The following is a 1,134,803-nucleotide window of genomic DNA, read 5'->3' on the forward strand; positions in this document are numbered from 1 at the left end:
TTATTGTTTCTCACCCCCCTCTGTAGCTGTCTTCTTCATCTAATCCTTTGCAATTTTCCGGTTTCTCCCGTTCTTCATATCTTTAGGAGGATTGATCAGCAGAAGACAGCTCAGCGCAGCGTGCGTTTGGCTCATTCTGGCGTAATTACTCATTATCGCAGCGTTCAAACAGAGACCTCTTCCTTTGACATGCAGTTTTGCTGTTGGAGTGTAGATGAAACTTCAATTTCACTTTTGATGTAATTCAGTAATTTAATCCACTCTTCTACTGTGCTGTAACGATGACTTTTAAAATGAGTACTTGTATAAACGTGCCTGGGTGATCAAATCTTGTTAAGACAGAAGACTGAAGCATAAATACTTTACACCCTTCATATCAAGTTAGTAAAACAACAGGATATGAACCTTTTCAGCCCTCATAAGATCAAGTGTGCACTTATTCATATCATACCTTGTGTTAAAAATCCATCTGTAAAACTTGCAAGTAAAAAATAAGAGATGTTTTGACACACATGCTGTTTTATCCCTAAGTTTGATGTGTTGTAGTGAAGGTTGTTGGCTCCAGTTGGCTTAGATTGACTAAAAGCATCTGTATTGTGATTCTAGCAACATCATATTGGCCTGTAGCTGTGTTTTAATGACATGACACCTTGCCTAATTATACTTATAATGCGCTTTGCTCCTGGTTCATGAGTCACTGGTGTGTTACAGTCAATTGACCACAATTTTCTAAAGCGGACACGCTAAGCATCCTTGATGCTTGATGCCCTTGAATGATGTTACGCTCTATTGCAAACTAGTCTGTAAACCAGCGCAGATAAACATGATGAATGGTGAGGCTCACTACATGGTTTGTTGTATCCTGGTCTTGAAATATTTTTGTTGATTTTTATTTTTATTTATTTTGTAGAAGTAGTAGTAGTAGCCTACCTGTTTTAAAAGGTCTTGAGTCTTGGTTTTGTTGTTGTTGGCCAAACTCAAACTGAGTAACTTTGGGCTACTCCCACAAATGTACTTTCTTTTTATACATACTGTCTTGCAGTTGTGCAGTGGTAGTTGATGAGGAAGCAGGTTACCAAGGAGGAAGTAGGTACACTTTCCTATATGTTTCAGTGGCTTTTTGGCTGATAGGTGGGAATACTGTAAACAGCTAGAAAAACAGGTGGGTAAACCCTGTGTAGCTGTGTATACCCTCCACTACACCAGTACTTTCTTGTACATATTAACATATTGTTTTTGTTTTTTTAATTTAATATGTTAAATATTTTTATTGGCGGCACGGTGGTGTGGTGGTTAGCACTCTCGCCTCACAGCAAGAGGGTTGCCGGTTCGATCCCGGGCGTGGGAGCCCTTCTGTGCGGAGTTTGCATGTTCTCCCCGTGTCAGCGTGGGTTCTCTCCGGGCACTCCGGCTTCCTCCCACAGTCCAAAGACATGCAGATTGGGGACTAGGTTAATTGATAACTCTAAATTGTCCGTAGGTGTGAATGTGAGCGTGAATGGTTGTCTGTCTCTATGTGTCAGCCCTGCGATAGTCTGGCGACCTGTCCAGGGTGTACCCTGCCTCTCGCCCGATGTCAGCTGGGATAGGCTCCAGCCCCCCCGCGACCCTCAAGAGGATGAAGCGGTTAGAAGATGAATGAATGAATGAATATTTTTATTTATATTAAACTACTAATGTCTGAATATTATTAAGAATTAAAAGTTCATTGCTTGACAGGTTGCACTTGCATTATTATGCTATTTTATCAACCTGATTATATCATCCATCCATCCATTCATTCATCCATCAATCCACTTTCATCTGCTTATCCAGGGCCGGGTCTTGGGGGCAGCAGGCAGAGCAAAGCACCCCAGACCAGATGAGATATGTAATCCCTCCAGCATGTTCTGGGTCTGCCCTGAGATCTCCCACCAGTGTGATGTACCTGAAACACCTCAAGTGGGAAGCGCCCAGGAAGTATCCTGATCAGTTGCTCGAACCACCTCAACTGACCCCTTTTGACGCGAGGGAGCAGTAGCTCTACTCCAAACTCCCTCCGGATGTCTGAGCTCCTTGCCCTGTCTCTAAGGCTGGCATTGAATAGAACTGCATGATCTGCAGGTATTGGAAAGGTCTCAGTAAAACGAAACATAGATGAATAAGAGTCCTTGACTAACTACCACACCTGAGAACTTATACTGTCATACCAGGCCAGCAACACTGCAATAATTAACCGCAATCTCATTCTGTGGGTCACTACCCAGAGCTCATGACCATAGGTGAGGGCTGGGACACAGATTGACCAGTAAATCGAAAGCTTCGCCTTCTGGCTCAGCTCCCTCTTCACCACAACAAAGCAGTGCAGCGCCTGCATTACTGCAGAGGCCGCATCTAAGCACCGATCCATCTCACGCTCCATTCTACCCTCACTTGTGAACAAGACCACAAGATATCAATGGCATAAAATGGTCTCAAAATGACAATAATGTCATTTATCACAGTTAATCCAACAAAAGAACACATGCCTACACTCAACTAGTTCAATTATTGCAGTGTTGCTAGCCTGGTATGACAGTACAAGTTCTCAGGTGTGGTAGTTAGTCAAGGACTCTTATTCATCTATGTTTCGTTTTACTGAGACCTTTCCAATACCTGCTGATCATGCAGTTCTATTCAATGCCAGCACTTTAGCTCTAACAGGGACCAACAACTATGTACATACCTACATCCTATCCAGTTTGACCACAATCCATTCCAATAGTTCTAAAAAATGATAAACAGATAAGAAAAAAATGCTATCATCTGTTTCATCAGACATTCAATCAACAGATGTATTTGGAATGACAGATTGGCATTGTTTTAAAAGTTTGCTGTGTTTTGACAACTTTGGAAAAGATGAGCCTTTGTGACAGCAAGCAGGTTAATTCGCACTGTCACATTTGGGTGTCAGCTTCTCAAAAAGGACTTCTTTCTAAACTTTGACATTTCAACATGAGCTGCTATCATTGATATAGGACAGATTTAATACTAGCAAAGACAGATGCCAAGGTCTGCACAAGTTGTAGCCTTAATTGACCGAAATGAAATTTATTTTTTTGAATTGGGCAAGAGGGCACAAAAAGAGTGTCTTTTTTTAGACTGACAAAACCCACAGCCTTGCCTTTACAAAACAGCTGCTGTCACAGTCTCCACACAGATTTCAGTCACACCCTGGTTGTCATAAGTTATTCTCAGAAATCCCTTGGTGAGGCAGAGGTAAATGTGGCAGGTTTAGGAAATGTGAATACCACAGAGTAAATGGTGACACCTGCAAGTCATTAAACATCATAGAGTGATAATATATGTGTATGAGTGTTTAAGGGTGATAAAACAGTGTTTAAGGGCATGATTCTGCTAAAAGTGTTGACTAATCTTTTTAGCGGGTGTCATTTTTGCTTTAATTTAATGCTGTCAGTTATTTTGTAGAGTGATAGCAGGATCAAAGTCCTCAGTTATAAGACAACTTTTGGCTTTCGCAGTGGCATGACAGCTTGTTGTAAGGTTTCCACTTTTGTCTCAAAGGACGAGTGTTTGACTCCTCTGCTACAGTTCACAAAGCCCAAAGAAGATATGTGAAACAGGCATCAACCCTCTCCTGCTACTGCCATGATGATATGCTACTACTCTTTGAGCCTACATGATATTAAAATGTATTTGAGAAACTGTGACAATAGAATTTGACATAAAACATACTGTATCACATTACAGATCTCTCCATACATCAAGTCTACAGTGAATCCCACTAACAGTAATTGTGTCTCTATAGTGTGAGCTCGCCTTAATAAGGAGGCCTTCACCAAAAGAAGTGACACCAGCTCTGTCCGTACACACGTACACCCTCATACACACCATGTACTGCACTGCCATGATATGACAATTACAGCCAATTACAGAGAGACAGTGGAGCTGTAGGAGAGAAAGGCAAAGACATGTGGAGACAAGAGGGAGGAGAGGAAGAGAAATTGAGAGGAAAAGGAGAGTAAAATGCAACTCAGGAGTAGTATAAGGAATTGCACAAAATGCCCTAAGTGAGTGTGTGTTTGTGTGTAAACTGAGGTTTGGGCCAACATCCTGTAAGTTCTGTTCAATTAACCTTTGTGTCAGAGTCTCTCAACTTTCCTCTGCAAAATGAGCAAAGCATATTTAATGGTAAAATGGAACAGAGAGGGAGGTTAACTTTGAATGGTACTTTTTAAGTAGAAGGCACAAAATACATCACAGAAAACGACAAAAGGAAGAAGGGAGAAGCTGCTTGGAAGTGAAGGACCAACTACGCCAAACACAGTAGCTATGTTTCCATCCAAAAGTGATTGGAATCATTGGGAAATGCGCATTAAAAGAAATACGAATCCTGTGTGTTTCCATTAAATGTACGGACTTTGGTGAAAACTACGAACTTGCGTGAGTTGTCTGCAGAACCGGAAACAAAACAAGTCTCGCATTTTTCTTCTTCTATGTTTTCTGGCGGTTGGCAACCAGCTTGTAAATGCATTACCGCCTTCCCGACCCGGAGTGTGGATATCACCATGGAGAGAGGTGCGCTACGTCAGACTTAATTCGAACATAACTGTTTCCAACCCCCCGTTTTGCAAATCAGCATTTTTTTGAATCAACCAAAACCCGGCTAAAGTGAGCGTATTTTAGTTTGTGCGAATCAGGGGATTTTAATTTGAATTTTGACGTTTCCATAATTTTCCGATGTGATACTTGTAGATGCGCATCTAAACAGGCTGATGGAAACATGGCTTGTGACTTGCTCTCGAGAAGTCTTTATACAAAACTGTTTGTCAGTGCCTTCCAAAAGTAGCAATATGTGAATGCTTTGATCTGGTGTCCCTGTTTGCAGGTCAACATGCGCCAAAAAGACATAGCTAATCAAACTAGAGGTCATCTTTCAACGGGATCACTCCAGTTGCAATACAGCAGTCCGCGAGCTAAACAAAATGTTGGCCAGGAGCGTAAAGTTGGGGGGAGTGGGGCAATGGCTCCTTCTTACTTCCTACCTCCCTACTTCTGACCCCATTGCTTGGACAGCATCCACCTTTGAACTCAGCCTTTTGATCCCAGCTACACACCTGTAAAGTTTTGTGACTGCATCTTGCATGCTTGCTATTGCATTTACAAAATCTGTCCACGGATAGACATATAAACCTCTAGCAAAATACTCAAAAGCCTTGTTTCTACCAAAGACTATTGGTATGGTACCTTTGGAACCAAAAGTAACTCTTCAGACATGGTACCTAGACCCTGGCGTTTCGACTGCAGAGAGTACCCTTAAATGTGGGCGGGGTTGTTGTCACTCACTGCTCCATCCAGCACTCACTGTATTTCCTCATTACCAGTGACACTTCGCCTCAATGGGGTTGCACGTCAGTTTTCAGAACAAAATAAAACAGGCTGCAGTGAGAGTCTCTCTCCATGTGATATTTCAAAATAGCAGGTTTGTGCACTTAGTCCTTCTCAGGCAAGCTCGGGGGTATAATGTTGCCCACTGGAACGGCGTGCCACAATGCTTTTTTTTTTTTTTTTTTCTTGGAGTGAGGATTAGAATATATGCCATTCACATGACCCTGTCAAAATTAATATATATATATATATATATATATATATATATATGAATGCTTTAAGATCCACACATTACCTAAAATGTATGTCATGTAAAAACTAAAGTAATGATCAAAGTTGTCTCAAACCCAGCCACAACTCAGCCCTGAACAGAGTGATCGTCCACTATTGACCAATCACCAGACTGCAGTGTTCACAGCTCCACCTTTTAGTACCAATGGAATGGTTCCATTGATACCATCCACAACTTTTCATAGTGGAAATGGATAAAAAAAAAAGCGTACCGAACTGAACTGAACTGAACTGAACTGCTCATTGGAAACGGGGCTAAAATGGCTCCTGTGGTAGTTGCTGCTACAATTGGTGTCATCAGGACCACATTTTGCAATGATGACACAGACTCACCAGGTGAAAACAATGCCAACTGTTGCAATGTTATTCTGGCTAGTAACAGTTAATAAAATTGTTGTTCCTTCCAAAACAATTCAAAATTCATATAATTTGCAATAGATGTTGCAAAAGATTTTGCAACATCCATTCTTCTGTCACAGCAGGCTGTTCTCATGCACTGTTCATATGATTTCCTCCCAAAAGTACTACACAAAAAAGGCTAAGTTACCTGTGAAAACAGGGGTGTTTTCAAAAGACCGCCTTTGTTTACACAACGTTGAACCAGTGTTGCCAACTTAGCGACTTTGTCGCTATATTTAGTGACTTTTCAGACCCCTCTAGCGACTCTTTTTCACAAAAGCGACTAGCGACAAATCTAGCCACTTTTTCTGATGTTACTGAAGACTTCTGGAAACTCTGTTGTGAGAGCACGTATCATTCTTATTCTTCTCAACGAGCAGCGGATGCTGCCGTGGGCTCCTCTCTCGCCCCAAAGCACTCACAGACAGCCTAGTCCTCCCTCCCAGCAGCAGTCAGAGCAGGAGATGCTAACCCCTCCACATCCAGACTGCAAGTGAATTGCGCATGCGCGGAACCGCCACTGGCTGATCCCGACCTGGTTTACAGTCAGGGCGGGATGTAAATGTAAAATTTTCTTTGTCTAATATAAATCACTGAAAGAAGGTTCATTTGTAGTTCTAAATATTCAGGGTGTTTTTTTTACTCAGTTTTTGTCTCTCCCACGACGTTATTCCTCTCTCCTACAGCAGCCTTTACAATTACATGCATATGGACAATTATGCAAATTAGGTGATGACGTCATTTAGCAACTTCTAGCGACTTTTAGGACAGCCAATAGCTACTTTTCTTACTGAGGAGCTGGCAACAGTGCGTTGAACTTGCCCACCCTAACGCTCAGGGTCTCGGTGGCGCAGACCTCCTGTCTGTTTCTGTATACTGACATCATTTCCCTAAGAAGAAACAATAAATTGTGAAGACAGTAAAGCCTCCACTAAAATAGCATTTTAGGTCTTGTGTGTGATTTATCCTAGCTTCATATGAACAGAGGAAATCTCCACTCACGCTAGGCTATTTTATAAAATGTAAAATGCTGTAGGCTGGCGCTTATTATGTCAGCATGTTGTATTTGTTTAAAAAACATGTTTAGTGTGACAGTTGTTTTGTCGGTGAATGTTGTGAGCTGTGATGGAGCCAAATTGAGTGCCTTTACCCTTGTTAAATGTTGCTGTTGTCCCTGGCTTTATATGAGAAGAGGGAAAGATTGCTTGTCGCTAGGCTAATTTATACAACATAAAATGCCATAGGCTGGCACTAATAACATTAGCATGTTGTATTTGCTTGGAAAACATGTTTAGAATAAGACATTTGTTTTGTTGGTGAATCTTGTGAATTGTAATGGAGCCAAATTGTGTGCCGTTACCTTTGTTAAATGTTGCTGTTGTCCCTGGTTTTATATGAGAAGAGGGAAAGATCGCTTGTTGCTAGGATAATTTATACAATGTAAAACGCCATAGACTTGTGCTAATAACGTTAGCATGTTGTATTGGTGGGGGAAATGTGTCCAGATAAAGACAAATATTTGTCTGTCAATGCTGCGATTTATAGTGAAACCAATTCGCGTACTTGTGTTTGAAATTGTCTCTATTAAGCCATGTTCAATGTATGTTTTGAATCAACTATACTTTACATCACTTAACAGAGTCCTCCACTGCCAACTAGTGTTTTGGAGGAGTAACTGCAGAGTGACACAGACACACCACCGCAGAAGTAAAAATGCTCACGACTAATCAATTAGTTGAAGATTATGTACGACTTCAGTTGACCAAGATTTTATTTGGTTGACTACAGCCCTACAATAGGGTAAGTAAAGAAGCGCTCCTGAGTGGTCCAGTTAGAAGGCAGGTTGGAAAACACACCACTTTTACCTTGAGAGAGGAGTGTTTCTTTTCATAAACCTTACCATAAAACTTTACTTGCCAAGACCTCAAGACACCCAACCATGTTTATTTTCTAAAAATTAATCTCTGTAACTTTATGTTAATTACGTAACTTTACGATAAGTGGTAACGTTATTCATGGGGTGCCAGTTCATAGGATATCATACAAACTGTTGTCTGAGAATATGTTGATCACAGTAGTGCAGTTTTAAATTATGTATAGCCATATAATACTATTGCAGTTAAATAGGAGATAGAGCTGTACATCATCAACATAGCAATGATAGCAGCATGGACACAGAGAACAGCAGTGAACAAAGAAATGAGCCTTGGGGCACACCACATATTACTGTCAAGACACATTTCTTGAAATTATGCTCCATTTCCCAAAACTCAAATCAGAACTGCTTACCCATCTTCACTGTTTTTAAAAGTGAAGGGATCAATTCAAAAACACTGCTGCCAAAGTGTTTAGAAAATGTTTTCAGAGAAAGAGTTTGGAAATTTGTAAAATCACAGCACTTACTATCCAGATAGCCCTTTCAGGAACAGCCCAATGAGAGAAATTTACAAAGTACTTTAATATAACTCTTACAGTGGATAAGAGAATATTACCATATGCTGCTGACCTTTACAATGTTACACTGACAAAGCATGTAAGGAAGAGTAATGCACCGTATATATTTTTGAAACTATCTTGTCGCTCTACTTACATGGTCACAAATGCTTGAGATTACTTCTTTTTTTCTTGCTACACCAAATAGAAATATTCCATTCTATTCCTATACGTGTTGTTTCCAGTCAGTCTGACATATCCAGTATCTTTGGGGAAAAAATGAGATCTTGACTAGAATTTAAATTAAAGCTGTTTTTGTTTGTTTGTTTGTTTGTTTGTTTCTTTGTTTGAGCAGTGCTTGGCTGCATGAAATGATGAATCAAAGATAAGTCTGGCAGTGTAAACAGGATAGAGATTAGAATCTTTAGGATCAGCAACTATACAATCACAAGTTAGTTTATAGAGTGTTACTGCCACTTGCATTTCAGATTTGGCCATCTGGAATTTCAAATGCTACAGGCTCAACAAATAGAAATGCATGCCCTTATGGTAGCCATTAACAAATGCAGAGAGTAACAGAACAACAGAAGAGAGATATAGAGACATGGGAGCGACAAGAGTCTCATTTATAAGAATTAGACGGTTTATTCTCCAAATAATTCCCTCATCAGCTCCACCCTCAGAGGATTCAGTTTGCTCCAGTGATATTTACAAAACCTCATATCCTGTTGATGCTATAACTGGTGAAGCACACATTATGCTAAATTCCCAATTAAAAAAAACAAAAACTTTTGTACAGAGTACATCTTTTTTTCTCTGTCTCTTTGTGTCTTCACATGCTCAATTTCCCTGACATAATTTCTCTGGGTTTTCATGGAGATGAAAGGACATCAGGCTTAATTAAAATGCCTCTATATTTCAGCTTCGAAAGGACATTACAATTTCACAGTAAGGAATTCACAAACTTGCTCAAGTGCTCATGCACAACCAAAATGGATTTGGAGTGCCCCAGAAGTGGAGCTGAACAATATTCATTCTTCTACTCTTTCCTGTGTGTATGTGTGTGTGAGGAAAATGAGAGGGAGGGATGGGATAGCCAGAAGGAGGCAAAAGGGAGTTACGTGGAGTGAAAAGATAAGATAAGGAGGGAGTGAGGGAAGAAGAAGGGGAATTGTAGGATGGGATGTAAGAAGGTAATTAGGGTGGGAAGTAGAGGGCCAACAGGGAGCAACTTCACAATAGCCGTTGTCTGCCTTTATAGTACAGACGGAATGTAGGGGGACTAGGGAAATGCATCATGGGATCAGCATTAAAGTCACCACAAAAGAAAGACGGAATGGACAAAGGAGGGGGAGGAAAGGAAAAAAAGTATGTAATGCAGGTAAAAGAGAGAAGGAGATAAGAGAACAGAAAGAAGGGCGGAGAGGACAAAGGCCTGATGGGAGCACTTGTTAAACAGCCCCAAATACACTTAGAACAAGGGAATTGGCCTATTTTTAGCTTAAAGAAGCAGTTTATTCAGGCTGCAGAGCGGGTGCTTAAGAATTCAAATGGGCTAAATGCAGTGCCAGCTTTATTTGTCTAAATGTAAAGCAATGTTAGCTTTGGCACCCAGCTAGCACAAACTACCAGTGTACGCAGTGCAGTGTGTACAGTAGCCTCAGCCTCTAGCCACATCCACATCCACAACAGTGATGCTGGGAGTGGTAATATAGACTTGACACACTAAACTAAAATGCCCAACTAATGCCAAAATCTCCTTTCTTATTCAATGCCTTTCTCTCCTACATTATACAGATGCACACAGATTGCAACAGTAAAAAACTGTAAAATCCAAAATGCTATATCACTGTAGTAAATACACTGAATTACTGTAAATCAAGAAACGGTACATAATTGAATTTTTTAGGGGCATAATATGTAGAAAACACAGTATGACTTTCTTGACCTTAAAATTTCTTCCTTAAAATTTCCTTAAAATTTATGCTTTAAATTCATTAACAACATATTTAGATTTCATGTCGCAACTCAAACGGGAACAAAATATTGCCCTCCCCATTCACTGCCATTCATATATTTTCCGATCTAAGGTCCCATGAGCTCTGCCGGAAGGGGCGTGACTTCAGCACTCTATCTAGAATTTGACCGCTGATGTCACTGTTACTCAATATTTTTACACACTGAGGCTTTAATGCAATAGAAAACTATAGATATTGTCTTATTGTGATATTCCAAAAACACAGTGAATTCCATACTATAATTTTTTCCTTCATTATCACAATTACATACAACAAAACTGGATACAGCAAAAGACACTTGTCTCTAAAATAATAAAAATGTACACACTTTAAAAGCAAATTATGAATATTTGTGGGGGCGTCGGTGGCTTAGTGGTAGAGCAAGCGGCCGATGCACAAGGCTGTTGCCGCAGTTCAAGTTCATTTGATATGATGAGTTCATGTTAATTCAAGGTGAACAATAAAATGACGGTTATTCAACCAGAAGTTGACAGCTAAAAATGTGCTTCATAACACAAGCATTATAATGGCTAAAGTATACTTGCTGCACTAAATGCGTGCAGTTTTCGTGCACGTTTGGCTGCCACGCGTATTTTGTGGTCATTTGGTGCGTAGGCCGCACACTTTGCTGCGAGGTAGCGTTACGCGTACGCGAGATGCAATATTGACATGAACACCAGTGGCGCTCGTGCGAAGTATACCTAGAGACTGCGAACATGAGGTCGGAGGTCATCACAATGGCAGTGAATAATTTACATACCATCTCCGATGTCGGCGGAGACAATGCCTTTTCCTCTGCTGAGATCTTAACAGCAATAAAATTATGATCTCCTCTTCATCGAGAGTGTCCATGTTTGTTTTTATCCAGAAATACACTGTCACCGCCTTCTTTGCTTTTCGCGACCTCTGTGTCTGAGTGCTACGGTCTGCCCCTAGCGGAGACCACCAATTTCAGACGTTTTGGCTGCATCGACGAATGTCCGTGCTGCAGCAAGTATACCCACAGGTGCAGCACACATCTATGACATGCACAAACTACACCACGCATAAGATGCGTATTGTATTTACAGCGTGTGCACGTCTGTCTGTCACCATTGGAGAAATGTTGTTAAGTCTCCACACACACGCGTGTTCGCACTTCTTGATTCTACGCAACCGGAAGTTTATCTGCATTGCGCACACCAGCCCGCATGCATGAACGCCTCACGTAGTTTCCTTTTTCATTTTATTGTATAGTCATTGAATTATATTTGACCGGGAAAGATGATTGAAAAATCATCAAACTATAGTTGACCAGGGGATCATCGCATTGTGGGGCGACCAGCTATCAGACTGCATAATGTTTAGACTGTAATCCTAGCACCCTACCCGGTGAGCTAACTCTGCTCTCTGTGGTAATGGTACAATAAATATTTCATGCAAATACTTTCTTCCACAGTACTAAAAAAAACTGTATCTAGGCTACTAACTTTGTGTCCGTGTTTTTCCAATTACATTACGGTGGCCTCGTAGGACAAAAAGCTTTGCGCAGACAGAGATGGCATCATTCACAAGTTTTTCAAGTTTTTCAGGAGTAGACCCATCTAGCGATGAGGTGAATATTTATTTAGGAATCTAAACCATGTTACAATATTGTGGCGACCCTGCAGTAAATGTTCTGTTATAATGTCAATGTTCTGTGAGTTAATGGCATGTGAAATCAAGGGACGGCTATTTATTGTAAATTATTTATAATGTTAATACTTTTTTTAGATTTTTAAAGTAGTCTGCTGACTAACTATAACATATTCCTTTTGTATTATGACATTTAAATGGGAGAAAATCATGTATTTTAATTCTAAAAAAGTCACGAAATCATGACTCCTTACCTGAGGGACAAGCAAATTTAATGGCACTGACAATATTCAACAATATAATAAAAAAAGATTTGCAATATATCTGTCTTGTTTGTCGTTTATTAACAATGAAACACTTACATTAAAACAAAGCATGTATATTTTGTGTCATGTTTTTCCTGGGGAATAAGGAAGAGGAGGAAAGCCACCATTTTCATAGAACGACCCTTAACATACACTGCTATAAGTGGCATTGAGAATTTTCACATGCAAAATGCAGAATAGCTGGTCCACCTTAACTGCTAGCCCACCTAAAGCCAGCAGTAAATGTAGCCTGTTGCCCCTGATACTTATTTTAAAACTTCTTTTATTTGAGAGAGACAGAGAGAGAGAGAGCACGAGCAAGCGACCGAGCAAACAAATGAGAGAGAGAAAGTGTACTGTACGACAGTATGCGATTTGGAACACACTGCAGACGCAGCTAACGTAACCAACGGATTTTTTAATTCAGTTCACCGCCAGTTCTGAGTGGACACATGCTAACGGACGCTGAATTTTGAATGGTTCACAGCCAATTCTGCGCGCCCAGGAAGAGGAGCAGGAGACATTTTTTCTCGAGGTAGCACAACACAGTTCATTTGCTCTGTCCACTGAACAAAGCCAGCCAGAGCCACGTTAGCTTGCAGAGCTACATTAGCTTGCAGAGCCACGTTAGCTCTTCACTGAGAAATACTGACATTTCTTCGAGGAGAGGAATTAAGGTCTGTCACTAACTTGGATATTGTATGTCACTATCGCTTTTTTGAAGAATAGAAAAGTCAGTGAAGTAGTAGTGAAAAGTAGCATGAAAAAGCTAAGTTGTAACTGAAGCTAGCTAACTAACGTTACTGGCTAAAGAAATGTTTAGCTGTAATTTCTGTGGCAAGTTGGTTAAGACACTGAGGGGTTATGTACTTCATTGCAAACGTCATCGAAATGAACCACGTTGTTTATTTAAGTGCAGCAGAGCGGGTTGCAAGCAGACTTTTAACCAATATGGAGCGTTTAAGGTTCATTTTTACCGGAGGCATAACATAACTGCTCCTATTAACGTTGCTGTCAGGACGGCTGTTACCGTTTTTAAATGCACAATGGCATTGTGTGGGCGCCAATGTCACGATATTAAGGATCTAAAAGCTCACTTGAAGGAGCACAATTGTGGAAGGACGTGCTGTGAGTTGTCCAGTCAGAGGATGCACAAATGTTTTCAAGGTGAAATCCTCATTTACCGCCCACCTCCCACGGAAACACAGAGATTCTGCAGACAGCAGTATCAGTGACTTGTACAGAGAATCTGCTTCTCAATCGTCATAATAATACTAAATAATAAAAATAATCATAACTGAAAGAATACTGTTGTGAATGTCGATGCAGTTTAAGTATAGTACGTTAACCTAATATTTCTCATAAGCAGTTTTTTGGTTCTTTTAAATTTATGTGAACTGGCTTATTGTACATTTTGATGGAATTACAAATGCCTAGGGATGACTTGAACAGTAAGGTCAAGGCAACAGCTATTTTTTTGTCATTTTTGTTAAAAGCTGTTCTTTTAGTTAGGTCAAACAAATATGAGGGGAAGACTGATTTTGATTATATAATTATTTTAATGGCAAACAGTGATTTAATTTAAAATTGAGCCGAAATGAAAAACACTTTTTTAACCTTTTTAGATCACATCCCCAGTGCACCTGCACTCACCGGCCACTTCATTAGGTAGGCTACACCTGTGCAATCTAATTCAATCCAATACAACAGCTATACCATAAATTCTATTTTTACGAAGCTTATACATTTTCAGTTTTTGTTGACATTGTCAAAAAAAGGGATAATTCTACTTTGTTTATAATTGAGGTTGTGGTGGATGGTGCTAGTGTATAGGAATGCATTATACTGAGTGGTGGCCCTTATACTTTTGTCCTATCTGTGAACATACAATTGAGGGGGACAAAACACTTTCAATATATTCAGGGTGTCCGCGGGGTCTTAAAAAGTATTAAAAGTTGATAAATCAAATGTCGGAAAATTAAGGCCCTTAAAAAGTATTAAAATTTCTTGGCATTCAAGCTTTGACAAAAAGTATCCATGAATGTATAATTTATTTTCCTCCTCGCGACTATTACAAACAAGGATGTGTAGGTAGACACACTCGGACTGCCACTCGGGGTGGAGGCTGAGGGGAGAAAAAAAAAGTCCAAAAAAGTTAATAACATAAAAATTATGGTGAAAGGGTAGTTTCTTGCAACCCTAGAATTAAGATAAAAATATTCACAAATGAAAAAGCACTTCTGGTTGCTGATAAGTAGTGTTTAACTTTAAACACTAAAATTTAAAACCCTCGGCGCACTGCAGCGCAAGCAGACAGATGCGCGACTCAGAGCAGCATATGTCACTGACACCAGACTCAGGTGCGAATTCACAAAAGGATTGCGTGGCTTTTGCCAGATACCGTCTAATTCACAAAGCACGCGCAGAGGGTGAAATGCTCCACTAACTGCGCTGCCAAGCAGATTGCGTCTCGGTGCTCCGGTGTTATTTGCACATATTTAAATGAGGTAATATACATATATTTTCTATGCAAATGAGCCTCATTGATAAACAGCGTCTAATTCACTAACACCAGCGCTAATAGCCACACGCAGTTTGAGTGAAGTAAATAACGTCTTTAGAAAGCTGGTGCAAACTGGGCGCTCCTCTGTGGAAGCCTCTCGCCCAGACTTTCCAGTGATCGTGGCAGCAGTGATCGTCTGTTAAATCAGTCTGTAAATAATATTTTGACATTATTTTTATAATCATTATTATTTTAATGGCATCTGAAGATACTGATGCGTTGAACAGGTGACAGTCTGCGGTCGTTCTCAAAACGCACTTCTGTCACGCACTTCAAAACTTTCAGCAACAGCAACTTTCAATAATTTATTTTACGAAACGGAGGAAACAAATGTGAACAAAAACAGTTCCATAATTCATATTAAATTCAAAAGATAATGAAAAACAGCTACAAGTGAGAGGGAATAGTGAAAAAGTGGTCAAACTTGGTCAAATCCACAGCCTCAACCCATCCAACACTGTCCGACACGAGAACAAGAATGTCTCTGAACGTTCTCGAGTCTCGCGAGTTGCCATGTAAACACAGCATGCCTGCAGGCTAACTGACCATGGTGAGAAATAAATTATGCTGGGCAATTCCAGCATTATGGATGTTACATTCAGAGAGAAAATTGGAAACTAAGCTTAACATTGACAAAGCATTGATTTGAATTAGAAAATTGAATATACATATTTTAGTTACACTTATTGGGATAAAGATAAGCCTGCAATATGAAATGTTTTGACCCTTTTTTGAGAGAAGTGACAAAATACCCAGCGTTATGGATGTTACGGAAATGGACAAACTTTTCGGACTCACTGAACTCATGATGAAACTCTGTGAATTGTTCTTTCAAAGACTAACATGTTTAATATCATTTTGTAGGGAAGGGTTTGAGGTACCCAAAAAGCACATTTAGGAAAACTTTTTTTTTTTCCTGTTAAGGAAAGAATCACAAAAAAGTGCCGTTATGGATTATTACATTTTTGCGTTACGGATGTTACACGTCTGAAATAGACAAAAAAAAAAAAACAATCAAAAATAGGGCTTTACCCACATGTGTTTGACTTCAGTGGCCCATTTAAAGGGTCAAACCAGTCTGGATCTATGTTGTAGTCTGAGAAATGGCAGGAAATGCTACTTCCGGGTTTGCACTCAAACACGAAGTAAACCGGAAGTAACGTTTCCTGCCATTTTTCGGCGAATCTAGTGCCACTATTTTGTTCAGTGTGTTTTTCTGAGCAAAACGTGGGCATTGGTTTGTCTAGAAAATGATTTGGTGATTTTTCTTTTCTTTTTTTTAAGAAGAAAAACTAAAATTCATAGAAATATGGATGAAATGCTTTTTATTTTTTATTTACCGGTTCTGTTCATAACTTTTATGGACAGAATTTCTAGGCGCAGCCGAGTGGTGGAGGGTGTCAGGTTCGGTGATGGGATGATCTCGTCCCTGCTTTTTGCGGATGATGTGGTCCTCCTAGCTCCATCGACAGTAACCTCCAGCTCTTGCTGGGGCGGTTCCCAGCCGAGTGTGAAGCGGCTGGGATGAGAATCAGCACCTCCAAGTCTGAGGCCATGGTCCTCAGCCGGAAAAGGGTGGATTGCCCACTCCAGGTCAGGGAGGACGTCCTTCCTCAGGTGGAGGAGTTTAAGTATCTCGGGATCTTGTTCACGAGTGAGGGTAGGATGGAGCGGGAGATTGACAGGTGGATTGGGGCGGCGTCAGCAGTGATGCAGGCGCTTAACCGGTCCGTTGTGGTGAAGAGGGAGCTTAGCCAGAAAGCGAAGCTCTCAATTTACCGGTCGATCTACGTTCCAACCCTCACCTATGGTCACGAGCTCTGGGTAGTGACCGAAAGAACGAGATCGCGAGTACAAGCGGCCGAAATGAGTTTCCTCCGCAGGGTGGCTGGGCTCAGCCTTAGGGATAGGGTGAGGAGCTCAGATATCTGGGAGGGACTCGGAGTAGAGCTGCTGCTCCTCCACATCGAGAGGAGGACATTTGGGCACCTCTGCGCAGCGACTCGGGCGAAATCGGCAGCAGTGTGGACAATTCCCTGTCGGCTGAGCACAGCTATGTTGACAGCTCGCTTCACTGTGCCCCCCACACAGTCGACTGCTCCCTTGCCATGGCTCGTGGCAAAAAAGTGCCACTGAACGTGGAGGTTGGGGAATATGTCCTGGAAACTTGTAACAAAAAGGCCCACAGAAATTTGTTTTTGAACTGGGAGGCAGCTCCGTCACTAAAAAGGTGGAGCTGCCTCATGTGGGGATGTTTCCGCCAGATGTTTTGGACAACCCTTCTCAGGAACGTTGCCACAGCCTTCTTGTCGTGGTCCAGGCTGTCACTCACCACCACATACGACAATGGATCGGCATCAGACCAGGCAACAGAGGTGAAGATGGACACCTGCTTCTGGTTCCAGTGGGCAGACTGGATCTCATCCTGGTACACTGCAGTGTAGTTCTCGGCAAAGACCACCTGCAGGACCACAGAGTCTCCGTCTGCTTGGGCTGTCGCTTTCTTCTCCTCAAACACTGCACTCTGTTTTCTCTTGATGAAGCAGTGCTTGAGAAATTGTGGTGCACTGCTAGTGAGAAGATGGAGTACATCTCCTAGTACTCCAGTCTTCTGGACCTTTGCCTGCACTCCCCCGACTGTCTCCCAGGCATACCAGGTGGTCTTTAGTTGTTTCTCCTCACCTGGTATGTGGTCCACAATACTGCTCTGGGACAGCTGGGCATCCCTGCACTCCTCACAGGTATTCAGCATACACTGTGGGTCATCAGTGCTGCACATCACGGAGCTGACAAATTCACTTGAGCTCTTGAACACTTTGCGAGGAACATGGCGCCGCACACATTCCACGAGCAGAGAGGTGTTCTCATGGTACCTACACAGACACATATTCCTTGGAGTCTCTGAACAGAGACGGACTTGAGGTGGCCGTAGTTCAGCAAACTTGGATTTGCCGATTACCAAGTTAGGATTGTCCTCCTTAAAACAACGGTATGCCTCCATAAGGGACATGGACATGTGCCGTTTTTGGACCCTCTGCTTGACTCCTCCCTCTCTTATGGTCACGGCATCCTTTATTCCTGGGGCCTGTCTGGATACGTCGTCCCTGGAATAATACTCCTTTACTCTCTCTTTAGTTGCATCTTGGATTTTGGTGTTTTTTGGAGTGGGTTTCCTGATCAACAAGCTCATTGAGAGAGCCAAATTTTCGATCACTGCTTTCTTCTTTGATGGGCTTTTTGGCAGAGCCTTGACTGTGCGTTTCAATGCCTTCCCAAAGGATTGCCTCGTTTTAAAAGGCTGCGCAGACTGACTGACTTCCTGACCATTACTTTTGAGAAGACGCCATTTTCTTACTCTCTCCCTTCCTAACGCCCGAACTCTTTCTGCCTCCTCCTTTGACTGAGTGTTTTTTATTTTCTCTCTCCTTCCTTTTCCTCTCTCTCTTTTGCTTTAAAAGCTTCATCATACGTGATCACGTGATTGTGATCGCAGCCGTCAGATGCACCAGCTCATATATTTTTATATGCTGCATTTTATTTGAACTTGCTTTATACTCAAGAAAGTGAAAGTATAGAATACAGTTGTTTAAGATTGCGTGTGGTGTTTTTAATCATAATTTTAAAAAGAATAATAATTAGTTAAAAAAAAAATATCAGTGACTTTTTTTTTTTTTTTTTATCAATTACTAGACATCTCAGGGGACCCCCATTTGAATTCCAGGCAACCCCATATGGGGTCCCGACCCCAAGGTTGAGAAACACTGATTTAGTAGGTAGGAGAAAAATACCTTAGGCCTACTGCTAATTTTCCTCTTATATTGTTATTATTATTGTTATTATTATTAATATTTTGAAATAACAAAATAACATACAACAACAATGATACTAATAATAACAGTAGTTATTGTTGTTGTTGCACATGTCTCCCCGCCTACCTGTCCTGTGGTGTTATTTGGGATGCGCCTATGACAGCCAAGCTGGGCGGGTCTGACGCACAGCCTCCCACACCAACTGTAGTGTGGGGAGAAAATCACTTTCACTGACAGCTCATATTCCTTTTATTTCTATATAAAACTGCACTAAATTACCTGCCTACCTTTCAGTGTCTCTGGGTAAGTCTGTGTTAACAGTCTGTGTAGACGCGCGGCTGTCAGGAGGATTCACTGCGGGGAGAAAGACGCACTTTGATTGACAGCTGATGCTTCGAGCGCAGCAGATCAAGTGTGCTTACCTTTCATGACTATCTTTTCGCAATCTATGAACTAACTAGCAGGCAAGCCTGTGTGTTGATAATAGTGAAGAGGATTCAGCACTTACACAGTATGATTAAAGTTACTAGCCTACACTAGCTGATGGTGCCTGGGGTCCGTTTCACAAAGCAGGTTCAACAAACTCTGAGTCTAATCCTGAACTCTGAGTTGATCTACTCTGAGATAGGAAACTCTGAGTTTCCGGTTCCAGAACAGCTGATTTGAATCAGTTTAATCAACTCGGAGTAGTTTCACCTGGAGTTAAGCGCGTGCACCACGACTATAAAAAGCCAGCATCAATGGAGCCCCGATTCGACGAGTCACCATGGCAACGGGGAAGAGGAGCGCTGCGTTTTTCACCCCACTAGAATTAGAAATCTTAATGCGCTCATACGGCGAGTTTGCACACGTTTTCAAAAAGAAGTGCAACACTGCTGCAGCTGCAAAAGAGAGGGAGACGGCGTGGGACAACATTGCTGCTCGGGTCAATGCGTAAGTTTACATGTAGTCCTTTGCAACCACACTAATATTACAGGGGAAAACTGCTTGAATGGTAGCCTATTAATTTATTTCATTTAGGTGCAATCCCGCGGGGAGAAGCGTATTTGGCAGCAGTTCAGGATGAAATATAAAAACATTGTTCAAACAGGTAAGACCTCGGCATAATCTCATGGGGGTACCTCATTTTGATCATGTTTTACATTGTAAAGTAAATATTAAGTGGCTGTTTGACTGTGCAGTTGTTTTATCCCCAACATAATACTGTTTTCACACACATAAATGTGTTCTCATCTATATCATGTTCTGTTAAATAATTAAGCCTATTTAAACTAACACAGCCAGCAGAAAGAAGGCAGATGCCCGTAAAACGAGTACACTTTTCTGACCACCCTGCATACAGTTGTCTTACTCAAGTGCTCAGCATCTCCGACATTGTACAAAAAACTTCCATTTGCAAAGAAACGCAGCGCAACACACAATATCTGCTGGGATGTGAGAGCATGACTACGATTGGTAATGTTGCAAATGTAAGGACGGATTAGGTTGTGTATGTAGATGATGGACTGTGACGTGAAACGGTACAGCTCAAAAATATAATTGTCTGGAAATGCTAGAACATCTATGCGCGGTCTGATAACCATCTCTCGACGAATATTTAATTCTCTGCGCAGTAATGCTGCTCCTTCATCCACGGGATCGTTATCAGAAGGACATGCCATGTTAGTGAAAAAAGTCGCCACATACTGTGCCTGATGGACTTCTAATATAGCCTACTGACTCTGATTTTAGGCGTTACCTTTTTGGATGCGACTGATTGGTCATAAATCACCTCAGAGTGACAGCTGTCAAGTGAATTTTAATAATGCGCGAGTCGTGATGACAGGCAGTACACCCACTGGTCTTTTCTTAGAAACACAGAACATGAATATTCTGACGTGCATCAATGAATACAGCACATGCAGTTGGCAATTAAGGAAAATGCAGTTTTTTATATGATTTTTTAAATGATTTTTATGACTGCGATTTTTTTTTTTTACTACCTAATATTCTTTGTCTTTTATACACGAAGTTAAACATAATGCTAATTATGGTGTGTGTGTATAGAGAGAGAGAGAGAGAGAGAGAGAGATGTTGTTCTACTGATCAAATAGTTCTGAGCTGTTTTTTTCAGATCTTCATTTACTTTAATGAAGACGAACCAAAAAAAACGCACGCGAGTCGCATTCCGCTCTAACAAAAGCACCCCGTCTGTTACGAATCAAGTTTACCAGAATCTCTACTGACTATAAGTAATTACAAGCCGATGTAAGAGCGAGTTGAAGAAAACCTAACCGGTATTGAAGAGAGATGCAACGTGATCTGTCAAACGTGAGTGACTGACAGAGAGGTTGTCACTGTGTGTGTGTCAGCGGAGCGGGGCACAGCTGCAGTGACCATGTGTGTGTGTTGGGGAGGTGCGCTGTGTGTGACTGGCTTATCACAGAATGTGGACACGGTCAGCTATAGGATTTTCATTCATCACGAGCACAGATAATGACTCGTATTACATAATACTCGTACTCGTCAAAAGTGCTTTATCCGCACCGGATACTCGCGGGCTCAACCCTAGTAAACAGCGAACAAGAAGAGCAGTATTATCGTGAGAGACTACCAGCGTATTCATGTGATACAGTAACATTTTTCACATGTCGGCAGCCCATCCCTGCAAATAGCTCATTCAGGATGATAGTAAACACTATACAGCGAGCCACAAGAGCAGTAGGTTCAACAGTGGGGTGTAACCATTAATGTGATACAGTGTAATCAACATTCACACATAGACTGGGGTTCATATGATCGACTCTACAATATGTGACGTCCGTCACGGTAACGTCCGTAGTGCTCGGAAATAATACAGAAAATAAGACCAGGATGACAATTGTTGCTAATATGTCATCTTTCTAAAAGTTAGCTTTGCTTAGAAAGTTTGGCTGACATTGCTTTCCAAATGCATGTTTTATGACAACTTTTCCTAAAAAATGTTATGGACGTTACATGAGTTGTCCCATAAACGGGCATCATAACAGCACGTTCCACCGGCCAATGGAAAGACACAAAGTACATAACTGATTTACATATTGATACAACAGCCCTTTAGAAAGTCATACAATTTTGTTCACTGAAAAATACATTTTTACATTATTGTGTCTCCTCATTGTAGTGAGGAAAAACATGTATTTGCATGAATATTGTGATCAAATGTATTTTGTACTTCAAAATATAGACCTTGATGATACATTTTAAATGGGTTTTGTTATAAATATGGCTACTTTATTTTTTCATGGTGAGGTTGACATTTGCATGGAATTGCCCTGCTATAAAAGTGGAGTAAATTATGTCTTTTCAAGTTAATTTTGCATGCCGCAGCTTCAGGGCACTTGGATTATGACAGACGAGCCATTCTGATGTTTTTGAAATGCATTAGCAGAGTTTTATTACATTTTCAAAATGATTTTGGACATGGGTTCCACGCACTTCAAGAGTATGGAAAAATCTGGCTAGCTGTTATCCTCCGATACCCCGAACGAGTTTTGTGGATTAAAAAACTACACTGGACTTGTTGTCGGCATGAGGGTGAGTAAGTACTGTCTGTACTTTCATTCTAAAGGGGTCATTTCCTTTAAGACTACCAAAATCATCGTCTTAAAATGAAACTTGGGTGATTTAAAATCAGCTCAGTGTCTCTGAAGTGCTGGTAGTGTGTGCAGATGAACAGTGTTTGGCTTTCCCCCTGTGTTGCCAGCAGTGTCATTATTGATGAGGCATTTTGTGCCACTTGGCGGACATTTGCCAGCAAATACAAACGCTGTTCATTGTCACACCACGATGACACAGAGCTGGTTGAAAATCACCAGTTTCCCTTTAAGTTATGCAGCAACTGAAAAAAACTCTCCAACCAGGATCTTGAACAAGTAGTATATTGTATAAAGAGCCCAACAAACAGACTCATCGGTCAAGGCAATTATTTGCCATCAGTCCTTCTCATTGGGATTCCTGCTAATCAACAAGAATGTATGGGTATTGGTAGACAGTTCCAGAATGAGTATCCTGGAGAGCATCCCTGTTTTGTATAATTCATGGCTGATTTTTATGACCAAATCACAGATGTGAGAAAGAATTAAACTATAAAAAAGTAACTTCATTGACCTGAAACCTAATTGGCATTTAGTAAACCTAATAACCATAAATGAGGAAGAAGAATCTGAAGACAGAAAAGGCTGAGCTGTGGTACCATGATTTGCTGTAAAATCGAAGGGCATGTCACTGGTGTGTGAGGTGACAACACACCCAGGGGGACAGGAACCGTATTGCAGCCTCATAGTTATCCGTAGCAGCCGGAGTGGCTATCACTCCTGAAGGAAGCTCAGTGTCATCAACCTTGGAGACCACTGATCCCGGCTTTGCAGTTGCCACTGTGTTAAAAATAGGATTTGATGAGGGATGTTTGGTGGCATCATCTCAGGTCATCTGATTTCAAGCCAGCTTTTAAAGTTGTGACCCCAGAGGGCCGGAGCTTCTCTGTGGATAATAAGAGCAGAAACCCAGCCACCTGAGGCATTTATGTCTGCTACTTATGTTGGAACACAGCCTCATAAAGTTTTATTAAATGCGTACAAAAAGGGAGACAAAAACACAAGTCGGATTATGTGAAATACTATGTGAAATTAATTGCCTTCCTTGGGACAATATTGCTGAAACTGATTTGACAATAGCATAAACTGAGCATACGAGCTGGAAATGTTTTTTAGACACTGAGGACAATGTGTATTGATGAGAAATGCTGAGTGTACAATTACAACTCCACAGGCTACCTTTAATACGGCATGCTCATTTCACACAGCTCCTCTACCTTTTGTTGTTATAAGTGCTCTGCCACAAGAACTGGATTAATGCAGTGTAAAGCCACAGCTGCCACAGTGCTGTCGCAGAGTCACAATAAATGCTGTCTGCAATAATCCGAGCAACAGCAGAGAGATTTGTGCCACAACACAGGGCCATTTTATTCTGTCCAATAATATGAACAAAAGGGGCACATTTAATGTATCTAAAGTAAAGGTCTGACCTTGATGTCCTTTGCCTCTCTGTTAAGAATGGCTGTGCTTTTAAAACTTCATAAGAGTAACTTTACACTTAAGAGTTACAAAAGTCCTAAAAATGTTGAGAAAGCCCAACAGGCTTATAATGAGAGGGCCAATGGATGACCATAAAACTAATACAAAATATGTAGTAGACAAAATATCTTAAATTTCTGAAAATGACAATTGAAAAAAAAACATGCAATTTAAAAATTATGAACCTCATTTTTGTTTTTTGTTTTTTTTCTTAACCATTTTATTGTAATGTTATATATTTTGCTTTATGCATCTGAAACCCTGAAAACACTTACACAAAAAACAGAAAACCAGTCTCCTAGAGAAAGTCCTATGTTCTGTGACCTATCCATGACCTCAACCTCCTTACAGACCACTCCAAACCACCTCATTGTTTACTACCATCAGCGCATTGGCCACGTGATTGCAGCCTACAAAATACAAGGGTTATGCACAAATTATGTTCTTGTACGAACTGTTTATGAAAACAGCCTGATTTTTTATGTGTTATGTTGAAGTAAGACAAAAGTGAGTGCTTCTGTCTGGTTTGGAAAGAAGTCAATTTAAGCACTGATGCATTGTCTGTATGGATGAAACAAGAGTCAACCCACTTCCAGCTTAAGGTGGTATAACTGTTGCAGCCTTAGTGGTCAATATTGCTGAACTTGTTTTCTAGACACTGAACAGATCTGCATGAAATTGTCATACTCTAATTGCCACATCCCCTTGCAACACTGATTTGTGCAAAAGTACTGTAGATTTCGCTCCAGAAAAGCCCTGCTGTAGCAAATAAAGCCAAAAATAAATCTCTCTTGTATGCATGCACACACAGTCACACAAGGTATACACAGACAACATCTAGCAATCTCTCAAGGGTCCTAACTTTGTGAGAAGATAAAAGGCTGAAAGGAATAACTGTAAAATAGTAAAAGAATAAAAATGGGGAAAGGAAGAAAACAATGGCCTGACAGCCATTAAATATTAAACAGGAAGGAGCTGTGCAGATAGATGAAGAGGATAGCTGTAAATTGTTGGCTCTAACTTGGTTGATGGCTAAGGCTTACTAAATTGTGTGTGTGTGTGTGTGTGTGTGTGTGTGTGTGTGTGTGTGTGTGTGTGTGTGCATATCAGCTTTTTGATACATCTTTCTGAGAAACCCTGCAGTAACTTTCCAATTTCAATATCATCGATCAGTGTTTGAAGGATTTTTTGATGTACAACAAACCCAGAAAGGCTGCTTCAGGCTGTGTGTGTGTGTGTCTGTGTTTTTGAGAGTGTGAGAGAAAGACAGAGAGAGAAAGAGAAAGTACACTAAGTGCTTCTTTATTGCTTTTTCATAAAGCAGGTCATGGATAAAGTGAGGCAGAGAGCAGGAGAGACAAGTGGAGGACAACAGAGAGAATAAAAAGATTTCTTTTTTTTTAAACTCTTAAAAGCAAATGAAGGGACTGTTACTTAACAATTAAAATGACATCACATGACCAGATTCAATTTATGGTCCTTTGTGCAGAGAACGTTGCCCTGTCACAGAGCCAAAAATACTGTCAACACAAATTAGAGCCCTCATTTTGAAAAAGCATTGTCCCATTCCGGCCCTCATGAGCTTTTTATTGGATATTTTTTTAAACTGTCTACATAATAGCAGCGAGGATGGAACTGCTGATTAAAATACTGATGCTTGTTCAAGTGGGATCATTTCTAATGAATTCAATCTGATTAAAATAAACTATTCATTTTGCTGCATTTCCAGTCAAGGACCCTTTGGGCGTCTCAGTACTCCAGAAAACCACTGATGTAGCTGAGTTTTAACAGTTGGTTTAATAAAGACTATGATGCAGTCTAATCAGGCAAACACAAAGGAAAAGAAGATAATAGTAAGATAGGCTCAGGTGGGGGACTTGAGTCACATGATTTGATTTGACTTGAGTCTGAGTCGAGTTGCAAAGTTGAGGACACTCTCGGCTGATAGTGGTGCCCATGCTACCTCTCCCTGCAGAAATGGCAGTATGTAGAGTGGCATCATGAATTTCACTGTGTGCTTTTATTCCGTTTTATCTGTATGATACATGTGAATTGACCTATGGCTAAGCCCCGCCCTCAAACGCAATGAGCCAATCACAGTGCGTATAGCCATTCCCATATATTCAGACATTCTTTGCCTGGCCGTTCATTGAAATGCATTACAGAAAGTCAGTTTTGTTCAGTTTTATGAGCTTTTTCGGAGATCTGGAGTTTAAAAATTGTCAAACGGTGTGCATAGGGTACATGCAACTCCGACACAAGGTATCCTGAAAGGCTGGGCGGCGAGGTGTGTTTTTTACACTTTAAACCACATCTCAACCGAGAAAAGTGTCTCCTTTGGATAAAGTTGTGTGGTAACGTTAGACCACAACATCAACTCAACGTGAATAAGATTAACAATGATGTCTACATCTGTTCTAAGGTAAGACAATATCGTGTTTGAGGCAACATATTGATTAACAATAAGATTAACAATGATGTCTACATCTGTTCTAAGGTAAGACAACATTGTGTTTGAGGCAACATATTGTCACTTTGCTGGAAAGAAATATAAAGTTATCTTTAACATCTCTAGCTAAAGTTAGCCTAACGTTAGCTCCTAGCTGCGTTGTTCATCATGTCACCTTGTTTGCTGGGAGTTCATTAGCCTATTTTGTTCTAGTTTTGTACTTTGGTGATCGTACATCATTGTTAGCTGTTGTCCAAAGGGCTCTAGTTAAGCTAACGTTAACTTCTGGAGCTTAGCTTCATTAACTCTTCTGTAATCGCAGAGATAACAAAGGTTGGCAAACGTTATGCTGAATGATTCAATGTAAATACTGTAGCACCAAACTAACAGAGAGACACTCTTGGTAAAGATGGTAAAAAGGCTGTTATCCTTTTCTCATATTCTGAGCCAAAAACCTTAACTTAAGTGGCACTTAAACTTGTTGTCTTTGATGGCGATGGCAACAAGATGCGGTTCACAAGCGTACACTGTGACCTGTAAATTTTGGCTTGTAATATAAGCTTTTCATTGACCTTCTCAACAATAAAATGATTAAGATATCCCTCCAATGCGTAGTTTAGGCCCTTTTGGTTACTTCTCAATGACATCTGATCATTATGTCCCCAAAAAACATCAATTGCCTCCCGCAAAATGCCGTGTACTGTGACACCTGCCAACAGGAAGGCAGGGTCTCCTCTGAAAATCAATTAACATCTCACTGGTCTTAGACACATTGAGTGCGTTTACATGGACAGTTTAATTCCCTTTTCATTCTGGATGAAAGTTCATTCCTACTAAAAGTGATCTTGTAAACATCTAATTTGGAATGAAAATGACCAATGCGATTAAAAATTCATTCCGATATAAGGGGCTGGAATATTCCCTTTCTAATTCCGAATGAAAGAATTTCTTGCACTTGTATACACTCATTCCTCTTTAATTTCATTCTGGTCTCTCTGTGCATGCTCGTTTCCTTGCCCTTCTGGTGTGATGGCGTATATATTGCGCGTGTGACAAGATGACTGCATGTAAAAATAAGAGATGGACCTGAGCGGAAACATTATTTCTAATTTCTACGTTAGAAGACTTGAGTATCATGACAAGATTGGATGGTCGGAAATACAAAAACTCAGAGATTTACCTAGCGGTGGCAGAAAGTGCAGGAAGATGGGTTCGTCGATAGAGACGCCAACCACATTCACACGCTGGAAAACTCTTAAACAAGAGTACAACGAGGCAAAGGTGCAGAATAACACGAGCGGATCGGACCCCTCTAATTTTCTGTATTTTGAGGAGGTGGACAGGGTGCTGGGAGGATGGCCACTGGCCACTGCTGACCGACATGGAATCAACGCTGGTTTTGAGTCTGAAACGTACTCATCAGCGGAGATGGAGAACAACGCCAGTATATCAGATTAGCTAACCCTTGTCTTCTGTTAAAATTTTGCTATAGAGAATGAAATTAGCATTTTTGAGCCACGGGCTCCGGCTAGGGCTGCCAACTCCCTGAGATGGAAATGACGGGACGAAGGAAGGGGGGTACGGGCATATGCACACATATAAGAAATATAATGTGTCTTGTATGAGAGCATTATCATTACATGTATGTAAATCAGAAATACACAAACCTGAAGTTTATCAGAATGATTCCTTAGCTACTACTACCACTGGTAACGTTACTACTACAACCACTACTCCTGCTGCTGCTACCGCTACTTCTACTATTCCTACTACTACAGGTAGAGTGTGTGTGTGTGTGTGTGTGTGTGTGTGTGTGTGTGGGTGCGCGCGCGTTAGTGTGTGCGTTAACCAACATAGCTAACATAACTGTTTGTCTTTGGAGTTTTGGGAAATGAGGCAAGAGTGCTGATATAAAATTGTCCATTCCTTGTGTTTCAGATGACAACAGCGCTACATCTCTGGGATCACCCCAACTTACTGGCCAGGCTGGTGGTGCATCCCAGGCTGCTGGTAGACCTGGTTCATCTACTGGCCATGTTGGTGGTGATACACCTGGTTTATGCACTGGCCAGGCTTATCGTGATAGACCTAGTTCATCCCTAGCTGGTGGTGATGATAGTAGTGGTGATGCTGCGAGTGCTCAGCCTACAGGAACAAAGGATGCTGCAAGTGCTCAGTCCCCAGGAACAAAGAGTAAGTTTTATACTAATACACCTATGTTCATATGAATTAAAGTGCAGCCAGTTTTGGCCTGGAAGTAATGCTTCATGATGTTTGATATTTATCTTCATGCTTTTGGTTGAGATTGTTTTTTTCTTTTGTATTGATGATATATCAAGATTAATCAGGTTAACTTAAACTGTTGTATTGGAACCAAATTGCTGCACTTGATAGATGTCATACGCACCAGATAGTGTGTAACGGTGCACGCTCACACCTGTGCTTACCTTAATCACAGCTTGTATTACCTATGGGCTATTGTTCTGCACTAATGTTATAGAACAGGAGTGCACTGCCAACTGAGTAAACAAATGTTTCGTATAGGAAAGAAGACACCCAAAGCCACATCTGGGTACGAGAAGACACTGCGATGCTGGTCCGAGGAACAGAAGACTGTGGTGGAGGAGATGCAAGAAAGGGAGCATAGATGGGTCGAGCAGCAACAAGAATGCAGAGAACAGCGAGATCAACAAGAGGAGAATCTTGTGACCAGAATAATCGAACAAAATACACGGTCCACTGAAAGACTGATTGGGATGATGTATGAAGGCCTGAGGTCGCTCCTACCTCCCGCACAGCCAGGTCCACCTCCACCTCCCCAATTCCAGTATCACTCATATCGCCAGCACAACAATTATCAAGACCAACACCAACAATATCAGCGCCAACACCACTCTCAACTCCAAAATTTTCCCATACAGCAGACATACAAGCACCAGGACCCACATTCCCCACCCACACAGAACGAAAACCCACACACTGAGTCTGAGCATACTTTCCATACACTAGACTAGATCTAAGATCACACGCACGCACGCACGCACGCACGCACGCACACACACACACACACACGAACATACACAATGCACCTTTCTACAATCTTAACTTGAAGTTGTTACTACTGTTACTTGAAATTGTTACTGAAGTTATTATATATTTGTTCTGATATACTTGAAGTTTACTTAATGTATTTACTTGCCCTTTACTTAGGCTCCAATGTGCTCACCCACAAAATACTGTAGTCTTCCTTACTCTGGTGCCTTGCCACGTTGAGGCAAAGACTTCAAGGGTTGAAAAAAACTGCACTCAAGTAATGTAAAAATATTTTTACCAAGAGAGTTGCCAGAAGTTTGCATAAATTTGTACTGGTTCAAAAACTTTTGCACAAATTTGTAATGGTTTTTCAATAAATCGTAGACTCGTTTTTCAAGTTTGATTGTTGTTGAAGGTTTATTACAACTAACTTGCACACAGAACCGGGGGGAAAAAAAATCAAAGAAAACTTACTTCAAAAACCAAGTCTACAATTGTCCCCAAAATAAAAAGATACAAAAAGTGTTACTAATATTAAAAAGGGAGAAACAAGGTCCATACATTAACCCCACAAATGCAACTAGAAAAAGGTTCAACTACTGTTGTCCATCTTGGCGTTTAAGGCATGCAGCTCTTCAGCAGAGAGCCGTTTTTTGCTCCCCATGGATCCTCCACCTCCTCGGCTGCCACCACTTCCCCGTCTCCTCTCAAAGCTGTGACGCCTAAAGCGTGCGCGCGTGTGTGTGTGTGTGTGTGTGTGTGTGTGTGCGCGCGTGTGTGTGTGTGTGTGTGTGTGTGTGTGTGTGTGTGAGATTGGGCTGTGGTTGGCGTGGAAGCTCTGTGTTGTGCTAGTGGAAATGTCCGGTGCGAAGGGGCAAGTGTCTCGCCATATACCTTGTCAGTGCCTGCCTTGCCCTGGTGTTGTGTGCAAGGTAATTCCTGTTAGCTACCAGGACAGGCTGAGGATATAGCACAGTGTCCATCTCGGCACAGCAGGTTAAAAAACAAGACCTGAAAATGTGATAATAGTATGCATGTAGGCTACTCTATCGGGTGTCTGAATGCCTACCCGTGGCAGCAGGTGAGCTCTTCAAAAGTCAGAGTTCTGGAACACGAGTGACCCATGGGCACACCAGGCATCTTGCAGCTAATGCTCCTGAAACTATAGGACACAAAGAATTTCAATAATAATAATTAAAAAAACATGTAAGCTTTCATTCCAGTGACAAGATGGTGCTTGTGGCATACAGTTTTAAATCTGGGCTTATAACAGTGCAGTACATTAAAATGTGTTTGTATGGACCTTTTCAAGGGATGTGCATATTCTGAACAGAATGCTCAGTAAATAGGGAAACTTCTCCAGTTGCCTTTGTAACTCAGCATAAGCAAATGTTTTGAATATGAACAACCCATCAAAAAAATACTTACATGAATCTGTCATCCACAACGGCCTGAAGGACGTAGGAAGGCCAGCCTTTCCGACTGACAAAATCTCAGTACCCATCAGAAGGAGGGTGGATCGGAATGTGAGTACCTAACAAAGCAATCAAACAAACTTTATTGCAGACTCAGGGGTCAAAAATGACAGAACCAATTCACAAAATACAGGCATGTTATTTCAGAGATAGGCCCACTACTGTCCAACAGTATTGTACAGGAACAGTATGTCACGGTAGAGTGTTAGCGGAAGTGGGCTGTGATTGTGTGTGTGTGTGTGTGTGTGTGTGTGTGTGTGTGTGTGCGCGTGTGTGTGGCCTCCCTGCATCTCCAGGTTAGTCCAATTAAATATGCAAATGCAGTGTCACGACTCACAGTACACAATACAGCAATGCATATATGAGCAGAAATAAGTGCCTCTTCTTCATTAGGCATCCGGATCAGATCTGAAGAAGCAAAAATCGGTGCCTGGAATTGGGCCTGTAGGCTCCCGACCTTGTCCTCAACATTGCTTCTCAGTTGTCCTCTGATGTCGATCTGGTACCTTGGATTCAGCTAATTAATACTCAAAGAAACACTGGAGAAAGGCAGAGTCCGATGTAATCGAGTTTAATGTGTTCACAAGCTTCTACACATACAACTCATGAGTCAAGCCCCGGAGCTGGACTGAAAACTCGCTCTCAGCACGTCTGCTTTTATGCTGGTGGAGACTGGGTAGAGTCTCCACCTCTTTTTGTTAATCCTTCCCACTCAGATCCAAATCTGTTGGTGGCAACCTTTTTCTTTTTGTCCAATCATGAACAGGCCCGTTTTTAATGGTGTATCACTTTCATTTTGAGCCTGGAATTTCCCAAATCTTCCACCCTTAGCTTTAGATTTGCTTTCACTTTATTTTTAAAAAAACATGTGAATCTTAGGGACTTTCTTTATGTAGTCCCTTGTGCTCTTATGCAATATGACCCTTTAAATGTGCATCAGGTAATACAAACATTTGAATGTGTGTGTGTGTTATCATTTTACAGAACATGATAGGTTATATGTGTGCTCTTTAGTGTGGATACAAAAATCAGCTCATAACTCTGTATTGTGAATACTTTGACATGTATAACAGTGATTTAACACATATAGGTGCATTTCAATCAGCTTTATAAGAACTTATACATAAAACATGGTTATATGATAGGTTATATGGCTTTTGTTTCTTAATCAACTTATGCGGTATAACACTTTTACTTGATTAGGGATTAATTCTTACACTACAGATCCTTGAGTAGTTTTCCTTGTACCATGTCCTTACAAAACATGTAGGTGAATTTCTTCACCGTTGCTTTGTGGATTCCGAATTGATTTGCTACCAGGCGATACTCAGCACAACTACCCAGTTTTGTAGAGGACAATAGCTACACGCATGTTAAGGAGGATGGGTGCACGGACAGTAGCTTCGTCGGGAGACATGAAGCCCTGCACCAGGCCACACAACTTCACGAATGATCCGTGGGTCATTCGAAAGTTCTCCTTCCACTCAACATCTGTGAAATCCGTCAGCACAATTCTGTTCCACCAGTCTTTGCTTCACACTTTCGCACGGGCTGAGATAGAGCAGTCGGACTCGTTGCACTAAGCGGTTTCTATTTGCCAGAGCACGGTCTTCTACCTCCCTTCTCCTCAACAGATGAAGCATTCGCAGAATGAGGTTGTTGTCGTACTGCTGCTTCAAGAATATCAGCAAAACAAGCCGAAAAAGACATTAAGAACGGCGGCATCAAGCATCTTGTTATCCGGAACGAGGACTACAGTGTTTTCTTCTGGTAAACATAAACACGTAACATCTGCCCTGCCCCCTATCCAATCAGAAACCTTCCCTGCCCCAAACCTTGTGTGGACCCGAATACAGGCGATTAACCCTATGGACCCGAACGATGCATTGTGCGTCCAAATTCACACCTGTTCTTCTCTGTGGATTTTCTCTGCGACCGTGCGTCATAACGAGATGCCAGCAGCCAACAGCAGAACTGTAGCTTTCCGACAAGGCCAAGCACTTGTCGGTAGTCCAATGTTTTCACAGCAAAAAAAATGATAAGTTCCACTAAAATGATGTATAACAGAGCTTTCATACAGCTCTGCACACACATTACTGTTGGATGGATTACTCGCGAATGCAGGGTCGCACAGAAATGCCACGCATATCACATGAAAGCGCAGGAGCAGAGCTTTTCATTGATACCACACACATCATTATGCTGTCATCCCATCAAGCTATAAATACAGATTAATTGTCTACAAAATAAAAACCTGACGAATTTCTTTACAATCCATGATACAGATCTTGTTATCAGTCACTTCATATAGTGAGGAATATCGTATCTTACCACGTCTTAGGCCTGTGTGTGTTTCTCCCTGTCTATCCACATTTGTAGTTCAGCTTTCAAGATGCAAATATCTCCATATTGTCCAGCTGACACTCCATCAAACTTTGTATGACAAGACCAGCCACTTCACCTTTGCGCACCCAGACAACTGCAGCCTAATTATGCATGCTGACAGGGCCATAATCACCATATACATTGGGGGGGCCACATGCCCACCCCCATGCCCAAAATGCCCCCCAATATATAACTGAAACTGAAAAACAACAACAAACTTTGTTTACTGCAAACAAAGTGGCAAATATTATCTTGGAGGACATCATTGCACTTGGTTGACTATTTTTCTATGATCTTAGATGTAAATACTGCATGTTTCTTTCAGATAAAACACATTTTTGACTTGTGAATGAGTCAATGGAATTTCTTGCAATAATGAAAAAATACTGGCAAACATTTTCTACCTGGCACAAACCACATGTTTTGGACAGCTGTGAAGTGACAGAGTGTCCCACCATCATGGTTCTTATATTGCCAGATTCCAGAGAGTCTCCCCTCTTCATATATGGCAGAATATGTCTTCTTCCAACTTGCTATGGTGAGATACATGTAAAAATGTAAGAATTTAGTCACACGGATTTGTTTTTTTTCATTGATATAAAATTAATGAATGGAATGGAATGATGGCAAATCTGGTTAGCCCAGATTGTCCTGAAAAAAACAAGATATAGCATGTGTATGTAGCCTTTATAATGACTGTGATATGAGCTTAAAAGTAAAGGCAGTAAAAAATACCCCAAAAACACCTAGGGCCCATAGGGTTAAACTGATCTCCTGTGTAAACCCTCATTCAGAATGAATATTCTCATGTAAACTACCTGGAAAAACTTTAATTCTGAATGATTTCATTCAGATTTATTTCATTCCAGATGAGAAGCCATCATGTAACCGCACCCATTAATGTGGAGGAAAGACTGGTCACACCAATTAACAAATTCATTCAGTACCAAGCCATGATCATATTCTGATCCATGAAGAAGACTTACAATAGCAGAGTCACCTGCATGCTTAAGGAAAAATCTTGATCAATCAATCAATCAATCAATCAATCACTTTTATTTATAAAGCCCAATATCACAAATCACAATTTGCCTCACAGGGCTTTACAGCATACGACATCCCTCTGTCCTTTGGACCCTCACAGCGGATAAGAAAAAAAACTCCGCCAAAAAACCCTTTAACGGGGCAAAAAAACCCAGTAGAAACCTCAGGAAGAGCAACTGAGGAGGGATCCCTCTTCCAGAACGGACAGACGAGCAATAGATGTCATACAGAACAGATCAACATAATAAACTTAAGACTTGCTCATGACTTGTACATGTGTATGGAGCTTTATCCCTATCTTTATTCAAGAGAGTGGTATATCAATTAGAGAGCCTTATTTATTGATTTCACGTTCAGATTTTGTAATATTGTCCCTCAAAAGCCTGCCCTCGCACTCAAATAGCCTCTGCTTGCGCTTAGATCTACTCTATTTCTGCTCAAACTGTGTGCTCGCACTCAGATACAATGCTGCTTGCACAGATTTCCTCCTACAGCTTCAGCTCTTCTCCTCGTGCTCAAGCTGCTTCTGTGCGCTCGTGGAATTTCTACTCTCAGATTTCTGCTCTCAGATTTCTGCCCTACTCTTGCATTTTTTTGTGTAACAACCCTGTCAAAATCCCCCAACCAACAGAATGCCAGGTTTATTGCTGACCAATGAAATGATCCCTGCCTCCTTGTGGGCGCGCTTGCTTTAGTTTTAGAGCGTCCCATCCGGGCGGGTACTCTTTAACCAGGTTCATCCACTCCTGCCCTCCAGGGCTTTATTAAATGTTCTTCCCCTGCTTTCTTTACAACTTTTGGAATAAAGGGACTGTTAATTTACATACGTGCGCCCGTATTTTTCTGAGCACCAACTGCTTTGCCATATACATGTAGACATATGAAAAAGCCCAAGTTTGTAGAATTTAACAAACATCCTTTTTTTAGAACAGCTGTGTTCTTTTCTGACAGACTGTTTTGTAGTGTTTCTTCTTAAAACTTTAACAACTATTGGTGATACGCTGAATGACAATGTTGAACATTACAGTCCATTAAACTTGAATTACTAAAATTAAAATAGATTCACAAATAAACAAGGTTGTACACAAAATTTCATTAAAACCATCACTTTTAACACCAACAAGTTAATACATTTACTTACACTACCAAACCTGCCACAACAGTTTCATGAACAACTTATTAATCTACACCCTTGAGAATTCTTGTCCCAGATGGAAGGCCTCCACCAGGACTACTCTGAAATCTTCATATGATCTCATGTGTTGAACAGGGAAGGTGATGGTGTTACTGCAAGCTGCAACAGATGGATTGCATGTCCTGTGTTCCCCAGTGACTGGCAGTGATGATCGAATTTTACATTTACTTTAAAACGTCTCTTCTCTTCCTGCAGGACAGGAACATGGCCTTGCTCTGTTATCCACTGAAGAAATGCCTTTGGAGACAATGAGGGACGTTCAGCTTTCTCCATCCCTGGATCAGTTTCGTCTGAAATTAAAGGCAAGATAGAATGTATAGATAGAATGTAGAATTTTAAGATTGATTTTTCAGAGATTAGAAAAAGAGTAGTCCATGTACCAATAATATTGGTAGGGGCAAAGACAGCCAAGAATGTGTTTGTGCTACGCTAGACTCCTGCTCCTGAGTCATGATGAAGGTGACGTCGTTTTCTCCTCCAGCACATCGACTAGGGGGCGCTGTGCCATGTGGCTACTATTATACTGTATTATACTATTAAAGTAAAAAATACAGGCACACGTGTGTAAATTAACAGTCCCTTTATTCCAAAAGTCGTAAAGAAAGCAGGGGAAGAACATTTAATAAAGCCCTGGAGGGCGGGAGTGGATGAACCTGGTTAAAGAGTACCCACTCGGACGGGACGCTCTAAAACTAAAGTGAGCGCGCCCGCAAGGAGGCAGGGATAATTTCATTGGTCAACAATAAACCTGCCGTTCTATTGGTTGGGGGATTTTGACAGGGTTGTTGCACAAAAAAATCCAAGAGCAGGGCAGAAGTCTGAGAGCAGAAATTCCACGAGCGCACAGAAGCAGCTTGAGCGCGAGGAGAAGAGCTGAAGCTGGAGGAGGAAATCTGTGCAAGCAACATTGTGTCTGAGTGCGAGCACACAGTTTGAGCAGAAATAGAGTAGATCTAAGCGCAAGCAGAGGCTATTTGAGTGCGAGGACAGGGTTTTGAGGGACAATATTACAAAATCTGAAGTTGAAATCAATAATGCTCTCTAACTGATATACCACTCTCCTGAGTAAAGATAGGAAAAAAGCTCCATACATGTGTGACTTACTTCCACCTCTGAAGAAAGGTGCTGCAGCTTAAGTTCAATCAGTTACTTATGATCTTTTCATAATATATTTTAAAGTTTGGTTATTTTTTGGATCCCGCTTTCCTGTTCATCTGATAAAAAAAACTAGCATATTGTCAGCAATCACAGAGTTAATCTTTGCTTTCCTCGGTCTGGAGCAGGTCATAACTGATGACCTTATTCAGACACTTAACATGCCACTTCATTGGCCCCTTGTCAGTGTGTTGGCAAGTGAAAACAAAGCTTTAGCGTTTCTGGTGCTCAAAGTCCAGACTTTAAGTTTCCTCCTTGATACTAACTCCAAAATGAGACATGAAAATATTATTTTCAGTGTAACCATGCCCTGACAGACTGCACCAAATGTTTTGCCCTATTTGTAAAGCAGCACATGAAACCTGCAGCCAGCTGGCATGTATTATCAGAAAGCTGCCATCACTAGACAAAGGTGGCAGAGACAGTGGGAGAAAGAGGGGCGGCATGCACCAAAGTGGAGATCTGACACACACATTATATGGTTACACAGTGTAATCCCTTAGCCAACTGAGCATTGGACGGTGTCAGACATGATATAATTACAATATGGTGAGAGAAAGACAGACTTATAAATTTATAAAGTCATGCTCTAAAGATGTTACTTTTTCACACTGGTGGCTCCAAAAAGATAATCATTAAGTCAGACATCTTGTAGCATCATGCCATTAAACTGCACACAACACACGGAGTCTCAATCTAATTGATGTTTTAAAAAAGAAAATTAACTTTGAAAGAAAAAATTAAGCACTTAATCTCTTCCAAATTAAAAGCTGAATTCATAAGCCAAAAAAAAACCTTGCTCAAGTTAGTGGCTAGTGTTAGCCACCTCCGGGAGAATTTCTTGTGCATCCTGGGGGAGGTTGGGGACATGGAGTCTGAGTGGGCCATGTTCAAATCCTCCATTGTGGAGGCAGCTGCTGGGAGCTGTGGTCAGAAGGTTGTCGGTGCCTGTCGGGGTGGCAACGAAAGAACCCGCTGGTGGACACCAGTGGTGAGGGAGGCCGTCAGGCTGAAGAAGGAGGCCTTTCGGGTCTGGCTGGCCCAGGGGTCCTCTGAAGCACCAGACAGGTACCGGTAGGTTGGCCTCAAGGAAGTTCTGGCAGACTGTTAAAGTGATAGTTCAGGTTTTCGGACATGAAGTTGTGTGAAACGCTGACCATCTGTAGCTCTGATGTGACGGTGTGACTACTCTCAACGAGCCTCCTGCTCTGACAAATTACCCGTAGCTTACCGGAGAAAAAGTAGTTCTGAAGATGTACGGGGGACACGTAACCAAAAGGTTTTAAGCTACAAAAAAGTATGTATGTGTTTTGTTAGACTATTTCAATAATTTTAAAACATCCCCGCATTACGTCAGACCTTGCTATCAATTGGGACTATTTTCTGGCCAGTATCACTCCGCCATGCAGGCCCGCAAGACAGCACGGCAACAGAAATCAATAAGACAGTTCATCACCACGCCGTGCAGGTGCGCAGGATAGCAATGGCTAACGAAAACTTCATCGGCTGTTTCCAACAGAGAACAAGTAGGCTATTATTAGTGAGAAAAAAGATGTACTAGCCCTATATATACCTACTACTACAGCACAAACACCGGCTCAGGCTCACGACACACCCTCGTCAGCTGATGTAGGTAAACAGAGGAATACCACAGTGGTGCGAACTTGTGATTTCCCCAGCTGTGGGAATAAAAACATCGCCGGCTCCCAATTCCATCGGTTTCCTGTTACAGATGTAACCCGAAGGCAACAAAATCTCTCTGCTTTACCCAGCTACTCGCTTTTATATGCTACCAGACTCACTGCCAGCCATATGAACGAAAGAGTTACAACCTTAAAAAGTGTAACAAAGTCTGAGTACTGTGTGACGAAGTTTGGATTTTAACAATGCAGGTGGTCACTGACTGACACATGTTGTCCTGTTGAGACTTTAGGCCCCCATCAGTCAGAATGTTTTCAGCAGCCAACCAGTGGTGGCTGTTGCTGGATACCTGGAGCTTTATGACTTAATACTGTAGTTACCATGACCTTAACAGAAAACAAGCCGGCCTGGAGGCAAAATAGTGTGGTACTTGAAATTATAGGTAAATTGTTTTCATTAACTTAAAGTGTAGAAATTCTAGGTAGCATACACGGTTGCTCACCTTCAACATCACCCTAAGCATGTTGCAAGACCTACCTCAACAAACTGTAGCCACAACTACTTTCTGAAGTCAGCACCTCGTTTCTACCTACATTTGTGTAAAAGGAGTCAAGCGGAAGTCCCTTAATTCCTGTGGGAATCTCTGCGATATCCGATGTGCCTGCGAAACTCCTCCCGTCAGTAATATTTCGGTCCAGAATTTGCCTTGAGTATGTTCAAAAAAATTAATTTTTGCTGTGGCTTTCGGAAAGACCATGACGGTGTGCTAGCTTAGCTAACAGGCTGCTAACTAGCTAACGAACTATTCCCTTCAATTCAGCTGCCTGTTGATTGTCAAGTCAGTTTGTATAATTAAATTTATCTAGTGTAACACATTGTGAATCTGAGTGATGTTTAATATGGTTAAACATTTACAGTCAGTGTCCTGTCCTCTTCACACGCCTTGCGTGAATTGACAGGTAGATAAACTCCATCCCCAATCACTACATGTACAAAGAGGCTCCAAGTTAAGCTTCTTTAATGCAGCAACTGGCAGTAGGGTAAAACTGACAGAAAGAAAAACATACAGTTAAAAACTGTACAGATTTCCATTGTGTGTGAGATTAAGCATATCACATGTTATACAAAATAACACACAAGATATAGAAATAAGGCTCAAATGTACCTGTAAACGTATTAAAGTGATATAACTGTAACCAAAAATAAATCCAAAACATATCTAAAACATAAAGACAGGCTACAGGTAAGTATAATGCTACATACAATGTGTCTGTATGCAAATTCTCTGAACTACAAGCTATTCAGGACAAAAAAAAAAAGAAAAGGCATGAACTTTCCCTCTGCTCTGACATGGAGAACTGCCTAGACACTTAATGATGATGTCATTCAGTGTTGCCAGACCTCGCTCGACAAATAAGCAACCAGGCCTGTGAAAACAAGCCCAAAACAAGCGACTTTTTCTACAGAGCTCCCCTAGGTTCCGGGGAGAGAAAAATAAATAAACTGTGTGCACGGTTTTACAGTCCATGGGGACGGATTTTAAACTGTGGGTACAGACTGTCAATTTACATCTATGTGGACAGATTAGTAAGCTGTGCGCAGTTTTGCAAAACTGTACCCACGGTACACAGTTTATTTATTTTTCTCCCCCCTGAGCTTCAGGACAATGACCACAAGAGGGAGTTAAACCACCTTTTCACATTATTTAACATTAGAAAACAGATGGGATATCAAATATAGACTGATGTACCAAGTACATTATATACACAATAAACCTCTGATAATTAAAATTTGCACACACAAATAAATATCATCCTGAATTCACAAATTCTTTATTTATTATTGCTTTTTATGCACTCATCTTCCTTTTTTCTTTTAGTTACAGAATTGACGTTTTCCTAACCAGAAAAAACACACATTGCCCTGCTCTGCCTCTGATTGGCTAGTACTCGTTGCCATCAGGGTCAGAGCCAATTAGAAGCAGGATGCGGGTGGGAAAAAACTCTGCTCTCCTGTGTGTATGGGGAAAGGGGAGGGACAGAGGGAACAGGCAAGACAAACTATCTTACGTTTAAATAACATATCGAAAATATCTGCTTGACAGCTTATTATGGAGCTGGGAACAAGCCCAAATAAGCAACTACACTTTAGAAACAAGCCCCAAAAAAAACGCGACCCGCAACTACCAATATTTGTAAGCGACTTTACAGAACAGCAAGCCCAAAGTCGCTTATAATAAGCGGACTTGGCAACACTGATGTCATTAACTAGAGACACAGATTACCTGACCTAAATGACTGCTATACAAAAACCTACAGCAGGGGGTGCTATTTGACAAAATGAACATAACTGACTAGTAAGGCAGCACAGTCAGATTGTCATTCACAGGTTGATATGAAATACAGTCAGATTTTTCATTTTAATATGAAATAGCTTAACGTGACAGACAAATTTATCAGTCTGATATGAAATAGAGTCATCATCTTTATCCGTTTGATATCCTTTGTCTTTTTACACTCGAGGCATCATCCGTATATTAGCGGATCTATGGACACCAGTCACATACGTAAGTGGAATTGAATTGTAAGGTTTAATGTTCAACAACATCCTTTTAACCCAATGTTGCTGTTTTCTGTTCACATCGTTGTAACTGCAGTTTGAAAGTGAAACAGCTCCGGGTATCCAGCAACAGCTACTACTAGTTTGTTGTCATCACCACCACAAAAGGCCAGCCAATTAATCTGAGGCCTATAATCTGATCCAACAATGGGGGAAAAAATGTCAATGAGATATGGTGCTTTTTTCACACATAACCAAGATTTAAACTTATGTGTTTTATTGAAGCTGTAGGCTTCGTCGACATAGAGCCTACGCCATACCCTACACTGTAACCTGACATGCACCTCCCCAGATATGTAGCCTAACTATGCATTGCTGCGACACAGACCTCCTGTCTATTTTGGAAGCTGAAACCATTTTCCTCAGTGGAAACAAAGCTTTTATTTACTTTAATTTCAAAGATAAGAAACTACATTGTACAGAAAATAAAGCCTCCGCAAAAAAGCATTTTCAGTCTTGTGTGTGATTTATCCTGGCTTCATATGAGTGGGGGAAATCTCTGCTAGTCGCTAGGATAATTAATACAATGGAAAATGCTGTAGGCTTATGCTAATAACGTTAGCATGTTATATTTGTTTGGAAAACATGTTTAGTATAGGACAGTTGTTTTGTCGGTGAACTTTGTGAGTTTTAATGGAGCCTTATTTTGTAACGTTACCTTTGTTAAATGTTGCTCTTGGCCCTGGCCTCATATGAGTGGAGATTTCCGCTAGCTGCTAGGCAAATTTATACATTGTAAAATGGGTTGTGCTTAAAACATTCGCATGTTGTATTAGTGGGGAAAATGTGTCCAGCAAAAGACAAATGCTTCGTCTGTAATGCTGCGATTTATACTGAAGCAGATTTGTGTACTTGTGTATGACATTGTCGCTGTAAAGTCATGTTTAATGTGTGTTTTGGGTGTGTTTGAATCAACTAAGGTTTACAGCACTTCACAGAAACCCTGCCGCTGACTAGTCTTTTGAAGGTGTAACTGCAGAGACACAGACACACCCCTGCACAAGTATAAATGCTCATAATGGTGTAGGGCATGTGCATAGGCTACTGCGTAGGCTCTGCGTAGAGCTGACACACAAACTTAACACACAAACTTAACTCCAGTCGTAGCACCTTTGCTTTTCCTACCCTAAAACTTGAAAATATTCAATACATTTAGAGGTCTGCACCCAGGTATACCAAGGCAACATAACACTTAAACCTCAAGGCACTAACACAATGAGAGAACCTCAATTTCTGGCAGTTTTAGGTAAGTGCCTCATAATGTTTGAACTTAATTTGTGCTCATCGTTAAGATAACTGCCCATTTTTTCGTGGAAACTGAACTTTTTACTATCTGTTACTTATTAATGTCATTAATCATAAAACATGCACTGAGGAAACTTCCAGTAGTGAGAGATACATGATGTAAAGTTCTCAAATGTTATGGTTACCCAAAGGCAAGGCCCCAATCCCACGTTCAAACAGATTTAAAGAGTTTAATCTTTGTATTTATTTTAAATACAGTGGGGGGAAAAAAAGGGGTTCCAAGGAGACCAAGGAAGAACAAAATAATACAAAGACAGCTGGAAGCATCTTTCCTGTGAAACTCAAATACTTTAGTAAAGCTTCTCATTTGCAAATATTAAGACAGAAAACAACAATGACTAAATAATGATGGCTTTAATGGAAAAAAAATATCAGTTTCCTAAATTCTCTTTGACACAAAAGGCTATGAAAGAGATAATGGTAATGTAAGACTGTGTTAACACCGCAGTCAACATTTAATACATGCATCTTTAAAATGTGCAAATTCCATTCAGATTAATAGGCTCATTCAATATTTCTTTTCCTTTTCCCATTGGTCTCTGCGTTTTAGTGCCTCCATTTATTTCTGTCTCCACCTGTCTCACTCTAAAAATGACAAATAGATTAGCGTTATGAGGTGAAAGCTACTTACCAAGAGAGACAGACAGTAATAGAACAGATGTTGGTAAAAATCAAAGTTTAGATTCTGTGATCTAGGCTTCCGGTTGAGCACACGAGGGATATGCGGCTGTGATATTACTCTCCGGTATAACCCCCCCAAAGATTTGTTATTTTCGAAATTTGCTTGAACTTTTCCCATGAGAAACTAGCAGTTGCTTATCTGGAAGAAGGTGGAATGAATTTGCGCTCCGGTGCGATCACCGAGGTGGCGAAAATTAAACAGAGAAAGGACAAACACGGACAACAGCAAACAATCAGAATGGCGAGAGTGGAGGAAGAAGCCAGGAAAAGTTTGGAAAGACTGGTGCTGAGTATAAAAGACGATATTGCTGCACAAATCAAGGATTTCAGGTCGGACTTTCATCAACAATCAGATGAAACGAAAGAAGAGCTCCAGAATTTAAGAACAGAGGTGAGAGAGATGCAAACTGACTGTTGAACAAAGAGTGAATAAGCTGGAGGAGAACGAGATGGTTAACACCAGAGCATTAACCCACCTGTTGCAGCAAGAAAAGCACTTGGTGGAAAAAAATGGAATACTTGGAAAACAAATCTAGACAGAACAACATCAGGATCCACCAGGTGAAAGAGAGAGCGGAGGGAGGCGACATTGTTAAGTTTTTAAAGATACTAATATCGGAGAAGCTGGAGATACCAGCGGCACAACTGGACATTGTCGCCGCACACCGATTGCTTCAGAGGAAACCTACACACAGTGGAGCGGATCCACGCTCAATTATAGCCAAATTTCTGACATGGGACACACGTCAAAGAGTCCTCCGTGCGGCGTGGGCCAAGAGAGTAATAAGGTATAAGGACAGCCAGATTTTCTTCGATCAAGATTATTCTTCTAAAATACAAAAAGAGAGAAGCCTGTATGCCCCAATAAGGAAAGAGTTACGAGAGAAAGGGGTGAAATCGCATATTATCTATCCATCAAAGTTAAAGGTCTTTGACAACGAGGGATTGCAGACGTATAACTCGGCGAGGGAGGCAGCGGCAGCCCTTCACGCACGGGGCATCGTCAGCGGAGTTCAACACCCACAAGGAGACCAGGGAGCCAGGGCACAGGCCGGAGACACACCAGCTGCAGCATCATTTGAAGAGCGTAGGAGGCAGAGAGAAGAATATAAGACTGCTGAGGACCTGCTGAAGGAGTTGAGAGGAACACTCAAGTTGAGCCTTAAAGGTACTGTGACTGAACTTGCCTTACTTACACACAAATACGTACACTGGCGAAGACACGCACATGCACGCACACACACACATACACTCTCACACACACACACACACACACACACACAAATACACAAATACACAACCTGGTAGCGCAAAGATGAAGAAAGGACAAGGATACTTTTTCTGTTTCTTTCTGTTTTCTTTTTTTTTCCTCTTTCTTCTCTTTGCTTTAAAAAGCGGGGAGAGGAAAGAGGAAGGGAGGAGAAGAGGGGGAGGGAAGAAGAAAAAAGAAAAAAGAAAACATGTTTAAGCGTGTATGGAAACTGAGACCCACCTCAGTAAGATACATGGGAGTTTGTTTTGGGGGGGGGGGCAGTTCTTAGTGGAGGCCCCAGATTGCTATAATTTTTTTGGGAATCATCAATCTACAGGCAGTCCTGTAGGGACTGCTACCTTTGGAAGTCAGGTTTTTGTTTTGTTTTTTGTTAAGGGGATTTACGTGTGTTGCTCACTTTTTACGGTTAATCACAATGAGTTGAAAAACAGTAGGACCAAGGATATATTAACTAATAACAAGGAAGATGTAAAAAATGATAATCAACTGTACTTGTCAAACCCCTCTCTGAATAAATGAAAGTTTTAAATGTAATCTCATATAATGTGAATGGTATCAACAACCCAATTAAGCGCAAGAAACTATTAGTAAAGCTCAAAAAACAAAAGGGAGATATAATTTTTTTTTTACAAGAGACACATCTAGTGAAATCAGAACACGAAAAGCTTAAGAAACTTGCAAATGCCCAGGTATACTACTCTTCATATAAATCTTGCAGAAGAGGGATTGCAGTCTTAATAATGCCACAAACAGGTTTTATATTGAAGAAAGTAATTGCTGATAAAGAAGGCAGATATGTAATGGTTATGGGTATGATTGAAGATGTAATGGTTTCATTTATGAATGTTTATAATCCTCCTGAAGAAGGTCCAGACTTAATTAAAAAGGTTGTTGAAATGATTGTACTGGAAAGTCAAGGAGTCACTATTGCCGCAGGTGACAACCTCATAATGGACCCAAGTAAGGACACACAAAGTGTTAGACTACATAGTTCAAATCAAGCAGCTAAAATAATGAGAGGAGCAGTGAAGGAAATAGGGCTGACAGATGTATGGAGAGCCCTCCACCCGAAAGAGAGAGACTACACTTTTTTTTCAAAATCTTTTTGTAAATATTCAAGGCTGGATTACTTTTTCATGTTTAAGAACCACATATCAATGGTTGCAGAATGCCACATAAGCGAAATTACATTGTCTGACCACGCTTTGGTATCTCTAAAACTAAACCTTGACTTAGAGAAAGGGCAGAGGATATGGAGGTTAAACAAATACAAATAGATGACTTCAAGACTAAATTAAAATCAGTCATCAAAAATTACTTAGAGATCAATGATACAGGGGAAGTAGACCCACTTATATTGTGGGAGGGAATGAAAGCTGTTTTGAGAGGGGAAATTATATCATTTGCCTTGTACAAGAAGAAAGAAAGGGAGAAAAGAACAAAGGAACTAGAGCAATCAATTAAGACATTAGAATTTAAGCACAAGGAGACAGGTTGTAGCTCTGATTTGCAACCTCTAAATAAACTTAGAAATGAACTGGATAGACTATTAACTATGGAAGCAGAGAAAGCTCTGACTTTTACAAAACAGAAATACTTTGACAGCAGGGCAAAAGCAATGAAAAACCTGGCTTATAAATTAAAAAAACTGAGGAACAAAATGCAAATTTGACAGCAGCGATTACCCCAGAAGAGATTATGGTGGTGATAAAAAAGTTAAAAAAGGGAAAATGCCCAGGAAGTGATGGTTTTACAGGTGATTTTTTTTTTAAGAATTTAGCAAAGAACTATTGTCAGTTTTGGAGAGAGCCTTCAACTGGGCGTTAAATCATAGTCAGTGGGCAAATACGTGGTGTAACTCCATAGTCACAGTTATACATAAAGAAGGGAAAGACCCTACAAGTTGTGGATCCTATAGACCAATAAATTTATTAAATGTGGATCAGAAGCTACTAAGCAGCATCATAGCAAATAGATTATCAAAGATTATCCCACTCATCATAGATCCTGACCAGACTGGTTTTATTCCAGATAGATATTTATCAGACAATATATATATATATATATATATATATATATATTGAATATAATAGACTTCTTAAAGAAAATGAACATTCAAACGCTGATTCTTACTCTAGATGCCGAAAAGGCTTTTCATAGGGTGTCATGGCCTTTTATATTTGAAACTTGCAGTAAATTTGGCTTTCATAACACCTTTATCAAATGGCTTCGAGCTATGTACAGTATTTCAAAAGCACAGATTAGAGTAAACGGGACTCTAAAATAGCAGAGCAATCTCAAAAATTGGCTTTATATGCTGATGACGTAATTTTATATCTTACAAACTTAGAACAATCACTACCAGCTCTTATGCATGTCATTGATAACTATAGTAATGTGTCAGGATATAAACTAAATATACAGAAGTGTGAAGCAATGGACCTTTTTCACAGCAGACATTTTGACTTGTGTCGGTAGAAAAAGCACAGGTGAAATTGATAACATTAAGGATGGCTGAGTTCCATTCAGTGTCCCAGTAAGCTCATAACATTTAGCCAACATGGACAATACCAGGGTCTCCCCTAAGTGGAACGCAGCTGTCATTAGTGTCATTGAACACACCTGTGTTGCTCCTACTCTGACGTGTCAAAATGTCTGCCGTGAAAAAGGTCTATGGTTATAGGAGCCCCAGTAAGCAGAGAGGTGAAGAGTAATTACTTATGGCAGTGGGATAGGGACAGAATTAAATACCTGGGAACTGTGCTACCAGAGAATAACAAATTATTGTACCAGCTGAATTATAAATGTTTGGAAGAACATGTTAGACAGGACATGGATAGGTGGAAATCAGCCATATGGTCCTTGGGTAGAAGAATAGAGGCAATTAGAATGAATGTACTCCCCCGTTTTCTGTTTTTATTCCAGACAATACCACTATATGTATGCGCAAACACTTTCAAAATCTAGGATACAATGATTGGTAAATTTATATGGGATGCTAAAAAACCGAGAGTTAAAATGAAGACCTTGAAAATAGCCAAAGAGAAGGGAGGACTTGCTCTCCCAAACCTGAAGCACTATTATATGGCAGCGCAAATGCAGCACATACGCACTTGGTTAAATCATAACTCAGAAGCAAAGTGGAGAACAATAGAGATGTCTATGTGTCAGGGTCCAATAAAAACAATTCCTTTCTGTACAGAATACTAACGAAAAGTACCAGTAAAAGATAATACATCAGTTAGAAACACTCTGGAAATTTGGGCTAGAATTAAAAACACTGTTGAAATAAAGAAGGATTTAGTGGTTCTGAGAGAGATAAAAGAAGACCCCGAATTCATGCCTAGCAAATCTGATGAAGCCTTTGACATTTGGGCACAAAAGGGATTGACCATTTTTGGACAGTGCTTAAATGAGAAGGGGATAATATCATTTGAATCTTTAAGCAAAGAGTATCATTTGCCACATTCCCACTTCTTCCGGTATTTACAAATAAGAAACTATATTCAAAACAGTGAAATAAAGAGCAAGACCAGCAGAGATTTACATCCACTGGTACAATTTTTGATAAAGAATTATGATAAAATTAATGTCCCACATCAAATCTCGGCTGTATATACCATTTTGGAAAATAACTGTGAACATCAAGATACAAAGGCAAAACTGAAATGGGAAGAAGAATCGAATATAGGCATATCAGAGGAGAGCTGGAGGGAAATGAATCAGAATGTCCATACAACTACTGTATCACCGTACTGGAGAGAATATGCATGGAAAATACAATCACGATACTTTATAACACCGGTGCAGCAAGCTAAATATAATAATAAAATATCATCAAGCTGCTGGAGGGAATGTGGCGAATCATATGCTAATGTTCAACATATATTCTGGTCATGTCCTGTACTGCAAATATTCTGGGAAAATGTACAGAAAGAAATCAGTCATATTTTAAGATGTGCTGTTCAATTAAACACAGACTATATGTTGTTAGGAAGGACCATAGACACACCTCATGAGGAAAATGATAACTACTTGCTTAGGGTGCTGCGTATAACTGCTCTTAAACAAATCACCGGACACTCGCTCCAGAAAACCCCGCCCACAATAGAAAAATGGAGAGACACCATTCGGCAGGTACACCAAATGGAATATATAACATATAAAATGAGGGGGAACCCCAAATTACATGAGTTAAGATGGGCCAAGTGGTCAACCTACTACAACTAACTTAATCATAATGCTATAGCTGTGATTACCTTTCTGTCTGTTTGGTTTTATTTTTTTATTTTTTTATTTATTTATTTTTTTGTTCTGTTTTTTTCTCGTTTGGCCATTCGCTTGTGTGTCCCTTAGGGATATGAAGTATATTTATATTCTATAGTCTTTGTGTATATGTAATTGTTTTGTTTATTTTCTTTCTTTCTTTCTTTTTTAATTTCATTTATTTATTTACTTATTTATTGCTGTTGTTGCTGTTATGCTATTTATGTTGTTGTTGGATTTTTTATTATCCTTACTATTTAGTTCAATCAGAAGTAAAAATTTAACATCCATTTAAGTTGCAAAAGATGAAGGAAATATGCCAAAAATGAAAATATGTCATAGTTGATTTTACTTTTTTACTTTTGACTAAACCTTGATAATGGAGACACTGGTTCCTGTGGATTCAAAATAGTCTGTAACACTGTTGTACCCCAATGACTAGGTCATAAGGTTGAAACGGGGAATACAGAACAATTTTCAGACTACTGCAGTCACAAGTAAAACTGTCTTCAGAGATCAGAGAGTGGTGACTAAGACTTCTCACATGACCTGGTCATAAGGTAGAAAGTGGGAAGATGTGAAGTATTAAGTTCTACAAAAACAAAAAAATACACAACAGAGCAGAGGGAAAATAACAATTCTCACTGCTGTTTTCTGTGTGGCAATGGAGGTAAAGTCAGGGGGTGGGGTTGGGACTCTCAGTCTTTCCCTCTTGTTTGGGAAAAGGGCTCAACACCATCCCTGCTCAGTTCAAGGACAAAGAAACATTCTGTTAAGAATCAGTGGTGTCTCCAGATCGAAGGCAAACAAAAGCCAAACAACTCTACATCCATGCTAGAGAGAAAAACAAAAAGTAACATAAAACAAATCCAAGAGTCTAAAGCCACGCTAAGAGCTCTGTGAGGCTGTACCTACACACAACACTGCTTTCAGGTAAAGGCTGACAACAGCATGTTTACATGCTCAAAATGACCAATGCATTCTCACCTCAAGTTGTCACACATCGGCGCTTTGTCAGAGGACTTTCACATTGACGTGTTGCAGGCAAGGTGTCCTGCATCTGCTGTTGATGTCCCAGGACATCACAATCAGCACCAGGACATCCACAAAAGCATGTGGTTAGGTTTACAAAAAAACATCATGGTTTGGCTCTACATACTTTAAAGGTTGGGGTTTGTTGGACCTATCCACCACCCCAGCCACCTCCACTTCAGGGACTTCATACTACCGTGACAGGTGCTGTCTGGCTGACCTGCGGCATATCATACCACCTAACTAGTTAGATTAGCATGTTAGAATTCTAACATTAGACTTTGTGTTTAGTGTAAATTAACTAAGTTTCACAACTGCAGTAATGAATCTGCCATCTTAGTGCAACCTGAGCTTCCAGAGGCAAGTAGCAGGAGCAGTGGTTGATACCTTTAGATGCAGATGTTGATGCACGCCATCTAAAGGCAAAGACTGTAACAGCAGCTGCAATCCTGACACTTCCATGCACAAAATAAAGCATGTAACATAGCAAATAGGTGAATAGTTTTTCCTAAGCACTAAGTGTAATATGTATCGTAGTCGTGTTAATGTCAAAAGACATTGACAGACAGCAATGCACGCATTATTCTGTGTTAACAAATTAGCTCAAGCAAACACACAAAGAACTACATGAGTAACACGGCAAATTGCAGCTGTCTTTCCCTGTAGGTGGTGACAACAAACACTGCCGAATTAGCAGGTCTGAACTGTGAAAGCTGATAGTTTCTCATCCTATAGGTCAGGGGTATTCAGTTAAAATACAAAGAGAACCAGTTTCTAAAAACCTCATGACATCTAAATTGCATCCTGTAGCCTACCCCCACGCCTATCAAATAACATTAACAGTGTGCACTTCCATAGTATTTTAACATGTCATTTTTCAAAGCAGGGAACTTTTAACCAAGGAGGCGCAGGGGACATGTCCCTCTCAATATTTAAAACATGTACATTTGCTCCCAACCCCCATCCCCAATAAAAACATGAAAGTAGTAGGCCTAGAGGACTTGTATTAAAAAAAAAAACAGAGAGACAGCTACACCATAAATTAATGTAGAAAATATCTGATGTTAAAAATTTTCTGTGGAGGACCCCCAAGCACATATTTACAAGCTGTAGTCTGTTGACATTTATCCGTCACCCAGTGCTGTGTCACGCTTCATTGCTCTGATTGCTTGTTGGTCTGTCCAATTGCGTCCAGAGACATTTTGATCTATGGCCATTGATTAAGTCCCTTGGAAATCCAAAATGAACTGATAGATCACAGACGAATTCGCACTTGCAATTCAGCCTGGCAATGCCAGGGGGCTGTTTTTTTTTTGTTTTTTTTGTTTTTTTTGTCACCTTGGGCTACAGACAATTTTATTAGACATTTCCACTATATTATTACATTTTATAGATGTATAACGATGAAATCAACTAATCAAGAAAATAATGAGTAGAATTATCAATATGAAAGAAAATTCTCTTCAGCTCCCACCAGATCTGACCCAGCGTTTACACTTGTTGCTGGTGATTACAGTCATGTCATAAATACATTTTATTTAGATGTTTAAATGCTTCAAATGGGGACAAAGGCAATGCAGTGCTTAAGTTATGTTCTTAAACCTCAGATGTGCTTATTGTGCTATATTAATTTTGTTATCACTGAATTAATCAAAAAATTATAACAAGATCTTCAAAGCACGCACAAGATGGAGTGAAGTAATTATTATTTTTATTCACTGATAGTTAATAGTTCAGAAATTCACTTCTTCTGTCTGGACAATGGTCCTTATGGCCCTGCAAAAGAATTTCCTAATTCTCGTCAGCCAGCTCCTCTTCACTTTGACAGGTGCACCATCATCAGGTAACCCAGCAGTGGCCGGCATCTCCTCAGCTGAACCACCACTGGCTACATCACGGTGGATAGCTGATTCATCTTCAGCTGAACAGGGAGTGTCTTCATCTCTAGCAGCTGCTGCTCCATCAGGCACATTTGAAATGCCATCATATGAGCAAAGAGAGACAAAGCCTGCAGCACTGAAGCAAGGGATGACTGGACAGCCTTCATCTTTGGGCTCTTCCTTAGCCTCACTGTCAGGTTCTTCCGAGTCATCCATCTGGCACAACAGCATTTTATTGTAGGAGTTGCTCACACTGAATAAAACAAGACAGTCAGTTAATGAATCAGTCAATCAGTAAATTAATCTGTCTGATGATCCAATCCTGAGACTATCCAACCTGACTAATACCAAAACAGTCACTTACTAAATGCTGGTGTTCGTCTTATCCTTTGGGTGGGCCATGGAGAGGGACAGGTGCATTAGAGCCTCCCCAGGAGTGATCCTCTGCTCAGGGTCCAGCTGTAGGGGACATTTCAGCAGGCTCACGAAAGCTCTTCTATCTCAGTGGACCCCTGGATCTTTGGGTAGAGCTGAATTTGAAACAAAGTAAATAACAGTTCAGTTTATCTGCTTACTGTCTCTTAACAACAAAGCAAATTTCTAAGAATTCATTCTTGACTCATGAAATAGACCACTTACTGTTACCAGGTCATCCAGGGAATGGACAGACCTTTCAGATGGGTCAGTGGAATAATGCCAGTTTCCAGCTGGTATTCCCCAGGAGTCTGTAGGAACAAAACATATGTCAGATAATTTCTCATTAATGTTTTAATTATTTAAAGAGTTACTGTCTGATTAGGAGATAAAAATGAAATAAACATCTCAGAAAAAAGCAGAATAAGGGTAAAATATCTTAAGGCACCATTTTGGGTAATGCCAGTGCTTGTTCTCCTTGAAGAACTTCCTGGTGTATCTGCCATTACAGAGGAGGTGGTCAGCTGGCTGGCCCAGTTTGGCCACCATGCTCTTCATCTGGATAAAAAATAAAAAGAACCACATCAGCCAACATCTTACATCAAGTCTTTGGTTGGATTTGGACATTTCTGTAGAGCAGTGTGTCATGAACTGTGCAGTCAGATCTAAATACATTGGGTTGCATACCAACTGGTACTCACAGTATCCCCCAAACAGTTTGTCGGTGTATGTACAGCGTGGAGAGGAGACAGGCAAGACTCCACATGTCTATTGCCTCAGAGATGGGGAGGCCCAAGTGGACTTCAGGTGCCCTGTTTGTAGAAGACAAGCCACAAGAGCAATGAAATCAGCATCTGTATTCAATATTGACACAACCTCTGCAACATCATTTAGTTGAAGCATGTTAAAAGATGAGCTTTTCTGACTGAACCTACCTGTAACTCAGAGGCTAAATGGTCACACCCTGCATGTTCTCAGAGGTCTTAAAGGACACGCTGAAATCACTGAGTTGACTGTGAAGGGCTGGTCCTCGTGGTTTACCAGCATGACATTGTCTGGCTTTAGGTCAGCGTGGACGATACCAATGCCCTTCAGGTTATCAAAAGCTGTCAGCAACTGCAGGGACAGAGGAAGAAATGTAGATGATTACAGAAACCACTGACCAGGGGATTGGAGTTTACAGATCAACAAGAAACACAGCTCACGAGTTTTAAATAACTAGGACCACGCTGGCTGCAGATGGTCCTCTGGGCAAATGGCTCCTCTTTACCATGCCCGCGGTGATGAGAGCTCTGCCAACCTACTCCAAGAAAAAACGCTGCCTGAAGCACGACCCAGGGGAGGGGGAAAGAATAGCAGGGCCTCTTCATGTGTGGGAGACCACAGGATTTCCCCATTTTTTGATCATGGAGGTGTCATCCTCCATTGCCTCTTCTTCTTCTTCTTCCTCCTCCTCTGAGCTGCAGGGTCCCTCTGTGCCTGACAGGAATTTCTCAGCTGATTCCTCCTTGCTCTCAGATGAATCCTCACTGCTGGTAACATCCTCCTCAGTAACATACTGCTCAGTCTCCTCAGAGGACTGCAAGACTGCAGCAAGAGCCTCCTCTAGTTTCAGGCTTCATTTCATGGCTGTCTGCTGGAGAAATGACCAGCCAGATGTAACGGGTAGGCCTGGCCTACAGCTGTCTCGTGGCTGGATACACACACCCCTTCAGTATTATCTGAGTTGTGGTCATTGGCTGTGGTGTCTGAAGAAAGGACCTGACAACAACGTCTACTGGTTGCTCCTTTAATGGCATCCCAAATACAGGTCATCACTCCCCTCCTCTCAGTGAGCAGAGCGCTTCGGATAGCGCTCACCAACGGTCAATGTTTACTCGTGTTTTCATTTCAGCGAGCATGTTAAAAGGTTAGAGCATTCACACTACGCGCTGCTTTCGAGAGCAAGCTCGAAAATAGAAGAGGCAAAGGGCGTTCTCCTGTCGACCAATTGATCTAATGAACAAAGACAGACTTTTATTTAAGACTACTTACCCATTTGTAGTGGTAAATATTAATTCTCCAAGCACTGGAATTATCACTGGCTTGCGAACCTGTCCAACCTGGGCTTTGGGTCCAAACTCACTTCATCTTTGGGGTTTACTGGAGATTTGTAAACACGGTGCACTACCGCCACCGACTGTTCAGGTGTGGTTTGTATTTTGACAACAGCGTAACGCGTCTGTTCGGTTTTGGTGTAAATACGCGTGTGCTGCTGCTACGCTTGTGGACCGCCTCGCGAATGCATCCCTTGTGGTGTAAATGAGGTCTTAATGAGCAGAATGCGAACTGAGAGTGGCGCTGCATTGACGTAAAATAAAACCTCAGATCTCTTAAAGTGACAATACAGGTATTAACGTTTCAGTTTGAACAGGTTGCAAAACACAATATTAACATCTTTAAGACACAGATACCTCAATATTTATCAGGATTTGGTGAAGCTTCAACACAAAAATAAAGATATAATTTCAACCTGGTTACAAAGACAAGGCTGCTAACTATTCTTGCAGCCTTCAAACATACACATACCACGCATCCAATAGGAGACAGGAGGCTCTCTCATGATGACGAAAAAACAAACAGCCCATTTGGCTTTTGATGACTTGAATTTCACTCACACACACACACACACACACACACAATATATATATATATATATATATATATATATATATATATATATATATATATATATATATATATATATATATATGGTGATTCTCTGAATCAGTGCCTTTTGGCTCTCGACATTTTGAAAAATATCCTCAAATAATTGTATTTCTGATCACTACATCTGATAGTAGACTGGTTAAACCTTTGAGAAAATATATTTTCCCACCTCAGACAAAAAGGCTAATCATTATTCTGCATTTCTTTACAACGAAAAGTCGCTTTGAGTTCAACCCCGTCACAGACAACTTGGACCCTGTGTGAACAGGATTTTAAAGACTGTTCAAGTAAAATTTTGTAGAGCCTTAATAATGAGATGTCCCTTGTTTAAAATCACTAATTCTAAATATGATGATTATTTTTAAATACTAAAATTTGACTCTTACAGCAGGTCATGTGAACTTTATCTAAAATTCGCCTTCATATTTTATCAAAAATATGCATCAATGTTTGATGCTGATCAGACTTTTATATTATTTCTTATTTTCCAGTAAATTGTATACACAGTTCAACAAACATTAACCTCATATTTCCTGTTATCATCAAAATATTGACAAAAACTCATCATGTGACAGGGTTGAACTCTGTGTGACGGGGTTGAAAACGATAACAGGGTTGAACAGACGATCAATATTGCAATACCATATTGATTAATTTACCTGTGAAATTGAATTTTATTAAAACCTACAGAGGACAATAATCACATTTTTCAACTGTAATGAAAAACCATGAAACAAACATTTTATTAAGTATTTAAACTCAACATTTAACATCGAATCAAAAACATTAAGTATAAATTCATAAGATGTTAATGAAATGGATCTGTCCAAAAAACTGCCTTTCTGAAATTTCATTTTAAATAAAACTTGTATTCAGTACACTCTAAAAACTGATCCGAACTGAACTCTAAGAGTGTGACTGTAAAATACTAACTGATACATCTTTAGGTTTCATCAATCATAAATTCATCATTTAAAAAAATGAAACAAAACATTTTATGTCATCAGTCATCAGAGACATAAAAGAAATGGATCTGTTCATGCAGTCAAAAAAGGTCCATAAAATGACAGAAAATTATGAAAAAATTCTGACCAGTTTTCCCCAATATTCAAGGTAAGTAAATGTCATATTTTGTCATATTCAGTTTACTCTCAGAGAAGAGTAAAGAAACCAGATAATATACACATTTAAGAAATCAGAGAATTTTGACTAAAAGTTATTCAAACTGAGGGTGCCTGGGTGGCTCAGTTGATGGAGCGTGCACCCCATGGAGGCTGTGAGTCCTCTGCAGTGGCAGTGCACCGATTATCAAAACAGTTGTTTAATATTAATAATTTTTTTGATTAATTGTTGCAGCTTTATGTACACGTTGATTCATCCTTCTTTTATTCAGAGAGCCTGGCCACACTTCTCTCTGAATTTCCATGTGACGGATGTCACAGGCTTTGGGGGTGGGATGAGCTCAAGCACATCATCAAAAAGATACCACAGCACATCCTCCCGACTTGGCCAGAAGTACCTGTTTGGTCCGACACGGTGCATGCATTTAACTTGCACATGTGTTTCATCCACAGCGAGAATAATTCCTGGATACAGATCTTTGTCGTATGTTAGCACACACCACTGCCCCAACACTTCCGGGTCATCCCAATGGATTTGTGTCTGCCTCTGTAACACACCAGCTGGCACCTTCTTGATGAAGCTGAAATGCTGTGTATTCCAACACACACAGGCAAACTGCTTCTTGGTTGAGCACATACAACTGACATCCCGAGAAATTATCTCTCCTGGAGCAAGAGTTACCACTTGATGTATTTTCATTGTTGATGGGACTGCTGGTAGGTTTGATGGTATCTTCTCAAGTGCCCGCTCAACAGTTTCACCATCAACAAAGAACAACTTGATAGATGTGTTGGTCTCCAAAAGGGCCTTGAAGAGCTCATGTGCATCTCGGATGTCCTGGCCATGGCTTATTAGCATGTCGGCAGTCCTCTTCAAGGCTGCTCCAACACCATCTGGTGCTCCCTTACCATGACTGGCCTCAAAAAAATTCCAAGTTCCTGCCTTGATGCCTCTTTTCTCCAGCTCAGTGCTAAAAAGGAAAAAATTGCCCTTCTGCTTGTATTGGGTACAAGGGCCATCACTGAAAAAGTGGATCACTGAAATCTCTGGGTATGTTGCCTGCACATAATCCAATACAGGGTTCAGATGCTCCCATATTGCTGCTGGGCTTTGTGCTTTGATGGGGATATTGTGCTGAAGCAGGTTGGTTCTTGGCTACCACCTACATAAAAAACTCCTGTATGTAGTGTCACCTGCTGATGAGATGATCCGAAGTGCACTGATTGGATTTCAGAACTATACTTGCAGGTGAAGTTCTCTGAAAAATCAATGTGAATTAAGCATTCATCAGTGCCCAAGCTCTCTCTTAGCTCACGATAGTAAGCAAACTGTTGTCTAATATTGAAGAAGTGCTTCTTGAACTTGGTCAGGTGTGTGTGAAAAAGTTCAGCAAGTTGCTCCTGGGTGCTCTCAACATTTTGTTTGATAGATATCTTTACTGTTGGTCCATCCTGATCCTTCATTTTTGCTTTTCTTCTGTCCCCACTGAGTATACGTTACCTTTTCTGCACCGTCATATGTACTCAGAGGAACTCTTTTGTCTTTGCATGTTTCACAGTCTCCATACATACAATCTTTCCTTGTGATATCACAGCACACAAGTTTGACAAGTCTTTCAAGATCTGATGTCTGAATTAGCCTCAGCTGACTCAGCTTTTCTGCCAGAAAGCTGAGATTTTCATGCAGCTTGCACATGCATGTGTCACGGTCAGAGAGGGATGGGTGCACAACCCAAAAAGGACGTAGGCGGCAAAATGCAGGATATGAAATTGTGATATTGTTCTCTGCAAGAAGTTTCCTATGTAGGTTTCTCATTGTGTCTACAAGGAACCTTTTTTGCATCTTCACTTTGTTTCTTGTAATAGTTTGTTTCCTTCCTGTGGTCATCCTGCTGACATCATCTCTTGTAAAGAAGGCATTCACGATGTTCTCAACAGATGTAGTGGCATACCTATTGACAGTCTTTCTGTTAAAACTGCTCAGGCATTCACTCTTCAAAAGGTTCCTGCGTTTCTTTGAGAACCCTAATGCCTGTTCTGACCATCTCTGTAGCCTATATTTTTTTATTATTTTTCCCACAGCAACCTTAGATATAATTTGCTTTTCTCTTTCGGTTCTGGCATTCTGGTATTTTCTCTTGATATTTGCAGTCAGGGCTTCATGCAGCAGTAAAGTTTTTCTGACTCTACTGTTCACAGTACAGTTCTGGACCAGTTCACGGACTTTGGATCTGGGAGATTCATTATGCTTTGATCGCTGACACCGCTTTTTGTACTTTTCTTTAAGTGTTTTCTCCCTTTTGAGAGCATGTTTAAGTTCCTCTATTTCTTTGTACAGTTTGTATCTTGCTCGTCTGGCTCGTTTCTTGCCCTCCAAATGCTGCCTAAAACAAAAACACACAACAAATAATTACTAAACTGCAGACAACATAAAAATTTCTCATGGACAAACACATATACACACCTATATAGACAGTATATGTAGACTCACACACTCACTCACACATGCGTGTTGACATAGGTCATTTGGGGTTGATCCTAACCCTAACCCCTAATGCCAGACTGACATTCTTTTCCAAGAGAGTTATCCTAACCCTTACCACTACTGGCCTAATTCTGACCCTTACCCTACCCATATCTGCAACCAAAAATCTGCTTTTGTCCAGAAGTAGGCTAAGTCGGAAACGGAAACACACACACACACACCGGAAACACACACACACACCGGAAACACACACACACACTCACTCACTCACTCACTCACTCATGAAATAGCCTAACAACCCCTAAGAACTGACCTTGAGGACCCAGATCTGGGTTGCTCCGCATCAGGACTTTCTGGGGGGGGGTGTTGATATTGCTCAACAAAGCTTCCCTTTTCTTCTGTCTTTTTTTCGCATTCCTCCACATCTTGCGCTTATGCCGTTTAGCTCTTTCACTTAAATTATTGATACTTTTCTTTTTCCCTGCTTCAGTGTCCCTTTTCCATCTCTCACGCTCACTCCTGAGATATTTTTCCCTTTTTGCTGGGTCTGCATCCCTCCTTGCCCTGTACTCTCTTTGCCTCTCTGCTGCTGTTTTTGCCATAGTGATGTCTGAAAATATTGGAACATAAGATAGCATAAACAATTATTTTGGATAAAAGTATAAAACTGTGTCATCTACATAGATGTGTCACATCAGACATTCAACCCTGTCACAATAATTCAACCCGTTACAATCAAAAATGTGTGACGGGTTGAATGTAACGGGTTGAAGTTTTTGGCTAATATTAGCCATAGCTCCATATTTAGCTAAAACATTAGCACCACATGGCATTTAGGACATCAAAAATAGTAATATTTTGCAACACAACTGTTATTTTTTTCATAAAAACCTGTGTACTACCATCAAGTCTCATAACAGAGTTGAACTGTTGAGCCCAACAATCTCAATGTGACAATAAAAACAATGAAATATTGATGAAAAAAGACACAGACACTTGCCTTTCTTTGCAGCATCTTCTCCAAAAGACTTGCGTGATGTCACTTCCTGAATGTTGATGTCACTTGGAATGATCCATTATTTTTATAGGGGGTAAATGGCATAGTGTGACGGGGTTGAAAACAAACTGAGAGACGTGTATAAATATTGCAGAATCATGGGTAATTCATGTATTTTTTCAGAAAAAATATATGTTTAGTTAAAGTAGACAAACAAATTACTATATTAGCATCAAAATTTTGGTTTACATCGTATTATTTATTTGTTTTTAATTCAATGAAAATGTAAAGATTGTCAGTGGGGACATGCATATATGTTTGTCATCTACTATTAGACAGCCCATTACTTAATAATAAAATAAAAAATATTTATATTTTGTTTTGCATCATAGTACAAAAACACCTTGTTTTATTAATTGGTGGCTTAAAATGTCTTTTTTGTGGGTTCCTTTGATTGAAAATGTTTGAGTAAGTCTGGGGGACTTAAAGGGCACCGGATTCAGAGAATCACCCATATATATATATATTCTCAACCACATTCACACCACTCTTTTATATCAATCCCAACACACCAAGACCATTTTTGTGGTGTTTGGCTTTTTTAATGCCATGCATTTTGCAAGGTAAGAACCAGGCCTCCCACCATTGAAACTTTATATGATGAAGCTCTGCTGCCCCTGGTGGTTTAAGAGGGTCATTTCATCTAAAACCTTTTTCCCCTGTATTTTGAAGGTAGAGGCTTAGCTTTGTTAGGTATTCAGGGGAAAAGCATTATAATATGTCAGGATTTCAAAAATATGTGGTTATAATGGGAGTCAATGGGACCAAATCGGTCCCGAGGGTAAAGAATGTAGGCATTTATGCAAATCTCCTATTCTAGACAAGAGGGTTCCCAATTCGATCCCGGGTGTGGGAGCCCTTCTGTGCGGAGTTTGCATGTTCTCCCCGTGTCAGCTTGGGTTTTCTGCGGGCACTCCGGCTTCCTCCCACAGTCCAAAGACATGCAGATTGGGGACTAGGTTAACTGATAACTCTAAATTGTTCGTAGGTGTGAATGTGAGCGTCTGTCTGTCTCTATGTGTCAGCCCTGCGATAGTCTGGCGACCTGTCCAGGGTGTACTCCGCCTCTCGCCCGATGTCAGCTGGGATAGGCTCCAGCCCCCCCGTGACCCTCAAGAGGATGAAGCGGTTAGAAGATGAATGAATGAATAAACTGTCTTCCAAATTGTAGTTGAGTTGTTCCTCTATCTATCTATCTATCTATCTATATAGATAGATATTGTATATATATATATATATGTACGTGTGTGTGTGTGTGTGTGTGTGTGCGTGTGTATGTATAAGGACAAAGGAGCATTGTAAGTGGACTGTGAGATATTTCCCTCCAGGTTAAGTGGAGGTGAAAACAGTTCTGTTTAACAAAGGCTTTCCAGCTGTCACACAGGCAGGCTGTGTGTATGTGTGTGAGAGAGACAGACAGAGTGTGTGTGTAGTTAGACAGAGAGGTTGATGAGGGGTCTAAAGGTCAGTGTAAAAGTCTGGCCTTCAGCCTGAATGATGCTGCTGGCATTTACAAAGGGATAGACACACACACACACACACACACACACAGCAATTGCAATTCTTCCGAGGAGTAAAACACTGAGCGACCGTGAATGGAAGGTAACAAATTACATACAGTGGGATCAAAGTAATGTGATTAAAAGAAAATGTGTTTATGTAACAGCTCCTGTCTACACAAGGGAAAAGAAACTGCTAAAGACATACAGTATAAAGGCAGATATGAAGACAAACAGAGAGACTGAAGGTGAAACAGTGCTGACGTCATAATGATATTCCTGACAGACAGAGGGCCTATTGTATTCACTATCTATACATTCATTTTACCTTGTCAGAGATGACAGAGGTAATCATGTTTCTCTCACAACAATGTGTAGCACATTTGGACTTAACTTTCCTCATCAGAGGTCTCAGCAGAGGAACTTTCTGTGTCTGTGTCAGGTGGGACTATTGGTTTCCCATCTGGACAGTAGTCTGGGTCCTCTTCATCTGATAATTCAGATGCTGTGTCCATTTTCATACCTTCCTCATCATCTCTAGCTGTAGCCATGTCCCTTGGGACGAGGAAAAAGAGAATGAGAAAGAACAAGAGGAAATCTTGGCTTTTATATTTTTACTACATTACATTAAGAAATGCTTGTTCTTTTTTTTATCACTGGTGTTACCTATATTTTAGATGATAATTCAGGCTTTAAACAATGTAATTTGACTATTTAATTTGCACATATAATCAAAGACAGGAAAGGTGAATAATATATTTTTTTTTAACATAACTTTATAAATGCTTGTCACTCAGTCCTCAAACTTGAAATATCAACACAAGTTCCTTTGATATGACGAGTTCAAGTTAATTCAAGGTGAACAATAAAATGACGGTTATTGATCAAAGATTTCGACCAGAAGTTGACAGCTAAAAATGTGCTTCATAACACAAGCATTATAAAAAATGTTAATGGTATAGTGGTGTGTGTGTGTGTGTGTGTGCGCACGTGTGCGTTTGCGTGCACATTTAAATAAGTTTGCTGGGGGGGTTTTCGGTAGGCTGCTCTGCGTTCTGGGTCTGCATCTCTGCACTGTCTGTACAGTCTTTGCTTTTCAGCAGCACTTAATTTTGCCATATCTATAAAAAAAATAAATACAATAATAAGAGTAATATACATATTAATTGGGGGTGTCTAAAACTAAAATGTAACTTTAGCTTTACAGACCAAACCTGAAGGTAAAAAGTTCTGTTTTATATATATGTTGAATTATTCACATGAGATTAGTTTTGGTCTACATACATTGAATTACTTACATGAGATTAGTGTTGGTCCACATTGAATTATTTACATTAGATTAGTTTTAGTTTACACTGAATTATTTACATTAGATTAGTTTTAGTTTACATTGAATTATTTACATTAGATTGAAACTGAACAGAACAGTTTTCTGTTCAGGTAACAGGCTGCATCCTCTGTTGGTGGCTTCACCCTCACATGGCAGCCATCAGTGCTGCCAACAACCTTGTTGAAGGCTGCTGACCCAGCCAACCTGGCAAAACCTGCACCCAGGTGAGGCAAATCCTCCACTGATGGAAGACTGACCACCTGTGGGAGGAGCGAGAGGACCTTCCTGTTCATTTTGTGGACTGCACGGTGCAGAGTGGCCTGGGGCATATCAAATGCTCTGCCCACAACACGACAGGAGGTGCTGCTGGCCAACCAAAATAGAAAGACCAGGGCCTCAATGATGGGTCCCCAGCCATGGTCAAATGTTGTGCCGAGGACAGCCATCAGACTATTGAAGGAAGCCCTGGAGAGATGGAAGTCTGCTCGCAGGTCACTTTCTCCATCAAAATACAGTGCCAGCAGCTGGCACTACTGACTGGGGTTTGGAGGCTGGAGAAAGAAAGAAAAAGGAAAACATATCTGTAATACTTTAACTACATCAACCTCATAATACCTATGTATTTTTACTGTAATAGGACTTTTACTTGTAATGGGGGTATTTTTACATTGCTGTATTGGTACTTTTCAAAGGATCTGAATACACCACTGCATAGATGCCTATACATACATTATGGCGGTATGCTTTTATGTTATGATCAGTATAACTACAGCACATTAGAGTAGATTGCAGCGTAAAACTTGTGAAAACACGTTCATTTTGGAGTACAATACAATACAGCCGATGGAAAACGAAAATTTCGCGGGCAAATGATGGCGGTAATACTCCACTGGCCGGTTACAATTAGGCATTAAAAGAATAAGAAGAGGTCGAAATTTGCGGTTGTCATTTCCGGTAGTGCACAACAGCAGCGTTTGGTTTGAGACAACACTACCCTGTCGAAATTCGCACACTACGCCAGTGAGTACATAGTACACATAGTATACTACATGGAAGTGTACTAATGGAAGTGCACGGTTTGAGATGATTTGAGCACGTGTCATGACATGAAGTTACATTTGTGCCATAATATTGAAGAGAAGGAAAAAGTGCACAGAATTTGCTGCAGCCCTCGAGGTCCCCTGTAAGAATGCCATATGCTATGGCTAGCTAGCTAACCACTGTAGGGACTATTTGGAAGCTAACGTTAATGTATGCTATTAGCCTACAAACTAACCATAAGGTTCAACTAAAGATTGCTAGCTTAAAAATCCCATCATATATGGGTGAAGCTAAAAAATATTCTGCTGAGATGTATGGTTTGCTTGTAGGCTAATAGCAAACATTCTACTAATGTTGGCTTACAAAAACCCTGTTTGGGATGGGGACTGTGGTTATCTAGCTAGCTAACTATGGCATATGGCATACTCAGTGGTGATTTTAAAGGCTGCAAAAGTTTCTGCCCTCTTTTTCCTTTCTGAAGCTAACAGTTTTGCAAATAGTGACCCTGCAACATTTTGTAAAATCTTATTCTGTCTTCAAATCTATGATACATTAGATGTGAGAGGGTGTCAGACTTGAGTACTTTCAAAGTCTTTGTCAAAGTACTCTAGTGCATGATAGACATTAATCACTTACAGTGCAGCATGGATTCTTTTAAATACGTGAAAATGCATTACACTTAGCACCAACAATGAAACCTTATGATGAAGTATGCATTATCAATATGTACTTCATTTTACTTTACACATACAATGATAACTTCTGATGCTGCATGGACTATTATTCATAGGTTTCAGTCACGTGACTTATTTTAACCGGTTGGCTAACCAAGTTGTGTTAACTAGCTTGTGTTACCCTGTTTTCATGTGCATGTTGGATCGATCGATGGTCGGTAGTTTTCTCTTGCACTTGCTTAAATTGTTTTGATTGTTGATTCCTGATTCTACCTACTTGTGGGAAGCTCGTATATCCGATAAACCCGACGCCACATAAAAGCACTGACTGTCAACCAGCTCATATTTGTTAGCTAGCTGCCAAGCTAAAAAGTGTGCCTATTTAGCTAATCTATTTGTATTAATCAGCTTCCACTTGCTAGCTAACCTATAATTCGCTACTGGTGTTTGGTGCAGCATTCGCAGAGCCTCAGTATGAACCCAACACACCCCTGGATCAAAGTGCAGGAGGATGGGACGGTCCTGATGGCCCATTGCACCTGTAAAGCAGGCTTAGGAGTGGTGTGCTCTCATGCAGCAGCTCTAGCTCTAGCCAAGCATGCAGACTGTTCGAGGTGTCCCATATGCCGAGATCCGCAACATCAATTTCAGTCATTTCCTGATATTACACCATCAGATGAAGAATGTGAAACAAAGGAGTCCAAGCCGAAGAAAAGTGCCATCCTTTCTGTCATTGAAGGCCACTCCCACAGGTAAACAGGCAAAAAGAGTTTGCACACTAGGTGTAAGATGCTTCCATGAAAATGTATTACCACCAATGTAACATTTCATTACACTAGTCATTTAGCTGACGCTTTTGTCCAAAGTGACTTACAATCACTACATTGAGCATTTGTAGGCAGAACTGCTAGTCATCAGAAAACGTAAGTACATCTTATATTAAACAAGTATCCAAGAGCATAACCAATGTTGAAGTACCAGGTTATCATGTCTGAGGTAACAGGTGTCATGTCTGAAGAAGGTCTTGGACCCAAAACGTTACATCAGTGGTAAATCTACCTGTGAGCTACTTAAAACAAGTGTGTGGATTCCACTCACTTGTTCTTATGTCCAGCACCTAGTGTTGGATGTTCATGCTTTTGTCTACTTTTAACACTCCGACAGGTACACACCAAAGGCAATGAAGCTGGACTTGCCCACTCCTCTTTCAACCTTGTACTCAAGCACTGAATATGGACTTGCCCTCTCTGTTTGTTGAGTGCAACAAGATCTTTGACTGCCTACATCTAACACAGCAACGGGTAAACAATAGAAACAGGCTTGTTTCAGTTAGAAATAGGCCTGTTGTAGTATTGGAGTCATATAGTTATAATGATCCACAACAGTGTAAACAGTGTAAAGGCACAACTCTCGATATGTCCATCTATTTAGTTGGAATTCGTGAAAAGCTATTCCATTTTGAAAGTAGTAGGAATGGATATTTCTTTTTACCCTAAACGATCTCAGTCTATAAATCCAGTTTATTGTTAGGTTAATCTCTGATGACAGTGACAGTAAAAATGCAAAAAAATGTCCCTCTAAATTATTTTACAGTGTTCGACAGTTGAGGAAGAGACCAGGGAGCAAAGTAAAAGCAGGTTGTGGTTCGATCAGAGGGCAGGAAGGGTCACAGTGTCAGTATTCTTTGAGGCAGCCAGAGCAGACAGACCAGCATCTTTGATCAAAAGGATTTGCCCAAGCTTGCCAATATAGGTCTGGAAAGGTTCCCATTCAAACCAAAGTCCTTCAGTATGAATGCAATCTACCAGGCCAGTCACAACCATTTATCTAATATGGGACAGGTTTGATATGATGACTGACCCAAATTGCTTTGATTAGTTGTAGGTTTATCCAATTGCGTCCAGAGCCATTTTGGTCTGCCACTGTTGCTAACGTCCCTTGGAAATGGAAAATGCAATGAGTCTTTCCAGACGCATATTCACATGCGAATTTGGGTCTGAGTGCAGCCAGACTGCATAGGTTATAGAACCATTTTAATATGAGATCTATGCAGAGGCCTACAGTGCATCACTTGAGAAGGTCAGGCTATTTAACCCATCACTTAATATGGGTCTAGAGTTACTCCCTTTCCGAGCTTCTACTCTAGGTATGAAATCTACCGGACCAGTCGCAGCCATTTTGGGCAGGTTTGAAAACATGTCATTGCTCTGATTGGTTGTAGGTCTATTCAGTTGCGTTGGTAACAGAAAATACAGGGAGTAGCTCCAGACCCATATTCAGCAGTGGCTTTATATGGGGCGGGCGGAGCCAGGTTAGTTATTTATAGGCAGTCAACATCACTCAGACATGGTCACTTTGTAATACATAGTTTGTATTTGATTTTTTGTCGGATGGGGTCAAGTGAATGAGGAAAGAGCAAGAGCTAGCTACATAGCTATGATGAAAGACCACCATGAAGACTTCCAGGTTGCAGCATTGGGGTTCATCATCAACCCCAGAACAACCCTGGATTGGAGCATCACCTAATGGCATGGTAACATGCACTTGCCATGGTGATGGTGTGTTGGAGATAAAATGCCCCTTCAAGACCAGGGACTGCTCCCTCACTGAAAGCTGCAAGGATCCGTCTTTCTGTTTAGGTATAGGAGAGGATGGGGCAGTGGCACTGAAGACCAACCCTTCTTCCGCAGGGTGGCTGGGCTCAGCCTTAGGGATAGGGTGAGGAGCTCGGACATCCGGGAGGGACTCGGAGTAGAGCCGCTGCTCCTCCACATCGAGAGGAGCCAGTTGAGGTGGTTCGGGCATCTGGTAAGAATGCCTTCTGGACGCCTCCCTTGGGAGGTGTTTCAGGCATGTCCAACCAGGAGGAGACCTCGGGGCCGCCCCAGGACATGCTGGAGGGACTACATCACCCGGCTGGCCTCGGAATGCCTCGGGGTTCCCGCGGAAGAGCTGACAGAAGTGGCTGGGGAGAGGACTGTCTGGGCTTCTTTGCTGAGGCTGCTGACCCGGACCCAGATAAGTGGAGGACGACGACGACGACGAAAATGAGACACAAAGGAACACATTAGCTAAAGCTAACATAGCCTTACATATTTAAACAGTATGGATAATGTTAGCTAACCTACAACTAAGTAATAGACTGAAGCAATATCAGTGAAGAAAAACCACCATCTATTTTACTTTGTATGGAAGGTTTTGATCACAGGTTAGCAGTCCACATTGCTAGCTAGGCTAGCTAGCCAGCTAATGTTAGCTAGCTACTTACCCGAAATTAAGTGCTCACTGGTCAGTAGGAGTCCAGTGATCCCTCTTTATGGCGGCAATCCACTTCTTGCGACACTCAATGTTTTTGGGGATATTATAAAAGGTCAATCCAGTCTTTTGTGATTTATTGCTATTGCAGCCCACCGCACAGCAAACAGAAGGCATGTTGACGATGTCTGTCGCTAATGATGGCGACAATGTAATCTGCGCTCATCCTAAACCACGTCCTAAAGATGGCGCTGCGTACATGCTGTTACATCACGTGTAACCTATGAATAACCTTCTGAGTTCCTTTTACAGTTGACTTTTGAGGTGTGTTTAGGCAAGTATTCATAATGCACAATATGCCCCATCAGTCAATCTCTAGTTTATAACTAATCAAGACCATCCATATAATTCATTTTAAGTCACCTCTATGATTTATGACTGATATAGTGCATCAGTAAGCACTACGTGCGTTTATGAGTGTAGTCATAGAGCATTAAATGCATTATAGTTCACTATGAATGCCCTCATAATGCTTTAGCGATGTGGTCTTCATAGGAAGTGTTACTGTAACATTTTGACATCTAAATCATCATGACTGAAAGCCTCACGTGAGCTTGATTCTGTTTTACATATCTCAGTCACTGCAGAGCTGGGCACACATGCATGAGCTTTGTTTCCTCTTTGACAGTGAGACCTAAATTGATACAGAAACAACCTTCAGTCAGTTTGAATTTGTGCCTGCTCCACAGCTCATTAGACCTGTCAACCAAAAATAGCGTAGAGAAAAAGTGCAATTATGTTATACAATATATAATTATATATTAGTATTAAAACTATGAGATTCCTATTGTAGTCATTAATTACCATGGGATAATAACATTTTCCAGCACAGTCAGTCTGAAATTTTCTGTCATGAAAAATTTTCTTTAATTTTAAATCTTTGGCCAATTTTTCAAGACTAACCTGTTACAACCTTCCTTAGCTTCATGCTCTGAAAAGGTCTCTTATGGTTTGTGCAGTTCCAATTTAATTAAGTGGCTAGAGTATGGTCAATCAATGTTGTCAGTATTCTCCTTGTTGCAACTTGGTTATTACACCCACCAATGGTCCCTAGATATGCGATCTAAAAGAAAGGTAAATAAACAGAAAAAGAAATAAATCAAAAAAGAGGGATTTATGTTAAAAAATGAGATTCCTCATTGAAAATTTTAGGTTCAGGACATAAATGTATTTCTAAACCCTGTAGCGCAAGTTAAACACAACAAACTTTAGGAAAACATAATGAAACAAAAACAAGTCAATGTCCACAAAAAAGTCTCAATAGGAGTTTGTTTTCTCCTTGTCCATCATAAAAATGTGGGTGTCTGTGTTGGGTGTGTAGGGGGGTTTCAGTCAGTCTCAGAGGGGTTGAGGGGGGGAAATCCAGTTTATGCAATGAGTGGAGCGAGGAATGGGGATGGAGTACCAGAGTTTATTGTCTGAGTGTGGAGTTGAATGAGTGAAGACAGATGTGAAGATAGCCTTTGACTAGCATCCAGAGTTACCACATTATTCAGCATTGAGTGATCCAGGGTCAGACATCAGATGAGCAAAAAAGGTTAAAAAAAAAAAAGTAATCAAACCCGCTCTTGATGATTTTCTGCACTGGAGTACAACTCGGCAGTTTCCAGCTCCTGAATCCTCAGCTCCACTCAAGGAGCTTGTAATGATCACTCAAAAAGAGAATGACTTGTGTGCAGAAAATACTTTTGTGTGGCTCAAAAACTGCTCATGCCACTCTCCTCCACACTGGCTTTGTCTTCCTCACACACGTCGCAGGTGTATGCAGTCAGCAATCATTATCTGCTGCTCTGTTTTAACCCCACCCCACCTTTACCATCACACCCACTCCTCTGCTGTTTTTCAGGCTGCCTACTACAACCCCCTACATTAAGAATTATCTGAGAATGATCATCTTCCAATTCATTTAGACCTGTGCAGTGCCAGTTTGTCCCACATGAGTAGAAGAACAATGAACCCCTTGCTCCATGTTCACATATCATCCCCAATATAATATAAATACATTTATCCATGTACCGAATCTTTCTGACATTGATGGTCTTCAGTTTTTTGCTCCAAGAGATCCATATCCTGGTAGCTTTGGAGGGGTAACACAATGTCATCAGACAGTGTGATCTCCACTGAGCTTGATCAAGAGAGATTTGCCACTAATCTCTCCAGCTTGGTAACTTAAGTTACAATATTGGCTAACCCTTTGGCTTTATGAATCCATATAAATGAGAAGTTAATCAATTTTTATTTTTATTGTACATTTACTTTTAAAAATGCATGTGCCATCTTTTTGTCACTGGTGTTACCTCATAACTTATTTATTTAAGGATTTTTAGAAATATAATTTCTCTAATTATTCTGCACATATATTCAGAGGCACAGTAGGATAATGATAATGCCAAACAAAGTGAGATTTAGCATTTATTTATTTTAATCAGGTTTGTGAAAAGTGTGATTCTGTGACATTTGCTCATTAACGCCATCTTTTCTTAAATAACAACAATATCTGAAGGACAATCACAAAAATGTAATGATAGTAACAGTAACTGGGTTTCCATCCAAATGTATCACAAATTTTAAGCGAATTTTGTGAAAATGCACAAAAGAAAATGTGAATTTATGCACGTTTCCATTCATTATTGTTTTGCGAGTATTGGGAGTCAACAGGTTGAGCAGAAGGTGGCGCTTCTCATGAAAAATAAAAATGCAAAAGAACACCCATAGAAGAGGGCACTGTGAGATGACGTCATTGAGAGCGTCTCATGTCCACAACTGATGTAAACAATTAACGGCACATCTGACGAGTTGGAGAGATTCCTTGGGAACTTTTTGGCTATTGTGAGAGCTCTCATCACACTCATATCAGCGTTGTCAGCGTAGCCTACATAATGCTGTGATGTCTGTGTTGGTACACCAGGCAGCGCACATGATGCAGCCGTATTCAACACGTCCAGTCTATTCAGGTAAGTTGTGAGATAAACTCACCTGACACTGGAGTAATTACCTCTCTCTAAGTTCACACAGGTGTGTGTGTGAAGTAGAAGTAGGATTCGGTAGCCTACGTCATTGTTTATTCACTAAATCTGTTTCCATTGCCAGAAGTCGCATTTTCCTAATATCGATATGCTGACTTTTCCACCCCCTCCAAGCGTAAAAACTTTATTGCGATATTTCGGCCTTTTTTCGAATTTCTGGCGTTTCCATTCAAGTTTTTTTTCGCAATTGTTGAAAATGCAAATAAAAATAGGTGGATGGAAACCCGACTATAACTACTATTACTATTACTTAAAATCCTAACTCTTGAATGAAGCAAAAGTCAATTTATATAAAATCGTGTATCAAATTTGACCACTTTTGATTTCACATGACTGAAAATACACACAGTGACACAATAAAACACCAGTGACACAAGAGCACCAACAATTGATTCATTCAATATTAATTATTTATTTAAGATTAGAATATTTGTATTTGTACAAAACCAAAGATGATAACTGGCACATTGTTCATTAAAGTACATTGTCAAACTCATGTGCTGCTTATACTACTATTAAAAGTAGGCTATGTTGTCAAACTCATGTGTTACTAATACCACTACCATTTAAAATTAATTGTCAAACTACTTGCTGAACTAGGGAGAAACTTTTAACTTAGAACTGTCCTCTTTATGTTTGTACCTAGACATAGCACACATCATCACTACCAATGTAAGGGGGGGTGTGGCAGGGGAGGGCAGGTCAGCATGCCTCGGGCTCAATAGTTATCCAGCTGCCCAATGATGAACTCCCAGAATCCCTGGTCAATCTCAACTGATTGCTTGCTTACTGGCAATGGCTCTGGGATTAGGCACATGATCTGGTCATCCTCATACCAGTTCACATCCTCTCTGAGGCTTGGCCAGAAGAATTTATTGATGCCATTCCTGTGCATCCACTTAACTTTAACATTGTGCTCCAGGATTATGCCTGGGTAGGGATCATCATCATAGCGCACAGCACACCACTGCCCACTGCGGTGCTGTTCCATGACATCTGGTCGGACAGGTTGAGCGTTCTCTGCTTGCTCTGCTGCCACTAGGGCAACCTCCTGTAGACTGTGGCATGAGCAATCAAACACCCCCTCAGCAAACTGGCAGAAGCAGCTAATGTCCCTGTATTTCAGGATACCAGGGAGATGCTAAGGACCTGATGCATCTTCATGGTGGCTTTTACTGTGAAGAGAGGCACTTGGAGCAGACTTTCATCCTTCTTCTCAGCTTCCTCCTTACTCACATAAAAGAGCTTCACCTTGCTTGATTCCTTCAGCTGCTGAAAGAAGTTCTTTGCATCAGGTATGTCCGTACCTGGTGAACCAAGGTGTCAGCTGTTCTCTTCAGTGCACCCCCCACCCCACCTGGTGCACCCTTCCCATGACTTGCCTCAAAGAAGTTCCATGTGATCTTTGAGAACCCTTTCTGGTGTGGTGCAGTGGTAATCATGTAGAAGTTGGTACAGTTTTTGTACTGTGTGGCAGGGCCATCACTAAAGACATGAAGGTGCTGGACATCAGGTTGATGATTTGTAAGCATTTCCAGAATGGGGTCCAGATGAGCCCACATGGCTGGTGGGTCATGCCTTCTGCTAGAGGAGATAGTGCAGAAGGGTATGATGGGCAGGTCCTTCAGATGCAGGACTCCAGTGTGGAGGATCACCTGTTGGTGTGACCCCCCAAAGTGGACTGACTGGATCTCATTAGAATATTTACATGTGTAATTTTCACTAAAATCAACATGGATGAGGCAGTCCTTGGCTGTCAGGTTCTCTTTGAGATTTCTGTAGGCATTGTATTGCCATCAGATATTGAAGATGTTTCCCCTTTCCCTGTGTCTTTGCTGCTGGATCCGCCATGCCTTCCACTCTGCTCTTTTCTCCCTTTCACTTAGCTGATTAATTTTCTCTCTCTCTTCTTCATCTCAATGTCTTTGGCATAGCCCTGTTTCCTTTTCTGTAGGTACTCTGCTATCCTCTCAGGATCTGCATCCCTACGCTCTCTGTAACGTTTCTGCTTTTCTGCTGCACTTAATTTGGCCATGACAAAAAGGAACAATAACAATGAAGATAATAGGAAATTATTAACAAGAAATGGGTACTAATGAGCTATTTTATGGATAACAACTTCTTTATAAACCTTTACTAAAGTGTATGTACACAAGATAGTCACTGGTGTTACCGTCACTGGTGTTACTGCTCCTCATGGTAACACCAGTGACGGTAATACCAGTGACAGTTTTCATGAAATCTGTATTTTACAAAATGGCTGCTACAGTACCTCAAACCACATGTTGCTAATCATGCTAAACTCACTAAAATATGTAATTTAATCCAGTTATATATCATTTTTTACATTTCCCTTGTCATAAAATAAGTCATACCAGTGACGCCAACTAAAAGCCTCGCATGAAATTTTGAGATAAATAATAAAATTTAGACAGTAGACAGTAATTTCCATTATATTATTTATAATATTAGGTGGTATTTTATTTTGTTATGTTATCCACTTCATAAATGTGATATTGGTGTAAACATTGTTGCATTTAAGATTGGAGATAATTATCTTTTTAAACTTAAAACATGCCCTTAAACTTCCACACATCAGCATGGGGACAAGCATTTTTCTTGTACTTGGAATTTCATATAATTGATTAAAAACTAATTTTGACAAAATTAAGGCTCAACTGGGTATAATTGTTCAAAGAACATTTTATATTATTCAGATATAAAAAACAAAATATTCCAGTCCAAAAAAAAAAGACTCCAGCATCATCAATCAAATATCTGTAATCGAATAAATTTAATACCAATCTTAAATTATGTCTCTAAGGAAACCAGACTGAGTGTCACTTATAATCTGTGTCAAACCATCCCTTAACCTCCTAGCAATTATATGTGTAAAGAACTTATGGTCAGAATTCAATAAACTAATGGGACAAAGAAAGGCTATGTCTTTACACTGTTTAAGTCTAAGAATTATACGTAGATCCCTGCTTCACTGTAGCTGTTAGTGTCTTGTTCCTTAAAATCTCATCTATACGGTCCAGAAAACCTCTCTAAATCCTCCCCCCTAAAACTTGTTTGAAGTCAGTCCATCTTGTACAGGAGCCTTTTAGCTATTCACTTAAGTGCCTCATCTAATTCATTAATTCATTTTCTTGTCACAATATGCCCCTGTAAACGTGCTGCCATAATCTCTGATTTTCCCAGGCAAACACGTTTGCCTGTTTGCTGCTATTTATTCTTCTCTGACAAGTTACAAACTGAGGCCAGATGAAGAAAAAAAATATAAAAAACTGTCTATGGATAGGATATCTCTAGGCTACCCAGCAAATAATAAAATTTAGGCTGGACAAAAAAGGGTAAGATGATCACAACCTCATTAGGAAGGAGTATGGGCTGACAACCCAGTTGGAAAAGTTGCTGTGGGCCTGAAAAGGCTGACGTACAGTGGGCATGTGTGAGTTTTCTGTGGGCAGTTTGTTCGTGTGGGCTGCCCAGTGAAAGCCCACAGGGAGCCCAAGGAAAAGTTCTGCTGTGGGCCTCACCTGGGCCAGCCCACACTGGGCCTGTTTAGGTTTGGTGGGGGTAGGCCCTGGCCCACATGGGCCTGTTTGCTGGGATCTTACAGTCAATTTAATGTTAGGAGTTGTAAATGTATGTTAAATGGTGTCACTGATTTATCTTATAATCACATTCTGTCTTTTTCCATAACCTAGGAATAAATCCCTTTTTTTTACTAACACTTTGTTCCTGTATGATTATTGCACAGCACTGTAAAAACCCTGTCTATTTAGTTGTTTGTAATGTTGATGATCTAGAAATGCAGCTTAATCTACTGTTGCACTCAGGGTAAGTGGCTGTGGATAAAAGCATCATTTAAATGCTGTAAATGTAATGATAATGTCTTCATACATATCAGCTACCATTAGCTAAATATGGTTACAAAATGCAGCGGGCAAAAACAATTGATCATGCAACACTTAAAAAGGCATATATGAAAGCTTGTGAAATTATGAATATTCAGATTATCCTATTACATATTTGGTCATGCTCTTTTATTCTTAAATAAGATTGCTGATACCATTAACAGTGTGAAGCTTTATCTACTGGTTGATAATACAGCGAATGATATTAACGTAATGAATCTCTGTGGTTCATGTTATTAGTGGAGGTTAATGGGGTTACCACAATGTAAATGGGATTTCTCTCTCCCTCAAGTCGTCCTTTTCATTTTGGACTGTATGGAACTCTCCATGGAACAAGCTTAGCAACTCAAGTAATTTTTGAAATCCCCATGTCAAATAATTACATATGTTTGTATATAAAAACACTGTTATATGAGCCCACATAATTAAAATATATCAATCCATTGTCGATAATATGCTGTGCATTTATTGAGTATTTATACGCGTTGTGTACACACATAGATAGTGTACTGTGTGTATATATGAATAACCTAATGATGTATTTTCAGTGACTAGCTGTCTTTCCTGTGACGTATGTCTTCTGTCTTCTCACCAGTAATAACTCATACTCCTAACTTCTTTGAAAGTTGTTTGTATATTGCCAACACAGTCTTCTGCCCTTGTCACCCATCTGTCAAGTCCATCGAAGTATCCCCATAACAAAGGCAAGGCTGGTGTCCCTCTACATGTACCTGCACATACTGTACAGGCTGATGACTGACAGCTGACATGTGGGCATCACATCACACATTCATACACTCAGCGCTGCGCCTCACCAGAGATGTGACGGGAATCTCATTAGAGACCGTATATCGGTACTACTGGCTGATGTAATGGTGCAAATTTATATGTATGAAATGCATTTTTTGATGATGCAAGCCTGTCAAACACTGTATTAAAATGCAGAGAGGGTTGATAAAAGTGATGCTGTGGTGTCAAAGTCACCGCAGAGACATACATTCATATTTAATACCAACTTTGCCAGCCTCTGTCTCAAACCTGCCTCAAACATAGTCAATCAAAGACTTGGTTTTTGTCAACAAACATCTGTTTTGTTCTGCAAATTGGGGCAAAGAGCTGAAAGTATTTACGTTGAAATGAGCATATTTTGTACAAGTTCCATTGCAATTAGTATTAACACACTAACCACAGCTGTAAATGAACCGTACTTACCAAGCTAAGAGCTAGCCAGCTAGTGTCTCCACCCTCTTGTCCAAACAAAAAAATCTAAGATGGCGACAGTCAAAATGCCAAACTCAAGGCTTCAAAATGGAAGTCCACAACCAATGGATGACATCACAGTGGCTACGTTCATTATTTTATACAGTCTATGGGCTGAACTAGGGATGGGGCATATATCTAATGTACTCAATATATTATGGCTTGTTTCATGTGCGATGCATCAAATGACTACATCTACAACATCGAGTATAAATGGTCACATTGTTTTAAGCCACTGGCATGAGACTCTCTCCCTGTCCCCTGTGGCTCTCTCCCTCTCACAGACACACACATATAAAGAAAGGCTTGCAAACATGATACATCACAACACATACTCCTCTGCCCATCCAGTTCACTCTCCTGAGTGATGGCACGCAAGGTTTGTTTCTAATCTGTAGGGCTCCGGAATGCTATCTAGTCACATTTTGCAACCATGGAGCACCACCGTGACAATTAGTATTAATCCATGGACTGGAGAGGTGTTAGCTTGTAGTGAAAAAATCATCACATTTAACAGCACTGCAGTGACAGTGTAGGTTAATGAGATTAACGGAAGCATGAGCAGAGAAAGCATGTTTCTTTGTTCCTGTAGGGTTCACGACCATAACTGTTTAGTCACATTTTGTGACCATGGAGCACCAGTGGGTAGGGATGGCCCAATGAAGCCTCATGAATTATTTTCTTTATTTTCTGAGCCCACTAGATGGCGCTTTTTATTCAACAAAAGGTTTAAAACACACCAGATTTCCATTCTTTTAACCTCTCTCTTTAAACCAAGAGCACCATCTAGTGGGCTCAGAAATGTTTCATGAGGCTTCATCCCGCCATCACTACCAGTGGGTCTTGCAAATACTATTGAGCTCTTAGTGTGTGTTTCCAGCTCACAGTGAGTAATCCTCAGGTTTAAAGGCAAAGTGGCAACAGTTTAACTTTCTGCTAACTGCTAACATCAACTGTTGATAGGAAGCTTCAAGTTCACAGCAAAAACAAAAACACTTCCTGCCCAAACGTGTGGGGTGCTTCTAAATGAAAGGAGTGGTTCCACTTTGATTTATTTAATTATAACAATACTTTTTTCAAGTTTATCATAACAATACTTTATTTATTTATGTATTGCGATGCAGCCTAAAAATATTGTGATATTATTTTAAGGCTATATCACCCAGCCCTAGGCTGAACCCATCATTATTTCACACTCTCCTCTCTATGGGACAGGGATGTCATGCATATGGCCCCGGGGCCAGCACCAGGCTGCCAGAGAGTCCAATCCCGCCCACTGGATGACTTTGCACACCTAATATTGATGCACTTATGAAGACTGAGAGGTGCCAGGTTTCAGGAGCAATAAAGTGCTGCTTCAGAGACCTTTCACCCTGACCAGAATACCTCTCTCTAAAAAAGCATTGAATACTTATTTTAGTGACATTAAAAGATATTGAACATCTAGTAAAATATTGTGAGTCAACAGCTTCTGTACAAAAAAGCCTGTATCAGACTGTCCACACAGTATTGGTTGAAATGTGCTGCTAAGGCACTGCCAAAACTTTAGATTTGTAAATGGTCTATGAGGCAGGTGATAATTTAACCTGCTTTGGCAATAACTTCCACTTTAGTTTGGTGTGCTGATGCCAGCATCACTACATAGGAGTGGGAATATATCAAAAAATGCACATGTAATGACAGTGAGTAGCAGATTGACTACACGTGAAAAAACTGAGGCATATGTTTGAATTTGCTCTATTCATCTCAAGCTGTTAGTCATCTGTTTTGTAATTGGATGAAATTCTTCAAAATGTACTTCTTTACACTAAAGAAACAGAGACATCAGATGGTTTTGTCATTTATAGGTTATTATGCAGTGGTTTTACTGGTCCAGCCCACTTGAGATCAAGTTGGGCCATGAACTAAAATCAGTTAGACACTCCTGCTACAGGGCAAGGTTACAAAGTCCATGGGGAAATTAAATAATGTAACAACTAACAACATCAGTGATGATCAAAGTTATCACAGATCTCCTTCAAACAATCATATTTTAAAGATCTATTATAAAGGCATATTTTGTTCCTTCTCCTCCTCAGTTAAATAAAGGTAAAGGAATATTTTGTTGGATTTTAATCTTGTCTTAAATTATAGAAATTATTTTTGTATTTTGTATTTTTATCCGTATTCCACATAAAAATGAGTATTTAAGTTTCAACATTTAAAGCTCTTATTCTAGCAATCATCTTCTGAAGATTTCTTTTCCACAGCTTCTGCTCCTCAGCTTCACTCCCTGTCTGTAAGTCAGAACATAATCACTTGGTTAAGGGCAGCCAGGATTCAATAAGGCTTTGACACATCTAAAATTCATACCCACAATTTGTCAGTTTGTTTGAGTCTTATTTAAACTCATGATTTTTAATACGCTGTGCATCTTAAGGGTCCCAGGCCCCTAACATTCTTTTCAAAAGCTGATGTGCAAACACAAAAGCAAATCAAAGGGTCAGTAGGGAAAACAAGTCCATTTCTCTCCCTCCCTGTGAAGTAGATTTTTTTTTCATCTCCCAGCAGTGAGAATGTGTAATCTCTGGGTGTGATTATTAATAAAGGCTGTTCCAAACTGAGGAACATGGAAAGCTTTTTCTGTACAGAGCAACTTAACGCTTTTATGTTGTCGGAAGGCCAAGGCGTTACAGGAGCTGGCATTATCTGACTACAAAGGCTCGACCCTGTCAAAGACTACCGTACACAAAGAACAGCAGTATAAACAGTTTAATAAGAGAGCTGGAGATGACACAGAAAGCATAGTGTATTTGCCTTTGCATTGTTCTTCAACTACAAAGGGTACACGTTTAGACACACAGACAAAGAAAGAAGAGAACAAACAGATTAGAGATGGACAGAGATGCAGAGTCTGCTGCTTTCACAGCACGTGTCTGTTCTCGCATCATTCTCCAGTTCAAAGACTGCTGGCTAACACTTTACAGTGGATAGTAGAGATGGGTAACACGAGCTTGCTTTACATCTAAGTACTTTAGGATCTGTCTTGAATTAGAGAGGCTGAATGGAAATGGTACATAAAAAAAGTCCTTAATCGTCCACAAAGTTTGTAAAGTGCACAGACTGTGTACAGTGGAAAAGTGTTGTCAATAAGGCAATTGTGTGATAAATAGCTAAAGAAGGCATTCTGGAAAACATAAAAGCATGATTACACAGACGAATGGTTCAATCCCATCAACCTGGAGTGTAAAATTGATTTTGGACTTTAAAATTTTATCCTTTGATGGTCCGACATTTCTGTCAACAAAAAACTCCCCTAAAGAGAGTAACTGATGCATTAGAATATTGCCAAGTCTCCACACAGAATGCAGGATGGCCAAAAAACAAGAAAAACTGTCAACAAAGTACAGTAAAAGCTTCTCTAATCAATTCTTTAAAGCTGGGGTAGGCAGAAATCTGAAAATGGCAATAAATAAATAAAAATAAAACAGCAGAATTTGAAAATACACCCTCCTCCTTCATCTCTTCTCTCTCTGTCTTAAGCTCCTCCCACCAGACAACCACGGGCATATGCACATGCTTCATAAAGTAACCCACTGTTTCCCATACAGTGTTTCATTTAATCTTATTAATTGTAGAGTTGCATGTAGCACACAAACTCAGACCCTTCTTGTTCTGCTTTCTCTCTTTGTTTATCATACCACAAATGAGACAAGAATAAGCTAGCAAACATTCCACTGTAACTTCGCCTTATTCCCCTCCACTGCACACTCAGTGTTGCAAGGTGAGTGATCAGCAGCTCAGAGATAAACCTATAAAGTCGGTGGCTGCAGCGACTCAAATTGAGCCAGTGCAAACCCCCCAGTATCGAGTGTCACAGCGGGCTTGTGGCCAACATCAGTGCCAAGTCTAAACTGTGTAATGGCAGCAACAGAAAGTCTGCTAATCTGGTGGGGAGTTGGGCCTGTTCAGTTCCCCCACGTTGGGGTTAGCACTAGCTGGATTCAGGCTGGTGCAGCCACTGACGGGGGATCCCTCTCTGGAGCTCCTGTCAGCGGTGAGGTGGTCTGTGGGGAGTGAGGCAGATGATATACTATGATTCAGCTAACCAACAGCTTTAGCTAACCAACATTACATCATCATGGACATGTGAGCCTTGGTCTCAGGTTACCAGAAGGCTCAACTATCAGCAACATTTTTTCTCAACCACTGAAACATTATGTCGATACTGACATGCATTTCGTTTTCTCTATTGCCAACTTCCTGTTAGATTACTTTTTTTTTAAGTCCATCTTTGTCAGTGATGTTTTTTGAGTTGCTTTGAAGTGTAGGCAGTTGTTGGGAATGCTGGAATAGCTGTTTAACTTCCTGGTGAAGGCTTGATGCTGAAACGTGTTGAAGGACTGTGTTTTTAAGGTTTATATGGACCATGCCATAAGAATAAAGGCATTTTGGGAGAGTGCCTTGGAGTTTTTTCTTCATTTCTTTATCACTATATGAATCCCATTCCAAAGAGCACCTCAAACATACCTCTTTTTGAGTCCATGATGCACTCCTTTTTCAAGACTTTTTTAATAAATACTTTGCAGAAAATTGCTGCTATTGTGATTGATTTCCTCTGCCTTAGGAATGCAAAGATCCAGGGACATGGCAGGGGATCGGCGGGAAGCCCACTGCTGCCACCTGGCCCTGGTTTGTCCTCGTGGATGAGGTTTTAGGACAGAGACCTTCCATTGCCCCTCCTGTCTTAATTTCCTCCATCTCTGAGGACACACCAAGGCCAGGTGCTGCAGTGGGTGAGCAGCATGAGGAGGAGGACGAGGAGGAGGAGGAGGAGGATGAGGAGAGGCAGCCAGGACCGGCAACAGGAGGGACAAGAAAGAGAAGAAGGGAAAGAGAGGATGGATTGTTGGAGCTGATAAGAGAGGACATGAGGTTGCAGAGGAGGGAAAGAGAGCAGGGAGAGAATGGACAGACTTTTTACTTTATTGGAAAGAATGGTAGATAGGCAGTGGGGGTTTTTTTGGCTATTTTTTTTCCCTGTTCAATAAGTTTTATGTATTGCTATTTCTGACTTCAAATGTTAATTAAAAATATTGTGTATAGTTATAAGTGAAATTAAAAAATGTATATAGTTCTGAATTAAAATGTTGCAAACTTGTTCCATTATCTGTTCCAAATGTTGTATATAGCTAAATTAAAATCTTACATTATCGGTTCCATTTCTTATTTACAGTTAGAGTAAACTTTTGAACTACTTTTCAGTGACAACACAATTTATTTTTTTCTTTGATAACCAAGTATTTACAAAGATACAATCTGAACATTTCTATTTACAAGTGGGAATTCTTAACATGAAGCTACAACTATATACAAAAGATCAGCAGAAATTACTATTTACAGAGAACAATTATAAAATTATGTAAAACTTGTAAAACATTAATAACAAATATTAACTAAAAAGAACTACATTATTTACAGTTTATTTATTGGCTGAGCAGGAGTCCCTGGTGGTGCTGCTGGACTGGATGGGATGCCTCAATAAAGACCCTGGAGTCTTCTGTCTGTGAGTGGGACATCATCTGGGGGGATGCATGTCTCCACTGTTCACCCCATCAGTGGGGTTTGCAGGGCTGGCTGACGCAATCAACGGCTGCCATGTCACTAAAAAATGTAAGAGAGGCAAGAATAAAATACATTGCAAACAAAATACTACTGCACAACCTTATAAATATCCCACCATAAGCTACTTCAACAAACAAAAATATTTGCAGAACACTTTAAATAGGAATAGCTTTAAAATTATTTTACTTGCCCTCTAAAAGGTAATCATGGTCAAGGAGACCCTCCCCCAGGGCAGACACCTCGGCAGACAGCTGGTCCTGCCACGGAGCACCACTGACTGCCTCCAAACAGTTTTTCCCCTCATCCTCAGGCATGTCGTCCTGCATTTCATCCTCTGGGGCCATGATGTCACCAGCACCCAGGCAGATGTTGTGCAGGACGGCACATGCTGTTATAACCTGAAAAAAAAAAGATTAATTTACTCGTATTCACCATTTAACAACAATTCTGTTGCATAATGACATACCTGTGGCAGCACCTCCAGCGCTTGGAGGAAGATGCCCTTGAACCTTGTCTTCATCATCCCAAAGGAGCCGCCTCTCCTCGTCCTCTAACAAAAAGTAAATTAAAAAAAAACCAAAAGGACAAATTCTGGCTCCATTTTGTCGCTGGTTTGTCCGTTTGTCGCTTGTTGTTTGTCCCTTGTCGTTTGTTGTCCGTTTTTCGCTGCCATCTGTTGTGTTTGTCCCGGGCTTGGGGGAAATCATGAGTGGTGACACAACCAGGAAATCCTCCGTAGGCTAGACTGTCCCATTTCACAATGGTTGACGAGTCCTTCGGAGGTGCCTCTGAGGGACTAGCCTTCAGAGGCTGTGTTAGCCACGTCCCAGAATGCAGCCCCTGAATTGGGACATAGCTACTGTTTCATACAGTCAGAAGAGTGACATCTGCTGGCTGTGTGTCAGCACTGCATCTAAGTGGAAGACCTGAAAAAGCCCCAGGACTGCCTGTAATGAGGCCTTGCTCTCAGTAGTCAGATTATTGTGTGCATGCCGAAGCAGGGTTCGAAACACTGTCTCGGAACACTTCCACTTCAAAAGAGCAACACTGAGTCGAGCAACCTGGCTCGAGCGTAACATCACTACTGTGTGATTGTTTCTGCCCTGGTAATCACTTAAGCCTTCTGTCTCCAAGTCCTGCCTGCTCCCTTCCTGGTTCAAGTCTGCTCAGCTCCAGCTCTCAGACAGCTCTTAAGTGTTGGCCCTGCACTACAAAGAAGCTCAGCATGGCAGTAGCTATTCTTCAAAAATCATAGGCATTGCCAGATCAATCAGGGGAGGGGACAGTTTAAAACTCTGAGAGCGACACAATACCCAGGTCTAAATGGAGAGTTGGATTTTACTCCTTTTCTCTGAATGTACTGTTTTTAGGATTATTGCTTGTATTGGTAATCAGATGTTTTTGTTTTTTGATTGTATTGTACTTATGTGGGTTCCTTGTATAGAGATAGTGACTTGTGTTCTCCCTTTGATCTTTGTGGTCATGTGACTGAACCTATAAAGGAAGTAGCCTGACAGCCATTTTGTAAATGCCCTGATGAAGGCCTGCATGGCTGAAACACGTAGGCGTTTTTAAATGACTTTGTAAGCCCATTTAATAAAGGCTTTTTATAAATGTCCCTCTGAGTGCCTCAGATTCCAAGCTCTTAAGTGTTGACTGCCTGCTCTCATTTTACTCACTCCGCTGAAACTACAAGCAAACTACACCCAAAGACCCAAGAACTGTTGTGTATTTGTGTGAGCAATAAAGGTCATTACCAACTGTCACTGCGTGCTGCATTTGGGTTCAGTCACACCTGTTAAAATATATGCTGGAATAACTTCCTAAGTATGATGTATTTATTTTTATTTTTTATTTTTTATTTTTCTACTGTCTAAAGGTATGTACCAAGTTGTTGAGCTGTCCTTTTATAGTAAAGGTAGTGATGCCAACACAACGATAATGAAATTAAAAAATGATGAATATTCTCTGTTGTTAATAGCATGCATTTAATGTTATTTCATTATATATTGGATGAAAAAAATCTATCAGTTTTATTATTTACCATTTTCTAAGATGTGTCGAAAGTACTGTAATGGTAAATATCTAGGATAAATACATGGAAATAACAGTAGTTACTGGTAGTGATGGCAGAATGAAGCCTCATGAAGCATTTTCTTTTTTTCTGAGCCCACTAGATGGTGCTCTTGGTTTAAAGAGAGAGACTAAAAGAATGGAAATCTGGTGTGTTTTAAACCTTTTGTTTAGCAAACAATGTTACAGCCGGTCAAATTTAACAGTCACAACTGGTAATATACAGAGTCCAGCAATATCAAAAAGTGCCAATCGGTCCGGTAATATTAAATACAAAGTCACAACCAGAGTTGGGTGAGTTAGAGTACTTTGATTACTTAATGCAGTAAGGAGTAACCCAACGCGTTAGTTTGCTGTTTGAGTAATCAAATACTTAAGTTACTTTTAGAACGCTGGTCCTTCAGCTCCGAAACAGCAACGGCTGACGTTTGGTTCTAATAACGGAGATAACGTTAAACCTATCAGTCTGAAAGAAGCCATGAAGCTTGTGGCTCGCTACGTGGTCAGAGAAATGCTGCCGTTGTCTACGGTGGAGTCTAAAACATTCAGGATTGTCAGTAAAATCCCCACGACTCAATAGATGGAGTAGGACTCGCTGACAGACAGGTCAGACTCAGGACTGCATTATGCCTGGTACACACTACACGACTTTTCTGCCCTTTATGAAAGTCACTATGTCACATTACATGATTGTGGAGTCATAAACTTTATGGTTACTAACTTTATAAAGACAACAGGAGCAGATAAAAAGTAAAAACACAGAGGGATTAATAAATAACGGACCGTCTATAATGTAGTCTGTTTCAAATGAAGCTGGGAGCCTCTGCAGTTGTGGTGAGTAAAAGCCCCGCCGCTATTTGTTAACGTTATTACTTTATGTCCGACCGTGAGGATGTACCATTGTTTGCTAGCTTGATGCTAATGACAGTAACGTTAACTAAGTGGGTTGACAAAGTGCCTCTGCTGTTTCACATTTTCCCCTTTTACTCTGTGTGGTAACATCCCTAGAGGAAATATTAAAAACGCTGGGGTGTTGTTGTCATACAGTTGTCTACGGCAGCAGATCGTTCTGTATTTCTACTGGTCAGAGTGACGGCTGTGATGGGAGAATTGGATCTCAGTGAAGGGCAAGTGGTCCATAACTTTAATTTTGGAGACAAGAAAATGTAGGCTTAGCGCCCTGTGGTCCATTGCCTAATAGGAAATGTAGAATACTCAAAAGTACTTTAAAAGTGCTTGAGTTACTTTTCTCAGGGAGTAACGCAGTAAAGTAACTGGCTACTTTTCAAAAAAGTAAAGCAGTAAAGTCCTTTGATTACTTTTAAAGTAACCCTTACCCAACTCTGGTCACAACCAGCAATAACCGGCAATATTACCGGCAATTACACTGTTGCCGTGGCAATATCACCATCTCCCTGATTCACTTTTGTTCATAATCTGTCAAAGGAAAAGTGTAACCCTGAACTTAACTTCACCTAATCAGGGCTGCCATGAAAAGACTGAACCTTGAGTGACTGCACTGTTGCAAAAACATGAGGACAAACTGAGTGGACACTGAATGCTCAAACATTTGCACATGCATGCCTGAATTCTTTTTTGTTTTCTTTCACAGCTTTCAACTGTTTATGTAACCTTCGCCCCATATGACATTTGGCAATAATTTCCGAAAAAGGTGCCTTCAGTGTGTAGTTAATTGTTCGATGAAATGTGGAAGTACCCCCCTCTAGTGACCAATTTCAAACTGTAGCAATTTGAGTCTCTCCAGCAAACCATCCTTTTGCCTCCTCCCTCTCTCCCTGACATTTTCTCTCTTGTACTGCAGGTTCATGACTTGTGACAATGGTTACGCGGCCATGTGTCTTGAGGCTAAACAATAGGAAGCTGCTGTATTTTATCTGCTAGCTCTAGGAGGGTTACAGACACACACTCACACAAGCATTTCCACCTGCGTCAGCTCAAACAGGTACTAAGAAGACAGCACGGACACACACAGGCGTATTTGCACAAACTGACACACACACACACACACACACACACACACACACACACAGTCACATAGGAATACACTCTACAGCATATAAATTAAGACACACACATTCCTCCACACACACTGTGTTTTACAGTTGCTCGCTGAATCTTAATGCCATCAGAGCTACTGATGAGCGTGAAGCACTCCAATCAGAAGCTGGCAAAGAGAGGCAGGAAATCAATAGGTAACACTTGTCTGTATTAAACCACACAATATGCCAGACCTCACCACAGTCAGTCATGAATGGATTACTTAATGTACCTACCCGGTCCACCTGGCCTTCACCTGCAAAATGTCACTCAAATTAGCATGTTCCAACCAGGATAAGACTCAAAAAGACCACCAAGAGACCCTAGAAGACCACAAAAAGGCACACAAGAGTACCCAGCTGCAGACAAGATGGCGGACAAGGGCACCGCCATATATCCAATCCATACCAGAAGTCCATACCGGAAGTCAATCTTTTTCGTGTCTGCAATACTGGAAGTCCATACCAGAAGTCAGTTTTTTTTAGGGATGCACCGAAATGAAAATTTGTGGCTGAAGCCGAAACCGAATAATATTAAACGTTTGGCTGAATACTGAGTACCGAATACCGAATGCCGTTTTTTATTAGTTTTCATTAGTTTTTGCAGATGAACCCCCTCCAGATTAGTGTTGTCACGGTACCAAAATTAGGACCCATGGTACGATACCAGTGAAAGTATCACGGTTCTGAGTAGTATCACAATACCACAGCATGAGGCAGATGTGCCTTTTGTCATTTATAAAAAGATAAATCACTTTTCTATAATACATCACTGATATTTCAATGGAATAAATTACTTATTGACTTATTCATACTTCAAAAACAGCATCAATAAGTGATTAACATAGAAAAAATTAAAATCAACCAGCCACCCTCCTCCCCTGACAGTCCCTTCATAAGTAATGAACAGTCCCTAAAGTATGGTGAGGTTTGTGGATTGTTACCTGCCACTGAAAGACTAAAAGAGAGAAATGTGAACAGCTCGTTTCTCCACTGATACGCCACATACTGTGTGCCGCCATGGCTCGGCTGTTCAGGTACCTCTGGGCAGTCATGACAAGAAGTTATTCACCTGGAGCCAGTAAGCCGTTATCATGCGCCACCGTATTTGACAGGAATACATATTCCTGTCTGTGTCTGTGACCCCCATTCAACCCACGACCGGCGGGATTTGCTGTTTCGTTTCTGTTGCTGGTTGAAGTCTGTACTCACACAGCGTGCTGAATGATTTATTTTGCCCGAACAAAACTATTTTTAGTTGCAAACGTGAGTGCCATGATGGACGGATCGCCACACTGCCTACATTTTACTCCGTCCGTCACCGCACGCTGTTTGACTGCGTTATCAAAACACACCGCTATTATTTGGCCTTGCTTTTCACTTATTCCACCGAATACCAAATGTGTGTTTTTTTGCAATATTCAGCCGAATATATTCGGTTACCGAATATTCAGTGCACCCCTAGTTTTTTTCCCCAGAAGTCGGTTTTTAAGTCTGTCTTTTTTATATTATTTATTTTAGCAATACATTTACAAACTTTGAAGCAACCAACAATTAAATATATATGTATGTATATATATATATATATATATATATATATATATATTATTAATAATAATAATACAATTATTTCAACAATTATTTTAAATACAATCATGTTTTGTTTGGAATAACATTGACCTCAACAAGTTAAACCTACAAAAATTGCAGAGAATCAGCAAACACATGAATTTTAGTTGGATTAATTTTTAACAAAGATTAAATAAGGTGAGCACTTTCATTTCCACATGTGTATGTGTATTAGTGCTCTGCATTACTAAAATATAATACACATGTATTTTTTGCAGACACCCGGGGCTATGTATACGTTATTTATCTGACCCGGTTAACCGTCGGGGGTTGCTCATGTCTTATACCACATGAGACGACTCTCGTTACTATTTTTAGAATATCTCCGGGGGGGAAAAAATGCATATAACTTGATTGAGCAGTGCAGGGTTGAGGTTATACAAGCATTAATACACAAGGAGAGCAGGCAAACCAAAAATTGGGGGAAAAATGGCTTGTGTTTAGTGAGTGTGTGCAAAGATGTTTTACACCACAGCATGCCAAAAAGCAGATATGCAGATCACATATGAATCCCACTGCACATCTAAATTAACCAGCACATCAAGCGAGCGCAGTAATAGTCTCTGGCCAACATTAACACTGTTTACACACAGACATTGATGAAAGAGAGCACAACAGACCTTGAGCAGCTAACGTTAAGTTAATACCAATCATGCCCTCGTTTTTACACAACAAATGTAGCTAAACCCATCCGGTGGTAGTAATTAGTGCATGCCGAGAATTGCATCTTAGAGAACATAACACACGTGTTAAAAGATAATGAAGATGACAGCGCGTATAAACGCAGCGGCTTGGTACTCTAGTGCTAGCTACTAGCTAGTACTGCTAGTGCTAAGTGCCAAACAGAAGTTCGTTGTACAATGTACAATGACAATAAAGTTGTCTAATTCTAATAATTAAAAGACTCATTGCCTTACCGCTCTTTCCCTTAGTTGTGCGTGTAAGTTATTGTTTGCATTCTTCTCTTCGTCTTCTCCATTGTCTTCTTCTTCTTCGCCGAATAATACACACACAGACCAACTTCCGGTATGGATTGGATATATGGCAGCGCCCATGTCCGCCATCATGTCTGCAGCTGGGTCCCGCTCCAAAAAGGTGCAAAGGAACCGCAAGGAACCATATATATATATATATATATATATATATATATATATATATATATATATAAAAATACATAATGGGCATTGTTTTGCCCATTATGTAGTGCAGAGACACAAAGAGACTGATAACAACAACAAGGAGACAATAAAAGACGATTAAGAGTCACAAAACAACCAAAAAGATGCAAAATGAGCTGAAAGAGACACAAAATGACCTCGAAGAGATACAAAATTATCTCAGAGAGACACAAAATGATGTCAAAGAGACACAAAACAACCACAAGGAAACACAAAATGACCAAAAAGACACACAATTCCCTCAGAGACCCAAAAATTGCCTCACATTGACACAAAAAACCCAACAAGACACATACAACAACCTCAAAGAGACACAAAATGACTACAAGGGCTTAAAAATTATCTCAGTAAGACACACAATGACTTGAGAGAGACACAAATTATGTAAAGTGATAATTATGTAAAGTGATGCCGAATTACTTAAGTACAACACAAAATTACCTTGCGACACAAAATAACTTCAGTAAGACATAAAATGACCTCAAAGAAACATAAAATGACTTTAAAGAGACACAAAATGACTAACAAGTCACAATTCAACCAAGAATACACAAAAATGCTTTAGATAGACACAGAATTGCTGCAAAGAGACACAAAACCACAACAAGACACATAAAGAAAGACTGCTTGTCTTGCTTCTGTGTTGGAGAGGTGGTGGGGCCTTTTGCATTTTTGTGTCCAGGGGCCCACTGTATCATAATCCACCCATGCAGCCATTATAAAGTGCACAGGGATAAGCAACTCAGTCCCTTTGCACTGTTTTACTTGTTCACTATTTGATGAAAAAACAATGATTTAAAGAAACTCAAACTTTACTCCTCCTCCTCATTTCTTTGTCAGCTCACTTGCAAAGTGCCTTTTCTTTTTCCTGTAACAGACTTCATAAATATCAAGTTATCACAGTGGATGGTATGACATTCCTCCAGGCTGTTATGCAAGAGGTGACTACTGATGCAAAAATCTGTCTTTTCGTGGCAAGATCTGATGTTTTACTGCTGATTGGAGATGGGAATCTGACTCAAGTTAAAACTGTAAGAAGTAAATGAGCAGTTTGACTTAAATGAACAGAAGAAAAGATGGTAGTGAGCACGTTGCCACCGTGACTGAGAAGACAAAGAAGAGTGCCATGTATAACAGAAACTCAAACTTCATCATCATGCAGTGCAAAAACACCACAGCTCCGAGCTCTTAGCAACAAACAGACAGCTGAGCCTGTGAATTTTCACTATAAACAACACCTAAAATGTTCGGCGTCTTTCATGTTCAGTTTGTATTCTATCATGAATAAAAACTTTTTCCAACTTTTCTTTTTATTTCTCCGCTATATATACCAATACTCTCACTTGAGACGTTTCAATGACACAAGTGTTTCAGACCCACAGTTTCATTCAGAATGTCAAGGGGAAGAAGAAATTATGTTGTAAAATTCCACATGCTCCCAAAAGAAAAGGGAGGCTGCTGCAAAGGATTTGACTGCATCAGGAGATTTGAGTCAAAGCTGCATGTAGAGGATGATACTGACATTGCCCAAGGGGACCAGCCAGGGAAGAAAGATGAGTTTCTGTGGAACAAAAAATGGTACTTAAGGGAAAAGGAGAGACAAAAAATGACTTTAGAGGCAACTTACAGTTTTGTTACTCACTCCTGACAAAGGGAGTGAAGGTGAAGAAGTTTTGTTTATTGGTGCAGTGTGTGACATCATACTGTACAACGGGAACTGCCCATTGGTTCGACAGCCCATTGGTTTGACATCCCATTGTTACTACCATATTAAACTCATTGTTCCGAAGTCCGTTCCGTAATCATCATGATGCCCTGTGGTTAAGGTCTGGTTAGGTTTAGGCACAAAAACCACTTGGTTAGGGTCAGGAAAAGATCATGGTTAGGGTTAAAATGAAAAAGAAAGTGACAAACACATAAGCCGTGAGCCTGCTCCGCCTCAAGCCAGTCGCGGCGCACCATACGCCCACCACAAGCCGTTCAGCACCGCGGACAATGTCGAACCAATGACATGGACCCCTGTACAACACTCCTCTGCAAGTCACATTTAAAGATGCAGTAATCTTCTTTTTCAATGAACAATTAATCAGTTTACTTGATGGAATGTGAAGGACATGACAAGTATGCATGCCTACGTGATCAAGTTGCAGTAACAGTTTACTTTCATGTCTGTCCACACTCATATGTAACCATGGCAGTTGACAGAGCTTCAAATAGGTTATGAATGTTCCTTAAAAAAATGAATACTCCTCATACATCTTCAACCAGGCAGCACAGAAGATCTTTACAACCAGCACAGTTTCAAGTGTGGCAGAAAGGGGAAAATGAAAGGAAAAACAGCAGAACAGCCCTTTACAACCCAGACAGGAGGCGAAGGTGAAGAGAGAGAGGAGATAAATCACCTGTGAGCTAGGGGAAGGGGAAATCAACCAACAAAAGCAGCATGGAGGAGAACAGACAAAGAGTGAGAGAAGAAAATTCAAAGTTTACTTCAGTCATGGACATCTTTGCTCTAAAAACATATAGTCAAGTAAAAAGTAAAGTGAGCAGCTGATCGTTGTAGCAGGTGGGATGAAGGGACTCATGTTCATCTACCTCTTAAACCTCTTTGGATGCACCTTGTTGTGGCCATCAGATAAATCTTAAGGCTCCTTTTATATACGCTGTGGGATTTTGGGTTGTCCCAGATGATGAAGATGACCAACATATAAGAAACGTGGTGATATCTTTGGTCACGGCTCTAAAACAATGGTCCTGTTGTCACGATCTAGCGATCAAAGACAGCCGGGGATAAAATTCTGACAGTGTTGGAAATTCGGGATGACCATCTCACTGTGTGACTGCTGTTGTGACCTATGTCTTCTAGCAACCAATATAAATAGAAATGCAGCATGAAATGACACACTGGCGCCAAACCCAAACAAACAGATAGCAGCTCGCCTTGGAGGCAAAATGCGCTAAAGAGAGATGCGTGGGATTCCAGCAAAGAGGAAAACCTTGTGGAGTTGTGGCAGCAGAAGCCTTGCCTGCATGATGTGTCCTCCAGCTCTGACCATGATCACGTAAAGAAGGACAAAGCATGGAAGGAAGTAACGGCAGAGCAGCAGCTGCCAACTGAGCAACCTAGCAGCTAGCAAACACACACAGACACACACACAAACACACCACAGTATATTGTGCCCACTAAACTTTATCTTATTTAATAATATGACCCTTTGTGTTGTGCTTCACAGTTGGAGAAGAAATAACCTGTGCAGCATCCTTGTGCACTCAGTATGGGAAAGTTGGGCTGCCCCTTGAAAGTCAGAGATTCAGGCTCCTCTGTCAACTGAGATTGTTATTTTGGGGGGTTTTCCCAGTCATTTTGGAAAAAAAAAAAAAAAAAAGCCCAATTAGCTCTGACTGGTCAGCATTTGCGAGTCTTCCGCATCTGCGCTCTCATCAGAATAGTAGCATTTTTCACCTGGAAAGTCAATCAATCAATCAATCAATTTTATTTATAAAGCCCAATATCACAAATCACAATTTGCCTCACAGGGCTTTACAGCATACGACATCCCTCTGTCCTTTGGACCCTCACAGCGGATAAAGACCCCCCCCCCCCCAAAAAAAACCCCTTTAACGGGGAAAAAAAAACGGTAGAAACCTCAGGAAGAGCAACTGAGGAGGGATCCCTCTTCCAGGAAAGGACACACGTGCAATAGATGTCATACAGAATCACCAATAACAGCTTCTAAACCCAATTGGATGTTCCAGCAGGAGTATGATCCAGAATCATGGAGTATTTAACACCATCATTAACCAAGATTACATGTTTCCCTTAAGTTAGCATGTAGCTACATGTAGCACAGTACAGCAGCCGGGGGAATGACTGTGTAGAGGCACTTTCTCCCATCTAAAATCAACAAGAACAGCTCCTAAATACAACCTGACATGCTCCAGCACAAATATGATCCAAAAAAGAGGAGAAATGAACAATATTGGCCACAACAACTACAGGTTTCCCTGACATTAGCATGTAGCTACATGTAGCAGTGTAGGCTACATAATGTAAACACTGGCAGCAGCATGCCTGGAGCAGATGACCACATAAAGGAATGTGTGCTGATGTCAGCTGTTGAAAATAAAATAACACTGGAGACAGTATTCAGAAAGGTCTGAAGCCCCGTTTAATCATTTTTTCTGATATCAGAATGAACTCTTCAGGGATCAACATTTTATTTATTAATTTGTTTATTTTGTTACTTGCCCCATAAAGAGGTCAGTAGCCTACAAAAAATGAAAACATGAGAAATGGGCAGTTGTTCTGGAGAGAAAGGGGAGAAACTGGTGCAAAGATTAAAAAACAGACTCATGTCAACATAAAAAAAGAAAACACCTTTTAATAGCCTATACTGAAGGAACACACACACACAGTTATTCATATTTTTTTACCCTTCCTCGCACATTGTCAGTCTCACTTATTCAATCACGCTATCAGAGTTTCTCTTCTATGCCTTTACACACATAGGTTAACACACACGTACACTCTGCAGCACCTCTCAAGCTACAATATTTGACTGCCAGCACTGTGCGATTTTCAATTAACTCTTAACTAGACTTTTAATGAACTCTGTCTGCTTTCATAAAGAGATGGAGCCAGTAGGGCTTAACTGACTCCTTAAAAGGCTACTCAAAGCTCCGAATTGGCAGAGAACAGGAGGGCTGATCGGTAGAATAGAGCTTGTAAGATCCTGTTTCAGACTAACCAAGCAGATGACTGACAGCTTGGATAATTCTTCTATTTCTAAATATACACTTCATTTTGTGCCTATATTACATCATGTTTTGAAGTATAATCTTAACTATACAGTACTGCTTTGACATATTTATGTACCTGTCCATTAGTGCAGCATCTGAGGCTAATTTGAGTCAAAATCTCTGCACTACACACTGTGGTCACCACAGTATGTTAGTGCTGACCTTCAGTTCTAACTGCCCTTTTGCGTAAAACACATTTTATTCTTAAGGACTGTGTATTTTGTTAGATTAACTTGTCAAAGAAATTCTGGTAATTTTATTTACACCATTTGTGAGTGCAAATCACATCTTTTCTCAGTGCATGTCACAGTGTTTTCTCCAGGGAAGACCTTCCAGACACCACATCTGCACCTTTCACTCAGTTTGGACTCCAACTGTATGTACTGTAATTAGTGTGTGATTTACTGTGGAAGCAGCTCATTACACAATCCGTGACTGGGCCAGCCTTCTAGCCACATTATGCAGGTGATAAAAAGAGCTTCAAAGCTGCTGTTTACTGGTGGATTGAGCTAAGATGGAGGAGTTAAAGGAATAGCTTGACATGCTGGAAAATAGAGGTCCATTCCACTCTCACTCTGCATGTTAAACTATGGAGCTAGAGACAGAAGGCAAGAGAGCTTTGTCATAGCACAATTTTATCCCAGGAAAAGCTTAAGTGCTAGTAATAATTTCAATAATAGTTCCATTGTTTAGATGTGTCTTAGTAAGTCATGATAATGTGACGAGTGGTATCATCAATACAAGTATCCCGAAACTGACAGAAGGCCCATCATCTACGCTGAGCACAAAGACTGGAAGCAAGGGGAAATGGCTAGTTTGGCTTTGTCTGAAAGGTCTGGCAGCTCCTCTGAAGTCAAGAGACTAGCTGTTTCCCCCTGCTTTATGCTAAGCTAAGCTAATCACGTCCTGGCTCTAGCTCAAAGGGTTATTCAGGGTCTGAAGAGTGAAGCCAATGTGGAAGTGCCTTGAACCTGCATTATTTCTAATGGCCAGCAGGGGGTGACTCCACTGGTTGCAAAGAAGAAAAGAAATCTGATTCTATGTATAAAGGTCTAAGAGAAAATGACCCTACTCCTCACTTGATTTGTCAATAACATTTTCCTAATGGATTTATGGTTTCAATTGCAAGCTTCAAGTCTTCCTCAATATACAACATGGTGTTCATTTTGTAAATTATGTTCCCTTTTAGAGTAAAATAAATGATAAAGAAGGGTATGCTTGATGTGATGGCCAAATGAAACCTCATGAATCATTTTCTTTATTTTCTGAGCCCACTAGATGGTGCTTTTTGTTCAACAAAAGGTTTAAAACATTTCAGATTTCCATTCTTTTAGCCTCTCTCTTTAAACCAAGAGCACCATCCAGTGGGCTCAGAAAATAAAGAAAATGCTTCATGAGGCTTCATTCTGCCATCACTACTTGTGATTGACAAGTCACTACCAAGGTGATGCCCACAGGTTCTCAGTCAGATCCACCCAAGATGGCAACGGCCAAAATGCCAAACTCAAGGCTTCAAAAACAGGAGTCCACAAACCAATGAGTGATGTCACGGTGGCTACGTCCATGTCATTTAAACAGTCTATGCTCCAGCTTTGTAGTAAATGCACAGAAGTGAGATTGGCTTTCTAAAAGAATGCAAAAGGGAAAACAGAACTTCTCCATAAAATTAATTTGATGAATTTCTTCATTCATTTCTCTGCAACATTAGCTTTCATTTAGTGATGTGTTTCAAGCAATTTGACTAAACTAAGCCCAAGATTGAGTCTGCTTTTAGCTCTATTTTGTTCTAAATCAACATTTGAGTGAAATATCTATCTTGTTAACTGTTAAATCCTCCACTATGTTCACCAGCTAGTTTCTAAGGTTGTCTGTCTGCTGCTTGGTGCTGGTCACATAGTGTAGGACACTGGGTTTATCAGAGCTTATTTGCTGAAAACAACTGTCTGGTACAGCTGATGACACTGTGATGAACCGAAACAGTAAAGCTACAGGCCGTAAAAAACAAAACAAAACAATGAGCTGAAAGATGCTAAAACGCCCCAAAGAGCTGAGGGGAACTGCAGGGTCAGGTGACTGTTTTACATTTGGTGCTGAGCAGGTTGTTTACAGTGACTTTATATGACTTTGGATGCAAACAGGTGCCTGCTGTGGCTTTAAACTGATGAGTGGTCAGAGTTAACCAAAACAGTGAAGTTGCAGGCCATAAAACCAAAACAAGGGGCCAAAAGACACTACAGTTGTCTATAGATTTAGAGCAGCTGCAGAGTTGGGTAATGATTTTCTGTGGGTTTATTCAATCCGGTCTCACTCTGAAGTCATCAAAAAACAGTGCTTGGTCAGTGACGTCTGGCATCAGACTCAGATGAAAAAAGCATTCCTTTCACGATGGCACGATACACCGCTGGTCGCCCTTACTGTTTAACGTGGCCCGGCAGTGTCAGGGGGAAATGCGGCAGGACATCCAAGTTGGGCCCATGGGAGGGGTGGTGGATGACCTTCACCCGGGAGGCTGGTGTTCGTTTCCTGTTTGATAGTAAAGCCAAATCCTGGTCTTTTGTCCTAAACCCTGAACACCCGAAGGGTATGAATTTTTTTTGTAAAAAAAAAAAAAATAAATTATAGTGTTGTTTATCACTGTTTTTCATACCGTTTGCCCTGTCAATATGCCTGATAGGGTTTAAGATGTATTAAGACATATTTACATTTTATCTACTCTATGCCTTATTCTGCCATGTTTGTGTGCCGTACTAGAATGTATGCCTTGTTATATATAGGAGGGGTTACCGTGATATCAGCACTTTATGTCCTTTTACTGTGCTGAGTGACTTTAGCTCCTTTTATTATGATGTTCTACTGCTTTGACCTGTGGCACTTTATATATTTTTTACTGTACCGTTTGCTGCTAAGCAGTATTTTGTATATATTTATTTATTTTTTTGGGTGTACTCAGTAAGTATTTATTACTCTTAGGTGCTTTATATTATAGATGTGTTTTCTTGATATTGGTCTATTTAATACCTATTGATACATGTTTTGTACTTTTTTCTCTTCTATGAGATGTTTTTCTATAACTACCAGGATTCTGCTTGGTGCTCTGGTGATTGCCTAATGCCATGCAGCTGTGTGACTGGGAATGGAGGTTATTTTTGCATGTCTCAGCCTGCCTTTCTGTCTTTTCACACACTGAGGAAGACACTTGTCGAAACCGGTCTGTGTGTTTGATCACCTGTACCAGTGAGGTATTAAAAGTTGGTAAGGAAGGACACAGAGTGTTGCTGGCTTTTTCTTGTTTATACTGTCCTAAATCCAACCATGTGTGTTTGTTGTTGAAGCAAAAGTTTGTGGGGTTGTACAGTCAAAGTGTGTTCATTTTAAAAGAGACTGTTTCAAACTGCAACAGGCAACAGATAGCATCTTTTCCTAAATATATCATTATGAAAATGATGTGGGTTGCACAGGGTAGTGGCCACAGTAAAATCAGACCATCAGCGTTTACATAGGTTACTTAGTGGCTTTGCAATCTTTGTAATAAGCTTCTGCCACCGGTGCCGAAATTTTGCGGAAAAAATCTGCTTTACCGCAGGCAATGCACCATGTATTGCGAAACTGGTCGGTCAGCCAATCAGTAGTCTCGCTCACCAGACCTTTCTCAAGAAAAGAAAGGTCTGGCTGGGCCGACTCTTACTTAAGATTGGAGAAAAAAACGCCCCGGCTGCTTGTACTTCTTTCAACCAATCACAATCGTTCTGGGCAGTGCCACAGCAACGGTGCGCTTGCAAAAATATTGCCGGGGGAAACAGGTTTTGGTGTAACACGCCCACAAAAATATCACCTACAGGACGCGAACCATGGCAGAAAAATGGCTACATCCCCGCAAGATCAAATACCGCAAAAGTTAGTAAAGGATGTGTTGAATACGGTTGAAAACTGCTACACAACCGGAGGTGGTAGGGCAGGACTTCAGCGGGTGGCTCGTTCCACCCAGTGAGAGGCTGATCTATGCAGCGAACTTCCACCCACTCAGACTAGCCAATCAGGGACTGGAGCTGGTCCTTATGAGGAGTTGGGCATAAGATAGTTGAGTCACGAGCACAATGGCAGACAGACAAAGTTTGGAGACAAGTGATAAACAGCCTAGCAAAAGAAAACGAGCTCCTCTGTCTGAGGAGGCAAAGAAGAGCAAAAAGGAGAGTGATAAAAGAGGAGGAAAAACAAGAGTAAACCTCAGGCAGGCGTTCAAGAGATGGAGGGAGCTCCGTGACCAAAGAGGCTTCAAAACCGATGTCCAGTTAGCTTTCTTTCTAATGGATCAGTAAGTAACACGGCTAAATGTTAGCTAGACGAGAGAGGACTGTACTGTGCTGGCTGCTAGTTCATTCCTAGCTGGCCAGCATCGCAAATCACCGCAACCAGGGAGCGGGTAGCGAGTGTTGGTCGGCTGACATCCTTGTTGCCATTCTACGGCAGCCCTCGGACAGTGATACCCCCCTCCCTTCCTTCTGTTCTCTTCTCAAGGAGGCAGCTATCGACGGACATCGCCCAGCTAAATTACGCCCAGCTAAGTGAACACTAAACTTTGTTTCCCATTCAATGTGAGCTCCAACCGGCCGCATCGTTTCCATACAGTACCGTTTATTCCAGACTCAGGACTGTTTACATGTGCATATTGGTATAATCCCACTGTGTCTACTGTTGTTTGTACTGATACTGTACATTCTGGTATAATTTACTGTGAGTTGTTTGTGCTGGTACTGTGCATTCTGGTATAATTTACTGTGAGTTGTTTGTGCTGGTACTGTGCATTCTGGTATAATTATTTGCATTACTGTTTTTTTCCTCAGATAAATCTGATAATTGTTGCTCAGTCTCTTTACTCATTTATTTAGTAGAGTGTCCACACACCTTCTCATTCTACATATACATAGAGGTATACTGGTGGCTTTACAGCCTACATTTTATTGATTATCTCTGATCCCCACGGTCGCAACACCACTGATGCTAGGTGGCGCCAAGCTAAAAAAAAAGCAATTCCTATCTGTTGCCTCTTTAAGTGTTATTTGAAATCAGACAATGCATGTAACTGGCTGATATTGACATAGCATCCCAGAACGTCAACAGCCAGCCCACCCAGACTTTGTCAATGTGTGACGAGGTCAGAGTGAGAATGTGTTGGTTTATCACTGCAAGTGACACTTTACATATTACACCTGTGATCTGAGCCATTGCTATTATAAAATCATTGATCAAGGCACCTTAAAAAACAAATCTTAATTTAGCTTTGGGTTGCTTAAGAAAAATCAACAACTGCACTTTGATATAAATCTTTCCTAACACTTAATTTTGCTACGTTTAAACTTTAATAAATCTATCTGGGCATCTCTATGGATAAAATTATATGATTCTTTTGTGATAGAAAAATAAAAGAGATGAAATGGCATAAACAGATGCAATTGCTCGGAAAAAAAGTTGTAAATTTTGAATTGTGAAAGCTCTTATAAACAGAATATCAGGAATCGATATCACATTAAAGCAACTGCTGATGGAAAGAGGCACATCAGCATTCATTTCTATAAAAAAATAACATAATATCACCTTAACTGTTGTTTGAGATGCTTAAAACCTAGCACTTTACCAACAAAATGACGACAAACTATAGAATTGGTTACTTCATGCACCACGAGGCAGGACAGTGTTATGATTGCATCTTTCTCCTTGTGTTCATCTCTCTATTTATCTCTCTCTGTGCCTCTGCTCTCATCTCCCTCCCATTACATTTACCGTGTTTTTCTCTTTAGTCCTGCCTGTGTTTATCTGCACCTTCCTCTCCGCAAAAAAAAAATAAAAAATCAATATCTATGATCAGACTACAGCACAAATCATATGAAAAAAAGCATTATAAACACACACATTCACACACAGGGATGTAGTTTAAGCATCCATTCACGCTGTAGGAAACAATGTGCAGCCATAAATCAATAGCAGTTGTGAAGGCAATGAGGCAGAGACTGGGAGAATAGGAGGCTAGAGACAGACTAACTGGACGACACACACTCACACACACACACACACACACACATTGCACCATTCTGTGCTTATGGCGGGTCGGTGGACTAAGAAGCTCGGTACAAAACACACTCAAATGTTTCTAAATTTGAGCTAATATCCTCTCTGTCTGGACGCCAGGCCTTGCTCCCAATCTCCTCTCATCTCCTTTCAACTCCACATGCACAAAGCTATATTTGTACCTGTGTCTGTCTGTCTGTGCACTACATTATGCTGAGTAGTGGACCAGCATGTCTGTGTGTGTGCATGTGTATATTATCATTCTGTCACACTGAGCAGTGGGTCGGTGATACATGGCTATCCTTAGGCTTGTTCTCTGCTCCCACGCATGGACCTGTGTGTGTGTGTGTTCGTGTTACTGTCTGTGTTTATGTGCAAGTTTGTATCCTTTGCAAGGCTAATTCAGGGTTAGGCTTATGTTAAGGTGAGGACATATATGCAGATAAATTGAATGTCCTCTCAAAAGTGCAGCAAAGAGTGTGAGCACGCTGCTAGAAAAGATCTGTATCCATACAAGTGTGTGTGTGTGTGTGTGTGTGTGTGTGTGTGTGTGTTTCGGCATGCAGCGCACATTTCATTCTTTTACACTGCTTTATCAATATTAACAGCTAACATGTGGCATGACTTTTAGGGCCATCCCTTCCTCACACACACACACACCTACACACAAGCAGATGACGCACAGATGACCTCCAGTGGGCCCCCTCTTCCAGGCCGGTTAGCCCCTCGGGGAGGCTCTATGCCAGGCATAAATATTCAGACAGGTCCCGGGCTCTGACAGGCCCTGCATGGTGATGGCTTGTGTTGGAACACAAATTCGTAGCTACATCTCTGTTCCCGGAGGGGCCCTTTTTTTTTTCTTTTTTCTGGATTCATCATCATCCATAAAGCTACTGAGCCCGTTGTATCCAAGAGAGGGGGAGCATGACGGTAATGGGGCAGTCACTGACGTCGTAGACTGACATGTCGCATTATGTCATCATCGAGCACAATGACATTTTTCCCACAGACTTTTGAGAATGCTTGAAGGTCGTTAACAGTTCATGACAACAGATCACATCCTTGCACACTGTAAGATGGGCTGCATTCTTTAATTTCCCATATTTTTTTTATCATCTTTGCACTATATTGCATTCAGCTGTATTCCTAACTGTTTTCCAAGGCTGCAAAAATGCAACTGAATTCTTCCTTTTTGATGGAGGACCAAGTGGTTTGTCATGACACTGTGCTACAGGTAATCAGCATCTGTTCCCCCTTATGCTGCTCAGCCTGTTGGGTGTTCTTTAGGCACTGTAGCTAGCATACAAAGTTATAAAGGCTGGGGCCGAGGCTGGACTGAGGCACTGTTGCTTTGAATGCTAATGTCAGCATGCTGACATGTTCACAATAACAACTTGAGTGCATGCTACAGTGTTGACTGTGTAAAAACTTACTAAGTACATATGCCACTAAAAAGTTACCAAAGTTATTACAATGAACTCTTCTGGGGGACATGAATGTCTACAGCAAATTTCATTGCACATAGTTGTTATAGTCAGGGATGGACTCACCATCTGGAGCACTGGGAGTTTTCCCGGTGGACTGCATGACAAATGGGCCGATGCAATGCAAAATATACATATAAAATAACCAAGTGCTGTGTGGTTGACTGGCCTGGGCGAGTGGGCTGCTGGCCCACTGCGGTTGGGTATTACATCTGTCAGCATCTCTCTCCCAGACAATTACTTTTGGTCCAGTCCTTTTGGACATCTCTCTTAGGAGGTGACATTTGGAGAAATGGTGAAGTGGAGCAAGATGGACAAAAAAGAAAGGAAAAACAAAATGTAAAGGTGGTGCTGAAAAGAGATAAGAGACCAAACCATCCCTTGAGGCTGATGCACCAATATGTTTTCAAATTACAAATTTTTCATTTGGCGCCATAGCCAGTAAATCCCGACAGCCGAATGAGCCTGAAGGCACTGGCAGCAGAGAGGATAAGCAGGGAGCATGGCCTGTTGACCCTAGCAATACCAGTTCAACTGTTAGTCCAAGGGGCATCAAATACTAACACTTTGTCACGCCCAGGGTGTAATATCAATGCCAAAGGCAGTGGGCTTTCAACTAACTCCAATGTAAAACTATCTGCAGCAATGCTTTACTCTGAGAGCAACAGACTTACTGTAAACAGCATGATGGGTCCATGTGAGTGGGTTAAACAAAACCAGACTTTCACCCAGGAGTGCACAGTTCATGTCTCATGTTAAACCCAAAGTCAGGATTGTTATGTTTAACTACGCAATTTATGTACTTGTCATGCAGTGACTATTCGTGTTATGTTACGTAACAAACGTACTTATTTTAACCCAAAAAACAATCTCCTTTCTAAACCTAACAAAGCAGTTTTATTGCCTAAACCTAACTGCGACTGTTCCACAACATTAATTACGTATTACATTGTGTTTCAGCTGTGCCGCATAGAGACACTAAAGGATACCCCCTGTGTCACTATGAGAGGTGTTTGGTGTTGTGCAGCTGAGGGGTAAGACAGAGGACAGTAGTGATAAAATAAGCAAGGTTTGAGCCTGGCTAGCTGGCTTTTTAGCTATATTAGATGCTTTTTGTGGAAATGTGTTCAACTTTTCATAAAATCGATGTGCTCTATAATGTCACTTTACATTTACTGAGCAATTAAAGTGTGGATGGGGCAGGACATTAAAACGAGGTTGACACAAATATAGATGTGTGTGTGTGTGTGTGTGTGTGTGTGTGTGTGTGATGATGCTGATGCCGAGTGCCATGACCTCCCAGTCTCAGGGCGGACACTCTACTGCTAGGCCACCGGGCTGGTCATTAACTGGTCTGCAACCTTTACTATCAAAAAAAGCCATTTTTGACAAAATCATTTTTTCTTTTAAATCTGTCTGGAGCCCTGCCCCAATACATATTTGTGCCTTATAGTGACGGCAACACAGCCTGTTTAATCTAAATTAGCCTGTAAACATTCCTTACAGGTCTAAATGAGCATTCATTAATACGTTTTACACAAAGCAGCTACTCTGCAGTGGGCTATTTATGAGTATTACGTACTTCAACTTTGCAGCGATAGTAATGAAAGCAAAGAAATCTGTCCACTCACTATGAAATTCTGTTCATTTATTTTTCATAACAACTTATCCTGTTGGGGGTTGCAGGGGTGCTGGAGCCTATCCCAGTGGACATTGGGCGTGAGGCAGGTTACACCATGGACAGGTTGCCAAACAGACAGACAACTATTCACGCTCACATTCACACCTATGGGCAATTGTGTCACCAATTAAACTAAATTCCATGTCTTTGGATTGTGGGAGGAAGTACCCGGAGAATTTACCCATGCCGACCCTTCTGTGCACACTACACACAGAACCCCGGTTTTGAAGCCTCTACCTTGGGTTTGAACCAGGAACCCACTTGCTGTGAGGCGGCAATGCTGACCATGACACCAACCACCCTGTACTAGATCATGAAAAGCTTTGACCTGCCAGTGGGACAAGACAAACTTTCACAGAAGCATCAAAGTCATCAGGACACATCTGGGCACGCTGCATGTTCATCCCCAATTTCATGGCAAATCTAAGCAATAGTAGTTGAGATATTTCAGTCCATGACATGGGAGACATGCTGCTAGTGTGGCTTACAGAGGATAGCGAAGCTCTTATTTCTAGATAAATTCAGTATTGTAATTGTTAAACTTTCCCTGTCTGTTAAAGATGCTTAACCCCTCACAAAAATAAATTGCAATTTGGATGTAACCTTTACAAAAACTTAATCCTGACTGAAAATGACTAATGATTTAAATCACAATTACACAGAGGGGATTACGCCTGTGCTCTGCATATCAGACAGATTTCATTTTGGTATTTAATACATTTTGGCAGCTGCACATAGTTCCTGAGATGTTTCTATTTTACACCTATAAATTAAGCTCTTATTTGTTGCATAATATATGTAATTGGTAATCAGTATCTGTGTTAATGAATGAACAAACTGAAGGTTTTTTCAAAAGTGTCAAACCAGAAACAGCTTCCATGTGCTGGTCATGAATCAGTCCAGATTATCATGCCAAAACAAGTGATAATAGTAGATAACAACATTAATAGCCTGCTTATTTTGAGTGATACATGCACTGTTCCCACGCTTTCACAAAATAATTAGCCTCTTTGTAAGTCTCTTATTCAAACACCCATGTGAGTCACTGTGAGTCATTTACTTTCATCTGCTCACTGGTATCTTTTTTTATTCCATTTTAAAAAGATCACAAAATATCTCATACAACAAACTACCTTTTTATCATATATTTGCCTTTTTCCTTTAATTATTGACCTGTTTCAGCATGAATGAACCAGCTCTTACTTGAGCACCAATAGATAGTTTCTTTTTGTTTGTTCGTTTTTTTCGAAGAAAAGCACATTATTTTGGTGTGACACAGTAGTTCATTCCTTAAAGTAAGTTTATATTTCTGAATCTGATCCAAAGTCACTTTGCCACGATTTGTTTTTTTTTGGTTAAAACATGAATTATTATCCATTACAAGCTTTGTCTCATAACAACGTGGGCAGTACGTGCTCAAACTACAGGTTGCACTTTTGCATTTGTTTATGACTGCCACATGAACACAAAGAGAATCGAAATGAAGAAATGAGATGAAACACTGACAAACAGTAAAGTTAGGCAGTGCTAAACCAATATAAACCATGATTCTGTTAGTGTTGCCTATATTTAACCTAAAATGTCTTCAGAAACATATTTCAGTGCATTTTTTTGGCTGTAATATGAGCACTGTCAACAGGAAGAGGGCACCATATCCTGTATTGTAAAAACAGAGGGTGTTTCTCAAAGTCAGGAATCCTTCCCTGGGAGGATGGGTCCTCTCAAGGAAGGATCCTACAGAGGCAAGAGTGAACACACACTGGAACAGACTAAAGAGTGTCCCCGGTTGTACGTCAACCCTCAGCAGACTGAGAGGGTTTCAGGGTTCTATGATAATGTTGGCACTCTCTAATGTTGTTGTACTATTTTAACAAATACAGCAGTATTTTCAAAGTCACGTGACTTTTAGGGAAATCCGGAAGGATCCTTGACGTTGGAACAGTCCTTCAGCGGGGTCGATGACGTAGCATCCTTGAAATTCGGCCATTTGAGGATCCTTCCTTGACTTTGAGAAACACCCAGAGGCAGAAGAAACTTCAAACAGCAAAACTAAGCAGCTCTGATCAAATATAAACCAAGATGCTCCCACTGTGTTCCCCATTTCTTACCACAAATATTTTCAGAAACATTTTAGCTCACCGTTAAACTGTAATATGAGACTGTTTGTTACCAGACAGCCACCATATTGTTTTCAGATAAGTCACATTACATCACCCACTAGGAACATTTATTGGTCAGGAAGGACGCAAGTGCATTCTGGTAATTGTAGGTTTTCTACCTCTTCAGCAAAAGCGAATGCCACAGCCCTTTTCTTCTGTTGTACCACCAATTACAAAAGTATTTCTGTCTTCCTACTTTATAGACAGCGCAGTTTTGTGAAAAAACATCTTTCCAGCTGTGACTTATCTCTTTATGACATCAGTACTCATAGTACAATGATACAACCTAACAATACTTGATCCTTAGTGTAGTGGTTGCTACATAAAGTATAAAGTAACATGCTCTTAATTTGTATGTTCTGTAAACTGTGTTTTTCATATTACTTCCTATTCTGTGGTCTTATTTTGACAGACAGAAGAATTTAGTTAGTGAAGTCATTTCCGGTATAGAACCTGTAGGGGGCGCTATTGGACTGACTCTCAGTCATTAAAAATACTGACTTGAGAGCTGAACAGTCGCTTGTGTTTTTAACTCAAGTTATATCTTCCCCCATTCAGGGGTGTAACATTAGCATGTTTTTAAAGTGATGATATGGGACTTTATGTGGGGAAAACCACTGAAAAACATTCAAATAAAAAGTAGAATCCTGGGGGTTTGTGCTGCAGTACACTGATTTCAACATTTTGTTGAAAGTCTGAGTAAAGTAGACTTGCAGTCCATGTGTGAATATGAATAGTTCTCCCCATCCTATCTCAGCATAACCTAACTCGGCCAACTGGGAATCACAGCCAAAGTGCATATCACAGTCGCCTGAAAGGCAGAATATTCTTCCAGGGAAATCATCTGGAGCCTTTTCAGTCAAGGGTCCTTGGAGAAAAGAAGAACTGTACCATCTAATTTCATGGAGACTCTTACCAGAACCCCTAATTTCTGTGGGTTTGTTGGTGCCGAGTTATTTTCATATAGTAAGGACATTACAGACTCTGTTAATGTGATTCCACTGGCTCTAATGTATGAATGTGATTTGATTATTGAAGTGAAGCCTTCCGTTCAGCAGGACACCAATCAGTTCTGCTTAAGTTGGTAATTTTCTCTCTTTTAGCGATAGCAATCAATTCTCACTCCCCCCTCTCTTCCAGCGACAATTTGTATTCTCGTCATCTCTCCTCTGTGGCAGTGACAATTATCCCCGACTCTAATCAGACAGGAGAATATCCAATGGGAGAAAATCTCGTTAGACTGATTTAGGGAGGCCTCTGTTGACTATAAACACTGTGGAGGATATAAACACACATGCACACAGCTAATTCTCTCAGCTGTTAGAAATCATTTTTCCATATTAGCTCAAACTGCCAGACACTTAATAAAAGAGATACTTTATTAGAATGAAAAAAGCTAGAGAGGGAGTCTGCTTTGTATGTTTGTGCTGTGTATTAAGAAATCCATAGCACTTTTTCCTGAAGAAAAATTTGCAGCTCAATATGTGCTCCACCTGAGCAAGTGAGTTGTGCAAAGCTTAACTGTGGACATTTTATTTAGGGCACGTTGTTCCCGTCAGGATGCAGGAGCTCATGAGAGCTGTTGATGATTTTTCCTCCTACCTGTCGGACAGTTATGATTAAAGGCATATAGTTAATATGTTGTAGAGCTGTGACCACATAGATTAGTTCTCACTAGTGAAAATGCAACTTATTCCTGTGGTTTGGCAGTTTACCAAATGTTCTTATTTTAGGTCAAACCATGATCTTTTTTCTTAACCTAAACAGGAGTTTTGGTGCAACTGCAACCATTTCACAGCATTACTGACTTGTTTAAAACTGTAGCTGTTAATGGTAATATTCAAGCTATTCTGTCAACTTACCTGTAATGATGAAATACTCCTGTGGGTAGTTTTAGAGATTAAAACCATAGCATAATGAACAGCATGACAGCTCTCCAAAAGCGAAGCCAAAACATCTCGATGGCCCCCTGGTGACTGGCTGCAAACCCCATTCCTTTCACATAGTGAATGGGGGATGGGCCAAACTAAAAAATTTAAGTGCACATCAGATTACTTTTTTTTTCCAAAGAAGGTTCCTGTCATTTAAGGTAGTTCTTGTCATGCTGATTTATGTTCAAGTGTTTTTCTGTGCCAGTCGTTGTGCATGCGATCGATGGCACTGGTCAGTGGTTGAACAGGTGAATGGGTGGACAACCCAGTCTCATTCTGAAATCATTGAATACCAGCACTTGGGCAGTGACCTCCAGCATCAGACCAAAAAAGAAAAGAAAGAAAAAAACCATCCTTTCACGTTGGCATGATACCCAGCTAGTCACCATTATTGTATAACAGGGGGAAACATGTAATGTAAGGGGGCGTGGTGGATGAGTCCAATCCGGAACGCAGCAGCACGTGTACTGACAGGAACTAAGAAACAAGATGACATTTCTCCTGTTTTAGCTTCTCTGCGCTGGCTCCCTGTAAAATCCAGAACTGAATTCAAAATCCTTCTCCTAACTTAAAACGCTCTAAATGGTCAGGCTCCGTCATATCTTAGAGAGCTATTATCCCACCAGAAGCTAGGCTAATTTATACAGTGTAAAAGCAAAAGACAAGTGCTTTGTCTGTGAATGCTGTGAGTTATAGTGAAGCTGATTTGTGTACTTGTGTTTGAAATTGTCTCTTTTAAGCCATGTTTAATGTGTGTTTTGAATCAACTAAACTTTACAGCACTTCACAGAAACTACACATGCCGACTAGTGTTTTGTAGTTGAAACTGCAGAGTGATGGGGCATTGGTAGTTTAGTGGATAGTGTCGTATAGAAGTGATTCTTCGCTGCAGCAGTTGTGAGTTCAACTCCGGCTTGCAACCCTTTTTCTGCATGTCGTCCCCCCACTCTCTCTCTCTCTCTCTCTCTCTCTCTCTCCCCACTTCAAAATCTTCACTCTGTCCTGTCCATTAAAGGCAAAAAAGCCCCAAAAAATAATCTTAAAAAAAAAAACACAACAGCGTAGCCCACGTGCCTAGGCTATGGTGTAGGCTCTGCTGCACAAGTATAAATCCCCCTTTGATATTTTCACATCGGCACGGCTTTGATTACTCATGACTCACTTCCAGTGAGAGCCAAAGTAATGCATTTTTAATTTATTATATTTGTTCAAAATAACCTGCGCTGATGACAGTGATGACCTCATCATCATGGTAGTGTCACATGACTGCGGCATTGCAGTGATGCTGTTGTTATCACAGCCCACTCATGGTGTTTTTCCCATTTTATTTAAATTGTAACAAAATGAAGGTTTACTGCTTGCTTGCAGATTTCTCCTAATATAAAAAAACAAACTTTATAAAAGATATATTCTATGTCCTACACCCTTAATCTTGCAAATGTCAAGATGTATAAAGTAAATATAAGAATCTCCTTAGAGCAAAAAAAAAAAAAAAAGTTTTTCAGTGATGATTTAAGAACTCTGCAAGTAATATTAATCTACACTGAATATTGTTAAATCACTTCAAAAGAAAACAAAAAAAAACATCCACAAAATTTCCACCTAGTTTTTCGGCTTGGAAAACATCCATCACACATCCCTTTGATTTGTTTGTTTATGAAAGTTTAATGAGTTTTTGAGAGTGTGGGAGTTTCCATTTCTAAAAAGAATGGTAATACCAATGGCAGTTGAACAGATTATATAAGAGGTTGCCTTCCATTCATTTGCTATTTTGATCCTGCTGACAACAAAGAGATAAATGATATTATGATGGAGCCAAAAATTTCCGCTCCAGGTCATGATGGAATCAGTGCATCTGTTGTTGGGGGTGGTAACAAGCTCAACAATGAAGCCATTACCACATATTTTTGCGGTGTCCATGGAAACTGGTATTGTTCCTTCTGATCTCAGACTTGCAAAGGTTACTCTACGTTATACATCAGGTCATCCAAGAGCTTTTACTACTTAAAGTGCAATTTCAGTTCTTCCATGCTTTTCCAAAATGTTCTGTTGTTCTATTTTATATATTTGTTATATATTCTAGTATGAAAATGCATTCTTAAAACATGTGAGCATGTATAAAATGCAGTAAGAATAACAGTGTGAAGTCCACAAAAATCATTCTGCTCTTTTACATCTTGTGAACAAGATTCATACTGCCTTTGAAAAGAAAGAGTTTGCATATGGTATGTTTCTTGATGTCTCTAAAGTGCTTGATGCCGTTGATCATAACCTTTTGCTTGCAAAATTCTATAAATATGGATTTCTTGGCCATGTCTTGAAGTGGCTCAGTAATTATGTCAATAACAGAGAGCAATATGTCGACATCATTGGCATAGAAGGCCTATAATGGAGCTTTCTGTGAATGAGTTTTCTCCAAGGGATGCAACACATCTGCAGTAGGTTAAAATAAATACCTTCATAGTACTTCTATGTAACTTTGTAAGGTTTATTTTGCTAACATACCAGCAACACTTTTTTTTTTTCCCTGTTAAAGGTTTTTTGAGGGGGGGAGTTTTTCCTTGTCCACTGTGAGGGTCCAAAGGACAGAGGAATGTCATATGCTGTAAAGCCCTCTGAGGCAAATTGTTATTTGTGATATTGGGCTTTATTAATGAAATTATACAACAGTTAGTTCAAGAGACAGTAAAATCATGACGATATTGGAGTACAACATCACGGTTATTTCACTGTGTATGTATCACTCCACCTCACAGCTGATTGCAATCAACAATCAAATCAAAACTGACGGTTAGTGTCAGTTAGGTCAGCAGTTGCGTTGCATCCCTGGAAAAGTATTTAAACAAACTTCCACCAGATGCAAATGCCCTTTATCTGAAGCCCAGGATGACAGCAGCTCACACAGACAATATCTGGTACACTAAAGCTCCGCTGGGAATAAACTCACTCGCACAGATGCTGCCATAGATGTGTAAAGAGGCGGGGACAACTGCTATCTACACCAATCACAGTCTCAGGGCGACTGCCATACAGAAGCTGTCAGATGCGGGTCTTGAAGCGAGGGAGATCATGACAGTGCGTGGGCACAGGTATGATGTTGTTTTAACGCAGCCTACGTGTAAAGTTAGTCTTCTAATTAGGAGTCGGGCCCTAAATATACCTTTTGTCTTGCCGGTCTGAGAGCTTGTTAAAAAGCTACTGGAAGCCATCCATGGAGAGCAGAAAACAATGGAGCAACATACTGTCAGATCAGAAGGCAGAGTCGGCTGTGCCTGTGAAGTGACAGTCCACCATGCAGTCACCACAGACTTATTTCACCGGCTGCACAATTAACGGAAATGTGCAGATAAATTTGTATAAAGAGTAAGTGCTTGGCGCACCATGTTCGCATTACATAGCAACGGTGACAGCGGAGTCCTGAGGGGAACTATTTTTGTTTTTGTTGGCGGAAGACAAATAAAATGCTTAAATTATCTATTTTGTCCTCATTTTTCAACATTTCTTAATCAGCCTTGCTTATTTAACTGTTGAACTGTTGTATAAAAGCAATATCACACGAGAGGGAGTGATATACTCGTATACTCGTGCGGCCTCGTGCCTATGACCAAATCACAGCCGTGACGATATACGAGTATAACATCACTCCCCCTGTGATATTGCTTAATTGAAATTGAAATAACTTACTGGTTGCAAATAGAAATACTCTATAACACAGAGGGTGTAAATTTATACTCAATAATGTTTTCTTTTCTGTAAGTCTGGTTGTTTGGTTTAGGTGCAACTTGCAAGTAATTTCAACCCATTTCATGCGAGAGGTTGTGCCATAGAGCTGGCATCAACCCCCGGGTTGATGAAATGTTTGCAGAGTGATTTTTCCTGAGGCCAGCGTATTCTTTAAATTCTTTGCAATGGGAGCGCCGCATATATATGCTACAAACCCCAGCAATGTGACAAGGAGCTGAGTGTCTTCTTTTTTTGAGCATTAACAGTGGAGGGGGGACAAATACCACGAAGACCAACCATCACATCTTACATGTACAAGTACTCAACAACAACAATACGGGAGATACATGTTAATATACTACACATATCTATATATATATATATATATATATATATATACACACACACACATTAATATAGGCTATGTTCCCTGAAACTATCACAGACTAGTGAGTCCATCCTCTCTCCCTATGTGCTTCATCCTTCCCTTCGTCTGGAGCAAGTATTCCTCCTCCAACATTTTCACTTCCACAGATACTCCCCATCATAGCAACCAGATGCATCAAAGCATCTGAGATAAAAAAAAAAAAAAAATGCTGCACCTCCAAAGCACTCTCAAGCACGTCCAGCTGGACATTCCCTGAGGAAGGCTTGTACTTTCAGCTGAGGAAAAAAAAAAACACTTTGGTGGACATGAGGTCTTAGCTCTGTTTTGGTCTCTACCAATTCCTGAGGGAAATATCTGGACCTTTGGCTGTTGAATGCTCCACCATGTTCAACAGATGGTCGCTTACTTGTTTTTATACTGTTTACAGGTACTGTACAGTGGGTTTATCAGAGCTTTGCTGTAAACAAAACAAACTAAACAATGCAACATTCTTGGCTGCATTGCATTGTTGTCTATTGGGCAGCTTTTCCACCTTCAACATTTCTAAATGTATAAATTCCAGATCTCACAGTGGACTCAAATCACAGTACCAGTATTATTTCAAGGATATTTACAGACCCTATACTGCCTGCATTTTCCTCTTCCTGGTGCTGCTGTTAATGTATTGTGATAAAGCATATATGCAATTACAGCCAAAGCTAACAGTTTAATAATCCTGATAACACAATTAAATTTATGTTGGTCCATTTAGAGTTGGCTGCAATTAACTTTTTCTGGCCTTTTTCTGTTATCATGATTGTTACATGGGGATTAGCCGAAGTAATAGACAATAGTGTGTTAACTGAAAAGATTAAAAAAATGTGGTGGATGTGGTGGAAGAATAATTGTTCTTTTTTTTTATTGCAAAGCTAATTAGTTGTACCACCTGATGCCTCATATACAAACTTTAGGGATTTCAAACGAAAACTTCCTCCTCAGTCTTCCAATCACATTTTTTCTACAAATGCCAAAATGTCTTCCATAACTCATTGATGCACCCTCATTATTGGCTCATTCATAGCTTTAGTGGACATTGCTAAAGACTGAATATGAAGTATATGCATATTAAAAAGCAGAGTAATATGGAGGGAGAGACAAACTGTTTCAGAGTCAGAGTTTGAGCATGCAGACATTATCCAGGTGGTTCTCATGCTCTGTTCATACGTATAATGTACATACAAAAAATACAGCACCAGAATTATTATATGACCCATGTAATCAGGCAGGCCATAATCACATGACCAATGTGCTGATGGAAGTGAAGAAAGTAGAGAACCAGTAGGCTATTATTAGTGAGGAAAAAGATGTACTAGCTCTACCTACTACTACAGCGCAAACACCGGCTCAGGCACACCCTCATCAGTTGCTGTAGGTTGGAAACAGTCGATGAAGTTTTCGTTAGCCGTTGCTATCCTGCGCACCTGCACGGCGTGGTGATGAACTGTCTTATTGATTTCTGTTGCCGTGCTGTCTTGCGGGCCTGCACGGCAGAGTGATACTGGCCAGAAAATAGTCCCAATTGATAGCAAGGTCTGACGTAATGCGGGGATGTTTTAAAATTATTGAAATAGTCTAACAAAACACATGCATACTTTTTTGTAGCTTAAAACCTTTTGGTTACGTGTCCCCCGTACATCTTCAGAACTACTTTTTCTCCGGTAAGCTACAGGTGATTTGTCAGAGCAGGAGGCTCGTTGAGAGTAGTCACACCGTCACATCAGAGCTACAGATGGTCAGCGTTTCACACAACTTCATGTCCAAAAACCTGAACTATCACTTTAACGTAAATTTATGTACTAAACGTAAACTTACATAGGTTAGGTTCAGGAAAACATCGTTGGGCATCGTCACATTACTTACTTAACATTAAGTTATGTACTAAACGTAAACTTACATAGGTTAGGTTCAGGAAAACATCGTTGGGCATCGTCACATTACTTACTTAACATTAAGTTATGTACTAAACGTAAACTTACATAGGTTAGGTTTAGGAAAGGAAACATAGTTGAGCATCAACAGAGCTATAGATGGTCAGCGTTTCACACAACTTCATGTCCAAAAACCTGAAATATCACTTTAAGTAATAATGTGACAACGACCAACCATGTTTCTTTTCCTAAACCTGACCTATGTAAGTTTACATTAAGTACATAAGTTCATGTTACGTAAGTAATAGGGCTGTCAATCTTCCCCCAAAATCACATTCGAATTTTGAATGTTTTTATGTTAAAAATTCGAATAATATTCTAATTTTTCCTTAAAAAAAGGTATAGGCTATAGCCTAGGCCTACCAATGCATTTTTATATTTTTTTGTGTTATAATAACATTAGTCTGAGTGGGCGGAAGTTCGCTGCATAGATCAGCCTCTCACTGGGTGGAACGAGCCACCCGCTGAAGTCCCGCCCTACCACTTCCGGTTGTGTAGCAGTTTTCAACCGTATTCAACACGTCCTTTACTAACTTTTGTGGTGTTTGATCTTGCGGAGATGTAGCCATTTTTCTGCCACGGTTCGCATCCTGTAGGTGATATTTTTGTGGGCGCGTTACACCAAAACCTGTTTCCCCCGGCAATATTTTTGCAAGCGCACCATTGCTGTGGCACCACCCAGAATGATTGTGATTGGTTGAAAGAAATACAAGCAGCCGGGGTGTTTTTTTCTCCAATCTTAAGTGAGAGTCGGCCCAGCCAGACCTTTCTTTTCTTGAGAAAGGTCTGGTGAGCGAGACTATAATGACGTTATTTTAATATTTTGCGTCACATGCTAAAGTGAGCGTCTCCGGCTTGTCAGTGCAGCGGTGTCGGTACTGACACAGCTGTACAGCTGGAGACGTGTTGCTCCTCCTCACTTCAAGTTGCTGTCATTAACTTTTAACCTGCAAAGGCGGCAGTGGCGCAACATTGTAGGAATTTATGAAAGCCCTTGTGAACATTTCAATAGTTACACATTAAAACAATATTTATTTGCAATTACTCTATTGAACAACGCCGAAGCATGAGCAAACGGGCTGTGTCACTTCGGATCAAAGAGATGCGCCCTGTCACTGTCAGTGCAGGGCTGACAGGGCACTCTCTGCTGAGAGGAGAGGAGAGGAGAGGAGAGGAGAGGAGAGGAGATGGATTGTAGTGTGTTTGTAAACGGGGCTTCTCTGACAGTCATGTATTTCCCCAAAAACATCTCTTAATGCATGGTAGAGCACCATTTTTTTTCCCCCCTAAAATATTCAAACCTTAGTTTCCAACTTCGAATATGCTTATTTTTACAATAATTTAAATAGTTTTTGAATAGCGAAGTTCGTTCTGACAGCCCTATACCATACCATACCATACCAATTTATTTATATAGCACATTTAAAACAACAGAGCTGAGACCAAAGTGCTTTACAAGTAAAAGAAAAAACAGGTAACAACGCACAATCACAACTCATAAATAAGAAACATACACAGCGTCACATGAAGAACACCAATCACTCAGGCTGTGCTTGAAAAAGCCAAAGAATAAAAATGTGTCTTGAGGCGTGATTTAAACACCTGCAGAGTGGGGGCTTGCCTAACATGCAGAGGCAGCTTGTTCTAAAGTTTTGGAGCTGCCACTGCGAAAGCCCGATTTCCCCTGAGCTTCAGCCTGGATTTAGGGACAGCTAGGAGAAGCTGATCAGAGGACCTGAGGGACCTTGGAGGGACATAGGGTTCCAGCAGGTTGGAGAGGTAGATGGGTGCCAGGCTGTTAAGGCACTTGAAAGCAAACAGCAGAATTTTGAAATGCATCCTGTAGCGTGCAGGAAGCCAATGGAGGGAGGCAAGTACAGGACTAATGTGCTCTTGCGGCGTTCTGGGCTATCTGTAAGCGAGAGATGGAGGCCTGGCTAACACCAACATACAAGGCATTACAGTAGTCAAGGCGAGATGTCATAAAAGCATGCATTACAGTTTCAAAAACAAAACATGATAGAAAAGATTTAACCTTGAACAGCCTCCTGCACTGGAAGAAGCTCTTTCGCACCACATCATTTATCTGTTTGTCCATCTTTAGGTCGGAGTCGATTTTTACCCCAAGAAAACCATAACTTCAGTTTTGCTGTCGTTAAAATTAAAAAGTTTAAAGCCAGCCATGCTTTGACATCCTCCAGGCATGTAAACAAGGGTTTTAAGGAGTCAGGATGGTTTCGCTTTAGAGGCAGGTAGATTTGACTGTCATCCGCGTAACAGTGGAAGGAGACACCATGTTTTCTAAAAATGGATCCTAGGGGGAGCAGATACAGCATAAACAAAATCGACCCAAGGATTGAGCCCTGTGGCACTCCGCAGTGGAGAGATGCTGTGGAGGATGTAACGTCTCCTAGGCTGACACAGAAGCTTCTCCTAGACAGGTATGACCTGAAATATTCCAAGGCTGAACCTTTAATGCCAACCCAGTGCTCCAGACGGGAAAGCAAAATAATGTGATCTACAGTGTCAAAAGCTGCAGTGAGGTCTAACAGCACAAGAATGAGAGAGTCACCAGAGTCCGTGGCCAAAAATATGTCATTGAAAATTCTTAGGAGTGCAGTCTCGGTACTGCGGTGTTTTGTAACCGGACTGGAACACTTCCAAAATGCCATGAGTGTTCAAAAATGACATCAGTTGGACAAGCACAATTTTTTCCAAAACTTTGGAAAGAAACGGGAGCTTGGAGATAGGCCTAAAATTGGAAAGGACAGAGGCATCGAGGCTAGGCTTCTTAATCAGCGGTTGCACCACAGCATGTTTAAAATTTCCTGGTACATCTCCTGCCAGGCTTTTATTCATGATTCTTTGGACATTTGGCCCTATAGCCCTGCTGGTCTCTTTAACAAGGCGAGGGAGAAGGACGTCTAAGGGGGAGCCAGAGGGTTTCATGTGGGAAATTATTTCCTCTAGCTGGGAAAGAGACACAGGCTCAAAATGGCTGAAAGTGGCGGGGCAGGCGGCCGTAGTAGAGGGGTCATGTGTCGGGGTAGTAATGCTAGCTCTAATATTGGCTACTTTGTCAATAAAAAATTGTAGAAAGAGCTCACGTTTCAGAGGAGGCATCCAGACAGACAGACTGGGGGGCGTCAAGAATATCATTAATAGTTTTAAAAAAGGACCTGAGGTTAACCTGAGTTGGTTAAAATGATATCAGAAAAGTGTTTCGTCTCTTCAGCCTTGACAATTTGCTGGTAACTACGTCAGCTGTCCCTCAGAATATCAAAAGACACCTGTAGCCTGTCCTTTTTCCACTGACGCTCAGCCCTCCTACATTCTCTTCTGGCTTCCCGTGTACTGTCACTCAACCCTAGTAAGTAATGTGACGACACCCAACCAAGTGTCTTTTCCTGAACCTACCCTACATAAGTTTACAGTAAGTACATAACTTTATGTCAAGTAAGTAATGTCATGAAGCCCAACCAGGTTTCTTTTTCTTAACCTGACCTACTTATTAAGTTTACATTAGGTACATAACTTTACGTTAAATATGTAATGTGATGACGCCCAACCACGTTTTTTTTCTGAAACTTAACCTATGTAAGTTTATGTTAAGCACATAACATTAGGTTTAGTAAGTAAGGTGACAACGTCTGACCATGTTTCTTTTCATAAACCTAACCTATGTAAGCTTACGTTAAATACATAACTTTTGTAATGTGATGACGCCCAACCATGTTTCTTTTCTGAAACTTAACCTACATAAGTTTATGTTAAGCACATAGCTTTAGGTTCAGTAAGTAATGTGACAATGCCCAACGATGTTTTTCATAAACCTAACCTATGTAAGTTTACGTTAAGTACATAACTTTACCTTAAGTATGTAATGTGATGATGCTCAGCCATGTTTCTTTTACTAAACCTAACCTACATAACCTTACTTTAAATATGCAACATGACAATGCCCAACCATGAATCATCTAATCTAACATATGTAACTTTACTTTTCTAAACCTAAACAAAGTACCTTTACATAAAGTAGGTAATGAATGACAGCATTAATGGAGAGCTGATTTGTTAAATATCATAGTGATGGATGCATGAGCATTTTCATGAGCGATCTTATGAACCACTGTATTAGAATGTGTTGCATTATCTATTAGGACTTTTAGATTAAGGTTCTTGCCTGGGAAGTGGGATACCTAGGTGTCATTAGCTTTGTGCATATAAATAAGGCCTTTCATTTGGCTGAGAGTGATCTAAGCCGTTAGTTTTCATTTGAACTTCAGTTTCATCTCATCATTTTGCATCCAGACTAAACAGCATGGAGCCAAAACAAAGTAAAATGTGTGTTGTGTCCAAATACTGGCAGCGACCACTCTCAGTTTCAGCCAAAAGGACTTGAACTAGATTATTCAAATTCTTGCAATAAAAATATGAGTTGCAAAAGAGACTCACCACTTCTTTCCTTCGTGCTATGTTTTGGATAGTTTCAGAGTGAGATTTCTAAATAAAGAGAGTTATAAGAAAATACAGTTAAATCTTTTCTCATTTCCTCTCAGAAAACAGTTCCAGAGAGAAGTACAGAGACAATAAAACAGAACTTATGAATACACTCATTTATAGATGTCACATGTTTGCAAGGACAGAATGTAGTTATGTGACAAACCTTTGAGCACACAGAGCTGGTGCCATGTTACGGGACTAATGCAGAGAAATACAGACATAATGCATTATTTATAGTAAACTCACAGTATCCTCATTTGTGGCATCTGGTGCAGCCAGACTGTTATCTATATCATTTAGCAATGGGAAACTACACACATAATAATGAAAAGAAACTATTTCTAATAAATAGACTCTTTTTTCTTGGTTATTTATGTGTTGTACATGGTAGCTGCCAAAGGCCCCTATATGAAATATATGACATTGTAATGCAGGAAGGGATATTTACTAATTTGATCTATTATTTGAGATAGCAAAAGAGAGACAGGTTAAGCCATAAACCTGTCACAGCCTGATGATATGATCTATTGTTCATATATAGAACAAACAAGCCAGCATAAACCAATGCTATACAAATGTCAAATTATCTTGAAATGACAGGCTGATGATACTTTTATGAGCACTGTCTGCTGAGCCACATTATCTGCTTAGTTTTATGGTTGATATATTGACACTAATATAATGTATATTAAAACATGCCAGTCTTGTATACAGAGGAGATTTGGTCTAGTCCATGCATCTGGTGTAGCAGTGGGGTAATGTCTGTGCTATATGACCCAAGTTAGGCCCTAAATGAAAAGCAAAAGGCCTAGAAATGTATCTAATCTGCATGACTTTGTTGCAAACTTAATAATGTGTCCATTATGGGATTTATTTAAAGGGAAAGGTTTAACTCTACCTTTAGTACTGATTATAATGATACCACATGAGAAAAATAACATATTTGATAAATGATTCAATTTGGGTTTTTTTGGGAAAGTTTTTTTCTGGAAATTAAGAAAACAAAAGTGTTTTATGTCTAAAAAAATTGTGCGGAATATTGTACACTTTCCACTCCCTGCAATCCAGCGACAAGCAGACAAATTAGCAACTAACAGAGAGACAAAGAAGAAGGCTCTAAACCTCAGGTGGACATACAAACTGCAGAAGTGGGAATACAATGCTGCTAATTAGGTTAGAACTCACAAATGAAAGAAATCAAACTGAAGCGATGGTCAAATGTGATGTGCCTGTGCATAAATAAAGGGTCAGTTCTCCCCCACATCAAAAATACATATTTTCTCAAGTGGCAACCTCCAGGGCTGAAAGATAGCCAACTCAGAAGTACCAAAAACAGCTCATTGAATGTCTACTTGAGGCTGCCTCCCAAAGTGAGTCAATTCACAAAAGACCCCCAAGTTAAAATACCCGACTTTCCAGCAGTAACAAATACATTTACAGCCTGGTATAAAACAGTGTTGGTCTCTATAGCTAAATTCCCCGTTTTTGACGTCAACACTTCATGATGGTGCTACCATGGTGACAATGTTAGGTAGGTAACATAGCCATGGCATAACCCCAGACACCAGAGTTAAGGTGCAGCTGTAGCTGTTGCTTCTTTAATGTCTTTTCAGTTAATGAAAGTTAATTGTAACATCTTGGTCACCTAAAAATGTCTTGTTAAGTGTTTGGTCAGACCTAAAGACCCTCTAAGAGGTTGGATGTTCAATTTGTCTGGTAATTACATTTTCTTTCAATTGCTTTAAGCCATTTTTTTTTGCTGCTAATAATTAGCAATAGCATTTTGACAGTTAAGAATAGCTATAACTGCACCATGCTAACAAAGCTAGCAGCTAGCACTATTGTTAACCATGGGTAAAGTCAAGGTGGCAACATCCATTATTTATAAAGTCTATGATTTTGTGCTCTTACCTAGTGCTATTTATCAGTCTAAATTATTTTGCTATGAGTTGCAGAATGTTGGAGATATCGGACGCAGAGATATCTGTACTTTCTTGAATATAATGGAACTAGATTGCACTCAGCTTGTGGTGCTCAGAGCACCGAGAAAATCCAGCAATGTCTATTTATCACCTGGTTACTTAAAATAATCCACAGACCTTGCTCTGAGAAGTTTCATGTAGGAACGGTTCTCTTAAGCATGCATCTTCTCATGGAGGAGAGGCTCGAGCTTGTGAAAGCACGAGATTTTAACACTGATGTTGCCCTTCACGGCTGAGCTGTAATGTTAGCTAGCTCAGTGGTGCTAGGTCAGCTAGCAGAAGAGTAATGCTTCCCTCTGCATATGGATAGAAAAAGAGAAAGAGAAAAGAAAGAGAGAAATAGAGAAAGACACATTGCTGTTGTGTTTTTAAAATTTATTTTTTGGTGCTTTGGGCACGACAAGCCAATCTATGCCATCTAGTTCCATCATAATGGAGGCAGACATCTCGACAGCCAATATCTCCAGCACTCTGCAACTCACACCATCTAGACTGAAATAACAGGCAAAAGCAAAAATAATGCATTTTTGATTTGGGGGTTAACTGTCCCTTAACCAGTTCCCGTGGGGGATTCATTTTCAATGCTTTGTGTCATTATGATGTCTAATGTCACACGCATTATTAGATATGTGAATATATGTGTATTTATTATATATATATATCTATATCTAAGATTTCAAATAATGCTGTCTTGTAAAAGGCATACAGTCGCCAGCCACTTTATAAGGTACACCTTGCTAGCACCAGGTTGGATACTCTTTTGCCTTAAGAACTGCCTTAATACTTGGTGACATAGATTCAACATGGTGCTGGAAACATTCCTCAGAGATTTTGGTCCATGCTGACATGATAGCATTTGTCAGCTGAATGTAGCCTGGTACTCTGAACAGACATTATGAAAACAAAGTCATCATACAGGTGACAGTATTAGAAAATACTCCCCTTATCATGATCAAATAGCACCCCCTAGTGACTTAAATGAGAGAGGGAGGTAAGGGTGCGTGTGACCTTTTTTTTACTCAGACAGAGAGACAAGAGCACGACAGCAACATCAGCAGGTTGCTGTTGTCCTATTTTGGTGAGCCCATGCGTATTGTAGCATCAGTTTCCTGTTTCTAGCTGACAGGAGTAGGGCTGTAGTCTCCTGGTCGACTAGCCGTTTATTTGGTCGATATGCTCTCGTCCAACCAAATTCTCATTGGTGGAAAAAAGTGCTACATCAACAGCTTTCCAGGATTAATTATTTCCTGTGGCAGGGGGGGACAGGCTAAGTTACCTGTGAAAATGGGGGTGTTTTTAAAACACCCTAGAGATGGTTGTGCATGAAAATCCCAGCAGATCAGCAGTGTCTGAAATATTCAGACAACCATGCCGTGTTCAAAGTCATTTTTAGCACTTTTCTTTCTCATTCTGATGCTCAGTTTGAACTTCAGCAGGTCGTCTTGACCATGTCTACATACCTAAATGTATTGAGTTGTTGCCATGTGATTTGCTGATTCGCTATCTGCATTAATGAGCAGTTGAACAGGTGTACCTAATAAAGTGGCTGCTGAGTGTATACTGCAACTCGACTTCCTGTTTAATTTAAGGTTAAATATAAATTGATAAATAAAACAGTAGAAATTCAGATTACTGATTTTACACAGTGGTAGAGATTAAAAAACAGCACGGGACAATGTTATGTTTAGGCACATCATTCATCTGTAACCTCATTTTCGAAGTAGATGTAAACAGGCAGAAAATAAAAAAGGATAATACTTTCAAACAATCTGCCTGCAGTGTAACTGTAGCCTTAATTAGAGTTTACCTTAAATGTAGTGTTGCAATGCCTGGAAGAAGGAATGGTGGTGAAGTTTTGTGTGCTTGAGTGTGTTGTTCAAATGCTCCACTGATTCACAAAAAACTTTTAGGGGGAAAAACATCACTATGCCCGGCAGCCCACGGTAACAGGGGAGTCTGGGTTTTGAGATAACTCCATCTCTGGCTGCTGGGAGATTTAAAAACACACATACACACACACAGACAAACACACCAGTAAGCACATCTACAAAGACAGCACAGCTACCAAGTGCATTCATGAATCTTAGAAAGGCACTCAGAGGACTCGGGTGGAGAGATTCATTTTGGAAATCAATCTGAAAGATTACATGTCAAAGCAGTAACACATGTTAACACATTAAGAAGCTACGTCAAGCAACAATTATGCAAAGTGTGATATGCAAGAAGTGGCCAAGCTTCACAGTTATATATTCATCATGAAAATAAATGGCCTACAAGGTATTTGAGGACTTTCAAAGTGATAAAAGAAAGATGTCAAAGTCAGTATTTCACAGACTGATTCATATAATTTCTCATGCGCCCAAGCTAAATTTTTTGTTACTTTGTTATGTTAAATTGGTTAGCAAACAAACATTCCATCATTCCTCATAATCATCATACATTATAGTCATGATACATAATTACCATAATTTGTAAATCCTGAGGGGAAAATGAGATGAATTAACTAACAAGTAGTCATTGTTGGAAACAGGGATGTGAACTTTTTCACATTCATTGTGGGTTTTTTTGGTTGTGTGTGTGCGCGTGTGTTCTTAAACTACTTGGTCATTGATCAACTACCAGCCAGCTTGTTTCTTGCCCCCTCATTAGCTGGAAAACTTATTTTTTAATTACTAGCAAGCTATTAATGATACACATTAACACGCCAAATTTAGTCCTCCTTAATTGTAAATAAGACGTGATATATACACACACACACACACACACACATGTATATATATATATGTGTACATATACAGTATAGCATGTATATGTTTAGATTACTGTCATTTATTCTTCATACTCATACCTATTAAAGTTATGCACCACAATGCAGGCTGCCCCCCCTCATATGATGGGAGCACAGGAGGAAGTCAGGCTATGTAGTGTTAAAGGGAAATTTCGGTTTATTTCAACCTGTCTCTTATCGTCCTAAATTTGTTTCAAGTGACTAGTGACATAAAAATAATAGTTAGCATGTTAGCCGTTAGCCTAGATACAGCCGGGGCGCATAGTAGCGTCAGACCTGTTAAAACATAAGTGAATGGGCAACCTTCAAGTGCAAAGTTAGTCCACTAAACAAGCTTTTTTCCACAAAGACCGCCTCATATCGTTATGCGGCGCATTAATCGTTTTTTTTTCGATTATAATGTTTTTATGATCGTGAGAAGCCAAAATCGAAATCATGATTAAAATTAGATTAATCGTCCAGCCCTAGTAGCAAGAAATGAATGTTGAGCCAAATAACTGTTTTTTTCTAAACTTGACTACACTCTAGACACAACCATGTAACAGCCATATTGACACGTCCCGTGATGTCAACAACAGACGCACCCAGAATACGTAGCGCATCATGAGTAGATGTGAAAGTCCACAGACTAAATGGCGATATTTGACGAGTTGGGAGTGAGAACATGTTGGTTATGCTGTTACCCTAATCTTACTGTGAAAGAAGCATTACACTATCAGTGGCAGGTACGTTTCAAATAGAATAGAATAGAATAGAATAGAAAGACCTTTACTGTCATGATTCAGCATGTGTATGCAGAAATTAAAACAGCTTCCTCTGATGCACCTGATACTACCTGATACTAGTTAAATGACAACCACAATAAGAGCTAAATGAATTTTCTGAAATGCTAAGGATATACTTTAGTATGTACTTTATTAGCATTAAAAAACGTGAAAAAAATACTTCTGGCAAACATGGACATGATTTTACATCCTGTGAATTTCTCTGAAACACAGAAAAGTACACAGTTTTCACTTCTTTTGATTTGTCCTTTCCAATTTATCTTGACTTTACAGTGTTTTCCACCGAGGTCAATAGGGACTGACAACACCTCTGTCCGTGGTACTAAAGCTTATTTCTCCCTTTGGATATTCTCTGATGCTTGGGTGAGTCAGTCTGTGGTCATGAGGTGTAAATGTTTGAGAGGCTCAACAGATATTCCAGCTTATCATTGATCGGAGGCAAACTTTTTATCGACCTCTAAAAGAATAAAAACAAAATCCATGCACAATCTCTTCTATCCAACCAGCTCTGCAGCCAATGAAAAGCAATGCAGTTACAGTTTTGAGTATCCATAGCAACCACAGCTGTATTGTTTTGGTCGCTGATAGTCAGGGTTATGAGCAGGCGCCACATGACATAGTTTCACTGATAAGAAACAGAACATGAATGTTTTTTTTGCAGGCTCTCATAACTTCACAAATATCAAGTATCTGTTCCTACACAAAGACTTGCCTTGAAACCCCTGCAGCCTTGTACCCGATGAAGCCTGAAAACCAGTGAATGGTTTACTTTGACACAATCTGCTCCGCTCCTCTTTGTTGAACATGTGTTGCTACACTATATACAGAAAAAGAAAAACACAAACAATTAAGAAAAGGTCCATGATCCGTTAGTAGGGATGTATATCGTTAGGAATTTATCGATACCGATATCGGTACTGCTTATCGATATCAATACTTATCGATACTCTTATCGATACTACTATACATAATTTGATGTAAAAAATAATCAAGTGAAAATACAGTACAGGCCAAAAGTTTGGACACACCTTCTCATTCAATGCATTTTCTTTATTTTCATGACTATTTACATTGTAGATTCTCACTGAAGGCATCAAAACTATGAATGAACACATGTGGAGTTATGTACTTAACAAAAAAAGGTGAAATAACTGAAAACATGTTTTATATTCTAGTTTCTTCAAAATAGCCACCCTTTGCTCTGATTACTGCTTTGCACACTCTTGGCATTCTCTCCATGAGCTTCAAGAGGTACATACAGGTGGCTATACATATTGCAAAACTCTGTAAAAGTACACCAAAGCATACATTTTCGTTTCCAAATATTTATTTGAAAACGAAACCATTCATACGGTCAATAAAAACCATTTTGTTAATAATAAAAAACAAATGTAATCTCAACAGTGACCGCACCAGCCGGCAGGACTGTGGCTGAACCACTTCCAATGTTCATTTATTCATTCAGTCGCGTGTTCAGTGTGTATGTGTGTGTGTGTGTATGTTGTTAGTATGAGGTGGAGTATCAATAAAAAAAATTATTATTATTATTATTATTATTATTATTATTATTATTATTATTTCTTTTAGTTCTTAAGCATTTTTAATTAAAATGCGTAATATAGCCAACGATATTATAGACCAAAAGTTAGACCAAAGACCAAAGAGTGTATTTAGCAAATCGCCACTTTCAACTGGAGACACAGTCCAGCAGCAGCACAGCAGCAAAAAAAAAGGCATTATAAAAAGCCGACAAATAGTGTTAATTAATTGACATGAGACATTGGAGAGGTTGTCAGTACTATTCTATAGTCTGCAATACTTTTTTATTTTATCATAACTTCTCGGAAATTACTCAAAAAGGCATTCATTGTGTGCTTCTGAGTACACGGGCAGCATAAACAGTTACATATGATGGTCTGGCAGATCGTTGCGGCACTTGGAGGCAGTTGACAGTGACAGTTTTTTCAGCAGCCATTTTTCTTCCTACCAATAAGCTATGGTTGAGGCAGCTCCAGCTCCACTCACATGCTCTGACTCAGGCATCAGAGCCTCTGAGCTACAGCCATAGATGCATTGGTGCTGTCCGTGGTGCTTTACACTAGGACCGCCAGGATTACAGCGCCCCTCCAAGCGCCGCAGTCACGCCAGCTGGTACGGTCACTGTTGAGATTACATTCGTTTTTTATTATTAACAAAATGTTTTTTTATTGACCGTATGAATGGTTTTGTTTTCAAATAAATACACAGACAGATGCATTGTGTCTGTGTGTTTTTACATCTATTGTTGCTTTTAATTTACAGCTGCCGCCGCAGAGAGTGGGTGTAGCTGCCTGACACCTTTTTTGGAAGTGGGAGCTAGCTGTTAGTTTCAAGAGCACTTGATTTCATATGCAGCAGAGTTTTCTGTAGGGATGCACCGAAATGAAAATTTGTGGCCGAAGCGGAATAATATTAAACGCTTGGCCGAATACCGAATATCGATGTTTAGTTTTTCATTAGTTTTTGCAGATGAACCCCCTCCAGATTAGTGTTGTACCAAAATTAGGACCCACTGTACGATACCAATGAAAATATTATGGTTCTGAGTAGTATCACAATACCACAGCGAAAATGAGACAGATGTGCCTTTTGTCATTTATAAAAAGATAAATCACTTTGCTGCAGGGGTGTAACGGTACACAAAAATCACGGTTCGGTACGTACCTTGGTACACAAGTCACGGTTCGTTTTTTTTTTTCGGTACAGTAATGAAAAAAATAGACAACTATTAAATATCTTTTACTTATTGGTAACCTTATTAAAACATACCACCATAGCAGTTAACTCTTTTTACACAATTTTTGATTGAAACAAATATATATATAATCCTGCTTTTTCACGTTGTTTGACTGAAAATAGAAATATAAAAGTGAAAAATAAAATCCTTTTACTCAATTAAAATAAAAAGTATAGCGCAGCTGGTCAGCTTTAAAGCCTGCGCAGATTCAGTTTTACTAGGAACTTACTTAGCTTTCCCACTTTGTTAAAGTGCAGTAAACAAAACATGCTTATATCTAAAGTGCAGCTTAAACAATTTTACTCAACTCCAATGGCGTTGGTTATTTCTTTAGTGCAATGGTCAGGGAAACGCTCTTTCTTTTTAAATGACAACGATATCGTAGTTTGCACCAGATTACTTTTTCTAGTCATGCCGGTTAACGTTCAAACTCGGTCGCTTTAGCTGTGTTATCATGTTAGACGTGTTTCCAAGTACATACCCGACCGCCGTTCTGCAGTGTCAGCACACTGCTTTTGTCTTGTCAACTTGTTTATTTCCATCCTCTTATTTTACCCTGAAACCAAAGTGTTCCCAAATGGAGGACTTAAGGTTTGCGGGTGGGTCTTCAGGTTCGTCAAGCTCACTTGCCATGTTGTCAAAATGCAAGAATGCGCTGCACAAAGTGAAAGTGGAGATTTACGGTCGGACTCGGTCCGTCACTCAATTATGTCTGTCGGGGAACTTTTCAAAACACCCCTGTTGTTGACAGAAGGTTGAACTCGCCCGGAGGGCCTGGTGAATTTTTAGAGTCCTCACATCCCTTGCGGAGATCGGCGGGGGGAGCGGCTAGCACACCTAATGGCTGACGGCGCCCCAAACTAACGTCCAAGAACACAAAATTGAAACCCCAAATTATCTCCAACATGCTCATCTGTGGTGATCCAAGTGTCCTGAAGCCCCGACATAAAAAGTTGTTTCGAAAAACGTCATTTGAACTCTGTTTTTAGCCTCACTGTAGCCTGTAGCTCTGACTGCTTCTGTGCTCCGCGCTCACGTGTGCGCGCTCAGGGTGATCGGTGATGCACGGTCTCTGAAGAGCAGCAGTCTCGTCAGTACTGATGTCCAGATTCTCAAGTGCAGGTATCGCCAATTCCCAGTCTGAGCAGCAAAGACTTTCCTCATCCGTTGGCATTGCTTTGCATTTGAAACAACTACACCACCAGGTTTCCAGTGCTCGACTCCGGTATTCTGCGGCTGGCTGAGGCTCATGAGCTGTGGTGGCTGCTTCGTCCAGTAGTCTGAGTTCAGCGTCCATATACTCAGGCTTTGTCATACCTCATTTGAACTCAGTTTTTAGCCTCATTGTAGCCTGTAGCTCTGACTGCTTCTCTATGCTCCGCGGTCATGTGCGCACACTTGCGCGAGACCAGCGAAAGCATGAGCTTTGCTCACCGGTGTTTACATCACGTGACCCGTGCACCACAGGGAGAGACAACAGTAACCACAGAGCTAAAAGATAATTTGCACTACGGTCTTTTAGCAAAGGACAGCCCAACATGTCTGAAGACTTTGAAATTGAGGAGGAACAGCATTTCTTTGTTGAGCTGTATTTGTTTGTGTCCGAGTATACGGACACGGAACTCAGGCTATTGGACGAAGCAGCCGCCGCAGCTCATGAGCTCATGAAAACAGAGTTCATATGACGTTTTTCGAAACAACTTTTTATGTTGGGGCTTCAGGACACTTGGATCACTACGGATGAGCATCTTGGAGATATTTTGGGGTTTCAATTTTGTGTTCTTGGACGTTAGTCTGGGGCGCTGACAGCCATTAGGTGCGCTAGCCGCTCCACCCACCGATCTCCGCAAGGGATATGAGGACTCTAAAACTTCACTAGGGCCTCCGTCGGCATATGGGTGAGTAGATAATGGCTGAATTTTCATTTTTGGGTGCACTATCCCTTTAAGCCTCCACTAAAATAGCATTTTAAGTCTTGTGTGTGATCTATCCTTCAGGGATTTATACTTTGGGATTTATCCTGGCTTCATATGAACAGAGGAAATCTCCGCTTGTCGCTAGGCTAATGTATACCATGTAAAATGCCATAGACTGGCGCTAATAACGATAGCATGTTGTATTTGCTTAGAAAACGTGTTTAGTATAAGACAGTAGTTTTGTCGGTGAATGTTGTGAGCTGTAATGGAGCCAATGTTGGTAATGGAGAAAATAAACTGCTGTGTGATGCATATACACGCTGTTAAGATATTCAAAGCTTTTCTTGCAAAATATGTACAATGTTGCATGTTGCTGTTGTCTCTGGTTTTACGTATAAGAGAAGAGGAAAAGATTGCTAGACGCTCGACTAATTTATACAATGTAAAACGCCATAGACTTGTGCTAATAACGTTAGCATGATGTATTTGTGGGGGAAATGTGTCCAGATAAAGACAAGTGTTTGTCTGTCAGTTCTGTGATTTATAGTGAAGCCAATTTGTGTACTTGTGCAGGGCTTGATGCTAACCTTTTTCCCAAGGAGCACATGTGCTCCTAAGTTGAAAAAGTAAGGAGCACACAAAGAACTTTAGGGGCACAATGTAAATTGATCAAATAATGTGTTTTCCGTAATAAACGTGATGCAAATAGACATTTACAAGCAAAATTATTTAATGAATTTGTATACAAAATGTACAGAAAGGTAAAATCATCAAGTTTTGAAAAAGTATTGCAATTTAATTTTATCTTTAATGTTATTATCTTATATGTATGATCTTTGCAATATGATTATCTTATATAATGTTATTACTATCCTAAAACATTCTCCAGGTCCTCTGAAACTCTGCAGGACTTATTTCCACCCTGCCCAGCAGCAGTACCGTGGCGAACGGTGCCTAACTGCGGGGAGAACAGAGCAGGCTTCCCCAGAGGTCCGCTGCTTTTCCCGCTCCCTCTTCTCCGCCACACTTTGACTTATTCCCACCCAGCTGACAGCCTGGCCATGGAGAACGGTCCCTAACTGCAGGGAGAACGGAGCAGGGTTCCCCGGAGGTCTGCTGCTTTTCCTGGTCCCTCATCTCCACCACACTTTGACTTATTTCCACGCTGCCGACAGTGGGACTTATATTCATTGTGCCGACAGTGGCTTGGAAAACCGTCCATAACTGTGTCACACGGGGAAGAGGGAAGGCTGCTGGAGTTCCTCCAACATTTGCGGTTAGATTATCATATTTTTTTATTGACAAAAATATAGGCTGCTTCGGCTGATTTTTTTTCATGCGCACATGTGCTCCTAAATATTTTTTACAGTTTGCACACACCTATTTTTTGTCGCAAATGCGAGTGAAACGCTCGCACTGTTGAGCGCTGTTGTGTTTGAAATTGTCTCTATTAAAAGGGAAATTTCGGTTTATTTCAACCCGTCTCCTATCGTCCTAAATTTGTTTCAAGTGACTAGTGACATACAGATAATAGTTAGCAAGTTAGCCATTAGCCTAGATACAGCTGAAGCGTCAGACCTGTTAAAAAGTAAAAGAACGGGCATCCCTTCAAGTGCAAAGTTAGTCCACTAAACAAGCTTTTTTTCCACAAAGACCACCTCATATCGTTAGGATAAATGTCAGAGAACATATAGAAAACTTTGCACTTGAATGCCCGTTCACTTACGTTTTAACAGGTGTGACGCTACCATGCACCCCAGCTGTATCTAGGCTAACGGCTAACATGCTAACTATTATGTTTATGTCACTATGTCACTTGAAACAAATTTAGGACGATAGGAGACAGGTTGAAATAAACCGAAATTTCCCATTAAGGCATATTTAATGTGCGTTTTGAATCAACTATACTTTACAGCACTTAACACAGCCCTCCACTGCCGACTAGTGTTTTGGAGGTGTATCTGCAGAGTGACACAGACACACCACCACAGAAGTGAAAACGTGGAGATTTTTTTTTTCCCACGACTAATCGATGAGTTGAAGATTATGTTCGACTTTAGTCGACCAAGATTTTCTTTAGTTGACTACAGCCTTAGTATTCAGCAATATTAAATCACTGATGGAGTCACAGTGGAGTCTGGCTTTGAAGAGCACATTGGCTTCATTTCAATCAGTGCATTTAGTATCAATGTTCTGGATGTTCCTGAAACAGCTAAATACAGGAAAAATAGCACAGTCAAACCAGAAACAAAATCTTAAGTCAGTAAAAGAAATTATGAAAATCAGATAAAGTTAAAAATAAAGTTCTCCTCCTGTACAGTGAACAGATTTTTCAGTAGCAATGCTTGTTACACCCGCAAACGTAATAACAGCCCACAAACATAATAAACCACAAACGTAATACAAATCTGCAGCTTTGAATGTAATAATCCCACAAATGTAATAAATTTCCCACAAACATTATAGCAGCTGCCTACTACAAATGTAACACGCAATTTTCCGCAAATGTAGTAACTATTACATTTGCAGGAAATTATTACATATGTGGGAAGGTGAAAATCTAAACTGTAATAACTTTCCACAAATGTAATATGAGACTGAATAATGATCTTTGTGGTTGTTGTTTGTTTGTTTGTTTACTTATTTAATTGGTTTTTTTTTTTATTTTTTTCTGCCTCTTGTTAATACGGATTTCTCTGCAGCATCTGGCCTACAGTACCTGTTCAGCACCTCGGACAGCGGCACTGCGGGATGGGTTGGCTCTCATAGGGGGTCAGGTGCAGGTTGTAAGGTTTTAAAAACAACGGTTTACAATAACTTAATCCTCCCCCACTCAAAACTGTGTTTTCTTCTTGTTCTTACAGATGAATGTTTGAGCCTCACTGTGCAGAATGATGTATGTGCAGACATTTTCACATTTATCTGCTGAAAATGCTCATATGATTTTAAGGGCTAGGGCTACGAGCCTATGTTGGTGGCTTATGTAGCCTATGTTTGAACCATTTAATTAAAATATGGCTGCATATCAAAAGCCAAAAACTTGAATATGTCATTCATTCTTTGAAGTAATGAAAACATTTTTCAAGATTTAAGACTGGTCCGTGTACTTTTTGATAGTAACATGGACCAAGACTGTCTGAACACTGACAATTAAAGGCTTGCAAATAATTAATGACTGGTGAACTTAAATTAATGTAGCAATGTGCAATGTGAATGCAGGAAAGTGAGAATTGCCATGTAGATAACTGAAAATTTCCCAGACAAAATGATTATTATCATTATGTTACATTACTATTACATTACGTTACATTGTCTATAGTGCTAACAACAGGTACCCTTTGGGTCTCAGTGGATTTCAGGGGCTTCACTGAGTGTCTTGTTTTGCTTTTTGCCCTCCTCGCCTGGATTTTGCACCCATGGACACTTTCAGCATTAATTTATTTTCACTGGTTCAGCAGCAAGTGGAGTTTCAGCCTCCTCTGGGACAAGAGTTTCAACCATTTGGACTTCTTGTGGTTCTACATGGTCTTGCTCAGCCTGTCTGGTTCTCCTTGACTTTTTTTAACCAGCTCCTGCAATTGACTAGTCTCTGAGATAATCTTGTTATCATCATGACAATGTTTTTGCTCAATCTGTGTTTTTTGCACTTGTCTTTACAGTAAAAGTTTTTTTTAAAAAAATCAGGAATTGAATTTATTGCTCATTTGTATACACAACACTTGATAAGTCTAAATAGGCAAGAATCTAAAGGACAAGAATATGTGGGAAGAAAATGTCATTGCCTGTTGAAGACATTTAGTTAGCAACTTGTATAAGCTGCAGATTTTTAGTATTTGTGGTTTATTCATTCAATTAGATTCAAATTTGCTTTATTGGTGTAAATATCACAACAATAATATTGCCAAAGCATCAAGAATCAGTTCAACAAAACTTAATGAATTTCATGAATCAAAACAAGAAAAGAGTAGCATAGTACTGTTAAAACTTGCTCTGTTTGTGGGCGTACATGTGTGTTCGAGTTATATTATTGTATGTGTGATTTTGTATATGTGTGTATATGGGGAAGAAATAATTAAAAGAAAAATAATAATAATAGTAATAATAATGATTAAAATAATTGTGATAATAATTACAATTATTTTAATATCTTTTTTTAGTATCTTTTTTTGATGAAAATAAATGATAATTTAATCATTAAAGATTCCTTCAAGACATGTTTTAACATATATAAATGTTTCTCTTTAAATAATAATGTATGATATAGTTTTTCCACAAAAAAAATCAGTTATCTTGTTAAAATCCTTAAAATGACATCTACACCTTCTCCCTCATTAAAAATGCTAGAATCTATCAATATGCCAAAGGTTTCACTGTTAAGTCCATTCTCAGTGTATGTGCACTGGAGGCTTCAAGTTTCCACATCACACTTGTGTAAGTTGAACATTGGACCATGACTGGCTTCTAAAATATTTGTGATGTCACAAATCATGCTTGTAGCCCTTCCAAAGAATGAACGACATATTCAAGTTTTTGGCTTTTGATATGCAGACATATTTTAATGGTTCAAACATAGGCTACATAAGCCACCAACATAGGCTCGTAGCCCTAGCCCTTAAAATCATATGAGCATTTTCAGCAGATAAATGTGAAAACAGCCTTCGAGTGTCAAGCTCTGCACATACATCATTCTGCACAGTGAGGCTCAAACATTCATCTGTAGGAACAAGAAGAAAACATTTTTGAGTGCAGGAGGATTAAGTTATTGTAAACCATGGTTTTTAAAACCTTACAACCTGCACCTGACCCCCTATGAGAGCCAACCCATCCCGCAGTGCCGCTGTCCGAGGTGCTGAACAGGTACTGTAGGCCAGATGCTGCAGAGAAATCCGTATTAACAAGAGGCAGAAAAAAATAAAATAAATCCAATTGAACAACATATTTGCTGCCATCCCATCCCATTATTTGGTCTCATATTACATTTGTGGAAAGTTATTACAGTTTAGATTTTCACCTTCCCACATATGTAATAATTTCCTGCAAATGTAATAGTTACTACATTTGCGGAAAATTGTGTGTTACATTTGTAGTAGGCAGCTGCTATTATGTTTGTGGGAAATTTATTACATTTGCGGGATTATTACGTTCAAAGCTGCAGATTTGTATTACGTTTGTGGGCTGTTATTATGTTTGCGGGTGTAACAATGCTGCATCACAAAACTCATTTAAGCATCTACAATGATGTAAATTGAGAGTATTTTAATTAGGGAGAATGATGTACCCACCGCTCTTGGCCACACTCGAGTGAATTTTAAAAACTCATTACTTAAAATTATCTCATTAGCCTTAAGACGAGGGGTAAAGAAGAGTCATGGTGTGACAAAATGCTTCAAAGAATACAAAAACAAGAATAAAGACTAAGAAAGAAAGCCACGAGTTTAGCTGAGAAACTTCTAAAGAAAATCAGTTGAGTGGTCCTGTGGCTTCAGAGCCGGACTAATTACGCCCAGTAGTTTAAATTGCTGTGTACATGTGTACGGTGAGAGTATGAGTGTGGCAGGACAACAATAGTGTCTGATTAAACCATCCTCACCGCCCCATGGGTCTTCATCCACTGGACTCCTTGCAATCATAGCCAGTCTCCTTGCATAACCTCCATTAATCTGGAATTAAATTGTGAATTACATGAATTACACTAATCGGCTTTCCTATTAGGCAGTCATGATAAACTCATTATGTATCAACCCAGAAGCAATGTGATGATACATTTGTTAGCTGTGCACTGATTATATGTATGTAATCTGCCATTGTTACTGAAAAAAACACATCTGCTTAGAGGTACCTTGGAGAAAACAGGTAATTAATTGTTGGTAATGGAGAAAATAAATTGCTGTATGATGCATATATACACGCTGTTAAGATATTCAAAGCCTTTCTTGCAAAATATGTACAAATACAGCTGTCGAAAAATAAATAAAGTTTCTCATAAAAAGGCTCCCAGTCTCACTTTAATTTGACTTGTTTTGTGAACATCTTTGGAGACTAGAGTAATAAATACAAGTAGCTGATAGCAGCTCTGTGACATCAGTGAGAAGCTCAGTCAGGAGAAAAAATACAGAAGAAAATGTTTGGCAGCAGTAACTCCTTTTAAGCTTTGGGTTGGCTAGAAACAGATGAAACAGATAAAGTTCATGCAGGGTGTCTGTTATCCTCTATTTTGTGTCAGCTTCCTGTTTTTTGAATATGGAGATATAATCTTGCTGTTTGCTTTTTTGTTTATGGTTTGGCTGAGCTGCTGAGTAGCATACAGAATCAGTATAAGCGTCTGGTTTAGTGCTAATTAAATTTTCACATAAGGAATTTGCTTTGGTGTATTGGTGAATGACAAATGTGGTCAGAAAAAATAAAAATATAAGCAAGTATTGCAGAGATCAAGAGGCATAAATATAGGATAGAATAAAGTCATAATAAACATTTGGAATAATTAACCCTTTGGGCCCTAGGCCTTTTTTTGGGGTATTTTTTACTGCCTTTACCTTTAAGCTCATATCACAGTCATTATAAAGGCTACATACACATGCTTTTTTTTTCTTCTTTTTTTTTTCTTTTTTTTCAGGACAATCTGGGCTAACCAGATTTGCCATCATTCCATGTCCTTCTATGTGCCTGTATTTTATATTAATTTTTAAATCAATAATCCATTGACTCATTCACAAGTCAAAAATGTGTTTTATTTGAGAGAAACATGCAGTATTTACATCTAAGATCATAGAAAAATAGTAATAATATTATTCCTCACTATGTGAAGTGACTGATAACAAGATCTGTATCATGGATTGTAAAGAAATTCGTCAGGTTTTTATTTTGTCGACAACTGATCTGGATTTATAGCGTGATAGGATGACAGCACAGTGATGTGTGGTATCATCGGGGAAGTTCCGGTCCTGTGCTTTCATGTGATGCGACCCTGCAATCGCGAGTAATCCATCCAAGAGTAATATGTGTGCAAAGCTGTATGAAAGCTCTGTTATACATAATTTTAGTGTAACATTATAATTTTTTTCCTTGTGAAAACATTGGACTACCAACAAGTGCTTCTTGGAAAGCTACGGTTCCGTTGTTTCACATGATATGAGTGGCTTCTCGCTATGATGAACGGTTGCGAGAGAAAATCGATAGAGAAGAACAGGTGTGAATTTGAACACACTTTGCATCTGGGCCCACAGGATTAAGCAAGAAAATACTTCTCCCTATGCTGTGACCTAAGCAGTAGCCTAACATCAGGGTGTCCGCGGGGTCTTAAAAAGTATTAAAAGTTGATAAATCAGATGTCGGAAAATTAAGGCCCTTAAAAAGTATTTTTAATCGCGATTTTATGAAGTATTAAATTTGCTTGGCATTCAAGCTTTGACAAAAAGTATCCATGAATGAATAATTTATTTTCCTCTTCATGACTGTTACAAACAACAATGTGTAGGTAGGCACGCTCGGACTGCCACTCGGGGCCGTGCGTGTACCCGTGCGACATCATGCGACGGCGCACGTCCAGGCGCCAAACAGAGGAGCAAAAGACAATGGGGAAATGCAAGTTCGCCGACTCCTGGGTGGAGATGCCGGAGTTTAAAGACTGGATAAAGACAGTAGAGGGTAACAACCGGGAGGCCTATTGCAAATACTGCAGAAAGAAGATTAGCGTAGCCTCGATGGGAATAAATGTAGTAAAATCATACATGCAAGGGACTAGCCACAAAGCTGCCGTTAGCTACAGAGACCAGCAGCTCTCCATTTCAAATTTCTGCAGTCCTCCAGCGCCACAACCAGGTAACGTGACAGCTGAGCCAGCAAACACATCTGCGACTGCGACAGCGACGTCTGCCGTGGATCTTCCCGGCACGGCGCGGCCAGTGTGGACGACACAGTCGGTTAACATGGGCGCCGAAAGGAAACTGCCTTCTCTTCTCTGCGCTTCGAGGCTATTCGCGGCGCTTCCGCGGGCGGTGTGGCCCTAGCGTAAGGGTGGCTCCGGGCAGCGGACCAACGGTGTGTGGCGAGGTTATCTGGTGTCTCCACACAGCTGTTAGTCACCACTCGTTGAACTCCAATGAGGGAATCTCTGACATCTGTAAGTCAATGTTTCCAGATTCGGACATTACTAAGATGTTCACATGTGGCAAAGACAAAACGGGATACATGATGAGATTCGGGCTGGCTAAGCAACAGCTTGTAGAGAGCATCAACAAAGCTAGTCCGTTTGTCCTGATGTTCGACGAGTCCCTGAACCAGTCAACTAAAATAAGCAGCTGGACGTCCACGTTCGTTTTTGGGAGGATGACTGTGTCCAGGCCAGGTATCTGGGCAGTTAATTCCTGGGACATGGAACAGCTGAGGACCTGTTGCATCATATTAAAGTAAGTGTACTGTGTATGCCTACTAGTCTGCTAGCATTTCATTTTCCCTTTATTTGTGTGTGTGTGTGTGTGTGTGTGTGTGTGTGTGTGTGTGTGTGTGTGTGTGAGTGAGAGAGAGAGAGAGAGAGAGAGAGAGAGAGAGAGAGAGAGAGTGATGATTTTAACTGATTGCCGTGTGAATTTACAGGAATGTGTTGCAAAACTGAATCTGAGGCAGCTTGTCTCAATCAGTATGGATGGTCCCAATGTCAACTTGAAGTTGGGAGACCTTCTCCAGAAGGAGCATGGAGAGCTGTATGGAGCTCAACTGGTCAAGGTTGGAAGCTGTGGGCTTCACACCCTCCACAATGCGGTAAAGGCAGGCTTTACTATGTGGAAGCTGGAAAAGCTCCTCCGGGCTCTCCACTTCCTCTTCCACAATGTTCCAGCTAGGAGGGAGGACTTGACTGCCTTGACTGGGTCCACCAGCTTTCCGCTACCATTCTGTGGCCACAGATGGGTTGAAAATCTCCCTGTGGCAGAGAGGGCAGTTCAAGTTTGGCCAATGATTATGAAGGTATATGTTTATTTACTGTTTCCCTCAATTTTTGCCAGCACAAAATTTCTTATAAAGTACTGTTTTCCTATGCACACGTTTTTTGTTATCTTATGTTTTGTTTAGTTATGCAGCAAATAAATTTGAATATTTTTTCAGGAGCTTGCATGATACTCTTATTGAGAGAGGTCAGGGAAGAATTTTTACAGTTCTCCTTAATTGGCTTTTTTGCTTCCCCCTGGGAAACCCCATATGAAGTGTTTTGAGTTGCTAACTATGTCAATAAAATTTAATTTGACTATGCGGTACGCGGATACTGTCAAGAAAAAGACGCTCCCTCATCTGGGCACTGCCTCTTACGACACCATTGAGGCGGCATAAGCTGATCCCCTCTACAGTGCCAAACTCCAGTTCTTCATGGCAATATCCAGGACCTTCAACCCCTTCCTGACGAAATATCAGACTGATGAGCCAGTTTTGCCCTTCTTGGCCAAAGATCTGAGTGAGCTGCTAAAGGTAATAATTACAATAAAGCCTACATCAACTGAATATGATTAATCTATATGAAGAGTTCTTACACCGATTGCTTACTATATCTTCAGAGTCTACTGAGGCGGTTTGTGAAGAGGGAGCTCCTGCAGGACCTCACTCCCCTGCAGCTGACCAAAGTAGATGTGGCTGATGAGGCAAACTGGGTCCCTGTTATGAATGCTGATATAGGCCTGGGTGCTGAATCTGCCATCAAGGTAATTTTGATATATTGTCTTTGTAGGAATGAATGCATGAATTTTTGCGCTGTATGCCTCTCCAACCAGATAGTGTAAATGTTAATAGTTGAACATTTTAGCATTTTATTGTACTGCTAGTAATGATAATAGCAGTTACTGTATGTAGTTTCAAATAGATATATTGAAACTCTTTTTCTCAGGTTCACTGACAGGGCAGTAACCTGTTTTAAAAACTATAAATCTTGACTTTCTGTACCATTTACAGCATATGTTTGCAGTTTATGTTTTGTTTGTCAGGCACTTCAGAGCAAGCCATGAAGCAGAGTAGGGGAGCTTTCTGTGCTCATCTTCAGGAAAGGGCCTGGTTACCATGGTTAAGAAACTGCAGGAGAAAAGCCCCTTGAAATTTCCAGTGGTCAGGGCCATAGCATGTTTGGATCCCACGAACATGCACAGGGATCCAGAGTGGTGCCTCAGAATGATGAAGACTACAGTCCAGAAATTCCTACAGGACAGTCAGTTGACAGGAGGTGTCTCAGCTGGTAGGAAAAATAAAGTACAGTATAATGAGAGTAGAAGTGCATAGGTCACTGTATGGCCTCTGATATCTGCTCTTTATTTTATGTAGCTACTTCCATCTGATGAAATTCTGCAAGACAGTTTCATTTTTGTGCATTTTTGTATTTGTGTGGAATTGTCTAAGCTCCAAAATGCTTCTAGAAGATTAAACACTTCTGAAAGATACATTACATAGCTTATGCTTTGATGTGTGCAGATGCTGTGAGCCATGTATTTGTCAAGTGAATGATGAACTAAATGTCTGCAATAAAACTGAACACATTAGTAATTACGTATTTAATTCCCCTGTCGCAGGTGACGTGATCGTCCAACAGTTTGAGAGCTTTCTCACTGTTGAGGCTAGAGATGAGCATTTCCTCTCCTTTCAGCCACTGCAGAAGCAGGTTGATGTGTTCCTGCACTCAGCACTCAAGTCTTACCCTAAAGTGTCAAAGTTCTGTCAAACCCTTCTGTTCCTGTCCTATGGTCAAGCCACAGTAGAGAGAGGATTCTCAGTCAACAAGCAGGTTGAAACCTGCAGTATACTTGAAGAGTCGATGCAACAAGGTCAGTGTTTGTGGGGGTGTTCTAAAGGTACGTCTGACCAAGGAGCTCCTGGCTTCTGTAGCTTCCGCCAGGTCAAAGTACAGGATTTACTTTGAACAAACAATGTCAGAAAAAAGAGAATGCCACACAAACCCTCAAGAGAAAAGCAGCTGAAGCAGAACTAGAAGATCTGAAAAAGAAGACAAAAATCCTGTAAGAAGTGTGCAGCACACTACAGAAAGATGCAGATCAACTTGCCGAGCAGGCAGAGGGAAAATCTGGGCTTTTAATGGCCCAACTCGTCACAAAATCCAACACGTTGCGATGAAGGCAGAAAGAAAAACTCAGAGAACTGATGGACTCGGAAATGCTGATGGAAGGCAAAACACACAAACTGAGGCACATGTCCTGAGTTTTGATATTGGTGTAATTGTAATTTCACCAAGTTATTGTTGTTTTCGGCAAGTTGGCCTTGAAGAGCTGATATTGAGCTTTAGAGCTGTGTTATTGGTTATGACCTAAGGTGTATTTTATTAAACCTGCCTTTGGTTTAATTATTCTTTCAAGCTTTATTCCTTCTCATCTTATCTGAGTTCTGTTGTATGTTTGTGCTCCATAGATTTAATTGCAAACTACAACTGTTTAGTAAGTTAAAGATGCGTTGCTGCTAACGACAGCTTGAAGTGACGATGAGGTCTTAAGTTTTTTGTGGAAGGTCTTAAAAAGGTCTTAAAAAGGTATTGAAATTAACATCAGGATTCTTGCATATACCCTGAACATGCACCTCCGCAGAAATGTAACTACACATCACAGCGACAAGTGACAGCGGCTAATTTATACAATGTAAAATGCTATAGGCTTGTGCTAAAAACATTAGCATGTTGTATTAGTGGGGAAAATGTACCCAGCAAAAGACCAATGCTTTGTCTGTGAATGCTGTGAATTATAATGAAGCCAATTTGTGTACTTGTGTTTGAAATTGTCGGGATATAGCCAATCAACTAAACTTTACAGCACTTCACAGAAACCCTGCCACCAACTAGTGTTTTGGAAGCTTAACTGCAGAGTGACACAGACACAACACTACACAAGTATTAACGCTCACAACAGCGTAAGCCACGTGTGAAGGCTACGGTGTAGGCTCTGTGTAGAGCTGACTCACTATCCATCTTTAGTGTCAGTGGGGGTCCTGGGCCTTTTTGAGGAGGCCAGCTGCAGTCAGGAAGAAACTACTCTTATGGTGGGAGGTTTCTGAATCTGATGGACTGCAGCCTTCTACCCAAGGGAAGTGTTTTAAAGAATATGTGACCAGGGTTGGTGCGGCCGCAATCTGTCCTACCCACCTCAAGGTCCCAGAAATGTGTAGGTCCTGGAGGGATGGAGGATTGCAGCCAGTCACCTTCTCAGTGGAGCAAATGAAATGCTGCAGTCTGCCCTTTTCCTTGGCAGTGGCAGCAGCATGCCAGATAGTGATGATGACGGTAAGACTGGACTTGATTGCAGTATGAAATATTTTTATATACACTACACAATAATGAACATTCAAGTGGGTTCAAATATTGACAGCCATTCGCTGCATCTTTTTATCTGACAATAATAAGATCATGAAACAGCACAGTGACCAGAATACAATGCTGGCATCATACCTTTCTGCAAACCATGGATATGTTACATTTGTACATTTCATACGTATCATATCAACATTTCTAAAGTAACATAGTTGAGATTACATGTATATGAGCTGAGTTTCCCATCAGGACAGGGGTAGGCAACCTGTGGCTTTGGAGCCTAATGCAGCTCTTTAGCCTCTCTCCAGTGGCTATACAGGGTCCGACGTTAAGGTTTTTTCCTACTTGCCCTGCCGTGCAAGTACTTCTCAAATCTACTTGCCCCATCTAAATTCTTACTTGCCCTGCCTAAGAGGTTCTTTTTCTGGCTGTGTGGTGCATATTTTCGCTCATGACTTATATCTTACATCAGCAGAGACGCTCAGCCAATGGAGGCAGCAGCACATAAAAAAGCAGCACACAGAAACTGGCCCCTTCGAGAACAGAAACAGGAGAGGAAATACACGATTACAGGTCTGGAGTTAAGATATTTTTAGGGCAAAGCCACTTTGGCCTTTGATAAATATAAATTTATTGGGGCATCACGGCCAAAATGTGGGGCACCAAGGCCAAAACCAATGGCGCAATAACAATGTGTGCTAACTACATTGAATGAAGACAAAACAATATATGTGCTGAAAAACAGTACTGAGTTTATTAAAACTGGGTGTGCATGACTGGGGATATATCTCGTTTCTTGTTGTTTTGATTCATGTCCCTTATTTTTTAAGTCTTTGAAATCTCTTTATTCTTTTGTTATCTCCTAGTTATTGTTTATTGTCCTTTCTCAGCAGATTACATACATTTGACCTCTGCATTTGACCCATCCTACTGTATACACTGGGAGCACTGGGCAGCCACAGTGCAGTGTCCGGGGACCAACTCCAGTTCTTTTGCCAATGCCAGTGGTCAGGGTCACTGACAGGAGTATTCACCTAACATAGCCTACATATCTTTAATTATGTTATTATTTATATGTCTCTATGGATATTTTTACATAAATCCGCAATATTTAATTTGCCTTTAAAAAAATCCTACAGAGCAGAGTGAACCGTCTTTCTTCTCAGAGGATCTCTGTCCCATGAGAGCAGGCAGCTGTTCTCCGTGTCCACATCTAAAACATCTTTCGCTGGTGATTTCACAGTCACTAGAAGCACATTATGAGAGGCTGTCCGGTATGTGTGTGTGTCCGAGTCGGTGCTGCTTGCCCGATCGGGCATGTCTGCGCAGGATCTGCTGGCCCCCTGGCTATTTTTACTTGCCCTGGGCATTCGGGCAACCGTTAATGTCGGACCCTGCTATAGTCACTGTTATCTTGATAATATGACTCAAATATAAACCATAGAAGTTCATACTGTCTAAGTGTTAAATTATTGTTTTTCTTTTCTTTTATCTCAGACAAGATAAGGTTTGTTTTACCTTGACGTGTTTCGATGGATGTCTTCCGTCTTCTTCAAAAGCGTCACCAGATTTCATTGGTAACGTGCCTTTTATCAGCTGATGTTACGGAGGCGTAGTTGCCCTGTCAAATTTAAGAGGGCAACCACGCTTCCTGCTGTCAGGTTGCTCCTTGAAGACGGCGCTCCAGGTATGTGACAACGTGTATGCTTCCCCCATCCCCGTTCATCGTCCTGCGGGCCCGCTTCCTTATCTCCACTGCCTCTGGAGGCACAAGAACCTGGACTAATAAGACATACATTATGCACAACTTCAATTTAAACATGAACATTTGGAAGCTGGTTTGCAGACATCTTCAATAATGAACTTGTGTAAAAAGCAAATAATAAAAGGAATACAGTTTATTACAGGAAGACATTTATTAAAGCATGATTCCACCAGTTTAACACCTGTGAACCATAGGGATGGGTACCGAACCCCGGTATAGAACGAGCCCTGGGGCTACATTCTTCAAGACCGCAGTATTGATAAGCTCTGACCTTAACAGTTCTGCTATCGGTACTGGAGCAGTCGCATTTTTTTTTTTTTTTAACAAGACAAATGTTATCTTGCACATTTATCTCACCAACTCCATCAGTTATCCATCATTGTATCATAATTTTCGCTATTCTCCCTGAAGACGAGAGATCTGTCTCGCTCACCCTGGCTGCCTGCTGTGTGTGAGTGGAGAGCAGGGGGCGGGGCTGTTGTTCCAGTGACACACACACACACACACACACACACAAGACAGCACATACACCAACTCAAGCTCGTAGCCTACCTTTAGATAGATAATGATGGCGGAGAGAGCTAAACGGTCAAAAGTGTGGCTTTATATTACAAGAGTTGATGCAGACGCGGCGTGTTGTCACAAGTGTGACAAATGTTTTGCGTGTAAGGGCGGCAACACTAGTAATTTGTCAAAACACTTTGCGAAAGTGCATCATATTCAGACGTAAAGGGTTTGACTGCCCTAGCACAGCTAGTTCATTTACGTCCAGTCCAGGTTTGTAACATTATGCTAGCAGCCAACACGTGGAGTTAATAACCATTAGCTATTTTGATGTTGGCGTCATGACTGTCCAAAAGTACCTGAACAGCCCAGCCGTGGCGGCACACAGGTATGTGACAGGGGAAACAAGCCGTTCACATTACTCTTTGTGGCAGGTAACGGTCCACAAACCTCAGCGCACTTTAGGGAGTGTTGTTTACTTGTCAGGGGAGGAGGGTGGCTGGTTGATTTTTATTTTATTTTTTTATTTTATTTTGATCCCCCCTATGTTAATCACTTATTGATGCTGTTTTTGAAGTATGAATAAGTCAATAAGTAATTTATTCCATTGAAATATCATTGATGTATTATACAAAAGTGATTTATCTTTTCATAAATGACAAAAGGCACATCTGCCTCATTTTTGCTGTTGTATCGTGATACTACTCAGAACCATGATACTTTCACTGGTATCGTACCGTGGGTCCCAGTTTTGGTACCATGACAACACTATTATTTTATGTATTTTACATTTCAAGTTGTAAAAAGTAAAATGTTTTGTTAAAAAACTATTTTGTTGCATAATGCGAATTGAGAAAATAACGCAATTTATGTTCTTAATTTGTTTTTTTCTTCCTCAAAAAGTATCGATAAGAGTACAGTTAAAATACCAGATCGATAAGCAGTATCGATAAGAGTAGTAGTACCGTTCAAATCTTAATGATACCCATCCCTAGTGAACCAGTTGAATAATGTCTTCTGTGTCTCTGGTGGCTTGAACTTGCAGACTTGTCATGTTTAATGTAAAGCCCACATCACAATTGGCGTGTGTTGTTTGAAAGACAGGAGGTCTAATGGAAATGGATTATTGAGTTGCATTATTCTAAGTGTAGAATGTTAACAAGACTAAGAATCCACAGCCATGCTGGTGGCTCTGTGAGACCGTACTTAGGCACAGCAGTACATTTAGCTATGTGAACGTCAACATGCTAACATGCTTGTAATGAATTGCAAATGAGCTGCATACACATGGTGCTTTTGTCCAAGGAACTTTATAATCCCCCTTCCATCCACCCATGTGCATACACACACACACTCTCATATGCCATTGGCAGTCTCAGGTAGAGCTGATGGGAATGCCGCTAGTTCTATATGCATTTCATAAACCAAAGTGTTTGACCAAAGTATTGACAATCTAACTTTTCACTTGATGATGGTGCTGGATATAAAGTGAAGGGATCACCAAGGCAATCCAATGGCTGTTGAGATATTTCAGACCAAAGTATTGGACCACCAGAGCCATGCTGCTTGCATGGTTAAAGATAAGTCTTGATGTCTGGATGGTTATGGCGCCACTCTTGGTAGTGAAGTTTATCTTACAAGCAGATGTGGATTATCAAGATGCAGAGAGCTAATGACAACCAAAGATGGGACTACCAGGGGGGTCTAATGTAGAATTAGCTTTGAGAGTTCTCTCTCTCTCTTCCGTTGCATGATTTCCCTTGTTTGATACCTTGTTTGCCTGGCTGCCTGTGGCTGGTGTGCTTAGCATTACTAATAGCACTGCTACCAAATGGATTACATTCCTATTAACATGTTGACACTGTCTCCCCCAGGCTTCATGACAAACAGAGAAAGGGAGAGATGGGGTTGCAGAGAAATACAGAAAGAGAGAACAGGCTTTTTAGATGAGAGACATAGAGACGGAGGAAGCGACTGTGTTGTGCTAATACACATGGAAGCCTATCTAATGTTCAACTTCATCTTCCTCAAGTCAAACACCAAAGCACTAACTGCAGTCAAATATGGTGTTTGTTTTGTTGATTATTTGTAGATACGACATCTCACAGTTCTGATAAAATCGTCTGTGTCTGCCTGTGTTGTGGATTACAAGGTCAACTTCTATTTTTGGTGTAATTGTCTGCAGGAATTTGACCAGCTCCTGAAAGACAAGTGCAGTTTGTACTTTTCTACATTTTTGGTTATTTTCATTTAATTTAGGAATGAAACCACATGGTTTAGGTCAGCCCACAGCCCCTGGGTACAGAATAAACTGCTTTAAATTGGATACATTTATAGAAAAATGCATAATGTTCAGCTTTTTTGTTCCAGTAAAGCTAGCGTTTGGGAGATATGGGGCTTTATAGCAGTTGGCAGAACTGTTGTGGAAGTGCTATTGTCAGTTTTGTTAGACCCAAGGGACCTCGTTTGTGTTTGCCATTTTTTGTTTTGCCTATTTAGTATTTTTCTTCCACACTCCCAGAGTGTTAATAACACATTACAGCACTGTTGTGTATAAAAGGCTCACAACTATAAAGATATCCTTGGGTTTATTGTCACTGTAACACTTTCATATCTGAAATGTCTTTCATTCCTTATTGCTATGTGTGCATGGGTCTAAGCAGTGTTTCCCCAAGCTCAACCACCTCGGAGGTGTGGGGGTTGTTTGCGATGTGGCACGACTGGATGGGGCCTGCATGGTACACATTTTAATTAAATTAATTAAATAATGGCTAATGAGTAAGATAAACATTAAGATATTTACTTAAGTCTTTGCCAGGTAAAATGAATTATGCTGGTGTTAACTGGGAACATAGCTAATCTTACCAATGTCAACAACACCAAGTTTTATATATCTATTTCAAGGTACAAATGTGGGACTTAAAAGGGTAAATTTAAAATCTAAGATGTTCTTATGCATACAAAATACTTCTCAAAATACTTTCTTTCAAATTTTGTTCACAAATATGTAAAAAAAAAATCAGTGTTAGTGATCAACATATCAATATGCTGATTAAATAGTATGTTTACTATACAGGTGTCCATTAGATTAGATTAGATAGAACTTTATTAATCCCTTGGGAAGACTCCCTTGGGCTGGTCACAATAAAAGGTAACTCGAAAATGTGCAGGTTTAGCTTTCAGCACTTGACAGTGCGAGCATTTCACTTGCATTTGTGACTAAAAATAGGTGTGTGCATTCTGTAAAAAATGTTTAGGGGCACATATGTGCATAAAAAAATCAGGCGAAGCAGCCTATATTTTTGTCAATAAAAAAATATGATAATCTAACCGCAAATGTTGGAGGAACTCCAGCCGCCTTCCCTCTTCCCTCTTCCCTCTTCCCTGTGTGACACGGTTATGGACGGTTTTCCAAGCCACTGTCGGCACAATGAATATAAGCCCCACTGTCGGCAGCGTGGAAATAAGTCAAAGTGTGGAGGAGATGGACTGGGTTAAGCGGCGGACCTGCTCCGTTCTCCCCGCAGTTAGGGACCATTCTCCACGGCCAGGCTGTCGGCTGGGTGGAAATAAGTCCTGCAGAGTTTCAGAGGACCTGGAGAGTGTTCTAGGATAGTAATAACATTATATAACATAATCATATTGCAAAGATAATATATATAAGATAATAACATTAAAGACAAAATTAAATTGCAATACTTCTTCAAAACTTGATGATTTTACCTTTCTGTACATTTTGCATACAAATTCATTAAATAATTTTGCTTGTAAATGTCTATTTGCATCACGTTTATTACGGATCATTTGATCAATTTACATTGTGCCCCTAAAGTTCTGTGCGCTCCTTACTTTTTCAACTTAGGAGCACATGTGCTCCTTGGGAAAAAAGTTAGCATCAAGCCCTGGCTTTATGAACAAAATTCATTAGGCATTCTGAACTATAGATTTCACATCACTTTGCCAAAGGTGAGCAGTTGCCCACTCAAGTCGGTTACGAACAGCTGTCAGGTCAGGACGATGCGCATGCAGATGAGGTTCTCATGGTTTGCGTGCAAGTTATTCACTTGTGAAAACCAACAGCTGTTCCAGTGGTTGCTCTCAGACGATCTTGACAACGAAGACGAAGATGTGGAGGTCCTGGGCTGGTGTGGTTACACGAGGTCTGCTGTTATGAGGACGGTTGGATGTACTGCCAAATTCTGCCAAATGGAAACAACTTTTCATTCAAGTTTGGGACATCTGTGGCCTTTTACTGTGACCATCCCAAGGCACACCTATCTAGTAATGATACTTTTAATTGGCATCTTCATATGCCACACCTGTCAGGTGGACCAATTATCTTGGGAAAGGGGAAGAGCTCACTAATACTCAACAAATTTGCACCAAAAATTTGTGAGAATTGTCTTTTCTGTGCATAAAGTCAGTCTTAGATCTTGAACTTTCTGAAAGCTGTAAACAAAAACAAGTAAGGACTGAAGGTAACATGTTTAATATTTCCTGTGAATATAATCCAAACAATTTTATTTCCATTCCAGTATTTTGTATATACTGTGTGTTAACACCTTATTTTGAAAAGCGGATGCAGTCACTTGTGTGTCCTAGCCGTTTCAGTGCATTCACCGTAAAGGTCAAAATACGAGTGCACTCTAATTTTAATGTCAGCTAGCTTGACCATGGATATGCAAGTGACAGCTGGCTTGGTCAGAATATTTTACACAGTCAGCTCCTGTGCTTCTGGGTGGGTCCATCTGACATGTTTGCATTGCCCTGGCTGTCAAGTGGAAGATGTTCACCTTTTTCAAAGACCTTAAGTACAAGACATCTTTAAATGCTACATCTGAAGTCATAATATGAATGTAGGGTCTTTGAAAGATAAACAACTATGAAAAGATAAACAATTTAAAGTTTTATTTTCATGGAAATAACTCTTGAACTATACATAATTAAAGGACATTATTTTAACCTTAAGTGTCAAGTTTATTTCTTAAATGAAATGAATGAAATCAATAATTTCCTGGCAGTCAGCCCCCTCCTATAGTTAGGGGAAACACTGGTCTAAGGGAATCTGAGCGCTGCTTGACCCCCAAATCAATATCAGCTCTGTTCCTGCCCACACACTCCTCCACACCCACACATGTTTTCAGTGGGCTGTTAAGCTGCCCAGCTAGCACCGATAATTCAGTCTCTGGTGATGGTGACAGTGATCGACTGTGGCAGTAACGGTGCTGCTGATGATGAAGCTGATGGTGATAAACATGGTTAATGGAGTAAAGTAATTAACTGAAGTTCACTGTTTGAACCCATCTTACTTCATTTGCATCCAACCAACATCCCAGTGCTAGGCAGCTGTATTCAAGAACAATAATCACCAAACACAGTATGCAGCCTTTTCCTCAACGTGCTGCATTTTTCATGGCAGACATTTTGAATTGTCAAAGCAGTAAAAACACAGTGCAGGGCTATGTTGCATGGCTCACTGGGGCACTTAAATTAAATAGAGGCATGTTAATGCTATTAAACACACCAATGCTTTTATTGTTACAACAAAGAATCCAACAGCCTATTGTGTTGTTCAGATATGAGCACTTTCTTAACCTGATGCATCAAAGACTCACACATGAATTCAAAGCACAATCTGTGGATACCATGTGCACTTTTTCAACCACACTTTGCTTTAACCTTATTTACATATAAAATCAATTCAAGGTAGTTTCTTGATAGTTTATCCCAGCTATATGACATTTATAAGCACTGTGTAAGAAAAATAATGAATGGTTTATGACACTATGTAGTTGGGAGCATGTATATATTTGTCAACAACTATAATGTCTTGCATAATCCCTAGCAGATGTATAGTTATTTAATGAAGCTGTGATCATATTTAATGATATAAGCTTGTGGAAATTAACAAATTAATACAATACATTAAAATATTCAGTAACTGTTAATATGCAGTCATTATCAGGTGGACTTAAACTATATATAAATGTGTTAGAAGTCAAGATATGTGGAGCTTCAAGGTTTTATTCCTTACCTCAGAATAAATTTGATATTGCAATTCTTTACCAAATGTTCATCTACTGGAACCCCTCCAAAGTATTCAAATTGTGTGACAATTTTGTTTAAGTTGAAAAAGCTCATATTCATGTAAGGAAACAATTCAGAGAACAGACAGTATAAATTGGAGATGATCAATTTTCTATTTTGTCTTTTCTATAATTGTTTAAAAGTTGAGTTTTACTGTCTCAAATATTACAAAATGTGAACCTCACACTGAACAGCCTCCATCTGTCTAAACAGAAGTGACTGCTCACATGTAATCTCTTTACCGAAATGACGAGCACACAGTGGAGTTAGTCTTTTTTGGCCTGGATATCCACTGGCTAGATCAGCCAGAAATATTTGCCCTTGCCCCAAAAGGCTTCAGTGTCATGATAGCCAGTGAGTTCTAAGACTGGCTCACATGACTTTATTAGGGGAATGCAAAGTCACGATGTGCAACGATGTGCAAATTTACGTTATCGAGTATGCAAATGACTTCACAAAAACAACTGAAAACACACGTTGAAACCAGGTTGAAACCCCACACATTCACTGAACAAGAGTTACGTAACTTGCATGCAGCAGCACGCCGCAGTACGCCTAGGTGGTCACATGATCTCTCACTGGCACCTTCCCGGCAGGTTAGCCTGCTGCTTAACAAACATTAGCGAGACAACATGGCAACACCGCTCACGAATGCTCCAGCAGCTTCGGAAGAGGTGGGTCAACTGTAGTGATAGGTCCCAGCCTGTCAGGTGGGAACTAAGGTCATGCTGTATTGTGTTGCAGGGGAACAATTAAAGGGTTGCTCAAGTACCTGAAGCCTGCATGGTTCATGAGTGGTTGCAGTTATACCAATAAATAACTAAACATGGTGTCAGAAGAAAAGCTAGAATCAAGCGACAGTACTAGTGACTTAGGGCTCTAGTTTCCCGGCGCAGCGCAGGGTGGCACAGGGTGGCGAACCCCACGCAGAGCTAGTTTCGAGCAGCGCAACCCGAGGTGCGTTCAGTTTGGTAGTTTGGCAGACCGAGGTGCGCTGAGATGGGTGTGGCGGCGCAGCAGGGGGAGGTGTCGACAGATCCAGCTTGGCACAGTGACAGTTTTGTGCCAAAAGGCTTCACCGAAGGTGCGATAAAAGCTCGCCAGCCGAAACCAGGTCTACTGTCAGCGCAGGCGGAGCGCAGCCGGTGTAAGCCGAAGTTTGACTGACCGGCGGACAGTGCGCACACGTCATCAAAACCTCACAGGCAGGTTTCCAGAATATCAGGCACATTAACAATGCAATAAATACCCAAAAAAACACTATTCAATGCAACTATCTGCAATCAGCACATAAATGTATCTCTATATCGACTGTCCTGTCACATCTGATGTGATGTTGGCACGCGTAATGGAAACCCAACCTGATTTGATTAACACAGCTGCAAACTAATGAGTTCACATCTCTCTCAGCCAACCACAAACAGCCATAGCATCAGATAGGGAGTATATATTCAGCATCTGTCATCTTAGAAAAGTCAAAAAAAAAGGAAACAAAGTGAGACTGCGAAAGAGAAAGAGAGAGTGCACGTGTGCGCGAGAGAAACGCAACATTGATTTATTTTGGACACTGCGAGCTTGGACCTCCCGGACCAAAATATCAGTTTCCTCCTGGAAGAAGTTTGGATGTCTGACGCTGCTGCTCTCTTCTGCCATGGCAAGTTGAGTAAACTCTCATTACGCCTTCATGCGGCGCATTTAAGGGTGAGGAGAGGGGCTCATTTGATTGGTGTGATGTGTGTAAAACCCACTCCACGCCTTCTCTCCTCCCTCTTTCCGACTTGCGAAGGTAGGAGGGATGGAGGTGGGAAAAAGGAGTAGCTACACCAGGCGCATGGTGTGCCAAACTAGCAAAATCCACCTGGCCACACCCAGTTGGCTCCTGCCTCGCCCGGTCTGTGAAACTAGAGCCCTTAGTCTGCATATAGCGACACGCAAAAGTGTCTAATGTTAGGTCGGGAAAGTTCGCAGTACTGGAAGACCATCTACGGAGCTACCTAGCCTAGCCACAGTTAACTGAATGAAGCGTCAACGTGGCACAGTTTCAAGTCTCCCTGCCGGAAAAGTTCACCTTCAAGGCTGAAGACTGGCCTAAATGGATTAAACGCTTCGACAGATTCTGCACTGCTTCTAGATTGGAGACCCAAGCAGAAAAGAATCGCAGGAATGTGATCTTTGAGAGAGCAAAGTTTAATCAGCGCATCAAGAAACGGGCGAGACGGTTGACAGTTTCATTACGGCGCTGCACTGCCTGGCGGAGCACTGCAGTTACGGGGCTCTACATGATGAGATGGTGAGGGACAGGCCTGTGGTGAGTCTGCGGGACAAACACCTATCTGAACAGTTGCAAATGGACCCGGAATTGACGCTTCAAAATGCCGTCACCAGAGTCAAACAGAGCGAGCAGGTAAAAAAGCAGCAACAAATGTTAAGAACATTTTTCCTTTAAAACATTGTGTCCATTAATATCATCCATGAGAAACAATTAATGAGCTATAACTCAGGCTGTTAAAAACACATAATTAAAAGCTTATCGTCAAATTATCGTTGTCGTCAAAATCCCCCAAAATATTGAGATACTATTTTTTGTCCGTATCGCACACCCCTAGTCTCCATGCCCTTTGTAAAAATAGTGTGCAATACGTGGTATAAAAGTGACACATGGAAAATCATTATGTTCACACTCATATAGCAATTTTGTTTCTATTTGCAATTATTTTGTGTCTTTTGAGGTCATGTTATGTTTATTTTGGTCATTTTGTATCTCTTTGTTATTTTGTCTCTCCTCGTGGTTGTTTTGTGTCTTTTGTAGTGGTTTTGTGTCTTATTAGTCGTTTTGTGGTTAGTGTATTTTGTGAGTTACTAAGGTCATTCTGTGTCTCTTTGGGGTAATTTAGTGTCTTTTTTAAAAAAATAAAAAAGTGTTACTTTGTAGTCATTTTCTGTCGCCTTGCTGTTGTTTTGTTTCCCTTTTGTAGTAATTATGTTTCTCTTTGAAGCCATTTTGTTTCTCTTCAGGGTAATTTTAGAGATAATTTTGTGTCTTTTCTGGTTTTTCTAAGTTTCTTTGTCTTTTTTTCCCTACTTGTAATATTTTTGAGTGTCTTTGTGATTGTTTTGCTCATTGTTGTGGTTATTTGTGTCTCTTTGCAGTTCATTTGAATCTCTTTGTGTTTTTTTTGTGTCTTTTTGTGATCTTTTATGTCTCTTCCAGGTCAGTACATGGTAATTTTAGTGACATTTTGCAGGTGAAGGCCAAGTGGGCCCCTGACACAAAACTACTTTCACTGACACAGCCTACAACATAATACATGAAGAATAAATCTAGATATTCATTTCAGCCCTGAAAAGCTGGAAAAACTCACTTCTGCATGAGTACACTTGATATGTAAAGGAAACAGCTAAGCATTTGAAACACTGCAGCTCTTGTGGCACTTTGAGCCAGGCAACCACTCAGAGTCAGAAATGCACACAGGGGACTTTGGGTTGTTGCCACTAAGCCTGCATGTAGTGTCAGGCTTAACTTTTCCCCAGTCAGGGTAAGCTTGTCTTTGTCCACCGTTTCAACCCGACTGCCAACATAAAGGTCAAACAATTACTGGCCCACCTTTCTGTTTCACATTGCTCTTTTCAGCTCAGTGTGGGTGTGTGTGTACAGTCTGGTTGAATGTCAGCTTGTAGGTCACAGATTTCTGGTATAACAACATTTTAAAGTGGCCCTCTTTCCACTTTGTACCATATCTCTCTCTCTCCATCTCAAACACCTTGGCCCTGTCGCAGCACAGTTTACCTCCTCAGTTCAGATGTCTGAAATAAAGGGCAACTTTCATTTTTTTTGGTTATCTTTAAAGTGTTTCTGCTTGAGTAGATGGCACAGAGGGTAGAGTGGCAGGGAATACAAAGCAGAGAGCAGGATGATGTGATTGAGGCTGATACCCTTAACCTTAACCCTGTCGACAATGTGTGTCCCTCTTCCTATGTTTTGCACAAATGGTATCTTGTGTCAGCATCAATCAGGCTTCAGCAAACAACACAACACTAAAATTCTCAAGTTATTAAGGCATTTTAGAATTAGTCCCATTTCTCCTTCCAGGCAAGGAAACACCTGATAGTGCAACATATTCTCATACAATGGTTTGTATGTCTACAGAATTAGCACCTCACAAATGACATTGCATACTTAACAAAAAGTACCTTACAATGACTCAAAGTTTACTTGGTTTCACACAGCTCAAAACACTTGGGGAAAGTCTTGCGGTTTGTGACCGAGCATCTGTTGCTTTATATTCAGTTCAGGCTTGCCACAGACTGCCACTGCCACATTGACTATAGTGACACAAACTGTACAGTTCCCATCACAACAGAGGGGAATGATACTGACTGGACCGTAATCCGTTTTTAATAAAAGTCCAATTTGAACCTCATATATTGGCTTGCCTCAACTAATGTGAACTCGCTGGTCTTTAATCCTGTTCTTCTGGACTTACAGCCCTGCTGGTTTTCATTCTAGCAATTTAATCAGGGAGTGATGTACACCTGGCACACCAGGTGAATGTAATTAGCCGTGATTTTGCCTGAGTGGACATCCTGAACTGCTACATGCTGGATAGCCTCAAAGCCACAACTCATGGTATAATTGCAATTTGATGCACCCTGTATTCTGTGTGTGTGTGTGTGTGTGTGTGTGTGTGTGTGTGTGTGCAGAAAGGAGACTGCATGGACATTAGAGATGTACCGATACCACTTTTTCCTTCCCGATACCGTTTCCGATCCCTGAACCTTTGGTATCTGCCAATACCAAGTACCGATCTGATACCAGCGCGTAAAATGAAAATGGATGGGATATGAATTGTTGTATGTCTCGACTCCTATAACTCTATGTAAAATATTAAGAAATACATACATAATAGTAGAATGAATGCCATAAAACTTTTTCATTATTATTATTATCCAATGTTGACACAGATCAAGACACAGGTTAAGGTGCAGCCACACAATTTGGTAAAAAAAGACATTTTAAAGGCTACAGTAGAATGCTTTTTAAACTCTGCTCCGTTTCCATTTTGTTTGCCTGTAGCATGTGTATGCGTAATGACGTGAGGTATTACGTGGCATCGGATTGATCATAGGCTGTACTCGCCGATACTTGATACCACATTTTAGACGGTATCTGAGGCATTTCCGATACTGGTATCGGTATCGGTACAACTCTAATGGACATTCAAAAGCATCACCTGGTCAGTTCATTTTAAAGGTGACTGGTGCATTCTTGTATGTCTCTCTTTTATCTCACAGAAAATACAACGCATCAGATGCGAAATCCAGTTTTCACATACAAGGTAATTGCTTTGGTGTTTTGGTGCATAAACAAGAAACATAAATATAGAATAGACAAAAGTACAATATATAATAAAACAATTTGAAATGAAAGAGCTAGGCAGGACTGTGCAAAGATATATTTTAGGAGATGTGTAAAGCTTAACAGTATCAAGAATTAAATAAATATGTAATGTACCTAGACAGTCCAAAAATATGTGTATTAATGTAACGCATATAGATATTTGTGAATGTTATGTAACTTAATGAGTGACCTTTGAAAAGTGTGCATATATAGAATATATGAATATATATATTCACTGTATATTCCTAGCAAGGCTTTGCAGTTGGTCAAGCATGGAGTTCATCAGGCATGCTTAATTAAACAAGGCATCTAAAGCATCACTACACACACATATACTTACACACGGTGACCCTGTGCTTCTGTGTGTAATTGACTGATTGCTTGGTCGGTTGACGATCAAAGGCAAGACTGTTTGCCTGAGTGATTGGCTTAGCAGCTGACTGGTCCACTAATTGAGTAGCTCAGTTTGTGAGTGACTGACTAGCTAAACGATTCAAACACAACTGGATGGTGGTGAGACTGACAGACTGGATAGGACACTGGGGAGAAAAAAAAAAAAATATATATATATATATATATATATATATATATATATATATAGATGTGTGTGTGTGTGTGTGTGTGTGTTTTGTTTTTCAATTCAAGACTTTGACAATGTAGGGTTCTTTAGTCATTTACATACATGTTGATAAAACATGCTTATTGCCAGGTGGCCAGTTTTAGGTTACAAAGCATTTTCATTGTGAGGGTGTCAAATCTGGCAACCTCGTCAGAGGCCCTCGGCTTCTGTTAGCTAGCATCTGTATGAGACACACCAGCTCTTCAGCTAACTTCACTGTCTTCCTATCTGTGGCAATAACACAGTAGAAAGAGCAAGAAGGTCTAAATAGACAGGAAACACACATGGGACTTTAACCTAGGAGATTGGTGTTTGTGTCTTGTATGAAATTGAAAGCCATTATGAGTGTTTTTTACAATGTAGCTACCGACATACGTAAGAGGACATAGTCATCAAGTGACAACCCAACATTTATTTACTGAATTTTATTTTTAAAAAATCATTTTAAAAAAACGTAATTTTAACCTAAACCATGATCGCTTCTCTAAACCTAGTAGACCAAGTAGTTTTTTATTGCCTAAACCTTAAGTAGTTTTGGTATGAAATTTAGATTTCCTGTAAGGTGGGAGGTTCATTTTGAAAGACACTGTAGCATGTAACAAAACTGACACAGAAACCGACACATCAAAAACTGATGCTAGAGGGGAACCTGGAGCATCATAAGCACCGTTTCCACCAAGCAGTATGTTACAGTTCAGTTCAGTATGCTTTTTTTTCCCCGTTTCCACTGTGAAAAGTTGTGGATGGTACCAATGGAACTGTTCTGTACCGTCCCCATTTTTGGTACCCCTCCTGTTGGCGTACCTAGCACATAGATCTGGTACTAAAAGGTGGAGCTGTGAACTGCAGTCCGTTGATTGGTCAACAGCAGACAGTCACTCTGCTCAGGGCTGAGTTGTGGCTGGTTTTTAGGCTCATGAGTCACGAGTTTTTTTAGTAGATTGTATCTATAAAATGAAAGGATGTTTTATTGTCTCTTGTAGCAGCTTTAATCAGAAAAAAAATACCTTCATTCAGTGGGCTGACTGCCGACGACTTTTAAGATGGAAAGTTAACTTGTAACATTAATGTATGAGGTGATGACCTTATTCAGTCAACACACCTTAAATGTCGCTGTGACAACTTTGACCATTACTTTAGTTTCTATATGACATACACTTTCATTAATGAGTGGATCTTCAAGCGTTTGTATATACATTAATTTAGACCAGGTTATGTGAACTGCATATATCCCAATTCTCACTCTGAGACAAAAAAAATAGCATTGCAGTGCTTCGTTCCTGTGGGCTATGGCAACACTAAACCCCTGAGCTTGCCTTAGAAGGACTAAATGCACAAACTCACTATTTTTAAATATCCCGTGGAGACTTACTCTCACTGCAGCCTGTTTTATTTTGTTCTGAAAATGTCGGCATGCAAACTCGTTCTGTGGATGATAAACCAGGTGCAGACTTCCCTCTGTGTCACCGGTAATGAGGGAAAACAGTGAGTGCTGGACAGTGCAGTGAATGACAACAACCTCGCCCACATTTAAAAGGACGGTTTGCAGTGGATACGCTAGGGTCTAGGTACCATGTCTGAAGGGTTACTTTTGGTTCCAAAGGTACCATGAGCTGAGGGTGAGAATGTGTTGTAAGTTCAGACCTGACCTCAAAAAGTCCTTGTATTGAGATCTGTCACTATCCCTGTAGTTGCCTATGTTGTAATTGAGGAAAGCTTAATCTATTATTCACTGAACCTTCATAAATAAAGGGCAACTTTTGCTATAGTGCTGCTTGCCCATAAGCAGGGCTGCAAAAATTGATTCATCAAAGTTAGGAACCCTGAAAACATCACTGACCCCAGATGTAGATTTACATATAGTTCTGAGTACATCGTGCGATTTTTGTCAGATTTATATTATATCTTGTTTTATTATTATCCATTTTTATACATATACCTTTGCACAATTTGAATACAATGTATTTGAGTATCTTTAGTATCATATGCAATCTGGAACAAAATGATATAAAGGCTGTAATAAGGGATGCACCAATCCAGTCCATCAGGTCAGTATTGACGCAGATACTGACCTTATTAAGCCGATGGAGAAATGACCTATCCGCTTTGAATACAGTTTCTCTGTAAATGTCATTATAAAACTCAACATTTCCAGTGTCATTTACATTCATTATTAATGATGGAGCACAGGCTCAGTTTCACCCACACAGTGAGCTATATCAATTTATTTTTACAGGTATACAGGTTTTTAAGGAGAGATATTACACTCATTTGCAAATTCAAAACAACGTTATTAGTCCCACTAGAGTCAATTAGCTTTGAGCACCTTGAAACACAGTAACATACAACAACATATGAACAAACAAATACACCAAGGAGCTTATGTCTGGAGGATTTGTTGGTTGCAGAAAGAATTCAGGTCTCTTTGTTTCAAAGCAATGAAATAGAACTTATTTTAACAATGCTGTTCAGGGTTATGGCTACAAGTAAAAGGAGGACTGTCAAATAAGATTAAAAAAACAACAACAGAGTATGATGGGCCTGACAGGAAAGGAATCTGTTTTGCAGAGAAGCAAAATTCTCTGTTGCTCCTGCTTCACAATAGCATCAGTGATCACATTGTGTTTAAGATGGTCATCAAAACTAGTAACCAAATATTTGTATGGTATGACAATTTACACACTTTTGTTGTGTATGATGTACTCTCTGGCTGCATCTCTATAACATCAAAAATTAATAATAAGTTTCATGGTTTTAGACACATTTAAGTCCAATAAGTTGTTATTACACCAAGAAATTGATTCTGAACCTTGGAGAAGGGACAGCAAGGAAGCATCATCAGAAAATTTGCCCAAACAGCTTACCTCCTGAGAGCTCCAGCATCTGTTGGTGGACATTAAAAAGAGCAGGAGCAAAAGGTGAGCATGTGGTTCCAACTGCAGAGTCTGAGAGGTGGCCCTATACAGAGTTCTTCTGCTGTCTGTCAGCCTAGAAGTTTCTTGATCTTTCACCTATGGTTTCTTTCAGGAGCTGTGCTGAAGTGCATAACTTTTATTTTGTGCTGCCATAAGATATTTAGCAATCAAAGGCATCATCAGCGTCCACTTTTATTTGTTTTTCCCACACTAAATAAGTAAATGTGAGTGCTTGTAAAAACAACTGATGACAAGTAGACCACGAGTACAAGTTACTTACATAAAATAATGTAACCAAATAGTTAAAAAGGATTTTGAGTGATGACATTAAAACCAAAAATTCAGTCAGGACCACTTTAGGCAAGGAAACTTTATTTCTATTTGCGGTGTTATACTTGGTGGCATGGCTCTGTTCTGGGGCGTCTCCCTTGCCAAAAGCCCAAGGTAGAGATAGCACACCTCTCCGCTCTCCTACATGAGGAAAGTCTGAGGCAGACGGAACAAACCTCGCTGTCCTTCCACGCGCCTATGTGGAAGGCGTTAAAGCAGAGAGAGCACACCTCTCTGCCCTTCAATGTGCCGACAAGGAAAGCCTGAGGCAGAGAGAGGAAGCCTCCCTGCCCTTTCATGCACCTATATGGAAAGAAACAGAGGAACAATAACAAACAGAAATGACATTGATAAGTCAGACACAACATAAAAGCCAGAGCTGGGGTGGACACGGGTTCCAAACCGGCTTGCAGAGGAAGCAGTAACAGTGGGCACAATACAGGACAAAATTGTGTGGCTGGTTCAGATGACTTTTATTCACAGTGGAGAGAAGTTCACAAGTGTAGGTGTATAATTCTCTCCGAAGCTCAACATTCAGAACAAGGCTTCATACTGTTAAATCAAGGTCATCCTAAAACAGTGGGTCGTGGGCTTGGCTAATCAAGAAGTCTAAGTGACAACGAAGGTGAATAGAACTCAGGACACCCAGGAAAGGCTAATTTACAATACATTCTCATTCAGTCTGCCCTAATCCTTTCAACACCTCAAAGGCTGTCTTCCTGGATAAGAAGTTCAAGAATTACACACAGGGATCTGTTAATCAATGTTAAATAGTTTGTCTCAACGCAGGCCAAATGTCATACAGAACAGCTGGAATTTAATCAGTGAACAGGAATAGCAATAATACACTAATATGAGGTAATATATTTTCTTCTACAATAGCAAATAGTTGTTTGCTCATATATTAATCCTCCAAATATAATGCAGAGCTCCTAAAACAGCGCTCAACAGTGCGAGTGTTTCACTCGCATTTGCGACTAAAAATAGGTGTGTGTGAACTGTAAAAAATATTTAGAGGCACATGTGTGCATAAAAAAATATGATAATCTAATGTAGTGTAAGAGTTAATTCCTAATCAAGTAAAAGTGTTATACTGCATAAGTTGATTAAGAAACAAAAACCACATAACCATCATATAACCATGTTTTATGTATAAGTTCTTATAAAATTGATTGAGATGCATCTGTATGTGTTAAAGCACTGTTATACATGTCAAAGTATTCACAATACAAAGTTATGAGTTCACACTGTATCCACACACTGAAGAACACACATATAACCAATCATGTTCTGTATAATGATAACACACACACACATTCAAATGTTTGTATTACCTGATGCACATTTAAAGGGTCACATTGCATAAGAGCACAAGGGGCTGCATAAAGAAAGTCCCTAAGATTCACATGTTTTTTAAAAATAAAGTGAAAGCAAATCCAAAGCCAAGGGTGGAAGATTTGGGAAATTCCAGGCTCAAAGTGAAAGTGATTACACCATTAAAAACGGGTCTGTTCATGATTGGACAAAGAGAAAAAGGTTGCCACCAATAGATTTGGATCTGAGTGGGAAGGATTAACAAAAAGAGGTGGAGACTCTACCCAGTCTCCACCAGCATAAAAGCGGAGAGCGAGTTTTCAGTCCGGCTCCGGGGCTTGACTCATGAGTTGTATGTGTTGAAGCTTGTGAACACATTAAACTCGATTGCATCGGACTCTGCCTGTCTCCAGTGTTTCTTTGAGTATTAATTAGCTGAATCCAAGGTACTAAATCGACATCAGAGGACAACTGAGAAGCAACGCTGAGGACAAGGTCGGGAGCCTCTAGGCCCACTTCCAGGCACCGATTTTTGCCTCTTCACTAACTGCAAATGTTGGAGGAACTCCAGCCGCCTTCCCTCTTCCCTCTTGCCCGTGTGTCACAGTTATGGGCGGTTTTCCAAGCCACTGTCGACACAATGAATATAAGTCCCACTGTCGGCAGGGTGGAAATAAGTCAGAGTGTGGCAGAGGAGACGGACCGGGTTAAGCGGCAGACCTCCAGAGAAGCCCTCTCCCCTCTCCCTGCAGTGAGGGGCCATTCTCCAAGCTATCGCTGCTGGGCAGCGTGGAAATAAGTCAAAGTGTGGAGGAGACGGACTGGGTTAAGCGGCGTACCTCCGGGGAAGCCTACTCCGTTCTCCCCGCAGTTAGGGACCATTCTCCACGGCCAGGCTGTCGGCTGGGTGGGAATAAGTCAAAGTGTGGCGGAGACAAGGGACCAGGAAAAGCGGCGGACCTCGGGGGAAGCCTGCTCCATTCTCCCCGCAGTTAGGGACTGTTCTCCACGGCCAGGCTGTCAGCTGGGTGGGAATAAGTCAAAGTGTGGCGGAGAAGAGGGAGCGGGAAAAGCGGCGGACCTCCGGGGAAGCCTGCTCTGTTCTCCCCGTAGTTAGGCACCGTTCGCCATGGTACCGCTGCTGGGCAGGGTGGAAATAAGTCCTGCAGAGTTACAAAGGACCTGGAGAATGTTTTAGGATAGTAATAACATTATATAAGATAATCATATTGCAAAGATCATATATAAGATAATAACATTAAAGACAAAATTAAATTGCAATACTTTTTCAAAACTTGATGATGTTACCTTTCTGTACATTTTGTATACAAATTCATTAAATAATTTTGCTTGTAAATGTCTATTTGCATCACGTTTATTACGGAAAACACATTATTTGATCAATTTACATTGTGCCCCTAAAGTTCTTTGAGCACGTGCTCCTTGGGAAAAAAGTTAGCGTCAAGCCCTGTAAAAGGTCCAGTGTGTAGAATTTAGGGCCATATATTGGCAGAAATAGAATATAGTATTCTTAACTATGTTTTCTTTAATGTATAATCATCTGAAAGAATTGTTGTGTTTTCGTTTCCTCAGAATAAGATGTTCATAGCTACATACGTAGTAGATTGTCTTTAATTGGCCATGTTGTTCAACAGTAGCCAAGAATGGACACACCCAACACTGGCTCTAGATGGGACATATTCTTTTCATTTCAGTTAGCATAGTTCTCCTTCACACTTGCCACAAGGGAGAAGTTTCAGTTGGTTGCAATATTGCAACCTCACCACTAAGTGCCACTAAATCCTGCATACTGGACCTTTTAGGGAGACACGTTTTTGTTTCAGTTCAAGTTGGACTGACAAACACCTGCTAACGAAATGTTTGGAATAGACGAGCTGTAAAATATCCAAGGTTGGTTGCACAAAAAAACATAAGATTTTCCTTAAAGTCTGAGGAAAAACTTCATTAAAATTAAAAAACACAACACCCTTAAGTGCACCCTGCCTTATTTGTAAGAGATATTTGCAAGTTATTTTCTATCGAGAAAGATAAAATTTCCTTTAATCTTTATCTGGAATTCCACAGTAGGTTGTATTTATATATGCTATTAATACACTAAATGTTTCTCTAATGTCCTCAGGTTAATGAGAAAACTTGCAGGTAGTTAGCAGAAACTTTGAAACTTCAATGAATTATTCATGGTACATACTGTAGTCAGACTCGACTGAATAATGGCTAGTATGACTGGTTCACTGATTGAACCACGCCTGGTTAAAAAAGGAAAGAAAAAAAGAGCATGTGGTTTCAGAGTGGACAAAACAGAGTGCCTTTCTATGATTTCCCATTCAGAAGGTTCTGGTCCAACTGAGCCATGTGGCTGCCATTTTATGCGAAATGCAGCCTGTGATTGGCTGTCATTTTATTCTAAATGGGGGCTCTGACTGGTTTGACATTTTACTTTGAACAACAGGCACTGATTGGTGAGGTAGCTGATACTGGACCTGGACTGATTTCCAGCAGGCCATGAATGAATGAACACACATACACAAAGTTCTTAAAGCCAATACATAATGCACACACACAGAGGTAAAAACGGAAGTTTTTCCAACTTTGGGAGAAAGACAGTGTTGCAGTGGATGAAAATAGAAATGGTACAAAAGACTTTCCACATTGTCAGACAACTACATTAAAAATCTGTCAGTTTCTTGTTTGAATTAATTCAAACATCTGCATAAATATACACACACACCCAAAGACATGACAAATGATACATCTAGTTCAAACACATATACATGCATATCCACTATGCACAGATGAGTAGTAGATATATTCTGCCCTCCAAACCTCCATCTCTATATAACATTTAGCATTTACTTCCCTGTATTTTCTCCCTTATTTGCATATCTTCATTTTGTAAGAGATCAAGAGAGAGACAGAGATGGGAAATGAACGAAAGAGCTGATTTGGTATGCAAGTGCCACAACATCACAACAGGGAAAAGCTAAATTGAAATGTCATTTTGTATTCATCACAAGACAGTGATGAGGATGTGAGACTGTGTATGTGTGTGGGGGTGGTTGAGCATTATGGGGTGTTTAGTTTGTGCACATGTGTGAGTTTGTGTTTAAGTGTGTGTTTTTGCTAGTACAGTACAAATCCAATACAAATTTCTTATTTCTCAACATAGAGTGCTTCATGGATGATGTTTTTCTGTAGGCCAGTGGATTTGGGGTTATTGATGAAAATAAGTTATGTGGCAAACAAAGGTTTATGGTGCTTACACATTTTGTTCAGCAAAATGATCTTCACAAATTAACACCACTTTTATGACTTTTGAAGCATAAATTCAGTTGCTAGAGGTAAAAGGCTAACGTTGGGCTATAAACAAATTACACCATAGACGCATGATTTATCATTGCCACCACAACAAGGCTGTAAAGCCGTATTTGGCATAATGGCGTTCTGTTGCCTCATTTGTCATTTGTTTGCCCTTTCAAAGGCACATAAAAGCTTCAATACTCACAAGTGGGGTATTTACTGTTAGATTTACTGTTTACATTTTTTATATCCAAGAACAAATCGTGAAAGTCTCTTAAGCTTGTGTTGACCACAGACCTTATCAAGCCATCTAAACAAAAACCCATTCAAAGAATCCATTGACTTTGAGATGATGGAACTTGGAGTGCAAAAATGCTAACTCATTTCCAGGTTTTAGAACTTGTATTGTAGGAAACAGTTACCTAGCCAAATTCTAATCAAATGATTTTTTTTTTAAAAATAATAAATTATTGGTTCAGATTTATTATGTTATAATGACATATATTTAATGTATTTTGAAAGAAGTCATCTCCCCCATAAGTCTTTGTAATTAAAAGAAATAGTTTACGGTGATGTTCAGTTCTTGAACAGCTGTATGTGACATTCAGAACCTTAATATTACAGCAAACCACTATTTTCTATGTAAAGATATTGTGGAGTAATGGTGTCCTGAGCCAATAATAAAATAATGTTCCCTCTGTGTGTTGTATTCTGAGCTTGTCTTTACGGCCTGTTCTTACTCCCAGGGTGTCAAAAAACTTAGCTTGGTCAGTGGTCCTCAGTGTTAAATACGGAGGCACAATGCACCCTTTATCGTCTGTATGAGACACACCAGGCTTTCTACCCACTCTAATGTAAAGTGTGTAGTATAAAGACTGTGAAGGTGTGCTTAGGGTTGGTGGGAGTGGAGATGGATGAGTCCATCAAGCAGAGGACTTTGACCCTGGAGACCTGCAGGTGTTTGTGTCCTGTGTGAAACTAAAGGTCAACATTGAGTTATTTTGTCACATCACCAGTTATTCACATTAATCTTTAGTCATTTGAGATGACTGACAAGACTAACATCAACCAGAATCTTTTCCTAACCTTAACCAAGTAGTTTTATTGCCTAAACATAACCTCAGACCCCCTGCATCAAGACACGGTGCAAAACATTACCCAGGCATCAAAATATAATGAGTAGGAATGAGATCATGCTGAGACAATTTAGCCCCAGACTCTGAATCATAGATATGCTCTGAATGACACATACAGCTCTTTTAAATACCCATAGAATGGCTGTGCAGACAGGTGTGTGGTCAGGTCACCTCAAGAAAAAAATAGAAAATATTGAGGGTAACTGATGGAAATTCCTTTCTAGTCCCCTGTCACTGCTAACTGTTGCAGGCCTGTGAAGATTGTAGACCACCATGTGTTTCCTCTAATAGAGATGGAGCAAGTCCTCAGGAACAGTGCCAGGCTTTGGGACTAATTTTACATAGCTGCCAAACATGGAATTCCAACTTCCGAGTCTGTCACAGGAGACAATCAAAATCAGTGGGTACATGTTTTTGAGTGTTACAACCCGTCAAAATTAAATGACCCGTCTCATTAATGGATTTGATCCATTTGGCCAGACTACATTTTCAGGTCTAGATGTGCTACATAGTTAAATCATCCCTATTCTAGTGAGCAGAGGGCTAAAATGGAAGTTCACTGCTTAGATGGCGGAAGTGCGCTCTCAAGTGCACTTGCTCTATGGCCCCACAATGCGGAATCATTCATTCATTCATTCATCTTCTAACCGCTTCATCCTCTTGAGGGTTGCGGGGGGGCTGGAGCCTATCCCAGCTGACATTGGGCGAGAGGCAGGGTACACCCTGGACAGGTTGCCAGACTATCGCAGGGCTGACACATAGAGACAGACAACCATTCACACTCACATTCACACCTATGGACAATTTAGAGTCACCAATTAACCTAGTCCCCAATCTGCATGTCTTTGGACTGTGGGAGGAAGCCGGAGTGCCCGGAGAGAACCCACGCTGACACGGGGAGAACATGCAAACTCCACACAGAAGGGCTCCCACGCCCGGGATCAAACCGGCAACCCTCTTGCTGTGAGGCGAGAGTGCTAACCACCACACCACCGTGCCACCCAAGCGGAATCACATACTGCAGAAATCCAGCCTTTTGGTTTCATGTGCCACTGAGCAGTTTTCATAGAATAAACGGGGGCCTGCCTCCAACACTGCATTCAGTTCTCTTTATATATCCATGACATGGAATGGTGCTTCTTTAAGAACATGATCTGCTAGTTTTCCACCCAAAGTTGTGTACATTTAAACATGCAACCAACAAAAGGAACCACTTTCGGGCACTTGCATGCCATGGTGGACAAGTTCAATCTTACCAGGCCTCAGTACAAGTACAGTGCCACTCATGCACCACCAATACTTAATACTCAGCAGCTTAGTCCAGGTTAAATTAGCCACTCGTTATATGAGTTCTTACAAGAGTGCCTTTAAGAGTAACACATACAAACACTCCTTCATTCCTACTGCAATTTTTATTTTGATGCATGGGTGTAGGGGATTCATAGCAAGATCAGCTGTCTCGCTCCTGGGGGAACTCGGAGTGTGGAGACAGAGTTTGAGGAAGACAGTGAAGGAAATGTCAGATGAAGCAACCAGAGCTAGTCAGTGGATTTGGATGAGGAGGAATAATGTCAGTTGGGGGCCAGCAGGGGGAACTACTAAGCAGGGTACATAACTCCTTGAGATCAGGTGGAGAGATCCACCAATCAGTCCTCTCAGGAGAAAATCCAGGAAGAGGAAGGTTATTTGAGTGTGGGAATGGCCTATTTGAATCCCTTTTGTTTGAGACCATGCTGCAAGGTGAGTGTGTTCGCTGATTCTGTGAGTTAATCTTTTCTGTCTCCCTTCACTTTAGGTTATATTGGAGTTATGCTATGTAGCGTGTCAAATAGGGTATGGTGAATGTGTTAGGAAAGGCAGTATTGGCACGGTCACTATCTGGAGCTCGCATAAACGAAGCCTGGGTTTGTTGAAGGTGGCAGTGCTGTTTGGGCTGAGAAAGCCATGTTTAATGTAAGGTAATGGATGTTGTTGGGAGAGCTGGCATTAGGGGAGTGTCTCTGGGACGCCAGAGATCACTGTCTAGCCTCCTGGAGGTGTCGTGGGACCAACTAGACGAAACACTGGTGAAAGGAGGTTCCCACCTGATGACCCCAAAGACGTGTTAGTTATCCCTGCTCATTGGTCTGTATAGTTGAGCCTTGCCATAATAGCTTATCATAGGGCTTAGGAGGTTATTCACTGAGCGCCGATCCTTTATCTAGAGCACAAATTTCTTGTGTTTATTTGAACTTGAATGCAGGGCAGTGGAAGAGTCAAACTTTGTGCTGAGGCTTCTCTTTGGGCTGGTTATTATTCTTTTTATGATCATGTGCTAGTGATGATGGTGAAGATGATGTTTTTACTTGCTGTGCAACTAATTGCCCTCTAGGGACAAAATCAAGTTGAAGTTGAAAGCATAATGACCATAAAACAAGATAGTCAAAACTGTTAACTAAGACTAGCTTAGACTAGTTAAAAATACATATTGTAATCAGGCTTATAATGTCTTTGTATATTTTTGCTTTAAAACAAGAATGAAAAAAGGAAGAAAGCTCAGTTAATTTTGTTCATAAACATGACTATGATCTTTAATATTATGTGTCACAGGTTTTCTAACAGAAATCCAATGAACAAGAAGCCTATCAGGCCTATAAAGAGAAAAGGGAAACACTTTGAAGCCCTATTACAGAAGTTTTGTTTTTTTAATAATGAATTTGTTTAGCTATTGCTTATTTGGCTTCACACAAGACATAAATAAAGAGTTGTGGTGTTTTCCATTTTATTCCATTTTCCTTCCAAATGGAAACACTGAGCACCTACTGAAACATTTTATCTTGAACAAAGCCTGCTTTTATGTGTCAAAACTATCTATTGCTTTTATGTGACATGACAATGTATTTGATGTCACAGAGCAGTGACAGAGCAATAAGCAGCTTCGGAAAAATTTGTGACAGTTTTATATTTTATCTTTAACAAGTCAAACAAATAAATGAGACAGATATTTGACAGGACTTTCACACATCAATCACATAGGTGTATGCACTGACAAGTTATGGGGAATACATTTATGCTCAGGAGTCCATTAAAAATCAGATTTACATATGCTGTGACTTTGATCTTGTATGTGTTGTAAGTATTACTGAATACATGCACAAGGAATAAATATTATCTTCCTTGCAACCTGAAAAGCTGGTGATCAACCCTCTGTCATCTTCTATCACTGTCCACCACATCGATTAGGTCACTGCTTCGTTAAAGGTATAACATAGACTCTATGTGTTAAAAAATTCAGGTGTTAGCCTATTTGCAGACACTGGACCCTACCACCCACGTCTCAGCCATTCGCATAGGTCTGATGCTTACAGTGACCGCTATTTTACAGTTGTTTAAATCAAATGAAATGACAAAAATGACGGGGCACATCATTATCTTTATCTCGAGTAATACTGGATTTTAGGGAATTAAGTTTTTTCTTTCAGTACATGACTTGTTCAACCTGATCTCACAGAAATACATGAAATGACCACAACCTCTTAACACCGCATTCCGTAATGTGTTGAAATTACGTGCTGCCACCACGAAAACAATGCCAATGTAAAGTCAATTAGGGTCCTCTCCCGTGGTGGACACACGGATTCCCTGATTCAATCACGTCACGTCAACCTCGTTTTCCTCAATGATATCTTTAACATTCCTGTATACACACAAAAACGCGGAAGTGTTCTTGATATTAAAACGGCAAATACATTCCTCTGTTATAATTTCCCACCAATAATAATAATAATGATAATAACGTGATAGTTCGGCTGTTCTAGATATTTGTTATAGCCTATTCAAATATTCAATCACAAAAACGCTGTTTCTAGAGAACTTGCTGAAATATCTGAAATGAACCATCATGCCTACTTTTTCTTAACATATTCCATCTAGGTGCAGTGTCATTACTAGTTCAGCTTTACTAGACATTTGATATATTCAGTAGATGTATCTTTTTACGACCCTGTTTTACAACAAGCCACAAAAAACCGACCGTCCCAAAAACGCCGTTTTTAGAGTACTACCTAAAATAACTACGATTAGCCAACATCCTTGCTTTTTTTCTTAACATAGTTCATCTAGGTGCAGTGTAATAACTACTTCGGCTTTACTAGATATTAGATTTATTCAGTAGATCTATCTTTTTACAACCCTATTTTACAAGCCGCAAATGAACCTACTGTCCCAAAAACGCTGTTTCTAGTGTATTAGCTAAAATATCGAAAATTAGCCGACATCTTTACTTTTTCTTACCATAGTTCATCTAGGTGGAGTGTAATAACTAGTTGGGCTTTACTTGATATTAGATATATTCAGTAGATATATCTTTTTACAAGCCTATTTAGAGCCCTACTTTGCAAATCACAAGAACTACAACTATGCTGCTGATATGTATCAAACTGCATGGCGCAGTCCCAGGGAATTGTAGTTTTTTAAAAATCTAAGTGTTTTTTCCAGATTTGGAAGTTGTAAATACTGAATTGAGAGTACACTGTGGACTTTAAGGGGATGGTAAACACATTTGTGAAATCAGATTTTAAATATCTAATTTCTAAATGGGTGAAAACTAATTTTATCCATATTTCATCCATATCTGACAGCACCCTCAGTTGTTCACTACACTCACATGATAGCTGAGGTCAAGAGCTCTCTATAACAGTTGGTCCCATGTCTGTACCCCCTTTCGTTGCTGAGTTATAAGCCCTCAAACATGCACTGAGGTCAAGGTTCAAAGGTCAATGGCTGAAAGCAGGAGCCACGTAGAATCTTCATACTGACATATGTTACTCTCCAGGTTGAGACCTTTCCAATGATGTATTTGGTTTAGCTCTACGACAAAGTTTAGATATTTTCATTTTTTGGACACAAGCCATGCCAGGTGTAGTTTCAGAGAGCACTTTGAAGGCCCAGTGTATAAAATGAATGATCCCCTGTGCCCAGTAAAAAGTTTCAAGAAGTACATCTCTAAATGTCCCCCAGATGCAAAATCTTTTTATCTGCACCCAAAGCGCTCCATCACCGTGGCATCTGATGTGTGGTACTCCAGGGAGCCGATGGGTGTCCACTACCTGGGAGACATGCTAAAAAAAATCAGTGAAGAGGTCTGTACAATTCTAATAATGTAGCCCTATGTATTATGCCTAACCCCTCTTCTGCCCTCATTAATAGCCTGTGTGTTTATTATTGTTTCTTTAAGGTGGGTCTGTCACGGATTTACACAGCTTCCGGAGCACGGCTGAAGAACTAAAGCCAGGGCTTTTCGCTGAAGCAGGGACAGATACATGGTGAAATCAGGGGCGTCGGACGAAAAGGGCGCCAGACCGGAACCGGAATACTTGTCGGTCGCTTAGCAACTTGCGCCAAATATGTGCACGCTGCTCGCTTGCGTGCCTTGCTCTCCGCTTGCTCTGCGCCTACACTGTGGTGGGCGCAGCAAAAATCGCGCTCTGTGTGAAAGAGGCTTTAGAGAGGTTGAGTTCCAGTGTATAGGGTTTAGGGGGATATATTGGCAGAAATGGAATAAAGTAATGATAACTGTTGTTGTTATTGTATAATCCTGAAACGAATGAGCTGTATACATACGAGCAGGTCCTCCTCCACGGAGTCTGCCACCTTGATTCTACAGAAGCCCAGAATGGACAAATAAACACTGGTTCTAGATAGGCCAACATTTTTGAATTGGCGACTATATTTTCTCCAACACACTTTGTACACAGGAGAAATTTCAGTGTGTTGCAATTTGCAACCTCACCAGTAGATGTCACTAAATCCCTCACACTAGGGGTGCGTTCCAAATTGCATACTTTCTTTTCACTTTTAGTAGGTACTGCATGTGCCCTTAAAAAGTAAGTAATGCTGTTTTCAGTATGCACATAATTGGGACATACTACTTTCTCAAACATTACACCCTGAACTGCACTCTTGCTTTTACATCTATTGCAGATCAGCCCAGAGAGATCTGCTGTTCTTAATTTGCAATGTATGTAGTTTAGATTTAAAGTTATAACTGCACAGACTGTAGATTCTAACATATTTGCAACAGTGGAATTGCATCTGCAGTTCTGTTATTGTTAATTTTATAGTTATGGCAATATTCTTATTATTACTATCCACAAGCTATCCTGGTGGGTGCAGCATGTATGGTCAGGTGACCAGCCGGCGTGCAGCAGTGACCAACATATACGCTGAGGAAGAGCATGAGCACGACCACGAACAGGCTGTTGGTGGGGAAAAACCTCAACATCTATTACATGGTGATACTTTGGATTCAGGTATGGCAACGTTGAACAGAAAAACGTGCTGTGTAGAAGTTTAAAAGTTAAAGTTGCCACATCCCGCGGCAACACAACCAGTCTATATCAACATTTGAGACAGCACAGCACAGGGAAAAGTAGGAAGAGTGCATGCGAGAGAAAGCCGAGCTGTGTAACGTTAAAGACAAAGAGACAACTGAAAGCCGCCAGAGCCTCATAAACAACATCCAAGCACAGTTGAGCAAACATTTGTAAGTGTCACGGGGAAATCATGGACTCCATAACAAATGAAAAATTGAGCAATTTTGCTCAGTTTCAGCCCACTTGACATGCTGCTGTGTTGTGCTATGGCATGCTCATTCATCTTCTAACCGCTTCATCCTCTTGAGGGTCGCGGGGGGGCTGGAGCCTATCCCAGCTACATCGGGCGAGAGGCAGGGTACACCCTGGACAGGTCGCCAGACTATCGCAGGGCTGACACATAGAGACAAACAACCATTCACGCTCACATTCACACCTACGGACAATTTAGAGTTATCAATTAACCTAGTCCCCAATCTGCATGTCTTTGGACTGTGGGAGGAAGCCGGAGTGCCCGGAGAGAACCCACGCTGACACGGGGAGAACATGCAAACTCCGCACAGAAGGGCTCCCGCCGTGCTACGCTGCTGTGTGAGCAGCGTGTTTGACTGTGCTCAGTCTGTTGATGGTTATTTACACTGTCCATAACAATAACTATGTCAGGTCAGTGCCCCCCTAATATAATGTAGGGGAAACACTAAATCAAGCGAGAAGACTAATGATACCATTTATGGATTATATTGTAATTGCAATTGCAATATTGTCCACTCAAATCGCAATCACACATTTTTATCAAATCGTGCAGCACTAATCAGAACTTCCCAACTCAATAAATGGGACCATCCGTTGGGCACCCAAAAGGATCAGTACTCCAGGGAACATGGCTTGACACTGCAGCTGATTAAACTATGCTATTCAGTGGCAGTACAAACTGTTGTAAAAATCTGTATAAGGTAACAAATTATAAACATTTTTAAAAAGTATCCTCATACAATGATTTGTGTATCTATGATATCCTAAAAAATGCACACACAGCAGTTTGTATGATATCCACGCATTAGAATGAATGATGTCCTTCACATAAAGTAATGTAATTAATGTAAAGTTACAGAGGTTAGGTCTAGGCAAGTAAAGTTACTGTGGCTAGGATTAATTAAGGAACTGCTCTTGTATAGCGCTTTCCTAGTGGTCTGACTACTCAAAAAGCTTTTTATACTACATGTCACATTCACCCATTCACACCTATCCACACACCAGTGGAACAGCCATCAGGAGCAATTTGGGGTTCTGTGTCATGCCCAAGGATGCTTTGACTAGAGAAGTCGGGGATCGAGCCGCCGATCTTCCAACTGTTGGACAACCCGTTCTGCCTCTGAGCTACAGCCACTGCAAAAAGGTGTGAGGCTCTCTCAGAAAAGTATTTCAATCAGGAGAGACTTGTTTTTTATAGTAAAAAGAAAATTTATAAACATGTACACATAAGAATGAAAAATGTGGAAAGTGTTTGGTGATTAGACCCCGAAGAGATGGTATGATTAAAGGAGGATAATGAATCCATAGTCCCATAGGGAACTTGCGCTGAGCTTCGTAACAGCCGACTGATAATGAATACCAAGTTAAGAGAGAACCTGTTTTGAAGGTATGTGTCAGCAGGACGTACTCTAAAATGACTCAAAGTTCACATGGTTCCGTACCACGTCCCCCTGGGGAGAGTTCCAGGGGAAAGTCCTGTGTTTTGTGACCCATCCTCCACCATAGCTTTCTAAATGGACCACTTGGGACTGCCTCCCTCTTCAATGCATTCACACGATTTCAGCCATCTAAAATATGTGGGTTATGCACAAACTACTGGCACATCATTATGTGGGATGTATGAATTTTGGTGCATTAAGTTTTATAGGGAAATTACTAGTGCATGAGAACAGCCTGAAAAAAAAAGGTTGATGATAATAATACATTTATTAGTATCCTCATTATTACTTTTTTGGCTCATGGAGGGTAGCACCCAGGGTAGCGTCCAGGGTTGCTAAAGATGTTCTCTTAGTTTCAATCTAGTATTTTGACTTTAGTTTAACTGTCAGTACTGCATTCAGTCCCTTCTGCTTACTGTGGCTACAACTCTGTGGCTTGACAGCTGCTTTCAGAGTGATTTAATTGCAGTGGTTTTGGAATATATTTAAACAGCATGGTTTACTTATTCTGGTCACTCAACAGGGTACATCTGTGCTTTTGCAAACCTAAAAGCTAAATGAGGCTATAAATGAATAAAACTTTGGAAAAGAGATAAGCGTGTCTCTTGAGATTATATATATGTATATCATCATTTTCATTACAAATAATCTGCAAGTAAACGTAATGAAATATGCATCTGAGACAGAAAAAACCCTGCTGTGCAATCCCAAAACCCAGATTTATTTTTTTTTAATTTAATACATTTCATTTTTATTAAAGTGCTGTGAGGAAAATGGTACACAATCAAGTACTTATTAATGACACAAGCTCTGTCTGCTCTTGTTCTTGATGCACACTTAAAATGAAGTAATCTCACAGTGTTGTTATGAATAATATATTCTATACGATGTTCAGGGTAATGTTACATGCAGCGTTATACGTCTCCGCATGTTTGTGTGGATGACATGTAATTCAGCTCAAAGTCTTTTTGTCATTGAAGGCATCGCCACCACAGATGGGAGGAGGGGAGGGACACGTTCACATGTCAGAAAATCACATGTGAGAGAAACAAGATGGAACAAAGCTGAGTTAGTGTGCTTTCTCCAGTCAGCTGTGTAAAATTAGATCAGACGAATTGTTTCAGTGGGTTTGCCTTATTTTCTCCCTCCTTCCTGTCATCCTCCTCTACGCTTTATTTTCCTTCCTGTCTTTCAGCCTACATGACAAATAGCAGGCAGCTCTGAAACAGAACAGGAGAGGGAAATCTAGTCATGGCACCAGAGAAAGGAGAGAACTGGAGTTAACATAGGTGAAAAAAAAAGACAGATTTCCATTTTTAATTATTCTCCTTCCATTCTCTGACTCATTTGTTCATGCTGAAAGTTATGATGTTAGTGATTCCAGATTTGGATTTTTAAGATGGCATGAGGAGTCTAGCAGGGGAAAGATTTCTTCTTTTTTTTTCAAGTGGGGCCTCCTTCGGTCTGCCAGTTGTCAAAACTGTGTGCCAATCTGGTCCAAAAGCAAAGACTGAAAACTATCCAGAAGGCTTGTTAAATACCACAGATGTAAGAAACCATGGATGTGTTATCAGAACACCATTTTTCTGAGCCCCTCTTCAGGGGTTTGAATGTTATTCAAATTTAATTATTCATTTTTGTTCAAATCAATTGTGTACTGACTATTTACAATAGACTGCATACAAGCCTACTGTGCTGGTACCATAGCGCAATAATGGCAAAACTGCTGCTCATTTGAAACAGATATGTTTTAAAGTACTTGTATGGACACAACAAACAACCTGGTACAGTACCAAGAAATTTTGCCACCTTAGGTGGTACCAAATTCTGACCTGGCCCACTGACTTTTTTTTTTTTTTTACTGTAATGAAGAGCAAAAATTAAGTGACACTGTCAGAGATGTATTGAGACTCTGCCACTTTATTAGGTACACCTTGCTAGTACCAGGTTGGACCCCATTTTGCCTAGAAGAAGAATTCTTGGTGACATAGATTCAACAAGGTGCTGGAAACATTCCTCAGAGATTTTGGTCCATATTGACATGATAGCATCACACAGTCGCTCCTGTTCCACCACATCCCAAAGGTGCTCTATTGGATTGAGATCTAGTGACTGTGGAGTGACCAGTGACCAGTTTGAGATGATTTGAGCTTTGTGACATGGTGCGTTATCCTGCTGGTAGTAGCCATCAAAAGATGGGTACACTGTGGTCATAAAGGGATGGACACAGTCAGCAACAAAACTCAGGTAGGCTGTGGCGTCTAAACGCTCAGTTGGTACTAAGGGGCCCAAAGTGTGCCAAGAAAATACCCCCCCACACCATTACACCACCACCAGCAGCCTGAACCGTTGATACAAGGCAGGATGGATCCATGCTTTCATGTTGTTTACACCAAATTCTGACCCTACCATCTGCATGCAGCAGAAATCGAGACTCATCAGACCAGACAACATTTTTCCAATCTTCTGTTGTCCTATTTTGGTGAGCTTGTGCGAAGTATAGCCTCAGTTTCCTGTTCTTAGCTGACAGGAGTGGCACCTGGTGTGGTCTTCTGCTGCTGTAGCCCATCTGCTTCAAGGTTGGACGTGTTGTTGGTTCAGAGATAGTCTTCTGCAGACCTTGGTCGTAAAGAGTGGTTATTTGAGTTACTGTTGCCTTTCTATCATCTTGAACCAGTCTGGCCATTCTCCTCTGACCTCTGGCATCAACAAGGCATTTTCGCCCAGAGAGCTGCTGCTCACTGGATATTTTCTCTTTTTCAGACCATCCTCTGTAAACCCTAGAGATGGTTGTGTGTGAAAATCCCAGTAGATCAGCAGTTTCTGAAATACTCAGTACTCTCTCATCCATTCTGATGCTCAGTTTGAACTTAAGCAGGTTGTTTTGACCATGTCTACATGTCTAAGTGCATTGTGTTGCTGCCACGTGATTGGCTTATTAGTTATTAACGTTAACGAGCAGTTTAACAGGTGTACCTAATAAAGTTGGCAGTGAGTGTAAATCTTTTGTGGCATCTGTTTAAGACAGTGTTGTGACCTATATCCAATAATTCAGCCATACTGTAAAAATCTTGTCAGTCTTGTTGATTTTATTGACACAAAATGAGATTGACAAACTCTGGATTTTAGTATTTTGACACTCATGCACAAATAACACTGACTGTGCTTTTCCTCCCACTTTGTTTTCCTACCACGTCTGTTTGGGGCTTCGGTGGTTCTGACTGACTGTAGAGCCAATGTTCTCATAGAATATCTTACAGTATAATATCCACCCACACTGTCACAAGCCGGCACAAACAGGGACAGAGTTGGCTAATGAATGTCATGAAAGATTGAGACAATGAAAGGGACAAAGTGTACTACGCTGATGGATTGCCACAGGTCCTTGAAAAACAACAAACGCCCACATGAGTTCAAGCCTCCCTGCTCTGGCTCTCACAGACCTTTGCCATACAGGATATGGCCTGCCACTTCAGCCTCCTGTGCTGTCTTGCGCAGTATCTCCTATAGTTCTCTTTCCTTACCATATGCTGTCTTGTTGTGGCTTTCTTACTGTCTCTATTTCTGTCAAAGGATTTTTTCCCACCCTAATTCACACCTTTTTAGTTATTCAATGGAGTAAACACCTCACTAAATTATGCACCCTACCTGTATATGTACACACACACAACAACAACCAAAACAGCAGGGTGATTTAATTTCACCCCATGAGATGCACTTTTTCAACAGGCCAGGTACTTACCAGTACAAAATACTGACCCTGTCGCTTTTTTACTCCCCTGCGTACCATTACTGCAAACCTCCACTTAAAGTACTAATAAATGTAGGTATGTAGATGTTGCAGTTACTTTAGGTACCAGGCGAGTTAGCTGCCTCTTTTGGCACGAACAAGCCCCTAGAGAAGGGGACTTAAGCTGCCACCGTCCTGCTGTCTGTGATGCAGTGTAGCTTATTAAGCCAGACAGCTCTTGGATGGTAACTTGGGGCTGTGGAGGCAAACGCAAAAGTCTGCCCAACCCTTTATACTGAATCACATTAAAAGCATCATTGAAACATGGGGTGGCTTTTATTGTGATTCACAGAAAACATAGTCATCTTTAAGACAAATTGCTTCTTTTGATTTTTTTTCCTGTCAGCTACTCAGTTTTGGATATTGGCAGGAGTAATGAAACAGACAGGAGCAGCCACAGAGCTCTGAGCTGTTAGATGAAGAATTGCAGATAACAGGCTGCACACCTCCAACTGCTCAGCAAGGTAACTCTTTCTACCATGCACTGCAGATGTGTGGCAAACTCCTGTCCTTGCTTACGAAGCTCCAAATGGTCAGGCTGTGTCATATCTTAGTATCTCATAGTCCTGTATTATCTGCTTTAAACAGGCACTGTGTAGGAATTTCTCCCATCTAGTGTTGAGCTCGTATAATGCATTCAAACAGATAGAGCACTCTAGCGCCTCACTGTTTCAAACGCGTATTGCCACAACAGTAGCTGCTGTGTACCAAAAAGCTATGTCATCCCATACTTCATGGAGTATTCATTCAGGCTCCTACACAGACACACACGACGCGAGTTCACAAACCCCCCTCCTCACCATGCTGGTTGTGTTTACAGTGTAGGACTGTTGGGGCGGGTGTAAATCGAAACAAACCAGTCACGTCTTGTCTTTTGACAGCTAAGAAGTGGCTCAACCTCACACACCTTATCCCTCTCCTCGCAGCACTGCGTCGCTAACACCTGGCGCTGTTAGCAGCGCTCGTCGCTAACCGCTGTTAGCCACAGTTAGCTGTGATTCTCTTTCAGCAGCTCTCTCCACCTGGGAAAGGCTACCCCAATGTTGATCCTCATTTTTTATAAATTAAGTGTGCAGGAGCCTTCTTTAATTTATATATTTGGGGTGGCGCCTTCCTCCTACGCACCTGCCGTTGTTTGGGTGTGCAGAGATTTTACCACTTTTTTGAAGATCCTCATTTTTTTAAATCACCGGTCACGTTTGCCTTTTTGCCTTTTTTCAAATGCACCGGCACTTGTGACTAGCCTGCTTGCTGCTGCTTTTTGTCGCTCTACCTGCAGGCAGAAACCGGAAACCGACAAGTGAAAACGTGAAAGGCTATTCCGTATTTGTCAAGCATGTACCTGTATGTACCTGTATTTTCAAGATGGCGCATGTGCATGATGAGACACCGGTCGCAATGTATATGTAAATGAGAATTTCGGAGCTTACGGACATACTTAGATACATTGATGGAGGTAAGTACACATGTGCTAGGACACACTTTTGACTGCAAAATTTGTTTGTCTCAAAGAACAACTGAAACTGTTACACATAGTGCCTTTAAGGGTCTACGGAAGCCCTCAGAGGCAAGCTGTAATTTGTGATGGCAGGCTTTATAAAATAAAACTGAATTGAACTGAACTGAATTAAACTTGTGCCATGTGCACAGGGTCTGAAATTAGCACCTGCCAAATGTGGGGTTATTGTTGGCAGTGGTGGGTAAAATCAGCAGGCAACCTGCCACTTTGGCAGACAGGGACAGACATATTTAGTATGGTATAGCGTATGACTGAAGAGATCTACACATTTGAAAGTTGGAGGGCAAAACAAAATCTCTTGTGTGCCTTCTGACCATGGAGAGTAATTAAAAAAAACGTTACAACACTGAACGCAGGCATGCACTTTTATTATGTGAATGAGTTTAAACAGTATCCCCTCTATCTCCAAAAAAAGGGGCTCCCTGCAAGCTACAATGTAATTTGAATGCTGGAATTTCTCCTACATGTATTGTGTGAATAAATCGAACATTGAATTTTTTACATTAAACAATGTCTCGTTGATCTTAATGTTATTCCTTCATTTTGCGCATAGATTTCAAAAGTGGCAGAAAAAAATTCTGATTTGCAGACCAAGAAAATGGAAAATCATTTCAGACCTGCATGTGCAGCATTAAATGAGATTGCGGTTGTAAATAATTCTTACTGACTTCTTTATTGTTTGGCTGCACTGTAAACAGATACACCAGTTTGTCTTCTGACTTTTTTCTGACAAAGTTGCAGCTCAACGAGGACTTTTTGTGTTATTAAACAACAGTGACCATGATTGTCTGCAAATCAACCAGGCTTTTTATTCCAACAAAGTATCAAATACGTATTTGCAATATGATAAGTACTGCTCATATTGACAAATCCACAGAGAAACAACACCTCACTCTGCAGTTTTCAGCTCTATGGAGCATTTTAGTATCTTTGAGCTCATTGTTTTTATTTCCCAGCCCCATTATACTGTTTTGTTTCTGCTGTAGCAAAAACAAAATGTCCACAATGATCCCAAACCACAAACATGATTTCTCTACTGTCTATCTGTATGCTCAATGAGTATCACACAAATGGCACCAAAAAATGAGTAAATGCACTGCCAAAGCAACACAGCTAATCAGTGGCATTTCAAGTGTATAAGCTATTTTTTTGCTGGGGACTGAAATGTGTTTTATTTTGGCAAATTGATTTCCTTCCTTCCATTTGTTTGTTTATCGATGTCATATTCATTACAGACCCACTAAAGCAGTGTTCTCAGCAGGTGCATAAAAATGGTTAAACATACTTTTTGACCAGGAGGTTGTCAAATAGCAGAATCCAACTATTCATAGCTGTCACAGTAAACCAAGTGGCAGGGACAAAGTAGACCGACAGACAGACAGACAGACAAGCAGAACAGGTTGCCAAGCTTAAACAAAGAATTATTTTATGAAGGCAACTAAATGCTGTCAGCTAAAACATACAGCTGTGTCCTTGTTCCCATACTGCACATCTGAAGCTCAATACCTTCCCCCAAAAGGTTTTGTTTTTGGTTTGTTTCTTACATACAAATCCTGCATAGTATATCTTTAAAATCCAGTGGCAGGTTATAAAGTTCAATAGTGACAAAACAAAGCTAATTGTAGAAATACAATCGCACTCTATTACGATCCATATTCGTAGGTACCAGTAATGCTCTGGGAGAGCCTACTCATTGCTCCAACTGTATACAGAAAGCAGTCATGGGTGTGAAATATGAAAAGTGTTTGAATATTGTTTCTGTGTCGGACTGTCTCTGTCTCTCTTTTTCTCTTTCTGTCTCTCTCTCTCTGAAACGTTGATATTGATATTATAAGTTATCTTCAGCTAATAAAATCTACCCTTTTCTTTTCTCTGGTTCGCTGCCCTAGTCTTCAACACGACAGACTCTGACCTGGTGCTCCGGTGATGATGTCACTTTCAAGATCCCGCGAATAACGTTAATTCCAATAGGAGTAAGGATGCACCGAAATGAAAATTTGTGGCTGAAGCCGAATAATATTAAACGCTTGGCCGAATACCGAGTACCGAATACCGAATGCCGTTTTTTAGTTTTTGCAGATGAACCCCCTCCAGATTAGTGTTGTCACGGTACCAAAATTGGGACCCACGGTACGATACCAGTGAAAGTATCATGGTTCTGAGTAGTATCACGATACCACAGCAAAAATGAGGCAGATGTGCCTTTGTCATTTAGAAAAAGATAAATCACTTTTCTATGATACATCAATGATATTTCAATGGAATAAATTACTTATTGACTTATTCATACTTCAAAAACAGCATCAATAAGTGATTAACATAGGGGGGATCAAAATAAAATAAATAAATAAAATAAGAATCAACCACCCACCCTCCTCCCCTGACAAGTCCCTTCATAAGTAAAGAACAGTCCCTAAAGTGCGGTGAGGGTTGTGGGCCATTACCTGCCACAAAGAGATAAATGTGAACGGCTTGTTTCTCCTCTGACACATCACATACCTATGTGCCACCATGGCTCGGCTGTTCAGGTATTTTTGGGCAGTCATGACGCCAAGAAGAGGACATTATTGGAGCCGGACTTCCGACATTTTACTCCGTCCATCACCACACGCTGTTTGATTGCATTATCAAAACACGCCACTATTATTCGGCCTTGCTTTTCACTTATTCCACCGGATACCGAATGTGCGTTTTTTTGCAATATTTGGGCGAATATACTCGGTGCATCCCTAAATATGAGCCTTCCCCCACTCTCCCTCCCCCCTCCCTTCACCGCTGCTGTCCTCACTACACTGGCTGCTGCGCTGTGCAAGTGCACAGATGTCTCAAAGAGGTGGTGGTACATTTACAAAATAAATGTTTTGAAGGAGCAGCATCGGCGGCAATGTAGCAGAAACACTGCAGAGATATTAAGCAAATATATCCAGACAGATATGATGGTTGGGTTAGCAGATTTACTTAGAAGACTGAACTGTTGGCCTTGGCAAAGGTATCTCCAGTTGCCCTTCTAGTTTCTATGGGGACTGTGGCTTTTGAAGATAACCATACTCCCTCAGATGAACTTCATTTCAGAGGAGCTTTTAGTTAAATGCATGTGGACATACAGTAGATGGAAGCTTTCTATTTATTTAAGTGCAAGTCAGCTTGAGGGAGGTGAAATAATTTTTGAGAGCTCTGCCCTGAGGGATGGACACTCATGCACTGGTAAGAAAACACCTGTGGTCAGTGACTGTATACAACTAATTGAACCAAACCACCTCGCTGTAAAACATCATTAAAATGTATCGCTGATTAAATGTATGAGAGCTATGTGGGAATAACCTCATTGGTAGTCAAAAGACAACATTGTTCTCTTGACAACTTAGAAAGAGTTTGAATGCTTTTAACTGTCACATTGTTTTGACAGTTATTCCCATATGAGGAGAATACTGTGGTGTGATGGGGTCACAGGAGGTCTTGTTGCGGGAGGCCAATAATAAACTAGATAAATGCTTTCCGAGATGCACTGTGAAAACTGACATTGCTGAAGCATTAATTTGGAATCCTATCACGCTTCATTATTTGTTCTTCCTTTTTGCTTTCCTCCCTCTTTCTTCCTTTTGTCAGTACTTACAATGAGATGTGCATATTTGTTTATTACCCTTGTTAAAGGTCCAGTGTGTAGGGCTTAGGGGGATATATTGGCAGAGATGTAATACAATAAGTATGATTTCTTTAGTGTATAATCACCTGAAAATAAGAATTGATGTGTTTTTCATTACCTGAGAATGAGCCATTTATATTTACATAGATAGTGGGTCCTCATCTACAGAGACTGCCATGTTGCACGGCCATGATTTGACAGTAGCCCAGAACAGACAAACCAAACACTAGCTCTAGATAGGGTCATCATTGTTTTCATGTTGACCACCACTGGAAGTCAATGACCAAGCGCCAGTTTTCGAGGACTTCCGAGTGAGACCAGGTTGGGTATGATGTAGTATGGTAGCTAAAACAATGACATGTATATCCCTATATATTGTTGTGAATATGAAAAATAAAGAGAAGGCAGTTGTGTTCTCTAGTGTGCTAAAATTGACAATTGATATCAAGGTTCATTGCTACATTGTTTGCTTTAAGTTTGTAACAGCTGTACAGTAGCAGAGAGTAGTGAGCAAGTTCATAGTTTGACAGAGTTCAACAGTGTTGTTTATTTGGTATATCATAATGTTGCGCCCCTGAAATAGTATATGTTTATATGGCGCAATAGAGTTACATATTTAAAGACTCAGTGTGGACAGAGAGGATCCAATGTAGCATGATGCAGCGCAATAGTCAGACGCTCACTTGCTGTTAGGACATGGCTTTATGCCAGAATTCCTCTGGATGCATGTCCGTTGCGGAACAGCTGCACTGGTTATCCACTGCGTGCTCCGCTGTCTGTCAACACCCACTGGCTGCGTTTGCTGTGCGGAGCGGTGCAGCTCCACCGGACAGCGTGAGTCCCGAGGACCCACAAGATCAAGCGAATTCTCGCATAATCATGCAATATAACAAGATGTAGTTTCTATAAACAGAACCACAAAACCAGAGGAGTAGCAGGAAGACATCTGGGTGCACCTCCATGATCTCCTCGTCCATGGTCTCAACGGGGTGAAATGACGTCTGAAAACCTCTGACCTGTTGACTTCAGGCCTGCCTCTGCCCATTATGTAGTTTTCAAGGTGCAGCGCAGGGAAATATGATCCGCCGTGAACACTGTGTATTTTATTTTGATAATTAACTTGATGTTTTATTTTGTTTCTGTGCACGACTTCCTGCCCCGCACGATCTGCTCTGTGCTGAATTGCTGCGTTGTGCTCCGGCGTCCAGAAAAATAGAAGTCCTGCGTATCTGTTGTGGAGGGCTCCGGAGCGCCGAAGCTGAGGCGGAGCCAGAACGCAGCACAGCCGCAGCCGGTGGAAACACACATATTGACTAGAATTGAATCCTATCGGCTCCGCTGCCGTGCCGGAGCGGAGACACAACCCACGTGCATCTGGTGGAATTTGGGGGTTGGAGTCAAATGTGAAATAATTAACTAAACAAAAGCAAGACAAAGCAAGATGTCTCAATGCACAAAGATCATTCTACCTGTCAACCTCTTCAGCATCTTTGGCCTGAGTTGCTCTCTGAAGTCTATAGGTTCACCACAGGGAGGATAAAAAAAAGCAGCAAGCAGGAAATCACAGGATATACTTTACATCAGCTCAGCATGACAGATTCAGGCTTGGGGGGCGTGACTTCCAGTATTCCTCCTATAATTAACTCGATCATATAACAACATGACCCAGAGTTCAAACTTCGCTACAAAGAATAAAGAATTCCTTCTGGGACCAATTGGCTTAACAGGAAGACAGGGGATTACATCTGCTTAACCATCACAACACCTACAAGGAAGGCCTCACATACAGACGTTTACAGGAGCGTGAATAATATGGCATAAACTCCCCGCAGACTGCTTTCCTCAGCACAGAGTCACCTTTTCCTATCAGTGGCATATAGTGATGCACAAGGATATATACAGAGCACTACTGCAGCATGTTCCACACACACATAGGCAGCCCCTGAGCCTCTCTTTACACTAAGCACTTAGCTCTTTTTTTCAGATTTAGGTCACACGGTTTATACATTCATCATTCAGGCAATCCAGGATTTTTGGATAACGCAAAAATAGTGTTCAAAGAGACATGGGTAATGCCTCCAGCAATACACTGTATTATCAGGAAAGCATCTTCCAGCATCTTCATAGCAACTGATGCTGCCTTACACCAAACTACTTTTCAAGCAATTTCACTGACTATGGTCGCTATGACAAAGCTCCAATGGCAGAGTAAAAACATGAGGGTTTTTGCATCAGTTGATGCATGTTCTCATTATCCCGATCCTTTTGTGTGAGTTGGTCATACTCAACTCAGTTCGAGCTGTCTGAAGTCAGTCTTTTTCTCGTATTTACATTTAGACAAAATCAAACATGATTTAATTTTTAATAATCGAAAGTTTTCAATTTTCAGTTTCCGTTTGTACAAATACAGGAAACATTATGGCGTCCACTTCCTGTTCAAAAACTCTCCTGATACAGCTAAACAGTGCACTACAATATGTCACTGAAAACATTTTTGTTTACACACAAATATTAAAGTTCAATGACGTGATCATTGTCAATAACCAATAGCTGCATTCTCTCCAACATGAAACAGGAAGCAGAAAACTGGGTAGACAGTAAACATGGAGGGGACTCTGGGAAGGTGCACAAATGTGAATAATTTTTGTTCTCTTGTACTGTGGTAAAAAGGGACATGACAGAGTTTTGAAATGAACCATAGTGCATGATTAATCTGGTATTTATCTGATCCACCAACCAGCACTTTTTTTGTGAGAAATCTTAATTTTCTCCTCCAATTAAAATAGTGCAGCTTACCAACAGAGGCTGGTAGTGAGCTGAGGTGACAAAATCCAAAATGTAAAGTTTTTATGCAAATACAGTTTATCTTCATGAATTATGTTAATGCCGAATTGACAAGAGCACTGTCGACATATGAGGCCTTTTCTCTTGTGTTCCTAGAGTTATGTGTTTTTGCAGACACGTAAGGAATTATTAATATGTCATATTTCTTATAGAGAAATATTGGTAATACCAGTTCGGTTCGGTACTCCGTCTTGCTTGGTCTTGCTTTTTTTTTTTTTTTTTGAGACCGACCGGACTGCATACGTCATTTTACAGCCTGTAGGCCCAAACATACTCAGGCGGAACATATGCGGAGTGGACTCCGCGGAGGTGTTATTGTCACTCTGTTGTACTATGGCTGTTTTTTATTTCAAATGAGTCAATTGCGCCCCCAAGTGGTGAAAATCCGGTATTACCGACTTTATGCAGTTTTTCACAAAAACCGGACCCTTTTTTTTTCTCATACCAACCCAACCCTACTGTCCAAGAGACATGCCAGCAATTTACAACACAGAAGAGGCAAGACATAAAGCATTACATTTGAAGCTTAAATTATCACTATACTATTTATTTCACAGAGGGTTATCATCAATCTCTGTATTTGTCGGGAAATGAAAGGAGACAGTGGAAGGTTTGTGGATCTAAAGCTACTGCTATAAACATCTGGAAGCTATTTCATAGCACAAATCTCATCAGTGGATTTGTCATTAGTGAATTTATCACCATGACCAGGCCAATACAACTGATTTGTTACGTTTACTTCCTGAATAAAATATACCCTTTGGCACTGCTTTCTAAATCTCTACCCCGAGCCACTTACTTAGACGTTTGTCTGTTTATGAAGGATTGTTATTAATAGGGGCCAACTTTGTTATTGCATAGAAGATTTAATTTAACAGTCCAGCATTCACACACACAAACCATGAAAACAGAACAACACAGATGGAAACATTCAGATGGTACAGCACTGTGGATGCAGTACTGGAAGCCATGCCTGTGCAGAAACTGGTGATCGATTCCAGTTGACCTGGCAGTACAAGGCAACTTCCCAGCTATTATCTGAAATATCCCCGTAGCCCTGTCAGATGAGTTCAAGTTGATATTTATCATGTTCTTAATGTGTTGATTGGACTGGATTTTAAAGCTGGTGTGACTGGAAGGGAAAGTTCACCCTCAAATGAAAATTACATAGTTCTCCTCTTACCTGTAGTGCTATTTGTCAGTGTAGATAGTTTTGGTGTGAGTTGCAGAGTGCTGAAGATATCGACTGTAGAGATGTCTGCCTTCTCTTGAACTAGATGGCTCTCAGCTTGTGGTGATCAAAGCACCAGAAAAATACATTTGAAAAAAGCTCAACAGCAATGTCTCTTTCCAGAAATCATGACCCAGTTACTCAAGATAATCAACAGACCATGTTGTGAGCAGTTTCATGAAGGAACTATTTTTTTTTCTACCTAAAACCATCCACCAATCGTTATCACTGTGCAGAAGGAAGTGTGCATCTACCGCTAGTTTACCTAGCACCTCTGAGGTTGCTAATGTTACAGCCCAGTTGAGGAGGAGTCATTGGCCTCCCACCCATTTTGCAGGGTGATGCGGTTTGCGTGTAATTCAGTAGAAAAAAAATAGTTCTTACATGAAACCACTCATAAAACAATGTGATAACTACAGTTACCATTCCATGGTTGTTTGCCTCTGCAAACCAGTGAAGTTGCACTCACGGTTTACATCCATGTCTGTGAAAAAATGGGTGCGTCACACACATGCTCTCCCCAGCAGCACAGAAAATCAATGCAATCAGCACAAGGATCAAATATCTTCCCTTCTGGTCCTGAGTTATGATGTAGAATAATGGCCAGAGGAGTGTTTTTTTACAGAACTTTATGTAGTCACAGTGAAGTTGACCTTTGACTGTCTGGATAAAAAAATGTCATCACTTCATCATTTCATCCCATCAGACATTTGTTTGACATTTTGTCATAATTAGGATATATTTCTTGAGTTATGGTCGTGTTTGTGAGGTAACAGTGACCTTGACCTTTGACCTTCGACCACCAAAGTCTAATCAGTTCATGGTTGAAACCAAATGGACATTTGTGCCAAACTTGAGGAAATTCCCTCAAAGAGTTCTTGAGATATTGCATTCACGAGAATGGTCCAAAGGCGAACAACCCCAAAACATAATAAGGATGTTTTTGATGAATGGGTTAACTGTCCCTTTAAAACTGTTATTATATAAGAATGGACATTGTTATTTGGCCTCTTTTTTCTTGTAGGTTAAGTCAAGTTTGTATTCATACTGTCACAAGTTGGAGTGGAAAAAGCTAGATGTTTGAGCAGTTTCTCCATTACGTATAGCTATCCATTTAAGACTTCTCAGCTCTCTTGCAAACTAGTTTGCACCACATGGTGTTAATGTTACATGTAACTCAAGTTGGTGAGCATGAAAATAATGAAAATGAAAATGAAATAATCAACAGATAAATCAATAACAAAAATTCTTGTTATGCAGCTCTAAAAATAATCTAAGTAGTGGACTAGAATGAGTTGAATAAATTAACGTCATGTTTCTTGATTTTTTTTTTTCAGTCAATATCCTTGAAAGACTTTCCTCCTCCCACTACACCACCACAACAAGCACATTCAGCACTAGAAATTTTGTGACATTCAGATATGAACTGGCCAATTTCAGCCAGTACATAAGGACTGCAACAGGCTCCTTAAAGGACACCTTAAGAAGCTGGCAACCAGCCCAGAACCAAACGAGGCAGAGAGCCAGATGTCAAAGTGCAGTGCTGTCCAGATCGAGCCACACTAAATGAATGCAACAGCAGATAAGAGATGAGCAGCAGCCTGTAAACTGAAGCAGACAGTCAGCTGGATGCTACCGAAACATAGTTGATAGAGTCGGTCAGGTAGCTGAATGCAACTAGGCGAGTGAACAGCATGTGACTCATCACCTGTAACTGTCACCTGACTGTACATGGCTGTTTGCCACCCAAAGAGACATTTAGCTTGTTCTTTATTATAGGCCTCCTTGCATCATTATCATTAACAAGTTACTTAAACGAGACTCAGATGTGTATCCTGTTTTATTAATTCAAGCACTGCCAACTTAATAGAAGTGTCGACAGAGAGTTTCTTAATGAGCATCTGTTTAATGTCTTTTAGTGTCAATTAAATACAGCAACCAAAAAAGGAGGTTTTATATCCACTAGTTGTTTCATGTAGAAAGTATAATGAGCTGCAATTGGATCCACACAGATACACATTCACAGACATATGGACGGTATAGGCACTGATTTATGGTGATTGCATATTAAAATATAATGATGTTTGAGTTCATTTAATCCCAGTAGCAACACTGTCACTATTCATTTAATATTGATAGTTCATTTAACACTGCCTGTGTTAATATACCTCCACATCCAGTAGCGTTCATCAACAGTCACACCACAGCTATAACAGCTCTAATTGTGAACAACTTTTTTAATCAACATTTGTCAGTGACAAATACAAGCAACTGAAAAGACTCACTAAATCTGGAAAATTTAGCCAAATACATTTTTTTTAGTATTGCTATTTAACAAGTATTGTAATTCAATATTGTGAATTTGTTTGTGATTTTTGCTTAATTTTATAACACCAGACCAGTTTCAGGTATTTTTCCTAGGTATAATGTAGTAAATGAGTAGTCTAACTCCATTTCAATTATCTTAAGAATCTCAGTTACAATCTCTTGCCAATATGATTGTATTTTTGGGCATGCCCAGAAAACATGATAATTATTATCTCCAACAAAAGCCCCAACTCTGTAAGCTTGTTTGCAATGCTGTTAGTCCCTCTTGGACCTTTAGTTTGCAAGTAGTTGCCTGTGTTTCACATTTCTCTGTCCAGTCATCCTCTGTTATTTTTATGTCCAATTCTTTCTCCCATTTTGTTTAATATATTTTGTAGAATGATTCTTTAAAATTGGAATACTTCCGTACAAAAAATATATATTTTTTAAAGTAATCTTAAACCCCTACATTTAGTTGTCCCTGCTCATCAAGCTAGTGCAGTGTTTCCCATACACTTTATTTATGGCAGCCGCCACATTGATTTCCTAATATACTGTTGTTCCTCTCTTTCTCTGTCTGTGTTTATCAACCACAACTGAGGCAAAAATTAGCTAGCTAGCACACCGCGTGGCCTGTCCACCTCATCTTCCAAGGCTAGGAAAGCAGAATGGAGAGCGGACGGCAGCTCTAGAGATGGTCCCTCAGTTATTAGGTTGCAGCAACTGCAGTTTAGCCAGTGCCAACCCCAGCACCAGGTCACAGTGGGCTGGGTCTAACCTGTGTAACAGCAGCAACAGAAAGTTTGCTGATTCAGTGAGTCTGGGTGGTCTGGGATGGTACTCACACAGGATGAATTCAAGTTGCTACAGAATGAAAGTTCTTTGTCCTCAAATCGCCCAACATTTTCTGCTTTCTTGCGTCAGCTTTGTTTTTCTTGAAAAGGATATAATGCCATGTTAATCGTGAATCACAACAATAAAAACTGTAACTTCTCTCACTCTCTCCATATACTGTAGCTTAAAATGGAGAAATTGAATTTAAATCATATCACTATAGTCATTTAAAAAACTTTTTTAAAAACTGCAAAAGGAAAAAAAAAAAAACAAAATAAAGTGATACTTTGGATTTCTTTTCCCCAATACAAATGCATCTAAGAGCTATGTGTTGTTTAAGAAAAACACTGTGGGTTTGTACAAAGAAAGATTATCAAGACACACAGTGAACCTCAAAGGCAGTATATGTACTAAGAATTAGCAGCTCTTTTAAGGTGATGAAATATTGTTTGTCTGTATTCAATACAGTGGTGGTTTTGGTTCTGTGCTGGCATGTTTGCTGTGTATATGTTGTATATTGGGAATTGTCATAAAATTTGGCAAAGACATCCATGTTCCCACTAAGATGAACTGTAATTTACTTGGTGATCCTCCGTCTTTTCATTTAGCACCACCACTTGTATGCAGTCTATGCTATCCCCTCATGGCATGGCTGTAGACTCTCAGTCTTGTTTGAATTCTGTTAGCAAACCAGTCTAAAGTTATACATGGCAAAATGACAAATCTCCTTTGTTGTATAGATTCTGGAGGGCCCTTCAAATTGGAGGGCCAGCGCAGCCCTGATGATAAGTTGTGGTGCTGTGTAACTCTACTGTTTATACCACCACAGAGAAGTGGCTCTTTTTTGTCCTTTTAAGTCGTGCTCTCTGGGTGTGTGATGCATATACACATGCACTTGTATAAAATGTGTGTAAAGAAAAGAATCAATCTCAGGAGATAGAGAGACTGAAGCGGCAAATCATTCTTATTTCATCATGCCCTACCTGCGCTACTTGGGAGGAAATGTATTCATTCTGTGTAAAGAAATACAAAACCACATACCGAGTCAAACTGTTTTTTGTTGAGTCAACTTCCCTTTCAGATCTGGTGTGATGTGTTTGATATATCCACCCTGACAGAATGGGAGTTTCTCAGTAGTTGAATCCACAGAGAGGAGACGCGGTAAAACTGTCGCACATCAAACACAAATGAAAGATTTCCAGAATCATCTCAACTTTCCTGAGTTCAGTCTTCAATAAAACAGACTACACGCTGCCAACTTTTAGTAACATGACATATCATGCACTGCTTTTAAAGTTTGAGATTTTAACATATTAGCAATAACAGTCATTCAAATGTAGGTCAATTTTCTGCATTTTTTTCTCCCTACTTGTCACTAAGGCTGCCTATAATAATATTTATCTATTAAATCAAGGTACGATACATAATACAGCAGTGAAATTGTTATTCCTTTGTTAAAACTTTGCAATGGTAGTGAAAAAATATAAAGTCTTAGTTCAGCCTGTATTGTAATCAATTCAAATCCCCAAACTACATTCAGCATTTATATCTGATATTAATGCTATTATGTTAATACTAATACTTGTTATGTATTTTGTATGATCATTTATTAATGATTTGTCTGTGACTCTATTCTGCAGTTATAAAACTTTATGAACGCATGCCTCTGAAATGCAGCTTAACAGGACATATATGACGTCAGATGTCACTACCAGCAGGTTCTTATTCCCAGGGCGTCAAATACCCCTTGGCACATGATGTCTAGCTTTCAGCTAACTCTGATGTACTGATGTAGTATAGAAAGCAAGAAAGTCCACACTGGGAGGTGGATGGGTCAAATGAAACTGGGCTTTCATCCAAGAAATCACAGTTTGTGTCCCGTGTGAGACCAAAGGTAAATGCTGTTTTAACCATAGACTGTATGTAAAGATGGACAACACCTCTTTACTTCCAAAATATCCTGGATGTGGCCCATGTCATCTTGCATCGTTTAGAGCCGAAGTCTGCACAGTAGTGATCACTGCAGTATCAGGTTCCTGCGACACCGGTTTGACAGATCACAAGCAGTGTCATTGCTGATGAGTACACCAGTTGGACTACTTAGTTGTCAATTACACAACAGTTAGTTCCGACCGAGTAATTTAATTGGACGAGAGGCATTCCGTGAGTGCTGATATAGAGTATAACATCACTGGGACTTGTAACAGTAAAATCACTCTGCTCACAGGTGTTATAAATATAAATACAACCGTTAATTAACCAACTGTCACACTCGCTACATTGACGCAAAGTGACACTATAGCGTTACACCAAGAAGATGGATATTTTCCCCAAAATTACATTTGAATTAAATTATGAGTGGTTGTCAGGAGAGGACGAGGAAAAGGAAAGCCAGGACTCTTCTGTGCAGACCTCCAGGTGTGTTTGTGTAACATCAGCCGACCTCGACAAACTGGAGAGGAGCAAAAATGAAGCGAACACAGTCAGGAATTGAGTTCCTGACGTGTGTGCTGTGTTGCCTGGCAACAGACTGGGGGAACTGTTTTTTTTTCACGGAGCTACATAACATACTTAAATAATTTATTTCATCACCTTTTGTTAACAGTTCCTTACTCAGCATTGTTGTTTAAGCTGTTGTTGAACTATCTCCACAACAACCTGGCCTGCGGCCTTGTGCCTACGACCGAATCACAGCCGTGACGATATACAGTACAACATCACTCCCTCTCGTGTGATATTGCTTAAACGTTACAACAATCTCCATTTTTATAGCATCAAATACCTAATTAAAACCACAGTTATCAGAAAAAAGAACACTTTCACATACAACAACGTGATGAGAATTATACCTAACATGACAGAAACCATATTTAGAAAAAATGTATTTGTTGGGTATAAGAGCACAATACACCAATCCATGTGAAAACAAAATGGCAGCCATCTCTGCCAAGTCAGTCTAGAGCTGATCCTTTTTTTTTTTTTCATTTAGACTTTTATTGGCAGCCAAAATTTTAACATATAATATAACAATACATAATATTTCAAAGTTGATAATATGGATACCAATACAGTTTTTCCATTTTTATAAAAAGAAAAAGAAAGGAAAAGGAAAGAGAGGGAAAATAATAATAATAATTAAAAAAAAAAAAAAAAAGTGGAGGACTTACAGAGACAGTATTATCTCAATAATACAGGGGAAGGTGGGATACACCGGAAAAACAGGTACAACCAGTACAGGTAATTCATTTCAGCACAATAGGTAAACCTTCTATAGATGGGAAAAGAGTATTTTCAGATCCTGGGGAAAATGGGTATCATTCGAATCCTGTCCATTATTTCATTCCATAAGGACTGATCCTCATTATACAGTTCTGTGAGGCAAGAGGCGGCTCCCTCCATGGAAATTGTCTCTAAAAATGTTTGAAGCCATAGTCCTTTTCCCAGCTGATCTGCATCCTTCCAGTTAGTTGCAATCAATCTTTTAGCTGTCATACAACCAGTTGCTATTATTTGTTTGTTATGTTTAGGCCATGACCACTTATCCATGTAATTTAACAGACATATTACCGGGTCGCAACCAACAGGGAAGCCAATAATTTCACCAAGGGATTGTGTTACATTTTCCCAAAAAGATTTTACTTTTGGGCAAGCCCAAACCATATGATAAAATGTACCTTTGTCTTGTTGATAATGCCAACAACAATCAGAGACAGAAGCATTCATACTGTGTAGTCGAACAGGGGTAAAATATGTTCTATGTAGAATATTATAATTTATCATTTTATTCTTTACTGATTTTGATATTTTATGTAGTGTTTCCAGATTTGACTCCATCTTTCCATTTCTAATGTTCTCCCTAAATCAGTCTCGCAGTTTCTTTGAACTACATTCCAGTTATTTCCTGATGAAATGAAGATGAACAATCTTATATTTCTGTTTGACCATTGATTCCAGCATGATTTCTGTCTCTGTCATTGTGGGTATATTAACCACTTCACCAAAATATTTAGTCAGGTGTGATCTTATTTGCATGTATATTAGATAATCCTTACTGTCAATTTTATGTGAATCTAAAAGTTGGGCAAAAGATTTCAGTTTTCTGTCTCTAAGGTTTATCAAATCCCCAATAATTCTTATACCTTTGGTTTCCCAAGCCTTATTTTGAAGAGGTTTTCCATTCAATGTAAACCTGTAGTTGTTACATAAGGGAACATTGGGAGAGTTGTTAACTTTAAAATTGATCATATCTTGAAATTTTTTCACCTACTTACTGGAGCGTAACACATCCCTTGTAATGAAAGCTTATCTTTTTGCATATCTAAAGCCTCCTGTTCAATGCTTTCCCATCCAGTGTCTCTAGAATCAGCCCCGTAACCCCATTTCAAGGGATATCTAGCATTAAATGCTATGTAATATTTATATATATTTGGGAGGCCAAGGCCCCCCTTTCCCCTGTCCACATATAAATTTTTAACACTGACTTGAGGGGGTTTGTTGTTCCAAATGAAGTTTCTAAATATAACTTCTATTTCTTTGAAAAACTTACTATCTAAAGGAAATGGGATAGCGGCCATGAGGAAACTTATCCTCGGTAGGACGTTCATTTTAATAGTATCTATTCGACTCCAGATGGTCAACGGGAGCGATTTCCACCTCTCAGTATCCACCTTGATGTTATAAATCAGGTTTTTCAGATTAAACGGAGCAATGTCTTGCAGGTTAGATTTCAGAGTTACACTGAGATAACGCATTCCCTCAGGAGACCACTTAAACGGCAAACCAGAAATATGTGATTTAAAACAGTGGGCATTTAAAGGTAATGCCTCGGATTTATCCCAACTGACCTTATAGCCTGAGATGGCACCAAACTCTTCCACCGTCTCCAAAATGTATTTAAGGGAAGTGGATGGGTCAGATACTGTCAGATATATCATTCACAAAAAGACAATTTCATCTCTGTTATAGGGGCTGCAATACCTTTAATATTGTGATTGTTCCTGATTGAAATAGCCAGAGGTTCTATATCTGTATCTACTAGTGATAAAATGAAGAGCAAGGGGCTCAAATTACAGCCTTGAGGGGTCCCACGTTTAAGCTGAAATAAATTGGAAACTATGCTATTAGTAATAATTTTGGCTTTTGGTTGTGAATAAATCAAAGAAATGTACTTTATGAAATTAGGACCAAATCCAAATTTATTGAGTGTTTTGAAAAGATACGGCCATTCAATACGGTCAAAAGCTTTTTCGGCGTCCAGAGACACCGCTATAGCTGGAACGCCCGAGGAATTGGCATAATGCATTATATGAAATAGCTTACACATATTGTCCGCAATTTGCCTTGATTTTACAAACCCAATTTGGTCAATATGAATAAGTTTAGGTATAATTCCCTCTATTCTTCTTGCCAAAATTTTTGCATAAATCTTTCTCTCAGAGTTAAGGAGAGAAATAGGGCAATATCCTGCCCACTGTAGAGGATCCTTATTAGGCTTAGGCAAGACTGTAATAAGGGAAACTTACGAGGAGCCTGGTAAGTAACCTTTTCCTTTTGCTTCATTAAAGACCTTTTGCAATTTATCAACTAGTATTGGAGAGAACATTATAAAGAAATTAATACTATAGCCATCTTCACCTGGGGCACGGCCACTGGCCATATTGTTAATGGCATTTATTATTTCAGTTTGAGATATTGGTCTTTCAAGGTCCATCTCTATTTTGCTAAAGAACCTATCCAGGTCTTCTGGGGAGGGATTGACCTCTGAGGAGTAAAGAGTTTCATAGTATTCCCTAAATCTTTTATTAATATCTAGAGGAATTTTTAATATTTCACCCTTGTCTGATTTAATAGCAGGAATAAGACGTGAGGACCTGGCCTTCTGAAGTCAATAAGCCAATAATTTCCCCGCCTTGTCCCCATTTTCAAAATATTTTTATTTCAAACGGTACAGATCAAATTTGGTTTTCTTGTTCATTAAATTTTTAACTTAAAATCTGTCCTTTTGTAGCTCTGTATACAGCTTTTCATCCTTCAGGTTTGCCTTATGTGATACTTCCAAATCTGATAATTTTTTAGTGGAATCAGTTAATTTTTTTGTATTTAATTTCTTTTGGTTAGATGCAAAATTTATAAGCCATCCCCTACACGTAGCTTTGTATGCCTCCCAAACTGTAGCAAAGGACTCTACAGATTCATTATTAGTGTCAAAGAATTGTGTTTCTGTCTTAATTAATTCCACCAAACTTTCGTTTAGGAGCAAGGAGTTATTAAGTTTCCACATAGAGGGCCTAATATAATATGTGGAGGGGGGAAAAGTCAGTGTCAAAGGGCAATGATCACTATAAATCATATTTTAATATCAGCATTCCAGACATTTGAAAGAACATCTTGTGTAACCCAAAAAGCATCTATCCTCGAATATGATTTATGAGGGTTTGAGTAAAAAGTATAGTCTCTAGAATCAGGATTTAGCAATCTCCATACATCAAATAGGCCTGCATTCTTACATAAATTAGTAAGAGAGGCTGAAACTGTTTGATCAGAAGGCAAGGGTTTACTACTCCTATCTAGAGTTGGATTGGGAACAGCATTGTAATCATCCACCATTATTATAGGTTTGCCAGCATACTGTGATAGAATTGTATTGAACCCATTGAAAAAGGGGACAGAATGAGTATGTGGGCCATATACATTAATGAGTACGATAGGTTCATTGTACAATAGACCTTCAATTATAATATATCTACCCTCAGGATCCGCTAAGGAATCACGAAGAACAAAAGGTATCTTTTTATGAACCAGAATAGTTACTCCCCTGCTCTTGCTGTTAAAACCTGAATGGAAGACCTGTCCCACCCATTTTTGCTTTAGTTTGAGGGCCTCAGACTGAGTAAGATGCGCTTCTTGCAGCAGAGCTATTTGTGATTTAAGTTTAGCTAAGTGGCTAAAAATTCTAGTACGCTTCACAGGACTATTCAGTCCAGCCACATTCCAGCTACATACTATTACACTATTCATTATCTGGCTATTCCTCTGAGTTCCCATTTTGTTTCAAAAAAAGGGCCAAAAAAAATAAATAAATAATAATAATAATAATAATAATAATAATAAATGGTCCATGTACCTGGTAACCAGTTCTCCAACCATTTCTAAGATAGGCTGTAAAGCCTCTGTCCCATAAACAAAAATAATAAAACTAAACAAAAATGGAAGAAAACAAAAACAAAACAAAACAAAAACTGACACATAGCAAAAGGCTGTGTCCGATGGGGCCAAGGGGCTCCATAAAAAAGTGATTAAAATAAAACATAAACTGCCAATGCTACTGTGTAACCAGGCTACCTGAGAGCATCTCCACTATGTAAAAAAGGAGAGAAAAAGAAACCAAACAGCACTGAGATTGTTTTGCAAAACCCTTATTTACAGATAGAGTGCATTTCCACAGAGCATAGTAAGTATATTATATTTGTGTGCGGGCATGTGCATGCCCAAAAAAAAAACAAGGCAAAAACTTATTCACACTCCAAAAAGGACCATTGTATATGCGCGCACACCACAGCGCGTGAAAGTGCGTACCCCCACAAACTTAAGAACAATAACTTTAGGATAATAAATAAATAAACACCGTAGTCCAGTACAATAACAGTTTTATCGGGAGTAGTGTGAATATCTCCCTCTCTATTTGCTTATGTACCAAAACAGAAAAATAGGATCCTTATACCGGGAAAGAGAAAAAAAACCCTCTACTAAATACAGACCGTGGATAAAACTCACTGGTCGAAGAGTCTCATCAGAAGCGAATGTCAGGCAGCAGTCGTAGGAGGTCAGCCCTGGCCTTAACCGGGTTGTCGTAGCTGTGCGTTTTGGCTCCTGTATTGACAACAAGTCGGGCTGGGAACAGCAACTTGAAGGGAACATTCAGACGATGCGGCGCGGCTTTTATGGCATTGAATTCCATCCTTTTCCGTGACACGTCCACAGAGTAGTCTGGGAATATCAGGAACTTTGAAGATTTGAAAGACAGCTCTTTCCTCTGCTGCAAAACTCTGAGGATCCTTTCTTTATCTTCATACCGGAGAAACTTGACCAGAATCGTGTGGTTTCTTGGCGTTTTCACGCTGTGAACCCAGACGATGGACGCATTCCAGTTCCACAGCAGGCTGGTCGGCAGGGAGGATCTCCTTAATCAGGTTGGACATGAAGGCTTTTATGTTAGATCCCTCAGATTTTTTGGGAATAAGTGCAAATTGAAGACTATTTCTCCTCGAGTAATTATCCATGAATTCGATCCTCTGGGTCAGCTCCATTATCAAAGTCTCGAGTGTTTTCTGTTGTGCCAACAACGGAGCTAATTTGTCCTCCGCATCTGATATGCGCTGCTCAGCGTTGTTGATACAAGTAGCGAGGGAAGCTAGTTCCAACTCAGTTCTGGTAGTTGTAGCTTGTATAACTGGCAAATGGTCCTTGATAAACTTTTGAACTGAAGTTACATCCAGGATCAATTTCCGAGCCCATGGAGGAGTAGAGCTTTCTCCTTCATTTAGCTGGACTGGAACATCGGCATCTTGTTGGCATGCAGCGACGGCGTTGTCTTCTCCGTCCTCAAATTGTTGTTGCTGCTCGCCGGTGCCTTTTTTACCCCTCGGCATGGTGTCATATATACAGTAGTGCTACTCTTAATAGTAGTAATGAGTGTGGTTTTAGGCTCTTAAATACGGTTTTGTATGTATTAAGTAGTATCAAACTGGAGAGCAACTCGTGGCACATCCTACCCCACCGAAGTCATTGCCGGAAGTACAGTCTTGAGCTGATCCTGACACAAAAGTGGACAAGGTTCAAAATCTGATCACATTTTATAGTTGAAACTTGTTTACTTATGATTATTGTCGTTTGATATGGCAACAAAGTTGACCGATTTTAGCACCAGTAACAAGCTAAAACGCTGTTAATTAGGAAGTACTCGTTTGAAGACATTGGGACTTTATTGTTGTCCTGTTTGAGGTCATTGGGACTTAATTATTGTTGACAATGTTTATTTTTTTATTCTTAGCAGGTCTCACTAATCCCAAATAGCTAGGAGCAATTAAAAATGCATACCAACCAAAAGTTTTGGACACATGAGGATATATCACTGGAATTACATAATCTCTTTTAAATTGTCACAGAGAGCCAAGAAAAAAAATACAGATAGACTTGACAGTCACCAAACCCTCACCAAGAGCCAAGTTGCATACATGTTTTGCATACATAGAGCAGTATGTTAATCTTTTGCCTCAAGATGATGCCCTCACAAGCTGCTGCATAAGTCAGTTTTAGAAATCCTAGAATATTGTTATTTGAAGTGTCTGCTGTTTAAACTAATCTGCCCCTTTCAAAATATTCAGCAAATCTATTAAAACAGAAAATGATGAGGCTTACATGTAGTGAATTATGTTATTATTTCATATGGTACACTGGCTCTGCCTGTAAGGGTCCATTTTAATTCAGTGTTAATGTCAGCGCCGGATTTTGACAAAGATACAGTTACATAAGTCTGTAGAGTAATTGCACCTGTGGATAACCTCCACTAAAATATGAGAGGAGCGGGACCCAAGGTTGTACTGTGTGTTTTAATTCATATCCAATCTGCTCTCTCTTTCTTACACTCACACACACACACACACACACACACACACTAAAATCTCAGTGTAATTATCATGCCTTCCCCCCTCTCTGTCACCTTCTCTGCATAATCCTTCCTCCTGTCTACTGGTCTGAATTAATTACCGTTCTAATAACCTAAAAATATATGTGAGAAGTACATGAGGGCGCGCACATCCTGAGGTAGACCTGATGAAGCAGCGTTGGCAGCTTCATCAGGCAGATTTGCTACATCATGAGAGGCAACCACAGTGACAAAGGCCTCTTTAACTTTTGCATGTAAAAGAGTAGCCTGGTTTTCTCTCCTTTTTTGCTGATGTCAGAGCTCAATATTCAGCTGTAATAATGCCCCCTGCTGAAGAATCATGCCACAGTTGCACAATGTACATGGATAGGTCCTGCTGGAGGCATTAACAAAAAGAAGAACACCTGTACAGTTTTTTTGTTTTTTTTTGCTATTTAGTGAATTCTCTCTAAATGTACCCTTTGTGAAGCCCTTATGACATGAAGAACACCCCCATGTAAATCACTTCCTTTAGTGGAAAGGAAGTGATTCACACCTTTGAAATGGCCTCTTCCCAAATGCAGTAGAATTACTACAAAATGACATGATTTATGGCACTTTAAGAAAGCTGTAGGTAGCTTAATGTTGTGGGGGAGTGCCTATTTTCTTCCAGTGGCAAGGTTAAGGCTATTTCATATGCATCACTGAAAAGACCAGAAAGGCCATTAATTGGAGCTGAATTACATTATTGGTGAGGTAGTGACATTACCTGTACTGTAGCCCAGTTAGAGTTAAAGCCTTTGCAACCAAGTCAGGTTTTTTGTATGTGTTTTTTCAATCCTCATCCAAAAAAACATTATGCACAGAATCCTTGCACACCAACTCTGATGCGTTGTATTGTATGGGGTGCCGTTTGTAAAGTGTCTCACGCTGAAAATAACATCAACATTTTGCCACATTTAGCTTCAAACAATGTTTAAAAAAGTATTGTGATTTTTTTAACGTCACCTTTTACCACATTTACAGCAATATTTGTTAACTTAGAAATATATTAAATAGTTAAATCTAAATATTAAATGTGGCACCTAAATGTTAAATGTTAAATGTTAAATCTAAATGCTAAATCTAAATCTAAATATTAAATGTGGCACCTAAATGTTAAATGTTAAATCTAAATGCTAAATCTAAATCTAAATGTTAAATCTAAATATTAAATCTAAATCTAAATGCTAAATCTAAATCTAAATATTAAATCTAAATCTAAATCTAAATGTTAAATCTAAATGCTAAATCTAAATCTAAATCTAAATGTTAAATCTAAATATTAAATCTAAATATAAATATAAATGTTAAATCTAAATGTTTTGGGTGAAACTAAATATTTAGCCAACATGCAAATTCACACTGCCGGTCACCGGAAGTACCAAAATAAAAGCTCGAGATGGTCAGACTGTTTATAGAATCAAATAACGAATTAAAACCAACTTATCGGGGGAAATGGACACTTGAACATACATTAGCGTGATAATAACTACCTAAAATAACAAGAAACGTGTTTGGAGAAATTTTATTTGATGTGTACTTTGAGCTGTTAGTGTCCCTTCTGAGGGAATCACCTTGTTGTTTACAAATACTTCCGGGTAGAAAACCAGCGGAGTTTAGCAACATATATATATGCACATCTCACGTTTTTCACGTCACTGTATCACCGTTTAGACTAATCTGGTGTTTGTAAAGCCTATAAACACTATGACTTAAGAAACATTACTATCACGTTCTGAAATTAATAACATGGTTATCGTAGATTAGCGGGGCTAACTGTTAGCTGTTAGCCCCGTTAGCGGTGTCTGTAATGACTCACTAACTCTAAACGGTCCGTGAAGAAAATATATTTTCCAGCGGATGTCTTAGTTACAACATGATTGGGCTAACTGGAGTAGTTTAATGTCGATCCGACAACGGAGACATTTAACAGATGACGCCCTGATAGCTTTGCTGCTGCGCCACTGGTGCTTTCTAGACATCGTGATTTCCCAAAACTGAATAAATACCACACATCGCAACACAAAACTGCTTTCCTAGCTCAATCATGTTGTAACTAAGACATCCGCTGGAAAAAATATTTTTTCACGGACCGCTTTAAGAGTTAATGAGTCATTACAGACACTGCTAACGGGCTAAGAACTGACGGTTGTTAGCTTAGCTTAGGTTGTTAATCCCTCCGAAGGGACACTAACAACTCAAAGTACACGTCAAATAAAATTTCTCCAAACACGTTTCTTGTTATTTTAGGTAGTTATTATCACGCTAATGTATGTTTGTAAGTGTATGTATGTAAGTGTCCATTTCCCCCGATAAGTTGGTTTTAATTCGTTATTTGATTCTATAAACAGTCTGACCATCTCGAGCTTTTATTTTGGTACTTCCGGTGACCGGCAGTGTGAATTTGCATATTAGCTAAATATTTAGTTTCACCCAAAACATTTAGATTTAACATTTATATTAATATTTAGATTTAACATTTATATTTATATTTATATTTATATTTAGCATTTAGATTTAACATTTAGATTTAGATTTAATATTTAGATTTAGCATTTAGATTTAACATTTAACATTTAGGTGCCACATTTAATATTTAGATTTAACTATTTAATATATTTCTAAGTTAACAAATATTGCTGTAAATGTGGTAAAAGGTGACGTTAAAAAAATCACAATACTTTTTTAAACATTGTTTGAAGCTAAATGTGGCAAAATGTTGATGTTATTTTCAGCGTGAGACACTTTACAAACGGCACCCCATAGTATTGTTCTATTTATTGCAAACATTTGCAATACAAGACAAAATAGGAAGATGCTTTGAAATAATACTGTGTACCCTGTTTGTTCCTCTTGTTGCAGATGTATGTGTCCCGCAGTTTCTGCCACATTTCATTCACTGCTTCTTGGGCAAACGGCTCTCTTAAGGCCTTTGACTTATGCAAAAAACAACAACAACAAAAAAAAGAAAATCCGCATGCAACAGTTCTGTACGAGAAATATGGACTTGGTGTGCAATGGCCTTCAATTATTCTGAATCCATTCCTCAGTCAAATTAACCTGTAACACATCTAACAATGCCTTTTAAATAGATCAGAAGTAGTCCTAATTTTATTACTGACATTTTGACATTTTAATTGTAAAGGGGTCTTAGCGTAGTTGTTAAATTAAAAGAGAAGTGGTTGGGTCTTTGGGTGAATTGCAGATTGTAACCGACTAGACGTTTTTCCAGCTAATATTTGTTTAGTGTTTATTGTTCAGGGGTTTTTTACTGGGAGCCAAATTATGCACGGAGGTCTCTTCTTCTCCAAAACAAATGGACCAGGTGATTCAAACTGCTAGAAACACCAAATGATGCAGTTTTATGTTACAAATCAGTCAAACTCCAGTGCTGCTCTTTCTAGTTAGGCTTCTTATATTCTCTATATACAGACTCTACATTCAGTGAATGTAGAGAATGTAGGCAAACCCTGGAGATCTTGCCTCTGGAAGAAGAGTGGAAGAGCCCTGGTTTCTGGTTGTAGGCTGTTTGTAGTCCACGTGATATTGACCAATCACGTTGGAGCCGGCTGCAGTTATTGCCAGGTTAAACGGTCCGTGTGGTGAATTAACGAGGCAGAACATAATGGGCGTCACTGCAAACTCTGAATCCATCGCAATGTTTCAGCATATTTACTTAAATTCGCCTCCTCCGCCCAAATCAAAGCGGAATGCCAAAAAATCGGGGGTCTGCCCCCAGAGGCTGTATCGCCGTCTGCCGGAAGTCAGACGCCGAATACAGCCAAAATTGTATTAGTGCAATGTAGTTAGAGTGAAGTTGACATAAAGTGTCCCCCACTCTAGATACATATATATATATATGTGGTTAGGGTTAGGGGTTGAATGAAACAAATATAAATAAAATCCTGCTGTTTTTTTAACACATTTTTTGAATGAAAAATATAAATATAAATTTCTGCTTAAACAGTTCTACTCAATTAAAATAAAAAGTATAGTGCAGCTGGTCAGCTTTAAAGCCTGCTCAGATTCAGTTTTACTAGGAACTTACTGAGCTTTCCCACTTTGTTAAAGTGCAGTAAACAAAACATGCTTATATCTAAAGTGCAGCTTAAACAATTTTACTCAACTCCAATGGCGTTGGTTATTTCTTTAGCGTGATGGTCAGGGAAACGCTCTTTCTTTTTAAACAATGATGATATAGTAGTTTGCACCAGATTGCTTTTTCTAGTCGTGCCGGTTAACGTTCAAACTCGGGTGGTGTCGCTTTAGATGCGTTAGCATGTTAGACGTGTTTCCAAGTACATACCAGACCGCTGTTCTGCAGTGTCGGCACACTGCTTTTGACTTGTCAACTTGTTTATTTCCATCTTCGTATTTTACCCTGAAACCAAAGTGTTCCCGAACGGAGGACTTAAGGTTTACGGGTGGGTCTTCAGGTTCGTCAGGCTCACTTGCCATGTTGTCAAAATGCGAGAATGCGCTGCACAAAGTGAAAGCGGAGATTTACGGTCGGACTTGGTCCGTCACTCAATTATGTCTGTCGGGGAACTAGATATTTTAAATGGTTCGGCTCGCAAAAATGGAATTAAAATAAAATAAAATAATATCCTGCACCCAATAATTTGGTACAGGGTCGTGCCAAACCGAAAGTCGCGTACCGAACGGTTCGACACAAATACATGTACTGTTACGGCCCTAATAATATATATATATATATATATGTATGTATGTATATATATATATACATTTATATATATATAAAATCTGACCATATTTTGTCCTGTCTTAATTCCATCAACAAGTGTCAAGAGAATCTATAAGCTTTCTTGCTGGTAGTTTAACTCGCTAACTGGCTTATTGCGGCTACTTTACTGGCTTGTAACAGTTGAGCGCAATTACAAATTTCCAGCCACATAGTTGTATTGGATTGAAAACGCAACTGCATTTACACTTGTGTTCAATGTGGTCAGAGTGCATTCCTGATCACCTCTGGAGGTGATCAGATCACAATCCATCCTCAATGCAGTTGAGATCCTCCGACACCACGTCTGGGACGCCTCACGACATTCTGACAGAAAGTCTAGCATGTGTGATTTTCTTTTTGTTGTTTACAACTGCTCCTGTCACAGCCGTCAACAACACCTCAGCCTTTTTGATATTTCCTCTAAGGATGTTACCACACAGAATAAAAAAGGGAAAATGATGGCGTGAAACAGCAGAGGCACGTTAGCAACCCGGTGAGTACTGTCATTAGCATCAAGCTACCAAAGAATAAGATTAGAAAATATTGGCGGGGCTTTTACTCACCACAACTGCAGAGGCTCCCAGCTTCATTTGAAACAGACTATATTATAGATGGGCCGTTATTTATTAATCCCTCTGTATCTTTATATTTTTACTTTTTATCCGCTCCGGTTTGCCTTGAAAAAGTTAAAGCGTCGCGCCGTCATTTCAAACTCAACACTTCCTGTATCTGTATAAAATTAAAAGCCCTTTATAACTTTGGTTTTCTAAACAGGCTTTTATTGCGAAACATTTACAGGAACTTGTTGTGGAGGATTCAGTGACTTGCATGTTTACGTATGGTACTTCAAATGTAGCTCCTGCCATCTGCTGGTGCTTTTTTACATTACTACAACAACATTTCGGCTGACACATGGACAGACACAGTAACAGAAATAAAAAATAATAATCATAAAAATAGAACAAGTATAACACGATGACATCACACACGTCATGAAAGATCATAAATATAGAACAAGTATAACACGATGACATCACACACGTCATGAAAGACGACCTAAGATAACTGGTGTGGACCATCGTGTAATTTGTCATGTCTATCTGCCAAGTCACGGCACAATTTTATGACTCCACAGTCGCCTAATCTGACATAGTGACTGTTGGAACAGACAAAAATGTTGTGTAGTGTGAACCAGGCATAAGGGTCAACCATAGATCTTTTCATGGGCCCCCCCTCAGCTTTGATCCCCCTGATGACAGGCCTCCTCAAAACTTAACACTTACTTTCCATTTTGGGCACACTATGTCTTGCACTGACACTTATAACTGGCAATAATTAACAGTATTTTTACAATGTTTAGCAGTACATACACATCATCACTGTTCAATCAAAACCTGTCTAGTGTCTAAGCAGAACAGCTTTGGTTTTCACTTGACCACTGTGCATTTTGGAGTTCATCCAATGGCTTTGAAAAGGTTTTACGTGCCCAGAGGTCGGAGGATTCGTCACAAACCATAAACCCATGAAATCCTTCTACTGAATTTTAAATAGAGCTCACCGACACCAAGCTGGAAAGGCTCTCATTGCCTATCTACCTGCAGACCGTGTGTTTGCCTATCAGGCAGAGTCCGTTCACATGCTGTGGATGTGTTTGACATTGACACAGTTTAATGATCACCCACCACACAGCAATCGAGTGACAGCATCACTTTGAATCATTTATGAGGTCAAGTTTACCGTAATCACATCTGTGATTATGTTTAACCTTTGCTCGGTCCTGTGAAAGGAAAGCCATTAAAACAAGGTGAAGAACTACTTAGTGAAGGTCATCGTGAGGCCAATTTCAATATACTCTCTTGCATTTATAGTTTTAATGGATCACAAATTTGAATACTCCAGTCTCACAGCAAAAAACACTGTAATTTACATGTTATTTCCATGGGATTACCATCTATATGTGGGAAAACCGTGTGTCATTGACATAACCTTCACACAGAAAGGGGGCTGCACTGTGAGAGTAAAGAGAGAATGGGAGAAATGCAATAAAGAGGAGAGATACGGCAGAAGATAATTTGATGATCTCCACTGGGAAACCAGCTGTTGAAATAGCAGATGAACTAATGAATGGCCATTTTGGCAAACTGGGTTATATAAACATGTGCAAGTGAAAATTTCACCACTAAATAAGCTTAATTTAATATGTGCCTACTTGCAAATTAACCAAATTTAACCCTGGCTAATTACATTATATTTCAGAATGCTTACAATAATAGTTTTTCACAGTATCCATGGTGGAAATAAAACAGACATAGCAACATTTTGCCAACAAAACAGAGACCGGGACTGGATGATGCTCATCAACTTGAGACATTGAGATTCACCATTTTACCAGAAATCCTAGTAATCAATCTGACACCAAACCTGGTGCTGTGGATTAACTCCCTGCAGTTTGCCTTCATCATAAAGCTGACAGAGCTCTGGGAGAGCCGGACTGCCAGACAAGAACATCAATATCAGTCTGTTCTGGAGAAAAATGTTTTTTAATGCCAGCCATTTTAATTCTCAGTATATACAACATTTGCACATGGCAACTGTGGTAAGGTTATGTGCCTCTGGTTATGACAAATGAACTATAAACCTAAAATAATAAAGTGAAAGATAGTGGAACTAATTAAAGACCATGAGTCTGGCACGTCTGAGTCCACTATTGGTCCCTCTGAAGATGAAGTGGACTGATCAATGAAACTTCAGGGAAGGGTGCCCACATATAAACCTTGAGGTAACTGATTTAAAATTTATATATACCCCATTGACCAACATCAGAATAGTGTGCCCCAGAAATGAGCCATGAGTCACTGAGTTAGCATTTTACCTCTCCCGGTTCCCTTGTCTCAAAATCAGTGTTTTTTTTTTGTTTTTTTTTTTTAAAGAGCCCGGTTGTCGAAATCTGGTGTTTGGGCAGTTACTTGAGGTGTCAGAAACCAACAACAAAAAGGCATCCTTTATCGTTGGCATGATACGTGGCTGGTTGCCATTAAAGTTTAATGGCACCTGGCGGGATCAGGGGGAAACGCAGCAGGACATGTGTGAAAGTTAAGGCGGCGAAAGTCAGAGTGGGGAGGGCACAAGGGGTGGTGGATGGGTCCAGCAACCACCGACTTTCACCTGAGAGGAGGTTGTTCAATGAGATACTAAAGCCAAACCCTGTTCTTTTTTCCGCCACCCAACCACTTGTTTTTGTTGTTAAAGGAAAACAAATGCCAATTCGCAATGTCGTACCGACGTAGTGTTCATAAAGATAAAGATTCATAAAGAGACTGTATGTACATGTTATATTTGCTGTGAAAACGGAAGTGTATCTTGAAAGAAGAGGTTAAAGTGAGAATGTGTTGTTTGAACAGGTTTTTAGTTATAGTAGATGCCTGACATAAGGTCTGATTAATAAGCTTAAGAGACTTTCACATCTTCTACAACATAAAATAGATACCCCACTTGTGAATTTTTAAGCTTTCATGTGTCTTTAAAAAGGCAGTTGTCTTGACTACATGAGACTACAGAACATCATCATGCCTAACATGGCTTTACAGCCACGCTGTGGGGGCAACATTAAGACATGAAAGCATAGTATAGTTTGTTTATAGCTTAACACTAGCTTTTTACTTCTGCTGATAGCATTTTCAACTCAAAAATCAGGAAAGTGATGAACAAAACGTGTTAGTATCATAAACTTGTGTTTGCCGCAGAGTATATTTTCTTCAAAAATTTCATGGACTTTTTGATGAGGGGACCAGGTCGATGCTAACTTTTGCCTCAGCCTTCTGAAAAGTTTCATCCCTGGAGCATTCTATCAGCACCTACCTGATTTCCAGCCACAAGTGAGTGCTAGTACTTATTTTACATTAGCCGTGTTTCCACCAAACACTTTCAGTATTGTACCCTTAGAAGCTTATATAACCCATTCAGACATGTTCCCAAACTGTAGATCTGTTTTGCATTTCCACCTCAGACAATTTTCTGGTGGTTATAGCATCATTAGCACACCATCCAGCTCTTGCTGTATTTGCTCGTCACCAGTGATGAAGAGGAATGTCTTCACCTCACTAATCGTCAGAACAGGGTTGCTCCACATTTTCAGAAGAAAAAGAACAGACTGAGTGTTTAGAACAGGGTAAGAGTGTGGTGCTGCTGGAGTACACAGGAGCTCCTCCACTTTTTACTCCAAGTAAGAAACTAGAATATTTGCTGTACACATAATTCACTGAAATTCATAAACATTTTTAAGCACTTGAAGATCCAATCAACACTAAAGCAAATGTCAAGCAAGAGAGCCCATAAAAGCAAATGAAATGGTCAGAGTTGTCATATTGACATTGACTTGGCTAAGTCTGAAAACAATAAATATTGATCTGAAGTCCATTGAGAAGACCGAGCTGAATACAGTGTTCAGGGAGTTTTTTGGATCCATCTGGACCACTAAGGAGGAGCTCTACGCTGGTCTAAACCGTTAAATCAACGAGCCTCCGGTTAGCCATTTGTGGAATTTAATGCAGGATGCTGAATTCACAACAGCTAACAATGTCTTCAGAGGTGTGGCAAAAGAGATCAGGAGGGCAGGGAGGGACAGAACAACACACTACCCCCCAGTTTCACCTGATGACCAGCGCATCATAAAATATTCCGCAGCACTGAATCCAGACAACCTCAAAGGTTTACTGAATAAGGTCTGATATGATATTCAGCTGCATTTTGGTCACAGGGGCAAAGAGGGGAATCGAGATCTCAAACCTGACTCATTCATCGTAAAACTTGACGAGTACGAAGTTAAGTATTTCACAATGACATTCAATGAAGAAACAAAAAATCATAAAGATCCACTGGAGAGAGACAGGGAAAATCGGAGGGGCGCAATGTTTGAATTACAGGGGAATCCCCTCTGCCCAATAGCATCTCTCCAAAAATACTTGGGAAATATTCCACTGGGTTCAAAAGCCCTCTATCTGCAGCCCAGAAGGGAAGTAGCTGTGACCGACACCTACTGGTATACCACCGTTCCCCTGGGAATAAATCAGCTGGCCCAAATGTTGCCCAGGATATGTAAAGAGGCAGGGACGCACACGTCTTACACCAACCACAGCCTGAGATCCACGGCCATACAGAAGCTGTCTGATGCTGGACTTGAGGCGAGAGAGATCATGGCAGTTAGTGGGCACAGGTGAGGTACTTAAGCCTACAGACACACACATACACACAGTATGATGATTTAGCCTATAATATGTCACGAACAAAAATTATAGCCTAAATCATGTCCATTTTGCAGGTCTGAAAGCTTGCTAAAAAGTTAATGGAGACCATCCATTGAGAGCAGGAAGTGATGGAGCAGCGTACTCTCAGATCAACCTGTCAACTTGCCGGATTCAAACATGCCACCAAAGCGACTCTCAACAGACACCTTTTTCTCCGGATGCACAATAAACGGAAACGTACAGATAAATATTCATGAGTAGTAGTAGTAGAGTAGAGGGTCATGGACTTGTAACGTGTAAAGAAAGCTAGTTATTATAAGCTATTAGCTCTGTTTAAAGTATTGAACTGAATTGAAAGTATTGTATTGTTTGTTGTTGTTTGTGTACTTGAAACAGTCAAGTCCCGATCTATTAGTTTGCGCTGGTGGAGCCACATAAATAAACAAAGAAATCATAATCTGTTGTCATTTATTGCGGCCAATTATAGCTAAGTGACGTTTGTAGAGCTGTTGTAGGCCATAAAAGCAAAGCAAAGCTGTGATATCGTTTGAACTGAATTATCAATGATCACCTGATGAGGTACTGATGAGGATGAGGGAGAGTGGAAGCTGAATCCGGCCGTGCCATCATCCAGGTTTGCCAACGTTTCATCAGCCAAACTGGATGAAGTTACACATTTTGCAGATCAATGTAAATACAAAGTAGCTTGAGAGTTCCTGGCGTGTGTGCTGTGTTGCTTGGCAACAGACTGGGGGAACTGTTTTTTTTCGTGGAGCTACATAACATACTTAAATAATTTATTTCATTACCTTTTGTTAACATTTCCTTACTCAGCATTGCTGTTTAAGCTGTTGCTGAACTGTTGTATAAAAGCAGTATCACACTCAAGGTCGTGACGATGCACTGTATATCGTCACAGCTGTAATTGTATTCGACACCCGGCCTCGTACCTATGACCGAATCACAGCCATGACGATATACTGTACAACATCACGGCCTTGAGTGTAATTAAGCAATATCACACGAGAGGGAGTGATGTTGTACTGTGATATCGTCACGGCTATGATTTGGTCGTAGGTACGAGGCCGCAGGCCGAGTGCCGAAGACAATTACAGCCGTGACGATATCACAGTACAACATCACGAGCTCGAGTGTGATATTGCTTTTATACAACAGTTCAACAGTTAAATAAGCAAGGCTGATTAAGAAATGTTGAAAAATGAGGACAAAATAGATCATTTAAGCATTTTATTTGTCTTCCGCCAACAAAAATAGTTCCCCTCAGGACTCCGCTGTCACCGTTGCCATGTAACGCAGACATGGTGCGCCAAGCACTTACTCTTTATACACATTTATCTGCACGTTTCCATTAATTGTGCAGCCGGCGAAATAAGTCTCAGGTGACTGCATGGTGGACTGTCGCTTCACAGGCACAGCCGACTCTGCCTTCTGATCTGACAGTATGTTGCTTTTCTCCAAGTTATTGAGCTCCGCTGATGAAATACTGACAAACCTGGTTGTGTGCGCAGATGGATTCAGCTTCTCCTCTCCCTCGTCTTCCTCTGATGACCATTCATAGTTCAATTCAAAACTTATTTTAGGAAATAAAGCCGTGTTTTTGGCTGTTTGACAGTGGATGAATTAATTAGCCTACAACACAACTGCTGACCTAACTAACACTAACCGTCAGTTTTGATTTGATTGTTGATTGTAATCAGCTGTGAGGCGGAGTGATACATACACAGTGAAATAACCGTGATGTTGTACTCCAATATCATCACGGTTTTACTGTCTCTCGACCAATCAGATTGCAGGGCTGGAACTAACTGTTGTATAATATTGCTTAAATAGCAGGTTTTTGTTTTTTTGCACTGAATGTTGAGCAAGAGTGTCCACTCCCTAATTAACAGACTGCAGTGTTTTTAGCTCCACATTTTAGTTTTGGATCAGCAAGGTACCCCATCAGAGGGGTGGAATGGAATGGTTCTGTTGACACTATCCTCAACTTTTGACAATGGAAATACAGAAATAACTAATGTATATGGAACTGAACTGAACTCAACACAGTGTCCTAGTTACTGATCTGTGTTTTATTAGTCACCAGGAGTTGAAGCAATATACTATTTTTTTTTTTTAATTTACTTTAGGCCAAATAACAAGCTGTAATACACGATTGACATCAGTGTATAAAGATGTTATGGTGAACATGTTAGCAAACAGCAACCAACACATCCAATAAGCAATGTTAGCATGTTTCAGTCATGTTTCTGCTCACCCAAAGACTATAAGTTTAATATTCAGTCTTCTTATAGCACTGTTTTAGCTGCCAAATGCTCTTCTGTCTTCACCAACTACTTGCTAACTCTGTCTGCTTTTTGATGCTGGACAGGTGGTGTACAGTGTGTTTTTCAAAAACTCTTTTGCTGAAAACAGCTGCTTGCTAAAATGGAAACATGGTTGATAAGAGGCTTGAGAGCAAACCAAAATTTTTAAAGTTGTGGACTGTAAAACCAAAAACAACTACACCAGCCATCTATGGTAAGTTACCTATTATGTTAGGTTTACTAGAGCCCATTGAGGTGAACTTCTTTGACTCCATGTTGCCACAGATTTGTAATCAGCCAGCACTTTCTGCTGTGTCTATGTGTTGCTCAGCAACCATTCTGCATAATGTCACCAAAGAACTATATTGCTTGGCAGAAGAATGATTTTTTGCCATCAATAAATTATTGCATTTTTTGTTGCTGTGTATTTATTTTATGTCACATTGTCAGGTATAGGTAGTAACCATTTTATAAAAGCAATAAGTCACTTGATTTACAGTGTTGTTAGGCACAAGGTGAACAATGCAATGCTTGTGTAAAAAGCACAGTTGCGTTATCTTAAAGGTGATCACAGTAATTCACCAGGAACTGTGTGAGAAAAAGGCAAACTGTAGCAAATGTCTTACTCTCCAGTAGTTACTGTCTTTGATGGACAGCACAGTGTATAAGATACCTCGCTCAACAGCTTACTGTAAGAATGTAAAAGTGACATTTTATCGCATCTTTGATGTGTCTCTGATGTATAAAAATGAGAATAAATAACAAGTGTAACATGTGGCTCTATCCTGCACTCAGCTTACTTCATCTGGGATGCTGTTTATCCTCGACCATAAATGTGTCTTTGAGCATAGTCTCTGAACCCCTGCCTCTGTGTGTGTCTGTTTTTGTGAGTGTGTGTGTTTGTGAGTGTGTGACTACATAACTAAATGAATAATTTATTATCCCTCCCAGGAAGATTTGTCTGTTGCTCTTTATTTTTCTCTGTAACAGAATCTTGTATATATCATGGAGCCCCCCCCCACCCTACACACACACACACACACACACACACACACACACACACACACACACACACACACACACACATTCAGCTTACAATTTATGTAGCTGTGATGATTCATCTTAGCAAGCTGCTTGCTGTCTGAACGCATATCTGCTGCTATTTGTATAAGCCCGAACGTTCAACATATTTTCAGGGCTTGTTAGTTTACAGTAATGAATGAATTTCAGCTCGGTGCTTTATTGGGAGTAATAAGTTGGGTTGTTTAAAAAGAGAGGAATTTTTTTTGTCTGCTTCTTAGAGTTGCCATATTTCATCTTAATTGGTTCATTTCGGAGACTCAAATAGTCCATTTGTTATTTTTCAAGTGTAATTAGAGAACTGTTTCAGTGCAGAGCCATAATGAAAACATGCTTCCAGAATCAGGTCCAAACATACAGCCTGTTTTTATTCCCAGGTCGTCAAATACAACACTTAATCACGGCTACTCAGGGTCTCATACCAATGCACAGGGCACTCTTTAGTGTCTGTATGTGACGCACAGCTGTCTCCTGGGTGAAACAAATTGTAACACGTAATACGTAACTAAATAAACCTAACTTGCAAAATGTTATGATAAAACACAATGGCTTTATGTCAATTACAGAACATTATGTTTAAACTATGTTGACTTTGGGTTTCACATGAGACAAGACACAAGACAGTCAAGTCTTCAGTCAAGTCAAGTACGAAGTCAAAACTGATAAGTCCCAAACCAAGCCCCAAGTCCTTAACTTTGAGTTTCGAGTCCTAAACAAGTCTTCACTCTTTGCCAAATGCAATTCAAAACAGAGTAATAATATATCACATTTATCACAGTTACTTAGTTGTTGAACTGACATTAGCTGAGCATTAGCTTGCTAACTATGTTAACATTAGCCTTCTCTGACCTTTTTTTTTTTTTTTGTTAAACTTCAAATGTCAAAGTTGGAAGTTGTGCTTTTTTTGATCCGCGTTTTCTACACCAATTTATTTTTTGTTGAAACTCCATGACTTTTGTACTCAAACGAAATTATCTTTGGCATAATTTTTCCAGCCAGCACAGAGTAACATAAAGTTAGTTCTTTATAGTTACTGAAACGTGATTGGATTCTGTTGGATTGGTTCACACAAAGTGGATCATTCAAGGAATTAAGTGTCGACTTGCTGGGAATCAGTAGCATTAATGTTAGTTGATTCAGGAAATGAGAGAAAATGTATTGATTTGTGTCACGAGTCATGGGTGTTAAAGTCCAAGTCAAGTTGTAGGTACTTTTTTATCTTGTCAAGTTGAGTCTAAAGTCATCAAATATCCAATATTCAGCTCAGGACACATGGAGGATTGTTTGTCTATGTTCTGAATAACACAGCAGTCTGCCACCAACTACATGTATTTCTTCAAGAATCAGACTGAAACCGGCTTTAAAGCCAGAACAGCTGTGGGGACACAGTTCAGTGTACAGTGAGTGAGGCTGTTTTTAGACAGTGTGTCATCTTCTGGGATGTAGGGAAAATCTATAAATTATTCAGGCAAGACAACAACAACAAAAAAAAATCAAATTTCCTGGAAAATAAGACAGCAGCCATGAGACCATGAGATCATACGGTGGACCAACGTCTCAGATGGGCCCATGAGTCCACCTTATAATTCATAAACTCTTTCCAGATGGTCTCACTTGGTTCCTGTTAACGTCTGTAAGGCTGTTTGTGTATTTTGTGGTACCTGAGGTTTCAGTTAGTCCTTGTATGTAGTGTGATGCTGGATTCCTGCTGTTCAGAGGCATCACCCATTTACATCACTCTGCAAGTAAGGATTAGCATACAACAAAAATATACTTATAGAATAAAAATCCAGCAGCATCTCATGCACACAACATGCTTCTAATTGACAAGAAACATTCGTCAACATGACACAAATAAGAGGCTTTTGTTTTGTTTTTGTTTAAAGGACACATGGGGTCAGATTTACTGAGAAAATGCTGTTGTGCAAATGTGCACTGTGGTGTTCATTGAGTTTGTGGCCACATTAAGGCAGCAGCTCATTATAGAGTCAGCTCATAACGCAATCAGCACCTGGTCCTGAACCTCCAAACGCACTCCGCCAGTGAAGGAGAGCTCACAGGTGGAGTTCGGGGGTGGAATTTCTATGAGATCACTAACCTCAGAGAAGAAATGTTAACATATGATCCTGATTATAAAACATACAAAATATTAAATTCCACCAGAAAAAAACTGTTAATATTACTAAAATGTATATTAACAATTATAATATATAATAATAATACATTTTGATGTTAAAATCTTTACCATATATCTAATTATTAATACATTCATAGGCAAACTTGACCCAATCTGACAAACCATGTTTGTGGTAGGGAGATGAACTATAAGATGCACAAGCTATACATAAGGTACACATGGTATCTGATGGAGAGAGATAGAGAGAAATGGATGGGGCAGGTAGAGGTGGAGGTGGTGGTAATATGGATGTTAATGCCGAGGTTACTGCAGCAGAGTCCTGCACAGGCCACAACATGCACAAATGTCCAAGTAGTTCTATATCCAACCCAACATGCCTGAAGATCTATGGCCTGACCTGGAACTGCAAATCCTATAATAACCATGTGCTGCAATTTGGTTAGGCAGCAGCTAGTTTGTAGTGATTTTACAAGTTATTGAAGAACAAATTCAGATTTTAAGAACACAAATCGTGATTCCCTGCCTACATTTGTTTACATTACAGCATATATACATACATACATACATACAAACATACAGTACAGGCCAAAAGTTTGGACACACCTTCTCATTCAATGCGTTTTCTTTATTTTCATGACTATTTACATTGTAGATTCTCACTGAAGGCATCAAAACTATGAATGAACACATGTGGAGTTATGTACTAAACAAAAAAAGGTGAAATAACTGAAAACATGTTTTATATTCTAGTTTCTTCAAAATAGCCACCCTTTGCTCTGATTACTGCTTTGCACACTCTTGGCATTCTCTCCATGAGCTTCAAGAGGTAGTCACCTGAAATGGTTTTCCAACAGTCTTGAAGGAGTTCCCAGAGGTGTTTAGCACTTGTTGGCCCCTTTGCCTTCACTCTGTGGTCCAGCTCACCCCAAACCATCTTGATTGGGTTCAGGTCCGGTGACTGTGGAGGCCAGGTCATCTGCAGCAGCACTCCATCACTCTCCTTCTTGGTCAAATAGCCCTTACACAGCCTGGAGGTGTGTTTGGGGTCATTGTCCTGTTGAAAAAATAAATGATCGTCCAACTAAACGCAAACCGGATGGGATGGCATGTCGCTGCAGGATGCTGTGGTAGCCATGCTGGTTCAGTGTGCCTTCAATTTTGAATAAATCCCCAACAGTGTCACCAGCAAAACACCCCACACCATCACACCTCATCCTCCATGCTTCACAGTGGGAACCAGGCATGTGGAATCCATCCGTTCACCTTTTCGTCTCACAAAGACACGGCGGTTGGAACCAAAGATCTCAAATTTGGACTCATCAGACCAAAGCACAGATTTCCACTGGTCTAATGTCCATTCCTTGTGTTTCTTGGCCCAAACAAATCTCTTCTGCTTGTTGCCTCTCCTTAGCAGTGGTTTCCTGAAGACCATGAAGGCCTGATTCGCGCAGTCTCCTCTTAACAGTTGTTCTAGAGATGGGTCTGCTGCTAGAACTCTGTGTGGCATTCATCTGGTCTCTGATCTGAGCTGCTGTTAACTTGCGATTTCTGAGGCTGATGACTCGGATGAACTTATCCTCAGAAGCAGAGGTGACTCTTGGTCTTCCTTTCCTGGGTCGGTCCTCATGTGGTGCCAGTTTAGTTGTAGCGCTTGATGGTTTTGCGACTCCACTTGGGGACACATTTAAAGTTTTTGCAATTTTCCGGACTGACTGGCCTTCATTTCTTAAAGTAATGATGGCCACTCGTTTTCTTTAGTTAGCTGATTGGTTCTTGCCATAATATGAATTTTAACAGTTGTCCAATAGGGCTGTCGGCTGTGTATTAACCTGACTTCTGCACAACACAACTGATGGTCCCAACCCCATTGATAAAGCAAGAAATTCCACTAATTAACCCTGATAAGGCACACCTGTGAAGTGGAAACCATTTCAGGTGACTACCTCTTGAAGCTCATGGAGAGAATGCCAAGAGTGTGCAAAGCAGTAATCAGAGCAAAGGGTGGCTATTTTGAAGAAACTAGAATATAAAACATGTTTTCAGTTATTTCACCTTTTTTGTTAAGTACATAACTCCACATGTGTTCATTCATAGTTTTGATGCCTTCAGTGAGAATCTACAATGTAAATAGTCATGAAAATAAAGAAAACGCATTGAATGAGAAGGTGTGTCCAAACTTATGGCCTGTACTGTATAATATTATATTATTGCATTAAGAATCACTCTTAGGTCTTCAAGTGCAATTTCTTTTAGTACAGTCACAGCCAAAATACTAAATAAATCCTATAAAAGCCATTAAAAACTTAAAATTGATTGGTTCCATAAAAATACATAAGAAATTTTGAGCATTGGGTCATTTTGGTACCAGTGATGAAGGTCGTTCTTTTTATTAAAAGACACAATTTTTGTTGCCAAGCTTCGTGTCTACATAAAGCCAGCACATTTGAAAGTTCTTCAGACACAAAAATGGCTAAAACAAGGAACCTAACGCAGGAAACACGCCTGAAGATAAAGATTCTCAGCCAGGAAAGGGTACAGCTGCCGCCAGATAGCCAGGAAGTGCAGATGCAGTCCTTCAGCAGTTGGATACACTCTGCAGAAATACAGACGAACCAACAGCTTGGAAGACAAACCAAGATCTGGGCGTCTAAGGGTTTCTTCAGCAAGAAATGACCACATCCTGATCCGCATGTGCAGGCAAAACCGCCAAATGACATCACAGGAGCTTCAGCAGCAGTGGTCAAACCAAACTGGAGTCCAGTGTTCCACCCGCACTGTACATGGCCGACTTTTAGATCATGGCTTAAGGTCTTACAAGGCTATCAAGAAGCCCCTGATCAATGAGAGACAGAGGTTAGCCTGGTGTCGTTGGGCCCAGGCACACAAGAACTGGACAGCCAGGAATTGGAGATTTGTGGTCAGATGAGTCCAGTTTCCAGCTTTATCTTCCCCCTACTAATGTGAGGGTACGCAGAAGGCCAGGCGAAGCATTATCTCCAGCATGTACAGTACCTACTGTCAAGCATGGTGGAGGCAGTATCATGGTTTGGGGATGCATGAGTGCTGCTGGTGTTGGTCATCTCACTGTCTGTGATGGCACATTGAACTCTACCAAGTATTGTACCATTCTCCAAACCCACATGCTCCCTTCTGCGTGTGCACTGTTCCGTCGAGGTAAAAACTGGATGTTTCAACAAGATAATGCCCCTTGCCACACATGCAAGGCCAGTAGAACTTGGCTGCAGGAGCACAGTATCCAGGTCTTAGAGTGGCCAGCTCAATCCCCGGACATGAGCCCCATTGAAAATCTGTGGTGGATTATCAAAAGGTCTGTTTCAAAGCATAAACCAAAGAATTTAGAAGAATTAAAAGCAGTAATTCAAGAAGAATGGGACAAGATTACCCCTCAACAGTGTGAAAGGCTCGTGGGGAACATGCCAGCCAGGATTAGAGCTCTACTACGTGCCAATAGCAGGACTACTAAATATTAATTTGATGATGTGATGGTTTATTTATTTTTTGTTCAGTTTTGAACACATTCTCTGTTATTTGTTGACTTTGATACCGACAATGTTGAGAACTGACATATTGAAACTGTCAAGAATTTAGTTTTTTTGTTTGTATCTGTCTAATGCAGCCACACCTTTTGAAACACAAAAAAGATTTTTCCACAAATATTTCATGATAATATTTGAGATTGTGTAAAATTTTAAGGGTGTCCAAAAACTTTTTTTCCACCACTGTATATGTGTGTGTGTGTATATATATATATATATATAGAGAGAGAGAGAGAGAGAGAGATATCCACATACATATATATATATATATATATATATATACACATACATACTGTATATGTATATATATATATATATATATATATATATATACAGGCATATGTTGCATTCATTATTTTGACATATTTTGATTTGCTCTATTTTCATTTCTAATTAGTTTTTAGTTCTACATAAGCTGCAGTAAACCTGTCCCAGTGTGTCTTTTACATGAGGACTGTGATATGTTTTGATATGTTTTTATTTATTTATTAAAGATATGAAAGGAATATGCCAGAGAGTGAAATTAATTCCTCGAAGTTACCAATTATCATGCTACAAGTTGTTCTTATTGTTCCCAATCTTGTACTTGTTGCTAGAAAATCGAATAATAACACTGAATAATTACATAAATTTAAGATCTAACATCATAAAAGCTTTAGAATAATAGAGGAATAAATTATTGGCTAAAAGGGATTTGTACTGCATTGATTGCAGAAAGAAGTTGAGGGTTTATTGGTGTGTGGTAGGGAGACTCATGCGAGCCTGGACTACCGAAGTGGAATCTGCCTCAGGGCCCCAGAACCTCAGGGGCCACATAAACTTCAGGTTTACTGTGTGAAAAATTGTGACAAATATACATAATATTCATTGGCATAAAAAAGGCTTTGAGGTGTGTCCTGCTTAATTGCCTAAGTTTGTCCTGAGGAGTGCCCTTGGTTCAAAATCTGGTTTTAAGACCTTCATTATGTTTGTTCAGTATGAATAAGGTGCTTATTCTTACATGCTACATCTGGGGCAAGGTAAAATTTCCAGCATGAATGAACAGTGTAATTATACAACAGACTGGAGAGGAGGAGGCCCAGCAGCTCATTTCTCTCCAGGGGGCTACATGCAAATTAATCAATCCATGACCCATAGGTTCCTTGCCATTGTTCCAATGGTTCACAATTCTGAAGCCTCAGGCCATTTGTCCAACAGCCAAGGAAGGACCGTCCACCTCTCATATCCTATTTACTTGGGGTCGGGTTCAGTTTCATAATCCTAACAAATCTCTCTTCTCATGCCTACACCTAACCAACCCAACCATCAAAGGGAACAAGTACTAACCATTAAAGGGAACAAGTACTAACCATTCAGAGACAGAGTTCAATAACGTCTTTCTGCATGATAGTTAGCAATGTGCAGGTTGTCAGACAGTTGGACTTTTGGTCCAATATGCTACATTTGTTAGACTTCAGAATTATGAACCGTCCCATCAACGGGCAGTCCGCGACCCATGCTGCACTATAATCTGTTTTCCTGTGGTCCTCTATTGGATTCATTATCACAAAAATGTTACATGTGAAAATATTGTGAAAAAACACAAAATCAAGACTGAACTACCTACTTGCACAGCATACATCTGTTACTTTAAAAAACACTTCTTCTAAAATCTGTATTTTCTCAGCACCACCTCAACAAACCTGACCAGCATACAACTCTGGTGATGCCAGGTCAAGACTTACAACAATACTGTTATAGGAGGTACAGTTTATTTGTTGCAAAAAACCCCCACATTTAAGTCACATAACTGAAGAAACGGGTGTCCTGGTGTGTGTGTGTGTGTGTGTGTGTGTGTTTGAAGCCAAGAGTATTATCGACAGGCTGGATTTGGCTGTGAGGCAAAGACAAAATTCGTAGGCTTTAGAGTCGAAGTGGTGGCCAGGGTGGGATTTGGGAGAGGAGGAGAGAGGGATGATGGGAGGTTTGGAAGGAGGAAGGAGTCAAAGATGAACAGTGACTGGAGGTTTATGTATCATTTTTCACAGCTGAGGTCAACAGTCAGTCATGAGGACAAGAAGAGCAAACAAAGGCTGGTATCTTCAATGTTAACGCTTGTGAGTAAATGTATGTGTGAGACACTGTGAATTTGTATCAAGTGTTATAAAACCTATGGATAAATTGGAGATTATGTTGAAACTAAAAGGTTAAAATTTGAATTTCCTTCTTGCTCTGTAAGTACTGCCAAAGTGAAGAGAATTTCTAAGCTCTCCCTCTCACCTGCTCCTACCTATGAACCTCTCGCCCACCACCTCAGCATCCACCTGTGGTGTCTCAGTGGGGGATGGAGGGTGGGGTGGGGTGATTGATCTCTCCCTGCTGTTGCTTTTTTGGCTGCGAAACAGAGCCTTGACATCAAAATATTATTCCTTGACACTGGTATATTCTCAGTATAAAGTTTCATGTTGGGTGTGTGAATTGTTTGACTGAAGTACAAAGAAAGCATGAAAGATGAAAAAATTCTCTCTCTCACCCACTCTCTGGCTTACTTTCTCTCTCTCTGTGGAAAACATACACACACACACACACACACACACACACACACACACAGACGCACCTCACCCACACAGCAACTCCCTGTGTGTTTCTATAGAGTTTAGTGGAGAAGAGACATGAAATTCCAGGACATAATAGATGAAGGGTATTGTATGGTCATCTTTTGAATTTAAGACCCAATTATGGTTTAATTGCACGATTGTTCAAAGTTATTTATATTCTCTTTCAAAGCTCTAAAGTTTCCTAAAACTGTTTTAGATTTAAAGCCAAAAGAAAGACATGACAACGTCTTTACATAACAGACAATATATGTATCTCGCACTTAGAGTGCATGGAGAACTTAAAACTCACCTGTAAGAAAACATGAATGCTTTAAGTCCTATTTAGAACAACATATTGGTGCACTTCAGCCTTTTGTGGCCAAAACGTGTATTATAACCACACTTGATCCTGCTAAAACAAGGAACTTTTTTTTTTTTTCAAAAAGATTATCCTGGCAAAACATTTCTCCCCCACATATTCTTACATCCTGTGTGTAGGACTGAAGGGGATATTGGCGGGAATGAAAGATAATAGAAGAAGCATGTTTTTTTAAAGTGTTTATTCATTCATTCATTCATCTTCTAACCGCTTCATCCTCTTGAGGGTCGCGGGGGGGCTGGAGCCTATCCCAGCTGACATCGGGCGAGAGGCAGGGTACACCCTGGACAGGTCGCCAGACTATCGCAGACACATAGAGACAAACAACCATTCACGCTCACATTCACACCTACGGACAATTTAGAGTCACCAATTAACCTAGTCCCCAATCTGCATGTCTTTGGACTGTGGGAGGAAGCCGGAGTGCCCGGAGAGAACCCACGCTGACACAGGGAGAACATGCAAACTCCACACAGAAGGGCTCCCACGCCCGGGATCGAACCGGCAACCCTCTTGCTGTGAGGCGAGAGTGCTAACCACCATACCACCGTGCCGCCCTAAGTGTTTAATCATTTGAAAAAAAAAAAAAGAATTGTGTTTTTGTTACCATAGAATGAGCCATTTATATCTACATAGGGAGCGGGTCCCTGTCCTTAAAGAGCCATCTTGCATAGCTATGTTTCTACAGTAGGTTTCTACAGTAGCCTGGAATGGACAACCCAAACACTGGCTCTAGATAAAATCTAGAATGTTTGCTACCATAGTTAGAAGCCCCTTTGCAAAAACACTATTTTTCTTTAACATAAAACTCCTTTATTCAGTGTTAAATTTCCAGGTCTGTTTGTTTTGGAAATGAGACCTCTGTGGATAACTCTGCTCCTGGTAAAAACCACCTCAATGTCTGAATCTTAAGTCATCACAGAAAAGGTGAGCGCACATTAGTAGGTGCTGGGCTAGCTTTCTGTCTTCAACATGCCAAACAGCACTGGAGAAACACAGACTTTTAAGAGGAAACTGCTTTATTCAGTGTTTTTACCAGTATTAATCACCTGGTCTGTTTGTTTTGGAGAGAAAGAGACCTCTGTGGGTAATTTGCATAGTGGCAGTCTCTAATCCTTGACACACTGTTCCTTTAAAGTCATAAACACAACCCAGATAGCACACATACATCTGGCTGACGTCGGCCTGAGGACGACACATCGGCCCTGAATTTCTAACGTCTGGCAAGCGTCGGCCGCATGGGCTGATATCTTTAAATTTAATACTCTTTTGTCCTAGCTCATCCAACGTCTCTGTTACGTCGGCTTTGGGTCGCCCCAGTGCCATAGAATGTCTGCCCACATACAGAAGTCGCCACAGAGGCGGAATTTCATCTCCGCGATGTTTGTTTGGAACTGAGCATTGCAGGACACAGCATCTCATCACAGTTGGTTTCAGGTAAGCTAACTGGAATAAATTGGCAGAAAATAGCTATGTTGTTTCTTCTGTGACCATTAAAAGAAGTTCCTGGTGAGTGGCGAGGCACGACTGGGTGTATATAGCACAGGTCCCCACCAGCTAACGTTATGTTTCATTAGCTGTTAGCTAGTTTAGCGGTTTAGCATGTTAGCTAACAGGCTGCAACTGTGGTGTTTTCATTTTATTTTCCCTAGTTGACGTTATCTGCTCATCTGGTTATCGTGAGCACTCCTTTTGGGTTAAAGTGGAAGGGCCCAGAGCTGCCGCCCGTGGTCCTGTGCCCCCCCGGCCTGACCTCCGGGGCCCTGGACGTGTGCTCAAGTGTCTGGGAGAGGAACGGAGAGGAGTGCGGAGGTAAGGTGGGGCGGGCCGACACTGTGTATCCCAGAACAGGTGCTCAAGTGTCGGTGAGACCAGCGGAGAGGAGCGCAGAGGTGAAATAGTGAAGTTTAAGGATGCCTTCCTTATGTTGGTAATGTGATTTTATGGGCAGTTTATCAGTTGAGGTCTCCTCCTCTGCAAAGCAAACTGAGCCGGTGGCTACAGGTAATAGCGCAGTTTTGAAACCACTGTTTTTCCGAGATGAAGGACTGATTGTTGAGCTGCTGTTAACAGTTAACGGAGATAACGCTGGATCTCGTTATTTAACAGTTTCCACACTAAATGAAGCAGAGTGACGGCCTTCAATCTGGCTAAAAGACAGCTGAAATGCTAAAAAAAAAAAAAAAAAAAAAATACAGTGGTGAAGTTAGGATTTGTTTGTTGAAGAAGCGGATTGGCCGTCAGATAATGTTTGTGGAAATTTGAAAATAAAGTTTGTCAAATTGACTTTTGTCTCTTCATTGTGCACACTTACACACAAAATAGGGTAACAGTCAGCTATTTTTGAATGTTAGCATTGATTTCTCACATTGAATGGTGAAATATTTGTAGTCTGAAAGGTCTGACCTACATGAATAAAGGTCGTAGTTAATGAATGTTAAAGAAGGAGCGCCCACTGAGTGCAGCTTCTTTTACTGATCGTTTGAACGTCGCGTGGTGGTCATTTTTGATTAAAGGCTGACGTCTCAGCGATGTCTTGGCAATGATCAAACACTCTCCCTCCTACGTCTTCATCTTCTAACCGCTTCATCTTCTTGAGGGTCGCGGGGGGGCTGGAGCCTATCCCAGCTACATCGGGCGAGAGGCAGGGTACACCCTGGACAGGTCGCCAGACTATCGCAGGGCTGACACATAGAGACAAACAACCATTCACACTCACATTCACACCTATGGACAATTTAGAGTTATCAATTAACGGGGAGAACATGCAAACTCCACACAGAAGGGCTCCCACGCCCAGGATCGAACCGGCAACCCTCTTGCTGTGAGGCGAGAGTGCTAACCACCACACCACCACCGACTTAGAAAATGGATTGCTGGATTTTTATTTATTTATTTATTTATTTATTTTATCACAATGTCTCTCAAGGTTTGCATACAAAAACATAACATGACACAGAAAGTTTCACTCAAGCAGCCATACAGCTATTTAGCCTATTTATCAGCTTTGGGCTAAAGGTAGAATCAACAATGTATGAATCACCTATCAGAGCCATCCAATGCCTTAACAGTATATCAAGGCTAAATTATAACTTATTGACAGCTGCCAATAACCTTTCTGAAATTTGTTATAAAACAGTAAACAGGACCTGATATCTATTGATAACCACTGATAATGGAGCCTGCCAAAATGTACACAACTAAATTAAAAAAATCCATGTCTTTTCATTTTCCATGTGAAAGATGCGTCCAGATTTGTAAAACAAGTGGTCTCCCTCATGGCTTGAGTGGCAGTTTGCATGTTAAAAGCCAACAGTTAGAAAAGTGAGTGGGTGTACACTAATGTAAGTGTAGTTTACAGGCCAGCTGATTCATTCTCTGCACGCTGCCTCTTTAAACTGTATTTGTGACGGAAATAAAAAATGTATGGTAGGCCATAAGGTCAATGTCCATGGGCGCCATTCCAGTCAAGCAGCTCCACTGGTTCAATGATACTAGCGTGCCTCACTGCCCACACAATCCCAAACCATTTGCTATTGTGGCAGCCTGTTAGAGGATGAAAATACGCCACCTTTCAGTTATGAATCTCTGGATTGTAGTTTTGCAGTTTTTGTCTGTGTGATTAGATCTGACTGTTTTATGACTCTGAGAGAGACGACGGATTTTGACGCAAACAATGTGATTCATTTCTTTAAAAAAAAAAATTGTTTTGCTTTTAGGGATGGGTATCTGGAACATGCACTAAATTGGTACCAGTTCCTGACTGGTCAGTGCTGAAATATGAATAACTCCTGGACGAATGGCGCTGGTTTTGGTATGCACATAAATGTAAAATATGTAAAAAGACAGTTGGTGGGCAGATGAAACACCAGCAATCTCATGACATACATACAACACTGTATAAATCTGAAGCAGTGTAGCATTTAACAGCTTTAGCAAAGTGGCTGCTGCAGCTGACATTAAGCCTTCAGCGCTGCCTCCTGGCTCTGATGCCGATGGGATTTGCCAAACTAAAAATGCAACTGTCTGGACCTCGACCTTGTCATTATATAAATAAATTTGTCGTTACTCACAGGACTCAGGACTCATTGGTTTTAAGCACTTCAAATTTATGTTCCCAAATAATTTCCTCGACAATGTCAGAGTCCAGTTGGTTTAGGTATGCTCAGCTGCCTATAGCTAGCAGCATAAATGGCTAACTGCTATAGCCTAAGTTTAAACTTAGTGTGTGCTGTCCTGATAACGAGAAGTTTTGGTGATGAAACTTATGTTCTGTGAACATGGTTGTTGGCATTTTTTTTATTACTGATTTAAAGACATTATGAATGTATGGAACAGAAATTGATACGCCACCCCTGTGAGTCCAGTACTAACACTAAAGGGGTATTGAGAGCATCATAGTTTGAAGTGTAAGGTCACTGACCAAGCTGCTGTATTGTACAAGTTGGGGCTGTGAAGGTGTTGGATTATCCATTGTGAAGAGTGTGTTCCATGAGAAGCAGCATATCCTATGTAATAAACTATGCATCACTGTTTCAGTATCAGTCATGCAAGACTAAATGGATTTCAATTACTTTCAGTGGGTCCTTTATATGTGTCAGGCCTTCCTTGACTATACCATTGTCCTGGATATGAGGGCTCATTAGAATTCTCTGCTTCTTATGTTCGAAAGATTTGTGATGCAGCATCCTGCCATGCAAGCAGACCCTTTGGACCTACAAGTAAAAAGGCTCATGAGAATAGACAGGCAATCCACTGAGTTCAATTTTACAAATACTCATAGAGGACTAGTATATCTTAATGAATAGCAAAAATAATAATTTATGACTTACAAAATTAGTTCGTATCAGCATGATGAAGTTCATGTCATTTAAAAACAAACAAACAATGTTATAGCATCATGTACAATATATGCATTATAAAGTTAAATTCATCTCAGAATTTAAAAGGTCACAGACAGTGTCAGGAAGGCTGAGGAGTTCATCAGTCTGACAAGCATTCTGTACATGTCTATCCTGCGAGTGTCAAGTGACAGGCATGCTATATGTGGCCAGATTCTGCCTATCCTCCAAAACCTAGAGGACCACTCCAGAATTTAAGGGGAAGACTCAGAGATGGGGGCACCATAAAAGAAAAAGTCTTGGGTGATCTAACGAATGCAAAAAAAAAAAAAAAAAAGCCATCTTTTTTCCCAAATAAATGAGTGACATGATGTACCCTTGCTTATTGTTTATAAACGTATTTTCTTTTCACAGGACGATGATATGATGATGTTTCTCAACAAGGCCACTATAATAGATCCTAGATTCAAGGGAAAGGTGAAAAATGATAAAGGCTGGGAATGACTAAAGGAGGCAGAGGTGAGGGAAGTCTGTCATCACCAAAATGTTATTTTTTTTGAGAATGTATGCACTGTTCATTACAAGGTATATTTTCATTTTGCAAGTAATAATGTGTATCGCAGCATTAATAAGATGATCTGTCTCTCAGCTGTCAGAGAAGGATGATGAGGCGAGACAACAATCTTAGGATGGGGAAGAGGATAAAGAGGAGACAGAGTTAGACTCTTGTGATACCTGTGCTATGTGTTCTAACAAAAAACATAAGCCTGACTCCAATAATACACTAAGTTTAATATTTCAGCTTCTTACTGTCGTCAGTCTTCCAACAAAGCACATCCCCAACCATCCACAAAAAGACCAAGCAGCCAATTCTCATTCCCGGGTTGTGAAATACCAAAGTTTTGTCATACCCCTGGACATGTGGTAGCAAAGGCACCCTTTAGCATCTTCATGAGACACACCGGGCGTATAACTTACTCCAATGTAAACCCATCCGCAGCAATACTTGACGCTGACTGCAACTGATTTAGTATAAAGAACGACAAAGTCCGTCTAGGGTAGGAGGGAGATCAGGTGGAGGGTCAGACAGAACTGGATGGAGACCACAGTTTGTTTAAAACTAAAGTTGATACTGTTTTAATATTAATATGATAATACAGGTTGATAATTAGGAGATCACAAATAGTCCTATGTGGAGAGAGTTTGACTGGAAAGATAAGGTTAGGTATTTAAGGACCCCTCAAGTGGTGTATGGGTTTGTTGGAGGGTCCTTATCATTATGCTAAAGACACTGTGGAATTTCCGGGGATCATGCACATATTTTTTGTGACTGTCGAAAATTGCAGAAACATTGGAAGAATATTTAAAGTGAGATAACAGCCATTTTAGATGTTGATTTACGTTTGAATCAGCTGTATTATTAACCTGGAAATCCAGATGCCCCGCCCCTAGCAAATTCGAATTTGCCCTGCACGGGGATCTGGCCCTGACGAGCAGAGCCCAGTGAATCGCCATCGGACCAATCAGATCAGTCTATCTGACAGAGGCGGGCAATAGGTGGGGGTAACATGATGAAGACTCCGCTGCGCCGTACATGTAGGAGTCGAAAAGTAAACAGCCAAGATGGCAGCTGCCGAAGGGCCGCGTCCATTCAATTTAGCTTTGGAAGAAACGCTAAGCCAACTACACTTATCTTTTTCCTTGAGAGAGGAACAGTAGACTGCCCTAGAAGCCTTCGCTTCCAGGAAGGACATTTTTGCAGTTTTGCCGACGGGATACGGCAAAAGCATGATATATCAGTCAGCCCCACTGGTCGGCAAACAAATGGGGCTTGTTTTTTGCTCTGACTGGCTATCGTGCTATCCAATTGCGTGCGGTGGCATTTAATATGCCTCAGTTAGTGCCGCCCCTTGGGTAGGAAGGGTGTATCGGTGAGGGCCAGACTCAAAATCTTTGTAGATTTGAGTCTGGATTTCCAGGCTGCTGTATTATACTATACCAAGTCTGCTTTATGAGGGTAGTTTGTATATCTTAAGTGTTCTTTGGTTAATTGCAAGGAAGGTAATAATTGTTTCTTGGTTGCAAAATCAATCCCCCACTGTCGTGGAATAATGGAAAAAATGACTGCACAATTGCATATGAAAAAAGACACATTTGTATGGAGATGGATACCTATAATTCTGTATGTGACTGACCAGAAGAATACTTCCTCCCTTTTTTGTTTTTCTCTCTTTTTCTTTACTTTCCTGTTTGCTTGTGCTGTTTTCCTGAAATAATGTTTTTTTCCCTCTTAAGTATTTTGACTGGTAACTAAAAGGTTGAATGAGTGTTGTAGTCAAGCAAATTTCCAAGCTTGGATGTGATCAATCCCTAATCTTGATACTGAATAAAATGTGTTTAAAAATATACATATATTGTTTTAATGTAACATTATGTAACTAACAAAACATTACGTGATTTATGGACGGTCGCCACACACTGATGTCACTCACAGTATGCATTTACATGATGTTACATTATCTAAAAAACACTTATTTTCACCCAAAACATCACCCTTTTTCCTGGCAAAGTAGTTCTGTTGCCGAAACCTCACCGCGAACATTTCTCAAAAGTAACCATGTGTTACAATCTGTTTCAGCCGTGCGTCAAATAGATACACCACAGGGAGCTCTGTGCCTCGTTATCAGACACCGAGGGGCATAAAAAGTGTCTGTATTTGATGACCTAGTAGTGAGAATGGATGAGACATCAGTCTCACTCCTATCCCTACCTCAGAAGACCCTGTACTGTGGGGTGCAGGGTCTTCTGTGGGGTAAGAAAGCTGCTGTTCCTCTTCTCTCACAGCTCTCCAGCACTAACCTCCGCATTCAGGCCTTCAATGCTGCCTAAGAGAGTGTTCTTTACAGCTGGGTAAATAATCAGTAAGGAGAGATCTCGGATTCTCGCTGAGAAAGCCAACAGCTTATTTTGTTAAACAAATTCTATTAATAAGCATTGTTGTGATGGAGTGTTGTCCCAATTAACACTCTTTAAAGTCATTATTTTGCAACCTACACAAGTTAATTTCATGTACACTAAACCATACCTAAACAACTAACATCACACAGTTGGTTTGATTTAGAATCTGTTTATTTGCTTCTAACCTTACATTGTCTAATTTTCTTTTCTTCCTGGTGAAGCAAAAGGCGTGGCTGAGGGCTGAGGACTCTGCCATGTCATGGGGAGTATTTGGGACTAGTTAGTTTTGCTTTGTATTTAGTTGTTGTTGCCATCCATCTTGGTTACTCCTCATCTATTATTAATTTGGCTCTATTCCCTCGTGTGTCATTTTGACAGGTCCATTTGTACAGTTCACATCTTCTTTAGTATCATTGAGTCTAGTTATGTTATGTTGACCTCTTTTATAGGCTTTCATGCATTTTTAATATAGATAAAAACCCAGGTTTTTGTCAACAACTCCTGCATCCTTGTTGCTCACTGCTTGGTCCCTAACAATTGTATATCTGGGAGTATTGATATGAGTACCAATAAAATCCTAAAAATATCCATCCCTTTTTAACGGTAAGTTGAAGAGGAAAACTGAGCCCAAGAGAGAGAAGCAGAGGTATGTGCACTGATCTGAAAGGATGTTTGAGTCTTCAGAGCCTTGCTAACAATGTGAAGCCTCAGTTCAGCCCATCTGACTGTTGCTGTTGTGAGGATCAACTGTCTTGACTAGCAGAGAAAAGATGAGAAAAATTCTCCTCACTTTAGAGAATTGTACAAGATCCAGGTAGGTCGGGTCTCATTTGTTCATGCTTGTGTTTTCCGATGTGTGTGTTATAGATTTTCTAAACTGAGAGATGGACAGAAAAGGAAGCAGACTGATAGAGAAGAGAGGGCAAAAGATAGAATGACACATAGAGAATGAATAACAGTGAGCCAGCAGCAGACTGAGAGATGAAACATGGAGAAGGAGAAGAGAAAACAGAAACTGACACAGAGCATGCCTGAGGCTACGCTATGAGTTTTAGGTCAATTTCCTGTCTCTCAATTTTCTACTTCCTGTCTGTGGGCTAGAGCGTGACTGATAGATCACACACACACACACACACATAGTACAAGTGTGAATATGAACTGTCCCTCATGCTCAGTTCTGACTACAGGCAGGACCTGGCCTCAGCTTGACTACACCAGTGGGATAAATCAAACACACATGCACATTCATATCACAGCCTGCCCTCTAGACTTCAGTATTTTCTGCAATAACAGAGCTGTGCAAAAATACCTAAGGGCTTCTATAATTTCCTCTCCCATTTCTCCGACCCTCTGTCTTTTCCTCATATGTAGAAAGTTTCAAATGCAGCTTGTTACTTCTTACATCGGTGGCTGTTCTCTCTTTATGTGTGTTTTCTCTGTTTGTAGTTGTGCTTTCCAAGCCAATCTATGCCACAGTTTGATAAAGAACACTTTCATGGTTTCAGGCAATGTGACAGTTCTCAAAATCTCATTTAAGAGGTCCCTCTAAAAGGTATGAATGTAAAGTAACACCTGTTAATGCAATGAATAACTTCATACTGTAATTTACAGTATAAAAGGATATGTCTAGCACTTGCACCCTTTCCCCTTTGAAAAGGCAATAAAAACATAAAACACGATTCATCCATTGTACAAATCTTCATTAAAGCCCCCCCAAAATTGAGGTCTCCCTTATTTGCAATGATTTCAAGATACAGAATAATTACACTGAGTTAAACATATTTTTTTTTTAAAAAAGAGGACAATATAAGTAAGAACAATTGTACAGTAAGGTGAAGTGGTTTAAGATTATCATTTTGAACTGTCCTGGGGTAGTGAATGTGTCTGTCTTGAGAATGTGTTGTAGATGGTGTCATGTGTTTGGTAGTGATGGCAGAATGAAGCCTCATGAAGCATTTTCGTTATTTTCTGAGCCCACTAGATGGTGCTCTTGGTTTAAAGAAAGAGGCTAAAAGAATGGAAATCTGGTGTGTTTTAAACCTTTTGTTGAACAAGAAGTGCCGTCTAGTGGGCTCAGAAAATAAAGAAAATGATTCATGAGGCTTCATTCCGCCATCACTACTGTTTGGTGCAAAAAACTTAAGGTAGAATAAATCCATGCGACTTGAAGCATAAGACAGTAGAGCGAGTTTGGTAAGGTCCTGTGATCCAGTCTGGTGTAGATTAGGCTTGTCATGATACCAGAATTTCAGTAGTCAATACCAATACCAGCGAATTTCCACGATTCTTGATACTCAGTCAATACCACGATAAAAATCAAAAAACAGAACTCATTTATTTCTAAATTCACTACTTTATTAAACTGTTTCAAACTTTGAAGTATTTAATCTAAAAAAAGCTAATAAATAATAACAAAAACAACAATCAACTATTTTACATTACAAAAAAAACAAACAGCAGTGGCATGTAGCCTTCAAGTATATAAAGCAAACAATAATGTGCTTTTAAGGGCACTTTACCAAAAAACAATGTGGCTTTACTTTGCACATAATCTTACATAAATAAAACCTCTAATAGTTTTTAGTGGATACAGTCAACCTTATATGATGACACAGCATTTCAACTGCAGTATCCAAGAGGGATGTGTACATTTATGAATAACAATATAAAGAATAGTAATAAGAATAAAAGTGCATTGTTATTATGTGCAGGCACCTTGTGGAGATGCCAGGTTCCAATACAGACATAACTTTTTATGGTTTCTTGAACTTCTTTGTCAATTCAAGGTTTTTTGAAAGGAACACCAACATATCAATGCTCTCTTGGGTCAGTCTTGACTGTCTTGGACTGACAATTAATCCTGAAGCACTGAAAACTCTCTTGGAAGCACAGCTTGATGCAGCAGTGCACAGATACTTCCTGGCAAATTCAGAGAGCTGAGGTAGAGTGTTTTCATTTGTTTTCCTCCAGGAAAGTGGATCTTCCTCAGCACTGATTTCTGGAATTCTGTAGTATAACTGACACTCATCTTTCAGCTTATCACTTGGGGAGAGAAGGACTCCAGGAGCTGAGGTGGCATCACTGCCTTTTTTTCTCCTCGAATATTTGAAAGCAGCAGTCTCAAGTCACCCTTTGGCTTTTATGATGGCCTGTCTAGGCTTGAGGCCTCTGCCTGTCCTGGATCTGGCACATACCTTTGACTTCTGTCATGGGCAGCATGTCCAACTTGGTCCAGAAGACATTGTTTGACTTCATCCTTTAGTGAAACAAACATGTCTTTAAACTTGGGGTCAAGGTAGGTGGCAGTGTTCAAAAGAAGCAGCAACTGCTTGTCATCATTAACACACTCATTCAGATAGTTTCTGATGGCACACTTCATCTCCCCAGCAAGTAATGAGTCATTCTCTTCATCATTGAGAGATGTTAACATTTTCCATGTCAGTGGCAAGACATCTCTTGGAGTGAGAGGTCTCTCTGTTTTTTGGTGAGTTAACGTGAAAGTTTTGGTGATCTGGTGAAGGCAGATATTGTTGTACGAAGCCCTGACAATGCTACAGATACCCTGTTAATGTCGATGGCTTTGTTGACAGCAAGGTGTAGAGTGTGACCAAAACAAGGGATCTATGTGTAGTCATCTTTAAAGGCCTTCTTGTTGTTTGAGGCATTATCTGTTGTTATGCCTGCCATTCTTGAAATGTCAAACTTCCATTCCTCAATTTTTTCTTCAAAGGCTTCTTTCAGATTCTCCCCTGGTATTGATACAAAAAAAGTTTATTTCATACAAAGCATGTTCTATTTTAAAATGCTTAATAAGCTGAATAAATACTTGAATTACATACCTGTGTGTTCTGTGTTGAGGCTGCTACAGCCTAAACACCATGAGTGCATCTCCCAGGACCTTGTTATGTACTGTATAGTGACAGACCTGAAGGTGTGTGCAGCTCTGCTTGTCCACAGGTCAGTTGTGCAGGCATAATATGGCTTCTCTTTGAGATGCTGTGTGATGAGCTCTCTAGTTTCGGTGTAGATTTTGGGAATCCCTGTGTACATGAAATAATTTCTGCTTGGTAGCTGATATTTGGGGTTGAATTGCTCAAGCATTTGACGGAATCCATACTTTTCAGCTTTGGAGATGGGAACTTGATCCATCCACAGGAACTCAGCAACAGCCCTTGTTACCGGCCTCAAGTCTAGGGGTGCTTGGGCCAATAGCTATTTTGTTGCACAGTCCTGAATAGCTGTGGAGCAGTAAGAAACAGACACGAACGTATCAGTGTTTATCCAACTTGTCACCATTTTATTCTGACATCATCACTGTTAACAACATATTTCTGTCAAAAATAAACAATACTGATGCTGTCTTCTGTATCTTCTGTTATTGTTTTCATATATAATCATCTTTGTATTTATACTACTCTTATATAAATGAAACACTAATACATAACTGCATTTCTAATACATAGCAAAACAATTCAATTGCGTGAGTGCAATGTTAAATGCATGAAAATGATCTTACAACTATGAAAAAAATGACAATAAACACATACACACATCTCTAAATACATTTCCCTTACATGACTCACAAACCCACATAACCTAGTGGCTGCCACAAAACTCACACAATGTCACTTATACTTTACACTTACTTTACTTGTACTTGAGGACTCAAAACTAAACACCTCTCCCTCTCATGAGGAACTGATTTCTCTGTACTCTTTTAGCTACAAAACCTGAGTAAAACAACATATTTCCTTTTAAGTGCTGCATCTTAGTCATTTTGAACTAAGCAATGTAAACAATAGATGCTAGCTTAGCACATACACTCGACACCAAAACATACGGCAAAACTCGGTCATTAAGCGCTTATCTCACCCACAAAATACGGCTCGATGTTTATGGAGATATATTTGTGTCTTTATTACATGCGAGAAAATAAATGATATCAGAGGGGAAAAAATGTTTGAGAGAAAAAAAAAATATTTGAGAGAAAAAGTTTTCACACTGATAGCAAAAAATAATAATATTTGAGACTAAAAAAAGTTTTGAGAGAAAGTATTTTGTCATAGAATATAAAAAAAAAAAATTTGAGATTTAAAAAATGATTTCCAAGAAAAAAAACTCTCTCAAAAGCCTAAAGCTAAAGTGCCCTCTTGTGAGCCAAAACGTGCGCTGAAGTGCCCTCCTGGGACCCAAAATGCGCACTAAAGTGCCCTCTTTGGAGCCAAAAAACACACTAAACTGCCCTCATGGCTGGTTAAAACATGATAAACTGCCCTCTTGGGTGGTAAAAACATTACTGTTGCAATGACTTTTATGTTGGGCCCTTTTTGATCTATATTGAGCCAGAACTATATCTCACAGAACCAGTTTGGATTATCTGGTGCTAATATGGTGTTAAAATGCACTAGAATACAGGAAATGGCATCTACTTAATTGAAAATTTTCTGGGGGAGGACCCCTAGACCCCCCCCAGGGATTTATTTCTCTGTGTGTTCTTCACAGTCCAATGTTAAATCTACACAGTTCTCGTGGATGCTGATCCTAACTACAAACTAACTTGAGTAGTCTGTCTAGTTAGTCTGTTTTAAGGCTTTATAATGTGCCATTTGTATAACATATAAACATGTCTAAAGTGCCCTCGAAAACACACGGAACTTAGTGCCCTCTTCAGCGGCGAGAACGCGCTGTATGTGCCTTTTTTTTTCTTTTCTTTCTTTTCTTTTTTTTCTTTGCTAGTAGTGATGGCGGAATGAAGCCTCATGAAGCATTTTCTTTATTTTCTGAGCCCACTAGATGGTGCTCTTGGTTTAAAGAGAGAAGCTGAAAGAATGGCAGTCTGGTGTGTTTTAACAAAAAGCACCATCTAGTGGGCTCAGAAAATAAAGAAAATGATTCATGAGGCTTCACTCGGCCATCACTAGTTGCTGGGAATGTGTTATGTGTGTTTGTTGTGATACATGTTGTTGTGAACTGTAAACAGAATTGCCCCACTGCGGGATAAATAAAGTTTTCTGACTCTGACTGTGACTCTACTTAAGGATGAGACGAGATGCAAGATTACTCTGACATTCATTTGTATAGAGGACAAATAATAGATGAGACGGAACGCAGCCTTGTGGCGATCCAGTGGAATGTTAGTGAATGTGACAAGAAAACAAACTGATAATCTATTTTTAAATTAAAATAATGTATTACATACTGTATAAATAATCTGACTATGGTGAATCATAGGATATGCATCCCATGCTGTACATCCACATATTTGTTAGTTACGTCTAAATACAAAGCGAGAGAGACGAGCTGAGCCACGTACTCACTCACACACAGACACACACAGACACACACACAATCACCAACATTCACTGACAACCACACACAGAGAGACACAAGCAGACAGAGACAGAGCTCTACATGTGATTTAAAAAGAGCCCAGAGCAGAATCGTTTGCTGACTGGCGCGATGAAATGTGTTGTTGGTGTGAACGGCCCGGCAACTGCTGACAGGTGGCTGTGCAACAATTAACACATTGGGGCGTTTCTGTGTCCAGTACGAGCCTGGCGTTATTCATCACTGTAAGTTTAGTCTTCCATCAGCTGGATAAATGTACTGCAGCTCAGCTGATCAGTTTGTGTGCTAGCATCCACCCCGATTGTGAGGGTCTCCTCCTCTGCCTGATGCGCCTCGTTTTTTGTTTTATGTTTTGTTTCTCAGACATCATGTACAGCATCTTGTTTGAAAATTACAATGTCATGTGGCTTTGTGTGGCTATCAGGGTTAGGAGCTTAAGGGGTTAGGGTTAAGTAAGTGTGACATATGTGATGTATGTCACATAAGTCATGTCATTAACTGCATTTAAAACACTCAATATTTTACACAACGGGCTGCTAATGTTGTGTGTATTAATAGAACTAATAGCAGAGCTTTAGACTTTTATATAGTGATGGCTGAATGAAGACTCATGAATCATTTTCTTTATTTTCTGAGCCCACTAGATGGCGCTTTTTGTTCAACAAAGGGTTTAAAACACACCAGATTTCCATTCTTTTAGCCTCTCTCTTTAAACCAAGAGCACCATCTAGTGGGCTCAGAAAATAAAGAAAATGCTTCATGAGGCTTCATTCCGCCATCACTACTTTCATGTTGAGGTCTAACTTGCACAGCTGAGCTGTTTTGGTTGCAATGTTTCATTCAGTAATTTACAGTTAAAATATCTGACCAGAAGCAGGTTGACAACCAGATAAAAAGGAATACAGACGAAACCAAATATGACACAATGCAATAGGATTGTGCTCCACTTAACAGGACACAACACTTTTAATTCTCTCTGGACACTTTCAATGATATATTTTTAAAAGAAAAATGATTAAATATGTATGAAAAGAAAGAATCCATTCCTCCATCAGCTTGTTCTCAAGTAAAATTTCCCAAAAGGGCTGAAAAGAGGAAAGAAGCCCTTAGGGCTGACACTTTCATTCCTCCCTGCCTATCCCATATACACTGAATAGGCTACGAAAGAATAGCTCAAAACGGTAAGAGCAAGAGGATATCAGAGCACATATAGTAACCAGAGTGTTTATCTACAACAGCAGAGGGTGGCAACAGTAAGGTCATCTTCATTTTTTTTTTCCAGAATATAGTAACAGAACACATTAACATCTATAATTCTAAAATATTTTCAACACAGTTTCCTCTCAATAACCATTCTACTCCTTTGATTGACCAGAAAGTGACAAGAATGTGTGTCGTTTCTATTGCTTCTAACACCTAATGTATGTTTTCTGTTTGTGTGTGAGGTTTGTGTTCTCCAAAGGGATGTAGGAATGAGCACCAGGTATGTCCTGATAAAAAAGCCACAGCTGCTCAGATATTACTTTCTTCCTCGGAACCAAACACACGTGTCCACACACACACACACACACACACACACACACAGCTGGTCATGCTCAATAATTGTTTGGCCCGCTGCACCACCTCTGCTCTCACTTCAGGGAGTGTGACACAGGTGAAGTTATGAGATTGAACAAAGACAAAACAATGAAAGGAGATGGCCCCTATGTCTCTGTCTGCAGGTGCAATATAAAGATGTTACACCTTTATCATTGCAGATGGAGTGATGACGAACACATAACTTGTGTAGCTTGAATGCCTTGTGTAGGGGCAACAAAACTTCTGTAGCATAAATTCATTAATTAATACCACATTATGTACCAATAATTAATTAGCCTCGAGGGACAGCAAAAATATGAATAATGAACACACGAATTGGTACAAAAGAAGAAGCAGTGTGATTGCACTCAACTTCAGCTATCAGGAATAATTAGTTTAATGTTAAATAACTGAATTTAGCTTGCATTAAATCCACCTCAAGGCACCATCCTTTGAAAGGGGAAAAATGATTTGCCAATTAATGAATTTAGTCTAAATTTGAAAGGCTGCTACAAAGACTCTTGACTCTTGTACAGTGGCCTCAATGATTCATACATACAAAACCACATAATTTATTTATAAATGGAAAGTTTATTAAATTACTAACCACCCACACAACTAATAACTTCTAAACAGGCAAATCAGGAAATGTATGTGACGATGAATGAGCAGAATTAAAACAGCAATGAACAACTGTTGAATTAAGAAGGGCAACATAGGCTACTGTACAGGGTCCAAAACTAACACTCGCCAATTACGGGTAGATTTTGTCTCTGGCTGGTAAATTTTTAAGCCCACTCGCCACTCTGGCGAGTTATTTTTTTACCAGTGAAAAATGCATTTTTTGTTACTGTAGAATGGTGCTGGTATCGGCTGGTTTCCTGGCAGAGTAATGTGTATATCAGGCAGAGACGATCTTTGGTCACGTAACGCCAGGGCCACACCGCCCGCGGAAGCGTTGTGAATAGCCTTGAAGCGCCTCGAAGCGAAGCCAGTTTCCTTTCGCCGCCCACGTTAACCGATTGTGTCATCCACACCAGCCACGGAGCTGCCCTGCAGTGATCGTTTCGGCATCCGGTCTATTTTCTGCGCGAGCCACGAGTGAATGTGTCAAGCTGGGCAGTTACCCATGATGGAAAAACAGCCCCAGATGTGACGGAGACAACAGCTGGGAGCAGAACCGCTTGTCGACCGGCGTGGAGAAATGCACGTCTGACGGCCAAGATCCACCGGCCCGTCAGCGGCGCGACACGTCTGCAGCGCGAGTCCCATAGCAGCTTGCCCCCGTTAATCAATTACAGCGGCTCCACTGGCAACGGGAGCAGCGCAACAACCCCCATCTGTCGCGCGACAGCTCTCTATTTTAGGCTGCTCTTCTATTTTTGTCGCGCTACGCTCCCCTACGCGACCCTCCAGCAGATAAAAACTATATGAAATAGTGTGCTAAACGAACACAATGTGTTTTTAAATGAATAAACCATTATCAGAGGGGATATGTGATGATTTTCATTTTCATTCATTTACCCATGTTTATCCGTGACATTGTGTAAATGTCTGTGGCGGACATTTGAAAGTGAGTAGATGACAAACAGTACAGTAAACTTGTAGATTACTCAAATATATGTAGCTAATAACTTAGGTGGAAAATGCTTTAACTATCACGGCTCAGCAAACGGTAAACAACCCCGCTGGCTTCTCTATGTGTCGCTTCCACGCAGTCAGTGGAGCCCAGATGAATACGCCGCGATGCTACGCTGACGTGACGCTTACTTTTGCAGCCGGTGGAACCTGACCATAATGTGAACGGGCTCGCGCGAGAATTTCGGTGCCCTGCGATCGCTGCCCAAATGTACCTGAACAGCCGAGCACACAGGTAGGCTATGTGTTGTGTCAGAGGAGAAACGAGCCGTTCACATTTCTGTCTTTGTGGCAGGTAACCATCCACAAACCTCACCGCACTTTAGGGACTGTTCTTTACTTATGAAGGGACTGTTCTTTACTTGTATGTTAATCAGTTGGTGCAGTTTCACTTAAGTAAAAAAAAATGACTGAACAACTTTCACTTGTATTGGAGTAATATTTGACCAAGAGTATCTTTACTTTCACTCAAGTCATGTCGTTGAATACTTTGTCCACCACTGGTCAGACATTCATGTTTATATAGGGCAGGCCCTGCTGCTGCAGTCTGGTCGAGCTAAAATCTTATGTCTCAACTGTCCAAAGCAACCTGATCTCACAGAAATACGTGAAATGACCACGACCTCTTAACACCGCATTCCGTGGTGGCAGCACGTAAAGGGTTGAAATTACATGCTGCCACCACGAAAACAATGCCAATGTAAAGTCAATTAGGGTCCTCTCCCGTGGTGGACACACGGATTCCCTGATTCAATCACGTCACGTCAACCTTGTTTTCCTCAATGATATCTTTAACATTCCTGTATACACACAAAAACGCGGAAGTGTCCTTGATAACTCAACAATATGACAGGTTAATGTCAAGGCCATAAAATAAAATAAATGTATTTTGCCAGCTTTTGATAACGTAGAGCTTTAAGAGCATTGTGCTGTGGGCGGATGGGGCGCGTTCCACTACTGTTTTGTAGCTGCTCTCTGCCGTCTGTGGGCTTCATTCCATTTCAGATTGCCATCCGTCTGCTGTAACTGAATCCAAACGCCACGAATAAATAAATAAATAAGAAGATAAAAATAAGGCTGAGCACGGAAGAACCAGAGAGGAAACACCATCACATGGAGCCGTCACCCCCTGGCAACCCGGCCACCCTCCACTCCACCAGGGGAGAGCGGACCCCAAGCCAGCGCCACAGAACCAGTGGCTGCCCCACTGGTTATACCTCCGACCGTGGCAGCTGTCACACAAACCACTGCTGAAAATTATACATTTTGATACAGGTAGGCTGTATACAAATTGCAAAACTCTGTAAAAGTACACCAAAGCATATTTTCGTTTCCAAATATTTATTTGAAAACGAAACCATTCATACGGTCAATATAAAACATTTTCTTAGTAATAAAAAACAAATGTAATCTTAATGTGACCACGCCAGCCGGCGGGACTGTGGCTGAACCACTTCCAATGTTCATTCATTCATTCATTCATTCATTCAATCTCGTGTTTAATGTGTGTGTGTGTGTGTGTGTGTGTGTGTGTGTGTGTGTGTCAGAGAGGAGTATCAATAAAAAAAGTAAATATTTCGGTGTTTATTTCTTTTATTCTTCCGTGTTTTTTTTTAATTATTAAAATGCATAATATAGCCAACAATATTATAGACCAAATGTTAATGTAATTATTATTGTAGAATGTATTTAGCAAATCACCACTCTCAACTGGAGACAGCAGCAAAACAAAAAACAAAACAAAAAAAAGGCATTATAAAAAGCAGACAAATAGTGTTAATTAATTGAGGTGAGACACTGAAGAGGTTGTCTCCTATAGTCTGTAATTTTTTATTTTTTTATCATAACTTCTCGGAAATTACTCAAAAGTAGAACATGCCAAAAGTAAATACAATAATAGGCTAAATAGTATCTAAGCAATAATAAAGTGTCTAAACAATAATAAATATTATCTAAGTTATCTATTAGGCTACCATTCCACTCTGTAAATAGATCTTAAAATTTCAATATGATTTTAATATTATTTTTGCTTATTTCATTACTGTTATTATTGGTTTACTTTTTAGTAGTATTGTATTGTCTGAGGATGACTCATGTTAGTAACTATCTCCGGTAAAAAAGAAAAAAACAAGCAAAGAAACAAACAAAACTCATTTTATACACGGGCCTTCAAAGTGCTCTCTGAAACTACACCTGGCATGGCTTGTGTCCAAAAAATGAAAAAATCTAAACTTTGTCGTAGAGCTAAACCAAATACATCATTGGAAAGGTCTCAACCTGGAGGGTAACATATGTCAGTATGAAGATTCTACATGGCTCCTGCTTTCAGCCATTGACCTTTGAACCTTGACCTCAGTGCATGTTTGAGGGCTTATAACTCAGCAACTAAAGGGGGTACAGACATGGGACCAACTGTTATAGAGAGCTCTTGACCTCAGCTATCATGTGAGTGTAGTTAACACCTGCTGTCAGATATGGATAAAATATGGATAAAATTAATTTTCACCCATTTAGAAATTAGATATTTAAAATCTGATTTCACAAATGTGTTTACCATCCCCTTAAAGTCCACAGTGTACTCTCAATTCAGTATTTACAACTTCCAAATCTGGGAAAAACACTTAGATTTTTAAAAAACTACAATTCCCTGGGACCGCGCCATGCAGTTTGATACATATCAGCAACATAGTTGTAGTTCTTCTGATTTGCAAAGTAAGGCTCTAAATAGGGTTGTAAAAAGATATATCTACTGAATATATCTAATATCAAGTAAAGCCGAACTAGTTATTACACTCCACCTAGATGAACTGTGGTAAGAAAAAATAAAGATGTCGGCTAATTTTTGATATTTTAGCTAATACACTAGAAACGGCGTTTTTGGGACAGTAGGTTCGTTTGCGGCTTGTAAAATAGGGTTGTAAAAAGATAGATCTACTTAATATATCTAATATTGAGTAAAGCCGAAGTAGTTATTACACTGCATCTAGATGAACTATGTTAAGAAAAAAAGCAAGGATGTTGGCTAATCGTAGCTATTTTAGATAGTACTCTAAAAACGGCGTTTTTGGGATGGTAGGTTTTTTGCGACTTGTTGTAAAACAGGGTCGTAAAAAGATAGATCTACTGAATATATCAAATGTCTAGTAAAGCTGAACTAGTAATGACACTGCACCTAGATGAAATATGTTAAGAAAAAGTAGGCATGATGGTTCATTTCAGATATTTTAGCAAGTTCTCTAGAAACGGCGTTTTTGTGATTGAATATTTGAATAGGCTATAACAAATATCTAGAACAGCCGAACTATCACGTTATTATCATTATTATTATTATTGGTGGGAAATTATAACAGAGGAATGTATTTGCCGTTTTAATATCAAGAACACTTCCGTGTTTTTGTGTGTATACAGGAATGTTAAAGATATCATTGAGGAAAACGAGGTTGACGTGACGTGATTGAATCAGGGAATCCGTGTGTCCACCACGGGAGAGGACCCTAATTGACTTTACATTGGCATTGTTTTCGTGGTGGCAGCACGTAATTTCAACCCATTACGTGCTGCCACCACGGAATGCGGTGTTAAGAGGTCGTGGTCATTTCACGTATTTCTGTGAGATCAGGTTGTTGTAAGCCTTCTCCAAGTCCACAAAGCACATGTAGACTGGATGGGCAAACTCCCATGACCCCTCCAGGTCGGGACCTCCTTTCCAGCACCCTGGAGACCCTGTCCCTGCCCGCCCCAATGCCAATCCCTGTAGGTGGTGGGCCCATAGGATAGCGGCCCCATGTTACTCAGGCCCCATGGCCCGAGGCCTGGCCACATGACACTCGCCAGCGAGCTCCCCCCTCCAGGTCTGGCTACAGAGGGGGGGCCGTACTCCCCTGTCCCACTGTCCCCGTGCTGGACGAGGTACTCATTCTTCGAATTTGCCGTGCCATCGAGATCATTTAAACCACTCTTAGTCTGGCCCCTCCCCTGGGACCACTTTGCCTTGGGAGACCCTACCAGGAGCTATTAGCCCCAGGCAACATAGCTCCCAGGATCACAGGGACATGCAAACCCCTCCACCACATTAAGTTGGTGATTCTTGGAGGGGATCTTTGAAGTTGACCAATTTAATTGACTTAATGCACCGTTCAGCAACTGAGAATTTATGAGGCACAAGGGAAGATTGTTGAAGCAATGCAACATATTATTTCAGTCAGGATCACTTTAGTCATAAAGAACTTTATTTCTATTGCAGTATTATATTTGGCGGTATGGCTCTCTTCTGGGGCCTCTCTGCCTTTCCCCGGGCCTAGGTGTGTGGAGGGGCCTAAGGTGCAGAGAACACACCTCTCTGCCCTTCCACACACCTATGTGGAAAGCCTTAAGCTCTCCAGGTTTGCTCCCTCAGCGTGTGTGCCTATGTGGAAAGCCTAAGGCAAGACAACACACCTCTCTGCCCTTCCATGTGCCTACATGGAAAGCCTAAGGCAGGCAGAGCAGCAGCAAAGACCCCTGGAAACAGAACTGAGCAAGCATCAACGACAAACAGAAATGACATTGATAAGTCAGACACAACATGAAAAGGAAGAACTGGGGTGGCTGCAGGTTGCAAAGTGGCTTGCAGAGGAAGCAGCAACAGTAGGCAGGCCAGAGCATGGACCATGTTTTGGCTTAAAACAAAAGTTGCTGGAAAAGCTTTGAAAAGCTTCCTGGTTCAATGGCTCAAATGCTGCTGGGAAACACCTTGAAGAGTTGATAAAAACACAAGGGATTGGTGGCTCACATGCCTTTTTAAACTGAAACTATGTGCAGGGATTGTGTATTTTGGAAAAATGGGACTGCAACAGTGGTTTGTTTTTGGGATAACAGGCTGTCAGAGAAATGATTCCATGTGGGCCTAGAAAGCAGCTGTCCTTTGTTCCTATCATGTGAATCTGCCAGCCACATCTTGGAATGAGGGATTAAAAAAAGGGATTGCTACCATAAATTAGCCAGTTGTCCATTGCTGTCCTGCCTTTGCCGATGTGTCCTGCCTCTGATTAGGGTTCTGTTGTGAGAATGTAAAGTTGAGCTCACAAGTATTCACTGATGAGTGGCAGTAGTGTGTCGTTTTAGTGAGGCTCATCTCTGCTATAGCTTAGTGTCTTTACACCCACACATGGCTTGTCTTCATTGTATATGGATGGTTAATACTCTACTTAGGGATTTTAGGGCACCATTTCCATATTACGCACAAGTGCATATCCTTTGCCTGGGGCTGTACTGAAGCCTTTGACTCCCATTGCCACTTTTACACTTGCACGGTTAATCCAGGGGTGAGGAACGTACATTGTGCCTGGGAGCTCCATCTGGCATTGATATGCATACTGGATGAATGGATTATGATCCATAGTGCCATAGATGAAGCATAATATGGATCTAATCATATTCACCATGGCACTGAAGATCGTACCAGTTGTGGGGGTTGTAAACAAAACATTGACAGATTCCACATGGAGCAAATACAAATCGAGAATACTGTCAATAGAGAGTAGTATGCCTGGATAGTAAGACTTGAAAATGTCTTATTATCCAAGTATCCTTCTGTCAGAAATGGAATTATGGGATATAGTTGTGGGGCACAAGTGAGCAAGGGTCTTACAGAGACAGCTAAATGATGCAATACAAAGTGGTAGCAGTAGCCTTATTTCAATAGGCCTATGTGTATCAGATGCAGTACATACTGTACTTAAAAGCTGCACCACGCAATATATTTTTATGATAAGTTAAGACTGTGTAAGGAAAAAGGCTCCTCTTTAGTTTCGTGTTTCAGCACCTTGGCATTTTTCCACTAATAGCAGTTTTGATGATGTTTTGGTGTAAGATTTCATTCAGTTTCAGAATGACACCAACTGCCCACCGCCCAGCACCCTCTTCACCCTGCAGCAACCTCACGGCTCCAGGAGGTCGGGCATTTTATTGCCATGGCCAAATCCGGGGGCCGGGTCCAGCTCTGTAATGTTCGGTGGACTTCAATGCTGAATGGAAGATGGCTGTGGTGTGTTCTTCTGTTCCTCTGTCATGTCGTTCATCTTTATATACAATCTATGGTAGCAGTTAACGGTAAAGTCAAATGATCCTTTTCACAATATCTTCAGACAGCAGAGCTCGTAAAAACACTACTTAGGAGGCATACTTTATTGTCGGTGCTTTAGAATAAGACAACAATATAATTTTAGATTGGAATAAAGTTGACAATTGTCTCCTACAGAGTGCTCATTGGATGACGTTTTTCTGTAGGCCGATGTGAAAGTTTGGTTCCCTCATCAAAAGCCCATCGAAATCACCACAAGTAAACACCACTTTTATGATTTTTGAAGCCTAAATGCAATCGGCAGAAGTAAAAAGCTAATGTTAGGCTATAAACAAACTACACCACGTTCGCAAGATTGAACATCCCTTCAACAAAAAGGCTCTTAACCTGTGTTCAGCATGAGGACGTTCTGTAGTCTCATTTAGCCACATGTTAGCAACTGCCTTTTTTTGAGACACACAAAAGCTTTAAAATTCACAAGTTGTGTATTTGTATGTTGAAGCATAAAATGTGAAAGTTTCTTAAGCTTGTGTTAACCACAGACCTTATTTCAGGCATCTAACCAAAAACACCCCTTCAAAAAACCCACTGATTTCAAGACAAGAGAAATCCCAGGGATGGCAAATATGCCAACTCATTTATGGGTTTTAGGACTAATTTCTGGGGCACTACTTCATGTTTATATACAATTAATTTGAAACAGCAAACACTTTTTGAGGGAAATGTAATGTTGGGAAAATGACACTCTAAATTCCAATCCATCCGTGACACAAAATTCTATTGCAAAGTCTACACACATGCCCTGGAAAAAAAACAAGTCATCCCTCGTGAGCTTGACATGATTTTTTTTATGTTAAGTCAATTTTTGAGCAATGAGATCATTTGACAAAAAAAATTTGAAGCCAAATTCGCCTAATTACTTTAAGGCCAATAAACACTATCATTGTGCGCTGAACATGTTGTTGACTACTGGGGCTAAATGGGTGGGGTTTCCCAGCATGCCATGAGATGATGTGTTTGAGGCCATACGCAAAGAAAACTGTGTTTAAATGTGTTCTAAATCACACGTCACCCATTATGAAGTGATCAATGTTTATGCATTTCACAATGGTTCTAATGGGTTACAGTTAATGTTGTGGTAAAATTATTTTGCACCATGAGTTAAGTCATATACACAGTTAGTGACCACTCGCCTGAGTGGACATTAGGGGTTGTCACCTAAAGTTATGCCGAAGTGAAATAAAGAGCACTTCCTGGTGCAGAATTTAGCTCTGTCTTATTCTAGCAATCAAGAAACCTACACTAACCACAACATATTATAATTAAATGCAATTTTAAAAAGATTGTTGCAAAATGTGTTCTTGACCAGAGTTGGGTATAACGCAGTACAAAGTAACGCGTTAGAGTACTTTGATTACTTTTTGCAGTAACGAGTAATCTAACGCATTAGTTTGCTGTTTGAGTAATCAAATACTTAAGTACATTTTCAAACAAGACATCAGTTACTTCCGTTACTTTTAGAACGCTGGTCCCTCAGCTCCAAAACAGCAACGATTGTCGTTTGGTTAATAACGGAGATAACGTTAAACCTATCAGTCTGAAAGAAGCCACGGAGCTTGTGGCTCGTTACGTGGTCGGAGAAATGTTGCCGTTGTCTACGGTGGAGTCTAAATAGGTCAAGTAGGACTCGCTGACAGACATATTTCAGATTCAGGACTTGCATTATGCCTGGTAACGTTACACGCTACACGCTGGTACTCACCAATTATCCCCGGTCGTCTTTCATGGCGTGTGTGATGTCATTGGGTTATTCTTGTCCTATTTTTAGCACTTTTACTATTATTTGAGTCACTGTGTGTCTGTTCATGTGCCAGCCGACATGTTGTTGTCACCTAAAAGCGTCAACAGATGGCAGGAGCTACATTTGAAATGCCATAAGTAAACTGTCAAGCTACTGTATCTTCCACAGGAAGTTCTGACAAATGTTTCAGAATAAAAGCCTATTTAGAAAATGGAGGGATTCTCTCAGCCCGAGGTTACAAGGGGCTTGTTGAGTTTGAAATGACGGTGCAATATGTTAACTTTATAAAGACAACGGAGCGGATAAAAAGTAAATATATAAACACACAGAGGGATTAATAAATAACGGACCGTCTATAATGTAGTTTGTTTCAAATGAAGCTGGGAGCCTCTGCAGTTGTGGTGAGTAAAAGCCCCGCTGCTATTTGTTAATGTTATTACTTTATGTCCGACCGTGAGGATGTACCATTGTTTGCTAGCTTGATGCTAATGACAGTAACGTTAACTCAGCGGGTTGACAAAGTGCCTCTGCTGTTTCACACCATCATTTCCCCCTTTTACTCTGTGTGGTAACATCCCTAGAGGAAATATTAAAAACGCTGAGGTGTTGTTGCCCTACAGTTGTCTACGGCAGCAGATCGTTGTGTGTTTCTACTGGTCAAAGTGATGGCTGTGATGGGAGAATTGGATCTCAGTGAAGGGCAAGTGGTCCATAACTTTAATTTTGGAGACAAAAAAATGTACGCTTAGCGCCCTGTGGTCCATTGCCTAATAGGAAATGTAGAATACTCTAAAGTACTTTAAAAGTGCTTGAGTTACTTTTCTCAGGGAGTAACATTGGAAGTACTTTTAAAGTAACTGAGTTACTTTACTCAGGGAGTAACGCAGTAAAGTAACTGGTTACTTTGTAAAAAAGTAATGCAGTAAAGTACTTTGATTACTTTTAAAGTAACCCTTACCCAACACTGTTCTTGACAAAGAAATAAATGCTCACACAACAACAAAAGTTATGTTACACTAACATTAAACCTCCTGTCAGACAAGGGTCATGTGACACGTGTATTTTGTGTCTGATGTACTCAAGACTTTGACATCACTGCATTGTATTAAACTAAAAGTTTTGATTGCGAGACGTTTCCATTTTAGGTCAAGTGGGCAAATTAGGGTTTGCAGTGTACATTATCTCTCAACATCATGAGGAAATGCTGCAAATGAATGCACCTGGCAAGTCTCTAAAAATGTTGACATGAACATATTTTAGTTATTTCCACCAAATCGGCAATCACCCAATACAGAATCCACTCGTAGTGACTACAGTATTATTTGTTTGATAACCTTTTCTATTTATAGGTAACCAAAATCACAATTTTTACCTAACCTTTACCAAAGTGCTTTTTTTGTCCTAAGACAGCAGTCTGGGTGTAAAGTTCTGGTGTCAAGGTTTCAAAACTTGTACAGCAGCTATCCAACCCAACCACCTCCTTAAGAGACCCACACTGTACATGAATGTAGTATTTCATCACCTGAAAGAAATGTCTCTGAACACAATCCAGGCAGTGATTACCACGCCACATCATAAATAGGAAAACAGTTTAGTGGCATACAAACGTAATTTCCCAGAGACAGGGTTGCTGTCACTGTTCACTGTGATTATTTTGCTACTGTGCATGCCAAGTGAGTTTTAGGTTTATGTCAATTTCTGTCTATTGTGTTCTGAAATTAAATGAAAGTACAGGCTCCCTGGAAGGTGGGAAATCAGTCTTGACACTGCTTTGGAAAAAAAATGGAGTGCAATTATGTAAACTCAACCAAGAGAGGGTTAAATCTTGTTTTAAACAGGTGACCCTTATCCAAGAAAAGACTTAAGCTGTCAGCCCGGAGACATCACTTACAGTATTCATCCAGAGAGGTACAACTTCACAAACTTTGGTCTCATTACTACATGCCCGTCTAACTCACTCTGACTGCTAATGACAATGCTGTGTGCCGTGCATGAGTATGTCTGTGTGTGTGATACAGAGAGAGTGAGGGTTTGTGTGCGTGTTCAGGTGTGACAGCAGCGTAATTACATTATGCTAATTGTAAGTGGTTGCTAACCAGACTCATTCCTTCATCGAGGTGCTTTCCATGTTATTGTTTCCCTCATCTGAATCATGATCTGACTCCTTTGATTTTTACGATTATCGGTAATGCATTATGTATTATCCCGTATCATAGGAATTTAAATGACTCCCTTCAAGAACTGTGAGGCAAAATGGCATCAACTTGTTCAGTCATGATATCACTTTAAAAATGGAACCTAAAATGGATGTTTCCTGCAGCCCAAGTGGAGCTGCCTGAAATATTCAGCAGCTAAAGGCAGTGAGTGTATTTAACGTTTTTAGTGTTTGAGTACATCTGCATACGTAAGGGCATAAAATCAGAGGTTTTGGTGTCCGAAATAATGCTCTGACAGAGAAGCTCCATGAGAAATCTAAGTGAAGTAGATAAAGAGGACACACACTTGCACACTTCCATACACACAAAGGGTCATTTAAAGTGTTATTACAGTGTCTAGTAGGGACTATCTAAAACGCTGTGGGCCACTGGAATGTTGTTGATGCCCACAGCAACCAACCAGTAGGTGGGCTATCTAACAGCTGGTAGGGAGAGATAATGGAAGCTCTGTGTGTGTGTGTGTGTGTGTGTGTGTGTGCGTGTGTGCGTGTGTGCATGCGTGCGTGCATGCATGCGTGCGTGCGTGTGTGTGTGTACTTTTCTATAAAAGCATAGGTACTACAGGCAGAGCTGATGCATGTGGTACCTTGTGTCAGTTCTGATTTCTTTTCTTTTCACACAGGATCCTTAAAGTCAATTCAATATTTTCAGTGGGGCAGTAAAATTTAGAAGAACAGGGTTTAAACTGGCTTGGACTGGCTGAGAAAATGTCACTGCCATATATCCTTACACCTCAACGAGAAAATGAGTTGTCATCTCTATGTTTAAGGTTTGGATGAGCTTAGGCAACTATAACTACTTGGTCGAGGAAGGGAGGGAGGGATCATGGTCATGGTTAGACACCAACTGTGCTTTAACAACTGACACAGTAATTCTGCTTTTGTGTATGTACCATTTACACCACTACAGGGTTGCGTCAGGTTGTTTTAAACATTTGAACAAACAACTGGTGCTGTCATTTTTCTAATGAGGACAGTTGAAAATGCAGGCAGGGAGTGTGCAGCAACTATATGTATTCACAAAAACCATGCATACACCAGTTCCCACACATACATTGGTATTAATAAAAAAAAAGTGCTTATCATTTTATTTTCCAGATGTTTCTCTTGTCCATAACTTTGTAAAATACCTGTGGGTCAATGATGATCAAAAGACATTTTCAAAAATGGAAGAAATGAACATAAACTAGTTCATTTTTTGGGACTGTGAAGTGGACTTAGTCTAAAATTCTAATTGTAAACTGAAAATTAACTAGTGCACTTTAATCTGTGTGAACTGACCTTTGAGCTAGTGCTTGTGAAGTGTGAATGTGCACAGCACTGCACAGCCTCTCTGGCTCTGTTGGAGACCCTTGCCTATGTGGCACAATTGGTAATGCTGCACTTCTTTGCTGTTCAGGTGGAGGAGACACAAGTATTGATATGCAAACGGTTGAGTGAGGGCATATGCACATCTATTTCTGGCTACTGTGGCATACCTGTGTACATACCTGAGCCACTGCCAGAACCGTGAGTACACACAGATTTACAAATCAGACAGACACAACATACTGTTGTATGTTTCTACAAACCCCAGAAATATTCCATTTGTACATTATTATGTAACAATAAAGAAGGATTACTGAATGGGCCTACTGGGTACAGGCTCAGGGGCCAAATTATGTGTAAGGGTCTCCCTGAACCTCACCTGCACACAGACACAACATTATGAAAAAAAAGAGGCAAAACAACCACAAAGAGATCCAAGACAACAAAAAAGACACGAAGAGACACAAAATTACATCAGAGACACGACCTCAAAGAGACACAAACCCACAACACTGTCAAAAATAAAGATACAATCCTGGCACTTTATTGTACCCTGAGGTACAAACGCTGCAGTTGTTCCCTTAAGAGTATGACATTGTCCCTTCAAGGTGCAAGTATGCACCTTGCAAGGTACATTTTGGGGTTTTAGATTTGAAAGGTACAAAACTGTACCTTATGCCGCGCTCTGGCCCTCGCACTGTCAAAGCTCTGGCTGCTGCCTCAGCGCGCGCAGAAAATACCTCCTCCTCACGCATCAACATCTGGCACTGGCAGTGATTCATCAACACATCTGTCGAGCCGCTTTGGTGGAAAGATGGCTTCACCTCCGGGACAGCTATCCACCGATGACCTCCTCAGGGAGGTGGATAATTTTGGAATTTCAACAACTGGAGAGGAGCAGCGTAAATTCAGAGGTAACTTTATGTGAACCTGGTATGTCGAGTTTGAGGAAGTCTGATTATTTATGCTGGAAATTAACATCGTCACCGTATCCTGCCTGGTGTACATGATAACAATATCTAGAAGTTATTCTCCATTTTCACCAATGTTAGTGCTACCAAACAAATTGACTTCATTCAAGTAGCTAATGTTAGTAGATTAGCTTGCTAGCTAACTAGTGTAGCTAACGTTAGCTTACTTGGTCCGTCATCCTTGCGCGCATCATCCTCACGTCTCCGTGTGGTAAACTTCTACCTAGCTATTTGAAGTCATAAACTTGACAGTTGTCAATTTGACAAGTTATAAAATAAGATGGTTTGTGCTGGATAACGTTATCAAGGGATGCCTGTTGTAGTCATGTTGTAGCGAGGCAGTAACTTATAAAAGGAACATTTAATTTAAGCCATTTTTCAACCACACTCATGCCATAGAACCACAACAAAACACACCTCAAAGATTTTCAGATGGGTTTGAACTGTGTCTACACCACCAGAACTGATTTTCACTCAAAATAACTTTCCCTGGAAGGAACAGCACCTTAACACTGGCCCAGGTAACAAACAGTGCTATTCACTTTATTTTCAAACGCGGAAGTAAATAGTGATCAACTTCCGTGTTTTTGTGTGTCAGCCGCTTTCCCTACCGGAGCTAATGGTGCAAGCTATTTTTTTTTTTTTTTTTTAGTTTTCAGTTGTTTATGTTAGTCAATCAGTTAGTTAGTTAGTTAGTTAGTCTGTGTATTTTATATAGATAACTGTGCCCACGTTTCCTTTATCCGGTAAAAATTATTTCCTCTAAACGCGAATAAATCACACATCAATCAAAAACTATGAACCAAAAAAGCACAATCTATCCAGAGTGAGACAAACTGCTTGATCCCCGTCTCCAGTGTACCAGCAGAGAACCTGCAGAACCGAATCAGCGAAAAAACACACCGGGCTAAGCCTCTCTGCCTGAGCAGCTGAAGCTGCGGCTCGCACCCTCGACACACAGACACACATACGGTGCTTCTGCATGCCAGCCAAACGTGTGTGCAACTGTGAGAAATAAATATGTGAGGTGTACGCTGCTTTTCTATCTTTTATTAAATTTTTCTTTCTTTCTGTCAGCGACATACACTCCCAACAGAGGACGGATTGTTTTTATTGACTGAGTTGATTATTAAGCCATAGTGATGCGCGGATCGGCTCTGATAGCACCGGAATCAGCATGTACACATCCATCATCCTCTCCTCCACACACACACACACACATGCACACACCTCACCTCCTGACATGTTCCTTACAGGTCAGTTACACAGGATATAGTTTTATACAGTCCATGGCAGCAACAGTCATGTTTACAACAACAGAGTCACTATATAAACCCAATAATATCTCACTGGAATATAAATATTCCTCCTGACATCACAATATTGAGTGAAGAAAGCCACATTTTCTCAGCATGAAGACAAACATCAGTGTCAGTCATTCATCCTGCTCTCTGTCCCTCCTCTATTGGGGTCCATGTCATTGGTTCGACAGCCCATTGGTTCGACATCCCATTAGTCCGACTGTCCGCGGTGCTGAACGGCTTGCGGCGGGCGTATGGTGCGCCACAACCGGCTTGAGGCGGAGCAGGCTCACGGCTTATGTGTTTGTCACTTTCTTTTTCATTTTAACCCAAGTGGTTTTTGTGCCTAAACCTAACCAGACCTTAACCACAGAGCATCATGATGATTTCGTAATGGACTTCGGAACAATGAGTTTAATATGGTCGGAACAATGGGATGTCGAACCAATGGGCTGTCGGACCAATGGGCAGTTCCCGTTACAGCTAATGTAAGTAGGTTTGGTTTGTTGGTTGTTTTGGCGTGGTTACGGCCAACAGTAGCCTCTACTGGACTGTCCTAGACCCTTTTGCAGTAGTTAGTCATCAGGCTTTGGACCAAATATGGAGTGTGGACTGGTGGCTGGAGAGGTGCCAGTTCACCTCCTGGGCACTGCCGAGGTGCCCTTGAGCAAGGCACCGAACCCCCCAACTGCTCAGGGCACCTGACCAAGGCAGCCCCCTCATTCTGACATCTCTCCACTTTGTGCATGTATAGGTCCTGTTTGTGTATGTATGTGTCTTTCAGACCTGTGTGTTAATGACAAAAAGAGTGAAAAAATTGAATTTCCCCACAGGGGGATTAATAAAGTATATATAATTAAAAAATGTTGTTAGTATAAGGCATGTATGTTAGTTATGTGTTCCATTAAGTAAAAAATAAAACAACAAAAAGGAAAAAAAGTGACACACACACAACCACATACACACAGAACCACAACCATACACACACGCACACGCACACATACACACACACACACACATTTCCATGAAATGTAATTTTTATTGTAAAAAAGTATTTAAAGTTTATTTAATGAAATTAAAATAAATGGTTGAGAAATTGTACAATCTAAACCCTGTCTTTTACAGAAAGGAACAGTTTTGCCACTTAAAGGCACAAAATGGCTTTGCCACTGGGGTGGTACCCTAAACAGACAAAATTGTACCACTTCCAAAAGGTACTTAGTTGTACCATTACACATGGTACAACATTGTTTCTTCAGGGTACCATATTGTCCCTTAGAAGGTACAAATAAATAAGGTACAACTTGTACCCTCTGCATATGGTACAAAAGAATACCCTTTGAGGGTACCACCCCAATATCAAGCTTTTGTATGAGGTACAATTTAATACTTTTTTTTCTGACAGTGAACAGACACAAAATTATCTCAAAGAGACACAAAATTACTACAAAGAGACACAAAATTTTGTCAGAGACACGAAATTACATCAAAGAGACACAAAATTACATCGAAGAGACACAAATGACCCAAAAGAGACAGATAATTAGCTCAAACAGACATAAGATGACCCCTAAGAGACGCAAAATTACATCAGTGATACAGAAATAACATCAGAGACACAAAATTGCCTCAAAGAGACACGAAATGACCCAAAAGAGACACAGAATAACCTCAGAGACACATGACCCAAAAGAGAAACAAAATTACCTTAAAGAGATGAAAAAGTACATCACAGAGACACAAAATGACCCCAAAGAGACCCAAAATGACATCAGAGAGACACAAAAGTACTGCAAGACACTAAACCACAAACAGATGCATTACAACGAGAAAGAGATCCTCATCAATGACACAAATAGAGGCTAAAAATCAGACAAAAAAGTATGCATGTGCCAGGTTCCTTTGTAGGGAAGGTGGGAGGACCTTTCGCATATCTATGCGAAATCTTCCTGTTACGGTCCGGGAGGCAGACACCGTCTCCACATTTAAGACGAGACTTAAGACTTTCTTCTTTGATAAGGCTTATAGTTAGGGCTGGCTCAGGCTTGCCTTGTACCAGCCCCTAGTTAGGCTGACTTAGGCCTAGTCTGCCGGAGGACCCCCCTATAATACACCGGGCACCTTCTCTCCTTCTCTCTCTCTCTCTCTCTCTCTCCCTCTCTCGTATCCTATTACTGCATCTTCCTAACTCGGCCATTCTGGATGTCACTATCTTGGCTTCTTCTCTGGAGCCTTTGTGCTCCACTGTCTCACAGGTTAATTCGTATTGCAGCGGTGCCTGGACAGCGTGACGTGTGTGGTTGTGCTGCTGCCGTGGTCCCGCCAGATGCCTCCTGTTGCTGCTGCCATCATTAGTCATACTTCTACTGTTATTATACACATATGATTATTGTCACATATGTATACTATCAGATATTAATATATACTTTCAACATATTGTACCACAGTAGCCAGAACTACAATTATAATATTACTTTCATTAATGTTGTTGTAAGCTACTGTCATTACCGTCTGTCCTGCATCTCTCTCTTTTTCTGTCTCATTGTGTCATACGGATTACTGTTAATTTATTATGCTGATCTGTTCTGTATGACATCTATTGCACATCTGTCCGTCCTGTAAGAGGGATCCCTCCTCAGTTGCTCTTCCTGAGGTTTCTACCGTTTTTTTCCCCCGTTAAAGGGTTTTTTTTGGAGAGTTTTTCCTTATCCGCTGCGAGGGTCATAAGGACAGAGGGATGTCGTATGCTGTAAAGCCCTGTGAGGCAGATTGTGATTTGTGATATTGGGCTGTATAAATAAAACTGAATTGAATTGAACTGAATTGAATTGAATCTATGCACAGGAGCACATTGTCTGATAATCCGCCCCTGGTCTCTAACAGTGGTCTGCAGCTTGGCAGCTGTCTTGCCTGGGCACCACCTAGGTGCTCTGTATGTATGATGCAAGGGGGCCCTTTAAAACTTTACTTTTACCTTTATTTAGCTTGACCATACCCTTTTTAATTTAAATTGAAAAAAGATAAATAAAAAAAACATTAAATAGTTAAAGTAGTTGTTATTCTACTACTTGAGGGAGAAAATAACTACCACTGCAATGGGCACTATAGATTAGGACCAGTATCAATAAAAAGTGTTTTAAGTTTATATACAATTAACTAACTCATAAAAGTGGATTTAATGTTAAGCTGTTGTAGCAGGATGTTGCTAGAAAGAACAGTGAGTCAACTTTCCCATTGTAAATAACATTTCCCATTGTAAATAACAATAATGCAGCCATCCTGTTCGCCTAAATCACATGGGATGGAAACAAAAATGTGCTTCAGTTGAGTAATTAGTAGAAAGTAAACTGAGAGCAAATGAAAGAAACAGAACAATCTGTTAAACAGCACTGAGTGTGCTCTCTGTCCTGAGAATCACCAAGAATAGTTACACCTTGTCCAAACACTTATTTCCACAGGAGAGGAATTATGGACACTAAAGTTCTCTACACTAAAGTGGTTTGCATTTAGTGGCTGTAAGAGTTGCTTTTCCTTTTTTTTTTCTTTTGGTTAAAATGAATATACTATATATCAGCATTTCGAACATTGCATTGTAAAGGATGGACACACAGTATGTTTGTAAGGAGTCAGTTCTGCAGTAGTTTGGAGACAAAATAAACAATTTTTTGCCCTTAAGTTGAAATGAAACCTGCACCCATGCTGGTCAATATATTTTTATGAAGGTAAAGGCCTTCAACGGCCATTTTCCCAAAATGAAGTGCTCCCTGCTCTGCCACATTCCACTCTCTCCTGCAGGTACAGCCTGTTAGCCATAACAGTCTGCCATATTTCTCTCAAAGGTTTTCAGTGCCACCCATGTAAGCTCTGTAGCTCTGCTCCAAGGCTACTGCTTTTTCTATCAAAGGCTCTGCACCCATCTACAGGACATCGTAAAGACTTAACTTGCACCCTCTGTCTTCTCATCTCCCTCCAATCTTCCCTTGCATTCCCTCAACTTTTTCTCATTCTGTCTCCCTTTTCTTGTCATTTCAGCCCCGCTCATTAATTCACAACCTGCAGCCATATGGGTGAAAGAGAGCAGAGACTCAAGCGCAGAAAACAAGAGAAGCTACAATGACAGAAAGCTCATGAGCTTAGGGTATGTCATAGATGTGTGTGTGTATTGGGGACATTTGATTCAGTTTAATAAAATGTCAACTTTTTTTGTTATTCTAATTTATGTAAGTGAATATGTACAGGAAAATCTCTGTCCTCTGAGTCACATCACATTTCAAATATAATGGCACATTGCTCCATAGAACAAGAGCAACAGTGAAATGATAGTCCTGACAGGTTTCAGCGAAAAAAGAGACAAAACAGACCTCTTAACACAACAACTCAATGATAAATCATCCAACACAATCTGGAAAGATGTTCATGCACATTGCAGTCAAACCTGAACATGGTAAGGCATGTCAAATGTTTCAGCATGGCCCAATGGTACTATTCAAGGCATTGATTGGCAGGAATTATGGGGTGCATGCATCACAAGATGGTTGTATAAGGTGACAGACTGTAATTTTCACTGACATTAATCGTATTTTTTTGGAGCCGGAGGTCAAGAAAAACAATACTGCTGGTCTATATTTGCTGCCTCAATAATGCAGCTTCAGTGGCAAAGGAGCAAACTTGAGATGAGTTAGGTCACTCAATTGAAATGTTCAATATGGGTGGGAATATTGGCTCAGTGATGTACTGTAGTGTGCTTCTAACTTTTAACAAGGCTTTGTGGTCAAAGGCTGGTCTGGCCTTACTCCTAGCTAAGATGCAGCTGTTTAAAATGGGTAGAGGTTTGAAAGGGCATGTTGACTTTATAGCCACCATAACTCAAGGGATGACTTGATCAATCAGTCCACCATTTTGGTCCAGACTGAAATTTCTCAACAACTATAGGATTGGATGTCCATAACATTTGGTACAGAACATTGAATGTTTGTAAAGATGGATGACACAACTTCCTCATAATGTACAAACTTGAAGCCAAAATGTCCAGGCCCCCAGTGAGTGTGCTGGGCTTTGAGGCCAATTTTTTTGCAGCAGCCAAACAGTGGCACTGCAATTTCCAATGTCCATCATGTGTTACCATTGGACCCAAAAAAACTTTCCCATTGACTTCCATTGGGAAAGAGACATCTGTAAATCAGTGGATACACTTTTGTGCATCACAGCCTCTGCAAGATGAATTGTTTTACTGTGAGAATTCAGTCCATTTAGTCTAATAACATTTGGAAAGACTAGGACATCATTTTATCCCTATTCAAGTTAGCGGAGAGCTAAACTGGAGATCAGCTGCTTGATGGCCACAAGCAGGGCAGGAATTTCACGAGGGCCACGCGGGTCACAAGGGCCATGACCCTTGTGCCCTCCTCATTTGGCCCTGTGCCCTTGAAAAAAATATCTGCCCTAAGGCCACAGTGGCCTTGATGCCCCGCCCGCACTGCCCCAGGTGATTTTGCGTTTTTCTCCTCTGCCTCTTTCCTGTCAACACGGCTTTGATACCTGCGTTTATTGAGAAAAAAATCATGTGATGACATTCTGGAGTCATTGGGCAAGATCAAATGAGATGATGCGTACATCACCAGTGGGGGGTTTGATTCGAGCCTGGCATGAACCGCTCGGACGGGCTGTAACGACAGTTTGACACCAGTCTATCACCGGCCAACCAGGAGACTTCATCAAACGCCCGGGCAGGGATCGGTACCGAGACCCGGTATTAAACAACCCAAGGCAAGTTTAATCAAGACCGTAATAATAGTAAGCTCCGCTATTATCGGTGTTACTTTTTAAAGTTTTGGTTTCATGTATCATCATTCTGCAGCCTCTCTCCTGCTCTCTGCATGTCATCCCTCACAGCGCGCACGCACACACAGACACACAAACTCAACAGCAGAGAGGCCACGGTGCAGATGAAGGGAATATAACTTCAAGATTACTCTAGTTGACGACAACTACACTTGTTACTGTGAGTAACTGCATTAAACCTCTGCCAGCCAAGCCAATACTTTATCAATACATGTGATCAGCATGTAGAAAGCCTATTTCAATCTGCTCTGTCCACAGTCTCTCATTCACCGCTATTATGATTTATGATCGCGGTCGACACAAGCACATCACGCTCTCGGTGCTAACAGCAAAGTGTTAAATACAAACTAAATGAAAGCTGTCTGTATGTAGGGTAACACTTTATCTGAACATGTACCTGAGGCAGCCGACCTGCAGACAGTGAGTGTCCTCAGTAGAGGGGAACTGCTCATTGGTTCGACATCCCATTGTTCCGACCATATTAAACTCATTGTTCTGAAGTCCACTCTGAAATCATCATGATGCCCTGTGGTTAAGGTCTGGTTAGGGTTAGGCACAAAAACCTCTTGGTTAGGGTCAGGAAAAGATCATGGTGTGGGTTAAAATGAAAAAGAAAGTGACAACCACAAAAGCCGTGAGCCTGCTCCGCCTCAAGCCGGTCGCGGCGCACCATACGTCCGCCGCGAGCCGTTCAGCACCGCAGGCAGTCGGACTAATGGGATGTTGAACCAATGGGCTGTCAGACCAATGACATGGACCCCAGTAGAGGAGGGACAGAGAGCAGGATGAATGACTGATACTGATGTTTGTCTTCATGCTGAGAAAATGTGGCTTTCTTCACTCAGTATTGTGATGTCAGGAAGAATATTTATATTCCAGTGAGATATTATTGGGTTTATATAGTGACTCTGTTGTTGTAAACATGACTGTTGCTGCCATGGACTGTATAAAACTATATCCTGTGTAACTGACCTGTAAGGAACATGTCAGGAGGTGAGGTGTGTGCATGTGTGTGTGTGGAGGAGAGGAGAGAGGGAGATGCTGGTAGAGAGATTGTGTGTTATTAGATACTGTTAATGTCACTTATTATGCTTCTTTGCAGTGATAGCTCTCTTTTAGTCTGTTTCTGCATCATGTTGAGGAGGACCATGCCTATATATATAAATATATATATGTATGCAAAAAAAAAAAAAAAAAAAAAGGGGGCTCAATTGCTCACTGCTAAAAATGTGGCCCATCGACATGATCTGGTTTTGAAATGCGGCCCAGTTGAAATAGTAATTGAATAGCCCTGCTGTAGTTTGTTTGTTTGTTAGCTATCTAACAACACATCAAAAATAATTATAAGCCAGTCTTGTTCAGTGAATCAGTTTATCATGTACACTCAAAAAATATTTAGGCCTTATATTTAAGATTGTTTGCTTATAAATACATAAACCTGGTTGTTCTATATTTAAAACACATTGGGTTTATTAGTGCTATTAAATAAATCACATTATTACTTATTATACTCATTATTATTACTTGAGCTCATTTTATTTATTCATTTCACAGATAGTTATATATCCTTAGTCCTTAAATTAAATTCATTATGGACATGGACTTAAAATCATTGTTATACTGTATGGCCTCGCTGCCCTGGCTTTTGGCCTTTGTGCCCTCAAAAAATTGACAACGTGAAAGGCCAAGTGGCCTCCCCCCTAAAATGACAAAATTCCAGGCCTGGCCACAAGTCTTTTGTGCACTTGCTCTCTGGGCCCAGCGATGCCGAAGCAGTGCCGATCATTCAGGTAATTTCATACCGTGGAAACAGAGCTTTTTTGGCTTCATGTGCCACTGAGCAGCTTTCATAGGAATGAACAGGGCCACGCCTTCAATGCTGTATCCAGGGCTCTTAAATTTATGCATGAAAATATCCCAGATACGGTTGATGCCATCTTGCTCTGGTGACATCATTTGGAGCCAGAATCTGTGATCGGGAAATATCGACTCCCCACCTATACATTCAGTAAACCCAATCACGAGCAGCTCCACTGATTGCAAGCACAAAAATTGACACACACAGCTGTTAATCATGACATCACACCCACCTTTTACAGCATCAAATAATAAATAAAACCATTCTTTTCAGTTTTTTGTTTGGCCCATGCCCCATCTGCTAAAATGTATGAGGGCAGGTGTATGACCTTTACTGCAGCCAGCCACCAGGGTGGCAAATAAAATGTTTTGGCTTCACTTTTGGGGACCTGTCATGTCATCGATATTCAGTCTATGGTGCAGACTTTAAAGGTCCCCAGAAGATTCTATTGATTTTGGTGATCCCCTGACTTTTTTCTGTAGCACCACCAATAGGCTAAAGTTTTCATTATTCTTAGAAATATCTCAACATCTGCATGATGGATGCACACAAAATTTGGCACAGATACCCACTGCACCCAGATGATACACACTAATGACTTCGGTGATCCCCTGAGTTTCCATCTAGCACTTTCAGGTAAAATTTCAATTAGTCCAATAATTTGGTTTATGACTAACTACCTACAAAACTAATGACATTCATGTCAGTCTAAGCTGTGCTTTGTGGTTAGTGCTAATTAGGAAATTTTAGCATGCTAGCACCCAAGACTAAGATGGTAAGATGGTAGACAACATTAGCATGAAGGCATTGTCATTGTGAGCATGTTAGCATGCTAACATTTGCATTTAGTTCAAGGCACTGCTGTGCTGTATAGACTCACAAAGCTTCTGGCATAGAACAGTACTACATAATACATAAGGTACTTCAGTGAAGCGCCAAAGTATTCAGTATTCGATCAATAAAAAAACTATGAAATTATTTATCACTTGAATACACTGGGGAAAACACAGAAATAAAAATATTTTTTGAAATAATTTAAGAAACTATTAAAACTCTTTTTTATTCTTATTCTTCATATTCTAATTCTTATTTTAGAACATTTTTATTTTTAAATGCCTTTTATCCAAAGTTTTATTTATTTATTTTATTACATAATGGCATTTTCCTAGTAACGATTGTGTTTCCTCCCATTTTTCCTGCCACTTTTCACAATGTCATTTATCTAATCACACTTTTTAGTATTTCATGTTGTCACTTTTTATAACAGTAGTGTTGTCACTGCGCTCTCATCTAGCAGCCAACCACATGTCCCCTGCTACTTAAAGAAACAGTGTGTACGATTTAGGGGGATTTAGTGGCATATAGCAGTGAGAGCTGCAGATCGCAACCAGCTGAAATTCACAGAATTCACAGACAAAGTGTTCGTCTTTTGCTGGACACATTTTCCCCACAAATACAGCATGCTAATGTTATTAGCACAAGCCTATGTTTTACACTATGTAAATTAGCCTGGCGGCCAGTGGACATTTCCTCCACTCATATGAAGCTAGGGACAACAGCAACATTTGGCAAAGGTAACGTTTTTGATTTGTTTTCCAAACAAATACAACATGCTAACTTTATTAGCATGAATCTATGGCATTTTACACTGAATAAATTAGCCTAGCGACTCAGGACAAGTCAGCATAAATAAAACACAAAAGACTTAAAATGCTATTTTGAAGGGGTGTATTGTCTGTACAATTAATTGTTTCTGATCTGTGAAATAAAGTAAATAAAAGCTTCGTTTCCACTGAGGGAAATGTTTTGGTTTTTTTTGAATAGACATGGACCGGAAATTTGTGTCACCAGGACATGTAGTTACTTTCCTGGGGAGGTGCACGTCAGGCTACGGCATGGGTTATGGCGTAGGCTTTGCGTCAACACAGAGCCCATGTTGCTGAATCAACGCAGAAGTATAAATCCTTCCTAATCCAGACATTCAGGAGGTTTTTGCAGAGAGCTGAATTAGTGTTTTTCTGACACTCTCATCCTGGGGGGGGCTGCTAACCATGTAAAAAAAAAACATGAAAACAGCGAAAATGCCCCATCTAGAGCCAGTGTTTGGTTTGTCCATTCTGGACTACTGTAGAAGCACAGGGGTGCAACATAGCAATCTCTGTGGTTGATGGCCTGCTCCCTATGTAGATATAAACATAAACTCCATTCTAAGGTAACGAAAACACGATGATTCTTATTTTCAGGTAATTATACACGAAAACATACTCATGATATTACATTCCATTTCTGCGAATACATCCCCAATGCTAATAAATTCTACACACTGGTCCTCTTTAAGCTAGGGTGCTCCAAAAGTGCTGCCAGAGGTAGCCAGTTAGCACTTGTTATCCAGTGCAACAGTAACGTCAAAGTCATTCTGAATCAGCCATCTCGCTTCTAATAAAAGTATTGATTTTAACTGCTTTAAACACCAACAAAAAAGAATTATTGAAGAAACCCCTGGAGCCTCATGGAACTACTCACTTTCCAGAACACATACACACACACACAACTAAAGGGTTGTACAGACGTCTCTGTCACTGTACACTCCACATTTTCCTCCACTGAACCTCCAGATTTAGCACCTAAGGTACAAGTTTCCCAAATTAGAGAACAGAGCAGAAAGTAAGAGTGAAAGCAGAGTTAAGTCATTTTTAGCCTTCAGAGCCTGAACATACCTCTAGGGTAGTGTGCATATTTTACAGACATAAAAATGGCAACCTTTCTGAAAGAAATGACAACATTGCCCTGTCTGTGTGCCACACTCTTCACTAACATTTTCAGCTTAACTTCGTTTACCAGCATTGAAGGAATTAAACTTAAGATGTAACAAAGTATGTGCTAGGTTTAGTAACACACTCCTCTCACATTCCCCACAGATACAAAGATTTGTCTTATTAGATAAAGTAAACACAGCAGATGTCACCCCATGAACAATTTTGTATCCATTCCTTTTCACTCAAAATCTATTCTCACCATGTCTTTGTTAGGAGACAGCGTGAGTCAAAAGCCTTGTGTACCCATGTTGCCCATGATTTGTTGAGTAAACTCAAATATTGACCTGCTGTCTGTCTCCACAGCTCTTTATTGACTGAACTCTGTAGTTTCTGAATCAGAATTGGTTTGTTCTTGACACTTTTAGCCTGTCTGAGCTCTGAATCTCCTCAACTCTTAACCCTTCATGTGCACTGAAAACATCACCACGATACTGTAAAATGATACTCAAGGTTGATCAAACTTATACATGACTTGGCCTTTTAGTGCACGATAATGAGGATTGTCAATATTCATGTTTACTTCCAGGAAGTCACCAGTGAATCCCTGAAGGATTTTAAAAAGCTGTAAAGCTCTCTGGTTTCATTAGTTTATAGTACTTGGCTTTGAGGTTTTGTATCTTAAGCTTTAAAGTTGGCACGGCAGGTTGGCAAACTGGCACCACACACCGGCAAAAAGGAGAGTGATTTAACTCAGTGCAAAGCTGGGATTTCATAGCTGGCAAAGAGAAGGCTGCAGAAACAGTTTACCTCTTGCACCTGAAACAGTATTGTGTCTTTTTATGTATAGCTTTTTACCATGAAAACATCACATACACTGACGCATTTTCCAAACACAATAGTGTGAATCTCTGTCTGCATGTTAGTGTCACCAGATCAGACTTCCCAGTTTGTGGTGCAGTGATTGATATACTGGATTGAACAGCAGCAGCAACCAATTTTACTTTAAAATTAACCAGACCTAACTCTAGTTTCTCCTTTTCTGTATGGGTTTAGCTTCAAATTGTCTGTTCAGAATGCAAATTGGCATTTATCAGCTTTGGCTCTTCAAAACAGGAGCATGCAACAGGACCAGGAGAGGGAAAAGAGGCAAAAAGAAGGGGAACTGCCCATTGGTCCAACAGCCCATTGTTCCGACATCCCGTTGTTCCGACCATATTAAACTCATTGTTCCGAAGTCCCATTGTTCCGAAATCATCATGATGCCCTGTGGTTAAGGTCTGGTTAGGTTTAGGCACAAAAACCACTTGGTTAGGGTCAGGAAAAGATCATGGTGTGGGTTAAAATGAAAAAGAAAGTGGCAAACACATAAGCCGTGAGCCTGCTCCGCCTCAAGCCTTTCCCAGCTGACCCAGAGCCAGTCACGGCGCACCATCAAGGCAGAAATACGCCCGCCGGGAGCCATTCAGCACCGTGGAGAGCTCCCCACACAACCCGGACCCCAGAGCTAATATCAAGAGGTTATGGTGTTTCATTCTCTCCTCTCTATGACACTTGTATCTCGACCAGTAGCCTACTTTTGTTGCGTTGCTGATCCTCTATGGTACACAAATACAGTATAGCCTAGTATAATCACATATCGGAATAACGGGACGTCGGACTAATGGGATGTCGGACCAATGGGCTGTCGGACCAATGACGTGGACCCAAAAGAAGAGTCCTCTGTGTGCCAGGAAAAAAGGTTTCATAGTAGAAAAGGTCGTCCTTTTGAGAATGTGGATAACATAACAATTTAAGTGGAATAGGACCACTGTAAGGTGAAAAAAGGGAGATTTTTCAGGGCAAAGTCACAATATTACAAGAAAATGGTGTAATAGTTTGAGAATAAAGTCAGTGTTACAAGAACAAAATGTTGTATGTTGTGCTTAGATTCTGTTGTATGGATAACATGTGCATGTTTCCTGATTGTCCATACTGTAGCATACAGTTACTATTTTTATGCCTCCGCACTGGCAATAGCCGTGGCCAGAAGGATTATGTTTTTGGGTTATTCGTACAGCACCATTTATGGATGTACATACATCGTAGTATCGGGGGAAACGCGGCAAGACAACAATAAAAGTTAAGGCGGTGGAAGCCCCTGCCCTCGTGGAGTGCACCCCTCTCCTCCAGGGATGCAGTTTGGCTGGGTCCTGCCACCATCTGAGGTCTGCACAAAGCTGCACGGTGACGAGCACCGCTGCCTACAGCTGTCTCTGCGTACAGAGCCCCAGGCTGAAGAGATGCCTCTGGACTGGACTCATGTAGAAGAGCCAATGGCATCACTTGTACTTGTAAATTCATGCTCTGCTCCAGCTAATATTTCAAAATTATGGCACATAAAAGCTGACAGACTACTCTCACCTGTTTACTATGATGGAGTTAAAAAATCCAATAATAGATTTCTTTTTTTCTTGAAATCTCACACAGTCACACAGAGGCCAAAATAATTCATTGTACTGGCACAAGAAGTTTTCTCTTTAAAAAGTTCTTCCCTACTCGTTTACTTGATGAATGGTAGTTCACAAAGAGTTCTGCAGAAAAGGAAGCATTGCCGCCAGGACTTTAGTCATTCAGTAACTACACACATTTGTCTCACACACTCACACAATCGTTCTTTGCTTCTGTCTTCCTCTGTTTGCAGTGTTTATCCTCCTCTCGGTCTGAACTTGTCCTCTGCTTGGTCACCGCACTTAATTCCAAAACCATACCAGCAGAGCCTTCTGTCTTCCTTTGGTTTTTATATATTCAATATTTCATACTAGTATTGGCTCATCTCACCACTCTATATATTCTGCTTCCCTGTCTTTCTTTTTCTCTATCCGAGCATTTCAAGATTTAATTTCCCTCTGGTACTCCTTCTTCTACTGCTTTTTTACCCTTTTTTTATCCCATCCTCTGTTCTGTCTCTCTTTTGCATTCAGCCAGTTTGTTAGTGGCCTCATGTTATTCATTCATTAATTCCTCCAGTCTTTTCCCACTTCCTATTCCCTTATTTATCTCCTTACACAAGGAATCAATATTTCTGTTTTGATTCATTCTCATCCATCCTTTTCAGTGAAAATAAGCAGGGAGGCAGGGCCTTATAAAAAGTTTCCCTGAGGACACACAACCTTCAAGTTTCGTTGTTGGATATGTCAAAACCCTGCCGAGCTTTGAAAAGCATTTTCTTCACACTCAGTCTGACAGCCTTGGCAACATTCAACCAGATAGCTTCCATGTTTATTCTTTGATGACGACGCTTTTTGTTCAACAAAAGGTTTAAAACACACCAGATTTCCATTCTTTTAGCCTCTCTCTTTAAACCAAGAGCACCATCTAGTGGGCTCAGAAAATAAAGAAAATGCTTCATGAGGTTTCATTCTGCCATCACTAATAAAAAGTAAGAAACTCCAGATATGTTTGTGTCCCTTTTAAAGTAAAAAAAAAAAGTTAACATTAAAAATATTTCCTTAATGTAACATGAATGTGAACGTCAGTATTGTTAAACGTAGTGTTACGTGACATACTAACCATGTGATGCATTTACCATGTTATGTACTTATTTTACCCAAAAATGATTTTCCCAACCTAAGCAGTTCTGTTACCTTAACCTAACTGCAACAGTCTGAAATTAGTGGGGATCGAACCCACAACCCTTCCAGTCTCAAGGCAGACATTCTACCACTAGGTCACTGAGCTGCATCTTTGGAACAAGGACACAGCAAAGACTGCATCTGGAACCACAGTTCACAGCAGCATACCTCAGCATCTCTTGCCTCCATCCATTCAAGAAATGGTAATGTAACAAATAGGCATAGCATTATTGCAGTTGTACAAGCTAAGCAAGACTGTTAAACTTTGTCAATTGTGATTTAAAGCTGTTTATTGAGTTATTGTTGTGATTGTTTGCAGTTAGGTTATTGGTTAGTTGGCTTCACCCAAGCTAAATGGTGTTAGCTTGCCAATGCTTTACACAGACAGAGGCTTGCATGCAATTAATCATCCTCTGTACTAACCCAGACCCTTCTGCTACCTATATCACATTCACATATGCTCACTCACAATTTGACATTCAACACAGAATTTGAGTGTTTTGTTTTGCTTTAGTTTCTTGTGAATAAATACTTTTTGAATCATACCTGCTCTCTAATATTGCATAATAATAAATGAATAGTCATCCTATTTCATGTCAAGCACTCCAAAATCCTTCATCCTTTACTACTGATATGAAAACTTTGGTTATATTTATTAATTTTACTAAAATCAGAGTTCCAATTCAATAGTTTAGTGTATTTTATGAGACTGATATCCTTAACTGGCTATGATTTTTTCCCTTTTTGGGAATGGTGCCTCATGAAGTGATTTAATGTGAATTAAGTCACATTATTTAATATCATCGTCGTCCTCCTCCGCTTATCCGGGTTGCGGGGGCAGCAGCTTCAGCAAAGAAGCCCAGACAGCCCTCTCCCCAGTCACTTCCCTCAGCTCTTCCGAGGGAACCCCGAGGCGTTCCCAGGCCAGCCGGGTGATGTAGTCCCTCCAGCGTGTCCTGGGGCGGCCCCGAGGTCTCTTCCCAGTTGGACATGCCCGAAACACCTCCCAAGGCAGGCGTCCAGAAGGCATCCTTACCAGATGCCATTATTTAATATAATTAATAACAATTATTAATCATTATGAATTATTTCTGATAGCCATTTTGATACTTACCATTTATTGGAGATCTATTCTGAGCCTAGGTCCCAACCCTGTGTGTTTCACCCAGGAGATACCTGTGCATCACATATAGACACTAAAGAGTGCCTTGTGCATCAGTATGAGATGCCGTGGGGGAGTGGCAAAATGTATTTAACAAACTGGGAATGAAAATGGGTTGGATAACTTTACATTTATCAAGCCATCCCTCCAGGAAAATGTATTCCAACATGCATTGGGTAAGACGCACAGTACACAAGGATGGTTACCAGTTTATCAGAGCGTGAAGACATTCACAACTACTGGCAATTTAGATTTTCAAGTTCACCTGACCTGTATGTCTTTGAACTGTGAAGAGAAACTGCCCCCCTGGGAGAACCCTATGCAGACACAGAGGCAGCACGCTGACTTAAATGCAAAGTCACAGGACAGTAAGCTCATGAGTTTGTGTTTCTAAAGTAGAATAAGGTATGTTTCCATCTCATTTTTACTAACATAACTTGGTACCAATGTAGTGTTGGCTGCTGTAGGTATCTTCTGATGTTGAGGCAGGTTCTCTGCTTGGCTACCCTCCTGCACACTGAATAGGTTCAGTCTACAAATACAGATGACTGATTTCAGATGACAACATTTTTTTTAATGATTCAAAAATCAAAACACACATTAAGAAAAACTGCTGAAACAGTGAAGACAGTTTGGCTCCAGGTTAAACTGAAGAAAGGAATAAAAGAAAGAAATGTAGTAGCTGCCTGCTCATTCTCTTCTTCACCACCTCCTCATCCTCTCTCACTCCTACAAGTCTCTGCTTTCCCTGATTAATGAACTCTTCAGCTCAAGGATACATCTATGTAACAGACAGATTTATCTCATGTCTTTATGCAGCAGAGCTCTAACCCGAGCACAGCACATTTCCTGTGTATATTGTCTCCCTCATTGTAGAGCAAAGTTCTCCCATCTGTCATGACAAACTAGATACAATCCATAACATCAATCACGTTCTGCCATGTACAGTAACTTTTCTTAATCACAGCCTGTTCCAGGTTGGCTAAGATAGGTCATATCTTTATTATGGTATCGCACATATTCTCCATAACATCAATCATAGTGTTGCATGCGAATTAAAGTATGCTGAGACTTTTTCTTTCAGTTGAATTTATTAGATGTAACATCCATCATTGCTTAGTGTATGTACTTTATGGCAATAAGTGTATATAGATGGAAAGCTTTTATCATCAATCATACAATATGGAGTATGTTAGATTTAACATATCTTTATCATACAGCAACATATGTGTTGTATCAGTGTTGATATTTAAAACATTGGTAGTCAAGACTGTCCTTTTTCCACATCATGTTTAAAGGGTAGGCTCTTTTCCAAATTGTGGCCAAATAATGCTCAAATTTAAGTGATTTTTGTTCTCTCAAAGTATATCTTATCACATTCTGACATCAGATAAAATGATACTTGGTTGTGTCATCTTAATTTGAGCCAATTTCCTTTGTTTAGTCACTGTTACGGCCCTTGATGGAGCCCAGGGGATGGAGGGCGTAACACAATGAAAAGAACCGGAATGAAAAGGATGAGGAAAACGGATGGTACAAACTTAGGGATTTATTTATAAGAGACCAAAAACAAAAAACACAAGAGAGGTCTCCACAACAACTGAAAGCGAGCTCTCCGAAAGGTGAGGCCGATCTGCCTAAACAGGGCAACAAAACACAACGGATATTACCAGACAGTCAAGCCACCTACAAAATAATGCTGAATAACACACTCTTCACCAAAAGAATAATCTTACCGACAATTTTCAATTAATAACCATACAGAGATGCAGTTGGTCATGATGCTCTCTATCGTGCTCCTGTAGCAAGTGGTGAGGATTGGAGGGGGGAGATGTGCTCTTCTCATCCGGCGGACGTAGTGCAGACGCTGCTGGGCTTGCTTTCCCGTCTCTGCTGTGTTTTGGGACCAGGTTAGACTGCCCATAATGTGCAGGCAGTAGCATGGATAGAGAAATGGTCACTGTTCCAGGAATATAACAGCCATGTTGATGGGACATTCTGAGCTTTAGTAATGTCAAATGTACATGTGAACTTTCGGAGGTCCAGGTTGCGAACTTCCCCAGAGGTCCACAACCTGGGTGTCACTCTGGAATCCACCCTTACTTTCCAGTCTCACATTGAAAATAATCACTAAATCTGCTCTCTCCCACCTGAAAAATATTTCCAGATGCTGGTCATCACTCTCTGGGTTCATGGCAGAGACCTTTGTCTTTGTCTGGGGTCTTGTCTTGGGTACCCAACAAGGAACTTAGACAGTATCTACAAAACTGCTGTTAGGGTTCTCACCTGTACCAAGCCCTGGCAGCACATCACTCTCACCTTCATCCAACTTCCCTGGCTTCCGGGCCAAATCCTCCATCCACTACAAGCTCCTCCTCACCTACAAATCCCTTCAAGGTCTTTCTCCCAGTACCTGTCTGACCTCCTCCACCCCTTTACCCCATCCCAGAACCTACGGTCATCAGACATGTGTGTGCTCTCAACCACCCACACCAACCTAAGAGCTTTTGGTGACAGAGCAATCAGTGTGGCAGCCCCCACCCTCTGGACATCTGTCCAGGCAGAGATCAACAAAGCCCCATCTCTGGACATTTGCAGAAACTGCTGAAAAACCCAGTTTTTTAACAGGGCATATGGCCTCTATAACTTACTCATCTCTGACAATCAGACAATAATTGCTGTTATTATTTATGGATTTATTTATTTTTTTGTAATTTTCAGCTTTTCTATTTATTTATTTATTTATTTCACTTAGTTATTTTTTATTTCTTTTCATACTCTTAAAGGCAGCCTTGGGTACCTTAAAAAGCACCAAATAAATCCAAATTATTATCATTATTAATAGTCCAACAAGTAAAAGTTAAAACTAATGGCTCTTGGCACTCCTGTTATTATTTTTTGACTAACTTTTCACTTTGCTACTTAAAGGGATGCATAGTTCCAGTGAGTTCAGTGAGTAACACTGTACCTACATGTTTTTGCATTTATTTGTCTACATTTCGGCAAATTAGTACTATAAAACGTATGCCAAATTAGCCATTAGCAGGTCCTGTTTGCATTATACCCATGAATGCACAGCAGGCTATCACGGGACTACTTTGATACTAAAATAAACTTAAAAACATAATGACTCTCAGGCAAGTTCTGAAGTTATAAGCGTGCATCTTTTTTTCTATGATTTCTCAGCAGATTCTGTTTATTTGAAGTGAACATAATTACATCTTTAGACAGTCACACTGAATCTAAAAATATTTGTATCATGTCTATGTGTGAAGGAGTGTGATTTTCTTTCATGCAAACTGTGTCACTCAGTGGCGGGCAGTTAATGCCTGTCCAGAGCTGCTGAAAGAGAAAAAGAGAAAAAGAAGAAGTAATGGGGCGGTTTTCATCCCTGATAAAACCAAACATAAAATCTCAAAATGATCAGAAGGTGATATTTATTAAAAGGTGTTACTCACATTAATTCACCAAGCTATCTTTACCATGTTAACTGGGACACATTAATATAAAACAACTAACACTGTCACTGTGAAGAATACTGTCATCCAACAACTTCAGCTCTGGATTTGGCACTGTGTTGCTCACTGGCAGTCAGGTTCTGCTGGTAATCTGCTGAATTACTTTACAGTCATTTACTTTATGACACAAAGCAGGAACAGGGTGTCATTTTCCAGGAAAAAAATAACTAAAGCTCTCAGAGTTTCTGGCAACAGTAGATAATCACAGTACTAAAGGGTTGGGAATCACTGCCAGTGATCACTGAAATTCTAACCTACAACTGGAGGTCTATCTGAATTGGCGCATATGAGCAGACAGGAGCGGTAAGAATTTCTCCTCCTCACTCACGGAGCTATTCGAATTTCTGCTCCATTGCTGACAGCTCCTCCAGGCTGCCCTGCTTAATATTGCTCCGCGCCCAACTCAGATTTCCCCTCTGCTCCAATCAGATTGCTCACCGCTCACATAGTTTTCTTTGGAAAGTGCTTTGCAAACTTCTTTGTTGAACTCACAGCAGCTATTTTTTACATCAGAAAATAGTGTGTTTTTGTAAGACACAGATGCATTCTAGGTTGGGTATGCTTCAAACTCATGGTGTGAGTAGTACCAGAGTGAAATTGCAGGGTTAGGGTTAGAGAGCTGGAGATAAGGCGACCCTCCAACTTAAAAACAAATAAATATATACGCCGCACTCCATCAATTATCCTTAAGTTCTCGCTCTGCTACACTTACATGTTGTGATCAACTCATCAAATCACTGCCTGTCATGTTAGGTATCCTCCTGCATCTGTTGTTGACATTCCAGGACATTGTGTCAATTTATACCTGTTACATGCAAAGTGTCTTTTCAAAATACCCTTCAGTTTTCACAGGAAATGTAGTTTCTTCTCCTGAGATGGGCTTTTTGAAAATAAACTTACAATGTGGTAAAACACTGCCTATTTAAATTTATTTCCTTGTGCAACAAAATCACGTTAAATTACGTCATCTGTCAGAGTTATAAAACTGACGCAACTTTTTGTGGCAATATGATGTGCCGCCAGGCAGCATCAGTGTAGAATGCTGCCTGGCGGCACATCATAACGCTGCAGAGGGTGTCTTTTTGTGTCTGTGTCTAATGGCAAAATCACTGACAGAGTGTCGGTATTTGATGATTTGGGAATGAGAACAGGCTGGTCAAATGCTGCCCAACTTTGCTGGGCTGGCAATTAAATCAAGGATGGACAATAATGTAATGACACAAGCTATGTAGGGTTTGAAAATAGGGAAGTTACACTATCAGGAGCCATAAATCATGTTAATCACTGTTTCTTTTTACTTTAGTTATTATCTGGAATCAAGATATTTTTTTTTGCAGTGGTTTTAAATTTTTAACTGATACATGTAGGACCTTAAAATACTAACATATATATTTTGAAACAGATGCAACAGTAGCTCCTTGTCTCATTTTACTATAATTAATAAGGCATGTCAACATATGGAATAATTTACTGGACAAATCTGATGTCCTGGACAGGTGGACTCAATATACTGTAAATCATGATTGTTTTACCTTCCAGATAAAGTCACTTTGGAATTCCATGCACTGTTCTGCAACACAAGCCATTATTCATGGTAGATCTAGGCAGACTTAACATGTCTTTTTATCTAACCTTACAGGGTTGCAGGCAGTGCAGCATCAGTAATCATGCCAACATACTTCACCACACTGCACTCTGGACTGGCCTTGTCACAATGAGCCAGAGCAGAGATGATCCATCATCCATGTCTTGGTACAGAAACCGCCACTTAAAGTCCAAGGAGAGAAACCTCATGTGTCTTCATATAGACAGATCCCTAACTAGGCACATCTCTCTAACACAACTCTAGGACTAGAAAGACAGTGTGGGCTTAAATGCCCACTCTGACAGTAAGCTGGGGAACGAGGTAAACCTTATTCTTTCAGGGGCATGCATTTACAAATAGGGCTGTATATCAAAATTCAAATTACAGTTCAATTGTGTGGAAAATTTATATTCAATCTACAATGATCTGTTTTAATTTAAAATTCATAGTGTATAAGCACAAGTCCCATTACCCTATCTGTATTGTTGTTGTTGGTTTTTTTTACTTAGAATGTAAAAAAAAAACTAGCAAGCCATGCTGACTGGATAATCAGACACCAAACAGTCAATGAGGTAAAGTGAAGATGCATTTTCAGAATGTCTAAGCTCCTCACCCTATCTCTAAGGCTGAGCCCAACCACCCTACAGAGGAAACATATTGTAGCCGTTTGTATGGATGATTTAATTTTTTTGGTCACCACCCAAAGCTCATGACCATAGGTGAGGGTCGGAAAATATAGTGTATCTAGAGCTTTGCCTTCTCACTCTTCACCACGATGGTCCAGTGCAATACCCGCATCACTGTTGATGCCACACCCAACCACCTGTACGTCTAGTGCTCCATTTTATCCCCACTCATGAACAAGACCCAGAGATACTTAAACTCCTTCACATGTGGCAGTAATTTTTCCAATCCAGAGGGGGCGATCCACTGTTTTCCAACTGAAGCACTCATACTGACACTCATACGACCACTTTACACTTTGCTGCAAACTGCCGCAGTGCATGCTGGAGGTCATGGCAGGATGAAGCCAACTTCCTACAACGTCTGCAAAGAGCAGAGATGCGGTTCTCAGGTCCCCAAACTGGACCCCTTCCTCCCCCCCCTGGCTGCACCTTGAAATCTTGTCCTAAATATCACAAACAGAAACGCTGACAAAAGACAAACCTGCAGAGGCCAACATCCACTGGAAGAGTGTTTGAATTTGTGCCGGGTATATGAATACAACTCTCACTCTCAGGGGGAAGCTGTCATGAGCCTTCTCCAAGCCCACAAAACACATGTAGACTGGATGGGCAAACTCCCATGACCCCTCCAGCAGGCCTTCAAGGGTAAAGAACTGGTGCACTTGTCCATAGCCAGGACAGAATCTAGACGTAAAACAGGCCTGAATCCAAAGTTTAAGTCTGTGTCAGAGCCTCCTTTCCGGCAACCTAGAAAAAAGGACCCCAGGAAGGTTGAGCAGGGTAAAACCCTGATAATTGGAACACATCCTCTGGTCCACTTTTTTTAAAACTGGGTGCCACTCCATGGGCACCATACCAGCCTCCACACAACACTGAAAAAGCATGCCTTTTCAGTGTTGGTTATGGTGATGGAAAAGACTTGGTAACATACTTAAGAAAGCATTTTTAAAGATACAAAATTATGATATAAGAAGTTTACATAACCTATTGTCATAAGATAGGTTGCAGAATAAACAATTAATATTACGGTGTGTTTTGTGTCCACAATCATTCATTTTTGTAAAACATCCAAAATAAAGTTTTAGATGTTAAGTTCTCATTTTATTTATTTATTAAGCTTCACTGGGACACTGGAATTCCCAGTCCATTTTCTGTCGTGGTTTTCTGATTTGCGAGGAAAATTAACTGTGAAATGAACATTTAGGCAGAAAAATAAGGCATCTGTGACAAATCATCCACTCGCTGTGTCCTTGTGTCAATGTCATTACATCACGCGACTGCGCACATGCAAACACACACAAAACACACACATTTGTCATGCTGTCAGAGAGCACACGTGTTTATGATGTGTCCCATCGAGGAACGGTGAGACAAACATGTACAAGGTAATTGTGGAAATGTCAAGTAGATGGCATGCAATTATAGAGGTGTGTGTGTGTGTGTGTGTGTGTGTGTGTGTGTGTGTGTGTGTGTGTGTGTGTGTGAAAATGTGTCTAAATATGCGATCTACAGTCTCACTGGAGGAAAAGTGAAAGTGACTTGAAACACTTGATGTTGCTATGCTGTGTTACACATAGGAGAAGAGGGGGTGGGGAAATGAGGAATAAAGGGGAAGAAAGATGAAAAGAAAAATAGAAAAAGAAAAATGACATGATGGAGGGGGACAGCAAGATGCCTACTGACATCATTTCCATGTTAATTTTCCTGGAAGCCTATTGTACATAATAAAACCTGTCTCTGTTTTCCTCTTGCTCTCTTACACAAACACAATTAATCAGTGACACTATGAAAGAAATCAAGTGGTTGCAAGTGTAAAGAGTTGACGATTATAGAGAGGAAATATTAAGAACATATGTGACAATCACAACACTTGTGCTTATGAACGGAGCTAATAATAAATGACACTATACAGGTCAACAGAGGTAAAGAGATGAAGTATTATTATTGGAAATTAAAGAAAAAACTGAAACAGATGAGTATTTCCTTGCGGCTGCTTGTGTTTTGTGTTTTTACACACTTGACAGTTAACTCTGAGAATAACTCTCTTTCTGTCAAATTTTCAGACAGAAAGTGGAAGTGTTTTATTAAATTATGACATTTCATAAAGTACCTTTTCCAGTTTCCTTTTGATGGTTTGACAGGAACTCAGAGATCCAGTAAAAGCTGGGGTTTTTTTTTGTTTGTTTTTTTTAAATGTTCAGTTGTCATGACTTTATACCTCTGGATTCTTGACAACGGTACAAGCAGCCTTATGAATGGAAACTGTTTATATCAGTCTGTGGCATCGTAAATGTTATGTTTTTCCATTTGGTTTGGCTGGAAAGGAAAAGTGTCTTGCAGATATTTAATCTCTCTCTGTCTGGCAGTTTATTAGGAGACAAGAAGTCAAGCTAGGGATGCATTCTAGGTGAGGCTCATATCAACATGATACTAGCCTTTTATGAACAATCAGATGTGGGCCAGTCAGTGTCAACCAAATCTGATATGGTGGAAGTTCTTACCTGACCACAGCTCTGCAGTATGTTTTATACTGTATTGTTTTATTTTAAGATCAGATCATCAGCCAGAGAAATTTGAGATGTAGGAGACTTTATTAAACACCTTGCTGTAAAACTGCCTCACTCGTTTCAGACCTCTTCAGGAGCAGACATGGGCAGTATTTTGATTAAATGTATTCAAAATACGAATTTAATTACTTTTGAGTGTTTTGTAATTTGTATTCTGCTATACAAAAAAGTAAGATGTAAATTGTAACAAAATACTTTCAGAGATGATATTTGAAAAAACGAAAATACATATTTTGATATATTGTTTTATTTTCAAAGAAGACACATTTTTATCCCGAGGTTTAAATGACAGTCTTTCGCTAAATTCACCCAGTCTCACTCCGAAGTCGTCAAATACCAGTGCTTGGGCTGTGACTTCCAGCACCAGACACCTACAAAAAGAGACGTCCTTTCACGTTGGCATGATACATGGCTGGTCGCCATTATAGTTTGGTGCCCCCCAGCAGCATCAGGGGCAAATTCAGTGGGACAGCAATGTAAGTTTAGGTGGGTGAAAGTCCAAATAGGGTGCATGGGAGGGGTGGTGGAGGGGTCCAACCTCCTCCTGGTCCAGCACAATGTTCCAACCACCAAGATACCCTCATTGCCCACTTCAAATTGATGATGTGGGAAACTGCCAGAGTTCATTTTTTCAGTGTAGGCAAGTTAGGGTCCGACCCATACTGAGGCCACTAATTGCCAAAAATGTGATAATATCAGTTTGTAAAATGTATTTTCAAATTACCTGTATTTTAATTAAATACATTTTCTCATACCAGCATTTTGTATTTCACTATGATACATTTCATGAGCAAGTATTTTCAATTTGTAAAAAGATACCTGTTGATCTTTTTGTGCCTATCTCTGATCAGTAGTTGCCCTGTGGCAGAAATACAAAACCCATAACTGCTGGAATTTGTTTGTAATAAAAGTGGCCATAAAAGGAAAGAATAGGGATGCAGATCAAGGCAAAAGTAAATACTGTATATCTTTGCCCAGTGAATGATTAATGATATCGGTTTTCTGTTATTCAGAAAACCTGCAGAATTCTTTCTGTGGGTTTTTTCAAAACCAAATCAATCTTGGTTTTGACAGCTTAGCTCAAAATTGTCCAAAATCTATAAGCAAAGAACTCACATCAGAATGTCTGTAAATCTGTATACTATAATGCTAGCATGTTAATGTTCAGCAGATTCAATGTCTTAGCTTTGGGTCTCAGAATGTTAAGTTTGGCTAATTAGCTTTAAACATAAAGTACAGCCGAGGCTGATGGCATTGTCATTATGGAAGAATTTAGTCACAAACCAAAGTATTGGAAAATAGTTGATTTGTTAATCTAGACTAATGGGGTTGACAGATTATCTGATGAGCAGACTGACACTGCCATGGCTGCTTGATGGCTAAAAATAGTGATATGTCTTTTTCTTCTCTTTTTTGGTGTGTTCCCATCACTCATTTGTCTTCTTTATGACTGAAAATGCCCCAGCCTACAGATTACTACAACTAAAATACTTACTTGATGAATTAGTTAAAAGAAAAGTTACCAGTTTTGATAATTGATTAGTTATTTGTCGAGTAAAAACTGCCAAAGGACTTGTTGGTTCCAGCTTGTCAAATGTTGTTAACTCAATATTTGAGGGGTCTGGACTGTTGATTTGACAGAAGACGCAAAGTGATTACTGTGGGCACTGGCTAATTGTAAATTAAATCATTTTAAACTAGTACTAATTTTAGTCATTGTAACTTAAATTCTCTTTTTTTGGACATTTAAAAGTTATCTAAACATTTCAGTCAACAAAGCAAGGAGCTGCAACCACACTTCTCACACCATCTCCCTCCTACTGCAGCCTCTCTGTCTCTCGCTTTCTTTTTCTACATCTTGTTAATTTCAGAGACATGAAAGGTTCTCTGCAGTACAAAGTCTCTCTTTTGTTTCCTGGCATCAAAGGTTCCAAATCTCCTTTTAAGCCGCATGATGACTGACTTTTAAAGAGAGAGAGAAAGGTGGGCTCAGCTGAAGAACAGAGTGGAGAGTTGACACAGGGAACTGATCTGAAAGAATGCTCCCTGTCCTCCCCGCCTCTTTTCCTCTTCATTTACACTTCCCACATCATGAGCGGCTGTGTAATCTCAACTTTAAATTAACTGAAGAAGCAAGTAAGAAAGAGATGGAGAGGGAGACAGATGGAGAGGCAGACATACTGTAAAGAAGTCATTCATCTCCACAGAATCATGTTGTTAACTAAACCTAGAACCTGCCTGCGTAGTTCTGCACAGACAGTTTGTTTTGGAGCTTCACATTTTTACAAATCTTGTGATAGTGTGAGAAGAACAAATGCTTTGGATAGTAGTAAGTTCACTTAAGGGGTTTCATTCCTCTATAGAGGATGAAGAATCTCTGTAGTCCCGTTTCACCAACTTACCCAGCATCCATATATATATATACATACAGTGTGTGCTACTGTTTCGATGTTTGTCTATGTACGTGATAGTCAAGCAGACCTAAACGTCAGAAATAAATCAGTATACCAGCTGTAAGTCAGACAGTGTACCCAAGTGTTTTTCATTTCTTATTTGAGTTGTGCTTTCCTCCTGTGCAGCTGTCAAGCATCCAGGTGTGAAGGTTCTTCTTTTTCTAATTTTTTGAGAACCATATTGAATTTAAAATCCTTCAATCGGGATTCTTTTAATGTCTGTAGAACAAAATGTATTATAACATAAACATTTGATGCTATTTATGGCTGTGAAATGAAGGTCCTCATCATTACAACTATTTTGTAGCACACAGTACTAAGGCACAAACTTGAAGAGTTGGATGTTTTTCTTCATGTGTATAATGATAGTGGCTGTTGCTTGATCGTGCAATCATTCAAGAGAGATGGACAATACTGAAGCTCAAAAGCCACTGCTTAGAAGCATGCTGTTTTGATACTTTGTGTCAGATTATATATGAAATTACCACTGCCATGTGACTGATGACATGCGCAGCCTCAAACATCACTGGTACTTCACAAAGCATTTCACTGGTTTGACAGCTCTGATATTTGGCACTGAACTACGGTATTAATGATGCCCCAGTGACACTCAACATTGTCGGTTTAGAAATAAAGAGGATAAATTGACAGTTATGGCGACTAGTGTTACTGGAAAGCAATCACTGGTGTTTGCTGTGCACTCAAGAGATGTCCTTCAGCAACAAGACTACTTTCATGTCAAAACATCTTCATGCCAAGCATGATGAAAATCATGCACACCAAACTAACAGCAATGGGCATGTCAGCACCAGATATCCTGACTGTAATCATTTTTTACTAACACATTTTTTTATGATCCACACACATAAGTAAACATATACGTGGGCATTTATAATATAGTAATTATGTTAACATTAATTTTCTCCCACACAGTGTCTAAACTAGAATTGCTGCCTCATGGTTGAACTAGTCTCCTTTCTGTTCCTCAGATATGGTGTTGAATAATTGCCAGGAAAATGCTTTCGCAGAGCATTATGATATCACAGTGAAGTTGACCTTTGACCTTTTGGATTTAATGATGATGTCACCACATCATCATTATATCCTATTAGACATTTGTATGAAATTTTGTCATAATTAGCATATGAATCCTTGAGTGTTGGCCAAAAACATGTTTTGTGAGGTCACAGTGATTATGACCTTTGACCATCAAATTCTAATTGGCTCATCGTTGAGCCCAAGTGGGTATTTGTGTCACATTTGAAAAAAAAATTCCCTCAAGGTGTTCTTGAGATATTACATTCACTAAAATGAGACACATGCAAGGTCACAGTGACCTTGGACTTTGAACACCAAAAATCTAATCAGTTCACAAATGACTCCAAGTGGTTGTTTGTGCCAAATTTGAGGAAATTCCCTCAAGCTGTTCTTGAGATATCATGCTCACAAAGATGAGACAAATCAAGGTCACATCGACCTTGACCATCGACCACCAAAATCTAATCAGGACATTGTTGAATCCAAGTGAAAATTTGTGCCAAACTTGAAAAAAAACATCCCTCACAATTTTCTTGAGATACTGTGTTCACAAAACTGAGACAGACAGGGCTACATTGACCTTGACCTCTGACATATTACCAACAATGTCATTTGATACCCATAATATGAATGGAAGCATTCAGTTGTGTAAAACGGTATGAGACATCTCAACACAGACACACATCACACCCCATGACGATATGGGTTGTAGCTGCTGTGGTAGTGGGCAAATCAAACGTTAAATTACATCGAAGAATGCTTGTAGTGATTGGCTGCAAGCAAACCCACAAAAATAGAGCTTTTTTTCTAGATGTAGATACAAAAATAATTGAAAGCATGGATTATTTGATTGGAGAAGTTTTTGTACCTTAACGATATTGAGTACCAATACCCAGCCCTACAAGAGTCTAACACTACTAAGCCATTCCACCAAGACACTATTGAGCTGTCAGAGCAAAAACGGGTGTCAGGATCCAAGACTATTCCACTCATTAAAATTTTGAAACCTTTGGTGCTAAACTGGCCAACAACAACTGGCCTGACAAATTTCAAATGCTAGAAAAAGTAACTGGCCTCTCTGTGGCTATGTTGCTGGACCCCATATTCAAAGAGGCTGGGTTTTGTAATGCAAGCCATGCTCAAGCTGCAGTGGATAGGCTTACACCAGAGTGTGTCAGTGTCATTGACTGTGAGCCACGAGCAGAAGTGGCCCATTCAGAGCCAGAACCAATGGCGGGGAGCTTAGCTCAGCCACCAGAGTAAAACCTGAGGGCCCTGCTGGACAGTCATGTTGATGTACAGCAGCAAGTTACCAATGCCACTGCCAGCACCACTGTGAAGTCCAGAGGTTCAGTATGTTGTAGATTTACTGTAAGGCTAAAGGAAAATTGTTTTTAAAGGACATCAACCATCATGAATAATCGGTCTTTCTGCCTGCCTACGTAGTTGAGAGAACCATAATTGGGAAGATAGAAGGGTCCCTTACAGTACTGGATCACCCGCAATGCACTGCACCAAAATCTATCCTAAGTCACATGCCTCTGCATACCAGCATCTTGCTCCCTGTAAGAGGATTTTTTCGAAGGCTGGGGAATTGTAGAGAAAAAATAAACCAAGCTTGAAGCCAAATACTGTGACTATATAAAATTCCATATACTGCTCCTTTCCATTTACCACTGTGCATAATCATTCCCCAAATGACTGTCACATAAATATAAACCATGAAGGAAAAAATGCATGAGCCCATAGTGGACATAGACCCTACAGGCTACCACCACCACCACCTAAGGTTAATAAGGTACATTAATATGTCAAACTAAATTATACGTAGGCTTATTTTACAAGACGTTCATGATTTATCTTATTGTTGCAAATAATAATGTTTACAATTACTGCAGGACTACTATAATGAACAAGAAAATTTGTGGATTTAATGAACATGCAGTCTTTTATAGACTTTTATTGCAGACATATGGGATTGAAACAATAAGGTGTTTTGACGGTGCTGTGGTCCCGCTCTTAAATGGCTGCTTTAATTTCTATACGTCCCGAGGCTTTGTCATAAGATCATAAGGCTTCATCTGCCCATCCCTAATATAATATAATGTGTGTTGATTTGGTTCGGGTCACTCACCTTTGTTGTGTCTCCTCTCCAGAGCCAGTCTCAAGGGAATCTGAGCACAATGTAAAGGTTCTGGGAGATACCATGAGGTAATCAGCGTAGGGATTTAAATGTATGTTAATGTGCTGTTCAGGTTATCTATTCTTCTATTGTAACATGTTACATAAATTAATAAGATTAAGATATAAGATTACTGACATTAGTGTAGTAGGAATAATCAAACTAACTCTTTTAAATGTGTCTTTTATAATGCTGATTCCTTGTACTTGATTTTTAATTCCCCTTAATTTAGTGTCCTTTTGTGTTTCCTGTCTTTGACAATGTGTTTTTATCTATGCTGCTGCCTGTCTTAGCCAGATCTAACTTGAAAAAGAGATTCTTAATCTCAGTGGTACTCTCCTGGGTAAATAAAAGTTAAATAAATAAAAATAAAATAAAACTTGAATGTATTTGATGTTGTTTGTGTAGTTTTGATGTAAGGTGAGAGGCAGATTTCCCTACACTGTGATCGGGGTCGAGGTTGTCACCAGTGGCATGCTATATAAGGCTTGGCAGTTTTCGCCAAACACTGCTGCTGTCAGAACCACATGCTGCCGAACATCCACAGTATGTTATGTGGAGAATATTGTTATATAGTGTAATGGTTTTGTATGTATGTATGTCCGACCAGCGTTGGGTGCGCTCTCAACTCATATCAAGTGCTGCTTGATGACGTTGCTGTTAAGCGACACAGTATACACCATGTTAAAGGCACATTTCATATATTCCACTGTTACAATATGTTCACAGTTGGTTAATTAACACCTGATTTGTCTGCAGCAAATCGCTGCCTTAAGCTTCCTGCTCTTAAAGTCTCAGTGTCCAGCAAAAAGGATTAACAGGAAAACACGCATGCAAGCACTGGACCTAAAGCAGACGATAAAAGTTGTGAACATTTCACATGATCCATACACAACATTCAATCATTCAGTGTTACTGTATCAGGTGACATTATCATTATCTTCCATAGTCGCAGAAGTGACATAAATATGAGAGTGAATTGTGATCCACAAATTAGAAGGTGCTAAAGGAGCAGCAGTTGCTCAGTCTGTGAAGACTTAGCTTGAGAACCGGAGGGTCACCGTTTCAAGTCCCCGTACAGACCAAGTACTGAGTATGGACTAGTAGCTGGAGTGCCAGCTGGCCTCCCGGGCACTGCCGAGGTACAAGGTGCCTGTCCATGGGCAGCACCTCACTCTGACATCTCTCCATTAAGGCATGTGTTGTGCATGTGTGTATGCTGGCCCAATGCTGTCTCATCCCAACAGTCAAATATCACTTGTTTTTCCATATGATGTGTTAGGAATCCTCCTGCAGCTATTGTTGATGTTCCAGGAAGCAGTGCCAATTTCCTGTTGTTATATGCATTGTGTCTTTTCAAAATACACTTCTATTTTCACAAGAAATGCACATAGCCTACAGTCTTTTCAAAATAAATGTATAACATCTGTGAAACTCCTCGTATATACGTGTATTTCCTTTGGCAACAAAAGCACATGGTTAGGTCTAGAAGAAAACATCATAGCTTGGCTCAGCATTTATATAGGAAGCGAAAAGGGGACTCGGCTCTTTATATTACGTTATTATTGGTGACATTACAAACTGATTCTGCCTGGAAGCGTTTATTACCCACATTGAAACCAATGTCGTCTGGCAGCTTTATTACCTTAAGCTGCCTGGTGGCGTATCATACCGACATTGTTGCTAGCGATGCTTCAAAATGTCTCCATCCAGCAGCAAATCACACCGACATTGTTACATGTGCTGTTTCACATTAATGCCTTTCAGCAGCTAATCATACCAACTAGTGATGGCCGAATGAAGCCTCATGAATCATTTTCTTTATTTTCTGAGCCCACTAGATGGCGCTTTTTGTTCAACAAAAGGTTTAAAACGCACCAGATTTCCATTCTTTTAGCCTCTCTCTTTAAACCAAGAGCACCATCTAGTGGGCTCAGAAAATAAAGAAAATGCTTCATGAGGCTGTTCTCTTCAATATAATCTGACGTTAGATCTAACATAATTTGAGGATATGCACCCATATAGCCATCAGAACAAAGAAACATCTGGCACTGAGTAAAAAATAAATACATATTCATTGACAGTAGCTGAAACTGGAAACCTCATACACACAAACACACACACACACACACACTGCAATAAATGTAAATAAGCCAGTCCAATCAACAATGTTTTCAATGTTGCCAACAAAGTGGTAGGCTTTCTAATTGGCTCAGCACATCGATTATACACACACACACACACACACACACACACACACACACGAAAAGAGACTCACTGATCCACTGACATATTCTTTTACATGTTACTGGAATACAGTGTACCACACGTGATCAAATTCCTTTAAATCTCTTTGTACTTTGATTCCATGGCTTAACACAGAAACACACATACACACACACACACAAACCAATGGTGCAAACGTTCTGAGCTTCAACACACAGAGTCTGTTTCAGAGAGGGATAAATCCTTTTGTTTTATTGAAGAGTTGGCCATTTTAGCTACACACACACACACACACACACACACACACACACACACACACACACAAAGTAGGCTTCCTAATAGTTGATGTGCATGAGAGAATGATCCCAATGAACACATGTTTTCAACAGTTTTCTGCCACTTGCATCAGTGTAGAAGGACATCCAGTGCAAACATGTGTAAGACATTGTGAATGAAGACTCATGCTGATGAATAAGACTTAAGCAACTCAAAATGCATTTAAGACCAACTAAAGTTCAACATTTCTGTAAGATTTTCTCTCTGTAAAGTGCAAACAGACTAAAAAGTCCCTTTTTTTAGCTGGTGATGTCTGAATTTAAATTGAACTGTGTAACTTCGGAGGTGTTACAGTCTATGTTAGTGGTAGAGAGGTCATTTAAATGTGTGTTAAAATGTGAAAACAGTGCATGAATTAGGTTGTAAATAATCAGAAATGCAAAAATGTTTTCATTTTGCTCTGTTTTAAAGTCTTCCATGTTTGCAATTTCCCTTGCACAACCTGGTACTATCCTCAATTGCCTTCAGACATTTACCTAATATAACCTCCACAGTGCACAGCTGTTTTTTTGAAATAAATGTTACCTGAGTTAAACTTAGTGAAATGTCAGAAAATATGAAGAGAAAGGAAATGGACTGACCACTACTTGGAGCAAAGGATTTAACAAGCAAAAAATATTGTAATACTTGTTCTTTTACTTTCAATGGCAACCCAAGGACTGCAGGGTACCAGGAGAAGATATTGAATTCTCTAGGACAGGGGAGCTTAGGAATGACTTTTACATCTGAACAATTCTTCTTTCTTTCTTAGTGTCCACTGTTCGTGTTGTCCATCACCTTTTCTCTCTTCAGCTAAAAAAATTCTGCTCTTCACTTAACAAAATCAAAGCTTTCTATTATGTTACATAAGTCTGTAATTCCTGCAGAGATGTAAGTAGTCTACGAACACATTCTCACTCCAACTCATAAAATATTGAGGCTTGGTCAGTGGCCCATGACGCTTTTGGATACCCCTCTAGCGTCAGTTTCATGTCATAAATTATGCTTGTTGCATGCATTGTGTTTATTCAAAACAAATGTTTTCACAGGAAATGTGCAGTTTCAGCTGGTTAAATGCATACAGTCTATTTTCAAACAAACTTTCAACATAGGTGTAGTTTATTTTTAGTTTACTTCCTTAGGTTTAGGCAACAAAAGCAGATAGTTTAAAAAAAAATCATGATTTAGGTGTATTATATTAGATATGCTATATTGTTATGAAAATAACTTGGTTGACTTTTGGTTTCACATGGGACATGAACAGTGGTCTTATAGATGAAAGTCCAGAGTTTGTTTGTTCTCCTCTTTATACTACAGCAGTTCCTTGGAATTTCTAAAAATGCCAACGCTCGGTGCTTCGGTGTCTGATGCTCACAGCTACTGCCCAAGTGTCCATATCTGACAAGTTGGGAGCTAGTCTGGGTTAGATGTACACGCCATCTTGTATATATTGAACACAATCAACAGACAGCTCAAGGCTATGGCCTGTCATTACATTGCCCTGTGTTCAGCATGACATTTACAGTCGTTTGTGGTTGAGAAATTCAGTTATTATTTTACAAACAAATTGGAACAGAAATTATCTATACCAATTAAGCCAATCATGTGATGTCCGTGTTTCAAGATGTGTGGGCTGGACCAGTTGGAATATTGGGTAGATGGGGGGGGTCTGTCTGTGACTGATCACTTGATTTCTCTCTCGGACACACATACACACATTCACAGACAGCCACACAAGTGCACATTAATGGACAGTCAAGATTTGTTGGAATGGAATGAGGACAACTGGACAACTGGATTGGATTTCCAGAGGAATCCCATTTCAGTCAACTCTAATCTGAGACAGAAAGAGAGACAGCGAGAGTGGGAGAGAGAATTGTGCCCCCTGACTGTATATCTTTGTGTGTGTGTGTGTGTCTGTGTGTGTGCGTGCGCACGTGTGTATGTTTGTACGGCTATCATTGTGAGGACCATGGCTCATTTCGCCAAGTGAGGACATTTAGGCTGGTTCTCACTTTATTTTAACTCTAATAGCCTTCCTCCAGTTATGGTTTATGTGCTTCTCTCATAGTTTTCAGAAAAGTAAAACATTAACAATAAATGTGTGTGTTTGTGCTTCTTATCTGGATACACACACTTTTTGCTCTCTATTGCCCCAACTGGCATTTTCCATTTCCATCAAATACATAGAGACACTCACAAGGTTTTATTTAGTCAAATGGAAGACATTATATGAAATTTCACGCTGGTTAACATGATGTATTTTTGAGTAAAAAAATTAATATAATGAACAAAGTTTGAATTTTACGTACTCATAACATTAAATCTACAGTGACCCCATGAAAACTACTTGAAATCCAAACTTCTCCGCGTTTGTGATTCCAAATCTTTTGCTCTTCATCATTTTGCTTTTCTTGCTGCCTGTAAGGCTGCAAGTGCTTCTAATGTTTGGGCCCTTGTGTGATATATACATTGGTGGTGGTCACTAAGTCCATGTACTCAAGTACTGTAGTTAAGTGACTTTTTTAGGCATGTGTATTTTACTTGAGTATTTCCATTTTCTGCAACTTTATACTTCTACTTCTTTACATATCAGAGGGAAACATTGTACTTTTTACTCCACTATATTTGTCTGACAGTTTTAGTTGCTATGTGCTTAATAAATTCAATTAATAGTACAAGATATAATCAACAAATAAAGTATAATATATTACAAGACTCCATTGATCCCTGAGGGGAAATTCAGCTGCCTAGCAGTATCTATAGTCATTAAATTTGGCTCCACCTCTACCAGTGGCAACACTGGTAAATTGGTAAATTGTTTATTTATGGGATAGCCCCTTGAGATGAATCATCTCGTTTTCGAGGGGGTCCCAAACAAAGAGACAAACCAGACAGTAACATGGCAAGACAATCTGTACAGTACTGACGATACAAAAAGAAATACAGTACAGACATTAAGAAAAAAAGACAAATTGACACAGACAAAACCCAGACATTACAAAAAGCTCTCCCAGCCTAACACCCCCCACCCCCAGATACAGATATATGTATAATATTTGTTTGCAACAAGTCTAGAAACACAAATCCATTATTAATACGGAACATGTACATGTTAGCAAATAAATTATAAATGCAAAAATATATCACAACACCAACTATAATGATTACCCAGTCACAGCAAAGCTAATAGCAGGAGCAGTGTGTTTGTAAATGAGAAAATAGAGATGTCTTAAAAAGATGAACAGAAGAAATGGTTCGAAGGGAAATGGGTAGCTTATTCCAATCAGAGGGAGCTTTATATTGAAAGGCATACCGACCAAGTTCTTTATGTATTCTAGGAACAGAGAAAAATATGGAGTCTGTATTACGGAGGTTGTACTGTAAATTGTGAGGGGTCAAGTATTGTTTAAGGTAAGGGGGATAGCTGAGGTGAATACATTTATAAATCAAAAGTAACCAGTGAAAATGCCTTCTAGCTTTGGGTGATAACCAGTTTAATGAGTCATACATGAAGCAATGATGGGTCCTGTACGGACATCTTAAAATAAACCTACACAGACTGTTATAGATGATATTGATAGGATGGAGCTGAGTGTCTGATGTGTTTTGATAAATGACGTCTGCATAGTCAAGTATGGGTAAAATGAGTTGAGAGACAATCCTTTTTCTGGTTTGCAGAGTGAAACAGTTCATGGAGCGATAAAGTTGACCTAAAATGCAGTTTATTTTCTTGATAACAAATTCAATATGAAAATTATAGGAGAGTTGTGAGTCAAGCCACACCCCTAAATATTTGTATTTATTTACCTCCTCTAATGGTGTACCATCCAGATATGTAATAAGCCAGTGATCCAATTGTGAGATCTTGAATCTGGTGCCAAACAACATATTGTAGGACTTCCTCTTGTTTAGTATTAGTTTGTTAGCACAGAACCATTTTTGTACAATAGCAAAGTCATTTTGTAGGGCTGTCTGAATTTGAGAAATGTCACTTCCAGAGGTGTAGATAATTGTGTCATCGGCATATAGCTGAATTTGAGAATTAGAACAAAATTGAGGCAAATCATTGATAAAAATACAGAAGAGTAAAGAACCAAGAGATGAGCCTTGTGGCACCCGACCAGCAAATAGTCAGACTGAGTGCCCAGAAGACTGACACACTGTTGTCTGTGATGAAGATATGAGTTAAACCAAAGGAGAGCACTGCGAGACAGTCCGATATTATGAAGTTTGTCCAGTAGAAGATAGTGATCAACCATGTCAAAAGCCTTGGTCAGGTCTATAAATATTCCACCAGTGAGTTTATTATTGTCTGAGGCAGATATAATGTCATTTGTAAGTTTTAAAAGAGTTGTAGTTGTAGAGAAATTGGGCCTGAAACCAGATTGATGTGGTGATAGAATGTTGCAGTCACTAATATACTTAAAAAGCTGATTGAAAACTAATTTCTCAAATATTTTGGCTACACAATTAACAATGGAGATAGGCCTGTAGTTATTCATGTCATAAGCATCACCACCCTTATGCAATGGTGTGACCCTGGCACATTTCCAGGCCAGGGGCACTTCACCGGTGCTTAAAGAAAGATTAAACAAATCTGACAATGGGAAACACAGAACATGAGATGCACTTTTCAGAAATTTTATATCTAGTCCATCAGGGCCAGTGCTACTGTTTGAGCTGAGTCCATCTATGATTTCCTGAACATCACTTGGGCTGATAGAGGAAAAGAAAAAGGAAGAATCACAGACAGGGTTGCGCAATATGAGATTATGATGGGAAGAAAAGGAAGGGTTAAGGCTCACAATCTTAGAGAAATGCTGACTGAAGGCATCAGCTATCAAGGTAGGGTCCTTTAGAATTTCATTATTTACCCGTATATGTGAAGATTTATTAATTATAGTATTTATTATCTTCCAAAATTTTTGGGGGTTGTTAAAACCATCAGCTAACAAATCTTTATAATACTTGGATTTTGCGTTTCTTGTTTGAGTTGTGCATATATTTCTAAGATGTTTGTATGTGTTCAGGTCAGCCATTTCCTTTGTAGATCTGTATTTTTGCCAGGCCTTATCCCTTTCTTTAAATAAATGAATGAGTTCAGCATTTATCCATGGTAAATGTCTACCTTTAACCCTCATTGTTGTCCAGGGTGCGTGTCTATTAATAACCTCATTAAGCTCAGTGTAAAAATAATCCCAAGCATCATTAACAGTGGGTATTAGCTGGAATCTATTCCAGTTTATAGCAATGATATCATCAATAAAGTTTTCAACATTAAAATTTTTTAACCTTCTCACTTTTATAAACTTGGGGGGGAGACATGGAATTTTAATTTTCCAGACACAGAAAATAATTGAGTGATCGCTTAGGCTGTCTGGTAGAACCCCTGATTTTACAATTCTATCAGGATGTGTAACCAAGATCCAGTCCAATAAAGTTGCAGATGTTGAGTGCACTCTAGTTGGTTCTGTAATAATTTGTGTAAGGTTTATGCTGCTAAATAGATTTTTCTCTTTGCCAGCTGCACTATCAAGCCAGTTTTTGTTAAAGTCGCCAAGTATAATCATTTCTCCTGGATGATCAAGAGAGTTAATGGTAGACAATATACATTCAGTGGATTCTGAGGGAGAATTTGGAGGTCTATAAATATTTCCTATAGTTAGGTGCTTATTTGCATGAAGGGTTAATTTAACAAAAATACATTCAAAGTTTAAAGGGTGCTCTGTTGGTATAACAAGTTTTGAGGATAAATTAGATGAAACATATGTGCCTACTCCACCACCACGAGACCCTCTATCAGCTCTGTATAAAACATAATCATCAAGGTGGATTTCATTATTAGAAATACCATCATGCAGCCATGTCTCAGATAAAGTGATTACACTGGGCTTGTTATAAGATACCCATGCCTTTAACAAGTCCATTTTAGATGGTAGGCTCCTGATATTTAGATGAATAATATGTAAACCTTTCACAGAGTTCATAAATCAGGAGAAATTAATAAGGAGACAGACCTGTATACATGGGGTAAGTATCGAGAGGGCTGTAGATTTGAGGGTGGACGGATTGTGCTAGAGGAAGAGAGCTGCAAACAAATATACACTTATACAAAAAAACATAACATATGACACAAAGAGATGTACAGACAAACACAAACACACAGACATACATATAAAGCACATACCCACAGGTATATGCACAGGAGAGAAACTGGCCAAGCAGAACAAAGCAAAAGGTGAGCTCAGTCTGCCAAAAGAGAAATATAGAGGGAGTGCCACTAAGAGAGCCCACATGTGGAAAAGGAAGGAAAAACTGACATCCCAATGAGGAAAAGAAAAGTCTGACACCAGAGAGTGTGTTTTAACTGAGAATTTAAATTATCATTTTACATTATCAGTCATTTTAAATATACTTTTTTAACTTAAGACTAGAGCTGTCGTTACATCAAAAAAAAAAAAAAAAAAAATACAAGAGAAACACGTCTCTTTAGTCCATTAATATAGTCTCAGGGGTTTACGACAGTTCATTGAGACACGACCTTTTACGTCACAATTTACGGCAAACAGCATTGGTCTCTATGGTAACCTTCAGCATGACTTCAGACCAAGTGTACCGGCGTCAAAATGGTAGAAAAACAGACAAAACGTGTAGTATATCTTGTGACATTTATCAAAGCCTGTGATTTAGTGCTACGTGAGGCAAAACAAGGCACAAGGGAGACATTTAAAGAGAGTTTCACCCTTGATTTACAGAGAAGAACAGTTGTCTCGTAGAAAGGTCTCGACATCTTCAGGACAGCGGAACAGGGTAGATTTTCCATCCACAACAACTCTCAGTGTTGCAGGATACAGTAAGGAATATTTAATATCCAGGTCGCGAAGTTTCTTTTTAATGTGGTCGAATTGGCGACGCTTCTGAACCAGTCCAGCACTGTAGTCAGGATAAATGTGGACTCGAGCACCCTGGAAAATGAGCTCTTTTTTCAGCTGGGCAAGCCTAAGGATCTTCAGTTTGTCCTGGAAATGGAGGAATTTTACCAGGATTGGCCTCGGGTTGGCTCTGGAGTCTTGTTTGCGTGTGGTTGGTGAGCGATGGGCTCGTTCAATAACCGGTGGGGCCGAGAAGTTCTCTTTCCCGAGGAGAAGTGGAATCAGCTGCTTCACGAAGCCCATCATATCCCGGCCCTCGGCCTCTTCAGGTATGTGAAGTAAACCAAGATTAGATGACCTGCTCCGGTTCTCTAGGTCCTCCACCTTCTCCTTTAGGTATGAATTTTCCTTCTCAAGCTTTAGAACACGTTTATCCAAATCCGTGAAGTTGTCCTCATTTGCGCTGACGCGCTGCTCCAGTTCTTTCACGTGCTCTGCTATTGTTGTCAGAGATCCTTGTATTGTCTTAAGACTTGATTGTAGTGGATCCATTTTTGAATCAAAGTGAGAAAGCATGTCATTTCTCATCTGTTGAATGGATTCCCAGATGGCTTGATTGGAGACCGCTTCACTCATGGTTGAAAGCAAACAGAGTTTGGCGTCGGATTACTTAAAGGTGGAATCCCGTTTCAGGTTTAGAAGTTTGTGGTCGACTACTTAACTTTGAGAATGAGGAATATTAAAGCAGGTATTAGTTTTAGATATGTAGGCCAGACATAAGTAATGCAAATTAAAGCAGACTGTGGCAGCAGCAAACGCTCACGTCTGTGCGTCAGCGGGCATGTTTTTTTTTTTTTCATCACTGATGTGATGAACAGAAAACAACATAAGAAAATGACAGAAAAAGCAGCATCTACACACCAGGTAACACAAATCACTTCAGAAAGCACCTGTTGGTATTACCATGATAGTCAGAAGGCTAAGGTGATCATGAAAAAAGTCACGCTTGAGCAGAAACAAACACTGGGTGTTATGCAGCTGACTTCACTGCACCTGCCACCTTCACATTCAACCTGTACGGGCTGATCGAAGACATTTTGAAACAGAAATTAGCTTGTCCTCCACATGGGCTGCCAATGTCATACCCTCTTTGATGGTTTTGTAACATCTTCTGAGCAAAGATTTTGCGTCATATTGTGGTGGTTGCCTCCACCTTTGTTGCACATTGAAAGTAGTGATAATGGACACCTCATCGGGCATCATCCTTTACTTATGTGCAGGTGATATTCACTGCTCTGATGCTATGATCAGTAATTCTCAGATTAATTGTTAGACCACACTACATTTCCTGGTGAATTGTGTTGTTTAAAAAGATAAAACAAAATTAGCAAAGCATTACTGTTACATACCTGATATTGCTATCTGGGGTAGGGCTTTTTGAAAATGATTTTATCTCCAGTAAAAAAAAAAGAAAAAAGAAAAAGGTGAAATAGGTTAACTACAAAAATAAAATAAGGAAATGAAAGAGTAAGGGTAGGGAGGGCTTGGCTTTGTAATGTCTGTTTTTTGTCATTAATGGCTATTTCAACAAAGATAAAAACAGTATAATTCGGACAACAAATATGTTATTAACATTTGAAAAAGATTCAGTCCCAAAAGAAAAAGAATGAAATGCTTCCATTTCATCAATGTCCCCACAGTTTTTCAATAGAGAAAACAAGTCATGAGGAGCTAAACCAAAAGTGGACGTGATGTTACAAATGATGCACATGTGCATCTTAACTGTAACAGTTAAGCTGGGGTTGTAACATGGAAAAAGAAAAAACAGTATTTTCATATCAAGGATGTGATCAAGTAATCTAAAACATAATAATATTATAAAAGAAATTCACCAGATGTACCACCTGGTGTATTCGCGTACTTCCTGATTGGCAAATATATTTATTACACCTACATAGTTAACAATTGATTGATATAAGTTGTAAAAATACCATACACCTATTCTGGTTTAGAATATAACTGAATGACATCAGACTGAACAGAGTGCGTGCAGTTTGGGGAGGCCCATGTGTAACGGCACACAAGTCACCAAGCTTTACAGTCTATGCTGTAGTCACACAGTCCATTTATATCTGCAAGCTGACATACAGGTTATATACAATATTTGAGTCAGAAATAGACATTGTGTTATATGTGTTGTACATTACACATTTACAACACCTCCCTGTCAATCCATAGGGCCACCTAAAGTGAAGGTGAAGAGACCTTGGCCTTCAACAGACAGGTGTGCAGTATAAAAAACACTTAGGAAAGTTTATGTCAGAGTGCCAAGTTCAAGGAAAAGAGGATGCAATGCATAAAAGAAGAAACCGCCTTGGGTCTTTAAAAGATGTGAAGGGCTTTGTGTACACAGTCGTCACTCTAAACCAAAGACTTTGGCATTATAAAAGCTGTGTTAAAGTTTGGTAAACCAACTTTTCTGATGCTGTTTGCTTTGTACACATCAAGAGTGTTGTGTTTCGGGTCACAGACTAAAAAAATGTAGATCTGCTCACTGGAGTTGACATTTCTTGCTGCTTTATTGAATGTTCTGTGATATTTATGTGTATTGCTGAATCCCCTCAAAGTGTCCATGAGCAACTTATGATCACTTTGCACAACGTTTGAAAGTTTGTCATTGTACTTGTAATACATCTTACATTCAAACATCTGAAACGTGTAGTATCTGTTAGTGTTTGTTCATTCTGAGCTTGAGGTCAATTTATCAGCCAACAAACACAGGACACTACATGTCCTTTTATGCTTTTGGTAGATTTGGATTTTTACCCGTTTATGTCCACAGAGATAAGCTTTGTCCTAACAGTTTTATTTAAAAAGTTTTACAGTTGTGCCTTTGTGATTCCAGGCAGTGCAACATCAAAACTCACAGACCAGAGGAATACAAAACTAAAGCCAACAAGCAAAGAGATGAAAATGCTATTTTTATTGCCAAATGCGGCCCTTGATTTCAGCTGATTGGATTTAAGAAGCAAAGAAATAGGGTTGAGGGGGGAAAAAGAGAAATGGGGGGAAAAAAGTAAATTTCAGTTTTAGCACAAGAAAGCACTCACATCTTTGTAGCTGTTCGGATGAAAAAGGATTAAAAAAATAGTAGAGAGGAAGGAGAAACACATGGTAAGAGTGAGAGAGAGAGAGAGAGAGGCAAGGAGGGAGAGTGGTTGAGCAATAGAAAGCTATAAAAGTCCCATTAAGCTCTCAGCCTTGATTGCTCTACAATTAAATGTCCATTTTCTTTGACTACATAGACAAGGTTGGCAACTTCACTTCGGCAGTTGGTTTACTCTGTGTGTGTGTGTGTGTGTGTGTGTGTGTGTGTGTGGGAGGGTGCATGCCCGGGTGTAAAAGCCAGCCATTAGTTGTTGAGGCTGAGTGGTGTTGCTAGACATTCACACTTACACATCAGGGTGCCAAGTTCCAGTAGCCTGCCAAATTGATTTCAGGTCAAAATCTGTTAATTAAATAAAGACTCAAACAGCTCCGGAGTCCAAAGCCCAGTCCCTAGAGGGAGAGGGAGAGCTGTTAAACAATCTTCCTGTGTGACACGGTCAGAAAGAAATCACCAGTAAAGCTTTCACATAGTATTTCATCAAGAGACTGCAATATACTGGAGTCTAAATGGATGATGTTTAGAGAATTCTGTGTCGTCAATGTGTTTGGGAAGACAGTTGGAAATGGTTCGTGGCAGTGGAGAAGACAGTCGTCAAATCGTTTAGTGAAAGCACGGAGGAAGAAGAAAAATACTCAGTTTTAGAATTTGATGGGTTTTGATGGTGGAACCCAGTCTGAGCTGGCTGGGCTCTTATGTCAAAAGATGATTCAAGGAAAAGGACAAAGATGTTTTGCTACTAAAAAATTCTCTATATATTTTACTTGACTGAGATAGTTTTAATTTGTTTTCTCACTAAATTATTAAAATGAAGCAATCTAAGAAATTTAGAGGCGAAAATGAGTCACTCATAATCAACCTGTGACAAAATTTCACAAGGACATACTGCCTAATTTTTAGGAGTCACAAAAGGAATTATGTTATTATTATATTAAAAATAGGTATAGTGGCCTAAACTTAAAGCCACTTAGAAGCTGCATAGACCTGACACTTACCAATTGATGCACTCGCCTGCCCTAACCGACTGTTCATCAAGTGAAAACAAAGAGTTCCACATTTTCCTCTTGTCTTTGATGCATAGTTTATTTCTCACTGCTGTAGTCTTTATGTAAAACCATGCAAGCATCAATGAATCTTTTTCATCATGAGGTAACATACCCATGAAAGAACCATGAATACCCTTTAATTCATCACACACCTTGATAAGCTCATCAAGAGCACCTCCTGTCTCAGATTTTTTAGCACCTTTTTCTACAAGCCCATAAAGAATATCTCTTATTGTACTGGTCTTATTTAGTTTAGCTTTTCTAGAGCTCTGCAACCCTTCAACCTTTTTCTTTGTCCTTTTGTGTAACCACACCGTTTTTAATACTGCTTGCATCGCTTGATTGCGCAATAGCCTCCTCGGGCCTGTCCACAGTTTTACGCACATCCATTGTTCAGTTTTTTTTGTCGAAACTTGGGTTAAATTTGCCCACACTCACTGTCGCACACAGTCTCCAACGCTGATTACCAATGCATTGGATTTACACTCCAAAATACAATGAACTGTGTGCACTAGAGCGTGACTCCCCGATCAGGCCGGGTTTGGTCAAAAATGTAGCTATAAATTGTATTCGGGCTCGGGTCGGATTCGGTCAGCTTTCAGTGAAAATGTAGTATAAAAATAAATAAAATCCTATTGTCTGTCCTGTTTATTGCTTGGGCACTGTTATTTACGTGACAACACCTGAACACAACACACACACACATTGGCTGTTTGTTTCTACCTCTCCCCTCGCTGGAACCCTCGGACCTTCCGCCGCCAGCCTCCGCCTTGATTAAACACCGAAAATAAAATTAAAGAGGGAGACAGGTTTTTCCTATTTTATCTTATTTTGTTTTATTTCTCCCTCTCCTCTCGCTGGAAGCCTCAGACCTCCGGCCGCCTGCTGCTGCAGGTGAACACCTAGAGTCCCACTTCTTCTTCCTCTTTGATGCATAATTTATTTCTCACTGCAGTTGTCTTCAATAAAAACATGCAATCATCCATGAACCTGTGTCCATAAACCATTCAAAGGAACAAATTGTTTCCCATTACAGTCAGCAGCTTACACCTGACTTGACATGGACCGCTGTTGTGGTCCAAAAACTATATGTGCTCCTCCATCTAGTAACTGTCCCTGAATGATTGGTTTATACCTATATTGACAGATACCCATGACAGAACAGTGACCCCTACAGGACATATTAGCATCCAACAAAGATTTTATACTAGGGATGACTCCTATAATAGACAATAAACTGCTTTCCCCTTGCTAGCAGTAGATGAGAATGTCTTACATTTTGTTTTTGTTTGTTTGTTTTCTGGCGTGTCATGTTCAACGTCACAGATGGAAACAGGTTAATAACAGTAAAAAGCAGCATGAAGTCCGGTGAAAATGTGGCGGTGGTTAGTTGTTTTTTATACTTCTGCAGTATCTCTTTCAAACTAATTGCTGACAAAATTTGAAATGATATTCAAGCACTTCTTGGACAGAGAAAGAAGGTAATTTGTAGTGGCCAGTCATAAGTTGTGTCTCAATTTAGGGGCTGCAGCCTTCGAGGCTGCATATGAAGACCAATTACGTCACGTCGCCGCAACCAAAGCTGTCCCATTTCAAAGTTTCCTTTCAAATGCGGCCGAGAAATGTAGCCTTCTTTCACAGAATTTGGAGGATGCAACGGGCAGCAGTTGCGGGAGAATACACTTTTAAATGTAAATTATGTGTACATTATGTGTTTGAGTGGAAATGCCATGCCAAGGCATGGGCCAAGGCATGGGCCTTGGAACTATGTATGTTCACTGACACAAAATTTCCCCAAGGGGACAATAAATGTATATCTATCTATATCTAAATACTGGGTATCAAATCACTCAAATAGCTAACAATACAAATGTTATTAAATACAAGAGGCCTTCAAACTCAAAGTTTTGTTCCAATAACAGACAAACGTTTATGACGTTAGTGATGTTAACTGATGTTGCATCAGTTAGCTTCTCTCGTCAAGCGCAGCTGGTTGCCAAGTAACAGGAACACCAATGGGTCAGACGCGAGCAACTGGTGGTGGAACCAGGAACAGACCAGACCGTCCCATTTCAGAGACTGCTCGGTTTGGCTGATGCGGTCTTGAAAGGACATGGCCAACGTAGACCATGACAGGCCCGTCCTTCAAAGGCTGCAGCCCCTGAATTGAGACACAGTGATAGAGTGCTAAAGGGATGACATTATTTGTAGACCAGCAGGAAATATGCTCTGTGGCTAACAAAAGCTTATGATGCTAACATGTTTTGTTCAGCAAGATAATTTTCACAAATGAATGAAGATTAACTCTTTATATGTATGTATTTTGTTGCAGTAAAACAAGACATGAAAGACTCTCAGGCTTGTGTTACCCACAGACCTTATTTCAGGCATCTAACCAAAAACCCATTCAAAAAATCCATTGATTTGGAGACGAGGGAACCAGGAGTGCTGAAATGCTAACTCATTTCTGGGTTTTAGGACTCATTCCTGCACCACTCTATTGCATTTTGCCAGCAAAGGGGCTAAAATTAGCATGTCTACCCGTGTGACATATTTCCATCACTGCCAATCAAAGCTGATTGGATCTGGAGCCAACAAATACCCGTGACTTCTGCAGAGTCAATCATCCACAGAGTGAATGCTGATTGTAACCTTTACCATTAAATACAAAAGTCAAATGTTAGTCCGTGTAAGAGGGTTTTTGCTTTTTGTTCAACAAAGGGTTTAAAACACACCAGATTTCCATTCTTTTAGCCTCTCTCTTTAAACCAAGAGCACCATCTTGTGAACTCAGAAAATAAAGAAAATGCTTCATGAGGCTTCATTCTGCCATCACTAATTAATATGCACCGCACCTCCCCTGCCAGTGCGGATCCTGCTTCAGATTCCGATGTCATGTCTGCTGAAAGTGTGCTATCTGCTGAAGTATTCACCTCGGTCATCCCAAGATAATGTTACGTTTGACATGTCTTTGTTGGTCGCTGTTTTACTGGAACACTATAAGCTGTTATGCTGTAACATTACATAGACTATAACCCTAGATTTTTTTTTTTAAACACAGGCTAGTTCTCATTAGTAGTGAGCCATAAGACAGCAGGTCATCAGACTGTCAATCTCTTGAGCCCATCACTACACACTTTACATTGTAATGGCACTTCACCTTTTTTTTATGTTGTCATTTTGTTTTGTTTTTTTATTGCCAACGACTGCTTCTCTGTAATTGTGGAGCATATCATTTGAAAAAGAACTTGAACAAGCCTATTGCTGTGTATTGATCGTTTTTAAAGTTATGTTCCATTTGTAAGTCATGTTTTCTCTTCTTGTTGTACTCAAGGCAAAACTTCAGGGGTACAGAAATGAAAAACTAAAAAGTGGAAAACAGTGCAATTGAAGAGGAGGGTGGTGGTGAAGCTCATGGAAAGAGCAGACACACAAAACACTGACAGTATCGACAAAATAACCTCCAACATTGCACAACTCTCAACTTCAGTAAATGAAGGATTTTCTCCTCTGAGGCAAATGTGTCAGGAACCTCTCTAGACAATGCCACTCCATATGCCACCATACTACATGCAGCCCTATGGCAGCACTTATCTTTGTTCACATAGCCACATAGCAAAAAATGCAAGGTCCCAACTCCACCACCAAATGCCTCACAATACCCTGATCAGTTCTTTTACAGGCAGGTTCTGTTCAGTGATGACTTTGAGCCACAGTAAACACAACGGTTTACTATTAAACCTACAGCTGATAACTTTCATGAAGATAACTTTGTGTTACATTTGCTGAAACTATTCTGAAAGAAGTAAAACCCAGTGATGAGTTCTTCTGCTTTGGGTTTGGTGAAATGCAGCCTAATGTACTGTGGGCCTTGGTGAATTTCAAGTCAAGCAAAGATCTATTGCATAATTAAAAAGTAAACCAGATTTATTGACGTCCACTGAAAGTAAAGAGTTTAATATACATATACTTGTTTATCAAAATTAAAATAAATGACAAATGACAGTCCATGAAGACAAGACAAGTGGGAAGTAACACAGTTTCTTGTATTTTGTAGAGGGAGCCAGACACAGAGCCAATATATGCCCAACTTAATCCCCATGTGCCAGTCCTTGCTGTGTTCTTTGATAGCCAGAAGGACCTCATGGCTGTCTACAAGCTGGGGTGACAGTCCATGGAGGCCTTATTGAGAATTCTGCCATCAAAGAACACACAAGGCTCTTCACATGAGGCGCATGTATTGATCATCATCTGCTGGCTGACACATGGCTTATCCTACAGTATGGTGTCCAGGGCCTTTTATGTTCCGATGTCTACAGTCAGCAGACTGGTGCACACTGCAGTGGAGAAAATTGCAACACTTCACCATAAGTCTACAGACGATCTATCGCTGGAGCACAGCAGGAGAAGGCAAAGCATTTGCACAGCTGGCCATGTGTGCCATGTCCACATAACGACCACCCACGAGAGAGTGATTTGTACACTTTGGGGACTAAAGGCCTGGGACATGGGCCACCATACTTTAGAATAAATGTGTGCCTTGAGGCCCTTTGTGTTTTAGTTATGTAGATTCATAAGTTGCCTTTAAATTTGAGTTGTGCCAATATCAAGCTTCATGGCTTCTTTCGGACTGATAGGTTTAACGTTATTTCCGTTATTAGAACCAAACAACAGCCATTGCTGTTTCGGAGCTGAAGGACCAGCGTTCTAAAAGTAACGGAAGTAACTGATGTCTTGTAGAAAATGTACTTAAGTATTTGATTACTCAAACAGCAAACTAACGTGTTAGGTTACTCCTTACTGCAAAAAGTAATCAAAGTACTGTAACACGTTACTTTGTAACATGTTATACCCAACTCTGATTAAGGGACTAGATACAGCCCCTTTGCCCCTTGCACCTTACTTTGCACTCAGATTATGCACTGATTAACTCGCGAAAGTGGTTGGACAAACCCTTAATGCACTTGTGCCACGCACTTTAGACAATCAATTGCTTAAATAGGGCCAAATATGATATTAGCAAGGTTTATTCTTACATATGCCATTTGACTCATGACAGTCTTACGTGTAAAGTGAGGAGAAGAGCCTCTGTGATCACTTCACAATCAGTGAGATACTTAATAACTGCACACACTATATTTAGTAGGTCACAGTATGGTAATAGCGTGACATTGCATCGATTATCACACTGTGCAGCAGATAGCATTGACAAAACAGATGTAAAAGAGTTAACTCACCCCAGGGCTTCTTGGCTGTGTGCCAGGTGGTCATTTTGCAACCTGTATTCACTTCATTTCAATGTGTCCTTGTCTGTCCCTGTTAAGCAACACATTTTATATCTATGCATAGGCCCAGGGGTGGACTAGCCATCTGGCATACCAGGCATCATCCCGGTGGGCCGTTGACCCATTGTGGGCTGGTCCGGTCTGCTACGTTTTTTTTTTTAATTATTATTTTGACATGGCCTATCAGACGGCCTGTGCAAGTTTCTTTTTTTTCTAAACTCCCTCCAATTGGGCCGGCCAGCCACTCATCATTGGCTACAGAGGGCTAGCACCGCAGTGTGTTGCCAGCGGCCATCGACACATATTATTGGTCTATTGTTTATCATTGTCAATCAATCATGGGCTGACAGGCTCAGAGAGCCCTGACAGTGCTGTCAATCACTACACGAGCCAGGGTGGGGCGGGACCTCTTAGGCTGTTCGCTAACTTAGCTTGCTCCGCTACTAGCCCAGTACTAAAAAGACGACGAAAATGGACAGGAAGAAAAAAACGCCCGGGTGGCGCTGAGAAACAGAGGACTAAAAAGCTAAAATCTCTCGAGGTGGAGGCTGCTAAGTGTGCAAAATTGACGGACCTATTTGGGGCCGTTGTTACCACCCCAGCAGCAGCAGGCGCTGCGCCGGGAGATGAGCGAGGGGGGCCGGGTCAGACTCAGCAGCGGGAGCCAGTGGTGATCTTGTCCGTGACCGATGATGAGCGAGTGGAGGCAGACATGGTAAGTAACGTTAGCCTGGGACTGGCTGGCTATATTTTTGAGACATGTCCAAAACAAAGTAAAAAAAACGTTTTTACATTGAATGTGATGTTACCTTTATTGATAAAGTCATTTCTTCATGCAATGCTCTACCTGCAAAGTGGCCCATGAAGCTTTCTGAGAGCAGAGTGTAGTATTTAGTCTGTTCTTACTCTTTTTAATGGAGAAAATACATTTACAACCATTCAGTAAAGTATCCAGTTACATAAAACAGGAGAAAAACATGAACTGTTTTGGATGTAAAGACTAAAGCGTTAGTTTTGCCTGATGATTTTGAATTATTAAGGGTCAAATACCTTAAATGTATAATAGCTGTACAGAAAATGTTTATAAAGGTATACATATTTTGATCTGGAACACAAGACAAGGAGAGATAGGATAGGAAAGGATGGTTATTGTCAGAAATTGTCCAATTTGAGGCTTCAGTAAAAGTGCTCAGGCTATTTTACAGCTCTCAAATATTATATATTTTCTCAGTTGTTTTGGTGCATTTCTCTGATCAGAATTAAAAGTCTCGTAACTGTTAGTTCAACCTCTACAACATTGAGTCATTTGTGCACATCATTGCAGCAGTTTCTCGTTCCTTCTAACAAATTGCAAATGCTTTTGGACACGCATCAATTGCTTTCATACAATTCTCTGCTGTTTTATAACATTATCATTTGCTTATGTCATGTCAGTCAAAATGAACTATACTTATGAATGCTGAATAGTCATTCCCTATAAAACTAATAGTCCTCATTTAGTTGCTTGAGTCATTACATACAAACATGTTCAACTAGTTGTCAAAATCTGTCAAGCAAATTTTATACATTTCTTTATCACTTTTTTTTCCAGACAATGTTGCCTAAATTGAACAATTCCAATGGACTGTAATATTGTTTGTGCACAGCTCTAGCCAAAGGGACTTTCTAAGTGTGTATTTTTCTTTTGCACAATGCTGTGAAGAAACTAAAACTGCAAAGAGCATATGTAGTAAAAATGTGAATCGTATGTCTTCAGTATCTTTTACTCAGTTACGTCATTAAATGTAATAATGTGTAACTTTTACTGTAGTTTTCAAATGGCTGTGCAAATAGTGCTGTCTTGAGCATTTTCAGGTAGTTTCACAAAGATCTGACTTTTTTTGCATTGGAAAACACTTAGAGAGCGAAGTGTCATAATGAAAACATGACAAAGCCATTTGACTATCTTGTTCATAAATGATGGTGTCATGAGGACTTTTTTTATGACACGCACACTTTCATTGACATGAATACTTGCTTGCTGCAGGTTATCAACAAGGTTTTGCAGTTTGTACTAATTGTTTTGAGAAATGCACTAACTGTTGTGCAAATGTTAATAGTGATGTGAGAAATGCTCCAAAGCCACTGAGAAAAACTGTTAAAAAAACAAAAATAAAACATTGGGTAGAATTGGACCCTGAGCACTATACAAGGCTTAATTATAGCTTTTATCTATAGTTTAAGGTGGCATGCTGTTTGGCTGGGTAGACTTCCTCTCTAACTCTCTGCCCAGATTTGTGGACTTCTACGTGGTGTCCCCTGATAATGTAGTGGGCTGGTCTGGACAGAAAATGCCAGGGCTGAATTTTTGTCCCAGTCCACCCCTGCACAGGCCTAAAGGGCAACCTACAATCCATCACACACATTATTACAGTCACATAACATGCATAACAATAAGAAGGGTGGTTTGTGTGGTTTAGCCTCAGTGACAATGTGATTCTTGGAATTAGCGGCTAAAAACCTTGAGTAACAGGTGGTGTGTTCCCCATGTTTTATTCCAAAGTTGCTCCAGGAGAGGATTGGCGTACTTGTTAAGCACTGGAAGTCGCGCCCATAATTCATACAAAGTATCACAGGGGCTATGCATAAGGTGGATATGCCGTTATGGCTTTCAGCTTAACTTGACTCCAGAAAGTCTGCTCTCGTGTATCCTTGCTCATCGCTTCACAGACGTCCCTCCTATTTCCTCAGAGCAGAAATGAGAGCTTTTAGACTGCCCTCATGATGGCAGACCAGAACAACTTTGGGTTCAAGCCAGGAGTAAGGAAATATCAAATAAGAGAATTGGAATGTACCCTGGGCTTCAAGGACAAGAGGAGGGGCAGCAGGACTGAAGACTATTCTGATTCTGATGTCTAGAGAGGAGAGGAGAGCACGTATAATTTTGAGTCTGTCACCTAATGCACACCAAATCCCAACTTAAATATATAAATATAACATTCATGTATTTTTTGTTGTGTAAATGAATCAAACAATAAATGACAACATTTTTCAAATTAAATGATCTAAATGTTATCCCTTATTTTAGTGCAAACATTTCACAAATGGTAGATAAAGTGTCTGAGTGGTAGACAAAACCAAACACGTCCTTGCCACAATGGCAGGCAGTGAAAAAAGTTCATTTCAGACACTGCCTCTGACCCATGGCCAATCATTGCCAGTCTGGTTCTGTACCTCTAATAAGACTGATGTTCAGCATCTGTCACTTCTCTCCGTATTCCCCTCATCTTGTCTGACAGGCACACTGCAGAAAAAGTGACTTCACCTTCCTACTATTTAGCAGTGTACCAAAGACTAGGCCTCAACATTTGTCAGCCACAGTGAAGCCATTAGCTACAAATGTTTGCATAGCTGCAGGCTTGTTAAATTAGCTTGTTAGCAAAAGCTTGCAAATGACTTTAGCTTGTAATGAAGTTATTCCAAGTCGATATTTTGTGCCCAAAGATTAATGTTTTTGGTAAGTAGCTGTGTAATAACTAGGATGATGTACAGCCTGCTGCTCGGGGCGATGAGGTCCACTTTGCATCAATTGATTCACCCAGTTGGGCTTAATTTTGTGATAATGACCGCCTGGCCTGCTGCACAATATTGCTTAGTCGCTAAAATTAAACATTTATTATTTTTCCACCCTTGTATTGTTATTTTGCCTACATTATGTTTGGGTAATATAAATATTCCTCATACATGCTTGCTGGGCAAATATATTGTATTTTTATTCTTGCTCATAATTTTACTTAATGCCATGCCCCCATCCAATTTGCTCTACGCTTATTTATATTCTATCCATTTTCTTTGTTGTAGCTCTTTGGATTTTACTGTTGTAATAACTCCATCACCCCACGGGGAACATAAAAATTTCATTTGTTCCTATTTCATTTCTTTATGCTGTCTATTCACATAGTTGCACAGCAGCAATTAAAGCTGCAGGAAGCACAAACACTTGTGTGGATGTGTGTTTTGCCTGTCAGTACTTTGTTGTTTCTTTACATCCTTCTGTCGTGTTTCTGGAGCCAAAGGATGATTGTCAGAGGTCAGTTGTACATCATCTGGGAGAGTTTCCAAACATAGACCAGTGACAGGCTGACAAGCTTATTTATTACTGTGCTGTAAAATGTGTTGTCACTATGGATATTATATTGTGTTTGAGTATAGATATATATATGTCCACCTGAGTCAAGAACTTCTGTTTGGTATGCATTTTCAATTTCTCCTAGCTATTTGGGATTAGGTGGACCTCATAAGTATAAAAAACTTAACATTGTCTACAATAATTAAGTCCCAATGTCCTCAAATGAGGACTTCCTAATTAACAGTGTCTTAGCTTGTTACTGGTGCTAACATTAGTCAAATTTTGTTGGCATATAACTGCAAACTTTATTAATCATAAATAAACGAGTTTCAACAATAAAATGTGATCAAGTCCTTAAACGTCGGCACGACACTGCCATTTTGTTTTTACATGGATTAGTGTATTGTACTCTTATTACCACTAGATGGCACAAAAAGAGTGTGCACCAATGTGGACAACAGGTCTAAGTTAAGGCAAATGATATATAAGGTCAAGTAAACCTTAAGTGTGATGTTCTCCTATGAGGACTCCACTTAATGCAAATTTCCCCTCAGAGGATCAGAGGATTAATAAAGTATATTTAAAAAAACACACACATTCTCACTCCAACCTCATCACATATTGACGTTTGGTCATGGACTTTCCATGTCCACATATGAATGCAAGGTACCCTGGATGCGTTGTTTGTTGACGTTCTTGGACACCGTGTCAAGTTCTGCCTGTTACATGCATTGTATTCTTTCAAGATACTATTCCGTTTTCACAGGAAATTTAACATTTACATAGAGTCTCTTTCAAAATAAACACACTACGTCGGTACAACACTGCGAACTGTCTTTTTTTTTTTTCTTCAACAACAAAAACACATGGTTAGGTTTAGGAAAAAGGAACAGGGTTTGGCTTTCGAATCTTATGGAACACCGCTCTCAGGTAAAAGTGTTGTTGGACCCATCCACCACCCCTCCTGCCTGCTGCACTTGGACTTTCGCCCCCCTTCATTCTGGTCCTGCAGCATTTCCCCCTGACGCTGCTGGGTGCCGTTAAACTACAACGGAAAGCCACCGTGTATCATGCCGACGTTAAAGGACACCTTATTTGTTGGTTTCTGACGCCGCAAGTCACTGCCCAAGTGCAGGATTTCGATGACTTCTGAGTCAGACCAGGCTCTCTCAGGAGGATTTTACACACAGTGTTGGGGATTACATAGTGCAAAAGTAGTGCATTACAGTAATATATTATTTTTTAGCATTAAGTAATGTAATAAGTTACCAACAGGTTTTCAGGTAATGTCATACATTTACATTTTCACACAACGTGTTATCACCTGCAATAAAGTGTTTATTGTTTTCACTAATCCACATTTCTGCCAGTGCACCACCAGGAAACATATCACCCTAAGGTTTCTGTGTCATGTGTCACTGTAGGCTATGTTCTACAAGGGTGTCAGTGATTGGCACATTTGGGTGATGTCCTACTGTGTGTTAGCATTTTCAGTGTGTTTCCATAGATATATCCACAATGTCTGCAGCAAATGCCACCATGCTCTTACATCAAAAGGCTGTTTGGAAGCAGCAGGGATAAAAGTTTTTCCTTTCGTATCGCCGACCGCCCCCTTCTTGGACGCAATCCTCTCTCTGGTGCTGTTGTAGCTGACCGGCAAACAGGGAACCCACATTTGGGTCTTCTAGTTCTGGTGGAAGACCCACCTGCAGGTCAACTGTTCAAATCAATTGAACCTTGAATGATAGCAGTTGTAAAGTACTCTTTATACTTAATACTAATAGTATTTACTAACTACTAATATTTCTTACTTAACAAGTTATAATTAATTATGAAAGTTAAAAACTGTTTTTGGAGCGGCACGGTGGTGTGGTGGTTAGCACTCTCGCCTCACAGCAAGAGGGTTGCCGGTTCAATCCCGGGTGTGGGAGCCCTTCTGTGTGGAGTTTGCATGTTCTCCCCGTGTCAGCGTGGGTTCTCTCCGGGCACTCCGGCTTCCTCCCACAGTCCAAAGACATGCAGATTGGGGATTAGGTTAATTGATAACTCTAAATTGTCCGTAGGTGTGAATGTGAGCGTGAATGGTTGTTTGTCTCTGTGTGTCAGCCCTGCGATAGTCTGGCGACCTGTCCAGGGTGTACCCTGCCTCTCGCCCGATGTAGCTGGGATAGGCTCCAGCCCCCCCGTGACCCCCAAGAGGATGAAGCGGTTAGAAGATGAAAAACTGTTTTTGAGGTACGGATTTCAATTTTTCAGTGATTATGATGTGTGGTTAAAGTCCAGGTCAGACCAAAGATTCATGACGAGATGAGTTGAAACTTGAAACTACTTGCAATGTGCTGTTATGCTTCTTCTGAAAACCTGCTGGTTCACACCAACACAACTAGATGAGATGGCGCATCATCCCTATGCAACATCTCGATGTGCTTCTATTCTGATTTCCAGCTTTTCAGGCCTATTTTGTAGCTGAATATGATTTGTAGTTTCTTAAAATATGAATGAGGATAGTGATTGTAGTATTGGTAGTGGTGATGTAACGGCGAATGCACATACAGTGAGCAGCAGCAGCAACCCACCATCTGACATTGGCACGCAATAAGGACGGAAACAGAGGGCTCGGTGGGGACGGGGCACCTGCTGCAGCAAGCGAACACGCCATCTGCAGTTTGGCCAATTGGCTGTTGAAACAGGTGATGTGCTTTACCTTCTAAAACCAGCTGCCGGCAGTTTGACCAAGTTCAGTCAAGCTCAGACAGCTAGTTCACACCACTGCAATGTTTTTCATCAATGTTCTAAAACAGATTTGTCTCATCATGACTGTTTGGTCTGAACTGGGTTTAAGATGTGTACTTTGAATGTAAATAAGGTGCCAGAGTGCATAAAAAAGCATCAAGATAAGGCTCAACCTCCTACAGAGGTCTGGGCTAAGTCCCCAGTGTTCTTAAATCTTAGAAATGCCCTTTTCATACAGTGTCTGTATAACTGAAAGATGTATTTTGTTTATTCGGTAACTTTTATATTATTTTATAAATTTATCTATAGTATGTAGGGACATTGATTAAGTTTATATTATCTTACCAGGCTGAGGCATGTTTCAAACAGTGTCTTTAATTAAGCTGTATCTTAAACCTATAAAGAATCAGGCCTTTTGGAAAAATAAAAAATAAAAATGGATATATATTGTGTATGCAGCACATTGATCAGCTTAACATAGAGAAACCATATCAGTAAGAAGATAATGTTTGTATGGGAAGCAGTCCTATCTTTGGGATTTTGAAAAAAAAAAATGCAACAAATGATGAATGAGCTGGCACATACTCAACAACATAGTATTATGAGGTTATTATACATAAAGAAAGATACGAAATGTTGGCTGTTGAGAGAAATAAACCAGAAAAATCATTTCACAAAGCTGCGAGGTAATACTGTTTTTAGCGCCCAATAGCAGTAGATGTCTCAAATAGGAGGGCTTGTTCACTTACAAACTTTGTGAACAGCTCACTTTAATGAATGTGAGGCTCCTTTTTCCTGTTTGCATAATGAAACCAGACAGCAGCACTAATGTGAGTGCGACATTTACTGCAGTTACATTCAGGCAGAACTCTTTAAGAGGTTCTTAAATGTTTGCGAGAGTGAGGTAAAATCCAATACAACTCCCTATTTCACTGCATGTGCGCCTCCGTTTGAGCCCGTCTCAACAATATGTTAATTTGCTGAACGACTCAGTATTGACACTGACAGCTTCTGGAACACCACATACCTTATTAAGCAAGGCATTTCTTTTCTCCCAGGCATGCAGTCTGTTCCGAAAGTAGGAAAATATCATCAGTATATGTATATTTCTCACAGTACCTCTTACTATGTTTGCAGCATAGATTTCAGGATGGCAGTGTCAGTCTGTGTGTTTGTCTGGTCACTTAGTTGGTCAGTTGACCACTGTGGTCCAGACTGAAAGATGTCAAGTACTGATGTATAAGAATCCCATTGATTTTAGTGAGACCCTGACTTTTCTTTAGCGCCACCAGGTTGACATTTTGATGATTTGTCTCAACTGGGTGGATTGTCATATAATTTTGTACAGATATCCATGATGCAGATATAAGCTTAATCTTAATGAGTGAATGCCTAATTTTTGCATTGCTCTTTAGTAAGCAATGCACTAAATACAGTGCATTTGGTTCTTGTGCATAAATGTAGATTCTAATGCTGCTGTGATGTCTGAACGAAACAACATGAAACAAAATATCACCACTGATCTTGTTTATATTAATCTACTGACACTTTTAGTATATATATATATACACATACATATATATATATGTATATATACACCCATACACACACCAGCTACTTCATCAGGTACACCTTGCTAGTACTGGGAAGGACCCCTTTTGCCTTCAGAACTGCCTTAATTCTTTGTGGCATAGATTCAACAAGGTGCTGGAAACATTCCTCAGAGATTTTGGTCCATATTGACATGATAGATCTAGTGACTGGGGAGGCCATTGGAGTACAGTGAACTCATTGTCATGTTCAAGAAACCACTTTGAGATGATCTGAGCTTTGTGACATGGTGTGTTATCCTGCTGGAAGTAGCCATCAGAAGATGGGTACACTGTGGTCATAAAGGGATGGACACGGTCAGCAACAATACTCAGGCAGGCTGTGGTGTTTAAATGATGCATTTAAATGAATTGGTACTACGGGAACCAAAGTGTGCAAAGAAAATATCCCTCACACCATTACACCACCAGCCTGAACTGTTGATACAAGGCAGGATGGATCCATGTTGTCATGTTGTTTACACCAAATTCTGACCCTACCATCTGGATGCAGCAGAAATCGAGTCTCATCAGACCAGACAACATTTTTCCAATCTTCTGTTGTCCTATTTTGGTGAGCTTGTGCAAAGTGTAGCCTCAGTTTCCTGTTCTTAGCTGACAGGAGTGGCACCTGGTGTGGTCTTCTGCTGCTGTAGCCCATCTGCTTCAAGGCTGGACGTGTTGATGGTTCAGAGATGGTCTTCTGCAGACCTTGGTCGTAAAGAGTGGTTATTTGAGTTACTGTTGCCTTTCTATCATCTTGAACCAGTCTGGCCACTCTCCTCCCTTCCTATTTAATTTTGATATTAGAGTAAGAAATTATCATAAATTATCATCAAGTACTCACAAAAAATCCCAAAATCAAACAAGCAAACAGAAAAACCTAACAATAGGGTCTGAAATTAAAAATGTGGGTAGGGGTGGGCTAAGGGTTTGTCTACCTTTCTGTGCTGCACAGAAGAAATTAGCTGTGTGTGTGTGTGTGTGTGTGTGTGTGTGTGTACATAGGCTATATATATTTAAATATATATACATATATGTATATATATATATATACACAAAGCATGCTTTGTCAGTTCTCAACAGCTAGTTAAAACCATAGATAAAGATAGGTAAAAAGTAAAAAGACAACTACTTCACTGAGATAACATTTCAAGTCATGAGCCAGCACTGAAGTGTTATGAGACTGAATGATTCATTAAACACATCATGCTGAGCCATCATTTATTCAACACTTTTCCAATTGTTATTTAACCACAATTTGCCATGTCCTGTTCATACCTTTTTTAAATTGATTCATCAAAATGATCATAATGACATCCTGCTTCGTCCAATAAGCCACTCACTGATTTGATAAAAGCTAGTGAAGATCTCAGTTAAGAAAATTTCTTTTGCCTTTTCCTGTATGTTTTTTCACAGTGCTGGAGAGACAAGCAGCCAGACTCGCCATTGTGCCCATAATCACATTAAAAGACTACAGTGTTATGGCCATAGTAACCATATGTTGTTGTCGGATGATTTAAATCTCCCATCATCCCCTTTTCCCCTACCTCTCTATCTCCTCCTCTCTCGTTGCTTCTCTCTATCTTTCAGCCTCATGAATACTGAGTAGCACATCAAATATTCATAGCGCGCACACACACACACACACACACACACACGGATTCTTAACAAACGAATACTGCACACGCACGTTCTCGCCCCCTCTCTTGAACGCACTTGAACGCACCCGTACACACACATACATACAACGCTGCAATCATTCACATGCTGCGAGAGAAAGAACCAGCTCAAACCAAGCGGCCATGAAAGTTTAATACACCCGGTGTCCAACGGATTCACAAACAGAAACACACACACACACGGAGCTACGAGTGTGCGCAGACACACCACATCTCTCTCTCTTTCACTCAAAGCCATTAAGGTTTAATCTACAGGATGTCAAGTGGATTCATTGTACTGAGCTGTTTGTAGCACCTGTATTTTTACACTCCCTAAATATTTAAAACATATTCATACTCCAGGATACAGCCGACATCATCATCATCATCATAAGCCAACTGTAAGGTTGGGGTAGCCGTCAGGACTGTTAGGTGGATTCATATTTATCAACAGGAGAAAAAAGTAATATGGCTCTTTATCATGGTATTCCCTCAGGCACAAAGCTGTGCCAACTGCTACAGTCTGCTTTAAATCTGTCTGCTGTATACACAGTTAACCTTTGCTCAAGAGTCTGCTGTGCTTCTTCAGAGGCCTCTAATTGGCCAGTATATCAACTATTAGTGAGCATAATCAACTATAATTACATCTCACCAACCTGTTATCTAACAGCCAATGTATTACGTGATGCAGCAAGTGAGAAAGCTATGTTTCCATTTTGTGAATTTTATTTACCATTGCAAAAGGATTCATAAGGATCCTAAAAGATGTCATGTACCTCTGAAAAGTAACTTAGAGGAATAATTCAACACTGGTACTCTTATTCACTTTTTCAAGAACACGATGAGAGGATACCAGTTCGTATCTGGTGGAGCTGGAGTCAGGATATTACCATGGACAGATTTCTGAATGGTCTCAGGGGCTTCGCTGGCCGTCACCTGCAAAGTGTCATTTGCATTAACACATACCAACTAGGAAGATGCATTAAGAATTGTGATGAGATAGCAAATAAAAACAAAAAAACAACTGACCCATCTTTGTCCAAATTTCAAAAATAAACTCACAAACTCAACACACCACTTACAAACAGTACTGTGATAACAACACTTTGTCTTTTTAGGGGAAGGTATGTCACGAGGGACATTGTGTCCATGCACCCAGTTGCCAGACACAGTCATTGAGGACAAGTTTTTCAGGCACTATGTTACCAAACCTGGCAACTTAGCTGCGACAACAAACCTTTAGGAAGCTACAGTACACACAGTCCCTTCGCCTGGCTGGTGTAATTGATTAAATATTGAGTTTCTACTTCTAAATTTAAAATTTTAACACATGAGATACAGCGTGTTAATTAGTGAACACTGGAATGTGGAATTTCAAGTCAGGCATAACCAACAATAGTGCGTACTGATTGATCAGCTTACCGTCTTCATCATGTAGCACTTACTCCAAATTATAAATAGAATTAGGCTAGAAGTTATAACTCAGGTAAGTATTAACAATATGGACTAGTGTCAGAAGATAAGAGTTTGCTCATGGAGTTTGAGGACCAGTACAATAAACACGGAACAAGGTCAAAGTATAGGCAAATAAAGTGTATTAATAATTAGTAAAGTGGTAAGATATTTACATATGTACAAATGTCATGACATTCAGTTGATCAGTATGGCAAAGATCATGAGCAGTTGAGCAACATCCAAAGTTCAAATGACAAAACCATCAACAACCAAATAATCCCACCCCAGAGTTCAGTTCATTCTCCAATAAATATCAAAAATATCAGTCCATAGGAGAGTTCATTAAAATGTTTGTTGAAGGAGGGGTACAAGGATTCGCAACCTTCATGAGAGCTCAACAGAATGTGTGTTGAGTGTGTGCAATGGGGCATAGGCTCTGCATCTCCTACCACACTGGTGGGAGAAGAAGATGATTCGTCTCACAAATCTGGGTAGCTCGCCATCCGTTGAACATTTCCAATCCAAAGGGAGGGGGGGAAAAAAACCCGGCCTGTGAGAGCAACAGGACCAGCAAATTAGCTCAAAAGTGTACACAAATTAATACAATTTAGCACAAAATATCCCAAAAAGTTACAAAAGTTCATCAATACATTTCATTAATCACAGTGCACAGTATATCAAAAGGTTTCAAAACCATTGTACCTTCTTTACATTGAAGTAAAACATATACATACAGTATTGTCACAGAAACCATCCATTTACTTCAATACAATTTAATACAATAGTACAAGCTAGTACTAGCATAAAGCTTCATAGAAACGAATGGAAAGCGCTAGTAAGATGCTAATGCTAAGTCGCGCATTAAAATGAATGGGCCGCGGCTAGCGCTAGCTTAGCATAGCAACAAACATTTACTCACCAATCAAGGTGACAAATCAGAGCGTGTCACTCGTTTCAACCGGCTCCGTTTCGGTCCGTAGAAAATCTACAAAGGTTTGACATAAATGTAAGGCGATGCAAACACAGAAAGATAGCTGTTAAAGGACCATGTTAAAGTTACTGACCTGCTGCAGCCCGACGCAACACTTCCCCACTGCCTTTCCGACTGACTGTTCCGCCATGATTAAATCACGTGACTCCCATGAATGACGTGACCTCTAACAGTCGCGGTGTGACAAATAAAAGTAGTTTTTACAGTTTTACAGGGGTTACAGTCACAAGGCCTGCAGTTGCACTCTTTAGTTCACTCATTCACTATTTCTTACATACTAAACACCCAACCATCTATGGTGGACTCTAAATGTAGTTTTGGGATGAATCCTCATCATAAGATCACATCACTGACAAGTGTTAGCTGTAATCTATCGGGTCAAAGCAATGTGTTGTGGGGTGCTTAGTGAAAAGAATTGTACATACGGTGGATATTTAGGGGCACTATAGTGAATATATTCCTCACTTATATTTCAGCTTGTCAAATAAATGACAAACAGGAAGTGTCAGTGTTTCCTGTTTATTGATTGCAGCTGCCTGCACCACAAAATCAACACTGACCACCACACAGTATTATTATTATAGAGCTTTGGACATTGTATTGATTCACTCAGCCCCTCCTTGCCCCACTATCACTTTCAGTTTATCAGACAACAAATTAAACAAGAATTAGTTAGCTATTGCACCCTATGGTCCCTCTGCCTCACTCCTTGCTGCTAAAAGAATATTTTGCCAGGAGGAGTGGAACACCAGTGGCCTGGTGGCCAGCAGCAGCACTGGGTCTAACCTGTGTAACAGCAGCAACAGAAAGTTTGCTGATATGGCAGGAAGTCAGGGTGGTGTGGGATTAGACCCTCGGTGGTGCTGGGATTTGCGCCAGCCGGAGTTGAGTTGTTACCTTTTTTTTTTTTTTAAACCAGGAAATTCCACTGAGAAAAAAAATCTGGTTTACAAGGCAGCAGCCAAGGTCAAGGTAACAGCTGTGCAAAATTACAACAAATTACAGTACAACATACACCATGATATACAAAGATTCACAATAAATCAAAAGAACAGCTAGTTAACACAGTGGCCTCTCAAGCAAAACAACCACATGCCTCCATCTCCACATTCTTTATGATGCTGTTAAATTCATCAGTGGAAATAAAAGACCTACAAATCATGTGCTGACACCCCTGACCTAAATCCAACAGGAAGTGAGCTAGTGCCTCTGAAAGTAACATGAGCAAATGTGGCAGCTGTGAGTTAGACATCTTAAACTTGCGACCAAGATCGCATTTTTAACTCCACAAACATGAAACCCATATGTCTGCGTTCGGGACGAGTGTATCTCTCTGCTGGTATGCTCAGATTAGTCTCGCCACCAGACAATCAGAGATCTCCGGCTTCTGATAGTCTGGGGACACTCCTTTCTAAAGTGTGTTTAACACACCGGAAAAAACGGCCGGCAACAAAGCAACGCCTCTTGCATTTTTGAAAAGGACACGCCCTCCCGGAAATGTGCGCTCCCCCTTTCTCTCGTCCCCAAGGAAACAAACACACAGAAAGCTTGAAAATGGATGCCGAGAGATTTAACTCCGTTTTATCAAACGGATTGCTCAGTCCACAAGATTGTGGAAATGAAGGACTTACTGCGACTTGAGCCATTTTGTACCGCTACACGTGTTTCTAGTCGGACTATGTTTATGAGCACAAGAGTTCAGGAAGTGAGCTAGTGCCTCTGAAAGTAACATGAGCAAATGTGGAGAAATTGTCAGCTGTGAGCTAGAGTGGAGAGGGGTCTGAAATCGTGTACAACTTTTGTATTTAACGGTCTACGTGAGCTGGAGGCCGAAACAGCGTGAGTCCGAGGTCCCGGCCAGCGCTGCTTGCAGCTTTAATTGGTTTTAAGTCATGTTGTAAATGTCTCCAAATGTCTCATGCCAATGTCATCTTGATGTAGAATAATGACATTTAGCATTGAGGTATGGAGAACAGAGCCCAACATCTGCAAAACCTGATAATGTCTACATCATTAGACATTTAAAATATTGTTGACCTGAATTTCGTTCGAACCAAAATCTGAGGCCTGTCCGACGAAAGAGTCTAAAGTCTTCCTGCCGTCATATTGACGTCAAGTGGCAGCTGGGTAGTTACAGCATTGTCAGAATTGTCCAGGCCTGTGTTATTGTTTATTTATTGATAAACTGTCTCATGTGTGGACTTTGATACGGATTTTAAAATTATATGAGAATAATAATCGGTCTCAATTTGTCAGTCTGTCTGTGGAGATGGGTGGTCTTCAACTTCGTCAAAGCCTGGGAAAATAAAACCATACGTACCTGCATGACTGTACAGTGTATCTTATTGATTCCATTCTGTTTCTTGTAACTTGGGTGAACTAACTAAAAACACAAACTCAATTAGTAGAGGCAAACTCACATAATTACTATTTAGGATTTTTTCTTTCTTGAAATACAACAAGAATTGCACTGTATAAAGCACAGATCCCCTATGCTGAAGAGTCCCTACCATTTACTGGGGTGCTGTTTGTTGGTATTGCTGACCGCCTGAACTCCCCCTGGAGGGAGGTGAGCACACGTTTTCCTTTGGGGAATTAAGAATATCACTTAAAAAGAGGCAGGTTTCAGAGAGCGGCTGGTTTAAATGACTGCAAATACAGGATCAAAGTCATGGAGGGTTTCTGTTTGAAAAGGAAAGAAAGTGGGACAGAGGGAGGGCAATACAATTGAGACGAGAGGAGGAAGGACGTGGCACAGAAAGGAAAAATGAAATTTAGTGGACACAAAGTGAGATAGTAACATTCAGGACATCAGTGACTATAATTAGCGTGCTGCTTTTGAAGTTCAAGAGTGCATTCATAAATAGGTACACTATGGTCTAAAATATGTGGACATTTCAATATTTGTGTGATTGTTGAATATATTATTCTTAAAGCATGTGCATTAAAGGGCTGCTTCACAAATATCCACTATTAAGGGAATCATTCCACCAGATTTTGGAACTGGGCTGTAATGATTTGCTCCCTTTCTGACACGAGAACATTAGAGGGGTCAGCCACTGATGTTGGGTGATGAGGTCTGGTGCTGTTCCAGTTCATCCTAAAGGTGTTAAGTCAGGACTCTGCACAGGCCAGTTATGTTATGCCATGCAAAACTGGCAAAAACAAACCCTTTCTTAATGGACTTTGCTTTGTGCACAGGGGCATTGTTATGTTGAAACAGCAAAGAGCCTTCCCCAGACTGTTGTTACACAGTTGGAAGCACATGATTGTCTAGTAAAATTTCATTATGTAGCAGTAAGATTTCCCTAAATTGGAATTAAGAGGCCAAACTATGAAAACCAGCCCCTGACGAAAAGTACACAAAAGTATTTGGACAGGGCTGACTGCATACTTAAGGTCATATAGTGTAGAATGAAATCAACTCGAATGAATAACAGCTGCATTTTTTTAAAATGTCACTGCAAAATAAAGAACAAAATGTGAGATGACTCAACGTTGCACAAAATCTCTCAAGTGGTGATGTTTTGTGTAAGGTTTGATGTTAAACACAGTATGAAATGGTTCATTACACTAATTGTGTAGTTAGTGTCGGGCCTGTAGTGAACTCAAATGAAGCGTGCAGGTACATACGAGATATTACGTTTGTAGGAAAAAAAATCTTTACAAAGTCTCACAAGGTACAGTTACATATGGGATGACAATATGGCCAATAATTGAAGGGTTAAGTTTTGTTGTTTTACCTTAATGCCAGCCAAACAAACAGCCCCTTTCGTAAGCTTGTTTGAAGTGACTTTGTTTTGTGTCTTTGGACTCTGTGCATGTTGTAATAATGTCCAGCAGAGGGCTGTACTACGAAAGTAGATTGGTGGGTTAATGAGGTATGTTGAGTCTAAAGCCAGAGTTTTCCATCCTATGAAAGTGGCTGGATTGCCATGGTAACTTATGCTGCGGACATAACCTGGTGGGGATAGGCGGCTTGGTGCAGCTTCTGCAGTGATGTGGGCACTTCCCTGGACTGAGCCAAAAGGCAAAGCTTTCGATTTACTCATCCATCTATGTCCCAACCCTCAACTATGGTTATGAGCTCTGGGTAGTGACCAAAAGACTGAGATCATGGATACAAGCGGCCAAAATGAGTTTCCTCCATGGGGTGGCTGGGCTCAGTCTTAGAGATAGAGTGAGGAGCTCGGAATAGAACCTAGTGGGAACAGTTTTTGTTCCGAGTCTGGGCATGAGCTAAAAGGCTCCTTTTACAGCTCCTTTGAGTAACATTATTCTCAAGTCAGTGCCAGCTCAGCAATACAGATTCTCAACCAAAGAATAGATTATAAATGCACTTTATCCAACTTGTTGAGCTAGAATGTTACATAAATGCCACCAACCAAAGCTGTGCAATTACAGTAGGGCTTAAGTCCAGTTCAGACCAGTGATTTACAACAAGATGAAACCACTAAAGAACATTGCAGAGAAAAGTTGCAACGGTGTGAACTGGCCGGTCTGAGCATGACTCAAGCCAGCTGATGGTGTCACCTGCAACTCAGCTGGTCATATCGCAGGCGGCTGGTTTTAGAGCATAAGGCACGTCATCTGTTTCAACAGCCAGTCGTCCCCGCCGAGCCCTCTGTTTCTGTCCTCAGGGTGTGCTAATGTCAGACGGTAAGTTGCTGCTGCTGCTGCTCACTGTATGTGCTTTAGAGCATAGATCGGGCCCAAAAAATTCAGCCCGACGTGCATGTTCTGTCTGTCGTCCCTTTATCTGTAATTATGAGCCTGAGCCTGGTTTAAACCCGACATGCTCTTTTGAAGCATACGAACGTGGACATTGAAGGCTGACTCACGTCTTTCTCTCCATGTCAAGCCTTCGTCATGTGCCTCTTAAGTGTTGAGGTCCCCGTCTTTTTGCTGTCATATACCAGCATCGTGCTGCACTTGGTACACTCGATGAAGCTGACACATACGTTGTCACCATCGGCAACTCACATGTGCATGGCCAGTGGCGCCGTCAGATAAGTAGTTGGTTCCATAGCCTAGGTCGGGTTCAGGCTCGGGCAGAGAATCAAAGTTCTGCCCCTCTCCACCTAATGCTTCTTTTATGTCTTTCACCATTTTATTACTACAACAAATGCAACTGGAGCCAGTATGTCACTATCACTGTCCTCATTCATAATTTAAGAAGCAACAAATTATATTCAGCCACAAAATAAGCCTAAAACGGTGGAAATCAGAACAGAAGTACAGAGTGTTGTTGCATCAAGATTATATACCGTCTCATCTAGTTGCATTGGTGTGAACTGGCAGAGTGTTGTAGAACGGCACGTGTTACAGCTCGTTTCATCACGAATCTTTGGTCTGAACTAGGCATTACTGTATGTATCATGCTGCGTTTTTTTTTTCTTTTGCCACAGGAACCTACAATACATCAGTAATACAGAAAATCTGGTGATATCATTTTATTTTATTCACAAGGTTTTCTGGTGCATCTGCCCATACCGGCTATTAAAGAAGTATTCTATTAAATCACAGACTAGCATTATGTGTTGATAGTTCATTATATTATTAATTAGGATGACATTTACATGCAGAGTAATTCCTTTAAACATATCTGACACATAATAATGTTATACAAATGTAATGTATCTCTGATTTGCAGAAATTTACAATGCCAACTTTTATTCTGGTGATTGAGTTGAAATATGGCAATAAACAGAAAGTTAATTGGGTGTGTTTCCATCTGTTGAGTTGAGGCAAAATAAGTGTCTGCCTGACCATAAGGCTCCAATGTCAGGAAAAAGGACATGGTAAAATGGCGTGGCTGTCTAGATCTTACTGCTGTAGGGCAGGTTCTTTTGTTTTAGCTCATATGAGACCATACATGTTGCTTTGTAAAGAATGCTTTGTAAGATGTAGCCGGGGTTCTTCCAGGAACAGCTCAGTGAGAGAGAGGGAGTGAGGTGGCTACGCTCAGAGCAGACGTGTTGGCGATCAGTGCAGAGAAGAAATTAGCAATAAAGTTGTCAAGTGATGTCACGGCCTTGGCCATGCCCCAGCTGATTTGTCTCTTGTGCGTCCCTCTTCCCTGTGTTTCCAGCATTTCTCTCTGTCTGCCTGTTGTCTGTGTGTGTGTGTGTTCGTGTAGGCATGACTCCACTCCTGTCTCCAGGCTCCTGGCTCTACCTACACACCTGCTTGCAATCAACTCATCACCTCCCTCTGTTCGCTCACCTGCCATCCATCAGCTCATCAGTGTTTCACTACACCAACCTCAGCTCTGCACCCACTCATCACCAGATCGTTGTTTCAACTCTAGCGGTAGATACGTGCGCTCAGGTTGTTCCCGGTGGTTTGTTTTTTTTCTTGGTGAAATTTATCTATGCTGTGCTTTTCATGTTTTGTCACTCAGTTTTTTTCTCCTGTGCCTTAGGATCACTGCTTTCCCATCTGCCTCCCTGCCAGTCTGCCTGCAATACCTGCCCACTCACCAACAAACTTTTTTTTCTGCCATGCTACAACCCCCTTATGCTCTGCCACTCCTCCACCGTCATCATTCCCACTAGCATTACATCCAGGACATCATTCCCCTATCTCCACCTTTAAAAAGACTGCAGCGAATCCCCTTCTCTTCCAACCTAACTTCCTGTGCTCTGTGTCTATATTTGGCTCCTCATTCACCAGTCCCTAACAAGTGGTGGTAAATGTACAGTGTAGGTTTCAGTCTGTCCATGAATTAACACTGCAGCTCTTCTGGACCCAAGTTCCCATGTCTAATGTTACTCAGTGAAAACACAAGATCTGGCAAATCTCCCTAGGAAACGACTCACCAGCCAGGAGTACAGAGATGGTACAGAGTAACCCCATTAACAAGTGTATTTGATGATTAAACAGGCTCAGTATCTCCCATCAGTAACTACCATGAAATCATTCCAGCTGGTGCAAACTGGGATCAGTCCCTTGGACAGGACTTTGCCGAGCACAGCAACATATGGTCCCTAGAGGAATGTTATTCATGTTAGAGGATAGGTTTGCATTTTTATAGTCTGTCTATCTAACTGTCTTACTATATCTAACTATATGATGAAGAAAACTCTGTCCATCTGTGTGTCTGTTCCACGTTTTTCTCCTCACTGACTTGGTCAATCCATGTGAAATTTGGCACAGTGGTAGAGGGTCATGGGAGGATGCGAATGAAGCAATATTACATCAATTGGCCAAAGGGGGGCGCTATAGCAACCGATTGAAATTGCAAACTTTGAATGGGCATATCTCATGCCCTGTATGTCGTAGAGACATGAAACTTTGCACAGAGATGCCTCTCCTCATGAGGAACACATTTGCCTCAAGAACCCATAACTTCCGGTTATATAGATTTTCCTCCATTTTGAATTTTTTGAAAAACACTTCAAATCGATCTCTTCCTAGGAAGTTTGACCAATCTGCATGAAACTCTGTGAACATAATCTAGGGACCAATATCTAAAGTTCCCTCTTGACAAGTTGGAAAACTTACTAAAACTGAGCTTCTATAAGGCAATGAATATTGCGGAGGGCGTGGCTCATCACATAAAGGTGTATAACATCTCAAGGGTTTCACCCATCACCACGCAACTTTGTAGGCATATGACCACACATAATCTGAGGGGACCCCTCCATTATTGACCCCATCAAATAAAATGGGGGCGCTAGAGAGCTAATTTCTTATCTAGGCCTAACTGCCATATCGATTTTTACTGAACTTTGTAGATATGTAGAACAGGACGCCTCAAGGTGACTGGAGAAATGTAACTCTAATTGGCAACTGGGTGGCGCTATAACAACAGAAAAATGCTTAAAAATGGCTAAAATGCGACCGATCGCTGTGGCTCACCCTGTGGCTGAATGGGTATGGACTACTTAACAATATTATACAACAGTCAGTTCCAACCAAGTAACTGATTGTAAGAAGAGGCAATCCTTGAGTGCTGATACAGAGTATAATATTAATGGGAGTTTTAACTATGCATGTATCACTGTGTACAACTTATCAAATATCACTGCTCTGTCAGTGCCATTCTTATCTATATATTACGCACTAGGTATCGTCCCACATTTGTGTTTGGTGCCCAGGAAGGTGAGCCACTTTACACTTGTTACATGCATTGTGTCTTATCAAAATACAATTCTGTTTTCACAGGACCTGTACAGTTTCTGCTCATTAGAGGCATCCAGTCTTTTTCAAAATAAACTGACAGTGTCAGTAAAAAAAACCCCTTGTATTTACCTTTTACTACTGTATTTGTGTGACTGAAGTACATGGTTAGGTTTAGGAAAAACACCATCATGGTTTGGTTTTACATTCAGACGAGAAGTGAACACCAGGCTCTGGGGTGAAAGTCCGACACATCCAACAAACTCCAACTGGGGGACTTCAACTGAGAGAGGGAAAGTGATGGACAGGGAGAAATACAGTGGAGAGCCGGGGGTGGGACAGGGCATGCGATGGAAGGACAGAAAACAAAGGGGCTGTAAGATGACGTGACTGGCAGTGTTTGCTTCAGGGCGAGAGATTTATGTAACATGCAGCACAGAGCATTGATCATTATCTGTGTGCTGCATCACTACGGGCCATGTGCACGTGAAGACACACTGTTTTGTTTTGTTTGTTTGTTTTGTTTGTTCGGGGAGGGGGCAATCTGAGTCCTAGTCCCAGTCAACCTGGTCTCACTCTAAAGTCATTGAAAACCAGCGCTTGGTCAGTGACCGCCGGCGTCAGAAATCGACAAAAAAAAAAAAAAAGCTACCCCTCCTTGTCGGCATGATACATGGCCAGTCACTGTTACTGTTTAACAGCACCCTGCTGCATCAGGGGGAAACACAGCGGGACAACAATGAAAGTTAAGACATTGGAAGTCCGAGTAGGATGGGCAGGAGGGGGTGGTGGGTTGGTCCGTCCACCAACTACCAGACAGTGTTTACCTCCTGTAAGACTGTAAAGCCAAACTCTGTTCTTTTTCTTGTCTAAACCCAACCACATGGGTGCATTGGCAAAATGTAACCACGTGCATTTGTTGAAGGACAAAAACGCCAAATCGTGATGTTGTACTGACGTAGTGCGTTTATTTTGAAAGAGACTGTATGCAAACTGTACCTTTCCTGTGAAAACATAGTGTATCTTTAGAGCACACAATATATGTAACAGGCAGAATGTCAACAAGCAACAGACCCAGGGTACATTGCATGTTATATCTCGATGTGGAAAGTCCCTGACATGTCCCTGAAATGTCAAAAGGTTGGAGAGAGAATGTGTTGTTCCAGTCCACCTGAAACTCTTTGTATTTAAAAACCAATTAAGCGATGAAATGAAAAATAAATCATATTTTGCTTAGTGCTGAGGCACAAGGCCATTGACTGAATCACAGCCGTGCCGTACAACAGCACTCCCTCTTGTGTGATATCACTTAATTAGCATGCCCATACAGTATGTATATACAAAGAGTTATTGGCAGCTGCAATTCTTCCTCTTGTAGTCTTGAGAGTACTTCAAGAATATCCAGAGTCTGCCCAAAAATACATGTGTATTGATATTGAATTAATTTCTATTTTCAATTAAGCAATTGTGAAACCTTGGAATTAATATACACTGAATACACTAAATCTCATCAGTGTAGAACAGGAGAGTTGCGATAAGACTTTTCAACCTTTGTGTGAAACAATTTTGGCTCACTGCTGTGTGGAGTCATTTCAGGCTGACCATGGTCATCCCATTCTAAAAACCATTTTCTGTTTATCAGCTGGCTTGAGTGAGACACACAGATAGACACGGACACACAGTTGCCATGGGGAAGAGGCAGACAGGTGGACAGTGTTTGATAGTCTGCCTGCTTCTCTCTTTTTCCTCACATTTCAGCTTCTAGGTTTCCAACCCCCCTCCATCTCTGTCTGCCCTTCTCTTTCCCTCTTTTCTCCCCATTACTGTCACTGCCTCTTTTTACCCCTGTCTCACATTTCCTGTGCCCCACTTAGCAAAGTGAAAAGCGACAACTCCACTACCTTGACATTCCCTCAGGGACCCTGTTTAAGAATTGATGCTGGCCTGATGCTGGCCAAGTGTAAGAAAGTTTCCTCTCCAAATACAGATCAGTCAGTACAGGTTACTCATTGTCACCGTGATATAAAAATCCCACAGCTTTTCAGAGAGCACAACCTAAAAACATAATCCTTTCCTGCTCTGTTAGTGTTGGTCACACCTGTTGTTTTAAGCAGGGTTTGTAAAGAGTTGTTTTTTTTGAAGGGCCAGTTGAGATAACTTTGAAATGAAGCGCTGATTTAAACAGTTAAAAAGAAAATCAGACAGGTTATCTAACCGCATCACATCTGATCATTTTTTTAAACTTCAAGAACCAAAAATATATTACTACTTCTAAGTAGGTTATGTATTCAGCATGTTTTACACGATTGTATGTTTGTCAGCAGAACTACAGAAAAAATACTGGCCCAATTTTCATGAAACTTGGTTGAGAGGTGTAGCACAGACTAAGGAGGAACCAATTAAATTCTGGAGTGGTGTCAAATCAAAGGTGGACACCTGATCTTCGTCCAGGCACTGTTTGTGTGTAGGCCTATTGTCCCTGGGACAGATGTAAAGCTCTGGCAGTCCTGCAATAAAATGCTTAACTTCTCCATATTTACCACAAACTGATATTTACGGAAGAAGAGAATGATATCCTTCGGCTGTGATTGGTTGTTCCTCGTCCCATCACACATAATGTGCGCTACTGCATTCCAAAAGCTAAACTCTGTTTATCTCAGAGTGCAGCCACTGGGCCCTGAAAAATAGACACCCGGGAATGCATGAGCGCTGCGACGGTGTTGTTCTGGCATTGGAGCGTGCCTGCCACACATCTGCATTAAAAATAATGAATTTGAGGTCACAAGAAACAAAGCATGTGTATGGCCCTTTACACTGCTTACAACAACAAGAACAATGCTGACAGAGCTAAGAGCCCTGACACACCAAGCCGAAGTCCAGTCAGTGGTCAGTGTTGGGCAAGTGACTGTTAATTACCCTAGTTTTGTGGTGTGTCTGGAATCATTGCTGCTTGTCAGCCCTTGTCAGTTGTTCTGACTGCACATTCTCATTCACGTCTACATATGACACTCTAGGTATCCTGCTGCGTCTGTTGTTGGCATTCTGAGATGCTATATCAATTTAGGATTGTTACGTTTATATCCCTGAGCAACAGAAGCATGTGGTTAGGTTTAGGTAACAAAAGAACATGGGTATATTTAAAAAAAACAAAAAAAAAAACAACATGTTTTGGTTCAGCATTCACATAAGAAACCAACAGTGGCTCCGCAGGTGAAAGTCTGTGTGAAAGTCAGGGGTTTATTGGACCCATCCACCCCCCTTCCCACCCGCCTTATAGGGACTTTGCAGCTCCTTATATTACATTGTTACCTGCAGTGTTTTAAGCTGACACTGTTCAGCGGGGTTATAAACTGTTGCACCTTTTGTGGCGCGGCCTGGCAGCATATTATACTGCCATGACAGGTGCCTTTTACATTGGTGTCACTGACAAAACTGCGGTAACTGACAAGTTGGGAATGAAAATGGACAGTTTTTCAGCATTCTGATTTTCAGATTGGCAGATCAGCTCTTTGCACGAGAAGAGACACAGAAGTGACAAAAGCAAACAAAGACTTAAGAGGGCTTAAGATTGAAACAGACTTAATATTTGGTAAGATATTTTTTACCCAATAAGCTCTTTAGCAGAAACTGTTTGTAATAGTTAACTATTATGACAAATACAGACTACCTATGCTATGGAGAGTTATTTCCTTTCACACAGGTGTAGACCATAGGTGCTAGACCTTTTTGGCCAAGACACAAGCGACTCAACAGTCAGCCTTCTTTGCCACTGAGTCTTTGATGTCAATTTGGTGTGTCTTGGGGTTCACAGTTGCCCTTTTATCACAGAGATTGTGGTATAGGACCAGTACAGCTTCCCTTCTTCATGAAGTCTTTACATTTTTACACAGAGGCAAACAGCGGCATCATCATGCCACTCTGGTATGTGATTTTAAATAGCATGCAGGCATCATGGAAATAAAGGAGGCGTGACGGGCATGACATGTAACACAGCAGCATCGCCTTCTAGTGAGACATTAACAGCAATAACAATGGCATAACATGAAAATAACAATCAGATACCGTCCCTGTTGTACGGCAGCTGATCTTGTCCTTTGCTTGTAGGGTAAGGAGCTTCCAGACCTCATTGTTTACCAAATTTGCAGACATTTTTAGCTGCTGTTCTTTTTCTTTGAGTAAGCTGCTATCTGCTACAAACTACTTTTTAAATCTTGCGCAGTGGGTCGCTCTTGTAACACGTCGTCAAAATACCAGCTGTCCCGCATATGCAGACATAATTTCTGCGCTGTTACGACCTCTGATGCCGGCTTAGTTGTAAGAGAACTCTGTCCCCCCATTCGGGGATGATACCTCTATATACAGCATGGGGAGGTGGAATATCAGCGAGAAATTCCCGCCTTTAGGAGGCAGTGTAAAAGGGGCTAATAAGGGTTAGCTCACACTCACCCTTGAATAATAGATGTTTGCTGCTTTATTGATGTTCTGAATGCCGCACATCGCACCTTCAACATTACGAGGCAGGGCATTTGGCCTTGGTGAAGGTTTGCATTCTCTGAGTGCCTTTCTAGTTTTATATGGCTTGGAACATGAGTTGAAAGCAGTAAACAGAGGTTTCTACTTGATTTTGCCTGAGAAATCACAAGCTAATACAAAAAAAAAATCATGCTGCTGTATTACTATAAAGTGAACTATTTGATTTCCCTTGCGAGTTTCTGACCTTGCCTATCTTGAACACACTTTGCAAAATTCCATAATAGTCCAGAAAGTCAATAACAGGTTGGTGCCCTGGTATAAATACTTAAAGGTACCATAAGAAGGCTGCCGCTGGACATGCCTTTATTTAATTAATGTGCTATCCTGGGAGGTCTTTGAAAGCACCAGGGGCCTTAACATAGGTTCACACCTGAATAAACTGGTGTACTTTCAACCATATCCTGACATGATCATAAAAAGACCGGCCTTGGATATGCCTGATTAGAATTTCTTTAACATCCAGGGCTCCCAGGGGCAAACAAAGGCTGCCCTTGGGACTTGCCTGGCTGTTATTATTGACCATAACATTAATAGATGCAGGGGTCATACAGAGGCTGCCCTACAATATGCCGGGATAAAACTGATGTAATATCCAAAGGGGTCATTTCGAGGTGGCTGGGGTCTTTCCTGTTCAGGGACATACCTGCATATATTTGGGGTAATACCCGTAGGGAGAGTCATACTGGGGGTGTTATCGTACAGAGGCTGCCCTGAGCTGTCTGTCTGGTTATAATTAATGTAGCATCCCTTATATGGGGCCCACTGTGGAATCAGAACAGAGAAAGAGAGAGGAAGGATTTGAACAGATCTTTACACTTTCTCTATATCTCCATTCCGCTCCTTTTTGTCTCTAAAGCTCCCAGCGGTGCTATAGGTGCAGAGATCAGCTTTTTAATATCAGTGAAGTTCTGGCTATTAAAATTTTATAAAGTTATCACTGTAATCTATCATTGATAGAGGATGGACATTATGGGCCTGCACTCATTAGCAAGTTAAGGGGATTCACAGGGACAGGCGAGAGAGAAGGAGGAAAAGGAGAAAGACAAGGACAGAGTGAGAGAAAGAGACGAACAAAGTATGAACACAGAGGAGAGAGCGTACTGTGTGAATTTGCTGCAAGGGGGATTATTTTTGCATAACTGAAGTATGCTTGATAACATTCATGTGTGTTTTTGCATACGTGTGTGTGTGTGTGTGTGTGTGTGTGTGTGTGTGTGTGTGTGTGGTGCAGGGGCATGCTTCCTTTTGAGGCCCAATTTGAGTTTAAATAAATCAGTGACTGTTAAATTATACATGATGCAAACATGGTAACATTAATATATGAAGAACACACATCTCAACTGCAGGCTGAAAACAAGTTTTCTTCTCTCTCTTGGATGTAGAATTGTACACACACACACACACGCACACACACACACACACACACACACACACACACACACAATGAAATCACTCTAATTGAAACTGGCATATTACCACACTAAGCCTTAATGGATGCACCAAGCTGAGCTGCCCTGGTTTAAAAAATCTGATTTCACATCAGCCATATTTCTCAGGTGAACCAGGACTCTAAAGTGCTGTCCGTTAAATATGCATTCAAAATTCTGCTGGAGATGAATTCTGAGCAAACACTCCCTTCATGGATACTTTAAGAGACATGACAAAACATCATAGCTCCTCTTCAAGTGGCTAGGAATCACAAACACACTGTAGCAAGGCTCATTTTGCAGGAGCTGACAGTCGTAATAAAATTTCACAGACACAGACGGTGTATGAAGATGGACGACACATCTGGACTTCCTCCTTCTGTACAAAAATGAAGCCAAAATATAGAGACAATCACTACCATCTTATGCTGGTGACATCATTTGTAGCCAGATGGTGCTTCTCAAAGTCAAGGAAGGATTCTTAAATGGCTCAATTTCAAGGAGGATATGTCATCGAATCCCACCAAAGGACTGTTCCAGCGTCAAGGACCCTTCAAACTCTACAGAGGAACAAGTCCTTCCTTCAGAGAATTTTCAAGGATACATGTGTGTACCCTCTTTAATGAAGCACATCTGGGCCCTTGCTAGCCTGTTCCAATGTGTGTTTACCAAATGCAGAGTCTTGCCAGCCTCTGTAGGACCTGATTTGGAAGGACCTGTCCTAATAAGGAAGTATCTTTGACAATGAGAAGAACTAGCACTGCTCTAGAACCTCTCCCACCATTCATTGTCAATGGAGCAGCTCCTGACTTTATACCCTATGACATAACAATTTGAATTTTAGCTCTCTAGATTTTGGATATGGGAGCATGTTGTTTGTGTTAACCAATATTTTTAGACTGTCTTTGACCATAGGAATAACATGAATTTTGTATTAAAACTTTGAAAATGGATGTAGTTCCCCTTTAACAAGCCTCTTTTTTTATGATACATTGGAAGGTTTACAGTCAATATTCAAAGTATATAAACTCTGCATGCTAATAAGCGAGAAAATGTTGCTTTACTAGCTATTAATTAAATACAGTGAACACATTTAGTAGCAGGACAGGCAGTTATCATCGCCATTTTCATTAGAGGCACCATAATGTCAACCCCACAAGGTGGTGTGTGACATAAACCTGCAGCATTATTTTGAACAGGCTGTGTGGTGCCTTCTGCAGGGTCTCCCTCTCTTTCCTCTTCAGCCTCAGAACTTAAAACGCAGCTTCAAACTTTGTAGAATGTTCCTGTTCTTGTTGTCTCTCTCCTGCCCACTGCTCGCCTCCACTGAGTTTTCCCTTCTGTGTAGATGGCCTGATTTGGATACCTGCCTACCCAGCTGCGTCTCATCATCAGTTACTCTGTGTGTTTAGAAACTGTAGTTTTCACCCAAGCAATGTAACCAATTAAAAAAAGACAAGATTTATGTTATCATAGATACGCACAGATGTAAATAAAATTAATGATGGCTGAATTCGATTAAGGTGTTTCAGTGTCAGGGTCCTTGCATCATGTGTGCTGGATTACTGTCACAATATCATGGCTTACAGGGACATTTGAGCAGATCGGAGCCATTGTTAATGTTATTAGTGACACCTGTGCTTTCCCTGCTCTGACAAGTCAAAATGTCAGCTGTGAGAAAGACCTATAGTGCCTGGGCAGCTACTGCTGGTCTTACATGAAACTTTTTAAGAGATTTCACTGTCGCAGACAAATCACTCCCATCTCAGTCGTTCTCTTGTATTGTCATCATAAACGTCAGTCTAAGATCTCTTAACTTAGTCTTTTTCTCATCTTGATATTCTGACAAAATCAAACATGTTTAATACTATTGTAAGTTTTAGTCTTGGCTCATGCAAATACTGAAGTTCAATAACGTGACCATTGTGTCAGCATGGGTTTTCTGCAGGTACTCCGGCTTCCTTCCACAGTCCAAAGACATGCAGGTTAATTGATGAGTCTAAATTGTCTGTAGGTGTAAATGTGAGTGTGAATGGTTGTCTGTCTCTGTGTGTTAGCCCTGCCTCTCGCCCAGTGTCAGCTGGGATAGGCTCCAGCCCCCTGCAACCCTTAACTGGATAAGTGGTGATGGAAAATGAATGAATGAATGAATGAATGATTTTGGTGTAAAATTTTGCACCAGGAGCAGGATGGGAAGTAATCTCAAAAGGAATTTAGTGACTGTCTTGCAAATAGTGACTCTGCAAGAGAAAATTTTAAAATGTGTGACTAAAAATTCACATTGTCTTCAGATGTGAGAGGCTGTCAGACTTCAGTCTTTCAAAAGTCTTTTCTTAGTCTTCTAGCGTATGGTAAACACTCGAAAAAAATGAAGAAATATTTTGATTTGTAACTTGTGGAGGTTTTTCAGATTTCATTGCCATAAAGTCATCATTTTGACATCATATGTTTATCTTGCAAGCGATTGTAATTAGCAGTATGATCTTTATTCAGTTAATGAGTATGCAGTCTCCCCATTACAATTACAGACTAACATAGAATTCACCTTTTCTGGAGAATTGGGACAAATCATGTCTACCAGAAAAAGCCTTCCAATTATCAACACAATAATTCTGTCTTTATGGTGAATATTTCTTTAAAGGGCCAACGTTTTCACAAAAAAACATTTTAAAACAAAGATGATTATTGCAGTACATTTTAACACATTTTTAATTGTTTGAAGTTGTGAATTCTTCTCTGGGACGAGGTTTTCTGTCACAGTTAAAGAAATGTAGGCAGATCAAAATATTTTATAAATCATATTTCTTAAAAATAAATCCTTTAAAGATGTGTCCTAGATTTTTGTCAACTCTGTCAGATTTCTATAAAAACATAATTCAATCGGGCATAAAAGGAGTTCGCTATACCACAAGGACTCCTGTCTCGCTTCATGGTTTCCAAAAAGATGGGAGTGTTCCTCAAGTACTGATAAGCTTTCTATTTTTTGATAAGCTCATTCTATAATTTTGCTAAGTGGTGCATCTCAACCACGACAGGTCAGCATTGCAGCCCTTCTTAACCCAAAGTAAATAAGAATTATGGTTTAAAAGTGAGTATTTTGATAAGCATTAAGAACTCTTAGCAACTACTTGTCATCTTTGTCAGATCTTTCCTCTGACACCCATTGTGTATGCTACTCAAAAAAGTTCAATCACTGGGAGGCTGGCCCATTACAAGATTTAATAGTCAAGACTTTGGTCTTTTAAATATATTTTACCAGGATAATTGAAGAGTAAAAAATCAAAAACCCAAAAAAGTAAGGTTTTATTCCAATTCACAAGAATGTGAGTGAGTTATTATCTATTGACCCATCACATGTCAAAGGTTCTCATTTTCAATTGTGTATAAAGAGGATATTACATCTGAAAATGGTTTGTGACTGTCCATTTGTCACTGAGCAGTCTACAGCTAAAAAGCCAAAAGTTGTTTTAATATGATGTCTTGCACGAATGATGGTTTAGTTTTCCAGGCACTGATTGTGCTTTTGGAGAATATTTCCCCAACATAATCAAGTTTATACAATCATACCGACAGATCAATATTTTTAGTTAATATCACAAATACCAGATTACTACGTCTGTCCATTTTCATTGTCCCTTTTCCTAGTTAAAATAGAAAAACCCACACGAGCATCTTAGGTCTGTGATAAATAATTTGATACAGCCACAAGTCTGCTGAGAGACTCCTTCTGAAAATTACTGAGCCAATTTAAAAGCCTGTCCAGATTACATATTTGTTTTCCACAGGTTAACAGCTTGCCTTTTGCTCTTTATTATTAGCTATACGTGATTGCCATCTTGTGGCAGCAGGTGACATTGCCTTTAAAAAAACTATCACACATATTCAGATGTGCCCATATTCCCAAGAAGTCTAAATTAACAGGAATTAGTGCTTATTGCTTTTCTGTGAAAAGAACATCTGCTGCTAAATTATACAGATCGTGCTCTACAAGTTGTTGACACTGACTGTGTAAATAAAACCTGACAAGTCAGTCACTGTAATCAATTTTGAAACACCTTCTATACACACATTAAATTGACAATATGAAGGTGTATACACAGCCTGACCCTCCCTCTCCCCTCTGCTTACACTGACTGATGGCGATACATAATTCATATCTAATCAATACTGCACTGGTTGTCAATGAAAAGCTTTTAATCTTTCTTGATATTCATATTCTAGAAGGGCACAAAAATGGCCCAATTTGAAGATGGGTAATATTAGCAGAAGCTGCTGCCCGCTGGTTCCCTCCTAATATTTAAGTGTAGCCTTCAAAGCTTGTATTGATTGCTTCCCAGCCTCTGGGCCAACACACCAGCGTAACAGACTCTGGAGCACAGAGCTGGATCAAACTGGGTGGTACATACATGCCTGAGGTAATATGTGAGTGCGTGCATGTCCAGACCGTGTCTGGACTGTCAATTAACGTTTCATATGTTCTAATTGTCAAGAGTTTTGTGTCTTAACTTCTATTTTCTTGTTGCCTCTCTTCTTCAGATGCCAGTGTGTTTGTTTGCTTTTTTTAGTCTTTCATCTGATCACATGCTCTCCTCTCTTCCCTCTCTAGCTTTCACATGTCTGTTGACTTTCCTCAAAATGCTCCCTACGGAGAGAACAGCTATTCCAGTCACACCCCTGCTTAGAGACAGGGAGAGAGACAACGAGAGGCACGGGAAAAAAGAAGAGGGAAAAGGACTGAGAGAGAGATGAGACAGAGGAAGAGAGAGGCACACGGGAGGGGTGTGTAGAGAGAGATAGAAAAGGGAGAGCCCACAGACAGTAAGAGAGCAGTTTCATTCCCCTGAGAACTAATTATACCATTACCACAGAGCTCAGTTCAAGGCCACTTTAAAAATCTAATGTTGCGACTCTTTTCTCACGCACTTTCTCTGCAACCGCAGACAAAACACACACAGCTTCTCCACATGCATCCCATGCTGCCATCTAGCGTGGAGCATGGAGTATATAGGCATTTACAGAGAAAGTGATTAGAGCATTCATGGCAATTGTGAGATCTGTTACTGTTGGCACACCTCCCTGTGTATGCAGTACTTCAGCTGTATATTACTGTGCTTAGGAATGTTACTGTAGCTAATAGCTAAACATGAGTTTGTTTTTTTATGTGGAACGATGTCATAGGCAAAGCAGATATCTACTAGAGGTGCGGACACAAGTCACATGACTTGGACTCAAGTCAGACTCAAGTCACAAATTTGATTACTTTAGACTCAACTTGAAAATATTGAAAAAAGACTTGTAACTTGACTTGAGCTTTATCATCAATTATTTGTGACTTCACTTGGATTTAAACCTTTTCACTTGAAAATGTTTGATAATTTTCCCCAAGCCCAAAGATATAAGAAGTAGGCAACATCATATAAAGCGAAGGGCCAGTTAAAATAACTTTGAAACAAAGCAGTAGTGATGGCCGAATGAAGCCTCATGAATCATTTTCTTTATTTTCTGAGCCCACTAGATGGCGCTTTTTCTTCAACAAAAGGTTTAAAACACACCAGATTTCCATTCTTTTAGCCTCTCTCTTTAAACCAAGAGCACCATCTAGTGGGCTCAGAAAATAAAGAAAATGCTTCATGAGGCTTCATTCTGCCATCACTACTAAGCACTAATTAAAACAGTGAAGTGGTTCAAAAGCCAAGTCAGACAGATCATAAACTCATCACATCTGATCATCCTCTTTTTCAAGCTTCAACAATAGAAAATATTTAATTTTATCATTTCATTGTTCCACCTTTGTTTTAAAGATAACCATGCTCAGCCTCTTAAGGCTTAATTATTTTTGTAAATATCAAACAATGATGGTAGTCAATGTTAGGCAGCTGATGAAGATGCAAGCGAAGGTCGCCTCAGTACAACAGTATAATCACCTTCTCTCAGCCTTATCACAAAAATGAAAAAGGTAATGTGCCAAGTTGCTCAGTGCAGATCTTACATCTATAATCATAACCTATGTAAAAAGAAATAAACAAGACGTGTCTGTCTTTCTCTGAAGAATAAAGATCTGTTGGAAAAACCATCGAGAATCCAGTTTAATGGGAACACATGTTTTGACAGACGCTGCCTTGGGTTTAACATAGTAAAAAATATACAGTCCATCATACACACATTCATTATTACTCTTTAAAAATAATGGAATTACCTTTCACTGGCATTGTACTTTAAATGATTTCATGTGACAAATAAATTGATTGATGGACGATTAACTGAGTATTTCATTGCTTGCTTCCGCGCTTGATTGGTTGGTTGGTTACTTGAATGATAAATTAAATAGCTTGCTACACTGATCAGCCAAAACATTAAAACCCCCAATGGCAGTAGCCCCCCTCAGCAGCACAAGGCACCATGCCACATCACAAAAACTGCTCAGGAATGGCCTGAGAAGCATATCGAAGAGCTCAAGGCCTTAACCTGACCTCCAAATGTCCTGGATCCCAATCTGATCGAGTGTCCGTGGGACATACTTGTACCCCACCTCACAACCCACAGGACTCAAAGGATCCATCACCAACATCCGGGTGCCAGACAGCACAGGATGCCCCCCAGATGTCCTGTGTCCATGCCTCAATAGGTCCATCCATCTCTATCAGTCAACAGCAAAAAAACAAAAGATCACTTGGCACTTCATTAGTATAATATAATGTGTTCCTCCAAGGCTGCAGTCTCAATAATCACTTACCTTTGAAATTAGTTTTATGTTTTCTTGAAACATACATGCAATACAATACAAGAGGGGAATCACTCTGATCTTAATAAGTGTGCAGCCATTGTTGTTGACTTCCTCCACCTCCTCTTCAGCCACTTACTGTAGGGTACAGTGCCTTCTGGGAGAATGAGTACAGACATAGCATTTACAGTCTCCATACTCTGCTGTCCTGTCTGGTCACAGGGAACCAGCCCTTGCTCCATGCATCGATCCATAGTCCGCTCATAGTGACAGAGAGGCCTCACAGTGATCATATGATTGTTGTTGCTGTTTTCGTTGCCACAGCCTATGTGATTTTACTTTTTTGCCTTAAGCACGAGGGTGCTGCATATGAGTAGTATCAGCAAACAGCTGAGAGCAGCCAGAGTGATCACGACTGCCTTCATTGTCCTGATAAGAGTATTAGTGTCCTGAACCTGGACAACGTATTGGACCACAGTTTTAAGGTGCACTCTACCCTTTACTGTCTCCACTGTCTCACAGGTGTAAATGCCAGAATCAGAAGAGGAGGGTGTGATGATGAGACCCTGGCTGAGTACAGTGTGACAGGGAGCAGGAAGGAGGATGCTGTCAGAGAAGCGCCAGCTGATTGGGAGGTTTGTCTCAGGAGAACATGTCCCAGTAATGAGGTGGATGACAGCAGGTTTCTTTTTCACTGAGGAAGATATCAAACGTCCACACACATTCAGACTTGTTTAAACTCCCACACAACTCATACAGTATAATCCAAGTCTCCTTTATTCAGTCGTATGTTCAGTACTTCCCAAACACGTGCAACTTTGCTAAAACCTCACCATTTATTATAGAGATATTTTGCCAATTTTCAACCAGGTTTGAACCATGACAATGTGAATAGTATATGTGAATTAACTATGGTTAATATTTTTGACCAGAGCCCAGATCTCCCTGCTCTTCTCCCAGCTCAAAACTAGGCAGTGCTGATCAAATATAAACCAAGATTGTGTTACTGTATTGCCAATTTCTCCCTTAAAATGTCTTCAGATACATATTTTAGTGCACAGTCTAGGTGTATTGTGAGAGTTTGTGAACAGAAAGTAAGTGCTGGGCTGAAGTTGCTGAGATAAAATGGTAAAGCTAAGCAGTGCTGATTAAAAATGAACCAAGACTCTGTTACCATGTTGTCTATTTCTCACAAAAATGTTTTTAAAAATTTATAGACAACCCCTTTTTAATGAAAAGACCATCTTACCAGCTGTGAAATACTACTAAAATTTAAAATACTAGTGACGTGTGCACAGAACAAATGCACACTCTGCCCAGGCACATTCAGGGCGTGGTACTCGTACTGTATATGAAAGTGTTTTAAAAAGTATGGTCTGATTAAAATACATGCGTTCGGAAAATACTGAGCACACGACTGGATAAATGAGATTTAGATTAGGCTACAGGAGTTTTGCAAGAGTTTGTAAACAAATGTTTTGATGTAGCTTTGCTGTTGTAAGCATGGAGCCCATTTACTTCAATTCATCAAGACTTCTCTTTGTATTCTTTGTTTATCATGGAGTCATTTGAGACAAAGAGTTTTTTCCCCAGATGCAACGTAACACAGTGTGAGTAATTAATATACAAATGATGATTTTGGGGGGTGAAGTATTCCTTTAATGCCTGGAGATGAAGAATAAGCCATATGATTGTTGTGTTTTCAGCTCTGAATCCTAATTTCAAACATATTATATTTACAGTATGAGCACATACTGAATGCTGAACTTACACTCAGAGATTGGGCACATCTGGATGTCTCCATCAGCCAAACTCTGAATCCTGCAAGAACAAAATCACCTCTTTCAAGTTTGAAGCTCCCAACACAGAATTACTGATGTTAAAAACACATTCTTGAAAGTAAAGATCTTAAGAGATTTGACTTACATAGATCCAAGTAACATGCCAGCAACTGATGCACACTGGCCTCTGATCTTGTCCCAGCCACAGTATGGGTCTCTGGCAAGAAGGCAGTCATCGCATGATGTGTAGCGACTGCAGTCCCTTATATCAACTTGGACAGCAATGTCATTGGCACCACTGTACAGCTGGCTCTTTAGAAACAGAGTTCAAAACAGATTAGAGCTGCCTCCCTTTGAATTACAACACCCTAAAGATCAAGTAAGAAATAACACTAAACTCTTGGTGGATCAGGGTAATTTACCACATTGGATCTGAATTGGAAAAAAAACACTAGTGACTTGAGTCTTACTGTTTTGGAGGAGAGCTGGAGAAAACTGACAGGCTGAGGAGTTTGAAACAGCTGCAGCTCCTCAATGATGCGGCCGTCCTCACCATCAAACTTCACAGCCTTCTGCAGCCAACCAGAATCTGCGGGAAAAGGATTAATCCAACGTGGAGTTCATCTGGCCACACATCTCAGGTATGTTTTTGGCGTAAAAGTTAGTTGCATACCTGTGCCAATAAACATAACTTGATGCTGTCGTCCATCCAGTGATGTGACCTGGTCCACAACAAAATTGGAAAACAGTGTCCCTGTGCGGACCAGCAGAGGCTTGCCAGCTATCGGTGTGACCACCCCCTCCATCAGAGGGTGGTTCTTCACAAACAGCAGGGTTTTGTCAGGGAGGTCCAGAGAGGTCATCACACCTTTAGCCCGCAGTTCATCGTTAATGCACTATGAAAACAAGACAGAAACAGATTGAATGATATCAAATGAGATTTAAATGATGAATAAGAGTGGCATCTAAATGTTTCTTTTGATGAAACAATAGTAATAATATCCCTAATAATGATGTGCTCTTTAAGGATGTGCTCACACGTAAAGGTTCAGTTCCTCAATCGATCCAATGCAAGGATGATACATTGTTTTAATTTTCCAGCTCGTCTGCTTTGCATTCTCAAAGGCAAACCTCAAACGGTCCAGTTGGTGGATAAAAGGAAAACAAACCACTCCCATTTTGTACCTGGATATCAAAAATCATGGACTAGGGCTGCCCCTTGAAAGAGATTTGAATCATCAGTCAGAGACCCCTCAGTTGACTGAGACGTCTTCAAGCCAAGCAGCCTTTTTTTTTTCTTTTTTTCTTCGGTCAATGTGCAGTTTCAGTCCCCATATTTAGCTGCTGAGTAAGCATTCCTCGCTGTTACACTGCTCTTTGGTACAGGCAGCTGCAGACACAGAGGCAGCTTCTTCTGCCTTCTTCTTAGAAGTGGTGATTTTACAGCTCACAGCAATTTAATATGACACAGTCCCTGGCTTTTGTTTGATATCTAGTGCAAAAAATGTTGCTGCACATTTCTGGTGCGTCATTAGCACAGTTAGCTTGTTTACTATATTATGTGAGTGTCACTGTCACACTGAATGTCCCATTGGTCCCTGTTCAAACTCTTAAACTCTATATGGAAAAAAAAGGAACAAGTAGTCGAATATTTGTAGTGAACAATCAAATCTGATTTGACTGACATAATTCTGTGATGGATACAGCCCTGCAGAAGACTGTTGGCTCCGATGAGATCGTACCACGATTTGTCCCCTGCCACTTGACATTTTGGTAGCAAATGCACAAACAGGCTTCTAGTTCACCAGTCATCAAAATAGGAAAATGTTTTTTAAACAATGACCTGACATAAAATGGTACACTTCCTGCTCCAGAGTTTGCCTGATAGTGTTCCAAGACCAGTCACCATCCGGCATTCAACCAAAATGAAGTGCACCAAAGGACTCCCCAAATTGTCCTTGGTTTGATACTTACTGAACCAGGGTGAGGGAACGGCTCCTCTCCTGTGTATGTATCTCAGCTCCCAGTATCCCTTTCAGTCAAAAACCTTCCGCTGAACACCAGGCTGATGTCTGAAAGCTTGTATGCACAGACAGCAGACCGGCTACAAGGACCCAAAGACTCCCTGTGACAGATACAAAAACAATTTTGCATTATTTCTATTCCTACTTAATGTATAACTTCTTCATATAGATTCTTTAAATAATTTCTATGTTATAATAGTGATCAGCTATGTACATCCAAAGCACTGAGGTATGTATTGTGGATACACTCAACTTACGAGTTGGAGGTGAACATGTCATAAAAGATGCTGTCCCTCCAGTTATTTTGGTCTTGGAGAAGGAAAGCATCCTGGACTAGGGCTGATGAGCCAGCATCGCCAAATGGACAGTCCAAACAGGCCTTCAACTTTCTCTGCAGGGTCCTTCTGCCCCCCCAAGTCACTCTAAAACAACACATATTGATAGCATTTGCCTGTTTTACACTCGTTATGTTAAGCTAGTGCGGGAGTTTTAAGTCTCTGTATCAGATTACTTCAGAGACATACCTTACACACATGGGCAATCCTTGACACCTGGATGTTGCCGTGACGTTACTCTACAGCGTTCTCAGTGAAAAACAAGAATACATTGTCGTCTTTACTGCCCTCACTGTTTTTGCTTGCTTCAGCGCGGCTTAAGGAAATCATGGTAGGCTCTGAAACCAAAACATTCAGAATATATTTTTAAAATTAATGAATCTGTCTCATTGCAACTTATGTTCAATAATTTTGTTACTGTACAAGTGTTCAGGTAAGAGCAGCTTACCATTGAACCAGGAGTGTGTCATTTCAATCTTGAGAGGGTTCGGTCCATGTCTCTGAAACACCAGTTCTGTGCCCAGAAAGTTGGTGGAAGCGGCAGAGTACGAAGTGTTTCCTGTCAAGTGGAGAAGAAAAAAATGGTGAGTCATTATTGTTGTCAAAACTACTAACCATGCTTTATTTTTTCTGATTCAACTTTTACAGGCAGATATCCATCTAAGGAGAGTAGCCATGACGAAACAGACATAAAGAAATAAAGTGCTAAGAAAGGTGTACTAAGTGTTGGTAAGGGTCAAAGGGAACTTTCCCCCTGCCCCCCTGCTTTTTTCCTTCCAGAGACAGTTTTCCATTTGTGAAAGTCTGTTGACGGAAACATTCATGTATGAGGTGCTCAAGTAATCCATCAGTTCCATTTTAAAAAATGAAACATGTTGGGAAATGTTCTTATACGCTTTCCTGTCAAGAGTTGGATAAGAAGACTGAAACCACTCTGACATCTGTATGTTAAATATGACGCTAAAGCCAACGGATGGTTGTCTTAGCTTAGTTTATCTTAGCTTAGCACAAAGAGTCCAAACAGGTGGGAAATAGTTAACCTGGCGTTTTCCAACGGTAACAATATCCACTTACTAGCACCTGTAAAGCTCCTTAGTTAACACTTTATTTCTTGTTTGTTTAATCCATGAGTGTAAAATCTGTTTCCAGTCTTTGTGCTCAGCCCAGTTGCCAGAATAAGATGTTGGCATTGTATGTTTTTGCAAAACCAAGAATGTTACATTTGTACCTCTCATACGTATCATATATACGTTTCTAAAGTGACATGTATGAGTTGAGTTTCTTATCAGAGGGAGAGGATTAGGCCCCAATCACAAAGAAAGTGTTATGAAGTTGCAAAACGTGTGGCGCACCTCACTGCCTTATTTATTTTATTTTTTTTCAAATTGAATGCCACTGGAAAAAAAATGCTAACTAGTAGCTAGTTCCTAAAATGGGCAGGCAGAGGGTACTTGCTGCAGATCTGGTTGATGGTGAGGGGCTGTCAGTAAATAGTCTGTTGGGCACGGGAAAACGGAGATCTGTGTTGGTACCCGGTATCAGAGACCCTTAAAGAGAGGGTGAATCACAGGGAGTACCACCTGTTGGTCCAGGAGCTAGGCATATTTTAGGATGACACTGGTGCAGTTTGACAACCTGCTGTCTATCGTTGGGCTGTATAGCTCTGGGTATCCAGCAACCGCAACCAAACTGCAGTTTCTCTTCCATTGTTTACCAACCTTAAACTTGTTTTCATGACTACCACAAAAGGCCGGCCTCTAAAATCATCCAACTGGACAATTCCAAAAAAGCAGAGATGACGTGGTGCTTTTCTGTTCTGAGTTGAAGTTTTTTCAACTCATGGAGTTCAGAGCATTCTGGCAAAAATGCCAGGGGCTTTTAACAGAGAAATGCGAGGTACATAGCACCGCAAAAACAGCGAGCAAAAGCTTAATTCTAATTGAAAACAATAACAAAAAGCTGCCTCTAGCTGCTAAAATGCTTTCTGTGTGATTGGGACAGCAGCTGTCTTTAGAAATACAGTATTTGGTATCTCTGTAGACTTAAATATAGTGACTTACCATGTAGTCACATGTAGGGTTGAAAGCGTTCGTCCCACACACCAGCATTTTACCATCGTCCATTGTGTGTAGAGTCCGGATGAAGTTATCACATTCCTGTTGGAAGAATAAATGTGATTAACATGAATGAAACTTTATACTGTGAGCTGTATCTGATGGTAAACTTGCACTAATAACTGATGACATTCACTAATAATTCACCATACCTTAGTGTCCTTTCCCTTCCTTTGACAAAGGGATCTGTCTGCTGAACTGACCATCCATTTGGCCTGGAAGAAAGATAGTTAGGGATGAGCAACTGACACTGTCAGTGGGGATATAAAGGATTCTGAAGGTATTCGCAAATCATTCTGATGGCTTATTTTCACACCAAAAACTGAAAATTTATTATATTTCAAAGTATGTGTTATATGTTGTTTACTGGAAAATCTTCCTCTATATGTGTTTGAGCATGTGAAAATTCAATTCACTGTTACTCATTCACCTAAATGAGGAAAGCTTCTTTTTCAGTGTGTCAGGTACAGCAGCCCAGTCAGTCAGCCCAAACAAAATCTTACCTCACTTGTCTTTTTGGTGATGTCATCCAAGCTGAGGGTGAGCACTTTCCCTCTGGCTCCGATGACAAGCTGGCCGACGTCTTCTCTTATCATCAAAGAGCTCAAGCTGCCAAAACCAGGCTCTTTGAACTGTTTCAAGTTTATATCTGAAGCAGACAAACGACAAGGAGCTGGAGGTTACTCTCCAAATCAGTGCATTTTCATGTCCAGTTATCCAGTGGGATTTTTCATACTGTATAGCCTGTTCTTTGTAGTGTTTTTTGGCTGATGCTGCATGCTGTATGTAAGGACTGTGCACAGTCTACTGTTGATGTAATGATACAGTCTCATTATTTTCCTCAAAGTGCCATCTGTAGTCTAAATGTTCATCCAACCCAACTGCCAAATAAATGTTGGCATTGTATGTTTCTGCAGACCATGGATATGTTAAATTTGTACATTTATTATGTAAAGAATATGTTGAAATATTACTTTTCTTTACATTATGATTTTCAATTTTAAGTTGTGATAACACTGTGGTAACATATGGTTAGGTTTAGGCACAAAACCACTAGCTTTAGGAAAACATTGTGTTCTGCCTTCAAATACACAACTTAGCAGCTGGAAATATCTATATACCTGTCATTAAAAAATACTTGCTTTTGTTGGTTTTGAACAGTGGTATGGTGTCACAGCACCTAATGGGAAACTCAGCTAATATATAATCTGAACTATGTCATCATAGAAAGATTACTGAACGGGCCAAGGAGCACAAAGTATAAAGGGGGACCCTTGGCCCTCACCTGTAACATGTCACTCAAATAAACACATACTGACCGACAGGAGATTTAAAATGACCACAAAGACATGCAAAAGAACAGCAAAGAGACACAAAATAACTACAAAATGGGGAAAAAAGTCACTGCATTGCCTCAAAGACACACATTATGACTACAAAGACAGGCAAAACAACGACACACAACAAGGCTGAACAACTATAAAACGTGTGTCTTGCTTCTATGTCAGAGAGGCGGGAGGGCCCTTACAGATCTGTGCCCAGGGGCCCATTGTCTGACAATCCGCCCCTGCATGCCATATGTGTGAACCTTATAAATGTCACATATCTGTGGTTTGCAGATACGTACAATGGCAACATTTCATTCTGGCGGCTGGGCTGGTACATCTACATTCAGTGCCTTACCTTGGAAGGAAACACTCCTGCGGGGTTTGCTGTTTGCTGCAAGGCCTTCACTCAGGATGAGGAGGAAATAAAAGAGCACCACAGGAGGTCTCATCATGGCCTATATAAGTCAGGGAAAACACACCAGTCTGGACCACATGTCTCTTCATTTCTTCAAGATGTATTGGCAGAAAGTTAGTCAGATATTCACCATCATGCATGTTTTTGACTCAGCACAACAGCAATGATTTATTATAACCAGGAATGTAACTAAGTGTTGACTCAAGTACTGTAGATAAGGACAATTTTGGGGTACTTGTACTTCACTGGAGTATTTCCATTTTATGATAACTTATACTTCTGCTTTGCTACATTACAGTGGTAAGTATTGTTCTTTTTACCCAGATACATTTATTTGATAGCTTCAGTTAGGGGTTAGTTTGGAAATTACTAGTAACTAGTAACTTATGATGCATTATTACAGGTTGATGCACCCAGTAGTGTGTAAAGTCACTAAACAAGCTCCACCACCTTTACCAGCTGCAACATTAAAGTGATGAACACATGAATGCGTCAGTTATAATAATACAACAATATAAATATGATTCTGAAAAGGGCCGTTCTGCTGGAGCACTTTTGTTTTTTTAAGTATGCTTATACTTTTGTATTTTTACTCGAGGAAGAGTTAAAATGCAGGACTTTTACTTGTAACAGCGTATTTTTACATTGTAGTATTGCTACTTTACTTAAGTAAAGATTGGAGTATTAGGCTACTTTTTCTACCTCTGATCCTAACAGTGACTAAATGTCTCTGTGTCATTATCGTTATTATTATTATCATTATGTCTCTTATCTCTTACCTGTGGTATAAATAGGTGTATTTGTTGCACAGAAGTCGATACTTGTCTTGTTTAACTGGCTTGTGATCCACGTTAGTGACAGCGAACCTGTGACGCCATGGCAACAGTGCCCGTGGCAGAGGCAGTAAGGGCGCCACCATCCATAGGGGGCGCCACAAAAGGGGGTAGAAAAAAAAAGGTTATCCTTTAGTATTTTTAACTAATAGGCTACTATTACCGCTATTATTTTGAAATATTGAATAAGGCCACAACAACATAACTACATAGTAAATCCTACTAAATAATAGAGAAGCCTTTCTTTCGGGTTCCTGCCGCCCCCCGGCTCCCCTCCCCAGCTCCTTACACTTTACCTGCTCTCTGAGGGAGATGGGCGGGGTTATCTGATGTCACGTGACCCCTGAAATACGATGTACAGTACCGTTATCATGTCAAACCGACAAAATGTCTCTGATGCCCACTCAAATATCACTACACCACTGAGAGCAGTGGATGTGGAGGGAAGGAACATGAAATCAGTAGGTGGAGAGCTAGTTGTCATTACCTCTAACCAGCCGGTAGCCACAACAAACAGCTCACGGAGGTTGCATTGATTTACATTGTGAAGCGTTCAAGTTCTATTCAGTAAAAGTTACGATTGTAAAATGTAGCATTTGGTGAGAAACTTGAATAAATTCAGCTATTTGAAGGAGAAATTTGTTGATGTTTCCACAGCACTATAAAGCAGACATTAGAGAGGGAATTATGATGTAGCCTATCATATACAGTAAAAAGGCTTTTTGCTTATTTTTTAAAGATGTTTTTTTATGTGAAAAAAAGTTACGTTAAAGGTTGTTTCAGAAATGTGTATCATTGAATTTTTGTGCTCATTCAAAGATAGTGTACTGTTCATGTTGAACTTTATATTTATTTTTAATAGTGTAGATTTCAGTGTTTCCTTGGTACAAAAGAAGAATAAATAGGCTAACAAAAAACAAAATCGCTTTTGGCCTATGTTAAAATTGTTATTTTAGACATTGGTATCAGCATCAGCCCAGAATTCCAAAATCGGTGCACCACTAGTTCAATTTAGAAAGTTAATTGGTACATTTTATTATCATTTTACAATGTCATATATTATTGTGTATTCTTGTTGTTTATTCTTCTGAACTAGTTAATATGTAGCCTTTTTATTGATTATTGATTTATATGATTATTACAACACATGTACAACATATTACTTAAGCAAATTAGCACATATTTTTTTCCTCAGTATTTTTGTTAGCTAGGTTGCATTTTGGTAATTAACAGGAAGTACTTTAACTGCTGAGCTGCATTTCTTTTTTTCTTTAGGGGGGTGGGGGTTACAAGGTCGCCCAGGGCACCAAATGTGCTAGGGCTGCCACTGCCATGGTAATACAAGGTTCTGAACCAAACAGCTTTCAAGGTTTGATAACATTGTAACATTAACATCTAACATTATTTCTGTCACAGTTTTTTAGGTCTTTATTATACTCTGAGCAAAGATCTTAATGGAGGGAGTAATGTTTAATAACAATTCAGTCTAAGATACTGAATTTATTTGGGCCAGCAATGGTTGTAGCCTGCTTATACAAGTAAAACTTATCAAAACACTGGTAAACTGATCATACAGCACAGGTTTTTACTGAAGAAAAATTTTATCTTTAAAGTATCTTTAAATTGTGGGATTTAGGCTACTTACACAGATGTGTGATGTTTGTGTTAGAAATTTCATTTTAGGGAGGGTTAGCAAACTCTTGATACAGTTACGAAAAACAGTTTATCAACTGTTCATTCAACCAACAGTAACAGTGATGATGATGTTAATTGCAAAACATTTCAAAACTGCTGATAAAAGCAAATGAAAATGTCCAGGCTTTTGGGTTGATCTCACCATGTTGCGACCCTGTGAATTTAGCTCCACTATTTCCTTCATCACTTCACCCTTGTGCTATGGAGGTCTTCAATCCAGCTACAGACTACAGCAATGAATCCCAGTTTGTCCTATGTTGGTGTCCTTACAACCTCAAACCACTAGAAGGAGCAGCTAAACCCTGATTTTCCCCAAGAAATTAAGACCTCTGCTATGACTGGAGTGTAAAATCATGACGAGGACAATGGGTTGTTGGTTTTGTTTTGTTTTTCTTTATAAAGGTTAATTTAACCTCAGTTTAAGATTCTGGTCTGGCAGTGCACAGAGGTGAGTCTCTGAGGAAGAAACTTTATCTATGTAGCCTATATAAATCTGAGAGACAAAACTTTCCTTAAGGGACCAGTTTTCTAAAATTGAATAAACTGGTGACATCTGCTAAAGTGACATATTTTATGGATATTTTATATTATATTCAAAGCATAGCAACAACAACAGTACAGAACGACTGATAACTGTACAATCAACCCAAAGAGTGAACACAATAACTGCAGGAAGTTTGTGGAAAACCAGTGATATGATGGCCCAGCTGTGCTGTAAGGTATTAAAGCTTCTTTAAAATGTATTCTAAAAGTAATGGGCAACCAGTGCAGTGGTGCTAAAATTGGACTGATGTGACAGAACCTTCCAGATTTAGTTAATAGTTTGTTTGCTGAGTTCTGTGTAAGCTGCAATTGTGAGACTGAGAGGGGGTTTAAACAGGTAAAAAGAGAATTACAGTAGTAAAGGTGATTATAAAACTTGATTTGATTTCACCTAAATATTACTGAATATAAATATATTCATGTAAGTTTGTATTGCCATGTTTTATGATGTGTTAGAGGCAGTGGTGTAAAGTAGTTACCGTAAAACTTCAATCAAAGGCCCAGTCCATTTTACTAGCCCAGTGTAGCTACACATTTTGACAAATAAAGGCCTGTCTCAATTAGGGGCCTGGTCTGGTTGCCAGGCAGTTCATTTTTTTTATGGAAGTTCTTTGGATGTATTAAACCGGGTTGTTGGCTACCTCAAATTATGTGTCCATTCCTCAATTACTCTGTAAGTTATTCATATTCCTTTAGTCCGTAGGGTCCTCAGATCAAAAGAATCAAAAAGGTTTTTCATGAAAATGAATCCAAGTTGTGAGTATTGTTTTAACAGGATAAAATGGTGTTGTGTCCGTATGCTGGGTGCTGTAATCCTCGAGTGCTGTATCTCTCTCTCTCACTGTGATGAGCTGTCTGTCAGAGCTAGATCAAATTAGTGATTCATAAGAGATATATTATCTGAAGCCTAATTTTAAACAAGAAATATTCACACTGGTTTAAACAAACCAGTATTGTATTGTATTGTATTTCCCATCTTTGCTGAGCAACATTTTTGTGTGAAAGGAATTAAAGGCCTGTCCCACGCCGGTTTCAAATATAGGCCCACTGATTTCAGTGATTTAAGCAAATAAAAGCCAGGCTATTAATCAGAGCTTTATGGTATGATGGGCCCCAGTGCATGCTATTATGACAGATAGTGTACACTATCGTGCACATATTGTCTCTTCACATGATCAGAGACTTGACATTGGATAACTTTAACATATATATTACCTAGCAATCATCATTGCATGTGTGTATATCACAAAAAATACCAATGAAAATGGGAAATTATTAATTTGATTTAACAATTTAATAGTTTATTATAATTTATTTATAATAAGCATATACTTTAATTATATATGCCATACAAAAAAATAAAGAAAAGCATGATGGAGATGGGTTTGCATTTTTCAAGGGCGTATATAGCCAATGGCACAGTTTTCAATTTAATGACAGTTCTTCTTTGAAAACAGGCATATTCCCAAGGTGGCAGTCACTCAAATTATGTGTCCATTCCTCAATTACTCTGTTAGTTATTCATATTCCTTTAGTCCGTAAGGGTCACAGCTGAGAATTTTTACAAAATTGCAACATTTAAAAGATAGTATGAAAATGTGGACTATTCTCAAACATCAAGAATCTCAAGACATTTTTTCAGTATGTGATGCCCTTAATTATGCAATCATCTTAATATTTGTGGAGCTTTTTTTAAAGATATCCAACAAAACACCGCCTCATTGTTTATTTCTTCCCACTCTAAAGTGCCATAAACATCATAAACTATTCAAGTGTGAGTCAAGTTCATGTCCAAGCCACGCCCTCCGTACATGTCAACCGCGTGGCCCCGCCCCCTCCTGCATGCTCCGATATTACATATGGGCGTTGATTTCCGGTATTTGGCGTCTGGATTTTCAGGTTCCACAGAGTGCGTGTTATATGTGTGCGTGTTGTTATGTGTGTGTTGAGTGTGTGAGAGAGTTTGTAGTGTGGTTGTAAACGTTCCCAGCTCGGATACTGTCACCGCCTTGCACCGCAGGCAGGCGCCGTGTTCCTACATGCAAGTTACCGTCGCGGCTCCACAATCGTTGGCCAGCAATGACCGAGAGCCCCGCGACCAAGCCAGCCAACGGGGATGTGTGTCAGCGTGTGAGGAACGGACTAAAGCTGGACAGAAACGGCTTGGTGAAGAGCCTCCACAGCTGCCATGAGCGGCAGCCCAAGCACCACTGCCATCCCGAGGAGGAGGAGGTGAGGCCCGGGATGGGACGGGAGAGGAGAGGCTGGTGAAGCCGGGGAAGCATCTATGAAGGTTGCTATGTGGACCCGGAAACACCCGGTCGATACTGTCATTGCTGTCATTTTCATTAGCTCGTGCGTGATTAGGAGGTGACACGGTAACAGCTTTCATACTGACCGAGTCCTGCTGCTGATTATCTGACAGTTTGTTGTCATCGAGCTTCTCACGAGAACAGAGTAAACACCAAACTCCGTTAAAAATACTCTACTTTAAAGAGTTTTCGCTGATTTTTAATGTTATACACTTCCCCAAAACATTAATCAAAAGCTGTCTCTGAATCTTTACGGAACGCTGCTAAATTCGGCACAATCATATTTTCACCAAAAAATATCTGAATATATTAATATCTCAATTTTATGAATACTGCGCTCCACCGCCCCCTTAGCTGTTTAATAGGAGGGGGTTGTTTAAAAAAGGGCGGGTGACAACTTTGAAAGTTGACATTTCACCAAATTCTAACACTGTTCAGTGCATAATAAGTATGCCGAATTTAAGAAGAGATCTAGCTGTAGCACCACTTGATTTGATTACTCAAACTGGGGATGATGTAACTCATAGCAATTTCAAAAAGGCTTTAAATCATGAAATATCAAATGATGCATTTACTAACCTTGGACAGGTCACATGTTTCTGCCTGGATGCATCCTTATCAGTTGAGTGTGTGTTAGTCTTAAGGGAAGTGGAGTGTGTTTTTTGTTTATACTTAATTGTGCAGACTGGCTACTCCTTTTGGTCTCAAATCAAACTATGAAATTCTGTTATATTTAGGCTCATTTCAGGGCGTGTTTTTTGCCTGCAGTCTCAGGAGTGGCACATATTTGGCTGCAGGAGTTTGGAAAAATTCCATTTTCCTGAAGCGGGTAACTCCCTTTATAACTAAAAGAAACACTGAAGTGTTATGAGTTATGAAGTGTTAGTGATTAAGGAGACACTGAGTCAGTGCACCTGTTCAGTTAGAGTTGTCCACTGAGACTGCATGCATGCTGCGAAACAGCTTTTTCCTAAAAGGCTAATGAAATTTCCACTCTCGGGTGTGCCCTCTGTAATTGTCCCAATTAACAGATCCCCTCAGACAATGTGATGACATGCTGTCTCACACACACACACGAGCATTCAGACTAATGGATATGTTGTGATAGAGAGGTGTTTCGTCTGAATTTTGCACTGCTAATTAAAATGAAAAATGTAGCACCATTTTTTTTTAAAATTGTCTTCAGACATGTGCGTGTGTGTGTGTGTGTGTGTGGGTGTGTGTAGGATTTTTTTGTAGGAATGTGGTTGCACAATTACCAGAAAACACAAAGTAACCCAGTTGGTCACCAACGTTATTATACATTGATATTTTATTGAATTTGGGTTGTGATGTCAGGTGACTAACTTCAATATGATGAAGAATACTGACGATAGATGACATTGAAATTTTGTTGGTTTAGGTTGTGTTCTTAAATAACCAAAATCCAACATCTTCCAAACATCATCTTGACGTAAAATAAAGACATTCAGTAGTAAGGTATGAAGAACAAAACCGAATGTCTGCAAAACATCATAATATTAATATCCACTCAATGTGAAATTCTAACATCATTAGACATTTAAAATATCGTCAACCAGATTTTCATTCCAACCAAAACTGAACATCTGATGTAAAAGTCCAACGTTTTCTGACACCATATTGATGTCCAGTGGCAGCTAGGAAGATGCTAATTACTGGGGTCTTAGCTGGTAGTTTAACATTTGCCAAAGAGACATTTTTCAAAACCAATTCTAGTTTGAGATGTAAAAGAAAAATAAAGATAGAAACACACTGTTGGCAGGTTATTGTCACCACCAGACCTTTTGCTAGCAGAGAAACATTCTGTTCTTCCTGTTTTAATAAACTGAGCTGGGACAGCTAAAAAAACTGAGTGCCTGGTGACTGGACCTCAGCTGATTACGGTTCATGCAGATGTCAGCGTTGCTGCTCTGTAAGGTATTTGAGAAAGAGGCATGACCGGTCACATGTAGTGCCTAATAGCCATGAGCACTGAAACTCGCATGATGGCAAGGCAAAATTACATAACGTGTGTGAGTGGTGAGTTTCTGTCTGGGAAACATGTTGACTTTTCTTTATATGCATGTAAAGCTTATTAATGCATAGTGGGTCGCTTAGTTCCAAGTACACAGATTCAACACAAGCAGCCCTTCCCTTATTTGGCAGTCAAATCCTCCTCCCTGGCATTTGTCACCCAGTGTTTTCTTTCCTGTACAGCTGGTGTACAGTTGCAGCAGAGCTAATACTTTCACATCTTCCCCCCACTTCCAATTTGACTTAATAGAAGTCGCCTTTAAGTGAGTTACAGAAACCTCGGCCAAGTATAACAAAAGATAAACTGTTTTGGTTTTTTTCTCGTTAGGACAAAAGGAGAGGGAGTCACAGGAAGTCAGACATGCATTTATATCAACGGTATTCCAAACGTGAAACTTTATTCCAGCCAAGGCATGAGTGCAATTTCTTACAGGCTAGACTTGTAAACATGGAGACAGTGTTAACTTGTGTGCTTTTCCTGCTGTGTTTAACAATGGCTTTTTTTCTCTTTGTAACTTGGTGTACATGAAACTGCCCTTGAACTATTTACTGAACCTGACAGCAAACAGATTACAGTGTTTACATGCAAGAATATACAGACTAAGGCTCCAAAAAATATATTAATAAATTATCTTTACATTTTGTTTTTGCTGATTTGAAAGACTTCAAAGATTGTGTATATTTTTAAGCTTTTCAGCTGTAAACATTTTGGGTTTTAACATGTCATATCCACAGTTTACATGTTTCAACATATAAAGTATATTGTTGTAGCCAAAATATAAAGAAATAATAATATGCACTGAAAGACACTATTATTTTTGAGAAAATTAGATGACACCTGGCCAAATCAGATGAAAACTCACCATGTCCATTTGCCAAAGGTTTGTCCTTGTCATTTAATATGATGTTTTTGGTTTCCACGTTTCCCAGGTCCACGCAGCATCACATCATGGCGGCCTGTACATCCGACCCTTTCTTGAGTCCTTTGAGGAGACGCCAATGCTGGTGGCAGTGCTCACCTATATGGGCTACGGCATCCTGACCATCTTCGGCTACCTCCGAGACTTTCTGCGTCACTGGAAGATCGAAAGGTGCCACATTGCCAGGGAGAAGGAGGAACAGAGGGTGAGAGAAGACGCAGACACAATATGGTGTTGTATTTATCTATTAACACATCCTGCTGTGACAGTGGTCGTGGTTTGATGCCTCCGTGCTGGCGATAGCTGTGGCTGGAGGTATTATGTTTTCAGGTTGTCTGTACATCCGTATATACATCCCTCCCATTCTTCTGAACGCAATATCTCAAGAACGCTTTGAGGGAATATTTTCAAATTTGGCACAACTGTCAACTTGAACTCAACCATGAACTGATTAGAATTGGGTGGTCAAAGGTCAAGGTCACTGTCTGTGACCTCATCAATTTCATTCTTATGAACGCGATATTACAAGAAGACTTTGAGGAAATTAACTCAAATTTGGCACAATCGTTGGCTTGTACTCAAGGATGACCTGATTAGAATTTGGTGGTCAGAGGTAAAGGTCACTGTCTGTGGCCTCATCAATTTCATTCTTATGAACGCGATATCACAAGAAGACCTTGAGGGAATTAACTCAAAATTGGCACAAATGTTGGCTTGTACTCAAGGATGACCTGATTAGAATTTGATGGTCAAAGGTCAAGGTCACTGTGACCTCACAAAACATGTTTTGGCTACAACTCAAGAATTCATACACTAATTATGACAAAATTTTACAGAAATGTCTCATAGAATAAAATTTAAAAAAAGTTGTGACATTTTATATCCAGATGGTCCAAGGTTGAATCACTGTGACATCACTATGTTCTCAAAACGCTTCCCCGGCCGTTATTCGGTGTCATAACTCAGGAACAGAAGAGGAGACATTTGGTGAGGTACTGAATTGGTGACACTAATCTGGGGTGTCCACCAGACATGGATGTAAACTGTAGACTTGACTGGTACGTGGATGCATACAACTGCAAGGCAATAATTCTAGTTTACACCCTGTTTTAGGGCTGGGTATCTATACTCAATGCTTTTTTAAGGTGTCAACTGGAATAAACCAGTACCAAGTAGTATCAAAACTCCTCCAGTCAGAAGATACCTGCATTTGATCCTTTTTGTGCTTTAGATGAGAATGGTTATGATTTTGCTCACAGCCAATGACCACAAGTATGCTTCAATTTAATGTAACGTGTGACTGACCCACTGCTGCAAATGTTCAAAAATATGCTGCACTATTCACCTGTGGTGTCTGCTGGCATTTTACACAACAGAATGCTTCTGCTCTAAGAAAAAAACGCAATCAAATGAAATACTCTTTGGTATCAGTATCACTTTAAGGGTACTAGTATGGTAAATATTAAAACAATACCCAGCCCTACCCCGTATCTTAGAAACAGTTTGTCTGTAATGAGCAACATGCTGTTATGGTTTCTAACAGCAGACACATGGATTGCAGTCAGCATACTTTGCCTATACTATAATGACTGGGATGTTACGATTGTTTTGGTTGCACAGTGACAACACTGTGAGGATAATTGCTGTTGAGGAAAAGAAGGCCAGATGGGTTTCAAGTGTTGACTGGAATTGATTTGAGCACTTGTTGCCTGGTGACTGGGCATTTGCCTCGTTCCTGTAGAAACAACAGAGATAACAAATGGAAAATTAGACTTGATCTGTTTGTTGTTTTGTTAACCAAACTGAACCAAAGTGATATTTGCACACCACAACGCTTCACAACACTAGAAGCAGTGGGTTCTCATATTTCAACCTTGGTGTATGGAGAAGAAGCATGCATTTGGTAAACAAATCCTCATATCGTTAGAGGTAATCTTGTCAACCACAATATTACAAACAGGAAATGGGTTGCAAGAAAAGTCTTTGTGTATTTGCTGAAACATTCAGCAGTTCAGACAGGATTTAGTGTTCCTGGTTTATCATACGCAGACTCACTGAGTCTTGTATAATATTTAAAATGTTCCCAATAAGTTGTCATGGCTTTTCTTCACAATTCAGTGGAATGTGCACTTAAGATTTCATTTTTGTTAATTCACTGCTAATGGTGGCGTTATCAGCACATTTGGAACATGTCCTTGACCACTGAGATTGTTTTCAACCTGTTATGTAACTTTTGATAGTGAGGCCCATTGTTTTTAAGTATTTGGTTATGTTGAGGAAAGGAAGCTCGTGGGATAGACGTGAGGAAGTCATTAAATCACCCCAAGGATATCCCGCGGACGTTTCCTCTAAGAACCAAGGAAAATGAACTTCCTGAGTCATATGTTGACATTTAGAGATTATTTCTAGGGATTGAATTCCCTCGAGTTAAAGCTGGGATAGGAATAGAAATCTGGAAAATGGACAAAAAAAAAAAAAGCAGAATTTGAAAATGCACACACCTTTGCAGTTCTCTTCTTGCCTCTTTGTCCTAAGCCCCTCCCACCAGATTGTCACAGCATGTGTACACACTTCATACAGTCATCCAGTGTTTCCCATACATTGATTGATTTATTTAATCTTGTTTTATTGTTGACTTGCCTACAGCACATTTGCCCAGGCCCTTTTCGCCCCCCTTTCTCTCTCTGTTTATCAGACCACAAATAAGACAAGACGTGGCCATCAAGCCACAAAGAGAACAGGCAGCAGCTCCAGAATGGACCTTCAGCTGGTGGCTGTAGCAGCTAAAAATTGTTCAGTGAAAACCCCCCAGTACCAGGTGTCGCTGTGTTTTGATGGCCAGCTGCAGTCACGGGCCTAAACTGTGTAATGGCAGCAACAGAAAGTTTGTTAATCTGGCAAGAAGGCGGGGTTGTCCAAATCCCCAGGAGCTGGGGTTTGTGTTGGCTGAATTCGCTAATTGGGGTCAGTTTTCGGGGCTGCTGCCCGCTTTCCTCCCAGCAACGTTGTCTGTAGCAGTGGGGAGTGAGGTGGGGGACATGGTAATGTTAGCAACATAAACGTAAACTTGAAGCTGCAACCATGAACCTTTGGCTCCAGTTAGCAGAAGGCTAAACTATTAGCAACATTTTCTCTCCATCTGTGAAATACTTTACTGATATTGACACATGTTTTGTTTATTGTCAGACCCTCTTTTTGATAAGTCTGTTTACTTTTTTGGGTTGCTTTGCAGTGTAGGTAGTTGTTGCCAATGCTGGAATAGCAGCTTTCTCTGCAAGATTTTCCACCATTGAATCAGGCTTTCACCATCTGAAGGGATGTGTATCTGCATTTGTAGAACAGCTAATAGGAATTACCTCTCCCTGAAATGACCTGTGATTGGCCAGAGTCTTCCATCATGGGTCAAAATTTTTAAAGCCTGAAAACAGAGCCAAGAGGAGGTGCAGAAGTGTAGTTTTCTCTGAGACCATTTGAATTACAACATATTCAAATGTTATTATGGAATTTTTGCCTAATGACACCAAAATAAAACTGCTCACCCCGGCTTTAATCTTTCCAAATGCATGAATGGCATGTAGGTCTTTAAAGTTCATTGATATTTGGTTTGGTTTTATACTCATAAAACAAGAATGACATTCCTACATTTTCTGCCACTCAGCTGATGCACCCGTTTCTACTCCTCCTCATCATGTTCTCTTTATCCACCCATGTGTAGGACTTTGTGCCGCTCTACCAGGATTTTGAGAACTTTTACACCAGAAACCTCTACATGCGTATAAGAGACAACTGGAACAGGCCCATATGCAGCGTACCAGGGGCCAAAATGGACCTGATGGAACGAGCCTCCCATGACTACAACTGGACTTTTAAGTGAGAAAGACATACCTTTCATTCAAGACTGTAAACACGAGGCATTCAGACACATGGGGCAGAGCAGGAGTAACAAAGGGAAGTGTGCTGTATGGTTAATGGTTAATGCCCCTGTTAGTATTGCCTGACTTCTCTGCTATGAATACCAAGACAAGTGAGACATTGTGTTAATTAGAAAAAAAGACTGGATAATGTTACTAATCTACAATGTAACTGAGCAGAATTATGAACCGAACCTGCTAGCAGACAAGTTACAATTCCATGTTGTTAAGCTGGATGAAAGAGGAAACTGGCTCTAAAGGGAAGTGCATCTTGAGCTTTAAATGTATAATATACCGGGGCTTGCAAATTAACTTTTTTATCAACCTGCCACCATGGCTGGTGGATTCCAAAATTTATCAGCCATCCAAAAGATTACCATCATTTCTTTGCCTGGCAAGTGAAGCTTATCTTGCAGCCACTTGTATATTTTACCAGCATTTGGCAGGTGGCCGTTGGTAATTTCCAACCCTGCCCTGTAGCAACATATCATCATGCGTGTTGGTTTTACCATCCTGCCATTCCATGGGACTGTTTGTTCTTCCTGTGCCACCCAGTAAGTGTTGCCTGTCTGGCATCTACCATCTGCCTGAATGTCTGTGAAAACAGTATAGGTGTCCTGTAAGGGTTGGAAAAAAATCAATACAACATATTATTGCAATATTTTTGTTACACAGACACCAAGTATCTGTTTTTTTAATTATATAAATGATTAATATTACAAATACAAATTAACTTTCAGTAGCCTACTAGAATTCTATAACCAGTTGCTTTTTCAGGTAACTAATTTATTTTATTTAATAAAACTATTGATGTTGACAAACTTTCCTTCTGGGACATAATTCGCAGTTAAAAAAGGTAATAAATCACAATAAATCATAATATATTGCAATATATTTTATCTCAATACTCAATATATTGCAACAGGTTTAAAATCGGTTTAGTATCCCACCCCTAGTGTACAGTACCCCAAAGTTTACTGTCATAGAAGACCAGCAGATGTTTACATTTGTGAATCCGAACTCAGAGTGTTTACTGAATTTACTTGACTTTTATTATTGAGTAATTTGGGTATGCATCTCTCCCAATACTACCAGTACTTCCAGTACCCTAATACTTATAAATAGATATCTGCATATGTATGCAGAATCTGTAGGCAATATTCTGCTATTGGAAGCATTCTTGTTTTCGTTTGTAGTCAAAGTAGTATTGACCAGTTGCATTTAAGCGGCAGATAAACAGTCCATATGGAGAAACATTGCCAGTACGTGGACTCAGGGTATTGGCCAATACTGAGTACCAGCCAAATACAAGTGTTCTCTGGTTCCCAAATTTAAAATCTCTATACCTAACTACATTGAACACATTTGGACCTTCATTACGTAAAGTGCCATGAAGCCAGGCGTTGCTCTAAACCCTGAGTTGCAAATTTAAACACATCTCTTAGCAGATAAATAGGGCCCTAATCTATTCATTCTTCATATGTGACTGACATGACAGAGTGTGAACGCATTAAATCATTTTTAATTTGAAACTTGTGTTACATACTGTACTGTCAGTGACATGAACATCCCTCTAACTGAGCATTTTTATTTTGACTCCTGTCGCTCATGTTTGAAGGACAGCTACATCAAACAGTAGGGCAGATGCCACTCGGTATTATAAAGGTTAAACAAAGAGGACTGTCATGCTGTGAAGCTTTTCACTTCACCTCAATCTAGCGTTTCATTAGCTGCACCAGTCATTATTAACTGTACCAGTAGACTTGCAAAACACATTAGCTTCCTGCCATTGATTGTTTCCTCATCTCCTTCTGTCTCTCTTCCAGTTACACAGGCCGGGTCGTGCCGGATGTGATTAACTTGGGCTCGTATAATTACCTCGGCTTCGCTGAGAACACAGGTCCATGTGCTGAGTCTGCAGCCGAGGTCACCATGACGTACGGCGTCGGAGTTGCAAGCACCAGGCAGGAGATTGGTAGGAACACACGCCAAAACAAAGATACACCCATGACCTTTGATATCACTGGAGATGAACTGCAGGAATGCAGGGATGAATTCACCACAGTAAAGATGCCATCACAGACCAGTTTGTTTAGTGGTGCAGTGGATGCATTCAACCTAAGCACACAATGCAACACAAATATCATTTGATATCCTGGTTTAATTTCTCCTGTACAGAGGAGTCTTGGGACCACATTGAAGAAAAAAAATATCTCAGATAATAGAGAGTTAAGTCATAACATTACGATAATAAAGTTGTAATTTTTTTGGAAAAAAATATTGTAATATTAGGAGAATAAAGTCATACTATTTTAAGAAAAAAAGTCGTAATATTACAAAAACTTTACAAGAAAAAAGCCATAATGTTAAGTGACTAAACTCATTAATTCATACTCAATTACAACTTTATTCCTGTTTTTTTATTTTGTTATAAAATCTCCAATTTTTTTCTCAAAGTGGCCTTAATACGTAGTTTTACTCCTACACAGCAAACACTGCTGTTTTTTTAAGTTAAATGCACGACACAACATTGGGGTGCCTCAGAAATGCATTTGGCTGATTTTATTACACTTGGACAGAGCCACGCTAGCTGATTTCCCATATTTACAGTCTTTGTACTAAGCTAAGCTAACCTGCTTCTGGCTCCAGCTACTTTTAGCATACGCATACAGGAGTGGTGTCAGATTTCTTATCTAACCCTCAGCAAATGTCAAACTATTCCCTCAGCCTTTTAACTCCAGAAGGTTTCCGGTTTCAAGTAAGTACAAAAAAAAATCTGGTTTAAACAAAATGTGAAATAAAACTATAAAAAATAGCCAGATTTAAAAAGACAAGTCATAACATAAGATTGCAATTAAAACGTGGACAAAATATGAATAAAAATAAATAATCCACAGATAAAGTGTGTTTAAATCAGATAGGAACAGTTTAAAATCTGTTTTCTGGATAAATCTCAAACTTTAAGTTCAGTTGTAAAAAAAAAAATCCAGGGCAATGCTGAATATCTGAAAGCAGTGTGTCTTATAAGATCCAGATCACCCTGGAGGACGTGAAACAGGTCGTATGGTCAGCAGATTTTTACTGATAGAGAACAACCAATGACATTTCTCTCCCCACACAGAGAGAAGCCCACATTTTGATGAGGTCACATCTCATGAAAGTTTGATGATTGCTTTGAAAGATATACAGTTTTTAGCTACAGAAGCAGTAACTTAAAGAAATAGTTTATCATTTTGCAAAGTGTGTTTTAACTTTCTTACCCAGAGTTAATTGAGAAGGTCAAGACCATTCTAATGTCTGTATGCTAAATATGAAGCTACAGCCAGCAGCTGGTTAGCCTAGCTTATCCTAGATTAGCATAAAGACTGTAAGCAGGGGGAAAAGGCTAGCCTGGCTCTCTCTGAAAATAAACATATCCACCAACTAGCACAGCTTAAGCTCACTATTAACTAGGGCTGTCAATGAATATTCTAAATTCGAATTTGAAAAAAAAAAATGGACCTTCGAATGTGAAAATTGATATTCAATTGTGGAGAAAAAAAGCTCAGCGCACCGAAATTCTCTCGCGAGAAAATAGACCAGATGCCGATACGATTGCTGCAGGGCGCGAGCTGGCCACGGAGCTGCGTGGCGCGGCACAGCTGGTGTGGATGACACAATCTGTTAACATGGGTGCCGAAAGGAAACTGGCTTCACTTCGAGGCTATTCGCAGCGCTTCCGCGGGTGGTGTGGCCTGACGGGTCGGGGGGGGGGGGCGAGCGAGAGGTCCGCGGTTGTTTATAACGTAATGTTATAGATAATTGTTTTATGTGTTTTAATGTGTAGGTATGTAAATGTTTTCAAAGACGTTTATGTTGAAATAAAAATACCTACAAGTAGTTATGTTTCCTTGTATTAATACATATACAAGTATGTTTCCTTGTATTAGTTTGCCCTCTTGTGGACATAATGCGAAAAGAAAAAAATTCGAATGGTTCGGACCTATGAGTTATTTTTTGAAGGAATATTCGAACGTCATTTTTGAGCAATTTTGACAGCCCTACTATTAACACATCATATCTTGTTTGTTTATTTCATACAAAATCTGAGGTGTAAAAGCAACTCCTGCTAACCTGGCAGTGATGGCAAGACTCCAGGAAGTCACTGTACCTGCCCAAGAGATAGTCAAGCGTGTACCACCCCTCAAATGTTGTCACTTTTGCACATTGTTTTTTGTATGTATTAAACACACGAGATGCAGCATGTTAGTTAGAGAGCTTTGGAGGTGTTGGAAGGCATTTTGAAATTTGGGTGGAGCCAGGCAAGCTGTAAGCTAGGCTAACCATCTCCTAGCTGGCTGTAGCTTAAAGGTATACTATGCAGAAATTGTTAGTTACCATTATAAATTCACTCGCCAGCAAAAGTGAAAGTAAAAGCGAACCCTAGATTCATTCTCAGTTTGGAATGGGCTTTATCTGCATGGCGTTTTGCTTCACTATATTTGTCCGCCGTCCACGATTTTTGTAGCTTCCTTCTAGATGCCTGCTGATTATGGTCTGGCACCTGGCCTGACCACACTTGTGCACTGTTATTGGCTGGGGGCATACACCCAGAAACATCCCAGTGATAGCAGAGTATGAAAATAAGAAACTACAGGCAGAGGGGAGAGTTTCTGCAAATAAGTACAACACCACAGACTTACAGTGGGTCATAAGTGATGATTGAGAGGGATTGCTTTTGTATCAGTTTATACATTGTTTGTTTGTTTTTTTTTTGTTTTTTTGGGGGGGGGGGGACAGATAGAATGGATAGATATGTTGGTGGTATCTCAGCAAGAAAGTGAAAAAGTGTAAAAAAAAAAAAAACTAAACTAAACTATTCCTTTGACATTGGCCTAGCAGTCCATGTAAGCATAGATCTTTGAGGTTCTGATTGCTGTGTGTATATGATGATCTCCTGTATCTCAGGTAACCTGGACAGACATGAGGAGATGGAGAAACTTGTGGCTAAGTTCCTGGGTGTGGAGTCAGCCATGGCATTTGGGATGGGTTTTGCAACCAACTCCATGAACATACCAGCACTGGCTGGCAAGGTAAGAGCGCAGGTGATCAGTGTTTCCTGGGCAGGGCTGCGATTTATTCTTGCAGCACACTGCAGCACCTTCCATTTCTTGCCTCCACTCTTTGGCTCGCTATTTGTTTCCTTGTCAGATTTCCTTGATGTTGTCACAGCACTTTGTTTCCTCTTTTCTTTATCTCTCTGTCTGTCCTCTGTCACACTGTCACCCTCTGTACATTATGTGAATGTTAAGGTTGTGTTAGTGTATGAACTTGTGTATTTGCCATTGATGAAACATGTTTTCTGCCAGGCACTTTTGTTTACAGAGTACATTTAGTTTTAACAAAACAGTTCCGCAACATCACACTATCACAGATCAACAGCAGCACTGAGAACACTGAGCCACAAACCCACTCTCTGGCCTCATATCAGGAGCAAACACTTCCTGTTGGCGTGGTGGCTGTCAGAGTGAAAATAACAGAGTTCAGAGCAGTCTGTTGTGTCACATTGCTGCTGGTGTTGTTTGGCAGGTAGCTACCTGACCACATAGTTTGTTTCCACTCTGTAACTTGTGAGAGGTAACCAACAGTGAAGAGGGTTGGACTGCAGCTTTAAATTCATTTGTTCTTGTGAAATGTTGCAAACTCATCGGTTAAAATGTACATTTTCAACATCACAGTGGTCACTCAACTACTTCCCTTAAATATCAATTTTATAAACACAAAACCATACTCCACCCACTCACCAGACCTACCAGCTGCTGGAAAATATGTTCTAAGGTGATTTGGAAGTCATTAACACTGTCTGCTGCTTCAGATGGATAAAAACAAATCAGATGTATGAATCATTTCTACATGTTAAAGTTTGTCTGGTGTCCTGCAGGGCTGCCTGATTCTGAGTGATGAACTAAACCACGCCTCTTTGGTCCTGGGAGCCAGACTCTCTGGGGCCACCATCAGAGTCTTCAAACACAACAGTGAGTCTCTGATCACAATAGATTCTCTTATAAGTATGTCTCCCACCAGCATCTATAGCTACAGTTATTTTCATTTCTATTTCTGTTTGTCAGTCCTCCAGTCTATCTTAATTCTTTGCTTCTTTCTATAACTTTAATTTTTTTAATCATCACAGACATTGATGCGCTTTGAGTGATAATGATTTTCTTACTTCTTCTTCCGTGTGCTGTATGTCACTGCTGAATGGTGATGTCATCATTTTGATTTACACAGTTTTAGACATACGTTACAATGCACACACACTACTGGGAGGTTAGGTCTGCATTCTATATCGCAGTCAGTTTTGTATCATAATTTGAGTACCGTAAAACCGTTAAAGTCCCAGTTAAATGCCCAGTCCCTTTTACTAGCCTGGTGGGGCTACAAATTTTGATAAATAAATTCCAATCTGATTGTATTTCCTGATCCTCACTGAGCAACAGTTTTGTTTGAAAGGAATTAAAGGCCTGTCCCATAGACGCCTGCCCCAAATATAGGCCTGTTGAGTTCAGTGATTTAAGCAAATAATAGCCCGGGCTATTAATTGAAGTTTTATGGTGTTCTGAACAGCCTAACCAACACAGATTGTTGTGTTACTTTAGAAGTCAGCCAACATGTTAAATAAAAAGTTAAGAAACCATATGTTTTTTCCTTTTTGTTTTTTGAGTGAGGCCACAGACTTCTCTGAAAAGATATTTTGACACGCTACAATAGGAAAAGCACAGAGGTAAAATATAAAATGAATGATAGCTGCTTCAGTTTCAGGGTTCTGGTATTATTCAGGCTGGCTCACTGTCATGGCTTACTGAGACACTTGAATAGAACAGAAGAATAGCTTTTGTCAATGTTATTAACACCCGTGCTTTATCTAATACATGTCAAATCTCAAAAAGTCATCACACAAGCTTCATTATTTCCACACAAAAACAGCTTTCTATATATCAAACGCAGAGGAGAAGAAGAGCTAGCTAGCTGTTTATGCATTCAGGTGGCTCAAAAATAGCTCTTCCTCTCATAGAACATGAGATACATGAAATATAATGTAATAGATTGGGTGTAATTTAAAAAAAAAGAAAAGAAAAAAAGCTATTAGATGTGTAATAGCCATAGCCATTAAGCTAACTAGCCACAGCATTTGTTCTGCAGCTGTCACACACACGCGCTGTTTGTTATCATTTTTTCACAGAAAATCTGGTTGGATTATTTGACGTCATATTTAGCGAAAAATCCAGCTGGTTCATTTTTTGTTGTACAGTAATGATAATGTTGACATAAAAAAGCTTGCATCTTAATGCTAATTACTTTGTGGGTATTATTAGCAGTGAAGGGTTTGCTACTAATCTTTATCCATTAGCTACCAGCTAACTAGCCAAAACTCTTCAACTTGCCATTTAAAGCGTGTTACTCGTCTGTTTTTACTGGTGAGTTGGTTTGGTAACTTGTTGAATGTTGCTAATCTTTCCAGCTATTGCAACAAACAAACCAAATCCCCGAGTTAATTCACAAATACATGTGACTTGTTATCATTTTTTGCTAAAATGCAGGATTTCTGACCAGTACAAAACAGTCTACGGCTAATGTGCTAAAAACAAGAGCAACTTTGTTAAAGAATCTACCTTCATTTGATTATTATGTTTTTAATAAAAACTTTGTTTGTGGGTGTATTGAAACTGTGTTTATGGGTGTCTCACTTTTTTCTAATGAATTCCCAGTAGACAAATAAACAGCGAGTGGTTTTCTGCCACCATTGTTGTAACCACAAGTTTCATTTTGAGTGTTCTGTAACTCTTATTTTGTTCCTGTCAGATATGCAGAGCCTTGAGAAACTGCTGAGAGAGGCCATAGTCCACGGGCAGCCCAGGACTCACAGACCATGGAAGAAGATCCTCATTGTGGTAGAGGGCATTTACAGGTAGCATACCCATTTTTTCACAAAATAGATGTTTGATAAAAAATATTCAGGCACTTCTTGTTGTAGAGAATGTCTTTATTCTTCTGACCTTCTGAGCTTTGTGTTTCGGGGTTATTCAAATGGTAAAGCATTGGTGCAAAACACAACAAAAGGGGTGTTATCAGTGCTGAGAGTGAGCCCAGGGACATCAGTGTTCACAGCATTCACTTTTATCAATGCTTAAAGTGTCATAGCCCTAAAGCAGTGCAACAGTAGGCGTTACCACCTTGAAAACCTCCATGATTTCCTTCCTGGTTTCAACATCAACAATGACTAACAGCACACACAGTAGTTTCATCAGATCTTGTACACTGGTAGCTGATTTTTGCTTTAAGTTCTATACTTTTCGAGCTATTTCTCCATATTAACTTAAAATTTGGGCAGAACATGCATGTCAGTAGGAGTCTTACACAAACACATGCAAAAGACAGGCTTCCAGAAGCAGGTCTTATCTTGTGTTGATGGTTCATGTGGTTCCATTAGATTCAGCAGTAACAACACTCCTGGGACTGGATTGCTGGTTGCCAGAGCTGATTCAGTGCTTGGTTAGCTCTTACTGGTTGTACACACACTGAGCAACTTTGATGGGTTTCTTTATTCTGCCAGAAAGAAAGTTGCACTATATAGCAGTCTGCAGCTACAAAGTGCAGGCAAATTATTTGACATTGTTGCAGTATTTTAATGAGTTATATCTTTATATGTTAACATTAAATTTGAGACGTGCAGTTGTCATTAAGATAAAGTGTGTTAACAGTTGAGAGGTCCCAGCAGTGTCACTATGACCTTGAGTGGAGAACATATGGTGAAGTACCAGGACAATCTGAACTTGAACACATCAGGACATTTACTTGACACTGGCAACATCTTCTACTTTGCCTTCTCCTCCCTGCAGCATGGAGGGCAGTGTAGTGCGCCTGCCAGAGGTGATTGCCCTGAAGAAGCGCTACCGAGCCTACCTTTACCTAGATGAGGCCCACAGCATAGGGGCCCTGGGGCCGAGAGGGAGAGGTGTGGTCGATTACTTTGGCCTAGACCCCTGTGATGTGGATGTCTTGATGGGCACATTTACCAAGAGCTTCGGTGCTGCAGGGGGATACATCGCAGGGAAAAGGGTGAGGATGGAGGATTATGGGTTTATTTTATTGCTGTTTCATTTTATTGTTGAAGGCAGGGTCAAAAAAAAAGATGACTTGTAAGAGATAAAGGCATGTAGAGTCACAAGACATGGATGCTTTTCCAGTTCAGTAACCCAGTGTTTTTACAAGCTAGGTAAACAAGGCTAAACAGCAGTCTTAATGAGAATGCTTTAGTTGTAAACAATATCTCAAGATCAGGGGTTAGTGTGTCAGGTGACAAAGTTTTAAGTGTTATAAAATGAACACCTGTCATCTCTGTAATGTGGATTAACAGCCTTGCAGTGCATGAATGCTGCGTTCTTGACATATTAGCCCTGTTTCCTGACATGGACTTATCAAAACAAAAGGCTGGGTTAAAAAAGAATCTTCAAGACATAAACAACTTTTTTGTCTCTGTGAAAGGCTGAAGAGATTGTGACACCCTGTCATCTTCGCCCACCACCTCCACTGCTTTCTCACAGAGACTTTTTTTCACTTTTAAAGAAAGCCAGCACTGAGGCATGAATCACTGTCTAGGAATGTGTCATCAAGTCACAGGATAAGCTTACAGAAAAGTGTTAATAGCCTGCATGTCTTTCAAACGTTTTAACAAAATAGTCAAAAAGGGTGGTAGTTTAAAATCTTGTTGGAGCTTTTTTTTCATCAGAAGTACAATACATTTTTCTCAACTTTACTGCATATATGGCAGTTTGCATTGGACACAGAGACTGTTACATTCTTACAATCTGTGCAAAACAGCATATTCTCCATGATTTATTTGACATTTAAATGATTACAACCAACTTTTCTTGTTTGTTTTAATGCATATGCAGTGAATAAGGGGCATGCTCTTATTCTTCACACTAAAGCAGGCAGTAAATCTAAAGTAAGCCATTCCAAGCCTCGTTTACAAAGAGTCCTGAACTCTCCATGGTTGTAGAGATTGTAGAGTAATTAAAGCTTTACATGCACAAATACTTACATCTCCTGTGTATCTGCTGGGTTTAGGAGCTTATTGAGTACCTGCGCTCCCATTCCCACAGTGCGGTCTACGCCACCTCCATGTCTCCTCCTGTGGTGGAGCAAATCATCACTTCTATGAAGTGCATTATGGGAGAGGATGGCACAACAATAGGTGAGTGGTGCAACAATATTATTATTATTATTTTTATATATATATATATATATATATATATATACACTAAAGGTAGAGTTTTTGACCGAGTGGCGCTAGTGAAGCAGTTTTTTTAATGGATGGGTCCTCATTTGGCCTGTTACCATGTCTACTGTCATGACTGCATTTCAATGCTGGGAAACCTTTGGTCCTAGCATTCATGAGGTAGCCCCTTTACACACTTCACCTGCATAATCATTATTATAGACCAAGTAACCCTGCTCATTGCAACATTATCACCACAAAAACTGCTCAGGAATGGCCCAAGGAATGTGACAAGGAGCTCAAGGCATCGACCTAGCTTTCAAATTCCCCAGATCCAATCTGATCGAGCATGTGTGGGACAAACTGGAACCCCAGAGGTCTTTGTCCAGGCCAGAGCTAAGTCCTTTTGCAGTGGGGCATCTGCCCTCTCGAGGCATGGAGACAGGACCTCTGGGGGTGTGTTGCTGTCTGGCACCAAGGCGTTGTCGAAGGATACTTTGAGTCCTGTGGGTTGTGAGTTAAGGTACTGGCATGCCCAATGGATGTTCAGTTGGATTGGGATCTGGGGAATTTGGAGGCCAGGTTGACACCTTGAGCTCTTTGTCACGTCCCTTGGGCCATTCCTGAGCAGTTTATGTGGTGTGGCATGGTTCATATCCTGCCTGGGGGGCGCACTGCAATCAGGGAGTGCCGTCGCCATGAGGGGGTGTATTGGTCTGTAATGTTGTTTGGGTGGGTGTTCAGTGTCAAGTGGCATCTACATGAATGTCAGGACCCAAAGTTTTCTAGAAGAACATTGCGCTGTAAGAAAATGATCAATGTTATTCACTTCATCAGCCAGTGGTTTTAATATTTTGGCAGATCGGTGTATATTGTCCCAGAAATAACAGCGATAATCGATGCTATAGATAATGTCATCTTATGATAATTTAATAGCATAATAACGTGTTTGAGTCCTGATATCCCAGCCACAAGAACAATCCCCCTCATGTCCTCAGAAGTAATATACTATAGCAGAATTGTTTTATTAAAACAGCATCAAAGGCTCAAGTGGTATCAAAGTAGCCTACAGCTCAAGCAGGACCCTTCCAAGGTTCATTTATTATGACATGTCAAAAGAGAAAGGAGCTCATGACAAGGTCAGACATTTTACACATGAAGCAGCCAACAGAGACTCTTAGTGAATATCATACATCAGAGGGCATATTCACAAACATTCTGAGAATACTCTTAGAGAGCTTCTAACCTGGCCTAAAAACTTTAAGTAGGAGTCCTAGCCTAGGAGTGATTTAGGAAAGTTCTCAGAGCAACTCTGAACAAGGAAGAGACAGAAACTTTTATCTTACTTAGGGGTGTGGTTGACCCAGTTGCTAGGTTTGATGCATTCTTTTAACAGATGTGATTGGTTGTCACAGACACACCCTTTTGTGAGCCTGTAAGGTGTGGACACCCAGTGGCAATGAAATGAACTGCGTGATGACGTGAGACTCTGAAAGTGTTGTCATTGTTGGTGTGATCACTCTGCTGATGGAAGGTTGAGACAGACAAAAGTCATCACTGCTGCACTGTTGTGATCATTTTATTTTTGGCGTTATGTGTGTATCCCCAATGAGATCAACCACTAATATTATCCCTGCACAATCTGATCTGTAGCATTTCAGTTACTCACTGTCATCCAGCATTTGGAGAATATTTCGCCAAGGTCTTTGTGTGTCCACCATTTTATCCTGATTAAGAAACTCATTAGCCTCTTAAAAGTCCTCCTTCCTGCTCCCAACATTTTTTGACCTTAGGACTTTTTTAAGGTCTAAGATGCTCTGTGAATAACTTTTATCTTTACAAGGACCTACTCTTAACTTTAAGGGGAAATTCTAAGAAAACATCACAGTTCTAAGAATTTCCTTAGAATTTTGTGAATAGCTTGTGAAGCTTTGTGAATACAGGCCCGGATACCTTCATAGCTTATCATTTAAAATAAACTGAGAGTGACAACCATCAGACTAGCGATGCCTCTGTCTGGTTTGTCAGAGTTGAGTGAATCTAATCGTAGCTGCTGTAATTTTCATCAGTTGCCACTGGATGTCAGTGCGCACTAATGGAATCTAAGAAAGACTCACCATCACAGTGGTTCTTATCAAAGACCAGATATTCCAAAAAAACTGTTACAAAACAAACTAACTAAAATGAAATATACAGGAAATGTCTTTAGTTTATGTTTTTGTTAGTTTACTCGAATTTATTAACACAACATGCACAAAGAGAGAATTGATACATGTGTTTATTGAGACTGCGATGTGTGCTGTCTGTATTGTAATACCTATTCTGAACTTCTTAAATCTTACCTCTTACAAATACCGTCCATATTATAATTAAAAAAAACTAAAACCAATACTACACCGCATAAAGGATAAACTAAAAATAAACATTTTTAAACACTGAAACACTGAAAAATAATCTAAAATTAACCCAGCGAAAACAAAAATTTTAAATAAACTAATGAAAAATACAAAACTATAAAGAGAAGCAGTGAATGCTGAAATTAACACTTACATTCACACGCCCTGGTGGTTCCCCTAGTAGTGCACACTCATAAAAACAGCTTTTGGCTTTTTTTTCCTTTTTTGGCAAAGAACCTCTGAAGTGATAGCTGGAACATTTTAGAAAGAGGCTATAGAAGTACAACTTGGTAATTATAACAATAATGTAGAATAGACAACAGTTTTAGTGGTTTAAGTTTGATTGAGTAAACAATGTAAAGCATCACTTGTATAACCACTTTCATTTTTAGTTCTACAAAGTATGCTCCATTTTGTAACTTAATTTCTTATTTTTATGCCACATCTTGCTCAAATGTCTTTGGTTGTTAAGGCTGTTTTATTTTAATTTAATATTTTTACTTATTTAGGAATTTGCAGAAATGCCTTTTATTTTGAAAAAGATTTTTGTTCTTATTGTTATTTATGTATTTTTGCAAACAATAAGTTATTTCGAAAACAGTAGTACTGTACTTTTTTTTTTGTATTTTCTTAGATTTAGTTTGTATGTTTGAGTTCAGAAATAAGCCTTAGGGCTGCTGTGAAACTGCACCTACTTAGGGCAACAAAAAAAATTTGTCTTGGGTGTGTCTGTACAATAGGCAAACAAGGATAGCAGAGGAGACGTCTGCACACCAATGTAACAGGGTTGGAAAGCCACTGAAAGGTCCACAGGCTGAGATCAGCGCAAAAAAAGTCTATAATAGTCTGTTTATTTACTCTCTCTTTATCATTTTTTGTACTTTAAGCACCTTTTTATGCACAGATATCTTAAAGAAAATATATTTACACTGATGGCAGCCTATGGACCTTTTTGCGGTGTTCTAGCCCAGTTACACTGGTGTGCAGGTATCTCCCCTGCTGTCCTTTCTTGAGTTGAGAAATCCACATTTCAAAGTTATCAGTAATCTATGCGTTTTCCCCGATAATCAAGTAAGTAGATCAGAGCTATTTAAATACAGATTCAGTTGGTCGGATATTAAAAGCAGTAAATATAGAAGGGCCAGACATTTTTAGCAGCCTTGTTCAAAACGTATACTAAAACAAAAAAACAAAAAGATGTATTTGATCATATGTCTGACCCAGGCACAGCACAAAGTGCGGAAACAGACAAAAAAGAGGTATCAGTGCTATCCATACCATTATTACTATCAGCACCATTAGTGGCAATAACAATAACCATTAATTGACTTTATCTCTACAAGTATCTTCCTCCCTCCTTCTCTCTCCCACACCCTCAACTTATCTCATGACTTTTTCCAATGAGGTCAAGGAACAGTGTGTAGGTGAAGACAAAGGGAGTGCTTTTAAACTTTTCAACTACAGCTCAGATATTTTTAAAAGCTACTAAACGCGGTCAGAACTGTATCACACATGAAAACATGAGAAAAAAGGTATGATTGGCGGTGTCGCTAAACCATTCCATCCATTCTACCTGAACAGTGCTATACATGTGTAACTCTACGAAGGTGAGAAGGAAGTGAGATGAAGGAAGGAAGCTTGTCAGCTACTTCCAGACGCTATATGTTGTCATACCGGTATATCAAAGTTATGTATCCTGGGCTACTCGGAGATTGCTTCTGGGCCAGAGATGGCCCACAGGCCACGAATTTAGTAACCCTGAAGTAGACTCATTTGTTTATTATATCCTAAATCTCAATAATTGTCCACAGTCACTGCAATATAACCTTTTCTTCAAATCGTACAGCCCCAATAGTATCTCCCCTCCGCTCCTCTATTATTGCAAGGTTCGTTCAGATAAATCTTTGTTTGATAAGATTTGTCCTTTGTACTATGTTTTAAAATCCAAAACTGTCATTTTTGTTGCTGGCAAAGACTCTATCAATTGTATGGTCAGAAAAACACATTCTGGACTTGTATGTCTTTACAACATTCTGTGTGTAAAAGTTTTGTGACTAAAGTTGTGAGCAAACTAACAAAGTTTGTAGTCTTGCAAATGTAGCTTTTCAAAGAAAGCAGTGAATCTCCTGATCGCCTGTGGGAGAAGGAAAACATTACAGAGAAACTAAAAACTTGATCTCCCCATGGTGCCTGAATGCTGTAACACTCAGATGTTTTCCCACAGTCATCTCATGAATGTGATTGTTTTCAGCTGCTTGTCAACCCTCTTTTTTTTCCTACTTTTCAACGCATAATCAAGCTAGCTCTAAAGATCTTTTTTTTCCAACCAGAGAGATGAAATCTGCAGAGAAAAATCATGTTTGAATCTGGCACTTTATAGACATTTCATTATAATCCAGTATTTCTTTCTGCATTTTTGTTTTTACTTTCAGTTGTAAATTGTACTGAATAAACATGAAGGACATTCAGTACAGCTCTGTGAGGTAACCAGTGTTTGGCACACTGCCGATCAACTAAATCATTAAAATTCATCCTTCGCAAAAATTTGATAGAAGTGTGGTTACTTTTCTTTGCAACTGCTGTCAGCTCTCATGTTTCAAGATGTCTTCCTCTCATCCCAAGGCTGTGAACGTGTGCGACAGCTGGCAGAGAACACAGTCTATTTCCGCAAGAGGCTTCGAGAAATGGGCTTCATCATCTACGGCAATGAGGACTCACCTGTTGTACCCATGATGCTCTACATGCCCGCCAAGATAGGGTGAGCCCTGAGCTTTGACTTATATGGAAGCAAATAAGAGACAAAAGTATTCAAATTTTAACAGCTACTGAAACTTTGTGTGTGTGTGTGTGTGTGTGTGTGTGAGAATTTGTTTAGAATCATAATCAGGAAAGGATTTGTTGCCAAGTATGTTTCACTTACAAGGAATTTGCTTTGTTCTTTTGTGTTTACATTAAAAGTACTATAACATAACAGTTATGTACAATATAGCTATTGTGTAATAAGCTGGTCTTGTTTGTTGCTTGTTTGTTCTAAATTCACCTATTAGGAATTGAAATATGATATTTCTTGATTAGCTATTTCAAAACCTGAATTTGAATTTTTGTAATTTTAAAGATTTTTGTTTATATTTTAGTAATTTATTCATTTGTTTTTTTTGTTATTAATTCTTTATTTCAAGCAGACCATCAGTCAAATTCAAATTTCAGAAAAATTAAAGTGAACATTTTAAATGGCTTGCCACTGATTTCAATTTTCCAGCCCCTTTTTTTGGATCATATGACCGACAGACTGTGCTGTGATAGGCCAGAAGTTGGTTCGATTGCATCAAGGCTTCATTGCCTGTCCTGTCTTCGGAACCGCAGATGTTGCTATTTGAAATTTTTCGACTTTAATTTTTAAATCTGAATATGATCAAATTTAAGCCAACCAAATCCTCTTTTTATTTATTTTTTTTATTTTTTATCTTACTATATGATGACGAAAACTCTGTCTGTAGGTGTGTCTGTTCCACGTTTTTTTCCTCACTGACTTGGTCAATCCATGTGAAATTTGGCACAGTGGTAGAGGGTCATGGGAGGATGCGAATGAAGCAATATTACATCAATTGGCCAAAGGGGGGCGCTATAGCAACCGACTGAAATTGCTAACTTTGAATGGTCATATCTTATGCCCCGTATGTTGTAGAGACATGAAACTTTGCACAGAGATGCCTCTCCTCATGAGGAACAAATTTGCCTCAAGAACCCATAACTTGCGGTTATATAGATTTTCCACCATTTTGAATTTTTTGAAAAACACTTAAAATCAATCTCTTCCTAGGAAGTTTGACTGATCTGCATGAAACTCGGTAAACATAATCTAGGGACCAATATCTAAAGTTCCCTCTTGGCAAAAGTTGGAAAACTTACTAAAACTGAGCTTCTATAAGGCAATGAATATTGTGGAGGGCGTGTGTATAACATCTCAAGGGTTTCACCGATCACCACGCAACTTTGTAGGCATATGACCACACATAATCTGAGGGGACCCCTCCATTATTGACCCCATCAAACACAATGGGGCGCTAGAGAGCTAATTTCTTATCTAGGCCTAACCGCCATATCGATTTTTACTGAACTTGGTAGATATGTAGAACAGGACGCCTCAAGGTGACTGGAGAAATTTAACTCTAATTGGCAACTGGGTGGCGCTATAACAACAGAAAAATACTTAAAAATGGTTCAAATGTGACCGATCACTGTGGCTCCCCCTGTGGCCCAATGTTTGTTTGTTTTTCTAATTTTTGGTATGACTAAGTCATGGTATGGTATGCTGTACATAATCACGGAAACTGTCAGTGTGTCATTCTGTCAGTCAGTCATTCTGTCTGTCCCACGTTTTTCTACTCACTGACGTGGTCAATCTATGTGAAACTGCACATGGGCATTGAGGATTGGCATAGGTAGAAGGTGACAAAGCTACCAATGGGTATGGACTAGTAGTTCTAATTCTTGAATTTTTGAATCTTAAATTATTAACATGGAAAAAAATAATTGAAATCCAGCTTTTGAAATAGCAAATCAAGAAACTAAGGAAATCAATAAACAAAAAAATACTTGTTTTTCTAAGTCCCAATAAAATCTTAATAGACTTAAGTCAGGTTCAAGTATGAATGTTCAAAACTAAATATCTTAAAGGGGCAGTTCACTCTAAAAAGGCAGACATCTCTACAGCCAATATCTCCAACACTCTCCAACTCACACACAAACAATCCAGATTAATAAAGTGCATTACAGGCAAGAGGAATATGTATTTTTCATTTTGGTGTGAACTATCCCTTTAACCCACAGTCCATTAGCTTATTCAAGAGCTTTTAACCACATTCATTTATCCATAAATGTACCAACTACCCATATTCATCCAATCAGAGGAGTGCAACACTCAGTTTAATGCCTTTATGGCACCAGTATTGCGTCCTCATGACATTTATGCTGTGTCTCCTCATCTTTGTCCTACCAGAGCGTTTGGTAGGGAGATGCTGAAGAGGAACATCGGGGTGGTGGTCGTTGGCTTCCCTGCTACACCGATCATCGAATCCCGGGCACGCTTCTGCATCTCAGCCGCCCACACGAAAGACGTGCTCGACAGGGTAACTAATTGCTCTTACTGCTGAGTAACATATGTTTAGACAGATGGGTAACCAAATTTGCCAATTAAACTGGCTTTTTACTTCTGTTCTGTTTGGGCAAAGAATTAGATCTTAATTTGAGAACATTATTAAAACAAAGGAATAGTTAACTGACAACACAAGCACTCAAAACATTTTTTTCTTAATGGAAAAGTTGAAAACTGTCTTCAGGTCAAGATGGAGCTTATCTGTTCATTTCCTAACCTGTCTGCAGTAAATTCTACAGTCAATTTGTGGTTCTCTTTAGACAAAACAAACTCTACCACACTACTTTGCATTATTAAAACCTGTGAAATCATGGCAACTAAAAATACTTAGTTCTGATTGGTTGGCTGATGATCAATGAAGGATACATCAAACATCACAGTTGTCTCTTATTGATAAAACAGGTGTTTCTTTAGTGTATTTTTTTTTCCACCTTTGATCTCCAGCTCCTACACACTCACCACCTTGTATTTGTGGTGCAAAACCTTCTTTGCTTTTCTATTTTAAAAAGGTATTTTTAGAACGCAGCACCTGTAGTAGCAAGCGTATTGATGTTGACTAGTCCTGTGTTGCCAGATCTCACTGGCTCACAGACCCTTCTCTTGTGTGGGCAGCGCTAAAGCCATAATTATTCAGCAAAAAACACACCGTGGGTTGTTAAAATGACTTTAATTTGTCAGAATTGTCAGACTACTGAACTCAGCTCACTGGGGCTCAGGGCTAAATACAGTTCCAGGGGGCTGTGTCTAATTACATGACTTGTACACACAGCACGTTTTATTCAAAGTTTTCCAGCATTTAGCTTGTTAGCTTGATTTGCAAGTTATTGTTGTTGAGTCCAGGAGGAAGAGAAAGATACAAATGCCTATATTCCACCATTGGCAGGCTTTTCTCATGGCACTGGCTGATACTAGCCGAGGCAGATTTTTGTTCTAAGTTATTCACTTTAAAAATACAACGTGTACCTAGTCGATGTTATGACCTTCAGCTTGTTTGATACTAAGCCAAGAGATCATGTTGGCATAAAAGCATGAAGGGCAGTCTAATGGGCAGGAAACTGTCTGTAGTTGGAAGGACACAGGTATGATCTTGTATGACCCCAAATGTCTACTTCTAGAGATGTCTTCAAGTCACTTAAGATACAGTGAATCCCTCCCAGCTCTGTACCTGTGTCAGCTGGATCACCCTGCAGGTTAATGTACAGTATATTCCCCGTGTTTAGAGTTCAGGCCTCCACTCTGGCCATCCTATTTCCTCATTGTGAAGCTCTACGTCAGTGGAAGCTGCTCAGCTTTGATCGCTCTTGGCAGCACATCAAAAAGCCTCCCACTCCTCTCAATGAGGGCTCCTCTTCTTAAGCACTGAGCTCACTGCAGGCCTGCCTGCTCGTCCTCTTCCAGTCACCGTCTAAACTTCAGTCTGTCTCTTATTTTAACATAAATATAGATCATTTCACACAGTGGGTGAACCTTCTCCTGTCTAATTGGGGTGTCCTTGTGGCTCAGTTGGCCCAGATGCATACTGTGTTTCAAGGATGTGCTGAGGCTGTTAAGCGCTCGCATTCCTCTTCTTGCTTTTCAAAAAAAAAAAAAAAAAAAATACAACGAAATCAAATGAAGACAGGGAGTGGGAGTATTGTAGTACTGTAGAGCTTTTATCTGTCATGATGTTAAAATCTCTCTTTGTTAACCTTCCTCTCCGTACCATTCCCTCGTACTTTGATGTGTCATGTTGATTTGTGTTTCTCTTTTATCCGTTGGTGAGCTTTTGCAGTTTTGCCTTCTCATTCAAACACTCCCACACTTGTACACATAAACCTAAATTCTTTTACTTTTGTCCTTCTGAAGACCTTTATTTCACTAACCACATTGATATCCAAACCGTGAAACTGACCTTATATGTGGCCAGAGGGGACTTATAAAATCATCAATCAGTCAATCAGTCTGCATTGTTCAGTACTTTTATATTAACAATGGATCCATTGAGTATACGTAAGGTGCAAGGAGTCACTAATCGAAATTAATGAAACCACATGCTGATACCTGACTGCAGTTCCTCTCAGCTCTATGGAGCTTTTCAGCTAAGCCGGTTTTCCTGCTGTTTTGGCTCAGCCTCACTCTGAAAGCTCAACGGGCACAGACACGCCTATCTGACATCAGTGAACTAGTAGCGACAAAGGCCAACTGTTGCATTGCCTCACATCGCCTGTGTCTTGGCTAAGAAGTTGCTGTTGAATACACCACAGCCGACAGCCAGCTAGCATGTATGTTCTGTGCCTGCGTGAGAGGAAGTAACACTTCATAGCAGCAGGTGGTGGTGTGTGCTCGTCATTGAAAAAGGTCTCACACCATTTTCAGTTGTTTGTTTGCTTTCCTCACTGTGTCGTGCACTGAGTCGAGCTGCCAATCAGAGTGATAACTCTCACCACCCGGCTCCACCCAGTTTGACACTGATTTAATACGCTGAATCAGCCACGAAAACTGCTGAAATGGGCCGACTAGTGCCACCTAAAATCCAACACTATCTGTCCAAAACCAAACAGCAAATACACAGTGAGCGACTAATGAGCACACTTGGCGCCAAAAGGAGAGTTAATATCGAACCAAATGTTTGTGAGGTGGCCAGAAGAACAACTCCAAATGAATAATAGACCCCTGTATACACCTTGCATAAAAATGCACCTCTCATTCAGATTGTTTCTAGATGTGATATAAAGCTGGGGCCAGTGGGAATTATCTGTGTTGCCATGTTGCATTATTGTCCAAAAAATGAATACTGAATGAGGCCCAGTGAGTTTCCTACTTAATGGTGTCCGTGTCCACTCCACACAACAAAAACCTGTCCAGATAGAGAATGTCTAAGGGGCTAACATTAACAAAACTATACATCAACTAATCTATACTAGCTAAACACTAGCTTTTGTGGCTAGCCACTTTTGGTAATCAACATATGATGTTAGCAAGTGCATATTAGCTATATTACTATGTTCACTGTATCCCAGCTGATGGGCCATTTCAAGCCTTATCCTGTCTATATTTGGTTGTTTAGGTTGTTGTCCTGTTGTTTGTCGCAAAATAGTGGGTGATGTGGAATTACATTGATGAGATGTTTCCCCATTTTGGCAGCAAGCTAGCTGACCTGTAGGTATAATCACTTGGAACAAAGGATTTTATTGGCCAAATGTATATTTATGCTGAAACCGAGGTCCCTCCGAACACCCCCACCCCACAAATTTTCTACAGGTGTGTGAACGTTTTCATAAGAACCCAGGCAATCCGTTTTTATAAATTTCTATGCAAATTTTGCTGCTATCTTGCTGGTTTGGAACACATGCTGAATTACATGTCTCCACTCATGTTGTTGTATGTTGACTGAAAATGCAATTGTGTTTACACTTGTGTTCAGTGTGGTTACAATGCGTCCCTGATCACCTCTTAAGGAGGTTTAGCTGATTAGATCACAATCCGTCCTCGGTGCCCTTTGGGTGCATTTACACCTGCGCTCTCATGGGATCAAGCACTATCTAGTTGCAATCCGATCCCCTAAAATGCATTTGAATCCAAGGTGTAAAGGGGGTCGTAATGTTGCTTCAACTCACCAGTTATAGGTTAAAATGTTATCGGTATTGTTACCCAAAGAAATGTGCAGTCAAATTTTTAGTTGCCAGAAACGACAATCATTCGCAGCAAGGGGTTTTCTACATTAATACACACTCAGCCCAGACAAACCTGGGAGTCAGCAGAACAGGTTTTTGTGTTTGTGTGTTTTATATAAACACCATAACCAAGTCAGAGCACATTGTGGTCATGTTGTTATTTATTGTCATTTGTTATTAGATTATTTAATATATGAGTGTTTGAAATTTAGAAAGTTTTAACTACATGACTTTGAATTGTTGCACTTTTAAGACTGAATAGCTTGTTTTTGCATGAAGAATTTCCGCCAGAAAGAACATTTTCTGCTGTTTAGATGACAAATCTTTATAAAGTTTTCGCCTCCTGTGCCGTAACAAGGTGTCCTACTGGTGCTTCACCTCACACCCAAGTAATAGGAATGAAAAATTGAAAAGATTGGGTCATCTGCAGCATTAAAGTCAGCGGTGTTTTCTGTTTCAGCCCAAGTTAGTGATTTAAGGTTGTGACTGGTGTTTTTCCATAAAAATCTTTGCTCTGTGCAGCTTTAAATTTCCTCCAGCCACATATTGCCCTTCTTGGTGACAGCTTTTTTATTGTATAAATGTCTCCACAGGCGCTGAGTGTCATCGATGAGGTGGGAGACCTTCTTCAGCTCAAGTACTCCCGACACAAAATACAGCCATCTTTGGTGCGACCCTTTGACGATAATGTGTATGAGGACATTGACGACTGATGAACCATTCCTCTCCATAAAGTGGGGTGAACCACAACAACCCCCCCAAAATACAGAACGGGTCAAGATGGATCACAAGTCTTCCACAAGGACCGCGATGTGCACAGGTGCCCCTTGTCACTAGCTTGCCATAATGTAACCCCCCCCAACAAAAGGAAAACACTTAAAACTGTCATCTAATTCTACTTTGCCTTACATAAACATGCAGAACTTGTGGTGCACACACTGAAAAACAGCACTTCGGCTTTTTCCTGTGTATTTTTTATTACTTTTTATCGTTTTGTGTCGAAGAATTTTATTTCTGTGTGTATGTCTGCGGTGCTTGTAGTATTTGTCATGTTAAGCCTTGTGGTTGTGTATGTGAAGTGGACAAACGCCAACTTTCCAAATGTCTCTTCAACAGTGAACTGCTGGGATTTTTTCATAATATGGATCTAAAGTGAACTTTAATGGGGTAAAGTTAGATTCATCAAAACATCAATCAAGCGGCATGTTCTTTCATCCAGTACCAGTTGTCATAGGCCAAAAGTGGAGAGCACTGGATGTTGCAATGTTTGAACATGCAAGTGACCCGATTTCATCCCTGTCAGTCTATTTGTTAGCAAGATATAGCACCAAGTGAAATGGGATTGTGTAATTATTGATCCAGATCTGGACTGACAGTTTTAACATTATACTATCCATGTGCTGATGGGAGAACCCCAACATCCACTTGGCATTCTTTAGAGACTTTAGAGACTTCTGTGGTGGTGGTGGTGGTGCACACTCTACTAGGGGACTTTTTTTGTTTTGTTGAAAGTAGTTTTGTAAGGTAAAACAGAACTTGAACTTTTCCCCATTTCATTGTAGGGAATAAGACGAGTCTTAAAACCCAGAGGCCGTACTGCTCCTGGAACCTGACTTCACCACGCATTTTTGATCACGTTACATCGTTGTCATTCCATCCTTGGTTCTCCTAGACCAGGGGTCAGCAACCTTTACGATCACAAGAGACATGTTCTACCAAAAATGATTAAAAAAAATCTATCTGGAGCGGCAAAAAATATTAAGCCTGATAATGAAGGTATTGCAGCATATAAAATCTAAACTAGCCTGTCAACATTACAAATAGATCCGATTGAGCATTCATTAATATGTTTTACCACTAGATGGCACTGCAGTGGGCTATTTTTGATTATTTGGAACTTGAACTCTGCAGAGTTGGCAGTGAAAGCAAATGAGGCTTTCCATGCACTATATTATTCTCTCTTCTCCTCAGACACTTTTACTTTTTTTGGATTTCGAACTCATAGTTAGCCAAGCTAGGGAGATTTAAGACTAGCCACCGCTCCTGATGTTTGGCAAAATTTGGAGGAAAAGGCGCCAGGCCATAGATGTTTGAAGCAGAGTTGGCAGTTAAAGCAAACAAATCTCTTCACATATAAATAAATTCTATTTTCTTCAGAAACTTTTCTCTTTTTGGATATGAAATCTGTAGCTAGCCAAGCTCGGGAGACTCAGGACTATCGTAGATACTGCTATTGACGTTTGGCAAAATGTAGAGGAAAAGACGCTGGGCTGATGTCGACTGATGCATAATTTAGTTGCAGAAATGTAAAAAGGTTTTTTTTATTTGGTGTATTGGCTACTCATTTTTACAGTTGAAGAATGTCAGAATCACTTAGGGCCTACAGCACTGATAAATGTAATTCAAAATGTTAAAAAATAAGTGTTATTTATTTCCATATGATTGTTTTAAAAATTTTGTTACAGCCAAAGGGAGCCACTGGAGAGGCGCTAAAGAGCGGCATGCGGCTGCAGTGCCTCAGGTTGCTTACCTCTGTTCTAGACAGACAAAAAATATAGAACCTCAGAGTTAAAGGAATACCTCACCCACAGAATGGCCATTTGTGTATCAATTACTCATCCTGTGTTAAGTTGAATTTGTTTGTCTCGCATGCCTCCACGGTGAAGGAAGAATCCAAAAACAAAGAACATTCTTGATGAATTGAGGTCATAGGGGTCCATATTTGAAAACAGCAAATCTATGTCAAAACATCTGTTCATAAACTCACAACTCCTGCAGTATAATCCCAGTCTCATTAGTCCAGTAAGATGTTAAGTTCTTCTAATGCATTTTCTCTGCAATCTATTTAAAGCACTTGCACATAAACAGTCTCACACATGGATGAGTCGTGGGCCTGGGAAATTCCATGGAATGCATAAGCAGAGTTAGAACGCACGCACTTGCCCAGGTGTGCCATTCGTCTGTGCATGAGACTGTTTATGCAAAAGTGTTTTAGAGAATATGGTTTTAGCAAAACTGCATGTGTGTGGAAAGTAATGAGCATACAACTGGATAAATGAGACTTGGATTATACTGTGGGTTTGTAAACAGATGTGTTGATATAATTTTGCTGTTGTTAAACATGACCCCCTTTGACTTCAGTTCATCAAAAAAATTCTCTAATTTTGGATTATTCATTCACCGCGAAGGCATACATGAAAAATATTTCTTGTAAGCATTCAATATAACATTGGGTGAGTAATTGATATACAAATCTTTGTGTGGATGAAGTATTCCTTTAAGCATATCACTTCCATCAGTAATGGTGCTGATAGTATCAGAAGATTGCTATCTATCAGAGGATGTTGAACAGCAGACACTGCAATGACTTGTAAAGAAACTGTTGGACATTTATGGAAATATGCTTATTTGTTTTTTTTTCCCTCAGCAGTTAGATGAAAAGATCAATACCACTCTCATGGCCATATGGTAAATATAGAGCAACAGACCCTTGGATACTAGCCCAAAGAGAAATAGTCCCAGTCCGTAACTCCCCGTAAAACCACAAATTGTTTTTGCATTCTGGTTTTTGCACCATTTTTACACAGATGCCTTCCCCTGTTTCCAGTCTTTATGCTAAGCTAATAACCTGCTGGTTCCTGCTTCAAATGTATCATACAGACACAAGAATAGTATCTATTTTATCTAAATTTAAAACAAACCATATAATGTCACTTCCTGATATGTGGAACTGTTCCTTTAATTCCGGACCAGTTGGGGTTAAATATCAAATACTTGCTGTAGAAAGTCAATAAAAATGAACTCTGTAAGAATTTTATTTACCCAACCTAACACCAGCTCTGGGTCAGTGTGACAGTGCCAAAATGTAAATGAATCCAAAGTACTAGTGGGCATGTCATTAACCATGTTATCATACTGTGCCTGCACACAGAGGACAAACCTTATGCTGCATAGCTCCAACAATCACCAACTGTAAGTGGCATTAGCAAAATCTATCAAAATCAGCAAGCATATCTGCATCCAATCCAAATACGACAGCTAATTAGTCCGTCTTTTGTTCAGTAAGCAAATTATCAATTTGGATAGTTTTGTTGCATCTGTATTGACACTGCAGCTATCTGTAGTATTTGCATTTTTCAGTGACATTTAAATATATGATTTAACTTAACTGAATAAAAGCTTAATTAAATTCCACTATTCTAGATTAACAAAAGTACAAAAAGTTTCTTATAAAGGATACAATATATCTCTCAGCTGTCAGTGGTTGAATTAAAAAAAGCAGCTTGACTAATTAAAATACCAGCTTTCATTAATGCTAATTGAAGAAAGCAGCATAATGAAAAGAACTCCAAATATCAAGGGAATTTAAACCATTATTGTCTGTTACACATGGATTTGGCTGGCCTCTTGTTCCCACAGCTGTGTTACATGTCAGCATCACTGGCATCCTTCAGTGTGATTGCATGTTTTGTTTTGTTTTTTACTTGACCAACTCTTGGTGTTATTTATGGGAACTGCCCATTGGTTCGACAGCCCATTGGTTTGACATCCCATTGTTCCGACCATATTAAACTCATTGTTCCGAAGTCCGTTCCGAAATCATCATGATGCCCTGTGGTTAAGGTCTGGTTAGGTTTAGGCACAAAAACCACTTGGTTAGGGTCAGGAAAAGATCATGGTGTGGGTTAAAATGAAAAAGAAAGTGACAAACACATAAGCCGTGAGCCTGCTCCGCCTCAAGCCGGTCGCAGTGCACCATACGCCCGCCGCGAGCCGTTCAGCACCGCAGGCAGTCGGACTAATGGGATGTCGAACCAATGACATGGACCCTTATTTATACAATTAACTGTATGACAGATAACCTCAAACATCAAGTTTAACATGACTCAAAGAGTTGTGATTGTCAAAATAGTCTTTCTATTCAAAGGCCAATATCTGCCCCATATAAAGTCCAGTCAGCCCAGTTGCCAGAAGAAAATGTTGGCATTGTGTGTTTCTTCAAACAATGAATACGTTACATTTCCACATTTCATACGTGTCATATCGTTTCTAAAGTGAGTTAATATACTAGCCAACTGTCACGTGGAGGAGGAAGAGATGGTGGATGGGCATCACCTAGACGAGATACCTGTCAGGCTGTGGACCACTGTTCAAGACTGACAAAAAACAAAACTGGCTATTTTTTAGCCAGTCATTGCTGTATTTCCAGCTGCATTTTGGGCACCAACTGTGGGTGTTTTTTAGGAACCTGTCTTTGTTTCCTGTGGCTTTTCAGCCCTGAAACACTGGGCTGTTTTGCAACCCATTGCTATGTTTCCTGCGGCTTTTCAGCCCCCACATGTGGGTGTTTTTTGGAGACCAATCCATGTGTTTCCTGAGGCTTTTTAGCCCTGAAATGTGGTTGTTTTTTGGAGATCTGTAGCTGCGTTTTAAGCGGCTTTTCAGCCCTAAAATGTGGATGTTTTGTAGAGACCATTGATGTGTTTCCAGCAGCTTTCCAGTCCCCAGACGAGGGTGTTTGGTAGGGAGCTGTTGCCATGTTTCCTGAAGCTTTTCAGCCCTCAAACATGCCTGTTCTGAAAGGACCTGTCTGTGTTTTCTGAGGCTTTTCAACCTTAAAATATAGGTGTTTTGTAGAGACCTTTTGTTGTGTTTCCAGCAGCGTTTCAGCCCCCAAATGTGGTTTTCTTTTTAAGGGACCCATTGCTGTGTTTCAGGCACCTTTGAGTCCCCAAACAAGGGTGTTTGGTAGGGACTGTTTCCTTAAGCTTTTCAACCCTCAAACATGACTGTTTTGAAGGGACCTGTCGACATGTCTCCTGCAGCTTTTCAGCTACAAAGTTTGGGAATTTTTGGAGACCAGTCCATGTGTTTCCTGAGGGTTTTTAAAGCTCTAAAAATATGGGTGGTTTGTAGGGACTTATTGCTGTGTTTCCTGCTGCTTTTCAGCCACCAAAACTGGGTGATTTTAAGGACTTGTCACTGTGTTTCATACAGCATCCCCAAACATGGGAGTTTTGGCAACCTGACCCATTTTTTTCCAGTGGGGATAGTGCCACGAACAGCAGTTGTTTTTTTACAGAGGCATCGCTGCGTTTCCAGTGGGGATTGTGTCCCCAAGACCGGATATTTTAAGCCCAAACATGATCTTTTCCTGTACATAACCAAGTGGTTTTTGTTTCTAAACTTTACCACAAGTTTACCACAGCGCTATTGAAACATAAAGTTTCAACATATCCGCTACATAATAATGTGCAAGTGTAACGTAAATCTGTGGTTTGCAGAAACGTGCAATGCCAACATTTTTTTCTAACAGTTTCTAACGGTTTATCCAGTTTATCGGTGTCAGAGCTCCAGTTTAAAGCTGAAGTCTCGAGGGTCAGTTGGTCACTCCATGCAGTGCAAAGTGGAACATATGTTTTAGGCAAGACAGAAGAACATCTAAACTATTAGGACTAGTCTAGATGTAATTCAGTGTTGGTTGTAATATCCTACATTTCCACCCCATCTCTTGGGTGCTTATCAGTAAAAGCCTCATTGCTCTATGTCTGATAATGTTTTAATGCTTTGTATGACAAAGTGCTATCTTTGTGCTGTGATTTTAAAGTCATTAATATTTTCAATCAGTGTGTGACTGGGGTTGGGTGTGTGTGCTTGCTTGCTTGCTTGCATGGTTTTGGGTATCGATGTGGGTGTGTTTGTTACTGCACTTTAACCTTGCTTTTCTACACCTGTCTTTTGAACTCTTGGTTTATTTTTACATTGTGCTACTGAGCTTTGGGACAACAACACTCCTAAATGAAGGCAGCTGTAAAAAGAAATCCCACATGCATACATTCCCACCTGCATGTACTGACAAGTATTGTGTAACCACACGTTCCTCATACTAATGCATGTACAGTAAGAATTAGTCACTGCTCTGCACCACAGCCAGTGGCGCTCGATGAAATACACTGTTCTGCTCGGTGTGACTTTTTTGAATGTTGTCATAAAAAAATCCACTTCATTCCAGAGGAGTTAACATGTCTGTGTGGGCTCTAGGGAGGATCTTTTTTTCTTCCATATTCCTGTTTATCTGTTACTGTAAATGAGAGATGTTTATGTTATTTACTTTCCTTACTATAGAAAAAGTATCAAAACCTAAATCTTGGAATAGCAAATGATTGTCTGTGAGGTGAAAGCTAAGAGTTACAATGTTACTCATATAGATGCAGAATGTTTTCTTTTTTACGTATTTTAAAGTTTGCACACAGGAGAGTCATCAACTGATACTAAAAGCAGGCATTTAGAGCATATTTTAATATAAAAATAGACTTATATAAAACTCTGAGACCTCATGGCCTGACGTCTTAACGATGCTATTCTTAATCTAAATTAGATCTCTACAGAACCTTCACAACGATTGGTTCTTGATAAACAGTAACCACATGTAATCATTTGGTCCTGAGTGTGAATCCTTCAATATGTTCCCATAATGATCTGAACTATTAAACAGATACAAAGGCAGGAAAAGCTTCATGCCTCTTTTACGGTCTTTGAGCTTTGCTGGTGTAAGATGGAAGATGGTCCTGATATTTTGTACAAAGTTTATATTGTTTCATTGAAAAGGAGCTATTCAGAATATTTTGTTTACTATAGAGTGACCTGGGAACGATGGTTATCACTATTACTGGCAGCTTTAGTTGAGAGCGCTCAAGTATGCCATCAATAGAGGAAATCATTTTAATGGGTGAGTGCAAGTTACCACACGTCAGAGATAATTATTTTCTGATATAGTGCCTTTTGAAGCAAATGATTTTCTAAGAATTCTGATTATAGTAAGCGTTACGACTTGGATTGTTCATCTTTTACGGTCTTATTTGACTTCTTTTACTACTTTGTCTTCAACGATACTTATTATTAGCACTGGATGTGTTCTCTGTTGACTAATTGCCATGCATTTGATCATAGAAAATGCACTATTTGCAACATATCAGCAAATTATTAATATGTAAAGTGTCACCCATGTCAATGATATCAGTAGATCATTAAAACAATATAAACAAAGCTGTTTTGGATTGTCTTCAATTTTGTTAAGACTCATCTTTCATTGCCTGATATTAGACAGAATTGTCAACTCATTACACTCCATTTCCATCTTCAGTCTGACATTGCGTCCACTCTAACTGATTCCAGAGGGGGAGAGGAATTTGGTTTTTCCTGACCAATCACTTGAGACCAACATATCCACCTGAATCTATTTTTATTTTAAGTCCACACTGATGCATAGCCATGTCAACATACTTGTTTTGCCAGTTTTGTTTTGTTTTTTTTCAAAAAAGCGGAGCGAAGTAAAACAACCTACGACATTAAGAAGACATGTCGATTTAGAACAGTCGTAATAACAGCATCTATCGCAGGGGCGTGAAACATGAGGCCCACGGGCCAGAACCAGTTCATCATAGGATCCAATCCAGCCCACTGGATGACTTTGCACACCTAATTTAAATGAATAAGGAGAGCTAAGAGGTGCAGTCAGTAGCCAGCTTCATATAAGATGCACCTGACCAGACTACAGTTCTCTAAAAAAACAATAAATACTTAATGTGGTCATATCTTACTATATAATGACGAAAACTCTGTGTGTGTGTGTGTCTGTTCCACGTTTTTCTCCTCACTGACTTGGTCAATCCATGTGAAATTTGGCACAGTGGTAGAGGGTCATGGGAGGATGCAAATGAAGCAATATTACATCAATTGGCCAAAGGGGGGCGCTATAGCAACCATTTGAAATTGCAAACTTTGAATGGTCATATCTCATGCCCCGTATGTCGTAGACACATGAAACTTTGCACAGAGATGCCTCTCCTCATGAGGAACAAATTTGCCCCAAGAACCCATAACTTCCGGTTTATAGATTTTCTGCCATTTTGACTTTTTTGAAAAACACTTTAAATCGATCTCTTCCTAGGAAGTTTGACCGATCTGCATGAAACTCGGTGAACATAATCTAGGGACCAATATCTAAAGTTCCCTCTTGGCAAAAGTTGGAAAACTTACTAAAACTGAGCTTCCATAAGGCAATGAATATTGCGGAGGGCGTGGCTCATCACATAAAGGTGTATAACATCTCAAGGGTTTCACCCATCACCACGCAACTTTGTAGGCATATGACCACCCATAATCTGAAGGGACCCCTCCATTATTGACCCCATCAAACAAAATGGGGGCGCTAGAGAGCTAATTTCTTATCTAGGCCTAACCGCCATATGGATTTTTACTAAGCTTGGTAGATATGTAGAACAGGACCCCAACAGAAAAATGCTTAAAAATGGCTAAAATGCGACCGATCACTGTGGCTCCCCCTGTGGCCCAATGTTTGTTGTTTTTTCTAATTTTTGGTATGACTAAGTCATGGTATGGTATGCTGTACATAATCACAGAAACTGTCAGTGTGTCATTCTGTCAGTCACTCATTCTGTCTGTCCCACGTTTTTCTACTCACTGACGTGGTCAATCTATGTGAAACTGCACATAGGCATTGAGGATTGGCATAGGTAGAAGGTGACAAAGCTAACAATGGGTATGGACTAGTTTTAAGATACTGAACATTGTGCAAAATATTGTTAATCAGCAGCTTCAGTACAAAAGAATCTCTATCAAACTACTGTCTGAAGGCCCAGACACACCCAACGTACATCAGAGAGCTAGCACTTATAAAAGCTGGCCGTTACCAAACAGCATGGATACCAAGAGGTGAAGCGCCGTTGAATTTTTGCCAACAGCCACTAGGGGCGCTGCGGTAGCGCTGCCACCATTTTGGACTTTTGAGCTTGGACTGTTGCGCCCAGACAAGATGCAAGATGTCAAGGAGAGAGGAGAAAAAAAGTAAAAGAAAACAGTGTAGTGCAATTAACTGCAACAACTATCAGTGGAACACCCCGCACCTGGCCTTCCACCATTTCCCGAAGGATCACGACAAGTAAGAACTCCTGAGGTGTAAGTTTTAAAGTGTTTTAATATCCATTTAATATGCCAGTTTTGGAGGGAAGGTAACACACACACACACACACACACACACACACAGACACACACATCTTTATTCCTGACTGTGACATCGCCATTAATGTGTTTCTAGTTAAAATATTGTTTTTTTTAATTTATTTTTGGGGGGGAGGGGGAGGGGGTAGATTGACTTATGGTGTGATTTTGAAAGAGTAATTAAGTTAATCTTCTCATAAGTGGATGTAATATGTAGAGATACCATCTAGGCCATTTTTCTTCGTTTTTTTTTTTTTTTTTTAAAGTCTATATTTTGCTTTACAAAAACGTGAAAAAGCAACTGTGACCAAGCTATCACGAGGTGAGTATTGTAAGCATAATTAATAGCGATATACTTCAGTTTGTCTGTGTGTTTTTGTATACAAGTGGGTCTGCTGCGGTCTGCTGACAGTCCAAAATGGTGGCGGTAGGACAAAACCATGGGCAAGACTGTTGCTATGGGGCATTCTATTGAGTTTCGCCTCTTGATATCCATGCTCTTTTTCCGTTACTTTGCCTCATAGCAGGGTGGCTTAAGTCAATATATCACAACAATCGTTCATTTTGTGATGAAAGCACAAAATTTGGTACATGTATTGGTGGATATATTTCAAACAAATCTAGATATTGGGGCATCGCAAAAATGCACCCTAGTTGCCATAGCAACCATTTATTCAATAAAATTAATCAAAATATTTAAATGATTATTACAAGATTTTAAAAATGTAAATATGTATTAAATTAAGAAAAATACAGTTAGACACACTCACAGTTCATATTAAATTAAGAACAAGTGCAAATTCACAATAGCTGCAACCTCATACATACATGCATCCACACAACATGCATACACACAACCTCAAGAAAAGCAAAATTTTCATTTTGAAATGCTTAGTATAGCGCCACCTATGAATGAATCCTCATCATTCTTTCTGGTATAGTTACTCATGGAATCAATCAGTCAATTCTACTTAAGATATGTGGTGTTATATGTTGTCTCTGTAGTATCCAGTATTGCATTTCTTTTAATCTATTACATAAAAACAGAGAGTGAACTTCTTGGATACATTCTTTCCAATTTTCTTTTTCATAGCTCGTTTGAAGGTCCTTTTCCCATCGGTCCATCACTTTATCTATATTTTGCTGGTCGTCGTTCACGAAATTATCATAAAAATATGAAATGAACCCTTTATTTTTCTTATATTGTATGATAGATTTCTTGAATGGCCCTAACAAAGTCTTTATCTGAGAAGATTTATCAATTGAATTAATAAAGCTACGAGCCTGGAGGTAAGCAAAAAATTCATCTACACCATATTTGTCTCTAACCATTGGAAATGACATAAGAACACCATTATCCTCAAACGGATCTCCTATCACTTTAATACCTCTATCAAACCAGGACTGAAATATCCTGCTCCTAATACCTGGAGGAAAGTTCCTATTATTTACAAGCAGGGTTAGATGAGAAACTCCATTCTTTCTGCCTGTATGGTCACCAATTTCCTTAAATACCTTAAATGAGTTACTAAGTTCCAGGATTATCTGTTGCTCTAACTGGAGGTCTTTTTATACTTGTGAGTTCTCCCAGTATTTCCAGAGGGGTACATTCCCAAGCTTCGATAGATTCTGGTCCACCTTTATAATAGCAGTGAACCCATTCATATATAGTTAGACTGTGGCAGGCCCAGTTATAATATAAAATGTCTAATGGTAACATCTGCATGATGTACAGGAGTCGAGGCGTAACATTCATTTTTATCAAACTAATTCTTCCCATCCATGAAATTGGTAGGTTAAACCATCTATTCAAGTCAATTCTAATATTTTAAGTGTATTATAAAAGTTCAAATTAAGAAGATTTTTGACATTAGGAGTAATAGAAATGCCTAAATATGTGAATCCGGAGGTAGATAAAGAAAAGGGAGAGTCTAGCCAGTATGGTGGGTCTTCACCACCCAATGGCATGGCCACTGATTTGTCAAAATTTATTTTATATCCTGATATAGAGCCGAAGTTTTGTATAACGTATATTATAACTGGACATGATTCTTTTGGTCTGGATACAAATAATAATACGTCTTCTTTCATGTTTGTCTCATGACAGATGGAGCTGATAGACAGACAGACAGACAGACAGACAGGTGGAGCAAGTGGCAAATTGGTATGAAAGCTGGTTCAGGGCATATTTGTCCATTTATGAATAAATATGGAGTGGAAACACTCATGCACGTGCACCAAGTTCCTGTGTTGACATCCTGTCGCTAGGCTACATCTTCTTCTTCTTCTTTTTCTTCTTCTTCTACTGTTTAATGGGGACCCGCGGGACCCGGTGGGACCCAGTCCCAATGCAGCCCTCTATGTCAGAGTACAAAAGTTACCCGGGCAATGGCCCCCCTGGCCCCCCGGTTCCACAGTCTATGCTCAGAAGCCAGTAGTCTGTATTCATCATGAACCACCTTAAACAGACTTGACGCAAGTTAGCACATTAACAACACAATCCAATGTTGAAATAACAGCATATTTACCATGTGCCAGTAAACAATAACACAAACTATCAGGAAACGTTTCTGCTAAAGCGCTCAATGGCTAAAGAAAAATAATCTTACCTCCCTTTTGACTTTAGCTGTTTGTTTACTATCCTCACTTCCGTTTCACTTGTCCTGTGCTGAGCTGAACTGCCAATCAGAGTGATTTCATTCACCAATGGGTTCTTCCGTCGCCGCCGCCAATTTGACATACTGAATCAGCTGAAAAAAACCCGAAGAAGGGCAACTGACTAGGGCTACAGCCACTGACTGCCCTCATTTAAGGATGGGCAGCCGTCGGCTCGGTGTCAGGGCCTTTAAAACAATATTGGTGGAATCCTACAACTAGGCACTGCCAAAACATTAGATTTGTGAATGGTTTGTGAGGAAAGGATACCTTAACCTGCTTCCTCAACAGCTTCCACTTTTGATTTTGATGCCAGCATCACTACACAGGAGTGGGAATGTATGCACATGTGAATGGTAGCACAAATTTATTTTGTAAGACATCTTAGACTGTTCATCATCTGCTTTGGAAAACGATGAACGTTTTTAGCATGTACTTCTTTACACTAAAGAAAGGGAAACATTTGAAGTTATTTACAGGTTATTCTGCAATGGTTTTACAGGTCCAGCCCACTTGAGATCACATTAGCCTTTATGTGGCCCATAAACTAAATTTACTTTAACACCCACGGTCAGCCTTGTCTGTAGAGCTCGTTATTGTTGTTAATACTCCTCATTGGTTTAAGTGCACAGCTTGACAACAGCTTGACAAAGGCATGAGTTCAGCCCATGGTACTGATTGGCTAATCGAGTCCCCCCAGAGCACTCAATGATAGTTTTTTACCACTGTTTCCTGTCACTGTGCCAGCTAAATCAGTCAACTGGAACTCTGAGGAGTGGGTGGATTCAAAGGTCTGGACCCAGCCAGCATCTTTGGCACACCTAGATAAGCTGATAAAATACTTTTATTTTATCAGACAGCCCATCCTTTATTTACTCTCCACCATTCAGACTGGTGTACCTAATAAATCGATAAGTGAGTATGGACACTTTATCATATATATATATATACGTATATAAAAATGTTGTATGATGATATTTATTAGTGGGGTACTTGAAAGATATAGGTACTGCATACTGGCTTGCCGGTCATGCAGTTTCAACAAACTTTAATAAAAACGTACATTGTGCAAAACAATTTGGGACAATGCTGAAAAAAAGGTCCCCCCTGTTAAAAATTAACAGAATGCATACTGACAGCTTCAATCTGTTGAGCTCTGCATTGTGTTCTTAAATCAAAACCTTGTGTAAATCTTGTGGCTTATTGCTTAAATAATGACTGATTCTATAAAGTACACGGTGGTAATAGGTGGGTGGCACTTGAAGGCGGGTATAAGAATATAAGAGTAATGAGATACTCTTTTGCCATCTGAAAAAGTGCATTTGCATGATTTAGGCACCATATGGTTTACAGCCTCCACATATGTTGATCCGATGTGAGTATCAGGAACTGATGACATCGTTGTTCCTTTTTTTCTGTTGTCTTAACAGTTTCTTTTACAGTTATTGATAATCAGTGACTCAAAGTACAGTCAGTCCCTGCCCATCCAAATCGTCACTGCTTTTTCTTGCAGCAGTATTTAAACCTCAAATCCAAGGTCTCTCCTCCTCACCCTCCAGGCCCGCAGCTGTTTCTTTCTCAACACCTTCAACACTTTGCAACACTCGACTTTGCTGCAAAAATGGCCACAGCTGGTAAGGTAGGTACATATTTCAGTATGGGAGTATTCTTCTGTACAACTGTGATGTTTTAATATGATTTCCAGTGTATTGTATTATGGTCTAGTGGGTAGAAAATCAGTCATTGGAAAACAATGCAACAAACTTCACATTCATATATCTAACCTACATTTTATGAGATTCTTAAGTATCATAATGTGGATGGATGGAAAACAGCAAGCTGATACCTGACAACATGTTGCAGTGCTCTCATGTGCAGTGGTAATGTAATCCTCTTTGCACATGTATGTTTTATTTCACTCACATAAAAAAGTATGATAATGAAATAATGTAGTAATCTCTTTGTATTTCTGTCCCCTCTGCCTTGTGACATATTGCAAGTCCTCTTTTGACCCGACACACAGTTTGAAACTATGCAGGCAGTTTTGCGCAACTGTGGATGCAACTGTGGATACTGGCATAGGTGAGGGAGTTGTAAGCCAAAAAAACTCATGGTTGAAGTCCAAGAATTCACTTTAGATCCACAGAGGAAAAAAATTTACTCAGTGACACTAAATTCTGTGGACTTCAAACTGCTGCAGTTCATGTGAGGTTTGCTTCCCCAGGAGCAGCTGTGTCAGAAAAATGAAAACTTAAGTTACTATGCAATTAATAAATATGAAGCGAAGGCATCAAGGCTTTGAAAGCTTTTGAAAATGACATAAACAGACATGGGTCATGTAAATTGTTTGAATTCATATATTTTTTGTATGTATATATATTTTTTTTTTCATATAAATTCTGTTGAGATTGACTGCAATTGTTGTCTGTGACCTTCTGTAAAGCTTGCTACTTCTCATTGTAAGAATCCTCAGTCTTGCATTATTGATTATTAACCTTGATCTGTATTGAGTCCTTGTATTAGAGGAAAGTGGGCCTTGAAAGTACTTGAAAGGTCTTTGAATATAATGCTTAACAAAGTGTGGGAACTCTGGTTTCTAAAAACTGGCAAAGCACCCATCCTAGTTTGGCTGCACCCAGTAATGTGCGACTGCATGCTGGTGTCACCGCCCTGTAGGTCATCAAGTGCAAGGCAGCAGTAGCCTGGGAGCCCAACGAGCCTTTGGTGATTGAGGAGATTGAGGTAGCCCCGCCCCAGGCCAACGAGATCCGCATCAAGGTGAGAGATGTCCACTTACACATACACACTGGGATGTCTGACTGCACTGTTGGGTAAAGATTATGAATGAGAGTCTGTAATAGTAAGAGGTTATTGAAGATTTTAAGACTACATTTACCAGAAATCCTTAAAGACATCATCACACTAATGTCTTCTAATGAATGTGCAGTGGAGGTGATAAATAAGATGACTCTCCGCCAGTGATCGTACCTGGCCCAATTGCAGCACTAAGGCTTTATAAGCAAATATTTACTCTTATTCTGGTCAGAAAAGTTTATGAAAAGAAAATGCTGGAAAATAAGGACCAGTTTTTATGGCCACAGACCACAGGCCATGGTTAATGTCAAACCTCTGAATGGTTGATTAATTGTGCATGATTCACTGACGTTTTGTCAGCATTCAATTAGCATAACATTAGCTAGCTTGCCTTTGTCCGGATGATGGTGTAGTTGCTTGCTTCTACTTTAGTTAAGTAAGCCAGACATGCACTTGGGCATTTGGAGAAATGGGTGACAGGCCTGAGTGTCTACAGCAGTTATAGTTGTTTTGCTATGATTTGAGTTGTGAATACAGCTGTAAAGAAAGCACAATACCCAACTGTTCAAAAGAAACAAGCATCAGTGTTTTCTTAGTGTGGTCGTCCTCTGTGCAGGTTGTTGCAACTGGGGTGTGCCACACAGACCTGTACCATCTGTTTGAGGGTATGCATAAAGACGGCTTCCCAGCAGTCCTTGGCCACGAGGGAGCCGGCATTGTAGAGAGTGTTGGGCCTGGAGTCACTGAATTTCGACCAGGTCAGTGAAAGCTTACAACCAACAGTTTAATTTGTTTAACAGCTTGTTTTTTTTACCCCCCGTCAGACTTTATGGCAGCGATGCTAGCAATGGGTAGACCAAGGCCTATTTGTGCTACCCAGCCCAACAAACCTGTTTGTTGGGACATTTGATTTTAGGTCTTGAAAGCGTGCCCTTAAATCCTTTGACATGGCAACATTGTTTCTGAATTTCAGGAGACAAGGTGATTCCTCTGTTCATATCCCAGTGTGGAGAATGCCGTTTCTGTAAGAGTCCCAAAACCAACCAGTGTGAGAAAGGATGGTGAGCTTATCTTTGTCTTCTCATCTCTTACCTTTAGGTGTTGTCTGATAATGACACAGAACAGATTGTTTGGGTCTTTGTTTTTTAATGTTTTGGCATATGTTGCTCACCCTGACAAATACTTGTTGCACCGTCTAAAAGAAAGTGTTCAAAGCAAAAATTTAGGCTGAAGTTGTATTTTAATTTTACAAAATTCTCTGCTCAGGGCTTCTGATCGCGCTGATGTGATGGCAGCCGTAGACTCCAGGTTTACTTGTAAGGGGAAGAAGGTGCTGCAGTTTATGGGAACCAGTACCTTCTCTGAGTACACTGTGATAGACCAGATTTCTGTGGCTAAGATCGACCCCGCTGCTCCTCTGGACAAAGTCTGTCTGCTTGGCTGTGGGATCTGCACAGGATATGGAGCAGCAGTTAACACTGCTCAGGTGTGTTTGTTTGACTGTTGGGGATAGTCCAACATGTACTTTTGAAGGCTAATACCTACAGTAACAAATTCCACATACAGCACTCTATTAAACATCTGACATCAGAAATGAAACGTACTGTCTTTGACACCACAGTGTTCAGGAAGAACTAGTGTTTTAAGAATTATAAGTCCAATCTAAAGAGCCATGTTGACCAAAGTCTGTTGCACTTTAGGTGGAACCGGGCTCAACATGTGCTGTGTTCGGCCTGGGAGCTGTGGGTTTGGCTGCAGTCATGGGCTGCAAGGCTGCAGGAGCCAAGAGGATCATCGCTGTTGACATCAATCCAGAGAAGTCTGAGAAGGCCAAGGTGCTCGGCGCAACCGACTTTGTGAACCCCAAGGATCACAGTAAACCCATCAGTGCTGTGTTGTGTGAGATGACTAATGGAGGAGTGGACTACTCCCTGGAATGTGTCGGGAATGTGGGAATAATGGTGAGGCAGACAGAGAGGTTTGCATAAAGATTTGATGTTAATTGGCTCAAGACGGCTCATTATATTAAACAATCTTTCCCAAGTGTTATCTAAATGTTAAAGCACAATTTTTCTCAGCTGCTCTGCAGACTTCAAACTCCTCTGGTTCCAAGCCTACTGACTTTGTGCTGTTTCTCCATCTAGCGCAGTGCCTTGGAGTCTTGTGTGAAAGGTTGGGGTGTCAGCGTGCTGGTTGGCTGGACAGACGTGTATGACGTAGCTACCCGACCCATTCAGCTCATTGCTGGACGCACATGGAAGGGCTCCCTGTTTGGAGGTGAGATGCCCATTGGTCAATTCTGTCCATCCTCTTGAAATAATGACACAGTCACAGGTTGTCATTTGTCATTTCTGATAGGTTGTCAGTCTCAGGAGGGTAGATTTTAATAGTAATTGTACTATTATGAGCATGGGCGTAGCTGCCGCGGGGTACACGTGGGACATGTCCCCCCCACCGTATCTGTGCCCTCTGTCCCCCGCACTTTTAATAGCCGTTACAACCATTAAATTCATTTTTAACATGTGGTAACATATTTTTCGAGCCGTCTTTAAACGCACCATGAGTACGCGGTGCCAGGCGGCATACACCTGCTGTTGTGTTGTGATCTGAATCAATCACATAGACAAAACGTGTGCTGCTGGGCAGTGCTGCTGTGTGTTAACTATGTTCAGTAAACCAGCCAGCAAGAAGCAAAAAACCTTGAACAGTTTCTTCCAAACAAACTGTGTAAGTTGAGTAATGCTGTTGCATGTAGATAATGTTCGCTAAATGATGACTAATTAATAGATGCCAATGTATCAAGTTAAGCTAGTTAACAAGAATACTAATGTTATTGTCACCTATGTTAAATCACTCGCTAGCTACTTTCATGCTAGAAATAAACCCACTCCTCCTTAATTTCTGCACAGAACTTGTGCTCACTATTGCTTTGCACATATTTCTTAATCTTTATTGCCACAATATAAAGAGCAGTGTCAGGGAGAAGACAGTGGACCAGAGGCCAGCAAGGATGATCATGCAGGGTTCTCATAGGTGAGGAGAGATTGTAACTGGCTGAGAAAAAAATTCTATATAATTTCAGAGAACTAAAGTTGGTCCCCTGGTGCTGTACTGTGGCTGTTTGTGGTTATGTGGTTCTTTAGCCGCTAAGGAGAGGTGCAATTGAATGCGATAGGATGATAAATCACTCAATAGACCTCTAAACAATTTGTCCCCCTGACTTCTGAAATGATGGCTACGCCCCTGATTATGAGCAACAACAAAACCGGGTTGAGTTCATTTAGGTTTCCTGTAAGGCCACCACCTATGCTGTGATAGCAACCAAAAGGCTTCACACTTGATCTCTGCAATCATTCAATCAGTATTACTGCATTTGCTCTCAATTTATCATATGTGTGCTCTCTGTTGTTCAGGATTTAAGAGTAAGGATGGTGTGCCTCAGATGGTTAAAGCCTATCTGGACAAGAAGGTGAAGCTGGATGAGTTCATCACTCACAACATGGCTTTGGCCCAGGTCAATGATGCCATTGAACTGATGAAGCACGGCAAATGGTATGTTTACACTCCACTACACTTTCTCCACCATTCACAATTTAATAACCACCTACACAGATGAAGAATAAATTCATGCAAGTCTTCTAACTTCTGTTTTGTTTTTGCCTCACAGCATCCGGACAGTCCTGAGTGTTTCTCCACAATAAGACCACTGTGTTGCTTTCAGGGACATAAAAGTCATTTAATGACCTGCAGCTACGTTGGACTGAATCTCAATACAAAATACAATGCACATAATAAAGAGAAATTGTGTACTGTATGACCTTGAACACTCAACACTGTTCAGTGGATTAAGAGCAGATTGTGGAATCATGTGTTGACATTTAACAGATGGGATATGTGGCTTCCCTGTTTGTGTTCTTGTTAGTCAAGTAGTTTTAGCTCAGATTACACAGACCATCATGGTGATATCAATGTTTGCTTAACTTGGCAGGCAGTGTTGAAATTATTATTAAAGTCCAACTGTCATCAAATGGCATTTTTTTTGTTTTGTGTACATAACTGCTCTGTAAATGTGTCCCGTGTTCTCTGAAGACATTGTTTCAAAACAACCAAATCTGGCATGAAGCAGCAGCCTGCTACACAACAGACTTTGAACTCAGCTAATAATCTATCAGCTTCTATAAAAAAGCATATACACCATCATGTACTTTGCACTCTTAGTTATTCCTAATCACATATTTACAGTGTGCAAGCATGACTTACATTGTGATCTGAACAAAATGTTTATACGAGTCTGTACTTTACCCCCATTCAACCTCTCCAGTGTCATAGTATAATAACATCAGCAGTTCAATGTAATCTGTTGCACTGACACTTAGACTCCCAAAACCAACACTGTAGAAACACCAACCTATATTCCTTGGCATGAATAAGTACTACAGCTATTTAGGACTTATAATGTACTATGAATTAAAAGCATTTAAAAGAAAAAAGAAAATGTTGTGTCAACAAACCACGCTTTTCTACTGCTTTATAGCACAGCTCATGATCTGTCATTGGATTTTATATAACTCACCTCTTTTTTAAACAAGCAAGCAAGCAAACAAGTAAACTCGAGCTGAAAGTTTCTGGTAGTCACCATCGCTGATAACAACCCGCTTACTGTTGGCTATATTATATGTCATTTCCAGTAAATGTGACAATATAAAACATCAAATAGTGTAATTAGGTTCATTTTGTCTACTCAAAATAGATTAAGCATAGAAAGTTTCTTTTTACCAGACAATGAGTTTTTAAGGAGATGTAATTTACCTTGACGTGTTTCGACTGTCACTTCAGTCTTCTTCAGAAGCGTCATCTCTTAATGAAAAAATTGATAGCTTTATTAACACAAATGTAAATAATGGACAACAGGATACACCATCCCCTGATATAATTTGGGATACGTTTAAAGCCTACATGAGAGGAATGATAATTTCATTTTCGTCAAAGAAGAAAAATGATTTAGATTCCCAAATTAAAGATAAAGAAAGAGAAATTAAGACTTTGGAATCATGTCATAAAAAGAAGAACTGGGGGACAAATTGGCCAAAGCAAAACAAGAGTATGAACTTTTACTTTCAAAAAGAACCAATAACTATAGATTTAATTCAAATAAAGCATTTTATTTAATGGCAAATAAATCTGGTAAACATTTAGCATCACTTGTAAAGAGAATACAGTCTAGACCAACAATAATTCTCAGAGACAATGAGTCAGATGCACTCATAAGAAACAATAAACTTATCAATAGTACCTTTAAATCGTTCTATGAAATGCTGTACAAATCTGAACAAGGCAATTTAAGCGATCCAAGTTCCTTCTTAGATAGAATCCATTTAAAACAACTCTCAGAGGATAAAAGGGAAATTTTAAGTTCAGAGATTACCGGAGCTGAAAAATTACAAACAATTAAAACATTTTCACTAAAAAAAGCACCAGGCATGGATGGTTTTCCAACTGAATTTTATTCGACATTCTGGAGTAAACTGGCTCCAATATTCATTCAAATGACCAGACATATGTCAGAAAACCAGGTATTGCCCAAATCTATGTATCAGGCAATTATCTCAGTTATACTGAAACCAGGAAAATCTGGGGAATCACCCGCTGATTACAGACCTATTAGTTTAATCAACTGTGATAATAAGATATTAATTAAACTCATGAGCAATAGACTTTCAAAGATCCTACCAGACTTGATACATAAAAACCAAACAGGTTTTATTAAAAACAGGTGTCTGCAGACAAATACAAGAACTTGTTTTGGTATCATTCAGCATGTTAAAAAACACAATTTAAATTTGACTGTTATGGCGGTTGACGCTGAAAAAGCATTTGACCGCCTCAAGTGGCCTTTTCTTTTTAAAGTCTTGGAAAAATTTCCCAGAGGAATTCCTCAATTTTGTGAGACTTGTGTATAAATTCCCTAAAGCTAGAATTTTTACCAACAGTGTTCTTTCAGAGGAATTTACTTTGGAGAGGGGTACAAGACAAGGTTGTCCTCTGTCCCCGCTTCTCTTTGCTTTAGCAATGGAACCTCTGGCAGAGAGAATTAGACAAGATCAGCAAATCACTGGTATCACTATGGGAGAAGAACAATACAAACTGAATTTATTTGCTGATGATCTTTTGATGTACTTAAATAATTTCGATGAATCTATTCAACCTTTGCTTACAATATTTAATGAATATTCAATGGTGTCAGGCTATAAGATTAATTTAGGAAAAACAGAAGTAATGGCAGTAGGAAAATCCAAAAATACAGTAAATACGCTACGACAGGCATTTAAATGGACTTCTAAAATTAAGTATTTGGGATGTAAATATTAATATTAGTAAGAAACAGATATACAACGATAATTATATTCCACTACTTAACAGCATGCAATCCGAAATGAATAAATGGTCAAATCTTCCATTAAATATCACTGGAAGAATAAATTTATTTAAAATGATGTGGCTTCCAAAATTTCCTCAAAACCTGTTTTCCTATTTGTTTTCCAAAGCTGAAAAAAATACCTCTGCCAATTTTATGGTTAGAAATTTAGCAGCATCATGGAGAAAGATGAAGAGTCTTTTAAGGGAATCTATAACACTGCCGAAGCAAACTTTATTGTGGAATAACCCTTGGATAACTCTCCAGAATAAAGTGTTAAATTGGTCTACATGGCGGGAAAGAGGTATAGAAACTGTTGAAAATTTAATGAACGGTAATAAATTTATTTCCTGGACTGACTTTAAAAGCAGATATGATCAATCTAATGGGGAATTTTTCAGGTACATGCAGCTGAGGAGCTTATTCCAAAGTTTTGATTTAGAATTTTCAGGACAACATAGTGAACTAGAAAAACTTATATTCAATTCTGAAACATGTCACAGATTGACAGGCAAAGTCTATAAAATTTTGCAGAAGTCATATTTGGTTGATATTTTGTTGAAATCTAGAACTTGTTTATGGAACCAGGATTTAGGAAGGGAGGATATAAATTCCAAGTGGGAACAATGTTGGAATATAACAAGAGATATTACAGTCAATGAAAATTTACGTTTGATTCAGTATAAAATAATGTATAGAATATATTGTACCAGGGATAAAATGCATAAGTATGATGGAAAGGTTTCAAATAACTGCTTAGAGTGTGGAACCCCAGACTCTCTGGTTCATGCGTTTTGGGAATGTTATAAAGTTCAGAAGACTTGGTTGGAAATAGAGAATTGGCTATCTGAGGCTCTTGGTACGAAGCTTCATCTCCATCCATCGCTTTGTATTTTGCAAGATGTTTCAAATAATAATATGTATTTTCCACAAAAATGGATCATTCTTTTCTCATCTTTGATATTAAAGAAACTTATTCTACAACATTGGAAATTTACATATCCTCCCTCTCTTAGTCACTGGAAAAATGAACTGTCTTTTTATTTGAACATGGAAAAGCTTATAGCCACTGAAAAAAATAAAGTGACTCAATTTGAAAACATATGGGGAAAAGTATTACAAGTGTTGAGTTCATAAAGTTGTATGTTTAACAAATGTGTTTAACTAATACAGTATTCTGGTTCCTCCCACGGTTTGGGTATGAATTATCTGTGCTGATGTCATATTTAATTTATTCAGTAGGATAAATAAATAGCATGGCTTAAAACAAGGGACATCTATTAAACTGTTTAACATGAGTAAATTTAATTCGCTGGATGATTAATGTAATGTAATGATAAAGGACATGAAATTAGGAGGTTGAGCTTGTTTGTTTTTGCTGTGGGTCTGTTATAAATTTGTGTTGTGTTTTTATTTATTTTTTTGTGTAATTGTTTTGTTTGGTTTTGTTTGTGTCTGGGTTTTTGTTCTTTCGTTCGTTTGTTTTCTCGTTTTGGATGTTTTTATTATAATCGTGTATCGTGTATCAACCGTGAAATTTTTGTTGTTTGAGAAATGAAAATAAAATAATTATATATATATAAAAAAAGAAGCGTCATCTGACGTGCGTCATGACGTGTCTTTATCAGCTGGTAGTATCCCGGGGGCTTTTAGTTCACCCAAAAGACAGGATAAACATTTACAAAAAATGCAACATAATATACGAAATCCCACGCATAACATGTGGAAAAAACATACATAGGAGAAACAGGAAGAAGGAAAGGAAACACAAGATCACTAAAAGAACCATATTAGCACCAGATAATCCAAACTGGTTCTGTGAGATATAGTTCTGGCTCAATGTAGATCAAAAAGGGCCCAACATAAAAGTCATTGCAACAGTAATGTTTTTACCACCCAAGAGGGCAGTTTATCATGTTTTAACCAGCCAAGAGGGCAGTTTAGCATGTTTTTTCCACCCAAGAATGCAGTTTAGTGTGTTTTGCCAACCAGGAGGGCACTTTAGCACACGTTTTTACCACCCAAGAGGGCAGTTTATCATGTTTTAACCAGCCAAGAGGGCACTTTAGTCCGCGTTTTGGCTCCCAAGAGGGCACTTTAGCACGCGTTTTGGCTCCCAAGAGGGCACATTAGCGTGGGTTTTGGCTTCCAAGAGGGCACTTTAGCGCGCGTTTTTCAACAGTTGGGCCAAGAGGGGGGGGTGACTGCCCCCACTCCCCCCAATATCTTAACGCTGTGGCCCAGGAGGCACCCACGACTCATTTATTTTGCAAAACAGTACAGTGGGAACGCGTTTGGAGGCAGGGGCTGTGAGAAGTGGATGGCTTGTTGGTGAGTATCTTTTGTTCTAGTCTTTTATTTCAATTATTTTTAGTTAGTATTTTTAGTAAGTCTCTATTCTGTTAATGCTAAAATGTTATATTGTTTGGGTGACCGGGGATATGGCCTTTAACGGATTCATTGTAAACAGAGAAATGCTTGTTTGCTGTTAGCATGACTGTAGAAATTTAAAATATGTCGGACTTCAACAGATTTTCCTGGTCAAAAGCTGAATAACAGAAAGCCTAAGCGCAGCAGCGCTAATGATGATGTTGCTTGCTGTGGGAGAGAGACAGAGAGAGGGGAAGAGAAGATGGAAGTTGGATTTATTGCACAACATTTCTGTAAGTTATTAATAACTTACTCAGAACACTGTTTTGGCCCTTTATGATCCGCCTGCCCAAAACCCGAAATATTTTCTAAAAAGCTTACCCGTACCACCTGATCCATGGGTGGACCCCTGGGACCTGCTGGCTGTGGGTTGACCTGCGCATCACTATTAGGCAACATAGGGACTGTTGAGGGTGAAAAGTGTCCAATGTTGCACACTCAACTTTTTGACTCTGATGAATGCACCATCTGGGTACTCACAGTACACTGCATCTTGTCATATTTCTTGGTGTGAATGCACTGATGTACTCAAAATAGCAAGTATAAGCACATGAGTATCTAACATAAGACACAGAACCACTATCCCTGCAAGAAAGCAGACGTGCTGTTACCGCAGACAAACAGTATCCCCAGCTCAGACAAGCCTGCTGAGGGTTAAGACCAGTCAGAAAGCAGCTTATTTGTAAACGTCTATGAGAGCCAGTTGAGGACTTGGCTATTTTATCTGCCCCAAGGTGAGTCCATCCTACATTAGTTAACTCTTTACTGGTTGTATTTGAGACTTTTTGATGAGAATTAATCAGTGTTATCAGATGGCAAAAAAAGATTCATCTCCTGCAATTAATCAACTGGTCAACTACTTTTTGGGAGTAGCTGATGACTACTACAATGTAACAGTCATGAATGCCCTAGTTTACAGAAATGGCAAAATGAATAAATGTAAACAGGGATGGGTAAGTGTCTATGCATAATTAGAAGTAAATATATTAGAAATTGAAAATATTAGAAACTATAGTTGAAAAATATATACAAACAGTTAATGACTAAAAAATACCTTATTTGCATATTTATTTATTTTTGACTAAAAGTATTGAAATTTTGAATAAACTTGTTTTTAAGCTTTCTGATACTGTTATTTCTTTACGATTTGTGTCTTTATATGTGGGCTAGTATGGGTCAACTTTGAGGGCCTGTGTTTCCTGAATAATTGGTCATTGTGATTAATCAAAGCCCATTCTAATACCATCTAATATTGGTCAACTGGGAAAAATCATTCAAATTTAAAGGGTTGAGGTCAGTAAGTGACTGATTTGTGATGGAATACCACTGAAGTCAAATCAGTGTGCCAAGGTTTGAGGGTTTTATTTGCAGATGTGGTAATTAGGAAATATTTCAGAGTTTGAAGGCATAATCTTCAAGACTTTATCGTCTTTTGTTTAGTATTGCACTTCAAGAAGCAGTAGGTCAGGTTAGGTGCGAAAGTACAAAAACTTTTTAGCTTTAAAATGGACATGTTTTCATCAAGACAATGTCATCTTAAAATCAGAACAATGATTTATAGTTTAGCCAACCAAACTCTATACAGCCTCCACATGTAGCCCACTTTCAACATTTTTTTTCCAGTTCTTGATAACTACTGGTTCATTGTATGTTCAGTCTTTTCAATCCAAATGTTTGCATAACTGCTTTTTTTGCAGCAGTATTTGAACCTCAGATCAATGGTCTTTCCTCGCCACTGTCCTGCAGCTCTTTCTCTCTCAAATTCCTCTGCACTTTGCGACACTCAGTTTTGCTACAAAAATGGCCACAGTTGGTAAGGTAGGTACATATTTCAATATGGGAGTACTCTTATGTACAACTGTAATGTTTCAGTGAGATTTTCTGAGTATTGTATTATGGTCAAGTGTTGTAGGTAGAAAACAGTCATCAGAAAACAATGCAACAAACTTCACATTCATATATTTCACTTAAAGATTATTATGAGATTGTGAAGATGTGGATGGATGGAATACACCAAGCCAATACCCAACAACATGTTGCAGTGGTGCTCTCATGTGTAGTTTTAATATAATCCTCTTTGCACATGCATGTTTTATTTTTAATTCACATAAATAAGTTCAGTTCAAAAGTTTCAGGGTCTAGTATAAGTATAGTCAATATAGTAGGTAGAAAAGCAAAACACTTCTCATTAAAGGTATACTATGCAATTGTAGGTTACTGTTTGAAAAGAGTACTGCATGCTAAAGTAAAAGCCAACCCCAGATTTTTTCAAAGTCCCAGCCTCACCTGACAGTGTATCCAGGAACTCACCAAACCCTTTGAAATAATAGATAATAAAATACGGGCAGCTAGAGGAGTCACTGCAGATAAATACACTGCCTCAAACTTCTAGTGGGTCATAAGTGATGATTGACAGGAACTATTCTGTATTAGTCTACACATTGTCTTTTCTTTTTTTAAAGGAAAATCCTGTATAATATACCTTGAATATATTATGAATATTTTTTTTGTGCATGCTTGTTTATTTCACTCAAACTGCTTGGAATTATTATTTTTACTGCTAGCAAAATGTGTTGTCATTCAAGAATTCATCACAGTTCCACCATGGAATTAAAAAAAGGACTTAAAAAGGACCAAAACAAAACTTAAAAGGCAAACGTTTTATCGAGTGTGGCAACAACTGATTTACTCAGTGGTTTATTCAGTGATACTGAATTTGCCACCCAACATTAAAGCCACAGTGTGTAGAAATTTCTCCCATCTAACGCTGAAATCATATATTGCATTCAAACAGATGGCGCACTCTAGAGCCTCACTGTTTCAAACACGTATTGCAACAACTGTAGCCGCTGTGTACCAAAAAGCTATGATAACACTGATGAAACCATGTCATCCGATACTACATGGAGTATTCATTCAGGCTCCTACACAGACACACGCGACGCGAGTTGACAAACCCCCTCGTCACCATGCTGGCTGTGTTTACAACGTAAGACTGTTGGTGTAAATCGAAACAAACCAATAGACCTTTTTCACAGCAGACATTTTGACTAGTCATCGGAGGAAAAGCACAGGTGAAACTGATAGCATTAACAGTGGCTGAGTTCCAATTAGTGTCCCAGTAAGCTATTCCAGTGTGCCAGCATGCACAATGTCAAAGCCTGTCATGAGTGGAATGCAGCCATCATTGATGCCATTTAATACACCTGTGCTTTTCCTACAATGACGAGGCAAAATGTCTGCTGTGAAAAAGGTCTATAACGTCTTGTCTTTTGACAACTGACAAGTGGCTCAGCCTCACACACCTCATCCTTCTCCTCGCATTGCTGTGCCAATGTTTGCTGTTAGCTGCTGTTAGCAGTGTCGCTAACAGCGACGCAGTGATACAAGGACAGGGATGAGGTGTGTGAGGTTGAGCCACTTGCCGCTGTTGTGCTGCTGGCTGCTGTTAGGGGCTAACAGCTAACAGCGGCGCTGGACTGTGATTGCATTAACTGTCTCCATCAGCAGCTCTTTCTGCCTGGGAAAGGCTACCCCGATCGTTGACCCTTGTTTTTTTGAATTTGTCGGTCACATTGCCTGTCTGATTCCCTTTTGGCAATATTGGCGATGAGGATTCCGTCTCCCGTGATGCTGCATATGCACGATCCTGCATTATGCTCAAATAGTGGGACTTTGTTATGCTGCAGTTGTGCCAGGGTAGTAGTGAAGCACCTCTTGCTCCTCTCCTTCGGCTTCTCAGTCAGGCAGCGCTGGCCTGGCTCTCAACGAAAACACTGAAGGCGGGGCTGTATGTCCCTTGCTGGCAGATGTATTCTCAAGATGACTTACCGACGACTTATCTGCACAATGTACAAACATATCCGAAATTCTCCTTTTACGAGAATAAGTCAGATTATTGGTGGAGGTAATAGTACACCAGTGATGACATATTTATGAATGCACACATCGATTTTTGCCAATAAACAACTGAAAATGTCACGCATTGTCCCTTTAAATCAAAATTAGAGTGTACATTTAAATGTATGTTTGCTGCATTAGGAGCAGTTGTGTCATAGAAGTGGACACCACTTTTCTCTGTACCACTTTTAACACATACGTTTCTAGATTAGTGTTTTTCTTGAAATCAAAGTATGGAGGATAGTAACATTTTATCAACAAGGCAAGGCAAGCAGTGCTTGAAGGGTTTCTGGAAACGGCAATAGCACCTTTACAGAAACCCATCCTAGTATAGTTTAACTGTTGCAGCACCCAGTAATGTTAGATTTTATGCTGGTGTCACTGCCCTGTAGGTCATCAAATGCAAGGCAGCAGTAGCCTGGGAGCCAAACAAGCCTTTAGTGATTGAGGAGATTGAGGTAGCCCCGCCCAAGGCCAATGAAGTCCGCATTAAGGTGAGAGATGTTTATTTACACATGTACACAATCTTACTGCACTTTTGAGTTAGGGATAGTGAATGACTCTTACTGAAAAGGGAAATGATAGCCACTTGATTAATTTAGCTGCATAAAAAACACTTATACAATCACTTTATTAATCAGACAGCAAGTATGATTCCAAAGATATTTATTCACAGTGAAGCAAGCCAAATAAAACACAAATTACAATAGTTCCCACTTTGAGTGTAGTTATGTTAAAAGTCAGATTAGAGTATATGTGTGTGTGGTCTATGTTGTGAAAGGTACCTGAGTTAGTATAAAATATATTCAGTTTATGCAAGACTCTGTCTGTATGAAGCATTAGCAAACTAAAATCAATTTCACTTTGACAAAGCCAACTAACCAATAACCTGACTGCAAAATGATCACAACAATAACTCATTGATGATCTTTAAATCAATACATGTTGCACATACATTTACAAACAGTAACAGGCTTGCTTAGCATGTACTGCTGTGCTAATGCTATGCCCAGTTGTTATGTTATGTTACCAGTCCATGAATGAAGGGAAGCGTTGCTCAGCTGCACTGCTTGTTAGACAGCGGCTGTCTGTTATGGATGAGCCTGGCTTAGAGGGCTTGTGATGCCAGTTACAGTATAGTCTTTGCTGTCTTCCAATGTTGCAGATTTGAATCCTGTCATGTGAAGTCCATTGCTAACTGTATGATTATTTCATTCGTCAACAGAGCGTAGTGCTACCAAAAGAAACTGTATTTTCTTGCCTTTCTGTATTTTGTTGTTCAATATGCTTGTTTTTTTGTTACCCCACAAACTGTCTGTGTGTTCTTCACCCCAGGACAGCCCTTGGTGAACATTATGTGCTCCACTAAATTATTGTAATGTTATGATTAGTAAAGTGTTACTACACACACTTCGCACAACTGTTCAAAAGAAACAAGCAACAGTATTTTCAGTATGAGATTGTTGTCTTCTGTCCAGATTGTGACAACCACAGTATGCCACACGGACCTGTATCATTTGCTTGAGGACATGCCTAGAGACGGCTTCCCAACAGTCCTTGGCCACGAGGGAGCTGGCATTGTAGAGAGTGTTGGGCCTGGAGTCACCGAATTTCAACCAGGTTAAAGCTAACAACCTCAACAGTTTAATTTGTCTAATAGTTAGTTAGTTTGTTAGTTAGTTTTTTTCTTTTCCCTGTCAGACTCTGTGGCAGCAATGCTAGCAATGAGTAGACCAAGGCCTATTTGTGCCATCCAGCCCAACCTAACTGTCTGATATTTGATTTGTTGTTTGCAAGCTGACATGGCAGCATTGTTCTTGTCTTTCAGGAGACAGGGTGATTCCTTTGTTCATCTACCAGTGTAGAGAATGTCGCTTCTGTAAGAGTCCCAAAACTAACATTTGTGATAAAGGATGGTGAGCTACGTTTTGTCTTTTCATCTCCTAATTTCGGTTATCCAGGATGTATTCATAGAGTGATAAGCCCATCTAAGGGGGGAAAGGAACATTGTCTACATTCACTGGAGCACCTTTATGCGTTGTCTGATGATGACACAGAACAGATTATTTGGGTCTTTGGTTTTTCATTGTTTGGCATATTTTGCTCATGTTAAAGAAATTTTGTTGCACCCTTTACTGGAAAGTTTTCAAAGCAAAAATTGAGGCTCATGTTGTATTTCCATTTCACTCAATTCTCTGTTCAGGTTCTCTGATCGCCATGATGTGATGGCAGACCCAAACTGCAGGTTAACCTGTAAGGGAAAGAAGGTGCTGCCATTTATGGGAACCAGTACCTTCTCTGAGTACACTGTGGTTAACCAGATGGCTGTGGCTAAAATTGACCCCACTGCCCCTCTGGACAAAGTCTGTCTCCTCGGCTGTGGGATCTGCTCAGGATATGGAGCAGCAGTTAACACTGCTAAGGTGTGTTTGTTTGACTGTTGGGGATAGTCTAACATGTCCTGTTGAAGGCTAATACCTACAGTTATGAATTCTCCCCACACCACTCTGTTAAACATCAGACATCAGAAATGAAACGTACTGTCTTTGACAACACAGTATTTAGGAAGAACTGGTATTTTAAGAGTTAAGAAGTCCAACCTGGGCGGCACGGTGGTGTGGTGGTTAGCAGCGTGGGTTCTCTCCGGGCACTCCGGCTTCCTCCCACAGTCCAAAGACATGCAGATTGGGGACTAGGTTAATTGATAACTCTAAATTGACCGTAGGTGTGAATGGTTGTTTGTCTCTATGTGTCAGCCCTGCGATAGTCTGGCGACCTGTCCAGGGTGTACCCTGCCTCTCGCCCGATGTCAGCTGGGATAGGCTCCAGCCCCCCCGCGACCCTCAAGAGGATGAAGCGGTTAGAAGATGAATGAATGAAGAAGTCCAACCTAAAGAGCCATGTTGACCAAAGTCTGTTTTACTTTAGGTGGAACCGGGCTCAACATGTGCTGTGTTCGGCCTGGGAGCTGTGGGTTTGGCTGCAGTCATGGGCTGCAAGGCTGCAGGAGCCAAGAGGATCATCGCTGTTGACATCAATCCAGAGAAGTCTGAGAAGGCCAAGGTGTTAGGTGCAACTGACTTTGTGAACCCCAAGGATCACAGTAAATCAATCAGTCAAGTGCTGTCTGAGATGACTGACGGAGGAGTGGACTACTCCCTGGAATGTGTTGGGAAAGTGGAAGTCATGGTGAGGCAGACAGAGAGGTTTGCATAAAGATGTTAATTGGCTCAAGAAGGCTCATTATATAAAAGATTCTTTCCCAAGAAGAAGTGCTTTCCAAATATATAAGCACAAATTTTCTCAGCTGCTCTGTGTATTTGAAATCCTGTGGCAAATGACTTTGTGCTGTTTCTCCATCTAGCGCAGTGCCTTGGAGTCTTGTGTGAAAGGTTGGGGTGTCAGTGTGGTTGTTGGCTGGAATGACATGTATGATGTCTCTGTTCGACCCATTCAGCTCATTGCTGGACGCACATGGAAGGGCTCCTCGTTTGGAGGTGAGATGCTTGTCAGTCAAACATGACCATCCCCACTAAGTAATGACATTACTTTAACTTTCAGTCTCAGGTTGGCATTTGTAATTTTGGCTGTTTGTCAATCTCAGGAGGGCAGGTCTTAACAGTAATTGTAGTAATATGAGCAACAGCAAAACTAGGATGAGCTCCTCTGGGTTGTCATGACCTGTTAATAGCTGGTAAAGCCATCAGTCGTAATAGCAGAGATGGGACCAAGTCATTGTTTTGCAAGTCCTAAGTAAAATCCCAAGTCCCAAGTTCTAAACTTTGATTTTAGTCTTTAACAAGTGCTAATGCAGTCTTTGCCAATTATAATGCCATTTTAATAACAGAGTAATACTATATACATTTACAAAAATCACAAATGTTTTTTTTAAAGTTGTATCTCTTTGTGTGAACTAGTTTGTCAGAGGTTGTTGCATCTCTGTATTTAATTATGAACTTGCAAGTTGTGCATACTGCAATTAGTTTTTTGTTGACTATGGCATAGTTTTTTCTTTTTTTTTACCTGACTAAAACAATAAGTATGGACTTTCTGGGAATAAATAACATTAATATTAGTTAATTCAGGAGATGAACCAATTGTAGCAGACTTTTTAAAACACATATTTTTGAATCTTGGCTTGGGGGAAGGTATCAAGTATTTTCAAGTAAAAGGCTTGAGTCCAAGTGAAGTCACAAGTCATTGGTGTTAAGGTCCAAGTCGAGTTGAAAATCTTTTGTTATTTGTCATATCGGGTCTTAAGTAATCAAATTTGTGACTTGAGTCTGGCTTAGTCATGTCCAATTCCAAGTCATGTGACTCAAGTCCACACCTCTGTTTAGTGGTAATTAAATCCCGTTGTTTTACAACCACCACCTGCACTGTGATAGTAACCAAAAGGCTTTACACATGGCTATCAGAAATTTATTGATTATGTTATTTTATATAATTTAATTGGCATGAAATCACCTCGTGTGGCACCATTCCCGAAAAGTGAAAAATGATAACCAGTTGATGAAATCCATCTCATAATATACACTAAACTATGAATTTGAAATGCTTTTTAATAACTTATTTGATAACTATAACCAAAATGACTTTGTCAGTAGTGAAGGAAGAGGGATTTTGGAGTTGTTGACACAGAAGCTATACTTGTGCAATATTAAACAGACAGCAAGTATAATTCAGAAAGTACTTATTTATGTAATATAATAATTTTAATTAATAATAATTTGTGTGTGTGTGTGTGTGTGTGTGTGTGTGTGTGTGTGTGTGTGTGTGTGTGTGTGTGTGAAAATGGCAGGCACCAGAGATAGATACACAGAGGATAACTATATCAAAAATGACCTCAGAGGAAGGGGGAGGTTTTGCATGACCACATGTGGAGAGGACAAAGGAAACATGAACTTTGAGTTCCCTCTCTGTGTGTTGTTATATTTAAAGCCAATTTCCTTAAGTATCTGTGTAAGTGATTATGATATTTAAGGTTCCGGGTTAGTGGAAAGGATATTTACACTGAACAAAAATATAAACACACCACTTTTGTTTTTGCTCCCATTTTTCATGAGCTGAACTCAAAGATCTAAAACATTTTCTATCCACACTAAAGACCATTTCCTCACAAATATTGTTCACAAATCTGTCTAAATCTGTGTTAGTGAGCACTTCTCCTTTGCCGAGATAATCCATCCCACCTCACAGGTGTGGCATATCAAGATGCTGATTAGACAGCATGAATATTGCACAGGTGTGCCTTAGGCTGGCTACAATAAAAGGCCACTCTGAAATGTTCAGTTTTATCACACAGCACAATGCCACAGATGTCGCAAGTTTTGAGGGAGCGTGCAATTGGCATGCTGATTGCAGGAATGTCCACCAGAGCTGTTGCCTGTGAATTGAATGTTCATTTCTCTACCATAAGCCGTCTCCAAAGGCGTTTCAGACAGTTTGGCAGTACATCCAACCGGCCTCACAACCACAGACCACGTGTAACCACACCAGCCCAGGACCTCCACATCCAGCATGTTCACCTCCAAGATCGTCTGAGACCAGCCACCCGGACAGCTGCTGCAACAATCGGTTTGCATAACCAAAGAATTTCTGCACAAACTGTCAGAAACCGTCTCAGGGAAGCTCATCTGCATGCTCGTCGTCCTCATCGGGGTCTCGACCTGACTGCAGTTCGTTGTCGTAACCAACTTGAGTGGGCAAATGCTCACATTCGATGGCGTCTGGCACGTTGGAGAGGTGTTCTCTTCATGGATGAATCCCAGTTTTCACTGTTCAGGGCAGATGGCAGACAGCATGTGAGGCGTTGTGTGGGGGGGCGGTTTGCTGATGTCAACGCTGTGGATCGAGTGGCCCATGGTGGCGGTGGGGTTATGGTATGGGCAGGCGTATGTTATGGACAACGAACACAGGTGCATTTTATTGATGGCATTTTGAATGTACAGAGATATCGTGACGATCCTGAGGCCCATTGTTGTGCCATTCATCCACGACCATCACCTCATGTTGCAGCATGATAATGCACGGCCCCATGTTGCAAGGATCTGTACACAATTCCTGGAAGCTGAAAACATCCCAGTTCTTGCATGGCCAGCATACTCACCGGACATGTCACCCATTGAGCATGTTTGGGATGCTCTGGATCGGCGTATATGACAGCATGTTCCAGTTCCTGCCAATATCCAGCAACTGCGCGCAGCCATTGAAGAGGAGTGGACCAACATTCCACAGGCCACAATCAACAACCTGATCAACTCTATGTGAAGGAGATGCGTTGCACTGTGTGAGGCAAATGGTGGTCACACCAGATACTGACTGGTTCACAACAATAACTAATTCAAAACATCAAATTAATGTTACAAACGTATTACACATGACATGACCAAAGATAACGGTCTTGCTTCGCTTAACCTTTACTATTGTACTAATGCTTTGCCCAGTTCTTATGTTACCAGACAGTGTGTTTACAAGGTCTTTAGTATCCTGGTTTTGACTGGTTTTTTAAGTATCCCGTTTTTGTGTTTGTGCATGTAAACACCATATCCCGAATTCAGAAAGCGGGTTATGCCCTTTTCCCGGTTTCAAGAAACCTGGTTTTGACACCTGGAGTACTCCGACAGAAGCCGGGATACTGAAGCATGTATACACCTTATCTTGGTCTCTGACAGCTGCCCGCCGTGTGAGCAGGCACCAGAGTGATGCACCAGATATACAAGCAACATGGCGGCAACGAGAGCTTCCCATTTTTGGAGCGACGAAGAGAAGACACAGCAGAAGACACAGAAATGCCGACCTATTCAAGTCTGTTGCAGACAAGCTACGTGATGCTGGTTTTCCACCTCGCTAAGCCCACTAGAAGCCACAGAGGTCTCATTTTTGTCTTACTTCTAAATATAATAAATATATCACATTTCCTGCACAATCTGTTGTAAACAAAAGATGTAAAAGACGTAACACACGCCTGCGCAGAAAGGATGCAGTGATCAGAAAACGGGTTACTGGTATTTATCATGTATACAGGGATATGAATAACTGGGTTTCTCTGTGTTCCATGTAAACATCATATCCCGCATATGCTCAAAGCTGGGATAAGCCTCAAAACCGGGATACTAAAGACCTTGTAAACACAGTCAATGAATGGGGGAAGAATTGCTTTGTTGTGCTGCCTGTAAGCTGGTGCTTCTGTCTATTGTGGATGAACCTGGCTTAAAAGAAATATGGTTCCAGAGCAGCCTTTGCTGTACTGTCTTCAAGTGGTGAACGTAAGGGGAACCCATTTGCTCTGTGTGTCCTTACAGAGTTAGCTGTTCCCTTTGCTGCCTGAAAAAGTTAGCTTGCAAGAGTCAGGCTTTTCTGCTGTGAGCATGCAGAAAGGAGAGAAAAAGTAGGGGAGGGCGTAACAGCTCCAGCTGCACAATCCTAACTTGCTGAGGGTCACAGAAGACAAAGGAAGATTACCAGGAAGATTTAGACTTTGTTTTTGCTTGGTGAGATAGCTTTGGTGACATTGTTCTGTGTTGTTCAGGATTTAAGAGTAAAGATGGTGTGGTTCAGATGGTTAAAGCCTATCTGGACAAGAAGTTGAAGCTGGATGAGTTCATCACTCACAACATGACTTTGGCCCAGGTCAATGATGCCATTGAACTGATGAAGCACGGCAAATGGTAGATTCACACTCCACTGCACTTTCTCCACCATTCACGATTTCATAACCACCTACACAGATGAAGAATAAATCCATGCAAGTTTTGTAACTTCTGTTTTGTTTTTGCCTCACAGCATCCGGACAGTCCTGAGTGTTTCTCCACAATAAGACCACTGTGTTGCTTTCAGGGACATAAAAGTCATTTAATGACTTGCAGCCAAGTTGTACTTGAACTGAATTTCAAAACAATATCCATGCACAAAATACAATGCACATAATAAAGAGATCTAACAATTTATGCACAGTATACATACCTGACCTCGAGCACCCAACACTTTTCAGTGTTGGCATTTTACAGATGGGATCTGTGGCCTCCCTGTTTGTGTTCTTGTCAGTCCAGCAGTTTTAGTTCAGATTAATCAGACCATCATAGTTGTATCAGTGTTTGCTTAACTTGGCAGGAAGTGTTAAAGTTATTATCATTAAAATTCAACTGTCATCAAATAGTTTTTTTGTTGTTCTTTTTTTGGTCTGCTACAGCATGCATAACTGCTCTGTAAATTTATGCTGTGTTGTCTGGAGATGTTATTTTGATACAATCAATCAAATCTTGCATAAAACATTAATGCCAGTGTCCTTAACCTTAGGTAACACTGAGCAGCCTGCTGCACAACACAGACTTTGAACAACTAAGCTAATAATCTACAACATGTAATGTTCAGCCCCTAAAAAAAAGCGTTAACACTAACAATGAACTTTGCATCTTTAGTTATTCCAGATTATACATTTACTTGTGCAAGCATGACCTGCATTGGAACCTGAACAATTGTTTACAAGAGCCTTAACCTGAATTCCCCCCTGTCTTCCCCGTCAGTGTCATATAATTAGTAATATCAGTAGTTAAGTGGATTCTGGGATCTGTCAAACTGATAATAAGAATCCCAAAACCAATGCTGTAGAAACCCCAAGGAAAAACTCTCCCCCCAAAAAAACTTTAACGAGGGGAAAAAATGGTAGAAACCTTGGGAAGAGCAACTGAGGAGGGATCCCTCTTCCAGGATGGACAGACGTGCATTAGATGACGTACAGAACAGATCATTATGATAAATTTGCAGTAATCCATAATGAAACATAAAGAGGGACAGAGCCAGAGAGAGATGCAGGGCAGACAGTAATGACAGTAGCTACAATAACATTAATTTTAGTAATAATATTATAATAGTAGCGGTAATTGTGGTACAATATGTTTAAGTTTATATTAATATCTGATAGTTTATGTGTGTGACAATAATAATTATATGTGTTTAAAAACAGTAAAAGTATGACTAGTAATAACAGCAGTAGTAGGAGGCATCTGGCAGGACCACGGCAGCAGCACAACCACCACACACCATCCAGGCACCGCTGCGATATGAGTTTATCTGCGAGACAGTGGAGCACAAAGGCTCCGGAGAAGAAGCTTAGTGTAGTAAAGCCGAGTTAGCGATATGCAGTAATAGGACGTGAATGTTAGCAAGTGAAGAAGAACCAACTTTTCAGAAAACTGAGGAGAGAGAGAGAGAGAAGGAGAGAAGGGGCTTGGTGTATTTTAGGAGGTCCCCCAGCAGACTAGGCCTAAGTCACTTATGTTCTTCTCATCTCATCTTTGTGAGTGTAGTAGGAAAAAAAATGCTTTTACATTTATTCCCCTACATCAAGAGTTCAATCCATGTTTACATTATACCAGATTCCTCTACACTCATAATCAGTTAAATCAACTTGTCTTTTCACATTATGTAAATGTATTTAACCCAATTTCAAGTTATGTCAACAAAATTGTGGAGTTCATAGTTCAGAGTAATTGTTACGCAGCCGTCTAGGGGTCGGGAAGTGTAACATAAAAATGAGCCAACAAGGTAATGCACGACAAAAGGTGAGTTTATTCACCACCACACAGATAGAAGTACAATTTACAAATAAGGAAGCTTGTCTTCAGGGTGAACCCAGGCCAAAACAACAAATAAAAAAAAAATATCTTTCCCAAAATAACTAACTAAACCCTACGTGAAAGAAAAAGAAACAAAAATACAATTACTAAACCTAACTCCCTAAACTAAACAAAAACAGGAGAAAACAGTTCAAAAATAAATGGCAGCTCACCCCTACTGCTTTGTGCTATATACAATTATGTACAAGTAATGTGTAAGTGACAACTAAGTGCTGTTAACGCTGCAACGGTTATCGGCTACAGACAAAAGGCTCACCACTCGTAGCGGCAGGATACAAACAACAATCACCGCTCTCCAGTTAGAAAACACAAAAGATACAATTTACGAAGGCACAGGCAGGTTTGGCGTTGGGACGAGGAGGCACGCTGCTGTCAAACGACCCTCAGATTTTGACAGAGATTGCTGGGGTTTAAAAAGGCCAAGCCCCCGCAACAGCCAATCAGCAGCAGCCACGACCAGCCAGAACCCACCACTCAGTACAGTCTGGGGCCGTTTAGTGGCTGTTTTGGTAAGGAACAGGAACCAGGGCGAGAGAGACAGGATCCGGAATTCGATGGATGCGCCTTTCCGTCAAAATAAAAGCACCAAGCTAATAAAAATGCAGTGAATCTTTTTAATTTAAAGAATATAATTTACAAGAAAAGCCCCAAGCCATTAAGTTAACCTTTTTCTTTTATTGTAATTCGATGGTGCACCAGAATTTAAAGTTTTACTTTGGTGAACACTTTTACTTTGGTGAATTTGGTGAACTCCGGATCCACTCTCTAGACCGGAACCAGAATCCAGACAAAATTCAGAGTGAATGGAAATCAGGCTCTTCCCCGTACATGAAGAGCCTGGTGATGCGAGGCTAACCACTCAGAGAAGGAGACAGAGGCGGCAACTGGCACAGATCCTCAGAAAAAGAAGAGGTCTTACTCTCACATAAAAATACAATATACAATAAATGTAACAGAAATATAAATGTTACACAATACGGCTGCAGCCATAACAGTAATGAAAAATGAGATGTCTAAATGTGAAACTGATCTTTAGGTATCAAGTTGTTTAAAAACACTGTTAGCTTATTAGCATATACTTACCCAACATGCATTGAGTTTAGGTTAATATTATTTGAAAATCCCTCAGTTTTGTAACTTGAAGACAGTTTCATAAATGGCTTGCTATCTGTCTTTTATAATCTGGCCTCAATTTTGTCTGCTCTAGATGTTAACATAATATTATGTCAGTATGAGGTCAGCTTACGCAGTGTTTGGCCTGGGGTGGTAGGGCCTTTCAGCAATCATTGCTGTAAAGCAGCTGGGGCACTCAGGATTATTGGAGTCAATCTCAACCCTGGTAAATTAAAATCCAAGAGGTCCTGTTCTTAGGTTTAAATTTCCAAATAAGCTAGAGTGAACATAGTCCTTAAACATTTCAGTTTGGTTGAAGTAGTAGCCAGGTACTGTCTGGATCAGGTTAATGTGACACTGTCCTGATATTGTCTCTTGATGGCAGAGGTCAGCCCTGGAGGCCTGCTGGGAAGGATGAGGCATCATCATTGGGGTGGAGCGGAGCCAGCTGAGCTATCTGGTATCTTAAGCTGTGTTTTGACCCAAAGTTTCTGGGACTTTTAGTCCAAGGGACAACCTTTTAAGGAACTAAAAGGTTTATTGAGCTTATTTTTTATCTGCGTATGAAAACGCAGCATGACTGGACAAGGTTTTGTCTCACTACAACAACAATTGCAACTGCAAATTAGACATAATGAATGAAATGATAAGGAGGAAATGAAACTACGAGCATCTGATCTTAAGTAAATCGTCTGTTAAGTATTTGATGGTTGTTTGTGCTCTAGAACTAACTGCCCTGAAACAATCAGAAAATGTTTTGTTATGCCCTTCTAAAATGGTCCTAAATATTTTTTTAAATTTTAAATTAAAGAATCTAACTTCTCTTTGTTTCATACTGGTTTTTGTCAATGGGACTGCTGGCCTCAGATTAGGAGAGACCTCTGTGGATTTTTTGGCTACCTCTAAAGCCTCTCCTGACTCATCTCGGTCGTGTTTCTCTTTTTTTTTCTCTCTTCAGACTTTTTATTGCTCACAGAAACCTGGCAAAGATCTGGTGAAGTCAGTTCCTTCTCTGAATTGTGTCCACCAAATTACAAATTTCTTACCTCACTGCGCACCACTTGCCAGGGAGGGGGTGTTGCTGTGGTGATGTTTTTAACTATAAACTCCTGTCATCTAATGAGTACAGTAGTTTTGAATTGATGTTGTGTAAGACTGAAAGATCAACTCCAGTTCTTTGTGCACTTGTTTACAGGCCCCCTAAATTCAACCCAAGTTATAGATGACTTCTCACACTTCCTATCCTCAGTGCTCGTTATTTCTGATCATGTGCTGAGAGACTTTAACATTCATGTCTGCTGCCCATCTGATGCACTCCCTTGGGACTTTCTGAATTTAATTGATTCTTTCAATCTTTCACAGTCAGTCATGGAGCCCACTCACATACATGTTCATACTCTGGACCTTATTTTAACATCTGCTATCCCTGTCCCATCTGTCCAGATCAACAATTCAGGTTTGTCTGATCATTGGCCTATTATGTTCTCCACCTCACTTCCTTGCAAGGCTCCTAAACCTAGTCACCCACACAGCTACTCCAGGTCTATTACTCCCCTCACTATCCATCGGTTCTCTGATGCCTTTTCCTCTGCTCTCCTCTCTGAAGCTTCCCCTGGTGCCCTAGGCACAGAGGAGCAAGTAAATAATTTTAATCACATATGCAGCAATATTCTCAATTCAACTGCCCCTCTTAAAATTATAAAAGGAAAAACCAAAATTCAGCCCTGATTCAACTCCACAACCTTGTCACAGAGGAAATGGAAGAAGGATAAATTACAAGTGTCCTACCAGCATCTGAGACAGTGTCTTTTTAATTATCAGAAATGTGTCAAAGCAGAGAGATCCAAATACTTTTCAGATATCATATCCAAACATGTCCACAAACCCAAAGTTTTATTTGACACAATTAACTCAGTACTTAAACTAATATTCACAAAGTCTAATGATGCTACACCAGATATCTGCAAACACTTTCTAAGATTTTTCATCAACAAAATTGACAGTATTCGTTCCCAGATTGTACCTCCTTCTGTTGATCCTTCAGAGCCATCTTCATGTTCCTCCGCTTTAAACAATTTCAACTCAATTTCTCTCTCTGCTTTGACACACATCATTTCACCTATGAATCCGAGTTCATGTTCCTTGGATATTATCCCCTCTCACCTATTTAAGGAAATGTTGAACTCTTGGGCCCAGTGTTCTCTCAATAATCAATAGCTCTTTAGTGAACGTCTCTACATGCTTTAATCATGGCATCATTCACCCTCTCATCAAAAAAGAAAATATCAAAGTATCAAAGCTCTCATTTTTATCAAAAGTCCTGGAAAAAAGTTGTTTTCTCTCAACTCATCTCCTACCTGTTACAGCATTTTGGACAAATTTCAGTCAGGCTTTAGAAAACATCATAGCACAGAATCCGCCCTGTTGAGAGTAACAAATCACCTACCATTATCCTTAGAGTCGGGCTGTTATGCCACTCTGATTCTCTTAGATCTTTCAGTAGCATTTGATATTGTGGATCACTCCATTCTCTTGGAGTGCTTGGAGCATGTTGTTGGCATTCAGGGACTGGCTCTTCAATGGTTTGCCTCCTACCTCCGAGGCCGCTCAGCCTCTGTCCAAATTGGTAATGTGTACTCCTCCTCTGCTCCTATCTCCTATGGTGTTCCCCAAGGCTCCATTTTAGGCCCAATTTTATTTTCACTATACATGTTTCCATTAGGCTCTATACTAAGGAAATACAGTATATCTTATCACTGTTATGCAGATGATTCCCGGTTGTACCTCCCTTGAAACCATCAGATCCTTGCAGCATCAATTCACTACTACTCTGTATTAATGACATAAAATCTTGGATGGCATGAAGCTTTCTCCAGCTGAACCATGACAAAACTGAGGTCCTCATCTTTGGCCTTACAGACATCTCTGCCTCTGTTACCAGGACTCTTGGTCCTCTGTCTTCACATTTAAAATCTCACGTAAAGAATCTTGGTGTCATCTTTGACTCTGGCTTTAAATTTGATAAACAGATCAACTCAGTTCTCAGCTCAAGCGTCTTCCATCTAAGATCCATTGCAAAACTTAAATCATCTCTGTCCATATAAGATTTGGAAATTCTGGTTCATGCGTTCATCTCCTCCCGATTAGATTATTGTAATTCCCTCTACACCGGTGTCAACCAATCAGCTCTGTCACGCTTGCAGCTCATTCACAATTCAGCAGCAAGACTCATTGCTGGTACCAGCAGAAATGATCACATTTCCCCTGTACTGGCCTTGCTTCACTGGTAACCTGCAAAGTATAGGATTGATTTTAAGACTCTTTTATTTGTTTTTAAAAGCACTGCATGGACTAGCACCAGATTATATTTCAGAACTCCTCACTCCCTATTCCACCAGATCCACTGACAAATCACTGCTTTCCATCCCACTTACAATGTTAAAAACCAGAGGTGACAGAGCTTTTTCAGTTGTTGTTCTGAAACTGTGGAACAGCCTGCCACAAACAGTTAGATCCTCACCCTCTATAAATATATTCAAAGCCCAGCTAAAAAAAAACATCTCTTTGCCTTAGCTTCTGGTGATTCATTATGAGAACGTTTTTGTTTGATATTCATCTTTTTCATTGAATTTGCTCAAGGCAAACTCTACTGTCTTGGTTGATTATTTTTCTTGGTTGTGCATAATTGTATCCATTTTAAAGCACTTTGGTCAATGATTGTTGTTTTTAAATGTGCTCTATGAATAAAGTTGACTTGACTTCAGTAGTCAAGTAGCAGTCATCCCTGCAAACCCCACCCCAAAAGTTCCTGTACTTTCAGAAAGTACTCTTGGAGGGTAAAAGAATGTTGTCTTGTTGATGTGCATAGTGTTCTAATGTCCTGATGGCAGTGTTGGGGAAGTTACTTTTAAAAAGTAGTGTTTGCTCGTTACTCGTTACTTCTTAAAAAAAAAAGTAATCCCTTACTTTACTTAGTTACCCTCTGTGAAAAGTAACTTTTTACATTACGCGTTACTTTTACGTTACTTTTATGGTGCTTGACTTTGGGTAGAACCCCATCTCATTTCCTAAATGTGAAAAAATCCGAGTTTCCCACTGGTATTTACCACTTTGGTGATAAAATAAAGATTAAAGAGTGAGAGTTAATTTGTGTTAACTAGGCTACATGAATTTGTTACATGACAGATTACTACGACTAATAGCCTATTAGCCAGACCTGCTGCATCACTGAATGAGGAAAATATTAATATTCACAGACACTATCTTTGAACAAATAGTGTCATATTCATGAATAAATCATTTTCTGTTCTGTTATTACGTGTGTAACTGTGAGACTGTGTTTGTGTAATAGACTCATACTTTGCAGTAAGCTACAGACCTGCACGAATAAATTAATTCATTTTCTCTTCTGGTATGGTATGGTAGGTACTTTATTAACCCCTCAGGGGGAAATTTCAATGTCACAGCAGCAATTTAAAATACACAAAATAGGAACTGCTGCAACAGGCTGCCGTTCACACAGCACCAAGAAGGTAGGCAGGTTATGATTGTTCTGTTTCTGTTAACACAATGCTGCATTTTATTGATGTTTTGGGGGTCGTTTTGATTTCCTTTGAGGTTCCAGGGTCGTATGTTGCCCATGTCTGAGGTCTGACTAGCGAGGTTAACGTTACATTAAACAACACTTACCCAGCCATACAAGTGCAGTACGCTGTCAGTATATAGTTGGTCGACTTGTTCAGAATCGCCCAGGTCTTGTACATTAGTTAACGTTACTGTTTTGTGTCCTTGTCGCTGGCTCGGCAGTACTTCGGTCCGTAGAGCACAAAAGCCATCAGATAAATCCCGGTATTCAATATCTTGGACATGACCGCAAAGTACAAAATCATACACATCAAGGGATTTATATGCCTTGAGTTTTCATGCGTATAAACGCTGGGTTTCTCCACAAGATATAAAAAAATGTCCGGCCACTGTAGCTTAGGCCATTTCGTTGGGTCGGTGACCCACTGACCCGACATTAAGTACGGGTCAGGAAACCTCACTCCGTTGCTAATTGTTAGCTTATTACAATAAGCTAACCTGTCTTCGGTTGACAAACCGTTAAAATAATCCGGGGAGGCGTGTGTATCTTCCATATTCCTCATACAATTCTTGATTTTGGCGCTCCTGTCTGCACTGTTGACATGGCAACTGTCACAGTTCCTGCCTAATGCGCAGCTGAGGCAGACAGGCAGTGTCACCGTCAAATCTGTCCCCGGGAAAAGTAACGTTGTGCCCAACTGACAAAGTAACTACGTTCCGTTACCATATTTTCAGTAGTAACGTGTTACACTACTTTTTAGCCAATAAAAGTAGTTACGTTACTGTAACGCGTTACAACACTGCCTGTTGGTCTATTGCAGGCCTTATGTGCAACTGTTGCTCTCTGATGAAGACAGTGAGATTTAACGGAAGACAGTTACAAGTTGTGTCAGATGTATTTTAAGTAATTTTAGGTCACTTGAATCTATGTGATATTGACAATATACTAAAGGTTTCCCTATCCAGTAAGCAAAACCCAAAGGAAACACTATGGGAGCTAATAATAACCATAACAACTTCTATTTTACAAGCAAATTAATATCTGTTTGTGAAATCTAACCCTTCAGGTTTATCTTTGAAATCAATGTCTGAATTAATGTGGTTTGAAATTTGTAGAGTTGTGGACTCAAGTGAGACTCGAGTCACATGTTTGATGACTTTGGACACAACTTGACAAAATCAGAAAAGACTTGCAACTCAGCTCACTTGGACTTGGACCTTTTGACTTGAAAACACTTGATAACTTTTTCCCAAGTCTAAAGATAAAAAAAAAACTATGTTATGTATGACAATGTCATATACAACATCAAAGAACTCTGTTTACTATTAAACAACATTCACATTTACATTATATAACAACAGATCAGAAACATACAAGATTTTAAAAAACATTCATGGTTTTTGTAAATTCATTTATTATTACCCTGTTGTTAAAATGGTGAGTGCATTTTAACTTAAACTCTTACATGAGAACATTGGACTCGACTTAGGACTTGCCTGTCTTGACTTAGGATTTGAATGCAAAGACTTGGGCAACAATGACTTGGTCTCACCTCTGGAAATTCCCTTTTGAAACTTCTGCTAGATCATTTCTAGTCAGAATGGCTCTACAGAAGTCTTGAAATATCATTGAAACTGAATGTAAATGCATTGAATGTATCAAATGTGTGCAATGTCTAAACTGCTCCTCCATACAACTATAACTGGAAACAGCAGTTTTCAAAATAAAGTGTACATACTAGTAAGAGCCCATGGATTAGCCAAGCCTGCATCCATCTTCATCATCTTCTTGATCACTGTCTTCAAATCAGATTTCAAGTTTCTTTAAAGTGGCTTCTAAGCACAAAATCTTTACCAGCTGTTCTCAAAAGTTAAATAGAAACACATGAGCAGAACCTACCATGCAATTCCTCATTATTTGATAGTTAAAAACACTGAATTTTAAATCTTTAATCATTAAGACTGGAGACAAGTGAAACAGTCATTCCTCATTTTACAAGGGCTTTTGTCCTGAGGTTACCTGTTTCCTTCTGTTTCCAGTCTTAATCCTAAGCAGCAGTTACATATTTACTATATTGTCATAGGAATGGCTTTGATCCTCTTATCTAAATCAGTAAGAAAGTGGATAAGCATATTACCCAATATATTGAACTGCTTCTTTAAATACTGTTTTACCTCTCTCAATAAGTCAGTAAATCTCTGTGGCTAATTAAAGCCATAGTTATGATGTGACACAGCAGATGACTATCAGCTGCAGCCATCTGTACATGTCTTCTCATTTGCGGATAAGCTGATAGCAGTCAACAATGTGAAAATCAGCAGGTACCAGTGTTAGCTGATGAATTGGTGCAACCCTATTCGCAATATATAAATCTGAATATCTGGTGTTGTTAGACCTGTCTGCTGCATTTGACACAGTTGGTCATGGCATATTAACTGATTAACCGGAAAACTGGAGAGGCATGACTGGGACTACTCTAGACTACTCTAGACTGGTTAAAGTCTTGCCAGAGTGATGTACAGTAACCTTCTCAGTATCAGTTGGGAACGTCTCCTCTAGCTGTGCAAATATCACCTGCGGCATTCCTCAAGGGTCTGTTCTTGGCCCTTTAGTGTTCCTTATCCACATCATACCATTGGGTCAAGTTATCCAAAACCCCAACATTTCTTTCCATTTTTATGATGCACAAATCTATTTGTCCATGAATCTATTAGACTTTGCCTCAGATACCCCATTCACAGACTCACAGTCTTGCAGCCATAAGGTCCTGGATGTCCAGTTACTCCCTAATGCTGAACAATTACAAAACTGAAGTGTTTTGACCTCAAGCATGCAGAGATTGTGCCAGTCAAACTTTAGCTTTCCAAGGTTTGCATTGCACCAACAAGGTTAAAAGTGTGGAAGTATTTTTTATTCAGGCTTGAACTGACTTGAATATTGCCCAAATCAGATAATTTCTTTAATTCTGTGATGCGCAAACTCTCATTCATTCTTTTGTCTCCAGCCATTTAGATTACTGTAATGCATTATTTGTTGGACTGCCCCAAAAATCCAAACAGCTAGCTCCAGCTTGTGCCAAATACTGCACCTAGGGGTCTTCTTAGAACTCAAAGATATGAGCACATTTCACCTATTCTTGCCTTATGTCCAGAATTGATTCTAAAATGTATTGGTTGTTTTAAAATCACTGAGCAGCCTTGCCCCTTCCAACATCATCAACTGTCTCACACCTTATACCCCTGCTCATATTCTCAGGTCTGCAACCAGCTCTTGCTCTCAGTCCCCAGGGCAAGGCTTAAGAGAGGGTAGTAGGGCATTTGCCGTAAGGGCCCCACAGTTGTTGAATAACCTCCCATTGAGAATCAGACAAGATACCTTAGTTTTAAAACTCCTCTAAAACTTTTTTTTTTAATAAAAATGGCTTTTAATTAGTGTTTCTTTTTGTTTGTTTGTGTTTATTTTTGAGAGTTTTGCTCATTGCCCCAGTGTTTGAGAGGTGCTGCACAAGGGAACTTGTGTTGTCTCTGTTTTGTTTTCTTCAGCCAAGTCCTTGCCATTCATACTCTCAGCCACCCCCTCCTGATTTGCAGTAACTCCTTTCCTGCTCATCTGGTCTCACTTTTCCTTATCACCTAGTTTCCACCCTTTTGTGTCCCTTCCTGACCTAGGCTTTTGATCATGACTGAAAGGGAACTTTTCCATTACCTGCTTGTCCATGGGTACATCTGAGTTCAAACTAGGACTCTTCTCTTTTATGTATCCTATGGCCAGCCGTGGTTGCACTAAGTGCACTGCTGCTGAGCAGCACTCTAGTTCACTTGCAGTGGTTTGTATTGACTATTAACCCCCATGGGGGTCTAGGGGAACTCTACCTCGAGATTTTTATGCCTCTGTCTCAACAGCCATGGCTTAAAGAATTATGTTTTCAGGTTGTATTCAACTGTCTGTCCCATTCTTATGAACGCAATATCTCAAGAACACCTTGAGAGATTTATTTATTTATTTAAATTTTGGCACAATGCGAGCTTGGGCTCAACAATAAACTGATTAGATTTTGGTGGTCAAAGGTCAAGGTCACTGTGACCTTGCATCCGTCTCATTCTTGTGAATGTAATATCTCCAGAAGGCCTTCAGAGAATTTCCGCAAACTTGGGAAAATCGTCCACTTGGATGCAAGGATGAACTGATTAGAATTTGGTGGTCAAAAGTCAAGGTCACTGTGTCATCACAAAATATGTTTTATGGTTTTGCACAAACCTCTTCTAGGATACAGTGATGGCATTTCATATCTTAAAGGTTAAATGTCAACTTCACTGTGAAAGCATAATGCCCTGCAGAAACACTTTTCTGGCCATGATTCAACATCTTAACTCAGGAACAGAAGGGGAGACATTTGGTCAATATTCTAGTTTAAAACTCTTTGACAAGATCACTTTTGTGTCTAGTAACATGAAAGCTTGTATACTATCAGTGCCATACATCACAACAACATCACAACACAAACAAGGACGCCACAGCCCCCATCTGTTTAGATAATTTAATCTGCTGTATAAACATATGACATATATGACCTTATCTATATTTTTGATGTTTATAATATCTTTCACTTAGACTTTTACTCCAAGAAGCGATAGGTCTACCAGGTTGGAAAGTGATTTTTTTCCTATGAACTGGGATTAAAAACCAGAGTCGGGTATGAGTTACAAAGTAACGCGTTAGAGTACTTTGATTACTTTTTGCAGTAACGAGTAACCTAACGTGTTAGTTTGCTGTTTGAGTAATCAAATACTTAAGTACATTTTCAAACAAGACATCAGTTACTTCCGTTACTTTCAGAACGCTGGTCCTTCAGCTCCGAAACAGCAACGGCTGTCGTTTGGTTCTAATAACGGACATAACGTTAAACCTATCAGTCTGAAAGAAGCCACGGAGCTTGTGGCTCGCTACGTGGTCGGAGAAATGCTGCCACTGTCTACGGTGGAGTCTAAATAGGTGGAGTAGGACTCGCTGACAGACATATTTCAGACTCAGGACTTGCATTATGCCTGGTACACGCTACACGATGGTACTCACCAATTATCCCCGGTTGTCTTTCACGGTGTGTGTGATGTCATCGGGTTATACTTGTCCTATTATTATTACTTTCACTATTATTTAAGTTGATGCCAGAACTGTGTCTGTTCATGTGCCAGCCAACATGTTGTTGTAGTCGCCTAAAAGCGTCAGCAGATGGCAGATGGAGCCTCTGCAGTTGTAGTGAATAAAAGCCCCGCCACTATTAGTTAATGTTATTACTTTATGTCCGACCGTGAGGATGTACCATTGTTTGCTAGCTTGATGCTAATGACAGTAACGTTAACTCAGCGGGTTGACAAAGTGCCTCTGCTGTTTCACACCATCATTTCCCCCTTTTACTCTGTGTGGTAACATCCTTAGAGGAAACATTAAAAATGCTGGGGAGGGGCGTTGGTGGCTTAGTGGATAGAGCAGGTGCCCCATGTATAAGGCTGTTGCTGCAGCAGCCCGGGTTCGAGTCCAGCCTGTGGCCCTTTGCTGCATGTCATCCCCTCTCTCTCTGTCCCCCTTTCACACTTGGCTGTCCTATCCATTAAAGGCAAAAATGCTCAAAAACATATCTTTAAAAATAAAATAAAAAATGCTGGGGTGTTGTTGTCATACAGTTGTCTACGGCAGCAGATCGTTGTGTGTTTCTACTGGTCAAAGTGATGGCTGTGAAGGGAGAACTGGATCTCAGTGAAGGGCAAGTGGTCCATAACTTTAATTTTGGAGACAAAAAAATGTAGGCTTAGCGCCCTGTGGTCCATTGCCTAATAGGAAATGTAGAATACTCAAAAGTACTATGGTATATTTGCATGATTTTCAGCTGCTGATTGTTTGTGCTAACTCAGCTCCATACATCATCCACACCTATTACCCAGCCATGTTATCAGGTACTTTTTCATAGTTTTTATAGTTGCTGATAACCGCTGACTCATAGAACATTCACTCCCTTTGCATCCAAATGTTTGCACAACCTCTTCTTGCAGCAGTATTTAAACCTCAAATCCATGGTCTCTCCTCCACACTATACTGTCCTGCAGTTCTTTCTTTCTCAACTCCTTCTGCACTTTCTGACACTCAGCTTTGCTGCAAAAATGACCACAGCTGGTAAGGTAAGTACAAAATGCCATATGGGATAACTCTTATTCGTCAAGTTGCTTATGTATTTTTGTTCAAAATTCTCGGGGAGATGATCAACTATATATTTTTGGAATAGTTAGATGGTGAATTTTCAAAACACTGTTTTTTTTAAATATCAGGTTTTGATGCAAATGTTTGCTTTTGGTAACTAAACATACATTTTATTCAGAAATTCACATTCATATTCAGATGTTTATGTTGTGCAGTCTTAAGGGGTAAATGGACTGCACTTATATAGTGCTCTTGTAGTTTTAGCGACCACTCAAAGTGCTGTACAACACAGCTCAACACTACCCATCCACACCGTATTCATACACTGGTGGCTACCATACTAGGTACCACCTTCACATCAGGAGCAATAAACATTTACGATAAACGATTTTTGATCATTTAGGAATTGAAAATATGGTGAAAAATCCCTCGCAAAAAAACACATTAAGACTTTGAGTAAGCACTTCTGTTGTGAAAACTGCTCATGTCACAAAAGGGTCATTCTATTAAATGAGGTCAAGTTTTTAAAAAAAATGGTCTCACTCCAATGAAATGGTCAGTATGGGACTAACATTCATCAGATTCTATCTTTAGTGCATTGTAGAGGTTCCCATTTATTTCTGGGCGAAAAAAATATGCAACTATGCTAGGAATCTAGGTGTGGTTTTTGGTGTCAAACTCTGTTTTGATAATCGAGTCAAAAGTGTTGTTCAGTCTTGTTTCTTTCAGCTCAAGATGAAAAAGTTGTTTGCTTTTATTTATTTGCGACTTGATTACTGCAATGCACTTTACTCAGGTATTAGTCAAAGCTCCCTCCATCGTCTCCAGCTGGTCCAAAATGCTGCTGCCCGACTCATTACTGGGACAAAGAGGCATGAGCACATCACCCCTGTGCTTGCCTCCTGACATTGGCTCTCTGTTAGTTCTTAAATTGATTTTAGAATTTTATTACTCACTTTTAAGGCCTTAAATGGTCTAGTTCTGAAATATACTACAGACTTATTGACACACCACATGCCCTCTTGACCACTGAGCTCCACGAATGGAGCCCTGCTGGTTACTCCTAGGTCACAGTTTGTGACGAAGGGAGATCGTGCTTTTGCTGTTAGAGCCCCCACACTCTGGAATGCTCTGCCTATTGAACTAAGGCACACTAAGTCCCTTGCCTCTTTTAAATCTCATCTTAAAACCTTTCTCTTTGTAAAAGCTTTTGGGAATGTTTGACTGCTTTTATTTTATACTGTTTTAATTTGTTTTGTTTGTATTTATTCATTTTAACTGTTCTCTGCTTCATGTGTATCAGTCTTTTAGTCACTTGCCAAGGTAATTTTTTTTTACCACCTTATTTGGTTGTATCTCTTCTTGTTAAGCACTTTGTAAAATTGTTAAGAAAAGTGCTATATAATTAAAGTTTATTATTATTATTATAATTAGCCAATAAACTCAGAAGCCAATTTGATTAACCGCGAGGGATCCAGCTAAAAACAAATTATGGGTGGTCGCCAGTTTGAAAGTCCTAAGTGGCCCCCACAGAGACTTTGAAAAGAATAACAAGAGTCGTTTTGGGATTGGTCACAAGCTAAACTTTCCAAAAATGTATAGTTTATCAACTACCCTAAGATACTGAATGAAGGTTGCAAACAGGACATTATGACAGACCATATGTTTAACTGACGTGTTTTAATGAGTTTTTCAGAGTATATATAAAGTATAGCCTGTGTATAAGCATAGCTGAATACTGTAGGTAGAAAAAGAAAACATCAAAAAACAATGCAATAAACCTTACATTAAATGTATACTATTTCCGCCTGGTGGTTGTTTTGTTAGTTTGTTTGTTTAATTTGCATAGCTTCCTCTTGCATGCCTGCTGCTTATGGTTTCGTACCTGGCGTCTACCTGTTTATAATGTCTCAAATTCACCTGTGCACTGTGCCCAGAAATGTGAGATTTCATGCTGGTGTCACCGCCCTGTAGGTCATCAAATGTAAGGCAGCAGTAGCCTGGGAGCCCAACAAGCCTTTGGTGATTGAGGAGATTGAGGTAGCCCCGCCCCAGGCCAACGAGATCCGCATCAAGGTGAGAGACATCCACTTACACATGTACACAGGAATGTCTTACTGCACTTTTGAGTTAGTGAATTAATGTAGAAGTGTAGAGATTACTGATGATTTTTACGACTTCACTAACCAGAAATCTGTAGTCACATCATCATACTAATGTCTTCTAATGAATGTGCAACTGACAGTGTTGGGGGTAATAAGTTACAATCATTCACGTCATGAAAATATGCTGAAGCATTTTGTGAAAAACCTAAGACAGATGTCTTTATGCATGAAGTGTAAGTAGCACAATGGCTTAAGGCGTTACTGATTATACCTTCCATTTTGTCCATGAAAGCATTAAGAGATGCATTACTCAAAATAAATGCATGAAAATTACAGCAATACAAATGGGACATTAATGATATAGAGTTAAAAATTACAGCATGCATGGCACTCATTTCAGCAGCTGGACATTATCTGCAATAATCCTTTAATGGGCTGAGACAAACTGACACAATGTTTTTATACACAAAGAATGAAATAACCTAATGTATTAGATTACTGGCACAATTACATTACTTACAATTTCTCATAAACAGCTTTTCACAAAGTTTCTAAATTTTGTCATATCACTGTAGGATTTTGCATGGCACTTGCATCATCAAGGGTTGTGTTATTCTGAATAATAAATGTGTTATCTTAAGACATTTTGCAGCATCAGACTTGAGATTTTTTTTTTCCAAGTCTTTGCACTCATGTCATAAGGCACTCTTCACCTAATGTGATGCTGTTTCAACAATGACGTTATAATGTGGCAATCTCTATCAAAATCAGTTGACTGTGCAATGGCTCATTTCTAGATAAATGTGGATTTATGTCAACATTTTGATTTTTGGTCATTTTAGGGTTTTAGTTGATATTACATAAACAAAGTCTTGGGTTTTAGAATATGAAACTTGTATCACCGAATTTGAACGATAAATAAAATTTTGAAGCATGAAGGCATGATGAAAAGCTAGCAGCAAATATTTGCCAAATGTTTTCAGAGAAACAAAGTCTTGGCTTTCGGAATATTAAAACCTCAAATTCAAAATGTGAATGAATGAACACATTGTTAGCTTGGTTTGATTCTCCACAATTCAATTGTTCAGTTCTGTTTTACAGAAACTATGAGATCCAAAGTATAATTCATTTAGATTTACTGCCATGGTAAGCAAAAGAGATAGACATAAAGTGGCATCTTCCTACCTTTGAAACAGTCATTATGTCCAAATATGTGTTCATTCCTCCATTATTTATATTCTTTTAGACCTTAAGGGTCCAGTGATCAAAAATATCAGTAAGGTTTTCATAAAATGTATCCAAGCTGTGGATACTGTCATGTATAGTCCATTGCTAGCTGTATACTAATGTCATTCTTCAGCGGTTCTACAAAAACTGTATTAATAACTACATTATAACTGTATTGTCTTGTCTTTCTGCACTTTCTTGGTATGCCTGTTTCTGTTACCATGCTGGTTCAAAAAAAAAAAAAAAAAAGTCCCCAAGCTTTTTTGTGTATTTTTCATCCAAGGACAGCCGCTGGAGTACAGCATAATAATTGTAACATTATGACTAGTAACCCAGTAATGCTCAACCCTTACCTGTTCAAAAGAATCACGCATCAGTGTTTTTAATATGTAGCTGTTGCCTTCGGTGCAGATTGTGGCAACTGGGGTGTGCCACACGGACCTGTATCATCTGTTTGAGGGTATGCCAAAAGACGGCTTCCCAATAGTTCTTGGCCATGAGGGAGCCGGCATCGTAGAGAGCGTTGGGCCTGGAGTCACTGAATTTCAACCAGGTCAGTGAAAGCCTTCAACCTCAAAAGTTTAATTTGTCTAATAGCTCATGTTTTTTTTCCCTGTCAGACTTTGTGGCAGCAATGTCAGTGATGGGTTGACCAAGGCCTATTTGTGCTACCCAGCCCAACAAACCTGTTTGACATTTGATTTTAGGTCTTGAAAGTTTGCCCTAAAATCCACTGTTTCTGAATTTCAGGAGACAAGGTGATTCCTCTGGTTATCTCCCAGTGTCAACAATGTCGCTTCTGTAAGAGTCCCGGAACCAACCAGTGTGAGAAAGGATGGTGAGCTCATCTCCTAAAGCAGGGGTGTCAAACTCATTTTCACCAAGGGCCACATCAGCATAATGGCTGCCCTCAAAGGGCAAGATGTAACTTATAAATGTAACTAAATGTAACCAAATGTAATGTAAAATAAATGTAACTACTCCTTAATATTAAATAACTCTGAATTTATTACTTATTCAAGTTACAAATATTACAGCTGCATAGAAAAAAATATGTTTGCTTGTTGCTCTGTTATAACATAAATCCTTTTAATTTGTCAGCTTATGAAACCCACATAACTCCATCAATCAAGGATCAAACTATCCAAGTGAATATTCACTTGGATAGTTTGATCCTTGATTGAACACAAAAGACATACCGGCCTTTCTCCTTGAAGCACAAACATGTATTCGCCTTCCCATCTTTCTTGAAACAGCCTTCCATCTGCATCAACTTTTCTCTTCCTGGACATTTTGGGATTATTTGTATTTCTCAATTCCTTTTGTTGGATAAATCGCATTGATGTGGAAACACTGCCGTCTAGTGGCGGGAAGCCGGCACTTCGCGGGTAATATAATCGACATGCATTGTGGGAAATGTAGTTTTTGGTCAAACCACGCTTTTGACCTATTTATTTTTAGACAATCAGACCTTTTAAGCTCTCGCGGGCCACATAAAATGACGTGGCGGGCCACATTTGGCCCGTGGGCCTTGAGTTTGACACATGTGTCCTAAAGGAACAGTGTGGAAGATTTAGGGGGATTTAGTGGCATCTAGTGGTGAAGATTACAACCAGGTGAAACTTCTCCCAGTTAGAATTCCTTCAGTGATCTTTGCTTAGTAGGTTTTTTGGGGGGGGGGGGGGGTGATCATCATGGAGGTCTCTTCCTCTCCAAAACAAAGAGACCAGGCAATTAAATGTAAACTTAAATGATGTGTGCTCTACCGCCCATACACCCATCCAGCATTTGAAAGAAGTGCCATTGATCCCGAGCATGCCAACTGGGACAAAAAGCTGTCGATCATTACGTCAAAATAAGTAATTAAAACCAAACTTATCTGAAAAAATTAACACTAGGACATACATTAGCTAAATTATTTGAATTATCTACAATAACAGAAACCATCTATGGAAAATTTTGTTTGACTTGTTCGGTAACATTTTTCTTTGGCCCATGTCCCATCCAATATAAATGACTCATTTCAGGGTAACGAAAACACTACCATTCTTATTTTCATGTGCTTATACACTTAGAATAACAAACTTATGATACTGTATTCCATTTCTGCCAATATATCCCCCTAAATCCTACACACTGGACCTTTTCTTTCAGTTGTCTGGGACGTGTTCATAAGGTCATAGACCCATTTGAGGGTGCACTTACAATTGATGCATAATGTCTCTACCTATGTCATAGTACTCATTATGTCAGTGGAGCAACTTAGGATGTTGTCTGCTGTAGATACAGAACAGATTGTTTGGGTCTTTGGTTTTTCATTTTTTGGCATATTGCTCATGTTAACAAATACTCGCTTCACCCTCTCAGGTTCAATGCAAAAATTTAGTCTGAAGTTGTCTTTTCATTTGAATAAATTTTCTGTTCAGGGCTGCTGATCGTTTTGATGTGATGGCATTAGCAGACTCCAGATTTACATGTAAGGGTAAGAAGGTGCTGCAGTTTATCGAAACCAGTACCTTCTCTGAGTACACTGTGATTAACCAGATGGCTGTGGCTAAGATTGACCCCGCTGCTCCTCTGGACAAAGTCTGTCTCCTTGCGTGTGGGGTCACCACAGGATATGGAGCAGCAGTTAACACAGCTAAGGTGTGTATGTTTGACTTTTGGGGATAGTCCAACATGTATTATTGAAGGCAGAACTAGTGAACTAGTGTTTTAAGAATTGAGAGGTCCAACCTAAAGAGCCATGTTGACCAAAGTCTGTACTACTTCAGGTAAAACCGGACTCTACATGCGCTGTGTTCGGCCTAGGAGCTGTGGGTTTGGCTGCAGTCATGGGCTGCAAGGCTGCAGGAGCCAAGAGGATCATCGCTGTTGACATCAATCCAGAGAAGTTTGAAAAAGCCAAGGTGTTCGGTGCGACAGACTTTGTGAACCCCAAGGATCACAGTAAACCCATCAGCCAAGTGCTGTCTGAGATGACTGACGGAGGAGTGGATTACTCCCTGGAATGTGTTGGGAATGTAGAAGTCATGGTGAGGCAGGTTTCTTAGCAGGTTTGATCCAAAAAAATAAAGTCTTCAAGAAGGCACATTACATGGGACATTTTTTCCCAAGAGGTGTTATCCAAATGTTAAAGCACACATTTTCTTTGCTGCTCTGTGGATTTGATCCCCTATGGCAACTGATTTTGTGCTGTTTCTCCATCCAGCGCAATGCCTTCGAGTCTTGTGTGAAAGGGTGGGGTGTTGGCGTGATTGTTGGTGCGACAGACTTGCAAGACTTTTCTACTCGACCTAATCAGTTCCTTGCTGGCCGCACATTGAAGGGCTCCCTGTTTGGAGGTGAGATGCCTATGTCAGTGTGGGATGGTAAGATATGACCATCCTACAGTTACTAATGGCACTACTTTAACTGTCACAGTTACATGTTGTCAATTATCATTTCTGATTGGTTGTCAATCTCAAGGGGTGGGTCTTAATAGTAATTGAGGTAATATGAGCAACAGCGAAACTGGGATGAGCTAATCTGGGTATTGGGTAAGGCCTGCATTCTTTGTTGTTAACTGGCAACTGAAGGCATTTCACATACATATGGCCTGTTGGTAGCCAGTACAGCCATCAGGTTTAATGGTAGTTAAATCCCCTCATTTAACAACCACCACCTGGGCTGTCACAGTAACCAAAAGGCTGTACACCTGATCTTTGCAATCATTCAACTGGTATTGCTAAGATAAGAATCTGTTTGCTCTCATTTCATTTTGTGTGTTTTCTTTTTGTTCAGGATTTAAGAGTAAGGATGGTGTGCCTCTGATGGTTAGTGCCTACCTCAACAAGAAGGTGAAGCTGGATGAGTTCATCACCCACAACATGACTTTAGACCAGGTCAATGATGCCATGGAAACGATGAAGCATGGAAAATGGTAGATTTACACCTCCATACTTTCCACACCATTCAGGAATTACTAACCAGCTACACAGATGAAAATTTTATACATGCAAGTCCTCTAACTGATTTTTTGGTTTTGCTCCACAGCATCCGAACAGTGCTGAATGTATCTCCACATAAAGACCATTATGTTCCTTTCAGTGATGCCTAAACATTTCAGTCAGGGAAGACTTAATTGAAAGAGATGCTTAAAGAGTAATAAAATTAATTTATGGACAAAGTGCACAATGGGGGAGTTGAAGAAAAATTAGATCTGTGATTAGATCCCATCATGAACTCATAATTTAAAGGAGGTGATACCATAAGCTATACAGGAAAATCCCCTCAATGAAGTTTAGACACAGGCAGTGGTGAAGAGGTCGAGAGCAATGGCTGAAGATCTGGATGGATGGGATGTGTAGCAGGACTTCTGATGAGCTCACTGGAAGGTGAACTGGGAAGACTGGTTGTGATAGAAATATGAGATTAAAGGGGTGGTGGAGGGTTACATCGATCTGACACTAAAATGATAGGTGACAGTGGAAAGGAAAGAAGTTTTAAACTTTGGCAACAAAGAAATAATTGGCTCACTTAGGTTATGGCAGAATCTGATGCCTGATGTCTTGAACTCTGAACACTATTCAGTGGAATACATGCAGATTGTGATAAATATGTTCAAATAAACAAATGGGATCTGTGGCTTTCTTGTTTATTTTTTGTAATTTGTTTTACTTTAATTTACTTAGATAAATCTATTGAGAACCCATTTCATTTACAATGACAACCTTGCCAAGAAGCAGCTACAGGAGGCAAGTCATTAAAACATAGATACAGCTGGTGCAATAAAACAACAATACAAAAAATATATACAGTATATACAACAACAGAGGTGCATGTACTGTGTTCCAGAAGAGCAAATTCAAAAACAGGTGCAGTCACCAGAAACTATTGCTTGTAATGAGCTATATATGAGCAGCGATGGAATCAAGGTTTTGAGTTTAACACCTTTTGCAACTCATTCCAGTAAGTAACGGACAAAGTAGGTGCCAACTTTACAAATGACCATACTTGTGAATTTTCTAAAGTGTAAATTGCAGTTACAAAGCGGATAACATTATAGTAGATAACATCCAGTTTACTTAGATTTTTGGCGAACTTGTAGATTAAGTCACGATAGTCCAGGATTGGAAGAATTGTCATTTTAATCAAGATGTACTTTGCAGAGTGGGTGAAAAATACTTTTTGTTGGTACAAGAAACAAATTTTTGATCTAACCTTCGAGAGCAGTGTGCTGATGTGTATTCAAAAGGAGAGTTAGCTGTCTAGCCAGATGCTCAGGTAATTATAGAAATTGACAAATTCGAGTTCTGACCCATCCAGAAAGGAAATTTTGAGGTGGCTGGAGACTTGAGGTAATTTCTGGGTGAAGACTATGCATTTTATTTTATTAGTATTCAGGAGAAAGTGAGGGTTGGAATGAGCGATTGGATACTGTTGAAGCTGTGCTGCAGGGAAGTCAGGGCAGCATTCAGGACAGGGCAGGAAGTGTACAAAATAGTGTCATCAGCATTCAAAGATACATCCAAGGATGTGCTGGGATACATCATCAGTGATGTTACCTGAGGTCATATGGATGTTTTGGGTCTTTCAACATCATACACCCTGCCTCAAGTGACCCAGCTGGGATAGATCAGATTCTGACTTGTGTCCAAGCAGCATTGTGCCACAAATCATTCCCTCCCCTGACCCACAGCCATCTCAAGGCCTCCTCAGCAGCCTCTGTGGTGGACTTCATGGCTTTCTTCTTTGCAGCTCTAGAGATGCCAAGTTGGGTGTGGACTCTGCAGAGTGAATGGGCAGCATAGCTTCTGCATGCTACCTCGATGGGCTTGTGCCCAGCATTGATCCACCAGCTCCTGGCACTTCCACTCATTGGCCTCTTCAATGCAGTCTCCCCAAGGCACTGTTCACTCAATTAGGTTTCATTGGGCCTCAGTTACGATGATGTTTTGTGGCCCAGGAACTTAAGTTGCCTTCCCAATTTGTAGCTCCCAATCAGATGCAGTGATAAGCAGATGTGATGGTGTTCCTGGCTGAGGTCTGGGTTGCTCTCCGGCTTTGATGAAGGTGATCCGTTTCCTGTTGTAATGGAGGTGCTCGCTGCTGGTTATAGCTTTGGAGATGCACTCTGCCACTGCATTAAGCACTTGGTTGGTGCACCAGCTATAAAGTTCTTCTCCCAAGGCTTTCAAGCAGCTACAGAGGGTATGCTCAAATTATCCTTTTCCAGGACATAGAGGGCATAGATGGGCATAGATGGGGTTTAACTCTTGCCCCAGACACAGTGTTTCACTGAGCTTGGAGAAACATCACATACAGCTTGGAATATAAACTCAATGCACTGGGGTTCTGCCTACCAGATATCAGATCTTCCATTTTAGCACACTCCCCTTGTCCATGCTCCTTTCTACCTTCCTGCTATTCTGTTCTTCCAAAACACCTGCCCATACCTCCAGGACTAGTTGGCATCTATCCCTGCCCTGTACCCTGTCAAGAATGTGCCCACTTCCTGCAACCCTGCTTGACAAGACGCCACCATCCCTACCAATACCCTATGTCTCCGCTGAGATCCTGCTACCTCATGTCCTTCCTGGGCCTTCCACTTCCTCACTCGTCTGTGACTCAGTTTCTGCTGTTGCCACATAAGTCTCCCTGGAGTCCCTGAAGTTTCCAGCCAGGCTGCTGAAAGGAAGCTGTAGTTTGTTGCTCTCACATACAGACTTGCGCTGCACAGGCTGCGCTGTAGGTAGTTGCTTATACCCTCCAGCACCCCCTCTGTCATCAGGGGTACCTCATACACCAGCAGAGGCCAGAGTATTCAAAGTAGTGTTGGTACATCCTAGGTTTGAATTTGCTCAGTAAATGTGACTTGTCCATTGTAGTGGTTTGGGTCTCAAGCTCCATGGTGGTTGTCTGGATAGCAGGGTTGGGCACCGAAACTCTGCGCTTTTTGTACTTGGTACCAATTCACGTCGGTACTACCGAGTACCGATTCACTTAAAATGAATCGCTGCCAAATTTCAGTACCTGAGGTGGAGGCGGAGCGAGAGTGCATGATTCGCACCTCAGACTCAGCAACAATGGTGACAAAAAAAATGTGCAGACAAAAGTTAACGTGCAGCACTGTTCCTAAATGTTCTCAATAAAATGTTGAAACTGATATGAAATGCATATCACGTGAAACAGCGGAACTGTAGCTTTCCGACAAGGCCAAGCACATATCAGTAATCCAATGTTTTCACACCAAAATTTTTTTATAAAGTTACAATAAAATGATGTACAACAGAGCTTTCATACAGCTTTGCACACACATTATTGTTGGATGGATTACTCACGAATACAGGCTCACACAGAAATGCCACGCATATCACATGAAAGCGCAGGACCACACACATCATTATGCTGTCATCCCATCACGCTATAAATCCAGATCAATTGTCTACAATATAAAAACCTGACGAATTTCTTTGCAATCCATTATACAGATCTTGTTATCAGTCACTTCATATAGTGAGGAATATCGTATCTTACCACGTCTTAGGCCTGTGTGTGTTTCTCCCTGTCTATCCACATTTGTAGTTCGGCTTTCAAGATGCAAATATCTCCATATTGTCCAGTTGACACTCCATCAAACTTTGTATGACAAGACAAGCGCACTTCACCTTTGCGCACCCAGACAACTGCAGCCTAATTATGCATTCTGACAGGGCCGTAGTCACCATATACATTGAGGGGGACACGTGCCCCCCCCATGCCCAAAATGCCCCCCAATATATAACTGAAACTGAAAAACAACTATTATCTTGGAGGACATCATTGCACTTGGTTGATTATTTTTCTATGATCTTAGATGTAAATATTGCATGTTTCTTTCAGATAAAACACATTTTTGACTTGTGAATGAGTCAATGGAATTTCTTGCAATAATGAAAAAATACTGGCAATTATGTCCGCCTGGCACAAACCACATGTTTTGGACAACTGTGAAGTCACAGAATGTCCTATCATCATGGTTCTTATATTGCCAGATTCCAGAGAGTCTCCCCTCTTCATATACGGCAGAATATGTCTACTTCCAACTTGCTATGGTGAGATACATGTAAAAATGTAAGAATTTAGGCACACAGATTTGTTTTTTTCATTGATATAAAAATTAATGTAAAATACAGGCACATAGGACATGAAATGATGGCAAATCTGGTTAGCCCACATTGTCCTGAAAAAAAAACCCAAAATATAGCATGTGTATGTAGCCTTTACAATGACTGTGATATGAGCTTAAAAGTAAAGGCAGTAAAAATACCCCAAAAAGGCCTAGGGCCCATAGGGTTAAAAAGTACTGAAATAAGGTACCGTATCGGTTCAATTATGAATGGTACCCAACCCTACTGAATAGTAGCTGCATTGGCAAGGCTACAGTCGAAGACTTTGACCAAACTCTTAACTGGTTTCTCCCTGATGGAGTGCAGTGCTATCCAAGAAGAAACTCAACTTGTCCATCACTTTGCCCCCTTTATAACACCAAGGAGCTGAATTTGGCTGAGTTAAAGCTTGTCCTTGACCAGGCAATGACTTTTTCCAGGCCCTTAAGTGTCCACCTGCTGCCAGGTGCTGATATTGTGGTGACACTGAGGCTCTGATGGGGGGCTGCTGTGCACTGGACTTGGTCAGGGGGCCTTTGCATTCTGCCTCTGCTGCCTCGCCCACAATGTTCTTGCCACGGGTGGAGAGAATGACTGAAATTGTGCACCAAGTTATAAATAGTAAATATAAGGACTAGTCAATATAATACAAATTTAGTGGAGCTGACAGAGAAGCAGCTGGAATCGTCCATGCCTCATGATGTAAAAATGGGGTTGAAGCTGATAGCTTAGATGGTATCATAGATGTCAGGATTAGTTTGTTTAGAGATCTTTATGAAGCCTAAATCGGTGTAAATTATAATTGAGTAATCCCTTTTACTTTTAAATTATCTTTATCAAGTGAGACGTGAAAGATGCATTTATAATGCTTCCCAGCCAACAACAGTCATTTTGTGCCCTCAAAATTGACCCACGAGCCTTCAAATAGACATAGTTTCCTGAAGCCACCTTATAAAACACACATCAGTACATCTCTCTACTGAATAAATGAGTTGAGTGTCGACAGTGTTTCAGAGTGATGTAGTACATAAACAAGAAGCTGAGAATGGATGACTTTGTGACTCACACTCTGCCCTTTAAGAAGATCACTTATGATTTTGATCTCATGAATACTGGAAAATTGAAAGCCTTGACTTAAGATTTATTTGGAAGTTGTTTGTTATGTTAACATGCATCGTGGTCTGGTGTCCCTCTAGGTCACTGCTGCTCTCTGTTGAGGAAAAAGCTGAGAGCTGTGAGACAGGGTCTTATGTTAGTTTGTCCCCTGTTATGTCGTGTGGTTTTTTTAAGGATTAATGAGGTGATCGTTATCTTTCTTCTTTTTCCAGACGCAGCCAGAGACAAGCAGGTTACCTAAAAGTTCAAATTTACTGGTGATCAAAAGCCTAGGTCAGGCAGGCAGAACAAAAGGGTGGAAAATGGTAAGGGAAACTGAGCAGCTGAGCAGAAAAAAGGGTTACTGTCTAACAGGAGGGAGCAGCTGAGAGAATGAATGACAAGGAGTTGGCTCGAGAAAACAAAAAAGACAAAACAAGTTTACTTGAAAACATCTCTAACACACTGAGGCAATTCAGAATGTTTATATAATACACCATTTGTAGACAACATAAGGAAAATAAAACAGGTGCAAATAAAAAATAAAACAATGAAATACAAAGAGTTTGATCTAACCACTAATCTGGCATTCACTGCACAATATTAAAATCAGATTCCAAGTTTCTTTCAAGTGGCTTTTATGCACACAATCTAAACCAGCTGTTTCCAAAAGTTAAATGGAAACACACGCAGAACCTATCATGCAATCCCTTCTCATTTAATATTTATAACATCAATCTTTTAAGGCTTAACCTCACTAAATTTCTTTTGTGACACTTTTACACTGATTTTTGCCAATCAGCAACCACTGTGGCTGAGTGTTAAAGGAATCAACCAACATTTTGGGAAATACATTTATTTACTTTCTTGATCTAAGTTAGGCAAGAAGATCTATACAACTCTCACATGCGTACAGTATGTAGCAGGAGCCAGCAGCTGGTTAGCTGGGTTCACTTAAGGACTGGAGACAAGTTGAAAGAGGCATTTTCCATTTCAAGAGGGGTTATGTGCTGAGCAAGGCCAGGCTAATTGTTGTTATGCTAAGCAGCAGCTACGTATTTACTGTACAGACATAAAGACGTATTAAATCTTCTCATCGAGCTCAGCAAAAAAGTAGATGAGCATATTTCCTAATATGTTTAACTAGTGTTATAGGACCGTGGAGTAGAAGCACTGCTGGGTCTTTGTGCTGATCACACACAGAGGCTCTTTGGATACTTCAGATGTACTGTGCTTATTCCATCTTGTGAAGGTCTTTTTACATGGGTGGAATATTGTCTCAAAAAAAATATAAAATGGTAGTCTCCTTCAAAAAAATCCAAGGCACACTGTAGGATTTGTGAAAATGTAAAATGCCTTTATGTTACATGGCAGTTTGTATATAAATGACCAGTGCATTGGGACCAACACAGGTCTTCATCAGGGATGTTGAGCTATTCCTTTAAAGCCCGTTGTCCAACTTCTCTTTAAATACGGCAACGGGTCTTGATAGCTAGGAGTGGCTGATATGGCCTATAAATAATATTGCAACATTTATAGACTATAGTGCGATACACAATATAAAGGCTATCTTAATAATTTAAAATCTCCTCTCAACCACTGTGGACTAGTGAAATACAAAACCACTAAATAAACTATGGTTACAATAAAGTTTGATAAGTAACTACTGTTGTGTAGTAACGTTAGATTAAATGCTGTTATTTCAATGTTAAATAACACATTGTTTTTTATGACGCTAAATAGAGTATTGTTATAATAAATCTAAACAAAGTGCTGTTTTAATAAAGTTAAATATAGTATTGTTACAATAGATAAAGTATGGTTAAAATAAAGTATTGTTAAAAATGAAATAAATCAAAGCAGAGCCAATGGTGCTTTTATTCTGAATAAGCCGACTCGTCTTGGGCTGAAAGTGTTGATGTTTCGGGCATGAATTTCCGGTCCAATGTCAATAGTGGAAAGTTAAAGTATTATCAGAGATATTGGATGAAGCGAGATACCACACTCAGCTCACTTCCTGATTCAGTGACGTCAGCGCCACGCCTCCGTAGGAGACTTGTGGCAGCTCTGAATGTATTGTCGTCAATGAGGAAAATGAACGTGATCACAATTTATGGTCAGTTCTTTCGCCTTATAGTTACTAAAGTAAATATTGGGTTTGTTTTCCACAAGCCACACATCTTACCAACATTCTGACACTAAAGCTGCATTTTTCATCCGTACAGATCAAGAGAAAATTAACTTTGTTTGAGCCCTGTCCGTCTCAGAACAAGTTCTCACGAGATCTCGTGATCTTGATAAACAGGCGGTAAAATCACAGTTAGCTTACAAACAGTTATTTACCGCTAGTAATAAATAAAAAATGCCCAAGCTTTGTGCAACAATAGGCTGCAATAATAGGAAGAATGTATTTTCATTCCACCTGCTTCTCGATCCGCATACACAGACATCCACAGAGCCTCTGTTCAACGTGGTGGTGGTGGGGGGGGGGGTTGAGGGAGAACAGACTCTGATTGGAGGGAGAGCTAACCACGCCCACTTAGGAGACAGGAAGAGTAACCGTTTTCTTAACATTGGATAAGCCTACAGTTTTGTATCTCCCTTCATCCAATATCTCTGGTATTATCACGGCCCTGTTGTACGTAGTGATTCATTCACTGTGGGATGGAAACATATTGAAAGCTCTCAAGTTTGTGTATTAATGAGATTAGCTAGTCACTCTTGGTGCCCTGCAGATACACAGGCACGTGCCTCGCATGCACCCCATAGGAGAGTGTTCCGGGTGGGAGGTGGAGTGTGTGTGTGTGTCCAGAGATATTGGATGAAGCGAGATACCCCACCGTAGGCTTATCCAATGTTAAGAAAACGGTTACTCTTCCTGTCTCCTAAGTGGGCGTGGTTAGCTCTCCCTTTAATCAGAGCCTGTTCTCCCTCAACCCCCCCCCCACCACCACCACCACCACCACCACCACGGTGTTGAACAGAGGCTCTGTGGATGTCTGTGTATGCGGATCGAGAAGCAGGTGGAATGAAAATACATTCTTCCTATTATTGCAGCCTATTGTTGCACAAAGCTTGGGCATTTTTTATTTATTACTAGCGGTAAATAACTGTTTGTAAGCTAACTGTGATTTTACCGCCTGTTTATCAAGATCACAAGATCTCACAAAAACTTGTTTTCTGAGACGGACAGGGCTCAAACAAAGTTAATTTTCTCTTGATCTGTGCAGATGAAAAATGCAGCTTTAGTGTCAGAATGTTGGTAAGATGTGTGGCTTGTGGAAAACAAACCCAATATTTACTTTAGTGACTATAAGGCGAAAGAACTGACCATAAATTGTGATCACGTTCATTTTCCTCATTGACGACAATACATTCAGAGCTGCCACAAGTCTCCTACGGAGGCGTGGCGCTGACGTCACTGAATCAGGAAGTGAGCGTGAGTGGGGTATCTCGCTTCATCCAATATCTCTGGTGTGACGTAGCATGTTTGTGAGTCTATCCGTGTGTGTGTGTGTGTGTGTGTGTGTGTGTAGAGTTGTATTCCTGTCTTCATTAAAGAGCATGGTTTTTCAATTTGAGCAAGATTTATTAATTTCACTCTTAGATTTTGATTTTCTTTTCCCTTAAAGCCCTGCCCACGTACTCAAATAGCCCCTGCTTGCACTTACAGTTGCTCTGCTTCTGCTCAAACTGTGCTGAATCTTCTGCTCTCAGATCTTTGCTCTGACCTTGGATTTTTTTTTTGTGCAACATCCCTGTCACAATCCCCCAACCAGTAGAAGGCCATGCAGTGGTGTAGTGGTAGTTGATGAGAAGGGTCTACTTTGAGGTAGATGGATAAGTTACCTAGGAGGAAGCAGGTATACTCTTCTATATATTTCAATGCCATTATGGCTTATAGGTGGGTATACCCCATTTACTTACATATACCCCAAGTGGTGACCAATAAAATGATCCCTGCCTTGTCCCAGGCGCATTTGTTTTACTTCTTAGAGCGTCCCATATAGGTAGTTACACTTTATTAAATGTACCTTCCGTGCTTTCTTTACAAGTTTTTACAAGCCGCATGTGGCTCGTTAGCACCTCTCCCATGGCTCCTTGCGGCTTTCATAGTTAAATACAATGAAATGAATAACCGTTATTTTTTTAACATCTTAAATTTCATTCATTCATTCTTCGACTGTCAAATTGTGTAGCCTATATACCGATTTAAAAAAATGTTTTAACATTTTGTCAACTCAAATGCGCATCATACGTCTGTGGTCTGGTGCCTTTTCCTCTGACAACATCACTAGCAATAGTTACAGTAGTCTTGAGTCTCTCTAGCTAGGCTAGCTGTGGATTCAGAATCCAAAAAGGGAAAAGTGTCAGGGAGGTTAAAATAACATAAATATCCCACCGCAGAGTAGCCACCTCGTGCTAAAACAAATTAATGAATGCCCATGTAGATCTATTAGTAATGTTGATAGGCTAACTTAAAGGCTGTGTTACATTTATTGTGAGACTCAAATATGTTTTGTGACCCTGGACAGATTTTTTTTCCTTTTTTGGCTAGAAATGGCTCTTTTGATTGTAAAGGTTGCTGACCCCTGAAGTAGCATATCAGCTGGTAAACATGGACCAAAAGAATCTCAAGGAAGATTATTTGTTTTATTGGTGCTTTTATTTTCTACAAATTGAAGTGATAAAGTCATATTTGCAGCTCAAGAATACTTAAAGGTGCAGTTTTGTCCTGCAGCACACTGACAGGAGGTTGATGTGCTTTATGGCTACTGTTATAGGCTACTAAATGTAGCTAGCTATCACAGTAAAAAGTACAGGCACTCGCATGTTTTTTAACTGCCTCGTTATCCTAAATGTCATAAAGAAAGCAAGGGAAGTGCATTCAGTGAAGCCTTGAAGGGTGAAAGTGGATAAACCTGGTTCAAGCACCCGCACAGGATGCTCTAAGAAGTAAAGTGAAGCAACTGCAGTGAGGCAGAGATCATTTCACTGGTCAACACTACACCTGGCATTGGGAATTTTGACAGGGATGTTGCACAAAAACATCCAGAGCAGAGAAGAGATCTGAGAGCATACAATTCACAAGCGCACAGAAGGAGCCTGAGTGCTGGAGTGCAGGAAATCAATGAAAGCAACAATATATCTAAGAGTAAGCATTTAGAGCAGAAGCAGAGCAAATGAGCAGGGGCTAGTCTCAGGCCAGTGGCTTAAAAAATAACTGGACAATGTATATATATATAATATATATATATTCTGCTATAATATTTTTATACATCCGACATGCAACAGGCAATACACTGAGTATAACTGATGTCGCCCTGCCCAATCAATAGCTAGTTAAAGCCTGGTGGTGATTTGAAAATTTTTGTTTTATCAAAAAGTTATTTAGGTGTAAAAAGAGATTTACATACACTTGTGTTTGTTCATTCCACACAGGCTCCGCCTCTCTTGCCTAGGGTTGCTTCTCTGTGAACTCAAGGAAGTGATAACAAGTCTCCGCCCCTCTGAATGTCAAACTGTGCTGGTAATGGAGTCCAGGGTCTGTTGTTGTGTCCTCCCCACTCCTGCGCTGCAGCTGGTCTCCTCTCTTAACTCCTCTCTCGCTTGTTTACTCTTATCTTGGCAGCAAAAATGGCCACAGCTGGTAAAGTGAGTATAATGTGACATGTGGAAACAAATATTTATCTAGTGTTTTTATTAGGGGTTTTGTTAATGTTAATATGTGCATTCATATTTCCTATGTCACATGATGTTCGGCAAATCTGTGTAAATGCACAAACAATGAAAACTGGTGCCACAGTATGCACAGTAATGAAACTAACATCACCATGCAATCAGACTCATTGATATCATGTATGATAATTTATAATATGAGTAATAATCATTTGAGTGTGCTGCTCTGTGGTGTGGATACGTGTAATACCAAGTTGATATCTGCTCTGATCCACTATTAGAAGGGCATGTCAAAGCTTTCCTGTGCAGTATTTTTGCTGCATATCTTGTTACAGATATGTATCACATGTAACAGTTAAGTTTTGGGGTATTTTAACCTTGAAATACCCTATTTTCTGTCTCTATCTCTGCCTCAGTGACTATCTCAAGTCCAGTTATGACTTGGCACACAGTTTGAAGCCATCCAGTCACCTCTGTGGAACTGCTGATACTGACAAAGCTGAGGATAGTATGTTGGGTAGGGTAGTAACCCAAAAATAATGATAACAAAAATGAATAGAGCAAGCCCAAGACTGCATTACATTTCCATGGTGAATTAAAGAAATAATTATGAATTGCAAAAATACTCAAGAATTCAAGAGAATCAGTTGTTCAATTTTTCAAATCTGAACAACTGATTCACTCAGTTACATTAACTGTTGGGATAAAAATTATGTTTGTCAAATAGCCATTGTGTGGACTTCAACCTGTTGGTTTTCATGTTTGCCTTTACCAGGAGCAACTCTGTTAGAGTCAGTGAAGCCCTTTGCTGTTAACATAAGTTGTAAAGTAATAAATTCATAAAAAGAATGCGTGGTGGATGTGAAACCCATTTGTTTGCTTGATATAATACTGAATGGGCCTCTAGCTGAGTGTCTGCCTTAAATTATAGCACAAAGACTGAAACACTATATCACTGTTTTTGCTAAAAAGCATGTTGCTTTTTACAGTAGATGGGAAAAGCTGTCAAGCTTTTTTGTAGGGTACCCTTCTTCAAATTGTTTAACAGTCCCCAGTAGTATTTGTCATATCTCATGCTGGGTAATTTCATGTGGTGTCACTGCCGTGTAGGTCATCAAGTGCAAGGCAGCAGTGGCCTGGGAGCCTAACAAGCCTTTGGTGATTGAGGAGATTGAGGTAGCTCCGCCCCAGGACGGCGAAGTCCGCATCAAGGTGAGCAATGTGCGCTATCAGAACACACACATGCAGACAGAGTTCCGGTTCAGATTATTTTATTGTTATGTACACAACAGTTATAGTGAAGCAGGGAATAAAACTCCAACTGCTCTTACAGATACAAAGAAGTACACAGACATTTACATATAATGTAGTATCTTCGTAATGAGAACAGAAGTAATACATATGCTGAGATGTGTACAGCAAGTTGTAAGTAGGTGGTGCAGTACGTTATATATGTACAGTACCAGTAAGTCCAGTGCAAGTCTGGCAGTAGTATCAAGTAGTAAAGTTTAAAGTGACACCCATGCATAGGGGGTGTGTTTGTGTGAGTAAAGTGTCATAGTGACTAGCCTGAGAGCTCAAGAATTTAGCAGTCTAATGGCCTGGATGGCCATGGATTACGCTGCCCCCGAGCCAGGTGGTGCAGGACCAGATGCTGCAGTACGTTCTGGCATGTCCCCAGCCAGTTTGTGGTTGGGATGATTGGGAGCTCTGATAATGCCGTTGTCCTTCTCCCTGTACTCTGGGGTGTAGATGTCCTCCATTGATGGCAGCTCCATCATGGTAATGTGCTGAGCAGTTTTTACCACCCTCTGTAATGCCTCATGGTTGAGGGCGGTGCAGTTGCCACACCAGGCGGTGATGCAGCTGGTCAGGATACTCTCAGTGGTGCAGTTGTAGAAATTGCAGAGTATCCTGTAGTCCATAGCTGCTAAGTCGCAAGAATGTGAACCCAGAGTTACCTGAAGCTGCTGATTCTGTCCAGCGTAGTCCCATTGATGGTGATGGGGGTGTGTCCATCTCCCTGTTGCTACTGGTAGTTCCCGATCAGCTCCTCTGTTTTGCTGACGCTGAGATGGAGGTTGTTGTCCTGGCACCAAGACGTCAGGACTCTAACCTACTCTTGGTAGGCTGTCTCTTCACTGTTGGTGATCATGCCAATGACAAGTCATGTTGGCAGCAAACTGGTGGTGATGGTGTTGGACCTGTGGGTGGCCACGGTGTCATGATTGGACATGGAATACAGGGGAGGACAGGGGCAGACTGGCCATCTGGAGGTTCTGGAGAATCACAGAACGGCCGGTACTCCAGGATGGTCGGCGGCTGCCACGCAGTCATCACCATTTTTTTGTTTGTTTGTTTGTTTTTTTTGGTTTTTTCTACTGATAATCTACTGTTCCATGTCCAGTCCGCTAGGTGGCAGCCTTTAAATTGGATGCCAGCCGGCCCATAGATATCTATGAGCCGGCCGGCCGCCAATCAAATTGAAGAAGAAGGAAGCGCATACCGTATGTGCACCGGTTGTTGTGGGCTCGGCCGAGTCAGAGTCCAGGGCTGTTTTTTAGTCCCAGTCCGCCCCTGGCGGAGGGCTGAGCACGCAACCTTGAGCAGTGCAAATGTTGAGAGTCAGGGTAAAGAAATGCGGTGATGCCTATCCTTATTGCGAGGGGTCTGCCCATCAGGAAGTTCAGGATCCAGTCACAAAGGGGAGTGTGGAGTCCTAGGTCTCTGAGATTTATGACAAGTTTGGAGGACACAATAGTATTGAATGCTGACCTTGTGAGAATGCTGTCAGTGAACAGCATTGAACAGCTCAGGTGTTCCTCTCCCAAGGGGGAGATGGCAGTGTAGAGAGCCTCTCCCACTCCCAATTACTTTGTCCCTGTATAGTTTCAATGCACTACAAGCGCATATCTGGACTTCCTGTATTCATTCAAATTGTCCAAGTTTGTGTAGTTTGCATATTACTGTTGTTACCATGAAACACATAGCACTCCATAGTGCTGAAGCAGTGACACAGGGCTGAGAACATCTGCCGGACCAATGCAGAATGATCTGCTTCAACTGTGTTTTATTAAAGCTTCTGCATGAAGGCAGGAAGGAGCAGAAGTAAGAAGTAATCTGATTTCCCCCAGGTTCTCGAACTCTGGCCATGAAGTTTTTTGTTTTCAATTCTGCCAAGGTTATCCAATGCATGGATGGTGCAGGTGTGTGGTGCAATGTATACTGCTGTGAGAATGACAGATGTAAACTCATTCAGGAGATAATGAGGATGGTGTCCAATCATAAGGTGCTCCAGGTTAGGAGAACAGACAGTAGAAATGATCTCCCCATCTGTGCACCACTGATTGTGGATTGTAAGGCAATAACTCCCCTGGTCTTCCTGAGTTGTAATGTCTTTTCGTGGCAGTCAATGTAGAGCCCTTCTGGAACAATGGCCAAGTCCAGGACCAAAGGGTCAAGGTAAGTCTCTGTCAGAACACTAAGCATGTTACAGTTCTTAGTGTCTTATTGAAGAGCCATGCCACTCCTGAGTTCATCCAATGTATTGTCCAGTGACTTAACATTTACTCAACTAATACTCATAGAGCAGTGCCAGTCTGCAAGTGTCTCCAGCCTGTTCAGGACCCTGGCCCATGACCCTCGTTACTTTGTCTTCTATGTGTTCTAGGTGTAGCAACAAATAATTCAAGCCACTGATATTCCTTACTGTTTGCTGATCATGGTGAGAAAGTGCTGTCCATTGATCAGATGTGCAGAAGTTGTTCTCTATCATATTGTATGATGGGGTCTCCTTGGTAAGCGCACATGCAGCAGGTCTCCTTGGTAAGCGCACATGCAGCCCCCCCTTGTGCTGTCTTTCCCACATATCCATGTGTTCACGTGTGTTACTGCATTTGTTTCTATCACTCTTCTCTGTTACTACCAATTTGTGACAAAGTGAGGTTGCTGCAGAGTGTACCAATACAAAAAAGTTCTGCTTAGTGCAACTCATAAGGTCCATTTAGTGATACTGTATGTGAGATATTAACACCAAAATATATTGTGAAAATTTTGCCAGTGCTGCTGAACCCACTGAGAGTGAACACCCTCATAAGCCTGTTCTATCAGTCATCTTTGTGTATTCATTGTTTGGTTTCTGTCTTCGATGCAGATTGTGGCAACTGCGGTTTGTCACACAGACCTGTACCACCTTTTTGAAAGTATGCCTAAAGAAGGCTTCCCAGCAGTCCTCGGCCACGAGGCAGCTGGGATCGTAGAGAGCGTCGGGGCAGGAGTCACTGAATATCAGCCAGGTCAGTTTGGAATTGTACAAAATATCTGTGTGTTCAGCAGAGTTGGGTTACTTTGTACTTTGTAACGCGTTAGAGTACTTTGATTACTTTTTGCAGTAACGAGTAACCTAATGCGTAAGTTTGCTGTTTGAGTAATCAAATACTTAAGTACATTTTCAAACAAGACATCAGTTACTTCCGTTACTTTTAGAACGCTGGTCCTTCAGCTCCGAAACAGCAACGGCTATCGTTTGGTTCTAATAACGGAGATAACATTAAACCTATCAGTCTGAAAGAAGTCACGGAGCTTGTGGCTCACTACGTGGTCGGAGAAATGTTGCCGTTGTCTATGGTGGAGTCTAAATAGGTGGAGTAGGACTCGCTGACAGACATATTTCAGACTCAGGACTTGCATTATGCCTGGTACACGCTACACGATGGTACTCACCAATTATCCCCGGTTGTCTTTCAAGGCGTGTGTGATGTCATCGGGTTATTCTTGTCCTGTTTTTACTTTACTATTATTTGAGTCACTGCCAGAACTGTCTGTTCATGTGCCAGCTGACATGTTGTTGTAGTCACCTCAGCAGATGGATGATTCTCTGAATTCGGTGCACTTTGTGTCCCACAGGTTTACCTCAAAGATTTTCATATAAAGTAAACCACAAAATGCATTTTAAAGCAAGAAATGGAAAGACCTATGTGTCTTTGCATTATAACACACAAACATATTTTTAAAAATTATGTTTTGAAAGATTTCATGGGTCGCTGAGGAGTAGAGGTCAGCCAAATATGCATATCCCCACTGACCAAAGTTACTTTTTCACTGAATATAAAACAAATAAAAATAGCCAGTAACCCCAAGTTTTTTCTGCTAATATAATCATTTGCCCGTCTACTTTAACTTAAATAAAAAAAAATCTGAGAAAAATACATGAATTATTTATAAAATAGCACTATTTAATCATGTCCCCCAGTTTTGTTCAACCCCGTAACAGCATACCAATTTCCCCCTTTTTAAAAAATAATGGTTCAGTACAACTTCCTCAGCACCCAGGAAGTGACATCACTCACGTCTTTTCCAGCTCACACTGTAAAGAGCGGTAAGTGTTAGCATACTTTCTTACCTATATTTCATTGTTTTGATCGTCAGATTGACATCGTCAAGCTCAACCTTTCAACACTGTTACATGAATAAATGATATTTGCTATTGTTTGGGAAAAAGCAAACAATAGTGTTGGAAAAATATATTAATTTCTTGTTTTCCTCATGCCACGTGGTGCTCCATACCCTAGCTAACGTGGACTTATGGCTAGTTTTAGCTAAAATCTTCAACTCCGTAACAAAAAACACTGTTACGGGGTTGAATCATTGTTACAGGCTTGAAGGTTGAACTGTTCCCCCTTTCTCTTAATGTTATTTCATGTTCATTATTTTCAGATATCAGATGGCTAAATCAAATGCAGAGAGGCAAAGAGAGTACAGGGCGAGAAGAAATGCAGATGCACAGAGAAGGGAAGAATACCTCAGGAAAGAGTGTGAGCAGTGGAAAAGAGATACAGAAGCAGGGAAAAAGAAATCCATCCATGACCTGAGCAAGAGTGCTCAAACACATAAGTGGAAGGAGTGGCGGAAGGCTAAAGAAAGACAGAAATGGAAAGCTGAGATTGACAACAGTGGGCCTATCTCTCTAACCCCTCCACATAGTCCTGACAGTGAGATTCAAGATGCAGTGCAAGCCAGACCAGAGTCTTCACGGTGAGGGAAATATGTGGTTAGAGATAGTGCTTGGTTGTAATTATGATAGCCTGTTTAAAAAACACTGCTATATACACATTCGTAGGAAGGGAGCCATGGTTTACTGTTTTTAGTAGTAAATTCAGACCCCCCCCCCCCTTACTCACTCACTCACTCACTCACTCATTCACTCACTCACTCACTCACAAACAAACACATACAAAGCCATGGTGGTCAATTATTGCAAACTAACGATCTGCTTTCCATACATTGTATGGTTTCACCTTAGTCATTCAGCAGGCAAGAAAGCATCCAGAAAAGCAAGAGACACACTGCGCAAAGAAATAGAAGAACTAAAAAGGAAACTCAAACATCAGAAGAAGCAGAAAGAAAAATACAAGAAAAGACTCCAGCGAGCAACCATTGATAAAGACCCTCCCAGGTCCAAAGTCCATCAACTGCTGAAGAATTGTACCGTGAACAGCAAGGTGAGGCAAACTTTACTGCACCATGAAGCCCTAATTCGTGACATTAGGATAAAGTACAAGAATGCCAGAAATGAAAAAGGAAAAAAAACTGTTGCTGAGGTTGTTGTGGGGAAGATAGTCAAGAAATACACGCTGCAGAGGTGGTCTGAGAGAGCACTAGGCTTTTCAAAGAAACGCAGGACCTTGTGTGAGAATGAAAACCCGAGTAATAACACTGATACATCCCTGGAGAGCAAGGTGAAGACATTCTTTACGAGATGATGTGACTCAGATGATGACTGGCAAAAAGCAAACAGTAACAAAGAAGAAAATAAAAATGCAAAAACGATTCCTTGTAGACACGATGAAAAACCTTCACAGGAAGTTTCTGGCAGAAAACAATACTAGTCACATTTCCTACGCCTCATTTTGCCGGCTGCAAACCTTTTGGGTTGTTCACCCTTCCCTTTCAGACCGCAACACCTGCTAGTGCAGGTTACATGAAAACCTGGGCTTTCTGGCTGACAAGCTTTGTCAGCTTAAGCTTATTGGAACATCAAATTTAGAGAGCCTCACCGAACTTGTCTGCTGTGACACTGGCAGCAAGGCCTGCATGTATGGAGAATGTGAAGGTTGCAAGAACAGAATCGTTCCCCTCTCAAGCTCATATAATGGTGCACAGAAGGTGACCTATATGCAGTGGGCCACAGAAGACAAAGCAAAATCAAATGGTGAAGAGAGCTCGGTCACAAAAATAACAGTAAAGCAAACCATTGAGAGCAGTCAAGAGGAACTTGCAGAGAGGTTCCACACACACCTCACAAAGTTTAAGAGGCATCTCTTCAACATCAGACAACAGTATGCCTTCTACCGTGGACTGCGCAGCTGCATGGCCAATGATGAATGCCTTATTCACACTGACTTCTCTGAGAACTTTTCTTGTAAGTACAGCACTGAAATTCATTCAGTACATTTTGGATCATCCCACCAACAGGCCACACTTCACACAGGGGTCATCTATGTTGGTGGAACCCAAGAGCCAACCTGCTTTACCTCACCATCCAAGCACAAGAGTCCAGCTGCCATATGGGAACATCTGAAACCTGCGCTGGACTATGTGCAGACCACACACCCAGAGGTGTCTGTCATGCACTTTTTTAGTGATGGGCCCTGTACACAGTACAGGCAGAAAGGAAACTTTTTTCTCTTCAAGACAAGGCAAGGCAAGGCAATTTTATTTATATAGCACCATTCATACACAAGGCAATTCAATGTGCTTTACAAGAGAAATACATTAAAAACAATAGATCATTAAAAACAAGAGCTAAAAGCAAGAAAATAAATAGTTAAAAACAGTGCAGAAAATGCATTTAAAAAGCAAACATAAAGCAAAAGCAACAGCAGATAAATATAATAACAATAGCTACAGATTATCCTAACAATAAGTTACATATCTAGTTCACTGGTAAGCTGCAGTAAATAGTAATGTTTTAAGTCCTGATTTAAATGAGTTGACAGTTTCAGCTGACCTCAGATATTCTGGAAGTTTGTTTCACAGGCGGGGAGCATAGAAACTAAAGGCTGCTTCACCTTGTTTGGTTTTGATCCTGGGAACACTGAGTAAACCTGTTCCAGATGATCTCAGGGGTCTGGATGCTTCATAACGTACAAGTATATCAGAGATGTATTTAGGCCTGAGACCATTTAGTGCTTTATAGACAAGTAAGATTTTAAAGTCTATCCTTTGACACACAGGAAGCCAGTGCAGCGATTTAAGCACTGGTGTAATGTGCTCCACTCTCTTGGTGTTGGTGAGGACTCTGGCAGCAGCGTTCTGGACGAGCTGCAGTTGTCTGATTGATTTTTTACTCAGGCCTGTGAAGACACCATTACAATAGTCCAGCCTGCTGAAAATGAAAGCATGAACAAGTTTTTCTGTATTTTGTTTAGACAGAAATATTTTTATTCTTGCTATGTTTTTAAGGTGGTAGTAGGCTGATTTAGTAATTGTCTTAATGTGACTATTGAAATTTAGGTCTGAGTCCAGAACTACACCAAGATTTCTGGCTTGATTTGTAGGTTTTAGTGTCATGGCGTCAAGGTGAGCACTGGCTATTGATCTTTGTTCTTTGGGGCCAAAAATAACTATCTCAGTTTTGTCTGTGTTTAGTTGTAGAAAATTCTGGCACATCCATGTATTGATTTCGTCAATGCACTTATTTAGCAGATGTAGGGGACCGTAGTCATCTGGTGACACTGTTATGTAAAGTTGTGTGTCTTCTGCATAAGTATGGTAGGAGATGTTATGATATTCCATAATCTGAGCAAAAGCGAGCATATAGATGTTGAACAGAAGAGGCCCAAGAATGGACCCTTGAGGAACTCCACATGTAATCTTTGTTCGCACGGATTCATAATTGCCAAGTGACACAAAGAAATCCCTGTCTTGAAAATAAGATTTAAACCAATTTAGCACAAACTTTTCTAGTCTGTCGAGCAGTATGTTATGGTCAACTGTGTCGAATGCAGCACTGAGGTCCAGTAATACCAGAACCGAAATCTTTGATGCATCACTGCTCAGATGAATGTCATTTAAAACTTTTACAAGTGCAGTCTTAGAGCTGTGATGTGCTCGAAATCCAGACTGAAAGGCATCAAAGGAATCGTTTTGCTCCAAGAAGGTGTTAAGTTGCTGAAAAACAACCTTTTCAATGATCTTTCCTAAAAATGGTAGGTTTGATATGGGCCTGTAGTCATTTATTACTGAGGCATCCAGATTAGGCTTTTTTAAGAGAGGTTTAATGACTGCAGTCTTCAGGGCTGTTGGAAAAAGGCCTGACTGAAGAGAACAGTTGACTATCTGTAGTATATCTGATGCTATGTAGTTAAAAACATCTTTATCTGCTTGTAGGCAGAGTGTCAAGGCACCAGGTAGTGGACCTAAGGTTTCTAACTATGTCTGTCAAAGTAGCATAATTTAATGGGTGAAAAAGTGCCAAATTAACCGGAGTAGTCTTATGAGGCACAGGTGAAATAGCCACTGTGTTGGAGTTACAGACTGTCTGTCTTATCTTTAAAATCTTGTCTGTGAAAAAAGAAGCAAAGTCATTGCATGCCTTGGTGGATAGCAGTTCAGGAAGGACTGACGCTGAAGGGTTTGTCAGTCTGTCAACAACAGTAAAAAAAAGTCCATGCATTGTTGTTATTTTTGTTGATAATCTCAGATCTCTCTTCAGTACAGAGCTTGACAAGAGAGGACTGAGAAGGACCTGGAATTTTTCGAGTCCAGTCACGGCAAAGGAGCACCAGATGGTGTTGATGCTGCCTTAAAGAGATCAGCAGACAACCTCATCAGCCATGGCCAGGACATCAACAATGCTTATGAGCTCTTCAAGGCCCTCTCCGAGACGGACACTTCAATCAAATTGTATTTTATCTAAGATGAAGCTGTTGAGCAGGCACTGCAAAGGATGCCATCCACCATTCCACCAGTCCCAGGAACCATGCAGATCCATCAGGTCATCACTCTTGCTCAAGGGGAGATAACATCACGAGATGTCAGCTGCATGTGCTCCACCTATGGAAAGCTTGAATGTGAGTGCTGGAATACAAATCATTTCAGCTTTGTCAGGAAAATCCCAGCTACTGTGTCACCAGCTACTGTGTCACAAGGGCAGAAACATATAAATTGGGATGACCCAGAGGTCATAGGGGAGTGGTGCGTGCTCACTTATGATAAAGCATTGTATCCAGGAATGATCCTTGCCACAGATGAAACCGACGTTCAAGTCAAATGTATGCACCATGCCGGAATAGCCAAAAACAGGTTCTTTTGGCCTCTACAAGAGGATGTACTGTGGTATCCATTTGATGATGTGCTTGAGCTCATCCCGCCTCCTCAGCCCGTGACAGGATGTGATTCACGTCACATGCAAATTCAGAAAGAGATCTGGGACAGACTGTCTGACTAAAGGATGAAGAGAACCATAAATAGCAAGAACAACAGATCAGATAAGAAAAGAGATCATCCACATTCACGCCACTGGAAATGAAGATTGAGCATTAAGATGTAACCATAAACTGGGGGGGTAAATTCCCAGATTTTAGAGCAGACAGCAATGTACTTTTTTTTTTACTGCTGATACTGCAGATTTTATGTTACCTGATGTTAATGTTGTTAATGAAATAGTTTTACCTGATGTTAACCCTATGGGCCCGAACGACGCATAGTGCGCCCAAATTCACACCTGTTCTTCTCTATTGATTTTCTCCGCGACCGTGCGTCATAGCGAGAAGCCACGCATATCACGTGAAACAGCAGAATCATAGCTTTCCGACAAGACCAAGCACTTGTCGGTAGTCCAATGTTTTCACAGCAAAAAAAAAAGATAAATTTACACTAAAATCATGAATAATAGAGCTTTCATACAGAGTCTCCACTCTTCATATATGACAGAATATGTCAACTTCCAACTTGCTATGCTGAGATACATGTAAAAATGTAAGAATTTAGGCACACAGATTTGTTTTTTTCACTGATATAAAAATTAATATAAAATACAGGCGCATAGGACATGAAATGATGGCAAATCTGGTTAGCCCACATTGTCCTGAAAAAAAAAACAAAATATAGCATGTGTATGTAGCCTTTATAATGACTGTGATATGAGCTTAAAAGTAAAGGCAGTAAAAATACCCCAAAAAGGCCTAGGGCCCAAAGGGTTAATGAAATAGTTTTACCTGATGTTAATGATGTTAATGAAATAGTTTTACCTGGTGTTAATGAAATAGTTTTAACTGATGTTAATGACGTTAATGGAATAGTTTTACCTGATGTTAATGATGTTAATGAAATAGTTTTACCTGATGTTAATGATGTTAATGAAATAGTTTTACCTGGTGTTAATGAAATAGTTTTACCTGATGTTAATGATGTTAATGAAATAGTTTGACCTGATGTTAATGAAATAGTTTTACCTGATGTTAATGATGTTAATGAAATAGTTTTACCTGGTGTTAATGAAATAGTTTTACCTGATGTTAATGATGTTAATGAAATAGTTTTACCTGGTGTTAATGGAATAGTTTTACCTGATGTTAATGATTTGAATGAAATAGTTTTACCTGATATGTTTGTTTCTTCTTGTTTGTTTTAATGAATTAATTAAAGTCAGTTTCAATTTGATTAAATGTTGTGTCATTCATTCAACCCTGTTACAGTGCATTAAACCCTGTTACAGTGTGTTCAACCCTGTTACTTGATACATTTTCATAAATTTTTTGATAATAATGACAAATATTAGATAAGTGTTTGTTGAACTGTATGCAGAGTTTAGAAGACAAGTAGAAAATATATGAAAGCCTAATCTAATGTTTATGTTCAAGTATATTTTCATGATTTATGAAGACCGCTTATAAATTAAGTTGCCATATCCTACTTGACAGTCAAATTATTATTATTTAGAATCAAATAAAATATACTTATAATAAGTTATTTTACACAAGGGATAGGTGATCACCAAGACACTGCAAGAATTATTTTGATTATGTTTTAGAATTATAGTCATACAGGAATCAAATTGTCCCGTTATGGGGTTGAATTTAAAACAATCTAACTGACAAAGAAATTCCTAATAATGTTTGGAATTTCATGCCTAAGGTGGGAAAACATATTTTCTCAGAGGTTCAAATAGTCCTTCATCAGATGCAATGTTCAGAAACACAATTATTTGTGGTATTTTTTTCATTAACCAGAGAACCCAATGTGCACCAAATTCAGAGAATCACCCAGATGGCAAGAGCTCCATTTGAAGTGCCACACGTAAACTGTCAAGCTACTGTATCTTCCACAGGAAGTTCTGACAAATGTTTCAGAATAAAAGCCTATTTAGAAAATGGAGCGATTCTCTAACCGAGGTTATAAGGGGCTTTTAATTTGAAACAAGTGTTTAGTTTGAAATGACAGTGCGATGTGTTAACTTTATAAAGACAACAGAGCAGATAAAAAGTAAATATATAAACACACAGAGGAATTAATAAATAACGGACCGTCTATAATGTAGTTTGTTTCAAATGAAGCTGGGAGCCTCTGCAGTTGTGGTGAGTAAAAGCCCCGCCGCTATTTGTTAATGTTATTACTTTATGTCCGACCGTGAGGATGTACCATTGTTTGCTAGCTTGATGCTAATGACAGTAACGTTAACTCAGCGGGTTGACAAAGTGCCTCTGCTGTTTCACACCATCATTTCCCCCTTTTACTCTGTGTGGTAACATCCCTAGAGGAAATATTAAAAACGCTGGGGTGCTGTTGTCATACAGTTGTCTACGGCAGCAGATCGTTGTGTGTTTCTACTGGTCAAAGTGACGGCTGTGATGGGAGAATTGGATCTCAGTGAAGGGCAAGTGGTCCATAACTTTAATTTTGGAGACAAAAAAATGTAGGCTTAGTGCCCTGTGGTCCATTGCCTAATAGGAAATGTAGAATACTTAAACATACTTTAAAAGTGCTTGAGTTACTTTTCTCAGGGAGTAACGTTGGAAGTACTTTTAAAGTAATTGAGTTACTTTACTCAGGGAGTAACGCAGTAAAGTAACTGGTTACTTTTTTAGAGAGTAATGCAGTAACGTACTTTGATTACTTTTAAAGTAACCCTTACCCAACACTGGTGTTCAGTATGGAACTGGCCTGACTGTCCAAAGTTCAGAAATACTGTGACCAATATGGTCATCACGTTTTATTGGAAATTCTTTTTTCTTTTACTTTTTAAAACACTCACAGCCCTAGTGACCAAAACCTGTAGAGCACACTATCTTAAAAGTTCTTAATTTTATCCGTACATTAACGGAAATGCAATATGACAATTTGGGGTGTAAGTGGAAGTGTATGAGGGATACAGACTGAGGCCTATCTGTGCCATTCAGCCAATATTTGTATTTACACCATTATAAAAATTGGACTACGACTAATGTGAATGTCACAGGACAACATTGTTTTTATCTTTCAGGAGACAAGGTTATCCCTCTATTCATCGGCCAGTGTAGAGAATGTCGCTTCTGTAAGAGTCCAAAGACCAACCAGTGTGACAAAGGATGGTGAGCTATCCTCCCTACCACTCCATTTTCTCTTAATTTTCAATTTTTATTTTCATTCCTGCTTGGGTATGTTGATGCATTCATAGACAGAAACATTTCATTCAACACATGTAGTAACATTAGGTGCTGCCGGACATATAGTTTAGGTCTTTCCTTGTTTTCATTTTTATTTATTTATTTTTTTTTTAATCAATTGTAAGTATTTGGTGAACGCTCTAATATGAAAAGAGCAGTACTCAAAATTTGTTTCAGATTATTTACATCAAAAGATTATCTTTTCAGGTTGCCTCCCCCAGACAGGTTTACCTGTAAGGGGAAGAAGTTGCTGCAGTTTGTGGGGACCAGTACCTTCTCTGAGTACACTGTGGTTAACCAGATGGCTGTGGCTAAGATCGACCCCACTGCTCCACTAGATAAAGTCTGTCTCATCGGCTGTGGGATCTGCACAGGATATGGAGCAGCAGTTAATACTGCTAAGGTGTGTATGTTTGACTGTTGCAGATTGCTTACAACATTACTTTAGATTGAAACAACAGAATGAGAAATTCTGTGTTAAGGGCCTATTTTTATGACATTAAAAATTTTTGTATTAGAATTCCTGCTCACATTGGAAAGCATCTGAAAGATTAAGCACTCACCATGGGACTTAAAACCTTTTCATTATTTCTTTTTGGAGCATTAACAAGTCTCACCTGAAGAACCATGTTGACCAAAGTCTGTTTTACTTTAGGTGGAACCGGGCTCAACATGTGCTGTGTTCGGCCTGGGAGCTGTGGGTTTGGCTGCAGTCATGGGCTGCAAGGCTGCAGGAGCCAAGAGGATCATCGCTGTTGACATCAATCCAGAGAAGTCTGAGAAGGCCAAGGTGTTTGGTGCAACTGACTTTGTGAACCCCAAGGATCACAGTAAACCCATCAGTGAAGTGCTGTCTGAGATGACTGATGGAGGAGTGGACTACTCCCTGGAATGTGTTGGGAATGTGGAAGTCATGGTAGGGATTCTAGATTTTACATGGTTCAAGAATACATTAAGAGATGTCAATTAACTATTAAAATAATAACCTTTATTCTGAACAAAGACAAGTGAAGTTCCAGTGGCAGGTACTGGAGAAGAGCTTTGTGTCATTCATTAAGTTACTTGGTAGCTTTTCCTCAGCTAGTCCAGAGATTTGGGCCAGCACTCTGACTTTGTGCTGTTTCTCCATCTAGCGCAGTGCCTTGGAGTCTTGTGTGAAAGGTTGGGGTGTCAGCGTCATTGTTGGCTGGACAGAATTAGAAGAATTTTCTGCCCGACCTGTTCAGCTCATTGCTGGACGCACATGGAAGGGCTCTGTGTTTGGAGGTGAGACAAATATGACCATCACCACTGATTTATTAGTCTCTGGTAACTCAATGGCTGTGAGGTTATGTTCCACGATTGCAGACTTCCACAGAATTCCACACTAGCTAGCTGTATTTGACTTTATGTTCTTATTATATTATTCTTATTTTGTGGCTTAGGCTTTAAGGGTCGGGATGCCGTGCCTCAGATGGTTAAAGACTACCTGGACAAGAAGGTGATGGTAGATGAGTTCATCACTCACAACATGACTTTGGACCAGATCAATGATGCCATTGAACTGATGAAACATGGCAAATGGTATGTTTATACGACTATACTTTTCTACCATTCAATGACAGCACAGATAAATGAATCTGCTCATTTGTCTTTTTTCTTGTTCCACAGCATCCGGACAGTCCTGACGGTTTCTCCACAATAAGACCACTGTGTTGTTTTCAGTGACCCAAAGTAATCAAATAATTTACCACTTAGTCCATGGTCTCAGGTCAGAACTTTCACCAATAGGTACCACCCAAGGTAGCAAACTCTAGTTTGGTGTTTTTAAAAAGTCTATATATTGATCCTATTCTTGTGAAGAAGAATTCCTCAAAGGAATTTCTTCAAATCTGGCACAAAGGTCTACTTGAATTTTACAGTGAACTGATTAGAGTAGGGTGGTCAAATATCAAGGTCACTTCTACAGAGCGGATCAGCTCAAAGCCTGTTTATATTCTTTGTATGAATATAAATGTTATAGTCTATGTATGTGTACTTTTGTGTGATTCAAACTAAATTGCTGCACATATTGTACATAAGCTCTTACTATAGACTGTGAGCAAACCGCTTGTGCATATACTGCAGGGCAATAATTGCAAAAACCATTATTGTCCCCCAAAAATTCGTAAAGCCACTAATTTGAAATGGCTGTCAAGTTTCAAAGTTTTATATGGACCCAACAAATAAACTAGTTGCAAAGAGATTTTGCCACCTCAGATGGTGCCAAAAATTTGACCTGGCCCATGAACTAAGAGTAGTATACAAATACTCAAATTATGCCCACTATGAATACCTGACCTTAAACACGCAACACAAAATCAAGTCAAATCCAATCAAGTTGATTTATATAGCACATTTAAAAACAACAGCAGTTGACCAAAGTGCTGTACAAAATAAAAGAAGTATGCGCAAATAAATAGCAATATAAAATGTACACAAAGATAAAACAGAATAAAACTGGTGAGAACAATTACGTACGTAAAAAAAATTCTAAAATACTAAGATATTAAAACCACTGCAAACAACCAAAAGCCAAAAGAGGCTATACTAAAGCTTTGCAGCAGCTACCGCAAAGGCACGCTCTCCCTTACCCACCAGCCTCAATTGTGGGACAGTAAAAGACATTGTTTGGGGGATCTAAGAATTCTGGAGTTGGAGTAGGGGCAGAGAGGTTCAGCTATATACTGGGGTGCCAGCCCACGTATGGCTTTAAAAACAAATAAAAGAACCTTAAAATCAATCCTGTATTTGATAGGTAGCCAGTGCAGCGGATTATGTGTAGATTGTGAGAATCATCTGCAGTGTTTAGTAAGGAAAAGCTAAACATGTCAGGTATATATATGTCACAATAAATGGTCTTAACAAATGGGGCCTGTGGCTTTCTTCTTTGTGTATGTCACTGGAATGGCATGTTAGTGTGAAAACTCATGTTGCAAAATCCTGTATTGCATTGTGTTCAGTGTTCTTCTTAGAGAGTCTTAGGTCACATTCACACAGACCAGTTAAGTTATATCAGTGTTTGCTTAACATGCCAGGCAGCTTTAAAATTATCATTCCAATATAAATCCACCTGTGAAATTGCATTTTTTTTGGTCTACTACAGCATACATATCTGCTCTGTAAATTGCTTGTCCTGTGTTCTCCTTAGAGGGAAAAACGGCAGGCCATTAAACAAACAGGAAGATCTTAAAATCAATTTAGCAGTGAACTGGAAGCCACTGCAGGACAGCCAGGATGAAGCTGATGTGCGATCTTCATGGTTCCAGTGAGTAGCTTAGCAGCAGCATTCTGGACGAGTCATACCGAGTAATATCGAAGTATATGGACTTGCGGTAGCTGATCTGTGAGGACATGAAGACAGGGATGACTATCTCCTGGGTGGGAGAGGGGAGTTATTAGTGTGGCTATGGATCAAAGCTAAAAACAACAACAACAAAAAAACAACTGCATTTAGCTGTTAATCAAATTTTAGGACAGTGCTAAAGATGAAACCAAGGTTAGTAGCATGCAGCTTAGGGGATGAGACAGTTGGACTAGGTCATTTTAATAAAGTCTGGAGGGAGGGGCACAGAGCACAACCTCAGATCTGTTTACATATTAGCTGTAGGAAATTAAGGGCCATCCAGCTTAAGATGTCCTGAAGGGAGTCTCAGGAAATTTAGGTCCAATGGGCAGTTGAGTTTCAGGTGTAGGTAAAGCTGGGTATCATCAGCATAGCAGTGATAGGTAATGTAAAAGTCCTGTATGCTTCTACCCAGGGCAAGGAGGTACATAGAAAAGAGAATAGGGCTGAGGATGGATCCGTGCGGAACTCCATAGGAGAGACTGGCGGGAGGGGAGAAGAAATGGTTTATGCTAACTGAAAACGTTTTATTGGTGAGACAGGAGGAGAAGCAAGCCAATCCAAGAAGTCCTGGTAGAGTTAACAGATGCAGGTGTGGACTATTTCTTAAAACATGTGGGCAATGTGGCAATCGTGAAATTCTTAGAAAACGAAGATTGCTATCATCTCCATAATGTTATCCCATACTGATCATTAGCTCCCACGCCTAAAGCAGTTCTGTGTGTACTGAATGAACCATGTGAATCATGACCCAAGTGTGCATGGTTTCATTGAACAAAATTGCTCATGTTACAGATTACATGACAAAGTTTTAAATTTACAAACAAGATAAACTGAGCATAGAGGTAGGGATGAGGTTGTGGTGCTGTTTGGATCAGGTTGATGGGATACTGTCCTGTCTTGGTGTTAGAGGTCAGACCCGGAAACCTGCAATAAAAACTGAGGCACTAACGTGATCACTGGGGTGGAGGCTGGTAGTTAAGCTAGCTGGTATCTTAGACATCAGGATTCGTTTGTTTAGAGATGTTAATGTATATCAGTTTAATTCAAGTTTGTATAAAACCTTTTAGGAACACCTTGAGGAAATTTCTTGGAATTTGGCACAAACATCCATCTGGCCTCAGTGATGAACTGATTAGATTTTAGAGGTCAAAGTCAAGGTCACTGTGACTTGGTCTGTATGTTGTGAACAAAATATCTCAAGAACGGCTTTAGGGACTTTATTTAAATTGGGCACTAAAGCCCAGTTGGAGTCAATGACTGACTGATTAGATTTTGAGAAATTCTTCAAATTTGGCACAAACAGCCACATGGAGTCAATGATGAACTGCAGAGATTTTGCTGGACAAAGGTCAAGGTCACTGTGACCTCAATAACGTGTTTTTGGCCATAACCCAATAAATCATACACTAATTTTGACAACATTTCACACAAATGTCCAATAGAATAAGATGATGAAGTGATGAAAATGTATACCCAAAAAGTCAAAGGTTGACCTCTCTGTGACATAATATTCTGCAAAAACACTTTTCTGGCCAGGTGCTAAGTAGAGACATTTGGTTAGAAACTGAATTGGTGTCAATAATCTTGGATACCCACCTTGAAACTGAATTTCTATAGATCTTTTGTCCTGTGGGGTTGAAGAATTGTGTGAAGCATGAATATTTTAAAATTTGTAGCTTCTTTGCAGCACCATCCATATTTAAAACATTGTCAATTGTCATGGCTATGAATGTGTCTGGACAGTCATGGATGTAAACTAACTGTAACTTGACTGGTTCACGGAGGAATGCAACTACGAGGTGGTAATTCTAGTTATTTTCAAATGTGCTAATAAAGTGATGTGTGACAGATGCATTTAGAATGCTACCCATACCATATAACATACAGTACAGAGACACTGTAATTTTGTGAAGCCACCTGATACAGTGCACATCTTCTCTCCACTGACTAGATGAACTCAATAACACTCTTCCCAAGATAGGCGGGAACAGTGTTCCCAAGCTGGTAGAGGAATACATGAACAGGAAGCTGAGAGTGGATGACTTTGTGACTCACTCTCCACCCTTTTAGAAATCTCATGAATATCTTGTGTTCCTCTGGGTTTAGGGGCATTTTAGTCATTCTGGGGCCTCAGGCAAACACAGGCTATCCCCCGTTTTAGTCCATATCTATCTGTAAAGGCCTAATTGTAACTTCTACTCTTTACCAGTCTTCGCACAGTGATGTCTAGAAATCTGGAATTCCATTTGTAACAAAAACATATTTAGTGCAGTGATGGCTGCCCTCTGTTGAGGACAAGGCTGGGAAATTATAAGAGAAATAGGATTTAAATGACTTGTCCTGAGGACTATTTTTCAAGTATAAGACAAGACAAGTTTGTCAGACATGTAAGACATGTTAGAGTAGAAAAATCATCAAATAACTTAAATCTTTCTCATGTCCACTGGTTTCGACAGCTGCCAGTTTATTCCACACAGGCTCCACGTGTATTGCCCAGATTTGGGTAGAAAGTCAAGGAACTGATAACATGGCTGCAAGGGCTTACAAACAATTGTTTTCCCCATAGTTTCTGCTAACCCATGGTAGTCTCACACTTAAGTTGAAACACTTTACAGTCCCTGCCCAACTGAATGTGTGCCAGACTTCACTGACACCCTATAAAACCTTGTTGCTTCTTGTCTCCCTCCCACTCCCGTCCTGCTGCTGCTCTCTTGACTCTCACAGCTCCTCTCTGGCTTTATTTTAATCTTTGCAGCAAAAATGGCCACAGCTGGTAAGGTAAGTATAATTTAACATGAAAGTACTTATATTTATGTGGTGTTTTTATTTGGATTTTTTTTTTTTTTTTCCAATGTTTGCATGAATATTGCTTATGTCACATGCTGTGTATTTATGTGTAATGGAACAAAACATCAAAAAGCTATGTGACAATATTATATTGATATATTTTACATGAGTATTATTCATTCGAGATTTCTCTGTTCTCCTGTGTTGTGTTCAGTTCATGTTTGTGTATATGAGGCTGGGTCCTTGGCTGGAGGGTGAATGGTGTAATACAAAGCTGATACCCAAAATGAGTGTTTCAGTGCTCTGCTGTGCTGTATTGCATTTTGTACCTGGTTACAGCTCTGCAGCCACATGAAGTATTTCACGTCAGTGAAGTTCAAAATTTTCATTTTACTGCAACTGCAACCCATAGGGCCGTTTACCTCAAAATACCCTGTCCTTCTGTCTCTAAATTTCTATCTGTGTCTCTGCCACAGTAAATATCTCATATCCTGTTTTGACTTGGCACACAGTTTGAAACTGTCCAGTCAGTTTTGTTAGTGTTTACATTGGCAAAGCTGCAGGGATAGTCAGCCACAAAAAAAAAAAATGATTGAGGAGGAGTTCATCCTCCCAAAGAGTGCTTATGAATTCAAGGCAAACTGCTAGTTTTATAAAAACTGAGACAATTGATTTATTCAGTAGTTTACTTGTTAACCCTACATTATACAGTATATACCATTAACTACTGACAAAACTCGTGCTAGTAAAAACTGGGTTGGGCTTTATTCTGATGCGTTTCATATTTGTTTTTACCAGGAGCAGCTGTGCCAGAGACACTGAATCTACCAGCTGTTAACATGTAATGAAAAATTATGGAGGATGTGAAACCCGTTTGTTTGCATTTTAAATGTGGCAGTCAGTTGATTTGACATTGAAATGGGCCTCTAGATGAGTGTTTTCAATGAATTATAGCACAAAAGATTGCAACCAATTATTGCTAATGTAGCATGTTGCTTTTCAGTACCGTGCACAAACACTTTTGAGGTCAGGTACTCAAGCAAAAAGAAAGGGCAAGGGTCATATAATAAGTGGGGGGTCTGTGGGTCATCCCCCCAGGAAATTGTGAGCCTCAAACATTTCATTCCCTGCACTCTGGTGAAGTTTTCTGCATCAATTCATGGTGAAAATATTCTGATGTAAGTAAAGGAAAACACAGAATTCAGGCTGCAGGTGACAATTCAAAATATATATATGATTGAATATAATGCAGTAAGGTAAGACTCTTAGTCATTCTGTATTGCTTTCAGATATTTATTCTTCTGTAGATCAACTTTTCTCACTTACTGTTGACCCTGCTGAGTCAATACACATTTTACAGTGTAAAAATGAGAGGCCATGTTCTGCAGTGAGGTTTAAATGGTTCTGGATGTACAGAAGCTGCTCTGACACACTGACGCAGTCTTAGGATGATTTCTATCTCATAGTTCTGCAATTAAATATTAAATGTACAAAGTGCTGAAGAGAAGTCTTTGAGGGGGATGTTTGGTTCATTTACATTAAATTCAGCTTCCTGCAGACATGTTTTTTTCTCTACATGCCTTATTGCAGGGCTTCTTTTTATATTTTCTCTTGTTGTTACTTTCCCATCAGAACCCTTTAGTTTAACCTGCCATGCAGTCAAATGGTGTTTTATGTCTTGCTGGTTCATAAATAAAATAAAATCCAGTTTTTAAAATCCAATCCACTGCCAAAGAATTTGTCAACGGTGAAGCTTGTGTATAAAAGAAGACTGTTGTGGTTCCATTAAACAGTCACGTATAAATTAAAGTAACCTTTAAATATTCATAAAGAAGGCCAGAATCCCAGCTCCACACTCAGTTATCAATTAACGTAAACCTTATTTCAAGTTAAGTTTGTTTTTTTTTTAAGTTGCAGAAGTGGGAAAGCAATTCGGCGTCTGTCTCTGCTCGCACCAGGCAGCTGATGAACCCAAATCAGAGAACTGGAGGGTGTTTGATTTTAAACCAGACTAGCTTACTTCTTGTAAAGTTTAATGGCGGGTTATTGCCTAAATTAGGCTGGCTGTACTGAGATGTTTTTATAGCTAGGCTATTAATTTCACAACAGCTGGAAACAATGCTGAGGCTTAGGGCAAACACTGTTGTTACCTGAGTGTCCTTGAAGGCAGGTCAGGGTGACATGACGCTGCTTTACAGGGCCCTCAATTTTGCCTGCACTAACCTAACTTAGCTGCGACAACAAGGAAAGTTGAAGAGGAAGAGGCAGGGGCTCTTGCAGTCTTGCAGAATTAAAACTCAAATGCAGTTGTCGGGCATACAACACGCATTTAATTGAAAAATTCTTGCATGGGCATGTATCAAGACAGAGGGCAAAAGGGCAGGTGCTTGAGTGTCATTTGAGGTCTATCTGTGCACATGCCTGTTGCTTTTTACCACAAATGTACAAAGGTAGTGATATGTTGCTTTATCTTTCTCTGTCTTCACTCAGAGCAGTGGACTGAGAATACTGTAACAATTCCCCTTGTAAAAAATTAACCAAAGGAAAAGTTACAACACTAATCTAAAGGTTACGGGCGGATCAGGTGCGAGGTGTTTGAGATACGAAAAAGAGATTAATTAATTTTGCTTGATCACCCAAAACAAACTCAAATTCTCACCCTTGCAGTGTTAAAATATTCAGAATAAATGAAGATTAACGAATGAGTCACAATAGGTTGAATCAATAATCAAACTTTAGTGAAAGAAAATAAATCATGTCCGCGTCCGGACGGAGATAACACTTAAACAAGAAACGGCGTGGGCGCCGGTTCACCAAACAATTCACAGATAATCAAACACTTTTTCCACATTATCAAAAAATCACCCTCTTCACAAAATAACCCGAATTACCCCCCAGCAGTCAATCCAAGTCCCAGAAGCCGGCAAAAAAGAAAACATGTATGTTAAAGGGGAGTCTGTTGGAGCGTAATGAAGCGCCGCAGTTCACAAAAACAAAGAACCACGCAACCTCACCACTCGTCCCGCTTGGCAGCAAAGTTGTGTCTTGAGGTAATCCACAAGGAACAAAAACAATCTGCTGTATTTGGTTTGATCCTTTAGAGACGGGAAACTCCCCGCACACCTCCAAACGCCGACTGCTCAGTTCTTCCCGTCATGCATCTCTTCCCCCTTATATCAAGTTTTGGCATCAACATAATAACAATATTTCAGTCCATACCATGCCCGTGTACATATAAATGGCATCTGATAAATTCACCATACAGCATTAATAAATGTGACAGCGGAACATGAAAAATTATAAATTTTTCCCGTCACTAAATACCTTGTGTAAGGTAGAACTAGGCAACCTTTACAATACATATTAAATGGATAGTGCACCCAAAAATGAAAATTCAGCCATTATCTACTCACCCATATGCCGATGGAGGCCCTGGTGAAGTTTTAGAGTCCTCACATCCCTTGCGGAGATCGGCAGGTGGAGCGGCTAGCACACCTAATGGCAGACGGCGCCCCAGACTAACGTCCAAGAACACAAAATTGAATCCACAAAGTATCTTCATACTGTTCATCCGTAGTGATCCAAGTGTCCTGAAGCCATGACATAAGAAGTTGTTTCGAAAAATGTCATATGAGCTCTGTTTTTAGCCTCACTGTAGCCTGTAGCTCTGACTGCTTCTCTGTGCTCCGTGCTCACGTGTGCGCGCTTGTGCGAGACCAGCGAAAGCATGAGCTTTGCTCACCGGTGTTTACATCACGTGACCCGTGCACCACAGGGAGAGACAACAGTAACCACAGAGCTAAAAGATAATTTGCACTACGGTCTTTTAGCAAAGGACAGCCCAACATGTCTGAAGACTTTGAAATTGAGGAGGAACAGCATTTCTTTGTTGAGCCATATTTGTTTGAGCCCGAGTATACGGATGGAACTCAGGCTACTGGACGAAGCAGCCACCACAGCTCATGAGCCTCAGCCAGCAGAATACCAGAGTCGAGCACTGGAAACCTGGTGGTGTAGTTGTTTCAAATGCAAAGCAATGCCAACGGGTGAGGAAAGTATTTGCTGCTCAGACTGGGAATTGGTGATGCCTGCACTTGAGAATCTGGACATCAGTACTGACGAGACTGTTGCTCTGCATCACCGATCACCCTGAGCGCGCACACGTGAGCGCGGAGCACAGAGAAGCAGTCAGAGCTACAGGCTACAGTGAGGCTAAAAACAGAGCTCATATAATGTTTTTTGAAACAACTTTTTATGTCGCGGCTTGGATCACTATGGATGAGCAGTATGAAGATACTTTGTGGATTCAATTTTGTGTTCTTGGACGTTAGTCTGGGGCGCCGTCTACCATTAGGTATGCTAGCTGCTCCCCCCGCCGATCTCCGCAAGGGATGTGAGGAAAACTTCACCAGGGCCTCCGTCGGCATATGGGTGAGTAGATAATGGCTGAATTTTCATTTTTGGGTGCACTATCCCTTTAAGTGTTCAGAGTTCAACAAAGGGTCGTGGCACTGTTTTTTTTGTTGTTTTGTTTTTGGAAACACACCCTAATATAGTCGGTAACACTTTACAATAAGGTACACAAAATTAGAGTAGTTACTGAGGAACTAATGAGGAACGAATGAGGAACTAATGAGAAGAAGAAGAAGAAGAAGAAGAAGATTTTATTGTCATTGTGCACTGCACAACGAAATTACGTGTAGTACCCTTGGCAAGATAACAACACAATACAAGGACAGACAGTATATAAATATAAATATAAATATAAAAAGACGTCAGTAAACAATAAAGTGCGTGAGAGATATAGCAGCAGTATAAAAACTTCGATAAAAGTGGCAGCAGGCAGTGTAAAAACAGCAGCAAGGTGAGGTAAAGTGCAACGGTGCAGTTCAAAGTGCAAAGGTCAGTTCCTCAGTTTGGGGCTGGTGTGTATGTGAGTGCAGGGGGTTGATGGAGGCCACAGCCCTGGGGAAAAAGCTGTTCCTCAGTCTATTTGTCCTTGCTTTGAGGGCCCTGTACCTCCATCCTGAGGGCAGGGGAGAGAACAGTCTGTGACCCGGGTGGGTGAGATCTGTGGCAATGCTGCTGGCCTGCCTCTGGAGGTGGCCAGCATACACCGAGTCCAGGTCTGGGAGAGGACTTCCCACAATCCTCTGGGCTGTTCTTACCACCCGGGCCAAGTCCTTTCTGTCTTGTGCCGTGCAGCTGCTGTACCAAACGGTCATGCCAAGACAGAGGATGCTCTCGATGGTGCTTCTGTAAAAGTTTGTCATTAGCCTGGAGGGGAGTCCAGCCTTCCTGAGCTTCCTCAGAAAGAAGAGTCTTTGCTGAGCCTTCTTTACTGAGTGCGTGGTGTTCAGAGCCCATGGGAGGTCAGCTGTGATGTGGATTCCCAGGAACTTGATGTTGTCCACACGCTCCACTACCTCCCCCTGTATGAGTAGTGGAGCGTGTGCTGTTCTTCTGGTCGTCGTGTAGTCTACAATGACCTCTTTTGTCTTGCCGGTGTTCAGGACCAGGTTGTTGTCCAAGCACCACCGGGCCAGGTGGTGGATCTCCTCTCTGTAGTGAGTCTCATTATTGTCTGATATGAGGCCCACTACAGTGGTGTCGTCAGCGAATTTGACAAAGGTGTTGGAGGCATGGATGGGGTACAGTCGTGTGTGAAGATGGTGAAAAGGACCGGGCTGAGCACACAGCCCTGTGGCGCACCTGTGTTAAGGACGAGTGTGGATGATGTATGAGCTCCTATTCTCACTGCTTGCGGCCTGTTGGTGAGAAAGTCACTGATCCATGAACACAGTGGGGTAGGCAGGCCCAGATTGTGAAGTTTGAATACCAGTTTATGGGGGATGAGTGTATTGAAGGCGGAACTGAAATCAATAAATAGCATCCTAACATATGTGTTTGGCTGCTCCAGGTGAGAGATGGCTGTGTGGAGTGCTATGGAGACTGCGTCCTCTGTGGATCGGTTCCCCCTGTAGGCAAACTGGTGGCTGTCCAGGTCAGGGGGGGAGACTGTCCTTGATGTGTTTCAGGATGAGCCTCTCAAAGCATTTCATCACAATGGGGGTCAACGCAACTGGGCGGTAATCATTGAGGCAGGTGACAGCTGACTTCTTAGGCACAGGTACAATGGTGGATGATTTGAGGCAGGTGGGGACTGTGGCTAGCTGCAGGGAGAGACTGAAAAAAAAAGAGGAACTAACTGTTAGTTAATGGTCAGTTCTTCAGTAACTCATGATCAAATTTCAGATGAGTAGTTACTGAGGAACTAATGAGGAACTAACTATTAGTTAATGGTCAGTTCTTCAGTAAGCCCTGATCAAGTAAAGTGACATAATGATTAGTCTTTCATTACTTCATCATCATCTTTACAATTAGTTCCTTTACAAAAATAATCAGACAGCAGGATTCTTGAGAAGAGTTTTATTCATTATTTTCAGACCACATACACATTAATATGACCATCCATGTTATTCTGTACAAGGTGCTGACACACCAAACCAACATCAAAGAACTAGCGGCAACGAACGTTATTCTGTACGATGATGCCTAAGAAATAAATATGACAGTGTGTCACATTTTAGGTAGGCTAAGCTTAAAGAATTTATCATGGGGGCTGCGTGTAAAGTACTGTATGCTGATCACACCGTTGTTCACAGTACAGTTGTTTGAGGTGCACAAAATTTAAAGTAGTTACTATGAAACAAATTTGGAATAAATGAGGAACTAACTATTAGTTAATGGTCAGTTCTTCAGTAACTCATGATCAAATTTTAGAGGAGTAGTTACTGAGGAACTAATGAGGAACTAACAATTACTTAATCATTACCTACCCTTTTTGTGTACCCTAAAGTAAAGCGAGACATCAAAATGAGTAGGTAATGATTACTAAATTATTACCTACTCATTAGTTACTCTTTTTGTGTACCCTAAAGTAAAGTGAGACATCAAAATGAGTAGGTAATGATTCCCTACTAATTACCTACTCATTTTGATGTCTCACTTTAAATCATTATGTGTCACTTTACTTTAGGACATAAAAAGGTTAACTAATGGACAGGTTATTGAGTAATGATTCTGTACTGATGAAGTAACTAGTTCACTAATTATTAAGTCATGATTAACCCCTCTATGAAATTTGATCATGAGTTACTGAAGAACTGACCACTAACTAATAGTTAGTTCCTCATTAGTTCCTCAGTAACTACTCCTCTGAAATTTGATTAGGGGTTACTGAAGAACTGACCATTAACTAATAGTTAGTTCCTCATTAGTTCCTCAGTAACTACTCCTCTGAAATTTGATGATGAGTTAATGAAGAATTGACCATTAACTAATAGTTAGTTCCTCATTTATTCCAAATTTGTTTCATAGTAACTACTTTAAATTTTGTGCACCTCAAACAACTGTACTGTGAACAACGGTGTGATCAGCAGACAGTACTTTACACGCAGCCCCCATGATAAATTCTTTAAGCTTAGCCTACCTAAAATGTGACACACTGTCATATTTATTTCTTAGGCATCATCGTACAGAATAACATGGATGGTCATATTAATGTGTATGTGGTCTGAAAATAATGAATAAAACTCTTCTCAAGAATCCTGCTGTCTGATTATTTTTGTTAAGGAACTAATTGTAAAGATGACGATGAAGTAATGAAAGACTACTCATTATGTGTCACTTTACTTTAGAACATAAAAAGGTTAACTAATGGACAGGCTATTGAGTAATGATTCTGTACTAATGAAGTAACTAGTTCACTAATTATTAAGTCATGATTAACCCCTCTATGAAATTTGATCATGAGTTACTGAAGAACTGACCATTAACTAATAGTTAGTTCATCATTAGTTCCTCAGTAACTACTCCTCTGAAATTTGATCATAAGTTAATGAAGAATTGACCATTAAATAATAGTTAGTTCCTCATTAGTTCCTCAGTAACTACTCTTATTTTGTGTAGTTCCTCAGTAACTACTCATTAGTTCCTCAGTAATTACTCTAATTTTGTGTGGGTAATTTTATGTAGTGTCACCGCCCTGTAGGTCATCAAGTGCAAGGCAGCAGTAGCCTGGGAGCCCAACAAGCCTTTGGTGATTGAGGAGATTGAGGTAGCTCCGCCCCAGGAAAACGAGGTCCGCATCAAGGTGAGAGAACACTATCAGAACACACACATGTACATGCATACTGTGTTACTGCACTTGTCTCTTCTCTGCTTCTCGGCCTCTGTTTGCCACTAGTAGTGATGGAAGTGTACTTTTATATAAAAATCCTGCTTGCAACTCCTGAGGTCCATTTAGTGAAATGATTGATATTTGTGTCACTATAATGCTAGAAATGTTGCTCATACTGCTAAACCCAGTAAGTGTGAGTTCCCTTAACCATCTTCCTGTTTTCTTTGTTTGGTCACTGTCTTCGCTGCAGATTGTGGCAACTGCAGTGTGCCACACAGACCTGTACCACCTTTTGGAGAATATGCATAAAGACGGCTTCCCAGTAGTCCTTGGCCACGAGGCAGCTGGCATTGTGGAGAGCGTTGGGCCTGGAGTCACTGAATTTCAGCCAGGTCAGTTTGTAATGGTATAACATTCTGGGATATTTGCTTGACTGTCACATGGCAACATTGTCTTTGAATTTCCAGGAGACAAGGTGATTCCTCTGTTCATCGCCCAGTGTGGAGAATGTCGCTTCTGTAAGAGTCCAAAGACCAACCAGTGTGATGTGTGGTGAGCACAGTAAGCTTTAATCTCTTGCTTTTGTCCTGATTTTCTCTCTTTTTATATTGTTTTTCATTCGTCAAAGGTGTACATACGGTAATAGACACAAAGATTTTTTTTCTGCATGTCCCTATCAATGTAGGAACTTTAGGTGCTGTCCAAAGAAAACACAGTACAGTTTGATTTGATTTGGTTTTATCAGGATCCTCATCAGTGGATGCATAACATCAGCTAATCTTGCTGGGGTGCACACAAAACATAAAACGACATAACAGATTTGACACAAATTCTCACTCCAACCTCGTCACATATTGATTTTTGGTCATGGACTTTCCACGTTGTTGATATTTGCAAGGTTGTTGATATTTGGGGATGCCATGTCAAGTTCTGCCTGTTACATGCATTGTCCTGTTTTCACAGGAAGTGTGCAGTTTGCAAACACTCTCTTTCAATATGAACACACTACTTCAGTTCAACACCGCAAATTGATGTTTTGTTTTCCTTCAACAACAGTTTTACCCCCGACATGCACATGGTTGGGTTTAGGCAACAAAAGCACGTGATTGGGTTTATGACAAAAGAACAGGGTTTGGCTTTGCAACTATACAGGAAGCTTTTGTCGTGGTCCAGCCACGTTTCCCTCTGACGCTGCCGGATGCTGTTAGACCATGACAACGACCACCCATGTATCATGCCAGTGTGAAAAATCATAATTTTTTTGTCAGTGTCTAATGCCAGAAGTCACTAATCAGGCACTGGTTTTTGATGACTTTGGTGTAAGACTGCTGACTTGACACTTATAGACCAAACAACCAAACGAAATTAAAATCAGAAAAGTATAACTAACAATCTTTTGATCTCAAACATGTTAGACATTGACATTATACATACTCTTATTTAACCACTTTTATGTATATATTTATACACACAAAATTCAAGATCTATGTTAATTTTTTTGTTAGTTTTTTAGCATAAGCATATTACAAGTATTCAGGGAGGCCCCCTTAATAGTTTTTTGTTTTAATTTTCTTAGTTTTCTCTATTGTCAAAACTGTATTATTTCATTCAGGACCAAGGCTCGTTCAGGGGTGATGTCACCATCAGACTCCAGGTTTACCTGTAAGGGAAAGAAGCTGCTGCAGTTCTCTGGAACCAGTACCTTCTCTGAGTACACTGTGGTTAACCAGACAGCTGTGGCTAAGATCGACCCCGCTGCTCCTCTGGACAAAGTCTGTCTCCTTAGCTGTGGGATCTGCACAGGATATGGAGCAGCAGTTAACACTGCTAAGGTACATATGTTTGATTGTTGCAGATCACCTACATCATTATTTTGGAGTGAAACAACAGAATGAGAAATTTAGTGTTAAGTGCCTATAAATTTGACAATTTTGTATGATAAAAGACTTTTCAATTAACATTCTTCCTTAGATTGAAAAGCCTCTGAAAGAGTATGCACTCATTATGGGACATAAAACCTTTCCATTGATTATTACTGTATGATGCATTAATAAGTCTGACTTAAAGAGACATGTTGACCAAAATCTGTGTTTCTCTGGGTGGAACTTTTCCTTATTGGACTTACCTCCACTGCTTTACGGCAAGGAATCCCGGACTGCATAATTAAAATCCTTGACCACTGATCTTTCCCAGTGTACCGCACTTAGATCCGCAATGACATTAACGACATCAGAAATGCCCATATGCACCTTTCCTTGTAAAGATTTTCTCTGAGGCTCTATCCACATTAGAGCAAGGGAAGAGACAGTTCCCCGACTTAGAGTCCCGACATTCCCTGTGCCCCCCTTCCTTCCCACCTCCAGCTGACCACCGTTGTGCTCCTCTGTCCATCTGTTCATGACCCTGATTTCTCCCCTCATCTCTTCATCCCTCAAACACGTCCATCGATCTGTTCATGAATCTGAGTCTTTTCCTCATCCAATGGCCTTTATTCCTCCATCCAGACCTTTAATCCATCATATTCAATAAACTAGTCGAAATCTTTATCTTTATTGGTGTGGTCTTTGTTAGTGAATTACTGTATGAAGCATTAAGAAGTCCAATCTAAAGAGCCATGTTGACCAAAGTCTGTTGCACTTTAGGTGGAACCGGGCTCAACGTGTGCTGTGTTCGGCCTGGGAGCTGTGGGTTTGGCTGCAGTCATGGGCTGCAAGGCTGCAGGAGCCAAGAGGATCATCGCTGTTGACATCAATCCAGAGAAGTCCGAGAAGGCCAAGGTGTTAGGTGCGACTGACTTCGTGAACCCCAAGGATCACAGTAAACCCATCAGTGAAGTGCTGTCTGAGATGACTGATGGAGGAGTGGACTACTCCCTGGAATGTGTTGGAAATGTGGGACTCATGGTAGGAAAATTTGATTAAATCTAGTTCAATATAATAAAGAGGTGTTACCTAACTATTAAACAATAACCTTTATTCTAATCAAAGTCAATTGTTATTGGAAAAGCAGTTAGAGTCATTCAATAAGTGATTGAGCCCAGCTAGTCCAGAGATTTGGATCAGCATCTTTCATATTACCAGTCTACTGACTTTGTGCTTTTTCTCCATCTAGCGCAGTGCCTTGGAGTCTTGTGTGAAAGGTTGGGGTGTCAGTGTGGTTGTTGGCTGGACAGACTTGCAAGATGTTGCTGTCCGACCCATTCAGCTCATCACTGGACGCACATGGAAGGGCTCCCTGTTTGGAGGTGGGACGAATATGACCATCACCACTCACTAATGAATCTCTTGTTACTGAATGGGTTTGGGCTTAAGTTCTGCCATTATCTAGCTCATTGTATTCTGGATAACACTTTATGTTCTCATTTTGTGATTTTGTGGCTTAGGCTTTAAAGGTAAGGCTGCAGTGCCTCAGATGGTTAAAGCTTACCTGGACAAGAAGGTGAAGCTGGATGAGTTCATCACTCACAACATGACTTTGGACCAGGTCAATGATGCCATTGAACTGCTGAAACATGGCAAATGGTATGTTTATATGACTTTACTCTTCTACAGTTCATGACTAAATGACAACACAGATCAATTAATGTGCTTATTTCTCCTTTTTCTCGTTCCGCAGCATCCGGACTGTCCTGAATGTTTCTCCACAATAACACCACTGCGTTGCTTTCAATGACCCCAAAGTAACCGAATATTTCACCACTATATTATACAAAAGCTCAGCATAATATGCAAAATGTCAGCATAACACTCATGCAAATAATACAATGCATATAATAAGACGGCTTTCAAATTATGCACACCATACATGCCTGACTTTGAACACTCAATACTCTTAAGTGGATCACATGCAAAATGTGAGAATCATCTGTATTGTTTGTTTAAAGCTAAACATGTCTGGTATTCATAGAGCAAAATAAATGGTTTCAACAGATGGTGTCTGTGGCTTCCTTGTTTATATTGTGATTTTGTCATGTTGTATGTCCCTGGAATACATTCAAGTGTGAAAACTATCATGTGACAAAATTCTGCATTGCATTGTAGTACGTGTTATGTTGGGAATGTATGGTTCAAAAATATTAAAATGGCTATCAGAAATAATTAATAATTATTACAAATAATTATTGATCATGTTAATTGATCAATAATTGATCAAGTGATAAATTCAGGCTCATTAAATATACTGAACTATTAATTTGGAACTCTGGTTAATAATTGAAATAATAACTGTAAGCAAAATTACCATATCAGTGGTAAAGATTTAAGGATGTCAGAGCACTTGACATAGCAGGGGATGGTGATTCATTCACTCTTGTGCAATATTAAACAGCGTGTAGGATTTCAAAGGTACTTATTTACAGTAATGCAAACATACAAATCTACAATTTAAATGAGTCTAACTAAAGACTAAAGCACTATTCGGACGGGATTAGTTTTACCTGGGCATGTGGGGTAATGTCACTTTACCACAGGACGTCAGTAATATTAATGGCTGATTCGCACGGGATAAGAAATATCAGTAAAACTACCACAAGTGGGAGGGGTAAATCCATTCACACACCGCCGTCCTCTCCTGCCGTCATGTGCGTATGATAGGACTGTCAAAAGCACCATGAAATTAAGTATATTTTTGAATTAATATTAGAATTTATTATTATTATTATTATTATTATTATTATTATTATCATTATTTTTTAATTTCTTTTACAAAAAAAAAAAAAAAACACACAAAAAATAAGATACTTATTGCTGGGGCAATATGAACGTGTCACTCGGATGAAAACACCCGTTCTGACCTCACTGAAGTGCCAGGTATGAACAACTTCTGCCTCACTATCTGAGCAATGTTTGGATACTTCAGTGCGTAGTTTTCCACCACAAGAGTGGATCCTGGTCGGCTCGTAGTGGAGTCTCATTCTGGTAACGTTTCATCTCTTCTTTAAAAAAGGGTAGGCAGGGAGGCAGCAGGTACAACACTCTCCCTGTATGTCTCCCTGAACAGGTCACACATCGCGGACAGCGCAGTGGGTGGTGTTGGCGCAGCGGGCTCCTCCGTCAGTGCCTCTCCCTCCCGCTGCGTCCCGCAACATTATTGATAGTATTAATTAATTATTAATGATATTCGAATTAACAAATTTAGGTTCGAACTTATAAAAAAATATATATATATTCGAATATATTTCTAAATTCCATTTTATTTTTTGCCAGCCCTAACACACGTTTACTGCTGGTCTATTCACACGGGATTAGTATTACCTGAGGTAATTGTCCTGGAACCTTTTACAGAAGATAAAAGTCACGGTAATCTTTACTGACATCCAGGGCCACCCCTCCCTAAACGCAGAACACGCGCTGTGCGTAGGGCCTCATCTTCCATGGGGGGCCACATTTTGCGCGAGGGGACGCATATGCGCAAGGGATGCGCACATGCGCTACCGTGAGGCGCACGTAGAATCAGCTCGAGGAAGGAGAGAAGAGCCCCGACCGTCCATGCGTCGCTGCAATGATTGACAGCACTCAACATCTGAACAATAACAGGGGTGCGCTGGCAGGCACTTGCAGAGCTGCAGCAGGTGAAGAGTTGTCGACATGTCGTCCAAAAAAGCCTCAGGGGTATGTGCGGGGACGGGAGGGCGGGCGGGCTCCACGGAGGGGGACACCCAAGCCTCGATGGTATGTGCGGGGCCGGGAGGTCGGATGCTCCCAGAGAGGGGAGAGGGAGAAATATAGCTAAATAAGATGAAAATAGAAAAGAATGTCTCTGTATTTTATTTCTGTTTTCAGTGTTTAATTAAGGTGGGAGAGGCGGAGGGCTGAGGGAGATTGGACGCCTCCAGAGAGGGGAGAGGGAGAAATATAACAAAATAAGATTAAATAGGAAAAACCTGTCCCCCTCTTTTATTTTATTTTCAGTGTTTAATCAAGGGTGGGGGATTGAGGTGGTGAAAGTTACTTTCTTTTGATGAGTAATTGATGGCTATTTGTGACTCAGATTTGTTTATTTATTTATTTCAGTTTGAAGTTATTTTTATTTAATATTTATTTATTTATTTATTTCAGGTTGAATTTTTTATTTTATTTGACTCATACAGCCAAACTACTGTATCTACAGTACATTTGTTATTGCCAATAAAGGTTGTCAAGTTAAATGGCAAGTTGTTGTACGGTCATTTTGTACCTATGATACATTTGGGATGGGGGCCTCCAAATAAAATTTCGCTTAGGGCCCCAATTTGGTCAGGGGCAGCCCTGCTGACATCGTGCGGTAATGATTACTGACATGGCACATTCGGACGGGACTAAAATCTCCGGTAATTATTACTTTACCCCACATCCCTATGTAAAAATAATCCCGTCCGAATAGGGCTTAAGAGACAAGGGATGTGTGCTTGTGTGTGTGTGTGTGTGTGTGTGTGGGTGTAAAGGACATAGACAAAGACGTGTGTAGGTGTGAGTGTGAACTCATGAAGAAAAAATGGCTAACTATCAAAAAGATGGCCATATCATAGATGGCCACTCTGGCTGAAAGAGGTTCTGTCTGACTGTATGTGGCTGGTTAGACCAATAGAACAATGGACAGGTGCAAAGCGGGTACTTTGAGTTTCCTTTCTAACTGTAGTTATGTTCGAGAGTCAAATCATATGAGTATATGCGTGTGATCTGTGTTGTATAAAGGTGCCAGGTTAATAAAAAGACGTTTAGTTGCATGCAAGACTTTGTCTGTGTAAAGCATAAACTATCTAACAATACAATAGCTCAGGAAAAGCCAATTACCCAATAGCCTGACTACAAAGAGATCACAACAATAAAACTCACTGGAAAACAAATCAATATGTAACATACACTGACAAAAGTTAACAGTCGTGCTTAGCTGTACTGTTGCACTAATGCTATGGAAGGTTTGCTTGCAAACTTTGTGTCTGCTGAAGATGCTAACTTGTCTGCTGTCATTAGAAGAGTTGAGTATGGCTGTTTGAGCAGGCCAAGTTCAGAGAGCTCTTAGACTCCATCAAGATGAGTTAGGCCTGCGCAGAATTGATCACCACCAATCACCACACAATGCATTCCAATTAGGCCTGTGACCAACTTCATCCCAACTTGCTCTGACATCATGCACAAGTGGACGATAATCTCACAAGATTGAGGCAGCTGCAGTATTTATTCTGGTAACAAAATACATTGTGTGGCTTATAGTGATGTTTAGTAGTCAGAGAGACTAAATACATTAACATCACAGATCATAAACTAGACCTATGTAACACTGGATTGTTTTATTTATTGAAGTATTTAGCAACACAAAGACTTGTGGTAAGTGGGATGTGAGGATTTCTAAAATAATATCTGTACAGATGTGAAGCCCTGACTCAGACAGATCTAAAAAACAAGCTATCGTCTTTTATTTCTTTCATCTGTGTTTGACTATTAATGTTTTCAATTTAGATTGACAGATTGACAAGCATTTTAATAGGCTACTCTGTTACAATTAAAACAGAGAAATAAATAGAAAAACTGAACTGAAAAAAAAACCTGATGTATGGGTCTGATAACATTTGAATAAATTGGAATCGGATCTAACAGGATGTGAGTGTTTCTGTGACTTCCTCCACAGACTGAAGGCTGTTGGAAACTATCCGACAGCTTTTTGTCAGTGCCTCCTGCTGCTGCCACCTGATCTTATTTGCTTCCCGGGTGAGGCGCAGCTTCATGCAACAAGGTGAGAAGAAATGGAGGAAAGGTGAGGCAGCTTTTCCAGCACTCATGATTCTCCTCTGAGGAAGTCCTAGAAGAAAGAAACAGAATAGGAGAAAGATTCTTTTTTGGCGTGGTGGCATTGCAGGGTCACATACCACAGTGACCAGCTGTGACTGAAGAACAACTTCTCGGCAGCCTTTCACACAAAAATGTGAAAAAGCAAAGGTCCGTGGGAAAATTAGTTCATTTGGCTGTGCTTTGTCTGATGAACAAAAGGAGGAAATGTCAGTTTACACAGTCCAGCAATCCAAACAGTAACAAAAGCGCTCTTGTCACTCTAACAGTTTAAGGTCAAAGTTACTCAGACCAGCTTAGTCATATCAGTGTCAACTACTATAAATTGACAGGCAGTGTTGAAATTATATTTCCAATATGTAAGTCCAACTGTACTCAAATTGCTTTTTTCCTGCTACAGCATACATATCTGCTCTCTTAATTACCTGTCCTGTGCTCTCTCTTTAGTAAAAAAAAGAAAGAAAAGAAAATCAACAGCACAAAATAAAATTTTGATGCATCCCATGGTTTTGCATTAGTTTATAGGAATACCGAAGATCTTATTTACAATATACTGCCTGTAAGAGCTAGATATTTTCTTATTACAGGCTGAACCCCACGTGTTCATTGGCTATCACTCAGTGGAAATGAAGAAAGGAGCTTTATTTACCTTTATGCATAATGGAATGAATGAATAGAATGATTTTTCTGACACCGAAGCATGCAGTTAACTTTCTGAACACAATACACATCACAACAACAGGAAGTGTGTGGCATTGAACAGAAACAAACCCTATGGTGTTGCTGTCAATCCATTACAGACATCAGCACGCCTTGTCATTCAAGGCCCCCCATACTGGACAGACAAAATATCCCACTGAGTAGCATTTGAAGATGCAGTGTAAGACATTCTTCCAGTGGTTAATTGGGCATGACATCAGTATTTGTATTTGGTCAAGTCTGACAGAGCTGGTAGATATTTTCTTTCATTTCCATCTTTTAGAACATGTGAGATTTTTTTTTTATCATTATTATTATTAAAAATTAAAATAGCAATTGTAATTTTATTTATATAGCACATTTCACTACATGTAAACACTAAACACTAGTGTTTCTCATTGAAAGACAACATAAAGAAAACATGAGAACAAAGGTAGCATAAGCATATATAAGACAGTATGAGCATGAGTCACCAACATCAACCTAATCAAAGAGAGAACACAAACACACACACACACACACACACACACACACACACACAAGCAAACAAAGAAAGTCAGCATAACCCAGGGAGAATAAGAGAGTTTTCAGTTTGCTTTTAAATGTGAACAAAGTGGTGCTGGACCTCAAGTCAGCAGGCAGGCAGAGCCACAATAACTGAAAGCACCCTCACTGGAACAAGATCTAATTCTTGGCACAGACAGAAAACCTTTGCCTAATGATATGAAACCTGGTTATATCATAATCAATGAGCAAGTCAGAAATGTACTGAGGAGCCAAAGCATAGTCCCTTGTAGACTATTAGCAGGATTTAGAAGGTGATTCTGTATTGTACTGGGAATCCAGGAAATAATTTCAGTACTGATGTAATATGTTCAGCATTTTGAATGAGTTGGAGCTGTTTGACTGATTCTTTGCATAATCCTGCAAATAGAGCATTACAGGAGTCTAACCTGCTTCAGATAAACACATAACCAGTTTCTAAGGGTCAGTTTGAAGTATGAACGCTTTAAATTTTGATATATTTTTAAAGTGGTAAAATGCTGTTCTTGTGATATTGGTTGTGTGATTTTTTTTTTTTTTTTTTTAACATTGAGATCAGTATCCAAAATATTGCCAAGGTTTCTGACATACTCAATGTATACCAGAGACAGTGTAAATCATTTTTTGGTCTCTGACTTTTAAGACCAATTACGAGTATCTCAGTCTTCTCTGTATTCAGCTGTAAAACGTTTCTGGACATTAAGCAAATAACTTCATCAGTTCAGTTGACCTGTTTGTTAACATGACTGAGATCCAAGGCTGTAGCCAGAGTCACCATTGTGGGGAACCAAATCTGCCAGGGAGGTCTGGGGGTCTGTCCCTCACAAAAATTAAAATTTAAAATCTCATTTCCTGCCATTCTAAAATATTAGAAATTCACCAAGACATGAGATGAACTTTTTATTTATTTATCTATTTTTTTAAAAAAATAATGTCAAATAATAATAAACTGGTGACTAGAAAGAATGTTGATCAGGGTTGAAAATGATCACAAGCCCCCAGCCAGACAGTGGTAAAATATGCAAGTGGTGGTTGATTTGCCAAAATCAGCCAAAAAACAATGGTAACCGAGTCAGTGGCTGGTAGATTTTAGGATCCAGCAGTGGCAGGTGGCCAAAGAGTTAATTTCCAACCCTGATGCTGATACAAGTATGGAGGCCAACAGGAGTCTGAACATTAGGATGAGACTGTTATGATGTCATTATTGGATGTTAAACATCAATATTTGTTCCTGTTCCATCTTTCACCTCCATGTCACCTGCTCTCCCTGCCTTGTCGGTACTGCAATGTGCTTTCTGTCTTCCAAAACATTTGTTTCTACTCCATTTAATGACTGGCTTTCTTTTATTAAAATGATATTCATTTTCACAGTTACTGTTCCAGCTCAAAATGATGTATTGGCATTAATGTTACCTTTAATGCATGTCCTTACTGAAGTGAAGTGTTGTTACTGATAGGGTGTTACAATAATTAGGTTTCCCATCAAAAACTGAACATTAACAGATCCTAACTTTACGCAAAGCTAACAAGTGGTTGCCTTATACCAGACACAACTGTTAAAAACTCACAATCACCATAGCTTACATAACACTCACATTGAATACTAGTTTTTGACTGTTTAATGCATTTGAAAGTAATGAAATAGAGAGAGTACAGTATCTCTGTCATCATAAAGGGTCCATGGAAGAATATGAGCAGTGATGGCATTTTCATATGTAAAGGGAGTATAAATGAGCCTGAACAGTCTAGTTGGGTTTCTGAGACAAGTTTGGCAATGACATTAATACAATAAATACAACAACATAATTTGTTAATACTGTAATTGAGGGGTTTTATTCATGGGAGGCCTGATTATGAATAACATACGACAATGGGTGGCACTGAAAAATCAAGGATTTACAGTCAAGAGTCCCCACTGACCTCACTGTCCTCACCTTTAACAAGAAGACAGTAACACTGAAGTCTGAACACGCACTTAGCAAGTATTTCAGAATATGATAGCTTTTGCCTTTCTGACTCGGTGATTAGATAGTGAAGGGGACCTGGTCATGATCACTGATTAGTCGTAACCCGAGAGGCTTAATAAATACAGCCCCCACACAAGAACAGATTAAGAACTCGAACAGAACACCCAACTCATCCCAAACATTTCATCCCAAACAATTTCATGTGCTTTATAGGATTTCCTGTGGTACGTTTCACTTAGGTGTACCAAAATTGGGGTCACATGCAACATCACAAGACTTTAAAAAAGCCTCTTGGAGCCAGGGTCAGCAACTTTTACTATCAAAAGAGTCACTTTTGACAAAAAATAATAATAAAATCAAACTCTGTCTGGAGCCACAACACATATTTTAGCCTTATAATAAAGGTAAGTCAGACTATTACATCTAAATTAGCCAATCAACATTGCTTGTAGGTCTAAATGAGAATTTATTAATATGTTTTACCACCAGGTGGCTATTCTGCAGAGGGCAATTTATGATTAATTGGAACTTTAACTTTGCGGAGCTGGTGACAAAAGCAAAAGATGCTGTTCACACACTATTAAATTCTGTATTCTCCTCTGAAACTATGAAACTATACTTTTTTGGAATTGGAATCCATGAATAGCCTACCTGGAGTGCCATAGCTTTTGGGGTTTGGCAAAATGTGGAGAAAAAGGCATCAGGCCATAAACATTTTTTTGTGTGTGCATATGTGCATAATATTTGGAATAAATCATTTCCAGTGCCAAGCACCATGCAGGAAAACACGTCTAAGTCATGCGTGCAACGTCCAACAGTTGACAGTAAATGCATGTTTGTGTGGACGAGTGACCTGCCAGTATCACTGTCATGGATAAAACTGTATGGTGTGCTGCTTGCAGCTTTAGTTGTATAACTCCTTTTCATTTTAAAATGTACTGATAAAGTGAGATGTGACAGATGCATGTAGGATACTGCCCTGTAACTGACATATAGCATATAACATACAGTACATAGACATTGTAATTTTTTTAAGCCAACTACAAAACAAACATCTTCTGTCTACTGAATAAATGAACTCATATACACTTTTCCCAGGACCAACCAAGAGTGTTGACGGTGTTCCCAGGTTCTTGGAGGAGTACATGAAACAGAAGCTGAGAGTGGATAAATTTGTGACTCACATTTTGCCCTTTGAGAAATCTCATGAATACCGAGTGTCCCTCTGGGTTTTGTCAGTCTTATGTGTCACTGCTGCCCTCTGTTGAGGACAAAGCTGAGATGCGATGAGAGGTCTAAGATGGGATTTTAATTATTTGTCCTGAGGACATTTTTTTTAAAGACAAGTACAAGTTGTGTCAGCAATGTATGGCACGTTAAAGTAGAATAGATCTTCCCATCTAACTCTCAGGAGGGCAAAAACATATTTTCCAATATCTCAAACTATTCCTTAAAGTCCTTTACTCTTTTTTAAATCCGTAAGTCTCAACAGATGCTTGTTTACTCCACACAGGCTGTACATCTGTTGCCCAAATTTAGTTCCTGATAACATGGCTGTGGGGGCTTAAAAAAAAATTCACCGGCAACCAATGGTCTTTTTACACCAAAGCCAACACATCCCTGCCTATCTGAATGTGTGCCAAATGATACTGACACAGTATAAAACTGTTGTTGTCTACACCCCACTCCTGTCCTGCAGCTGCTCTCCTCTCTTAACTCCACTCTCGCTTTTTTACTCTTTGCAGCAAAAATGGCCACAGCTGGAAAGGTAAGAGTCATTTAACATGTTGACACTTATATTTATGATTAGCGCTTACATCACATGACGTACCTGTGTATTTATGCACACACAGTGAAAATTAATTGAACAAAACATCAAAAAGAGACGTAACAATATAACATGATTTACATTTACATTAGTAACATTTATTTGAGATTCTTCTGTGCTCCTGTATTGTGTACAGGTCACATTTGTGTGTATGAGATTTGTTAATTGTCTGCCAGATGGATCAAAAGTTGATACCTAAAATGAGCATATCAGTGCTCTTCTGTGCTGTACTTTGCTGTGTATCTGGCTACAGATAGAGATACTGACACAGATGCACGCACATCAAGTATTTCACCTTAACAAAGTTAAAAAAATCTTCATTTTACTGCAATAGAATTTGAAATTGTTATGTAATAGCTAAATCATAGGGTAGCTTTACCTTAAAATACCCTGTCCTTCTATCTTTTACTTCATATCTCTGTCTCCTCTCTGCCTCAGAGAAATATCTCATGTCCTGCTTTGACTTGGCACACAGTTTGAAACTATCCAGTCAAATTTGTGTTACTGTTTATATTGGCAAGGCTGTGGGGATAGTCAGCCAGATTAAAAGAGTGAAAAAATCATTCCAAGAAATGCTTAGGAATTCATGGAAAACCGCTTGATTTATAAAAATCTGATACAACTGATATTACTCAGTGGTTTATTTGCTGATCCTACATTCATTAACTTTGTCCAGCTTCATGCTCAGTTTTGGGTAGGAGCTGAAAGGACTGCTAACAAGACTGTAGGAGCTTTAGAATTATAAAACTCACGTTAATCAAATAAATCATGTGGACTTTATACTGGTGCCTTTTTTGCTTGTATGTTTTTACGAGGAGCAGCAGTGTTTGCACTGAATTACAGCACAGGGCACTGTAACATTATAGTCTTCTTATTGCTAATGTAGCATGTTGCTTTTACAGTAAATGTGAAAAACTGAAAACACCTTGCTTTACTTATTCTCACTAAGACCAGTGGGTTGGAATATTAAGTGTTCACAGTTCAACAAGGGGTCGCAGCTCTTTTTTTTTTTTTTTTTTCTTTTAAGTCTTCCTGATATTGTTTAACAGTCCCCAGTAGTATTTATTGGGCAATGTCTTGTGGTGTCACCGCCTGTAGGTCATCAAGTGCAAGGCAGCAGTGGCCTGGCACACACACACACACACAGTGTGAGGTCCATTTAGTGATATGATTCATATTAACACCAAATTAAAGTGTCAATGGATTTTGAAGTGTTGCTAGTGCTGCTGAACCCACTTGGAGTGACCTCTCATAAGCCTGTCTCTTTATTTGTCTTTGGCCTTGTCTGTTTTAGGTCACTGAAAATAGACCTTTTGTGAAACTCCATCCAGGGTGAAATTTTTTCAGAAACTCTGTTTTCAGTGTTGATGTTACGTTGTGAAATCTGTGTGAAAACAGATGCGAAAACACAGAATTTGCTTGTAATGTCAGAGCATGCGCCATTACCTCCGCTGTGAGGCATCACAAATGAGCCAACTTTTTTCTTTTTTGTGCAATTTGGCGGACATGGACAAAATAGTGCTGGTTCTAACCTTGCTAACATTTATTACATGTTTATTCATAAATATACAGTTACTCTTCCACTATATACTCCTGAGACCTGAACTTTTGTCTGGTATGTATTTTTAATTTCTCCCAGCTATTTGGGATCAGTCCCAATGTCCTTCAACAAGCTGATGATAAATTCCCAATGTCCTCAAACGAGTTTTTCCTAATAAAGAGTGTTGTTACTCTTGTTACTTTTGCTGAAATTGGTCAAATTCGTTGCCATACTAAACTACAGACATTATAATCATAAATAAAAAGTTTCAACCAGGGGGCATCGGTGGCTTAGTGGTAGAGCAGGCACCCCATGCACAAGGCTGTTGCTGCAGCAGCCCGCGTTCAACTCCAGCCCGTGGCCCTTTGCTGCATGTCTCTCCCTCTCTCCCTCCCTCCCCCCTACACACTTCACTGTCCTATCAACTAAAAAGGCAAAAAAATGCCCATAAAAATATCTTAAAAAAAAAAAAAAAGTTTCAACCAGAACATCTGATCAGGTTTTATCCACTTTTGTGTTGGGATCGGCTGCAGAATGACTTGGCAGAGATGGCTGCCATCTTGTTCTGACATGGATAAGTGTATTTTGCTCTTACTACCACTAGATGGGCCAACTTAAGGGGACCTGGTCTAAGTTAAAGGGATAGTTAAAGTTCGACATTTTGGGAAATTTGCCTATTGCCGTAATCCCTAAAGTCATATGGGTAGGTACATTACCTTTAATTATCAGTGCCTGTTGTTCTGAGATCGGTGGGGCAGAACTGCCTGCTGCTCAGTGCACAAAATGGAGGTGAACGGTACAGCCCCCTCTCTCCTTCAAAACTAATCAAATACACCATCAAATGACTCCAAAATGCTCTAGTGGACAACTTGTAGCTTACACATTCACCACGCTATGAAATAATAATGTAATACTACAAGACAGAGTTGTTTTGAAGCCAAATGCAGAGCCGGAACTACATTCCAGACATACAGTACTTGCTGGGCAGAGTGATTTCAAACAGCGTATGTTTAGTGCAGTTACTCCCGTCATCAAAACAACAAGTTTGTTGAGAAGAAGCCAGAATATACAGAGGAAGAGTTACAGGTTTTGGAAGAAGAGAGAGCAAGAAGAGAGGCTGAGGCTGCCGAGCAACCAGGGGCTGAGGGGAGACCCAGAGCGGCATGGATTGGTGGTGTAAATGTGAGGCTTACTGGCCACTTTATTAGGTACACCTGTGCAATGTAATACAATCCAATACAACAGCTCTGCCACACATTCTACGTTTACAAAGCTTTTACATTTTCAGTTTTTGTCAGAAAGGTGATTATTCTACTTTATTATTGAGGTCGTAGTGGGTGGTGTTGGTGTACTGGAGTGCAATATATTTAAAAGTGTTCCTAATATTTTGTCCCCCTCAATTAGATAAAATTAGGAGGCCACCCCCGTACACACCACCACCATTCACTATGACCTCAATAATAAACAAAGTAGAATCATCATTTTCTAGACAATGTCAACAATAACCGAAAATTTATAAGCTTCGGGGGAAAAATCATGGTATAGTTGTTCTACTGGATTGCATTAGATTACACAGGTGTACACAAAGTGGCCAGTGACTGCATGTTATACATACATATGTTGATGGTGGGATGGGACGAGAGTAGCCTACGCCTCAAAATAATCACCGGAACACGGGGAAAACATGCTAACTCCACACTCATAAATCACCACAACTCCTGAGGGAACAACAACATAAAATGTTCCCTAGCAGTCTGTTTATTCCCAACAATGAGAAGTAATGCCAGTCACTTCACTATATGCTCTGGGCAAGCACTTATCCATAACATAACCACAACATTTGCATTTTAGCCTTATTTACCATGCTTGGGTTGGAGGCTAATGTTACTCAACATGGAGGTAACGTTACAGCAGAGAGATTGCTGAGCAAAATACACAACGATCACTTACCATGTCTGCTCGTTTTGTGATGCCAACAGATGGTATGACAGTATCTTTCAAGACAAGTATTTGAACCATTCCTGAGCTTCTGCGCTCCATCCTTTCAGCGTAGTCCTCGGGCAAAAAATGGCAGGATCACACAAACATTTTCCGGACCGTTTCCACAGGCGTGTTGGGGTCGATGTCCAGCACAAATAGCCATTGTTTCATCCTGTCCGTATTACTGGTTGGAACTACGTAAAACTTCACTTTGCTCCATGTCTACAGCTTGTTACCACAACCTTTTACAATCCATGTATAAACCATGATCTACAAAAACACTTGTAAACTTTTGTCAAACCTTCTGGTGTGTCCAGCTGACGATACTGCAAAAGGCTATAAGCAATAACAACAACACTGTCTCAGCTGCGTACTGTGTCACTCCGCCCAGTGGTTTACTCAAGAAAGTAGTTCCGAGTATTTGCTTCATGTGTCGTAATGTTACTTAATTATACATTATTATTTCATAGCGTGGGGAATGCGCAGGCCATGTGTTTTCCACTAGAGCGTTTTGGAGTCATTTGATGGTGTATTTGATTAGTTTTGAGGGAGAGAGGGGGCTGTATTGTTCATCTCCATTTCAGCGGCCAGCTCTGTCCCACCGATCTAAAACCAGCAGGCACTGACAATTAAAGGTAATGTATCTACTCATATGATTATAGGGATTACGGTAATAGGCGAATTTGCCAAAATGTCGAACTATCCCTTTAAGCAGAAAGATGTAAAAGGTGCAGGAAATCAAAAATGTGATGTCCTCATAGGAGGACGCAGGGTCTCAGGAGGATATTGAGGAACAGAGGCATCAGAGTGCACTGCGGTTACTGCACTAGGTAGACTTTAGGCAACAGCTTTTTTTTAGACTTCTGACTGGCCAACATTTTGTTCTTTATCGCATGCTTGGTTTATATCACTGCCTGTTGATTTGGTATGCTCTTTATGGTGCTTCAATTGTGTTTTTTTGGACAGAGATTTTTTTTAATAGTGCTTGTCTGGACAGGGATTTTTATTTTATTTTTTTTTAGGAAGGAAAAACCTTGTTTTCAGAAGTATTCATGTACATATGGACTAGGCTTGAGTGTTTTTTGTCTTTGGTGCAGACTGTGGCAACTTCGGTGTGCCATTCAGACCTTTACCACCTTTTGGAGAATATGCATGAAGACGGCTTCCCAGTAGTCCTTGGCCACGAGGCAGCCGGCATTGTGGAGAGTGTTGGGCCTGGAGTCACTGAATTTCAGCCAGGTCAGTTTAGAATGGTTTAACATCCTGAAATATAGATTATTTGCTTTCTTTCTGATTGATATGTCTCATGGTTGATTGTTGAGTACGGAGCCGGGGTGTGTTTAACCCAACTAAGCTCAGCGTAAAGTTGGGAAACAGTTTGCCTGGTTATGTCCAAAGTTCAGAAATAGTGACAAAAGTGGCTGTCGCTTTCATTAAAAATTCATACCTTTTCACTTTTTTAAAAAAGTGACAGCCCTGGTGAGAAAACCTCTAAAGAATCTACTAACAAGTCGTGCTACAGGTACTGGTGAGTAGTGATGGCAAAATGAAGCCTCATCTTTATTTTCTGAGCCCACTAGATGGTGTTCTTGGTTTAAAGAGAGAGGCTAAAAGAATGGAAATCTAGTGTGTTTTAAACCTTTTGTTGAAGAAAAAGCGCCATCTAGTGGGCTCAGAAAATAAAGAAAATGATTCATGAGGCTTCATTCGGCCATCACTACTGGTGAGGTGTACAAGGTATATAGACTGAGATCTATCAGTGCCATTCAGTGAATATTCTTATAACCTTGACTTGACTTTCACATGGCAACACTGTTTTTAAATTTTCAGGAGACAAGGTGATTCCTCTGTTCATATCCCAGTGTGGAGAATGTCGCTTCTGCAAGAGTCCAAAGACCAACCAGTGTGAGAAAGGATGGTAAGCTCAACTTATCTCCTGCCATCTACTCCATTTTGTCTGCCAGACACATTTTATTCAACATGTGTCTGTCAAGATAGCGACTTTAGGTGCTATTTGGCAATACCACAGGACAGATAGTTCAGATGGTTGTTTGTTTTAATTTTAAGCATATTGCAATATTCAGTGGAGCCTCTAATAGGGCAGGACCAGCAATCAAATGTTGTTTTGGATTGCTTACGGATTATTTACATCAAAAAACATATATTTTCCAGGTCCACTGATCGTCTCAATGCAATGTCACCTTCAGAGTCCAGCTTAAGCTGTAAGGGGAAGAAGGTGCTACAGTTTACGGGAACCAGTACCTTCTCTGAGTACACTGTGGTTAACCAGACAGCTCTGGCAAAGATCGACCCCGCTGCTCCTCTGGACAAAGTCTGTCTGCTTGGCTGTGGGATCTGCACAGGATATGGATCAGCAGTTAACACTGCTAAGGTGTGTATGTTTGATTGTTGCAGATCACCTACATCATTATTTTGGATTAAAACAATGGAATGAGACATTTTGTTTAAAATTAAAATTCTCAGCTTCTGAAAGAGCACGCACTCATTGTAGGACATAAAACCTTTTCATTGATTAATGACATTTTATAACTAAGTTCAGGAACAATGACCACACCTCAAACACATCCCATTTTCACACAAAAATATTTAAGCACACCTGATCCATTCTCTTCTCCTTTGACTCAGTTATCATATGACCCATGACAGACAGTACAGACATTTGCTTACAATAAGTCATGGACCAGGAGCTCCTTCTCACCCCTTCTGATAGTGATTTGTTTGAAGAAGTTCTGCAAACTCCCTAGGTCCATAAGTCTCTCTCTCTCCATCTCCTTCCATTCAATGTTGTCAGCAGCTTTGGTTGGTCGACAACTCCAATGTCGTAGCCTCAGCAGCAGCTTCAGGGGAAGGTCCTGTCTTCGGTGTCCGAGGGACATTGTCCCCTCCAGACACCTCTTGCCAACCTACTTGCAATCCAAAAGCTTGAACAACAGGTGACACCACCGTGAGCCGTATTCACCACACCATTACTTCAAGTGTCCCTAAGACAGGAATACAAAACCTTTCAAAGTGCTCACAAACTCCCGGCAGAAAACCACTCTCCAAGCTTCCAGACCACTTCTTCCACCTCTATGCCGATGATGTCATGGCACATCCCCCAGCCGAAGAAGCCCGGCCATACACATTAGCCTTCTCTGAGGGCCATGTGGTATTAAATACTACACAAGCTCCCACTGTTTCAGAGCTGTCTTCTTTCCCAATTTTCTCGCAAGCTTCACAAACAACTCAAGCACATGCATCCTTCCTTCTTAGCATCCTTTCTTCTCCTTTTGCTTCTACTTTTCCTATCCCATCTTCTTCTCTTTCTTTTATGATGACGATGTCACCAGGCCTGAAGACATCCAGTTGTTTACAGACACAGCCCTTTCCATTGGCTTTGGTGGCTACTTGGGCAGCAGGTGTTTCTCAACTGAATGGCCGCCCGAATTCTCATCCTTTACTTCTTCCTCCACCATCTGCGAAATGTATCTGTCCAGCTTGCAGCCCTTCTTTGGCACAAATGGTCAAAGACATTCATCGCCATCTACTCCAACAACAGTATTGTTAACATCGTTAACAAGGAACGGACAGATTGTCCAGACATCATGCAGTTCTTCCAAAGGCTCACCTTGGTTTTGGCCTAACATCAATTCATTATCCAGACCTCCCACATTGCAGGTCATAAAAACTCAATTACCGACTCACTTTCTCGTTTCTCATTCTAGAAATTCAGACAACTGGTTCCAGCCTTTGACTCTCTTCCAACTTCAGGCCCGACATTTTTTTTCCCACCATCTTTCATTTTTGCCCCACAGCTGGAACTGTTAGTCACTGCTTTGAAAGACACCATTCTCAACAGCAGGGTTCCCTGTCTTCATATATGACCGGATGGAACTGCTTCAAAGTCTTCCATGCTACCCCCAGCCTTACGTTCACTTCGTCATGAAGCTGTCCTCAGGGGCACTGTGTCCACCCCTGTCCCACTCACACATCAGCATGTTGATTAAAGGCCTCCACAAGGCTGAACCACATCCTATGCTAAAACATTCGCCCTTCACTTTAGACCTGCTTGTCTGTTGCAGCTGAACTCTCCACAGGCTTTCTGTCTCCATTTATAGACAGTCTATATATTCCTTAGCTTTCTGTGGTGTTAAGAGTTCACAACTGCTGCTTCCACTCATCTCAACACACCACCATGTCATTTCCTTTCATTCATCCAACCCCATATACAACCTCAAAAGTAGCAAGACCAACCAGCCAGGTCAATCTCAACCCCATATTCCTCTTTGGTTAGGGTCATACCTACGTCCATATGAACCCACCTGCGACTACTTAAACTCAAGACTAGTCAGCCAAGCTTCTCCTCAAGACCCTCTGTTTGTCTCTGAGATAGGCCAGTTGGTCTCTGGTTTCACCACCCCTATCGCCAAATCTTATCCAGATCCAAAATATTCCCTTTGGGGCATTCCTTCCTTATTGGAGCTGCTTCCATTGCTTTAAGGCAAGGAATCCCAGACCTCCTTAACCATTGGGGGCTCTATCTGCATTAGGCCATGTTTACACGAAAACGATCCACTGAAAATAGAATCATTTCTCATTTTCATTTTGAAAAAGTTCCGTGTTTAGACGACAATGTTTTGATAACAATCACCGTGCACACGGATCCGCAAAAATGACCAAAACCGTGATGGTCGACTTTCACGCGCATGTCTAGTGACTAGAAGTGTAATGCACATGTGCGAAAAGTCTACGTTTTCAGAGGAACTGCATATTGCAAGTTTACATGACAACGGAGATGGTGCCGTTTCCAAAAAATTGCACTCTGGAACCCGTTTTCAGGCACCCAAAACACTGTTGCGTTTTCAGGCACCCAAAACACCGCTGTCGTGTAAACGATCAGCCAAAAGGCAATTAAAGTTTACCATTTTCATGTCGTATAAACCGGACCTTAGAGTCTCATCTACCCCTGTTCCCCCCTTCCATCCCACCCTCAGCTGACAGGGGACTGCAATCACACTCTTCCATGCATCTGGTCATGACCCTGATTCTTCCCCTCATCCCATGACCTTTATCCCTCAACCCTCATCCCTCTATCCCTTCATTTGGACCCTCAATCCATCATATGCAATAAACTAGTCTAAATCTATATCTTAATTAATGTGGTCTTTGTAAGTGAATTACTGTATGGCGCATTAGCCTAAAGAGCCATGTTGACAAAAGCCTGTTGCACTTTAGGTGGAACCGGGCTCAACATGTGCTGTGTTTGGCCTGGGAGCTGTGGGTTTGGCTGCAGTTATGGGCTGCAAGGCTGCAGGAGCCAAGAGGATCATCGCTGTTGACATCAATCCAGAGAAGTCTGAGAAGGCCAAGGAGTTCGGCGCGACTGACTTCGTCAACCCCAAGGATCACAGTAAACCCATCAGTCAAGTGCTGTCTGAGATGACTGGCGGAGGAGTGGACTACTCTCTGGAATGTGTTGGAAATGTGGGAGTCATGGTGCGGCAGATAGAGAGGTTTGCATAAAGATTTGATACAAATTGGCTCAAGAAGACTCAAGATAGGTACAATTTTTTTTTTCCTCAAAGAAGTGTGCTGTTTTTACTGTTTCTTCATCTAGCGCAGTGCCTTGGAGTCTTGTGTGAAAGGTTGGGGTGTCAGCGTTCTGGTTGGCTGGACAGACATGCACGATGTAGCTACCCGACCCATTCAGCTCATCGCTGGACGTACATGGAAGGGCGCCTTGTTTGGAGTTGAGCCCAAATATAACCATCACCACTGACTTAGAAATCTCTGGTAACCAAATTGCTGTGGGCTTGTTCTCCGCAATGGCCCTTTACTAAGCCCAGCCCCTTTGTGATGGTCCGTCAAGTTGTCAGAGCTTACATGAAGCCCACACTGTAACTAGGTGCACCCCCCTGAGAAAATATCAAATTTCTGGAAATACAAAAAAACAGTTTCAGAAAGAAGCAGACTAAAGGGTCTACATAATGTGTTTGAAGGACATATCCAGGATGTCAAAGTCACTCAGCTACAAAACAATAAATATAAAGGAAAATTTGGCTTATTTTCAACCAGCCGTGTGTCATTTCAGTGTGTACAGATGAATAAAGTTTGGCTTCTCCCTTGCCGCCAGCACCCGGTCCATCGGTTGGACAAGCTCTGGGGACAGCCAAACAATGTTCGTTTGCACACACTACAATGACACACAGCTGGTTGAAAATAAGCAGTTTAAGTTTACCTGTTTACCTTCATTGGTTCCTGTAAAGCAGGGTAGGTCTTTATTCAGTGTTATAATCATTAAAAAGCAAAAGCAGCCTGTACATTCAGTGGGCTATAACTTAAGTAGCTAGCCAGCTGACTAACGCTACACCTTTAAGGGTTTGATTTTGGGTTTGGAATGGGGAGGAAATGTGTATTTCCTTTCAACCCCTCCAGGTAATAATTGTCATATATACACGTGCCCCAGGCACAATGTTTATTTTAAAATCCACAAAACTAGCCTGAAAATAAAAAAAATCTGAAATGATTGCTGTTGATGTTGATGAGAGTCTGTGGAGCAAAGCTGTGTAGTTGTCTGGCCCTTGTCAGAGCTGGCCGATGTCATGCTATGATTGGGGGGTGGGACTTAGCAAAGGGTCAATCACCTCACTAGTTGTACTCTAGCTAAGATGCCATGCTTTTATCATGTGATTTTGTGGCTTAGGCTTTAAAGGTAAGCATGGTGTGCCTCAGATGGTTAAAGCCTACCTGGACAAGAAGGTGAAGCTGGATGAGTTCATCACTCACAACATGACTCTGGACCAGGTCAATGATGCCATTGAACTGATGAAGCACGGCAAATGGTATGTTTACAGTCCTACACATTCTTCTCAATTTATAACTTAACAACAACACAGATAAATTAATAGGTGCAGGTCTGCTCGTTTCTCTTTTATTTTTGTTTTACAGCATCCGGACTGTCCTGAATGTCTCTCAAACATAAAACCACTGTGCTGCTTTCAGTGACACTCAATACTATTCAGTGGATTACGTGAAGACTATCATAATCATCTGCAGTGTTGATGTAAGCAAGAGCTTAACATGTCAACGTGTTTATAGAGCAAAATAAATGGTCTAAACATCGGAGTGGCCTGCTTTTTTTTGTCCTGGTGTTGCGTTGTATGTCGCTGGAATGGAGTTTAGGGTATCTGTTGTGGCCTGTTATTTACGATATATATATCTGCTGCTTCAGACCACTAGTTGGCACTGTCAAAGCAGGTACTAGTTGAGACCGTGTATAAAGAGTCAGAAAGTCAAGGTGGCTACTACTGAATGTTACTATGCAAGCTACTGAGAACTGTTTTATGTTACATGTATCCTGTTAAATGGCACTTGCTACACATTGCAGCATTCTTCAGTTCATCAGGTCACACTACATTGTCTACATCCCTTAAGCATGTGAAGAAATTCTTCATTGCATTGTGTTTATTGTGACAAAACTTGTCACTAAAACAATTTTTGATCAGTTTTACTCACACCAACTTAGATTTATCAATGTTTGCATAACTTGATGGGCGTGTTGAAATTATTCCAATATAAGTCCAACAGCCATCAAATTGCATTTTTTAATTAATTTATTTTTTTGTCTGCTGCAGCAAAACTATATGCTCTGTAAATGATTTGCCCTGTGTTCTCCTTTGAGGTAAAAACCCAAACCCAAACTGTTTTTGTTTGATCTCATGATGGCACCCCCTAATTTATCACTGTTAACACTGCTGGTTAATGTCAAACAATGCCAACGGGTAAAATTTGCCTGCAGCTGTTATTTAATGGTATGTAACTTTTTTTCAATACAATATTCAGGACCCCCAGTCTGCGATTTTGTGTATTATGTAGTACCCCCTATTGTTAAACGTTTTCAAGATGAGGCCAGATAGTTTATATCTATATCTATATCTGACAGCAGGTAAAATTAACGCATATGGTTGCTATAGCATTGCCTTTTGTCTGTTACTGAGTGTAACAGAGCAGGGTCATAAGCATAGTTTATTACTATATTATTTTATTGTCAAATTGTCATTTTGTCAGTAGCATAAAAGGACTACAACTTTGGCATTTCATTACAAAACCTTCCATTATAGAATGATAAACGAACCTTGTGCAGGTGCAAGACAACAATTTTTTTAATGAAATAAAGTAAAATAAAATAAAACAGATTGAAAAAGTAAAATATACAAAACTGAAAAAAGCTAACATAAGTGGGCAAAAGCATAGTTGTGGACTGTCAACCCAACCCAATAAAATTGCTAATATTTAGTATCTAGTGTTAACAGCTAGAATTATATAAATCAAGATAAGACTTAATTAATCCCATACCAGGGAAATTCCCATGTTAGAGCAGCTCAAGAGTCTGAAGCAAAATAAATAAAACCGCTTATCCTCTTGGGGGGCTGGAACCTATCCCAGCTGACATTGGGCAAGAGGCAGGGTACACCCTGGACAGGTCTCCAGACTATCACAGGGCGAACACATAGAGACAGACAAACATTTGCCCTCACATTCACACCTATGGACAATTTAGAGTCACCAATTAACCTATCCCCAACTGTGGGAGGAAGCCGGAGTACCCACAGAAAACCCATGCTGACACAGGGAGAACATGCAAACTCCGCACAGAAGGGCTCTTTCCTGGGATTGAACCAGTAACCATCTTGCTGTGAGGAGAGAGTGCTAACCACCACACTAAATCTTGCACATAGGAAACTGCACACAAATAAATAAATATATGACAAAGATGACATAGCATAATTCTATAACAATTGACGTGAATAATTTCACAATATAAATATGTGTGATTGTTTCTGTTATCAAACATATTATCTGCCTTGTTGACATATTTTAAGCTAACACTCTCAGGGTGAGAGTGCTGTCTCATTGCAGGAGTCTTTAGGTTCCATTGAAACCCCATGTCAGTATTGTGCTGAGACAGAGGGTATGAAAACGACAGGAGAAAGGGTAAGGCACACCTACAGTATAGAGGCCTGGGTGGGAAATCACTTTGGGAGATAAGGTGTGGTCTTTGTTCTCCAACTTAAGTTATGGAACATCATTAGTTGTGAATGTTTAACAAAGTATGACGAGTGGCATCAGTTACTTGATGAGATGAATTCAGTTGAAGTTGTCTCATGTTTTTGGTTGTCTTTTTGATATGTAATGAGTGTATGTCCACCAAGTTAAAAATGTTCCCTAATGCTTTGTGCATTAAACCACTATGGGATTCATTCATTCATTCATCTTCTAACCGCTTCATCCTCTTGAGGGTTGCGGGGGGGGCTGGAGCCTATCCCAGCTGACATTGGGCGAGAGGCAGGGTACATCCTGGACAGGTCGCCAGACTATCGCAGGGCTGACACATAGAGACAGACAATCATTCACGCTCACATTCACACCTATGGACAATTTAGAGTTATCAATTAACCTAGTCCCCAATCTGCATGTCTTTGGACTGTGGGAGGAAGCCGGAGTGCCCGGAGAGAACCCACGCTGACACGGGGAGAACATGCAAACTCCGAAACAGAAGGGCTCCCACGCCTGGGATCGAACCAGCAACCCTCTTGCTGTGAGGCGAGAGTGCTAACCACCACACCACCGTGCCGCCCGCACTATGGGATGTATCAATCAATTTTATTTATAAAGCCCAAATCACAATTTGTCTTGACATCCCTCTGTCCTTTGGACCCTCATAGCAGATAAGGAAAAACCCTTTAACGGGGGTCCGCCGGAGGTCCGCCGCTTTTCCCGGTCAGCGGTCCTGGCTAGTTTTACACCCTGGGCAAACCACTATTTTTTACAGTTCGGACACACCTATTTTCAGACGCAAATGCAAGTGAAACGCTCGCACTGTTGAGCGCTGCTGCCAGACAGTGGAGCACAAAGGCTCCAGAGAAGAAGGCGAGTTAGTGACATGCAGTAGAGCCGAGTTAGCGAGATGCAGTAACAGGACATGAATGTTAGCAAAGGAGGGAGAGAGAGAGAGAAGGAGAGAAGGTGCTCAGTGTATTATAGGAGGTGTATTATAGGAGGTCCCCCGGCAGACTAGGCCTATGTCAGCCTAACTAGGGGCTGGTCCAAAACAGACCTGAGCCACCCCTGACTATAAGATGGACTGTAAGGTGGATTTCAAAATCTACCAGCTATTCAATAGGGTTTCATTGTTTTATTGGCCAATGAGCGAAGCTTACAAAATACAGTATAATGCATACCAACTATGATTCCTTATTGCTGGAACTAGTTGAGACATATGTTGTTATGTATTCAGTCTCACCAAGGTCCTTTCAGTACTGATCTGCAGCATCTTTCATGACATGGCAGTCCTGCAGCATTTCTGCTCCTCTGCCACCCAGTGCACTTACACTAGGCTGCGAATATACACTAACATGATTACATATATAATACTGTAATAACATTTATGATTAGCATGACTACTTGTATAGTTCAGTAGTATAACAAGGCAGTGCACAACAGCAAACCTAGCGGTGAAACGATTTCGCTTTTTGCCCCTTTAACACAATTTTTCAAAGCTCATCAAATCAGTCAGAAATTTTACTTATCACTTTCTTTGCCCACTGTTGGGAGCCAGTGTCCATCTTGCCAAGTTTAGACTAAACTGTGATATAGAATCAAATGTATTCATATGTTTCTTTACCTCCCATAAGTTACATTTTTGTTTACTGTTTAGATGACTCAAATAGGCGCTCTAAATCTATTTCAATAGCAGCGTATCACAAAAAAGCTCTCTTCCTTATTTCGTGTATGTTAATTTCATTATATTAGCTTTCTGAAGTCTATGAACAACTAAAGAACTATCATAGACTTCAGGAGGTACAGAGCAGACCCCCTTTCCATCTTCACAAACAGAGACTGTGTGGAAAAAGTTCAGAGCTTCAAATTCCCGGGAACCCACATATTAGACAATCCCTCCTGGTCCACCAACACCATGGCTGTTGTCAAAAAGGCACAGCAGCATCTGCACTTCCCCAGAATCCTTAAGAAAAATAATCCAGTGACCCTCTAACACATCACAACAGAGAGTGTCCTTACATACTGCCTCACAGTCAGGTACACTGGCTGCTCAGCAGCTGACAAAAAGGGTCATTAACATAGCCCAAAAAATGATCAGCTGCTCTCTTCCCTCACTTCAAGACATTGCAAACACACACTACCTCTCCAGAAAGCCTGACCACCACCTGTTTGACCCCCTGCCCTCAGGCAAACTCAGACCACCAGACTCATGAACAGTTTCTTTCCAAAGTGCATTCACACTCTCAATCAACATACAAAATGAACAGCCATAGTGCACTCTCAGAAGCACTCTCACAACAACACTCTAATGACATTTTATTTCTACATGGCAATTATCTGATCTTATTTGTGCAATAACCACTGTGGTCAGGGCAATTTGTTGACTCTGGCACTTTTATAGCTACCTCTTTATTTTGTGTGCAATGAGGTATTTGTAGTGTGCTTATCTTTTTTAATATTGTATGAAATATGTGTCTTTTTTAAACTCTTAGGCACCAACCAGGAGTTCATTGTATCCTGCACAACACAAGACAATAAAGGCTTTCTATTCTATTCAGTTTTATTCTTTTCTATTCAAACTCCAAAATGATATCCTCATTTCACCTCTTCCACTCGCCACTCTACTACCCCATGAGCCAATGTTATATTTAACTAAACTAATATTTAACTCACACTGACCCAACAACAATCATGATAAGAGGCCTTTTTTCTTGTTAAGAGAAGGAAATTACAAATAGGCTTATAAACATTATGTTTATAGTATGTACAGTATCCTAGCCTGATGTGCCTATTTATTAACATTCTGTACATCTACTAATTAAGCAGGGGATAATCCACTAACATGCTTTAATGCACATGTTTATTTGATTAAGTTATGCTGTTAATATAGAATCTAGTTCTTTCAACGTCTTACTCTTTAAAGGAGGACACAAATGGTCTTTTTGTGCCTCTTACTTCTAGAAACTGTTGAGAGGCTCTACGATCCACCATTGCTGTAACACAAAAAAACAAGAAACTCTTTAGTCACAACTAGGGCTGGGTATTGTTCACATTTGAACCAATACCAGTATAGGTTCTGGTACCTGGAATTCACTAATGGTACCCAACAGTACCTTTTTTTGGTAGGCTACTTTCTCTGTAATAACAAAAAACTAGTCCATACCCATTGAGTACAGCATACCATACCATGACTTAGTCATACCAAAAATTAGAAAAACAAACAAACATTTGGCTACAGGGCGAGCCACAGCGATCGGCCGCATTTTAGCCATTTTTAAGCATTTTTCTGTTGTTATAGCGCCACCCAGTTGCCAATTAGAGTTAAATTTCTCCAGTCACCTTGAGGCGTCCTGTTCTACATATCTACCAAGTTTAGTAAAAATCCATATGGCGGTTAGGCCTAGATAAGAAATTAGCTCTCTAGCGCCCCCATCTTGTTTGATCGGGTCAATAATGGAGGGTTCCCCTCAGATTATGTGTGGTCATATGCCTACAAAGTTGCGTGGTGATGGGTGAAACCCTTGAGATGTTATACACCTTTATGTGATGAGCCACGCCCTCCACAATATTCATTGCCTTATAGAAGCTCAGTTTTAGTAAGTTTTCCAACTTTTGCCAAGAGGGAACTTTAGATATTGATGTAATATTGCTTCATTCGCATCCTCCCATGACCCTCTACCACTGTGCCAAATTTCACATCGATTGTCCAAGTCAGTGAGGAGAAAAACATGGAACAGACATACAGACACACCCACAGACAGAGTTTTCGTCATTATATAGGAAGAAGACTATCATGGCAGATCAGTGCTGCAGTTAATAGTTTTGTCTAGCAGCCGACAGAGTGTCTAAATGGTGCTATCCTCAGCTCTGTGGATAGCATCCAGGCTTTGGGGTTCTTTGTGGCACTTGCACATCTTGTCGAAGCCTGGCATTCTCACCTAGATGCATTCACAGGTACCGAACTTTGGTGGCATGGAGGATTTATGGTGAATCGGTACTTGGTACTATTGACATAATTTGGGTCAGTGCCCTTAAAAATACCAATTTTGGTACTCAACGCTATAGCTAGCGTTAAGTTAGTTGGCCCTTTGGCTGAGGAGCTCAGCTTATGGTGTAATTGTCAGCATAATGGTTAAGTTAGAAAGGTTAATTAAGCAGTCCTGAGCACTAACATTATTGATGTGGAATTTGGAACATCAATTATACTATAGCTCCATAGAAATGATTGATGTGATACTGTTTTGTGCGGCAGTCAGTTGATTTGACATTGAAATGGGCCTCTAGATGAGTGCTGGCACTGAATTACAGCACAGACACTGCAACATTATAGTCTTATTGCTAATGTAGCATGTTGCTTTTCCAGTAAATGTGAAACACTGACAATATGTTGCTTTATCTGTCTCTAGCTTCACTCAGAGCAGTGGATTAAGTGTTCAGAGTTCTACAAATTGTCGTGGCACTGTTATCCAGTAGTATTTGTTGGGTAATTTCATGTGATGTCACCGCCTGTAGGTCATCAAGTGTAAGGCAGCAGTGGCCTGGGAGTCCAACAAGCCTTTGGTGATGGAAGAGGTTGAGGTAGCTCCGCCCCAGGACAACGAGATCTGCATCAAGGTGAGAGGTGAGACTTAAGGGACTGTTCTTTATTTGTCAGAGGAGGAGGGTGGCTGGTTGATTTTTGGTTGATTTTTATTTTATTTATTTATTTTATTTCGATTCCCGCTATGTTAATCACTTATTGATGTTGTTTTTGAAGTATGAATAAGTCAATAAGTAATTTATTCCTTTGAAATATCATTGATGTATTATAGAAAAGTGATTTATCTTTTTATAAATGACAAAAGGCACATCTGCCCCAATTTTTACAGTGGTATCGTGATACTACTCAGAACCATGATACTTTCACTGGTATCGTACCGTGGGTCCCAATTTTGGTACCGTGACAACACTAGAACAGAGAGGACATTCAGATAGAAGACTGAAGACTGTAACTCACATTAAACATACAGTTGATAAAAACTATAAAAATGACCACTGGTTATATTTGCTGAAACTGTCACTACATCCACACAGAAGCAAAGGAGTCAGATAGTCTGCAAAAAAGAAAAAAATCAAGTTCCTGCTCCCACTTCTTGTGCTTTTAATGGCATTTGCAAGAATCTACCACAGCTCACAGAAAACAACCAATCAGAGCTGAGGAGTCTCTAACGCAGCTGTCAATTACTGCTCATGAACTGTCGTCAAACTGTCAGACTAGGCAGCGCTCAGTCTGACTTACCAGATGTCGTCTATGGGTATAAACCTGCCATTGGCCAGCTATGTATTCTGGCATTCTCCTTTCTTTCTGCTATCTGCGAGTTACTATTTTCAAAATTCCTCTCACTATGGAAAACAACAACAGCCTCCATGCTATAGCTTACACGCTGAAAATACGAAGTTCTGAAGTTTGGATCGTGCAAGATTGTCTTGCAGGTCTCTCATGCCCAGTGTTGCTCTGTTTTCCGACGAGACCAGTCAGAGTTGATTTGCAACATTTCAAAATGCCTCCAGTCTAGTGTTGTTTTTGGCGGCCTGTTTTAATTTTAGTTTTAGTCTAGTCTTTGTGTCAAACTGTCATTTTAGTTTTTATTAGTTTTAGTCACGTTCATACTCTTTTTTGTCTAGTCAAATTTCAGTCAACTAAAAGTCTGAGCATTTTAGTCTTATTTTAGTCAGAATAATCCATGACTATTTTCGTCTTGTTTTAGTCGACGAAAATTGTATTTTAGTCTCTTTTTAGTAATGCAATTCTATTATACCCAGTCAATATAGTATAAGTACCTAGTATAGTATAACCAAACCAAAATTTTCTTTTCTAAATTAGCTCCTAGTTAGAGCTAAATATATATCTATTTATACAACAGTTAGTTCCGACTGAGCAATCTGATTGGACGAGAGGCATTCCGTGAGTATAGAGTATAACATCACTGGGACTTGTAACAGTAAAATCACTCCGCTCACAGGTGTTACAAGTAAGGGATAATGTACAATGAGCCGGTGAGCCGACGGTGAGCCGACGCGCACCCTGCCCTGCCGGCAATGGCTGAATCTCCTTGTCAGGGCAGTGTCCCTAGCAACACTGGGCTACATAGCAACAGTCATTACACAGTAATATCAGACCTCTGAATGCTGCGACTGACCAATCAGAATACAGCATTTAATAGAGCCGTGTAATAAATATAAATACAGCCGTTAATTAACCAACTCTTTCACACTCGTTACACTGACACAAACTGACACTAGTGTTACACCAAGAAGATGGATATTTTCCCCAAAATTACATTTGAATTAAATTATGAGTGGTCGTCAGGAGAGGACGAGGAAAAGGAAAGCTAGGACTCTTCTGTGCAGACCTCCAGGTGTGTTTGTGTAACATCAGCCGACATCGACAAACTGGAGAGGAGCAAAAATGAAGCGAACACGGTCAGGAATTATCAATGATCACCTGATGAGGTACTGATGAGGATGAGGGAGAGTGGAAGCTAAATCCAGCCGTGCCATCATCCAGGTATGCCAACGTTTCATCAGCCGAACTGGACGAAGTTACACAGTTGCAGATCAAAGTAAATACAAAGTAGCTTGTGAGTTCCTGGTGTGTGTTCCACGTTGCCTAGCAACAGACTGGGGGAACTGTTTTCTTTTCGCGGAGCTACATAACATACTTAAATAATTTATTTCATTACCTTTTGTTAACATTTCCTTACTCAGCATTGCTGTTTAAGCTGTTGTTGAACTGTTGTATAAAAGCAATATTGCATGAGAGCGAGTGATGTTGTACTGTATATCGTCACGGCTATAATCCGTCTGCGCAGTGCGACACACAGCCTATAGGAAACAGAAATACTGCAAAATAATAATAATAACGTGACTAAACATTATAACGTTATTTTGTCTCGTCTCGTTTTGGTCAACGAAAATGAAGAGACATTTTAGCAGAGGTTTTATTTTCTAAACCACATTTAGTCTCGTTTTTTTCGTCAACAATATTGCATTATATATTTAATTATAGTTATCCTCACATGACCACCATTTACGTTGCGTCTCGTCTCGTTTTCGTCACGTGATAAAGGTTCGTTGACGATGATATTTAGCCATACTTTTCGTTGACGAAAGCAACAACCTTATTCCACAAGGGATATCTGAATTCGATACTTTTTGCACTGATCCCAGACTGTCCCAACTCCCCATCACATCAGCAAATTTTCCTTTGCCGCAGCCTCTGGAGTCACTCTCCTCCTATGAGTATGGTTGGTTAGCAGGAGCTAACACACCAGCAGGGCTAACACCAAACACTGAGCCAGTAAACATTCTTAACAAACTCACACTGATGGTGACAAGGCTCGCTAGCTGTGTGATGTTATAAGTTAGCCCTGTCATTGTGCCCCCCCCCCACCCCACCCCACGGCACTATTTGGCAAGGGTACCATCATCTTAGCACTGCCCAGGACAATTGTGATTGGTTTAGAGAAACACCAACAAGCTAGAGCATTTTTCCCTACAGCAGAATGATAATATGGATATCCCAGACCTATCTCTAGTACTGACACATTACTGTGGAGATAAGTCTGGCTACACAAGACTAGGCAGCACTGATCAAATATAAATTAAGATTCTGTAACTCGTACTCGTACTCGCCAGTCGGGTGATGTAGTCCCTCAGAAGCAGTCCTGCCAGGTCTCCTCCTGGTTGGACATGCCCAAAACACCTCCCAAGGGAGGCGTCCGGAAGGCATCCTTACCAGATGCCCGAACCACCTCAACTGGCTCCTCTCGATGTGGAGGAGCAGCGGCTCTACTCCGAGTCCCTCCCGGATGTCTGAGCTCCTCACCCTATCCCTAAGGCTGAGCCCAGCCACCCTGCGGAGGAAACTCATTTTGGCCGCGATCTCATTCTTTCGGTCACTACCCAGAGCTCGTGACCATAGGTGAGGGTTGGAACGTAGATCGACCGGTAAATCGAGAGCTTCGCTTTCTGGCTAAGCTCCCTCTAGATTCTGTAACTTCATTGCCTATTTCTTGCCTCAAATGTTTTCAGAAACATATTTTAGTGTACTGTTTAGCTGTTTAGCTGCTCCAGTCAGTGGGTGGTGCTGAGTTTTTAGCTAAACCATTTCCAACATCCAAACAGTCACAGTAAAGATAGCCTTGACGAGTTAACAATAATAACTTTAAATTCCAGTTATGCTGTGTTTGTGTTTATCTATATATCAACTGTTTATTTTTTTTTAATGGAGGATATTAAGAGAGACTAGAAGCAGTCCTGCCAGGTATTGGCACAAACGGAGCAAAAGCGGAAGAGTCACAGGTGAGGCCCAGGCTTATAAGTTACAAGTAAATGTAGATATGACTATACTAGTATATAAACAAGTGGTGACTAGCATCATCAGTGTGTAGATCTATGTAATTCTATCTAAATACATCTATGTATTTCCACATGTACTTAGTTGATAGAGTGGCTAATTGTAGCCTTTACTGTTGTGTTTATCAAAGGAAACTGCTCCAGACGGAGAAGACAGCAACAGAGAGTAGCAGTAGCTATGTTTCCATCCAAAAGTGATTGGAATCATTGGGAAATGCGCGTTAAAAGAAATACGAATCCTGTGTGTTTCCGTTAAATGTATGGACTTTGGTGAAAACTGCAAACTCGCGCGAGTTTTCTGCAGAACCGGAAACAAAACAAGTCTTGCATTCTTCTTCTTCTACGTTTTCTGGCGGTTGGCAACCAGCTTGTAAATGCATTACCGCCTTCCCGACCCGGAGTGTGGATATCACCGTGGAGAGAGGTGCGCTACGTCAGACTTAATTCGAACATAACTGTTTCCAACCCCCCGTTTTGCAAATCAGCATTTTTTCGAATCAACCAAAACCCGGCTAAAGCGAGCATATTTTAGTTTGTGCAAATCAGGGGATTTTAATTTGAATTTTGGCGTTTCCATCATAATTTTCTGATGCGATACTTCTAGATGCGCATCTAAACAGGCTGATGGAAACATGGCTAGTGAGAGTGACATCAATGAACAGTGTCAGCCACTTTATCAACTACTGTAACTACACGTGGAAATACATAGATGTATTTAGAATTACATAGATGTAGATCTACACACTGATGATGCTAGTCACCACTTGTTTATATACTAGTATAGTAATATCTACATTTACTTGTAACTTATAAGCCTGGGCCTCACCTCTGACTCTTCCTCTCCTGCTCTGTTTGTACCAATACCTGGCAGGACTGCTTCTGAGACTGTTGACTGATAAAATAACACATTGATGCATGCCACGTGACCAGTGAAACATGCCTATTCAAAATTCCCATTTCAAACAGACGATGATGAACCAACCAGTACATCATCAGATCAACATTTGTCACAATACTAAATCTAACTACTAACTACTATCACCAAGTCATTATTATTCTAGCTCACCTGTGTCCCTGTCCCTGCCTCTCCACCTTCCTCTCCTCTGCCTGCGCTGGTGCCTGGCACCACTGCTTCTGTCACCTGCACGTGGATCCATGTCATATGAGCAGTGAGACATTTGCCTATTCAAAGCTCTCAATTCAAACACACATCAACATTGGCGAATCATTGTTATACAATAAATCATCAGCCTAACATTTGTCACAATAAAGTACTATATCCAGCCTAACTAACACATCACCAAGTCATTGTAACTCACCTGTGACCCTGTCCCTGCCTCTCCACTTTCCTCTCCTCTGCCTGCACTAGTGCCTGGCACTGCTTCTGTCACCTGCATGTTGATACATGGCATATCAACAGTGAGGAAAAACATGTAGCCAGGCAATAGCTTAGTTAAGTAGGCTATTATTATCAGCCTATGATAATTGTTGACTCAGGCAATTGTGAAAACATTTTCTTTAAAGTCGACTTACTCTTCTGAAATAGCTCCTTATGTGCACCTTTCTTCTTTTGGCTGCCATCTGGATTAAACATATACACAGGCTATACTAGTTAGCTACTAGGCTTCCTAGGCTATTTCCATAACAACAAAACGGAGGAAACTTTGTAGCCCGAGTCCAAACTCGGCACTTATAACGACAATAGCGGTTAGCTAGCTAGATTATGCAGGGAAAGAGGGATCCCATGACATCCACCTCTTGACGTTGGATGAAGTGGGCTACTGATGGCTGGAAGGCTACATCGAGCAGATAAACTAGCTAGCACTAGCTAAACTGGCGGCTAATTAATGATGAGCATAATTAAAACATTCTGAGTATATCTGAGGTGTTGATACGATTATACTAATATATAGAGATAAGTAGTTGTTTTGATGAATAACTTTAGTATATTGATGTAATGAGCCAAGATTGATAACTTACACTAACTACTGTAGCAGCTCAGCTCTGCCTGCCTCTGACGAAAAGTGCGCGCTGCACAGAGCTGGAGCTCCAGCTCCCAGGAAAGTGGAAGACATCTCAGCCAGTGAAAACGTAGATTTTCATTCAAGGGTGGGGCTTTAAACTAGACTTGCTTGGCTTGGATGGGGAATCCTGTCTCAAGCATTTTAGCAGTAAATGAGGTGCGACTAGAGGTTAACCGTTTGTGTACCAAATTATTGGTGGGGACATTTCAGCACTCAATCAATATCCTTTATTTAACCAGGTAAAAAACTCATTGAGATTTAAAACCTCCTTTCCAAGAGTGACCTGGCCACTCGCTGGGTATTGGTGTGGACACGACTCCACCGTCTCCACTAAAAGTTGCCATGTAAACACAGCACTCCTAGATGTTATCCTCCGATACCCCGAACGTGTTTTGTGGATTAAAAAACTACACTGGACTTCTAGTCGACGTGAGGGTCAGTAAGTACTGTCTGTATTTTCATTCTAAAGTGGCCATTTCCTAACGCTGAGGACGGCTATGAGCTGAAACGCGTCCGTTCGACTGCTGCTGTGCAGTCCACTATATTAAAAAGTATTATATTTATTAGTGAGTGCTGTTGGGTTTTTCTGCTTTGCTGTAATATTTTGGACCGGCACCCACTTACACTGTGAGACTTTTGAGTGAGCACGCCTGAAGACTTATCTCCATACACAACAGTACTAGCCAGCCAGCAGCGACCTCCCCAAGACATCGCCGCCATCTTGGCAAGCCGACGTTCTGACAACGTCTTTTAGACATCATGGTCCGACGTAGAAATGACGTTTCCATCGGGTGCAGAATGAAAGTTTTTACAACGTCTTTTTTGGACGTCTTCTGGACATTTAGTTTTGACGGCTACAGGACGTCTGTACAAGGTTAAAATATGGTCCAAAAATGGTTGGTGTGGATGTCCTCTCGACGTCTTATATGGACCAAATTTGAACGTAATTTTTATGTACAAAAATATTTAAAATATTGGCCAAATTATGGTCCATTTACAACCTTGTTTTCCAATGAAAATATTCAGTACAGCATTCAAAATACACTTCAATTGTTATCTTCCATTGTGAGAACATACAAATACCATTATCTTGGGTGTATTGTAATGTGTATATTTAATGCGTTGTGCATGTCCCCCTTGTCGTATTTCATTCAAAATACACTTTATTGTTGTCTCTCACAAATTCAAATCTCTCACAAATCACAAATTCAACTTATTTTGTCTGTGTTTAATGTTGTGTTGTGTTTGTTTAATGTTATCTTGTGTATGTCGGAGTATGGTTATGATATTCCCCAGCATGTTTGTGGACAGCATGCTCAGTCCCCTCATTAAATGTTTTCAGTACAACCCCTGAAAAAGTTGGATGACAAAATATGTTATCTCACTGTATGATATTTAATTTCAACACTAGGCAGCGCTGCTGTCAAAGCAGCTTCTCCATACTGACAAAAAATAATAAAATAAAAATTAATAAAATTGATAAAATTAGTTTTCACCCATTTAGAAATTAGATATTTAAAATCTGATTACACAAGTGTGGTTACCATCCCCTTAAAGTCCACAGTGTACTCGCAATTCAGTATTTACAACTTCCAAATCTAGGAAAAACTTTATTTTTTTTTATTTTTTATTTTTTAAAAACTACAATTCCCTGGGACCGCGCCATGCAGTCCCAACATAGTTGTAGTTCTTCTGCAAAGTACGGTTCTAAATAGGGTTGTAAAAGATATATCTGCCCAGTATATCTAATATCTAGTAAAGCCGAACTAGTTATTACACTGCATCTAGATGAACTATGGTAAGAAAAAGTAAAGATGTCGGCTAATTTTCAATATTTTAGCTAATATGCTAGAAACTGCGTTTTTGGGACAGTAGGTTTGTTTGCAGCTTGTTGTAAAATAGGGTCGTAAAAAGATAGATCTACTGAATATATCTAATATCTAGTAAAGCCGAAGTAGTTATTACACTGCACCTAGATGAACTATGTTAAGAAAAAGTAAAGATGTTGACTAATTTTCAATATTTTAGCTAATACGCTAGAAACAGCGTTTTTGAGACAGTAGGTTTGTTTGCGGCTTGTTGTAAAATAGGGTCGTAAAAAGATAGATCTACTGAATATATCTAGTAAAGCCGAACTAGTTATTACACTGTATCTAGAAACATGCTGCCACCGAATGCAGTGTTAGGAGGTCGTGGTCATTTCACATATTTCTGTGAGATCAGGCTGAAAATGGCACAAAGAATGCAAATTGTCTGATAGTAACTTCAACGCTAACGTTAGCTAGCTAGCTAGCTAGCTAGTAACGTTAGCTACAAGTAGAACTGCATGGATGGGCAGAAGCATAATGTTACGTTAATGCTAGTTCATGACCGAAAAAAAACCCAACCGTAATTTAATTTGGTCCGGACCTAGACATAAACAGTAGTAACCAGACCGAAAAAAACTGTTTAATAATTAAAATAGTGATCTGTAGCCGTGCAATAACATTAGCTAATAACGGTCATTGAAATTGGCCCTGACTAAAAGCAAAGCTGGAGATATTCTCAGACGACAATCATGAACACAGTAAAAGTACACAGGAAAAGTAGATGTTAAAAAGATTTGTATTGCTAACATGAAATAAAAGGTAATGTGCTAAATATAGTTACTGATCAGTGCGACTCTGCGACTGCAGGCAGCTAAAAATAAACTATAACGGCTACGTAACTTCAATTTGGCGGGTTCATGCTTGCGCAGAACACCCAGCAGGTAGCAACCGTTGCTCCTGTGCTAATACCGCACGCACACAGGCATGCACGCACGCACACGCACACACATACACACACACACAAACACATTACAAATGTATTGGGAGTCCACGTGTTAAGGTTTGATTACAGAGACTGTTTTAAAATTTCATGTGGTGAACAGTAAAAAATCGACTACAGCGTTCAAATATTGAATGTCACATCAACATTCAGATGAAGTTGTAGTACGACGTTCAGATACATAACCTATTACGGAGGTCATGTAGACGTACAGATATGGTCCTGGACTGACTGATGCGAAATGGACCTGATCTGGCGGTCCAATTGACGTCAGATGTTTGGCGCACAGTAGCCACAGGAATGAGTCATCTATGATCTATGGGAATAACGCCATTATAAATAAACAGCGTTACTAATGACGCTACTTTTTTCAGTAACGAGTCATCAAAAAGTTTCTGTCTCCCCCATTGTAACGCTGTTACCTTTACTCACAATGAAATGCGCCGTTACTCGGCTTTACTTGAGTTCATTGAAGCGGCTTTCACCCAAGCAAGCTCCCTCTCAGCGGAGCTCTAAAGTTTTTTTTTTCTTTGGTGAGGGCACATGAGGTGGAAGGGAGGGAGAGACAACCGCATAAGTGATGATGGCTTAAGGAGAATAAAATTTCATCATAAACCGATCAGAGGCAGAATAGGGCAGGTATTCACAAGCACACAAGCAGGGTTGCCAGGTCCGCTTATTAGCCGCAACTTTGGACTTTGGCTTATTTGGGCTTGCTCTCTAAACGTCGCCTTTCTCTCTATTCACCTTTTTCCTGACTTGATTCCTGACTTCCTGTTTCAAACCGGAAACTGGTAAAGCACTTCCGGTTGAACGGTGTTTACGGTTGAGCTAGCGGTGAAAGCCACCGTAAACGCCGGCTTTTCGCCATGGATATGACGCAAATGGACAAAAATCGAAGGTGGATACACAGTACAGCTGTTTTAGAAAGTCATGAGGACAGTTCTGTAACAGTGCCTCACCCGTCACTCCTCACGGAGTGGGTAGATGACATGAAGCAATGGCCCGATGTTAGCTACATCGACATTGTTAATTACTTTGTATTTTCCGAAGGTGTTGATGGCGAGGAATTACGGAATTACAAAAGCACAGAAGCATATAATTACCTGCATAGTAACAAAATAGGTACAGTACTGTTCAAGAAACACGGCGAATTTTTATTTCTGAAGGCAGCAGTAGAGCCCAGCCAGAGCGTCAGTCAAGCTAAACATACAGCGTGGGTCATGCTAAAGGAAAGTGGAGTCGTGGAGACAGTTGGCTGCTCGTGTATTGCCGGGTTAGGGAAATCATGTAGCCATGCAGCAGCTATTCTATGGAAGGTATTCATAAATCCAAAATATGTAACATTTATTGTTTGATATATATATATGTATATATATATATATATAATATATGTAGGATCTTTCATACCCACAGCCATCAGACTCTATAATTGTACTCAAGTAAGAGTACTGTTACTTTAGAACAATATTACTCAAGTAAAAGTTAAAAGTATTTTGCATTAAAACTACTCTTAAAAGTACAATTTATCCAAAAAGTTGCTCAAGTAAATGTAACTCATTACTACCCACCTCTGGTTCATTCTTAATAGTAATGTCAATAGCAAGTTGGAGAAATGAAGATACTATTGATGTCATTATTGCAGGTGCAGAATGCAGTGGTCAGTGGAAAGACAGGGCTTGCATGTACAGATGAGCAGCGCAGGTGGAATGCAGGGACATCAAAGAATCTTGAGCCGAAACGTCTGAGTGAGATCAACTTCAGACACAACAGGGCAGAACAGCAATACAGTGTGAACTGTAGAGCTGTAGTGACTCAATCACTCCCAAATACGCCACATCATCTGTCACACAAAGACTTCAGAGACAGTGTAGACAAAGCCCCTATCCAACCACTTTTTTCCCTCAAGAACACCTTAATAGGAAAGTGTTATAATGCCTCACCATCTGCAGAACAACCTAGCAGGGGAAACAGTGCAGTTGATGACAAGATTTGTCAACCACACCAGGTACACAGTTATGGTCTCAGCTGCGACCCATGCAAGACATTTTACCAGGCATATGTTGAAGTTTGTGATGCACAAGCAGCTCAACTAGAATTAGAAACGAGAGCAGAGTGCATCTGATTTGTGGCACAACTGTAGAAAAATCAGACTTATAGCAAGCTCAGCAAAAAAGGTTCCTGTACATGCAGCCACAAGCAGTGACAAATTTCTTTGTGAGCACATATACCCCTCCTTTCGTGGCAACTATGCTACTAACTATGGTAAAGAAAATGAAGTTAAAGCTTGCCGTCAACTGAAAGAACAGGGCATGAACATTACTCACAAGGGCACTGTTATAAGTGTCCAAGAACCATGGCTCTCTGCCAGTCCGGATGGGGTCATTGACACACGTGTGCTTCTCGAAATAAAATGTCCTGTGCCAACCCAACTCTCACTCACTAATCAGCTTACTCAGAAATGCAGTGATATCAAGCTAGTAGATGAAGAGCTTCAGCTGCAGAAAACTGGCAGCAGGGGATACTACATGAAAGTACAGCTTGCAATGTTTTGCACAGGTCTTAAGTCTGCTACACTTCTGATCTGGACACCCAATGAGCATGTTTCTTTTACAGTGCAGTATGACGAGGTGTTTGTGCGGGAGCTAGTAAAGCGCTTGAGAGGTTTTTACTTCTCACGTATGCTACCTCGGCTTGTAGAGGAATATGCTGCAGGACGGCTTAAGCTAAATGAAAGATACATTGAAATAATGGGCAAGGTTTAGTGCACATCTGCACATGTGGCGTGAACATTAATGTGTGCCATACATTAAGCGAATCGGAATGACATTCATAGTGAAAATGATGATCGCTGTTTGCCAAAGCTCAAAATCCACAACCCAAAGATGTTTAGTTTACTGTCATAGAGGACAAGGGAAACCATAAAATATTCACATTTAAGAAGCTGGAATCAGATAATTTAGACATTTTTTCTTTAAAAAAATATTTATTATCGATTGTCAAAATAGTTAGGGATTAATTTAATACTTGACAACTAATCGATTAATTCTTGCAGCTTTACATTAACAGTGACAAGAATTAATTGTTACTGACAGCACTAAATGTATACAGTTTATACATTGTAAAATGAAATGCAAAAATATTCACATTCTGTACAAAATAACAAACATGCAAAGAATGTTCACATTAAATCCATAACTCCATACATGTTTTGTACCTATCCATTTTTCAACTATTACAGCACCATTTCATTTGACAGTCCTTTACAATGTCCTTAATAGCCCTGTAAAAGTAGTTCGCACATGTTGATTTCATGCTGATTTATTTCTAATCACGAATGAGATCCTCCCTTAAATTGGCAAGAGCAGCACATATTCTTAAAATCTTGTCTGTTTTAGGAGCCATGCTGATCGGAACAACCTGTGATAATATTTTGTATACTTTCAAACATCTGATTGCTCTTTCAACATGAATTCTTACATGTGCAATTCGTCTGGTGCTTGTCACCTGTTCCTCAGTTAGTTGTCCACGTTTTTTTGTAAAAGAAGGCATTACCAATTTTACTTTTCTCTCAAACAGCAAATCTTTTATGGTAAAGCCTCTGTCCGCCATTACCTCATCTCCAGGCATTAAGTAGTCCAATATGCCTGAGTCCATGGTGATGAATTTGTCACTGCATCGCCCTCCATATGCTGGAGAAATGAACATAATTAGTCCACATGGGGCAACCGCTACCAGGTATTTCACTGTGTTATGTGAATAATAATGGCTGTATGATTCCCCTCTTGAATCAAGATTTTTGGGTTTCTGTAAGAGGCTTTCACTGCAGTCCACAATGCATGTTGTATTAGGGAAGTTACTCTTAAAAGCTGCAGGCATGGTTGCACGAATAGTTTCTTTTGGAAGCTATGGAATTAGAGGTCGCAAAACTTCCTCTAGTTTGTCAATCCAATATGAGATTATTTTGCTAGCCATGCTCAGTGATACATGAAACTGTCTACTCAAATCACCTACTACACGGTTGGTCTTTAATTTCATAAGTGTCATGAGAACTTGATCTCGCACAGACATTGTAAATGAATTATTGGCATACCCTTCCAAAGCTGACACAAGAATGTTAAATGTTTCTAGGGATATACCAGTGTAGAGCAAAGCATCAGCATCATTTTGAAGCAGGAAGTAGCCAATCTCATCACACTGAGTCATCTTATCCTGCATGTCTTTTCTGCTGGCCGTCTGGCAATAATCATGATCCTGTCGTGCAGGGTCCACCCACTGTGTATGGACCGAGTGCATCTTTGGTTCAGGGGGATGTGCAGGACTTGAGCTCCTGGTCTGGTCTGAGGCAGTTGAAGAGAAGTCAGGTGTACAGTCTGAAAAACACAAAAGTATGGCTAAGTTACACACTAGTAACATGTCAAAAACAGAGACACGCACATCCCAATGTCCATTAGGCTGGGTGCTGGTTACATATGGAAGTCGTAGATAAAACGAAAAAGCATTTTTTCGTTTTATATAAGTTACACACTAGGATAGTAACCACTGTAGACAAGCAAGTATGACATGTCACATGTTAAACCCAGTAGAGGGCATTGCATTAAACATTTTACCTAAGTAAAAGTACAAAAGTATTGGCATCAAAATAAACTGGTCTTGAAGTACCAAATGTAAAAATACTCATGCAGAATTGCCCATTTCATAATCATATCATTGGACTGTAATTAGTAATGCATAAATTTGTTCATAAATTTAATGGTGCAGCTGGTAAACGTGGGCTGAATTTCATTACTTTATATGCTGCTGGGTAGCTTAACCTATAACAATACATCATAATTTACCAGTTAATGTATGTTTTATATTGATAATTAAATCTGCAAGGTAACTAGTAACTAAAGCTGTAGTGGAGAAAAAGTACAATGTTTTGCCTCTGAGATGTACTGTTAGTGAAGTGGAAGTATTAAAAAAAATGGAAATAATAAGTAAAAGTACCTCGAAATTGTACCTAAATACAATTGTAATTCATGCTGTTAATGTTACCATCCATTGGTTGAAGTTATAATTTCGTTTACCTGTTTGAGATTAACAGCTGTAACATAAATGAATAATTTATAATAGTTTGTTTTACTTGTAAGTTCTCTGCTACAGAACCACACACAATATATGTAAAACAGAAAATAACAATATATGTAAAACAAGAAATAACTTACCAGGTCCATATTGTTGTTGTTGTTGTTGTTGTTGTTGTTGCTGCTGCTGAGCCGTTTCAGTTGCACGGCCACGGACTAGCTTACGCCTCTTCTTGGGCGGAGGTCGGTCGTAGCCCAGATAAAGCTCCGGATCGGGGTGCAGGTCCGTGGGCTTTTTATCGACGAAATGAAAAGAACAAACATAAACTTTCTTTGGAGGATATTTTCGTTTCAACGCCGCAAGCCAAGCTAGCCGGCGCTCCTCCTTGCTTGGCATGGTGTGTAAGGCGTAGGGCGCAGGACACGGACATGTCTTGCGAAGTTTCTGGTGTTCAAAACAGACGGTTTCTGACAAAATCTTGAGCTTTTTGGAGTTGTTGTGGCAGCCGACAACGGCGCAAGTTGAACCTGAACCCATGTTTCCAATAAAATACGAATTATGGTGCTTGTTTATCCATAGCTCAACCGTTGCTTTTGTGCTCGCGCGGCAGGCTGTGTGAGCAGTGGCGTTCAACCGGAAACAGGTTGCCGGATAGCGGAAGTAGTTGTCTGTCATGGCAGCGCCTATAGGCTTTTTTTTTTTTTTTTTTTTTTTTTTATTGAACAAATACAAATACAAAAAAAGACATACTCATTACTGACCACATGTGCAGATTACATTAAAAGGAAAATCACACCTCCTACATATAGAATCAAAAAACAGCTTAATAACTGTTAAATGCCATTGAAATGAAAAAATGTAATGAATGATGTAAAATAAAATACAAAAAAAAAAAATAATAATAAACAGGGGGGTTCAATTCAATTGAAGATTGTCTATAAGTGTGTATAATTTCTCAGCTTGGGCGTTATCGATTGTTTTCAGACATTTTTGAAACAAAAGAAGTTCATTCTTAAGTGCAGACAGACCATGAGGGGGGAGTTTTGGAGCATCTGCATTTATGTATATAAAATTTTGTTACTATGATGAGATTGTTAACCAAGAATTCAGTTTTCTTAACTTTGAGGATTACACCCATTTGAATATTCTGATAAGAGAAGAAATCAATCTCTATGGACTTGGAAGACAGCAAACCATAGAGACATCTCCATATATTCTGGACAGTTTCACATCCGAAAAATAGATGTTCTGTTGTTTCCAGATTTACACCACACATTTGACAATTTTCAACCTCGGATTTAAATCTTTTTTTCAAGAATTCATTGGATGGATATATGTCATTTATCACTTTAAAGTGGATCTCCTTATATTTCGGAGGAAGTGGAAATTTTAAAAATTTTGTTCTGATCGCTGATCTGTCAGATTTGTTGTAATTTTGGAGAATAAGAGTGCTCCTTGTTTTTCCCGGATATATGGAGTTTACAAAGAACTGTCTAAGGAATTTATTATGACATTTGTCATTCATGAAATCTACATCATCAATATTAATTTTGGGCAGTCTTAGTGTTCCTATGGTCCTTAAACTATTCTTCGCTATTTGAATAAAGGCACTTGGAATGTTATTAGTTACTTTTTTATATTCTTCAATGGAGCATTCAATATTATGTCTATTATTAAATTCCTCCAGTTCAAGAACATTACCGTGATTGTCCATTAAATGTGCAATGGACCAAATACCTTTCTCCATCCAGTTTCCCATAAAAATAGATTTCCTCCTGCTCAATATAACTCTGTTATTCCATAATGGAACATTATGAGGGCTAAAATTGTGTTTGAAGATCATTTTCCATTGTAACAATACCTGTTGATGAAAAGTAGATAGTTTAATAGGCAATTTTGTAATTTCAAAATCACATGTAAGTAAGAACTTAATACCTCCTACTTTATTGAATATAAATGAGGGTAATGAGAACCATATATCATTTCCATTCTTTAAAAAAGACTGGAGCCATTTGAGTTTTAACACCCCATTCATGATTTCAAAATCAATTGCCTTAAGTCCACCATCTCCATAATCTTTCAACAAATCCCCTTTTTTGATATAATGATGTTTATTCTTCCAAATAAAGTTAAAATTAATTCTATTAATCTCCTTAATTTGTCTCTGAGAAATAGCGAGAGAATACGCAGGGTAGATTAATCTAGAGAGCAATTCAATTTTAGTTAACATTGTTCTACCGAATAACGTTAAATCCCTTTGCAGCCAATGGTTTAATATTTTACTGCATTTATCAACATTGTTCTGAATATTCTTTTTTATACTGGTGTCTAACTCTTTAGAGATCCAAATACCTAGATACTTTACATCAGCATTGACTGGTATATTATATATTGAAGAATCAGGGCAGTTGTGGATACTCATAAGTTCACATTTACTCAGATTCAATCTCAGACCAGATGCTTGTGAAAATTGCTCTATAACTTCTAAAGCTAGTGGTATTTGTTCTCTATTTTTTAAGAACATAGTTGTATCGTCAGCTAGCTGACTTATAATCAACTTGTTATTATTAATATTTAGTCCTTCAACATTTGAGTTTTTAATGGCTATGGCTAATAATTCTGTGACTGTAATGAATAGAAGCGGTGAGATACTGCATCCTTGTCTAATTTCCCGTTCTACATTAAATCTAGGGCCTTCTGGAAGAGAAACGCAGCTGTTGATACCAGTATAAAGCATTGTTATTATATCAGTAAACTTATTTCCAAAGCCAAATTGTTTCAAAGTATTGATAATGAATATATGTTCTACCGAATCAAAAGCTTTATGGAAGTCTAAAAATAATATTAGAGCATCTTCCTCAATTAAGTGACTATAATCAATAATATCCAGAACCAGTCGGATGTTGTTATGTATAGATCTACCTTTGAGAAAACCAGATTGTGTTGGGCTAATAAACTCAGATATTCCCATTTTTAATCTCGTTGCCAAAACTGTTGTCAAAATCTTGTAATCGGTATTTAAAAGTGTAATAGGTCTTAAATTGCTTAAAATTCTCTTGTCTTTCCCAGGCTTCGGAATTAATTTAATTACACCCTGTTTCATTGTTTCCATCAGCTCTTTTTGGTCAATGCATTCATTAATAGCTTGGAACAACATGAATTTTAAATCTTCCCAAAAACGTTTAAAAAAATTAGTTGTTAAGCCATCTGGTCCTGGTGAGCGATCAGATGCCATTTTTTAATTGCACAGTCAAGTTCTGTGATTCTTATTTCCTCATCACATATTTCTTTGAGGTTTTCATCAATTACAGGAATCAGGTTTTTTATTTTATTGAGGAAGGATGAGGCATTTTGTTCTGAATATGACGATTTGTAAAGATTGCTGTAGAAATTGAAAACTTCTTTTGCTATGCGTTTAGATTCTGTGCACTCCGTACCATCAATCACCAGACTGCCAATTGAATTATATTCTTGTCGGCGTTTTTCCAGATTACAAAAATAGGCCGTGTTTTTTTCTCCCTCTTCGATCCAACGGGCGGCAGCGCCTATAGGCTTCTGGAGAAACTTGTGAATATATATCCATCTAATAAGTTATTTAAATACATGTTGGTATGACTTGGACTGCAGGATGTTTCCACAGCTCCGCTCCCTCCGCCCCTCTCCTTCTCCGCATACACACAGGTGACGGTCAGTCAGTGAGACTTTTCACATTTAAATTGCGCGATTAATGGAGGTTCTTTAACTGGTGTAGATAAGTGTACAGTGTTTTATAATAATGATGTATTCTATTAAGTGTCACTTTCTTGCTCAGATTGGAAAGCCTCTCAAAGAGTAAACACTCATCATGGAACACTAAGCCTTTCCATTATTTATTATGGAGCATTAACAAGTCTCACCTGAAGAGCCATGTTGACCACAGTCTGTTTTACTTTAGGTGGAACCGGGCTCAACATGTGCTGTGTTCGGCCTGGGAGCTGTGGGTTTGGCTGCAGTCATGGGCTGCAAGGCTGCAGGAGCCAAGAGGATCATCGCTGTTGACATCAATCCAGAGAAGTCTGAGAAGGCCAAGGTGTTTGGTGCAACTGACTTTGTGAACCCCAAGGATCACAATAAACCCATCAGCCAAGTGCTATCTGAGATGACTGATGGAGGAGTGGACTACTCCCTGGAATGTGTTGGGAATGTGGAAGTCATGGTAGGGACACTAGATTTCATGTGGTTCAAGTATTATATACAATTAAGAGGTGTTACCTAACTATTAAACAGTAACATCTTTTCTCATCAGTCAATTGTTATTGGAAAAGAGCTGAGTGTAGTTAATGAAGTTACCAAGCCCACATTTTTGTAGCTAGGGCAACAAAATAGCATAGCTGAACAAATGGATAGATAAAATAATGGATGGAGATACCATTACGTCAACCAATGGTGTGTGGACTGCCATTTTGAAGTTTGAGTTTTGAAGTTGAGAGAGTGGTGCTATGGAGGAGCAAGCAAGAGATGTGGCTCATAGACTGAGGTGGCGTCTTGCTGACAGCTTGTCACACAAAGCCCTTAATAATTTTAAGTCTTACTTAAATGTTATTGGTGAGAAATTAGCTAGAAGCCAAAACTGTTAATTGTACCTGACTGTAAGCATCATTATTTCTGGTGTAAAGTTGGGCATGGGTGTCTATGGGGGATGACTTGCTTCTGGAGCCAGCCTCAAGTGGCCATTCAAGGTACTGCAGTTTTTGGCACTTTCATGTTGGCTTCATTTTTCAGCCCTGGAGGTTGCAGCTTGCTCAAGAGATTTGGACCAGCACCCATCATGTTACAAGCCCACTGACTTTGTGCTTTTTCTCCATCTAGCGCAGTGCCTTAGAGTCATGTGTGAAAGGTGGGGGTGTCAGCGTGATTGTTGGCTGGACAGACATGCAAGATGTTGCTGCAAGACCCATTCAGCTCATTGCTGGACGCGCATGGACGGGCTCTGCATTTGGAGGTGAGACAAATATGACCACCACCACTAATGAATCTCCAATAACCGAATGGCTTTGGGCTTAGCTGTATTCTAGATTGGTGGCACTGTGGAAAAGTGGTTAGCATTGTTGCCTCACACCAAGAGGGTTCAAGGTTCACGCCCCGTGGTGGCGGAGCCCTTCTGTGCAGAGTTCTCCCTGTGTCAGCGTGGTTTTCCTCGGGGTACTCGGGTTTCCTCCCACAGTCCAAAGACATGTAGGCTAGGGTAATTGGTGACTCTAAATTGCCCTTAGGTGTGAATGTAAGAATCAATGGTTGTCTGTGTCTGTGATAGTCTGACGATCTGTCCAGGGTGTACCCCATCTCTTGCCTAATGTCAGCTGGGAGCGGCTCCAGCCCCCCGCGACCCCTAACAGGATAAGTGGTTACGGAAAGTGAACAAATGTATACCAGATAAGACTCTAAAGCCCCTTTTACACTGCCAGATTTTCTGCGAATGTTGGGCCGTATTGCTGGCAAGCTGCGAGGGTATAGACACACAGAGCTGGATTGGTGAGTTGATCGATTGATGACTTGTGGGAGGAGCTGTTGATGACGCTACACATGCGACCCACTGGCCGTGGATAAACAGGAAACAGCTGATAGCAGGAATTAGTGAGCAGCTAGTAGCAAGAGGGAAACGCAAACCTAGCAGACACTGTAAAGATGAGCAACTGGGGAGACAAGGAATTGCGCACCCTCCTTGCCCTCGCAAACGAAGAGGCCATTAACCGTCAGATGACAGGGACGGTGAAGGACGGGCCAACTTATGAGAGAATCGCCAAAGGACTGACAAGCCACGGCTTCCCTCCCACAACACTGTTTACGTCACATGCTGAGCTAAACGTTTTGTTACGCCCCCCATTGCCCCGAAAAAGGTGCATTCTGTATAAACAAAATTAGGTAGGCGGCATTTTGCCGCCCCACTCCACCTTCAGTCTGAAGAAGGGCACCTGTGGCCCGAAACTGTGGCCTGAAACGTCACTCCTTGGTCTTTTCAAATATGGTATATGGTATGTTTATACAACTATACTTTTCTACCATTCAGGACTTAACATTATCAGTTATGAAGTTAATATTCATATCTTTTTTTTCTTACAGCATCCGGACCATCCTGACTGTTTCTCCACAATAAGACCACTGTGTTGCTTTCAGTGACCACAAAGTAACTCTGTAATTTTTCACTATATGATACAAAATCTTAGCATAATATTCACACAAATAATGCAATACCTATAGTCAAGAAATCTCTTAAATTATGCGCATTATACATGCCTAATTTGAACAGTGAATACTATTCAGTGGAGTACGTGCAGATCGTGAGAATTATCTGCAGTGTTCACATAAGGAAAGCTAAACATGTCTGGTGTTTATAGAGCAAAATAAATGATGTTGACAGATGGGGTTTGTGGCCTCCTTGTTTGTGTTCTGGTTTTATGGTGTTGTATGTCATTGGCACAGCATTTACATATCTACAGCATGTCTCTGAATGCTCTGTTAAACTATGTTTTAAGTGTCCATCAAATAGTTTTCCCTCAGATTTACTCAGACCAGCCTAATCATATCAACATTTGTTTAACTTGGCAGACAGCATTGTAAATATTCTGCTAGGATGTGCTCCGGGATTTATCCCTGAGCAGCTTCTGCCTGTTTATTGAAGAATTTACAATAAAGGATCCAATATTGCAGACACCAGGCACACTAAATGAAATGACATGAGGCCATATAGGTACATAAACAGCTGTTGTTTGGCACTGTGAGGTTTTATGGTGAAGAAATTACAGGTCATGATTGTTCTATGTTGAAGCTGAGAGGGACCATGATTTGATTTTAATTGTTCATCATTATGATCTTTGGAAAACATAAGCTGATTCAGCAGCATCTTCATTTAGGTTCAACCACACTAGATTTACTGCATGTTTCAATCATGCAGTTTGACAAGATACAAAATTACTACGACATGTGCTGCTCTTGGCCGCCATAGATTTCAAAACCGGGATCACAAATGAAAAGTATGCTTCACTTAAAACTGAACTACACATTGTCAATATTTGTCAAAAGAACCTATTGCAAGTCAGATGAGGCATTACTTGGCCGGTACATGATCCCATCCAACTCTTAATTGTATGCACTATTTAGTTTGCTCTTATGCCTTCCCTAGCACTTAGACAGACACACAAATTGGACAGTTGTAAGTAAGAACGGGCTTAATTCACATGTCAGTATTTTTTTTTAACTGTTTTTTTTTATGAGTACCTTCACACAGATCATGAATATCACCTGGCAAAAAGAGCACCGTATTTTTTTTTTTAAATTTTGGAACAAAATGGATTTTTTTTGTTTCTCCTTTCAACCTTGACAAAGGCATGGCATCACAGATCGACCCCTTTCATTGTTATTTTTCACAATAAAGGTAAAGGGATTTATACTTGTGCAGCAGACCCTACACCATAGCCTACGCACATGGCCTACGCCGTTGTGAGAATTTATACTCGTGTGGAGCAGACATTTCTGTGAAGTTTAGTTGATTGAAGTTTGGTTGATTCAAAACCATAGGCTGTATAAAATATGGGTGTAGTCACTGTGACGTAACCCATTGGTTTCTGAGGAGCAGGTTTGAAGCTCAAAGTAGGCGGCTCTGGCTGTCGGCATCTTGGCAGTGCTTGGCTCCGCCCAACTCCCGGCCAATCAAAAATGGGCAAAGAGGTGGGCCAAATGAAACCTGGTTGCTTAAACGCTCCCACCTCACTCGAAGCTGTTAAGTTAGCTAAGGCTAACAAGCTAGGCTAACAAGCTACGCTACTTTGGCTAGCCCTGTGGTATTGGCTTCTCCCGCTCATGCTCCCGCTTGCTGCCAGCTCCCTCATGAAACAAAATATCCACAAGGCACAAACATGGCTGAGTGGTCAGGTTCAATGACTTGCGAATTAGCTGAGATGACGCCTAGTTACCCCCCCTCCCGCCCCCCCGTGATGGCGTCACCTGTCACTCAAAGTGACCACGCCCTTAATTATGCGCAACTTTAAGCCTTTATAAAATCTAAACGGATGACATATAAAAAAATTCACCCCCCGTACAGTTGTCATGAAAGGGGACATTAACTATAGAGACCAAAACCGTTTTTTTTCTGCATTGGCTTCACTCGTCATCCCCAGAGGTTGCCACTTGTTCAAAACACACCCAAAACAAACATTAAGCACACTTTAAACATGGCTTAATAGCAACAATTTCAAACACTCGTACACATATCAGATTCACTATGACTCACAGCATCCATAGACAAAGTACTTGTCTTATGCTGGACACATTTTCCCCACAAATACAACATGCTAATGGTTTCAGCACAAGCTTATGGCAGTTCTGCTCAAAAGCCCCAGACGTATACACTGTGTAACTGTTAACTGGGGGGTACTCCAATACGCTCACTGCATTTTGCTAAGAGGAAACTCAATAAAATAGCTGACAGTAGGTCACACTACAACTTACCTCAGATGGACTGCCAGACGTTGCTGCAGGTCAACAGGACCTTGGTGCTTGGACTTCTGCCTCCTCAGATGTGGTGCTACGATTCCCAGAGGAGCCTCAAACGGTCACATTTTTGATCTTTAGAATGACCCAGCACAAATATATGCTAAAAAAAAAAAATTAAAAAATAAAAAATCAATTTCTTTGTATTCTTACATCGGAATCCAACCATGATGTCCTCCTGTAAAATAAAATATGATGCATGCTAACGTAAGCTAGTAAAAACCAGTTTCAACCAATAATATGACATCCACCCATCAATAAATCTGCAACGTTAAGCAGCATAGAGAAATTCATTGGTTAGCCAGCTAGCAACAGCATGCTACGTTAGTCCAATCCTTGTTCTATTTTCCAAAAATACCATGGTCACTGGGCTAATTTATTCATATTGAGGAAAGTGGTATATCTGACAACTCCAGATGATTGATTTCTGCAGTATGCAATTATTGCACCATGGGGCCCATAGAGCAAGCAGACTAGTGACTTGTGGCAGCCAAGCAGCTAACTTTCACTGGCTGAGCAACTGTCTGCTGACATGATTGGGGATAAAAATTATTTAATCATCTGGCCATCTTCTAGAATGTTATCAAATTCGAATGGCTCAAATTCTGAGAGTGAAATTAGTCATTTTGCAGGGTTGCCACTGATTTATAGACGCCTTTTTCAGAATGTACATCTGGGCCCCATTACTCTACGTGATGGACTCAGAAGTTGTAATTCCACATTGGCCTTCGTGTAAAATTGGCTTAAAGACCAGCACTGTTCCTGGGCGTTTGGTGTTGTTGGACTCCACAAATGATTTGTTCTGTTTTGCAAATTTAAACTGAACATGGTCAGTGACAGACCACTAAATGACTCTCTGCAAATTAAGCGCAAGAGCTCCAGAGTTTGCTTCTAATGGTCATAGCTAAAAACACAGTCCACCTCTGTACTGAAAGTAAGACAAGCTGTAGTTCATACATGTAGTACCTTACTTTTCTCCAGTTAATTTGGCTTCAAGAGTAAATGTGCCAACCTCTTCTCTGTCAGAAACTCCAAAATCCTTCAGTATTTACTACTGATTGGATGATTCTGGTTATAGTTATTATTTTAGTGAGCAATCAGTGTATATTTTATGAGACAGAATTAATTAATCGGCTGTCATTTTCCTTTTTCGGAAATGCTGTCCCATGATATGATTTGATGTAAATTAAATCATACTACATACTGTAATATAATTAATAATTATTTATCATAACCATAAATTATTTCACAGCACTTTTAACCACAAGTTCCCAACAGTGTGCACCATTGAGACCATGTTTGTTATGACATGGACGCTTTTCAGTGATCAAATTACGTTACTCCCAATGTTATACCTCGCTGAAACTGTTTAACAAGCTAGATGCTCTCAAAATGCCAAAATTCATCTGGACTTTCGTGCAAAATAAATAGGTAATTAATAAAACCAATAATAAATGAATGATGAATACAAATAACTATATTAAAAGCATTAAACCCAAACTGAAATATAACTGGAATCAAACAGAAATAAATACAGAAAAAAATCAAAAACTAATGAAAAACCCAACCAATGTTTCTTGATCCTAAATTGTTTACTGAAGTGTTAAACTAAATGGCACACCGTAAACTGGGATTTAATAGAAAGAAACAAATGTGGTTTCCATGAAATGTATGTATTACATATTATAAATATTTATTAAGTGTGTGTGGTTTGTTTAAATACACTCATCTTCCCCTCTGGTTAACCATTGGACCGAGGAAATGGAGAGGGGTCTAACTGCAGACCTCCAGCGTGTATTGAGGAAATGAGCATTGCAGGAAGTGGAAAGATCAGCAGAAAGTGTGTGGACACAGCCCACAGCTCATGCAGGCAGCGCCCGTCTTTGTGATTGGTCTAAACTCTGATAAGACCTGCACTTTCAGCTAACCTTGTGAGTGAGAGTCCGGTTGTGAAACAACATGGCAACTGCAGGGAAGGTAAGCACACTGACTTCTCCTCACATACAATGACATCTAAGTAATACATTTCTGTAAATGTCTGAATGGATCTGAGCTGTTCTGGGTGCATCAACACTGCTAGAGTTGCTGGGACTTTGTCCACTGCTTAGTCAAGTGTTTATGGAACAGAGGGAATGTTTACAGTACAAGAGGAGGGGTAAGGGGAGTGGGGTTAGATCTGCTATTTATTGGGACATTTTTTTTTAATTTAACTGCCGTAAAAGAGAAACAGACCCTCTGTTTCACAGTCTATAATAGGCAAGAGTTTTGTGTATCTGTTGGAGGACTCTGGGTGTTGGTTAAGGCTTCCTGTTGTTGCAACATGTCTGCACAATGGGGGGAAAAAAAGTGTTTTTTTGAAGACAGGTGACAGTTATGGTTTTGTTATGTTAAGCCATTGAGAAATAGGGTTGGGGAACTAATGATAAACAGACCTTCATCCTGTTTTACAGTAGTCTACAGTAAAAGAAATTTGCAGTGTGTCTCCCTCCACCCTTTGAATCACGTATGCTTCCACTTTAGCACTGAATGGGTTAAATGTCCACAGAGTAATTATCATGAGTGATGCCAGGCCTGCTGAAGATCCTGGATGTTGTGTTTTAGGTCATCCGGTGTAAAGCTGCGGTAGCATGGGAGGCTGGAAAACCTCTGGCCATGGAGGAGGTGGAGGTAGCACCTCCTAAAGATGGGGAAGTTCGCCTCAAGGTAATGAAACACGGCTGATGTGTTTATTAATGATACACATTTACTAAAGATTTGTGCATCTACCAGATAAATATGTTGCTGCAAATTCATCTGTCATGCTTATAATTTATCTACAGTTAATTAAAGTCAATGCAGCAACTGTTCAGAGTTGGAAAGATAAGAAAAAAGCTCATTCTTATAACAAAAAATGACGTTTCAGTAGAGATTAAGGGTTATTTGTCTAAGTACTGAATCACGCCTGTGCGTGCAGACACACCTTTGAGCCGTGGCTCTTTCCAAGGTTATGTAACCACTGTTTCTATGGTTGCAGCCAGGTTTCCATACATTACTCAAGTAAACAAGTTTAATTTACACTGGGGACAGTTGGATGTGCCCCCACCCCTTTTTGAAATGACAGATTATGTCCACATCACTTTTTAAAACATAAGTTGTTCAAAATGTTCTGAAAAATAGTCCAAACCTAAAACATGTTAACCAACAAATGCTTTGCAAATTACACAGTACAATGTAAATATAGATGAAACAAATATTCATTGTTGAAAAGAAGTAATATTAAAAAAAAAACCCGGCCTACTGATTCTAAAATGATCTGAAACATGCCTGCGCCAATCAGTAACTTTAACAAACTGGTCTACTGAGTTTACATGACAACATATGAAGGAGTTTATAAGTTTATTAGTTTAAATATTATTTTTATATTTTGAATTGTCACCTGCTGCCTGAATTTTGTGTTTTTCTTTACATAAATATCTTAAAATGATGAACAAAAAATCACCAGGATGCAGGAAATGAAGTATTTGACACACTTTTTCTCAGGGAGAAAACCCTTGAACACTCGCTTTATATGTGCCCTCCCAAATGTTGAAACAAAGCCTCTGCCCTTGGTAGACTCGTAGGCTATTCTCTTTTAATGTGCTGGGGATTTTTTTAAACTCAAACTGATCCCTCCATTCAAATCTATAAAAGTTGTATATGTTTGAAGACCATTTAAGAAAGCATCTGAGCCTGATCAACTAAAACTATAAAATTAAAGCAAGGTTTGCTGCCTTTTCATCTTAGATAAGTCATTGTACCTGTATATGGTCTATAACATCTACACACATCTACACTATATGATAACCAGCTCCACCTAAAAGCTTATCTATACTCAGTTTTTCCTCAATCAGTCCAACACTACAGTGTACTTTGCCCCTGTAGTTATATCTGGTTATATGTTGTAAAAGAAAAGAATCTGCTGTATTGTTACTGTATTCATAATTTACCTTGAGCAAGTGAGACCTGCTCTTTAACTTAATACCATCTTTACAACAGAAACTTAACCTCTACCAAAAGTAATTCTCACAAATTGAGGATTTAAATTATTATTATTAGCAATTGATTCATGAACCGATTGATCTCCTCAGATTACAGCAGGAGTTCATGTTCAGATCAGAGCATGATAAATCAATTGAGCATGGATCAGATCATAGTCTCTCATTTCAGATTGTGGCCACAGGGATCTGTCACACTGACTCCTACACACTAAGCGGCTCCGACCCCGAGGGAGTTTTCCCTGTAGTGCTGGGCCACGAGGGAGCTGGCATTGTGGAGAGCGTTGGAAAGGGAGTCACCAAGTTTCAACCAGGTTCTTTCTCTCTTCTCATTTCTTCTCTTCTCTTCATTGAGGATCAATATATATCATGGTAATGCTCAAACAGGCTGTTTTTGTTGCAGGGGACACAGTCATACCCTTGTATGTCCCACAGTGTGGAGAGTGCAAGTTCTGTAAGAATCCAAAAACCAACTTGTGTCAAAAGATCAGGTAAATATCCAGGGTTAAATCATATGCGACTGTGTACATCAGATTCGAACATAAAACTCTTGCCTTGTGCAACTGATAAGATGTCAGATCTGTGTTATATTTTGCTCTCCAGGCTCACTCAGGGCAAAGGCTTGATGCCAGATGGGACAACCCGTTTCTCCTGCAAGGGCAAGAGCCTCTTCCACTTCATGGGCTGCAGCACATTCTCTGAGTACACTGTGGTGGCTGAGATCTCCCTGGCTAAAGTGGACAACAGGGCTCCTCTCGACAAGGTGTGTCTGCTGGGCTGTGGTATTACCACTGGTTATGGAGCTGCACTAAACACTGCCAAGGTGAGTCTGCTGCCTCTAATGTCACGGTGCTATGATCAGTCATTGCAGCTGGTCACTAAGACCCCCTTTATGCCTTGCTTTAGATTGTATCTAGAGAGGATTAAACCTGATTACACTTACACTTTTATTTTAGTTTGTCTAGATACAATTGAAATCTGATCACTCTGTTGGGCTCAAATAACCAAATGGTTGTAGCTGTTCTCCACCATTTGTTTCCCCATTGCTTCTGCAATGGCTCGGTTGCAATTTCAATTACCAAGTCTCACTTGTATACTTTCATCAGACCACACTGAAAACAGATACTCTGTGTCTGAGTGTCTTGAATATTATCCATGAGCTGTCTTATCGCATTCTTCCCAGTAGCTTCGCTGACTTACAGGCTAATGGCTGCTACCTTGCTGGTTTGAAACAGTCATGCAAGATTACAGATTCCAGCCCACTTGGTGGTTGTGTGTGGATTGAAACCGCAATTACATCTATACTTGTATTCAGTGTGGTCACAAGTTTTTATTCATTTAAATGTTAGGCAGACTTTAGTCTCACTCACCAGACCTTGATGGGCCGACTCTCACTGTGAGATTGGAGAAAAAAACGCCCCGGCTGCTTGTACTTCTTTCACCCAATCACAATCGTTCTGGGCGGTGCCACAGCAACGGCGCGCTTGCAAAAATATTGCCGGGGGAAACAGGTTTTGGTGTAACACGCCCACAAAAATATTGCCTACAGGATGCGAACCATGGCAGAAAAATGGCTACATCCCCGCAAGATCAAACACCACAAAAGTTAGTAAAGGATGTGTTGAAAACGGTTGAAAACTGCTACACAACCGGAGGTGGTGGGGCGGGACTTCAGCGGGTGGCTCGTTCCACCCAGTGAGAGGCTGATCTCTGCAGCAAACTTCCGCCCACTCAGACTAGGTAGACTTTAACTTTAGCCTCTGGATGACCAGGACTGTAAGTTCTTTGACTGTAAGCTAGTGCTGGTGTATTGTTAAGCCACGTTAGCAGCATGGCACATGGGATAGCAGCCCACCACTTTGTTCTGGGCTAAATTGTCTCAGCAATTATTAAATGCATTGCCATGAAATTTAATAGAGACACTCATGGTTCCCAGAGGATGAAACCCTCTAATTTTGGTGAGCCTTTGACTTTTCCTCCAGCGCCACCAACAGGTTAGACTTTTACTTACAAAGTGAAATTCCTCAGTGTCTACTGGATAAATTGGCACAATCAGTCATGGTCCCCAGAATACATGTTCTGATGACTTTGGTGATCCTCTGAGTTATGCATTAGTGCCACTGTGACGTTAAGTTGTGATTTTTGAGTTATATGTCTCAAAAACTATGGGGCTTATTGCCATGACATTTGTTGTGATCCCTTAAATTTTCATTTAGCACCATTATCAAAATCTTAATTTGTCCAGTTCTTTATAACCAAATACCTGCAAAACTAATGACATTCCCGTCAGCCTTGGCTGTACTTTTAATGTTACGTTTAATGCTTATTAAGAAATGTTAGCATGCTAACACAATTAAGATAATGAACATGGTAAACAATAAACCTACTAAACATCAGCATGTTAGATTGTCATTGTGAGCATATTAGCATGCTGATGTTAGTAATTTGGTCAAAGCACCGTTGTGCCTACAGTCTCAGCAAGCTGCTGGGAGCATTTTTAATATGGATTTAATATGTCCATTTATTGTTTATGAGTCAGTATGTACCTACAGTATTTACCTGATGCCAGGGGGAAACTCAGCTGAAGCCTAAAGAAGCAAGCACATGCAAAATGTGTTGGCCCCTTTTCTAATCATTATGTGGCATTAATTTAAGGTGTCCTATTCAACATCAGTCTTGTTTTCCCTGCTGTGTGCTGTACCATTAATAGCAGCAGAAATGTGCTGACCTGTATTTGCCTCACCCTGTAGGTGGAGGCTGGCTCAACCTGTGCAGTGTTTGGCCTGGGGGCACTGGGCCTTGCAGCAATCATGGGCTGCAAAGCAGCTGGGGCAACGAGGATTATTGGAATCGATCTCAACCCAGATAAGTTCAAAACTGCTCGGGAGTTCGGTGCCACAGACGTGGTGAACCCAAAGGACCACAGCAAGCCGATCCAAGAGGTCCTGGTGGAGATGACAGATGGAGGTGTGGACTACTCTTTTGAATGTGTGGGCAATGTGGCAATCATGGTGAGTGAGGAAATAATAATCCCATATTATCGATGTTATGCAGCAGGTATATTGTAGTTTTGAATACTTTTATTCCACAGAATACAAGTAACCTAAATTCAGTAGTTTATAACTGCAATTTCATTCTTGGCAGGATGGGAATATGGAGGCATAGCACACCCCACTCCACCACTAAAAATGCCGGCATACATCAGGCCTTAAAAAAAAATAAATAAATGTATGATAAACAAAATTGGGCAATGCGCAAATATATTCTGGTCAGGTGCTTTTTGGATCAGGTTGATGTGATATTGTCTCATCCTGATATTGTCTCTTGATGGCAGAGGGCAGCCCTGGAGGCCTGTCATAAAGGATGGGGCACTAGTGTCATCATTGGGGTGGCAGCAGCCGGACAAGAGATCTCCACCCGGCCTTTCCAGCTGGTGACTGGCCGCACCTGGAAAGGCACTGCTTTTGGAGGTAACCAGCTAGTTGTTCTGAGAATGATTTGTTTTGCAACGCAGATGTAAGGAGGTTTGCTTTTCAACATATGTGTTCAGACACTAATGTCCATCTCAGGATGAGAAACTGATAACTTTTTACATTGCAACATCATTAGGTTGAACTTTTAATCTGATCACTACTATCAAATACCTGCCAAACGAACACAAATCCCATTAGCCTCAGCTGCACTTGGTTTTTAGCCCCAGTTAGCGAAAGGTAGCATGCTTAAATGCTAAACTAAGATGGACATCAATATGTCAGCATTATAATTGTGAGCATAGCATGCTGGCATTAGCAATTAGCTCAAAGAACAGCTGGTCCTGAGTACAGTCTCACAGAGCTGCGAGCATGGCTGTTGTGATGTTTGTGAACAGTTTGTTTAAAAGAATGAATCTTTGGGTGACAAACTGAACTGAAACGAGTTGCTAATTTCTCAGTTCAGTTGAGCTCTTAGTCAGTTGTGAGCGATCGTGCAGGGATTCACTGATTTTGTGATTCAGGCCTGTGACGGTTTCAGATCCTTTAACTTCAAGGGAACAGCATGTTCGGTGATTCGTTTACTGAATGTACTGCACAGTAAATGTGAGCCCTGAGTGAATCCCTGAGTCACTGAAGCCTGCCCCCTTCCCTCATGTCTTGAAGACTCAAAGTAGGAAGTATTACAAAATATTTAACTTAGAAATACGGCGTCTTAAAAATAAATGTGTTGTACATAATATAGCGGGTCTTCAGCTTTTAGTTTATAAATGGAAGCATTATAACTAAATTCTCACCACATTTGCTTATCCTACACGAACAACCATTCTCAGTTAAGCAGTTAGCTTGCTCAACTGAGCCGTATACATTTAGTACATGGGCCTACATGCAGTCAGAGCTCGAGTCAAGCACTAAACAATTCTGTGAACCATTCCTTTTAACACATTTTTTTAATGAACGGATTCTAGTGATTCAGTACACTGACAAGAACTGCCCATTACTAATGGCTGTGAACTCTTTGGGCCTTATCTTACACCTGACGCAAAGTGGCCAGGTTTGTCAGACCAACGCAGGTGTAATTTTCGCAGCTAGTGGCCATGTTGTGTGAGTAACAAATGTTCTTGTGCCCTTCTGTGTGGCCATGGGCATGTAGTTCTTAATCTGAGATTGCTATTTTGAGGCAGCAGAAAGTGACTGCACTATTGACCAGCAAACATCTGGTCTGAAGTCAGAATGGCGCATTAGTTTTTTTTTTTGCTGTTTAAAGGGCACTTCCTTCATATAGTAAGATGCGCCTACATAGGAAGGTTTACAACACGCTTACATTCTGCTAATTACACACACAGGGACACACAGATAGGTTGTGGGTGACTGAGATAATAACATCAATATTGAGGAAAATATTACTTACATTCTGTAAACTATTAACGTAGCAGAGATCAGAGCAGAGCTGCTGTCCAACTCCCCATTAAGAGAGATGCTGTGCGCAGTGTAACTTCATTGAATATCTCAGAAGCTAAAAGTTTAGTTCAGTGTCCTCTGTAAAGTTTATAACTACAGTTTTCATTTTGCTGCTTAAATGTCTTACGATATTTGCTGCAGTGACGTTACTGCATTACTCTCAGCAAAAAAAAAACAAAAAACACTTGCTTCTCCCAAGTTACTAAATCCAGCACATAAATAGCAGTGTTCCAGCTGCAGGCGCACCTGGCTTTTCAAGAAGGAGAAGATAGAATATATACTTTATTAATCCCCGAGGTTGTCATACACACACAGCCCCAAAATACACACATATGCACAAACAGGACCTATACATGCATTAATCGGAGAGATGTCAAAGTGAGGGGGCTGCCCATGGACAGGTGCTCCGAGCGTTTGGGGGTTCAGTGCTTTACTGCACAGGACACGAACTGGCACCTGTCCAGCTACCACTATTTGGTCCGGACAGGGACTTAAATCGACAACCCTCTGGTCAACTTAAGTCCCTATGGGCCGAGCCACTGCCGCCGAGGGAAGTGCAGATGACACTTTGACTGGCTGAACACACACCTATGATTAATTAATGAAGGGACTAATTACAACCCCTTTGCCCCTTGCACCTTATTTTGTGCCCAAATTGTGCGCCATTTAACGAGCAGAAGTGGTTGGATATGCCCTAAATACATGCACAATGCACTATAGATTGTTTAATACGGCCCAAAGTTTTTCAAGGTGGGTAACAGGCTAAGTGTGATTAAAATTAATGTAGCTGCATTGACTGAAATTCCAAACGGGAACCTGCTTCTACAGTAACAAACAAAGATCCCAGCTTAGAGAAGGTGGCTCATAATGAGCTCATATTGCACAGAGCAAACTACTCATTAATTTCTTGCAGTGCTTTGTGTCTGTGGACTGAAGCCAGGCTGTTACACAAGCATTTACACGTAGAAAGATGTGTAGGTGTAGATTTAGAACAGTCATTCCTCAGTTTGTCACTTCTGTTGAAGCTCAGCTGTTTAACTACTATAATCTGGATTTCTTGTTTGCTTTTTCACATGCATGAACATCTTACCCTCCCTAGAGATGAGGCTATGTTGTAATATGAAAGGATTCAAGGTTCATTTTACACTGACGTAACAGCTCTGTTCAATTCACATAAGCACACTTGTCCTTTGCTCAGTATTCTGCCCTGTCTGTAGCCTGTCAGTAATTTCATGCCATTCAGATTTAATGCAACCACTTGATAAAACGCACATCGCCACTTTCCTCTACTTAATGAGCTCATTTACACTTTTCCCAGGATACAAGAGTGTGGAAAGTGTCCCCAAACTGGTGGAGGAGTACATGAACAAGAAGCTCAAAGTGGATGAATTTGTGACTCACACTCTGCCCTTCGAGAAGATCACTGATGGTTTTGATCTCATGCATGCTGGGAAATGGTAAGCCATGATTTAAGAAACATTTTTGAAGTTGTTTATGTTAATATGCGCTGTGGTTTAGTGTCCCTCTGGGTTTTGAGTGTTGAAGACATTATGCGTCACTGCTGCCCTCTGTTAAGGACAAAGCTGAGACGAGATTGTAAGACAGGACTTCGTAATTATTTGCACCATGAGGGTTCTTTCTTCAAATATGAGCACTGAATTAGTCAGTTGTGTATTTTAAGTCTTAAAAAACACAATGTAATCCAACTTTCATCTTTCAGCATCCGCGTCGTCCTTCAGTTCTAGATGCAGAAGAGCAGAGGAAACCATGATGTCACTCCAAGTTTATGCTGCTCAGTTTAATAAATAATCTGTCAAATTTCTGTTGGTGTTTTATTTGAACAATACACAGACACCTCTTTGATCAGTGTTTCGCCCCTGAAGGAACGCACATACACAGAGAGAACATTGTGTGAAGGAAAAACAGAGGAACCAAAACAAGATTACTCTGAAATATTCTTTGATCCAGACTGAATGAATAATACGCTACGACAACCACAAACAACCAAATGGCATCAGAGTTGGAGGGGCGTTAATCGATGAGGATTTTTGAGTGGTTCTTTTTGATAGCAGCATGGACATCAAGGCCTGATGAAGTTGTGTTTAAGACACCACAGATGAAGTAAAACTCGCCTGCTGACACAGTTGCAAAACAACCTTTGATTATTCTCCTGTAGGATTTGAGAACAAGTCTGCCTCTAGCCGGACTGTTTCATAACTTCTCACAAATGTAAGTGTCTCTCCAAGCTTGGGTGAGGCGCTTTCATTTTGAAAATGTTGACTCAAACTGGAGCAGACTTCAGAGAATTACTACGACGGCTTGTGCTCAGCTACGCCAGACTCAGTTAGGTAAAACATGTAGACGGCCATGTTTCCCAACAGTTTAGTTCATGCTTTACAGTGGAGACCCAGAAGCAAAAAAGTTTTCCTCCTCTGTATTTCCATAGTGATGAAGACTGGTCTGTCGCCTGTGAGGCAAACTTCTGAAGGATTCTTGTACAAGGACAATGAGGACATATAATATTGAAATGGTTAGCTCAAAGGACTGTGGGCCTTTACGCTTGATTGGGTTGATTAACCTCAAACTACACTGGATTCTCAAATGGCATTTTCCAATGCACACATTTCATTCATAGCAGAAAAAAGTATAATTAAAGCAGAGATGGACCGACCCTTGCATCTTCCTGCACATTGGTGGTGCTGGTGGGACACCAGTTCTACCGCCAGGCAGCCGTGCATTCCCATGACTAATGGACACTGTTTACATGATTTAGACATTGTTTATGACATATTATAAATTGTGAACCATTTCCTGGATCCACCAAATGGCGCTAGAAAACACTCACTACCTGTAGGTTTTGTTGCTGTATATCATGTAGACCACACTACATAAATTTTGTGTATATCAGATGATCTTTATCACATGAGGTTGACTTCCTGTTGGGTATACCTTGAAGACGTTTTTTCTTAAGGCTGATCATGTTACAAATTCCTGCCAAATTTCATTCATCTACATGAAATTTAAAGATGGGGGCTTTTACTTAAAAAAGCTGTTAGGTGGCGCTGTTGAGCCAGTCTGCCAAGCCCAAGTGCATCACCCATATCAGACATCAGCTGCAAAGAAAAAGAAACTAGAATTACTGCCTTGTGGATGTATGTTTCTATGGATCAGTCATGTTTGAGTAATTATCCATGTCTGTCCAGACTCATGTAGCCATGGCAGCAGACAAAGCTTCAAATATAGATGTTGCTGCAAAAGCGCTATGAATTATAAAACATGGATGCTTCACACATATTTGTGTGTTTGACCCAGCAGCACAGAAGATCCATACAGTCAGCACAGTTTTAAAGCAGACACCCAAGATCAGTCTCAATTTTATAGAAAACTCACCCGTTAACATTTTGTTAGGGCTTAAAATTAAGCTTTAAGTGACAGGCTGACTGCAAGGTGTTGTCACAGATTGAGTCAGCTCCACCCTCTTGTCCAATTTTGGTCCCTTCTGACTCCAAAAATCCAGGGGGCGACGGCCAAATGACAAACCTGCTGCTTCAAAGCGGGAGTCCACAAACAAATTGGTGGCGTCATGGTGGCTGCATCCATTATTTTACACAATCTATGGGCATGGATGGTCTTGGATTAGTTGCTGCAGACTAAATACTGTATTGACAAAGTTTTGAATGGTGTCATGTTTATGGGCCATGTATGTATGTCATGTATGTTTATAGAAGCAGAGAACCTTCCCTGTAACTTCATGAAGTTCAAGATCTGCTGATATAGTCACACTAGTACAGCTTAAAGGAAACAGTGTCAAAATCAAATCTTAAATGCAGTTTAGACTACCACTGTACTCCACTGAGTTTAAAAAGGCATTAAGGCCCACAGCTACACATTTCCAGTAATAAAAGCCTGGTAAATTAAAGCACTTTGGGGACTTCGATCACCAATCTATTCAAGGACAAACTCGCCCACACAGAGCTACAGAAGAGTCATTTATTACTCCATTAGAAGAAATACAAAGATGGCAGAGAAACTGTGATCACATTAGTCCTCTGAAAATGTAGAAAGAATGGATGCTGCTCACACCAGGAAACTCCCCACGTCAAGGTAAACGGTGACTGTCAAGATAAGGGGAAACATCAATTAACATGCCTCGAGATATCCGGCAAGTTTAACTCCTAGGTTCACACATTAAGGCTCAATTTGCTACACCAGGGCTATTGGAAACATGAGACACTCAAAAGAATATTCCTTAAAGCAGGATTAACAAGTTCAGCACTTCAATGACTTTGTGATCAATGTCGTTATTCTTATTCTGGATATCAATGGAGATGCTCTGTAGTTGCGTCACAATTCTCCTAGCAACCATGGCTGACGTAATCTACTGGAAAACTGTGGGCGCACTAATAATAGCCACAGTCAAGATATAATAACTGAAGTAGAGGGCTTGTGCTGGACACATCAGCAGGTAAATAAGACCGTGATAGCAGACCAGAGGTGTGTACTCTGAGGCCAAATTAGTGGGTTAGCGAGTTTGGTTGGTTTCACATGCACACTAATAATCCACTATTATTCCAAATATGACAATATTCTGAACTTCACGCACGACGTGTAAACAGCACATTCCGTTTAGATATACGTCTCAATTGGGGTTTTACAACAGGTTGCAGAGGTTGTATAGAGATGACATGACAAAGACAGGTTTTTGGATATGTGCAAATATCCCAACACTGCTCTTTTCAGGAAGGAAAGAGGCTATGTTTGCATGATCGAACAAGTCCGTCACCAGTAAGCAAAGGAAAAAGCACAATCACGAGCAGCTCGAGGAGCTCCACTGTTCTGTATTTTGATTTGTAAAACAGCATGTTAGGGCACATTAATCAAAGCACGCAGAGCTGCATGTAAACAGAATTATCAGTGGAATACACATTTTCATTAGCCATGTAAACAACTTAGTAGGAATACGGTCATTTTTGGAAGAAGGGCAAAAACCAGAATATTTTGGCAATGTGATTGCTTTGAAGGTGGCTCTCTTTTACACTGGCTAGATCACCATGGCAACTTGTGCCGATGCTGACCTAACCTGGTCTGAAGCAGGTTATGTTTCAGATTGAAATCTTGTCACCATCAACTCTTTTGGGCATAGTCAATAGTTAATCTATGAGTGATAACAGATTCCCAGCTGAAGGAATATATTATATATACAAACTTGTTAAGCCACAATGTCACATTAGTGCCACCATTTTGTTTTATTTGCAGGGTTGTTGTTATTGTTGTTGTTGTTTGTAGTGTCCCCCCGATTATTTGCAACACTCTAAAATAGCCTATAGTCTTCTATAAAATCGCACATAGCATATGTGCATAATCCAGTCCTAAGTGCCACCCCCCTTAGTTACTGTTGCTAGGTCAGACAAATTTGGCAAAAAGAAACATGGTGACGTGGGTTGCGTTAAGCCGGGTGCCGCAGTGTTTATTAGATCTGGGAGTCAGGCAATATGGCTTCAAGAGGCCGACAGCAAGGTATGGGTATAACTGGAGGCTTTGACAAGCCAGCTAACACAACGAAAGTCTAGCTGTGTCAAACTTGCTTCGTAGTACACACCTCTGGTACTATAATTATAGGCTGACATGAAGAAATAGACTAAATGTTTACTGAGTATTTTTCTTTCAAAGCCAGTACAGAAATCAGTTCAGTATTTTGGAAAAATGCTAATTTTGCATAAGATGATGAGCAAAATTCAACACATAAGTAAATATGACGATGCAGCCAAGAGAGGTTAGTTTAGCTCAGCCCAGATTAGAATAAAGACTGGAATAAACACTACTCAAGATAATCCACAGACCTTGTTGTGAGCAGTTTCATGCAGGAACGAAACTTCATCCAGCAACCGTATCACTGCACAGAAGGAAGCGTGCATCTACTCATTGACGAGGGGCTCGTGCTCATGACAGTGCAAGATGTAAACATTAATGGCATCCTTTTGTCTGAGCTGTACCATTAGCTCAGTGGTGCAAGGTGAGGTAGCAGTAGATGCACACTTCCTTCTAGGCTGTGATGGAATTGGTGGGTGTAGTTAGGTAGAAAGAAAATAGCTCCTACATGAAACTGGATTATCTTGAGTAACCAGGTCATAGTTCCTGGAAAGAGACATTGCTGTTGAGTTTTTCAAAATGTATTTTTCGGCACTTTGGAGAGAACTAGAAGACAGACATCTTTACGGCCGACATCTCCAACTCTTGGCAACACGCACCAAAATAATCAAGACTGATAATTAGCACTACAGCTAAGATGATGAATATTTATTTTTACTTTTAGAGTGGACTATCCTTTTCAACATGAAGATACAGCTTTCAAGGTGCTGGTGGTTATATATATTTTTTTTCCAATTCTGAATGGAGCCAGGCTGGCTGTTTTTCTTGCTTCCAGTCTTCATGCTAAGCTAACTGTCTCCTGGTTGTAGATTCATATTTAAGGGACAGAAATGAGAGTGGTTTTGATCTTCTTGCCTAACTTTGGCCAAGAAAGTGACAGTATGTTTCCAAAAATTTCAAACTACTTCTTTAAATGTGTCTGCCATTAATCTTTGCTTCATCTGCATAAAAACTGTCAAGTGGATGATTTTTGTTGCCTTCAATTTAAACTTGTATTAAATACGTTTTTGGCTCTGGTGTTTTCTATTTGTTGTTGTGAGTTGCTGGTTGTTGAGGTTGTCAGACTTGTTGACCCTGTTTCCAGGATACCCTCCACTGTCTCTAGTATTGCTGAGTCTTTTCAGTCCATCTCTGGGATATTCACATGAAGTCTGATTAAGTTAGCAGAAGCTGAGGAAAAAAAGAAGCGAAGCATGGCGTACTAGTTGGATTTGCCCTGAGCTCCACACACCACAGACAACAACTAGCCAGCCAGTAAAATCTCTGGTTCACATGATCCAGAGGTCAAAAAAGGCCCGATGTCAAGCTTGACCACTAAGCGAAACCAAATCTCATAAATACGTTCATATTTCCTTCAGAGGATACAGTTTTCACTAATAAAGCAATCCACGTTGGATATAACACACATTCAAGTACTTCCATTTACTTTGAGGAACCGATATTTAATTTGAAGAACAATGAGAGCCACAGTTACACTGAGCTCTAGCAGTGGTGCCTCATTTGACGTGTGTGTGTGTGTGTGTGTGTGTGTGTGTGTGTGTGTGTGTGTGAGGCCCAGAGGTGCTGGGTGTCTGTGTCTGGAAAGTCCAGTCCTTGGTGCGTTCAAGTCCGGCCTACATTTGGTTTAGGAAATGAGCGCGACCGTTGTCCTCCAGGCGGCGGGTGAGGATCTCGCAGCCGGTCTCCGTCACCAGCAGGGTGTGTTCGAACTGAGCTGAGCGCTTCCCATCTCTGGTCACTGCCGTCCAGCCGTCAGGCCATGTCTCGTCTTGCCAGCCACCTGAGACATGACACACAAACACACACACAAATACACACGGCTTCAGCTTACACAGCATTAATTAAACAGAGTTGTGGAATCAAACACTTTAAGTCTGGCAATCTGAACCAGTGAGATAGAGTGGATTTTAATGACCTGTTTTAAAGCATGACTGGGTCTGCTGTATTACACCTTATTTAACCCCTTGTGAGCCAGTTAACAGTCTCAAATCCTTGTACCCGAGTCTAGGTTAAAGTGTAAAATAGTCTGACTCACCGGTTGTGGCTATAAACCTGCCACTGGTCAGCTATTTAAACTAACATTCTAACTTCTTTTGGCTATCTGTGTGTTGCCGTTTTGAAAATCCCCTTTGTTACAGGAAACAATAACACTCTGAGCTCAACACTTATGTTGAAAATGTTTTGATGAAGATTTGGATCATGCTACAAGGCATACCTCCTTTGCCGTCTCAGTGAATTGTTGCAAAGATCTACAACTAATAAAACAACTTGTAAACGCACCTCAGAAAAGCCCAGGCTCCGTCTGGCAGGACTCTAATACCCTGATTTCTCACACAGCCATCTGGAGTTGATTTGCCACATCTTTTTACCCTGGCACTGGCATGCACTAGTGACCCTGACTTCACCAGTTTACCAATCTGTTCCATTTTACACAAGCTAGAGCTACATAAAGCCAGCAAGTTGACCTCTATCTATTACTGTTTCTGTGGTATTTTCTTTTGCAGAGAATTTGCCATTTTAATGACCTTGCTCACCTCCCCACATGCAACTATTCCACCAAAATAACTTCCCAAACGACAACAGCTCCAAGACGACTGTGATTGGCTTAAAGAAATACAAACAAGTCATAGTATTTTTTTCCTCTATTTTGTCACTTTTACATTTAGTTTCACAAAGTGCGTAAAAGTGACAACATTTTTGACTTTCAGCATCACACTTGAATTACAAACTTTGTTTTAAGACAGTTCTAGTTTTGTTGCTGTCCTAGGAAATCAATGTATCTCAAATTTGGTTGGATAAACTGAAGACAAAAGTGTTCCTGTGCGGGTCGAGAACACACAATCTGCTCCTAAAGTCAAATAATCCATTTAAATGCACTGTGACAAAGCTGAAAACATTTTTCCTTGCCAATGAAAAGTTGACATTTTTGAGGTTCGTGGTTTTTAGCAATATTTTTGTCTGTTTTACTCTCTTTACTGCAATATTTGTTTTATAAAATTGCTACAACTTTGCTAATTGTTTAATTAAGGCCATTATATTATATTTCTACCAATTTCAATGATTATTATCTTTGTAATTATCATTGTTGTTGCTCGCATTATTGATACAAAAGGCAGTTCCACTCACCTTCACATATCATGGGTTCAATGGTGAACACGTGGCCAGGCTTCATAACTCCAACTGCTTTGTTTTCTGGGAAATGAATGGATATAGTAATCATCTTACTGTAGGAGAGCATGGAAAAAATTCAACAGTAACTTATGTATGATGGCGCGTGTGTGTGTGCGACTACTCACTGGCATAATGTGGCACATTGGGAGCAGTGTGGAAAAGTCTATGGATACCATGGCCACAGTAGCTCCGCACCACAGAGAAGCCGTTGGCCTGAGCGTGCTTCTGAATGATGTTACCTAATTCTCTGTAGCGTATGCCAGGCTTCACTGTAGAAAGGTAAGCACGGGGGTTACAGGCCTTGAAAATTTTACTGTAGTTTTTTAGTCTCATGGAGACTGAAATTCTGAGGCTAATATTGGTATTTGAGAGAGACAGAAACCTGATGATGTATTGCCAATATTTTATTTTACAAAAACTTGACCACCAAACAAGGACCCATCACAGAATTGTGACCACAGTTGCACCCATGTTATGGTGGTCTTACAGCCAACAACAACTATTTCACTGTTGCATATTTGCCAATGTCATTCATAAGAGTTCCCTCGAGCTGTGGTGCGTTCCTGTGATCTCGATCAATTGGTGTAAGATGGTCATAAAACTCAGTCAGTACATCTTAACTCAGTCTTTTCTCTTATATTAAACATGTTAAATATTATTTTAATTTTCTAGTCTTGGCGTATGCAAATAGTGAAGTTCAATGATGTGAACACTGTCAACAAGCAATAACCGTGCTCTCTCTAGCACCAAACAGGAAGCAGCAAACAGGCGACAAGTAAACATGGAGGACACTTCAGGAAAGTACACTTCTCTTGTGCTTTGGAAAAGGGAGAAAAATTGGTGGAGCTGTTGGGTGAACCAGTGTCCGAGTTTAATTCAACATGTATCTGATACTGATACACCAACCAGCACTTATTTTAGTTAGAAATCTTAATGTCTGAAACACTTCACCTCTCATTTTCCCAGTCTCCTCTCATTAAAAAAAGCTTAACCAACGGAGGCTGGCAGCGAGTTGAGGCAACAAATTCCAAAATATAGTTTGTACGCAAATACAGTTCATCTTTATCTTGTGTTTCTAGAATGATATGTTTTTTGCTTACACATAAGGAATTGTTAATATCTCATATTTCTTTATATATATAGTTTGGTGTAATATTTCACACCAGGAGTGAGAAATAACCTTAAACGGAATCTAGTTTTAAAAACCCACATTATCTTTCAATGTGAGAGGCTGTTACACTTTAGCTTTTTAAATGTCTTTTTGCAGTCTTCTAGTGTATGGTAGGGATTAGCTTAAAATCTGAGACTCAAAGTTCATTCTTGACCTTGGAAAACAGGTCAGGAGCAGAAAAGTAACTGTCAAAACCAATCTCAACTTGCTTTGAAATGTCAGTGCCCTCTGGTGGACAGATTATGTAATGGCAACACTGTTTCTACATTCTACACACGACTAAAATGCATCTTGTGCATTTCTTGTTACTTGACATATATGGCGATACCAGTATTTGATTATAACCCTTCTAGCCCAACAGCTATATAATAACGTAGGACTGCATAAAATTCTTATCAAAGTGCGGTGAAGGTGAGGGTGCTGCCATCACTCTGGCTGTGTAGTATTCTGTATGCATACATCTTCAGTAAAATGAAAGAAAATCAGGCTGGAGTTCCTACCTGAGTCGATGGCTTGCATAAGGCATTCATATGTGGTCTGAACCAGTTTCTTTGCTTCTTCATCCACCTCGCCGACGTAGAAGGTTTCATTGAGGTCACCATGGAAACCGTTGTGGTAAACGGTGATGTCCACTGTGCAAGAGTGAGATAGTTCATGCGTCAGAGCCGCTGTGTTACATGACAAACAAGATCCTATTATGTTTAACACAAAGACAGTGCTGATTTGAATAACCTGAAAAAAAACCCACTATGTATTGGGTGAACATTTTTATAAAATATAGACCCATTTGCATGGCCAAACAAAATGTCTCTTTTGGAAAATTGCTGATGAAATTGGAATTACTAGTGGGCAAACTGGGACTTTTCCTACTTGAGGAGAAATATAGAGAGCAGAGAACCTGACAAGCAAATCCCCACTGCTAAAGGTTAATGAAACAATTTGTCTTGTCGGACCACGCAGCAAGAGATGAGTTGTTGGCAAGTGCTCCATCAGATACTCTGAGGGGAGTGGCGGATGGAAGACATTGCCTTAGCAGAAATATTCATAAAGAAGCTAAAATTGGCCAAACTCCTGCTGACACCATTTCAAGATGCTGGTACAACCATTTGTCATGGAGGAGGCATCCTTTTTTTCCCCCCCACACACTCTCTTTAATAAAACATTCCTCCACATCCATACTTAGCTAAACTGTTCCCAGGACTTGGTCGGAAAATTGAGAACATGACAGCAGTGAGAAAGTTTTAATGAGGAAGATCAATGTTAGGTTTGTTGGGGGATTTTTAACATTCATACAAAGAAGAAAGTAAAAAAAATCATGCATCTCTTGCTGAAATGTATGATTTTTGCTACACTTCTGCCATGGCAGAGATTTGTAAATACTAGGGTCTGAAAATCATGTAATGTGCAGTGCGTTGACTTTACCGTTAAGGATATCTCCTTCTTGTAATGGTCTTCTGTCTGGGATGCCATGGCAGATGACTTCATTGACAGACGTGCAGCAGGATTTGGGGAAGTTGTAGTAGTTGAGAGGGGAGGGGTAGCAGTTCCTTGCTATGCAGGCCTGAAAACACAAAGCATGTTGGTTAAAGAGACAGTAGAGAAGCAACAAAAGAGGAAGACAAGAACGGTTGTATGTAAGAAGATGAGTGACCCTGTGCCCCTCATGTAGCAGCCTTACAAGTTAATGTAGTCCGTATGTGTACACAGTGATTCTACATCCTAATGCACATGGAATAATTTGGGGTTTGTGTAAAGCCTACTTTAAGTACGAGGACACAAAATTCTAGCCTTTATAACTTGTGTGTGTGTTCGTATAAACATACCAGATGTACAGCATGGTCGATTTCTTCTGTTGTGACACCAGGTTTCACCATCTCCGCTGCGATGTCCAGGACTTCTCGTGCCAGCTGCAAATAACATTCATGTCATTCAATGGAAAACTAAAAATACAAACCATGGCAACATCATAACAGCAACAGCAGTTTTTATTACCTTGCACACCACTCTCATGCCCTCAATGTCCTCAGGACACAGGATCTTGATCTGTGACGTCCCCTTCAGAAACTGCTCCGACTCAGATATCCCTGTGAAGGAAACAAGGACAGACAACTGGCATTATTCACATGTCAATGCTCAGCGAGGCAGAGGAGCTGACTTAAATAGGACCTTCTAAAGCAGCTCTAAGTCTATCAACTTTTAGACGCAGCGTCAGTTTGGACCATCACAGTCAGATTTGCAGACTTCTAATTGGATTAGTTTGTATATAAGTGACAGTTAACAAAAAGTTGTTTGGTGCCGAGAAGGAACAAACATCATCATCCTTCTGTTATTTTGCAGTTACACAATAACTGGTGCAATATCAAGTGGATGGATTATATTAAGCCACTGAATCCACCTGTATTATTATCTTTTACCTTCTGTGGTGTCTGACTCCTGGCAGCTTCAACAGAGTACACGATTAATACAACTCCAGACCATGAGTACATTAGAGAAGATTTTGTTTTCACTGATTAATCAGAAGAAGAAAAAAAAAAACACTCTCTCTATCAACATCTACACGCAGCATAAGCTATGTCTAAGACTGGGTTGAATATCAAGTCAGTGTTCGGTTTTGTCAATATCGCTCAGTGATTTTTGTGAAGTTAAAGGGTAACTTCTGTATTTGGGACCCTATTTTCCCCTGGCTCTATGTCTAAATGACAAATAGAGACTATGATTTTTTTAGCTGGTCCAGTGCTGAATGAGAGCGCTGGAGCCGGCAGCAGCGTAACAGGCTGCATTGTCACCACTTGGGGCATTTGTGCACCGTGAATGCACATCCACTAATAGTGCTTGTTTTTGCCACTGATGGGCTCAGATTGTTATTTTTATGAGTTTGACAACTTCTGGAAAGGATACCTACAGAGATAGACCTTTCTATTAAAGACTCTTTTTCAAACAAAACAAAACAAAACAAAAAAAAAAAAACAGAAAGAGCCCTGATATCACCATCGCCAAACCCACCAGACTCCATTTAAATAAACAGTAATTTTAGCATGTACAGAGCCAGCATCTTTTTTTTACATCTACATGGATGAATTAAGGGTTTCTTTCAACCAAACCAGAGCTGACTGATTGTTGTAACAGTGGAAAGTGAGTTTAACTTTGTTTCTGTCAACTTTGAATGAAGTATGTTTTACAATCATAAAATTACTGTTTATTTAAATGGAGTCTGGTGGGTTTGGCGATAGAGACTTCAGGGCTGTTTCTGGATCCCAAAAGGATCTCAAATAGGTCTATCTCTGTAGGGAACCTCCTCATAATGCTGTCAGACACAAGATAATAAACTGAACCTGTCAGTGGCAAAAACAAACAGTTTTAGAGGATGTAACATGACAGTGCCCAATTGCCCATTAGCATTGCATTGCAATCTGTTTGGCTGCTGCTGGCTCTTATTACTGGACAAGTTCCAAAAAATTTTTTGTTCCCATTAGTCATTCAGACACAAAATACAAGAAAAAAGGGTCTAGATTGAAATACTGACGTAACCCTTTAAATCTTCACTGGGATCAAATTTGAACAATAAAAGAAAATCACATAAATGGTTGCTTTCAAACCAGTGACCAAAATTCCAAATTTAAAAAAGGAACTTAAATAATTCCACAAACATGTTTTTTTATTTAACATGTTGAGTCTGCATAATTTCTCACCCTTACAGACTGCACAGCACTTTTTCAAAATAACCAGAAATATAAAAGACTGCCTTTTGGTCTGATCTTGTTTCACAGCTGTGGAACTCCTTGCTGTTAGATTGCTCCAGGCAGCCGATGTTGATATCGTCTTTGAAATCTCTTATCAAACCTCATCTTCAACGTAAGCCCTTTTTCTAATGGTTCATACATTAAAAAATTCTTTTGTTATGCCATTCTTTCAACTTAAATCCCAATTTTCCAACAAACATCAAAGCGTTTACAGTGCTATGGTACTATGGACAACTAGCTGCTCTTGCACAGAATAAGCTACAGCATCAGCACCTGAGCAGAGGCAGACTCTAATGACACTCACACTGTCGACTCCAAGGAACAGAGCGGACTGTTACTGTTATATGGAGACAAATAGGGGCTGGGGGGGTGTAGTGCTGTCATCTTGGCAACACATACTCGCAATTTAACTACAGATTAAACAAGATTATATAATTCTTAGACTGAGAAGCACATCAGGATGGTATATACATGGATGTTGTTCAATGCAATGGAGTCATCAACAATTCACTAATCTATAATTTATCAACTCAACAAGATGATTGCTCGACGAACATGAACAGTTGCCTAGCAACACAGACTTTAGACAGGTTTGTGTACAAGTCAAATACGGACCTCCTGAGCTGCAGAGCTGACAGTGTGAGCGCACCAATCAATTAGACTTACTTACGCTTTGATACAGCTGCTCAGAGAGGAAGAAAAGTGTGAGAGAATTACAGCATGCACATTATGATGTCTTCATAATGATACATCCTTAGTGGTTTTCCAGAGGTTATAATAACCATTTTATGTTTTATTTAAAAATAAAAACAGTTCCAGATTTGACTTCAGCTCAGTAACAGTGCCAAGTTAAAAAAAACATTAGCCTGTTTCACCTCAATGTGAGGAAGACAAAGGTAATAACTGGTCCCCCCCTCACCTCAGCACCCCATTCTCATCAACAGCCAAACAGTTGCAATGGTTGACAGTAGGGCTGAAATGATTCATCAAGCAACTTGAGTAATTCAATAACTAAAAATCATTGATTCAAATTATTTGCATCGATGCTTTGTTTAATCAATATAACTACATACAGCACTGTGTTTCACATGGATGATTATTACTGTGGCACAACGTGCTTATGCTGTGGACACATGACTTGAAAAGATATCTCAAAATAGAAGATGTGATCTGATTGCGTGGACAGCAAAATGTGAGGGGCAAAGAGAAGAAACAGGCCAGAGAGAATGAAGGGAAGTGTCCAAATTTCGTGATCCTTTCAAGATGAAACAAAACTAAAAACTTTGTACAATGTATCTGTTGCAAAACCAAACTAGCTCACCATAATAGCATAAAGTCAGTGCTTTTGCATCTCAGCAGAAAACATGCAATCTACACATCCAGTCTACTGAGCAGACCCGAGACAAGGTAACATTAACATTTGCATTTAACATGAATCAATATAATTGGCAGAATATCTGTGGTATCTTACTAAAATAACTGATTGCTGCAGCCATAGGTGACAGTTTCAAACACCTCTGAGGAATGCTGGACAAAAGACTCAGCTCTGACATCCAAAAGGGGGCCACAAAAGCATAAAGGACTTTGCTGCATTCAGCCCATACTACTGAACTCTTCCACCTGCTTCTTTATCACGTTATCTGCTACTAATAGGGCCAAATCACATGCATAACCAACACCGCTGCCAGGATAATTGGTCTCCTCACACCCCAACCTTGCAGAGCTAAACTGCAAGCATTCCAACCTCAACAGGACAGGACATCACACACCCACTCAATCACCACTTTACCCTACTGTCCTCCGGGTGCAGGAACAGAGCATTGAGGTGCAGAGGGGCTCGCTTTGGGAAAAGCCTGATCAGTGCAGCCATAGCTGCCTTGAACGATAGGCCTCGCTGCACAAGCCTGAGTGCGTTCTGTTGTCTGTTACTGCATGTTGTTATCATGTGCTGTTTTTTATATACTGTTGTAATTGCATGTTGTTACAGTGTGCTGATATATATGCTGGTGTCTGATGGGTACAGTGCAGTGAAAAGGAATTTCCCCTTGGGGACAATAAAGTCTAAAGTCTAACAATTGTGCTTCAGTCCCTGAGAAGGCATCACAGGAGAATGAGAAGAGACTGTAACCATGACTACCTGAGTATGGATCTATGCAGTCAGATGACAAGGATGTGGAGGTTGCCATGGTTGCGCAGGAAATGAATGACTTGTCCAGAGAAACAGACATAAATAAGTCAGGTTATAATTAAAGGTGTCTAATAATTAACACGAAAGCAGCAAACTGGTCATGAAAACATAGCGTGACTCCCGACCTGCCGGAAGATTGACTGTTTCCTGCAATGAAACTGAAACCACTTGTGGCAAGAGATACGAGATATTACTGGGCTGTTTAACAAAGAAAAATCATTTCCAGTTTACGGTTTAAAATGTCAGCCTTGAAAGTAATGTCATCGGGAGATAGGGAACTACGCAAAATTCTTAATTGTTAAAATACTTTAACTTTTTTTTCCCCATTGTAAAACTGAATCAAAATTAAGTCAGTGAAATGGTATTACTACTGCCAGTCACACTGAGAGTACACACCTCATTTTGCACCTGTATTCAGCTTTTAGCCACTCGCTCAAACCACATAGTAAGGATGGAATTGTGTGACCTTATTCACAAATAGCTTTACATTATATATATATTAACATTATATGTTCTATCATGTTTTCTTTTTTACTTTGTTTCCTTTTAAGAGGAAAACCAGACGTTCCATGATATAACCTGGTGACAAAACAGGGTTTAAGACGTTAGTAGTGAGCAGCTATTACTCTCGTAGTCGTTACAAAACTTGTACAACTGATGGTCTCGTTCTTCACTAATTTCTCTGTCTTCAGTTTATGCTACAGGGCTGCAGACGCTCTGACCGTCCTGTTTGTACAGAGTTCTCTAGCCTACAGCACAAGACATATCAGCCTATCTGGGTATTCATGCAAAAAGTTACATAAAGCATGCATGGATGGCTGCTTTGTCTACCATTGTAACACACTGAGACGGGCCTTCAACAGCTTGCAGCTCAGAATGTGCATTCATATGTTGGCAGATCTATGCCACCAATGGCTAACTGTTATGTTGAAGTGATATAAAGAATCTGTGGATCTTAGGGGGGGTCATTAGGCACTCTTCACTCTGCCAGTAGGCAAAAATTAGATTGATTCTCACTCAGGATTGTACAAAATTCTTCCAATCTTCCACCAATAACTATACATTTATATGAGTAGCAGCAAGGATGTGTAAAAAATAATTACTTAAGAATCACTATTCTCATCTGCTTTGGATCCGAACTGACTTACATATACCACGTAAAACCAGATAACAGTATATTGATGGTAAGAAAAAGGCAAAACCCAACCCTGCAGGAACAGCACATCAACCAGTCGTCCAAAGAAGGCGGGCTTTAGGATGTATTTTAGATTCAATGACTGACAGTGTAAATGTTGCAGGGCAACTTTGCCAGTGGAATAAGGTTGAACTGGACAAGCGGCAACCTCTGGGGCTGAAAAATGAAGTCAAAATGGAAGAGTCAATATCTGCAGTTCCTCTAATGGCCACTGGAGGCTGGCTCCAAAAGCCAGTCAGTCCCCATAGACCCCCATGTTGAAAGATCCGAGGTACCCAATTTTCTGCCTTGTAGGGTAGACATATTGGCCCCGCACGTACGACCCACTGGCGGTGGATAAACAGGAAACAGCTGATAGCAGGAATTAGTGAGCAGCTAGTAGCAAGAGCGAAACACAAACCTGACAAACACTACAGTAAAGATGAGCAACTGGGGAGACGAGGAATTGTGCACCCTCCTTGCCCTCGCAAACGAAGAGGCCATTAACCGTCAAATGACAGGGATGGTGAAGAACGGGCCAACTTATGAGAGAATCGCTGAAGGACTGACCAGCTGTGGCTTCCCTTGGAGTACGTCACTGTTTACGTCACATGCTGAACTACACATTTTGTTACTTGCTCACGCCCCTCATTGCCCCGAAAAAGGCGCATTCTGTATAAACAAAAGTAGGCAGGTGGCATTTTGCTGCACTCTCTGATTTTGTTTTTATACTGCCAATGCTGAATGAAGACTGATTGAGCTCTCCTGCAAATCTGCACAATTCCTTTTTTAAAAAGGCTAAAGAAATACACACAAAGCTAAAATTGCATCTTTCTGCATTTTTCCATGTCAAAAACAAAGTTTCAAAGAAGATACCAAAGCCTCCCAAGTGAAGGATGAACAAGTGTGATCAACTAAAACATATTTCCTTGAGAAAAAAGCATAGTTACCTCGGGGATGATCAGCATAGTCAGGTCTTTGGATGTCACCGGGAATGGGCCTCATGGGAGTCTACACCAGGGGCAAGGAAAAGGACAGAAATGTTGTAGAATTCACATAAACCAGCAGAAGGATGAGGAAATACTTGAAGCAAGCTACAATTTTTAACATTTCCTGTTATCCTCTGTCCAATTCTTTTTTCCCTGGTGCCATCCTCCATTCTTTTTAGGAGGCCATTTGGTGTAACACAATATTTTGACACATCCAAAACAAATATACGCTGACACATTTCAGTGTATGACCCTGTTTTGGATTTTTCCATGGTTTGAAATATATGGTGTGGTGTGTAGCACTGACTGTTAATCATCTCTGCTTACGAGAGTTAATGTAATATCCAAAGCCTGAAACCAGTCTGTATACTGACACCCTTTCAGCACAATTATGTCACAAGGGAAAAATTGACATTTAAAAAATGTGGTAAATCAGTTTAGCACCACTCAGTACAACCAACTGGAGACAAAAAGGGTGGCACTGTTTATGCATGCCTGCACTTGAGTCTTCTTTCAATTTTTTAATTAATAAATCAGACATGACAAAGTATGTACAATTATAGAGTTTTTTGAAAAGGAAGAAATTACCAGTGGATAGTGAGGGTGTAGTTTTCCTGTGTAGCGGTAGCCTGGCCATGGGTCTGTGTTGATGTCCTTCTCCACACAGTTCTTAGACTCATTCAGGTTCTTGTCCTCCTCTGACAAAACACAGCACAAAGTATCTGAAGCATCTGGCAACACAGTGTCAGTTCACAGTCCAGGGAAAACATCACACCATGTGTAAGGTTTAATTGTTGAAAGCCTATTAACCAAAACAACATGCATGTTATTCATATACTCTAAATGAGTCCAACAGAGATGTTAACAAAGTACAGAAGTGACAATGACCCGTAATACGTACTTGCTTTTTTGTGCAGCAACTTGTGAGACACCCAGCTCCCTTTGAAACATTCCTGGAAAAAAAGACAATCTCTAAGTTGGGGTGCACAATGATAGACAGACTGACCTATGCATTTTTATTACTCACACAGTGCAAACTGTGCTTGAAAGTGCGCTTAACTAATGGCTGACAATCACATGCCTGGTCACTTACTTTGTGCTGATTAAAACCTGACTGCTTGGCCAACAGATATTGCACCATATAAAGTGCCATAAAAGTCCAGCCTTTCATATATATGTCTGTATGAATCCTGGCATAATTGCTCTACCATGTATTGCTAATTTCAATGGCGTTTGTGCCTTTACTGGACAGTCAGTCAACAGCAGAGCGGGGGAGAGACAGGAAATATAGAAAGCAGGGTCCAGTTGCACAGCCAAAAAATGCAATCACAGCAAAGATCTCTGGGGTCAAATACCATGGCAGCGCAAGATAATTTAAACTGCCAGCCTACCCAACTATTTATAAAGCTTTTGACTCAGAGAATCGCAGAGCGCTTACACAGAGAGTGACTGCTGTAGTTTAATGTGTAGTTTTTTCTGGTATAGACCTTTTCCAAAATAGTGTGTGGTGCAAAAAAAGTAGCCCTACAGAAGCATGCAAAAACTTTAACACCATAATACCAACTCTTACATGTGATTCACATGACTTGTTACAAGCTATCTTAGTACCTGAGTGAAAAACAACTGTATGAGTCTGTCAGTAATAAAAGTTAAAGCAAAGTCCTGCTCAGCTGAACATCTGTAGCTGAGAGTAGCTACTGTTAAGCTCCCAAGGGCTTCAGCCATGTATGAGGTTTTGTCTGTGACAAATCCATCTCTAAACTGACAGATTTGTGAATGGGCTTTGGTTTCGCTGGAGAGTGCGAGGGTCAAACACTGTGACACCAAACGCTTCATCACGCAACATTAACTCTGTGGCACTTCACTACTCATCCTTACTTGCAGTAATTTGCATTACTAGAACACCTGGTTCCTACACATTCATTACTTCATACAGTTTTACGCTGTCAGCAAAAACAACTTCACAATATGGGCTTTTCAATTTAAGCAGGGACGGTGTATGACTTAAGCTAATCAACCAAGTTAGCTAGCTGACAAACTCTCGGCCTACAGTTACCGGTACACTATCAGTTTCAATTACTGACTGCATTATTCATCCTCTGCAATCTGTGTAACATTACACAGCCAGCAGGCATCAGTTAACATTAAGCAAATGCATTATTAGCGGTTTACAAAGCACCTACACATGTCTACCTAGCTTGACAGCTAGCAGCCTCGTGATGACACAGAGGGCCTAGTTGTGTGGCTACAGCCGAGGTTTAAAGCGGACAAGCCGAAAAAGCAGCAGTACCTGTGAACAGAAATAGGAGCCTTGAATACCAAGCTTGATACATGTTGGGCACTGAAGTTTGGCGTCCTTGTTGCAGCCCTCCGTCTCACACTCCCTTCTAGCCTCGGTGCTCGCCATGCCTTCGTCTGCAAGAGGGGTGGAGTCGCGGAGAAGCAGCCAGCCAGCGGCGGCACACAGCGCATGTCCGCAGCGGGGCCGTCACGTTGCACAGCTCGGTCCAATCAACAGAAACTTTCCCAACAGAGATTTGTAAGATGGCGACCGCCGAACCGGTGAGCTCTTTCTCTTAAGAACATATCAAAACGTTTGGGGGGCTTCTTGCTTTAATTACTGGGCAAGTTCACGTTTAAAGTTTATGTATAACTTCAAACATTAGTCTTCAAGTGGAAATGGACAGTTGTTACAATCACACGTGGTGTTTTGACTAGTTTTAAGTTTGTCTTGTGTGCCACGACCCAAGCGTAAAAGAGGAATGCCTGTGTGTGAGATCTCCCAACTTTAATGCTGACGTTATAGCTAACCGACGTGCCGTTCACCTTTGCGAAGAGAACCACACCAAGTTCCATTACAAGTTTAGTCAGTTTGCCATTGCTCAGGTTAACCGCTAAAATACATACATGGGTAACAAATGTTCAAGACAGTCATGATAATTATGAACTACCAGTTAATTCGGCACGTAAAATAATGCAACAAATACGAGTAGTAGTTTGTTTTTGTAGCTTAAATTTCAGCTGTCAAAAGTGGTTGTCATTGCTCCCCGGTGACCTCTACGATGCAAAGTTAGCAACTTTAGTGGCTGAGGTAACGTTAACTTAGCTAACGCTAGATGATGGTAAAACAGCTCCAGTGTCAGTTTAAAAGTTTTTTTTCAACCCCCTATAAACACTATTTAGGGACTGTTCGTTAATTTTGGAGGGGGTTGTTATTTTTTTAAGCAGGGGGGACGGAGTTGTGTTTTTTAATTTTGGCCAAGGGGAGGGACATACAACTTAAAATGGTCGTATTTTGTATTTACTTAAAATATCCTCTAAACGCCAGTTCCTGCTGGCGAGTTTAAAAACCACGTTCAACCAGAAACCACCAAAACTAAACTATTTATAACACACCCAGTAACCTGAAAACAGAAATTGTTTTTAGATTTTCAAATTGACGGTCCTTGAACATATCACATGCCATGGAGGCTTTCATCTTTGCACTAACCAGATCCAGTAAAATGAAATAATTTTAATTTTTTTTTTTTTTTTTTAAAAAAAAAGGAAAAGAAAAGAAAAGGAAAAAAGAAAAACAAAGCAGAATTTCATTTTCAGCTTTTAACTTTCAGACATCAAAGGGTTAGTTTGGAAAATCTAATGATGTCCGCTGTGCCAAGTTACTGACATTGCCACTGTTGTGTACTTTCTTCTTTTTTTTTATTCCCGTCATGGTTATTTGAGGTGAAGAGAGTGTCAATAAGGATGCTCAAGAAAAAATATTTGAGGTTTCAGTAATGGTCAAGGCAAAAAAACAAACAAACAAAGGCACACCTGAGCCATCGCCCTCCTTTGCTAAGGAGTGCCAAATATGTGCCAAATTCAAGATTTGGTCCAAATTCTTACTTGATGGAAGGTTATGTCATTCTAACATAAAGAAAGTAATTTAGCATTCATTTTTTAACAGGCTGATAGTTATAAATGGGAATTGCACAGTAATTAGCTGCAGAGTTAATTAGCCACGTATTGGTAAAGTATACAGATGTTTATATTGGTTTTCACTTTTTTGTATTTATTCAACTTTATTTAGGAAATTACTAATCTTGTTTGAGAATAGAAACACCACGGCTACCACTACTAATGTTACTACTCTTTTGATGGGTGCTTTTTAAATTTTGACTTCTGCTTAACCTCCTGTGATCTGAACTTTTGTTCAGTGTACATTTTAATTTCTTTTAGCTATTTGGGATTAGTAGGACCTAGTATATAAAAAAGTATATAGTATATATAAGTATATAAAAAAAACTAGGCATTGTCTTTGAAAAAAAATGATGTCATCATATGGGGACATTGGGTTTATTTTTAATTTCCACAAGTGTGTAATAAAGTATAAAACTATTTCAGTGCCTGAACATTGTTGTGCAAAAAAAAAAAAAAAATACAAACAATGCAACATTTGTTCAATGTTTTGTTACTCTATAGGTTAGAGGTCAATGTTCAAGTCTTAAACTGTTCAAAACTGTTCACTTCAATGTCTGAGCATGGCCGTATAAAGACCAAATTGCAAATAATCCAACATATCTAAAAGCCTTTTTTGTAACTCTATGATTTTTCTCTCACTCCATACTCCAGTCAAGGAATTTCCTCAATGCTGTGTTAATGCAATAATAAAATAATAAAAGTCCCAGTGTCTTCAAATGAGTACTTCCTAATTAATAGCATCTGGCTGGTTGCTATTGCAAAAAGTGGTCTAATTTATGTACAATATCAAACTATAAACTTTGTTAAGCTTAAAAAAATAAGTTTCAACCATAATATTTATCAGGGCTTGTACCTTGTCCACTTTTGTGTCAAGATTGGCTGTAGACTGACTTGGCAGAGATGGCTGCCATCTTGTTTTTAGATAGATTAGTGTATTGTGCTTTTGCTACCACTAGATGGTACGTAAAAGTGTCCACAAATGAGGACAACAGGTGTAAGTGAAGCAGAATGAAGTATAAGGTGCAGCAAACACAAAATATAATGTCCTCATATGAGGACGCAGGGTCACAGGAAGTTAAATGTACCAACATCTGGTTGCCCTGGCTGAAGGGTTCACTGGGCAAAGGACGCCCACTGCCTACTCCCCTTTTACATGTCTCACCTCTACCAAACTGCTTTTTAGGAAATCAACCCAAGCCCATCCCAGCCTGATGAAGATGGAGCTGAGGAGACTGGACAAGAGATTGTGAACCCAGAGGCCTACATCAAACACCCCCTCCAGAACAGGTTAGAGGCTGTACTGACCTGTACTGCTGATGCTTAAAGATATCATCATGGAAGCTGAGCTTTTTTTTGTTGTTGTTGTTTTTTGTTTTTTACAAATTTTATGGTTTACAAAAACCATAAAAGTAGCAGACAGAGGACTTTTATTTAGAGGAACCGCTATACTAGAACGCCTCTCATAGATGCAACTATGTCTCTGGTAATTTGGGTGGCAGTATGCAACCCCAGGAGCAATGGTTGTAATCTGCCATAAAAGGTTAAGGGAGAAGAAGCAATGCTGAGGCTTTGCTTCGACAGATTGTGCAGGGAGAGCTGGCTGCTGCTGCTGCAGGAGGAGTCCTGAGGGTGGACTGGAGTAAACACTGCAGACGCTGCTCTGATTCAGCTGCAAATTAGCAAGAGAATATAATAAACAAAAGGCAGAATCCTAGTCTGTCAAACTACGATGGAGCCACTGTTAGAAGAGAGATTTCAAGATTTAAGTCATTACATTACAAGAAAAAAGGCGTGATATTTCCAGAATAAAGTCATTATAGAATAGGTTGCTTCAAGTCATATGTGCATTGTGTTTTAACATTTTCTGACACTCCATAGGCTACTGTAGCCTCCAGTCATTTTTACTTGTAACAAGTTTGGACTACAGTGTGGCGTCTTTCCTCTGGTTCCCACTGTAAACATTCAGGAGGCAGCTGTGACATGCAGTTTATCAGGGGTGGTGAAAATCACATTTGTGAGGAAAATAAGGTACACAATGGTGAGATTTTCCTCATCAGAGGTGTTTTCAGTTCATTTCAGTTTCCTCCAGATTGAGTCGCAAACAGGGTTGTTTGTCAGATGGTCTGAAGGGGTAGATTTTATTTCTTGAAATATTCTGAATTATTACTTCTATTCATCAAATTTCAGCTTTTCTCATAATATAAATTTATTCTCAACTTCTCAGTAAACAAAGATATGTGGGATCAGTTTTGAACATGAGCAGAGACGTTGCTGAAACACATGAACTATTAATTTATGGGCCTGAATTTTGTGTTTTCCTTTACAAAAATAATAGAGGTGAGAATCACGATACGATGTTATCATAATACTTAACTCATGATACTATGTTATTGTGTTGTGATATGCTGAGTATTGGGATAAAATATATTGCAATTTATTACCTTTTTACAACTGTTAATTATGTCCCTTAAGGAAAACTTTGTCAACATTTTTTAATCTAATAAGGTAAAGTTTCAAGTCTTTTCATCTCACCTCAGCCATTGTTTTGCAGCAGCAAAATGTATCTAGTGGACAAGAAAAGCATTTGATTACATTATTCTAGTATGCTATCTAAAGGTCAATTTGTATTTGTAATATTGATAATTTGAATAATAAAAAATTTGATACTTGGCACTCTGTGATGACACAATATTGTCACATAAAAATATTGCGATATTTGCTATATCATTTTTTTTCCTCCACCCTTAATGAATAAAGACATTTTCACCTTAAATTGTTGCATGAAAATTCACCAGAATGCAGGAAATTATGTGTTTAATGCTCAGAATTTCTTGGGGGAGGACCCCCATACCCTCAGCTGAAAGTGCGTCACCACCAATGTTGAAACAAAATCTATGCACTTGGCTGTAGTAATGCTGTAATAACTGCTTTGTTGAATTGGAGGGTTTCAACTGAAACAAGGTGGAACAGAATGTATTAAATTGCTAATTTTGCTATTTGCTTAGACTTTCACTGGAGAGGCAAAACCGGAAAATCCTATCTATTGGCCCTTGTTAAGATACACCATTATCTGATTACCCAGTTATCATAATGGGCTACTCCCAGATGTGAGAGTGTGAAACTATATGAACGCAAAGCTGGGAAAATATATGCATCATCAGTTTTAAAGAAAAGATTGGTGACTCATGTGTGACACAATTCTTTGATGGCTAAGCAGAGTTCAAGAACTGAATGACCCTTCTTTCACAAAGCTGAATGGGTGATTGCTCATACTGAAGTGAAAGCAAGACATGAATCGACCATTCACCGGAGGCAATGGACACTGTGTTCACCATGAAGAAGCTGAGCATGTTAAAAAATGTATAAATTCAAATTTCAACATGTTCGCTTTCCAGATAGATTGAGCAGTTAAATTAACAAAAATCCATTTTCAACTTGGATTTTAAAAAAAAGTACAATTATGTGAAAATAAATGGGATTACATTTTGATAATTTCTTTAATTCTGGGCTTGTTCTAACAACCAATTTAATTATATTTGAGAATGTGTTATATATAATTTAATGATTTATAATATTGTGCATGTAGTTAGTGACTCAGTAGTTAGCAGTGTGACTTAATGGCTTCAGTCCTGTCTGTGTGTATTCATGCTCTTCATGAGTTAAAGGGATAGTTTGGATCATTTTGAAGTGGGCTTGTATTAGTCACTTATCCATAGTCGGTGTATAACATACAGTAGATGATGGTTGGCATGTCCCCAGTTTGGAGAAGCAGACAAGAGTACCACAACAAAAGCTAAGCAATGCACTGCTATGGATGGGTCAGCAGCAAAACTTATATTTATTTATTAAAGTGGATTCTCTCCAAACAAATGTTCGACTGGAAATTTTATTTCCCCACTGTAAGACTCTGATGGTCTGATGACCTTTCTCGGGTGTTTCAGTGCTTTCCTCTTAATCCATACTCAGATAGTTTTTAACTCCCTTCAAAATACAAAGAAGCAATGATTGCATATTTTATATATGTTTAAATTCCACCAGGATATTTATGTCTAAAAGTGTCAAATAGAAAACTCTACTTAACTTAAAGCCAGTCACCTTGAGGAAAATGTATGCACAAACACTTGTCTGGGGTTTCACATCTAAGCCGTGTGGTTCGAAACACATTGGTTGAAGTCTAACAGAAATATATTTCCCCATATTGACCAATAACCAAAATTAGTTTGGCTAAATTGGTGCAGTATATCCAACATGATTTTCCATATAGCTAAGTTATGTTAGTAAAAGGTCAAACAACTTCTGCCTTTTAGCATTCCTTGATTTTCTTGACCTACTTATTTCTTTATACTGTCATGGGGTACATGAGGCTATCACAGTTTGCACTAGAAGGCAAAGAAACACCCCATGAAGGTCCATCTGAAGGACTATACAATATGCTGCCACAGGCTATGGCCTATAGTTAAAGGGACAGGTCATCCCAAAATCAAAATTACATATTTTTCCCCTTACCTGTAGTGCTGTTTATCAGTCTAGATTGTTTAGGTGTGAGTTGCCAAGTGTTGGAGATATCGGCCATAGAAATGTCTGCCTTCTCTCCAATGTATTGGAACTAGATGGCACTCAGCTCGTGGTGCTCAAAAAATACATTTGAAAAACTCAACAGCAATGTCTCTTTCCAGGAGTTAAGACCAGGTTACACAATGATCCACAGGCCTTGTTGTGAGCAGTTTCATGTAGGAACTATTTTCTTTCTAATGAACTATACCCACCGACAGTATCACCATATTGTGGCATAAACTGAAACGAACGTGTCGGATTGTTGTATTTGCTCATCCGACGCTCTGTTATGCAAATATTGTGCCAGTCAAGGGAATTGGATTTGTATCAGTTGGCTTATTCAATTCAATTTGTGGCATTTATTTGGACTGTGCTCTCATTTAAACCCCTGCTGATAGACTGGCTGCTATAATGGCTTTATAATAGCATCAACAGTCACAGTTTTTTTTAATATTTCTCAACCTGAAGAGCTTTAGGCAGTTGCTGAGCCATGAGAGGATTTAGCATGAAATAATTGTACAATTAATTGTACAGAGACAGTGATGACATGATTTACGGAACAGTTTGCAGCATCCATACGTCACTCATTTGCTCCAAAGCTCAGTGGCTTTTGGTTACTTTTGTTTACCTCGTGTTTAATTAGAGGCTTGTTACATTTATGCAAATTTCTTTTCTTGTTTTCGTCCAACAGATGGTCCCTGTGGTTCTTCAAGAATGACAAGAGCAAAACATGGCAGGCCAACCTGCGACTCATCTCTACATTTGACACGGTTGAAGATTTCTGGGCGTAAGGAGCAATAAATCTCTCCAAGTCTTTTACCTTTCCTGTACTTCCATGGAGCGACTGCAGCAGTAAACTGTCATGACTTTATATGTGTTTTGAAATACTGTCAGATCAGCATGTTTTGTTAATGCTGTGGTCTCTTTATTTCAGTCTCTACAACCACATCCAGTTGTCAAGCAACCTCATGTCAGGCTGCGATTACTCTCTTTTTAAGGTACGTAAGATTTATTTAGCATTTATGTAAATGTGATGAGTGAGTGAGAACCAGTTTTTTTTAAATATTTTTGCATACCATTATCCTCTGTGGTGGCTGAGAGAAGTATTTTATATTTTACAACCAGAGTCCAGAAGTACTGTATTGTGTGTTCGACAGTATGTACAGGGACAATAGTGTTGTTTTCCACCTCAGTGAAACAAAATTACCATGTAAAAGGCTACAAACGCCTTCCTTTCAAAGTGGAAGATGACATTTACATCAAGGAACATGATTTTTTCAAACTAAGCGAAGGCCTGAGCCCTCACATATGGCAGCTGATATCATTCACACTTGCAGTACAAGGAGAAGAAGTCATCTTTTGCCAGTTATTTGAAAAAACATTTAGTTTAAAACTGATTTCTTTGTGAGAATATTTAAGATGAAAGGGAAAGTTCTCTATTTTTGAACCTGGAGCCTATTTTCCTGTATTTCTGTGTTTTAAGTGACTGATGGAAACGAACATTTTTCATATTGGTCCAGTATTGAGAGAAATCACTGTGGAGCCATAGCAGTGAAACAGGCTGCAGTTTTACCTCCACGGGCAGTTTTGCACCATCAATGCATGTCCAGTAAAAGTGCTTGTGTTTAGCAGTAACATACTCAAATGGTTATTAAAAGTGTCTGACAACATTATGGGAAGCACCCTAAAGAGAAATCAAACATTTTTCTTTACCTTTCGCTGTTCTGTTTGTTATTGTGTTTCCCTCAAGGAGAGGTCTCATTCTGAGATCTTGTGAGAGTTGGAAATGTTAGTGAGAGATGGAGAGAGGAGTGCCACGAAGAGTTTGTTGAGCATAGCTTAGTGTTATATTAAAGATTTAGCTGATTTCAACAATGTGGAAAAATACTCAAGATTTCAGAATGAGACTTCTCCTTGAGTGAGACTTGAGATGTGTTAAATATCGTTCACTCATTCACTACTTCCTACTCACTATATAGTGATTGATTTTGAACACAGCCTTGGTTACACACTGACACACCAACCAGATAAGCAAAAGTAAAAAAATGCATTTAATATACAGTACAGGCCAAAAGTTTGGACACACCTTCTCATTCAATGCGTTTTCTTTATTTTCATGATTATTTACATTGTAGATTCTCACTGAAGGCATCAAAACTATGAATGAACACATGTGGAGTTATGTACTTAACAAAAAAAGGTGAAATAACTGAAAACATGTTTTATATTCTAGTTTCTTCAAAATAGCCACCCTTTGCTCTGATTACTGCTTTGCACACTCTTGGCATTCTCTCCATGAGCTTCAAGAGGTAGTCACCTGAAATGGTTTCCACTTCACAGGTGTGCCTTATCAGGGTTAATTAGTGGAACTTCTTGCTTTATCAATGGGGTTGGGACCATCAGTTGTGTTGTGCAGAAGTCAGGTTAATACACAGCCGACAGCCCTATTGGACAACTGTTAAAATTCATATTATGGCAAGAACCAATCAGCTAACTAAAGAAAAAGGAGTGGCCATCATTACTTTAAGAAATGAAGGTCAGTCAGTCTGGAAAATTGCAAAAACTTTAAATGTGTCCCCAAGTGGAGTCGCAAAAACCATCAAGCGCTACAACGAAACTGGCACACATGAGGACCGACCCAGGAAAGGAAGACCAAGAGTCACCTCTGCTTCTGAGGATAAGTTCATCCGAGTCACCAGCCTCAGAAATCGCAAGTTAACAGCAGCTCAGATCAGAGACCAGATGAATGCCACACAGAGTTCTAGCAGACGTCCCCTCTCGAGAAAAACTGTTAAGAGGAGACTGCGTGAATCAGGCCTTCATGGTCAAATAGCTGCTAGGAAACCACTGCTAAGGAGAGGCAACAAGCAGAAGAGATTTGTTTGGGCCAAGAAACACAAGGAATGGACATTAGACCAGCGGAAATCTGTGCTTTGGTCTGATGAGTCCAAATTTGAGATCTTTGGTTCCAACTGCGTGTCTTTGTGAGACAGAAAAGGTGAACGGATGGATTCCACATGCCTGGTTCCCACTGTGAAGCATGGAGGAGGAGGTGTGATGGTGTGGGGGTGTTTTGCTGGTGACACTGTTGGGGATTTATTCAAAATTGAAGGCACACTGAACCAGCATGGCTACCTCAGCATCCTGCAGCGACATGCCATCCCATCCGGTTTGCGTTTAGTTGGACGATCATTTATTTTTCAACAGGACAATGACCCCAAACACACCTCCAGGCTGTGTAAGGGCTATTTGACCAAGAAGGAGAGTGATGGAGTGCTGCGGCAGATGACCTGGCCTCCACAGTCACCGGACCTGAACCCAATCGAGATGGTTTGGGGTGAGCTGGACCGCAGAGTGAAGGCAAAGGGGCCAACAAGTGCTAAACACCTCTGGGAACTCCTTCAAGACTGTTGGAAAACCATTTCAGGTGACTACCTCTTGAAGCTCATGGAGAGAATGCCAAGAGTGTGCAAAGCAGTAATCAGAGCAAAGGGTGGCTATTTTGAAGAAACGAGAATATAAAACATGTTTTCAGTTATTTCACCTTTTTTTGTTAAGTACATAACTCCACATGTGTTCATTCATAGTTTTGATGCCTTCAGTGAGAATCTACAATGTAAATAGTCATGAAAAAAAAAGAAAACGTATTGAATGAGAAGGTGTGTCCAAACTTTTGGCCTGTACTGTATCTGTAAGGTCTTTTCCATCGTGTTTTCAGACACTAGACCTTTTTACACAGATATCCCGCTACAGGGCCACTACGAAGTCCTGTCTTTATGCAGCCTTTGCATTTTTACACAGAACCAAACAACGGTGGAAACATTTCACTCCAGTGGGTGACTTCAGACAGCGTGGGGAAGTAAAACAGGCGTGATGGATGTGACATGTAATACGACAGCGTCAGTTTCCAGTGTGACATACAACATACAGCAGTGCTTTATAAATAATAAAAATGGAATTAACATAGTAATAACAATCATTTACCGCCCTGTTATATGGCTCCTAAATTGCGGACATTCTCAGCCACTGCTCTTCTTCTTTAGCTTTAGCTGCTAACTGCTACAGCTACTCTTTAAATCTCCTGCAGTGGGTCACACACATAACACATCATCAAAACCTCACAACCGTGCCACCCACAAGCCCGTCCTACCAGCTGTCCCTTTCATACAGACACTGTTTCGGTGCTGTTATTGCCTCTGATGCCGACTTAGTGGTGGGACAGCTGTTTCCCCCCGTGTGCATTTGCACTTTTTATACAGAACAGCAATCTGGAATAACATAAGCCCTTTTTAAACAAGAATTGTGCAAATTTGCAGGAAAGCCCAATCAGTCTTCTTTCAGCACTGGCAGTATAAAAGCAAAATCGGGGAGTGCAGCAAAATGCTGCCTACCTACTTTTGGCTATACAGAATGCGCCTTTTTTGGGGCCATGGGGGGCGTGAGCAAGTAACAAAACGTGTAGCTCAACCTGTGACTTAAACAGTGACATGGGAGGGAGCCGCGGCTGGTCAGTCCTTTGGACGATTCTCTCGTAAGTCGGCCCGTTCTTCACCGTCCCCGTCGTCTGATGGTTAATGGCCTCTTCGTCTGCGAGGCCAAGGAGGGTGCGTAATTCCTTGTCTCCCCAGTTGCTCATCTTTACAGTGTCTGTCCGGTTTGCGTGTCCCTCTTGGTACTAGCTGCTCGCTAATTCCTGCTATCGGTTGTTTCTGTTTATCCACCGCCAGTGGCTCGCACGTGCGGCGTCATCGACAGCTCCTCCCACAAGTCTTCAACAGCCCCTCCTGTTGCAGAAGGGCGCCTCGTTCTGTTTAAACCAAAAAGGTTCCGCCAATATGACTACCCTACGAGGCGGAAAATTGGGCACCTCGGATCAACTCTCCAATCCAGCTCCGTGTGTATAAACGCAAAATGGCCCAACATTCACCGAAAATCTGGCGGTGTAAAAGGGGCTACTTCTAATAACAATCTGAGCCTCTCAGTGGCAAAAAAATGCACGTTTAATGGAAGTAAACTGACCCTGCACAATTGCCCGAAGGGATTACATTGCAGCCTGTTTGGCTGCTGTGGCTGCAGCAGTCTCTCTCAGTTCTGAACAATTACAACAGCTGTTGTCTCCACTAGTCACTCAGACACAGAAACATGGGGAAAAGGGGTCCCAGTTTAAAAATGTAATAAAAAATGTTTTTAACACAAGCTCACTAATTAAGACAAACTTTAATGACAACAGAATCAAATAAAGCTCCTGCAAACAGATGAATACCTTGTTGAGTTGTCATCACCAAGTTTCACTCAAAACAACAACAATACTGCAGGAGTTTCTCTGAGTAACTGTGTCTGTACCAACTCAGCTCATCTGCAAAAGACCTCATTTAACATGATGTGAAAATAAGAAGTGTTTGTGGAAGTTCAGTAAGGTAAATGGCAGGAGGTGGCTAGCAGCCACTAATTATACTGTGTGAGATGGATAGGTGATGATAATGAATGGAAAAGCAGTAATCAAGTATGACTGCAGTGTGTAATTAAGTGTGCCTTTATTGAATTAATAAGCAGGATCACCTGTGGCAAAGACTAACCAGTGAACTTGTATTCACAGCAGGGGAGTTAGTTTATCAGCACCTGTGCAGTTTAAGTTTTACACCTGAAATCTTAGAAAATGTGTTCCAGAATGTTGAGGCAGAGCTTGTGTTGGAGGGCATAAATGCAACTTGAGAAAGACATGCTAACTCACTATTTAACAACCACTGGATTTGTGTTGAGATCTTGCCAAACTTTTAGTACCCGCTGCAAACTTTAAATCAGATTGAAAGAATTTCTGCAGCGATTGTTGAAGAGTTGAAAAAGATATATTTCCTGCAGGCAGTGTGGAAATCAAGTTCAGCCTCACTATTAAAGTCTGTTTTGAACTTTTAGTGGTTTAAAATGTGTATTGACAATTTGAACCGTTGCTGCAGGATGGCATTGAACCCATGTGGGAGGACGAGAGGAACAAGCGTGGCGGGCGCTGGCTGATCACACTCAACAAGCAGCAGAGGAGATTAGACCTGGACCGCTTCTGGCTGGAAACTGTAGGTTTGGCACTAGCCACTGTCCTTTGTATCTTGTTCAGTGTTGTTACTCAAATGAGTGATGCTGTTTCTCTTGTCTTGAGCCCCTTGTGCACTAATTACCCACGTAACGCTCTTGTTACACTGCGGAGAGCATACCTGCAGTGAGCCACAGATCAGATTGTTTCAGTGTTGTCATCCTTGTCTTCTATAATACCTCAAACATATGTATGATATTGCCTTGACTGCATGCTGAACCGATGATAAGGAGTCACAACACAGTCAAATGAGAGCAACTGAAAATTGGCTTGCTTTCTGCTAAGTGTGCAATCCTCACAGTGTTGTAACAGGTTCTTAAAGGTCACTGATAGTGATACAGACATCCAGCAGGCTGTGCCTTTCCAGTAAGCACAGAGCACTTACTTTACTGTTAATACTGTAACCACTGGTCTTTCTGGGCTGATTGTTTACCATATGTTAAAGCTGGACTGTGGTACTTTTGTCTCCGCCCTCTGGCAGTGAGAGTAACTACAACAAACACTGTAGACACGCGTTTATGACGTATGCCTGCAGGTGAGCTCGCCACATCTCCCCCGTCACCATGAGCATTCTCTTCAAGTCTTATTTTGACTTTAATCCTGCCTCTGAATGCTGTGTGTGTGTTTTTTATTTGGAGCATCCACTGCACATACTTTGAGTGAACGCTTAGATTTTCTGTATACAGCAGTTTACGGTGCTATGGTCTCTCTGCGGTTGAAATAAAATGCATCACATGTTGCACCAGCACGGGAAAGTCGTCTCAGACACCCAATACAAAACTCTAGCGTACTGAGAAACACAGAGAACTTTCCATGGCGGCTTAATCAGCATTGTGTGTACTTGTTTGGATGAATGTAACGGGTGTTCGTTTAGATGTTAAAGTCTTGCACTTAAGCTTTAAGGTGGAAATAAAAATGATTGTGGACTTTCTCAACAGCTGAGCTGCATCACTGGATTGTTATGATCCCTAGCGCTGGTCCAGGACCTGCAGGGATATCTGCCTCAACTTGACATAAACTGTGTCATCTGCACATAAAATGTGTTACAGGAAGAATGTTTAAATATCAAACTCATCGGGAGGTCTATAAGCTTGGGGGAAAAAAAACATAAGAAGGATGGAGTGCTGCTATGCAGTGTAACACTCATAGCTGCCACTAAAAGATGTTTTGTAGTAATCTCTTTTATTCTTCATCTGGCCACCAGTGGCAGCACTGAGCTCTCCACTGATAAGCAGCACTCCAGCCTGTGAGCAAGTGAGGACCCCTGCACCGTCTTTCAACTTCAATGATTTGTAATAATCGTTGGAAAACACCATTTTCTTTTAGACTAGTTATGTTGTTGTTACTTTACTACCCACTGATGTTGTTTTTGCCCAGATTACAGCTTGCTAAGACATTTTTCTAGTGTCCAATGAGTTTGTTTTGCCAACATTCTTAATGTAATAAATTTTACGAGTGGATCTGTGATCAGGTGCTGGCATATATCCATGCACACAGTCCTGGGTTTGGGCTGGTGATGCTGATCATCTAAAACCCTGCCTTGTTTGTCTAGTCTAGTTTCGTCTGGTCAGTCGTGCTGATTAGTTTATGTTAATGTTGTGTATGTTAATCTATTGTGTGTTGACGTGAAGATTTGGTCAACACTAGAATGATGAAAAGTTCTGGAAATGCCAGCATACCATGGGGAAGACATGAGTTTAGATAATTGGTCCTTACTATGTTTATATTGGAATGTGCAAGGACAAAAAGATTTTCAAATCCAATTTAAGTATTACTAATACATACCCATTGGTAGCTTTGTCACCTTCTACCTATGCCAATCCTCAATGCCTATGTGCAGTTTCACATATATTGACCACGTCAGTGAGTAGAAAAACGTGGGACAGACAGAATGACACACTGACAGTTTCTGTGATTATGTACAGCATACCATACCATGATTAGTCACACCAAAAATTAGAAGAAAAAAAATACACAAACATTCGGCCACAGGGGGAGCCACAGTGATCGGTCGCATTTTAGCCATTTTTAAGCATTTTTCTGTTGTTATAGCGCCACCCAGTTGCCAATTAGAGTTAAATTTCTCCAGTCACCTTGAGACGTCCTGTTCTACATATCTACCAAGTTTAGTAAAAATCCATATGGCGGTTAGGCCTAGATAAGAAATTAGCTCTCTAACGCCCCCATTTTGTTTGATGGGGTCAATAATGGAGGGGTCCCCTCAGATTATGTGTGGTCATATGCCTACAAAGTTGCGTGGTGATTGGTGAAACCCTTGAGATGTTATACACCTTTATGTGATGAGCCACGCCCTCCGCAATATTCATTGCCTTATAGAAGCTCAGTTTTAGTAAGTTTTCCAACTTTTGCCAAGAGGGAACTTTAGATATTGGTCCCTAGATTATGTTCACCGGGTTTCATGCAGATCGGTCAAACTTCCTAGGAAGAGATCGATTTGAAGTGTTTTTCAAAAAATTAAAAATGGTGAAAAATCTATATAACCAGAAGTTATGGGTTCTTGAGGCAAATTTGTTCCTCATGAGGAGAGGCATCTCTGCGCAAAGTTTCATGTCTCTACGACATACGGGGCATGAGATATGACCATTCAAAGTTTCAATTTCAATCGGTTGCTATAGCGCCCCCCTTAGACCAATTGGTGTAATATTGCTTCATTTGCATCCTCCCATGACCTTCTACCACTGTGCCAAATTTTACATGGACTGACCAAGTCAGTGAGGAGAAAAACGTGGAACAGACACACAGACACACACACAGACAGAGTTTTCGTCATTATATAGTAAAGATTGCTGAAATAGAAATTATTTATTATTTTTTCATTGGATTTTGGATTATTGCAGAAAATAAGTTCTGCGACAAACAAACATTAATGATACTTACACATTTTGTTCAGCAAGATAATCTTCACAAATGAACACCATTTTTATGATTTTTGAAGCATAAATGCAATCACCAGAAGTAAAAAGCTAATGCTAGGCTATAAATAAACTACACCACAGTTGAATGACCTTAATGTCACCACCACAATGAGGCTGTAAATCCATGTTCGGCATGATGGCATTCTGTAGTCTCATTTAGCCACGTTGCAACCAGGTTTTTTAAGACATGTAAAAGTTTCCACATTCTCGGATGGAGTATTAACCGATATATGTCAGAAAACAAACTGTGAAAGTCTCTTAGGCTTGTGTTAACCGCAGACCTTGTTTATCATCCATGTCTAACCAAAAACACATTCAAAAAACTCACTGACTTCAACAAGAGGGATCCACAAGTGCATAAATGCTAACTTATCTCCAGATTTTAGGGCTCTGACAAACCAAGCCAACAGTTCCCGCACCATTGTCACCAGTCGGCTGTTTTTCGGACGAATCAGCATGTTGTATTTTTCACTAGCTTGTGGTAAATATCATTTGATAATTCAGCATCGGCTAGCTAATGTCTTGAATCCGCCCTTTCAGTCTTCCGGTTTTCCTTGTTGAATGATGAATACAGACTACCACCACATGCTGTTATAGAGGTATTTCTTCTCACGCAGGAGCAGAACATACATGCTAGTCAGCTGTAGTCTTTGTGGTGTGTTCAAGGGCAACTTTTGGCCATTGTCTTGGCCTTTGGGACTCTTGCTGCAGCATTCTATTGCCACAAAGCCTGAAAACATTCTTGTAAAACTGGTGCAGCTATGAGAAAGAATCTCAAACTTCTTGCTGATCCATGTGGAGTATTTCTACTTAATCAAGTTGGAGATGTGAATAAACAGGTTATGACAATAGCTTTTGTTCCACTTCATCTCTTCAACAGCTCCTGTGCCTAGTCGGAGAGGCCTTTGACGACTACAGCGATGACGTCTGTGGAGCTGTGGTCAACATCCGCACGAAAGGAGATAAAATAGCCGTCTGGACATCAGACTATGAGAACCGGGATGCTGTAACACACATAGGGTGAGGCGTGTCTTCTGCATCAAAACATTTCCATTCATAAATACAGATGATTCCCTGCATCCTCTCACGGTGTCTTTCTTCTGTTAACAGGAGAGTTTACAAGGAGCGCTTGGGGCTTCCCATGAAGATGACTATCGGCTACCAATCTCACGCAGACACAGCTACCAAAAGCGGTTCAACCACCAAGAACAAATTTGTTGTTTGAGAAATGCCCTATGTGCCTCTTTCATTTTCTTGTCTTATTTGTTGTTGGTTCATATGTTTACTTTGCTGCAAAGACTCTGCGGAAATGCAATCTGGAAGAAGAAAAAAATAACGATCCAAGACTACATGCCAAGTGTTTCCATAACCTGCCCAGGACTTGAACCACAGGAAAAAAAACACAGAAAACAGATGAACATGAATCTTCCAAAACACTAACAATGAGAGGTATTATTAGTGGATAAGATTTAGAGTGCTGCATACTCTACTAAAGAAATTTGTGCTGATTTTTTTTCTTTAATGTCAGGGAATCCTGAAATGCAAAAAAAATGTATATTTCTCTCCCAGTCACTACAGCATTGTTGGGTTGCTGTAATCCTTAATGACATTAAACCCTTTTAATTTATTATTAATTTGCCTGCATATGATTAGATTGTTAGGCCTCTGTTTTATGCTTTTTTTTTGCCTTGAACTGTTGCACGTAATCAACCTTTTAAAAGTATTTCATGACTCATATTCATTTGAGTGTTAATATAATTAAAACATTGGTTTTGCAATTATTAGTTGTTAAATTGTGTAATACTTTTTTGCAACCTGTAATTGGTACATTCCCTGTCATAAAAGATTTGCCTTTTGACTTGCAGTGGTGCTGTATTGGAGGATATTGACCTTTAGTTGCTGAGGACGTCTACTGTAGACCATCCAATAGTTTTCCACTGGTTTACATTCCTAGTGTATGAAACAAGAATACCGACAGAGACATGTTCTGTCTCAGGAAAACAACAAAGTCCTTTCCTCAGCTTCCAAATAGCGTAGGATTCACCATGCGCCTTATTCAAAGTGCCTAATTCAGACCTACCCACCTCCTCCCCATCATCTCAAGTTCCCTTAAAATGTCAGTATAAAAAGAACTTTGAAAGAAAAGGTTACTTTGGGCAACATGGCTTCCCATCTTCTTCCCATCGCCACCTTTAAAAATGTCACTTCAACATGACAAATGTCATCACGTTCTCAAGGATGGGCATTCTTTAAGCCAGCAGGCGAAGCATCTCCTACAAGATCGTTTCTTGATCTGATGAAGCGTTAAGTGACTGTCGGAGCTTCATTAGGGCCTTGTTGAAGTTACGGCATGCTTGTGGTAGTAACCTTTAAAGGCCAGCTGATCCATCATGTAAGACACAAGCATGCACTCAAATGATAAACAGTAGTGAGTAATATGTATGTTTATAGCACCTTGGTAGAGCTGACATCACAAAGAGCATTGCAATAAGGGCAACATGAGAGAACCTAAGTCGTCCCTGTGAGCATCCCACATCCACTGTGCTATATAGAGCATTGTGATGGGTGGAAGGGGTCAAAAAGTCAAACCGTCCTACAAACTCATGCCACTGTTCTAAACAGTGCCTCCAGGATTTTACTGGCTGTTTTGGGCATTGTTGCAGCATAATTGCGATGCATCTTGCAGATTTATAGGCATTTTTGGCAACGAAAAATCTTGCAGTGAAAACTGCAAGAGTAGTTGTGATGCTGTCTCAGATTCTGAGCTTAGTATTATGAGCAGTCAGTGTTTCCCATAGAGTTAGAATCTAGCTGTGACGGTGGGGATTGTGGAGGGGACATCCGTTCTAAGACACTGCTTAAGGACCGTATCTATGAGCCGCTCTTCTCCTGGTCTCTTCCCAGATAGCATGAGCTAACACGGCATAACCTGATTTCACCCCTACTCATCATATTTTGCCGCTTGGGCAGAAGCCTCTCAGCAGAAAACATCAGACACCAAGCTGTTAATCTCACACCGACACCAAAACGGTTCGACTCTGACATTAAACCTGTTAGTAACCTTTAGGAAACGTTAGCCATGTGATGCTAACAGTTAGCTCTGTCATTGTGTTTGTGTGTACTCAGTCCCACAGCTGCAGTCTCATGATAAAGAGAGAGAAAGAGCTGAGTGAAACATTGCACTGCATGCAGCTCTGCCACGACAATAGATTCTACCAGTTTTAAATAGTAAAATTTGCCATAAATTCACGGGGTTTGGCTGAATTTGCATTTTTTCCGATTGCAATATCACTACATCCTGCAGGGACTGAAAAATAACCACCTTTTTTGGGGGTATAATTCATTAAAAACCACAGATTACTGGTTCTCGTGAAAATAAAACTATTCTGGGTGTTTTAAGTAACCATTTTATTCCTATACTATTTTCCTTATCACACACACACACACCCAGTTACACAAACAGGCCTCTATCACTTTGTGATTTACACTACACTTAGCACTAACCTGCGTATCTTATCTAACTCATCTTAGTACTTCACAGCAGCCTCTGTCATGGTGATTTGTTTTGTCTGTTGTCCACTTGTTTCAGCCATTTTGTCATTTGATGTCTGTGTTCCACCATAATGTTGCACACTGGGGAAAACAGTTTACCCCCATTTTCCTAGAGAACATCACATCTTTTTGTTGGTAAATGTGAGATGTTCATGTTGCAAAATCAGGTCCAAGGAAGTTTGGTGACTTGTGGGAAACAATGATTGGTCAAACTTGTAGAAAAGTGTCAGTGATTGGACAAAATTGCAAGGTTGCACAGAATCCATTGGTGGATTGATTGACATTGCGATTGCGACATGGCAACCTCCTGGAGGGGCTGACTACACCAGCCTGCTGCACCAAACATGACACTGAATTAATGCCTGTAATATGTAACTTATTACCAAGATGATTAGCTACAGGTAAAAAGGTTAAAAAAAAAAAATTACACTCTAAATTTAACATTAATATATTTCCATAACATTTTGGTTTTAATTCAATAAATGACATTTTTCAGATGTTTTAATGTTATGGTATCTCTCAGTCATCATAATGTTTTATTACATTTATAGTGAAAGTATACAAAACCATGAGAAATATCTAAGAACTCATCTGCTTCATTATTTGGATCAAGGCTTGAATTTTTATATATGTGCAAGAATGAGTCCAAAAACCCAGAATGAGTTAGCATTTTAGCACTCCCAGGTTCCCTCGTCTTTAAGTCATAGGGTTTTTTGAATGGGATTTTAGTTAGATGCCGGAGAGAAGGTGTGTGATTAACACAAGCAGAAGAGACTTCCACATTTTGTTCTATGACATAAAGTACATCTGTAAATACCCCACTTGTGGATTTTAAACTTTTTATGTGTCTTAAAAAAGGCGATTGCTTTCAAGTGGCTAAATGAGACTACAGAGTGTCATCACACTGAAGGAGGATTTAAAGCCTTGTGGTGATGATGCAAAGGTCATGTGACCACAGTGTAATTTGTGTGTAGCCTAATGGTACTTCTCTGATTGCATTTAGGCTTCAAAAGCCATTAAAGTGGTGTCTGTTTGTGAGGATTATCTTGCTGAACAAAACATGGAAGTATTATATGCGTTTGTTTGCCACAAAGCTGATTTTCTTCAATAATCCAAAATCCAATAGAAAAATCCCCTTGGTGTTTTGTTGAAGAAGAAGAGGAGGAAGATATACTATATTACTCTCCGAGGGGAAGTACATTCTTTTCACTCTGTTGTCATGTACACACAGGCTAGAAATACACACACATGTGCGAACAGGACTTATACATGCATTAAATGGAGAGGTGTCAGAGTGAAGGGGGCTGCCCATGAACAGGCGCCTTGGGCAGTTGTGGTGCCTTGCTCAAGGGCAAGTACCCAAGAGGCAGATATGCACATCTCCAGCTACCAGTCCACACTCCATATTTGGTCCAGACGGTGACTTGAGCTGGCAACCCTCTAGTTGCCAACCCAAGTCCCTATGGACTGAGCTACTGCCGCAAAATTTGTGTTTCCTAGGATGGTGAAGGGCATGAACCACCTAACTCTCTCTACGATTGGCCAGTAGTTGTTGCCTTTATTCGTTGAATTGGTTAGGTTTAGGCAAAAGCAGTAATTATATTGGTTAGGGTTAGGGTAAGAATGTTAGGGTAAGCTAATCAAATGCAGAGTAAGGCAGAGTAGGGTGGATCAGTCCTTTGCTCTCCAAGGAAAAGCAAATTTGTGATAAGGGAACCAGGGCAACGCTGACTTCTAAGTCAGGCTACAAAAAAAGAGAAAGAAAGAAAGAAAGAAAGAAAGAAAAACGTCATCCGCTGCAGCACTCTACATTAAAGAAGCGTAACGCACTCACTGGGAAGAACATTGCTTGTTTCTTCTCTGAATTAACAAGATTGTTATCTCAGAATTCTGAGAAAAGTATGCATGTAGAAAAAAACAGAGGACTCTAATCTTCTTGAGTTACCAAGGTTATTATCTTCTTAATTCAAAAAAACATCAGCAGATTTTTTTTTCACAAGTGAATGCATTACACTTCTGTAGAAATTGAAATTCTTTTGACATTTTTATATGCCACGTTCAACTGTTTGCACGCGTGTCTCCCACAGTTATGTCATTGTTTCATGCACCACCTGCCACCACCTACACAGCACAACTGAGAAGCATTCACACATTCAAGCTGCTCTCTTTTCTTAATTGTTGTCGGGGAGCTTCTGTAAAGCCTGCTACTCCTCGTTATAAAATTCTCACTGTTGTAACAATAATTAACCTTGATCAATATCCCAAACTATGCTGTGTTGGGCCTTTTAATCTGAGGGAATTAGGCCTGGAAAGTCCTTGAAAAGCCCTTCAATTTGATGTGTAAAAGGGTGTGGGAACCCTGTTCATTTTTTGGTGAGAGGTGTTTATTCAACTTTATTGTCATTTTGGAGGCTGTAACTTGTGGTGATGTTGAATTGCGTCGCACCGAGAGGTGTTAAAGTATTTAGTCTAGGCTCTGGTATAAATGGAGTGGACAAAATATTCAATTATTTATCTGAACAGTGCAATAAAGCAGAAATTTGAGTCACTGACATAAAAGGGTACAGAGAGAGAGTACATACAGAGTATTATTTGTAAAGTTATGGCATGTGGTAATAACTGCAGGTTTGTCCACATTTTGCATTTATTGAAAACTGCCCACCAACACAGATGAATAAAATATGTTTCATGTTTGTGTTGTGAATAGTAATAAAATCAAATGGCCCAGTGCGTGCAGACAGGTAAACACAAGGCCAGTGACACGGTCACTTTATTAAATGGGGTTACAGACTAACCTTGGCAGCAATGAATGCAATCAATGTGGTAAATTGAATTGAGCACAGTTTCTCAGTCTCCAGTCGGCCCCAGTTGCCGCAGGACCTCCTTGTTTTCCAATCAGAGGCACTTATCGAGATCCCAAACCCTCCGATGTGAGATAAGCGGTCAAATCAATCGGGCACAAGGACGTAATCCAGCAGGGGAAATATGAAATGAAGGCTAAATTCCACACAGACTTCCGAAAGGAAAAAGTATTGCTGGAGCAATTTGATTTAGAGCTATAACTCTGACCCAAATCCAGCAGAAAAGCACAAAGAGCCTCAACAAAATATTATTACTGTGGAATATTTATCCAGCTGACTTGTTTTAGGGCTGAATTGGGGCATTCGTGTTGGAGCTATGTGGCTCCAGGCAGGTTTTAATAGGTAATCATTTCACTGCTGTCCATCACTTTACACTGGAGGGAGCTGCAACCCCATTTCACTTTAAACTGGTGCTTGTAAGGCCAGTAGGCAGTACAGGGGATGGATTTGTTTACAGCCGTAAGTCTACATCCTGCAGGCTTTCATCTTAAAAGGCAGTGATTTAGGGGCTCAGTGTTGTGTGGATTACACTGTGGTCTTGTCTGTCTTCCTGGGTGTTTCCTATCTGGGGCTTTGATGGTGGCAGCTCACAATTCAGAGGGAAAGAAATTAAGTTAGGCAGCAACACGAGCTGAAAAATGTATTGTTTGTGTGCTGAGGTGAGGAGGGAATTTCAGACAATCTGCAAAAGCATAAAACATCAAAAAGGAGCTTTTCTGTGTGTTAGTATGTGTGGCAGTGTAATGGGTGGATACTAATGTCAAGTAGCAGGGTATACAGTGAATGAGATTTCATTAAATTATCTGTAGGCCTATCTGCAACACATTTAACTGTCTCTGTATCTATATTCGGATAGAAGATGGGAAGTGGGTGTGGTTTATACAGGAAGCCACGTCATATTTCTACACTATTACTAGTTTTATGAGCTGCCTATATGCCTTTGAAATAAATCCTGAACTAAATAAATAAGAAAATAAGTATATATGAATAGATGTAAATATAAATAAATCTGCCTTATTCCCAGCCCCCATGATACCTGGTGTGAATTATGGCCATGACTTCCGGGGCTGAACCGGAACCAGTGTTTTCAAGTCAAACTGGCCAACCCAGTCTCACTCACTAGAATATAGGTGCTTGGTCAGTGACTTCCAGTGTCAGACACCAACAAAAAACAGCTTTGGCATGATACGCAGCCAGTCGCTGTTATTGTATAACAGTGAAATGCAGCGGGGCAGGAGGGAGGGGTGATGGATGCATCCAACAACCACCGACTTTCCCCCAGAGGCCAGCTTCCTCTTCTCATAAGATTCTAAAGCCAAACCCTGTTCTTTTTTTCTATTTTCCTATATTTTTCATGTTTTAACAAGATATGTTCATGTTGTAACAACAGAGAAACTTACCACATTGTAAGAAGAAACCTTTACTGTTATAAAAAATACAATTTATCTTTATAATATGAAACATTTTCTAACAATAAATTATCGCATTTTTACATGAAACTTTTTGCATTGTAACAAGATAAGTAGTGTATTGTTATAACATTAAGTTTCTTGTTATAACATGAAAACATCTTGTCATAACAAGATACTTTTCATATTAAAACATGACACTGATCCATTTTTACTTTCTGGCGTGGCAGTGAAACGCTTCCGTATCTAAAGCCACATTTATTTCCCAGCTGTCTTTATTTCCATATGTTTAAATATCCATGAAATACTTGGTAGGATGTTAGTGGATGCTAAGTCAAAATCCCATGAAACCTATGACCGATGCATACATCTCAAATGGATGAATACTGATTGAAATACAATGGAGGACATGAACACATACAGCTAGGTCCTAAGCTTCATTTTGATGTATAACATATGGGGGTTTGAAAGAAATCCAGCTGTCCCAGCAGACTTTTGTCTCACTACTTCTGCGCATGACGCCTCCTTCTTGAATGCACTCTAAGCCCACTGTGCGCTGACTCAGCTGGGACGATCAAGATATAGTGATCACAATTGGTAGTCGACTAGTCAGTGAAATCAGAGTCCTATGATGCAAACAGAACAGACATTTTTATCTAGAGACCATCAGCAATGATACAAATCAATCTGACGAAACATAATGCATCTCAGTTTTTTACCAGAATAATAACAACTAACTTAAGGTGGAGTAAATATCTGTTTTGTGCTATATAGAGCATTGTGATATATCTGTATCATATTATTTGTGCTCTCCCAAATAATGTATTTGGATTGGGCACATCCCTAAATCACATATTCAACAGCAAAGAAATGTGTATTTTGCCAGCAGCTAACTTGGATATTACACTGTGCAATATCCGAACAGCTAAAGCATATAAGTCATGGCCATTTGTGAAGCTTAATGCTTTATTGTCTTACATGGCTGATCAATTTCCCCAGGGTATGTTCTGGCGTTCATTTTTCTCCCAGTAGTATCAGGATCAATGGCTGGATTTGCTAACCCAGATTAAATGAATGAAGAGGGTAATCAGAGAGGCAGTTAGCCTATACTTTACGGCCTTGTGAGCAAGAATGCTTGGATTACATTTAAAGCCCAGTGACATATATTTAACATACATACGGCAGAGGGGCCCATGAGACACAATCACTGCATGCAGTGTAAAGCAGTCATTGTACACATAGTGGGGGTTTCAGTATTGATCCAAATTCCCTCTCCACCTGTCTGAGCCAGTCTATGTACTGTATATAAAGCCCTACTCCTGACAGCCAAGTGAAGAAACACAGAATTATCCCCATTTTAGCTTCTCATTGCTGGCTCCCAGTGCAGTGTGGGATTGATTTTATCATTTTATTGGTCACATTTAAAGCACATCTTGGAGCACCAAGTTTTTTTCTCTTAACTTTCTACTGTTTGTGAGGAGCTGAGGAAGCTTTCTGGTCCCTTGGGCAACTTTCCAACTTTGTGTCCTGCTTTAATGCACACTCTTGAAAAAGGTTTGGAATTCGGAAAGCCTGAAACTTTAGTGCCTGGCCAAGGAGTTGTTTGACATTTTGGGAAATGTGCTTATTTGCTTTCTTGCCAAGAGTTAGATGAAAGGATCGATACCACTCTGTCCGTTAATATGAGGCTAAAGCCAGGAGATGTTATTAGCACAGAGATAGAGCAGGAGGGACAAAACTAGTCTGGCTCCGTCCAAAGCTAAAAACAAAATGCCCACCAGCGCCTGTAAAGCTCACCAATTAACATTTTCATTGTTTACTTCATACTAAAGCCAAAGTGCGAAAACAACACGGTTTTAACAGCCCAGTTGCCAGAGGAAAATGTTGGCACTGTACATTTTTGCAAATCACAAATATGTTACAGTTCCACATTTGTCATTGGGAGGGGGATGTTGGATGGCATGTCACCCAGGTAAGACACCTGCCAGACTGCAGACCACTGCTCAAGACCAACAAATAACAAAACTGGCTGTGTTTTAGCAAGTCATTGCTGTGTTTCCAGTGGGTTTTTAGGCCCCAAATGTGGGTGTTTCGTAGCAATCCGTCACTGTTTTTCCATTGGCTTTTAAGGCACCAAACATGGGTGGTTTGTGGTGACCAGTAAATGTTTATCCAGCAGCTTTTTAGGTTCCAAACTTTGGTGTTTTGTTGCAACCCATCCCTATTTTTCCAGTGGCTTTTTAAGTTCTAAACACGGGTGTTTTGTAGCAACCAGTCACTGTTTATCCAGCAGCTATTTCAGCTCCAAATGTGGGTGTTTTGTGGTGAATGGTAACTGTTTATCCAGCAGCTTTTTAGGTTCCAAATGTTGGTGTTTTGTTGCAACCCATCCCTATTTTTCCAGTGGCTTTTTAAGCTCCAAACACAGGTGTTTTGTAGCAACCAGTCGCTGTTTATCCGGCGGCTCCAAATGTGGGTGTTTTGTAGCAACCTGTCACTGTTTTTGCATTGGCATTTAAGGCACCAAACATGTGTGTTTTATAGTGACCTATTGCTGTTTATCCAGCAGCTTTTAAGACTTTAAACATGGGTGTTTCGCAGCAACCTTCACTGTTTATCCAGTAGCTTTATAGGCTGCAAATGCACGTGTTTTGTAGCAACCTGTCCCTGTTTATTCAGCAGCTATTAAGACTTAAAGTGTGGGTGTTTTGTAGTGACCTGTTGCTGTTTATCCAGTGGCTTTTTGGGCTCCAAATGTGGCTGTTTTGTAGCGACCCACCACCACCATAGTGCCAAGAAAAAAGGTTGATTTTACAGAGACATTGTTGCTTTTCCTGCCAGGATTGTGCCCCCCAAAACTGGGTCTTTTAAGCCATGGCTCAAGCATGGCCTTTCTAACCATAACCAAATAGCTGTTGTGCCTAAACCTAACCACATGTTAACCACACTGTTGTTGAAACGTGCAAATCTAGCATATCCCTGGTTTTCAAAACGTACAATGTCAAACTTTTTCTTGTGATTTGGTTGGGTTTGAAGGGTCCAGTCTTTATGCCAGCCGGCTCCTAGCTTCATATTACTGTAAATGGACAGACACGAGAAGAAAATTAATAACTGCACTTTCCAAAATGTCAAACTATTCCTTAAAGCCATTTCTATTATCCAAGCTGCTTTGGTGTGTGGTCATTTTGTGACTTTCAGAATCTGACTTTTGCATATGTAATCATTGCTACAAACCTCTTTGCCCTTTTCCTCTTTCCTTTGCTCATAGAAAAAATAACATTTAGTATGCATTGTGTTAATTAGCACAGTGATTTGTTTCTTTAATACAGTCATTCTCAGTCCTGTCCCGCTGTTTATGTATCTTACCAGGTGGTTAATTGCAGTTAATCATATTCACCTAGCATTGCAGGCGTCAATTAGTCCCGCACTAGATGTCTGGAATAAAAACCAGCAGGACTGTGAAACCACAGGATGGAAAACTGCTGTTTTGAAAGGAATGCGAAAGGAAAAAGAAAAACTTAAAAGGTTGTTTCTGCTAAAACAACTGGGTCAGTCAATGAGTTTGAGCACTTTCGAAGCAGCTTGAAGATATTCAGTCAATAGAATTTCTCATTCATTTGAGCTGTGCATTTATCTAACATTCCAAGGATGGTGAGGTCACAACTGGCAGGGTTCAAACAAACTGGAGATAATTAGCGTAGCCTTTTGTGACGTTTCACGGTGTTTGCACTCGCAGTTATGTATTAAATTGGCTGGTAATAATAACCCCATGTGCACTCCCGGCATCATTCATCTGTGACAAATGAGCTCAAGAGATTCAGTAGACATATTTAATTTGTTGTCTCGATTCACTGAAGTGAATATTTTCTAACATTTAATTTCATACTATTTTGTTATGTCCCACCTGCACTGGCAATGTGAAAATGTATTTATTTTATTAATTGTGACCAAGATGCATACTAAGCAGGACATTTTACAGTTGAAAAGTTAGCTATGTAATGGTGACAGTGTTTCTAAATTACTTCAAACCCAGTTTGTTGAGCTGAGGTGGATCTGCAGATTTTCATTATTACCAAAGTCTTATGGTTGAATTAATCAGTTTAGGTCACTTGAGAGCAGCATATCAAGATGAACACTGATATTTTGTAAGCTTATAAGTTGTTATGGCAAACATGGTAGCAATGTCCCATTTACACATAAAGCAGACAAGTCAATTTTATTTGTACAGCCCAATATAGCAAATCATAAATTTACATCAAGGGGTTTTACAATCTGTACAACATATGACACCTCTGTCCTCTGACCCTTGATTCAGGTAAAGAAAAAGGCAACCCATTCTCATTCATAGGTCGTCAATTACCAACACTTTGTTATGCCCCTCTGCATCTCATACCAGCGCCAAAGGCATCCTTACATTTTTGAAACAACAACAAAACTACTTGGTTAGGTTAAGAAAAAAAATGTCATGGTTAGGCTCAAAATAAGTATTGTTGTTTTGGGGGTTGTGGTCAGATGTAATGTCAGGTCACATCAATAAGGTGACACCAAAACATAAGATTCATAACCTTACATTAAACAAGGCTGACTTTTGGCTTCACACATCCCGGGTAGCAGTCCTGTGTTTCTTTGACCCATCCACCACACCACCCTTCCTACTTGCCCCAGTGACTCTCATAAAGACACTAAAGGGTGCTTTTGGCATCTGTATCACATGCCAAGGGGCATGACAAAGCATCGTATATGATGGGCTGGGAAGGGACCCGGTGGGTAAAGGCCCTGCCACCTTTTGACTTCTTTTTAAAACTGTGGACAGACAGGAGTCTTGTATTCTGAACAGAAAGCTCAGAATGAAATATAAAGTCTAAGGAGATGAGACAGATATGAAGGGGCACCTTAAAGTCTGATTTGACATGGATATTGATTCACTGAAGGGAAGATAAATTGGTATAATATGGTCAGATGTTGTAGTTTTAGTTAAAATTGTAGCTGAAGCATTCAGACCCATTTGAAGACCTTTAGTACTAGCATGTGACAGGCCTGGCGACAAACATTACAATAATCAAGTCTGGATGATACAAAAGCGTAAAGTAGGATCTCTGCATCACCATGGAGAGAGATATCAAAATTTTAGCAACAGTATGTTGTGTAGGCAGGCTTGGTGATTTCTTTAATGTGCTGATAGTATCAAAGACAACACCAAGATTCTTGGCGGTCTGACTTTGGGATATCACACTGTTGGCAAGAGTTACTGTTACTTGATCATCTGGTGTCTATAGGTGTTTTTGGACCAAGCAGCTCTGGGGACTCCCTGAGAGGAACTGCTCACTGAGGAGCTGGATGTCACTGTTGTTCTATTTATCAATTTTCTTCCATTGTGTCATTATGAACTGTTGTTTGTGTTTTGCCTTGTCTTTTCTATACATGTCTGATGGGTTCTTATAAATGGCATTTGCTGGTGCTGCATTGGCCGTGTTTGACCAGTTGACATACACCTATTTCACTCATGGTTCCTCTTGTGGCGGGAATGTACCTACTCTTGAGTAGAGGCTAAACAAATTTTACAAAATGGTGTGGTAAGAACTATGATAGTTTTTTGGACACAACAAAAACATACAGATGAGTATGCATATCATTTGGCCAAGAGGTGAAACATAGAGAGAGAAAAGTAGAGGGCCAAGAACAGAGCCCTGAGGTACTCCATATTTCACTGCAGAGAAATATGATGAGAGTAGGATGATAGGTCTCTAAAGGTTTGTCACTACGAACAACCCCTTTTTACATAAACATAGTCATTTGATCTATTGTTGTGTTAGTGTAGCTAACAGGTAATTTGACTAATTAGAACAACAATTAACTAATTGCTAAAACCACCTGGATGTCAGTGGTTGAAATTAAAGGTCCAAGCCCTCTGTAGCTCATGTTTGCCTGTTCCTCTAACTGTACAAATCAAGCCACGATTATTTGTGTAGCCTGCTAATACATACAATAAGTGTGTCTCAGTTCCATACTGCATACTAGTTCTAATCAAGTTTTGTGTGTGTATGGTTTGTTCATACTGAATTTTCTAAACAAACAAAAAAAAATTCCTTTGAGTGCACTGTTGTCCCACAATCCAACGCACAAAGGAAATAAATAAGTGGCTCACAGCTGAACAAAAATTAAACTAATGTTGGTGGTGCTGGTGGTGGTGAGACAGCTGCATAAATATCTAGGAAAACAAAAGATAAGTGTTAAATCTTTGAAAAACATCTGCCTCCCCTTTTTGAAGATTAATTGACCGCCGCAGTTTGATGGATTGTATCCATTCATTTCTGTTGGTACAAAACTGTAAAGAACACTGATTTTTTTGTGTGTGTGTATACCAACTGCAAAACACCATGCATTAATAATTAGCATATGGTGCATAGAGTATACAGCTAGTATCTAGCCTATCAAAGAATTGGAACATGACTATTATTCCAGTAGACTTAAAATAATAGAGCAAACCCTCTGGGATGCACTTCAGAGAGCGATTTCCTCTTCATACAGTTGGTGTATAACAAGACATTTACAGAAAATAAACAGAACATTGTAACAGCTTGTAGAGAATTAAGAAATTATGTTGTACTTCAGGCACTAAGACTGCACTGTATGCATGCAATAAAAAGGAGGAAAGCATATTATGTCGTCTGCCACAGTCTTATGGATGATCTATCCTCAAGGCCACTGCTGCCCTATAAGGACTTCGGCAACATTATTGCTGCTGTTGTGGAAAAGCATGGATGTCCTTCAAAATTTAGCCTTCTTTCTGTAGATACATGTTTTTTTTTTATTTCCAGTACCAGTATGTCAAGGAGTACTTTTGCCAGTGCAAGACTTCACAGACTACATAGTTATAATGGGTGTCCCCAGAGGGAAGCCCTAACCTTAACACAATTGTATTGGTGTGCTGAGCTTTGTTGGCCTTTTATTGGAATAAATGAAAGAAAGTACTCCTTTAAATCAGCGGACATTCATAATACTTATCTAAACACAGTTGTCTTTAATTGAGTCTGGTGAGATACAGTGACTATTTATAAACCAAAATTCTTGCCACCTTTTAAACCTAGTGTTTCCCAGTAAGTTACAGCTAGATGCGTTTGATGACAGCCACATCTTTTTTTTTTTTTTGCTTGTTTTTAATGCCTCAGGTGCTTTGCAGTCAGCTGCTGCCTTTGTGCACTTGGCTTGCATTCACCAACTGATGCAGCCTCCAACTATTCAACGCCCACCTCGGAGCCACTTGTCACTTTTTCATGGTTGTTATCTCAGTAATTCTCCAAACAAGTGCATTTGTGCAAGACTGTTATAGGGTTGGCCTGTGTGAATTTAATGTGCACGATAAATTGGCTTTGCTTTTCGTTTAATTGCTCCTCTGAGGCGTATACTGTACAGTATTTTTCGCTTGAGTTCCACGAGTACAGCTGAACTGATACTATATTTTGAGCCTAACTCAGAATAATGAACATTTAAAGTAATTATAAACACTGCTGTAGAGGGCTGCAATAAGGAAGGAAGGTTAAATAAGGGTTATTTTGTCTCTGATGCTCATTTTAGTATGTTGTTGTTCTATAAACACATTTTCTCTGTGCAGACGAAACATTTAAAAGCTTTAAATTTGCCATTTGAAGTTATCACAATATGCTGGATATTTTATTGACATTAGGCTCAGTCTCTGTCTCCCATGTCATTCCATTAACGACCTGTTTATAGCTCTGTGGTCTGAATCCTCATCCTCTGATCACTGCCTCCGTGTTCTCATTTACCAGCTATTGGTGGTAAAATGATTTCATTACACGTCTTGAACACCCAACCGCTTATTATTACAGGCGCTCACCAGGTTTTTCTGCTCTCTCATGAACACTTTGCCTCCCACAACACAATAAAAAGGAATAGATGCTGCAGTATTCCTTGCTGGATGCTATGAAGTCACAAGGCGCTTGACCAGTGATAAAGTAGTTAATACTGCTGCCTCTTATGCTAACCAGACACTTTATCCTCTACTTTCTAACATCCAGCATCTACATCCCTATAGGCTAAGTCTGAAAATTGTGCAGATAGTGAAAAAAGCCACACCACGGTGGGCTAAACAGAAATATTTTAAGCTTTAGGGTCATTGCAAACTCTGCCTTTAATAAAACATACAGTGCACAGTTTAATGTTTGTTCTCTTGTGCTGTACACTCTTGGAAATAAAGGTGCTAACTAGAGCCATATGGGGTTATTTGGTTTGTCCCTATAGGAGAACCCTTTTTGGTTCCTGGTAGGACCTTCCTTAAAGATTTGCCCCAGAGCACCCTATGAGAGGTTCAACAGAGAACCATTCTATAGTGAAATGGTTCCACCCAGAGCCCTGTCTGGGGCTAAAATTCATGATTCTACCAGAAAACCTTTTATATTCCAAAGGTTTTACCTAAGGTTTCATTTAGAACCCCCCTGAGAAGTTCTTCTGAGGAACCTTTTATATACTAAGGGTTTCATCTAAAACCGACGCAGGGGATTCTACCAGACACACTTTTAAAATTCCAAGGGTTTCATCTCGAACCCACCCAGGGAGTTCTACCAAGAGACCTTTTATATACCAAGGATTTCATCTAAAACCTACTCAGGTGATTCTGCTGGGAACCCTTTCAAATTCCAAGGGTTCAGAAGTATCTGAATACATTACCTATAGATCTCCCTCACACCAATGATGGGTTTAGTTTTACAGGTTGGTCTTGGTTCAAGGGAACCGTTTCCAGGAACTTTGGGCTTCATGAGACTCTTAAAAGGCCAGGGCAACCAACAACACTCATGGTTCACAATAATCTTTTTTTTTAACTATCTTAATGGTGCAGTGGGGTTGGGAACCAAAACTTGGTTTCAAAAATCAACTATGGCAGAACACAGGTAAAATAAATGAATTAAGGAGATTCCAGGTAAATCTACATTTAAACGTACCATTTGAAACATAAGTCAACGTTTGAATATTTGAGAATGAGGATCCTCTAGTTTCCCGGCGCGTCGCAGGGTGACGGGCAGAGCTAGTTTCGAGCAGCGCAACCCGAGGCGTGCTCAGTTTGGTAGTTTGGCAGGCCAAGGTGCGCTGAGATGGGTGTGGCGGTGCAGCAGGGGGAGGTGTCGACAGATCCAGCTTGGCGCAGTGACAGCGGAGCACAGCTGGTGTAAGTGGAAGACAGTGTTAAGTTAAAGATCGACAGGTGGACTCAATAATGCAGACAACCATAGAGCTCAGTTCAAAAGGGTTTATTTGCTCCACTGAGAGAATTATACTAGTAGTCCAGAGTGGGTTTTGAACCTGGGTCTTCTGCATTCAAGGCAGCAACACTGCTGTTGGACGACATGGACAAGTAGTACTCACTGGCTGGTACCACAGATAACAAGGACCGGGGAGAGGACAGAGCTGGACTGAAGCAGGGTGGGGGGAGATCCAGGATTGGGTGTCAGAGGAGTGGAGCAGGCAGTGGAGCAGAGCAGGCTGAGGAGGATGCAGCTTGAGGCTGGACTGTAGCAGGCACAGACAGCAGCAGGTGAGGCAGGTCAGCAGCTGAAGTTCCGGAGATGCAAACTGGAAACCGAGGAGATCAGAGTTAGGAGCGAAGTAAACGGCCAAAAAACAAACATGCACAAAACCTGGTGCAAGACAGGTGCCAAGAGCTTTACCATACAAAGGTTGACAACGAACTGGCGACGACTGCAGAGAAGAGCCGGTCTCAAATACTCCAGGCGGATTGCTGAATGATTGAAGGTGTGGAGATGATTGCTGCAACCTGCCTCACCTGCTCACACTCACACAGAAAGGAGGGGGGAAGGGAAGAGGGACAGGAAAAACCAGGTGCAATCCTAACAGACAGTGCGCACACGTCACCAAAACCTCACAGGCAGGTTTCCAGAATATCAGGCAATAAATACCCAAAAACCACTATTCAATGCAACTATCTGCAATCAGCACATAAATGTATCTCTATATTGACTGTCCCGTCACATCTGATGTCAGATCAAAGGGGATTGGCACCGTTTGGCACCGTTTGACACGCGTAATGGAAACCCAACCTGATTTGATTAACACAGCTGCAAACTAATGAGTTCACATCCCTCTCAGCCAACCACAAACAGCCACAGCATCAGATAGGGAGTATATATTCAGCATCTGTCATCTTAGAAAAGTCAAAAGAAAAGAAACAGAGTGAGACTGCGAGAGAGAGTGCATGCATGAGAGAAATGCAACATTGATTTACAGTTGTGGTGACCTCCTCCCAGGCTACCTTTGCATCATCAGCCCGTGGAGGTCTGCTCGCAGTTCTGTATATTCAGACACTGCGAGCTTGGACCTCCCGGACCAAAACATCAGTTTCCTCCTGGGAGAAGTTTGGCCGTCTGACGCTGCTGCTCTCTTCTGCCATGGCGAATTGAGTAAACTCTCATTACGCCTTCGTGCAGTGCATTTAAGGGCGAGGAGAGGGGCTCATTTGATTGGTGTGATGTGTGTAAAACCCACTCCACTCCTTCTCTCCTCCCTCTTTCCGACTTGCGCAGGTAGGGGGGACGGTGGTTGGAAAGAGGAGTTGCTGCGCCAGAGCACACGGTGTGCCAAACTTGCAAAATCCGCCTGGCCACACCCAGTTGGCGAAGCGCAGGTGCGCTGCGCCCCCGCCTTGCCCGGTCTGCGAAACTAGAGGCCTTTGTCTTACAAAGAGGTGTCAAAGAATCCTTTCTTAAAAAATGGGGTTCTTAAGAAGAAAATGGTTCTGAGTAGAACCTCAGCTCTATTTCTATGAGTGTAGAGGTAGAAGTTTCCCTCATATTAGTCTCTTTTTCTTTATTCTATGATTAATGTCCTGTTACAGATTACAAACCTAATCATGTTTATGTGAAGGGGGACACACCTAGTCTATCTCTGTCCAAAGGTAGAAAATTTGATCATATTTTATCAGGATCAGTGACGACCTGAGTCTGGTTGCCTGGCAACCTCCCTGTGACGGCCAGAAAGTCACTGCATTTGGCCCAAGAAATAATGCCAGCATGTAATCCCATGTAAAACCACAACTTGTCATTGTAGCACTTTTGAAGAGATTAAACAAACAAGGTGGATAACATGTCAATGAGGGAGCTTTAGAGGTGCTACTTATCATTTTCTGTAGACAACGCCAGACTACCTGTTCCCCTTGTTGCCTTCATACTGGGCTCTAGCTTCATATTTAACGTACAGACATAAAACTGGTATCAATACTCTCATCCAAACCTCTGCAAGAAAACAAATACATCCAAAATTATTCTTCTTATTTATTAGTATTATTATTATCAAAACATCCTGACCACAAAGTCCTCTCCACACCCATGAAAATGATTTGAGTCTACAGCATTCAGCAATTACTAAATGTCAAATAACACTTGACTTTTTGCCAAGAAGTAAGCCAGAGCAAACCAAACATCTCTGTGTTGTGTATTTACTTCGAAGCGTGACCTTTAAGCAGATTTCTGACTGCTCAGAGTGGCAGTAAACAACCTGACTCAACGGCTGGACGCAGAGCAGAGCACATCAGCTGGAGGTGCTGCTGTTTGGTTAAAGGCAAGCTGTCACACAGCCTAACATGCAAGGCCTTATGCAACCCCACTGTGGTTCACAAGATCACCAGGAGGCTGGTCAGGCATCAACGAGGGACATGCCACTATGGACTTGGGGAAGGTGTAGGTGTTATGTAACTTTTTGCCTCAATGCATACAGTTTGTGATGAATATAGACAGTTTCTGTCTGCAGGGGAAGGAATGAATGAGCTACCCAAGATTAGAGCTTTGTTTCCAACCTGGTCTCACAGAAATACATGGAAATACATGGAATGTATTGTGCACTCGAGCGCACATTATGACTATTTATGAATGCACCCTGTGTTACAAATGTCAGCCCTGAAAGACTGAATGACTTTAATTGGCTTTAGCATGTAAATGTTTAATTTACAAATGAAAATGCAGGTTATTAACCAGGCTTGGGCCCAAAACTGCTGCCGTGGTTCTTGCTTAGGTCGGGCTTGGACAGAAACAATGTGGGTTCATGTGGGGTCCCCCTGAGGTTTTTGGGCACGAACAAAGACCTGTCCACATTACTGGTGTGTGCAAGCATTGCCTTGTAAAGCAGAGGATATACATGAACTGGGTACACCTTGATGACATAACTCAAGGCTCACTCAGGCACAAAACACCTTTGGAATGATAAAGTCAAGGTGGCACGATTGTTTTCAAGGCCTTGGAGGTGAGACCAAATGGTGTGCCTTCTGTCTCTGTTGTTTCTGCCTTTCTGCACAACCTCTGCGTGAGTACAGGCGACATTTACAATGTAAGCCAGATGCTTGTGATCCTGAGGCTGCACCGTCACCAGGCTCTAAGACAGTGGAAGCAAGTCGTGTTGGGAAGTAGGCTGACCTGCAGCCTGTCACTTTGCCCCTTAGATCTTTCAAATTAGGTTTATCACTTTCTTTGCTTTCTTTCTTTTTGGCATTTTACACAGCTTCATAGCTTCAGTTTAAATATGACAATGCATTGTCAAGTTTTATATTTTGTTACAGTCTCCCATTTCTTGGCTTTGTGTGTTTTTTTCTCCCTGGCCCGTGTCCCTAATAACGAGTCTGCTGGGAGGAGTGGGTGAGGCAAACAGTTATTAATTATCACAGGTATTAAATTCAGGACAAATTAAATGATTGCAAAAGTGACTTTTACTTCATAAGGCATAATTACTGTCACCCAGATCTGGCAGTGTGTGCTCCTCGTTTCTGAAAGGGCTGTCAGTCTCAAATTAAGTTTACAGTCTCCTCATCTGACCTTTTCAGTTAGATTAGAAAAAGAAAATTGAAATGTCATGTACCCTATGTTTTAATCACTCGGGGTATTAATACAGTGAAATAATTTTTCCTGTTTATCAATCTGAAATGTCAAAAATGAACCTCGGATTTATTTATAGCCTTGACTCCGTCATTATTTGCCATCAATCAAGAAAACATTTTCTCAGTTTTGGAAGGAGTCTGCAATTGTGCAGACATGAGTGGAATATTATTAGATATTTATTCACTTAGTTATATTTGTTCCACGAGGGTATCTGTCACCATAGTTCTCAGGATCCAGCTGTTTTTTATTGTAGCTTTTATTCAGGGCTTATTTCCATCTGGTACAGCAGGTGAATTTAAAGGGAAAATTCACTGCCTTTTACGTGGAAGTCCAATCAGTGGTACTTGATTGAAGAAATAAATTCCTCAGTGCACTGACCAAGCAAGCGAAGTTTGCAGCTGCAAAATCTTTTCTTTCTGCATCCAGCGCCATCATTTGATGTACCCGGGACGTAGTTGGAAGAAGAAAGAACTACAGGTGGGTTTTTGCCTCTGTGTAGCCAGGGGTGTGTGCTCTAGATGCTGCTTTTCCTTGTTCTCCTATTTGTATTGCACATTAGCTAGGTTTACAACAGTGACCATTTTTGGTGCCCTGGAAGTAAGATGAGGCTGTAGTGAGAAAGATAAAGCTGCTACGACAGTTGTGCTGGCAAGTGGCATTCGTCTTAGGCGGGATTTATACTTCTGCATTGAATCAACACCATACCTACGCTGTCAATGCAGAGCCTACGCCATAGCCTGACATGCACCTCCCTAGAAATGTAACTACACTAGACTCCCTGTCTATTTTTATGAGTCTACTAAGCACTAGACTGATTTGTAAAATGTAAAATGCCACAGGCTTGTCCAGCAAAAGACAAGTGCTTTGTCTCTAAATCCTGCGAGTTATAATGAAGGCAACTTGTGTGATTGTAATTGAAATTGTTGTTATTAAGCCATGTTTAATGTGTGTTTAATGTGTGTTCTGAATCAACTAAACTTTACAGCACTTCACAGAAATCCCACCGCCAGCTAGTGTTTTGGAGGTGTAACTGCAAAGTGACACAGACACACCACCACACAAGCATAAATGCTCACAACGGCATAGGCCATGTGCATAGGGCTGTGGCATAGCCTCTGCGTAGAGCTGATGCACAAGTATAAATCCACCTATAGCCTACTCCAAGCATGACTGGCTGAAAAGAGATGCGTAAACGCAGACGTAGGATCCATATTTTGCTATCCTGTTTATGTCAGGAAATGAATTAAAATGAGACAGTGCAGACTAAAAACCTGCTAATTGTAAGCATCATAAAATGGTCAAATTATCATAAATTATGGGGGCGTCAGTGCCTTAGTGGATAGAGCAGGCGCCCCATGTACAAGGCTGTTGCCACAGTGGCCTGGGTTTGACTCCAGCCTGTGGCCCTTTGCTGCATGCCATTCCCTCTCTCTCTCCACCTTTCACACTTAGCTCTCCTATCAATTAAAGGCAAAAATGCCCCCAAAAAATATTTTAAAAATATCGTAAATTATGGCATTATTGATCATACATTGTAGAGATTGCAAAGTTATCAAACATCTGGCAATGCTTTATGTAGTTAACACCTGCTAAGCACCAAATGCGGGTGGATTTTTTGCAAATTCGGCAAACTATCCACATCACTGGCAGGTTTGTTCTAAAATAGTCATGTAATGTGTTGAAAATCTACTGTGTTTTGGTGTCATTTACAGGTGCACTGCTCTGCTGCTCCTCTGCTGCAGTGTCAGGGTTTAACACACACATACACACACCAACATATTCTCCTAGAACAGTTTGTATAATATCCTAATAAAAATGTATGAACAACAGTTCGTATGATATCCTACGAATTTGCGTCCTACGAATGACGTTACGTCCTTAATGTACAGTTACGTAATTGACATAAAATTACGGAAGTGAGGCTTGGGCAATAAAAGTTATGTAGTTAGGTTTCGGAAAAGAATCATGGTTTGGTGTCTTTAGGTTTAGGCAAGTTACTGAGGTTAGGTTTAGGAAAAGAAACATGGCAGGGATGCACCTCAAAATGACTCAAAGTTCATTCAAACTTCACACAGATCTAAACATGCAACTCCAGGGAGAAGTCCCCCATTCACCACTCCAACCCCAACCTGCCTCCTTACAAGCACTCAGGACAGCCTCCCTGTTTACTGCAGTCAGCATATTGGTTCCGTGATCGCAGCCTTTCAAAATACGTGGGATATGTACGAATTTGGGTGCATTACTTTTTGTAGGAAAACGTGAAAAAATTGTAATGACAGCCAACAACAACAACAACAACAACAACTCTGAGTTTTGAGGCACTGTTTACTGTACAGGACATCAGCTGAACTGCTAAACTGTCACTAGCCATCCATTGGCTACCACCGATATGTGAAGCCAAGGATTTCAGGTGATTTGTTCCCATGCTAATGAAGATAATAAATAGCGTAATAACACAGAGGCTTTGTGTTCTAAATCAAGACTGCGAACTCCTTGTTGCCACATTATCAACAGCTGCAAAATTGCTTCACTCTGTGTTCTTACCATTCACAATAAAAGCCCCAGCCATATACACTGCATCACTGCTTAGAGGGAACATACTGAGGCTGTGGTGATGAGCAATAATAATGTTTGGTCAAATTTTGCTCTGGTCTCTTCTATAAGTTTGTATTAAACATAATTCCTTCTTAACTTTATGTACTGAACAAATGTATGCGTGTGAAAAAAGGGCAATTTATGATTTTGGCCGGTAAAAAATATGCTTCGACAGTGGATTTTTTTAATCTACCAGTCCCTTTGGTTGGTGTGTCAAGAAGATAATTTCAGGCACTGGCTGTATGTAACAAACAGACATGACAGTGGTATTGACAGTTTTCTCTAGGTTTTGGCATAAAATGCGGCTTTAATATTATTGGTCTCTTCACATGCATGTATAGTGCGCAGTTTAAAGCAAACTGTGATTGCCAAAAAGTAGTGACTACAATTAATGAATGATATTTACCAGTATAGGTGAAGCTGTACCTTACCTGTCAGGTGCAGGCAGTGGTAGGTCCTCACAAGTATGGAAAAAACAAACGTGTGTGTGTGTGTGTGTGTGTGTGTGTGTGTGTGTGTGTGTGTGTGTGTGTGTGTGTGTGTGTGTGTGTGTGTGTGTGTGTGTGTGTGTGTGTGTGTGAGTCGCTGTGGGGGGGATGGCAGGAATATTGATTCCACCGTCTTCATTAGCATGTACCTGTGGGGCTAATGTCTCTATGGGGTTCTGGCTAGACAACCTAACACTGCGCTTCTGTCCCTGTGGTGAAAGACTGGCTTGCCACTCCCCTCCTGCGCTGCCTGACACTTTGGACTGAGAGGGAGACCAAAATAGAAGCAGTAAAGACAGAACTAGAGACCAAAGAGGAACACGGTTCTGGCATCTATGGCAACCAAGCTGAGGAGGAATTAAAGCCTAACCGAAAATGTCTGTAGCTCTTCACACTTTTTATCGCTCTGTAATTTATTACACTCCCATTACTCATGATGTTAACATCAAATATTTCCTCTTCTAGTTTGATGCATTGTCCTCATTTCAGCTTTTCAGCTATAAAGCAGCTTTAATTACATTAACTTGGATGAGGCTCTGTAAAAACATTAATTTGATGGATTGAATGTTACTGAAACACCTCAATTAAAACAAGCAAAAACAAAACAATTACATTAAACGAGAGGAATTTATACCTCCGATAGCTATAGAAGAGAAACCTTCTTTGACGGGGAAAAGATGGTAGAAACCTCAGGAGGAGCAACTGAGGAAGGATCCCTCTCCAAGGTTGGACAAACGTGCAATAGATGTCCTGTGTACAGAAAACAGACCAACATGATAAAATTGGAGTACAGACAATCCATATGACAAAATGATACATAAAGAAAGACAAAAGGAAAATGCATAGCAACAACAGCATATATAGTAACACTTATATATCCTATGTATATATTGACTTATGATAGTATATGTATGTAATAATAATAATCATGTGTATAATAACAGTAGAAATATGACCAATAATAATTGCAGTAGCAGTGGGCATCAGGCATCACAACCATGACTCACAGTCCAGGTACAACCCTGAATTGTGCGAACCCACCAGACTGAAAAGCACAAAAGCTCCAGGAAAGATGCCAGGTTAGTAACATGAAGTAATGGGACATGAATTTATCCAAACGAAGAGACAAGAGAGAGAGCTGCTCAGTGTATCACAGGAAGTCCCCCAGCAGACTAAGCCTATAGCAGCCTAACTAGGGGCTGGTCCAAGGCAAGCCTGAACCAGCCCTAACTATAAGCTTTATCAAAGAGGAAAGTCTTAAGTCTAGTCTTCAATGTGGGGATGGTGTTTACCCCCCTGGGCTGAAACTGAGAGATGGATCCATGAAAGTGGAGTCTGATAGCTAAGGGCTCTGGCTCTCATTGTACTTTTGGAGACTCTAGGAACCACAGGTGCATTCTTGGAGCATAGAGTTCTAAGACAAGACAAGACAAGACAAGACAAGACTTTATTGCCCATTCTAACAGAAATTTGTCTTGCATCCACAAGCTCTATACAATTACCAGAATGACACGAAAAGACATAAAAAGACATCGGTCGGATCTCACTCTAGAAGTCAAGAAAAGAATATACACAAAAGGCAGCCATATGCCCCTCCGACAAAGACTGTTATGTGATGTGACAAACACATCCACATCATATATGAGCATGGTCTCACTCCGAAGTCGTCGAAATCCAGCACTTGGGCAGTGACTTGCAGCATCAGAAACCAACGAAAAAGGCGCCCTTAAACGTCGGCATGATACACGGCTAGTTGCCGTTGTAGTTTAACTCAGACTTTCACCTTCTTTTCGCGTCCCGTAAGATTCTAAAGCCAAACCCTGTTCTATTTTCCTAAGCCTAACCATGTGTTTTTCTTGCCAATTCGTGAGCTCTGGGTAGTGACCTGTCAATTCGCAGTGTTGTACTGAAATAGTGCGTTTATTTTGAAAGAGTCTGTATGTAAACATTAAATTTCCTATGAAAATAGAAGTGTATGTTGAAAGAAGACAACTTGCCATGATGTCCCAGAACGTCAAAAACCAATGCAGCCACAACCCGCAACCGCACGTTGTATGTGGAAATGGAAATTCCATGACCAAAACATCAATATATGACGAGGTTGGTTTACCCAGTCACAGTATGTGTGTGGGGTACAATTCCAGTGGGAAAATAGGGTACAAGCTCTCAAAGATTTGGTAGTTCCTGACCACCAGTGTCTGTATGAGACGCAATGGGCTTGTAAATGGGCTTGTCTTGTAATTTTTGAAATCTTGTAATAGTAGGCTATCACAAAAACTGTCAGACTGGACTTAAGGACTCATACCCCCTTCCATATGTCATAGTTACTTCAGCTTGCTTAAAAAAAAACCAAAAAAACAAATGTGGATGGATTTCTGGGCGTATCAAAAGTTGTTTTAATATGTGTGTTGTAAAATTACATATTTATGAATATTTGTTCTGTGGCTATGACTCCTCAAAGTACAATAATTTTAAACCTCTGGTGCCATGGTTTAACATTTCTCATCTGGCAACGCCAGTTACATTTCAAGCTACAGCCAGGAAATGGTTAGCTTAGCTAAAAAGACTAGAAACAGCTAGCCTGGCTCCCCAAAGTTCAAAAACACACCTACCAGCACCTCTAAAGTTCGCTAATTCACACCCTATATCTTGTAAAACTCCCCATAAAGTCGTGGCAGCTTTTCTCTCCTAGATTTTTGTGTGGATTAAACAAACCAGATATAAAATGTGTAAATACCTATGCCAAGCATTTACTGCTCCATAACCTAAATCCCTTCCTCTATACAAACCTATATAATATGCCATACTTTGGAAGATTTTTTTCTCATATCTTGCTGTCGTTGTGAGGACATTGGTCCTCACAGAAATAGAAGTGTAAGAAACCCTCTTACACACATTTCATGTCTTCATTATGCCACGTGTGAGTTGAGGGTCCCCTGTGACTCACAGTATGGGGGTATGTCACAGGAGATTAAAATAGGCAACAGATAAAGGGAAGTGTGGTGTGTATGAGTAACGAGGATAAAGGGTAAGAATGGATAAAAGCCGATCTCAGAATAAGAGTCGCACAGAGCAGACTTAGGAAGAAACAAGAAATAAAAAAGAGGAAGGGGAGGTAGAAACAAAATAGATCCCACAGACGCACCTCTCTTTTTTGCCTCATGCTGTGAGCTGCTGTTCACTGGTAATAGCAGACTGATTAACTTGGAAGACTGGATTCCCACCACCCCAGCAGCAAGCCAGCCAGAATATGAAATAGGACTTCCTGTGAAAGATTTCAAAATAAAACATTAAACACGAGTGCTTTTTGCAAAATTCATTTCAGACAAACCATCACTCTGATATATTTTCTGGTTATTCATGTTTTCTCTGGACACTCTAGTTGTAAAGTAGTTGCTACTGTCTATATTTAAACGTGAAAGCAAATCCTGCTCAGGAGAGATGTGATCAGGGTTTGAGTGATTGGCTATGTGAGCCATTGGTATTGATCTGTTCTTAAAACCCAGATAAGCTTATCTTGAAGCCAGTGTTGTCCACCTCTGATGTAATGATTCATTTGTTTCAACAGAAATTGATTAGAGAATTGATCGATGCCAGTTGTCTATGAGAAGCCTTTAAGTTGATGCTAAGGTGACATTTTGATCCGATTCTACGCACAAAAGCATGAGTGCTCACCATCATTATCATGTCTTCTTCCTTCTTGTGCCTCTCATTATTCTAAATTTGGGATTGACACAAGAAGCTTAGTGTCAAAGTGAATGACTTTTGTTTGCATGCAAATAGTCATAATAGGGCGAGTGTGTTGGTAATTTGCTCCACTTTGGTCAAACGTACTGCACAGAGGACCGATAGTGACTTCTTTGAAAATGAATGAATGATGGATGGATGGATGGATGGATGGAAAAGATGAATAAATTGTAAAATATGTTAGGCAATCAATAACATGGTACATGACAAACTGATAATAGTACAAGAACAGACGAAGAAATGAGGAAATCGATCACTAAAATGACCACAGGAAAAAAATCGATAGATAAATTCACACACTATGTGATCAGGGCTGATAGCAAGATGCCAGGATCCACTTGGGTTTTAGACATATTGAAAAAGCGGTAAAAAGGAAACCCTACCTGGACCAGGTTAGACTAGTCACCCTTTATCAAACACAATTTGCGTAATCCAGTTGAAATGCATGTACATTTTTAAGTGTGTGAAGATACAATTCTCACTAAAGCATATGTCATGCAAGAACACCAACAAAAACAAATGGAAAAGTCAGAGTTGTCATATTGACATTTAAGGTGTGCTGACTGATTCATAACATCAACTCAAGTACTGAGTAATGTGCAAGAAAACATTCTACTTTAAAAGTTTCCCGAGAGCTGCTGGTAGCCTTAGAGAAGCAGTGAATGAAATTATATGCATGCATACAGCATGAAATATGCATCACTCTTGTGACAGTTCATTTATTTGCATTAATTATAATGATGAAGAAGCCCATCTGACATCACCCACTTGGAAGTGGTTGGGGGCGATTTCGCCTGACTCTGGAGATGGTTTATCTTAGGTGTGACTCCGCACAACTTGGCGTGTTTAAACTGATAATGGAAACGCAAATCAACAGGGTTTGGCTCCACGTACCCTAAAGTACCAATGAAAAAGCCCTATAACCTCCTAGACCCCCTGTCCTCATATATGGACATCACATTTTGGGTTTACTTGACCTTATACTTCATTCTACTTAACTTAGACCTGTTGTTCTCATTCATGGACACTTTTTTGTGCCATCTAGTGGTAGTAAGAGCACAATACAGTAATCCATATGAAAACAAGATGGCAGCCATCGCTGCCAAGTCAGTCTGCAGCTGATCCCAACACAAAAGTGGACAAGGTCCAGAATTTGATCAAATGTTATGGTTAAAACTTGTTTATCTATGATTAGTAATGTTTGTAGTTCAATACAGCAACAAATTTGATCTATTTTAACAACAGTAATAAGCTAAGACGCTGTTGATTAAGAAGTTTTCATTTGAGGACATTGGGTTTTTGTTATTGTTGACAATGTGTAGTTTATCATACTTATTGGGTCCTACTGATCCCAAATAGCTAGGAGGAATTAAAAATGCATACTACACAAAAGTTCGGGTCTCAGGAAGATAAATATAGTTTGGATAGCTTCCAACTCCTTTACTTGGAACTATGAAGACCTCTACTGTTGGGTCCCACCTATTGACCCTAACTACCTTTATCTCTTGCCATTACTCACCGGTAGCCTTTACTTTTCTCCAGCAGTTAGCCAGCACCTCCAACTCTGCAATCTGAACCCCTCTACACCCTGCTGACCTTCATCTATTCTTTACCTTCCTCAGCCTCTAGTCCCCCTACCCTCCAGTGCTTTACTATTAATGACTTTTTAAACCGATCCTATGTGTCTCCCTGTGTTTGCGTCTGGGTCATAGACTGTATATTAAGATGGATGACATTACAGCTCCCCAAAAGTGAAGCCAAAACATCTCGATCGCCCCCTGGTGGCTGGCTGCAGTACAGGTTGTAAACCTCGCCCACTCTATGATAGCAGATAGGACATGGGACAAACTAAAGACTCATCAAATCAATTCATTTAATCATTTTTTGTCATATTAAGTACTTCTTATCACACTGATGTAGGTCCAAGTGTTTCTGATAAGTTTGGTTCCAACTGAGGTCACCAGCGCAGGATGGTGGCGGCTGTATCCAGAATATTTTGGCTTCATTTTTGTACCATGGGTGATACAAAGTCCATCTGACTATGCATACTACTCAAACATGCTATATGGGGCAGCTGAGGCACAGAAGATAGGGCGGGTCGTCCACCAATTGGAAGATCGATTATTCGATCCACAGCTCCTCCTCAAGCATATCGAAGTATCCTTGGGCAAGATATTGAACCCCAAATTGCTCCTGCTATAAATATAGTGTAAAAGCGCTTTGAGTGGTTAGAAGACTAGAAAAGCGCTATACAAGTGATCGGACTACTTTTGAACATAAAAGGTTTATATGACAATAAATGAGTTACTGCTTCAAGCGTGGGAGTTCAAGTATCTCGGCATCTTGTTCACAAGTGAGGATAAAATGGAGTGTGAGATGGTTTGGCGGTTCAGTGTGGCTTCTGCACTGATGTGGCCACTGTGCCAGACCATTGTGATGAAGACGGAACAGAGCCGGAAGGCGAAGCTTTCGAATTAGTGGTCCATCTACATCCCAACCCTCACCTATGGTCGTGAGCTCTGGGTAGTGACCGAAAGAATTAGATCGCAGATACAGGCGGCTGAAATGAGTTTCCTCCGTGAGGTGGCCGGGTTCAGCCTTAGAGGTAGAATGAGGAGCTCGGACATCTGGAGGGAGCTCGGAGTAGAGCCGTTGCTCCTTCGTGTCGAAAAGGGTCAGTTGAGGTGGTTCTGGTATCTGATCAGGATACTGCCTGGGTGCCTCCCACTGGAGATGGAGTGGGCATGTCCCACTGGTAGGAGGCCCCGGGGCAAACCCAGAACATGCTGGTGGGATTACATATTTCATCTGGCCTGGAATGCTTTGCTTGGCCTGCTGTCCCCACAACCTGGCCCCGGGTGAGTGGATGAAAATGGATGACACTAATTTGATGTGCTTGGTTGGAATCATTTGAGCATTTTTTTTTAAAAATTCTGTACTGCAAACCATATTAAAAAAGGAGGATCCTGCTGAAAGAAAAATGAATCCACATGAGACACATTCCATCATATATCTGTATATTTTATCTTTTAGTTTCTTAATGTATTTACCAATAAAATAACTTCTTCAGTGCATTTATTCACTCCTGTGTAAGACAGCAGCAGGCACACAGCCTCACTTGCAATTAAAGATCTCTGGATAACCAGTGTACTGCAGGGTTTTTTTCTGTGATCCTTTGTGCTAACATTTGCAGTGCACACAAGTGACGTCAGCCACCTTGTCTTTGGTTATTTAATGTTTTCATCTGTTATTTTATATTCTCTGTCAGGCTTTTATTGTGAAGGCAGGAGTAGCTGAGTCTCTGTGTGGCTGCAGCTGCGGGCTTTACGCATCTCTGTCTCTCTCCTCTGCCTCCCTCTACCTCTCTCTACCCGCCGTCACCCAGCGCTGTGCCGATGCCTCGTTAAACCCGGAGCCGCCGCCAGGAAGGATGAGCCTGCCCGGTTACCGGAGACAAAACCACATCTGAGAGAAAAAAACAGAGAGAAAAAATTAAAAAGAAAAACCGGATTTTTTTAAGAAGGTAGTTTTTGGTGGAAGACAGAGTGGAAGGAGACCAACTCAGTGAGAGGATTGCATCCCCAGTGTGTGCAAGTGTGTGAGTGTGTCAGTCAGTCAGAGTGTGTGTGTGTGTGTGTGTGTGTGTGTGTGTGTGTGTATGTGTGTGTGTGTGTGTGTGTGCCTCGGACTCCCCGCTCAGTGATGTAAAACGTGAAGGAGGATTTTTTGGCATGTGGAGGAGCAGGTAAAAGGTAAGACTCATGACACTCCGCTGAGCACTGAACAGCTCTCACACTCCAGTCTGGAGCTCCGTTGGCTCCAATCTGTTGCCAGGATGAATGAAAATCTTTTCCTTGCACGACTCAGTAGCTAATAACTGACTGTTAACTCGCAGGAAAAAAGATATTGACACTTGGTTTCATCAGCAGGCTGTAGGCGTAGTCCCTATCTGGGCACGAGGTGTGAGCATTTTGGGGTTGGATGCAAGTAATATAATAAATAAATAAACAAACAAGAGAAGTGATGAGGAGCCCATGACGTCTGTGATGAATGAGGATGGAGATAAAAGCTCAAGCCTCAGTTTGGGAGTGATGTAGGTGTTGAGGGGAGAAGAATGTGGTGCATTCAGTGTGTGAGTTTGGGTGGATGACGACACTTGCCTCCCTCCAGCATTGTGGGTTGAAAAGGGAGTCAATTAAGTGATGTTACATGTAAAAAAAAAAAAAAAAAAAATGTGTCAATGGTGTGTTGTCGCCTGTGGATGGGACTGTAGTTTTTTTTTCTTCCACTGATGCAGCAAAGAGATTGCATCTGTGCCCTGGACGACATGATGACACCAACACACTTCACAAGGTGGATAAAACCCTCCCCGAGCTGCACAGCGGGGGATGACACATGCACTGTATGAAGTTGGCGGCTGGTGCTCTGCTGTGAGTCAAAGTGGCCCTGCAGCAGAGGAACACAGTCCTTTTTTTGTACCCCCCAGAGTGGACCAGGATCTCTAAAAGCCTGCGGGGGTGAGATATAGTGTAGATATATTCTTTCATGCGGATGAGTGCTTGAGAAAAAAAAAAGAACCTTACTTTACACACTTCTATTCTGACCTTAAGTATGAGAAATGGGGCTGAATTATAAATGAGTTATGCTCCAGCCAAGGGATTCAGCTACTGTCTCTCGTCTGACTTCAGCAGGCATTAATTGAGTATGGCATGCCTAAGGTAATTAAATCTGCTTGTTCTTATCTTTCTAACGGGGAGCAAAGTTCAGGGGGAAATTGCCAGATATGCATCTGTAAGCCATATCTAAAAATAAAAAAAGGGGGCGTTCAGGAACAACAGTTTGTTGAGCTGTGTCAAATAATTCATCACCAGATTTCTACATCTTGTGCCCCTGAATATGGAATATCAAAGTAAGTTTTCTCATGACAAATGGATTCAGGCGCGGGGACTTCGCCGTACGTCAGGGTTTTTCGACAACTGCCGCCCCTGCTGTCTCTAAGCAAGAGGGATGCTAATGGAGGAGAGAGAGGATACAGGCGTTACCGCTGCAAGAGAGAGGGAGAGAGTGAGAGTGAGTCTGTGAGAGAGAGTGTGTGTGAGGCGTTTCCATGGCAACCTGTCAGGGGTGTGTTTGGTCCCTGGAGACGGTGAGGAAAGGAGGGGAGGAGAGAGATGAGAAGCGAGGAGAAAACTATCCCTCGTTAAGGGTGAGAGGGGGATGGGAAAGGAGATAATGGAGGGAAGAGGGGAAGGTGGGTTTGTCTCCCCCACCTCCTATTGTTTGCTTTTCCTCCTTTCCCGTGTTTTGCTCTCCCTCCTGGGCTTCCTCTTCTTCTTCCTCACGCCACCTTCTCTGTTCATTTGGAAGTAACTGGCAAGGCTCGTCATGCCTGCGTTTGTGTCATATGGGAGGGCTTTCACGGTTATCATCAAGTGCGTGAGAGTGTTTCAACTCGTTCCGCCTCCTGATGGTTTTCTTTTGACTTTGATTGCACTTTCTTTTCTTTGAACGCTTCCTTGATGTGTCTTCAGTGAGTCACGCTAACCCAGACCAAAATCTTGACCTCCGCAGCCTTTGGTCAAGTTCAGAGCCCTGCGTTTATCACTCCTCTTGATGAGCTAACTAATGAGTTAACATCCCACCCATGTGGCTGCGCACCAACCAGCTGGTTGCTTCTTGGCACTTCTATTTCCGTCAGATGGTGCCAATAATGTGGAGAAGCAATGCCAGTGTTTGGGCTTTATCTGCTGAGTGTTTAGCTCTGTTTACTTCTACTGATTACCTTCATTGGTATTGCTAGGACGTCCACGATCGGTGGCTTTTTAGCTTCGACTCAACAGACACAATACAGTGCACATCTGGACACAACCATGCGACACACCCACAGTAAATTAACATTTAAAATAAATCACTGATGCTGAATGTAAGAATGAAGCCATGCACATTAAAGCTCTGGAACTGATTATGTAAAATATCTCCTTAATCCTTATTGTAAAAGGACAAATGCCACATGTTGCAGCAACAAGTGTGACCTAGAGATCCAGATTCTTACACAGAAGTTAAGCACGTTACGCCTTCATGAATTCAAATTGTTTATAGTGCTGTGAAATGTATGCATAAGGAGAAAATATACATTAACTTGTACCTGTCTTTCCAATGCAGTGTGAGAGCAGGATGAGGTAACATAATGGAGGCTGAGAAATGCAAGGTGAGTTGCACTGATAGGGAACTGATAAGATTTTATTGAGGCCAATGCCATTATTGCTTCTGCTTATCGGTCCAAGTCTTTATCGAGTCCCTTAATGATTCCTGATCAATTTTCTGTGTGGAAAAAAGTAGACGTGCACAGGTTTTCAGCGTCAACCCAGCTGTATATCATCTCTGAGTACGAGCGCAGTGTGAAACGAGAGGATGCACAGCATTTGTTTTCCTTCAGGCCTGATGGCATGACATTGATGTTAAATGTCCTCGTGCTGAATGGTTTGAAAGCAGTGGTGTGTAAAATACACATCATTCCTGGAATTTAAATGAACAGTGTGTAAGATTTATGGGAATTTGGTGGCATCTAGTGGTGAGGATTGCAAATTGACACCAGCTGAAACATCTCCTGGTTAGAATTCCTACAGTGTTAATTGCTGAGGTTTTTACTGGGCGCTGAATTATCCGTGGAGGTCTCCTCCTCTCTAGAACACAAAGGAACACAGTGATTTAAACTGGTAAAATCACTGAATAAAGTAGTGTCATGTTAGAAATGTTTTTCCTATGCTGTTTGGCAGATTATAGATGGGCCGCTAGCCCAGCACCTGCTGATGTGAACTCACCTCTTTTCTGATCCAGGAGGTTTTTATCAAGAGCCGAATTATCGGCAGAGGTCTCCTCCTCTCTGAAACAAACGAGCCTGGTGATTTCAACACATTGTCACTGTGACCACATCACGTATTGACATTTGGTCATGGATTTTTTTCAAGTCCAGATACGACATGCAAGGTACCCTGGGTGCGTTGATTACTGATGTTCTGGGACAGTCAAGTTCTGCCTGTTTCAAATTACACTTTCACAGAAAATTTACTGTTGACATAGAGTCTCTTTCAAAACAAACGCACCACGTCGGTACAACACTGCAGATTGACATTTTTTTTGTTCAACAACTAACGCACTTGGTTGGGTTTAGGCAACAAAAACACGTGGTTGGATATGTAGTTGGGTTTAGGAAAAAAGTATAATCTAATGGGACGCAAAAACTGCTTTCCTGGGTGAAAGTCAGTGTTTGTTGGACCCATCCACCACCCCTCATGCCCACCCTACTCAAACTTTCGACACCTTAACTTGTTCTTGTCCCGTCGCCTGGTGAACATGGCGATCTCCGTAGATTAGGACCTGCTCCCTATGTAGATATAAATGGCTCATTCTAAGGTAACAAAAGCATGATTTTTATTTTTATTTTTAGGTCATTATACACTAAAAAAAACATAATCCATTGCTGCCGACATATCCCCCTACATCCTACACACTGAACTTTTAAGCTCATGCTGTGTGGAAAGATGCTTCACTGTATTGCTGCTGTTTCCAACCTTATTTGAAATTACACTGTTGTCATGCCATATGTTGGACTGTGTCTTCCCCTCTGCCGTGACTTCTTTCTTGCAAGTTTCATTAGCGATGCACAAGTTGTACATCATTGTTTTGCAGAGCACAACTGCTAGGAAAAACTGGAACTGATTAGTTGGGAGGCATACGGTTCTGATGGATCAGACAATTTGGAACCAAGTCTCAACTGGAACCGGTTCTTAGCACTGACATATTGCTGAGGCCAAAGCAGTAGTCCACTGTGTTTAAGCGCAGCTGCTCCCAGATAATTTTAGTAAGAGTTAATGATCAGCTGTCAGTCACCCAGTGCCTGTTTTACTGTGCTTGCTAAAGTAAGATTGGCATTAATCAGCTAAATTACAAAGTCAAATTATTTGTATCCAGACAAATTAGAGCTGTGTGGTTTTTTTTTTTTTTTTTTATCTCTTACACCCCCGTTCTGCTATTAGTGCACGCATTTAAGTCATTGTTCTGTAATCAACCGTCATAACCACAATAAAACAACAGCTGGCTGCTGAACAGCACCATTATTAATGCAAGGACTTGGCAAATTTACACACACAACTTTAATTGCTTTAATAATGATCCTTTTTTCTACACCATAATATCCCAGATGTTGGAGCCTCCCTCCAGCACATGAACATGCTAATAAAACTGCGCTAGACCAACAATATGACACACTTTTAATCGCATTACTGGAATGATCAGTGTTGGGATTATCACTCAAAAAAAGAATTGTATTGTTACTTTCAAAAAAACTAATGGATTACTGTACTTAATTACTCACAGTACAAAGTAGTTTGTTACACTACTTGTTACATTACTTTTGTGTTACTCGGCAACATCACTGCACATAATTGCCACTTTATGCTATAACATTAAAATGTACATATGCCCATGTATCAGCGCAAATACATGTCCTAATAAGGAAGAACCCCATTAGATGGCTTCAGGACAGACTAGCCAGCCTTATCCAACATGTTTATCACTTAAGCTGTGATTATACCTCATGACGAAGAGTCTCTCAAATCATTTGTCAGACAATACGATCCCCCACGGAGTTAGCACGAGGCTGCCCAGGCACAGGGCCTCTCCAGAGGCATGCTGGGCGGTATCACTGTTGTCGGCAGACTCGACACATTTGATTTTTTTGTTTCCTATCCACCCATTCTTATTTATTTAATGCAAGTAACAGCATAATTGTTTGATTTGTAAACTATATTTGATTATTGAATTTAGGACCAGTAACGCATTACATTATTGCGTTACAGACAAATGTAATGTGTTGACAACAACTAACATCAAAGAACTAGTTGCGACAAAGGCTAACTGTCACTTTGCCTCACGCCACTGTCTTGGCTTGAAAGTTGCACTTGAACACATCGCAAAGACTACATCCAACGGCCAACGAGTGTGTACATTCTGTGACTGCATGAGAGGAAATAACTCTTTATGTATTTGTCATTAAAAAATAGAATCTGGTTTTGGGTTGAATAAGCTATTTAGCCAGTTTGCACATTAACAATACAACCCGATGTTGAATGAATTTTTTGTTCACTGAGTTGAATAGCTAATCATTACTATTATTATTATTTTACTCATGGATGGGCTCCACTGGCTCTAACGCTGATTCAACAGGCGGAGTCAACCGAAAAACACCATACATGGCCGACTAATGCCAATGGCAAGGGACACAGCACAAAAACTAGGGCAACAGACGCTTACCGATGGCCTGACATTGACAGACAGCCAACTGTCGGCTTGGTATGTCAGGGCCACAGACTGTAAAAATAATGGGCATAGCCACTATGACATAACCTATAGGTTTGTGCAATAGTTTTTGAAGCCTTGAGTTTAGCATTTTGACTGTCACCACCTTGGTTTTTTTTGGAGCCAGATGTGACCCTATCTGCACGCAGCCTGTCACCTAAAGCAGCCCGCCCTTAATTATGCATAACTTTAAGACTTTATAAAATGTTAAGCGGTAAGTTATATAAAAATTCACTTCCCATACAGTTGATATAAAGGGAGAAATTAGCTATAAAGAGCAAAACCAATTTGTGTACCAGGCTGTAAACATGTTTATCTCTGCTGTAAATTTGGGCATTTTAATATTGGGGTCTATGGGAAGCGACTGGCTTCTGGACCCAGATCATTCATAGAATAGGACAATCTCTTAAAGTTTATTTTATAGTGTACTGAGATTACCTGAAAACAAGTGGCTGATTGGATGAAACACATTCAACTGCTTGCAACACACCCGTGTGCTGCAAAAAGAATATCTGACTAAGAATATCTGAAAAACATCAGTTTATTCTTGACAGACAAACAAGAGAAAAGCAATTTTCAGTGGACAACAGCTCTTTTTGTGCTTTGCAGTGTACAGCTTTCACAATCAGTAACATTCCTTAAGAGTTTTAATTCAGGCCCTTTTCTGTGTGTTCCTGTGTAGATTGTGGTAATTGAACCTCAGATCTTAAAGCAGTGAAGCATCCAGCATGCTCATTGTGTGTACGAGTCAGTGCAGAGAGCCTTTCTCTCTTTTACTGTTAATGGACAGCAGTGGCAAAATTAGTGGAGAATTAACTGTTTCAGTGTGCCTTCCCCAAAGCAGTCTAGACAGTAAAGCAATGCCAAATGCATTGCAGTAGAAAAGCATGAGACAAAAAGCTTCACTTCCATTCAAAGGTATATTCTCAGCAAAAACATGTGATCACACCTGAAGAGTGATATTTACAAAGCTGTCAAGTTCTCAGGCTTTTCCCATACAGGATTACATCACAGTAAAAAAAAAAAACAAGCTATCCAGAATGTGCAGATGTCAGTGTAAGGTGCAGTATGGAGGAGGACTTTTCTGTAGCTCATAGATTTCTTAAGCAAAGAAAGAGGTTACTGCAACAAGACAAGAAGAGTCATCCGAATGCCGAATTACACAGACGTGCTTCAAATTGCAGGGATGGAACCACTCCTAAACTGGAACTGCTCTTTAGGTGACGTTAAGAGCTCTCTGAGAGTATTCTCAAAATAGTCACAAAAACAGGGTGCATCTCAGTCTTCCAATACTAGGTGCTCTGCCAGAATGGCTGAAAAGCTAAAAGACAACTCTCCATAAAAAATCTACAAATCTTGGCAAGGTTGTGTATGCACTGAATTTTAACTGAACAGTTATGTAAAGGGGGTGGCAGGTTCACAGATGTCTGATTTAAAGGGACAGTTGACCCCAAAATCATAATAACATACTTTGCCTCGTACCTGTAATGCTACTTATCAATCTAGAACTGGATGAGCTGACAAGTGTTTGAGATATTGGCTGTACAAATGTCTGCCTTCTCTCCGATATAATTAAACTGATGGCACTCGGCTTGTGGAGCTCAAAGAGACAAAAAATACATTTAAAAAACACATGACCTGGTTACCAGAGAGGTCATTAGTTGGCAAGACTTCATAGGAGCTGCAGCTTGTCAAATTAATAAATCAAAATCTATATGACTGGACCATGAAGGAATTTAATTTGAAAGGGCAAACACGGGAAGCGTTCACGCTCAGCAGTCAGACAGGAGTCCTGTTAATTCACAGGGCTAGTTAATAACATGTCAGTCAGAAAACCCAAACTGTGTAAGTGTGTGTAAACATGTAAGTAACTACATGCCCATTAGCCACTTGGCACAGACATTACCGCTTTGCTGACAGCGCAATTAACAGCCGGCTCGCTCAGTGTGTGACGTGCACTTGTAGATAAAATATAGGCCTATATTAATGAAGGTTCATTAGTGCAGTTTTGTATTTCTCTGTGATGTAGCACAGTGTTAACAATGTTACTGATACTATTCTTTCTCAGACCTTGAACTCAAACCATTCTGTTGTTCACCCAAAATATGTAATTTTATAATTAAATTAATATCGTAAGCATATGAGTTACTAGTCAACTAATGGCCCTGAATGATGACTATTGGTCATCTAGGGAAATTCTTAGTTGGGGGCAGCCCTAGTAGGAACTATTTTCTTCCTACTACAAATGCCAGCCATATCACCAAGCAGACAGAAGTGTGCATCTCAATACGAGCTTCATTTTGCACTGATATGGTGTAGTTAGGTAGAAAAAAAAAGTTCATTAACATTGCTGTTGAGTTTAAAAAAAAAAATAAAATAAAAATCAGGCACTTTGAGTACCATAAGCAGAGTGCCATCTAGTTCTGCTATATTGGAGAGAAGACAGACTCTATGGTCAGTATCTCCAGCTCTCGCAAATTCCCAACAAAACAGTCTGATAAAAGGCACCACAGAAAAGAGGAAAAATATGTAGATTTTTGGGTGAACTGTCCCTTTAAAATGAAAGCACCAAGAACATTCACACTCAACAACACACATGCCGTCATCAGGGGATAAAAGTGATACAGCATGCCTATAGTCACTGTAGCAGACAGTATGCTGTCTCTTTTAATCTCCGTGCTCTTGTTCTGAATACAGATTTGGCCAAAGTAACAGGACAGTGAAGACTCTCTCCAGATGTAGCCCCGCAACACATTAGCGATGCAGCGAGCTATGGAGTGCTTGGTTGTTATTGGAGACGAATTTTTAGTTTGACAGGGAAGACAAGGCTAGTCTGTGGGGCCCTTTGCTGGAGTGTGATTAGCATTGCAGATGCAAGTTTCTGTAGGCGTCAGTTTCAACAAACTCAAGGTTCCCCCCGTCTCCAGTGCATGATTAAAATGTAACAGTTATGCGTGGGAAATTCACAAGGGTAGAATTATGCTCCGACACTCACAGAGCCTATTTTTTGCTCAGGTATGTTGCACCTCCTCTTGCACACGCTCTCTTGGTCTTTCTCTCAAACATAAATACACACAAGGGCTCGACCCACATGGGTTTTTCAGCGGCGGAGCCCAAATCATCTCAAAGCTGCCAGCAGCTATTATTTTCTGCAGATATTCAGTATCAAAAATTAATGCGTGAATGTGAAGGAGGACATTTCTGGAAATGAGAGTCATGTGAATTTCCTAGAAACACAGAGGGCAAAGACAATAATTGGTAGCGTGGAAACAACTTTAAAAGAGGAGCACTGCTGAAAGCTTTCAAATAATCATGAGACTGCACTAAATTCAAAGTCAAAAATAAACCTTGTCATAATTATAATAACACACATACTCATTGCATAATCATAATAATACTGTATACATGGTTATGCAATCTTACTGACATGTTCCATCAGACTCAATTAGGTCATGGTCCTCACACAGACAACCAGCGTAGTATTGATCCATTTAAAAATAAGTATGTGATCAATCAAACTGCATCATATCCATTGCTGTAGACAACAGTAAGAAGCTGATTCTTAATGAAAGCCTGTAAGTATCGGGGCCATTTATCAGAAAATCAATATACTGTATTGGTGTCAGCCGACTGTATACATCGAACTCACAGAGACACACATGCAGGAACATGGCTTGATGTTGGTGTTATATTTTCCTAATAGAAGAAGAGCTACATGTACAGCCCAGTTACCAGAAAAAAATGTTGGCATTGTACATTTCTGCAAACCACAAATATGTCAGGTTTGCACATTTCAAACACATCATACCAATATTTCTAAAGTGACATGGTTCTGATTATATGTACACTGCTCAAAAAAGTAAAGGGAACACTTAAATCGCACATCCCAGATCTCTATGAGTGAAATATTCCAGATGAAAATCTTTATTGATTACATAGCGTAATTCGTTGAGAACAAAATAATGTAAGAACAATCCATGGAAACCAAAATCATTAACTCATTTAGGACTGGATTCAGAATCATACCCAAAATCAAAGTGGAAGAATCAGATCACAGACTGATCCAACTTCTGTGAATTTCCTCAGGACAATTCATAATGTGGCTCAGTAGTGTGTATGGCCTCCACGTGCCTGTATACATTCCTTACAACGTCTGGGTCCTGACGTCCTGGACAGTCTGTGATGCGATGTGGTAGCGGCGGATGCTACAATACATGATGTCCCAAAGGTGCTCAATTGGATTCAGGTCTGGGGAACGGGCGGGCCAGTCAATAGCATCAATGCCTTCGTCATCCAGGGACTGCTCCAGCCACATGAGGCCAGGCATTGTCATGCATCAGAAGGAACCCAGGGCCCACTGCACCAGCATATGGTCTGACAATGGGTCTGAGGATCTCAACTAACAGAAGTCAGCGTACCTCTAGCACGTGGAGGTCTGTGCGGCCCTACAAGGATATGCCTCCCCAGAACATCACTGACCCACCACCAAACCGGTCATGCTGGAGGATGCTGCAGGCTGCAGAACATTCTCCATGGCATCTCCAGACTCTGTCACGTCTGTCACATGTGCTCAGTGTGAATCTGCTCTCATCTGTGAAGAGAACAGGACGCCAGTTGTGAATCTGCCAATTGTGGTGTTCTCTGGCAAATCTGGCTGCACGGTGCCAGAGTGTGAGCACAGGCCCTCATGTCGCTCTCATGGAGTCTGTTTCTGACAGTTTGGGCAGAAACATGCACACGAGTGGCCTGCTTGAGGTCATTTTGGAGGGCTCTGGCAGTGCTCCTCCTGTTCCTCCTTGCACAAAGAAGCAGATAGCGGTCCTTTTGCTAGGTTGATGCCCTCCTACGGCCCCCTCCACCTCTCCTGGTGTACTGGCCTGTCTCCTGGTATCTCCTCCATGTTCTTGACACTGTGCTGGGAGACACAGCAAACCTTCTGGCCACTGCGCGTATGGATGTGCCATCCTGGAGTAGTTGCACTACCTGAGCAACTTCTGTGGGCTGCAGATACCGCCTCATGATACCACTAGTGGTGAGGGCACTGGAAAAATGCAAAACTAGCCAAGAATCAACCAGAAAGGCAGACCAACTTCAAAACCATTCCTAAATAGGGGTTGTCTTGGTAATTGCCTCTCCTTTCCACCTGGTGTCTGTCCAATTTGCACAGATTGATTCACAATCAGTATTGCCTGCCAACTGGACAGGTTGATATCCCAGGAGTTTGATTGATTTTGAGTTACACTGTGATGATTATGTGTTCCCTTTATTTTTTTTTTTGAGCAGTGTACATGAGCTGAGTTTCTCATCAGTAGGAGGAGAGGATGGTGGATGATGTGACACCTAGATGAGACGGCTGCCATACAGTCGACGGCAGCAGACTACTGTTCAAGACAAAAAATAAAAGCAGGCAATAGGTGTTTTCAGGTGAAACAGTTCTGGGGACGCTATAGCCTCATTCTCAAGCAGTCGGTTCAGTTCAGTTCGGTACACATTAGAACGATTATTTTTCCATTTCCATTGTGAAAGGTTGTGGACAGTATCATAGACCTAACTCATTTTTCATCACCCCTCTGTTGTGATACTGAGCACACTGATCCAATACTAAATGGCGGAGCTACAAACACTGCAGTGTGGTGATTGGTCAATAGAGAACCATCACTCTTGTTCAGGGTTGAGTTGTGGCTAGTTTTTAAGCTTATGTAACCATTGTTCATACCCTGGCAAGTTAGTGAACTATAACTATAAAATGAAAGGATGTTTTGCTGCCTCTTCATCTCTACTAGCTAACAGCTAACAGCTAGCAGCTTTAGACTGAGAAAATATCATTTAATTCACTGTGCTGACTGCCCACAGCTAGGTTTTCTAGCATGTTAGTCAATGCATTAGTTGACGACGTGAATCAATCAATACGCCTTATATGTCAAAATGACAACTTTGATCATTCCATGTGTTTTATTGTTTCTCTTGGATGACAGAGACAGTGATTATTGGATCTTAAAGGACGCAATGCACAAACCCAAATTTTTAAATATTCCATTGAGAGAGTTTCACTCCAGCCCATCCCTCTTGGTTCCTCTTGTGCTGCTCTAAAATAGGAGCTCAGAAGAAAACTCAAAACAGCGTTCTAAGAACTATAATAGCTGCACAACAGAAATGAAGAAGTTCTTGGTGTTTTTAAAGAGAGGTCATGTTTGTTCCATGACAAGACCAAAACATAAAGTTTTCCACACCCTAACATTACCCAAGTGCCTGAACCTAACCATACATTAACACAGGATTGTCACAATATAAATTGAAAATTATAATGTAAACATTTCATCATATCCGCTACATCAGTGGTACTCAACTTATGACCCCTGGACCAAATCTGGCCTGTGATAAGGTGCCTGGTGGACCCCCTAGCCATTTTTCAATTCAAAATGAAAATAAATTGATTACTTTTTTTTTGTACTTTTAATGCAGATATGGTGCCAGAGTGCCAGGACCCCCCCAAACAAGGTCCTCAAATCCTAGAAACGCCCCTGTGTACACCTGAGCTGTTTTTTGGCCCCTGGCCTCCGGTCATTTTGCAAAAGTGGCCCCCAGAGAAAAGGAAGTTGCGTATCCCTGTGCTACATAATTACATACTAACTGTACGTCCAAACCAGAAGCTTCTAAAGAGGCAAAATCTCTCAAGGACGCCCAAGAAGCACAACTGTCAAAAACATTTGTGGCAGCTTTAGTCGCTCTAGTCGCTCATCACGTGAATCATTGAACGTTCAATCATGGTCATTGTCAATTTAAAGGAGCCTCAAAGCAGACTACTGGCTTGAAAGCAGCATAGTTGCTGCTTTGTTGTTGTTCAGTCAAAAAGCTCATAGTTGGCCAACAGAAAGTTATGTTTGGTCAATGAAAACAGAAAAACCAACTACCTCCGCGACGCAGTCCCAAGCCTCGATTCTTTTTATTTTGGTCTCTGTAACCGAACAACAACACATTATGGACGCAAAACGCGAGTAATCAACTTCTCGATATCAACTGTCAGAGTGTGCTGTAGGAACCAAAGTTACATGGCTTGTTCTCTGGGACCCACTTCAAGCATCAGTATACCACTTGGTTGTCACCGAACCGCGTCAGAGCTCATAATGAGTTTAACTCCCCTCTGTGGTTGCTTTTGTCGCCCAAGATGCGCAGCTGGCGACCAGATCGCCCAAGTCGCCCATGTCGCCGGGCTCTCTTTGAAAATGAATGACTTACGCTGTTTTGGAGGCTCTGCTTTCTGTTGGTTTGAATGTACAGCAATGTGACATATCTGTGCTTTGCAGAAACATACAATGCCAACACTTAATATATTCTGGCATGGACATATAGCATCTTAAGTATATTTTATTAAATAAACTGTGATAAGGGCGGCTTAGACATTGAGATATATATTGTAGTTATATTGAGTTTCTTTCAGTCATTTCTGCCTTTTCAGTTTATTCCCATTAAAATGCCACATGTGGTGTCTTTAAGAACTCAGTGTTCATGAATCTGGAAATCCATCGGTAAAAAAAAGAAAAACAAAAATTTCTTCCTTTACCTCTGGAGGCACAGCCCGGAGTTTTTCGACTAACCGGAAGTGAAGGGGCCTCATGGCCTTCACTTCCGGTGGTGCCCCCAGGGAATCGCCGTGTTGTTTACAAATACTTTGGGTAGAAAACCAGCAGAGTTTAGCTATATATCACATTTTTCACGTCACTAACGTTATATCACCGTGTAGACTAATCTGATGTTTGTTAAGTCTATAAACACAATGACTGAACAAACGTATAAAAATAAGGTAATAACTCAATAAATGGTCCGTGAATAAAATATTTTTTCCAGTGAATATCTTAGTTACAACATGATTGAGCTAGCAAAGCAGTTTTGTGTTGCTATGTGTGGTATTTATTCAGTTATGGGAAATCACGATGTCTAGAAAGCATCAGTGGCTGCAGCTGACAGGGACAGTTAGCAAAGCTAACATCAGGACGTCATCTGTTAAAAGCCTCCCGTTGCTGGATACGGCATGAAACTACTCCAGTTAGCTCAATCATGTTGTAACTCAGACATCCGCAGAAAAAAATATTTTTTTTCACGTTGACGAGACGGCATTACTGGAGCGGTCGCTATGGACGCGGAGCTTGCTATTTCTGTACGTACACATTTCCTGGGGACACCTGCATGTCTCGGCCGCGCCCCCTCCATTATGATTGGCTAAAGCACAGCATCGTTCAGACTCAAAGCCCCGCCCTCCCCCTCTCTCTAGTCGTCTTTCACACAGGGCTGCCGACAGATTCTACCGTAGATTGCAGAATCTGTCTTGAGAGATTAGTGTTCATGCTGCTCTGTACAGTCTAGACCCGCTGCAACTACACATCACATTAATAACTAATAAGGTTATTTGTTTGCTTTAATGTAAGGCGATCTTTATTGTGTCTTGTACAGCACAGCACATACTGTGCTAGATGAAAGTGCTCCTGTCTGAAAACACCTTTAAGGTGCTAAAAGTCAAAATGTTTGTAAGTGCCTGTCAGTCTTGCTATGTTATATAAAGATGCTCAGCTCTCAGCAGTGTCAAGGGCACATAATGGCACACATCATTCCCATTGAGAAATGAGAAAACGTAGCAACAGGCAGGTCTCTGGAGGACACACTACTGTAAGAGACGCCAGCAACACAGGAGAAAAGGCTTTCAGCACAATGGTGTTCTCAGGTTAGTGTGGGCATTATCACATACCCAGAGGAAAGCTGACAGTAGTTGTTCCTTAGAAGCCTATTTTTAGATTATTTAAGAGCACAGTCGGTAATAGGAGCTGGGTGACCTTTTTTTAAGCAGTACATTCATTAACATAGTAGTTTAAGGAAGACGTTTTCTCCCCTCTGAATTACATTTTCTGAGCTTTTTATGCAGGTTCTGTCATTGTTAGCTAACGAGGAGTTTTAGCATGCACTGTATTTCTCCTGGGTGGCTAATAAACTGAATATCCAAACAGTTTCACCTTTACACAACCTTAAAAACAGCCTTGTGTTTTTCTAGACCACTATAATTCTGACTTTATCCAGTATCTTAGTTATTTTAGCATTATCTAAAAAAGCTACATTAGAAGAGGCTCTATGGTGGCCTGAGGGTTGTGTCACGTTAGCTAATTCACGAAACTTGCTAGCTGCTTATAGACCGTCAGTTTCTAGTAATAACCCAGTCATTTCTTTTACCTTAAAATACAATTTAACACCATTATCTTCAAGAGTCAGTTCAACCAAATGATGAATAATGGCATTCTATTATTTTAGATATCCCTCTCTGATTTAGGGATGTTTTAATGACTAATTTCCCTGACATTTCAATGAGTCTAAAAGTAATAAAACACTCAGACAACAGTCAAAATTTAGCACAATTTAATCTACAGGGGTATAAAACATTGTCATAGGAGCCATTTGAAATCATGAATCACTTTGGAAGAATGCTTAAAGCCACTACAAGGAACTTTTAACTGGATATGCAAAAGTCTCTCGTTTCTGCTGATGTCTGTGCGTGACCTACAACAGCAAATGAGACCATCGGTGTGAAGATAAGCTATTTCTATATAGTGTATATCCACACCTTTAGGAAACTGTGTCCGGGTCCGTCGCTTCCAGGACGAAACAATTTACGGCACTCAGATGGCACACGTCATCTTACCTAGCTGCTTACATTTGACTAGTAGTGAAATGAAATAGTGACTAATATAAATAGGCGCAATACGCGCTAGAGCTCATGGGAAATGTAGGCTTCATTCCGGCAAAACACTACCGCTTTTGTCCACAGGGTCGCCAAAATCAACTCAAAATGAAAGTTCCTTGTAGGGGCTTTAAAATGTGTAGCACTTTGGATGGAGCATTATGAACATTGCACAAAACATGACAATTCACTGAATAAAGGTTAACAAGTGACATTTATTGAAGATGACATTCTTTAGGAGAATAAATCTTCAGGAAATGTACCTGACTGTTACATTTGCATTTACATTGAGTGAATGGAATTGCATAAAATAATAATAATTTTAGCAATGTTTAATCGATGAGTTGACACATCCCTTCTCTGATTGAAAAATGATATTTCATTTAACATAATGTGTTTTTCCAAAACAATGTCCTGGTTATTCTTGATAATCCACATACATCACTGTTTCATAATTACTTACTGCTATCTATTAAAAAAAATCTTGACTTATGGAAATTGCAAATGACAAATAACAGAAAGGACCGTGGTTGAATCCTAGTTAAGAGCTGCAGTCATATTTCATTCGAAAGAGTCAAACATTTTATAATGCCACAAAAAATCTATTACATGCTGCATGACAATTTGCGTTTCACTGGGCTTTGCAGCAGACAAACCATTGTGGAAACAGACAGCAGAGGTGAGGAATTAAATGTGACATAAGCCAAGAGGCAGATTTATTGATATCAGAATGTCAGAGTACCTGCCGGCCCTCCCGCCCTCACCCTCATCACTTTCCATTTTGGTATTTATTTATTTCAACAGTGAGGCAACCCTGCATCTCCAGGAGTTCTGCCTGCATCTGGCCCATATTCTATCATTAGCTCTCCCGACCTCGCTCCCGCTGCCTCCCTCTATCTCTGCTACAGCAAATTTACTTGAGTCGCATATATAGTTAAAATGATAGAAAAGAATAAGAAAGAAATAGATTACACATTGTGCAGGTGATAGAAATGAGAACCCAGAGGGGTTTATGAAACTAAAACAGAGGGAGACCGAAATGAGCAAGGAAAGGTTATATAGACCTGAATTGGATAATAGAGCGGAAATGATGCCAAAAGTCAACAGGGAGGCATTTTGGAATGTCATTTAAAGTGCACGAACGGCACAGCATAAAATAAAGTAAATCTGATACAGGAACTGAAAGTGAAAGCGGTGGTAGGTGAGTGGGAAGCGTGATCTAAATGAGATGTTTTGACTTAAAAGACAAATGAGATCTTTTACGGTTCTAAATTTGGAATTTTGCCATGTTTCAGGGCAACCTGAAAATGAATACCAGCGTGCGGTAACTGCAAGGCTCATATTGATTGTTTCTGCTTTCATGTTTTTCTCTATCATGTATTCGGTGTGTTGGATTCTGATGTGTGTGCAGCAGGAATGAAGATAAATTACAAACCACTACCTATATAGTTAAGCATTTCATTGCCCTGTAAAGTAAAGATAAGGCAACATCTTTAACGACCTTGTCATCATGCAACATAAAATGTTTATTACTGTCAAAATAAAACTCCAGCATAAATAGATGCTATACGTGTTAGGCTCCCTGGCCTAGCCACAGTGTAATAAATGACACCGGGTGATAGACAAACACAAATCATACTGATTTCCTGACATCATATGCGCGGTAATAAAAACAGCTGTTGATTGCCTGTCATGTATGATAGAAGGGGAGAGACGGCAGGCTGGTGCACATCTCAGAACAAATATTGTTCCAATCTAAGATGGTCAATATGGTTTTATTCACCTCTGTGACAGGATGCGGGATGGCTTTGCTGGAGTGCCCAGTAATAGCACAAATAAAAACAGTGAGCAGGGATACAAACACGTTGTTTGTTCAGGCAGGGAACAGAGCAGCACTCCCAGGGAACACCTGCTATACTTTGGTAACCACCCTGTCAATACGATTGGCCCAGCGAGCTGTAGTCTTAATGCACTCACCCCCTCATCATTATAAAGCACTTCAAAGAACACAAAGGCCATTAAACTGACAGTGTAGCACGCAGGCCTGCATGTTTGGTTCCAGTTGTGGAGCCCGTGGCCTCTCAGCTGTCCTGTTGTGTGGACGCCAGCGCTCTGGTTGATCCTCTGTCTGAGAGCACACTCCTTGCCGTGGGGCAGTGTGGCTGGTTGACAGCCAAAGCCACAGCTTCAGTGGCTTTTTAGGATGACAGCATCAGCGCCACATGCCCTGGAATAGCTGGGTCCGTCTGTGCTGCTGTCACACTCAGCATCTGAACCGAAGGTGGTGTGCTGAGCTGCTGCTCAATCAGGGTAATTAGAATTTTGGTATTTTTCCATTCAGTTTTTACTTAGGTTTTATAATTGAATTTGTACTGTTTGGTGTATTTACATATTAGTGGCATAATGCATGGTATATGCCAACCAAATGACATAAAAATATGTTGGGAATTTATCTTTCTGCAAACCACAGATACGTTTCATTTGAACGTTATTATGTAACAGATGTGTTAAAACTTCATGCTGAGGTTATGCTGAGGCCCAAAAATCGCTTGTTATTGTTAGGAAAGGGCCAGACTTTGGTTTAAGAGACTGTAAAACTTCAACTAAAAGCCTAGTCCCAATTAAACCCCCAGTCCCTTTTACTAGCCCAGTGTAGCTACATTTCGACATATAAACCGTCTCAATTAGAAGCCTGGTCTGGTTGCCGAGCAGTTATTTTTCTTTGGATGTATAAAACAGGGTTGTTGGCTACTCACTTGCACTAACGTTAGTTAGCTGCTTAGATCGTGCATACAAATACAAATATTTGTCAATATGGAGATACTACACATCTTTAGCTCCGGTAAAGTCTCTACAGTTAAATTGTTCAGATCATTTTACTGCAAACTATGAACACCAAAGAAGACAGTAATTCATTCAGATTTGCCAGTGGGTAAACAAGAGAGATGGGAAAAAAAGTGGTGACTCCTTTCTTCTGAGGCGGTCTTAAAGTCAGAATGTGTCCATTCCTTGATTTCCCTGTAAGTTAGTCATATTCCTTTAGTCCGTAAGGGTCTGCTGGTCAAAAGACTCAAAATGGTTTATCATCAAAAATGATCCATGTAGTGAGTATTGTTTTAACGGGATAAAGTGGTGTTGAGTTGGTATGCCGGGTGCCGTAATCGTCGGGTGCCGTAAAATGAGTGTCAGAACTCTTTCTCTCTCTGAAGTGCTGTCCCTCAAAGCTAGTTCAAATGAATGATTCATAATTGATGTCATTCAAAGCCTCATTCTTATAAAAGTACTGGTTTTAATAAACAATTTAATAATATTCCCATCTTTGCTGAGCAACAGTTTTATGTGAAAGGAATTAAAGGCCTGTCTTAAGTATACACCTGCTGAGTTCAGTGATATAAGAGCAAATAATAGCCCGGGCTATTAATTGAAGTTTTACAGTAGTCAGTTTTGGGGGCACAGTCCTCACTGGAAATGCAGTGATGTCTTGGTAAAGAGCAACCACCTTTCGTGCCACTTTCCTGGTAGGAAATGCAGCAATGTAGTGATAAAGAACAAGTACTTTTCGAAGGACTGTCCCCACTGGACACAGCGATAGGTCACTAAAAAACACCCACGTTTGGTGCCTAAAAAGTCACAGGAAACACAGCAATGACTGGCTTAGTAAACAGCCAGTATTGTTGTTTGTTGGTCTCAAACAGTGGTCTGCAGCTTGGTAGGCCAAGGTGACACACCATCCACCATCCCCTCCATCTTCTGATGACAAAGTTGGCTCATACATTACGTCACTTAAGAAATGTTATGTGATACACATGAAACGAAATGTATGATACAGTCTGGGCTATGTATGCAGAGATAAAGGAAGCAGGTGTTGTTAGTAGCATGCAAAAATTCTTCTTAAAGTTATTGGTGTTAATGGTTAGAATACCAAGTGTGCTGCTCAGATACACCAAAAGAATGTGCGTGCTGACTGACTGACTGACTGACTGTATCTTCACTGATGAAATGTGCATGCGCCACATGTGCAAAGGACTCGGGGCAAGAAGCAGTAACAATTTGTCCTTGGCATCTGGAATTGTTTTGATTCCCTGAGTGAGTGACCTAAGAGTTAATTTAACTTGGGAAGTTTTATGTAATTATGGAGGTAGATCGACAGTGACTTTCTCCTTTGAGACAAAGTCACATGAGAGGAGTGTTTTGTATCACAATGTGTTTCCCAGTCGGTGTGACCTGTACTATTCTCTGAAGTGTTTCAGATTTCCGTGCAGGGAGAAATGTGACTCTGGTTGCAGAAAAGTTTGCATTGATGTGGGTTGTTTGCCTGAACACATCAAAGATGCTGGAGACAGCCACAGATGACTTTTCATCAATAATTTTCGCTTTATTCGACTGTGCAGAAAAAAAACGTATTTCTAGTGCAAGGCAGGCAGAGAGGAGGATGACAAAGGAGCAGTAGAAGTGATTTCATTCAAACTGCATTCACCTCCATTGCATTGCAGCCGCAAATCTCAGCAGCAGACATCTTAAAATCTCAGCAAATTAAACTGAAACTGGGGCCAAGTCATGGATAGAGTTTTAGTGTTGTTTGGAAGGGATAACTGGGTGAACTGACCCATTAAGGAGTAACTTAACACCAGGCTGAAAACTGTTTTACTGCCCTATCTGACTGAGAGTTTCAGCCTGTTTCACAGCCAAGTCACCAATAGACAATGTCAACATTTTATGTTTCTCTACACCACATTTGCTACATTTGCATGTTTTATATTAACATCTCAACAGTGACATAGTATATCAACTGACTTCGTCATCAGGGGTTGGTGGATGGCGCGTTACCAAGGGGAGACAGTTGCAAGCTGCAGACCACTGTCGAGAGCAACAAACAACAAAACCGGCTGCGTTTTTGCAACTGGTGGCTGCGTTTCCACCCTTTATTTATTTATTTATTTTTGGTCACCAAATGCAGATGTTGTGTAGCGACCCATTGCTATTTCTCTACTGACATAGTAGCATGAAAAGTTGTTTTTTACTGAGGCAGTGCTGCTTTTCCAGTGGGGATTGTGCCCGCAGAAACAGGTATTTAAAGCCAGAACATCATCTTTTCCTAACCATAACCAAGTGTTTTTTGTGCCTAAACCTAACCGCACATTAACAACAGGATTATTGAAATGTAAGGTTTCAGTGTATCCTCTATATAGTAATGTACGATCGAATCTGTGGTTTGCAGATATGTACAATGCCAACATGTTTTCCATTTGGGTTGTGTTTCACCCTCTGTCAGTTGTGCTCAGAAATGGGTGTGTTGCACTTAATCAAACCCAGCAGTGATGTCATGGTGTAATGGAGTACACCTCTGCATCACTGCAGCTAGGGGAGAAGTTAAATCACTGTAAGTCAGCAAAAACAAAATGTTAATCTTGTGTTAAAATATTTATGTTTAAGTTAAGAAGGAATCTAGTTGGCAGAAACATTGTAAGGTGATTAAGCAAAAATTAGAACTTAGGTATATGAACACTAAAGCAGAGAGTTTCCCTGGACAGAAAAGATAATTAATTTCACCATTAATTATTTGAACTGCAAAACAGGATTTGAAAACAGTCACTGTAAAAATAAACTATTTGTTTTAACTTAAAAAAAAAAAATGTGTCTGGGCTGCCTTAAAATTTTAAGTTGACTGAATTTGAAAAGTCAAGTTGAGGTTCTTTGGTACTTACATCCTTTAGGTAAGTTAACTAAGTACAACTGAATTAAGTTTATTTGACAAGAAACAGTGTTTGTGTTGAGTCATTACAAAAATACCTCAACTTGTATCTCAAATTCAGTCAACTCAAAATTTGAACCCAGCCTAGACACAATCTTAGTTCAAACAAATCATTTCTTTCAGTGTGGCTAGAAGGGCTCTTGGAATTACCTGTCATCTGCCCTATTTCACAATGTTAATGAAAATGAAAAATAATTCATGTAACTGCCCAGAGATTCAGATCTGCTCCAAAACTAAATAGCTTTGTCCTTCATCCGGGCTACAGCCTTGCACAGATTTTATGAAAATTGAGCCTGTAGTTTTTCCCATAATCCTGACTGAACTGAAAACCTTCTTGGTGGAGAGTATAAATGTAAAGTTGTGTAATTCTGTCACTGAGTTATGAATTTAAATATAAGCAAACTAAATCCAAACATTTCTTTTCACACCCAAAATGAAACCTATTTGATCCTGAAATAAAAAAAAAACAAATGAACAATCTAGAAATAAAATATTCCACTTCAAGGAAAATTTGACATCATTCAGAGTATCATAGGGTTTTGCAAATGGGATGTCCTCTACATTGAGATTTAGACTGATAAGATGGCTGAGTTTATTCATAAACATCTTGCTGAGTGGCGCATTAATGCAAGCTCTGCGAATTTTAAGTAATTGTAGGCTATGCTTGTTTGCCAAAATAAGTGCATTTGCTGTAATGCTGTAAGATTCTTGCAATCCAGCTGGCAAACACACTGGAATGAATTAAAGCGTCTGACTGTAGAAACCTGCACTAAGAGCACAAAGTGTCGAGCCAGATATTGCGTAGCAATCTGAATGTCACACTTTGGAGTGGGTAAGTGAACAGAGAGCTGCTGTTGGGACAGTGACAATTTGACGAGACAACATCCTGAATGTGTTGCATTTCGCTAATCTTGCAAAATGTGCAAGCAGTCCTTCTCGCTGTTTGTCAGCTGCTTTGGGGATTAATTAGCATAGCGGAGTTGGAAATGGATCCACTGCAGAAAAAGGACTGTCCCTTATTTCGCACACTGTTAGTGGGCCAGCATCACACTCACACACACAGACACAGACAGCTCATGCTTCAGGAAACTGAGAGATAGAGACAGCAAGGTGTTAACTTGGTAGTATACTTTTCTGTAAAATAAAATACTGTAACCTCTCTTTTCACTTGATCTGAAAATAGTTGCTGCACAGGAGGATTTAATGTTTTTTTTTCCTCATTTCAGTGAGGAAAATTGGCGTCCAGTGTCAATGAATGTCAGGTATGAAGGTGTAAATTGAAATGCTGAGATTTTTTTTTTTTTTGTAGTTTAACACATTTTAATTACAGCTTTATAAACCTGTTAAAGTTCTCTGTTTCACACCTGACTATGAGGTGAAACCAGAGTGTTAGCAGTTAATTATTAACGGGCATATGTGTTCATCGAAATTCATCACTGGTACAGAAATGAGTACTTAACTGCTCCAGAGTTATATTGCTTGCTGCAACAATCTTATTGCTTGTTAGTATTATTGCTTTTTACCCCTGGGTTATCTGAATTATCTCTTGGCTTTGACTTTGTAGAAGCAACAAGCTACTCAAGGTTGTGTTTTACATTTGAGACTGATTTGAGGAGATCTTGGGTCTTGCCGAGAGGTTCTTGTATTGTTAAAAATCCCTGAGATTTCAGTTCTGGTGTAGCGATGCCTGTGGTTACTGATAGAAATGCTAAGAGTACAAGTTCCAAAGTGCCGTTTGAAATGCAGAACAGCTGCCAGGATAAAATGTTGGCATCATATGTTTCTGCAAACCATGGATATAATACATTTTTCTGTTTCATACATATGGCGTATAGTTCAGATTACATGTATACGAGTGGTTTCTCATTAGGTGGAGGAGGAGATGGTGGATGGCGTGACACCTTGGCGAGATGGATACCAAGCAGCAGGTCACTGTCTGAGGCCAACAAAAGCAGGTATTTTTTAACGACAGGTCTGGACATTCCAGCCTTGTAGCAATAAAATAGGGCCGTAATCAACTAAAGAAGAAATCTAGGTCGACTGAAATTCTACCTACTCTGCAACCAATTGATTTGTTAGTGTGGAAAAAACTCTGCACATTGTCTCTAGGTTAACTAAATTGCCACTCTACCAGGTAGCACTGTTGTCCACCAAAGCATTTTTTTCCTCTAACACAGGGCTCGACATTAACACTTAAGTGAAAAATAAATACGGTGTGCGGTGTAATATTTTCTGAAAATAAACTGCACACTATAGATGGGAGTGTCCAGCTGACACTGCTTGTGCAAGTCTGTCTCACCACCAAGCCTTGAATGGGAGTGATGAGAAAAATCCAGGGTGATCCTAATCACGGCGCCTTTTTGGAGACTTAGTAAAAAGAATCCATAAGGGCTGTGGCAATTCATTAATGTAGTCGACATCATCAAATACAGAAATAAGTCCATTTGCAAATCGTGCATCAGCGCGTCACAACTTAGTAAGACCCAGACCATACTACCTGTGAGAGCAGCGCGTGATGGCTACCTCGCTGAACTGATACAGCTCACACATGTTCAGTGTTCATACAGAATACTGTAACTGTAACTACAACACATTCTCACTTCAACCTTGTCCCATATTGACGTTTTGGTCATGGACTTTCCATTTCCACATACGACGTGCAAGGTACCCTGGGTGCATGGGTTGTTGACGTTCTGGAGCACCATGTCAAGTTCTCCTCTTTCAAGACACACTTCCGTTTGCACAGGAAATTTAACGTTTACACACAGTCTCTTTCAAAATAAATGCACTACGTTGGTACAACACCACAAATTGATGTTCTTTTTCCTTCCAACGACAAACAAACATGGATGGATTTAGGCAACAAAAAAAATGTGTTTAGGTTTAGGAAAGAAAAACAGGGTTTGGCTCTAGAATCTTACAGGATGCGAACAATGCCTTCTCTGGTGAAGGCTGGTGTTTGTTGGTCCCATTCACAACCCCTCCTGCCCACCCTCCTCGGTCTTTTGCGGCCTTAACTTTCGTCCTTGTCCCGCTGTGTTTCCCCCTGACGCGTACCATTAAACTGTAATAGCAACCAGCCACGTATCATGCCAATGTTAAAGGACAATTGTTTTTTTTTGCTGGTTTCTGACACTGCAGGTCACTGCCCGAGTGCTGGATTTCGACGACTTTAGAGTGAGACCGTGCTCCCTGGAAGCATGGAGCTGCAGCTAAAAAATCTGGCCCACAGATTGGAAATTACTTCTCATAAGAGTACAACACAGACATTTGAAGCAAAATCATCCCAGGTTGCTTTGTTAAGACGGCTGCAGACAGCACTGTCCTGTTTACAGCTTGTCATCACAAAGGGCATGATACACTTGGATTATCAACACGCCAAACGTCACACTGTTAATAGTAGTCACTTAAACTTTTACACCATGCGTCATCTAACTTTGTTATTAGGCTATTTTCTTTACTTTAATGGGCATGCACAAGTGAGAAAACGGCTTGAACTAACATTACAGACTATTGTTACAATTCTCAGCCCTCTTTGTAGCAACCAAACCAAGGGGGTTTTGTGCCTAAGCCTAACCACAGCATTAACCAGTGATACAACATAAAATTGAAAATTAAAACTTCAGCATATGCACATGCGAATCATACAAATGCAACATATCTGTTGTTTGCAGAAATGTACAATGCCAACATTTGTACTTGTGATTGAGTTGTGAAATGACACATTTATTAGATACTGGGGAAGAAGAGGACTTTAGGAGGATTCACTTTCTTTTCCCTCGTTGTCATCCATTTAATTTGTCAGTCACGATGAAAATTTTGTCTTATTTGTAAGATGCTGCGGAGCTTACACTGAAGCATATAAGTTGTTTTACCGGCTCTTCCAGATTATACGTCATTAGGACATACGCACACGTCTATAATCTACGTGCACATTCGACAGCTCTTGTCCTTCAAACTTCGTGCAGAACCAACATGCGTCATTTTATGTAAATCCCTTCTGTATGTGCACTCCATTCGAAATCCAATATGGTGGACTCCGCCACTGATGATGCAAACTTCTACATGGAGAGGTAACTAATGGATGTAAATACATTTAATTGCCAAGTAAATGCCAGCCCTAAATCGTATTGGAATAACATTGGGTTTGATATGGTGTCAGTCTTAAGGACTGTAACTTTAAAATTCAGTCCTTCCTTCCATCATATTAGTAAATTGAATGGATTACATAATATAATAACACATGCAAAGTTTCAACTACTAATTGCTAATACCAACAACTTCATAAAACTGAGGAAAATATTGAGGATGTTGTGGCTAACAGCCCCTCTTCTCCTCTGTCTGGAGACATAGTTTGTTCAGTAACTCACCCTGGGATTCATTAGAGGAAGAAGGATTGCCGGAGTATTTTACTAAAGAATAATTCTGTTCCTTCACTTAGATTTTCCCAAAGTCAGAGTTTTCACCAGAGAATCGCTTCTAATTTCACCCTCAGACAGTGCAGTGTTGTGCAGTATGCCATTATTCACCTGTTAAGTGCATTAAGGGATTTCTATTGTGACACAAAGTTGTAATTTATCTCTTGTTTCTTTCCCTTAAACTGCCTTGCCTACTTCATATTTCATACAGTAAGTAAGTTCTCAGTTCAGCTCACAGAGGTCCATTTGGCTTCTTCTAGAGGTCAGACATGATCACATCCAGCTGAGTTTTACATGTCGGTGTAGAACACAGCATTTAATTAAAAAAAAAAAAAAAATAGAAGTGTGATGAAGGGAGAATATCCTTGCATAGAATAAAGTCAGCATCATATCCTGTAATCAAATATTTTGTGGCTGCATTGCATTGTGGTCTACTGAGTCTAATTTCCAAAGGAAAAAGGAAAAATCTGCATTCTAACTTAAGCCAAATAGGATATGGCTTGTTGAGCTACAAGAGCTTGGAGGAAATTAATTAGGCAATTTGTTGCTGATTGCTCTCAGAAAAGTAAGAATACTATTTCTGTGAGCAACTAAGTGGCTGTAATGTTTCCGGCCATTTGTCAGTTTTAATGGGTCATTAAAGGAGAGGGAACAAGCAGGGTGTACTCAGGTTGCCAAGACATGTGCTAAGTGCACTCAGCATTCCCACATGGACAGAACCTCCATCACTGAGCTTTGCCATGTTTGGATAATCATTTGCAAAGTCACTCATGTCTCTAAAATCAATAGCTCTTGATGTGTTCTTTACACGCTTTTCATACCCAAAAAAGTTGCTTAGATTTCTGGTTTTCTAAAAACCCTGGCAAAGTATTTATTTGCCTAAAATCAGCATGAAAATGGGGGCGATCAGTGTTGCTCTCTACTGTGCTCCGTACTGTTGTTATCTTGTGCCCAAGTTGGTGCTGCAGTGTATTCACTGGTTTGCCATAAAGATGTGACAGGAAGAAATAAGCAACAGAATAGAAAACAGAAAAATGTCATCAGGAACCTCACCTTTAGATTCAAAATATATTTTTGATACGCAAATTCTTCAAATCATTTTTTATAAGTAAAAATCAAAACATTTTTTACCTGTGAGTGCTGTGTGTTTTGCTTGTCAATTGTTGCACAAGTAGTCACATTCACACCAGAAGCGCATTTCTGGGTTCTGGTCAGCAAGCGATTCTGTTCTTTTCTAATCACACGTAGGGCTCTGTCTCTGTTTGCTAGTGTGTGTGTGTGTGTGTGTACTTACTCTTGCTCTGTGTAGACACAATTGACAAATATGTGGAATAAGTAAGGGATGTGTATTCTATAATTAATGAGAACCAGTTCATTTACATTTTGGATAAGCAAGTACACCAGTATCTGTATCTGTTCAGCCAACTGAATTATTTATATCCATATCCGTACTTGGAGTGGCCGGGGCTGGAATGTGAGTGGGTGTGGTTTAACCCAGAAATGGGTTGGACCTAACTGAAAGTTTGTATTTTCGACCCTCAGTTAATACTGTGTTGGTCAGGAGTCGCTGTATTGATTATTTGTTAGAAAACTATTCCCAGAACAATCTCAGAATTGAGCTTCAAACTTTTTGATCACAAGAGTAAGAGACTGAACACAGCTACACAGATGAATTTTCCGTCATCACAAGTTCAGATATTGACGCATTTTGCTTGGAGGATACTCATTCCCTTAAAAAGTACATTAGTCATACCAGACACTCATTTCACTTCATTTCAAGTGTTCCACTCAATCCTAATTTGAATATCACCCATTTCTGAGAATTCAGATAAATCACGTCCCACCAAGGAAAGCCTTAAAATAATAACCTATCAACACTAATTCTGTTTTTGGGGTGAAACATTATTTTTAAAAGATTTATTTATATAAAATAAGATGATATTTTTGAAAAAATCTAAAACTAACACTACATACTGATGACATCAGTGTAAAAATGTACTGCTATAATCTTGTTTTCAAATATATTTCTTGTGAAAATGTTGGCCTTTTAAAGATGTGTCCCAGATTTTTGTCAACTCTGTCAAATTTCTACAAAAACATCATTTAATCAGACATAAAATGAGTTAGCTATATCCTGAGGACTCCTGTCTCGCTTCATGGTTTCCAAAAAGGTGGGATTGCAGCTCAAGTACTGGTAACCTTTCTATTTTATGATAAATTCAACTGCAATCGGGTTTGTCTCAACCATAACAAGTCAGCTCTGTAGCCCTTTTAAATCAAAATAAAATAATTATTGTTTAAGAAATTGAGTATTTTGATTAGCATAAGGGATTAGCATATGCGGAGGTGAGGCGCGTCCAGTGTGAACAGCCTAACTGGTTAACATGGGCACCAGAGGGAAGCAGGCAGCTCTCCATGGAAGACAGTGTGCTTCGTGGCCCTTCCACATCCAGTGTGAGCCTGGTTTAAAGTATAGGGCAACAAAAGGGACAAGAGTCCTTATCCAGTTTTCCAAAATGCTAATGTGAAGGACAAAAAAAAAAAAAACAAAGGTTCTGTAAAGGAAAGGCCCACCCAGAAATCCACTGCACACATCTTCTTCATGACTATGATCACCTGTATGGTGATCTGCATTGGGCCCTAGGAAATATAAAAACAACAGCATCACAAAGATATTAAGGTCCAGATTTGAAATCATACTAGAAAGAGGTAGTATCAGTTGCAGAGAAATGTCTGTGGTAGCCGGAGCAGCTGCTACTATTTACTCTGCTGCTCTGTGTTCCATTGATAGAAAATAGATGAGGTGCTAATGGATGCGTGCCACCAGTAGTTCTCCATCCTGTGTAAGACACGGGCTTTGCTACAGAGGCCCCTTTGTCCTCAGCTTCTGTGTATTGATTTTCTGGCATATGCTTGGTTTTCTTGAATGGTACAATTTGTAAGATTCAGAATGTTGGGACAGTTTAGCTGCTGCGTATAGACAGAGACTGCAGAAGGATAAAAATGCGTGGCTTCACTTTGTCTAAATGGAGTCGGGCTAAATGATTTTTGTGCTACTTTCTCTATTGGATGGTCTTTAAACTAGCTTCCCCAGGAGATTTGCTTTTTAGGGTACCAGTCGTTTTGATGACTTCATGAGGGAAACTGTGTTTAAACACATAATAGAAGCTCTTTCCAAACCACACTTCCTTCGAGCAGAGACGTATGAACTCAAGTCATTGTGCAGTGGTAGAATTTTTCCTTCTCACTTAGTCACAAGGCTTTCAAGTGGATATCAGACTGTGCATAATGTTTTGGAATATTTATGCATGCATGTGAATATGAGTTGGCCTGGGATTTCAGTGCATTTAAGCACATTTAAGTGGTCCAAACCTGCTTTATTCCCCAAAGAGTTCAGTCTCCGGCTACGTTTGCAGGAAGCCAATTATGCGGCAGGTGTAAAAGGCAGGTAATATCCTGTGAAAACATCCAGTAAGCTCACATATACACACACACTCTAATTTGATGCTGTTACATTAAGTCTGTGGATCCGCATTCTGGCGTAAAAACAAATCACAGGAGGAGAGCTTGTGTCTCAGTCACAGTGAGCCTCAGGCTTCTGTCACATTTGTAGTTTGAAATCCACATACGGTATACTGCAGTCAGTGCTTTTATTGCAGCAACAGTTTCACCTAAACAACAGATACATTAGGAGAATTAAGTAATTATTGATCGTTGCTGCTCCCCATTACAAACTGCAGCAACAATGCTGGTAGAAACGATTTCTAGGAAAGATCCAACTGAGGAACCTGATCTTATATGAGAAACTAGTTTGTATTTGAAAAATTGCTTAAACAACTCAATTAGTTGACTGACAAAAAAACCTCATAAATCAATTTACATTAAGTGGTTACAACTTCTTACATGTGAGAAGTTGCAGCTTTTCTCTGTTTTACAGTATATATGATAAATTGAATATCTTTGGATTTTTTAATTTGTCAGTTGAATAAATCAAGTAATTTGAAGGCATCACATTGCTCTCCGGGGAAATTTAACCTTTTTTTTGGCTTAATATGTTTGTTTTTTGAAGTAACCAAATTGGCGTATTGGACTAATGAGTATAACCCTCAAGGCCTTTGCACACTGAGTCCGTTTGTTTGTCTGAAATTGTTGCAGGTCTAAAAAGATTAAGACCCCGGGGTGTTTCAATCACGTTTACACACTGAGTCCGAAACTTTCACCCGCCATTTAAGTTTTCAAAACAGGTTTGATTGTTTGACCACAACAATGTGTGGGACACATCCACAACAAGACAGAGGAATGGGTCACTCAGTTTCCTCTCATAACTCAGATAGCTAACTTTCAACAGATGGAAAAAGCGAAACTGGGAGACAGAGAGGGAGGATAGTTCAGCCCCTTCAGGTAGCCACACTGCCAAATGCAAGACATGGGGAGAGTGGTGACAGCCAGATAGGTATCTCCAGTGGAAGGGAGCAAGGGAGGAAATGTGTCTTTTCATTTTGTCTCATATTGTGAATTTCCACAATGAATAGAACAGTAAAATACATAAGACTCAGGCCTCTAGTTTCGCAGACCAGGTGAGGCAGAGGCGCAGCGCACCTGCGCTTCGCCAACTGGGTGTGGCCAGGCGGATTTTGCAAGTTTGACACATCGTGTACGCTGGTGCAGCTACTCCTCTTTCTCACCTCCGTCCCTCCTACCTGCGCAAGTCAGAAAGAGGGAGGAGAGAAGGCGTGGAGTGGGTTTTACATACATCACACCAATCAAATGAGCCCCTCTCCTCGCCCTTAAATGTGCCGTGCGGAGGTGTAATGAGAGTTTACTCAATTCGCCATGGCAGAAGAGAGCAGCAGCGTCAGACGGCCAAACTTCTCCCAGGAGGAAACTGATGTTTTGGTCCGGGAGGTCCAAGCTCGCAATGTCCGAATATACGGAACTGCGAGCAGACCTCCACGGGCTGATGATGCAAAGGTAGCCTGGGAGGAGGTCACCGCAACTGTAAATCAATGTTGCGTTTCTCTCGTGCATGCACTCTCTCTCTCTTTCTCTCTCGCAGTCTCACTCTGTTTCTTTTCTTTTGACTTTTCTAAGATGACAGATGCTGAATATATACTCCCTATCTGATGCTGTGGCTGTTTGTGGTTGGCTGAGAGGGATGTGAACTCATTAGTTTGCAGCTGTGTTAATCAAATCAGGTTGGGTTTCCATTACGCTGCGCGTACAACGGTGCCAATCCCCTTTGATCTGACATCAGATGTGACGGGACAGTCGATATAGAGATACATTTATGTGCTGATTGCAGATAGTTGCATTGAATAATGTTTTTTTGGGGTATTTATTGCATTGTTAATGTGCCTGACGTTCTGGAAACCTGCCTGTGAGGTTTTGGTGACGTGTGCGCACTGTCCGCCAGTCAGCCAAACTTCCACTACACCGGCTGCGCTCGGCCTGCACTGATAGTAGACCTGGTTTCAGCTGGCGAGCTTTTAGCGCACCTTCAGCGAAGCCTTTTGGCACGAAACTGTCACTGCGCCAAGCTGGATCTGTCGACACCTCCCCCTGCTGCGCCGCCACACCCATCTCAGCGCACCTCGGTCTGCCAAACTACCAAACTGAGCGCGCCTCGGGTTGCGCTGCTCGAAACTAGCTCTGTGCGGGATTCACCACCCTGCGCCACCCTGCGCCGCGCCGGGAAACTAGAGGCCTCAGTGTGCAAGGTGTCCGTGTAAATTTTTCTAGATGTTGGATTTAAAAAATGCATCCTAAAAAAGGACTCAGTGTGCAAAGGCCTTAAAGGTGGGGATATGTTGGAGACAAACTAGTTTTGTACAATGAGTATGCCAACCTTGCTTAAAGGTAAAGGTGTTTATGGCTCCCTCTAAGAGGGGATGAAAAGAGAGAGACTAGGTACAATGATGGGATCACAGCGCACATTTTCAGGCAGTCTTTCCATGCAGGTATTCATAGTTTTGCACTAGTTTTTATATTAAAATAGTGTCATAACGGGACGTCGGTGGCTTGGTGGTAGAGCAGACGCCCCATGTACAAGGCTGTTGCCGCCGCAGCCCGGGTTCGACTCCAGCCTGTGGCCCTTTGCTGCATGTCACTCCCTCTATCTCTCCCCCCTTTCACACTTGTCTGTCCTATGAATTAAAGGCTAAAAATGCCCAAAAAAATATTGTCATAACACTGCTCATAAGGATGGGCGAAAATGAACAAAAGTCTTTTTAGCGTACTTGAACCAGGTTCAAGTGCTCATAAATTTCTAACTATTCCACTTGCTGTTATCACAGGGCCTGCTATGGTGGAAAAGCAATTAAACTGGACTTGAGTCGAGACCTTCACCAGCCAAGGCCAATGGTGCATTCGTGTGCTCCTTGGACGTTCTTCCAACTTTGGTGTGCTTCTGAGCTTTAAGCTCTACAAAGAAGATGTGTCGTATTATATTGCTCAATGTTTAAACGAAAAGCTGATAACTAAGAGCAAAGGAAGCTGATCAGAGCCATGAAATATGACTGAAAACTGAAAACTGATTTTTTAGATTATTCCAACACAACATGAATGCAGCACAAACTGTGGAGGTAACTGGGATGTCTGCTACTTGCAAGAGATCGTTGGTCAGTGACACTCCTTTGACATCATACTGAGCGTATAGTTTACCTACCTACAAGTGGGAAACTATATCAATGCATTTAGATTAATATTTTATCTTTATTAATTTAAACGTATACAAAATGATTGGTAATGCATTGAAGAGAAGTTTTGCCAAAAGTTTTAAAACTCAAAAGTTTTGATACATTTACATATATCAACTCAATAGTATCGATACTGTGAAAAGAATCCGTCCACCTATCACTACCTGCTAACTCTCTCAGTTGTTTGGTGTGTACAGAGCTTTTTTTAGTTATTGTAAAAAAAAATAAAGCAGTTGGATTTATGGAGTTTTAGGTGACTCACAGTTGGAGCACTTGTACGGTTTGAATCAATATGAATCATCAGTCCAAGATTTACAACTGCATTAGAAAATATCTGGCTCTTAAATAAAAACTTGAAGGTACAAGCCAGTATACATAAAATGAATGACTCCCAAAGTGCATCCAATCACCGATCTGAAGCTTCTGTCACCTATGTCCCCAATGCCTCCAAAGAGTATGGTGTTGAAGAAACCGACTTTCACTTTTAATTTATGAGTCAACTTTGGGAGAATTTAGCAACTATGGTGTCGTGTTTTGTTCACAAATGCAATGGCAAAGTGAATTTGATTCACTAACTGGCTTTGTCCCCATAGCAACAGCGTTTGACCCTCATGGGTATTGTAGACCCATTGCTGTGCCAAAATGACAAAACATTTCTCAGAAACAAAGCTGAAATAATTAAAACTGGTCGCCACAACATAAACCTACAGGAATGTGACATTATCCGAGAGAGTCTTGTGTTTCTGTGTTCAGTAATATTGAGGATTTTGTTTAAAAAAATTGAAATGAGAATACAAAATGATGAAAAACACATAAGGAACCAGCGTGTGTTTGTTGATAACTATGCAAAGCTTTGTGAAAACAGGCGAAAAGAAAAACATCTAGTGAAGAGGTAACCTAAGAAGAAATCATCTTGCTAAATCCTTAAATAATGAAAGTGATTTGACTTTTTTTACCGACTAGGGAAAAAGGCTTTTAAGCCTGTTGGAGTGAAATGTGTTATGTAGAGCCATGGCCGGAGGAGCCTGTTAGGGGACCCCAGAGCAAAAATGTTTTGTCAGGCTCCTATTTATCCCCCCTGTTGCCTGTCACTTCCATCAAGTACAGTGCGCACAGAGACCAAGAGACCAGCCAACACCTCTATGACAGAGTGCTAAATGATCTTTGGTTTTCTGTGTCAGTTAGTTTGAGGCAATATGATTTAACACAGCAAAGAAAGGGCCAGGACCCAGTTAGATATTTCTTTGTGCCAGCAGTGCAGAATCCCAAACAAATTGGCAATTAATCAAGTTAGGTACAAAGAAGTGAAACATAGTGAGCAGATGGTAATGAAGTTTCACGTAGAGCATTTGTGGACTTCGGTTTGCATTTCGGCCATCGAAGTGATCGGATTTGGACGAGAGGGTGGATCTGACTCATAGGCTATGGTGATGCTTTGCAGACAGCCTGTCATGCATTGTAGCCCCACCCTTAATTCTGCATATCTCTAACCCTTTAAGGGTAACCAAGTGGCAACCTCCTAGGCTGAAAAATGAAGTCCCAAAAACTGCAGTTCATCCAATGGCCCCTTGAGGCTGGCTCGAAAACAGAGTAACTACCTACTGACCCCCATGTGTAAATCCCCGACTTTACAGCAGAAATAAACATGTTTACAGCCTGGTACAAAAAACAGTTTTGGTCTCTATAGCCAATTTCAGCATTTCATGACAACTGTGCAGGGGGTCATTCATTCCAATGGAGGTGAGACGACCGATAGTAACAGACTAGCGTGCAGCACGGCAGCGGTTCCGTTGACCATCGGACCGTGGAGGCGTTGGATTTTTCCTACTCGGGTGTTGACAACATGGGAGAAACGGAGCGTTACGGTGCCGGAAGTAGGAAATAAATTGCAATCGCAGTTGTAAACAAACAATATCTCATTTATTTATGCAAAAGAAAAATAAACATAAGCTTTTTTTCCCACTATTAAAAGTGATTGCTGACCACAGGTTGATTTCTATGCAGTTGATAATTAATCTATATTTTAGAATTTTGCGCTCATTTCCATAGCCCATTTTGCGCATATATATCAGCTCTTTCAACAGTACACTACTCAACTCGTCTCAGTACAGTTGGTACAGTGACAGTCAACATGAGAGATCTGCGCAGGAAGATATTACTAGCTCTTCTGCTAGAGGACTTTGCTAACAGCTCTCGGTGACAGCACACTAGCTAGCCACCCGCATCTGGCCAGGTCAGTCAACGACGGAACCTTGCAGCATTGTTCTGGTGTTGGGGAATGCGTTGGGGAAACGCTCTGTTAAAACAGGAAAAATAGGATGTGCACCCGGCGTTAATGTTTGTATAACTCACTCATTTACATTTTATTAATGCCCAAGTTACAAATATTTAAGGGTGGGGCTGCTTGAGTGACAGGCTGTCTGCGTAGCGTTGCCACAGTCTGTGAATCAGATCCACCTGTTACTTCTCCTCAGCTCTGCCTTCTCGTCCAAATATGGTCCATTCTGGCTCCATAAAACCAAGATGGCAACGGCTAAAATGCTGAACTGGAGGCTTCAAAACTTAAGTCCACAAACCACTGGGTGATGTCACTATAGCTGAGTCCATTATTTCATGAAGTCTATGAGGGTATAAATATTTTTCAACCTGGACCCTATTTTTCCTCGTTTTGGGGGGTCAAAGCAAATAATGAAGACATTTTTTTAAATTGGTCCAGTATTTAGCGAGACAACAGACTGCAATATACTGTTAATGGGTTATTGTTAAATCTAAATTGAAATCCAAGAAAACTGCTTGTTTTTGCCACTGACAGGCTCAAAATGTTATTCTAATTGTCTCCCTACAGAGGGAGAACATTTTGTTAAAGAGTGAGCCTTTTTGTTGAACCAAAAACAGCTCGGAGATAGGCATCAGCAAACCTACCAGACTCCATTTAAAGAAACAGTAATTTTATCATCACAAAACACACTTAATTCAAAGAGGCCAGACACAAGATAAAACCTCACAAAAAACATCCTTGTTCTGTTTTCTACTGTTCCAACAATTACCAACTCTGTATTGTTGAAATAAACCTTTAAGTCACCCAGTTAGATTTGAAAATATGCCGACTATATACGGGTCCATGTCATTGGTTCGACAGCCCATTGGTTCGACATCCCATTAGTCCGACTGCCTGGTGCGCCGCGACTGGCTTGAGGCGGAGCAGGCTCATGGCTTATGTGTTTTCCACTTTCTTTTTCATTTTAACCCACACCATGATCTTTTCCTAACCCTAACCAAGTGGTTTTTGTGCCTAAACCTAACCAGACCTTAACCACAGGGCATCATGATGATTTCGGAACAGACTTCGGAACAATGAGTTTAATATGGTCGGAACAATGGGATGTCGAACCAATGGGCTGTCGAACCAATGGGCAGTTCCCCTATATACAAGCTAAAATTACTGTTTTTTTAAATGGAGTCTGGTGCGTTTGCAGATAGCATTTTCAGGGCTGTTTCTGTCACTTGCTCTTTAACAAAAATGTCCGTCTCTGTAGGGATCCTTTCCATAATGTTGTCAGACACTAAGAATAACAATCTGAACCTGTCAGTAGTAAAAACAAACACCTGTGCAGCTGACAGAAGTGATCCATGATCTGTAGCCTATTTACTCATTCAGCAGTATGTAAGCCCACCTGACTGCTGCTGCTCATGCTGTCTATTTACAGCTCCTGGTAAATGCCCGTCATGCTAACGCTGTCCATGCAGGGCATTCTGTCAGAAAGGGTTGAGGAAAATGACTCTTTCCCTTTCACTCCAATGTCACCTTGGCTGTTACAGCAACTTGAATTCTTTTGGAGCCGGAGTGAATTCTCGGGAGTGACGGTGGAGATTGCTAATCCGTCAGAATGATTTGGTGACAGGCGAAAGTGCTAATCCTCCCATGTTATTCAGTGCCAGTGAGGACTGCCTAATCCCTCGCTGAGGGTCTGATGTAAAAAGAGATGGCGCTAACTAAACGGCTCTCTAGGAAAATTACAGGAGAGAGTTCACACTTTCAGCACACACTGATGTTAACAGAGAAAGTACTCTGTGTATTTAATATCATTTGGGTCTAAGCCAAAAACGTATTCATGTGATGACTGACACCAGAATGAAAGACATCTTAGTCCGCAGTCAAATAGCTTTCAGGACTGTTGAGGGAACATGGACTTCTGTGGGATTTAAAAACCTGTTTTCAGGTTTAATTCTTATTTTTATAAGTGGAGAAACTGACTCAGTTTTAAATATGATATCAAGTTTAAGCAGGCATAATATTCAAATATCATTAATATAGGATTAACTCAATTTTGAGACTTGTCAAAATAGATTTTTCACTCTAAAACTGTTAAGTTGGTGTTAGTTATTCAAAACTGTAATTCGTGAAAGAAGCTGTGATGCTTCTGCAGTTTATTTCTCCTTCGTAAATACAAAGTGATTTGAAGCCTGTGAGAACATGTTGCGGCTTTGGCACAAAACGTCCGCACAAGTTCAAACATCTGTCTGAAAAACTAGCTGCTCCAGAGATCTACCCAGCATTCAGGCTTTCATCAGATTCTTGTTATTAATAATTGCTAACTGGCAAAATTACTTCCTAGAAATGGGGAGCTGAATACAGAGGAAATATCAGGTCCCATGCTGACATAGTTTGTAAGTGGAGGAGGCTTTCAAGGGAACGAGAGGAGTGTAAGTTCTAAGAGAAAAAAAATTGGGAATGAAAGCACATTATGATCGTGAATCCCTTGGCAGCTAATAGGAAATGACTGACTTTTAGAGCTAGTATTAATTATAGAGCTGTCAGAAGCATCTGGCTCAGGTTTCTGATATCTAACCTAACTACGGATAATGTTAATTATCATTTGAAATATATTTTTAAGAAATGATTGAAGTGAGGTTTGCAGTGACCTCGAGATAGTGTGCAGAAAGTAGAAGTAAGATGTCCCCAAGCACTGCAAATGAATTGGAAACTTTAATTCAAAATGCACAAGTTAATCACCTAATTATTGGCACTGTGATGCAACTACAGTATTGTTAACTGTGGACCTCTCATTCACCGAGATGAATCATCTTTTCTGACTGAATGAGAGGCCTGAAGCTGGGAGGGGATGAACCCAAGAGATTTGACAAAAAGGTCTAAAAATATCCTTTGATAGTAGAGCACGCACGTAGAAAGGGACAAAATTAAAGGACATTTTGGGGCATAAGCTTATTCACTTGCTTGCCCAGGGTTAGATGAAAAAATCAATCTCCTAAGTCTGCCATCTAAAGCCTGACACATTAAGTAATTGTCTGAAAATTAAAAAATAAATGATGAGGTGTTAACTTGATTTTAGGCAGAATTAGAAAAAATATATATAATGGAAATAAAATGTGCATATATGATTTTCTGTTTGTATCACAAATTATACTTTTATGGCCATTTATTTACCTACTGTAAAACTTCACTTAAAAGCCTAGTCCCAATAAAATGCCCAGTGTGTGATCAAATGAATGATTCACAATTGACTAGTCCATACCCATTGGTAGCTTTATGTTTTTATCAGTAATAATAGAACATTTTTCACACATAAAAAGCACAAAGATGTTCTCATCATCATAACTTGGCTCTCCCCCTACAGGGTTTGGAACAATATATCTTATTGTTCAGACTTAGATATATGACCCTACTTGTATGTGCCCCTGTATCAAAAGGACTGGCCCTAGCTTGCTCCCCCCATTGAAACTGGCCTAGAACCGCCACTGTTTGTCACCTTCTACCTATGCCAATCCTCAATGCCTATATGCAGTTTCACATAGACTGACCATGTCAGTAAGGAGAAAAACGTGGGACAGACGTGTGACAGACAGAATGACACACTGGCAGTTTCCGTGATTATGTACAGCATACCATACCATGACTTAGTCACACCAAAAATCAGAAGAAAAAAAAAACATTCGGCCACAGGGGGAGCCACAGCGATCAGTCGCATTTTAACCATTTTTAAGCATTTTTCTGTTGTTATAGTGCCACCCAGTTGCCATTCATTCATTCATCTTCTAACCGCTTCATCCTCTTGAGGGTCACGGGGGGGCTGGAGCCTGTCCCAGCTGACATCGGGCGAGAGGCAGGGTACACCCTGGACAGGTCGCCAGACTATCGCAGGGCTGACACATAGAGACAAACAACCATTCACGCTCACATTCACACCTATGGACAATTTAGAGTCACCAATTAACCTAGTCCCCAATCTGCATGTCTTTGGACTGTGGGAGGAAGCTGGAGTGCCCGGAGAGAACCCACGCTGACACGGGGAGAACATGCAAACTCCACACAGAAGGGCTCCCACGCCCGGGATCGAACCGGCAACCCTCTTGCTGTGAGGCGAGAGTGCTAACTACCACACCACCGTGCTGCCCACCCAGTTGCCAATTAGACTTAAATTTCTCCAGTCACCTTGAGGCGTCCTGTTCTACATATCTACCAAGTTTAGTAAAAATCCATATGACGGTTAGGCCTAGATAAGAAATTAGCTCTCTAGCGCCCCATTTTGTTTGATGGGGTCAATAATGGAGGGGTCCCCTCAGATTATGTGTGGTCATATGCCTACAAAGTTGCGTGGTGATTGGTGAAACCCTTGAGATGTTATACACCTTTATGTGATGAGCCACGCCCTCTGCAATATTCATTGCCTTATAGAAGCTCAGTTTTAGTAAGTTTTCCAACTTTTGCCAAGAGGGAACTTTAGATATTGGTCCCTAGATTATGTTCACCGAGTTTCATGCAGATCGGTCAAACTTCCTAGGAAGAGATCGATTTTAAGTGTTTTTCAAAAAATTCAAAATGGTGGAAAATCTATATAACCGGAAGTTATGGGTTCTTGAGGCAAATTTGTTCCTCATGAGGAGAGGCATCTCTGTGCAAAGTTTCATGTCTCTACGACATACGGGGCATGAGATATGCCCATTCAAAGTTTGCAATTTCAATTGGTTGCTATAGCGCCCCCCTTTGGCCAATTGGTGTAATATTGCTTCATTCACATCCTCCCGTGACCCTCTACCACTGTGCCAAATTTCACATGGATTGACCAAGTCAGTGAGGAGAAAAACGTGGAACAGACACACAGACACACACAGACAGAGTTTTCGTCATAGTAAGATAAGTTATCTGAAGCCTAAGTTTTATACAAGTAATACTGGTTTAAATAAACAATTTGATTGTATTTCCCATCTTTGTTGAGCAACACTTTTGTGTGAAAGGAATTAAAGGCCTGTCCCAAATATAGGGCCGTAGATTTTAGTTCAGGCTTTTAATTCAAGTTTTACAGTAAATGTTTTGTTTGTTTGTTTTTAAAAACATAGAAACAAACATTTTTATTTTGATTATGTATTTATTTATACATATGTAAGATATTATTAATGTGAAACTTTATTCCAACAAGTCTTTCAACCTATACATCCACAAAGGTTATTTGTTTCTGCCCTCTTGTACAACCCCCAGGAGCATTTTTAAATACAACAAATTTACCACAAAATGACCTGTACGAAACAAGTGGTTAGCATTGTGGAAAAAGTCACATTTAGGTTTAGACAACAAAGCTACATGGTTAGGTTTAGGAAAATAACTTTAGTTACATTCAATTATATTTAGTTATGTAACAGCGTACCTACGTGATGTAAGCTATAGCATACTTACGTGATATAAGCTAAGTACATTACTTAAGTCAACGTTGTAACTTACATTAAGCTTTTACCCAAGTTAAAACAACTCAACACTGACTTTTGGTTTCACATGCGACACAAACAGCAGTCTCTTGCGTCAATGTCCTGTTTGTTTGTTTGTTTGTCTGTCTGTGTCTGTCACAGGAAAAACAGCCACATTAACACTTGCTCAGGGTGGGCAAGTAAACTCTATGTTTGGGCAAGTGGAATGCCTCAAGTGAAAAATCAGTGGGATGTCCAATGTCATATTATCTGAAAATATACTGCGCAGTGTATCTGGGAGCATCCAGTTGAGCTGCATGTGTGAGTCCATCTCAGCACTAAGCATTGAACAGGACAGATGAGAAAAATCTGACCCACTGGACACTATAGAAGTTAATTCTGTGGATGAAGATGTCATAAGAGACTTAATATTTTTAGCCACCATTAGCTATGGTGCTGCTCCGGTGTGATCCTATTCCTTTCAGAGGCTTTGTAATCCAGTCTTGAACTGCAGTGTCTTTTGAGAGACTTAGTAAAATAAATCCATAGTGATAATTCTGACACTGAATGTCTTTTGTGATTATTTATCTATTTTCCCAATTAAAAATGAGACTTTACAAATGTTTAACTTTGGGTAAAACACTGCGTTTATCCACTGTCACCAGCCATCCAATCTCAGTCGAGAACCACAAAGACCAACCATCACAGAGGACAAATACAAGTGCTGAATAACAACTACCATTTTCAGCTGTGAAAAGAAACACTTTGGTGGACACACGGCCTTCTTAAAGTAACACAACGACTGTCCAACAAATGAGAATTAGGTCGGACAAGAGCATATCAACCAACCGACCAGAATGTGACAGCTCTACAGATAGGAGAATATTAAGTTAATCTGCATATTTCCCAAAACTAAAACTATTACTTCAATTACTGTGAAAAATAATCACTGGTTTGGACCTTGGAAACTTACGCTGTACCAGTAACTACATACAGGGAGTAAGATGTGTTGCTGCAACATGTCCTCACTCCCAACTTGTCAAATACTGATGCTTGGTCAGTGGTCCTTAGCATCAGTTACTGATGCACCGAGGCACCCATTAGCATCGGCACGCTAAACAGACTTTCATCCAGGAGACTGCTGTCCATGTCCCATGTGAAACCAAAAGTCAACAGTGTTTTATTTCAACAGCGTAGCGTAGTATGTCTTATAATATGTGACATTACGTTACTTGGTAAGATGTACCTATTTCAATTTAGTTTAGATATTTTAAACCAAGCCATGTTTTTCTCTAAACCTAATCGCAAACTTTTGTTGCCTTAACCTAATTTAACCCATTTAATAAGCAGGAATTGTACAACTCCTGTGAAGCTGATTTGACACTGCCTGTAATGAGCGGAGATTGACATGCTGTCCCTGAGCCTCTAAAGGTGATGCTACAGGAGGACCAAGAGCATTATAGTTTGACTTGTAGGGTTGCTCTCTGTATTCACTCTATGATGGATTAAACTGAAATTTCATTTTAAAAAAGCTGTTGCATCATACCTGCTTATCTCTCCCGGTAATTTAATCTAGCTGTTTATATTGACTCTTATCAAAGCTTCAGTTCCTATGAACACAACACAGACACAAGATGGAAGTCATTTATGTTTCTTCTTTAAGTTAATAAAAATGTCTTACTTATGAGCTTCCTGGCTGTTTTCAAACGAGAGCACTTTCCAGTGTTCTTATTTCCTCTGAAATCCAGAGACGCGTCTGTTGAATCTTAAAATCAAGGGCGGACTTTAATCAATACTTGGGATCGATGTGGGCACCATATAATTGCAACAGGCCCCTACTAGGACTGTACAAATGCCTCCCCTGAGTTTGTGGCAAACATAAAAATGTTGACAACAAGAGACCATCTAACATCAGCAGGCTCCTTTTCCCTTTTTATTTTTAGAGGTAAGGAATAGATGTAAGTTAACACTTGACCTTTTAAAAGTGGCGACGCCTCTTTGCCGTTGTGGTTTGGCGTCGTCTGAGATTGGAAGAGACAGAGCTTTGAATGTAGCCATGGGTTAGTTCCTTCACCTACGGGAAAAGAAAATCGTGTTACATTGTGTGTAGATTTTTCCGGTTAAGTAAAAACTTGTATGTGGGCTATTTTGGTGTTTTAATATGATTGTTAGGATTTCACACAAGCTTAACTGGAGATAATCCTAACCCCTATACCCAGCTGCAGTGAGCCTTTGATGGCACTGTTACAAACTGCTGAAAGTTGGAACTAAACGTCAGTGCCGTTGTGAAACATATTACATGGAATTTGTTTGCAGATGATAACACTACTAGAGGAGGTGCAGAAAAAAAACTGCTGTAGTATGCTAAGACAAATCTCATTTTGGTGAATGGGAAAGAGCCCTATGAATCAGTGGTGGTACACATATACCATGAAAAATGGATGAGTTCTACCTCCCGAGACTAAAATTAGACAGGAACCTAATACGGTGAGTGTCCTTCAAGTAACACTCTGATTTATAAGCAACAACAAGAGACAGAGGGTGAGAAAAATCTGCTATTCCACAGAACACTCGCCAAGATAGGTAGAGAAACGTAATGCCAGTTGACACAGCATGGAAAATCTGATTATTCCTTTTGGAGGAAACCTAAGCAGCCATTGAAATGAAGCAATGGTGTCTTTTCAAGCAATCATTTCACACAATGTGATTACTGTGTGACTGTCCTTCAATGACAACGGCACTGAGGTAGAATATATAATAGCATAAAGGATAAGTGTACAATGTAGTATGAATATTGATACAGGATTTTGTGTACTGTGAGCTACAGATTTGAGTGCCTGCATGTTAATGTTTGGGGGACCAAATTTCAATTTGGCAAGCAGTTAATGGATGAGCTACTTAACTAGTTCATTAATTAATGAGGAAGGACCTTAATGGACTTTTTTGGTCCTTTAATTTCTGGAAGAGGCGTCTGTAGCAAAAGTCAGTAATTAATTACTTACTAACATTTAAAAGAGCAGGCTTAATGGCTTGTTAATGTATCAATTCAAGCTCTTCCATCCATGTGCTACTGTAAATTAGTGACTCAAAAACATCTCCAAAGTTTTTGTTGTGGCTGAAAGCAGAAAGTAATTGCATTTTGTCATCCAGTAATTGTCTGTTACATAAATATGTATTATGGCCTTATTCAGACAAGACAGGAAACAGTCATAATGCTTGCAGCATATTTGGTGGCTGTATTTGTAGCAACAAAACCAGGTATTTTTAATGACATTTCAGGAAATGTCCAGCTGTGTTAGTCGCAAAAAAGCTATTTTTAGCTATTTTTAAATGACAGTTCGGAACATGTCCAGCCGTGTTTGTAGCGACAAAACCGAACATTTTTTGTAACGACATGTCAGGACATGTCCAGCTGTGTTTGTAGCATCAAAACCAGGTATTTTTTCACAACAGTTTGGGACGTTCAGCAGTGTTTGTAGCAACAAAACTGTTTTGTTTTTTGTTTTATGACAATTTTGGGACATGTCCAGCTGTGTTTGTCGCAACAAAACCTGGTATATTTTAACAGCATTTTGGGACATGTGCAGCGGGTCCATTTCATTGGTTCGACAGCCCATTGGTTCGACATCCCATTAGTCCGACTGTCCGCGGTGCTGAACGGCTCGCGGCGGGTGTAAGGTGCGCCGCGACCAGCTTGAGGCGGAGCAGGCTCACGGCTTATGTGTTTGTCACTTTCTTTTTCATTTTAACCCACACCATGATCTTTTCCTGACCCTAACCAAGTGGTTTTTGTGCCTAAACCTAACCAGACCTTAACCACAGGGCATCAGGATGATTTCGGAACGGACTTAGGAACAATGAGTTTAATATGGTCGGAACAATGGGATGTCGAACCAATGGACTGTCGAACCAATGGGCAGTTCCTTGTGCAGCAATGTTTGTAGCAACACAATTAGGTATTTTTAACGAGAGTTCCGTACATGTCCAGGCATGTTGTAGTGACAAAACCAGTTGGCTTGTTTAATGAAAGAGAGTTTGGGACGAGGTCATCCCTATGTTTCCCGGGTTCTATGTTTCCCGGGTTCTATGTTCCCCACTTAACCCTGCAAAAAAGGTTCTGTGTTCCCCGCTTACACAAAAAGGGTTCTATGTTTCCCGGGTTAAGTGGGGAACATAGAACCCTGGAAACATAGATACGCTCCCGTTTGGGACATGCCCATTTGTGTTTGCAGCAACAAAACTGAGTATTTTTAATGACAATTTTGGACATGTCCAGCTGAGTTTGTAGCGACAAAACCAGGTATTTCTTAATAACATTACAGGACTTGTCCAGCTGTGTTTGTAGCGACAAAACTGAGTTGTTTGGGGGTTTTTTATTCAGATATTTTTGGGGGCTTTTTTTGCCTTCATTTGACAGGACAGCTATCGCTTGAAAGAGGAGAAATGCAGCAAAGAGCTGTGGGTTGGAATCAAATGCGGCCGCTGTGGCAAAGACACAGCCTTTGTACACAAGGTGTGTGCTCTACCAGTTGAGCAAGTAGGTGCCCCAAAACCATTTAATGACATTTCAGGACATGTCCAGCTGTTTTTGTAGCTACAAAACTGGGTATTTTTAGTGACTATTTGGAACATGTTCAATGGTGTTTGCAGCAACAAAATCAGGTATCTTTAACAGGGGTTTGGGACATGTCGAGGCATCCTGTAGCGACAAAAATATGCGTTTATAATGACAGTTTGTGACATGTCCAGCTGTTTTTGTAGCGACAAACCTGGGTGATTTTAATGAGTTTGGGACATGTCCATCTGTGTTTGTAGTGGCAAAACCAGGTATTTTTAACAAGATTATGGGACATGTCCAGCAGTGTTTGCTGCGACTACACTAGGCATTTCTTAATGAGAATTTGGAGCATGTCCAGCTGTATTTTAAGTGACCAAACTGGTTATGTTAAGCCAAAACATTAGGTTTTCTGAATCCTAGCCATGTGGCTTTTGTGCCTACACCTAACCACACGTTAATCCTGGGGTTAATGTGTTAGTTAGTTTCAACATGTACGCTACATATGAAATGTACAAATTTAACATACGAAACATATAAATGTAACATATCTGTGGCATGCAGAAATGTACAATACTAATATTTTTTAGTATGAGAAGTAAGCCCAACATAAAATTGGTATCATATCTGTAATAAGGAGCAATTAAAGGGAATTGAATTTAAATTTACAATTTTTAAAGTGACAAACAGGAATAAAGGCACATACTGCTGTGACATAATTCAGCTGGTAGAGGAACATAATATTCACATTATTCATGTCTACAGCATGGAGGCTCTGTTCCAGAGTGTTTGTGGCCTTTGTTTCACTTCCGGAGGCTGTAGTTTAGAGGCACTACGCCATCCCTCCCTGTCTATCAGTATGAGCAAACACTGACTAAATATTAACTGGACTTTTCTAAATCCAGAGACTGCCGGGTAAAGCAACATCTCTTGCGAGCCTGCAGCACAGCAGACATACAACAAGCCACATGGTGGAAGACAGGATCCACTGTTGATGGCTCAACAAGGCACCGCTTCAGAGGAAACATGGCCAGTGGAGCTGCTTAATTGGCAGAGTTTGAATGCACAAGCACTAATTAGCCGCGAAGAACACGGTTCAACTTCCGATTCCCAACAGCATCCTGAAAACTCCGCTGACATTTTGCACTCTGCAGGGTGGGCAGTGGGTGTGCAGAGTACCACAATTCCCAGAATAGAAATTGCATTTGGCTTGTTAGCATTTGTTGTGAATACACAGTGAATTATCATTAAACTGAGACCAGGCTACACTGACAATACAAAGTATTGCTTCCTGGTGCTTTTGCACAGCCTACATCTCAACTGTACATCTTAAAAGTCCTCTGCTTCTCTTTCTGTTCATGGTTTGTGTCAAGGGATGGACATAAAAAAGGGCAATCAACAGGGATTTTCTTTGTTTCATCAGACACCTTGATGAATAGAACATGTATCTCATGTTTTCTTAATTCAGTGTATCACAACAAGGCCCCCTCTCTGAATCAGCAGTAAATTACATGTGAAACATTGCTAGTGGTAAACACAGTTTGCACGCATGTTTGTCTGTGCATCAACACATAAATGTATAAAGGATGATTGGTTTAACGATGTGTCCTTTCAGGTCAGTTATCATGCAGAGTATGTCATGTTACATGCTCACACTGCGGCAATAATTGCCTACATGTGAACTCTCTCATGTGAAATAATTCCATTATTCAAGCCACTATTATATCTGGAAACGAGCAAAGCAGGACAGTCAGGCACATGTTTAATATTTCAAGGAAAAACAGCAGGATGAATGAATACTGTGTTCATTTATGACTCCAGTGATCCAAAGTGACAAGTAAAATCTTAAAAGCAATACATGCCTTTTCCTTTAATGAGCAAACAAATGTAAATTGTGCATTAAAGCTTCTTTGCAGAGGTTGTACTGAATAAGATTTATGTTGAGGAAAATAAGAATGGCTCCTTTCCAAGGAGCTGGTCGCAAAATAATTGCATCCATGTACGTGAACTCAAAGCCTCATGCTTGCAAGGCTGTGCGGAGGGGAGAGAGGATTTATAGTCGAGATTATTATGCGCAGTCGCCACAAAAACCACGCATGCCTTTAATGTTTTATACCTCTAACCACACATATTGAGGTAACTGTGCTAATAACATTAGATTAAAGTTGTGGTACTGCAGATGGTACAAAGATACAAAACATTGATTTAATGGACACCTAAGGGCATGAAGAAAAGTGTCAGACACACATTCTGCCAATAAAAAGTCATGATTAATTCATGAATAATTTTGTGGCGATCAATACTGCAATTTGGGGTAATGTTAAAAATTAATTGGTACAGTCCAATTAAGTTCTTCTCAAGACTTTGCTCTGCTCTTGTCAAAGGCCACATATTTGGAGAGTAGTGTGATAATGAACAGGGTTTTAATGGTGCTCGTCTTGCCAGATTAAAATCAACACGTGCACCGAACGTTGCTTGAGTATTACGAAGATCTCCTGGAAGAGCTGAATCAGTTTCCCAAGCTTTACTCGGTTAAAAGCACATTAAAAATCACAGTCAACTCGAGCAAACAAGGGTTTTATCTAATCTCGTAAGCGTGGCTTTCCTCATTTCTTCATGTATTTCTGCTTTATATACGCCGCTCTCTTTATTCTTCCCTCCTCTCTCTCTCGCTCTCACTCTCACAGTGACTCATGCATCACCCTACAGCTCCTTTTCGGCTGTCAGATTTTCTACAGTTTCACTGACTCTAATCCAATTCAGAACCAAATCCCAAAATGCTCAACCCTGTAGGGTGCCTTTCTCAATGACCCCCCTCACCATTACCATTTACCCAGAATTCTGTGGGATCTTGTATGTTTTCCATCTTGCCCATGACACAGTTGGCTCCAAGTGTTTCTAAAAATATGGCTGGGCTCGAAGGGAGTCAAGAAATGGCCACCACAGTACTGTATGTGTGCCACCTAGGTCAGCCTGGGTCAGCCTATCAGAGACTTAGCTGTATAGAAATAGGCCACTCAGAGTATAGAGTCATGATGTCCTATAGATAACTTAAAGTCTGTAAGTTCTTTCTTTGATCTTGCATCAATATTTCTTGCAGATGTGACATATATTGAGGCCAATATTATCAGATTATAAAGTTGTTATTGCAAGCATGTTCTTTACTCATCCAACAAACATGGACTAACATTAGCATTCAATTGGGCACAAGTTCAATATTCACTCTTTTTCAAGCTCAATTTAGGTCTCCACCACCTCCTAAGGATAATATCTGGCTCTTTAGTAGCTACATTCTTCACTATGCTCACCAGCTAACATTAGCTGCTAGCTTTGTTGACCTGTGGTGCTAGGCAGGTAGGCTGTTCTCACAAATATTATGTGTCTTTTCCTACGAAAAGCAATGCACCCAAATTCGTACATATCCCAGGTATTTTGAAAGGCTGCGATAACGTGACCAATGCGCTGACAGCAGTAAACAAGGAAGCAGTCAAGAGCGCTTGTAAGGTAGCAGGTCGGGGTGGTGGATGGGTCACAAAGAAACAGACTTTCACTCGAGACTTTCCCCTTGAGCGGCGTATTTGGATCTGTGTAAACTTTGAGTCATTTTAATTACGGTAAATCCCCACCATGATTTTTTTCATAAAACTAACCTCAGTTACTTTTATTGCCTAAACCTAACCTCCGTAACTTTATGCCAGTTACGTAACTGTACGCTAAGGACTTAACATCATTTGTGGGGTGCAAATTTGTAGGATATCATACAAACTGTTGTGCTTGCATTTTTTTCGTAGGATATCATACGAACCACAGTGAGAATACGTCAAGGCAGGTAGTGCACAGAACACAGCTGCCTTTGTGGGAGCTGTGAGTGGAAACATGGTTGAGATGTAAAACCGAACCAATGAGCTAAAAGATGCTAAAACGTTCCTTAAGCAACAAGTGGTGTAGTGGAGGGTGTATGCAGGTTTATGGGATATACCTATCTCTTTATCTGGCTGTTTACAGTATACCCACCTATCAGCCAAAAAGCCATAAGCATATACAGGAGAGTATACCCACTTCTTCCTTGGTAACCTACCCATCTATCTAAAAGTACACCCACCTCATCAACTACCACTACACCATTGGGACCAACACCCTTCACATTACACATAGTCATTTTATTCAGTGTTAATATAAAAATATTAGTGCTGCTTTAAATGGTCATAAATGTCATAGTTTCAAATATCTGCAAGAATGTATTTCTTACAGGCCACAAATCGATGAGATCGCAGAGTACAAATTTAGTATCCTTCAAATGTCACTGGGAATTGTTCCTTGTGTGTTTTTTAATTTCCTATGAACCCAGCAGATTCCTATTCTGTTATTATAATCAAAATACATAAGGCATGGACGTGCATATAGGTGGTAGTGAATTAATTAACTGGATCGTTTTAACTGCAGGATGCATCGATTTGATTGATTCATTTTAATATGAAATGTAAAAACACCCACAAGGCTGTTCTGCTGCTTCGCATTGCCCCTGGTGCCATGAGGTATTCATTGTAATCATAATTTCACAGATTGTACTCACTCTTTACATAGCTTTATATCATGTTCACCTGAACACGAGGGCAGCGGAGCCGTGCACAGGGACAAAAAAATAGAGCAACTGCGTAAAAATAGAGTTGAACAGATGCTACACTGACCATAGCATCCTCAGTTAATTATAATGGTTGCACTCTGCTACTCTGTTATGTGTGTTCCTAGAAATTATATTCCTAAATAGTATTCACAATTACGTTGCGTTAATAATGTAACTGTTGCCTGGATTATGTTCAGAGACAACATTCCATAGAGTTAATGTGACATTACTTCTTAAGCACTTTGGCTAAAGGAATAGTTCAGATATTTTGAAGTAGTGTAGTATGCGGTACTTACAAAAACAGTATATTACACACAGTAGATGTCCGCCAGAACACCCACAGTTTAAAGAAGCAGGCTAGAGTCTGACATAGAGGCTAAGCAATCTACAGCCGTGGAGAGGTCAGCGATAAAACGTGTTTCAGCCACTTAAAAACGTTCCACCTACAAAGAACAATATCAGTTTAAGTGTATGCCATTTTTAGAATATTTTTACTGCTGTACGTTGCAGTCAGACAGTGATTTCCAGTGAAGCCAGAGTATCCTCCTCAAAGCCAGAGTCCATTGAGCAAACAGTGATGTAACATTGCTAAACAAAGGAGCTGTTGGTGTACCACTACCTTTGTATTATTGTGTGACTTTGGTGTTTAAATGGTTAGTCTGAATGCTCTCGGCGAGCTGAAATTACTGTTTTTCTCAATGGAATCTGGTGGCTTTGAGAGCATAAATGGGTAACTGAAGATGCTAATGACTTCCCCGTTGGGATGGGCTGTCTGACAGATGGAGGGATGGGGAATACTCTTAACATAGAGCACACTTTAACTGACTTTTTAGTTGGGACTTTTTTGAGGTGACTAAAACACATATTGTCGCTGGCCCCCATCCACACCTGTACATTTCTTGGCTTCCATGTCGGACTCCAGTCTGGCTCTCCAAACCGGGGGCATGCCGGTTGTTATCTACTGTATGTAATACACTGACTTTGGATAAGTACCTATAAAACCCCACTTAAAAAAAATCCAAACTGACCCTTTATGGTTTAACCAACATCACAATCTTTCTCTGACCTTAAAGGGTAAAAACTTTTTTTAAAAAAAAAAAATGCTGTAGTCACTATGAGTGGATAGTGCATTGCAAGATTGTCTTTTCTGGTGGAAAACAAAAGAAACAAGTTGTCAGTGAACATTTTGCTGATACGTTCAGTATACAGCATTTTTTTTGACTTGCCTGGTCCATTATTTGGCAACATCTCCTCATTAATACAAAAGATAATTTGCTGGCATTGCATTTCTCTGAAAAAGGCACTTGCTGTTTGAGATTAGTTGTATATAAACATTATTTTTAGGAGACAGAACTGCTCCTTAACATTTTGGAAGTAATTTTTATTTCCATCTGCCTTTCACTCCTTCTGCCATCTGCCATTGCCAGAAAGTCTGAGAAGCTTTAGCTCTATTTAACTGGAAAAACAGAGGCCTCGTTAAAACAAGCTACTAAATCTCAGGCTAACTCTGAACAGGTGCCACACAATACAAAAGAAAATATACACTGCAGGAGCCACCATTTTTAGTCAGCAGTGACCTTACATATTTCTTTAATCCTACCGATGTTTGAAGACGTGGTTTGTTACAATGCTACCGTTTAAAGATGCAGTTTTTGTCAAACTACTTTTGTTGTATATTTGTTTCTCCGTAATTTTGTATTTTTCAAAACCACATTCTGCCATGAAGACTTGAAGGATCGCATATCGTTATATGTATTACATTCTGTCAGCCCTTATCAACCGTCCATTCAGTCACTTAGTGGTGGGAGAAACATGTCTTTAAGGCAAAATACTGAAAACAAAAGCAGTTGGAGGACAGTGAGCTCTGTATGCCAGATATGGATTGGGACATCAAACAGACTGCTGGTCTTCAGCAGAATCAAAGCAACATCATTTTTCAAGGTTATGGACTTGTACAAGTGCTGGAATAGTGTTTTAATCCAAGGACATGATTTACAGTCTTTGTGAAATCATCTTTATTTTATCAATGTCTGCACCGTGAAACCTAGATCGGGAGAGATTTAGATTTACGATATCTGCTGTAAATATGTCAGATTTGTTTAGGAGGATTGCAGCTTTAAAAATGGTGAAAAGTCTCAGTAAAATGGAATATATTTAGAGTTAAGGCATTAGATTTTTTTTTCTGTGGCCTGTCAGAGAAGCTGAACTTTGTGTCTTTTAATGTTTAACTCTGGAGAAAGCAAAAAAAAGAAAAACCTCCAGCACAACAACAGCTACTTTATAATGTGTTTTTTTTCTGATATGATCTTAAATAACTTAGTGTTTCTATGTGTGCAACATCTCAAGCAACAGCATTGCCGTGGTGAGGCTGCGTGCTTCCTGACACACAACTCTCCGACAGATCACCAGAGCAGTTCCCCACTGCAGCAACAGACAACTGGACTGTAATTATTAAACAGAGAGGCAGAGAGGAACAGAGGCAGTCGGGTAAAGGCAGACAGATAAATACACAAAGACAGAGGCAGGCTTGTGGACGGATAATAAGGTAGACAGACAGAGATAGTTACCAGAGCAGCAGATGGATGGGCAACAAGACAGGTCGACAAATAGCAAGGCGGCCAGAATGACAGATTGGAAACACCTTAAACTAGGCTCTGCTATACCAATGACACCGAATTTCCAGGAATGTATTCAATTTGTGTGTTCTCTCAATGCAAGGACTGAAGGAATATGAGAAAACATATCAGCCTCCTTACTCTATTTCTTCCTTTTTTCATTAACGTGATTGGCAGACTACACAGAGCGGATGGGAGTAAGGGTTTGTAGTTGCTGTGGCAACGGCCTGCTCTTTGTTAAAGGCTACATTCCTGGCATCTGATGTTTCTGCGCTGCGATCGATAAAAACCCAGCCTGCAGGGACTGATGAACGGACCGGGGCTTTTGCCAGGCCAGGCAGGACCGAGGAGAGAAAAAGGAGTTAGGTGGAAGATGTGTGAACAGGAGGACGGAGAGATAAAAGAGCGATAGGCAGAAGAGGGAGAGAGAAGAGATATGGAGATGCGAGCAGTGCAGCTGCTGAGCCGGGCGGAGGGGTGAGTGCTGTAGGGAAGAGTGTGTGTGCGTGTGTGTGTGTGTGCTCTCCGGCTCCTTCTGCCTCATCTCGGCTATTTTCTGAATGTCACTCACTTCACTATCAAAGTAAGGTATGTGTCTGTCTGCGTGCTCATCATCTGCTTACCTTGGCTGGATTTTTTTGCTTTGCAGTGACTGACAGAGCTCTGCAAGCAGTCTAAAGCTTTTTAAAGGCATCTTTCATATTTCTAGCATTTTTCTTTGCCTTTATGATGTGCACTCAGATTTCCGTCGCTCACAGATGTGTCTTACGCTTTGCACACCTAATTGGCAGAGATAGCCATGAGCAGAATGCAGATACTACTGGTAATGAGGCAATTATGGTCAGCCTCACTGTCTACATAGCCATCTGTCAATTCAACAACCTGTGGCTGCTGGAAGGTGATTTTCTGTCAAAGCCTGTGTCTTTCCGGGCGGCAGGAGGCATGGCACTCAGAGAACATCATCTTTTACTGTTGAACTATGCATCCTTCCCCTCATTACCCCGCCGTTATCTTCTCGTTCCGTAAAACCCCTGTGTGTGGCGGCTGGGACTTGAAGCAACAGTTCATTGAGCAAATTATGAAAATGTAAAATAAATGCAGAAAATGTAAAATAAATGTAGAAAGCATAAGATAAATGTAGAACTGTAAAATAAATGTAGAAAATGTAAAGTAAATGTAGAAAGCATAACATAAATGTAGAACTGTAAAATAAATGTAGAGAATGTAAAATAAATGTAGAAAGTGTGAAATAAATGTAGAAAACAAAACAAATGTTGAAAATGTAATATAAGTGTAGATAATGTAACATAAAGTAGAAAACATTAAATAAATGTGGAAAATGTAAAATTCATGTAGAAAATGTAAAATAAATGTAGAAAGTGGAAAATAAGTGTAGATAATGTAACATAAATGTAGAAAGTGGTGTAAAATAAATATAGAAAACATAATAAATGTTGAAAATGTAAAAGCCACGTAGAAAGTGTAAAATAAGTGTAGATAATATAAATGTGGAAAACATTGAATAAATATAGAAAATGTAACATTTATGTAAAAAAAAAGTTAAAAAAATCAACAAAATGTAAAAGAAACAACCAGAAAAACCCTCACAAATAAAACCGATCAATCACAAAAACAATCCCGAAATATTTTAACCATCACTGCAAACTTCACAGATTAATTTCGTTCCACTCAAACATATCGTCCAACTTAAAAGATGAAGTAATACTAGTCATTTTCATTTTATTTCTTGGTTTTTACAGGTAAAGTGCATTTATCCTGTCATGTAAAGCAGAAAGTGCTTCAATACCAATACACTTTGTATCATCATGAGCTGAGACTGTGTGTGCTTTAGAGACAAGCACATGTGACTGCAGTAATGTTGCTCTGCCATACTGTATAGCCGAGCAAGTGCTGCACATTACATCACACATCAAATGGCTTCATCCTAAGATAAACTTGCTATAGAAAAAACTGCAATCCAACAACAAATAAAGAATATAAAGAAACAGTAATCTGCAGTAAGAAGCCGTAAACAGAAACTACGAGAGCAATGAAGCAAATAGAAACTGTTGTGGGGATTATGTAAATGCACGCATGTGTTATTTTTCACAGCGCTCGTGCTCATTGCTTGCTTTTATTTTTATTGATTTTTAAATGGGAGATGTATGTATTCTCTGCATAAATAGATGCAGGTTGAAACACACGATGTCAGTGATAAATATAGAAACTCTGTGTATTCAGTGTAAACTGAAACAACAAGCCAGTGAGATGACTCAGTATGCTGATTACTAATTAAAGAGTCACATATATTTGTTGCCGTATGTGTGCCTGGCAACGTTGCAGCAAAACTCTGTGGATTCACTTATAGAAGCAAACACAAGCTGCCACTTCATTCTCTGTTTAGTTTGTATTTTAGCTTGAATACTTGCCACATTCACACACACATAAACACACCATTATCATTGATGCAAAATACACAGTCACACACACGCAGCAACACCAAATCCACATGGGCATTTAGCCTCACTGCACTCTAACGAGGGTCATTTCTCGCCGCCGGGCCAAAACATCTTCCATCCTCATGAAACATCCCCAGTTAGCCTGCAACCTTTTGTGCTAACACAGTGATGAAGGTTCACAATTTTCTGCGGCTGATATTTCTCTTGCTGTGTCTCGCCCTCCTGTGAGTTTAATTCTATTATATCCTCCTTGCCAGGAAAAGGGACAGTTCATTAAGGGAGAAAAGACTTGGCACTTTAAAGAGACATAAAAGGTTGAAAATATAAGAAGGTGAGAGGCAAAGAGGTGATGACAGGCTGAGCTGAGCGTGGAGTATTCTAACACTTGTTCATGTATTGTGTCTTGCAGGGCTTGTTCGTGATGGTGCTCTGTGTGGACAAGAAGCTGTGGCATGACAGAGGGCAACGTGGGTAAAAGAGACATGCAACACCCGGCCCTGATCCACTGCCACCTCTTCCTGGGCGGGGCCTTGCTGCTTCTCCTGGCCAGCCCGGCTCTGAGCTGCCCCGCCCGATGCGAGTGCTCTGCCCAAAGCAAGTCGGTTAGCTGCCACCGCAAGCGCCTGCCCACCATCCCGGAAGGCATCCCCATCGAGACGCGTGTCCTGGACCTCAGTAAAAACAAGCTACGCATCATCACACCAGACAACTTCTCTTCATTCCAGCAGCTGGAAGACCTGGACCTCAGCGACAACCTCATCAGTGTGGTCGAGCCCGGCTCGTTTCGGTCCCAGCTTGCTCTCCGCTCGCTCAACTTTCGCAGCAACTTGCTTCAGCTAGTTCCTGCTGGCGTGCTGTCAGGCCTGACCAACCTCACTCGCCTCGATCTCAGCCACAACCGACTGGTGGTTCTCCTGGATCATGCCTTCCAAGATCTGCGGAAGTTGATGTACCTGGAAGTGGGTGACAACGAGCTGGTTTTCATCTCTCAGCGGGCCTTTACAGGATTACTTGGACTCCAAAGTCTGACCCTGGAGCGTTCTAATCTGACCGTGGTCCCTACTGATGCTCTGGCACATCTGCACAGCCTGGTTGAGCTGCGCATGCGCTATTTGAGCATTAGTTTTCTAAAGCCTTTCTCCTTTAAGAGGTTATCACGTCTCCGCCGACTAGAGATTGATTACTGGCCCTGGCTGGACACATTGCCTCCCCTCTCACTGCACGGCCTCAACCTCACAACGTTGTTCATAACCAACACTAACCTGTCTGCCTTCCCTGGCGCAGCCCTGCGCAACGTGCCCTACCTCACACATCTCAACTTGTCCTACTGCCGCATCCAGCACATCCATCAGGGAGAGCTGGGTCAACTCCCTCACCTGCTGGAGCTCCACCTCCAAGGGGCTCAGCTGATTTCTATTGAGCCTTTTGCATTTGTGGGCCTCAAATCTTTGCAACTACTGGATGTGTCACAGAACCGCCTGGACTCTCTGGAGAAGGGAGTGTTTGCCTCGCCAGACAGTCTCCAGAGGCTCTGTCTGGGTGGAAACCCATTAGTGTGCGACTGCAGATTGCTTTGGCTGCTCAATAGCCACAAGCCACCCTCTCTGCAGATTCTGGATGTGCAGCCAGAGTGCAGCGCCCCTGAGCACCTCCTGGGGAAATCTCTCCGTGACCTCAAGGAGCCTCTGGTCTCTAGATACATGACCTGCACCAAACCACGGATTGGACCCAACACGACCCAGCTACTGATGGCTGATGAGGGTCAGCCCGCCCGCCTGAGCTGCATGGCAGAGGGAGCGCCACGGCCCTCAGTGGTATGGATTACACCTCACAGACGCTATATCACAACCAAGAGCAGCGGCAGGGTGGAAGTCCAACCAGATGGAACCCTGGAGATCAAGGCAGCGGAGCTGCATGACAGCGGGGTGTATTTGTGTATTGCCAGTAACCCTGCTGGCAACGCTAGCCTGTCGGCCTCTTTAGCTGTGAAGAGCCTGGGCATTGGAGACAGATCCCACTATAGCAACAGGAGCTCAAACTATCTGACAGACTCTAACAGTACATGGGGGAATGGGACAGTACTGTATAACATGACAGTCCCCATAGACATTAAGACTATCATTATATCTACAGCCATGGGCTGCCTGTCCTTCCTGGGTGTGGTCATCTTCTGCTTCCTGCTACTGTTTGCCTGGAGCCGAGGGAAAGGACGCCATAAGAGCAACTTTGATATTGAGTATGTCCCTCGCAAATCCAACGGGGCATCAGCAGACGTGACAGAAACAAGCGGCCCACGACGGGTTAACATGAAAATGATTTGAAAACGATGCAGACTGACGCCTACAATAGCAAAGTGCACACATATCAGCTGAAAAAAAAGTTTTTTTTATGACACAGTGGATTTGTAACCAATGAAAGTGACGTGCTAATATAGTGGGTGTCAATATGACAGTGATCTAGTGACAAAGTGGGCATGTGAATATAAAAGTGATATATGAAACCGTGGACGTGTTTATATGAAATAATGTTCTCATACAGTACATTGAATATAATACTATAACCAACATATCAATATGGGAGTGATATAGTGCTGCACTAGGCATGTGTTTCAGTGGTGACGTGATGAGTAATGATGTTGTCGACTCACCGTGACATCAAGGTGAAGGAGGGAGCCGCTGGGAGTGACAGGGGACATCTTCGCGTGGCAGTAGAGCTATCATCGCTGCAACATGTCAGGACTAAATTGTCTAATACCCATCTTAGCTGCAGTACGAGAGGTGTGCGTTGTGTTCATGTGTGCGCGTGTGCGTGTATGTGTGAGTGCATCAGTGTGCGCATGTTGCATTTGTGCGTTTCTTTGTGCATGTGCACGCATTGCCTTTCTCGTTGAACGGAACAATTAAAATGAATGATAGGGTCCAAAGCATTTTTCCAGGCCTTTGTTCTTGTTCGGTCATGTAACAACAGTATTGTCACTGTTGAGTAAAACAGAGGATAATCTATGTTTGTATGCAAAATCACAATTATTCTATTCAAGAGAAATGCTGCATAAATTTTGGGAGAGGTCATTGCCCCCTTTGGAATGACTCCAATATTAGATGGGGATTTTTCTAAACTCAAGGAAAACACACACACACACACACACACACACACACACACACACAGTAGCTACAATGTGAAGTCTGGGCTTTGTTTTTACCATAGAGCTCACTTATAAGCAACACTAGACACTTTTCTTGAGAAATAGCAGTGGTCAGTGTTGTTATTACTCTGGAAAAGCTTCCAGCTACAGAAATGGCATGTTAAACCCATTTTATAACACAATAAATCATGGGCAGATTTTCCTGCCAGACAAATCCCTTGATATGATATAAAAGAGTCGGTAGCCAGACACAATGGCAAAGATTTACTGGCTGGTGGCCTCTCTGGGACAAGACAAAGTTGAGCTTCACAGATTTATGGGTTGAATTTCCCCCCTTTCACATTTTTCTTTGATTGCACCACTTCAAGCTAGCGTGTCCGGATTCTTCCCTAGGGCACCAAGGGGTTCTGGGTATTTAATAGACAGCAATTTGAGAGTCGTAGTGGAATCTTGTATTGTTTTAGTTTTTTTGTTGAAAATGTTTTAAATGTTTAGAAAAAGAAAAAAAAAAACAGTAAAAACCAATTAAGGGCAATTCTTTGTAATGCAGGGACGTGGGTGTTAACTTGTGTGATCCTGTTGTGATAAATTGTTCAAGGTTGTATAATTGTTTTCATATGACAAATTTATGGGTATATTTTCAAAAGGAAATAAATCTTAATCATACCCCTAAAAATTGGAGTTCCAGTAGTTGAAATTTTGTTTCCTGGCTTTTCATAGCCTATTTCCTTTAAAATCCTGTCCTATGAATGAATAAATTACAATATCACGTATATTTTACATTTTCCTATAACCCATGATATTTCTCTGTTGCTGAGTATTGTATTGATCTACAGTCATGACTTTTTCCAGCTTCTTTTGCTATTTATATTATGTCATATAGTAAACATTCTGTTGTAACTACTCAACATTTATGTCATTTTTACTTCAGTATTATACTACAGGGGCAATGTGATTTACTGTATCCTCCTTGCAATTTCACAGGCTATTTTGACAGCTCAGTCTGTGTCCCCTGTCCAGACTTGTCTACCAGCTGGCTGTCGAAGGTGTTAATGCACTAGTCAAGCTTGAACACTGTGTTCATTCCCACTCACATCAGGAACAGTACCCAACATGGTGAATAACATACGGTGACACAACAGTAAAAACATAGTGGCTGGCTATTATTAGCTGATATGTATAAAGTAGGCACTGATATCCACACTACAGATCTTCAAGGCCAAATTATGGCTCTTATCTGACTTTTGCTGCCACTAGCAGCATGGCTCTAGGGATGGCATTGTTGTTTGTTTGGTTGATTGGTCCACTTTGGTCTACTTTGGTTTGGATGGTTTGCCAAGAAATTTAATACAAACAATCGTAGTCCCCAGAGGATAGATCCTAATGACTTTGGTGAACCCCTGACTTTTCCTCCAAGGCCACCATGAGGTTGGCATTTTTAGTTTTAGATGAAATTTCTCAACAACTATTGGAGAGATTGCCATGAAATTATATAGCGGCAAACAACTACTTGCTACATAAAGATATAGTGGAGTAATGGCATTATGAGCAGAGATGACGACAGACTACCTCTTTGTGTTGTAACGTGAGCTTCTGTGTTCTGTGTTGTGGTATATGGTTTGACCACGCGTGCATGTCGGTGCCTGTGTCCACAGTGTTTTGGGTTTTTTTTTGTCAGTGTCTGCTAGACACTGAGCGTTGCTGGTGAGTGTTGTGCTTTTATCACCGTATATGTTGTAAGCTTGATGTTATTTAGGTAGTCAAACCTCTGTTAATGTAATGTTACGTTAGCTACCTAACTAATGTTAGGTAGGAGTCAAACCTCTGTTAATGTAATGTTACGTTAGCTACCTAGCTAATGTTAATGTCGAAAGTGCTTTTTTATGAAGCGCTCCCTTTTGCCCTGCCACTGCTTTTCTGACAACGAAAAATGTGGTCACAGGCCCTATGTGCATGTAAGTTCCTGTGTTTGAATCACACTAGCTAGCTAATCGCTGCTGCTCTGCATTGCGCTCCTACAGTTGTTACTGCCGAATGTGACAGCATTGTTGTAAAAGCGTCAGCGCCAATCCTCCAGTTTCCCCCTGGTAACACAGGCCACCTCAAACACCACTAAGCCTTGCAGCTTCTTCCCAGTGGCTTCTCATGGTATTGCAGAAAAAAAATCCCTTGCAGCCCAAAAAGCATTTTCCCTGCAGGCCACCATTGTAAAAGACACATTTGTAAAACTGTTAACTGGACACCTCAAACTGGAAACAAGGTCAACTATGATTCTTTCCAAGGAGGTTTTATATTTGTAAAAATTTACTGAAAAAGTGATTCACAAAAATCTGTGACATCATTACAATGTTAAGTTAGAACCCGAAAGCGAGAAAACTTTTTGCCGTATGCGCCAGATGAGCGCATACAGCAAGAGATGAATAGGCACCCTCTTGCCATGCGATAACAAGGTATTATCATAAATCTAGTGGTTAACACCATTAGCTCTGTCATCACTGTTAATGTTGTAAGCACTGTTAACACCATTAGCTGCTGGCTGCAGCTTAGCCAAAATCTCCTCTCATCTCCCATTAGCCTCAGCTTGTGCTAATTAGCAAATATTAGCATGCTAACACGCTAATCTAAGATGGTGGACATGATAACATTACACCAGCTTAAACATGAGCATGTTAGTATTGTGACCGTGAGCATGTTAGCATGCTGATGTTAGCATTTAGCTCAAAGCACCACTGTGCCTAAGTAGTCTCACAGAGCAGCTAGCATGGCTGTAGACTGTAGTAACAAAGTACCTCCCATCTTAAAATGTCCACACTGTTTACTTCCAGTGTATGTCCTCTGATTTGAGTTTAACTGGCGCATCTTCTCACACAGTAACAGAGTCATGGCAGTGCTGACAAATTCTGGATTGTGTATTCATATTCAAGCTGCTAGAGGTTGCACGCCCTGATCTGATGGTGCATCACACTTCCATGTGGTCCAGATGGTAACTGGAAAACTGTGACTCCTTGCAGCTTTTTGCTGTTCACACTGATCAGAAAACATCAAAACTGGGACACATGAAGAAAAAAAACATCAGAATGGGGACACTGTGAGCTGCAGCATGTATGTAGCAAAAATAGCCTTTAAGCAAGGGAAACATACCACATTACATGACCTGACACTTAAGGTGAAACTCTGCATGACCTACCTATGATCATACCAGTATAGTCTCACCCATGATAACTGCTACACTGATAAAGAGTTCTTAACAGCTGCTTCACCTGATCATCTGATAAAAGGAAATGCTAATTTGGCATCCTGCTCAAATAGAAAGCAACTTTTGCAGGCAGCACTTCATGCTATCATGTTAATGATAAAAAAGAATATCAGCCTTTTGTGTGTGAAGGCTCACAGGGAATATTCAGGCTGCTGCTGTGGCATCATGAAGAGGAGATCAAAGTCTCTCAATAGGCTTTTATTATTATCGTTGCAGCTTCCCTTTTACAGAGAGAGTGCTGTAAACAATGAAGAGGAAATGTAATGAATCTGTCTAGCTTCTTCACATCGTATCTCTCATTGATGGAGGATTTCCGAATCAGTTCTTTAATGATTTGAGCTCATATAAGCAGCTAACAGTGTGTAATTTATAGAATGTAAAAGATTCCCTTGCTCAGTGATTTGGCAAAGCAACACCATGTTATTAGCTTCATTTTACGCCTGTGATTAAAACCTGAACTATCATCTATTGCAGTAAATATATACGATGCCAGGATTTTAAGTGAATTAAAACACTTGAGTGTTTGGTGGCGTAGAGGTGTTCACTCTCAGGGCCATGCATCACTAAATGAATAATTTCACACATCATAAAGGATCTTCATAAAGAATCTGTCATAACCTCGCAGCCTCATCAAAGAGCATGAATCAAAGTGAACCACAGTGTGAGCCTGGGTGCTGCATCCACGTGAGTTTAGCTTTGTTGATAAAGAGGAGCTTCATCAGGCTAGAGATCCAGGATTCTGGGGGATGGACGAGCCATTTAATGTGGGATCTTTGACCCGCCGTCCAGTGATTGCAATGAAAAGAATTTGTTGGCTGGTTTTGCAGTGGGGGTTATAAGGTCATCCTGTCTCATAAGATCAATTTCTTTCCACAGCCAACTTCACTTTACTATTTTATATCTCCCAAAAACCTCTTTTAAAGGTCTTGAAACTGTTTATTTCAATCAGCTTCGTACTATGAGCAATGGAGTCCTTCAAGAACACGTTTTATGCCAACACTAAAGCAGTGTTGGTTAATTCACATAAGAGATTTGTGTTTCTTCTATGATCTTTTCATTGGTTTCACACACATTTCATATGTAACAACTATGTTGAAACTTTCTTCATTTTTTAATTTTCAATTTCATGTTGTGACGCAGGGGTAAACATGTTTAGGTAAAGACACAAAAAACACTTGGTTAGGGAAAGATCTTGTTTTGGCTTAAAGGTATACTACACAGGAAAAAACCAATGTGCAGACTCATACAAAAGTAATTCCACTCCATCATCACTTATGACCCACTAGAAGTGTGTGGTAGTGTATTTATCTGCAGAGACCCTGCCCTCTGCCTATTTCTTATTTTAATATTTTGCTGTGTTTTGGAAGGTCCTGGGCACAGCACGCAGGTGAGGTGAAAAAACTCCAAATATAGCAAATAAAAGTGAATCTGGGGTCGGCTTTCACTTTTACTGGTGATATTGTTTTCTAGCAGTAACAGACAATTACTGCATAGTACAGCCATAAAACACCGTGTTTGGTTGTTACAAACATGGCTGGACATGTTCCGAACTCATGTAAAAAACACTTGCTTTTGTCGCTACACATACAGCTGGACATGTCCCAAATTCTTGTTAAAGAACATCTGCTGGTGTTGCTACACATACGGCTGGACATGTTCCAAACTTTTGTAAAAAAAACAAACAAACAAACAAAAAAAAAAACACCAACACCAATTTTTGTAGCTACACATATGGCTGGACATGTCCCAAACCCTTTTAAGAAAAATCGGCTTTTGTTGCCACGTATATTGCTGGACATGTCCCGAACTCTTGTTAAAGAACACCTGCTTTTGTTCTTGCACATACAGCAAGGCATGTTCTGAACTCTTGTTAAATAACACGCCTGCTTTTGTCGCTATACATACAGCTGGACATGTCCGATACTCTTGTGAAAAACACTTGCTTTCGTAGTCTCTTACACAGACGCTGATGACGTCAGCACGCAGGGTGACTCTGTCGTCTGTGGTCATTCCCATAGGAAAGTTGTAATAGAACTAGCGCTGTCTCCCAGCGGCAGTGATATGACTGGATCCAAATCCGTGTACTTCCGTACTTCCTCGACCAATGGCTGATTAGCTTTGCCTTACACCCATCTACATTGGAATTGCTGTTCCCCGAATTGTTGTCCATAGTACAACAGAAAAGGAAGTGTTCAGTGCATCGCAAGAAGAGATTAAAATGGATATGATTTCATTTGATTTAGCTATATTGCAGAGCTGCAACGTCTCTGTTACATATAATACACGTGCGGTACCTATGGCAACGCCGTCACATGGTCCGGATATCCCCGACCGTTTCTATTACAAAACAAAAGACGAATGTCCCCGGACTCCCATTCCAAAGTAAGGGAGGCTGGTCACGTGAGACTATTGCTTTAGTTGCTGCACATACAGCTGGACAATTCCAGAAAAACTTGCACTTTTGTCTCTACATAGATGGCTGAACGCGTCTCGAACTCCTCTTAAAAAACACTGGCTCTCGTTTCGACTCACACAGCAGTCTGCTGTTTCTACTGCTTGACAGTCACCACACCTAGGTATCATGCCATTCACTATACTCTCCTCCTTTTAATGAGAAATTGGATGAACGACATCACTTTAGTGATACGAATGTTGATACGATATGTACGAAACATACAAATGTAACATAGACATGGTTTCTAGAAACGTACAATGTCCATATTTATTTCTGGGCTGAATGTGCAGTTGGAAAAAAAATGATGTAGTACTTTCAACAATCAGGATTCGTTGTCATCAAATCCTTTTAGTGCTAATTAAGCAAATTAACTTTTGAGTGTAAAAATAATACCCATAATAATAATACCTGTATGTTTTTAATTCTGAACTTTAACTTTGCTGTTATTTGTTTCCCAGGTTTGACAATAAGCCTCATATTTTATTTCTGAGTTAATTAACTTAACACCAGGCTTGTTACAATTTATCACCACTTCTATCCTTATTATGGCCTTGTAAACAAGCTTATTAAGACACCAATCATTTTCCAAACTGCCCCTGCTTTACTTGTGTTACCAATCATTAGCACTGCTACATTTCACTGTCTGGTTGCTCCAGACATCTGTGCTGTTTTGATGCATGCTTCACAGTACTGGAATCCATAAAAAATATTGGAGTTTGGTGCACTAGCTCTTCCCAGTGCCCTGAGGCTTGCTGATGATGGACAGACGATAATGAAAGGTCAGTCGCTAATCGAGCTGGCCTGCAGGTTCATGCCACACAGGACCCCAGAAGGCCCTCAGTAAGGAGCTGTAAAAATGTAATGTTATATAGCCTTTTGGTATTGATGGTGCTGGTGTTGTGCTGTTGTAATAAAAGCTGCTGCTCTGTAGCCATGTAGTTGAACTAATTCTCCGACGACCATCCATCAACACAGTACAGCCTACTTTGCATTTACAGTACATTACTGCAGATACAGTGAGTACATTAATCACTCTTCTCATCACTTTTGATAAAAACTACAGAAGATTAAGTACTCCGGTTATTGACCTATCACTTCACATATGACATAGAAATGAAAAGCTGGAAAATCATTTTGAAACTTAGTTCACTGATAGTTTTCAATGCCATATTTTTCAAAAAGGGCTCATTTTCATACCAGAAGTAATCATACACTTAATGGTGCAAAAACAGATGGAGCCCCAGATTTATAATTGTGTTTACAGCTCCTAAAGTTGCAGCTTGGCATCTCTCACTGTGCTGGAAATTTCTTCATCTGAAGCATCCACAGATATATCTCTGCAGCAGTGAGTAACAGAAGGATGTGAGTTGATTTTATGAAATAGATGAAAACATTCACGAGGCTTTTATGAGACTTTTGAAAGACAAGGTAACATATTATTTCTTTAACACATGGAAAGTTACATTTAGAAGCAATATAACACAAGTTGGCACAATTTAATGCACTTAACAATTTTGCCACTACAGCAGCCCCAATGCCAGAATTTTACATTTCTGCAAACCACGGACATGTTACATTTGTACATTTAATACATATCATTAACATTTTTAAAGTAACATAGTTCAGATTACATGTGTATGAGCTGACTTTGTCATCAGGAGATGGAGTGGTATGGTAAATGGTGCAATACATAGGCTGCACATAACTGCAGATCACTTTTCAAGACAAACAACAAAACCTGTTGTTTTTAGTGAGCATCTCCTGCAGTGACTGAGCCCAAACATGATCTTCTTCATAACTGTTTTTTGTACCAATACATAACCGTGTTAACTACAACGTTGTAGAAACATAAAGAAACATAAAGGTTCAACATATTGAACATATTATATTATATTATTACATAATAATGTACAAATGTTAGTGGTTAGCAGAATTTTCAATGCCAGCATCTATTCAGGCCACTGGGTTGACTACAGCCACTTGGTGTAGTATGACCAGTAACTTAATGGCTCCTATGGGGGTGGAAGTCCATTGCTTGCAGTTTCTAAAATGGTCAGTGTGATGTCACTGATGTGGGTTTTAACAGTGCTAATCTGTAGTCAGTTTTTCATTTGAAAATTTTGACTGCATTTCCATAAAATCTGTAATTGACAATGCCAGCCAGTGAGGATTTTCATCCACTACTGTTGATGTGCAAATATAAGAGCTGGCCACATCAAGAAAAACAGCTGGTGGCACTAAGTCTTTAGTGGGGTGCCATAAAACCATTGCAGGAAAGGGCGCAGTGAGATGACTTAATTAAAAATTGTCCATCAAGCCTCAGAGGGTGGAAACCAGATTTTGTTTCAACATTGCCGGGGACTCATATGAAATGGAGGAATGGAATTTAAGGTCCTCTCCCTGGAAAATTTGGACATAAAACACTATATTTCCTACATTCTGGTGCATTTGTTGCATTGATTTGTGCCTTTCTGCATCAATTTATGGTGGAAATGTCTTCAATGTTATGACAAAACAACCTCTGCTACTTTCATGTCTTTTTTTCCCCTGAAAATCTACACCTGAATATGGTATTTCTGTTCGTTCCATTCTATGAGGGTCATAAAGTAATCAGAAGAGAAATATTGAGTGAAAAATAAGTTACATTCTTCATGTACATCATGCTTTATTTGCTTTGTAAACTTTTTTTTTAATTCTTTTTTTTAACCCCAGCCAAGCCTAGAAATATTTTTGTAAAATCATCACTCAGGTTTTTTTAACAGGCAAATTAAAAATGCAAATTAAAGCAGGTCTATGGAAAAACCCATGTAATATAAGTCAACGTATCCTAAAACAACGGTTCATATAATGTTATGAAAATGCACAAACAACATTTAATATGATATCTATTAAATTAGCGCTCCATGAATGACATTACGTACTTAATGTAAAGTTATGTACTGAGAGTGTTTATGTAGGTTGGGTTTAGAGAAAAGAAACATGGTGATGACTTAAAATAAAGTTCACTTGGTTTTACGTGGGACACGAAAACTGGTTTCCTGGGGGACAGTGCTGTGGTGTTATCTTACAAAAATGGACATACAACAGTTGATATTATATCTACCAAATTAGCACCCCAACAATGACGTTAAGGACTTAACACAAAGTCACATACTTTGCGTACAGTTACATAGGTTAGGTTCAGATAAATAAAGTTACTTTGGTTAGGTTTAGGGAAAAAAACATTCTGACAATGTACCTTAAAATAAGTCAGAGTTCACTTGGCTTAACACAGGACACAAACACCAGTCTTCTGGGGTAAAGTCCTGTGTTTGTTTTGCTCATCGACCACCCCAACCTTGAGTTTTGGTCTGTATACTGTTTCCTTCACCCTGTGATGGTCTGGCGACCTGTCTAAGGTGTACCCCAGCTCTTGTCCAAATGTTAGCTTCATGGGATAAGCTGTAACGGAAAATGAATGAATAAATGACTACTTCCTTCTTTACTCCCATCAGAGTATTGGTCACCTGATAGCAGCCTTCAAGATTACGTGGAATATACATGAATTACTGGCCCATGATTACATGGGTTACGTATGAATTGTGGAGCATTACTTTTTGTAGGTATACATACAAATGGTGCACGAGAACAGCCTGCATTAGTGCACCTATCTACGATGTCTCATGCTTGAGAGCAGTGAATTTTATTCTCATTTGTCAGCAATGATGAGACCACACTCACCAGCAGCTCCCCGTTTAACCCTGCTCTGGTCAAAGTCGAGCACCACTCATCTCATCTTGGTGGAACTGCCCCATTAAAACGCAGCTTGTGGCAAGTGTCAGCGAGAGGTGCAGTGTGAAAGATGAGAGCAATAACAGAAAAGAGGCACATCACATTGCATCAGTAGACGGCCCCTGGGGTGTAGATTGAATTGATACGTCGTCCAAACCTCTGGGGGTAGTGAAGGGTTCAGTGTGACGTCATTTTACAGACTTCTCCCCTGAGTTGCATGAGCATGGGCCGGCGGCTTGTGAAGGCACCCTCCCTGCAGAGCTTTACATGTGTATAAAGAATAACAGCTGGGTGCCTGAAGGCGTGCAGCATGATTTGTGCTGAGGCCGTGGAGAATTACAGTCATATTAGAGGTGTCCTCTGGGCTTCACTTGCAACCCGAGTGAACACTAACTCTGTAGGCAGCTAAGTGTTGGAGCTGCCTTATACTCAGCAGCATTGCGGCATTGCTCCTATAAAACCCTAGAGCTATAGCTTTATTTTGAAGGATAAGCCATGGTGAGAAACATGTCATTTACATATCAGTGTATCTTACCAGTGCATCTTCTTTTTTTACGGTTGCACTGCAGTTAGCCAACAAGTGAGATGAATGATTATAAATGATTAATTGGTGAGTTATGACTCCCTGCCCTGTTTCCTCCCGCAGATACTAAATCACAGAGGAAGAAAAGCAAAGCTAGGTGCTGATTAATTCAAACATTAATTCTCCTTACAACAAGCCTCCCAGTCAGCTTTAAATAGGCCCATTGTTCAACTGAAATTCGCTCTCACAAGACACAGGCGTCTTTTCATGCCAGTGTTCTTGTCAGTGAGTCACCAATTAATTTGGTGCATTCTGGGGGGCTGGCCAATGGCAGTTAGTTTCACACCAAATGCATGTATTACAACTGTTTAAACACAAAGACGTGACCTCTGTGCAGCCTGTTTGGACCTAACATGGGACAGCTACACCAAATGTGCTTTTTATTAATTAACATAAGCATAATTAAATCTCTTTCAAAAGTGCTACGAACACCTTGATCTAATTGCACGTATCAGCCCAAGAAGCATCCCTCCTCGGTTTGGTGCTGGTTGTGTGTCAGCCAGCAGTCAAAGTGATGAGGCAGGAGTCAGCGCCTTTACTGGATGAAGAGGTCACAGCGATGCTTAGAGGGTCAGGAGAGCTAATTAGACAGAATGAATGACGGGGGCCTGAGGGGGTAAATGCAATTACCAACAGAATGGAAGGCATAAGTAGAGGAGATAAACCCATGAGATATCCGCTGATGAAAGTATAAATTTTTTAACTTTAAGCTGTGAAATACCTGCAGTTAAAATCAAATATATGCAGCGTGTGAGGTGGGTAGAGCTGTGATATAGCAGGAAACTCGTCGCACAAACAGCTTTTGGCTCTTTACCACACAACACACACTCTGATCATTGTTAGTGCATCGTGGTTAGATGCAGGGAAGAATATACCTCCCTTCTGCCAGGGAATTTATGGACAATGTGACAACTACAGTGACATTTGTTTGCTTGCCAAATTAAATGATGAGCTAAAAAAAGCTGCAGTGTATCGGGGTAACAAGAATCACCTGCTCCTAAACATATACATCCCTGTCTCAGCAGGTGCTGCAAGATGAGTTGGACTGAGCCTGCAGACGGCAGGATGTCACTTCAAGCATGTCTGGAGAGAGAGGCAGCCTGAATAATCATTATAGCCTGTTCAGCTCTTTCCCAAAAAGGAAGCAATAAGCAGAAGAAGTGCCGGTACTGTGTGTTTCATGTTGTCTGCGTGATTGTTTGATCCAGGATAAAAGACGTACGGGAAACCCAGACGCCTGTCTGCTTGGCTTCCTTCCAAACACTGTCACGGTTTGGATATGACTGGGAGTCCCTTAATGTCTTAGCAGTATAGGAAAGATGTCTAGAGGAATTTCATTCTGCAGAATAAGGCTAGGGTTGACACTTAACAGTGTCTGAAGGCACATTGTTAATAAGAGCAACAGGACACAAATTAACCCCAAAGAACATTTGTGCATACGAGTAAGTGAGCTTGCTAAATTGGTCATGTAAATATCACTGATAGTAAAAGAATAAGAAATTACTTAAAAAGCGCCTTGATAGCCGAGTGTTTACAACACACGTAGGGTAATCACAACGCCCTGGGTCCGATTCAGGCCTTGGGACCTTGGTTGCATGTCATACCCCGCTCTCTCCCCATTGCTATTCTGTCCTCTCTCAAATAGAAGCAAAATGCCAAATAATAATCTGTAAAACAAAAAGTTTACTTAAACCAACAACAAGGAACTTTAATTTTGAGTGCATTCAGAAATTCAAATTTGATTCCCCTTACTAAAACGAGAGCGCTGTTGTTCAAAGAAACAGAGCATTCTATTTCTGCATGAATTAATGAACAGTTAAGTTAATCACACACTCACTCCGCTCAGAGCTCTGCTGCTCTGCTGCTCCGTCTCCCCAGACAGAGTGCCCAGAGTACGCTCTGCTGCTCCGAGAGCATGGTGTTCTCGAAAAACAGAACGGTACATTCCAACAGCCCTCTGAATTTACGAACGGTCCAGATTGTGCGAGGGTGCGCTCCAGCACTTAGAGCTAGTATTTTCAAAAGCATCCTTTGAGTTGATTTTGGTGGCCCCTGTGGGCAAAAGCAACATTGTTTCCCAGAATGAAGACTGCATTTCCAATCACGAAAAGACTTCTTAATATAACATTACAAGGTGGCAGCGAAACTACTTGTTTAGGTACAGATAAAGAAGAAAGAAGAATGTTAAAATACCTACATTTGTAACGTGGGAGATGCAAGTACATTGTAAAGTGATGTATGTCACATAAGACTACAGACACAAGTACAAGTACATGAAGTTAAAAGACGTCAGCATGAAGTTTTAGTTTCACACAAGACACGAACAGCGGCCTCATGGGTAAAAGTCCTGTTTGTTTGACCCATCCACCTGCCCAACCTCCACTGTATACAGACTTTCTCACTCTTTATGCTACCTTTGAGGTTGTGACATGAACCATCGCCCAATGTGTGACATGCTTGAACCAGAGAATTTGTACATCCGCTATGGCAAAGCACCCTTAGTGACTTTCCATCGTAACAGTTCCCGTGTTTCCAGTTTTACGTGCCATCACCATATAATATATGTGTTAGGAGCTTGTGGTAATTTCAGGTATTTATGCGAGAGCTGTTGGAAAGGAGGTAGGAGATAAAAAGTAGTATTGTTCATACTTGGAAGCCTACAGCTAACAGATGTGGTTGCTTGGTAACAGTAAATTTGTTTAGAAGGCTAAAGTTATTAACATTCTGATTACATGCCCGTCTAGCAGGGCGAGGGCCAAATCAGGACTGGTTACTGACCAAAGGTTGACCAGTGATTTTGCCCCTGCTTTATCACTATCCTTTACATATAGGTATGTTTTTAGTTCTTTGCTCCGTTCTTTTCTTTTTCTCGTTGCTGTTCCTGCCTCATATTCACAAAATATAACATCAAAACATGTAATTCTCTGAAGAAAAATCTCCTGCTTCCTTTTAACTAGCTAACGTACTACTCACTGCCCAACTGGGAAAATGAGTAAGGCTCTTCCAGGCTGCTTGCAGTGAATCGTTTCATCTGATTTAGCAAGGAATCAGACTCAGAGACAGGCATGAAGAATATATAGAAATAGCCAATCTTCTCACTCATGGTCTCGTTTGCTTATGTAGCTCGTACAGAGGCATCACTATTAAATTGAGACTGTTTCATTACCAGTTACAAACATGTAGCTGCTCTAAATGAAAACCAAGCCCATCCCGAACAAGAACAAGATTCTGCAAAACTATCATGTATATGTTAAAAGTCAACATCCAATGCAAAGAAAATTATAATTGTCTACAATACCCGCTCATAGTAACTAATAAAGAATGGAAAAGTTAAGGTTAGGACAATAAATACTTGGGTATTGTTGGGAAAGATTGTGGTTAGGGTTAATAAAAAGGCTTAATGTGACCACACACAAACTCTTGTCTGGCCCATCAAAGTTAGATGTGTTGCATGCCTACACACCTCTACTTCTGCCTTGCTACAAAAAACTCTTTTCACCCTGTCCACTGGCACTACACATTAGAATTACTCTGGCATTAGATGTAAGTCGTTGGCAGATGGGTTCAAATCCTCTGATGTTGGCTGTTGAAAACCTATACGTGAGATAGGACTACAGTGTTATGGACAGCTATAGAAAGCTATATCAAAAGTCCTACCAAATAATGAGTGAATTCAGTGTCTGACTGCTCAGGTCTGAGTTCTGAGTTAAGCAGCCCCACCGAGTGCCAGTGGTACTTAGACATAGGGAATTGGAAAACAAGTTCAAAGGGATTGGGGAAGCTTTGGTCCTGACCCAAGAAGACCTGCAAGGGACAAAGCAACACCCTCAGAAAACAGCAGATTGCTAGTAGAGGTGGAATATTGCAAGGAGGATGCGACAAGGTGAGTTAAAATAGATTCTCAAGCACAGACGGGACAGACTGGGAAAACTTAGAGAGAGGAGCTTTGTTGTGGAGCTCTGTGTGCCACGGGGAGACGTATTAAATGACACATGAAAGGGAGACGCTTAGGTACAGTACGCTGAGCTACTGTAGCAGCTGTTGCTGGAAGGCTGTAAAGAGAGTAGACAGGAGATGTCCCATGGAATTTTTGGTAATATGAATTTGCAGGGTTATACATTTCCAGACTACTGTTGCGTTGGCACTGAGTTCAGGATTCAAAGCCAGAGAAGGCAGCTTCGAAATCGGCTGAAAGGACCATGTACATGGCCTTTTCATCATGCATCACTGCATCTGATGAGATAGAATAAACACAGACAGTCAACTTAGCATACAATGCATATTTACACATAAGGGTGACCAGAAAACACCAGCATAAATACATAATATACAGCAAAATGGTAGAGCAGAGGCAGGTGTTCAAAGGGCTCGCAGCTTATAGCAGAGCAAATAAAGCATGATGAGCACATGTGGGGCATGAAATCCAAACACAAACACAGCCAGTGGGTCTGGACTGGACAATAACTGGCGCCTCTGAACCAGAAATGAAGTTCATGACTTCTACAGCACACTAAAAGTCTTAATACAATCACAGCTTGGATAAAAAGGGAGACAAGTATGTGTGATATCAAGGAAGCCAATAAAAATCCCTTTCTGACTGCATTTGAAGTGGATCTTGATCAAACCTGAAGTGATGCATTAAAAATCAAAGAAGGTCGGAGCTACACTGTTGACATAGCATCACCCTGATGAAGGCTTGTTCAAGGTGAAACATGTCATTAAGTTTTAACTATTCAGATTTTCAGCACAGAATAAAGGCTTTTGATTTTTTTTTTTGCCATGAAAATCTGCTTGGAATGGTCTCAGGCTTTTAATATATTCTCCATTTAGAGGAGCAGCTATTGATTCCTTTCTGCTAAGGACATTCCTGATATCCTGAAATCTTCCTCAGGTAATTCATATTGATCCAGTCTAGTTTTTGGAGTTTGCTTACAATTTAGTAATATGGAGAAATTAAATATTCTTTATATTATTTACACAGAAGCTCCTGATGATGAATGTTGTATTGAATCTCTGACTCAATGTACAACCATTTAAAGTAACTAAATGGCTGCTTAGAGAGTAAGTATACACTTCTATTAAAGTTCCATACTATTGTGCATATCAGTTAGCTGACTATTAGTTTTCTGGAAATGTACTAAAGAAATCATCACCTATTTATGACCTTCTTAAATATTGTTGCAATATTTATCGATACATTTTGGGGTAATTGCTGGATAGGAGGAATTTGGAGGTAATTTCACATGGAAACCTAATTTCCATGACATTTGCAGTACTTACACTGTCAGTGACACTTCAAATGCTTTTGTCTGTTACACGTCCATTTACAGGAGCAGATGTTTCAATATTCTGACACTTAAGCATTTTCACTTCTTGCCCTTCAAATGACATTTCAGCTGCTTTCACCACTTTCACATTATAGCCCCATTTCAACTGCACAAAAAACCTGCTAACACCTGCTAATGCCTGGCTTTATTATTATTTAGTTACGTAATTAATGTAAAGTTACGGAGGTTAGGTTTTGGAAAAGAAACATGGTGAGGACGTACCTTAAAATGACTCAAAGTTCACACAGATCTGAACATGCAACTCCAACAGAAAAGTCCTGGGTGGAAGTCAACCCATTTACATTGTAACAATCAGACTCCTCATGCTGTGCATTATGTTCCAATTTTTAGTTATTACTATAATCCTTATGACAAATACACACTCGTTGAGATCTAGTGGTATTGCTACTCGGACAGCAAGTATAAACTGCCATTAAATCTCCTGTTCTTGATCATCCTAACATCTCATGATCAGTCTTTGAGACAGTATTAGAGGCAGATTATATACAGTAGCTTGCAGTGTTAGGCAGTTTAGCTGTCTATTCAAAGTAGTTTTTTTTTTCACTCATTATAATGATTGGCCTGTGGCAGCGAGCCACAGTGCAGCTGGGCAAGAGAAAATTAGGTTCTTTGAAGTTCCCTCTTTTGAATGGCAGCACAGATCGTTGTTGTCGTGCCTTGTTTCAAACCTGGAGCCTGTTTTGAAACCATACAAAGGGATCGGGCTTATTATGGCCCAGTAGCTTGTCCATACTATGCCCTTTTGAGGAGTAATTGGACTTGGCAGGATCAGCCTTTGCTGAGCGTGATCACGAGCGTGACAGACTTTGCATCTTTGTGATCACACTTATCTGATTCATCTTTATCTGTTTTGTTCTTCTTCCCTCTCTATTTGCAATGTGCATTTTTGTCAGTGTTTTATGTTGTCTAATCGTGTAAGTCATTGTGCCCAAAACAGCATGTACTCAGCATTTCTAGCTTTACCACCAATATGTGTGATATTTTCAGATCTAACAGATCTAATCTAAGGGGACATGAGGGGATATAGGATGTTATTTTACAAAGAGAATGGAGTGGGATGGCAGAATGAGGAAAGCTATGGAGGCCCTGGAGGCTGTTCTGAAGGCAGTTTTGCCCCATTTCTCATGGCCATGTAGGTTAGTGGGGAAAGGACTGATGTTAAACCGTTCCTAATGGCTGTTGGTGGTGGGCATCAGGCTGCCGGCCAGGGCGGAAGCAGGAGCCCGTCTGTCTGTCTAATGTCAGATGAAAAGAGATGCTGTGCTGTCACTTCTCTCAATCATGTCTCCCTGAGCAAAAACACTGACGCTAATGAAGTGAACCGTGGATACAGAGGCACAGCCGCAGACTCCATAACCTCAGAGCTTTTAGCACAGATCACTGCTCAGTCATCCAATGCAGCTCTTTGTACTTAAAAATCCAAATTTAATCGTGTTTAATCCAAATTAAATTAGCAATTCATGAGCTATTTACTGTGCCAAACACATTACAGATCCATTTGAAATGACTTAGTTAGATACTATTGAGTGACTTGGCTGTCTTCATCAAGACTAGAAAATTAACATTCTTACCTTAAAGCTAATTTTACAATAATGAAATGTAATTAATTTGAATTCAAAATGATTAATGAAAATAAACTCAAAATGCTATTCAGTGTTACCACAAGGCCTTTGTATCCAGGTCAAAAGAAAAGAGCAGGCTGGCAGTCAAATCAGTGTCACATAATTACCACTATGGCTTTTTGTGAATTGCTTCTGGAATCTTACAGCCATAATTCAACAAGACGATCTGTTTGAAATGCATACTAATGTACTATTCATAGAAAGTATGACGTAAATATGACACACAGGAGCCTACATATAATGCGCTATGTTAATGCTAAAATATTTAAGTTTTAATTAGCCTTGAAATAATGCTGGAAAATATTAAATTGAGTGGAAGAGGTAGGCCTTAGTGTCCTATAGGCATCAGAGGTGGTTGCCTTGGGTATTACCAAGAGGTGGGGCACTGAGCTATATGCTAACATCAGCATGCATGCAAAGACAATGCTAACATGCTGATGTTTAGCAGGTATAACATTAATCCTGTTAACCATTGTAGTGTAGCATATTATCATACTACAATTGCTAATTAGCACTAAATATAAGTAAAGTTAAGGCTGATGGAAATGTCATACTTTTGGATGTAATTGATCATAAACCAAAGTTTTGGACAAATCAAAATTTAAACCTGATGATGGTAATGATGATAAGTTAGGCTATTCATTGTGCGAGTGACATTTCACTCAGAATCAGAAATGGGAACCTCATCGTAGTGCTAGGAGAAATGTCAGAGGATTCCCAAAAACATTATGGTTCACATGGGAGTTACAATGTGTGTACAAAATTTCATGGAAATCCAGCCAATACTGTAACGGGTGTGGTTTGAACCCAATAGCAGCACCAAACACAGGCAGAACAGTTTGTAATGAACTTAAATATACTGCTTGTCAATCACAGAATGAGCAGGCATGTAAACAACAGTGAAAGTCAGTTTCTTGGCGCGGGGCCAGCGGTGACGATGAGTCGATTCTGCGGCACACACGAAGGCAGAATGTACAGCCATGTGGTGAGGTAATCCACCACACAGGAAATCACAGGTAGCAGAACAGGTAAACTCACGACAGAGAACTGACAGTCTCTGGCAGTCTCTCCACACAGCCACGGGGAACAGGCAAACAGAAACCAGGAATGTGAAAGCAGAGCTCTTGGTCTGGGACAGAAGGCTGAGTGGTTTACCAGGGAGCAGGCGAAGCAGGAAAGTCAGAGGCAGGTGAGGTCAGCAATGAGAAAGCAGTCTTGCATTAGACAAAGAACAATCTGGCAACAAGAATCTGTGAAGCTGGAGTATTGATAGTGGCAGTGAGTAATGAGTCACAGGTGAGGGGAGCTGGCTTAATGAGGTGGGTGTGATGGACAGGCAGGAGCGGGAGATGTGTGGACGAGAGTTAGCGGAAATGTACTGGGTTAACTGAGAGAGTGGCATGTATGGCAGATCACAAGTGGCCACTGTGACAAATGGTTATACTGTTAGTTCCTCTAATGGCCACTAGAGGTTGTCTCCACGAGTGAGTCAATCTCCATAGACCCCCATGTTAAAATGCCCAACTTTACAGCAGAAATAAACATGTTTGCAGCCTGGTGCAAAAAACAGTTTTGGTCTCGACAGCTAATTTAAACATTCATGACAGGTGTACAGGGGCTGAATTTTGAATATGGTCACTATTCTAAATATGGTCACTTCTGTCTCCAACAAACCAAGCTGGCAACGACCAAAGTGGATGATGCCACATTCATTATTTTATAGAGTCTATGACTGAGATATGTCAGTCTGTAGCAACCCATAGACCAGCATTGCCATCCACAGAGCTGCAACACTGCGTGTAAAACTAATCAGTGGGTTCTTTCATCTTTTAATAAATAAATAACCCACACACTCTCCATTCATGTAATAGGTCAACCACATGAATATACCGTCACTGCTGTCAAGTGTGCTCTTTATAGCATCATCTGCGCACAGGTCAGATCAGGCAGCTGGTGAATTCACTCCACAGCTAAATATGTGTGAAACTGTGAAAGTGAAGTGAGTTATAATCATGACGAAAAAGGCATAATTTGGAGCCAGGGCAGCTAAAGTTTAGATAAATGATTAATAAATAAATGATTTTTTCACACTCACTGTGAATGGGAAAAATGGACTGTGAATGGGAGGCAGCACAGACAGATTTACCTCCCACTCATTTGGGGCACATATAGTAGATCAAATGGCAGCTGAGTAGAATGGTACTACTGCATAAAAAGTCTGCTCGCAAAGTTGAATGATGAGCTGGGATAAAAGTGGAGTCATGCAAATTTAAAATACAGCCTTTCTACTGTCAAAGAGAACAGAGTCTACATTGACAAAGGCGCATTTCTGACAAAATCGGAGAGGCTGGAAAGTTGAGTAAGTAAGTAAAAAGGCATCTTAACAGAGGAAGAGTAAATACAGGAGGTAAGGATGTGCGAAGGAGCTGAGAGTGCATAGAGAGGTTAAAAATAAACTAGAGTTGTGGATTGTGACAGCAAGGTAAGGCTGATCCATCATCTCACAGGGTCATCTCTATGTTCCCAGGGTCCTATGGCTCTTTATATAAACTGAGACGGTGAGAGTATTGCAGTTTAGACTACACGAGAATGAAGGTACATAGATCTTTCAGATGCAGTTTGAATGGTAAAAATCACCGGAGATATGATATTTGCCCGCAAATTTGAGGGCGCGGGTTTCAAGTAGACCTGTATATTCAGCAGTCTATCAACATATTGACCCAGGGAAACATACATTGAACATTTAACCTCAATTAAACCATTGTTTATTCAGGGAAAACTGACTGAGCATTAAGCTCTTTTACAGGAATACCCTGAGTTCACATCCAGTGGGCTGGAAGGATACAGATATATAATGTGATATCAATTTTAATGAAAAAAAACCCCAAATAAGTAGCAAGCATGTCTATTAAGAATTATAAACAGCAATAAAAACAGTAAAAAGGTAAGAAAAAAAAAGCTAATTTACCAAGCTCTGTACTGATCTGAGGAGTTTCAAGGGATAAAAATTCCTGTGAGCGTGTGTCATAAGAGATGGATTTGACTTTTGAAAGAGAGGTAGCTCTGCTACTAATGCTTTATAAACAAAAAGGAGAAAATGTTTTTCCCCCTGTCAGTGAGAGAGCACCACCCCACATTCTGATACAGCTCACAGTGGTGAGTAATAAAACCATCCCTGGTAATAAAACAGACGGAACTGTGGAACACTGTGTCAAATGATTTTAGTGTGGACTGAGCTGCATGCATTCACAAAACATCGACATTATAGTAGATTGAAACTATGCAAGGAGCCTTTGGACTTTCCTTAATGAGTCATATTACGGACTGTACACATGTCGCGTCTTTAACCGCCTGGAAAACACAAGGTCAGGTGTTATGTGCGATTTTTGCCTTTTCTGTGCCAGCTTTCAAGAATGCAGAGACAGGTCGTGTCTGAAGTTGCTAAGCAACCACAACAAGCACTGTATCATAGCCTACTTACATGTAATCCTGAGTGTAGAGTTGATTTTCTTCCACGTGCTGTTTTTTAAGTGTGTATTAAGTACAATATTATTATTAAAATATTGTCTGTGACACAGATGTAAAAGTCTGGATCGCCCTGCTTTAAAGTGATCAACTCCTTCTCCACATCTATCACAGACTGATATTTATGGAAGGTGGAAAAGCTGTTTTTATTGGCTGTGATTGGTTGTTCCTTGTCACATGACATGCGATGTATGCTGCTGCGCTCCAAAAGTTCAGCTCTGATCCAAGCGTGTAGTGGAACTACGGTGGCTAACACGAAAACGCAAAAACGCAAATGGCCCTATCTAGAGCCAGTGTTTGGTTTGTTCGTTCTCGGTTCTGTATGTAGACATAAACGATTTATTCTAAGGTAACCAAGACACACACACATTTTCAGGTCTTCGTAAACTTATAAAAACATAGTTATGAATATTGTATTCCCTTTCTGCCATTAATTCCTACAAACTGGACCTTTAAGAAGACTGTGGGCCAGAGGTGTAATTTGAGGGGCAATGGTACCTTCCCTCCTTCCTATCCGCCTACTTCTGGCCCCCTTGCTCGGATCACACACATCTTCTTTCTTGACCTTTATTTTGATCTCGACTACACACCTGAAAAGTTTTGTGACTGCATCCTGCACAGATGTGACACATCGCTTTGAGAAAATCTGTCCACAGACAGACATATAAACAAAACAACATATAAACACCTGGCAAGATACTCCAAACCACTTCTGTGGTAGCTCCCCCTACAATTGGTGTCACTTGGACCACATTTTACCATGATGACACATACACACACAGACCCAAGAGTGAAAACAATACCAGCTGTCCCGACGTTGTTGCCGCTGCTATCAAGCAATACACTGTAAGCTATAATGTGTTAAACAGTGATCTTTAGAGATGTTGGTAGGTAGATTTTTTAAAACCCTTGGACAGGCTTGATGTTTCCCCATATCTAGTCTTAAGCTGACGTCTCCTGCTTCTCCTGCTGGGAGTATTTTAGGAACAAATATAAAAGGTAGATAAAGAGTTTATTTGTTCTCAAAGAGGAAAATCTTTTCCACATCCAGTGCATACATAGCACAAACAAGTAAGACATACAGAATGCATATCACAAATATATAAGACACATAGAACTAATACACAAGAGACAAAAAAAAACATGGATTGGCATTCCACTCACCACAGACCAAATTTCAAATCAGAAGAAGGTTCTTCTTCTTTGGAGCTCTTAAGATTGTGAGAACAAAGCTCCTGCTGCAACTAGAAGGAACGTGGATACTGGGGGAGCGGATGTTCTGGGTTGTGAGTGCTTGGCAGATCAGGGATGAGGTAACAAAATTAGTTAGGTTAGGAGATGGAATACCTGTGAGTTTGCCAGCTAAATGAGCTATCTTGAAGAGTTTACTCTCATTATGGGCATAAGGAAAAAACAGATGGCATCATACAGAAAAAGTGGCTCGATACTGCAGGAGAATAAGATGGGGTTGTATTGACAGGTGGTTTAATTTATGGATGGCTGTAAGTGTCTGCTGATAGTGTTTGTAATTGTTCATGGTATGCTGACTGAAGCTGAGGATATTGTCCAGTGAAGTGCCAAGATATCCGAGAGACTCCACCACCAAATATGAGAGTGGTGTCCATTTTCTCATTTAACTCTGGGCATGAAAGCAAGTAAGTGTTTTTCCCAAAATGTTCTGCTCCTTTACACCACACCTGATAGTATATGAGGTAACTACAACATTGTTTAGACAGAAACACTAACCTCAGCATTAACAAATGGCTCTATCCCTACATTTCCAAGCAAGATGTGAAGGCAGAGAGTTCTTGTTTCACTGCTACGTGTTTAGTGCAATGATAAAAATCCAAATGTGTGAATATAAGACTGTGGTTAGCACCTACTGAAGCAGGTGGGAAGTAACAGACTTCCGAAAGTGGTACTTGGAGACAGAGATATTGTGGGCGACATACATGATTATCCAAGCCACGGTCCTGGTGCAAGAAAACCTGCAAGGAACAAAGTAACACCATTACAGTGTCCTGACGTTGGCAGTAAGTTGGTTATTGGCCGGGTCTGCTCTGACTGTGGGTGGTTAGAGAGTCTGATTGCATCTTTGTGGTGGTCTGCAGCCACAGTGTCTGAGTAGGTAGTGTATTCTTGCCACCCTTTCATCATGTTGCACATATGTTGCTATAGCCTACCAGCATACAGCAAGTGGCAGTAAGGTAGGATTGACCCAGAACAAACAGAATAAAAAGAATTCATTCTAATCTAGTTTTTGATCCAAACAATAAAAGTCATTGTTCCAATAGTGACAATTGTGAGGATTTGAAAGAGATACAAAACGCCAAGTGCTTGATCAATTTCTCATGATGGGAGGCCCAGCAACCTGAAAGTGCCTTTGAAGATGAAAAGAATTATAAGTGGAAGGGAAAAGATCTTGAGGCACTTTTATGTAAAACAAGGTGATGACGTAGATTAAAGTCCTTTTAATATGGTGTGATAATGGTTAGAAATGAAGACCTCACACTTTCGACCTGACAGGGTCTTTATCAGGGCAGAAAAGACAAAAAATGTTCAATATTAATAGAGGCAATCCACCAAGAATAAATTACTATAAAACATGATGTTTTCTCCTGTGTTCATTGTTCAGGAGGTTTTTACTATGAGCTGAATTATTTGCAGAGGTCTTCTCCTCTCCAAAACAAACGGACCTGGTGATTTTAACGGGTAAACGTACTGGATAAAGCAGTTTCATGTTACAAATCAGTCTTTCTGCTACACTGCTTGGCTCGTCAGAAACAGCGCCCTGGCCTAGCACCCGCTGATGTGTGCTCACCTTATTTCTGATCCAGACATTCAGGAGGTTTTTATTAGAAGCAGAATTATCCACAGAGGTCTCCTCCTCTCCAAAAGAAATGGATCAGAGTATTTCAACCAGTAAAAACACTGAATAAAGCAGTTTCACATTAGAAAATTGTGTTTTTCCAAAGCTGCTTGGCAAGTTGGAAACAGGCCGCTAGCCGAGCACCTGCTAGCCTGTACCACGTTTAAAAAATAGAGTTCCTCTTTAAGTATGAATCTACCCTGGTGTCACCAGACTTCCACTGATTCCATGTACACTCAGTTGCCAGTTTGTTAGGTACAGCTTGCTTTTTTTCTCTGATAACATAAGATCCATGTCATGATCCTGGGTTCTGTTCCTCATGTGATCCTCCTGGGTGCATTCTGTTCCTCCTTTGTTCCTCCTGCCTTCATCCTGCGTTCACCCTGCATTCATCCCTGTTTATTGTGTTGGTTTTCAGTTTGGTTTTTGTTCTGCTTTTGTTTGGATTTTGAGTTGCCTGCCTTTACTGGATGTTTTCGACCAGCTACATTAAAGCTCACCTTTTGTTAAAGTCTGTGGTTTGCATTTGGGTCCTCCTCTGAACTGAAACGTGACAATCCAGATGTTCTAGCCAGTGGTGAATTTGTCTTTTCTTGTCTGATGTAGAAACATGGTGGTTCAAACATGGCTCCCTGGGTAGATACATTCTAATGCAACCATAACACAACGATTCTTATTTTCAGGTGATTATACACAAAATAAAACATACTTATTATATTATATTCCATGTCTGCTAATATAGCCCCCTAAATCCTACACATTGGACCTTTGATATAAATAATGGTTGTACAAATATGCCATAGGCCACTTCTAAGAATTTTTACCTCTCTGACTCTGAGGAATAAAGAGAAGTGGGGAGCCTCTCACCAATGTTGCAGCTGTAAGGCTGCAATACTGCTCACCGAGTGCAATCACATCAGCAGGGTGGCCAGGAGGTACACAATGTGGAGTGGCTGTTGACAGTCAGTGACCTTGAAAACTTCAGCAGGAGCCAAATTTTTTTCAGTTGACTTGCAGGCTGACCGTCCACACATTGTCTGAATTCGCTGTTGCTGAGCTCTGTAGGAAAAAGGACCAAGTGTTTCATTCTTCATGTGGCACATAGAAAGTTGGTCATAGGGGGAAGAGCTGGCAATGAGCAAACACCTTGATAGAACATAGTGATGGACAGACTGATTCTTTTCACAGTATCTGTTCCTTCAAGTTGGTCCATGAAAATGTATCAAACCCTTTGAACCTTTTGAGTTTTGATACTTTTTGCAAAGTACACATTCGACAGCTAGCACTGCACGCAAACGAAACTTCTCTTCAATGCATTACAAGTCATCATGAATAAGTTTATATCAGTAAAGATAAAATATTCATTTTAATGCATTGACACAGCATCCCACTTGAATGTAAGTAGGCTATGTTGGCCAAAGAGAAATGGGATTTGCATCGATTTGTCATTCTTCCTGGGCAAGCAACAGACGTCCCATTTCAAGAGAACGGTTCATTCAGTCTTGTTCAGTAAATACCACACTGTCTGGACTAAAGTCCAAGTCAATTTCCTCTCTTTCCCTCACTGTGGCAGGCAGCATGATCAGTACTAACAGCAACTAACAGTAAACAGGCGAGTGAGGGAAGTCAGCGACTTATGAGCACTCAGACATTAGACAGGCTGATCCACTAGGCCATATACTGGACACTAAAAATAGTTGTTCAAAAAGATTTGTTCGTTCACTTTCGCCCATCACTACTAGGACTGTGAAACAAAGACTTGCAGAAATTAAAAGGAAATAATGTAATTATTGAGAAAAGATAGAGGGAAAAGAACCACAGAAAGATACGAAAGAAAGAGTAGGAGTGTGTCGAAGAATATTCATTAGCCTATTATTTAGAGCAAGTTCACACAAGCCCTAAATATTCAGTGACAGCAACACTCCTGTCAGCTCCTGTCGGGATGTAATTAGTTTGGCTGAAGGACAGTACAGTCGCTTATTCTCTGTCTCGCCAAGCAACACATTCTCACTCCGACCTTGTCACATATTGACATTTTGGTCATGGACTTTACATGTCCACATATAACGAGCAAGGTACCCTGGTTGCATTGGTTGTTGACGTTCTTGGACACTGTGTAAAGTTCTATTCTTTCAAAACAGGAAATTTAATGTTTACATACAGTCTCTTTCAAAATAAAATGCACTACGTCGCTACAACACCACAGACATTTTTTTTCCTTCAACAACAAAAACACATGGTTAGATTTCGGCAACAAAAGCACATGCTTAGGTTTAGGCAACAAAAACATGTGGTGAGGTTTCGGCAACAAAAGCACGTAGTTAGGTTTAGGCAACATAAACATGTGGTTTGGTTTCGGCAACAAAAATATGTGGTTAGGGTTAGGCAACAAAAACGTGGTTTGGGTTAGGCAACAAAAATACATGGTTAGGGTTAGGCAAATGTTAGGTTTAGGCAATAAAAACATGTGGTGAGGTTTAGGCAACAAAAGCACATGGTTAGGTTTAGGCAACAAAAACATGTGGTTAGATTTAGGCAACAAAAACACATGGTTGGATTTAGGCAACAAAACCATGTGGTGAGGTTTAGGCAACAAAAGCACATGGTTAGGTTTAGGCAACAAAAACATGTGGTTAGATTTAGGCAACAAAAACACATGGTTAGGTTTAGGCAACTAAAGCACATGGTTAGGTTTTGGTAACTAGAACATGTGGGTTAGGGTTAGGCTACAAAAACACCTGGTTAGGTTTTGGCAACAAAAACATGTGGTTAGATTTTGGCAACAAAAACATGTGGTTAGGTTTAGGCTACAAAAACACCTGGTTAGGTTTTGGCAATAAAAACATGTGGTTAGGTTTAGGCAACAAAAGCACCTGGTTAGGTTTTGGCAATAAAAACATGTGGTTAAGTTTAGGTAACAAAAGCACCTGGTTAGGTTTTGGCAACAAAAACATGTGGTTAGGTTTAGGCTACAAAAACACCTGGTTAGGTTTAGGCAACAAAAACAGGGTTTGGCTTTAGAATCGTACGGGACACACCACTCTCTCGGGTGACGGTCGTTGTTAGGTTGGTTGGGTTAGGCAACAAAAATATGTGGTTAGGTTTAGGCAACAAGAACAAGTGGTAAGGTTGAGGCAAATGTCTAAAAAATAATAAATAAATAAAAAATTAAAAATAAGAAAATGTCTACAATCAACCAGACCAATGTTGTGTATTTGGTTAAACTGTGTACTTATGTTATCCCAAATGTTTCCAACAATGTTCAAACCCAGAGACGTCTGTCATTTTAATCAAGGACACAGGCCATGTCAATTTGTCACTATCACCTGTCAGTGGCATCATATCCCTGGCTTGTTAACTGTATGTTTGAACCAGATAAAGGATTTGAAGTCATCGTACATCTTGATCGTAAGTTATCAGAGAAACAAGCTGAGCAAATGTTAGTGGCAGCTTAGCTCCAGCCCCTGCTGTGCCAAACAGCATTGGAGAAACATTGATGTTTTAATGTGAAACTGCTTTATTCAGTGTTTATACTGGTTTATATCACCGGGTCTGTTTGATTTGTAGAGGAGGAGAGCTCTGCAGATATTTCCCCTCATGGTATAAACCTCCTTAACGTCTGGATCTTAAGTTATCAGAGGAAAGAACGTGAGCACACATTAGCATGTGCTGGACTATCAACCTCTCCACAACAAGCCGAACAGTGTCAGAGAAACACTTATTAATAACGTGAAACTGTTTTATTCAGTAATCTTAACCGTTTTTTTTATGCCAGGCCATAGCTATAAAATGTCATTGTCATCATAAGGTTGCCAGGCAAGAAAGCAAATAAGCATATTCCCTAAAATGACAGCTCATCCCAAAATTGTATGTGATGGTGGCACATCTGAATATCAGATTCTTACTCTGTGTAATTGTGGAACATAATTAGGGCTCACTGTTTGCAATAGCAATTCAGTACCTGAATCGCTGATGAGCCATTTAGAGCCAGCAGCATCACCCATCCCATTTGTGTCTTACTGAGACCATTAGGAATAATATTGTAAATTAGGTGTAAGCTCAAGTGTGTATACAGTGTGTAGCTAAATATACAGGGCTGAGAATAGGTGTGAAAGTATTTATGGTCCTACATTAATTCATCCAAATTTCTGTGATGGGAGGGGCTCACTGGATAACTGCTTGGTATTGCTCACATTTTCACCCACAGCCACATCTTGGTATGCTCTCCTCTGTGGATGTGCAGGGGAATTACTAATTTCCCTTAAGGTAAAGGAGGACTAAGGGTGTTTAAAATTCCTGTACGTTTGAAAATATCATATATATCCTCAAGGAAAATAGCACAATCATTACAACAACTGTTGTCTTAAGGTTCCCCCGGTGGAGACCTGCAGCCAGGCACTCATGGAAGATGTATTGAACGTGATGTACAGTGGCATGATTGAAAGGAAACAAAGAAAGAGGCAGTAGGTCTCCAGGATGGAGGTGTGCTGTTATTAATTTGGACTCAGAGCACCCTCAGAGGATGAAGTTAAAAGGCAAACATAGTGTTTCGCCTGCAGACACATCCGTTCGTTTGACTGGGCTCCATGTAAATCATTTGAAATAACTAATATTCTGCAGGTGGCTGCCTGGAATAAAAATGACATCATTGACTCGCTGTCCACTGCTGTGCCTCCTTCGCTAGAGGACGCTGTGTATCTTAATGGTGACGTACAGCTGACGTACTAGGAAGTGTCTTGCAGACAACAACACTGCAGCTGGTTTATCGACATAGAAAGTGTTACATGCTATGGGAAGAACAGGGGGAAATGAAATAATGATTTGTCAGCGACATTTGAAACTCTCCCTGTAGAAACGTTGCGGTGTGGTGATATAACAGCAAAAGGTCTGAACAAGTAAGTAAGTCATGGCAGTGTTATTCCTGTGCTCTGTCAGTGCTGGTTTGGCTAACGCTAGTTAGCGAGCTAGGCTGGTTTCAAACCCTGAATTAAAATATTAAACGCTAAAATTATTTTTTTTCTCCGTACCTAAACTAAAAAAAATGTTACCTAACCCTGTAGACTGTCACTTTTGTTTACAATACGTTAATGTGAGAGGTAAACCTTAATTTCTCTTCCTATTCGTGTACCTGTAAATAACGATAAATATAGCACCAAACTCCGTTGTAAAAGCTGGCACTATAAAGCCGCATTGCTTTTTGTGGATATACAGTACTACCTGGCAACACGACATCTACAAATATTAATTAAAAAAGACGTTTCTGGTAAATTCGGCACACATATTCTCAATCAAGTAGCAGCTGTATTTCTTATTTAGCGTTATACATTACGCGCTGCATGTCTAACGCTGATACGCCGATAACACCTAACACAGAGAGAGCTATAGTGTAAAGTGAAAAATAAAAAGTGAAATTGTACTGAAATAAAGAATAAGCATATTAAGTATTGATGCCGAATTACACAGGAGTCTATACAGACTGGCACTGGCTTTTGGGGAAGCGTTTTACATTAACATTTGCCAAAGAAATCAATTACACATGAAATTGCCACTTCTTTTCAAGGAAGTGTGGTGCAGTGTTTGTCCTTGCAGAGAAAATGTCTGAAAAAGAGAAGTTGCTTTTGGCTGGGTGTCAGAAGTATCAGCTGACTTAAACAACATCTCAAACAAATACTTCCGTTTTCACTTAAAGCCTCAGGTTTATGATTTCTTGTACTTTGTGACCTGAACATAGATATTTCTGATCACTATGCGGTTACAAGTGGCAAGTCAGATGGGTTATTTTAGAGACCTTTGGAATTAAAGTAGATTCTACTTTCTTTCTTTCTTTCTTTCTTTCTTTACCAAGAACTGATGGCTGCTGTTTCCTGTGGTTATGATATAGGTTTATTATCACTCTGACACTCAGGAAGGCAGAGACATCTTCAAGCCTCTCCAATGTCCTCTGGCTGTCCACCCCAGTCACCAGCTGTGGCAAAGTCCGAGGTAGTAGTAGAGGGAGAATGCCCGCTGCTGGCTGCCACCTTTGCCTACTGGGACAACATCCTGGGCCCACGGGTGCGCCACATCTGGACGCCAAAGGGAGACCAACTGATGTTCCTCAGCGATGGAGAGGTCACATTTTTGGCCAACCATACACTTAATGGGGAGATTCTGCGTAGCGCCGAGTGCGGCGCCGTGGATGTGAAGTTCTTTGTCCTGGCAGAAAAAGGCGTCATCATTGTGTCTCTCATCTTCGACGGCGAGCTGAAGGGTGACAAGAACACGTGTGCCTTGTCCATTATCCTGCCTCAGACAGAGCTTGCCTTCTACCTGCCTCTGCACACCATCTGTGTGGAGAGGCTAAAGCATGTTATCCGCAAGGGACGCATTTGGATGCAGAAGGTACCCTGATCCCTTGACTTCTCATGCTTGGACACAAGAGTAGACAAATTATTACCCTTTATACACATAAACCTACTTTAAAACCTGATCTATCCTTAGTTCCTTATTTGAAAGGGGTGTTAAGTAATCTATCACCTCTGTTTTACCCATTTGGGATGGCAACAATATTGGCAGAATAATAAAGTTGCAGTCTCCCAACACAGAGGACTAAATTAGCTAATTAGGTCTGAGAGCTCCTACAGAGAAAGCTAGTGAGGAGGTAATAATAGGGGTGGGGAAAAAAACATGACGCACAGCACTAAAAATATATCACCATACCATACACTGCTGTAAAAGTGGGACCACTAGGTTGAATGTCAGCCGTAAGTGTGCCTGTTTATTAATCCCTTATGTTCTGCATATGTTTAACACATCCCTGTTTGTTAGTTTGACCTTTTGAATAGTGTTTCTCTTGTCAGAGTCTTCCCCTGACATAGTAAACATTTTAGTAGGTTTTTTTATTTTGCCCTATGCACCTGCAGTTCAGCCTGTTTGGTGCCAAAACCTATATCATCTTGTGTTGCTTTGAAAACTTAATGCATCAGAGGCCTCATTGCTGGCAAATACTGCTTACTAACCTCAGAGCTGGGTATCGATCCTCTGTGCTTTTTGGCACTGACCATAATGTATCTGTATGTATGTGTACCGTTAAGTGTCAGAAGGGGTCAACTACAGTTGGCATCGAACGTCTGGTCAGAATAATAATAGCCTTGTTACTTCTGAGTTGTTTTTTGAGCAGATATTTTCAGATTTGAATCATTATTTTGCCTAGATTTTATTGTTTTATTAAAGCAAAGTACTGGTACAACTGTGTGTATTGAGACTTAGGGCTGGGCAATATGGAGAAAATAAAATATCACAATATTTTTGGCTAAATACCTCAATATCGATATTGCATTGATATTATAGGGCTGACTATTGGTGCTTTCACAAATACTTACACAATGAAACTTTTGATAAATAATAATCAGTAATGTGGATATAATGACTTTTGCCCCGTGTCCACCAATGTGAGAGAGGACGTAACTGCTGGTCTGTGTGGGTAAATGAGAGGAAACATATTAATAACTACAGTATATGAACATATTCCTCCACCATCATCGTTGTTCAGCACTTGTACATGTAAGATGTGACGGTTGTTCTTAGTGGTATTTGTCCCTCGTCCATGGTGATTGAACGGCTGGGTAAGAAGTGACAGTGATGAGTGCAGTGTTTTTACCCAAAGTTCAACATTTTATTCTCTTAGCACTCAAAAAAAATTGCAGCACTTAAGGCAGTATAGACACTCAGCACCTCATCACACTGCTAGCCTTTGTAGTGTAGTGTAAATACATGGCACCCCCACCATAGAAACATTTTTAAAAATAAATTAGTGTCAGGAAAACACACTTTGGTGGGCACAGTCCCTAACCAGGTAAAGGCATATCATAGAAACAGCCTGGTAAGCTCAGAAAATTACATCCCTTAACTATAATACAGCCTTTTAAACCATAAAAAAAGAAAACACTGATCTAGTCTCGTGTCAAGATATTGATACAATATCTATGTATCGCCCAGCCCTAACTGTTTTTTAACCTTTTTTAACTGAGTGTTTACAGTTGTTGCTAATTTACCTCCAGGAAAGTTATTTTTCATGATGTGTTTCATGTTCCAACCAGTACTGGAATCTGAAGGCAAATATTGGCCTATGAGAAATATGAGTTTTAAAAAAAAATCAAAAAGCATGGAGCCCCTAATTTTTTTTAAACAAATTATGACCAAAAAAAGTACTGAGCAAGACATTTTACATTTGAAAAGTAAACTTGTCCATGCTGTCTGGAGGACAAACTATGTAAAACTGTGTATATCAGTACCTATCCAGTTTATCAGTACAGCTCTTACGGCTTTTATCTGTTGTGTGTCACCATGCAGAATTCAGTAGTAACAACACATCTTCATCACTTGTGTTTTTCATTTTAAGATGGAGGCTTCCAGCTTTCGCAGCCAGTCTCACCAGGCCAACAGCTTGTAACACGCCCTTTATGGCGGATTGAGTAAAGTGCATTAAAATGCAGATCATGCCATTTAAAAGCTAGAAATCTTAGCCGCTGGCCCCGAAAATGAATGTCGTCAGTTCCCTCAGTCGACCGGCTTTAGTATCTGTGCAGTGCTTGAGGTAACTGTTTCCATTTTTCTTCAACTTTAGGGCTACAATATCATCTCAGTGCTGAGCTTGGAGATTGTCCCTATTATGGAGCTGCTGGCCTCTATGAAGACACACAGTGTGCCAGAAGATATAGATGTGAGCTGCACACACACACACACAGACACACACACACACCAAATGATTGAATAAATTTTAACATGACAGCAAAAGGAATATAGAGTTTTGAGATAACACTATAGATTTGTGAATAATTTTCTTGTCTATGGCAGAGTTAAAGGAATACTTCACCCACAAAATGACTTTTTGTATATCAGTGACTTAGCCCATGTTACGTTGAATTGGTAAAGAAAAAAATTGGTTTTCTTGCATGCCTCCATGGTGAACAAAGAACTCAAAAACGGACTAAATTTTTCATAAATTGAGGTAAATGGGGGCCATGTTTGACAAGAGCAAAACTATGTCAGAACATATGTTCACAAACTCTCACACAACTCATGAAGTTTAATCCAAGTCTCATTTATCCAGTCGTGTGCTCAGTACTTCCCAAACACATGCATTTATAACTAAAACCTTAGAATTTTAATGGAATGCATGAGCACAGTTCAAACGCACACACTGACCCGTGTGCGCTACTCATATGCAGAATGTTTTAAATAGTGAAGTTTTAGTGAAAATACCTGTGTTTGGGAGGTACTGAGCATACAACTGAAAAAAAATGGATTACACTGCATGAGTGGTGTGAGAGTTTGTAAACGGATGTTTTGATATAATGTTGCTGTTGTTAAATGCGGCCCCCATTAAGGTCAACTCATCAAGACTTTTCTCTGTTTTTGGATTCTTTGTTTACTGTGGAGACATGCAAGAAAAACAAAGTTCTCTTCACCAGTTCAGTGTAACATGGGGTGAGTAATTGATATACAAATGATCATTTTGTGGGTGAAGTATTTCTTTAATATCTTACATCTAAGCATCATGATTTCAGTGATTGAATGTTAAGAAGTCAATATCTGAATACAGTCACATGTCACTTTTTGAAGAAAAGAAAAACACCTCCAACTTTATTAAAGTTCAGTCATTTCATTATTTAATTGTTCAAATAGTTTCAATTTCTTTGAGGATGAAATTTTCCAGGTTCTCTGCCTAGATTACCACCCAGTGTGATTCAACACATTTGCTCCCTTCTAATATGCAAATGTGACAAAAAAAAAGCAGCACAAAGAAGCTCCCTGGAATCTTTCTTGCTGTTTCCTACATTGTTACATGTTGGTGGTTTTGCATCTTATTTTCATCACAGTGCCTGCAAATGTGCCCATCAGCACTTTTGTCTTTGTTGAGACCAGTTTTAAAAATGACTCATTTGTTTCGCTCCCGCTGAGTAGATAAAAGACACCGTGCTAAATGATGATGACATCGGGGACAGCTGCCACGAGGATTTCCTCCACAAGTAAGCGCTCTCCCGTACAGGCAAATGGAGACAGATGATGAACAATACCCATTTAACACCCATCAACCTTCCGATGATGAGTAATGGCTCTCCACTTAGCCGAAAGTTTCCTCCAGAGAAAGGACGAAAGTTAAATCGCTGTTAGTGTTGAGGGTCCGGAAAGTCCATTTCAGCAGTGAAGCTCCCAATTGCTCAGAGTCGAACAGGATTAGCTCAGCATCCTGCGGTGATGACAGAGCATCGGCTCACTGGAATTTTGTTACCTCAATCTTAAGGCTATTTATAGCTGATGGAGATTTTTAATAAGAGAACAACAGACTGATTGTATGTTTGAGGAAATGTAACATTAAGTTTTAAACTAATCAGGCAAAATAGTTTTTCATTGTGACTTAAAGGAACAGTTCACCCCAAAATTAAAAATACATGTTTTTTTCTTACCTGTGGTGCTATTCATCAATCTAGATTGTTTCTGTGTGAGGTGCTGAGTGTTGGGGATATTGGCCGAAGAGATGCCTGCCTTCTCTGTAATATAATGGAGCTAGATGTGCCCAAAAAAAAAAAAAAAAAAAAAATGGGAAAAATTCAACAGCAATGTCTCTTTCCAGGAATCGTGACCCATTTACGGAAGATATCCACTGACCTTGTTGTGAGTTTCATGTTGTAACTAGGCTTGGGCGGTATCTGTTTTTCATACCTTCCTGAAATTTCACCAGGGTATGTGGTATATGATGGTATTTATGTGCAGTGCTACCAAACAGAGTGGCAAGTTTGCTATGTTCCGCAAGCTCCCTTAGCTTTTTCAGTCTAATAAAGAAACAAAATAAACTCCCAAAATGACAAGGGATGTAATTTTCTTACACCTGTTTTCCTTATGAACTGGGGAAATTTAACACTACACCTTCTAAATTCAAGTTTCAAGTCTCTTTCACCAAACTAAGACTAACAGTAGCTTTATTGTCTTGTTTACTCATCTTAAAACACACTTCATTCAAACTCGACAGAAACAAACTAAAACTTGATGAAAGAAAGAGTTTTTTTCCCCCATGGTCTCTTTCTTCCGTTGATCCTAGCTGTTTACCATCCTGTAACGTTATCCCTATGGATGTATTAAGAGACCTGGATGAAGTGTTGCCTGCGGGGCCTTGATCACTTCTGTGAAAGTTGCTCAGTGGCGCATGAAAATGGCATATGAAAATACCCACATAATTGGTGCTGCTTCCGTATCACTGGGCCCAAAGAGCAAGCGCACTGGAGACTAACGCCAGATGAGCTGGCTGTTTTTGGTTTAGTGTTCCACTAACTTTAATAGCGATAAAATGATTTAATCTTGCAGCTCATCTCGACTTTTAAAATGTTATGGAACTGGAAGGATTAAATCCTGATAGTGAAATGAGTCATTTTTCAGGGTTGTGGTGCTCAAAAAAATGTATCCACTGATTTACAGGCGTCTCTTTCCCAATGTAATGGGAAAAAGTCTTTTTGGGTTCAATGGTGACACATGACAGACTCAGGAGTTGTACTTCCACTGTTTGGGCACTGTGAAAATTGGCTTCAAAGCCTGGCGCACTTCTTGGGGGCCTGGGTATCCCCACCACTCGCAGTTTGCATGGTTTTCAGCTCAGTTGCTTGTTCCACTAGTAGAGACTGAACTCTGGTGGCGCGTGCTGTGCACTACATACAATACATCATCAATACATCCTCTCTGTATGACTTGAATAAAGAGGTGAGCATCCGTACTTTTGACCGTGCTGAAAAGCATACCGCCAGATATCTAAATACCCTGACATACCGTAATACTGTGATACTGCCCAGGCCTAGTAAGAACTATTTTCTTTACTTAACTGCACCCGCAAACTGTATCACCGTGCAGAGGTAACCATGCATCTGCTTCAGTATGAGAGGCTTGTGCTCGTGACAGCACTAGATGTAAACATTTATGGCGTCCTCCTTAGTTTAGATGTAATGTTACCTAGATGAGTAGTGCTAGCTGAGCTAGCGTCAGATGCACACTTCCTTTGCACTGTGATAGAGTTAGTGGGTGTAGTTTGGCAGAAAGAAAATAATTCTGACATGAAACTGCTCACAGCAAGGTCTGTGGATTATCTTGAGTTACCAGATCAAGATTTCTGGAAAGAGACATTGCTGTTGAGTTTTTGAAATGTATTTTTTCGCACCACAAGCCGAGTGCCATCTTGTTCCATTATATCAGAGAGAAGGCAGACATCTCTACAGCTGATATCTCCAACACTCGGCAGCTCACAATAAAACAATCTAGATTAATAAATAGCACTACAGGTAAGATGGAAATATGTTTTTTTTTTTTTAATTTTGAGGGGAACTGTCCCTTTAAGGTATGAAATGGACTATTTAATACCTAAGAATATATTCAGAAGGTCAGAATAAGGAATACCAGGCAAATGTAACTCTTCACTGGCCCAGAGCCAGTTCCCATCTTGATTCCTCCTCCATATAAAGTCTCATGAATGTTTTTCGGGACCAATTCCTCTGTCTCAATCATTATTCCTAAAAGCTGTCATTAATGATTAGAGGAATACTAATGGCGATAATTGTCTCTGATTTGCATGTCTTTGTCTCTGTGGTTCAGGGCCATCAGCTCTCATCTGCAGACTTGCGGCTGCTCAATAGTGGTTGGAAGCAACCCAGAGAAAGTAAATAAGGTAAATGTAACATATTAGTGGCAGCACGCAGACAAATTTGTGATGCATCTCCATAATTTAAAATGTTTTGAAGTGCGCTGTGCTGTTGTTTTGAGTTTAATGAGCCCCTCATGCACTTTTTCAGTCTCTGTTACTGCTTGAGTCGGGGTTTTGAATGTCTGTCTGGGCTTGGCAGCACAGTTACTGCTGCAGCTCTTTCCAAAAAGATAGAAATTATATGATAAGCTTCTCAAAATGGGCAGATATTGTAATTAATAGAAGAAAAGCTGGCCACACTAACCGAGAAAGAAAACTGATATTGCACACTATGTGCTGTTTAAGTGATCTGCACCAGAAAACAGTCACTAACATTTTGCCCAATGAATATCAAAGGGCTACGCAGCTTTAATTTGAAGTTTTATTGAGTTGAGGCCTGAACTGAGCACCAATTAAATCAAGACTTTTATTTGTATCTAACAACTTGCCTCAAGCTTCATGTCAGATTAAGGTCTATAACAAAAATGTGGCTTCTTTAGTGAGTTTTGAGATGGAGCTTGTAGAATAAAGGTGCTGACAGTGGGCACAGATCCACCACTTTTTAACCTAACAGCTAGGAAAAGCAAGGTGGAAACAAAAGCCTGTTTATCTTCTGTCCATGTTTGAAAAAGAGGAGCCCTAATGCGGCATGGTTGTAGTTTGCACACCCATTCTAACAGGGAATTGTTGCAATTATGTCAAGCTGTAGCTATTATGTTTCCTGAAAGCAATTGAATACACCATGGTACAACTACCCATGACTGTCAAAGCATTGAAATCTGTTTGTTTTTTTTGCCTCACAGATTGTACGGACTCTCTGCCTCTTCCTCACCCCGGCTGAGAGGAAGTGCTCTCGCCTCTGCAAGGCCGACTCTTCTTTCAAATATGACACAGGCCTGTTTGTTCAGGGTCTGCTTAAGGTACCCACCAGTTCCCTCTCATTATACATACAGTAAGATATGAATTAGAGCCTTGTTATTGTTCTGCTCTGCCTGCTCGTTTGATGTTGCCCAGTCTGTTGTTCTGACCTAATTTTTTTTTTCTGAATGAAGATATTTTTATTACCACACTGCATTAGATTCACATCTGTCTTAATGCATGCTGCGTTTTCTGTTGTCTTCATATGGTTTTATTTTTAATTACCCACCTACAATGTGCAAATTAAAGGAATACTTCTCCCATAAAATGATGATTTGTATATCAATAACTAACCCTGTGTTATGTTTAATTTATGAAGAAATCTTTGTATTTCTTGCATGCCTCCACGGTGAGAAAAATAAAATTAAAAAAAAAGGTTAATGTTCTTGATGAATTGATGTCATAGGGGTCCACATTAAACAACAGCAAAACTATATCAAAACGTGGGTTTTGTAGTCCCTTAGCAAAGCTAAATTGATAAAAAAAAAAAAAACAACAACAACAACAAAAGCAAAGATATAATGTATTTTTTAGAGCATTTATTGTGCAGAATGCAGATCTCAAAACTCAAAATTAAAACCCAGTACTCTATGGTGCAAAATGTCTCCTGGGATCTATATCAAAAGGTAATTTCCTTTTTTTAGCAAGAAAGAATGACTAAATGACTGAGTTGTGTTTTTTCCACCTGGACCTTTATGCTCTGCCATTTCTCCTCTAATCATCACGCTGTAACCTGGGACAGACTGCTATGATACCACAACTATCACACATTCACATATGGAGTTTTTTGTGGAGCCCCTAGCGTCACATAGGTTTACATTACCAAAGGTTTATGACAAACTCTCTTGCCGAAAACCAACTCCCGTGTGCGCACGGCGAGAGAGGAGAGGGAGAGACGCTGTGCTGCTGCCAGAGGAGACACTGAATGAGTTCCCTCTGAGCGGTAAGTCGCTACAAGAGGCTGTTCATAAGACATTAACTCACTCACTCACAAGTTCTCCAGCAACACATGTTGCACGTGCTACGCTAAATCACGGACGTGAACCAGCTCCTCTTGCTCCACTGTCTCTGTGCTCGCAGCCATTTTCACACTGAGGCAGGTGCGATGACGTCATCGACGATAGGACGGTAGAGCGCAAATCTCTACCGTGGGCCAAATTTATATGATTTCTACCGTCTACCGCATATACCGTGCAGCCCTACCTGCCATATGCTCAGTACCAGAGGTGTGGACTCAAGTCACATGACTTGGACTCGATTCAGATGACACTGTCCAGGTACACCCTGAACAGGTCATCAGACTATCGCAGGGCTGACACATAAAGACAGACAAACATTCATGCTCACATTCACACCTACTGCAATTTAGAGTCACCAATTAACCTGCATGTCTTTGGACTGTGGGAGGAAACCGGAGTACCTGGAGAAAACTCAAGCTCACTCAGGGAGAACATGCAGACCCCACACAGAGGGGCTCCCCCACCCGGGATTTGATTCAGGAACTCTCTTGCTGTGAGGAGACAATGCTAACCACTGCACCACCCTGCCGCCCTCTTTGTTGATCCGCAAGGGGAAATTTTGATTTGTTACAGTCGTTCTGATGTAAAAAATACAGAATTACAAGAAGAATAAGAGTATGAAATATAAGTATGTTGATATAAAGCAACAATGCAATATGCTAGTGTTGAACACTAGTACTTAAGATATTAAAACTATTGAAAATAAAATATATATGTTGTCAGTCATCACATTGACACTTAATTCCCCAGATGTCCCACTTAGTTTGAACCAATCTCACATTATCCTATCAAGTTGCAAGAGTGAACCACTAAGAACTTACGTTACGTTACTGGGCCCCAGTTCCAAAAAATTATTCTAAAGATAATTTTGTTCACGTACAAAAAATATTTGGGGGTCAACAAAAACCAAATTGTAGTTTCTAAAATGTGCGGGTCAGAAATTACAGACAGACAACTTCCAGCAAACTTGTTTTTAACAGACAAATACACATTTTAAAAAGTATTATGATTTGTGTAAATTTAATATGTAATTACTCTGTTGTTAAAATGGCATTATATTTGGTGAAGAGTGCATTATGACTTGCATATGGCTGGATAAATACTTGGATTATACTGCACGAGAGTTGTGAGAGTTTGTAAATGCATGTTCTGATATAGTTTTGCTGTTGTTAAACTTGGACCCCTATGACTTAAGTTCATCAAGTATGTTTGCTGTTTTTGGATTCTTCGTTCACAGTTGAGGCACGCAAGGCTGCACAAATTTAACATAACACAGGGTGAGTAACTGAATGGAATAGAATAGAAAACTTTATTGTCTGGAACCAAAAGGCAATAGAAATTTGTCTTCGACAGGGCTCAACACCAGTTGTACACACACATACAGAAGACATTTAAAACACATCCAAGACATTTACAGGATCTAAAAAAAACACGCAAAAAAGGTACATGTACAAAACATTGACACTTAAAAGAAAAGAAAAGGACCAGCAGCAAGTCATGATCAAAGCACTGTAATTCCTCTGCTGTTGAGGGCTGTTATTGCAGTTGGAATGAATGATTTTTTGTAAATTGTTTTTCTGGCCAGTGGGACTTTGTATCTCCTGCCTGATGGGAGGAGACTGAATGAGTGATGGAGGGGATGAGAGGGTTCTTCTGTGATCAGGGTGGCTTTCCTGATCACAGAGCGCTCATACAGATGGAACAGTGGAGTTTGTGGCGAACCGATTATTTTGCTGGCTTGATTTGTGATCCGTGAGAGTTTTGTTTTCTGTTTGTTGGTGAGAAAGTTGTACCAGGAGGTGATATTGAAGGTGAGAATGGATTCTATGAGTGACCGGTATACAAATGATCATTTTGTGGATGAAGCATTCCTTTAAGATACTGCTACATCTACATTCATTACACATGTCTTGTTTGTGCTTCTACTCCATTACAATCACTTGTGGTCAAGTGCAGAACTGAGGCCTTTGTGAACGCCAAGTTGTCACATTATTTACTGCTGTTTTGCGAGGCATGAGGGCTCAGTGTTACACAGGCAGGTGAATAAGAACAGCAAAAGAGGCAGCAGGAAACATGGTGCTGCTTGTTAGTGCAGTCATAAAGAGTCAGTATGGTGCACGCAGGGTGTGTTGTGGAGCTCCTGCAGGATCGTCTTATAGATTTCCACATAAAATGCAGCGGGGAATGAGAGAAACTGGCCCAGGGAGAAACAACAAAAAAGGAAATAGGATGCTTCTTGCTTGCAAAAAAGGAAATTATTTATTAAAGCTTCTTTGAGTATATATGACATGGATAAAGGATGTTTTGGGAGAGCTGCCCTGATTTTCTTTCTTTGTTGATGTATTGCATTTTGTTTATATATGCAGGGCAGACGTTCTAATAAATAATTTCACTTTTCACGTATTGTTGTTGTTTCGTCTTATAGAAACATAGTGTGCTCTGTGCTGTCAGTTGGGACAGACTGTGGTTAAGGGAACAGATTTGCTACACACTAAGCAGAATAATAAAAACCTGCTGTTGCATATCACATAAAACACAGACCAGGTTGAGGCTTGGCAGGTATTCAATGTGGGTTTCCCCCCTTTCTTTTTTTTTTTAATTGCCAGGACTCCACAGGCAGCTTCGTCCTGCCTTTCCGCCAGGTGCTCTACTCCCCATACCCGACCACGCACATCGACGTCGACATCAACACAGTGAAGCAGATGCCGCCGTGCCACGAGCACACGTACAACCAGCGGCGCTACATGCGCTCTGAGCTCAGCGCTCTCTGGAAGACGGACAGTGAGGAAGACATACCCCCCGACACAATCATACACACAGACGAAACCTTCACACCTGACCTGTAAGCCTCGCACCAAAGTTATAGTTCTGCATTTTTAATACAGTATTTTATTTGGTTTCCTCAAATGTTAATATCATAACCATAATGCCTTTTTTTCTGTAGGAATATATTTCAAGATGTCATGCATAAAGACACTTTGGTGAAGTCATTTATAGATGAGGTAAGAATATAGCAGCACCTTTTTTCATATTGATTCAATAAAAAATAAAGCATAAAAAGCACTCCTAACCCAGTCAGAAACAATAGGGAAAGAATAAGTATACCCTGCAACATATTGACAAAAATAGAACATAATAGATAACACAACAGCAACCATTTTTATTATTTATCATCATTCAGGAGAACAATGAGAGAGGAACAGTAAAGCACTTTAGATGAAAGCACTATTCACCATTCAAATCAAATCACAGTTTTATGAAGGCCTGAGTCATATCTTTTTTTTTTTTTTTTTTGGTCACAATAGGAATCTGTTAGTTAGGAATATGAATATCGCTGAAATGTATTCTGTCACATTGTTCTGGCATACCTGCTGTGTTCTGTGAGAGCTATGTAAATGGTTTCCATCTGAAATAGTAACAATAGCGTCAGGAAAACAAAAAATAAACAAATAATAGAGCTTTCAACTGAATTTGAATTTGGATAGAAATGTTCTTCCACAGCAAGTAGAGGAATATTAGATCAGCAACGGATCTCAGTGTTGTTGAACTCATTAACAAACCTGAAGATATACCCATAATAAAACTGTTTGATCCCTTTGGTCAGGTGATGAAAAAGAAGCAAGAATGAAGTAGTTTTTTGTATGCATTTTATTACAAGGTGTTGTTTCAGTGATAGTAAGTTCTTAAATGATTCACTCAGAAAGAATCACAAGGTTATCTGTTTTTGAATAATGAAAGTCAGTTTGTCAGCTCTGCGCATGGATTTCAGCAGCTACTAGTTGTCAAGGGGTTAAAGGAGCTGTATGCAACATTCAGAGCGTATCTGTCAGGAGTCTTGGGCAGGGTTGTTTGCACACAGTTCTCAACATGGAGGTGGCTGAGCTGGTGGCTAGCAGCTTATGGTGCCATGGATGCATTCACACCAAATGTGGTGTGGCAAAAATGCCACTCTGTCCATTCATTTGAATGTGGATAGTGTGTCTAGGTTTGTGACAAAAAGTTGAAAAAGATTCAACTTTAGAAGAAACATAACCAACATCATGCAACTGGCAATCAGACCAGAAAGACTCCCACAGTCTACAGGGACAAGAAATACAGTCTCTTCCTATGATTTAATGTTTTAGTGAGTAAAAGAAATGAACTTTGTATTAACAGCTTGTGCTAACTATCCTACAAAGGAAAGCACAAACTCTGAGATACTACATTAATGACAATCAAAAATTCTATAGATCTTTGTAGCCAACATAAACAAACTCACCAAAGACAAATACTGAGATGGGGAGATTGGCTTTCTGTCCACCCTCCACTGTCCCACAAACGGGCCATTAAGTGACACTTTCTCACCGCCGCGTTGTCCATGAAAAGGTGGTAAAATGTTAATGTTTTGTTGTTGTATTTTATTTTCTGTTGGCTTCGCTGACAGACAGCCTGGAAGCTGCATTAAAGCATCAGTGTGTAAAAATGGTGAGTAACAGTGACATCAGCGGTCAAATTCTAGATTGCAGCACTCACTCGCGCTCACTCACTCACCCCTCCCGTCGGTTAAGTGACGGTGGCCTCGTAGGACAAAAAGCCTTGCGCAGACCACAGAGTTTTTCAGGAGTATCCAGCGATGAGAATGAATATTTATTTAGGAATCTAAACCATGTTATGATATGCTATAGTTTACCTAGTTAGATATAGTTTATCTGTGAGATATATGTTAGGAGTGTTTTATTTCTAATTGTTTTGGTAACACGAGCAAACATTAGCACAGTAATGCTAAAATAACACGTTTTATGTGATAGTCACGGCACAGTGCGGCAATTATAGGTTGGTACGTTTATAATATATGCGTTTCCAGAGTGTTCTTCCACAGGACACAGGGAGAAGAGGAAGAGAGAGAGGGAGAGGAGGAAGACCAGGGAGAGGGAGGGGGCAAGGGGGTAGAGGCGGTGCAGGAATGGCCAGCCAAGGACTTAGTGTCTCGGCTACCCAGAGGGAAAAGGAGGAGGAGGAGAGGGTGGCAGCCTTCGCAGCAGTGCGAGAGCATTCAACAGATTAGGCTGTAACCATTTAGCTGTAGTGCTGGGATAACGTTAGCCAAGGCTAGGATAACGCTAGCCAAGGCTGGGATAACGTTAGCCAAGGCTAGGATAACGTTAGCACGTAAACGTAGCCGTCACTCAAACTTAGACGAGAGGGAAAAGTAGTTGCAAACATGAAGCCAAAATGATTTTAAAATATCAGACTGAATTACCTGTCTAGCAGAAAGCAGGCAACCTCTGCATCCCTTGTGAAATCCTTCTCCTTCAGGAGTTCTTTCCACCTGGAATAATCAACGCCGATATTCACTCGCGTTTTGTTCCGTCCTCGCATATCTGATCTTTTTCTTTTATTTGGTGGCGTGGTTTCCCTCTTACGGGGCAAAACTCCATTAAAATAGTAAATATATATTAGGGATGGGTCACGATATTCGAATTTTGAATAGTCGTTTCATTTTTGAAAAATCGATTTTTTAATGCGACTATTACTATTCTCCGTCTTATTTCTCCCCCTTTATTTGACATGCAATTCAGCTCCTAACCGCACGAGGGCAGTCTAGAATTGCTACAGCGGTGTGAGATGGGCTACCAGCTAGTTTGATGCTCTTCTACAAACAGGAGAAACATGCAGAGACTTCTACTCCGTGAGGAATGTCCGCAGTCATTCGGGCTTTCATAGTCGAGCGCACTTCCGCGTTGTAGTTTCCTGTGAAAATGTCCGTGAAAAATCCCCGCGATGTGAAAAATACCTGCCGAGCAGTCACCGGTGTGCGCGCACAGGGCTTGCGGACATCCGCTTTGAGTCCTTGTGGACCTCCGCGGAGTCCGTTCCGCCCGAGTATGTTCGGGCCTTTAAAGATGAATGGATCTCTGTGTGCGTGGCTCCAGGGGGCGATTATTCGAAAAATTGTTGAATAGTTGAATTTTCGAATAGTGTTTTTGCTTGTGTTACCCATCCCTAATATATATATATATATATATATATATATTTATATGTATATATAAATATATATAAATATATATATATAAATATATATTTACTATTTAAATATATATTTAAATATTATTATACAAAATTAACATAAATCTCAGTAATACCCTACGTGCTCTGGAAGAGAGTACCAAGGCTAGAAAATCAATGTGCTCATTCACTTCTCATATACATCCTGGTGGTAGTAGATGGCCCCGGAGTACACAATGCTTATGGTGAAAGCACTTGCCAAAGAGACTCTACAAAATGTATCATTTCAGTTTTTAATAAAATGTGTGCAAGTACAAATAAGATACATAAATGTCAGCATTTTTTGTCTCAGTCCAGCCCTGTACACAGGCCATTGAAAGTTCTTGAATTTATCAGTTTCTGTTTGGAATTGCATGAAAATAGGATTTCGCCGTGTGAATTTCAAACTTTTCAAAATTTACTCCACTATGTCTTTACACAGCAAACACTTGTTTGCTGCTATAATAATGTCTTGGGTGTTGCATACAGTTACTTTAAGCACTGCAAAATCAAGAATGAAATCACCAAGTAGAAAATAAAGTGGTACTTTTTGGTGTTTTTGCCTCCTATTGCTGTCTATGACCACACTTGCTTTTTTCCTGTGGTGTATACTATTGTGAAGTTAAAAGCAACAGATGGATTTTCATATTTTGTCTGTGGTACAGTGCTATTGAACACAGAACAGTCCGTATATCAGGCTGCAGCAAATACTTTAATGATGTGCTCCCATCTCACTGATACTGTCTCTAGAGCCCATAGATACAAAACGGTAGATTTTATTCCCAAGGGTCACAACCTGTCATCTGTTCCTATGAAAGTGGTCCCAGAGTTGCGGTTACAAGTTCTTCTCATGACAACAGCAATATGCTTCTGTCTCAAGGTTAGCACAAAGGAGGGGCGATTGTATAATTCCAGCCTTTTCCAGCAGAGCCGTAGCCTGGACTACTAATTGACATCCTGTGTCGTACCCAGGTGTTCATGCTGAAGCCAGGCCTGTCCCTGCGGAGCACCTATCTGGCCCAGTTCCTGCTGCTGCTCCACAGGAAGGCCCTCACACTGCTCAAGTACATCGAGGACGAAACGTAAGAGCTGTCACAAATAAGACTTTAATCCACATAGCAAAAAGGATTATTGTTTGGCAGTATACCACAGCACTCACACACCCCATTCCACAGAAAAAAAACATCAGAAAGTCTAAATACCAGAGCTGATTATTGGCTCGTTGTCTGCCATTGTTTTTGCTTTGACTTTGCAGCCACTGACCTTGCACTGATTGTGACATCTCTACTGAGCACCACTGGTTACCCACAGGACACACGCCTAAAGCCATGTAGTCTGTGGCCCAATGTCATACACTTGTCCAAGTTAGGAGTCAAAATAGTTATGTCAGTGTTTTTCTGCAGCTGGTAATAGATCCCCAGGGTTTTGCTGTACAGGAGTGGAGGTACCACAAGCTCAGAGGGCCAAATAACCGAACATGGAATGATGGGGAACTCATAACGTTAACTCCAGTTGAGAGACATCTGTTAGTTCTTTGTGAGAGCCCAGCTGGGTGTGGGGTGTGCGCACACCTTCAGGGTTCTAAACCGAAACAGTGTTTTAGACGCAGATAAGAAAGAGTGTAGTATATTTTCCATGTGACCATGTAGGCTAGAAGTAGTGCAAAGAACACCGTTCTGCTGAGCAGCAGAAAAAACTCATGATCAAGTGAGTCATCCTTAGCCCTGCTCTGAACAGGCGGACAAGCATGACTGTGATGCATCTCAAACACTGCAGTTGGCTTTACTGATACGCACAAACGCAGTCACTGAGAAACGTCAGCTGCTGAGTGTTCTGATGGAGTCCGATGATTCCTACATGCTGTTTGGTGCGATAGCAGTTGGTACACATCCTCTGCCTTACAGGGGACAGTTACTGCCACTAATTAAAAAGACATTCTGCAAGATGACATTTTTCCACTGATGAGGCACCCTGCACTCATAGGACGAATTTTACCTTGTTAAAGTCGTCTCTCACCAGTGTGATGTGAAAATGTGGTGCTGGAATACAGAAAACACATGCAAATTTTCTGCATGACCGCTATGCACACTGGGTCAGGTGCTGATTATTGTTGTTGCAAGGTTTTATGTTTGTCTAGAACAAAATAAGAGTTTCCTCCTAAATAGTGTCTGTGTCCACTCTGAACAACAAAAACCTATACTACCCAGACTAAGGATGTCAGTGGTTTACTGTTCATTGGTGAAATGCCAAAAATATTTTTGACCGGTTACGCATGTCAGTTTAAAGGTTAATTTAACTACTCTGCAGTTTACTGCACTGTGCACCACCTGGGTCCAGTAGGAGCTAGCTAGCTGCACCTGTCATTTGCGATTACCACTGGTAACTTATTCCCAACCCAGTGTCATTACTGTGGAAACATTGCCTGCCATACCTTTGCCTAGCCAAAGGTAGGCAAAATGTCTTAGAGGTAGAGCGGGTCGTCCACTTATCGGAATATCAGCAGTTCGATCCCCAGCGCCTCCAGTCTGCATGTCGAAGTATCCTTGAGCAAGATACTGAACCCCAAATTGCTCCTGATGGCTGTTCCATCGGTGTGTGAGTGTTTTAAAAAACTGAGTAGCAGGTGGCACTTTGTATGGTAGCCTCGGCCACCAGTGTGTGAATGTGTGAATGTGACTCGTAGTGTAAAAAGTGCTTTGAGTGGTCAGATGACTAGAAAGGTGCTTTACAATTGCAGGTCCATTTGCATTTACCTATCAGTCTTTCCCCAGGTAGCTGCAGTTAGTAAGTGGCTCAATTTTGAGCTACAAACCGACTTGTCGACTGTTTTATCACCGATAGCTCTGTTAGCACCGTTAACAGTGTCAACATGGCTGGTGGAGTGAACAATGTTTAACGTGTCTAAGAGGTTTGTGCCTCAAAATGAGGCCGCTTACTAAGCAGGGCAACCTGAGGGGAGACGCAAGGGTGGCCACAATGTCTCCACTGCAACACTGTCCCACCACCGTGGGTCAGGATGGCACTCCCAGCTGTAATCCCATGATGAGCAGGGCTGCTAGCTACCTCACATCCAACCCAAGTGGCGCGCAGGTCAAAGAGGCCAAGGCTGGGTAACCAGTGGAGACCAGAGGGTGGGCAGTTGGCTCTTGGTTGCTGCATGTTAACGTGGCTGGCTGGCTGTCTGTCAGCAAGTCAGTGGAACATAAAATAAAACTCAAGATACTTACTTGAGTTCACATGATACTTGAGTCAAGGGAGTGCCAGACTGAAAGAAAAGCACCTCTTGTGTTTCACATCATTCCCTCAAAAATTAACGGGGTAGTTACCAGTTAATAGGTGGCGGACTGTCAAAAGCAAAATTAACCAAAACTGGCATCCCTAACCCAGACAGAGGATGTCTAAGGGGCCAACATTAATTACACAATACATAAACTAATAGGACCCCAAATATTATGCTAACACTAGCTGTTGTGGCTAGTCCCGTTCTATCACCAGCTTACAGTATGAAGTTAGCATGTGCGTGTGAGCTACTTTATCATTGTAATCATCTCCCAGCTGAAGCAGAAACCGAATTGATTTGAAGTTTCCTCATTTTGTCAGCAAGCTAGCTATGACCTGGAGGTATGACATCACTTGGAACAAAGGTTTTCATTGGTCAAATATATATTTCTGCAGGCGGATATCTGCTGATATTAAGGTCCATTTTAATATTTTTTCTTCCGCACAAAGGTTCAGAACTCACAGAATCATTTTTTCAGATGAATATCTGTGCTTGATGTGAAATGATTCTTAATGTTTACTAACAAGTTTTAACGTTACAGTAGTGACACAATAGATGCATTAAATCCTACCATAATGTAATAGATGCAAAGCCTTCCTATTTTGCATAGTATGCACACGAGTGTGTGTGAGCATACTTTAACCAACACTGCTGCTGAGCTGGCAACAACTTATCTGTCCCCTCTATGAGGCTGGAACAATATAGAGATTACATGTTTTATAATCGCAACAGGCAATCTATATTCATGATCTCCCCCTGTTTTTCCGGAACACCAGAATTGCAGCTGTGTTCTCACACGCAGAAGTTACAACACTCCTGATCTGATTGTAAAACATCACACACCCAGAGGTGAGGTTAGCGTGTTCCTGTCTGATGAAACAAGTGAAGGTATTTGAATGATTTTGATATCCCCCTCTTCCATTTTTGCCCTTCAAAACACGCCTCATTTGGTTTATGTATGCCACGAGGAGCTCAAAAAAGTCTGTTCTTCAGTTTATCCCAAAAGCATTTACCATTTGACTGAAACAGAAAAAGGTTGAAGGCATGATGTGCCATTGCAGACCTTTAGTAGTTCAGGGCAATTGTTCCAATACAATAAAGCAAACAATAAAATATTAGACTAAATGTGAATCGACTTCAAGCTGTACATTCAGGACTGTAGAAGTGAAGCACCCTTGGTACTGCTGAAGTTTTTATGCCGAGCAGAATTAGGCTTGTGATGATGCCACAGTTATTGGCTGATACTGGATTTACTGTTTATGTTTGTTTTATGTCATTGTAAATTTAATATCTTCATGTTTTGGACTGTTGGTAAAATGAAACAAGCAATTTGCAGATGTTACCTTTGAAACTTCTGCTGCTCTGCCCACTTTTCCCTTCCAGTTCTAACGCGGTTGTATTCATTGTTCCTGTTTAGCACTTGCAGCGCCAGTTGGCATTGTAAACATTGTACGAAAATTGGGAACATTCAGCAGCTATACTGCATCGATTGGATGGTTTTACAGTACCACATCCATCAGCCATTAGTGACAGGGAGGATGACACATGAAAACAACCTGAGATCACATATGAGAACATTTTAAAGACTGCAGTGTCGCGTTCTTCAGCTGGGAGATGTGTGCAAGTGGTGAGTCTGCCACTTTCAATGTGCCACTCTTAACTAAATGAACAAAATAAACTCAAAGTGTCAATGTGAAACAAATATTGTTTCATGTATTTTCCTTGTTTGAATTACCTTGTTAGCACATTGTCAAACAAATTCAAACTCAACAGAAACAAAGCAAAACTTACATTAAACTGCCAACAGTCACCAACTCTGGTTTAGTCAAAAAAAAAAATCCTTAATTCATCAAGTTAGGCTGGATGTGAAAATATGCTGTTTGTAACACACTGTTTATTCCCCCTGTTTCTGTCTGCCTCTCAGCTGCCCGCTGAGCAGCGACTCTCGCTTGTTCCTCGGCAGCCAACCATTAAAGGTCCCATATTATGGAAAGTCTTTTTTTATTATGAAGCAGGTTAAAGGTGCCATATAAATACTGTAAATGTATCAAAACGCTCAATCCACAGAGAAATGCACACAAACCGTATTCATAAACTGTTCCTTTAAAACAAGCCATCAGGACTTCAGTGAAGTTGTGATGTCACAACTCTACAGACGGGTTCATATTTTACAGCAATAACATACTTAAGCCCCGATCATACAGAAAGTGCACCGCACCGCCTTTTTAAAAAAAAATTGAAAGTCCCTAGTAAAAAAAACAACAACACTTGGTGCACCTTTTAATCATTGCCAGGCAACCACCCCTTCATTTCCTTACTCTAACCTTCCCATGTAATCAATCTAGCATTTGTTTATTTATTTATTTCACAGTAATTAGTATCTTGTTCCTTAAAAGTTTAGGCAGACAATACTTGCTGTAGCTCTGGTTTAGGGTGAGAAGCGGTCAGCAAATAGTTTGTCAGGCACAAGGAAACAGAGATCTGTGTGGGTAAAAGTAAAAAAGAGGGTGGATCACGGGGAGCTGCACCAGTCCAGGAGCTTCACCTCCATATTGGCCTTTTCAAATACTGCACTTATGCTTCCAAGCCTGCTGTTTTCTATTGAGATCATGGTAACTGCTGTTTGTAAAGTCGTATAGGTCTGGGTATTCACCAGCTGCTATCACCAGTTTCTCCTCCAGTGTTTACCAACTTGTTGTGACCACTACAGAAGGCCCGCCTCTCAAATCATGCAATTGGACAATGGGAAAAAAGGTGATGAGGGGCACTTTTCTGCTCTGAGTTGAATTTTTTTCAACTCGAGGAATTTATAGTGCTCTGACAAAAACACCAGGCGCGTGGCAACTCAAAATAATTACCAAAAAGCTTTGTATAATCAGGGCCTTGATAGTTCCCTTCAGATTTCCTGTTGGAATGTTTTGCAATGTATCTGAATGACATCAGCTGACAAGAAGTAGTCTAAACATGGACCCACTTTGTTGCCTAGCAGTGCCATTCCAATTCAGCAGTCTATAAAGTCCCAAACGCACTGACAGCGATAATTGACGTGCGTCAACTGAGGCGCGTCAGTTATCGCTCCTATAGCACACTGCAGGCATTAGGCAACGCCACAGAACTAGCAGTATTTTAGGAAGAAAGCTGTTGACTATATTACAGATCAGTAATTTAGCCTATATACATGTCAGCTGGTGCTGGTGCAGTCACGGTTTTGTTTTCAAATAAATATTTGGAAACGAAAATGTATGCTTTGGTGTACTTTTACAGAGCTTTGCAATATGTATAGCCACCTGTATGTATGAAAATGTATAATTTTCAGCTGCTGCACGGTCGGAGGTATAAATGCTCAGAAGTCTAGTGTGTTTCATTTTTGTAACTTATAGGCTTCAGAAAACATACAGGACACATTTTTAGGAAAAGTCATAGGAAGAGAAGCTTGTAGGTTTTATCTAAGCAGAGTTATTTGCATTATAAAAACCGTCATGGCGGCTCTAAGACAAGTGCACTTACATTGATCACTTCCATAGAATAAAACAAGAAATTGGACAAGATTGAAAAAATTGTTAAAATTAAATTAGGGAACTGATCACAGATGCATTGTCTCTGTGTGTTTTTACATCTGTTGTTGCTTTTAAAAGCTGATATGTCATGACAGTCAAGCAAATGAGCTCATTAATCATGAAATAGCATACAATTAAAAATCCTTACCTTTTTATTCATTTTAGCACTCTCCAAACAAGTGCTGCAGCTGCAGAAAGGACAGCTCTGGTCGCTGGGTCCTCATTTGACGCTCCAAAAATCGAGACGAGGTCGGAGTTGAGGCATCAAGGCAATTAGACGTGCGTCAAAACGCTTTTAGTGCGTGTTTGGCCATTTAAAACAATGCATATATAAGGAGTTTGGGCCTTAAAGATGGGAAGTGCCGCTACAGTGCTGTCACAGTCATTCCCCAGTTGCAGTGATGGTGCAAAAACACCAAAGACGCAACTGGAGAAGACCTGAAAATGCGGACCAATCAGAGTAGACTGGGCTTTTGTCGGGAGGGGGCCTAAAGAGACAGCCGCTAAAATGGAGAGTTTTAGACAGAGGGTGAAGACAGGTGAATTTTTACATAGAAGCATGTAAAAACATTCTAGTAGAAGCCCAAAATACAAATATGACACTGAAAATGAGCATAATGTGGGACCTTTAAAATAGCAAAATAAAAGGACAAGAATCGCAAAAACAAAAGAAGCATTACCTTCTGACAAAATTTTTGTAAAACTTTAACATGTTTTTTAAGCTTAAAAACAGCTTTTTAGGAAGAAACAGATGAAGAAGATGGCAATAACAAGCAAGGTAGTAGCACATCCACTCTAAAACAGAAGTAAGATTACACAACGACACAGTGTGAACCCCCTAGTTTAGGCAAAGATTAAGGTTGAGAGACTTGATAAATACTTAGAAAAAAAATCATTGATCAACAGTGCAGCCATAGTTTGTATGTACCTAAAGATACCTTATATGACATGAACAAAATATAGCCTGTGTGATGGCGAGTCAGGCTCACAGGACTGGTTTATGATGATGATTGGTGTTGAGAAGAAACTGGGAGGAGGCAGCTGATTGTCAAGCAGGGTGATGAATCCTCAGCATCATCTCAGAATGACAGCTCCCCCATCTACATCGCACGTGTTTGGTGAATAATGTGACGAGCGAGAAAATGATGCAAAGCACATGTCATGGCCTTCCCAGTCGCCACAGCTCAACATCTGAGAGACCCTCATCATCATCAAAGCTCTAAATGATGTTTTTATGATCTTCATTTGATCACACTGACACCCCCCCACCCCACCCCCCTGAGGCGCAGATATGAGACTGTATGCCAGGTGGGGCAAGGTGACCTGGTTGCTTTTGATGGGCTCACATCAGACTTTGCATTAATGTGTCTCTTATTCAGGCAGTTACCTGAACATTTGCTAAATGATTAAAAAAAGTTAGAAACCAGTACTGTACCTTGACACCCTCCTAAATCCATGGAATTATCCTCCTCTCTGGGGATCTTGTTCAGTTCCTTGTAAAAGAACTAGAAATAATTGTATCTCTGGTCACGCTCTAGTCCCATCAGGGTACAGTAACCCCCTTCTGTCTCAGCTCTCAGAAACACCTTCTTAAGCCGCAACAATTCATCTGAAACACTGCGGCCTGCTGTTCCTTCAGCTTTCCTCGAATTTTTTTTTCGTGCCACTGTTCCCGTGGCGACCTGGTCATCGCTCCATCTGGGCTTGACTCATCTCCTTCTGTGCTCTCCAACAGTGGACTGACCTTCCCACTCCTTCAGGACAGCAGTCACTCCATGTTTGTTTTTTTTTTTACTTCTACATGATTTGGCTTTTCTCCTGTTAATACAAGACATCTGAGGACACTTGAGCCAATTCTTCTCTATTGTGCACAAGTGTGTAAGCAGCCAGGAAGATTTGTAACTCCGGGTCCTGCCACCTGTTCCTTCTTGTTGGTCTTAATGTTGGTGTTCTTGAAGTAGATTTATTCTAAGAAGATAATTTAAGAACATTATTTATGCTAACACTGCATAATACAAACTAAGAGAGACAGCATTACATGCTAGAGCTACGGTTACCAACAGCAGTTGAATTGTTGCATCAGTAAATGCAAACAAGTCACTGTGCAAACAAATTGCTTGTACACCTAAAATTAATCACACCATGGCTCCATTAGTTTTTCTTCCCCTGTGTTTCCAAACAGCACATTCATTTTGTGGCACCACATTAAAAATGTTAAAGCTGCACTGATGAATGTTTTTGTATTAACAATAGATCAAATAATAATAATGTGTAATGTGAGAGGGGTTGCTCGTAGAACCTACAGAGAATTCCCACCCAGCTCTGCAGCTTCCCTCAGCGAGGGAATTTCCTGTCAGTGTGTCAGCTCATTGGTTTGGTTTTGTGGCTTGCGACTTTACTGTTTTGATTTACTCCTATCACTTTCATCAGCAATGTTTCCAACAGTAGCTGGCAGCAGTTTGACAAAACTCTGATAAGCTACTACCAACTAGTAACTACCAACTAGCTGGTGAACATAGTGTAGCAGTTAGTACATAGACTGTATAAAATAATAGACATAGCTACAAGACATCACCCTTATATTTGTGGACTCCGTTTTGAAGCCTCAAGTTCTGCTTTTCGGCCGTAGCCATCTTGGTTTTTTTGGAGCCAGAGGTGACCATACTTGGGCGAAAGGCTGGTGATGTGGAGGAGCAAGGGGTGGATCATTCTCGGAACCCATCGGCTGTATTCTGCGTCTGACTTCCGGCAGACGGCGATACAGCCTCTGGGGACAGACCCCCGATTTTGTGGCATTCCGGTTTGATTTGGGCGGAGGAGGTGAATTTCCGTTTCCGACTTCCGTTAATATATAAGTAAATATGCTGAACCATTGCGATGGATTCAGAGTTTGCAGTGACGCCAATTGTGTTCCGCCTTGTTAATTCACCGCACAGACCGTTTAACCTGGCAACAACTGCAGCCGGCTCAAACGTGATTGGTCAATATCACGCGGACTACAAACAGCCTACAACCGCAAGCCAGGGCTCTTCCGCTCTTCTTCCAGAAGCAAGATCTCCGGGGTTTGCCTACAGACTCTACATTCACTGAATGTAGAGTCTGTATATAGAGACCAGGGGTGTAAATCACCAGATTTCGATTCGATTCGATTCAGGAGCCTGCGATCGATATGACGCGATATCATATGCCCATCTAACACAATCATTTACATCAGCTCATAAAAACAACTAGAATATGATTTGACCATTTTATGTCTGAGCTCTGTTTGTTGTTTGAGCGGAGGCACGCTTGCCCAGAAATGGTGACACAGACGTGCTATGTGAAAAATAAATGTGTATCTTTAAGATGACAATATGGATTGATGTTTTCATTTTGCATCGATATAATCGGATCGTTAATCAATGAACCGATGTATCGATGTGGATCGATGTATCGTTACACCCCTAATAGAGACTAGGGGTGGATCTGACTGAGAAGCAGCGAGCAATATCGGCAGACAGCCCATCACTCAAAGAGGTCCCTGCCCTTAGTTATACATTAACTTTCAGCCTTAATAAAGTGTAAATGGGTGAGTTAAATGAAAATTCAGCCCCTGTACAGTTGTCATGAAGGGGGAATTAGCTTTAGAGACCAAACCGTTTCTTGTATCAGGCTGTGTTTATTTCTGCTATAACGTTGGGCATTTTAATTAACATGGAGGTATGAGGATGACCTGTTTTGGAGCCAGCCTCAAGTGGCCATTCAAGGAACTGCAGTTTTTGGCACTTTCATGTTGGGTTCTTTTTTCAGCCTGGGGGGTTGCTCTTGAGTTAGCAGCTTAAGGTCCAGATATTGCTCTTACAGATTGGTGGAGACCAGAAACAGAGCTAAAAAGAGACAGAGTATTTGACTTGGATTCACTGGGAGGCCAGAAACATGACTTCAGATGAATGCTAATGATTAGCCAAATTTGCTGGATGTATAAATATGCAACTGTTTTTTAAAATGGTAGCCACATTAACTGCAATACATATTACTGTTATGTGTACAGCTTGTTGTGCTGCCTCCTAGTGACCAAAAACATAAATATATACCGGTCTAGGAAGCCAGCTACAAAAACTATTACATTTAAAACCTCCAGGTCTCCTGTGGAAGTGGTTATAGAGCTCTTTCTTCTGAAAAAATGTACACTTAAATGATCCCCAAGAGTAGATGTATAAAGTGAAAAAAGATTTTTTGAAACTATATTACGGTTAAACACATTTAAAAATTTAGGAGGAAAAGAAAATAGATAAACAAAGGAGGTGTTTTACATTAGAACCAGCACATCAGCTATGACACGTAAAGGACATCTGTATTATGTGAAAGAAAGATTTTGAGTCTGGCCCTCACTGATACGCCCTTCCTTGCCGCAAGCAATTGGATAGCACGATAGCCAATCAGAGCAAAAAACAAGGTGACGTATTCATTGCACTAAGCCCCATTTGTTTGCCGACCAGTGGGGCTAACTGATATATCATGCTTTTGCCGTATCCCATCGGCAAAACTGCAAAAACGTCCTTCCTGGAAGCGAAGGCTTCTTGGGCAGTCTTCTGTTCCTCTCTCAAGGAAAAAGATAAGTGTAGTTGGCTTAGAGTTTCTTCCAAAGCTAAATTGAATGGACCGTTGTTCGGTGGCTGCCATCTTGGCTGTTTACTTTTCGACTCCTACGGGGCAGCGCTGTCGTCATCATGTTACGCCCACCTATTGCCCGCCTCTGTCAGATAGACTGATCTGATTGGTCCGATGGCGATTCACTGGGCTCTGCTCGTCAGGGCCAGATCCCCGTGCAGAGCTAATTCGAATTTGCTGGGGGCGGGGCATCTGGATTTCCAGGTTAAAAAATCCCCAAACAAAGTCCTCAATTTAAATAAAGTAATTTATTGCATTAAATGAGTTGTCTTTTTTTTTTTTTTTTTTTTTTTAAATTAACTTAACTTTCTTCAGTGAATGAATGTAATGTACAATTCTGTTAGACTGCTGCTAGACTGCTCTGTTAATACAGGAGCATGCCGCCCCTTTGTGTGCAGCAAAAAGGAGAGCAAACCGTTTTTTGGCCGTATTAAAAATGTCTTTTTTAAAAGGCTAAACACCAACAAATACAGATTGAAGCATAATATAACATTAGGCTAAAACATGAATTTTGGTCAAAATCTTTTTTCAATGCATTTTGACTGTTGGACTTCACAATACTCAGATCACATGAATCAAAAACATTTGCAGCCACCACTGGAATCTATTCTACAAAAAGGAAAATATTAATAATAATAGTGTAGTCTAATCTGTTGATTAGAAATTTGAATGTCAACCCTGTGAATGAAGCTGCGAACCATATATTTTTTACAGCCCTACAGTCTCCATCCTGTGAGTCAGACTACAGATGTTGTTGCCATGATGTTACGAAATGTTTACTTTGATTTTTATTTTTACCTCCTGTCTAAAAGGGTTCCATGGCTGTTATTCTGACTTCATAGTGAACGCCTGAACGTATCTCACTCCAGAGACAACAGAAAATACACAGGCAAAACCATTAATTGTGCGCTTGTGTGAAAGGATAAAAGCAGTCTTGTTTATGGTGCTGCTAACAGCCTGAGGTCAGAGGGCATACTATTTTACAGGTGCCTTGACAACATTGTTTATGCTCAGTTGCCATCCCGTAGCAGCATACATAATTCATCGTGGCATGGCATTCCTGCACACAGCTGCAGCCCAACTAGATGCTAATGTACATCCTCTGACCCCGAGTATTGTAGGTTGTTAAAAGTTACACTACAGAGCCTCTCCTCCTTTCTTCACAGGCAAAAGGGGAAGAAGCCGTTTCGATCCTTGCGTAACCTAAAGACGGACCTGGATCTGACGGTGGAGGGAGACCTGAACATTGTAATGGCTTTCGCTGAGAAGCTGAGAGCAGGGCTGCACTCGTTTGTGTTTGGGAAGCCGTTCTACACCAGCATGCAAGAACGAGACGTGCTCATGAGCTTCTGACTCCATCCTTCACCTGCACTTTATGCATTGGATGGTTAATGGAACCAGATGTTATGTTGTCTTTGGTCTGTTTAATTGTTACATCAGTGCATCCACATGTGTATTCACGAGACAAGCATTAGCCTGGATATTTGTTAAAAGAATATAATTTTTGCCTTCCTTTTGTGTCAAGGCATGATTTCAAAGACGGATTGTAACTGCTGTTTTGAGCCATTAGAATGAAAGTTTTCATATATTGCCTTGATCAACTGTAAGCATAATGTGAGCTTAATGTTTTTAGAAGACTTAAATTATTCTCAGCAGGATGAATTATTCATGCACCCTATGCCTTCTGTTAATAGAGGGTCTGTATTAATTTATGGTGTTAAAATTGGCTGAGGTGCCCACCAGGACATTTGCAATTTAATTTAAAATTATATTTATTAAAACATGAGTTATTAGTTTCTTCACTGCCTGTGTTATACAGTAACCTCAGAACCTTTTGAACTTATGAATTGCCCTTTTTTTTTTTTTTTTTTTAAATAAATAAATTAATGAACATGTATGCTGAATGTGAATGGCGCGCATCAAGTGACATTATGACAAGGTTGTGAATAATCATGAAGCTCTGGGGTTTCATTAAAGAAAAAGACAAAAGCACTGTAAATGAAATCATATCACAATCCCTCCTGACAAGGCAGATCTGTGTGTCGCTGACAGTGAGCATCATCATTAAATGCATGTACCCAGCTGTGCGTAAAATGGATTTGCACTGATTTTTTTTTTTTTCCTCCCATAGCAACAACCCAGCTATTTGCTGTTAGGATGATTCATCTTTACTGGTGGTCTTAAAGTCAAACAATCTTGTTTATGTGCTTTGGGTATTGCTTCTAAAATAGAAACTGTAATATTATAAGTTCATAATGTTTTGCCATTCTCCAGCTACACAAACATATAATTTTGAATTCAGAACACTTGCTCCAACTTGGAGAGACAGTTCAGTCATGTTTTTATTAGAAATGCATCTAATGACATAAATGTTTCTACATTTAATCTTTGTGTTTCCACTCCTTTCACTTTATTATATTTTTTTTAACAGTGAACTTTTGTCTACACGTGCAGATGGAGCAGTAAATGACAGACAGTAGTAACAACTTTTAAGGGGCTGTATATGACATTCAAAGTCTATGTATGATTCAGATTGTGAGCCAGGATTGTCTGTACATGATTCTCAGCAGGTCATTCATTCTGTGCCCAGGATGTCATAACTCCTTTATTTCTGTACATAGGAGATCCTACTTTGCTTTTATTTGCTGTAGAGCTGAGAACGAGAGTATCAGTCTGCAGCCATACCAGCGGCTCTTTGTGTTGGTACTTGGACACTGCAGTGCTTCGAGCCAAAGATTAGCAGGTTCAGTGTTTACTATGTTCACTACCTTAGCTTTGTATAACAGCATGCTAACATTTGCTAATTAGCCCTAAACACAAAATAACTCTGAGGCTGATGGGAATGCCAATAGTTTTGCAGGTGTTTGGTCATTAACAAGTACTGGTTGATAAAAAGTTTTGATGTGATGATGCCGTCAGATAAAAAGTCAGGAGATTCATCCAGAGGGGGATCTGAATGTCTACCAGATTTCATGACATGACAATTCGCCCATTCAAAAATCACAAATGTGAACATGACAAGAAAAAGTCTGTATCATCAAAGACCTTAGAATACGTTGTCTGGGAGGAGCCATAAATGTCTGTACAAAATTTTGTGGCAATGCATCTATTAAGTGTTGAAATAATTTAGTGAACAAATGAAAAATTTAACCAGCTGGTGACACAGCAGCAAAAGTCGGAGGATTGCCAGTGTTACTAGGATTCAACTTCTGGGGACCACAAATGTATGTACAAAGTTGCATAACCGTCCATCCAATAGTTGTGGAGATTTTTTCAGGCTGAACCAAAGTGGGAAACTGACCAACAGACTGATAAACGTTGAGCCGCAATGCCACTGCAGCTAATGACACTTGGAGTAAACTAATGTCAGTGTCAAGACAAACAGCTGATGTCAAGGTTGGTCTGATGTCTGTAAACAAATATCTGCATGTGTTGGCAGAATCCATAGGCAATGGTACAAGATTTTGGTATTGAAAGTGTTCTAGTTTTCATTTGTAATCCGAGTGGTGTTGACCAATTGCGTTTGGGTGGCAGGTAAACAGTCTGTGGAGAGGCAGAGCGCATTGACCAAAATGCAATCTTGGAACCTATCAGCTATCGTCTGATGCCAAGTTAGCACTATACAGGCTTTTGTAAAAATGTATCTGCAGTCATATGCAGGTATCTGTTCATAGAGATTACACAAAATGACAAGCATATGAAAGAGGATGTCTTGGTTCAGATATCCATTGGCTATACTGGATCAGCCCAAAATATTTGTCCTTGCCCCCAGTGGCTTTATTGTCATTAGATGATAGCCAATGATTGAGATTGACGTTGGCCCGCCTAAGCGCGAACTGTACCTTAAAGGCAAATTCGTAAAATTCCAGAATTTGTATGAACAGGCACACTAGAGAGTGGTTAAATACCAGCAAAGTGTTACTGTTTTTTTTAGTGTTATTGATTACATGAGTTGAATATTTTATTTCATCAGTACTTTGTCACAATCAAGATTATTTTTAATCAATATGCTGATATTTGCGTTGGAAGGCTGGACTCCCTCTAAATGGAATTTCTGTGTGCCCTCTCTCTGGGCCCTTAAAATCACCATCAACTTTTACAACACTGCTGATGGAAATGGAAGTCTTATTCAAACATCTACCATCTAATGACAAACTCTATTTTGGCTGGCCAATAACCAGACTGTACTTAACAAGGTTAATGGGACTGAATGTGCCAAATGCACTTCATATGTTTCCCTTTACTGCAGAAAGTTTTAGACATTCAGTACATGATGTCTTAATGTAAAGTAGTTGATAAATTAACGTATATGATTTGGCAAAGAGTTGTGAGTCACAGTGCTGTCCTGTTGAGACCAAGTGGAGGCTTGCAGTATGCACCGAAGGCAGCATTGGTTTTAAATTAACCCTGAGAGCAAACCATATATCAGATCGATCAATCAGATACACACCATTAGAACACTCGGGAGCTAACCACCTTTTCAAGATGGAGCTGAATGACATTATGATAACACTGGTCTGTGGGGGGGTCAGACAGTATTAAAATTGAAAAGAATATGGTAAAACAGTGGATTAATCAGTGAAACGGAAATAACTTTGACTGAGGCAGTTCATGAACTGTGAAGTCCTTTTTCTGCAGTTTCTCTGGGATGTGGCTATCCATAAATGATATCTAACCGCTTTCTTTAAACTACTGGATGAAAAAAGGCAGCTTGAAGATTGTAGTCTATCTATAATTGCCTCAAGCAAGAAAATTATAATTAGGTGTCCTCTAGAGGGCCTTGAACTGTTGCATATTTAAAACAGGAGGGGGTTGAGCCAAAAGTGAAGGAGCTGTGTTAATTACTAATAGAATATCTGTAGCAACTGTATCAAGGACCTCCTACAGGAATTTAGTTGAAATGAAATTCACGAGAAGACAGAAAAAAGAATTCATGGGAGATATCGTTTCCTTTAAAGCCGTTGCCAAAATAGGTTGGTCTTGAGGGGAAGACTTGATTGGCAGGGAAAAGCTTTGAGCCTGATGTTTGGCACCTTTTCAGTAAAACGACTCCTACATGTTCTTTGGGGAGGCTTTGTTGTTGTGACTGGAGGAGGGCATGACAACAGCTTCTTACACTAAATACCCATAGTACCCTAGAGTTCTGGCAATTCTTAGAGATAAAACAGAAGTTGATGTTGTAGCCTTAACGGTTTCTGGAGCTTTGACATTGAATTGTTTTTGAATAGAACAGGAAATCAAATGGGCTCCTGTATTTGTTCCTTTTGGCTCCCAAGTTAGCATTTTGGGAACATTGCCGATAGCAGCAGCTAAAAAAAATCAAGGAGTCCAGTGTTTCAGGGGTGAAGTTGTTTGTAGAGCTTAAAAAAATACCTCAACCAATAAACTATAGTCTAGGCACTAGGTCAGTTAGCTGATCCAGCACTTTGGTCCAGACTGAAATACCTCAACAACTATTTGAATTATTACCATGAAGTTTTGCAAATACATTCATGGTCCCCAGTGTATGAATCCAACTGACTGTGGTGATCCCCTGACTCTTCCTCTTGCATCAAAGTTTTCACTCATCCTGTGAAGTATCTCAGCATCCACTAGATTGACAAAACATTTAAACATTCATGGTCCCCTGAGTATGAATCCTACTGACCTTGGTTATCCTTTGACCTCTCCTCTTGCATCAAAGTTTTCATGCATCCTGGGAATAATCTCAACATCTACCAGATAGATGTGCATAAAAAATGTTGTACATTCATGGTCTGCAGAGGATGAATCCTAATGTCTAGTGATTTTCTTAGCTTTTCTGTAGTGCCTCCATGAGGTGGACGTTTGTGGTTTTGAGTGAAATGTCTCAACAACTAATCAAAGGATGGCAATGAATTTGGTACATTCTTGCCCCCCTCAAGATGACCTCTAGGATGTTTGATCCCTTGACTTTTCATCTAACACTATGGTCACCTCAGGATTTTCATTGTCAAGCATCACACTCCCATCAGCCTCAACTTACTTGTTGGCATAGGTGTTTCTAGCCCTAAATTGAATCCCAGCACCCCTAAAATTTGAGATTTTTTATTTATTTATTTATTTATTTTTTTATTGTGTGTCCCTTTTTAACAAGCTAGAAAAGTGTCAAAACCATACACTACTTGGTTACAAAAATAATAATAATACAAAACTACAGCAGCAGTGAAACAACATAAAGAAGTTTACAGAATCACATAACAGAATATAACTGCAGCAGCAGTCGCAGTAGACACACTGGCACCTTCATTAATAGCAGGTGCTTGCTTCCAATTGCAGTGATGGATGAACAGTTCTCATGTGCCTGTGCAGGTTGTTTGGATATGAGATTTTAGTCGTGCAGACTCTACATTCTGCCCTTGTATTGTCAGTGTAATTGAAGTGATTCCAAATTTTACTGTTTTTCCTGCTGTATTCATTTTCTCAACTTTTTTACCTTTCCAGCATGTTGTCTCTCTCTGTAGCGCCTGCTCTCTTTAGGCCCGTTTCCACTGAAGAAGTTCCTAGTACTATTTGGGGGGCAGGAACTACTACAGGAACGTCCTCTCGCTCGGCCCTCTCAACCGTCGTGTCTCCACTGAGAGAGCGAAGTATGAGGAAGGTTCCTGTAAAGTTACGGGCTCTGGATGTGACGTAATCGTTGCGCGACCATTTTGGCCGGGGCGACGTAGAACGCTGTTAGCCGATAGCGGTGTCTGTAATAACTCACTAAATGGCCCGTAAAAAAAATATTTTTTCCAGCAGATGTCTTAGTTACAACATGATTGAGCTATGTGGAGTAGTTTCATGTCGTATCCGACAACGGGAGGCTTTTAACAGATGACGTCCTGATGTTAGCTTTGCTGCTGCTGTTAGCTGTCCCTGTCAGCTGATGCTTTCTAGACATCGTGATTTCCCAAAACTGAATAAATACCACACATAGTAACACAACACTGCTTTGCTAGCTCAATCATGTTGTAACTAAGATATCCTGGAAAAAAATATTTTTTTCACGGGCCATTTAGTGAGTTTTTTTTTTACATGGCGGCAGAAGCTTTATGAACGAGCTAACCCTCGTCTGCTAAGTTTTAAAAATGCCGGCTATTTTGTTGCTTTCTGTTGACATCACATCCATCCTTGAGTATATCCAATCAGCACCAAGTAATCCCCAAGCCCCAGCCAGGAGTCTTTCGGGGCCGTTCTGAGTACCTACCCTGAGGCAGGGACTTGTTTAGCCCCCATAAAAGTTCCGGAACTCTGTCCTTCGGGGGTGGTTCCTGCAGTGGAGACACGCACCAACAGCCCCGGCCCCATAAAATTACCCCGAAGTTCCTGCGGTGGAAACTGGCCTTTTCTCTCTCTGTCTCCCTCCCTCCTGTTCATGTGCTCACTGTGCTGTGTGTGCCTGTAACCACCGCCCTTTCCCCTTCTGCTCACAGTGGACACACAGACGACGCCACACATATTGACCAATCACGTGCGGCTTGAACAGAAAAAAAAACCAAAAAAAAAAAAACCAAAGCGGCTCCCAATCAGGAGCCTGCTCCTGTCGTTCACTTCAAAGAGCCGACTCTATGAGCTGTTTCGTTCGCGACACATCACTACTGCCTTCCAACGTGGGTGATGTGCAGTAGTGGTGTAAGTACCTGGCTTAAACCAGGATATGTGGCACATTTCCTAACTTCTACCACTCAATACCAACACATTATTATCATTACCAGTCCTCATTTTTGCTGCATTTAATCGTACGTCACTGTTTATGTTGTTAGGTAGGAGTTAGCTGACGTTTTTTCTAGCTACAAAACGTTACAGGTGGTCAGTACCACTGTCCTCTGTTTGAATTGGAATGAAAGAAGCTAGCTGTTGTGTCATGTGCATGTGTTAATATTAAAGCCAAGGTGCTGCTGACTAGCTAACTGACTGGATGTCCATTAACATTATAACTCCTATTGTGACAAGAAGGGAAAAGGCAGAAACAAACATTGAAAAAGCCAATTACTGTTAATGTGTTAATGTTACATGTTGTGCATTGCATTTCAAATAAAAGTCCAAAAAATAAGTCCAAGGTCCATTTTTGGTATTTTTGGTACTCACTATAGGGGGCTGGTTTACTCCAGAAACATACATACTGTTTATGTGTATGTTGAGGAGCTGCTGTATCAAAATGAGTTGTCTTCCCCCAGAAATTAGGGTTACAGTATGTTTCTTTTATGATTCCAATCCATTCTTCTTTTGCTGTGGCTCAGCATTAAATAACCTTTATCAAATTTGATGGTTTAGTCACAGACTTTCCCAAAAAGTGTTGTGCTTTTCTTTCACAAATGTGGGAATGAAATTGAGTTAAAATGTACAAAACAGTGAAATTTATTTTGGCAGCTCTCTGGGTGCTCAGCACCCCTAAACCTCTGATCCTAGAATTGCCCCTGCTTGTTGGGCTGAGTAATTAGCAAATTTTAGCATGCTAACACACTAATCAAAGATACTGAACATGTAATTATACTAAATTATCATAAACATCAGAATGTTGCCATGCTAGCATTAGCATTTCCTCAAAGCACCTCTGTGCCAAAGTACAGTGCAAGCTTCCATGGTTGTAGATTATAGACTGTATCAAATAATGTACATGGCCACTGTGACATCACCCATTGGTTTGTGGACTCAGGTTTTGAAGCCTAGAGTTCGGCACTTCTGAATTTTTCGAGCCAGAAGTGACCATTTTTGGACGAGGTTGGAGCTGTGGGGAGGAGCAGTGGGTGGATCGGACTCACAGACTGTGGTGATGCAATGTCAGCGGACAGTAGTCTACAATTGTAATTTATACTTCAACAACTACATCTACCATCCTATTGACCCTGAATCATGTAAGCACAGAGTTGTCCCATAGGCACTCCATTTTGTTGCTTAAGAAACTGAATCTAGCCTTTAATACCCTATAGGCCAGAGGCCTTGTTTTTGACATACATACTGCAACCAATCTGCAACCCCTCTGTATCATATTCACTTTATGAGGGAAATATTTCAGTGTAGGAAATATAATTCAAATTGAATACTGAATACCCTCTTGGCTTGTGCAGAGAAGGGCTTCACCGACAAAAGGGCTTGATCTAAATTCTAAATGAGAGGTTTTGGGGATTGTCAAAATAAAAAAGAAAATTTTGAAAAATTAAAATTAAAAAAAAAGTAACATCCCAGCCACCCCCTCATCTGACAAGTAAAGAACACTCCCTGATAATGAGTGTGTATAAATCCAACTCTTTTTATATCAATTTTTAATAATGGTGTTGTTTTTGGCTATTATACTGCGAAAAACTTTAATAAACAGATAATTACAAAAAAGTCTAAATCTTCGTGATCTTGCTGTGGGATCAACAAATTGTACCAACACATCATCACAACAACTCTGCTCAAATCCCTCTACTATAAAAACATTCATGTTGATAGGTAGAAAAAACTGTCTGTCAACTGTGTGCGTGGCCTCGTTCATGCTCTTCTCTCATTGGTCAGTCTCCGACGTGCCATTTTTCCTATTGGTCAATGTTGTGACTGCTCTCTCGACAGAGCAGGAAGAGATGCAAACTGGCCGTCTGCCAGGTAAATATTCAACAGAGGATGCTAGCTGTGCCCATGTCGGACGCGACAAAAGGACAGCAACTCCTGAATAAGTGGAGCAAAGATGAAACCACATGCTTTATCGAGAACATTAAGGTATGTTCCAATAACCAAGGGACTTGTTTTCACAGTTTGAAAAAGGAGAAGTTAAAGGGTGCGGCCTGCCGTTGTTAGCTTGCTAGCTAACCTCAATGCTAACGTTATGATATGCAGCGGTTAGCTTAATAACTGCATTATCCACAAGCTAAAACGTCATTAGCAAAGACGCTGACTGACCGCGCCGGGTGGGTCAGCAGTCCGATGTATAAACGTTATAAACGCCAACAAATGAAACATTTTAGGGAACAGTTCGCTTGTGTTGCTTGTGTTGAGGATAATGCCTAGGAAAGACCTAGGATTAGCTAACGTTAGCTTGGTGTGTGGTTAGTGACAGGTATGGGTCTGTGTTCAGAATTATATTTGAAATCAAGTGCATAGTTAATTCAGCCATGGATCACGCCTGGTCATGTGTAACTTTAGCGAAACACACAACCTTATGTGAAGATAGAGAGCCGTCCCAACGATAACTTAGCTTTAACAGTTAAATATGTAAACAAAGCCAAAAGACAGTCACATACTGCTCCCTATTCTCTTGTCATCTTCACTGTCTTGTTCAACGTTATGCAACATTCAACACCTACAACGCAAACGAAAGTGATTTGAATCAAATGTTTGATTTGGCAAAACTGTTGCTTTGGGAGTCAGGAGTGTGCCAAATAACCGTCCACACTAACTCCAAAAAGGTCATATTCACAAAGGCGCGTATTTTGCTGATAAGCAAGGTCAGATTAAAGTTCATAGCCGGTGTTTTAGTGTAGTTTGGCGTGTTGAGCAGGGTCAGATGTGCCAGATAGGTTTGGTACACACATGTAGGTAATCCTAGTGCATCCATTTAGTTTTACTATGTTGTTTTCAACATGGAGCAACATGACAGCAGCAGCACTATATGTCTTGATATTTAAGCTTGTTTGTTAACCTGTGACATGTCTTGTGAGCAAGTGTGATTGTGCAGTGCTTGGCTATTTTTTTTAATGTATTATTAAGAAGCAGAAGTAATCCCACAGTGGCTGTTTAGATCAAGGGTCAGCAACCTTTACTGTCAAAAGAGCCATTTCTGATTATAAATAATAATAAAGAAAAACAAATCAGACTGGAGCTGCAAAACATATCTGAGCCTTATAATGAAGGCAACACAGCGTATTCATTTTAAATTGGCCTATCAACATTACTGTTGTTACTAAGTTTAAATGAGCATTATTAATATGTTTTGCAACAAAGTGCCTCCTCTGCAGTGGACTATTTATGATTATTTGGTACTTTAAAGATTTGGCAGTAAAGGCAAACAAATCAGTCTGTCCAGGCACTATTAAATTCTCAATTTTCCTCTGAGACTTTTCCTTTTTGGATTTGGAAATCATAGCTAGCCTAAATAAATTATAAACTATTATTCATTTCCTTATGATTTTTTTTTTGTCAAAGCAACAGGGAGCCAATGGAAAGTGGTTAAAGAGTCTCATGTGGCTCCAGAGCGACGGGTTGCCTTCCCCTGGTTTAGATGTATGTTTCCCAGACCCCTGTTAGGTTTGCAAACAGTTCCTTTCCCAAACTGTAGTCTTGTAGGTTAGTTGTTGCTGCTGTGTTTGGTCCGATGTGAACATCTGTTGGGAGGGTCCTTAACATAAACAAGTGTGGAAGCAGCTGTGGCAGACAGTTGCGTAGCTGACATAATTCCTCTCCTTACTTTATTTAAGTCAGCACTCCTAAACCAAAAGTGAAAACACTCAGGTTTCAGGTACCTGTGATGAATCACTGACAGCACTGATCTTTCTGGGATGGCAGCATACTCTTTGCTCATATCTCATAACTCATGTAGGGGATTACTCAGAACATGAACCTGCTGTACAGGAATACCTGTGCTGTGATCTGTTCAGATGGACTGAATCACAGTCAGGTAGTGTAGTGAGCGATACACAGATACTTATGTATACATACAGTGTGTTACATTTAGGTGAAGTAACTGTGGTTGTGATTCCAAAAACTTCTTTCTTTCTTTGAAGTTAAGTTGACCAGCTAAATGAGCATCTGCCTCCTGCCTGGTTTGACGTAGTAAACAAATGCATCAGCCAGAATTGGTTTGCATCAGCAGGCATCTTTAGTCGAGTCCCCTATGAGATTCAGATCTTCAGAATGTCAAATTTAATAGCAAATCAAATTTTGTATCTTAAGATATTTGTCAAAAAAGGCAAATCTAGAAACAGTGTTTTCTGTAAGAGAGAGTGCAGGGTTTGGTTACATCTCAGTGGTTTTACAGCCAACGTCATTTAAGGTGGATTAGATTAGAGGATTTGTGTTTGTGTGAGTCTCTGTGCGTAACAGTATTCGAGCTTTTGACTCCTAAGCATGGGCTGACTGGGATCACAGTATACACTTGTAGCCACACACACACACACACACACACACACACACACACACACACACACAAACCCATTAATGTGCAACAACCTTCCACCAGCCTGGCCACACACAAACAAAATAAAATAATCCCCCCTGTAGAAGCAAAGTCCACGTCACCAAATGCAGCCTATGTTCTCATCATGTGCACGCTTATATAGCTAATGATGATCACGTGTGGTGTCCCACATAGCAAGCCCTTTATTTTAAAGGTACAGTTCACTCCAAAACTGTAAATACATATTTTTCCTCTTACCTGTGGTGCTGTTTATCAATCTAGATTGTTTTGATGTGAGTTGCTGAGTGTTGGAGATATCAGCCGTAGAGATGTCTCCCTTCTTTCCAGTGTAATGGAACTAGATGTCACTCAGCTTGTGATGCCCAAAGTGTCAAAATAATACATTTAAAAAACTCAACAGCAATGTCACTTTTCAGAAATTACGACCTGGTTACATAAGAAAATCCACAGACCTTGTTGTGAGCAGTTTCATGTAGGAACTATTTTTTTGTCTACCAAACTGCACCTGCCAGCTGTATCACCATGCAAAAGGAAGGATGCATCTACTGCTAGCTAGGGATTTGAACTGAAAAGATTTTATTGATAGCAATGCCATTATCGATTCTGCTCATCAGTCTCATTCTTTATCGGTTCCCTTATCAATAGTAGAAGCACTGCATTTGTATAGTGCTTTTCTAGTCTTGCGACCACTCAAAGCACTTTTACACTACGTGTCACATTCACAAAAACATTCACACACTGGTGGCCGAGGCTACCATACAAGGTGCCACCTGCTTCTCAGTAGTTACCACTGATACACACTCACACACAGATGGAAGAGCAATTCAGCATGCGGACTGGAGGAGCTGCATGACCTGTTCTACTTTCTGAGTAGGGGTGCAATGGTACAGGTAGCCCACGTTACGGCCCGTACCTTGGTTTTTTGGGCCATGGTTTCGGTACGTGCTTTGTGCGTAAAGAGAACCCCAAAATGATCTCTTTATTTTCCTTGACTTTGCACTTGACATGCTGCTGTGTTGTGCTACAGCCTATTCAAGTGCTGGCATTTGTTATTTACGTGACAACGCCTGAACGCAACACAGGCTCTGCTCCATAGACGAGCTCGGTTATAATTGTTGGTCAGGAAGATACGGCCCGGGCGGCGCTCTTGTGTGCTCACCTGTGTCTGTGTGTCTGTGTGCGCATTGGGGCCGAACTAGTGCTGCACGATTAATCTAATTGCAATCGCGATGTCAGACTGTGCGATTACGTAACCGCATAAAAGGCTGCGATTTGCGATTTAATGTAGGCTAAATAAATGTTAACGTGTGTGTCTGTGAACGTGACTGCCTCTCCTGTAGTGTGTGGAGTTTGTTGACATCACACCCACAAGCTATCGTGGTGCGTGCACGACCAAGAACAGCCTGAGTTGGTGGCGAAAAAAACGTCTGTTACATGGCGATACTTTGGATTCAGGTACGGTGACGTTGAACAGAAAGACGTGCTGTGTAAGTGTAAAAGTTAAAGTCGCCATGTCCCGCGGCAACACGACCAATCTATATCAGTACTTGAGACGCTACGTGGTGACTTTAACTTTTACACTTTTACACAGCCAACTTTCTGTCCAGTGTCGCTGTACCTGAAAGACATGCTGTGTAAAAGTATAAAAGTTAAAGTCACCACGTCCCGCGGCAACACGACCAATCTGTATCAACATTTGAGACAGCACAGCACAGGGAAAAGTAGGAAGATCGCATGCGAGAGAAAGCCAAGCTGTGTAACGTTAAAGACAAAGGGACAACTGAAAGCCGCCAGAGCCTCATAAAACAACATCCAAGCACAGTTAAGCAAACATTTGTAAGTGTCACAGGGAAATCATGGACTCCATAACAAATGAAAAATTGAGCAATTTTGTTCGGGTTCGGCCCACTTGACATGATGCTGTGTTGTGCTATGGCGTGCTGGAATTTGTCATTTACGTGACAATGCCTGAACGCAACACAGGCTCGCTCCGCTGTGTGTACAGTTCCGTGCTCATGATACCATTTCTTTATTATATTTTATTGTAATTATATTGTAATTGCAATCGCAAATCGCGATATTGTCCACCATAATCGCAATCGCACATTTTTATCAAATCGTGCAGCACTAGGCCGAACTCTGCTGTGCGGGACACAGAGCATAGGAGGATTGTAAACGTGGGACCATGTAGAGACAGAAATGACATGCTTTTGTGTAAATAAGATAAATAACATAAGGCTATTTAGTTTGTTTAATGAAAGGACAAGGTACGTAGGGGAAACACAATTGTAAGTAGGGGAAACACTAGACATGTTTCAAGCAACGTTTGCAGACAGTGACATTTCTGTTATTATGACAGGATATTTATCTTTGATAACAGACATGCTGCTAGGTCAGGAAGCAGTAGAGAGTAGAGTGTCAAATACATGGCATTTCTGGAATTTAGGCCCATGTTGTGTAGGAAGATGTTTCATTGCTGTTGTTTCCCCTCTTACTTCAAATGATCATTTGACAGACAGTGCAGGCAGCTCTGTACAGCACCATCTTTCTTTATGAGCATCAGACAATTTGGAACTGGTTATAGATTCCCATTCCTACTGCTAGCTCACTTAACACCACTAAGCTAGCTAATGTTACAGCACAGCAGAGAAGGCTGCCAAAAATGTTGACATCTGTTGCAGTCACGACCACAAGACTTTTGTCCATGAATAGATGTATGTTTCCTTCTGCGTGGTGATACGGTTGATGGGTGTAGTTTGGTTGAAAGAAAATAGTTCCTACATGAAACTGCTCAATACAAGTTCTGTGTAACTGGGTCATAATTTCTGGATAGAGACATTGCTGTTGAGTTTTTCAAATATTTTTTGACACTTTGAGCACCACAGCCCTGTGCCATCTGGTTCCATTATATTCAATATAAGCCAGACATCTCCATGGCCGATATCTTCAACAATCGGCAGCTAACACCAAAACTTTCTAGATAAGATATTTATTTCAAGTTAGTTCCCCATGTTCAGCTTTTATGAAGGGGGGGGGGGCTACAATTATTTTAATTCTTAAACAACTATTTAAGAACTGTATGATACCGTTATATGCTAAGGTAACTTTGACCTTTTTTAGGTATGTTGGCACCATATACAAATTTATTTGTAATAAAGAATGCACCTTTTACCCACAGCTCTTCATCTAACCAGTCTTTCACAAGGTTCCTCCCTTGCACTATTACCTTTGCAAAACGGAAATTTTCTCATGAGCATGGTGAGACATTGGACAATCTATGCATATAACGCATCCTTGGCCATACAGACAAGATGTTTTTGTCTTGCACTTGGTATTTTGTTAGCCATAGAAATAGCTTAAAATTTGCATCTCTACTTGGAACATTTGACTTCATTCTTTTTTATAGCATTATCACATTTTACAGTTTCATCCTTTTGACACCTGTGGTAAATAGGTGTACATTGAATTTGTGTTATTTTTTTTCCCCTCATGTCTTTTTATTTGTATGGTATACAATTCCATGTACCACCACTTCAATTTAAGAATTAGGTTTTAGGTAACTGTCTCTTCCTGGAAAACTTATGCAGCACCTATTGGTGCATTAATAATGTTTCAACATACATTATCTTGTAAAATGTATCATAATTGGTTTCTTTGCTGTGGTGCTACAGTGGATATCCTGTTTTGTGCATGTGCCATGGAAGTAAAGTAAAAATTTGCCTGTTCTAGTTTTAGGTATCCGACTGAGAGTCTGTAGCCATGGACGGGCATGTTGCCAAAAACAATGAAAGCACTTTCCCCAGCTTCGTGGACCTGGATGACTTTCTCAACAAGCACAACTCGAACTTCATCTGGCTCCTTGTCGGTAAGTAGTCTGTGTCTGCACTGTGGGAAAAACAGGCACATCAATGGATATTTTTCTTGAAATTTCAACTTATCTGTCACATGTAAAGTGCAAACCTGTCAGCACTGGATCAAGTTGCATTTTAGTGGCTTAGCAGCCTCATAGAAAATGTGTTATCACTTCCTTTGGTCTAAACTATGTGGAAAAAATGTAGTACTTTGATTTATACCTCATATATTAAAGATATTCTATGTAGGATTTTCCTAAGAAGCGATGTATAGACTTATACAAAAATAATTTTTTTCAGTCATCACTTATGACCCAATAGAAGTGTGTGGCAGTGTATTTATCTGCAGAGACTGTCCTCTGCCTGTATTTTCCTCCTTTTTTGCTGTGGTTGGGATGGTCCTGGGCACAGTGTGCAGGTGAGGTTGGGACCCATCTGAGAGGAAGTTGCGAAAGTTGTAGATGAAGTGGCAAAAAAACGCCAATATAGCGAGCGAAAGTGAATCTGGAGTTGGCTTTCATTTTCACTGACGAGGCTGTAAACAAACACTAACAAACAATTCCTGCATATATACCTTTAAACGTAGTTTGGCAAACATGTTATCCTGCCAGGTACAAATATTTCCTATTTGGAGGAGTGATGATATTATTTCAGTTCCTCTCACTTAATAGGAGATGATGATGGCTACACTGATATAATTGACCCTCTTTGGCCTTCACACTCATCATTTAAGATGTAGTTAAACATTAAAGCCATAGCAGTGGCTCATTTGGCAAATTCTGTAGCTATGGTGGCATTCAAAATTATTTCAGTATTTGTTTATGATAAGTTCCCTTGACATATGCGCCATGATGTTAAGGTTTACTATGCAGGGTTGTCGATTACTGTCTGTGAACATGCTCGCCAGCAAAATAAAAAGTAAAAGCCAACCTTAGATTCACTTTCGTTTAGCGTTTTACCTCGCAGAAGTTGCCTTTTGTTTTCAGCGCTGTGTCACTTGGCTGCCAGCTGCTTGAGGTCTGGTTACTACCTTTCTTTTAATAAAGCCCTGACCGCATTTTAGGGCTGTGGGGGAACACACCCATAAACATCCTGTCACAGAAAATAAGAAGAAAATAAAAAAAATTCAGGCAGAGTCTCAGCAGATAAATACACTGCCACGCACTTGTAATGGTTTATAAGTGATGATTGAGAGGGATTATTTCTGCATGCGCCTATACTTTTTGTTATTTAGTAAAATCCTGCACAGTATATCTTTAAATAAACTTAAGTTTGTTGCATGGAGCTTGATATAAAATATTATTAAAGTGTGTAATATTACATAATGTGTTTTAAAATCTCATTCTACAAAAGTCTTAATTAGTTTTTGCTTTTAATGCTTTATTCAGCTGACTGTATGATAGTTTAATTGTGATTTAATTAAATTAACGCATGACTAATGATGGTTTCCAATTATTACTCAGTCAAGCTCTCGGTGCAGGTCTCAGTAGATATCGAATGGCTGACAGAATGAAGCTGCTATCTTCTTTGTACGAGGGGAAAAAAAATCAAACAAAACCTTAAGTGCAGCATTAAAACCCAGCTGTCAGCCCAGATATGAAAGAATAACTAGCTTACTACATGAATTCCAGGTGAACACATTTTCAGGTGGAATTTTTAAAAGGTTTCCAAATCAAGTTACTGGTGTGACTACTACTGCTGTAATGTTGCAGTAATTTCTCTGTGCGTCATATTTGGAAGAGTAGCATCTGGCACATTGTATTCAAAGACCAATCACAGTTTTTTACCTTATAAACAACAACATAATTAACATATATATATGTATATTTTAAGAGTTTGACTTAAAAGAGGCCAAATTAGCATCAGTGATCATATTTGAAAGTACAAGCCTGCTTTACTGTTTGGTTCACAAACGCCATTGATGCAAACAAACTATTCCAAGCATCGGAAAAATGTTGTTTTGTGTCGTGTGTTATTCCTTGTATTAACAAATCTGACCATGTTGTGTTTTTGTCCTCCAGCCACCATTCTGTCCTGTGGATGGATCATCTATTTAACTTATTACAACTCCCGCAACATTGGCCTCATCCTCACCCTCATCATCAACAGACTCTACAAGGATGGCTACATTCATATTGGTGTGTTCATCAGGAGCTCTGTCACACACTGATGAATAGGGAACAGGAATGCTGCCAAAGCGCTCAGTTCAAGGCGTTAACTCAGTCTGCTGAATATTTCATGATGAGCCGGCTTCTCTCTGTGATTATCTCCATTGAGTCTGAACAGCAAACTGCAACCAACACCAGATTGAATTTCTCTACATAAAAGACACAGAGGTTCATTTAGAAAGCACCTTGAGGCCATCAATTTAAGTGTAACTCTGCAATAATTTTTTAGCAAGTGATTAGTTTCTTCCAAAAACATTCATGTCTTTACTAAAGAGTAGACCTTGTCAGGTGCGTCTGCTCTGCAATACATCCCTGTGTATTGTACACTCCCAAAAAAATAGTGAAGTACTTTGTAATGACATGCATTCACATTGAACATTTTATCAGTAAATTGACAAATTTATAGCAAAGTATGTTGACAGAAATGTGCAGCTAACTGGCTTGTGAGTAAATAGGAAGTGCAAGGACAATTACCAAGCAGCATTAAAATCTAATGATGGCAGCCTGGCTTAGTTAACATCTCTTTGCCAGCATGTGTTGCTACAAAGTGAGCAGTCACCCGTGTGCCTCCTAATCTATTTTTAAAAGTTTGTTGGGTTTGAAAAAATAGACTCAAACTTAAAGGGGACCTATTATGCTCATTTACAGGCTCATACTTGTATTTTGGGTTTCTACTAGGACATGTTTACTTGCTTTAATGTTCAGAAAACACTTTATTGTCCTCATACTGTCTGTGCTGGAACACCTGTATTCACCCCATGGATGTAATATATGATCTAGATACTGGACCCCAAAGTGGGCCCTATTCAGTCCAATGTAGGTGCTTGCCCTGTGCACACGCTAAAACCTTTCTAGCTTCCAGGTTTACTTCAGGGGTATGCAGCCCACTCAATATGCACAGTAGTGTTTCTCTCTCTGGCCCCGCCCACAAGCTCCCATGCGGCTCATAAACTTTCCATTGTGAGGACCTTGCAGATTTTTTCAAATTGCTTTCCTCAGCTCAAGGAAAGTTTTACAAATATTAAACCTCCATGGATCAAAAACTCATAAAATAAAGTCATAATTGACCTTGTTTGCAGTTCAAGGTGTCCTGTCAACAGTTTTACAGACATCTATTTTATAATTGTGGTCTATGGGAAAATGCTTTTTGGGCTGCAAGGGATTTTTTTCGCTGCAGTACTGGAAGTGGCCACTTAGCTGCGCACCTCGGGGCCTAATTGGTCTTCCGTCTGTAAGGCTTTGTTTTAGCGCTTGTCTCTTTAAGCCCCCCCACCTCCTGAAAAAAAACAGTCTGCTCTGATTGGTCAGTGTTTCCGGGTCTGTCATATCTTTGCACTGTTATCACAGCCAGGGAATGACTGTAATGGAGATTAGCAGTACTTTCTGCCGTAAAAAATTATAGATAATGTTCCAGCAAGAATATGATCCGGAATCTGTGCATTAGCATGCAGCTACATGTAGCATTGTACTTTCAGGTGTGGAATGACTGTGACGGAGTATAGCAGTACTTTCTACTAGGAAAAACTGAACCAATATCTTCACAACCGGACATGTTCCAGCAGGAATATGTTCTGAAATTGGGGAGAAATTACTAACTTTGCATGTTTCCCTGACACTAGTATGCAGCTACATGTAACAGTGTACTTGCAGCCTAGGAATGACTGTAACGGAGAATAGCGGCACTTTCTACTGTGAATAATCAAACATAAAATCTTCACAAATGGTCATGTTCCAACAGCAATAGGATCTGAAACCAGGAAAAAATTAACAACATCCGCAAATAAGATTACATTTTTCCCGATGTTAGCATGAAGCTAAATGTAGCAGTGTACTTGCAAGCTGGGAATGACTGTAATGGAGTATATCAGCACTTTCCACCATGAAAAATGGAACCAACATCTTCACAACCAGACATGTTCCAGCAGGAATATGATCTGAAAACAGGAATGAATTAATGACATTGGCAAATAAGATGACATGTTTTTCTGATGTTAGCATGTAGCATTGTAGTCATGTTAATACTTGCAGTAGCTTGCCTGGAGATGACTACACAAAGAAAAATGTCACAAGCTGATGTCCGCTTGTCTTGAAAGTAGACAAAAACATTGGAAACAAAGTATTCAAATGGATCTGAAACTTGAGGTTTTTACTCACACAGATTACTTTTATATACGTTGACCTCATTATTTGAAACTTTGGCTACATATTTAACATAAACATCTGCCATATTAACATTATATGGACAAAAAATAAGGAAAAGCGTAATAGGTCATTGTTTCTCTTACTAGGGAAGGCACTTACAAAAAAACAACAACAACACATTAGGGCACAAAAGCTTGGAATAAACAGAAGAAGAGCAAAGCCTTCATAACAATCAGCACAGTTTTGAGTTGACTTTTTAGACACTGTAATCTGTTGTGCAGGTTTGAACGTGCTTGAAGGTATGTGTGTCATTGCCAGGCCTGAGTTGAGTAAAAGTTCTTGCGTAGACTGAGAGGAAGACACTGACCCAAACAAGCCTCCTACCGAGAGGAACTGAGTTACACATTCTGTCTTCAGCCAGACAGAGAAACAAGTCAGAAGTACTCCAAACATGAGGAAGTGTCAGCTGAGATGGTCACAGTTAAACCACTCGAAGCAGAGAAAGACATCTTATGAGCCAAAAAAGATTAATAATGAAAAGATGATGTTGAGTCTTCCTCAGCGACAGACTCTGACCTACTTGTTGTACAGTTAGATCCTAATTAAGATTATTTTTCCTCAATTGAGAAGAGAAACAAGGTGATTAAATATCGCAGCGACAGCCAGACTGTTTTTGTTTTCACCAGCGCTCACACAAGCATCTAATTGCATCTTTGTTCAACATTTTAATTAGCTGGTTTGTTGGCTTGAAGTCTCACCACTGTCATCAAATTCAAATTTGGCTTACACTTGCTATTGCAGTTTGTAATCATACAACTGTACTGCACTGTTAAGTCTATGGATATATTTTATTTGATCTTTGGTGTCTGACCCGTCCACAGGCTCTTTCTCCTTCTCTGTGCTGTCGGGAAAAGTCATGTTCAGAGATGTCTACTACATCAACCAAGACATGTCTATCAGGTAATCTGACCTGTGCTGCACTGTTTGCTTCTCATCTCCTCCTCTATAATCTTATAGCTTGCTTACTGATTGATTATTTTTCCTTTGTGTAACAGGATACAGGATGGCTTCCTCATATTTCGGTGGTGGAAAATGTATAACCCAAAACAGAAACAGCATGGTAAGTAATGTGATATTTATTCATAGGGAAGCGTAATTTAATTAGCCTGTTACTTTGATTGATGCAGCTTAAATGAGCTTTCCATGTACTTGAAGTCATTTCTTTTAACTGTGAAGGCCTAGTTTGATCATCAGATTAATTTATAGTCTCATATATATAATATTGTAATATTAGGCCTGTCAAAATAATCACATTATTGACTTATCGTACAATATATGGAAATGATTTTGATCATTTTGCTGACCTTGATATTGCCTGTTGTGTTTACATGTGTGTTTGTTTACATACATTTTTTAAAAATCTCTCTCCACCCCTGTCTGCTTGAGCGAATCTAAAGAAAAATAAAACAACAAATCAAAGACAACACAGTGTAGGTTACTGGTAGCCTGCAGTTGCAATTTTGGAGTGGAAGAGCCATATTCCTGATAGTCGTAAGCTTGCTAACCTCTGGCAACAAGCCCAAAAGTCAGTTTTTTGTAGTTTTACCCGCCAACAACTTCATCCTCCACTTTGTAAATCCACCAGCAAACTACATGGCTCCATGTCCCGTCGATATGTGCTACCTATCAGGATGTACTACTAAGCGCTATTTTACAGTATATATTGCTTAAGTAGTGGTGTAGTCCAAAATTATTCTACAGTAGAAGGATTATTGGATAGGGGATATTGGTCTGTCGAAATGGGCTACCCCTGAAATCTTAAATAAAGATCTTACAATGAAGTATCAAAATACGCTCCCCATATTCTTATAGTACACTTACCCCTGTTGGTAATCATTTTTCGATAGGGTAGCGAGACTCTGCTATCAATTTGTGCAACTTTACTGTTTCCTTTACGGTGAAAATGGAGGCCAAAAAAACTGAAATCAAACTGTAAAACTAGGCTGTGCTGATCAAATATAAACCAATATTCTGTTGAGTTGCTTATTTATTGCCTCAAATGTTTTCAGAAATATGTTTTAGCTTACTTTTTAACCATAATGCTAGATCGTTTGTTGCCAGTCGGCTGTCATTAGTTTCGTTTGAGATGAGCCAGTGCTGCGCAGATTCGATCACCGGCGATCGGCGCACAATGCATGCCGGTTAGTTTTGTGTCCGACTTCATCCCGACTTGCGTATTACAAAGTGGACGGCAATAAAGCCGCGAGAGCGAGGCGGCCGCAGTTTTTAGAGCCAGGCGCTGCAGTTGCTCTCCACCGACTGCACCGCCTGGCTCTCACCTGATCTAACAGCTGATTGGTTCAGATGTCGACTCAACAAGATGACGTTTTAGATAAACTACTCATTTTTGTTGAATTCTAGAGATTAAGATTCTATTTGTCTGACCTGAAGGTTTATTCTGTGAACAGAAAACATGTTGTGTGACTGATGGTGAAAACAAACTGATAAATGGGTCTGATCACTTTTTTAATGAACTGACATCATTCCAGACAGGATGTAAGTGTGTCTGTGACTTCCTGTACAGACTGAAGGCTGCTGGAAACTGTCGTGAAATTGTCCGACTTCACTGCGGCTTTTTGTCACCGCCCCCGCTGCGGCCGCCTGCTCTCGTCTACTTTCCAGGCGAGGCGCAGTTCATCTCAAACGAGCCTATTGTGTCAAACAAATGAGTTTGCATTACGTCACCTACCAGCATGAGCGGTCTGATGTCGTGCAGTGGACTCTGGTAGTTGTAGGTTTTCTACCGCTTGGGCAAAAAAGCCACAGTCCTTTTCCTCTGTTTTCTCTGGTCATGCATCACCAATTTCAAAAGTTTTGATGCCTTTCTGCTGTTGACAGCCCAGTTTTATGAATAGACCATTTTTCCAGCTGTAAAACACTACTTTAAGTCTCAAACTGGGCGATTTGAGCTACACCTATGAAGATACTATAGTTTTATATATTCTTTTGTGTATATCGGTGACATAAAATTGTTTCAGAATGACAATAACATTGTTTCTCACAGTTTCTGAGACAGTATATTGTCCAGCAAAAGTATTATGACACACCTTTATAGTATAACCTTAAATGACCAGTTATGGAAGGAAAATGTCAACATAAGTTCTGAGTTTGCTTTCTCTCTCTTTACCAGACCCCAAGGCAGAGACCAGGCTTTACGTGACAGTTAACGGCTTTGAGTTTCACGTCTACAACCGCACTGACCTCTACGCCCGACTGCAGGAGACCTTCGGACTGGACCCCACACTCATAACACCCAAAAAAGATGAGGAGAGGGGACGGGAGGACAGGAACAAGACCCTAGAGAGGTACGACCAAGGCCTCAGCTAACAGCTTCTCCACATATTCAGTGTTAGGGCTGTTTTGGGGAAAATTAAACTTCAACATTTTTTTTTTTTAAAGTTAAGTAGAAGTAAAACTTTTGTTTGAATAAGTACTTACAGTATCTAGCTTTTTAAGCTGTCTTACCGTAGAATGATGCCTATTTTTTAATAAATAATTCACAAATTGAAGTGGTAAACAGTCCGTCACAAAAAAGCAGGAATCAGCAATTTCCCATCAGAGATGATTGATGAATGGAGATTTGATGACAAGCCGTCTGAAAAAGCTGCATGAATGCTCCTCTGTTATCACCAAATGCATTTGAAGTGTCGGCACAGAGGAGAGCTGTTGTCATTTCCCACTGACAGCCAAATTAATTGTGCTGACTGGAAATGTAGCACTTTTAAATTGTTGTAAGACTGAATGTCTTCTGGTCCCTCTTAGTGTCAACATCAAAGCAGAAAGTCCAGACCACACATCATCTTGGCGCTCCCTTATTCCTGTCATCAAAGTTAACATCAGCACTGTAAGTACCTCACAAATTCAACAAAAAATTGTTTGGACTTTGGTCAGGGGTCTAAGAGAGGCAGCAGCTTTAAGGTTTTGAGGCCTTGTTTCTTTATTGCGTGTGTGTTGTTCTCTTGTAGGGTCGTTTGGCTTTTGGGAACCACTACCTCCCCCAAACTCTGTGTGTGAACTTTGAGGATGCCTTTCTGACGTACGCCACCAAGCCTCCATCCAGCCACCTGGACCAGTACATGCACATCGTCAAAGGCTCCCTGGAGAATGTGCGCGTCATGCTGGTTCCCAGTCCGCGCTACCTTGGCATGCAGAATGATGAGTAAGTCCAGCTCACTTACTGATGAGGAAACATTGCTTATTGACTTATTTTTAATATTAATGTGAGAGTTGCTGTGAAATCAGCTGGTGGTAAAAGAAGCATTGCTGTTTGAATCCAAGGGTGGAATTCATATTGGATTGAATAATGTAACAGACTATGAAGATTTGGTATTTATTTATTCAAAACAATTTCTGAAACTCGTAAACATCATCTTTCAACTTACGTTGTTGTCAGTATTAAACCTATTTAGAGATAATGCTCTTGCCTGAAGAATAATAACTTCAAAATATCCTTTGCCACTCATTTTTGAAGCGTACCATATTACTGCAGAAAATGAGATCATTATACAGTTCGAAATGGATAATTCTGTGCACCGCTCTCCCTTTGTTTCTTCCTATTTATCCTGCGCCGTGGAATGTATGGTGTGGAATCTTAAACACAGACAGAGGACTCGCTCTATATTCCTCTACTTGTATAAAAATTGTAGTATAATAATATTATAATAAAGATTAGTGTTTTGTGCCACAAATGTAAAAAGTAAATTACAAATAAATAGTTTGATTTGTATTCATGATTTTTTTGCTCAAAACATTCAAGTACTTTTTACTGCTCTCATTAGAAGACTCCACTTTTAGTTTGATGAGTACAGGAGCTGCAGCCTTTGGAAAGCGCTAAGCTATTGGATATAGACTATAGATCAGGAAGTTTATATCTGAATTGGACAGTTGATAATTGTAAAGCAATGCTTCATCTTCCAAATGACCATATTCATGTCAGTAACTCACTCAGTGTTATGTAAAATTCGTGAAGAAAACTTTGTTTTTCTTGGATGCCTCCACAGCGCGCTCACGCGAGACCATGACACATGGGCACCACGTACATGTGTGTTCACGTGCTTTTGCCGGTCTCGCGGCTACAATGAGGTGAGCTGAGCGGTTGCAGGGGTTCGGTACGTTGCTCAAGGGCACCTCAACAGTGCCCGGGAAGTGAACTGACACCTCTCCATCTGCCAGTCCACGATCCATATTTGGTCTGGACGGGACTTGAACAGGCGACCCTCCGGTTCCCAACCCAAGTCCCTATGGACTGAGCTACTCCCGCCCGAGAACCTGGCTTTCATTGCTGCTGGTTCTTAAACACAGCTCCCTTTACTACAATTCATGAAGAATATTTAGAAGAATAGTTTTTTGGATTCTTCTTTCTTCAAAGTTTTTTTCACAAATTGAATGTAACATGAGGTGTTTAATTGATATACAAACGATCATTGGAGGGGTTAAGTATTGCTTTATTACCAAAGATGTTGGCAGAATGTTTGAATAAGACATGGCCTTTTCTCCGCTGTTATTTTTTACATAACAGTTTTAACTGTATTGCATTAAAAGCAGAGATACCATAAACCATTATCGGCACTTTAGTTAAGTGAAACGACACAGAGAGTCAAATTGCATTTACCCTCTGTGATTAAGGAGTCACTCTCAATATAAACTTGGCAGCTGTAGCCTTTGGAAAAAGCCATCAGTGATTTCAACCTCCAACAGTCCTTGAAGTGTCTTAAAGCTTTATTGGATCTTCCAGTGAGATGAAGCAAAAATATGCAAGAGGAACGCCACTGCATTTATAAAATTGAAAGAGTCTTCATGCCAGAGTCCAGCTTCAGTGTGGACTGAATATTTAATTCATGCTTTGGTACCTTTTAGGTTCCTGCTAACCTGCTGTGACCCGACTTATAATTAATTCTAACCTCTGCATGAAATCTGTGCTGTGTCTTTAACCTGTGACCTTGTGGATTTCTTATCTAGACCTCCCAGACTGATGGGTGAAGGCTTTGTGGTCATGCAGTCCAACGATGTTGACATCTACTATTACCAGGATGAACCCGGTATGCTCATGCACATACACACAAAATCTGAAAATGGTAACAAACAAACTTAAAACAATGCAAAAAAAAAAATCTACTGGGAAACTGTCTTTTCTTTGAGGTAACTTTCAGAATTGCCCGGAATTTGGAACATACTGTGTTTTGCTATCTAACATCAGTGCAGCAGAAAAATATGAGAATGTTTGCTAGATGATTATGAAGGAGCTGTATTAAAATAGTTTTGATTGGCTTTTCGTACACATCTGTATTTGTGTTTCATATTTAATGTCAGAGTCATCTAAGGCTTTAAGACTGGGTTATACCAACAAGGATTAAATTTTAAACCAGATTACACTGTTCCCATGGTCATGAAATTCCTGGAAAAGTTATGCAATTAGAAAAACTGGAAATGGTTTGGACAGAATGTTTTGCAAACGTTTTGAATTCACAGTATGTTCATGATAATCCTGAAACGAGTCAAACATTACTTGAAATACGTTCCCTGTATTACTTACTTAATATCTAGTGTTGTGAGCATAGACTGTATATATAGATGGACGGCGTGTCTCCTCTCACCTCAACTGTACAGAAGTGAAACTAAAATATCCCAGTTATGGCCATTTCCATCTTGCTCTGGTGACATCATTCAGAGCCAGCGGTGTCAAATTTCCCGCCCGTACACCCGTCTGACCAATCACGAGCAGCACCACTGAATGCAAACCCGATTGACTCACACAGTTCTCAATCATGTTGTAAAATCACTGTTTTATAGCATTAAATAGCTGTGTCCCATCCGCTTACACGGGGAGGGTGGGCTTTATGATTTTATACTGCAGCCAGCCACCAGGGGGTGATTGAGATATTTTGGCTTCACTTTTGGGGAGCTGGCATGTCGTCCATCCTTCTGTACAGTCTATGGTTGCAAGGTGTGACCGCTGAAATGTCACTAGTATCATTTAATACACATTGGCTTATGCATCTTGCTGGTGACAGAATTGTGTAATGAGCAAGTCAAGCTAGCAAGGGCAAGCAGTTTGCTTATCAGCAAATTTCCTGGGAATTGTGTGTTAAATAAAGTATGGATTTCGAATCAGAATCATGATTCATTGCTGAAGAGAGAGAGGCCGATCCTAGCCCGGCTAAATTGAGGCTCTGCATCAAAACTTTTGACATTGGCAACCTGGGGAAGCGGCTCTGGTCAGCCATGCTAGAGGGAAAAAGGCATTCAGACAACCAAATTCCCGCTCAGTAGAGTACTAGGGCTTTGACTCCGAACTTCGTTATTCAAATATAATTCGAATATTTACAAAAATAAAGATATTTGAACAAGTATTAGGCAGTCCTTAATATTTGAACCTGATATGGGCATTATTTTTTGTAAATGTGTTTGCTTGTAAACGTTGTTTTCAATTTAGATTCCGAGGCTTTTTCACACCTGGTGAAGTTGTGAATTGCGAGCTCATTAGCAAGGCTATTATTGGTCATCTGGGCTCCTGTAGGTGACGTTAGCGTCCTGGTTTGCACCTATTTTGCATACCAGAACAATGGCCGCGACAATGCCTACAACAACTACGCCTGCAACTACACTCCAGACCATCTGAAAAGCAACGTGTGGCGCTACTTTGGGTTCCCAAAGGAACAGGGAAAAATCACGACTAAGGACAAAGTGATATGTAAAATATGTAGGACCAAACTCACATACCACGCGACAACCAGCAACTTGAGAGCCCACCTGTCAACACTACATCCCGGCAAGCTGGAAGAGGAGGAGGGGGAGGGATCAGGGGCGAGGCAGGCCAGAATTGACTCCATGCTATCTCCTTCACGAGACCTCCCGTATGCCCGTCAAAACAGAGTGACAGATTTGCTGACACGGTTCGTTTGCGAAGATATGAGGCCAATTAACGTGATATATGGGAGCGGGTTTCAAGCTTTCGTCCACGAACTAGAGCCAAGATTCAAGATCCCCTGCTACAGGACCATGAATGGTAAAATAACGAAGCTGTTCGACACAACCAAAGGTGGCATAAGGGAAATGTTGCATGGAGAAAAGCTCGCACTGACCACTGATGGGTGGAGTTCTTTGGCTACTGAGTCCTATGTTACAGTCACAGCCCATTTCATCGACGAGGATTGGGAGATGAGAAATGTTGTCCTGGACACGTCTGAGCTTCAAACCGCTCACACAGCAGCGAATGTCTCCACATGCATTGATAGTATTCTACGAGACTACCACGTTGAGTGGGAGTCTGTGCTTGCCATCACAACAGACAATGCGACCAACTATGTCAACGCTGTAGAGAGGTACTTGGGGATCACGGATATCCCGTGCATGGCTCACACAATTAACTTGGCAACGAGAAAAGGGCTTGCAGAGCGTTCCGTTGCAACAACAGTTAGTCACCTGAAGGCTGCCACTCAGCATTTCAAGCACTCCCCTACAGACAGCTACCTCCTTGAGTCCAAGCAGAAACTCCTTGGTCTCAAACCAGTCCAGCTCATCAACGACTGCCCCACCCGCTGGAACAGTACGTACGATATGATCTGTCGGGCAGCTGATCAACAAGCCGCTGTTGCAGCGGTGATAATGGAGAAGAAACTCAGCCGTCTGGAGCTCAGCAGTGTAGAGTGGACCCTGATGGAGAAGGTCAGTAACGTTGGCTAATTATGTTGGGTCTAATAATATTATGTCCCTAATGTTAACATTACCGTTTGCAAACGTAGTAGCGTATAAGCCTAGTTAACGTTAAGCTAAGTTTGTGTTTTGTGTAACGTCGAGTGGCACATAGCCTAACTGCGCTTACTAGTTAGTAGTATAGCATGTTAGCTAACGTTAGCTATCTAACGTTAGTGGCGCTAGGATAAGTTTGTTATTAATTGTGTATTTGTCCTGCAGGTGAAAGATGTGCTGAAGCCGTTCAAAGTAGCCACCCAGGCGCTGTCAACAGAAAACTACCCAACAGCATCAGCGGTACTCCCCCTGCAGTATGTACTTCTGACACAACTCAATCCCTCCACCGATGACCCGGCAGGACTGAAAGAGATGAAAACAATGATGTCAACTGATCTGAAGGCACAATATGGCCCAGACAAAGATGCATTCTTCCTACTGAACACAGCCAGCTACCTCGACCCGCGTTTTCACCGACTGGTTCATTTGGAACCAGTCGGCAACCAAACTCGGCAGGAGGTAATAATGATGATATTATTATCAATAATAAATAATACAGAAACGTTTAAATTATCGAGTGCCTTTCATAACAACTCAAACTCGCTATATAGCCCTACATTGGAAATATAAAAAAGTGCATTATAAAACGTAGCCTAAACAACACATTAACAAAAACTAATTTATTTTTTAAGTCAGACCGAATGAAGATGTTCTCCAAAGAGAAATGATGGCCTACGACAGTGAGCCCCCACCCCCGTCTGACAGCAACCCGCTGTCCTGGTGGAAGGAGAGAAGCCTCAAGTACCCCATCTCGCCCAGCTGGCATGCGGCTACCTGGCAATATGCGGGACATCTGTGAGGGCGGAACGAGTGTTTTCCACAGCCGGGAACATAGTCACAAAGCAACGCTCTTCTCTAGAGCCAGAAAATGTGAATCACCTTGTCTTTTTGGCAAACAACCTAAAAAAGTCTGCAGCCAGATAAACTGTAGCCAGCCAGATAGCCCATAATGGCGAGTTCTAATTTAGCCTAGGCCTACATGTTTGATTGTTGGAGATATAGCCCTGCATCTCGAAGAGTTCTAATCTACATGATTGATGGGGATTGGAGAATGCATCCCGAGTGTTCGATTTACATCTCAAAGTGCCTTGTTCTTGGTAATTGCTGTCAGATCGCTAATCGCTGGTAGGATGTGCTCGTTTTGAATAGGTCTACCAAATAGGGCCTACTTTTATTTATTTTGTCTTTTCAGTACTTAGCCTGACTGGCTTATTTTTTATTTATTGATTTTTTGATAAGAACAGTGGATAAAACCCAGGTCTGACTTTCAATAAAAAAAAAAAAAAAAAAAACAGTCGTTGAGTGTTTTTCTTCTGAAAATATCATTGCCTGCCTATTGACATTGATACACTGCCCTCTGGTGGACAGAACATATACAACTTAAGTTTGATACCAATATAGGTCTTACTGAAGGCATTTGATGGTCAAAATACTATTAATAAATATTCAAATATATTTGAATATTAATATTAATAAACAAACGAACTTCGAATATGATTTTTGGCCAAAAGTCAAAGCCCTATAGACTACCAGGTTGTGCACATATTTCATGCCTACTGTAGGCAGGCCAGATAATGGTACCACCTCTACCAGCATGGCAAGCATTGATGTAGCTGCAAGACAACTTCAATTCACACGCAACCAATACATTTCTGCATCCAATGACCTCCCTTCCTATTTCAAACTTCTTAGATAGTCATGGAAACAGGGTAAAACATGGAAAAGTTAAAGAAAGTTTTGAAAATACATTGGTTAAAATGTATGAGATTAAATCGTAACTTTAAATCATGTTGCATCAACTTTAAAACTAAAAACGATTAAACATAAACCTCTTGAAATGTCATTTTTACTCTAAATCTGAGATGAAATTAAATTTTGTTGCACCAACACTTTAAACTTCAGCTTAAAATGTGATCTGTTATTAACTTTGAGCTTACACTTGAGGAGGTTTTGCTTTTAAATTTGTTGCCTTTTTGAGATGGATTAAGCAAAAATAAATCAAGTTCCTTGAAGAAAGTTAAGGGACAGACTCAACTCAATTGAGTTTTATGATGCTCTCGAATTTTTCAAAACTGAAAGATTGGATCAACTGTCAAATGTGGCAGTGAAAGAAATGCAGCTGTAAAACCAATGCTCCAACTCCTGGCAGCCTGAGATTGTATTCCTCCAAAAGTTTCCAAAGGGCAGATACGGACCTGTTTGGCTCCACTGTCTGCTTGTCAGCGGAGTGTCGAGGGCAATAGCAAATCTGAAGAACTAGTATGTCTCTTCTCTCTAACAGGGGAGACAGCTGCTGGATTCTCTGTTTAATGTTGGTTTACATCAATAAACTTGGATTAAATAAAGGGAGATTCGATTTTAATTGTGCAACAGTGCTCTGCTTAATTTTAAATCTGGATTCACTCATTGTAAACCTATTTTTGCTAAGATTAGGACTAATCAGTTGTTGTTGATGCAGCCCAACCTAAATCTGTCTGTGTGTGTTTTGGTGTGTGTGCAGGTTTGGTGCCTGTGGAGCAGGAGGGTGGGGAGGAGGCAGAGACATGCAGTGAGGGCGATAAGCTTCAGGACCTGCCTCCATGTTGGGGTCTAGATATTGTCTGTGGAAAAGGAACCGACTTCAACTACGGCCCCTGGGCAGATCGTCAGAGGTGATTAATGATCATGCACAGACACACAAAATCTTCTTTTCTTTTTTTTTAGAATTTCAACAAGAAATCTCTTGAAAGTCTGAGCACAGTTTGGTGCATATTACATTAAAAAATTAAATTAATTGACAAAACTGGTATAGATGTGAGAAGAATACTGGACCAATTGCAAAAATTGTTGAATGTCACTTTTACACAAAAACACGGGAAAAAAGAGGTCCAGGTTGAGAAATATAGAAGTTCTCCTTAAATTCGTAAAACATAGCTCTGGTCTTATTTCTTTTGCATATAGTGAAACAGTACAGCAAGACAAATACAATGTAATAGTTGCACAATAACTGTGTTTTAGTCAAGTGAGAATGAGACTTTAGAGTTGGGGTTTACAGATTCAGTGTTGCATTCACGTGAGCTCTTCCCTCTCTCAGGGACTGTCTGTGGAAGTTCTTCCTGCCGGCTGACTACCAGGACATGAAAGTGACCGAGGTCGCTCAGCCGGGAAAACCCAGGCAGATCCAGGCCTTCGAGCTCCGCATGAACATCATCGCTGACGCCACCATCGATCTGCTCTTTACCAAAAACAGGGTGACTCTTGCTCTTATGTGCTTTCTCCTCTCTCTCCTTTATTTCTTACCAACCTCTGTGATCTCGCCCTCTCCCTGCTTCTCCTCTCGTCTTTGTCTTTGTGCCTCATCATGTTTTAGCTATCGATATTGGTTCATGTTTTATGCTTTTTCAAATTTTCATCCTGGAGCAGTGCAGGGATTTTCACAAAGCTGAGTATGTGAAGTGCATACTAAACATCAACATAAATGCATGTTGAATAAAAACATAAAATGGCTAGAGTCAGGGAAGATTGTCATGTTATTACCTCTTTTGAACATATTTCAGTTCACATTATGTGACTCTCTTTTATTCTTTCGGCAGTAAAGCTCTCTCTTTAATTATTTGACAGCTTTTGTGACGGTTCTGTTTGCTCTCTCTCTCTCCCCCATGCTCTGTCTTCATCCCTGTTACTAGGAAACCAATGCCATCCATGTGAATGTAGGTGCAGGCTCCTACCTGGAAGTCAACATCCCCATGACTGTGGGAGAGAATGGTAAGTGTGTGTTTCCGGAAAAAAAGTCTCCTAAAATGCCAGCACTTGGCTCAGTTGCCACAGCAGATGTCCCACTGGCTCACGGACAAATCTCATATAGAAGCACTTGTCAACTCCAACAGTTTTCCATCATTTCGTTATGATCTGTTCACTGACTAATGGCTGAACAACAGACACGATAAGCAGCTTTATCAAATGTCAAAGTGAACCTATACTTCAGGATGTCATAAAGTGTTGTACAACGAAAACTGAAGATTCTTCAAGCTGCTCATAGCAACTTTGGATCTTTTTTTATTTGACATTTATATTTTCTTTGGAAATATAAAAAACCCAATTCATTCTGGTAAACAAATTTAGATGATTTCTATTTTCTATGAAAGATCAAATTTTGCAGTTTTTTTTTTCAGATTTTCTTATTTATTAAATCATAATTCAGATATTGTTTAGGCCTGCTGCTGAGTCTTTTGAGATCGTAGCAAACACCAGTCTCAGTGTGAAATTCCTGGCTGTGAAAAATGAGACAGTAGGCAGCCAGTTAAAAAGCTCTATAAAAACACTGTACACCACCTGCTCAGCACCAAATAGCATACAGACATAATTAGAGACTAGCTGGTGAACATATCGGAGCATTTATCAGCTAACAAGACATATATTGCCCTCATTAGTTGGAGGAGACCAAAACAGAGCTAAAAGAGAGTGAATATTGGACTAACATTCATCAGGTGGACAGAAACATGACTCCAAATATATGATAATGTTGCTCCATGTTACCAAAACAAAATGCCCACTCCCTGTTAACCAGGTGTGTTATGTCACAGCTAATAAAGAACTGTTTTCCACAAGGAATCAGCAGAACTGAGGAGTGTTTTAGTAATAAATCAAAACGAAAAAAGTTGTGTATTTTTGATGCAAAAAAAGTTTTAGAATTCAAAACCAGTATTTCCCATAGTAATCAGGTTGCTCAGAGGGCTAAATTTGCACATATAGGTCAGGATCCTAGTTTAGCCATAGTCAGGAAAACCTAGGTGAAGCAGAGATCTGTTCTCAGATCAGAGGGGGTTGAGTCAAATTTAAAACCAAGACTGGGGCACCTCGGTAGCTCACTGGCTAGAGCGTGTATCATTTAGGCTGACAGCCAAAATTCACTGGGCACGGACACGATGCAAGATGTCAGCGGCAGCATGCCCACAGCAGAGTGCATCCATTATAGTCAACTGGTGCTATGCTGACCACTAAAGCTGCACTTACCTTGGCAGGCACCCTGCTGCTCACGGCTATTTGTCTATTTTTTTTTCTACCTGTGGTTCTGCGGCCCTTAAATAGTTAAAATCTCCATAGAACTGTGTAAAGAAAAAAAAAGTATTATTAGTATTATTATACCAGGGGCAATGTGACGAGGGAGAGCAACGTTGTTGTGTTTTTACATTTCACATTTAAATAAATCAATCAGATCAGTGCATCCTGCAGGTAAAATGATCATACTAATTAATTCAGTATGGTGAAGTAAACATCAAAGATGCTTTGCTTCAAGCTGCAACTGCAGGAACTACACAAACTTAAATGCAGGTTTCTTCCATGATGGTGTCCCCTGGAGCATCCACAATGTTGGGAGCCCCTTTGCAGCGTCAGCAGGTTGCTCAGGTTCACAGGTGTTTCGCCCCTTAACCTGTAAACCTCGTCTGAGTGGGGCAGCGAAGACTGGTTAGCTTTCACCTGCAGAGGGGTTCCAACTGTGGGCTCTTTTCAACCACAGCCATCTTGAGCTGGTCTCGGCTGCCGAGGCAATGTCCCTTGTGGCTTCTTTCAGCTGTTTGGGCTCCAGACCAACCCTCTGAAGAAAATAGCGCACCGATTTTGCCGGGTACCCGCGGCAGCCAATTTCAGTGGGAAAAATGGTTGCATGCCACCCTTTAATGACCGCCTTGTCGTTCAAGTCCTGGTACTTGGCTTTTTTCTGCTCGTGGGATGTGGCTAGCCTCTCCTCCCAGGGCACCGTTAGTTCGGCGACTATGAGGGTTTTGGTGCTCCTGGATAGCAGGAACATGTCTGGCCGGAGGGAGGTCACTGCAGCGTCCTGTGGGAAGACAAGCTTCCTCTTTAGGTCCACACTCAGCTCCCAGTCAGAGGCGCGCTGCAGGATGCAAGGTGGGTTCCCAACCATCGCTCTGGTCCTTGGAGCCTCTTTGCCTTCCCTTACAAAGTTTATTGCTTTGGGCAGTCAGACCTGGTTCTTATTGGCTTTGGCTCTCTGCTGTTCCACCCATTTGGCGATTACCGTGAGGACCTTATCATGTCTCCACCTGTACCGCCCTTCTGCCAGCGCCTTTGGACAACCGGTCAAGATGTTATTCAATGTGCAAGAGGCCGTTCCGCACTGCTTGCAAGATGGATCTTCCTCTCCACCCCAAACTTTTAGGTTGCTTTGGGACGGTAGCAGGTCAGCCACAGCGCGCAGGAGGAAGGTCAACTTCTCTTGATCAGTTTCCCACAGTTCCTTCCAGGACAGTGGTCGCTCCAGTGCCTGGTCCCACTGCATCCACCGGCCCTGGGAGGCAAGCACAATTGCTTTTACCTGGAGGCCTTCTTCTGCTGCCTTGCGGACCCTTTGCACCACGAGTCCTCTCTTGGCTCTGGCATTGGCCTTGCTCCACCTCTTGTTGTTGTAGTGTCCAAGGCCTAAGCGACCCTGGCATACCACGCCAACTATTTCCTGATGCCTCCAGTGAGCTTCGGCCTCTGCCACTGCTTGCTGGGGCTTCCACTTTCTGCCGCATTTGATGGTCTTACTCGCATGTCTCACCTTCCCATCTTCAGACAAAAGGAGTGTGCTGACTGCTCTTGCCTTGGTGGCTTTAAACTCTTCAACCACTGATGAAACTGGCAGGGAAAGCTTGGAGGTCTTGCTGTAGAGATTGACTGGGCTAAAAGATGGGGGAACTCCCAGCCATTTCCGCAAGAAGTTGCTGCACTGTCTCTCCATTGCTTCCACCTGGGACATGGGAAAGTCATACAGCAGGAAGGGCCATTGCAGCCGGGGTATGATGCCATACTGAAAGCACCAGCCCTTGAACCTCCCAAGCAGTTGACTGTTCTCAATTGCCTTGAGCCAGATGTTCAGCTGGGCTTTGGTATTGGTGAGATTGGTTTTGTCCTTAAGGGAGCTGTCATAGTTCTTTCCAAGGCATCGGATTGCTTGGTTTTGAATTATTGGAATCTCTGAGCCTTGAATGCTGAAGATGTTTCCTGATAGCTTCCCCTTCAGAATACTGAGGCTTCTTGATTTCTCTGATTTGAATTGTAACCGTGACCATGTTGCCATCTTCTCCAGTGCAGTCAGGATCCATCGTGTTCCCTGGATTGATGGAGTCATCACCGTCACATCATCCATGAAAGCTCGACAGGCGGGATGTCTCATGCCGTCATCTGCTTTCGGGCCTCTGGATTGCATTTCTCCTGCCTTCAAAAGCAGGTTCATAGCTGCTATGAACAGGGCCACAGAGATCGTACATCCTGCCATAATGCCTTTCTCAAGCCTTTGCCATTTGGTGGTAAAACTTCCCACGGTGAACCTCATTCGCAGCGCGTCCATGTGAGACATCACAAGTCCAACTACCTCTGGTACACCTCTGGTTTACCTCTGGTAAAACAAAATACCCACTCCCTGTTAACCAGGTGTGTTATGTCACAGCTAATAAAGAACTGTTTTCCACAAGGAATCAGCAGAACTGAGGAGTGTTTTAGTAATAAATCAAAATGAAAAAAATTGTGGGGTGGATGAGATTCGTCCTGGATATCTCAAGGCTCTGGATGTTGTAGGGCTGTCCTGGCTGACACGCTTCTGCAACATTGCGTGGACATCGGGGGCAGTGCCTCTGGAGTGGCAGACCGGGGTGGTGGTCCCCATTTTCAAGAAAGGGGACCAGAGGGTGTGTTCCAACTACAGGGGGATCACACTCCACCAGGGCTGCCCTTTGTCACCGGTTCTGTTCATAACTTTTATGGACAGAATTTCTAGGCGCAGCCGAGTGGTGGAGGGTGTCAGGTTCGGTGATGGGAGGATCTCATCCCTGCTTTTTGCGGCTGATGTGGTCCTCCTAGCTCCATCGAACAGTGACCTCCAGCTCTCGCTGGGGCGGTTCGCAGCCGAGTGTGAAGCGGCTGGGATGAGAATCAGCACCTCCAAGTCTGAGGCCATGGTCCTCAGCTGGAAAAGGGTGGATTGCCCTCCCCACGTCGGGGGGGGGGAGGTCCTTCCTCAGGTGGAGGAGTTTAAGTATCTCGGGATCTTGTTCACAAGTGAGGGTAGGATGGAGCGGGAGATTGACAGGCGGATTGGGGCGGCGTCAGCAGTGATGCAGGCGCTTAATCGGTCCATTGTGGTGAAGAGGGACCTTAGCCAGAAAGCGAAGCTCTCAATTTGCTAGTCGATCTACGTTCCAACACTCACCTATGGTCACGAGCTCTGGGTAGTGACCGAAAGAATGAGATCGCGAGTACAAGCGGCCGAAATGAGTTTCCTCCGCAGGGTGGCTGGGCTCAGCCTTAGGGATAGGGTGAGGAGCTCAGACATCCGGGAGGGACTCGGAGTAGAGCCGCTGCTCCTCCACATCGAGAGGAGCCAGTTGAGATGGTTGGGGCATCTGGTAAGGATGCCTTCTGGACGCCTCCCTTGGGAGGTGTTTCGGGCATGTCCAACCAGGAGGAGACCTCGGGGCCGCCCCAGAACACGCTGGAGGGACTACATCACCCGGCTGGCCTGGGAATGCCTCGGGGTTCCCGTGGAAGAGCTGACGGAAGTGGCTAGGGAGAGGACTGTCTGGGCTTCTTTGCTGAGGCTGCTGCCCCCGCGACCCGGACCCGGATAAGCAGAGGACGACGAGTATGAAAAAAGTTGTTTATTTTTGATGCAAAAAAAGGTTTTATAATTCAAAACCAGTATTTCCCATAGGGCCCTTAGTAATCAGGTTGCTCAAAGGGCTAAATTTGCACATATAGGTCAGGATCCTAGTTTAGCCATAGTCAGGAAAACCTAGGTGAAGCAGAGATCCGTTCTCAGATCAGAGGGGGTTGAGTCAAATTTAAAACCAAGACTGGGGCACCTCGGTAGCTCACTGGCTAGAGCGTGTATCATTTAGGCTGACAGCCAAAATTCACTGGGCACGGACACGACGCAAGATGTCAGCGGCAGCATGCCCACAGCAGAGTGCGTCCATTATAGTCAACTGGTCCTATGCTTACCACAAAAGCTGCACTTACCTTGGCAGGCACCCTGCTGCTCACGGCTATTTGTCTATTTTTTTTTTTTTCTACCTGTGGTTCTGCGGCCCTTAAATAGTTAAAATCTCCATAGAACTGTGTAAAGAAAAAAAAAGTATTATAAGTATTATTATACCAGGGGCAATGTGACGAGGGAGAGCAACCTTGTCGTGTTTTTACATTTAAATAAATCAATCAAATCAGTGCATCCTGCAGGTAAAATGATCCTACTAATTAATTCAGTACCAGTTAACAGCCTATACACTTCCAAGTAAAACCCCTGCTCCACTTGTGACGTGTCATGACAGAGCCCCATGTATTTCAGCTCTAATATGTAAAAACTTTATAGAACTGTGTAGAAAATGAGTGCAGTCTGTTCAAAAATAATTCAAATGAATCCCTCATTGTACCAGAGGCAATGCAATGCAGCAGAGCAACCTTATGGGGGGTTTTACATTTCACATTAAAATAAATCAATCAAATCAATGCATCCTGTTGTTTAAATGATCCAGTTACTTCATTAATTACCAGTTAATATAGCCTATGCTCCCAAACCATGCATAACCAGCTGCATTATCACTTGGCAATCCCCAGTACACACACAGTGAATAGGGCAGAAACCACATGCTTCAAATACGAAGTCTGTGTAGCAGGTTAAAAAAAAAAAAGAAGCTCCACCATGACGAGTACATACAAACAATATGGACAATGCATGAGCTTTGTGCTGTATCCCTACTTCAGGTAAGCAGAGCATGTGATTGTGACTAATTATTGTATTAATATTTTACATTTTCACATTAAAAACATATAGGATCTTCTTATACTGTGAGCTATGTAAGTGACATTAGAAACATGCAGTATTGCAGAGATGGAGAAAAGCCTGTGTCAAAATTGATATGAGACTGAAAGAAGTCCAAGACATCATGAAGTGAACAAGACTGCATTGACTTTATAACACCTTGAAGACCACAGGGAATGTCTTTGTTTAAAGTTCTCTGTTTCTCTTTGTCTGCTATTAAACCATGCGCACAGTTTGTAAAGTCAGTAAACTTTATAAACTCTTCTATATGGGACTCCATTTTTAAGGTGCATCACTCCACAGCTCGTGGGTTAAGTGAGGTTAAAGTCAGCATTGATGTTTTCCCCCATCATACAGTAATACAGACTAAAGATCAAGTAAAGCCATCAGATATTAGATTTAAAACCATATCCAGAATAAAACAACTGACTTCAGGGAACCCTGACATTCTCAACACTGATAGTAGGAACGTGTGATAATTTATTGCACTGAGCAGATAATATTATGTCAGTCATCAGTCAGCGCTCTCCTCTGTCTCCAGAAATGTAGTTAACAGAAGCAGCTTTTTCTGGTAAATGACATTATTTGCAAGAAGTTGGGCCTAGCTGTGGGTTTTGAGAATTGATGGCCCTGCCTCTCTGTCTCTCTCCTCTGCCCTCAGGCTACTCTCCTACCATCAAAGGCCAGCTGCTTCACGTGGACACCACCAGCAGTATGCAGTACAGGACTCTTCTGGAGGCTGAGATGCTGGCTGTAAGTAGCAGGCAGTTATACAAGAAGCTTTTTAGTTGACTTTTTGGACAGAAATTTGAATAATTGTCCCTTCTTGATTGACTCATGATGTAAGTGAAAGTTGCATGCAATGCAATGCAATGTCAAACTTGCATACACATACTCCGTGCTCTGTAACACCATTTTCCCGCCTCTACCTGTATTTCAGTTTCACGTCATAGCCAGCTACCCTCGGGTGTGGAACATGCCTCAGTCGTGGCAGTGTGAGATTGAGGTGTACAAGGCCACCTACCACTTCATCTACGCCCAGAAAAACTTCTTCACTGGTGAGTCCTCGAGTAAACAGATGTAATGACTAACATTTAGCACGTAACATTTTAACAGTGAAATGTATAAACGTTAACAAAAAAAAGGTTCACTTCATTGACATTTCTTCTTTTCAGATTTGATCCAGGACTGGGCGAGTGACAGCGCCCCAGACATCTACTCCTTTGTGCCCTATTCCTGGAAGTTCAAGGTCCTTTTCCACCAGTTTGAGATGATCTGGGCGGCAAACCAACACAACTGGATCGACTGTTCCACCAAGCAGCAGGAGAATGGTGAGGAAGATGTTCTTCAAGAGGCATATAACCAAAGGAGCCGCATCTGTTGAATAGTCTAACTGAATTCTGAACTGAGTCAGGTTGAAAAAAAGGTTGTCTACTCTAAGTGAAATTGTAGATTAAAAGTTCATTACATAACTGTCAGAAAAATCCTTGTTGTTAACTGTAGTAGTAACTGTAGTGTTTGGTGTATACTGCAGTCAGCATCCTTCTGCTCACGCTCAGGCTCCGTAGGCATAGCTCCATAGCATCCGGGCATCGGCCAAAAACAGCGATGTGACATACACAAGACTGAACATTGACAAGTTTAGCTGGCTAGCTATTCATCTGTGTTAGCAAGCAAGCTAATACTAGCTAACATTAGCCAGCTTGAACCACAATATAGCAATATATTTCACATGTCACAGGTTGTTGAAGTAAGTATCTCCTCTATCATTGATATTTTTGATGCCAAATAAATAGTTGATGCCATGCAAACAAATTAATGGTGCAGTAAGACAGACGTGTTCTCTTGCACTAGAAATTCTGTACTTGTTCAGTCAGATGCTTAATTTTCTGCATTAAAATCTCTAATTATCTACAACAGATTTCTGTAACAGTGTGCAAACATGTTGAGTCAGACCACAAATCATTGGCTCAGTAGAAACACATATGGATGGATTAATTCTGTGACAATTAAGAAAGGCTGATGAAAAAGAGAGATACACACATGCACACACACACATCAAAAACTACACAAATTAATGATCTTTTAAGTAAATACATAATTTTTTGTCGGCCCACCTAAAATTAAATAAAAAAAGCTACATGCTCAGTGAACAGGAATTAAAAAAAATCTGTGGTAATATGATAAAGTGATTCAGTAGTTTTACAGTTTTACAGCATATTATATTTTTATTTATACTGCATCATTAGTATTAGCACTAATGCAAAAAAACAAAAAAAAAAACCCAGAAATCCATATCTAGCCATGAAAGCAATCATTAAACTTCATCTCTCTTTAACACTGGCAGCTGATGTCCATGACAGGAGACTCTGACTGTATTAAATCATGATATATTGTATATACAGGATATACTCCGCTTAATCCCTGAGCAGGACCGACTAATCAATTGCATTATTGATTTCCTGTAGTGTACCTGGCAGCATGTGGCGAGACGCTCAACATAGAGTTCACTTTGCCTTTCAATGAGTTTGTTCCCACCACCTGCCATACCCGCTTCAGCTTAAAGGTAAGTCAGATTTTAGGCAAATATGATTTGTTCCAAAAACAAATATTTGCTTTTATATTTAAATGTAATTGTAAAGTGTTTTCTTTTCTGTCTGGAAACCATTCCTACAGATGTATGACATGCTACGCCTATGTCCTGATTCAATATGTATTGGAAATTTTTAAGTATTGCAATTTGATATTTAGATTTCTGGCAGTTTTTGTTGACTTTTTAACACTAAATCATAGGAAAAGTTGAATCATACACTTCTAGAGATGGAATACCATCAGACATATTCCCAAAAACGATGCACATCTCATGTCAGTCTTTCTGACTGTTACCTCAGCAGCATCATATACTGCATAGAGAACAAATTAATAGCTTTTTTTGGTGCTATTTCTAGCAGTTTTATTCCTGTGAAACACTTTGTGACCTTGCACTGTGAAAGGTGCTATATTAAATATGCTTGACTCACATAATGCTAAAATGTATATTAAGTCAGGACAGTATATCACTAGCATATCGATATTGTGGTATGAGACCTGTTGCCTTTTCCTGGTTCTAAAGGCTGCATTAAAGTAAAGTGATGTAATTTTTTGAACTTACGAAATTGTTCTAGCTATTCTATTATTTTCCTTTACCCACTGAGTCATTAAATCCACATTACTGAGGATTATTTACAAAAGATCTCATTTTGTTAGTATTTTGTCAAAGCACTAACAGTAAACCCTACAATATCGTGGAATCTTTGGAGACAGACCTTCATTAGCAGCTGTAGCAGCGCCCCAACACCGAGGGTCACAGCAGGCTGGGTCTGAGCTTTGTAGTCTGTAACAGCAGCAACAGAAAGTTTGCTAGTCGGGTGGAGAGTTTGTGCTGGCTGAATTTGAGTTTGCTACAGTCTAAAGGTCCGTGTCCTCAGACTGTCCACCATTTTTTCTTTCTCACTTTGGCTTTGTTTTCCTTGAAACAGATAGGACGTCACGTTACCCAAAGATTCCCACAATAAAAGCAGTAACTTCTATCCACTGCCATAATCACATTAAATTGATTCAGGCATTTAAAAATTGATTCAGAATGTTTAAAAAGAAAAATTAAAATGCTAATGTGAATCTATTTTTTCCCCACCCCCAGTGTGCATACTGTGCTGATTTATATGTGAATACTTTGACAACTTCTATTAAAATGTGTGGGTATATGTGCTTTGTCGTCGTCCCCCCCCAGGCAGAGGACACAGACATGCGACTGTCCCTGCCAGAGTGCCACCCGAGCCGCTACCCCCTCCTTACCCTGGCCAAAGACTACCAGAATGTCAAGCTGCCCCCAGACATGTTCATGCCAGGGGAGAACCAAGGTGCTCCCCCTCCCAAACCCACCAAGTCCCGCTGGAGAAACATCACCCACGCAGAGTGAGTTAAACCTGGCAATGAGTTCTCTCTGGTTGTGGGCAAAAAGTGAGCGTTTTAGCAAAGAGCAGAATGACTCATCATAGTAGCACTGACTTACATCAGTACTTGGGTAAAAATGAAATGTTGCCAAGGTAGTGGGCGGTAATTTCAAGTAAATGGACCACTAACCTTCACTTTTTATGCTTTGCTTAGTTCAGTAGTTGCTGCCTCACTTGGATTTAAGTGAAACGCAATAGCCTGTTTAATAGGGCTTTTTTGGTGTCCATTATTTGAGATAAAGATGAAACTCTGTCTTTTCTTGAAGCTTGTGCCAGGGTTGTTATAACAGTCTTTTTTCCATATAGACCCTTTATTATCTGTAGAACTGCTCTACATCCATCTTAGTCTGCATTCCTTTTGGATAATGCTGCAAAGCAGGGTTTGTTTCCACATTACAAAGCACCTTCCTTAAGGTCAATGAAAGGTCACAGAGATGCCGGAGAACCTTTGCGTCTTGGGTAGCGCATGCATCGTGCCCTCTGTACATGATAACGCAACATTCAGATCATTTATAATGTATAGCTCAGATCCAGACTCTACTGATGCAGCACTGTGAGAGACCCACTTACCCCCCGGGAGCTTACGATCGAATTCTGTCTGGACCAGTGCACTTTGTGCTGCAGAGAAATCAGAGGCGTGACCCATTTGCAGTCTCTTGCCTCCTCTACTGTATGTCCTTGAATTGAACGGTTCATAAAGCGAATGATGTACTGGAAAATCCACTTGAAGTGATGATAAACTCAGCATTATGACTGTACTGAGTGTGTTTTTCTGTTTTTCTTTCTTACATCAGAGCTGGCTGGGTGGATTGCTGGAGTGTGCCCAACTTCTTGCTCATAATCAACTACACCTGGCACCCCATTTATCCCCAGAAGGCTGATGAGCAACTCAAACAGTCGCGTAAGCTCGCTGCTTTAGTATTAGTGCTTTGTTGTTTGTTCTAAAGCCAATCATGAAAAAAATGACTGTGGACTGTGTAACAAACTGTAACTACCTTTAAAGTCCCCCTTCACTCAAACATGTGTTCATCTTCAGGTTAGCCTATGAGCTAACGAGCTAACAAACAATGGAAACAAACGAGGAACGTGCACTTAGTAGAGTTCAGATCTCCCCCAGGGTGCTGAGTCACTGCCCAGGTTGACCATGGCCACTCTAGACATTTCGTATTACTTCAGTGGATGCCGCACAGCGCATTTCAGAAGCATCACAGAAGCTAAGAAAAATATGCGCCCCTTTGAGCATCCAGTTATAGATGCACATTTAAAATATTAGGCTGATAGGTCCAGTAGTTTGCGAGATTATCTGGTGACAGACAGATGAACACACTCACGTGTACACACACAATCCAACACATGATCCTTTTCAGGCTTACACCTGGCAAAGATGCTAACTACACTTACCATTTGGAAACATCTGCTAGTCACTGTCTTTGGTGAGCAACAGACTTCTCATCCTAAATTGGGGTCTGACTGAGGCTCAAACATGTGGCCTATGGCTTAATCTCTCCGATGTTTCCTGTCACGCTAACACTAGACATCTTGATGCCCACTGTTTTTTCACGCGTCAGCCTAGCGCGAGCAGTGCTGGAGAAAGTAGGAAGTGAAACCTACCACAAGCAGTGGTAGTGGGCCGGGCAGAGGCCAGATCCAGAATTTCTTGATGAGGAAAAAAAAGTAGATCTGTTTCCAGCCCCTTTTTTGTAAACAATTATATTGTGAAAACCAGGGTAAACAAAATATACTTAATTAAAACATGTCTAGAGGGGGAGTTTAATATCTTTGCGTAGTCACCGGACTTATGTCTTACAGAGCTGTTTTGTATAATGTTGTCTAACTCACCTGTGATTGGTTTCTGAAGTGTCTGAGATGGAGGAATCCATGCTGTCAGCTCTGCGTCCTCCAGAGCACGCCCCGGTGCACCACAACGCCCCGCCACGCTACACCTCCACATCAGCTTCAGCTGCCCACAGCAGGGTGCCCACTGACCCCTCAGAGCTCCCTCCTGACAGACTTCATGTGGAGATGGAAATGTCCCCAGACTCTCAGATCCTCCTCTATGGGCCTTTGCTCCGAGCACTGATCTCCATCAAGGTATGCGCACCATCTAGTCAGTCTCTAATGACTAAAAATTCTAGATTTTGGCAACACATTGGTTACCAGTCTTTGTGGGGTTTTGCACTCAATGTTATCAGTAGTTTTCTGTAACAATGTGAATGCTCAGTGGAGCTTTTGGATAATAATGAAAGGTGCAGGAACACTATAAAAAATGTTAAGTCCACAGCTGATTACACAGCCCTCTTCTTGGTATCTGTCTTCACCACAGGAAAACTATTTTGGTGAGGACGACATGTACACAGACTTTGAGGAGGCAGTGTCCAGCCCCGTGCTGTCCACCTCCACCTCCTCTGGCCTCGGCTGGTCTCCTCTGGGAATGGAGGACAGCGAACAGAAGGAAGGCTCAAACATCCATCCCCTGGACCTGCGCCCGTGGGACATCACCGTGCTCATCAACCTCTACAAAGTCCACGGCCGACTGCCAATGGTAAAACTAAACACTGCCAGGCAGTTCAGTGTGATGGCTTAGTGAGAATGAGAGACAGGGATCAGTGTCAAAGTATAGCAAATGGGATCTGATCAAAGATTATGAAACTACTCCATCACTGCAGTGTGAAAAAAAAATGATGGAAATGTGCACTGATATACGCATGACATGCAGCAGAGGAGACATGGAAGCAAAAGAAAAGACATGTAATATACGTTCATGTATAGAAATAGATAAAGAATCTAAAGATAGTGCAGACAATTTATAAAAGAGAGCATATAAAACAGAAATAAATAATAAATTGTGAACATTTAAGTAGATGTACAGTTTATTTGGCCTCATTTCTTACCTGGCTCACAAAGAAATTCGTTTTTGATTTTGAACCTGCCGGCCATGCTTTTTGAGTTATGTGTTTATGTTTACGAAAACAACTTGATGCATGAGTCCACATGTTTTCCTACTTTCTCGCTGCCTCCAGCACTGCAGCAGCGAGGGTCCCGAAGGTCCATCAGGCTTCTTGGAGCGGCTGTGTTTTGAGATGAAGAAGGGTTACAAGGAGACGATGCTTCAGCTGCTCCTGTCTCCCATTCACATCTTCGTCAGTGACAACTACCAGGTCAGAAACACAGCTTACACATGTGCCTGATGTGATGTGCTGCTTACTTTTGTTCCATATAGAGAAAAAAAAAGCTTGTGTCCAAAAACAGAAAAAATACAACACATTGATTGGGATGACTTGGTTAAAAGTGACACGTTGACCTCTACATTTATCTTTTATTTTAAATGGTTAAGTAAGGGAGGGTAATCCAGTACAGTAATGTAAACTGCAGTATGTTTCACTCCTCATGTGTGAAAGCAATGAATACACAGACGAATACGCATTAATCTGAAACTGAGAGGGTGACTCAGTCCTTAGAAAATACCCTGAATAAAGCCGGCAGGTTTGAGTTGCATAATGTAAAACATGCTTTTCACCAGCCACGTCTTTGCATAAGCACCTGCATATTGTATAACCACACAGAATGTCTAAGCTTCATCCACGAGTTGGATCCTATTTGCTGCTCAGAGTGAATATCTGTCTCTAATCCCTGACAAAGAATGTGTAGCCATCATCTCTCTCCTCCAGAGATAAAAAGCTTCTTTTTTAATAGCACGTGCAGGGATATTATGGAATGGATTTGACTTGAGCTGTAGATTGCAATGTGTAAGATTAAAATATTAATGTGTGTGTGAACCTGTTCTTTTGCCCCATAGCGTCCCACAGCCGACGGGGTGTTGAGGGACGGCCACCTGAGTCTGTCTGGCCTGCAGATGAGGGCCCACGCCATGTTCTCCGCTCAGGGCCTCCCTCTGGGCAGCGACACGCTGGAGTATGCCTGGCTCATCGACATGCAGGCTGGGGGGCTCACCGGCAGGGTCACTGTGCCACAGGTGTGTGTGTGGGTGTGTGTGTGTGTGTGTGTGTGTATTTGATTGGCGTACTTAAAAAAAAGAGTGATTTGGGTCATGGCAGGGAGAAATGTGTGCAGCCTTAGGTTCTGATTACATCATGGATCTTTAGGTCAGCTTAGTGGGAGTGAGCATGACTGTGGTGAAATGTGTTTTGTAAACCTTGCTTGTTTGAGCAGTATGATCCAACTGTAGATTTATTATGTTTGGCTTAATTTGAGACTGTGCCAGGACGAGTCATACATTTCTGATGTTATAGCTCGTGGTGTTGTTACAGTTGATTGTTTTCTGTTTTAAGGTTTTCCTTGTGATTTGTCCACCCCCACACATATTTATTTTAGTCTTGTTTTTTATTCTGTGCATTTGCCCAAGCAGTAAATGTATTCATTGATTGTTTTGAAGTACTAATGTGTCTTTGTGTTTGTGATTATTAGGTGGCCAGTATGATCGAGTGGGGTGAGACTTTCCTTTTCCACGGAGTGTCCCGAGAGTTCCAGCTTGAACAACCTAAGCCTTCTGTCATCTGCCAGCATGGTGTTGACCGTCGTATCTGCGATGCCAAGGTACTTATCTCTATCAACAGATATCTGCAAATTAATGCAGCATCTGTAGGTGACAGGGCAAGATTTTGTAATTGGAAGCGTTCTGGTTTCGGTTTGTAGTTCAAGTAATATTGACCAATCACATTCTAGCTGTAGTTAGACAGTCTCTGCAGACAGCAAAAGAGGCAGAATTCATTGGCCAGTTTAGCTTTGTATCAGGGCTGCAACTAACAATTATTTTCATTGTCATTGACTATTTTCTCGATTAATCCATTGATTGTTTGGACTTTAAAATGTCAGAAAATGGTGAAACATGTCAGTCAGTGTTTCCCAAAGCCCAAGATGACGTCCTCCAATGTATTTTTTTGTCTACAGCCCAAAGATATTCAGTTTACTTAAGGAAAGAAACAAGTAAATATTAGGGTTGGGAATCTCTCTGTGATAGACAATTCGATACGTATCTAGATACACGGGTTACGATATGATTAAAAAACAATATATTTTTAATACAGAACAATTCAATACGATTCGATACAGTGTAGGAACGATACAATTCAATACAGTGTAGGAACAATACGATTCGATGCAATTCTATGGTTAACATTTGTTGATGTAGACATTAATCATACATTATAAAATAAAGAAGCCAGTTCTATAAAAGTGACATTCTTACAGTATTTTCAGATTTGTAAAAGACCACATCCCCAAGCATTGTTGCTGTATGGCACAGGCAAAAATAAAATAAAAAGTCAAACAACAAAATCACACATTATCTGTGTTTTTGTGTGTACCTTATATGGACTTGAGTCTGGAATAAAGTTTATCATAATGCTGTACAATATAAACATAAAGCAGAATAAAATAATAACATGCAATGTAGGGGCAGAATCTGACATCTCCTGTTATTATTTGATATCATGGACTGTGATGACTAGCAGCTTATCACTGACAGCATATTTCTCTGTGTTTGTTACACTCTGTGTTTGTCATTTATAAAAAGATAAATCACTTTTCGATAATCAATGATATTTCAATGGAATAAATTACTTATTGACTTATTCATACTTCAAAAACAGCATGAATAAGTGATCAACATAGGGGGGATCAAAATAAAATAAATAAATAAAATAAAAATCAACCAGCCACCCTCCTCTGACAAGTAAAGAACAGTCCCTAAAGTGCGGTGAGGTTTGTGGAAATGTGAACAGCTCGTTTCTCCTCTGACACGTCACATACCTGTGTGCTGCCAGGGCTCGCCTGGTATTTCTGGGCAGTCATGACACTGACGAAGACTTCTTGGACCTGGAGCGGGGCTTGTCGGTTGCCAGTAAGCCGTTATCATGCGCCGCCGTATTTGACAGGAATACGTATTTCTGTCTGTGTCTGTGACCCCGCGTTCAACCCACAACCGGCAGGATTCGCCTTTAGTTTCTGCTGTGGCTTGACTGCTCCTTGGTTTATCCAACCAGCATTAGTTTCTCTTCCTCATCTCCACTGGTCAAGCTGGCGCTGATGTTTACATCCATTATCGTTGTCAGTAATGCCTGCTACGAGCATGCCGCCGGCTCTCGCGTTGTTTTCGAGATGCAAACTGTTAAAGTCAGTCAACCGATTGCTAGTGTTGCGATACCCGAATCCATGACTCTACAATCGATTCATCTAAGGATTCATGGCTGATTCGTATCGATTGAGGAGGCTGCTACCGATGCAGCCGTATTTCTCGCTTGTCAAACCGGATATCCGGTCGTATCGGTTAATCGTTCCCGACCCTAGTAAATATCCATATTTAGGAAATTGCAGTCAGAAAATTTTAACTTTTCTTCCTGAAAAAAAAATAAAGGCTCATTGTTGTTAGGTCAATAGCTGATGAGTTCCAAGATTGCCCTGAAATACTGTACAGTCTGAGCCTCATTTCTCACCCTTTCATTTCATCTATAGTAGGTGTCTAGCATTGGTTTGAACTAGTTAGCAGCCACGTGTGTCTGAATCTCACACTGGAAGCTACTAAATTAGCTCATTATGGCTGAAAGCTTTTTTTTTTTTTTTTTGGTAAGATTTCAACGTAGGTCAGAAGAATCTAGTGTGAAGGGAAATGTTCAAATGACATCAGATAATAAAAGGAGCCCACTGCAAACCTTTTGTCTAATGATACATGACTCAGAAAGCAAAGTTTTACACAGCTGAAAGAACTGAACAAAAGAACCAGCCCCTAACACAAAATGATTGATGTACTCGAAGCAGCCATACATGGCGTACATACACAGCACTATGATGTATGAAATAACTTTGAGAGAAAACAAGTCTGTTTCACAAAATGCCTTGTTTGTATGCGAATACTAACAAGGATATTTTTAAAAACTCTGCCTGAGAGCCCTCATTAGTTTCTGACAGCCGAGCAGCTGTGGCTACAGGCTATGTGGCGGTATGTAAACCGCAGCCCCACTAAACTCAAGTTGCTTTCCATGCAACCACTGAAAAAGTTTCTGCTACTAAATGATGGTTATTTTTCAGCTGAGCTGCCTCCCAGGTCACTGTCGCACATCAGAGGAGCTGAAGTACACCATGACCCGACTGGCCATGGACGGAGTTGACCTCTTCGTGGTGGAGCATGGCTGTGCTGCCAACATCAAGGTAATTAGCTCCCACCATTATGCATTGTATTTTAAGTAGGGATGTTTGTGTATAACAGTTTAAAGACGTAATATGTAACTTCTCAACATTAAAATGTCTAAAAACAACTTGGCCAGTGTTGTATATTTTGTTGAGTTGTGCACTCACATTATCTTAAACATTTGTAACAATGTTCAAACCCAGAGAAAACTGTAATTTTATTTATTTATTTTTTTATTTAGTTTTTTAAAAGATATTTTTAGGGTGTTTTTTGCCTTTAATTGATAGGATAGTGAAGTGTGAAAGGGGGAGAGAGAGAGAGGGAGAGAAATGTAGCAAAGGGCCACAGGCTGGAGTCGAACCTTGGCCGCTGTGGCAACAGCCTTGTACATGGAGTGCCTGCTCTACCACTAAGCCACCGACGCCCCAGAAAACTGTAATTTTAATCAGGGACACAGTCTCTTCCTTCAGTTGAACAGCATTTCGCTGTCTTTTGTTGTTGTTTTAATTGAGAGACCCCTAACAGCAGAAAATTTCATACTGTATATTTAAATTCATGTCAGGTTGTGAATCAGCTGTTGGATTTTTGGTATACATAAAGTTCATTTTGCTGTCCTTTGTCCCTCAGACGGGTATCGTTCGCGTAGCCAACTGCAACCTGCACAACCAGGCAGTGGGAGAAGGCATTAGCGCTGTGGTGCAGGACGTAAACATCCGGCAGTACATCGAGCAGCAGCAGCACGGCGAGGCGACCAGGCTGCAGCCAGCTGGACAGGGTCAAGGTCTGGGTCAGCCGATAGGTCTCGGTCAGCCCCCTCTGCTACGACGCTCTGTCTGGCTGGAGGCGGGTTCAGTCAACCTGAACCTCATCACAGCAGACATCGCCCTGGCTGCCGACCACCCAGCCAAATGTGAAGTCCAGAGGCATTTTCTGGAGTTACACGATGCTCAGACCAAAAGGTAGAAATAAAGACGGTCATGTGTTGTTTACTTTTTGAAACAATTCTCAAATGATGTGTGTGTGTGTGTGTGTGTGTGTTGGGGGGGGGGGATCCTACATTTGTCCCTCAGCTACCTCAGAGCAGCCATTTGCCACTGTGCTTCATCTTTATTGTGTTTGAGAATTAATTGAATCGGGACAGTGGTAATATTAAAGCACTGTTTATGAAAACCTTCCTTTCAGCGTAGAAATGACTCACTTGCTGGATGACACCTCTTTATAATGACTCACTGATGCAGTCATAAGATGTTCAGCTCATAATGTGAAGTAGGTCTATTTAAACAAAACAAGATGATTCATTATCTGTCACGTACAGCGATCGTGCTCATGATATGTGATAATCAGTTGGCATATTGGCCAACTACTGTGATAATGAATTTAACATAATTCAGGATCTCATAAAAGGTCTGCAGGGAGCCGTTATCAGTACAGATGTTCTTTTCTAGCTTGTAATTGACATGATGTTTCTTATTACTGTAGCAGAATGCACTGTATGTGGCTTATGAGAAATGGCGAAGTATGCATGTGCATTCATGTTTCTATGAGCATACGGCAAAGGAGAGCCAAGTTCTGGAAACTTAAAGGGTAACTTAGGTATTTTTCAACCTGGACCCTCGTGTTTGTGTCCAAGTGAGTAATAGGAACATGTTTTTTTAGATTGGTCCAGTATTGAGAGAGAGCACTGCAGCCGGCATTTGCACACTGTCAGTGTACATCCATTAAAGTGCTTGTTTGTGACACTGACAGGCTCAGATTGTTATTTTAAGAGCTGAGCGCTCTTGCTTAATACTAGACCAGTTTCAAAAGCTGTTGTTCTGATTAGTCACCAGGACACAAAAACATGGGAAAACAGGGTCCAGGTTGAAAAATACCAAAGTTACCCTTTAACAGAACAAAGGAGTTGATACATGATGATCAGATGTTGACTAAGAGGGGAGACCAATGTAGCATTTTATCTTTAAGTCCCTGGTATATCTGCAAAACTGGACACAATCTTAACACAAACACTAATATCCTCTCCCTTTACCCTTCTCTCCTCAGACTCTGGTTCCTGTGGCCAGAAGAGGCTGGCATTCGCAACAAGCGCAGCAGGAACCGCTGCGGCTGCCTTGGAGGCTGCAGGTTCTTCGGAGGTACCAACATGGGCCTGGACTTCTTCAAGCTCGAAGAGCTTACGCCCTCCTCCTCGTCTGCCTTTTCCTCTTCCAGCACTGAGTCAGACATGTCTTACGGCCAGTCTCTGCTACAACCAGCAGAGTGGATCATGACCAAGGAAACACCCAAAGTGGATGGTATGCATTTGCTGAGATTTAATATAGATTTCCTGATATTCCTCAGAGTTGCTTGAGGGTTTTTGTGTGGATCCCAGAGCAAAATTAAGTATGGTTAAAATCCACAATGTTAAACTCATTACTAAGACAACAGCTACTCTTCCTATATAGGGACTACATGGGAACTTACTCATAATTTATTGGGCTTTTATCTTGTGCCTAATTGGTAATCTTAAAACACAGTGTGACCAGCTCCCCATGAAATATAGAATATATGCATGGGATGTCAACAACTGAATATATCATGCTGATACAAAAAAACAATGTCTCAACAAATTAATGGTTACTGAATTAAATGAATGTCTTCCTAGGGAGAGTAGTCGGACTGAAAACGGACACACACTCGCCCTGCCTGCCACCTGAGCTGCCTGAGAGGCGTGGTCAGCAGTACCTCAGTCTCCAGGTGCCCCAACGCTCCCACAGCTCAGCCTCTTCCTCTGAAGAAAATAGCTCCTCTAGTGCTGCGTTGCCCCTGTTGGCCGGAGAGAGGGACACTCCCTCGCCAAGCACAGAGGAACGTATGTTCCCCGTGAACGGCAAAAGCCCTGCTGAGTGAGTAACATCAACATACTGTTAATAAGCAGTCAGAGCACTAGAACCACTAGAAGGCAGCACAAGCAGGATTTTCAGCCTGGCTGGTTACTCTTTGAATACAGTTGTTTAATTTTCGAAAAAGCCCTTCAAATGTTATTTTTTCCTCTTTTTGTGCAGCACCCTCGGAGAGGTCCCAGAGGTCTCACCAGTCTCACCCAACAGCTCCCAGGACCGCTCCTCAGTGCGCTCACCCCTCTGCTCTCCTCTCAAGCGCCAGTCCTCTGTCCACTCAGGCCGACTGGGCAGCACCAAGAGCCTGTCAGCCGCCGTCTTCACCGACAAGCCTCCACCAGTTCTGTCCGGAGGCGTCCAGTTCAGCAGCGAAGTTTCCCGCAGCGACGAGAACGTGCTGGACTCGCCACGTCAGCGCAGGAGCTACGGCTCATTCCCCTTCACGCCTTCAGCGGACTCCAACACTTTCCATCAGTACCGCTCCGCGGACTCCAGCATGTCCGTGGCTGACAGCGAGGCCTACTTCTCCGCTGCTGAGGACTTTGAGCCAATAAGCAGCGCCGACGAGGGTCCAGGGACGTACCCAGGTCGCAAGAAGAAGAGGAGGCAGCAGATGCAGCAGCCGCAGCAGCCCCCATATCACATGGAGAACTACAGGTCAGCTTGAATGATAATGTAGTTTGGAAAATGGAGCGTGTAATATTCTGCAAATTGAGCTCAGCTTCAGTGAAACTCACAAAAGTTCTCAAAGTTAAAGGGTTGGAAAATTTGAGGGGTGGATGGCCAGATCAAGTACAAAGCTAAGCACGGGATTAAGGTGATGGTAGAGTCTAGACAGCTCCCAGTAACATCAAAGAGTCTCTCATTTCTCATCTGTAAGAGCAGGTGACTTAATGACCTGTCAAGCAAGGTCTGACTTTGCCAGATTGCTTCAAGTGTTACACTTTTAAATAATGCTAAAGGGGCCTTTCTAAAGACGCTGTGGTTCATTATTTTCATTTTAAGATTGTTACAAATTCAGGAATTAGATTGTTTTTTTTGTTTTTTTTTTCCATTGTTAAATTAATTCCCTTTCCTAAATAGAGATGTTAAGGCTTTGCACACCAAGTCCATATTTTTCATCGGAAATTGTTGCATGTTTGAAAATACATACGACCTCACATGTCAGTCACATTTACACAACGACTCCGAAACTTTCGTCCATCCTTAAGGTTTTTGGAACAGGTTTGATTATTTTCGTCTGTGTGTGTCTGTCCTTAGACATACTGCCAGTTTCAGTCCTGGTTCAATGGGATCCCTGAAATAGCCGGTCTTCTTTTAATGTGTGATTCTTAGTATTGCGAGCGGCACATTAAACTGGACCACTGACATCCTGAAATAGACAGAAGCGATCTAGATAATTTTGCAGCTCCGTTATCAGGTAAAACTCTCCTTGCTCTGCAAACATTCTCAGGATTGGATGGACATAGGCCTGTCACAATAACTACAATAAACTATAATGTTGTAATTTAGAGACCATTTTGTGCCACTGATATAATAGTAATAATATAATACCTTTTAATACTTAAGAACATTCAGACATTGGGGCTGGAATCTGAAAAATATTTAACATATTTTTAAAAAGGTAAATAACACCTGTTAATATATACAAGAATGTGCATGTGAAGCCTCTTGGACTGATAGAAACACAGCAGTTACCTCCATAATCCAGCCGGTGTGCTGCAGTCTGCTCCCGGGGATGGATGGCCTGGGAGTCGGGTGGTTTACTGGTGGATTATTTTACACAGTGGAGGATGAACTTGCTGGAGGGTAAAACTACAAATGTTTGACTTTTTGGCTCGTTGTCAGAGGTTGGCAAGCTCACAACTATCAGGACTATAGCTCTTCCACTCTTAAAGTGCAGCTGCAGGCTACTAGTAAGCTACGCTGTGTCATCTTAGTGTGTTGTTTTATTTTTCTTCAGACTCGCGCAAGTAGGCGGGGGTGGAGAGGGAGAAAAAAAGGGAGAATTGCTGCCTCATAATGGTCAGGAAAGCCCTGCTGTTTGTTCTGGCATCGTGTTGGCTAAAATGTCGGTGATATTTCTTTGTTAACAAACACATGTAAACACAACAGGCATTATCAAGGTCAGCAAAATGATAGCGGTCACATCCATATATCTTACAATAAGTACAATAAGCTTTATCATGAGAGGCCCAGATGGACCCAATTATTTCTTTTTCTTCTTCTACCGTCATGAAGTGTGAGAACCACCAAATCATCCTCGCTGCTTGATGACCATTTGGCAAAGTTTTGCAATGAGTAGAACAATAAAATCCATCAGACGCAGTGTGCAAGTTTTCAGTGTAAGAGTTTTCATCAGATGATGGATTAAAAGAACGGATATTATCAATACAGACTTGGTGTGCAAAGGCCTTTACTGTGAAATTTCTAAGGTATTTTTACAGTGTTATGAACTTTTTTTTTTTTTCAATTTAACATTTATGTACTTAATATTAAGTTTTTTGAATTTAGAATTTTAGTAGAGCAATATATGTGTTTTGCCTTTTTAAGTTTATGGTATCTGGACTTAGAGGCAAATAATATAGAAACCTTTTTGCCTTTAGAAAAAAACACCTCATGTGTTGTGGTTACAGTAACAGCAAGGTCTCAACAGCATGTGCTTGGAAAGCATTGCAGATTAGAATGAGAAACAGGCAGTAAACAATTGTGTCAAATAACTTCTGTGGACTCACACCGACATCTTTGCAATGATTGTAAAATGGCTTTATAACACAATATGCAGGAATACATTAACTGTTATGACATTTTAATGTTTAATACCCAACAACTTTTGCATTTTATCGCGTTAAGCAACTTGCCCCTGAAGCTAAACACATTGCAGCTTTCATTTATTACTTTGATTCGATCATTCAGGGATGGATGTGATGTAGAAGGGTTGTAGCGAATGAGATGTTTGATCCATGGGCAGCCACTTACTGCTGGTGTGTTTTGCAAATTGGATTTCAGGCTTGCTCTGCAACTACCTTGTCATTTTTCTATTACCCAAAATGTTCTCACATTGATTTCAACATGCTTTTTGATTGATGCAGCCTCCACACAAACACACATAATCAATTCAGTCTCATGAAAGCTTTCTAGCACAAGCCTGTGGAAACGTAAGGCTCAATTCAAGAACATAAAACTATACAGAGAAGGGGTGCTATAGATCCTGGTAAAGGGTGGTTAGTGTTGCCATAGTTAACATCACTACAGCTGTATTGCCATTAGAAAGACATAAACATTTTCCACTAAAACGTCCATGCTTATACATATTTTTGGCTTTAACTAGCTTGAATTACACATTGACATATTCATTTGATGTGTAATATTTTGACCTTCATCCAGCCGGAGCTCCATCTACCACAGTGTTGAGGGACCCCTCACCTACGTTCTCAATGGGGAGCTGATCACTGAGCCACGTCCTCTGCCCATGCCACCAATGCTGCCCCCGCTGCCACCCCAGCCCCTGCCCAGCCACACATCCCAGGCCTCCTTCGTCTCTGCACTGGCCATGGAGGAGGAGAGCTCTGTGGAGGCGGAGAAGACGGCTGAACCTGGTCCTGTAACCCGCCAGCCCCACGTCATGGCGTGTTATCAGAGCTACCTAGCCCACTACCAGGTAAAGCCTTTCATGTTAGTCCATTCATGTACAAATGCTGGGGTCCTTTTTAAGTCTTCAAAGATACGCCATCTGCATGTGTCGAGTGTTATTTTGCTACGTATAATGTTTTTATGAAAGCATTAATATGGAAATGCTTAGCTTGGTCTTTTTCACTGGGATTGTCCAATTTAACACTCTTTCGTTCACCCCTGCCAGGTCTCAAACTGGTCTGTCAAGCAGCCCACCAATAAGAGGACCTCCAAGTCTTCTCTGCATCGCCCCTTAGATTTGGACACACCCACCAGTGAGGAGAGCTCCGCCTCCTTTGACCAGCTCTCTGTTCCAAGCTTCAAGGTCCATACTATACTATACTGTTTTATACTTTACTATAGTGTACTGTTCTGTAAGGTACAATACTATGCAATAGTTTAATATACTGCTTAAAGGGACAGTTCAGTCCCAAATCAAAAATACATATTTTTCCTCTTGTCTGTAGAGCTGTTTCTCAATCATGTCGCGACTGCTTAAGGTAATCCATAGAGCTTGTTGTGAGCTGTGTCATGTAGGACTTATTTTCTTTTTACTGAACTGCACCCACCAACCATATCACTGCGCAGAAGGAAGCGTGCATCTACTGATGGACGACAGACTCATGACAGAGCGAGATGTAAACATTAATGGTGTCCTCCTCAGCTAAACAGAACTTAAACTAGCTCAGTGGTGCTAGGTGAACTAGCAGTATATACAAGCTTCCTTCTGAGCTGTGATATGGGTGTAGTTTGGTAGAAAGAAAATAGTTCCTATCTAAAACTGCTTACCACAAGCTCTGTGGATCATCTTGAGTAACCAGATAAAGATTTCTTGAAAGAGACATTGCTGTTGAGTTTTTCAAATTTAGATTTTTGGCGCTTTTATCACTACAAGCTGAGTGCCATCTGGTTCCATTATATTGGAGAGAAGGCAGACATCTTTCTTGCAGATATTGCCAACACTTGGTTACTGACACCAAAACAATCAAGACTGATAAATAGCACTACTGGTAAGAGGAAAAATATGAATTTTTGATCTCGGGGTGGCTGTTAAAACGGTTAAATGGTATGTGTCCATCCCAAAACACCCCGGACATGAGTGTGAATTTTATTTTATTTTTTTACATAACAGGTGATAAAGCAGGGCCTCTCGGCCAGCTCTCTACTGGACAGAGGACTTCAGCTGATGGGAGAGAACAACAGGTATTGTTTAACCCATCTTAACTGATATACTTACATTAAAAACCAATTCACTCAAGAGAATGTGGTTTTTGTATTTGTATATCTTAGTATAGTCAGCAGCACCGAAGTAGCAGCCTGTGCTGTGTTTTTATTAATATTAATATATAATGCATGATCAGGGATTGCCTCTTTGTTTCTCCACAGTACACCATATACCCCTCTGGATAAGAGAGCCATGGAGAACACAGATGAGGACACAACGACTGATGACTGGACTCTGGAGCAGCCCTTAGCTCAGACCAGGACCACTGCCATTGTGGAGGTGAAGGGAGCCATCAATGTGGTGCTCACGCCCCTTGTGGCTGAATCCCTCGACAGGTATTAACTTATGCAGCATGTAGTTTTGTTTTGTTTTTTTCCTTAATTTTAAAGGAGCTATATGTAAGAAATCTAAAGCAAATAGTCGTAAAATCCTCCTAATATGTCACAGAGACTAAAGAATAATGTTCATATAACATACTGATCTCACCGACAACAATAGTACAGCCAGAATATTCGCATTTAAAAAACATTTTTACGGTCCGCAAATCATGTTTATGTTTTGAATTTGTGTTTTGGCCTGTTGCGCCACCCACCGCCGTCTACCAGTCACGCAGTCAGTAGAGTCTCAGCATCAGTTACAGTTACGACTGAGCTACAGCAGCACGGCAAGCAGCATTACGCTAGGGCCACACCGCCCGCGGAAGCGCCGCGAATAGCCTCGAAGCGCCGAGAAGAGAAAGCAGTTTCCTTTCGGCGCCCATGTTAACCGACTGTGTCGTCCACACTGGCCGCACCACGGCAGGCTCACGATTTGCAGCGATCAGTTCGGCGTCTGGTCTATTTTCTGTGCGAGCCGCGAGCAAATCTGACAAGCCAGGCAGTGAAAAACAAGAGCTGGGAGCAGAATCGCTTGTTGACGGCGTGGAGAAATGCGCGTCTGATGTGAACGGAGGTGCTCCGGCGCGCGCGAGAATTTCGGTGCGCTGCGCTTCCGCGGCCAGTGTGGCCCTGGCATTAGCAGTGTCCCAGTACATAGCATTAGCAGCCGGCTCCTCCTCAGCTGTATCCCGGCAGCAGCGTTAGCAGCAGAGAAGCCGGACTTGCTCGAACGGTCCGCTGGAAAACCGAAGATCAAGGACGCGGCGACGCGGCCCTGCCACGGCAGCCGCCCGTGGGCAAACAAATCAGTCTCCAGCGTGCCGCTGTCCAGCAACCTTGAATCTGTAGGGGAGGGGGGGCGGACACGACTCGCGGCAGTATTTTGAATTTGAGTGCAGTAACCGTTTTGGCCACATTCTTACATACAGCGCCTTTAAAGCCTGGAAAGAGCCATGGCCTGAGGCATTATGTTTTCAATGTGTCCGTCTGTGCGTCTGTTCCATTCTGCTGAATGTGATATCTCAAGAATGCATTGAGGGAATTTCGTCAGATTTGGCACAAACATCCACTCAATAATGAATTGATTAGATGATGGTGGTCAAAGGTCAAAGTCACTGCGACCTCACGTCTGTTTCATTCTCATGAATGCAATATCTCAAATATGCCTGGAGGGAATTCTATATTTCACATATGTCATATATATTTATTCCATAACTTAAGAATTCATATGCTGATCGAAAGGATGGCGAATGAACACAAGTGTGTTACAGAATGAGAATCTGTGCGCTAATCTTAAAAAACATATTAAAACATTCTTCGAAATAAACAATGGTACAGCCAATCAGATTATTGTATGGGACACTTTTAAATCTTATATACGGGGTATCATTATACAGCAAACAGCCTTAATAAAGAAACAGGATAAGATAAAAATGACTCAATATGAAGAAGAAATTAAAAGGCTAGAAAGTGAATTTTGGAAAAAGCCAAACAATGCTAGCCTTGCTAATTTAGTTAAGATTAAATACAAACTAAATACTATACTCACAAAAAAAAGCAGAATATTCTCTCTATAGATTAAAACAAAAGTGGTACGAATCTGGTGAAAAAGCCAGCAAACTACTGGCCAGTCAGTTGAAAGCCAGAGAAGCTGCTCGTCAGATAGAGGCAATTAGAGACAAAACTGGCGCTCTCATTACTAATCACAAAGAAATCAACAGTGTGTTTAAACAGTTCTATGAAGAGCTTTATAGGTCAGAGGGTGAACTGGATTTGGATAAAGCAAAAAAATTCTTTGAACATTTAAATCTCCCTAAGCTATCAGAAGAAGATATGAGGTATCTGGAACGTCCAATAACACTTGAGGAGGTAAATAAAACAATACAATCCCTGCCTTCGGGGAAAACCCCAGGTATAGATGGGATCCCAAGTGAATTTTACAAGCGGTTTGCAGAGGATCTTGGCCCTGAGATGCTCAAAACATTTAGCTCAGCCATTGATAGGGGGCAACTCCCACCTTCAATGACAGAGTCAATAATTACCCTTATATTGAAAAAGGGAAAAGACCCCCTGGAGTGTGGAAGTTATCGGCCAATTAGCCTACTATGCTGTGATGAAAAGCTTTTTACAAAAATCTTTGCAGTCAGAATAAACAGTGTAATAGCTTCCATCATTCATCCAGATCAGGTGGGGTTTGTGAAAGGCAGGACCTCCTCAGATAATCTCAGACGCTTACTTCATTTAATCTGGAAAGTCAAGGACTTAGATACTCCAACAGCTGCTCTGTCCCTAGATGCAAACAAAGCATTTGATCGGGTTAGCTGGAGTTACCTCATTTTTGCCTTACAAGAATTTGGTTTTGGTTTGGGACTTCAGAACATTATTAAGCTCATCTATAGCCAGCCTAAATCTATGGTAACAACTAATGGTCTGAGGTCAGAGGCTTTTGTAGCAGGACGAGGGACAAAACAGGGAGACCCACTCTCGCCACTCTTGTTTATTATGTAAGGGTCCTGCATCACCCTGTCGGGGTTTATTTCTCTATAGTGACCGGCTCGCTCTACATTATCCCGCTTATTACACGGCTACTCACTAAAGAAATCAAAAGTTTGACATCAAATGCTTATCTAAATATGATTTTATTGATTTACAAAAGTTTTCCACTTGAAAAAATAGTCCGTTCCTTTCTACGGTTGAAACAGTAACGGAAAGCAACGGTAACTCTGAAGCGAAGATTAGCTTATTTGTAATTCACATTAAACTGAACGTTTCCATTGATTGTGACGTGGGACAAGGTGAATGGGGCGTCCTTGGGAATATTGATGCTGACGTCTCTGTCCTCATTCATGTCCATATTTCCTCCCTGCTGTGGCCCTGCAGCTGACATACCTAGAAACAGTTTTTCACCGTTACAACTGCTCTCAATATTATCTCATCACTAACGCTTTAAGAGAGGCACTCACCCGATCTGCTGCTGCTGCCAGAATTAGAGGACAGGATCTTGCTCCACTTTTCCCGATCTGTACTGGTCGGAGCCCAGTAGCTTCTCAGACTGCTCTCACATCTGTGCCCTGTCACAGACATAATCTCCCTACTTGCCAGACCTGCCTGAGAGAGGAGGTGGACAGCTGTGCTCCTCAAGCTGTGATTTGTGTATCTCTTAGAAAGCCCGGCTGCCTGGCTGATTTGGGGTAACATTTGCCCGAGGTAATTGTGCCCCATGGGTTCACGAGAGTACCACACTGCTTGCCTCTTCAGTAGCTGTTGATCCTTTCTTAGTGGATGAAGGTAAATCGCTTCAGCGTCGGGAGGGCACAGGGATAGATATTTCTTGAAACTGGCAACGGGGCAGTTTGGATTGTCAGGCTCAGCAAAGATGCATCCTCTGTAATTTTCTTTGCATGGATCTTTGGCATCTTTGTGGTTTTTTGTCTCAGCGTTGTGGGCGAGAGAAATATACTCGTTACCATTCTCATCCTCTTTCACAATGAAAGAGTCTCTTGTCAGGTCTCGATTGCCTTCTCTCCCCCGTCTTGCGAGATGCAGCTGTACATCAAACCACACTTTTCGGACCAGTCCGACCGCTGTGTGTGGGGACAACGCCTCTGAGCACCTGAGGAGCCGCAAATCTGTTGCTGAGATGGGAGGGTGATGCTGGCTGACGTCTTTCCGTTTTTACGGAGGGTTTTAATGACTGATTTAAATACCCGTTGCTGGACTTGAAAGTAGCACAGTTCATAATATCAAATTTTGAGAAATGTCGAGATATCCCAGCCCTAATTGCAATGTAACTGGCAAGTAGGTCTTGCCGCTGGAGTTTTGAACAGATGCATAAAATGATCGCAGCACCTGGTTGAGGTTTTCTGCGGAATAACTGTCAAAGTTTGTTGACATTTTCTTTTCAATTAGCCAGTCTTTAAACACACTCATGGCCCATGCCATGTTCCGTTTTGTATTAACTTCATGTTTGTCTTCCTCAATTTTGTCAATTTCGGTGTCATCTAATTCCTTGTGTCTTTTCACCTCTCTTTCTTTCTCTTCGCTGGTTTCCTCTCTTCTTCTTTTCTTTACCGGGGACTGGTCAGCCATCAACCATGAATCCAATGTTTCGTTTTCTCCAAATATATTAAAATTGATTTTGGAAAAATATTCCATTTTTGATGGAGCAACAGAAAACAACAGAAAATTAACGATTTCTTGCCGCAGGTATAAACGTCTTTCTGCGGATTGATACGACATGACGTGATTCGCCCGAATCGATCAGAAGCGTCCTTAACAACGGTCTGCTATTCATAGCAACGGTCTGCTATTCAGAAATAACAGACCGTAGAATGTTGTAATTGACCAATCAGGATCGAGCATTTGACAATGCCGTGTAATAAAGCACTGGAACCCCTTGCAGAAGCCATAAGATTAAACAAATCAATCTCAGGAATAACAATGGGTGGTCGAGAAAACAAATTATTAATTTTTGCAGATGACATTCTGGCCTTGATAGCGGATCCTCAGAAGTCGGTGCCCGCTATTTTGGAATCTATCAACTCATTCTCATCCATATCGGGATACATGATCAATTGGAATAAGTCTGAAGTGATGCCACTTTCCAAAAGCTGTTACAAAAGTAATTTTCTAAACTGGAAATTTAAGTGGGTAGCTAAAAATTTAAAATACCTTGGGATCCTTTTGAATCCAGGACTAGTGAATATGATATGGGATAACTTCAATCCAGTATTGACTAAAATAGAACTTCTACTCAAGGGATGGGATAAATTACAAATATCACTATGGGGGAGAATACAAGCTATAAAAATGGTCATAGTCCCAAAGTTGAACTACCTTTTAAGCAAGATACCATTAAATATCCCAGTGACCATTTTCAAAACCATAGATAAAATGTTCAGTCAGTTTATCTGGGCTGGGAAAAGAGCGAGAATGAAAATAACAAGACTACAAGCTAAAGTAGAATGTGGGGGTCTGAGACTCCCTAATATGAGGCTCTACCAGGAAGCATTTATAGGGGCCCAGATAACATCCCTACTCTCAAATAGAAAGGACAAACCTCTATGGGTGAATTTAGAAGAAGAATTAAATGCTCCATTTAAAGCAGCAGACTATCTGAGTCATAAGCCAAAGTTACAAGGACAGAATCCTATGATCTCTAATACAAGGGACATCTGGCATCATATGCATAAGAAAGAAGGAGTATCTCCTTTTCTTACAGGCTCATCATCAATATGGAATAACCCTTTATTAAAAATAGGGGGAAAGGTGTTCTTCTGGAGAGAGTGGCATACTAAAGGAATCGAGCATATCCAATGTCTCTACCACAACAATATTTTAAAATCATTTGAAGAATTAAAGGAAACATACGACCTGCATAACAGAGATTTCTGGAAATTCTTACAGCTCAGGGATTGCATATCTAAGGCAACCCCCAGAGGTGTTGAGCTGCCAATCCAATCTCCTATCTCCTCTAAATTTATATCATTAAGTACAGTGCCTCACCTTATGGGTAAAATTTATAATTATCTTATTAGTGGGTTTAAGGGTAATACAACGGGTTTAAAGGTTGTGTGGGAAAGAGACTTGGGAATAACTTATGAAGAGGAAGAGTGGAGCAGATTGACTGGGGAGATGCTAAGTCCAATGAGAGATGCCAGGTCCAAACTCATCCAGTTTAAAATATTCAATAGAATATACTGGACACCAGTGAGGATGAATAGATTTGGGTTGAGTGCGTCAAACCTGTGTTGGCGCTGCAAAACAGATAAAGGAGATCTTCTCCACATGTTCCTTTACTGCCCCAATTTAACCGCCTACTGGCAGAGGGTTATGGAAAAGATCATAGACAGTTTAGGTACAAATATCAATCTCACTCCCGCATTATGTCTCCTGAATAGTATGAAAGGAAATGAAAGGATAAATGAGAAAAAAGCACAGTGGCTAAAGATAGCACTCACCACTTCTAAGAGAGTCATATTGAGGCATTGGGCAGGAAAAAATAATCCGACCTACTCTGAATGGCTCAATGCATTAACAGAAACAGCCTCATATGAACAATTAATATATACAATAAATGGTAAGATGGATATTTACACAGAAATTTGGGAACCATTTTTAACACAAATCAGGAATGGACAATCCGGGACTGGAAACTAAAACCTGATAATTAACTATTACTGTCTCTCAGTGCATTTGTTTGACTGACGGCTGGGGGAGGGTGGGGGGGATTTATTTTATTCATTTCGATACATTTCATTTTGTTTGTTTGTTTTGATGGTACCATCATATACATTCAAATTAAATCCACATCAACTGTGTAGAGAACCCTCTCACCTAGAGGTGTGTTGGTTTTAATTATTTTGTGAATGTATGATGTGTACTTGTTAACACAAAACTAATAAAAAGTAAAATAAGAAAAAAAAAGAATTCATATGCTAATTCATTTAAATTTCACACAAATATTTAAAAGAAAAAAGTAAGATAAAGTGATGACATTGTAAATCTAAAAGGTCAACTTCACTATGACATCATACTATTATGCAAAAATAATTTGATGCTCCTTATTAAACTCCATAACTCAGCAACAGAAGGGCAGATTGTGACCATATACTGTAGGTCTTCTGTGCTGACGGGCTGAAGGTGTGTGTGAAGCATCCATGTCATAAAATTTGTAGCTTCTTTGCAACAACAGCCATATTTGCAGCATTGTCAACTGTCATGGCTGCATATGAGTCTGGAGAGACATGAATGTAAACTGTAATTTGACTGGTTGGCGAAGGCATACAGCTGAGAAGCGGTGATGCTAGTTTTTTTTATCTGTGTATGTTGTTTATGCTCTCACTGTGTCCCAGTCTAATACATTGTTTTAGTCTGCTTATCATGCTGCTTTATCGACCAAATCTCCCTTAAAACTAGATTTTCAGTTTCAGTTTGAAAAACACGATTAGAAAACTAAAATAACTTGGCTGACACTCAGTTTTTCTCACACTGCACATTCTTAGTTAAGGGTTTTTTTTTTTTTGTTTTTGTTTTGTTTTTTTGCCTGAAGCCAAAATCTGACCTTAACCCAGTTTAATCCCTCTGCACATTGCATCTTGGATTTAAAATTCCACTGACAGTGCTTCTGAGTCTGGTCTCGCTCTTGGTCGTCTACCAGTGTGTATCTTTAGCTTGCCATTGGCTAACAGTGCTGGGTTCATGATGGTCTTACCAGCATTTAGCTCTTGGCTAGTGCAGAGTGGAGATGGGTAAAATGTAGCTAGAAGGTTAAAGAGAGGCCACACTTCAAGTACTGACATAATAAATTAGATTTATTCTTGGAAAGGGTGATTTTTATATCTAACTCAGTTAAGATGAAGCGCTTCAGTTTTTGTTTGCAACATCTCTGTGTTTCACTCATGTAACTAAATAAAACAACATAATTATATCCCTATTAAATTGTATTGTTTTATTGTAGCTGTCTGTTTGGTCTCTTTCAGATATATTGAATCCATGGTCCACTTTGCCAGTATCCGTCATCCTGCAGCCATCCTAGATGACCTGCATGGGAAAGTCCTCAATGAAGCCTATCAGATCAGCAAGTCCACAGTCACCGAGTCGGTAAGTACAACAGTGCAGGACGAAGCTTGTGTTATGTGTTAATATTTATAACCTCGTGGGTTTGGTCGTGTGTGTGTGCCTATGAGTCTGTGAGTAGCTAATCTCACAAACTACTGGACCAATCAGCCTAATATTTTGTGTGCATATTTATGTCTGTATGCTCAAGGATCTCTCATGGTTGCAGTGATTCAAAATTTTTAGAAAAACTGTTTTATTAACTGTTTTATACTGGATCTATACCCGATATGTTATGATCCACTTAAGTTGCGCACGATTCCAGATAAATAACTCCCCATGTTTTGTTATTTACGCTGCCATCTTGACTGTCAGAGGTAGAGCTGTTTGCCTGCCTGCTTTTTTAAACTTACAGATTTTGTGGATTTAGTCATTCTTCTTCCATGTTTGTACTTTTAACATAAGTAAGTAGGCTCTGTAGTTCAATGGTTTCTCTTTCTCTCCATTTTAATTATTTTTTTTTTTTTTAGAATTGTGTTATTACCATTAAAAGTCCAGTTATGAATGATATGGATTAAAACTTTGTGGCTATGTTATAGTTAAAAAACATACGTTCAACCTCATAATTATATTGTATTTGTATTTCACATACAGTGCCTAGTAGCAGGAGAAATTGATCTGCTCTGTGCAACGAGCTGTGGCTCTGTCAACAATAGATGAGGCGTGTATTTTTATAGCCTCTGGGATGCTTCTGAATTCGCTGAGCCGCGTCCACTGGAATTACAAGAATTGTCCAGAGTGGCCACCATCAATCCAGGTGGCTACTTGGTCGCCTGGCAGAGATCTGCGCTCTAGTAACTACACTTCTGTAGTAAAACATGTCAGAGGTTTTTGACTGTTGACATACAGCTTAATGCTCAGTGTATGTGTGAAAAGCAAGTCACTCAAAAATTAGTTGATTCAAATCAAAAAGGGAAAGCTGTAGTTCATGTTAAAGTATCAAACATGTCACTCAATTATTCATCAGTAGTATGAAAAAAGTGTTTCTTCTCAAACAGTTTTAGATGGCTGGATGGATATTTTAAATGTTTTGAGATATGACAAAAATCAGCAGCCCATTTTAAAAGTGGCTTTGTTGCCCAATGACTGACGCCCCACTGTTTTGGATCTGACTTCCACACAGAGTCAAACCGGCAAGCAGGAGCACAAGCTGTCCAAGACAGAGGGCACGACCCCCGGCTCCCTCAACATCACCCATGGCCAAACAGACCTGTCCATCAAACCAGATAATGTGAAAATCAAGGGCCTCCAAGCCAACGTCTCCATCCCCAAGGTAAGAACCCTGACCTGGAATAATGAGAGGCCAGCAGCGTTCCTTTAACTGTACTCTGACCAAGAGCAGCCACAGAATCACGAGCTTTGCTTTAGATCACTTTAAATTTCAACAATGAATATACAGTGCTGCTTAACATTTGTGTCTATGAAATGTACCAGATACTATCAAAACCATTCAGATTCTTTTTTATTACACTGAATGGTAGTTAAAGTCTGTTTGCTCCACAAGTTTGAGTGGATACAGAATACATTTCTCTCACTTGTAACTATTGCAATATTGATGTGTCCATTACCCTCTGTATATCTTCATATAGAGAAACCCAATACAACACACAGTATACTTATCTTTATATTGTTGTATGCATCCCTGATGAACAATAATTTGTCTTCTTAAAGAGATTCTTGTGGGCATCACCAATATTTATGTCCACAGCATCCGTTTTTTAAAGTTATTTATAAGAGAACAATATTTGACAGCACAGTGGGGTCCAGTTCAGTTTGGTTTACTTGTCGTTGTGTTTGGTTCTCTCTTCCTGCAGGTGAACCTTTGCCTCCTGCAGGCTTCTGTAGAGGAGGGGTCACCGTCATGCTCCAGCAAGTGTGTCACACATGTGTCTCTGGTGGCGCTGTGCTTCGACAGGATTGCCACCCAGTTCAGAATGAACAGGTAACGCCTACCCACTACTCCTCATGTCTGTGTGTATGTGTGTTTGTGTGAGTGTGTTTGTGTGAGTGTACAGTGACGAAGGTTTTTGAGCATGCAGGGCAAATATGCCTGCTATACATGCTTTAGAATGCCTGCTGGCATATTCAGTTGTGGTTATTTGGATGTCATTTTTTCACCTTAGAATCACTTTAGTAAAGTGGCAATCTTGGGAATTTGGAAATAATGCACTTAGATTTTTATTCTTCTATTCATAACTAATTCTCTGATCCAAAATGTAACGTGTGTTTTGTACTCTAAATAAAAGTGTTAAGAGTACAAAACCAACAAATTATATTTCCTTAACTTTACAAAATCTGACATGCACTTAAAACTGGGGTAGGCAGAAATCTGGAGAATGCAACAAAACTGGCAGAATTTGAAAACACACCCTCCTCCTGTAGCTCTCCCTTCTTTGTCCTAAGCCCTTCCCACCAAATGACCACATGCATATGCAAATACTTCATACAGTAACCCAGTGTTTTCCATATATTGATTTATTTCATCTTATTTTATTGTAGAGTTACACACAGCATATTTGCTTAGGAGACCACAAATGAGACAAGAATTAGCTAGCTAGCTAGCACCCCGGAGTCCCTCCACCTCGCTCACCATTGCTGTTGGCTGCTTCCCTGGGAGGAGAGCGAGCCACAGCTCACAAGATGGACCTTGGTTCTGTAGCTGTAGCGGCTTAAATTCGGCCAGCGCAAACCCTCGTATCGGCTGGTTTCATAGCTGGTGGGCCGTAGCAGTGCTGGGTCTAACCTGTGTAACACCAGCAACAGAGAGTTTACTGATCTGGTGGGGAAGTTGTCTGTTCCTTAAGAGCTGGGATTTGCGCTGGCTGAATTCGGGTTGCTGCGGCTACTGACTCCAGACCTCCTGCCCACTCTCCTGTCTGTACCTGTGGGCAGTTAGGCAGAGGATGGTGATGCATCAATAATCATTTTATAATCTAATCCTAAACTGCGGAATTGTAATCATATTGTGAGATGCCAGGAGATTCCTACTCCAACAGCCAGTAGGAGCACCCCATGATTGGCCAAAGTCTTCTGTCAGGGGTTGGATTTTCTAAATCCTGAGAACAGAACCAAAAGAAGGCACAGAAGTCAATTTATTGTGGGATTTGTGTTCTGTGAAGCCAAAATTGAACAGCCTACCCCAGCTTTAAATGTGACAGCAGCCAAAGTCAAGTGCAATTTTTTTTCTACTCCTTACAGGGGTATTGTGGAGGAGACACCAAACACCACAGAACATGGCCGACCATCAGTCATGCTGGAGAAGTACGCCTCAGCCACCAAAATGCAGCCTCAGTCGTCTGGCTCACTGCGTTCCAACGCCGGCATCGAGAAAGGCAAAGAGATCGCCGCCAGGCTCAACATCCACCGTATCCACAGCCAGCTGCGAGGCCTCGACTCCACAGGTTGGTTCAGGAGGATGGCAGCACCGTTTGATCCCCTGTGCCTCTTTTTGAAGTGGTGCCCCGACCTTTTACGTGACCTCTGAGCTCTTATACTGTACTAGCTGTCCCTAGGCAGTGTGCAAAGTGCCCTCATTTGACCTACAGTACCCAGCAGAAGCATTAGACCCTTTAACTTTTTGTTCCTTTTCTGCTACAGATAGCATTTTTTGTCAGAATTTCTAACAGGGTATTTTCTAACAGTTGGGTTGTTTTTTCTTCTGTCATAGACATTGGCACATGTGCCATCACAGCAATCCCTTTTGAGAAATCCAAAGTGCTGTTTGGCCTGGAGGAAATGGAGGAGTTTTCAATGGTGGATGAAACCGATGCCCAGGCCACTGCAGGCGATCTTGGCCGTGCAGCGTCATCTCTTGAGAAATGGGGCTGGATCATGTTTGAATGTGGCATCGAGAACCTCACAGTCAAAGGTAAAAGCATCTCACACTCTCTGAGCAAGACTCATTACTCGTGACTTAGAGATATAATAACAGCAAAGATGAGTTGTATTAAGAGGAATGAGAGGAATTAGTGTACATTTTTGTGAATGTATTACGTTTTGTGTCGCAGGGGGCCGACAGTCAGGAGCCATCCTGTACAATTCTTTTGGTGTGATGGGACGCTCAGACACCGGAGGGAAGACGGGTATGTCTAAGTCCAACGGTTCAACAGGCTCTCAGACGGGCAGCGGCTACAGCACCGACGTCTCTGATGACAACCTGCCACATGACGCCATCAGCCCTGCCTCTGATGTCAATGAACACTCTGACTCAGATGACCAGGTGAGAAATGCTCAGTGTGCTCTATAAAGTTGCTGCAAAAATGCATCCCTTCCCTCAGACTTTTTTGGCTCAGGTTGAAAAAAGACAACTAGGTCAGAACCAACGTCAAACGTGCCTTAACCCCACCCAAACTTTAAACTCTGCAGTATTTATTTTTAAGTTAATATCTAATTTTTTCCATGGCATTTGAGTATCAGTCTGTTGCAGGGTTGAGATTAGCTGATTTCTGTGGGGCGACAAACACATGAAAGCCTTTTTAGCTTTGCAAACAGTGACCTCAAACTTTCACTTATATGAGGACAAATAAATTCTCTTTCCTGTTTATTTTTTCTACAGCTTACAAGTACCTAAGTGCCATAGACAGTGCAGGTGGATGTGAACTTGTAAACAGAGAGTCAAAGCTCTACTGCACTGATCTGAAATAAGATATGCTTATATGTGTGGCCAGTCTCCATTTAAAATTGTTGATTATACATCTGTGTTTTCTTTATATTTTGTGTTTCTATGTTCTTATTTGGTAAACATGTAAACAATCTCGGAACCCATCAGCAACAAGATGCCTCCAGTGTAGTTAGCTAATTCTACAGCTAAGACTTCCACCTCTGTGCATCTACAAACAAATATCTGCATATGATTGCAAACATATAGAAAATAAATATATAAATAATAAATAGATTTTTAAAAGGTAATATAAAGCTAAAATGTCATCAGATGATAGCTGATGGGTGCCGAGATTGCATTTCAGCCCACACGGACTGTTAACCTGCTGCTCAAACGTGATTGGTCAATACCAGTCAAACTAGAAACTGAAACCAGAAACTTCTGATACCAAAGTTTTGTCCCATTGTCTACTGATTCTGCATACATATGCAAATATTTGTTTAGAGAAATTAACATGTAAATATCATGGCCTATTGCCAGTCTTTGAATTAGATCTGAGTAATTACCTCGCTCACACAAAATGAGTTCCTTTAGACTGGTTCAGATGTGTATGAAAAAGTTACTTTTTTTCAGAATAATCAGGCAGAGCCTGATCAGAGCAACAACAAAGAGATTAAAGTCACCAGACTATTAAAGATTCACTCTGGTTTTGAAAATAAGCCATGATGGCAAATCAAAGCTGTAATCAGACTGACAGCGATGTGTTGTCACTTGAATCACAGAGGACAGCATTAAATCTATTCCAAAGCTGCAATACTGGAAGTCAATCCCACCAGCCAGCCTCTTCCATCCCGTAAATCCTGCTCTCCTGTGTTCTGTAGGATGAAGGAGTGGAGTCAGACGACCTGAAGAAAGACCTCCCCCTCATGCCCCCACCACCTGACTCCAGCAGCATGAAGCTCACCATCAGGGAGATCTGGTTCAGTTTTGCTGCTCCCACTAATGTGCGGTCACCTTCACAGGCCATCTCCAGGTACGACTCCAATGATGGTGTTAACGTCTGTGCACGTACACTGTGTCCATGACTTGTGCTAGAACTAGACAAACTTTTGAACAAATTTGGAGAGAAAAAACCCACATGTCACTGGCATATAGTTGAGCTTTACATGAAAAGATTGGATTTTTTGATGTGTGGTTGTATGAGGTAATACACAGTCAGTGTATTACCTACAGTAGATGTCAGTCAGCACACCCCCAGTTCGGAGAAGCAGGCAGGAGTACCACCATGGAAGCAAAGCAATTTACTGTGGAGGAGGGCAGCCGCAAAATGCATCTTAGTCACCTGAAAAAAATCAGTATCAGTGTAAGTGTTGTTACGGCCGGGCTCTGAGAACATTATAAATAAAGGATGCAAACGTGAGGGTTACACTAGGAAAGGAAATGAATTTTAGTTAACAAAAGGTTGTGTAGTAACATGAAAAAAAAACAACTTGCTGCCAGTTAAACTAGAATAATGCAAAAATTAACAATACGGCACAGCAAAGAAACTTTAAAAATAACATGATATGGACTTAGTGAGAAGAAGGTTACCAGACGGCAATCAGGATGTGGCAAATTTTAAAGGAACTTGTAGACAGTGGCCAGCTGCCTCCAATTCCCTAATGACCCCCAGTCAGGAAGCAGGAACACTGAAAATACACACAAACAACAGAGCCACAAGACAACACACACACAAGCCTTGGCAGAGGCCCCGGGCCAAAACAATGTACGCTACATTTAGAAAATCTCACCACTTTAGCTTGCTGCCAGACAGCCCTGTCCGACAGGGAACTGAACCAAAAGTGAAATGTATCTATGCTCTCTTCATAGCCACGCTCCATTGGTAATTTTACCTCACTGAACACAAGAGCTGCTGGTTTACCACTGATTCAATCAGTTACTTTGTGTTGTTGTATGGCTCTGGTGGTTTAAAGAGTTACCTCGGATGCACCAAAGTCACACCGTAACTCAAACAAACTACTTGATCGAGGCAGTTTGGCAAAGTGACTGTTTTTGTCAGTGGAGTCTGGTGGCTTTGAAGAGGGCATTTTAATAGCATCAGTTCCCTGTTGGAAAGGGCTATCGGCAAGATAAAGCGGTGAAAATATTCTAAATATAGCATACACTTTATTACAATTACATTGATTCTTTAAGTGGCTAAAGTACATTTTGTTGCTCCCCCCTCTACAGCAGTGCATTACTTAGCTTCCATAGTGGTACTCCTGCCTGCTCCTCCAAACTGGGAGTGCACCGACCACCATCCACTGTATGTAATGCGCCAACTACCCCACATAAAAAATTTGAAATGGAGAGGCATTTATGAAAATTCTCGCCAGCTATTAAAATAAGGCTTTTGTGTCCCTGGCAACTGTCTGCATCAGCAACTTTGTTGCTCCTGCCAGCCTCCCAGGTCAGGAACATTCTGAGTGTTGGGGTTTCGATTTGAGGTTTATTAGAAGCCAACTAATCGATTGCAACACATCTTGTGTCTGCAGTTGGGAATAAAGGAACAGAAATCAATTCTTAACCACGTTGTCGACATCACGATAATATATGACATACAGCGTTTTATCTGAAACAGGAGAAATATATATATATATATATATATATTTCAGGATATACTGATCAATAGTTAATATGAGGTAATCAAAGACCCTCTGACTCTCTGTTGTGTTTACAGGCAGTTGAATCTGCTCAGCACAGCCACACCTGCCATTGGAGCCTGGTTGGTTCCCATCGACCAGCTCAAGTCTTCTCTACGCAAACTGGACATGGAGGGCACGCTGCGAGTGTGTGCTGTTATGGGCTGCATCATGACCGAAGCTCTTGAGGTCAGCAATACATTTGTAAACTCAAACCAGTGATCACATATGAAGAATGTCCAGTATCCTCTGATTGTATTAAGAAATCAGCATTTTATCAGGCCTGCTTAACTGGTTTTACTTGATTTTAAGAGCGATAATTTTAAACTTTTTCGTTCCCCAACAGAAAAAGAGCATCCACATTCCCATCCGGAGCAAGTACAACCGTGTGACTAAACGAGCTCGCTACCTGTATGAGAATCCTTCCTGTATGCTCTGTAACATCCTTCACCGCTACCTGCAGCAGGCTGACTACTCTGTCATTGAGGAGGCTACCATGGTCAGTGCGAGGCCTCTGGATCTATTCTTTTCCATTACATCAACTTTACAAAACTCTCCAACTTGGCCATGTGTAGTAAAATGGCTACTAAAGTGTGTATGGTCTCATTTGGACCCAAGTTTACGAAAAAGCCAATTATTTTAAGTGGTCTTGAGTGCTTTTGGCTCCACTTTGCTACTTACATTGATCCGTTGCCGGTGACACTAATCCAGTTCCTCCTCTTCTTTCCATCCCAGAATGACGGGGTTCCAGCCCTTGTGACTCTCAAGAAGGGTCTTGTCGCTTTGGCCAGACAATGGATGAAATTCATAGTGGTAACTCAGGGCTTCAAAGCCATTGGTCTGATGAGGCCCAACCAGCTTGCCAAACCCAAGGAGCCTCAGCAGAGCCTGGGTGAGGCCATCTTAGGCCTGGACAACGGTGCTGCACTGCAGAGCGACACCAGCGCCGATGGAGCTGAATTTGAATTTGACGCAGGTGGGAACTTCCAGCTTTCAGTGTGCTAATGCTGTTTTGACCCGCCCATCTGTTAGCACAGATGGGCTGTGAAAATCCTCACCTCTTCTTCTTAATGTTTGCACAGATTTAATCAGACTGTTATCACTTGTTTACAGAGAGGAGATGTAGACATAAATGATGCAGTATAAATCTTCAGACTTGACTTTTGTAGCAGTCGTATGGTTTTTCTAGGAGTTTTATTTTATGTCATTATTGTGAAGCCACAGTGAGTGAACACACCATGCTGCTGGAGGGAGCATGCAGTCGCCCCCCACCGAAAGAAGCAAACTCTGGTCCTGTGAGCGGAGTGGAGATCATGAGGAAACTGTCCAAGTCCCACACACACAACGAGTCTGCACTCAGGATAAAGGTACTATTAAAACAGTTGGTGTCTCTGAAAGCATGTTCATACCTTGTATTAACAAACGTTTCGTAGATCTGAATGCAAGTGGACAGCCAGAGTGCATCGTCTGTCACATGCGTCTATCATGCGTCGCCAGCTAAACACTTGTGTTCAGAGTTCATCACTGCTGATGTCAAAGGGCCCAGTGCACAGCTACTCTGTCCACATTCTTGCTAGCTCCTCGCTGGCATGCTAATCAAGCTAGCGGTTGTATTGTACAGGTAGAACTGCTCATACACATTCCTAGGGCTCCAACTACCATTGCACTATTTGCATTATCAATTAATTTGCTGGCATTTTATAGATGAACAATTGAGAGGAAAAATCAAATAAATTCCATTGATCAACTAATTGTTTAATAGACTTAGTGTTTTAGCTCTACACATTTCCATAGCTGTTCTGTACCACACTATATGGAGACCGCATTGTGACGATAACAGTATACAATTTTCAGCCTAGTCATCTAGAGAGAGAGAGTTCCACAAGTTTTTGAGAGGACATACTTTGTAGCAACTGGGAGGTGTTAGGGGTTATTTTAGTTTTCCCAAAGGACGGGGATTACATAGCGAGCTATCAGAGAAACAAAGATGATATATTCTTGTTTGGGGAATTGTGTTTTACCTCTCCTGGAGGGCATGAACTGAACTGTAACCAGCCCTGAAAAACACTAGTGTTTTTTGTACGGAAAGTGACATTTAACAGCAGTGCTGTCCTGAATGTGGTGTGAAGGTGATTCCACTGTTGTAGAGCCAGGAGGGATCAGAGCTGGCACTGAATGGAGAGATGACATTTCCCTCTCTCTGCCAGATAAATGACTACTTCACCTGCAAAATGATCATTTGTATATCAGTTACTCACCCTGTGTTATGGTGCATTTGGGAAGAAAACCTTTTTTATTTTTTCACGCTCTTTTTTCTCACATGCTTTACAGTGACTGAAGAATCAGAAAATGGACAAGTTTCTTGATAAAGTGAAGTCATAGGGGTAACAACAGCAAAACTATATCACAACATACATTTACAAACCAATAATCAAAGTCTCATTTATCCAGTCATACGCTCAGTATTTGAACACACCTTGAATTTTCACTAAAACCTTAGTATGTAAAACACTTCTGCAGACACAGTCTTGGCACATATGGTAAGTGTGCCTGCGCTGTTTATGCGGAAGTGTTTTAAATAGCAAAGTTTAGTGAAAATGCATGTGTTTAGGAGTGCTGATCATACGACTGGATGAATTACACTTGGATTAGAAAGTGCTGCAGGAATGACGTTTTTTTGTTGGCTGTCGTGAAGTTAACAACGCCCTTGTTCCCTCATCAAAAGGCCAATGGGATTAGTCCACTGGACATTGGATTATTGCAGAAAATATAGTAGGCAGGATTTTTCTAGACAAAAAACAATATATAGACTCGTATAAAAGAAATCCCTCTCAGCCATCACTTATGACCCAGTAAAAGTGGGTGGTGGTGTATTTTATGTGTTCGTGATGTGTACCTCTGCAGCGCTCAGGTGAGATCAGGTGAGGTTTTGATGCAGTGAAAAAGTGCAAACGTAGCAAGGCAAAATGCCAAATGAGAGTGAATCTGTGTATTACATCAACTTCGGAGCGTTTCCATAATGGATTGTTGCTGTCAGCATATATCCCACTCATCTTTGAAATATAAAAAGCCACAGGCGGTGGTACAGTATGAACACAATCTGTACATTTGTCATACCCAGGGCTCTCATCCATACCAGTCTCTGAGCTACACCAGCGGTGACACAGCAGCTGACTCACCCGCCCACGTGAGTCGTGCGGGCCTGCCAGCTAAGGACAGCCCCAGGAAGGAGAGTCTCCTGAGTAATCTGACAGGCAGCTTTCGGAGTCTGCACAACCTGCTGGAGGGCATGCCCCAGAGGAGCGAGCCGTCTGCTGCTGCTGCAGCCAAGAGCAGCTCCCTCACTCGCACAGGTACACATGCCCAGACCACTGTTGTGTCACGCTGTCGCTGACCACAAGATGTTGAAGGTTCTGGTGACCACAGAATAGTGTTCACCTGGTTAAAACATGATTAAGTCCGGTTGTCATTTTTGCTGCAAGGCTGACCTCTACCGTTCAGCAATGTGAATAAAAAAGAAAGACTAAAATAGATTTACAACTCGGTCCCTCCTCGAGCACATGCCCACTGTGAACGAATCTGAAGAGTCTCTGTGCTGTGAGTTATTTACTTTGTTTCACACTCTCAACATTCAGCAACCCCCACTGATATCGCCTTACTTTATAAAAGCAGAAAGACTACACTCAGACTTTTCTCAACACTGTCTAACAAAACCTGACAGGGAGGAAACTGTGTAAGATAACAAGACCATTTAGTATAAGACCATGACTGTACATTAGAGAGAGAGAGAGAGAGAGAGAGAGAGAGAGAGAGGTAGGTGTGTGTGTGTGATGTGAGAGTTTGAAACTGTACAAACCCCATCTTTGGCATAATTTTGATAATCCCCAAATTTAAATTTACATTAACTGCATGTGCCTCGGTGATGCAATATGAAGATGATGTGTGAACAGCAGTCAGTGTCTGTGTGATGTCCTTTTTTGTAGTCTGTTCCATGATGTAATGTACTCTCAATCTCTTTCTTCTGGGGCTCAGGAAACAGTGTAGGGACAGACATGCTGACCGAGCACCCGCTGCTGTCGGAGCCGTCCTCCGTCAGCTTTTACAACTGGATGTCCAATGCTGTGGGTAACAGGACGGGGGCTGTAACCCAGGACTCACCAGTTAACCGCTCCCAGCACAACAGCCTGCAGACAGGTCAGATACCACGGACTCAGGGTTTATCTTGGAGGGGTGTTTGCCATTTATCAAATCCTGATTGTATATTGTGTGTGTGTGTATATATATATATATATATATATATATATCTCGAAGGGAAACTGCTGTATTTTTTAACCTGGGCCCTATTTTCCCATATTTTTGTGCTACTATAAGTGCTTGTTTTTGCCACTGATAGGCTTGGATTGTTATTTTTAGGTGTCTACCGACGTTATGGAAAGGATTCCTACAAAGAGTGAGATCCTTTTTGTTTAACCAGAAGCAGCCAAGAAATTGCAATCACCAAGCCCACCAGACTCCATTGAAATAAACAGTAATTTTAGCATGTAAAGAGCCAGCATATCTTCACATCTAACTAGGCGAATTAAAGGTTTGTTTCAACCAATCCAGAGTTGGTGATTGTTGGAACTCTGGAAAGATAAACCAAGATGGTTTTTGTGAGTTTTATTTTGTTTCTGTCGACTTGGAATGAAATGTATTTTATGATGATAAAATCACTGTTTATTTAAAAGGAATCTGGTGGCTTTGGCAAAGATATTTCAAGGTTGTTTCTGGTTAAACCAAAAGGACGTCACTCCTTAACAAAAAGGGCTGTCTCTGTAGGGATCATTTTCATAATGTTGTCAGTCAGTTACAATAACAATCTGAGCCTGTCAGTGTCAAAAACAAGCACGTAAAGTTGGCATAAATTGACGATGCAAACATTGCAGCCTGTTTTGCCACTGCCAGCTGCAGCGCTCACTCAGCACTGGACCAATTTTCAAAAACTGCTGTCTCTATCAGTCACTTAGACACAAAAACATGGGAAAACAAGGTCCAGTTTAAAAAGCGAAGTCATCATCTCATTTTTAATTTAGATGAGGATTTCAGATCATTAAGATGATTAAATATCTGTACACTATAAGGACAAAATAATGCTTTTTTTCTCTGTTACTAAATATTTTGTTAATGCTGTTAGACTTTATACTAATCATTAACACCCAGCTAGTAGATAACAGATCTGAATTCAGTTAAATGTCCATATAATGTTGCTGTTTTACTAGACCAACCGGATTCTCCTGTCAACCACTACCAGTACCAACCACTCCCAACAGTTAACAGTCCAGAAGGAGGTCAGGGATTGTTGCTCAGTGTTGTGCTGATGGTGTTGGTGAGCTAGTTAGCCAGCTAGCAGATAGTTTGTCCCCCTTTGTTAGCTTGATAGTCTCCATGAACTCTGTGTTAATGTATCCCACAGAAAAACTTGGAAACAGGATTGTTGTTGGTGTGTGAATAAAACAAAATTACCTTTTTTCATGCTGGAGGCAAGAACAATTTATACTGTATATTGTTGGTTAAAGCTGGGGTATGCAGTTTTTTTTGGTTTTGGTTTTGCTTAGTTGGGCAAAAATCCCATAATAAACTTTGAGCATATTGTAATCCAAGTGGACTGAGACAAAGTTAGACTTCTGTACCTCCTCGTGACTCTGTTTTCAGGCGTTAGTGTCCAGCCCATGATGGGAGACAGGTCACAGGTCATTTCAGAGAGAGGACAGCCGTAGTGGCTGTTCCACAAATGCAGATGTGTGCGCATGTCCCTACAGAAGGTGAAAGCCAGATTCAGTGGCAGACAGTCCTGCAGAGAAAGTTGCTATTTCAACATTGACAACAACAGTCTGACAATAAACAAAACACATGTCAATGTTGGTGAAGTTTTTCAGAGATGGGGAGAAAAGGTTGCTAATAAAATTATAGATTCGGCACTATATAACAGCATGAGGATCACAGTCACAATTGGAATGAGTGAAATTAATGACTAGTACTTGCACAGGTTACTGTATGAAGTGTGTGCGTATGCCCGTGTTCATCTGGTGGGAGGGGCTTAGGACAGAGTGGAGAGCTGCAGGAGGAAGTTTTTCAAATTCTCCCTCCTTTTTCCCCCCAGAAAACTGCCTACCCCAGCTTTAAAGCCATTATGTATATATTTTTCTCTGTAATTATAGCATTTGTCAAATTATTCTACTAGCATATGTTTTTATTTGTTGAACAATGAGACAAACTTAGCAGCATTGCTGTCTGTCACCGTGCCTTTTGTGTTACTACCATTGGGGGGCGCCAAAGTCACAAAGTTTTTAAATCCTAAACAAAATGCTTTTCAACGAAAAGACCAAGATGAAGTCTTACTTGCAAGATCTTAATGTTGTCTTCATTGAGTGGTATGTGAATGTGTTTTATCTGCTTTCAAATTAAAATGCAACAATACCAGTTAGGGCTGCAGCTAATGGTTAATTTCTATTTTCGGTTAATAAAAATATGACTAATTAATGTCAGAAAATGGTAAAAATGTCGATCAGTGCTTCCCAAAGCCCAAGACGACGTCTTCAAATGTCTTGGTTTGTCCACAACCCAAAGATAGTTAGTTTACTGTCATAAAGGTGTCAAGAAACCAGAAAATATTCACATTTAAGAAGCTAGAATTAAAGAATTTTGTTTTTTTGTTTTTTTTCCTTAAAAATAAGTGAAACAGTAATTGATCATGAAGTCAGTTGGTGATTCATTGAATCGTGGGCAACTAATTGGTTAATGAATCGTTGTATCTGTACTACCAGTCAGATACTTAACATTGGATTATTTGCCCCCAACATGTCATTAAAAGGCCTTAGTGAATACTATGTTTGATATCAGAGTCAGGTGGCAGCTTATTAAACTCTCTGGAATACCCTCATAGCTGTGCTACAGGCCTGCAGCATTGCTTCTGTAGTGGTGGTGGATAGATAGAGTCATGATGTTTCCTCACTGTTACCTTCCTGACAAACATTGTGTGAGTTTAACAACCTCCAGTCTTTGTTCATCTCTCACAGTGCTGCTCTTTCCTGCCCTCTGTTCCTCTGTACTCCCACTCATCTTCTGAGTTACAAACAGCTGCTCCCTGACTTGTTTCATTCTCCCTCAATAGCAGTTTATTATTTGAAATCACGCACTGGAGCACTGAAATGATACATCTTACCTTGACAATTTAGCGGAGCACTTCTGATTGTTTGGGTACAATTACAATGTGTGAAAGGCTGGATTTGTGCCCAAGACCATCAGCTTTGTCATTATCTACTTACCCAGGTGTCAGCCAGTGACAGTGCAGCAAATTAGCCACAACAGTTCCTCACAAACAAATTAGGAGAATGTGATGAGGCTGTCTAAATTACACATAAAATGGCCATAAAGTTCCTCTTCTAACTGCCTGTTATGTGATGGTTGCCTTCCTTTTAATTCACTCTAACGTCTTTATTATGAAGAGGCAGAGCGGTAAAGTGTCTCACCCTGCAGCACTCGACTCACTCACTGCTGCTTGTGCTCACATGTCACTATCATACTGCCACTGAGCTGCTCTGGTGTGAATATATCCTGGAGGAGACACACAACAGTAGCTCCCAGGACCTGCCTGTTCTTACACAGCTTGTATCCCAAACTTCTCCTCTGCGCCCTTAGGTGGGACATGCAACCTGCCCACAATCCCCTCAGCATCAGACTTCAACACAGTGCTGTCCAGCGACCAGAACACCCTGGATGGGACCCACTCCCAGCACTCCCAGCACAGCACCAGCCAGGACGACATGGCTGATATTGAGGAGGGGAACCAGTGTCCAGCTGCTGTTCAGCTGGCCGATGCTCAGGTGATTTTTATTGTGCTTTCTGTCTAAACCTGCACCAAGCTGCCAATTAACATGATGTCTGCAGCTCTTAAAGTCTTTTGTTGTGTGACTTTGTGTTATTTTTTCATTTATTTTCATTCATGTTTTAAACAGCTTTTTAACAGGCAGAATATTTAGTGTTAACATCGATTTGCAAGTAACGTAATGTCACTTATGCCAGGTTGAAAAACAGATGAATCCATACCTGATTGGCAGATTAAACAGTAAATGAGCGTTTATCCCGGTTGAGTATACTCACGTCATATATCCTTTGTCTTCCCTTGATTCATGTTTCCTTCGTTCCATATGTAGGTGTCAGAAACTCCATCTGCAAGGACTATAGTTCAGTTACCACTTCACCTCTACAAACACCTGTTTTCATTTTGTGCCTTGATATCTGTTTCCCACCCTCAGGTTGTTTTCAAGCCTTTGCTGAGCTACACAGGCATCCAGGCCCAAGACGCCACTCCTCTTAGCTACAAGATGTATTTTGGAGAGCACCTGTCTTTCTCTGGCAACCTCGAGTGTCTCAGAGCAGACATCGTCGACTCTGACACCTCCAAAGATCGGAAAAACAAAAGGTCCAGGAGGTAAAATAAATGTTAATCATAAAATGAGTGTTACAGACCGGGAAATTAATTTTCATTGTTTTTCCGTAGAGGGATGATTCAGATTTTTTGAAGTGGGGTTGTGTGAGCAGTCGGCATGTTCCCAGTTTGGAGAAGCAGGCAGGTGTAACACCAATGTACTGCTTTGCACGGGGCAGCAGCAAAATGTCAGTTTAAGTGTACACTATATTGAGAATATTTTTACTGCCCTTTCCAGTGGCATAGCTGTTACAGCTTCAGTCCCCAAGCTATGCTCTCGTCAAAGCGACAAGACCCTACTGACAAAAACAGTAATTTTAGCTTTCTGAAGACAGGAGCTACTGGTCCACCACTGCCTTGATCTGTTAGCTCGTATGTGTTATTTTGTGACTTTGATAAGTCCAAACTAACCTTAAAACACCAAAGTCATACAATAACACAAACTGATGGATAACTGATCAAGGCAGCTGTAGACGAGTAGCTCCTGTCTTCCACTAGGTAAATTACAGTTTGACTTTTAAGAGAGCAAGGTAACACCTTCAGTTCCCCATTGGAAAGTGCTGTCTGTGTCAAGGTAAAGTCACCCCAGTCCATAGCAGTACATTGCTTAGCTTCTGTGGCAGGACTCTTGTCAGCTTCTCCAAACTGGGGATGCACCAACTAACATCTACTGTAGGTAATGCACTGACTATGTATAAGTACCTCATACAATGCTAGTTAAAAAAAATGCAATCCCTTCAATGTGATTTAGTGTGGTGTTCTCTCTAAACCTAAGTTAAAATGTCTGCTTTATACATCCATAACCCTTCGTCTGTTCCTCCCTCTATCCTTAGACAAGGTATGGTAAACCTCCCTCCGCTGGAGTTCAAGCCAGCACTGCTGATTGAGACATTCAGCCTGAATGCAGTGGTGATGGAGAAGTCGACCAGCGCTCCACAGGGCCCCACCGCAGCACCGCTCTCCTTCCACGACCTCAACCGCCGCCACTACAACACATTCCACTGTGATTTTACCACAGCCTGTCAGGCCATCAGCCAGCGTGTCGACATGGCCCTGGTGCGCCTTATCCACCAGTTCAGCACCATGATCGACGACATCAAGGCCACACAGACTGATATCAAGCTGAGCCGCTACACCGCCGGCTCGGCCTCCCCAACGCCCACCTTCAAGGCCCGGCCATACCGCCACTTCAGGTCCTCTGACTTCAGCCGCAGCTCCAGGGGCAGCCTTAATGGCGCGGGGCGCAGCGGAACCCAAACCCTGAAGAGCAAGAGAGGGGTGGGTGGTGGAGGAGCAGGCGGAGGAGGAGCGGGCGTTACTGGGGTTTTACCACCTAATGGGCCTCCATCAGGCATGGACACGCTGGGGAGAAGGGAGCCTCGTGGACGCAGCTCCCTGGGACGTTCAGAGCGACGCACCTCTAAGGTAATGAAAAGAGACTTTTTTTTTTTACACTTTTGAGGAGTCGTGTCATTTAAAGTCACAAAGGTCAGAACCATAGAGGGTTTCAATGATTATGGAGACGTTCTCAGTAAATTTGCATTGTTAAGCAACAGCCTGTGTTCACAGTGAATGTGTAGACTCGACAGCATAAACACTCTTAATGGGTCCAAGTTATTCCCACTGTGTACTAGCAGACTTTTAAAAGGCTGAGGTCTTCTCATATTTAGAGACAATGTGAGTTTTTAGCCACACACTATGAAATTTAGCAAAGTCTGGGGATCTTGCAGGGTTACAGTTTGCAAGACAAATCCACCAGTTTCTCCTCCTTTTCCACTGTCCAAGAGAGCAGAGATTTGTTTACATTCTCGTGCCTCCTCAGATTCCCCTCCATATTTACGGTTTACCTTGTTTGCTGCTACCTGATTGATGACACTGTTTTTCACTGTTTGCATGAGCCAAGACTGAAAACTAACGATAATATCAAACTAAATTTGTCGGAACATCAAGACAAGAAAAAGGGTGACTCTGACTGAGTATTATTACCACCTTGCATCAAACGATCAGGATCACAGGAGCGCACACCAACTGAGTTAAAACTCTTATGATTTAATTATGACAGTGCTTGCAAAGTTGTTTGGTGTAAGGTCTGCATTAGTTTTCTGTCAGATACTGATATTGGCAAATGCTGCAGCAGCAATTAAACTTGGAACCCGCTCAGAATATTTATGTTTTCATATCATAAAATGTCCCAGAGATTTCCCAGTGTCAGCACTCAGAGCAGGCCATTTCAAAGTCTAGGAGCCCAATTGCCTTTTTTAATCTATAACTTGGAACAGCCAGTATCTGCCTGAGGACTTCAGTTAAGATCTCTCTCAAATACTGTTAAATAGTCTCAAATATTCCTCAGTTGGGCACCTGTCCAGACCTGTAAATATGGTCAGTAAAATCCCAAAATTCATACTGAAACTGTCATTTTCTCCCCACAAACCCTAGAGGGAGCCAGTAGATAATAAACATTTCTCAGAGCAGGCACCAGTCGCTGAAACACAGTGTCAGCTGTTGGTGAGACACAGTCCCCAGTTTTAGGTAGAACTTTAAAAATAGAATCTTGTCTGCAAAGCTGTCTGACTTTATAGTTCTCACCATGACAGTTTTTTTTTTCCTGCCTTGATAGTTAGAATGGGGGCTTCAGCCTTCAAGAAGCTCAACATTTTTTGAAGTGAAGGGATTTCTATAAAAATAGAAGGCTCATCAGAGGGACTCGTGACAGACTTATACAGATATAATCTAAACCAGAGCTCTTAGAAAGCCCTCTACAGAAATAATTGAGTTGCGTTCCTGTTTACTGAAGTAAATATCACGAGAAGCTGTTGTCATCTTACAGATCTCATTACCTGTCTCTGTCATGACTATCGACAGGCTGATACAGTAGCTACACTGTTACAGTAAACAGTAGTGCAATAAAAGAAGAAATAAGTCAGCCAGGCCGTTTATTTACCCCTCAGCCCCATGATGTATATTGTGACATTTCTATTTGTTTTATAACGTGTATTATTGTGTAACGCCTTCAGGTGTCACGGAAGGGCTCCCGTGACGTGGCAGACCACATGGCCATCCAGATGGACGACTCCGACTCCATCACGGTGTCAGAGCAGAGCGAGCCGTCAGCAGAATGTTGGCAGAACATGTACAAGCTGCTCAACTTCTACTCCCTCATCTCCGATCCCACTGGCATCCTGGAGAAAAGCTCCCCAGAGAACTGCCTTTCAGGTGGGATTCATCCAGTTCCTAATTTCCATCCTTTATCCCACACATGCATTTCCATCCTGCTTTACTTTGTACTTTTGCCTTTTATACCTTCATTCCTCACATTATTATTTGACCATATTGCTGTAAATTTGCTCTGCTCAGCCCGACAAGCCTTGCTGTTAAATCTTAATTCTCTCCTGACACATCTTCTTCCCTCCTGAGCTTAAGTATAGGTCTTTGTGCCTTCGCTGTTTTGTAAGACTTTATTGACAAAACTGTCACTTCCTAATATATTGCTTTTATTGACTTTTATTTATACTTACACTTTAGACATTACACATTTCCTTGTGACATTGTACGTATCCTACCTGTACAAATCTGCCTGGGCAAAAGTCAGTACTCAGCTGCTGTTATTTTGCATGCATTTAATAATTTCTGTAGTGCATTAGCATTAATAATGTGCTAAACAGGACCTCTTACGGTCATTTTCAGGTTCATTTTTGTATTTTGAGTTTCCACTAGAACATGTTTACATGCCTTAATGATCAAAAAGCACTTAATTATCCTCATACTTTCTGTGCTGGAACACCCGTATTCACCCTGTGTCTGAGACTACGTTTTAGCGCTTGTCTCTTGATGGGCCCCCTCCCAAAAAAGCCCAATCTGCTCTGATTGGTCAACCTGTGCAGGTCTACCATATCTCTGCATCCATGCACCATCATTGCAGACAGGGAGTGACTGTAACAGACGGAGTACGGTGACACTTTCTCTTGTGAAGAGCTTCTAAATACAGCCGGACATGTTCCTGCAGGAATATGAACTGAAATTGGGGAGCAATTAACAACAGCAGCAGGGATGTCAGTTTGAGTTAATTTTACTTTCCAAAGGCCAGCACCCAACCAACCGATGACTAACTAGTTAACTTTTAAGAAAAAAAATCAATGCGAAATACAGGAGGCCTGTCTTTTTAATCTAGTGCTCCTGTGACTCAGTGAGCTGTAGGGCTGCATTTTAAAATGCTGTCCATTCAGAAGTGATGAAATTTTAATGTTTTGTGATGTAAAAGTTTGCCTTTTATTTTAGTTTTTGCTGGCTTTGCCAGCAGGCAGCCGGCTAGCCACATTAACATGTGGAAACATGCCTACTGCCCAAATTCTGTCTCCACTAGTTTTCTGGCTGCGCTGCACTGTGCACCATCACAGGTTGTGAGGAAGCTAACATTAGCTAGCTTGCCTTGCTGCTCATTTGGCCATTATAGCTGCTAATGGTGTTTATGGTGGCAGAACATGTTCCTGTGGAATCATTGTGCCCACCTTCCAGCCCATCCGAACATCTCCTTTACATGTGTACTTTGCTTCCTCACTCTTCTCTGCAGAAGGCGGACGTCGGCCCTCAGAGCCGCTCTGTAAAGTGATCTTTGAGAACGAGCAGCAGGAACCCACCACCCCTAACAAGCCCCCTGGCGCAGGCGGGCGGCGGCGTAGCTTGGTGAGCTCTGAGCCACAGCACGTCACACTCATAGTGTTCGGCATCGGCATGGTAAACCGTACCCATCTGGAGGCTGACATTGGTGGGCTGACCATGGAGGCTGAGCTGAAGAAGATCCATGGAAGTTTCACCCTGAAGGAGAAGATGAAAGGTGAGGTCAAGATCTGTGTGGGTGTTAAATGATGTTAGTGTGTTTTATTTATTTTTCAACTTGGTCAGTCTGGGCTGAAAAATGAAGCCGAAGTAGAAGTGCCAAAAACTGCAGCTCCTTGATGGCCACTTGAGTCTGGCTCCAAAAGCGAGTCAATTCCTACCTCCTTGTTAAAATGCCCAACTTTACAGCAGAAATACTCATGTTTACAGCCTGGTACAAAAACAGTTTTGGTCTCTATAGATAATTTTCCCGTTCATGACAACTGTATGGAGGGTCAATTTTTATATAACTCGCATTTAAACGCAATTAATTATGCTCAAGTTGCACACAATTAATTAATTTTCTCTGCAAGTATCATCATTACAGTTAACATTAGCTTGAAATGCACCATGCTAACCAAGCTAGCAGCTAGCTTTAACTGGTTGCGTTTGCTCTAATCACTCAGACATGTGAAAATGTATGGAGAATAGGTAGCAGAACAAGATTTAGGTGTAGCAAATTTTCTGCTTTCCATTTGTATTCCGGATACTATTGACCAATCACATTTGAGTGGGCTTTGGTTGCCTGCAGGTTAACAGTCTGTGTGGAGAACAGCGAGCCAGAACCCACTGGCTATCATCTGATAATGATTAAGCTTTTCTTTTTTAATCTGCACTCATTTGCAAATATCTGTTCATTTAGATTAACCGAAATATTATCTGGACCTGTCTGAAGTTGCTAATTGGACTGGAAACAATGAGCAGCACACGGAAGAGGAAGTGTTGGCCCAGATATTCGCTGGCTATACCAGATCTCCAGAAATATTTTCTCAGAGGCTTAGCATTGTCAGGCCGTTTGCTGATGGGTTCTGAGATCGCCTACACTGACCTTATTTCCTTGATTTGTTATGAAAACACAAAGAAGATGAGAACTATCAGAGCTGTCCGACATCAACCTAGCATCAAAGCCTTTGGTCAATAAATTCAATTTTGATAATAACAATTATAGTCTTTGGCCTGAAACTTTTAGGATCTATTTTTCTGTTTAAGAGTTATAAGGTTTAAAATTCCAAAAGGAAGCCCTTTGTCTCTTGATTGAATGATTGATTCCAAAAGATAATTCATTTTATTTCTGCAAAAACAGCTAATTCCTGATAGATACAAGTTTGTTCTGTTTATAGCCAGAACTATAACTATAATATTATTACTTTCAATAATGTTGTTGTAAGCTACTGTCATTACCTGCATCTTTCTCTCTCTCTCTCTCTCTCTCTCTCTCTCTCTCTCTCTCTCTCATTGTGTCATGTGGATTACTGTTAATTTATTATGTTGATCTGTTCTGTACGACATCTATTGCACGTCTGTCCGTCCTGGAAGAGGGATCCCTCCTCAGTTGCTCTTCCTGAGGTTTCTACCGGTTTTTTTTCCCCGTTAAAGGGTTTTTTTGGGGAGTTTTTCCTTATCCGCTGCGAGGGTCATAAGGACAGAGGGATGTCGTATGCTGTAAAGCCCTGTGAGGCAAATTGTGATTTGTGATATTGGGCTTTATAAATAAAATTGAATTGAATTGAGTTTGATGTAATCTTTCTTTTATTGGTGTCCACAGATATCCTGCACCAGAAAATGACTGAGACGTGTGCATCGGCTCACATAGGAGGGGTAAACATTGTCCTACTGGAGGGCATAACTCCTAACATCCAGTAAGTACAAATTCTCTTTAACTTTTGCTAATCAGGATTGTGGTATAACAGCTATTTTTCTAATGTTTTAATGAAGGTTTTTTAATGTCTCATTTTGAAAGAAATTCTCTGGATAGCAACTAACAGTGTGTTGATCCTAACCCGTGCTGTGTAAAGTTAGTCTTTAAAAAACTTTTAATTATCACTAATAATGATTTTTGGTGTTTTGATTCAATATTTTTTTATTTTTGTGTTACCTAAGAGAACAGCTATTTGATTTGAACTGTGGTCTCGGGGATAGAAAACTTCTAAGCTCATAGGTATTACAACTTCACCAACATGGTTATTTACTTTTTAAGATACTCAGTGATATCAAAGTATTGAGTGAAGTCAAGGCAGAATACCTTTTTCTAGTACAAAACACAGCAACAGAACTTCTACATACTGTAGATGCTTTAATGTCAAGTACATTTGTAAAATCAAGAGTTTAAACTAAAAAGTAGAGACAGTGTTTTCCACAAGCATTGGCACTCAGCAGGAGCCAATTACTGACTCCTCTCCAGACGGGAAATTTTAACAGTGTTTTTTTGTTTTTTACTGCAAGCAATTTCCTCAAAACATAACCACCCTAATCAGGTTACAAGCCTTGTAGTCATGCATTGAGGCGGGCTGATGCATCTCCTTGCTGCTTTGATTCAGTTTAGAACTTCTACTGCTGCTTCAATAAGAAGCTTTTTCTTCATCTCATTCTATTTAACAGACTCTCCCACTGTGAAAATAAAACTGAGACTTAATCCTGTTTTCATACCATATGCTCTGAGCCGCACTCGTGTGTTTGAATTTGTACATGCCACACACAACTCGGCACTTTATAGTTGCTACTGATGTATAAAATTGCCCAATATTCAGATGTAAGTAAGAATGATTGTAGTGCCACTGGCATGTTTTTCTACTCCCTTGTTTGCTTCAAGTAAAGGCAATGTGCAGACATTAACTAAGAGATTTTCAACAGCAGGCAATGCAGATGTCTTCGGTCACAAAGCATTATGACTGCTGTGTTAGCAGTTGTTTCTTCCAGATACAGTTTCCTGATGACATTAAATTTAACTCTGGTTGTCCTTGATAGGATAGTTTATTTTGCACTCTTAGAAATAAAGGTGTTAGCTAGAACTACATAGGGTTCTTTGGCTTGTCACTGAAGGAGAAATCTTTTTGGTTTATGGTATAACCTTTTATAAGGTTCCACCTGAAACAACATGAACCCAACATAAAGGGTTATACGTAGAACCATCTATGAAAGCTTCTAAAAAAAAAAAAAACCCTTCCATGGTGTATTAGTTCCACCTAGACCCCTCTCTGATGTTTCTCTCAAGAATCTTTATATCTTCTAAGGGTGTTTACAAGAACCAATCAAGGGTGTTCTACCAAGAATCTTCTACCTTTTATATTCCAAGGGCTTCATCTAGAACCCGCCCAGGGGTTTCTACTGAGAACCCTGTTTATATTTCAAAGGTTTCATCTAGAATCCATTTAGGGATTTTTACCAAGAACCCTTCTGTATTCCAAGGGTTTCATCTGGAGCCCACCCAGTGGTTTCTTTTGAGAACCCTTTTAATTTCCAAAGGTTTTATCTAGAACCCACCTTGGAGTTTCTACCAAGAATCATTTTATATTCCAAGGGTCTCATCTAGAAGCCCCCAAGGTTTTGTTTGTTTGTTTGTTTGTTTTACCAAGAACTCTTTATATTCCAAGGTTTTCAACTAAAACCTTTCCAGGAAGTCCTACCATGAACCCTGTTATATTCCAAAGGTTTCATCTGGAACCCAGCCAGGAGGTTCTACCGGAGTTGTACCAAGAACCTTTTAATTTTTTACTAATCAACAGTTTAGCCTGGGGGCCCAGGGAACAAAGTCCAGCAGCCTTGGGCTACATGAGGCTCCTAAAGGGCTGGAGCTGATGTGGTCCAGCAAAACCCACAGCACTCCGGACTCACAATTATATTTTTAGGGAGTGAAGATTTTGTGAAATCACTACCTCTATACTCTTTACTGTTTCAATGATGCAGTTGATCTCAACTCTACCAGGATGGTATCGTATCGTATCATTTGCAGCATACCGTATCGTATCGTATCATATTGCATTGTATCGTATCGTATCGTATTGTATCGTGTATCGTATTGTATCGTATATCAACTATGGCAGAACACGTCAAGTACAATAAATTGATTAAGAGGATTCCAGATATATCTACAAAGAACCCTTTCTTCAGAAAAGGCTTTTTCAGAAACAAGTGGTTCTGGATAGAATCTCAGTCCTTCAGGAAGAACCCTTTTGCAACCCTTATTTCTAAGAGTGTAGTTTTGAGCTACTTTCTCAATCCAGGCATTTTCACTTGAAGTGGCTCCTCAGTGTTCTTGCTTGTGAAAAACTGTTTTCACCTTATGGTGTCTCTGAACTGTTTTACACTTTTTTCTGCTCTTCTTTTTTTTTTACATTCCTTGGCTTTCTCTTCCAACTACTTGCATAGACTGGAGGATTTCCCAACATCTCCCACCAGCACAGCTAAACAAGAGTTTCTGTATGTTATTGCTACCATTTAGGGCTCACATTCATTCATAAATCCAAACCACAGCTGCCCTGATTTCACAGCCTTCATTTGTCTGAGTCGCCTATCATCCATTTGTATTTTCAGTGAACAGACTCTCAGGACTCTCTTTGTTCAGATGTGAACTGTGTATGTGTGTGTGTATGAAGTCACTTTTATTGGTTTATAAAAGCAGAAAGTTGTCTGGTTTTATTTTTCTCTGTATTTGTGAACCTCTTCATTCTTGATTCTTCCCTTAATGTTTACAGTCTGCCAAAATACTGAAATAACTTACAGTCTGGTATTTCAGTATTTTATTCCAGTCACAGAATAACACATCCATAAACCATCTGAGAATGTAGACAGTGTACTTGCTACAAGACGCAGGATCATAAAAAGATGTGTGTGTCAGACCTTGCATTCGACAGCCATAGTGTGCAATTCATTACCTTCTTCATCCATAGTGGAACATGTGTCACTGTTATGTTTGCTGCCCATTTTACCTGTGCCCAGAAAACTGAATGCTGTCCTGAATTTGCATGGTGTTTGACTGTATGGTGTCCTCTCAGTAATTCCACTTAAGTCCCCATCTATATGTCCATATCACTTGGAGAAAAAACAAAACAAATTTAGGTCCTTTTGCTCATTCCAGTCTACTCTGTGTTTCAGAACGGTGGTCAAATGCAACATCGCCAAGTCTCAGGCATTGTACAGCGCCCAGCGAGGACTGAAGACCAACAACGCAGCCGTCTTCAAAGTGGGGGCCATCATGATCAACATTCCCCAGCACCCGGCTACTTTGCACAGCATGATGGTCCGCAGCTCCCACCAGCTCTCCAAACAAATCTCTGACCTCATCCGCCAGCCCTCCAATGTGTATGTCTACTTCATTGATCCATCTTTGAAAGACCCTCTCCAGTGAAAATCCATTCTTAACTTGTCATCATATCCATATGTTTTTTCTATGTGCTACATGCATGTCATGAGTGAAATAACCAGTCAGCGCCTTCGCTGAGCATTTTTGCCTTGAAACTGTGTACCAAAGTGTACCAATTAGGCCTGGTTATTGTTTTAAAAACTACAATACCACTACAAATACCTGTACCCTTAAAGTATTACTAATACCAATGGAGCACTTTATTCAGCACCCATGACGTAATACAGCGGTGTGTGGTATAGCCATATTTTCAGACGTTTAGTGGCGTCTCAGCACACTGAGCTGCCAACTCCGTCAAATACATACCTGTGCTTGGTGTGAGTTTGCTGAGGCTGTTTAAAGGTTCTGTGTTGTATGTGTTAGCTGCTATGTAAGCTCGTGCTAACCAAACAGACATTAACCTGAACGTTTGTCTGCATGATAGCGGTTCCAGATATGGCAGCAACAGAAAGTTTGCAAGTCCAATGGGGAAATGGAATGGTCCAGGATCAGACTCCTGGCCCAAAAAGGATGGAATGCTAGTATCATTTGACTGGAGACATTTCAGTTTTAATTGGTACTGTTTTATTTCAGTTGATAACTTATGTGTCCTAACTGGATGTGATGTTAGCTAGCACTAGCGTCTAAATCAGTTTGATTGCATTGTTTTCTGTTGGACCTTCGTAACTGCCTATAAGCAATGTAGCGCGACACAGCGCAAAACTGAGTGCTGTTTTGAGAGAAACTTTTGCCAGACACCCTGTTTTTATTTATTTCTGTCACTCATGTTGAAAGCGCCGCAACGGACAAGGAATGACTGATTCACAAGGTTGGAATCAGGAGTTATCTATATGATACCTCCTTATTTCACAACAAAAACCTAAATAAGCTGGCGTCTGACTGGAAGGAGATCTCTAGGGAGCTGAACGTTTTTACAAAGAATTGTTCTTTGGTATGTGCAGCAGAGCTTGCCAGCAAGTTTGCTTGTTTTACAAAGTGGAGATGGCTGTATGATATAGTATGGTATTTTCAACAATATCTGTAAGTCACCTGCGATATTATTGATGTGAATATGAATAATGAGGAAGTACGTACTCACCCATCTTGTCAGCGGTTACACTGAGACCACAGCTGCTAGGTAAGTTAGTTGTTTACATGAGAGTGTCTGATGTTTCATGTCAGAGGCTCACTTGCTGATAGGACATGGTGTTAAAGGTATGGAATATCAATACCCAGCTCTAGTGACAATGACAGCCTCAAAAATACTGATTCTGACTTCCAGGGTTTGTTACATCACAACCTCAAGGAACCAGTCCCGTCAACTTGCCATATGTCTAAGAAGAAGCAGATGTAGCTATGTATTGATAATTTGCAGGCTAAGCTTCACTTTCATTTTAGCTTTTAAAGAACTGGCCATGCAAGGAAGGTTTATCTAATATTAGCAACGCATTAGTAGCTGTTTGATACTGAAGTCATGCCGAGGGCTTATGTTATCTATTACTGTTTACAAGCGGAGGTTTGTGTGTTTGATTAACAGAGTCAAAGGTGAGCAGGTACGCTCAACTGCAGGCCAGCAACTGAGGGTTGGGGCTCATTTGCATATTCATAGATCTACACACACTAAAGGAGGCATAGGTGTAAAGTCAGGTCTAAGCCATTTTAAGGCATGACAGGATTAGTTCCATGGGGAAAAAATCCTTATTATGCAGTTTTGATGAAGAGAAATTTCTTTTTAAGAGCTTCAAACCTCATTTATAGCATTTAAAACCAATTAAAAAACTGACTCTGAAGTGTTGCAGACTTTTAACTATATTTAAAACCCTAAATGAATCTGTTATGCAACACACTGTTGTCATTAGATCGTAATCCACACTTAATAAACTTCTCATCTCCATAAGTGACAGCTCACTGCAGCATATCCACACTGTCCCCATTTAACTGCTTTCAAAGCCTGTCTGTGGTCTGTTTCCATGGTAATACTCTGAATTATGTTATGGAGTTGTAGGTGTGCTTAGGATATTAAACAACTTTTCTATAATTTGATGTTCACGGAAATATGAGCCAGTGTCTGCATAACTCTACATAATAACACACACATAATTGAATCAAATTTAAAGTAGCAATCTTTCAGTTTGTACTTTACTTCCAGCAGTTTAGCCCATACGTTCTGGGAGTGATATAATGACAAAACTGAAGCAATTCATTCCAAGTTTAGAGCACCACCTTCACTTATTCAAAGTCAACACCTATGTAGATAATGACTGACTGAGTGGGTGAATGTTTTCTTTCTCCCCTTACAGTCAACCTCCTAATAGAGAGGACACGCCTACCCCCCAGCCTTCTGACAAAGCATCCAGCATCAATCAGACCCCCGTTGAAGCCAACGAGTTCCCTCAGCTCCCCGAAGGCCTTGAGAAGAAGCCCATTGTCCTCAAGTTTAGCGCCATGATGGATGGCATCACCATCGGGGCTGCCCTGCTGCCCTCACTGAAAGCAGAGTACAAAATGGGTCGCATGAAGAGCCACGGCATGACAGGTGTGTGTGAGAGGAGATCTGACACTGATTTCAGTGATGGTGTAAACTAACAGAGCTTTTTCTTCTGAAACATTATATGTCCAATTCTACTGTTCTCATCTGATGTTTCGTTCTTAAAACTGAATTTTAAAAAAACATTAGCCTGTCTTAATATCAATGTTGAGGTATGTCCAAGCCCTGCAAAATAATAAGTTGTGATGATAACTCCTTTTTTTTTTTTTAATACACCTTTCCTGTGTTTAGGTGCACAAACCAGTTTCACTTTCGAGTTGCCAAACCACAAGCTTTGCTTCCAGTCAAAAGTGTCCCCAGTGGACATGTCCACCATGCCACCATCGGCCAGTCTCACCCTGCCTCCAGTCACCATGTCAGGAGAGTACATCATGGAAGAACACGAGAGCCACTCAGACCAGGGCTGGGCGCCCGACGACTTCCCAGCGAAGCAAGGAAACTACCTCCAAGGCAACTACCTGCGCTGTGTCGCCGAGGTCAGAGGCTCCTTATGGGGCGTTACGTTTATGTCAGAGCACTGAATAAAAGCAAATTTTCTGGAGCAGCCTATGGCGATTTTAACTTCCCCTCACTTGTCTTCTCTGATGTGTAGATTGGTTCATTTGAGCACAACCTGACCACAGACCTGCTCAACCACCTGGTCTTCCTGCAAAAGGTTTTCATGAAGGAGGTCAACGAGGTCATTCAGAAAGTTTCAGGTACTGTACTAAAGACCACACTTCTGTATCTGTAAAACCTGTACAAAACTATGTCCTTTTCTTTGCTGCATTGGCCCAGTTTTCCTCTCAGATCAATAAAGTTAATCTAATCTTAAACATCTGACTGTTCCCAACAGAATTCTGTAGCCAACAGCTGCTGCTTAAGTCAACGAATAATATTGTTTTCATCACAAAACAATGTCCAAGGCCCTGACACAAATCCAGTCATGTTCATTTTCCACAACAGTCTTGATAGTAATTTGTTGAACTCGCTTAGTTTGATCGATGTAATTGCCCAAGAGAGAGAAAGAGAAGTGGGAGTTTTATGGTAAAGAATAATGAGAATGGTGTAAGGTAACTTTTCTCATTAGGGAGGAGTCTTTAAATGTAGTTGCACTGGGACACTTCAAGCAGATATAAGAACTCACACATACACAGGTACACAGACAACATAATCCTGCTGTATCACACGTTATCTAGCACTTCACAACAGTCTGTGGATTTGTGAGGTATACTCTCTATACACACAGGAGGAGAACAACCCATCCCACTGTGGAATGAGCATGACACCTCAACAGATGCAGACAAGCCAAAAATCCTGCTGTATTCTCTCAGCCTCATGTTCAAGGTATCTCATCTTCAGTTTCTTTCAGCACACAAATTCAAAGTAGCACATCAGTCCCAGGGGCTGAAGCAACCAGGTGAAGATTTTTGTCCAAACTTGGCATTGCTTTAAATAATAAAACCAGTAAAGGGTTTCTCCCAAGACATTTTTCTTTCACTTTGAGTGTCGGTTAAGGTTTGAGGAATTTCCTGAATGCCGTTATCTTGTTTGCAGGGAATTCAGATGACCGCCACCACTCCTTCCATGCGAGCTGTGCGCTTTGAGACAGGCCTTATCGAGCTGGAGCTGTCCAACAGGATCCAGTGCAAGGCTCAGCCGGGTGGCAGCAGCAGTTACCTTAAACTGTTTGGCAAATGTCAAGTAGATCTCAACTTGGCTCTTGGACAGATAGTCAAACACCAGGTACAGATCAGCTTCATTATAGTGAAATAAAAGCTGTCAGGTGTAAAGGTCCAACTTTTTGTTGTATTTGCTCAAACTTTCGCTGTATCTTGATAGTAGTACATGAGACAGATAACCTGTGAGAAAATCGTGTTCCTCTGGCTCCTCCTAGCATTTCTAATGGCATATGCATAATCCACAAAACCATGCCTGAATAAAAACAACCAGTGAGGGGCATAGGCCATCCCCCCACTCCCTTTTGAAAAAGCATGCTCAAATAACATGCATGTCGTCAGCAATCATTTACTGTCCTTGTTATATGGTGGCTGATCTCGTCCAGACCTCATTATTTTCCCAATTTGCGAACATTTTTGGCAGCTGTTCTGTTTTGAGTTAGCTGCTAACTGCTACCAGCAACATTTTAAACCTCATGCATTGGGTCACACATATAACACGTCGTCAAAACCTCACATCTATGCTGTCCCTGACTCCGTCCTACCGGCTGTCACTTTTATACTTGTATCGTTTTGGCGCCATTACTACCCCCGGTGCCGGCTTAAAGGCAACTCAAAGACAACCCTGCCCCGCCATTTGGGGATTGTAGCTTTGAAACAGAACGGTGAGATGGAATTATCTCAGGAAACTTTTAATATAGAGCAGGTCTGGACTGCATTCTAGACTAGAATGAGTAAAACCGAGCCTTCATCGGTTTTGAACCCTTTAGGTCCCATAGCTTGCTCCACCTCACAAAAGCCGCTCAGATGTTTCATTCTTATTTTAGATCAAGCTTGATTTAACTTTTACTTTTCAGCTGGTTCTCTTTGCTGGTATTTTTGGGAGTCTTGCAAATGCCATTAGAAACACTAGCAGGAGCCAAAAGAACCAGATCTGTTTCATAGAGTATCTGTCTCGTGTACTACTGCCAGTATAAAGCCAAATATAGCAAATATAATAGTTACTTTTATAAAAATCACAGACTACCACTAGTTGAAGTCTAGAATTGGCTTGAAGATTAGTAACTCTCACAATAAAATACAAAATACAATCAGAGTTGCTTCGCTTGTGCTTGATTATAATAGATTCCTATCTGATGCTCTTTCTCCCTTCACTTTATAGGTGTATGAAGAAGCTGGCTCAGACTTCCACCAGGTTGCGTACTTCCGAACTCGGATCGGCCTGCGGAATGCTCTGCAGGAGGAGATCAGCGGCTCCTCAGACAAGGAAGCCGTCCTCATCACACTCAACAGGCCAATCGTTTTCGCCCAGCCAGTGGCCTTTGACAGAGGTTCAGTTTTTCTTTTTGTCTACATCACATTAAACGTCAAAGTTTGTTTTGTGTAGGGCTGCAGCCATCGACCATTTTCACTATCGATTAATCTGCCCCATATTTTCTCATTAGGCAATTGGTCGTTTTGTCAATGAAATGTCAGAAAATAGTGATACATGCCCTTTGTAACTTCCCAGAGTCCAAGGTGACGTCTTCAGATGGTATGTTTTATCTGACCACCTGTCCAAAATCCAACGCTAGTCAGTTTATTATCATGTATGACAAAGAAAAGCATCAAATTCTCGCATTTAAGAAGCAAAAAAACAGCAAATATTTGGCTATTTTTGCTTTAAGAATTACTAAAACAATTATTAGATGATCAAAATAGTTGGCAATTGATTTTTTGTCAATTGACTAATGGATAAATCGACATAACTACAAAACTTGTAGTGGTTAGTTATTTTTAGGTATTCTCCCTGCTCAACCATGATTATGAAGGAAGGATGGCTCAGTGATAGAACTGCATCTGATTTTCACACACAACAAAAATCAACCACTGATGTCTCTAAAATGAAATTCAGGATGTAATTTTAAGGTCTTTCTTTCCACCTGTGTGCCCTCCTGCAGCTGTACTTTTCTGGCTGAATTACAAGGCAGCGTACGACAACTGGAACGAGCAGCGCCTGGCCCTTAACAAGGACATCCACATGGCAACTAAAGAGGTGGTGGAGAAGTTGCCAGGCATCCAGCAAACCTCCGCCCAGGCCTTCAGCACCCTCTTCCTGCAACTGACCGTCAACGATCTGGGCATCTGCCTACCCATCACCAACACATCCCAGGTAATCTGCTGCACTTGGTTTGGATCTCACAAAGTCAATGTTGTAAAATGTTTACATTTTAACTTGTTGATGTCTAAATTTATACATCATAGTTGCTGATTATATAAACAATAGCAGGTTTGCGCTCTGTTGACTTCAAGGTCGTTCAGTTAGTTCACATTTACATATATATTTTCATGTTTAATGCAGATGATGTAATCAACTCTCACACGTTGTAGCATCTTTGATTGGCATTAGAGAACCATGGATACATTTTAGCAGTTTCACTATTATATGTAGAGACCATGATATCCAGATGTGTTTTATGTTGTTTATGAGCTGTTAGTGGGCAGACTGTCCATTAATCTGCCTTTCCACACACCCACACACACCCAGGGACATTGCTCAAAACAACCTTCATAATGCACACTTTTAATGCAAAGCAAACAATTGCGGATTTGATACACAACCTTAACACGGATACATGCTGGCTGGTCAGTATTTAAGTGGAAATACAAATGTGCAGCAATTACGAATTTTACTATATCATAGAGATAGTTATATGTTTTTAAGAGGATCATAGTAGTGATGTGTTTTTTTTTGTTTTGTTTTTTAATTTTGCCTAGGGATGTCACTTTCTGTTAATTTGCTTTAGACAGCCTGACACACATAAGGCAGTAACTTATGAGTTAATTTTACAAAAAGATTGGAAAATGAAAAATGCTTTTAGTCCAGTGCTCCATTGACTCAGTGAGCTTTAGTTCAGAGCGATATCTATTTAGTGGTGGTTACATTTTAATGTTTTTTTTGTTTTTTGTTTTTTTTTCTTTTAATGATTTTCTGTTGGCATTGATAACAGACAGCAGGCAAGCTACAATATCATGCAGAAACATGGTACTTATTGCCCATCCTTCAGTCTCCACTGGTTAGCTAGCAGCGCCACTCATTTTGCAATTACTGCTGTTAGCACTGGTTGCTGCAGAAACATGGTAGCCTCCCCCCAGGTCACCTCAGTGAGTAAGCAGCTTAATTTTGAGCAGTTAAACCCACCTAGCATTGTTTACTATGTTATCACCACCACCCGTGCTGTTGCTGCTAATGGTGCTAACATAGCTAACAGTGCTAACATAGTTAACAATGCAAAAGGGGTTTTGGAGCTCAAAATTAAGCTGCTTATTCACTGGGGCCACCTGGGAAAGGACGGAGGGTGAGCACCATGTTTCTGCAGCAACACCACCATGAGTTTGGACGGGGTTACTTGCAGTAATTGCCAAATGAGCGGTGGCACTAAGGTACTCTAGCTTCCACCTCACCTGTGTTGTGCATAGTCCAGTGCTGCGGCAGCAGCTAGCTATCCAGTGTAGCATGAATATCTTACAGCTTGGTTGTGGTATGACATAGAGCTACTGCTACTACTGAGCTGAGGAGGAGCACAATTAACCTGTAGACCAACATGCATAACTGGTTAAAAATATTCCCTGCGGTTGACATCCCTAATTTTGTCCACAAAAAACAATTTTGTATGATGTTAAATCATCCAAGACAGGTGCACCAGTAGTTTGCAATGTGGATGTCATGCACTGTGTGCTATTTAAGTTCATCAGACTTTGGTGGACTGTTTCCAATGCAGAAAGTTTTGCCAAATAATTTAATGTTATTATTTATAAAATGTTTTTTATGTCTATTTTTATTTATGTGTATGTTTTTTGGATAAAAGATTCACATGAGCACACACAAATAGAAATATGTAGAGGAAACACTGGATATCAATGAATGGTCCGTATCAGTTGTTTTGTTATACTGCAGTGCTGTGCTGTATTACAGTATGTCCTTGGAGACGAGATATACCAGCTGTCATGTCACACTTATTTCCATAGAGAGGACAAGTACCAGTTACGGAGGGCATCCACTCTGAAGCTGGGGCCAGCACATCAGTAGGCCGGCATAAAAATGCACGAAAAGTAACCTACAATTTATTACATCTCTTGTGATGGCTTGTTGTGGAACAATGACTTACTGTGATCAATACTCTTCATGCCACAAGTACACTGCATCACAAGTGCTTGTTTGTTTAAAAACTGGCAGGTCACACCACTTTGTAACAATGAAATTCCCCTCACAAAGCTGGCATAACAACTAATGAAGCTTGAGCTGGTGTCTGAGGTGTTTGGGCTGTGTAATTACTTCATACTAAAAAGAGGTTATGCCAGTTGGTGTCCAGAGTATCCCTTATCTGTTGCTAAAATGGAAACAAGGAAATTGTTGAGGCTAATCTTTCAGAGACTGCCATGGAATTGTATACAATTTCACACACAAAAGCAGATCTAATGACACAGTGCAGTGGTGCACATGGCAGGCTCTGTCTATTGTAAGAGAAAGCAATTGGAATTTACCTGGATTTCTGCAGTAATCATACCGAAACTGGTCTGATTGTGATCCACGTCATAAAAATAGATAATGGGTTAGTTAGGAGGTAAACAGGCTTTTACCTGCCTCCACTTATGACTGGAATGATGATCAGACCCCTATTTTTGTGCCAATGTAGCGTTAATCCAGAAATTCAGGTAATATGGGCAATTTTACCCCCAATCCTGCAATTAAACACAGTCTAACAAACTGAACAGCTTGGTAACATTTCACTCATTTGGTGTATTCACTGCAACAGTACTTAATAATGCTGTGTAATTTGCAGCTGAAGTAATTAAGCAGTTTTGCAAAATTATAATGTCATGATCAGAAGTCATGTGCCAAAGTATTATTTATTCAAAATCACATGAAAATAACCACACTGATCCTGATTTTATTGAACTGACAAAGTGGATATACAGTACAGTAGAATGAAATGTTACCAGGTAACTCTGCCTTTTCCAAACACATGGAAGTGGGGCTTTTTTTCCTTGCACTTCACCCTCATGTAGAGGCACAAGTAACCCCTCTCCCTGCCCCTCTGCCAGGCCAACCACAGCATAGATTTTGACACCGGCTCAGCTATGGTCCTAACCATTGAGAGCACACTGATCACCGCCTGCTCCTCAGAGTCCCTTGTAAGCAAAGGCCACTTCAAGAATTTCTGCATCCGCTTTGCCGAGGGCTTCGAGACCTCCTGGGACGACTGGAAGCCTGAAATCCGAGGGGATATGGTCATGAATGCTTGTGAGTGCTGCATTATATTTAAGTTTCAATTTTTGTCTCACATATGCTCCATTTAGATTATGTTTTATCACCTTTAATGAATGTCAAAAACATTGATTTAGTAAAGAAAGAAAAGTGTTCAAAACTTAACACAAATACTTGATAAAAAGATAAATTGAGTCTCTTTTCAGAGATGCTAAACAAACATAAAATACACATTTTATACATACATACACACACATACATTTTACCTGACCTGACTTAAGTAGGTAGAAATCGAATTCTGATGTGATTTTCCATGCATGCAGCTCCCCTGAAATATGCGTGTTGCCTGTGTGTCTGTGTGTGGTCTGTACACAGGTGTAGTCCCTGATGGTACATATGAAGTATGCTCCAGGACTACAGGGCAGCCCTCTGCAGGCAGGTTCTTTTAACCAAGATCTGGTCCATGAAATATGTATCACACCCTAGAGCTGCACAATAAGCATGAGACAAAATTTTATTTTGCATTCATTTCATCCTCATCCTCTGCTGCTCTTTATGTCCTCTCCCTCCTGGCTTCCTCCTCTCTCAAAAAACAGAGAGCAGCAGTGCCGGTACCTGGACCCTGAACGTGCTGTGGAAAATGTGTGGTATCGATGTTCACATGGATCCCAACATCGGCAAGCGTCTTAACGCCCTGGGTAACACGCTGACGTCACTGACGGGCGAGGAGGACGTAGACGACATCGCTGACCTGAACTCCGTCAACATGGCGGACCTTTCAGATGAAGACGAAGCCGACTCCATGTCACCCACCATCCACATGGTCAGTCAATAATGGGTTCATATATATTATGGCTTTCTTTTTGGCCCATTGTAAAAATGATACATAGTTTCCACCACAGCCAGATTTAGCCAATTCTTTTGTCATTTGAATATCACTTTCAAATAAGTTGTGATGACACATTGTAACAATAAAGGGTAACTTTAGTATTTTTCAACCTGGACCCTATTCTCCCATGCTTTTAAGTCTAAGTGACTAATGGGAACAGCATGTTTTGAAATTGGTCCAGTATTGAGCGAGAGGGCTGCAGCTGGCAGCTGCAAAACAGGCAGCTATGTGAGCACTCAATGCAATTATGTACCGTCAATGTACGTCCTTCAAATAGTGCTTGTTTTTGCCACCAACAGGCTCAGATTGTTGTTTCAAGTGTCTGATAGTATTATGGAAAGGATCCCTACAGATGTCAAGCTTTTTGTTAAAGAGTAAGATCCTTTTTGTTTAACCAGAAACAGCCCCAAAATTGTATACGCTGAACCCACCAGACTATTTAAATAAAGAGTAATTTTAGCATGTATGGAGTCAGTATATTTGCACATCTAACTGGGTGAAGTAAGGGTTTGTTTACACTAAACCAGAGTCTATGATTTTAGGTTTTTGTTGTAGTTTTATTTTGTTTCAGTTGACCTTAATTAAATGTGTTTTATCATGATAAAATTGCTTTTTATTCAATGGAATTTAGAGGGTTTAGCAATAATGATTTTGGGGCTGTGTCTGGTCAGACAAAAAGGGACTTAATCTTTAGTAAAAGATCTGTCTCTGGCAGGATCCTTTCCATAATGTTGTCAGACACTTAGAATAACAATCTGAGCCTGTCAGTGGCAATAACAAGCACTTTTAGTGGATGTTAATTAACGGTGCATAATTGCTGCTCTGCAATTATGTTTCAAAATTGTTATGTCACTGCAGCCTTTTTACACTGCCAGCTGCAGCCAACTTGCTCAATACTGGACCAGTTTGTTTTTTTTTAAATGTTCCCATAAGTCACTTGCACACTAAAAAATGGGAAACTCTTACCCTTGAAGAAAATATGCTGTCAACTGTAGATCAGATATTCTGGTTGGTAACTCCAATTAGGAAGTTTTCAGAAGAAAAATCAATTTCTTTAGATGTGGAGGTTGTAAAAGAACAATGCAGACTATGAATAATACACTTCAGGTGTTCAGGTTACTACTAGTGGTTGTCTAACTCAAAGGAAAAGTTTAACATATTGGGAAATGTGCTTATTTGCTTTTTCTTGCTAAAAGTAAGATGGGAAGATCCATCTCAGTCTCATATATTTCTGTTAGATTTAAGGCTGCAATAAGATACGTGATTGCTGAGCTTCGCATAAAGGCTGGAAACAGCTAGAAGCTAGCCTGGCTCGGTCGGCCAGGGCACACCAAGCCAGTATTCAGTTGTCGGTGAGAATCTGTCACCTTAGTTTTTGCAGTGTGTCCCGTACTGTGCCTTGCTGGACGTTGTTCAACTGATTAAGCACGTTGAAACGGAGCCATCAGAGCCCATCAGTGAGTGAAATCCCTCTGATTGACAGTTCAGGTCAGTGTACAAAAACAAGTAAGAGTGAAACAGAGGTAAGGAGGCTTCGAAAGCTAGGGTACTGAGTTAGGTTAAAGAGAACAGCACGTAAAGTCATCTGTTTATTTAATTATGTATCACTGCAAATACATGTCATGTGCTATAAGTAGCAGGTTATCACACAGTAAGAAAAATAAATCATGTATTGAAATCAAAAATGTTGATGCATTGATAACCATTTTATCTGAATTGTTATCAAATCCTGAGATGCCTGGGGATTCCCATCTCAAGGCATCGGCCATTGAAAAACCCTATATCAGTCAACCACTGTTGCACAGATTAAACAGGAAAGGTATAATGTGTTAGTTTGTAAGATATAGAGGTGCTGAGAGGCAGATTTCATTACCTTTGGACAGATCTAATGCTAAGCTAACTGGCTGCCAAGTGTAGTTTCATTTTCAGAAGACAGACACGAGATTTGTATCCATCTTCTTACCTAACTCTGGGCAAGAAAATAAATAAGCATGTTTCCCAAATTATCAAAGTCTTACTTTAAAATCTCTTCAATACATTTAAAGAAATCCTACCTGGCTTACCTTAAAGCCTCAGAAGGTAAAGTCTGACCCCAGTCGTCCATTCTTCCATCCATGTGTCCCTGCCGTTGTCCACAGAGTCCAGGGAGCCAGTTCAGCCCTCGGCTGACCTTAAGGAAGCGTCTGGTAAACCACATCCTGGGCCTCAGCCCCAGGCCTCAGAGTGTGTCTGTCCCAGCTGATGACTTAAACTGTGCATCGCCTCGCCTTCGAGCGGGCAGTGCCAGAGCCCAAAGACCCCTCTCCTGGGCCTGTGTATGTAGCCACCCATAGTGTTTAATTCTTCTGCGGTGCTGACAAATTCACTGGCAAAGGTGTCATCTCAGTCACCTGCAGTTATCAGATGGCGGTTGCAAATTCCAAAATGCTGAGCAATGCTGTTTTGTGCTTTAACTAAATAGCATGGTACTGGAGAATAGTGTCGCTTAGCATTTGCTTTCACTGCTCTCCTCATTAAGCTTCAATGATGGGTGAAAAGAAATAAATTAGTGTTACACAATTCCCTGTGGCAGTACAGCTTTGTTTTCCCAACCTGTGCTTTGAGTGGAGCGGTGATGGTGGTGATGGTGTTGGTGTCTCCTGTTTTGTGATAATTCTGTCTTATGAAACTTGGTGTGTGGATTGGACTACATATAACGTTTTGTGATCGAATCATTCCAATCAAAATAATTCACCTTTAATCTTACAGATTTGGGAAGGATGCATTCTTATTTACAGCAGCTGTTTCTGGGATTTGATCAGATTTGATTTTGTTTCATTTTGTCATCAGTCTAACCAGATAAATGTGCTCTGGTGTGTATCATTGCTTTGATCCAACAGGAGACCATTGACCTCAGAAGGCACATGGCGATGGGGAACCAAGTAATTGACGCTCGTGGGAGGAAGTTCACCAAGAGGGTGGTGGACATCAGAGAGCTGAACGAACAGGCCAAGGTCATCGATGACCTCAAGTAAGATTACTGTTGACTCACTTGTTGATTCTGATTCTCTATGAAGAAATGTCTTGCATTTCATTGCTGTTTTGTTAAAGAGATCTGTCCATGACAGCTGTACAGGGGGTGAATATTTATATAACTCACCTGTTTACATTTAATTAATGCTTAAAGTTATGCATACCTAAAGGTGAGGGCACTTTGAGTGGCCTGGTGGGGGCCATCCTTCAATAATAATATATATATATAAATATATAATAAAATAAATATATAATAGGCCCAGCCACAGCAGTTGCTATTTCAGTGTGTTTTCAGTTCATGTAAGTTAATTGTACAGTTTTGGTTGCCTATAAAAGTCTTGTTCAGCTTTTGTTGTGCTAAAAGACCCTCCAAGGCAGGGGTGGCCAAACTACAGCTTGTGGGCAAACTGAAGTCCATTGCCCATTTTTAAATGGGCTGCAATGAATTTTTAAATTAAGCTAGACTATGGCTTTAGCATATCTCTAATAAATTGTGCTGTATATACATCGTACAACCTAGTTTAAACATGATGTCACTGTCATCTTTACCAACAAATGCCAGCAAGCCCTGCCATCGCACTTCTGGTTTGAACATTTAATGTTGCTACTTTACTTACAATGATTGATTACTAGTCAATGAAAACATTTACCTCAGTAAACATGGCAGTGGACCTGTATAAAGATGAAAGATGAAGAAATATTTTTTTTTTAATTAAGTGGACACACTGATAAAATACAGTAATGTAGAAACTTTAAACTGTTAAGTAGTGTTGTGTGGTAATTTTGATAGAAAATGAATTTTCTATGGCAAATGGGCGATCTGGTCTAGAACCTCTGATTTTCTTGCCGTGTAACCGGTTAAAAAACTATGCACCTAATATCATTTGGCCCACGACTTGTTATATTTTTCTGCATACAGCCCACAATGAAAAAAATGTTGGGTCACTTCTGCTCTGAGGAGTTAGATGTTCAGTTTTTCAGGAAGATACATTTTGTTTTAATGGTTTAAATCTGTCTTTAGCTTGCGGAAATTACCATTAGCATTATCGCAGTTGAGGCTGAAAATGCACCGAGCTAACCAAGCTAGCAGCTAGGGTTAGCTCAGGCCCCCAGGAATGCTGTTAAACTATGCTTCCAATTTTTCCTAGTGGCCACTCGCAGTATTGCAGTGAAAAAAATCCCCTGCAGTCCAAAAAGCATTTATCACTGTAGACCACTAGACATCTGTAAAACTGTCGGCAGAACGCTTCAAACTACAAAGAAGGTCAATTATGACTCTTTCTTTAATGATTTTTTGATCAGTGGAGGATTTCCTCAAGCTGAGAAAAGCTTCTTTTTTTTTTTTTTTTTTTTTTTTTTAAATCTGTGACATCATCACATTGTAAAATCTATAGGCCGAGCAGGAACTTGCTCCTGGTGCAAATGGCATATGCACCAGGCGAGCAGTGTCACTGGACTAAATAGGCACCATTTTGGGGTCCGTTATCCAGATCTAATAATACATCCAGGGATTAGCAACACACTCTCACCCAAATATACACTTTTGGTGCCAAAACTCCAAGATGGCGACAGTCAAAATGCCAATACCGTGATGTCACAAACTGATTTGTGGACTCCCGTTTTGTACAGCCTGTATTTAAAACTATCTACATCTTTTTTTCTTAACCACAGGAAATTGGGGGCCAGTGAGGGCACCATCAACCAGGAGATCCAGCGCTATCAGCAGCTGGAGTCTGTGGCTGTCAACGACATCAGGAGAGACGTCAGAAAGAAACTACGTCGCTCCAGTATGAGGGTCAGTACTCATTAATCTACTCCATTTAGCAGTGTGTTCACCAAATAAAGTAGACATTGTGGGTTAAAACGTAACCTGAAGCCATTTAATACCTTGATGTCTCTTATTCCAATTCAAAGAAAACCCTTTTCTCACTAAGTGTTTGTTCCTCTCTAGGCGGCCTCTTTGAAGGATAAGTGGGGTCTTGGCTACAAACCAAGCTACAACCGCTCCAAAAGCATCTCAGCGGCAGCAGGCCGACCGCCTCTGAAAAGGATGGACAGACAGAGGTAAAAACTGAGGGCAAGAGAAGCCACTTTGCCTGATATCATTTTATTATGGAAATAACACTGTTAATGGTGCTTCATCCAGCATTTACTGTAAACAAACAAGACCACATAACCTCTGTCTCACACCACTGCTGTTGGTGCTACTTGTTTTTGAAACACATTTCCCATTAATCTTCTTAAAAAGAGGATGCACTGACTCACACATTAGAATGTAGTGTAGAGGCGAGGGAGAGCTTATCTCATTTGTTTATAATAATTATGCAGATATCTCAGAATTAATGTAGTAATTAATGTAGTAATGATGGTAAAACAGTTGACACGTTGTAAGACCCTCAGAAAAGAACAAAAACATTAACTCTGGGGCACAATTAATGAGTAAAAATAACTGGAAATTAATCAGATGAGGAACAATTTGTGCTTTGATTTTTAGTTACAGTATTTTCTACAAGCAGAGGTGTGGACTGGAGTCTCATAACTTAGACCCGAGTCAGACTCGAGTCACAAATTAGATTATTTAAGACTTGATTTGACAGAATCATTAAAGACTTTTAACTCTACTTGGACTTTAACACCAGTGACTCGTGACTTCAGTTGGACTGGAGTCTTTTGACTTAAAAATACTTGATACCCAAATAATGTTTACACTACTCATTCCCAGCAGGTTGACAGTTAATTCCCCAGATTATCCACTTTCTTTGAACCAGTCCAACAGCATCCAATCAAGCTGGAGGAGTAAACCATGAAGTTCTAACATTACATTGCTGAGTGGCAGTTGACAAACATGACATCAAACCAAACATAAATTTGTTTGCATACAAAAACTATGGGAATTGCATTATGTAAAGCCTGCAGGTTGAATGTCACAGATGGAGACTAGGGTTAGGCGATATTGAAATTACCCAGCCAAAGATATTGCTTTAACAAAAACAATGAAATTCAAAATTATCATCCAAAGAAAAAAAACTGAAGAGACAGACACACATAGATATGAAAATCTATGGACTGAAGACACATATGTTACAATACCCACATTCTCGGAACCCATCGGCTGTATTCGTCGTAAATATGCTGAACCATTGTGAAATATTCAGAGTTTGCAGTGACGCCAATTATGTTCCGCCTCGTTAGTTCACCGCACGGACCGTTTAACCTGGCAACAACTGCAGCTGGCTCAAACGTCATTGGTCAGTATCACGCGGACTACAAACAGCCTACAACCAGAAACCAAGGCTCTTCCGCTCTTCTTCCGGAGGCAAGATCTCCAGGGTTTGCCTACAGACTCTACATACACTGAATGTAGAGTCTGTATGTAGAGACTACAATACCCATAAATGGTCACAATGTGTAGGCAGTATACGCTATTTTACACAAGGGCATGTTGAGATCAATAACTCAGATCAGTCAACAGGTGACATTATTTTTATTCAGTTACATGTTTAACTGCACTTGTACAGTCCTGCCACAGTTGACTATAGGATTTATATGTTGTTGCCTTTAAGAGAGCCATGATAATTGAGGGCTGACTGCTCACTGTGGTAGGAGTTTTTGTCCGTCTTCTTTGTGGATGGAGTCGGTGACAGACTTAGGATGGGAGCGGAAACTTTTGGTGTTTCCATCTTTAGTCTTGACCTGCTTCTCTCACAGCTTATAAATCACTTTGTTCACATTGAGTGGCTCTCTGTTTAGTTTGAAACCAAAGAAAATCCGGATAAACTCAACGGCATTCTTTTTGCTAACGAGAACAGCCATCTTTTGTAATGGAGGGTTACATGGGTAATTGCATACATCGTTAGACATGTGCTAGCATGTTTGTACTTTTTTGATGCGTTCCAACAATGCGGTGAAGCATAGAGAAAGCGAAAGAAAAAAAGACGGACTGATTATTGCACAAAATTCATTGCATAATTGAATATCTTCCTGCTACTGAGGACACGTGAGAACCATTATCGTGGCCTGCCAATATTGTGTTGAGCGATAATCTCGTCACATCAGTCAAGCCTGGAGATGGAGATGCAGCAACTTTCAACAAACTTGTTTTAACAAATAAATACAAATTTAAAAAACATTAAAAATGTGTGTAAATGAATATTATAACTAAATGGAATTACATTTGGTGAAGAGCGCATTATGACCTGTTTAGGACTCTTAACTGAAAGCTTAGGACTTGGGACTTGATGCAGGACTTGAGTGCAAAGACTTGAGACTTGCTTGTGATTTGCAAAGCATTGACTTGGTCTTACCTCTGTGTTAAACCAACACTAAGGTAGTGTATATTGTACCAGTGTTACTATCTTTAATATATGTATGCATCTAATGCAGTTTACTGTGTCCATAGTTCCAGGATAGGGGATGTGGATGATCTACCAGACATGCGTGTGGATGCCTCCTCTCCTGGGCCCCGTGTCACCTTCAACATCCAGGACACGGTAAACTGATTTCTAAAAACATTTTGCATACCTCATATGCTGATTAGACAGAGGAAACTCTAAGACATGAACATATTTAGTACAGATTCAATTGCACTGTAGCAAGTGCACTCTTGACATATTAATTCTAACCAAATGAGTTATAGAGGCCATGGTGACAGTAGGTATTTTTAGTTTTGTGCTATCTTGTGTTGACTGTTTAAAGATCATTGTCTCATCCTTCATGTCTGTGTTTGTCACTGTAAGTGCTCTCCATACATCACGATATTGACACGACACTGTGACTCATATGTCACATGGTCATGGGTTTTACAGTTTATTTTAAAGGTATCTCAAAGACAAAATTCCATTATGTTCTGAGGATTTTTTTATTTGGATGAGCTCCTTTAATGACTCTTCTGTTCAATTGAAGATAAATAATCAGGCCTTGGACGCTGCAAATGCACCTGTCAGTCCAGGAGAGGTATTCAAGGTATACGGCTCAAAGGATTTAATTTGACCAATTAAAATACCTAACCAGAACTAACAGATACTTCTGTTCCCTCTTCTCCTCTGTGATTACCTTGAAAAGTGCTGATGGGAATGAGTATGCAAAATCAAAACAGGATGATGAAATACCAGCTCCTGCTATATAGATATACCCCAGTATTATATTGAGAAAAAAATGTTAATTTGCATGATAAGCTACAGTAATCTTGTTCTTCGTGTTCCTTCTTACACAATGATTTATGTGACATAGGTGGCACCAAATTAAAATGTATGCTTTATAGTCTTTACAGTAGATGGTAACCATTGGCATTCCATCAACCACAGAGATATGTGACACAGTAATTTGTCCCTAATTTTATTTGGTGGACCCAAATGCAAGCACGCTTTCAAAAGTTAATTTCCTTGTATAATAACACTCCTCTGTAAATACAAGTTTATAGTTAGAATGCTGCTTTGTAAAGTATGAAGTCACACATTCTCATCCTGTCTTGAAACTGCATAAATAACCAAATCAGCTTGACTTCAACCTTAATACACTGACTGATTTCTAACAGCGATGCATGGTTAGCCTCTGAATCACAGTCTGTCAGCTGCTGTCTGTCACAGCAGTGGTTCCTGTCTAACACCCCACAATAACAGAGAAAATACAGATTGTTGAGCACCACGGCCTTGTGTCGTAAAGATCTTCTCATGGATATTGATTGATTGAAAGAAAGATGCGGCTTATCACTATCTAGCCTCTTGACTTTGTACAAACTGCTGTGAATAATCACATAAACCATCTGTTGAGTGAGCGACCAAGATTGACTCATGACTCATGTTTGAATTATAGTAAATAGGATTCGCATTTTACAACAGCAAAACTACATCAAAACATCAATTCACAGCATTCACACAACTCATGCAGTATAATCCAAGTTTCATCTATCCAATCATATGCTCAGTACTTTCCAAACAGACAACGTTTTCTGACAGTGAACTGAACTACAATTGAAATGTATCTATGCTTTTTTCAAAGCCAGGTTCCATTGACAAAAACAGTAACTTTACCTCGCTGAACAAGGAAGTTACTGGTCTACAACTGCCTCGATCAGCACACAATGTAACAAACAACCTAACTAATCCAGGCAGCTGTAGACCAGCAGCTCCAGTGTCCAGCAAGTTAAAACTTCCTTTTTTTGTTGATAGAGACTGGCTTTTAGGTGAGGATTGATAAGTTTCATTTTCAGGTCAGCATTGACTGTGAAGTGTTTGTTTTTACAAATTCAAGGTAACACAGGGTGAGTAGTTGATATACAAATGATCATTTTAGGGGGTGAAGTATTTCTTTAAGGCAACGAGACAGAGTTTGCTTCACTTGACAGTCATTCCGTGGTCATTTGGCCTCAACCACCCACATACTCTCAGAGAGTGAAAATAAATTACAAAAAAACCCAAAGAGATTTAAAGGTCAGATTAGTTTCAGATGGAGTAAGCTAACATTTTCAACACTTAAATATCTTCAGTAGCATCTGTCAACACCTCTCTGGGATCTTCTGTTACCATTGGTGGAGATTGTGGCTTTTTTTCCCCCAGCTGTTGTTAAGGATGGTAGATTTACATACTTGAGACTTTCTTTGACATCTTTCCATTGTCACCGTCTTCAGAGTGTTTTTCACCTTCTGTCCTGTCGGGGTGTCATGTCATCCTCTTCTTCTTCCTCGTCTCTCTTTCATTCCTCCTCAAAGAAAGTGCATGACCACTCAGCTCCTATGAGAACATCGTCAGGCTGGTAGTGTTCTGTTATTGGACATGTTAGACAACTAGGCATTTGTATTGTGCTGTGAGATTTGAGTTTAGCATTTAAGTTTAGCCTTAATGTCATAAATGAAGAAAAGAGAATACCTTGTGGTCCAGATAACAGAACATTATCTCCTCTAAAGTTCTGATTCTTTGGGGACCTTCCTACTTGAGGCGTCATGTTTTTAAGTAGGAAGAGCTTCATGCTTACTGTCTCCTTGTGTGAGTTTGACTCTTTGTCCGTCTCTAAAGTTTCCTGAGGAGACAGAGGTGGACCTGTTGTCAGTCACCATTGATGAGCCATCCCATCCTCATCATCACCATCATCTTCATTCTCCATCCGTTATGGAGGGCCAGCACTCAGTTTTCAGTACCCCTGGCACCCCTGCTGTCTTCTCACCCACAATTCCCTTCCAGCACGACGACATAAGGCGCGACGACCTGTCCTCTTCCTCCTCCGAAGACTCAGAAAAGGAGGACGAGTTTGAACGGGAGAAGCCGCCAAGCTACCGGAGGCCTTTGTGAGTTGTCTTTTAGTTTTGTTTTGCCTACTCAAGCATTCTTGTGATGAATGTTAGATGAAAGGAAGCTCCATTAATCTCACATTACAATTGCGTGAAAGCTTTTCTTTCATGATTTATTTTGTTGTACTATAAATAAAGCTTTTCAGCATTCACTAAACATTCCCTTTCTTCTTTCTTCTCAGCCAAGCGTCGCACAGGAAGTCCTCAGGGTTTTCTGCTGTGAGTCAGCTGTTCAGCGAGCGCTGGCCTAGCACACCTGCCAACCGCAGCTTCGGTGGCCCAGCAACTGAAAGGAACATTGACTTTGAGCTGGATGTCCGCGTGGAGATTGACAGCGGGAAGTGTGTCCTTCACCCCACCACTCAGCAACAAGAGCATGAGGACATTTCCCTCAGGAGGTACGATGAAAGGCACATTTCTTACTCTGATAAGTACTGCACAGAGAACAGAATTTTATTTCAAGTCTCACTCACTTTGCCTGTTACTTTTGGAATAAAGTCTTGCAAAGAGTCAGATCAAACTCTGCATATTGACATGCACTGGAATGGTTTGCCAGATGAAGTTCTATGCGGTAGCTTAACTTTTTTTTTTTTTTTTTTTTTTTAATGACAGTTTAGTAGTACATTCAGATTTTCACAATTTCATCACCAGTCTCGTCACTGGGATATCGCAAAAACATCTTGAAGGAATTTCTTCGAATTTGGCACAAACCTCCAGTCTTAGTCAAAGGTCAAGGTCACTGTGACCTTCCGTCTGTCTCAATTTTGTAAGTGCAACATCTCAAGAAGGCCTTGAGAGAGTTTCCCAAATTTGGCAAGAACATCTTCTTGGACTCAACAATAAACTGATTAGATTTTGTCTGTCAAAGGTCAAGATCATTATGACCTTACATCAGTCTCATTCTTGTAAACGCAATATCTCAATCCCTTAAATTTGGCACAACCACTTGGACTCAAAGATGAACTGTTTAGAATTTTGTGGTCACTGTGACCTCACGAAACATGTTTTTTGCCGTAAATCAAGAATTCATGACAAACTTTAACAAAAAATGTCTAACAAGATAAAATGATGACTTCAGGTTTAGGGTCAACTGAACTGTGACATCACAATATTCTGTATGAACACTTTTCTGGCCATTATTCACTGCTGCCATGAAATTACTGCCGTCTGAATGGCTGCTGTTTGTGATCAATAACGAGAACTAATTACACTTTGAATGTCACATTCCTAGCAGTTTCATTTGTTTAACACGCATAAATATTATTCACGTGGCTTTTTTCCTCCCTAAACTAATGATATTCCAACTGTCAAGTTTAATCAAATCTGTTATTTGGCATTCAGTGACATGCTTTTTTTAATGATACAACACAGAATAATAATCAACATTAATAATAAGGGAAGACAATTAGCATTTATTTTAATTGACGGGGGGCGATAAGGAACCTGGATTATGGATAGTGGACGCTAGCCCAAAAAAGGTTGAGAACCACTGCTGTAGCTTGTCCTCAGTGGATACAAGAAATCCCACTTAATATAAGACATACAGATAAGTAAACAGAATAAGACATAAGCACCCCTTCTTTATATGACTCTGTCTTCCCATGGGTTTTGTAGGAGCTGTGAGCGCAGCCTCAGGAGCCTGGACCAGGAGTCTCCCCCCAAGAAGAAGAAGCTGCAGCCCACCTACACCTCTACAACCCACCTCCTAGCTGGCAAGAAATGTCCCTCCTCCCTGCAGACCAAATCCAACGACATGGAGACCACAGTCTTCTACATTCCAGGAGTAGACGTTAAGGTCAGCTTCTCCCTTAGCATTCAAACTGTCCACAAGTTTCGCTCGTTTTTGTGCTTTAAATGATGACTTTGCCTTTTTCTTTCCCCCAGTTGCACTACAACTCCAAGACACTGAAGACAGAGTCGCCCAACGCCTCACGTGGATCTTCTCTCCCTCGCACTCTCTCCAAAGAGTCGAAGCTGTATGGTATGAAAGATAGCAGCCCTCCCAACCCTCCCAATGCTGTCCAAAGCAAGACTAACTCGCTCCTACCTCCCCCGCCCCCACCTATTCCATCAGGTACTGAGCATTCCCTCATTTTCATTGCATGCCCTAGTACCATCTGTAATCACCGACACTAGAGCGCCACGGCGCTCCGATCTGATGATTTTACATCCACATGTGGACCCACCGAATCAAATGCATGTGATTTCATCCTTTATTTTAAGAATCCAGAGGGCACCTTTGATCAAAATGGGCTCATGCATATTAATGTGTACCACAGAGGGAAGGACACCAGAGACATTTTTTAAAAAGAGTATAGTTTCTAATATGCTTCCAGTTCATTTAAAGTTTAAGAAATGAACTTTCAAAAGTGTTGATAACATATAGTCCGGGCTACAGATGATTTAAACCCCCATGTGTCTTTGCAGCCAAAGGCAAGGGAAGTGGTGGGGTAAAGACGGCCAAGCTGTACGCCTGGGTGGCCCTCCAGACTCTGCCAGAGGAAATGGTCATCAGCCCCTGTCTGCTGGACTTCCTGGAAAAAGCACTGGAGACCATTCCAATCACTCCAGTGGAAAGGAGTTACGCAGGTTTGTTTGCTACACCATCAGATCTTTGTGGATCCTGTTCTTGGAAAATATTCCTTCCTGCGTGTCTCGCATTCATAGTAAACTGTGTTTATGCCTTTGTGTACCTCCCATCAGCCGTGGCGTCCCAGGAGGAGGACATGGGTCAGTTTGAGACGGTGGAGCAGCTGGAGGAATCCACCACCTCTCTGGTGTCCTCCTCCACATCAGCCTACTCCTCTTTCCCTGTGGATGTGGTCGTCTATGTCAGAGTTCAGGTACTGACAACCTTACCATAATTCTTACAGGTGTTCACTCAAATTCTTATTGTCAAGACACGTACAACATGAGATAATAACAGTGAGAGAAAAAACCTCACAATCCCCCATAGTAGCGCATTTGCAAAGTGTTTATCATGCAAGTTGACATAGTGATGAGGACTAAAAGAAGAAAACAACATGTGGTGCAGCCCTACATTTAAGCATATTTATTCAATGTCTAGAGTCCCTGTTTGTTATCTATCAACATGTCACCTCATACATTTAGATGTACAGTTACACACCCTACATGGAATTCAGACCAAAACATCAATCATCATTTGTGTTTGCAGCCCTCTCAGATCCGCTTCAGCTGCCTGCCGATGTCCAGGGTGGAGTGTATGCTCAAACTGCCCTCTTTAGACCTGGTCTTCTCCTCTAACCGTGGAGAGCTGGAGACCCCAACAGGAACCCATCCCACTGACGGATCTCACCCTCCCTCCTCCACTCCACCAGGGCAGCATATCCCCAAACCCCCTCCCAGCAAAGGTATGTAGAGCATATTTTGTGGAATAATGGTGCTCTAATGTGTGCAGAGATATGTGAAGAACAAAACTTTTGCAGTCAAAAGTCTATCAGACATTCTGAGTCTATTTGCCATCATCCCGTGCCATGTCTGGGCCCTGTGCGATTAATTGTGGCTCGCAGCTTGTTCTCATCCATTCATTATGTTGCTCTCCAGTCTGTCTTTTTGCCAGGTCAGGCAACTTCCACCATTGTTTTTTTCTGTTAATATATTAGAGCATGTCAGTTCATATTTTTTCTTTAGTCCAGACATATTAAAGTGTACAGGTTTTTCTTTTTAAAGCAAAAAGAAAAATGGCAAAGTATCAGTTTTATAGTAATATATCAATATGCATGTGATGCATTTACTTCACAGCAGACAATTAACTTGGATCTCTACTCTAATTAGCTTCCTCCTCTCTATTATGGAACTTTATCATTTGTGTCGAGTACAGGCTGCTGATTGGTTTCGTATTTTAGTTAATGAATGCCTTCTAAATATGACTGCTCGCCTTACTTCCTCTGTGTTTTTCCCGCCCTCCTCTGTCTCCTTCCAGCATCTCCGTTGCTGGGGAGCCCTCTGGGCAGGAGCCGCCACAGCAGCAGCCAGTCCGACCTCACCGGCCCCCCGAGTAACTCCTCAGGCCTCAGCTTCACTGCCTGCATGTCAGACTTCTCCCTCTACGTCTTCCATCCCTATGGCGCCGGAAAGCAGAAATCTGCTGTCACAGGCCTGCCTCCGGGCCCAGGGCCATTAGGTATGGAAAGGCAAAACTCATAATATTCTAATGTGCTAATAATACAGGGCTGCACTTTCTATTATTACTGCTAATAAGAACTCCTTTCCCTCCTTTACTGTTGATGTGATGTACAAACATGCTAGATCTAGTGGATTTGGGGTTAACCATTATTTCCTGCTTTTTGTGAGTGAGTAGCCACAAAGATTGAAATTAGATTGGCGTGATTGTAATGATTATCGCTCTTTACCCTGAAGGTACCGTAGATGAGGAGCCTTCTTCAGTAACCGGGAGGAAAGACTCTTTGAGTATCAACCTGGAGTTTGTAAAGGTCAGCTTGTCCAGGATGAGGCGGACTGGAGGGCCCACCTTCATCGAAAGCTTCATTCCTGCCAAAGGGGGCAAAATGGACACCACCCTCATCAATATCTCGGGTAGGTCATCAGCACAAGAACAAGACCTTTCACTATTAGACATGCAACAGATTGCATTGACTCTTTGTGTTTAGTCTGATCAAAGTTCAGCAGTTTATTATCAGGCAGGGGGAGTCAGAAGATGATAAATTCGTAGCAAAGGTAAAGCAATATTTCAGAAAGACTAAGAAATTGTAACTGAATACTTAGGGTGTGGGATCTTTAGGGGATATAAAATACATTATAAGGCACATTCATACACTTTTATCAGCAGCATTGTGGGAACACTGATGTGGGCTAACCCAAAGCGAAGGCAGGGTTTGACACCTATCACAATGAGTTCATGAAGCAATGAATGAGACTTTTTACAAGCAGAGAAATGAGACTGGGGAGCATGATAGATAACAAATGCACATTTCCAATCTAAATGTCAGGATGTACAAGTGCTTACTTTTTTCCCTGTAGACTCTATTAAGGAGCATATGCTACCAATTTGCTTGCACTGTAGACATTTAAAGGTGTCTCATGTATGAACAAATGTAATATTCTCCCCTTAGCTGTGTGTGACATCGGCTCGGCTTCCTTCAAGTACGACATGAGACGACTGAGTGAGATCTTGGCCTTCCCGAGAGCCTGGTATCGTCGAAGTATCGCCAGGCGCCTGTTCCTGGGAGACCAGACGATCAACCTGCCAGGTTACTCTCTGACCACTCAGTGGCTTTGCTCTGTGTGAGGGTGGAAAATTACCAGCAGCTATAGTGTCAGCTATTACAGGGCATCTAATCACGGCCAGCACACACAACGTAACTACAGGAAATACATCCACATTTATACACACGTGTATACACGTAGCACCTACACACATGACACTGGTGTGGTTTTTTGAATGATGGTATGGTACAAAACAAAACTCCTGCCATAGCATGCCTGTTTCTAGGCCAGGGATCTGTCTAAGCATCCATACTGGGGTGAAACATAGACATAGACAGGTAGAACAACGGAGAAGAATGTGTTAAATGATAGACAACTGCTAGGTAGAGCAGCAACAGAACGTGCTTTGAGTTGCGGAATGCAGAGTTTGTGTTGGCAGCATTTGTAAAGTGAAATGAATGATAGAAATTGATGATTTTTCAAACATGTCAGCGGTTGTCTACCTACAAGTCTCTGCGGGTTTAGCTTGTGTTCATTTTTAATATCCCATCTCGCTGACCTTCCTTCAGCCAACATTTCTTCCCACTGCTCTATGTTGACATTTCCAAGGCTGTCCTTTACATTACATCTCTCAACCTTTACACTGCTTCAGCCTCTGGCCCCGCCACCCCTGACTCGGCCGAAAACATCACCCAACATCTGTCCCCCGAGTCCAGCCGGAAAGCCTACTGGAGGACGTGGGACGGCAGCACTGGGACACAGCACATTCCTCAATCCCCCAACGTCTTTTCAGAACACTCCACTGGAAGCAACATGTCCCCGGGCGGCCTTGGCCACCTCAAGTCCCCTGCACCTGGACGCACCAGGAGCGTGTCTGATTCCTCTGCTCCCAGGAGAGGTGATTACAAACACTCACCATCTCGCCAGATGGGACTCCAACAAAAACATTCCTTGTTGTTACCAAATCATAGAATGTGCAGTAAGTCAGGAGTCTAATACACAATTTAGTTGTTAATCAACAATGTACAAACCAATAAATGAAAGTGGAAAGAAATGCACTAACAACATGTGCATCTCGACTGCCTTTCAACTTATCTTTGTTCATTTTTGTCTAGACTCGGTGACAAAAACATCCACTCCTTCCTTCAGTAAAAATGGTAAGGCAGCAGGTCAGCAGGGGGCGCCATGGGAGACACTGGTTGTGTTCGCCATCAACTTGAAACAGCTCACAGTCCAAATGAACATGAGCAACGTCATGGGAAACAATACGTAAGTGGTCGCAGTTTCTGCACCAGAAATGTAACAAGTGTGATTTTAAAGCAACAGTCTGACATTTAATGGAAAATGTTTTTTGCTTAGAGTTAGATAAAGAGATTGATACCACTCTGAAACAACAGAGTGCGATGGATCTTTTCATCTTACTGGAATCGAAAATAATTCCTTTAAGGATCATACAAGTGAGAAGGAAACTCTTATGCTAATAGTTTGTATGATTAATAAGCTGTTTTTCAAGATAAGAAATATCCTTCCCTACTTTATATGGACAGTTTATCCTTAATGTTTTTACTCGCACTGCAAAAATGTAACAGCTGATGCAATAGTTAAGAACTATTTATACATAAACAGACACTCAGGGCTTGTATAGATAAGTGCTCTCAGTGTTGCTTAAACTTGGCCTCAAACTCAAATGTTGAAATAATTCTGAATTCTAAATGAGAGGTTAATGTCAGCCATGAAAGCTGTGAATAGTTAAACAGTCACTCGTTTTAGAGAGTGTGACTCTTGCTGTTGGTGTCCTGTTGGACAAAGATTGTCCAGTCACATTCACAGAGGGCGGGGTTTTGCCTGTGCCCCTCACACACAGAGCAGAGCACCGGGGAGGTGACATGAATGTTACTCAAGTTGACGAGAACTTGTTACATTACGTACAATAAAAAAAGTTCCCAAAAAACAAAGATGGCTGCACATTGACAGATAGCGAAAAATACATGCAATTTATTAAGCCATGAGTAGATGAAAAATTCACTAGCCACTAGGCTAATGTATGTTGTGTAGAATGCTACAGGCTTAAAGGTTTTATGAGGTACTTTTCCATAGTCAGTGTATCAACAACAGTAGATGTCAGTCAGCACACCCCCTGTCTAGAGAAGCAGGTTGGAGTACCGCCACAAAAGCTAAGGAGTGTACTGCTGTGGACGGGGTCAGTAGTGACACTTATGTTAACTACCTAAATAAATCTATATCAATTTTAGTGGACACTGTGTTTGGAATATTTTCACTCTTCCTTACCTTGCTGTCAAGACTGAACTGAAAGTGAAATGTATGTGTGCTGTTTTGACAAAAACAGTGAATTTACCTCACTGAACACAGGAGCTGCTGGTCATCTACTGCCTCGATCAGTTAGTTTATTTGTGTTATTATGTGACTTTGGAGTTTTAAAGGGTTGGTTTGGATTCACCAGTCACACAATAACATGAACAAACTCAGTGACTGAGGCAGTGGTATACCAGCAGCTCCCTGGAGGCTGTGAAGAGGAGTAGATTGATATAACGGCTTCAAAGCCTGTCTGATGGCAAGGTAAAGGGGTGTAAATATTCTAAATATAGTGCACACTTCATTTGATATTGATTCTTTTAAGTGGCTAAAATACATTTTGTTGCTGCCACGTCCACAGCAGTACATTGCTTAGCTTCTGTGGTGGTACTCCAGTCTGCTTCTTCAAACTGGGGGCGTGTATCTACTGCAGGTAATACACTGACTGTGGATAAGTACCTCATACAGCCCCACTTCAAAAAAATCCAAACCGTCCCTCTGAGCTGATAATAGCTAGTAGAAAAAACTGTTTTATTTATGAACACTGACACTTATTTACTTACAGAATTTTATCATTTTGTTACATGTTCGTACTGTTAAGTCACAATCATGTATGATAGTAATAATGATATTGTGATGAAACTTGTGATTCACACCCCCAGTAATAAATAAAAACTACTTATGATCCTTTATCTTATGGGCTCAGTTGGTTCATCTCTTAAACAGTGCTGTATCTCAGCGGTCACCAGGATATTCAGCTGTTACAACATTTCATCTCTACTGTTAAGGCAGAATTGCAGAAAATCCTGCTGAATCATTGACAAACACAACACCCTCATAACCAAGGCAGTACAGTTTTATGAGCTCTGCGTCACCATAAAGTAAAAAAATATCTTCTTCCCTGAAATGTGTGGGCTCTCTGAACAACACATCTCTGCCTATTCCTCACCACGTCAGGGTACACTAGACCTCTCTCTCTCTCTCAGTTTTGAATTATTTAGGGCTTCAGAATATTCTGATGTCATAAAAACATTCATGCATAGGTGTCGTCTCTGTTTAAAGCAAGAACTGTGTTGAGGAAAAAAACAAAGGTGAACTTGGATATTAGCAAATGGCCTAATACTGACATATGAATTTGACATGTTGAACTAAGGAGTTCAGCTAAAGTACATAATGATGTTTGTCTAAAAAAACTGACTTGTCAATCGGATTTAATACTGGAGGTTTGCTGGTGTTTTTCTTTGCAGTTACCTGTGTTTATTCCTGGGCAAGTTCTCTCAATGAGGGTCTTTTATGTTTCATAGAGTGCACATCTCCATTATTCAGGAACGCTCACAGTTGTGTTTGCCCCTACAGCTGGACGACCAGTGGACTGAAGAGTCAGGGCCGCTTGTCTGTCGGCAGCAACAGAGACCGAGAGATCAGCATGTCTGTTGGCCTCGGCCGCTCCAAGCTCGACTCCAAGGGTGGGGTGGTGGGTGGCAATATAGACGTGAACACCCTGGAGATGGTCTGTAAGTAAACAAAGCATCAACTTTCCAGACATCTGGTGTTTTTCTGCAACTCGTTAGCTCCCTTTGTTCTCACAGTCTGTAAACTGGATGTGGACCTGAGCCAGAGTTCAGTGCAGAGTTCTCGCACGGCACTGGGAGCTGTGCAGTCATAAAATACAGGCTTAGAAACACTTTCACATTTTACACTTACTGTGTAAGTAGATACTTTGTTTCATATATTGCATTTATTTCGTGTTTAAATAAGCTAATATATGACATAGTAACATGCATTTGTCAATTGAATGTATTTAGAAGTGTGCTTTTCTTTAGACCTGGGGATGTATATGAGTACTCCTGATTTCTCCTGCTGCAGTTTTGCATGCTCCTATTCATTGAGACATTTCTACTAGGGATGCACCAATTTGTCAGCAAACAAGATGACATTTACAGATGGCAGTGGCCAATGTTTTCTGTCCTGTCACAGAAAACAGGCTAAAAGTCAGGGCTCAAGACTAATATTGTCCCCATACTGTCCCCCCGGGGACAATATGTTTTGGACGGACCCCAGGACGACTTTGGGATGAAAGGATGTAGTAAACTCACTATCATTGCGTCAGGGCAAGCACATTGTGTTGTCCTTGATAATGCTACGTTGTGACAGCTAACAGCTGACAGAGATTGCATAGGCCCCCAGAAAGTGTGCTGGACTTTAAAGCCAATTTGACATAAGGGCAAAAGTGGAATTACAACTTCCAGGTGCAACACCTGATGCTATTCAGCCCAAAAAGACTTTTTCCTATAGACTTAACATTGTAAAAGAGATGTCTCTAAATCAGTGGGTACATTTTTAGAGCGTCACAACCTTCACGAAATGACTCGGTGACTTAGGTCCAAAACATTTCAAAAGTCTAGAAGAGCCACATGATTCAATTTTTGTATCCCCATTCAAGTTAGGGGCTAAACAGGAAGTAGCAGGCCTGGGCAGTGGAAGTTAGCCCAGTGTGCCTGCTCTATGGGCCTAATAATGTGGAAGATATGGGTTCTTTCATACATGGGAAGCTGAACATTTTTGGCCTCATGCCCTTCAAAAAGCAAATTTCATAGAAATGAACAGGGCTCCGCCTCCAACTCTGTATCCAGTTCTCTTTATACATCAATAAGGTTGCATTAGGTTATGTTATGATGCGTTCAGGCTCCATTCAGCAAAAATTAGTATTGGGTGGAGGTACATAATAACGTTATCATGATGTGTTCAGATGTAATCTCGCAAGATATCGGTGAGACTTCAGTAAATACAGTACTTTGAAGGAGAAATTTGTTAAAGTTTTCACAGCAGTATCAAATAGATATGAGAGAGGAAATTATGATATATATATATATGTATTTAAAAGAATATGTTTTTCATATGAAAGGTTATTAGAGGTTGATTCATATATTTGTATGTTTGAATTTGTGCTCATCCAAAGGTAGTGTATAGAGGGGCTTAAATACTTTAAAACAGTTAAGTTATTTATTTATTTATTTAATAATGAAGATTTCCTTGTTTCCTGGGCACAAAAGGGGCAAAAAAAACCCAACAAAAACAAAGTAAACAGCTTTCGGCCAAATTTTTGCTCTAAACATTGATATTTGCCCAAATTTTCACAACTGGTGCATCCCTAATCTTTACTCTGTGTACCAGATTGCACTCTATTCTCTTATTTGCATTATTTTTTGTGATGCAAAACCTTTCTGAAAATGAAACATTTAAATTTTTTGAAAGCTCTTAATATTGAAATTAGCAACAACAAAAAAAACTGAGTTAGGAAATTTGAATAAATGAAGCAAACCTTCAAATTTAATACCATTAACAGTTTTTCAGAATGATCTTTTTGTTAATTTCATCTTAATTTGACATCATCTGTTTTAAAAACTCATGGGTTTAATACGTTTTGCAACCTACTGGATGTTCCTCTCCAAACTGCATGTTTTTTCCACAATCATCTTCTCTCATTCAGCTTGACGTCCATGCCACTGTATGACTGTATTAAAACTACAGCACTAACCATGTACTGTCCTCATTCTAGCCCACATCTCAGAACACCCCAACCAGCAGCCCAGCCATAAGATCCAGATCACCATGGGGTCGACGGAGGCACGTGTGGACTACATGGGCTCCAGCATCCTGATGGGAGTTTTCAGCAATGCAGACCTGCAGCTGCAGGATGAATGGAAGGTCAACTTGTGCACCGTTGACACCAGCCTGTCAGAGAAAAGGTGTGAAATTATGTCAGCAGATTCTTATCATGCAACACAACACCTCTGGCTCTTGAAATATAGCACACCTGATAGAATGCTGAGATGCTTTTTTATTGTGCCGTGAGTCCATGAAGTGTTTTTCTTAATGGGCGATTTCACACCAGTCACATTGGTCCTGTTTCTCATGTCGCCTGGTAAAACTGATACAACTTGAATTTAGATAGACACAGATATCTGCATCAAGAGCACCTGAGAATGCAGGTTTTGTTTCCTGAGACTTTCAATATGCATTTCTTAATTACTTGGCAAGCCGGTCAAACAAAATGATGATGCAGATCTTTCATTCCAGATGCAGCTGTGTTTAATCTACACTATTACCATCTGCCTTTCGCCTTGCTGTACTGTTTTCTACAATCCGAACCATCTTAATCTTCTATCTTCCTGTTTCTCACCTGTTCCCTCCCCATCTTTTCTCCATCTGTCCTTGTAGTGAAATCTTCGTCCATGGAGACCTGCAGTGGGACATTTTCCAGGTGATCATTTCACGCTCCACCACACCAGACCTCATTAAGATCGGCATGAAGCTGCAGGAGTTTTTCACTCAGCAGTTCGACACCAGCAAGCGGGCCCTGTCCACCTGGGGCCCTGGTCCCTACCTGCCCCCCAAAACCCCTGTCATCAACGCTGAGAAAGGATCTGCAGAGCTCTGTAAGCACGCCTGTTTCTTTACTGCTGGGAGATATATTTAATGCAGATTGTGGCATAATAAGGCATGCACAGCAAGTGTCTCAGGCAGTCAGGGTGGTAACAGGAAGCGATCTGATTTGTAATTCTAATGTGTTTAATTTGTGTACTACTTTTTCAAACAGTTGACAAGGTGGTTCAACAACTGAATGTAATCAAACATGCTAGTGAGATTAAAGCAAACAAAAAGCATAGATTTATAAAGAGTGGTGGCTATATCAGGATAAAAACAACATAATACACCAAAGCTGATCCTGTTAGCACCAGCAGCATGCCTCATGTTCAGGTCAGGGTTGATTTGTCTGCCTACACCCCCCTTCCTCATGCCTCATTTTGTGTCTCCCAACGGTCTTCGTCACACAGACATGGATGCAGCCCATCACCGCCACTGGCCCGGGGTGCTGAAGGTAATCGCTGGCTGCCACATCTCCCTCTTCCAGATGCCTCTGCCGGAGGACGCTGTGCAGCTGGGCGGATCAATGAGCCTCCATGGTAATCACATGACCCTGGCCTGCTTCCACGGGCCCAACTTCCGCTCCAAGTCGTGGGCTCTGTTCCACCTGGAAGAGCCCAACATTGCCTTCTGGACAGAGGCACAGAAGATCTGGGAGGATGGTGAGGCAAAATGTTGTTTGTATAAATGGTGTTGAAAAATATTACATAATAAAAAATAACAGCAGTGCAATTGTTCCTAGCAATATGTTTCTAACTGACTTTTGTTTCTGTCACACCCAGGCTCCAAAGATGATTCTACCTACATAGTTCAGACACTGGATTTCCATCTCGGTCATAATACTATGGTAACCAAACCCTGTGGTGCACTCGAAAGTCCAATGGCCACCATAACCAAAATAACCCGTCGGCGGCATGAAAACCCTCCACATGGAGTCGCCACAGTTAAAGAATGGTTCAACTACGTCACTGCCATGAGGAATGAAGGTAACCAATTTTGTTTTTACTTGTAAACTATGTATTTTTATCCTGATGCCATCACCCACAGGGATGCACAATCCAAATTTGTCTTTACCAGTACCGGTTCCAATTCCTTAGCTCTGAGTTTCTGCTGATTCTGAGTACCGATCTGTTACCAATTCTCTCTTTTTCCTAAATGTAAAGCCTGCATACCTCAGTGTGTGGAAATCACTGGGATGACTTACATGCCAGGGTTTGCCGTGGCTGACAGCAGTCTGCCAAGTCTCATAGTGGAAACACTGGATTTTATAACAACACTGACAAAAAAGCTATTCGAGGCTCACATTTTTTTCAAGTTTGTATTGAAACACATGATATGTTGACATGTGCAAAGAAACTGGAACTCCTGGCAGCCAGTATGAACAGGAGGAACAGTTACAGGAACCAACACAAAGTTGCATCTGGGCATGTGAGTGTTTTAAGACTCAAAGCTCAAAAATTGTGAAACTGTCTATAAATATGGATGGGTCACATATGTCCAGTCCACTTAATAATGTCAGTTCTAGAGTCAAAATTTATCCTGTGAATGGGATCTGTGCATCCCTAACAAACATCAACAACAACAAGCATCCTCCTCTAATGGCTGCTTCAGGCTGGCACCAAAAGCGAACCAGTCCCTATAAACTCCAATGTTTAAATGCCTGACTTTACAGCAGAAATAAGCTTATTTAAAGCATAGTACAAAAAACGGTTCTGATCTCTAGCCAGTTTCCACAAAGTTACGCATACTTAGCAGCTTTGAGTGATGGGCTGTCTATTAGGTGTGTCCACAGACTATGAGACCACTTGTTCAAATTTGGTTACTTTTGGCTCCAAAAATCCAAGGTGGAAACGGGCAAAATTCTAAACTCAAGGCTTCAAAATTTGAGTCTACAAACCAGTGGGTGATTTCGCAGTGGCTACGTCCATTATTGTATACAGTCTATGATCCCTAATCACACAAACTGCATATTTCAGTACATGTACATGTGCCCTTACAGATATAAATATGGTAGAGGCCTCTCAGTATAGTGCAGTACAGTTTAACAAACATAAAAAATAAAAAAATACAGCCACAAGCTGTACTGAGTGGTAATCGCAGTAGATTACAATCTTTGACTTGATGTAACCTCAGTCAGCACTTAAAAACATATTGCGTGCATGACTTGCTACATTGTTGACAAGCAAGATTTGGCACTTGGCACAACTTACAGACTGTTCCACTGTGTTACCGACCTTCACACATTAAGGCGATGACATCACGTGGGAACCCATGGTATTTTTTTGTAGATTTAAACTTAAAATGCGTGGAAAAAAATGACACATCATTTTGCTGGGTTCGGGTGTAATGCCAAATACTTTTGTGAAGTCAGTTCAAACATTTTGCAAAATAGAAAATGTTGTGCATACACCGCTAATAACAGACACTGAATGTCACTGCGGACTCGGTGTTTGACAGATCTGATCACTATGTGAAATATCAAATATCCAAGTTAAAGTTTGTGTCAATTTTGGTAGCATTTGAATGAAATGGTTGCAGTGTGGCAAACTTTAGTTACAATTCAGTGGCTGTGCAGAAAACAAAAATCATTTCTGTAGGACGTACTGGTGATTTTTTTTTTTCCTCAGATTTTTTAAAATGTATTTATTTATTTTTAATTTTTTAATATAAAAGGTCTTGAAATTTAGAAGTGTTCTAATAAGCACACCCACTTTAAGCAAATACCGTATTTTATGTGTTGACTGACTCGTGACCATAGGCACACAAATCTCTCTAGCAGATTGTGAGATGTTAACTATTGCCATTTGTGCTGCCCTCTAGTGGCACAATATCCCAAGACCTCTTAGCGAAGCTTTGACCTAACATCGGAACATATACACCAAGTTTGGTTACATTCACTGAAGCCAGTTTTGATTTACAAGCATTTATCTAAACTTGAACTTAATGATGCAGCTTTAAAAATGTATAATTTCATAATGGATTGACCAATCTAATTTTCCATGATAACTTTGGATCAACAATGTCTATAGGTGTTTCTGACAAAGTTTCGGGACAGTTGGCCCAACAGTTTTAGACTGGACTTTGAGAAAGCTAAGAAAAAGACCCAAATTTTGTCATTTGCAGAGCAGAAGACCAGTAAAGACACAGATGAACTAAGAGATTAAGATAATGTAAGCCAGGCTTAGAGATAATTGCGAATATGTTAACCTGGTTGTTACAGCACCACCCTGAGGTCAATGAGTGTCAGTTTATGGGCCTGAGTAATTGGTGGACTTTGCAGCCAAGTGGGCCAATTGTGGTGATTTTCAGTCACACAGTTTTCTGACACTTTCAGCAGAGAAAAAATTAAGAAGAAAGCTAGAAGGAATGAGAGAATAAATGAGAACAAAACAGAATGGCTCCAGCAGTGAGCCCTGCTTGGTCCCCATAAATCTGAATATTGTAACCTTCATGAAGTTTGGATTTATTGCAGTCAGTGTATTAGACTGCATTAGTGTCAGCTAGGTGTACCTAATAAAGTGCCAGCTGAGTATAAATGGTTGCTTCATTGTTGTAACTTCTCAAACTTTATGCCTGACAGCTCTGACTAAAAGAAGACAGACAGCTACTTTCTGTCTGCCTTCCCTTGCAGCTGCTGCCTGTTATCTGAAATGTAAAGTCGGTGCAGATAGTATTTAACAAAGCAGAGGAGTGTGAACGTGACCTTAAACTCAAAAGAGTTTTGACACGTCTTTATCTCTCACTTCAGAGCTGAACTTGCTCAGGAACGTGGAGGCCAACAACCAAGAGAGCGGAGCGGCTGCCAAAAGCTCCAGTCTGCTGAGCAGCTTCCGCAGCTCCTCCGCCTACAACCACGAAACTGAGACCATCTTTGCTCTTCCCAGAATGCAACTGGACTTCAAGTCCATCCACGTTCAAGATCCAGATGAACCTTCTCTAACAGGTAGGAGTGTCTTTTTGTCCGACTGTTTTGAAAGTCAGACTTATATCACAATAGTCAGTCCAAAGTTAGGTGTCTAGCATTTGTGACACCAACTCCTCCCCTGACAAAGCACAGTGTGTCCCAGCTCCATATCATATACTGATAGGGCTGACAAGATCCATTTCATTTCAGCATTGTGATTTGAGACTAGATATCATCTTAGACTTTGGATATCATCAGTGTTGTTTCCTGCTGCATTACAGTAACAGTGTTTCCCCTTTATGCTTTTAGCTGCTAAGTGATTAGCACTGTTGCTACATAAAATTCTCCCTATATGTAAATACCTTGCTATCTCTACTCAAAGCAACCAGAGTCGAGGACGAGCAAGGATTTTAAATGGAATACCACCAGATAAAAGGCTGATCAATTGGCCATGGAACGTTATCGGTAGATATTTGTTCTGAATACTTTGAAGGTCGATCAGATGACGCACAACAGCCAAAACTATTTCTCTGTGTGCCTCTGAAATAGCTTAACTTTTCTGGCGGTTATGACAAACTGCAGCTCACACACCTTCACTGTTACATTCATGGTTTACTGACTTGATTCAGTGATTAAAGGAAAACTCCATTGGTCACTAGGCTAATTTATACAGTATAAAATAGGCTTGTGCTAATAACATTAGCATGTTGTATTTGTCTGGAAAACGTGTTTAGTGTAAGACAGTTGTTTTGTCGGTGAATCTTGTGAGTTGTAATGGAGCCAAATTTTGTAATATTACCTTTGTTAAATGTTGCTGTTGTCCCTGGCTTCATATGAGTAGAGGGAATCTGCCATAGGCTTGTGCTAAAAACATTAGCATGTTATATTAGTGGGGAAAATGTGTTCAGCAAAAGACAAGTGCTTTGTCTGTGAATCTTGTGTTATAATGAAGCCGACTGAGTACTTGTGTTTGAAATTGTTACTATTAAGCTATGTTTAATGTGTGTTTTGAGTGTTTTGAATCAGCTAAACTTTACAGCACTTCACAGAACCCCCGCTGCTAGCTAGTGTTTTGGAGGTGTAATTGCAGAGTGACACAGACACACCACAGCACAGGTATAAATGCTCACAACAGCCATGTGCATATGCTATGGCATAGGCTCTGCACAGAGCTGACATGCTAGCCTTTATATGATAAAGTAAAAGGGAAGGCTTCATACAGTAGCATAATTATGTCCCCTATGAAGGAGGCAAATGCCAAGCTCACGAAAGAACGTCAGATCCTGAACTGAAATTTCCTTGTTACAGTTTTTCCTTTTAGTTGTAGTGGTTGTGAAATAAATGTATAAACGTCATATCTATGCACTGCCTAATAGAACATATAGCAGTGCCCTGAGCTGGTGTTCATTACATTACTTTAGATTACAGTAATTCAGCTGTGAGTTTTTCCTCTGTATCCTCACACTGAAGTCAACTGACATTTAAAGAGATGTCTTCCCTAGAGGGTTCGCATCTTTGTCACCTTTTTCCACCCCTGATGAGTTTGCACCTCTGAATGTGAAAAATAAATTTTGCTCATTTACAACTTTGTTTTTCCTCCAGAGTTTATCAGGCTTGCTAATGATAGTGCCACCAGCATTGAGGAAGTTCAAGTATAAGAGGCAGTGGTTTGTTTTCAGTCCACGTCTTTAATTTTTTTGTATTTATTTGTTCCAGACTCCAACAGTAAGCCCAAAGTGGAGTGCAGCGTGGTGACAGAATTTACAGACCACATCTGTGTCACCATGGACGCCGAGCTCATCATGTTCCTTCACGACCTGGTGTCTGCCTACCTGAAGGAGAAGGAGAAAGGTTTTTGTCTCATCATCATCATTCATTCCTTATTTAACCCTTTCAGTCAGTCAGTGAGACAGTAAACATTGTTTAGTCTTTTCAGTTGTTGACACGCCCTGGGACAGATCCATGAGTCATCTCCAACAGGTGTAGGACTGAAAAAAAGTTTAATTTAAGAGCGAGATTTCAAAGACCCAATCCAGACATCAAACAGCACGTCAAGGAAATGACTCATCAGACTGTCCAAGGAGAAATAACAATATGAAGCACATCTGTGTGCCTCTGTACCTGTGAAGCTGTTTGTATGCTGTTGGACACATTTCGGAGAGCAGCATGAAACGCAGGCAGCTGAGTGTTATTTTCACACACAGCAGGGAGGTCAGAGTGCCCAATGCAGGCAGCATTTTAATGGCTTTCCCATTGTCACAAAAGAACAAATTAGCAGCCTTTATGCCGGCAACCTCCCATTCTTCATGACAATTAGAATAGTGCCACGACTTTGTTCTGTTGATTCTGCAGCTGAATAGAAAGGAAAAAAAGAGGCGAGCGCTGCAGATTTTCAGGGCAGATGGGTATTTGAATGTGAATAGAGTGTAGATCTATACTATCAAGGTGCCGACTGAGCTTTCAGGGAAATTAATGAATGTTTATTGTGTTGTACTCCTGGGTGTTGTTGTTGAAGAATGTGTCTGCCATGTTAAAAAGAAAACATCCAGGCAGCCGAGCGTGCCGAGCGAAAACCTTATTGCTTCTCTCCTTCCCCATGTGTCCTCAGCCCTTTTTGCCCCGCGGATGTTCGCGGCGCGACCCGGCCAGAAGAGCCCCACGGCTGTGCATGATGAGAGCTCCTCAGACAGGGACAAGGACGACAGCATCAACTACACCACGGTGGACTGGAGGGAGTTCATGTGCAACACCTGGCACTTGGAGCCGACTCTCAGGTCAGCTCTGCTCCACCGCACCGCGGGCATTTAGAGTGTGTGTTGTTTTTTTTATTTGCTGTTAACGGACGCACACCCTTTCATATGACGGAGTCAAACTGAGTCACAATGCTTATTCATGAATAATGCTCACTCGAAAGAGGTAGAGGGCACTTGGAAAAGAGCACTTGTGACACTAAGCATCATTATCTGCATCCTTGTGGCCACAGCAAACTCCTACTGTGACGACCTAACATGCAAATCCTCATATACGAGGCTGTCATGCATCATTGAATAAGACTATCAGGTTGAGCCTCTTCCACGCAACCCCCTCCCCACCACAGGCCCATTTTTTAGAGGGGACAGGGGATCTTTAGGGGGAGATAGCAGGTCAACAGAATTTGCCACACAGAAGTATTGTACATCATCTGTAAGCAGGGAACCAGAAGAATAAATTGACATGCAGGTCAGCACTGTGTGTCAAGTTCCTGAAGTCATAAATCTGTAATAAACACTGTGTTTTGGTTAGCTGCCTATTTAAACTTTCAAAGTTTAGAGTGTATAGGGGCTCAGCACATTATGATGGAGGCAGTGGTGGATGGCGTACCTGAAAGTTGCACTTGAGTAAAAGTACAGAAATCTTCTATCGTCCAGAAAATGACTTTAGTAGAAGTTAAAGTTGCCTATTAGGTTATTACTTAAATAAAACTCAAGTACAAGTTAATGCTGGTAATTAAAAAAAACAGGCAGTCAGGATTCTGAAGTTTATAATTATGAAGTTTATTTGCTGTCAATATGCACAGCGCCTTAAAAATGGAGCGTACATTACACTTGAAGAAAAACAAGGTCTTCTTCACAACTTAAAGGATTTTAAAGAAAACCTTTTTAAAGAATCAACAGCCGTACCCAACCACTTCTCAATGTGATCCTTAACTTTTTTCCCAAAATTGGTTAACCAGTTTACGCTCCCAGATTGCATGTAGAAATGTTCTATTTCTGTCTGACATTTCCAACATGAATTATTAGCCAGTAGACCCATCGTGTGGAGCTCAGGAGTCAAGTAAAACCTAAGAATTAATTTATACTGAGTAATTTTCCCCCTTGCCTCCTTTAAATATTTCCTAGTATCTGACAGTATTTTCAACCATTCCTCGTTGCTTAATTCACACCCCAGGTCCTTCTGCCAAATGGTCCTCAGATATTTTACAAGTACCTTTTTGTAACCCACTGAAGGTCTGTCACAGATCTTCGTCTACTTGAATCAATACTCGCCCTGTCTGCTGTGGGACGCCATTTTATTTAGGAAATGTTGTGGTGTAAAAGTGAAGGTTGACAGAAATATAAAAACTCAAGTAAAGTGCAGATACTCCCAAAAAATACTGAAGTGTCATTACTTAATGACATGACACCACCGGATGGAAGTATACAACGATTATTCCTATGCTTGATTATGTCCCATAAGTTGTTGCGGCAATTTTTGGGTCAATGCCATAGATCTGGTGCTAAGTGTAACCATTTGAGACAGAAGTCTCAACTTTCCATTCAGATCCAATTTATGCAATCCAATACTGCTCAGGGACACCAGTATGCAAAAATATTCAAATACAAAAGGCAAAAATAACACGTTTGTTCTGCATGGTTTTTGCCTAAAACTGAATGAGACTAGCATAATGTGGGCGTGTGTGTAAAGGGGAGACTTGTTGGCATCAGTAGAACCCTTTCTCATCCAGATATCTTGAGATGAGAGGTCAAGGCGGGACCCCTGTGAAAATGGCCATGCCAGTTTGGAGCATTATTTGGCCCTTGTCCCAACAATCTCCCTCTGAGCTCCTTAGGTCTTGTAGTTTCTTATGATACCAGTATTTTAGCTGTAGCTTCAAAACTCAGGCAGCTACAGCCTCTGTAAGACAGTGATGTCTACCGAGGATGCCAGCGTCCCAGGGGAGAGGAAGAGGATAAAAAAAGAAATAGAAGCCACACAAATGAAATAAAAATGACTTTTTTCACACTAAACAAACTTGTTCACAGTAAAGAGTGACGAGTGCCTTGCTATGCTGTAGTCTACTATTAATAGGAGAAGTAGAATATAATACAGGCAGCTGAGTGTTGCTGCTATTTAAACATAAAGAATACGCTTACATTTCATATAAAGCTGTTTTTATCATGCTTGTTTGGTTTGTGTATTTTGGTCATGAGATGTCCTCTAAGTACAAGTACACAAGTGTTGGCTATACAATGTACTTTAAGTAAAAGTAAAGTAAAAGTTTTCAATGTGCAGAAAATTTGCTCCAATCAGGTTATATTATTGTATTAGTAAAGCATTAATATATCAGCTGGTTGAGATGGAGCTCATTTTAAATTTGAACACTGTTGGATGTTTAAATCTGCGCCAACGCATTTTATTTTATAAGCTCATCATGGATTTTGTATATTAAAACTGCATCTCAGATGTAACTGTCACGAGAGTTGTTAAATAATGGAGTGGAGTGAAAAACAGAGATGTGGCGGAGTGGAAGTATAAATGCTACTATATATACTTGAGCAAAGTATCTTAAAAGCATACCTTTGTGCAGCACTTAGTAATTCTGCTAGAGCTGTACACAATGTTTTGAAGCTTTGAGGCTTCATTCATAATGTTGACATTCAAATTCTAAATCAACACTTGAATACTGTGCAGCTATTTTTCCTTTGTTTTTTGCTTTTCAGTATTTTTCTGCATATTTGCAAATGAAGATGAGGCTACAATAATACTGTTTGTAGAAGTAGATTCCAGTTGTGGCTGCTTAGGATTGTTTCCAAGTCTTGTGATTCAAACGTTTCCTGTAACTCCGAAGTGGTTTAAAGTCCAGCGTTAAAAATGTATTGAAAATAGATTTAATCATGTCAAATTCACAACATGTTTTTACCCTAGAAAGGAATTAAATCCATATTTGTTGGTGATCAGCCTGTCAGTAACGACATTCTTACAGTGATCAAGCATGTATATTTACAGCACTGGGGTTGCAACAGTAGATTTTCACAGTACGATAACCATCTCAGAAGATATTGTGATTTCACAGTATCACAGAATTCATATTATTATCAGTCAGAATGACCCTTAAAGGAAGGAAAATGGAAGGCTTATTGTTGGAAACTTGAAACCATTTTATCAATGGAAATATGTGGAAAAGTCTACCTTTTGAAAATAAGGACATTTGGAGTGAAACACACTGTAAAGAACACATTAGTGTCTGTCGTTTAAAACACTCTTTCCCAATCTGAGTTAATAACAATTAGCATATATTGTCTGAATGAATTTAGCATGGACTGAACAACATTTCCTCTCTCTCCAGGCTCATCTCCTGGACAGGCCGTAAGATTGACCCAGTGGGTGTGGACTACATCCTGCAGAAACTGGGCTTCCACCATGCCAGGACTACGATTCCCAAGTGGCTGCAGAGGGGTGTGATGGACCCACTGGACAAGGTGCTGTCGGTGCTCATCAAGAAGCTGGGCACGGCCCTGCAGGACGAGAAGGAGAAGAAAGGCAGGGACAAAGAGGAACATTGATACCACTGTAATCAAAGCTGTGCATTCTGTACGTTCTCAGAGGTCACACACACTGGATGACTGTATTACCATGGCCACTACTGTACAACACGTTTGTGAAGCGTTCCCATTTTACCTGCTCCAGCCTGTGAATTTTCAGCCTAGTTGTTTACTGTGGTGCATGCCACCAGCGGCTCTGACTGAAGCGTTTTGCACCCATGTTGTTTCTGTATATTTTGAACAAAGTAGCAAATGTTAGTATTATTTGACTGCTTTAATGGTGAAACCCTGCCTCTTTTACCTGTTGTAAATGACCTTACTGAAATTGCTTGAAAGTTTTATTTAAAGGCTTACCAATATTTCATGAGAAATGATTTCTTATACCATTGCCTTTTCTTTGTTTCCCATGGAACACATGGTAGATATGCTTTATGTATTTTATAGTGTAGCTTAAAGATATTTAAGAACAGTTCGGTGACAGTGTTCTTGATTTTATTTTAATTTTTTTTTTGATGTGAACAAATGAATACTGGGAGGTTACGGCACATCATGCACTCAGTCATGAGGATGACATGAACTTGTAATTATCGTTTGAACCAAGATCACTATTTATGGGTATGTGAAATGCAAAGTCTATAACATGTATTAGCTTGGTGTGTCAAGCTTATTTTTGTCCTTTTTTTAAATCCATACAGTAGAACCAGTGTATATAATTAAATTTCTTAAATATGTTGATTTCCTAACTTAATAAAAATATTGCCATTCAATTTTAGATGAAGCTCCAGTCTCTTCTTTTGTTCGGTTGGTTAAAACTAGGCGCCAACCTCCAAGGCTGAAAAATGAAGCCATAACTGCAGTTCATCAAATGGCCACTTGAGGCTGGCTCCAAATCCCCATAGACACCCATGTTAAAGTGGGTTAAAAGTTTCTTCAAGGCTGGATCACTTGAATAAATACTTTGACCTTTGACTTTTTTAATTTGCGGTGCACTGCATAGTGCCTTTATGGCAGGTTTAATGGGGTTATGGTTATTGCAAAATGTGCCAATATGATGAGGTCATTAGGGCCCCTTTTGCCAGAATTTTTTTGGAGGGAGCCCAAACATTTGCCTGATTTGCCTCTCTGACAGTGCACCCCTGGACTTAGGCTTGAGACAGATGACTTTATTCAATAGTTGCATTTTTCCAGAGAAGTTAAAATTTGTTAATCATGAAATTTAATAGGGCGGCACGGTGGTGTGGTGGTTAGCACTGTCGCCTCACAGCAAGAGGGTTGCCGGTTCGATCCCGGGCGTGGGAGCCCTTCTGTGTGGAGTTTGCATGTTCTCCCCGTGTCAGCGTGGGTTCTCTCCGGGCACTCCGGCTTCCTCCCACAGTCCAAAGACATGCAGATTGGGGACTAGGTTAATTGATAACTCTAAATTGTCCATAGGTGTGAATGGGCGTGAATGGTTGTCTGTCTCTATGTGTCAGCCCTGTGATAGTCTGGCGATAGTCCAGGGTGTACCCCGCCTCTCGCCCGATGTCAGCTGGGATAGGCTCCAGCCCCCCCGCGACCCTCAAGAGGATGAAGCGGTTAGAAGATGAATGAATGAAATTTAATAATCATGATTGGGTGATTTCTACAATGTGCACCAATTTGACGACTTACTGCAGACCAGCAGGGGCAAACACACAAGGTAGACTAGTCCAAAAATAATAACATTTGGTTGCAAGGTCTGATGCTGAACAATCAGTGACACCACAACCATCCAACTTCATCCATCACTATAAAAACTGAAAAGAAAGAAAGGTACATGAATGTGTCTTATTAGCCAACTTATTCACAGATTGAATTATATGAATTTCATTTGACTTCATTTCACTTGACTTGTGACTTGCTTGATTCTAATCACAGTAACTTGGGACTTACTTGAGACTTGCTTGTGACTTGCACATGTGTGACTTGGTTCTCACTCAATAGGATCATGGTAGCTGTTGCAAATTTGCATCTCAGCTGGTGAATCTATTTGCATCATAACCTTTTATTGAGTGTTGAACCTGATGCAAATTCACATCACAGCCGGTATGAATTGTTTAGATGCAAAATATTTAAAGGTGTTGTGCATTTTTTCATCAAACACTAATGCTTGGTCAGTGACTCTTGGAGTCAGACACCGACACACCCTATAGTGGTGGTATGATGCACCAGGCGGCGGCATTTTTTGATGCTGTGGGCAACTACCATAGTATGAAGAGCAAGAACGTCTGCAAAGCATGGGTCAAACAAACTGTGGATTTTCACCTAGGAGCCTGCTGTTAATGTCCTGTGGGAACCCAAAAGTCAGTGGAGTTATTTTAGTAACAATATAGTGTGCTAGTATGTGTAGCAAACTATGCTAGTGATGTCATGTGATGTATGCCTCATGATGTTACATGTTCAGTGCTGGACAGGCTACATGGAGAATGTAGCAAGCTAAGCTACCAGAAAATGGCAAAAGTAACTGAGGGACGCAGAGCACCTCTGAATAGGTGTTATTTGATGGGAGTCAGAAAGGGTTGGTAAAATCAGTGATGTAACGTGTTTAACAGCTCTGGAGGAGCTCTCTTAAGTCTGAAAAAATAACCCTAAAGATGTCATAATGATGTCATCAGGGTCATTTTGGCTTCAGCTTGAACTTAAAATGTAGAACAGAGAGCGAGCGTTATTAACTGAAGGCATGTACCACGCAGGGGGATCAGACGACACCACACTGAACCACTAGAGCTTCCCTTTAATGAAGTTTATTTTCTGGAGGTGGCACTCTCTGTTATCTTCAAACAACTGTGGCTCCTACTGCTCATCTTCAAATCCGTGAAACTCATCACTTCATGTGGCATAGGATTTTTCCCAGGAAACGGCTGTCAGACAGATGTTCAGAACTTCAAATGAAACTTTAATGAAGTGGGAATGGGTTATGTTTTTTTGAAAATGTCTCATATTGTTTGAATCAAAGCTTTAATGGCGTCAGCAGTAATCCACTTTATTTCTTCAGGCGCTAATTTGTTTCTGTTCTGGGTTTTTAGGTCAATTAATGAGCGCATGTGTAAGTCTACAGGATTCACTTAGTAATTTATAACAACTTCTACTAGTTTCCTCCAATGTTTGTCAGAACACCTCCCCGCCACTTCGCCACCCTCTCCATAAAAAGCCTGCTGTGCTCACTGCGGGGTTTTGTTAATACAGTACTCTGACTGTAACTCTCCCCCTACTGGCGCTAATCTCCTCCACTGTGATATCCCCCCTCACCATGAGCCATGTTCCACTTTTGGTTCCATGCCATGGTTGTTGCATTTTTGATGGTGCGTTGGCGGGTGAAGGAGAGCACGGTGGCACTGTGGAGAGGAAGAGAACTGCGGGTTTCCTCTGTGATGTCTGCTGTGAGATTATAGCGGTGTCACCTGAGGAAACCCAGACAGCTCAGTGTGAGAGAACACTCGAGTCTTTGCTCTCGCCTGCCTGGGCCGGACATTATTTCTGATTTTTATTCTGCCTGCTGCACACGCTTTCCTTTGAAGTCATATCTATTTTACATATCCCTACACTGTTTTCCCTTTTATTTCTTTCACTTCGCACAGCTACAGTGTGTACATATTAACATGGAGGCCAAGTCAGTGACCAGTAGATGGAGTCAAAAGCCAGTGGTCCGTCCCGCAGCCTGAATTCCTCCTTAATGACACATCAGCTCCCCACGGTTTACTGGCCTGCTACTGAATTATAAAATAGAAACAGAATAGAGAGCATTAAAAAGTCATAAAGTGGCCAGAGATGTCGAACAGCTTAAATTGCCTTCCTCTGTCCTTCCTGGCCTGTGCTGGGACAGTCTCCACGGAGCTCTGGACTGCCCACTCAGGGCAAACTGACATAAAACAGTAAGTGACCAGTGTGTGACAGAAACAGTCTTCATTAGGAGGATGTGTTAAACATAATAAAAAGGTAATTACAATGTAGGAGAGGTGGAGTTAAAGCAGTCTAGAAGCACAGGCTGGAAAATGAATATTTTATCTGCAGAATACAGAACTTTTCAGCATAAAGGGTTCTAAGCTTTGAAGTGAACCAGATACTCGTTGAGCTTCTGACAGTCTCCTATATGCAGCTTTAAGAAAACGCGTGTTCTCTCTTCAGAATGGAAGTCTTCATTAGCAGGGAGCTGACAGTGTGTAGAAACGGAGCAGAAAGGATATCATTAAGAACATTTTAAACCTGCTCAAAGAGGCCTTTTAAATTTCGCCCTGCGCAATAAAATCAGCCCTAATGGGACAAAAAACATCTGACAAATGGCCCATAAAATGCTTTATCATACACATATGAGAACATTCAAGTTCAGTGCCACCTTGTCACAAGGCACCCTGGGTAAAGTGTTTAAGTTGCAGGCTAATTAATGGCTTTTTTAATGGTGAATAAATAATTTATAATGCTGTAAAGGTTATTTATAAGCCTCTGATAGGAACATCTCTGGGGTTGCCAAGTCGTGAAAAATCCATTTTGCTGGTGTTTATCTTCCCCCAACATCACACCACTTTTGTCTTTTTGGCTCTTTTATTCATCAGTAAGATGGATTTTTGTAAAAATAAATAAATAAACCAAAAAAACCCTTTATTTATGACTTGCTAAAGGAACAGTTCAATATTTGGGCCATAGCCTCTGCTTTCTTTCTGAGAGTTAGATGAGAGGATCGATACTGCTCTCGCATCCATCCATTACATATTAAAGCTGAAGCTAGGAGACTTTAGCTTAGTTTAGGGGAAACAGCTAGCCTGGCTGCACAGTTTCATAACCAGCCAGTTGAGCTGAATTTAACATTTAAAAATAAACATCACTCTTTTGTCTGAACACTGAATATTAAAGCTGCATTCAAATGGGACTTGCAAGGTCACGTTAACGACATGGGAAGTTGTGAAAACAACGAACTGTGAGCTCTTAGGAAATTTCCACGTACGACGTCGTGAATACCACAACAAGGTGGCATTCATATGAAAACTTCTTGTAAACGCAATAAACACGACCCCATTTCAATGCAGCATAAGCTACGGTCTAGAGATGGTTAGCTTAGCTTAGCTTAGCACGAAGACCGGAAACAGGGAAACAGTTGACTAAAACTCAATGAAACTCCTTTCTTTGCCATTTCTTGTAGTGTTGTCCCAATGTATAGCGAGAATTATTATACCCTATATAGTGGGCTCAAACTATCCCACAATGCACCATGAAAAGTACTGTAAAATGTAATGTATCCCATCATGCACTGCACAAAGGAACAGACAGACTATATGGGACAGACACCAAGACGGACGAGGGTAGAGAGAGTAGTGTCTTTGCCATGTAATGTCAGTTACGTGTGAAGTCGTCAGTTAATGAAGAGTAAAAAATAAATCAGCAACTGATCTTTTCAAGTGCTGTACAGTTACTGTGCAGAGTGGGGCCAACAACGCTAGCTAATGTTAGCGAGCTGGGTCGCTTCTAACTCTGATTTGTGCCGTGACGGCCTAATGCATAACATTACACATTGAACTTAAGTTATTACATGACTGACTGGTAAAACAAACTTCAACATATCAAATGTTCAACACAAAATTACCTGCATTAGTGGGACAGGTTGCAGTCGCACTGCTCTCTCTCTTCTCGTCTGTCTGCCAGTGTAACATTAATGTGCTTATGTTTAATGTGAGCAGGGCAGCACATTTCACAACACGACACAAACGACCACAAAGTACTGTTGGGAAGAGGAGGAGCTAAATATGATCATTGGCAATAATTCATAATTATTAATATTAATTATGGATTATTAAAATATTTGATTAATTAATTAATAATTAATTAATTATTACATAAGCATAATAATCAAATTAGCCCCACACGGGGCACCAAATGTTGGGAAGAGGAGGAGCTAAATATGATCATTGGCAATAATTCACAATTATTAATATTAATTATGGATTATTAAAATATTTGATTAATTAATTAATAATTAATTAATTATTACATAAGCATAATAATCAAATTAGCCTCACACGGGGCACCAAATGTTGGGAAGAGGAGGAGCTAAATATGATCATTGGCAATAATTCACAATTATTAATATTAATTATGGATTATTAAAATATTTGATTAATTAATTAATAATTAATTAATTATTACATAAGCATAATAATCAAATTAGCTTACAGCGGGGCACCACCGGGAAAACCGGACCAATGATCAGGCGTAAATTCAGTCTCAAGAGTGTTCACTTAGGAAGCTAATTCTAGGGAGATATCAGCAACTATAAGATGAACAGGAAGGAGTGGAGCTCAGGCACTGACTTTGTCAACCAGCTTCATCACAGTATACAATGAAAAACCAAAGCAACTTCTCTTTGCAGTATAACAGGGTTTATTCACACCAATGACATTAATTTACAACCAACATCAACATTGCTCTATAAACCCTATCAACTATAAAACATTACCAAACCAACCAGCAAGCATCAAGAAGGGTGTGTGTGTGTGTGTGTGCGTGCGTGCGTGTGTGCGTGCGTGCGTGTGTGCGTGTGTGTGTGTGTGTGTGTGAAAGTGGGTGAGTGAGCGAGGATGTGTGTGTGTGTGTGTGTGTGTGTGTGTGTGCGAGGGAGAGAGAGGCGTGTGAGCGTAGCAAGATGGCGGCTGTGACGCAGCAAGCTACGTCACGCTATGGCGGCTCGCCAAGAAAGCACGCGACTCAGAAAAAGGAGGGGAGCCGGTAGAGAGGGAAGTTCGAATTGCTCGGCTCCAAGTGTAGGTTAGTGGAAGAGAGGAAGAGAGAAAGGGAAGCACTCAGCAGTGTGGTCACGCAGGCGGTATTGAGATGCAGTAACCCGTCTGTGTTACGCAGAGACGCGCTCGGCTCAGCTGGTGAGCGGCGTGAATCTGGACATTGAACCAACACAGCGAAGTACTGATCAATCCGCGTGCGGGCGACACAATAGCGGTCCGACGAGGTCGGATCACTACGTATTACAAGCAGACACAAACGGGTAGGAGAATAACAGACAGCAGCAACACAGGCAATATTTTTACAATATCAAAGCAGCCAAAATCGGACGCGGCGGTCCGTATCAACAAGCCCTTACAAACTTAAAAAGAAAACACACACTAACTACTATCTGCCCAGAGCTAAAGCCTCTTACTGTTGCAGAAGGTGGAGTGATGTGTCGGTCGTTCCTCGTGCGTCCTTTGTTACGGCAGAGGTGAAGTGGTTAGCGGCTCACAGCGGCTAACGGGTCCTCGGCGAGGGGGCAAGTCTCTGACGAGGCGAGTTAATTCCGGCTCGTAGCGGGGAATCACTCGGGGAAAGAAGGGGGCCCTTGTCCTTCTTCTTGAAGCAGGCAGTCCTTGTTATCTACCAAACTTCGCATCCGCGGGCATCCGGGTGAGAGGGTCAATCCGTGGTCTCGTACCGGGCTATTCTGTGTTCCTCGGCGCACAGAGTGAGGAGAGGAGAGGAGATCAGCTCGACCAGCGAGGGAAATCCGTAGGCCTAAAACGCGCTAACTGTGCACAGTAACTCTTTCTAAAGCGTTCGCCACGTGGGACGAGTTGCTAAGCTTTAGGAACAGTTGTGGGTACTTCTATTAGCTATGAGGATCACAGCCAGAAGCGTTTCCCTCAGGTACGCTCTGTGATGATATACCCCGGCGTGACGTCACCGGTGCGGGGTTGGCCGTGGCGGATTTCACCCAATGGGAGCTGTGTATTTCAGGGGACCTCTGCTGGTCAGCTGGGGTGCTGTGTTGGGGTTGAATCAGCTGATTCACACAGAGAAAGGGGGTTGACTGATTCCTTTGTTCTTTTGGGCGCCAACATGTGGTCTCAGGCTTTGATTGTTACATGTAGGCCCAAAAGTTTATGGATAAAGTGTAGGCCTTTGTTATAAATCCTTGTACGGCACAACAGTACTTTGTAACATTATTTATTAATTTGGGGAAAAACACTCAGTATAATTTCATGCATTTACCACAGATATGCATGTCAGTATTCGTTATAGATGGTTCACCAGTTGACGTTCATATAACAAGTCTTAATTGTGCCACAGCACCACCTGAGTAGTGTTCGAGAGCGTTTTTTCACGTTGCAGATGAACTCACTACTCACAGGTGTGTGTCCCTGTGGCTCAGAGGTAGAGCGGGTCATTCACCAATCGGAAGATCAGCAGTTCAATCCCAGGCTCCTCCAGGCTGCATGTCGAAGTATCCTTGAGCATGATACTGAAACCCAAATTGCTCCTGATGGCTGTCCCGTCAGTGTGTGAGTGTGTTAAAACTGAGTAGCAGGTGGCACCTTGCATGGTAGCCTCAGCCACCAGCGTATGAACAGGCACCGCGCCAGGATTTTTTTCTCTCCCGGGCCTAAGGGGGAGCTTGACCGATACGTGGGGGTGCTAAGAAAATAATTAATTTTCATGACTTCAGTTACTTTATAAGGAGGTTCTTGCTTTTTCAATAAAAGTGTTCCCACAGCTCTATGTTCCCAAAGCCCTGTGTTCCCACAGCCCTGTGTTCCCACAGCTCTATGTTCCCACAGCCCTGTGTTCCCACAGCTCTATGTTCCCAAAGCCCTGTGTTCCCACAGCCCTGTGTTCCCACAGCCCTATGTTACCACAGCCCTGTGTTCCCACAGCCCTGTGTTCCCACAGCTCTGTGTTCCCACAGCTCTATGTTCCCACAGCCCTGTGTTCCCACAGCCCTGTGTTCCCACAGCCCTGTGTTCTCACAGCTCTATGTTCCCACAGCCCTATGATCCCACAGCCCTATGTTCCCACAGCCCTATGTATATACTGTATATATATATATATATCTGTATTTACATCTTGTTATTTGCAAGGACAGATGAGTGGGCACTATTCACAAGCTTATAATACATATATTTGAATATGACAGCAGCTATAGTCGAACGTTTCCATGGCAACAAGTAAAACAGTCTCGATGGCTGTCTATCAGCCAGTTGCAGTCTCTGCCCTCACAGACTTTACGTGATGGCAGTAAATACATCATACTACATGCACCTGAAGCCCGCAGGGGCTCAGTCTGAGAGTCCAGAGGGTGGACATTTGGATTCAGCCACTGACATGACTGACAGCTGTGTTAGAGACTCATCGGCTCTGATTGGTAGTTTTCAGTCACATGCAGTTAGGCCATTAGAAGCACTACAAGGCAATGGAGTAGGCAGAGGAACATGATATTTCTTCACAGATTACTTGTGTAGTGTAGTGCTGTGTGAATATAATGACAGTTTGAGTAAATATAACAAAAAGTTACTTTTGATAAAAGTAACCAACTACAGCTTTAATGTCTTGTAACTGATGAGTAAGGCATTACTAAATGGTTTACTTTTCCATGACTCAAAACACTAATTATACTTAGCAGGCCATATTTAGAATATCCAATTACTTTTAAGCTTTGAACTGAACAGTGATAGAAGCTCAATCAGGAGCTGATAATAACTGATACTAATACATATAGGAGGAGGAGGGCGAAGGTACCAAGGCATTAGGTGCTCATTCAAAACAGTATCAAAAGGCATGTCTGTGTTTTTTGCTGTGTATTTAATGTGTGTATATATAACATTAATAACTACTCTTCTCTCATCCTCCTCTCAGCTTATAATACACCTAAGCATGAAGAGCTGATAATGCTTCAGAAACTATTATCTTCACAACCCCCAACGATTTCAGGTTTTTACTTTCATTCCACAAAATGGCTTTTTAGGGAGGAATATCTCTCACATCTTTTTCAAATTATCACCCTGCTATGAAGTCCTCATTAGCCTAATGATGGATAGAAAGAGCAAAGACATGATACCTTTAAGAATGTCTCAAACCTCTTCAAAGCCATCTTCTAAGCCTTGCCCTACAGAACAAATGGGCCCATGTGGGACAATAAAGACTGAACTGCATTAAATTGAATACTGCAGAGCACCGTTATGATGTACAGCAACTAAACTGTCTTAATACAAATGAGCAGATTGAGATTTGAGCTACTCTTTGATTGACTTTCTAATTGCTTGTTCCACTTCATCAGCTTTAACTTGATTTAATAATTTGGTGTAACAATATGGCTGAAGTGTTGAAAGGAGGAGCTGGTACTTAGTATAATAGTCTGAAAGTTCAGTTCTCTGATTCTCTGCTCCAGCTGTGAAACACTGCCATACAGAATAGATTAGAGTCTTCTCTCACTTGGTGGTGACCTCCCCAACCGCCATGTTGTCTGAACCTCCATGCCATGAACAGCTGCCTTAGCTGCTGCAGCTCTCTTATGTACACTAGCTTGAATATGGTGCTTCTGTACTAATGCCAAGGTAGAGGGTTCACTCTCCTTATGGGCCGACTAGTCAGAAGTGTGAAGGCTGTCACAGCTTGTGGAAATACGGCTGGTTAGGCTTTTCTCAGGGAGTGCAGTGAAACTTTCTTAGAATACGTCTGTACAGAAAGAATCCAACTCTGCAGGTCCATTCAGGTCTATGGAGCTTTTTTTTTAGCATCTTTCAGCTCATTGTTTTGCTTTTACAGCCCACAAATTAAACCTGCATTAATGCTGGGTTCAGTCTGTATGATGTGTTGGTCCGTTCTGACAGTCACCATGTCAGATTAAGCAGTTATGGAGTCATAAAAACTTGCCATGATGCTAATGGCAGTACTCACCAGGTTGCTGAAGTGCTGCTATTTTACACCACCATTTCTATACCATTGTCCATGGCAGCAGATCGCTCTGTGTTCCTTATGGTCAAAGTGACGTCTGTGATGAAAAGAGTCGAGGAAGACGAAAAGAAAAAATCAAACTTGCTAGTCTTTATTCTGAACTTTATTTGATTCTGATCGATGGACGCAATGTCAGTTGTTGTCTACTATGACACACTACATGGGATAAAACATTCGTTTATTGTGCATGACACTAATTGTTGTCAAAATCCAGGCCAACACAGTAGGACAACCGAATTGGGCTACTACGCTGACATTGTGTCATCTGAACTAGGCATAACACATTTTTGGCCACTGGGGGCACTGCACTTGGAAACAAGCTGTAAACCCTGATATACTATTACCTTTTAACCCACACATAAATACGCAGCAAATAGCATTCATTTAAAGTTGTGTTTCTAAACACTTGATTATTGTAAGTCCTATATTCAATCTCATTTTAGCTCTGTTTTGTTCTCCGCCAACTTAAGGAGCTATAGCTTGCTTACTTTTTCTGTTGATGCTGGGCAGGTATAGAGAATGCGAAGGTACTTCACACCATGTGGGAAGGGGGCGCCATCTTGTGAGGTGTACATGCTGTTATCTCTGTTACTGAAGTTTATGCACTCAGTCCCAATACAACATTGTCTGAGTATGTGAGTGGAGGTTGTGCATCAGTGGGTGCAGTTACATGATGGCTTCTCATTCGAAATGAAATAAATCTGAATGAAATCATTCGGAATTAAAGTTTTTCCAGGTAGTTTACATGGGAAATATTCATTCCGAATGAGGGTTTACATGGGAGATCAGTTTAATTGCCTTATAATCACCTTTATTCGGGTCCGCGCAAGGTTTGGGGTAGGGAAGGTTTCTGATTGGATAGGGGGCGGGGCGGATGTTACATGTTTATGTTTATCAAAAGAAAACACTGTAGTCCTCATTCTGGATAACAAGATGCTTGACGACGACGCTCTTAGTGCCTTTTTCGGGCGTGTTTTGCTTATATTCTTGAAGCAGCAGTACGACAACAACCTTGTTTTGCTAATGCTTCATCTGTTGAGGAGGAGAAGGGAGGTAGAAGGTCGAAGAAGGGAGACAGAAGACCGCTCAGGACCACCTCTTGTTTTTAGAAGCTGCCATCTTGTTGCGTGCGCGCTATATACGTCATCGCGCCAGAAGGGCAAGGAAGCGAGCATGCGCAGAAAGACCGGAATGAACTTAAAGAGGAATGAGCATATACAAGTGCGAGAAATTCTTTCATTCGGAATTAGAAACGAAATATTCCAGCCCCTAATATCGGAATGAATTTTCAATCGCATTGGCCATTTTCATTCTGAATAAGGTGTTTACAAGATCACTTTTAGTAGAAATGAACTTTCATTCCAAATGAAAAGGGAATTAAACTGTCCATGTAAATGCACTCAGTGTCTGTAATCTATCTTTGGGCTGCCAAGTTATATGAATCTGGATTGTTTATCGTGAATAGTTTGTCCAAATACTGTTGCTTAAACACTGTAGCAGACACAGGTAACACAACATAATACTCATAAAATGGCGCCCCCGTCCCATAAGGTGTGATGTACCTTTATGCCCTCTACATATCAGACCGGATTCACATCATTGCCAAGGCTGCGCCCCCTTTTAAGGGAAGCAATGTCACATTGTGCGAGAAAGGAAAATGCCAAGCTGCTGTGTAGCAGGTTAACCAAGGCTTGCACACGGAGATTTGAAGCACACAAGATTCGTGAATATTCACTGTCAGTGGGGTAAATGGCTCAATGATGCATGTGACAGTTACTACTGATGGATGGCTAGTTTGACTGGGAAGGTGCTGCAGTAATGTTACAGTACAGCAGCATCAGACTGCCATCTCCAAGTAAATCTCAGGCTAGATAGAAAAAGGTTGTTTTTTTACAGACCACATGACAAAAATGTCCAATTAAGCAGTACCCACCCACTGTGTTGTGTCACTGATCCACTGGGACAGGAGAAAACTGAAGGGACATGACAGTGATAAACCTTCATTTATTAAGGTAACGTGTGCGCAGCATCAGGCAAAGTCGCAAAACAACTATTAGACATGCCTACAAATGTTTGTTTGTCTTTTCAAAATTCTAATCCAAACACACGTCAACTTGCATTAACATCTACAGTATTTGGCTTTCTACCCCCAAAAAAAGGGGCGGAGCCCTGACATTTTGCGAGTTCAAATTTAAGCACTCTGGGCTCCCTCGTCTCAAAGTCAGTGGGTTTTCTTGAATAGGTTTTTGGTTAGATGGCTGAAATAAGGTCTGTACTTAACACCAGTTTAAGAGACTTTGTTGTACGAAATAAAATACATCAGTAAATACCCCACACGTGAATTTTAAAACCTTTACACGTCTTAAAAAAGATGGTTGCTAACAAGTGGCTATATGAGACTACAGAGCATCATCACGCCGAACACGGCTTTACAGCCAAGTTATGGTGTTTACGTTAAGTCATGCAATTGTAATGTAGTTTGTATATAGCCTAACATTAGCTTTTAACTTCTGGCAATTGCATTTAGGCTTCAAAAATCATAAATGTGGAGATTATTTTGCTGAACAAAAAGTGTATCATAAATTATCTTTGCCACAGAGCTGATTTTCAATGTTGTGTTGTTGCTATCTCCGCCCACACATATACCAAACGTATGCTACAATGTCAGTGCTGATTAAAATGTGTCACCTTAGCTAGGAGCAAGTTAGCTCACTAGCAAATGCTAACATTAGCTAGCAAGCTAATGGTAGCTTCCACCACATCACAAAGATGGCGACTGTTGAACATGAGAGGTGTCTATTATTCCACACTCAATTTTTGGACCGTTTTGAGTGCGCTACAAATACACTGCATTTTCCCGTACTATGCAGTGTGAATGCACTTAGCGCTCTTGTGCACTCAAAATATTAAGTGTTTCGTACAGCAGTATGTGATTTGAGACACACTGACAGTTAGCAACTAGCTGGTAAACATAGCAGAGCCTTTAGCCGTCAAAGAGCCAGACATTTTGCTCAGGAGTCGGTGGAGACCAAAAACAGAGCTAAAAGGGAATAAATATTGGACAAAAACACAATTCCAAATGAATCATGCTCTGTGTTTAGTAAATGTGGTAATAGGCAACTTTGCTAACACACTCCCCATAGCAACTTTAAAAGGTGATAATAGATAACACAACTTACTGCGATGCCCCTAAGTGGCTAAAAAAAAACAATTAACACAGGCTCACATTAAACTGTTCTAAGTATTCAGCAGTTTGACTCAATGCTCAGTGGACATTGTGAAACAGGAGAGAACAGCCAAGTTTACCTTCCAAACCCCTGAGTTTGCTTTCTAAGCAAGGTGAGTCTTGCTGCTCTACATCTGCAGACACTCAGTTTGAGGACATTGTTTCAAACCAGTCGATTCTTTCAGGAGATGACACGCCTTCAGGACCAGAAGGCATGTCACACCACTGACCGCTCTCACCTGTGGCACTTGTCAGATTTATCTCTGGTAGCGAGAGATAAAGTCTTTGGGTTCAACCCAAGCAAACCACAGCCGCCACTGACACAGCTTCATCACTGGAGGAATGCACATCCACACACATACACACACCAATTATTTTTTCATTGTAGTCTGCAAGAGACAATTTCAGCCAAGGGTGCTATAAAACCTTGGTGCATGAACCTTCATCGGCAAAATGTCATATGTACAAGTTGATTCTGTTTGTTTTATGTGCATCATCAATAAAATGAAGACAAAGATGCAATATTAACTTTACATCCTCCCACATTAGCTGCATTTTTAACCTCCCCAAACCTTTTTGCTTTTGTTTTGTGATTAATTCATCCAGACTGGTGCTTTAGTTAAACATTTCTCAAGGCACACTGTGAACTTTCGATATGTCTGCTGTCTCACAGCTTGTTCAGTGACCCACGGTTATTCAGATTTATGTAAACAAGGATGTGAGGTGTTTCATCCTGGGACTATTTGCATTAAATGCCTGGGCTATAGTCAGCACCTTGAAAGGGTCAATGAAAATACAACTGACATGACGGATTAAGACTGAAGATACTTATGTTCACCTTTTGGCTGATACTTCATTGTGTCTATTCAATCAAGCAATTCTGACTAATGCCTTCAGAGTCAGCAGAATCAATAATAACACAGTGGGTCTCTGATTCAGGAAACTTTTACGAATTCATATTGGCAATAAGTACACAATGCAGGTCAACAAGACTTCACATAATAATTTTGAGAAAATTCCCCTTAGATTTTCGATGACCCCAGAACATACTGACTTTCCCCTCTAAACTGATTAAAAAAAAAAAAAAAAAAATCCTAAATGGATGCAGCAGGAGATTGCTCAGTCTTACTTCTTTTAGACCTTAGTGCAGCATTTGAGATTTGATCATGAAATTTTAATCGACTCACTTAAGCACTGAGGTAGGTATCTGGCTCAGCACCGAGCTGTCTCAGATCCCATCTTTCTAATAGACCTTTGTCTGTGAGACAATTCATCTCTCGGAGGCACACAGCTCCTAAAAAGTCTCACAGAGCTCAATTCCAGGTCTCGTCCATTCGTCCCTCTACAGTGCCAGCTCCCACTTAGAAATGTCTTTCAATAAAACTGTATGTCTCTCCATTGGTGTGCAGAAAACACCGATTTATACAAGCTATTACAACACTGACACAGACAGTATGAACCTATGCCTCTACTGGATGTCTTCATGGAAGGAAAGGTCTTTTTTGAAAACACTCTATGTACCTTTTTTTTTTTTTTTTTTTAAACTGATGGACATTTTCATTTTTGACCTTTAGTTTCGACCTTTCAGTGTATTTTAGAATTGGAGATTTAAAGTTCATCTGTAATATATTCGTTATTTTTTGTGTCCGCCACTGACTGGCACTGAAAATTGTCTTTGGAGGGTAGTAGGTTGAAATATGTGTCCATGTTATTTCTGTATGGTTTAATTACGATCATACTTTCTGCCACTCATGGCTGATTTCCAGTATACTTTTTCTAACAACAGTGGCCTCTATTTGTATCTGGAATGTTGGAAATTATTTGTAGGTTCTAACTGTAGGCTATTTGGACAGCATTTTGAAGAACAAGGTACAATCGTTATGACAAAAGATACAAAATCATAACTAAAGAGGGCATTGATTAAATTAAATCCATAACTCTTTATGGACTGTATTCATCAGGGAAGCTTCAGCTTCTAATGGCTAGGGATAACAAGAGTGTTTTTAAAGGTTATTTTTTGTTTAACTGAGCAGTTAAAGCTGAAAAGAGTCGAGAAAAAACATGACAGAGAGGGAGGATGACATACGACAAAGGTCCCAGGGAAGATTCGTATTTAGAGCATCATGAGCTCATGGTTGCATTTTAGCCGACAGACTCAGCAGGAAGCCACTCAATCCATCTGTGCTGACAAACACCCATCAATAATGAAACCAACAGGAAATGGAGAGATGATTTCTTCTGTCAGCGTCAGTTAAAAGCCTTACAGCTGCCAGATGTTAAGGAGGCGTTTGACTAAAGGCGGATTAGAGAGAGTTACAGTTGTCTAAAATAAATACAATTTTAGACTCTGAACATATAAAACGACTACGTTCTCTTGATTTACTCAGGTAGGTACACAGGTATACAGGAATGTCTAAATCTTCTAACCTAGGTGTCAACAAAGCAGAATGTAGAAGATGTCATCATAATAGCAGATGGTATGATGGGGGACAAAGTGTACATTTGTAGCCATAGAGACAGAGCGCAACGCATCATAATCTGAAAGCCACGCCCCAAAGGGGAAATGAAGCCTGCTTTCCCCTCCGCTTCTTCGCTCGTTCGCTGTCATTCTGCCTCCGCAGCTGTGCCTTCAAGTCTCCATGACTGAATTGCTAGCTAGCTAGCTAAACTTATTAGCTATAGCTCAACGTGTCTCTTAGACCCCATCCCAACTAGGCTACTTAAGGAGGTCTTTCCTTTAGTTAACACTCATATATTATATATGATCAATATATCCTTATTAACAGGCTATGTACCACAGTCTTTTAAGGTAGCTGTAATTAAACCTCTACTAAAAAAGCCCACCCTGGATCCAGAGGTGTTAGCCAACTATAGACCAATATCTAATCTTCCCTTTACGTCAAAGATCCTTGAGAAAGTAGTCGCAGACCAGCTGTGTGATTTTCTCCATGATAATAATTTATTTGAGGAATTTCAGTCAGGATTTAGAGTGCATCATAGCACTGAGACAGCATTAGTTAAAATTACAAATGACCTTCTGATTGCTTCAGACAAAGGACTTGTCTCTGTACTTGTTTTACTAGATCTTAGTGCGGCGTTTGACACTATTGACCATCAAATTCTACTGCAGAGACTGTATCACTTAATTGGCCTAAAAGGTTCTGCACTGAGCTGGTTTAAATCTTATTTATCTGATCGTTTTCAGTTTGTTGACGTTCATAATGAATCATCCTTATGTACCAAAGTTTGTTTTGGAGTTCCGCAAGGTTCTGTGCACGGACCAATCCTATTTACTCTGTATATGCTTCCTTTAGGCAACATCATTAGAAATCACTCTATAAATTTCCATTGTTATGCGGATGATACTCAGTTGTATTTATCAATGAAGCCAGAGGAAAGTAATCAGTTAACTAAACTCCGTAACTGCCTTAAAGACATAAAAACCTGGATGAGCACCAATTTCCTGATGTTAAATTCAGACAAAACTGAAGTTATTGTTCTTGGCCCCAAACAACTCAGAGAGTCTTTATCTGATGACATAGTTTCTCTAGATGGCATTGCTCTGGCCTCTAGCACTACCGTAAGAAACCTCGGAGTAACATTTGATCAAGATTTGTCTTTTAATTCTCATTTAAAACAAACCTCACGGACTGCATTTTTTCATCTGCGTAATATTGCGAAAATTAGGCCTATCCTGACCCGAAAAGATGCAGAAAAATTGGTCCACGCTTTTGTTACCTCTAGGCTGGATTACTGTAACTCTCTATTATCAGGTAGCTCTAATAAGTCCTTAAAAACTCTCCAGCTAATTCAGAATGCAGCAGCACATGTACTAACAGGAACTAATAAACGAGATCATATTTCTCCTGTTTTAGCTTCACTGCACTGGCTCCCTGTAAAATCCAGAATTTAATTTAAAATCCTACTGTTAACTTATAAAGCTCTAAATGGTCATGCTCCGTCATATCTTAGAGAGCTCATAGTGCCCTATTATCCCACCAGAACTCTGCGCTCTGAGAACGCAGGGTTACTTGTGGTCCCTAAAGTCTCCAAAAGTAGATCAGGAGTCAGAGCCTTCAGCTATCAGGCTCCTCTCCTGTGGAATCATCTTCCTGTTACGGTCCGGGAGGCAGACACCGTCTCCACATTTAAGACTAGACTTAAGACTTTCCTCTTTGATAAAGCTTATAGTTAGGGCTGGCTCAGGCTTGCCTTGTACCAGCCCTTAGTTAGGCTGACTTAGGCCTAGTCTGCCGGAGGACCTCCCTATAATACACCGGGCACCTTCTCTCCTTCTCTCTCTCTCTCTCTCTCTCGTATTCTATTACTGCATCTAGCTAACCCGGCCATTCTGGATGTCACTAACTCGGCTTCTTCTCCGGAGCCTTTGTGCTCCACTGTCTCTCAGATTAACTCATATCACAGCGGTGCCTGGACAGCGTGACGTGTGTGGTTGTGCTGCTGCCGTGGTCCCGCCAGATGCCTCCTGCTGCTGCTGCCATCATTAGTCATTAGTCATACTTCTTCTGTTATTATACACATATGATTATTGTCACACATGTATACTGCCAGGTATTAATACATACTTTCAACATATTGTACCGCAGTAACCAGAACTATAACTATAATATTATTACTTCCATTAATGTTGTTGTAAGATACTGTCATTACCTGCATGTCTCTCTCTCGCTCTCTCTCTCTCTCTCTCTCTCTCTCTCTCTCTCTCTCTCTCTCCCTGTGTCATATGGATTACTGTTAATTTATCATGTTGATCTGTTCTGTACGACATCTATTGCACGTCTGTCCGTCCTGGAAGAGGGATCCCTCCTCAGTTGCTCTTCCTGAGGTTTCTACCGTTTTTTTCCCCCCGTTAAAGGGGTTTTTTGGGGAGTTTTTCCTTATCCGCTGCGAGGGTCCTAAGGACAGAGGGATGTCGTATGCTGTAAAGCCCTGTGAGGCAAATTGTGATTTGTGATATTGGGCTTTATAAATAAAATTGATTGATTGATTGATTGATTGATTATGTTCCTCCTCGTTAGTTCACTGCACGGAGCGTTTAACCTGGCAATAACTGCAGCCGGCTCAAACGTGATTGGTCAATATCACGCGGACTACAAACAGCCTACAACCAGAAACCAGGGCTCTTCCGCTCTTCTTCCAGAAGCAAGATCTCCGGGGTTTGCCTACAGACTCTACATTTGCTGAAGCATCCAAATGTGGGTGTTTTTAGCAACATATCACAGTTTTCCCTTCCAGGATAGTGCCACGAAATGTGACTGTTTTTTACCAAGACATCGCTGCCTTTCCTGTCTGGATTACTCCCCCCAGACTGGGTGTTTTAAACCAAAACAGGATTTTTTTTTCCTCACCATAACCAAGTGGTCTTGTGTCTTAAGCTAACCACAAGTTTATTATATCCACTGCATGATAACGTGCAAATGTCACATACTCATGGTTTGCAGAAACAACAATCTTCTCTGGCAACTGGGCTACATTGTGAGCATCCTGCCATGTTACTGATAGCATTTAGCTCAAAGCATCTCTGTGCCTATGTACAGCCTCACAGAGCTGCTAGCATGGCTCAAGATTCTTTGACGAGTCTGAAGTGTGTTCTTTAAGAATGACTTCCTTTGGTTAAGTAGTAGTTACACTTTTTAGGAAATTAAATGAAATTAGAACCATTTGCACATAAGTGATAATTTTCTCATCATTTTCTCTTTTTTTGCCATTAAAAACAAGACTTGGTGGAACTACATGTAAGGACTACATGTCAAACTCCGAAATGTGTGTGTGGACAACAAAAATGTAAAGTAGAATAATGTAATTTAAAGTGAACATCTTAGTGCTATAGTTATGACTTTGTGGCTGTGGTAAAGATTAAATGAGAAGTGTGTCCACTATGAGATTTGACTTTGTGGTAACTTGATGAAAAATGAAGCAGAGAGAGGCTGAGAGAATGCAAAAAAGTAAAAGACCTTAGTCTGAACTTTTGAGGAACCCTGCCCCTGTTATTGTCTGCAGAGGATTACTGTCTGATGAGTTTTCAATTTAAACAGAAAAGGTTGTACAGTACGAGGAAAGATAGAAGCTGAACCAATTTACAGCAGCGCACTTAATGCCTATGAATCCGGCCACACAAAGGCTGTGCTAAGATATGGAAGGATTAAAACAGAAGTTTCACCTAAATTCACTTATACTATACCACTGGATACTTGAATCAAGGCAGCCCCACAGTTCAGGGTATTGTTCAAAAAGCAGATTGATAACTTCTAAAAATGCATTACCTGTCAAAGTTCTCCTTACCTGCCTTCTCTGGAGGAAAAGTTTAAAACTTTAAAAGAAGCCTCTGCAAGATGTTCCCTGTTAGACCTCACAAAACCTCTTTTTTAAAAAAATGTATTGTGAACAAGAACAACGTGTGCATCATTAGCCTCAGTAGGAGGGTCAAAATAGCAAATTCAACAGAAACGGACCCACCAGCAATGATTCCTGAAAGAGAATTCAGAGAAAACTGCTTGAAATTATTTCCAATACCAGAAATAAACCCAGAGACAGTGAGTCTGCTATGTAAAACACAACCCCAGAAAAGTGAGCATTTTTAGATATAAAATCAGAGAAAGAAAAGTCACTTTGAAGCTTTCACACAAGGTTTTCAAAGCCTCATAGAAGTTAAAGATGCAAGAGAGAGATCCAGCGCAATACATTCTCAGCAGAGAGAGGGGCCGACTGAGCTTTAAAAATAACTGATTGATGGTCGGACATATGGAAGTCTATTTCTTTCCACGCAGTACAGCTGAAACCAGATGCTAGAACTACATCATACTAGAATGTCATTTATCCATTCATGATAAGGGAATTCTGAAAGATTCATACTGTGTTAGAAAGTCTCAGCCTCTGAAATGAAATACAGACATGTTACCACCCTATGAAAGTTTAAGCGACCTATTTAAGGCTGAACTAGAACTTGGCTACAACTATTGAAATCCAGAGGGCACAAGAAGACATGGTAAGTTATCCGTAAAGTTCCTGTTAATTTTGGGGGTGTGTACAGTAGTTTCTTTGTACTATGCAAAGAGGTTTATGCATGGATAACAAATATCCTTGAAATTTATTGAAGCAAATCCTCATTTGATGACTTAAAGTGTCATAACCCATATGTTTTAAGAGGGTGTGTTTTTGGCTTATTTGCTCTCTTGCCAAGAGTTACGCCTTGTTTCCACTTGCGTATGTATACCGAGACGAGGCAACCAGAAGTCCATTCATTCCTGATGTGCCTGCGAAACTCCTCACCTCTGTAATATTTCAGTCAGGATTTTTCCTCAAGTTGAACTTTTGCAGTGGATTTCAGAGACTGTATGACGTTGCTAACTAGCTAACGGGCTATCTCTTCAATTCAGCAGCCTGTTGATTGTCAAGTGAGTTTGTATGATTGAGACAAGACATTGTGTAAGAGTAATGTTATTCTGGTAAAATATGGTTTGTCATTATGACTCATTCAGTCATTCATATGTCTTTTTAATGAAATTACAAAACATATACACATAAACATGCTATATACCTGGTGGGTCAACATCTTCATTCCTTTGTTGCCATGCAATATTGGTCCGGATTTTGTCCCAGTAATGTTCCAAGTGCCTGTTCCAAATTACTGGAAAATTAGCCTCTCTTCAATGGCTACAGTAGTTTCTATCAGGTTTCTATCTATCCGTAAATAAATGCACTTCCTTGTGTTGGACACTAGAGGCATCATATGTATATTTACAGATCTATGGACATCTGTCACATACGTAAGTGGAAACGAGGTGTTAAGCTAAGCTAAAAGATCTGTCCTTCTTCTGCCTCTGTGTTAACTTAACATAATGTGTGGACAGCCACTGATTAAACCTGAAAAGCCAATCTCAAGCTATGACTCACCAGGCAGTATCCTTTTTGCCATTGTCTTTATAATGATGAGATAGTGGGTCATATAACAGGATATTTCTCAGCCTCAACTAGTTTCTCCTCATCCATTCTTCGACACACACAAGAGACAGCAGCAGCAAGAGGAGTCAAGCTGCCCAGACTGTTCGTACATTTTCCTTAAAAAAGTAATGCACCAAAATTCATACATATCCTACAAGTGGCATAAGGTAGTTACCATGGGCCTCAGCGCACGCTAGTTACTAGTTAAAAGGCACACACACACACACACACTACTGGCAACTGTTCATAAAAAAGCCAAAGGATTCTAATTTAGGCAGCTTTGCTATTTTGTTTCTCTTGTTTGTTTCTCTCTTGTCCTTTCTTACAGCCGCTTTTATGTTTAAAGGCATGACTGCTTGCTGGGCTTGCAGACGTGCTCAGCTCGTCAGTCTTGACAGATTTTGCACCTAAACCAGCTACTGTCATCATATCATCTTGTGACATGATCAAATAGAGACTTGACATTAGGTAACATCAACATTTATGTTACCCATTAATCATCACTGCATACCTGTATATGACAAAAATATCAAAGGAAATAAGAAATGATTCATTTCATTTAATAGTTTTGTATACATGTAGTTTATTTTTGGTTTCTCTAGTTCATGTAGAATAAGCATATAATTTTGTTATAGACTGCTACTGACTATTATACCGAAAAAAAGAAAAAAGAAAAGAAAAGCATGACAGAGATGAGTTTGCATTTTTCAGGGTATATAGTCTACAGTAAATGGCACCTTTTTTGATTTCATGTGAGTTGTTCTTTGAACATTTGAAGTGGCAATCTGAATAATTTGCAAGGGTCCCCCCTGCACTCTCTATGTTAATGCCCCCGTATCCTTTGTAATTATGAGCAAGTGATTTGTTTATAACCACGTATCTGGAAAGACTGTGATCACATGACCAACCACAGTAACTTGACTTGCGTAAACCTAACCTATGTCACTTTATGTTAAGTATGTAACACTATTCATGGGGTGCTAATCCATAGAATATTGTACGAACTGTTGTGTATGCATTTTCATAGAAAACCAAACAAACATTTGTATGAGGATATGTTAGCTGCTATGGGAGCAAAGAAGAAGAGTGGAGGAAAAAAAACATGTTGGTGGTGACGTGTCCACAAGTGCTGGTGTGAGCACAGCCACACTCGGTCAGCCACATGATACCATCAGGCCCAAAAAGACTTTTCCCCATTAACTCTGTCTGTCTGGAAATAAATTCACAACCTCTGCAAACTGACTCGCTTCACTATCAGGGTTTGATCCATGCTGCTGATAACGTAATATGTTATCTGGAAAGTTCAAAAGAGCCACATGATTAACTGATTTTATCCCAATTCAACTCAGCAGAGCGCTAAACTAAAGTTAGCCATTAAGTCGGCAAAGCCTCTAGTATGCTTGCCTTATGGGCCCAATGATGGGGTAGATTCGGGTAATTTTATACCCAGAAAATCAAACATCAAAATCAAACATTTTTGGCTTCATGCGCCACTGACCTAACCTGGAAATCCAGATGCCCCGCCCCCAGCAAATTTGAATTTGCCCTGCACGGGGATCTGGCCACGACGAGCAGAGCCCAGTGAATTGCCATCGGACCAATCAGATCAGTCTATCTGACAGAGGCGGGCACTGGGTGGGCATAACATGATGAAGACTCCGCTGCTCCATACATGTAGGAGTCGAAAAGTAAACAGCCAAGATGGCAGCTGCCGAAGGACCGCGTCCATTCAATTTAGCTTTCAAAGAAATGCTAAGCCAACTACACTTATCTGTTTCCTTGAGAGAGGAACAGAAGACTGCCCTAGAAGCCTTCGCTTCCAGGAAGGACATTTTTGCAGTTTTGCCGATGGGATACAGCAAAAGCATGATATATCAGTTAGCCCCACTGGTCGGCAAACAAATGGGGCTTAGTGCAATGAATACGTCACCTTGTTTTTTGCTCTGATTGGCTATCGTGCTATCCAATTGCGTGCGGTGGCATTTAATATGCCTCAGTTAGTGCCGCCCCTTGGGTCCTAGGAAGGGTGTATTGGTGAGGGCCAGACTCAAAATCTTTCTAGATTTGAGTCTGGATTTCCAGGCTACCACTGACCAACTTTCATAGGAATGAACTGGGCCCCACCTCCAACCAGTGTTGGGCAGTAACATGTTACAGTAATAAGACTACTTTTTCTAGTAACGAATAGTGTAATTAATTACTAATAAAATTTCAGTAGTAATATTACAGTTACCTCAGAACATTATCAGCAACATAATTTTTAGACTAGAGTAATTGCCAACACTGCCTCCAATACTGTATCCAGTCCTCTGTACATGCCTATGCTTGTACATAAAAAAAAGGGCATCTGTTTTGATGTGTGCTGTTTGGTGGTGGCGTGTTTTGGCCTTTAGATGAGAAGATTGATACCACCCTCATGTCTGTACGCTAAATATGAAGCAATACAGCCAGCTGCTGCATTCAAGTAACTGTTGGCACTGTGGATGAGCCATTTCTAACAACCTCGCTGCAAACAAAATCCTGCAGTGCTTTGTGCTATCCTCTGCGGTACACTTTGTTGATAGTGACTTGTGGTGCTTAGTGGTCCTTTTTGCTATTCCCACTAAGATAGAAAGTTTATGTTACCATAGCAGCCTTGATTTCTTTTTGAAGATAAGTAAAGTTTGAGCACATATCACTATAGTTAATGACCGTTACTGCAGACAGTAAGTTGAAAAGGCATTTTTCTATAGTGAGCATAAATGGACACAGTTTATGTTATAATGATGTATTTTATATCAGCTGCTTTATTTAAGGACTCCATAATGTTGGGTACATAAAACTACTGAATGATTTTCTTTTGCTTTGACTTTTGAGCTTTCTTTCAAACACTGAGGGTGTATTTCTTCCAAGTTGCAGCTCTGCGCTGCTCCTAGAAATGTTTGTTTAACTAAAACTCAAGGCTGCATACTGAATTCCACAAGGCCTGCTATATTTGCCGAAAATAAGTCAAGGGGATAGATTTAGCTGAAATCCATAATAGCGTTAACACGTCATCTCATCAGATTTCACAGAAAAATATTGAGTGGATGCCTGTCATTGAAGTTTGAAGCGAAAGGAGCCTCCCTAACAATCACACCTTTTCCAATCCGCTGATGACACCTTTTCATACTCTTCCATGATAGTGCTATCCTGTAATATACAGTAGTGCACTGCAGCAGTCCATCATTGTTACCCTCCCGGATCCACATAAAGCTCTAATCCCGATCATTAAAAAATAGCAAGCAAAAGTCTGTCAGGGATTATAGCCTTGCAATCACACAAAGTAAAAGTACCTCTCAGGTACTGCGTGCACTTAGGTGTTTGAGAGTCTCTATTTATAACCTCTAGTGCTCCTGTCAGAGTGATGGTTATTGGAAAAGGTATAAACATGTCTATACCACTAAAATCCAGTGTAAGTCTGAGGGTTGTAGGAGTCAGACAGCACAGTGGCTCCCTCAGGCCAGCTGTGAGGAGTTAGCGGTGACTGCATGGCTCACAGAATCATCTCTGACCCATCTCCCCTCCTCCAGGAAAATGAGCCAGGCCCACTCCCCTGTCCACGGAAATTAATTTGTGCCTGTATCTATGAAGATTGAACATGCTCAGGGAAGCTGGCACAGAGCTGGAGTGGCTGTGTTCTGGCTCTATATTGATTTATATGTTGTTGTTTTGTATCTTGGTGATGTGTCTTACCAGAGGCAGTGCTGGAGCCAAGGCAAATTATAGCCGAGGATTATGATAAAGCCCACCACTACAGTGCACTAATTAATGTCACACAGATCATTATATTTGGGCAATTCTTCAACTTTTGTGATTTTTGTGTCCCTGTCACAAAACAAAATAAAACACATTTCATATGCTTCATGTTTGTCACACTAACTTGGAACATACCAAAATTAAATGACAGATCAATCAGAATTGTGTTAGATAAAAATGGACCTTTTATATTTGTTTTTCACTATATTTCCTTTGTTCTGGAGCCAAAAATGTTGACATTGAGCCTGCTTAATTTTGAATTTGATATTGAACTAATAATGACTTCAAATACAAATGACACATAAATAGCCATTTTGATGAAATGGATCACGTGTTGTAAGACATACTGTTATAGAGTGCTCTAAGGATGACATTTCCTTGTAGGACAACATGGAGGTTAGCATCATTCTAGTTCCCTTTTAAAAAAGCCCATGAGATTATTTTTCATTATTTGTATTACTTTGATGATTTTTAAAGTGTCTCAAAGTCAATGGTTTTTTTTTAATGGTTTTTTGGTTAGATGCCTGAAATAAGGTCTTCGGTTCATACAGGCTTAAGAGACTTTCACATTTTGTTCCATGACATTAAATACATCAGAAACATTTGTTCAGTCATGTGTCATGACCTGTTCAGTCATGTGTCTGTGGTGTAGTTTTTTGTTTTTTTAAATAGCCAAATGTTATCTTTTTAGGGGCGGCACGGTGGTGTGGTGGTTAGCACTGGCGTCTCCTGGTTCAATCCCAGGAGGGAGCCCCTCTGTGCAGAGTTGGCATGATCTCCCTGTGTCAGCGTGGGTTTTCACTGGGTACTCTGGCTTCCTCCCACAGTCCAAAGACATGCAGATTGGGGACTAGGTTAATTGATAACTCTAAATTGTCCGTAGGTGTGAATGTGAGCGTGAATGGTTGTTTGTCTCTATGTGTCAGCCCTGCGATAGTCTGGCGACCTGTCCAGGGTGGACCCTGCCTCTCGCCCATTGTCAGCTGGGATAGGCTCCAGCCCTCCTGCTACCCTCAAGAGGATAAGCGGTTACGAAAATGGATGGATAGATGTTAGCTTTTTACCTCTGGTGATTGCATTTAGGCATCAATCAATCAATCAATCAATCAATCAATCAATCAATTTTATTTATAAAGCCCAATATCACAAATCACAATATGCCTCACAGGGCTTTACAGCATACGACATCCCTCTGTCCTTTGGATCCTCGCAGCGGATAAGGAAAAACTCCCCCAAAAACCCCTTTAACGGGGAAAAAATGGTAGAAACCTCAGGAAGAGCAACTGAGGAGGGATCCCTCTTCCAGGACGGATAGACGTGCAATAGATGTCGTACAGAACAGATCAACATAATACATTAACGGTAATCCATCAAATCAAAAATTCTAAAAGCAGTGACCAATTGTGAAGATTACCTTGCTGAAGAAAATGTGTAAGAATCATAAACATTTGTTTGCCACAGAACTCATTTTATGCAATAATCCAAAATCCTATGGAAAAATCCATTCCAACAAACACCAACTTTCACCCGAGAGAGCAGTGTTTGCCTCCTGTAAGATTGTAAAGCCAAACCCTGTTCTTTTTTTCCTAAACCTAACCACTTCCTTTTGTTGCCTAAACCCAACTAAACATCAATATGTGACGAGTTTGGAGTGAGAATGTGTTGATCGTAGAATAGACCCAGCTGCCCACCAGTGTCGTTACACCTTTATATTTGGTTGAATTTAGGTTGTTTAATTTGGTGACCAAAATTTTCAATTTCAAATTGTGCTGTTAAGTAACAAAAATCCAACGTCTCCCAAATGTCTCATGCCAACGTCATCTTGACGTAGCATAACGACATTAAGGTATAGAGAACAAAACCCATCGACTGCAAAACATCATAACGTTAATGTTCATTATAAGGTCATTAGAATTTTAAAATATCGTCAACCTGATTTTCATTCCAACCAAAAATTTAACATCTGTGTGACAAAAGAGTCCAAAGTCTGTCTGATTCATACTGACGTGTCATGCCAGCTGGGAAATGTGAAAGTCTCTTAAGCTTGTGTTAATCACAGACTTACCTTAGGCACTGAACCAAAAAACCCATTGACTTCGAGCAGAGGAGCCAGGAGTGCAAAAATGCTAACTAATTTCCAGGTTTAAGGACTCCTGCACCAATCTATACAAAGAAATCAATGTAAATTTTGTCAAATTAATTACGTCTATTTACTGTCATTTCCAAATAGCTTACATTTCCTTCAAATTACAAATAAAAAAAACGGTGGTGTGGTGGTTAGCACTGTCGCCTCACAGCAAGGAGTTTGCATGTTCTCCCTGTGTCAGTGTGGGTTTTCACTGGGTACTCCGGCTTCCTCCCACAGTCCATAGACATGCAGGTTAACTGGTGATTCTAAATTGGCCGTAGGTGGGAATGTGAGCGTGAATGGTTGTCTGTCTCAATGTGTCAGCCCTGTGATAGTCTGGCGACCTGTCCAGGGTGTACCCTGCCTCTTGCCCAATGTCAGCTGGGATAGGCTCCAGCCCTCCCACGACCCTCAAGAGGATAAGCGGTTACGAAAGTGGATGGGTGGATGGATTAAAAAAGACATTATGTCGTTTGTGTATATTTGATACTGACGTTAAAATGTTGAAACATTAGCAGGCAAATATATCATCATATTTTGTTTTTTGTTTATTTAAAGTGTGATAGATGTCATTTCCACAACAGTCATTTCCATAACTTTGTTTACTGTGATGGAAGGACATATGGCAATGGAAATAACAATGCTGGAACTATTTAATCAATGCATTTCTCTAAATATATGTTAGATTTTCTAAAAGTTTCCAGGACCAAACTGTACCACAGTTTAAGGATGACCCATTTGTATGATTTATGCTGATGTAAACGCCATTACAAGCCTTCAGGATTGAATCCCAGTGAATGGGTTAATGTCCTGTGGTTTGACGCAGGAATGGTTAATAGGACAGGCAGCAGGTGGAGAGACATGCAGACTGATGAGCAGCAGCAGAGGAGCCACTGTGTGTGCTGCTGACAGTTTGGGCTGAGCCGAGGAGAAATAAGCACCCATTGCCGTCACTAATTTGCTCCTGTAGCAGACACACACACAGGATACAGACAGCTTTGAGACAAAAACAGCCTGATAGAGGTAACAGGCATGGTTTCAACGTCTGCCTCTGTCGTTACACGGGACGCCGGTGAATACCACTTGCAGTCAATTGCTGGGTAAATGACTTGAGGAACTCTCGTCGAAGTCAGCGGACAGAGAAAGCGGTTTTATGGGAAATGAATGTGACCGGGAAACAGCAACCTGAGCTGATCGAGCGACCCGCCAGCCTTTTGGTTCCAACTTCGGCAAGTAAACCTTTTCATTCACATTTATTTTAGCCAACTTAAATCACAGTGCAGTTTGCTCTATTCCCGTGAGATGTTTCAAGTGTAGGGGCAGTTACAAAGAGCACACACGCCGTTTTATCTTAAGTGTACAGAGGGAACTCCAGACTGCCTTTGAAAAACGACTGTTTTGTGTTTCCTTGCTTATAATTACTTGTAGATAGTTATACGGCGTTAAATTAAAATGTCTTCCTAAAAAGTAGCAGCATTTGAACATTTCGGCATATATTAAGTAAACTGTGGTGCTCCTACTTGAGCAAACGTATAACTTTTACCAATAACACTTCGCAGTACTCCTCCATGCAAATACCGTGATCGTCCAGGGCGGTAGCGTGAGGTTGCTTCAAGTTTAGAGCAAATTTCATTAAAATACGGCAGTGTTTTGTGTATAAGTTAATAAAATGTGCATGCCGAATCCACCAGAAGACCATCCTCATTTTCCAAAGCCCATTTGTTTTGCTTTGTAAGACATGTAACTTGACTGATAAGCTGGTACACTTTAAACTACCAGTTATGTGAGTGCAGGCTGGTGTGACGTTCCTTCCTTCTGATGAAACGGCGCGTTTTGGTTTTTTATGTATCAGTTGTGGTTTGATAGGTTACAGCAGGTGTACTACACAGACACACAAACACTAGAGAAGCTTACTCTAACTTTGCATTTTGTCGATGTTTCTCAGACGTCAGTTTGTGGATTTTGTTATAGATTAATGTTCCCAGTAGCCAGTAATCAGAATATGTTTCAGTTTTAATAAGTGCCAGATTGATGTATTGCAGGCTGGTTGGACTCTGTAGTTACAGAGTGCTGCTGCATCACTTCTATTAAGACCATTATTACCCTTAATTTCTTATGTAAGCCATACATATGTATTCTGCGCTCAGCTTTCTTAAGGGTGTCATATTTAATTGGGTATTGTGGCTGGGTTACTTACAAGAGAAAACAAATGATTTTGACCTTTTTAACTATCAGCCCTTCCTCTGTGTAGGCTGATTAAAAACCAGCCCTCAGGTAATGTGGGACATCAGGTAGAATGGGACAAATAAGGTTTTATGTCTTGGGCTCGTTAAATATTAGCAGCTCATCACCATCACCATTGTTAATACAAATGTGCTTCTCATGAAACAGTCATTTTTAATTGGTCTGAGATAAGCAGGATGGGCAGAACAAAGATTTATATATCACTGGTCCCAGAATTTGCCAGATGAACTTTGTGGCATGTTGATTTTCTGTTTCTGGAAATAAGACTACTGCAGCTAAAACATTAAAGGTTTAACAGCTGTTTGACTTATCTTTTTTACAGTACACTTTGTTATTTATGGGTAAGGGTTTTGATTGAGTACTGAACGCATTCATATAAAATGGGACCAGACATTGAGCTAAAATGGGACATTTTTCTGAAATGTCTCCAGCATGATTTTAGCCTAACAGGTGCCATAAAATCATGACTCATGCTATTGTATGCCACTATGTTATATTACTGTTTATATATAAGTATTTTTGTCACTTAAACAAATATATAAAAGATGATGCCGTGAGTCCATGTCAGCCAAAATAGTCCGGAATTAGCTGTTGTTGTTACACACGTGTGTTCATCATAGACAAAATGGCAACAAGCAAACAGACAGCAAAGGTTGGAAGGTCTTTTATAATGAAAAGTTGGGTTACATTCATGACCATTCAAGGGTGTTCAATGTGTTTCAGGCCAAGGACCCTTTGGCTGAAAGACAGATGGAGCAGGGATCCCCTACAACATATAGCTATTGTAGAACGTTGAGTTGCATATTGAAGTGGGCCTATACAGTAGTAATGTGAAGGGTGGCCTTAAGTATCATGAATAAACATACCCTTCAATGGTGCATACAGTGCTAAGCTGTTAGAATAATAATTATGGCAGATTCATATATTGATACATCATGTTTGTTTCTGAGGTGTGTCAGAGTCTCTTGCTCAGAATGCTTAAAATAATAATACAACCTAGTGGCCAACATGTTTGGAAAGTAAGTAACTGTTAGCTAACTTGTTCACCTTGTTGTTATGGGCAGGTGGTGCACAGTGATTTAGCATTAGCTAGCTAACAGTTTACCTTTGCTAATAATATCTTGGATTCATTATTAATGTGTATTTTCAGACATATTTTAATTTAAAAAAACGGCTGAACTTACTGAACGGATAAATGGATTTAACCATTTAAAAAACAAACATGGCTGTCCATGTTTACCTGAACATGTTATCGGAGTGAGGTCGGGGTTCTTAATGTGTTTGAAGGTTCAAAGTTTCTAAAGTATTTTATTTGGCAGTGTATTTTCTCTATTGAAAGTTACACAAGTAATACTTGAGGTAGTTTTCAGAATTTTAGGTGGATTTCTTGGTGATCTAGCGAAAAGTGTCCCAAATGACCTGACTACACCATATATCATAGTAGGGCTGCAACTAACGATTATTTTCATTGTTGAATAATCTGTCGATTATTTCTTCGATTAGTCGATTAATCTTTTTATCGAAAAATGTGTTGAAATGTTGAAAAATGTTGGTCTGTCTCTCCCAAACCCCAAAATGCTGTCATCTAATGTCTTGTTTCGTACTCACACCAAACGGTTTTAATTCACCGTCATCGCGAGTGTGTAAAGCTGCCAATATTTGAAAGTAAAAAGCTAAGAGTATTTTGGGGTACTTTTATAGTACTTTTCTATGAAAAATGACTAAAACGATTAGTCAACTACTAAAATAGTCACTGATTATTTTAATAGTCGATTAGCCAATGATTAGTTGACTAATTGTTGCAGCCCTATATCATAGGGTAGACCAGGGTTGGTTGGCACACTTTGCTCTTTTACTTATTTCTCAGACACAATTATGTTAGAATTTTCTAACCAGCATCAAATGAAAGATTAAGGTCTCTGCAGTAAATAAACAAGCTTTAATGTATGCACATTTTCTAAAATTAGGCGATTTGTGGTTACAATCATGATGGGCATTTGTGCCAACCAGGCACATCATGGGGTTGGTTGGCACAATGTGAATATGCTATAGTTACCGAAAATGAAGCAACTGGTTGTATTTAATTTAATTCAAACAAGAACCAGAAAACACAAATATTTAATACAGTATCTGTTCAAAGCTAACTTTTTTGGCAGTTTATCATCATCAAAATATGAATAATTGGCTAACAATACAAACATTGTTTTGTAGTCTTTTTTAAAAATAATTTTAATCTCACAAAATACAGTTACAGTTTGTTTATTGTACAGTTGGTTAGTACATGTGCCAACCAACCCCGCTCACATTTGACCCAACCTTGTGATTAAATTGTAAAAGCCAGCAAGAATGACTCATGACAGACTTTCCAATCTTATATCAAAATGTAGCTGAATTCTTTGTCTATTAACTAGAATGAACACATTAACAATCTATTGAACAGTTTTGTAATACATTTCCACAGACCAATTTTTTACTTTTGCCAGTATGAAACTATAATGTCACCCTCACCAAAAAATTCAGTAACTGTCAGATGTTTTAACACAGTAGATGAGTGCAGGTGAAGGAGGCAAACATTTTGATGTTACATTTGTTTCTGTGACCTTCTAAGGACAAGAAAATAGCAGTGTGCCCAACCTACCCTGGTTTCCCCTACTGTATGTTGTCAAAAATGTAACCAAGCATAATCCAATCAGAAAGGGGGGAAAGGACATGTTTTAGTTTACACTACATGATAGTGATGATGATGATGATGATGATGGTGATGATGATTGTCTTATCTGCTATTCTACATCGTTCCACAGACACCTTGCAGTGTTTCTCTCACTCAGAGTTAAAATTTTATGTCAAGTATTGAATACTTGCTTTCTCTTTGGCAAAATATGATCCACCATTTGCTGCATGTTATTCGGCTCTCTCTGCCTGTTAGGCCTATTTCCTCCACTGGACACATAGCACCTTTAATTTCATCCGTCCCTGGAGTCCTGCTTTGTGGGCACTTTCCGTTCACGAAGCATTTGCTTTTAAAACTGGATACCTGAGCCTCCAGGGACACAAGTCTGCAGCTTAATTCTGCTTCGAGTGTGCTCAGTTTTCACACATTTCCCACTCTCCACTTACCACTGACTGATGGCTAAAATTATACAGTAAGCAGAGTTTTGCCGTTGAAATGGGCTCTCGCACAAACACTGTAAATGTCTGCGAGGCTTTCACTCCATCATGCATATCTGCCATCACCTGGTGTGCAGTTTCAGGGTGTTAAGGGCGAACTTGATTCTGCTTCCACAGAAAGTAGAGTCAAGATTGTGCAGGTCCTTAAACAGTTGTAATCAGAAAGGCTTGCAAGTGGCCTTCAATCAAATTCTTTAAAAATCTTACATTTGGCTTTTTGACACATGCACATACACTAAGAATAGTTCAGTAATTGGCAATCACTGATAAATGAGATGAAAGGGCTGGAGAGGCACACTTCTCCTTATTTTACCATGGTACACTGGGTGCATATCAACCAATATTAGATGTCTGTAATGATCAAGTGTCTGAATAATGATTAGCCTGAGGATTCTCACTAATCCAGGTCACAGCACAAATAAGTAATCAAGGGTCTTTGTGGTGTTAAAGGTGTTACGCCTAGATACAGTATATTGCTTCTTGTGGTCCAAACAGAAGCAGGTCTGTCTACAGTATGTGCCTGAGTCTAGCTGTGTGTTTGATTTGTATGTCAGGGTATATTAGTGCTGTGATGGACAGGCGGCGTTTGCAGGGTGTTTACCTGCCTCCCCGTGTTAGCAGAAACTCCTTTCCTGTCTTAGTTCAAGCCATATCTTTGTCATGTGAGAACTTTAAAAAGCACCATATCAATTTCTCTGGACATAATACTCTCCTGGATTTTAAATCCATTACAGAGTGTGTTTGAAGTCCATAAATTCTTAGTGACAACTTTCAGACTAGTTGTTTACATAGTTCGGTTGCACCATCTAAACGGACAAAATTCTTAGCAATTACTTACTTAAAGGAGTAACTTATTTTTATGTACATTGGTTGATAGAAAACATCTGGAGCAGGTTGCACCAGCTGTTTGCAAGTTCCAACCTGAAAAACGATGATAAATGCACTTATTTTATGTACAGTTGTGTATAAAATAAACAGCTTATTTGCATAACCCCCATATTGCCCTGCTCTCTCTCTGTTTATGAGACCACAAATGAGACAAGAATTAGTTAGCTAGCCTCCCTGCAGTCCTGCTGCGTCGCACCTCAGCGCTGGGAGGAGAGTGGGCTGCAGTTCTGAGACTGACTTTCAGTTGGCGGCTATAGTGACTTGAATTCGACCAGCGTAAACTCCCCCAGCGCCGGGTGGCTGGCGGCTGCTAGATTTTCCAAAGCCTGAAAGCAGAGCCAGGAGGAGGTGCATAAGTCTAGTTTTCTTTCAGACCACTTGAATTACAATACGCTCAAAATTTGTTATTACTTTTGCCCAGTGATGCTACAAAAAAAACTGTCTAACCCAGCTTTAATAATGGCGAAAAGAATTAAATTACATTTCACCCAATTTCACCCAGTTGGGCTACGTTTTATTTATTTATTTATTTTTAATTGGCTAGGAAAAAAATATTCTGGGTTGGTTTGTGGTCATTTGGAATCACTGTTTGTACCATTTGGGAAGTTTCCACTAACAATAAGTAGGCACAGCTCAACACATAATGGTACATTGTAAATGGACTGTACTTGAATAGCGCCTTTCTAGTCTTCCAACCACTCAAAGCGCTTTTACATTACATGTTACTTTCACTTATTCACACACACTCACACAGTAGTGGCTGAGAATACCATATAAGGTGCCACCTGCTACTCAGTAACCATTCATACGCTCGCACAGAACAATGGAACAGCCATCGGGAGCAAAATTGGGTTCAGTATCTTGCCAAAGGATACTTTGACCTGCGGACTGGAGGAGCTGGGGATTGAACCGCCAATCTTCCAGTTAATGGAAGACCCTCTCTACTTTTTGAGCCACAGCCACTGTCATTGCTGATGACCATCAAAACCAAAGTCTTGTTAAAGCTTACAGTTGTCCATATGAGAGGGCTGTAGCTACCTAATATTTTCATTATTGACTAATCTGCTCATTATTTTCATGATGAATCTATTAATTGTTTAGTCTATGAAATGTCAAACTGTGAGAAATGCTCATCACCACTCATCATCAATTCCCTAGAACCCAAAGTGACATATTCAATTTGTTCTTTTGTCCAACCAACAGCCCGAAAACCCAAAGACATGTACATTTATTGTCACAAATGACAAAGAAAAGCAACAAATTCTCCCATTTAAGAAACTGGAGCCAACAAATGTTTGACATTTTTGCTTGAAATACAACAAATCATTAGTCTATTTTCAAAATAGTTGATTAATTTTCTTTTGATCAACCAAACAATTGATTGACTAATCATTGCAGTTCTAATGAATGGAAACATTTAATGCAGCATTGTTTAAAAGACGGGCGGCACGGTGGTGTGGTGGTTAGCACTCTCGCCTCACAGCAAGAGGGTTGCTGGTTCGATCCCAGGCGTGGGAGCCCCTCTGTGCGGAGTTTGCATGTTCTCCCCGTGTCAGCGTGGGTTCTCTCCGGGCACTCCGGCTTCCTCCCACAGTCCAAAGACATGCAGATTGGGGACTAGGTTAATTGACTAAATTGTCCATAGGTGTGAATGTGAGCATGAATGGTTGTTTGTCTCTATGTGTCAGCCCTGCGATAGTCTGGCGACCTGTCCAGGGTGTACCCTGCCTCTCGCCCGATGTCAGCTGGGATAGGCTCCAGCCCCCCCGCGACCCTCAAGAGGATGAAGCGGTTAGAAGATGAATTTGAATTTGTTTAAAAGACTTATGTTATGACTATTGATGATATATGATTATTGTAACTGTATGTTTGAATGAGTTTGTGTGTGGGTTCCTAAATGAACATTCAAAATGAAGCTACTTAATTACAGTTAGAAGGATTCAGGGCTCTGATTGGGCGACACTACATACAACACCTTTAATTTAAAACTAGGGCTGAACGACAAGAGAAAATAATCTTGATTTGATATTTTTTTAGACTAATATTGGGATTGTGATTCACTTTGCAGTCTTAATTTAAGGTTTCTTAATTGCTGTATTATTCACTATTCACAAGCAATAAATCATTCTGTAGTATGAATAACACATCTTTGGATACAGTCAACTGGGGATGTACAATAATATGGGTACATCATTATTTATTTCGGAATAGAATCGGCCAACATGCTTTTTCTTATTTTGCATAACGAATGAATATTACATACATTGAAAAGTATTGTATTTCATGTCTCCATCTGCTGGTGGGCCATTAGATAAGAGTATTCATACATAATGTGATGTTAAGTCCACTACAAAAGAGAGTTAATGATCAATAAAATTAGGTGGGGAAAAAATGGATATATAGATTATTATCGACCAAATGAGTTGTTATGTATCAGTTTATTAGATATTGGCAAAAAAATCCAACACCATGTATCGTAAGTGCTATATCGTGGTCAACTGGACTTGCTTGCGTTTCTTGAAGACATTTCGCCTCTCATCCAAGAAGCTTCCTCAGTTCTAAATGACTGGTACGAAATTGCAGGCTATAAACCCTGTGTGGGTGGGAACCCTTGCAGAGTCGTTAGGGTCACATGTGAGCTCTTAGTTTCAGAGTTGTTAAGGTCACAGTGTGAGTGGTTGACCCACCTGGCCACCATGTGAGTCGTTAGGGTCAGATAGAACCAGCAGTGAATGGGTGTGAAGTCGTCTGGGGAGGGATCCCAAGACTGCATTGTAGGTGGGAGATAAGTAGTGCCGTAAGCTACCCCCTCTGTTTAACGATGGTCATTCCAGCTGGAACTGAAGAAGCTTCTTGGATAAGAGGCAAAATGTCTTCAAGAAACGCAAGCAAGTCCAGTTGCCTACGATATACCACTTATGATTACCATGACCTTGATGACTGAGAATCTACACTGACAACACCATGTATCCGCACAATCAACGTATATGTCATTGTCTCAGGCCTGTGTGTTAGCTACAGTAGCAGTGCATGTTTGCACAATACTTGACTCTGTTAAGCATCTTCATGTCTAGACCCAAAACATGCCCAGATAACAAACATACTCTTCCTTTTTCACATTAAAGTCACCTCTTGCTTTTTGTTGTTTGGTACTGACAAGGTCATTTTCACACGGTAGTACTGTGAGCATCAAAGTGTGTGCGTCATTTTACAAGTTGTTTTCTTCATCTACTCTCCTTGGCATATATCCTGTGGAGCATAGGGCAACGTGGGTGCATTTAAAGCCCATGGGATTAGATGTTTCTGACACTCATTAGTTAGATGTTGTAGCTTTTAAAACAGATTTACAGCCTTTGTGATCTGAATACTGTATTCCGTTACATCATCACATTGGTTGGATCTGATCCTGATTAAAACCTGTTTAAACTTACAAAGAGCTGGCACAACCAGCTTATTACAAGTTTGATTCCATGATGTAATCAAATGAATGATGTGTTGCATATGTAAACATTTCTCATGTGCAGGCGCTTATTGCTCATTCTCCTGAACAGTAAGCATGACAAATACCTCTGAGCAAAATATGCTAAACAACACTGACACTAAAATATTTACAATGTTGCATAATATTCACTCACACCCTTGGAGAGTTGCACTCACTGTTGGTGATATCGACTTCTTGGTCAACATACAGAGGAAACAAGCAGCAAGGACAACCCAAAACTCAGATCACTACAAATGGTGTTTAAATATAGTGTGATGCAAACTGTCAGACAATCGAACCCTTGTCCTTTTCTAAAGGCATAAAAAATAACTGACATGCATGTCATATAAAATTTCCAACCCCCTGTGGTCACACGCACGAGGGTGTCTCTTGGCAGGAGCTGCAGAGGCATAATTATACCCCACTGGAGTGTGAAAGTCGATGCTTTTGTATTCAGGAAGTCAATCATATTTTAACCAAATCAGTCCTGTCGAAGCATGAACGTGTATTCTGTTTAACTTTTCATTTTCCCTGAGCTACTCAGGTAATTGGAAAGGACACAAAACAATTAGACCTTATATTGTCAAACTGGAATTCAGTTTCTTTAAAAGAGGTGATATTTAGTCTCTTTTGTTGCCTGAAAAATATTAAATTCTCCTCCAAGCCTCAAAATGAAAGGTGTAATTTAATGACTCGAGAATGAAAACGAAAACGCATTGTTTGACTTCTCTAAGCATACACCTTCCTGCTGTGTCAAAGGTGTAGTCATACTGTACAAAAACATTAGATATACTATATATCTGGATGTCATTTCCTGACAGATGGCTCCACGGTTTCACTTTAAGCTTTTAATGCATATGAACTAATGACAGGAACTCGAGGAACCCTTGAGAGTTGTGAAATGGGCCAAAGGGCAGGCTCCAGTGTTATATCATAAATTAGTCTTTTTTAAATCTCATAATTAGTCCCTGTAGGAAGTGAAAAGATACATATATAATACAGTATTATGCACGGTCATATTCCATAATTCACCCGACTACAAAACCAGGCTGTAATTAAGGTCTTAATTAGATGGTGTTTTTCATTTTTAAAATGTCAAGAGGATATGTTGTGTCATAAATCCTGATACATCAAAACAAGTTGCGCTGTCACTGTTTAGAACCTTTCTCGAAATGTTTCCTTAGCAAATAAAAGAAAACTCGTCCTCTGCATTATTAATACCCACAGCGTTTCATTAGCATTCTTATTTAGATTCGAGGCAGGAAACTTATGCATTTTAATGTCCCCATTCATTTCCAAGTGAGATATAAAGAAATCTACCGTGTCCCTTTAGCAGCTGATAGCGGATTGTTGTGGACAATTTTCCTACCACTTAAGACAACTGCACTTAAAATAATACACTTAAAGAATTGGATGTTTTTGTCGTCCTTGAGATAGGAATAAAAGAATGCTGGAAATATCCCAGATTAGTTCCTCAAAACCTACATTCAACTCAAAGTACTTCTCCAGTAGTGCCAACATAAGAACACCCAGTACCCACTCATACATAACATAATGTCAGGGACTTTTCTTTACTTATCAGAGGACGGGGGTGGCTTTTTTTTTTTTTTTTAATGTTTTTATTGTGACCCTGTGGCAGGCGAAAAATGCATGACCCTCCCTCCACCATGAATTAGATATTTTTAAAAAAATTACCCTTTGATGTTTTAAAGTTAAAAGTCATCAGTTGTAGACGAAATTCCGCAGTTGAAAAAGCCTTGGTTTTTCACTCTTGTCATGCATGCTGGCTAGTTTATGAAGATGGTTTATTTTTGCCAAATTTTAAATGAAATGTGAAAATCCAACTATAATTTGTATTTTTTGCAGTTTTTGGCTACGATGAACAGTGTAATTTTGGTTTTACAAATTTTCCAAAGGTATATTTTCTAGGGGTGTAACGATACATCGATACATCAATTCATTGATTAACGATCCAGTTACATCGATGCAAAATGAAAACATCAATCCGTATCGTCATCTTAAAGATACACCTTTATTTTGAAATTCACGTCTGTGTCACCATTTTAGTGAACAGGTCTATTTTTATTATTTTTTGTTACAGAAGAATACTGCTTTTCATTTAAATGCCTGATACCTGGAAGAGCTCAGAAATAAAATGGTCAAATCATATTCTAGTTGTTTTTGTGAGTTGATGTAAATGATTGTGTTTGATGGGCATATGATATTGCGTCATATCGATTGCAGGCTCCTGAATCGAATCGAATCGAAATCGTATCGTGACAGACTTTGTGATATCGGCAAACATTGTATCGTCATCCAAACAAATCGATATAATATCGTATCATGATGAAGCTGGTGATTTACACCCCTAATATTTTCTTTAAACAATCTGTGGTAAAATAAACAAACAATACAACAATTTAAATTTCTATGCCCCTCTCTAGAGCCAAAATAAAAAAAAAGTCATAAGTAACAAACAGTCCCTTACTGCAGTCTTGATTGTGTTTCTCAATATTTGTTCTGTTTGTGTGTATGTGTGTGACAGAGACATATGCATTAACTCTAATATCAAAAACAAGGAAAGGTAATGTTTAGAAAATATAGAGACCAGACCAGTTGGACTAATTTCCTTCATCTTGTCATTCATCTCTCGAGCTCACAAAACCACATGCAGTAATCTCACACATGTCGAACGGATTTGGAGAGAACTGCGACTATCACACAGTCGGCCTGCTATTTGAGCAGCATAGCTCTGTGCGCCGAGCCTATTCAAACAATGAATATACAATAGAGAGGAAATACATCAAGTGGCTTTGATTCCCCACGGAGACACTCTGAGTGGAAGATTGAACCGGGATGATTGTGGAAGATATAATACCACATTTCTGTGAGCTCTGTGCATGTGAGGACAGCTCCATTCTGGCTTCAGTTTATCGACCTTCCAGGATATTGACACACAGTGCGCTACTGCTTACAGTGGACTGACCGATGCATAGGGGAATATTCTACTTAATGCATGTAAGATAGTTTACCTACAGAGTATTATAGACCTGGATTTGTGAAAAAGAAACATCAAACAACCACGTTTGCCACAAAGAACTGAACTCTGACATTATTACACCTAACACCTAACAGCTTTCCTGCAAATCCCTTCTTTACATTTCTAATTAGGGCTGTCCTGAATATCTCAACATTTAGGGCTGCATGACATGCAAAAAAATCATATTGCAATTATTTGACAGATATTATGATGGCAATGAATCGCAGTTTTAGTGAGAATTTTGCTTTACCTTTTCACTGGAAAAAAAAAAAAAAAAGATTATTTTATTTATGTCTTGAAAATGATTTGTAGGCCGGGGCCATCTCTGTAGCACTACAATGCTTCATTTATAATGGCATATTATGCCACATTTTACCTTTATAAAAAATTGCAGCTCTTGTGATTTGTATAATGCACTTGGCCATATTGCAGTTTCAGTAATATTCTGATTAATTGCGAAGCCCTGCTACCAGTTTTGGTAGTAATCAACAGTTAATATTCAAAGCTTTGGCCAGGGAGAGGGGGGCTGGGGTGCCGAACATCAATTGGTAAGCATAAAATGCTCACAGTAATGGGCTCAGAATCTGAGACAAACAACACTTGACACAGCGCTGTGAAACAGAAGAACAGAAACAGCACAGTAATATCTCCAACTAATTTTAAGATTTGAGATTTATATTTATACGACTCAGTGTTTAGACACAGTGACACAGTGCTGAAGAACCGTCCCCACAGTTGCTCTCCTCCTGGTGAACAGTCGGTTCAACGCCTGCCCAGTTAGAACGAGCTAACACAGCAGTGACTAACATCCGACATCTAGCTGTTAAATGGTTCCAATAAACTCACACCAAAACAGCTCGACCCAGTCATTAAACTCGTTAATAAGCGTTCGGTAACGTTAGCTGTGTGATGCGAACAGTTAGCCCTGTCATTACGTTTGTGCTGAAGGACTTGCCAACTATCCCTGGTGCATAGCTCTTATATATAACAGAGAGTGGGGTAGGGGCTGAGTGACTGAGTTAGCTGTGCGCAGCTCTACCCATTTTAAATTGAGAAGAAAAAAAAAAATCAGTAAGTGGTCAGCCATGTTGATATTGTGGTTGGTTGCCACAAATCAATGTGTGGTAAATACTAATTGTTTTTGTTTATAATACCTTTATTAATTAATTAATAATAATGCATTTTATTTGTAGGCACCTTTCAAAGCACTTAAGGACACCTTACAAGACACAGTTAAAACAAACCAAATGTAATGTATCCATAGATCAAAGGTCAAACAATTCAGTAACACAATAATGACTTAATAAGATAACTAGCCAAAAATCGCAATTATAAGAATTGGGCATAAAATCATTACCATGAAGTCATCATCAGCTTTTTCTCAATAAACAAACAAACAAACAAAAAAACAAAGCAAAATAGAAAAAATCCTGAATATCCAAATTCCCAAATTAAAAATCGATTGTCTACCCAATAAATGAAAATCTGGAAAGTTAATATTGGAGTTCAGCACTATTTTTAATTCCTCTGTTCAGACAAATATGTATTGCTCAATTGTCAGTGAACCTATGAAATAGCATCTCTGTAATTATATTTTTATTTTTTATTTTTTTGCAAATGATTTACTTTGAAGCAATGGTTTGACATTTTGGGAAATGCACTAATTGGCTCTCTTGCCAAGAGTTAGATGAGGAGATTGATACAACTCTCATCTCTGGATGCTAAATATGAAGCTAGTAGCCAGTTAGCTTAGCTCAGCGTGTTAGCTTATGTTAGCTTGTTTACGCTGTACAAAAACTGAAGTGTAAAAACAACAATTTGTGGTTTTAGAGAAGAAACAGTTCAACACATAACCTCCATAAAACTATGTGTTGCTTTTATACTTTTGCACAAATTAAACAAAGAAGAAATAATATGTAAATTAGTGAGCTTTAGAAGTACTCGTGAACATATTTTGTAACCTTTGGACAGAGCCAGGCTAGCTGTTTCTGCCTGTTTTCGAGTCTTTGTGATAAATTACACTGACAGGGGGGCTGTGTCTTTATACAGTATTTAGCATACAGGCATCCCAGTGACATGGTTCTTCTCATTTAAAGGATAACCACAATGTTTTTTTCATGAGGACCCTAGTTTGCAACATTTTTGTGTCTAAATGACTAACTGAAACAACATTGAAATGCTATTTTTTATTGTCTTCACAATTTATTGTTTCTTATCTGTGAAATAAAAGTAAATAAAAGCTTTGTTTCCACTGAAGGAAATGGTTTTAGCTAACAAAAATAGACAGGAGGTCTGTGTCGCCGCAACATATAGCCTAGTTACATTTATGGGGAGGTACATGTCAGACTACGGTGTAGCCTGATTCAGCGCAGAAGTATAAATTCTGCCTTAGTGAATGTAAAAAAACATGCCCCAAGTGTTAAAATTGCAGTTTATTCGCGGCTGTCAGCTGCAGCTATCGCGCTCAATACTGGAACAATTTCAAAAACAGTTGTTTCCAATTGGTCACTTAGACATAAAAACGTAGGAGAACAGGTTCCAGGTTAAAAAAATGGAGATTTTACCCTTAAATTCTTGAGAGTACTTTGCGTTAAATGTAAGAAGAAAGATTAAAGAACTCACAAGACTGACCTCTGTAGATCTCTGATCTCTTTTATAACATTAAAAACCTAATGGCACATGATTAAAACAATATAATATGTAATATAATGTAAAGGAATAATTTAATCCATTACAAAAAGATCCCAATGTTCAGTGTTTAGGTCATAATATGCAACATTTTCAAAATAGATGCAACATAAATGTTGTTGTAAAGCTCTTTTGTGTTGCTTTAACTGTAATTCCAGTGTAACCAGTTTAAGTGTGTGAAGAGTCACGCACTGAGTATTTACTGTTCCACAGTCTGCTGCAGGTTTGCTCAGCATGTCTGACTCATAAGCTCCTGCTGTTTTCAAAAATACATTAAAAGCAGATTGTGCAGACATGCTGCTGCATTGATGAATATAACACATCACTGTACATCAGGTGACTGAAGACTTTACCTCATACAACTACATAGAAACACAACTTTATAATAATCAGTGCATGGGTATTTGATATTGGTCTGTTCTGCAGCAACTGAATGTACAGACAGACGGTTTTTCACATTGGGTTTTGCTGCTGTGTTGCCACCACTCTTACATAAGAGTGTGTCCTGATGGAAAGAAGCGAAAATAGCTCCACTGAATGTGGTAATTAGCAGCGTGGTAAAGCCATGTTTGGCGAAATTACCAAAGTTGTCTCATTTAAAATGATGGATTATGCTCATCAGTGCAGCTGTATCTCTGGGCTGTTTTTTAATGGATTTTCCGAAAATCCATTAATATTTTTAACCTTTTTACTTTAAAGCTGCCAGGCAATATTGCATATTGGTATTTGCAAAGAAGAGGTAACTTTGCCACAGTTTGGCACGGTTTCTAAAACGTGCATTTTTGCAACTTCTGAAATGTGCACGTTGGCAGAAATGCAAGCTCATAGTTTGCAAAATACATAGGCTTGCACTTTTGCTGTGGAAGCCAGACATGTCTGCATATTAACTATTGTAAATAAATGAGAATATGCCCCTTATCCATCTATGTCTGATCGTTGTTATAAATCCAGCAAATACTTTGTAGCTTTTTGCTCCTAGTTGTAGCTCTCTGCATGGACTTCTAAGATGATTAATAATAAAAAGAAAATCTTAAATTCTCTAAATAAATCCCATGCAAATTTAGATGATAAATCGACATCCTGGTGTTTCCTTAAAACTGTACATTCATTGCTGTTTCACTGCTGACACAACCCTGGTGGTTTTAATTGACTTGAAGTGCTGGGTTTTGCTTTTCATCCTCTTCTTTGCTTTTTGAAATGTGAAAAGGGATCCAGATGAAAGTGCTCAGCTTGACAAAAGTAGTAATTGTGACACCTGTCAACGTCATCCAGTACTTGTCATACATACAGCTCATCCATTTCACACCTAAAAAAAATAGGCTGTTGGGGCTGTTTGTATCCACATGTTTGCCGTTAAGCTTATTAATTGACCACAATGAGACTATAAATGTCTAAAACTATGAGTTATTAATGTGCACAGTTGTTAAATGCTCCTGGATGGTGTACATAGTTGATAACTGATTTAGACTGTTTGGGGTGTTTTGGGGTCTTTATGTAATAAGAGGGCGTATTTCAGTCCAGTCAATATTTCATAGCCATTAACAAGGTTAAAATGAATGTGTTTTTATTATAGTCAGGTCTGTAGATGGAGACAGACAATTGGGAGTGATGTCAGGCTACAGCTCAGAGACAGTTCCACTCATCAAAACGTATGAATCATGGCTGAAACGTTATAAAATCCTTGATGAGGGCTTTGTTAATGTGGAACTGAACTGATGGAACAAAAGTGTGATTCTCCAGAGAGGTTGTAAGGGAATAATAGCTCCTATACTGCACAGTACAGGTTTGATAGCAGACGTTACGTGATTGATCTGGACAAAAAAAGAAAATGTGTGCGTGTGGAAAGTGTGTGTAAGTGTGCTCTGGCCACTGGCTATGTTGATGTATCAGTGCTGCGCCTGTGTGTGCGTGTCAGTTGACAGTTGTGGCGATTTTCAAGGTTATCAGTGTATGGAACGTTTTCTTCCACTGCAGCCAAAGCAAAGTCAGATGTCAAATATCTTCACATCAGGGTGGTGAGATGGAGGAAGCAGAAATGTCTGGGTCATTAAGATATGCAGGGAAATCATGGAGTGTGAAATCACTGTATGTTAGTGGTTTTGCTTAAGTAAATACAACCACATACAGACTATTAAGTCCAATAAATAACTGACTTGCATGAGTGAAAACATTCATTACTGAGTGACACTTTATGTCACATCAAAAAAAGTTAACCATGACTTGACCTAATTGGTTCAACACATGGTCAGATAAACGCCCCTGAGGCAACAATAAGCTTTGGGCTGCTGTTGACACCACCACCACTGACTCTTTAAACACTGTATATCTATTCTGTCACCCTATAGTAACCAAATGGAACAATCTTAGCATATCTAGGGATGTAAACTTAAATAATGAATTAGAGGGCTATATATTGAGATGATAGCCATCATAAAATGACAATATCATGAAACAGAGAAACTGTTGCATCATGTTTTCTTCAAGCTACAGGCATGAGACTTGCTTCAGTGTTGTTGTTCTCTTGCTTTCTCCTATGGCTCTCTCCCTCTGACAGACACACAAACAATAGACTATTAAACGTATTACATAACACGTACTTCGCCACCCATCCAGATCACTTTCTCCTTAGTGATAGTATGTGAGCAGGTGAAGCATATATCTTATCTGCAGGACTTCAGATTGCTACTGTTTTGTCACATTTTGCAACCATGGAGTACAAAATGTGTGTGTTCTATATCTGCAGGGCTCCAGTCTGCAACTATGAAGTCGCATTTTGCAACCATGGAGCACCACTTTGACTTGCAAATATTATTAATATATTGACTGGAGAGCTGTTAGTTTGTTTCCAGACTACAGTGAATAAATGCTCACGTTAAATTGCACCCCAGTAACAGTTTACCTTAATAAGTTAAATGCTAGTGTGAGCAGACAAAATGTGTGTGTTCTGTATCTACAGGGCTCCAGGCCGCAACTATTAAGTCGCATTTTGCAACCATGGAGCACCACTGTGACTTGCAAATATTATTAATATATGGACTAGAGAGCTGTTAGTTTGTTTCCACCTTACAGTGGATAAATCCTCACATTTAACGGAGCAAAAAAATCAAGACTTCTGGCCCGAGATGTACTTTATTAACAGTACTTTGTTTAACTTTGTTACAACAGAACTTACTTAACTTTATCATAACAGTACTTGAACTTTATTATGACAGTAGCTACTTTATTAAAGTTTTTTTTTGCAACTGTCGTTATTTAGTTGTGTAGTATTTTAGTAGTCTACAGTAGTTTAAAAGATTTTAAAATATTGAGATATATGTTGTGTAGTGATACAGCCTAAAAATATTGTGATATTATTTTTAAGTCATATCACCCAGCTAGTGTTGGAAATTAGCCCTGGCCACCAAATGCTGGTAAAATATGCAAGTGGCTGCTAGATTTTCTTTACTCACCAGCCAAAAACACAATAGAACTCTACAGTGGCTGGTGAACTTTTGAGTCCATCAGCCACAGTGACAATTTCCAACCCTTTGCCCAGCCCTATAATACACGCATTAGAACTAGTATCGACACAAGGGCCATCTGCATAGGGTTGAACTCTGACAGCTTGTTACATTTTGAATGCAGTTTCTCGTCGTATTTAAGTTCCGATACAGACCAATCTCCTTACGTAGCTTCTACTCCCCTCAAACCGTTTTTTAAAAAATGTTTGTGTAATTTTTTTTTTATACCTGGGTAACGTCAGTAGGCTTCACATTTTTAGCTGGGGCTGACAGTCAGGTATCCACTTTAAATGGCAAATGTTAGTAGATTATATCAGCTGTACAAAATTAACTGTAACTCTTAAGCAACTAAAATGAAATGTTTGGCTGTTGTTGAAAGATTGCTTACAAGTGAAAAGAAACACTCTGCCACTTAATTCTAGTGTGTAGTTTTGTGCAACAACACCAGCAGAGTGCTAATGACTGAATGAACTGTATTTTTTCAAGTGTCATCCACTCAAAGGTACCCAGCTCACATGTGCTTACAGGACTTTATTTACATTTCATACAGAGGCAAGAGAAAAACAGAGATTAAGGTGGTAGCTGGCTTTGTCATGTCAGATGCAGAAGGTGAAGTTAAACTCCATTAGGATTGTGGGATGTGTACCAAACTGGCATATGATGATGTTTACAGTATAACAACATCATAGACAAGTATATTGTTGTTGGAGAGGTTTATTTTTTTTATTTATTTATTTATTTTTTTTAGACTATCCACACTTACCCAGCTCATAATGAGAAACCGACCCAATCTGCAAACTACCAACTTTTTGCATACAGCAGTTAGCTCAGCGGATGTGTTTGTAATTAGCAACAGTGAAAAGTCTTCATGATGACGTTGACAACTTTGGTCACTTAAAAACCACTTCACCCATATGTGCAATGAATCAGAATTACTTACTGACTTTTAAAGCATGCAATGACAGAGCTCCATAGCAACCAAAATAGTTGAACTGCTGCACCTGACGTTACATTGATGCACATAATGCAGAAGCAGAGATCACAAGCGCAAGTTCAGCCCCAAGAAACCTTTTGTCGTGGGCTGTTAGCAACAGGTGCTGAGGTTAGCACAGGCATGTGTGTCAGTCACACTGTGGTGAGTGCAAATGAAATGACGGAAGTGGAAGATCAGCCTGCTGGTTCCTGGTCAGCTACAACAGCAACAAAGAGAGCGTTCTCTAGATAAAGATGGTGCTCCACCATTGTAGAGTCTGTGAATGGAGACACATCCAACATTCTAACACACATTCAAGGCATCACCCAGATGTGCTGATTACCAGGACGGAGAAAAAACAAACCAAAGCCGAATGTTTACTCCCCGCTGCTTTCAAGCAACCTGTAGAGGAAGCACAAAGGGAAAAAAATATTTCCAAAGCAGCTGGCATTTTTGTTGTATTTATTATTTTCAATTTCATATTATAAACAATGCTTTTCAGTTTTATAACCTGTTGTGACTTGTTGCCTTTTGGGAGAGTGTTTGTCCGCTGTGATACAAAAGTGTTCTTAAGTTTTGTGATAAAAATGGTTTACCAAAGTTACAAGTGCAAAAATAAATCATGATGTTGGGCTCAGTGTTTGATGATGATGGTATCATCCATTGGCCCAGCTCTAGTCTGTAAGATATCAATGTTTTAAGCTTACCATCTTAATAGTTATCCATTGGGATCCCAGTAATAGGAGAAGGTACTTTGACAGTGTTTCAGGCTCATTTAATCAACATTCATTTTTTTTTTTGCTGCTTGTCTCATTTACAGATTGTAGCTACAGGTTGTGAACATTAATTAGGCTGCTACTAAAAACAGTTTCTACCCTCTCCAACAACAAAAGCTGATTACAGATCTAAATTGAACCTTCTAGGTTTAGTTATTTATAACTTTGGTTACCTGCGAGTGAAGACAAATTCTAATTAGATTTGATAAGAGATTTGAAAGAACACTATTGAATCCTAACCCCACTTTTTTAAGACAGGCTGCAAGATTAGGTAATGATGCAGGAGCTGGTGAAAGTGTTGTGGAAATGTTTAAGCTCTTAAGGGAAATTGTGCTGTGGTTGATGGCACTGCGTTCTTGACAGAGGTGCTTCATTTCCAGTGAACTTGGAAGGTGAAACTTACTGAAATAGTCAGTAAGAATGGCTCTTAACAACATTTTTTTTTTTTTTTTTTTTTAAGCTAAAAAAAATTTACCGTGGCACTTAGGATCCACTGAGCATACACAATGATTTTCTTTCACTTCAGTTGTAGCAAGCCAAGTAAGATCTCACTCTGACTCACTTATTTCAACTCTGAAAAGTGTACTTTACCCCCTCCCACTGGAACCACAGCTGTGATACCGTGGTACAAACACTATAAACAGTCGAGTTGATGGTTGAGGCAGTTTGCAGCCGCTCTCTCACGCAATTTAAAAGGTGCTACTGTTTCTAAAAATCCTGACATGTCTCTTGGACCTTGTTTGTTGCTTCCTGTTGTAAGAAGACTGTTGATACTTGTGCTGTTTGCTCAGACGGAAAAGCAGTCCCCTCTCTGTTTTGTGCCTAAAGCAAATACACTTTAGATATCCCATGAAATCTGGTGAGCCGCACACAATGTAAATTACAGAGTGGAGGCCAGCAGTCTGGATTAATTATTCCAATCAGGCTACTAGTCTGCCAACCAGTCTATTAACTACGGCCCCAGCAAACTCAAAAATTCATTGCTCTGTATGCCTTTCTCTGCTCAGAAATATCCTTGGTTTTTATTAAAAGTTACAATATTGAATCAGAGAGAGAGAGTACAGAATGCACTTCCTTTGGGGCCAGAATAGTTTATTTTTATCGTCTCTGAATAGCTGAATAGTTCCACTTGGTTGGGATAGCTGAGCCTTGGCTGACCACAAGCAGCTGTGATCAGAGCACAGCTGCTTCAGGGCACTGCACGAGTGTTGTTTCAAACAAGAGAAAAAACGCAGTGAAAGGTGTCCTGTGGGGTTAATTGGCTTGTGTTGGAGTTTTGATATTTGCTCAAACTGCAGCAAGTGCCTGTTTTGTGCACCTCTTCATGAGTCTTAAAGAAGTTTTGTAAAATAACAAGCAAGTTTTATGATACAACACGATAAGGGTGATATGGTAAAGGGTGATATGATAGAGTGGTTTGGTTTGTAGGAATAACAAGAAAAATATATTCTAGTGACATAAAAGATATCTTGTTATCATGTATAAATCTTGCATCTTATAAAATCAAGAAAAGTTTCTCAGTATAACTTAGTATATAGGTAAATATTTTTGTAATGGCAGCAGCAATCTATAAACAAAAATCTCCATGTATGCAGAATCTGTGGGCAATGGTACAAGATTTTGATACTGGAAGCATTCTGCTCTCAGTTTGTATTGTACTGACCAATCATGTTTGTACAGGTATTGTTACTGGTAGCCTTTCGACATTTTGTAAACATTACAGAGCCCTGCTTGTTAGCTGTTAACATTAGAAAGCTAGAAAAGAATAAATTAAAGATAAAGAAAAGAATAGAGTATAATAAAGAGACAAGTTTTAAGGTGGCCATTATAAACCAACATCTTTTCAGGAATTCTGCAGTAGAGTAACAATTGCATACTGGGTTCAAGGTATACGATGATATTAGAATTGAAAGTTATCACCCCGTGTACATTTGCTTATCTACAATATTGAGAAAAAAATGCAACTGGACAGAAAATCTCAACTTTATTTTAGTTATTCTTACAAGGGAGACTTTTTACACACACTTTTTTATACACAAAAAAATGGTTTCAAGTTTCAAATATAGTAAGAAAACATTTGTTTAACCAAAAATAACCCTTCCATTTTAATTGCTTCAAGGATCGTTCTGACTGATAATAATTCGGTAATACTGTGTTACTGTGAAACCACAGTATTTTCTGAGATGGTTATGATATCTTGAAAATCTCATACTATTGCAGCCTTATTCTGCAGGTCCCCAGGAAGTGAGCCAGGGCTATGAAGACAATTTTCATAGTGGTCAAACAGTGGTAGTGCAACTTCCTAGTTCTGTCATGTGATGCCCTGCAGCCCAAAAATACTTTTCCCCATTGACTTACATTGGGAAAGACACGTCTGTCAATCAGTGGATACATTTTTTGAGCAATACAGCTCCCGAAAAAAGTCAACTGGAGTGGGTGGGACAGAAATCATAATGATAATATTGAGTTAACAGTGTGAAGTCAGCAGCTGTTAGTTCGTTTTCACAGAGCATAAAAAATATATGCCTGTAATTATGAGCACACATATTGTTTTATGTTAGGCATGTGAAATAACATGAATTGTTTAAGAGGATATGATTGCATTAGCCATACTATTTTCCCTTACCGTGTTAATACTAATTCCTACTATGTGTTAGCATCAAGCTAACAGACTCAGTGCGATTATTTGCCACACCAATGAGCATATTAAGAGGATTGAAATTGAAGGCAGGGTACTGCAGTAGAGCTTAGATCGGGCCCAAAAAATCCAGCCCTACCCCACCTGAGCCTGTGCATGTTCTGTCCGAACACGGCGCGGCTGTCCCTTTACTGTAATGTTATGAGCCTGAGCCCGGTTTAAACCCGACATTTTTTTTAAGGATACGAACGTGGACATTGAAGGCTGACTCATGTCTGTCTTTCCATGGCAAGCCTTCGTCATGTGCCTCTTAAGTGTCGAGGTCCTCTTCTTTTTGTTGTCATATACCAGCTGGAGTTGGGCGATCTTGTCCATATCCTATCGTCCTATCGCCATCTAGTGAAATCGCCTGGGGGGGGGCTTACGCGTTGCCGCTGAAACGTTCACTTATAGTCTCTCTTTGGCGTTTGAGCAGCTTTATAAAACTCTTGAACATGTAATGGCTCCTTAATTAGCAAGTTGACTTTACATAGACGGCATATCTTTTCAATTTCTCCTGACATTGTGTTGTTTGGTTTGTTCACCGCTCCGCGACATGCGCGTTAAGGCCCGAACATAGTCGGGCGGAACATTCGAGGAATGGATTCCGCGGAGGTCCGCGAGGGCTCAAAGCGGATGTCCGCAAGCCCTGTGTGCGCAAAGCTCAGATTTTACGACCGCGCGCGCACCAGTGACTGCTGGACATGTATTTTTCACCTTGCGGGGATTTTTCACGGACATTTTTACAGGAAACTACAACGCGGAAGTGCGCTCGACTATGAAAGCCCGAATGACTGCGGACATTCCTCGCGGAGTCCGCTCCGCTTATAGTACGCCCGAGTACCCCCCGGTACGCCCCCACCCTCCGCTCTCTCACTAAGCAGCCTCCGTCAGTCTCCTCTCACTCAGCCTCGATCTCGTCAGCATGCTCCACACACGCGCTGTCTCCCCCCACACCTCGCGATTGCATCGTCATTTAAAAAAGACATCATGAAACAACCCTTCTATCGCCTAATACCAGCATCGTGCTGCACTTGGTACACTCGACGAAGCCGACACATACGTTGTCACGGTCGACAACTCACATGTGCGCGGCCAGTGGCGCCGTCAAGGGGGGGCGTGAGTATTGAGATAGAATACATTGTGATGTATTGTGATACCTTTTTTCCAACTGCAAATTATTTCACCAAAGAAAAAACTTCATAAGAGGTTTTCAGTCTGTTCATCTGACTTTAACCGTTTTTATTGCAAAAAAAACGTGATGCAAAGCAGACAGACTGACCAACACTGTCATAAAACCTGTCAGAAATGCTGCATGCACCTGACAAACTGAACTGTTGGCAGATTTAATGCCTGCTGTGAGGCCAGATTAAGCATGCGAGCGAAACACTTCACAAGCAGGTATCCCACTAATTGAATGGCAGCACCTATGTTAGAAGCATCGCCTGTTTCAACCACAGTCCCCCATTCTTGTGCTGCATTTTGCAGGAGGTCTGCAATGTTTGCTCCAGTGTGACTTTGGTATACTGCTCTGGTTTAAAGAATGTGAGACAGCAGTCGCCAGTTCTCTGTGAGATAATGTGCTGTTATAGTCACATATGAATCCACTGACCTTGAAGTCCAGGCGTCACAAGTTAATGCCACTGTTCCTGCTGTACTCAAAGATTCCTCAGCTTTATGCTTCACTTCTCTGTAGAGCTTGGGTACGGATGTGTTGGTGAAAAAACATTGAGACAGAGTCACATACCTGGGTTCCAGTGTTTTTAGCAGGTAACAAAAGCCTTAGTTTTCAACAACACTGTGCGGAGGCAGATCTTTGCACATGAAGGAGGTGATGGACTGTTATTTTCTTAGCTCTTTCAGAGTTGGAGGGTAGTTTTGTCAAGCTGAGTGTGTTCAGTGTTGGTTGATTTTAAGGCGTAGTGTGTTTAGCCTTAACTTGGCTGTCAGTGGCTAACGCTATCTCTGGATGGTGGTGTGTGAGGTTAGCACTCATGTTTGTAGTGTTGCAAGAGTATTTATTATCATATGATGCTGCTTGCAAATCACATGTCATATCCAAGTCCTTCTTTCCCTCCATGTTAAAAAATCCATAATAAATCCAGATGTTTGATTTAAATGCCAATGGCACATTTCTGATTTCTTTCTCCGGTGCCTCCATCTTTGTTTTGATGAACTTCCTGCCAAATCCTCTGCTCTGCTGACCTCACCAGGAAAGAAAACGTCAGCACCATCTAGTTGACCGAAAAAGCAAATGATTTTACTATTCTAGTACCAAGGTTGTACTATTCTAGTACCAAGGTTGTGTTTTTGCAAAAACTAATAATGTATATAATAGAAGATCGATACTTGGCTTCCGTGTATCAATACAGTATTGCTACACAAAATATCGCGATACTATGCTGTATCGATTTTTACCCCCATCCTTATCCTCTTGTGTCCATCTTATTATGTTATATAACCTTCTTTGCTATATGTACCTGGTCTGTCGTTTAGTACAAGACTAAACAGAGCCTCTGCAGACACACCACTGATGTGATCTTCACTGCTGACATGGTTATAAGCACTCCTCTAGCCAGTGTGACAAATCTGGCTAATCACCAACTGTCAGGTCAAATTGCACTCTGATTCACAGAGGACTGAGAGTGTGAACTCAGTATGTTTAGGAGATCCTTCAACGTCAACCAAACCCAGCCTCGACCTTCTCCTGTCTTTGTCAGTGCACAAATCTCCACAGCAGGTGTGCTTTGAGTTCTGTCTGTTCTTTAACTCATTCAGCAACCCCTACTGAGATTTATTCATCTTTTTAAAAAACAGAACTACAAACAAAACCTTTAAGCTGATTGATTAGATGCACGTCTTTAAATTAGCAGTGCGAACATCAGAATTGTTAATTGCAATCTTTTATCTTCTTTGAATATTTCTTATTTTTTTTCTTACTATTCTTCGTATTACTTGCAGTTGTTGCTAATTGACGTTGTTTTGGAGTGAATTGCAGGTATCAAATGAAAGCTGACGCAATGCGTCTAACTGATGCTGAGTTTGCTCACCTGCTGTGTGTGGAGATACCCTCCAACTAAATGGATTAACTATACATGTTCGCCCTCTGGCACAATTCATGCTTTCACCATCTATAATGTATACAGACAACTTTGTTTAAGTGTAGCTTTGATTTTCCTTCAGTATTGTACATATTCTTCTATTTATCTTCTATTCTACTGAGGATTTCGTGACCTTACAAACCCAACAATATTACACCCTCTGTAAGGGGGCAATCACACCTACAAGGAGCGCTAGAAACGAGACGCCAGTAAAACAATTGATTCCCTATGATACGGTGCATCTGACTGGTTTTCAAGCATTTTTTATGACGAGCGTCTTTCTGGCGTCTTTTTAGACACGCGTTCTTTTTCTGGTGTCTTTTTAGACACGAGTTTGTAGACGCTGAAAGCTGAAATAATCTGAACTTTAGGGCGTCAGGCACCAGTGGCACCATTTCGTCATCTTCTTACTTGGCCCAGGCAGCCAATCAAATCCATGGAATCAAGCAAGAGGCGGGCTTTGCTATCACGTCAACTTCATTCATGTTTTGTTGTTGAGAGTAGCTAAGGTAAATTGTGTAAACACAATGGCAATGCAAGTGTGACGACGAATGGTTCATCCTGACTGTGTATAATTACAAGGAGCTATACAATCCCTCTATACCTCAGTGTAGCAATAAGCACCAGAGAGCACATGCTTGGAGCTGAAGATGCTTGAACTGACACCTGTTTAGCCGAAAGTAGGACTGGAGGCGCTCATCATCCAGACACAACTCGCTAAATAAATGGTGATATTCACCAAACTGTTTCCTTTTCTTGAGGATATCGTGTACCCAAAAGGGTAAAAGCAGGGATAATGGTGGTGAACTTTAGAAAACTGAACAGAATTTCAATACTTTAAAGTCATGAAATGTGTTGGACGAACATAGTATCTAGCTTTTGATGTCTGGCTGGAATTAGTGTCACATGACTGGGACTGAAGTCAGAAATGAAGAATCACTTTAAAATTGTCCTGACAAAATTGTAAAATATACTTAACTTGAAAACCAATGACTCACAATTTACTTTACGTTAAGCCTTTGAAGGGGGTCATACCCCCTTCACGTACAAAAAATGATATATTCTTTTCAAATGTTGTAACCATCACTGCCCTCATACTTTCATGCATCCAGTATCTTGCATAGATTCATCCATTAGATGGCACCAGAGGGCGGAGTCAAAAGTTTCTGATAACAACAAAAATGACGATGGTGGAGGAAGACGTAATGTTGAAACTCTTAATGGAAGCAGCTTTGTAGACGGTGTTAGTCTGTGAGATCATTAAATACATTCCCCCAATCCCAAATGGATCCCTTACTGACTTGTTGACTCAAGCCTTAAGCTAGGACCAATTCCGTTTCTGGGGGGAAGTGGTGTCCCAATTCTCTGTCAGGTTAAGAGCTAACCTGACGGAGAATTGGGTCAGGTTGGGTCACCACTTTCCCTCACATGAACACGCAAAACCAAGGGGAACGGCCAAGACAAGGGCTGAGGGGAAGAAATGGAATTGGTCCTAGGTTTGTAAGGGCTTAGGGCTTGAGTCAACGAGTCTGTAAGGGATCCATTTGGGATTGGGGGAACGTAATGTGTAGATGGAGAATTCCTTTCACGATATGCCCCATTTGTTTCAGTATGCCATTTTTAAAATGTCTTTGTCGTGTCCTTTGGTCATGTCCTGCTTGAACTAAGCTACGCTGCCTCCATGATCTCTGGTGGTACTGCTTAGTTTCTTCATATCTGTAAGCTTTCAGAAAACATGCACAAATATGGGCGACATGAAGACACAGACACACTGGGATGTCTTCTACTTGCCCCTCAAAAAATGACGGATCATTGGTCAGTGACGTTTCTGTAACTTCCAATTGAGCTTACGTTGCCTACCAATACATACAAGTGGGATGCTGAAACACTATATTACAATGAACATTCTATCTTTTTTTTTTTTTTTTTTTTTGTTAAAGATATTTTTTGGGGCATTTTTTAGCCTTTATTTGATAGGACAGACAAGTGTGAAAGGGGGATAGAGAGAGGGAGTGCTCTACCACTAAGCCACCAACGCCCCAGATATTCTATCTTTAATAATGTAAACTTATACATACATGATCACTGGTAATGCATTTAAGAGTTGTTTGGGGTGGGGAGCACTAGTTTTACAACCTGCATATACTATAATGGAATGTCACAGAGGAACTGACACTATACTTTGTAAAAACCCAATATATTTACATGTATCGATTTGATGTAACCCATACTGTGAAAAGAATCGGTCTGCCCATCACTAGACCTGAGTATAATTAGACTTGGACTACAATACAGTCAACCCAAATAGACACAAAAAGAGAGAGAGCATGATGCATCACGAATTAATGAGCAGCCGAGTCCACTTGGAGTCTGAAGTAGAATGGGACTCTGCTCAAATTGATCAGACTAGACTCGGCTAAATGAGACCTGGCACAGACTGGGTCGGGGGTCAGTTCTCAGATACCAGCAACCAGTGAATATTTTAAGTGCAGAGATAAAAAGGCTGTGTTTCAATTATAGCTTGTTGCACCAGGCTGCAACAGGCCAGGCTGCCATTAAGAATATTCATCAGTCAAAGGTCACTTCATCACAGCACTTTGTAAATATAGCAGCTCGGGTCTCACAGTCCTCTGAAACTAATCTGACCTTACCAGAGGATTCATCAAAAATTACTGCCTTTAAAACAACAAAACATGGACATTTTAAGCTTCACAAACACAGAAATGAATTTAATGCAGAGCTGTTGTACTGGACTGCGTTAGGTTGTTAGCTTCACCCCCCCACAGTTTGGCTGGCAGGATTTAAGGGAAAAGAGGACACAATTTGACCACAGTCAGCATGATGAATATGATATGCTGTCACACGATTTTAACTCAATTCAGCTTTGAATATATTGCAAATACATTTGCTTCTGCAGCGGCTGTGTGATTTGCATGTTGAAGGTGTTTTTCTTTTCCAATGGATTAAAGAATTTCTGACAGACTGCCTAAGGAGAATATGCGACCAGCGTGGTGGCTTAACGAGATTGTTTTATGTACAGGTGTCCCACAAGGCGGCTTTGATTCCCTCTATTGTTTTCAATCTACGCAAATGAGACGAGCTTGCAAGACAGCACCATAGTCTCCAGAATATATGCTTTGTGGTCTTACATGCCTGCACACAGTCACACATGAACAAGCTGGCAGAAGCACAGGGCTGGTACATGATAAGCCCAAGAGCGGCTTCCTTTTTTGGGGGGGACATCCGTTTCCACTTCCCATGGATTTTTCCCACACTATGGATTTCAACCTTGAGGGGCCCTGTCCTTAAACACATGACGATAAGCACTCATACTACATTAAAATCAAACAAAAATTCAACCCATGGGTAATAAGATGTTTTAGGCCATCAGTTAGGGAATCCCATTAAAGCTCTTCCTGTCAGTACAGTCATGTGTTGCATTCATGAAGCCCAGCAACGTTATTCTTTAAATCTCATAATACACACCATTATTTAAACACCAAAGCCAGCATCAGTACACTGCTTTAATTAGCTGCCCAGCAAAGACAACAGAGCATTGATTTTGGATGTATTATCACTGAAGATAAGGAAGTATAATATATAATACCAACCACTATTGTGCATGTTTTTCTCATTAAAAAAAGGAAGCAGTGTCTAAGTTTCAAGTCTGTGGGTGGGCGTTTTCCATGGCAGCTGTTACTAACATCTGAGGGCTGGCGTTGCCAGGAGATGCACTGTCAACCTCCGTTGCACTGCTGACCGCAGCATGTCATACTGTAGAGCCTATAAATGTTGATGAGGACTGTCACTTTTTCAAAAAAGATACGTTTGAACCAAGTCAAACCAACATGTAATTAGCTTAATTTGAATGCAACCCATGTAGCGTAATGGCCCCAACCTCCTGATGTAAAACTCAAATATTTCACCTACTGCTCCTCAGATGCCTTTGAGTCGCGATTGTCTGATCAGCTCGGCATTGCTCTCAAGTGACTTCCTCCATTTATATTTTTGAATAGGTTACTGATAGGGCTGAGTATTGTTTAAAACATTACAATACCATTACCAATACCAGCACTATTAAAGTGATACCAACACCAAAAGGGTACTTTATTCCATACTCATAATATGAATGAGTGGCATGTAGTATAGTTATAATTAAAAAGTTTTGGTAGCATCTCAGAAGAGAAGAAGAGTTGCTAGCTAAGCAAATTTCTGTGTGATGATGTCACCAATATGCAGATGAGCACATGGTATCATCTGGCGACCTTTGGAGCTAGTGCTAGCTACTTTCATGGGAGAGCGAATGACATCATCTGCCAACTTTTAGCCACTTTTGGAGCTAGTACTAGCTACTTTAATTGGAAAGCATATGACATCATCAGGTGACTTTTAGTGACTTTTGGAGCTAGTACTAGCTACTTTAATTGGAAAAGAGGTGACAACACTGCCATCTCTGTCCTGGGGACAGTTGGTGAGAGTCCACCTGGCTGCATACAGTCTGACAGGGCTAACTGTTATGTTAGCATCACACAGCTAATGTAACCCAACAGTTATTAACAAGTTAACAAAATAATTTTTTAGATGTTGGTGTGAGTTTGTTGGGATGGTTTAAGGTCTTGGTTGTTAGCCTACTGCTGCGTCAGCTCATGATAACCAGGCAGATGTCATGCTGACCATTCGCCAGAAGGAGTGTGGCTTGGGAGAAGGCAGCAACAGAAAGAGGGGAGTTGCAGCAGTCCGGGATCAGATCCCTGGTGATCTTGACTTAACATTTTTTGATACTGCTTGGTACTTGTTTCTTTTGGTCAGTATCTTAAAGGTAAAGAGTAACAATACCCTAGTTACTGATAGGTCAATAGGGAATGCACTAGGTCAAGATAGTGAATTTTAAGCACCCTCTGCTGTACCACAAGGCAAAACTGGTAAGGTCATTACAGTTCATTACACTTTTAGTTAGGGATGTAACAATATAATGAATTTTGGCGATAGTGTCGTAAAAAAATGTCTCAATGCTGTCATGTGACTGTGAAGAAGTCTACCACAATATTACCTGGTTGTTTTGCTAGTATAGCTGCATCGTCTCTCCTTGTTAAAAATTGTCAGAACTTGACATTCACTTTCCCTGGGGCAAGTCAACTCTGTGTTTGGGCAAGTTGAATGCCTCACGCAGTTGTCAGATTGCGCAAATGAAAAATAATTGTGATGTCTAATGTGAAGTTATCTGAGAATAAACTGTGTACTGTAAGTTAATTGAAGTTGAGGTTGTCCTATATAACATAACATTACTGACATTAAATATCTCTGGAACGCTACATGTAGGAGACCTTCTATGATTACTGTTTTTTGCCCAGAAGCTAACATTAACCTTTGTGCCATTCTAACGGGGTCTTCAATGTGTTCATATCCCTTTCAGAAGCTTTGTCATCCAGCCTTGATCTGTGGTGTCTTTTTTGTAAAATAACATAATGATCAATCTCACACTGAATGTCTGTGTGATTGTTTATCCATTTTTCCATGTTGACAACAGTCATTGTTGTTAGCTGTCCATTTGCTGTTCATTATTCCTTGGCTTGAGTCTGTCAACCAATCAGAGGGTTTATATCTGAATGCGAGGCAACTCTGATCTCAAACACAGGAGAAGCAACCATCTTGTTTTTGGATTAAAATGTTCCTCAAACCACCTAAAACTGGCCAAGTGCCAGGCAAAATAGCAATAAAACTTTAAGTTAGGATCTTCCCACTCATGTAATTGTTACATGTTAAAGGGGCTGGGCGATATGAAGAAAATCAAGTATAATATTTTTGATCAGATACCTTTATTGGTATTGTGACAGTATTGTAGGGTTGGTTATTAGTTTTTGATTTTGATTAATAATCATGAGTAATGTGGATTTAATGACTAAGTGGGTAAAGGCAAATAATAGAACAGCTAGGTTAAGTCTGGTAAGTTCAGAAAATGACAACACTTTACTGTAATGCAGCCAGTCTTTACCAGATAAAGACAATACTTACAAGATCCAAAACCTAAGACAGTATTTAGTCTCATATCATGATATCTATATAATACCAATATATTGCCCAGCCCTACCTGTTAATTGTGAAACGTAATGGTAGATGAAACTGGTCAGTGCTTAATTGTGCTGCCCAGCTCCCGACCAGAGGCCTTAATTTATACTCTGTCTTGTTTGGCAGGAACAGAACACGACCTTCATTCTAAAGTTTCTTAAAAAAACATTGTTTGACATCATTCATGTACTGATTACCATCTTTTTCACCCACTCTGACCCCTTAAGAGTACATAATATATGAAAAGGTCAATCTGCTATTCTACAGAAATCTGCCTGCAAAAGAACGGTGGGACAATAAATTACATTAACATTTTCATTTTTGTCCTTCTACTGATCACTGTCTAATTACCTTGCTCTGCTTTTAAGGCTGTCTTATAAGTACTTCAGTCTGGCACCATTAAGGTTGAATCAAGACAGTCCAGGCAGTCGCACAATTATTTGAAATACACAAAGTGAATAAAATACATTTTTAAAATTGCTTTTCTAGTTAAAAAAAAGATGTTCCCGGTCCCTGGCTTTCTTTCAAATAATCAGTCATGTAAAAAGAATCTCAAGGCCCAGAACTGTCTTTAAGGATGCCTGTCCGCAAGTGGATAGCTTCCACATAAATGCCAAAAATGTAATAGTAAAGAAACAGTCTTCATAAGTAAATGAAAAGCACTGATAAAAGGCTTGTAAAATGGTAAGGTGCTCTACATAAAGAACTGCTTATTGTCAACAATGTCGTAGGAGGCTTTTGATAACAGTTCAGCCAAAAGGGGAACCTGTAGAGTAAAACCTGCAACAATATCAAATGAAAGAGTGGGTGGATACAATAACTGAAACAACAAAAGAATATATTGCAATAAATCACATCTATGTGAAGGTTCTAAGGCTCGTTTCAGGTGAGACTTCAAAAACATGCTGATTCAAGTTTATAGTAACTTTTAGGGCCACTGCTTGTGGTGGTGTATTGGACTGCATTATATGAGTGTTTCTTTTATTTTGTCCACTAATTGGATATGAACCCATTTGAGATGAACAGATTAGAAACCTTATTTTATTAGATAAAATATATATACTCTGCATATCTCAAAGCGTTACAAATTGCAATAATATTATATCATGACTTGGGTATCATGATGATATCGTATTGTGGGGTCTCCAGTGATTCCCACCTCTACTAAACTTGAATCTCTGTACAAAATCCTTTGGTTATTCACCCAAGAATTACTGAGATATTTCAGATTGGACCAAAATGGTAAACCATCTAACTGACATTGCCTTCCACGAAGCCACGCTGATAGCATGGCTACACAAAAGATTATGATTTGGTTTAAACCAATTACCAAACCAAAACACCAAAGGTTGACTGCACAGGACATGTTAACCACCAGCCTGACTACGATGTTACAACCTGAAGACCACAAGAGTGTGTGAATAGTTGTTAATGGTAATAGTAAGCCCCGTCATCAGAATCAGATGTTTGCATTATATGTTTCTGCAAACCACAGCCGATGCCAAATTGGTCCATTTCATATGTATCATATGAAGTATCATATCGATGTTTCTAAAGTTATGTAGTGTATGAGATGACTTTGTCATGGGGAGGTGAAGGGGGTGGTGGATGGCGTTACAGCTAGGTGAGATGTCTGCCAAGCTTCAGACCACAGTTTGAGAACCACGAACAGCAAAACCGTTTTTCTTCTTAGCAAGTCTTGGCTGCATTTTCAGCAGCTTTTTAGCCACCAAACATGGGCGTTCTTAGCAACCCGCTGCTGTTTTTCCACTGGAGACAGGGCCACGAAAAGGTGTTGCTTGTTACTGAGAAATCCCTGTTTCCAGCCAGAATAGTGTCACAAGAAGTGGTTGTTTTTTGCTGTGTTTCCAGTAGGAATAGTGCCACCAAAACCCGCTATTTTAAGCTGAAATATAATTGCTGCCTATCCATAACCAAGTGGCTTATGTGCTGAAACCTACGCATTAACAACAGCCTTGCTGAAAGGTAAAGAAATGTAGATTTTGAAGGTATCTGCTACATAATGATGTAAAAAAGTAACATATCCATGGTTTGCAGAAATGTATAATGCCAGCATTTAGTCTGGCGATTGGGTTGTAAATGTAGAAATGCAAACTTTGTCAAGTATAGGGTTGGGTACTGTTCATAATTGAACCGATACGGTACTGGTACCGGTATCTGGAATTCGGTACCGGTACCAAACGTTACCTTATTTCGGTACTTTTTAACCCTATGGGCCCTAGGCCTTTTTGGGGTATTTTTACTGCCTTTACTTTTAAGCTCATATCACAGTCATTGTAAAGGCTACATAGAGATTTTTTTCAGGACAATGTGGGCTAACCAGATTTGCCATCATTTCATGTCCTATGTGCCTGTATTTTATATTAATTTTTATATCAATGAAAAAAACAAATCTGTGTGCCTAAATTCTTACATTTTTACATGTATCTCACCATAGCAAGTTGGAAGTAGACATATTCTGCCGTATATGAAGAGGGGAGACTCTGGAATCTGGCAATATAGGAACCATGATGCTGGGACATTCTGTGACTTCACAGTTGTCCAAAACATGTGGTTTGTGCCAGGTGGACATTATTGCCAGTATTTTTTCATTATTGCAAGAAATTCCATTGACTCATTCACAAGTCAAAAATGTGTTTTATCTGAAAGAAACATGCAATATTTACATCTAAGATCATAGAAAAATAATCAACCAAGTGCAATGATGTCCTCCAAGATAATAGTTGTTTTTCAGTTTCAGTTATATATTGGGGGGCATTTTGGGCAGGGGGGGGGGGGGGGGGCACGTGTCCCCCTCAATGTATATGGTGACTACGGCCCTGTCAGCATGCATAATTATTAGGCTGCAGTTGTCTGGGTGCGCAAAGGTGAAGTGGCTGGTCTTGTCATACAAAGTTTGATGGAGTATCAACTGGACAATATGGAGATATTTGCATCTTGAAAGCCGGACTACAAATGTGGATAGACAGGGAGAAACACACACAAGCCTAAGACGTGGTAAGATACGATATTCCTCACTATATGAAGTGACTGATAACAAGATCTGTATAATGGATTGCAAAGAAATTCGTCAGGTTTTTATATTGTAGACAATTGATCTGGATTTATAGCGTGATGGGATGACAGCATAATGATGTGTGTGGTCCTGCGCTTTCATGTGATATGCGTGGCATTTCTGTGTGAGCCTGCATTCGTGAGTAATCCATCCAACAATAATGTGTGTGCAAAGCTGTATGAAAGCTCTGTTGTACATCATGTTATTGTAATTTTTCGCTGCGAAAACATTGGATTACCGACAAGTGCTTGGTCTTGTCGGAAAGCTACAATTCTGCTGTTTCCGCTGATAGGCTTCTCGCTATGACGCACGGTCGCAGAGAAAATCCACAGAGAAGAACGGGTGTGAATTTGGACGCACTATGCATCGTTCGGGTCCATAGTCTAAACTTGTCAGTTTCAACATTTTATTGAGAACATTTAGGAACAGTGCTGCACGTTAACTTTTGTCTGCAAATTGTTTTTGTCGCCATTGTTGCTGAGTCTGAGGTGCGAATCATGCACCCTCGCTCCGCCTCCACCTCAGGTACCGAAATTTGGCACCGTTTCATTTTAAGTGAATCGGTACTCGGTAGTACCGACGTGAATCGGTACCAAGTACAAAAAGTACTGAGTTTCGGTACCCAATCCTAGTCCAGTAGTCCTCAAAGATCTACACCTTGCTTTAAAAGGCCTTTATACCGAGCCTTGGTTTGAATTTTCAGAATAAGATGTGCAAATAAAATCCAGTTTAAATTCAGTTCAGAAAAAACACATTAGGACAAGGTCATGTCGCCTTGATGATACAGACTTAAGCTCATCTGATAAGAGCGTGGGGTACATTAGACAGAAAAAGGTTAGGATTCACTGAGCTCTAGTGACAAAGGGCATTGTAGAACTTGAAAACTCCAGCTGGCAGTCTTAATCTCTAGACAAAAAAGTTCAGGTTATTTCTTATTTATTAGAGCTGCTCAAGGGTTTGGTTGTGACTTTAGGTGTTTGCAGATAGAGACAGAGCAATGATAGATCAGAGAATAATTCATGAAATTCGAGGGTAGGATTAAACTTCCCTCTATTATGTGTATCTGTGGAATCTTCACCTACTCAGAGATAGCACATATGTCACACTTTATACCACCACTGTGTTCTTTTATCTGAATCGCCTGTTGTTGTCATTTCTGTCTTCTAAGTGTTGAGTGCAATTTCCTGAACTTTTGTGTATTCTTTTTTTTTATAAGGTAAAGATGTGAAAATCAAAGCATGCAATCGTTTTTTTTTCTATTACACAAAGGTTCATGCTTTACAATGTTGAGTCAAACCAATTAACCCAAAACTAGACCAGAAGAATTGGGTACACAAATGACATATTGAGGAAAGAGGATTAAAATGTTCATTGTGAACATAATTGCTCTGCTTGGCAAAATGTTAATGCTCTTCTCAATTCCAACAGACAAAATCTGGAATTGCTTTGCTGTACAATGAGGAGACCAACAATACCTATGATGTCTGCCTGAAATTGACCAAAGAGGTATTAACCATACAGAAGCTGGATGTGGTTTGCACAAGTGGAAGTGAATCCCAAGTAAATGTAAGTGCGCCCGAGGGCTCCAGACTTGCATTGTAATTCATACTGCATGACTCCAGAATACTGTTTCAATGTTCACAATATCCTATTGCCAATAAGAAACTCCCATTTTCTAAAGCACAGAACTGTTGTACTGAGAAGACAAGCGACTGGCAGTCTGGGCTTAAGCATCAAAGTAAGCACTAAAGTTTTGATTATGGAGAGACTAAAGTGGAAATGACAAAGGCTTTGGGTTGCAGAGATGACTGTTTGTCTTAGAAAGTAGTTTTGGCAGCAAATATCACCAGTGAAACTCAACAACGTTCATCTTCATCTCTCTCTCCTGCTTTTCAGGGAGGCGCAGAGCACAACGTGCCCGTGGTTATTTCAAAGATTTTTAAAGATCAAGTAGGTAAGAAGGTGTTGTATTTCACTACTGCAATGTGGACTTGAAAATGGTTTTCAATGCAGTGTTAAATGTCATTAATCACGTTGATTATGGAAATGTTAATGAAATTAGAAAGAGACACTGGTTATTTTACAGGTGGCATTTAAGTTGACTATGAAACTTTAAGCATTTTGAGAGCATCAATAATTTCTTGTAGCGATAAGCTCTGGGTTAGCACATAATCAAAGAGAAAATCAAAGAGAGGAAGTGTCAGAGGAGTGAAGAGATTGGTTAAATTTGGGACGGAGCAGAATAGTTCAAGATTTTAACATGCAATTTTGCATTCTGTCCAAGAAAGTAAGATGATGATTCTGCTATAAACTGCAGTTTTAAAGAGGGTACCCCAGCAATTCATAATTACATTTCCTCCAAATTGGGAACATTTGTGAGAGAATGCAATAGTCCAGTCAGAATTGTCAGAGCCTGCTTCTCCTTTTATTCAAACACAGAACCATCTTCTTGCGGGCCTTCCTTTCTTGGTAAATGCTCACATCTCTCAAACCCTAGTTTGTTATGCAGACTTTCTGCTATAGATTTTGTGGTCTCCAGACCCTGATGACATTATCAGGGTTATTTTCTCAGACTTTAGGAAGCTCTCTCCAGTAGGGGTGTAACGGTACACAAAAATCACGGTTCGGTACGTACCTCGGTACACAAGTCACGGTTCGTTTTTTTTCGGTACAGTAATGAAAAAAATAGACAACTATTAAATATCTTTTACTTATTGGTAACCTTATTAAAACATACCACCACAGCAGTTAACTCTTTTTACACAATTTTTGATTGAAACAAATATATATATAAAATCCTGCTTTTTCACATTGTTTGAATGAAAATAGAAATATAAAAGTGAAAAATAAAATCCTGCTGTTTTTTTAACACATTTTTTGAATGAAAAATATAAATATAAATTTCTGCTTAAACAGTTTTACTAGGAACTTACTTAGCTTTCCCACTTTGTTAAAGTGCAGTAAACAAAACATGCTTATATCTAAAGTGCAGCTTAAACAATTTTACTCAACTCCAATGGCGTTGGTTATTTCTTTAGCGCAATGGTCAGGGAAACGCTCTTTCTTTTTAAACAATGACGATATAGTAGTTTGCACCAGATTGCTTTTTCTAGTCGTGCCGGTTAACGTTCAAACTCGAGTGGTGTCGCTTTAGATACGTTAGCATATTAGATGTGTTTCCAAGTACATACCCGACCGCTGTTCTGCAGTGTCGGCACACTGCTTTTGTCTTGTCAACTTGTTTATTTCCATCTTCGTATTTTACCCTGAAACCAAAGTGTTCCCAAACGAAGGACTTAAGGTTTGTGGGTGGGTCTTCAGGTTTGTCAGGCTCACTTGCCATGTTGTCAAAATGCGAGAATGCGCTGCACAAAGTGAAAGCGGAGATTTACGGTCGGACTCGGTCCGTCACTCAATTATGTCTGTCGGGGAACTAGATATTTTAAATGGTTCGGCTTGCAAAAACGGAATTAAAATAAAACAAAATAAAATAAAATAATATCCTGCACCCAATAATTCGGTACAGGGTCGTGCCGAACAGAAAGTCGCGTACTGAACGGTTCGACACAAATACATGTACCGTTACGGCCCTACTGTCCAGAGCTACAGATGATATACAACTGCACATACTGAGTAGTATTTTTTATGATGAGTAAACTGGACTTCATGTGTAAAATCTGTGCCACTTTATGCTACTTTAATATAGAGCTGGAGTCAGGAGGTGTTTAGCCAAGCTTAGCATAAAGACCCTAAGTTCCTAATGTTTTTTTTTCTATGTTCAAGATAAGGCCATGTTTACACGAAAACAATCCACTGAAAACAGAATCATTTCTCATTTTCGTTTTGAAAAAAGTTCTGCGTTTAGACGACAACGTTTTGATAACAATCGCCGTGCACACGGATCTGCAAAAATGACCAAAAACGCTGTAGTATACATGCCAGGCCAGTAGTTGCCGGTGTGACTTCGTAATGAAACAACATGCGCCTGGGCACATATGCTTCCTTCTACAGAGCGGCGATGTATAAACAAATAAAATGGCAACCGCACGAATGTTTGTCTGGATGGACGACGAGGTGGAGTTGCTACAGTAAATCTACGCTATGATGGGGAAGCGTTGATAAATTCAATAGAGCTTGGGAGTCTGCCATTGTTGTTGCGATGGTCGACTTTCTCACGCATGCCTAGTGACTGGAAGCGTAATGCGCATGTGGGAAAAGTCTCCGTTTTCACAGGAACTGCATATAGCAAGTTTACATGACAACGGAGACGGGGCCGTTTCCAAAAAATTGCACTCTGGAACCCGTTTTCAAAACGTTTCAGGCACCCAAAACGCTGCTGTTGTGTGAACGATTGGCCAAAATGCAACTAAAGTTTACCGTTTTTAATCGTTGTTGTATAAACGGGACCTAAGATGAAGTCAGCTCTTGACTGATTTCTTTATATGGTCATCTGCTCCAGGCACCCTACTGCAAGTTACATATAACATACATCTGTCTATTTGTCCATCTGTCTCATTCTTGTGAACTTGATATTTCAAAAATGTCTTGAGGGAATTTCCTCATATTTGGCACAAACATCCACTTGGATTTATGGATGAACTGATTAGAATGTAGTAGTTAAAGGTCACCACAACGGTACATATATCTCATTCTTGTGAATATGATATCTCAAGAAGGCCTTTAGGGAATTTCCTCAAATTTGACACAAACGTCCACTTGGACTCGAGAGTTCACTGATTAGAATTTAGTGTTTAAAGGTCACTGTGGCCTCATAAACATGTTTTTGGCCATAACTCAAGAATTTATAAGCTTATTATGTAAACATTTCACTTAAATGTCTAATAGGATAAAATGATGAAGTAATGACATTTTTAACCATGACAAGGTAAAAGGTCAACTTTGCTGTAACATCATTATGTTATGCTAAAACACTCTTCTAGCCATTATTCAATGCCATAACTTAGTAACAGATGGGGAGACACTGGGTTAGATACTGAATTGGTGACCCTAATCTTGAATAGGTGTTGATTGAAAAGCTCTTCATTGCTGCTGGGTTGAAGTTGTGTGTGAAGCATCCACATTTTTAGAATTTGTGGCTTTCTTGCACAACATTCATATTTAAAGCACTATTTAATGTCATGGCTTCATAAGAGTCTGCACAGACGTGAAACTTGATTGGATGGCGGTGGCTTAAAACCAGGTAGTGGTAATTCTAGTTTGGCCATTAAAGCTTATGAACATGTTAAACTAGAAACCATAAATACAAGTATGAACCTGAAAATATCCCTTTAACCTGCACATTAACATGAATGTAAGATCAGCAAACTTGTGTTTGTACTGTTTGGTAAATGAGAGTCCCAATCCTGGCAACTGTACTGACACGAGAAAGCTGCACACAATCACTGCAGCCAACTGTTGTGCCTTTGGAAACTTTTGACTCCACAGCATGTGTTTATAATGATTGGCCCACTGGCGTGTCAGTAGGGTTGCAACAAAGTGAGATTTTCATGGTACAATAACTGTTTAAGAAAATATTGCAGTATAACAGTATTACAGAATTTACATTATTACCAATCAGAATGACCCTTACAGGAATAATCTCCCTTTAGAAAATAGCTAAAATTAGGAGAGATTCTTCATCCAGTTGAATTTTTTTTCAGTAGATAGCAAATGTACACCGTATGATAACCTTCAACTGTTATATCACGGTATAACTTGAAACCAATATATTGCTGCAACCCTACAAGCAAGTAGGGGTGGGCGATATGTCCCTAAAATAGTATCACAATATTATTTAGACAAATTAGTTAAAAAATAAAATGAAATTTAAGAAAATAGAATCGCAGCAAAATAAGTGATATAGTGTTACATGTCAACGTAACAGTTTACAGTTTCTGTATACAATATTAATTGTTCAACGAAGTAAAATCTACCAGAAATTACACATTTAAACAGCTCCCAAATACAAAAAATGTACCTGGGATCTATATATATAAATCAGCAGATGATTTCCTTCTCTTTTAGCAAAATCCTAAATAATTGAATGTTTTTTTTTTTCTACCTGGACCTTTATGCTCTGTCATTACTCCTCTAATCATCACGCTGTAACCTGTGACAGGCTGTTATGCCACCATAACTATTGCACATTCACATGTATGTAGTTTTATGTTGAGCCGTGAGCGTCACGTAGGTTTACATTACCAAAGGTTTAATCACTTGACAACACTGACTCCCATGTGCGCACAGTGAGAGAGGAGAGGTAGAGGAGATGCTGTGTTGCTGCCCAGAGGAGCCGCTGACTTTGTTCCCTCTGAGCGGTAACTCGCTAAAAGAGTCTGAGAAGTCCGGGGCTGTTAATAAAACATTCAGGCAACCAGGCCTAATGACGCCTCAGTTTCTTCCATACTGCTGAAACCACCATGGAGTCAGTAATAAATTCGCTTTTAGCCATGCTAGTTCCCATGGGAAACAGTATGACGTCAACATGTCAACAAGTTGAAGTATTATGGGTATCACGATGTCACTTTTTCATATGATATTCTTGTATTATTATGAACAAGATGATATGGCACACCCCTACAAACCAGTGAAGTTTAATTAAATGAACAAGATACATGGTGTTCTTAAGTCATCTTAAGAGGTGTTGGGTTTTGTGTTTCTAGTCTTTGTGCTAAGTTTGGCTGAACATATCCTGACTCCAGCTCCATGACATGAGATTAGTATCGAGCCTCCGTTCTAATGCTCAGAAAGAAATCAAATAATCTTTTTTCCCCCAAAATGTTGACTTGATATTCCTTTAAAACTAGTTCTAGTGGTTGGACTGTTTATGTACTCCTACTGGCAGACACTAAGTCAAAAAGTAAAAACTTTTCAAGGAGGGAACAGTTTGCTTGAAATAAAAAGGAAAAGAAAAATTGTTAAAAAAAAAAAGTGTGAAAAGAAACACTGACAGGAAGTAAACAGTCTCCAGATTGGAAGAGTAATGCACCCATGCTGTTAGCTAGATGGAGGAGAAAATACTTCACTCATGCTTGTCAGGAAAATTGTAAGAACTGATGACCTCTGACTATCCTGTTAGGATGCAATATCACAGCATCATGTGAGTGAATCATTTTCCTGTAATTTGTCTTTTTGCCCACATCCCTCTTAATACCTTTTTGGATATGAGAGAATCATGTCTTCATATCCCCGGGGACGTTAAGAGCCCTTTTCACAGAGCTTTACAAATCTTTTCACAACAGAGCTTTCATTGTTTCCTCCCGTGCCGCTGCAAATGAGTTTATATCCTGATTAGTTTCAAATTTCATGCTTTCCTGTGTTCTTTCTCTGAGCTGTAGGACGTTGCCAGAGATTAGACAGACAGAGACACTGATTGCTATTTCCACCACATTACCATGTATGAAATGAGCAATTATTTTCTAATGTTTTCATTAACCTCTGACACTTGACAACTGACGCCTGCAGCCGATCAGACGGGGAAGCTGTTCGTTGGGGACGCTGTGTTGCAGGTTGGTACATCGGTTCATGACTTATTTGCTTCGAGGTTGATTCAGGTCACTGCCAAGAGTGGCGACTTGTAGCATTTTAATTTCAGTCCTCTTCTGTTTTGGCTGTGTGTATTTTTTATTAAGGAAATGAGAAGAGCATATTTTTGAAGTTTGAACTTCAATCATATGAGTCTTTTAATGTCTCTTTGCTCGTGTGAAGACATAATATTGTGATCATAGATATTCTTCTTGAATCATAAGACACAGTTTCCATTAAGCTAATCAAATATTTCATTGTCGGATTCTGCAGTTGATTTATCGACAGTTCACCAACATATAATAGTTTCTACTCATCAGAATATTCATCAAAACGTCAAAGTGTTTAGTATTTAGTAATGATATTCATTTCATCATTTAAACAGTTAATTTGAATCTGTCTGGCAGGTTTATTGGGTGTGCTGTTTATCTAGAATATCAAGTAGATTCATTGGACAGCCAAGCAATATTAACACTCATATTGGAAGTTAATATGAATGATATTATGAATTGAATTGCTATTGCTTGCACCTTTGGATCACCACTGTTTCATATTTATTTGCAATGACTTTATATTGTCAGACTGCAGAATATTGCATCTTTTTGCATACTTTTCAGCCATGAGAGGCGAAGCAGCAGCTCAGGTGGGGTGGGTTTAGAAAATTTCTGTTTTAATATAAAATGATATCAGTGTATAGCTGCTAAAGCCCACAGCCATGGACAGATTATAAGACAATGGGCCCCTAGACACAGACATGTGGAAGTCTCTATAGTGACGTTGTTTTGTGTCTCTTTGGTGTGTGTGTGTGTGTGTGTGTGGGGGGGGGGGGGTTGTTTCTCTTTGTAATTGTTTTGCATCTCTGGTAATTTTGTGTGTTTTTATTGTGTTTGTCTTTGTGGTCATTTTGCATCTCTGGTGTGGTGATTTTTTTTTTTTGGTCATTTTGTGTGTGTCTTTGAGGTGGGTTGTTTGTGTGTCTGTGGTAGTGTGTTTGTTTAGTGCTTTTTGTGGTCTTTCTTGTCTCTGTGGTGTGGACATTTTGCATCTCTGTGTTGTGGGTTTTTTGTGTCTTTGTGGTCATAGGGTGTTACAGTGTGGTTGTTTTTCTGGCCATTTTGTGCGTCTTGTGATTTGGTTAAATTGTGTCCCTCTGTGGTAGTTTTGCATCTCTTTGTGGTTGTTTTGTGTCTTTGTGTTGTGGTTGTTTTGAATGGCTTTCTTATGTGTTCTGTCAGTATGATTGTTTATTTCTTTTGTGGTCTTGTATGGTCGTTTTGCACCTCTGTGGCTGCGTTGTGTCTCTTTGTGGTCGTCATGTGTGTCTGTGGTTGTTTGGTGTTGTCACTTTGTCTGTGGTAATTTTATGTGTTTATTGTAGTGTGGTTGTTTTTTCATCTCTTTGTGGTTGTTTTTGTGTCTGTTTTGTGTCCTTGACCAGTGGTTGTTTTGCATCTCTTTGTGCTTTTTATTTGTTTTCTAGTGTGGCCATTTTGCATCTCTGTGGTTGTTTTATGTGTCTTTTCTGTGGTCTTTTGTGCCTCTGTGATGTTGTCTTTTTGAGTCTTTGTGGACGTTATGTGTCTTTGTGGTTGTTTTGAGTCTTTGTGGTTGTTCTGTCTTTGCGGGGTGGTCGTTTTGAATCTTTGTGGTTGTTCTGTCTCTTTGTGGTGTGTTGTTTTGAGTCTTTGTGGTGTGGTTATTTTGAGTCTGTCATTTTTTTAGTCTTTGTGGTTGTTCTGTGTCTTTGTGGTGTGGTCACTCTGAGTCTTTGTGGTGTCGTTTTGAGTCTTTGCGGTTGGTCTGTGTCTTTGTGGTGTGGTCACTCTGAGTCTTTGTGGTGTCGTTTTGAGTCTTTGCGGTTGGTCTGTGTCTTTGTGGTGTGGTCACTCTGAGTCTTTGTGGTGTCGTTTTGAGTCTTTGCGGTTGGTCTGTGTCTTTGTGGTGTGGTCACTTTGAGTCTTTGTGGTCTGGTTGTTTTGTGTCTCTTTTGTCTTGTTTTATTGTTTAGTGTATTTCTTGTGGTGTGATTGCTTTGTGTCTCTAAAAAATGGTTGTGTCTTTGTGGTATGCCGGTTTTGTGTCTCCTTGAGACTGTGTTGTGTCTCTTTGTGATCTTTTGGGTGTCTTTGTGTTGTGAATATTGTGCACTTCTTTGTGATTGTTCTGTTTTTCTGTCTCTTAAAGGTTTGTTTGTGTGTGTCTGTTAATGATTGTTTTGCATCTCCATGGGGTAGTTTGAGTGGCTGTCAAACAAAAAAAGTTAAGTCACTTCCCAAATCCATCCATGATACTAACAAGCAAGCTACCTACCACCTTGTGACTCTGGTAGGGGGGTACCAGGGGCTGCCAATCATACTCCACCCCTGGCCTCCCCTCTGGCCCTGTTCCTGCAGCAAAAGAGCATAAAGTTGCTAAATTACACACTTTCTCCACTTTATAATACTTTTTGCTTTTCTACTCTCTCTGTTGTTTTTTTAGGTCAATGGCATAAATGTAGAGCCGTGCACTCATGAGGAAGTTGTGAGTATATATTTCATTAACAGTTTTAAAAAGCTAACTCCCTGCTTCACCCATCCATTGCTGTTTCCATCATTCTCCCAGGTTTAACACCAACTCCCAGAGGCCTGTCAACATGGGGGTGCACCTCAACAATCTGGGTTGTCATCTTGGCAGCAGGCTGTTTTGGTTTACCCTCTGACAGACTTAAAAAATTAAAGAGTAGATCGGTAACAAAAGCTGCACAGAAATTGAGGGTGCTAATTCTTGGCAGCATATTAATACATGGGACTTTTTAGGGGGCTCCATTTCTCTTTTAAATGTAGCTTTTCTCCTTGTTAAAAATTTCCTTTATTCCAGCCATCATCCCCGTTCTCCCACACACACATACACACACACACACACACACACACACACACACACACACACACACACACACACAAGCACACACTCCTCCCATGTCTGTCAGCTGTGTCTTCTCATGCAGCCCCAAACAGCTGTTCACTATATTCACCTCCAGAGCGTCAAAACACATAATGAGCAGCTTCTCTTCAGAACAAAATCCAGCGCTTTTAATGGCAGGCTGTCACACTCGCAGCACTGACAGATGCTCAGGCTAAAGTTACAAGGGCTAACGTACAATGTTCACAAGAGGATAGTGAGGGATCTGATAGCAGATGTGCATTTAGGGTATGTAGAAGTGACCTTGCACATTGAATGTGACAGTCAGGTGACTCATTTGCTCATGTATTTCCTCTCTTCTCCAAGATGCATGAGAGATAGATTTAATATTTCATTCTTTAAATCTAACCTTACTTGAATGCCTCTTTGAAATTTTGACTTGACATCTTTGAGGACGTGTTTTATATCACTTAGACATCAAATAATCAGACATTCACAGAGTGTAATTACTTTGTAGTGTGAGCTGTCGCTTTGCTGCCGCCTCTCATTAAAGAAATGCTGGCCTTCAAGTTCCAAGTTAGATGATTTAAGTGAAGCTGCTTCTGTCAAGCTTTAACTTACATATTCTTCACTCATCCCCTGGTGTATTTTGTTTGCTCAGGCTGTGTGCAGCTTGGCATGAATGTGGCTTGTTTTCATTTATGTGAGATTACATTTTATCTGGCTGCATCACTCACAATCGTTTTCTCTCTCTCGCGCTATCTATCTCAATCTAAATCTCTCTATCCCTCTCTGGCTCCTGTCAGGTTCACCTCTTGCGCACCGCCGGAGATGAGGTCACCATCACTGTTCGCTACCTGCGAGAAGTTCCATCGTTTTTAAAACTGCCTCTGGGTAAGACTCCTGTAGTTTTGATGCCATGCAAGCTCACAATAAACTTCATTTCATTGAGCGTTTTTAGCAATAAAGGAATAAAGCACATTTATGGGAGGCTGTCTTTTTGCCCACCTTGACGCTTTAAAGCAGTTCAATAGATGAGCATTTATTTCAGAGTATTAAATTGTCATGCTCAGTGGCCTGAGGCAAGCAGTAATGTCAGGAGCACCCAGAGCTGCAATCCCCTGCTCCTGTATTTACCTTCAGCAGCTTGAAGAGAAAACACAGACACTAAAGTCAGCCATGTGGAGCCGGTAAAAGGTGAGAAATCAGGTCCGCAGGTGAGAAAGGTGAGAAAATGATCACGAGCAAGAAAATAAGAACTTGATGCAGCTCAAGACTAAAAGTAAATTGTAAATTTTCAAACTTTGGCAGTTTTATGGAAGCAATTGGGAGGACTATGTCTTTTTATACTAAGTAGTGGAATGATGAATTACTGGACAGTGGAGGTGGCTTTTTACCAAAGGAAGCTTCCAAAATCACAGAGTTTAATATTTATTGTAATCAGTTATGAAAATAATTGTGCTTTCAACTACATCTCAGTGTTTTCCTTCGCGAAAGTTTGCTCAGAGCTACCAACACGACAGCTGAGTAAAGGACTGTATGGCTATGTTCACACTGCAGGCAAAAGTGGCCCAAATCTGAAATGTGTTGCTAATATCTGACTGGTTTTTCATGTATCCACATCATCAGATAGCCATGACCGGAGGCATTATGTTTTTGGGTTGTCCGTACGTACGTCCCATTCTTGTGAACAGGATAATTCAGACACACCTTGAGGGAAGTTTTTCAAAGTTGCCACAAACGTCCACTTGAACTCAACAATTAACTTATTGTTTTTTGGGGTTTTTTTAAGGTCAAGGTCACTGTGACTTTACAAAACATGTTTTTGGCTGTAACTCAAGGATTCATACGCTAATTATGACAGAATTTAACACAAATGTTTTGGATAAAATGATGAATGAATAACATTTTATATCCAAAAGGTCAAAGGTCAGCTTCACTATGACATCATAATGCTCTGCAAAAATAGTTATCTGGTAATTATTCACCATCATAAATCAGGAACAGAAAGGGAGACATTTTGTCAAATACTGATACTTAATAGATCCTCTGTGCTGCTGGATTGCGGATGTGTGTGAAGCATCCACGTTTTAAATTATGTCGCTTCTTTGCAGCAACATCGATATTTAAATGATTGTCTACTTTCATGGCTACATATGAGTCTGGACAGACATGGATGTAAACTGCAACTGCAGCTTGAATGGTTTGTAGCTGCATACAACTGCGAGGTGATAATTTAAGGTTTTTCATAAGTGTGAGCAGCACAAATCACATTGGATCTGATCTTTGGGCCAATTTCATATTTAGTTCTAATTCAGATATGGGCCTAAGTTTTCTGGCTCCGTGCTGGCAATAGTCCGTTCATTCATACGTCCCATTCTCGTGAATGCGATATCTCAAGAACGCGTTCAGGAAATTTCTTTCATTTTGGCACAAACGTCCCCTTGGACTCAGCATTGGACTGATTACATTTTGGTGGTCAAAGATTAAGGTCAATGTGACCTTGCATCCGTGGCATTCTTGCTACGCAGTGTCTCACAAATGCCTTAATGAAATTTGTTAAAATTCAGCACAAATGTCCAATTTGGACTCAGTGATGAACTGATTAGATTTTGATATGACTTGTATGACTTTTACTGTCTCATTCTTGAGATAATATCTCAAGAACACAACTAGCAAATTTCAATGAAAAGGTGGTCGAGGTCACTGTGACTTTGGCTTCTAGTTTCCCAGGGTGGCGAACCCCGCGCAGAGCTAGTTTCAAGCGGCACAACCTGAGGCGCGCTCAGTTTGGTAGTTTGGCAGACCGAGGTGCGCTGAGATGGGTGTGTCAGCGCAGCAGGGGGAGGTGTTGACAGATCCAGCTTGGCGCAGTGACAGTTTCGTGCCAAAAGGCTTCACTGAAGGTGCGCTAAAAGCTCGCCATCTGAAACCAGGTCTACTGTCAGCACAGGCGGAGCGCGTGTAGTGGAAGTTTGGCTGACCGGCGGACAATGCACACACATCACCAAAACCTCACAGGCAGGTTTCCAGAATGTCAGGCACATTAACGATGCAGTAAATACCCCAGAAACCACTATTCAATGCAACTATCTGCAATCAGCACATAAACGTATCTCTATACCGACTGTCCTGTCACATCTGATGTCAGATCAAAGGGGATTGGCACCGTTTGGCACCGTTTGGCACGCGTAATGGAAACCCAACCTGATTTGATTAACACAGCTGCAAACTAATGAGTTCACATCCCTCTCAGCCAACCACAAACAGCCACAGCATCAGATAGGGAGTATATATTCAGCATCTGTTATCTTAGAAAAGTCAAAAGAAAAGAAACAGAGTGAGACTGCGAGGGAGAAAGAGAGCGCGCGCACGAGAGAAACACAACACTGATTTACAATTGTGGTGACCTCCTCCCAGGCTACCTTTGCATCATCAGCCCGTGGAGGTCTGCTCGCAGTTCCGTATATTCAGACACTGCAAGCTTGGACCTCCCGGACCAAAACATCAGTTTCCTCCTGGGAGAAGTTTGGCTGTCTGACGCTGCTGCTCTCTTCCGCCATGGCAAGTTGAGTAAACTCTCATTACGCCTCCGTGCGGCGCATTTAAGGGCGAGGAGAGGGGCTCATTTGATTGGTGTGATGTGTGTAAAACCTACTCCACGCCTTCTCTCCTCCCTCTTTCCGACTTGCGCAGGTAGGAGGGACGGAGGTAAGAAAGAGAAGTAGCTGCGCCAGGCGCACGGTGTGCCAAACTTGCAAAATCCGCCTGGCCACACCCAGTTGGCGAAGTGCAGGTGCGCTGCACCTCCGCCTCACCCGGTCTGCGAAACTAGAGGCCTAAGTCTCATTCTTGTGAATGAGATATCTTGAGAACACCTTGAGGAGATGTCTTCAAATTTGACACAAATGTTCACTTGGATTCAAACATGAACTGATTGGATTTTGTTCATCAAAGGTCAAGGTCACTGTTACCTTGTGTCCATCTCATTCTTTTGAATGCGATATCTTCAAAACACCTTGAGGGAATTTCTTCACATTTGACACAAATGTCCACTTGGACTGAAGAATAAACTGATAAGAATTTGGTGGGTGAAGGTAAAAGGTCAGTGTCACTGTGACCCCACAAAACATGCTTTTGGTCATAACAAAAAAAGTCTTAATGCAAATTATGACGAAACTTCACACAAGTGTCTAATAGGATAAAATTATGAAGTAATGACATTTTACATCCAAAAGATCAAAGGTCAACTTCACTGAGACATCATAATGTTCTGTATAAACCATTTTTCTGGCCGTTATTCAGTGTCATATCTCAAGAACAGAAGAGGAGACATTTAGTTGTAAACTGTAAGAGAAACTTGACTGACGTGTGGCAGCATTTCTAGTTTGCAATGGGACCTAATTCTGAACAGTCATGTTTGAATTTATGTGACTTTTATGCTGCTCTAGCTTCAATCAATCAATCAATCAATTTTATTTATAAAGCCCAATATCACAAATCACAATTTGCCTCACAGGGCTTTACAGCATACGACATCCCTCTGTCCTTAAGACCCTCACAGCGGATAAGGAAAAACTCCCCAAAAAAAACCCTTTAACGGGGGAAAAAAAAAAAAAAAAACCGACATTGGTTACAGTTCTATGCTGGCAGGAGTCACTCTGTGAATACAAACATGGAAGACAGCTGCAATGGAGGAAGTCAGTGAAAGGAGTGTGAGCCCTTAGACCTTATTAAGTATTTGGGGTAAAAGTTTTGATGAAATCTGTTTCAGTGAAGCCATTCACATCACAATCCCACCACTCCTAGCTTTAACTCTGCATCGCCACACACCTCTGTACAGGAATAGCAGCTATTGCTCCAGCTAGCCTGGCTGTCAAAGATGACAAAATACGGCTAGTCTTGTACATAATTCCTGCAACCTGTTATTTCTACACATTAGCATTTGGACGGAGAAAACAAATGAGATATAACATGTTAATTAGAGAGCTATAGGGGTACTGGCAAGTGAATGTTTAACCTTTGAACAGAGCAAGGCCAGCTGTTATCCCTTATTTAAGTTTGTATGCTAAGCTAAGCTAACTGTAACCTAGCTCCAGCTTCATATCTAACAGACAGAATGGTGTCAGTCTTCTCTCATATCTTACTCTCAGCAAGAAAGCCCTTAAGTGTATTTCAGAAAATGTACAGCTATTCCTTTATAGCACAGACAAATGAGATAGCAAGCATAATGTAACTCAAGGGAACTTTACATCTGGGGCTTCATCTGTTCACAGTCATATATTGGACACAAACTGCCATACAGACTGCTGAAACCACAAATAATTGTTATCCTCTGTGAGATGTGAGCAAAAAGTGACTGAACATGTAAAACAAGTCATTTCAGTCTCTACCAACAAACATAACGATCATTTTGTACAATTTACCAAATTATGAGGCACACACAGATGTAGAAAACTAATTAATACCAATAGACGTGCATGAATATTTATAGCTTTGTTTATAAACCACCACATTCCCACACATTCAGACTGAGAGTTGTGAGAAATCCAGCCTTCATATCTTTGTGGGTGAGTTAACATTCATAGGAAGACATCAGTACAGTGCGCTCAGGTTTTGCTGTAGGGTGTTTGGCCGGTGAGTCGTGTTTTGTTGCCCGAGAACGAAAAGGTTCAAGTCATATTCTCTGTAAGCTGCCCTTTGTTTCATTTCACCACAGCACAAATGACAGGCAGGAGAGGCCAGGAGCAGTTTGCCACACTTTACGGAGTGTGACCGAATCAGAGAGAAGGTCCTCTAAAGCCAAGCTAATATCATATCAAACAGCAGCATTTGTCTCTTTTGGAAGCAGTCCGTGTGACGCACTGTCACGGTTTCAAGGCAGGGAAGCAGAATAAAGTTAATGGTTGAGTTGCAACACTTGACCCATGACTGCCGCCAAGGAGGTTGTGTTTTCTGTTTGGTTTGTTTTTTTTCTGTTTGTCAGGAGGATGATGGAAAAACTACTGGTCCAATTTTCATGAAACTTGGTGGAAGGGTGTAGCATAGGCCAAGGAAGAACCCATAAAATTTTGGTGCAGATCCACATCACAAGGTGGATACACCAATTGTTATTCACTTTCATTAAACTTGGAATGTACAACATTCATAGTCTGAGCTGGGATTGTTAAAACACGGCTTTCACCTTGGATTTCACAAGCAACTGTGGAGGTTTCTGAGCCAAATTGGAAGCTGCCAGCAATGCTGACAGAGCTCACAGCGTTACTGGGGGTTAGCCAACCTAATCACCAGTAAAGATGTTGGCACTGTACTGTATGTTTCTGTAACCCACAGATATGTTACATTTGCATGGTATTATGTTATTATGTAGTGGATACATTACTTTACATTTCATTGTGGTTAATGTGTGGTTAGGTATCGGCACAACAGCCATTATGGTTATGAAAGGTCATGTTTTGGCTCAAATTACCCAGTTTTGGGGGCACAATCACTGCTGGAAATGCAGCTGTGTCTTCATAAAAAACAACTGTTTGTGGGCAGAAAGAAACAGTGACGAGATGCTAAAAATCACCCATGTTTGGGGCCTAAAATGCAGCTTGAAACACAGCAATGACTCTAAATCACAACTGGTTTTGTTGTTTGCTGGTCTGAAAATGGTTTGCATTGATCTGCAGCCTGGTGTTTTGCCTAGAGCCGATTTCTCATACGAACTCAAGACAATGTCGGAGAATCAGTTTCTTTTTCACACATGTAGCATACAACAGGAGATTGTCTTTGTCAGAAGCGTTCCTACCCACTGGAAATATTCTTCGGTTTAGGTTAGGGGTGCTGCCTGGGCAGAGCATGCAGGAGGCAGGACATGATGCGGATTACACCGTGTTTATGGAGCAAGGTCATAAACGGCATAGTCTCTATATACAGACTCTACATTCAGTGAATGTAGAGTCTGTAGGCAAACCCCGGAGATCTTGCCTCCGGAAGAAGAGGGGAAGAGCCCTGGTTTCCAGTGCTAGGCTGTTTGTAGTCCGCGTGATATTGATCAATCATGTTTGAACCAGCTGCAGTTGTTGCCAGGTTTAACGGTCCGTGCGGTGAACTAATGAGGCGGAACATAATTGGCAATGTTTCAGCATATTTACTTATATATAAACGGAAGTTGGAAACGGAACTTCTCCTCCTCTGCCCAAATCAAATCGGAATGCCAAAAAATGGGGGGTCTGCCCCCAGAGGCTGTATCGCCGTCTGCCGGAAGTCAGACGCCGAATACAACCGATGGGTTCAGAGAATGTAAACGGCAGAGTCTCTTGCCATTCCTTGAATTTGTCTGATGATTTCAGCTTGGGCCCTTATCGACAGAAGTTCCTGAGACTCGTCATCTTTCCAACTAGACATTTTAATTTGTTGCTCTCATGTAAGCGGCCCTTCTTCTTCACCCTTGGATGTTTGTTTTGCGCAAGTCTCATGATAGAAACTTCATCAACATGACCTCTCGCTCACTGTGAATTCTCTGGACAATTACTAATTGTTGATAATACACTGACTTTTCACTTGGGAACTAGTAGGATAAAATCTCTTTAATGTCCGATCCAACTGACTTGGACATAGGCATTCTCACATATAGCCCTCTGGGTAATGTCTAGATAATTTCAGGTTTGCAGTGCATGTGTGAAAGGGGCTTCAGACTTTTCTGTGTTTCTAACAAGCTAAAAAAAACCAAAGGTCTTTGATATTAATAGTAACTCCCCCTAGCTTACATTTTTTTTGGAGATGGCAGTCTGTCTGTCAGTTGGTCCGACAAACATAGGAGGGTCCCCGGACATCACCTGTTGGCTTGTAAAATCCCGTTTTAAAACCTCAAGTCCGGCATTTTGGCTCTTTGTGATAATCATAGCTTCAGGTTTTTGGTGCATGTGTGAAAGGGGCTTAGGTGACATGCCATCCACCATCCCCTCCACCTCCCATTGGCAAAAAAGTTGCTTTGATAAGTTTGAAATGTGCAAATGTCATTTATTTGTGGTTTGAGGAAACGTACAATGCCAACATTTTCTTCTGGGTTAGCTCACACTCAAAGGGGCAACTTGGGGTGAGAACTGGATGTTGGGAGTAAGGTTTCCGCGATTGTGCTCTCCTGCCACTGTGGGTCGGGATGGCGTTATCGGCGAAAGAAATCAAAGAACAGCAACAAACAGAGGGAGAGTGATTTCTTTGCTCTGGACGCCATTATTTCACTATATGTTTACAAATAGTCGTTTGCTGCTATAATTACGCTCTTGAGTGTCGTGTATTACATGTATACATCCTTTGACATTGTGACTTAGGGCATGAGGACTGCTCTCTCTGAGTGCCCTTCTAGTTTTCTTGTTTCTTCAGAGATGAAATAATAATAGACAGGACATGAAGTTGGACTTAATGTTTAGCAGTGATTCTTCAGAGGCCTCTCTGTAAAGAATGAGTCTCCTTTCTTTCTCAGGTTCTCCTGGGCTGTCAACCGTATCCTCTCCTCTGTTTGACAGTGGCGTACATCTCAATGGAAACGGAAACAACACAGTAAGAAAGACCTATTTGATATCAGGTGTATTATGTTGATCTGATTGTGTTTTGATTTGTATCCTGTATGTCTAAGTTGCTAAAGGCTTAAAGCAGTATAGAAAATGTGCACTATTTACAATGATCTATATCTGTGAGGCTTATTCACGACATTAATTAAAACCTACATAATGTTACTAAAATATTTTGACGTACTAGTACTAGTTTTACTTGAATTAATACACCTGAATCAGCAGTCCTTTGAAAGAACCCCACTCACTTTGTGTTAGCAGTGTGTTTTGTCAGCATGAAGAATTGCGTGTGCATACAGTACGGTTGTTAAATTGTCACTTAATCATGAAGTCCATTAGGAGTCCATTAAGACTGTCAGTGCCATTCATATTGACAAATTATCCTCTTGCTCAGAGAGTCTGTCCTGCACTGCCTACATGTACCAGAATGCATTGTGTGTGAGGCTTACACTAGCAAACCCTCAGATTAGTACTAGGCAATATAGGAAAAATCAGATATCACAATACTGGGTAAGCGCACATATAGAACAGCTACAACAGTCTGGTAAGTAAAAACCAGGAAAAAGACAATACTTATAATATTAGGACATCCAAAATCTAAGACCTTAACTAGTCTCATATGATAACATTAATATAATATTGATATGTTGCCCAGCTCTACCTCAGACTAGCCTAGCTTTGGGACTCTGTGTGTTAACTGCACTGCTAATTAAGCTTCTTCTTATGTCCACACAATGACCACGATGCATTCCAGGACGACACAAAAACTGATCTACGTGTATCTTATGTGTGGCTTCAAAGGCTCAGGTGTTGCAGCCAGCATCTCCATCTGGCTCTTTTAACTAAGAACAGTTAGCAGATGTACACGCACATCAGCCAAGGCTGCAGTCAGTCATCTTTCAATAGAAAGGTTTTATCTGCATCAGGACATCACACACAGTGACAGACAGTGACAGACAATCTGGAGATGATTGTGCCAGATTCCTCTTCTCATTCCAGTTCCTGCATTAGGAAATAATGACAATATCACATGATGAAAACCCTGGAGAACACAGGAGCTTTCTGTCATGCAGTCTCATACACCCCTCACTAAGGTAAAATAGGGCAGGATGATACAGGGTTTATGTGGGAATCACAAAAGTTGATGAATAAATAAAAATGATAGAGGTGTAATTTGTCCTGCCCTTACAGGAACAGCAGGAAAAGCACGGGTGAAAATTGGTCCCATTTAAAAACGACTACATTCCATTTAGGCGAGCTAGTTTCCAAGGTCGTGGTGTTTTGCATGCTGGCTCACTGGGACACTTGATGGAACTGAGCCATCGTTAATGCAATTAGTTTCACTCGTGCTTTCCTTGCTATGACAAGTCAAAAAGGTGCTGTGCTTTGAAAAAGGCAGATGAAGCACGGTCTGTAAAAGGGTCTACTCAGGCAAAAGTTAAAACACCTGTGGGGGTGGAAAACAGCATAGGTCATTAACGCAACACTTAATGATGGGTCAGAGTAATGATATATTTCTCAGTAGAGAGGAGTGTAAGGAATTACAATTTGAAATTCAGTTATCAGCGTACATGCAGTTATTTCTCCCAGTATCATTCTGTTGATTTAATATTTTAGGGGCTAAGCTTGTTTCCTGGTTCATCAGGAGTTGGATGGAGTTGTAGGTCTTATTTGTTAGTGGGTTTGCTGTATGTCAAGCTGTGTTTACATTTAATCAAACCAAACTCATATCTGTATTTGCATTTTAGATATCCATGATAGCATCTCTCATGTCTCGAAATTGCATTACTAGTCAGAAAGGTAATTAAAGATATCCTCTATATGTTTACAAGTAGGAATGTATTCCAATACATCTTTGGTTGTACTAGTAGAAACGTTAATGATTTAAGTTATCTTTAAATCCTTAACGAGTATAAGTGGCCATTGAACATTTAATTGCTAGACCAGATATGTATTGTATTTAACAGTAATTTAAATCTTCCTACTGCAAAAGAACATTTTAGATATACACAGTTTATTCTTCCTAGAACATGTGATGGCACCTTGTCCATTTATGTGTGTTGGACTTTTTGAATTTCTGATTGCCACAATTGTATTTCAAATATCCAGAATGAACATTCTGGGTACCTGCAATAGAATTCTTACCACTACTACTACTACTACTACTGTAAAAAAAAAAAAACATTTTCAGGTATCTACAATCTAATATTTCCCAGTCATTATATCTGAAATAGCATTTTTACTAGTCATAATGTCAATTGTATATATCTGACATTTATCCTACTCAGAATGCATTGTTTGGATATTCAAAATGACAATACTGATACCCGGAATGGTTTTTTATTTTGAATATCTGAAATTAAAATTTTAACTAGGGACAGTTAGACTGTAGCTATCTGAAAAGGGAATTTTCCTGTGTCAAGCATTCTATTGCTGATATCCAGAATGTTCTGGATATCAGCAATGTAGCTATAGATATCTGGAAGTGAAAACCCAATAGACATGAAGGGAAAATCTGAAATAATTTGTTGTAGGAAGAATGATGTTGTGGATATCTTAAATGCTCTTTTGTACTTTAAAGAATCAAAGATATCGGCGATATATATCCAGTCAAGCGATGAAATGTTTAAACGGCTTGCCATATTCAGTGGACAGTCAGGCTACTTTGCCTCAAATTGCTCCTACCAGTAACTCCACAGTTTGAGAATTCATCTTGTTGTTTCTTGTTAGCTTGTTAACTTATCATTTGTAAGCCTGCATTCAGGGAACACATGGGTTTTACTGAGTGTTGGAGGGTGTGTGAAACCTGTGGCTTCACTGTAAGCTTCACCAGGGATCGTCAGTAGGTACCTCTAAACTGTCGGCTGGCTGAATGTATGACGCACCTTTGACAAAGTAATGAACCAAAACCAGATGATATATTATATCTAAGATCAAATTACTAATTAATTCGATATTGAGTAATAAGTAAAGTGATTTTATTCATTTTGCAAGAAAAAATAAATGATCATCAACTCGTCGCATTTTTTAGTAACTTGAAACGACGGACAAAGAATGTGTAGGGTCTAGAAAACATGACCTCTTCATCAGACTTTTTTTTTTCCCCCAGAAAGTCAGAAAGTTTGAGGCACACGTTGTTAAACCCACCCACTCTGTGTTTGTGCTGATATCAGCAACAGAATCAGATAACAAGCATCAGTTTACAATGCACCTCACTGCATTAGTGACTGAATTTCACTCAGCACTGGAGGGCAGCAGGGGCAGAAATACTACCAATGAGCTCTGTTCATTGGCTGTAGAGACTCAGTTTTTATCATTAGAGCTAGCTCAGCAGGGCTAACCACTAGCGGAGCAGCAGCAGCAGCAGCACTATCAGCTGCAGCCTGAGCATCTGCCTCTCTTTATGGACTGTGGCTCATACAAATCCGCTTCGACTTTGACATGTTATTAAATGTGAAGTAATCCATAATGTCCTCTACGCATATATGCTAGGACGGTGTTTGGCCGTCCGAAATGTGGCTGCCAACCCTGAGAGCTGACTGCTGTGGAGCTGGTCTCTTGGCAGCGGGAGGAGAATTAAACTTATCTTAGCCAAACTCTCCCTGTTGTTGTTCCACCCTTCAGTGATATCCACATAGGTCAGAGGGTGATGTAAGTAAACTAAAGCTCAACTGCTACACAGAATATCAGCAAGTTATGTGGATGTTGTAAACCCCCTTTTCTGATACATTGAAACAAGTGTAAAAATAAGTAAAGTGACGTTCCCCTTTTACATAAGGCCTTTCATAAATGGCTGGGTAATAATTCAACATTAGCCTTTATTTTTACATTGCAGTGGAATTGAATCGTGTCAAACAAATTGTAATTTAAAACTAACAAAATAAATGATTAAATGTTTTGTCGATGTGAGAAGAGCTTTATGATGTATTGCAATGGTGCATGGTTCTCTGCCTTGATTAATTACTTTCCAAGTGATTTTGCAACTGCCACATAATGAGTTGATATTCGAAAAATAATATTTATTGTGATATTGATTGTTCCATTTAAGCCTTTTCAGCCTGTTTTCATCATTCATTTACTGTATATGCAGTACATGGCTCTCAGTTATTTATATTGTGAATATAACTTGTTATTTCATAATGTTTTCTACCAACTGACTCTGCTTTCATAGCTTTCCACAAAACTAAAAAAGTCATCAAATGAATTTGTTACATTGATTACACAAGTGATGATGCCCAATAAGGTGTCTATCAGAATTCATGGACGACAGAGAAGGCCAGTTCCCTCCACAGAGTCCATTAACTCCTGATAGTAGGCACCCCATTGGACATAACCCTTCTTATACCTTGGGGAAAAAATAACTAAGGCCAGTTGTTTGTAATTTGGTGCATTTTTTCAATCAAATCCAGAGTTTTCACAAGCCCTTTTCCTGTTAACACCTAAGAGTTTGACTATTACCTGGAGCAGTCATTACCAACCAATAAGGTTCATATGCAATGGAAATATTGTTAACTACTCCAGGAAACAGGACAAACTTAGGCTACATCCACACTAACACATGTACTTTTTGTTAAAAAGCACGCGTCTGTTGCTATGTTTATGCTAGGGCTGCACGATATGCAAAATAAATCATATTGCAATTATATTGACAGATATTGCGATATGAGTATATTGAAATGGTAATTCTTGCATCATCATTTTTTACTGAAACATTTAAAAATGATGATGTGATTTTTGCTGGCGCCTGTACCGAACAAGTATATTCCCTCACATCTGGAATATGATTTGGAGACCTGGTATCTCTGTAGCACTGCAGTGTTTCATTTATGTGTTGTGATGAATTTTACCTTTATCAAGAAAATTGCAGCGCCTGGGATTTGGATATTGCTCCTGGCCATAGTTTGAATTTGATAGGATCATTTAATTGTGCAGCCCTATTTTATGCCAAGGGCCCACACTACTCTGGCGTTTTGGAACCCCTAACATGGTGAGCTCTGAAAACGTTAATGAACCTGTTTTAGGTTCAAAACTTTAGGTTTGCACTTTAGTCCGGATGGGTGGAAATAGAGACTTTTGGAAACCACGATGCAGACACCCATGTTTGCTTCCGGATTTGGTCTAATCAGTCACAGCTTGTCAAGTCAAAAAACTAATGGTTGGTCTCCATAAATTTTGTGACTTAATCCATGTGTGGGTACTTCTTCCCCATTGTGATGACTACCTCCAGGAGAGGATAATGCTCCTGGCACCACTCTGATAGATTGTTGTATTTACTTTGCAACAACTTCCATTCTCTTTTCCATCACCTTGACTGGCTTGTACTTATGATACATTCAGTAACAGTTTCACCTCGTTGTAGGTACCATCTTACTATTCACCTTATTTTTCACGGAAACGCGGAGGCAAAGCAGAACGCAGCCAGCTTCCGTTTTTTTGTGCGACACTTCTGGTCCAGCACTCTTGACCACTGTGTAAATGGGAATCACCTTGTTGTTTACCTTGTTGACTTTAGCTATATATGTATGTACATATATATGTATGTATATATATATATATATATATATATATATATATATATATATATATAGTACAAAAGTTTGATACCTTCATTCAATGCGTTTTTCTTATTTTCATGACTATTTACATTGTAGATTCTCACTGAAGGCATCAAAACTATGAATGAACACATGTGGAGTTATGTACTTAACAAAAAAAGGTGAAATAACTGAAAACATGTTTTATATTCTAGTTTCTTCAAAATAGCCACCCTTTGCTCTGATTACTGCTTTGCACACTCTTGGCATTCTCTCCATGAGCTTCAAGAGGTAGTCACCTGAAATGGTTTCCAACAGTCTTGAAGGAGTTCCCAGAGGTGTTTAGCACTTGTTGGCCCCTTTGCCTTCACTCTGCGGTCCAGCTCACCCCAAACCATCTCGATTGGGTTCAGGTCCGGTGACTGTGGAGGCCAGGTCACTGCCGCAGCACTCCATCACTCTCCTTCTTGGTCAAATAGCCCTTACACAGCCTGGAGGTGTGTTTGGGGTCATTGTCCTGTTGAAAAATAAATGATCGTCCAACTAAACGCAAACCGGATGGGATGGCATGATGTCGCTGCAGGATGCTGTGGTAGCCATGCTGGTTCAGTGTGCCTTCAATTTTGAATAAATCCCCAACAGTGTCACCAGCAAAACACCCCCACACCATCACACCTCCTCCTCCATGCTTCACAGTGGGAACCAGGCATGTGGAATCCATCCGTTCACCTTTTCTGCGTATCACAAAGACACTGCGGTTGGAACCAAAGATCTAAAATTTGGACTCATCAGACCAACACAAGGAATGGACATTAGACCAGTGGAAATCCTTGTGTTTCTTGAGTCCAAATCTCTTCTGAGATCTTGTTGCCTCTCCTTAGCAGTGGTTTCCTAGCAGCTATTTGAAAATGAAGGCCTGATTCCACATGCCTCTTAACAGTTGCATGGAGGATGGGTCTGCTGCTAGAACTCTGTGTGGGGGTGTCATCTGGTCTCTGTTGGCGATTTTCTGAGGCTGGTGACTCGGATGAACTTATCCTCACCACAGCATCTGCAGGTGACTCTTGCCATCCCATCCGGTCGGTCCTCATGTGTGCCATTTATTTTTCAACAGGACTTGACCCACCTCCAGGCTGTGTAAGGGCTATTTGACCAAGAAGGAGAGTGATGGAGTGCTCGGACAGATGACCTGGCCTCCTTAAAGTCAATGATGGAACCACTCCAGATGGTTTCTTTAGTTAGCTGGATTGGTTCTTGCCATAATATGAAAACAGTTGTCCAATAGGGCTGTCAAGACTGTGTATTAACCTATTTCTGCACAACACAACTGATGGTCCCAACCCCATTGACCAAAGCACAAATTTCCACTGGTCTAATGTCCATTCCTGTGAAGTGGAAACAAATTTCTCTACCTCTTGTTGCCTCTCATGGAGCAGTGGTTTCCAGCAGAGTGTGCAAACCATCAGAAGGCCTGATTTTGAAGAAACTCCTATAAAACAGTTGTTCTAGTTATTTCACCATTTTTGTTAAGTACATAACTCCACATGTGTTCATTCATCTGGTCTCTGATCTGAGCGAATTTCTGAGGCTGCTGACTGGGATGAACTTATCCTCAGAATGCAGAGGTGACTGTCCAAACTTTTGGCCTGTACTGTATATATATATATCTCACATTTTTCACATCACTATATCACCGTTTAGACTAATCTGATGTTTGTAAAGTCTATAAATACAATGATTGAACGAACATTACTATTTCTGTGTGTAATTAATAACATGTTTATCATAGATTAGCTGATTGGTTCTGCCATAATATGAATTTTAGCAGTTAGTCCAATAGGGCTGTCTGTATGTATTAACTCCTGACCTGCACAACAAAACTGATGGTCCCAACCCCATTGATAAAGCAAGAAATTCCATATTGATTTTAACTGATAAGGCACACCTGTGAAGTGGAAACCATTTCAGGTGACTACCTCTTGAAGCTCATGGAGAGAATGCCAAGAGTGTGCAAAGCAGTAATCAGAGCAAAGGGTGGCTATTTTGAAGAAACTAGAATATAAAACATGTTTTCAGTTATTTCACCTTTTTTTGTTAAGTACATAACTCCACATGTGTTCATTCATAGTTTTGATGCCCTGATGTTTGTAAAGTCTATAAATACAATGATTGAACGAACATTACTATTTCTGTGTGTAATTAATAACATGTTTATCATAGATTAGCTGGGCTAATTGTTAGCTGTTAGCCGTTAGCCGTTAGCGGTGTCTGTAATAACTCCATGAAACCTGATCAAACAAAATGGGGGCGATAGAGAGCTAATTTCTTATCTAGGCCTAACCACCATATTGATTTTTACGAAACTTGGTAGATATGTAGAACAGAACGCCTCAAGATGACTGGATAAATTTAACTCTAATTGGCAACTGGGTGGCACTATAACAACAGAAAATGCTTAAAAGTGGCTAAAATGCGACCGATCGCTGTGGCTCCCCCTGTGGCCGAATGTTGTTGTTTTTTTCTCATTTTTGGTGTGACTAAGTCATGGTATGGTATGCTGTACTCAATGGGTATGGACTAGTCTTCATAGTATTTTCTGTTACTATGCAACCAATCAAGATGAAAATGTGTGATGGAAATGTGTTATTTTGGATGTGGCCTTGGATATGACATGGCAACAGGAGATATTTCCTGTCCTGTCCTGTATTTTATGAGCCAGAAAGTTAACTTTATGTTAGCAAGATAGTAGTAACAGTATCATAGTAACATTGCGTATGGTTGACAAGCAGTAAATATAATTTGACGATATGTTTAATAACTAGACTAGTTAGGTATTCAGCCATGCCATTGTCCCCAGACTAAAATATCAAGATTTTCACAAACATATTGTAAGCCATGTGTACTGGAAGCCACATCCTGAAGTAGCGAATTGAATAGGGAATTGGAGTCATAGGACCTGGGTGAGAACAATCACATTGCACATAGCTATACTGCTATCTATACCCATCCCTACGACGCATTATTATAGATCCCACTGCACGCTGTGATTGGCTAGCACTCGTAACATTGATGCGTCAAGTTTGGAAGAGGTTGGGACTTGGGCCAAGATGTCACAGGGTCTGTCCCAAGTCTCTTAAATTACTACTCGTTATTTCACCTAGCCGACTTTGCTAGCTCTTTAGCTCCTCCCACCTAGGAAAAACTGTGAGGAGCTAGCGCTAGGAGCGATGAGCAAGCATTGTCGGTTTAAGAGACATGAGACGTCCTTTCCACTGAAGAGTCACGTGAAGCAGCGTCCATTCCTGATGACGGTGGCACCGCTGCGTAAAGCAGCCAGTGTCTGGCGTTACTATGGGTACATCCCAAGTGTCATTATATTTGCTGACCAAAACAGTAGCCCCCACCCCCCGCCGTCATTACTCTGGTCACACACTTTTGCATGTATTACCCATTGTTATTGAGTCATTTGTCGAAGTTTGTGCAATTACAGAACGGTCTGTAGCCCTGCCACTGTCACTGTGATGAGCATCATTATCATTATTATTATCATCATCATTATTATCACTATTATTAAATCCACTCGCCATCATTCAACAAGTCAGCTGTTGAGTGAGTAAGACATATCAGACCTGTCAGTCTACCTCAGTCAGTTCATCAGTTCAATTTTATTTATAAAGCCCAATATCACAAATCACAATTTGCCTCACAGGGCTTTACAGCATACGACATCCCTCTGTCCTTAGGACCCTCGCAGCTGATAAGGAAAAACTCCCCCAAAAAAACCCTTTAATGGGGAAAAAATGGAAGAGGAACTGAGGAGTCCTCAGTCCTCCTCTTCCAGGACGGACAGACGTGCAATAGATGTCGTACAGAACAGATCAACATGATAAAGAGATGCAGGACAGACGATAATGACAGTAGCTTACAACAGCATTAATGAAAGTAATAATATTAATTAATATTAATAATTAATATTATCTACAGGCTATTAAACATTATTCCACTCACATGACAAGCAGGACAATTAATGATGGGCAAATGTGTGTGTGTGTGTGTGTGTGTGTGTCTGTGCGTGCGTGCGTGCGTGCGTGGCGTTATATCAACATGTGTGGTTCTGGACATGAGCAGCTGCACATTTAACAGCCACACATCACCGACAGTCCGCTGAACAACGCAGTGGGTTATGAATGAAATAAACTTAATTACAACATGACAGTCTTGCACAAAATATCATTAACGTTACTCTTTGTAGTCACGTAGGCATGTGAATTACAGCGTTTCATTGCAAAGAATGCATGTAACGGGCACACTTACGTTGTTTCTCCGCCATCTCGTTCAAATTAGCCAGATGTAGGGGGCGGGTATTTATACGTCATGGCGTTCAGCTGAAAAACTCTTCCGGATAGGAAGCTCTCGACCATCCTAGCTCGTAGCTGCTTAAAGCTTGCTGCTAGCTCCTAGCACTAGCTCCTCGCTGCACAAATAAGAGACTTGGGACGGCCTAGAAGATGGCGGACCTCGAACGACTTCTGGTTCAAGCGAGGAGCTAGCAGTAGCACTATAGAAATAAGAGACTTGGGACAGACCCACAGTTGGGGCTATGCTAACCAATCTCAGATATTTGCTGAGATTACAGCAGTAAATTTACGAGAAAAAAACTCACAAATGAACCTCTAGTTTTTTTTTTTTGTTTGTTTGTTTTTTTGAGTATGTGTATGTGTGTGTAAAGAGGGTGGGCTAAATAAGCTCAATATGTACATTAGGGTTGTGCCGATGGGTGATCCGATCAACGCCTCCGCCCGCTTGACACAAGCATACTCGGGCGTACTATAAGCGGAGCGGACTCCGCGAGGAATGTCCGCAGTCATTCGGGCTTTCATAGTCGAGCGCACTTCCGCGTTGTAGTTTCCTGTAAAAATGTCTGTGAAAAATCCCCGCGATGTGAAAAATACATGCCGAGCAGTCACTGGTACACGGAGCGGAGTCCGCGCGGTCGTAAAATCTGAAGGCCCGAACATATTCGGGCGTACTATAAGCGGAACAGACTCCACGAGGAATGTCCGCAGTCATTCGGGCTTTCATAGTCGAGCGCACTTCCACGTTGTAGTTTCCTGTAAAAATGTCCGTGAAAAATTCCAGCGATGTGAAAAATACATGCCAAAAAGGCACTGGTGCGCGGAGCGGAGTCCTTGCGGTCGTAAAATATGAGCTTTGCGCGCACAGGGCTTGCAGACGTCTGCTTTGAGTCCGCGCGGACCTCCGCGGAGTCCGTTCCACATATGCTCCGCCCGAGTATGTTCGGGCCTTGAGCTTTGCGCGCACAGGGCTTGCGGACGTCCGCTTTGAGTCCGCGCGGACCTCCGCGGAATCCGTTCCGCGTATGTTCCGCCCAGGTATGTTGGGGCCTTAACGAGCATGTCGCGGTGAACAAACCAAACAACACAATGTCAGGAGAAATTGAAAAGATATGCCGTCTATGTAAAGTCAACTTGCTAATTAAGGAGCCATTACATGTTCAAGTGTTTTATAAAGCTGCTCAAACGCCAAAGAGAGACTATAAGTGAACGTTTCAGCGGCAACGCGTAATGACCCCCCCCCCAGGCGATGACATCGTTCATCAGCGATTTCACTAGATGGCGATAGGACGATAGGATATGGACAAGATCACCCAACTCTAATGTACATATTAGTGTGAATGAATGTATATTTTTAGATGTAAGAAGAATGGGTCAAGCACAAAACTTTGACATAGGAAACTGGGGTTCAAGTCCTGTGCGAGTCAATATTGGCATTTCTAGACTTAGTTGACCAATTATTTTCCATTTTTGGAATGTATAAAGCTGCTGAATGCACACTGTGTGCATGGGGAACTCCATCATGTCATGTTTTCAGCCACATGATCAATAATGACTTGGCAGTGATACGGCAACAAAAGTGCCTCCTGTGTAAAACACATAACAGTCCAATCAGCAGCTGGGCTTTCGGAGGATCAAAAGGGAGAACAAACAGTCAGAATCATTCATTTTCTTCTCTGTTATCCTGAAAAGCTGTTATTAGCCCCTTGAGCTTGCTTGATCTTAGAGTGGTGACGACTGTGATTACAGCGTGCACTGCTGGGATGATGGCTGGGAGTAGTTTGACTGTAGTAGCAGCTGATTCCACAGAGGGATATTTCAATCTTACCAAAGCACAGTGTGATGCAGTCAGCTCATCACCCGAATCAACAGGACAAATTCAGCACCAGCTTCCAAAAACATTCTGTAAATGCCCCATATTGCTGTGCCCTTCCTCTGGAATTGGCTCAGGTAACACCCATAAAGACCAAATACTATCTATTAGTACATTAGTGTTGCTCAAGCTGCAGAAATATCAAGCATATTGAGCTTGACGTTGCTGCAGAGGTCTTCTAGTTTACCATTACATACTGTGAATGTGGAGTTGTGAAAAAATGTAATGTTTGATGTTCTTCCCCAAAGCAAATATTTCACTGTTTTTAATGGTAAGGCTTGGGAACATTGCATATTAATATGATAACCTATAATGAAAAAGAGTAGCTGTAAAGACAGCATATCTTGCTTGTCATTTCAAGTGAATTATTCAGAGATAACATGAAGGACAGCAGGGGGTCACTTTAACCTTTTATAGATAATCTAGGTTTAAAGTGTTTCCATTTAAATCCCTTGCAGTAGCTGGAAGAGGCAAAACATCCCTCTGAACTCGGCCTTGGCATGGTCTGCATTTCTTTCAATTCCCACTATGTGCTCTTGGTTTATCTGAGGGAAAAAAACAGACCCTGACACATGCTTACCTATGCAAAAACAAATACGATATGACTCAGTGTGACATAAGAGGTCAGCAGGCCCTAGCAGGGATCTTTGCAATTAATGCACTGGTTGAGGTTGAAGATGAGGTGGCTGGCAAACACAATTAACCAGGCCGCTTCCTCATCCCAGAAATAACATTTAAGCAGTGGAGAAAAAAAAAACACAAAATAGCAAGAGCTGGCCTCCAGTTAGATTTTGCTCATGTCAAGTGAGATTCCTCTTGCCTCACAAATAAGGACAATTATGTGAGTGGTTGTTTTTATTCTTAGAGTAATTGCTTGTTGTGTTTTTTGTTTTTTTTTCCCCAGTGTGGTATAAGTTGTGAATTCACTTTAATGTTCAGACTATAATGATAGGAAGCCTCCAGATAGAGATTTGCAGGAAAGTAGGCCAACTCATAACTTTTTTTTCACCAAAAGAAAAAAAATGACATTGCATGCCATTAAGCAACTCTGCATCATATGAAATAGTCTGTAATGGAGAGGGTCATTAAGCCTGTGGTTGAGCAAGGCTTGGAATGGTAAATGACCTCAAACTTACTACACAATTTCTGCACATTCTGTGTAGTAGAAAAGATAAACTGGGTGTTCTTTGGCTGCTGACTCTCACTTTGAACAAAGGTTATCATTTTCTTATCTCAGAGTTTAGCCTCTTTCAGCTAACTGTTTTGTTTTTATAGTTGAAACAAAATGTTGAAAGACCAGTTTGCAGGATTTATGCCGGTTTCAGACGACATGATATCAGCGCGATTGTAGCCTGACATGACTGTCATATGGTGTTGCCTTGTAATCGACAGTGTGTGCCGTGCACAATAATCCATTGTGTCGTATGTCAGAGGAGATGACTGATGCTGCGCCTATGATGCCTTTCAACGCCCTGACAGAAAGTCTAGTATGTTTGATTTTCTTTTTGTCTTCCACGACCTCTCCCATCACAGCCGTCACTTTTACCAATAGAAACACAAAGCAATCTGCTGCCGAGGACAACTGTACGGCAACAACACCCCAGCCTTTTTGATATTTCCTCTAGGTTCTACTACACAGAGTAAAAAAGGAAAAATGATCGCACTTTAGCAATCTGGCGAGTACTGCCATTAGCATCAAGCTAGCAAAGAATGTTATTTCTTCATAATGTAGACAGATATAAAGGGATAAGAGTAAAAAATAGTGGTGGGGTTACCAGCTTCATCTGAAACAGACCACATTAGAAACAGGCCTTTACTTCTTATTCCCTATGTATTTTTCTGTGTTTACTTTTAATTTGCTCCCGTTTACCCTGTTAAAGTTAATTCAACATTTCCTATAGCTGTTGAAAATTGAAAGCTCCTAATAATTTCAGCTGTGAGAGAAAGGCTTTTATTGTGAAACATTTGCAGGACCTTGTTGTGGAGGATTCGGTGACTTGCATATTTGTGTATGGTACAAGAATAATCCGATGACATCACGCACTTTGTGAAAGTTGACCAGGAATGATGGGTCTTGGACCAGTGTGTAGTCTGTCATGTCTATCGGCCAAGTCACAGCAAGATTTTATGACTACACAATCGCCTAATTTGACAGTGATAACTGAAACGGACAAAAGTGTGGTGTAGTGGGCGATATATTGGCAGAAATAGAAAAAAAATATACTAAGTATGTTTTCTATATTGTGTTTTCGATTTCCTTAAAATAAGCCTTTTAGATCTACATAGGGAGCGAGTATTCCTTTATAGAGATCGCCATGTTACGCTGAATTCCAGCCGGGAGAATTTTTAGCTGGTTGCAATCTATGATTCACTGCTAGACGCCACTAAATCCCCTAAATCTTAAGCCCTTTTTAGACAAGAATTGTGCAAATTTGCAGGAAAGCCTAATCAGTCTTCTTTCAGCATTGGCAGTATAAAAACAAAATCGGGGAGTGCGGCAAAATGCCACCTACCTACTTTTGTTTACACAGAATGTGCCTTTTTCAGGGCAATGGGGGGCGTGTGCAAGTAACAAAACATGTTGCTCAGCGTGTGACGTGAACAGTGACATGTGAGAGAAGCCACGGCTGGTCAGTCCTTCGGCGATTCTCTCGTAAGTGGGCCCGTTCTTCACCGTCCCCGTCATCTGACGGTTAATGGCCTCTTCGTTTGCGAGGGCAAGGAGGGCGTGCAATGCTTTGTCTCCCCAGTTGCTCATCTTTACAGTGTCTGTCAGGTTTGCGTTTCCCTCTTGCTACTAGCTGCTCACTAATTCCTGCTATCAGCTGTTTCCTGTTTATCCACCGCCAGTGGCTCGCACGTGTGGTGTCATCAACAGCTCCTCCCACATGTCCTCAACATCAGCATGTGGCTCCACAGCCCAGTCACCAGAAGAAATATTGATGTTGTATGTTTCTGCAAACATAGTTCTGATTGCATGTTTATGAGCTGTCATCTGAAGGTGGAGGGGATGGTGGATGGTGTGTCACCAAGCCGAGATGGCTGCCAAGCTCAGACCACTGAGACCAGTTGACAACAAAAACTGGTTTGTTTTTTAGTGAGACGTTGGCAGTATTTACAGCAGAGATTGTAGCCTACCACCATACTGTGTATTTGAACTCAAAACCAAAACCAAGTCTTCCTAGTGCCTAAAATTAACCTCATGTTAACCAGAGTGATCTTGAATCTGAATCAATGGAAAGTTTCACCATATCCTCTACATAGTAACATACAAATGTTACATATCTGTTGTTGGTATAAACGTACTTTGCCAACGTGTGCTCCTGGGCTGCAGGTTGCCGTAAGCCATGAGAAGAGATATACTGTATGCAGTGTCAGTGTTTTGTTTTTGCTTTTTCTGCTGCCTCGAAGCGCCCAAAAATATCTCTTAATACTGTTTTGATAACTGTTTTTTAGTCTTCTATTCATAGTTTGTTTCATATCAGTGTCCCTTTAAGGACAGCCTGCTTTTCATTAGAATTACCACTGGCATTCATAGAACATAGATAGATATTTGAATTTATTTTAATTATATATTCGTAAATACTATTGTTTAAATTTCTTATATTTTCATGTATCTCTCCTCTCTTGCAAGGAGCACCTGCAACACAATAATTTCCCCTCGGGGATCAATAAAGTATTTCTGATTCTGATTATGATTGAACTACTCAGTAGTATAGCAGACTGGGAGGACAAGTCTGTAATTTAAATAATTTACCAAATTGTTTGAGTGCTCACTTGACAGCTAACTTGTGGATTGACAAAGAAAACAGCTTTAAGGCATCTTTAACATCTAAAGCTGATATCTTCCTTCTGATTGAGATATTTTTGCAGAGCTGAATCTAAGACCTCCTGTGTGCCAAGACTTTTCATTTTACATTCTAAAGTAATGTTTCGGGCCACCTGTCAAGGCTGTGTTTGGGTCTTTTTTTCTTTTGTCGACCAACATAACCTTGATAATATTCACCAAAACACTTAATGAAAGCAACAAAACACTCTGAGACATTTTAACAGTCATGAGGAGGCGAGAGCAGTGCTCCTTGAGTAGCTGGGTCCATTTTGTTGTTCCAGAAGGCTAAATGTCACCATGAATTAGATATTTTCAGCACATGAAATTAAAAAGGATACTGTTTGAAACAGTCTCAAGCATTAGCAGTAAATGCTTTCGATTTGAGTTCCTCGGAAGTGAGGAAAGACTTCTTCTTGACTTCTAGACTCACCATTTTTCATTAAAGCTCAACAATCACACAGAAAGAAATGGGAGAGGGGGTAAGAGGCAGCAATTTCTCCACTGACAGCAGACCCAATAAACCCGAATGCAGCGCAGCCACAAGGGGCACGGTGGGGTGAGGTGCATGATGCTCCCATTTTCTTGACAGAAAAGACATTGCTTTTTTGAGGTCCATATCGCTCTCTATTCCTGTACATTAAACTGCCGGATGCTGCAAGGCCAACCGAGTTCACTGGGGGGTGTCGAAACTCATTCTGGAAATGTAGGAAAAGAAGTCGAAATAGGTGAGGTGAGTTCAGGGACAGTTGATGCAACGGAAAAATAAATTGCCATACCTCATCACAAAAGGACTCCTCCAGTGCTGCATGGCAGCAGTGAACAGCACTGTTTCTTTTACCTCATGTCATGATGGGGTAATGCAGAGAGCTTTACAATGTGTAGCCCAATTATACAGTGTAATTTGTTCATTCTTACATGCATCCCCCCAGTAATTACCCATACTAGATAAACACCCAGAGCTTACCTGCAGTCTGGATATGATCTACTACCTTCTGTTTTTTCATATTAGTTACTGGAAACCAACACAGAAGTAGTGCGAGTACTTTGCCAGGTGTTTATATGTCTGTGTCTGACTGATGTCGTCAGTGATGAAACTTTGCACATGCAGTTGAGCTCAAAATGAAGCCTGAATTCGAAGACAGGTGTGGTCTGAGCACGGGCACTGGATGGTGGAAGGAAGTAGGGAGGAGCCACTGCCCCATACTTTATGCCTTTGGCACACATTCGGTTGAAGTCACAGGTCGCTGTATTGTGGCTGGAGTGATCCCATTGCAAGATGGTCTTAAGTTCTCCTGGGCAACTATCATGTTTTTTACCAAATGATGTACAGATATTTAGGCATTCTGTTACCTCAAATGGCGTGAGAAGTAGTGCATTTACTGTAGATGCATAGCTTGGAAATCCAGATTCAAATCTAGAAAGATTTTGAGTCTGGCCCTCACCGATACGCCCTTCCTACCCAAGGGGCGGTACTAACTGAGACATATTAAATGCCGCCGCACGCAATTGGATAGCACAATAGCCAATCAGAGCAAAAAACAAGGTGACGTATTCATTGCACTAAGCCCCATTTCTTTGCCGAACAGTGGGGCTAACTGATACATTATGCTTTTGCTGTATCCCGATGGCAATACGCCAAAAACGTCCTTCCTGGAAGCTAAGGCTTCTAGGGCAGTCTTCTGTTCCTCTCTCAAGGAAAAAGATAAGTGTAGTTGGCTTAGCTTTTCTTCCAAAGCTAAATTGAATGGACGCGGTCCTTCGGCAGCTGCCATCTTGGCTGTTTACTTTTCGACTGCTACGGGGCACCGCTGTCCTCATCATGCTATGCCTGCCCAGAGCCCACCTCTGTCAGATAGACTGATCTGATTGGTCTGATGGCAATTCAGCGGGCTCTGCTCATCGGGGCCAGATCCCCGTGCAGTGCAAATTCGAATTAGCTGGGGGCGGGGCATCTGGATTTCCAGGTTAGTAGATGCAGTAAATAGGAAAGAACTGTCCCTTGGGAATTGTGCCACTGAGCCCCAAATGTTTGCAACGCATGGCTCTGCCCCTGATGGCCAGCAATGTTTAGTCAGCATTCAAAATACAGAACCGGAAAGCAATGTTCTATATTTCATAGTAAACACGCAGATCATCATCCACATTATCCAATAGTCACCGTTTAGGTGTCCAGGTGTTTAGGTGTGATCGTATATTGCTAAAAATTTAACCAGTATGATTATATTCTTTCTTTTCTTTTAACACATTATTTCATTAAACCAAATATAATTAAGGCTGTTGCAAAGCAGTGGGTCGGGGCTTGGCATTTTCCTTCTTGGAAGATTTTCCAAGAAGAAGGAGTAAGAGTTAGTAGATAAAAGGAAGAGGAGGAGGACAAATGAGAAATACGGGAGGGTCCATCAGCAGAACTGCTCGGATCATAACTTTTTCTATTAAAAATATCTCAGATATCATGTGTCTGTGCTCCACATAGCACAATGCCTGAGCGGAGGGCAGTCTGAGGATGCTGTGTATCGAGTTTGGTGATGTTTAAGTAAAAAGTGTAGGAGGGGATAGGTTTAATGAGTTTTACAGGTTTTGCAAAAAACAGTGAAGAACATCGTAATTCCTGCCATATCCAGGTGTATAAAAATTCTGCTCAGTGGGGCCACATTTTGGTGAAAGATGCAACATTGTAGCACATACGGTTGATTTTTTTTAATGAATTTTCAAAATTCTTAAATTTAGACAGTTGATGTAGCGCCACCATCAGGACTGAACCCATGTGCAGAGTTTGGTTTATTTTTATGCAGGGAAGGCATTCATTTACTGTCTAATGAAGAGCATATTAATTCTGGTTTTGGTCAAATCTGACACAAAGTACTAGTGTTGCACGGTATACTGGTACTAAAATAGTACCGCGGTACTAGAGTATTCCAAATGGTACTATACTGCATTTGGAAAATACCGGTACTTTTTAAATTGATTCAATTCATTAATCTATTTAATTCATTTATGCACACAAATGCCTTCCTTGTTCCTATTGGAGCACATATTCACAAGTGGTGTGTATGACAACACCTATATCAACATTCGCAGCTGGTGCATGTGAAAAAAGACAAGAGAAAGTCTGCCTCGCAAAGGGAGACAACACGAGACAACACAAACTTGGTGAAACATTTGAGCAACCAAACCGTGACGTCTGTATCGAGGTACTTACCAAACCATGATTTTTTGGTACCGTTACACCCCTACTATTTATTGTTCTAAAGGTTTGTATCAAAAAGGACTTTTCCTTAGGAATAGTACCGAAGAGTATCGAAAAGTATCGAAATTGATATTGGTATCGGTACCGAAACAAAGATTTTGGTATCGTGACAACACTACAAAGTACAGTTTATTACATCTTACTAGTGTGCAGTAACATAAAGAGCGATAGCGGCACAGTCTGTGGTGTGATGAGGTTGATTCAACCATGCAAAGGTAAGTGATGTGGTTCCTTCACCAAAATAATAAATAAATAATAAAAACTTCAATTTATGATTTTATAATCTCTACGTTATTTTGGTAAATTATCACAATAATCTTACTTTATAATGACAAAAATTTGGCACAGTGGTAGAGGGTCATGGGAGGATGCGAATGAAGCAATATTACATCAATTGGTCTAAGGGGGGCGCTATAGCAACCAATTGAAATGTCAAACTTTGAATGGGCATATCTCATGCCCCGTATGTCGTAGACACATGAAACTTTGCACAGAGATGCCTCTCCTCATGAGGAACAAATTTGCCTCAAGAACCCATAACTTCCGGTTTATAGATTTTCTGCCATTTTGAATTTTTTGAAAAACACTTAAAATTGATCTCTTCCTAGAAAGTTTGACCGATCTGCATGAAACTCGGTGAACATAATCTAGGGACCAATATCTAAAGTTCCCTCTTGGCAAAAGTTGGAAAACTTACTAAAACTGAGCTTCTATAAGGCAATGAATATTGTGGAGGGCGTGGCTCATCACATAAAGGTGTATAACACATCAAGGGTTTCACCCATCACCACGCAACTTTGTAGGCATATGACCACACATAATCTGAGGGGACCCCTCCATTATTGACCCCATCAAACAAAATGGGGGCGCTAGAGAGCTCATTTCTTATCTAGGCCTAACCACCATATGGATTTTTACTAAACTTGGTAGATATGTAGAACAGGACACCTCAAGGTGACTGGAGAAATTTAACTCTAATTGGCAACTGGGTGGCGCTATAACAACAGAAAAATACTTAAAAATGGTTAAAATGTGACCGATCGCTGTGGCTCCCCCTGTGGCCCAATGTTTGTTTGTTTTTTCTAATTTTTGGTGTGACTAAGTCATGGTATGGTATGCTGTACATAATCACGGAAACTGTCAGTGTGTCATTCTGTCAGTCAGTCATTCTGTCTGTCCCACGTTTTTCTACTCACTGACGTGGTCAATCTATGTGAAACTGCACAGAGGCATTGAGGATTGGCATAGGTAGAAGGTGACAAAGCTACCAATGGGTATGGACTAGTTTTAAGAATTATTTAAGTTTTTATCTCGTGAAATTAAGACTCCAGAAATTCTGAATTATCAGAATAATACTCCCTTACCCAGACTGTTGGTTTTTTTTAAATTTACCTACACTGTTGTACCAAAGATGAACTTTTCTTTTTTTCCCTTCTTTTTTTTCAACTGAGCAAACTAGCCTACTGGTAGCTTGCTCCAGATTATGTCAGCTATTTCAACTACTAAAATCAAAGTACAAATTAGCAAAAATAAAGGCATGAGTTGATTTAGTATTTTTACGATTAAACCTTCTTCACAGGTTAGTGAGGGACGATGAGAACAGTGTGCAATCTGTTTTTTTTTTTTCTAGTGAAGGCCTGTTCCCTCAGGCCTGTTCCCTCCAAAATATACTTGAGATATGCACCCTCATTATGAATTTTAATTTAGTTTACTTTGTCATCTAAAACCAAACAAGTTGCGTGCATCATGGTGATGAAGTGCTTTATTTAAATAATATCTAAAATGGTTGTTCCAATCCAGCCCTCATTTAATTAAAAATATTTTGGCAAGAGAGTTGGCTGTGGGCACATTGAGACAATAATGAATAATGTTAGTATTTTAATACTTAAACACAGAATTTGTTGAGTTTTCAGATTTTCACTGTGACTGTATCTTACTGACAATGTGTCTTTGTTGTTGCTACAGTGTGAGGCAAGGTTTTTGTTGATACAAATGTCCAATCATGTATAAGTTTCTCCTCTCCAAGCACTCGTGCAACTCAGGCGTTCTCCTCCTCTGTAGGTGATTAGAATCCACTAAGCTATGACGTCAGTAGGCTCTCTTGACATTTAAATGACTGATAAAGTTTTCTTTTTTAGTGCACCCTAGTCCTGGCACCTTCCTAATTCATTCACATGCGTTCCAATAATTATGCTTACTTCACCTCTGAAGTATCAATATTCATGAAGGAGAGTTTGACTGATGTGAAGAACAACACTGTGGCTCAAGTTCCCGTTTTACAGCTCCGCAGTAGAAACAGGTGCATTGCGAGTGTAATCCACTTTGACAGCCTGATAGTTTTCTATTTCCTGCCACCTCACCTACTCTCTGCAGAGCTGCGCTCGAGACTTAACTGAAACATTTTGTTCCGGGTTGACATAAATGGAGCAAAGGATAATAATTTCTTCAGAAATGTAGTAATTACTGGTGAGGAGCTGACAGGGGTCTGTATGCGACATGTTGTAGTGCAGCAATGACGTGCAGCTCACTTTGCAAAGGTAGGCAGTTTTTCTCTGCTGTTCACTCTTGACTACATTCCAGCCAGAGGCTATTTCAATGCTCAGGTAATATGTTCAGCCATTTTGAACTCAGGGGACAGCAGGTGATTTGGTTCTTTTGTGATGAACACACCTAGCTGTACTGTGTGTATTACGCTACAGGGGCTACATCAGATTGTTTGCTGTTATTTTGAGGAGTTTGGGGATTTTGTGCTGACAGATAATCTTTAGCTGCAGGAATGATTCACTGTTTGATGTTGCTAAAGCTTCACTCATTTGATCCCTAAGCTTGTAACTCATTAGATAATGCGTAATGCATCTGTTCTTCATTAAGTGTGGTGTGATTTGCATTTAAATGTGGCACTCTTCCAGCTACTAAAACTTTTGTCAACACATTGTGCTTCAGGACCTTTAGAATGAATGCTTTTGATGCACTGCCATCAGTCTCGGTGGGGGCTTCATTAAACCTTTAAAGTTTGAACCATTTTAGAAACACCTGAAACTTGTCCCAGTCTGGGGTTTTGTGCTGTGAAGCCACAATTTTTGCTTTATTACCAGTAGTAATAAAAATGAAATGAATCTCTGGATAAATATGCTTTGGTGTGCTTTGCCAAAATTGTTACAAGTTCTAAACCAACCATATGTGCGCCAGACTCCATTCCAGGCAACCTTACAAAAGCTGATGGCTACAAGAATGCTGTCTTATCAGAATCATCAATAAATCTTTTTGTTCTGGTTTTGTACCCACTGCTTTTAAAACATTGGAAAAGTACCTAACCTCTGTTCTCAAACTCTAAGCCAGTACAGACAGATTTAGAATTTTGCCCTCATGGTCAAACTGTAAAAAAAACATGGGCTCTGAGTTCAAAAGGAACCATCTATCTAGTAGCAGTTGTCTTCATGAGTTTTAGTCTGGGTTCAGATGTAAACACTCTACCGAAACTGCATTGACCAGGTTAGCATACCACTTCCTAACTAACTGTCACAGATTCTGATCTTACATCTATCCTGCTATTACAAGATCTGAAGGCGGCATGTGACACTGTAGACCATGATGCCCCCCAAGAACGTCTCGGGAGCTTCGTCAGTCACAAGGGGCTGGTCCTTGCCTGGATTCACTCATATCTGAGTAACAAGACACTGTTGTGTACAATAATACTGTATCTTCCTGCTCTGAGGTTGAACACAAATCCCACAGGGATCAGTACTTAGACCACTTTTGTTCTGTGTGTACATTCTACCAAAGCTGCCAAAGTCCTTACAGTATCGAACAAGTTTGATTATAAAACACCTGTCTTGATGTCTGTGCACTCAATCCAAACGAGGTCTGATTTAAATTGACTTACAAGGCATTAGATAGACTGGCTCCTTCCTTCATCTCCAGTCTCCAGTTACTCTATACACTCAATCGTTTCCTTAATGTTCTCCTATAATAATAAAAAAAATCTTTCGGGCATGCAGCCATTGCTCACAGAGCTTGCCTTCTCTAGAATGAACTCTCCAGGAAAATTTGGGAATCTCGGTTTAGAATTTGTATTGTTATTTACCTTAGTTCCTTTCCTGTTGTATAAACGTCTTTTTGGAAGTTATTATCTTACTTGGGATTCTGCTTCTTAAAGAACTTGTGTCTCAGCAAGATGTATGAAAACATGCCCATGTGTTTATCTGTAGTACTGTAGGCTTGATAGACTACTGTAACACTGTATTTACAAGTCAGACAGCTGCAGCTGATTCTTTTTACACACCAATGTTCTGCTGGGAAACCTTGGGTTCTGGCATTAATGTGGATGCCTCTTGACGCCACCCACCCAAACACTGTTGCAGACCAAGTAAACCCCTTCATGGCAACGGCAATCCTTGACGGCAGTCCCACCCTCAGCAGGACGATGTGCCATGCCACACTGTAAAAACTGCTCAGGAATGGCCTGAGGAATGTGACAAAGAGCTCAAGGCATCAACTTGGCCTCCAAAATCCCCAGATTCCAAACAGATCGAGCATCCATTGGACGTGCAACTACCCTGCCTTGTTACCCACAAGGGCTCAGAGGATCTGCCACCAACGCTCTTGTGCCAGACACCACAGGACATTTGTCCATTCCACGACAGGTCAGAGCCAAGTATAATCCACAGTATGACCTCTTAGGATCAGTACCAATGCACCCCATGAATGCTTGATCGGATTGCGATCTGGGAAATTGGGGGCCAGGCTGATACCTTGGGCTCTTTGTCACATTCCTTAGGCCATTCCTGAGCATTTTTTGGGGTGTGACAGGGCACACTGTCCTGCTAGGGGGGTGCTGCTTATGTGGAATGCCACTGTCATTAGGGGGTGTATTTATTCGGCAACAGTGTTGTAGCATCAACATGAATGCCAGAACCAAAGGTTTTCCAATTGTAATGAGATGATCAATGTTATTCACTTCACCAGTCAGTGGTTTTAATGTTGTCACTGACTGGCACATACTGCCTTGACTTAGCTTTGCATTTTTTTCTTTGTAAAGGGTGTCCTTGCTGTTGTACACTAATCACCCATTATTTCAGTTAGTTATACAAATCCTTTAAGCCATTGTCAAATAGAAAACTTTGGCACAAAAGAGGTTGAATGAGAGACACTGTTAACAAGAGGCACAGAGTGGCCTATCAGACGTAATATGAGCAGTAGACTGCTAATATAGGAAAACAAGTGTTGGCCATTATAGTGATAGTGTATTACTGTAAAGTGCATTCTAAAGTAATTTGAAGTCCTGCTTGCCATCGTGTGTATTGCCATCATCAGGAAGCACCCATAACCCCAGAGCACAGCTTTCAAAAGCAAAGCTGTTTTCATGCCACATTAACACATTTATTATTGCTATAAACCAGGCACCTTTAAGCTGCAATTTCAGCTTCTTCTAATGCTCATTATTGACTACGAAAAGGCTAAATGCACCTGTGTGTTTGCCACAGTCAGAAGCTCATACTGCAGGCTCAAGGTTTTCAAAAAATCCATTATAAAGAGCTCACGGAGACAAACCGCTGCCAAGATAAATGTAATCCATCAATTTAAACAGCAAGTGTATTTTTCCCTAACACGCCCTCATAACACCACAACACATCAAGAGGCATTGTTTGTCCATCTTTTTTTATCCACTTTGGGTCCGTTTTTTTCTGGACCCACTTGTGTGTGTGAAGTGTGGAAAGGTAGCAAAATATTTTCTTTTTTGTTTGTTTCCTGTGCATGTGTCTGTATACAGTGAAAACAGAAAATTAATGCTTATGACCTCATATATTGTCATTATACTGCCAACTTTATTTATTTTTTTAATGCCTTCATGCCAGTGATAGCTGTGGCACAAGGCATTAGTTTTCAGATTGTCTGTCTGTACGTCCATGCATCCATCGACATCCATCATCCATACATTTGTCCATCCCGTTCTCTTAAATGGGATATCTCAAGAACACCTAGAGGAGATTTCTTTAAATTTGGCACCATTGTCCACGTGGGCTCAATGATGAACTGATTAGATTGTGGTGGTCATAGATCAAAGGTCAAGGTCACTATGACCTTGTTTGTCCATTTTTTTTAATGCAGTACCTCAAGAACACTGTGAGGGATTTTTTTATAATGTGGCATAAGCATGGACTCAACGATGAACTGATTGAAAATTGATGGTCAAAGATCAAGGTCATTGTGACCTTGTGCCGGTCTCATTCTCATGAATACAATATCTCATGAAGACCTTCAGGGAGTTTTCTCAATTTTGCTACAAACATCCACTTGGACCTATGAATGAACTAATTAGAATTTGGAGGTGAAAGGTCAAGGTCACTGTGACCTAACAAAACATATTTTTGGCCACAGCTCAAGAATTCATCTAATTCAAATTATGACCAAATTTCACACAAATGTCTAATAGAATAAAATGATGAAATGATGACATTTTAAATCCAAAAGGTCAGCTTCATTGTAGCATCATAATGTTCTGCAAACACACAGAAGGGGAGACATTTGGTCAGATACTGAATTGGCGACACTAATATTGAAATCGTGCTGATTGTTTTGATCTTATGTGCTGCTGGTGGCAAGATGTGTGTCATCAAATGCATCCATGGTTTTATTGACATGGATGTAAACTGTAACCGTACGTTCAAACCAACAGTGACCAGAGTTTCCACAACGGCAGAAATCATTAATTTTCATTGAGAGCCCAGTGACTTGGGCGTCTTGGGCAACCTGGTCGTCAGCTGCTCATCTTGGGCGACCAAAGCGACCGGAGCGGGTCCGGTGAGGAGTTAAAACTTGTTCAAATTTATGGTAATGGTAATAAGCTCTGACGCGGTTCGGCCACAACCAGTTGGAATGCTGACGTGCTTCGATGAAGCGGGTCCCATGCAGAGAACAAGCCATGTAACTTTGGGTCCTACAACACACTCCGACAGTGGATATTGAGAAGTTGATTACTTGCGTTCGCGCCCACTCTGTCCTTTATAATGTGTCGCTGTTCGGTTACAGAGACCAAAATAAAAAGAGTGAGGCTTGGGACTGCATTGTCTTGTGAGATTTAAAGTGTGTAATGTTAATAATAGAGGAGAGAATTGCAGGCTAATGTTGTGATGTAGCATGCAAGCCTTCCTTGCTTGGTTTGAATGGGATGACAAACAGCAAAGCAAAGCATCTGACTGACTTTTTGACTGGACAACAGCAAGCAGCAACTACGCTACTTTCAAGCCAGTAGTACACTTTGCGGCTCCTTTAAATTGACAAGCATGATCGAACGTTCGCATGATTCACGTGATGAGTGACTAGAGCCCAAAACTGCCACAAATATTTTTGACAGTTGTGCTTTTTTTTTTTTTTTTTTTTCCCAAGATATTTTTTGGGGCATTTTGCCTTTAATGGACAGGACAGGTGAGCGTGAAGGGGGGATAGAGAGGGGATGACATGCAGCAAAGGGCCAAAGGCTGGATTTGAACCAGGGCCGCTACTGCAACAGCCTTGTACTCGGGGCGCCTGCTCTACCACTAAGCCACCGACGCTACCAGTTGTGCTTCTTGAGCGTCCGCGAGAAACTTTGCCTCATGCGCTGAGGCATACAAATTTTAGGTTTAAATATGGGGCATTGTCTCATTAAATATGCCCTAATTTGCCTACATTTTCATAACCAAATTCTGAACATTGGTTTAAGCCAGATCCAAAAGTCTTGTTTCATTTTGACATATTCAGAGTCAAAGGTTTTGGCAGAATCTTTTTTCACACAGCCATATTAAGTCAATTTTGCCTTTTTTTTTAAACAATAAAATGATATTTAAATAGAGCTCTAGATGATGTATCAATAAACCCCTCTGTTAAAAACTAACTTAAATGAACACCTAAATGAGTATTCCAGATGTTCTCTCTCCACCAGTCTGAAAAAGGACATGATTTTTCATTGAAGCTACATACTGATGTAGGAAAAAAAGTGAGGGTAATTGAACATTTTGAAATATCAAAAGCAAAAATATGTTCAGTTTAATACAGAGCTGGCTCATATCTTAAGTACATAACCAGAAACACTGGAAAAAAAAATAATAATGTGGCTGTCACTGCTCTGGAGCCTCATTTTATAGCCATTGTGGGAGGCATACACCACCTCCCACACAAAATTGGTCTGTAAAATCTGTAAAAATAAACTTGATGAGTAAATGTGCACACCTGTAGGGAAGCTCTGACCCATGCCGACAAACATTTTGTAGACAGGGGAAATTGGCCATGCAGACGGTGAGTTACTGGATTGAAGCAACATTGTAGAAATTAAATCATTATACACTGAACAACTTAAACATAACACTTTTGTTTTTGCTCCTATTTTTTGCAGGTTTAAGTTAAAGATTTAAGACTTTTTTTATGCACTCAACAGATATCTCTCTCATCTTGATCACAAATTTGTTCAAATCAGTATTCATGAGCACTCCATCCAGCTGGCTGGTGTGGCATATCAGGATGCTAACAGGATCATTACTACACAGGTGTGCCTTGGGATGATCATTTTACTACCATAGGATGTTTCCAATGCTATTTCCCTGAATTTGGCTGTACATCCAACTGGCCTCAGAACAGCACATGTAGGTTGGGATGAGGAACTGCTGTCAAGTCAAGACCCTGGTGAGGACAATGAGCATGTAGATGAGCTTCCCTGAGATGGTTTCTGATGGTTTGTGCAGAAATTCTTTGGTTGTGCAAACCAGTTGTTGCATCAACTGTTCTGGTGGTAGTGAGGCCGGATGGATGTACTAATTAATGGAAACAACAGTGGGGTCAACTTATGGTTGTGAAATTAACATACCGTTCAGAGGTAACAACTCTGGTTGACATTCCTGCAGTCAGCATATCAACGGAACACTCCCTCAATACTTCTGACATCTGTGGCATTGTGGTGTGTGATCAGACTGCACATTTTAGAGTAACCTTTTGATACCAAAGTCTTGGATCTTTTACTTGAACCTGTGAAAAATGGTAAACGTTGCTGTTGAATTTTTGTTCAGTGTAAGTAAAGCCTAATTTGATTTAACTAATTCAGTTTATTTTAATTAGAGGTGTATGGCTGCTTGTATGCAAATTGTCCCAAGATAAATTTTGATATGATTTGCTGTCTATTATTAAAACTGACTTGACATTGATGTGACTACTTAACTTTATGTCACGCAACACTTGGAGATCCACTTTCATAAACATTCAAACCAGCAGTGTCACTTCTGCTTGTGCACACACAAACATTGGGTATGTTTACATGCACACTAATGTTCCACTATTTTTCTGAATATGACACTATTCTGAATTTCATGTAAACAGCATATTCAGTTTGGATATTCTGAATTAGGCCTCACTCTGATTGTAGCATTTTCTGATTAAGACATGTAGAACATGCCAGTATTCTTTGGGTTTAATAGCATTTTATGGATATATATGCAGGGGTTAGATACAGGGCATTCAGAATATGTCTCAAATAGTATTTTTACTGCAGTTTGTGACACATGGTGTCTGTTCAGTTTACAGTCAGCTCTGTGTGCCATCATGGATACGTTGTACACCAGGGGTGTGCAAACATTTTTGAATGGGGGCCAGATAAAACAACGTGAAAATACCTGGGGGCCAACTGATTCTCGCGGCAAATTGTTTTAAAAAAAAGAAAAAAGTGAGACAAATGCAACCATTTTTATCTTTTTAATGAACTATTACTATGTGATGCCTGTCTACAAACTGTATGATAGTCCTATATGTGAGGTGAAGGGTAAAAATGGGAAGTGATCTTGCTCGATTAAACATTATTGTATAAAGGGCCACATATGGTATATTTTGAAAGTCAAACTGAGGGCTGATTAAAATTGGTCTGCGGGCCACAGTTGGCCCCCGGGCCAGACTTTGGACATGCCTGTTGTACACAAACCTACTGATAAAACAGTTTGCAAGGCTGTGGGGTAGAGATGCATGCCCAAACACAAGGCCCACATTACTGGTCAGATGGAGAAACACCTCTACTTTTAAACATAATGAGAGACTTGGATATCAACAGGTTTTTGGATATGCGCAAATATTGTAACACTAACCTTTTCAAGAAGGTGGTTAACAAAATGAAAGTAGGAGGCTTGGTTGCATGGTCGAACAAGTCTGGCAAATCTTTGAAAACAATCCTGGCACAAGCGGCGGCTGACGTGATAAATGACATGTTAGGGCACGGACTACCGCGGCTGCATGTAAACAGGAATATTAGCGGAATATTCATTTTCATTAGCCATGTAAACAGCTTAGTAAGAATATTGTCTTTCTGGAAAAAAAGGCAAAAACTGTGAGATTTTGTGCATATAAACAGTCATTTAATGTGGCTTTTCACAGACATTTATAAACGAGGCCCCTGCTGTCTGTTCCATTAACAAATAATGCCCCCTTGCTGAGATGAAGCAAGGGGACTGGTCTCTGCACATAAAACAAAAAGTTAAAATAATTGATAGTGGTACATTTGATAATTGGGCACACAAATGTGCTGCTGTTTTTAATGTATTTTGGAAAGTTATCCTGTGACATCAGGTAAGACAAAGCTGGAGTAAATAAACAGTGGTAGCTTCTGAGTGTATACAGTAGCAAATCAGGCCTTTCATTAGTCAGTAATGGTGCAGGTGTTATCTTTAAAGGAATTTTTAGTGTCAAAAGGATGTCATTTTGATGTCTACATGCAGTACAGCTGATTAACCCAGGTTAAGAAAGGAATTCTGTGTTCCTGTATATGGTGCAAGTGTTGGCATCCACACCACCTCCTTAATGATCAAAAGCAGCTTGAAGCTCATTGCATATTTCGTGTATTCCACGCAGGCTCCATCACCACCTTCGCCCTCAGCTAATGAACCAAAGTATGAGAAGCGCTGGCTGGATGCCGTCTCCCTGCCCTTGTTGATGGCCAGAGTCTCCAGATACAAAGCTGGCACAGATAAATTAAGGTAAGGGTAATCCAGCATGATATAATTCACCTCTAAGGTACACAGTTCACTGAGCACAGTTGTTGGCTTAGCAAGCACTTTCCATTAAAGCGAGAGGACGTTAATGCCAATATCTATGCACGGGCATAAACGGCTTAAAAGGTCACCGCAGCTGTGAGGCCCGGGCTCAGAAGGTGTGACTGTGAGAACACTGGTCGAGCTTGTAAATGCATTTGATTATTATGGCTGTCCTTTTTGTATTGATTTTCATGTGTACAGTAGTTTCACAGTTTTTTCCTTCAGAAGCTTTTTTAATCAGTACTTTTATTTCTAAACTGTGAAACAAGCAAACAAAAAAGCCTAGGAGGTGTATTGTTTGACAGAAATTACAGATGGTGCACCAAACATTTGGTAGTCATAACTTAACGATCCCATTTAGCTTGCTAATATACAAGGCTCAATCATATTCAGTCATTCCATCTCACTCCTGTTTGTGCTTGTTAGATTAACAAGTAAGGGGTTATCTTTGGGTCTTAGAAACCAAGCCAATGCAGAAGTGCCTTAAATCGGCATTCTTTCCAATGGCACACCATGGGTGACTCCACTAGTTGCATAAAAAGGACGATTGTCGTCTATGAGAAAATGACTCTACTTTTCACTTGATTTATTACCTCAGTAAAAAAAAATTCTAATGAGTATATAGTTTAATTGGTAGTCTCAAGTCTTCTTCAACAAAGCATGATTTTTATTTTGTTATGGTCCCGTTTAGGCTAAAATAGATGATAAAGCAGGGTTAGCTTTAGGGCATGGCTAGCTTGTGATTGAAAAGGCAGTGTCTATGGGTTCTCAGTCCAGCCCAATCACTAGAATAAATTTTGGCATTGTATGTTTCTGCAAACCACAGATTTGTGGTTAAATTTGTACATTATTATGTAGTGCATACATTAAAACTTTTCAATAACCATGGAGTTAACATGTGGTTATAGGTTTAGGCACAAAAGCCAATTGGTCATGGTTAGGAAAAAAACAATGTTTGGCTTAGAATACCCACTCTTGGTGGGCGTATCCTAGCTAGAAATGCAGTGTTGTCTCAGTAAAAAATAAATTAAGCATAGCATTAGTTCAGGCAGGACATGTTCAGCTCACATCCCAGCTACATCAGCTGATCTCAAACAGCCCAGTCAACTGATGGATCAGCTGATTGATCACATGATTCCTTTCTATGCAGCCAATTAGCAAATCTCATTCAGGGCACCCTATTTAATCTGCTTTGGCCAGCCCACTGTTGCTGCTTCCTCTGCAAGCCGGTTTGCAATCTGCCTCCACCTCAGCTCCTCCTTTTCATGTCTGACTTACTAATGTCATTTCTGTTCATCATTGATGCTGTTCTATTCTGTTCTGTTCCTGGGAGGTCTTTGCTGCTGCCCTCCTGCCGTAGGCTTTCCATGTAGGTACATGGAAGGGCAGGGAGGTTTGCTCTCTCAGCCTTAGGCTTTCCTTGTATGTGTGTGGAAGGAAGAGAGGTGTGCTCGCTCCCCCTTAGGCTGTGTAGGCCCACGGAAAGGTAGAGAGGCCCCAGATTAGAGCAATTCCACCAAAGATAATACTGCAAATGAAAATAAGTTTTCTTTGACTAAAGTGGTCCTTAATTAACTGCTTTTAATGGCAGTATTCCCGGTGGAAAGACAACAACTGGTCGCTAAAAAACAACCACTTTTGATGGCAAAAAACGCTGCTGAAAACGCAGCGACAGTTCTGTAACAAACAACCAGCTTTACTGTTGGTTGGTTTCGAACAGTGGTCTGCAGCTTGGCAGGCATCACACCAAGATGACACACCATCCACCATCCCTTCCATCCTGTGAAGATGAAGTCAGCTTATATGCATGTTATCTTGGCTCTGTCAATTTAGAAATGTTGCTCTGATTTGTATGAAATGTACAATTGTAATGTAGCCATGGTGTGCAAGAACATAGAATGCAAGCATTGTTCTCTAATGACTGGTCACTTCTGGCTCCAAAAACCCAAGATGGCGAAGGCCAAAGTGACAACCTCAAGTAGTCCACAAACCAATGGGTGATGTCACAGTGGCTACATCCACTTCTTTAATACGGTCTATGCTCATGACAGTCACTAATTACAGAATTGTTGTCAAAGTCTGACAAGGAGAGATTAACAACATTAGAAAGAATTTTTTTTATCATATTTTATATTTGGGTAACTTTCCTGGTTTAAATCCAACCTTATTGTAACCATTTGGTTTTAATAATGTACTGATATTCAAAGTTAAAGTGCAGTAAAGTGTTTATGGTTGGAGTAACTATGGATAGTTTAATTAAAGCTTTCCTAAATTATTATTAATGTTGGAAATAATTTACTGTAGACAGTTTTCTTCATCATTTCTTTCACTCTTGCTGAGCAGAAGTCTTTTACTCTTGAGGGTTTGCCTAGCTGCACAATTTAAGAATTGCAGGTACATTATGATAAATAAATAATGCACTGCTGAGTTAATTAGAAATGTTTATTACACTTTTTTATTGGATACCTCATTGGGTATTATCCAATTTAAAGTCATAGGCAGCTGCCTATGATAAGAGAAACTCACATTCTACTGCAGGAGGAAATGTTACAGTCAATTTCAGCACACCAGCTCCAGTTCAACACTGTTTTTCAAATAAGTCCACTTAAGTCTGCTGAAATTTAAACCTGTGGTTACTGTCATTAGAGTACAAGAGAATGGAGGAGAGGGCTCCAATCAAATGTTGGATCATTGATAATGAAAGACATTATGGTAATTATAACCGTGATAACATTTATCATAATTACTACCATCATGGATAAATAGATTGACATGGTTATTGTATGATTTTTAAAAACATCAAATGGAACCGTATAGGTACATAAAAAAAAAAAAAAAAATACAACTTAATGTGATTGATTTATAGCTTTTGAGTCAGTGCAACAGTACAATATATAACTGTAGAGAAAAGGTATTCTAAAACAAAACTACTGAATACATTCTCATCATCATAAAGTCATCTACTGTGCAAAACTGTGTCGCCATTTCATCAGACCGAATATGCCAGCCTGAAAAGGTGTGTTTTCAGAAGGGATTTGAAAGTGGAGAAATAATCAATACTGCAAATGTCTTGTGGGAGAGAGTTCCAAAGGTGGGGGGCAGACAGCTGAAGGTTGTAGACCCCATGTTAATAAAGTGGGCAGATGGTTAGGTGAGTTGGATTGCAGAGGAGGATCTGAGAGTATGGGAGAGTGTGTAGATATAAAGTAGTTCAGAAGGATACAGAGGGGCAGTGTTATGAAGGGCCTTAAAGGTGAGAAGCTGAACCTTGAAATCAATATGATATTTAACAGGAAGCCAGTGAAGCTGTTGAGGAACAGCAGTGATATGATCTCTGGAGGTAGTTCTACTAATGATACAGCCAGCTGAAGCCTGGACCAGTTGGAGTTTATGAAGACACTGAAGACCAAAGAGGACAGAACTGCAATAGTCAGTATGGGATGTAACCAAAGTGTGAATCACAGTTGGGGTGCTTTCCAGTCATTGTAAGTGACTATTGTGAAGGCAATTAATATTACATGAAAGTATGCTGATCGAGTAACATTGTTGATGTGTGCCTCAAAAGACAACATACTGTCCAGGATGGCACCCAGACTCTTAAGGCTTGCACATACCCTTAGCACTGAATGTCAACGGACGGCTGTGGTCACACGGTCAAGCACACAGTCCTATTCATAGTATAATTCAGGGTCTGCGTCAGCTCGTCCACCCACTGCTGACATCTGGTGAAAGTGAAGCTAAAGCACAGTTCAGGCCAGTGACAAGACGAAACCCTTTGAGAACATTGCAGAGAAAAGTCGCAGCGGTGTAAACTGGCTGACCTGAGCTCGACTCAAGCTGGCTGATTTTGGTTTTAGAACAAGATTCACAGTGTGCCCACATTGGATGGTAGGTTGCTGCTGCTGCTGCTGCTGCTGCTGCTGCTCACTGTATGTGCCTTTGGCAAGTAGTTGCCTGTTGCAACTTGTCTTATTGCAGTTTTTTGGTCTGAACTGGGCTTACGAAGATGTTGCTGGGTCTGGAGTAAATAGAAGAACGTAAAACTAACTTTAACATGGTCAGGTAGCTGTGGCTGGCTTGACTCAAGTGATTTGGGCTTGATTGGAGTTTGGAATGAAATTGGAGCAAGTGCAGTTGATAAGCTTGCTCAGCGTATGGTCCACATGGTCACAAAAACTGGGCTGCACACTGATGTCCGCTTAAGGGGCCATGGGGACCCCTGTCGACATGGGTGGATGATGACACTTTCGTCACCTGGACCAAAACACCCCACACAGACATATGCACGCAGAAGCTATCAATTAGCCCTACTTATGGACTGGATGATCATAAAGTAAATTAAAAACTCAATATCAAGTTTAAAACATATCCACTGTCAAACAGCTGCTATTTATCCATAGCACGGTCCATATCACTGTCTGAGGAGCGCTCAAATACCTCAGGAAAGACTTCCTCTCTGCCCCCAGGCTTTATTTGGATAAAGCACCATCACTGTAATACTAATTCTGCCAGATGTTAAGTCCAATCAACAGTTTAATGACTGCTTGGTGTGGAGTGAAATATTGAAGAAATGTATTGATGAGATTTGGAGCTTAGTCGCACTAAACTCTAAACAACCCAGTGCTGAATCAGGAATAGCAGAGTTCAGTCAGAGAAGCCCTGGAGGCAGAGAGCATGTCAATATCAGAGTCTGCTCTACAAAACATGGCTGACAGGGTGTATCAGAATGCACAAACACAGATGTTAACAGGGGTCAACATCTGAGAATCTCTGACAAGATGATCTCAGAAGAACATGGTCAGACTGGTTGGTGGTTGGTTAGTTGGATAATTTATGATAATCTTTTCTGTTCTTATTCTAGTACCATAATGATCTGTGGCCAAAGGAAATGCGATTATATGAATGACAGATACAAAATAATATGTCATGAAAAACTATTTGAAATTCATGAAAACACAAACTGAAGGGTTGTTGTGGTTTTATACCTTAAACACTGAACATTCTGTTGCCTTTTACATTTGCCAGAACACAAGTGAATTTTATCCCTTGTTTGTTTACATGACAGATGAGAGATGACAGTTGTGAGATTAGGGGAGAGGGAGATGGGCAATGACATGAAACAAAGGACTCCAGCCGGATGCCAAGTGGATTCATTGTTGGCACCTTAACTCCTAGGCCACAAGATTTTTTTTTCATGAAATCATAAAATATGTAGGACATTTGCTCATCACAGTCAGGGTGGAAATAATCCTCTGCTGCTCAAACATTAGGTCTGTTTGAGGTCAAGTGCTCCTTTATTCCTTTTAATCACAGATCTGTCTTGTATAGTATTATTCAGTTAGCAAACTGGCACAAGAAAGTTCATTCTTATGTAGTTACTAGTCCATACCCATTGAGTGCACAGTTGCCCACATACAGTTTCACATGGTGTGTGTTTGGGATACAGGTCATAGGAAATTACAGATTAAATAGTCAACTGAACACATTAAGAAGAGCAATGTATTCAGACAGAGTTTTTGTGACTTTGATAGTACGATTGCTTTATTGAAAGTACAGTAGTACCATTGCCAATAGTGGGATAGTTAGTGGGCTAAAACTGTACACTAGTAGTTGAGGTAGCACGTTGAAAGGAAGATGGTTAAAGTTTTTATATATTGTATTGACTTAAAAATGGGGTGCACTGGTGCTGTAGTTCACATAGGAAAGGTGCGGCTAGCCCTTGTTGCAGCAGCATACCATACTATGACTTAGTCACACCAAAAATTAGAAAAAAACAACATTCGCCCACAGGGGGAGCCACAGTGATCGGTCACATTTTAGCCATTTTTAAGCATTTTTTTGTTGTTATAGCGCCACCCAGTTGCCAATTAGAGTTAAATTTCTCCAGTCACCTTGAGGCGTCCTGTTCTACATATCTACCAAGTTTAGTAGAAATCCATATGGCGCTTAGGCCTAGATAAGAAATGAGCTCTCTAGCGCCCCCATTTTGTTTGATGGGGTCAATAATGGAGGGGTCCCCTCAGATTATGTGTGGTCATATGCCTACAAAGTTGCGTGGTGATGGGTGAAACCCTTGAGATGTTATACACCTTTATGTGATGAGCCACACCCTCTGCAATATTCATTGCCTTATAGAAGCTCAGTTTTAGTAAGTTTTCCAACTTTTGCCAAGAGGGAACTTTAGATATTGGTCCCTAGATTATGTTCACCGAGTTTCATGCAGATCGGTCAAATTTCCTAGGAAGAGATCAATTTGAAGTGTTTTCCAAAAAATTCAAAATGGCAGAAAATCTATATAACCGGAAGTTATGGGTTCTTGAGGCAAATGTGTTCCTCATGAGGAGAGGCATCTCTGTGCAAAGTTTCATGTCTCTATGACACACGGGGCATGAGATATGCCCATTCAAAGTTTGCAATTTCAGTCGGTTGCTATAGCGCCCCCCTTTGGCCAATTGATGTAATATTGCTTCATTCGCATCCTCCCATGACCCTCTACCACTGTGCCAAATTTCACATGGATTGACCAAGTCAGTGAGGAGAAAAACGTGGAACAGACACATAGACAGACTGAGTTTTCGTCATTATATTGTAAGATAGTCAAAAGCAGATTCATTGGACCTTTTGCATTTAATTCAGTAATTTTATTTTCAGATTGTTATTTTAAAACAGTTAATGTAAGAAACTCATGCTTTTTATTCTGGAACTCAAATTTTGTGGTTTCACCTCATCCTAAAATGGACATGTGCCCAGGGTGAAGCTTGTTAACAAATAAATAATGTGTTGTGGGGCTTTTGTTTATCAGGTATTGTGTTCTCTGATGTATTTATTTATGTGTTATATCTCTATCAAGACCTCTACACCAGGACTTAATACAGTAAAATTTCAGGCAAAAATTAATACATTTAGTGGAAAGAAAGGCAAAATTAAACTGTGCGATCTCACACTCTGAGGGGACAGCTGGAATAATAGATAAATGGATAAAGGGAACTAGATACAGCGTTGGAGGCGGGGCTCTGTTCATTCCTATCAAAGCTGCTCAGTGGCACATGAAGCCAATAAATGTAAACTGCAGGGTATGAAATTACCCGGATGATCGGCACTGCTTCCACACTGTGGAAGGGCTTTAAGACATTATGTGATGGATGTGAATCCACTGTTTGGCCTTTAAAGGGAAATTGGCTCTAAAGCCCCTAGATTTTAAAAATAAGAAGATACTGGATGCTAAGTTGGTGCCTATTCATTCCAATGGAGTTGCTCACCTGGCGCATACGGCAAAAAAGTTTTCTAGCTTTCGAGGTTAACTTCTGCGGTATGTGGCCCACTGAAGATGTGCAGTAGTGTTTTGCCTGCTGGCCCCTCCCGCGAGTTCCCGCTCAGCTCATAAACTTTATATTGTGATGATGATGTTTTAAAATCACTTTTCTCAGTTTGAGGAAAGTTTTACAAATTGAAAACCACCATGGCTCAAAACTTAGGAATGAAAAGACTCACAATTGACTTCGTTTGCAGTTTTGAGGTTAACAGTTTTAAAGATGTTTCTTTTACAGTGGTGGTCTATAGCGACAATGCTTTTTGGTAATGCTTTTGGAGTTTACCGTGAGTGGCCACAGGGAAATATTGGCTGCAAGGCTGAGCTTCTTTTCTGGGGGCCTGGGATGGACAGCTAGAGAAATCAAAATACAGGAAGCTATCTCAGCTCATTAGCTGCATTGCACCATTCACTTTTATTTAACTGTCTCTTTTGGAGTAAAAACTGTTCGACAACATAACAATGGTTTGCAGATAGTTATGAGAAAGTACTTAATGGTACAAATATGTCTTAAGAATACACTGTGTATTCCTTTTAGCAACCAAATTAAGCAAACGAGCGAATACGTTTGCTAACTGGCTGTTAGCTCAGAAAGCTTTATTCTCTCTCCTCAATAACTTTTAATGTAACACAATGGTGTGCAGTGACAGGGAATAAACAGGACAGTAGAGAGGAAATAGAGAGGAGCTCTTGGAGCTATTGTGTCTGGAGTGGCTGGTTAGCTCTCCAGCTACAGCAGTTTACCAACTAGCCCTGCTAGTCACAACTTCAGCTTCTGGCCCCACATTTCTCTTGACCTCTCTGACCAATGCATTTGTCAGTACGTATTATGTATGTGAAGCTTTTCTAATTTTGGTTAATAAATACATTTACAGGCAGCTGAGAGATAAAAAGCTTTAAGCTTCCTTTGAGTAACTTAAATTGTTGAAGAGTATCAGCTGTGGTCACTGTTATAACCCAGATCCAGGGAAGAGCATGAGGAGCTACCATTAGAGTTGATGGGAATGTATTGTTGACTCATCTAATGTTGATGCGGACTCTGCAGACCGTGTTGTTGTTGTTGTGCCTGTAACATTATAGAATGTTCTAGTGATCCTTGTCAGTCCACATGTTCCCAGTTGAGATGACAAATAGTTTTTCTCAAAGTTTTTCTCTCAATTACCCAATTTAAATTCAGTCCAGGAAGGATCTGGGGAATTGTTCTTTTGTTCGTGTTAAAAAAAAAAAAAAAGCAGAGTCTGAAAACAAGGCCACATGGATAGCTGACAGTGACACAGCAGAGAGCAGAGCTTGTTTCCTTCCTTTGCACAGATTCTCCTGAGGTGTCATTCCAGCTCCTCAATCTGACAGTGAGGAATTCTCAGCCTTTTGTTTAAACTGTCAAAACTGACATACTTGAAAAGGAAGGAAACTTGCAAATGAGTATTTTCTTATCTAAAAGAGTGCAGTCATGCATACAGTAGTAGCCATCAGTTACATTGAAATAAATTAAAAGAATATGATATTAGACTTCTAGTCTTCCAGGTTTCCAGTCCTCTATTTTTATTTCAGCTGTGTTACCAGGTATTCTTATCATGTGTGCAACAATTCAGAAACAGTTGCTGGCAATGAAACTCTCAGGCCTCAGGCTCCCTCCAAGAATGCTTATTAAATATCTATCAAAAAAAGTAAAATCACACAAGGAAAAGCAGAGTCTGAATCCAACACATCAAATACTGCAAGTTAAAATAAATTCAAGTTAGTTTATTTACATAGTGCGATTAAAAACAACCAGAGTTGACCAAAATGCTGCACAAATTAAAGTGAACTGCACAACAATGGCAAACTAAATAACATCAGTAGCACAAAAAAAAGGCACAATAACAACAATAAATAGCAATGGAAAAATACAAGGCAATACCATGTCTGTGCACAAATCTAAAACAGAAACAGAAAGCAGCTTGTGAGATTTATTTATAAAAAAATAAAACATTATAAAATATTAAAACCACTAAGAGCACCCAAAGGCCGTTGAAAAGATGTGTGTCTTGAGTTTTGTCTTAAAAGAGTCAGTGGCTGGAGAGCTGCCCCACCACAAAGGCAGTAATAATACATTTGTGCATACAGTGTTGAAATTGAATAAGCTGAGTGTGATGTTAATCTAAACAAAAAATGTAATAAGGAATGGAGTAAATGTATATGTAGCTGTGACTGACGAGGAGGTAGAGCAGGTCGTCCATTAAACGGAAGTTGGCGGTTCGATCCCCGGTTTCTCCACATTTCGAAGTATCCTTGGACAACATACTGAACCCCAAATTGCTCCTGATGGCTGTGCCTGAGGTGTGTGAATGCATTGATTGTTCAACTCAGTCAATGTGGTCTCATTTCGAAGTCGTTGAATACCGGCAGTTGGGCAGTGACTTCAAGCATCAGACGCCAACGAAAATAGCTGTTCTTTCACATCGGCATGAAACTTGGCCAGCCGCTGTTTAGTGGTGATTGGCGGCATTGGGGGAAACGCGGTGGGACAACAATGTAAGTCAAGGAGGTGCAAGTCTGAGTAGGGTGGGTAGGAGGGGTGGTGGATGGATCCAGCAACCACCGACTTGTACCTGGGAGGCCAGTGTTCGCTTCCAGTACAATTGTAAAGCCAAACCCTGTTCTTTTTTCATAAACCCAACCGCATTCGCTTGGTGATGCACCGACATTTTGAAAGAGACTGTATGCAAACTGTACATTTCCTGGTTGAAGCTGACATGACATCACAGAACGTCAACAACCAATGCATCCAGGGTACCTTGCACGTCATATCTCAACCCACCTCCCTCTTGGGAAGAAGGTCCAACACGGTGATGCGCTGGACAGTTTTCTCGACTCTCTGTAGAGCCTCACTTTTACATGAGGCCCTGCATGTGCACCGCTTTCTCTCTCGCTCTCTTTCTGGCTCTTGCTGTTAGGGGTTTTCTTCCTATGTGGGTTGCCTGAAGTAAAACAAACTGATCAAGGATCAGATTTCATGTTGCAAAATCTTTGCACAAGTGATGAAACAACTTGACATTACTCACTGCTGTTCAGGCATGCATCACCCAGAGAGTCATGGGTGATTGAACATTTTTAACAGACTCTAAAGTCATTGCCTTGGATTTAGTATCTGGAGTTTAACAAACATTAGGGTGAGGGGGTCTCCTTTTCCCTGTTTGCTAGGTGGTTCGGGACTCTCTAAGCCTCAGTCGGGCCGAGCTGGTGTTTGTGCATACTGTGTGAGGCCCTTTCAAACTTTTGTAAGAAAAATGGCTGGCTGAGTCAAAACGTAAAATTTACAAGTAAATAATGTCCATGAAGACATGGTTTTGGATGCAAAATAGAAGTTTCAGGAGTCTTGGTGTTATTGCCTCCTCCTGGTTCTACTCTGCAGGCGCGTTACAGCAGTTCCTCTGTGGTTCAAAAAAAGCGATTGAACGAGACCACATAGTTGCCACTAAAGAATGTTGTATCATATTGACATGCCGAAACCCTGCCTGGATAGATAATCTGCCCCACTGTCTTCTGTAAGGGAAGAGGGCAAACTGTTTTGGCCCTGTCCAGTGCTGATCCCACTGAGACACAGGCTGCTTCAGCATTGTCTGATGTTGATCTGGTTGAGGATGCTTTTGGTCTGTCCAGTGCTAAGAATGTTTGAAAAATTCTGATACATTGTTGAAACTTCTTGTCAAGTGTTTCCCACATTTAATTCACTACCAATGTAGAATGGTGTGTGTTTAATTGAATCTCACAAATCTCTATTTTCAGATGTGCTGACTCCTACTTTATCTCAGTGCTTGGTTAATACAGTCTTATTGGGAGTATCAGGCTGCAAAGCTGAACTGGACAGTAGTGTTTGGGAGGTTACAAGATGCAAATCTCACACTGAACCTTGCAAAGTAAGAGTTTGGCCAGGCAACGGTGACGTACCTGGGCAAAGTTGTAGGTCGGGGGTACCAATGCACTCCAGGGTTGAAGCTATCCCATCTGTCCCTGATCCTGTTTACTGATGTGAGCTACATCGTTGTTTTGGTTACGGCAGGTTATAAAAGAAGTTTTTATTAAACTTTTCTGCTGTTGTGGCTCTGCTTATCAATTTATCGATCCCCAAAACATGTTTTTCACTGGTCTCAGAGCTGCAAATGTGCGTTTTAGTGTGTAGAAGTTTTGTTAACTATGGCTCCAGTGCTTGCTGCACCTCTTTTTAACAGCCCATTCAAACTTTCTGTTGATGTCAGTGATGCGGGACCAGGTACTGTCCTGCTTCAGGATGGAGATGATGGTGCAGATCATCTGGTTTCGTAGTTCTCAAAGAAATTTAACTGTCATCAATAGGTGTTTTCCACTATTGAAAAGGAGGCTCTTGCTGTTGTCTTGTGCCTCAAACAAATGGAAGTTTATGGCAGCTCTGCAGTGTGCCTAAAGTTGTTAATACTGACAGCAATCCCCTTGTGTTCATTAACGACATGCAGAACTCAAACCAAAGACTTGGGCGCTGGGCACTCTTCATTTAAACCTTCAACATGGGGGAGAGGCAAGTCAGGGGTAGAGAAAATGTTGTGGCTTACATGTTCTTGCATTGTTAGAATTTTGATTTGTGAATAAAAATCCATTACACTCCTGTTATTCAGGAATCTTAGTGTGGGGGTGTTGCGTGTGGTCCTGCATGTGCAGTACTGCACAGCGCTTGTGGGTGTGTTTTGTTTTCTCTCTGTCTCTCTCGCTCTGGCTCCCCTCTATCTGTCTTCCTCTGTAGGAGTGGAGCACCTGAAAGCAATTAAACATCAAGAGAGAAAAAGAGGGACCCGAGGAGCTGAGTGTGGGAGAAACACACACCTGACAGCCGACAGCACAGCTTGGGGACTTTTTCCTCCTTTTTTCCCCCCTCCACAATTGTTTTTCCTTGGCTTGGGTTAGAATGTGGAGTTTTGCTTTAGTTTTTTATTTCAGTTTGGGCTGGAGATCACTGGTTGTCCAGTTATCTGGTTTTGGTTTGATTTATTTAAGACTTACTTTTAGGAAGTTTAGGGAGATGAGCCGGGTACAACAGTCCACTGGGTGGCTGGCTCAGTGACTTCCCTATCTTTTGTTCTTTTTGGCCAGCTCTGTTTTTTTTTCTTTTCTTTAGAACCTTTAACATGCCTTTTTTCCTCTTGAGAACAATGCTCGTTGATTTCTTTGTAAGTGGTTTTGGCATCATTTTATATGTTTCAGTCTCCAGCAGAGCATGCAGTCATTTAGCAAGCCTGTAACACTTAGGCCTGGGGCAGTGCAACTGCCATATCAGGCAGTGATACAGTGTTCATTTTGACAGCTATTTTAGATTTAGTTTTAGTCTTGAGATGAAACTGCTTATTAGTTATAGTCACATTTTAGTCATTTTTATCTTTCATAGTTTTAGTCGTTGAAAATTTATAACATTTTAGTCGACGAAAATTCATGACATTTTAGTCAATGTTTTGTCATTATGTTATCCATATGTTTATCATCTTTAAACTAATCCAGTTAGGCTAATTCATGTATCAAAAATTAGAATCAAGGTGACAGGTTGTATAAAAATTTCAATTACAAATAATTTCTACACAAGTACAAACTGTCATTTCTCCAGCAGTGTTTGACAGCTTTATGAGCACACACTTACTGAACATCATTTGAAAAGTTCAACATTTTTTGACACCACAAATAACTAATCTGAGACAACAACTGAAGTCTGAATTCTTTTTTTATCTGCAACATTTTAGTCTGGAGGTTTAAAGTTGTGTCCTCTCACAGAGTTGGTGATTAAAACTAAGCTTTGAGCTGTCAGAGAAAACTCTGCTAAATTCAGACTGTTTACTTACAGCACAGCTACGCTCACAGATAACTGGGCCTCCTACCTGCCTGTCAAACAGCATCAACCCATAAACCTTCCCGAGTCCGAACTGAGTGGAGCTAACTGGTAACAGCCACTGCTGCAACTAACAAACTCCACAAATCTATTCAGCAGCTCCACCATCCACAGTCAGACACACGGCTGCTTATTTATTGCTGAATTACAGCTCATAACTCGCACCAATGGCTGACGCTGCTCCATTGTGAGTGTATTTGTTACATCCTGGCGCTGACTATTCTCTGGAGTTTGCCAGCCTGACGTTCATGCTGCATTTGAAGACAATTGCAAGCAAGACTGTTATTGGCTTTCAATGTCCAATAGTCCACCATGAATGTTTTCGTCACGTCTTGTCTTGTCTGCGAAAATGAAGCAAAGATTTCATCTTATTTTTTATAATCAAGGTCTATTTTAGCTCGTCATCATCACATTTTCATCATAGGAATAAAGGTCGTTGACAAATAATTTTCATCATAGTATTCGTCGATGAAATTAACACTGGTGATACAGCTGGTCAGAATACTCTCAATGGTGCACCTGTAGAAGTTGCAGAGTATCCTGGGGTACATGTTGAACCTCCTCAGCCTGTGAAGGATAAAGTCATTGTGTTGTAGTCTTGGTGATGGTCTTTCTCTCGTGAGTCCAGGTCAGGTCCTCACTGAACCTGAGGAGCCTGAAGCCACTGACTGACTCCATCAGTGATACAGCTGATGACAGTCATGTTGTCAGCAAACTACATGATGCTGTTGGAGTATGCAGCCCTGAGTGGCTTCAGTGTTGAGAGTCAGGGTGGAGGATGTGGTGGTGCCTATCCTCACAGCCTGGGGTCTGCACATCAGGAAGTTCAGGATCCAATCTCAGTGGGCGATGTTTAGTCCCAAGTCTCTAAGCTTGATGACAAGTTTAGAGGGTACAATGGTGTTGAACACTGAACGCTGTCTATGAACAGCATTCTCAGGTACGTGTTCTTCTGGTTCAGGTGGGTGAAGGCAGTGTGGATGGCTAGGGTGATGGCATCGTCCATAGATCTTTTTGGCCTGTATGCAAACTGAAGTGGGTCCAGTGAGTCAGGGAGGTGATGAAGGATTTGACGAAGCACTCCAAGATGGTGGAGGTGAGTGCAACTGTATGGTAGCTGTTCAGGGAGAGGGCTTTGGTCTTTCTGGGTGCAGGGACAATGTTCGTCTTCTTGAAACATTAGGGCACTACAGATTGGAGCAATGAATGGTTGAAAATGTCTGTGTAGACATCAGACACTTGATCTGCACACACTGTGAAAGCTCAGCGAGGGATGCCATCAGGTCCAGATGCCTTTCAGGGGTTAGTCCTTTTAAAAGATCTGCACACATCTACCCTAGATTTTACCAGTGGGCAGTTGTCCTGGGCCTTTTGTACTTCTTCAGCTGGGGAGTTGTTTCCACAGCCTGCATAGAAGGTGTTTATGTCCCGCACCTGGAAAATTTTGTTATGTCACACAAACCATATTTTTTTGCGAACCATGATCGGGTAATCACATTGCATCTGACAGACGTCTCTATGGAGACGTTTCACGAAATGGTTTGGTCTGTAAGAGTAACTTTAGACCACTTGAAATGGCTTTGTTTAATTATTATTGTGAATTCAGCTAGGTTGTAGGAAATATGGAGGGTATAGATAAAGAGCTGTAGCTTCTTTGTTTGGTTAAATGACCACACTCTTTTTTGCTCTTCCGTTGTCTTTTCAGTAGAAGTAGGTTGAATAATCTCTTCCACTTCAGTTAACTCACTGATTTTATGAAATCTCTCACTATCAAAATGCAAAAGGATACAAATCAGCACAACTCTAGATACAAAACAAACAACTGTCAGAGGGATATATGGGCTTTACTGATCAGGATGATGTAATGCAACTAAACAAGCCTCCAGGAGGATAGTATCTGGTTACTATAGAGACCACTGAAACCTTTCGCAGAAGCATAAATAGAAAACATTGCATGGTTCTTTACTTCTTTTGAGCAACAGTCATTAACAGTGTTGAGCGCCCTACCCTAAATCAGGCTTAAGTCTGGAGACCTGGGTGCAGCAACAGGTAATCCCAGCCATGGATATTACCCATTATTTGTTGGATGTGGTGAAGAAGTGCTGCCCACCAACAATCTAACGTGCAGAAGTTGTTCTCTATTGTATTGTATGATAGGGCTTGCTAGAGCAGTGTGCATGTTGCAAAAGAGTTTGAAATAAATCAAGAAAGAGAGCAAGGTTGAGGAGGAGCTCAGGGGCCATCCTATGCACCCTCTTGCTGCCAACTGATCAGTTTGATTAGAGTCAAGGATTCAGAGCTGAACGTACATCTCTTCTCTGTCTTCTTGGCAGGAAATCAAAAGCAAACATGTTCCTGTCATGAATTATGCTGTAACGGAAATGCCCCAAAGCCTGCCTATTTCCCCGCCTCACTAATCACTAGACATGGCGCATTTTACCTCTCGTTGCTATTCACACAATAACTAACAGTCGCATTCCTCCCAGAAACACTCCCCTCCATATGTTCTTCATGTATCTTACTGCATGTTGACCAGGCGATACGTCTCCGGCCCATCTCAATGGATTTATTACTGCTCAGTCAGCAGGCAAAACATAGCAGTTTGTACTGCAGGGAGCGGCACATATGTGTGAAAGAATCAACCTCTCCCTAGATCCCATCATTCAGTGAGGATTTCAGTCCTGCTCGCTCAAGGTGGAAGGGCTTTAGCAGCTTCTTCTGACAGGGTTGTGTTCTCCTGACATTGATCCGCCAGCTGTCTGTCACTTTGATTAATTTCTGCCGTTGGAGCCCTTGATTCATTGCACTTTCATCCCTTCATGCATTTCCCCCATTACTGCGTGCTCTCAAAGGTTTGTGCATTAATTGAAAGGGATTAACTGATATACTGCAGATTCTCTGACTGATGTCATTTCATGGCTTGCTCACTTTATCTCTGCAGCACTCTGTGAAAGAGAAGAGGAGAGGTTTTGCAAGACAAAGCATTTAGAAAAGAATTGTGAGGATCTATTTGTGATGCTTTATAGTTGTACAAATCAAGCTAATTTGGGTCAGGCACACTGACACGGAAAGAGTTCGCACCCTGGTTTAATCAAAAAACGACATTTAAGTCCAGTGAAAATCACCCCTGGAGAGCAGCTGGGTCAGTACACAGGCAGCGGAACATAAGATTTTAACAAGCCTATTGCAGATACAGTATGAAAGTCATGCTCACCAGAGGATTTGTTAGGAATGCTGACTTTGTAACATCTAACCTTGAGGAGCTGCTGTGTGTGTAAGTGAGAGAGAACTGCTTGGTTTAGGAGCTGTCTTACAGGTTTTCCCCCTTCATACTGTGCATTTGATGCCTTCTGTTGTTTCTGAGTTTATCAGCTTTCACCTCACGTACCTCCACAACATCTCCCCGCTTCTCATGCACACTACATAATGTTCAAAATTTCTTTTGAGCCTTTACACATTTTCCCTAATGTTGCAAATGCTCCACTCCGTCGAATGGGATTGCATAATCGTCACATAAAAGTGCTTCCATGTTTAGTGACAACTATCTCTGAGGCTAAATGTATCAGTAGCGTGAAAGTGCACTGGAATGAAATGTCACAAAGTATCACATTTTGCTGATGAGTACGATCTCTTTTAGATGACCTCATCAACACCACATCTACTGAGAAATTTAATTGTGTCAGTAAAGTGCTGCGCTTAACCTCGAGGCACTCCAAGGAGATGACAGAATCCCAAAAATGAACCAGAGTGATGCCAAATACAAAATAACTTGTGCTGTAAAATAATAAAATCCTCATTTCTTCTTGTAAATGTTTTTTGAAGGGTCGCTTTCTCAACCTGAACTGCAAGGCATATTATTTAGACATCTTTTGGCCTGTCTAGGGATGTCATGCAGGGAGGGGACTTTGTCCAGGTTGTTTTTAATAGATCTGTCAGGATTTTGTCTTCCTCTAGTTACAGTGCAGTGTTCTGTGGGGAAACCTTGGGTCCTGGCATTCATGTGGATGCCACTTGACATTCACCACCGTTTGCAGACCTATACCCCTTTTCGACTGTCATGGGCTGGCTTGGCTTGGCTTGGCTTGGTTTGGTTTGGTTTGGTTTGGGCCATCAGCTCAGCACAGCAGGGATTTGCATTTCCATTACAACAGGGCTACCCACTTGAAGGTGTGTCTTTAACTGATGATGTTTAAAAGCAGCGAGCTGATGCTTGGATACAGTTCCTTGTCTACTCCAGAGAAGGTCTATCTCTGGCCCAGCTCAGTGTGGCATGGCGTGTCTAAACTGACAATGGAAATGCAAATCAGTGCGGCATGGCTTGACTCAGCGCCACCCAAGTTTACAATGGAAAAGGCCTACAAGTTCACCTCCTAATGGTAACAGCAGTCCCATGCCGCAAAAACTGCTCCTGAATGGTCTGAGGAATGTGACAAAGAGCTCAAGGCGTCAGCCTGGCCTCCAAATTTCCCAAACCCCAATCTGATCAATGGTACATGTCAGTACCCAAGAGGTCCGTGTCCATGTCTCGGCAGGTCAGAGCCAAGTGTAATCCATGGTGGGGCCTCGGACCTGCCGAGACATGGACACAGGACCTTTGGGGATATCCTGTGGTGTCTGCTATGGCCAGAGTTGTGTGGGTTGTGAGGTGGGGTATCAGCACGTCCTACACATGCTCGGCCGGATTGGGATTTGGGGAATTCCTGGACCCAAGGCTTCCCAGCAATAATCAGTGTTATCCACATCACCTATCAGCGGTTTTAATGTGTGGCTGATTGCTGTATATTCTCAGGATGTTTAAGGATTCATGAAATGCCTCCATAACAAGGTGTCAGAAGTCCATCAAGCTCATGAAAGAAGTAATTGCATGTAATGCAGTACAAGTCTTACCACATAAAGTAACTTTACAGAAGTAACGAGCAGCTAGAGCTTCTTTTTGCTTCACTGCAATATATCTTTCAATCTTTTAGACCGCTCCCTTCTAATTTTGACCTCTACCCTCCGCCAGGTCCAACTGTTTTGAAGTCTTCGCCTTGGATGGAGCCAGCACCAATATTCTTCAATTTTGCACTGCAGCAGAAAGCACTGACTGGCTCCAAGCAATATCTACAAATATCAATGACTTGACACAGGAGAATGTAAGTCCATCTTTAAACATTAGAGCCTTGGATCTTTCCGTGGGTCTTTATTGAAAAAGAAGGTGAAAAGAAAATTTTCACATATTTGTGATCATTTTAAAGATGTGAGTACTTGAATGAACTCTTATGACATCCAGTGACTTCACAAGGGAATAATTTGGGTATAATTACTGGCATGACATTAAGTAATGTAGGGGATATATTTCCCAGTTTTGTACCCTGCTCATAAGGACTGTATGATATTTATGTGGTGGCTGGGGTGGACTTTATTTTCTTTTCTATCTTGACCCCTCCCTGAAGCTACAAATGTGTTTCCTTGAGCCTCCCTTAGTGACTGGGGGAAAATGCATGACCCTCTCTCCACCATAAATAAACAGTATTTATTTATATTCACACCAAGTGTAGGTATTGGGGCCAATGCAACGAGCAAAGTGAGTGAGTGAGAGTTTTCACCAAAACAAACAGCTTTTTTCTTTTTAAGCAAAATGCAAATTCCCCTTAAAAATCACATCATTACACAAGTGTGTGTGCACTTCAGCAGAATATGGATGCATGTCAGCCAGCCGACATTGGTTCTATCACACAAAATCAACATAATTTAAAAAGACTACACACCAAACGCATGCATTCACAAACACAGACATGCACAAACACACAGCGCACACACAGCTGGCATTAGCAACATGTGCATTTAAACACTGCTTTCTCAATTCAACCCAGTCTCACTCTGAAGTCATTGAAAACTGGTGCTTGGTCAGTGACTTCTGGCATTAGACACCTTTGAATTAAGCTTCCCCGTCACATCATCATGATGCACAGCTGAGTGCAGTTACTGTTTAATGGCGCCTGGCGGCATCGGGGGAAACACAGTGGGACAACAAAGAAAGTTACGGCACCAAAAGTCTGTGTAGGGCAGGCGGGAAGGGTGGTGGAGGGGTCCAGCAATGACCGATTTATACCTGGGAGGCCGGTGTCTGCTTCCCATGTGATAAGCCAAATGCTGTTCTTTTTTCCTAAACCCAACCACATTCTTTTCTTGCCTAAACCCAACCAATTTGTATTGGCTAAACGTAACCAAATGCATTTGTTTTTGAAGAAAAAAAAACATCAATTTGCGGTGCTGTACTGACATAGTGCATTTATTTTGAAGGAGACTGTATGCTCTATATTTCCATCAAAAACAGAAGTGTATTTTGAAAACAGACAATGCAAGTAACAGGCTGAAATGACACGGCGTCCCAAAATGTCAACAACCAGCGTACCCAGGGTACCTTGCACGTCATATCTTGACATGGAAAATCCATGACCAAATGTCGATATGTGACTTGGTCGGAGTGAGAATGTGTTGATAGATTTTAAAAACGTACCCTTTGACAGGGCTGCACAATTAATCAGATATTAATCACGATAATGATTTTGGTGTCCCACAATGAAATGAATGTAATCGGCTTTGATATCGACGTTTGAAAGGCATTCTCTGCTCACAAAAAAGCACCGCTGCATATCAAATCAAGCGCTCCCTAAACTCACAGCTCCTTTGTCTCTAAAAATGATGAATAATAGTGATAAATAATTGTGATATCAATATTGATCAAATTAATTGTCATTTTCACTTTGGCCATAATTGTGCAGCCCTACCCTTTAATGTTAAGAGTTAAAAAATAAGTCCTTGAGTTCCAAATAACCTTGTTTTTTTGCTATTGTTAGTATACAGCAGCACAGAATGACATGCTTTTCAAAGGATCTGGTCAGTGAAATGGTTTATTTTTAGCAAAATGTTAATTGAGATGTAGAATGAAGGGATTTGATGACTGAAGCCTTTGATGTGCATGAGAGGTTCAAGGAACGTCAGATTTTTTTTACAGTCAGTGGCTGTGATAAATGGTGTCATTTTGGCAATTTTAAAGAAAACACGCTTTTCAAACCCACCAGCAGGATTTCTCTCCAGTGGTAAAAAATATTTCACATGTCTCCCCTGTTTTGCACCACCTCCTCCAACCTTAAAGATAACAAACAGTCCCTTAGAGCATCCAGCATATTACTGTATAAGCAACTGTATTTTTGTGGTCATTTTAGTACCCACAATGGATCGATTATGAGTTTAAGGAATTACAAATTTTATCCCCTTGTGGTCTTTTAAAGTTGATTACTTCATCTTAATAAAGAAAACAGAGAAACATGTAATAAGTATGTTATGCCCATACAGTAGTTGTTGCATGTATTTCCCCTGTTTGATTTTTCACAGCCACACAGACTACAGTGCAGCATGGTTTAATACAGCCTTCCTGACAAGCACTCGTTGAGTCACAGTGGCACCTCTCCCCCTCTGCTGACAAAAAAGAGCCTCTCTCATACCTAATTAATGACTGCAAAGTAGTCATTCGGCATGTGCACTTCTCTCTCTCATTTCCTCCTATTTCACTTTGATTATTGCACTGATGATGTGATGCATTTTTGGTAAGGATGCAGACGTACTGTATGCCCGTGCTCGTCGATTGCACAGCTGCCTTTTTTAAAAAGTGTGATTAATTCATGCCTGCATCACCTAATTACGGACGTTGGAGTGTGATTGCTAAATGGCCAATCAGGATGTAATTGTGTGCCTGCTTTGGGAGAGAGCGGAACTTTTGTTTTAATGACCTACAACCTTTAAATAGCTGTGTGACACCCTTGGGGTCCCTCGTGTTTTTAATGTGGATGACTGTCATCTGTCAGGGTGGAGCACTACTTGATGCCGTTTGATGTTCCATCACAGAGACTAAAACAGAAAGAACTGGGCAGCTTGTTAGTGTCTAATTATGTAAGGATTTCAGGTGATGATTTACCTTCAGTTTGTAACTGAGGCGAGGCGAGACAGGAGCACAGGAGATCATGCTGAGTGTGATATGCTGACACATCAGGGGTCCATTCAGTCTGAAAATGTTCTGCAATGGTTTGCAACATTTTTCATCATCGTCACCTCCAAGACACACAATGAGATACACAAGCGGTAAATGTTGTCTCTGAGACTCTAACTTTATACTTTCCTGGAGCCTCAAGCTGGTTTCCACATTACATGTTTATGTGTGACATCCTGGGATTGAATTAAACATGACACCGCCAAACCATCTCCCAAACTTTTTGTTTTTCTGTTGACTGTAAAACTTCAAATGGAGAAAAAATAACTTATTTATTGACAACTGTGTTATACTGTATATGTGTTTAGCTATTATTTGTGCATCACTTATGGTAAAATTCTGATTGATCTGGCACCTGAGTATAGTTAAACTGTGCATCTAACATTGTACCGTCCAAACAGGCCCCTCAGGCTAGTCTGGGTCTTTTAACTATTCCAGAGTCCAGGTTAAAAACAGAGGGTCATAGAGCCTTTGCAGTATTCTGGCTCCTCAGCTCTGGAACAACATTCCACTGAGTATCAGGTGAACTGACTCTATTATCTCTTTAAATCCTGCTCAAAACATACTTTCGCAGGAAGACTTTTCCTAAGAGCAGATAGACGACACAGCTGTGTTCTCTGGCTCCACTGTTTAAAATATATATATATATGTGTTATGGTTATTTTATTTTATTTTATTTTATTTATTTTTTATTGTTATTCTTTTTTTCTCATTGAGTAATTTTTCTTGTATGTGTATGAATTTGCATAATGTGTGTTTGCATACATATGTATGTGTTTATGTTTATGTAGTATGTCTATATGTAGTAGCGGTGGGGGAATTGATCAATGCAGCATATGATTAATAATAATAACAATAATAATAAATCAAATACAGTACTCAATTACTTGAGACTGAATGAATAATTAAATTTGATCCAACTAATATTAGCCATTATATTTGAAGTGTTTGAACATTCTCTGTAGCATTTGGTGTAGCACAAAATTTCATATGTAGATGAACTATAATATTGATTGCCTTGTTGGACTCAAATGGTGAGCAGAGCTAAACTCATTGGCTATATGAAATATTCATAGATGTATGAATATTTGACAGAAAAAAAAGAACACTTTAATCAGTTTCTGTTATGTTTCTTAAGCTCCTTTTACACTGCCAGATTTTCAGCGAATGTTGCACCGTTTTGCCGGCAAGCTGTGAGCGTTTAAACACACAGAGCTGGACTGGCGAGTTGATCCGAGGTGCCCAATTTTCCGCCTCGTAGGGTAGTCATATTTGCAGAACCTTTTTGGTTTAAACAGAACAAGGCAGCTTTCTGCCATGGGAGGGGCTGTTGATGGTGCCGCTTGTGCGACCTACTGGCCGTGGATAAACAGGAAACAGCTGATAGCAGGAATTAGTGAGCAGCTAGTAGCAAGAGGGAAACGCAAACCTGACAGACACTACAGTAATGATGAGCAACTGGGGAGCCAAGGAATTGTGCACCCTCCTTGCCCTCGCAAACGAAGAGGCCATTAACCGTCAGACGACGGGGACGGTGAAGGACGGGCCAACTTATGAGAGAATCACCGAAGGACTGACCAGCTGTGGCTTCCCGCCCACGTTACTGTTTACGTCATACGCTGAGCTACACGTTTTGTTACTTGCTCACGCCCCCCATTGCCCCGAAAAAGGCACATTCTGTATGAACAAAAGTAGGTAGGCGGCATTTTGCTGCACTCCCTGATTTTGTTTTTATACTGCCAATGCTGAACGAAGACTGATTGGGCTTTCCTGCAAATTTGCACAATTCCTGTTTAAAAAGGGCTAAAGATTTACAGTACCTGTAGTTTTAATCAAAACGCAGCAAAACAATATAAATGGGTGTGATGATGTGTGTGTAATCACCATGTAATGACTATCTCAACAATTTTGATTCCCGGGTGTTTTAAGGGCTCAGGATATTTTTATCTAATAATATATTTAATAGAGCTGTGTAACTGTATATGCCGCTGACTGTTATCTTTACTCCTCTTACAGATAAAGATCATCAACAAATACTGCTCCTCAGATGATCAGGTATGCTGACGATGTCCTTACTCAACATACTGGTTCTTTTTACAAGCAGATACATAATTGCAGCACAACACAGTGCTGGTAGAGATGCAGACAGGATGGCTTAATATTCCGAATATGACAGTGTTCTGAATTTGATACAGGACTTGTGAAAACCATACTGTTTGAATATTCCAAATTGGGCCTTATTCTGAAGGTAGCATTTCTGATTAAGACATGTGGGATGTGCTGGTATTATTCAGGTCTTAGGAGCTTTTTGGATATGTATACAGTACACTCAGAATACGTGTCTTAATTAGGTTCTTTACCCCAGTTAGCGACTCACTGCCTCTTGCCTGTTTACGGTCAGCTCTGTGCATTGTCATGAATGATTTGCACAGAAACCATCTCACCAAGAGTTTGAAAGGCTAGGGTTGAGATGGATGCCTGACAGAAATGCCAACATTTCTGGTCTGAAGGAGAAACACATATAGTTTACTTTTAAACATTCTAAAAGACTTTGATATTAACAGGTTTTTGGATATGAGCAAATATTGTAATGCTGGCATTTTCCAAAAGGAATTAATGAATGAGGGACAGAGGGAGGCTGTATTCAGATGGTTGAACAAGAATGCCATCAGTAGAAAACATAAAAAAAAACAAACCATATTTTAATGCAAAGAAGCAAAATGGCACAAGCTGCACCAGATGTTCCACTTTTCCACATTTTGAGGTGATAAACAACATGTTAGGGCATATTAATCTGAGTATACACAGCTGCATGTAAAAAAAAAAATTGAATATTCATTGTCGTTAGCCATTTTTTTAAATAAGAGCTAAATATTTTGTATTTTCAATATTTTGAGCATGTGAATATAATCAGTGATGCCTCAAAGGTGGTGTTCCATTTGTCTGTCCAGAGAGATTTGATGGAGGTCACTGTTCAGGCTGTTCACTCACAGCCTCACAGCCTTCTTTGCAGGATATGTTATGCAGGTGTACAGAATCACATCATCTGGATACAACTGCAGCTGTCCTGCCAGCTCTAGATTCATCCTTAAACAGCCTGGAAACATTTTTGGACTCAGTCAGATGACCAGAAGGCAGTCAAGAACAGCACGTGGAAATGGTTGTGTGTCATTCATCACAAGATTTAGTGTAGAGTGTAGCAGATGAAGCAGTACAGTGTATGAAGTATAGATTTGCTGCATAGATGAAGGCAGAGAAACATTCCGAGACATCTGAGATAGATAAAAGGTAAATTGCTGCATTGCAGCTGTGACTGCAGCCCCACTGCACGGTGGGGTATTTTTTTTTTAAATGTATCCCATCAAAGATACCTCACTGTAGTTTCTTAATCCCTTTGACTGTGCACATTTTGCTTTTCTTGTCTGTTGATTGAGCAAGAACAGAGTCTACTGTGTATACTTTTTTTAAATCATGAAGTGAACTTGAAACAATGTCATCCTCTACATCTCTGCAGATTGTTCACATGGGCTGGGCATGTGAAAGCCCAGAGGGTAGCGCCGCTTGTAAGACTTCAGCATTCAAGTTCCTGGCACTTAGAGGACCATATTTTTATATCTTCAGAAGTCCCCCGGTAAGTAGTCTTTGTGTTTTTATAAACTTTTCGTTTCTCATTCATATCTCTATAAAATCCTTGAAAATAATTAGCCTTAATTATGATCTCATTTGAAATGGTTTTGTCAAAAATCCGAAGCTTATCTCATTAGTTCACATAATTTACACTCAAGCAGGTGCAAATGATTTATTCATACTGTGGATTCAGCTCAGCATAACAATATATTAAGGGCCTTATTGAAAGTGTTTTTGATGGTAATAAGTGTGATGATTTTATGCTGCCGCTTATTGAACTGTGATGGTCATGGTCTGTGTTTTTGAAACAAGTTGGCAGCATCTGTAAAATACTGTATGCTTCAGTTATTATTGAATAAGTGAAGACAGGCATGCAGTAACTGGTGATGAATGTATATTTGCTGTGAGAGTGTGTGACTGTTATGTGGCAGTGAAACAAGGACATTATTATACACTATTATTGTTTTAATTTTTACAAAAATATGTTAATGGAATCTGTCAACACGTGTAATAGTGGATGTACTGAATTACCAGTTAAGCAAGATTTGTCTCATCTGAGGTTTAAGTATTAAGGGTCCCAGTGCAATGCAGGTTTGTATTCCAGCTAAACTCTGTACCAGCTGATTTCACTCTAAGGCCTGGTCCACATGAGCATGGGTATTTTTAAAACTGAACTTTTTTGGCCTCCAGTTTTAAAAAATCTGCGTCCATACAAGCGGTTTAATAAAAATACCTCCGTCCACATGACACCGCAAATTTCACTATCAAGCAATGTAACACACATGCCAAAGCAGTAGGTGGCGATATAACTCCTAACTGTAAGGCCATTGTAGGCAATCAGAAGGCAGTAAAACGTCATTACCGGAAAAACAACAACAAGCGTACTATTATGCAGTAGGAGCAGTCTCCATAATAGCACACTCTTGCTTCTCTGTTGCTGGATGTGGTTGAGTAACGTTAGTTGTATGATACAGCCACAAAGTGCTGATATGCTGCTAAATAGCAGCAGTATTTTGTTTAGGTCCATCCTCAAGTCATCTCTCGCACACACTGGATCAGGTAATAACATAGCTGTTTTCTGTTTACGTCGCACACTGTGACGTCATACAATGGAGACGAGACAAAATAACTGCGGTTATCCTGTCCACACATGACTGCTGACACTGGACTTTTCCACACTTAGTTCACCCTGGGCTCTGGTTACAAATAACTCCGGTTACAGGGGCCCAAAACTGCGGTTACGTGTGGATGAAAGGCCAAACCGTGAGCAAAGAGTCACGATTTAATAAATACCCGCGTTGGTGTGGACAGCCCCTAATCGCAATTATCTGTTATTATATATGTTATTTTCAGTTATGATTTTGGCTTCCCATTAATTATGACAACAAGAGGAGGGGTCCCCTCAGATTATGTGTGGTCATATGCCTACAAAGTTGCGTGGTGATGGGTGAAACCCTTGAGATGTTATACACCTTTATGTGATGAGCCACGCCCTCTGCAATATTCATTGCCTTATAGAAGCTCAGTTTTAGTAAGTTTTCCAACTTTTGCCAAGAGGGAACTTTAGATATTGGTCCCTAGATTATGTTCACCGAGTTTCATGCAGATCGCTCAAACTTCCTAGGAAGAGATCCATTTGAAGTGTTTTTCAAAAAATTCAAAATGGCAGAAAATCTATATAACCGGAAGTTATGGGTTCTTGAGGCAAATTTGTTCCTCATGAGGAGAGGCATCTCTGTGCAAAGTTTCATGTCTCTACGACATACAGGACATGAGATATGACCATTCAAAGTTTGCAATTTCAATCGGTTGCTATAGCGCCCCCCTTTGGCCAACTGATGTAATATTGCTTCATTCACATCCTCCCATGACCCTCTACCACTGTGCCAAATTTCACATGGATTGACCAAGTCAGTGAGGAGAAAAACGTGGGACAGACACACAGACACACCTACAGACAGACAGAGTTTTCATCATTATATAGTAAGATAGTAAGATTATGTCGATATAGATTTATATACGTAGTTTACAGTTAACAGATGTCCCGACAAGAACAATTGGTAATAAATTAATTTAAGTGACAGTAACCGCAAAATGTTCACATTGTCCTTATTTGGTTGGCTTTTCTACTTTGTATAAACCCTATCAAATTCTGTATGTCACCTTGTTTTGCTTCTTGTGTATATGTATTTTGTTCCTGTAAAGTCACCACTGTTTCAAATTGCATACACTTAGTAAGGTAATGCTGCTCAGAGTAATTGCAGTCTAGGACTCATCTGCCAACGGTGCAGGTTCTTTCCTTCTTCTGTTGCACTGTTTATATTTATATATTACTATTAGTATTTAGTTGTCTCTTTTCTTTTTTTTTTTCTTTTTTTGTTTTTTAATTGAATCATATTAAAATTTGAAAAAAAAAACACTTAAAAGGCACTTTTTTCCAATAAATGCTTGATGATTCCAAAGTCAGTGAGTAATCACGTTAAATAATTGTGATCCCAATATTGACCAATATAGCTGTGGTTATGATTCTTCCCATAATTGAGTAGCCCTACTTTTTTATGTTATCTGATCCTACTGATAGTTTCAGCCAGTTACTGTTTTGGATTGCAAATGCACTCTGTCCTTGCTGACATTCCAAACAGTGTTCCCCACTGTGACAATGGTGACAATGGTGACACTGTAGGTGCAAGATGTATCTCATCATCAACGTAACCAGTTACAGAAATGAATGCCCTCAAGGCTTTTATAGCCTCAATAATTAAACATTTTAACAACACATGTATAATACATTTAATGAGTTTTCATAACAAGCATAATGAGGTTTTGCATGCTGATGTCAGTACTTATATTTTAGACTGCAACCTATGATTGGCAGTATTAAATATCCAGTATTCATTGTCTTCACATTGGACCAGATTTGGCCAGAAACATTCAGTGAGGACCTCACAATTTGTACTCTTTCCAGGGGTGGAAAAGCCTCTAAGCCTGTGGGTTTTGTACAATAGGATACTTAATATCTCCACTGACACCCGACTTTAATTAAATCCTTTTAAGGTTAGCTTGTCAGAAGACCTCTGAGACACAGTATGTTACCTAAATTAAATATATTCTGCATTGTTAACACTCAACAGATCGAATGTGCAGTGAAACTAAAACTTCTCTGTGTAATTTCTAAAATGTTTTCTATCTACAAGTGGCCTGAGAGAAATCCAAAGTGGCTGACACTAGCCATGAGATGATATTCAATGCAGGTCCAGTGTCAGCTTAAAATGTTTCCGCCAGACTGCCAGGGCCAGTGAAAAGAGGAATGTGGCCTTTTGTGCTGTGTTTGTTTGCGATATGACATAAGCTCTGTTCTCCCATCAGTATAGAAACCACTGTAGTCCAAAATGGGCCTCTTTCATCTTCCTACTTCATTTGGCAAGTGTTTCCGCAGGTTAATCATGTTTACTCTCTGGACGCTGTGATTAACAGTGCCATGGTGAGGTGTGCACATTATGAGTTGTTGAGTCTCTGTTGGCCTGTCCTGGCTCCTGTTTGGAGAGCTTTCGTCATACTTTAACACTGTTTGACAAGCTGCTGTGGCTCACCTTTTCTGTTTTGAAGGTTCCGAGCAGACTTTAGTGTGTCTGTTTTTCGCTTCTAAATCTGAGCAGGTTTTCAATCATATTCTAAGCTGCTGTTTTGATCCTAAAACTATCTGTATGGTTTTGCTTGCAGCCACTAACCACAAGTGTTCTTTAGTTTAATAGGATGTGTGTTTGGCCCACTAACGCAGCAGCTACAGCCCATGCACTCAAAGATGTGGTAAAGTTGAGCGCGGTGTATCTGATGGATTTAGCAGCTGAATGCTTCCATTCACATGATGGGTATCAGATGAAGTACTCTGTTGTAGGGATCGACCAATTATCGGTCGATATTCAGCACGTTTCATAATAATCGGCATCCGCTCTGAAAAAACCATATCGGTTGATCCCTACTCTATTGTTATTGGTATCTCTTCACTGGTAGCTATATCATAATGTTTTAAGTAATACCCAGCCATACCTTTAACCTGTAACATTTTAAGGATCTTTTCTCAGAAGAGGGACCTCTCTCCTTGTGGCCATGGTGACAGTGGGTGCCCCTGAAAGCCAGTGGCGGCTGCTAGTCTTTCAAACAGGGGAAGCTCACTTTAAGGTTACATCATAATAGTTGTCATATTGTAGCGAGGCAGTAACTTATAAAAGGAGCATTTAATTGAAGTTAATTGAAACCAACAAAAGTTGGTTTATATTTCAAGATCGCTGATTCGCTCATTTTGCTGTCAATCAAAAAGGCATTCAGCCTCAGACAGATCATCCAATCATCATGCAGAAGCCCAGTGTCCAGGCCAGCCGAGGCCAGCCCACTGCCCCATAGACCCCCAGAGACGCTGAGCGTCCGATGGGCAGGACAAAACCGAGCGTTTATCCAATGACTGTCTAGTTTCGCTGCAGTGAAACAACCCACTCTGTGCTTCCCCATTGAAGTCTTTGGACGCTGAGCTTCAACACTGTTTAATTCACTGTGACGCTACGGGAATGAATGAGAAGAAAGTCTCGTCAGTGACCTGTGATCAGTAGCTATTTCTGAACAAAAGTTGAACGCGTTCTAGTGCATATTTAGTCAATGAAATGAAAACACAAGAGTACATATTTGACCACTTATTTTTTGACATTTTAGGGGAAGCTGAGCTTCCTTTGCAGTCTTTGAGAAATCACCACTGCTGAAAGCTGAAATTTAGTATCTCAATAATACTGCTTCCACTGCAGCATTTCCTTTGACCCTCCACTTAAATCAGGAAAGCAGACAAGGTTGATTTGTCTATAAAGATTTCATGACCCTCATAATGTGGGATTAGAGCCAAATAAGCCTAGTGCCCGAAATGCCCTTTTCCCCTTCAACCTCTTCTACTCTAGCCTCCCTACCATAGACCACTTTTTGTCTTTTTTAGCGGGGAAAGGTGATCATTTGGGGGACATAGCAAGTCAACAGTATATGCCACATAGAAGTGTTATACATAACTTGAAAGCAGGGAACCTGAGGATTAATTTGAGTTACAGCTCAGCATGGTGTGTCATGTGTAATAAACATTGTGATTTAAAAGAATAGACCCAGAATAAAAATGCCCAGTCCCTCTTACTAGCCAAGTGTGGCTGCACATTTCGACAAAAAGACGCCTGGTCTGGTTGCCAAGTAGTTCATATTTAAGTTCTTTGGATGTATAATTCAGGTTGTTGGCTACCTCAAATTATGTGTTTGTTCCTCGATTATCCTGTAAGTTATTCATATTCCTTTAGTCCGTAAGGGTCCTCAGATCAAAAGAATCAAAAGGGTTTTTCATAGAAATTAATCCAAGTTGTGAGTATTGTTTTAACAGGATAAAGTGGTGTTGTGTCGGTATGCTGGGTGCTGTAATCCTCGAGTGTTGTAACTCTATCTCTGTCTCTCTGATGAGCTGTCTGTCAGAGCTAGATCAAATTAATGATTCATAATTTACATATTATGTGAAGCTTAAAAACGTTATATATATTATATATAAAAAGTTATATTCATACTGGTTTAAATGAATTATTTGATTGTATTTCCCACCTTTGATGAGCAACAGTTTTGTGTGAAAGGAATTAAAGGCCTGTCCCATATAGACACTTGTCTAAAGTATAGGTCTGTTGATTTCAGTGATTTAAGCAAATAATAGCCCAGGCTATTAATTTAAGTTTTACAGTGTGTCTCATAAGTTGTTGCATCAGTTTTTGAGTTGGTACCATTTGTTACACAGATTTAGTGCTGAATTTAAGAATTATTTTTACTACTCAAGAACTGATGGTCAAAAATCCTTCCAAAATACCACAATAAGAAACTAAGACCTTGAGGATCACTACAGAAAAACCCATGCTGTGATTTAGTTTTCAGAAACTTAAGGCCTTGGAGCTTTCTGCAAGAATTGCATTTTTCCAATTGGATGTCTTATTGTCAGTGTACCAATGAAAGCCATCCGTCCTTCGAATGCTCAAGATCTTTAGTTTTGTGCTTGTGTGGCATGAGGATGTGATTATCCTAGAGGTCAATATAGATCATTTTATAGTGAGGTCAAGGTTCAAAAAGTGATCTCACCACAATAAATTGCCTAGGGGCTACTATAAAACTGGGCTCATTGAATCCACAACCCCTTAGCTTTCCAGTCATACCCAATTTATGCTATTCCAAGACTGTTTATGGACCCCAGTATGCAGAAATATTCAAATACAATATAGAACCCTATTTTAATGTAGATATCTTGGGTTGAGATTTCAAGGGACCCCTGTGAAAATGATCCTGTTTGTTTTTCCTTTGCTAGTATTTGGAGCGTCACTCAAGGGCCCATTTATACTCCCTTTATGTACGAAAATAGATACATCCATCTCAGATGTAAATGTCACTGCCCTCATACTTCCATGCATTCTCTATGATGGCATAGGTACAGCTACTAAATGGCACTAGAGGGCGAAGTCAAAAGTTTCAGACAACAACAAAAAAGGCGTCAGACCAAAATATATATAGCGACATGTGGACGGAGAATTCTTTTCCCTATACTACCAATTTGTTCCACTCTGACATTTTTTAAATGCTTTCATCGTCTCCTACAGTCCCATCTCGCTTGAACTATGCACCCCACAATTTCTGGTGGTACTGCTCCTATTGTCCCTATTTGTAAGCTTTCAGAAACGTGTACAAATATGGATGAAATGAACAAGTTGGCATGACATAGTTGGTACCGGTGGATTCCTTAGGTCTTCCAGTTTCATATGATACCAGTATCCTCACTCTAGCTTTAAAATTCAGACCGCTACAGCCTCTGAAAGATGGTAATGTCGGCCAAGGATGCTGGCATCAGTGGAGTGGAAGAGGTTTAAGATGCATCCTAGTCTGGGTTCTGTGACACGGTGCTAAGAGGGTCGCCCAGCTGTTTCTCAGCCAGCAGTCCATTTACTCCAGAGAATTCTGCCAACTCTGCCCTTTGACATCCCAGTGATGCTGTCCTCTTTGAAAGAAATAGGTGTCCTTCATCTCACTCGGATAATATGGGTGCTTGAGTAATTCTTATATCCATGAGTAACGCAGGTGAACATCTATTATGTGTCTGCTTTGGACTGACACATTGAAGTTCAGTATTCTCCAACACTGGCTCACAGATGACTACCTTCTTTCCTGTATAAACCAAGATAGCTGTCAGTATGGCAAATATTGGCCAGTCCCTCTCTACATTTTTGCTGCATGTAAGATTAGAGCTGGGAACTCCAGTTGTTTGTTTCCAAGGTAGGGACAAGAGTCTGGCCTTGTTCAAGCAGGGACTCTCAAACTGAGCTTGTTGATACCATCAAACAGGCCTGTGTGGAGGCGGACTCTCTTTTGTTCTGCTAGGGGCATCACCACAGCAAAGATAAAACCATCAATGTTGGCGATCTTTCAACAGCATTGTGGGTGATGCCTGTGTTTTCTCGTGGGGCTAGTGATCAATGTTATGTAGGAAAGTTTCCAAATGTTGTTGGATTCAAGTGGCTGTTGGCTTAAACATCTTACTCATGTGCATATTTATCTGTAAGTAATCTGCTTTGATACATATTGCTCTTTCTAAGCCAGCATCAACATCCCTGTGAAGACACTTGTTAACATAAAGGAAGGGCCTTAATGGACCATTATGTGGTATCAAAGTTGTCTAAATGCTGCAGGAAATGTCTCTGATGTCTCCTTTGAGCTGAACATGCCACAGGCAATGACATCGGAGATTTTTACTGATACAGAGACTTAAGTCTCTGAAGTTGAAACAAACTGAAAAATACTTTTTGTGCCTTAAGCTTTAACAAAAAAAGAACAGCACTAAAGCCCCAGAGCAGGTAAGAGCGTAAGTAAACTGAAAAGAGAGCAGTTGCAGGAATGAAAAGTATTGTTTAACCTGACACAGACCAATTAAACAGGACTAACAAATCATGTTGACGAGGTGTTACTGAAAGAAGTCATCAGCCATAATTCTGATGGACTGCATTAAACATCATGGATGAATTGTGGAGTCGTTGAAATGATGCTTCCATGAACTGAAAGCATTATGCTGCTGCTGAGTTGTGAAATGCCAGACCTGTCCTCAGGCTTTTGTTGAAATATGGCAGCAGCCAATATCCCTGAGGTAGAGAGGACCTGAATATGTAGCAGGATAGCATTAGTGCATGTGCTTTAATGAAACACGCCCCAGAAAATAAAATCTACTGAGAAGCCTCTTGTCTGTCTTGGTTAGTGTGCGTGCTGTGTAAAAAATGTGGTCAGTGTAGCATGCTTCAAACTTTTTAGCATAGTCATTCATTTTAACCTGAGGATATTTGAAGCACCACTCTAATAATTCCCTTACACCATAGCTAGATATGGTTTTCCCTGCTCAAGTCCTGGATTTTAAGAGGGTGACTTAGGTAATGTGAAAGCTGTAGTCATCCTGTAAAACCTGCATAACTTAATTTTACATGCAAAATTTGCCAAAGATTAAAAAACTAATTACAGGAGAATAGTTTTGCTCACACTATAAGATGAAGAGAGAATGACATGATGATGGTTAAAATCTGGAAACTGAGTAACATGAGGAGAAATTTTAAATTGCTATTCATACAGATATATAATGAATGTTCTTAATTTATTTTCAAGTAATGTTCTTGTAGTTTAATTAAAGGAATACATCACCTCCAAAATTATCATTTGTCTTTCAGTTGCTCACCTCATGTTATATTAAATTCGTGAAACTTTGTTTTTCTCACATGCCTCCCATGTCAATGAAGAATACAAAAGCATAGAGAACTTTTGATCAATGGAAGTAAATGGGGGCCAGGGTTAAGAACAGCAAAACTATACTGAAACATCCATTGACAGACTGTCACTCAATTCATGCAGTATAAGCCAAATCTTATTTATCCAGTTGTATGCTCAGTGCTTGCCAAACATGCATTTTAACTAAAACCTTACCATTCAAAACACTTTCTCATAAACAGTCTCACCAGATGACTTGTATGTTTGGGCATGCTGGTGCCTTGATCTCTGCTCATGGACTCCATTGATATCTTGCTTGTGAATGGATAAATGAGACTTGGATTATACTGCATGAGTTGTGTGAGAGTCATAGAATGTATAAAATATTGGACACAGCCACTGTGACGTCATCCATCACCCCTCACCATCTTGCTTTTCTGAAGCCAGAAGTGGGCATTTTTGGATGAGAAGGTGGAGATAACCCTATCGCAAGTTGCTAGCTTAGTTAGCCCAGTACATTTACAGCTATAGTTAATTTTGATAATACTAGTAGCATGATATGCTACTTTTCTCTCACGAAAAAAACGAACAAACTTAAAACCATTAAAACAAAATGCACTTACCAGAAAAACTGAACATTCGACTCTAGAGGGTTTTTAGTGTAACCGAACAGTGAGCAGTGTTTAAAGGGGCAAAAAGCGAAATCGTTTGACCGCTAGGTTCGCTGTTGTGCGCTGCCTGTAGACCAAAACAAAGTGTGTCATGAGCCACACCTCCCTCTACCTCTGCTCTCCACCCCCCACCCCACTCGCCTCATCTGTGCAGCCGAGCACCGCAGCATCTCCACGGACTATCACATCCAGACGGTCCCGGTGTTTCTTCCGCAGGCTCCACTTCACTCAGCTGCCCGATATACCGCTGCTTCTTCCCACATTAACCTGAATAACAAACCAGGGCTCGGTGCTCCGGTTGGATCCAAATGGAGAACCGGGGCTAACGTTAGCTGGGAAGCTAGCGGAGGCTAACTAGCTGTGTTGGCAGCTGAGTGAAGTGGAGCCTGAGGAGGAAGCATCGGTTAGCCCCAGTTTCACTACAGGCAGATTCACTCGCCACAGGGGCAAGGAAATAAAACCTAAACAGCCAACTTAGTTTAGCAGTTAGCAATGTCTTTCACTCACTCTCAGTGTCTGCTGTGTTTAGCTATTTCCCTGCTTTCCTGTTAGCGTTAGCACTAGTCGGCTGCCACGCTAATATCCCTACTCTTCTCCGTGAGCCTGACTCCGGCTCACGCAGAAGAGTGGGGGGGGGGTTCACATGAATGTACATGAACGCGCAGCTGGACCGGGGCTGGAGATCAACACAGAGAGAGGGTGTGTGAGGTCATGCTATACTCCAAGATGAAATTACACCTCTAGTTCTTCACATAGCGTTTTTTTAAATTCCTTCAATCTAGAAATGATGAATTTCGCTTATTGCCCCTTTAAGGTGACAAAAACGTTACAAATAACTTTAGTGAACTGAAAAAATAAAAGCTACAGCAATGCCCATTACCTGTGAATCTAGCATTAGGCCAAGGTTTCGCTACTGACCAACTTTGTCGCCATGGTAGTGACTTGTCAACGGAAGGCACCCACCTGTCACTCAAAGTGACCACGCCCTTAATTATGCATGACTTTCAGCCTTAATAAAATGCAAGCAGGTGAGTTATATAAAAATTTAACCCCCTTGCAGTTGTCATGAATGTTGAAACTAGCTATAGAGGCCCAAACCATTTTTTGTACCCGGCAGTAAACATGTTTATTTCTGCAGTAAAGGTGGGCATTTTAACATGTCTGTGGGGACTGACTCTTTTTTGGAGCCAGCCTCAAGTGGCCATTTGAGGAAATGCAGTTTATGGCACTTCAGTGACAGCTCCATTTTTCAGCACTGGAGGTTGCTTATTGGTGAGTTTGGAAACACATGTTTTGATATGGTTTTGCTGTTGGTAAATGTGGCCATCCTTTACCTCAATTCATCAAGAATTTTCTCTATTTTTTGGATTCTTGATTTTACAGTGGAGGCATGCAAGAAAAACAAATTTTCTTCACAAAGTCAAGGTTACGGGGTGATTTTCAAATATGATCAGTATTCCTTCAAACCATTTCCATCAAAAGTCACCTCTGTGGCGTTCTTTTATCTGTCTTCCTGAAAATATGAAATGTGTTTCTAGGGTTGACTCCAAAGTCTACTATAGCTTCTTGGTTAGAAGTTAACAGACTACATGATTACAGTTTGTCATCATTGTAACTTTGAGTCCATGATATCACATCGCAGTATCTCCATAGGCTTTCTTCTATTGTAAATTATACAATTTTAGCTGTTATCTCTGCTATCTAAAATTAGGTCAGTTTCCTCTGCCCTGCTGGTTTTACAGCCATGTCAGAACTAGCTGCAGACACTCGACTCACCCACGGACTCACCCCATAGGTCATGGACATTTTGACTTGTCAGAACAGGGAAAGCACATGTGTTACTAAAACTGTAACATCAACAATAGCCTGTTCGATTCAAGTGTCCCAGTGAGCTGTGACAGAAAGACAGCGAGCCAGCACAATACCAGGACTCTGAAACTGAAGCAGCTGAATGGAATTCACCCATCAATTTTATTTTTTTACACCTGCGCACTTCCTACTGTGACAAATGTATTCTGGATTCTTGGTCATTTTTGTCATTACAGATGTGAATGTAATTTTGAGTGATTGATGGTTTGAATTTTCATACTTCAGAAACCTGGAATTCTCATTTTACACAGCTCTCTAAAGAAAAAACAAGCTGGATTTTTTTCGTCTCTGTGAGCTGCTCTCTTGTGCCTGGTTGTTGTGTAACCACAGTAGCACTGTGTGTCTGTACATTGCTGTACATGTTAAACCATTGGGACTCTTTAGTCTTTGTGGATAAGCCAAGCGTTACGGTCTTGGTGTAAATTTTCTACCTGTGCAACAGGATAAATCCATTTGTTCACTAACACTGGCAGTCATCCAGTCATTCACACAACTAAGCTACTGCCTAACTTTCATATGCATTTAGTATTTGGATAAGGAGGTGCTGTTAACAAGGGTTTTGATTCGCTGCCTCTTCATCTCTCCCCTCTTTATTTCTTAGATCAATGCAGCTGACTGGGGACAAGCTGAAACAACATATAACCTCTATGAGGTTCTTTTCAAGGTTCACAAGGTACGTTAAGAGCACTGTGCTGTGATGTGCATCTGAGATGTTCAAAATTTGATCACTGCAGCTTTCATCTTACTATAGGTGGATGCCTTTTCTCTTTCTATCTGATAGAGCAGTGTTTCAGGGAGCCTACGAAACAGGGCTCTCTTAACCTGAGGAGATATTCCTGATCTGCAAACCAGGAAATGTACCCACTCAAAGCTTTATGTTTAACCTGAGAATTAAGGAATTTATTCTTAATTCCACCATGAATTTAACCCCCCACCCCCCCCACCCCCCACCCCCCAAACCCCCCCACCACCCCCACCCCACACACACACACACACACACACGTAATAATTACAATTTTGTGTCACAGCTGTGGATGGCAGAGGACTGCTGGCTTCAGGCACGGCTCTACTTAGGGCTGGAGCATTCTCCCGAGCAGCAGGACAATGAGTCTCTGTGCTTCAGTATTCTGGTCGGCCACGGCCAGAGCCACACCTTCAGGGTAGAGCTGGCCACCGACCTGGCTATCTGGGAGAGGTCCTTCCAAAGAGCTGTCTTCTTGGAGGTGCAGCGAATACGAGTGAGTATTTCCATATATAACATGCAAATGTTTTCTGCTCAGCCCACCTGTTTTAGATGTTGTCAGTTTTTAAAATTTGCTGAATGCCACTCGGATTAAAGGAGTTCTCAAAGCAGGAGAGCCTCTCGCAACAGCTTTTCCCAACCTCAAAGGGGGACATAAAGCATTTGATGTTTGTTGAAATTAAGACCACAGCACTACTTTGTGTGTGTTGAGCTTGGTTTTAAGAGCCACAGGGTGGATAAATAACATGAAAAAGTGGCACTATACATTGAGTGGTAGTACAAAGTACACATTGAACATTATACGATATTTATTGTTGTCTTGTCAGTATTCCTGTTATTGGGCCCAATCCTGCGCAAGTCCACAAAGTTTACATGACAATTCAATACACAACAGCAGCATTTAAGGGAAACTTTGGTATTTTCCAACCTGGACCTTATTTATTGTTTTTGAAGTTAGTTCAGTATTAAGTGAGATCACTGCAGCAGAGGCAATATAACCCTCACTGGCAATTGTGCGCTGTCAATGTTTGTCCACTAAAAGTGGAGGTTTTTGCTACTGACAGGCTCATTTATGCTCAGTGTTAGATATGGATAAGGATGGAGCCTTCTGTCCGTACTCTGCGTTCATTTTGTCTGTGTTTGTGCATGTTTTCTGAAAGCTTATGGATATGGATGAAACAGAGCAGTACCGCTGGGGGTCGTGGAGACAGTGTAGCTAAGTTTAAGGGAGATACAGCCGTAGGAGGCGACGAAGAAATTCAAATAGCAGTGGAAAAGAATGAATCAGCAGTACAGTGGAAAGAATTCTCCGTCCACATGTTGGGATGCAACGTTACATGGCCGCACAGATCTCCACCGCTTACAATGCTGCCTCAATTTAAAGGTATAATATTACGATCTCCTGCACTGTCGCCTTGTTTGTTGTTGTGTGCCGCTAGTGCCATCTATTGGTTGTATCTATACCATCATAAAGGATGCATGGAAGAATGAATGCAATGACGTTTACAATATTTGAAATGGACATGTATATTTTTGTGTCTGACAACATTATGAAAAGGACACTACAGAGAAATTAAACATTTTCTTTATCTTTTGCTCATCTGTTTGTTATTTTATGTGACCAAGTCCCATTCAAGGAGAAGTTTTGTTTTGAAATTCTTGTGAGAGGTGACCTGTCGCAGTAAAAATAAGGGTGGAAAAGCCCCTAAGAGTTGGAGAGAGGAGTGCTGGAAGAGTTTGTTGTGTTTTTCAATATCATGGCTGAATACTTAGCTGATTTTGACAATGTGGAAGAGTCCACAAGATTTCGGAACGGGACTTGGTCACACACAGTAGGAGCTCATTTATGGTCAACCTCGGATTTGGACACTCACAGAGCCTAACGTTCTTCTCAGGTACTTGAGGAGCTTCAGCTGGTCGGGTTGTACTCCAGCAGTGTTTTTCCTGTGTAGATCTTGTAGCCCTGCTGCCCTTCTCTTGCTTATACCCACCTATATAGTGAAATTAGTGAATATAATTCTCTGTCTGCTATATCCACAATATTACGACCTTCTGCGGCGTCGCCTTGTTTGTTGTTGTGTGAAACTTTTGTCTCTGCACTCTAGTGCCATGTATTGTATCTATGCCATCATAAAGGACGCATGGAAGTACGAGGGCAGTAATATTTTCTATGTTTGAAATGGATGTATCTATTTTCGTATTTGTAGGGAGTATAAATGAGCTGTGTAAAACGTAAGTGAAATGTTTGATTTTTCTGTAGGGACCCTTTCCATAATGTTGTCCAACACTTAAAATAACAATATGAGCCTGTCAGTGGCAAAAACAAGCGCTTTTAGTGGATGTGAACTGCACAATACCTGTAGTGATTCCTTTGCAGCCTGTTTCAGCACTGCACTCTCTCAATACTGCACCAATTTGAAAACCTGTGGTGTCCATCAGTCACTTTAACATAAAACCTTGAAAAATAGAATCCAGGTTTAAATATACCAAAGTTTCCCTTTAACTTAACATGATATTCATTTCCATGATGTACATTCAACGTACCAATACATACACCATTAGATACAACACAAGAAGACACAGACGAACTCGGAGAAAATAAGTGATGCTGCAATAATCTGAATTCTAATAATGAAAAAAGACCAAAGCAAAAATTTTAGTTTTACTGAAGTCTCTTTTCTGAAGATGCATTTTCAATATTTTATAGACTCACTTTTCTCTTCAGGGAGTGGATTCCATTCATACAGTAGCTGATATATGAGTTAGTTGTTTCTGTGTTCTACTTTTGGTCGATACATCCTGCACTCCTGCTGCAACGCTAGTGAAATAGTTATGTGTGCCAAAATACAACAAGTGGCTATTTTTCTTACAAAATGTATGGGGTGTTCTGACAAAAACAAGTGCTTTTTTCTGTAATCTGCTTTCAACATCAAGCCAAGAATGACTCACCATATGGTAACAACATCTTATTTTAAAAACAACTCTGTGTGTTGGTTTTGTTCTTGAAGAAGAAATTCCAGATACAATGCCATTTGTTAAGACAGATTTAGAGCTAATCATTCTAGCGTACAGCTGGGAAGTTAATGTCAGAAGTTTTCTTGTTCAGGTGTGCATTTGTTCTGAAGCAGCCCAATCATCAGAATAAATGTTGGCATTACGTTTCTGCAAACCATGGAAATGTTAAATTTGTACATTTCATATAGAGCGGACATGTTAAAACTTTATATTTCTTTTCAGTTTTTACGTTTGTGTTGTGACAACGCTGTGGTTAACGTGTGAAGAGGCTTAGGCACAAAGACCACTTGGTTAGGGTTATAAAAACATGTTTTAGCTTACAGAGGACATTTTATCCTCATTTTCAGGTTCATACTTGTATTTAAAGGGGAACCTCACCCATTTTCGAAATTAATACATGTTATTCCTATGATCTAAGACAGTCCAAAAACATAGTAAACATGAACAACTCTCCCAAATCCAAAAAGTAAGGTAAGGTAAGGTAAAACTTTAACATCCCCGGGGGGGCAATTTGGGATACAGACAGTAGTCATGAATGAAACAAAACAGACAGGGATAAATCATGGAAAATTAGTGGTCACTGCTGATTAAGATAAGCAATAGCAGACGGGGCAAAGGAAGATCTGTAACACTTAATGCTACGTTTAGGGAGGCAAAATCTCTGCTCTGATGGAAGCATCTGAAACTCAACATAGAGGAGATGTTGAGAGTCTGAGACAATAGACTGAGCTTTAGAGGTGACCCTCTCTCACAGAACCAAAAAGCTAAAACTCAAATTTGTGATGTCATAGGATATGAAGTCTGGAGCTGCTCCATAGACAATGAATGGTGAAAGATGTTCTCGGCAACACAGAGATAACCCAGGGGAATGTTCTCAGTATTAACGGCACATTTGTGGGTCCACAAAATCAGGCTCCCATTCATTGTCTGTAGAGCAGCTCAAGACTTAATACCCTCTGACATCTTCTAAACACAACAGGACATGTTCCAGCAGGAATATGATCCAAAACTGGGGAGAAATTAACAACATCTGCCACCAAGTTTACGGTTCCCTGACGTTAGCATGTAGCTTGATTTAGCATTGTAAGCTATGTAACGTAAACACTTGAGGTAGAGTGCCCGGAGCAGATGACCATGTAAAGCTATCTGGCACACTATGAAGTCGTACTGTAGCCAGAGTAGAAAATGAGTTGGAAATTGAGTGTTCAGAGTGGTAGGAAACCAGGTTTTGCTGTCAGGGATTACTTCTACATATGTTCATCTCATTATTTGAAACTTTGGTCATGTTTAATATGAACATCCTTCACTGTAACATTGTAAGACACAAAATATTGAAAAACCATCTTACTATATAATGATGAAAACTCTGTCTGTCTGTGGGTGTGTCTGTGTGTCTGTTCCATGTTTTTCTCCTCACTGACTTGGTCATGTGAAATTTGGCACAGTGGTAGAGGGTCATGGGAGGATGCAAATGAAGCAATATTACATCAATTGGCCAAAGGGGGGCGCTATAGCAACTGTTTGAAATTGCAAACTTTGAATGGGCATATCTCATGCCCCGTATGTCGTAGAGACATGAAACTTTGCACTCTCCTCATGAGGAACAAATTTGTCTCAAGAATTTTGATTTTTTTTTTTTGAAAAACACTTCAAATCGATCTCTTCCTAGGAAGTTTGACCGATCTGCATGAAACTCAGTGAACATAATCTAGGGACCAATATCTAAAGTTCCCTTTTGGCAAAAGTTGGAAAACTTACTAAAACTGAGCTTCTATAAGGCAATGCATATTGCGGAGGGCGTGGCTCATCACATAAAGGTGTATAACATCTCAAGGGTTTCACCCATCACCACGCAACTTTGTAGGCATATGACCACACATAATCTGAGGGGACCCCTCCATTATTGACCCCATCAAACAAAATGGGGGCGCTAGAGAGCTCATTTCTTATCTAGGCCTAAGCGCCAAATGGATTTTTACTAAACTTGGTAGATATGTAGAACAGGACGCCTCAAGGTGACTGGAGAAATTTAACTCTAATTGGCAACTGGGTGGCGTTATAGCAACAGAAAAATGCTTAAAAATGGCTAAAATGCGACCCATGGCTGTGGCTGCAATTGTACTATCAAAGTCACAAAAACTCTGTCTGAATACATTGCTCTTCTTAATGAGTTCAGTTGACTATTTAATCTGCAATTTCCCATGACCTGTATCCCAAGCACACACCATATGAAACTGTACATGGACAACTGTGCACACAATGGGTATGGACTAGTAATAGAATAATGAAATGAATGAAATACTCAGCTTGGTTGCTACAAGGCTGGAGATGTCTGTTGTTGGTGGTCTGCTGCTGTCCATTGTCACACCATCCAACCCTTCCTCCTTCTCCTCCTGATGACAAAGTCATACATAATCAGAACTACGTCACTTTAGAAATGTTATGATGCATATGAAACATACGAAATGTAACATATCCTTGGTTTGCAGAAACGTACAGTGCCAACATTTTATTCTGGTGACTGTGCTGTCTGTAAGTAGGTTTGCACATGAGCGGTGAGTCGACATGAGTCACTATGAGCTGATGTGCGTCAGTGTTTCAGGATTCACCACTGTCCTATTTATCCATTGTCTGTGTGTCAACTCTAAAAAAAACCAAAACAAAACCAAAAAAAAGCTATGTTATCATATTGCCTCTCCGAGTTGACACATCTTGGCTACTGTATCAGGGCTGCTCCTACAGAAACACCCACAGGTCATAGCTGCATTGTGGATGTTCATTCTGTTGTGAAATACTGGGGACTTCAACAATCGATGACCTTTTTCTCTGTGGAATGAGTTTCTGGTGATTTTGTTTGACTACTTGTGGATCTATCTCTGATGATGTTTTAATTGTCAGGCTGCAGCTCAGTGCAGTGTTTTTAATTTCAATAGTGAAATTCTTCAGGGGCAAGTTTTGCTTTTTTAAGCCGCTGCTGGTGTTTGATCGTACAGATTGTGGTTAGCTGTGTTTCATCAGAGGGCAGATGTTCAGAGGTTTTATCTGTGAGTGTGTGATCCTGCCTGCTGCGAGCTGCACTTCATATTTAAAGTGGATTCACTCAACACTAAACCCTGATCCACAGTGGACTGCTGCTATCATGGATCAGGGCTGAATACTTAAACATCATGGGTCAGCTGATGTACAGCAGCAGCAGAATCCTAATCGTGTTTCACTCTGTGTTTTTAGACTGATGATCTTTCTACCAGAGAATTCATGAAGCGTAAAGTGTGGCACAGAGTGACAGTGAGATCTGTGTGATATGAAAACAGAGATGCAGATTGCTGGTTTCTTGAGCAGGCTTCTGTCACACCTGCAGTGTGCTTTTCTGATTACAGCTATTGACCCTCTGTTTTCAGAAAAATATATAATCCGTAACTATTATTTGTAAAAATTGTCACTGGCTCCAGACGGCCCATTAACCCATTATCTCACAACAAATGAATCACATCTATCAGAAACAGGGTGCAATTTATAGGGGGACACAGGGGACATGTACCCTGTACTTTTTCAGAAGGCAGTATTGGACCACTCCAATTTATATAAGTGCAATAACATTCGAGAAAACAAACAAAACAAACAACAAAAAAACAGGAGAAACTGTGGAGTTTTATGTTTTATGTTTTGATAATAGGTAATGTACTTGTGTTTCTTTGGGGCTGTTGCAACTGTATCAACTGTGTGTATACAATTCTGCTTCTTGTATATCAGCAAGTTTGTTTGGTGTACACTGAGTGTAGAAAATGTCTACTTCATTATTACTGGAATTTTATTATTGATTCGCTTTGCTGAGTCACACCCCTCGAAGGCTGGTTTTGTGGATTTCGAGATAAATGTTGTCTCTGGTAGAGATGTACCAATACCACTTTTCCTTCCCGATACCAATTCCAATCCCTGAACTTTAGGTATCTGCTGATATCGATCTGATACCAGCGCCTAAAATAAAGTTAAGCATAAAACTTTTTTTTGTTATATTATCCAGTGTTGACACAGATCAAGACACAGGTTGAGGTGCAGCCACACAATTTGGTAAAAAAGACATTTTAAAGGCTACAGTAGAATGCTTTTTAAACTCCGCTCTGTTTCCGTTTCGTCTGCCTGTAGCGTGCATATGTGTAATGACCTGAGGTATTACGTGATATTAACTAACCCTAACCCTAGGCTACTGAATGTACAGGCTGCTTTTGCTTTTTAATAATCCTAACACTGAACTTTGCTGTTATTCAATCAGCTGGGTGTTATTGCAGAGAGTACGTATGAACACTTTTTGCTTCCCCCAGGGCTCCCCCGCCTGTCTGCCAGCGAAAGTTCAGTTCTGGTTGAAAAGTTCTGGTGACATGGGGGGAAGCCCGACACTGCTCATCTGCACACACTATGATGATGCACAGCTGGTTGAAAAATGTGGGAGTTTCCATTTATATTAATTGTCTTCTGTCTCTATCAGCAGTGATGTGGTGGCTCACTTTTATACTGTGATCTGTATAGTTAGGCTTCAGCTTCTATCTTTATCTTTTTAAACTGTTTTTGCAGCTGAGTGAGTTTGACATCCTGGATGTATCCTTCAAACACACATTGTAGTACTGTCTGTCTGCTTATCTTGAGAGTCGCTGATTTGTTTTTCCAAAAATGTGATAATATTTCTTCAGGGAGTGCAGTAAGTGACAGTGTGGGCTCTATGCTAGTTGTGACAGCTCAATGGACCATCATAAAGGGGCGGCACTCAGCAAAGGGTCAATTGACTGTTGCTAACAATTGGCTCGTGAGATTTGACTTAGAAATGTGTCAACTGGGAAAAGGCATGTGGAGTCTAATATTTCCACAACTGTTTTTTGGCACATTTAAGTGTCAAAATACATCTCGGTATTTTCTGTTTGTTATTTTTAATCTTTTTTTGCCAGTACAAATACACAGATCTGTAAGGTTATCACTCAGAGTATAAGCACTTTCTCTTCTCACGGATACTATTAATGCCCACAAAGGCTCGAGGCCCTTTTCTCCTGACTCAGCTGACATTGCAGCACCAGAGCCGAGGGTGTTTTTGGTGTTAGAAAGGTGGCTCTTTTTAACCCGGCTAGATTGCCATGGCAAATTATGTTGCATGACTAACCTGGTCCAGAGGAGGTTATGTTCAGAGTTAGGGATTGTAGTTGGCCAAAAAAAAAAAAAGGACCTTTCACTAAGCAGCTTCATTGTAAATAGCATCAATTTATAGTCATTAATCTATGAGCAGTACAGATTCTCAGATAGGGGAATTTTTTTTATTATTATTATTTATTTTTTTTTTTTTCTCCCAGAAAATCCAAGCATATTCTTGCTCGGATTTTCTCCATCACTGATAGTTTTATTCTATTTGCAAGGTTGTTGTTGCTCTCACTGAACTACTGAATGTGTTTGTCGTGTTCTCTGGTCAATTTGCAATGCTAGCTCTACAACAGTGGTTTCCAGCTGACGGGTTGCAGTCCAAAAGTGGGTTGTTGGTCCATTCTGAGTGGACCGAATGTGACTTGCAAAACAATCAAGTTTGTAATAAACGTACTTTATTTTGAAGTACAGTGAATTTCTGGCACAGAGCTTTTATTTTGAAGTGCAGTTTCCTGCTGTAGAGTGAGTGATTTAATGGGCACTTTGGCCCAATCCCAAACCACTCCCTACCCACTACCACTTCACTACTGAGTGTCACTCCAAATCAAGTTACACTCGCAGCTGCAGAGGGCACTCCTGATTAAGGGTAAGTGTATGAAAGAGAAGCCAAACCATGGGACGCCCTCGCCACTCTACCGGAAGAAGGAAGCAGATGTAACCATGGATACCGACAGACGCTTTGTGAAAGCAAAATAGAGCAAGAAGCTATTAAAAAAATATTTAAATATTAATTAAAATGAGTGAAATTAGAAATAAACTTGAATAAGTCAGATAAGAGATACAGTGCAATGAAATAAAAGTAATTAACTTGTTCATATTTTCTAGACACAGTTCATACATTCACAGATGAACTTCAGTCATTAATCTGGGCAGTCTTACTCCTTGCAGCATTCCTCTTTTTAGTGAAGAGACTCTCATTTTTTAATTCGTAGATTGATTAACTGCTTTGTTTTTTCTTCTGTCCCTGTGAACACATAATATATAAATAAAGTCAGTGTGAGGAAAACAAATGTGTGTGTTTGATCGAAAATATTTTGCAAAGTAGAAAGACGGAACTCTTTGTGCGTTGTTTCCTGCATCGTACGTACATCGTAGCCTGCGATTCAGTACTGTCATCGCACAGTCTGCATACATCAAACCTGATGTCATACCAAAGTTTATCAGATCGATGTCGCACAGTGTAGCTTGCACTAAACTTATAAGATTGCTAAAATCTCACAGTCTGTTGGAGGCTTTAGGTATTAATACAGATACTAAATCAATCAATTTCACTTTGATTTGACCAAAGTGATTTTCACAATCATCCATTTTATGAAAAAAATGGTGGTTTTTTTGCTTTACCTTGAGGGATCTGAAAAAGTAAAGCCTTTTTTAGCATTTGTATATAAACATTACAACTCAAGTAATATGATGGCAAACATTACATGACCTTTCAAAAAGGGGATTTCTAATCAGTTTGCATCCTGTTTCAGATGCTTTTAGTTTGTTTTAAAGCTGAGATTTCTTGTCGGTAAAAGTGTTGCTTACATTCTACACAGTAAGCGTAAAAGAATTTTTAAAGAAAATTTCTAATCAGTACTGTCCCTTCTTGCCAATTTAATGCTTCATCAGTGAGAAGTGATTGCACGTGACGAAAAGCCTTTTCTGTTGACACATTTCAGGTTCTGTGCTGTTTTAAATTTTTCTTATTAAGAAATTAATTGAATTGAAAATTGAAAGCTAGGCAGCGCTCTGTTTTCCATAAATGTTATTGTTCCTTTAAATGTATTTAGCTCAAGTAACCTAAAGAATTAGTCCTCACATCAATGAGCCATTAAATTGCCTCTTAAGCAAATATGTTTCTAGTGTAAAGGCGATCAGCTCTTGTGGAGAGTGCATTGTTAAGCAGTTCTCAGCAGCACCTGTCTCATGTCCATCAGGAGGCTCAAACATGAATGCTAACTGGAAAATGTAAGAGTCCAGGCCTGATTCGTCTAATGGTGTCTTCATGTGCGGTTGTACTCGGATTGCTGTCCAGCACTCATACAGTCATACAGGGCCAAACACAGCACTTTGTTCTGCAGTTCAATAAGTCTGCATAGAATTTATGACTGCTTGGTACCTGTGTGTGATGTGCTGTTACCTGCTATTTTTACTGTTGTGAGTCAGATCGCTCAAATACTCTGATGCTACTTTCAGTACATACTGTGAATACAGCTGGGAAATACCTCCTACTAATAGTAACAGGTAGAATATGTGTGACTGTTTTTTTCTTTAAGCCTCCATTATGACTCACCAGGCATTATTCATTTAGGAGCTATGTCAACACACAGCAGGAAGTCAGGCAGAATTGATAGCCTGAGGAATTAAATATAAAATCACACTAATGCAATCAATTGTTGATAAAGAAATATCTGCGGGAGTTTGTCTGTGGCTCATTTTGACATTATATATAAAGATGTTTTAAATGTTATGTAATATTTCTGAAGCGTATGAAGAACACTGTGGAGCTCAAGGTGTGAATAGAAGTATGTTTGTCACAGAGGAAACTGGCAGTAAAGTAAATACAGTTTAAGGACACATTAATTCATTATCTGTAACTACTTATCCTGTTAGCTAACACTGGGCAAGAGGCGGCGTACACCCTGGACAGGTCACCAGATTATCACAAAGCTGACACAAAGAGACAGACAACCATTCATGCCTACTTTCACACCTATAGGCAATTTAGAGTTAACAGTTAACATAACCTGCATGTCTTTGGACTGTGGGGGGAAGCCAGCGAAAACCCTTGCTGACACAGGGAAAACATGCAAACCCCACACCTAACACCTTTGTTACATGTTGCTGTTGTCCCTGGTTTTATATGAGAAGAGGAAAAGATCGCTAGATGCTAGGCTAATTTATACAATGTAAAATGCCATAGACTTGTGCTAATAACGTTAGCATGTTGTATTGGTGGGGGCAATGTGTCCAGATTAAGTGTTTGTCTGTAAATTCTGCGAATTATAGTGAAGCCAATTTGCGTACTTGTGCTTGAAATTGTCTCTATTAAGCCATGTTTAATGTGTGTTTTGAATAAACTAACTTTACAGCACTTAACAGAGTCCTCCACTGCCAACTAGTGTTTTGGAGGAGTAACTGCAGAGTGACACAGACACATCACCGCAGAAGTAAAAATAACGTGCAGATTTTTTTTTTTTTTCCCCACAACTAATCAATTAGTTGAAGATTATGTACGATTTTAGTCGACCAAGATTTTCTTTGGTTGACTGTGACGTTACATCAAGTTGTTAACAAATGTACTTTTTTCAAGCCAAACCTTGATGTTTTTCTAAATCTAACCACATACTTAAGATTAAGATTTTACCAGCGTTCTAAGTTTATTTTGGAACCAAACTTTGCATTTAAGGAGCAGAAACTGTACATTTTCTGTGAAAAATTTATTTTGAAAAGACAAAATGCATGTAATGAGTGTGAATTGACACGCTGCATAGTGCAATTTATACTGTCCCTAATGAATGCCCTGACATGGAGGGCCACTATCATAGTGTTGGTATTTGACAAGTGAAAGTGTTGACTCCCAAAAAATGTAGGCATTGTACATCTCTACAAACCACAGTTATGTTACATTTGTGTGTTATTATGTAGCAGATACGCTAGAACTTTGGTAAATGTCTGACAAAGTTGAGGCACAAAAATCACTTGGTTTTGGTTAGGAAAAGATCTTGTTTCAGCAAAAACGCAGCGATATTTCAGTAAAAAACAACCACTTTTTGTGCCACTATCTGTGGTGCATAAAAAAACAAAGGGTTGCAAAAAAACACGTTTGGTGTCTAAAACGTTGGAAACACAGCAATGACTCACTAAAAAACATGTTTATATTGTTTGCTGTGGTGGTACCCTCTCCCCTCCACCTCCTGATGACAAAGTCAGCTCATATTCCATGTCCCTTTAGGAATGTTGTTATGAAATATATAAATATAAGGTATCTGTGGTTTGCAGATTTGTAGAAAGCCAACAGTTTCATCTGGTGGCTGCTCTGTTTGAGCTTTTGCAGTAAAAACAGGACCTTTTTTTCGAGACCCCAGATTCAGTAAGTGCAACTCCAAATAGCAGTCAATTACATTTCTAATGAGATTCATCATTACATGTTTTCTACACCTCTTACACTGTCACAGCGGTCAAATATCACAAAAACAGATACATGGATTTTCCTCCCTTTTTTCAACATAATTATGCCACTTCATGCTCATGTGTGTACATATCCAATCCTTAATGACAACTCAACAAGTTTAAGCTCTGTTATTTACAATGAATACAGAAAACCTCCCAGGCATCAACAAAGCCCTACAGACTAATGAAGATGTTTAGCTCGGTTAATTATGTGGTCACAGGACAATCTGCTGAACACAATGCTACTGCAAGTATGATAGAGGTTGTGAATACACATGTGAGATATTATAATAAACAAATTAAAGCTCAATTTTAATATACAATTGACTTTTTATTTAACAATAAAGGATGCAAGAGAGATAACACACCACACAGGACAAGAGAGTGATTGGAATTGCATAATTAATACTTGCATAACAAAACACACAAGCTAATATTACAAGTCAAAAGCAACAACAACCCAAAAAAATATCAACCTTATTCCTAGCCCACAGGATACCTCGCATGAATTATGAGCATGACTTTCAGCACTGAACCCGAAACGGGCTTTCCAACGGTAAGCTAACAAAATGCTAATTCAAGTTCGTAGAGCGATTGGTGAATAAGACGTGAAACACACCACCTGGTACACCTGAGATAGGATAATGTGATGATACCACTGTCATCTCTGACAGCCATCTCAAGGCAAAGGGGTTTTTGTTTTTGCTTTATAACCATCGCGTTAGAATTAGCTTATCTTGCTACGTTAACATATTGTTGAATTTAGTGCGAGCAAGCTCACAGTAAACATCTATTCTAAAAGATTATTTATGCTGTCTTATGACTCTTAAACAGACACTAACACATCCGGTGAACATTTAGAATAGAATAAAATAGGGGTGCCGGTGGCTTAGTGGTGGAGCAGGTGCCCCATGTACAAGGCTGTTGCCGCAGAGGTCCAGGTTCGACTCCAGCCTGTGGCCCTTTGCTGCATGTCTCTCCCTCTCTCTCTCCCCTCTTCACACTTCACTATCCTATCAATTAAAATAAAAAAAATGCCCTAAAAATATCTTTAAAAAAAAAAGAAAAAAGAATAGAATAAAATAGAATGGAAAAAACTTCCCCAAAGGGAAATTCAACTGTCCAGCAGCTCATAAAAGACAACAACCAGCATGATTCTGTGTTAATTTTGTGTGAATGAAGATGATGTTTCCCAGCTAAAATTTTGCTCATCTACATTAACAACACAGTTTACACATTTTTGTAACTACTGATTCATTAAATTGGAGTACTAGTGAATGAAACATGACGCCAGATTTAGCAACATGTGCACGATAGGTCCTGTATCGATTTCGTAAGGGACAGTGCATTTTATTTTTCAATATGGGACAATCCTCTCGGTTAGGGTTGCAGCGGTAATCGGTTTTAAGGTATATAGGCATCAGTGGCGTGCACAGACATTATGAAGGGCAGAGGCGAAAAGAAAAGGGCACATACAGCGCGTTCTCGCCACTGAAGAGGGCACTAAGTTCCGCGTGTTTTCGAGGGCACTTTAGACGTGTTTGTATGTTATACAAATGTCACATTAAAAAGCCTTAAAACAGACTAACTAGACAGACTACTCAAGTTAGTTTGTAGTTAGGATCAGCATCCACGAGAACTGTGTAGATTCAACGTTGGACTGTGAAGAACACACAGAGACATGGATGTATGAAGGAAGTAAATCCCTGGGGGGGGTCTAGGGGTCCTCCCCCAGAAAATTTTCAATTAAGTAGATGCCATTTCCTGTATTCTAGTGCATTTTAACACCATATTAGCACCAGATAATCCAAACTGGTTCTGTGAGATATAGTTCTGGCTCAATATAAATCAAAAAGGGCCCAACATAAAAGTCATTGCAACAGTAATGTTTTTACCACCCAAGAGGGCAGTTTATCATGTTTTAACCAGCCAAGAATGCAGTTTAGTGTGTTTTGCCAACCAGGAGGGCACTTCAGCATGCGTTTTTACCACCCAAGAGGGCAGTTTATCATGTTTTAACCAGCCAAGAATGCAGTTTAGTGTGTTTTGCCAACCAGGAGGGCACTTTAGCATGCGTTTTTACCACCCAAGAGGGCAGTTTATCATGTTTTAACCAGCCAAGAGGGCAGTTTAGTGTGTTTTCTCCACCCCAGAAGGCAGTTTAGTGTGCTTTGCCAAACAGGAGGGCACTTTAGCGCACGTTTTTCAGCTAAAACTTAAATGCAACTTAAATGCAGAACTGAATGAGTACCCACTGTGGTAACATATAACTGTCAGATATCTCTCAAGGGTTTGCAACAAACTCAAAGTCTGAATAGCTGACAGCTCAACACACGGTTAGATTCCTTCCAGTCAAATTTCAGACAAAGCATCAAAGAGCTTAATTGGTAGACTTATATTTTTTGAGGTGAGTCACCTACTGTTTGTGGGCTCAATTATTAGCACAGGCGTTCCTGGCTAAAAGCACAACTGGAGTTATTTTCAGAAATGAGCTTTTAAAGCTCCTGCATTGCCATGATCACACATTGTATTCAGGAATTAAGAAAGTATGCCACATGTCAGGTCAGACTCTTCATGAAATGGCCAGCGGTGTCTTTCATAATTTCACCCCATTCCCACCCCTTCACCCCTCAAGTGCGGCCAACCAAAGATAAAGGCTAAAAAATGCTATGAAGCCTGAGGGCTTTGGTGCTCAGGACCCTTAAGTAGGGACATTTATAAATATTACAAAGCAGAGAACCTGTCGGAACATATTTCAATCACAAGAAGACTGAAATCCTTTCCGGGTCAACATGGGAACCAGATATAATTAAATGGCTTCCTATTTCACCAGTTGTCCTTTGGAATAGTTAATGTGAGTATAATACCAGCAAGCAGCATGGCCCACTCTGGCACGGGACACTGACTCTTTAGCAAAAGCCGTCAATCTCAGAGTCTTAGGAGCCATGTATAATCCCTTTATGTTCGCAGGGCTCATGTGGTCACTGAGAGTTTAGAGTCATAATTCTACTGGGCTTAATTACATTCTCTAGTTAACTCTGGACATGCTAATTCCTACAGCTTAAAAAACTGCTAGAATATAGAGAGGACCTGTGTGTATACAACGATATGACATCTTTATGAGTGTACAAGTAAAACTAAACGGATGTAGATAAAATAACCAATACTTCCAACTAGATTTACCCCTGCTGTGATATTTTGCCCATTTTGTTGATGTTTCCCTAGCCAGTGAGTTTACTGGGGTACTTCTGTCGTTAAATTTCTATCTATGAACATACAGTTACAGTTGTGCAGTGTCATGTAAGTTTGACTGAACTACCTTCATCCCTTGATGCATTTGTTAGGCCCCTTTCGGACTGACAAAAAAATCCACTAACATCTGGCTTTTTATGTAATTGGAAAGGTTACAATCAGCAGTGATGGAAATACAACATTTGGGCGAACGTGCTAATTTAACCCCTCTAGCTGTGAGATGTAGTGACAAAATACCATCCTTCTCTGCCCAAGCAGCACTCAAACGTCGTTCCAAATTAGTCCACACTAACTTTGAAAGAGAGACTTAATAAGTAAGGGGGCTTTCACACCTGAAAGTCCGGACCAAGGTCCATGTTTTGCTACATTATATACATTTGGTCCAGCTGGTTTGGTTTCACACTGCATTAAGGCGACCAGACCAAATGACATGACGTTAACTACATATGTATATACTACACACCCTGCACTTGACATTGATTGGTTTGTAAACAGGCGTGCGTATGACGTAGTCGCTCTCCTCAGCTAGTTAGATAGTTTTTTCTACGGTTAGCATTTCGCCGGAGAATGAATGAACACATCGTGTCGTGGATCACATAATCCAAAGATCAAGAATGTATGTAAAGAATTAACGTTAGTGTTTTGGGTGTGAAACTACTCTGTCGAAATAATGACTGCTGAAAAATGTCTTTGTAGTATGACAGTACTAGGGACAAGCAAAAACAAAAAACGTGACTATGTTGGTGTAAACGTTATGCTAACGTTACTTACCAATTTCGTTAGTGTTTTCTGTGGGACTGGGGCTGGCCACATCTGCAGACACACTTCCATCCGAAGCTGGGGAAGACTCGATCACCCTAATAGGTGTGCTTGTTGGGCGAGTGCCCAAAATGTTGTCCTTCTCATTTGTCGACGCACCACTCTTCCTCATTGCATCTCGCGCTTTCATGTACTGCTGCCGCAATTTTTTTAGCTTCAGATGACATTGCTCTCCCGACCTCTCATAACCTCTCTCATCTTCTCAGAAAATATACCGTAAGTTACCGAATTCTTGTGAGTTTTTTCCAGCATACTTTTTATACTGTCGTCGGACCATATTTTTATCAGGTACTTTGTCTCCTCTTCTCCCCATGTGGTCCCGCGGCTCATGTTTACTACCGGTGTTTCTTCTTTGTGTGTGTTTTTTTCTTCCTGTGTGTTTCTTCTTCTTGTGTAGGATAACCACCGAAACTTCCTGTTAAAGGTTTTAAAGTCCGAACTATCGAAAAAAAGCTTTCACACTGCAAAAGTCCGAACCATGATTTCGTTTGGTCCGGACCGAGACCACCTATTTTGGTCGGACCAAATTTCGGGTCTTTGGTCCGGACCATGGTCCAGGGGAGCTTTCACACCTGTAAATTTGGTCCAGATCAAACGTAAAAGTCCTAAAGTCCGGACCAAACGAGGTAGGTGTGAAAGCACTCTAAGAGATATGTATAAAAAGAAGTAACTGTCGTAACATTTTCACTAGTGATGGTTAAATCGAAGCTTCATGAAGCAGTGAACCACTTTGACACAACTGCTTCAAGAATGACACACTGTTTCGAAGCATTTCATACAGTCAGAAGAGTGACATCTGCTGGCTGTGTGTCAAAACTGCATGTAAGTGGAAGACCTGGAAAAGCCTGTAACGAGGCCTTGCTCTCGGTAGACTCGTGATTGTGGTCGTGCCGAAGCAGGAATCGAAACACTGTCTTGGAACACTTGTGCTTCAAAAGATCGACACTGTGTCGAGCAAACTGGCTCGAGCGTAACATCACTAATTTTCACTGGCCTCCATGCTGCTTTCTACTGATTACTACCTTATTTTCCAGCCTGTCTATGACGATGAACGTGACACACCAGGAAGAGAAACAGAAAGGCATGCTCCTCTGCTGCAGAGACATGTACACAGTTCTAGTCTAGTGGCAACCAGTAAGGAGTTTAGTGCCTATTTTAGAGGCTTTTCTGGTGTTTCAAAAATCAGCATACACACGCTAATTTCGTAGCAAAGGGGTATTAGTAATTTATTCTATCTAGAATACAAGAGCCACCAAAAAGTACAGTAGAAAATCCCTTGATCTGTACAGTCATACCATAAAAGGAAGTGCTAACATATTAAGATGCTTCTTAATAGAAAGAATAGGAATGCAGCTGTATGCTGCTCTTTATTGAAGGTCAGGGCCGACATGCATGTCCTCAACCGATCAGTAAACCTTCAGGCTCAGGCTTCAGGAGATTTTTGGCCAATTTATCCCCTGGCATGCAGCAAAGGGTCGCAGAATTGAACCTAGGCCACACTTAGCCTATATGGACCACACACTAAATCAAGTGAGTTAGAGGTCACCCCACTAGCGTACTTCTGTTGACATGTAAAAACTGACAGTTAAAATCTAACCTCCAGTTTTCACTGAAGACTAGACAACCCATGTTGACTGTGTCCACCCAACAATTTTCTCATCCAACATCTATTTCTCCTTACATATCTGTTGATTTGCTTGTAGTTTTCTTCTTTCCTGCCTCTGTGCATTGCAACTTCTTTGCACGTTATACATATATATGTATATCAGGGCTCAACAATAAGGATTGCCCGATTGCCCGGGGCAAGTAAAACTCATGGTCGGGCATGTAAACTAACAACTCACTTGCCCGTTCGGGCGAGTTGCTAAGAATAGTAAAAGTTAATAACTAATTGATAAAATAAATGTATTTTAAAACGTGCTCTTCTGCTCTGATGCAGCGGCCTCTCTGCCTGAAATCACGGGCACAGCTGTGTAACAATGTCCTGCCCACAGCCCCCATTGATAGCCCGGTGTTAATACAGCAGAACTGGAGAGAGGGGTGAAAAATAAATAGAGGTGGGCATGGCTCAAGTAGGGCGCAAAATTATAGACGGAGAATGATTGACAAATTTTTCACTTTAAGCCCTGACACTGTCATTTTTGTGTAGGAATTAAGCTACAATACATGATATATGTTGTTTTAATTAATAAATACAGTGTGAATAAAGATTACATAACATAAAGATAACTGCAGTCTTTGTTATTTGATAGCCGCTTAAATTAAACAATTTTTATAGGGCAAGTAAAAACTGACTTCCGTCAAGTAGATCTCTGACCAACTTGCCCGACCGGGTGTTACGACCGGCTTAGGGGAACCGGTACATAGCATGAAAGGATGCTCCCCTCTCTCCCCACTCCCAAGGATGACCAATGCCACACAGCTGCAGTCCAACAAAAGATCATTTATTTAACATTCAACAAGAAAGGTAGCAATAAGCTTCAGGGTGGGCGTGGCCCAAAACAACAAACAAAATAATCTATTCTCCAAAACTAACTTACCTACCCAAAAGTAAATAAAATAAAAATACAGGTCACTCACCTGACTCCCTAACAGGAGAAAAGAAGGATGAACAAAAAGGGCTACCCACCCCTACAGCTACCTGGACTGCTGGACTAATATCACAATTAACTCATTTCTAACACAGCACGTTGAAGCATGGTGCAGTTGGGAGTAGGGCCAAGAGAAGAGGAAAAATAGCTCAAGCAGCGGCCATTTTATACCAGCTCCACCAATCTCCAACCACCAATCAGCAGCCAGCACCTGGAGAGAGAGAAACACACTAAGGGTGGCAGCACCACCCTCAGGCAGGGAGGAACAACAGAACAGCAGAATCACAAATAAATGACCCAGGGTCATAACACCGGGCAAGTGAAAAAAAACCTTAGCGTTGAACCCTGTATATATTAGTGGATACGTTAATTTTGTCTGTCTCTAGAAATCCCAGAGTTGTGTACATTTCCTTTATGATCTACTGGTATTCGCGTAAAATACATCAAGCCTGGCAGGAAATTTCAGGGGGACAAGGATGCCAGGTTAGAGAATTGATACTGTGATTGTTTTATGTCAGTGCAGTCCCTGGCATCCTAGTTAGCTGCTTTGCAGCACTTTGTGCTTATGAATGGGTTTGATCTGTAGCTAGTCTCACCAGAACAATCCATGTAGGTAAGATTTGTGCTTTGTCTGAAGTATTTCAGAATGGTATGTTTCATTTCAGTTTTACAAGGTACAAGACTTCATGGATGAGGAGAAAATAGGTGGTCTGGCAAATCTCTGTCGGGTTAATATCCCTATCTCAGAGCAACACATAGGGCAGCTTCCCTAAGCTTTTCATAGGGAATCTTCTGGACCAGACATTAATACATTGGATGACACAGTACAAAATGGGGCTTAGGATGACCCAGAGTAATGGCCATTACAGAAGACAGCCTAAATGTACTGTAATGAGTCATAGAGAAAGGATAATAATGGGAATAAATGTATTGGCCTCACAGTGGCCTCTTGCCTTCAGCCTGTATGAGGAACAAATTATTTTCCCGTTTATAACTATTTCTGCTTAAACTCAACAGTATAAATATTTAATTAACAAGTGTCCCTGCGCTCTCTAGACATTTGCATGTACATGATTGGGGTAAGTGAAAACAATGTTGATTTGAAACACTCCACCTGTGACCACCTACATGCTGTGGGGGCACGCTGTCATTGTGACAAGGTTAATCACTGCACGAAATATTTCATTCATGTGTCGACTAGACAATCAGAGCACATTGTATTTCCCTTATGCGACGCTCTGTGGGCACTGCATTATCCAAGCACTGCATACTGTAATTTCCCTAAGCACCGTGCATGGCAAAGATGAACCGTGAACAAACCAACCACACGAGGAGCAGAGACTGGCTTTTTTAGGGCTGTAAATTCTGATTTTATGAGCAAGCCAATTCACAATGCTTTGCTAATAACTCCATATGCAGCTAATGTTTGAAGACATTTTCTCACACAGTCCCATTTCACAAGAATGAATCACAAAAAAGCCTTCAACATATCTTTTATATTCACAATGTATATGTATGTGTATTTTCTGCATATAGCATCTTAGAATTCAAACATACTCTGATGTAATGAGGTTATGCAGCCTGCTTTGCTGATGCTGACATTTTAAATAATATAGACTCTGTTTAAAGAGTGACTTTATGCTTTCAGTGTCCTCAGAGTCAATACAGCAGTATTTAACCATAAAACTCATGTGACAGTGAAAAATGTGGAGAGGATTTTGGAGAGATGGTGACATCTATGTTAAACATATTTTTAATATGAGTAAATGGCTCTTTAGTGGCCCAGAATATTAGCACAGAAGTTAAAAAAAAAAAATAAAAAAAAAACAGCCACAATTGATCCTTACATAAATCTCTTTCCTGACCTGTCCAATCATAGATGAGCAACTGAACCACAGACCTGCAAAGTTTGGATTTCTCCATGTTGAAGTGATCTGCACAGGCTTTATGAAGAGAAATACTCTGTATTTAAAGATTTGTGTCCCTTTTTAAAAAATTTTGCCTCCCCCAATGTTTGTATATTAAGATGTACAATGTGTCTGAACCTCTTCTCACTGTACAAAAATGAAGCCAAAATATCCCGCTTACAGCTGCTGTCATTTTGTGCTGGTGACATCATTTGGAGCCAGAGTCTGTGCAGTAGCAATCTCTGGTGTCCAGTTCCTGCTCAGCCTGTTCAGCCAATTGCAAGCAGCACAATTGACCTATGGCTAAACCACGCCCCCCTCCACTCACTCGGACAAAATATCAACATCCAGTGACTGGTGCTATGGTAGGTGTCACAGTACACGGCATTTCGCTGGAGGCAATTGATGATTTTTGGAGACATAACGATCAAATTCTGGTGCATCAAAGTGCCACTGAAGTTAAGGTTTTTGGCTCAGAATATGAGAAAAGGATAACAGCCTTTTTACCATCTTTACCAAGAGTGTCTCTCCGTTAGTTTGGTGCTGCAGTATTTACACTGAATCATTCAACATAACGTTTGCCAACCTTTGTTACCTCTGCGATTACAGATAAATTAATGAAGCTAAGCTCCAGAAGTTAACGTTAGCTTAACTAGAGCCCTTTGGACAACAGCTAACAATGATGTACGATCACCAAAGTACAAAACTAGAACAAAATAGGCTAATGAACTCCCAGCAAACAAGGTGACATGATGAACAACGCAGCTAGGAGCTAACGTTAGGCTAACTTTAGCTAACGTTAGCTAGAGATGTTAAAGATAACTTTATATTTCTTTCCAGCAAAGTGACACTATGTTGCGCTCAAACACAATGTTGACTTACCTTAGAACAGATGTAGACATCATTGTTAATCTTATTCACGTTGAGTTGATGTTGTGGTCTAACGTTACCACACAACTTTATCCAAAGGAGACACTTTTCTCGGTTGAGATGTGGTTTAAAGGGTAAAAAATACACCTCGTCGCCCAGCCTGTCAGGATACCTTGTGTCAGAGTTGCATGTACCCCATGCGCACCGTTTGACCATTTTTAAATTTCAACTGTCAGAAAAAGCTCATAAAACCGAACGAAACTGAATTTCTGTGATGCATTTCAATGAATGTCCAGGCAGAGAATGTCCAAGTGTATGGGAATGGCTATACGCACTGGGATTGGCTCATCGCGTTTGGGGGCGGGGCATAGCCATAGGTCAATTGATTATAAGCACACAGCTGTCAATCATGATGTCAAACCCCCTTTAAATAGCATCACTTACCTAGTTACTGTATAACCAAACTTATCAGAAAAATGAACACATAACCATACAGCAGCATGACAAGAATTATCTAAATTGCAGAAACCACCTTTGGGAAAAATATATGTGACGTGGACTTTGAGGTTGTTGGGGGTTTTTTGGCACAGGCCCCCAGGACACCTCAAACTGCAAATAAGGTCAACCATGATTCTTTCTTTTATGATTTTTTTTTTATTCATGGAGGTTTTACATTTGTAAAACTTTACTGGAGCCAAAAAGCGATTTCATAATCCATGATGTCATCACAATGTACAGTCCATGAACCTAGAGGGAACTTGCGGGTGGGGCCAGCAGAAGAATTGCTACTACATGTATTCAATAAACCCAGAAGCTAAAAACTTTTTGGGTGTTTGCGCCACATGAGCAACTCCACTGGAATGAATAGGTGCCATCTTGGCATCCAGTATCTAGGTATTATTTTAAATTTATGGTCTGGCTCATGTCCCATCTGCTAACATGGAGGGCACAAGGTTTATGACCTATACTGCAGCCAGCCACCAGGGAATTTATTTGCTTCAACGCAGACTGCAGTTGCTAGCATTTCTAGCTTGTTGCCTAGTAACCTAGCTTTACTTCCAAGGCCAAGTGCTTTTTTAATGTTTGTTAGATTAAAAAAAAAAAAAAAAAGGCAGAAAAACGTTATGGGTCTTACCAAAGTTTAGGATAATGTTACCGTTTTTCCTTTCTTTCTTTCTTTCTTTTTAAATTTAAAAATCTTATACATGGATCATCAGCTGGTAAGGATATTGACTACTAGCGTAGCCCGACACGCTGCCTTGACATTGGCTTTCAGCAAAACATGAGATATGCAGCCACTAATTGAATATTTTACAACACTTACGACTCTAGTTTTAATACAACTGAGTTGAAAACATACAAAATGACAGCATTTTTAAGTGACTCATGGAGCTAATGTTCGCGTAATTAGCTTGCTAGCAATAACTGATCAAATCTGCCAAGGACAGGTGCCATTTTTAGTGGCAAAATGGATTGTAACATGCTAGAAATTAAAAGCCTTCTTTTGTCTACCTCTGTCTGAAATTAAGCTTTGTTTCAAAAATTACTACGAATTTTACATGTAAATAGTCATCATTGTGACCTGCATATGTGCCAGGAGGGACAGACAGGTACATATATAGGTATACAGGTACCTGTATCCTATATAAATGCTGAATCTTCTATTTTGATTTTCATTTGCTTGTGCAAAATTGGAGTTGGGTGGTAGTGTCAGACACAAGTCATGTTTCCATAATAATGCAGTGTCATTTATTATCATTAATGACAATGTTAGTGACTGATGATTTGTTGATGAAAGAGATTATATTCAGTATTGCCATGTTAAGATTAGATTGTAAACTTGGCAGTGGATCTTTAAGAAGCTGAACATTAATGAGATTGTCCAGGTTTTGTCTCCTCCATGCACCTTGTGCTTCATGATATATGGAACCAGTACAGTAGGATGATAAAGAGGCACAGGAGAAAAGCACTCACCAAGATAAGAGTCCTGGATGAATGATCACCTCCTGAGCGAAAGAAAAAGTCAGTGAGAAAGTCTGACTGAACTGGTTGGCTATGTGTGTTTATGTAACGTTAATCTGTCTGCATCATACAATAGCATGGACAAATGCATTAACTGGTGTGTTTTGTCCAGCACAGAGGCAAAAACAAGCTGCAGGATGGATGACGAATGGACCCTTTCCCTTACCCTTTCTGTATTTTGCTGTAACAATATCAAGTCCCAATGCAGAACTCCTCTGCTGCACCACACAACATTAGCTTCAAAGGGGAGTGATAATATGCAGGAGTGTTTGATGCTGCAGTCACACAGTTAGCTCTTATCCAGCTAACAGGGCTGAATCCACTCTGGATATGACATTAGTGTCAACTGCCAGTTTGCAAGTGACATGAAGGACAGTTAGAAATCTAGTGCATACAACTAGATTGACACACATGATCTCAAACAATGTAATCTGAAAACGACTTGTCAAATTTGGTGATTTAAATCTAAATTGCAAGTGTATTCTGGCTCAAATAAATAAGGGCGGCCATCAAACTCTGCAAAATCAAATTCCTCCTCCACAAAGGCGAAGTCTGGCAAAAAGTCAGCCATTATTCTATAAATCTTTCATAAAATAAATGAATTAACTTTTCAGGCTACTGTCCGGTTCTGCTTTCCAGCTGTTGCTGCTTGTTCTCGCGAGATTTCAGGCACGGTATGAGATCGCTGCTTGTTCTCGCGATATTTTGGCTGCGCTTTGGAAAGCAGAGCTAAATGGTAAACAAACATGGCAGCACACCGGTAAGGTAAGACAACACATTTACATGTTGTTTTCTATATGTTCTCTGACATTTATCCTAACGATACGAGGCGGTCTTTGTGGAAAAAAAGCTTGTTTAGTGGACTAACTTTGCACTTGAAGGTTGCCCGTTCACTTATGTTTAACAGGTCTGACGCTACTATGCGCCCCGGCTGTATCTAGGCTAACGGCTAACATGCTAACTATTATTTTTGTGTCACTAGTCACTTGAAACAAATTTAGGACGAGGTTGAAATAAACCGAAATTTCCCTTTAAGTTACATAGAATGTAAGATGACTTTGTCAGCAAGAGGTGGAGCAGATGATGGATGGAGTGACTCGTAGGCGATATAACTGCCAAGCACAGACTACTGCAACACATTCTCACTCCGACCTTGTCACATTGATGTTTGGTCATGGACTTTCCATGTCAGCATACTGTATGACCCTGCAAGATACTCTGGGTGCATAGGTTGTTGATGTTCTGGGACGCTACAGTACATGCAGACTACATGCATTGTCTGATTTCAAAGTACACTTCTGTTTTTACCATAAATGTACAGTTTGCATACAGTCTCTTTCAAAATAAACGCACTACGTTGGTACAACACCACAAATGAACATTTTCCTTCAACTACAACGCACATAGTTATGTTTTGCCAACAGTAGTTTAGGCAACAAAAGCACGTGTTTGGGTTTAGGAAAAAAGAACAGTGTTTTGCTTTACAATGATATGGGGGTCAAAAACAAGGCTACAGGGTGTTAATTAAGTCAGTGTTTGTTGGACCCATCCACCACCCCTCCTGCCCACCCTACCTGAAAATCTGCCCCCTTACCTTACATTGTTGTCCTGCCATGTTTCCTCCTAATGACACCGGATGCCGTTTAACAATAACAGCTACAGGCCACAAATGATGCCGTCATGAAAGGACGGCTTTGCTTGTTGGTGTCTGATGCTGGAAGTCACTGACCAAGTGATGACTTTGGAGTGAGACCAGGTTGACCACTGCTGACTGCTGTTGCAGACTAACAAACAAGACCAGGTGTATTTTAGCTAGACCTCACTGTGTTTCCAACAGCTTTTTAGCCACCAATCAGTTTTTTTTGGTGTCCTGTTACTGTTTTTCCAAAGAGGATAGTACCACGAAAAGCAGTTGTTTTTCACTGAGACATCGCTGCTTTTCCAGCAAGAATTGCACCCCCAAAACTGGGGATTATAAGAGGAAACAAGACCTTTCTTGAGCATAACCAAGTGGTTTTGGTCCGTAAACCTAACAGCATGTTGAAACATAAAGATTCAATGTATCCGCTACATAATAATGCTAGCCTGGTTCCAGACCATAGACCCTGCCCACTCAACTGAGTAGGCTTGCATCTCTGGTCTGGCATACTTCAATGAATTTGCGATTTATCTCGTCCAAACGATGGAAGGACCAATGAATGCCAGGGATGGGGGCGGGTCTAGCGATTAGCCATTCAGCGCCACGCTAATGGCGACCGCTACAGATCTTACAGACCACATTAACGATGCTATCGAGGTATTTCGCCACTACTCGTGTTAATGGAGGACCAAATTAAGGAAGCTGCTAAACTGGATTTAATGGCGATGCAGCTGGGCGTGCACAACGACGGAGACATTTTAAACGGGCAATGCTCGCTTGTTTTTGGCACCCCCAAGGCGTGGATACTAGTGACGTCAGATTCTGGGTGAGTCGTTGATCTCTACTGATTGGTTAGGGAAAAATCAAATTCCCTCCCCCTTGTAAATCGCGTTCAATGGAGGTAATGTCAGACTGAAGGTTCTGGGAGCTTCAGTCTGACACTCAGGCTATAATAATGCACAAATTTAGCTTATCCATGCAGTGCAGAAACTTACAATGACATTTTTATTTTATGATTGGGTTGAAAATCATATTTATGTCTGTTGTGCAAAAATCTGACTTCCTGGTGTATTTCAGTGTATTTAACTGATTTGTGTAGAATACAGGCAACTTTCATGATTGTCCCACACAGATAATAAAGGCTGTGTTTAATTAGTCTGTACTCAATAAGTGACTACACTTCTTACTAAGCCAGGTCTGCATGAGCAGTTTTCCCCCTATCAGTATAAATGTATGAATTATGATAATGTAGCATTTTTACAGTCTTTAATGATGCAAATGTGGGACACCATCCTTTGGGAAACCAATGAAATTGATGAAGCATTTCAATTTGCTTGTGATTCTGTGTTCTCCAGCCAATTAGGCTAGCCTCCTGTGGCTTCCTAGAACACTCAGCACAGTCCAACTTAGGATAACCTTCAAATTGACTGGGTATGAGCATTACATAAACACTGCTGATGTTAGGAGTAGGGAGTAACTGACAAAACTGTCCAGCCTGCGTTTTTCTGGAACATTTGCCCTATTTCTTTTCTTTTTCTTCTTTTTTAGAGATGATAAAACCCAACATGGCATTGATGGGATCTTTTAGCTCATAGCAAGCAGACAAGTTGTGTCATATTTCACTTTTGGGGTCTTATGGCTGTGATCCATCCACTTTTCTTTTTGAAATGACCAGAAGAGCACTCCTGCTGGAAAGAGGACACTCTGAGCTCAATTAACTTTTACTTTTTTACAGTGTTCTACAGTAAAATTTTAACGAAACTCTCAGTGGTTATAACCAATATTTTTATAACAATAGATCAAATGTCTGTGTCCTGTGAAAAGGGTTGCTTTGAGTGACAAACCAGCAGAGAACTGTCACTCGACTATGCTGTTCCCCCCAGCTCTACAGAGCTTTGTGGAGTTTTCAGCTCATTGTTCTGGTTTTACAGCACTGGACACAGACAATTGGCAGAGTCAGAGAGAGAAAGATTGAGAGAATAGTCTGTTACATTTTTACAGTAATCCGGCCCAAGCCAGAAGCTTTCCTGGCCCAAACCTAACCTGCCACATGACTAATTGTTGGGGCCCGAAGGGTTAAGGCCAGATTCCTGAGCTCTATGCCAGAAACATGCCTCAAATAAAATGTTAAAACTGTAGTTGTTAACTTTTCTAAAGATAACATTTTGTATTATTTGGCGAAACTGTCATTATATCGACATGGTAGTACCAGACACAGATAATCTGGGGAAAAAATCATGTTTCTCTACTCTATTGCTTCATAGCACCTCTAATAGCATTACTAAACATGAACAAAAACAACCAATCAAAGCCGCCGCCGTCACTGCTCATAAACTGTGGTCAAACTAGCCAGCGCTGATCAAATATGGATCAGTATTCTTTTGCTGCATTGCCTATTTCACACCTCAGATGTTCTTAGAAACATATTTTAGTGTACTGTTTAGCTGTAAAATGAGAATGTTAGCTCCAGCTCGTGGCCAGTTTAGTTTAGTTTCCTTGACAAACTTTCTGTTGAACAAAGCTGGAAATAATTGCTTCTCTGTCTGTAATTTTTCACACAGCATTTTTTTTTTTCCATTCCAACTGGTGCTCAGTAAGGTCTGTACGGTTTTCTCCTGCAACTTGATTTAATGCTGTTGGACTGGTTAAAAAAATATGGATCTGGGGAATTTAGCATCTACATGATGGGAATGAATGGTGTAACTGTTGGTAGATTCAAAAAATGAAGGGAAATAAATTGATTTGTGACATACTTTTTTATCTTGAGTTTGGGGGGAAAGTATCAAGTATTTTCAAATCAAAAGGCTCAAGTCTAAGTGAGGTCACTAGTCAATGGTGTTACCACCAGGGGGTAGCAACACAACTCCACCTAATGCAGGCTTACGGCGCCCCAGATTCAAAGGTCCAACAATACATAATTGAAACCACAAAATATCTCCATACTGCTCGTCCGTAGTGACCCAAATGTCCTGAAGCCCCGACATAAAAAGTTGTTTGGAAAAATGTCATTTGAACTCTGTTTTTAGCCTCATTGTAGCCTGTAGCTCTAACTGCCTCTCTGTACACCACACTCAAGTGTGTGCGCTTGCGCGAGACGAGCAGTATGGAGATATTTTGTGGTTTCAATTATGTGTTTCTGGACGTTTGAATCTGGGGTGCCGTCAGCCTGCATTAGGTGGAGTTGTGTTGCTACCCACTCTCTCCTTGGATCTCCGCAAGGGATGTGAGGACTCTAAAACTTCACCTGAGCCTTCCACAGCATATGGGTGAGTAGATAATGGCTGAATTTTCATTTTTGGGTGCACTATCCCTTTAAAGTCCAAGTCGAGTGATTTTGCAAAGTCGAGTCTTAAGTTATCAAATTTGTGACTTGATTCTGGCTGGAGTCCAAGTCATGTGACATGAGTCCTCACCTCTGACAAGCAGTGATTGGCACGATTGACAGCCATGTTAAGAGACTCCTCCGCTGTGATTGGTTGTTTTCTGTTATCCATAGGAGATTCTAGCAAATGCCACTAAAGGCACAGCAAGTGGGAGACAGAACCTGTTTTTACAGACTGTCTCACATATATAGTGTCAGTTTCAGCAAATATGACTAAAAGTTATGTTTATAAAAGTTACCAACTGTAGCTTAAGTGTTGCTCTGAATCACCCAGAAGTATAAGCAACTATTTGCTGACATTTGCAGCTTGTGTCCACTGCCCTCAAGTGGCAAAAACAGACTTAAGTTATAGCATATGATACCAGAAGCACATACAGACAACCGCTTAAAAAAGAAAACCTGTTGTGAGTCACACTGTAGTGTGGAAGGTTGCACGTTTTAACAACACCAGAAGCTGTTATCTTGGCTTGCCTCCATCTATAGGTCCCATGTACTACTTTTGTTGCCAAGATAGTTTGGATTAGTTGTTCATTATGACAAGGCATTGTGTATCCACTTTCCCACAGCAAACTCTTGATAGACAGTGAGGTTCACAGGCGCCCAACCAGTTTCCAATTTGAACAATACAAGTAGTGTTTATCATAGGCCCTCTTGACTTTTACAAGCACCTTAACCTCTGACAGAAAATCTTTGGCTGACAGCCAGTGGTATACTCTTTCTCACCTGGCTGCACTGACGAAGACAGGGTGTGGCCAGTGGACCATGACATCACTGTTGGGTTAGATGTACTTACAGGTGCAACAAAGAACACGTCTGAGTTTCGCTGCAGGGTGCTGCTCAGTAAAAATGTGCACACATGGTATGTATGTGCATGTGCTTGTAGGAGCTGCTGCAGGTAAACTGCTAACTGAGATCAGTGGTTCAATCAACTGTTTGTCCAAATAATGTGCACTCCCTCTTCTCAGACACAGCTTCTGTCTGGACTGCATGTGTCAACATTTTCAAAATTTAATTATGAATGGTGTCAGACATCCAGTTGTCTCTTCACTGAAGCCCTGGGCAAATCATAACGTCATGTCCACTCCATCATTACCTGCTATAAAATTCTGATGGCTATGCCCTTGCAGTGGAATTCCCTCGTGTCCAAGGTATTTTATGGATCTAAAAAAGCAGCCTCAAAACAACTGTCCCTGCAATTTCTGGTCTTTCTCTTTCTGACCGCATTATTGATTAGTTCTTGCTACCGCAAATCTCTCGTTCAAATCTAGCTGACCCATGAGCTGACCCCGACCCTTGCAGTCTTTGACATGACTTATTTTGAAAAAAATATCAATCACACCTCCATACGTGTTCCCATAAATAGAAAACCACAATCAATGGATGTAATAAAACAAAATGTTCAGATTGCACTTTAGTTATGGTAGAATAGCCACCTACAACCCCAGTTCTGTTGGCATGCTGTTGGGAAGTTTGGACAAGATGTAAAATATAAATAAAAACAGAATCAATGATTTGTAAATCCTTTTTGACATATGCAGTTCAATACAGTACAAATACAAAATATTCAATGTTCAAACTAATAAACTTTGTATTTTTGTAAGCGTTTGGGAACTGAGAACACAACCGTTGAAGTTATGAAAGTGAAATTCTTTTCTGCTTTTGCTTGATATAAGACTTAAGTAGCTCAGCAGTCCAGGGTGTCTGTTGCTGTATTGTGTGTTTTATAATGGACCACACATTTTCAATAGGAGACAGGTCTGGGCTGCAGGCAGGTCAGTCTAGTACCTGTGCTCTCTTTTCCTACAAAGCCACACTGTTGGAACGCATGCAGAATGTGTCTCATTGTTTTGCTAGAATAAGCAGGGACATCCTTGAAATAGACATCATCTGGATGGCAGCATATGTTGCTCCAAAACCTGTATGTACCTTTCAGCATTCATGGTGCCTCCAGAGATGGGCAACTTACCCATGATGCGATGGGCACTACACACCTCCATAATACCACAGATGCTGGCTTTGAACTTTGAGCTGATAACAGTCTGGATGGTCCTTTTCCTCTTTAGCCTGGAGGACACGACATCCATGATTTCCAAAAACAATCTGAAACATGGGCTCGTCAGACCGCAGCACACTTTGCCACTTTGTATCAGTCCATCTCAGATGAGCTCAGGCCCAGAGGTGTCGTCTGTGTTTCTGGATGTTGTTGATATTTGGCTTTCACATGGCATGATAGTCTTATCTTGTATTTGTTGATAAAGTGATGATGTGTGATGTGGTGATTTCCTTTATACAGTCATGTTCATTTTTAATTCAATGCCACCTGAGGGGTCAGAAGTCACAGCCATCCGATGTTGGTTGTAGGCCTAGCCCCTTACGTGCAGAGATTTCTCAGGATTCTGAATCATGGCAATTGTGTGTTGAGAAACATTCTTAAACTGTTGGACAATTTGCTAAGCGACAGTCCTTGCTTGTGAACCACAGAGCCTTGCCACGATTCTCCTTTCATACCCATGATACTTTGAAGTGCAACACACACCGCCGCCATACGCCACGCCTCAAAACGCCCACCTCAATTATATTCTATGAACAAACCCACACTGGCGCCAGCCGACGCGCTGTGCCGCTCTGCTTCAGCCCACTACTCTATTTCCAGTGCGGCTGGCGCTGCGAGAAAAGCCTTTTATGTACGTCTCGGCCACCGTAGTATCAACTCCGGTTGCTTCAAATTTTTAATAAGACGATTTTGATAAGAAACTCACCCATGAAATCCAAGTTGTTGTTGCCTCAAAGTTTTTCCTCTTCTTCTTCCGTTACTAGCAGTTGGCAGCCGTTGGCAACTAGTGTAGGTACAGCCACCTAGCGGCCTGGGGTGGGAAATGCAGTTTAGTGTCGACATTTCTGCTGCGCGCCGCTGCCAATGTGTGTTGGGGGGGCGGCACTTGACGGCCACAGCGCTGCGCCAGCGGCAGTGTGTGTTGCACTTTAGAGTTAACCTGTTTACCTGTGAAATGTTCCAAACAGGTGGGGTTTTTTTAGCATTTCATGACTTTCCCAGGCTTGTCTTGCCTCTGTCCCAACTTTTTTGGAACACGTTGCAGACATCAAATTCAGACCAAGTGTACATTTACAGAAAACCATGAAGTTTATCAGTTTGAACATTAAAAGTCTTGGGTTTGTATTCAGTTGAATATAGGTTGCAAAGTATTTGCAAATCATTGCATTCTGTTTTTATTAAAGTTTTACACAACATCCCAACTTTTTGGAATCGGAGTTGAATTGACACACTGTGTTGTTCCACCTCATGTCAATAGGGGATGCTGCAGCACCCTCAGCACCCACCCTTCTGCACCCTTGCACCTCACAGTTTTCAGCTTGGTGTTGAGTTACTCTTTAAATTCTGTGCTGTATTCACACAGTTGGTGTTGGTGTCTGTGTCAGTATGTATTTAGCTGCTTCCTTTTAGTGGATTCGTGACCAGTTTCAAAAGATGCAGCTGTGGGTCTGACAGCCCTGTCTTTACTGTCTCCTTAACCTTTTATCTCTCTCTGACTTGGTGTGACCAAATTATGAAAAGGCACACACGGTGAGACACAACACACTTATGAGAAAGTGTTTTTTTTTTTTCTTACACCTGTCTCTGTTTTATTTAATTCCCTACATGTGCCCTTACTTCTGTCAGACTTAGGAGATGTTCTTAAAAAAAAAGTACTTCATTTCATGTTGCTAATTCCCCCAGAAAAATCCCTTCCAATTAGTGAAGTGTAGTCACAGCTCACCATGTCACAACACAGCCTTACATTGGGTGACAGGAAGAACTTAGCGGCTGGCCTGCCGCTGTTTCTTATCCCCGTCACAGCTGAATTCATGGCACCCCTAAAGACAGGGGGGCTGAGGTCGGCAAGCAGAAAACACTTTCAGTGAAAGGACTGTACAGTCCCATGCCTTATTCACTGCACACTGCACTCCATAATTGAAATCACCATGTCCCCGCAGTGTTCTCAAGTGAAAGAGAAAGGAGGAGGAGATAAAAGGCATATATAACACAAACAGAAAATCAGAATACACTTCCTGGTATTCCAACTGAATGGACGACACAAAAATGAAGTCATGTGGCAAGAGAAGCCTTTAGAGGGATATTGCTCCACAGAGAGTAGAAAGCGTACACATCAGTGCTTTCAAAAGACCTGTGAAAAAGAAATGAGAGACACATGCTTGGTTGTGTGGCAGCAGCAAAATGAATGTTAAAGATTTATGGCAGCCAAAATGGATTTCCTCTGTCATGTGTCTTGACATTATCAGGATACTGCACAGGATGCTGCTTTTGCCAACAGCTCATGCAAGACAACAAAATCAGATTTGCTCTTGTTATCAGATTTTGTGGGCCTGACGTGTCAGACCGGCACTTTAACAAGAACTCTTATGTGAATATATGTGAGCAAACTAATATTGTGGGTATAAAAAAAGAATTTTATGAGCAGAAAATACAATTAAAACAATAAATATATTGGCTGTATGAGGATTAAAAAAAAAAACACACACACACACTTTTTTCCATGTAAAACAGCTTTATTCAGTGCTTTTAGCAGTTTAATGAACAGGTCAGTTTGTTTTGGAGAGGAAGAGACCCCTGCAGACTATTAGGCTTCTAGTCAAAACCTCCTAAATGTGTCGATCTTAGGTTATTAGAGCAAAAAAGGTAAGCAGACATTAGCAGCCAAACAGCTTCGGAAAAACACTGATTTGTAAAAGAAAGCTGCTTTATTCAGTGTTTTTACTCTTTTGGATAGGAGGAGACTTCTGCAGATAATTTGGCTCCTGGTAAAAAAAAAAAATCCTAAATCATAAAGAAGGTGAGCACACATTAAGTTATCAGGGAAAATAGCTCACACATTAGCAAATGCTTGGCAAGTGGGCCGTCTGCAGTGTGCCAAACAGCATAGGAGAAACACTGATTTGTAACGTGAACCTGCTTTATTCAGTGTTTTTACCAGGTTTAATATTTGTTTCAGAGCTGTGTATAATTCAGCTCCCGGTTAAAATCTCCTGAAAAATGAACACTGGAGAAATTTCAGCTGGTTGCAATCAGCAGTCCTCACCATTAGATGCCATTAAATCTCCTTAAATGTTGCACACTGTTCCTTGAATACCTTGACATCATAAAACTTTTCCTTTTGTCATGGAACACGAAAGAGCAAGTGACTACAGTTAACCTCACTGGTTAATTATGTTTAGGTATGCTAGGAATTTGCCTCAGGTTTCCAGTGGCTCTCAGTGTATTCTAGTTGGTAAATTATTGTAGCAGGTGAGCTAACTGCTAAGGACGCCAGCCAGCCTGGAACATGCTTGCGTTAGCCAGATACAGTAGCTTCCTAGGTGTTTTCTCTTTGTCATGATGTTTACTTCCCCCCCTTACATTTTGTTATTTTACATAATGGCATTGAATAATGAGTAATTGAAGAGGGAGATAAAGCTCTGTGTGCTAACAAGCCTACTAACAGCCAGTTGACACACTTAGCTTTCTGGCTTTAGCTAAGTGCTAGCTTGGTTGTTCAAGGCAAAAACAGTTTTGTTTGTTAAGGAGACTTAAAATGATGTCAGAGTTTCTCATAACTTGTCTGTAACACATTTGTCTTTTGAGTAGAAATGTATACCCGGGCACATGACATTAATTAAAACTGGATGGGGGGGCTAATAACTCAGCAGGGAGAGTGTGCATCCCATGTACAAAGGCCATGTCCTGTGGCCTTGGGTTCGATTCCAGCCCACAGCCCCCTGTTGAATGTCTTCCCATCTCTCTCTCCCCCATTCACACTGTAACTGTCCTATTAAATAAAAAATATATTTAAATAAAACTGGATGGAGCAACATTGCTAATATGATTTGATTGCTAGCTTCCTCCGTATGTGGACTCTCCACCTCTGTCAACACAGCTTGCTATTGGTAAATGGTGCAAACATTTCAAGGTTCACCAAGGCTGGTCCATTAAAAAGACTATTTCTCTGAGGCATTTTCTTGTTTCAAGTGCTGGTGTGACCATGCCTTTAAACCTCAATTAAACTTAGTATCATTTTACAAGTCATTTCTTAGTGGCCAGAGAGTGATTATTTAGTGAAATATAACTTCCATATAGGCCTCCCATACAGTGGGACATTTTGACATGTTCACTAATACCATTAGCAATGGCTGCATTCTCTTCAGTGGCGTGACAGTGGGTGGATCCTGCCATTATGAACTCTGACTCACTGGCTGGGCATACTGGCACACCTAAACAGAAAGGAGCCATTCATAATAATATTAGTTACCCTTGTGTTTTTCCTGCTAACTCAACTCAGTGTTGCAGGAAGAAGTCTATTTTCTGTGTTATCAAAGAAGACAGTAAGTGAAGGCTAAGACTGAGATGTTTAATGAATACCAAGTAAATTATGTATTCGCCCCCTGGTGATAGGCTGCATTCACTGCATTCACTGCCACAAATGGGAAACAAAATTTAGGTATAATTTATTTACATACAGTATGGCCATTACAAGAAATGTAACATGCCGTTTGAACACTGTGTCATTGCAGAAATATGAAAATCAAAATATTAATGGATATTAATTCTCTCAACAGTCCAAAAGCTACATGTGCAGCAGCCAGGGGAACGTGTTGTGCTTCACCATAGATTTTGGATCAGGCTTCACCTGTTCAGAAGGCACTGCAAAGGTGAAGTATAACAGAGTTCAGTTGTTGTTGATCCTGGTTTTGTGCTATTCTTTCCTTAATAGCTCTCAAGTCTGCAGTTTGACATCTTTATTCATTGTATTGATACACTGTGTGCATGTCTCTGTTCACTTTAGCTACCACTGCATTTTGAATACCTCTGGAATAGTCACCCAAAATATTAATGTCAAATGTCACTAATTTTGCATAACGGAACAGAATAAAGTGGAGAATTACCGCATCTCAGACAATGGTTTGCTAAGTTTTATTACAAGTGTGTTTTGGGATTATTTTGGCAGCCTTGCTACATTTTGAGGTGGTATATTTTATTTCAACTTAATAACTGCAAATTGCGCCACTGATTTCCCAAGAACTTATGTTATTTTGTAGCCTACTATTGCACATTGAAATGTCAGGTCTTGATCATGCTGGTCTCTTTGTAATAACACATGGTATTTGATACTAAAAAACCTGATGTGGTGCTGCATTTTATAATCTTCTTGCAGACTATAATGTGGCGATATAAGTTCTCTCAACTTAAAGGCTCCTCTGATGATGGGAAAACCAGGGTAAAACTCCTTTTCAAGAATGCTGAAAGCAACCAAATAGAGATGAAGGTAATGGAATCTTTTTTTTTTTAATCAAAATTAAAGGTACACAATGACCTGTTGAATTTTATTTTTGCATCAGTTATTCATTATCCACTCACTGATACCCATGAGCAAGCAGGTAAATTTGGTCTGGTGTCTAGTGTAGTAAATCCAGCTTAGCTGTGCTTATTTTATGTACTTTGTTGCTTTGCTATCATGTTTGATAAACCAAATTCACCACCACGGAAGTTAAGCAATGCACTGCTGTGAACAGGGCTACAGCAACAAGTATTTATGCCATCTCAAAAATCAACAGCAGTGTAAGTGTACGCTATATTTGAATATTTGCTCAGCTTTACCTTAAACACTTACCAATCAAGGTCACAGTAGACCAGCAACTCAGTGTTTTGCTAAGTTAAATGAATGTGGCTGTGATATAACTGCTTCAGTTCTACCGTTGGAAAGGACTGTCTGTTGCCAAGGTAAAGTTGTGAAGATATTCTAAATATAGTGTACACTGATAAACTGATATTGATTTTTTTTTTTTTGGTGGGCTTTTTTTAGATGGCTAAAAACGAATGAAAGCAGTATTTGCTAGCTGCTTTTTGATTTTATGAACGTGATGCATTTTCTAACCGGATTTTCTAAGTAAACATTGTGATTCTGTCTGTAGTCACAGACAGTCTAAAGTCATTCCTCTGTTTCTTTACAACAGAAACTTGAGCAATATTTGATCAAATTTATTTATACATTTTCCGTTCATTCTCAGTGCATGGCTGCATCCACAATGTCCATATGATTTCTTTTCTTTTTTTATTGTAGTGTGCTTGTTTGCACTTACTCTTGATGTAGGTTTGACTTGCAAGTTGTTTCAAAAGGGCATTGTTTTTTTAATAAAATTTTGGAAATAGTAAAATTCAGCTTATTTGTTTTATCCCATCAATTTATAGATTAATCAAAGAAATAATCAACAGATTCATCAGCTATCAAAATGGTTGGTATTTTAACTGAATATGTTCTAATACTTGTGCCTCTCTGTTCTTATCTTTCAGGAATTAGAGTTTGCTAATCTAACGGCCGTCCTTCACTGTATACATTCTTTTATCGCTGCCAAAGTGGCCTCCATGGACCCTCTCTTTATGTGCAGTCAAAGCTTCCCTGGACATTACATGAACAGTTAAACGACCCCTCCTCATCGTCATGTGCACCTGTGGCAAATCAGCAGTATTTTATGCACAGAGCCAACTGATATGTATATCTTGTTCTTGCTATTTTTGTATGAACTATGGAAAAAAATAAATATTTGTAAAAGACTGTGAAGGTAGATCATGGATGAATTTATGGTGGACAGAAGATGAAGTAGAAAAAACACAATGCAAACGGATTCACAGTTCTTCCATTTCTTTAAATATTTTCCTTTCTCTCATTACATGATGGACACTGATGATGATCAGAGGTTACTTGTCAACTTGTCACTTTTAAAGGCAGCACCCGTGCGACCATACGGTGTGTGACTGCCACAGATTTGACAACAGGACACGATTCGCCAAACATAGCAACTGCCAATGTTTTTAGCAGAAAATCTCAGCTGATACTGTATCTCTGAAGAATAATGATGCCGTGCCTACATCCAGTGAGTAAGTACGTTTTAACAGACAGAATAAATCTGATGCTGGCTTACTGTCACAGACCTTTGACAGGGATTTTTTTTCCTTCAGATTCACAGTTGAACAGTAATGAATAGCCAACCTTCCTCTGTTCCAGTTCTTGTCTTTCTTAGTTTTCTTTTGTTGCTGTGAACACTAACACCTTACAATACAATGCAGTCTGGTAAGCCTCCAAAAACCATTGGATTAAATCAACACCTTTTTTATATTGTCCCAGTTCAAATAAAACATAAGGCAGCATTTAACTGCAGGGGTACTTTATTGGCAAAGAATAAACTGTATAATGTTTGTGCTATTGTGACCATCTTTTGTATCTAATAAAGGCAAATTGCCTGAGTTTCCAATCTCTCTGGCCGATGATGACATTTCACTGAAATGTGACATTTCAGCTTCAAAGTATTGTTAAGACACTTTTATCAACTCCCTTTCTAATACAGTGAAGAATACTGTATGTCTTCAGTTGCTTTATGTAATGGTTTAAGTGTGAAAATGCATATTTGCTGTGTTTTCAATAAATTGCTCATAAAGCGCCACTTCCTGTCATCTGAGACATGTCACAGCTCCCTGTGGTTTCGTGTACTTTGAAAGTGGAGGGTAGCAGTGCCCAGTCACTGAACTGCTCATCCGCTGCTTAGCTCTAGCTCAGTAGCCTGTTTTGCCAAAAATCAGACAGAAATGTCAACTTGTTTCACTCCATTTCCATCATCAGTCAACTCAAACTTATTGGTGTGTGCAGAATCAAAGGTCAGGGCCAACTTGAAATAAAAGTTGACATTCTTTATGGAAGCTTAAGGTTGTCTGATATTACTGGATGAGCCTGTGCCCATCCCTATATGTTATTTGGTATAAGATAAGCCACAGTGCAATACTTATTCAATTAAAGCAAGTGTAGGCAATTTTATTCTGGAATCAATAGGCAAAAATCCCACATAAACTTTGGTTATATTGTAATTCAAATGGGCTGAGAGAAAACTCTGCACCTCCTCTTGGCTCTGTTGTACGCTTAAGAAAATCCAGCTCATGGTGGGAAACGTTGACCAATCAAAGGTTATTACAGATAGACGGTCTTCCTATGGGCTGTTCTACAAATGCAGATGTACATGCAGTCGTTTTAGGCCCTGTTTAGACGACAAAGGTTTCTCTAAAAACGGAAAAGTCTGTCGTTTGCGTTTTAAAAAACGCAAGTTATTGCGTTTATTATTATTTATTATTTATTATTGCGCAAGTTATTGAAACGATCCCCGTTCACACGAAGCCGCAAAATTTACTGGAAACGCTGTAGTATGCACGCCAGGCCAATGGGTGGCAATGTAAATTTGCATACACACGTCAGCACAGTGTACAGAGAGGCAGTTAGAGCTACAGGCTACAATGAGGCTGAAAACGTTCAAATGACGTTTTTTGAAACAACTTTTTATGTCGGGGCTTCAGGACACTTGGATCACTACGGATGAGCAGTATGGAGATATTCTGTGGTTTCAATTATGTGTTCTTGGACGTTTTAATCTGGACCGCCGTCAGCCATTAGGTGTGCAGTTGTGCTGCTACCCACTTCTCCCTCGGATCTCCGCAAGTGTTGTGAGGACTCTAAAACTTCACCAGAGCCTCCCTTGTCATATGGGTGACTAGATAATGGCTGAATTTTCATTTTTGGGTGCACTATCGCTTTCAGGGAATTTCTTCAAATTTGGCACAAATGTCCACTTCGATTCAACAATAGACTGATTAGATCTTGGTGGTTAAAGATTACAGGTCACTGTGACCTTGAGTCCGTCTCACTCTTGTGAACACAATATCTCAAGAAGGCCTTGAGAAAGTTACCTCATATTCAGCACAAACATCCACTTGGACTTAAGAATAAACTGATTTGGTTGTGGAAGGTCAAAGGTCGAGGTCACTGTGTCCTTAACAAACTTTTTTTTCTCCAAAATTCAAAATATCATGCACAAATTATGACAAAATTTCACATAAATGTCTAATAGGATAGGTGGTGTGACTGAAAAAGCTTCCGGAGGCATACAACCACAAGGCAGTAATCCTAGTTTTTCTTTTCATCTTATCCCATTTCTCACTTTGGGTTGAAACATTCCCCTTGCTACTGTCCTATTTGCTGCTAACTCTGGCTGTTGGCATGGGAGACAAGTTTCCTTTGATACAAGTTGCCAGCTGCTTCTGGTCACTGAGAGGACACTCACCTGAAAAGCATATCACACAGATGTAAATTCGGCCCCCCCACCCCCAGCCCCAACTTCACAGACGCAGCCTAACACGACATTATGTGTTGCTAGTGCACAATAAAGGACATGATCCCTCAATGGCTTCCCACTGGTGAATGATTACAGGTTGCGTTTAATGGGCACGCTGCCATGCTGGAGGCATTGCTGCAGGAGATTGAGCCTCAGCTTTGTGTGGTGATTTTTACCCTATATGCATCATTTTCTCTGTACATTTGCATATGAAGCAGAAATGGCAGACACTGCCACCAGCAATGTAGAGAAGCTTTATCAGAAAACAACAACACTGGCTAAAATGTCAGCTGGAAACAGTATCAAATACTCTGCCTCATAGTGAAATGAAAATTAACATGACAAATGAAACAGGATAGAACATTGCCATTAAAAATGTCCTATTTTGCAATTTGTTCACAGGAAACCTATCATATATATATGTAACACTGCATTACTTCACATTATATCTGTGATACAAAGACAGTTGGAAAACAAGCTGTGTGCCATTGTCGGTGGCTTTTCATTTCCTTGTGTCACACATAAACCATGGGCCTAGAGGGAATAAATCACACCAGAGGTAGCTTAAATGATTAATCATGGCACTGGATCAGTTCTGATCAAACCTATCTGACGGGTTTATTACTCATCTCTGTTTTTCCACCGAGGCAGTTATTTTGGAATGTTGTGGTGCACTGATGGTGACACTGGCGTGGGTAAACACATGTTGACACTGGGAATCTGACACTACTTGGCATTTACTTACAACATGAATGACAAGATAATGGTTGTCAGTTTTCATTTGACAAGTACCTGCCCTACTTGGCTTGGCAAGCCTTAGGGACTTTGACTGTACGAGAGTGTTTATCTCTTGCATGGGTCAAATGTTATCTTGTTTTGGACTTAAATGCAATGAATCATGGAGGACACAGCGTTATTCAGAAAAACCTACAAACTCTGAATCTGTGACCACTTATCAGTAAACAACCCACGACATGATCTTGCCTCTGACTCCCTTTAAAGCTGTTGCTGGTGAGTTTTATGAAAAATAGCTTTTTCTCATACTTTCTGAAACTGTCATCATATCATGACAGTAGTACATGAGACAGACTGTACAACAAATTATGTTCTTCTGCCTCTTGGTAGTGCTTCTAATGGCATCAGACTCCACTGCATGTGGATAAAAACAACCAATCAGAGTTGAGGAGTCTCTAACACAGTGTCTGACTGCAGTCAAACTGTCAAACTAGGCAGCACTGATCAATTATGAAACGAGACTCTATTACTGTTGCCTATTTGTTGCCGCAGATGTTTTCAGAAACACATTTTAGTGTACTGTTTAGCTGTAAAATTAGAAAGTTTGTGACCCCACCCCCATGTTGGAAACTGCTGAGCCAAAACTCAGCACCACCTACTGGCCGAAGCAAACTTTTGCATACATATCTGCAGCGATAGAGGGCTTGAATTCTGACAAATTTGACTCTTGTTCTTAGTAGAGAGCCTTAGTTCAGATTTTTTGAAGTAGAGTTGTATGAGGTACTTATCTACGTACACTATATTACAAACAACAGATGTCAGTCTGCATGCCCCCAGTTTGGAGGAGCCGCCTTGACTCTGACATGGAAGCTAAGCAGTGTACAGCTGTGGTTTGGGGTCAGCAACAACATGTATTTTACCACTTAAAAAAATCCCACCAAAGAAATCCATACCAGTTTTGTATGGATGTCAGTTTTGTATTTAAGGTCAGTTCACAGCCTTTTGCGGGTATTTTATTGTGAACACAGCTTACATCTTCACACAAGAGACAGCCCCCCAGAACAGTTCACCAAACATTCTTATACTACTCCTTAGACAGACATCCTACCTAACTTTCTGTGTGTGTGTGTGTGTGTGTGTGTGTGTGTGAATTGTTTTGGAACATTCTGCTCTTATTATTTTGCCCCGTTAAAGGTTGTTCAGTCTAAGTACATATTCTGCTTCTGATCTGACCTTAACTGTCTCACATTCCTAAGCCTTTTCGCCACAACATATCCCCGCCCTTTTCTACCAATTAGGTAGAACATACTTAAGTGATTTCAAATTGCCAGAATTCCCCATGTCTCTCTTAATTATGCTAGTGCATGATTAGGCAATTCTCATACACATAACAGACTACACAAAACAAGGTTGCACAAAATAAGAGTTCACACCGTGTAAGAGTGAAAAACCTGTCGGCTGTTTACAGGAAAACTTTCTTACGGCCCCTCCCACTGGCAACCTTCAACGTGAATCAACATTACATACAGTGATTTTACCAGTACGTAGAATCATCAAAAGGTAATTAAACAAGGATACAAACTCATGAATGATTATCAGGATTATTAACTGTAAATGTTTGTCTACACAATTATGATGATGACCAAAGACATACTGAGGCATAGATACAATCAGTGATAGCACAATGAAATCACAAATATAGATGAGAACATATATGAATTAGTCAAACTAAACACTAAATTAACAAATCATATGTAATGTAATGCAATACTGTGATGTGATTTGCAATTGTCAGTAGATGTAATGTAGTGATGTAATGTAATGTAATGTTTACTTGAGTAAGATGATTATGTAATGTGGTGATGTAATATAATGTGGTGAGTGCCATTTGCCAGAGTCCATGACTCCTTGGAGTCGCCCCATGGAGTCCTCTCATCAAATTCCTACCTACAACGTGCTGCAACGTTCTAAGGTCATCTTTTTATTTTTCAAATTCCTCTGAGTTCATTTCACAGCTCTTAATCATCTGCTTCTCCTGCACCCAGAGGATCATCAGAATCATCCAAGCAGATAGGGATGGGGAACAAATCTGGATATCTCTCCCCATTCTCTGCCTCCTTCTTCTGATTGAGGTGGATTTGCGCTATTTTTTGGGGTGTCCTCACGTTCAACATGTGAGCCCACTGGAGACCAGTCATGAGAGTTATCTGTTTGTCCAGGGCCATCTGGCACTGCTTCTTCAGCATGGGGATAATGCAACATGCCAAAAAGGAACCTAGTTTTAGAAGTATCAATGCACTGATTCCTGCTTTAGCCAAAACAGCTCCCCATTTTCCAAAAATTTGGTCTAACCAATCCCAAGACATGCCCCCTTTACCAGCACTCTCCCAAGTTCCACCCTCAACTTTGTGAGCCTTTCCATAGCCACAGAATATACCATCAGATGCAGTATTATTAGGAATGAAAGTGCAGCAATGTTTTCCATACGTGACAAACTCCTCCTCTATCCGCTGTTAGCCATTCCAATACCTGCCTGTTTTGTTGAGTCATTGTGCTTATTGCATGTAATTGACTTCCAAATGCTTTGAGAATTTCAGATGTGACACTGGCATATCTTTGCCGATTGTAGTAAATATAGTTTATCCATTGAATGTTTTTATTAATGGTAATCCAGGGAAGTAGCAAATAAATGATGGGTCTAGTCATTGTTAAGGTTTCACAAGTTTGAATAACTCGGATTACATCTTGTGCTCAATTCAACCATAATTTCAAAGTGTCCCTATGCTTTGAGTGTAATGCGACATGCCTGTTTTCCCTATTCTGCCTATCCTCTTTTTCCTCTCCGTATCCCACACACTTGAGTATGTACATAATCCCGTAACATCACATATACTTCATATGTTATTTCTGCTGGGATAATCACTTTTGCATGCCATTTCCACATACTGTGCAATGCCCTTTTAGCACTTTATTTAGCATACATTAAGCTCTTGGCATGAGATTTAGGCTAGGCTTTATGGAGTGCATTTGCATCATACTCATCTGATTCATAGGCTTTGGCTCCTCCCTCATGCAGCCGAATCTCTGTCATGGCTTTGGTCTCCGGGGCGTTTGGTGTCCCTACTGGACTCTCCACCTCCCATTTTTCCTGCTTCTGTTGGCACCCATATCAGAATGCTCATTACACCCAAAACACACCAGAGAGTCTTTTTGTTTATCATTGTCTTTTAACTCAATACCGCCCTTGTTCTTTCCTTGAACTTTTGTGCAGTGATTCAGGTGATACCACGTTGTGCTCCCTTTGACCTGGACCACTTTGGGAGTTGCTCGCACCACCGTGTAGGGTCCTTCTCACCTTGGCTTGTGCCACTTTCTCTGGAAAATTTTGATGTACACCTGATCACCTGGCGCCACTGGTGTTTCAACCACTCGGTCGAGACTTGGTTCTCTCCTTTTTTCCTGCAGATTGATTGATCTATGGACGGCATTTAGCTGTTTCATATAGTCTTTCAGCTGAATCTACAGTTGTTCAAGCGGGGTCCCTTGTAGGGGCCTCGCAAATGCGATGCAAGCCTAGGTCGACCTGTGAGCATTTAATGTGGTGTTAGATGCATGCTTCTGTGAGTTTGCATGTGATAGCTCATTAGTGCAAGAGGCAAAGCATCTACCCTGTTCAGCTTTGTGTTCGCACAGATTTTGTTAGAAACAACCTAAAGCCAGAACTAGAACAGCTACAAACTTAATGACAGTTTCTGAACCTAGATCTTTTGATGGAACTACTTCTACCCAGTGTGAGAATCGATCTATGATGACAATTACACAACAATTAGTTCCGACCGAGTAATTTGATTGGACGAGAGGCATTCCGTGAGTGCTGATATAGAGTATAACATCACTGGGACATGTAACAGTAAAATCACTCCGCTCACAGGTGTTATAAATATAAATACAACCGTTAATTAACCAACTGTCACACTCGTTACATTGACGCAAACTGACACTGTAGCGTTACACCAAGAAGATGGATATTTTCCCCAAAATTACATTTGAATTAAATTATGAGTGGTCGTCAGGAGAGGACGAGGAAAAGGAAAGCCAGCCTGTGCAGACCTCCAGGTGTGTTTGAATCCGTGCCAACATCCAGGTTTGCCAACGTTTCATCAGCCGAACTGGACAAAGTTACACAGTTGCAGATCAATGTAAATACAAAGTAGCTTGTGAGTTCCTGGCGTGTGTGCTGCGTTGCCTAGCAACAGACTGGGGTAACTGGGTTTTTTTCACGGAGCTACATAACATACTTAAATAATTTATTTCATCACCTTTTGTTAACATTTCCCTACTCAGCATTGCTGTTTAAGATGTTGTTGTATAAAAGCAATATCACACTCGAGGTTGTGATGTTATACTGTATATCGTCACGGCTGTGATTGTCCTCGGCACGAGGCCGCAGGCCGAGTGCCTGTGACCGAATCACAGCCGTGACGATATAGGATAGGACAGGATTTTTCGAAATACTGAGGTCATAAGTCCTGATGCTAGAAATAACACGTAACTGTAGAATGTAAAGTCTTCCGTGGGATGTTTAAATTCCTAGTAACAATACACATATGATCTTGGTGTTGTCGGTGATAGCTACCCCCCTGCCTGGCATCTGTCAGCCCCTTGTGTTAGCGAAGCATATGTTATTTGGGATCAGTGAAACATTAGCTCACCACTGAGCTCAATCATTGTTGATAAATTACATGATCATGCAGCTCATTACTTTGATGTCATCAAGTAAAGAAACACCTTTATATTGGCACATTTATTGTACTTAATATGTAAGGTGACTTATATAACAAATTACACTTCTTTGTGCTAATGGAATATACTGTAAAATGTGTTATACATTGTTTTAATTCTGTGTTATGATAGCGCCATAAGAGATGTTTTATTATTCAACACAACTACATGAAAAATGTAATTTCACTCAACATCTGTAACCTGTAGCCTTGGTGAGCTGAATGCCAATTTGCAGCATGTTTGAGCTTTGACAGTTACCATCTAGTTTTAAAGGCATCATTAGGCAACTTAGATGTATAAAAAAAAGAGGTCAGGGAGTTGCTGCTTATAGTTGGTCCAGTATTCTAAAACACTTAAAAATGATGTAACTTTGAAAGTGAACACACCTTGGAAAGAGCAGCAGCAGTCAGAAAATAGACTGTCACCAAAACTGACTTAAAGACATTTAATGGGAAATTTGAATAACAACACAGCAGACTATACAGTAACAGACATTACCATAAAGTGGATTCACAACCTCCTGACACAGTGAAAAACTGAACATTGCAAAGCTTTAGAAAGGTAGCATTTATTGTACCTGCATAGCATTAGATTGCACTATATTGTGCATTAGGGATGGGAATCACCAGAGGCCCTGGGATACGATATTATCATGATACTTTGATCATGATACAATGTTATGGCGATTTTAAACATTTTGGGATATGAGGACCCCAAACAAAAAATTTGTCAACATATGCTTCATCCAGCAGTATGAAGTAATAACAATGTTCCTTATTTTTATCATTTTTATTGCAGAAAAAATGTATCTAGTGGACTGACAAAGCAAAAACAACTGATTGAATGATGGACTGGACAATTTGCCTCAGAGGGCTACATTAAGAGAGACAGAGAGAGAAATTGAGACCGAGAGACCATGAGAGATAGAGCCAGAGAGAGATGCACAGCAACAACAGTAATGACAATAGCTACAATCTTACTTTATAATGACGAAAACTCTGTCTGTGGGTGTGTCTGTGTGTCTGTTCCACGTTTTTCTCCTCACTGACTTGGTCAATCCATGTGAAATTTGGCACAGTGGTAGAGGGTCATGGGAGGATGCGAATGAAGCAATATTACATCAATTGGCCAAAGGGGAGCGCTATAGCAACCGACTGAAATTGCAAACTTTGAATGAGCATATCTCATGCCCCGTATGAGATATTATACACCATAAAGGTGTATAATATCTCAAGGGTTTCACCGATCACCACGCAACTTTGTAGGCATATGACCACACATGATCTGCGGGGACCCCTCCATTATTGACTCCATCAAACAATCCCCCACACCTGGGATCGGTTCGATCCCAGGTGTGGGAGCCCTTCTGTGTGGAGTTTGCATGTTCTCCCCGTGTCAGCGTGGGTTCTCTCCGGGCACTCCGGCTTCCTCCCACAGTCCAAAGACATGCAGATTGGGGACTAGGTTAATTGGTAACTCTAAATTGTCCGTAGGTGTGAATGTGAGTGTGAATGGTTGTTTGTCTCTATGTGTCAGCCCTGCGATAGTCTGGCGACCTGTCCAGGGTGTACCCTGCCTCTCGCCCGATGTCAGCTGGGATAGGCTCCAGCCCCCCCGCGACCCTCAAGAGGATGAAGCGGTTAGAAGATGAATGAATGAATGGCAACTGGGTGGTGCTATAACAACAGACAAATGCTTAAAAATGGCTAAAATGCGACCGATCGCTGTGGCTCCCCCTGTGGCCGAATGTTGGGGTTTTTTTTCTCATTTTTGGTATGACTAAGTCACGGTATGGCATGCTGTACATAATCACGGAAACTGTCAGTGTGTCGTTCTGTCTGTCCCACGTTTTTCAAAAACTCTGTCTGAATACATTGCTCTTCTTAATGGGTTCAGTTGACTATTTAATCTGCAGTTTCCTATGACCTGTATCCCAAACACACACCATGTGAAACTGTACGTGAGCAACTGTGCACTCAATGTAATAAATGTATAATAATAATTACGGCTATTGTGGTACAATATGTTGTAAGAATATATAAATATATGATAGTATATGTATGTGACAATAATCATATGTGTATAATAACAGTAGAAGTGTGACTAATAATAACAGCAGCAGCAGGAGACATGAGGCTGGACCACGGCAGCAGCACAACCACACACGTCACGCTGTCCAGGCACAGCTGCAATATGAGTTAATCTGCGAGACAGTGGAGCACAAAGGCTCAGGAGCAGAAGCCGAGTTAGTGACATGCAGTAATAAGACATGAATGTTAACAAATTAACCAACTTTTCAGAAACTGAGGAGAGAGACAGAAGGAGAGAAGGTGCTCGGTGTGTCATATGAGGTCCCCCAGCAGACTAGGCCTAAGTCAGCCTAACTACAGACTGGTCCAAGACAAGCCTGAGATGGCCCTAACTATAAGCTTTATCAAAAACGAAAGTCTTAAGCTGAAGGCTGTGGCTCCTGTTCTACTTTTGGAGACTTTAGGTACCACGATCAACCCTGCATTCTCAGAGCGCACTACATATGATGGAGCCTGACCATTTAGAGCTTTATAGGTGAGGAGAAGGATTTTAAATTCAATTCTGGATTTTACAGGGAGCCAGTGCAGAGAAGCTAAAACAGGAGAAATGTGAGCTCGTTATTCGTTACCATCAGTACACGTGCCACTACTTTCTGGATCAGCTGGAAAGTTTTTAAAGACTTGTTAGAGCTACCTGATAATAGGGAATTACAGTAATCCAACCTAGAGGTAACAAATGTGTGAAGCATTTTTTCTGTGTCTTTTTGAGACAGGATAGGCCTAATTTTTGCAATATTACGCACATGAAAAAATGCAGTCCTTGAAGTTAGTTTTATTCACCTTATTTTCAAACATGGAAGTAAATAGTGATCAACTTCCGTTTTCTTGTGTGTGACTTCCGGTTAGCCGCTTTCCCTCATGCTTTCCCTACCGGAGCTAACGGTGCAAGCTAATTTTTTTCAGTTTTCAGTTGTTTATGTTAGTCAATCAGTTAGTTAGTTAGTTAGTCTGTGTATTTTATATAGATAACTGTGCCCAGGTTTCCGTTATCCGGTAAAAATAATTCCCTCTAAACGCGAATAAATCGCACATCAATCAAAAACTATGAACCAAAAAAGCACAATCTATCCAGAGTGAGACAAACTGCTTGATCCCCGTCTCCAGTGAACCAGCAGAGAACCTGCAGAACTGAATCAGCGAAAAAACACACCGGGCTACACAGCCTTTCTACCTGAGCAGCTGAAGCTGCGGCTCGCATCCTCGACACACACAGACGGTGCTTCTGCATGCCAGTCAAACGTGTGCTCAACTGTGAGAAATAAATATGTGAGGTGTACGCTGCTTTTCTATCTTTTTTTTTCTTTCTTTCTGTCAGTGACATACACTCCTAAAAGGCCAAATTTTTTCCGAACGCATCATGACACTAAAGTCTCACTCTTGTCATTTTCTGAAACTTGGCAGCCCTGCGGCTCTGATAGCACCCGAATCAGCATGTACGCATCAACCATCCAGCCGTTACAACATGATTGAGCTAGCAAAGCAGTTTTGTGTTGCTATGTGTGGTATTTATTCAGTTTTGGGAAATCACGATGTCTCGAAAGCATCAGTGGCTGCAGCTGACAGGGACAGCTAACGTTAACACTAGCAGCAAAGCTAACATCAGGACATCATCTGTTAAAAGCCTCCCGTTGTCGGATACGACATGAAACTACTCCAGTTAGCTCAATCATGTTGTAACTCCGCTGGAAAAAATATTTTTTTCACGGACCGTTTATTGAGTTATTACAGACACCGCTAACGGCTAACAGCTAACAGCTAATGGTTAGCCCAGCTAATCCACGATAACAATGTTATTAATTACAAAACATGCACACAGAAATAGTAATGTTTGTTAAATCATTGTGTTTATAGACTTTACAAACATCACATTAGTCTAAACGGTGATATAGTATAGCTAAACTCAACGAGGTAAACAACAAGGCGATTCCCATTTACACAGTGGTCACGAGTGCTGGACTGGAAGTGTCGCACAAAAAAACGGAAGCTGGCTGTGTTCTGTTTTGCCTCCGTGTTTCTGTGAAGAATAAGGGAGTTAAAACACAAATCTTGATCAAATAGTACTTCAAGGTTCCTTACGGTTGTGCTAGAGTCCAGCGCAATGCCATCTGAAGAAACTATGTCATCAGATAGAGAGTTTCTTTTATGTGTGGGGCCGAGAACAATAACTTCAGTTTTGTGTAAATTTAACATCAGTAGGAGCTCATCCATGTCCTTAAGACATGTTTAAGGTTTAGTTAACACTAACTAAGCATACTAAGTATTGCATAATAGTCTGCCTGCCTCCACACTGAGCACAAAATATTCAGATATATGCCTTAATTTTTTCTTTGGATGTCATTCACTTCATTCTCTACTAACTCTGAGATTCATTTGTTGAAAGTTTTGTCTGAAACACTTTAGCGTTGGAGTTAAACCAGGCACTGTGACAAGAGTGCACAGAGAGCCACCACTGTGCCTGCTGCTGAAGTCACTGCCGGCTGCTGCCACACACACAGCATCATCAAGTTGCATCAGCACCATGTCAAGCATGAATTTCAAGTACACTGCTCAACTATCAATGGGCCGTGACTCTCACAGTTGACTCTGCTGGCAGCACTGGACCCCGAATGCTAACTGAAGTATTTGTGATGAGGAGAAGTTTCCAGGGCAACTTCGGGACCACTGCCATGGCCTTTCTCATTGTTAGTAATCCCTACAGTCTGCATGTTAAACTCTGAAAATAGCCTTGGGAGGATGGAAGCACAATGAAGGAAGCAGCACTGCAAACCCAGGAGACTGCAATGACTGCAGCTGATAATGTGCTTTTTGTTTTAACAGTTATACCACTGAAGCAAAGTTAGTGACAAGTTCACTAAGTCCAATAAACGGTAACACTCAAAAGTGTTGTTTTCAGACTGAGGTCTATTTTAGGGTGCTTCTGCAAAGACTTCACTATTCAAGGGCTAAAGTGTTTTTGACTGCATGTTTTTAATTAATCTAATTGATGGAGATATAAATGCAATTTACAACTGTGAAATTTTGTAGCAAAAGCACTTAATTCCCATTGAATTGCCTTCTTTGGTAGATTTTGTCATTTATGAAAAAAATGCTCCACGGTTTTGCATACAGTTCAACTTTGTTAAATGTGAGCAACAACTGTAGACAGTGCTGAACCATGAGGTAAAGGTGAGCCAGAGAGTCCAAAATGGATGACATTATTGTAGCTGTGTGGCACAATCTGCTTTAATTTAAAGTCTTTGGAAACACAGCTTGAAATAGTAAAAATGCATATATTATATCAAAGTCGAGTGTCTCATTAATCATTCACCAAAGTCTGAGTGAAAATAACCATTCATAACTATTAGAAAACCTGGTTTAAAAACAGCTCAATTTGCTGTTTAGACCACTTGCCAGGCCAGAGTGGGCGTGGCAGATAACGTTCTGATTGACGGCTCCCTCGTTTTGATTGACATCTCCCTGGCTCAGCAATGGCTGCCACAAATTTAATCCAGGCGTACATGTTTGAGCCCGCTGATGATTCAGAGGACGAAGCAGAAGCCCTGCCAGCTGAAAATGATTCCTTTCAGGTGGTCACTGAATGGTAAATTTCAAAATGTTTTGTGATTCATATTAATGTTACTAAGTAGAATATTTAGCATAACTTCTACATGCAATGTTAGCTGAGATGAATGGCAACGGGAGGCTAGCACTTTGCCTTTCTTCATTGAGATACGTTTTCATTGAAAACATAAATCTGCTCCATTTTTCTGATAATAGCCTTTTTCATTCAAACACATCCAGTCTTAATAGATTAAATATGTCTTTACTCTGACACACACACCGACCCTCAAAGCGGGAGAGACCGGTGCTGGCCGGCCGTCTCTCTGGCGTTGTGTAGAAGTATTTGCCCGCATCGAGTAATGTTCCCCTCTGGCTAAAATTGTGTTGTTTCCCGCAGCATCACCTCCGCGATTGGGGATATGTTTATGCGTAGCAAAGCTAACTGCTTGGGGTTGGGGTTAGGGGTGAGGAAGGGTGCACATTACGTCCCCTCCCCGCGAGCCGACACCGGCACCGGGCCCAGGGGGCAAGCCTGGCCGCTCACAAGCCGCCTCTTCCTGCAGCTCCACGAGCTGCAAAGGCTCGGATTGTCCGGGCTCTGGAGCCGGTCAACCTGATTCAAGTGCTGCTGGGAGCCCGCCGGAGGCAGAGCCTCCACTGGGTCGCAGCCGAGCGGTTCAGCCAGTTTACAATCTGTATTTTCTAAACATCAGACTAGAAAGCTGTTTGTTGGCTCAGACACAAAGAGGCAGATTTAGCTGGAGCAGAAAGGTTCTGTTGCGCTGCCACTGGGGGGCGGGATGAGACAACTGACGGATGATTTATATTGGTTTGGAATTTATTGCATAATAAATCTCAGAGATAACCACGGCCAAATCAAACCCAATTTCAAGAATGTAAACTTAAAAGACAGATATTTCGAATTTGGATGGAAACTGATTTCTAATTGTTTTTACATGTTTAATATTATGTACACAAGACCCTAAATTATATAGTTAGAAGGCTATTGTGGATTTGGGTTTAATCTTCAGACTTTAATCTCTTCTGTTGAAGTGCTTTACAAATGAGGTATGGTTTGCAGACTGTAAACATATTAACTGTGAACTCATGTCTCGCTAGCAACCAAGCTAATTAGCTTACAAATGGACAGTTAGCAAGTTTGCTAGTGCAGAGCTATGTTCCACTTCAGGAACTCTTCATAGAAAAAAAATGTTGTAGAACATTCCTTAGTATTCAAAAATGAGTCCAACTGGTCACGGTGGCCATTTTGTGGAATAGGCCTATCCTGGGAACAAAATGCCAAGGGGAGGTAATGCTCAGAGAGCTAATGTTTTTGGCTATAGACTGTATATAAAGATGGACATCAAGACAGATTCCCAAAAGTGAAGCCAAAACATCTCAATCGCCCCCTGGTGGCTGGCTGCAGTACAGGTCACAATCCCCACCCCCTCAGATGGGACATGGACTGAACAAAAAACTCTCAAGTACACGTCAACTACATTTTTCCCAAAGATGGCATCAGTCATTTTAGATAGTTCTTATCACGCTTCTGTGGGTTTGTATGTTTGCTTTTCTGATTCGTTTGGTTATAAGTAACAGTTTGATGTTAACAAAGGGGGACAGAGGTGGTCAGAGATGCGCAAATTGTGAAGGTGAGACAAGCAATTTATCTTGCTATGTAGCAGAGGGTTTTTTTGGTGGTATTTTTTTATCGATTTTTGTAGCTTCTTTTTTGATGCATGCTGCTTGCGGTCTGGCACCTGGTTGCTATCTTTTCATAAAGTCCCGAGCTCACCTGCGTTGTGCCCAGGAACATCCCAAACAAAAAAAAAAAAAAAAAAGAAGAAGAAAATAAGAATCCAGGTAGAGGGCAGAGTATCTGCAGATAAATACACCACCACACACTTCTAGTGGGTCACAAGTGATGATTGAGCACCATTACCTTTGTATAAGTCAATACATTGTTTTTGAGGAAAATCTTGCATAGTGCACCCATAACCAAAAATATGATGGAGGTGTAAAAGGTGCAGAGGGACAGGAATTCAGAATATGTCCAGTTTATGAGTTACAATCCACCCTTCATCATAGCTGGAGTGTTTTATTTGTTCAAAAGTGATTTCATGCCTTTGTCCTCTAGTGGCGCCAGCCCGGTGGACTAGTGAATGTCAACTAACAAAGTTCTTCGACATCTCATCTCATGATAATGCCCCGGTCACAGGGACCTCTGGACTCCTTGCTGTAGTTTGGGCTATATCACTCACTATATGTGTCTGTACAGCGTGTCCGTATTATATCTGGGATTGTTACATGGAGTTCCAGAACCTACCAAATGGCTGAAAATGGCTGAGATAATGAACAGGAAAACAAGTTCCTTTTCAAGCCAGTCAACCAAGGACAAGAGAAACACTGATTCTCTGAGTTACTCTAGTGTGGGCAAGTTTACTTAACCTTCACAAAGGGCTCCCTGCTTTATCTGAATATAAAATGACAGGTTTCTCAGTGCACACAGCACTGAGATAAGTCTTTACTGTTACAGCGAAAATCTTTGACTCTTCCACCATAAACTGCCCACAAAAAATGGCTTGTTATTTCAATTTAATTTGCCTTTTTGTGTTCCTCTGCATTATTCTCCCAAGGATTACAACTGATGAAGCCACACATTTAAACTGTAAGTAAATCTTTTTAAATAACTGCTTTCGCTGAAATCTATTTTCATCTACAATGTTTGATCATTTATGAAAATACCTGAAATATAGGGATTGGAAAAATAATTGTAATAAAGAATGATGATAGAAACATATGATTTAAAACTAATCAGTTTAAACCATATTTGGTTATGACTCACCTGCATCTGTGTGGAAGACGATATACCCATGGAAATGTCAGCAGCACAGTTAACAATGTTACGTCTCACTGAACCTTTTCTCTGTATATCTTGTAAACAGAAAGAAACAAAGACAAAAAACAGCCTTCACAGTGAAGACAGTATGTTCTCATTGTTTTTTATTCAAATGTCTGTTTTGCTTTAAAGCAAGTCAGAAGATTTACTACCAAATCTGACACAATGACATTCAAGTACAAATGCTGCATTTAAGGCTTGGAAGGCTCCTGCTTCTGGGTTTGTGTATTGACTGATGATGCCTCAAATACAGGGGCGTAAATATAAACAGTGCAGGCAGTGCGGTTGCACTGGGGCCCATGGGGTGGAGAGGCCCGACTGCCACCTGGAAATACACCCGTGTTCAAAGAAGAACTCATATTAAAACAAAAATGGTGCTATTTTCCGTACATGCCCTAAATAAGGCAAACCCATCTCCATCATGGTTTTCTGGTTTTGTAAAACAGAGTCAATCTATAACAAATTATAAACTTATTCTACATAAATTATTTAAAAAAAAAAAACTATAATTTTCAATGAAAAAAACTATCAAGTTAAACTAATAATTTCCTATTTTCTTTTGTAGATTTGTCTTATACAGATATGTAATGATGGTTGCTGTAAAATATATGTTAATGTGTCCAATATAAAGTATCTGCAAGTGTATGGGGTGCCGTTTGTAAAGTGGCTCATGCTGAAAATAACATCAACATTTTGCCACATTTAGCTTCAAACAATGTTTAAAAAAATGGTGTGAATTTTTTAACGTCACCTTTTACCACATTTTCAGCAATATTTGTTAACTTAGAAATATATTAACTAGTTAAATCTAAATATTAACTGCGGCACCTAAATGTTAAATCTAAATATTAAATCTAAATCTAAATCTAAATCTAAATGTTAAATGTTAAATCTAAATATTAAATCAAAATCTAAGTGTTAAATCTAAATGCTAAATCTAAATCTAAATATTAAATCTAAATCTAAATGTTAAATCTAAATCTAAATCTAAATGTTAAATCTAAATGCTAAATCTAAATCTAAATGTTAAATCTAAATATTAAATGTGAATCTAAATGTTAAATCTAAATGCTAAATCTAAATGTTAAATGTTAAATCTAAATGTTCTGGGTGAAACTAAATATTTAGCTAATATGCAAATTCACACTGCTGGTCACCGGAAGTACCAAAATAAAAGCTCGAGATGGTCAGACTGTGCTTATAGAATCAAATAACGAATTAAAACCAACGTATCGGGGGAAATGAACACTTGAACGTACATTAGCGTGATAATAACTACCTAAAATAACAAGAAACATGTTTGGAGAAATTTTATTTGACGTGTACTTTGAGTTGTTAGCGTCCCATCGGAGGGAATTGCCTTGTTGTTAACAAATACTTCCGGGTAGAAAACCAGCAGACTTTAGCTACATATAGATGAATATCTCACATTTTTCACGTCACTATATCACCGTTTAGACTAATCTGATGTTTATAAAGTCTATAAACACAATGATTCAACAAACACATTTTGTAAATAATAATATGGTTATCGTAGATAACGTTGCAATGTGTGGTATTTATTCAGTTTTGGGAAATCACGATGTCTAGAAAGCATCAGTGGCCGCAGCAGCAGCAAAGCTAACATCAGGACGTCATCTGTTAAAAGCCTCCCGTTGTCGGATATGACATGAAACTACTACACATCGCAACACAAAACTGCTTTGCTAGCTCAATCATGTTGTAACTAAGACATCCGCTGGAAAAAAAAAAAAATTCCACACAGAAATAGTAATGTTTGTTCAATCATTGTGTTTACAGACTTTACAAACACCAGATTAGTCTAAACTGTGATATAGTGATGTGAAAAATGTGAGATATATATATATCTATATCTATCTATATATATATATATATATATATATATATATATATATATGTAGCTAAACTAAACGATTCCCTCCGAAGGGACACTAACAACTCAAAGTACACGTCAAGGTAGTTATTATCATGCTGCGGCAACAGCCTTGTACAAGGGGCGCCTGCTCTACCACTAAGCCACCGACGCCCCACGCTAATGTATGTTTAAGTGTTCATTTCCCCCGATACGTTGGTTTTAATTCGTTATTTGATTCTATAAACACAGTCTGACCATCTCAAGCATCTCAAGTTTCACCCAGAACATTTAGATTTAACATTTAACATTTAGATTCAGATTTAGATTTAGCATTTAGCTTTAACATTTAGATTTAGATTTAGCATTTAGATTTAGATTCACATTTAATATTTAGATTTAGATTTAGCATTTAGATTTAGATTTAGATTTAATATTTAGATTTAACATTTAACATTTAGGTGCCACATTTAATATTTAGTTTTAACTATTTAATATATTTCTAAGTTAACAAATATTGCTGTAAATGTGGTAAAAGGTGATGTTAAAAAATTCACAACACTTTTTTAAACAGTGTTTGAAGCTAAATGTGGCAAAATGTTGATGTTATTTTCAGCGTAAGCCACTTTACAAACGGCACCCATACAAGTGGATGTAACGTAAAAGCAGCAGTAAGACACACTGTCGCTAAAATATATATACACCTAAAACTCTGTGTGTGTGTGTGTGTGTGTGTGTGTGTGTGTGTGTGTGTGTGTTTGATAACTTGTAACTAGGGCGTAATAGGGCCCCTCATAATAGCGGGTACTGGGGCCCGTTGTCACTACCTACACCACTGCTCAAATACATGGAAATGCTAATTATTTTTTCACTAATTTAAAATGCTGCATAATGTAGCACTTGTAAGGTACGCAGAAACAAATGTTGGGACTAACGTACTCAGATCCTGTACTTAAAACTTGCCTTCCGCCTTCAGCTCTCCGCTACCTGTCCTAAGTCAATCCCACCAGACGAGCACGATAGGAGTGGGGTTAAAAACTGATACAACATAGTATCCGATATTTTGCATGGTGATATTGTATAGATACATGGACACGAAGTATCAATCTTTTATTATATACAACAGGCGATGCTTCTAACATAGGTGCTGCCATTCAATTAGCAGGATATCTGCTTTTGAAGTGTTTGGCTCACATGCTTGATCTGGCCTCACCAAGGTCATTAAATCTGCTAACAGTTCAGATTGTCACGTGTATGCAGCATTTCTCACAGGCTTTCTGACAGTGTTGGTCTGCTTTGCATTACATTTTGCTCCAATAAAATTGGTTACAGTCAAATTAACAGATTTTCATGAGATCATATGAGGCAAAACTGGTGTTGACAAAGTTTTCCTTTTGGGAAATAATTTGCAGCAATACTCAGCATATTGCAATATCGCAACAATATCGTATCGTGACCTAAGTATCATGATAATATTGTATTGTGGGTCGTCTGGCGATTCCCACCCCTAGAACATGAGTATATGTACGCATTTCAAACAGTACCCCATTTTTTTTGCATACTTTGATTTATTTAATCTTGTTTCATTGTAGAGTTGCCCATAGTACATTCGCTCAGCTCCTCCTCACCCCACTGTTCCTTTCTTTTTTTATCAGACTACAAATGAGAAAAGAATTAGCTAGCCAGCAGCTCATGGTCCCTCCACCTTGCTTCCCGCTGCTGTGGACTGCTTCGCTACAGTGTTACTTTTACCAGTTATTTCAGATTTAGTCTTAGTCTTGAGATGAAAATGCTTTTTAGTTTTAGTCACATTTTAGTCATTTTTCTTCTTGATAGTTTTAGTCTAGTTTTTTGAAATTTTAAAACATTTTAGTCGCCAAAAATTCACAACATTTTAGTGAACTTTTAGTTGTCATGTTTTCTGTATGTTTTCTATCATTGAACTAATCTACTTAGGCTAATTCATGTTTTAGAAATTAGAATCATGGTGGCAGGGTGTGTAAAAATTTCATTTTGACATTATTTTTCCACAGCTACAAATAATTTCTGCACACTAACAAGGTATCACAAGATGAATTGGAGGAGTCATGACGACCAGCAGGGAAAAACAAGGTTCTGGCACACGAATTTGAGTTAATTTTTCTTTTACCTATGTGAGCCTCAAAATGATTTCTCAAATGAAACTATAATAGAAACAGCTAATAGGCTATGTTCAGACTGCAGGCAAATTGGATTTGTTTCTCAAATCAGATCTTGAAGACAGACTGTCTGTTATTTGTTATATGTTATTTGCAAGTAATCAGATAGGAATTGTGTGTCCAGACATCACCAACCTATCTGCACTGGTTGCTGTGGTTATGATGTAGGCGTTTTTAACTACGTAGCAACAATGGTGATGTGGCTATCCAGCACAGAAGCATGAGACATGGAGGTCCATCATTTTGCCCTCCAGACAATTCATTTTGGGTTCTGTCCACAGACAGTTGTTCCTCATGTCCTCTTTACAACTCTGCCAGTGGCAGCATGGATCTGTTGAGGGCTCTGGATTTGACTTCATCTTTGTGTGTTGTGTTCAAAGACCCTTTTAAATCTGATTTGAGCAGCAAATGCTTGGAGTGAGACACATCTATAAAAATGCTATTGGAATCACATTTCAAACCACCTCCAATTGTTGTTTGGATTAGATTTGCCAAAATGGCATTTCATGCTGTTGGGATCACTAGACTCCACAGATATGTATTCATCTGTGAAAAGTGACATTTCCTGCAACCTCAGCCCACTCAAAGTGGCTGCACAGGTCATTTTTTTCTTCAGACAAAAGACAGCATTGAAGGACTCAGATTTCCACAGTTCAGTGTTAATAATGTTATTATTAATGTGAAAACCCTGCCCTACCCTGGATTTTGTCTCAGGGAGCAACAAGCTCAAAATCTTACACAGCATTAAAGGCCTTCTCATACAAGCTTTTTGGTGTGCAGATCTATTTGTTTATACTTATATACTTATTTATTGATATTTCGTCAATCCAGCACCCACTCCATTGGACCCTGTGTGTCATTTTTTAGAGTTCTTACACTGTTTTCTAAGATATCATGAGGCCTACACGAGACAGGTGTGAAAGAGTCTGGAGACGCCATAGTAAACATCATGCTGCCTGTAACATCATCCAGCATGACCGGTTTAGTGGTGGGTCAGTGATGGTCTGGGAGGCATATATGGGTAGCACAGACCTCCATGTCATAGCCAACAGCACCCTGACTGCTGTTACTGTAGGCACCTGGATGCAATTCTCAGAGCAACTGTCAGACCTTACGCTGGTGCAGTGGGCCCTGGGTTGCTTCCTGGATGACAAAGGCATTGATGCTATTGACTGGCCCTCTTGTTCCCCTGCCCTAAATCCAATTGAGCACAATGGGCACCCATTAGTGTAACCAATGCCGCCAAGTACCCCCACAGACTGTCCAGGAGCTCACTGATGCCCTGATCCATGTCTGGAAGGAGATCCCCCAGGACACCATCCACCAACTCATCAGGAGCATGTGCAGACTTTGTCAGGACTGCATACAGGCACACTAGGCCATACACGTTGGATCAGCTTGTAATTTCAATTTTTCACTTTGATTTTTGGTTTCATTTTGAATCCAGCCCTCAGCGGGTTGATGATTTTGGTTTCAATCGACCGTTGTTACATCATTTTGTTCTACAGATTATACGCTGTACATCAGTAAAGATTTTCAACATGAATAATTCATTCACCAAGCTCTGATGTGTGATTTGAGTGTTCTCTAATTCCTTTTTTTTTGTATTCTATAATCTTATCCAATGCACTTACATGTAAAAACATGATCTGATGATGACAACAGCACAATATGTCTCTCACAGTTAAGTGTAGGAGCAGACAGTAGCATCAGATCTATCAAATTCTCAATGAAAGTACAAATACCTCAAAATTGTATTCTACATACTGAACTTGTGTAATCATATTTACAGATAATATTCTTGTTGATTTTCATGCTGTTATGCAATCTATCTTCCAGCCACATCAATCAGAGAACTGCTGATCTCCTCATATCAAGAGAGTCTTCAAATTGTACAGGAAGCCTCAATCCACTCTGGACAACAGTAACAACTATTAAATACTTTTTCAAATTATTTTAACTGAAACAATACATGTCTAAGCAGACACAACCCAAAGCTTTCCTTTTATCTGTCAATTTCTGTGCCCAGACGAAGCTCACCCTCATCTTCCATGCATGTGTTTACATTCTTTCGGCAAACCGAGCCTGAGACCCTGGAGACTTCCCGAGCTGCAGAGGTTTTTCAAACAACTCTGCAAGTCCTAAAGAACAGAGTTAGGCAGAGATGTAAAAGGGATGTCACAGTACCAGGTAGAATGACTTTCTTTCATTAAATCCAGAGAATTTCACCTTGAAAGAAATCTTAAGAGGCAGTTGGATTCCATAGAGTTTTTCCATTTTGTTAGTCATCAATAGACTAGATATTTAAAGCAATGGAACATCAAAGTCCTCATAAAGGAAGAATAAAAATACAAAGACCAGCATTTTCAATTAGTGTGTGTCCTAAGCTCTAAAAGGTTGGCAAGATCAAAGTCCATTACATTTTCTTGTGCTAACTTTCCCATGTCACAATGCTAGAGTTGCTTTCCTGGGAGGATGTGGAGCTGATTGCAGAGCTGTCTCAATGTCCGCCTGTAACGCATCCAGCCATCTGTCTGAATAGTCATCTCAACAAGTACCGCTCCATATCTGGCATCTGCAATAACAGGTAACTAACTGACTTCTTACATTTTGATAAGGCAAAGAACCAGGACTAAAATGATGTAAAGTAAGTGAAGTAAAATACTTGCAATATAAAAACCAACAATGCAAGGAGATTCTTTATGGAACAAGTCAAAGTAAAACAATAAAAAAAAGTAGAGAAGGTAAAAGCCATTTCTCACCATTTTGGTAATCCCAACCCCCACTATACCTTCATGCGTATTAAAAATGGAAAAACCCTAGTTCTACTTTTCAAAGTTCTGGTGTGTAGGATTTAGCTGAGGCTGGAGATTGCAACCAACTGAAACGTCTCCTGTGTGCCAATTGTGGAGGAAAACTACAGTGACTCACACAAAAACACTTAAAGACACCATCTAGAGCCAGTGTTTAGTTTGTCCGGTCAAGGCTCCTGTAGAAACAACATGGCGGACTCCATGGAAGAGGACCTGCTTTGTATTTACATATAAACAGCTCATTCTAAGTTATTGTAACACAACATTTCTTATGAAAACATAGTAATGAATACTACACTCCATTTCTGCCAATATATCACTCTAAATCCTACACACTGCCTCTTTAAATGTATAAAGTTAGGCAGCACATTGTCTACCAAATTAAACATTATTTCTATGAAGACTTCTTTATTATTGAAATGTAGGCATTTTTTACATCAACATAACATCAAGATAAAAGTAAAGCCCTTATTTTTAAATTTAATTTTGATTGTGTCATACATAATGTTGTATAAGAATGGCAAAGAAAAGTTCAGATTTAATGACTGATTTCATTTTAAAATTGGTGGTCATTACCCTCTATAGACCCCTTCTGCTTTTACTTTACCCTGTCTCCTGGAAATTATGTTTATACACTACTGATTTGCAGCAGCAAATACATTTTGAAAGAAACACAATGCCATCGGGATTATGTTCTTAATTGCATAATGAGGAAACTTTAATTAGTGTATTTGGCATGTCTTAAAATGTCTATACTGAAATTAATAAAATGTTCACTGACAATGGACCTCATTTGTTTTCCTGTTATATCTACTCTTAGTAAATACAGGTCAAGGCTGGGGAAAGATAATTGTCACAAGTTTTTGTTGATGACCTTTTAGAGGGGAAAACAAATAATGTTGGATTCAGCGCTGACATATAGTACTGTTTTGTAATGCAGTATTTTTGGACATGCTTCGTGATTCTTTTTGTCAGGCAAAATCCTCTTTGGGGAGCAGCCAACACTCCCTTGGTCAGGTGGCTTCCAGCTGAATATGAAGACGGAGGGAGCGAACCCAAGGGTTGGAACCGAGGATGGCTCCATAATGGATTCCAACTTCCCTCGGTAATCTACAAAATGCTGGTCCGAGGGACACAAAAGTCTTGCTGGAGAAATTAGAAATGAAGCAAGCTCACACTGCAAATCCAAGTTAATGTAGCTTTCCATTTATTTTTCTAACCTGTTTTACAGCAGATAAAGTCCACAGCAATTTAGGAACAGCAAAAATGTGTGTGAGATGACACAGATTACAGCTGCATTTGAATATTGTGGCCTGTGCTCTAAAGGACACCATTTCCATAGCTTGAAAGTTGTTGGTTTCCAGTCATGTGGAAAACATTTCTTTCAAATAGCAGATGAAACTGATGTTTGTATTTGATTTCAGTGTTTAATTTATGCACTCATTAGACAGAGTGAGTCCTTTAGTGGAAAAAAACCTCATCAAATATGCATCATTTGTATCCACCATGCGGTGTACCTTCATATATAAGAGCGATAATTAACTAAAGTGTTTTAGTTAATTAATAATCTTTGATCCCAACTATTCCATTTCTTATTAAAAAGCAAGTTTAAAAAAATCTTGGATACTTGATGTATTGCATAACTCATTTTTAATCAGCTCCCAAAGTCCTTTTTGTTGGAGAAATTAGGATATGAAAGAAAAGAGGCTTGCCAGAACATATCACAGCCCCTTTGTTGAACTTCAGCCATTTATCTATTTATAACATAACTTAGTGAATTAAAGAATGAACTAGTTCACACAAACAAGAAAGCTATTATCCATCATAACCCCTGACTGGGACACAATGGGCCTTCCCCAGAAAATATATTAACTTCTGTTAATGACGAGATAAGAAAAACACTGACTGATAGATGGCAAGTCACTGCAGAGATGACTGGGAGAAAATGCAATTGCACACTGTAAAATGTAGTACTCACTGTTGTCCAAAATAACAAATCTGTCTATGTTAACAGCCATGGGAAGTCAGCAAGAAAATAATGAGAAGCTCTTCTAAACAGACAGATGATGTCTATTCTGACCTGCTGGTAGAGTGGGGCCAGTACATTGACCATGACATAACCTTTACTCCTCAAAGCAAAAGCAGTGCTTCTATTTGGAGTGGCCCGGACTGTTTGAACACATGTCAGAATGTGCATCCATGCTTTCCAATTGAGGTAAACTAAAAGCACAACAGTCTTTGGACATTTTGCCAATCTATACTGTATTTTGTTTGCTGTCTTGTTACAATTCTGTATTTTAATGAGATAGTTCCACATTTTGGGAATATGCTTAGAGTTACAGTAGATGAGAAGATCAATGCTACTCTCATATTTGTCTGTTCAATATGAAGCCTGTAGCTAGCTGGTTAACTTAGGTTAGCATAAAGGCTGACTTCCTGAAGTCCCTCATTTCCCACACAAAAGCTGAGACTTCTGGAATTCAGATAGAACTGTCAACGCGTTAAAGTCTGTTACTAACATTGCATCCACTCTAGCCGATTTCCTTGGGGAGGGGGATTCAATTCACTAGAGACAAAGTCATTCACCTAAATCCAGAGCATTTTCAGTCCACACTCAGTACGTTTACATGCACAGTTTAATTCCACTTTTAATCGGAATGAAAGGCCATTCCGATTAAAAGTGGTCATGTAAACGGTCATTCCGATTGAAAAATGGTCATTCCGATTGAAAATTAAATCCGATTAAAGGGGGTGGTTTATTCCGTTTGTCATTCCGAATGAAAGAATTTTGTGTCAATGTATACACTCATTCCTCTTTAAGTTCATTCCGGTCTTTCTGCGCATGCTCGTTTCCTTGCCCTTCTGGCACAATGACGTATATAGCGCGCATAGTAACGGGTTGCATAGCAACGGGCTGAGATAGAGCAGTCGGACTCGTTGCACTCACCGGTTTCCATTCACCACAGCACGGTCTTCTACCTCCCTTCTCCTCCTCAACAGATGAAGCATTAGCAGAACAAGGTTGTTGTCGTACTGCTGCTTCAAGAATATAAGCAAAACACGCCCGAAAAAGGCACTAAGAACGGTATCGTCAAGCATCTTGTTATCCGGAGCGAGGACTACAGTGTTTTCTTCCGGTAAACATAAACACGTAACATCCGCCCCGCCCCCTATCCAGTCAGAAACCTTCCCTGCCCCAAACCTTGCGCAGACCTGAATAAAGGCGACTGAACTGATCTCCCGTGTAAACCCTCATTCGGAATGAATAATGTATAATGAATAATTTTCCATGTAAACTATCTGGAAACACTTTAATTCTGAATGATTTCATTCAGTTTTATTTCATTCCGAATGAGAAGCCATCATGTAACCGTAGCCACTGATGTGTAGCCATGCCAACATACTGGTTGCCAGGGTTTTAAAGGTGTAAAAACAAACTACAATGTCAGGTGATACTAAGAAGACATGTCGACTTAGAACAGCCATGATAGCAGCATCTATCTTGCCTGTAGCGTTTGCCATTGTTGTTACTACTCATCAATGGTTCCGCTGCACTGCTTGACAGCTGCTTGATAACAGCTTGACAAGAGCATTGGTCAAGCCCATGGTACTGGTTGGCTAATCTGGTTCCCTGCAGTGCTCATTTGATCTTTTTTTTTTTTACCTTAACTGAAAAACTGCTGTTTAATGTGACAATGTCAGACAAATCAACTCAATTCAAAAGTAAGGACCAGGGCAGGGAATTCACAGCTCTCAAGAAATGGTCAGACACACAGCGCTAATAATAATAGCAGTAGTAGTATGCATCAGGCAGTAGTGCAAAGATGACCCAAAATCCAGGCACAACACTGATCTGTGCAAATCTGCAAGACAGGAAAGCACAAAAGCTGCGGGGGAGAAAGAAGTTAGTGACATGCAGTAATGGGGTATGTTTGCAATTGGAGAGAGACAGAAGGAGAGAGATGTTCAGTGTATCATGGGAAGTCCCCTGGCAGACTAGGCCTGTATCAGCCTAACTATGGGCTGGTCCAAGACAAGCCTGAGCCAGCCCTAACTATAAGCTTTATCAAAAAGTCTTAAGTCTACTCTTAAATGTGGAGATGGTGTCCACCTCCCAGAACCAGACTGGAATATGGTTCCGCGGAAGAGGAGCCTGAAGGCTTAAGGTTCTGGCTCCCATTCTACTTTTGGACACTCTTGGTATGACAAGTAATCCTGCATTCTCGGAACCCAGTGTTCTGATAGGACAAAAGACAACAAGGAGCTAGGAGATATGATGGAACCTGACCATTTAGAGCTTTGTAAGTGTGCAGAAGGATGTTAAATTAAATTCTGGATTTTACAACAAGCCAGTGCAGAGAAGCTAAAACAGGTGAAATATGATCTTTTCTTAGTTCCCGTTAGTATACGTGCCGCTGCATTCTGGATCAGGTGGAGAGTTGTAAGAGATGTGTTGCAGCAACCTGATTATAAGGAATTACAATAATCCAGTCTACAAAACCCAAAACCAGTGAAGTTGGCACGTTGTGTAAACCGTAAATAAAAACAGAATACAATGATTTGCAAATCCTTTTCAACCTATATTCAATTGAATACACTGCAAAGACAAGTTACTTAATGTTCGAACAGGTAAACCTTGTAATTTTTTGCAAATATTAGCTCATTTGGAATTTGATGCCTGCAACATGTTTCAAAAAAGCTGGCACAAGTGGCAAAAAAGACTGAGAAAGTTGAGGAATGCTCATCAAACACTTATTTGGAACATCCCACAGGTGAACGGGCTAATTGGGAACAGGTGGGTGCCATGATTGGGTATAAAAGCAGCTTCCCTGAAATGCTCAGTCATTCACAAACAAGGATGGGGCGAGGATCACCACTTAGTGAACAAATGCGTGAGCTGATTGTCGAACAGTTTAAGAACAACATTCCTCAACGAGCTATTGCAAGAAATTTAGGGATTTCATCATCTACGGTCCGTAATATCGTCAAAAGGTTCAGAGAATCTGGAGAAATCACTGCACGTAGCGACAAGGCCGAAAACCAACACTGAATGCCCGTGACCTTCGATCCCTCAGGCGGTACTGCATCAAAAACCGACATCAGTGTGTAAAGGACATCACCACATGGGCTCAGGAACACTTCAGAAAACTACTGTCAGTAACTACAGTTCGTCGCTACATCTGCAAGTGCAAGTTAAAACTCTACAATGCAAAGCGAAAGCCATTTATCAACAGCACCCAGAAACGCCGCCGGCTTCGCTGGGCCCGAGCTCATCTAAGATGGACTGATGCAAAGTGGAAAAGTGTTCTGTGGTCTGACGAGTCCACATTTCAGATTGTTTTTGGAAACTGTGGGCGTCGTGTCCTCGGACCAAAGAGGAAAAGAACCATCCGGACTGTTATAGGCGCAAAGTTCAAAAGCCAGCATCTGTGATGGTATGGGGTGTATTAGTGCCCAAGGCATGGGCAACTTACACATATGTGAAGGCACCATTAATGCTGAAAGGTACATACAGGTTTTGGAGCAACATATGTTGCCATCCAAGCAATGTCTTTTTCATGGACGCCCCTGCTTATTTCAGCAAGACAATGCCAAGCCACATTCTGCACGTGTTACAACAGCATGGCTCCATAGTAAAAGAGTACGGGTACTAGACTGGCCTGCCTGCAGTCCAGACCTGTCTCCCATTGAAAATGTGTGGCGCATTATGAAGCGTAAAATACGACAACGGAGACCCCGGACTGTTGAACAACTTAAGCTGTACATCAAGCAAGAATGGGAAAGACTTCCAAAATTGGTCTCCTCAGTTCCCAAATGTTTACTGAGTGTCGTTAAAAGGAAAGGCGATGTAACACAGTGGTAAAAAGGCCCCTGTGCCAACTTTTTTGCAATGTGTTGCTGCCTTTAAATTCTAAGTTAATGATTATTTGCAAAAAAAAAAATAAAGTTTCTCAGTTTGAACATTAAACATCTTGTCTTTGCAGTGTATTCAATTGAATATAAGTTGAAAAGGATTTGCAAATCATTGTATTCTGTTTTTATCTACGATTTACATAACGTGCCAACTTCACTGGTTTTGGGTTTTGTAGAAGAAGCAAATGCATGGACTCATTTTTTGGCGTCTGTTTGAGACAGGGTATACCTAATTTTTGCAATATGTTGTAGATGAAGGAAGACAGTCTTTGAAGTTTGTTTTATATGGGAGTTAAAAGACGTATCTTCATCAAAGATTTTTCCAGGATTCCTGATGTTGGTGCTAGAGGCCAGGGCAATGGCTTCAAGAGAAACTATACCTTTAGATAGTGAATTTTTGAGTTGTTTGGGGCCAAGTACAATAACTTCATTATTTCTATGAGTTTTGTCATCCAGATTTGTATGTCCTTCTGGCTTCATTAACATATATAATTGGGTATCATCTGCATAACAATGAAAGTTTATTAAGTGATTTCTGATAATGTTGCCAAAATGAAGCATATGTAAGGTGAATGGAATTGGTCCAAGCACAGAACCTTGTGGAACTCTGTGACTAACTTTAGCAAGCATGGAAGATTCATCTTTAACATTACAAACTGAGGATAAATAGGATGCTAAACTAAGGTAACTGGCTGCCAGCTACAGGGTCATATTGAAACGGCAAACATATGAATGGAGTCAATCTTCTCATCTAGTTTGTCAAGAAAGCTGATAAGCGTAATCACCAAAACTACCCTTTTATCATTCTCCTATCACCAATACATTTGATAAATAGATCAAGTAGTTATAGTTACTATTTAAGCAGCATGTAATAATAATTTTGTGTCCTTTACAGACAGGAGATACTATCACTGGAGTACAAAGCTGTATGCCGTTTTTTCGCTCCAGACCAGCCTGCTTCATTAATTTTGGGTCTGATATTCAACAAGCTCTGCAGCGACAACAGATGAATGTCATCACATCATTTATAGATGCTTCGGTTGTGTATGGTCACACTCCAAGGCTGGAGAGCTCCCTCCGTGACCTCTCTGGCCTCAATGGGAAACTTGCTATCAACGACCAATTCAGGGATCCCAAAGGAAGACCTTACCTTCCATTCATAGCCACTCAGCCTCACTCAGTGCCATCAGCCTGCCAACAGGGTCCACATGGGGAGAGAGTGGAGTGTTTCAGTGCTGGAGACAGTCGGGTTAATGAGGGTCTGCCCCTGATCTGTTTGCATGTACTGTGGCTTAGGGAACACAATCGGATTGCAGAGGCACTGAAACACATTAATGGTCATTGGAGCCCAGAGACTATTTACCAAGAAACACGCAAGATTATTGGAGCTCTGCATCAGGTATGTGACTAGTAACTAATATTGTTTATGTGTGCCAAAATGAAAAGCTGACTGAACTGAAACTGCACCATTGTGACATGTTAACATAACTATAGGCAGCAACCATCTATTTTCATTACCTATAAATGTGCTGTAAATGTACAAAAATTTCAAAATGAAATGCAACACTTAATTTAAAAAGTAATCTATTGCTCAGCCTTCAGTTTTTATAAAATGGCCTCTGTACACTATATTGATTCTTTAGGTTTGATTGAAGCTCTTCTAATCATTTCAAACAGTGAACTTGTAAACTTCATGAGATTGTCACAGAAGTGGCTTTTTTCACTTTCTTCCCATGTAGTCCCATTGTTGGCAGTGGTAAATCAGTAATGTATAATTCTCTACATTGCGGCAGCAAGCTGTGGCAGCCTACAGTAGTTTCCTGCTGCCATCACAGACAACACTGACCTCTGACATCAGTGGTCAGTGATCGGTGGAAGAAGGTCCCTTTGGGGAACATTGCAGTTGTCGCTACATTTTTTTTCCCGACAATCTGTAGTCACTGAGCTGCAGTGAGGTTAATCATGGCCTGGTTTTATTCAGCTACACAAACCTATTATTTACTTCTATAGTAGTGAGTCCACATGCAACTTGAGACTGTTTTTGAAAGAGGCAGAAAGATCAAATTGATAGTAGCCATGGGAATGCTTGTGATTCAGTGTGAGTAAGAAAGCAGAGAACAATGAGATTTTAAATAAAACTTTTACTTTAGTTGCTATAAGATCCTTTAAGAACAATAACAGCAGAATTTTGAGAGACTCAAAGAGATGTGGAGTCTGTGATGCAGATTATAGACATGGTGTACCTTAAAATCTGCACTGACACACCATTGCTTTGCTGTCCCTGCACAGTAGATACTGTTGGTGGAGGCAGGAGACAGAGCTGTTTAATGAAGACAAAGGCCAATGTGATACATAGCTATAAAGTTTCTATTGAGAAACACAAATGATGCCTGAGGGGAAGTAAACTAATCTGCCATTTATGTGTTTGGTGATTTTATAATCTGTAGATGTCAGGAGTGCAAACATGTTGCAATTACATGTTATTAAAGAAGGGCTAACTGATATTAAAGATGTCGCAGTGCAGAGAAAATTAAACCTTGACTGGAGCTTTCGCAAGAATTCTTGCATTTTCTGCTTTGATTGTAATCTGTAAAGCAATTAAGGAGCCGAGCTACACCAATCAAATCGGTGTATCTGATATAGGCGGGCCAGAGGCGAGCTAAACAGATGACGACAGCGGTGCGACGGCAAAGTCCAGAATCAGTCAGTAAACATTGCAAGATGGCTACGGATGAACACCAGTTGTTTGAAACGTCTTTGGCCGCTATAATGAACGAGTTAGACTTGGCTTTTTCTCTAAAAGAGGAACAGAGGATGGCGCTCAAGTCTTTCCATTGCAAGAAGGACGTTTTTGCTATTTTGCCGACCGGATACGGCAAGAGTCTAATCTACCAGTTAGCTCCACTGGTAGCGCTCTGGATACGTCACCCAGTGTATTGTTCTGATTGGTCGTAGTGTTATCCAATTGCGTGCAGTGATATTTTCAAATGCATGCTTGGTGCCGCCCTTCGAGTTGGGCCATTTTCATTACTCATAGCCAGACCATAAATCTTTCTAGATTTGGGTCTGGATTTCCAGGCTAATTAAGAACAGTAAAGCTTTACTAAATCAATGTGCTGATGTGTTGAATTAAAAAAAATGGCTTTTCACTTAGTTTTGAGTTGGGGTCAAGTACTTGAAGGAGCTCTATAAGATATTCAGAGCATATCTATAATTTGTAATTGTCTTCACATTCCTCTCAACATGGAGGTGGTGGAGCCAGCTGCTAGTAGCTAATACTGCAAACAGTGCTAACAATATGCTCAGGAAAAAAGATGGAAATTTAACCATCTCCTATTCCATGAAAGCTAGGCCTCTGCTGAGGAAGATCATATAATATTATTAAAAGCTCCAGAGCAGCCTATAAATAGACCTCTGTGGTGATATTGTTTCTCAGTTACTGTTTACGAGGTAAAGAATGACCTTTAAATCTCATGTACCTAAAACATATTGTCTGCAAAGCTGAATTTTTAAGTTTTCAGTGTCATAAACAGACAGACAAAGATTCTGACTACAGTGAGTGAGGAATGTCTGCTAATTTTAGTAACATGTTTGTATAAGGATGACAACTCACATGTAAGCTTAGCAAGGTATGAAAAAAGACAATAGTGTCATAATGCATTGTGCTGTAAATAGGAAACACCCTGACAGCTGCAGGGTCTGATGACTGTAAGAAGCAACCAGCCATAGAATCCACTGCTTTTTTTTTTTTTTTTTTAACAAATCGCCATATAGTGGTGATCGTGTAGTTTCCCAATCTGGTAATCCATCGGTAAAAAAAACCCCCCAAAAAACCCTTCTTTTTCTTCTTCCTTTACCTCTGGAGGCACAGCCCGGAGTTTTTCGACTAACGGAGGTGCAGGGGCCTCGGCGATCCCTCATGCCCTTCACTTCCGGCGGTGCCCCCAGCGAATGGTCGTGTTGTTTACAAATACTTCGGGTAGAAAACCAGCAGAGTTTAGCTATATATCACATTTTTCACGTCACTATATCTCCGTTTAGACTAATCTGATGTTTGTTAGGTCTATAAACACAATGATTGAACAAACGTTACTATTTCTGTGTGCATGTTTTGTAATTAATAACATGGTTATCGTAGATTAGCTGGGCTAACCGTTAGCTGTTAACGTTAGCCATTAGCCGTTAGCGGTGTCTGTCACAATAACCATAGACTGTATAAAAATAAGGTAATAACTCAATAAACTGTCAGTGAATAAAATATTTTTTCCAGCGGATATCTTAGTTACAACATGATTGAGCTAGCAAAGCAGTTTTGTGTTGCTATGTGTGGTATTTATTCAGTTATGAGAAATCACGATGTCTAGAAAGCATCAGTGGCTGCAGCTGACAGGGACAGTTAGCAAAGCTAACATCAGGACGTCATCTGTTAAAAGCCTCCCGTTGCCGGATACGACATGAAACTACTCCAGTTAGCTCAATCATGTTGTAACTCAGACATCCGCAGGAAAAAATATTTTTTTTCACGTTGATGAGACAGCGTTTTGGGTGGAGCGGTCGCAATGGACACGGAGCTTGCTGTTTCTGTAGGTACACATTTCCTGCAGACACCTGCACGTCTCGGCCACACCCCCTCCATTGTGATTGGCTAAAGCACAGCATTGTTCAAACTCAAAGCCCCCCCCCAAGTCGTCTTTCACACAGGGCTGCCGACAGATTCTACTATGTAAATTTTAGAATCTGTCTTGAGAGATTAGTAGTTTCCAAACTTTGAGGAATAGTTGGCTTCCAAATAGTCCTCTATGAGCCTATTGTTGTTTAAAGCCACTCTAATTACAAGGTATTACTTGACTAATTGTATGTGACAGTGGTTGCTCATAGCGACACAGAAGTACCACACAACTCTGCCTCTTCCTGTCAGCTCTACTGAGTATTTTCACATTATTTTGTTCATTGCTTTGGTATTCTGGCCTGAAACTTAAAGGGTATTTTTTGTATTTTCCAACCTGGTCCCTATTTTCAACGACTTTTGAAATTCATTCAGTAGTGAACGAGATCGCTGCAGCCAGCAGCGGGCAAAACAGGCTGCTCTGTAATCCCTGCGGGCCAATGACTAGTGTCAGTTTCCATTCACCTAAAAGTGCTTGTTTTTGTCACTGACAGGCTGTTATTGTTATGTTATAAGTATCTGACAACTTATGGAAAGTATGCCTCTACAGATAGATCTTTTTTGTTAAAGAGTAAGATTCTTTTTATTTAACCAGAAACATACCTGAAATTGCCTTTGCATTGTAGCACACATATAGCCAGCATATTTTACATCTTACTGGGTGAATTAAGGGATTATTTTTTAACAAACCAGAGTTGGTGATTGTTGGAACAGTGGAGAGATCAATCAAGATGGTTTTTGTGTGTTTTATTTTGCTTCTGTTGGCATTAAATCAAGTGTGTTTTGCAAAGAAATATTGACTATGGATTTGAATAGAGTCTAGTGGATCTGAAGATGGCGATTTCAGGGCTGTTTCTTTTAAGATAAAAATGATCTTACTCTTTAACAAAAAGGTGTATGTCTGTTGGGATCATTCCACAATGTTGACACTTATATTAATAATCTGAGCCTGTCAGCAGCAAAAAGAAGCACTGTCAGTGGGCGTAAATTGATGGTATGAACATGAACCGAGTGGTTACATTGCAGCCTGCTGCTGCAGTGGTCCTGCTCGATACTTGACCAATTTAAAAAACTGTTGTTCTGATATGTGACTTAGCCACAAACAAGTGGGAAAATTGGGTCTAGACTGAAAAATACTGAAGCCACCCTTTACCTGTTTTACTTCATTCTCATAGCATCATTTTTGGCCTCAGCAGGCAGCTGTTTTTGGAGTAAAAGCCAAAAAAAACACTGTAGGTTACCTGTCCAGCACCAAACAACAGGCAAACACAGTTAGTGACTAACTGGCAAACACATTGAGAACATACATAGTGTGAACATAATGCAGTGACAGTGCTCTTGTAAAATAGTGTTGGGGGGAACACACACAGTGACAGGACTAACTGTTAGTATTGTAACCTAATGGATTTAAAGACAGAGTGGAGGCGTTTTGCTGTCAGTGTGAGTTTTTGGGGACTGTTTAACAGTTCAGTTTTGGGTGTTAGCGCTGCTGGTGTGTTAGCTTGTGCTAACGGGGCAAACTCTCCAGGAGGAGAGTGGCTCTAGAGACAGGGACAAAAGAAAGTTTGCTGATTCGGCGGGGAGTCAGTATGGTCAGATCAGATCTCTGGGGGAAAGATTGTTTTCAGGCATTGTTTGACTGGAGAGGTTTTGGAAGGTGTGGCAAATCAGCTCCAACTGGCTATGTCAGAAAACAGATCGACAGAGTCCTGAGGTGTTTTCACAAATTGTTTTATTTGTTGAAGACCTTACATACCATAAAACTTCAATTACAGCGGGCTATTATTTGCTTATATCACTGAAATCAACAGCCCTATAATTGGGACAGGCCCTTAATTCCTTTCACACCAAGCTGTTGCTCAGTAAAGAAAGGGAAATAAAATCAAACTGTTTTTTTTTTAAACCAGTATGAATATTACTTGTTAAAAAAATAGGCTTCAGATAATATATCAATTATGAATCATTCATTTGATCTAGCTCCAACAGACAGCGCAGAAAAGGAATACGATTAACTTACTGGATAATGGAGGAATGGACACATAGCCAACAACCTGGTTTCATACATCCAAAGAACTTCTATTTAAAAAAAAAAAAAAGCTTGGCAACTAGACCAGGCAGCTAATTGAGAGAGACATTTATTTGTCAAAATGTGTAGCCATACCAGGCTGGTACATGTTTAATTGAAGTTTTATGGTACACACAGCAATTCATTGAAAGAACAAACCAGGCATGCCTTATTGCAAGATCCACATCTTTGTCAAAACTTTCTTTTTTCAATGTGTAAGTTGTTAGCTTGGAGGTTGTTGTTTCCCATAGCAAAAGGCAATTTGGAAACGGTAACTTGCAGATAGCAGAAGGGAGAGGGAATGCTGGCAAAATTGTCGGCCAGTGGCAGGCTTATAGCAACAGTCTACATCCAGTGAGTCAGACTAAGTTTGTGGTAGTTCGATGGAACAGATAGACCTCTATATCAACCATTGCAGCTTTCTACACAGGCAGTGTAATGGCTCAAATGACGCCAAGTGTATGCTTGAGGTCTATTTCCTTATGTTCTGCACACACAACTACATTGAATATAATATACAGGTGACCTACACTCAATACTATGCCTGAGTACATACTGTGTTGCTTTGCTAACATACTGCTTTCCATAAGCTGTGCACAATTTTGTTCCTGTGTGGACATAATGTTAGACGGTAACCTTGGCTTTTTTACTCTTTCCATTTCTTTTCATTTTTCTTTCCTTTTTTTGAATCAGAAATAACTTCCTCAGTGGTTTTTAATTTGTCTTTGAAAGGTCTTTCCTTCTTAGTTAATATCCATTTGAACCAGAGTGCAGTTAATGTGGCTCTGCTTTGCTCAGTGCGAACCCCAGACACATTTCTGCTGGGATGACATGAGGCTCTTCATAGCAGGGCAGGCATCAGAGCCAAGCAGAAAAACAGCATTGAAGACTGTCAGTCATAATCCCTTACTATATAAACCGTCTCTGTGCAAAGAAAATATTTACATTTCATGCTAGTTAGCACAAAGAATTCCTTTGTCATCATACTATTGTGTGTGTGTGTGTGTGTGTGTGTATTCTGAAATATATATGAAGTGAAGTTTTGTTCCTGATGTCACATTTGTTGTAGTTGTCAGTCTCTTAATAACGATGTATGGGAGGCAGGTTGTGATGAATGACTGATTGGACTGACTGTTGACAGCAGCTGTTTCCATTAGCTGTAGTCTGGGGCGTTATTAGATGTGAAGGAAATGTTGGGTACATGCTGTGCAGTCTACATGAAAAATGATAAAAAGAAAAAATGTTTGAACGGAAATGATTCATTACTTGTAGTCAAGGGGACAAGCGGTGCCCGTTGCTAGGTTGTAAAATTTCTACAGCATTTCTGAGCAGAGGGAAAATAAGTCTGTAATCTGTCAGACTTTGGGGGCTGACATTTGACCGCAGCAGTGGATTAACAACTGCTATTTTCAGGTGACTCAGGGACAATACCAGAGGAAAGAGATTTACAGTATTAAAAGGAGAGGGGTCTAAGGTGGATGGGTTCTTTAAATAATGTGTGAGGATAAAGTATAAAAGGCAGGTAGAGGATTTACATACAGTAGCTTTGACCATGACCGGCTTGGAAAATCCCTGCACTAGAAGTGGAGTGAAATGTGAGGCACTATCTGCTCTGGCCAGCCTGCAAACCAGCAGACTGTAACGTTATCGATTTTTTTTTTTTTCATAAAAAGAAAATCTCAAAGCTACGACGGACAACTAAAGAAGCACCAAAGCTCCTTGTTTTTGTTTCTCAAAGAATCATTCATGAAAAAATATGCTGTATAATTAACAAAAAAGTACTTAAGCTACTGGATGATTAGTACTAACAAGGTGGCAAGCTATACTTTAAGGTTAGTAAATACTCATGCTACAATGTCTCATGTCCAAGTCACACACGTTAACTCATGCTCAACATGTCTCCTTGTGACAAAAGATAAAAGAGGTTTGGCAGCTATAAGCTTAAGTGCTGTACAAAGAAGGAAGGTACACAGTAGATTTACTGAACCACAACCATCATTTAATATGTTGCGGATCCTTTGATCCTTGACCAAGGCCTACAGTGTAATCACAGCTTTCATACTTTTCATAAGCTTTTACCTCTTAGTACTTCCCATCCACTCAGTGAGTATAGGTCAGGGTCGATGGTGGTGCAAATTACCTTGTTCTGGCATGCAACATTACTGACTACTGTAAAGTGACATGTCTAGAGAATATGGCTTGTGTGGAATTACAGTAGATCCAGTAATGTTGTATAAGTAATCAAGTAGTAAGTTAGTCAGTAAAAATCAAACATGCAAAAACAAACTGAGCCTAAAACTAAGCATTTTTCCTTAATTGATCCTATTATATTATCATAAGCAAGTACACTCATACAGTAAAAATACTATAGGAATATACAATAAATGAGCATGCAGAACGTCATTAAGGGAACACTTATATCAGACATTCGATCTTGATTAACAAATTATCCAGGTAAAAAATCTTTTCTGATATACATTGTATAATTTGTTGAGAACAAACTGACCGGTCAGTGGAAACCAAAATCATCAACCTACTGAGGGCTGGATTCAAAATCACACTGAAAATCAAAGTAAAAAATTGACGGCAACTCATAATGTGACTCATTAGTGTGTATGGCCCCCGTGTGCCAGTATGCACTCCCGACAACATCTGGGCATGCTCCTGATGAGTCGGGGATGGTGTGCTGGGGGATCTACTCCCAGACATGGATCAGGGCATCAGTGAGCACCTGGACAGTCTGTGGGGGTACTTGGCAGCATTGGTTACACTAATGGGTGCCCATTGTGCTCAATTGGATTTAGGGCAGGGGAACAAGAGGGCTAGTCAATAGCATCAATGCCTTCATCATCCAGGAACTGCCTACACACTCTGGCCTCATGAGGCCGGGCATTTTCCTGCACCAGGAGGAACCCAGGGCCTACTGCACCAGCATAAGGTCTGACAATTGCTCTGAGGATTGCATCCTGGTACCTAACAGCAGTCAGGGTACTGTTAGCTATGACACGCAGGTCTGTGTGACCCTCCAAGGATATGCCTCCCTAGACCATCGCTGACCCACCACCAGCCGGTCATGCTGGATGATGTTACAGGCAGCATAACGTTTGACACGGTGTCGCCACACTCTTTCACGACAGGCATACCAGGCAATATATTTCTTGCATGTAATGCACTTGCCCTTATTTATCTCTGCCTCAGCAAACGTTATGAGACCTATTAGCTAATAGCTAGCTACAGTAGCTACTGCTAGCTTTCTGACTAGTTGCACCACCGGCTAGCAATGTTACAGTTTACATAGGCATTTAGGACGCAAACTAAACTATTAGTGTTGATACAACTCTGTACAGAAAATAATAGTCATTCAACATTGTATTCCCTATTTTCAATAACTTCAATCTTACTTGCTGTCCTGGTTGTTGCCGATCAATTGTGCTTTGACTCTGAGCTGCGGAGCTCTCGTCTCGAGACATGCTGGTCATGTATTGACACCAAGCAAGGGAGGGAAGGAGGGAGGAAAAGTAGGCTGTTGATTGGATAGCTTGCTGAATGCAGCTGTCAAGGCCAAGCCAGATAAGGTTTCGCAAGTTGTGAATGGTAATTCTAAAACGGTGATTTTGTGAAGTAGGCTACAGTTTTCACTCAGCATTATTTTTGGTAGGGACAATTTGTGTTTCCGTGGCTTTGGTATGGGCATGTCCATAGCGTCCATACCTAAAACTACGCCTATGGGGAGAAGTACCTGCTTTTTAAACTAAAGTAGTGAAATTATATCATATTATAATATGTACATACATACAATCATGTGCCAAAAGTATGCAAAATTTTATTTTAAGTTATTACTAAACCAGGTGACTTCACTAATTAGTAGAGCAGCATCTTGCCTGCAGCTCTGGTTGGAACAACATGCTGCATAGTTTACACGGCATTCTGTGTGTGCTACATGGTGATCACCCCCTAAACTAAATGACCTCTTAGGATAATAGCATGACTAGAATAATCTAACTACCATTTTTGGTGGGTATCAGTCAGAAAGCCATTATTGTATGCAGAGCAATAACAATCACCCCACTACTGCTCAATTATAAACAAAACAAAATAACAGATGAGACATACATTAATGCCTAATGTAGCATAGTTGTGTTACTGTATAATATTCTAGTATTAATGTTGAAATGTCTGCCTGTAATGAGAAAAGTTTGCTAGATATCCAGTCTCACTTAGAAAAACAAACAAACATTCAACTCGGCAGAACTTTACAGCTCTTAGCAGCTTCCTGCTCATTGTTGTGGTTTGTCAGTCTATATGGTTGAATCCCAACAGCTCTCACCAAGCCCCCCATTTAAATCCGGAGGCAGCTGTTCCCAGCAAACAAGCTCACACAGGGCCATGTAATGTAGGATGCTGTTTTCATACAACATTATTCTTGACAAGTCACTGTATGAGCTCTGCTTTAATGCATTAAAATATGTGCTATGACACTAATAACTTATTAAAAAAAACAACTTCCAGGCCAAGGGTAGTGTGCAGTTAGGCAGGAAATGAAACATAACTGTTGAACGTGTTTTCAGGCTGGTGCCATGAGGTGGATGCCAGTGGATGTGTACCTGAATATTCTTCTATGTCATGCACAACTTAAATCATTTACTGTATGTTTGTGTTACTAGACTTATGTTATTACACAAATGTATTGGTAACCTTCCCTTCTACTTGTAATGCAAGGCACACTTTAGAGGAAATTACAATCTAATCTAATTTATCCACCTGATACAGTACAGATAAAGTACAGTACATTTTGCCTGATTGAACAGTCGTACATTCAAATTCATTAAAGTTAACTGGAAAACAACCCGACGTATCAGGCTGTTAAGTACAACCATGTTTTTTTTTTTTGTTTGTTTGTTTGTTTGTTTTTTAACAAAACTAAACCTACGTAACTTTACTTTCCTAAACCTAAACTTAACCTACGGAACTGTACGTTAAGTATATAATGTGATATAATGTGATGGTGCCCAACCATAATTGTTTTTCAAAACCTAATCCACATAACTTGTTATGTGATAACACCAACCATATTTCCTTTACTAAGCCTAACTACATAACTTTACTTTCCTAAACCAAAACTTAACCTTCGTAACTTTATGTTAAGTATGTAAGGTGACAACACCAACCATAATTCTTTTCCTAATCACCAACCAACATATCTTTTTTTTAAACCTAACTTGAGTAAGTTTATTGTTCTAAACCTACATAACTTTATTTTATTTTATTTTTTTATATATTTAATTAATCCCCAAGTGAAGAATTCAGTAAGTAACTTAACCCGAGTCTCTAATGTGGCATTTGAACTGCTATGCACATTTTTATAAGATATACAAACTGTTGTATGGGTATAGGTTGATTCTATTACACCACCTTTTGGCACAATTACTGCTTTTATAATTTAATATGCCATTTATAAAAAGAGACAGTAGCTTGGTTTAATTGCATGTGACACTTAAATAGGTTACTGTAAGGAAAGATTCCAGTCCATTGCTTATTTTGTACTTTATGCGTATATTCCCACTGGAATAGCACTGGGTGCACTTAAGTGTCAGCAGGAAGCTCTCTGTTATTATTTCAATCATTATCTATTTCCCATGTGTAATCCCCCAGCCCAGTGAGAGAGTGAGGCCAGAGGGAGGCAGGCAGGTAAAACTATTCATACTTCCTTTTCAACTGACTGTGGGCAGTCACTTGAAAACAATGGGGGAATCTGGTACTCTACATGGCTTGCTGAAAACAAATGGAAAGGTCAGAAGCCATTTCAATACAGAGTGAAATCCTATTAACTGCAGGGAACAGGAAATACAAATGATCAGCTAACAGCATCTGGTTTCATTCTGACTTGCATCTCAATGGTAGTGCACAGTACTAAAGGCTGTTGCTTATCCAGTATGTAGTGTAGGAGGACGATATCATTTTTTTTGCTTTAACTTATTATTGCTCATTGCGCAGTCCAATGACTATAGAATAATAATACAATGGGCATTTAGATTGGTTCACTCGCTTTAACTATATAATTCTTTCTGCCACTGGGTACAATCTCCTGGGAAAGTAAGGGCTCTATTTACAGCACAGAAGATGTGCATCAACAATTGTGCAACCAAAACAGGAGGAGGATAGCGCTTTGGTTTTCCTACGTAGCCATCAGTAGCCAGCCCCAGTTAACAAAGAGTATTTATGGAAGTTTTTTGCCATGGCTATCCCCAGTAGCAGAAATGGTTGACAGAAGAACAACCAAAGTAAATGTGGAAACTGCGGAAGTTGCAGATCTCTGCGAAAAATGCAAACGATCCAGTTGTCTTTGCAACAGTGCTGCAAACGTTAATGCCATGTACAAACACTAGGGGGACAAAAGTTAAAAAGAGGTCTGTTTTCACTTTAAAGGGCAGTGTTTCTGTCCACTCACTGTGAGATATACAGATGTTTTCACAGGTAAGCAGTAAACCCCTAATAACAACGGAACTGAATTTATGTGTAAAACTGGCAGAGTGCCGCTTTAGAGGGTTTAATTTTTTTATACTGCTTCTAAAATGAATAGCAACCAGAATGAATGTTGAAATCGCTCTAAAAGACTTGTGTTGTGCTTCATTAGATGGTTACAAGAACTGTGACCTATGTGGGATTTGTGGTTGGAGTGTGGTTTGTGGTTGAATTACTATACATGTTGTTAAAGCATATGGATATGTCCTGCACATAATTACTACATGGGTGTAGTGGTGGAATAAGTACAAGAGATCCTTTAGTGAAGTAAAAGCACCAATACGACATCCATTACAGCTAAAAGTCCTCATTTCAAAGTCTTACCGAAGTTAAGTAGAGAAGTAGCAAAATGCACTTAAGTATCAAAAGTAAAAGTCCTTAATATGCAAAAAAAATGCCCTCTGAAACTGAAACATGACTATGTATCACATTATGAGATTGTTTCTGAATACAGAATTTTTCCTTTGTAACTGCTCAAGGTGGAGCTAATTATTACTATGTTACAGTTAGGCGGAATAATCCAGTGGTTCCTGAACTAGGGGTCAAGCCCCTCTGAAGGGTGACTAGATAAATCTGTTACTTCCAGAAATAATCTTGGCGATCAAACCCAGAGTGGGGGTGCCCCTCTGTGTGGGGTTTGCATGTTCTCCCTGTGTCAACGTGGGTTTTCTCCAGGTACTCCGGCTTCCTCCCACAGTCCAAGGACATACAAGTTAATTGGTGACTCTAAACTGGCCGTAGGTATGAATGTGAGTGTGAATGGTTGTCTGTCTCTATGTGTCAGCCCTGCAATAGTCTGCCTCTTGCTCAGTGTCAGCTTGGATAGGCTCCAGCCAGGACTGAATCAGTCTAAGCTGTGTTTTCTTGCCACAGTTGACATTATGTGGCTTACCTTAAGTTTGTGCAGAGTGCTACTTGCATGTCAGTAAAAAAAAAAGAACTCATATTAGATTATTTGAATTTCTTTTTGCAGGTTTTCAAATGGAACTGTTTTAATTGCATTAGTCTAAAAGTTTCAGTCTACCCTAAAACCCTTTCCAGTCAGACTTTAGTCTGAGGCTTTTGCTATTCAGTGAGTCATTTCAGCCAATGAAGTTGCGTCCAGGCTGTCATATTGGGCTTAGAAATATATCTTAAACAACCTGTCTTTACAGTAAAGGCTAATGATCAGTATCATCAAAGCAACAAAAAGGTTTGTTGTGACTGGTTCCAATTCTCTATTTTGCATTTAAAGCTACAAAACAGCAAATGCGATCCCACCAGTGTGTGTGTGTGTGTGTGTGTTTGCATACAAGTGAGTGCATGTGTGTGTATGCATTTGTATGATACGTGTTAAGATTCAGGCAGTGAACTGAGGCCTTTATAAATAGTGATGAGGACAGATGAAATTCTCTGCAGTGAACTGTGAGGGAACAAATGTGCAATCACATGTCCAAGCTTGGGATATTACAGAAATACTCACCTCACTGGAAATCCTATGGGAATCCCTTTTAGCTGTATGCATACTGTCGGGATCACTGGACTCCACAGATGATTTGTTCATTTGTGCAACTGACATTTTCTGTAAGTCCAGCCTAGTTGAAATGGCAGCTATGGCTTCCTTTGATCTTCAGACAAAGAACAGACAAATAAACTCACTTTCCCACAATCTTCTGCTTTTTCACACCTTTGTGTGAAACAGTTTCCCATTCAGTCATGATTAGTTACTGTGGCTTGTGAACCTGTGATGTCACCAAGCCAACAAATAGAAGAATCTTTCTCTTTCTCCTTTTCTCTCTTTTTCTCCTGGGACCCCCAGCGAAAAGGGTTATGACTAAATGGGAGGCCTGCCTGGCCCTCCTCTGCTTCTTCTCACCTCTGTTGCATGAAAAAGCAAATGACAGCTCTCTGCATGTGGCCTGCTCCCAGCAGACACAGAATTCTTAAAAATGGTAAGAGTTTGCAAGTTTGCAAGATAACTTTAAAGAAACAGAGCAACAAAGCTGAGTCAGTGCCAAACTGCTTACTCTGTATGACAAAGAGTGACCAGTTTCCTAGTGACTAACATGCACCACTGGAATACAGCACTGCAAAGATTGCATCAGGAACCACAGTTCTTAACAGCTTTGCTCATCCTCAATGGACAGAATAGGCAGTTAACAAGCAGCATAACAATCTCTTCCCTGCATTCATTGACTGGTAACATCACAACTGGGCATAGCATTAGTACAATTGTACAGACTTAGCAAGACTGTTTGATGTCTTTCAATTTCCATGTATTGATTTGAGGCTATTTGATGAGTTATTGTTGTGATTTCTTTGTAGTCAGGTTATTGAGTAGTTGGCTTTGTCAAAACTAAGTTGATGTTGGTTAGCTAATGCTCCACACAGACAGAGTCTTGCGTGCAACTAAACTTCCTTATTAATAACCTTGCACCTTTATACAACTTAGTTTACACACATATACTTTAATTCCCTTGCACACGCCTACACATGCAGAGAGGGAACTTAAAGCTGCCACTGTCTACATGCTCTCTTGTTCTTCTGACCCACCACATGTGGTGAGGGAGAACCTCAGTGGCCATCTTTGATTTGGCCATCTTCTTTGTAGCTATGTATGTTGTCAGTCATTTTGTCTTTGTGACTTCACACATACACCCACACACACATACACACACTCTTCCTTATGAAAAGAATGTATGATAGAAAACTGGGCATACTGTCATTGTCATGTAAAGCTCACCATTTATCAGTGTGGATGTGAGCAGAGGCTAATCTCACCTTAGGTCTGAACTTGTGTACACAAGTTTGAGTCAGCCCGACCTTGCAGCGCAACATATTAAATCTAGCTGAGTTGGAGAATTGTTTTTAGACCATATTATGACTGGCATCTAAATATTTGCAGCCATAGATTCATCACTTAAAAAAGCAAAGCCCATAGGAAAATATTATTGTTTGTAAAGGCTTACACTGACACGCTCAAAGCTCGTAGTTGCTTGGCTCTATGGGACTGGCTGCAGGCTGACTGCAGGCTGGACACCACTGGTGCCCAACTCTAATTCATCTGAAACTTTTTTTTTAACACTGACAAACCAAATCATGTTTAGATCATTCATGGTTAAAACATTGTTAAAAAGAAATAAAGGGTAATTATTTAAATACCAGTGGCCTAAGTGATTATATTTTTATCGTTGTCGGCTTGGACACAGATGGTGGGTCTGTGTATCCTCCACCACCTGTTATGCTTGAAATGAAAGCAGATCCAATAAACACGGCCACACACTCCTCAGTCAATTATAGGCTTTTATATGAATATTATAATATTAATATTACATAATATATGGATCAGTTATGTAGGCAGTAGGTTAGTGTATATCATGGATGTATAAATTAAATAGTACAAATAGTACAATAGTCCACTACAATGCTGCTGACCACAGCAGTGTTTAATTTCTCTACTGCATTTTTCTGCCTTTCTTTAATGCCACTTTTCAGGTTGCTTAATAGAACCAGTTGGTTAAAATGGACCTACAACTTAGTGTTTCCATTTCTAGCTCAGAGAAGTTTCTCTTCCTACATCTGTCTATGTTATAAAATCTGGGGACAAGGCCTCTGAGAATATATTGGGGTGGGATATTTAAATGACGCTGTGACTGGTGAGATACGAACATTTCATGTATCACACGCAACCCTATTGATAATTAAATTCTGTGTGTGTTCTGGTTTATATGTTAGGATGATAAAAGAGGACCTCTCGCAAAAGTGTGTGTTTTTACCTTTGCTTTTTGCTATGTTTGAATGAATTGAACTAAAATTAATGAATGAAATCATATTATTTAATATAATTAATTGTCATGTTCGGGTAGTACGGTGGTGCAGTGGTTAGCACCGTTGCCTACAGCAAGAGGGTTTCTGAATCAAATCCACCGGCTGGCTGAAGCCCATCTGTGTGGAGTTTACGTGTTCTCCCCGTGTCAGCATGGGTTTGCTCCAGGTGCTCCAGCTTCCTCCCACAGGCCAAAGACGTCCACATTAGGTTAACTGGTGACTCTAAATTGCCCTGTGCGTTGTCTCTTGCCCAGTGTCAACTGGCCAGGAAAAGCAGTTATGGATAATTAATGAATGAATTAATAATCATTTTTAATAATCATTAATTATATAGCCATATCAATACTTTTAACCACAAATTCCAAACAATACATATTCTCAAAATGTTGTTAATAATTATAGATAAAGTGGGATATGTTGTAGTAATTTGTTAAGTTCCATTCTTATCAATCTCTTGGGGTTTCATGCTTGTGATGCACATAATCCTTTGATTTGAGATTTTCTTTTATGGCTATCTGAGAGATTATCTAAGAGATTCTTTTTGCTTCTTTGTGATCCCTCCTCTCTTTTCTGACTCTCAGATCATAACCATGAGAGATTATGTTCCAAAAATTATTGGCCAGGAGGCTTTTGAACATTACATTGGACCCTACAGGGGATATGATCCAACCACAGACCCCTCAGCCTCCAATGTGTTTGCCACTGCTGCATTCAGGTTCGGCCATGCTACCATCTCTCCGATCCTCATGAGACTGAATGAGAGCTTCCAGAGGCATGAGCACTTCCCCCACTTGAGAGTATCCAACTCTCTCTTCAGTCCATGGAGAATAGTCAAAGAAGGTCAGTACACTCTTATGAAGCTGTCTATTGAAACTTATAATTTATCCTGCAAGCCCACTAAACAATACTCTATTTAGGTCAGCTTCAGCATGACTTTGTTCAGCATAAGTGTCTGTCTTAGTGTAATAATCACTTGCATTAAATTCAAGTGAGTTAGAGTTTGGAGTAGTGCTGCAGAGATCCAGTAAAACACCCTATATTGTGGCAAGCAATGCAGAACATTAATATAACAGTGAACAACTATTTACTATGTAAAGATATCGTTGAGTGATTGGCCTTGAGCAGGGAATGAAGTCACAGTAACACCATTAGCTCTGTAAGCACTGCTACCATTGTTCAGCGCTGTTTATGGAGTTAACACTGTTAACTGCTAGCATGTAGTGTATTGTGTCCAGACAACTCGAGCTTCATTTTGCATAGAGCCCCTTAAGTCTGAGTTCAAGACATGTTCGCACCAGTGCATGTAATATATATTTGGGACGTGCCTATTTATCAACTAAACGTCAATATCAGCAAATTAGATGACATTCACTGATGCCTGAGGCTGATGGGTTTTTTTTGTCACTTCAACTTTGCGCAGGCTAAAAAACAGGGCTCACAAACTTAAATAATAAGCAGGTAACAGGCCCCCAGCAAAGCAGCTCAGCCGTACAACCAATTTTTTCCACTAGCCTCTTGCAGTATTGCGGCCCTAAGCATTTTCCCAATAGGCCACTATTATAAAAGAAACGTCTGTAAACCTGTTGACAGGACACCTCGAACTGCGAACAAGGTCAATTATGACTCTTTCTACAATGCATTTTGGATCCATGAAGGCTAATATTTGTAAAACTTTATTGGAGCCAAGAAAACCAATTTAAAAATCCATGACGTCATCACTATGTAAAGTCTATGAGCTGAGCGGGAACTCTGGGGCCAGTGGCAGAAGCACTACAGCACATTTTCAGTGGGCTGCATACCGCAGAAGTAAACCCAAAAGCTAAAAAAGTTTTTGGTGTATGCACCAAGTGAGCAACTCCATAGGACTGAATAGGCATCATTTTGCCATCTGGTATGGAGGTATTATCATAAATCTGTGGCAGATGCAAGAAGAAAAGAATGACTTGTTGGCATATTGACTCTGTGATCTCACTATTGTGAGACAAGATGGTAAGTAGCAGCTGGCGTCCAGTCATTCATGGGGCAAAGTTGCAAATTCTTGGATAACGAAGGAATGACCTGCCCTAATCTCCCCATGATTGGCTAGTACTTGTTTCCATTGTTGGTGGGATTGGTCAGGGTTAGGATAAGAATGTCAGGGTAAGGCAATAAGAGGCATAGTAAGGCAGAGTAAGGTGAGCCATTCCTTTGCTATCCTATGATTCATCAATTCATGTCCAGGAGACAATAGAAAATGTTTGTGGGAGGAACAGAGATCTTCCCCAGGATGCTTTCGGGACAAAAGGACGCAGTAAACTCACTATCATCACGTTGAAGGGCGCACCCTATTGTTTCCCTAATACATGGTGAACAGCAAATCCATGTTAAAATCAGCAGGACGAGAGCCAGTTAAAGTTAGCTGTTTGTAGCCATTGGCTGCAGCTAACAGAGGTTGCATTAAGTAACATTATGATTAGTTCAAGCTCTATTCAGTAAAATTAGTCTTGGGCAAAGGCTAATCATAACATTCTCATGATGTGGTCAGTGACAAAGTCACAAAGAAAGAAAGAATGTGATCTTTTAAACTTTAAATTTAGTTTCAAAAGCTCTTCTCTGAGTTCAACTGAAAGTTAAAAACAGAAATTAGCCAGCAGAAGTACTCTGCCTTACATAACATCATTGGCACTTTTTGACTGACCTCTGTGAGATGAAAATTTTTACCTTGCTAATATTATATAAAGGAATGTGTTCAGTCGCCTACCACTGAGCACAAGTCCATTCCTTTTATGAATGTGTTGTTATGATAAACAGAGTATTCATTCCCAACAGTCAATTCATCTTGTTTGCTCAAATGAAATTGTTTGGACACCCTTGAGCCCTCGGAAAGCAGAAAATCCAAGCTTAGGAGTGATAAAGAAAAATGTTTTGTGAACCGCATAAAGAAAGCAAACCACACAGAAAAGTATTCTGTTTGCAGTTTTATGACATCAAGTCACACAATCTCTTCATTTTGAAGTCCAGGTTGTTCAAAATCTAAATGGTAACAGGAAACGTGTCATCTTGTTGTGTGAACTCAAAGTATGCTTACATCCCAGAGATAAGAAAAAGAAGAATTCATGTCTCTAATTGACTATGACAATATAAGCATTGTGTTTGTGTATAGGTGGGATTGAACCAGTCCTGAGAGGTGCATTTGGAAGTGCAGCGTCAGCTGTTAGCGCAGACATGCTCCTAACAGAGGAGTTAACAGATAGTCTGCTGATCTTTAATGTGACACAGCACATGGACCTGGCTGCACTGAACCTGCAGAGAGGACGAGATCACGCTCTCCCAGGTAAGTGCTATAGGCTGAGTCATAGTGACAGTCAATAATCAGCCCTGTTAAATCTTTAAAGTTTAAAAAGGTTCTTTGTTAACACCCTCATAAGATTCCACTAATAATCCATCTGTGGAACCATTCACAAACCAGGTAATATCTAGAGGAAATATTCACTAACTTAAGTAGACAATGTCTGATCCTATTAGTAGCTTGTTTCTGAAGTTTGCTGCTTCCTGGTTCTTTAAAGTAATGACCGCAGAAGTATGACAGAGGAAGACCAATACCTCTCTCGTCTGTTCACTATAAAGCTTGGCAATTAGCTTACCGTTGCTGAAGGAGAACTCCACCAACTTTACACATCAGAATCTATTTACTGGTCTTGAGGAGTACTACCATGTTAAAATAGTTGCATTAAGTCTTTTGTGTCTCCAATGGGTTCTGTGAGAAGTCTGATAAATTGTCTCAAGTGATGCCATGTGAGCCACGAGCTAAAGACTACAAGTTTAAAAATGATAAAATATAAATAAACTGGGGATGTGGAGTTAGAAAGAGATGAGCTTACCAGACCTCTGTAGCCTGCTGTTCATCTACGCCTGAGGCTAGTGGCTTGAGACAAAATTAGCTGCTACTAGCATAACACTCCCGAATCTATGATCAAATTATTGGTGGCCAAGTTGCATTGTGGGTAATGTAGGTGCCATTTTTTGACCAGGCCCCCAGCAAGTGGCTTTGAAGCCAATTCTCAAAGTGGCTTAAAGAAAATGGCCACTTTAGAATGAAAATACAGACAGTACTTACTGACCCTTATGCCTACAAGAAGTCCAGTGTAGTTTTTTAATCCACAGAACTCGTTCAGGGTGTTGGAGGATAACAGCCAGCCGGAATAACAGCTACACTTTAAGCGCATGGAACCCACATTTTGAAAATGTAATAAAACCGCTAATGCATTTCAAAAACGTCAGAACGGCTCGTCTGTTGTAATCCAAGTGCCCTGAAGCCACGGCATGCAACAGTGACTTGAAGAGACGTAATTTACTCCACTTTTATAGCATCATTTCTCACCATGGTCAGTTACCCTGCCCTGCTGGCGTGCTGTGTTTACATGGCAACTTGCGCGAGACTAGCACGAGTTGCCATGTAAACACAGCCACAGAGTAAATTATGTTTTTTCAAGTCAATTTTGCATGCCGTGGCTTCAGGGCACTTGAATTACGACGGAGGAGCCGTTCTGACGTTTTTGAAATGCATTAGCTGAGTTTTATTACAGATACAAATTCCTTCAGAATTTGCTGAAATTTTTGATGCAGTCCAACTCAGGATGACCCTGACTATGACCCTGTATAATCCGTAGTATTTTACTATCTCATGCCAAACTAAATTGTCTTGTCAGTATTGCTTGTCTTTATCCTTATATTTATTGTAGACATAAGAGTGGTATCAATCTTGTTTGCAAATTGCAAATGATTATTGTGCTGAAATGACTTTTCAGGATACAATGCCTGGCGATCCTTCTGTGGACTGAGGCGCATCAAGACACTGGATGATTTCAAAAAGGTTGTGAGAGACTACAGGGTCACTGAGCGGATAGCACAAATATACAAACATCCCAACAATATTGATGTCTGGCTTGGAGGGCTTGTTGAGTCCTTGTTGCCGGGCTCAAGAACTGGACCCCTCTTTGCATGCCTGATTGGAAAGCAGATGAAAGCGCTTCGTGATGGCGATAGGTACATTAATGTTTTCTTGATTTCAAAAGAATTTATTAATATTATATTGCCTCACCCTGGACCACTTTGGCAAATCACATGAGAGATCATTATTGCATATAAATTTTTTTCTCTTTCCTTGAAGATTTATTGAAATGTTTGATTCAACATGGAGAGATCAGCTGTTTTTATTTTTCAGGTTTTGGTGGGAGGCTGAAGGTATGTTCAGCCAGCAACAAAAGGCAGAGCTTTTGAAAGGTTCCCTGTCTCGAATCATCTGTGACAACAGTGACATAAGGAAACTCCCCCGTGATCCTTTCATGCTCGGGAAATACCCCTACGACTATGTTTCTTGTGATCAAATGCCATTGATTAATTTGAAAGCTTGGAGGGAGGAAAAGAGCCAAGGTGGGCCTGAAATACTCTCAGGCTTGTCCTAGTCCTAATATGTGAAAATTCATACATATTCCTTTGAATTTTACTATGCCTCGCATTGACATGAAAAACTTTTATCTCTCATTTCCAGACTTAAAACAGTGTGGCACTCCGAGAAAGATAAAGAATGGGGATTTTATTTTGTCCTCTTCATATGGCAAACTGGTTGCTCTGTACTCCTGTTACCATGGTTTCAAGTTAAAGGGTGCTGCTGCTATAGTTTGTGAGGGAAATCGATGGAGTGATCAACCCCCACAATGTACAGGTACATGAACTATTTTTGCCACGGATTTGTTTCATAACATTTGTTTGTTATGACTGTCATGTCCTGTTGTCTATGTGGACTAGTTTAACATAAAAGGTAGATTTCACAGTCAGCTGGTTAGTAGCATAACCTAATTGTATGAAGTGCTGCATATTGGAACATATACAGATCAGCCTTGGAAGGACTTAGTAACAAACCAAAGACATAACCCAGCACATATCCATCCATCCTTGGAAATGCTGCACTGTGCTCTTGTCTTACTGGAGCTTTACTGCTATCTGCTGGTACTAATGGAGAAAGGGAAATGTTCCAACTGGAAATATATTGGGAATAGGGATGCTTTATGATTTGAACCATCTGCCAGTGAGTCACAGTTTCAGTGCAATTATTAAACTGCACTTTTTAAGTCCCATCTGCAGCATTTGAATGCTGACATGTAGACAGCAGGTTGTGAATGAGTTTAACTACCTTTCAAGCAGCCATTACAGTTTAATATAAAAATCATTGCAGAGAGTTGGGTCTCAGTTGAGTTTAGTATTCTATCTCAGTGAACAAATGCCTTCTCAAATTGTGTAGTTTGATCATTGAGTGGAAATGCAGACTGATTTGAAAACTTTTTCTCAATAATGTGTTCAGTGCTTGTGGAAATGTGGAAAAATCCTATTCATCAGTCAATCAAGCAAGCACATTGCATTCACTAAACAGACATATTCTTCTACATTGATTTGCGTATTTCATTTTTTGTTTTACCATGCAGCTTGTATTTCTCAGAATATCTTCCCATAATCCTGGGAAAACTATAAAGTATCCATATTGTTCAGAGCACTTTTCCATTGTTAAGAGTTAACTATATTATATATGTTGTTATGAGATCTAACATCATGTTTCAGTGATTTAATGATGACAAATGGAAACTATTTCAACCATGATCACAAAGCCTTTGATTAGCTTGCACTTACTCATTTGTCTAAGGCAGGGGTCAGCAACCTTTGCTACCTGGAGCTGCAATACCTACTTGTGTTTTATAATAAAGGTATCACTATTATTAATAGTTCTAAATAAGCATTCATTAATATGTTTTAGCATGGCTACTCTGCAGTGGATTGTTTATAATTATTTGGTACTTAAACGTTGCAGTGTTGGCAGGCAAAGCAACGAAATCTGTCCACTCACTATTAAGTTGTTCTGTTTTCTGTTTTCCTCTGAGACTTTTTCTTTTGGATTTGGAATCAATCTAGTAAGGGAAACACTACCGCTAACTAGCATATATAGGTTGACCAATATTTAGGAGAAGGGACTAGGAATCATTCACAAACAGTATACTCTGTTTAACAGCTTTCTCTGCACTATTATTAGTGAATCTCCCTGCATACAGGGTTACACAATTCAATAATAAATCACAACAGTGACATCCTAATGCATGGGACTCAGGGACAAAATGCCATCAGATGGAGCGACAGTGGCCAATGTTTCTTTGATATGGCAGTGGGAGAGTAAACAAAAACTGTTTTGACACAGATCATATCCCTCTATACTGTGTGTGTATATCATTATAATATATCATTATATTATCATTACCATCAGTCTTCTGAAATACATTTTGCCAGTATGTTTAGAAGTTATTATTAGGAAGGAGGCCTCAGAGACAGAGGACAGCATCATGTACTTTCAGTTTACTCAGGTAAACTGGGTGTTAACGTTACAAGAGGACCTGCCAGTCCTTGTGAGTTATATCATCATCATGATGACGTGATATAACCAATAATCACGCTGTTGTTTTTGTTTGTTTTTGGTTTCTTTTTACAGGGAATCGTCACTAAGTTGTTGTCAGTGCAGCGGATCCAGAAATTCTTCAGAGTTTTATGACGAAGCTCAGGGAAACAACGTCATCCTTGCTCTAGTTTTCTTCACTGTTTATAATTTTGTTGAATTGAGTGGAAATAAACAAGTTTTATGGTTTAACCTATCATTATGAAGTAGAAGTTGATGGCTGTAGAATAATGACACCATCATTGTTCAGACTGATTCCCTATAAGCAGTAAGTGATTTGTTTGTTGTTAGTTTTTTAACAGGGGGACCCTCTTATTCCCCCAGTGCAGTTTTAATAGATGGAACTATCTGTTTGCTTTAACTGTATGTTTGCCATTGATCCTAATTTAAAGTATCACACACTGTTGGGTAATTAGGGGGCAGCCAGAGTGTCACTCAAAGTGGCTCGGCCTTAATATTGCTTAAATTTAAGCCTTAACAAAATGCAAACAGGTGATTTATATAAAAATTCACCCCCTGTACAGTTGTCATGAATGTTGAAATTAGCTATAGAGACCAAAACTGTTTGTTGTACCAGGCTGTAAACATGTTTATTTCTGCTGTAAAGTGGCCTCGAGTGGTCATTCAAAGAACAGCAGTTTTTGGCACTTCAGTGTTGGCTTCGTTTTTCAGCTCCAAGGTTGCCGCTTGGTTAACAATCACTGCAGTCTGGGAACATATGATGAGACATACTGGTTTGAACTTCCTGTGGGAAGAATGAATGTAAGAGTGTCCATTCTTTATTAAAAGCTTTTCTTTAGACTTTAGAACATGCCATGTGGACATACTTTTCTCTCTCTTATTTCTCTGATTGTTGTCTCTAGTCTCACTTGTGTTTGTCTCCCACTTGCTGAGTTGTAATACTTGATTGAAATGCACACATTTGATTGGCTGAGCAGCATTGCGTGAGATGACTCACCCATATGTTGAGGGAGGCTCAGGTGAAGTTTTAGAGTCCTCACAACATTTGCGGAGATCCAAGGGGAGAGGGGGTAGCAACACAACTCCGCCTAATGGAGGCTGACGGCACCCCAGATTCAAACGTCCAAAAACACGTAACTGAAACCACAAAATATCTCCATACTGCTCGTCCATAGTGATCCAAGTGTCCTGAAGCCCCAACATAAAAAGTTGTTTGGAAAAACGTCATTTGAACTCTGTTTTTAGCCTCATTGTAGCCTGTAGCTCTGACTGCTTCTCTGTACTCCGCGCTCACGTGTGCACGCTTGCACGCGAGACCAGCGAAAGCATGTGAACACACATGAACACGGTGCCCATGTCTCACGGTCTCTTTTGACATAAAGCCAGTGACAGCTCTTGCACAATCATTACTTATTATGAGTTCTAACCATAATACAGGCCAAGATCGCCATTCATTCATTCATTCATCTTCTAACCGCTTCATCCTCTTGAGGGTCGCGGGGGGGCTGGAGCCTATCCCAGCTGACATCGGGCGAGAGGCAGGGTACACCCTGGACAGGTCGCCAGACTATCGCAGGGCTGACACATAGAGACAGACAACCATTCACGCTCACATTCCAATCTACGGACAATTTAGAGTTATCAATTAACCTAGTCCCCAATCTGCATGTCTTTGGACTGGACTTGATTCTATGCATCAGTGTTCACGAGGTGCTTTGCATTGATCATTTATGGTTGAATGTGGCCGTGTGGAGGGCGGGATATGAGGCTGATCCATGTGTTGACAATTCCAAGTTAATCTGGGATTTCAAAAAAGGAAAAATTGTGCACTGGCAGGCTAGGCAGGGTTTTATAAATCAGAATATATTTGGTGTATGCTAATTTTGGCTTTTGGCTGCACTAACACTTTTAGTATGGATCCTATGCACTGTTTTAAAAGCAGTGCTACAAAATGTAATAGTTCTCAGTTATTTCATTTGGGTCCAGACAGGACAGCATCCGGGTCCAGATTTGAGGTTTGGAGAGGGACACATCTGTGTCATTTTGCTAACAAGGGCGATGGCGTCCCTCCCCCTCTTCCACCCTCAAATCGCTGACTGCCTACAGGCCAGGCTTTCACTATGCCACTCTGTCTGCCACCAGGAACCACCTCCCAGGAAAATGAAGGCTTTGTTTATGTGGGGTTTTTTTTAAATGTGGAAACTTAATTTAAAAATATTTAGCACTGGGTTGACATTTACCCTCTCTCATTTAATTTTGTTCAATAAAAAGATATACACTGACTTATAAATCAGAGCTCTTTTAGTCATGTTTTACATTGTATTATTTATACGAGACTTCATTTGAAATGACTTTTTCAGCCCAACTTTTACTAAACATGAATATGTCGGTATTTTTCTTGATGACACAGATCACACAGCCCACACCTAGTACTGTGCAATATATTTTCTTTACTTTCTGAAAGGTACTGCTAATAAAGTAGCAACAACATCAGCTGATAGATAACCTGTAACCTAACAATAACAAAATACCTTTCTGTTATGAAACCTGACCAAATGAGTCATACATGGCACTGACACTGAATGCACGCAAAAAAAGGAATGTTGCTGAGAACATGATTGACAAGCATTGCAGTGTACCCTGAGAGCCAGTAACTTATTGCAATGGTATGCCTCTTGTTAAACAGTAGGCTACATTTGATTGATGATTTTTCAAGTTAGAATAGAACATCAAGGAGCCCTGGGAGTTAAACTCAGGTATAAATCGCTATTAAAAAGTCCCTCTATGTACAATCCTGCAGATTACATCAAAAAAGACTTAAAAACTTCAGCTTTGTTTGAGGTACAGTTATATTTCTTTTTCTCTCATTTGATCACTCTAAATGGCACACTCTGTCTGTCCCTTCATCTTGATAATTTCTAGATTAGTCAGGAGGCTGTCCTATTTAAACTAAGTCCTTAAACTAGTATTAGCGACATCAAGAGGGATGCAAACCAAGATAACTAGCAGTCTATCTGCAAAAAATTCCATTCATTCCTCATGTGTTTCTGCATCCACCTGAAAAAAAACCCTTATTTTTTAATCCCTCTAAAGTATAAAAGGACTCTTTAAGTGTGCTGTCACACCTGTAGTTCAGTTTATGTAAATTGTTGCATTTTAGTTCTGGTACAGCTCCTGTTTATAAAACCTCCTTACAAATGAACCAAGGGGAGTAAACATGAAGTCATATGGACTGATAGGTAACTCTTTGATTGGACAGTTTTGGCAGTTGTCATCCTGAATCATCTGCACATCATCAAGACCTATGTGACGAAAAATTCCGGTGTGTATATTTATACTCTCTTATTTATTCTCTCTGTCTGTGTCTGTGTCTGTGTGTCTGTTCCACATTTTTCTCCTCACTGACTTGGTCAATCCATGTGAAATTTGGCACAGTGGTAGAGGGTCATGGGAGGATGTGAATGAAGCAGTATTACATCAATTGGCCAAAGGGGGGCGCTATAGCAACCGATTGAAATTGCAAACTTTTAATGGGCATATCTCATGCCCCGTATGTTGTAGAGACATGAAACTTTGCACAGAGATGCCTCTCCTCATGAGGAACAAATTTGCTTCAAGAACCCATAACTTCCGGTTATATAGATTTTCTGCCATTTTGAATTTTTTGAAAAACACTTCAAATCAATCTCTTCCTAGGAAGTTTGACCGATCTGCATGAAACCCGGTGAACATAATCTAGGGACCAATATCTAAAGTTCCCTCCTGGCAAAAGTTGGAAAACTTACTAAAACTGAGCTTCTATAAGGCAATGAATATTGTGGAGGGCGTGGCTCATCACATAAAGGTGTATAACATCTCAAGGGTTTCACCCATCACCACGCAACTTTGTAGGCATATGACCACACATAATCTGAGGGGACCCCTCCATTATTGACCCCATCAAACAAAATGGGGGCGCTAGAGAGCTAATTTCTTATCTAGGCCTAAGCGCCATATCGATTTTTACTAAACTTGGTAGATATGTAGAACAGGACGCCTCAAGGTGACTGGAGAAATTTAACTCTAATTGGCAACTGGGTGGCGCTATAACAACAGACAAATGCTTGAAAATGGCTAAAATGCGACCGATCGCTGTGGCTCCCCCTGTGGCCGAATATTTTTATTTTATTTTTTCTAATTTTTGGTATAACTAAGTCATGGTATGGTATGCTGTTCATAATCACGGAAACTGTCAGTGTGTCTTTCTGTCAGTTAGTCATTCTGTCTGTCCCACATTTTTCTACTCACTGACGTGGTCAATCTATGTGAAACTGCACATAGGCACTGAGGATTGGCATAGGTAGAAGGTGACAAAGCTACCAATGGGTATGGACTAGTGAGGTTATATACCTATGCATATATTATCTTAAGAGATACCACACAACACAGTAAACATCTTTCCTGTTGACTAAATTGCAAAAGTGCTTTTAAGTTTGTTATCACTGATAAAGGCTGTGGATGTATAAGGTATAGTTAATTTCCAAAAGAACAGCTGACTGGTGATTTTGCGTCACTTTAAATGTTGTGGTGGCGAGGAACTGTGGGACGGGATTACCTTCCTTTCTTTTTGTAAAGGATGTTCCAGTATATCCTTTTCTAAAGGAGATTATAAAGGTGCACTGAAAGACTAGGCCATAATATTAACAGCTCTTATAATAGCTGCAACTTTGATACTTCTGAGTCACTCAGTCACTCACCTTCCTAACCCAAAGGGACTATTCAGTTAGACTTTTGGATTTAGCCTCTGACTCCAATCACTCCCTCCTCCATGCCCTGCTGTTGCCTGACCTTTCCCATCCACCTGCTCACCTACTTCCTTTGTTCCCAAATCAGTTGAGTTATACCTGCTCATTTCCACTTGTACTCTGTCTGTCAGAGTTGCTATGCTAGATTGTTGTTTCATGCCTCAGTTTTACAGCCACCTGACCCAGTAACTCCATCTGCACCTGCCTGTTGATTTGATTTGTCACTGAGCTATGTACCACGACACTGCACCTGCACATGAACCCCTGAAGGTGACAAGAAGATTTAATGTCTGTAATAACTGCATGGCACTGTCAATCATTTTAATACCAATAAGTTAACAGAGAACTTGAAAATGCAGTGGTGCAAGTTCCAAGGAATGAATTGCTTGAATGCAGAAACGGGTACCAACACTGTTAAAACTATAAAAGACTTCATCAACAGTTTTACTATAAAGACTCAGAGAGCGATTCCAAACAAACTCTATATACTGTTTAAAACAGAGGATACAATAAGATTTACAAGGAAAAGAAAAAGAAAGAGGTTGATAGAAGTGAACAGTACCTTGGAAAGATAAAACTACCGAAGACAGAACACAGTGTAGCTGTAAATGTGGCCTTGAGATCAAAATTATGCGGTGATCTGCAGTGCAAATTCCTGTGTACGAGTCAGGTGATAGAAATTATTACTGGACTACAAACTTGTTTAACCAGGGATATACAATATATGACATTGACACTTTGAGGCTTTTTAGGATGTAATATGATATGTTGCATTTTATTTACCTTGGCAGTTGGAGAAGTGGGTGACACACCTGACTTGACAATGTTCCAGAACAACGGTCAGCCAAAGCAACCAGTCTTAGCCAGGTTTGCCAATATTAGGCATTGTTAGCAAAGCCTGTTAATAACATGAATTACGCAGGATTTTGTACATACAAACAACATAGCAACATGTCCACAGACAGAAGCTGGACAGCACTGTGTGTACAATTGATTTAATGAGACACAAATAAGACAGGAAGTGCTAATTAACACTATTCTAGTCCATACCCATTGGTAGCTTTGTCACCTTCTACCTATGCCAATCCTCAATGCCTATGTGCAGTTTAACATCGATTGACCACATCAGTGAGTAGAAAAACGTGGGACAGACAGAACTGACTGACTGACAGAATGACACACTGACAGTTTCCGTGATTATGTACAGCATACCATACCATGATTAGTCACACCAAAAATTATTTAAAAAAACCCCAACATTCGGCCACAGGGGGAGCCACAGCTTTTTTTTTTTTTTTTTTTTTTTTAAAGATATTATTTCTGGCATTTTTAAGCCTTTAATCGATAGGACAGATGAGCGTGAAGGGGGGGAGAGAGAGGGGGAGTAACATGCAGCAAAGGGCCACAGGCTGGAGTCGAACCCGGGCCGCTGCGGCAACAGCCTTGTACATGGGGCACCTGCTCTACCACTAAGCCACCGACGCCCTGATTTTAGCCATTTTCAAGCATTTTTCTATTGTTATAGCGCCACCCAGTTGCCAATTAGAGTTACAGTCAGTCAACTTGAGGCGTCCTGTTCTACATATCTACCAAGTTTAGTAAAAATCCATATGGCGGTTAGGCCTAGATAAGAAATTAGCTCTCTAGTGCCCCCATTTTGTTTGATGGGGTCAGTAATGGAGGGGTCCCCTCAGATTATGTGTGGTCATATGCCTACAAAGTTGTGTGGTGATGGGTGAAACCCTTGAGATGTTATACACCTTTATGTGATGAGCCACGCCCTCCACAATATTCATTGCCTTATAGAAGCTCAGTTTTAGTAAGTTTTCCAACTTTTGCCAAGAGGGAACTTTAGATGTTGGTCCCTAGATTATGTTCACCCAGTTTCATGCAGATCGGTCAAACTTCCTAGGAAGAGATCGATTTGAAGTGTTTTTCAAAAAATTCAAAATGGTGGAAAATCTATATAACCGGAAGTTATGGGTTCTTGAGGCAAATGTGTTCCTCATGAGGAGAGGCATCTCTGTGCAAAGTTTCATGTCTCTACGACATACGGGGCATGAGATATGCCCATTCAAAGTTTGCAATTTCAAATGGTTGCTATAGCGCCCCCCTTTGGCCAATTGATGTAATATTGCTTCATTTGCATCCTCCCATGACCCTCTACCACTGTGCCAAATTTCACATGGATTGACCAAGTCAGTGAGGAGAAAAACGTGGAACAGACACACAGACAGACACACAGACAGAGTTTTCGTCATTATAAAGTAAGACTACTACAGCTTTCACTACTGATGAGGCTTGAAGTAGCCATCTTGGATTGTGAGGTAAGGTTTGGTAAGCTTCTTCCAACTTTTCTAGTCAGAAATCTGACTTCTGCAGGCATTCAAATTAAAACTTCTGACTGTAAACTTGGGAATTCTGACTTCTCAGTTCAAATGGAATGCTACACTAGCTTTATCATCATTCAGGTAAACTGTTCTCAAAGTACCCAGCACCTCAATCTGCATTGGTGACACCATTTTAAAAAAAATCAGGTGACAACAATTACGGTGCTAGTGTAATTCTTCTGGTTTTGTCAAAGGTTGCTGGAAAGTGGTAGAGTAGCTTATTTTGTACCCCATTGCAGTGAAGTTCTCCCCCATTAATTTTTTTATAGCAGGCTACATCAGTGTTGGCCGATTGGCCTACGGCCACCATAGATGACTTTGATGGGGGCCATCCTGTGAGGTTTATACCTAGGAATGTAAAGGGGCTTACAATCCAACAGCCCAGCCCTGGGCCCTTGTATAAGTTTGATTTGATTTTTCATTATTATGATATGGAAATAATCGCTGTGTTTAAGTAGTACACTTGTACAACCTATTTTCCTTCGAAAGGTACACTTCTCACGGTTTGATTGATGTAATCCACTTCAAGATAAAACCACCACAACAGGTTCAGTAAACACTTCTGTCAGACAGACAATAAACAAACAATTATAACTCACCTGTTAAACCTTATCATAATCCACAGATTGACTATGAGAACAGTTCTCATCCACTCCCAAATGTCCAACACGTCACTTGAGCCAATAAGAGCTTCCATTTTGCCTCCACAGCCGATTATAGCCAATGAGAGCCTGTGTTAAAAGGATGGCTGATGCACTGTCACCAAGTGTATTCTGAATACTCTAACCTGTTTTCGATATGTGTGAGCCTGTGCCTTGGAAGGGTACAGGAATATTGTATTGTGAACATATCAAGGTGTGCCAAGGTGTGTTTGGGCAGGATGGATGAGGGTAAAAAATAAAATAAAATGGTGAGATAATGTAATGCATAATGTTACCGATAGTGTACCATTCTGTCAATTAAAAAAAAAAAAACATATCAAGAAATTGTTAGAGGAGGTTTTTGGATTTCAGAAAGACATTTTTTAAAGCGACATTTTAAAAGACATGTTGGAGACTGTAGGTCCCACAGTCTCCCTTATAATTAATAGTAGTCTCACAGATGGAACTGTACCATCCTGTTTTAAGCATGCTACAGTCCAGCCTCTCATTAAAAAGCCACACCTTGACCTTCCTTGCTAAACAATTTTGGTCCCATCTCCAAGCTTCCATTTCTGTCCAAAATACTGGAGAAAACTGTCTGTTCACAGCTTCTGTCTTATCTACCCAACAACAACATCATGGAGAAATTTCAGCCAGGTTTAACTGCTGTCTTTGGATCGTGGTAAATGTGTCATTTTAATCCTTTATACCTCAGTGCTGCTTTTGACACTGTCAAACATCGTATTTTATCAAACCATCATAAAAATTTGACAAACAAATCAACTCTGTGGTGAAAGGCTGTTTCCAACTATTAAACATTGCAAATCTCAAGTCCATCATCTCTGACAATGACATAAAGACTGTGACCACTGCATTAATCTCCTCAAGGTTTGACTATTGCAATTGTCTGTACCTGGGTGTCAGCCAGTCATCTGTATCTCACCTGCAGCTGGTGCAGAATGCCGCAGCGAGACAATCAAACATTTCCCCTCCACTGACAAGACAAATCTTAAAACATACATCTTCTTAATGGCTTTTGGTTGTTTGTAGTGTTTTTGATATTTTAGCATTTTATAATCTTTTTTACGTATATAATTGTTCTTACCTGTGTTATTCTGTTTTATCTTTGTGTACATTTTACATTGCTATTTATTCGTGTGTCATTCTTTTATTTTGTACAGCACTTTGCTCAACTGCTGTTGTTTTTAAATGTGCTATACAAATTAACTTGATTTGATTTGATTTGAATATGTTTTATGTGCATTTATGCCTGGATGCTTAAGGACCTCTCGTGGTTGTGGTGATTCACAGTTTTTGAAAAACCTTTTTGGTTAATTTGTTGTTTTGTTGATGGTTTTATACTGTTGTTGGCTGCTGACTCTCCTGAATGATCTGTAGGGGCTGCTGGTGATAAAGAAAATCACATAGTTAAAGGCAATCAGCTAAGCTAAAAACAAGCCTTTATCTGTTGCCAGTTGCACTTGGCATGTGTCATGTCTCAAAAACTGACACTGATAAAACCCAGACATCATCAATTTCATACCTGATATATTATGATCCACTAAAGTTAAGCACAATGCAAGATCAGTAAATTGATCAGTAAGTTGTGACGCATTCGGCTGCAACCCGCTCATGAGCTGTCCTCTGCATGCTGTTTTAATTGTGTTTGTTGTGGTTATATCCTACTTTGTGGTGCTGGAGGCAACAAAGTTAGTACTGTTAAAAGTCCACCTATGAATGACTTGGATCAAAAATTCATGGCTGTGTATTGCTTGTTTAAAATACATCCATCCTCATAATTGTTTAGTATCTATATTTCACATACAGTGTCTATTAGCGGGAGGAGAAAGCATTCTGATCTTTGTAACACTGTAACAGTTTTTTACAGGGCTACTGTTATTTTCTCAGTAGAAAGAATCTCTAGTAAAAACAGTTTATGGCATTTGTTGAAACCTTAACACTTCATATTATATTTAGAATATGTGCTGGTCTGTGTCCGCATCCTGACTGATTGTATTTTGTGCCTAATATCTCAAGCTTATGCTCATGTACCATGAGTTATGAACAGGTAGTCATTAAACTCAGCTCCAGTTAGTGTGATCACATTAGTACTAATGTCTGTTTAAATTGTTGGATTCATTCACAGAAAGCTCTGCTTTACTTAGTCCATTTTATATGTAGCAAAGAGCTTGCCTAAAGTCTGAATGAACTGCTGTACAAAAAGTTATTAGTCTACCATTGCTTTGACCATTTGGCAACTTTCAGTACTGCAAACTCCACACTGACTGGTCCTTGTTGATAGTAAAGGCCCATCTTTTTAGGAGGGCAAGAACTTAAGCCAAGAAAAGAAAACTCAGAGTAAGGCCTGGAAGACGAAAGTTAATGTGGCGGAAAACAGCAAAGTCAAGACAACCCTGCAAAGTCATGCTAGAAGGTAAACGCATCTGTGGGCTCCTCCTACTTTGTGCATGTGATATTCCCTTTGTGTACATGTGTTTGTGCATGTGCATGTGTGGCTCTTTAGTTTAGAATATTGTTTGTGTCATGGCTCACCGGGTGTACTTCTATTTTTGGCATTAAAGCAGTACAAGGGTTGTAGCATTTTAAGTAATGAGTCATCTTGGTGTGGTCCACAGTGGCAGAGTTTCAGTCTAGACATGTCTGACATTATCAGTTCTCCATCCATCCATTTCAGTTACCTGTTTTTTTATTTAGCTTCATCAGTCAAATGTATCTATTGAAGTACAAGGAGAACACCAGGACATTTTGATTGAAGTTTTAAGTCCATTTAATGCTCTTCATTCAAAAGAGTCAGTGAGGGCCTGAGGAAACATTGGCAGATTTAATCATTTAAGGAGGCATTTTTTTATCATATAACTATAGATGGATAAAATAACTGATAAAGCACCAGCATGCTGTACAAATGCTTATGATTGTCTCTTTAAATTTTAAAGAATGTTCTTCAGCCCACCTAAACATACCCATAACTTCCATGTTCTCTCTCAGTTTAAAAAAACCTAAACACATTCTCTGCATCGGATGATTTGATACTCAATTTATATTGTACATTCAACTATCAAAAAGGTTTATTCAATTCCTCACCAATCCCATCGGCATTCAGTCCGACATTTGTCTGAAGTTTCAGGAGATCAGGGGCCTCATGCACAAACGGTGCGTATGCACAAAAACGTGGCGTACATCCTTTTCCACAGCAAAGTTCAGATGTATCAAAAGTTGCAAAAGAAACGTCGTAAATAAATTATTTATTGCAAGTTAGACAGTGTGCGGGAGTCCTTTTGCAACTTTTTGGTCTTCTCTCTCCAACGCACCTGTCTGTTTTAATAAATGTGCAAAGTGTTTCCTTTGCTTTAGATGTATCAAAAGTAAAATGACCATGGAAATGTGCGGTGCCTCACGCCAACTTCATGGCTGGCGTACAAACGTTTCTACAGCTGTTGATCCTTTGGCGACACTTAGAGGTGATGCTGGGAAACTGTGATAATAAATAAATAAATGTGAAAACAATTAGTCCTCAAAGTGATGTGCATATCAGAGACACATAAACAATTAACACTGATGAACAATTAACACACCCACGTGTCTGCAATTAGATGAGTGGATATAAAAGCATGTGCAAAGTGGTGCAGAAAATACCGTTAACAACAATGGCTGCTTTAGCAGTATTAGAAGGCATTGTAAATGGTGCAATACCAAGAGTGTGTGTGCTCAGAGACACAGAGGATTTACTGGCACATGATGACAACTGGCTCATCAGCTGCTTTAGGTTCCTGAGGGCAATCCTCCTGGAACTGTACACAGAGCTGCAGCTGGCCTTGGAGCACGACATGGCGAGGAGCCATGCACTGCCTGTATCTATACAGGGGCTGATGGACGGAATTATCCGATATTTAACTTTTACTGCCAAACACAAGTAAAAACAAAGAGATCATTAATTTTATTACTGTATTTGAAAAAAAAATTCTTAATGATGATGGTTTAATAATTTTATATTAATTTTTACGTATTTTTGGGGCCCCTGTCAGTCAGGGGCCCTTGGAATCGTCCTAACTTTTCTCCCCTATATGGCACCACTGTTCATGCGTATGCACAGATTCATAAATCTGGATGTTTTTGTGCATACACCATTTTCTGGATTTAAGCGTACGCCATGTTTCAGTAGGAAATCCACACAAGTCTTTGTACATGAGGCCCCAGGTGTAACCAAAGGATTTTTGAACCAAGACTTCCGCTTCCATGTCCTGGAAAAGTAGAAGCACTTCGGGGAAGACTTTCACCACTGGTAATGACAATTGTGCAGTCAGTATGTTCATTCATTCATCTTCTAACCGCTTCATCCTCTTGAGGGTCGCGGGGGGGCTGGAGCCTATCCCAGCTGACATCGGGCGAGAGGCAGGGTACATCCTGGACAGGTCACCAGACTATCGCAGGGCTGACACATAGAGACAAACAACCATTCACGCTCACATTCACACCTATGGACAATTTAGAGTTATCAATTAACCTAGTCCCCAATCTGCATGTCTTTGGACTGTGGGAGGAAGCCGGAGTGCCCGGAGAGAACCCACGTTGACACGGGGAGAACATGCAAACTCCGCACAGAAGGGCTCCCACACCCGGGATCGAACCGGCAACCCTCTTGCTGTGAGGCGAGGGTGCTAACCACCACACCACCGTGCCGCCCGTAGTCAGTATGTAACTAGGGTATATACTGTTAAAAAGTCATGATATTTTAGATATTATCTATTAAATAAAACTACCTTTAGAGTAATACTCTGCGCAAATGTATCTTTGAGAATCAGTTAGTCACTCTTTTTAGGCTTGAAAGGTTTCTGTAAAACTCACTCATCCAGCCAGCTTACATTAACGGCAATTATTTTTGTCCTGATGAATATTAGTGGTGGAATTTTAATGGTGGAAGAAAATATAAAAGCATCCAGAGAAACTTTTAAAATCACGCATAATCTATGTTGGCTAATTCGCTTTTCCAATTTTTAGGCCTCCATATCATTGTTGAATCACTGCTTCATGTACCTCCAAGGTCAATAGTAAGAAGAAATCCCTCTTATGGAAATGAAATATTTTGACTCTGTTGTTATTTGAAACACACATGTACAAACAGGACCTATACACATGCATTAATGTACTGAGAGATGTCAGAGCGATGGCAATGTCTCACAGGATGGTGCCTCGGGCAGTTAGAAGTTCAGTGCCTTGCACCAGACCTCTCTCTCTCAGGGTGTGAGGCTACTAGACCACACTCCATACTTGGTCAGAGCTGGACTTGATCCAGCAAAAGTCTGTTTCTTTTGTTTTTCATTGATGTCAGGAACAGTAAAATGTTAATATTCATGATCTTCTGGTCTGACAGCAGGTTAGGTCTTGGGGTGTGTCAGATGCACAATAGTTTCAGGCATCAAGAAGGTGGTGTCTTACTGGAATGCCACCAGGTGTATTCACTAGCAGGTTGAGTTCTCCTGCTGATATAATGAACCTGAACCTTCACACACTGTTGTAAAGCTCTGTTAAAATGACATGCTTGAAACATGTAACTGGGAGTGAGTAACACATTCTGAAAAAAAAGATAATAAAAAAATAAAAATTAAATTGGAAACCTGTTTCTTCTCTCAATCACAAAGCAGAAATGTTATGATTCGACAGTGGTTTTTTTTCCACTTTTCAAAGGTCGCTTTTGTTTGATAAATGTAAGATATTACCATGTTCTCTGTTTGTCAGCTCAGGTAGGCCGTATCACCATAAACTTCTACCCTAGTTCAGAGTTACACATGTGGTTATAACAGCTCCTGCACTGAAAGGCGGCCCTGGCCCAGCAGCATTTACTTACATTAAGTGCAGCAAGACACTGAAACTCATCACCCTGGTTGTACCAGTGTGTTCTCTGCAACATAAGCAACATGGCCTTAGGGCAGATTTCTTCTTCTTTACAGTATGTACGATTTCTCAGAGCAGAGACTCTGGAGGCAAGAATATGTAAATACCTGAGTTCTCTCCCTCAATGAAAATATCACTAAAGGAGAATTTAAAGCCCAGTGAAAATGGGTAGGACAAAGGCCATTCAGTTCAGTTTATTTATTCTTACCTTTCACCCTACTTACAAACCCTTTTTTTTTTTTTTGGATGACACTAATCATGCGTCAAAGTCTGACCTTGATGTATAATGTGACTTACGTATGCAGTGTGAGTGACAAAATACTTCTGCATTAGATTTTAATGCATTTTGGTGTATGACTCATAATCTGTACACAGTGTTACCATCCTAACACTGTGTACAGATTATGATAATAATACTATAAATACTGTGAATATTCACCTCACTTTACTTGTGAGAGTTTGAACGCTAGAATATTTTATGCTGACTCATTTCATACGTGTGAATAACTCACGTGAAATCGTTGAATCAATAAATGAACTTCCGTCGTTACGTCCCCAGTGACGTCCCCGGAGGATCTCAAAGTTGGTTGGCTATTGCAACACGAATTGGTCACTGAAATTCAGATTTTTCAACTCTTGCGAATAAGCATATGACAGAAAATCGTGCTACTCACTTCATTCACACCGCTTGATTTGTGTGGTTTGCGTCATTTGCGTCAAGTCCATCGCACCGCCAAGCGGGAATTCACATCTACTTGCGTTTTATTCGACCAGTGTGAGCACAATTTAAAGGAATACGGTTAGTCATATTTTGTATTCTAAAGTTGTAATGTAGTTACTTGTATTTTGTTACTCCCTAACCATGTCAGTACAAGTCAACGTATTCAGCTCATGAGTGAATAATACAGTGGGACTTAATGGGCCTCCATATGTTTTACTGCATTACTTAACTCATAATAACCCTGCTGATCTTCATTAGAAGACACTCTATTTTAAACTAGACAAGTCAGTGAATCATACCAGCCCATAGCCTGTTAGCATACTATTTGCTTCTACACAGTAGTATTTGGCATGATCATTAATGAATTAAAAAGTTTGCTAAGACTTGAATTTATCTGTGGACTTAGTTAGAAACTCACCCAGTTAGGCCGCATATACTGCACACCAATGCAAAGCTGTTACAGGTGCTGAAATTAGTAAGTGATCAAAAAAGCACACAGACATGATCCAGCTCAGAATTGTATCGAAAAAGTGAATATGGTATGGAAGAGGGTTCCTCCAACAGTATGCAGCTCAAGTCAGGGCTTCTCAATTTGATGACAGCAAACTTCTAAGAGAAAAAAATGGGCTGCAAATCAATCAGTGTGCGTCTGTCTCTTGGTTTCGTGGAACATTATGGTGACTGAGGTGTGACGGTACCTTGAGCAGCAAGTCAGCAGCAGAACAGTGGCTGCAGTTCTCCCTTTAATAAACAATGCAGCCCAATGTACAATGTGTGCACCAATATGTGTACATTGGAAGAAAATAAGTATTTGGTGTTTTTTCCCTAACCCTAACCTTGACCACAAGCTTTCCTTAGGTAACCAAGAAGTTACCTAACCTTAACTAGTCCTGAGCCATAGATGCTGGAGATCAGTAGCTGCTCATATGACTCATCATATTGATTGTTTTGAAAGGGAGAAACGTAAGTCCATTGTTATCCAAGTTCATGGACATGAACAGTAATAAATGACAGCCCATAATTCCTGTGTATTGTATTGGGTTATGTAGTTATATGTTGACCTAACTATTAAACAGACAAGCTTTCACAGTGTACTGGTTTCAGTCAAATGGAATTTTCCACCTCCTTACAGAACATTCTGAGCATCATGCACATGCTTCATATCTGAAGTTCAGCGATGATTTGTATGCCCCACCCAATGAAAACCTGCTTCACCTATGATTGCAATCCTCACCTTTCTCTCACAGAGCAGAGGAGATAGAGAGGTGAGCTCAACCAGTTGTGCATCTTTCTATGGCTTATTATACTGTCTCTTTTTATTGTTTAAGCAAGGGTAAAAGTGTTTATTCTGAGAAACTTGAATGAAAGATAATTTTAACTGTATACATCTCATCACTGGATGTACTTGGCTTCACAAGGTTTGAGTGGCACAGTCAGGTTTGTTTTTAAAATTAATCAAAAAACATATTTAATATTACTTATAACTTCAGTGATGTGTGAGCTTAATTATGCATGTAAAGGGTTTTTTAAAAAAAGAAACCGAAGACAGATCATGGTAATTCCTACACTTTGAAAATCTAACTACAATGCAAATATTAATGATTTTTCAGATATTATTGTTTGGATAGAATATGTTATGTGAGATGTAACACTAAGCGCTGCAACTGAAAATTAAGTACAGAGATGCATACTTTTTTTTTGCATGCTAGAGTTTTGTTCTCACTGAAACTTACAGGTAAATTGGTTGTATTGGTTTACATTTATTTTCTTTCACAACCGACATGCAGGATGGCAAGATATGCACATACTTATCACTATGATTATTTCCCTTTTCTCATTTATTTGTTATCTTCGATAATGCCAGTTACATAGTTGAAGATCGCTTAAGGTTAAGAAATGAAAAGGTGAGCAGAGAACCGTTTTCATGATGGGTGGCCCTGGAACTTCAGTGCAAGTTCTGCTACTCTCAGTAGCCAGTGTTGGTAAGTGTTTCCCCATCTTTTTTTGAATTTTATTTACCAATATTTGAAAGGTGATTACAAACTCTTCTGCCATTACACATTAAATTAAATTTCAAACATGTATTTTTTGTCTTTCATTCTTCCAGTATGTATATCAGCACTGGTCTCTGCAAACGTAAGTCTATTTGCTTTTCTTGTAGCACTAAATTTAATACTCTGTGTAATAGTTTTATACGTTCCATCTGTACAAAATACTCAATCAGCGTGCTTTAATTTTGTATTTCAGTCAAATCTGACATCAGGTAAGGAGAAACCTTTCTTTACTTAATTCTTTCTTAACTTAATTAATAATTAACTAATAACTGTGAGATTAAGTTTGTACTCAAAGTGTAACCAGACTATTTATTCTATATAATCATTTTATATTGATATTTGTAGGACCAGGTTCAGTGAAATCTGAAAACAGGTCAGTATGCAGTTTCCCATAACACTGTGAAATGTTTAACCTAACACATTCACACATAAGCTTTGACCAGGAATATCATTTTTATTCAGATTTATATTAAAGTTCAATGTGATGTTTACTTTTGTTTCACCATTGTATTTTGTTCTAAAAGCAATGCCTCCAATCCAAGTGATGGTTTCCAGGACACTTGCCATGCAATAAATTTACAGGATGCCGGTCTCAAAGTGAGTCTTTCAGAATTCACAATAGTTGTAAATTCAAAATGCTCCATAAACCCAATAGTGTGTTCAACTTTTGAAAGTCACTACCAAGCAGTGGTGATAAATGGCACCCCCTTTTGTTCACATGCTAACATTAACTCACACCTGACACCTGCCAGTGTTGCTGTGTATTACAAACACATCTGTGTTTCCTCTAGATATGTGCTGCAGTGGACATGCTGGCAGAGGAGCTGTCCTGTGAAAGGGGTGAAAATGCAAGCTTACCAGAGGACAAATCCAGGGAGTTGGAACAAAGCCTCGGACAGATTGTGAAGTCAACTTTTAAAGTCCTCTTTCAACTGGTATATAATTGCTTTCGATTTTTTTTTTTTTCAATTTGTGGAACATGTATGGTATTTTTTTTTATGTTTTTGGACTTCAAATTACTATAATCACTAACAGATTAAACTCTAGGTGATGAACAGGTCCATTCAAAAACATTCACCTTATTTCAATAAGGTTGCAAATATATGCTAAATAGTATATCATATTCATCAAAATGGTAAACAAAAAAATGTCTTTATTACAAGACATCTAAAACAGGGGCATACTCTAATGAGTGTGGAACTATGACATAGTTATAGTGGCATCATATTTCACTTGTTTGCACTTAAACAAGACCCAACTTGCAAACACATAATTTTAATGTATACTCATATTTATTAGGGCCTGACCGATGTGGATTTTTTGGGGCCGATGCCGATTCCGATATTATGGAATAAAAAAAATCCGATAACCAATATATCGGCCGTTTAAATTTTTACGTTTTTCCATTTAAAAACCCCCGAAATACCTGCTTTTGATGGCCTAAATAGTTCAAACACTTGTTACAAAGATATAAATTGAAGGAAGAACATTTTACTATTTTCAAATACTTTTATTATCAGAAATTGTGTGGAACAAGCAGCATATGAACAATTTGAACACAAAATAAATCAAAAATATGATGTGCAAAAAGGCAGTACACCTCTGGGAAATAAAATAATCATGCAAAGTCTATATGAATTAAGACATTCACATGTATGTTCACAATACCAGAGTTCTTCTTATTATTGCCAATTTAACAGAGGTAGGTTATAGTGCAAAAAGTAGCACAAGAACATCATTTCTAAGTAAAACACCTTATTCCCTGCAATTCTATTAGTGATGAAAATATAAGTGTTAACATCGGCGTCGATCAGCCAACTTTTGGTTTTTGGTAGCATAAAAAAATGTTAATAACATTTGGTTCGGGGCGTTGGTGGCTTAGTGGATAGAGTCCAGCCTGCGGCCCTTTGCTGCATGTCATTCCCTCTCTCTCCCCCCTTCACGCTTAGCTGTCCTGTTAATTAAAGGCAAAAATGCCCCCCCAAAAAAAACAACTTTGGTTGGATTTAGTGTTATAACACTACTACACAAAATGATACATCAGTCAATCAGTTTATGATGGCATGTTCTTCTACGATGTTTGAATGTTTAGTTGTGGGGCTACACTATTATTTAACACCTATTTAGCTGAGAATTGACAAGTTTGAGCTTTTCACAATTTTAATCAACATTCAAAAGATGTTGATATGACAAATATGGCTCCAATCAATAGTTGATTGCAACTTTGTTTCATAACAGGGTGCCAATGAGTCTGGATTCAATGTTCTGGATACATTTGGAGTCCTGGACAGTCTAAATCTGGGTAACCACAGTGACCTAAGATTCATCAGACGGTGGTTCTCAGTAAAAATGGCTCCTCTTCTGCCCTATGTTGAGGAAAACTTCCTGACCCAGCTGAGCAGTCAAAACTTCAGCTGCAGTTCTTTCCAAGAATTGTAAGTGAATGCAATTCCATTTTACTGATGCATGCAGATGGATGCTGAAGTCTAATTGTTATAAATGGTTAGTAAATTAATTAAATTGTTGTTAATGTAGCTAAAATAATGATTAATTATAGAACTATGTAAATATTCAAGTATGCTGTAAAAAGATCAACATGCTGCTAGGAGGCTGCTGTCCTTTCTTGTTTTCATGGTTTGATTGTTCCTGTTTGATGACACATGATCTACATGTTTGTTGTTCTGAGAGAAAGAATAATGAAAATGTATTTTCAAGGATTGAGGCTATGAGTGATGAACTGGAAGAATCTTCCAAGGTGGATGGAGAACTAATCTATACACACTTCATTCAAGCATACCTATCAAGAAAGGACTTACCAGGTAAAAGGATACGAATATGCGCTAAATGTGTCAGAGAAAAATTAATCAAAGGTGTATATGAGGGACAAACTAAGAAGATCATAAAAACACTAAAAATTCTTTGCAAATCATAAATTAACAGTAGGGATTGCTTGCACATTGGTAACTCCTCATCAAATACATTCAAAATGGGATGAGCATATACCACTCACAATTCATCTTGTTGTTCCTTTTTTTGAACTTGTGAATTTTTCAAAATAATTTGCAGATCCTGGATGCACACAAAATGTGAATGGAAGTGCGGAATGGCTGAAAAGAAATATTGGAAACTTTTCAGTCTTTGCGAGTCATGAGGATCTTCACAACATTTACACTAATTCCTCCGCAGTAAGTAATATATTATTTTATGGAGTCACAATATAAAAACAATACATAGAAATGCCACAGATGTTTGTACTTTATCAACACTGGTCTCTGCAATATTAAGTTTATTTGCTGTGTTTGTAGCACTAAATGTAATTCTCAGTTTTTTGTTTCTTCCGTAACAAAATTGTACAAAATACTGAATCAGTGTGCTTTTGTTTTGTATTTCAGTCAAATATGACATCAGGTAAGGAGAAACATTTCTTTAAGAATGTTTTTATTTTTAAATTAAGTTTGTACTCAGAGTGTCACCACACTGTTCATTCTATATAATCATTTTATATTGATATTTGTAGGACCAGGTTCCGTGAAATCTGAAAACAGGTCAGTATGCAATTTCCCATAACACTGTTAAATGTTTAACCTAACACATTCACACACAAGCGTTGACCAGGAATATAATTTTTTTCCAAATTTATATTAATGTTAAATGTGATGTTCATTTTTGTTTCACCACCGCATTTGTTCAAAAAGCAATGCCTCCAATCCAAGTGATGGTTTCCAGGAAACATGCCACGCAATAAATCTGCGAGATGCTGGTCAGAGAGTGAGTCTTTCAGAATTCACATTCACTGTAAATTCAAAATGCTCCATAAACCCAATAGTGTGTTCAATTTTTAAACGTCACCACCAAGCAGTGGTGATAAATGACGCCCCCTTGTGTTCACATACTGACATTAACTCACACCTGTCGTCTTCCAGTGTTGTGTATGACAAACACATCTGTGTTTCCTCTAGATATGTGCTGCAGTGGACATGCTGGCAGAGGAGCTGTCCTGTGAAAGGGGTGAAAATGCAAGCTTACTAGAGGACAAATCCAGGGAATTGGAACAAAGCCTCGGACAGATTGTGAAGTCAACTTTTAAAGTCCTCTTTCAACTGGTAGGCTATATAAGTTGCCTCATATTTTCTAAGCTTGTGCATTTATTTATGTTGATGTAATCAATGACCGATAAAGCTTGAGCTGCTCAACAAGCACATTCAAAAAACATTTACCTCATATCTTTGAAATGAAATATAAAAAATGCTGTATTTGTTGCTAATTTGCATAATTTGAAACAGTTATTACACCAAATTTGGTATACAGACTTGTGGGACTGAGTTACATATTTGGACTATAACTGAGCAAGATCAGTGAAAACCCTTGGCCACCATTAATCAAAAAGGGCGCAAGCCTGAAACCCACTTGCTGCTGCTTGCAGCTTAAGTTTTGGGCAATTCCTCCTGTTGAAAAAGACCCTGAACCCGAAATTCCCTCCTGCTGCTATATTTCATAATATGAAAAATGAGACCTTCACATGTTTACAGTCAAGACTTATTTCAAAATCAAAATCATATCAAAATGGGAGTCTTTAACAACATTAGAAAAAATGAATGACTTTGGTAGGATTTTGTGCTACGACCCGTTACCACTCTAAATGATTTATCAATTATCAGTTTGAAAGTGTGGTAGCAGGTTCTACTCTAATGTTTGGATGTGCGGTTACACTACTGCCTATTCAGTTTTACTAATTTTGAGTTCCCCATAGTTTTTTGAATAACATTCAAAAGATGTTGATATGACAAATATGGCACCAATCAATAACTGATTGCAACTTTGTTTCATAACAGGGTGCCAATGAGTCTGGATTCAATGTTCTGGATACGTTTGGAGTCCTGGACAGTCTAAATCTGGGTAACCACAGTGACCTAAGATTCATCAGACGGTGGTTCTCAGTAAAAATGGCTCCTCTTCTGCCCTATGTTGAGGAAAACTTCCTGACCCAGCTGAGCAGTCAAAACTTCAGCTGCAGTTCTTTCCAAGAATTGTAAGTGAATTCAGTTCCATTTTTTTAATGCATGCAGATGAATGCTGAAGTCTAATTCTTATAAATGATTAGTAAATAAATTAAATTGTTATTAATGTAGCTAAAATAATAATTAATTATAGAACTCTGTAAATATTTAAGTATGCTATACGTAAGTAAGCTCAATATACTGCTGGGAGGCTGCTGTCCTTTGTTGTTTTCATGGTTTTGTTTGTTGTTGTTCCATGAGTTATGATCTACATTTTTGATGTCATAAGAGAAAGAATAATGAAAATGTATTTTCAAGGATTGAGGCCATGACTGATGAACTGGAGACATCTCAAAGAATGCAGGGAGAGCTAATCTATACACACTTCATTCAAGCTTACCTATCAAGAAAGGACTTACCAGGTAAAAGGATAAAAACATGTACTAAATGTGTCAGAGAAAAATGAGTTATATAGTGTTATGTAAGGGATAAGCAGAGACTTATTTGTAAAGTTATTTGAAATGTTTAGAATATTCAAACCAGGATGCCACCGTTTATACATGTGTATATATACATACATATATATATATATAGTATATGTACATGATGATACAGGTGTCATCATGTGCCTGTGAAATGCATGTTCATTTCACCTCCAATGTTGTTTCTAATAATTTGGCACCACGTTCAACTAGCCTTTCACCTGCAGACCATATGTAGCCACACCAGTTTGGGACCTCCATATCCAGTGTCTCCATCTGCAAGTTTGTCTAAGACCACCCATTGGGACAACTGATGCACCACTTGGTCTGCACACCTAAAAAACCTCTGCACACACTATCACAAACAGTCTCAGGGAAGCCCATCTGCATGCTCATCATCTTTAGCAGGGTCTTGACCTGACACAGTTTGTTGTTGTAACAGTCATGCTGTTGTGAAACTGGTTGGATGTACTGCCAAATTCAGGAAATTGACATTTGACGCATCTTATAGCAGTGAAATGAACATTCAGTTCATGGACAACAGCTCTGGTGGACATTTCTGAAGTTGGCATGTCAGAGCATGTTCCCTCAAAATGTAGGAGGAAATGATCTATTACATTTTGCTGAGTGTCTGTCATTTAGCTGGATTATCTTGGAAAAGAGGAAGTGCTCACTTACACAGATTTTTATGTTTGTGACCAAAATTTAAGAGAACAAGTGAGCGCATGCAAAAAAAAGTCTTAGATCTTAACCTATCTATCTATCTATCTATCTATCTATCTATCTATCTATCTATCTATCTATTTTAAAGTTGTTATTTAATCTAATATCTGTTGTTCTTATTCTATTAAATAATTCACAGAGCCTGGGTGCACACAACATATAAATGGAAGTGCAGAATGGCTGAAAAGAAATATTGGAATCTTTTCAGTCTTTGCAGGTCTTGAGGATCTTTACAAAATTAACAGCAATTTCTCTGCAGTGAGTCATTCTATTAATTCTCAGTGTTTATATAAAAATACAGACATATATATATATATATATATATATATATATATATATATATGTGACAACACTACTTCATCTTGTCACAGAAAGCGGCTGTGGAGCAACTCTCACCAAACCAGAAGGCTGAGCTGCTCCTGGATCCAGACAGGGGGGCTTTGGAAGATGTGGCCTTTGTAAAGACAATGTTGACAGGCTTGACAGAGGCCCCTGATGATGAGGAGTTTGATGAGTTCTTCGAGGCTTTTGCAAACATCATCAAACAGGTGAATGTGTAACTGTAATATTTTCCCAAGGACTTGGCAAGCAAACTGACCAGATAAGAGTAGTAATGAGCATGAGAGGAAATTTTGCAAAATCAAATGAGGACCTTTCGTTAAAAAAAAAAAAAAAAAAAAAAAAAAAATTAAAAAACGTCTTGAATAAGATGAATTTGACTGGCAAAGCAACCACTTAAAACTTGAAGCTTGAAGAATTCTTGCCGAATCTAATCAGGGGCCCAGATTTAACTCAAAATCATAAATTCCTCAAACGCTTCTTGTACCCCCCCACCCCCCCGAAGTGAAACTTGAATCCTTTTATTTCCAGAGGAACATCACCCTCATCAAAAATCCAGCTGTGCGAGACACCATCTTGAACCTGACCTTGGCAGCCCTTGCTCCTGAATTTGAAGAATTTGAGCCTGAAGACTTTGAACTGTGGTTCCAGCGCCATTTGACTCCTGTGATGGCAAGCCTCCGCCCTGGCAGCTTGGTGGTGATCCCCAGAAACATCAGCTGTGCATCCTACGCAGCTATGTAAGAGACAATATTTCTGAAGTCCACAGCTCAACATTTTGGGTTTGCATCATGATGTCAGACTTTAGCTCCGGACAAGTCACAAAGATGTCTCTTTTCTTCCTTCAGCCTCACTGGTCTTCGGCAAAGCTTGGAATCTCTGCCACTGGACATTTCCTATGATGTCAGATCAAGCATAAAGTCACTCAAGAAGAGATTCCCACGTGCGTGGCAAATGTTCACCTGACAAACTGTTTTCAGAAAAGCCAGTTACCACTACAATGACAAGAGCTGCACTGACGCCATGCCTCCCTTTCAATTTTCTCTCAAACAGGTTGCTCAGTTCCAGATTCCTTCATGGTGAGTTTATGTCTATGGATGTAATTCATGGATCACTGTATATTGGATCGAAATTTACAGGACACAAGTCTGACACATTAACTTTGGCAAGGTGGCCGCATTAAGGTATTTCAACTTTTAGTAGCTGTAGCCACTCGAATAACAATTATGCTTTGCTTCTCTCCAGTGCAAAGAGACCCGGTTGATGGTAAGTCTGTAAAGTACCAGACATTTTAACTTGGATGACAAGATAGCGTTGTGAAGGTACAATGCCTGATACACGAATATTGTCTTTTCACAGAGGACCACATCTGTGCTGCATTTGAACGGTAGGGCAATGACTGTTTAGTCCAGTGCTAAGTTTGCGTAGGTTCAGCTTGTCCTCACAGTCTAACTAAGGTGACGGTGATTAACTTGTTATTGCTCTCCTCAGATCTCAAATTGAACACACACTGTCTGTTGACAGTTCCTCAGAGGCCTTGTGCAATTTCACCATCACTGAGAATGCCTGCTCCTCGGTAAGATTGTTTTACGTAAGCTGTGAATCCCAAAGAAAGATTTGGCTTTGGCTTCATTACATTACCCTCGTGATAGAAATCTCCATAAGCTCTGAAACTCTTTGCTTTACTTCCTGTCTAATTTTTCCCAAGGCCACACATCTGACAGCCAGCAACGTTGCCACATTGATGAATTGCTCACTGCAAAGCCACAGGCCATTACCTGTAGAGGTCTGGAAGCTTTTCTTCCAAAAAGCTTCTACTGCACTAGACGGGCTCTTATGACATTCGCCACCATGGTAAATCTAATCCCACAGTTTCACAGAATAGTTGTGTGCCCGCTGCAAATCTGTATCAGGCCAAAATGACTTTTTCCAATTCCAGGCCCCAGGGACAGCAACCCATCCTTGTCACATATGCTTGAGGCTCTTGGAGAAGTGAGAATTGCCAACTTCAGTCGGGCCCAACTGCAGAACGAAACCTTTGTCAGCAACTGGTTCCAAACAAAGATTCGTCCATTTTGGCTCTCCATCCCCAACTTCCTATTCTGCCTTAGCGCCAAGAACTTCAGCTGCCATACATACCAGACTGTGTAAGTAAATGTATGATATTTTGCTCCCCTTTGAACAAGGTTGCAGAGGAACCTGCAGATTTACAGTTGTCAAGTGTTTAAAGCCTTCTTTCAAATTTTAGTATCCAGGCATTCAGCAGCCAAATGGCATACATGGACAGAGAAAGACAGCACACAGTCTACACTCATTTCATCAAGCCATTCCTTTCAAGAAATGACTCATCAGGTAAAGGCAGGTGCCCAAGCTCAATTTGGTGATGTCCTGATGGCATACAGTGGTTACACCCTGCCAATGTCTTTCTTTCTGGCTTCTTTGCAGATCCTGGCTGTGTCTCATTTGACGGAGATAGTGAAGAGTGGCTACGGGCAAACCTTGGCGGCTTTTCTGGTTTTGCAACCCTACAGGATCTGCAAGCCCAAATGCCAACTTCTCCAGTGTAAGTGGCACCTGTGGTGGTAGCATTCCTTTTCCCAAACTGAAATGTCTTTCCTGTGGCTTTGCAATTCCAGCTGTCTGATTTTGCATTGATTCCTCTCGTAGGCCGAATCGTTGTCAGTGCTCACTCCTACTCAGGTGGCACAGTTTACACTGAGCTCAGGGCCTTGAATGACACAAACCAAATCGACCGTGTGTTTGACCGTCCTGGAGGAGGGCGATGCTCTGGAAAATGTGGACGAATTCCTGACGGAGCTCGCGGCAGAAGAAAAGGTAGGGTACTCTTGACACCGGAAAAGAAAGACAATGCTAAGCTTTGAAGGAGCATAGTTCATACTTAGATACGCACGGAACCCTCTACATCAGCTGTAGGGATTCGTTCAAGTGAAATATTTTGTTACATCCCTTCTCGCATCTTGTGTGGTGCACTATGGTATAAAAATCGTCTCATGTCATCATTTGTCAGGAACCTGATTTCCAGCCTCCTGTCAGAGATCGTGTAATGAATAGGACCTTCGCCATCATCAGTCGCCATTTCCCGCAATTTGAGGAAGCCGACTGGTTCATGTGGTTCCATGTGACACTGGTTACTTTCCTTCCAAGTTTCAGTCCAATGATGCTGAAGAATGCAACCTCAGACGTAAACTGCACAAACTACCATGTTGTGTGAGTAGCATTTCACATACAAGCAAGTTTGCATTGCAAAAAATACAACTGATGAAGGACTCCTTAAGAATGTTCCTTTTTGCCCTTTGCAGTGTGAGTGGGTTGGCCAAAGCTCACCCTGCAATGAGCCCACATAGACAACAAGAAATCACACGTGTTCTACTTGGTTACATGAGAAAATCTGTCCGTGTCATCAACAAGCCAGGTAGGAGTAATACAACAAACTGCGCCACGTGGTCGTCTTGTTCCATGTGTATCAACAAAGAAATTATGCTTGCTAAATTGTGCAGATGCTAACATCCATCTTTGTGCCTTAGTCTGCAGGCAGGGAATTGAGAATGATAGCGAATGGGTTGGGGCAAACTTGGGACCATTTTCCCAACACGCATAGCGTACTCTGACCTCAAAGTCTTCAACCTTTCTAAGGTAAGTCATACGTTTTTCTCTCCTTCTTTTAACCAGTCTTCCTTGAAAACAGTAGCACAATATGCAGAACGTGGGAATCTGCATAGAGCGGTGGTTTTTCCATGTCAGAGCGAAAAGGAATTCATATATCCTCTTTGTTTGTGTCATCAGGGGGAGGTTCTGGAATCCCTCTCACCAAACCAGAAGGCTGAGCTGCTCCTGGATCCAGACAGCGGTGCTTTGGAGGATGAGGTCTTCGTGAGGACGGTGTTGACAGGCTTGACAGAGTCCCCTGATGATGACCAGCTCGAGGAGTTTTTTGAGGCTTTTGCAGACATCAATAAGCAGGTGAATGCTTAACTTTGAGATTGCCATATTTTCCCACAAAGTTGCCTTGCAAAGCAACCACTTAAAACTTGCCCTGGGCTTGCAGAATTCTTGCCATATCTAATCAGGGGCCCAGATTTAACTCAAAATGATAAATTCCTCAAACGCTTCTTGTATCTGTTGTCCTTGATGATGGCTTGAGTCATTCCCCTGATGCACTATAGTACAAAGGTGCTTCACCAAACTTGCTCTCAATTCTACACTGATTTCAGAAATGTAAAATACTCGCACCCGCACCCACCCCCACCCCCACCCCCCGAAGTGAAACTTGAATCCTTTTATTTCCAGAGAAACATCACCCTCATTAAAAATGCAGCTGTGCGAGACACCATCTTGAACCTGACCTTGGCAGCCCTTGCTCCTGAATTTGAAGAATTTGAGCCTGAAGACTTTGAACTGTGGTTCCAGCGCCATTTGACTCCTGTGATGGCAAGCCTCCGCCCTGGCAGCTTGGTGGTGATCCCCAGAAACATCAGCTGTGCATCCTACGCAGCTATGTAAGAGACAATATTTCTGAAGTCCACAGCTCAACATTTTGGGTTTGCATCATGATGTCAGACTTTAGCTCCGGACAAGTCACAAAGATGTCTCTTTTCTTCCTTCAGCCTCACTGGTCTTCGGCAAAGCTTGGAATCTCTGCCACTGGACATTTCCTATGATGTCAGATCAAGCATAAAGTCACTCAAGAAGAGATTCCCACGTACGTGGCAAAATGTTCACCTGACAAACTGTTTTCAGAAAAGCCAGTTACCACTACAATGACAAGAGCTGCACTGACGCCATGCCTCCTTTCAATTTTTCTCTCAAACAGGTTGCTCAGTTCCAGATTCCTTCATGGTGAGTTTATGTCTATGGATGTAATTCATGGATCACTGTATATTGGATCGAAATTTACAGGACACAAGTCTGACACATTAACTTTGGCAAGGTGGCGCATTAAGGTATTTCAACTTTTAGTAGCTGTAGCCACTCGAATAACAATTATGCTTTGCTTCTCTCCAGTGCAAAGAGACCCGGTTGATGGTAAGTCTGTAAAGTACCAGACATTTTAACTTTGATGACAAGATAGCGTTGTGAAGGTACAATGCCTGATACAGAATATTGTCTTTTCACAGAGGACCACATCTGTGCTGCATTTGAACGCAGTAGGGCAATGACTGTTTAGTCCAGTGCTAAGTTTGCGTAGGTTCAGCTTGTCCTCACAGTCTAACTAAGGTGACGGTGATTAACTTGTTATTGCTCTCCTCAGATCTCAAATTGAACACACACTGTCTGTTGACAGTTCCTCAGAGGCCTTGTGCAATTTCACCATCACTGAGAATGCCTGCTCCTCGGTAAGATTGTTTTACGTAAGCTGTGAATCCCAAAGAAAGATTTGGCTTTGGCTTCATTACCCTCGTGATAGAAATCTCCATAAGCTCTGAAACTCTTTGCTTTACTTCCTGTCTAATTTTTCCCAAGGCCACACATCTGACAGCCAGCAACGTTGCCACATTGATGAATTGCTCACTGCAAAGCCACAGGCCATTACCTGTAGAGGTCTGGAAGCTTTTCTTCCAAAAGCTTCTACTGCACTAGACGGGGCTCTTATGACATTCGCCACCATGGTAAATCTAATCCCACAGTTTCACAGAATAGTTGTGTGCCCGCTGCAAATCTGTATCAGGCCAAAATGACTTTTTCCAATTCCAGGCCCCAGGGACAGCAACCCATCCTTGTCACATATGCTTGAGGCTCTTGGAGAAGTGAGAATTGCCAACTTCAGTCGGGCCCAACTGCAGAACGAAACCTTTGTCAGCAACTGGTTCCAAACAAAGATTCGTCCATTTTGGCCTCTCCATCCCCCAACTTCCTATTCTGCCTTAGCGCCAAGAACTTCAGCTGCCATACATACCAGACTGTGTAAGTAAATGTGTGATATTTTGCTCCCCTTTGAACAAGGTTGCAGAGGAACCTGCAGATTTACAGTTGTCAAGTGTTTAAAGCCTTCTCTCAAATTTTAGTATCCAGGCATTCAGCAGCCAAATGGCATACATGGACAGAGAAAGACAGCACACAGTCTACACTCATTTCATCAAGCCATTCCTTTCAAGAAACGACTCATCAGGTAAAGGCAGGTGCCCAAGCTCAATTTGGTGATGTCCTGATGGCATACAGTGGTTACACCCTGCCAATGTCTTTCTTTCTGGCTTCTTTGCAGATCCTGGCTGTGTCTCATTTGACGGAGATAGTGAAGAGTGGCTACGGGCAAACCTTGGCGGCTTTTCTGGTTTTGCAACCCTACAGGATCTGCAAGCCCTAAATGCCAACTTCTCCAGTGTAAGTGGCACCTGTGGTGGCATTCCTTTTCCCAAACTGAAATGTCTTTCCTGTGGCTTTGCAATTCCAGCTGTCTGATTTTGCATTGATTCCCTCTCGTAGGCCGAATCGTTGTCAGTGCTCACTCCTACTCAGGTGGCACAGTTTACACTGAGCTCAGGGCCTTGAATGACACAAACCAAATCGACCGTGTGTTTGACCGTCTGGAGGAGGGCGATGCTCTGGAAAATGTGGACGAATTCCTGACGGAGCTCGCGGCAGAAGAAAAGGTAGGGTACTCTTGACACCCGGAAAAGAAAGACAATGCTAAGCTTTGAAGGAGCATAGTTCATACTTAGATACGTACGGAACCCTCTACATCAGCTGTAGGGGATTCTTTCAAGTGAAATATTTTGTTACATCCCTTCTCGCATCTTGTGTGGTGCACTATGGTATAAAAATCGTCTCATGTCATCATTTGTCAGGAACCTGATTTCCAGCCTCCTGTCAGAGATCGTGTAATGAATAGGACCTTCGCCATCATCAGTCGCCATTTCCGCAATTTGAGGAAGCCGACTGGTTCATGTGGTTCCATGTGACACTGGTTACTTTCCTTCCAAGTTTCAGTCCAATGATGCTGAAGAATGCAACCTCAGACGTAAACTGCACAAACTACCATGTTGTGTGAGTAGCATTTCACATACAAGCAAGTTTGCATTGCAAAAAATACAACTGATGAAGGACTCCTTAAGAATGTTCCTTTTTGCCCTTTGCAGTGTGAGTGGGTTGGCCAAAGCTCACCCTGCAATGAGCCCACATAGACAACAAGAAATCACACGTGTTCTACTTGGTTACATGAGAAAATCTGCGGGTGTCATCAACAAGCCAGGTAGGAGTAATACAACAAACTGCGCCACGTGGTCGTCTTGTTCCATGTGTATCAACAAAGAAATTATGCTTGCTAAATTGTGCAGATGCTAACATCCATCTTTGTGCCTTAGTCTGCAGGCAGGGAATTGAGAATGATAGCGAATGGGTTGGGGCAAACTTGGGACCATTTTCCCAACACGCAACGTACTCTGACCTCAAAGTCTTCAACCTTTCTAAGGTAAGTCATACGATATTCTCTCCTTCTTTTTAACCAGTCTTCCTATAAAACAGTAGCACAATATGCAGAACGTGGGGAATCTGCATAGAGCGGTGGTTTTTCCATGTCAGAGCGAAAAGGAATTCATATATCCTCTTTGTTTGTGTCATCAGGGGGAGGTTCTGGAATCCCTCTCACCAAACCAGAAGGCTGAGCTGCTCCTGGATCCAGACAGCGGTGCTTTGGAGGATGAGGTCTTCGTGAGGGAGGTGTTGACAGGCTTGACAGAGTCCCCTGATGATGACCAGCTCGAGGAGTTTTTTGAGGCTTTTGCAGACATCAATAAGCAGGTGAATGCTTAACTTTGAGATTGCCATATTTTCCCACAAAGTTGCCTTGCAAAGCAACCACTTAAAACTTGCCCTGGGCTTGCAGAATTCTTGCCATATCTAATCAGGGGCCCAGATTTAACTCAAAATGATAAATTCCTCAAACGCTTCTTGTATCTGTTGTCCTTGATGATGGCTTGAGTCATTCCCCTGATGCACTATAGTACAAAGGTGCTTCACCAAACTTGCTCTCAATTCTACACTGATTTCAGAAATGTAAAATACCCACCCCACCCCCACCCCCGACGTGAAACTTGAACCCTTTTATTTCCATAGAAACAACACCCTCATCAAAAATCCATCTGAGCGACACACCATCTTGAACCGGACCATGGCAGCCCTTGCTCCTGAATTTGAAGAATTTGAGCCTGAAGACTTTGAACTGTGGTTCCAGCGCCATTTGACTCCTGTGATGGCAAGCCTCCGCCCTGGCAGCTTGGTGGTGATCCCCAGAAACATCAGCTGTGCATCCTACGCAGCTATGTAAGAGACAATATTTCTGAAGTCCACAGCTCAACATTTTGGGTTTGCATCATGATGTCAGACTTTAGCTCCGGACAAGTCACAAAGATGTCTCTTTTCTTCCTTCAGCCTCACTGGTCTTCGGCAAAGCTTGGAATCTCTGCCACTGGACATTTCCTATGATGTCAGATCAAGCATAAAGTCACTCAAGAAGAGATTCCCACGTACGTGGCAAAATGTTCACCTGACAAACTGTTTTCAGAAAAGCCAGTTACCACTACAATGACAAGAGCTGCACTGACGCCATGCCTCCCTTTCAATTTTTCTCTCAAACAGGTTGCTCAGTTCCAGATTCCTTCATGGTGAGTTTATGTCTATGGATGTAATTCATGGATCACTGTATATTGGATCGAAATTTACAGGACACAAGTCTGACACATTAACTTTGGCAAGGTGGCGCATTAAGGTATTTCAACTTTTAGTAGCTGTAGCCACTCGAATAACAATTATGCTTTGCTTCTCTCCAGTGCAAAGAGACCTGGTTGATGGTAAGTCTGTAAAGTACCAGACATTTTAACTTTGATGACAAGATAGCGTTGTGAAGGTACAATGCCTGATACACGAATATTGTCTTTTCACAGAGGACCACATCTGTGCTGCATTTGAACGGTAGGGCAATGACTGTTTAGTCCAGTGCTAAGTTTGCGTAGGTTCAGCTTGTCCTCACAGTCTAACTAAGGTGACGGTGATTAACTTGTTATTGCTCTCCTCAGATCTCAAATTGAACACACACTGTCTGTTGACAGTTCCTCAGAGGCCTTGTGCAATTTCACCATCACTGAGAATGCCTGCTCCTCGGTAAGATTGTTTTACGTAAGCTGTGAATCCCAAAGAAAGATTTGGCTTTGGCTTCATTACCCTCGTGATAGAAATCTCCATAAGCTCTGAAACTCTTTGCTTTACTTCCTGTCTAATTTTTCCCAAGGCCACACATCTGACAGCCAGCAACGTTGCCACATTGATGAATTGCTCACTGCAAAGCCACAGGCCATTACCTGTAGAGGTCTGGAAGCTTTTCTTCCAAAAGCTTCTACTGCACTAGACGGGCTCTTATGACATTCGCCACCATGGTAAATCTAATCCCACAGTTTCACAGAATAGTTGTGTGCCCGCTGCAAATCTGTATCAGGCCAAAATGACTTTTTCCAATTCCAGGCCCCAGGGACAGCAACCCATCCTTGTCACATATGCTTGAGGCTCTTGGAGAAGTGAGAATTGCCAACTTCAGTCGGGCCCAACTGCAGAACGAAACCTTTGTCAGCAACTGGTTCCAAACAAAGATTCGTCCATTTTGGCCTCTCCATCCCCCAACTTCCTATTCTGCCTTAGCGCCAAGAACTTCAGCTGCCATACATACCAGACTGTGTAAGTAAATGTGTGATATTTTGCTCCCCTTTGAACAAGGTTGCAGAGGAACCTGCAGATTTACAGTTGTCAAGTGTTTAAAGCCTTCTCTCAAATTTTAGTATCCAGGCATTCAGCAGCCAAATGGCATACATGGACAGAGAAAGACAGCACACAGTCTACACTCATTTCATCAAGCCATTCCTTTCAAGAAACGACTCATCAGGTAAAGGCAGGTGCCCAAGCTCAATTTGGTGATGTCCTGATGGCATACAGTGGTTACACCCTGCCAATGTCTTTCTTTCTGGCTTCTTTGCAGATCCTGGCTGTGTCTCATTTGACGGAGATAGTGAAGAGTGGCTACGGCAAACCTTGGCGGCTTTTCTGGTTTTGCAACCCTACAGGATCTGCAAGCCCTAAATGCCAACTTCTCCAGTGTAAGTGGCACCTGTGGTGGTAGCATTCCTTTTCCCAAACTGAAATGTCTTTCCTGTGGCTTTGCAATTCCAGCTGTCTGATTTTGCATTGATTCCCTCTCGTAGGCCGAATCGTTGTCAGTGCTCACTCCTACTCAGGTGGCACAGTTTACACTGAGCTCAGGGGCCTTGAATGACACAAACCAAATCGACCGTGTGTTTGACCGTCTGGAGGAGGGCGATGCTCTGGAAAATGTGGGCGAATTCCTGACGGAGCTCGCGGCAGAAGAAAAGGTAGGGTACTCTTGACACCCGGAAAAGAAAGACAATGCTAAGCTTTGAAGGAGCATAGTTCATACTTAGATACGTACGGAACCCTCTACATCAGCTGTAGGGGATTCGTTCAAGTGAAATATTTTGTTACATCCCTTCTCGCATCTTGTGTGGTGCACTATGGTATAAAAATCGTCTCATGTCATCATTTGTCAGGAACCTGATTTCCAGCCTCCTGTCAGAGATCGTGTAATGAATAGGACCTTCGCCATCATCAGTCGCCATTTCCCGCAATTTGAGGAAGCCGACTGGTTCATGTGGTTCCATGTGACACTGGTTACTTTCCTTCCAAGTTTCAGTCCAATGATGCTGAAGAATGCAGCCTCAGGCGTAAACTGCACAAACTACCATGTTGTGTGAGTAGCATTTCACATACAAGCAAGTTTGCATTGCAAAAAATACAACTGATGAAGGACTCCTTAAGAATGTTCCTTTTTGCCCTTTGCAGTGTGAGTGGGTTGGCCAAAGCTCACCCTGCAATGAGCCCACATAGACAACAAGAAATCACACGTGTTCTACTTGGTTACATGAGAAAATCTGCGGTGTCATCAACAAGCCAGGTAGGAGTAATACAACAAACTGCGCCACGTGGTCGTCTTGTTCCATGTGTATCAACAAAGAAATTATGCTTGCTAAATTGTGCAGATGCTAACATCCATCTTTGTGCCTTAGTCTGCAGGCAGGGAATTGAGAATGATAGCGAATGGGTTGGGGCAAACTTGGGACCATTTTCCCAACACGCATAGCGTACTCTGACCTCAAAGTCTTCAACCTTTCTAAGGTAAGTCATACGTTTTCTCTCCTTCTTTTAACCAGTCTTCCTTGAAAACAGTAGCACAATATGCAGAACGTGGGGAATCTGCATAGAGCGGTGGTTTTTCCATGTCAGAGCGAAAAGGAATTCATATATCCTCTTTGTTTGTGTCATCAGGGGGAGGTTCTGGAATCCCTCTCACCAAACCAGAAGGCTGAGCTGCTCCTGGATCCAGACAGCGGTGCTTTGGAGGATGAGGTCTTCGTGAGGAGGTGTTGACAGGCTTGACAGAGTCCCCTGATGATGACCAGCTCGAGGAGTTTTTTGAGGCTTTTGCAGACATCAATAAGCAGGTGAATGCTTAACTTTGAGATTGCCATATTTTCCCACAAAGTTGCCTTGCAAAGCAACCACTTAAAACTTGCCCTGGGCTTGCAGAATTCTTGCCATATCTAATCAGGGGCCCAGATTTAACTCAAAATGATAAATTCCTCAAACGCTTCTTGTATCTGTTGTCCTTGATGATGGCTTGAGTCATTCCCCTGATGCACTGTAGTATAAAGGTGCTTCACCAAACTTGCTCTCAATTCTACACTGATTTCAGAAATGTAAAATACTCGCACCCGCACCCACCCCCACCCCCCGAAGTGAAACTTGAATCCTTTTATTTCCAGAGAAACATCACCCTCATCAAAAATCCAGCGAGACACCATCTTGAACCTGACCTTGGCAGCCCTTGCTCCTGAATTTGAAGAATTTGAGCCTGAAGACTTTGAACTGTGGTTCCAGCGCCATTTGACTCCTGTGATGGCAAGCCTCCGCCCTGGCAGCTTGGTGGTGATCCCCAGAAACATCAGCTGTGCATCCTACGCAGCTATGTAAGAGACAATATTTCTGAAGTCCACAGCTCAACATTTTGGGTTTGCATCATGATGTCAGACTTTAGCTCCGGACAAGTCACAAAGATGTCTCTTTTCTTCCTTCAGCCTCACTGGTCTTCGGCAAAGCTTGGAATCTCTGCCACTGGACATTTCCTATGATGTCAGATCAAGCATAAAGTCACTCAAGAAGAGATTCCCACGTGGCAAAATGTTCACCTGACAAACTGTTTTCAGAAAAGCCAGTTACCACTACAATGACAAGAGCTGCACTGACGCCATGCCTCCCTTTCAATTTTCTCTCAAACAGGTTGCTCAGTTCCAGATTCCTTCATGGTGAGTTTATGTCTATGGATGTAATTCATGGATCACTGTATATTGGATCGAAATTTACAGGACACAAGTCTGACACATTAACTTTGGCAAGGTGGCGCATTAAGGTATTTCAACTTTTAGTAGCTGTAGCCACTCGAATAACAATTATGCTTTGCTTCTCTCCAGTGCAAAGAGACCGGTTGATGGTAAGTCTGTAAAGTACCAGACATTTTAACTTTGATGACAAGATAGCGTTGTGAAGGTACAATGCCTGATACACGAATATTGACTATTCACAGAGGACCACATCTGTGCTGCATTTGAACCGTAGGGCAATGACTGTGTAGTCCAGTGCATAGATTGCGTAGGTTCAGCTTGTCCTCACAGTCTAACTAAGGTGACGGGTGATTAACTTGTTATTGCTCTCCTCAGATCTCAAATTGAACACACACTGTCTGTTGACAGTTCCTCAGAGGCCTTGTGCAATTTCACCATCACTGAGAATGCCTGCTCCTCGGTAAGATTGTTTTACGTAAGCTGTGAATCCCAAAGAAAGATTTGGCTTTGGCTTCATTACCCTCGTGATAGAAATCTCCATAAGCTCTGAAACTCTTTGCTTTACTTCCTGTCTAATTTTTCCCAAGGCCACACATCTGACAGCCAGCAACGTTGCCACATTGATGAATTGCTCACTGCAAAGCCACAGGCCATTACCTGTAGAGGTCTGGAAGCTTTTCTTCCAAAAGCTTCTACTGCACTAGACGGGGCTCTTATGACATTCGCCACCATGGTAAATCTAATCCCACAGTTTCACAGAATAGTTGTGTGCCCGCTGCAAATCTGTATCAGGCCAAAATGACTTTTTCCAATTCCAGGCCCCAGGGACAGCAACCCATCCTTGTCACATATGCTTGAGGCTCTTGGAGAAGTGAGAATTGCCAACTTCAGTCGGGCCCAACTGCAGAACGAAACCTTTGTCAGCAACTGGTTCCAAACAAAGATTCGTCCATTTTTGGCCTCTCCATCCCCCAACTTCCTATTCTGCCTTAGCGCCAAGAACTTCAGCTGCCATACATACCAGACTGTGTAAGTAAATGTGTGATATTTTGCTCCCCTTTGAACAAGGTTGCAGAGGAACCTGCAGATTTACAGTTGTCAAGTGTTTAAAGCCTTCTCTCAAATTTTAGTATCCAGGCATTCAGCAGCCAAATGGCATACATGGACAGAGAAAGACAGCACACAGTCTACACTCATTTCATCAAGCCATTCCTTTCAAGAAACGACTCATCAGGTAAAGGCAGGTGCCCAAGCTCAATTTGGTGATGTCCTGATGGCATACAGTGGTTACACCCTGCCAATGTCTTTCTTTCTGGCTTCTTTGCAGATCCTGGCTGTGTCTCATTTGACGGAGATAGTGAAGAGTGGCTACGGGCAAACCTTGGCGGCTTTTCTGGTTTTGCAACCCTACAGGATCTGCAAGCCCTAAATGCCAACTTCTCCAGTGTAAGTGGCACCTGTGGTGGTAGCATTCCTTTTTCCCAAACTGAAATGTCTTTCCTGTGGCTTTGCAATTCCAGCTGTCTGATTTTGCATTGATTCCCTCTCGTAGGCCGAATCGTTGTCAGTGCTCACTCCTACTCAGGTGGCACAGTTTACACTGAGCTCAGGGGCCTTGAATGACACAAACCAAATCGACCGTGTGTTTGACCGTCTGGAGGAGGGCGATGCTCTGGAAAATGTGGACGAATTCCTGACGGAGCTCGCGGCAGAAGAAAAGGTAGGGTACTCTTGACACCCGGAAAAGAAAGACAATGCTAAGCTTTGAAGGAGCATAGTTCATACTTAGATACGTACGGAACCCTCTACATCAGCTGTAGGGGATTCGTTCAAGTGAAATATTTTGTTACATCCCTTCTCGCATCTTGTGTGGTGCACTATGGTATAAAAATCGTCTCATGTCATCATTTGTCAGGAACCTGATTTCCAGCCTCCTGTCAGAGATCGTAATGAATAGGACCTTCGCCATCATCAGTCGCCATTTCCGCAATTTGAGGAAGCCGACTGGTTCATGTGGTTCCATGTGACACTGGTTACTTTCCTTCCAAGTTTCAGTCCAATGATGCTGAAGAATGCAACCTCAGACGTAAACTGCACAAACTACCATGTTGTGTGAGTAGCATTTCATATACAAGCAAGTTTGCATTGCAAAAAATACAACTGATGAAGGACTCCTTAAGAATGTTCCTTTTTGCCCTTTGCAGTGTGAGTGGGTTGGCCAAAGCTCACCCTGCAATGAGCCCACATAGACAACAAGAAATCACACGTGTTCTACTTGGTTACATGAGAAAATCTGGGTGTCATCAACAAGCCAGGTAGGAGTAATACAACAAACTGCGCCACGTGGTCGTCTTGTTCCATGTGTATCAACAAAGAAATTATGCTTGCTAAATTGTGCAGATGCTAACATCCATCTTTGTGCCTTAGTCTGCAGGCAGGGAATTGAGAATGATAATGGGTTGGGGCAAACTTGGGACCATTTTCCCAACACGCAACGTACTCTGACCTCAAAGTCTTCAACCTTTCTAAGGTAAGTCATACGTTTTTCTCTCCTTCTTTTTAACCAGTCTTCCTTGAAAACAGTAGCACAATATGCAGAACGTGGGGAATCTGCATAGAGCGGTGGTTTTTCCATGTCAGAGCGAAAAGGAATTCATATATCCTCTTTGTTTGTGTCATCAGGGGGAGGTTCTGGAATCCCTCTCACCAAACCAGAAGGCTGAGCTGCTCCTGGATCCAGACAGCGGTGCTTTGGAGGATGAGGTCTTCGTGAGGGAGGTGTTGACAGGCTTGACAGAGTCCCCTGATGATGACCAGCTCGAGGAGTTTTTTGAGGCTTTTGCAGACATCAATAAGCAGGTGAATGCTTAACTTTGAGATTGCCATATTTTCCCACAAAGTTGCCTTGCAAAGCAACCACTTAAAACTTGCCCTGGGCTTGCAGAATTCTTGCCATATCTAATCAGGGGCCCAGATTTAACTCAAAATGATAAATTCCTCAAACGCTTCTTGTATCTGTTGTCCTTGATGATGGCTTGAGTCATTCCTGATGCACTGTAGTATAAAGGTGCTTCACCAAACTTGCTCTCAATTCTACACTGATTTCAGAAATGTAAAATACTCTGCACCCGCACTCCACCCCTACCCCCACCCCCCGAAGTGAAACTTGAATCCTTTTATTTCCAGAGAAACATCACCCTCATCAAAAATCCAGCTGTGCGAGACACCATCTTGAACCTGACCTTGGCAGCCCTTGCTCCTGAATTTGAAGAATTTGAGCCTGAAGACTTTGAACTGTGGTTCCAGCGCCATTTGACTCCTGTGATGGCAAGCCTCCGCCCTGGCAGCTTGGTGGTGATCCCCAGAAACATCAGCTGTGCATCCTCAGCTATGTAAGAGACAATATTTCTGAGTCCACAGCTCAACATTTTGGGTTTGCATCATGATGTCAGACTTTAGCTCCGGACAAGTCACAAAGATGTCTCTTTTCTTCCTTCAGCCTCACTGGTCTTCGCAAAGCTTGGAATCTCTGCCACTGGACATTTCCTATGATGTCAGATCAAGCATAAAGTCACTCAAGAAGAGATTCCCACGTACGTGGCAAAATGTTCACCTGACAAACTGTTTTCAGAAAAGCCAGTTACCACTACAATGACAAGAGCTGCACTGACGCCATGCCTCCCTTTCAATTTTTCTCAAACAGGTTGCTCAGTTCCAGATTCCTTCATGGTGAGTTTATGTCTATGGATGTAATTCATGGATCACTGTATATTGGATCGAAATTTACAGGACACAAGTCTGACACATTAACTTTGGCAAGGTGGCCGCATTAAGGTATTTCAACTTTTAGTAGCTGTAGCCACTCGAATAACAATTATGCTTTGCTTCTCTCCAGTGCAAAGAGACCCCGGTTGATGGTAAGTCTGTAAAGTACCAGACATTTTAACTTTGATGACAAGATAGCGTTGTGAAGGTACAATGCCTGATACACGAATATTGTCTTTTCACAGAGGACCACATCTGTGCTGCATTTGAACGGTAGGGCAATGACTGTTTAGTCCAGTGCTAAGTTTGCGGTTCAGCTTGTCCTCACAGTCTAACTAAGGTGACGGTGATTAACTTGTTATTGCTCTCCTCAGATCTCAAATTGAACACACACTGTCTGTTGACAGTTCCTCAGAGGCCTTGTGCAATTTCACCATCACTGAGAATGCCTGCTCCTCGGTAAGATTGTTGTCCGTAAGCTGTGAATCCCAAAGAAAGATTTGGCTTTGGCTTCATTACCCTCGTGATAGAAATCTCCATAAGCTCTGAAACTCTTTGCTTTACTTCCTGTCTAATTTTTCCCAAGGCCACACATCTGACAGCCAGCAACGTTGCCACATTGATGAATTGCTCACTGCAAAGCCACAGGCCATTACCTGTAGAGGTCTGGAAGCTTTTCTTCCAAAAAGCTTCTACTGCACTAGACGGGCTCTTATGACATTCGCCACCATGGTAAATCTAATCCCACAGTTTCACAGAATAGTTGTGTGCCCGCTGCAAATCTGTATCAGGCCAAAATGACTTTTTCCAATTCCAGGCCCCCAGGGACAGCAACCCATCCTTGTCACATATGCTTGAGGCTCTTGGAGAAGTGAGAATTGCCAACTTCAGTCGGGCCCAACTGCAGAACGAAACCTTTGTCAGCAACTGGTTCCAAACAAAGATTCGTCCATTTTTGGCCTCTCCATCCCCCAACTTCCTATTCTGCCTTAGCGCCAAGAACTTCAGCTGCCATACATACCAGACTGTGTAAGTAAATGTGTGATATTTTGCTCCCCTTTGAACAAGGTTGCAGAGGAACCTGCAGATTTACAGTTGTCAAGTGTTTAAAGCCTTCTCTCAAATTTTAGTATCCAGGCATTCAGCAGCCAAATGGCATACATGGACAGAGAAAGACAGCACACAGTCTACACTCATTTCATCAAGCCATTCCTTTCAAGAAACGACTCATCAGGTAAAGGCAGGTGCCCAAGCTCAATTTGGTGATGTCCTGATGGCATACAGTGGTTACACCCTGCCAATGTCTTTCTTTCTGGCTTCTTTGCAGATCCTGGCTGTGTCTCATGATTTGAGATAGTGAAGAGTGGCTACGGGCAAACCTTGGCGGCTTTTCTGGTTTTGCAACCCTACAGGATCTGCAAGCCCTAAATGCCAACTTCTCCAGTGTAAGTGGCACCTGTGGTGGTAGCATTCCTTTTTCCCCAAACTGAAATGTCTTTCCTGTGGCTTTGCAATTCCAGCTGTCTGATTTTGCATTGATTCCTCTCGTAGGCCGAATCGTTGTCAGTGCTCACTCCTACTCAGGTGGCACAGTTTACACTGAGCTCAGGGGCCTTGAATGACACAAACCAAATCGACCGTGTGTTTGACCGTCTGGAGGAGGGCGATGCTCTGGAAAATGTGGACGAATTCCTGACGGAGCTCGCGGCAGAAGAAAAGGTAGGGTACTCTTGACACCCGGAAAAGAAAGACAATGCTAAGCTTTGAAGGAGCATAGTTCATACTTAGATACGTACGGAACCCTCTACATCAGCTGTAGGGGATTCGTTCAAGTGAAATATTTTGTTACATCCCTTCTCGCATCTTGTGTGGTGCACTATGGTATAAAAATCGTCTCATGTCATCATTTGTCAGGAACCTGATTTCCAGCCTCCTGTCAGAGATCGTGTAATGAATAGGACCTTCGCCATCATCAGTCGCCATTTCCCGCAATTTGAGGAAGCCGACTGGTTCATGTGGTTCCATGTGACACTGGTTACTTTCCTTCCAAGTTTCAGTCCAATGATGCTGAAGAATGCAACCTCAGACGTAAACTGCACAAACTACCATGTTGTGTGAGTAGCATTTCACATACAAGCAAGTTTGCATTGCAAAAAATACAACTGATGAAGGACTCCTTAAGAATGTTCCTTTTTGCCCTTTGCAGTGTGAGTGGGTTGGCCAAAGCTCACCCTGCAATGAGCCCACATAGACAACAAGAAATCACACGTGTTCTACTTGGTTACATGAGAAAATCTGCGGTGTCATCAACAAGCCAGGTAGGAGTAATACAACAAACTGCGCCACGTGGTCGTCTTGTTCCATGTGTATCAACAAAGAAATTATGCTTGCTAAATTGTGCAGATGCTAACATCCATCTTTGTGCCTTAGTCTGCAGGCAGGGAATTGAGAATGATAGCGAATGGGTTGGGGCAAACTTGGGACCATTTTCCCAACACGCAACGTACTCTGACCTCAAAGTCTTCAACCTTTCTAAGGTAAGTCATCTTTTTCTCTCCTTCTTTTAACCAGTCTTCCTTGAAAACAGTAGCACAATATGCAGAACGTGGGGAATCTGCATAGAGCGGTGGTTTTTCCATGTCAGAGCGAAAAGGAATTCATATATCCTCTTTGTTTGTGTCATCAGGGGGAGGTTCTGGAATCCCTCTCACCAAACCAGAAGGCTGAGCTGCTCCTGGATCCAGACAGCGGTGCTTTGGAGGATGAGGTCTTCGTGAGGGAGGTGTTGACAGGCTTGACAGAGTCCCCTGATGATGACCAGCTCGAGGAGTTTTTTGAGGCTTTTGCAGACATCAATAAGCAGGTGAATGCTTAACTTTGAGATTGCCATATTTTCCCACAAAGTTGCCTTGCAAAGCAACCACTTAAAACTTGCCCTGGGCTTGCAGAATTCTTGCCATATCTAATCAGGGGCCCAGATTTAACTCAAAATGATAAATTCCTCAAAGCGCTTCTTGTATCTGTTGTCCTTGATGATGGCTTGAGTCATTCCCCTGATGCACTGTAGTATAAAGGTGCTTCACCAAACTTGCTCTCAATTCTACACTGATTTCAGAAATGTAAAATACTCGCACCCGCACCCACCCCCACCCCCACCCCCACCCCCCGAAGTGAAACTTGAATCCTTTTATTTCCAGAGAAACATCACCCTCATCAAAAATCCAGCTGTGCGAGACACCATCTTGAACCTGACCTTGGCAGCCCTTGCTCCTGAATTTGAAGAATTTGAGCCTGAAGACTTTGAACTGTGGTTCCAGCGCCATTTGACTCCTGTGATGGCAAGCCTCCGCCCTGGCAGCTTGGTGGTGATCCCCAGAAACATCAGCTGTGCATCCTACGCAGCTATGTAAGAGACAATATTTCTGAAGTCCACAGCTCAACATTTTGGGTTTGCATCATGATGTCAGACTTTAGCTCCGGACAAGTCACAAAGATGTCTCTTTTCTTCCTTCAGCCTCACTGGTCTTCGGCAAAGCTTGGAATCTCTGCCACTGGACATTTCCTATGATGTCAGATCAAGCATAAAGTCACTCAAGAAGAGATTCCCACGTCCGTGGCAAAATGTTCACCTGACAAACTGTTTTCAGAAAAGCCAGTTACCACTACAATGACAAGAGCTGCACTGACGCCATGCCTCCTTTCAATTTTCTCTCAAACAGGTTGCTCAGTTCCAGATTCCTTCATGGTGAGTTTATGTCTATGGATGTAATTCATGGATCACTGTATATTGGATCGAAATTTACAGGACACAAGTCTGACACATTAACTTTGGCAAGGTGGCGCATTAAGGTATTTCAACTTTTAGTAGCTGTAGCCACTCGAATAACAATTATGCTTTGCTTCTCTCCAGTGCAAAGAGACCCGGTTGATGGTAAGTCTGTAAAGTACCAGACATTTTAACTTTGATGACAAGATAGCGTTGTGAAGGTACAATGCCTGATACACGAATATTGTCTTTTCACAGAGGACCACATCTGTGCTGCATTTGAACGCAGGGCAATGACTGTTTAGTCCAGTGCTAAGTATGAGGTTCAGCTTGTCCTCACAGTCTAACTAAGGTGACGGTGATTAACTTGTTATTGCTCTCCTCAGATCTCAAATTGAACACACACTGTCTGTTGACAGTTCCTCAGAGGCCTTGTGCAATTTCACCATCACTGAGAATGCCTGCTCCTCGGTAAGATTGTTTTACGTAAGCTGTGAATCCCAAAGAAAGATTTGGCTTTGGCTTCATTACCCTCGTGATAGAAATCTCCATAAGCTCTGAAACTCTTTGCTTTACTTCCTGTCTAATTTTTCCCAAGGCCACACATCTGACAGCCAGCAACGTTGCCACATTGATGAATTGCTCACTGCAAAGCCACAGGCCATTACCTGTAGAGGTCTGGAAGCTTTTCTTCCAAAAAGCTTCTACTGCACTAGACGGGCTCTTATGACATTCGCCACCATGGTAAATCTAATCCCACAGTTTCACAGAATAGTTGTGTGCCCGCTGCAAATCTGTATCAGGCCAAAATGACTTTTTCCAATTCCAGGCCCCCAGGGACAGCAACCCATCCTTGTCACATATGCTTGAGGCTCTTGGAGAAGTGAGAATTGCCAACTTCAGTCAGGCCCAACTGCAGAACGAAACCTTTGTCAGCAACTGGTTCCAAACAAAGATTCGTCCATTTTTGGCCTCTCCATCCCCAACTTCCTATTCTGCCTTAGCGCCAAGAACTTCAGCTGCCATACATACCAGACTGTGTAAGTAAATGTGTGATATTTTGCTCCCTTTGAACAAGGTTGCAGAGGAACCTGCAGATTTACAGTTGTCAAGTGTTTAAAGCCTTCTCTCAAATTTTAGTATCCAGGCATTCAGCAGCCAAATGGCATACATGGACAGAGAAAGACAGCACACAGTCTACACTCATTTCATCAAGCCATTCCTTTCAAGAAACGACTCATCAGGTAAAGGCAGGTGCCCAAGCTCAATTTGGTGATGTCCTGATGGCATACAGTGGTTACACCCTGCCAATGTCTTTCTTTCTGGCTTCTTTGCAGATCCTGGCTGTGTCTCATTTGACGGAGATAGTGAAGAGTGGCTACTGGGCAAACCTTGGCGGCTTTTCTGGTTTTGCAACCCTACAGGATCTGCAAGCCCTAAATGCCAACTTCTCCAGTGTAAGTGGCACCTGTGGTGGCATTCCTTTTTCCCCAAACTGAAATGTCTTTCCTGTGGCTTTGCAATTCCAGCTGTCTGATTTTGCATTGATTCCCTCTCGTAGGCCGAATCGTTGTCAGTGCTCACTCCTACTCAGGTGGCACAGTTTACACTGAGCTCAGGGGCCTTGAATGACACAAACCAAATCGACCGTGTGTTTGACCGTCTGGAGGAGGGCGATGCTCTGGAAAATGTGGACAAATTCCTGACGGAGCTCGCGGCAGAAGAAAAGGTAGGGTACTCTTGACACCCGGAAAAGAAAGACAATGCTAAGCTTTGAAGGAGCATAGTTCATACTTAGATACGTCACGGAACCCTCTACATCAGCTGTAGGGATTCGTTCAAGTGAAATATTTTGTTACATCCCTTCTCGCATCTTGTGTGGTGCACTATGGTATAAAAATCGTCTCATGTCATCATTTGTCAGGAACCTGATTTCCAGCCTCCTGTCAGAGATCGTGTAATGAATAGGACCTTCGCCATCATCAGTCGCAATTTGAGGAAGCCGACTGGTTCATGTGGTTCCATGTGACACTGGTTACTTTCCTTCCAAGTTTCAGTCCAATGATGCTGAAGAATGCAACCTCAGACGTAAACTGCACAAACTACCATGTTGTGTGAGTAGCATTTCACATACAAGCAAGTTTGCATTGCAAAAAATACAACTGATGAAGGACTCCTTAAGAATGTTCCTTTTTGCCCTTTGCAGTGTGAGTGGGTTGGCCAAAGCTCACCCTGCAATGAGCCCACATAGACAACAAGAAATCACACGTGTTCTACTTGGTTACATGAGAAAATCTGCGGGTGTCATCAACAAGCCAGGTAGGAGTAATACAACAAACTGCGCCACGTGGTCGTCTTGTTCCATGTGTATCAACAAAGAAATTATGCTTGCTAAATTGTGCAGATGCTAACATCCATCTTTGTGCCTTAGTCTGCAGGCAGGGAATTGAGAATGATAGCGAATGGGTTGGGGCAAACTTGGGACCATTTTCCCAACACGCAACGTACTCTGACCTCAAAGTCTTCAACCTTTCTAAGGTAAGTCATACGTTTTCTCTCCTTCTTTTAACCAGTCTTCCTTGAAAACAGTAGCACAATATGCAGAACGTGGGAATCTGCATAGAGCGGTGGTTTTTCCATGTCAGAAAAAAAGGAATTCATATATCCTCTTTGTTTGTGTCATCAGGGGGAGGTTCTGGAATCCCTCTCACCAAACCAGAAGGCTGAGCTGCTCCTGGATCCAGACAGCGGTGCTTTGGAGGATGAGGTCTTCGTGAGGGAGGTGTTGACAGGCTTGACAGAGTCCCCTGATGATGACCAGCTCGAGGAGTTTTTTGAGGCTTTGCAGACATCAATAAGCAGGTGAATGCTTAACTTTGAGATTGCCATATTTTCCCACAAAGTTGCCTTGCAAAGCAACCACTTAAAACTTGCCCTGGGCTTGCAGAATTCTTGCCATATCTAATCAGGGGCCCAGATTTAACTCAAAATGATAAATTCCTCAAACGCTTCTTGTATCTGTTGTCCTTGATGATGGCTTGAGTCATTCCCCTGATGCACTGTAGTATAAAGGTGCTTCACCAAACTTGCTCTCAATTCTACACTGATTTCAGAAATGTAAAATACTCGCACCCGCACCCACCCCCCCCCCCCGAAGTGAAACTTGAATCCTTTTATTTCCAGAGAAACATCACCCTCATCAAAAATCCAGCTGTGCGAGACACCATCTTGAACCTGACCTTGGCAGCCCTTGCTCCTGAATTTGAAGAATTTGAGCCTGAAGACTTTGAACTGTGGTTCCAGCGCCATTTGACTCCTGTGATGGCAAGCCTCCGCCCTGGCAGCTTGGTGGTGATCCCCAGAAACATCAGCTGTGCATCCTACGCAGCTATGTAAGAGACAATATTTCTGAAGTCCACAGCTCAACATTTTGGGTTTGCATCATGATGTCAGACTTTAGCTCCGGACAAGTCACAAAGATGTCTCTTTTCTTCCTTCAGCCTCACTGGTCTTCGGCAAAGCTTGGAATCTCTGCCACTGGACATTTCCTATGATGTCAGATCAAGCATAAAGTCACTCAAGAAGAGATTCCCACGCGTGGCAAAATGTTCACCTGACAAACTGTTTTCAGAAAAGCCAGTTACCACTACAATGACAAGAGCTGCACTGACGCCATGCCTCCCTTTCAATTTTTCTCTCAAACAGGTTGCTCAGTTCCAGATTCCTTCATGGTGAGTTTATGTCTATGGATGTAATTCATGGATCACTGTATATTGGATCGAAATTTACAGGACACAAGTCTGACACATTAACTTTGGCAAGGTGGCCGCATTAAGGTATTTCAACTTTTAGTAGCTGTAGCCACTGAATAACAATTATGCTTTGCTTCTCTCCAGTGCAAAGAGACCCGGTTGATGGTAAGTCTGTAAAGTACCAGACATTTTAACTTTGATGACAAGATAGCGTTGTGAAGGTACAATGCCTGATACACGAATATTGTCTTTTCACAGAGGACCACATCTGTGCTGCATTTGAACGGTAGGGCAATGACTGTTTAGTCCAGTGCTAAGTTTGAGGTTCAGCTTGTCCTCACAGTCTAACTAAGGTGACGGGTGATTAACTTGTTATTGCTCTCCTCAGATCTCAAATTGAACACACACTGTCTGTTGACAGTTCCTCAGAGGCCTTGTGCAATTTCACCATCACTGAGAATGCCTGCTCCTCGGTAAGATTGTTTTACGTAAGCTGTGAATCCCAAAGAAAGATTTGGCTTTGGCTTCATTACCCTCGTGATAGAAATCTCCATAAGCTCTGAAACTCTTTGCTTTACTTCCTGTCTAATTTTTCCCAAGGCCACATCTGACAGCCAGCAACGTTGCCACATTGATGAATTGCTCACTGCAAAGCCACAGGCCATTACCTGTAGAGGTCTGGAAGCTTTTCTTCCAAAAGCTTCTACTGCACTAGACGGGCTCTTATGACATTCGCCACCATGGTAAATCTAATCCCACAGTTTCACAGAATAGTTGTGTGCCCGCTGCAAATCTGTATCAGGCCAAAATGACTTTTTCCAATTCCAGGCCCCCAGGGACAGCAACCCATCCTTGTCACATATGCTTGAGGCTCTTGGAGAAGTGAGAATTGCCAACTTCAGTCAGGCCCAACTGCAGAACGAAACCTTTGTCAGCAACTGGTTCCAAACAAAGATTCGTCCATTTTTGGCCTCTCCATCCCCCAACTTCCTATTCTGCCTTAGCGCCAAGAACTTCAGCTGCCATACATACCAGACTGTGTAAGTAAATGTGTGATATTTTGCTCCCCTTTGAACAAGGTTGCAGAGGAACCTGCAGATTTACAGTTGTCAAGTGTTTAAAGCCTTCTCTCAAATTTTAGTATCCAGGCATTCAGCAGCCAAATGGCATACATGGACAGAGAAAGACAGCACACAGTCTACACTCATTTCATCAAGCCATTCCTTTCAAGAAACGACTCATCAGGTAAAGGCAGGTGCCCAAGCTCAATTTGGTGATGTCCTGATGGCATACAGTGGTTACACCCTGCCAATGTCTTTCTTTCTGGCTTCTTTGCAGATCCTGGCTGTGTCTCATTTGACGGAGATAGTGAAGAGTGGCTACGGGCAAACCTTTGGCTTTTCTGGTTTTGCAACCCTACAGGATCTGCAAGCCCTAAATGCCAACTTCTCCAGTGTAAGTGGCACCTGTGGTGGTAGCATTCCTTTTTCCCCAAACTGAAATGTCTTTCCTGTGGCTTTGCAATTCCAGCTGTCTGATTTTGCATTGATTCCCTCTAGGCCGAATCGTTGTCAGTGCTCACTCCTACTCAGGTGGCACAGTTTACACTGAGCTCAGGGGCCTTGAATGACACAAACCAAATCGACCGTGTGTTTGACCGTCTGGAGGAGGGCGATGCTCTGGAAAATGTGGACGAATTCCTGACGGAGCTCGCGGCAGAAGAAAAGGTAGGGTACTCTTGACACCCGGAAAAGAAAGACAATGCTAAGCTTTGAAGGAGCATAGTTCATACTTAGATACGTACGGAACCCTCTACATCAGCTGTAGGGGATTCGTTCAAGTGAAATATTTTGTTACATCCCTTCGCATCTTGTGTGGTGCACTATGGTATAAAAATCGTCTCATGTCATCATTTGTCAGGAACCTGATTTCCAGCCTCCTGTCAGAGATCGTGTAATGAATAGGACCTTCGCCATCATCAGTCGCCATTTCCATAATTTGAGGAAGCCGACTGGTTCATGTGGTTCCATGTGACACTGGTTACTTTCCTTCCAAGTTTCAGTCCAATGATGCTGAAGAATGCAACCTCAGACGTAAACTGCACAAACTACCATGTTGTGTGAGTAGCATTTCACATACAAGCAAGTTTGCATTGCAAAAAATACAACTGATGAAGGACTCCTTAAGAATGTTCCTTTTTGCCCTTTGCAGTGTGAGTTGGCCAAAGCTCACCCTGCAATGAGCCCACATAGACAACAAGAAGTCACACGTGTTCTACTTGGTTACATGAGAAAATCTGCGGGTGTCATCAACAAGCCAGGTAGGAGTAATACAACAAACTGCGCCACGTGGTCGTCTTGTTCCATGTGTATCAACAAAGAAATTATGCTTGCTAAATTGTGCAGATGCTAACATCCATCTTTGTGCCTTAGTCTGCAGGCATTGAGAATGATAGCGAATGGGTTGGGGCAAACTTGGGACCATTTTCCCAACACGCAACGCGTACTCTGACCTCAAAGTCTTCAACCTTTCTAAGGTAAGTCATACGTTGTCTCTCCTTCTTTTTAACCAGTCTTCCTTGAAAACAGTAGCACAATATGCAGAACGTGGGGAATCTGCATAGAGCGGTGGTTTTTCCATGTCAGAGCGAAAAGGAATTCATATATCCTCTTTGTTTGTGTCATCAGGGGGAGGTTCTGGAATCCTCTCACCAAACCAGAAGGCTGAGCTGCTCCTGGATCCAGACAGCGGTGCTTTGGAGGATGAGGTCTTCGTGAGGAGGTGTTGACAGGCTTGACAGAGTCCCCTGATGATGACCAGCTCGAGGAGTTTTGAGGCTTTGCAGACATCAATAAGCAGGTGAATGCTTAACTTTGAGATTGCCATATTTTCCCACAAAGTTGCCTTGCAAAGCAACCACTTAAAACTTGCCCTGGGCTTGCAGAATTCTTGCCATATCTAATCAGGGGCCCAGATTTAACTCAAAATGATAAATTCCTCAAACGCTTCTTGTATCTGTTGTCCTTGATGATGGCTTGAGTCATTCCCCTGATGCACTGTAGTATAAAGGTGCTTCACCAAACTTGCTCTCAATTCTACACTGATTTCAGAAATGTAAAATACTCGCACCCGCACCCACCCCCACCCCCACCTCCCGAAGTGAAACTTGAATCCTTTTATTTCCAGAGAAACATCACCCTCATCAAAAATCCAGCTGTGCGAGACACCATCTTGAACCTGACCTTGGCAGCCCTTGCTCCTGAATTTGAAGAATTTGAGCCTGAAGACTTTGAACTGTGGTTCCAGCGCCATTTGACTCCTGTGATGGCAAGCCTCCGCCCTGGCAGCTTGGTGGTGATCCCCAGAAACATCAGCTGTGCATCCTACGCAGCTATGTAAGAGACAATATTTCTGAAGTCCACAGCTCAACATTTTGGGTTTGCATCATGATGTCAGACTTTAGCTCGGACAAGTCACAAAGATGTCTCTTTTCTTCCTTCAGCCTCACTGGTCTTCGGCAAAGCTTGGAATCTCTGCCACTGGACATTTCCTATGATGTCAGATCAAGCATAAAGTCACTCAAGAAGAGATTCCCACGACGTGGCAAAATGTTCACCTGACAAACTGTTTTCAGAAAAGCCAGTTACCACTACAATGACAAGAGCTGCACTGACGCCATGCCTCCTTTCAATTTTTCTCTCAAACAGGTTGCTCAGTTCCAGATTCC

The 1,134,803-nt window shown here is 40.5% G+C and overlaps 14 protein-coding genes, 3 long non-coding RNA genes and 1 pseudogene across 31 annotated transcripts; 14 read left to right on the forward strand and 4 right to left on the reverse strand.

The window, feature by feature from the left end:
* The first annotated feature begins 89,484 nt into the window (after window positions 1-89,484).
* Window positions 89,485-380,554, forward strand: LOC125900415 (uncharacterized). The gene is made up of 2 exons (XR_007450849.1): window positions 89,485-89,546; window positions 377,132-380,554. It is a non-coding gene; the product is annotated as an uncharacterized LOC125900415 (long non-coding RNA).
* LOC125900416 (uncharacterized) lies at window positions 309,129-310,129 on the reverse strand. The gene is made up of 2 exons (XR_007450850.1): window positions 310,070-310,129; window positions 309,129-309,990 (listed from the first exon to the last, which is right to left on the reverse strand). It is a non-coding gene; the product is annotated as an uncharacterized LOC125900416 (long non-coding RNA).
* Window positions 330,049-342,901, reverse strand: LOC125900412 (semaphorin-4E-like; annotated as a pseudogene).
* Window positions 343,763-373,361, forward strand: sptlc2a (serine palmitoyltransferase, long chain base subunit 2a). The gene is made up of 12 exons (XM_049595364.1): window positions 343,763-344,101; window positions 347,146-347,340; window positions 350,851-351,005; window positions 352,873-353,021; window positions 355,994-356,118; window positions 356,967-357,060; window positions 358,886-358,991; window positions 359,923-360,142; window positions 361,154-361,280; window positions 366,323-366,458; window positions 368,700-368,829; window positions 373,102-373,361. Exons 1-12 carry the CDS (start codon window positions 343,949-343,951, stop codon window positions 373,219-373,221), a joined length of 1,710 nt encoding a protein of 569 aa, XP_049451321.1. The 5' UTR covers window positions 343,763-343,948; the 3' UTR covers window positions 373,222-373,361.
* Window positions 380,555-386,681: 6,127 nt separating the features above from the next.
* LOC125900401 (alcohol dehydrogenase 1) lies at window positions 386,682-472,417 on the forward strand. Of its 10 annotated transcripts, XM_049595371.1 has the most exons (10): window positions 386,697-386,822; window positions 441,616-441,717; window positions 444,659-444,800; window positions 453,989-454,076; window positions 454,359-454,554; window positions 454,807-454,941; window positions 471,265-471,390; window positions 471,599-471,731; window positions 471,870-472,008; window positions 472,103-472,417. In XM_049595371.1, exons 1-10 carry the CDS (start codon window positions 386,805-386,807, stop codon window positions 472,134-472,136), a joined length of 1,113 nt encoding a protein of 370 aa, XP_049451328.1. In that variant the 5' UTR covers window positions 386,697-386,804; the 3' UTR covers window positions 472,137-472,417. The 10 variants fall into 10 exon arrangements, with proteins under 10 accessions (XP_049451332.1, XP_049451328.1, XP_049451327.1 ...); XM_049595375.1 differs by lacking the exons at window positions 441,616-441,717; window positions 444,659-444,800; window positions 453,989-454,076; ... (4 more) ...; window positions 471,870-472,008; window positions 472,103-472,417 and adding exons at window positions 387,860-387,961; window positions 388,614-388,755; window positions 388,971-389,058; ... (3 more) ...; window positions 391,411-391,549; window positions 391,665-392,025 and having other exon boundaries at window positions 386,682-386,822; XM_049595370.1 differs by lacking the exons at window positions 441,616-441,717; window positions 444,659-444,800; window positions 453,989-454,076; ... (3 more) ...; window positions 471,599-471,731; window positions 471,870-472,008 and adding exons at window positions 387,860-387,961; window positions 388,614-388,755; window positions 388,971-389,058; ... (2 more) ...; window positions 390,142-390,274; window positions 391,411-391,549.
* Window positions 422,125-430,222, forward strand: LOC125900403 (alcohol dehydrogenase 1-like). The gene is made up of 9 exons (XM_049595380.1): window positions 422,125-422,251; window positions 424,245-424,346; window positions 426,014-426,155; window positions 426,353-426,440; window positions 428,029-428,248; window positions 428,377-428,637; window positions 428,814-428,946; window positions 429,386-429,524; window positions 429,638-430,222. Exons 1-9 carry the CDS (start codon window positions 422,147-422,149, stop codon window positions 429,699-429,701), a joined length of 1,254 nt encoding a protein of 417 aa, XP_049451337.1. The 5' UTR covers window positions 422,125-422,146; the 3' UTR covers window positions 429,702-430,222.
* Window positions 472,418-475,791: 3,374 nt separating the features above from the next.
* LOC125900419 (uncharacterized) lies at window positions 475,792-503,845 on the reverse strand. Its single transcript, XR_007450852.1, has 3 exons — window positions 503,798-503,845; window positions 503,584-503,655; window positions 475,792-476,263 (listed from the first exon to the last, which is right to left on the reverse strand). It is a non-coding gene; the product is annotated as an uncharacterized LOC125900419 (long non-coding RNA).
* LOC125900408 (alcohol dehydrogenase 1-like) lies at window positions 481,151-491,741 on the forward strand. The gene is made up of 7 exons (XM_049595385.1): window positions 481,151-481,227; window positions 485,905-486,046; window positions 486,638-486,725; window positions 486,980-487,199; window positions 490,043-490,320; window positions 490,430-490,555; window positions 491,509-491,741. The coding sequence occupies exons 1-7, from the start codon at window positions 481,210-481,212 to the stop codon at window positions 491,690-491,692; spliced, it is 1,056 nt and encodes a 351-aa protein (XP_049451342.1). The 5' UTR covers window positions 481,151-481,209; the 3' UTR covers window positions 491,693-491,741.
* LOC125900410 (alcohol dehydrogenase 1-like) lies at window positions 494,998-518,254 on the forward strand. The gene is made up of 3 exons (XM_049595388.1): window positions 494,998-498,481; window positions 516,098-516,358; window positions 517,012-518,254. The coding sequence occupies exons 1-3, from the start codon at window positions 498,431-498,433 to the stop codon at window positions 517,204-517,206; spliced, it is 507 nt and encodes a 168-aa protein (XP_049451345.1). The 5' UTR covers window positions 494,998-498,430; the 3' UTR covers window positions 517,207-518,254.
* Window positions 518,255-522,522: 4,268 nt separating this feature from the next.
* On the forward strand, window positions 522,523-531,455 carry LOC125900406 (alcohol dehydrogenase class-3 chain L). Its single transcript, XM_049595384.1, has 9 exons — window positions 522,523-522,666; window positions 523,291-523,392; window positions 524,875-525,016; window positions 525,106-525,193; window positions 525,306-525,525; window positions 527,453-527,713; window positions 528,037-528,172; window positions 530,952-531,090; window positions 531,354-531,455. The coding sequence occupies exons 1-9, from the start codon at window positions 522,649-522,651 to the stop codon at window positions 531,376-531,378; spliced, it is 1,131 nt and encodes a 376-aa protein (XP_049451341.1). The 5' UTR covers window positions 522,523-522,648; the 3' UTR covers window positions 531,379-531,455.
* Window positions 531,456-533,609: 2,154 nt separating this feature from the next.
* On the reverse strand, window positions 533,610-550,163 carry metap1 (methionyl aminopeptidase 1). Its single transcript, XM_049595383.1, has 11 exons — window positions 550,006-550,163; window positions 548,617-548,668; window positions 548,304-548,413; window positions 547,677-547,737; window positions 541,617-541,708; window positions 541,448-541,531; window positions 541,047-541,185; window positions 540,125-540,256; window positions 538,579-538,722; window positions 538,409-538,474; window positions 533,610-537,062 (listed from the first exon to the last, which is right to left on the reverse strand). Exons 1-11 carry the CDS (start codon window positions 550,120-550,122, stop codon window positions 536,896-536,898), a joined length of 1,164 nt encoding a protein of 387 aa, XP_049451340.1. The 5' UTR covers window positions 550,123-550,163; the 3' UTR covers window positions 533,610-536,895.
* A 7-nt stretch (window positions 550,164-550,170) lies between these two features.
* Window positions 550,171-567,034, forward strand: eif4eb (eukaryotic translation initiation factor 4eb). The gene is made up of 7 exons (XM_049595386.1): window positions 550,171-550,277; window positions 552,859-552,962; window positions 556,921-557,016; window positions 557,164-557,227; window positions 562,184-562,297; window positions 566,131-566,270; window positions 566,361-567,034. The coding sequence occupies exons 1-7, from the start codon at window positions 550,260-550,262 to the stop codon at window positions 566,473-566,475; spliced, it is 651 nt and encodes a 216-aa protein (XP_049451343.1). The 5' UTR covers window positions 550,171-550,259; the 3' UTR covers window positions 566,476-567,034.
* A 29,121-nt stretch (window positions 567,035-596,155) lies between these two features.
* lingo2b (leucine rich repeat and Ig domain containing 2b) lies at window positions 596,156-654,564 on the forward strand. Of its 3 annotated transcripts, XM_049595361.1 has the most exons (3): window positions 596,156-596,547; window positions 598,958-599,003; window positions 651,099-654,564. In XM_049595361.1, the coding sequence occupies exon 3, from the start codon at window positions 651,142-651,144 to the stop codon at window positions 653,008-653,010; it is 1,869 nt and encodes a 622-aa protein (XP_049451318.1). In that variant the 5' UTR covers window positions 596,156-596,547; window positions 598,958-599,003; window positions 651,099-651,141; the 3' UTR covers window positions 653,011-654,564. The 3 variants fall into 3 exon arrangements, with proteins under 3 accessions (XP_049451318.1, XP_049451317.1, XP_049451320.1); XM_049595360.1 differs by lacking the exon at window positions 598,958-599,003; XM_049595363.1 differs by lacking the exons at window positions 596,156-596,547; window positions 598,958-599,003 and adding an exon at window positions 648,353-648,707.
* Window positions 654,565-681,991: 27,427 nt separating this feature from the next.
* On the forward strand, window positions 681,992-711,505 carry c9orf72 (C9orf72-SMCR8 complex subunit). Of its 3 annotated transcripts, XM_049595368.1 has the most exons (11): window positions 681,992-682,155; window positions 683,142-683,641; window positions 685,866-685,961; window positions 687,206-687,270; window positions 689,876-689,948; window positions 690,767-690,883; window positions 694,507-694,742; window positions 694,845-694,902; window positions 698,897-699,006; window positions 701,981-702,053; window positions 710,578-710,715. In XM_049595368.1, the coding sequence occupies exons 2-10, from the start codon at window positions 683,195-683,197 to the stop codon at window positions 702,027-702,029; spliced, it is 1,251 nt and encodes a 416-aa protein (XP_049451325.1). In that variant the 5' UTR covers window positions 681,992-682,155; window positions 683,142-683,194; the 3' UTR covers window positions 702,030-702,053; window positions 710,578-710,715. The 3 variants fall into 3 exon arrangements, with proteins under 3 accessions (XP_049451325.1, XP_049451323.1, XP_049451324.1); XM_049595366.1 differs by lacking the exon at window positions 701,981-702,053 and having other exon boundaries at window positions 710,578-711,505; XM_049595367.1 differs by lacking the exon at window positions 701,981-702,053 and having other exon boundaries at window positions 683,166-683,641; window positions 710,578-711,505.
* A 7,471-nt stretch (window positions 711,506-718,976) lies between these two features.
* kiaa1109 (KIAA1109 ortholog) lies at window positions 718,977-844,458 on the forward strand. Its single transcript, XM_049595389.1, has 91 exons — window positions 718,977-719,113; window positions 725,256-725,391; window positions 727,399-727,515; window positions 730,569-730,647; window positions 730,743-730,807; window positions 732,878-733,052; window positions 733,510-733,591; window positions 733,713-733,906; window positions 735,706-735,785; window positions 740,996-741,146; window positions 741,569-741,725; window positions 742,161-742,239; window positions 748,956-749,047; window positions 749,235-749,352; window positions 749,470-749,625; window positions 750,763-750,860; window positions 752,064-752,248; window positions 753,081-753,187; window positions 754,145-754,377; window positions 754,610-754,828; window positions 755,307-755,444; window positions 756,083-756,259; window positions 756,712-756,840; window positions 759,331-759,450; window positions 760,058-760,389; window positions 761,471-761,721; window positions 762,072-762,312; window positions 762,472-762,963; window positions 765,694-765,967; window positions 766,166-766,303; window positions 767,111-767,181; window positions 767,365-767,538; window positions 775,062-775,182; window positions 776,321-776,470; window positions 777,012-777,139; window positions 778,396-778,598; window positions 778,865-779,065; window positions 779,205-779,416; window positions 780,679-780,830; window positions 782,517-782,667; window positions 782,825-782,977; window positions 783,214-783,454; window positions 783,697-783,845; window positions 785,600-785,831; window positions 786,511-786,672; window positions 790,156-790,340; window positions 790,773-790,948; window positions 791,779-792,370; window positions 793,960-794,158; window positions 795,513-795,776; window positions 797,364-797,457; window positions 799,964-800,014; window positions 800,690-800,896; window positions 803,237-803,472; window positions 803,716-803,960; window positions 804,077-804,182; window positions 804,713-804,810; window positions 805,021-805,209; window positions 806,305-806,473; window positions 807,083-807,294; window positions 809,151-809,234; window positions 810,228-810,426; window positions 810,766-810,825; window positions 810,987-811,213; window positions 813,418-813,594; window positions 814,159-814,289; window positions 815,963-816,086; window positions 816,243-816,355; window positions 818,691-818,781; window positions 819,194-819,253; window positions 821,302-821,570; window positions 821,756-821,971; window positions 823,188-823,368; window positions 823,458-823,647; window positions 824,001-824,162; window positions 824,277-824,416; window positions 824,749-824,944; window positions 825,517-825,717; window positions 825,954-826,130; window positions 826,667-826,804; window positions 827,413-827,658; window positions 827,876-828,029; window positions 830,430-830,587; window positions 832,633-832,822; window positions 833,295-833,512; window positions 833,912-834,163; window positions 834,284-834,487; window positions 837,250-837,444; window positions 839,122-839,256; window positions 840,014-840,179; window positions 843,491-844,458. The coding sequence occupies exons 2-91, from the start codon at window positions 725,286-725,288 to the stop codon at window positions 843,705-843,707; spliced, it is 15,579 nt and encodes a 5,192-aa protein (XP_049451346.1). The 5' UTR covers window positions 718,977-719,113; window positions 725,256-725,285; the 3' UTR covers window positions 843,708-844,458.
* LOC125900404 (E3 SUMO-protein ligase ZBED1-like) lies at window positions 735,878-739,519 on the forward strand. 2 transcript variants are annotated; one of them, XM_049595381.1, is made up of 3 exons: window positions 735,878-738,411; window positions 738,661-738,954; window positions 739,128-739,519. In XM_049595381.1, exons 1-3 carry the CDS (start codon window positions 737,575-737,577, stop codon window positions 739,161-739,163), a joined length of 1,167 nt encoding a protein of 388 aa, XP_049451338.1. In that variant the 5' UTR covers window positions 735,878-737,574; the 3' UTR covers window positions 739,164-739,519. The 2 variants fall into 2 exon arrangements, with proteins under 2 accessions (XP_049451338.1, XP_049451339.1); XM_049595382.1 differs by having other exon boundaries at window positions 739,132-739,519.
* A 27,940-nt stretch (window positions 844,459-872,398) lies between the features above and the next one.
* sntg2 (syntrophin, gamma 2) lies at window positions 872,399-1,031,277 on the forward strand. Its single transcript, XM_049595365.1, has 17 exons — window positions 872,399-872,733; window positions 908,611-908,748; window positions 908,864-908,920; window positions 909,079-909,136; window positions 914,647-914,690; window positions 917,185-917,226; window positions 918,411-918,498; window positions 926,075-926,151; window positions 955,861-955,985; window positions 974,244-974,373; window positions 979,287-979,325; window positions 980,785-980,901; window positions 992,826-992,897; window positions 993,253-993,462; window positions 1,028,409-1,028,501; window positions 1,029,005-1,029,115; window positions 1,030,141-1,031,277. Exons 1-17 carry the CDS (start codon window positions 872,665-872,667, stop codon window positions 1,030,267-1,030,269), a joined length of 1,599 nt encoding a protein of 532 aa, XP_049451322.1. The 5' UTR covers window positions 872,399-872,664; the 3' UTR covers window positions 1,030,270-1,031,277.
* Window positions 1,031,278-1,046,725: 15,448 nt separating this feature from the next.
* Window positions 1,046,726-1,084,464, forward strand: tpo (thyroid peroxidase). The gene is made up of 12 exons (XM_049597067.1): window positions 1,046,726-1,046,816; window positions 1,052,958-1,053,042; window positions 1,053,148-1,053,308; window positions 1,053,576-1,053,705; window positions 1,054,907-1,055,036; window positions 1,060,740-1,061,243; window positions 1,077,486-1,077,744; window positions 1,080,047-1,080,217; window positions 1,081,692-1,081,929; window positions 1,082,108-1,082,316; window positions 1,082,435-1,082,608; window positions 1,084,415-1,084,464. Exons 1-12 carry the CDS (start codon window positions 1,046,726-1,046,728, stop codon window positions 1,084,426-1,084,428), a joined length of 2,166 nt encoding a protein of 721 aa, XP_049453024.1. The 3' UTR covers window positions 1,084,429-1,084,464.
* Window positions 1,084,465-1,134,803: the final 50,339 nt, after the last annotated feature.

The sequence above is a fragment of the Epinephelus fuscoguttatus genome, linkage group LG14, assembly GCF_011397635.1.
Source record: "Epinephelus fuscoguttatus linkage group LG14, E.fuscoguttatus.final_Chr_v1".
NCBI lineage: Eukaryota > Metazoa > Chordata > Actinopteri > Perciformes > Serranidae > Epinephelus > Epinephelus fuscoguttatus.

Bases quoted from the DNA above. Each gene is read 5' to 3' on its own strand.
- sntg2 (XM_049595365.1), top strand. From the start codon at position 872,665: ATGAATGTGACCGGGAAACAGCAACCTGAGCTGATCGAGCGACCCGCC. The intron at 979,326-980,784 runs GTATGCTGACGA...ACATCTCTGCAG, and splicing joins ACTGCTCCTCAGATGATCAG to ATTGTTCACATGGGCTGGGC. The intron at 992,898-993,252 runs GTACGTTAAGAG...TTTGTGTCACAG, and splicing joins TTCTTTTCAAGGTTCACAAG to CTGTGGATGGCAGAGGACTG.
- LOC125900403 (XM_049595380.1), top strand. From the start codon at position 422,147: ATGGTCTCTCCTCCACACTATACTGTCCTGCAGTTCTTTCTTTCTCAA. The intron at 422,252-424,244 runs GTAAGTACAAAA...ACCGCCCTGTAG, and splicing joins AAATGACCACAGCTGGTAAG to GTCATCAAATGTAAGGCAGC. The intron at 428,638-428,813 runs GTGAGGCAGGTT...TTCTCCATCCAG, and splicing joins TTGGGAATGTAGAAGTCATG to CGCAATGCCTTCGAGTCTTG.
- lingo2b (XM_049595361.1), top strand. From the start codon at position 651,142: ATGACAGAGGGCAACGTGGGTAAAAGAGACATGCAACACCCGGCCCTG.
- LOC125900408 (XM_049595385.1), top strand. The intron at 486,726-486,979 runs GTAAGCTCAACT...TATATTTTCCAG, and splicing joins AACCAGTGTGAGAAAGGATG to GTCCACTGATCGTCTCAATG. The intron at 490,321-490,429 runs GTTTGCATAAAG...CATCTAGCGCAG, and splicing joins ATGGTGCGGCAGATAGAGAG to TGCCTTGGAGTCTTGTGTGA.
- LOC125900410 (XM_049595388.1), top strand. From the start codon at position 498,431: ATGGAAGAGGTTGAGGTAGCTCCGCCCCAGGACAACGAGATCTGCATC. The intron at 498,482-516,097 runs GTGAGAGGTGAG...GTTTTACTTTAG, and splicing joins ACAACGAGATCTGCATCAAG to GTGGAACCGGGCTCAACATG. The intron at 516,359-517,011 runs GTAGGGACACTA...TTCTCCATCTAG, and splicing joins TTGGGAATGTGGAAGTCATG to CGCAGTGCCTTAGAGTCATG.
- tpo (XM_049597067.1), top strand. From the start codon at position 1,046,726: ATGGCTTGTTATTTCAATTTAATTTGCCTTTTTGTGTTCCTCTGCATT. The intron at 1,061,244-1,077,485 runs GTATGTGACTAG...TCTGACTCTCAG, and splicing joins TTATTGGAGCTCTGCATCAG to ATCATAACCATGAGAGATTA. The intron at 1,081,930-1,082,107 runs GTACATTAATGT...TTTATTTTTCAG, and splicing joins GCGCTTCGTGATGGCGATAG to GTTTTGGTGGGAGGCTGAAG.
- metap1 (XM_049595383.1), bottom strand. From the start codon at position 550,122: ATGGCGAGCACCGAGGCTAGAAGGGAGTGTGAGACGGAGGGCTGCAAC. The intron at 538,475-538,578 runs GTGAGTAGTCGC...TTCATTTCCCAG, and splicing joins CAATGTGCCACATTATGCCA to AAAACAAAGCAGTTGGAGTT. The intron at 537,063-538,408 runs GTGAGTGGAACT...GTCATGTCTCAG, and splicing joins TGAACCCATGATATGTGAAG to GTGGCTGGCAAGACGAGACA.
- c9orf72 (XM_049595366.1), top strand. From the start codon at position 683,195: ATGTCCTCTGGCTGTCCACCCCAGTCACCAGCTGTGGCAAAGTCCGAG. The intron at 683,642-685,865 runs GTACCCTGATCC...CTTCAACTTTAG, and splicing joins GACGCATTTGGATGCAGAAG to GGCTACAATATCATCTCAGT. The intron at 687,271-689,875 runs GTAAGCGCTCTC...TCTGTGGTTCAG, and splicing joins CACGAGGATTTCCTCCACAA to GGCCATCAGCTCTCATCTGC.
- sptlc2a (XM_049595364.1), top strand. From the start codon at position 343,949: ATGACCGAGAGCCCCGCGACCAAGCCAGCCAACGGGGATGTGTGTCAG. The intron at 344,102-347,145 runs GTGAGGCCCGGG...CACGTTTCCCAG, and splicing joins GCCATCCCGAGGAGGAGGAG to GTCCACGCAGCATCACATCA. The intron at 357,061-358,885 runs GTGAGTCTCTGA...TGTTCCTGTCAG, and splicing joins CAGAGTCTTCAAACACAACA to ATATGCAGAGCCTTGAGAAA.
- LOC125900406 (XM_049595384.1), top strand. The intron at 525,017-525,105 runs GTTCTTTCTCTC...TTTTTGTTGCAG, and splicing joins AGTCACCAAGTTTCAACCAG to GGGACACAGTCATACCCTTG. The intron at 525,526-527,452 runs GTGAGTCTGCTG...CTCACCCTGTAG, and splicing joins CTGCACTAAACACTGCCAAG to GTGGAGGCTGGCTCAACCTG.
- LOC125900404 (XM_049595381.1), top strand. From the start codon at position 737,575: ATGCTATCTCCTTCACGAGACCTCCCGTATGCCCGTCAAAACAGAGTG. The intron at 738,412-738,660 runs GTCAGTAACGTT...TTTGTCCTGCAG, and splicing joins AGTGGACCCTGATGGAGAAG to GTGAAAGATGTGCTGAAGCC. The intron at 738,955-739,127 runs GTAATAATGATG...TTATTTTTTAAG, and splicing joins GCAACCAAACTCGGCAGGAG to TCAGACCGAATGAAGATGTT.
- eif4eb (XM_049595386.1), top strand. The intron at 552,963-556,920 runs GTTAGAGGCTGT...TTCGTCCAACAG, and splicing joins AAACACCCCCTCCAGAACAG to ATGGTCCCTGTGGTTCTTCA. The intron at 566,271-566,360 runs GTGAGGCGTGTC...TTCTGTTAACAG, and splicing joins GATGCTGTAACACACATAGG to GAGAGTTTACAAGGAGCGCT.
- kiaa1109 (XM_049595389.1), top strand. From the start codon at position 725,286: ATGGACGGGCATGTTGCCAAAAACAATGAAAGCACTTTCCCCAGCTTC. The intron at 730,808-732,877 runs GTAAGTAATGTG...TCTCTTTACCAG, and splicing joins CCCAAAACAGAAACAGCATG to ACCCCAAGGCAGAGACCAGG. The intron at 800,897-803,236 runs GTATGTCTACTT...CTCCCCTTACAG, and splicing joins ATCCGCCAGCCCTCCAATGT to TCAACCTCCTAATAGAGAGG.
- LOC125900401 (XM_049595375.1), top strand. The intron at 389,959-390,141 runs GTGAGGCAGACA...TTCTCCATCTAG, and splicing joins TCGGGAATGTGGGAATAATG to CGCAGTGCCTTGGAGTCTTG. The intron at 391,550-391,664 runs GTATGTTTACAC...TTTGCCTCACAG, and splicing joins CTGATGAAGCACGGCAAATG to CATCCGGACAGTCCTGAGTG.